General features: G+C 45.2%; 21 protein-coding genes, 2 long non-coding RNA genes, 1 other non-coding gene and 3 pseudogenes across 52 annotated transcripts; 8 read left to right on the plus strand and 19 right to left on the minus strand.

Moving 5' to 3' along the window:
* Window positions 1-12,309: 12,309 nt before the first annotated feature.
* ASIP (agouti signaling protein) lies at window positions 12,310-150,744 on the minus strand. Of its 6 annotated transcripts, XM_059133496.1 has the most exons (6): window positions 150,569-150,744; window positions 148,453-148,580; window positions 18,445-18,614; window positions 17,128-17,240; window positions 14,240-14,338; window positions 12,310-13,693 (listed from the first exon to the last, which is right to left on the minus strand). In XM_059133496.1, the coding sequence occupies exons 3-6, from the start codon at window positions 18,602-18,604 to the stop codon at window positions 13,517-13,519; spliced, it is 549 nt and encodes a 182-aa protein (XP_058989479.1). In that variant the 5' UTR covers window positions 18,605-18,614; window positions 148,453-148,580; window positions 150,569-150,744; the 3' UTR covers window positions 12,310-13,516. The 6 variants fall into 6 exon arrangements, with proteins under 6 accessions (XP_058989479.1, XP_058989478.1, XP_058989483.1 ...); XM_059133495.1 differs by lacking the exons at window positions 148,453-148,580; window positions 150,569-150,744 and adding an exon at window positions 86,639-86,904; XM_059133500.1 differs by lacking the exons at window positions 148,453-148,580; window positions 150,569-150,744 and adding an exon at window positions 86,639-86,900 and having other exon boundaries at window positions 17,128-17,189.
* Window positions 23,641-24,167, minus strand: LOC131807826 (large ribosomal subunit protein uL23-like). Its single transcript, XM_059133503.1, has one exon. It carries the CDS (start codon window positions 24,165-24,167, stop codon window positions 23,691-23,693), a length of 477 nt encoding a protein of 158 aa, XP_058989486.1. The 3' UTR covers window positions 23,641-23,690.
* Window positions 40,476-42,944, minus strand: LOC131807877 (ATP synthase membrane subunit K, mitochondrial-like; annotated as a pseudogene).
* LOC131807878 (kynureninase-like) lies at window positions 62,688-63,757 on the plus strand (annotated as a pseudogene).
* A 52-nt stretch (window positions 150,745-150,796) lies between the features above and the next one.
* On the plus strand, window positions 150,797-170,678 carry EIF2S2 (eukaryotic translation initiation factor 2 subunit beta). The gene is made up of 9 exons (XM_059133484.1): window positions 150,797-150,953; window positions 156,070-156,247; window positions 157,958-158,061; window positions 162,889-163,024; window positions 163,653-163,753; window positions 164,613-164,761; window positions 167,550-167,606; window positions 169,511-169,596; window positions 170,209-170,678. The coding sequence occupies exons 1-9, from the start codon at window positions 150,939-150,941 to the stop codon at window positions 170,382-170,384; spliced, it is 1,002 nt and encodes a 333-aa protein (XP_058989467.1). The 5' UTR covers window positions 150,797-150,938; the 3' UTR covers window positions 170,385-170,678.
* Window positions 170,679-181,069: 10,391 nt separating this feature from the next.
* On the minus strand, window positions 181,070-261,867 carry RALY (RALY heterogeneous nuclear ribonucleoprotein). 10 transcript variants are annotated; one of them, XM_059133491.1, is made up of 11 exons: window positions 261,643-261,867; window positions 226,531-226,613; window positions 194,519-194,597; window positions 188,429-188,693; window positions 187,490-187,562; window positions 187,253-187,300; window positions 185,072-185,238; window positions 184,269-184,382; window positions 183,887-184,065; window positions 182,605-182,653; window positions 181,070-181,420 (listed from the first exon to the last, which is right to left on the minus strand). In XM_059133491.1, the coding sequence occupies exons 4-10, from the start codon at window positions 188,682-188,684 to the stop codon at window positions 182,609-182,611; spliced, it is 882 nt and encodes a 293-aa protein (XP_058989474.1). In that variant the 5' UTR covers window positions 188,685-188,693; window positions 194,519-194,597; window positions 226,531-226,613; window positions 261,643-261,867; the 3' UTR covers window positions 181,070-181,420; window positions 182,605-182,608. The 10 variants fall into 10 exon arrangements, with proteins under 10 accessions (XP_058989474.1, XP_058989468.1, XP_058989469.1 ...); XM_059133485.1 differs by lacking the exon at window positions 194,519-194,597 and adding an exon at window positions 216,025-216,098; XM_059133486.1 differs by lacking the exons at window positions 194,519-194,597; window positions 261,643-261,867 and adding exons at window positions 216,025-216,098; window positions 260,898-261,274.
* A 122,681-nt stretch (window positions 261,868-384,548) lies between these two features.
* CHMP4B (charged multivesicular body protein 4B) lies at window positions 384,549-435,315 on the minus strand. Its single transcript, XM_059133505.1, has 5 exons — window positions 435,007-435,315; window positions 390,996-391,173; window positions 387,811-387,925; window positions 386,653-386,779; window positions 384,549-385,420 (listed from the first exon to the last, which is right to left on the minus strand). The coding sequence occupies exons 1-5, from the start codon at window positions 435,194-435,196 to the stop codon at window positions 385,356-385,358; spliced, it is 675 nt and encodes a 224-aa protein (XP_058989488.1). The 5' UTR covers window positions 435,197-435,315; the 3' UTR covers window positions 384,549-385,355.
* A 9,676-nt stretch (window positions 435,316-444,991) lies between these two features.
* ZNF341 (zinc finger protein 341) lies at window positions 444,992-489,956 on the minus strand. 3 transcript variants are annotated; one of them, XM_059133509.1, is made up of 15 exons: window positions 489,852-489,956; window positions 483,974-484,084; window positions 481,352-481,548; window positions 478,737-478,886; window positions 474,930-475,181; window positions 470,566-470,740; window positions 469,451-469,541; window positions 468,020-468,213; window positions 465,879-466,069; window positions 462,343-462,551; window positions 455,219-455,315; window positions 453,445-453,577; window positions 449,579-449,690; window positions 449,247-449,317; window positions 444,992-447,470 (listed from the first exon to the last, which is right to left on the minus strand). In XM_059133509.1, the coding sequence occupies exons 1-15, from the start codon at window positions 489,880-489,882 to the stop codon at window positions 446,941-446,943; spliced, it is 2,544 nt and encodes an 847-aa protein (XP_058989492.1). In that variant the 5' UTR covers window positions 489,883-489,956; the 3' UTR covers window positions 444,992-446,940. The 3 variants fall into 3 exon arrangements, with proteins under 3 accessions (XP_058989492.1, XP_058989491.1, XP_058989493.1); XM_059133508.1 differs by having other exon boundaries at window positions 470,545-470,740; XM_059133510.1 differs by lacking the exon at window positions 489,852-489,956 and adding an exon at window positions 484,416-485,051 and having other exon boundaries at window positions 470,545-470,740.
* Window positions 489,957-496,929: 6,973 nt separating this feature from the next.
* On the plus strand, window positions 496,930-513,647 carry PXMP4 (peroxisomal membrane protein 4). 2 transcript variants are annotated; one of them, XM_059133514.1, is made up of 5 exons: window positions 496,932-497,138; window positions 503,819-503,881; window positions 506,089-506,287; window positions 510,852-511,450; window positions 512,224-513,647. In XM_059133514.1, exons 1-4 carry the CDS (start codon window positions 497,026-497,028, stop codon window positions 511,113-511,115), a joined length of 639 nt encoding a protein of 212 aa, XP_058989497.1. In that variant the 5' UTR covers window positions 496,932-497,025; the 3' UTR covers window positions 511,116-511,450; window positions 512,224-513,647. The 2 variants fall into 2 exon arrangements, with proteins under 2 accessions (XP_058989499.1, XP_058989497.1); XM_059133516.1 differs by lacking the exon at window positions 506,089-506,287 and having other exon boundaries at window positions 496,930-497,138.
* An 11,251-nt stretch (window positions 513,648-524,898) lies between these two features.
* On the plus strand, window positions 524,899-535,940 carry E2F1 (E2F transcription factor 1). Of its 2 annotated transcripts, XM_059133512.1 has the most exons (8): window positions 524,899-525,268; window positions 530,898-530,988; window positions 531,361-531,580; window positions 532,436-532,588; window positions 534,092-534,206; window positions 534,301-534,523; window positions 534,659-534,844; window positions 535,316-535,940. In XM_059133512.1, exons 1-8 carry the CDS (start codon window positions 525,017-525,019, stop codon window positions 535,432-535,434), a joined length of 1,359 nt encoding a protein of 452 aa, XP_058989495.1. In that variant the 5' UTR covers window positions 524,899-525,016; the 3' UTR covers window positions 535,435-535,940. The 2 variants fall into 2 exon arrangements, with proteins under 2 accessions (XP_058989495.1, XP_058989496.1); XM_059133513.1 differs by having other exon boundaries at window positions 534,659-535,940.
* A 1,322-nt stretch (window positions 535,941-537,262) lies between these two features.
* On the plus strand, window positions 537,263-553,514 carry NECAB3 (N-terminal EF-hand calcium binding protein 3). Of its 4 annotated transcripts, none has more exons than XM_059133517.1 (13): window positions 537,263-537,432; window positions 539,321-539,345; window positions 540,772-540,880; window positions 541,877-541,902; window positions 542,113-542,210; window positions 550,225-550,361; window positions 550,626-550,750; window positions 550,910-550,989; window positions 551,094-551,147; window positions 551,673-551,785; window positions 551,911-552,036; window positions 552,500-552,591; window positions 552,681-553,514. In XM_059133517.1, exons 1-13 carry the CDS (start codon window positions 537,316-537,318, stop codon window positions 552,707-552,709), a joined length of 1,131 nt encoding a protein of 376 aa, XP_058989500.1. In that variant the 5' UTR covers window positions 537,263-537,315; the 3' UTR covers window positions 552,710-553,514. The 4 variants fall into 4 exon arrangements, with proteins under 4 accessions (XP_058989500.1, XP_058989501.1, XP_058989502.1 ...); XM_059133518.1 differs by having other exon boundaries at window positions 551,959-552,036; XM_059133519.1 differs by lacking the exon at window positions 551,911-552,036.
* On the minus strand, window positions 543,357-545,269 carry ACTL10 (actin like 10). The gene has a single exon (XM_059133521.1). The coding sequence runs from the start codon at window positions 544,406-544,408 to the stop codon at window positions 543,455-543,457; it is 954 nt and encodes a 317-aa protein (XP_058989504.1). The 5' UTR covers window positions 544,409-545,269; the 3' UTR covers window positions 543,357-543,454.
* On the minus strand, window positions 547,238-548,612 carry C9H20orf144 (chromosome 9 C20orf144 homolog). The gene is made up of 2 exons (XM_059133522.1): window positions 548,314-548,612; window positions 547,238-547,724 (listed from the first exon to the last, which is right to left on the minus strand). The coding sequence occupies exons 1-2, from the start codon at window positions 548,554-548,556 to the stop codon at window positions 547,293-547,295; spliced, it is 675 nt and encodes a 224-aa protein (XP_058989505.1). The 5' UTR covers window positions 548,557-548,612; the 3' UTR covers window positions 547,238-547,292.
* Window positions 553,515-561,113: 7,599 nt separating the features above from the next.
* Window positions 561,114-721,638, minus strand: CBFA2T2 (CBFA2/RUNX1 partner transcriptional co-repressor 2). 6 transcript variants are annotated; one of them, XM_059133524.1, is made up of 12 exons: window positions 721,459-721,638; window positions 611,118-611,261; window positions 606,287-606,528; window positions 593,824-593,913; window positions 588,877-589,058; window positions 587,468-587,721; window positions 584,778-584,863; window positions 583,322-583,517; window positions 576,273-576,341; window positions 574,238-574,306; window positions 570,813-571,000; window positions 561,114-565,958 (listed from the first exon to the last, which is right to left on the minus strand). In XM_059133524.1, exons 1-12 carry the CDS (start codon window positions 721,490-721,492, stop codon window positions 565,659-565,661), a joined length of 1,854 nt encoding a protein of 617 aa, XP_058989507.1. In that variant the 5' UTR covers window positions 721,493-721,638; the 3' UTR covers window positions 561,114-565,658. The 6 variants fall into 6 exon arrangements, with proteins under 6 accessions (XP_058989507.1, XP_058989506.1, XP_058989508.1 ...); XM_059133523.1 differs by having other exon boundaries at window positions 570,813-571,003; XM_059133525.1 differs by lacking the exon at window positions 721,459-721,638 and adding an exon at window positions 659,030-659,354 and having other exon boundaries at window positions 570,813-571,003.
* Window positions 679,849-679,955, minus strand: LOC131808651 (U6 spliceosomal RNA). The gene has a single exon (XR_009344861.1). It is a non-coding gene; the product is annotated as a U6 spliceosomal RNA (small nuclear RNA).
* Window positions 721,639-721,986: 348 nt separating the features above from the next.
* Window positions 721,987-810,702, plus strand: SNTA1 (syntrophin alpha 1). 2 transcript variants are annotated; one of them, XM_059133531.1, is made up of 8 exons: window positions 721,987-722,011; window positions 785,141-785,326; window positions 802,664-802,868; window positions 805,766-805,973; window positions 806,116-806,246; window positions 808,912-809,108; window positions 809,808-809,995; window positions 810,080-810,702. In XM_059133531.1, the coding sequence occupies exons 1-8, from the start codon at window positions 722,002-722,004 to the stop codon at window positions 810,170-810,172; spliced, it is 1,218 nt and encodes a 405-aa protein (XP_058989514.1). In that variant the 5' UTR covers window positions 721,987-722,001; the 3' UTR covers window positions 810,173-810,702. The 2 variants fall into 2 exon arrangements, with proteins under 2 accessions (XP_058989514.1, XP_058989513.1); XM_059133530.1 differs by lacking the exon at window positions 721,987-722,011 and adding an exon at window positions 781,629-782,069.
* Window positions 810,703-821,200: 10,498 nt separating this feature from the next.
* Window positions 821,201-856,842, plus strand: CDK5RAP1 (CDK5 regulatory subunit associated protein 1). Its single transcript, XM_059133532.1, is given in 14 exon segments — window positions 821,201-821,401; window positions 821,404-821,497; window positions 824,640-824,743; window positions 825,244-825,278; window positions 826,218-826,318; window positions 828,887-829,097; window positions 830,332-830,452; window positions 833,554-833,784; window positions 836,809-836,906; window positions 838,020-838,075; window positions 840,443-840,573; window positions 842,768-842,917; window positions 851,126-851,266; window positions 856,562-856,842. Coding segments are annotated over 14 exon segments (1,608 nt in total). The 5' UTR covers window positions 821,201-821,347; the 3' UTR covers window positions 856,643-856,842.
* On the plus strand, window positions 844,253-846,851 carry LOC131807842 (uncharacterized). Its single transcript, XR_009344603.1, has 2 exons — window positions 844,253-845,224; window positions 845,434-846,851. It is a non-coding gene; the product is annotated as an uncharacterized LOC131807842 (long non-coding RNA).
* Window positions 856,843-866,343: 9,501 nt separating the features above from the next.
* On the minus strand, window positions 866,344-873,841 carry LOC131808067 (vomeromodulin-like). Its single transcript, XM_059133975.1, has 9 exons — window positions 873,725-873,841; window positions 872,938-873,008; window positions 872,416-872,562; window positions 871,238-871,360; window positions 870,845-870,912; window positions 870,348-870,378; window positions 868,708-868,768; window positions 867,877-867,956; window positions 866,344-866,592 (listed from the first exon to the last, which is right to left on the minus strand). The coding sequence occupies exons 4-9, from the start codon at window positions 871,358-871,360 to the stop codon at window positions 866,569-866,571; spliced, it is 387 nt and encodes a 128-aa protein (XP_058989958.1). The 5' UTR covers window positions 872,416-872,562; window positions 872,938-873,008; window positions 873,725-873,841; the 3' UTR covers window positions 866,344-866,568.
* A 17,955-nt stretch (window positions 873,842-891,796) lies between these two features.
* LOC131840357 (uncharacterized) lies at window positions 891,797-910,380 on the minus strand. Its single transcript, XM_059188192.1, has 15 exons — window positions 910,272-910,380; window positions 908,982-909,198; window positions 907,756-907,860; window positions 906,483-906,614; window positions 905,640-905,724; window positions 905,460-905,523; window positions 904,937-905,022; window positions 903,966-904,148; window positions 901,173-901,226; window positions 900,067-900,219; window positions 898,805-898,872; window positions 898,553-898,598; window positions 896,659-896,722; window positions 894,054-894,133; window positions 891,797-891,829 (listed from the first exon to the last, which is right to left on the minus strand). Exons 1-15 carry the CDS (start codon window positions 910,378-910,380, stop codon window positions 891,797-891,799), a joined length of 1,479 nt encoding a protein of 492 aa, XP_059044175.1.
* A 4,299-nt stretch (window positions 910,381-914,679) lies between these two features.
* On the minus strand, window positions 914,680-934,965 carry BPIFB1 (BPI fold containing family B member 1). Of its 2 annotated transcripts, none has more exons than XM_059133745.1 (16): window positions 934,827-934,965; window positions 932,391-932,547; window positions 931,142-931,283; window positions 930,403-930,510; window positions 929,532-929,681; window positions 928,418-928,499; window positions 924,365-924,428; window positions 922,497-922,582; window positions 921,524-921,703; window positions 920,632-920,685; window positions 919,988-920,146; window positions 919,487-919,554; window positions 918,913-918,958; window positions 918,028-918,091; window positions 917,052-917,128; window positions 914,680-914,857 (listed from the first exon to the last, which is right to left on the minus strand). In XM_059133745.1, exons 2-16 carry the CDS (start codon window positions 932,503-932,505, stop codon window positions 914,825-914,827), a joined length of 1,428 nt encoding a protein of 475 aa, XP_058989728.1. In that variant the 5' UTR covers window positions 932,506-932,547; window positions 934,827-934,965; the 3' UTR covers window positions 914,680-914,824. The 2 variants fall into 2 exon arrangements, with proteins under 2 accessions (XP_058989728.1, XP_058989729.1); XM_059133746.1 differs by having other exon boundaries at window positions 934,720-934,862.
* A 21,535-nt stretch (window positions 934,966-956,500) lies between these two features.
* BPIFA1 (BPI fold containing family A member 1) lies at window positions 956,501-963,118 on the minus strand. Its single transcript, XM_059132867.1, has 9 exons — window positions 962,995-963,118; window positions 961,305-961,497; window positions 961,001-961,160; window positions 959,536-959,643; window positions 959,232-959,381; window positions 958,257-958,341; window positions 957,592-957,655; window positions 957,145-957,219; window positions 956,501-956,700 (listed from the first exon to the last, which is right to left on the minus strand). The coding sequence occupies exons 2-8, from the start codon at window positions 961,483-961,485 to the stop codon at window positions 957,179-957,181; spliced, it is 789 nt and encodes a 262-aa protein (XP_058988850.1). The 5' UTR covers window positions 961,486-961,497; window positions 962,995-963,118; the 3' UTR covers window positions 956,501-956,700; window positions 957,145-957,178.
* Window positions 963,119-970,154: 7,036 nt separating this feature from the next.
* Window positions 970,155-980,073, minus strand: BPIFA3 (BPI fold containing family A member 3). The gene is made up of 7 exons (XM_059133924.1): window positions 979,736-980,073; window positions 975,389-975,539; window positions 973,432-973,539; window positions 972,663-972,812; window positions 971,339-971,423; window positions 970,853-970,916; window positions 970,155-970,345 (listed from the first exon to the last, which is right to left on the minus strand). Exons 1-7 carry the CDS (start codon window positions 979,854-979,856, stop codon window positions 970,311-970,313), a joined length of 714 nt encoding a protein of 237 aa, XP_058989907.1. The 5' UTR covers window positions 979,857-980,073; the 3' UTR covers window positions 970,155-970,310.
* A 15,672-nt stretch (window positions 980,074-995,745) lies between these two features.
* LOC131807512 (latherin-like) lies at window positions 995,746-1,004,617 on the minus strand (annotated as a pseudogene).
* Window positions 1,004,618-1,016,613: 11,996 nt separating this feature from the next.
* BPIFA2 (BPI fold containing family A member 2) lies at window positions 1,016,614-1,026,052 on the minus strand. Its single transcript, XM_059133601.1, has 8 exons — window positions 1,025,889-1,026,052; window positions 1,023,867-1,024,011; window positions 1,023,111-1,023,218; window positions 1,021,623-1,021,772; window positions 1,019,209-1,019,281; window positions 1,018,121-1,018,184; window positions 1,017,575-1,017,653; window positions 1,016,614-1,016,686 (listed from the first exon to the last, which is right to left on the minus strand). Exons 1-8 carry the CDS (start codon window positions 1,026,043-1,026,045, stop codon window positions 1,016,614-1,016,616), a joined length of 849 nt encoding a protein of 282 aa, XP_058989584.1. The 5' UTR covers window positions 1,026,046-1,026,052.
* A 10,374-nt stretch (window positions 1,026,053-1,036,426) lies between these two features.
* Window positions 1,036,427-1,041,548, minus strand: LOC131808243 (uncharacterized). The gene is made up of 4 exons (XR_009344744.1): window positions 1,041,340-1,041,548; window positions 1,041,143-1,041,185; window positions 1,039,266-1,039,327; window positions 1,036,427-1,036,751 (listed from the first exon to the last, which is right to left on the minus strand). It is a non-coding gene; the product is annotated as an uncharacterized LOC131808243 (long non-coding RNA).
* A 30,938-nt stretch (window positions 1,041,549-1,072,486) lies between these two features.
* Window positions 1,072,487-1,099,626, minus strand: BPIFB4 (BPI fold containing family B member 4). The gene is made up of 16 exons (XM_059134332.1): window positions 1,099,533-1,099,626; window positions 1,098,459-1,098,593; window positions 1,097,096-1,097,615; window positions 1,096,066-1,096,170; window positions 1,095,186-1,095,329; window positions 1,092,448-1,092,511; window positions 1,091,938-1,091,998; window positions 1,090,746-1,090,837; window positions 1,088,930-1,089,133; window positions 1,087,408-1,087,461; window positions 1,084,485-1,084,655; window positions 1,082,230-1,082,297; window positions 1,079,767-1,079,809; window positions 1,077,984-1,078,047; window positions 1,075,978-1,076,054; window positions 1,072,487-1,072,839 (listed from the first exon to the last, which is right to left on the minus strand). The coding sequence occupies exons 1-16, from the start codon at window positions 1,099,624-1,099,626 to the stop codon at window positions 1,072,816-1,072,818; spliced, it is 1,920 nt and encodes a 639-aa protein (XP_058990315.1). The 3' UTR covers window positions 1,072,487-1,072,815.
* Between the last annotated feature and the right edge of the window lie 6,335 nt (window positions 1,099,627-1,105,961).

A 1,105,961-nucleotide genomic window follows, 5' to 3' on the forward strand; every position in this document is an offset into this window, starting at 1 on the left:
TTTTTTTTTTAAGATTTTATTTATTTGACAGAGATCACAAGTAGGCAGAGAGGCAGGCAGAGAGAGGTGGAGGCAGGCTCCCTGCTGAGCAGAGAGCCTGATGCGGGGCTTGATCCCAGGACCCTGGGATCATGACCTGATCTCAAGGCAGAGGCTTAACCCACTGAGCTACCCAGGCGCCCCTGTGCCTGCTTTCCTACTAACTGCTGGCTTATGTGTAACTCCAGTAAAGGGCTTTCCCTAACCCAGTGGTTCTTAAACCCAGTGTGCATCAGAACCGTGTAGAGAGCTTATTGAAACAGATTGTTGGGCCTACCCCCAGAGCTTCGGATTCAGTGGGTCTGGTATTGGGCCCTATAATTTGCCTCTGTGCCTGTTGCACAGCAGATGACAAGGGCAAAAGAGACCTATCTGTCCTGAAAATGAAGAAAAGGCACACTCTTCAGTGGGGCTGCTAGGCTTGGTAAGAATATAAGCCCAGACCTGCTTCTTTGCCCCCACTAGGGGGAAACTACCTGAGGGGGACATCCCCACAGAATTGGGGGACAGAGTGACACATTCCGGAGGACCTGAATCTAGGCTTTCTGCTAACTAGAAATACCTTCCGGACTTCTTAGGGAAGTGAACAACGACAAAGCTGTCCCTGGCAATTTCAAGAGTCCTGCTGAGGTGGAGGAGATAGAAATGACACCAGGTTGTAGGAAAATAACAGAGAAAATGGGAAAAGACCTTGGGGCTGAATCTGCTATAAAGTATTGGCTCCAGGCAGATAGAATCTCATACCAGGCTTTCAGTGGCCTAGTGCTTAAGGTGGGCTGGAAGTGAATCAGCAGTGAGATGTAAGGTCTACGCGCGATACTCAGCCCGTCTGAGCCCCAGTCCCCTCATTTATCATACCTACCTCAAGTAGTAAATGTGGGAGCTTGGTATCACCCAGGCACGAAGTAGCTGCTCAATCAATTGTCACGGTTAGTGTGATATTGTGCTAATTACAGAGCACATGGCCTCAGGCTCTGAGCAGCAGCTCTGGTTCTGTGGCAAACGCGAGGAAACAACCTTAGAGGCATCCTGGAGAGGGTGGGTAGGTCTCAGGGCCTCCAGAGGTGTCAGCAAGTGCAGGATTCCATGATTCTGGCTTGAGTGAAACTACTGAGGATTACTTGGGGGTATTGGGCCTTCAGGGGTGGTGGGCGTGGGGAATGCTCTGTCAGACGGAGATCAATTAATTCCCAGATCATTTAAAATGGGGAAACAGGCTGCCTTGGGATTCCAAAAGGTCAGCCCTTGGCTCATCAGTGAATTAACTGTCCCCTTTCCCTCATTAAGCCCCCCCCCCCCACTTGATTTCCCAGTTCTCCAGGTGCAGCACTTCTGTCCCTTCTCACCAGGCCCCATCTCTTGTTTTTCCTTTGCAACCTCTGACGTGCATACATATGCAGAATCCCGTATGTTGATAGATACTGGGATAAATAATGGGAAGGGAAAAGAAAAAAAGAGAAGAAAAAATAACAAAGTAACAGAGAAATTGAGAAAACAATCCCCAGGGTGCCTGGGTGGCTCAGTTGTTAAGTGACTGCTTTCGGCTCAGGTCATGATCTCAGGGTCCTGGGATCAAGCCCCACATCAGGCTCTCTACTCAGCGGAAGACTTCTTCTCCCTCTCCCACTCCCCCTTCTTGTGTTCCCTCTCTCTCTGTGTCTCTCTCTGTCAAATAAATTTAAAAAGAAAAGAAAAAAGAAAACAATCCCCATTTACAATTGCATCAAAGGGTATAAAATACCTAGGAATAAATTTAACCAAGGGGATGAAAGACCTGTACTCTAAACTGTAAAATATTGATGAAAAAAACTGAAGATGACACAAACAAATGGAAAGCATTCCATGCTCATGATTGGAAGAACAAATATCATTAAAATGTCCATACTACCCAAGAAATCTACAGATTTAATGCCGTCCCTATCAAAATACCAATAGTATTTTTCAGAGAACTAGAACAAACAATCCTAAAATTTGTATGAAACTACAAAAGACCCCAAATAGCCAAAGCGATCTTGAAAAAGAAGAACAAAATTGGAGGTTTCACAATCCTAGATTTCAAGGTATACCACAAATCTGTAGTAACCCAAACAGTGTGGTGCTACATAAAAACAGAAACAAATCAATGGAACCGAATAAAGAGCCCAGGCATAAACTCATGATTATATGGTCACTCATCAATGAAGGAGGCAAGAAAATTCAACGGAAAAAAGAGTCTTCAACAAAGGTGTTGAAAAAACTGTGTAGTTACTTGCAAAGGAATGAAACCAAACCACTTTCTTACACACACACACACACACACAAAACCTCAATGTGGATGAAAGACCTAAATGTGAGACCTGAAACCATAAAAATCCTAGAAGAGATCATAGGCAGTAATTTCTTTGGCATCGGCCATAGCAACATTCTTCTAGATATGTCTCCTGAAGCAAGGGAAACAAAAGCAAAAATAAACTATTGGGACTACGTCAGAATAAAAAGCTCCTGCACAGCAAAGGAAACAACCAACAAAACTAAAAGACCATCTACTGAATGTGTGAAGATATTTGCAAATGACATACCCAATAAAGCGTTAGTATCCAAAATATATAAAGAACGTATAGAACTCAACAACAACAACAAAAAAAAAATCCAGGGCGCCTGGGTGGCTCAGTGGGTTAAGCCGCTGCCTTCGGCTCAGGTCATGATCTCAGGGTCCTGGGACCGAGTCCCGCATTGGGCTCTTTGCTCAGCGGGGAGCCTGCTTCCTCCTCTCTCTCTCTGCCTCTCTTCCTACTTGTGATCTCTCTCTGTCAAATAAATAATTTAAAAACAAAATCCAATTTTTAAAATGGGCATAAGGGGGCAGCAGGGTGCTTCAGTCGTTTAAGTGTCTGCCCTCAGCTCAGGTCATGATCCCAGGGTCCTGGGATCGAGCCCTGCATCGAGCCCTGCATCGGGCTCCCTGCTCGGCAGGAGGCCTTCTTCTCTCTCTCCCACTCCCCCTGCTTGTGTTCCCTCTCTCGTGTCTCTCTCTGTCAAATGAATAAATAAAATCTTTAAAAAGAAAAAGTAAAGTAAAATGGGTATAAGACATGAATAGACACATGAAAAGATGCTCAGTATCACTCCTCATCAAGGAAATATGAATCAAAACCATAATGAGATATCTCACTTCACACCTGTCAGAATGGCTAAAGTAAAAAACAGAAAAAACAAATGTTGGCAAGGATGTGAAGAAAAAGGAACCCTTGTGGGCCATCAGTGGAAGTGCAAACTGACGCAGCCACTGTGAAAAACAGTATGGAGGTTCCTCAAAATATTCAAAATAGAATTACCACATACTCCAGTAATTCCACTACTCGGTATTTACCCAAAGACTACAAAAACACTAATTCAAAAGAATATTGCACCCTTATGTTTTATTGCAGCATTATTTCAAAAGTCAAGTTATGGAGTTATGGAATCAGCCCAAGCATCCAGCATCCATCAATAAATGAATAGATAAAGAAGACATAACACACACACACACACACACACACACACACACACACACACACACCAGAATATCACTAAGCCATAAAAAGAATAAAATCTTGGCATTTGCAACAATATGGAAGGATCTAGAGGGTAAAGTGCTAAGGGAAATAAGGCAGTCACAGGGAGATAAATACCACATAATTTCACTCATATGTGGAATTTAAGAAACAAAAAAGAGACAACCCAGGGGCACCTGGGTGGCTCAGTTGTTAAGCGTCTGCCTTCGGCTCAGGTCACGATCCTGGGGTCCTGGGATTGAGCTGAGCCCCAGGTCAGGCTCCCTGGGTCAGGCTTCCCTCAGTGGGAAGCCTGCTTCTTCCTCTCCCACTCCCCCTGCCCGTGTTCCTTCTCTGGCTGTTTCTCTCTCTGTCAAATAAATAAATAGAATCTTTATTTCCAGAAAACAACCTCTTGACTGTAGAGAAAAGTTGGTGGTTAACAGAGTGGAAGTGGGTGGGGAAGGATGGGTGCAACAGGTGAAAGGGATTAAGAGTGCCCTTATTTTGGTGAGCACTGAGGAATATAAAGAATTAGTGAATCACTCTATTGTATACCTGAACCTAATATACCACTGTATATTAACTATACTGGAATTAAAATTTTTCAAAAATTAAAAAATAAATTGGACTGAGATTGAATTTTTATTAAAATGGAAAGGAGACACACACACACACACACACCTTTTCCCCAAAGTCACAAGGCTCTGCTTTTTGATTTGGGGAGGAATCAGTGCACCGAAAGGCTTGCAAATGTGATCTCACCAAATTAGGTGACTTGGGTAAGTTATTTTTTTTATCATCATCGTTATCATTATATTAGTTTTTCTGGAATTTGTCTTTTATTTTTTTTTCTGGCAGTTTATGCAGCCATTGGGTCCAGGAATTCTAAAGACAGGTTCTGGAGAGTGTGGAGACCTTCAGAGCTTAAGGAATGAAGCTGTCTGCTGGGCTTCCCAGGCAACAAGGAGGCACCACCATCATCATCATTGTCATCATCACCACCACCACTAGGTGGTGCCACCTCCCAGATTCTACAGCTCCCATAGCCAGTGGGGAGAGCTGGCAACAGCTACAGTCTCTGCAGGCCATTAGGAAAAAGCTTTCTGGAGTAAATATAAACATTTGATGATTTTTACCAATAAAACAAAGGCTATTCCTGCCCCACCCTCAATCCTGTCAACACACACACCCCACCCCCAAGAAGAAAGAGATGAGCAAGTTTATTTCAGACTAATCTGAAATTTGCTACAAGTGGTTTGGCTCACTGAGTTACAATCAAATTCCTTTCTTTACTTATCCTGCCCCCTTCACACACAGAAATTAGCTCTTGCAGTTAGAATCTTCTATAAAGCTTCTACTGTATGACTGGTGGGTAACTTCCTGACACTGGGTGGAGATGTTACATCTGTGGCTGTTCATACAGATGAAGGCTCTTACAATAAGGAGCCAAAGATTGCCAGTTAGGTTGGTCTCTGGTCCAGAATCCAGGAAGGGGTTTGAGGCCCTGAAGGCCATGGTTTTTGAAGCCTCTTATTTCTGTAGAACCATACGCTTCAATTTCTACTTTTAAAAACATTGAAGACTTTTAGAAGATATAGTAAAAACTTGCAGGTTTCAATGTGTGATGCACTAGATTTTAACACATTGGCAATCCCCTGGATCAGATTTAGAAATAAATGATTTGCTGTTTCTCTTTAATAGAAGATTGTTCAGAGATCGCAGGGTGAGTTGTTAAAACCTTTTGCAATAACTTCTCCGTGTGAGTTAGATCTTTGTCAGTACTGTGCAACCAAAACAAGACAGAAACAAACTGGTTGCTGAGGCTGACCTAGGGGACAACTGTTAATCTCGATTCCCCAATTTCAAATTTTTGTGTGCATCATTATCATGTTTTACTAACTTAAAACTGCTTTAATGTGTATTATATAACGAGGATTCCCCCTTAAGATTTCAACTGAGGAAGGGTACCTCTTTGAAATTAAAGCAAAGCAAAATAAACCATTGCTTCAGATTATATTATTCAGATTATGATGCAGGATTTCTGGGGTTGGAAGGATCCTGCTAATAAATCTGGAGTCCAGCTCTCTCATAGTGGCCAGTTGCAGGTTTTACCCCCCAGCAAGTCTGTCTTTGATTTTCTCTTGGAGAATACCCTTCCTCTGTTACAAATAGTGTTTGTGAGACTGTTAATTAAAACAGACCACGCGTTCCTGGGCACCATTTCAGTTCAATCAGATCCTCTCTCCTGGGAATTGGAACTGCAGGAACTGAAGTGGTTGGGGCTGACTTGTCCTGTGGTCTTGCCCCGAAGACAATGTCTACTGGTTTCTTTGACCTGGCTTCCTTAGCAGCCCTTAGGGTGCTGTCCTTTCTAAGGCCTGTCATAGGGCTTTTCCTTTGGTTCTTTCAGGTTTCCCCAGTTCACTCCAGTAGATTACTGCCCAGCCCCTCCCCCCTTTATTTTTTGCTTAGGCTAGGCAGAATTATTTCTGTTGTTTGCAATCAGAACACTGTGAATGATTTTGCAAATGGGAAAGTGGCCTCAAGAAGCCAAGAAGCCTTAAGTAGCCTCAAGAAGTCAATAACTTGTCCAAGGCTCTATTGTGAAAACTTTGAGACAAGTTGAAGGCTATACCCTGGAGGAAGAAATTATTCTGAATCAATAACCATAAAAGTAGAACAAATCTTCCCAGGACAGAGTTCACCCTGTGGGTGTATGAGAGAGAGAAAGAGGATGCGTGTCTGGGTCCAGGGGGGAGAATGAATGAATAATGGTGTGTTAAGTTGGGGAGCTGCGGATCCTACAATGCTGGAATCGTTAAGTCTGAGCCACGGATGTGTTTCAGTTCTGGTTATTCTGATAGGGTTTTGCAGAAGCTCAGAACCATGTTATCAGGACCCTAAAGTTTGAGGAAGAATTCTGAGAAGGTGGAGGAATCTTAGGATCTCAAGCTGAAGGAGCACTTGGGTACATTATTAATCTACCAGAGATCTGAGGCAACAGAAGCGACATCTGAGAGTTTGAGGGAATAGGCCACATATGCTAACAATGGTTCTAGCCTCTAATCAAGGACAATGGTCATAGTATTCACAGCACCTGGCACAATGCCTGGCACATAGTAGGTGCTCAATACACATTTGCTAAATGAGTGAATGGGTTGGTCTTCCATGTAGTTGTCTAGGCCCTGCAGCCAAGTGATTTTGCCACTAATGGACTGGATCTTTGGCTTTTCATGCCTGGCCTCACTCTTAGAGGCCAAATGGTGCCTGACTGGTGACCAAAGTCTGGAAAACACAGGAGCAGCAGCAGCTGGAATATGTTCCCAGGGTTCTCATTACTGATGACATTTATTCAGTGGCAGCTGTGGTACAATGAACAAAAGGTTCTTGCCCTATGGGTGTGTAGCCTAAATAACAGAACCAAACAAGCAATTGAAAGCTTTTCTCTCTGCATGTATGTGTGTTTCTTGTCTTTTTAAGGTACAGGAAGCATCAGTATCTCAGATTTATAATGAGAACAGTAAAAATGATTATTTCCCATTTTACACACGAGTAAATGGAAGCCCAGAGAAACACAGAAACTTACTCCATGCACAGAACTGTGGCACCAGCCTCGCTTGGAGTGCTCACCTTTTTTCTTGTGATCTATTCAGGTGCTTCCTGCTCTATCCAATCCAGGGCCTGGGGTTTGCCTCCTCCATTCCCTACTGGCTATATCACTATAGGCATAACCTGGGTCTCTAGTTGGGAAAAGGTCCTTGGAAAGGAGGGAGTTTTAAGACGTTAGAAAGATGGAAGGTTCCAAGTAGACAACTGGGCCAGGAGAGGTGGCTTCATCTACATTCATCCTTGAGTCTCACTATCCTCATGTCTAAGGACAAAGAAATATGGTATTTATCAGGGCTGAGACAACTACTCTACATTAGTCTGTCTCATGGGATCTTTCTTGTGCACAAACTTTTTTTTTTTTTTTTTTAAAGATTTTATTCATTTAGAAATCTTGCCATTTGCAACGACATGGATGGAACTAGAGGGTATTATGCTTAGTGAAATAAGCCAATCGGAGAAAGACAACTATCATATGATCTCCCTGATATGAGGAAGTGGAGATGCAACGTGGGGGGTTGGGGGGTAGGAAAAGTATAAATGAAACAAGATGGGATTGGGAGGGAGACAAACCATAAGTAACTCTTAATCTCACAAAACAAACTGAGGGTTGCTGGGGGGAGGGGGTCGGGAGAGGGTGGGGGGGTTATGGATATTGGGGAGGGTATGTGCTATGGTGAGTGCTGTGAAGTGTGTTAACCTGGTGATTCACAGACCTGTACCCCTGGAACTAAAAATACTTAAATGTTCATTAAAAAAATAGTTATTTTTATCTGTGGAAAAAAAAGATTTTTATTCATTTATTTGACAGAGAGAGATCACAAGTAGGCAGAGAGGCAGGCAGAGAGAGAAGGGAAGCAGGCTCCCAGCTGAGTAGAGAGCCCAATGTGGGGCTCGATCCCAGAACCCCGAGACCATGACCTGAGCTGAAGGCACAGGCTTAACCCACTGAGCCACCCAGGTGCCCAAGCACAGGCTTTTTCAAAATCATCTTCTTAGGCTACCATTGTTTGTTCCCTCCTCTTTCTTGTTTACATTGATTTCTTATTGGAAGAGCTCCAGTTGCTGGGGAGCACCGATAGGTGACAGCTCAGTTTTTCTCCCTAGTGGCAGGGATGTCCCTAGCCATACAGTGCAAAGTAGATGATGTCATTTGGAGCCCTTGCCCCTCAAGTTTCCATATGATCCCTGACCTTGGCTGGTCCTTCCTCATAGACCCTGCTCCCACCTCCACCCCTCTCTTCCCCTAGTATCCCAGGTGCTCCTGCTTTAAGGGTCTTTCTAAAGATATAATGATGCATTCAGTTTCTCACAGATTCAAAGACTCTCTCAGGATGGAATTTCAGGCAACAGTTGGGACATTTTAGGTGACAGTGCCTCTGGCAAACCAGGACAAAGGCTACTGCCAACTCACCAAGCCTTGGCTCATTGCCTGGTTACTGGGCTGACAGAGCTGGGGTGGGGGGGGGTGAAGAAGTATTCCTGAACTCCTGCTTCTTACTTGGGAACACATACTCTGGACAATCACAGTTAAAAATGCCTGGAACCAATGGTCAGTGTTCATTTTGCCTTGAAGTGGGAAAAATTCCTTCTGGCCCCAGAACCTCTGTTAAACCCTAGAATAAAGAGAGGGATGGCCACAAGTGGTACCTTTGTTTAGGAGCCTCCTAAAACTCTAGGATCCTCAGGCCAGAGACTTCTGGCTGCAGGGACACATGTTACAACAAGCCACCCCAATTTCTATCTGCAGATCCCCCAGGACAGAAAGCCCAGTGAGACTGTGTATGGAATTTTAGCCTTTCTTGGTTTTTTTTGGGGGGGGGATGTCAGGGGAGCTTCTTCTTCTTTTTTTTTTTAAGATTTTATTTATTTATTTGAGAGAGAGCATGAGCAAGGAGAAGGTCAGACAGAGAAAGAAGCAGACTCCCCATGGAGCTGGGAGCCCAATGCGGGACTCGATCCCAGGACTCCGGGATCATGACCTGAGCTGAAGACAGTCGTCCAACCAACTGAGCCACCCAGGCGTCCCTTCAGGGGAGCTTCTTAAAAGGGGGGAAACGATCAAAGACCGGAAGTTCCTTAATGTTTACTTTCTGTCTACCTGGTCTGCATGCCCTGGTTTTGGAGGCAGTGTAGAGAGCAAGATAGAGTCACTCATGCCAGTCAGGGGACTGAGTCAAGCAATGATGCAAGCAGCTAAGGGCATTGCAGCTATAAATCTAGTCACCTTAAGTCTTTTCACACCTATAGGGTAATAAGACACAACTCAATTTCTCCAACACCATTCCTACCTATGACACATCTTTCTGCAAATTACTTAATATGATTGGCACATACAATGCTACCTTAAAACCAAAATCTAAAGCCAACCGATAAGACACAACTAAGGAAGAGAGCATACTGATATGTCCACTATCACAATTAGGTTCAACACATTTTTACTATCCTTTAGTTAATAAAACCTCATTTATACAAGGAAAATCGCCAATGTGGTGGGAAGCGTTGGAAATTGATTGTAATGCAAATTTAGTGATGCGTAATGATCCAGGTATGCAAAAATATTTTTCATTGATCCAACCATCAGATACACAAGGCATGGAAAATACATGGCTGGTACAGCACCATATCTATGGGAATATAACCAGAACTGATTCATCTATACCAATTTACATAGCTAAAAGAGTCAGCTTTGACAAATGTGGTATACCACCCAATAGTTAAAGCCCATGAATTACTAGAGAGGATGTTGGAATACTACACATTGTCTAAGTCTAATCCTGTCAATGGATGGTTGGTTGGGCTGTTCATGAGTGGTTGTTCCTAGCCTCTGTGGCATAAATTTTATATTTGGATTGTATATAGAACAAATTGAGTTGTACCTTTTGGAAGGTTATTTCCAATATCTGTGGCATAGGTTAGTATACAGTCCTCAGAGGGTTAAGTAATTAGGTTCAAACATTTGGCTTGAATTTGGGTGTTGTGTTGGTAATGCCATGTGTCCATTGTGGTTTCCAGTGGAAATTTCCACTGGAAAACTTAATTATCTCTGGAATTCAGAAAGCAGACATCCAGACTCTTAAGCAGGAACTATCTGCATTTAAAAAACATGTGAACCCCTACTAAATCCAGTAGGACGTTTAGGTTCCAACATCTCAGCATTCAGAGAACCACATTCCATTATCTCAACCGTGTATGATTATCATGCCCATAAACTGGAATTTAACTATAACATTGACCATAAAGTTCAGGCCCTCCAGCAAAATTTACTTAATCTTAGAAATTTCTACATAAGAGAACAGTTAAAAAATAATTACTGCAGAATCAATAACCTCCTGGAGAGAGCACAGAATGATATCAGAAGCATTACTGTAACAAGAAAAAGTATTCTAACTGGATGGAGTCTCTCTTAAAATTAGACATGTCCAGGGACGCCTGGGTGGCTCAGTTGGTTAAGCAGCTGCCTTTGGCTCAGGTCATGATCCCAGCGTCCTGGGATCGAGTCCCACATCAGGCTCCTTGCTCGGAGGGGAGCCTGCTTCTCCCTCTGCCTCTGCCTGCCATTCTGTCTGCCTGTGCTCGCTCTCTCCCCTCTCTCTCTCTGATAAATAAATAAAATCTTTAGAAAAAAAAATTAGACATGTCCAGATCAGGTTGTGACAATACAGGACAATGTAAACTTTCATTATTAAGACTTTTAGGGGGTCAAAGCTTATTAACATATGATACAGATGATGTGCCACAACAAATACATTATCGTACAGCGCTTCTGACAACACATACGCATTCATGGGTTAATGGATATTTACTATCTAAAAAGATGGTATTTCAGGGTTCTAATAACATGGATTATACGTGCCATAAACTAGAAATCAATGCTAATCTTTTTCCTTTAACAAGAACATCCATTGAAAATTTACTTTTGGACATGGGACACCTTAACCGGATAACTTATGCTAATAACTTCTTAGAGGTCATGTTTTTGTTTTTTTTTCTGAGATTTATTTATTTATTTATTTTAGAGAGAGAGAGAGAGCGAGAGCGAGCCTGTGAGCAGGGGGAGGGGCAGAAGAAGAGGAAGAGAGAGAATCCTCAAGTAGACACCCCCACTGAATGTGGAGGTTGATGGAGCTCTATCCCAGGACCCTGAGATCATGACCTGAGCTGCCCAACGGACTGAGCCACCCAGGTGCCCCTTAGAGGTCATGTTCTTTAATCATAGTAGAGTGAATGATACTATCATAACCATAGATTATGAGTGTGTTAAAATATTGTATGTTATTAGTGAATATTTAGTAATGTTACCAAATGGGTACCTTTGTCTCAATATTCATATAAAATTTTTTCAACATCTTATATTAAATAACAGAAGTACTTTGGGTGAAAATTAACAAAATTGATAAACCCTTTGATGAAGACTTAGAAGGGCTCAAAGCAGCCCATAAAACCTTGACCAAGAAGCCAACTCTTTGAGCACGCTACACAGGCCTCTCAAAGCAGCCTCAGGAGTCATTAACACTAACTTCGCTGCACTGAACAAAAATATACAAAACTTATATAATAAATATTCCTCTCTAGAGTTGTTAACAAAAATCCTTTAAACACATGGTTTGTTCTGGCTCATGGTCTGATGATAACCTTTTAAAATACATAAAGGAAAGTAAATAAATAAACAAAATCAAATACATAAAGGAATTCTCTCTCTACACGTGTCTTGGAATCCATTAGGGAGATCCTTCTATCGCTTTTAGCTATTATTTTTGTTACATATATTAAACATGCTATTAAAATGTTATGCAGCCTCAAGCTTAAGTAGGAAACATTACAAAAAGACTGATTAACCATACCCTCACCATTCTTTTTTAGATGTGCCAAGACCCTGTTGAAGATTCTATACATATTTTTGTATTGATCTGCCTAGAGTTGGCAATATGATTCTTATTTCATTTATTTGACTGCTTTGTTGATCTGTTAACTTACCTTAATAAAGTTTAGATTTAGTTTTTCTTCTTTTTGACTTAATTCTGACTAGATGTGACTTTGAGTTGGAGTTTTAAAATTTAATCCTTACTTAATTTTACTTTATTTGATTCAGTTTAATGTATCTAACTTGTTTGGATTCGATGTGGTCTTTGATTTATGTCAATTGACATTTCATATGATTTGAGATTTATTTGATTTTATTTGATTCTCAGTGAAAATACAATTGAATGATTTGGATTAACTTTCTTCCACAGTTAGCAAACTAGTACTGCTGACCTAGCTTAAGACATATTTGATTCCTGTATGACCCCTACAGATTCGTCATGAGGAATCCCGCGGTAGAATGTAGAGAGCAAGATGGAGTCACTCATGTCAAGCAGGGGCCTGTGTCAAGCAGTGATGGAAGCAGCTAAGGGCATTGCAGCCAAGACCAGGTATCACTGAGACCAGCACCAGCTTTTGACACACTCCGAAGTGATAACCAACGGAAACAGAGGAGGTCTGTAAAGGCTCAAGACTGATTAAATCCCTTTTAAAAAGAGGATATTTGCAGCAAATTGTGAAGACTCCTCAGACACTGACCTCGCTCTGTCTGATCACTTCAAAGCCAGCTGCTGCTGAAGGCTGCCTGGTTGATGTCTGAAAAGAACAGAGCTCCTTCTTATTTTATTATGTTATGCTTGAACATAATAAACAGCAAGCGCCAAGAGCTGACCCAGACCCGAGTGAGGCCTTATCTCAACTGCTCGCTCACAGATATTCACCTTCGGTTTGTTAACGTCCTGTCCTCCGTTCTGTATGGTTTGTTATGTGATTTCTACTTTGCTTTGTGCCACCCTTAAGAAGACAAGTTAAACACGTGGTGAAATGTTACCGCGTTTAGAGTATTGAACCTGCTTTATAATTGTTCATCGTGCTCTAGGACTGAAAAAGCTGACCTTGTGGAAGGACACAGCCCATGTGTGAGTCTTCATAGCGAACTCCTGACGGGCAACTTGGCGTGTTCTCAGGTTTAAAGGTCGGGATGACGTCTGATTCCAGCAGAGAAGCGGACGAGCGGTTAAGGAGGCGGCAGCGCTAGGGCGCGGGAAATCGGGTTTCCCATGCCCGGGAAACAGAGCATGCGCAGTCCACGGGTCTTCCGCTGTGAAGGAGCCGGGAGTAAGGGAAGGGGATCTTTGGGGTCCTTTAAGGAAACAGCCACACACTCTGGAGCAGCCTACATATATTTGGGGTTTAGCCGGGCCCAAGCCAGGTCTTCTGGAAGCCCCGCCTCCGGGAAGCTCCGCCCCAACCTAAGTAACTGTACGCGCGCCGGGTCCTAGGAAGGCACCGCTGTTGGAAGTCACCGGTGCCCTGGAGGCGGCTGGGCGCGCTCAGCAGACGGGGTTCAGCACGCGGCAGGAGCAGGCGCTGCGGAAGAAGTGGCACTGGCAGGAGGCGCAGGGGTCGCAGCAGGCGGGCGCCGGCGACTTGCAGCTCGCTCGAGTAGCCACGCAGGGGGTGGGTGGCGGCGGCCGGGGCCGGGCCACGGTCTTCGTGGAAGAGTTTCTCTGCGGGGAAAAGCCGGGACTGCCCTAGCCGGCCACGCCCACCCCACCGGCCTCGCGTCGGCCTGGGAACTCCTTGCGCCGCAGAGGCCCCAGACCAGACATCCCCACCCGCTGCCCCACGGTCGCTTGGACTTCATGCCCTCCGGGGACCCCACGGGCACCTGCCTCCCCCAGTCATCCACCCCCTGCCTCCAAATCCATTAACATTTACTCACCTGGCTGGGCTTGGCCCACTTTTTTCCCTAGGGAGTTCCACTCTGTTCTAGAGTTTTCACCCCCTCTGTTTAACCCCTTCTAGTGAATCCCCAATCTCTTCTCAGTCCTGCCTTCACAGTAAGTCGGATCCACCCACTTCTTCACCGCTTCGGATCCACCCACTTCTTCACCGCTTCGCTGCTCCACGGAGTGGTTGTATGATGGCAACCACTCCGGCTTAAAGCTCCCAGTGGGTTTTCTTTGAACTTAGATTAAACCATAAATTTCACTTTGGCTCTTGAGGCCCTCAGGCTTGGTCCCGCCCACCTCTCTGAGCTGAGCCCTGGTTACCTCGCGGCCTGCATTCCACGCATCGAACACAGGAAATGAGTAGCCATTAGCCATATGAAGCTTCTGAGGACTTGAAATGCGTCTAGTGCAAAGGAAGAACTGAATTTTCAAGTTTTATTTAATTTTAATTCACTTTTAAAAAAAAGTTTTATTTGTCAGAGCGAGAGAGTGCGCACTAGTAGGGGGAAGGGCAGGCAGAGAAAGAAGCAGGCTTCCTTCTGAGAAAAAGAGCCCAATATGGGACTGGAACCTAGGACCCTGGGATCCCGACCTGAGCGGGAAGACAGGCCCTTAACAGACTGAGCCACCCAGGTGTCCCTTAATTTACATTTTAAAATAGAAGCAGTGTAAAATTTTTTCTTTAAATAATTCTTTTCTTGTTGTTGTTAGGACTACAACGGACTATTAAAATTTAGCATTGGAATTGAGATGTACTGAGTGTAAAGGGGCACCACCAGGTTTCAGAGTTAGCACACACACACACAGTAATGTGAAATATCTCACTTTTTATATTGGTTACATATCAAAATGATAATATTTTGGATATACTGGGTTAAATAAAATATTACTGAAATTAATTACACGTACTTCTTTTTACTTTTTAAAATGTGGCTACTAGGAAATTTTAATTTATATATGTGGCCCACATTGTATTTTTTCTTTCTTTTTTTAAGATTTTATTTATTTATATGAAAGAGCACAAGCGGGGGTTGGGGGGTGGGGGGAGCAGCAGCAGGAGAGAAACAGGCTCCCTGCTGAGCTGGAAGCCCAATGTGGGTCCTGGGGTCATGACCTGAGCCCAAGGCAGATGTTTAACCAGCTGAGCCACTCAGGCGCCCTTCACATAGTATTTGTATGGGGAGTCACTGCTTGAGATTACCGAATTTTTCAGTAAGTGCTGCTTCCTCCGGGAGGTCTTCTGAGATGAATCTTCCCTTCATTTTCATCACCATGCTTTAATTCCTTTACAGTGTTTATCATTATCTGAATTTATTTTGCCTATTTATTGGCTTACTTGCTGTTTGTCTGTCTTCCCCACAAGAATGTAAACTCCATGACGGGGGGGGGGGGGGCTCTATCTCTTGTTCCCTCGTATAGTCCCCATACCTAGCATGCAAATACATTTGTCAACTGTGTTTTCTTATATGTCAATCACCTGATCAGCTTGTTCACAAAAGGTCTAGAGAGGAGCAGGGGCTTTCTCAAGATCACACAGTACCAGGTCTAAGACAGGAATAATGTGTGCATTTCAATAATGCCTTAATCTAGTATTTCCCACAGTGTGGGAACCTGTGCCACGGTAGTATGATTTTAGGTGGTACACGACTATTAAGTGACATTAGATCACATAGTGAGAAAGGGCTCTTTTTTCAATCTCTTTCAACTTGAAAGGCCCCAGTTGGTGCCAATTTATCATTAATGCTTTCCTAACTCTCTCTTCCTTCCTGCCTTTCTTCTTTTATATTTTATTAATTTATTTAACAGAGAGCAAGAGAGCACAAGCAAGGGGAGTGGCAGAGGGAGAGGGAGAAGCAGGCTCCCCACTGAGCAGGGAGCCAGCCCCAGGACCAGGATCAGGACCTGAGTAGAAGACAGATGCTTAAGCTTAACTGACTGAGTCACCCAGGCTCCCTTTCCCAACAGTTTCTAATCTGACTTTTTTTTTTTTTTTTAAGATTTTATTTGTTTATTTGACACAGAGAGAGAGAGATCACAAGTAGGCAGAGAGGCAGGCAGAGAGAGAGAGGGAAGCAAGCTCCCTGCTGAGAAGAGAGCCCGATGTGGGGCTTGATCCCAGGACCCTGGGATCATGACCTGAGCCAAAGGCAGAGGCTTAACCCAGTGAGCCACCCAGGCGCCCCTCTAATCTGACTTTTAACACAAAGAAAGACTCCCAGATTTAGAGCATTTGACAAGCAGCCCCATCCAGCTAAAATCCACTAACAATGTTTCATTTTCTTTATAATTATTTATATTGTTACCTTCTATTTATGGCAAGTGATATTGATTTCCTCTCATAGTTCTATATTTTTAAGTTTTAATTTTTAAAGTATTTGTTTAATTGAGAGTGAGAGAGAGCACAAGTGGTGGGGGGAGAGGGAGAAGAAGAAACAGATTCCCCACTGAGCAGGGATCCCACCATGGGACTCCATGCCAGGACTTTGGAATCATGACCCGAGGTGAAGGCAGACATGTAACTGACTGAACCACCCACGTGCCTCTTGAGTTTTAATTTTAGACAAATATATTAAGTAAATAAGTGAAACTCCGTTATGGCAAAAATTGTGGGGGTGCCTGGCTGGCTCAGTCAGTGGAGCATGTGACTCTTGATCTCAGGGTTGTGAGTTCAGGCCCCACGCTGGGTATAGAGATCACTTACAAATAAAAGCTTTCAGAAAAAAAATTGTGGGAAGTAGTTCTGAAATAACTAAACTTTAGGACACAGCATATTCATGCAAAGAACGAGAGATGGTGACATTTCAGTCAGAGGGCTAGCTCAGATAAGAAGATGCTTTTTAGGCACACCTGGGTGACTCAGTTGGTTAGACGACTGCCTTCAGCTCAGGTCATGATCCCAGGATCCTGGGATGGAGTCCCGCATTGGGCTCCTCCTGCTTGTGCTCGCTCTCTTTCTGGCCAATAAATAAATAAATCTTTTTTAAAAAGAAGATGCTTTTTAGCATGTAAGCTATTTCACTTAGTGAAACTTAGCTCTCTGGGCTTCTGTGGGGGGTCTGATTCAGAGCTTGAGGCCAGGAAGTCTTTAGATAGCTTTCAGCTTCTTTTGTTCATGTAAGGCTGGAAAATCTTTCATTTAGTTCCTAGTTAGAATTCCCTTTTAAGTCCAGGCCCACCCCTACCCCCACAATGAAAACTCCTGGTCCTACCTTGGAAGATTTCTTCTTTTCCGCCTCTTTTCTACTGATCCTTTTGGATTTCTTGTTCAGTGCTTCAAAGAGAGACAGAAGGAGCAAAGCCAGATGTTTCTGGAGGTCACAAACTGCAATAAATTGGGAGGAGCCAGAGGGGGCTCCAGGAAGTCTCAGGGTGGGGGAGAAGAGGGGTTGGTTGGATGAATCATAACTTGGGACTTAGGCCAACAGGTTCTTGATAGCCTGGCTGCTGACCTGGAGTGACCTCTGAGGGAAGGCAAAGAGGAAATCAAAAAAGGCCCTGAAAAATGGGTTCAGTGCCATGTACACGGATGGACCTGTGTTTCTTGTATTCCTCTTTTTCATTTCTCAGAGTTATGGAGCAGACACACTTGATTTGAATCCTGACTCTGCCATTTAACAGCTCTGTTTCCTTAAGCAACCTACTTAATCTTCTTAAGATCCAGTTTTCTCATCTGTAAATAGGGTATGGTAAGATCCACCTTGCAGGATTGTCTTGATAAAAAAGTTATGTTTATAAAATGAGAAGCCTGGCACGTCAAAGGTGATCAAAGGTGATACTTCCCTGATACATTGAGAATATTCTCTTTTCCTAGTGAGATGTAAGGCCGTGAGGGACATTAGTTTAGAACTTGTGTTCTGGAATTAAACACCTGGCTTTGAATTCTGGCTCTGCCAATTAAGAACTTGCGCGATCTTATTCAGTCACTTAACCTTAAGCCTCAATTTCCTCAACTGGGAAGTAGGAATGAAAATAGCACTCACTTTACAGTGTGCCTTGCACACAAGGTGTATATCTGTTACTATTGTTTTTATCAGGTGAAGTTGAACCAGAAAATGTTCCATGCCAGGCTGTAATGCCCCTGGTATTTTCCCTGAGCAGTTATTTTCAATTCTCAACCTTGAAAGGACTAGTTCATCCCACACTCAGTTATATTCTGCAGCATTTTCTAACATTTTTATTGTTGATTTTTAAGCTTTAACATTTTACATTTTAACATTTAATATTTTTACAGTTCTGTGATTCAGTAAGTTTCAGAAATGCTAAGTTGAACCAAGTTCACGAAGTGTCTTCCCTTCAGGGTTTCTCAGAGCCTTTAACATGCAAAAATTGTTTATTAAATTGGTGGTATACAGGGCTTTTTAAAACCATGAGTCAAGGAATATTTTATTCCTCGAGGATTGCTTTGAAGAATAAGCAAAAAGGAGCTCTGACTTATGTCACTGAATCCTGGGAAGCATGTTTGACATCCTGTAGTCCCTTCTCATGGGCCAGAGTCCAGAGACTAGGCACCAAGACAAGCTACTTACCTACAATAGAGACAGAAGGGAAATCCAAGATTTTCACGGAGGAATTGTCCCGTAGGCTCCTGTCATCCCTGGGCTTTTCTTCAGGTGGCAGGTGGCTGGAGGGAGTGAGGAAGCACATGGAGACCAGCAGGGTGGCCAGGAGTAGGTGGAGGATATTCATCCCTGGAGGCCTGAGTGGGACAGAGAAGGCAGTCAGGCTGGTGGGTCAGGAGTCCTGGCAAGAGGATGGGTCATCCTCTTGCTTTTGTTGTGTTTCTTTGGACTGGTGCTCTGACCCATTTCCTAAGTGTTCTGGTAGAGCTGGAGGACCACCAAGGCTTAGGACAGGAAAGGGGGACTGAGGAAGGATGAAGAGAGAAAAGGAGCATCAGGGAGAGGAAGAGAGACACAGCAAGGAGGGAGATTGAAGCCAAGAGAAAAGGAATATATTGCAGTTTTCTCTGTCATCCAGAGCATGGGGTGATGGGTTTTATTTTTTATTTTTTTTTAAGTCAGTTGCCCCAGGTGACCCTAGACCTGGGCAGAATTTTTGAATGGTCCCCAGTAGTGCCTCATTGTGGCCGAGGTTTTACTAAGGTGCAGAGGATAAAGCTCATAAGACTCTCTGAGAAACAAGCAGTGATAAATGGCATCTTCAGACAAGTGTATGTCGTTGCATTTGATTCCCATGTCCAGAGGGAATGAAATGGTATGGTTTGCATGAGAAGGATGGACCTGTTGACATAGCCTAACTGTATTTACTGACTTATTACTGGCTGGATTTTGATGAAGCAGACAGATCTCAGAGTGGATTTATTCCCATGAATCCTTTGTTTGGCTTAATCAGGGCTCAAAGCTTCAGTAGCGTCTTCACTTTCTCTGAGTGTGGGATCCCCACTCTTCCCCTGCTCTGTGGGCTGCTCTCTCTGGCCTGGGGAAAAACTGAGGCTGCTTTTCCAAAATCTCTCTGCCCTGCCACAAAGCATGGTGGGTGAGAAAAGAATAAAAACAATCTGCTTATGCTGGTCCTGCCCACTCCTGGGTTCCCCTTACAGAAGTCTGGCAATTCCTAGCCTACTCCCCCAGCCTAACAAACTACAATGAATAAAATAATAATTTCTTAGAACCTAAGTAATTTAGTGGAACTATATGACTAAACTGAGTCTGAGAACGGTGAAATCTCAGTGGAATTAATCTTACTTGTATGTTGGGAGAGGGCAAAGAATGAGTATTCCTTGCACCAATCCTGGGGAAGGATATGTATATTCTAAATGTAATACAATATAGCCCTATAATGCCTAGTTGTATTATCATCCTCAGGGTCAGATTTTTTTTTTTTTTTTTTTTTTTTTAGAATTCAGAATTTTGTGGATTTTCGAAAGCTAATATCATCTATATCCTATATTAAACTACATACAAGGGTTCTGGGAGCACTCCTATAAAATTTTTGCTACTGCAGCAAAGAGATGGTGATATTCATAATAAGCATAAAAAAGACTATGAATTGACTTGCATCAATTGAGGATGGGTTTTGTTGCTAAGAGACTTCAGGTAAGGTCAGGTTTTGCCGCCAAAGGAAGAAAGAAAACTGGCAGTTTTCAGACTTTTGGGATTTTGCAATTTCAGGTAAAGGATTATGGACCTCTACAAACCCTCATTGCTGTTACTACTCAACATGGAACACACGCTCCCTGCTATTAATGCAAGATAATAATGCTGACAGCAATGACTACCTATGCAACTGTTTCTCAAGAGTAATTTATCTTTCCCTTCTGTCATGGTGAAGACTCTTCTTTGATCCGTGTATCACTGGAGATAATTCCTTCTCTTAAACTTATCATCTGGTTTAAGTTACTGCTTAGGATTTAAGATGAATTTCTGTTCAGCATGGTGGATGTAAAGAATCCAGAAAGGGGAGTAGGTTAGCTGGATGTACTTGCTATTTAAGTGGCTGTGTGACCCTGGACCCATCCGGGCCTCTGCTTTAAAAGAGAGGCTAGGACTGCATGATTTAGTACACATATACGAGGCACAGAGTTGAAACTTTAAATAAAGATTTGTTTAATGAGTGAAAGAGTCTTAAGAGCTTCCTATTCTAAAATCTAATGAATCAGTGATATCGGATTCTTGCTTCCTGGACTTTGGGACAGGTTAAACAGTTGCACAAAGGTTTTGTTAAGGCCATCTTTGAATCCTTAAGAGTTAAGGGATTTGCAAGTACTTTCATGTGACTGAATCTGATTAAATCCTGGAAAAGAGGGCATGGAAAGTCATGGCGAAATGCAATTGGCTGTGTATCTCAGAAGTCTTGCTGGTGTGTGTGTGCATATGTGTATGTACGTGTGCTGTGCCAGCACATGGGTGCTAATGAATAAGGACCCTAACTGAGGAAATAGGGGAGACAACAGTATCCAGATCATCCCTGAGTATGATAAAATGAGTAGACAGTATATCAGTACAGAGTATACACTCACTGTGCACTGCAGACATTCCCTTAGCTATGGCACTAGGGGATAGCCTGATATCTTAATCCTTTAGGGTCAAGCCTTGGTCCCCAAAGCAAAAGAAGGGATTATAATTCCCCAGTGAAGAGGAAGGGCTAACCACTTATTGGAACAGAGGTATAGTGAGAGATAAGAACTGAGGAAGAGGAGAAGGCACCAGAGTTTTCCTGAAAAGAGCGAACAATATTAGCTGCTGACCATACTAGGTGTTAATGAGGTGCAACCCTGACATCCTGCCTTGGGTTTTGCTTGTGGCATCAGTGAGGGGAGCCAGGGTGTTTGGGAAGCCAGCAAGCTGGCATTACTGAGAAGGTGACCGGGCTTTGTTGGTTGTAATAATGGCTTCTAGCAGTCTTGCCAAGCACCGATTGCCAGGGACATAGGGGTCTGGGTGAAGCTCATCCCTGTGTAGGAAAAAAGTGGTCAGAGGCAAAGTAGTGTTTGATAGAGGCCTAACATGGAGGAGCATCTCTTATAGGCCAGTGGTGCTGGAGGCAGACTCTCCCCTGATCAATCTTTTGGAACAAAATATATACTTGGGAATAAAGAGTAATTAATCCAGGAGGGAATCTTAACCTTTAAATTATCTACAAACCTTTGTCCGTATGTGCATCCCCCCCTCCCCGGGGAGAAGGTCCATGGCTTTCTCTGGATCTATAAGGGCCCCAAAAATGCTCAGAACCCCTTTTTTGCAACCTGAGTGACGTTCATCCAGAACCACAGGCACATGAGAACAGAGGATACTTTTTTTTTTTTTCTGTCCAGGCAATAATTGAGTTCTATACTTGGGAAAGTGTGCTTTTTGGAAGGGGCATATCATTCCAGTACTGGTATAAAGTAAACATAGTACTGAAGCAAACCAAAGAATATAAACATTATGGTTTCATTTGTGAACAAATATCAAAACTCCTTCAAATATAGATATGCTTACATATGCAAAGAAAAAAGAGTGGAAGGATACACATAAAAATTTTAAACTTTTTTTTTTTTTTAGATTTTATTTCTTTATTTGACAGACAGAGATCACAAGTAGGCAGAGAGGCAGGCAGAGAGAGAGAGGAGAAAGCAGGCTCCCTGCGGAGCAGAGAGCCCAATGCGGGGCTCGATCCCAGGACCCTGGGATCATGACCTGAGCCGAAGGCAGAGGCTTTAGCCCACTGAGCCACCCAGGTGCCCCCATATAAAAATTTTAATAACGAATACTTCTTAGGAATGGAATTGAGGATGGCAAGTCAGGTAGAGACACGTACTTCTTCATGTACTTCTGTATTTGAATTTCCTTTTCAAGAATATTATCACTTTGGGGCACCTGAGTGGCTCATTTGGTTAAGTGTCTGCTTTCAACTCAGGGCATGATCTCATGGTCCTGGGATGGAGCCCCACTCCCTGCTCAGCAGGGAGTCTGCTTCTCCTCTCCCTCTGCTCTCCCCCTTCTTCTCTCTCTCTCAAAAAGATAAATAAAATCTTTTAAAAAGGGAGAGGAGCAAAATGGCGGAGGAGTAGGAGACCTAAATATCACTGGGTCAGTGTCGTTCAGCTAGATAGTTATCAAACCATTCTGAACACTTACAAACTCAACAGGTGATTGAAGAGAAGAAGAGCAGCAATTCTAGGAACAGAAAATTGACCACTTTCTGGGACGTGCAGAGAAGTGAATCTGGGGCAATATACAGGAAGAGAGACCGTGGTGGTGGTGGGGGAAGTGGTAGAACAGGAGCACAAAATTGGAACTTTTAGAAGTTTGCTCTACTGAAGGACATTGCTCCAGAGGCTAAGCAGGGGTGAAGCCCTCATAGGGACAGTGTGGTCTCAGGACCTGTGGTGTCACAAAAAGACCAGGGGTGTCTGAGTGTGGCAAAGCTCCCAGGTATCAGAGCGGGGAAGCCAGCGGCAGAGATGGAGCTGAGAAGTGGGCTCTCAGCTTGGGGTTACCTTAAACCATGATTCAAGCACAGTTGGGCCCCTGTTATTTGGGCAGGGACCCCACAAGTGGCAGATCCAGGGAGACCCCCTCCTTCCTCCTCTGGGAGAAGCAGTGTAGGAGCATGCTGCAGCAACCTGCTGGGTTTGGAGACTCCAAATGGGGCCATGCTCCAGAGATAGAAACGCTCCATCAGAGGCTGGGTGAGTACAGAGTGAGGCTGGAGACCAGGGAGACAGGTGTGAATGATTGCTTTTCTCTGCAGGCACACTGAGGAATGGAGTCCTGAGTTCTCAGCTTCTACAGGGCCAGATATTGGGAGGCCACCATCTTTATTCCCATCCTCCAAAGCTGTTCAGAAATTGTTCAGGGAACAAAAGCTACTGAGAGCAAAACTGAGCAGATTACTTAGCTTGGCCCCTGGCAAGGGCAGTGCAATTCCAATTCAGGCAAAGACATTTGAGAATCAATGCAACAGGCCCTTCCCCCAGAAGATCAACAAGAACAGCCAACAAAGACCAAGTTCACCAATCAATGAAAATTGCAAAACTTCAGAGCTCTGGGAATACAGCACATAGACTTTGTGGCTTTTTCCTCATGATTCTTTAGTCTTTCAAAATTAAATTTTTTAATTTTATTTTTTTCTTATTCTATTTTTAAAATATTTTCCTCTTTCTTATTTTAATGTTTTTTAAACTATTTTATCTTATCAGTACATAAAAAAAACTTTAAAAATTTTCATTGTTATAGTCATAGTCTATCCCTTCATTGTATTTAACCTTATTATTTTTTTTTTTTTATCATGAAAAAACTGTATTTAGATTTAGCCAGCTGGACTCAGTTTAGATGATCCCAATTTTGTTGGCAACATCCAAAGCATCATAGTCAGGGGCCAGCCAAACGTATGCCTTCTTCTCTCCATCAGACCTGATTAAGGTGTTGACCTTGGCTACATCAATGTCATAGAGCTTCTTCACAGCCTGTTTGATCTGGTGCTTGTTGGCCTTGACATCCACAATGAACACAAGTGTGTTGTTGTCTTCTATTTTCTTCATGGCTGACTCAGTAGTCAGGGGGAACTTGATGATGGCATAGTGGTCAAGCTTGTTTTTCCTGGGGGCGCTCTTTCGAGGGTATTTGGGTTGCCTTCGGAGATGCAGAGTCTTGGGTCGTCGGAACGTAGGTGATGTGCGGATCTTCTTTTTTTTGTGACTGTGGACGCCTTTAAGCACCGCTTTCTTGGCTTTCAAAGCCTTTGCTTTGGCTTCGGCTTTGGGAGGGGCAGGGGCTTCCTTCTTAGCTTTTGGCGCCATCTTCATAAAAGGGTTAACCTTATTTTTTGTATACATATAGGTTTTTCTTTCTTTAAAATTTTGGAAGGCAGTTTCTTCTAATAGACCAAAATACACCCAAAATCAAGTGTGTGGCTCTGTTCTATTCACCAGTCTAAGATATATCTATATCTATATCTATATCTATATCTATCTATCTATTTATATATTCATATATTTATCCCCCCCCATTTTTTTCTCCCCCCAGTTTTGGGTCTATTCTGCTTTGGGAGTGTATATTTTTCTGGGGTTGTTGCTACTCTTTTAGTATTTTTGTTCTCTCATTCATCTATTCTTATCTGGATAAAATGACAGGGTGGAAAAACTCACCTCAAATAAAAGAACAAGAGGCAGTACCAATGGTTAGGGACCTAATCAATACAGACATTAGTAATATGTCAGAACTAGAGTTCAGAATGACAATTATCAAGGTGCTATCTGGGCTTGAAGAAAGCATGGAAGATACTAGAGAATCCCTTTCTGAAAAAATAAAATCCCTTTCAGGAGAAATGGAAGAACTAATATCTAACCAACTTGAAATTTAAAAAGCTATTAATGAGGTGTAATAAAAAATAGAGGCTTACTGCTAGGATAAGTGAGGCAGAAGAGAGAATTAGTGATATAGAAGACTAAATGATGGAGAATAAAGAAGACAAACAACTACTGGACCATGAAGGGAGAATTTGAGAGGTAATTGATACCATAACATGAAATGATATCAGAATAATTAGGATCCCAGAAGAAGAAGAAAGAGAGAGGGGGTTAGAAGATATATTGGAGCAAATTATAGCAGAGAATTTCCATAATTTGGTGAAGGGAACAATCATCAAAATCCAGAAGGCACAGAGATTCCTCCCCCTCAAAATCAATAAAAATAGGTCCATACGCTGTCATCTAATAGTAAAACTTGCAAGTATCAGTGACAAAGAGAAAATCCTGAAAGCAGCTTGAGACAAGAGGTCTGTAACATTCAATGGCAGAAATATTAGATTGGCAGCAGACCTATCCACAGAGAACTGGCAGGCCAGAAAGGAATGGCATGATTTATTCAGAGCACTAAATGAGAAAAATTTGCAGCCAAGAATACTATGTCCTGCTAGGCTGTCATTGAAAATAGAAGGAGAGATAAAAAGCTTCCAGGATGAACAAAAACTAAAAGAATTTTCAAACATGAAACCAGCCCTACAATAAATATTGAAAGCGGTCCTCTAAGCAAAGAGAGAGCCTAAAAGTAACAGACCAGAAAGGAACAGAGACAATATATAGTAACAGTGACCTTACAGACAATACAATGGCTCTAAATTCATATCTTTCAATAGTTACCCTGAATGTAAATGGGCTAAATGCCCCAATCAAAAGACACAGAGTATCAGAAAGGATAAAAAAACAAGACTTGCTGTCTGCAAGAAACTCATTTTAGACCCAAAGACACCTCCAGATTTAAAGTGAGGGGGTGGAAAACCACTTACCATGCTAATGGACATCAAAAGAAGTCTGGGGTGGCAATCCTTATACCAGATAAATTAGATTAGATTTTAAGCCAAAGACTATAATAAGAGATGAGAAGGGACACTATATCATACTTAAAGGGTCTGTCCAACAAGAAGATCTAACAGTCTTAAATATCTATGCCCCTAACATGGAAGCAAGCAGCCAATTATATAAACCAATTAATAACAAAATCAAAGAAACAATATCAACAATAATACAATAATAGTAGGGGACTTTAACAGCACACTCACTGAAATGGACAGATCATCTAAGCAAAGATCAAGGAAATAAAGGCTTTAAATGACACACTGGACCAGATGGACATTGCAGATATATTTAGAATATTCCACCCCAAAGCAACAGAATATACATTCTTCTAGAGTGTGCATGGAACATTCTCGAGAATAGATCACATCCTGGGTCACAAATAAGGTCTCAACTGGTACCAAAAGATTAGGATCACTCCCTGTATATTTTCAGACCACAATGCTTTGAAACTAGAACTCAACCACAAGAGGAAAGTTGGAAAGAACTCAAATACATGGAGGCTAAAGAGCATCCTACTAAAGAATGAATGGGTCAACCAGGAAATTAAAGAATTTTTAAAAATTCATGGAAATAAATGAAAATAAAAACACAGCTGTTCCAAATCTTTAGGACATATCAAAGGCAGTCCTGAGAGCAAAGCATATAGCAATACAAGCCTTTCTCATGAAACAAGAAAGCACTCAAGTACACAACTTAACCCTACTCCTAAAGGAGCTGGAGAAAGAACAGCAAAAAAAGACTAACCCCAGCAGGAGATGAAATATCATAAAAATCAGAGCAGAAATCAATGAAGTAGAAACCAAAAGAACAGTAGACAAATCAATGAAACTAGGAGCTGGTTCTTTGAAAGAATTAATAAGATTGATAAACCCCTGGCTAGACTTATCAAAAACAAAAGAGAAAAGAGCCAAGTTAATAAAATCATGAATGAAAGAGGAGAGATCACAACCAACACCAAAGAAATACAAACAATTATAAGAACATATTATGAGCAACTGTATGCCAGCAAATTTGACAACCTGGAAGAAATGAATGCATTCCTAGAGATGTATAAACGACCAAAACTGAACCAGGAAGAAATAGAAAATCTGAATGGACCCACAACTAGTAAGGAAATTGAAGCAGTTATCAAAAGTCTCCCAAAAACAAGAGCCCAGGATGAGATAGCTTCTCAGGGGAATTCTACCAAACATTTTAAGAAGAATTAATACCTATTCTCCTGAAATGGTTCCAAAAAAATAGAAATGGAAGGAAAACTTCCAAACTCATCTTATGAGGGCAGCATTACCTTGATCCCCAAACCAGACAAAGACCCCATCAAAAAGAATTACAGACCAATATCCTTAATATCCTTAATGAACACAGATGCAAAAATTCTCACCAAAATACTAGCCAAGAGGATCCAACAGTACATTAAAAGGATTATTCACCACAACAAACTGGGATTTATTCCTGGGCTGCTGGTTCAACATCTGCAAATCAATCAACATGATACAGTACATTAATAAAAGGAAGAACAAGAACCATATGATACTCTCAACAGATGCAGAAAAAGCATTTGACAAAGTACAGCATCCATTCTTGATCAAAACTCTTCACAGGATAGGGATAGAGATTACATACCTCAATATCATCAAAGCCATCTATGAAAAACCCACACCAAATATCATTCTCAATGGGGAAAAACTGACAGCTTTTCCCCTAAGGTCAGGAATATAGGAGGGATGTCCACCATCACCACTGCTATTCAACATAGTACTAGAAGTCCTAGCTTCAGCAATCAGACAACGGAAATAAATAAAAGGGATCCAAATCAGCAAAGAAGTAAAACTCTCACTCTTTGCAGATGATATGACACTTTTTGTGGAAAACCCAAAAGACTCCACCCCCCAAAATGCTAGAACTCATACAAGAATTCAGTAAAATGATAGGATATAAAATCAATGCACAGAAATCAGTTACATTTCTATACACCAACAATAAGACGGAAGAAAGAGAAATTAAGGAGTCAATCCCATTTACAAATGCACCCCAAACCATAAGATCCCTAGGAATAAATCTAACCAAAGAGGCAAAAAACCTGTACTCAGAAAACTATAGAATACTCATGGAAGAAACTAAGGAAGACACAAAGAAATAGAAAAAAAATTTCATGCTCATGGACTGGAAGAACAAATATTGTGAAAATGTCCATGCTATTTAAAGCAATCTACACATTTAATGCAATCCCTATCAAAATACCATCAGTTTTTTTTCCCAAAGAAATGGAACAAATAATCCTAAAACTTGTATGGAACCAGAAAAGATCCCAAATAGCCAGAGGAATGTTGATAAAGAAAACCAAAGTTGGTGGCACCACAATTCCAGACTTCAAGCTCTATTACAAAGCTGTCATCATCAAGACAGATGGTACTGGCACAAAAACAGACACATAGGTCAATAGAACAGAACAGAGAGCCCAGAAATGGACCCGGAACTCTATGGTCAACTAATCTTCGACAAAGCAGGAAAGAATGTCCAGTGGAAAAAAGACAGTTTTTTCAACAAATGTTGTCAGGAAAATTGGACAGCCACATGCAGAAGAACAAAACTGACCATTTCCTTACACCACACACAAAAACAGACTCAAAATGGATGAAGGACCTCAATGTGAGACAAAAATCCCTCAAAATCCTTGAGGAGAACATAGGCAGCAACCTCTTCAACCTCAGCCACAGCACCTTCTTCCTAGAAACATTGCCAAAGACAGGGAAGCAAGGGCAAAATGAACTATTGGGACTTCATCAAGATCAAAAGCTTTTGCACAGCAAAGGGAACAGTCAACAAAACCAAAAGACAACTGACAGAATGGGGCAAGATATTTGCAAATGACTTATCAAATAAAGGGCAAGTATCCACAATCTATAAAGAACTTATCAAACTCAACATCCAAAGAACAAATAATCCAATCAAGAAATGGGCAGAAGACACAAAAGACATTTCTGTAAAGAAGATGTCCAAATGGCCAATAGACACATGAAAAAGTGCTCAACAATACTTGGCATCAGGGAAATACAAGTCAAAACCACAGTGAAATACTACCTCACACCAGTCAGAATGACTAAATTCAACAAGTCAGGAAATGACTTGGTCTCAGTCCCTCAGGTGCCTTTCTTCAGGCCCTTCACCACCAATGTTGGTGAGGATGCAGAGAAAGGGGAACCCTCCTACACTATTGGTGGGAATGCTAGCTGGTGTAGCCACTCTGGAAGACGGTATGGAAGTTCCTCAAAAAGTTGAAAATAGAGCTATCCTATGACCCAGCAATTGCACTACTGTGTATGTACCACAAAGATACAAATGTAGTGATCTAAAGGGGCACCTGCACCCCAGTGTTTATAGCTGCAATGTCCACAATAGCCAAACTATGGAGAGAACCTAGATGTCCATGAACAGATGAATGGATAAAGAAGATGTGGTATATATATATATACACACACAATGGAATATTACATAGCCATTAAAAAAATGAAATCCTGCTATTTGCGACAACATGGATGGAACTAGAGGCTATGCTAGGGGAAATAAGTTAATCAGAGAATGACAGTTATCATATGATCTCTTTGATATGAGGAATTTGAAAGACAGTCAGAGTACCTGGGGAGTAAGGAGGGAAAAAATGAAACAAGATGGGATTGGGAGGGAGACAAACCATGAGAGACTCTTAATTTCAGGAAACAAACTGAGGATTGCTGAAGGGTAGGGAGGTTGGATAGGGTAGCTGGGTTACGGACACTGGGGAGGGTATGTGCTATGGTAAGTGCTGTAAATTGTATAAGACTGATGATTCACAGACCTGTACCCTTGAAAAAAATAATGCATTATATGTTAATAAAAAAATCTTAAAAAAAACAATCTTACTACTTTGTCAAAAAAGAGATGATAGAAATAAAATACTGAATGCTACTTGACATAACATCAAAGGATTTAAAGAAAATGGATGGAGAGTTATATTTTATTTGTGACAATGATGCTGTGGAATTTGCAGGAACTTCCTCCCCCTTTGTACCTCAAATTCCAGGTACAGTTTGCTCTCAGCATCTACTGCTCTGTCACCAAAATGTAGGGCTTTCTCATAGCATATTTTCCTTTTACCCTTCTCTGTCCTGGAAAGCTCTCAAAGTTTTTACCCTTCTGGTTCATCAGCCACTGTTTCTGATACGCCAAAACCTAGGAAAGGTAACACAAACTTTGTTATGGTTTTATTTCTCAACCAAATGAACTACACCAATTACTGAAGGTCAGAGCCAGAGGAGAAATAGCTCTCATTCATAATTACATAGTTTCCCCACACAAAATGTTCAGTGGCTGCATAGGGGTCCTATCAACCTATACATCTTTGACCCATCTGATCAACAGGTAATATACGTGGATACGACAGGTGTCTTGCTGTGCTGACCTAAGGAGGCCCCATTAGGGCTATCGGCTCATTCCTTAATATTCCTTCAGGCTTATCAGTGAGGACAACCTCTAGAGTAGCATGAAGGTGTCAATATGTTTTATCCAGTTAGTTTTCTCCTAGAATAGCCAATTGAGCAACAAATATTTTTTGAGGTTTCCTTCCCATGACCGTTAGTGTTACAGGATTAAGTAGACCTCTAAGCAAGGCAAGAGAAGGAGAAGCAAAGAAAGAAGGGTCCAGAGAACTTCAGGACATGGTGCTAGGAGAGCAGATTTTGCTAAGCGTGGGAATGGGATACCAAAAGAGAGGAAGAGACTGATGGAAAGGGCCTGAAGAAAGGCACCCAAGGGACTGAGACCAACATTCCAAGGGATCATTTAATTGACCTCATCCATAACAGGTGGGAAAATCATTAGAAAGATAAGGCCAAGAGAGCATAAGGAATTCACCAACCTCACAGTTAGTTCTTGCTCTCTTTTTGGTTAACCTGGTCCTAGAGATTCAGCATCCCTGACGAACTGCTAAACAAAGCTACTCTAAGCCAAGCCACCGATACCTTTACCTAGACAACTGTGAATGTCCCATGTGTGTATGAATGTCTCTTAATTGACATCCTGCCTCCTTTCTTGTCCCATCGCATCCTTTCCTCAAATAGTAGCCAGAGGGATTGGAGAAGAGGGGCACGATTCAAATCACGCATCACTCCCTGCTTAAACCCTGTTAGAACTTTCCATTGTTCTTGGAATAAAACCAGAATTTCCTACAAAGCCCTGTTACTGTCTCTGGACTCATCTGATAGACTCCCTGCTGAGTCACTATATTCTAGACATATTGTACTCCTTTCTGTTTCTAGAATATGCTAAACTGTTGCCTATCTCAGGGCCTTTACACCTGTCATTCTCTTAACCCTAAATGTTCATTCCCTGGCCTTGAACTTGGTTCCCTCATCTCTTCACATGGCTGGATCATTGGCAATCTTTGGATTTTTGTACAAATATCACCTCATTTTTTATTTTTACCACTTTATCTGAAAGTGTCCTTTCTCCAGTTTCTCTCTATCCCATTATCCATTTCTTTCATAGTTCTTACAAAATTAGCAATTATCTATGCTTATCTCCATAATGTCTTCCCTTCTCTTGTAAAATTTAAATTTCCAGAAGGTAGGGACCTTGTTGTCAAATTCATTTTGCTGCCCCCACTACTAAGCACTGCCTGGCACATAGTCAACCCTCAATAAGTATTTGCCAAATAAGTGAATGAATCAATGGGTAGCAAAAACAAAAACAAACACAAACAAACAAAACAAAACCAACAACAGAAAATCTATAGATTTGCTAGTCCCCTCAGGCCAACAGGACAGGTTACACATCAAATTTGATTGTGATTCAATGTCTTTTCCTTGGCTTTTGCTCTACTATGTTGGGGCTTGGACAATTCTTGAGTTTCATCAGTATCCATTATCTGAGTGCTAGGATAGGACTCTGGCTTTTCTTAATATCTTTGATCTTGTGCTTGACCAAAAAAGGTGAAAGAGACCATTTACTCTGTGAATAAAAGTGTCTGGCAAGGGGGCTGAGATGGGCATAGAAGAATTTTAGGGCTTTAGAACAGGAAGAGACTTCAAGGATCTTGTTCAAGGAACTTAAGCCTGGTTATGCATTAGAATTATCAGGAGAGTTTTTGCCACTATGCCCACAATACTGTGTTAAGTATTGTGTACGTACTGTAAACAAGCACTTACTGTACTTACATACAGTAAGATGCACGAATTTAAGTATTCAGCCTAATGAATTTTAACTTATATGTATACTTACGTAACCACTACTCAGATCAAGATATACAATACTTCTTTCACTCCTGAAAGCTTCCTTAGGCATCTTTCCAGTCAATACCTATTTTTTACCCTTCCGAAGTAACCTCTATTTTCACTCTAACCACCATAGATCAATTTTTCTGGTTTTTGTATTCCTATAAATGAATCAGACTGAATGAAATCCTTTGTGTGGGATTATTTCTTCTTTTGCTCAACATATTTTTGAGGTTTTATTTTTTCATGAATTTTTGTTTGTTTCATAAATAAGTAGTTTGCTCTTTTTTTCCTGATTAGGATTTCACTGTAAATACATCACATTCATTTATCCATTCTCTTGGAAAGCTTTTACAAGAAGTAAACCCAAACCTTGTCCTAGGCTCACTGAATCTGAATCTCCAGGAATGGAACCTGGGAGGCATATTTTTAATGTTTCCAGGTAATTGTGGTGTATAGCCATGTGCGAGAAACAACACTAATTTTTCCCAACCACCCTGGTTCTACAGATAAGAAAACTGAGGCTACAGTAAGAAAGGAGTTCTCTAAGTAGACACTTGAACCAATAAGAGGCAAGACTAGAACTTCTTTCACTGTGCTACTCTTTCCACTGCAAGACAACTCAAACTTCTAATTAATAATTAGTGACAAAGACAGGGATGTGACTCATAATAGCTTCTGTTTATTGAGTACCAGCTATATGCTAGACTCTGCTCTAGGCACATTATGTACATTTAATCCTCTCCATAAACTACATATCATAGCTGAGGAAACTGAAACTCAGAACAGCTCAAAGGACAGAGATAGTGAGTACGTAGAGAGGCATCAATCCCCGGTCTGACTCAAGTCACACAAGAAGGTTGGCACCTTTTCCTAAGGTAGAAAGGAGGAACACTACAAACTCATTGGTGTAGGGGCCTGCGGTCCTGACCTAGTCCAGCTTGCTACACTAGAAATAAACAAAACCAAGCAAAACAGTATTTACCTTGCTTTTCAAACCCTGGTTTTAGAACTTCTTTAGTTCTCTATCCTCACTGTTCTATCAGTGAAAGTTGTTGACTGTCAGATTAATTAAAAATGTTCCAGCTAAGGAGAGGGTGATATGTTTGCTTAGCCACTTGCTCTTCCTCCTCTACGGATCAGTCTCCCCACAGTGGTGGGGACCACAAATACTACCAGTGAGTCTGTCAGGGATGCCTCTCCACATCTGGGAAGGATGTTTCCCAAAGTGGGGAGGGCCTTGACTATTTCACCAGGGAGTAAACTGACCCTAGCAATCAGAAACTAGAATAAGTCAGCCACATCTGCTAGTTGAGATGTTGAACCTGGAATTCTGAGAGTCTGGAAAGCTCTGTTTTTCAATAATGAGGGAGCCTGGGAAGTATAAGGGAAGGGCCAGCTGAGGAAATAGAGCCTTCTCTTTTGCAGCTGGTGGCATTGAGGGAGCCGAATGGGAAAGAATGGAGAAGGAGAGAAGAAGACTTGTGGGTATTGACAAAGACTCTTCCTGGTCAGACTTTAGACTCCTCTGAGGCTTCTCAACTAGGTCTCAGCCTTGGTCCTCCTCCTGTCTTTGGCCTGCCTACCACATAATTTTAGCAAGAATCCTGTCAATTTAATGAGACTCTCCCCACCCCTGATATCTGATCGATTTCCTCGTGCCCCACTTTGATGTACAAGGCTGCCTTTAGCAAGAATCCTGTTAGGTCAGTTTAGCAAGAATTCTTCCTAGCCTTGATGTCTCCTTTTAGTAATTCTGCATCCACTGACCCTCACTCTGCTTGTGGGTTCTAAATCCACAACTATCTTTGCTGTGTTTGGAGTTGAGCCTGATCTCCATCCTTTATTGCATTATCCCTACTGAAATAGTCTTGAAGAAAGTCTTCCTTAACCATTTTAACAAGCATCAGAATGATTTCTTCTTTAACAATACCAAAACAATTTTATTTCTTGTGCTGTTTCTATATATACAGAAAAATCTGACTGTCGTGACTGAATTGACTAGTTTAATTTTTATACCTTTTTTTTAATGACTAGTCTATATTTTTATTATCTGATGCCAAACTGGATAATATTCTAATGGGTGGTTTGGGTCTTAACAGCCTGCTTCAGGACTCTTCTGCAGAGAGCAAGAACCATGTGTCAGGCAGGCCCAGGATCTGCCTAAGGGACCCTGAGTTAGAATTTGAGAGAAGGTTTAATTAAGGCTCTGTTTTTTTTCAAGAAGCAAAAAGGCACAAATCATCCAGGCAAGTGCTTCTCAGCATGAAATATGTCTCCATGTTCTACTGAGACAGAGGTCAGAGTCCAGGCTTCCCAGATATTCATTCCCAGAGTATACAAGGAATACAATACTTGTAGGAGTTGCTAAAAAGATTACTTTGTTCTCCTGACAATGTTCCTTTCAGTATGACTTCGTGCTTATTACTCAACAAAAACCTTAGTGGGGATTTCACTGATTTTGTTTTTGTCTTCCAGAAACTACTTCTCTCCCATTTCTTTGCCCTGGGCGATGCTGTCTTCTGAGTCTCTAGATCCCTTTGACTTGGGGTACATTCTGCACTCACTAAGCATGACCTGAAGCTAGGCCGATGCTCTGCTACAGCTCAGAACTTTACAGCAGATGGAAGGGAAGAGGTATTTTTGTCAAATGAAATTTTCTGCAGAAAAGGTTCAAGGCAGAGCCAAGGATATACAGCTGAACAAATCCTTTTTTTTTTTTTTTTAAGATTTTATTTATTTTAGAGAGAGCACAAGCAGAGGGAGGGGCAGAAGGAAAGGGAGAAAATCTCAAGCAGATTCCATGCTTAGTGCAGAGCCCTTTGTGGGCTTGAACTTATGACACTGAAATCATGACCTGAGTCAGGGACACCTAAGTGACTGAGCCACACCCAGGTGCCCCACAGCTGAACAAATCTTAAGACTCTGTATGAATTAGTTCCAAGAGAAAGTAGAAAAAGTTTTGAAACAGATGCCCATGCAAGTGTTTCGGGAGTGGGTCATGATCTTTTGATCCCACAAAGTCCTCCAAAATAACCAAAGAGAACCCAAAGTGGCTCCAGTGTGCCATTCCTTCTCCTACCATCACTTCAATGGAAATGGCAGAACAAATGTCCAATGTTGCTGATGTGGAACAAATTCATCCACAATGGAAAATATTAACCCAAGCTTTCCCCTGGGCCAATAAAATATGCCAAAATGGACATCCACTCTGAAAACTCAAACATTTAGAAAGGAAAAGGAGGCTTTGCCATAAACGGACTTCTGGTTATCTGTTTTGCTTTTAATAAATATGAAATGAGCCAGTTTTACACAAGCAGATTGATCCCAAATCCTAAATTCCGCTCTGTGACAATCATTAGAAATCTGATACCATAGGTGACTTTCTGAAGACATTAAAGAAGTGCTAAAATCTGACTCTGGAGTCAGAATTGAGATCTTGGAGTACTTCTTTCTTACAACTTTTTTTTTTAACTGCTAGGACATGGAAAAAGCAAAGAAAAGTGAGAAGCTACTAGTTAACAGAAAGTTAACTGCTTTCACTAACAAGTTCTTTAAACTTTCCAAAGTAGTAGCAGCTTCACTCATTCTGAAAGCATATTTCAGTTGCTAACTAAACTCTATATGCTTCCCCTTGAAGAACCGAGGCCAAAGGAGCTTTGTTTCTGACCTTGCAGCAGAAGAGGCTTGCAGCTTGTTTGTCCGTAATTTCAAAGACAAGAATAAGGAAACTGCCAATCATATTACAAAAAAATTATTCCAAGCTTCACTCCATCTCATGGGCAGGAAGATTTTCACTGATGCACAATGAAAAGAACTGTGTCATCAGCTGAAAAGCAGCAAGGAGAGAAGACCAAGAGAGCATTTATTTTACAGAGAGGATCTCTAACAACTCAGGTCATTTGAAACTTAAACCCAGAGAAGAAGATGGGGTCTCTGCGGGCAGCAGAAGAAAAGTGTTTTCGTCCTACTTAGAGTGCCCTTTAGTCAGCCTATATAATGAAGGGAAGCTGGAGCTGTGTCTCTTCCCCGTCCTTAAGCAGCAGAGGCAAGATGTGTTGTGGTGAGATTTTTAGACCTGGGGAGCTCCCAGTGGCTGGCTTCCCATCTCATCCTTTTGCTTTCAGTCAAGCAAAGGCTGTGCCTTCATACTCATTCTGTCAGCCACAAGGATATCTAGCTACCCCATATTTGTTGTTTGATTCCATATATTTCTCCTCAGTTTTGGAATTGGGAATTGGGGTTGACACCAAAATTAGAAGAAGTTGAAAAGGAAGTGGTTGTACTGAGGACACTCATGACCAAGATTTAACGAGAATTTACCTCAGAATGGATCCCAGGAGATAGAATGAAACTTTGACTAAAGGAGTTAACCTGGAAAAAACAAAACAAAACAAAACAAAACAAACCTGCCAGAGAAGGGTTTAATTTAGCTTCTTTCAGAAATTCTGGGTGGGCTAAGGAGAGCTTGGTGGAGAAGTTAAACCCTAGATGGGAAGACTGTTGAGGCCTCGCTTGTCTTATTAGTAAGATCTTTTGGAGACTTTCAGTATTGGTCTCATAATTTTCCAATTTCTATGTAATTTCTGTCAGTTGAGGATCTGCCCTTCAGCTGACTCTGGAGGTTATTAGGCTGTGGCTCTTCTCTTCTTTTTCATTTGGGTTTTACTTGAACAAATTAGAACTACAAGGTCACAATTTATAGCCCCCTGGGTAACGTGAAGTTTAGAGACTCTCTAGAAGGGAACAGTTTCTACAGCAAGAGCCCTGCAGCAAGCATTATTTGTTTTTGTGAGGATGTCAGTGAAAGAGTTTGAAAGGAAATAGCACAACTCTACATTGATTTAGCCTTACTTCCTCATATCTATTTTTAAAATTCCAGTAGAGTTAACATACAGTGTTCTATTAGTTTCAGATATACAATATAGTGATTCAACAATTCTATAGATCACCCAGTGTTCACCAAAATAAGTGTACTCTTAATCCCCTTCACTCTGGTTTCACCCACCTCCACTTACCACCCCTCTGGCAACCACCAGTTTGTTCTCTATAGTTAAGAGGGTTTGGGGGGGTTGTCTCTTTTTTTCTTTGTTGTTTTGTAGTTTTTCTTAAATTCCACACATGAGTGAAATCATATGGTATTTGTCTTTATCTGACTTATTTCAATTAGGAATATAGTTTCTAGAGCCATCCATTTGTTGCAGATGCCAAGGTTCCATTCTTCTTATGGCTGAGTAATATTCCATTGTATACATGCTCCACATCTCCCCACCTCCTCCTCCTGTTGCTGCTGCTGCTTCTTCACCTCCTCCTCCTCCTTCTTCTTTTCCTTCTCCTCCTTCTTTGATTCTTCATCTTCTTTTTTTTCCCCCATGCAGAGAGCCTGATGTGGGGCTCGATCCCAGGATCCTGGGATCATGACCTGAGCGGAAGGCAAACGCTTAATGACTGAGCCACCCAGGTGCCCCCACACAACATCTTTATCCTTTCATCAGTCAATGGAAAGTCATCTTTCCATAATTTGACTATTGTTGATAATGCTGCTGTAAACACCATGGTGCATGTATCATGCACCATGAATTATTTGAATTATTTTGAATTATTATTGAATTATTTTTTTTTTGTATCCTTTAAGTAAATACCTAGTAGTACAATCCCTAGATCAAGCATAGTTCTATTTTTAACTTTCTGAGGAACCTCCATATTGTTTTCCAGAGTGGCTGCACCAGTTTACATCCCTACCCACAGTGTAATAGGGTTCCATTTTCTTGCCATCACCTGTTGGTTCCTGTGTTGTTAACTTTAGCCATTCTGACAGGTGTGAAGTGATATCTCATGTAGTTTTGATTTGTATTTCTCTGATGAGTGATGTTGAGTATCTTTTCATGTGTCTGTTAGCCATCTGTATGTCTTCTTTGGAAACAAGTCTATCCATATCTTCTGCCCATTTTAAACTGGATTATTTTTTTTTCAGGTCTTCAGTTTTTATAAGTGTCTTATAAACACTTTATCAGATATGTCATTTGCCAATATCTTCTCTGATTCTGTAGGTTGCCTTTTAGTTCTATTGACTGTTTCCTTTATTGTGCAGAAGTTTTCATTTTGATGACATTCCAATAGTTTATTTTTGCTTTTGTTTCCCTTGCCTCAATAGACATATCTAGAAAGAAGGAGCTATGGCCAATGTTAAAGACATTCTTGCCTATGTTCTCTAGGATTTGGATGGTTCCTGTCTCACACTTAGGTCTTTAATCCATTTTGAGTTTATTTTTGTGTATGGTGTAAGAAAGTGGTCCAGTTTCTCTCTTTTTCTTTTCCTTCTTTCTTCCCCCCCACCCTTTTTTTTGAGTAGTTGTCTAGTTTTCTCAACACCTACTTTTTTTTTTTTTTTAAAGATTTTATTTATTTATTTGACAGAGAGAGATCACAAGTAGGCAGAGAGGCAGGCAGAGAGAGAGAGAGGAGGAAACAGGCTCCCTGCTGAGCAGAGAGCCCGATGCGGGACTTGATCCCAGGACCCTGAGATCACGACCTGAGCCGAAGGCAGCGGCCTAACCCACGGAGCCACCCAGGCACCCTCAACACCTACTTTGAAGACACTGTCTTTTTCCCATTGCATATTCTTGCCTCCTTTGTCAAAGATTAATTGGCCACACAATCACAAGTTTATTTCTGGGTTCTCTATTCAGTCCCATTGCTTTGTGTGTCTGTTTTTGTGCCAGTACCACACTGTTTTGGTTACTACAGCTTTGTAGTATAACTTGAAACCCGAAATCATGATACTTCCAGTTTTGTTTTTCTTTTTCAAGAGTATAGCTTTGGCTATTTGAGGTCTTTTGTGGCTCCATACAAATTTTAAGATTCTTTGCCCTAGTTCTGTGAAAAATGTTGGTATTTTGACAGGGATTGCATTAAGTCTGTAGTTCGTATTGGGTGGTATAGACATTTTAACAATATTTGTTCTTCACTCCATGAGCATGGAGTTTCTTTCCATTTGTTTGTGTTGTCTTCAGTTTGTTTTATCAATGTTTCTTAGTTTTCGGAGGACTGGTCTTTTACCTCCTGGGTTAAATTTATTCTCAGGGGGGCGCCTGGGTGGCTCAGTGGGTTAAACCTCTGCCTTCAGCTCAGGTCATGATCTCAGGGTCCTGGGTTCAAGCCCCACATCGCCTGGGGAGGGGGTAGTCTCTGCTCAGCAGGGAGCCTGCTTCTCCCTTTCTCTCTGCCTGCCTGTCTGCCTGCTTGTGATCTCTGTCTGTCAAATATATAAATAGAATCTTTTAAGAAATTTATTCTTAGGGATTTTATTCTCTTTGATATAATTGTGAACAGGATTGTTTTCTGCATTTCTCTTTCTGCTGCTTCATTATTAGTGTATAGAAATGCAATGGATTTCTGTACGTTCAACTTTACTGAATTCTTTTATCAGTTCTACTAGTCTTTGGTAGCATCTTTAGGGTTTTCTGTATAGAAGATCAAGTCATCTGCAAACAGTGAAAGTTTTATTTCTTCCTTACTAATTTGGATGCCTTTTATTCCTTCCTGTGTGTGTGATTGCCATAGCAAAGACTTCCTTGCTGTGGCAAGGAATACAAGCGGTGGGAGTAGAGATCCTTGTCTTGTTCCTGACCTTAGGGGAAAAGCTCACAATTTTTCACCATTGAGAATGATGTAGCTGTGGGTTTCTCATATATGGCTTTTATTATGTTGAAGTAAGTTCTCTCTAAACCTACTTTGTTGAGGGTTTTATAATGATGGATGTTGTATTTTGTCACATGCTTTTTCTGAGTTTATTGAAATGAGCATATGGTTTTTATACTTTCTCTTGTTGATCTGATGTATCACACTGATTGATTTGCAAATATTGAACCATGCCTGCATCCCAGGAATAAACCCCACTTGGTGGTGGTGAATGATTTTTTAAAAAAATATTTAATTTATTTATTTGGCAGACAGAGATCACAAGTAGGCAGAGAGGCAGGCAGAGAGAGAGGAAGGGAAGCAGGCTCCCTGCTGAGCAGAGAGCCCTACGCAGGGCTTGACCCCAAAGACCCTGGGATCATGACCTGAGCCGAAGGCAGAGGCTTTAACCCACTGAGCCACCCAGGTGCCCTGATTTTCTTAATGTATTGTGGGATTTGGTTTGCTAGTATTTTGCTGAAGATTTTTTGCATCTGTGTTCATCAAGGATGTTGGTCTGTAGTTCTTTTTTGTAGTGTCTTTATCTGGTTTGGGGATTGGGGGTAATGCTGGCCTCTTGGAATAAGTTTGGAAGATTTCTTACTTCTATTTTTTTTTAATAGTTTGAGAAGAATAGGTATTAACTGTTCTTTAAATGTTTGGTATACTTCAACTGGGATATTCTCTGATCCTGGACTTTTGTTTGTTGGGAGGTTTTTTGTTTTTTCCCAGGTTCATAATTTATTGTACAAATTGTCTAGTATAATTTGTCTGGTACAAATGAAGTATCACATGATGAGTTGACATTGGCTTCTGCAGGAATGGGGACTTAACAAATAAGGTACAGGTTAAAATCCATTTATGTTGCTTTCAGAGATAGTGTTTTTTTAGATCTTAACTTGAAGTATAAGATCATCAAAGCAATTCCTCTGTATGTGGCCACTACACAATTCATTCTACCTGTGAGAGTATAAGTTCTGAAACATTTTTGACACCAGTGACATGGGATTGGGCATCAATTTCTGGACTTGCTGTGATTTCAGTCTTGCAGAAGACACCAATTTCCCTGCTTGTGTCCCTTTTTGGGAGTCTTTGATTATTGATTTGGCTTCATTTTCAGTAATCAGTCTGTTTCTATTCTTCCTGATTCGGGTTTGGGAAATTAAATGTTTCTAGGAATTTACCTATTTCTTCTAGGTTGTCCAATTTGTTGGGATATAATTTTTCATAATATTCTTTCACAATCCCTTATATTTCTGTGATGTCAGTTGGTCAGTTGTTATTTCTACTCTTTCACTTCTGATTTTTTAAATTTGAGTCGTCTCTCTTTTTTTGGATGAGTCTGTCTAAAGACTTATCAAGTTTTTTTTTTTTTTTAGATTTTATTTACCTATTTGACAGACAGAGATCACAAGCAGGCAGAGAGGCAGGCAGAGAGAGAGGAGGAGGAAGCAGTTTTCCCGATAAGCAGAGAGCCCAATGCGGGGCTCAATCCCAGGACCCTGGGATCATGACTTGAGCCAAAGACATCGGCTTAACCCACTGAGCCATCCAGGCACCCCAAGACTTATCAAGTTTATTGACTTTTTCAAAGAACCACCTCCTGGTTTCATTGATCTGTTCTATTGTTTTTTGTTTGTTTTTAGTTTCAATTTTGTTTATTTCTGCTCTAATCTTTATTAGTTCCTTCCTTCTACTGGTTTGGGTTTTTGTTTATTCTTCTTTTTCTAGCTCTTTTAGATCTGTATTGCTATAAACTCCCCCCTTAGAACAGCTTTTGCTGCATCCCAAAGATTTGGGGCCATTGTGTGTTCATTTTCATTTGTCTCCATATTTTTTTTTATTTCCTCTTTGACTTCTTGGTTGTTCCATCCATTATTTAGTAGCATGTTATTTAACCTCCATGTATTTATGCTCTTCCCATATTTTTTCCCCCCTGTGGTTGATTTCTTGTTTCATAGTATTGTGGTCAGAAAAGATATATGGTATGATTTTACTCTTTTTGAATTTGTTGAGACTTTGTCTGTGGCCTAATATATGATCTGAAGAATGTTCCATGTATACTTGAAAAGAATGTGTATTCTCCTGTTTTAGGATGGAATGTTCTGAATGTATCCGTTAGATTCGTCTGGTTCAATGTGTCATTCATAACCACTGTTTCCTTGTTGATTTTCTTTTTTTAAAGATTTTATTTGTTTGTTTGACAGAGAGAGAGAGAGAGAGATCACAAATAGTCAGAGAGGCAGGCAGAAAGAAAGGGAGAAGCAGGCTCCCCACTTAGCAGGGAGCCTGATGATCAAGCCCAGGTCTTGATCCCAGGACCCTGGGACCATGACCTGAGCCGAAGGCAGAGGCTGAACCCTCTAAGCCACCTAGGTGCCCCGCCCTTGTTGATCTTCTGTTTGGATGATCTCTCCATTGATGTAAGCGGGTTGTTAAATTTCCCTACTATTATTGTATTACTATTGATTAGTTCCTTTATGTTTGTTATTAACTGCTTTATGTATTTGGAAGGTGCCATGTTGGGTACATAAATATTTATTTATGTATTTATTATTTATGTATTTATATATTTATTTAAAATATTTTATTTATTTATTTGACATAGAGAGAGAGAGATCACAAGTAGGCAGAGAGGCAGGCGGGGGGGTGGGGGGAAGCAGGCTCCCTACTGAGCAGAGAGCCTGATGCAGTATGTTTTTGAACTTTATCTGAATGGAATAATACTGTATGTATTATGGGACTTGCTTCTTTTGTTTTACCTGTTGATGTGTGAAGTTGTGATTTAGTTATTTTTACTGCTACATAGTGAATATCCCACATTTTATTTATGCATATTTTACTGTGATCATCATGTGAGTTGCCCCAGTGTGGACTATTAAGAATAACACTCCTGTGAACATTCTTGTACAGGACTCCTGAGTAACCACATGTAGTGGTTATTCCACATACTGAGAAATGGAATTGATTGGTTATAAAGTTATGTGTACAGTCAACTTTATTAGGTAATGCCAAATTGTTTTCCAAGTGCATTTTTACCAATTTTATACTCTAGTTAGGAGCAAATTGCTCTTGCTATTTACGTCACCAATGTTTGTTTGTTTGTTTGTTTTTTGACTTAAAATAATTTTTGCCCCTCTGTTTTAAAACAGTATTTCATTATAGTATAACTTACATTTTCTTGATTACTAAAAAGATCAAGCATTTCTTCATATTTTTATGACCAGGTGAACTTTCTGTTCACCTGTGGGTGAATTTCTGTGAAATTCCCATTCATGTCTTTCCTCCATGTCCTCATCGGTTGTCTTTTTCTCATTGATTCATAAATATCTTATACACACATCCTCTGCTGGTTATGTATCTTACAAATCTTTACTCCTAATTTATAGCTTGCCCTTTTAGTCTCTTTATGGTATCTTTGGATGGATCAAAATTCTTCATCTAATGCAGTCAAATTTATCAGTATTTTTCTTTTTGTATATTTAAGAAATCTTTTTCTATCTCATGGTCATAAAGACATTTTCCTATCTTCTCTTCTAAAAGGTTTATAGTTTTGTGTTTCACACTAAAATCTCTAATTTTTTAGTGGAGAATTTCAAATATATACAAAATTAGAGAAAATAGTATATTAAACCCCTATATTCCATTTCAAAAACATTTTTAAAAAAGGATTATTTATTTATTTATTTATTTATTGACTTGGCGGAGAGAGAGAGAGACAGTGAGAGAGGGAACACAAGCAGGGGTAGTGGGAGAGGGAGAACCAGGCTTCCCACTGGGCAGAGATCCCAATGAGGGGTTTGATGTGGGGCTTGATCCCAGGGTCCTGGGATCTTGACCTGAGCTGAAGGCAGATGATTAATGACTGAGCCCACCCAGGCACCCCATCAAAAATATTCAAATCAGGGCCAATCTTGTTTTATCTATACTCTTACCCACTACACCCCAAAACATATATTTCTTTTTAATTACCTATCTGTCTATCTATTTGACAGAGAGATAGAGAGAGAGCACAAGTAGGCAGAGTGGCAGGCAGAGGGAGAGGGAGAAGAAGACTCTCCACTGAGCAGGGAGCCCAATGTAGGGCTTGATCCCAGGACCCTGGGATCATGACCTGAGCCGAAGGCAGCCACTTAACTAAATGAGCCACCCAGATGCCCCTATATTTTACCCGTTAGTATTATAGAATGCATTTCTAAAGTATAAGAACTATTTTTTTTTTTAAGATTTTTTTCATGTATTTGACAGACGGAGATCACAAGTAGGCAGAGAGGCAGGCAGAGGGAGAAGGGAAGCAGGCTCCCCGCTGAGCAGAGAGCCCTAAGCAGGGCTTGATCCGAGGACCCTGAGATCATGACCTGACCCGAAGGCAGAGGTTTTAACCCACTGAGCCACCCAGGCACCCTAAAGTATAAGAACTATTTTTAAAAACATAACTATGATATTAATATAAATAAATAAAACTATTTAAAATTTCTCAATGTCATCAAATATCTATTCAGAGTTCAAATTTTTAGTCGAACTAGAATTTTTGTACATAGTATGAACTAGGAATATATTTTTTCCCATAAAAATTGTCCCAGCACAATTTATTGAACAATCCATCTTTTTCCTTCCTTTCTACAATGCTGCCTGTCATAAATCAAGTTTTCCTATGTGCATGGGTTTATTTCTGGGAATTCTATCTGTTTCATTGGGCTTACTAGTACTTTATAAATATTGATATCTAGTGGGGATAGTCCTTTTCTTTTCTTTTTCAGGAATGTCTTGGCTATTCCTGGTCCTTGGCTCTTCCATATAAAAATCATAAAAACAGCTTGTCAAATTCCACAAAAACAGACTGTTAGGATTTTTTGCCAAAATTGCATTAAATCTATAAATCAATCTGAAGAGAAATGTCATCTTTACATCTTTTTTCTTTTTTTTAACCTCCACACCCAGTGTGGAGCCCAGCAAAGAGTATGAACTCACGACCCTGAGATCAGGACCGGAACTGAGATCAAGAGTTGGTTGCTTAACTGACTGAGGCATCCAGGTGCCTCTATAATATCTTTTCATGTGAACATATCTCTCCATTTATTTGGGTATTCTTCAGTGTCTTTCAATATGGTTTAAAAATTTTCTCCATATGAATTGGACAAATTTTGTTAGATTTATTCCTAAGAATTTTTTATTTCTTTGTTGCTATTATAAATGTTATATCTGTAAACTAAATTTACTAATTATTGTTGTATATAGAAAAGCAATAGAATTTTATAAACTGGTTTATACACATCAACCTTGCTAAATTCTCTTAATTCTAATAATTCACCTACAGATTCTTTTGGATTTTCTCTGTAGATAAGTACATTCATCAAAAACCACCGTTTTTTCTACTCCTTTCCAATCTTTATATCTTTTATTTCTTATTCTTATCTTACTGTGTTGGCTATGGCCTTCAGCATAAAGTTGAATAAAGTGAAGAATACTTATTTATTTACATATTTACTCATCTATCTATCTATCTATCTGAGAGAGAGAGAGAGAGCACAAGTGGGGAGAGTGACAGGCAGAGGGAGAAGCAGGCTCTCCGCTTAGCAGGGATCCTGATGTGGGACTCAATCCCAGGGTCCTGAGATCATGACCTGAGCCGAAGGCAGATGCTTAACCAACTGAGCCACCAAGGCATCCCTAAGAATTTTTGCTAGTATTTCAACAAAGGATATACTTTCAACATTTCCCAATCACATGTAGTATTAGAGATGCTTTTTACTAGATTAAGGAGGTTCCTTTCTGTTGTTGTTGTTTTCTCCTTTTTAAGTCATGAAGAGATCTTGGATTTTTCATCAGTTGATACAATCAGATGGTTTCCCTTCCTTCATCTGCTAATGTAGCAAATCAATTTATTTTCCACTGTTAAGCCAAGTTCACTTTCCTGGTATAAACCAATTAGGTGATGTAGTACAGTGTTTTGTTTTGTTTTTTCCTGTCCTGTTTTCTACCACTATCCTTGCTTGGTTTTGGAATCAGTTATTCTACCTTCCTAAGAAGAACCGGGAAATGTACCTCCTTTAAATTATTTTTAATTCTTTGGAAACTTTATGTAAGATTTTCTATTCCTGGAAACTTTGGTAGAACTTAACAAATAGGCCTCTGAAAGAATATCATACAGAATATGGCAAGATTTTTAAACTATGATCAAATTTCTTTACTGGTCATTGTACAATTCAGATTTTCTGGTTCAACATCAATCAGTTGGAATTTATCTATTTCATATTTTCAAATTTGTTGGCCTGAAATTATTTATACTATTCTTTGTATCTATTTAATCTCTTCATCATCTAGCATATCACTTAAGTCTTTTATAATATTGTTGATTTTCATATTCTCTCTTGCTTGCCTAATTAATTTCAAGAGAAATATTTTCAAAACACCAAATATTGGCTTTGTTGATCTTCTCTATGGTATATTTACTTTCCTTTTCATTCATTTCTGCTTCATTTTTATTACTTCTTTTGCTTTAGTTTATATTGCTGTTTTCCCCCCTTAATTTCATATGTTGAATGCTTACCTCTCTAATTTTAAAACTTTCTTCTTTTTCTTCCTTTAAAGTTATGAATTTCTGGGCGCCTGGGTGGCTCAGTGGGTTAAGCCGCTGCCTTCTGCTCAGGTCATGATCTCAGGGCTCTGGGATTGAGTCCCGCATCGGGCTCTCTGCTCAGCATGGAGCCTGCTTCCTCCTCTCTCTCTCTCTGTCTGCCTCTCTGCTTACTTGTGATCTCTGTCTGTCAAATAAATAAATAAAATCTTTAAAAAAAGTTATGAATTTCCTTCAACAGTGTTTGGTTGCATCCCACAAGTTTGGTTACATAATAGTTTCCCTACTGATTAGTTATAGGTATTTTCTGGTTTCTAATATAATTTCATTTTTAGCCTAAGTAGTTAAGAAGTATGTTTTTTAAATCCCAATATGTGAGGTTTTCCAAACTTTTAATTAATTATTGGTTTCTTTCTTTCTTTTTTTTTTTTTTAAAGATTTTATTTATTCACTTGAGAGAGAGAGTTTGAGAAAGAGAGAGTACTAGAGGGGGTAGGGTCAGAGGGAGAAGCAGACTTCCTACTGAGCAGGGAGCCCAATTCAGGACTCAATGCTGGGACTCTAGGATCATAACTTGAGCTGAAGTCAGTCGCCCAACCAACTAAGCCACCTAGGTGCCCCTAATTATTGGTTTCTAACTTAATTGCATTGTGGTCCCAGGATATGGTCTGTGTAATACTAATCATTTAAAGATTTATGGACTAGGGACACTTGGCTGGCTCAGTCAGTGAAATACACATCTCTCGATGTCAGTATTTTGGGTTTGAGCCCCACCTTGGGTGTAGAGATTACTTAAAAATAAAAAAACTTTAAAAAATGAAAAAAATAAAAACTTTATTGTGATATTATTCACATAACTTAAAATTCACCCTTTTGAAATATATAATATAGTGTTTTTAGCATATTCAGAGTTGTGTAACCATCAGACAATAGGTAGTCTTTTGACTTCTTTCACTTAGTATAACGTTTTCAAAGTCCATCCATGTTGTAGCATGTATCAGTACTTTATTCTTTTTCATGGCTGAATAACATGCCATTTTATGGATATACTATATTTCATTTATGCATTCACCTGTTGATAGGTATTTGCGTTGTTTTTCACTTTGTGGCTAGTATAAATAATTCTGCTATAAACATTTGAATACACGATTTTGTGTGGATGTATGTACATTTCTTTTGGGTATATACCTAAAAGTAGAATTGCTGGGTCATATGGTACCTCTATGTTTAACATTTTGAGGAACTGTCAAACGTTTCCAAAGTGGCTGCACCATTTTACAATCCCATCAGCAACACATAAGGATTCTAATTTTCCCACAATCCTGTCAACACTGGCTACCATCTTTTTGATTGTAGTCAACCTAATGGGTGTGCAATTCTACCTCACTTTGGTTTTGATTTGTATTTTTCTAGTAACAAATGTGTTGAGCATGTTTTCATGTGTTTCTGGTCCATTAGTCTATCTTCTTTGGAGAAATATCTATTTAAATCCTTTGCTCATTTCATTTTTAAAAAATATTTTATTTATTTATTTATTTGACAGAGAAGGAGAGAGAGAGAGAAGGAGCACACAAGCAGGGAAAGGGTAGAGACAAGTACATGCACACAAATGGAGTAGTAGTCTTGTATTAGTCATGTTTTTTAATTGTGCTTATTGGTGATACCAAATATATATTCAAATGGACCAAGAAAATATACTAATTAATATAAATTATGTACATAATACACAGGTAGAATATTTTTGCTAATATGGTCAATTGATAATTGATATATGAGACACATGTTCTAAAATAGCTGTAGCTCCATTGTTGTGGTTACTAAGTAAATATTTTAAAAAATGGTGTTTGTATAAGCCAACAATAACTTAAAAGCAATAATGACAAAAAAATCTCATTCACAGAAGAATTACGAAAATAAAATAAGTAGGAATACATTTAAGCAACTATGAGGATATATATGAAAAAACCATAATCTCTGGTGAGAGACACAGGAAAACTTGAGTAAGTGGAAAGACAAACTACTGAGGGTAAGAATTATTACGGTAAAAAAAAGAACTGCCCCCAGATTAAAATATAAATTTAATATAATCTCTGCCTAAATCCCAATGAAGTTTTTATTATTTATTATTTATTATTTAAAAGATTTTATTTATTTATTAGGCAGAGAGAGACCTCAAGTAGGCAGAGAGGCAGGTAGAGAGAGAGGGGGAAGCAGGCTCCCCACTGAGCAGAGAACCTGAGGTGGGGCTCGATCCCAGGACCCTGGGATCATGACCTGAGCTAAAGGCAGAAGCTCAACCCATTAAATGACCCAGGCACCCCGAAATTTTTATTTTTTAAATTATTTCTGAGGGGGGTGGCTGGGTGGCTCAGTTGTTAAGCATCTGCCTTCAGCTCAGGTCATGATCCTGGGGTCCTGGGATCGATGCCTGCATCCTGGCTTGGGTTCCCTGTTCAGCAGAAAGTCTGCTTCTTCCACTCCCCGTGCCTCTATTCCCTCTCTCCTGTCTCTCTCTGTGTCAAATAAATAAATAAAATCGTAAAAAAATAAATAAATTGCCTCTGAGGTTCATTTGAGAAAACTGTGCTCCAAAGACTGTCAGCCTGTCTTGGTTGTGCAATTTCAACTGGGAGTAAGCCAGTGTGGGAGCCACAGATGCTATGCTACCACTCTTTTACATCATTTCCTTAGAGGCATCTCAGAAGTCCTAGTAGAACAATCCCAGGAGTCCTTTTTGCTTTTCTTGATTTTACCAAGCAAATATATTCTGTTAGACCCATGAATCTAGAAAGGCCCTTCCTTTTTTATTCCAGTCTCAGCAGAGTCACTGAAGAAAATTACACATGTTTCTGAGTCATTACTATGTTAAGATGATCATTCTTAAAAAACCTTTTGAGAGGAATAAATGAAACAAGATGGGATTGGGAGGGAGACAAACCACTTATGACTCTTAATCTCACAAAACAAACTGAGGGTTGCTGGGGGGAGGGGGTTTGGGAGAAGGGGGTGGGATTATGGACATTGGGGAGGGTATATGCTTTGGTGAGTGCTGTGAAGTGTGTAAACCTGGTGATCCACAGACCTGTACCCCTGGGGATAAAAATATATGTTTATAAAAAAATAATAATAATAAAAATTAAGACAAAAAAAAAACACCAAAAACAAAACCACAATGTAAACCTTAAAAAACAAAACAAAACAAAACAAAAAACCTTTTGAGAGGGGTGCCTAGGTGGCTCAGTGGGTTAAAGCCTCTGCCTTCGGCTCAGGTCATGATCCCAGGGTCCTGGGATCAAGCCCCACATCAGGCTCTCTGCTCAGCAGGGAGCCTGCTTCCTCCTCTATCTCTGCCTGCCTCTCTGCCTACTTGTGATCTCTGTCTGTCAAATAAATAAATAAAATCTTAAAAAAAAACACAAATCTTTTGAGGTCTATAAACCTTTAAAGCCCCTCAAAAGGACTGTCTATGAGTCTCCTGGAACATGAATACATCTTTCTATTTCATGGCGAGTGGAGCATAATGGCCGCAATTAGGAGGAACAGTCCTGACGCTGGATGTGGCGAAGTCACAGGGACCTTGAGAAGGCATATAAGCAAACACCAGCCCAATCTTCCCAAGGAGGCAGTGTGTATCTTTCCCTAATGTTTCTCCTATGTTTCTCCTGAGCATCTTGTGCATTAGCATCACCTTAAGAGCTTATTAAAGATCCCTGGGCCCCACTTTAGATCTACAAGTCAGAATCTCAGGACCTTGGTCCTTAAAACACGTTTTTCACAAGTTTCTCTGCAGGCTAAACATTCTAAAATGCCCCCTACTCCGTGTCTATTTTCAGATTTGCTCAGTCTGATAAATACTGCCCTCTAAAAAATGGTTCTCAGAGTTCTTGCCAGTTTTGTGAAAAGGTACTTCACAGATCCTGAGCCTTAAACCTCACAGAAAAACTCGGCTTCTTAAAGGCTGCAGATCACAGCACTTACAGCCTCAACCTGTCTGCAGCCCGTTTTTCATTTCCCTCCCTCTCTGTAGCCACTATTTCCCAACCCCACTTCTTTTTTGTTTCATAGGCTGTAACTGGGCATTTCTAAGGTAAAAACAGATATCCGAGAGGTAAACATTATACCCACAAACTCTGTCCATTTTTTCTTTAAAATGTCTCCACTCTTTTCTTTTTATTCCTGCTGCCATACCCAAGAGACCCTTATCACCATAATGAGACTCACACACAGCCTTTTTGTTCATCTGTAGGATATCAGTGTTTCTTCTCTCAAATCTTGCCCACCTACGACCCCCTGCCCACCTGCTCAAAATGCTAAAACAATTCTTGGTATTAACCATAGCAAGTTTCAACTCCTCTGTTTATTTTCCAGGCCCTTTACAATGTATCCCATTTGGATTTATTTCCTACTATTGCACACATGCTTTCCATTTACTGCCCACACATGGCCTGCTCATTTCAACCCATGGGACAGATTTATCTCAATGTTCCCAAAGCATGGTATAAGGACTTAGAATAGGAGTCCTATAAATGTGGGCCAACTGACTCAGAAGTTGGCATTTGTTTCCATTTTGATGTCCTCCCTTTTCATATTTGATCCCACAAGTCATTCAAGTACCATATTCTGCTTACAGACTTTCCAAGCTTCTCTAGCTCTTATGGCCTCCATATTTATTATGTGGAAAACACACACACACACACACACACACACACACACACACACACACACAAAACCAAAGAAGAAAATAAAAGGAAGAGAGGGAGGAGGGAAGAAAAGTTCCCCACAACAGATAATTGGCTTTAGGAGTTGCTAAAGTCAAGGGAAGAGAAGGAAAGGCTAGTAGTCTGATAACTCCCACTTCGAAGCTATTCGGGAGGAACATTTGTTGGCTTTCTATAGTACCATATAATCAGTATCATTCTGTTCAGAACACATATACTGTCAGTGTTCCTTGCTAAGTGTTTCAGATACATTCATTCTGCTTCCCCCATGTTAGTTCAGGATTCATTTCTTCCTGATTCCCTGATGGCCCATATTGAGCTAAATGCCCCCTTCTCCATGCTCCCATAAGACCCTGGTGTTTACTTGTAACTCAATATCTTATATTGAAAGTGCTTCTTTGTGAGTATGACTCACCCTTAGACTATGAATTTCATGAGACAAGGTCCAGGCTTACTTGTCTTTGTATTATCTCTATTGACTCTGTACATGAAGATGCTACAAAAATGATCTCTGAAGTAACTAGGCTGTAAGCTTTGAAGGGTGGGGAACCATTTTTTACACTTCTTGTTTTTGTATTATGAATAACAAGCTCAGTGTTTAGGTGTTAAGAAAAAGCTTGTTAATGTTAACATTTCTGTGCTCACCATCCACTCATAACCTTACCCTTGCCCATTAAACCTTAGTTACTGAGCATTTAGTAAATCTCAACAGACTCTTATTAACTTAGATTAATACTGATGGCCACTGTGAAAGAAAAACAAGAAACAAATTCACTAGTTATACTTCTGTTTAGAAATTCATGCATAGTCTAATTGTCAAAAAGAACAACTGCCTCATTTTCATACTTTCAGAGAATAGGCTTTAGAGCCAGACAGAATTAGATTTGCCTGCCTCCAAAGCTTATTAGACTCATGGCGCTGCAAATGCACTAGTTATTTGACCTATTGCAGGGCCTTTCAGGGCTCTAAATTAAAAATGGAAATGACAGAAGTCACCTGGGAGGCTCAGTGGGTTAAGTGTCTGCCTTTGGCTTAGGTCATGATCTCAGGGTCATAGGATCAAGCCCTGCTTTGGGCTTTTGCTTGAGGAGTCTGTTTCTCCCTCTGTCTCTATCCCCTGCTCATGTTCTCTCTTTCTCAAATAAATAAAATCTTTAAAAAATAAATAAAAATGGAAATAACGGTATATATTCTAGGGTCATTATGAGCACTGAATGTGATAATATATATAAAGTATCTTAGCACCATACCTGGCACATACCATAGTCTTCAACCAATGTTAGCTATTGTTTCTTGATCCTGTCCTTCCTCAAGAGGGTCACTTGGATCACACAATATCTCCTGTGTTACAAGATACTGTCTTATGTGGCCTATGGTTAGGTTTCTTATTTTCACACTACCTGTCCCACATGAGCTATTAGTCTATACCTATATACATTTGAGTATATAACATGTATTACTTGGGAGTGTATATATGGACATCTATATGGCTGTGTGTGTACATCTGTGTGTAAGAGCCAAAGGCTTCCAGTTATCCTTGCATTTGATTTGAGAAACTTCAGAGGCTTTAATTAAAATCACCAAATAGGGCACATTCTCCTCTCCTCTTTCTGCTTTTACTGTCATCTACCTGGTTTCCCCTATTAAATGAAAATATAGTGAGAAGCTACTAGATTAAGCTGCAGTGAGCAGATTCCACTGTCAACATGTAAAAGCTTTTATCAAACCATTATCAAACTAAAAACCCAGATGCTGCTATAGCTCACAACAGAAACATAACTAATAGGCGATGCTAATTTGCATCAGTGGGACTTAACGAAGGTAGTGAAAAAAGGGATATTATCTCCACCTTCCCATTTTCTAGGCAGAGTAAGTGAGTGGAAAACTTATAAGGCACACCAAGTAGTCTTGGTAAGTAGCTCCAAACATCAAATCTGTTTGTGGCATCTCTCATTCTGGTCTAAGGGCCTGTGGTAGATTTCCTCCTCTAATAATGCTGGAGCTAAACCTCTATGCTAGCAATTTTTACCCCCTAGGTAATTGTCAGTTATCTCCAGAGTCATTTGGAAAGCCTGAAAATATTTTCCAAGACAAAGTTGAATTTAATTAACTTTTATATATTTTAAATGAATTATCAGAGAGTTCTACTTCTAGCAAAGCCTGACTAGTTAGGTTGCTACACACAATATTGCTGAGAACAATTAGGAAAGTTGAACAAATTATTTTTTAAACACCAAATGAAGTCATAGAAAAGCTAACAAAGCGATGATAATCTGCTGGTCCAAGATGTGGAAGATAAGAGAAGTTAAAAAATGTGAGTTGGTGTTTGGGGAAACCTTAACCTGAAGATAACTGCTGATCCAAAAACAAAAACAGCACTGAAAAGGTGAAAAGAGCTATAAGTAGAAGAATGAAACTTGACCATTCTCTTACACCATACACAAAGATAAACTCAAAATGGATAAAAGACCTCAACGTGAGACAGGAATCCATCAGAATCCTAGAGGAGAACGTAGGCAGTAATCTCTTTGATATCAGCCACAGCAACTTCTTTCAAGATATGTTTCCAAAGGCAAAGGAAAGAAACAAAAGCGAAAATAAACCTTTGGGACTTCATCAAAATCAAAAGCTTCTGCACAGCAAAGGAAACAATAAAAAAAAAACAAAGAGGCAACCCATGGAATGGGAGAAGATATTTGCAAATGACAGTACAGACAAAAGGTTGATATCCAGGATCTATAATGAACTCCTCAAACTCAACACACACGAAACAGATAATCACATCAAAAAATGGGCAGAAGATATGAACAGACACTTTTCCAATGAAGACATACAAATGGCTATGAGACACATGAAAAAGTGTTCATCATCATTAGCCCTCAGGGAGATTCAAATTAAAAGCACATTGAGATATCACCTTACACCAGTTAGAATGGCCAAAATTAACAAAACAGGAAACAACATGTGTTGGAGAGGATGTGGAGAAAGGGGAACCCTCTTACACTGTTGGTGGGAATGCAAGTTGGTGCAGCCTCTTTGGAGAACAGTGTGGAGATTCCTCAAGAAACTAAAATAGAACTTCCCTATGACCCTGCTATTGCACTCCTGGGTATTTACCCCAAAGATACAGATGTCATGAAAATAAGGGCCATCTGTACCCCAATGTTTATAGCAGCAATGGCCACGGTCACCAAACTGTGGAAAGAACTAAGATGCCCTTCAATGGACGAATGGATAAGGAAGATGTGGTCCATATACACTATGGAGTATTATGCATCCAGCAGAAAGGATGAATACCCAACTTTTGTAGCAACATGGATCGGACTGGAAGAGATTATGCTGAGTGAAATAAGTCAAGCAGAAAGAGTCAACTATCATATGGTTTCACTTATTTGTGGAGCCTAACAAATATCATGGAGGACAAGGGGTGTTAGAGAGGAGAAGGGAGTTGGGGTAAATTGGAAGGGGAGGTGAATCATGAGAGACTATGGACTCTGAAAAACAATCTGAGAGGTTTGAAGTGGCGGGAGGGTGGGAGGTTGGGTACCAGGTGGTGGGTATTATAGAGGGCACGGATTGCATGGAGCACTGGGTGTGGTGAAAAAAATAATGAATACTGTTTTTCTGAAAATAAATAAATTAATTTAATTTATAAAAGAAAGAAAAGAGCTTTTGGCAATTTCCCTACCAGGAATGGCAAGAGAAAAATTATTGTAAAGAGCATGAATAGGAAGAGGGGCCCTGGTAAACACCCCAGGTTTCAACTGGGATCATGAAGGATTTACCCTAGGAAGAAAGATGAACCGAAAGTAGACTAGTCCTTATGAGGATTCACTTATGAAGCTCAGCTTTGAATTTTTCAGACATTTACTTGATGAAGGTGTTCAGGCTCTGAACCATCTGTTTGACAGAAATAAAATAAATCCTCTCTAGAGGGATATAGCATCACATAGAACTCCAATCCTCTCTGGAGTTCAGCAAGCTTTATCAAAGACATTGACAATTTGATTCTAACATTTATATGGAAATGCAAAGGACCTAGGACTTAGAATTATCAGAATGATATTGACTGAAAGGAAGAACAAAGTTAGAGTTCTTATACTCCTAAGTGCAGAGTTTATCAGAAAACCACAGCAGGCTTACAAAAGAAGTAAATAGAAATGGATTAATAGTCTAGGTGGCTCAGTCATTAAGCATCTAACTCAGTTCATGATCCCAGTGTCCTGAGTTTGAGCCCCATATAGGGCTCCCTGTCCAGCAGGAAGCTGGCTTCTCCCTCTCCAGTTCCCCCATGCTTGTTTTCCCTCTCTCACTATCCCTCTCTGTCATAAATAAATAAAATCTTTAATTTTTTAAGGTTTTGTTTATCTGAGAGAAAGCGAGAGACAGAGCACGCCAGGTGGCAGGGTGTGGGGGGCAGAGAGAGAAGAGGGAGAAGCAGACTCCTCTCTGAGGAGAGAGCCTGGTATGGGGTTCAATTCCAGGACCCTGGATCATGACCTGAGCCGAAGGCAGACGCTTAACAGACTGACCCACCCAGATGTCCCTAAAAAAAATCTTCAACAACAACAACAACAACAACAACAACAACAAAATAGATTAATAAGAGTCAAGTCTAGAAATAGATCCAGTCATATATAGTCAATGATTATCAACTAAGAAACCAAATCAATTCAATTGGGAAAGGTAAGTCTATTTAACAAATTGTGCTGAAATGACAGGATATCTCAATGGAAAGAATCCCTACTGCACTCCATCCACAAAAATAATTCAAGATGGATCACAAACCTAAATGTAAAAGCTAGAACCATGAAGCTTCTAAAAGAATATCCTTGCAACTACAGAATAGTCAAAGCTTTCTTAGGAATAATGTAAAATGTACTAACCATAAAAGTAAAAGTAAAATATTGGACTTTAAGAAAATTAAATTTTTGCTCATCAAAAGACATATTTTGAAAGTGAATAAGCAGGCAACCAACTAAGAAAAAATATTCCAATACATATATATGGCAAAAGATTTGTAGTCACAGAATATGAAGAACTCCTACTGAGAATTTCAGGAAGACGATCAAGTAAGCAGCAAAGGGAATCTGCCTCTCCACTGAGACAACCGAACTGACAAAATCTGTCTCATGTTACTCTCTAGGAATTCCAAACTCTATTGAAGGCTTATGACTTCCAGGGAAAAGCTTACACAGCAAGTTGTGCTTAATTTTGACTAACCTGTGGCAGACAGCTGTGCACATGTTCCTGGAGGAGCTTGCTGAACAAGTGTGGGCAAAAAAGAACCCTGTCTTCCAAATATTAGGATCTGTGCCCTGATTGCTGATTCCTGCCTCTGATCATAGAGGTACAGATGAAAAAGTGAGTGGTCAATGTTGTTGCACTTATCCACATTGCTGCAAGCCCCTTGCTCTATAGCCACAGTGACTTTCAGTAGATTTAAAGGACCAGCATCCATTCTCCCTTTCAATTCTCTCTTTTCATCTTTTTGGAAGTCAAACATTATGGAAGCTATACTAGGACACTCTTAAACAACCACATATATAAGGGAAATTAAAAAGTGACCATAAAAAGACTTAGGAAAAAACTAAGAAGTTCTTAAGTTTATGCCTCAGGTTGATCCTGGGCAAAGAAACAGCTCACCACAATCAACAACACAAAATAAAAAATAACAAAGACAACAAACCTTGGAAAAGGCAGAGAATATGAATTGAAGAGATAGCACATTATTAGATTCAAATGTCCAGTTTCAAAAAAAATCGCAAAGCATATAAAGAAATAGGAAAATATGGCTATTCAAAGGAAAAAAAATCAACAGAAACTGTCCCTGAAAAAGATGTGATGTCAGATATATTAGCCAACTTTTAAACAACCATCTTAAAGATGCTTGAAGAACTAAAGGGAGATGCAGATAAAGTCAAGAAAACAAAGTGAACAACACAGATATGTCCACAAAGAGTGGGAAAACCTATGAAAAAAGTAAAAAATTCTGGAGCTGAAAAGGACATTTATCAGGATAGACCAAATGTTAGGTCACAAATTAAGTCTCAGGAAATTAAAAATGGTAGATACCATATAAAGTATCTCTCTGAGCACAATGGGATGAAGTTAGAAATCAAAAAGAGAAGTAAAACTAGAAAATTATAAATCTGTGGAAATTAAGCAGCCTTTAAACAACCAATAGATCAAAGAAGAAACCACAAGGGAAATACTTAGAAATGAGTGAAAACAAAAACACAACATACAAAAACTGATGGGATGCAATGAAAGCAGGGCTAATGGGAAATTAATGGCTATAAATAGAGGACTGCGTGTTGTACATAAACAATGAATCTTGGAACACTGCATCAAAAACTAATGATGTATTTTATGGTGACTAACACAATAAAAACAAAAACAAAAAATAACTAAAACACAACTTAACTTTACAATGTAAAGAACTAGAAAAAGAACAACAAACTAAACACAAGTTTAGTATAAGGAAAGAATAAGGATTAGATGAAGGGGCACGTGCACCTGAATGTTTATAGCAGCAATGTCCACAATAGCCAAACTATGGAAAGAACCTAGATGTCCATCAACAGATGAATGGACAAAGAAGATGTGGTACATATACACAATGGAATACTATGCAGCCATCAAAAGAAATGAAATCTTGCCATTTGCAATGACATGGATGGAACTAGAGGGTATTATGCTTAGCGAAATAAGTCAATCGGAGAAAGACAACTATCATATGATCTCCCAGATATGAGGAAGTGGAGATGCAACATGGGGGGTTTGGGGGGTAGGAAAAGAATAAATAAAACAAGATGGGATCGAGAGGGAGACAAACCATAAGAGACTCTCACTGTCACAAAACAAACTGAGGGTGACCGAGGGGAGGGGGGTTGGGAGAGGGTGGTGGGGTTATGGACATTGGGGAGGGTATGTGATATGGTGAATGCTGTGAAGTGTGTAAACCTGGTGATTCACAGACCTGTACCCCTGGGGCTAATAATACATTATATGTTTATTTAAAAATTAAAAAATTTTTTAAAAGAATAAGGATTAGAGCAGAGATAAATAGAAAAACAGTAGAGACAATTAGTGAAGCCAAATGTAGTTTTTCCAAAAGATCAGCAACACTGACATACCTTTAGCTAGAGAGAGTAAGAAAAAAAGAAGGTTTAAGTTACTAAAATCATAAATGAAAGTGGGAACATTACCACCAATTTTATAGAAATAAAGAAGATTTAAGAGAGTACTATGAACAATTATATGCCAACAAGTTGGATAACCTAGGTGAAATAGAAAAATTCCTATAAACACAAAACTTTTCAAGACTAAATCACAAAAAAATACTAAATCTGAATAGATCTATAACTAATAAGGAGATTGAATCAGTAATAAACAATCTTCCAGCAAAAAAAACCCCGAAAAACAAAACAAAACAAAACAAAAACAAACCTCTGTAAACTGCTGTCCAATTTTCCTAGCACCATTTATTGAAGAGACTATCTTTTTTCCACTGGATATTTTTTCCTGCTTTATTGAAGATTATTTGGCCATAGATTTGAGGTTCATAGCAGCAATGTCCACAATAGCCAAACTGTGGAGAGAGCTAAGATGCCCTTCAACAAACAAATGGATAAAGATGTGGTCCATATATACAATGGAATATTACTCAGCCGTCAGAAATGATGACTACTCAACTTTTGGATCAGCGTGGGTGGGACAGGAGGAGATTATGTTGAGTGAAATAAGTCAAACAGAGAAAGTCAATTATCATGTGGTTTCACTTACTTGTGGAACATAAGGAATAACATGGAGGACATTAGAAGAAGGAAAGGCAAAGTGAAGAGTGGGGAGATTGGAGGGGGAGATGAACCATGAGAGACTGTGGACTCCAAGGATCAAACTGATGATTTTAGAGAGGAGGGGTTGGGGGGATGGGTGAGCCTGGTGGTGCGTATTAAGGAGGGCACATATTGCATAGAGCACTGGGTGTTATACATAAACAATGAATCTTGGAACATTACATCAAAAACTAATGACATATTGTATGGTAACTAACAGAATAAAAAACCAAAATGAACAAACAAGCAAAAACCTCTGAAGTGGATGGCTTCACCAGCAAAATCTACCAAACATTTAAGACTACCAATCCTTCTCAAATTTTCCCAAAAAATTAAAGTGAAAAGAACACTTCCTAACATTTTCTGTGAGACCAGCATTTCCCTGACATCAAAGCCAGGCAAAGACAAAAGGAAAGTACAGAACAATATCTCTTATAAACACTGATACAAAAATCCTCAACATAATACTAGCAAATCAAATTCAGCAGCATATTAAAAGATTATATGCCATGACTAAGTGGGATTTATCCCTGGAATTCAAAGATGGTTTAATATACAAAAATCAACCAATATTTTTAAAAAGATTTTATTTATTTATGTGACAGAGATCACAAGTAGGCAGAGAGGCAGGCAGAGAGAGAGAGAGAGAGAGAGAGAGGAGGAGGAAGCAGGCTCCCCACTGAGCAGAAAGCCAGATGCAGGGCTCAATCCCAGGACCCTGGGAACATGACCTGAGCCAAAGGCAGAGGCTTTAACCCACTAAGCCACCCAGGCGCCCCCCAAATCAATCAATATTAAACAGCATATTAATATAGTGATGGGAAAAAACCCACATGATCACCTGAAATGATACAGAAAAACCATGTGATAAAATTCAATACTCTTTTATGATTAAAACTAAAAAACTAAAAAACTGGGACTAGAAGGAGACTGCAATACAACTTCATATATAAAACAGTTGCATATACAATTCCATACATTTCAATATAATTTCTTATATGGCTACAATAAAAGCCATATATGAAAAATCCACAGTAAACATCATACTTACTGATAAAACACTGAAAACTATTCCTCTAAAATCAGGAACACTCCTTTTTCAAAATATTACTAGAAGCTCTAGCCAGAGCAATTAGGCAAGAAAAATAAATAAGAAGCATCCAGACTGGAAAGGAAGAAGTAAAATTATCTTTGTCTGCAGATATTATCTTATAACACCCTAAAGATTCCACACAGCACTGTTAAAACCAATACATGAATTCAGCAAAGTAGCAAGATACAAAATAAACACACAAAAATCAGTTGTATTTCTAAACACTAACAATGAACAAAAATAATTCCCTTCCCAAAAAATTAAAATAAAATACTTAGGAGTTAACTTAACCAAGGATGTGAAAGACTTACAAAATGAAAACTACACTCTGAAAACTATAAAACACTCATGAAAGAAACTGAAGACACAAAGAAATGGAAAACATTCCATGCTCATGGATTGAAAGAACAGATATTTTTAAAATGTCTATGCTACTTGGAGCAATCTATACATTCAATGCAATCCCTATCAAATACCATCAATATTTTCCACAGAGCTAGAACAAATAATCCTTAAATTTGTATGTAACTTGAAAAGACCCCAAATAGCCAAAAGAAAGTTGAAAAGGAAAACCAAAGCTGGTGGCATCAGAAGTCCGGACTTCAAGCTATATTACAAAGCTGTAATTATCAAGGCAGTATTGTACTGGCACAAAAATAGACACAAAAATCAGTGGAACAGAATAGAGAACGCAGAAATGAACCGTCAACTCTCTGGTCAACTAACCTACCACAAATCAGGAAAGAATACCCAATGGGAAAAAATCAGACTCATCACATATAGTATTGGGAAAATTAGACAGCCAACATGAAGAATGAAAGTGGACCACTTTCTTACAGTATATACAAATAAATTCAAAATGGATGAAAGACCTAAATGTGGGACAGAAATCCATCAAAATCCTAGAGGAGAACACAAACTGTGTTCTTGGCCACAGGAATTTCTAATTGGACATGTCTCCAAAGGTAAGGGAAACAAAGGCAAAAATAAGCTATTGGGACTTCATCAAGATAAAAAAGCTTTTGCTCAGCAAAGGAAACAGTTAACAAAACCAAGAGACAACCTACAGAATGGGAGAAGATTTTTGCAAATGTTTTATCAGATAAAGGGCTACTATCCACAATCTATAAGAACTTATCAAACTCAACACCCAAAGAACAAATAATAGAAGATGATATGAACAGACATTTCTCCAAAGAAGACATACAAAAGGTCAACAGACATGAAAAAATGCTCAACATCACACTGACATTAAGGAAATACAAATCATTAAACCACAATGAGATACTACCTCATACCAGTCAGAATGGCTATAATTAAGTAAGGAAACACCAAATGTTGGCAAGGATGTGGAGAAAGGAGAACCCTTGTACACTGTTGGTGGGAATTCAAGCTGGTACAGCCCCTCTGGAAAACAGTATGGAGTTTCCTCAAAAAGTTAAAATAGAGTTACCTTATGACTAGCAATTGCACTACTAGGTATGTACCCCAAAGATACAAATGTAGTGATCCAAAGGGGTACCTGCACCCCAATGTTTAAGGCAGCAATGTTCACAATAGCTAAAGTATGGAAAGAGCCCAGATATCCACATGGCCAAAGTGGAGGTGAGATTATACACACATACACACACACACACACACACACACACACACACACACAACTCAGTCATCAAAAAAAACCTAAGTCTTGCTCTTTGCAATCATGTGGATAGAACTAGAGGGTATTATGCTAAGGGAAATAGGGGAATTAGAAAGATAATTATATGATCTCACTGTTACGTAGAATTTCAGAAACAAAACAGAGGAGCAGAGAGGAAGGGAGGGGAAAAATAAAACAAGAGGTAATCAGAGAGGGAGAAAAACCATAAGAGATTCTTAGTCATAGGAAATAAACTAGGGTTTCTGGAGGGGAGGGGTTGGGATGGGGTAATAGGGTAATGGGCTTGAAGGAGGGCATGTGATGTAATGAGAACTGGGTGTTATATACAACTGATGAATCACTGAACTCTACCCCTGAAACTAATAATACACTATATGTTAATTAATTAAATTTAAATTTAAAAATGAAAACTATAAAACACTCCTGAAAGAAATTAATAAATAATGAAAGACTTAAATAAATGGAAACATATCTCATGTTCCTGGATTGGAAGACTTAATATCGTTAAGATGTCAATATTATTGTCAATATTGATCTATAGATTCATTGTAAACCCTACCAAAAATCCAATGATATTTTGGCAGAAATAGAAAAACATCATCCTAAAATTTACATGGAATATAAACAGCCCACATAATCTTGAAAAAGAAGAACAGAGCTGAAAGACTTATACTTCCAGATTTCTAAACTTAGGTATAGGAGGCTAGAAGATGGAGAGTAAGAAGACCCTAAGCTCACCTTGATCCATGGATACAACTAGGTAACACTCACATAAACATAAATAACCCAGAAAACAACCCGAAGACTGGCAGAACAACTCCACAACAAAAGGTAAAGAAGAAACCACTCTGAGAGGGAAGGATGGACAGAGACACAATAGGGAGCAAAATGGACCTCTGCTATCAGCTGGGTGTGGAGAGTGGGCCTTGGGCATGGAGAAGGGAGAGAAACAGACTATCACACAAGAGTTTCCACACAGGGAAGACAAATCCCCATAACATTCAGTTTTGAAAGTGAGGGCCAAATTTCGTAAGGTCTTACAATCAGTGAGACTTAAAACCTGGAATTTTAAAAATTAGTGTCTGGTTCTGGGGGAGCCGGAGGGCAATAGGAAGCTGAGTACCCACCCTTAAAGAAACCACATGACATGGCCTAGGAAAATGTCCTTGGATTACAGGAGATGAGATTATTTTAGGCCTTATGAATGACATTGTAGGAGCCAATAAGAAAGAAATAGCCCTAATAAATGATTTGACTGTTAATTTACATCTTCTGCTATTATCCTTGTGTAAGCCTACCCCAAGATGGTATAAAATTCTGAAAGCCAAAGCCTTCCCTTCAGATCACTGTGCTATTGAGTCACAGCTTCAATTTCATAGGCTTAATATTGAGGAAAGCATGTGGATGATAAAGCCAAGGGGGGGAAGAAAAGATTGAGTATAGAGGATATCCTTGAAGTAATCGAGAAGGAAGGAGACTCAGTTGCAGTGATCCTGTTCAGTGGGCTGCATTTTAACACTGAATAGCTCTTTAATATATCTGCCATCACAAGAGCTGGACAAACAGAGCATTGTTTTGTTGGCTTTAATCTAGCACATGCGGTTGGAAATGTTGAACTCCGCTTACATGACTGGGGAGTTGATTTTGTTTGCTGGTACTCCTATAAGTATTTAAATTTAGGAGCAGGAAGTCTTGCTGGTGCCTTTATTCATGAAAAACATGCCCATACAATTAAAACTGAGCTAGTGGGATGGTTTGGCCATAAATCAGCACCTGATTTAAGGTGAATTATAAACCGCAGTTAATCCCCGGGGTCGATGGATTTCAAATTTCAAACCCTCGCTTTTCTTGGTCTGTTCCTTACACACCAGTTTAGAGATCTTTAAGCAAGCAACTATGAAAACATTGAGGAGAAAAATCTACTAGCAGTTTCTTGATAAAGAAACTGTACATAATTACTCCATCCCACATAGAGGATCATGGTTGCCAGATCACTGACATTTTCTGTTCCAATAAGATGTGTTTTCCAAGAACCAGAAAAACAAGGAGTGGTTTGTGACAAGTGAGAACCAAATGGCATCTGAGTGGCTCTAGTTCCTCTCTACAACTCTTTTCATGATGTTTATAAGTTTATCAATCTGCTCACTTCTGCACTTGACTCTGCAGAACCAAAAATAGCAGTGTTTTCTAGAACTGAAGTAATTGTTATTGAAAGCTTTTAGGGTTATTTTATTATTATTCTCAAATTTTAGTAATTGGAAGTTTTTAAAAACTGATTACATATAACTGGCAATGAATTATATACTTTACAGAAAAAGCTGATATATTTTTTTCCAAGAGTCTGTGATTCTGAGAAATCCACATGTCTGTCCATTCTTCATGTTTAATGGATCAAAGTTTTCACTGGTCCAAGTATTATTAGCTATTAGCTAGCTGTCATATTTCATGGTCAGTGAATGTTTTATATTGATTCAGTTTATAATTTGACTAATAATTTCATAATATATGTGTAATTTTTGTGTCAATTTTAGAAATGTACTTTAGTTTTATTTACCAAAGAGTTCCTTATAGATGTTGTAATTTCACAATCTGATATGTGTATAATTTTGCAATATTCCATCCAACTTTAATCTAAGGAACAGAAAATACATTTTATAGGGCAGTAGCTTTCAAATGTTTTGATCACAATCCACACTAAGAAATATATTTAATATCAGGGACTAGTATTTATATGTGCTTATGCCTTATCTTGTTGATTCTAATATACAAATGTTTTATATTTTAACATCTGTGAAAGAATTTTTCAATTTTCAGTCAACAATTCTTGCAATTGCCATTGACCATTCTTTCATGTTACTATCCCTGATATTAGCATGTGTCTCACAATGAATAGATGATTTTTTAAAAAATGGTATATATATCAAATGGTGTATATATATATATTGAAACAAAAATGATATATATATCAAATGGTATAATGTATGATATGTATGTCATACATTATTTATCTGCTATTATTCATTTTATCTCATTACAACAAGTGACACCTGAAACTCATTAAATTTATTTCCCCACCAACTCTTGGGTCCTAATCCGCTTTACAGAGTTGTCCCTTTATTTGGTATTAGTGTAATTTCTTACTTTTTTTTTTTTAAATGGGGACTTGTCTTGATAAAAGACTTTAGATGTTACCCTGACTTTAAAATAGTGAAACAAATCATTCCAAGACACCTGTGATTGAGAATTAGAATCAGCAAATGAGTGCTTCATCTCTCAACCTCTAACCCAAATCTATGGATCTTTCTTTCCACTAGGAAAATTACAGGTACATTCAACCCTACTGGACTTCCGTGGTTTTCAGCTGTTTATGTTACAATCATTATTCATGGATTGGCAAAAGAGTCTTCATTTATATATCTGAGCAGCAAGAAAGATTGACTACAACATACTTCGTGCCCCTGATGAACAAATTTGAATGAAATTAATTTAGACAATTAGAGTTAAATAAAAAGATGCAGAAGTGACACCAATACCAGAACATACTGATATGTATTGAGTACTTACAAACACCATGTACTGTGTTGATCTATTTATACATTATCTTACTTATTTCAGTGTTTGCATAATTGCTTTAGCAAAGCTTCCCCCTCCAACCTTTGGCAAAACTCATCTTTGTGGATGAAAAAGTTCTCAAAACTCTTGAATTCAACCATATACAACTTCATGTAGAAGAAATTATTTGAATCGCACAGTGGTAAACAAAACCAACATGGTTTCAGCTCTCAAGGAACATACAGCTTAGTGGGAGAAATGGGTAGTAAAACATATAAACAAGTAAGTATATGATTACAAACTGTAGGATTTGTGAAAGAAAGACAATACTATAAGAGAAAATCTCAAGGGTATTAATTAGATGGTTAAGTAAGGGAAGGCATGTGAAGGTGCTTAACAAGTTTAAATTCCAAAAAATCATGGTAAAATTTTTAAAAATAAAATATCATGCTAATCACATTAAATTACATTAAATTATATATACAAATTATTCAAAGAATAGTCAGCACTGGGGTACGTGGGTGGTTCAGTGGGTTAAAGCCTTTGCCTTCAGCTCAGGTCATGATCTCAGGGTCCTGGAATCGGGCCCCACATCAGGCTCTCTGCTCAGTGGGGAGCCTGCTTCCCTTCTTCTCTCTCTGCCTGCCTCTCTGCCTACCTGTGATCTCTGTTTGTCAAATAAATAAATAAAAATCTTAAAAAAAAAAAAAAGAATAGTCAGCACTTTGTCTTCATCACACAGGTTAGGAAACAGAACATTAGAAATTCCCTTTCTCCCTGTTTGCATTCTCTTCCACCCCAAATCCAGAGGTAACCATCAAATCATATTTTGTGTTAATCATTCCCTTACTTTCACTGAAATTTTATACCTATGTATGTACCCATAATTTTGCCTGTGTGTGAAAAAAATTAATAAATAAACCACATGATGAACAAGTGAAGGGGGGAATATAGTATACAATGTAGAGCAGCAGTGTGTGAATTCTTGGAGAATAGGGGAGGAAGAATAGTTTACTAATTTTAGAGTGTGTCCTAAGGGGTAGAGATCATAAAGGAGCTAGCAAGAGCCATTTCTCTCCTCTACTCCCCAGCATAAACACACAGCACCTTGCAGGAGCAAGCACAGTGCTGATACTCACGACCTAACTTGCTTAAGTGGCTCTCAACTTAATATAAACAGCTATATGCAGAAAATGTCATATACAAACCTAATGGTAACCACAAATCAAAAACAAGTAATGGATAAAAAATAAAGAGAAAGGAATCCAAGTATATCACTAAAGAAAGCCAGCAAACCCTGAAAGAGAGCAAGAAAAGGATCAGAGAACTACAAGACAATTACAAAACAAGTACCAAAATGGCAATAGATAAACACTGTGCATTAAATAACTGGATTTAGGAGCACCTGGGTGGCTCAGTGGGTTAAGCCTCTGCTTTCGGCTCAAGTCATGATCTCAGGGTCCTGGGATCAAGCCCCACATCAGGCTCTCTGCTCAGCAGGGAGTCTGCTTCCCTTTCTCTCTCTGCCTGCCTCTCTGCCTACTTGTGATCTCTCTCTGTCAAATAAATAAAATCTTTAAAACATAAATAATTAAATAAATAACTGGATTTAAAATAGGAAACTAAAAGTGGCAATAAATATATACCTACCAAATAATTACTTTGAAAGTAAATGGACTAAATGCTCCAGTCAAAAGACATAGGGTGATGGAATGGATTAAAAACTAAAAACCAGTATAGATTATGCTGCCACCATTTCAGACGTACCACTCATTTCAGACCTAAAGACCCACGCAGATTAAAAAGTGAGGGGACAGACAAATATTTATAATGCAAATGGATGTCAAAGAAAGCCAAGGCAGCAATATTTATATTGGACAAAATAGATTTTAAAACAAAGACTGTAACAAGAGATGAGGAAAGACACTACTTAATAATAAAGAAGACAATCCCACAAGAAAATATAACAATTGTAAATATTTAGGCACCCAACATGGAAGTACCCAAATAGTTAGCAACAAACATAAAGGAATTAATTGATAATAATGCAATAATAATGGGGTACTTTAACATCCCACTTATATCAATGGACAGATCATCAAACCAGAAAATCAACAAAGAAACAGTGGCTTTGAATGACACATTGGACCAGATGGATCTAACAAATACATTCAGAACATTTCATCCTAAAATAACAGAATACAAATTGTTTTCTCTTTTATATTTTTTAGAAAGTGGGGAGATGCAGAGGGAGAGAAAGAGAAAGAATCTTCAGCAGGCTCCATGTCCAGTCCAGAGCCCAGTGCAGGACTCAATCTCACAACCCTGAGATCATGACCTGAGTCAATATCAAGAGTCCATGCTTAACTGACTAAGTCACCCAGATGCCCAAATACACATTCTTTTCGAGTGCACATGGAGTATTCTCTAGAATAGTCCACATATTAGGCCACAAACTAAGTCTCAACAAACTGAAAAAGAGCAAAATCTTACTATTCATCTTTTCTGACCACAAGGCTATGAAAGTAGAAGTCAACCACAATAAAAATATGGAAAGAGCACAAGTACATGGAAGTTAAATAACATGCTACTAAATAATGAATGGGTCAACTAAGAAACCAAAGAGAAAATCAAAAAATATATGGAGACAAATGAAAATGAATACACCATGGTCCCAAATCTCTGGGATGCAGCAAAAGCTGTTCTACGGGGTAGTTTATAGCAATACAGGCCTACTTCAAGAAAAATCTCAAATAAACAACCTAATCTTACATCTAAAGAAGCTAGAAAAAGAAGAACAAACAAAACCCCAAACCAGTAGAAGGAAGGGACTAATAAAGATTAGAGCAGAAATAAACAAAATTGAAACCAAAAACAACAAACAAACCCCCAATAGAACAGATCAGTGAAACCAGGAGCTGGTTCTTTGAAAAGATCAACAAACTTGATAAGCCCCAGCCAGACTCATCCAAAAATTTTTTTTAATTAAATTTTTTTAAAAGGAGAGAGGACTCAACAAAATCAGAAATGAAAAAGGAGAAATAACATCTGACACTACAGAAATACAAGGGATTATGAAAGAATATTATGAAAAATTATATCCTAAAAAACTGGACAACCTAGAAGAAATAGGTAAATTCCTAGAAACATATAACCTCACAAAAAATTCCTAGAAACATATAACCTCACAAAACCTCAGGAATAATAGATTGCCAGCAGTGAAGTTGAATCAGTGATCACAAAACTCCCAACAAATAAAATTCCAGGACCATGGGGCGCCTGGGTGGCTCAGTGGGTTAAGCCCCTGCTTTCGGCTCAGGTCATGATCTCAGGGTCCTGGGATTGAGCCCTGCGTTGGGCTCTCTGCTTAGCAGGAAGCCTGCTTCTCCCTCTCTCTCTGCCTGCCTCTCTGTCTGCTTGTGATCTCTCTCTCTGTCAAATGAATAAATAAAATCTTAAAAAAAAAAAAAGTCCAGGACTAGATAGTATCCCAGGTGAATTCTATGAAACATTTAAAGACCAGTTAATACCTATTCTTCTCAATCTATTAAAAAAAAAAAAATAGAAGAAGCAAGAAAGCTTCCAAACGCATTCCAAGAGACCAGCATTACCCAAACACCCAAACCAGAAACTACAAAAAAAAAAAAAAAAAAAAAGAGAGAGAGAGAGATAGAACTACAGGCCAACATCCCTGACGAACACAAATGCAAAAAATCCTCAACAAAATATTAGCAAACCAAATCCCACAATACATTGAGAAAATCATTCACCATGAACAATTGGGGTTTATTCTTGGGATGCAGGCATGGTTCAGTATTTGCAAGTCAATCAGTGTGATACACCACATCAACAAGACAAAGTATAAAAACCATATGCTCATTTCAATAAACTCAGAAAAAGCATGTGACAAAATACAACATCCATCATGATAAAACCCTCAACCAAGTAGGTTTAGAGAGAACTTACTTCAACATAATAAAGGCCATATATAAGAAACCCACAGCTACATCATTCTCAATGGTGAAAAATTGTGAGCTTTTCCCCTAAGGTCAGGAACAAGACAAGGATCTCTACTCCCACTGCTTCTATTCCTTGCCACATCAAGGAAGTCCTTGCTACAGCAATCACACACACACAAAGGAATAAAAGGCATCCAAATTAGTAAGGAAGAAGTAAAACTTTCACCATTAAGTGAGAGGCAAGATGGCGGAGAAGTAGCAGATTGAAATGACATCAGATCGTGGGAATTTAGCTAGATAGGTCTCAAACCATTCCAAACACCTACAAACTCAATAGGAGATAGAAAAGAAGAACAAAAATTCTAGGAACAGAAAATTGACCACTTTCTGAGAGGTAGGATGTGCTGAGAAGTCAATCCAAAGCCACAGGAAGATAGACCACAGTGGGAGGGGCTGGTTCCCAGCAAGCGGCAGAGCAGAGCAGCACAAAATCACAACTTTTAGAAGTCTGCTCCACTGAGGGACATTGCTCCAGAGACTAAGCGGGGGTGGAGCCCTCACAGGGACAGTGTGGTCTCAGCTCCCTTGGGGTCACAGAAAGATTGGGGGTGTCGAGTGTGGCAGGGCTGCCAGGTATTGGAGCGGGGAAGCCGACTACAGAGACAGAGTCGAGGACTGAGCTTTCAGATTGGGGTTACCTTAAACCATGACCCAAGGCACACAGTCAGACTACTGCTCTTCTACCAAGGACCCCACAAGTGGCCAAGCCGGGGAGACTCACCTTCCTCCTCTGGGAAGAGCAGCATGGCAGCAATCTCCTGGGTTTGGAGACTCCAAATGGGGCCATGCGCCAGAGATAGAAATGCTCAGTCACCGGCCAGGAGAGCACGGAGCAGGGTCGGAGACCAGGGAGACAGGAATGATTGACTGCTTATCTCTGAGGGTTCACTGAGGAGTGGGGCCCCAGCTCTTGGCTCCTCTGGGCTGGAAATTGGAAATTTTCTCTTCGTTCCCATCCTCCAAAGTGGTATGGAAAGCGTTCAGGGAACAAAAACTCTGATAGTGAACTGGAGCAGATTACTTAGCCTGGTCCCCAGCAAGGGTGGTGCAATTCCACCTCAGGCAAAGTCATTTGAGAATCACTGCAGTAGGATCCTCCCACAGAAGATCAGCAAGAACATCCAGCCAAGACCAAGCTCACTGATCAAGGAAAATAGTGGAACTCCAGAGCTAGGGGAAAGCAAAGCATTCATGGCTTTCCTCTGCCACGATCCTTTAGTCTAACAAAATTAATTGTTTTCATTTTATTTTTTTCTCATTCTATTTTTTTAACTTTTCCTCTTTCTTCTTTTAATGTTTTTTTAAACTGATTTATCTTAACAATACCTTTCTTAAAAAAATATATTTTTAAGCCTTCATTGTTATAGTCATATTTTATCCCTTCATTGTATTTAACCTTATTTTTTGTATGCATATAGGTTTTTTTTAATTCTAAAAAAGTTTGGGATACAATTTCTTCTAATAGATCAAAATATACCCTAATCTAGCATATGGCTTTGTTCTAGTCTCCATCCAGCCTGAGCACATTCCCTCCTCTTTTTTTTTCCCCAACCAACTTATCTTATCAGTTCCTTTTTCAGATTTTTTTTCTTTTTTAAATTTATTTACTTTTTATTTATTTTCAGTATAACAGTATTCATTATTTTTGCACCACACCCAGTGCTCCATGTAATCCATGCCCTCTCTAATACCCACCACCTGGTTCCCCCAACCTCCCACCCCGTCCCTTCAAAACCCTCAGGTTGTTTTTCAGAGTCCATAGTGTCTCATGGTTCACCGCCCCTTCCCATTTCCCTCAACTCCCTTCTCCTCTTCATCTCTCCATGTCCACCATGTTATTTGTTATGCTCCACAGATAAGTGAAACCATATGATACTTGACTCTCTCTGCTTGACTTATTTCACTCAGCATAATCTCTTCCAGTTCTGTCCACGTTGCTACAAAGTTGGGTATTCATCCTTTCTGATGGAGGCATAATACTCCATAGTGTATATAGACCATATTTTCCTTATCCATTCGTCCGTTGAAGGACATCTTGGTTTGTCGGGAGCCAGTACAGGAGGCCTACTATAAGAGCTGTAAGGGACTGAATATGATTGGCTGTTCATTTAGGTCCACTCACGCGGGAGGTGCATGAGCACTGTGGTGATTGGCTAGGCGGGCTAAGCTGCCGGTGTATATATGCTTGAATGTACTTGTAGAGGGGCGGGCCCGCCGGGAGCCAGGCCACGCCGCGCCGGCTGGAGGGGGCCGCAGCCCGGACCATGGTGGCGGCGGCAGCAGCGGCGGCAGGCGCCGAGAGGCGGCGCGCGGCCCTGGAGGTGGCGGCGGCGCCCGAGCGGGGCGGCGGGAGCTGCTTGCTGTGCTGCGCCAGAGGGGGGAGAAGATAAAAAGAAGCCATTAAAGAAGTTTGCCTCCACGCGTGTCTCCGTGTCGTTCTTGCGGGCCGAGAGCAACAAGTGGTGCCGAAACCCGGGAACTCGTGCAGAAGAGACGCGCGGAGTTAGGCAACGATCAGGTAAAGAGTGCACCTATTTCTGTCTAGTGACAGGGAAAGTTCCTCAAGTCGAGGACTAGCGTAGAAAGCTTTCCGGGATGGGAAACGAGATGGCTGCAAAGTTCCTAGGATAAGGACGAGAGTAAAGCTTTCCGGAATGGGAAACGAGATGGCTGCAAAGTTCCTAGGATAAGGATGAGAGTAAAGCTTTCCGGTATGGGAAACGAGATGGCCACATATAAAATGCTGGGGCCGCTTTCTGATATCCTTAAAGCAATTGGTACTCCTTTAAAAAATAAAACAGCTCATTTGTTTTTGAGAGAAGTGGGTCAAACCGCTCCGTGGTTCTTAGAGGAGGGATTGCTTAATATTCCCCAATGGGAATATTTAGGAGAAGACCTTAGACGCGATCCGCGCACTACGCCAGGAACCCTGGCCGTTTGGTCTTTAGTGAAAGTTTGTTTGCAATCCCCGCGAGAGCCCATACGCCAGGCGGTGCAACTGGGAGGGGAGATCTTAGAACAAGTGAAAGAGGAATTTTGTAAAGGCTCCTTGAAGGACACTAGCTCTGAGAGTGAAAGCTCAAACGGACACTCAGACAGTGAGGGATCTAGCTCGAGTGATGATGAAAGGAGCAGAGGAGGGAAATCTCCCAAAAGCCAAAAGGTGAGCAAGATGCAAAAGGAGCTTGCAAAAAAGGAGGAAAAGCTAAAGAAGGCTATGGCGCAGCTCAAAATGCAGGGGAAAGTTATGGCGCAGCTGAAATTAAAAGTGAAAGAAGGAGCTATGGCGCAGTTACAAACAGAGACGGAAGTGGTAGATAACTTAGATCCTGTGCCCACGCGCCCAGCCCCAACAGCGCCACTTTACGAGGGGCCTCCTCTGTATAAACCTTGCTGCACCAAGGCCTGTTATTGTGCGAGCTGCACCACACAAGTGGCTGCCATAGTAGCCTCTCAGGAGTTTGGGTGGGAACAGTATTCTCATTCAGTCCTAAAATCCCCACTTACTCTAACTCCACCTTTTTTGGCTATAATTATACCCACCAAGACCCGGCGCAAGGCGCATCAGCTCACCTTCTAGATAGGTGGCTGCTCTGCAACACTGCACAGGCATGTACAGGCTTGGAAAGCCTTCACTTTATTAATGGGTCTACATGGCGTAACTGTACGTACAACTATCATGTAGGCTCTCGATTTGAAACAAATGTTACTTGCAATTGTACCTCAGCTAAGCACATAAGTTACTCACCAATGCCCGTCTGTGTTAGAGCTCCCTTTCTCTTCATAGTTTTTAATGCTTCTACTAACAAGTCATCTAGCCTCTCTTGTGAGTCCCAGAATTGTCTGCTATCAGAATGTTGGAACGCCACGGTGGGAGACTCGGCAGTAATAGCCAAGATACCAATGTATATCCCGATGCCAGTACAGGTGAACCCCGATAACCTGCCGGTGCTGCTTCGACATAAACGAGACTTTGGAACAACAGCAGCCATTATTGCAGCTATCGCAGCATCCGCCGCCGCTGCTACTGCTGCCGTGGTAGCGTTGACAACCTCAGTACAGACAGCAGCTGCGCTCAACAACGTCACAGGAATGGTCGCTGAAGCATTGGCTACGCAAGAACAAATTAACGGACATTTGCATGCTGGGATCCTTATTGTAAATCAAAGGGTTGATCTTGTACAGGAACAACTTGATATCCTAGAGTCAATTGTGTCGATAGGATGCACACATAATATGGCCGGACTTTGTATCACCCCTATAGCTCATAACAACTTATCCTTAGCAGCTAACCTCTCTAGAGAGTTAGGAAATATGCTTAATGGTACCTGGAACCGTCAATGTCAAAATTTAACTAGGCAATTACGACCTCAAATTATATCCATAAATTCTACCAAAGTAACTATTGCACCTGTTAGTGAGTGGAAAAAAATGTTACAGCAATCTGTTTCGTTCCTCAAACAGTGGGCCAGACTTGGTGCCATGGCTGTTCTCTTAATCACAGCTAACATACTAATGTTACGTTGGGTGTGTGGCCGTGTCCGTCGCAATCAACGACAATAACACCTCATGGTTCAAGCCATGATGGCTCTTGAAGCTGGTACCTCCCCCCAGATATGGCTAAGTATGCTAGATCGGTAGTCAAAGACGGGTAAGACTGATCCCACACCATAGCAACCTAAGACAGGGGCTCTTCGACCAGGGAGAGTACCCGATGACGGGTAAGCATGTGTGCTGAGGATTGGCAACCTAAGACAGGCACGATCTCAGCCATTATAAATAAATAAAAAAGGGGGAGATGTCGGGAGCCAGTACAGGAGGCCTACTATAAGAGCTGTAAGGGACTGAATATGATTGGCTGTTCATTTAGGTCCACTCACACGGGAGGTACATGAGCACTGCGGTGATTGGCTAGGCGGGTTAAGCTGCCGGTGTATATATGCTTGGATGTACTTGTAGAGGGGTGGGCCCGCCGGGAGCCAGGCCGCACCACGCCGGCTGGAGGGGGCTGCAGCCCGGACCATGGTGGCGGCGGCGGCAGCAGCGGTGGCGGGCGCCGAGGGGCGGCGCGCGGCCCTGGAGGCGGCGGCAGCGCCCGAGCGGGGCAGCGGAGCTGCGTGCTATGCTGCACCAGAGGGGGAAGAAGATAAAAAAGAAGCCATTAAAGAAGTTTGCCTCCACGCGTGTCTCCATGTCGTTCTTGCGGGCCGAGAGTGACATTGGTTCTTTCCACAGTTTGGCGACTGTGGCCATTGCTGCTATAAACGTTGGGGTACAGATGGCCCTTCTTTTCACATCTGTATCATTGGGGTAAATACCCAGGAGTGCAATGGCAGGGTCATAGGGAAGTTCTATTTTTAGTTTCTTGAGGAATCTCCACACTGTTCTCCAAAGAGGCTGCACCAACTTGCATTCCCACCAACAGTGTAAGAGGGTTCCCCTTTCTCCACATCCCCTCCAACACATGTTGTTTCCTGTCTTGCTAATTTTGGCCATTCTAACTGGTGTAAGGTGATATCTCAATGTGCTTTTAATTTGAATCCCCCTGATGGCTAGTGATGATGAACATTTTTTCATGTGTCTGATACCATTTGTATGTCTTCAATGGCGAAGTGTTTGTTCATATCTTCTGCTCATTTTTTGATATGATTATCTGTTTTGTGTGTGTTGAGTTTGAGGAGTTCTTTATAGATCCTGGATATCAACCTTTTGTCTGTACTGTCATTTGCAAATATCTTCTCCCATTCCGTGGGTTGCCTCTTTGTTTTCTTGACTGTTTCCTTTGCTGTGCAGAAGCTTTTGATTTTGATGAAGTCCCAAAACTTTATTTTTGCTTTTGTTTCCTTTGCCTTTGGAGACATATCTTGAAAGAAGTTGCTGTGGCTGATATCGAAGAGATTACTGCCTATGTTCTCCTCTAGGATTCTGATGGATTCCTTTATCAGAATTTTTTTTTTAAATGTTCATCTTTAGTCATATACCATCCTTTCATTGTGTTAACCCCTACTTTTGTATATATATAAGTTCTTCTTTCTTTAAAATTTTGGGAGGTAGGGGCACCTGAGTGGCTCAGTGGGTTAAGCCTCTGCCTTTGGCTCAGGTCATGATCTCAGAGTCCTGGGATCGAGTCCCGCATCGGGCTCTTTGCTCAGCAGAGAGCCTGCTTCCCTCTCTCTCTCTCTCTGGCTGCCTCTCCGTCTACTTGTGATTTCTCTCTGTCAAATTAATAAATAAAATCTTTAAAAAAATTGGGGAGGTAGTTTCTTCTAAGAGACCAAAATACACCCAAAATCAAGTGGGTGGCTCTGTTCTATTCACCAGTCTCATTCATATATATATATATATATATATATATACATATATATATATATATTTCTTTTGTTCCCCCTCTTTTTCTCCCCCCAGTTTTGGATCTCTTCAGATTTGGTAAGTGTACATTTTTCTGGAGTCTTTGTCACCCTTTTAGTGTTTTATTCTCTCATTCATATGTTCTTATCTGGATAAAATGACAAGGCAGAAAAAACTCACCAACACACACACACACAAAAGAACAAGAGGCAGTACTGATGGCTAGGGACCTAATCAATAGACACATTGGTAATATGTCAGAACTAGAGTTCAGAACAACAGTTCTCAAGGTGCTGGCTGGGCTCAAAAAAGGCATGGAAGATGTTAGAGAAACACTTTCTAGAGAAATAAAATCTCTTTTGGGAGAAAGAAAAGAACTAAAATCTAACCAAGTTGAAATTTAAAAAGTTATTAATGAGATGCAATAAAAAATGGAGGCTCTTACAGCTAAGATATATGAGGCAGAAGAGAGAATTAGTAATATAGAAGACCAAATGATGGAGAATAAAGAAGCTGAGCAAAAGAGAGACAAACAGCTACTGGACCACGAGGGGAGAATTTGAGAGAGAAGTGATACCATAGGATGAAACAATATTAAAATAATTGGATTCCAGAAGAAGAAGAAAGAGAGAGAGGGGAAGAAGATATATTGGAGCAAATTATAGCAGAGAATTTCCATAATTTGGAAAAGGGAACAAGCATCAAAATCCAGGAGGCACAGAGAACCCACCCCCTCAAAAATCAGAAAAAAATAGGTTCACATCCTGTTATCTAATAGTAAAACTTACAAGTCTTAGTGACAAAGAGAAAATCCTGAAAGCACCTCAAGACAAGAAGTCTGTAACATACCATGGTAGAAATATTAGATTGGCAGCAGACTTATCCACAGAGACCTGGCAGGCCAGAAAAAAATGGCATAATATATTCAGAGCACTACATGAGAAAAATTTGCAGCCAAGAATACTATATCCAACTAGGCTATCATTGAAAATAGGAGAGATAAAAAACTTCCAGGACAAACAAAAATTAAGAGAATTTGCAAACACCAAACCAGCCCTACAAGAATTATTGAAAGGGGGTGCTCTAAGCAAAGAGAGAGCCTAAAAGTAGTAGATCAAAAAGGAACAGAGACAATATATAGTAACAGTCACCTTACAGGTAATACAATGGCTCTAAATTAATATCTTTCAATAGTTACCCTGAATGTAAATGGGCTAAATGTCCCAATCAAAAGATGCAGGGTATCATAATGGATAAAAATCAAAACCCATCAATATGCTGTTTACAAGAAAGTGAAAGACACCTCCAGATTTAAAGTGAGGGGGGTGGATAACCACTTACCATGCTAATGGACATCAAAAGAAGTCTGGGGTGGCAATCCTTATATCAGATTAATTAGATTTTAAGCCAAAGACTATAATAAGAAATGAGGAAGGACACTATACCATACTTAAAGGATCTGTCCAACAATAAGATCTAACAATTTTAAATATCTATACCCCAACATGAGAGCAGCCAAACATATAAACCAATTAATAACAAAATCAAGAAACACATTGACAATAATACAGTAAGAGTAGGGGCCTTTAACACAACCCTCACTGAAATGGACAGATCATCCAAGCAAAAGATCAACAAGGAAATATAGGCTTTAAATGACACATTGGACCAGATGGTCATCACAGATTATTCAGAACATTCCATCCCAAAGCAATAGAATACACATTCTTCTCTAGTGCACATGGAACATTCTCCAGAATAGATTACATCCTGGGTCACAAATCAGGTCTCAACCAGTACAAGAAGATTGGGATCATTCATGCATATTTTCAGACCACAATGCTCTGAAGCTAGAACTCAACCACAAGAGGAAAGTTGGAAAGAACTCAAATACATGGAGGCTAAAGAGCATCCTACTAAAGAATTAATGTGTCAACCGGGAAATTAAAGAAGAATTGAAACAATTCATGGAAACAAATGAAAATAAAAACACAACTGTTCAAAATCTGTGGAACACAGCAAAGGCAGTCCTGAGAGGAAAGTATATAGCAACACAAGCCTTTCTCAAGAAACAAGATAGGTCTCAAGTATACAACATAACCCTATACCTAAAGGAGCTGGAGAAAGAACAGCAAATAAAGCCTAAACTCGTCAGGAGAAGAGAAATCATAAAGAGCAGAGCAGAAATCAATGAGATAGAAACCAAAAAAACAATAGAACAAATCAATGAAACTAGGAGCTGGTTCTTTGAAAGAATTAGTAAGATTGATAAACCCCTGGCCAGACTTGTCAAAAAGAAAATAGAAAGGATCCAAATAAATAAAATCATGAATGAAAGAAGAGAGATCACAATCAACACCAAAGAAACACAAACAATTTTAAGATCATAATATGTTCTTATTACTCTACACCAGCAAATTTGACAATCTGGAAGAAATGGATGCATTCCTAGAGATATATAAACTACGAAAACTGAGCCAGGAAAAAAAAGAAAAGAAAAGAAAACCTGAACAGACCCATAACCAGTAAGGAGATTGAAGCAATCATCAAAAATCTCCCAACAAACAAGACCCCAGGGCCAGATGGCTTCCCAGGGGAATTCTACCAAATATTTAAAGAGGAATTAGTACCAATTGTCCTAAAACAGTTCCAAAATATAGAAATGGAAGGGAAACTTCCAAACTCATTTTGTGAGGCCAGCATTACCTTGATCCCCAAACCAGACAAAGACCCCATCAAAAAGGAGAATTATAGACCAATACTCTTGATGAACACAGATGCAAAAATTCTCACCAAAATACTAGCCAAGAGGATCCAACAGTACATTAAAAGGATTATTCACCACAACAAACTGGGATTTATTCCTGGGTTGCAAGTCTGGATCAACATCTGCAAATCAATCAACATGATACAGTACATTAATAAAAGGAAGAACAAGAACCATATGATACTCTCAACAGATGCAGAAAAAGTATTTGACAAAGTACAGCATCCATTCTTGATCAAAACTCTTCACAGGATAGGGATAGAGAGTACACACCTCAATATCATCAAAGCCATCTATGAAAAACCCACACCAAATATCATTCTCAATGGGGAAAAACTGACAGCTTTTCCCCTAAGGTCAGGAACATAGGAGGGATGTCCACCATCACCACTGCTATTCAACATAGTACTAGAAGTCCTAGCTTCAGCAATCAGACAACAAAAATAAATAAAAGGGATCCAAATCAGCAAAGAAGTCAAACTCTCACTCTTTGCAGATGATATGACACTTTTTGTGGAAAACCCAAAAGACTCCACCCCCAAAACCGCTAGAACGCATACAAGAATTCAGTAAAATGGCAGGATATAAAATCAATACACAGAAATCGGTTACATTTGTATGCACCAACAACAAGACAGAAGAAAGAGAAATTAAGGAGTTGATCCCATTTACAAATGTACCCAAAACCATAAAATCCCTAGGAATAAATCTAACCAAAGAGGCAAAGAACCTGTACTCGGAAAACTATAGAATACATGGAAGAAACTAAGAAAGACACAAAGAAATGGGGGGAAAAAAAGCCATTTCATGCTCATGGATTGGAAGAACAAATATTGTGAAAATGTCTATGCTACTTAAAGCAATCTACACATTTAATGCAATCCCTATCAAAATACCATCAGTTTTTTTCAAAGAAATGGAAGAAGTAATCCTAAAATTGTATGGAACCAGAAAAGATCCCAAATAGCCAGAGGAATGTTGAAAAGAAATGCCAAAGTTGGTGGTATCACAATTCCTGAATTCAAGCTCTATTACAAAGCTGTAATCATCAAGACAGTATGGTACTGTCACAAAAACAGATACATAGATCCATGGAACAAAACAGAGAGCCCAGAAATGGACCCTCAACTCTGTGGTCAACTAATCTTTGACAAAGCAGGAAAGAATGTCTAATGGAAAAAAGAAAGTCTCTTCAACAAATGGTGTCAGGAAAATTGAACAGCCAATACAGAAGAATGAAACTGGACCATTTCCTTACACCACACACAAAAACAGACTCAAAATGGATGAAAGATCTCAATGCAATACAAAAAACCCATCGAAATCCTTGAGAAGAACATAGGCAGCAACCTCTTCAACTTCAGCCACAGCAACTTCTTCCTAGAAACAAAGGCAAGAGAAGCAAGGGCAAAAATGAACTATTGGGACTTCATCAAGATCAAAAGTTTTTGCACAGCAAAGGCACAGTCAACAAAACCAAAAGACAACTGACAGAATGGGAGAAGATATTCACAAATGACATACCAGATAAAGAGCTAGGATCTACAATCTATAAAGAACTTATCAAACTCAACACCCAAAGAGTAAATAATCCAATCAAGAAATGGGAATAAGCATGATACGCTCTAGTTCCATCCACATTGTCGCAAATGGCAAGATTTCATTTCTTTTGATGGCTGCATAGTACTCCATTGTGTATATATACCACATCTTCTTTTTTTTTTTTTTTTTTTTTTTTAAAGATTTTATTTATTTATCAGAGAGAGAGGGGGGAGAGAGCGAGCACAGGCAGACAGAATAGCAGGCAGAGGCAGAGGGAGAACCAGGCTCCCTGCCGAGCAAGGAGCCCGATGCGGGACTCGATCCCAGGACGCCGGGATCATGACCTGAGCCGAAGGCAGCTGCCCAACCAACTGAGCCACCCAGGCGTCCCTATACCACATCTTCTTTATCCATTATCTGTTGATGGACATCTAGGTTCTTTCCATAGTTTGGCTATTGTGGACATTGCTGGGGGTTAAGGGGGTGGGAGAAGAATAAATGAAACAAGATGGTACTGGGAGGGAGACAAACCATAAGTGACTCTTAATCTCTTAAAACAAACTGAGGGTTGCTGGGGGAAGGGGGGTTGGGAGAAGGGGGGTGGGATTATGGACATTGGGGAGGGTATGTGCTTTGGTGAGTGCTGTGAAGTGTGTAAACCTGGTGATTCACAGACCTGTACCTCTGGGGATAAAAATACATGTTTATAAAAAATAAAAAAATTAAAAATTAAAAAAAAAAAAAGAAATGGGCAGAAGACATGAATATCCATTTCTACAAAGAAGACATCCAGATGGCCAATAGATACATGAAAAAGTACTCAACGTCACTCAGCATCGTGGAAATACAAATCAAAACCACAATGAGATACCACCTCACATGAGTCACAATGGCTAAAATTAACAAGTCACAAAATGACAGATGTTGGAGAGGATGCAGAAAAAAGGGAAACTCTCCTACTCTGTTTGTGGGAATGCAAGCTGGTACAGCCACTTTGGAAAATAGCAAGGAGGTTCCTCAAAAAGTTGAAAATAGAGCTACCCTATGACCTAGCAATTGCACTACTGAGTATATACCCCAAAGATACAAATGTAGTGATCCAAAGGGGCATGTGCACTCAAATGTTTATAGCAGCAATGTCCACAATAGCCAAACTATGGAAAGAACCTAGATGTCCATCAACAGATGAATGGATAAAGATGTGGTATATATATATATATATATATATATATATATACAATGGAATAAAAAAAAATCCCAGGAGGGCTTTGTTTTCTGGTGGAATTTGAAAAGTTATTCTAAACTTTATGTGGAAATGCAGAAGTTTAAGAATAGTCAATACAATTTTGGGGAACACCAGAAAAGAAGATATTTTATCATGTATAATAATTGTAACAGTATGGAATTGGCACAAAGACAAACTAACAGACTAGTAGAAAAGAACAGACATTCCAGAACCAGATTCACATATAAACAAATGGTTAATTATAAAAGTGAGGAATTAACAGTCTTTTCAGTACATGATGCTGGGTCAATTGGATATCTATAAAGAAAAAAAGAAAGAGGGGCGCCTGGGTGGATCAGTGGGTTAAAGCCCCTGCCTTCGGCTCAGGTCATGGTCCCAGAGTCCTGGGATCGAGCCCCGCATCGGGCTCTCTGCTCAGCAGAGAGCTTCCTGCTTCCTCCTCTCTTTCTGCCTGCTTCTCTGCCTACTTGTGATCTCCGTCTGTCAAATAAATAAATAAAATCTTTAAAAAAAAAAAAAAAAGAAGAAGAAGAAGAAAGGAAAAGGAAATTTCACATTGTGCCATACCTCAAAATCAATTCTAGGTGAATAGCACTGTCAGGTTATTTTGCCACTAGCCATGATTAATTAATTGTGGTTCATAAACAATGAATCTTGGAACATGAAAAAAAAATTAAGATGTTAGAAAAAATAAAATAAAGTGAGTAAAATTTAAAATTTAGTGTATCAGACATACTAGCCACATTTCAAGTGCCCAAGAGCCCCATGTGGCTAGTAGCTAGCCATGAAACATACTGGACAGCATAGCTACAGAACAGTTCCATCATTGCAGAATATTCTACTGGACAGCACTGTTCTAGAAGAAGTCATAAGAGAATATCTTCATGAACTTAGGTAAGCAAAAATGTCTTAAATAGAATTTTTTTAAAAAGATCTTAACTATAAAAGAAAAGCTGGAGTAATTGGACCTCATTAAAATCAGAAACTCCTTTTCAAAATATAACACTATAAAGAGTGAAAATACAAGCCACAAAATGGGATAAGAGTCAGGATGACGGTGAGTACAAGTGAAGTGTATATCAAGGTGGCTTAGATATAAATTTTTATGGCAGTGCCCAAAACTCAGTAATCAAGACAAGCGAGATATTAATGCAATATGTTAAAAAATCGTAGTTAATGCAAAAAATTCCCATGATGAACAAAATATCAAAATTTTAAATAAAGTATCAGTATTTCTGATGTTTTCTTTTACCTCAAGCTCCAGTATGACTTGATAGCATTATGGGAAATGATATTTGCAACATGTACACAAGAAGTATCTATAATATTTAAAGAACTCTTATAGATCAATAAAAGTGTCAGATAATCCCACAGAAGAAACAGGCTCAAGAATTAATGATATTTCATGAGACAAGATATCCAAGTGGCCAATAAATATATTAAAAAATGTTCAACTTTGTTAGTCATCAAGAAAATTTAAATTAAAAACAACAGCATTACACAATATACCCACCAAAATGGCTAAATGTAAAAGACCGACAATACCAAATGTTGATATGGATGTAGAAAAAACAGAAGTCTCAGACATGACTGGTGTGAGTGTAAAATGATTTTGGACTTTTGAAAAGGACTTTGGAAGACTAGCAGTGGCTATTAAGGCAGAACTTACATATGTTCTGTGACTCAGCAATTTTACTTCTAGATAACTCAATAGGAATGTACTCATACATTCATCAAAAAATTGCTCAAGAATGTTCCTAGTAGCAGAGTGCCTAGGTGGCTCAGTGGGTTAAAGCCTCTGCCTTCAGCTCAGGTCATAATCCCAGGGTCCTGGGATGGGCCCCACATTGGGCTCTCTGGAGACCGCTTCCCTCTCTCTGCCTGTCTCTAAGCCTACCTGTGATCTCTGTCTGTCAAATAAATAAAATCTTTAGAAAAAAAAGAATGTTCCTAGTAGCACTGTTCGTAACAGTTTTCAATTGGAAATCTAACCATCCACCAATAAGGAATGAATAAACACACTATGGCATATTAGTTCACGAAATACTATACAACATTGAGAATAAACAAAATATGACTATGTAAAGTAACAAATTTTACAAACCAATATTAAACAATAGAAGTCATAACATTTAAAAAGTACATAAACAAGCAAAACTTAAATATGGTGTTAGAAGTCAGTCAGTGGTTAAGGGGGCTTTGGGTGCTGATAATGTCCTATTTCTGTTTGTTTGTTTGTTTGTGTTAAGATTCATCCATCTATTTTAGAGAAAGAGAGAGGGAGTGTGTACATGCGTGTGTGCTGGGGGAGGGGCAGAAGGAGAGAAGCAGATGCCCTGCTGAGCAAGGGGCACCAAGCCGAACACGGGAGCTCAGTCTCACCACCCTGAGATCACAACCTGAGCAAAATCAAGAGTCGGATGCCCAACCCACGGAGATACCCAAGTGCCCCTTGTCCTATTTCTATATTTAGGTTCTGGTTTCCTGGGTATGTTCACATGGTAGAGACTTCTTTGTTCAATAAAAACAAAAAAATCTTCAATGAAAGCTTTACTTAAAAGAAAAGTATTTCCGGACCATTCAGGAACCCAGGGAAGAGGAAGATGAAGATTTTAAAAAATTAAGCAATGACATGTGGTAGCCATTAGCTACCACAATGTACTTTCTCTGCCTAACCCAGCTCTCTCTACCCCAGCGAAGGCAGTTACTTTTGGTTGTCATCTTACCCACAAGCATCCTTGTAAGTAGGGGAAGCTAGTCTTCATTTTCCCATTGGATGCACAGGATGGTAGCCTTGAGCAAGTCAATGACTAGATTAAAGTCTCCCAGTTAGATAGGCACAGATGCAGTACCAAAAACTGGCCCCCTAATTTCACCTCCTGGGCTTTGTGAGCTGCTACTCCTGTGAGCCAGGTCACCTGACCACTCTGAGGCTAGGCTCTAAGTTAGGAAAGCCTTCATTAGGGTTCAGTGAGTTTTTCTCTGTGTCCTTAATTTATAGTGATGGCAAAGATGGGGATGGCTTCCTAATTTATTTCAGTTGAACAGACCTAAAGCAGATATCCAGTCAGTTATTGCTGTGTACACTTCCCTGGAAGCAAATGGTCAGGTGGTGTGGCTATAGAACATAAGGAGACAATTTTAAATAACCACTTTTCTCCCTTCTAAAAGCCCAATTACTGACTATGGAATGAGGCCTGGTGGCACTTAAAAGCAAAATAAATCAAAGGAAGAGTAAAACACATAACACGTGGGATCCCGTCTGTAAGGACTGTTCTAAACAGAATAGAGTCCTACTTTTCATCCTTTCATCTTTAAACAAGATTCAAATTGTGATTCAGAATGAATTTTTGTTTTTTAAAATTTTTTATTTTTTATTAACATATAATGTATTATTAGCCCCAGGGGTACAGGTCTGTGAATCACCAGGTTTTTGCACTTCATAGCACTCGCCATAGCACATACCCTCCCCAATGTCCATAATCCAACCACCCTCTCCCTACCCACCGCCCACCCCCAGCAACCCTCAGTTTGTTTTGTTAGATTAAGAGTCTCTCATGGTTTGTCTCCCTCCCAATCCCATCTTGTTTCATTTTTTCCCTCCCTACTCCCCAAGCCCCCCATGTTGCCTCTCAAATTCTTCATATCAGGGAGAACATATGATAATTGTCTTTCTCTGATTGACTTATTTCACTCAACAGATGAATGGATATAGAATGTTTTGAACTTAGTACTTTTACTTCAAGCTGATTCAAAGAGACTTGAATATATATATATATATATATATATAAAAGACTCTGTAAGCAAGGGTTTGGGGAACAGATGGAGACAGAACTGATGGCTATCTAGGAGGCAATTTATGGCTGAATCCTGCCTTGTGGGACCATTAGCGGGGCTTATGGAACTCTCTGCCCTCTGCCATGCCCCCATTTTTCTTCTTTTTCCTCAGAATAGCTGCTTTATGAACAACACACAGATCTTTAAGGGATGGAGCAACCACTTTGGCCCCCAAACTCAGCTACACAGGTATTTCAGTTGGATACCTCTAACTTTACAGTTCCTTCCGATGTCATCCCCCAAATCGGAATAAATCTTCCCTACACAAGTGAAGACAGTTTTGTCTCAAATAATAATCTATTTCTTTGTGTGTATTTTCCTCTCTGAATTTTTTTTTTTTAATTTCAATCAAAGATGATACCCTGGGCGCTTCCACTCAACCCCTCTCTGATCTTTTTGGTTCTTATTTTGTATTTCTCTTTTATAAGAACTCTTCTCTCTTTTGGACCAGTATCAAGGCTCTGGATCTTTATCTCTTTTGCCCAACTCTGAACACTTGGCTTCTTTCCTTCCTGGTGCCTGGCTGTAACAGCTTACTGTTACAGAGAATGCTTACTCATACTTACTTACTTATTGGAATAAATAAACATTCATAGCAAAACTAAGAGATGGCAAGTTTTATGTTATTTTAACTTTTGAGATTCCTCCAGTTGGTCTTAAAGAACCAGAAGGAGTCCTTTTCCAGAAAGACTGCATTCTAACCCAAGGCCACTTCCACAAAATGAGGGTTATGCACTCGATAGTAAAACACCCAATTAAAAGTAATTGTCTAATTCTGAGTTATACATTTCTTTATATTGTTGCATTTTCAGAGCTCCAAAACAACAGAATCCTGTATGTGGTTTCCTAGACCACAGATCTGCCTTTCCAAGCCTAACCTGACAGATACTGAAACCAAATACTTCAACCAACAATTTACTTCTTTTGAGGTAAGGGTTGATCTCTTTTTCCCATCTGCCTGACAGGATGTTTGAGTGATCAAATCAAAAGGCTATAGTGTCCCCCCCCCAACCATTCCCGGTAATTACCTTTGCATGGGGCCTTCCTGATGAGGATTGTGCCCAGAGTGAAGCCATCGATCGGTGTTAGTGTCCCGATCCTTAATGAGATCCCTGTGGCTTAAGCAGAAGAGACGCAGATACGCTCCTTACCTTCAATGTGAATCAGTCTTTTCCCTTATTTTCAGAGCAGTCTGGCCAAAGGAACTATTTCATTCTCCGGGTTCGGCTTGATTGGGAGATTTTTAACTTCCCAGTGGTTGTTCCAGGGTCTGGTTCCATTACTCCCTGGACTTGCTCTTCATATTATCTGTGTTTTCCACTCATTGCAACATGGCTGCTCCCTCCATGAGGGTTCTTCTTTCCTACATGTATCTCAATAGAGCTCCCAGTTCTGACACAGTGAAGGGTAGAGACCTGAAGCCTTCTCTTCTCTGATGCAATCTCACCTACCTGTCTACAAGGTGTGATGGTGGCCAGTTGCTTTTACAGTAATTAGGTGCTTAGCTATTTAGAAAAATTCTGCACACAAATAAGAAACTGTGATTCCAAAACTCCAATTAGTGAAATGTGCCAGGCAAAATTCATATAGGCACCAAGGGCTTGGGAAAATTTTTACTATAGAAGAAACAAACAAACAAAAAATAGAAGAAGATGAAAAGGAAGGAAAGAGAAAGAGGAAGGAGGAGGAGGAGAAGAAATTGAGTCTACAGATATCCCAAGCATAGATAGTGTACTATATCAAAACACCCGCTGAGAAAGAGAAAGAAATTTCTTCCCACACCGGGGCTCACCTCTCACTATACAGGGCCCTGTCCCAGGAGTCGTCAGTAGCAGCTCTCTGTGGTCAATAACAGATAATTCCAGGTCAAAAAGAAGGGTTCTGAAATCAAGATGTTTTTAGATCAATGATTCTCCAAGTGAATCCAGGGATCTCTGGTGGGTCTGCAAAGATTCTTCCAATTGTTTTGTGGGCTGGGTCAAAACGCAAGGCGTAGAAGTGTGTGGGGTGGTTTTTTTGTTTTGTTTTGTTTTCCTTTGAAACATATTTTCCACTGAGGATTTCAATCAAAACTTAAAAGCACCAAAACAAGCATGTCTAAAGAGAGCTACAAATAATTGACAGGAATTCAGCAAAAAATCTCAAAAATGTTTTCTTTTGTTTGCTGGCTTATTTATTTAATCTACTAAACAGGTAAGACTCTTTTGTCCTGCTCAAATAAGTAGTCTGAGGACTATATATCTTAAGACTCACCAGTCCAGATGAAAAAAACCTTGCAAAGCACACCTTTCTGAGGGGAGGGAAGTCAGGTCCTTTCTTCCCTGTTTCCCATTTTCCAGTATCATTTACTTCCTGGTCCTCTCCAAGCTCTGCTTTTTAGTTCAATGCCCACTTCCCTGAAGTTGGAAACAGCCGCTGCCAGAAAGAACCCTTTTCTGCTTCTTTCACAGCTGTCTTTACTCAGGTTTCCCTTTCAGGGAGCAGGAGCTCAGGTGTGGCGTAAAAGGGACGTCAGCTGAGGCTGTAGCTTAGGAAGATCTGCTCCACACCAAAAGTTAACCCCAGTAGAGCCTGAATTGCTGGAGAGGACTTTTTGAGTTACCTGCCGGCTCAGTTATTAGCCATAAAGCATGACAAAGCTACCAGGCCATGAGATAAAATTTAGTATTTATGGCTAGGTCTGCCTTTCCCTCTCCAACGGAGCAACGTGCACGTTCAGCTATTTGTTGGACCAATTTGCACAACCGTATCTCTTAGAAGGATTTCAAAAGAGGCTGTCTACCCTATAGGTAAATGGTGTGGAAGCTGTAAATTGGAATGGACTTGGACACTGCTAATTGGATTTTGCTGAAGTATTTGCAATATTATTCACCTATCTGTTTAATTCCTTCATGTGTACAAAGTGCTGATAATTCAGATGCCACTCTGAACTACCTAGATTCTGTCGGCCCTCTTAATCCTTTGGTGCAGACCCACCCATGAATAAAGGAAACAATGTTCTTCCCACCTTGCTCGATAAGGTGAAAACAACGTGTTCACTCTTTCAGTGTGATTGGAGGGGGGGAAAAAAAGAAAGAAAAAGAAAAAACCCAATCCCAACATCTGGATGGAATTTATTACATACCTTTCTGGGTCCCGCCCCCACCCCCATCCCCCAGACCCTTGGATGTTTCCGCTAATAATTCTCTCTTCCAAAGTCTGCAGAGGCTCAATGATTCAGCGGGCCAGGGAATGATTCTGTGCTGCCAGTTACTATAGGTTGGTTTAAATAGGTTGTCAAGATGCTGTAGCTGTGACCAAATCCCTGGCAGGGGGAGGTGGGGCAGCAACATGCCATGCGAGCATGCATATGTTAATGTGTGGATACCCAATGGGAGAACTATTTGCCCTTCTGGAGAAACTGGAGGATCTGTATTATATTGTATGGTGTCCCAGCCCTAGAATATGACACATGTGGGTAAAGGCCACAAATATATTTATGTCTTAGGGAGAAGATCTCTGTTTGATGCCAGACATGGCTAATGTTTCTAGGGTATAGCAGAAAGAGGACTAAAATATTAGAAGATCCTGGTTTCAGTTCTGCCACTTATAAGCCTTGGGATATTAAGGTAATTTATCTGCTTTCTCTGAGCTTCAGCTTCTTTATCAGTAATGTGGGTAAATATTCTCCTCAGTGGAGATACTGGGGAATGAATTGAGATAATGGTTTGTAATTTGATGGTGGGGTTCCATGCACATGAACAGCATATGAACCTGGGGGAGCACATTATGGCAAAAGAGAACTCTTCCTTGAAAAAAAAAAAAAAAGAAGACCCCACAATTATAATGGAAACCAGGGAAGGAGTCCAATGACTGCCAAATACTCCTGTCTTAATGCAACTTTTTGGAGGATATTTGCTCTTAAAGCAGAATGGAGAAGGCACTGAACAGGAAGTTAGGAAATGGGTATTGTAGTCCTGATTCTGGTAACAGACCTAGATAAAATTGGGCAAGTCGTTTAATCTCTATGTCTGTTTCCTCACCCATATAAATGTGATATTCATAATTTCATTTTCCAAAGCATAGTATAATTGTGAAACTTAAATAAGATGAGGTCTATATAAGAAAGTATACAACATATAAAAATAAAATTATAACTTATATGAGTCAAAAACTTCAGAAGAATCCTGCCAACCCAGCAGTGTCTAATGTGCTCTGGCAAGCTTGTCTGAAACTTAGTTTAATCCTGTTTTTGTGGTTGAACAGAATATAACTGGCAATGTTTTCACTGAACGCCCCCAAATAGCCAGTCCCTTCTGTTCTGTGTCTAGTTCTTCAAGGGCAATGAGAAATAACACTAGAAAATGAACAAAGGCTTGCCTCCAGCTAGTCTAAGTCTCCTGTGAGTACATGTTTCAATTTTTTTTTAAAGATTTTATTTATTTATTTGACAGACAGAGATCACAAATAGGCAGAGAAGCAGGTGGGGGGTGGGGGAAGCAGGCTCCCTGCTGAGCAGAGAGCCTGATGTGGGGCTCTATCCGAGGACCCTGGGATTATGACCAGAGCTGAAGGCAGAGGCTTTAACCCATTGAGCCACCCAGGCACCCAGCATGTTTCAAGTTTTTAAGCCATGTCTTTGATGGCTAGTATTGAGGAGCATGTTTGGAACCCAGTGGTTTCAGGAGCTTGTTCTATGTTCTGACCTTAAAATATAGTAGAGCAAGCCAGGAGATCTGGCAGGCAGGGAAGGGGTCAACCTTGCAACTCTAAGAAGCTTAAGACAAAGTCCTACCCTCAAATCACTCATCACGCAGAACCTTGTAAACACTGACTTCCAACAGCAACCCAGAAGGAGAACAGTCCTGTTTATCAGATTTTTTGTTCCCCTAACAATTGAAGATAATAGTTATAGAAGAAAGTTAGGAAAACCAATGTTTGTCCTATTTTTTGCTTCTGCTTTTTCTTCTATGACCCAGCATACTGCGGATCTGCTCTGGGTGAAGAGATTATGGGAGAGGCTTATGGAGCAGCCTATCAATTCTAAGGTATTGAGGGTTTATCCTTCTCTTATATCAAAGGGCTGCCTGGAAGGTTCTTCCCACTTATGGGTCAGCCTGGGCCCTAAAACAAAGGCATCTACCCCAAACTCTTCTGCATGCACATGAGGACATGTGAACATAGATCTTTGCCCACAAATGCTGCTTAGAGCCACTGAAGCCATGGGTTAGACGGGGAGCAGGGAGGTAGTGAGTGGACAATGAGAATTAGGATTAAATCTTTCCTCAGATGCCCTGGTCTTGGTCTACAAAGGAAAAGACGATGCTAGCTACCCCAGCTCCAAGCATGCAGCATCTCCTCCCCAGGTTTCCATGAATAATCCCTGCTCACATATCAGTAAGGACAGGAACCCACTGGAACTGACACAAACCCTCACATTTAAAGTCCCAAGCAGATCCAAATCCAGACTTGCCAGAGTGGGTTCATATAATCTATCCTTGTATAAGGAGTTACTCACATGAATTTCTTTCTTTCTTTTTTTTTTTTTTTTTAAGATTTATTTATTTGACAGAGAGAGCACAAGCAGGGGGAGAGGCAGTCAGAGGGAGAGGGAGAAGCGGGCCCCGGGCAAAGCAGGGAACCCAACACGGGGCTTGATCCTAGAACCCCTAGAGCCTGAGCCCAAGGGTGCCCCTGAATTTCTTTATAATACTTGTGCATTTTCCTTCAGGAGCAGCTTGGAAAAATCTAAGACCCCCCTCTTAAAGAACCTGAATCTAATTGGATACATGGTAAGCAAGCCGATAAAGGGCTGCTTCTTAAATATTTTTAAGATGTGGGATATGTCCGTTCATTAGAGACAAGAGCAAAGAGGGACAGTTTCCATCTGGGGGGCATCTGTCAGGAGATGTGACTAGCGAGTAGTAGTCCCATTCTTCTAGCCTTTCTTGTTTGAGCTTCCACCTGTCTGGGCTTGAGGAGAGTCCAAGTGGGCCAGAAGTCCAAGGAGAGGAGGCCCCTTGGCAGGAGGGCTATACTTTTGAGTACAGACTGTCAGGATTAGGGTAGGTGCTTCCCCTTTACCCAAAAATCTTGTCCCCTGGCTGGCCCTCCTTCCTCTAGTTTTTTGGGCCCTGTGATCTTTGCAAAGCAAACCATATGGTTTTGATTCTGGCTTCTAACTTACTAAGAGCATTTCATGTCGCTGGTGGCAAGAAGCCCTCTGGTCTCTTTTAGCAGCTACTCTGCATCTAAGAGAGGATGCCAGCTCTTTGGGACGCTCTCATAAAAGCCCAGTGGAGGGTAACATACAGTGTGGAGGAGGGGTACCCAGAATGGCTGTAGGGGTGGGGAGATATTCCTGGGATTCAAAGACATAGACTCTAAGCTTAGGCACCTGTGGGTGTGTGTCCAGAGAACTGCCCCCCACCATCCACTGCAAATTTCCATCTGAGTCTTCTGGTGAGACGACCCTCCCAAGAGACAGGAGAGCAGGACCTAGGCCTTCTGAAAGAGATAGGGAAGGGAAGTATTATCTGACATAGGGACCACACAGATTTTCGAATCCCACAAATTGGCGCTTCAGTCACCGAAACAGCTGCAGTCAGATTAACTTCAGATGAATTTCAATGGGGTTCAGCGGAAGAAAACTCTGTGATTTGAGTGGTAAGGAAGGTGAAGGTTAGGGGAAGTTAATCACTTCTCAGAAGGGATAAAAGACACTCTTATGTGAAAGGGATGATGGTCACAAGCTAAGAAAAACCCAAAAGTAACATTTTGCTTATTTATATAATGCTTTCATTTGGTCTTGTTTTTGGACCCACGCATTTGCTGACATTTCCGCTTGGAATGCTTTTTAAAGTGGTTCCCCATATAGATATCCCCCCTCTCTCCTCTTTTTTTTTGATTTAGCAAAAACTTCAAGCATCTCCTACATTTTGTTAGTTATCTCTTTCTTGTCCTCCAAATTTCAATGTCTCCTCCTCAGAGCGGGCTTACCCGACTAACCTCTCTCAGGTGATCCCTTCTTATTCCCTATCATATCGTTTATTTCCTTCCCAGAACTCCTCATTATTTGATATTATAGGCATTCCCCCATTTTATTTTGCTTCACCTTATTTTTCAGATATTACATTTTTTACAAGTTGAAGATTTGTGGCGACCCTGCATTGAGCAAGTCTATTGGTGCCATTTTTCCAAAAGCATTTGCTCACTTTGTGATACTGTGTCACATTTTGGTAATTCCCACAATATTCCAAGGTTTTTCATTATTATTATATTTGTCATGGTGATCTGTGTTCAGTGATCTTTGCCGTTATAATTGTTTGGAGGTGCCGCCAACGGTGCTCATGTAAGATGGCAAACTTAATTGCTAAATGTATGTGTGCTGACTTTTCCGCCAATACGTTGTTCCCTCATCTCTTTCCCTCTCCTTCGGCCTCCCTGTTCTCTGAGACACAACAATATGGAAATTAGGCCAATTAATAACCCTACAGTGGCCCTAAGTGCTCAAGTGAAAGGAAGAATTGCATGTGTCTCACTTTAAATCAAAAGCTAGAGATGATTTAGCTTAGTGAGGAAAGCATGTCAAAAGCTGAGAGGGGCCAAAAGCTAGGCCTCTTGCATCAAACAGTTAGCCAAGTCGTGAGTGCAAAGGAAAAGTTCTTGAAGGAAATTAAAAGTGTTATTTCAGTGAACACACAAATGATAAGAAAGCAAGCAACCTTACTGTTGATAGGGAGACCGTCTTAGAAGTCTGTATAGAAGATCCAACCAACTACAACAGTCGCTTAGGCCAAACCCTAATCCACAGCAAGGCTCTAACTGTCTTCAATTCTGTGAAGGCTGAGAGAGGTGAGGAAGCTGCAGAAGAAAAGTTCAAAGTGAGTAGTGGTTTGTTCTAAAGGTTTAAGGCCAGGTGTCTTCATAACATAACTGCAAGGTGAAGCAGTGAGTGATGATATAGAAGCTGCAGGAAGTTTTTTTTGTTTTGTTTTGTTTTTGCTTTTTAAAAAGATTTTTATTTATTTAACACAGAGAGAGAGAGAGATCACAAGTAGGCGGAGAGGCAGGCAGAGAGAGAGGGGGAAGCAGGCTGCCTGCTGAGCAGCGAGCCCAATGCGGGGCTCGATCCCAGGACCATCAAACCATGACCTGAGCTGAAGGCAGAGGCTTAACTCTCTGAGCCACCCAGATGCCCCAAGCTGCAGGAAGTTATCCAGAAAATCTGGCTAAGATAATTCATGCAGGTGGCTACAGTATACAACAGATTTTAGATGAAATAGCCTTATTCTGGAAGAAGATGCCATCTCGGACTTTCATAGCTACAGAGGAAAAGTTTAATGCCTGGCTTCAAGTTTCAAAGGACAGGCTGACTTTTGTGCTAGGGGCCAGTGCGGCTGGTGGCTTTAAGTTGAAGTCAGTGCGCTCAATGACCATTCTAAAAATCCTGGGGCCCTTAAGAAGTATGCTAAACTTATTCTGCCTATGCTCTATAAATTTACCAACAAACCTTGATGACAGCACATCTGTTTACAAGATTCACTGAATATGAAAAGCCTGCTGTTGAGATCTAGGACTCAGAAAAAAGATTCCTTTCAAAATATTATTGTTTATTGACAATGCACCTGATCACCTAGGAGCTCTGAAAGAGATACACAAGATTCATGTTGTCTTCATGCCTGCTAACACCGCATCCTTCTGCAGCCCATGGATCTAGAAGTAATTTTGACTTTCAAGTCTTATTATTTAAAAAATACATTTCACAAGACTGTAACTGCTATAGATAGTGATTCATCTGTTCTTACATATCTGGGCAAATTAATAACCTTCTGGAAAGGATTAACCATTTTAGATGCCATTAAGAACATTGGGTGAATGGGCTCCTGGGTGGCTCAGTGGGTTAAGTCTCTGCCTTCGGCTCAGGTCATGATCTCAGGATCCTGAGATCGAGCTCCCTCTCTCTCTGCCTGCCTCTCTGCCTACTTGTGATCTCTCTCTGTCAAATAAATTAATAAAAATATTTTTTTAAAAAAAGAACATTTGTGATTTATGGGAAGAGGTCACAATATCAACATTAGCAGACTTCAGTGAAAGAAGCAACTGCAGATGTGATGGAAATAACAAGAGAGCAAGAAGTGGAGCTGAATGGAGGACACAGGGAGATGGAGAGGAGAAGGGAGTTGAAGGAAATTGGAAGGGGAGATGAACCATGAGAGACTATGGAATCTGAAAAATAATCTGAGGGTTTTGAAGGGGCGGGGGTGGGAGGTTGGGAGAGTCAGGTGGTGGAGCACCACCAGTGCATGGAGCACTGGGTGTGGTGCATAAACAATGAATTCTGTTACGCTGAAAAGAAATTAATTTAAAAAGAAGAAGAAGAAGAAGAAGAAGCAGAGCTGAAGGTGAGACTAGATTGCTGCAATCCTGTGATAAAACTTCCATGGATGAGGAGTTGCTTCTTACAGATGAGTAAAGAAAGAGGTTACTTGAGATGGAAACTACTCTTGGTGAAGACTGTTGAAATGACAACAAAGAACTCAGAATATCACATAAACCTACTTGATAAAGCAGTGGCAGGATTTGAGAGGACTGAAAGAAGTTCTCTTATGAGTAAAATGCTATCAAATGGGATTGCATGCTACAGAGAAATTGCTTGTGAAAGAAAGAGTCAATTTTTGTGGCACATTTCTTTGTGGTCTTATTTTAAGAAACTGCTACATTGACCCCAACCTTCAGCAACCACCATCCTGATCAGTTAGCAGCCATCAACATTAAGTCAAGACTGCTCCACCAGCAAAAAGATCAGGACTAACCAAAAGTGCCGATGATGGTTAGCATTCTTTTAGCAATCAAATGGCTTTTATTTTATTTTTTAAAAGATTTTATTTATTTATTTGACAGAGAGAGAGAGAGAACAAGAGAGCACAGCAGGGGGAGCGTCAGGCAGAGGAAGAGGGAGAAGCAGGCTCCCCGCTTAGCAGGGAGCCAGATGTGGGGCTCCATCCCAGGACCTTGGGATTTTGACCTGAGCTGAAGGCAGACGCTTAACCGACTAAGCCACCCAGGCTCCCCGACAAAATGTCTTTTAAATAATGCAAGTACGTGTTTTTTTAAGACGTAATGCACACTGAATAGCCTGCAGTATAGTTATGTTACACTGTGGTTGAAACCAAAAAATTCATTTGGCTTGCTCTGAGATACTCATGGTATCTGGATGAGCGGTAGACTGGAACCGAAACTTCAATATCCCCACAATATACCTGTATCTCGTTTGTTTACTTGTTCTGTTGTGAGTTATATAACCATAATGTAAGCTCCATGAAAACATCCTATCTATCTTTTTCACTGCTGCATCTTCAGTGCCTTAGAATAGTGCCTGCAGGGCATCAGATGTTCAATCAGTATGAACCGAACAATGGAATGAATGAGTGGAGTCTTGGGATTGGGAGAACTAGCCGAGGAAAGCTAAGTAAAACTGGAGTGGTATGTATATGGCTAGAAAAAAAGAGAAATCTGGAGAGGAAATCGGGGCCAGTAATCAATCTTCTGAGAAGGGGAAATAGAAAGTGAAAACAAAAGAACCACATTTTTTTTCTTTGTGAAAGAATGAATCATTCTTACCTTTCTCTACACTCCCCATCCCAAAAGACTGACCAGGGTCATTTGTTCTGGAGATCAGGACTTCTCTCACCCAGAAGACAAATGAACCAATTTGAGAAGCTTTTGTTTTTGAAATCAGCCCAGAGTCTCAGAGGTGACAAAGTTGTTTTGACTGAGAGAAGGAAGTGCTCTTTGGATTAGACGGGGACAGAGGAGAGAGAATCTCCCAAGCCTCGCTCTGGAGTGAATGGTGCTAAAGGGCATGGTAGTCTTCTTGGACAGCCAGGTCCTGCTTCACTCTCCCACAGACCCCTGGGATGGCAGAACCTTGAATGGGGAGGACTGTGTGCTCAGGGAGGTGAGCAAAGACACTGCTGTGTGGGAACCTCAGCAGAAGTCTCCATGCCCCAGCTAGGCTTAGAGAAAAGGTCCTAGAATAGATCATTTTCCCGAGCAAAGAGTTTCAAGGGTGGCCAGCACTGATCAGAGATTTTCCCCCAAATACCTATAAGCCCCTGAAAAAGGACCAAGGTTGGATTTTATACCCATTGGTGGATATTTAGTCTAGAAAACCAGAGGATATTTAATCTAGAAAACTAAAGAAATGTGATGTTTCCACAACCCATATGTCATGGAACAAAGCTTTACCTGTTAACGGTGTTTAACACCAACCTCACCCCTTCCTTTAAAGTATTTAGGTTTCTTGGTTCAAAGAAACCACCAACTTGATTTGTGAACATGCCTCTCAGGAGTTGGAAGCTGGAAGTGTTCCAGAAGATGTGTGTATGGGTGTGCATGCTGCTCTATGAAACATGCCTATTCCTGTCCCGTTCCTCTCTTACCAATTCAAAGAGCCTGAGTCAAAGGTAGACTTGGATAAAGACATCCCCTGGAAGTGGAAGAAAATGTTGCTGGGCAGAGTGGCATGCAAGATTGGGATTGCTCAGGACTGGGGCTCCTCAGGCTCCCCTGTGAAACCCATCTGCAGGTCTGCACTGCCCCCAGGTGGCCACACTAGAGCTCTGCCCACCCCCCTTGGTTTGGGGAGAAGAATATCTGAGATATGTGTGTCTCTTCCAGCTGGAGCTCTTTGGAGACCCAGTAGTGTGTAGAGAAGGGGAGAAGCCAAGACCTGTTATCACCAAATTGGACACTGAAATGTCTAATAAATGTCTTTTTCCAATGTCACTGTATGATTTTGGCATAAATATATTCAGAAAAATCAATTCAGTTCACTAGCTAAAATGTTCAGGGATTTGGGGCAAGGGAACATCAGGTAACTGAGGTTTAGCTAAAATAATTTTTCTGTTTTTATTATTAAAGACTTTTTTAAACCTATGAATACTCTTCTGACATTCAATCATTCAAACAATGATTAGTGACTTAGTTTATGCTATGCACTATATTAGAAATGGAGGATATAAAGACATTGTCTCTGTCTGCAAAGAGCCCATGTTTCAGATAAAGAGTTATGTAAGTATAATGTAATTATATTTACTTATCATCAAGGACCACTCCTTAACAACCATACATAAGGGACTGGTACCCTAAGCTTATATCCATTCAGGTATATTTTCTTGATTTTGTACAGGTAACATGAGTGATGTATAGACAAAATCTGTGTAACTATTATTTGTGAAGATTTTATTTATTATTTGACAGACAGAGATCACAAGTAGGCTGAGAGAGAGGTGGTGGAGTGGGGGTCAGCAGGCTCCCTGCCAAGCAGAGAGCCTGACACAGGGCTCAACCCCAGGACCCTGAGATCATGACCTGAGCCAAAGGCAGAGGCTTAATTCACTGAGCCACCCAGGTGTCCCATAACTATTATTTATAAAATAAAATATCTGAGTCTCTTAAAGTCAGTTTAAGAAATTCAAGGCTGGCCTCTGCCTTCGGCTCAGGTCATGGGCTCTCTGCTTAGCAGGAAGCCTGCTTCTCTCTCTCTCTCTCTCTGCCTGCCTCTCTGCCTACTTGTGATCTCTGTCTGTCAAATAAATAAAAAAAAATCTTTTAAAAAAAAGAAATTCAAGGTCATCCTAAGAGAAAATTGGAAACACCATCATTAGACACCCAGCCCTGAGGACGTCCACCTTAAAGTTATTAGGCCTTGTAGACAGAGATGAAACTGACAAACCTTACATTCTTCGTCCTAGTCTGTAGTAGGGAATTTACTCTTCTTCTGAGAAGGGACTTTAGATGTCAAAGGAAAACAAAGATTGAAAACAAACTCCTCTCTGAAAGTGTATAAATCAGCTATGGAAAAAATTTCAGAAGTCTTCTGGCCAGTGAATCTTTCTTCCCAGCCTGGCATAGTGCTGAGACCGTGTGCCCAGATTCTAACAAAAAACCAACTTCTGCGGTTAGAATTATTTATTAATGACTCCCCTTCTCATTGTGGATCATTCATGGCAACATCTAAATAACCAATTGGTTCCTTTTTGTCCCCCTAATTCATTAATCAGTGCATTCCCAAAGACTACACATTTTGATTTTCAAACCAAGTTAAACATAATGAGAAATCTCACTGCTTCCAATGCCACCCCAAATCTCAAAGTTAAATATAAGGTATTTGGGGGTTATCTATTGTTTTTAGAGAATTCTTGCCAAGCTCCTTGCAGAAAAATAAATTGACCTCATTAGTATATCATGTCATCACCATTGGCCCATTTTCTTTCCGATTTTGGTGATGAACTCCTTCTATCACCAGAGCAGACTTTAATTGTCAGATTTCTGAAGCAATTCTCCTTTGGACTTACCTGTGGAAATGGCCGAGTGGGAAGGGTCAGTGAACTCAGAGACCAAGCTTTAGTTCGCTGACTTTGGTAGCCCTGCTTTCCCACTCCTTTTTATGCAACCCTGAGCTGTAAATTACCTCAAGCTGTGGTGCCACCCCTCAGACCACTTTATCTGGCCTCCTAGATCTTCTGTGCTCTCAGGGCTCAGGGCCCTTTATATTCTCCTGCTCCCTGGCCTTCTCTGTCTCAAGGATCTCTACCTCCCAGGGAGTTAAAACTCAGCAAGAGTTTCCCTGGTGGGAGTTATTTTGCTTTAAGGCTACTTTTCTATCACATTTCTAATATGGAAGCAGCCATAAATTAAAATGCACAAAACTTAATTTTGACACAAAGGATTTGGTGCAATTGAATTTCAGGCATTGTCTGGGTCTCCTTGAAGTTGAGCCTGCTGTGTAGGGACTTCCTGTCCATAGCTTTGGAGCAGTTTGATAATTTGAAACATCACTTAGCTATGAGAGATCCCTGGTACAGCCAGAACCCAACAGATTCCTTTCTTTCATCTCTTCCTCTTCCTCTTCCCTTCCCTCCCTCCTTTCTTTCCTTCTTTCTTATAAGCTGTATGCCCAACGTAGGGCTTCAACCCACCACCCCAAGATCAAGAGTTGCATGCTCTACCAACTGAGCAGCCAGGTGCCCCCAACAGATTTCTTAATTAGGACTTCATCCAGTGCCATTCTCCAAATTGAATCAATACCACTTGCTAGCTATGTGACCTTAACAAGTTATTTAACCTCTTTGGGCCTCAGCTTCCCCAGATGTAAAATAGGGACAATGATACTCCATAGTGTTAATGTGAACTTTAAATGAGATATAATATGTATAATACATAAATCCCAGTTCCTTTAGCCTACCTTCTACATTTTAGAGAGAATCTATTCACCTGCCTACCTCTTGCTTCATAGGTGGTATAAGATTTGGGTTGAAATATTCCTCAAGGGCACTTCTAGGAAGGATATGGGGTGAATACCCTAGAAAATAACAAGGACTGGTCTCTCTCTTTCTCAGATTACAATGGTAAGAACAAGAGATACTCTGTCCGAATTTAGCTCCACTTCTGAGAATGCTTGCAATGTTCATTTCTGGGACAAGCCTATTAGTAGGCAAGACCAGGATTCATTAACATATCCCAGCCCAGAATCTTGAAGACAGCAATGATTTTTATCTTACAGCATGGGGTGGAAGGTATAAGGTCATATATCTGGCAGATATATAGGGCCCTTAAGGGCAAAAGTATTTGTCACAAGAACATGACGTTAATGTTCTAGATGTTAGATGTTCTAGATAATTATTTACATGACTCACAACAAGCAGGAATCCTCTTACTCATGTTTATTTCCTTTAAGTATCTACCATATTTCTTTGCACATTGAAGGCACTTGTTAAATTTCATGGGCTCAGTATCCTAGAACATGAAATTGAAGGGAAAAAATGTAACTTATAATTACTAGAGGGTAAGATCCAGACTGACTAAAAGAAGCAGGAAGAAACCAAAGCTGGGCAGAATCTTTTCTTCTTTCTTACTTTCTTCCTTCCTTTCTTTCTTGTTTCTAATTTTTTAAAAAAAAATATTTATTTATTTTAGAGAGTGAGAGAGTGTACATGTGAGTAGGGGGAGGAGCAGAGGGAGAGAGAAAGAAATCCTCAGACTCCCTGCTGAATGCAGAACCGCATGGGGCTTGATCCCAGGTCCCTGAGATCATGACCTGAGCTGTAATCAAGAGCCAATGCTTAACTGACTGAGCCATCCAGGTGCCCCTGCCAGAACTCTTTTCTATGTATCAGACTTGGCTCACATAACTTTTATCTGAGGACCTTCACCATCTACTAGAAAGTTACTCTTACACTCAAGAAGACTATCTTAGGGGGCACCTGGGTGGCTCAGTGGGCTAAAGCCTCTGCCTTCGGCTCAGGTCATGATCCCAGGTCCTGGGATCGAGCCCCACATCGGGCTCTCTGCCCAGCCGGGAGCCTGCTTCCTCCTCTTTCTCTGCCTGCCTCTCTGCTTACTTGTATTCTCTGTCTGTCAAATAAATAAATAAATAAATAAATAATCTTAAAAAAAAAAAAAAGAAGAAGAAGAAGACTATCTTAGGATATGTTGTTAGCAGCATAACTGGCTAAAACAGTGGCTGAAATAGATAGTATTCTTCCTCAAGCCATGCTTAGTTACCAGCAAGTGATAAGTAAAACCTTTCCTCCTACTGTGGAATGGGTTAAGACAGAATGGCACCAGCCATTTTGAACTGCCCATGGGTCTGGAGCTTGGTTCAAATCCCCTCTATTTGGAAAGAGTCCTATTGCTTAAGAAAATTGAAGTTTTTCAGTCAATCATTACCTCCTCTGTGTTTTGTCCTTGATGCTAATGGTGTGTGCGCTACGGTAATTCATTAATTAAAATTCTCCTTTCCCTTAAAACTTAGTTTCGCTACTTTCAGGCTCACACTATAGTATGATTTTTTTTTTCCCCTGAGAGCTAAAAGGGGAGTGTTTCAGGCTGGGGGAGTCAGAAGCAGAGAGAATGACTAGGATATGAGTAAACTGCTAATGGTATTGTCTCCGCCACTAGATTTTAACTCTGTGTATCCATACTGCCTGGTGGGATTCCATGGTGGCTATTCAATAAATGCTTACTTATTAACAAATGAATATAACCAACATTGCAAAAAATTGTATGTGTGAGATTGATAGGATAGGTAATACGCACCAGAGAAGTGCAGAAGAAGAAATTCTTGTAGGCCAAGACGGTCAAGGAAGTTTCTATGGAAGGAGTAGGAAAATTCCATGGAAGAATTTGACTCTCTGGACAAAGATGGGATGAGATATGATAAGAATATGGACTTTCAAATCACTTAAACTCTGTGAGCCTCAATTTTCTTCTTCTTTTTTTAAAAAATATTTTTCTTTATTTATTTGAGAAAGAGAGAGGATGAGAGGCAGAAACATGAGAAGGGGGAGAGTCAGAGGGAGAAACGGACTCCCTGCCAAGCAGGGAGCCTGATGCAGGTATCAACTCCGGGACTCCAGGATCATTATCAGGCCCTCTATCCAAAAATTTACGTTTAAAAAAATCAGGGCAATAAGTCTACATCGTACATAAAGAGTAAATGAGACAGCTATATTAAGTAATTAGCACAGAGCATGATGCACACAAAAGAATTTTTTTTCCTTCTGTAAGTCTTCTTCCTTCTACCAACCTATATAGTCATCCCACTGGACTTGAAAGGTGTCCTGACAGTATTCTGGAGTTCACAGTATCATTTCCTTCGCCAGCCAAGGAACTTTCTAGCTCCTCTAGTGAAAGATATTTCAGGGAGTCTTTGTTCTCTCTCTAAGGACAAATGAGATAAATAAGCATGCTAAATACTTTTTATCTTCGAACCTTGAGCACATATGACTATGGGAAACCTTTTTACTAAGCAATGCATCTCCAATTTTATTTCCATTTCCACTTCACAGAACTTTATTATTGGAAGAGCCCTTTGACATAATTTTATATATATTTCTTTTTTACATATTTAAAAAAAAAGCATTAGCCTAGAGTAATTATGTGATTCACTCAAGCTAGTTAATTGCAGAACTATGAACTATATACTTGTGTAGTTTTTATGTGGACATGTGTTTTCATTTCTCTTGGGTAGAATCGATGGTTCATATGGTAACTCTATATTTAACATTTTGAGAAGCTGCCAAACTGTTTTCTAAAGTAGCTGCATCGTGGCACCCTGGGGTCGCAAGAAGATTATGGCTCATAAGCAGATACTATGGATAGGAAATAGATACTGCAGAGAAACTACTTCTCCAAGCATGTACTACATTAACCATGTGTTTCAAACTTTTTTTTAATTAAACAGATTTTTATTTATTTATTTGACAGAGAGATCACAAGTAGGCAGAGAGGCAGGCAGAGAGAGAGAAAGAGAGGAGGAAGCAGGCTCCCTGCGGAGCAGAGAGCCTGATGTGGGACTCAATCCCAGGACCCTGAGATCATGACCTGAGCCGAAGGCAGAGGCTTAACCCATTGAGCCACCCAGGTACCCCTAACCATGTGTTTCAAATTCATACTATCTACGTAGTTCAGGAATGTTGAATTGAGAAATTAACATAAAAGTGGGTTTAGAACTGATCAAATACAGAGGTGTCCATGGACAGGGTAACCTAAAAGTCTATACCTAGACAAACTATAATTTAAAAGTGAAATAAATGCATTTAAAGACTTAAAGAGGGGCACCTGGTTGGTTCAGTCAGTTAAACGTCTGCCTTTGGCTCAGATCATGATCCCAGGGTGCTGGGATAGAGCTCTACGTTGGGCTGCCTGCTCAGTGGGGAGTCTGCTTCTCCCTCTCTCTCTGCTTGCTGCTCCACCTGCTTATGCTTGCGTTCTCTCTCTCTGTCAAATAAATAAATAAAATCTTAAAAAGAAAATAAAGACCTATAGAGACTTAAAACATTCACCATCAAAACACTCTTACTGAAAGAACTATGAAGGAAGGTACTCAAACCAGAATCAAAACCTAGAAGGAAATAGGAGAGTGCAAGGAACAATGGCGAAAAAAAAAGTTGTTAAACATGTTGACACATCATGCTAGCTTATAGGACTAGCATACCCTTTAAGCTAAAAAAAAAAAAAAAAAAAAAAAAAAAATTACAGGGTAATCTTATCCATGAACATAGTTGTAAAAATCCCAAATAAAATATAAACAAATCAGATTCAATTCATGATCAAGAAGGATATTGCCACAGGAATGGTTCCACATTAGAAACTTTATGTATGGGTGGGGGATGGGCTAGATGGGTGATGAATATTAAAGAGGGCACTTGCTGTGATGAGCACTGGGTGTTGTATGTAAGTGATGATATATGTAAGTGATGAATTCTGCAGAAACCAATATGTTAAGTAAAATTTGAATTAAAAAGAGAAAAAAGAAACTTTATGTAATTCAAAACTATATAATCACTTCAAATATATGAAAAAAATTAAATAGAACACCCATTCATGATTTTGCTCTATCTGTATTCATGATTTTTTACTCCTCTATATTCTGCATTTTCCCATTCCCCTGCACAGAGAAAACCCCATCTCCAAAATCTTATTAGGAAGAGATCCCATCTAGAGAGTCTGTACATTTTTTTTTTTTTTGCAAAAGAGGAGAAGCTATTAGGATGTATTTCCTGCCCTTTACAAGTCTGGTTAAAGTCCTCAGCAGAGATGCTTCAGAAGATCAGATACAATGTTTTGAATATAAGCAGTTATTTGCCACATCACAAATTTTCCTTGTTCTCTTCAAGCGCCTTGCCCACCTAATTTGCAGCAGATGACTTTACCTCCTACTTTTTTTTTTTTACCTCTTTTTTTAAATTTTTTTTTTAATTTTTAATTTTTTATAAACATATATTTTTATCTCCAAGGGTACAGGTCTGTGAATCACCAGGTTTACACACTTCACAGCACTCACCAAAGCACATACCCTCCCCAATGTCCATAATCCCACCCCCCTTCTCCCAAACCCCCTCCCCCCAGCAACCCTCAGTTTGTTTTGTGAGATTAAGAGTCACTTATGGTATGTCTCCCTCCCAATCCCATCTTGTTTTATTTATTCTTCTCCTACCCACTTAAGCCCCCATGTTGCATCACCACTTCCTCATATCAGGGAGATCATATGATAGTTGTCTTTCTCTGCTTGACTTATTTCGCTAAGCATGATACACTCTAGTTCCATCCATGTTGTTTTACCTCCTACTTTTAAGATGAAAAGAGCACCCCCTAGTAATAAACTCCAAGTTCTTTCTATCTTTTCTACTCCTTTCTTTCAACCCAAGAGTCCCTGCCCCTGTTCAAGGCCTACTCTTCCACTAAACCCCTTCATCACACCTTGCCCTATCCTTTCTCTCTCTTCCATTCTTACCTTCTTTCTAGAAATAATTCACTTTGGCTAAGCTCTTCAGTCTCATCTTTTCTATTGTTCTTTTCTCCCTTTCCCTACCACCCATTTTAAAAAAAAATTTTTTTTAAAGATTTTATTTATTTATTTATTTGGAAGAGGGAGTGTGAGAGAACGCGAGTGGGAGATGGGCAGAGGAGACAGGGAGAGAGAGAAACCCAAGCAGGGTCAACACACACAGAGCCCAGTGTGGGGCTCAGTCTCACAACCCTGAGATCATGACATGAGCTAAAATCAAGAGTCGGACGCTCAACCCACTGAGCAACCCAGGCACCCCGATTCCTTTCTTTGCAGCATGTGGCACTGCTGACCTCTCTTCCCAAAACACAATCCTGCTTTGGTTTCTATGACATCACCCCTTTCCTTGTCCTGTTTCTCTGATGGCTCTCTTTTCAGATCCCCTTAATAGAGGGCATCCTCGTGTGCCAGCCTTCTAAATGTTAGCATTGCCCAAAGGTTCAAGAGCACCTAAACTTGTAAGGGCTGTGTGAAGGTTAAGTAATAAAATGCATTTGAAGTACTTGGCACTACTGAATAAGGAAAGAGTTAAGATATAGGCAGAGAGAGACAGGGAGCCCCTGGCTTGGCTTTAACACTATTCCTGGTAGGCAGAAGCACTAAGTCAGAGTGAACTAAAGGTAAGAAAACAGACCATGTGGCCTCGGATGTTAGGGTGTATATATATATATTTTTTTTGGCAGCTACACTGTATCATAGAAAATGACTAAATCTCAAAGTCAGTCAGTCATGAAGGGTGTTATCAGTAGTCCATGCTCAAACCAAGATGGTGCAAGAAACTCAAGGCCACAAGCTTCCCAGTCAGTTCTCAATAAAAAACTGACACTAAAATCCCTCAGTGACAACCCATTCAGGAACCCTCTCACTCCAGAGTGCTTCTTTCCTTTCTGCTCTCACCTTCACTAAATAAAACTTTCACTTCACTTCACCCTTTCATGTCTGCAAGATTCATTCATCAACTCTGTGAGACAAGAACCCTGTGATCCTGTAACACTATGTCTGGCACAGAGTAAAAAATCACTCAGTAAATGGTTAGGAGGATGAGGACAATGACAGTGATGACGATGATGATGATTCACTATTTTCTTCCAGCTTCGTACACTCTATTTGAGTCATCTCGTCCACTCTCAGGGCTTCAGCTCCCGCACGCAAATTGATGACTCTTAAATTAGTACCTCCAGTAGTTGAGACCTTTTTTCAAAACATGTATTTTCTGCTGCCTATCAGATATTTCCTGACCACTATTAAGTAAAATTAGGTACTCTTAAAGTAGCCTTTATACGGTTGTTAATATTAAAGTTTTGTGTTAACATCTTGTTTTTTCTCACTACCACTGTGTCTTCACATGTAGCACATTCCCATCAGAGAGCCAATCCTTCTCCCTTACAATCAGAATCAGGGTGGATAGGGTGGTACTTCGGTAACTGGCTCTTGAAAACTACAGTTTATCTTTATAAGGGCATATGCCTTCCCTGATCTCACTTCAGAATCATTGCTTGACGAGGAGCTCACTAATGTCAAGAATTATTTTATTCATCTCTCTGTCTCTAAGGCCTGGAATGCTGATTAATATATAATGGTTACTTATTGAATATTCCTGAATGAATTAGTGAATGACATCAGAATTTGCTTATATGTGTTCCCAAACTCTCTTGTGTGTAGTAAATTAAAGCTAGACTTTGGATTAAAAAAAATTAACAGTTTTTATGAATTCAAGTCTAGTCAGTTTATTTTTTTTAAAGGTTTTATATTTATTTATTTATTTATCTATTTATTTATTTGAGAAAGAGAGAAAAGAAGGAGAGAGAGAACATGAGTGGGCTCAGGGGCAGGGGGAGGAGTAGGCTCTCTGCTGAATAGGGAGCCGGATGTTGGGCTCAATCCCGGACTCCAGGATCATGACCAGAGCTGAAGGCACTTAACCAACTGAGCCACCCAGGTGCTCCCCAGTCCAGTCAGTTTAAATGCAACTTAGTGAAACCATATTGCTACTTACCTCAATACAGATGGTCTAAAACATTAACCTTGTTAATTTATAAAACCCTAGTCTATGCCTTCTTCAACATAGTTATGTTCCATAAGGCCATTGGCAGTGAATGGGCCACCAGCTTCAGCATTTAGGCTCTAATACCTATGTGGAAAGTCTCTGAATATGTGTAAAAAATATTCCTAAATGCTTGTGGGCAATATATATACAATCTAAGTGATTTTCTCCTCTGGCACATATCAAAAGAGCACTTGTCTTTTCATGGAAATGGATCACATTAGATGCTCATTCATAAAAGAAATTATCATGTATTTAAGCCATCCAGAAAACACAGCCATTCATAGGCATATTGGTATTATTGGCACTCAGTGACATAATAGCCTTCCTTCTAAACACAATCATCAGTTGAAATCTTCTGTGACCCTCAATGAGCTAAAAATTAAATAAAGCCAAAGACAAAAGTATCAACAACCAGCACGTTGTTTTGAGAAGAAAGATTTATAGCTTCTGAAAATAAAGATAGTTTATCTTCAGTCTCAATGCATAGGTATATAATAACAGGTTGGGCTGTTGCTAAATAAAAATAAAAATTTAAGCGATAATTTCATTCATTGGAAAATATGTATTGAGCTTTATAGAAGACACTACAGAGAGGAAAGACAATCCCTGCCTTCCAAAAGCTTTTAGATTATTGGGGACCACAGATTAATAAACCAAGTATAGGAAAGGCATTCCCAAGCAGAGGCAACAGTACATGCAAAGTCACAGAGGTCAGAGACAGGACAGATGTTTCCACTAACAGTTCCATGTAGCTAGAGGACAGGAGCAAATGTAGTTTGGGGAGATGCTGAGGTCGGAAAGAGAAAAAAGGGTCAGATATGCCATGCTAAGGGAGCTTTATTTGCCATACTATGCAATTTGGATTTCATTCAGGGACCACTGAAGAACTCTCTGATAGCGGTAAAGGGAAAACACTAATATGGAAGTAAATTAGAACTAGGGAGTTTAGTTGGACGTTATAGTAAAAGTCCAGCTAAACCATTAAGAGGGCCTAACCTAAAGGAGCAGGGATAAAGAACAGAGGTTAACACTTTCTCTTTTATCTCTAAGTATAAGCAATTTTATTATCACATCCTTGGTATAGTTTTCTTCATGTCTTCTGTCTTTAGGGTTCATTAAACCTCTTGGCTCTATGGCTTTATAGTTTTTATCAAATTAGAAAATTTTTCAGTCAATATATCTTCATATATTTTTTCTGTACTGCCTTTCTTTTGGGGACTTGAATTATACACATATTAGGTCGCCTGAAGTTGTCCTACAGCTCACTGATATTCTTTTTTACTTTTAAGTCTTTTTTCTCTGTGTTTTATTTTGGATTGTTTCTACTGGTTTATCTTCCAGCTCTTTAATCTTTGCTTCTATAATGTCTAGTTTGATATTAACTCTACCTAACGTATCTTTCATATTCAATATTTTATTTTTCATCTCTGAGAGTTAGATTTAGGTCTTTTAAAATATCTTCCATATTTTCCAAAAATATCTTTTTAATTATCTTCCATAACTCTACTTTTCTTTTCTTTTCTTCTTTTTTTTTTTTTTTTTAAGATTTTACTTATTTATCTGACAGAGAGAGAAACAGTGAGAGGGGAAACAAGCAGGGGGAGTCAGAGAGGGAGAAGCAGGCCTCCCGCTTCGCGGAGAACCCAATGCAGGACTCGATCCCAGGACCCCAGGATCATGACCTGAGCCAAAGGCAGATGCTTAACCAACTGAGTCACCCAGGCGCCCCTCTACTTAACATTTTCAATTTTCCTTCTAACTTCTTGAACATATGGAATATTTATGTAACAACTGTTACATATATCTACTAATTCTAGTTCCTGTGCAATTCTTGATCTGTTTATATTCATTTTCTCTTCAGTATGCATTTTCCTGCTTCTTTGCATCCTGGTAACTTTTACTGGATGCCAGACATTGTGAATTTTATCTCATTGGAGCTGGTAATCTGAGGATTATTCTCTTTGCTCTTTTCCAGTGGTACTTTACCCAGCCTCAGGTAGTTTCCTCAAATGATGTTCTGATTGTTATTTAACTGAAGACTCAAGGGAGATTCTCTGTAGATTTCTGGAGTGCTTTGTCTCTGTGAAGCCCTCTTCTCTTCTTGAAACTGTGTTCTGTGAATTCTAGCTGCTTTGGTCTCCCTGGATATCCAGCTCCATCTTAGTTCAGGGACATTGCTGAAATCCTCCTGGGTTCTCTCTCCAATAGCAGGATTCAGAGTCAAAACATACCTTGGAAATAAAATCAACATGACTTGATAAACAATTAGAAAGGGAGGATGGAGGATGCTGACAGTCTGAATGGTGGTGTCACTCCCCAAATTGGGGGATTCATGAGCAAAAACATGGGAAGTGGACAGGACAGGAGAGATAAGGAGCTTTTTTTAGGGCATAATTAAGAAAGAGGTCTTTATGGGCAAATATAGGTGAATATATCCTTCTCTTCTTCAGAGTGAATAAATCAATTAGAGGTGGAGATTTCAGAAGCACAGAGTACAGAGTTGAAAAAGGACTTTATGTTACTTCCATTTTGACTACAAACTTTCTAATTGATTAAATTCTTCTCTCCAGGGCACCTGGGTGGCTCAGTTGGTTAATCGACTGCCTTCAGCTCAGGTCATGATCCCAGAATACCTGGATCAAGTCCCACATGGGGCCCTGGGCTCAGCAGGGAGTCTGCTTCTCTCTCCGACCTTCTTCCCTTTTCATGTTCTCTCTCTCTCTCTCTCTCTCTCAAATAAATAAAATCTTTAAAATAAATAAATAAATTCTCTCCAACTTATCTCCTAACTCAGGCAAAAGACCCCGAGGGCAAAGTGTTCCCTGAAGGGCACCAAAATTATCCCCTCAAGCAATAAGGACGACCCTGAGCCAGCAAAACTCCTGTGATAACTAACCTCAAGACAATGATCAACTTGACCTTCACTGCCCACCTGCATGTACCCACTGACTTCTGTCCCACATTTTCCGTATATAAACCTGGAAGTATTTTCAGCACCCTGTTTAATGATAGTCTTTGAGACTTTAGTCCACCGTCTTCTGGTGCTGGCCTCACTGAAATAAATTCCTTTCTTGTTTTACCACCACTTGTTTCCCAGTTTTTGGATTTTGTCAGCAGTATGTGGCCAAACTTGGTCTGTTTGGGAGCCCCGGAGCCAGGTACTCTTGTACCCTTGTGCCCTGGCTATAGAGTCTGAGGCCATTGATTAAGTCATCCAGGGAGCACATACTGGGGAAAAAAAAGAGAGAGAGAGAGTGGAAAATAAAAGTATGGAGCATTCTAATATTTAAGGTACCACAGAGGAGGAAGTCAGTAAAGGAAACTGAGGAGTATGTACAGAAGGATGAGGAGAGCCAAGAGAGACTTGTCATTAAAACGAAGAGACCAGAGGAATTTCAAGGAGAAAATACTCTGTTGGGTCCAATGTTCCAGAAAGGTCAGGTATGATAAGGAGAGAAAACTGTCTTTTAGCAATTTTAGCAATTGGAAGTCACTGGTGACCTTAGAGAAAGTTGTTTTTCCTTCAATAGAATGACTTTCATTGACTTGTTGATTCATTTGTCCATCTGTCTGTCCATCCATCCATTCATTCAAAGGACACTTAGGTACCAGTATCTGGAGACATAAATATGAATGAGAGCCTCTACCCTGAGGGAAGTCCCTGTTTAATAAACAAGGATTGACATATGGCTTGATAAGTGTTAAAACAGAGTGATGAATGAAAAGACTGATTGGTAGCACAGAGGGAATGTCAGAGAAGCTTTCCCAGATGAAAAACTAGAACTGAAATCCAGAAGGGTAGAGAGGATCTCATCCTCTCTAACACAATTGGGTCTGACTAGGATATCTGGTACATACTCAAAAAGGACTGAGAAAGAAAGATCAAACCTTAAGGGTAGGGCACAAGAAGTAATGAGAAGGGTCAAAAATTCAGTTCATAAATAGTCTAGGACATCCCTGGATTGTTCTCTTTTTTCCTGAATCCTTGCCTTGCTTGCGCTAACCAAGTGCTAACCTTGTTCCAGCCCGAAAATAGTTACCTCCTCAATCTGTAGGTGATGGCCTTGTCAATTCTAATCTCATCTTTCTTAAGGGACCAGTTTGATTTTCGTATCTCATGATAGGAATCAGAAGAAGAAAATATTTTTCTTGTACATCCTAAGTTATTTTCAGTTAAAATTATATATTTTTGATAGCTTAGCAGGGATAATTTTTATTGATAAATATGAGTGTATTGATTCCTTATTTTAAACTTCTTATTAAAGGATGAGGGTATGAGAAAATGTAAACTAGTCCTAGAATATGATGAATATACCTTTCAAATCACATACTCTTTCAAAGACTTTTTAAGGGGGTATACAGTCTTGTGAGCTTTAATATGTGTATAGATTTGTGTAGTCATGCCCACAGTTAGGATAAAGAACAATTCTATCACCCCCAAAATTCCTTTATGCTAACCCTTTATAGTCTCGCTCTCTAGTGTTTTGTTTTTTTTTTAAGATTTTATTTGTCAGAGAGAGAGAGAGAGAGAGAGCACACAAACAGGGGGAACAGCAGGCAGAGGGAGAAGCAGGCTCCTTGCTAAGCAAGAAGCCTGAGGCAGACTCAATCCTAGAACCCTGGGATCATGACCTGAGCCAAAGGCAGACGCATAATAGATGCTTTATTGACTGAGCCACCCAGACATCCCAACGTTCTGTCCTTCTTTTTTCTTTCTTTCTTTCTTTGCATAGAAAAGCAGCTTGTCCATCTGAGAAAATTTAAAAAGAGTTTAATAGAAGCTTCAAGTTCCCCTATATTCCATCCACTACATTTTTTTAAAGATCTTATTTATTTATTCGACAGAGAGACAGCACAAGTAAGCAGAGCAGCAACAGAGGGAGAAGGAGAAGCAGGCTCTCTGCTGAGCAGGGAGCCTGATGTGGGGTTTGATCCCAGGACCCTGGAATCATGACCTGAGCTGAAGGCAGATGCTTAACCAACTGAGCCACCGAGGCACCCCATCCATCCACTACATTTAACCCTAGTGTAGTCAAATTCCAGCAAGCCTGAGGAGAGAAGACAAGCAAGGGACAGCTTAGCAAGCAAGAAAAATCCAACCTTTCTATTGGGTCTTCTTTTGATGGGGGGGGGAGACTGTTTGTCTTTTAATGCTGATTTGACTCAACTTCAGGAAGCGGGAAATTGTCAAATGCTCAGAGTTATCCCTTAAGAGGCACAAGGACATTGACAAATGTTTTTCCTACTTTGAAGACCAGCTGTTCTCTCCTCAGATGTTTTCTAGTCAAAGTGAATTTCTTCATCTTTTAAAGAGCTGCAGCTTTTCTACAAAGGAGAAAACTGGCACCAGCTTCCAGAGAGGAAAAAGTTTAAGTTTCATAGAATTCCCTATGTCAGGAGAAAAAAACCACAATCTGCACTTTGAAGGGTTTTGTTTCTAGACCTTCCCCACTTGCTTAGAAACTTTACACCATCCAAATCTCCCCTCTGAAGCAGATGTCTGTGAGAAAGAAGCACAAAGACATTTTTCCAATGGTGATTCTCAGATGTGAGTTGCCTAGAATGAAGTGTAGCCCTGCTGTCATCTTCCAGAATAATCATGGTCTGAGTTCTCTTGACACATGCTTTTATGCAGTTTTAGCAAAAGAAACCTAAATTTAGGGATGTGACAAAATCCTATCCTTTTCTCTGCTGCCTCACTTCTCCTGCTAAAACGAGACTTTACTCTCCCAGTCATACAGGATTTATGACTAATTATGGTTAGGTTAATTTAGGTTATGACTAATTCTAGTCTGTCTAGGGCTAAGATAATTAAAATGTAACTGTCTCTTAGGTTTTTGTCCTAACTGGTATTCATCTTAATATTGGAGGGTGACAACAAGAACAACAAAATATATAAAGCTCTGTGCTTCCTAGGTGATACAAAGAAGTTTTCTTAGAAAAGGCTGTAAAGTTGAAAAGGGACTGAGCATGATGGGAACACGTGTTAAGTGGTTATGACAGGGAAGGACATGGTAAGTTGGACACTTTGCAAGCAGATTTCAAAGTGGTACGTTAGTTGTTGGGGGGTGGGTAGGAGGATGAATGACTGGGCGATGGGCATTAAGGAGAGCACTCAATTTAATGAGCATGGGGTGTTACATGGAACTAATAAATCACTAAACTCTACCTCTGAAACTAAGAATATACTATATGTTAATTAATTGATTTTAAATTTTAAGAAAAGAAAAGAAAAACCAAAGTGGTACGTTAGTAGTTGGGGCTCAAGAGGCTCTGGAGAGAGCGCTCCAATCCAGAGGTTACTAATGGCAATGGAATATAGTTTGGGAAGTTGCTAGTTTTACTGTGACTAGAAGAGCTACATGTGGGATTCTGGTATAAACTGGGAGTGGACAGGAGACTGTTTGGAAATATCTATAAAAAGCATGATGTGTCTGTAAATCCATGTCAAGCTGAAGTCATATGACTGCATTCATAATTAATTGCCTATGGGTACTGTATAGTGTTCAATAGAAAAAGGATTAATTCCAACAAGGCTCTTTTTAAAATCTCCTTATTATCAGTCTAGGTAATTTAGGTAGCAAAAGGATATTGTTACAGGATACCAGCTAAGAAGGATTGTGGTATGAACATGTCATTAAATGTTAATTAAAATAACACCAAATAGACTTGGGAGACTTGGACAGAGGGAGGGAAGGGCATATACAGGCAGAGGAGGGAGAGCTTTTCCTGGGCTTTCCTCGCAGAGAAGTAGTGGCAGGGTCCTGGGGGAGACCGCTCAGTGCCACTGAAAGCAGAGAAGCCAACAAATAGAGGACTAGAAAGACACATGTTCCTTTGATCCAGGAGGTTCTAGGGCCCGTTTAGAGGGTTCCAGTTTGAACCCTCTAAACTTCTCTGCCTGGGAAGAAGGTGAATATGGAATTTTATGGTTTGACTTTCTGGTTTCTATCATTTCTTTTGCCACTGATCTCACCATTGGAGGGAAAAGGTGTAAAGTTATAAAAGCTGGCTAAAATGCAAGTATTACAAGAAGCCACGTCAAGTGTTTATCATTAGTCACCAAGCATAAAGATTAATATATTTTCCAGTTTTGTTGAAGAAGGCTGATAAGAAGGGTATAAAGAAAGCTGGTAGTTCTTTAAAATCTGAATTTTAAGAGGGATCAGAGGGGCATCCTGGTGGCTCAGCTGGTTAAGCAGCTGACTCTTGATTTAGACTTAGGTCATGATCTCAGCCTCCTAGGATGGAGCCCTGCACTGGGCTGCCTGCTCAGCAGGGAGTCTGCTCCATGATTCTCTCTCAGTCTTCCCGTCCCCTGCTTACTTGCTCTCTCTCTCGATCTCTAAAATAAACAAACAAATCTTAAAGAGAGAGAGAGAGAAGGGATCAGAAAAAGCAGATGCCTACTCATTATCTATAAGCCGTTTAAAACTCATTAGCCTAATATTCAAGGCTTTCAATAAACTGGCCTTAGTTTTGTTTTGTTTTTTACTATGAAGAGATTTAAGAGATACAACCTTCCAGTTATAAAATAACTGGTCATGGGATGGAAAATACAGCATAGAGAACATAGTCAATGACAGTGTAATAACTTTTTATTTAAGATTTTGTTTATTTATTTGACAGAGAGAGAGAGAGAGCACAAGCAGCAGGAGCAGTGGGTAGGGGGAGAAGCAGGCGCCCTGCTGAGCAAGGATTCCATCCCAGGACCTGAGCTGAAGGCAGATGCTTAACGGACTGAGCCACCCAGGTCCCCCTGTAATAAATTTGTATGGTGACAGATGGTAACTACTCTTACCATGGTGAACATTTCATGATATATGTAGTTGTTGTATCACTATGTTATACACTGGAAACTAGTATCATATTGTATGTCAACTATGCTTTAATAATAATGATAATGATGATAATAATAATAATAATAGACAACTATCATGATAAACACACTGCCACCTAAACAACAAGATTATGAGCAAGGCTGTCCCCCTTCCCCCAAGACTGAGGCACCTTTGTTTTAGAGATCTTGGTTGATTCTGACAACTGACCGTTTGGACCACTTGTTTTTTCCTCTTCCCACTTTAAACTTCTATTTTATGTTTTAAATTCACCAATAATGCACAAGCCTGTGAATTCTAAGCTCCTATCCAAGAAGACCCCAATAAAAGCAGAACCTCAGGCCAGTGTGCTCTCTTTCTAAGGATAAACTTGCTGTGTGGCCCTAGGTGTGTTGTGTAATTTCTAGGTTCTGTAAGTAATAAACTTTTATTTTTTCACAGTTTCCTGATGGTTGTTGCTGAAGGGCATTTTCCCATCACAGTAAGAACCAGAAGGCCCTTCCAACCACAATATTGGTTATTGAAAGGCTGAGACCAGCACACAACAATCCTTAAGTTACATCCCTATTCCCAATATTTGTCCTCACTAGGGACAGAATTAGCCCTGGTCTCATGGGTACCTCTGTTTCAACTGTTAGCAGTTATTTTAGCCTTGACCGCACCCAACACACTTAGCAATTAGTCAGCGTGAACTATAATGACAGAAGAAACAAAACAAGGATCCTTTTTACTGAGATTTATCTGAATTGGACTCCCAAGATCTGCCACACAAGCCTGCTTTGATGAACCCCGCAATGAACTCTATCCTGTCTTAGGGCTATAAACATGTGGTTTCCTCTTGCTAAACTACTTTCTCCTCATTTTTCTCAAGACTAATTCTCACCCATCCTTCAGAATTCAGTTTAAATGTCATTTCCTCAGTCACCCACGCTCAAATTTCCACCACTATTCTCACTCAGAGCACTGTATTCTTTTCCTTCATAAAAATTATTATGATTTGTAATTACATGTTGCTTGTGTGTTTATAATTTATTTACTATTCAACTCTCCTACATAAAGGTAAACTCCATGAGGGCAGGTATTATGTCTGTTTGATTCACCTATACCTACCACCTGACAAAAAAGCCCAAGTTATCTGTTGGATGAATGAAAAATGGATCCCTGGTCTCATCTGGTGACCAATTTTTTTTTTTTTTTTAAAGATTTTATTTGTTTATTTGACAGGGAGAGAGGTCACAAGCAGGCAGAGAGGCAGGTAGAGAGAGTGGGGAAGCAAGATCCCTGCTAAGAGATCCTCATGCAGGGCTTGATCCCAGGACCCCGAGATCATGACCTGAGCCTAAGGCAGAGGCTCAACACACTGAGTCACCCAGATGTCCCCCCTTTTTAAAATATTTTACTTATTTATTTGTTATTTACTTATTTTACTTATTTATTTGTTATTTTACTTACTTATTTGTTATTTACTTATTTATTTGTCAGAGAGAGAGAGCACAAGCAGGGAGAGAGGCAGGCAGAGAGAGAAGCAGGCTCCCCACTGAGCAAGGAGCCCAATGTGGGACTCGATCCCAGGACCCTGGGATCATGAGCTGAGCTGAAGGCAGCCGCTTAACCAACTGAGCCACCCAGCTGCCTCCCCCCCTTTTTTTAGTAGGCTCCACACCCAGCATGGTGCCCAACATGGGGCCTGAACTCAGGACCTGAGATCAAGACCTGAGCTGAGATCGAGGGTCAGATGCTTAACTGATTAAGCCACCCAGGCACCCCTCATCTGGTGACCAATTCTTGACACGTTTTCTAGTTCATAAAAACTTGGTGAATTATCAAGGAAGATTGTTAGTATTCAGCTTCAAGTTTAAGTAACAGTTTTCTTATGTGAAAATACATCAAACTTCTTTGAAGAAACATTCCCCTCTGAGGTATGGTTTTTAGAAGAGTTATGTTTGATCAACTAGATCATCTTTTTTATTTTTTGTTTTCAAAACTTTATTCACTTAAAAACCTTTATCAGAGACACAATTCTGTCCTGGGGTAAATCATCCTTCTTAAAAAAGGTTAAATAAAATCTTACATCAAGTGAAATATATTCTATGTTTGCATTATATGAGGTATATGATTCACAGAAATATTAATTATTATATATAAAAACAACTCCAAGTCAAAATTTCCAGGAATTGTTTCTTGTGAATAATAGTAGTACTAATGAGTTCACATTGACCAGACACATATATAAATAAATGATATTAAAAAGAATAGTTCCTTTCCCTATGCTTGAGATTCTTTTATTTAAAGAAATGAAATATGAATAAAAAATCTGAAGTAGGTTATGCTGAGTGACAAGTCAAGCAGAGAGAGTCAGTTATCATATGGTAGCTTATTTGTGGAGCATAAGGAATAATATGGAGGACATGGGGAGATGGAGAGGAGAAGTGAGTTGGGGGAAATTGGAGGGGCAGATGAACCATAAGAGTCTGTGGATTCTGAGAAACAAACAGGATTTTGGAGGGGAGAGGGTGGGAGGTTGGGTGAGCCTGGTGGTGGGTATTATGGAGGGCATGTATTGCATGGAGCACTGGGTGTGGTGCATAAACAATGAATTCTGGAACACTGAAAAGAAATTTTAAAAAAATCTAAAGTAGGAGATATTTGGGGGAAAGTCTTTGTTTTTTTCCTTTTTTTTTTTTTTTTTTGGTTTCTTTTCTGATTTTGCCTTTTGTTTTCATACTCCCTCTTGTGTCCCTTGCCTCTTTTTCTCTGCTTTTGTATGTTTGTTGCCTTCCCTTTGTTTTAGTGATATTAAACATGTCCCCCAAATTCTAGCATTTACTGGAATCAAATTGCATTTTTCCCCTTTCTTGGTAATCAGATCCAAATAGCCCAGAGAAGAATCAATTTTTTGCTCAGATATTGACATAACTTCTACCCAACAAATCCTATGACCTGGGGATCCTCTTCCAAAAGAAAGATATTCCAGGGCTCACATCTAAAGCTCACAGCAGGTAACTCAAATCATAGCCATCACTATGCTTTGTAAAGGACCTCTGCTTCCCACTCCCACCTGTAGACATAAAAATATCCTTTGGGGGTACTAAGTAGAATAAATAACAAATGTACAGCCCTTTCAAAAATACTTTTCATGCGTGGTTTCATTTAATTCTTACAATAATCCTATGAGTTCGATATTATTATCACCTCCATTTTACATAAAAGGAAACTGAAGTTCAGAGTGATAAAACGACTTTCCCAAGGTTACTCACCTAGTAACTGCCAGAATTAAGGCTCCAAGTAAGACTTCAATTCTATAACCTGTAGTCTTTCTCCCATATCAAAAGTAAATCTCCATAACAAAAGTAAGAATAGGAATAGAAACAGTGACAAGTAAAGAAGTATAATCCAAACTTAGGGAGCCTTATAAAACCGTATAGTTGAGGAATCCTTCATGGGACTTCCTACTGCCTCGTTCTACCTATTCTTCTCCTTCAGAGCGAATGTGCAAAAATGTCTTACATAGTAGGATTTGTCCTAGTGGGAAGAGTCATCAACTGCTCATAGGCCACTCTATCCAGAGGTAATTTATATTCTAACCAGATAGCGGTCTGAAAGTAGGCTCTGTAATTCAAGCTCTTATCATCTCTTGTTTGGACAACTCCAAAAGCCTCCTAACAAACCTTTTTACCTTTTAGTCATATCCTCCCTCAGTCCATCTTCCACACTATTACATTTCTGAAGTAGGGATCTGTTCATGCCTTTCTCTACTTAAAATCCTTCAATGGCTTCTTATGGTTGAATTCTGTCCCCGCAAAATTCATATGTTGAAATCCTAACCTTTAGTACCTCTGAATGTGACTGTGTTTAAAGACAGGGTCTTTAAAGGGGTAATTAAGTTAAAATGAGGCCATTAGAGTGGACCCTAATCTAATCTGACTGGTGTCCTTATGAAAAGGATAAATTTAGACACAGACACAAACAGAGGGAAGACCATGTGAAGACAGAGGGAGAAGACTGCCATCTACAAGCCAAAGAGAGGCCTCAGAAGAAACTAAACCTGTCAATATCATGATCTTGGACCTCTAGCCTCGAAAATCATGAGAAAATAGATTTCTGTTGTTTGAGCCCTCCAGTCTATGGTACTTTGTTATGGCATCTTTAAAAAACCAATACAACTACCCAATGCCTACAACATGAAATTGAATCTTTTTGGTGTGGCATTCAAGGTCCTTCGTGACCCAACTCCTGCAGTTCCAGCATTACTTTTGACTACTCCCTGTCTTTGACCATATACTCTGAACACTAAATGTTTCTTGTCTCTATACCTCTGCATGTATGCTCTTGTTTCCTTCTCATTTTATTCTCTAAGATTTAGCTCATTATTTTCCTCACTTCCAGGCTGAACGTGTTATTCCTGCTCTACTAATATGATGTCTGGAAAGGGAGAGAGTGTTTAGTTTATCCTTGTGTCCCCAAACTCCATCACACTAGTCCATTCACAGGCAGATGTCAATACATATCTGTTGAGGGTGGTTCAGTTGGTTGAGCATCCAACTCTCGATTTCAGCTTGGGTCATGATCTCAGAGTCATGGGATGGAGCCCCAAGTCAGGCTCAGTGCTCAGCGGGGAGCTTGCTAGTGTTTCACTCTCTTCCTTTCCCTCATCCCCCTCCCCCACTTCTCTCAAATGAATCAATCTTTAAAAAAATACACATTTCTGGGACGCCTGGGTGGCTCAGTTGGTTAAGCAGCTGCCTTCGGCTCAGGTCATGATCCCAGCGTACTGGGATCGAGTCCCACATCGGGCTCCTTGCTCAGCAGGGAGCCTGCTTCTCCCTCTGCCTCTGCCTGCCATTCTGTCTGCCTGTGCTCACTCTCTCCCCCTCTCTCTGATAAATAAATAAAATATTTAAAAAAAAATACACATTTCTGTTGAATACGTGTTGAGGGTGGGTGGAGAGGGAACAGTGGTAGGGAAACACTTCTCTGTCTTAGTGATCTTACTTCACAGTGAGAAGTCAATTTACCCCTCTGTGTCAAGGCCTCTGGCTGGCATTTTCCATGTCTAATTTCAAAAAAAAGGCTGTGACACAGTGGAATTCAGGACACTGAGAATGTGATTCATGAATTACAGCTGTCTCCACTGTGTCCTTCTCTAGCCCAAATTTCCTTTTTTATTAGGTTCTCAGGAGTCCCAATTCTGTCTAAATGTGTGTGCTACTGTCAGGCATAAGTGACTCCTGAGGCCATAGGGACTCTCTTTCTCTCTCCCTCTGTTCCCATTTCCCTCTATGCATTATTCTTATATTTTGCTACCATAGAAGGGCTTCCTCAAAGCTGCCAGCTTCCAGTTTACACCCAGCTTCAAGTTTATAGTCCATTTTTGCATCCCAAATGGAAAAAAGATTATCTTTCTTTGGCGGGGGGGACGCTAACTTTCTTTGGTGACATGTCTGCTCCTTGAACCAGTTACCAGGAGAATGAGATACTATGAGGTACTATGATATCCAGGTCTGAGAAAAATTCTCCATTCCCACTCTCCCTCCACTCCTGGCAACACACACAGATACTTTGGCTAGTGGGGTGGGGTGGTAGAGTCTTCCCAGACAAACTTATTAGCTACAACACATGTTATAATGCTGATAAAGACCTGTAAACAAATGTTTATAGCAGTTTTGTAACAGCCAGAAACTGGGAAGTACTCAAATGTCTATCAGTAGGTGACTAGATAAACAAATTGTGGGATATAAATGAACCCTCAGCAGTAAAAAAAGATGAACTACTTTTATAAAGAACAACGTGGGTGAACCTCATAAACATCATGCTAAGCAAAAGGGGCAGACATGAGTATATACTATGTGATTCTATTTAATTCTAATTTATAGTGAAAGAAATCTATAGTGGTTGCTTAGGGGTGTGTGTATTTGTGTGTGTGTGTGTGTGTAGGACTGACTGAGAAGGGGGCACAAGGGAACTTTTTGAGGTAATAGTAAAATTCTATAGATTGAGTAGTGGTAGTTACAGAGGTATGTACATTTGTCAAGTCACCAAGATATATACTTAAAATGGGTGTATTTTACTGTAAACCAATTATGCCTTCAAAGGTGATGTTTTATATAACTGATATATAGTAAAATGCACCTATTTAAGGATATCACCCTTTAAAGGCATAATTTATATATATATATATATATATATATATATAGAGAGAGAGAGAGAGAGAGAGCGAGCGCTGTTAGGATAATAATCAAAATGTTGATCATTCAATAGAAAACCCAATATCCTTGGACACCCAATTCCTCTGCAGTCAGGCTTCTAACCATACCTGGAGCCCCTTGTCGCTCATTGCACCCTTTCCCTTTATTATACTTTGGCATCTCAAATTAACTGCAGTTTCCTAAAAATTCCAACCTGTCTTCCCACTTCTGGATCTTTACCACTGTTGTTCCTTTGCCCCTAATAGTTCAGCAGGCAAGCAAGTTTTCTTTTAGGACTTAGGTGCAGCCTCACCAGCGCCACCTTTCTAGATTGCTTTAGGTAGCACGAATGGTTAGGACATCCTTTTAGCTGCACCACACAACAGACATTCTATTGCTTTCATTTGTTTGCACATTGACTCCTCTACCAGACTCTCTGAACTCCTAAGGACAGGTATGAAAGAAGTTTCTTACACCAAAATAAGTTTAGGGGTGTTTGAAATACTTGGAAAGCAGAGATTAAGTCTTCTTAAATGCTTACCATGTATCAGAAATTGATAGACTTCTTCACATCCTGATAGGAACTATTTGGTCAATGACTATGATATCAGTGTTTCAGAGGGAATCTGTAAGCTGAAACAGTACAATCTAGCAACATTCTGCATTTCTCTAAAATATCAAACATTCTCAAAAATAGTGTCATTCTCCTAAACATTTTTTTAATTACAAAGAACTTTCCAGCTAATTATTAAATCCAGATGTATTCCAGGGGACATTTAATCCTTGTTTGATTTATTCACACTCAATCCATCACAGTTCTACTTTTAAGAGCTATTTGGTGTTCCAGACACCATTAGAGCACTCATAATGCCAATTCCTGAGAAAATGAGGATGTGGGTAAAATTAAGCAAAACCAAATGTTACCAAAATCCTCAAGGATTAAAGCCAAATCTTTTTTAAGGCAATTAACACTTTGGTATTTTATTTGGAAATGATCTAGCTATTAAATAACTGTCATTTGCCCTAAACTACTGTCATTATAAGGTTTCAAGCTATCAAAAATTTTTTGGAAACTAATTTTATTTAATTTTTGTTATTGAAGTATAGTTGACATACAATGTTCTGTTAGTTTCAGGTGTACAACATAGTGATTTGACAGTTCTATACATTACTCAGTGCTCGCTGTGATATGTATAGTCACCATCTGTCATCATATGACATTATTACAGTATTACTAATTATATTTCTTATGCTGTACTTTTCATCGCCATGACTTATTTATTTTATAACTGAAAGTTTGGACCTCTTAATCCCCTTTACTTATTTCATGCACCTTCCCACTCACCTCCCTTCTGCAAACCAAGGGATTAAAACAGAATCTTAATGAAGAAAGTTATGCTACATTGTTTGGACTTTTCAGACTCCAAAAAAACCTGTGTTGACTCAAGAGGCCCTCACATCTTTACTATATATTTTCTCCCAAGGAACTGTGAAGAGATGAGAAAAGGAACAGTTTGATTGGTACAGAAATGTTTGGCATTGTATTTCCAGCAACATTTCAGTCCAGATTGTCTGAAAAACCTTTGCTAAAAAACACCCAAAATTGCTGATTAAAACACCATGAACATTATTTTATTTTTTCATTAAGTTTTTTATTTTAATTCTAGTATAGTTAACATATAGTATTATATTACTTTCAGCTGTACAATGTAGTGATTCAAGAATTCTATATTATTCAGTGCTCATCATGAAAAACGTATGCTTTAATCCCCATCACCTATTTCACCATCCCCCAACCCATCTCCCTTCTGGTAACCATCAGTTTGTTCTCTATATTTAAGATTCTGTTTCTTGGGGGCACCTGGGTGGCTCAGTCATTTGAGTGTCTGCCTTTGGCTCAGTTCATGATCCTAGGGTCATGGGATCAAACCCCACAATGGGCTCCCTCCTCAGCGGGGATTCTGCTTCTCCCTCTTCCTCTGCTCCTCCCCCCCAACCCCCAACTCATACTCTTGCTCTCTCAAGTGAATAAATAAAATCTTTTAAAAATAAGAAGAGTCCGTTTCTTGGCTCGTCTCTCCCTCTCTCTCTTTTTTTCCTTTTGCTCTTTTTTTCTTAAATTCCACATACGAGTGAAATCATATGGTATTTGTTTTTCTTTGACTGGCTTATTTTGCTTATCGTTATTCTCTCTAGCTCCATCCATGTTATTGCAAATGGCAAGATTTCATTCTTTTTTATGGCTGAATTATATTCCATTATATATATACACACACCACATCTTTATCCATTCAACTATCAATGGACATTTGGACTGCTTCTATAATTTGACTATTGTAAATAATGCTGCAATAATCATAGGGTTGCATGTATCCCTTTGAATAAGTGCTTTTGTATTTTTTGGTAAATATCAGTAGTGTGATTACTGGATTATAGGGTAGTTCTGTTTTTAACTTTTTGAGGAAACCATACCATTTCCCACAGTGGTTGTACCAGTTTGCACTCCCACCAATAGAGCATGAGGGTTCCTATTTCTCCACATCCTCTCCAACACTTGTTGTTTCTTATGCTTTACAAGGGGATATCTCTTTGTGGTTTTGATCTGCACTTCCCTGATGATGAGTAATATTGAGCATCTTTTCATGTAACTGTTGGCCTTCTGTATCTCTTCAATGGAGATAGGTCTACTCATGTCTTCTAACCATTTTTTTAAATTGGATTATTTGCTTTTTGGGTTGTATCAGTTCTTTTTTTTTAATGTTTTATTTATTTATTTGATAGAAAGAGATCACAAGTAGGCAGAGAGGCAGGTAGAGAAGGGGGGGAGCAGGTTCCCTGCTGAGCAGAGAGCCCGATTCGGGGCTTGATCCCAGGACCCTGGGATCATGACATGAGCTGAAGGCAGAGGCTTTAACACACTGAGCCACCCAGGTTTCCCGGGTTGTATCAGTTCTTTACACATTTTGAACATTAACCCTTTATTGGATATGTCATTTGCAGATAATCTTTTCCCATTCAGTTAGGTTGTTTTTAGTATTGTTGATTGTTTCCTTTGCTCTACAGAAGCTTCTTGTTTTGAGGTGGTCCCAAGAGTTCATTTTTGCTTTTGTTTCCCTTGCCTCAGGAGACATATCCAGAAAAATATTGCTATGGTCAATGCCAGAGAAATTACTGCCTTGTTTTCTTCTAGGATTTTTATGGTTTCAGGTCTCACAATTAGGTCTTTAATCCATTTTGAATTTTCTTTGTATATGGTGTAAGCCAATAGTATAGTTTCATTCTTTTGTAAGTAGCCATCTAGTTCTCCCAAAATGATTTTTTGAAGAAGCTGTCTTTTTCCCATTGCATATTCTTTCTTCCTTTGTCAGAGAGTAATTGACCTTATAAACATGGGTTTATTTCTGGGCTTTCTATTCTATTCCATTGATCTATATGCCTATTTTTGTGAAAGAGCCATACTGTCTTGATTACCACAGCTTTGCAATATAATTTTAAGTCTGGAATTGTGATAACTCCAGTTTTGTTCTTCTTTTTCTTTTTTAAAATGATTTATTTATTTGAGAGATGGGGGAGGGGCAGAGAGAAACTTAAACAGACTCTGAGCTGAGAGTGGAGCCAATGTGGAGCTTGATCTCACAACCCTTTAAGACTGTACCACCTAGGTACCCTTGTTCTTTTTTCAAGATTGTTTTGGCTATTCAGGGTCTTCTGTACTTCCATACAAATTTTCGGACTCTTTGTTCTAGTTCTGTGAAAAATGTTGTTGGTATTTTAACTTTTGTCTGTCTGGAAAACTCTTTATATTTCCCCTATTCTGAATGATAGCCTTGCTGGATAGAGTATTCTTGCATTGCAGATTTTTCCCTTTCAGAACTTTGAATATATGGTGTCACTTTCTTCTGGCCTGCAAAGTTTCTGCAGAAAATCAGCTGATAGCTTTATGCGGTTTCCTTTATATGTAACTGTCTTCTTTTCTCTTGCAACCTTTAAAATCATTTCTTTATCACTATTTTGTGCTATTTTAATTACTATGTGTCCTGGTGTGGCCTTCTTTGGGTTGAATTTGTTGGGAGATCTCTGTTTCCCTCCCCAGATTCAGGAGGGTTTAAGCTCTTATTTCTTCAAATAAATTTTCTGCTTTCCCCTCTCTTCTCTTTCTGGGATCCTTATAATGTGAATGCTATTGGGCTTGATGGAGTCACTGAATTCTCTAAGTCTATTTTCATTATGCAGTATTTGTTTGTTTCTCACCCATTCAGCCTCATTACTTCTCATTACTCTATCCTTCAGGCTACTTATATGTTCCTCTGCTTCCTGTAGCTTACTATTATTTCATCTAGTATATATTTTTTAAGATTTTATTTATTTGACACAGATAGAGAGAGATCACAAGTAGGCAGAGAGAGAAGGGGAAGCAGGCTCCCCACTGAGCAGAGAGCCTGATGTGGGGCTCGATCCCAGGACCCTAAGATCATGACCCGAGCTGAAGGCAGAGTAACCCACTGAGCCACCCAAGAACCCCTTATCTAGTATATTTTTAAAAATATTTTATTTATTGGGGCACCTGGGTGGCTCAGTGGGTTAAGCCACTGCCTTTGGCTCAGGTCATGATCCCAGGGTCCTGGGATCGAGTCCCGCATCGGGCTCTCTGCTGAGCAGAGAGCCTGCTTTCCTCTCTCTCTCTCTCTGCCTGCCTCTCTGCCTACTTGTGATCTCTCTCTGTCAAATAAATAAATAAAATCTTAAAAAAATATTTTATTTATTTATTCATGAGAGATGGGAGGTGGGGGAGAAAGGTGGAGGCAGAGAGAGAAGTAGACTTCCCACAGAGTGGGGAGCCTATATGCTACTTGATCCCAGGACCCCAGGACCATGACCTGAGCTGAAGTCAGATGCTCAACTGATTGAGACACCAAGCTGCCCCCATCTAGTGTACTTTTAATTTTACTTATTGAGTTCTTCATCTCTGATATGTTATTTTTATCTCTTTGTCAAGGGTCACACTGATGTCCTCCACCCTCTCCTGAAATCCATTGAGAATCTTTATGATCATTACTTTAAATTCTTTATCAGGCATTTAACTTATTTCTGTTTTGCTTAGATCTCCTGGTGTGATTTTGTCCTGTACTTTCATTTGAGACACATTCTTCTGTCTCCTTTTGCCTACATCTCTGTGTCTGTTTCTTTTTTTTTTTTTTTAAGATTTTATTTATTTATTTGTCAGAGAGCGCGAGCGAAAGCGAGCACAGGCAGACAGAGTGGAAGGCAGAGTCAGAGGGAGAAGCAGGCTCCCCGTGGAGCAAGGAGCCCGATGTGGGACTCGATCCCAGGACGCTGGGATCATGACCTGAGCCGAAGGCAGCTGCTTAACCAACTGAGCCACCCAGGCGTCCCTCTGTGTCTGTTTCTATGTGTTAGACAAATCGGCTACATCTTTTGCTCTTAAAAGTAGTGACTTTCAAGCAGAGAAAGACAACTATCATATGATCTCCCTGATATGAGGAAGTGCTGATGCAACATGGGGGCTTAAGTGGGTAGGAGAAGAATCAATGAAACAAGATGGGATTGGGAGGGAGACAAACCATAAGTGACTCTTAATCTCACAAAACAAACTGAGGGTTGCTGGGGGGAGGGGGTTTGGGAGAAGGGGGTGGGATTATGGACATTGGGGAGGGTATGTGCTTGGGTGAGTGCTGTGAAGTGTGTAAACCTGGTGATTCACAGACCTGTACCCCTGGGGATAAAAATATATGTTTATAAAAAATTAAAAATTAAAAAAAAAAAGTAGTGACTTAATGAAGAAGTCCTGTAGTGCCCTGCAGGGCAGTGTCCCCAGTTCACCAGAATCTGGCATTTCCAAGGATTCTCTTATGTGTATTGCTTGCATCCTGCTGTTGTGTCTAAGTTGATTTTTTTTTTTTTTCAGTTCAGACATCTGTGCTGACTCTGACTATTGTGGTCTGTGCTTGCTCTCTGTGGTGTTAGTGAGAACCCAGCAGGCCAGCTCCTAGGGAGCATGACCACAGAAGGGTCCAGGGGCAAGACAGGGTGTTAGCAAATTTACACTGAGCCCATAGTCCTAAGCCAGTCCCCTGAAGCACAGTGGCTGTGGTGGTCTGCAGTGTGTGGTGATGACCAGAGGCATATTCTCCATGTGGACAGGGTACAAGCACATTAAAATCTGCACTTAGCCCAGGGCTGAGGCCAGTATGCTTGGAGTGGGAAAGTCCTCAGGAGAACACATGGGTGGGGAGCACTGCTAGCAGGTCAGATAGCAAGTGTTTGTATAGTGCATCCTCCCACAAGTGGCTCTGTTTATGCTGGGGTTGGAGAGGAAAATGGCACCTACCAGCTCCTTTGGTCGCAGAGAAGTCCCCCAACACAGTCTGAACCCAGCATAAACAAATTTCCTCCCATTTGCCCTAGGCATTATGGAAACTATTGCTTCTATGTTGCCTCTCCATAGGCTACTATCTCTTTAAGGGTGGGGACCCAGCTATCACTCCTGGCTTGCCCAATGCTAAGCCAGCTGCCTTTTAAGCTCCAGGCTCCAAGTCCCACTGGTTATACAAACTCACATAATTCAGCCCCTCTGGTTTTCAAAGCCAGATGTTATGGTGTTTCATCTTCCCTGTGTGGGCTCCCTGGTGCAAGGGACCATATCTTTCCTGCTCTCCATGCCACAGCTCCTTCCTTACTGAGGGGAGCTCCTGACTACCATTTCTGCCATTTTAACCTCTTGGACCCAGCTTGTTCTCTACATTTAGTTGTGGAGTTTGTTCTACCAGATTTCAGATTGCTCTCCAGTTTATCTACATGAATGTGAGTAATATCTAGTTGTAAATTGGGCCCGGGTGAACTTAAGGGCCTCCTTCTCTGCCATCTTCCCAAGCTCCTTTCATGAACATTATTCTATTTTATTTTATTTTTTATTAAAATATAATGTATTATTTGCTTCAAGGGTACAGGTCTGTGAATCATCAGTCTTACACAATTCACAGCACTCACCATAGCACATACTCTCCCCAACGTCCATAACCCAGCCACCTCATCCCTCCCCTCCCCATCCCCCAGCCACCCTCAGTTTGTTTCCTGAGATTTAGAGTTTCTTATGGTTTATCTCCCTCCCCAGTCCCATCTTGTTTCATTTTTTCCCTCCCTATCCCCCACAACCCCCTGCCCTGCCTCTCAAATTCCCCATATCAGAGAGATCATATGATAATTGTCTTTCTATGATTGATTTCACTCAGCATAATACCCTCTAGTTCCATCCATATTGTTGCAAATGGAAAAATTTCATTTCCTTTGATGGCTGCATAGTATTCTATTGCATGCATATGTGTGTGTGTGTATACATATATATATACATATATATGTATATATATATATGACATCTTCTTTATCCATTCATCTGTTGATGGACATCTAGGTTCTTTCCATAGTTTGGCTATTGTGGACATTGCTGCTATAAACATTCAGGTGCATGTGCCCCTTTGGATTACTCATTTGTATCTTTGGGGTATATACTCAGTAGTGCAATTGCTAGGTCATAGGGTAGTTCCATTTTCAACTTTTTGAGGAACCTTCATACTGTTTTCCAGAGTGGCTGCATCCCCACCAACAGTGTAGGAGGGTTCCCTTTTCTCCACATCCTCGCCAACATCTATCGTTTCCTGACTTTTTGATTTTAGTCATTCTGACAGGTGTGAGGTGGTATCTCTCTCTTTTTTTTAAAAGATTTTATTTATTTATTTATTTGTCAGAGAGAGAGCGAGAGAGCACGATAGTGCACAAGCAGGGCAGAGTGGCAGGCAGAGGAGGAGAGAGAAGCAGGCTCCCTGCCGGGCAAGAAGCCTGATGTGGACTCACTCCTAGGACCCTGGGATCATGACCTGAGCTGAAGGCAGCGGCTTAACCAACTGAGCCACCCAGGCGTCCCAAGTGAGGTGGTATCTCATTGTGGTTTTGATTCGTATTTCCCTGATGCCAAGTGATGTTGAGCATTTTTTCATGTGTCTGCTGGCCATTTGGATGTCTCCCTTGGAGAAATGTCTGTTCATGTCTTCTGCCCATTTCTTGACTGGGTTATTTGTTCTTTGTGTGTTCAGTTTGATAAGTTCTTTATAGATTGTGGATACTAGCCCTTTATCTGTTGAGACATTTGCAAATGTCTTCTCCCATTCTGTAGGTTGTCTTTTGGTTTTGTTGACTGTTTCCTTTGCTTGCGCAAAAGCTTTTTTATCTTGATGAAGTCCCAATAGCTCATTTTTGCCTTTGTTTCCCTTGCCTTTGGAGTCATGTCTAGCCAGAAGTTGCTGTGGGCTGAGGTCACAGAGGTTGCTGCCCGTGTTCTCCTCTAGGATTTTGATGGATTCTGGTCTCACACTGAGGTCTTTCATCAATTTTTAGTCTATTTTTGTGTACAGTATAAGAAAATGGTCCAGTTTCATTCTTCTGCATGTGGTTGTCCAATTTTACCAAAACCATTTGTTGAAGAGACTATCTTTTTTTCCATTGGATATTCTTTCCAGCTTTGTTGAAGATCAGTTGGCCATAGAGTTGAGGGTCCATCCCTGGGTTCTCTGTTCTGTTCCATTGATCTGTGTGTCTGTTTTTGTGTCAGTACCATACTGTCTTGATGATTACAGCTTTGTAATATAGCTTGAAGTCTGGAAATGTGATGCTATCAGCTTTGATTTTCTTAAAATGGAGATTTTAATGTTATGTGAACATTCTTCTTTATCCACTCATCTATTGATGAAAATTTGGGCTGCTTCCATATCTTGACTATTGTAAATAATGCTGCAATAAACACAGGGGTGCATTTATCCTTTTGAATTATTATTTTTCACTTATTTGGGTAAATACCCAGTAGCAAAATTGCTGGATCATATGGTATTTCTATTTTTCATTTTTCAAGGAACCTCCCTACTGTTTTCCACAGTGACTGCCCCAACTTACATTCCCACCAACAGTGCACGAGTGTTCCCTTTTCTCCACATCCTTACCAACACTTGTTATTTCTTGTCTTTTTTTTATATTAGTCATTCTAACTGGGGTGAGGTGATATCTTATGGGGGTTGTGATTTGTACTTTCCTGATGATTAATAAGGTTGAACATCTTTTCATCTCTCTGTTGGCTATTGGTATGTCTTCTTTGGAGAAATGTTTATTCGGGTCCTCTGCCCATTTTTAATCAGATTACTTGTTTGTTTGTTTAGTGTTGAGAACAAGCTGGTAGTTGCCAGAGGGGAGGGTGGTAGGAGAATGGGCAAAATAGGTGAAAGGGATTAAGAGGTACAAAATTGCAGTTATAAAATAAGTCATGAAGATGAAAAGTATAGCCTGGGGAACATTGTCAGGGACACTGTAATAATATTGTATGACTACACTTATCATGGTGAGCATTGAGTAATGCACAGAATTGTTGAATCAATATGTTATACACCTGAAACTAATATAACATTGTATGTTAATTATACTTCAATTTTAAAAACCTGAGTTGAATTGAAAGTTGTAGTGAGCCCTAAAATTAAGTCAAAATGAGAGCAAGTGAAATATGATTAAAAATTATTCTTGCAAACTAAATACCTACTTTTTTTTTTTTTAAAGATTTTATTTATTTATTTGACAGACAGAGATCATAAGTAGGCAGAGAGGCAAGCAGAGAGAGAAGGGAAACAGGCTTCCCGCCGAGCAAAGAGCCGGATATGGGGCTCAATCCCAGGACTCTGGGATCATGACCCGAGCTGAAGGCAGAGGCTTTAACCCACTGAGCCACCCAGGTGCCCCTAAATACCTACTTTTAATTAAATGTTTTCTGTTGAGTATTTTTTAAAAGGATTGGTTAGGGATACCTGGGTGGCTCAGCTGGTTAAGCGGCTGCCCTTGGCTCAGGTCATGATCCTATGATCCTGGGATTGAGTCCTGCATCAGGCTCCTTGCTCAGCAGGGAGCCTGCTTCTCTCTCTGACTGCCACCTGCTTCTCCCTCTGCCTGCCACTCCCCCTGCTTGTGCGCTTTCTCTCTCTCTCTCTCTGATTAAAAAAAAAAAAAGGATTGGTTAAATAAACTACAATAACCTACTCAGTGACATATAGAGGGGTCACAGAGTCTAGAAACACCAATTCATAAAAAATCAGAGTTACCCCCTTCATTGCTTCTTCAACAGAGGAGGCGATGAAACAAATGCCATAATCAATTGAGGCAATACACTTCTGATGCATATGTTGGGATTGTTGGAAATGCTGCATTTATGAACCATGTTCATTAGAATTTGCACAGTCCATTAAACTGTACATTGCTAATAAAGGACAACACACTGAATGAATCATATTGATATGACATTGTAATATATCAATAAATCAGTTGCTATGTGTATTTGTCTATTTTTCCAGATTTTATGGTCCCTCTTTATTATGCTGTTCTAATAAGAAGAAGAAAGATCTGTTAGTATTGCTACAGAAAGATGACAATTTATTAATGGAAAAAATTATAGAGTAGAATGCTTCTTATAATGCCAGTTTTGTAAAAACGTGTGTGTATTTGTATATGCATAATAAAAATTCTGGGCTCTCACATTTTAGTTCCATATTTTTTCTTTTTTTCTGAGCCTTTATTTCCTTTTTAATCAGAAAACCAATATAAATTTCCATTATGGGGGTGCCTGGGTGGCTCAGTGGGTTAAGCCTCTGCCTTCAGCTCGGGTCATGATCCCAGGGTCCTGGGATCAAGCCCCTCATCCGGCTCTCTGTTCAGCAGGGAGCCTGCTTCCCCCACTCTCTCTCTGCCTGCCTCTCTGCCTACTTGTGATCTCTGTCTGTCAAATAAATAAATAAATAATCTTATAAATTTCCATTATGAAAATCTTGAACAAACAAAGCTGAAGTCATGTTTGAGGTTGAGTGTTTTCAATGTCTATTAAACCAGCCAATGCTTATTCCAAGCCGTCTCTGTGTGAATACTGGGACTGAGACAGAAGGGAAAGAGGTATTAGTAAAAAAAATCCTAAAAGTGAAGATGAAAGTCTTCAGGTCTTGAGATAGGGAAAAAGAGGGGTAGCTCTCTTTGTAAAATTGAGTAGAAGAGTCAGGATATAAAGAACTTAGACCTACCTGGACGGAAGGTAAGGTGATCAGTATACTGGATTTTGTTTTTTTCACACATTTCTCTGACCTCTAATTGTGCCTAATTCCAATGAAGGGTACAGGAGATGCTGGTGGTATGAATTCTTCATCCTCCTTTCACTTTTCAGACTCAGACTCAGGGCAGATTAAGTATTAATAAGCAAGAGGAATAAGAGAACAGGGTATTTCTGCAGGCCCTATCTAGTGGTCAGCTCATCTATGGCCCAAGTCTGTGGAACTTTTTCAACCTGTCACACTGGGAATACATGAAGTTTTACTCTCCCTAGATTACCCCTTGCATGAGGGTTAGGTTTGTTTTTTAAATTTTATTTATTTGACAGAAAGAGATCACAAGTAGGCGGAGAGGCAGGCAGAGAGAGAGGGGGAAGCAGGCTCCCTGCTTAGCAGAGAACCCAATGTGGGACTCGATCCCAGGACCCTGGGATCATGAACTGAGCTGAAGGCAGAGGCTTAACCCACTGAGCCACCCAGGCACCCATGGGTTAGGTTTTATTACTGTCATTCTTCCCAGATCCCACTTACAATTTCAGAGCTTGGGGGTTTGTTTGTTTTTATGTTTGTTTTTTATATAATTGTCTTCTGTCTTCCTAACTTCTCTCTGTATATTCCTGAGCAACTTCTCCAATGTTCTTTGTCCTCCACTTGTCAGACACAAATGTAGTCAATATGAGGTCCATCATTTATGCAAAAATATAATTTCTATGACAACATGATGAGTTGTTTCTATATATATCCACATCTCATATAAAGAAATGTAAGGTTATTGATACATTCAATCAATACAGAAGACTACAATCACATTATAGATCAAATTGTGTATTGAAAGGGCCTGGTACACTGTAGGCCCAATTCAAAGGTTAGCTTCCTTCTAAAGAGAGAGTTAAAATATATATTGTTAATTCTAAAAGGAAACATTGCAATCTTGACATTGCCAAAGATTTCTGAAGACAAAAACTACTAACTATAAAAGAAAAAAAGGATAAAGTAGACTTTATAAAGACATGATAAATTGAACCTTATAAAAAAGATAAAACTTTCTGCTTTTCAAAAGATATTCTTAAGAAAGTTAAAAGGCAAACCAGAGACTGGAAGAAAATATCTGCAACACACATTTTTCAGAAAAGGGTTATATCTAGAACACATTACAATTTTAAGAAGATGGGCAAAACAACTGAACAGACATTTCACAACATAAGATATATGACCAGCCAAAAGAACATTAGAAAAGAAAAAAAAAAGACTCTATTAGTCAACAGGAAAATGTAAATTAAGGGCGCCTGGGTGGCTCAGTGGGTTAAGTCTCTGCCTTTGGCTCAGGTCATGATCTCAGGGTCCTGGGAAGCAGGATGCCTGCTTCCGCACCGCCCGCTCCCCACCCCGCCCCCGCCTGCCTCTCTGCCTAGTTGTGATCTCTGTCAAATAAGTAAATAAAATCTTAAAAAAAAAAAAAAAAAGAACCAGACTTAAAAAAAAAAAACAAAAACAAACCTTCAAAGGCTGAACTAGCAGTACAACAAGAGCTGCTGTAAAAAGAAAAAAAGTTCTCATATTAAAAGGATATTAAAAAAAAATCTAGGAACTGATTAGGTCATATCTAGAAGATGATATTTAATTATTTCATCTCTTTGAGTCCATTTTGTTATTTGTAAAATGGGGATAATTAAAATACTTATTTAACAGGGTTTTTTGTGATTAAAAAAATAATATATTAAGGAGCTTAGAAGAATGTTCAAAAGGAAGCATTCAATAAATATTAGCCATAACAATATAGACTTAATTGAAAAATTTGATGTTCTAAAATATATGAATGGGTTAATATTATAAATTTATTTAATTATTTTTTATTTTTGTTTTCCTAAAGTGTATTCTAAATTTCCAAAGGTGATCTAAAGTTTTAGATATTTTAGATATCTAAAAGATCTTTAGATATCTAAAACATCTTTTAGATATCTAAAGATCTAAAATATTCTAGGTATTGTTGAACAAATTGAGTCTCACTATTTGTACTTTCCAAGATCATAGAAACTTTTTATATCTCCCTCATCAGGCTTCATCTTTTCATGCCATAGTTTTATTTGTATGGATGGATCATAAATTCTTCTGTTAATATTGGTAAGAACTGGCTAGAAGTAAGTATAGGAATTAAGTTTACCAAATCTGTGGGGGTATTGCTGTGTTTTAGATAAAATCTTTCTTTCTTTTTTATTTTACTTTATTTTATTTTTAATTTTTTTACTATTTTAAAATTTAAACTCCATATACTGTATTATTAGTTTCAGAGGTAACATTCAATTATTCATCAATGTATATAATACCAGTTCTTATTACATCACATGCCCTCCTTATGTTCCATCACTCAGTACCCCATCCTCCACCCCCACTCTATCAACCTTCAGTTTGTTTCCTATGATTGGGAGTCTCTTATGGTTAGATAAAAATCTTTCTTATAAAAATATAAATCATTAAGGAACTCTTTCTTTGGAGGTAAACCGACTGTTCTAGTTTTACTTTATTGTTTAGCTCCAATTTAAGCCTAAATTTAACAATGAAAATGGATTTTTTCTGGAGCATATGGAACTTATGCTAACTTTCTTTAATAGGGAATTATAGGAACATTTAATGACAAACATTTTCCTCACAATACCAACCAATAAATCTGTGGAAACTCTGATTTGTTGCCCATTAGAAGAAGAGAACAGTAATAATAGGATATTATTACTAACTTCAGAGGCATAGGTATATAGGTGACCCTTGAGTAACACAGGTTTGAACTATGTGGGTCCACTTATATGTGGATTTTTTTCAAAATATACTGGAAATTTTTTTGAGATTTGTGACAATTTGAAAAAACTTACAGGTGAACTGTGTAGCCTAAAAATATTGAAAAAATTAAAAAGTTAGGTATGTCATGAATGCATAAAATATATGCAGTTATTAGTCTACTTTATCATTTACTACCATAAACATACAAAAATCTATTATAAAAAGTTAAAATTTATCAAAACTTATGTATACTTACAGACCGTACATGTATGCCATCCACAGTCAACAAATGTTAGCAGACATAAAGCTGCAGTATTAAATCATAATAGCATAAAATTAGCTGTAGTACATACTGTACTGCTATAATAATTTTGTAGCTACCTCCTATTGATATTTCAGTGAGCTCAAGTGTTGGAAGTATCCACTTAAAATATCTGATGATGCCAATCAACTCTGCATGTGCAGTTCATCTCTCTAATAAATAAAAAGTGATCTCCCACAGTTCTTATGTATTTTTCATTGTATTTGGTGCAATATCATAAACCTGGAGTAACACTAAAGGACCCATACAAAGTGCCACTAATGATGCTGGAAATGCTCCCAAGAACCAAAGTCATGATATTATAAGAAAAAGTTAAATTGTTTGATATATGCCATAGACTGAGGTCTACAGCTGCAGTTATCACCATTTCAAGATAAATGAATTCAGTATACAGACCATTGTAAAAAAAAAAGAAAAGGAAATTTGTGAAGCCATTGCTGTAGCTATTCCAGCAGGCATGGAAGTCTTGCACTTCTTGCAAAAAAAATTTTTTTAAAGATTTTATTTATTTATTTGAGAGAGAAAGAGGGCATGAGTTGGAGAGATAGGGAGAAAGAATCTGAAGCAGACTCCAAATAGATTGCAGAGCCTGATTCGGGGTTCGATCCCACAACCAAGAGATTATGATCTGAGCCAAAACAAAGAGTTGGCTGCTTAACCAACTAAGCCACCCAGGTGCCCCACAAAATATCTTTTCACCTTTTATTGAAAATGCAGTTTTTGTGGGTACAGGATTGCTATAAGAAAGGCATAACTATAGACTCTGCTTCGAGAAAAACCAAAGTCATTACATGACAACTTAAAGCAAAAGGAAGCTGAAGGAGCTAAAGCTGGAGAATTCAATGTCAACAAAGGATGGTTTGATAATTTTAGAAAGACGTATAGCTCAAAAAGTGTCCAGATAATAGGAGAAGCAGCTTCTGCTGACCAAGAGGCAGCAGAGAAATTCCCAGATGCCATTAAGAAAATCACCGAGGACAAAGGATATCTGCCTGATCAGGTTTTTAATAAAGATGAAAGTACCCTATCCTGGAAAAAAAAATACCAGAAAGGACATTTATTAGTAAGGAAAAGAAGTGAGCACCAGTATGTAAGGCAGGAAGGGATAGGTTAATTCTGCTGTTTTGTAAAAAATACAGTTGGGTTTACAATGAGGACTGCCCTTATCTATAAAGCTGCTACTCCCCAGTCCTTGAAGGGAAGAGATAACAGCTATCGGTCTTCTGGTTATACAAGAAGAAGGCCTGGACAATAAGAACACTTTTTCTGGATTGGTTCCATCAATACTTTGTCCCTAAAGTCAGGAAGAACGTTGCTAGTAAGGGACTGCCTTTTAAGGTTCTTTTGAAATTGAACAGTAACAACCCTTGGCCACCCAGAACCCTATGAGTTCAACACCAGAGGCCCTGAAGTATTCCACTTGCTCCTAAACACAACATCTCTAATTAAGCCTCTAAATCAGGGAGTCATAAAGACTTTTATGGCTCATTTCACACAATACTCTATGGAAAGAATTGACAACACTATGAAAGAGAACCCCAATAAAGAGAACATATTCTGGAGGAATTACACCATTGAAGACGCCACTGCTGTTATAGAAAAAGCCAAGAAAGTCATTAAGGCCCCAAACAATAAATTCCTGTGAAAACTGTGTCTAGATATTGTGTATGACATGACAGGATTTACGACAGAGCCAATCAAGGAAATCATGAAAGAGGTCGTGGATATGGCAAAAAAGATGGAAGGTGAAGGGTTTTAAGAAATGAATCTTGGAGAAATTCAAGAGCTAATACGCACCATCCCAGAGGAATTAATAGAAGATAACTTGATGGAGCTGAGTGTTTCTGTACCAGTACCAGACAATGAGGAAGAAGACATAGAAAAAGCAGTGCCAAAAACCGAATTGACATTAGACAATATGGCAGTAGGGTTCTGCTTATTCATGACTGCTTTTAACTTCTTTTATGACATGGTCCCTTCTACAATAGGGCACTGAAACTAAACAAACAGTGAAAGAAGAATTGGTACCATATAGAAACATTTTTTAGAGAAATGAAAAAGTAAAAACATCAGACAGAAATTACGATGTATTTCTGTAAAGTTAAACCAAGTGTGCCTGCTTCTCCTGCCTCCCCTTCTATCTCCTTCACCACTTCAACTTCTGCCACCCGTGACACAGCAAGACCAATTCCTCCTTGTCCTCCTCCTCCTCAGCCTATTCAACATAAAGACAATGAGGATGAAGACCTTTATGATGATCCACTTCCACTTAATAAATAGGAAATAATCATCATGCTGTACAGTTATCTGGTATGTATGTATGTGTCTTTGTGTGAACATATAATAACTGTAGGTAAGAACTGTATGAGATGGTTTTAAAAAATATTTTGTTTATTTATTTGTCAGAGAGAGAGAGACAGCACACACAAGCAGGGGGATCAGGGGGAACAGTAGGCAGAGGGAGAAGCAGGCTCCCTGCCTGATATAGAACTCGATTCCAGGATCCTGGAATCATGACCAGAGCTGAAGGCAGACACTTAACCGTAACTGAGCCACCCAGGCATCCCTGTATGAGATGTTTTTGTGTCATCATCATTATTGCCTACTATTCATCGTATAGGTCATCATGTGCAAGATTTGTATGGAAGTGGATAGCCTATTCTTACATAAGCATGAAGTAAGTGATATTTAATATAAAATTAATAATGTGTTTGTTTTCTTACTATATTATAACTTTGCATTCCAAAAATTATATTACCAAACAATATATGCTTTTCTTGCTCATAATTGTGTGTTAGCCTATCATGACAGGTAAGTTTTTTTTTTTAATGTAACAATGTTTCTAATACCTTATTATGAATATGACTGTAATTCCAAATGCCATAAAAAATGTATAACAATTTATGGGGCGCCGGGGTGGCTCAGTAGGTTAAGCATCCAACTCTGGTCATGATAGGTCATGATCTCAGGGTCGTGTGACTGAGCCCCATCTCAGTTCCACATTGGGCATGGAGACTGCTTAAGATTCTCTCTCCCTCTCCGCTTTCTCCTCCCCTATCGACACCCATGTGCATGCATATTGTCTCTCTCTCTCTTTCTAAAAAAAAAAAAAATTTATAACAATTTATTCATTAGATTATGGGCTAGGTTTCCATGAAGAAATCATACTGCTGCTTCTTCATTATCAATGAGTATCAATCATTATACCTGTAATCAATAATGAATTTCTTTTTCACATCACCTCTTCATTTGGATGTCTAGTGTTACTAATAAGCATAACATCTGCAGTGTCTTATATCATGTAAGATAATATTGATGTAGGAGACTCATCTTGTAAACAGACAACATAAACTATAGTATCAAAAAATACAGGTGCCTGGGTGACTCAGTTGCTGGGCATCTGCCTTTGGCTCAGGTCATGATCCCAGGGTCCTGAGATCAAGCCCCACATTGGGCTCCCTGCTCCGTGGGAAACCTGCTTCTCCCTCTCCCTCTGCTGCTCCCCTGCTTGTGTTCCCTTTCTCACTGTGTCTATGTCAAATAAAGTAATAAAATATTTTTAAAAATACAATATATTGGGGCACCTGGTGGCTCAGGGGATTAAGACTCTGCCTTCTGATCAGGTCATGATTCCAGAGTCCTGGGATGGAGCCCTGCATCGGGCTCTCTGCTCAGCGGGGGCCTGCTTCCCCCTCTCTCTGCCTGCCTCTCTGCCTGCTTGTGATCTCTCTATCTCTCTGTCAAATAAATAAATAAAATCTTTTTAAAAAATACGGTATAGGGGTGCTTGGGTGGCTTAGTTGGTTAAGCATCTGACTCTTGATTTTGGCTCAAGTCATTACCTCAGGGTTGTGAGATCAAGTCTTGCACTGGGCTGCATCATGGGCTTAGAGTCCACTTAAGATTCTCTCTCTTCGAAAATTAGTTGACCATAGAGTTGCAGGTCTATTTCTGGACTCCCTCAACTCTATGGTCTCTGGACTCCCTCAACTCTATGGTCAACTAACCTTTGAAGAGAGAGAATCTTAAGTGGACTCTAAGCCCACCATGGAGCCCAGTGCAGGACTTGATCTCACAACCCTGAGATCATGACGTGAGCCAAAATCAAGAATCAGATGCTTAACCAACTGAGCCACCCAAGCACCCCTATACTGTATTTTTTTAAGGTTTTATTTTTTATTTGACAGAGAGAGCGATCACAAGCAGGCAGAGAGGCAATTAAAAAGAAAAAAAAGATTCTCTTCCTCTGCTCCACCCTTCTCTCTCCTTCTCTAAAAAAAAATAGTAATACAGTATAATACAATAAATGCATTTTTTTCTTCCTTAGGATTTTCTTTCCTCTGCTTACTTTATACTTACTTTGTAAGTCTATAGTACGTAACACGTATAACATACAAAATATGTGTTAATCAACTGTTTATATTATTGTTAAGGCTTCCAGTCAACAGTAGGCTATTAGTAGTTAAGCTTGGGGAGTCAAAAGTTATACATAGGGACTATGTATAGTCTGACTGACTACATAGGGAGTCAGCACCCCTAACCCTCTGCATTGATAAAGGGTCAACTGTGGTATTACTTTTGAAGTTCTTACAGTTTAATAGAAGAGACTGAATAATCCCTAATCAGTACACTAGAGCATGTTTATTATTAGAGGAACTTGGCATGAAGCAGTTCTTTTTGGAACATCATTCACTGCAATTCAGTTTGCAGAGTAAGCAGAAGAAACAGGAGAGGAGGTGAAGAAACAATTATGTAGCCAATAACTCATAAAAAGGGGATGTAAATGTAGATCTCCTAATTCCATATATAACACAGTATCATGACATTAATCTTGTGATAACATCTTTTTGAGATTCGAGAAGATCTACGATATTCATTGAATTCATAATTTCAAAAAAAAAAAAATACCAGCCAGTAATGCTGATAAGAACTCAGAAGATAGCAATGCTCTACCATTCCACCTTATTTCTCTTGTTTTGTGGGAGAGTAGCATCTGTGACAACCCAAATTAAATGTGATACCTCAATGAAAGTGGCCTAAATAGGGTTTTATTCTTTTCAAATATCTGGGGTTGTTATTTTTCCAGTATTCCTCCAGGACTTTGTCATTTTATGTAACAGGTCCAGACAGACACTAAATCTTTTCTTTTCTTTCTTCCCTCTTTTCTCTCTCTTTTTGATATTTTAAATGTTTATCAAGGTAATACATGTAAACACTTTAAAAGTTATGTGGTTTTAAAAAATCATGTGCAACTACAAGACTCATAACAAAACAAAGCAAGAGTATATTTTAACACACACACACACATACACACACACACACACACAGTCTTGGAAAAAAAAGGCAGTAGCTTCCTCAAAGGCAGAGACACCTTACCAGACTTTTACTTGCTTCTTTTCATATTTACCAAAATTTTCACATTTTCCCAAATAAAATATTTATACTATTTTTGTTTTGTAAATTTTTAAATTTTATTATATTTATAATATAACATTAATATATTATATTTATTATAAAAAATAAAGATCCAACATCTTCTACTTTTCTTCCCTCCAGTCTCCCAACAGTATTATATCTCAGTATTTTAAATTAAATCAATGTTCCATGTTAACCTTATTATAAGTGTGTTTTACTTCTGGGTCAATTAGTTCTATTATGATTACATTTACTTTCTTATACAACCTTTTTAAAAAAGATTTATTTATTTATTGGGTGGGGGGAGAGGCAGAGGGAGAGGGAGAGAATCTCCAACACACTCCCTGCTGAGCATGGAGCCCGATGCAGGCATGCAGGCTCTATCAGAAGACTCCAAGATTGTGACCTGAGCCGAAATGGAGAGTCGGATATTCAATCACTCAACAGACTGAGCCACCCAGTTGCCGTTCTTATACGACTTTTGTTCTTGAAATTAATAAATCAGTTTTTTGTCTGCCAAATTTTCTATTATTATTATTATCACTGAAACTATTTGCAACACCATCAAATGTGTCAGATACACTCCACCAGTTTTGCTGGAAACAGTCCACTGGAGCATTCCATCCTTCAGTCTAGGCTATTCCTCCCTCCCTCTGCTGTATAGCTGTCATATTGGGATTTCCTCTCTTTTGTAGGTTAATCCCATTTCTTAAAACTTCTAGATTTATCTTTCTTATTTCAGTAGTGTATATCCTCCAGAAGTGTTCCAGGAAAAGCTGGGAGGAGATGGGTAGTAAATTTTTGATCCTCACATGCCTGAAAATATCTTTAATTGTCTCACACTTGATTATATGATTTAGCATAGAATTCTAGATTGAAAATAATTTTCCCTCAGAATTTTGAAAGCACTGTTTCACTGTCTTCTAGCACCCAGCATTAATGTTGAATTCAACTTTATTACCTACTCTTTTATAAGTAATCCATTCCCCTTTCCCTGATCTCTCCTTATCTGTCACCAAGATTTTTTTATCTTCTTTTTATCTCTTGTGTTTAGAAATTTCATGATGATGTGCCATAGTAGCTTTGGTTTTGTTTTTTTTTCCTACATTATGTTGGGCATTCAGCAGGTTCTGCCAATCTGGACACTCATGTCCTTCAGTTATTAGAGATTTTCTTATAATTTCTTTGATAATTTCCTTCCCTCCATTTCTTTTCTGTTTCTAGAATCCTATTAGCCTCATGTTGGACCTTATGAATTCATCTTTTAATGATCTTTTCTCTCTCATTTTCCATTTCTTTTTGTTCTCTTTTCCAGGAGATTCCTCAATTTTATATATTAATACTACTTTGAATTATTTACTTTTGTTATTATATTTTTAATTTCTCAGAGCTGTTATCTTCTAATTGTTCCCTTTTTGGAGCATCTTGTCTTTGCTTTATGGATGCAGTATCTTATAATTATCTCTCAGAGGATTCTTACTGTCTTTTAAAATATATTCTTCTGATCTCTATATTGTCTCTGTTATTCTCTGAGTTTCTCCTTTTCTCTTCCATTTCTATTTGATGCTGTCTTTCTTGGTGAAGTTTATCTCAACTACCTGGTGGTCCTTTGGTGTCCCTTCATATCTAAGAATGAGTCACTACAGAAGTATTTGGAAGGTCTGTGTTAACAGAAAGAGTTTGTCAGTTGGTAGGCTTTATTGTAGGATGATAAGGTGGGGACCCATTTGTTTTGTTAAGTAACAGTATCTATAGATCTTCCTTCTGGGGTTATTCAGTTTTAAGTTTCTCCCAAAATTATATCTCTGTTCTCCTGCCTAGAAAATATAAGCCTTGCTGTCACCATTCCTGGAGTGAAATAGATTGAGAAGACTTGGCAAGTTTCATCATTCAGCAGGTAGACATTCATCTGATCTGTTTCCAGTGTGGTATCCTCTTATTCCAACCTCCCCAACTATAATGTTTAGCTGTGCCTAGTATTTCAGTCTGGAGCATCTCTAGTTCAATTTTTTTTTTTAAACAGAATAAACTCCTAGGTTCTGCCAAAGAAATGAAACAGTAGTTGCTTAACTGAGCAGGATGAAGAAAGGACCTGGTAACTTAACTTCTTACACAAATTTTTAACCAATCCCCCTTTTTTCAGCCCCTCAGATATCTCTGCTGCTGTCATATTTGCTTCTTCCAATTCCAGTGTTCTGCAATATGAGACAGCTTGCCTTTCATTAGTATATGCCTCTCAAGCATTTGGAATCCAGTTTTCTCAGCTCAGCTTTCCATCTTTCAAAAATTTGTTAATACCCCTCATCTGCTATTATCTTTCTTATTCTCTTTGTCCTTGTGGGCTAATAACTTCTAAAATATTAACTCATTGTCATTTTAGTGATTTGGGGAAGAGAAGAGGGATGAACACACGTATTTAATTTGTCCATATATAACAAGAATTGCCAGGCTTTCAAAATGCTCCTATAAAAAATATCAGAACCAGAAAAATCAGAAAGAAAATTCCATGCTCATGAGACGGATGTGGAAAAGCATGCATCTGAGAATTGTAGAACCTACTTTCAAGTGCTGTTATAGTCACTTATTGATTGGTTTATGTTAGGTAAGTTAACTTTTCTGACTGCTTCATCATCTGTAAAGTGGTGATGATTATTCCTACACAACCTATCTTATAACAACTAATGAAGATAATTGACATAAATGTACAAATACAGAATATGTAACATTATTGTTAACTATATCATTAATAGGCATAGTCAAATATATTTTGAGAGGCAGTGTTAACAGAGTACAAAGAGTATGGCCTTCAGTCATACATATCTGATCCATATTTGTCATTCCTTGTGTGATTTGGGTAAGTGACTTAACCTCTCTGAGCTTCATTTTCCGTGTTTATAAAATGAGTATAATATTATTAACCAGACAAGGCTGTTGTGAACATTAAATGAGATCTTGCATGTAACACAACTATTATAGAGCCTGACGCTTCTTAGACACTCAGCAGATTTACCCTCATACCTTCCTAATTTGGGACCAGCTTTCTTATGCTCACACGAAAATCCTGAGCTTGTATTTCCACAATTAATGCTAAACCACATTAGTAACTAGCATCTTAGGTCTTCAATAGTCCTCATAAAGGCTGTTTATTTGCTGTGTTCCTGGAACTAAATTATAAGGTGAGCAGCCCAAATTGTAAGAGTTCAGCATACATATCCTTTCAAGTGGTAAGAGGCTATTGCTGAGGCATCTTTAGGAATATTTTGTTATGAAATAGGATGTGAAACTTGTGATGAATATTAAAGAGATCAGGGACACTGGAATACTGGAAAAAATACTACTGAAAAAATTATCTTGAGTTGTTGATTTGCTTTTGGTTTTGGCTTTGTTTCTGTCGGGCCCTCACATAAACCCAGAAGCCAAGCATCTCTATTATATTGTTTAAAGATGAAGAAATCAAGGCACAAGTGAAAAAAAAATGACTTGCACATGATTCACTGGTCATTGGGGAACAACTGAGATTAATCTTGGTCTTTTGACTCCCTGATCAGTGCTTGTATTTTTTTAATAACATAAAATTCACAATTTTAACCATTTTTAAGTGTACAGTTCACTTAAGTACATTCACATCCTTGTGCAACCAATCTCCAGAACTCTCTTCATCTTGCAAAATTGAAACTCTGCCCCCATTAAACAACAACTCCCCATTCTTGCCCCAGGTCCAAACACCATTCTACTTTCTGTTTCTAGGAGAGTGACTACTCTAGGTACCTCATATAAATGGAAGTATGCACTATTCATCCCTTTGTGACTGGTTTATTTCATTTAGCATAATGCCCTCAAAGTTGCAATCTATGTTGCAATATGTGTCAGAATTGCCTTCCTTTTTAAGATCCAATAATATTCCATTGGATGTATATGCCACATTTTGCTTTTCCATCCATATCAACAGACACGGAGTTGCTTCCACTCTTGGCTACTATGAATAATGCTGCTGTAAACGTGGGTGTTTGAAATTTCTTTAAGATTCCCCTTTCAATTCTTTTGGGTACGTACACAGAAGCAGAATTGTTAGACCATATGGTGATTCTAATTTTTTGAGGACCCACCATACTGTTTTGAAGAACAGATATATATATAGCAGCTGTACCATTTTACATTCCCACCAATAGTGCACAAAGGTTCCAATTTCTCCACATCCTTGCTAACACTTGTTCTTTTCTGTTTTTCATTTTGCTTTGTTTTTATAATAGCTATCCTAACAAGTGTGAGGTAGTCTCATTCTATGGTTATCTTCAGAGTTTTGCATTCTTTTTAGAGGACAAGACACTATGTGACCCTGGGGAACATCAACAACAATTTACAGCAAAAAAATCCTACTAGATTTAAGAATCTACTATAGGATCCAACAGTACACATAGCTCCTGCTCTCAAGGATTTTACAATCTAGCTGGAAAGAAAGAATATATGCACTTAAAAAAAATAAAAATGCAAGATAGAATAGTTTAAATGATATGTGCTACTGGGACACATAGCTGGCTCAACTCTTGATCTTGGGGTTGTGAGTTTGAACCCCACACTGGGTGTAGAAATTGCTTAAAAAATAAAAGTAAAATGTTTAAATAATATGTGCTACATGAATACAGAGAAGAATAAAATTATAGTGGATGATTAGAAAAGGCTTAATTTAAAACATTTTTTTTTAAGATTTTATTTATTTATTTGACAGAGAGAAATCACAAGTAGTCGGAGAGGCAGGCAGAGAGAGAGAGGGAAGCAGGCTCCCTGCTGAGCAGAGAGCCGGATATGGGGCTCGATCCCAGGACCCTGAGATCATGACCTGAGCCGAAGGCAGCGGCTTAACCCACTGAGCCACCCAGGCGCCCCAATTTAAAACATTTTTTAAAGATTTTATTTATTTATTCAACAGAGAGAGAGGGAATACAAGCAGCGGGAGTGGGAGATGGAGAAGCAAGCTTCCACTGAGCAAGGAGCCTGATGCAGTGCTCCATCCCAGGACCCTGTGATTATGACCTGAGCTGAAGGTGTCTTAATGACTGAGCTACACCCAGGTGCCTCTAGAAAAGGCTTTAAAAAGTGAGTGGCACCTCAAACATTTTTAAAGGGAGGGTTTAAATTATCCAAGAGAAGAGAGGAGAAAATTAATTTATAAATCTCACTTATTTATTCATATATTCTTTCAATAAACATTTACTGTGCCAGAAACTGTGCCAGGTGTTGGGGTTACAAAGTCTCTCAAGAGCAAAGGAGTAAGAAATGCAATGAGTAGTGACAATCCAAGGTACTGAATGTACACATGGTGCACTGAATCACTCTTCTTTAAGAGCCTGCTGATATGTCAAGAAGACTGATAATCTCTTTTTATGGTGACTCATAAAGAGGATGTAAAGCACATTTCTTTCCAGACTATGCTCATACTCAATTGTTTCAAATGGAATACAGTTGAGAAATTTCTCATTTTCCCTTGGGAAGGAGACTGTGTTTAAGAAGCTAAAGCTATTGCAAGTTCGTTATTAGCATTCATACTTATGATGGGTTCTTTCTCCATACTCCATATGGGTTCTTTCATTCACAAACATGTGCTAGGCATTGGGAAAGCAAGGAAAGATGAATAAGACATAGATCCTACCTTCCAGGATCTCAAATATAGCTACAGTTTGAAAGGGCTGTAGTAGGGTAATGAGAGAAGACAAATAGAAGAAAAGAAATCACTTTCACCCTCTAGAGAAGTCATAAGCTTCTTTTAAAAAAAAGTAACATATAAGCTGGATCTTAAAGGATGGCAGAAGCTTACCTGGGAAGAGAAGGGATAGATATTCTAGCCAGAAGAATGGCATATTCAGGAAATATTAAGTAATGTAGTGTGGCTGGAACTTACAATACATGATAGGGAATAGTAAGAAGGGTAGAGACAGAGAATAGAGTGGTAGGTAACTGACTTTTAGGCAGGGGAGAAATATGATTGGATATTTTAAATTTTTATTTTATTTAAACTAACATACAATATATTATTAGTTTTGGAGGTAGAGTTCAGCGATTCATCAGTTGTATATAAACACAGTGCTCATTACATCACATGGTCCATCACCCAGTTACCACATCCCCCAACCCCTCCCCTCCAGCAAACCTCAGTTTGTTTATCTTACAGTTTGTCTCCCTCTCTGAATTCATCTTGTTTTATTTTTCCCTCCCTTCCCCTATGATCCTCCATTTTGTTTCTTAAATGTCATATATATATAGTGAAGTCATATAATTGTCTTTCTCTAACTGACTTATTTCGCTTAGCATAATACCTTCTCCTTCCATCCACATCATTGCAAAGGGCAAGATTTCTTTTTTGGTGGCTGAGTAATATTCCATTGTGTGTGTGTGTGTGTGTGTGTTTACACATCTTCTTTGTTCATTCATCTGTTGATGGGCCTGTGGGGTCTTTCCATAGTTTGGCTATTGTGGACATTGCTGCTATAAACACTGGGGTGTGGGTGCCCCTTTGCATCATTACATTCGTATCTCTGTGATACATACCCAATAGTGCAATTGCTGGGTCATAGGGTAGCTCTATTTTCAACTTTTTGAGGAACCTCCATATTTTTTTCCAGAATGGCTGCACTAGTTTGCATCCCAACCAACAGGTTAGGAGAGTTCCCTTTTCTCCATATCTTTGCCAACATCTATCATTTCCTAACTTGTTGATTTTAGCCATTCTGACTGGTGTGAGGTGGTATCTCATTGTGTGTGTGTGGTTTTTTTATTTTATTTTATTTTATTTATTTGAGAGAGAGGGAGGGAGCACAGAGGAAGAGGGAGAAGCAGAATCTCCGCTGAGCAAGGAGCCTGATGCAGGGGTCGATCCCAGGACCCAGGGATCATGACCCAAGCCAAAGGCAGACACTCAACCAACCGAGCCACCCAGGTGCCCCTCTCATTGTGGTTTTGATCTGTGTTTCCTTGAAGTCAAGTGATGTTGAGTATTTTTTTCATGTGTCTGTTTGCCATTTGGATGTCTTCTTTGGAGAAATGCCTGTTCATGTCTTCTGCCCATTTCTTGACTGGGTTATTTGTTCTTTGTGTGTTCAGTTTGATAAGTTCTTTATAGACTGTGGATACTATCCCTTTATCTGTTGAGACATTTGCAAACATCTTCTCCCATTCTGTAGGCTGTCCTTTGGTTTTGTCAACTGTTTCCTTTGCTTGTACAAAAGCTTTTTATCTTGATGAAGTCCCAAAAGCTCATTTTTGCCTTTGTTTCCCTTGCCTTTAGAGACAGGTCTAGCCAATAGTTGCCATGTGCTGAGGTCACAGAGGTTGCTGCCTGTGTTCTCCTCTAGGATTTTGATGAATTCCTGTCTCACATTTAGATCTTTAATCCATTTTGAGTTGTACTACAGTTGATTTTAATTATATTAGCTCCAGTAAAATTTTTTATCCTATATGATTAAATAAAGCCTCCTACTTCAACTACATCTCTATAAGCAATCATGTTAAAATTTTAGCACTATTGGATTTTTATCTATTAATTCAACAAATTATCCTCAAAGAATTTATATACATTCTAGAAGTGAAGTGAAATTATGAAAATCACAAGTAAACAACCTACCAATAAATTAAACAAATTGTGGGACGCCTGGGTGGCTCAGTTGGTTAAGCAGCTGCCTTCAGCTCAGGTCATGATCCCAGCATCCTGGGATCGAGCCCCGCATTGGGCTCTCTGCTCAGCAGGGAGCCTGCTTCCCCCCACCAACCCCTGCCTGCCTCTGTGCCTACTTGTGATCGCTGTCAAATAAATAAATAAAATAGTAAAAAAAAAAATTAAAAATATATATACAGTGACTTTGAGATCTCTATGAGATGAGCAAACATAGAGAAGTAGGTACTTGGATATGTGAGGCTGGAACTCAGTGGAGAGGTTTGGGTTGGAAATATGAATTTGGGTATCATTAATATAATGACAGTTTGTAGAGATAGTATATTCATTAGACTATAGCCTGATCAAATTGCTTAGAAATGGTAATTCCTAAATCTCCTCAGTGACAGTATTATCTCATAAGTCATTTTTATATATGGCTAAATAATTAAGAATTCATTCCTACTAATTTAGATCCTAAAGGTTAACTCTATTTAAGATTTCTTTAGCGGGAACCTCATTATGCCTTCTGCCTACTATGTCAATCCAAAGATTAATTTAATTTCAGAGTTACCAGATGCTTCATTAATATCTCAGTGACTTTTCCCTTTCTTCACCAAAGCTAACTCTTAAAAGACCCTACATAATGAGGTAAAAATAGATGAGAGGATGCATGGACTTGCTTACCAAGTACAATGAGTATTAGACTAAGAATCATGAGATCTGGGTTCCAGTTCAAATACTACTACTATTTAATTTTATTTCATTCATGCCCTCTATTTTAATTATTTTAATTCATAGCCTCTACTAAAAGAGGCCTGCTATTTTATGGGTCAAGTGAAGAGACTATGGATTATTTTAAAGCCTATGAAAACATAAAATTTCGTATACACTTGAAGGATTATCATTACCTTACTATTGAGTAGTGGGAGATCTGGAGTGGTGCTAAGCTTCAGGAATGGCCCAAAGTGAAGATTTCAATAGTCTATTTCTGGATTTCTTACTATTTTTTGTGGACTCCATGACTTGGCTTCTGTATCTATAAAACAGAAAAATTACAATGATTTCTCTCACTGTTATGAGAAGAAAACTAATAAATACCTATATATTTTGCAGAGATTCCTAAATGAAAGAGATTAGGAAGATACAGGTGATTATTTGCATTGATGCTCTTATTAGCTTAGTCTGAGTAGGATCGTCTCTTGGAAAACCTGGAAAAGCTTAGCTATCATTGCTTTATGACTTTTGCCTGCTTTCCAGGAAACCTTGGCTTTCCTGGAAAACAAACTACTTCCTTGGGGGAATGTTTGAAATCTCTGAAGAGTCTCATGCAAGTAGCCAGTTTAGGGAGGTCAGACTTGGGCCCCAGGAAGGTCAGACCTGGGCCCATGCTGTAAAGGAAAAGAAGTCTTTTCAGAAAAGTGGCCAAGGACTATTTGCTAAGCATAACAGCATTTCCCAAACAGGGAGCAGAGGTACTATAAGACCTCATTAAGACTTTTCGTGTCTTTGTTATTGTTAACTGAATAACTTAAGGGTGATTTCTACAGAGGTTCTCTCCACTTTCATCACTGGTCCTCTCCCTCTGTTTCTTCCCACTTCATTTGTCTTTGCTTTGTCTCAGTCTTCATTGTTCTAGTTGAACAGGTTTTTCAGAACTCTAGGCCACGCAGTTTCTCTCTCTTTTCAAGATCTCCCCATTTAAAGCGGTTTGGGGATTCTCATGTGGCAAATGTTTCTTACCTTTCAAAGACCCAGGAAGAGATAAATGGTTTATGCCAGTGGCTCCCAAACACGGGTGATTTGGTAATGTTTGGAGACATTTTTGATTGTCACAACGAGACAGGGTGCCACTGACATGATGGAGGCCACGGATGCTACTGAACATCCTAAAATGCACAGAACAGCTCCCAACAACAAAGAATTATCTGGCCCCAGTTAAGCCTCTGCCTTTGGCTCAGGTTATGATCTCAGGGTCCTGGGATCGAGCCGCGCATTGGCCTATCCGCTCAGCAGGGAGCCTGTTTCTCCCTCTCTCTCTGCCTGCCTCTCTGCCTACTTGTAATTTCTCTTTCTGTCAAATAAATAAATAAGATCTTAAAAAAAAAATTAAAAAAAAAAAAAAAGAATTATCAGGCCCCAAAGGTCAATAATGCTGCTGTGGAGAAACACAGGTCTGAGCAGATATCAGTAGTTGAAGATTACTGAGCAGGTACTGCAGCCTCCTTAGGGATGCAAAGTCTCACAGTGGTCAAGCGACAGCATGGTGTGTCTACCTCCTTGTAAGGAGACAATAAGTCCAACTTTGTTCAACTCTAGTGGTGGAGTCAGTGGTCTTTGGCTGGAGGCCATCCGCACTCGTGAGAGCCCCTTCAAAGATAACTGCTCTTATTATGGCTCAGGGAGAACTGCGTGATGCCTCCCCCCCCCCCCCCCAAGAGCATTCAAGCAGAGATTTCACGAACAAGTATTTTCAGGCTTCCTGACAGACTGGGGGCAAGCCGTCTCTTCTCAGGAGACATCTCTCCTCAAAACTACAGAGGAGGGGCACCTGGGTGGCTCAGGTCATGATCCCAGGGTGATGGGATCGAGCCCCGCAGCCGGCTCTCTGCTCAGTGGGGAGCCTGCTTCCTCCTCTCTCTCTGCCTGTCCCTCTGCCTACTTGTGATCTCTGTCAAATAAAATCTTTTAAAACAAACAAACAAACAAACAAAAACTACAGAGGAGACTTTTGGTTTCTGACCTCCCAACCTGGAATCCAACACGTTAGGTTTAAATTTCTCATTAAGTAAAGCCTCTCAGTGAGGTGCGCGCCTCTAGCTCCAACTTTTGAGTTCCTCAAAGACTAAAATACCTCCAGGGCGCACGGAGTAGGTAGTAGCAAGGAAATTTAAGCCCTACCGGGTTCTTATTACTGGGCGTCCCACCAACCACCCTAACTCAGGAGAAATGGCCCCGAATTCACTCCATAAGCCCCGTAGAAAAACGCGGAGACTGAGGTAACAGCCGTCAATTGCAAAAGCCAACCTTCAGTCCTTAGACTTCCTTAGACGTCGCTCAAGCGCACGAACCGCGGGGCGGCCGTCCGGTAAGTGCCCGCCTCTTTTAGACGAACTACAAGTCCCAGCTTGCCCGCCGCCGCGCCGCGCCGTCGCCTGGTAACTCGCGCCAGACCGAGCGCTCTAGGTCGGCTCCTCTGCGCGCCTGCGCCTTGGTAGGCTCTGCGCAGGCGTATTTCCAACGCTTGGGAGGAGAGGGCGGGGTATCGTTCCCTTTCGCTGATGCAAGAGTCTAGTGCGGTGGTAGGAGAGGTGTCGGTAGGAGCAGAGCTGCCACCGGGGCCTGGGGCTGACCCGTCCGACTTCCCGTCCGTGCTGAGCCCACTCGAGCCGCAACCATGTCCGGGGACGAGGTGAGGGCCTGAGCCTGGCTCTGGGGCTAAGGACTGAGGTGGAGAGCCTTAACCCACCCCGGTGTGGGAGACCGGGCCTGCGGCCTAGCGGCCGACCTCCGCCATGTGGGGCAGCCGGGCCTGGGCGGCTGGGAACGGTAGAACCGGTGAGGACTTCGGAGCCGCGGGCCTGGTGGCGCCCGGCTCTTCTCAGGGCGGCGGCGCCGAGGCCTGCTTCCTCCTGTGCCGGGCGTTTCCGGACTTAAGAGCTCGTTGAGTCGCCCTCCCAGAAGGGGGCTTGAATGCCCGGGTGATTCCCCGAAAGAACGAGATTGGGGCTGCCGACCGCTGCATTCCTTTCGATTTGACAGTGCGGCTCCAACTCTCCTCGCTGGGCGCCGGGAGTGCCGAGAGGAACCTGCCTCAGCTCCGGCGGAGCGCCCTCGTTTAAAACTTTGTAGGCTCGCATGTCCTGGCCGGTATCCGCCCTTATTCTCATCTCGAGCATTATTTCTTTAAAAGACCTAGGGGTGAGGGAGATAGGACAGAGGAAGAAGACCCTTCAGCCTCAAAAAGTGACTCACCTCGGAAAGTTTTAGGGCGGGAGTCCCTGAGCCTTCCTGAGCAGAGCTCACAGCGACGTGAGCGGGAAGATGGGGCTACGAAGCTGGCTGGATCTTATTCCACCGTCGTGCTTGTACCTCAGCAAATTTTCTCAAATCCCTTTTAGCCAGATTTATTCCAGTTCATGTAAAATCAAACGGCTTAAAATGAAATCTGATTTTAAGTACTGTCAGTAAGTATTGATTGAGGAAAACTACGGCTTACCGGCCAGCTCTCCCCGCCAAAAAACAAAAAGCTCTTGAATTTATAATAATTCACTTCGTAAATATTGGGGTGCTTGGCCTATAGCGCCTTGGAGAGTAGGAGGAGGAAAAAATCAGGGCTTTCTCGAGCGTTGGTTTTTATTAGGTAGGCCCTGCACGAATTTCCACAGTAGTGGAAAGGCCTGATCATAGGGTAAAGAGAGTGGTTAAGAAGGCAAGTACATGTGCTCACAGAAAGGATATTCTCCAATTTGGTTAGAGTGAATTCTCTTGAAATGTAAGTGGCGGCTAATTCGTGGAGGGATTTGAGGACCACATAAGAAATTTGGATTTTTTATACTGGAGGAGTAGACTCCAATCTCACATATGATTTCACCACCGTGTAAAATTGGTATTGTTATGCCCATTTTAGAGATGAGAGAACTGAGGCTTAGAGAGTTGTATGATGCCCATGACTAAATAATAAGTGGTGGATTGAGTAGTAGAATACCAGATCTCTGCAAACAATACTGCCTCCATCTAAGTCACTGGGAGGCTCTTGCTCTGTTAGGAAATAACTGAGAATCTAAATGAAATCGGCGGTTCTTGCTTGGAGGTCATACTCTGACCTCCAAGACATTGCTCTGGCTACTGTATTTTTCAAAAGTTCTGAGAGTGGCAATGTTTCATGCTTGGTTTTTTTCCTACTCATTTTCTAAAATTTTCATAACCTTTAACAGTGCCTTTGTAGGTACGGTGTGGTACTATTCTGTGTATGGGGTTTATGGTAAAGTACTCATAAGTGTTGGACTTAAGAGATCTACTATTTGCTACAGTGGGTAGAAGAAATAGGGCCATTTCAACATAGCGATTTGGGGAGCTGGAGGATTCAGTTTTAGCAGTGGGGTCAAGTTTTGAAGGAAGTGGAATGTGAATAAATTATTGAAGGGTGAACAAGATTTTGTCAAGCAAAAATGGCAGAACCAGCATTCCAACAGAGGGCTTTGGAAGCCAATAAAGTGTTAAGTAGCTTAGCACTTCGCTGATCTACCAGTCCAACTTCATTTTATAGGCAGGAAAACTAGGGCCTAGGCAGCAAATTAGTGGGACTAGAAACTCAGCCTTTAGCTTCCACTCTGGAGGTATGTTCAGGATCTGGTTCCTCAGTACTGTTGACTAAATTAGTATTCTTAGGCAAGTCCTTAACTTCTGACTACTTTACAGACTTTAAGGATCAAGTGAAAAGTTGTACGTGGAAAAGATTTATAAACTACCAGGGTCTCCCCAAGAGACCCTGGGCCTAAGATAGAGGGTTAAAGAACCTACTGTTAGTTTGGGGTTATTTTTTTTTTCCTATTTTCTCGCATTTCCTTCTTTAAGTACTTTATTGATGTATAACTGACATAAAATAAACTGCATACATTTCTTTTTAAACCTGGTAATTAAGCCAGAAACTCACCAAAATATAACTTTCTTTAACCTAGTGGAATCCTGACCTTTTAAAAGCAGTCTTCTAGAATCATGGAAAAATCCCCTAATCTTCAGGCATTCATTATTTTTCAGACCATTTTTTTTGAAGTGCTGTTAATAACTAAGATTACCTCTTATTACTAGGCCTCGTTTACAAGTTGTCGGAACTATTGGGTTTTCACACAACGTGGTAGGATGTTTTACAAAAGAAGTTTTAAACTAAAAAAAAAAAGTTCCTGATTAAAAATGGAATGTGTGTTGTACAAAGTCTACAAAACACAGAAGAATACAAAGAAATAAAAATCTTGTCACCCAGTCACCCAGAGAGGAGAGTATTTAGCATTCCTTCTCACCTTTTTTCTCTAGGTTCTTTTGTAACTAACACTTGCTTCCTGGGTGTGGTGTGACCATAAAGTTATCATCTTGGGTAAATTCTGATGGATGAGAGTAGGTTACCACTTTTCATGAAGCATTTTAGCATTCTCCAGCCCAGCCCAACCTGGAAGTTGAAAGTGAGAAGCTGTTTTTGAAAGCTTTGCTGTGGACTTACTTAAAAAAAATCTCAAGAGGTCTGTGGTTTTTTCCTAAGTGTACTGTTAGCAACTATTTGCTTCTCAAATCCAAACTAGTCTCACATTTTGAATGTAATAATTTGTGAGACATGAAAATCTTTAAAAATATATTTTTTTTTACTCAGCACTGACATGGCCTTGTATTTTGGGGGAGTACCCCTCTGGGCACTACTGTGGGATCCCTGGTTTCCTTATTTTTAAACCCTACTTTGGTAGGTGGTGTGAGTATATGAGGGAATAACTATATGTCTTAAGTATCCAGAGATAGTAATTGAGAGAGATGTTAATTATTTCAGTGTATAATTCCTGCATGTTTATTACTCTTTACAAGGCTACAACCAAACTGTTTGCCTATAGATTTAAGTATGAATGTTTTTCAGAGAGTAGGAAGATAGCTGTGAGGCCATCCTCTTTTCGAGAATCCCTCCTATCTTTGGTCTGTCTTGCTAAATAATAGTTAAAAGGTAATTAGTATTCCAGGGAACTTGACACTTGGGGAAAAAAAATGCAATACATTGTAAGCCCTGCCAGACAACCAAATTTCTAGTGCCTTGTGTGTTCTCTGTCCTTTTGCCAAATTTCCATATTTCAGGAATGAGGATAAACTGGATACCTCCCTGGAATAGATTGCAACATTCATGTAGAGTGACCCAGGACCTAATAGTTAGCAGTGGGGAACTTCTTCCTGTTTCTTCAGTCTTCTTTATTTTTTATATCCTCTTCTTTAAGTTGCTCAGTAATGTTCTTCAGACTGACTGCATTTCAGAATTACTCATTTGCTACACAATTAAATCTTGGTGAAGGTGGAAGAGGAAATCTTTGAAATGAGGCTGTGTCAATTTCCAAAATATCTTGCAGATCCTTTTTCATTGGGTGAGGACGATAACTACCCTCCCTTAATTACAGACCCTAGTTTGGTTCAATTGGTTGAATTTGGTTCAATTTGGTTCAATTGGTTCAGTGTAGTTCAATTTCTCTGATGTACTTGGATGATAAATTTAAGTTAATTGGAATCAGTTTGAGGAAATTTTTTTGAGTGTTTCATGATATGTCTTGAAATTTGATCACCCCAAGTTGATGAAACTTCAGTGATAGGAATCAAGAGATACCATGCTTTGTGAACTATAAAGCATTATATAAATTATAATAATTGCTAACATTTATTGAGTACTTTTGTTCCAGGCACTGTACCAAGTGTTTTATATTTAATTACTCATTTAATCCTCCCAATAATCTTGTGAGATTTGTTTTTGGTTCTGCTACTGATCTCCATTTTATAAATGAGGCATGTAAAAGGCAAGAACTTATCTGGAGTAACACAATTAAGTGCGTGCCAGAGTCAGGATTTGAATTCAGTCAGTTGGGCTCCAGATCTTTGCTTTCAAATACTTCTCTGTCACAGCAGATCATTGGGCAAAATCCTAAATTGAAGCATGGTAGAATTTAGACAAAGATTGGTAAGGGCTTAGAGAGAAATACTTGAGGCTTGAATCCAATTCTGTTTGACTTCAAAGACCTCTTTCCATTTTACCAGGCATCTACTCTAAATGTTGCTAAACTCTTGTGTCTAAAATAATAATCTAGTCTTTTTTTCCCACGTGATCAGCGTATACAAGATGCCAAAAATAAGTTATAAATTAGTTTTTCACTTACTCTCTAATGGACATTAGACTTAGAATAGCTAGGAAAACTTAATGTTCCCAAAACAAAAAGCAGAGTAAAAGCTTATGGAACTTTCTCTTATTTAGAGATTTGCTATAGGAAGAGGGTCTGATGGATTTTCTTAAAGATTTGTCTGAGCTTGGGGAGGAGTGTCGGGATGGGATGAGAGACGTTTTTGTTTTAATTATTTATCAGGTCAAGTCTCCCGGCATAGCAAACCAGCCGTAAATAAAACTTGTGTAAGCTGCCGAGGCATTGGTTTTCTCATCCATAGAGTGGGGAACATAGCATGAGTTGTTGCTAAGGTCCCTTCCCAAGTTCCATGATACATTTATAAAGTCTCCAAATTTGTTCATGAAATTTAAAAGTGAAGTTGCTGTATCTTGTGAGGATTTACAAATTTAAAGGCATGTGCACGTGTTTCTGAACCATACCCCTCCCCCACCCCTTTACTAATAAAGGTAGGTTGTTGGATGGACTTCCTGTGTATGTTTGTAAAATCCTTTTTGGTACTTTAATGCACCATATATTGTACTTTCAAGCACATATTTTTTGAGTATACAATATTTGGAATGTGAGTATCTTTAAACACAATCACTTGGTTCTTTTTTTTCTTTCTTTAAACAGATGATTTTTGATCCTACTATGAGCAAGAAGAAAAAGAAGAAGAAGAAGCCTTTTATGTTAGATGAGGAAGGGGATGCCCAGACAGAAGAAACCCAGCCCTCAGAAACAAAAGAAGTAGAACCAGAGCCAACTGAGGACAAAGATGTAGAAGCTGATGAAGAGGACAGTAGGAAAAAAGGTGAGTTGTAGATATAGAAGAGTCACTGTTGTCCTGTGAGACCTGGTTCTCTTTTGTGTTTTGGATTTTGTGCCTACAGTGACCTCCCAGCCTGGTAAGTGAAGTTGAGGCTATTAACATGTTGTATGCACTTGGTCTTGCCAGATTTCTGATAGATTTATTCCAGAGAAATTCCTACCAGTCCCCAAGTTGCAGAGATGACAAAACCTCATCATCTCAGGCCTGGTTTTTCCAGTCTTCCCTGTCAGGTCTCTATTTTCCAGTTTCAATTGTAGTGGTATTTGAGTGTAGGCAGAAAGACATTGGAGCAAAATAGGCATTTTTGTATCTTAGCAAATCTGAGAATCTATAGAAGAGATTAAAATTATAGCTTAAAATGTTTGGATTTAGACACCAGTGTTTTAGTCCCTCTTGTGTTCTAACATAAGACACTATTTGATTACTAGAAATAAATGATACGGTAAACATGATTTATGTCTGTTGAACATACTACACTGTTGGCGATGGGGAGAACTGACATTTATTGAGCATCTAGTATGTGCTAAGCATCTTTTACATGTTTAAAACAAACTTGAAAAGTAAGACAGGGGCTCCTGGGTGACTCAGTGGGTTAAAGCCTCTGTCTTCAGCTCAGGTCATGGTCCCAGTGTTCTGGGATCGAGCCCCACATTGGGCTCTCTGCTTGGCTGGGAGCCTGCTTCCTCCTCTCTCTCTCTGCCTGCCTCTCTGCCTACTTGTAACCTCTGTCTGTCAAATAAATAAATAAAAATCTTTAAAAAAAAAAAGTCCACTTCCTTTTAAAAAAAAAAAGTGAGACATTTTTGTGGTAAGACCAATGAATTCGTAAGTAGCTCCTTGAAAAACCGTAGCAGATGGATCCTAAAGTATTCTTAGTGTACAATAGGGCAGGACAAATGGAAGACTTATTGAATAAACCCATTATTACTAATGGTGGATAAAGTTTCAAATTGTAGGCTTAATGAATGTTATATACTTTATAAGGCCTTTTGTTGATGGATTGATTTTAGTAACAATGAGCTAACCACTAGTATTTAGATGAAAAAAATATAGCACCTTAGTAGCCAGTAGGGAGGTAGATAAGCCATTAAGTATCTCTGTTGGAATAACAGAGGGTTACTTCTGTTAACTTAGGCACTTAGGAGGCACCTAAAACCCAGTTGGGGGATAAGGTTAGAGTAGGCTTCTTGGTGGAAGTTACTTCTAACCAAGATCCAGTGAGATGAAGTTAAGTGCCACATGAGAGGGCCAATGGGAGGCTTTAGGTAAGAGACTACACACATGACACTAAGAAGTAGAAGTAGTTTAGACTAGAACCAACAACGAAGGGTTGGTAGATGAGAGCAGGGCCAGAAATGGAGAGAGAAAGCTAGAGAACCTTGGAAATTGTGTTAGAACTCTGACTTTGCCATAAGAAAAATGAGGCATTGTATGTATGGTCAGATTACTAAAATTATTCCCAACATGGGTCCCCTACCCAGGTTTTTCCTACAAAGCCTTGACTTGACCTGCTATTGAGTTTTTCAGAACTGTGATCTTGGGTTGTAGAGAGACCACTGTACTAATTAATACCAAATCTGTCTATTCTGGTCACTTGACTAATTAATAGCTGAAATGTTGGTTTAACTCGGTTTGTGCTATACCTTCTGCTAGTTGTTAATAATTTTTACCCTTAATTATCTGTATTTTTAGATGCTTCTGATGATTTAGATGACTTGAACTTCTTTAATCAGAAGAAAAAGAAGAAAAAAACAAAAAAGATATTTGATATTGATGAAGCTGAAGAAGGTGTAAAGGTAGTATTGCTTTCTTATTGAAGGTAAAATTTGTCCTCTCGAAGGTTGTTAATGGCTGATGTTTCTTTTGCCTCAACAGCTTTGCTTTTGTTATTAAGTACTTGATCAGTGTTAAGGTCATTTTCTTGGGATTGTGTCTGACTAGGTATCTTAAAGAAATTATGGTTTAAAGGAATATCAATTGAGTTTTACACATTGTATTGCAGGTGCCATTAAAATAATTACAAAATGCCCTTGGCCATTAACCACACTGAGATTGGATGAGGAGAGATATCTGTATAAGTGAGAAATTCTGTGGAGCATATATTCATATGGTTTCTTCTTTTAGACTTTTGGTAGCATGTTGAAGATACACAAACTTATGCATGTTCCTCTGAGCAGCAAAAAATGAACCCCAGCTAGTGATGGTTGGTGGCTAATGATTTTATGGTCTATAGGAGAATGGGAGCACTTGGTTTTATGGGGTTCTCTAGTCTTTTAGGGACATGAGGCCCTGTGATTATCTTGTTACTCGATCAGTTTCCAATATAAATATCGCAAAATTCTTTTTAAAAAGGATAGATTAAGAGGTGGGTAGGTGGGTAAATAGAAGGATGGATGAGGAAGGAGATGAAAGTCTGTTACTCCCTTACTTAGAGCTACTATTTGAAAGACCCTGTCCAGGACTTTTGAACAGACCCATACATCTGTTTTAAAAATCCAGGATAATAGCAATTTTATGTATATACAAGTGAGAAGGATTAAGCATGAGAACAAACATACACATGTACTAAGTGTCCCATTTTATGCTCTTTACCCCAGTTTTTTTTTTTTTTTTTTTTTTTTGTAAGATTGGTTCCCTTTTTTCTTTAATTAACATACAATGTGTTATTTGCTTTGGGAGTACATATCTGTGAATCATCGGTCTTACACAATTCACAGCACTCTCCATAGCACATGCCCTCCCCAATGTCCATAACCCAGCCACCCTATCCTTCCCCTCCCCCCCACCCTCCAGCAACCCTCAGTTTGTTTTCTGAGATTAAGGGTCTCTTATGGTTTATCTCCCTCCCAGTCCCATCTTGTTTCATTTTTCCTCCCTACCCCCATAACCCCCACCCTGCCTCTCAGATTCCTCATATCAGAGAGATCATATGATAATTGTCTTTCTTTGATTGACTTATTTAGCTTAGCATAATACGCTCTAGTTCCATCCACATTGTTGCAAATGGCAGATTTCATGTTTTTTGATGGCTGCGTAATATTCCATTGTATATATGTACCACATCTTCTTTATCCATTCATCTGTTGTTGGACATCGAGGTTCTTTGCATAGTTTGGCTGTTGTGGACATTGCTGCTATAAACATTTGGGTGCAGGTGCCCCTTTGGATCACTACATTTGTATCTTTAGGGTAAATACCCAGTAGTATGATTGCTGGGTCATAGGGTAGCTCTATTTTCAACTTTTTGAGGAATCTCCATACTGCACCAACTTGCATTCCCACTAACAGTGTAGAAAGGTTCCCCTTTCTCCACATCCTCGCCAACATGTGTCCTTTCCTGACTTAACTTGAGCCATTCTGACTGGTTGTACCCCAATTAGTTTATTTGCTCAAACTCAAGTAAATAAAGTGTATCCCACATGTAGTAGGAAATGTATACAGTAGTAATTCATTCAGTTTTGGAAATGGCCACAATTTTGATAACTTGGTTAATTCAGCAGATATGTATTGGTAATTACAGTGAGTCCGGCATTGTGTGCTAATTGCTAAGGAACGGAAATGAACAAGATATTTTTCCTTTTAAGAGATTATTTTAGGGCACCTGGGTTGTTTAGTGGGTTAATCTTTGCCTTTGGCTCAGGTCATGATCTCAGCATCCTGGGATCAAGGCCTGTGTTGGGCTCTCTGCTCGGCGGGTAGCCTGCTTCCCCTTCTCTCTTTACCTGCCTTTCTGCTTGCTTGTTCTCTCTCTCTCTCTTTCTCTCTCTCTCTGTCAAATAAATAAATAATTTTTTTTTTAAAGATTATTTTAGTTCAGGAATAATTTAGACTCCTTTAGAACAAGGCGGCTTTTTGTGTTTGTTTATTTGTTTTTAAAAATTTTATTTATTTGACAAAGAGAGACATAGCAAGAGAGGGAACACAAGCATCGAGGAGAGGTAGAGGCAGAAGCAGGCTTCCCTGTTGAGCAGGGAGCCCAGTGGTGGGGCTCCATCTGAGTACCCTGGGATCATGACCTGAGCCGGAGGCAGATGCTTAACAACTGAGCCACCCAGGTGCCCCAGAACAGGATGATTTTACCTGGATTTATCTTATTGTCTCCCTGTTTGGGGATTCTCTTCTTTTCCTACTATTGTAGGGAAACTGAGAAAGAAATGTTCAGATTATACTGAACAAATGAGGTTTAAATATCCTGGATAACAAAGTGACATATCAGATGTGCTATAGAAGGTCTTGGTTATTTAACAAGGTTTTGTTGGTCAGTTCCTTTAGTAGCTTTTGTCCTGAAGAGTCATGTTATAAGCTCTACTCTTACTAAATGCTTAAATACTTTTTTCTCTGCTATTGAAGGTATAACATAGCTTGTTACTACAAGTATCCTCATCAGGTAAGGCATGAAGTTTAACTTGAAACTAAAGTGTTTTTAACATAGGGGTATTGGGTTACTCATCCACCTGAATTTTCAGACCATCACAGGGCTTTTGAAAAATTTTGAAAAACACTCTGCTATTTTCTGTGTTTCACTGGGTCTTTGCTTCAGTTTGGAAGTAGATCTTACTGGAATGAAGTCAATAAATAGTATAGGACTAGAAACTAGTTGTTGCGTGCTAATTTATATAAGCATTATCTAAGTTTCTTGTTTAATGACTGTCGTCTTGTTTGATGACTGTCATCTTAGAGACTAAGTTAATATCCTTTCTTGTTTATGTGTTACCCAGCTAATACACGTGAGAGGATTGGTTTTTGATGGCCAAATGTGGCATTGCGACTACATACTTGGATTTGGGATCTCAAGGCTGAGTGTCATTTACTCCCAGCTATTCCAATTTTTCTGCTAAGATTTATGAAATTACAGTGGCCATTGTCAGAGTACTTCAGGATGTAGGCTTGCAAAAATAGACCTTGATAGGTAATATTGACAACATATTTCAGGGTGGGAAGCCAGATAAGCTGCTCAAAGGATGGGAGAGATTAGAAGACTAGAGACTGAGACTGGCCCTTTCTGATCTTCTGGGGTGTGTCTGACTCATTTCTAGTGCCCTGTTTACATCCATAACTACAGCTACTCTTGGGATCCAGGTTTACCTTGTCTCCATCCATTCATCAGGTGAATGTAATTCTCTGGGTTCTGCCTTTTCCCCTCTTTCATGATGTCATTTATTGAAATGATGCCTAAAGACCTTTTCACAGTCTGATGCTAGGCTGACTGTGATATAATAAGAAAACAATTATTTGGTCTTTGTCCCCAGTTCCTGGCACAAGACTTCTAAAACTCTTGGCATCTCTGGAGTGATAAAAGTGTATTTTGAGAGATGACTAGTGGCTAGGAGCTCCTGGATAGCTTTAGGGTGGGGGCTGGTTGTCAGATTAAGCCATGATTGAAGGATTGGAACTTTCACATACACAGTCCTCCAGGGAAAGGGGCTGGAGACTGAGTTCAGCCACCAATGGGCAATGATTTAATTAATCTGTCAGCATAATGAAACCTACATAAAAGCCCTTCAATGGCGGTGAACACGTTGGGCTGTTGGGCAAGTGGTATAACCAGAGAAGGCTCTGCAGCTGCCTCACCATGTATTTGGTGTCAGGAGGGAAAAAACACTTCCATTGATTGCATCAGAATACTTAGAAACTCTTTAAAATACTCCTGAACCCTACTGCTGCTGAAGATTGTCAGTCAAGATACAAGATTTTTTTTTGAAGATTTTATTTATTGTAAAGAGAGCCCACATGAGCAAGAGGGACAGAGGGAGAGGGAGAAACAATCTTAGGCAGACTCTGCACTGAGTGCGAAATCCAGTGCAGGGCTCGATCTCACGACCCCAAGATCACAATCTGAGCCGAAACCAAGAGTCAGATGCTCAACTGACTATGTAACCTAGCTGCCCTAATACAGAAATCTTTTAAAGATTTTAGGTGATTTTGACAATGGTCTGGTTTGGAAACATGGGCAATACTTGTAAGATCTCAAGGCTGATAGATAAAAGAAAGGAAAATATGCCACAAAAGTGTCTTAAGGAGAGGTACCTCTCTGGCTCAGTCAGAAGAGCATGTGACTCTCTGATCTCAGGATTGTGAGTTCAAGCCCCCACATTGGATGTGGAGCCTACTTTAAAAAAAAAAAAAAAAAGGTGTCTTAAAGAACTTCCAGCTTAAATGACAGACTTTATTTATTTATTAAAATTTTATTTATTCTGAGAGCGAGCACAGAAGGAGGAGAAACAGAGACCTACTGAGTAGGGATCCCAGCACGGGGCCCAATCCCAAGACCCTGAGATCATGACCTGAGCCAAAGGCAGAAAGATTTTATGTATTTATTTATTTGAGAGAGGGAGGGAGGGGCAGAGGGAGAGGGATAGACAGACTCACCACTGAGCACAGAGGATGACACAGGGCTCATGACTTGAGCTGAAGTCAGACGCTTAACTGACACAGCCATCCAGGTGCCCCTAAATGGCAGACTTTCTGAGCCAGTTTGGTTCACCTGTGAGAGACATTGCTTATCTATAACTTCAGTTGTGAATATTTGTTTTCCTCCAAAATGATGTCAGCCCATGTAATTTAAAAAAAAAAAAAAAATAGTCTTGGTATCAAAATGTTGATTCTTAATCTCAATTTCTTAGGATCTTAAGATTGAAAGTGATATCCAGGAACCAGCTGAACCAGAAGATGACCTTGACATTATGCTTGGCAATAAAAAGAAGAAAAAGAAGAATGTTAAGTTTCCAGATGAGGATGAAATACTAGAGAAAGATGAAGGTAATATTGGGGCTCAGCACCTCATTTCTAGGTTACACAAGACTTTGGCCTAGTCTCTTTGATGACTTCTTATTTTTCTCTTCTCCTTATTTGCACTGCCTGATAATGGAAACTGAAAGGAAGAAGTATTTAACTTGATAATGAGACTTCAAGATTTCATGGGGGGAGAATTTGGCAATTGGGATTACATTAACTGTAACTGGATTTTAAATAATCAGAAATTTTTTTCATTTTTTGTTAAAAGTGCTGTTTTATTAGCTCTAAGTGCTAAAGTTCTTTAGAGAACTTCAGTGTAGGTAGCAGGTGGATTTTTACGGATGTGGATGTTTCCTAAGTGCTTCAAAACAGCTGGACTTTTTCCCTCTACTTATCCCATTGCATTATGTTATCTTGTGTTTATTTTTTGGTGTGTCTGTTATCACAAATTCCTAACATAGATGTTTCTATTAAGGATTATTCATGAAAGTTGTAACATTGCTGTCTTGAAGGAATAACAGGTTGGTTTTGAGCCTTGATACTTTTTTGCGGGAGGAAGACAAATGTCTTAGAAGCTTTAATTTCTCCAGATCTGACTCCCCCCACTTTGTTACTGCCCACCCCTCATTCTTATGATCTTTATTATCTGTAGCTTTAGAAGATGAAGACAGCAAAAAAGATGATGGTATCTCATTCAGTAACCAGACAGGTCCTGCTTGGGCAGGCTCAGAAAGAGACTACACATATGAGGAGGTAAGATAAATTCTGTTATGAAAAAGGGCTAAGATGTTCACTAGAATTCAAAGAGCAAGATCTTTTATTTTTTAATAATTACTTGGAGTGAGAGAGAATGTGTGCTGTGTGGTGGTGAGGGGCAGAGGGAAAGAGAATCTCCAGCAGACTCTTCACTGACTGTGGAGCCTGGGTTCCATCTCATGACCCCTGAGATGATAATTGGAGCTGAAATTAAGAGTTAGATACTTAACCAACGGAGCCACCCAGGGACCCCTGACGAGCAAGACCTTTATACTGAATTGGAAGGGTCATTTAAGAACAGATCAGGAAACAGGCCCAGAGAGGTCATAGTCCTTGCACAGTGTTGCCTGATACCCTCAGATACCCAGAGTTCAGCAATCATTATGGTATTCACTGTTCCATCTGAATCTATGAACTTCTGAGGACATGGAGCCCCTTAATTGGGAGAGCAGTAGAGGAAGGGGGTGAGACTAATTTAGGGCTAAGGGGGAGTCGAGTTCATTTCTTTGGGCTTTCCTGAATCTTACTTTCCCATGTATCCTATACTTTCCTGTAGAAACAGCAAAATTAGTAGGGCTTATTCATTCATTCATTCATTCAACTTTGAACTCAGTATTGCTCAGGATCCCTAATAGACCAGATCCTGGTTGAGGATTGAGTCCTGCTCTTAAGGCGCTGCCAGAACATGTAGTGATAAATGTGTGTGTTTAGTAAAAAGTGTGTATGTGCTGCTGAAGTGAGCAAAAAGTGAGTACAAAGTGATGTTTGCTTTGAAGGTAAAACAGTGACTCAAGTGGGAATTTTAAACTTCTGCTATTTATACAAATGTATGTGAATATCATTTGTTTCTCTATAGCTACTGAATCGAGTGTTCAACATTATGAGGGAAAAGAATCCAGATATGGTTGCTGGAGAGAAAAGGAAATTTGTCATGAAACCTCCACAGGTTGTCCGAGTAGGAACAAAGAAAACTTCTTTTGTCAACTTTACAGATATCTGTAAACTGTAAGTTGGTTAATGGGGAGTCCTCCATCCCAAATGCCAGATACTCAGTGGAGGATATGTTAAATCCTTATTGGGCACTTTGTTGCAGGTAGAAGGAAAGAATGCACAAGTGTCAGGGTTGGTTTGAGTAAGGTCACAGTTTAAGTCTGTCAGTTCTTCCTAAGGTGAGAAAAGCCAACTCTTGCTGACCCATGAGAATGGATCCTAACCAGATGGAGTGAAGGGGGAGGAGGCTGGATGTAGTCCTCAGACAGGAGCCTGGGGAGCCCAGCTAGGGAGGTGGTAAAGCGCATTAGGCTGGGTGGGCCTGCCACACAACTGGAAGAGTGAGCGCCAGGACAGCAGCTGAATTTGGAGTGCCTCCTCTTTGGATGGTCATTGCCAAGACATGGTCGATGGGATTGCAGCTTTCTTAATAACCATCACATTCCATATGTATCTCACCCCCAGGTCACTCCCTGGGCCTGTCACTTCTAGCTCAGCTACATCTTTTCTGACAGGCTCCTTAGGGCAGCTGACCTTATCTACTGTTTGTTGCTCAGTTTCATAAATGATACATGCTTATTGCAGATAAAAGGCAAAACAGTGATGAACACAAAAGAATAATTACTAAAATTCTTCCACCCTGAGGTCATCACTTGGTTTCATTATAGCCATTACTCAAAAGGTTTTAGACTTTTTGCTGATAATAGCAGTAGTATATTCTTATTTTAGAAAATACAGACATGCTAAAGAAAATGAAAAATCATCTGTAAGTCTACCATTAAAGATAATCATAACTTAATACTTCTATGTTTAGCTAGTATTGTGCATGTAGATATTTTAAAATAGATTGGTATCATACTGTGGGTTTAACTGAGTTTTCTCAATATATCACAAAACTTTTACCCATGTCATTAAATAGTCTTCAGAAATGTTTTCAGTAGCAACACAACATATTCTAACAGTTCCTTAGCTGGATATGGTTGCTTCTGAGTTTTCATGATCAGTGGCAAAGCTTCAGGACACATCCTGATACATGTATCTTGACAGTAACTCGGAATAGAGCCTTAGGGCAAAGTACTGCCGAACTGAAAGGATTGGGTTATTTTTGTGGCAAATGTTAGCAGATTGCTTTCCAACAATCTCCTACCAATTTATATCCCACTAGCAGTGTAGGAGCTTGCTTGTTCTATTATATTTTTCACCAACCCTTACTATACTTTGGGAAGGAGTAACTTAAAATTTTTAATAATAACTAGTTACTGGAACAAGTTCAGACAATGCCAAGTGAAGAGAATGATTTTTTAGAAAAGAATTATTTTAGAGAGCACAAGCTGGGTGGGGATTGGGGCGGGGAGCAGAGGGGGAGGAAGCAGACCCCCTTGCATACGGGGCTTGATCCCAGGATCCTGAGATCATGACCGGAGCTGAAAGCAAGAGTCATACACTTAACTAAGCCACCCAGATGCCCCCCGACCAATGAATAGAATTAAGTTTAAATACTGAATGGCATTGCTCTCTATTTGCTTTTTCCTATTTGGGTGGGGAGGGGGTTTGTAATATACATATCTGCCTTGTTCTAAAAGCAGGCTACCATAACTTTTTTTTTTTTTTTTAAAGATTTTATTTATTTATTTGACAGACAGAGATCACAAGTAGGCAGAGAAGCAGGCAGAGAGAGGAGGAAGCAGGCTCCCTGCTGAGCAGAGAACCTGATGCAGGACTCGATCCCAGGACCCTGAGATCATGACCTGAGCCGAAGGCAGCGGCTTAACCCACTGAGTCACCCAGGCGCCCCTACCATAACTTATTTAACTGCTCTTCATTTGCATATTTAAGCTGTTTTCAATTTTTCTGTTTTCTTATATTTATATGTATATCATATATATATGATTTTTAAAAAGGAAATAACATAGGGATTAGCACAACAGCCAAGTGTCCCATTGCCTGGGTTTCATACATTTTGACCTTTGACATTTGTGCATATTTTTCTTCTTTAAAGGTTTTTGTGGGGTTGTTTTGTTTTTTCTTAGAGAATCCCATGCAGGTTCCACGCCTAGCACAGAGCCCAGTGAGAGGCTTTATCTCACAACCTTGAGATCATGACCTGAACCAAAATCAAGAGTCAGACACAACCAGTTGAAACACCCAGACACCCCTAGATCTTTTTCTTCTTTAAAAAGGCTTTTAGGGGCACCTGGATGGCTCAGTGGGTTGAGCCTCTGCCTTCGGCTCAGGTCATGATCTCAGAGTCCTGGGATCAAGCCCTGCATGGGGCGCTCTGCTCTGCAGGGAGCCTGCTTCCTCCTCCCTCTCTGCCAACTTGTGATCTGTCAAATAAATAAAATCTTTAAGAATAAATAAATAAATAAAGAGGGTTTTACAGTTACAATCAAGGACATCTGTGTATCTCTTTCTGATCCCTTTACCTTCCTTCTCAGAAAGAGGTTAACCTGTAAAGTTGGTGTTACTTTTTTTTTCTTTTTTAAAGGATTTTATTTATTTGACAGAGAGTACAAGCAGGCAGGGTAGCAGGTAGAGAGGGAGAAGCAGGCCCCCTGAGCAAGGAGTCCAGTGTGGGGCTCTATCCCAGGATCCTCGGATCATGACCTGAGCCGAAGGCAGTTGAGTAACCTAGCCACCCAGGCACCCAAGTTGGTGTTATTTCAGGGTTTGATGGACTAATCACTAAAATTCACCAAGTAGTTGAGTACAGATAAAAACAGCGAATAGGGTGGTTTTTTAAAAGAGATTTTGTAAGATTTCCAGTGAAAGATAAAGTTTATATATTCCACTTTCTTTTTAGATTACATCGTCAGCCCAAACATCTCCTTGCATTTTTATTGGCTGAATTGGGTACAAGGTAAGAAACAGTATTCACATTTATATACAGTGGTAGATAGCAGTACTAGGTGTTTCAAAGGAACTTCTCATAACTTGAAAGGGATATATAACACACTTAGAATTCACATGATGATAATCAGAGGAACTTTTAGGCCAGGGAGGGAGGGAAACCGTTTGAGAGTTTAGCTGCTTAGGAATAGGGAATAGAGTTAAAGGGGCTCACCTATACAGGCCTGCTGGTGTTCCTGTCATTAATTAGAATTTTGGGGTGTTCTTAGCAAATACTAGACTTTTAGGCCAGAATTTATTTTCTGAATTGTTAATAGGGTATCAAAGAAATAGACTGATGAGTGGCACAGGAGAAAACATTGAAACAGAGATCCATAATTAGTTATTTCCCAGTCTTCAGGGCTCACATGTTGAAGGCACCAAGCCAGTCCATTCCCATTCAGGGAGATCATTACCCCATGGGGCCCATCCCAATGAGTATGACCGTAAGTACTAGGAATCCTAAAAGTTCCTTTAAAAATAAGTAACACAGTCTTAAAGCATGATAATGACGACTAACACATACTGAGTGCCTCCTGTATGCCAGGTACTATGGGAAGCACATTTGGGGGCACTGTCTCAGTTAAAATAGTCCTGTGAACTATAAGTGGAAATTAGTATTACCCATCTTACAGGTTTGGAAACAGGTTCATGTGAGTTGCTCACATAGCCAGTTAATAGCATAATCAAGATAGTAAACTCAGTTCTGCCTGTCTCTAGAGCTTGAGCTCTTAAAAGGCTTACAAGGATTAATTCAGCTTGTTGGAACGGACTACACTTGCTGTGGGGTTAAGGGGTTAATTTGACTAGTGGTAGATAGGTAAGCTCTGTTGTAGAATTGTTTTAAATGTAAATTTGTTACATTATTTTTAACTTGTATAAACTAATGAAGGAATAAAAGCTAGCAGTGTTCTACTTCTCAGAATAATCTACAGTTTTTGTAGAGGTGGGGTATTATAACAAGTTGTGACCAGTGAACTTGTGGTCAGTGGGCTAAATATTATGGGGTTGTTGAGAAAATTCAATTTCTTTTGACAGTGAATGAAAAAAAATTTCCTACATCAAGCAGTGGAATCACCATAGCCTGGAAATTAAGGGTTACAGTACACGGAGGATGATAATAAAGCCTTATAGTTAAAGGAGAATCACAGGAGAGGTTCTTAGCAGTCAGTTTTATAAGATACAAAACAAATATAAAATTAATGCTACCTGGCTGAATTTTGTTTCACTTTGTGATATGTAGCAAATGATAATGCCTATCACACAGCTTTACCTTATCAAAGTGCTTGTCAGCATCTTCTTTTTTTAAAAGTACCATTGACAATATGTGACCTGTGATTTCAACTGTACTTTATTGGTAACAGCTTTAGAGATACAATTCACACATTTAAATGTACAAATGGCTTTTAATATGTTGACACAGTTGAACAACCATTACCACAACCCATTTTAGGGTATTTTCATCCACTCAGTGACTGAATCAAAACATTGGGTGCTTGGAATTTTTAGAGATCTAGCTCCCTTCCTGTTTCTATATTTATAGATTATAGACCCCCCTCACTGTCTTGTACATGGCATACATTCAGTAGAAGCATCCTTTTCCTTTGTTGAATAAACCATCACACAGTTAAGGAATCAATTTGTTAGACTTAATCATAAATCTGTCACTGGAGATTTAATTGGTTGAAACTGGACTTAATGGTAGGAAATAGGAGTAGGTCATCAGGCACCAACTACTTAAATTTTGAAAAATCAGGTAGTACAGCACTGCTCCTAGAACTTGCCTATGCCATTGAATATATTTTAAATAGGCCCTGGAATTTGGTTTCTTACAGGAAACAAAAATAATGGAGAAACTTTTCTTTTCTCTTATAGTGGTTCTATAGATGGTAATAATCAACTTGTAATCAAAGGAAGATTCCAACAGAAACAGATAGAAAATGTTTTGAGAAGATATATCAGTAAGTATATATTTAATTATATTACTCTGAAATGTTCTCAGTCAGGCTGTAATATTTTAGGGGAGATCCACTCTTTTCTTAATGAAGCTAGAATGGGTGACCTTCAAAGATGAGGGAAAATGATGGGAAGATGGGACAGCTCAAGGGGACTCTTGGCAGCTGCTTAGGGGTATGAGAAGGGTTTGGCTTTCTTAAGGCCCATCAGATCAAGGCTATTGGCTGGTTCTAGGCTGAAGGCCAAGTTAGGGAAATCTCTTTGCAGTCAAGCCTGGACTGCCTTTATCATCTTCCTAATCACTTGAAATTGGCAGGTGGTATTCCCATCTAGGAAAACTGTTGTGTTCTGACTGGCTCTCCTGTAGACAGAACCAGGAATGGCATCTGGCAAGCATCCCTCCTCCTTGGACATTTGGAGTCCTTGGTTTAGTACCTGAACCATCACAGCAGACAGCTTGTGTCTTTTTATCCCTAGAATATCTAAGTTAGGCTAAAGCCTTCCCTGGTCTGGGTGCCAGCCTGGGCTTGTGGAGTCCATTGTAGATGTTTCAGAGGGAAAGAAACCTCTGGCTCACTGCAGCTGCCAGGTAATTCTGAATGTTGCTTTTCCTGCAGAGGAATATGTTACCTGTCACACGTGCCGATCACCGGACACGATCCTGCAAAAGGACACCCGACTCTATTTCTTACAGTGCGAAACTTGTCATTCTCGATGCTCTGTTGCCAGCATCAAAACCGGCTTCCAGGCTGTCACAGGCAAGCGAGCACAGCTCCGTGCCAAAGCTAACTAATTGGCTAACCACCACTGATTTTGCAAAGTGTGTTGTGGAGATTTGGCTGGACAGGTTTACCATCAGAGTGGATATACCACTGTATTAAAAACAAGATAGAAAAGCTGCCAGGTTCTTTGGCGTGTGGCTGGTTGGTCTGAAATCCTTGCAAGATGCCGATGCTCAAGCTGTTGACATACTCATTGCCACTTTAACAACTGTCAGAAAAACGTGATGGGGTAAGGCGGTGCTTTTTTAAAATCGTTCATAGACTTATGTAAAATGCAAGATAAATTAAAGTTATTATAACAGTGATTCTTTCAATTTGGTTTGTCAGTTTTCTATAAAAGTTGTGCTTAATGAATTCAGCAAAAACAGTTTGTGCCTGGGCTCTGGTGAGGTCTATCTTCATCCTGAGAAACTGGACATTGGAGGTCGTTTTTCTTGTCAGCTCCTTTTGGGATAAAGCTTCATGAGAGCGTGGTTGGAACATGATATCTGTGAGGACAGCCTGTTTTCAGTGTCCAGGGATTGATTACATAGATTTGAATTCTTTTCATTAGGTGAGGAATTACTGCCACTACCTCACTACTAAGTCGTCCAGCTGTTAGCACATGAGGGGAATACAAGGTGCTAGGTACCCTCCCTCTCTCAAAATTTTCTTTCTTGCTGGCCACTAAGAAAATCTTAGAAACAGCCTTTAACGTCTTCTAAACAGCACATGAGAAAAACCCTACCTGGGCATCTATTTATTGGTGAGGAAGGCATTGTGGCATGTGATTGTACCATACAGAACTGAATCCAAACCATGATGCTAGAGAATACTTTTCTTTTTCCCAACTTCTGTTCTGGGTTTAAAAAAGACCCACCGTAAATGCTTTTATTTTCTATATTAAAAGTAATTTTTTGGTGTGACCATGAGAAACCTAAGAGGTGATGGTGCCTGTGTGGTGCTTTTGGTGCCTCCAGTTCTGCCGCCTGAGGATTTGGCTGAAAGCTATTTCTCCATATAGCACAGGGAGAAAGATCATTTCATGTGTCTGCTGGGATCTGCCTTGCACACACCTGACGATAAGGGCATACTGCTGCTCTCATGGCCTCACTGCCAGATTCCTAAGTGGCCCCAGGAGCATTCACTCAGCCCTGAATGTCTTAACCCTGTTTTTAATCACTGTGACCTTTCAAGTACAGGCCAGAAACACCTTGGCCATGAAATGGTGGAGGGAGCAGAGTAGTCCCTCGACCTAACAGGTCCCAGGGAGACCACATACACTGGCTGAGCTGCCACCACTGCCCTGATGAACTCAACTGTTTATGATGCCATCTTCCTTCTTTTGTATCTACGCCCACACAATTCCCAATGTCCAATGTTACTGCGTGAATAAAACAAGGATTAGTGCCTCTTGTGTAATTAGCACTCCATTGCTTTTGTGTGTATCTATGTGTTTCATTCATTTTTTACTTTAGTGGGACCCCCTAGGGGAGACAGGATTTTACTATTTTACTTGTGTGACAGGTTGGCACACAGTTGTTGTAATTTCAACCCAATTGTAACTTCATTCTCAAAATTATTTCTGGACTGATAACACCTTTTAAGACTGTATGATTAAAACTGAATTAACTCTTCATTAACCCACTCAGTTTTGGCCTGCCCTAAATTACCCATTCATAGTAGCTTTTATGCATCTGTCTCTACTGCCTCATACCAACCAGCTCAGCTGCAAGGAACCTTCTGTAGGGTGACAAAAAAGGCAACTAGAGGATCTGTGATCAAGAGCCAGGTTTTGGTTGTAAGAAAGGAACAAGACCTTTTCCAAATAAGACCATTTTTAAAGTGTCTTAGGAGACAGTCCTGAGGAGTGTTCGTAATTATACAAAGGGGAAAAAAGAAGGGTTCTATTGGTGGTTTAAAAAGTTTGAGACTAAATAAACAGGTTACATGGCTGCTTTATTCTTTAGTATGCTGATGTGCATGTTCTTTCTGACCCCATCCTGGCTCACTCCCACATTTCCACTGCCCACAGCATATAAAATAGCGCACCATAACATAGGCACCAAGAACAAGGGGTTTTGTTAACTCAGGCACCCCTAAGTACTGAGAGCAACCAGTTTCCTAACAAGTTGTAGGTGTTCAATACTTTAGTTTCATCAAAGATTTTTGAGAGAGAGCACAGGCAGGTGGGCAGGATAAGCAGACTCCCCAGCTAAGTGGAGCCTACTGTGGGGCTCAATCCTAGGACCCCAAGATTACAACCTAAGCTGAAGTCAAGTCACCTAATGGACTGAACTACCCAAATGTCCCTTGAATGAGTTTCTTTAAAAAAAACAAAGAGCCACCTGGTGGCTCAGTTGGTTAAGTGTCCAACTCTTGATTTCAGCTCAGTCCTGATGCTAAGCCCTGTGTCAGCCTCCATGGTGGGCACGAAGCCTGCTTAAGAGTCTCTTCCTCCCCCACGCACACCCCCTGCCCATGCCCATGCTCATTCTCTCTCTTGTACTTTAAAAAAGGTGGGGGTGGGGGAATAAGAATATGTAGACTTTTATAGCCCCTTCTCCCCTGACATCCTGCAGTGTAAATGCTCTGCAGAAAAAACTTTGGCTGGACATCTTTACCTTGGCAGTTCTAAGGTTTCACATTTCAACAGAACATTAGATTTTGCAATGTGTTTTTAGAGTTTGGGCTTTGTAGCATTTGGTCTTTATCAACTGAAAAAACGGCTTTATAATTAAAAACTTAATTCCCATAAGCCTATCAACATTTTAGTATCAAAAACATTTTTCCAAGTTAGTACAGTCTTAGTAATTTTTTAAAACTGCAGAGAAGTCCATGTTATACCATAGTTTATTAAATCAGTGCTTTGATGGGTATTTGCTAATTCTTAAAACTGTTAGGAGCATGGACTCTGAACAGTCTAGAATGGCTTCCCATTAAAGATTGCTCTTGGGTTGGTCGTCTTTGTCTCAGAACCTGATAAACCCTGCCACCCTTGGCCATTGGGGCATCAAACTCCGCCAACAAAAACATAGTCAAAAACATTAATGGTGCTTTTTGAGAAGAAAGGACCAAACACTTGCTGGGTGCCCTGTGGCCCCCACAGCTCCTGTCCTTTCAAACCTTCCCTGATAACAAATTTTCCTGAACCCTTTTCATCACTGCCCTTTAAGCTTAGGTTCTGTTTTATTAATACAACACTGGAAATTAATGGAGGACAAGCAGTTATAAAGGATAAGTATTAATGGATAGCCTTCATATTAAACACTAACATTTTAATAGCCATCTTTTAAATTTATCCTCACATCAGCTGCAGATTTTCGCGAGCTTTTTAAATGGACCAGAAATAAGATGAAAGCCAAAATCTTACAGGGGAAGCTGGCCAAACCTCATCATATAGTGAGCCAACAGCTTCAGTATCATAACTGTTTAGGCCTCTGAGAATTGAGTGATTTTTCAGTCCCATATATATCTGTGCATTCAATAAGACTACTGTGGTGCAGAATCTGAGGTATTCTTACTAATTTTTTAAACACTTTTTTTTTAAGTAGGCTCCATGCCCAACATAGAGCTTGACCTCATGACCCTGAGACTGAGAGTCACGTGCTCTATCCACTAAGTCAGCCAGGCCAGGCACCCCTATTCTTTTTTTAAAAGTGTTTTATTACATTCTTAAATAATTTTGAGCTATTCCTAAATATTCTTAAAATAATCCTTCAGGTAAGTGGCTAGTACTACCGAAGTCCCAACTTTGTGCCAGGCCCTATTCTAGTGTTTTTCACAGCAGCCCTTTGAGGAAGGTATACTATTCTCCCCATTATGGAGATGAGGAAGTAGACTCAGACAGGATAAGCAACTTGCCCAAGAGGCACACAGCTGGTAAATGGGGAGCCATGTTGCAGGTCCAGGCATTTCTGGACCTCTGCCTCTCAGGGACAGTGTCTTATGTTTAAAAGTATTACCTGAGTGCAGCAAAAGGCAGTCAGTCCCCTATCCCTCCAGAAGCTTAGAGTTCAGTGAAGATGACAGATGAGCAAACCAGTTGTAAATATAATCTGGTAAAAGGGGTGGTGATAGCGCTATCATTACTGGAAGGGCCAGTGCTAACTCAGATCAGGAAGGTGTCTGAACTACAAGTAATGAGCCCAGTGGAGAAGACAAAGAGCACTGCAGGAGGAGGTAACAGCAGCAGCTGTAAAGGCACAAAAGTCAGATAATTCTAATTCTTTTCCACCACTGGTTCCATGTGCCTTGACAGAAGGGGTCAGATTAGGAGATGGGAGATGTTGAGCTGGAAAGAGAAAGGAAGGGGTCCAGAATCTATTGACTGGGCAGCGAATGGTGGTAAAGAATGATGTGGAAGGGGTGCCTGGCTCAGTCGTTAAGCATCTGACTGCAGCTCAGGTCATGATCCCACGGTCCTGGGACTGGGCCCTGCATCGGGCTCCCTGCTCAGCAGAGAGCCTGCTTCTCCCTCTGCCTCTGCCTGTCGCTCTGCCTACTTGTGTTCTTTCTCTCTGTCAAATAAATAAAGTCTTTAAATTAAAAAAAGAAAAAAAGAAAAGGAAAGGAAAAAAAAAAAGAATGAGGGAGGCTAGTTTGGAGGTTATTGTAAAAATCCAGTAAGAGATAAAGGGCCTAATCTAAGGCAGTGGATAGAAAATGAACATGACCTGACCAGTAGAAGATGCTGACATGGGAAGTAGGTGGACAGTGGTGCCTTTCCCCAAGATGAGGACTCATGAAGAAAAAGACTGGTGGTCTCACAGGGCAGGGCTTGACTAAAATCCTTGTGGACATCCAAGTACAGCTCTTAGGTGGGCAAATATATGTATCCCCTGGTGCTCCTGGGGAGGACTAAGTTAGAGTTGGAGATGGGGACGCACTCCTGTAGAGTCTGAAGCCATATATTCGGTTAGCCGGGAAGCTATACAGAAGAAGGTGGTGGTGAGGCACTGACATACAAGGAAGAATCAGCAAAGAAATAGTGTACAGAGGCAGAGAAAGGGCCAGGAGAGAGAGTTGTCCCAAGAAGCAGGAGTGGAATTTCAGGTTCAGTTTGTGACAGCATGTGGGAAAGGACTGCCCAGGTTTGCATCCTGCCATCCAACTCTTCAAAGACAAGATTCACAGTCAAGACATGATCTTGGGCAAACTGTTCAGCCAAAGGTCTCAATTTCCCAACATGTAATCTGGGATGAGTATCTCCAACTCTGGGGAATTATTGTGGGGGTTAAATATGATAATGCAATCCCTGTTAAAGAACTTCGCAGAGCACCCAGGAAATGCTAACAGAGACATGTTAGATCTCTCTTTCTACAGAGTCAAATGCTGCAGGAAGGGTGGTGGGGGGCACATAATTAAGAATACAAAGTTAGGGGTGCCTGCCTGGCTCAGAACACGTACCTCCTGATTTCAGGGTCATAAGTTTTTAAGCCCCCATGGTGGATGTGGAGATTACTAAAACTACCACCACCACCACCCACAAAGGTAGATACAGGATTAAATTGTTTACATATGTTTCATAGTTAATTAAATGACCAAGTCACACACTGCTTTTTAAAACCCTTATGGGAAAGAACTAATGAGACCGTCTTTGGCCTTAGCTCCCTGTGTGGTCAAGGAACTGGACACTGGGCTGTGCAGCGGGTAGAAGAACATTGCAGGCAGGTTTTAGAGGTAAGGGGGGACTACAAGATGGACAAGAAATGGGCTCCAGGTCAGAAAGTGGGAATGGGTAACCCTGTCCGTTTCTGTTCTGTGCACCTGTAACAGCCAAACCCATGCACTTGCCAAACAAAACTTGGCTGCTACACCTTTATAGGACACCCTGATCACCTGGGTTCCCTCAGGAAGTAGACTGAGGCAGGGGTACAGGGAGGAGGACATGGAGGACATGTGCACCAGGGGCCCACTCACCGGTCAGAGGTGGCAGGTGTCCATTCATTCATATACACAGGAGGGCCGGCTGGGCTTGCTCCACAGGTTTAATGACCAGATGGACACATTACTCTTGACTGCAGTTAATTCTTAGATGTAGGGAAAAAAAGCTTGCTAATATTTTCCCTTTGCCTTCTTTTTATAATATTCTATTTTATAATACTCTATTGATTTTCTCTTTGTAAGCTGTCTGAAACATATTTTGGAACAAAGTAGATATGGGGGGGGAGAAAATTATAATCTGTTAGTTTTTAAAGAGAAAATCACCTGAATCTCCATTAGATTATAATAAATGAACTCCTTTATTAAGTACTCTCATAACAACGTTCTCTTTTCTGCTTTTCAGATGAGAAAGAGGTGACTCAGAGAGGTTAATTTAACTGACTTTACTAAGATCATACAACAAATAATCTGGATTGGAACTCAGTTCAACACAAAGTCTATGCCCTTAACCCAGTCCCCCTAAAGTAGAGCAAATACCTTCACCTCTCTGAGCCTCAATTTGTGCCCTAGTTACTACTGATAGGGAACAAATTAGTCCAAAACTCTGTAGCTTAAAACAATGACAGTCACTGATTATTCTCCCTCACGGTGCTGGGCTTTAACTGGGGTCAGCCAGGCAGTTCTTACTTGGTTTTCAGCCAGTGGCTGCGATGGACTCGTCTTGAAGGTTTCCTCACTCAAGTCTGACAGCTAATGCTGGCTGTCAGCTGGAACATTCCACAGAAGTGGAACTTGCTAGTTCTTAGGAACAGAACTGTGAGACTAGCACATCATCACCATCACTGTATTCTGCTGATCAAAAAGCATGCCAGAGTCCAGATAAAGGGGAGAGGGTACAGATACCAGCTGTCAATGGGGCCAGGTTTTAGAACCCTCATGTCTATAAACTCTGCAAAATGGACACAACTACACAATGAAGACCCGTTGTTTTTGTCAGCCCAAACCTCCCTTCTTCTAGCAAGAGAACTCCTCTTCTTTCTGGAGGTTCTCCACACTCAGGCTCTGCGGCCATGCTCTGCCAGCACAGAGAACGAGGCCCATGGGAGGAAGCAAAGCTGAGGAATAGAGAAAAAGATTCCTGATGACTCCTGAACTCCCCTGACCCATGGAGTCTGAAAGACTATCCTCAACCTTTAAATCTGTGAAACAATAAACTTCCTCCTGCTTAAGTCCAGAAGCCTTAGTTCAGTTCTAAAATGTGTAACCGAAAGTTCACATTACATAGACCTAAAAGGTGGTTACAAAGATTAAATAAATATGAAACGTGCCTTTTACACAGCAGATACATAGGAAGTGGTTTACTGTCGTATGGCCGTAACTGGAAGGATCTGTATTAGCCCAAAGTTAATCAGTGGCCCACCTGGAATTCAAAGCCAGGATGTTTGTCTGAATCTTTTGCCCAGCTCTACCTTCCATATTTCTGTGACCTTGCCAGATGGTTCACTATAAAGTACATAACACCTGATGGGACAAGAGATGACCTGGCCAGCTCTGGCTAATACTGGACACTCACATACACACGTCAACTCCTCACGCATAAAACAACATGATCAAATTATCACGTTACTATTTCTTAGGAGTCTAAAAAAACTCCAAATCCTCAAAAAGCACTCCAGCAGCTGCTACTAAACATTCTGAATGACAATGAAATAAAACCTGAGAGGGATTAAAAACAAACTGGCCCTATTTTTGAAGCTCCTCAATTTAAGAGGAGTTCAGGCTTAGCCATGTGACTTGCTTTGGCCCAAAAAAGCTGCCAAACACGACCCAAGCAGGAACTTGAAGAGCTCTTGGGTCCCAGGGCTTACCTGGTTTTGCCTGCTAGATGCCGGGAACATACATCCTGTTGTCCTGCCAACCACTTGGCAAGTGTGTGAGATTATCTCTCCAGCTGATTACCACTTCAGCCACATCGAAGCCCAGATGAGGTAAATAGAAGCCTAGCTGAGCACAACCCAAATTGCCAAGCCACTCAATCAGAAGCTAATAAATGTTTATTAAGGGTACTAAATTTTGGAATGGGTTTGTTATACAAGTTAATAACTGATGTAAGGCCCATTTACTATCCCTGATCTAGGCCAACCCCTCATACAGATGAGGAAACAGAGACCTAGCAAGGAACAAGACTTGCCCAGGGTCACAAACCTTACTGGCAGCAGTACAGGGAGGAAAGCCTTGACTCACAATCCAGTAAACCCACTGATTGTGATTATTCCTTCAACACAGCTGCCAGGATTACAAATGAGGCTTCAGGTCTTCAGAACACCTAGGAAATACAAGTCTTTTGGGCAGAATCTGGTATCACATTGTTCATCTCCTTTTGGTTTTCAGAGATTGAACAGATAAACAAAAACTGATGAGCAATGGGAAGGGAGAGCTGTTCCCCTGCTCCAAACATGGGGAGGATGGGCAGGGGTATGCAGCGTTTTGTGGATGTGAATTTCCCACTGAAGCTCTCCCATGGGTTACGTAGTTCTGGAGCTTTTCTGGGGCACCAAGATGGGGATCTCAATCTGTCTAGGATAGGTCCTGATGCCAGGGGGATTAGGCAGGGCCTCTGTGTAGGACAGATGCTTCCTGGCCTGGAAGTGATCTTCCCTGCTTTTCTGCCCAACATACTACAGAAGCCCACAGCCCCTCCTGTTCTACCTGTCCCCCAAGCACTGCAAAGTGAGTGCCTTGGTCAAGCACTACTGAGTAAAGTATTACAGAGTCTGAAAAGGTTACTACAGTGCAACGGGCACAGAGCACTAGGCTCTGGGGACACAAGAACCTGGTGCCACCTCTCAGTGTGAAGTCCACAAAGGTCCAAAACCCCTTCTTTGTACTCTGCCCAAGTGCCAGTCCAGGGCAGTGTACAAGGTAGGGACATGAAGACCTGTTATGTGCATGCCAACTGGGTCACAAGAACTTGGCTCTGGCCTTCTGAGCAGCAAGGACAGACTGAGTTCAGGACTGGATGGGTATGTTCTACTGAGGCCGCTTCGAAAGAGATGGAACCCTCCCTGTGGACCTAGCCTCTTCCACTGGACACCTTCTTTAGCTCTTCAGACTGAAATCTTTTGTTCTAAGTTCCCAGGGGCTATTTTTCACCCCAGGTCTGAATCTCTCAGACTGCAGGCCACAGCCTCTATCTTCTCTTTCCTTGCTGCCCAGGGTCCCTGGCAGGCACACATAAGGGGACTGAGATCCCACTGGGCAGCTAAAGCTCCAAAAAGGCAGAAACACTGCTCCACATCATGCTAAGAGGCAATGGCCAGCAGCGATGGGGGCATTTGACACAGCTGTGGGTCCAGAACTCTGGCTGCCTTGTGGGCTGGCTAGTCAGGACCCTGCACAGCTTGGGAACACAGAGCCGCACTCAGGCTTCAGAACGCTAGCCTGCCAATGGCAAGCAGGAGGACTGCCCAGGGATGGAGCCAGGAGACAACAAAGACTTTCCTGGGTGACTCCATACCCAGAGTAACCTAGCCCGAGCACGGTCTCAAGCCCAGCCTCTCTCCTCCACCAAAATCTGGAGCCAATTCCAGGGGAGGTTTGATGGAGACGATGCTGGAGAACTGCTAGTGTGAGATGGATTTTCAGTAAGGACTCCAGCAGGCCTCAGACTCTGAGGAACATGTAAAGATGAGGGAGAGCCCAAACCCCAAATTTGTGATAAAGGGACCAAATTTCCTGTTTTGGGTAACTGCCTGGAAGAGAAATGAACAATTTCTGAAGAACAGTAAGCCAATCAGAAATACTTCTCAAAGGTGCCAGCACTAGAAGAGCAGTTTGAGGAGGAGTGGGTATTTCTCAGGTGGACAAAGTAGAAAACAAGAAGAGTACATGCCAGACTTTGGAACAAAGCTCCAGACCAGAGACACCAGTCCAAGTGGCCACACCTTTATGACCCAGTTCAGAGGGGAAGGTACTCATAACCTAGGAGTGACTCAGAAAGATCCACCGTGGCAGGTGATCTCTCCTGGAAATCTGAACAAAGGGAATTCGCTCAACCTGTGGGGGTGAAGTTAGGACAGAAATGGAAATCTGAAGGAACATCACCAGTAGTCAGAGAACAGAGCAAATACCTAGACAGGTGACCCAAGACAGGTAGAGCTCTTCTGATGGTCAACTGGACTGGGGCTCCATTCCTTGCTGCCTAGGAGAGTGAGGGGCCTGTTCTCAGTGGGCCAGAAAAGAGAGGTGGTAACAAGGGAGAGGAGAGGCCAGGGCATATAGATCATGTACGGGAGTTGGGGTTTTGTCCTGATGGTGAGTAGTCAGGCTTTACAGGGAAGATACATGACTTAGATAAAGCACTGGGAAATGGGGCAAGGAGAAGCTAGGGACTGGGAGGCTGGTGAGAGGACAAAGCCCGAGTGAAAAAAAGTACTGTCCTAAACTAGGACAGAGAAGGAGAAGAAGAGGTGGACTCTAGAACCACCTCAGAGCTAGGAGAAACAGACTTGAGTGAGAAGCTGAAACCTGGACCTACCGCTGCCTAACCAAAGTGGGTCACAACTGCCTGATACTTAAGCCACTGAAGTATTCTCTTGGGGACAGGGACATCTGACCCTCCCCAACAACCCTATTGGCCATTTTTATCCCCATTTTAGCTGTGGAAACTAAGGCCCAGACAGACAAGTTTTAGGCACCCTCGACAAAGCTCCCTAGCCAGGGGGATTGAGGGAGGGAAAAGAATAGGGTGAAACAGACTAGACCAGACTATGGCTGGGCAGGAGGGCCCAGGTACCGTAAGAAAACACAAACCATCCCATCTCAGAGCAAGTTGGGATCCAATCTCTTTATTGTCAGGGTACCCTCCCTGTGACCCTCCCCTCTCCAACCTATAGAAAAACCCCAAGCCTGGGAGTGTCCTGGGAGGGGAGGTAGAGTGTAGGGAAACTTCTGTGCTCTGCCCTCTGGCCTGGGCAGTGCCAAAAGGGAGGGCACTTGGGAAGGGAAGGCCAATAACTCCACCTGCAGAGGATGTGGCACTGGCTGGGATGTGTGGAGGAGGAGGTGCCTGCTGCCAGCTCTCCTGGGACCCGCTGGGGGTAGTCTCCAGGGGTGGGTGCCCAGCTTTAGGCCTGGTACAGTGCATGCCCTTCTCCTGCCGGTGGCCATCACTCCTGCCAGGCTGAGAAAGAGAGAGACAAAGGAGAGACTGAGGCTAAGAGGAAGAGCCCCCAGTACTCTTGATAACTAGGGTTGGGAAGACAAAGGGGATAATGGTGTTTGCTGTTAGCAGACAGACACATGCCTGCACTCTGGCTCTGGTCTTCTAATTTTCTGGACATGGAACTTTGGGTGAGTCCCTCCCTGTTCCCTGAGCCTCCATTTCCTGACCTGAGCCCTGCATCTCATCTGTGAACTGGCTTCACGAAGTCCAACTTAGCCTCTTTGGCAAAACAAACCAGGAAGCTCCCAGAGGACAGACTACAGATACAGAATTTCCTAAACTGTCTGCTGGTGGAGCATCTTACAGCATGGATGTGTCTTATGCAAAGACACCTACGCTACTTTGAGACCTTCCTCCACCTAAACCTGTGTTAGCATGAACATGGTCCCCAAAGGAATGGGGCAGAGCAAGGTGGTGGACGCGGCCTGAGAGCAGGCTTCGAGGCCACACACCACTGGACTCAAATCTAGGCTCCACTGATTACCACCTTGGGACTGGTGAGACACGTTACCGGGCTGCCCCTCTCAGTGCCTCAGACCCCACATCTGGTATGCCGGCCCCATCACAACCTTGCAGGGCTGGGACAGTTTCCTCCGGGCAGGATTAAGTCCCAGCCCCTAAGCCCAGCACAACCAACCCTCTCTGATGACGAACAGCTGATTAGGAACTCGCCCTGACCATGCAGAGCCAAGACTACCGCTGCAGGAGGCTCCTGACTGACTCCCACATACTGAGGATCACCAGAGCCCCTGAGCTTGGCTAAAGCTGTTCCCTCAGATGCCTCTCCCTCAACCCTAAACAGGCTCAACTACATATTATCAGCTCTTCCACCACATCCTCTCTGACCTCCTGGCTCTCCAGACCCTCATGAGGCTCACACTAGAAACAGTTTGTGTCTTCCATCAGACTCAGAGCTCTTCAAGGGCAGAGGAGATGGACAACACGCCCGGAGTGCGCCGAGGAAACCCCTGCAGGGCTGGACCGGCTAGCCCATCCAGGGCTGCTACTCCCACAGCCTACCAAGCTCCCACCACAAAGGAGCACAGTAGAATGGCTAAGGATGGGGAAGCCTTCCTCAATGGGCATAGCACGACCCTGACAGGTCTGTTTCACTTCACCCCCGTCCACCTGGACCCCCGTACCTGCTTACTGCAAGGCCCCATCCTCTGCGTCTGTGTCCTGGCTGTGCTCCTGATAGGGAGGAGGCAACAAGAAACCATTCATCACTTATTCCCAACTTTGAGTCGTCCCTGGAGCCCAGAGCACATCTGGAGGCCAAACTCCAAAGAGGGATAGAAAGCCAAGGGGAATGATTATGAACAGTCTCAACACAGCTGGCTTGGAATTCCAACAAGATGGTCTGGGGACCCCCCAGAAGAGAGAAGGGACCAGTCAAGGATGTTCTAGCTGCAGCAGGGGACACATTTCTGCATAGAAAGACCTTCTCAGACTGCAGCAGGCTGAAAGCCTAGTAGACTGGTGAGCTCCCCATCTTTGGGGCACCTAAGCCTTTGTTAGGGTCTTTACGGAGACTGCTATGCCTAGAGAGTAACTGGGTCAAAAAAGGAGAGATGAGGTAGGGGCATGAGGAGGAGGACCTCCTAAGTATGGTGGCCTCTGTCCTCCTGCCAGGACCCAGCATTGATGAAAAGGATAAAGTTCCACACCTGGTGAAGAAGTCCGGGCTTTAATTCTGGCTCAGCCCTTATTATTTAGAAGGCCCTGAGCAAGTTACTCTACTCCTCTGAGTCTCAGTTTCCTCACTGGGTAAAAGCTGGGAAGAGTAATACTTTGAACAGCGAAAGGCTGTTGTCCAAGTTAAATGAAGTCAGAAACTACAGGGCCTGGTGCTCATTTGAGTGCCTTTAGGTAAATGGCCACTAAGCACACAACAACTAACTTACACACTCAGAGTCTGGTCTACCTTGCTACTTTACATAATAATAAAGCTCCTTGCCAATGGCTTCCCAGTCTCTCTCTGAAAAGTTCCAGTAACAGAGAGCTCCCTCCATGACTCCATGCCTCTCTGCCCTTCTTTCATACTTGGGCAGTAATGGCTTTTAGAAAATCCTCAGGTAGGGTGGATACCCAACCTTCCAGTGGCTTCTCTAGGCAACCCCAGTCCTGCCCTCTGGAGCTCTGCAGACCGTGTGCACTCCCTTGAGCCCGATTCCTCCCTCATCCAACCTGTTTGGAAATCGAATCCAGACTGGGCCCTGGACTGAAGAGAGGTCTACCTCAGGCCTCAGGGGGATTTTGGACTGGCAGTTGAAATAGGCATTCCCCTGCTCTTCTTCACAGGGCTAGAACCCCAGGGAAAGAGGAAGGCGGGAGCTCACAGGACCACCAACCAGCTCCGAGGCTCTGCTCTCCATTCCCCCCACCCGCTGCCCTCCTGCAAGCCCCTCCTCTCCGTGCCCTCACCAGTTCTTCCTCACTGTGTGTCAGCAGTCCCTCCTCATCGCCGTCGTCTCGAGTCTGTGCTTCTCCCTGGGGCGTGCCTGCCTCAGAAGCCGTGTCCTCTTGGGGGGCTGGTGGCCGGCTGCTGCCACCACTACTACCCCCACCACTGCCACTGCTGCTGTCGCCCTTCTTCTTGCCATCTTGAGGGGAAAAGGGTGGGAAGAAGGGAATAAAACTCAGCCCGGGGTAGCTTCCCAGGGCAGTATCTTACTAGAAACTAGGCCTCATCACAGTGGACCCAGGTGGCACTGACAGCCACAGCCCCTCTCTCTGCCCTACGCACTGTCCTCCCCACACTCTGCCCTATGCTCACTGAGCTGGGCAAAGACCCTTGGAAGCTGACCTGGGTTGGCCTTCTGCTCCTCAGCAATCTGCTCCAAGCGGCCCAGCAGAGCGTCGATGTTGGACTTGATCTGTGTCAGCTCTGTCTTGATGGTCTGCAGCTCACTGCTCTTTACTGGGAGTGAAGGGAGTAAAGGGCTGTCACCCAGGGGCTGGGAGCTTGACAATAACATAAGACCCCAACCCCATTCAATCAACTAGGAAGGCAGGCCAGTGGCAGGAACTGTCTTCACCTGCATTTCTTTGGCCAGGGAAAAGGCTAGAAGCCGTCTGAGGCCATGCCTACAGTAACCAGCTGGCCTTTCTGAAACTGTGAACTTTCCCCTGACCTCTCAACTCCTGAAAGGGACTGGAGATGGATAAGAATGCAGGTGTAGTGTGCATCTGAGCAAGCATATGTGTTTGTCTTCGTGTTATAGGATGATGCCCAGATTTCAGGTGTATAAATGCAGGTCTTTTACCATCAGATTTTCTGGGTGCCTGACTACAGCCATGTGTACACCAGAATGAATGTGGAGTAGCAGGCCTCTGAAAACTTGTCCTTACTAGAGGAAAGATGACAGCTTCTCTTCACTGGGTTCCATGTCACAGCACTGGACATTTCTGTGTCCAACCCAAGCCCCTCCTCCTCAAAAGTCAGCCTTTTCCTCTTAGAAATGCATAAAAATACTCACTTTGTTGTGTCAGAGCTGCAGAGCTGTGGGAGATTTGTTCCTTCATCTATTTTCCAATGTAAAAATATGTGATTCTGTTATTTTACTAATAAGAAAAACAAAAAAGATCTAGGAAGATCTAGTCACTCACATTTGATCTTGGCTGAGCTGGCAGTAATGGCTGTGGAGCGGGCAAAGAGCTTGACAGGTATGGTGGTTTTGACGCGCCGGACCAAGGGGACTGTGACCCGGGGTCGCTTCACAGGGACGGCCCTGGGCACTGGCACAGGTGACAGGCGGCCCCGATAGTCGAAGAGCCTGTAGGGGCAAACGGGCCAGAGGCTGCAGCATGGCCTGTGGCCACCAGAGGGCACTGCGACTCTAGACCAACATGGGGCCGGTGGGCAACCTGTGCTACACACTTCTGCCTGCTCCCAACAAGTCCCTGGGGGGACGGGGGGGTAGGTGTTAAAAGGAAAGGCTTTTCGGACCTTAAAAGCTGTTGGGAGTCTCATTCCATCCACCCTTCCTGCCGGTCAGGTAGGGTCAAGGGCATGTGGGTGGTAATGGTTATAGCCCCAGTTCAAGAAAGGAGCCAACTGAGATGACCCCCCAGAAAGAAGCCTTCCCTAGATCTCCTGTATTACCTGACCTGGCTTCTGCTCACTCAACTGCCACCTCAACCTCTGGTCAGAGTTTGCAAATGTCCCTAAAGCAACGCAAATTGCCAGCTGGGAACAGAAAGATGTGGGAATAGGGTATCCCTAAGTCTGCCAGAGCCTCAGTTTTCCCATCTGCTTCATGAGGATGGCTCCAAATTCTGTGCCAAGACCCCATCCCTCCCAAAGGCTGCTGTGAGGGCAGAGAATGAGAACACTTGGTTAAAAACACATGTTAAAAGGTGTGATAGGTGGAAGGCCAGGGTGCTGAGACTCCAACCAGGAGCCTATGATCTCAGGGGCATGAGAATGGAGTTGGGCCCCCTTACTCACCCCATTCTTCTAGTCTACTTCAGAGATGGAGGGGAAGAGATCAGCAGAATATCAAGGTTCGGCAGCTCAAATCAGACCCCTGAGCTCCAAGACTATAGACTGGCAACACATAGCCCTCTCCAAGAGGGTTCTTAATCCTGCCCATCAGGCAGAAGCTTGTAGGCTGAGGCGGGGGCGGGGGGTGTCTCTTGCACCACATCTGCTACTATTACCTTTCTGCAGGGAACAAGCAGCCTTAGGGGTACACTATGGGCTCACTTTTGAGACAGCCAGAAAACATGCCATCACTAGGCAATTCAATGTCCCATGGCTTGGCACTCATTTACTGAGAGAGTCCCTGCCCTGGGGTGGTGATGGCTGGAGATGAAGAGTCTCTGGGAATGGATCCAGTCCCGGACCCTGCATTTCTGCCCCTAAGGGGAGGGGGCGGCTCTGGCCTTGGTCAGAATCACTGAACCACAGAATCCCAGAGCTGGAGGAGCCCTGAGGGATCACTTGGTGCAAAAGCCCATTTCAAGACTGGGAGGGCATCTGCCCAAAGTCACACAATCCATTCAGTGGCAGAGCTGAGATTAGCACCCAGGTCTTCTGACTCCCAGGCTAGGGCATGTTCCATTACACCGTACTATCTCCTGAAACCATTCAGAGGCGAGAAAACCAAGGCTCTGAGAGGTTCTGTTCTTCCTTCCCATGGCCCAAGCAGGAGAGAGGAAGAGAGGGAGGGAAGAAGAAGTTTGGAACAGCCTCATCATGATTCAAGATCAGCCTCAAGAATGTGGCTGGTGCCATGGAATGGAGCCCACAGCTCAAGGCTGGGGTCTGATGAAGGATGGGACATAGGCTACTGGGGACTAATTCAGACCTCCAAAGGACCGCTGGCCTCTTGGCTATAAATGAAAGGCCAGGGGCTTACACTGAGCTTTGAGGTCCCTTCCACCTGGCTGAGCACCTCCAGGAGGTAAGGAGACTAAATAGCAGGAGCGTGAGGGCTCAAACTCCCTGCACCTACTCCTGTAACCTCTTCTGTAATCCAGCGTGCTAGGTTTACATGTCCCATGCTATCCAGTCCCATCGAGTCCCACCCTAGGATTAGGAGGAAGAAGGGCAGCCAGAAAGCGGGAAACAGCGTGGGGTGGGGGAAAGCTCTGACCTGGGTACCTGCAGAACTAGACCCTAGTCCCAGCTCTGCCACCCATTTGTGAAGCAGCCTTGGGCAGATGCCTGTCCACACCTTTGGGCTCTGGTTCCCATTTGGAGGACTGAATGGGCTGCACCAGCAATCTCTCAGGACCCTTCCAGCTTGGCTGTTTCATGCCTGGGCACGCCCCTCCCCTGCTCACCTGTCGTAGAAGTCGTCCCGGTAGTAATCATAGTCAAAGCTGTAGCCACTGGGGAAACAAAGGGGAGAGGGCCAGGGCTTAGGGACAGCCATTCAGCCCACTCTCCACAGGCCCTCATCTCCAAACGCCTCCCCAAATTCTAGGCTCAGCACACTGTCACCAACCAGTGTTTTCTCCCTCTGTGCAAAGAGGGACCAATCCCACCCAGATGGAGACAGATAAGACAGAGCGCCCCACCTGTATATGGCAGATGCTGCTCTCTTTAGCCCCTTAGGTCTGTTGGGCTTGGGCTCTCCAGCCATGTTGATATCTGTGTGGGGGGAGGAGGCACAGTCAGATGCTGGCAGCACATGAGCAGCGATTTCTATGTGCTTAGGTGAGGTACACGTGGACTGTCCTAACTAAACGACCAACAGAGGTCTTCACACATTATTCACACCCACACATCAGAGAGACAGGCCTATTTACAAATCAATATACATTCAGACACCTGCATGCATGCTCACAAGCATATCACTCACACGCATGCCATGGACATCATATGCACTCTCAGGTACACTTGTGCACATAAGGACTTCAAATATGTATCTTCATGTATATCTTCACACGTTCATGTATCCAGGTAATCAAGTCACACACAAAAATAACAACTATACTCCCCAAGTGCGCGGAGACATGACTCCAACATCTATATAGATATAGATATAGATATGTATATGTATATATATATAGGTATGTATATCTATATCTGTATGGGTATCACATATACATATATATCACCAAGGCCAAAGGCACATACTTCACCTTGTGCTCCCAGCCCCTCCTACCACCTCTCATAAAAAGTTCTAACCTATGCTATCTATAGCCCAACATTATAGTTATGCTAGTCCACTCTGTTCCTTTTTTCTTAGGAATCTGCAATTTAACTGGAACCACAAGAGATAACACAGAAGCAATTCTGAGAAGCTCCGAAATACTCCCCTCTAGGCAGATTTTATGACTACCTAATTTATAACTTACATGTAATTTACAACTATTTAAAAGTTATAACATTTCAGATAAAGGCAGTGGGTAGTAGCAAGGGAAACAGAAAAGAACGTAAGAGAGAAGCTAGAAAGTCATCGGTGGAACCCGCTCAGGAGAACACCAGGAGCAAGGCCAAGGAGAGACGCTTACCCAGGGTCTGCCCGGCCAGCACCCGCCCATTCTCTCCCAGCACAGCTGCCCGGGCATGACGCTCGTTGGCATACTGGACAAAGGCATAGCCTTTGTGCACAGAACAGCCGGCCACACGGCCATACTTGGAGAAAATGGTCTCCACATCTGACTTCTTCACCACAGCTGTGTTGAGGTTTCCGATGAAGACCCGAGAGTTGATAGACTTGGGGTCATTCTTGTTAGTTACGTTGCTTGTCTGGATCTTCAAGGACATGATGGCCACCTGAAGAGAGAGAGCCACTGTGAAGCTGGGTCCCCCAGTTGGGCTCAAGGGCCACCCATAGCCCACATCCTGGCTAAACTGGAAGGCTTTGTGCCCTGCTACACATATACCCCTATAGCACCCAGCCTCCCCTTATTGTAACTTACTAGACTGCTGACGTCATGGTCCCTCATTTGGTACTGGCAGAAGCAGAACCAGACCAATTCACAAGGGAGAAAATGTACATTCAGAGAGTACAATGTCAGTGAGCGACAGGGCCAGGATTTGAACCCTGGTCTCCCGAGTCTAATTCTTTTAAACCCATTCCTTCTTTAACGCTTATTGGGAAATGTTACCCCTTGCAGGATCTAAATTTGAAGACCTTCCATCATTTTTCTTCTGTTAATGTAGAACCATGGCAAAGAAGTCATGGGGAAATTGCAAGTAAAACCTGTTCCAGAACAGTTCTACATTATGAAAATCACTCAGTCTGATCCAGACACTGACCTAGCTTTGGCTGTCTTTATTGTCACCAGTCATTTTTTAAAAGGTGAGCTAAACAAGCCTCCCTGAGCACTCACTGCAGGCTAAGGGTGACACGCAATATTGAGTAATAAGAAAACCCTATAAACAGTATTACTATTACGATTGTTGTATTTTATCAGAAACAGACCACAGTAAGTTCTTAAACTTGCCAGGAATGAGCACTCAAACCCAGGTCAGTTGGTCCCTACAGCCCATTTTTTTTTTTTCCCAGCTCTATCCCTTTCCGTCCCAGAGCTAAAGCCAATTTAAATACTATAATATTTACCAGAGAACTGTTTTTAATAAATTAATTTTTTAAAGTTACCCATTTTTACACTGACTCATTCAAATTTTGTTGTTTGCTTAGGTATCGTATCGCACCTACTCTTTGCTCTCTACAACCTGGCAATGTCTTTTCCCCAAAGGACCATACAAATCTCTCCTACCCATGACACAGACAGGTTACATCAGAGGACAAGCTCCAGAAGGGAAAAAGAGGCTTGATGATAGTAGGAAAAGCCTAACATTAAGTACTGGTATTTATACTTCCTGGACCAGCCTTCCGCTCACTGGCACAGGACAACTCCCTTTTGGAACACTCCTATTTAAATACTCCTGCTGCTGAGCTACTACAGAAGGTGCTAAAGACCCCAAGCAGTAGGGGTCTTTAGCACCAGCCCAAGCTAACCGTAAACACCTGCCTACTAACCTAATCTTTTTGGGTAGAGGGAGTTTCTTTTCAGAGAATCAGAGCATAATACAAGCTGGGAAAGCCATATTTATTGCTCCACTAGGATAAGAGACCCTTTTCTTCCATCCTTCCTGCCTGGAAGCTGGCATGTTCTGACCAGCAGATGGCAATGACTGCAAGGAAACCACAGGCTGGCCCTGAGAAGAACTGTGAAGAAACCTATTCCTATGGTGGGCTTGCAGTAGCTCCACGGATATACTAGGGTCACATGTGAAGTAAAAGACAGGGGCTGAGAGGGCACTGCTATTGATGAAAGGGTTGGTGCCAGCTTTGGAAAGGGCCTGGAAGGGACAGACTCTTTTTTTGTTACTCAGTATACTTCTGCATCCAATCACCATTTTTTAAGCAGTGAAGAACACAAAAGACCTCACCCATGAAAACACTTATACTTATTGTCCATGTGCAGTAGAAAATGCTCCATGTATGTGGGTTCCCCTGGGGACCCCATTGCTCAGTCCTAATAATCCCTCTCCGACTTGGATGACAAGGCATTCCAATGTTAATTCCTTGTCCATCCATGGATATACACAGAAATTTGTGGGGCTCCTCCATGGCCATCAGATAACTCTCCTGGCTGATTCAGCTCAGAGGCATGAGGGGAGGTGTCACCTACTTTGGCTGGAAGGAACCAACCACTGGCCTGGGGTGTAGACCAAGATAGAAAGAGAGGGGATGATGGTTTAGACCTGTTGGTGACTACTACCTCAGCACTGACCTGGCAGGGACAGGACAGGTGCTACGTTCCCCAAGACCTCTATCAGCAGCCTCTAATACCACCAAGCTGTAAGCATTTGTTAAACACCTGTGTTTAGTGATACAACAGGATCAGCACTCACTCCTTGGCTGGTGAGTAAAGTTCAGGTTTGGCCATACTCCGTTTTTTCTCTTGTCACCTGGGGTTTGGGACCATGTACAGAAAAGGACTTTGCCAATGGTTAAAGCTCTTTATAGGATCTAATAACTGACTAGCTGAACTTCTCTGTTCTAGTAACACTGCCACAGTAAGGTGGATTCTAAATGAGGGTCAAAATCAGACTGGAGCATTCTGAACAATGCCAAGAAAAGGCAGCCAGAAGCCATGTCACACAAAGGCTACAAGAGAGTATGCCTGTGGCCATTCTGAGTGAGGCATCTGCAGGACCATGAAGAAATGCTTTCCCAAAGCATGCTCTAGGAACCAACCCCTCCCTATCTAATCAGCCCTCTATCTGCTTTCAAAGGCAGTCTCCAAGGGCGTGTGTGCTGCTATTATGCATACTTCCTAAGCCCAAAGGGACAGCTGTCTGTGGGGATATGAGAAACCTTCTGTGTTTAAACATGTTTATGAGATTCCTGCAAGTGAGGGATCAACTTGGGGGTAGGAAATGAAGAGCATGCCCAGATCAGCTCTTCTGGAACTGCTAGGTTCAAGTACAGAATCCCAAAGAGTCAAGAATTCTAAACCAAAGAGTCAAGAATTCTAAATTCAGACATGGTCTTCCAGGTTGTTATGAACCTTAAAATCTGTTAGTTTCACTTACAACCTTCAACTATTTAGACATATAGTATTTAAGTCTCCATCTGTACTCTGTTCTGCCTTGCAACTGTTAGAGGCAAGCCTGATGAAGCCTGGGACACACACAGTAAGTGCCCAAAAAATATTAGGAAGAAAGCAGTAACAATAGTGTCCCAGGAGCATAGCCCTACCTAAAAGGGGGGTGGTGCACAGACCACTGGGGTCGGAGGTCCCAGGCATCTCATTAAAAGACAAGAGTCTGACCCAAACACCCCTTACCCCCAAAAGACCAACCACCCCCAATTCAATCTTCCCCATGCTATTCTTTGTTGGTTTTCGCAGGCTTCCCCCTAGCTTAAGAGTAGGAATCCTAGAAAATATTGACGTCCTATTCAGCAGCAGCAGCTTGATTTGATAAGCTATTTCCCCGTGGGCCAAGCTCTGCCTCACAGATTAGCTGTGTAATTGAGAGCAAGGTGTCTACAGCCCCTAGAGGCCCCATCTTAGCACTGAGCCAAGAAAAGGTGGGTAGAGAGACTGTTCTTGATGGTGGGAGAGAGAGGAAGAAAGAACCAGACTAATCTCCAGAGACTTCTGCAATGTCAGATTAGCGGGGATTTCAGTGAACAAGGAGTTTATAGGCCCTCGCTCTGAGGAACGGAGGAGAATGGACTTGGCCACAGTGCCCCAGCCCATGAGTAGCAGGGCCAAGAATCCCACTGTTCCTTTAAGTCTAGGGTTCTTATATTCCCTTTCTTCTTTTGGGAGGGCGAGAGACAACCCTCAGAACAGTGAGGGGCTGGGAGGGAGCAATCCAGATATGCGCTTTTTTTTTTTTTTTTTTTTAAGATTTTACTTATTTATTTGACAGAAAGCGAGCGAGGTCACAAGAAGGCAGAGGGGCAGGCAGAGAGAGAGGGGGAAGCAGGCCTGATGAAGAGAGCCTGATGCGGGGGCTCGATCCCAGGACCCCGAGACCATGACCCAAGCCGAAGGCATCTAGATGCTTAGCCCACTGAGCCACCCAGGCGCCCCCAGATATGCTATTTTTAAGGAAAACCAGGGACTGGCTCCCAAGTATGTGTCTTTACCTTTACCTGCTGGAGAAACAATTGCTGCATAAAAGCTGGGCCCTTAAGCTAATTAAAACCCACCAGAGACGCACGCTTTGAAATGCAATTTACAGCTAGAAGGGATGGGCTCACTTCTCCAAGCTAATAAGAAACAGAGGAAATCTGGCAAAAACAAATCGTTTTTCTCAGCTGAAACATTTTAGATGGAAGCTATGTTTTAGAAACCAAGAGCCAGCCTGAACACACGGTAAAGTGATAAGGCTTTCTAAAGGTAGAAAAACCCTGAAAAGGTATGACCGCCCCTGAACTCTGGGTAAATGAGACCCCTCAGAGAACCATCAAGGTTAAGAAGAGCCAAATTACTCAGTGTCAGACTTTACATATCCAACCTTATCTAATACAACAGCCCTGTGAGGAGGTATTTTAAATACGGGAAGGAAGACTCAGAGAGGCCAAATAATGGATTAATACAGCAAAGCCAGAAACGGAACCCAGGTCTGTTTGACTTTCGACCATAGCGCCTATTCATAGAGATGCCTTGGGTACTGATCGCCAAGGTGAGAGAAGACGTCACCCTGATTAAATGACAGCCTCTCTCCTTGGTCCTCATCCCTTTCCCTTTCTACTACAACATCTCATGTCTGCACAGGGTTTTATTTTATTTTTAAAGATTTTATTTGTTTATTTGACAGAGAGATCACAAGTAGGCAGAGGCAGGGGGAGAGAGAGGAGGAAGCAGGACCCCTGCTGAGCAGAGAGCCCAATGTGGGGCTCAATCCCAGGACCCTGAGATCATGACCTGAGCTGAAGGAAGAGGCTTAACCCACTGAGCCACACAGGTGCCCCTGAACAGGATTTTCGTAAACAAAACCAGTTTATACTCTTGATCCAGACACTGTCAGTCTCATCTAATAGATGAAAAGCTGAGGTATCAGCAAGGTAAGTGACTTACTTCAGAAGGCTATCCAACCTAGTAAAGGGAGTAGCTAAGGGACTTGAATCCAGACTTCTACACACCATTTCAGCAATTGTCCCAGGCCTCTGGCTCTGCCATGTCAATCCTTTCACCCTCCCAGTTCTGGCTATCAGGTTCAAGTCTAGTCTTCAGCATGACCTCTGAGGCACTTAGCCATCAGAACGCCCACTGCCCCAACTCTGTAGTTCCTCCCTGACACTGGATCTCTTCTTCTTAAAAACACCAATTTCAAAAGAAGAGCAGCTGCTCTTGGTTCTGATGCCCCCCAGAGACTATATAAAGCCTCTGTCTAGGCCAGTCCTGCTCAAAAGCTCTGGCCTTATTCTCTAACGTGCAGATAAGGATCACACGAGCTTGTGGCCAGACCTCTGCCCTTAGTTAACTCTAGAGATATTGGGTGGTTTTGAAGGAAAATAAATACCAGTGATGGTGAGGCTATTTCTGGAGAAAGCCAAGCAATTAGACTGATCAGTGCCCAGGGCCTCCTTGGTCCAGAGGCTCCTGGTTAACAGGCGGCCAAGGATGACAGAACATCTATTAATCTCATTAAACTCACCAGGCCCCAGCTCATTAGCATTGCCCAAATGATCATTACTGGCCAGACAGGACTAATTTCCCAAGGAATGCTCTTTAGTTCCTGACAATTCCCACTTCCCTGAGAAACCCTAGCCCCCAATATGTGAATAGTGGCGGGGAGGGGTGTAGGGGTGAGAGGTCTAGGCTACAGTTTCAGCAGGCCTGGCCTGAGCTCTGATGTGTGACCTGCAGCAAGTCACACCATTTCTCTGAGCCTTATCATGCTTCTTCTGAAAACAGGAATAACCTTTGTCCTGATTACCTTTCAGATTGGATATAAAATCAAATAGGCTAATCAATATGAAAGTGCTCTGTTACATCTGTAACATACTCTAAAAGGATAAAGGAATGTAGTTATTATTATCCTATCCCCTTCACTCAGTCAACAAACATTTCCTAAATATTCCCCTCTGTGCTGGCACTGAGGAGATGCTGGGGAAGAGTACTCACAGGCCTTGTCTTCTGCTTCCTTTTCAACAAAGCCCACTTTTCAGGAACCTGTTTCTTAACAACAAAGGGGGAAATGCACCTAAAACAGTAGAAAATAGGAGATGTAAACTTGGGACATGTCCCTTAAACTAAGTCTCATTCTTCAATTGCAAAATGGGAATTATACCAATGCCCACGATTAGGATTAGAGATAACAGCTATAAAGTGCCTGATACGATGGCTGGGACCAGTAGGTATTTACGTAAGAAACTCAAATGCCCTGGGCCCAATGAAAACTCTAGATCATTCGCATTCCAGCCCTATGTTCTTTATCCTAATCATCTTCCAGTGCTCCATACTCTGCCTGAGAATAGGGGAGTCGGGGGTAGAGGGCCTACAAACACTCTCTCCCTTGTCCTAGTGTCTGGAACCAAATCTAGAAATTTCATAAAGGTGCCCCCCCCCAACCCATGCCAGATTTGACAGGCACTACTCTAAGGAGCTGGGCGGGGTGTCAGGCCTTCTCAGCCAGTAACTCATTCAGTGACTCATTCATCAGCTGTACCATGAGATTTCTATTCCTATACTGTATTATTGGTATCAGCATCTGATAGGCACTGAGGGGAGACCCCAAAGCAGAGGCAGGACTGGGGCCTCAGTCACCTTTCCCCACAGAGTACCTGAGTATATATCCTATCTTCCCTCTATCTTGCATCTTAACTCTACCAGACTGTAGCCTCAGGCTGAGGCTTAGTTAACACTGGTGACAAGCAGCCCTTCTAGCTATGGAGAAACAGGCAGCAAGGACTGGGTAAGTACAACCCTGGGCCTTCATGGGACCCAAAAACAACTGTCAACCTCTTTTTGTCAAAGGAAGTCATCCAAACACTACCTACCCATTCAATCATAATTATAGCTATCCAAATACTCACTGGGCCAACTCAGTCATCCAGCACCTGGTCGGGTACCTGATCTCAAGAACTCCCAGTACATCAAAGGGACATCCACCAGGACCACAAAGCACATGTGCCCTGGGCTCTGGAATCCACTGCCCCAGAAGCCACCAGTCCAGGATATCAGAGAATGGGAAGGAGCACTATAGAAGGCTTGACAAAAAGGGACTATGTTTAAGGTGAATTCCAACTGGGTGGTGATATGGGGAGAGGCTATGCCTGACAGGAGGAACTGTGTGTGGTAACAATGTATAAAACATGCCATGCCCCCCTTTTCTCCTTTCTGCTCCCTGCTCTACCCTCGCTTCTGCAAGTATACGCGGGGTAGGGCTGGAAATAAATGTTTGAAGTAAGAGAATTTCTTCAGTGCTGCCTCCTCTTCCTTGATAGCTACATACTAATTCCTGTCTTGAGGAAGAACAAAAAGGGAATACACAATTCAATATGCAGTAGCCTTATACTAGGCACTGTGTTGGAAGTTTTATATGACCAAAACCCAGTCATTCTTCAGATGAAGAAACTGAAGCTCAGAGAGAGCTTAAATAATTTGTCCACAGTTAAGTGGCATGATTAGGAATGAAAAGACCCTAAAGCTTATCTGCTGCTAAAGACTGTGCTCTTCCTACTCCATTTAGATTGCTCCCACTGACCTGCCCTCTTCCCATAGGAAGACTGAACTGGCTTTACTGCCGCTGGGCTACATGACTCAGGCTCTGGAGCACTTGACCACAAAAGGCCCTTTCAGGGCTAACCATGTGACTGTGACAATCATTACCAACACTTGCTTAGCACTTTTCTTCTGCTGTGGGGTAGGTGATGGTGTGTATTGTGCTCATTTCACGGATTAGGAACCTAAGGGTCAGAGCTTTGCCTTACACAAGCCAGGAAATGGCAGAGATGCAGATCAGTCTATTTGAGACCAGAGCTGATGCTCTAACCTTGGCCCAAAATGGCTTCCATGCTAAGCACACCCTGTACTGCCAGAAGGTCAGCTTTTAACATCTTCTGATCCTTTGGGCATAAATGCATGGGGTTCTTGCTGAGGGCATACTCTCATGTCCAAGAGCCAGTAAGCACTTGCTGTGAGCTTGGAGAATGGTCCCCCGCCCCCTTCCTACTGCTTAAGGGGCCGGCTCCTCACAGTGATAATGTGGCAAGATTAGTCACTGCTTGCTGTTGGTTGATTATAGCTATTCTTTTCTGTAAATGAAGTTTAAAAGTCATCAAAGGGTCTGTCAGCTGTGACTTATGAGCCTCTTTCCCGCAGGGAAGTCAGGCAGTGACAAATGCCCCTCTCGTTCTGCCATCCATTATGAGTCGGAAGGTGCCATGTTCCAATTACTGGAGATCCCAGTGGAGCTCATGGAAAACCCTGTTCCAAGCTGCGGCCATTATTCAGGTCTGGCAGCGCTGCCAGCAGGGTTACCCTCGGCCCAGGCCCCACTAGTAAGAATGGAGAAGAGCATGTTTCTGATTTTGTGAGCCAACCCTTACTATCCCTCACTTGTGTTATCCCCGGTGGGTTTATCCTAGACATATTTCACAAACAAGTAAAAACATGGGTACCATGTGGGTGGTCTCAAAGTACCTAGGATCAAGAATATCCGGACAAACAGACACGAGGAAATAAGGTCATGCTGCCAGGTGGAGAAGGTGGGGAATACAAGGATGCTCAGGAGGGACAGAAGAGAAGGTATGTAGGGTATTCAAAGAAAGGAGTGACTGAAGGGGCCCTTTCAGATCATGTAATGTGATCAACTACCTCAGTTCTCAATACTCGTTATATGCCAAGCTCCATCCAGCAAATGCTGAGGGACCAAAGATGAATGAAACATAATCCCTGCTACTGAAGGTGGATGAGATAATTCAGGTCTAAAGAAGTGACTTGCCCAAGGTCATAAAAATAAGTTAGGGTCAGGGATGGAATGAGAAAGTAGTCTCCAGACTTCTTGTGAAATAGAGAAAGTGGTGACAGCGTGTCTGGCGTGGAGACGGGGAATCTTCTTATGTGCCAGGCTCTTCATGAAGAACATGACACAATAGTTCAGAGTGTCAGCTCCTGGGGCACGTGGCCGGCTTGGTCAGAGGAGCATGTGACTCCCGATCCTGGGGTTGTTTCAGCCCCCTGTGGGGTGTAGAGATTACTTAAATAAATAAAAAATTTAAAAAAAAAAAAAAAAACTTAAGAAAGAGTGCCAGCTCCTATCCCAGTCCCACCTACACACTTCCTAAAGGTTTGACTTCTGGCAAGCCCCCGAGTCTCAGAAAAATGGGGATTTAGAGTAGTGGTGAGGATTAAACAGGATAATGCACATTACAATGGCAGGCACATATTAAGTATCCCAAATTGTTCTTTATCATCAGGTAATTCCTGAAACAACTCTTTGAGGTAGACATTATTCATCTCATTTTATGGATAAGAAGACTGAAGCCCTTTTTCACTTTGTCACACTAAATAAGCCAGTGCTTCTCTGAACTACATGTGGTGAAGAACCACTTTGTTTGTTTTGCTTTTTAGACTTCCAATCCATTACAGACAAACACATTTGTAAAATACAATAAAAATGTCAAATTATTGGTTTCTGGGCACTTTCAATTTCTAGACTTACCACGACCCCCAACAGTTGCGGACTCGCATCCATTCAGTGGGCTATACTCTAGAAGGACAGCTCTAAGCAACTCTTATTACCTACCCCCATCAACCTCTATGAAAATCAAAGAAAGAATGGGTTATTTTATTTCATTTCTTTCTAATCCTTTTAGCCCAATTCTTTTAGACTTTGGTGTTAGACTGATCTACAAAACGATCCTAATCTTTTTCCTTTTTGCTTCTCTCAAGAAAGAGAGAACAGGGTAAGCAGGCCAAGGATAGTAAGTTCAAGGAGGTGATTTATCTTGGTCATCTACTCTAGGTCATGCTATATCCTGCAAGGGAAGATGATCTAGGCTGTCTGAGAATGCCACAACCTTCCTGAGGCCTGGGATCTGAGAGGAGAGTATATTCCTGAAGAGGCTGGTACTTCTGGAGCTTCTCTCCCTGATACTAGATGACATTAGGAAACTAGCCAGGAAGGGGAGGCATGTTGTACCTTTCACAGTCTTATTATCATGGCAGCTACAGAGCAGTCTTCCCTACCCTAGGGAGTTTCTTAAAAATAAGATGGAAAGATTCATTCTCCCAATGCTGCCATATACCCAAGAGTATGACTGGCTGAAGAAGGTAAGCATGAAGGTAACCTTGAAATTTTCCAGGAGTATGGCCCAACTCTCATCACCATACAAAACTTTCTGTTCTGAGCCTATGTCACGCTATCTTTCAGCATAAACCAAAATAGAGTAGCTCATAGGATATGGTGTAGAGAGGAGTATTAACCTGCTGCTGTGAGGAGGGGCTTGTCACCAAGTAGGAGCCCAAAACTGCATGTTTATTCCCACATAAGAAGCCATGTGAGCTGGTCAAGAGAGCAGCCTCTGAGGCCAAAACACCTTCATTCTGTCATTGAATTAGCTATGTGACATGACCTTTGGGTAGTGTCTTAAGTTCTTAATGCTTCAGTTATCTCACTGTAAAACGGGGGCAGCAAAAAGTATCTCTGGGGTTGCTGGAGAGTAAAATTAAATGTGCCAAGAACAGTGTCTGGCACATTACAAAGTATGCAAATATTAGCTATTGCTGCCACTGTTGCTATCGCTGGAACCTGCAAGAACTCCTCCTTGTGAGTATTAAAGGCAAGGTGGTGGACTCTGCTGTGATAATGTCACCCAGAACAGAACTGTGATGAAGAACACTAGCACTATAGATACAATAATCTCTTCAGGTGTGTCACCAAAACACTACTATTTAGAAACGTGTCTTGAACTTAAAAGGAATTATATAAGTAGACACTCATTAAGTGCTGAATGAGGGGCACTTGAGTGGCACAGCTGATTAAGCATCAGAGACTCATACTGGCTAAGGTCATGATCTTGGGGTCTTGGGATCAAGTCCCAAGTCAGGCTTGGTGCTCAGTGTGGTCTGCTTGAGATTCTCTCTCCCTCCCATTCATGTGCACTCTCTCTCTCTCTCTCTCAAATAAATCTTTAAAAAAAAAAAAAGGTGTTGTATGAATAAATGAGTAAAGCAGCATCCTTCCCACCCCCACCCCCTGCAAGAGAATACAACTTGAGAAGTGGGTCAGGAAGAGGCCCCTCCCTAAGTAAAGATTTCAAAAGGCCTCTCTGTACCTTAAGGACCCAGAAGGCAGGTTAAGCTTCTCTTCTGGGCAACAGGGCCCCAGGGCCTGACAGTATAAGAAACCTCTACTTGCTGCTCATTGTTTGTGTCTCTAATGTAGCCTCCACATCCTGTGGCTACTCTATTCTGAATGAGGCTGCAGAAGGCTGTGCCATGGTAGTGCATGTATATTATCCCCATTTTCCAGCCTACCTCAGAAGTAGTAAGGGATATGAGGAACACAGAGAGGGAGGAGGGCTAACACCTCTCAAGATAGGGCCTGTAATAAGTTAAAACAGCAATAGGGGATTACCAGCTTTGGATTTCTGCTTGCCTGTGGAGCTCTGGGTCCTGAATTCCACCTCCACTAGCTGTGTGAACTCGGGAAGGCACTTCTCCTCTCTGAGGTTCCCCATATGCAAAATGGGATAAAAATCCCTGCTTTACACACTTGCAATGCAGGCTGTTGTGAGGGTCAAAAGAGATAACAGAGATAACATAAGTGTACTCTTTTACATGAGATGTGCTTCATAACTATGGACCGGAGTACAGCGTGGATGGACTGCTGCTGCAGGTCTTCCTAGACAGAGGGATCTGGGCAGGAAGCCAGGCGGCTGGAGGCAGGGTGTAAATGGTGCACAACCTGGCACTTCAGCCAAGCACTGTGCCCCTCAGGTCTAAGGAGAGTTGATTAAATCCTTTCATGTGGAATCAGTATTTTGCTCATTACAACAATCTTTCCTCGAAATACTGAATTCTACCCCTCATGGCCCCAAGAAAGCTTGATCCTGAAGACAGCACATGAACTGACATAAATATGTTTTTCCTATTTCCTACATTCAGACAGAAGGGAAGATACCTGACCTCTCTACAAGATGCCAATCTAAATGCATCTTAGAGCTCACTCTAAGCATGACCCCACAGTTCCATATGTTTGGACCAAAGGGGACCACTGAGAGTGATATCACAGTCATAGCCACTCTGCCTTTGTCCCTCTGGTAACAAATTAACTCCATAAACATCTAAGCATCTGGCTCTTGAGTGATAAAGCAAGTGTATTCCTGCCACCTCCTGTTTAAAACTCTTCAGAGCCTTCCCACCACCAAGATTCAACTCCTTTAATGTGGCTTAGAAGCCCCTTCATGAGTTAAGGTTTTCAAATTCAAACACAATACTCTAAGGGGTTGTAGGTCACACACTCACTTTACAAATGAGTAAACCCCACTTCAGAAAGGCCAAGTCAATTGCCCACAGTCATACAGTGAACAAGTCGACATGAACTGGGTACTTCTGAAGGGCTGGGTATCAGACTTCAAAGTACAGAAAGTCTAAAACCACCTTTTCTTGGACAAGGCTATATGGGCTATATGGGGACAGGGCATCATTTAGCTCAGACAAACCCTTCCTTTCAGGGAGCTGCTTAGATGGTGTCCCCTGCTGGAGGCTGTCAATCTGACCACTTACACCCTCACAGCAGCACCATCATTAATAAACTTGGCATAATGATCACAGTGTCTGTTTGCATGGAATAGCATACCTAAGCTCAAGAGGCACTGATGCCACGTACATCAACTATAAGCCAACAAAGGAACCACAAGAACTTGGGGTGGGAGGGGAAGCCACCAAGACAGCAAGCATAGCATGCCAATACCTAACGAACTTCTAAACTAGTCAGTTCAACTCATGATGACAGAAACAACTGTGATACCTATGGTCTTTTCCCCTGTCATTGCCTTAGAAAGAGTTAACAAACCCTTTCTGGTCCCTTTCTCCTCAAAAAAGAGATACTACACTAAGCAAGTTTCTACACTCCAATAGTTGGATTAAAAAAAAAAAAAAAAAAAAAAAAATTTACCCAAAACCTTAATAGAGGTCTCAGCTGTGGAGTAAAATCATGGGCAATTGAACAGAAAAACCAGGATTTAAATTCAGGTAGTGCATGTATATTATAACCTACTTATTAGCCCTGTAACCTTGGACAAGTCATGAAACTCCCCGAGCCAATGTTCTCTACTAGGCATATACTGCACCCATATACTGAATCATCCATCCCCTCATTCACATAGTAAACCAAGGTATGCTAATTTGGCCTGCTCAAGATTTTTAGAATGTAGCCCTGCTTCCACTCTTATTACCACTCCCTGAATTCATCCTCCACACAGTCACTGGAGTAATATTACCACATCACTCCTTTGCTTAAAACTGAAATTAAAGTTTTGTTTTATTATTTTAAAATTCTTAACCAATAATTTGGATATTTGTACTATTTAGTGTGTTTATTTTTTGAAATTACCATAAGGAATCACCTAAACCCCTATTCCTCTCTAGGATGGAACTCCTATCAGCATCTTGGTATAGTTTCTTCCAGTGTTTTTCCTTTTGCATTATATTTGGAATTCAGAGTTAAATCGTTTATCCAATTTTGTAGCCTAATTTTTCAATTAACATTATAACATATACAGGTTATAACATATTTGTCTTCATTGCTGCATAGTTTTCAATAAGCCCCATTTTTTAGGACTACTGTTTTTAGTAACTCATAGTTTTCTCCTGAGTGAACTTATTATAGTTTAGACTAACATCATCAAAGGTAAAGTTTATTCTATATATTTGATTATTTCCTTAGGACAGATTCCCAGAAGCGGAATTACTGTGTCAAAATGTATGAACACTTTTAAGGCTCTTGAGATACACTGCCTAATTGCTTTCCAAAAATGCTGTACCAATTTATACTGCTATCGCCAATGAATGCCACTTTCTCTTTTTCCTTAAGATTAGAGAAAGAGAGAGAGAGCGCGCAAGACAGCATAAGCGGGATGAGGGTCAGAGGAAGAGGCAGATCTCCCACTGAGCAGAACCCAGGACCCTAAGATCAGGACCCGACCTGAAGGCAGATGCTTTACTGACTGAGCCACCCAGGCACTGTGTGAATGCCACTTTCAGGGCAACCTTACCAGAACTGTGTTTTACAATGTAGGGGCAGAAAAAGGAAGAAAAAGGCAAATCCTCATTGTTGTTTTCATGTATATGTGAAGATAACAATGTCCTGTGTTTATTAGTTTTTGAGTCTATAGGGTTTTATTTATTTATTTATTTGTTTTTAAGATTTTATTTATTTATTTGACAGAGAGAAATCACAAGTAGATGGAGAGGCAGGCAGAGAGAGAGAGAGAGGGAAGCAGGCTCCCTGCTGAGCAGAGAGCCCAATGCGGGACTCGATCCCAGGACCCTGAGATCATGACCTGAGCCGAAGGCAGCGGCTTAACCCACTGAGCCACCCAGGCGCCCCGAGTCTATAGGGTTTTAAACGCCAAAAAGAAGTTATATAGATTCCTAGGCAGAGGTATAATATGCTGAAAGTTATTTATCTGCTCATCTATCAGAAAACCATTTATTTTGCACATATTACTGCCAGACACTATACAAAGTATAGATGAACAAAGTACAGAGAATTCACAATCCAGTGGTAGAGATCTCAGAAAAACCAGAACTTAAATTTCATCTTGGTAAGGGCTATGACAAGAAGACTTAGGAACTCAAAGGACAGGAGAAAGTGAGAGAAGTCGTTGAAAGGACTCATCAGTTCTGATCCTGAGGCACCTGGGTGACTCAGTTGTTAAGCATCTGCCTTTGGCTCAGGTCACGATCCTAGGGTCCTGGGATCCAGCCTCACATCAGGATCCCTGCTCAGCGGGAAGCCTGCTTCTCTCTCTCCCACTCCCTGTTTGTGTTCCCTCTCTCAGGCTCTCTCTGTCAAACACATAAATAAAAAATCTTTAAAAAAAAAAGGAAGCTCTGGGGGCACCTGGGTGGCTCAGTGGGTTAAGCCTCTGCCTTCTGCTCAGGTCATGATCTCAGGATCGAGCCCCGCATCGGGCTCTCTGCTCAGCAGGGAGCCTGCTTCCCTTCCTCCCTCTCTGCCTACTTGTGATCTCCGTCTGTCAAATACATAAATAAATAAATAAAATCTTTAAAAAAAAAAAAAAATTAGTTCTGATCCTGTCCAGAGGGATGAGCTAAAGTCAGCCCATACAAAAATGAGAGAGAGAACATTTAGGAAAGAGGAACATGAGCAAAGCTGGTAGCTAAACTGAGTGTCCAAATTCAGGGAACAATAATATGTACTGTGGTTTGGCTGGAATGCAAGGAAAGCAGAGAGCCTGGCAGAGGCCAGGTCAGAAACAGCCTTGCAGGCCCCCGAAGAACCTAGCCTTCGGGAAGCCATCACCCACTCCTATGTCACATGCAGGACAGTGTTCAGTAAGGAGGCACTCCTAAGTCCCTACAGCTCTTGACAGTCTGAGCCACATAAGTCAATCCCCTGAACATCCCATCAGTGTTGACTCCTTTTTGTCCTTTTGTCCTTTTTGTCTCATGTATCTCTCTTCTCTCACCAAGCACCATAAAACTTTTGGGGTACTTTTCACATCACCTAGTATATTATTAGATACATGGCAGGAACTCCAATAATGCTCATGGATCGATTAAGTAGAGGTACTTCATGCAATAATACACACAACTCATAGTGCCCTTGCTGCCCTGGCACAGCCCCTGCCAACCTCAGCAGAAGCTCGGTCACTGCCTCTCTTGGCAGATGTCCTGCCTCAGAAAGCTACCTCCCCCTTCTTGCTCATTCTGCCAAACAAAAAAAATGAGCCCGGGTATAAGAAGCTATAAAGTCTGTGATAACTAAGGAGCACACAGGGTGGCTGGAGGGGAGGCCTGAGGGACATAAATCCTTCCCCATTGTACATTCCTCAAGCCAAGGACTCCCTCAGCTCTGCTGGCAGTTTTGGAACACCATCTCCCCCCGCCGCCCCTTCCTCCGCTCACCATAAAAAATAAAACAGGTTTTTCCAATTGAGCATGTTAAAAGTCTCCTTTGAGCAGCTGCTGACCTTTCTCTAAGGTATTACCTACTTTCTACATTAATAACAGCTGCTTTAATGAAGACAAGGATATTAATAGGATGATTATTTCAACAATTAATGTAATAGTCATTCTTACCCTGCTAGTTGTGGTATGAGCCATGGGCAGTGGGATCTGATGTGCCGGCTAACATCCACCTTACACAGCTGTATTCAAATGGTCTGTTTCTGTGTTATCTCCTCTCCTACACTGACTGTGAATTACTGATGGCAAGGACCACACTCTTTCATTTCTGCATGCCCTCTGCCTTTCAGGATAGGCTCTGGCCCAGAGTGGGAGCTCAGGGAGTACTTGCTGAAGTGAACTTCATGTACCACTGCCCCCGCCACCCCCATCGTCCATGCCTCTTTTAAAGAAGCAGGCAGTACAGAGAACATAGCCAAAAGAGTCCAGAGAAAGAGAAAGGTAGCCTTTCTCTAAGGGCCTAATCCACCCCAACCTTTAGAAAAGTCTGTTATATAATGTAATAAATAAATATTATGATATATTAATTAATTATGTAACAGATGCACTGCTAAGTATTTTACTTCTCATTTGTACAAGTCTTTGAGGTAAGAATTATAGGAAGGTCTCAAGAACTCTTTCTGAGGCCCTTCAGAAGAATGACTTTGTGGAGTTAGACAACCTGGGCTCACATCCTAGCTTTGCCATATGATCCTTAACCTTAACCTCTCTGGGTCTTAATTTTCTCATTTATAAATGGAAATAATATTACAGTATCTTCCCCAAAAGGTTGTTATGAGATTTCAATGAGATCATGTACCATCGAGTTCAGCATTCAGGAATTTCCTAAATTAAAGTACTATTGACCCCACTGTTCCAAATATCATACTCTTCTTGTTGAGTAAGGTTAAGTAAGAAAGAGATTGCTTCATCAGTAAAGCAGGACCAGAGCCAATTTCTGATGTGGTGACAGAGGCTAGGGCACCGAGTAGTTCTCTGAGCACAAATCCACTGATGTGATGCCCCTGATGAAAACTCTTCAGAAAAGCCTTTGTTTCCTACCCCCCAAGCAGATCCAGTCATTTCCTCCTCTGGAACCCAATATCCTCTACAGATCTCTGCTGCAGCAACATTTGCTGCACTTTTGTATTCACACACCTGTCTCTCTCCAGGAGACTCTGAATTCTCTGAAGACAGAGACTCTTCCATTAATCTTTGCAATCCGAGCCTCTGGCACTGCCCTGGCAGCCAGTAGATGCTCAGTGAAATTCTGCTAATAAAGAGGTAAAAGAATCCTAGGTGAATGCTGTTTCAGTAAATGGTTTCTCAGTGCTCCCGACAGGGCAAAAGTAAACTGTACAGGGCGCCTGAGTGGTTCAGCTGATGAAGCGGCTGTCTTTGGCTCAGACCATAATCCCAGGGTCCTGGGATTGAGTCTCACATCTCACCTCTGGCTCTCTCTGGCTCTCATGAATAAATAAGTAAAATCTTAAAAACTAAAAAATAAAAGTAAACTGTACAGCTGGTGTTCACGAGATGAGCCCAAGTTCCTCACCCACCAGGATGGCAGAAAAACAGGTAAGACAGGGATGGGAGCAAAAACAGAGCAAGAAACTGGGGACCACTATGTTCAGCAGACTACAGGTAGCAGAGGCTCTAAAGAGAGGGTGACGGGCACCTGGCTGGCTCAGTCAGTAGAGCATCCAGCTCTTAATCTCAGGGTCATGAGTTTGAGCCCCACCAATAGGTGCAGAGATTAATTTTAAAAAGGGGTGGGGGTAGGGAGGTTGAAGTTGCAGCCCAGAGCCTGCTGAATCTGGGCTTTCCGTGGGGAAATATGTAGAAGTTCCTCATCAAGTGAAGAGTAGCAAAGGCTAGAAACCTCCATCCTTGTCACCAATCAACACAGCAAGGGACACCCAGCCCCCCACCCCCTCGCTCTGAATTATCTGGCAACACTGAGTAAGCCCAACTACTGAGTCCTACCATGCTGGCTTGCTGGAAAGAACACTGATCAAAGAGTTTGAAGATGGGAAGTCCATTCCTGAGAATATACTACTTTTTCATCTAATAAATACTTCTTGAGTATCTACTATGTCAGACTTGCACTAGGGACCTATAATACAACCATGAATATATCACTAATTCGCTGTCAAACATTAGACAAGTCATTATCCCTTCTGAGTCTTAGCATACTTATACACAGGTAGAAGATAACCTCCGTCACAGAATTGTTTTGAGTATTAGATGTGGTCTGAAAAGTCTACTGCACAACTTTGCAAATGCAAAGGCGATGTTTTTAACTAGATCTTAACTACAAAGCTTAGCAAAATGCAAGGATAGTGTCCACTAAATGTCAAGGACAACTCCCTCTGCCACGGTCTAGACAGAAACCCAGCAGATTTCTACCGCTAAATTCTGTAGTGGAGATTGCGACGGAGGAACAGAAATTTGGCACATTCTCTCCAAACCCGTCTCGAAATCTTCACCATAGTTACTGCTGTGAGTGGGCTCATCACTGAGAACTCAAATGTGAACCTCTAAAATGAGCCCTTGAATGCAATGGAAACTTCTTAAAGAATAGACTTTAAGGGGCACCTCGGTGGCTAAGTTGGTTAAGCGACCGTCTTCAACTCAGGTCATTATTCCGGAGAGCCAGGATCAAGTCCCGCATCAGGCTCCCAGATCTACGGGGAGTCTGCTTCTTCCTGACCTTCTCCCCTCAAAGGCTCTCTCTCTTCCTCAAATAAATAAATACTTAAAAAAAAAAAAAAGGAAAGAACAGACTTTAAAACGTTTTGGATTTGGGGCACCTGGGTGGCTCAGTGGATTAAAGCCTCTGCCTTCGGCTCAGGTCATTATCCCAGGGTCCTAGGATCAAGCCCCATGTCGGGCTCTCTGCTCAGTGGGGAGCTTGCTTCCTTCTCTCTCTGCCTGCCTCTCTGCCTACTTGTCATCTCTGTCAAATAAATAAAAATTAAAAATCTTTTTAAAATAAATTAAATAAAATGTTTTGGATTAGACGAACCTTTCCAGACATTGAGCTAGTGTCCCAGCCCCTGGTCTTTCAACTGTTTGGAAACATTTGTTGGCTATTAAGCCTGTTGTTTCCTAATCTTTCTGTTTAGTGGGATAAACACATCAAAACCGAAAGCTTTCCGCTCTGACATGACTCTGATTACTGGTCTGCAGAATCCTCCATAATTTTTATGATTTGTTGGCCAGAAGAGGAAGAATGGTGGACTACAAATAGTAGTGTGGCCCAAGAGGGAGTCAGGCATCCTGAACTTGATTCCACTGCGGAGTGGCTCTGGAAACTTGGTGATAGACCTCAATTACCTCAGCCAGAAAACAGAGGAATTAGATCAGCTCAGTGATACATGAACTCTTCCATGGAAGAGCAGTGTTCCTCAAGATGTTAATGACAGTTCCTCACAAAAGGGGCTCTGAGGTCAAATACAAATAGGAAAGCTGGTGTACTCCATCTCCCCCCAACACACTGCTCTGCCAAGTCCTATGCACACTAGGGCTCTAAGAAGTCAGCAGTAAAGAAATGTGCTTTTGCCTTTTTTGGTCTGACTTCTCCCAGCTTATTAACATCTCCTCTAAGACAGACACACAAGGACAGACCTCTGGTATCTCTATCCACTCTAACCCACTATGGTTTGTATCAGAGGTACTTAGCCAGTATGCCCCAGCACCCCTGCTTCCCACTAATTCAGTTCTCTTTCTTAACCCAGTAAGGCACTTAAATAAAACCTTGGTTAATAGAAATGTATGACATATAGCTCATTTTGCTATAAAGAGAGTACTAATTTTCAAAAACTCAGAATACAAGAACTTAAAACACTGAGATGGAAAACCTGCAGTTACTGAGGTTCTAATACTTGTTCTATACACTCTTGGCATTTTTTCATTCATTACACCATTTAATCCTTAGATAACCGTAAGACATAAATACTGTTATCCTATTACAGAGAAGGAAATGGAAGACTGGAGAGGCTAAGTAACCTGCCTGGTTATGCAGCTAGCAAATGGTGAGCACCAGATTTCAAACCCAGCACTACTGGTCTCTCAAGTCTTCATTCTGTTTAGTGACTATCAGTCACAAACCTTCCCTGGTCTCAACTATCAAGTGGGAATGGTAATCCTTGCACTGCTTCCCTCACAGAGCTTCTCTAAGCCTCAAAGGCAGTAACATGCATGAAAGAGCTCTGTAATGTATAAAGACATGAATCTGAGGGGCACTTGAAACACTGTGAATAAATGTTGGTATTTCCCTCTGTGATTTGTAAGGTACCTGAGGTTATTCTATGCTTTCCATCATGGAAGTCAACTGTCCTAATCCCAGTCGCTCACCACCCCACAGTGCTCCTTAGAATTTTCCAGTTAAGATTTTGGATAATGAAATAATAATGATAATAAAATTTAAAAATAAAAAATAAATCAAGACTTTTCAGATAAATAAGAAACATGTTATTTCTCAGTAATGACTACGATTTAGTGTTTGTCGAAGTCACATCAAGCAGCACATCTGCTTAAGGAGTCAGTAGTAAAGGCAGCAGCGTAGGTAGGAGCCTGGTAGGAGGCCTATGGACAGAGGAGATGCCAGAATAGCTGTGGGACAAGACTCCTTTACCTCATTTTAGAACATTCTGGGGGAAAAATAGGTCCAAAGGGTCATTTGGAACAGCAGGTCCTAGAAGCCTTTGTATGAAATATATCCAGGAGACCAAGTATGTGTGTGTATGGGAGAGGGAGGTGGTGGGGTGAAGGAAGATGGGAGCTTCACTTTGCGCTGGCCTGCTTCACTTTGTTCTGGGATAGAAAACTACCTTGGGCAGGGGCCTAGGGACACATGCAGCTGTATACGGATGTATGGCTCTCAACGCATCCTCTAGTCCTGCCTGGGATCACACCCTCATGATCCACATTGCTATGACCATCTGCTCCCTCCAGCTTCTGGTGGACTAAGGCCAAAACCAATAGCAGAGAAATAAATAATAGACGTCCCTGCTCTTAAGGAAAGCACTGGACCAAGATGTTTTGAGCCTAACCAGAGGCTCCCCTATATAGTAAAGTCTCTGGCTCATGGGGTATATTCAAGAATTACATGAAATTAATGGGGCACCTGGGTGGCCCAGTTGTTAAGCATCTGCCTTCAATTCAGGTCATGATCCGGGGTTCTAGGATCAAGCCCCACATCGGGCTCCCTGCTAGGCGGGAAGCCTGCTTCTCCCTCTCCCACTTTCCCTGCTTGTGTTCCCACTCTTGCTGTCTCTGTCAAACAAGTAAATAAAAACCTTTAAAAAAAGAAAAGAAAATAACTGTATGAAATCAATCAAAGGAGCTTACCTTTTATAATTTAAGAGTATCTGTTTGGTGTCAGGAACCCTGGATTCCAGTCCTTGTGAATAATTCAGTAAACTCTTAACTTCTGTGGCCTTCAGTTTACCCATCCATACAACAGGCTCTATCTACCCCCTAAGATGGTATGTGTAGCTAATTAGATAATAGTTGGGACAAGGTCTGTAAATGACATGACACGGAACAGCAGAAACCGACACTGGGAAATAAGGTCTTAAAAATTCAGAGCCCAATCTGGGAAAGACTTGAAATAAGCTCCCTTTCTTTCTCCCCAACCAACTTAGCCTGCCTTTCTCAGAGATGTTCTTTGCATTTCTTGTGATGGAAAAGGGAGATGTGCTGCACAAATAGGGGATGGAAAGGTTGCCATCTTTCTACTTTCCAAAGTTTATTCAGATTTACTGTAATAATTATTAATATTCATAACTCATAATTCATAATCCTATATTTTGTTAAAAGCTGTGAAACCATGAACAGGCCTTAATATCTGTTTTAGTTTCCTCATCTGTAAATCAGGGGGAAGTTTCCAAAGTGATGATTATAGTTAAGATTAATTAATTAAAGGTGGAAAAGTATTTTGTAACCCACAAACTGCCACACAAATGCCAGTTATTACAAGGCTGTCTTCCCATCAGCTCATGAGCCACACAGAACAGTGGTTATCACCGCTTGAGAGGTGAGATAATCAAAGCCCAGAGAAATACTGACAGTAACACATTCAGCTCTACTCCAGCTTCCGGCAGCAGAGGAATAAATTCTTTTCATTTATTATAATAATATTGTATTATTATAATAAATCCCTTTGATTTATTAAAGGAGTTGTTTATTAGTCTGTCTGCCTCATTAAACTGACATATCTCTGAGACAGGGGACTACAACCATCTTATGCACTTTCGTATTTCAATGGTCAGCATGGCACACGTAAAAGATGTTAAATGTTGCCTTAAAGACGACCAACACTGGTAGCAGAAACACGTCCAGAACACAGGATGCCTAATCTAGGGATCTTATAGCCAAAGAGAAAGTGGCCTAAACCTCACAGATTTGACTCAACAACTCCTCTCGTCTTCAATTCTCCCATTCTAGCAAGACTCAACTTTCCATTCCTGGAGAGTCTTTGGGCCTTTGTATGTGCTGGTCTCCCAGCTTTAAAATACTCTTCATCTGCTTCTTTGCTGAGCTAATTCCCAGTCACCCCTCAGATTTGGAGGCCTTTCTAATCTAATTCTGGGTCAGGTTTTCCTCCTGTGATTCTTTTGTTTATCACAGAATCCTGGCACACAGATGTGTCAAAAATATCTCCTCAAAGTAAATACCGGAATGAATCTAATACTGGCTCTAGAAATTCAAAGGTGATGCAGGGAAAGCTTCCTGGCCTGGAAGTCAGGAAACCTAACTGACTCTTAATTCTAGCTCTACCACTACTGTGTTCAGTGATCTTGAACAAGCCCCAGTCCTTCTTTTGATGATCCATAAGTAAGCTATTATTATCTATTAATCATCTCGAAAGGTCCTTTCAACACCGACAGCATACCAGCCTTAGACTCATGCTAAATCCTAGGTGTGAGGAAATTTGGAGGCCAACTGTGTGCTCCACAATACGGGAAGCCCAACATCCCCACTCCACAAGCAGACTTCACTGTCAGCAGCCTCCAGCCCGTTGGTTTACTTAATTCCTCCTGATGAAGTGCCAAGAATAAATCGTAGGTAAGCAGCAGAGCATTTTAATGAGTCCAAAGTCTAATGAATCTTTTCCTTCCTGTGTCAATTAGAATTTCAAAGCTAGGATCCCCAAGGACCAATTTATTGGGAACAGAGAGAAGCCTTTTTGTTCATCAGCTGCCACCTGAGCTACCTGCCCTGGTCCTCTCTCTGCTCTGTAACAATCCTGCTCACTCAGCTATACCGCCTGGGGAGTCAGAGACTAGCCTAAGAGGCTCCTTCTTGCCCGACATTTCTGGGGCCGGAATCTAAGGAAGGAAAGGAGGGATACAGGGCATTTCTGGGGGGCACGTGGGGATGGGGAGGTGGTCAGAGAATAAGAGCCACCCTAGACTTTAATGCCACCGCCTAAAGACACTGGTCTTCACAGAGCTAATTGCAACAGATCAACTGGCCATTTGCTCAGTATCGGGTATTGTGTGATGTGACACCTATCTACCTAAGTATTCTGAGTCCTCACACCACCAAAACTGTTATCAATTGCACTATTTTACAGACAGGAAAACTGAGACTCTGAAGGTAAAGTAAGAATTAGAGTAAAAAACACAATTAGCAATTGGCAGACAGGGATCTGAACTCATATCTATGTGACTCCAGAGACTGGGCTCTTTCTATCAAACCACAGCAACCTTTTCCAGGGGGAAAAGTCAGGGGCTGATGTCATGAATGGCAGAAATGAGTCTGTGGGCACCCACAGCCATGCTAGGATACTTGCCACCAATACACTGTCTTTTGCCTAGGCACAAGCAACGGTGGCTAGGCATTGCCAGTCCTCTCAATGAAACTGGCAATCCCCTTATCCTCAGAACATAATCCAAGCAGAGTCACCACCACCAAGGCTCCTACTCTAGAAATCTTTTGATTTATTTGATTTGAGAGGAGCTGCCAATCCTTGATCTAATGGCTCCCAGGCACCCAGTTCTCTGCCTCCCCATCTGGTCTTCTTCAAGTCATATAGGGCCAGCCCAGTTACTACTGCTCCATCATCAACATATTTTCCAAGGTGAGCAGGTAAGCATGTCAGGTTTCCAAATGGTTACACGGAGGAAATCTTAGAGCTCTTGTGAAAGAAACATTTAAGAGTGAGGTCAAGAGTCTTATCCAAGTTTACACAGATAGAAAACAGCGACACCAAAACACAGGCATACACTGAATCTTAACCTGACCATCTATCAATACACACAAAAGAATACAAATAGAAAAAAATGAGATTAGTGCTTTCTACTTTTTTTTTTTTTTTTTTTACTTTGAGAGAATTATAGATTCATGTACTATAATTATTTTTTAAAAGTACTTAGGACAGTCCCTGGCACACAGAAAACCCCTGAGTGTTAGCTATTAGGTAACAGAAAAAAGGGAGAGCATACAGGATGCACCATAGAGGAAGAGTAAGTTTCTCTTTATAGGATCCTTGAGGGGTACACATATAATACCGTAAATAATCTTTCTAATGACTCCATTAAGCAGGTATTAACATCCCCATTTTATAGATAAGAAAATTGCTCTCAAGAGTCAAGTAACTAGACAAACCATAAGTGACTCTTAATCTCACAAAACAAACTGAGGGTTGCTGGGGGGAGGGGGTTTGGGAGAAGGGGGTGAGATTATAGACATTGGGGAGGGTATGTGCTTTGGTGAGTGCTGTGAAGTGTGTAAACCTGGTGATTCACAGACCTGTACTCCTGGGGATAAAAATATATGTTTATAAAAAATAAAAAATTTAAAAAAAAAAAAAAAGAGTCAAGTAACTTATCCAAGATTACTCTGTCCCAGTGTGTGCTGGGATTCAAATCCATATATACCCAGCTCCAAACCCTATGCTCTTTCCACATTACTTCTCTGGAGATAAGACTAGGGCTGGACTTCAAAGACAAGCCTGGATAAAGACTGAAGGATAAGAGCAGGCTGCTTGCTTATTCAAGCGTGGGGATATCATGAACATGGGTGCAGAATTTAGCAACATGCTGTCTTTGCAAAGTGTGGTAGTTCAAAGACACTGGCCAGAACAGTAAATTCACATGACAAAGACCAAATAAAAAAGCTAAGGTAAGGGCACACAGCAGAAAGCCATTAAATGCTAGCTGCTCTTGCCAACTACATGGGTCACAACCTGATTCCCCTTTGCTCGACACTAAGAAAGGGAGGCAGCATGCAGAAAATAAAAAGCCAGGGACTGAGTGGCAAAGGAAATCAAGCTCTGCCACTAACCAGATAGGTGGTCTTAGGCAAATCACCTGTCTTCTCTGGGTTTCTAATATCAGGGGGTTGAAATTAAAAAAGTGGGGGCACCAGGGTGGCTCGGTTGGTTAAGCCTCTGCCTTCGGCTCAGGTCATGTTCTCAGGGTCCTGGGATCGAGCCCCGCATCAGGCTCTCTGCTTTCCCTTCTGCCTACCTCTCTGCCTACTTGTGATCGCTGTCAAACAAACAAATAAATAAATATCTTTTAAAAAGTGTCCAAGGACATTTTATTTGATTTCCAGGAATCATGCTATTAACATGCTATTACCATGTCACGTGTGCAAAGGTGGGCCTGGGAAATGCTTACCATGTGATAAAGAAAAGTAGCCTGAAATGAAACACCACAATGGTGTGACAAGAACCTCAGGCATAAAAGGAGAGAAAAGAGAACTGAGTGAGGGAAGGGAGAAGGAAGGGATTAAATGAGATCCAAATTAATCTTGGGTCAAAACCAGAAGAAAGCAGGGAGGCAAAGGCAGGAAAGCTGAACCAGGATGGGAGCAACCCTGGCCTTGCAGATAACTTGCTGTAAGGCCTTGGCTACTGATTAGTCAGCCTCATTTTCTCATTGGACAAATGCAGGCCCTGTATGTTCTGGCCTCAGGTGTTCCCTTCTCCAGCCTGATGATCCGCTTCTTTCCCCTTCAGGGTGCTGCTCCAGCCATACTGTGTGTCTTCCAGTTTTTCTACAAACATGCTCTTACCTTGGGGACTTTTCACTTGCTCTTCTATCAGCTAAAAATGATCTTCCTCAAAAAAAGGTTCCTGGCCATTTTCTAACCCTTTACTCCTGCTTATCTTTCTTCATAATGAGAGACTAACTAATGATTTACTCATTTTCTGTCTCCCCCACTACGACAAGTTCCATGAAGGCAATGCATTTTGTTCACTTGTTCACTACTATATATATCCCAGCTCCAAGAGTATCATCAGGCATCTGATGAATAGAGAACTGAATGGATGGATGAACCACTGGTCCTGAAAGTCCAATTCTAGCATGCAATGATTAACATATGGGCCTGTGAACTGGAGAACATCTCAGAAGTTCAAACCCAAGTAAGCTTAGGTCTAATCTGTCCTGGGTCCATTTTTTTTAACATTCACTTTGCCTCAGTGGATCTTCACAAATTATCTCCAAATGTAATACACACACAGTTATATACACAGTTATTATATACATGCACAAATAGACAAATGCATTATCACCTAATTCAAAGATAATTATCACATGCTATGTATGAAACACTACACACACACACACACACACACACACACACACACTTCCTTAAATGGAATGTCAGATTTCACGCAGTTTAGCCAATTTACTGTTAACTTTAACCCTAACCACACTCCATTCCTGAAATCCTCTAATCTGGCTATACTGGACCATTTACCCTCTCTTACCCTTCTCTGAGACATACACCTAAGTTTCTGTCTTTGTCCTCAATGTCTCATTGCTTAGAAGCTGCAGACGCCCCTTCACAATTACCAATATTTCTTTCACAACTGTCAAAGACCTCATCTTTGAAGTCCTTCTGAGAAACTTCCATTGATCTCTCAGGCAGTTAGCGTCCTCCCTCTCCATCTGCCCAAAGCTCTTACTGCACAGTAAGAGCTCCACAAGTATATGCTTCCATTACAGTGATTGTCACTATAGTCTATTTACCTTACCTGCCTGTCCTCTTTAATCAATTATGGGCTCCAAAGACCCTGACCATGCATCTGCCTTCTCCTGAGGACCTGTATGCTTGTGCCTGCCACAAATGTTTATCAAACTGGGTGTTTACATGGCACCACAACTAAAAACACTTTCAAACCTTCTTCGGTAGACTCTATCAGGCTTCCTTCACGCTGTCCAAAAGTTGGTTTCCTTAAGATTTCTACTCACTAGTATGAACTCCTTTGGAACAACTGAGGAAGAGAGGGATAGAGAAGAGGCTGGAAAGAAAGAAAGAAAGTCTTTGCAGAGCTTTGAATGACATTCTAAGGAGATTGGATGAGGTTAGACTTCAGAGGCAAAGACTGGAGGTGGGGAGAGGAGTTAACTGACAATTAAAATAGTCCCAGTGAAAGAGGACTAAGATTTCGCCTTGGTTGTTAACAATGAAAAGATGGGCAACATGCTCAGAGACAAAACCACATAATGAAAGCAGTTACTTACTTTACCCAAATAGAACTCAGTGTTCAAAACTTCCTCCAGATGGACTACATAACCTCTTTGCATCCAAGACGGCCCTGAGGGAAACCAGAAGCAAGGTAAGAGCCTCCTTGACCAGAGGAAGAAGCAAATCTAGGATCAGCAAAGGCCAAGCTCCGAGCCAGTGAGTAGAATTTTAGGAGAGAGTTCAAGATCTTGCTGATGGCTGCTACCAGAAGCTTCAGCAAGGAAGTAGGGTCTGTGCCCTGAGCAGAAAGGTGCCTTCCTGGGTTGGGACAGCTCTAGCTAGCTTTAATACAAGAGGCTCTGGTAATTTTCAGTGGTGGTAGGTTAAGGAAAATTATCTAAAACTTAGAAACAAGGCAAAAAGATGACTGTGTGACCTTTTAAAGTCCTGTCAGAACATTTTTTATTTTTATTTTTAAAAGATTTTATTTATTTATTCAACAGGCAGAGATTACAAGTAAGCGGAGAGGCTGGCAGAGAGAGAGAGGAGGAAACAGGCTCCCTGCTGAGCAGAGAGCCTGATGCAGGGGCTCGATCCCAGGACCTGAGATCATGACCTGACCCGAAGACAGAGGCTTAACCCACTGAGCCACCCAGGCGCCCCAGTACATTTTTTAATATACATCTCAGAGTCATCTAATGCTCATCTGATACTTTTGGAGAATAGAATTTTGTTTGACTTAACATTCAACAAATGGTTAGAGCCCAAATGTTTTGAAACTGCAAAGTTAGAGGTTAAGATGTACAAAACAGAGAAGGTGCACTTCTAAGCAGAGAAGGTAATGCCGAACTTTACCTTTTCATTAGGACATTAATCAATTTTGAATCTAATTTAGCAATCTAATTTCAGCAATCCTTTTTTCCACCAACACGAAATCCCGTTTCTCAGCTATTCTCCTTCTAGTTTCCATACTCATGAAGTTAAACAAAACTTGACACAAGCTCACCATATGTAAGAAAATTATACCCTGACAAAGTACAAACACACATAGGTCTGCCTATCTCACAAGAGATGGAAGGAGGCACAAGAAGCCTGACATCCAGGTATAGCTTGTTAGTCAAGTGGAACAGGTGGTCACTTATGAAATAACATAAAGCTCAGTAGAAAGGACACCAAGCTGAGAGTCAGGAGACCTGCTAATTCACTGTGTGACCCTGGGCATATTACTTACTGCCCCTTACTGGGCCTCAATTTCACAATTATAAAGGGTTTCTCTGTAAACTTGATGTCTGTTAAGGACTCTTCTCACTCTGACATCTTAAAAGTCCATCATTTTATGGCAAATGATCCGGGGGAAAATGCAGAGCCAAAAATATATCCTCTTACCCTACTCCTAAAAAATATATCATTAGAAGGAAGTCTCATTAAAAAGCCCTAACAGCTGAGTAGCAGCAGGTGAGGAAGGGCACAAATAGCAAAGGGCTGAGAAAAGGGCAGAGACTTAGGGTCTGCACCTTTAGCAACTGAAGACTGGGTAGGACCCAAGGCCAGGGACAGAACCCTTTTCAGGAAGGGCTCAGACTCATTGACCTTATCAAGACTAAGGATTTGGATTCTAGCTACTGGCTCTGTGACATAAAGGCAGGTGCCTTCAGTTTCCTCACAGTAAGATCTCTACAAATCAAGTGCTTTGTAACTGAAAAGCCAGTAGAGATTGGAGGACTTATTAGAACAATCTTATTCCTAAATCTCTCATGTGTATGTCTCTTCTCCTGCCAGGTCCCCTGAAGGAGGCCTATCAAACTTGAGATGTACAGACCCTCTTTCTTCCTTCCCTGCATGTCCAAGCTGCTATTACAAATGCTTGAAATATTGCCCTCATTCAATTCTGAAAATGACAAGTACATCGTTATGAGGGATTTAGTGTCCCATGTTGAGGATAGAAACTTGGTCTCTTGCTTAGTGCTTGGATCTCTGGGCCACACACCTGGGTCCTGGAGGCAGGCAAAGAAACTCATGGGAAAATGGCACTGAAGGCATGGAAGATATTCCCATTATGCTAACGCCACTCCTGAATAGTCTGAATAGTCCTGAATAATCTACCCTCGGGGAGGGCTGACGCCAGAGAGGCAGTATGGTACTCAGGGAAAAGCTTACAGTGGGATCTATGGGGTTAGGAGGACCGGAGTTCAAACCCAGCTCTTTCACAGACTAGGTATGTGACCTCGAGCAAATTCATGTACTTCTGAGCCTCAGCCTTTCCCTCTGGAGCTATTAGTAACTTAAGAATTACAAAGACTAAGGGAGATAATCACAGTATCTGGCACATAGTAGGCACCTCAATAAATGTTACTTCCATCAAGAGGGAAAGGGCAAATAGCAAGACAACTGAATGTGATTCACATGACAAGTAGGGAGGACTTGGGGACAAACCCCAGAGTAAGCAGCAGATCAGAGCTGGAAGTTCCGAATGGGAATGGGCTGATTTGGAGAGTCTCATGTGCTATTCTAAGAGCATCTGGATCCTGTACCAGCCAAAGCAAATCAAAGAGAAGTGCTTATAGAGCGCTGGTTTCTAAAACAAGTGCAGGCTGTGTTATTGACACAAGCCACAGGGGAGCTGAGAAGGCTGTTGGGGAATATGTTAAGAAAGCTGACATGCTTTTGGTTCTAATCTCTGCTACAACATACACACAAGTACAAGTGACCCTGGCTCTAGAGAAAACTCTGGACGGAGACACAAGAGACCTAGGTTCTGATCTCAGCTCAACCCAGAGCAGGTGACTTTCCCTCTCGCTCCTTTGTTTTTTCTTTCCTCCTCCAAATAATGGTAATTCTCTTGTGCCTCATACTCTATTGTCATCATTTTCAGAAGATGATACCATGACTTGTGAGATTAAGCTAGTACTGATTGGAATTTGAATTCAAAGTCTGCTGTCAAAGCCTGTAGTCTTTCTACTCTGCTGCATTACCTCCCAATGTTAAATGAGGCAAGTTGGACCAGGTGGACCAAGGCATTCCTCAGCTTGAAAATTTATGATTCTTAGTGGCCTGAAATCATGGTTTCAAGAGCCTTCTAAATACTCTAGGGCTAGACAAAGCTTGGCTTGTAAAGCCTTTGCATATAAATGAAATCAACACCAAGGAGAGCCAGAAGAAAGTAAACAATGAAATTTTAGAAAGCCCTAAAGAAGCCCTTGGAGAATACATCACCTAATTCGTTTTATAGATGGGGATATGAAGGCTGCAGAAAGAAAAATAATTTGACTGGGAACACCAAAAGACTGGTAACAGAGCACAAACTGGGTCCTATGCCTAACAGTCTGTCTCATACTAGGTATGTACTTGGGTCTCCAACCTGGGCCACTCTGATTTGCTCTGGTATTTCTTTTCTGTGTATTGGGCAACAAGCAGTCACTGCCCCTGAAGCAGACTCCCAGATACTTCCAATACCTGCTCAATACAGATAACAGCTCTTTCTCTGTAACTGTCCTTGCTGTAGCCTTGAGGATGACTGAACAGAGGCTTCTTTGACCCCCCTCTTGACTCTCTGTTTCATCTTGACTCTTTGATGCCTTTGAACCACAGGCCCATGTGCACAGAACTAGAGGCACAGAACTAGAAGGGACATCAGCAATTAAAAGGTCAACTTTCAATCTTTCTTTTTAGAGCAGAAGAAACTGAGGCCCAGAGAGATAAAATGCTTTCACAAGATGGAGTTAGTAAAACAGGGTTAAGAGCCTGGGGCAGGATCTTCACCTTCTATTGTAATCGGACCCTGAACACGGGGTATCAGAATTTTAGTCACGAACGCCTTAACACCAACTCCAGGCCATGCATGTTTTTCATATTTCCTAATAGCATCCCAATAACCATACAGGCATTTTTGTTCCCCATTCTGCAGATGAGGAAACTACAGTTCAGGGGTACACAGGAAAAATGTATACTGTAGGTAAGTTTTGTCTTCTGCCCTATGCATTTAGTGCATAATCTGACACACTATCTTAATTGGGAAGATGGGGCAGGGGGAGGCAATGAGGGAAGGGAAGCAGTGGAGATTCAGACAATACAAAAGGACAAATAATTCAAAAGAAGCAATTTCTGCTTGTTGTTAACATGGGTCTTCAGTAGGATAGTTTTATTATTTTTCTTTATCTGCCCCCATGAAATCATAAATCCCCTCAATTCATGCCCTACTCATCTCAGGGTTCGAACACCATGGTTGGTGATAGACCTTGGATTCCTGAACTATTGTTTCCCAGTTTCACAGTTTGGATTTTTGATCTCTTGTCCTTATTCTTAGGCTCAGGACCCTGCTTCTCTGCCACATCCTTAGAACTGCCCTGTAGCTGATCTGACTGACCTATAGGGTCTGTCAGTCCCTCTTCTGTCTGGCTGCTGTTCCAGTGGGACAGAAAGATCTTCTTTAGTTTTAATGAAAACTGGGGAAGGAAGAAGGGAAACAGAGAGCCCAAGATAGCTCAGAGCCCTTTACATAGTATTCCTTCCCAAGTGAGCTGGACCTTACTGCTTTCCTATGACAGAAACCTTGAAGAAAGCCGGCTGTTTCTGGAACCAGAGAATATGAATATGGGCAAAATTCCTGGGTGGGGAAAGAACAGGAACAGCTGCTTCTTACACGAGTTGTTCTGGTGGCCTCCCTCAGATTTTCTCCACAGAATTCTCTAGCTGTCATCTGATTATTACACTGGCAGACAAGGAACCTTCTGCCTTACTAAGCTACAAAGACCATTTTAGTCAGACATTCATCCCACAACTTGAAGAATAATAATGCACTGCTTTTACTCCTGGACCTTCTCAGACTTTGTTCCTGGTCCCTATCACCAGAATTACTAACATGAACAGTCCCTTACATTTGTACAGTATCTAGCAGTTTTATATAGCACTTAGTTGACATATGCCCGACACAGTTCAATGGTATAAACTGTTACTCGTTGTTTGTAGATGAGGGAACTAAAGATCACAAATAAATAACCAACAAGCCCAGGTGTTGCTCAGATCAACACCTCAATGTTGACTAAGGGATCTGCATTTAAGTCTTATTTAATAGAATTAAATTTCTGCTTAGAATCTCAGTCATTACTGGAAATGGAGGCATTCTGCAAGGTCTCAAAAGCCATCCTGAAGCTTCTGAAGTCGGTGAGGTATGCAACTATCTTGACCAGCTCTGTGTATCATGCAAAATCTCCTCAGAAGCCTGGGGGAGCTCTGGCTTTCCATGTGTCTGTCACCTGCCCTCCTACTGCACCACCCCCATCTCCTACATGAAGTTCAGGCCTGACCCAAATCCTGACTTGGAACAGGTAGGGCTGAGGCTGCCTAGCACTATGGGCCCAGCACTATGGGTCTAGCTCCAGCCCCTTTCCTCCCAGTGGGCACATAAAATGCAGACAAGCTTCCCACCCCACTGTTTCTGTGAGGCCCTCTTGGAAGCTCCACATACTGAAAACCACTCGTTTGGGCTGCAAAGCACCTTAAAACGCGCGTGCGCGCGCGCGCGCGCGCGCGCACACACACACACACACACACACACACCCCCTAAGTCTTAAGAAACTAGAAAAAGAAAAGCAAACCAGCCACCAAGAAAGTCAAAGTTAGAAAATAATCAAGATTATAGAAAGAAATTAGGGAACAGAAAAACAATGCAACCAAAAGTTCGTTCTTTGGGAAAAGATAACAAAACTGGCAAACATTTAGCAAGACTGACCAAGAAAAACAGAGAAGATACAAACTGCCAAAACTAGGAACTAAAATTAAAAGTAGAGTTGGGTGCCTAGGTGGCTCAGTGGGTTAAGCCTCTGCCTTCGGCTCAGGTCACGATCCCAGGATCTTGGGATCGAGTCCCACATCAGGCTCCCTGCTCAAAGAGAGCCTGCTTTTCCCTCTCTCTGCCGCTCTGCCTACTTGTGCTCTCTATCTCCCTATCAAATAAATAAATAAAATCTTTAAAAAAAAAAAAAAAAAAGACGACAACTGTATTTACTCATTTCAAGACAGAAAGAACACAAGCAGGGTTAGGAAGAGGGAGAGAGGAGAAGCAGACTCCCTGCCAGGAGCTGGATGTGGGGCTCAATCCCAGGATCTGGAAATCACAACCTGAGCCAAAGGCAGGCACTTTTAACCATCTGAGCCACCTAGGCAACCCCATGGACAACTTTAAACCAAGAAACTAGTCAATTTAGATGAAATGAAAACATGTCAAGAAAGGCTCAAATTATCAAACATGACTCAAAAAGAAACAAAATCTGAGCAGACCTAACAGAAAACAAAAATTAAACTAGTAATTAAAAATCTTCCAACAGAGAAAGCCCAAGCCCACACTGGCCTCCATGATAAACTGTATCACACAATCAAAAAGGAAATAATACCTATCCATCACAAACTCTTCCAGGAAACAGAGGAGGGGAAACTACTCTGGAATACAAGGTTGGTTTGATATCCAAAAATCAATTAATGTAATGCCATGTTAGTAGAATAAAGACCAAAAAACATATAATCTACAAAATCCAACATCATTCATAATAAAACCTCAGTTAATTAGGAATAGAAGGAAATTTCCTTAGCCTGATAAAAGTCATCTACAAAAAACTCTATACAGCTAATACCATACTTCACAGTAAAAGACAACACTTTCTTCCTTAAACCGAGAACAAGGTAAGAGCGTCTGCTCTCACCAACTCTATTCAACATTATGCTGGGCGACGGAGGTCTTAACTTGTACTATCAGGCACAGGGATTTTTCTTTTTTTTTTTTTTTTTAAACTGGATGTCGGATTTTATCATTCCTCTACTGAAAACAAACCAACGGCTTCTTGTTTCACTCAGAATAAAGCCCTGCATGATCTGGGTCCCTGTCTACCCTACGACTTCTCCATACTCTACTCTCCCTCTTGCTCACTCCATTTCCAACCACCTGGCTTCTTTTTGCTCCTCAAACACAATAAGCATGTGATGGTTTCAGGGTTTCTGAACTTGCTGAATTCTATGCCTGGAATTTTATTCCCCAAGATACACCAGAGCTCACTATTTCAGTTCCTGCATATTTCTACACAGATTTATTTTCTCACAGAAGCCTTTTTTCATCACAAAGTCCCTCTCTGTTCCCTTACCCTACTTTTTCTTCATACATATTCATTTGTTTATCTGTTTTCCTCCACTAGAACGTAAACTACAAAAGAGAAAACTATTTTCTTCACTGCTATATTTCAAAGCTGTGCCTGGCACATGGTTGACACTCAATAAATACTCACTGATGAATGTCTTAAAAATAAAGTTTTATATAGGAGAATGAATACAAAGAAGGTAGGGGGAAACCAGTGGCTCAAGAACCTGAGAAAGACCAGGGTTTCAGGTAACGGGGAAAGAGCCAATATAGGCTAATAGAAAAAACCTGGTTGTCCAGAGCTGGATTCTTCTGGGTTCTAAGCTTAGCTCTTCTAATCACTGCCTGTTTGTCTCTCTCGGAGTCTTAGTAATTTCTAAAATGAGAATATCACCACCTACCTCCCAAGCTGCTATGGAAATGAAATCAACTTATGTAGAGCATTCAGTATAGCATCTGATAATATAGTAGACATTATAAATCATTTAGCATTTTCTGATAATGCTGGCCTCAACAAGAATCTAAAACTACCTTAAAAATTACCAACTCCATTTCACTGAAGCACACAGGTGTCTGTAGAGCTGCTGCCCCTCAATTGAATGGCCTCCATACTTGTTTTAACTTCTTATCATTCTTCTTTCATCCTTTCCTTACTATTAGGTCTCAGCTCTCACCTCTCGCTGCTGTTAATATAGCAGCTCCTCGTCCTTTTCTGGTATGCTGCTTTGAATCCTATGGGGGTTTAGAAACCAGACTGCTAAACCTGTTACAACAACATATAAAAATAGGAATAAATTACTGCTGTGCAAGGGCTTAAGGATGACAATGCTTTGTTTCCTTCTTTTTAGTTGAAATTTGTTTTTAGTAGAAACTTGAGTGTATCAGATAAATAAGCGAGATACTTTTTTTTACATGGAATCATTCATATTTTTAAACAATCAATACTAGAACTTCTTCAGGGGGCAGCTAGTACAAAAACAGTAAGGTCCAAGCTTGGGACCCAGGCCATGGAAAGCCAGGAGCTACAGAACTTAGGTTAACCAGACAAAAAGAGGCGGCAGCAAGAGCCTGGAGATTCAGAGGAGGGAAGGTTCACTAATGTGGATTCCAAGAGCACCAGGCTGGGGACAGACCCCTCTGTACACCTTCAGGCAGAGAGAAGCAAAAACAAAATGTCCACTGTTACAGAATGTAAAAAGAATGGCCTAGTATCACTCCCAAGGGCGAGAGAGAGATGGTGGGAAAACTAGATGACCATGGCCTCTGACAAGATTATGAGGCTATAGCCTAAGTGCCTTTTCCACTAGTAGTTGAAAGGTGAGGGGTGGGGATGGGCAGGGTACTTAAGGCCAAAATAGGAACAGCCTTCCTCTTCTGAGAGGACAGTAGGAAACAAGGCAAGATCTATGTGGAATTGTCAGTGAGTGCAGACACACGCTGGGGATGGACCCTTGAAAAGTGCTTTAACATCTGTGCTAGGAGTGGCCTTGGAGCCAGGCTGTGTGAGTGCATTTAAACCTGCACTCTGGGACGCCTGGGTGGCTCAGTTGGTTAAGCAGCTGCCTTCGGCTCAGGTCATGATCCCAGCGTCCTGGGATCAAGTCCCACATCGGGCTCCTTGCTCGGCGGGGAGCCTGCTTCTCCCTCTGTCTCTGCCTGCCACTCTGTCTGCCTGTGCTCGCTCTCGCTCCCTCTCTCTCTCTGACAAATAAATAAAATCTTTAAAAAAAAAAAAAAACAAAAAAAACCCTGCACTCTGCAGCCCACCTGCTGCAAACCAGGCTGCTGATGCTGCAAACCAGGCTGCTGATGCTGCCTGGCTTTGTCTCTGTACCTTGGAATCCCTTCCCTTGTGGAAAGATTGAGCCTCAGATAAAACCTGAGTAAGAAGAGGAAGAAAAAGGCAGAAGATTAGCAGCACAAATTTCCAAAGGAAAATCTTCCCTTTTCCCTTTGGGGAGTGGTGCAGAAATAGGTCAGGGACTAAGGTGCCAAGAATACTTATAATGCTTTCTTCTCACTTTCTCTCATTTCAGTCATGCTGCTTTACAATTCACAGAGCCTTCCAACTTGCATTTTTCATTTGATTCTCTACAACATCCTGCAGGCTGGTATACACACAATAGACATAAGGGGGTGCAGGGAAGCACCTCAATTTTACAAATAAGGAAGGGCAGATGTTGAGAGAGAAGATAAAGACCCATGTTTCCCAACCCCAATCCAGCTGTCCAGTTCCCTATCTCAGAGCCGGCGTTTACAGTAACTCATGTGTTACAGGTGTTTTCTTCTCCTTCCAGTTATATTGAGCCTGGGCCTCTAACTGCTAGATTCTATCTTTTATTTTAGCCTGTAGGCTCCCTCACTGGAAATGCCACTGCATCAGAAGACACCCCCAACTCCTGCCTGCCTGCCTGCTGGGCCCCTCAAATAACTAGACCTTCTTCCTGTATCCCTAAGGAGGTCTGTCTTCTTGAACTTTGTAAGAAAAATCAGGATTCCGGGGAGATTAGCAGTCCAAGGAAAGCCTGCCAAGTCAGGGAGAGCAATGTTATTTACAATCAGACTGACCGATTCTAACATCAGCTTTATAGATTCTCAGATGTGAACCCCCGGCAAATTATGAGCTTCCAGAGCCTCAATTCCCTCATCCATAAAATGGGATTTTGTCTAGATTAAATGAGACCCATAACAAAATTGGTTCTTAATGTGTGGATTCCCCTTCCCATCTCACCATCTGTGATTTTCCCCTCTAAGTTTCCTCTGACTTTCCCTTTAAATGACCCCAATTCTTTAACTCCATCTTCACCACCATTCATAATCACATTTTCCAGGACTGATAAAACCAGTTTCTGACGCTGACCTATGGGCTTGGTAAGTCACATTCAAGACTGCCATCAGGAAAGTTTCTAAGAGCTATAAGGTCAAGTTAAGAGAGCTTATAGGAGAATAGGCTTAGCTCCCAGGTCCAGGATAACTTCCAAAACAAAGCAGCTGGCAGAAGCCAGAAGGAATTGAGCCTGGTTTGCCTTATTCACCACAAATGATCCCAAACCATCTCATGGCAGTTCCACAAAGTCAGTTTCAAACCTCCTCCCACTGGGCACCTGGGTGGCTCAGTGTAGGTTAAAGCCTCTGGTCATGATCTCAGGGTCCTGCGAAATCTCTGCTCAGCAGGGAGCCTGCTTCACCCCCCACCCCATTGCCTGCTGCTCTGCCTACTTACGATCTCTGTCAAATAAATAAATACAATCTTAAAAAAAAAAAAATCTCCTCCCAGTACAGAAGAATGCCTATGCCAATCTCTCAGACATAGAGTAGGAGAATAATTGCCTAGAAGTTACCTGTACTAAAGATAAAATAAGCTCTATTTACCTTATTAGGTAATTACCCTGTATCTTGGCCCAAACTTGCCCAGAGTCTGCCCAAGACCCTCACTCACCAGTACCAAGACTCAGCTCAGCCCACAATTTTCTCTTTTGTGTCACAGGGTCAGCACCAGCTGCCTCTGAGAACAGGGCTCACCTAAAACAGAAAGAGAAGTCAGTCAGTGTCCTGCTCAGAACAGGCATGAACTTAGGTCAGCACAGGTATTCCAAGTTCCTGCTCTCACATATCTTGCATCTTTGTAAAAGACAGGCTGATAATTAAATACATTATTTCAGGCTATGCTAAATGCTATGAAGAAAAATAAACCAGAGTAAGGGAGGAAAGAATGGCAAGGAGGAGAATGAGGCTTACTTTAGATAAAATGGCCAGGGAAACCCAGGGCACCTGGGTGGCTGAGTCGGTTAAGCATTTATTTGGCTCAGGTTATGCTCTCAGGGTTCTGGGATCAAGCCCCACATGCGGTTCCCTGTTAAGCAGGGAGTCTGCTTCTTCCTCTCCTTCTGCCCCTCCTCCCCATTCGTGCTCTCTAATAAATAAATAAAATCATTAAAAACAAACCAAAAAAAAGGTCAGAGAAACCTTCTCCACCAGAAAGAGACCTGAATGAAGTGAGGGAGTAAGCTCTGCAAAGTTATGAAGAAAGACTGTTTCAGAGAGGGAGAATACCAAGTGCAAAGACGCTGCAGCAATAATAGGCAAGAATAAGCTTGTTATGCTTAAAGGAAACAAGAAAGTCAATAGAACTAGAATGCAGTGTTGGAAAGAATGAGATACTAAATATATGAAGAGGAAATAATTATGCTCCCTATTTTACACATGAGACTGAGGCTCAGAAGTTACGTGACTTGCCCAAGATCAAAGTGAACCAGTGGCAGAACTGGGAATGGAGAAGCACCCGGCTGGCTTAGTAGAACATGCAACTCTTGATCTTGGGGTTCTGAGTTCAAGCCCCATATTGGGTAAAGAGATTATTTAAAAATAAAATCTTAACAAAAAAGAATGGGAATGGAATTCAGGTCACCTAGACAACTTTGTTTCTCAATCTTGGGCCAGGTTCCTCCAGCTTAGATAACCTAGACCCCAGTTGGGACAAACTTAAAAGCACTTTTAAAACTGGATTCAGGTTTCTTTCTTTGTCCCCTTCTCTGATAGTGAGGATGGTTAAAAAACAGAGAAATGGTTATATTTACCTGGAATGTGGAATAGAGGAGACTCCGGGGTTAAGGAGAACAGAAGCACAAGCCAAGCACTGTTGTAAACCCTTTATTTGTATTAACTCATTTAATCCGCACAAAATCTTGTAAGGTTGCTCTTATTTTCCAATTTCACTACTCGGGAAATTGAGGCACAGGTAAGTAAATCTGCCCAAGTCACATAGCTAAGAGAAAGTAGAGCTGAGATTTGAACCCAGAATCCAACCTCCGAGGCCTGCCCTATCCCCTTAACCATACTATAACAACTTCTGAAATACCAACTTCTGAAAAACTAAAGAAAAAAGACAGGAAACATTCTCTAGTCCTAACCAATATGGTTCAGAGCTTCATTTACCCCCAGCCTGAAATCCTCTCCATTTACTGGCAGCCCAGCTTCTTACTGAGTACCAGATGAAGGACTCTTGAGTCCTTCTGTCAGGTGGTTCCAGACACTTCTCTCATCTCTAGCTACTATGAGCAGAAAGTGATAACCACAACAATAGCCATTTAATAGCCACTAACATTGAACGTACCCTTTGAAATAGACTAGGTACCAAGAATCTTACATGCACTATTGTATTTCAGACAAGAGAGTGACAGTTGTTCTAAGACATGGGTGAAGGGATCTCTGGGGGGCTCCAGGCCTGGAGGCAAAGCAGCAAATACAGGGAACTGAAGGATTTCTGTAGGCCTGGGTCAAAGGACAAAGGAAGAGATACTTGGAGGTGGGCAGTAAGGGGAATAGACTATTAGTACCTCCAACTCAACATGTCAACAAACTGAACTCATCTTCTCCTCTACAGTTCAGCAAATGGTATAACCATTCTTCCAAGTACTGAGACTCCAAATGTTTATGCTCTCCAATCTCTCCTTTCCTCATGCCCCACTCCCACAACTGTGAAGTCCTCATGGGTTTTTTGTTGTTGTTCTAAGAACTCTATATCCAAACCGTTCTTTATTCTCTACTGTGACAACTTCCTCTTGGTTCAGGATCCCATTAGCTCTTGCCTGCAAGGCTGGAATATTTTTTAGAATTTATTGACATAATAAGGACAGACTGTTACTGTAGCCTCTTCTCTGGTCTTCCAGTAGTCTCCCCCTATCCCTTCCTTCTCTAACCACTGGGTCCACACCGCCAGACTAATATTCCCAATGCCAAATCCCACGCTCAGGAAAGAAAAAGGAAAACTGTGGCTTCCAATCACTTCAGCTTTGCTAAGTATGACTTCATCTGGTCATCAAGTATGCTTTACCTCTATCATGGGCTTTTCAGCTCTCATCCTTTTGTCCATGCTGTTCTCTCACTTAGAATGCCTGTCTACATTTGTATATATTCAAAAACTTCTTAATCTTCAAGGCCTAGCAAATCTATGGTTACCCTGAACTCTTTTTCTCATCACTCTCTGTCATGTTCTTGAATCATCACTTACTGTGACTATACCTGGCTCTGGCCTCATCATCAGCTAAAGCCTCAAAACCAGTTCCTCTATTCCTTCTTCCTCGTGAAGATTCTTGGTGGTTCCAGAGAATGAAGACCTAGTTGGTTAAGATTTCTGTTCTCATTCCTGCTACACTGGATCTATCACCTAACAAGGGACCTGGGTTCTAATCTGAGCCTCAGATTTCTATAAAAATGGAGATACAATCCCCATCCTGATTAGAGGACAAAGATTTCATGAGAATCATTGCAGTAACAGAAGAGGAGGTGGGGAAGAGTTAGGAAGAGAGATTCCAGGCCAGGTCTTTAATAGCTCTTTCTTTTGGGGGATCTGGGTGGCTCAATCGTCAAGCATCTGCCTTCAGCTCAGGTCATGATGCCAGCGTCTTGGGATCAAGTCCTGCATCAGGCTCCCTGCTTGGCAGAGAGTTTGCTTCTGCCTCTCCCTCTCCCTGTTGTTCTGCCTAATTATGCTCTCTCTGTCAAATAAATAAATAAATCTTGGAAAAAAACAAAAACAAACAAACAATAGCTCTTTCACTGCAAAAACACTGAACATATTTATAGAAGCCTTCTAGCCAATCAATCAAAATATACTTCCTGGGCCTGGCTGGTCATGGTTATAGCTCTAAGTCAGGGGTTACAGATGACACAGGAATGAATGACAACACTTCTTATCCTTAGGATTCCTTGCATTCCAGGGTGGGACTATGTGACCTTCCTTCAAAAGGACACTACTATTAGGCAGGATCCAATAGTTCAAAGAGTATTCCATGTATTATAAAAATGAAGAACTCAGGCTGACTGGAGGTGGCCTCCCAAGTTTCACAGGGACAAGGACTTAAGCTAGGCCTTGATGCTGGATGACAGAAAGACACAGGTCACTACTAGCACCAAGCACTGGACTAGGTATTATGAGTATAACCCTCATAAAACGGGCATGCCATCACTCTTCACAGAGTAGTATATCAAAAGTAACTGGATAATGGGCAAGGTTAAGTGTGCCATTTAAGGTCAAACAGCTAGTAAGTAGCAGAGCTAGGATTTGAACCCAAGACTGCTTTGCTTTATTCCAAAGCCTATATGTGTTTACTTATTTACTTCATCATTCTACCTTAAAAAATCCAATGGGGAGGCGCCTGGGTGGCTCAGTGGGTTAAAACCTCTGCCTTTGGCTCAGGTCATGATCCCAGGGTCCTGGGATAGAGCCCCGCATCAGGCTCTCTGCTCAGCGGGGGGCCTGCTTCTTCCTCTCTCTCTGCCTGCCTCTCTGCCTACTTGTAATCTCTGTCTGTTAAATAAATAAATAAATAAATCTTTAAAAGAAAAAAAAAATCCAATGGGGATCTGGGTGGCTCAGTCATTAAGTGTCTGCCTTCAGCTCAGATCCCAGGGTCCTGGGAGCGAGCCCCACATCGGGCTCTCTGCTCAGCGGAAGACTGCTTCTCCCTCTCCCACTCCCCCTGCTTGTGTTCCCTCTCTCACTCTCTGTCAAATAAATAAAATCTTGGAAAAAAAAAAAAATCCAATGATTTGGGACACCCAGCTGGCCCAGACAAAAGAGCGTGAGACTTGAGTTCAAGCCCCACGCTGGGTATAGAGAATACTTAAATAAATACAGCTTAAAAAAAAAAAATTCAATGATTTGAATGGGGGAGTAGGGGAGGAGGTCTGTCTGATGTCCTCCCAATATGACTGTAATTTTATTGGCAGGTTTAGGGTCTTATTGACTAGAATACCTTAAGTATCTGACACAGAGCCTGACAGGTTATACTTAGGAGACATTGTGAGTGAATAAATGAATGAATAAGCACCTTCCCCATGAACTTTTGTTCTGAAGTCTAGAAGGTCTAGAAGGTCTAGAAGGTCCAAAATCTCAAGCTCCTTGTTATGACTCTCAGGCCCTTTAATACCAATTACCTACCATTCTGTTGTCTGAAGGTTCCCTTTTCCCATTCTTGTTTTCAGGAATTAAGGGAGAGGGGAGGACAGAAAACGGTAAGAAGAAAAGCTGGGTGACTAAAAGAAAAGAGAGGGAGAGAAAGGGTGAAAGCAGAGAAGGTAAGGAAGGGGACAAAAAGGAAGGAATTATCTGAGGCCCAGACTTTGGGAAACGTTTCTTTTCTGGTACCAGAACCAAGGACTCCTTTTTTTTTTTTTTTTTTTTTAAAGCACAGCTGTAGGAATTCCTCTTTTTAAATATCAAATGAAGGGAACTTTCTTATCCAAAACCCCAGACTAAATCTAGCAGCAGGAGGTACAATGAAACTCCTCAGAGTTTCCATCCACAGTTTTTCCACCATCTTGCCCCAGCCCAACTGTCATCTGCTTTAGGCTAAAACCTGCAGAGATGAGAACACATACAGGTTCTTCTGCTCCTTCCACAAGAGTTATTCCAGGCTAGTAAGCCTTGAGAACCCAATCTTCCTTGTGAATGAGGAGAACTGACATCCTCTGGATGCTTCCCCACAGCTCCCTGTCATGAAAGCTTTGCTGAACCCTAAGGGAAAGCATTACTCCCTCTCTGCTGAGTTCCTCAAATGGAAAGAACGGAGGTGAAGACATGGATGAAGGTCCCTTCAGAACTCTATATCCAAGGTCCTAACACAACTTAACCTTTTTTGGTCTCATCTGCAAATTATACACACATACCTCTCCTTCTCCCTAAATGAGTAGAGAAAGCACTGGGTTGAGAGTCAGAAAACCTAACAGCTAGTTCCAGCTCTAAATCACTGTGTGACTCTGGACAAATCCTTTCACCTTCCTGGAGCTTAGTTGCTGTATCTGTAAAATGAGGGAGCCAGCATCTACTCTTCTGAAGGACCTTCTGAGGGATCAAAAAGACTGGCAAGAACAGTAAATTTACTTGGCTTTATAGGAATGGTAAAGAAGGAAGGAGGGGATGGTCTCTTAAGAAAGGAAGAAAAAGGGCTATACCACCTTTCAGCTGAAGGGCCTGCTCTGAGTGAAAGGATTAGGAAGAACTGTGGCAGACTGTCACTATCTGTACCTCCATCAAAACACAGGCACCAGCCAAGACATAAAACAACTCATGAACCACATGCATGCAAATCCCAACACGTCCAAGTGGAGAGGAAAAAGAACCACTAAAAGTCACATATTGCTCACGAAAAGTAATAGTAATAATCAATTCAGTGGTGAAGAGCTCAAACTCTAGAATCAGACACCTGGATCTGAATCCTAGCTCTGTCTCTTAACTACTTTGTGACCTTACCAAAGGTACTGAACTTCTGTGCCTCTGTTTCCTACATTTATTAAAAATGGTTCCTGCTTTGGGGTGCCTGGGTGGCTCAGCAGGTTAAGTGTCTGTCTTCAGCTCAGGTCATGATCCCAGGGTCCTGGGATTGAGATCCACATCGGCTCTCTGCTCAGCAGGGAGCCTGCTTCTCCCTCTCCCTGCTGCTCCCCCTGATTGTGCTCTTTCTCTGTAAAATAAAAAATAATAATAAAATAACTTTTTTTTAAAAAGGTTTCTGCTTCATAAATGTTTTATTGGAAAAAATAAATGAGACAGCATGGGAAAGCCCATACCTCAGAGTCTGGCTCAATGATAGGTATTGTTATTCCATTTAAGTACCACAAAAGGATGAATCAAAAGCAATAAAAAGGCCTAAGAGGAAAAAGAAAAGAAATGCACATTTGCCATTACCTATTATGTATCATGTCCTATGCCCAAAGCCTTAATTATATTTATTCCTAATCACCTTTTGAGGTCTGTAAAATCCCTATCTTAGTAAGAAACTGAGCCTCAGAGAAGTAACTTATCTAATACCACACAGCTAGGAAACAGAACTTACTGGAACCAAGATCTGACTTCAAAGACTATTCTTTCTACTATATACCTTGTACTTTCTCATGCTCAAAAATAAGCAGCCCCCGCCACTACATACAGGCACCAATAATCAAGTTTTAGGAAGTGGACGAAATTCTCCCATTTTGTTTGTTGGTTTGTTTGTTTATCAGAGGGAAAGAGCATAAGCAGACTGAGAAGCAGGCAGAGGGAGAAGCAGGCTCCCTGCTGAGCAAGGACCCTGAGATCATGACCTGAGCTGAAGGCAGAAGCTTAACAAACTGAGCCACCCAAGCATCCCCAAATTCTCCCATTTTGTACTTAATGAAGCAACTATTGGTTTTGCATGCCTGGGGAAAAGATGGGCAAGGGTGGAATCCAAGTGTACCACCAGGATCCAGACTTATAGGACTTACCAGGCCTTCCCAAGGGGCTCTCAGCCGGTTGTTGCAGTAAGAGAGGAAGGAGAGAGGGACTATTCCCAAACTAGGTAAGGTATTTTAAGACTGTATCAAAAAGTCAAGAAGCCCAGGCTGAACTCAAATACCTGATCAAAACACCTAATACTGGGGGGGAATACAGTGCTATGAATACCTTTGCAAAACTCAGTATATACTGTGTCCTGGATGGGCATATTGTCTCTAATTCTGGGAAGCACTTTATTATGGTCCAGATGACCACAAGTTAGTCTGAAAAGAAGCACTCTTTCCCTTGAGCCAGGTCATTATTTTGGAGCATGCCACCAGAAATTTAAAAATAGAGAGAGAGAGAGAGAATCCAGAAACTACAGCTGGTAAGTAGGGGAAAGGCAGCAGGAAGTGAATTAAGAGAAGCTCTGGGAAGAACAGAGTCCTGGACATCAACGACTTTTGGGAGGGTCGGGAACAAAGCAAAAGGCCAGGGACAAGAAGAAGGAGTGCTTCAGGGGACTAAGGAAAGATTTTGATAGAAGAAATAATCTTCCACAATTGTAAAACAATTTTTTTTTTTTTAAATAGCATGTCCCTATCAAACCCTTGCTGTTTGGAGAAGAATAATCTCCAGGGCCTACAGGAAGACTGACTGAAAAAGGTATTGCTGAAGTGTTATTTTCCTCTGGAGAGGGGAAGGAAAATAGAAGCTGGGTTCTCTTGGCCTCTTAAGTGGCAACCAAGGCAAGAATGAGCAGCCCTAGAAAATAATCATAGCATTAACAGCTCCAAGCACAATCAGAAAGGGCTCACCTGCAGGTGGTCTCAGACCCACTTCTGCTCCGATCAGCACTTGAGGGTGTACAACTGCCCACATCCAGCAGAGAATATAAGACTGGCCAGTAAGCAAAGAGCCCTTGTCCTAGGAGCCCTGCTTGCCAATCTATTTGTTAGTTCTTTTCCAGCTGCACCCTAACCTCTTAGTTTCAAAACTAACCTCTTAGCCTCAAAACTAACTGCCTCAATCCTTGTGAGGCCTGTTTTTCCCAGCCTTGACCAAATCCGTTAGTTGGGCAGTTCTACCAGACTCCTCCCAGTCACAAGGATACCTGACCTTGACTCTTGTGACTGACTCTATTGTGTGGCTGCCTATGCCTAGGCATAATAAACCAACTGGCTGTGGTTTGCCATGGGGGCTAAAAAGATGACTCACAACATCATAAAAATGCAGCCAGGTCACAAAATAGCTCAGTAAAACCCTCCTCTACTCCCCAACAAAGACAGGTGTCAGGATGCCCAACATATCACAAAAGGAGGCCCTCAAGGGCAGCTGGTTTCTTATTGACAGGTGATGTTAGGGCTCTTGAGCCTAATCCATGTCCATGTATGAGAACATTATTTATGCCATAAATAGATGAAACTCAATCCAGGCAGTCCCTAGGCTGCCTGGAGGAATGTCCAGAAGGATACAACAGATGTGCAGGACAATCATTCTTGCCTCTGAATTTTCAGAACAGCTAATAGCACTTCTCCTTCCTTAGCTGAAGCTGTCTCCAGTTTCCCCCTCCTCCTTTTGTAGAAGTACCAACCCTGCAGGAATCATCAAGGGAGGCACCAGTAATTATTGTTTTCTTTTCTCCATGCTAATGAGACAGTTGGATGGTTCCCCTTCCCCCTCCCTAGCTGGGAGGGAGAATCTATGGCTTTATAAACTGGTAACCCACACACCAAAGCTTGGGCCAGACAGTCCTCTGCAACCTAACTGTATAGACATCGGCTAGGCTGGAAGTGGCCCTACCATTTTATAAAGGACAGAACAGAGTGGGAAACGGATCTGTCCAAAGTCACAGAAGGAAGTCAATTTAAAGGCCAGACTCCTACCTCCCAAAGAGGACAGTTCCCACATCATCCAGACTTCCTACAATACAGAATGACTTTAGAGGTGTCCTTGGTGTAGAGCCAGGAACTGCAAGTTTCAAGTTCACATACTGGTTTGGTTTGGTTTTGCTTTGTTTTGTTTTTACAGAAAGAGGGCACACAATAATGGGGATGGGGGGTGGAGAGGAGCACAGGGAGAGAAAGAGAAATAATCTTAAGCAGGCTCCAAAGCCAGTGTAGGGACATGGCCCAGCGCGGAACCAGACACAGGGCTCAATCTCCTACCATGACATGATGACCTGAGCAGAAATCAAGAGTCAGATGCCTAACCAACTGAGGCACACATGATGGTTTTAAATAGGTTCTTAAAAAAACAACAAAATGTTCTGTAGATATGGACTCAGCCCCAAAGAATCTCAGTTCTGGGATAGAAAGGCAGGATGGAGAGATAATGCCAATGTTACCTCAAAATTAAAATCACAAGTTGATGGTCAGGCAAAAAAAAAAAAAAAAGACTGGGATTCATTTCAGTTACATGAAGACTATAGGATGGGATCCAGAGTCAGCCTTAAAAATGAACTTCAGGTCTGATGACTAAAGGAGGTCCTGAGGATAGTACACTTGGACCTACCTCAGTCTGCTAGACCAATCCTCATATGTCACAGATGAAGAAACTGAACCTAGCACTATTGGGAGCTTCAAAGAAGAGGACCTTAGTTGAAGCAGCAGGAGTAAAGGATGTTACAGCCTAGCACTAGCCACGGCCTGCCTGGATAGCCACAGTCAGAATAAAAGAAGACAGGGTCTCTGGGAAAAGCAGCCAGCATTTACAACGGCTGCACTGAGAGGAAAATGGATCAAATTTTTAAGCTGGAATAATGTGTAGAAACTAACAAGGGTTATTTTTTTAGCCTGAAGACCAGCTCCTGTCAGTCTCTAAAACCTCTTTCCTTTCCCTCTCACTGTCTATCCTAGCTCTATGATTTCAGGTAGGAATCAGCAACTCCAATCCAGTCTGTGAACTAACTCTGACTCTAAGCAGGAAATATTTAAATCAGTCTTAGCTGCAGCCACCATTCCCTACCCACAGGGCCTGGATATCAACGCTTCCTCCTCATTTGCTACCACAGAGTTAAAGGTGGGCTCCCTGTGGTATTCCAGAATACTGCCTGTACTGACCACCAGACTTCACCTTCTAGAGGTCACAAAGTCATGTGCCCATTCTATAAATGTGCCTAAGTCCACGTGATAACCCCTGCCTTAGTCACCTGCCTAGCAACTCGGGCCCTCCAAGGACTAAAGCCTAGCTCGGAATCCAAGGCCAGATTTCCTCATCAGTGGTCATTCTCCAGAGATTACCTAGGAACGTGAACTTGCACTTGAGTCTGCTGTCCTCCCCACCCTTCAGCAGGGAAGGGACCATGGTACAGTAGAAAACAGCATGCAGATAGGCCTGGGTTTGAGCTCTGACTGTTACCTAAACTGCATATCCTCAGGCACTGTTCCTTAAACGCACTTCTGTATCCTCTTAGAGCTCTCATCACTATTTACCTGTCTCTGTCCTCTATCACTCTCCCCTACTGGGGAAAAAGGAATATTTGTTTCCCCATATACTTAATGAGTCAGTCACTGTCTACTGAATGATCCCCTAAAACTAAGTTCCCACTGTCTATAAGATAGAGATAACAACACCTATCTCAGAATTGTGAGATAAATAGGAAAAAATCCATAAACTGCCTGGATCTACTGTATAAGGATGCCCAGAGCCAAATGTTTATCTGTACTGACGTAGACTGCCCAGCCTTGCTGAACCTCTACGATCACATGGACCTGAACTCCAGAGTCTGTTCCATTCTGGTAATTAGACTGGGTGCCAGTTCCTGGAACCTGCCAGTAAAAACAGCTAGAGATAGGACTACTCTCCTCACAGTCAAAGGCAGTGAATTTCAAGTAGATGAAGTGTGGGAATATGCTACTATATTAGACTGAAAGGAAGGAGCAAACATGGGGGCGTGGGGGAAGCCTCTGCTCTGAAGTCAGGGTTCAGAGAAGAAATCCCAAATTCCAAGAAGTGGCTAAAGTCATTTGTACTGGAACCTACAGAAGGACCAGAGACAAAGGGGCTAAGGTCACACAGTAAGCTAAAGGGAAGTAAATTCAGAACCCACCCCTACAGTCTCCCCATCTAGTGTTTTTTATCTATCCTACAGGGCAGATGCACAATGTCCCAGGAAAAGGGAAGGCATAGGGGGTTCAGTGTAGTGACAGGGAGCAACTCATAAGGCATGTCAAGTGGTACATATGCAGCTTCTGGCTGGGAGAGGTGATTGAGAAATAAATCCAGCCTTTGGTTTTACAGAGGCCTAGTATGCTTTGGAAGCTGAAGGGTATAAGTTCAATGTGGCCAGAGTAAGTGTGAGCAGTTAAGGAAAAGGGTACACAGAGTCCTCAAAGATCATGAGACCCTCTGCCACAAGATCAGCTACTCTGGGTGATCAAAACCGTCTTGCCCACCCATCCCCAATTTCTCAACTCAACTATGTTGCAGATTTGAGGATATTTGTCTTTTCTACCAGAGGGCACTCAGACTTATAAACTGGAAGAGAAGCACAGAGAAGTGGCAGAGTAAGAGCTCTGCACCAAGTGGAAGAATCTGAATGAGTCTTTTCTTCGTCCTATTTATCATAGTCACCGGAACTTTCGACAAGTTAGGTGATTTGTCCAAGGTTACATAGCTAATAAGGAATAAGTAATAAGCTAAAAATAAGCAATAAGCTAATAAGTAAATTGGACTTGGAATCCTGTGTCCTTTTGTGACCATGGTAATTTTCAGCAAATTTGACCTTTATAAAGTTTTGAGAGGTAGGCAGAGCTAGTGTCCTCTGCTAAATCATGCTGTCGCTTCTGGAAAGTCTCATTTGGTACTTCGGATTCATTTCAGGTCCAGTCTCTTAACGGAACTTCGATAACTGCCTTCGAACTCAGAGGCCAGCAAACTTTTTCTGTATAGGGCCAGACAGTAAATATTTTAGGTTTTATGGGCTATAGCAGTCTCTGTAGTATTCAACTTTACCACTGTAATATGAAAACTCTCATAGGAGAACAAACATGTATGACTGAACCCCAGTACAATTTTATGAAAACAAGCAGCAGTTCGGATTCAGCCACAGTTTGCGGACGGACACCTGCTCTAACTAATCTACTGTCTCTAATCACCCCATCTCCCAATCCATCATACACACTCAAATGAGAAGCCCCATACCCTCATGGATCCCCTTTGTCAACAAGATAAAAGTTTAAACTCTACCCCCACCCTCTACCATATCCTTCCCCTGCACACTATTCTCCAATCACAGCAGGCTATCACCTGGCAACTTCCTACCTCTCACTTTTTATTCCCTAACACCTGCAATGCCCTTCATTCCTCTCCCAATAATGTCTATTCAGGGACAGGTTCAAATGGCAACACATGTGAAAAGTCCTTGTTGGCCTTACATAATTACTCATCTGTATATGGCTGTCCCTCACCCACCACTGCCTCTCCATTCCCCCACAACTACCAGCTTCACAGGGGCAAGCACTGTGTCTTATTCAACTCTGTATTCCTTGTAGTACCTAACATAGCAACCAGTGTCCACTGACTGAACTGGTTTGGCTTGTAAGCTAAAAGGAGATCACTAGAACATGGGGAACTTTGTTTCTAACAGAACAAAATGAAATGACTCACAGCATCAACAGAGCCTTCAAGAGCTGCCCCCGCTCCTTTTGTGTTCCTTGGGACTGGCCAAGTAATTGGTTAAGACCAAGCATTTTGCTAGGTGGTTCTAGCCTTTGCTGAAATATGTGAAAGAGGGATCTTATTTTCAAACCTCTATCCCTGACTTCAAACTGTATTCTTAATATCAGCCATAAACTGATCCCAGACCCATATTTAGCCCTAGATCAGCAGACAGCCTTCTAACAAGCACAGATCTCTGGTCCCTGAAGGCGGGGATTTCACCCAGGGAAAGGCTCAGGGCATGCAGTCCAACCTCAAATGAAGAGGAAACTCAAAAGTATGTGCTAAGAATCATCAGGAGCATCACCTCTGCAAAGGGATCTCTATGGAGTGTTAAAGGTCCTGGGCAAGCCTATAGCCCATGAATATGGCTATCCTAGCCCGGGGAAGCTATGAGGCCAAACACTAAACTGCTGATGGGGAAAAAAATGAAACAAACACACAGAAGAATTTTTCTCCTAAGCCCAGAACACAACAACATTCCATCTGGGTAAGTGAGCTTGTCACAGGCATGGGGTACTTAGCATATCTGCCATTCCAGGATTACGGCTGTCAAATTTTAATTAGGGTAATTAGAGTTAAAAATGTAATTTCATTTCAGGGGTATTTTGAACAGATTCCATTAATTTCCTTTTTTGAAAGAACATAGAAAGGAGGGGCAGGCTGAGCGGAGCAAAGGATATTGCCATGGGAGAAGCAAAGCCATGTGCCTGGGCCAGATGAGCTTTCAAACCACTGCCTAGAACCCCAGTACACACCTCTATACGCTTGGCCCAGAGGACAGAGGACTGCTGCTCTTTAGTCTTCTTCCTTAGTTCTCTCCCTGAAACTAAGTCTCAGTCAGTATCTGCTAATAAATCTACCTCCCTCTCCCCACCTCCTGTTCCTGTATTACTGCCACTCAGTAGCTCCTATTACAGCCCCAAATCTGGCAAGGAGCAAGAGTTTAGGATTGACAATCTGATTTGCTACATGTTAAGGAGGGCATTAATGACAATCCCTGTGTCAGGAGCTCCTGGTCAGATTTTTAATGGGTTTCTCTGTACTAATTCCCTAGTCTAGAGTGACCCTCCTTGCCTTGCCTGCCTCAACTCTCCCTCTTCCTTCAAAGCACAAATCAAACTTCTCTTCCCCAGGAAAGCCCACCTTCACGCCTGTATACCCAGGATCCCTTGCACATGCGTCCATTAAGGCATACAAAGAATACTGTGGTTGTTTCCTGTTTGACTCTGATGCTAGATCATAAGGTCTTTTCATGGCAGGAACTGGGTCTTCATATGGGAATTCTTAGCACTAGCACAAGCCCTGACACATTTGAAATACTCCATAAGTACTTATTTTGTTTTGAAGATTTTATTTGACAGACAGAGATCACAAGTAGGCAAGAGAGGCAAAAGGGGGGTGGTGAGCAGGCTTCCTGCTGAGCAGAGAGCCTGATGCGGGACTCGATCCCAGAACCCTGGGATCATGACCTGAGCCAAATACAGAGGCTTAATCCACTGAGCTACTCAGGTACCTCTCAATAAATACTTGTTGAATGACCAACTACAGGGGCAATTTGGTCTGACCAAAACTGGTAGCTGAGCATGTTATGCCCTCAGGTACTACAATCCCTACAAATAAATACCCAGTCATGAGTCCCTTCCCCCTCCTTGCACAGGGCCAGTTCAGAAACCTGACTCTACAATCCATGCAGGAGGAGAAGTCCTCCCATTGATCCCAAATGATGATTGATCTCTCCCATTACAACCTGTTCATTCCTTAGGGACCTTGGAAAGGAGATGAGAAAGCAAAACCAAGCAGAGCATCTCCCCCCACCCTCTTCATCAATGATTTTAAAGAATTTCCTCCAGTCTTTGAAGGGCTCCAGGGAGAGAGCCTGAGCTCCAGTTCAATCTGGAGAAAAGTAAGGGATCGTCCTAGTAGAAAACACTTCATCAGCTTGGAATCAGTGCTGCAAATGCTCAGAAATCTAATGTAGTACAATACAGAACACGCTATGTGACATAGGAGAGCCAAGTCATTTCACTTCTCTGAGCTGCAGATTCCTTTTCAAACCTATCCCTGTAGGTTGTTACAGTAGGAGAAATAAACATACAAATGGGCTTTAAACCAGTATTTAACACTCAGTAGGTATTCAATAGAGGATTTTTACATCTGAAGAGGGCAGCTATACTATGTAGCATATTATGTTTAAGTTTACAGAGGTGGGGAAAACATATCAAAGGGGGATACAAGTTAACCATTTCTCTGCTGGGGCAGCCCTGCCTGCTGGTCCCAGGGAAGAAGGCTACACCAGAATTGTGCTGACAAGTGTAACCAAAGCCACTTCATGGTAATCAGATTCTCCCTAGCTAGGAGCACTCTAACCTCCTCCCAGGATTCCCCTGGCCTGGCTGCAGGCCCATTATTGATCCATTTCTAATCAGGACCTGTGTCACTACTTCTGACAGAAGGTCAGGGCCTAGGCTGTCTCTGCTGGTCTCTGGCCAAAGCCTGAAATGCTCTGCCCAGGGTAGACCCAGAGAGCCACCACTTCTTTGGTAGAAAGGGATACCAGACTGAATTCATCAAAAAGCAGCATAAAATTTTAAGAGATGAAAGTGTCATTGGGACACGTGGATGGCTCGGTTGGCTAAGTGATTGCCTTCAGTTCAGGTCCTGATCCCAGGGTCCTGGGATTGAGCCCCACATCAGGCTCCCCGCTCAGTGGGGAGCCTGCTTCTCCCTTCCCCTCCATCTGCCTCTCCCCCTGCTTGTGTACTGTCAAATAAATCTTAAAAAAAAAAAAAAGCCACATTTAGGATTTACTTAAAGAAAGAAAGGAAGAAGAGTGAGTCAGTCCTTTATGAGCATGAGCTTTGTTACATTACAGGGGAGAAGGCAGAAGTCCAGAAAAGATAATTTGTCCAAAGCGGTACAAAAAAGATAATGCACATGTTACTCATTTCTTTCTTCTTGATAACTGCTTCCCAACCTGGCTACACAACAAAAGACTCTGGGAACTTGTGAAAAATATAGTTATCTGCGTCCTGCCCCAGAGAACGTGATATGGAACATATGCAGTGGCTCTCTTTTTCTAAGTTATATGATCATGTTCCAATAAAAGTGAACCCTGAAATCACAGGACCAGTTTGCACCTAGGTTCAAATCTACCTTGGGTCATAATAGTGCCATTTAGAAGTAACCCTCTATTGTCTGTCCCAGCCTTCCCTCACCCCAAACATAACAAGGTTATTCTAAGGGCTTCAGAATTATGTCATAAATGGTTCAGACTTCTAACAGTCCACTAGTGTGGCTGTCAGCAAAGACATTTCCTTTCAAAACTAAAATGTCTCTTATGATGATTAGAAATACCCAAGGAGGGGCTATGTAAAGAATAGCAGGAGATGGTGCGGTATTGAGTGTGAGACACAGAGCATCGGGAGATGTGTCTGTGTATAGGGAAGGACTTGTGTGGGTATGTAAGGAAACAGTGTGGTGTCTGTGAAGCTTGCAGATACCTCCATAACACATACGATTCTGAATAGTTAGGAAACAGTGGGATGGGGGTATTGGAGGATAAATGTGTGGGTACATGGCAAGAGGAGGGAGTAGGTAACTTGAAAATGTAAGGGAGAGAAGCAATGTCTGCACCTTTGTGACTCAATTTTGTGTCTATGTATTGCAAAGCATATGAACTTGGAAGGATAGGAGAGGGAGTATGTGTGGCCTAGACACTTGATGCATGAGAAAACAGATCCATGAGCCTCTCTGACTCATCCAGCCCCAGCTTTGCCTGAAGGCTCATACCACTCAAGGGCAGGCCTGTCTGCAGAAATTTCTCATTAAAAATGACATTATGACAGCTACTAAAAAAAAAAGAAAAATGATAACAACACCCCCAGCATCGTGGGAGGTTAAATAAAGTCAATGCCAATAAAACACAACAGACACATAAGAAGCAATTATGCCACGATTATTTTTCAGCTTCACAAGGGGAGGTGTTTATTTGAAGTTAAATATTGTATAGCTGATTCACATCTCAACCCAAAGGACTGGATTTCCTGGGTAACTTGGGAAAGAAGGCAAGAAAGAATGAAGTAGGTAGAGAAAAGTAAAAAGTAAAGAAAAAAAATTTTTTTTAAATGAAGAAGTACTGGAGAAATGAGAAGATGAAAGAAAGGGGAAAGGTTGGGGGGAAAAAAAATTAAAAGCCAAGCAGGTTGTAAGAGATAGGAAGAAGAGAAGGAAAGAAGAAAGAAAAAAAGGTAGAAAAGACAGGAAAAGACAATTTCCTATAGGCTGGCCTAGAAACAGTACACACTCTAGCAGGAATTCTGGCTAAAGGGATGGGTGGTGTAGGTGGTGAGGCCTCATCTCTACACGTCCTCATTGTTTTTAGTCCAACCACTGCCTCCATCTGGAATGTTCTTCCCACCATCTTTGCCAAGCTTTTCAACTTCTAAATCTTCAAGGACATTTTCAAAGGCTACCAGCTTTTAGAAGCTTCCAAGATTTCTCCCAGTTAGAAGTTAGCTCTCAAGAAGTCCCATAAACTTCCACAGCACTTTGTCATATTTGACCTAAGCATTTAACGTTCAACTTTACACCAAGGTATCAGTACACATACGTTTCTGTTATTCATTCTCCAAGTACTATTTATGCCAGGACTATTACAAAGACACAAAGGAAAAAGATAAGTAGTATACTGTTCCCTGGCCCATAATATCTTAATTTCATGAATGAGAGCAGATTTGGGTGTGATACAACAGCAGAGTACAACTACAAAAGTAGAAGCAAAGTGGAATGACCATGGAAAGCTTCATTGAGAAGATGGCATTTGAAATGCTTTGAAAAGATGAACAGCAGCTTGTCTGGTTAAGGGGGCAGGGAGCTGCGAGCTTTCTACTCAGAGAACAGTCAAACAACAAAGTCATTCTGAACTGAGCAGGAAGACGGGGAACAGTGGGTGTTACCATGCTGCTGACAAAAGGCAGCAAAGGTGGCATGAGACTGTATGAGCCTTGCAGCCAAACCCAGAGTTGAGATTTTATCCTTTCCAACCTGGGGTGAGGTGGAGAATGGGGACAGTTTTAAAATGTTTACTCTCCTTTACTTAGTTGCCCTACTTTAGAGCAAGTCCCCTCAAAAACCCTGCAAACAGGTCCAATCCCAGGCTCTGCCTATTACAGAGGCATTATAAGAATTTCCCATGGAGGAGAAGGGCAGGCAACAGTCAGAAAAACAAGGAATAAAAGGGTGGGGATTAGGAGTTGGGGTGGGGGGGAAGTGATGCACAAAGTAGGGCAGTAGGGTCAAGGAGAAAGCAGCTGGAAGAGAGGAAACAGAAGAAGCAGGAAAGCACGAGGAGAGAAAGATCTTGGCACTGAGGTTTCTTGTTGCTGAGCTGTCCTGTATATCTTTCTAGGTAGAAAAAATAAGGTCAATCTGATGCTAGTGACAGAAATAGACCCTCTGCGCTAAGACTGAGCACATTACTAACCGCCACCTCAACCCTCCCTTTGCACAAAATGAGAGTTATGCCAAGAAACAGAGTTTGCCCCAGCTCTACTAATCACCCTAAAAGTAGCCAAAACACCTTGCATGCCCTGAAAGTGTGTGAGGCAGAAACACCAAATAAAGGTCTAGAGTTCGACACAGGGCCTGCCCAAGACCTCAGGAAAGTTCTGCTTCCTTCCCTGGACCTCAATTTCATCCGAAAAACAAGGGTAAAAAGGTGAAGCTCTCTTAGTGGTTAAGAGAGCCTATGAATTTACAGAATGTGTTTCCCACAGAGGGTGATATGCAATATGGGATTTTCCTAACCTACCAAGTCATAACTTCATTCTTTCCACTCTGAGCTATGATGAGTATGAAGCCAAGGAGAAGTCAAACTCAGAATGGCAGCTGTCCCTGACACTATCATCCATTTGGCCCTGTCCAAAGTCTAGTTCCTTGCTCAGACCTGTTTATCTTCTAGGTCACAAACAGATGCTCAGGCCCAAGATGTGTTTTGTCTGACCCACATAAATTTGTTTAAAAAACCTTTCAATTAATTGCTAACATTCCAATCAGATCTCGTGTTTTTGGGGGTTTTTTTTGTTAAGATTTTATTTATTTATATGACAGACAGAGATCACAACTAGGCAGAGGCAGGCAGAGAGAGAAAAGGGGGAAGCAGCCTTGCTGCTGAGCAAGGAGCCCGATGCGGGGCTTGATCCCAGGACCCTGGGATCATGACCTGAGCCAAAGGCAGAGGCTTTAACCCACTGAGCCACCCAGGCACCCCAGATCTCATGTTTTTAAAAAGTTAGTTTTCTTGCTTCTCAACAATATCAGAGTTCTTAGGGCACCTGGGTGTTTCAGTCGGTTGAGCATCTGACTCTGGGTCTCGGCTCAGGTTGTGATATTGGGCTCCCAGCATCAGGCTCCTCGATCAGCAAGGAGTCTGCTGGAGATTTCTTGTCCTCTGTCCGTCCCTCCCCACGTTGTGTGTGCTCTTTCTCTAAAATAAATTAATAAATTAAAAAAAAAAACCAGAGTTGTGGCAACCCTAGACCCCGTGGGGTAAAAGTCAAAGAGCTTACTGTAATCCTATAATTTATCTAAGGCCTTCTCATCTTAAAAAAAAAAAAAATCCATACCAACATGATTTAATGAGTAAACTTTTCAATTACCAATTATATTTATACTAATTCACCTTCAAAAAATTTGAGTACATTGATACTTCAGGAAGATATGTTTTATCCCATGATTTCATGTATCACCCAATATGCACCCATGTGTCCCATTTTGAGAAACTCCAACATAGTTTATCTACTCACTCAAAACATACTTAGGTCCTATGGTAGGGATCAGGAAAACAGTAATTAACAAGACAGGTATGATTCTCGTATTTGTGGAGCTCATGGTCCAGTAGGATATAATGGAAAAAAGCCATAAAGTAGGGAGCACAAAGGAACACTAAGCTAAGGATCTCAAACAGGGACCTGTCTATAAAAAGGAAAAGTTTTAATTAAGACTTTGCTGCTGAAAAGTCCTTTCCAGCTCAAAATTCTACTAGCATCACAAGAACTTAGCCCAATATCCTTTTTGAGTCCCTAACACATATTAGCTTCCTCCCTTTATCTGGGAAATCATGACCAGTTGTCATGGAAATTACCATGGTGCTCCACATACAAGATGATGTTACAGTAATTGCAAGAAGCCAAAGGGAACAGGCAACGAGATGTAACTCAGAAAAAGTCACCTACTTTCAACACACAGGAGCTGCTGCTCATTACAGCTAGGTGGGTAAAAGACCAGGGGCTAATTCCTAAGTAAAACCAATTCTGTATTAGAGGTCATGGTTTCTTTCATGAGGCACTGGGACCCAGCTTCCATACCCCCGCCACCCTTGCCACACAAACTTGTGAGTTTTAGAGACTGCAAAAAAAATGCTAATTTTACAAGGACACGGTTCACTGAGCCTTGACTAGTTTGTTGTCCTTGTGAAATCCTAAGCCAAGCCAAGAGACAGACTTACTAGCCAGTAGGGATACCAAAGTTTCTAATAAAATGAAGATAATTCATCTAAGTCCCAGGGGACTAAGAAGCATGGTAACTGGGCAAAGTTCCTCCAATATTACAGAGTTCCATTTAGAGTGGGGTTGGCCCAAAAGGACCAAGAAGGTAGCAAAACCCAAGAGTTTTGAAGAAAAAAGTTCTAGTCTGGTGGTAAATGGCAATTGGCACTGGACTTGGGTATCGCAGAAACAAAAGGAAATGGTGAGGGCTTTGACAAACTTGAGAACAAATATGCCCTATCTAAAGAAGCCAAGCCAAGGGGCGCCTGGATGGCTCAGTGGATTAAGCCTCTGCCTTCAACTCAGGTCATGATCTCAGAGTCCTAGGGGTGAGCCCTGCATCAGGCTCTCTGCTCAGCAGGGAGCCTGCTTCCCCCTCTCTCTCCGCTTGCTGCTCTGCCTACCTGTGATCTCTGTTTGTCAAATAAATAAATAAAATCTTTAAATAAAAATAATATGCCAGCCAATAAGAAGATAGAATGTGAAATAAACAGAAAGAAACGTAACTCTTTAGCAAAAGCATTTTTGCCAAACTAAGCTGGTAATGCAGACTTACCCAAAGATGAGAAATCACATCTTTGAGCCAAAAAAAACAGAAAAAGCCAAGCTACAAGCTTCTTAAATATGGACAAGACAGTGCACAAGGAGTCACAATACAATGAGTCCCTGGCAGTGGGCTCTGGGGTCAAGGAGTGAACTCTTCCATAAAATAGCAGGGTACTATTCCCACTTCTGTGAATAGGAAAACTGTTCCAGCCCGATACTTCCTCAAAAAATCCTCCTCCCTCTTCAGGAGGAATCAGTCACCCTCATAGCCCACACCAGGATCTCTGATCTCATACAAGTTATCTCTACTGAAAGGCAGCCCGAATATCCCCAGGCTGGGGTCCAATTCAAAACAAAACATAAAAACACTGGTCAAGTCAAACAAAATATATATGCAGGCCAGAAACACCCCAAGGGGCTGTCAGTTTGCAACCCTGATCTAGAGGATAAGATTCTCTGACTAGGGGCACCTCAGTGGCTCAGTGGGTTAAGTCTCTGCCTTTGGCTTGGGTCGTCATCTCAGGGTCTTGGGATCGAACCCTGCATCGGATTCTCTGCTCAGAGGGGAGCCTACTTCCCCCTCTCTCTCTGCCTGCCTCTATGCCTGTGATCTCGGTTAAATAAATAAATAAAATATTTTTTAAAAAAGATCCTCTGACTAGTTCTGAACAGGAAAGATTTAGGAGTCCCCTAAGGATGCCTAACATTTGTCAGAGGAACACTGCTTTTCCAAGGAGCTATCCAGGGTCCTAGACCACTTGGCTTCTGAGCTTTAGAACCCATGATTCCACAGCCTTTGGCTTAATCAACTGCCAAAATTATTTTTAAAATAAAGATTTAAAGATATTAGGTACCTATTACATGCAAGGCACTCTAAGGATACAAACACCCTGAACCTTACTTCTCTGGACTTTTGACTTTACTACTTACAGCTGTTATGTCAGTCTGGACCCAGCGCCGACTGTCTGCCACCCAAATTACTACAGACTCAAACCACTGCTCTATACCACATTCACTCCTATATACTACATTCACTTCAATGGCTTGGCTAGCCAGTAAAATGAAGGCTCAGCAGCTTAGTTCCCCTCAAAGAAATATCTTTAAAAACTCTTGTCCCTGGGACGCCTGGGTGGCTCAGTTGGTTAAGCAGCTGCCTTCAGCTCAGGTCATGATCCCAGCGTTCTGGGATCGAGTCCCACATCGGGCTCCTTGCTCGGCAGGGAGCCTGCTTCTCCCTCTGCCTGCCATTCTGTCTGCCTGTGCTCACTCTCTCTCCCTCTCTCTCTCTGATACATAAATAAAATCTTAAAAAAAACAAAATACAAAACAAAACAAAAAAACTCTTGTCCCTGATTTCCACAACTCCAAGTTCCTTTTCTTTGGAAAAGAGCACAACTGCCCCATTAGGGTCAAACATCCTTGGTGTGAAGAGTACAATGCTAAATCTAAATGTATGCTCTCCCCTGAAAGACGGCATTCCCGTGCTTTACTCCAGCATTATTCTATCATCTCCAGATTTCCTCAGCATTCCCATAAAAGCAGTAACACCTATGCCAAACAGAAAAGAAAAAAAAAGACTAGCTGCCCTTGAAACAGTAACTCAATCCAAGGAGGGAAGGTTTATTGCTGGAAAAACTTTGTTTCTTATTTACCAACTTCTCAAACTTGATTTATGAACAGGGGAGAACACAACAAAAATGGTTTTTAGAAAAAGGCACCTGGCAGCAGGGAGGAGAGCATGGCATGGAAAAGGGCAAGAAAGGATGCGGGGAGGCTAGTTAGGAAGCTCCTATAGCCTCACCATGGCCAAAACAGGCTCCATGTCTGAAACAGGGTATGGTCCTACAGTCCCTAGCTATCTGCTCACTCAAGACAGTCTTATTCATCTGAGCATCACCCTCAGCATCTAGTACCATGCCATCATCACATGGTAGGCACTCAAATGGTCACAGATATATAAACCACCAGTGCTGTGGAAGCTCTCAGTATACATATCAAAGAAATTAAGGCCCAGAGAACTTAAAGTGATTTGCCCAAGCTCAAAGATTGGGTGAGTGGTAAAGAAACAAAGAACACAGGCTTTGGAGGCAAGAAGGTCTGTGTTCACATCCAAGGTAGCTGTGAGGCCATGGGCAAGTCACCCAACTCAATCTTTCTCAGTCTGTTTTCTCATCTGCAAAATAAGAATACCTATTTTTTTGTAGGGTTACCATGAAGATTAAGACATACTGCCCCCTAGATACAACCATCAATTTACAGGAAATTCAGAACACAGAAAACTCTACAAGAAAAACCCAGTTACTTCAACAGATAAAGGTAACAACCACAAAAACAGAAGTGAAATTATGAATTAAAAAACTTAAGATATGTAACAACCATTTAAAATATGTGGATCTTACATGAACCCTAAGTCAAACTAAAAATAAGATTGTGACATTTATGAGATAATTGAAAATTTGAACACAATCTGGATTTTGATGGTATTAAGGAACTGTTAATTTTATAAGGTATGAAAATGGCATTGTGGTTGTGTTTCATGTTTTCTGTTTTGTAAATAAACTTTACCCCCAACCTGGGGTTGGAACTCACGACCCTGAGATCAAGAGTCACATGCTCTCCTGACTGTGCCAGCCAGATGCCCCTGTGGTTGTTTTAAAGTCATCCTTTAGGGGTGTCTGGGTGGCTCAGTCGCTAAGTGTCTGTCTTCGGTTCAGGTCATGATCCCAGAGTCCTGGTATCAATCCCTGCATTGAGTTCCCTGCTCAGCAGGGAGCCTGCTTCTCCCTTTCCCACTTCCCCTGCTTCTGTTCTCTCTCTCGCTGTCTCCCTCCATCCAGTAAATAAATAAAATCTTTAAAAACAAAAACAAGTCATCCTTTAGAAATATGCTGTGAAATATTTAAGGGCAAAATAGAATAGCTGAGATTTCCTTCAAAGCACAGGAAGAGAAGCAGGTAGGAGTATAAACAAAATATAATTGTGAACTGAAGCTGAGCAATGCGTGTATCATGCTACATTAACCTATTCTGTCTACTTTGTGTATGTTTAAAATTTTCCGTATTAAAAAGAACTGGTTAGGTTTAAATCCTGGCAACTCCACTTACTGGTAGTGTGATTATAGGCATATGTCTTAACCTCAGAATGTCTCAGTTTCCCAACTATATGATGACGATCAACAGAACCCACTTCTTAGGGATGAGGTGAGAATAAATGTTTTTATATATATGTATATAGACAGATTTATATATGACATATAAAATTTATGTAACATGTAAATGACAGAAATTTAAACTTCAGTTTTATAATACATCATTTATAAACATCTGTATATATACAAACACACAGAGTTTAGCATATAGAAACTTTCAATAAACATCAGCCCTGTTAGTATGAACACATGGTACAAAGCATAGTATTCTCAACACAGTGGGTACCCAACACATGGCAGCAATTATTAATATGAAACACAGACTTGGGTGTAGAACCTAGGTTCAGATTTTTAGGTACTCAACTAGTCTCCTTGACAGAAAGCCAAAATACCCTCTGGTAAATGTCCCCAGTGGCAGCTCTAACATCCCCAGTCTCTCCAGACAAATACCCCAGGATGTGACATAGGATCGGGACCAGACTAATGTTTAACATAGAAGTACTGCTCTCTGGGAGCAGGCAGGGCCACCTATTACCACCAACCAGGTAATTTAAGGTCCATTTTCTAATATTTACTGACAGAACAAAGAGGAAAGGCTCTAAGAAATGATCAATGTTCAAGCCAGCCTTCAAAGTGATTTGGTAAAAGTACGGAAAAAACACACCCAGCTAGGGTCCAACCGGCAAGATAAAAGCTGACAAAGAAATGGCAATTTTTCCCTGAGCAAATATACAAGTAATAGATGAGCTCTGAGAGACTAAGCTCTTGAGGTTTTGGCATTCCCCTCTCGCCCCCTCCCCCTTCTTTTAAGAGAAGACAAACTCTCAACATAATTCAAGTATGACTGTTCACTGGATTAATTTATTCCCTGAAATGATGTAATTATGGGCAAAGAGTCATTCTTACCTTCTATCCAGCTTAAATACAAATCGGCTTGGGAACAGCAGACCTTTTCCACCTGCTCCAGAAGGCTATGAGAAGGCATCACCCACCCTTAAAAGTATGAGACACATCCTCCCCACCCCCAGCTCATAAGCAGGAATAGGGATGCCACTCAATTTAGTCATTCATGTGTTTCTATTCAAGATGTTCCCGTCATACAGAATGTCCTCTCTCCATCTCTACAGCCTAAAATCTCCTGTGACCAAACTTTCTGGGGAAAAAATGGGAGGAGAAAGGAGAAGGGCACAGCAACTGAGAAGGGGTATCTGGATGCTGCTTCTGGATAATCTGGAAGTAGAGTCCAGACACAGAAATAATGGTTCACAATTTATAAACATAACCAGACAGAATATTAGAATCTAAGTGGTCCCAGATAACATATGGTCACTATCTTTTTCCTATAAAACCCAGCAAAATGCTCACACCTCCATAAATATTCCCTGGTATCACACCCCCACAAATGAAGCAATCTCTCCCTCCTCTGTAATCCCAATCCCTTTAACTCTTTATGGTACCTGAGAATTCCTAACATGGTTCTTAAAACTCATTTTTGTAACTACGCACCAACCAGCAGGACTTAAAATGAAAAATACAGACAATGCTAAGTGCTGACATGGACATGGAGCAACAGGAATTCTCTCACATACCATTGATGAGAGTGTAATCTGGTATGCCTCTGAAAACTGTTCAGCAGTAACTACGAAAGCTGAACATATGCCCACTCTGTGACTTCAGGTTGCAAAACACTAAATGCTCCCCCTGAAATTTTTCCTACCCTTTTGCCTCATCACTACTCCTGTCTAAATGCTTCCACCATTCTTTTCTCCAATCCTAAAGGTTGATTCAGACCACTCTTCCTGATCACTCCAACCCAAAGAGATCTCCCCTTCTTTTTTTTTTTTTAGATTCTATTTATTTATTTGACAGAGATCACAAGTAGGCAGAGTCAGGCAGAGAGAGCGGAGGAAGCAGGCTCCCTGCTGAGCCGAGAGCCCGATGTGGAACTCGATCCCAGGATCCTGGGATCAGACCCGAGCCGAAGGCAGAGGCTTTACCCCACTGAGCCACCCAGGTGCCCCGAGATCTCCCCTTCTATGGGAAACTCTGCCATTTACCCATTAACTATGACAAATGACTCATGTATTCATATATAAATTGCATCATCTTGTTTTATAATGTTCTTTTTTACGTTTAGTAACATTATCTAACTTGCTCCTCACAGTAACATTGTGAGGAAGTTAAGATATGAAATATTAACCCCATTTTTATAGATGACAAAATGGAGGTTCCAAGAGGAAAAATGACTTATTTCCATTTACCTGGCCAAATTAGTACCAAGAAATAAGGGTAGACCTTGGTCTTCCAAACCAAGCTATCTATACCAAACTGCCTTACTGTTAGATATATATTCATGATAATCTTATCTCCCCAAAGAGACCATAGGTTCCCTGAAAGCAAGAATATGCTATACATGTCATCCCTCACAGCCCCAAGAAGGCACTAGGTGTGCTCCCATTTGGATGGCTGATCTCAGTATTGTCCGCAATACTTCAAGAACAGGCACAGACATATTTCCTCTTCTAGACCTCATAGGCAATGCTAAATTGTTGGGAGAAATTATGAACACAACACAGCATCCCAACAAACTTTTTTGAGTATAGGGACCAGGAAAGAGGAAGATCTTACCCTTCAAGATCAGGGTAAATTCAACAGTCCCTCCATTTCCCAAAGGCTCTGTGCTGCAAAATGTCAAAGTTGGCTGACACAGACAGTGGCAGTGGGCTTCAAGAACCACAATTTAATCACAACTCATAAGTCACAAATTGGGCAAATACCAGAAGCCACACCTCAAATAATTTACTTACACGCAAAATAGAAAACTATTTTACTTCAAAACTGAGTATAATAAAACTTAAAATAATTCAATATGAAACTTAATTTTCTTCCTTCCTAAATAAGAACCTAGACAGTATCAAATCTTTCTGGAAGCCATCCAGAGAATTGATGTGAGGAGAAAAGGGAAAAGCACTAGGCAGATGTCTAGACACCCAAACCTGAAGGACAGTCTTGTCCCCTACCCTAATATTCTTCACTCTATACACTGCATGTGGGACACCTCAGCAACAAAGGATAAAGAGAGGCAAAATAAAGGTGGGGAGGCTCAGTTGTTTAAGCAGCCAGCTCTTGATTTTGGCTCAGATCATGATCTCAGGGTCCTGAGATTGAGCCCCATGTTGGGCTGTGCTCAGTGGGGAGTCTGCTTCTAGACTTTTTCTCTCCCTCTGTCCCTCCACCTGCTTGAGTGCAAGCTCTTTCTCTCTCCCTCTAAAAAATAAATCTTTCTAAACACTGGAAGTCATATTCAAACAGGTCTCCTTGCCTAGTGATACATCCATCAATTCTGCTATTTCCAGTCTGAACCCTCACCCCAAATTTCAGGAGTAAGAAAGAGCTAGGATCTATTGTACCTCTCTGTCTCCCTCTCAAAACTGAAAGTAATTGAGGGCAGGAATTATGTCCTGCTAGGTATTTATGTTCTCCATAGAGAGAACACAACAGGTACTCCAAATTCCTAGAAATGAATAACTGAACTTTGAGATGGAAAGCAGCTACACAAGCATAATCACACTACATCAGCTAGGTAACCTATTTGGCATGGTAACTCTACCAAGCCCCTAATTTTAGTAAGAGCTGATTTTAATTGGTGTGAAAATCAATTTAGAGTGAGTCTTTTAAGGTTTGAAGAAAAGATGTTCTTATGTTCAACTGATTCAGGCATAGCTATCATTACTATATTGACAACACTGTCGCTCAGTGCCAGATTACAGCTATCTGGAAGAACAAAGTCCCAAAGCCTTAAAGTGGTCTGTGTAAGCACGGAACAACATTTGATGTCTCAATGCAACATGATCATACTTCGAGAAAGGAAACCCAGACCTAGAGAAATAATGAGTTATGAAAATGATTCTTTTTTTTTTTTTTTTTTTTTTTTAAAGATTTTATTTATTTATTTGACAGAGAGAAATCACAAGTAGATGGAGAGGCAGGCAGAGAGAGAGAGAGGAGGAAGCAGGCTCCCTGCTGAGCAGAGAGCCCGATGCGGGACTCGATCCCAGGACCCTGAGATCATGACCTGAGCCGAAGGCAGCGGCTTAACCCACTGAGCCACCCAGGCGCCCCTGAAAATGATTCTTTTAAGTCTACTGCTGAGCTTGCTTTCACTGGCACAAAAAATTACAAAGGAAACTAGAAAAACAGATCAACAGACACCACGCAAACAATACCTTTAACTAGGCTTAGTAAAATCCTTAATAAAACAAAAAGGAGAACTGCTAAATACCAGATAAATGTCTCTAGAATGAAGAAAACCTGGCCATTAATATTAAGCTTATAAGCCTGGCCTTCTAAAGAGAATATTTACTTGGAATAAAGCAATGATTCTTACCTTGACAAATAAACAGAACTATTCACTCTCCACAGATGGCATTTCAAGGGCCAGGTAACCTCAGCAGAGGTATCTATCTCATAAACCTGAAGCTCTAAGGAAATGCAAATTTTTAGTCTAGTGTTTTTCCATTCCTAGTACTGTTTGGGCATATTATACTGTGTATATGTGTGTGTGTGTTTAATTTTCTCTTTATTCTGTGATTTTAAACAGTTTGCTACATATTTAAATGTAATTTTTTTATAGTCTTATACTCCAAGTTTGTCCATGGAACCACAGCTCCAAGTTTATAATGGAAATCAGCAGACAATTTGATAAATTCACTCCACAAGCAATTTTTCAGCAATCTGTCCACTCTAAAAAGCAATATCCATCTGTTTATATACAAAAAGTTATCTGCGAACCCAGAATTTAGCCCTCTGACATACTCTCAATGCTCTAGCAAAGCCACTTATGTAAAACTAGAAATTCATACAATTAAGGGGGGAAAAAATCATTCAAAATTATCCAGTCCATCCCTGTTGTTTTAGACAGGAAGACTGAGATCCCAGAGAATATTAGGTAATTACAATTTATATTTCTTTACCAAGCATCAAATGCCTATTTCCCCCAATGGAACCACACTGAGCATGCTGGGGAGAATGGCCAGACTTGCACTTTAGTCAGAGGAGCACTCCAAATACAAGTGTCTCGGAAAAATCTAAGTATTCAACCACAACCTCCCTCCCCTTACCCCTTCATGTAGAGTAAAGGACAGTGGACAGCCTGAATGCCTTTTTAGGAATATAAACTGGAATCCAGTGATATTCCACCCTTCCTCCCTCCTCCATGAGGTACAGCCCATTTATTCACACCAAGAACATTATGAAGTAAAATACACTAAAACGAAGGAAAAAGAGTGGGTTTTAGAAACAGAAAAGATAACTAATGATGATACTTGGGTAGATGCCTATCTCTATTAGATACTCACTTAAGCAGGGAGATGAAACTGAGTAGAGAAGGACCTCCAAACTTCTCCGGCTCCGACCCTTTTGGTCTTTTACAAAACTTCAGGGAGGTCTGAGATGATTTTATGATGAAATGAGGCCAGCCAAAGAAGGAAAGGAGTTGGCCAAGTATACAAACTGAGTTAGTAGCAGGAATCAGACTGAATGGTTCTCAGGCTCACGACTACGTTGCTAGTTTATCCCACTGCCCCCTTCTCTCTGAGTCTAAAAGCTGTACTCCAGGGGTGCCTGGGTGGCTCGGTGGGTTAAAGCCTCTGCCTTGGGCTCAGGTCATGATCCCAGGGTCCTGGGATCAAGCCCGGCATCCAGCTCTCTGCTTGAGCTGGGAGCCTGCTTCCTCCTCTCTCTGCCTGCCTCTATGCCTACTTGTGATCTCTATCTGTCAAATGAATAAATAAAATCTTTAAAATAAACAAACAAATAAAAATTAAAAATAAAAAAAGCTGTACTACACCTCAGGTCTGAAACTATTGGGTAGTTGTAGATCAGCAGGCTAACATTACTAGTCATCTTCTCCCCCTTCCAGTTACACATTTTATACATGAAGCTAAAACTGAAAAAAAACTAGGTTTCTATAGACATTCATGTGAAAAATCCTATCTCTACGCTTTCCCCTACCATTGCCTGGGGCAAAAAAAAAAAAAAGAGAGAGAGAGAGAGAAAGGAGGAAAGAAAATGTCTCTCCAAGAGATACACTATCTAAACCATCATCTAAAATCATAAAATGTTATTGCTAGAAGGGACCCCTGTAGTCATCTCATCATTATTTTCTATCATTACTGATAGAATATCATAGATGAATAAACCTGGACCTTTGCCACCTGATGAAAAGACTAGAGTAAAAAGCAGGGTCTCCTGACTTGCCCCAACAAAAGTCCCCTGTGGTCCTTCTCCATTCTGTCCCTTCCTGATCTGCCCCACCCTACCCTCTACCTCTACCACTGTTACCTAAGCTACTGAGAACTGCTGCCTTTTTTAATACAAGCTCCTGAAGCTACATTTTATTTACCTTGTTTTCCCCCTGTGCCTAGCAGGTAGTAAACATAGATGACTTAGAGAGGGCCATATTAGCAGATGGAAAGAATCTCAGTACCAAAGGGCATTGTCTAGGAAAAACGTAAGCATTCCTTGGCTTAATGTAAGCAGTATTCAGGGTTATGCATGGCCTAAATGTCTGGAATCTAGTATGTCCTCCGTTTCTAAACTAGCGTTTACATCATCTAGTTTAGCCAGAACAGTTACCAAATGTGTTGCGCAATACTGTCCCTCATGCATGCCCCACCCCCAACCCTCCATATGGAGAACTAGATCAACAACTAGAAGGTAAAGGAAAGCAGATATAAGACGATCCTGCATGAGAAATACACCTCCTCTCTTATGCCTTCACCTCAGTAAACAGCATCCCCATCTACAGAACTGCACCAGGTAGAAATCTAAGAAGTCATCCTTGATGACTCTCCACACCAATAACTGTTCTGTCTCAGTGCTCAATTCCTTCTACATATACACATTCTTCATTTGAAACACCATCATCTCCTACTTGTTTTACCACAACAGCCTCCTCCTAACTGGTCTTTTTGCCTATGGTGCTCTAGTCCTCCAAACCACTCCCCAAACAGGTAGCCAGAGATATCCTTCTAAAATGCCCACAGGAGCATGGCCCCCCCCTCACCCTGCAATGAAGTCCAAATTCCTCAACTGGGACAACAAGGCCCTTTCATGACTTGGCTTCTGCTCTACCTACCTTACCAGTCTCATCTCCTCTCTTGTCATATTCACCCATCTTTTGCTTTATGCTCCACCCAGGAATCTTGAGCAACGTGAGAGATGTATTTAACCCCTCTGGGTCTATTCCTCACCTACAGAACAGGAGTAACAGTATGTACTCGGGTGGTTATAGGAAAAATTAACACATGTTACATGCTTAGAGTAGCACCTGATACCGGAAATAGCCAAAAAAGTGTCAACTATTACCACCACCATCTCGAGACTTGCTATTCCTTCTGCCTAGTCTTATCTTTGTCTCCTCCTCAACTCTCCAAGTATCTTTTCCTCCTGCCTTATGTCTCTATTTTTCTTGAGATCTGAGCTCAGCCAACTTCTTTGAAGAAGCCTCCAAGGCTGGGTTAGTTACCACTCATCTATGGTCTAATAGTGTTTATCCCTATTCACAACACCTCTCACATTGCCTGTTTCCTTGCCTGCCTTCCCCACAAGGCTGTATAGACTCAGATCCCAAGCTTAGGATTGTGCATGGCAGATGCTTAATAATTTTTCTGTAAATGAAAAACTTTCTAATAATGAAGTGTCCAATGGAACCGAATCCCAGCAAGTAGCCAATTCAAACGTTGGCCAGATGGCTGGCTGGTCGACAGGACTTTAAAAGCCCTTCAACTACAAGATCCTATCCAATAAACAATTCAACACATTCAGACCTCATTATCGCACTCAGGGGTTTGAACTTAATACATAGGTAATGTTAGGCCATCAGATCTTTAAGCAAAGTGCAACATGCTCAGATCTGTTTGCTGCCCTATTATCCATCTCTGGAAAACCTCCCACCCCACCCCGTTGGTATCAGCACAAAATTCCAACTACCTTTCAAAAACACCATATTCCACAATGTCCCAAACACAGAGAAACAGTCAAACCTAATGGACTTTTTAAGGCATTTAACTCCATCTTAACCACCTGCAAGCAGTGAGTATTCATGAACACCCTCTAGGAACCCAAAGCTAATCCTTTTTGTGTGACTTTATGGAAAGAGGAGAGCAGAGAGAGTGCATTTCATAAAGATAATCCATTTAATCGTCCTCTGAGTAGTTTTGATCTGAGCTGCTGTCACAGCACTGCTATTCTTGATCACTGCAGCCTGATATGCCCAAACCCTGGATAGTCGGAAAGGCAGGTGCAAACAAGGCCAGGGTGGAGAGTCCTCTGTGTTCTATTTCAAGGGTAGGAGGTCTCCTTGGAAGATACAAAAGGGGCAGAGATTTCCAGAAAAGGCTTCTGTGATAAAGAACTCCAATCTACAGCAAAAAAAAGGCGGGAAAAGAGCTTAGCCAGAGGTACAATAGGGCTCAGTTCCAGCTCTGGGGCCGCATGCCACACCCTACTGCAGATAAGGACTAATCATTTTGCATTTACAAAGCACCCTGAGGTAAAGGGAGGCATTAAAAGTGCCAACTTTGCCAGTCACTAAAGGACCAAGAAAAAAAAAAAAAAAGAAAAGGTAGGATTCCACTTATATGGGGTTCTTAAAGTAATGAAATTCAGAGACAAAATATAATGGTGGTTGTCAGGAGCTTCGGGAAGAGGGGAATAAGGGAGTTGGTGTTTAATGGGTACAGATTTTCAGTTGGGGAAGATAAAAAAGTTCTAGACAACGACAGTTAGTGGTGATGGGTGCATTACTTAATGCCAGACAACTATCCATTTAAAAGTGGTTACAATGGCAAATTTTACCTCATATATGTTTTTACCAAAGAAAGAGAAAAAGAAAAGAACAGAACCCACACTGGCTTCAAAGTTATTTTGTTTCAGGTTATCAATTACATGATCCTGAGCAAGTCATGTAACCTCTCTAAGCCTGTTTCTACCTCTGTAAAACAGGGATAATGATACCTAATTCAAACACTCCACTCTGAGGAATAAATGAGATACCCCACAGCAAGACCTTAGTCCAGGAACTGGTACCCGGTAAGTATTTTAATAAATGTTAGGTATTATTTCTCCTCCTACTACTACTACAATAGACTTTCACAGTCATTTCTCAGTCTCCACACAAACAGCGTCACAGAGCCACAATGAGTGGCTCAGTTAATGATGCTTCATCAAATCCTCTGCCCATGAAAGGTGTCCTGTCCTCACCACTTGTTAATTTAGTGACCTTACCAAGGCAAGTGCCCCAATCTTGCTGTGTCTCAATTCTCAATTACAGCTGTAAAAAGGAGACTTAAAGCAAACTCTCAAGACCTCTCACAGAACTGGGTTAGAAATCGGATGATTCCAGAAGAGTACTATACACCATAAACAAAGTACCAAATGATAAGAGTAATGACTAATGAGAACTGGCACACCTGTGCACCGAACCTGAACTCCTTTTAATGCTAAACCTGAGGCATGGAGAGAGGTTGGAACTAACGAACTTTCTCAAGATCTAAATTTACTCAGGATTCCTGGTCTGTTAAGGCCTGAGTAAGTAATTTAGTGCCCCTTCCAAAGGTGTCAAGGGATGGCAGAAATAAAACTATTACTGGTCTGCAAACCAAAAGACTGGGAATTATAAATCTGATTCTGTCACTAACAGTCTGTAAATTTAGACAACTTACTTCCCCTTTCCAGTGTTAACAGGGTAGAAGGAACAAGGCAGCTAAAAAAGACTAGATGGTAAAGACCCTTCCAGGTACTACATACCGCAACTCTGAATGCAGAATTTTGGAAAGAGGAGAGCACAACAGACCTGCAGACTGCAAAGAACAAATACAAAACATTAGAAGACTCCTTCAAGATGCCACCCAGGAACTCGTATTTTAAAACATTCCCCATAATAGAGATCAAACACACTGGAAAACTAGAAACTTGCCAAAGTTAATTTTAGTTCACTTTTACCCACTCTTGGTCTCCTCTGAAAAAAGGGAAAATAAAACCCTATTTCAAGAAGGGAGATGAAGCAGTTGACTTTAGCCATTTCCTGCTTCTCCTTCCCCAAGTAGGAGCTGGAAATCTAAACACTATAGAGAACACAAAAGGTCTGGCTGTTGGGAAGGGGGAGGGGGGGACGGTGGCGGGCAGGAACATCCCACAAATAAAGGATAGACCTCACTATTAGGACTTAAGCCTTCCTTGAGCTAAAAACCCAGAGAAAGTCAGCTGAGCTTGAGATCTGGAGTCCCCTACATTCATCAAATTCTACGGGGCAATACTAGCAAGAAATTCACAGTAATTTCTTTCCCCTCGGACCTCCCGTATCCCCAGAACGGGATTTCATCCGTAGTACAACAGACACTACCCTAGGAGTCAGGGAAAACGGAGTGACCCAAGGGTAAGTCAAAATCCTCTCTGCACTAAAGGATTACACAAGCTCACACTAAGAAATAAATAACAGGTACTTCTAGTACCACGGCTTTACACTTCTGTAGCTACTAACTGTGATTGGGAGCAAATTATTTTACCTCTCTGTGCCTTGCTTTCTGCTTTTGTAAAGGGGAATACCCCAAAGGCCGTCCTGAGAAATAAGGTTTACTAAGTTCCTAGTCAAGTCCATTAAATGTTACCTGTTGGTATTAAACGCTTCTCTCACATACTAGCTCCCTAAATCCACAAACATCCTGCGAAGCGACTTTCTTTTCCCCACTTTAAGGAGGGGCAAACTGAAGCTCGGCTGCACGGTGGGGCTTGCGTGAAGTGCGGAACACCGCCCCAGCTCGAGGGCGCGTTGTTGCTCCTCTCCGAGCCCCAAGGTGTGCAACGAGCCCAGCGACGGCAGCGGTGGGGGCCAAGGCGGCGCTGAGGCCCGTGGAGAGCGAGGCAGGGCCAGCTGTGCGCGCCTAGGGGAGCCGGCAGACCGAGCCCGGGAGGGGGAGCCGGAAGAAGCCCGGGCCGGGACCAGAGCCCGGGCTCGGCCCGCCCAGGCCTCCCCTGCGCGGCCTCCGCTCCTCTCCCTCCTCCCCTCGCCGGGCGGGGCGGGGCGCGAGCACAAAGACTTCAACTTCCGAGCGGGCGCGGGCCCACCCCGCCAACTCCTAGCCCAGGCCCGGCCCGCGAGGAGGAAGCGGCCAAGGAACGCCAGGCGGCCGGGGGCAGGCGCTGAAGGGCCGGGCCAGCGACACGGGGTTTGCTGGGGGAGGTGCGGGGGTGGGGAGGGGGACGGGAGTTACTCCCGCTCTTGGGACGCCCAGAATGGCCGAAAAAAAGAGTTTCTAAAAATAGGCAGCAACCCGCGCGAAGAGGCTGGTGGCGGAAAAGGAACAAGGAACAGTCCCCCGCACCCCTAAGGAGGCGCCCGTGGCCCCCACTCACCCGCGCCGAGAGGTCTGGAGGAAGCCGCGCGGCGCGGAAGGAGGCGGTGCCGCCGCACTCGGGGGCGGAAGGGAGGGAGAGGAGGAAGAAGGCTGCTCCGGCCGCGGCGTGAGGAGCTGAGCACACGCGCGGGAGTCGCCCCCGCTGCCGCCCCCTCAGCTTCTCCCGGCTGCGCCCGCCTTACGCCCGCGCCGCTCGCGCGCCCCGCCGCACTGACAGCGGCGCGAGCCCCGCAGCCGCGAGTCCTTCCCTCGGCCGACACCACTGAAGCGCGCGGGGGTGGGGGCGCCCCGAACGGCTTTCCTTAGCTTGGCCCCGCCCGCCGCTCCGGCCCTGGTCCTGGTCCCTCCCTCCCCACCCCCGCCTCTGTCTCCGGAGGAGGACACGAGGACACGAGCGCTAGGAGTCCGCAGCCCCACCCTGACACAGCCCGGCTTCCCGAGAGCACGAGCTCTCCCCACCCCCTCAGCCTGGCTTTGGAAAGGTCCAGAGCTTCGGCGGGGAGAAGAGGAAGGAGGGGCCAGGGCGGGGCCTGCCGGGGAGGAGGGACTGAGGAAGGAGCCTGGAGAGGCGGGGCTAAGGACTGGAAGGGTTGGGGTGGGAGAGACAGAAACTCTCCTACACCAATAAGCGAGCCGAAGGGGGGCAGGGTTGAGAGGGTGGTGATGCCGGAAAAGAAAGAAGCGTAAAGCAGGTATGGAAGACGGTGGAGGCCACGCGGAGCCAGGAGCAGGGCTGCACTTGGAAGGAGGGGTTGCGGGTGGGGCTAAAGGGAGGCCGTGCCCATAGGAGGAGTCAAGGGTGGAGGGAGACTGAGGCGAGGCTGGAGGGGAAGCGGAGCCCTTAGAAGAGGGGGCGGGAGACGGTGCGGAAGGGAGATCCAGAAGGGAGGAAAAACTGAAGCGGGACAGAAGAAGGCGGGCCCGGAAAGAGAAGAGGGAGGAGGGGGCCCAAAGGTGGCCGCTATGGGGATGAGCCGGAAGGAGGCGTGACCAAAGGCGGGTCGCGAGGCTGAAGCTGGAGGTAGGCGGGGCCTGGAGATGGGACCCAAACACGTTGGCGGGGGGCGGTGCGGGAGGAGTGCGTAAGGGACGCAGTAGGAAGGAGCTCCAGGTCCTCTCACTTTCAGGGAACCGGGTGGGAGTAGAGGAGGGTAGCGCCTCGCTGCTTACTGTAGGGCTGGGCGGAGAGGCCGCGATTGGGTTGGGTTTGGGGAGGACGTGCCACTCCCACCTACAAAGGAGGTTTCAAGTACCTTTACCCTTCTAGGGTGCCGGAAATGTTTTATAACCCGATCTGGGTCGTGGTCCTCTCTCCTGAAAATTTCTCCTGCCGGAAACTCTGACCCAAATCAGTGTTCCAGCCTCCACGGAACAATCGGAGGGGTCTTCCTAGTGCACACGAAGACCATTGCCCTTCAGTCTTCAGCTATATAGACTTCTTGAGGGCTTTCGAAAGTCTCCATGTGGCCGACCTGTGATTTCATGATCGTATTTGTCACATTGCTACCCCCAGAACCTGCCAAGTCCTAAAAACAGCAGAGTTTGAATGGAATCCTGGCCCTGCCACACCAACAATTACAACTCTGCTATGTTGTTTGATGACCTCCAAGTCTCCCTTCAGAGGAAGAAATCAAATTAGAGAGATGGTAACCCTGAGACCAAGGCCAAGAACATTCTTCCCCTGCCCCTTCTAACTCCATTTAAATATCACCTCCTCAGAGAGTACTTTCCTGAACACCCGACTAAAGATGTTCTCTTAATTTGGACTCTTTCATTTCCTTCATGGCATTTCTTAGTCTTGTCATTTATTGGTGTGTTTGTATGTTTTTGTCTATCTCCCCACTAGAAGGTAAATTCCTTAAGACCAAAAATCTTTGGTTGAGTACATCACTGTTACCAGACCTGGTGCAATGGCTGCTATAGACCTAATGTTCAGTAAACACTTCAGTAAATGAATCAATCAACCCATTAAGAGATTGGTCCCTGCCAATCTCCTCTGCTCTGCTTCTGGCCACTCCTAGCCACTGGCCTCCCTCCCTTTGTACAGGCCTTACCATGTGTACTTGAATACACCACAGTCTTTCAGCAGCCTCTGCTATAGCATAATTCTCTCCTTGGACTGCTCTTACCCTTCTGCCTAGATGCCTCCTGTTCATCCTTCAAAACTCAGTGCAGGGGGATGCTGGGTGGCTCAGTGGATTAAGTCTCTACCTTTGGCTCAGGTCATGATCTCAGGGGCCTGAGATGGAGCCCCGCATCAGGTTCTTTGCTCAGCAGGGAGCCTGCTTCCTCCTCTCTCTCTGCCTGCCTCTCTGCCTACTTGTGATCTCTCTCTCTCTATTAAATAAATAAGTAAAATCTTTAAAAAACAAAACTCAGCGCCGGAACCACCTCCTCTGAAAGGCTTTCTCTGACCTCCCATCAGCCCCACCACCAGCTGTTCACCCCTCCCTGTTCATAGCCTCTATTATAAAACTTGCCTGTGCAGGTGATAATCCTCTTCCTGCTGGCACTGAGGATTATATTCACAGCTTCATAGGTCCTGACCTGCCCTCTGCTACCATTCTGACCTTATCCCCTCCGTAATTGCTTTCGCCTCCTCTTACTCTCCTCCAGCCACACTGGCCTTGCTATTCTTCTGACATGCCAAGCATACTGCTAACTTCAGGGCCTTTGCACTTGTGTCTGCCTCAAATGCTCTCCTCCTTGAATGGGCATGGCTCACTCCTTCAGGTTTCCACTCAAATGTCACTTCCTCAGAGAGGCCTTCCCTGGCCCACATTTAAAATAGCGACAGCATGGTGCACCTGGGTGGCTAAGTTGGTTAAACTTCTACCTTCAGCTCAGGTCATGATCTAGAGATTGAGCCCTGCGTTAAGCTCCTTGCTCAGCGGAGAGGCTGCTTCTCCCTCTCCCTTAGCCCACTGCTCCTCCTGCTTATGCTTTCTGTCTGCCAAATAAATAAATAATTTTTTTATTAAAAATAAATAAATAAATTAGCAGCACCCTGGAGTGCCTGGGTGGCTTAGTTGGTTGAGCATCTGACTCTTGGTTTTAGCTTAGGTCGTGATCTCAGGATCGTGAGATTGAGCCCCATATCACACTCTAAGCGCAGGGCAGAGTCTGAGATTCTTTCTCTCCCTCTCCCTCTGCTGCCCCTCTGCTGCTAGCTCACTCACTCTCCCCGAAATAAATAAGTCTTAAAAAAATAAAATAGCATCACCCTACTTCTCTGTACCCTTTCCTGCTGGATTTTTCTCCATAGAACTTACTACCACCTGAAATAAGTGTTCATTTGTTTGTTGTCTCTTTTCTGTCCCCACCTTCTACTACATTTTTTTGTGATCTTTACAAGGACAGGGTTTTATCTGTTTTGCAAATTCCTCAGTCTCTAGAATGAATATTTGTTGAATGAATGACTATGCATTAAATAGAGATGTGTTAGGAATACTCTGTGCTGTCCAGAAGAATCCGTGAAGATTAGAGCATGAAGGGAAATGACCTGAGGTCTTGAGATCAAGCCCCACATCAGGCTCTATGCTCAGGTTGGAGTCTGCTTGGGATTCTCTTTCCCTCTCCCTGCCCCTCTAACTTGTGTGCACATTGTCTCTCTCTCTCTCTCTCTCTCTCCCCCCCCCTCCTTTTTTTTTCTCTCTCTCTCAAATAAATAAAAATTTAAAAAGTTTTTTAAAAAATAAAGAATAGACTGATGATAGGAATTGTCTCACATGGTTATAGAGGCCAAGAAGTCCCATCATCTGCCATCTGCAAGCTAGAGCTCCAGCAATGCCAGTAGTATAATTCAGTCCAAGTCCAAAAGCCCAAGAAGCAGGAGCAGGGATGTCCAATGTCCTGGGCAAGAGAAGATGGATGTCAGTTCAAGCAAAGAGCAAATTTGCCTTTTTATTCTATCCAGTCTTCAACAGATTGGATGACACCCACCTCCATTGGTGAGGGTGATCATAGTGTAGCAGTTCAAATGCTATTCTCTCCCCAAAACACCCTCACAGACACACCCAGAAATGTTTTACCACCTATTGGGCAGGCCTTAGCTCAATCAAGTTGACACATAAAATTGACCATCACAACCACCACGAGGAAAAGCCAGCCAGAGAAATAAAGCCATCACAAGAAAGAGGGCAGCACTAAGAAAACATTGTTGAAAAAATGAGCCAGAGACCTGATATAACCATACCAGAAGCTTGACCCCCCCTTTGGACTTTTCCATGACCCAATATGTCTTTATGGTTTGAGTAGTTTTAGTTGGGGTTGTTGTAACTTGCAGGGAAAACAAATTTCCTAACAGATGAGTAGGGTTCAACAGGGTGGGTACAATGCCTTACGTTTTTATAAGGAGTTTGTTTACAGGATACTGGAGGGTATTCCAAATAAGGGGCATAGTAAGTATAAAGGCAGGAATGTAAGAGCTAGCACAAGGGATGAGCTGAGCTGGGAGAGATGAGATATAAAAGATAGGCTAGAACTTGTATCTAGAGGATAGTTCTGGTTTCTACATTCAACTTGGTACATAGCGGGAATCACTGAAACGTTTTGAGCTGAGGTTGCTTTAATATGATAACGTGTCAAGGTCAGAACTAACTTTAGAAGTAATCTGGTTCAACTGTGAGTTCTTTTGTTTTCATTTCACAGATGAAAAAATGTGACACTGCCAATGTCTCATAGATGGTGGTAGGTAAAGGAACCAGTATTTAAACCCAGAGCCAGCTGAACCCCAAGACATACATTCAACCTCTTCCTCTCCCTGCCACTAATTCTGCTTTGTGACCTCACCCTGAATGGGTGGATCTCTCTTCAAACATTTGACCATGAGGTTTGTAGAGCTACCGGAGCTAAGATGAGGAAGATGGATGTGAAAGAGGGGAGAGTAGAAGGACCCACTGGGTATCTTCACTGGAGACAAGGAATGAAGGCAGATGAGGAAGACAGGTGAATTAGGAGAAAGGGATAGGTGAGGGAGAGGTGGTAAGGGCAAATCAGCAGGACCTGGAGAAGAAGCAAATGGAAGGATATAAGGAGTCATTGAGGAAGACCCAGTCTTGCCATTAGAACAGGCTTTGAAAAATCAGATAATAATATATTATTATATTATATGTAATATATTATATTTTATTTATATAAACTTATGTAAGTAAAATATATAAATTATAAATTTATATAATTTTATATGTTATAATATATTTTGTATATAAAATAATATATAATAATTTGTTGTTGTTGTTGTTGTTGTTAGCACAATAATAATAAATTAAAAATCAGGGCCAGGCAGGTCTCATAAATGAGCAAAGTGGGTTACGTGTAAGATAAAAAAGAGTAATAGAGTCGGTAGTAAGCTGGGAGTTCGTGCTCCTTCTAGAAGAGGCAGCTACTAATGTGGGATAGAGATGCCCAGTATTATTGCCAGTTACCAGGTCTTAAAAGAAACAAAAACAACCTCTAAGACCAGGTTTTTAAATTAAATTGGTTTTTAAGTGCTGGCAACTAATTCAAATTAAAAGAGCACCGTCCTGGCCAAAAAACTCACACCTTAGGGCTGAGTTTGGCTTGTGAGCTGCTAGTTCATGCCTGCTAATCAATTTTGGTCCAAACCTCCCTGCACTACTTACCAGCTGTGTGCTCTTGAGCAAATTACTTCACCTCCGAAGTCCTAGGTTCTTTTTTATTTTTATCTTCAGAGAGATTTTATTTATTTATTTATTTGAGACAGAGAGCATGCATGCACAAGCCAGGGGCTTGGGGAGGGTGGGAAGAGGAAGAGGGAGAAGCAGACTCTCTGCTGAGCAGGAAGCCCAACATGGGGCTCAATCTTAGGACCCCCGAATCATGACCTGAGCCAAAGACAGACCAACTGAATCACCCCAGTGCCCCTGAATTCCTAGGTTCTTATCTGTAAAATGGGGATAATTAATTCCCCACATTAGAGGGTTGCTGTAAGAATTTCTAGAAATAAATGTATGTAAATCACTTAGCACAGTGCCTGACCTAGAGCTAGCAAACACTCAAAATAGTTTTATCATCAGTGTGAAGGTTATTCTGTTTTCTGTAACCCATGAAATCATGAACTAGAAAAAATAGAAAGGTCTTCAAAGACATCTCATCCAAGGGGTTTCAAACCAGTTAAGCTATAGAACCCTCTTTTAAGCCAGACCTTTCACAGAGAGACAGTGAAAACAAAAACAAAAACAGTTGGGGGATGAGGCTTTGAATAGGGGAGGGGAACCCAAACTATGGCCTACTAGGCCTTCCTACCGCTCCCAGCTACAAACCACCCTCCTTAAGCTAGTTCCTCCACAAAATTCCAGGGTGTTGCAGAACACAGTTTGAGAATCACCATTATATTCCAGATCCCATTTTACAAATATGGAAACTGAGGCTCAGAAGGGCATAGAAATTTGCCTAAGTTTCAGTGACAGGAAGGGATTCCTGCCTTCCATGCTAGTGCACTTTTGATTGGGAATGGCGCTCCCTCCTTCCTGTCCACTAGGTTGAGAATAAAATCTTTCTCAGTGCTTCCCTGATTGGGTAAGGAGTAGCCCCCCCAGCACTGACCCAAAGCCCCAGGATATAGCCAGGTTCATGGTAGCCAACTAGTTGGATGGGGAATGAACTCAGACTTACAAAAGTAGAAAAGGAATTTATCTGGAAGGTACTGGGAGCTCAGAGAGCTGAGGTGCCGGGACCAGAGACACAGATGTTACTAGAACTCCTCTCCAGTCCTTGTCTTTCCTTCTCTCTGCATGTAAGCTTTTCTGCTCAAGGCTGGACACAGCCACCACAACTCTGAGCTCTCACAACTCTCAGAGGCTCCACCAGACAACCTGAAGCCTTCTGCTTCCAGTCTTAATGACAGAATCTTAAGTAAGGACTTTGATTGGCCCAGCATGACTAGGGGCTCATTCTGAGACCAATTATCCACTGTTGGTGGGGTCAAGTACTGTGACTGACTCAGCTTGAGCCAGGTGCTCACTCTGTAATCAATCATTGTCAATACAGATGTGGGAACAGAGAAAAAGATGGCAGCCCCCATTGGAACCACATGGTCAGAGAAGGAGAGGAGCCTTTCTCTCCTCAGTGAAGCTTACTTCATCTCTCCTGCCATGCATACCTGCCACTAGCTAAGTTTAAATGAAAGGTTCTACTCTCCAAGCTTTGTCGCCCTTTATTTATGACTATTAGAGAACACACATCCAGCTTACCTAGAGAATGGAGGCATATTTGTCAATTTTTTTATCCTTCCAGCACAGTCAAATAAGAAGCCCCCTAAGTGTATCAGACTGGATTGTATTGAACTAATCCTTGGAAGTATTTAGTCCAACTCACCCATTTTACAAATAGAGAAATGAGACCAAGAGAGGGTAACTCACATGTCTTGAACACTGAAGGCTGTCCATCAGAAGAGTTACAGAACCAAGGCTAGAGACTTCTCATCTTGACTCTAGACCAGGGCAGATTAAACTCTGTTTAATCCTTGCCAGTAGGGACATCTGAAAAAAATAGAACATATATCTCATTTTGGATGCACCCATTGGCAAATTTTAGCCAGGAGCCCAAACCTCCCTAGTGTTCAGCAATTGATGACATCAGAGCCAGATATCAAATGAACAGGCCTTGGTTTCAACCCCAACATTGCCTCTTACTAACAGGTTTCTCAGGCTCTCTAAGCCCCCAATTTTCTCTGTAAAATGTGCATAAATTACATTTACCTTGAAGGTTGGGAAGACTAGCAATAATGTGTATAGTGTCCCTGACACATAGAAGCTCCTCAAGAAATAGTAAGCTCTTCTAATGATTGTTGTTGATGATAAAGAAGATGAAAAAACAAGAGCTCTAACTTCTCAAAGGAAAGAGAATTGTTCCTGAAGCTCTTCTCTTAGAGAACATAAATCCATACCTTTCCTGAGCAAAGGAAAGGAAGAGAAGGAGGGAAAGTGGGCAAGCTGTGACAGTCTCTACCCTCCCCTGAACATTACTGTGCCTTCTCTACCCCAAAGTCTGCTCCATCCCACTGCAGTGCTGAGACCACCTTTGAGCCATCCTAGCTAGGAGGAAGGAAGTGCATGTGGCAAAATCAGAAGGCCACCCATGACAGCAGATAGCAAGACTGGAGCTTATGGTCCCCACCCCTGATATTGGTGGCACAAGGTTATGGGGGAAGCTCTAATATAGGTTAATGGAAGGTTGTTCGTCTCTCATTCCTCACTGGCTCAGCCCTAGAGCCTATCTCTACTCTCTGCCTTACTAGGAGGTCTCCAAATTTATCAAACAGTAGACAGGTGGCATCTTTAAAGTATGATCTTCATTAACTAGGGAACAAATCATTCCATACATTCCCTTCCAGAGCCTCCTTCACTGGGGACTTTCAGCCTCCTAACAAGAGGGGACACTTCCTCCCACTTCCCATGACCTTCTCCCCCTACTCCCCACCACTGTATCCATGAGCCACAACACCAAGATCAGATATAGCAACATTAATCGAAACTGACATTAAGGGTTCACTTACTAAAGCAGAAGCACATTAGAAGAAATATAAACAAGGAAGATTTTGTGTCTGTGGAGTTCTAATGAGAAAAACCATGACTAGAGAATCTTATTCAAAAGATTGAGTGCCCAGGAAATAAAAGATAGATGAGGCCTGCCACACCCTCCCCACCTCCAATATTCAGAAGAGTTGCTCAACTTCCTGAGACTTTCCCAGCAACCTTGCTTCAGTCCTTGCCTCCCAGGTCGATTTCTATAAGAGCTGTCCACCACATTCTCCTTAATGTTCTCCATCTACTTCTCCAAATCCACTTTTCCACATTCATTTATGAGTTGATGATCAGATGTTCTTATTTTTAAAGATTTTATTTATTTATTTGACAGAGAGAGAACAGCGAGAAAGGAACACAAGCAGGGGAAGTGGGAGAGGGAGAAGCAGGTTTCCCACCAAGTAGGGAGCCTGATACAGGGCTCAATCCCAGGACCCCGGGATCAAGACCTGAGCCAAAGGCAGACGCTTAATGACTGAACCACCCAAGCATGCCGTGATCAGATGTTCTTATTTGCTGTTATACCTCAGGAATTCTTGCTCAGGTGGCCCAAGAATTTAGCTTGGATCCAACCAGGGGACCCAGAGACTTAAAGATTCACAACTGGAATAGATATGAAGATACACAAGTACTCAGATATCTACAAAAAGAACATAAAATATTCTTTAAATTGGGCTGTAAGTGGTATATTGTCTTTTTATGGGTATTAATGGGTGGTTGTAGGTTATAGCTATTATTTTTTTCTACGATTTTACTTATTTATTTTGAGAGAGAGTGTGCACAAGCAGGGAGGACAGCAGACCCCTCACTGAGCAAGGAACCCAATGTGGGGCTCGATCCCAGCACCCTGGGATGACGATCAGAGCCAAAGACAATGACTGAGCCACCCAGGCACCCCATAGATACTGTTTTTGCCTGCACACTCTCATTTCCCCTTTGCTTGATATCAGCACCCGACTTTCCTGTGAACCTCCACTCTCATTATTGATCCAGGCCATAAACTGTGGATATTAAAGTCTGACCACCTGGGTTTGAATTCTGGCTCTGCCCTTTACTAGCTATGTGAAACCTGGGCAAGTTCCTTAATGTCTCTGTGCCTCACACAAGAAATACAGAGAATAACATCTACAGAGTTCTTGGGAGGATTCTATGAGTTAAAGTATTTAGAAGAGTACTAAATGCACAGTAAACACTCACTAAATGTCATCTCTTATTAATATTGCTATTATTAGGGGCGCCTGGGTAGCTCAGTGGGTTAATGCCTCTGCCTTCAGCTCAGGTCATGATCTCAGGGTCCTGGGATCGAGCCCCACATCAGGCTCTCTGCTCAGCAGGGAGCCTGCTTCCCTCTTCTCTCTGCCTGCCTCTCTGCCTACTTGTGATCTCTCTCTCCTGTGTGTGTCAAATAAATAAATCTTAAATATATATATATATATATATATATATATATATATATATATTGCTATTATTACTTCAGAATGGACTAGCCCACTTCCCCTGGCTTTGGTGATGGCAACTGACCCCAGCCTGAACAATCAGGACATTCTGTCCACTATGGAATCCTTCCCCCACATGTGGGCAGTCTTATCAATTATTTGAATTGGTACCATGGGTTGAAACCTAATTTGGTTTCTGAAAGCCTAGTCTTGCTAGGCCAAAGCTGCAAAGCAAAGGTAACATCAGATTCTAGGCCAATTTTAGTCCTAAAAGGGAAGTATATAGACTACAAGCCTTTCTCAAGAAAGTTTTCAAATACACAACTTAACCCTACACCTAAAGGAGCTGGAGAAAGAACAGCAAATAAGGCTAAACCCAATAGGTTAGCCTTCTCCCAACAGGAGAAGAGAAATAATAAAGATCAGAGCAGAAATCAATGAAATAGAAACCAAAAGAACAATAGAACACGATCAACAAAACTAGGAGATGGTTCCTTGAAAGAATTGATAAGATAGATTAACCCCTGGCCAGACTTATCAAAAAGAAAAGAGAAAGGACCCAAATAAATAAAATCATGAATGAATATCCAACACCAAAGAAACAGAAACAATTATAAGAACATATTATGAGCAACTATATGCTAAGAAATTAGACAATCTGGAAGAAATGGATAATTCCTAGAGACATATAAATGACCAAAACTGAACCAGGAAGAAATAGAAAATCTGAACAGACCCGTAATCAGCAAGGAAATTGAAGCAGTAATCAAAAATCTCCCAACAGGGATGTCTGGGTGGCTTAGTTGGTTAAGCGGCTGCCTTCGGCTCAGGTCATGATCCCAGCATCCTGGGATCGAGTCCCACATCGGGCTCCTTGCTCGGCAGGGAGCCTGCTTCTCCCTCTGCCTCTGCCTGCCTCTCTGTCTACCTGTGCTTGCTCACTCTCTCTCCCTCTATCACTGACAAATAAATAAATAAATAATCTTAAAATTAAAAAAAAAGAAAATCTCCCAACAAACAAGAGCCTACAGCCAGATGGCTTCCAAGGGGGAATTCTACCAAACATTTAAAGAAGAATTAATATCTATTCTTCTGAAGCTATTAAAAAAAAAAAAGAAATAGAATAAAAACTTCCAAACTCTTTTTATGAGGCCAGCATTACCTTGAACCCAAAACCAGACAAAAACCTCTCACCAAAAAAGAGAATTACAGACCAATTTCCCTGATTAACATGAATGCAAAAATTCTCACCAAAATACTAGCCAATAGGATCCAACAGTACATTAAAAGGATTATTCACCACAACCAAGTGGGATTTATTCCTGGGCTGCAAGGTTGGTTCAACATCCACAAATCAATCAGTATGATACTCTACATAAACAAAAGAAAGGACAAGAACTATATGATCCTCTCGATATATGCAGAAAAAGCACTTGACAAAATACAGCACATCCTCTCTTGATTAAAACTCTTTTTTTTTTTAAGATTTTATTTATCCACTTGAGAGAGAGCATGAACGAGGAGAAGGTCAGAGAGAGAAGCAGACTTCCCATGGAGCTGGGAGTCTGATGCGGGACTCGACCCCGGGACTCCAGGATCATGACCTGAGCCGAAGGCAGTCGTCCAACCAACTGAGCCACCCAGGCGTCCCTTGATTAAAACTCTTAACAGTGTAGGGATAGAGGGTACATACCTCAATATCATAAAAGCCATCTATGAAAAACCCACAGCGATTATCATTCTCAATGGGGAAAAACTGAGAATTTTTCCCCTAAGGTCAGGAACATGGCAGGGATGTCCACTATTACCACTGCTGTTCAACATAGTACTAGAAGGTCTAGCCTCAGCAATCAGATAACAAAAATAAATAAAAGGCATCCAAATCAGCAAAGAAGAAGTCAATCTCTCACTCTTTGAAGATGATATGATACTCTATGCAGAAAACCCAAAAGACTCCACCCCAAAATTGCTAGAACTCATACAGGAATTCAGTAAAGTGGCAAGATATAAAATCAATGCACATAAATCAGTTGCATTTCTATACACCAACAATGAGACAGAGAGAGGAAAGAGAAAATAAAGAGTTGATCTTGTTCACAATTGCACCCAAAACCATAAAATACCTAGGAATAAACCTAATCAAAGAGGCAAAGAATCTGTACTCAGAAAACTATAGAATACTCATGAAAGAAGTTGAAGAAGACCCAAAGAAATGGAAACACATTCCATGCGCATGGACTGGAAGAACAAATATTGTGAAAATGTCTATGCTACCTAAAGCAATCTACACATTTAATGCAATCCCTATCAAAATGCCATCAACTTTTTTCAAATAAATTGGGAAAAATAATCCTAAAATTTGTATGGAACCAGAAAAGACCCTGAACCACCAAAGGAATGTTTAAAAAGAAAAGCAAAGCTGCTGGCATCACAATTCTGGACCTCAAGCTCTACTACAAAGCTGTAATCATCTATGCAGTATGATACTGGCACAAAAATAGAAACATAGATCAATGGAACAGAATAGAGAACCCAGAGATGGACCCTCAATTCAATGGTCAACTAATCTTCAATGAAGCAGGAAAGAATATCCAATGGAAAAAAGATAGTCTCTTCAACAAATGGTGTTGGGAACATTGGACAGTCACATGCAGAAAAATGAAACTGGACCATTTTCTTACACCATACACAAAAATGGTCTCAAAATGGATGAAAGAACTAAATGTAAGACAGGAATCCATCAAAATCCTAGAGAAGAACACAGGCAGCAACCTCTGTGACCTCAGCTGCAGCAACTTCTGTCTAGACACATCTCCAAAGGCCAGGGAAGCAAGGGCAAAAATGAACTATTGGGCCTCCATCAAGATAAAAAATCTTTTGCACAGCAAAGGAAACAGTCAACAAAACCAAAAGCCAACAGAATGGGAGAAGATATTTGCAAATGTCTCATCAGATAAAGGGCTAGTATCCAAAATCTACAAAAATTTATCAAACTCAACACCCAAAGAAAAAATAATCCAATCAAGAAACGGGTGGAAGATATGAACAGACATTTCTCCAAAGAAGACCTCCAAATGGCCAACAGGCACATGAAAAAGTGCTCAACATCACTCAGTAACAAGGAAATACAAATTAAAACCACAATGAGGGGGGCGCCTGGGTAGCTCAGTTGGTTGAGCAACTGCTTTGGGCTCAGGTCGTGAACCTGGACTTCCAGGATCGAGTCCTGCATCGGGCTCCCAGCTCCTTGGGGAGTCTGCTTCTCCCTCTGACCTTCTCCTCTCTCATGCTCTCTCTCACTCATTCTCTCTCAAATAAATAAGTAAATAAATAAATAAATAAAACCACAATGAGATACTACCTCACACCAGTCAGAATGGCTAAAATTAACAAGTCAGGAAACAACAGATGTTGGTGAGGAAGTGGAGAAAGTGGAACCCTCCTACACTGTTGGTGGGGATGCAAGCTGGTGCAGCCACTCTGGAAAACAGTATGGAAGTTCCTCAAAAAGCTGAAAATAGGGCTACCTGGGCAACCCTGTCGGGACCCCTCTCACCCACGAGAGCTTTTTCTATAGCCTTGCTTAATAAACTTCTATCACTTTATTCACTCTCCTTTGCCCACAGGACTCATTCTTCAACACTGTGAGATGAGAACCTTGCTCTCCCACATCATCATCAGCTTTGTACTATCACTTTACTATTGCTCAATAAACCTTACTTTGCTGCCCACCAAAAAAAAAAAAAAAAGAGAGAGAGAGAGAGAGAGAGAGAAACAAAGAAAGAGAGGTACCCCACAACCCACCAATTGTACTACTGGGTATGTACCCCAAAGATACAAATGTAGTGATCCAAAGGGGCACCTGCACCCCAATGTTTATAGCAGCAATGTCCACAGTAGCCAAATTATGGAAAGAGCCCAGATGTCCATCAACTGATTAATGGATAAAGAAGATGTGGTACACACACACACACACACACACACACACACTGGTATATTATTCAGCCATCAGAAAAAAATGAAATCTTCCCATTTGCAACAACATGGCTAGAACTAGAGGGTATTCTGCTAAGCAAAATAAATCAATCAGAAAAAGACAATCAACATATGATGTCACTAATACATGGAAGTTAAGAAACAAGGCAGAGGATCCTAGGGGAAGAGAGGAAAAAATGAAACAAGATGAAACCAGAGAGGGAGACAAACCATAAGAGACTTAATCTGAGGAAACAACCTGGGGGAGGGGTGGAGCAGAGAGGGTAAGAAGGTAGGGTAAATGGGTTATAGACATTGGGGAGTCTATGTGTTGTAATGAGCACTGGGTATTATATAAGACTGATGAATCACAGACTTGTACTCCTGGAACAAATAATTCAATTTAAATTTTAAAAATCCCCAAAACAAAAAACCAGTCATGCTCTAAGACAATGTAAAAAAGTCAGTAATCAGGGTGCCTGGGTGGCTCAGTGGGTTAAGCCTCTGGCTTCAGCTCATGTCATGATCTCAGGGTCCTGGGATCGGGCCCCGCATTGGGCTCTCTGCTCAGCAGGGATCCTGCTTCCCCCTCTCTCTCTGCCTACTTGTGATCTCTCTCTCTGTGTCAAATAAATAAATAATTTTTTTTTAAAGTTGGCATCTTATATAAAGATTTTGATTTTGAAGATTTCTTTTTAAAGTAAAGATTTATTAAGAATAGAAAACAAAAGGACTCTAGGCCAATTTATCATGAGAAAGAATTCAGAGTGGGGGCCATGTGAAGTTCATAGACCATCAAATCTCATGCTATATGTAAAAACACACTCTCCCTATTTAGCCATGGGTCAGCCAGCATGAAATAATTATCCTAGGCCATTAATTTGGTGGCCGCAATGAACCACACTTCCCAATAGTGATGCTTTTTTTTTTTTACTTTTTTTTTTTATTAACATATGATGTATTATTAGCCCCAGGGGTACAGGTCTGTGACTCGTCAGGCCCAATAGTCACTCTTATATATAGTCTTTTCCCACATTGACAGTGGGCTTGGCCATGTAACAGACTTTAGCCAATGGGACATTAGTAAGCATGATGCAAGCAGAGATAAATAATAAATAAATAATGAATAATAAAATAAATGCTTTCGCACTGGCTTATCCACTTGGAATGCCCATTCCTTTGCACCTTGAACAATCATGTAAGAATGACTAGAGACCGAATGAGGAGAGTCAGAATCCTAGCCATTAACCAACCTGCACGCTGGATGCAACCACGGAGTGACCATCAGCAGGATCAGTGGAAAAACCACCTACCTGAGCCCAGCCCAAACTGCACAATCATGAACAACTAAAATGTTTTAAACTATTGTTTTAAACTATTAAGTTGGGAATTTTTTAACATAGCAATAGACAAATCATCAATAATGTTCAATAACATTTCCTAGCTCCACAAAATTCTCAAAGCCTTCCCACACCTAAGAGAGTGGGACTGTTAATAACCTCATTTTACAGATGGGAAAACTGAGGCCCCAAAAAAGGCCCAAATAATATCCCCAGCCAAGCAGAAAGCGAGCTGCCCCACTCATACACTTCTGAGTTAGCTCCTTCCACTGCATTTCCCACTGCAATAACTTCTATCCAGATGAATAAATTTATAAACAGCAGAAGAAGACGGTGTCATAAAGAAAGAGCACTAGACTGGGAGTCACAGTGGCCTAGTCTGAAGTTGGCTCTTGCTTGGCCGTGTGAGCTTAGACAACTCAAACCACTTCCCTCTCCAAGGTCCTGTCTTTCCAACGTGTTTCAGTGAAGGGGAACACTAAGAAGCTCACAGGAACCAGGCAAATAACAGACAAGGTAAACAGGCCAGGTGGAGGCTGTGGTGGCAGGTGAGCTCACACCCATCTAAGGGGGTGTTAACCAGCTCCAGTAGTCTTACCAGGTGCAATCTGGGCCCAGTGTGGCCCGATTGCCAATTTTTTTTTCCCTTGGAGAAAGAGGAAATACAGGTTATAATGTGAAGCTTCCCAATGTTAAAATATTACAAATTCATTTGAATTTTAGAAATACTATGTGGGACCAAAGAAAATTATATCCATTTAATCCTTGGGCTGCTCTTTTAAACATTTTTGATCATGTTATTTCAAAATGCCCTGCCAGGGGCACCTGGGTAGCTCAGTCGGTTAAGGGTCTGCCTTCAGCTCAGGTCATTATCCCCCAGGGCCTTTGGATGAGTCCCACATCAGGCTCCCTGCTCAGTCTCCCTCTCCCTCTCCTCCTCTCCCCCACTCATACGCTCTTTCTCTCTCTAGCTCTCTCTCAAATAAATAAATAACATCTTTAAAAAAAAATGCCCTGCCAGAGTTTACACTATCATCAAATAAAAATGCTTACCTGTCCTACCTCTGCCCTGCACACACATAACATTTCCATCTCTCCTGCTTGTGTCATAGAGCCTGAAGAGCAAGAAAGCCTTGGGTGTGGCCAGCATTTCTACCACAGAGAAAGAGATGCAAAGGCCTAGCCTCCAACACCTAAAGTGGGTAGAACTTTCGAGAGGGCTAGGAGCAGAAGGGAAATGACATCTCCCCAGTACTTACTGTGTGCAGGCAGGCGTACAGTAGACTCTTGGCAGCATCGCATAGTGGCGACAAGACCAGACCTTCTAGCCTAACACACCTGGGTCTGAATCCTGACTCTGCCACTTGTGAATTATGTGTCTTTTGGCTTGTCCTATGCCTCTCCTGACCTCAGTTTACTCATTTTTTAAAAAACAGAAATCTTGGGCGCCTGGGTGGCTCAGTGGGTTAAGCCGCTGCCTTCAGCTCAGGTCATGATCTCGGGGTCCTGGGATCGAGCCCCACATTGGGCTCTCTGCTCAGCGGGGAGTCTGCTTCCCCCTCTCTCTCTGCCTCTCTGTCTACTTGTCATCTCAAATAAATAAATAAAATCTCAAATAAATATCTCAAATAAATAAATAAAATCTTTTTTAAAAATTTGCTTACTTATTTACTTGAGAGAGAGAAAGCTAGTGGGAGGGACAGCGAATTGAAATCAGACTCTACCCTGAGCACAGAGCCAGATTCAGGGCTCAATCTCATGACCCTGAGATCAGGACCTGAGCCGAAACCAACAGTCGGGATGCTCAATTGACTGAGCACATCCAGTTACCCCTGTGCTGTGAGTATTATTACCCTCAATTTAGAAAGGAGAAAGCCAGACCTCTCCCCAAAGTGCATTATAAAGTTTCAATGAAATGGGTAGCCATAAGAAAAACAAGCATTTACCAGCATTTGCTATGTTCCTGGCACAGTTCTAAGTGCTTCACAAGTATCAACTCACTTACTCCTCACAGCATCCCCGGAGGAAAATGCTATTATTATTCCCACCTAACAGATGAGGAAACTGAGAGCAAAGAGGTTAAGAGATTTGCCCAATATAGACATAGAGGCTGGACATAGAGGACATAGAGGCTGGAGGAGGGCTGTTCATCCCTGATTATAATGAGCCTCGAAGACAGAAATGTAGTGGCCGCAAGTGACAACCCAGCCATTATTTATATTAATAGAGGGCATTAAATTGAAGGGACATATGTAGCTCTTCAGTTACCAGCCAATGCTCTGACAGCCTCACCGTTCTCTGTAAGTCCAACCATGCTTACGTGGGGTGCAGAGAGCTGCCCCTCACACTGGCTCTCTACTAAAGAGCTTAATTGTCCGAGAGAAAATACCAGGAGTCCTGCCCAGCTCTGGGCAAAGCTGCAACAAACTAATTGAAATTAAATGGCTCAGATCTCAGAAGGCAAGGGGACACTGGGAAACATAGAGTATCTTTTCACTCAACAAATATTTAATTAGCATTTTTATGTGCCAGTCACAGTGCCATGAACTATAAATATGGCAAAGGCCAAAGCAGGTAAAAGCCTTGCCTTCATGGAGATTATATCTCTAGGAGGATTGAAATCTACCCTCTATAACTCATAGGCACCAAAAAAAAAAAAAAAAAAAAAAAAAGTATAGGTTACTTTTTATAGATGACCTTTTTTTCCTTGTGTTTCCTCTATATATTATTAACAGAGAAAAATAGAAATTTGTAATCAACAGTACCTTAGTCTCTGCCAGTTGAAAACGGTCTCGTGTAGGTATTTGGTATCTTTTGAATTAAAGGTTCATTTTTCTTGGATCTCTACTACTTCCTCAACTCAAGGTGGTTGGTGAGTGTCAGCCAGTCCACACATGAATCCTTGTGCTAGTTATCCTCTGGGGCAGTCACCTAAGAGGTCGGGAGACAGTATGTGGACCCAGATGTGGACCACCCCTTCCTCCCCACTGATTCAGTGGGAGGGTGGGAAACCCCAGGATACCATGGCTTAGGGGAAGGATGATCCATCTGTAGCCAAAAGCCAGAGCCCTCCCATGTCTCCTCAGCACTCACCTCCATGCTCCAAGATGATTACTACAGCTATGACCCAAAAGACTCAACCACAGGGGCACGCTTGGCCCGTGTACCAGACAATTCAGCATTACTGGTGATCATGCCCACAGAAATAGCCTTCGACCAATTACAGATGGGAAGTGATGGCTACCCAGCATCCTCAGCCATCATATGGGATAACTCAGAAGGGTGTTCTTAACTCCCAGAGTTCCCCAGTGCGAACAGCTCCAGTTGCCAACAGTGGTAAATTACATGATCACACGTAATTCATTAATAGCCTTTCCTTCGCTGCCTTGCTCCCCACCCTACTAACAGTATTTCTTGAGATCATCCCCCAAATTAATCACCTGGTCTCAAATTCTTGTCCCAAGGTCTACAATGAGCAAACCCTAAGGTACCAACCATTTAATAGCTTTAGGTCATATTAGGTGATTTCTGACAATAAGCCAATAGACAGAAGCCCCTTTATTTCATGTTATCAAGACAGATATTTGATCAGTGCATCAAAAATTTTAGTCCAAATGTGGAATAATTATAACATATTATATATATACACCTCAAACATTTTCATTTAGTCTAAAATAAACCAACGTACAGTCAGATGCCAATCTTCTGACAGAGGACCAATCTTCAGAAAATTCAACATTACTCACAAAGGCTTTTAGATAAGCAGAGATATACTTGGAGAGAACTTGAAGAGGCAAAGGAATGACAGAAGGGAATTAACTGGGAATTAACTAACTCAAGGCTGTGAGTTCCAACCCTCATGTTAAGGTCGAAATGCCTCCAAGCTTTAAGCAGTCACAATTACAGTGAAGTTGGCCAGAAACCAGCCCTCCCAGGAGTCCAGGGACAGTGGGCAACCATATTTCCCAACACCACTGCCCCAAAGATAAGGGTAACTGCTGTCAAGCCCAGTTTCACATCCCAGGACAGCTACCCCGGTGGCATCTAACCTGTCCCCCCCTCCCCCGCCAAGTAGCCCACAGAAACCAAACACAGAGGGCCCTCAAAGAGAGTGTGAGAGGGAACTGTGTCCCAGAATGGTGTGTTATTTTATAACAGGGTCACAGGACATCCACATGGGAAGTATTCCAGATCACCCCACCCTTGCCAGTGTATAGATGGACTACTAAGGTACAGATTAAGGAAAGAGCTTGTTACCAACTTTTTAGCTCTCATAAGGAGCACTATAGTTCATGCAAACTAAAGTGGTTTTCCGGGGCACCTGGGTGGCTCAGTGGGTTAAAGCCTCTGCCTTTGGCTCAGGTCATGACCTCAGGGTCCTGGGATCGAGCCCCACATCGGGCTCTCTGCTCAGCAGGGAGCCTGCTTCCTCCTCTCTCTCCACCTGCCTTTCTGCCTACTTGTGATCTCCCTCTGTCAAATAAATAAATAAAATATAAAAATAAAAATAAAGTGGTTTCCCGGGGCGGGGATGGGGGAAAGGGGCGGGGGAGGTGCCTGGGTGGCTCAGTCATTAAGTATCTGCCTTCGGCTCAGGTCATGATCCCAGGGTCCTGGGATGAGTCCCGCCCGAATCTAGCTCCCTGCTCAGCAGGAAGCCTGCTTCCCCCTCTCCCACCCCCCTTGCTTGTATTCCCTCTCTCACTGTGTCTGTCTCTTCAAATAAATAAAAATCTTTTTAAAAATTTTTTAAAATAAAATAAAGTGGTTTCACGGTTCCCAATGGTTTCCCCAGTGGCCATGCCAGTGCTCCCCACCTTTATTCTGGAAATTGAGTCCTGGTGGTTAATCCAGGCCATGAGCATGTGACTCAGAGCAGGCCAATTAGGGGCCACCTGGGTGGCGCTGTCCATTGGGCTCTGGACTCTTGGCTTCACGGAGGCCGTAATTTCAGGGTCTTGAGATCAAGCCCTGTGTTGAGCCCCACACTTAGCACAGAATCTGCTTGAGATTCTCTCTCCCTCTCCCTGCCCCTCCTGCTTATGAGTACACACTCTCTCTCTCTCATTCTTTCTTTCTTTTTTTTTTTTTTAAAAAGATTTTTATTTATTTATTTGAGAGAGAGAGGAAGAGAGTACCAGCAGAGGCAGGGGGCAGAGGGAAAGAAAGAAGCAGCCTCCCCGCTGAGCGTCGAGCCCGATGCAGGGCTTGATCTGAGCCATCCAGGTGCCCCTCTCTCTTTGTAAAATAAATAAATCTCTCTGTTTTTTTAAGATTTTATTTATTTATTTCACAGAGAGAGATCACAAGTAAGCAGAGAGGCAGGCAGAGAGAGAGGAAGGGAAGCAGGCTCCCTGCTGAGCAGAGAGCCCAATGTGGGACTCGATCCCAGGACCCTGAGATCATGACCTGAGCCGAAGGCAGCAGCTTAACCCACTGAGCCACCCAGGCACCCTAAAAGAAATAAATCTTTAACACACACACACACACACACCAGGCCGATTAGAGACGTCTCCTGGAATTTCTTACACCGGAGCTAAGGGACTTTCTCTACCCTCCAAGAGTTGCTGAAACCAAAAGGCTATGATTCTAGAGTTGCTAGAGGCCACGTTCCCCTCCCGAGGGGCAAAGGCCATCTGCGATAAGCAAGAATGGCTCCAACAAGCACAGAGCAGTCGATAAAAGTGAGGGAGAGAAGATCTTGACAGCATTTGGATATTGGAATACGCTCACCACTAGATCAGTTCTGTCCTGTGCTATCCACGGTTTGGCTATGTGAGCCAATAAATCCCCTTTTGTGCTCAAACCAGTTAGAGTTGGGTTTCTACCACTTCCAGCGAAGAATCTTTGACTAATACAGACATCCTAGCAATGGAAAAGATGAGGAGCCTTCAAGTGGCCTCCCTGGCGACAGAAGATCACAGTCAGGGGCTGGGACAATAGAGGAGGGGCCATATAGAGATGACTGCCAATAGCTAGTCTTTAAGCATATAGGAAATACCTTCTAGGAAATACACATAATTCTTTTCACACACATGCGCACACACACCAGGGATAAAGGGGGGAAAGAGCTTTAAGGAACAGGTACTGTCAGATCAGAACACTCTGAGTCAGGTGCTCATTTTACCCCCTGGTAAAGCCCAGCCCCTAGGTACGCTCTAACTATATCAGGCAGCAGAAAAACTAGACACATTAGCTATTGTTCTGATTCTTATTCTCTCTTTCTTTTATGAATCATTTCTAAATTAATGTATTACCTTTTATAACTTTAAACAGCCATAAAAATGAGAACAGATCCATTCTTTATGAAGAATTGCTCAATATGTGTGTTACCTCCTCTCAAATAGAAGGCCTCGAGCGCATGTGAAAGCTCGAACATAAAGCGCAGTCCCCAGCCTGATGGTCAGGAAAGGGAGCTTAGAAGCATAAACTTGACACCAATGTTTTATTTATTTATTTTTATTATTATTTTTTTTTTACTGGATAGAAATGTTGGTTAATTGAGAAAAGTGAATGTAGTGGTTTTTTTTTTTTTCTTTAAGATTTTATTTATTTGTCAGAGAGAGCAAGCAAGAGCGAGCACAGGCAGACAGAGTGGAAGGCAGAGTCAGAGGGAGAAGCAGGCTCCCTGCGGAGCCCGATGTGGGACTCGATCCCAGGACGCTGGGATCACGACCTGAGCCCAAGGCAGCTGCTTAACCAACTGAGCCACCCAGGCGTCCCAAATGTAGTGTTTTTAAAGCCCTATTCCGGAAGGTGGGGGAGGAATCCACTGTGTGAATGTTTATTGTCTGAGGCTTGATTGTTTGTTGATGCTTTGGGATTAAAGGGAAAAAATGGGGAAGGCTTTGCAAAGGGGGCTTAGGTCCTGCGTGAGTGAAATATTACAAGAGGAACCATAGGCTTTTTTTAAAATGTGTTTTTTTTAAGATTTTTATAATTTATTTGACAGAGAGTGAGATCACAAGTAGGCAGAGAGACAGGTGGGGGCGGGTGGGAAGCAGGCTCCCTGCTGAGCAGAGAGCCCAATGTGGGGCTCCATGTGGGGCACCATCCCAGGACCCTGAGATCATGACCTGAGCTGAAGGCAGAGGCTTAACCCACTAAGCCACCCAGGCACCCTGGAGCCATAGGCTTTTGATAGATGATAGATAAGATTGTTGTCGGGAATATCTGCCCCTTCACCTCCACATCCGTGGGTGCAGTATGTACTTCCTCACTTCCTTATTAGACTTCGTTTGGCCAATGGGCTTAAAATACACTTGTGTCGTTGGGCATGCTCTCTTACAATTCAGAAGGAAGGAAATATGTTCTGGTTAGCTCCCGGGATTTAGGGGAAGGATGAGAGACACATGGGAGTAGAGTCACCCAAACAGGACTTGTTGAGTGAAAGAGAGCCATTCAGCTGACCAGGACTCTCAAAACTAACAAAATGGTCATACGCCACTGAGTGCTGGAGGTTGACTATTGTGTGACATTACCACCAGACATTAGTGTGATTTCCATTGACCATGCAACCTGGTGAATCCAGGTAACATTTGGGTTATTTTACTAATAAAAGAAAATCCTAAAGTGAGTGAATCGTTCACATTGTATTATAACTGATTTTATTATTACTGATCAGGAGTCAAGGTGAACACTATAATATAATTACCCTCCCCTGCCCCCACTACCTGCTGACCTTATGCTGTGGTTTCAGAACTTGGAGAAAGAATGGTGTGGTTTCAGCTCTGGGACCTCACAATACTTCCTAGGCTTGTAATTGGGATATCCATAGGTGTGATTTGTTGGAAGAGACAATCTCCACCATGACCCTGAGCACTCATGCACGTTCCTACTGGATATGCCAAGAATATAGGCCCTGGTTACCCTTTATCCAGGTCATTCTCAGGGTTGTGTTTAAGACAAACAGCCTTGAAGGATGAAATAGTGTTTTCTGTCCAATAAAGGGGCCTGTTACTGCTTGGTGGAAAAGCCATAAATTCTCCAAGCTCAGTGTTGTCCTATAAACACAATTCACTGTGTGTGCAGGCCCCCCTGTATCACCTCCATGGGGAATCAGTAAAAGCTTGACCTTTATTGGCTTCACCTCGTCCCTGTCTCTGCCCCAGGAACCGGACTTCTGCCAGCAGCAATGAAGCAGCCGAGCTTCTCAGCTTGTAAGTAGGGGAAAGTCTCTGTCCCTTCCCAGCTCCTGCCATGGGTCACCTTCTATGAATGTTAACCGTCCCATGTACTGCGCAGGACTGAAATCTGTGAACTCCTCCAGAGTAGGGGCTCCCAGGGGCAACATGAGGCACCAACCTAGGAAAGGGAACTTCATAAATTCTGAAATGTAAAGATTAGAAGGAACCCTTGTGATCAGAAGCTTAGTACAGTAATTCCTAGAACATGGGCATGATTTTAAATTTTGGTGGCAATTATTTCTAATATGTGTTAGAAAAAGAAGGTAGTCCTCTTTAAAGACATATTTAAAGAAAAAGAATAGGCTAACTTAAATATGTACACACACAAATACACACACACACATATTTTATGTGTATATACATTATACATGTATACATACATTTAAAAAATCTTTATAATGACTTAAACCCTAAAAACCAAATTTGATGATCTCACACAATGGAAAGTCTGGATGTTCCAGTTTTCAACTGCTATAGAACAAAGCTTCCCACCTAGTGACGTGTGTTCACAGATTCTGAGGCTCAGGAATCCAGGCAGATCACAGAAGGTATAATATTTCTTTCAGAGAGAAAGAGTGAGCCCAATGTTTAGGGCTTTATCAAGGAAAACTAACTGCTGGAGGTGACTCACCTGGCAGAGGCTGGAATGATCTGAAGACTTTTCTCCTCACATGTTTGGCACCACACAGAATCTATACCTGGCTCCTGTGTGTGTCTTGGGCTTCCTTACAGCATGGCTGACTCAGGATAGTGACTCAGGTAGTGGCTCAGGGTGTCAAAAGCAAGTGTTCTAGGGAACAAGGCAGTAGCTACATGGTCCTTTGTGGTCTAGACTCTGAAATCATATTGAGTCATTTCTGCTGTCCTTTTTTTTTTTTTTTAAAGATTTTATTTAGCTATTTAGAAAGAGAGAGAGAGAGCAGAGGAAGGGGCAGATGGAGAGAGAGAATCCTAAATAGACCCCGAGCTCAGCAGAGCCTGTCACAGGGCTCGATCCCATGACCCTGAGACCAAGACCTGAGCTGATTCAACAGTCAGATGCCCAACAGACTGAGCCACCCAGGCACCCCTCTGCTGTACACTTAAAATAGTCACAAGCCCATCAGACTCAAAAGGGAAGGACATAGACATGACCTCTTAATGGAGGGTATGTCAAAGAATTTACAGAGTTAGCAAACATTTAAATTCCAAAAGACCTGCAGCTGGTGGCTTTAAATATATCACTTTTATTTTGCTTTTTATTTTTGTTCTTTTTTTAAAAAAATTTTATCCATTTAACAGAGAGAGAGAGAACACAAGCTAGGGGAGCAGCAGAAGGAGAGGGAGAAGCTGGCTCCTCACGGAGCAGGGAGCCCAATGTGGGCCTTGATCCTAGGATCCTGGGATCATGACCAGAGCCAAAAGCAGTTGCTCAACCGACTGAGCCATACAGGTACCCCTATTTTTTATTTTTGTTAAAGATTATTTATTTCAAGAAAGAGAGCACAAGCGGGGTGAGGGGGTGGCGCACAGAGGGAGAAAGAGAATCTCAAGCAGACTCCATGCTTATCGTGGAGCCTGATGCAGGGCTCCATCTCACAACCCTGAGATTATGACCTGAGCTGAAATGAAGAGTCAGAAGCTTAACTGACTTAGCCATCCAGGCACCCCTAAATATATTATTTTTTAAAGAAATTAGAGGTGTCTATTCTTTCTTTTTTTTGGACATGTCTATACTTAAGATGCTACCTGACATACTCTAAAGTGTTACAGTAATTTTACTTATTATTACTAGATTCTTTCAGATTTTTCCCCACATACACCAATATATGTAAACATGTAAGTATCATGGCACACAAATAAAACAGTATACACACATACTATAAGTTTAAAAAACTATAATGTAGATATCATTTCATGTCTGTGTCTATGAAATGATTTCTTTTGAAAAACTTTCTGTTGTGGAAAATTTCAAACATATACAAAAGTAGAAGCAATCTTATAACAAATCCCATGTGCCCATCACCCAAATCCAATAATTATCAACTTATGGACAGTTTAGTTTCATTTCTGCCAACACCCACCTCCTTTCCTCTCATATTATTTTGAAGGAAACTAAGACATCATATCATTCCGTTAGCAAACACTTTACTATGTATTAGAGTTATCCCTCAAAAAAAAAAAAAAAGAATTATTTATCCATTTGAGAGAGAGAGAGAGAGAGAGAAGAGCAGGGGGAGGGGCAGAGGAAGAGGGAGAGAATCTCAAGCAGACTCCCTGCTGAGCGTGGAGGCTGATGTGGGGCCGATCTCATGACCCTGAGATCATAACCTGAGCCAAAACCAAGAGTTGGGTGCTTAGTCAACTGAGCCACTCAGGCACCCAAGAGCTATTCCTTTTTTCTTCTTCTTCTTCTTTTTTTTTTTTTTTTTTTAAGATTTTGTTTATTTACTTGTCAGAGAGAGAGAGAGCACAAGCAGGGGGAGTGGCAGGCAGAGGGAGAAGCAGGCTCCCCACTGAGCAAAAAGCCAGCTGTGGAACTTGATCCCAAGACCCTGGGATCATGACCTAAACAGAACGCAGACACTTAACCGACTGAACCACCCAGGTGTCCCAAGCTATTCTTTTTTTTACATGACAAAATCAAGGGGGTCATCGCCTTTCAGCTCAGGTAATGATCTCACAGTCCTGGGATCAAACCTCTCTGCTTAGCCAGGTTGGGGGAGCCTGCTTCCCCCCCCCACCCCCGCCTACCTCTCAGCCTACTTGTGATTCCTGTCTGTCAAATAAATAAATAAATAATCTTCTTTAAAAATGACAAAATCAATACCTGGTTGTTATAAAGAAGCCCAACATTATGCACAAATAAAAAGGAAAATAAATATTCCTCATAGCCTCAACTTCTAGAAATAACTGCTCTTAACATACTTAGTGGTTATTCCTTTAGATCTTTTTTTCTTTTTCTTTTTTAAGATTTTATTTATCTGTCAGAGAGAGAGAGAGAGAGAGGCAGGGGGAGTGCACCAGCAGGGGGAACAGCAAACAGAGGGAGAAGCAGACTCCCCCTGAGCAAGGAGCCCAATGTGGGACTCGATCCCAGGACCATGAGATCATGACCTAAGCCAAGGCAGATGCTTAACCAACTGAGCCACCCAGGCATCCCTAGATCTCTTTCTCAATGCACACACGAGCATATTTCAATACTTAAAAAAAATTAAAACAGACACATTTGGTACATTGTTGTATAACAGAAATGTTTTATTTAGCAATATACCTTGGCTGTATAATCATTGCACCAAAGGTTCTAGAGCTTTCTACTGCACTCTCCCCATTTTGAGATCCTGGAAAGGTGGGGCAAGTTCCAGTGTGAAGACTTTAGGCAGAAGCCTCCATACAAAAGCCAAAAAAGCCAGCATTTCAACCCTTCCTCTCCTCCCCTCCCCAATAAGGTAGATTTTTAATTAAATTGGTTCAGTTCAATGTGTACAAATTTTGGCTGGGTTTTGAGAGGCATTTCTGAGTTGGCTATTTGAGGAGCAGTGGTTATGGTGAGATAGAGGCAGACAGGGCCTTCACTTGGGAGGCTGCACAGTAAACTGTAAATGAACTTGGACTGAGAATCTAAACATGAGTTCCTTATCTTGACTCTGAATTTTGTATGCTTTATTACGGTTAAACTTTTGAGACACCTCTTTCCTAGCTGAATTACAAGGGTAGAGAACTGAGGTATCTTTTTATTAGGTCATCCTATTAGGCATAATTTTGGAAAAGAGGAAAGAAACCTATCATTATTTGGAGAAAAGGTATATGTAACTAAAAACACCAAGAGAATCAAAAGAGAAAATATTGCAAACAATGAAAGAATTCTGTAGAATAATAGGGTAAAGAATTAATAAACATTAAGGACGCCTGGGTGGTTCAGTGAGTTAAGCCTCTGCCTTAGGCTCAGGTCATGATCTCAGGGTCCTGGGATCGAGCCCCACATCGGGCTCTCTGCTCAGAGGGGAGCCTGCTTCCCTGTCTCTCTCTGCCTGCCTCTCTGCCTTCTTGTGATCTCTGTGTGTCAAATAAATAAATAAATCTTTTAAAAAAAGAATTAATAAACATCATCAACTGCTTTCATATATGCAAACATTAACCAGGTAGAAGACTTAATGGAAGAAAATATCTCATTTACAATAGCAACCAAAAGGATTCAAGTTGTAAGGAAATGATTTCTTTACAAAACACCTAGGAATAAAGGTACAATAACTGTATGCAGAAAACTTTAGAATATTACCAAAGAACATCAAAGATTTGAACAAAGAGGAAAACATGTACTTGGATAAAATGACTTAATAACCCAAAGATGTCATTTTCACTATGTTTATACATACATTTATCCTAATGCCAACATAAATGCCAACAGTTATTTTTGAAAGTAAACAAGCTGATTCTAAATTCCATAAGAAAAATAAACAAACAAGAATGCCTGAGAAAACTCTGAAAAGAAGAATGAGGGAGGGCGCCTGGGTGGCTCAGTGGGTTAAGCCACTGCCTTCAGCTCAGGTCATGATCTCAGGGTGCTGGGATTGAGTCCCGCATTGGGATCTCTGCTCAGCAGGGAGCCTGCTTTCCTTCCTCTCTCTATCTGCCTGCCTCTCTGCCTACTTGTGATCTCTGTCTGTCAAATAAATAAATAAAATCTTAAAAAAAAAGAAGAATGAGGGAAACCAGCTCCATCAGATGTTCAAACTTATTGCATAACCAGAACAAAACAATGCAGCCATATCACATGAATAGTCAGGGAATAACTACTTGCACAGAAGTGAAAGTCCAGAATATACCCAAAATACAGGAATGCAGTATATGATCACAGTGGCATCTCACACTAGAGGAGAAAAGAGAGACTATTTCAAGAGAGTTGATGGAAGAGTGTGGCTCAGACAGCTGGGTAGCCTATATGGGGGGAAAAGTTAGATCAATTCCTCACTCTCTTCACCAAGATAATTTCTACAAGAATGAAAGATTTAGGTTAAAAAATAAAGATATTAGGAGAAAACATGAGGAAATTCCTTTATCTTGTTGGCATGGAAAAGGCCTGTCTAATCGTGACTCAAATTCCAAATAAATTTGACACAGAGAGAGACTTAAAAAACAAAGAGAAAGAAAGAAAGAAGGAAGGAAGGAAAGAAGAAAGAAAGACAGTCTACATGGCAAAAATACCAGAATCAAATTTAAAAGATAAGCAATATATTGGGAAAAAAATTTTTCCCAATAAAAGCTGCTCCCCCGGCTTGTGCTTTCTCTCTGTGTCAAATAAATAAATAAAATCTTTATTAAAAAGAAAAAGAAGAACAAAGCAATATTTAAATGGGTAAGGATAAAAATGGATAATTCACCAAAAAAAGGAAATGTATGAAGAGATATTCGAATTAATTTAGAATAAGAAAAATGCAAATTAAAACACACTGATCTGCTGTTTTTCACCATCAGATTGGCAAAATCCCCAACATTACACTCTGTGAGGGAGCCCATAATGGTCTTATTTATCTCTGGTGAAAAGAATGAACAATACAAATTGGTGCAATCGCTATGGTGGGCAATTTGGAATTACCAAAATTAAATATACGTATGGGATGCGTGGATGGCTCAGTTGGTTAAGTGTCTGCCTTTGGGTGAGGTCATGATCCTCATGTCCTGGAACTGAGCCCCGCATCAGACTCCCTGCTGAGCAGGAAGTCTGCTTCTCCCTCTGCTCTCCCCCTGCTTGTGCTCTCTCTCTGTCAAATAAATGATAAAATCTTTAAAACACACACACACACACACACACACACACACACACCCCTCAGCAAACTACGAAGAAAGGGAAACTACTTAAACTTTATAAAGAATATCCATCAAGGGGCACCTGTGTGGCTCAGATAGTTAAGCATCTGCCCTCAGCTCAAGTCATGATCTCCAGGTCCTGGGACCAAGCCCCACATCGGGCTCCCAGCTTAGGAGGGAGTCTGCTTCTCCCCCTCCCTCTGCTTCTTTTCCTGCTTGTGCTCTCTCTTTCTCTCTCTCTTAAATGAATAAATAAAATCTTTTTCTTTAAAAAGAGAACATCTATCAAAAAACCTATAGCTAACATCATACCTAACAATGACAGACTGAATGTTTCTCTCTATGATAGGAACAAGTCAAGGATATCTGTTCCTGCTACTAGAAGTTATAGTCCATGCAAGAAAGCAAGAAAAAATAAATAAAAGATAGGGAAAAAATTGCCTCTATTTGCAGATGACATGATTATGTACATAGACTATTCCAAGAAATCTAAAAAATATAAAGCAGAACAAAAAACAATACAACAAAACCTCCTAGAACTAATAAGCAAGTTCAGCAAGGTTATAGGAGGGGTACCTGGTGGGCTCAGTCAGCTAAGCATCTGTCTTTGGCTCAGGTTAGAATCTCAGGGTGCTAGGCATTGGGCTCCCTCTCCCTCTGCCCCTATGAATAAATAAACCTTTAAAAAAACAAGGTCATAGGATATACGATGTATCAATCACATTCCTATAAACTAATAGCAAACATGTAGAAACTGAAATTAAAAACAAAATACCATTTACTATAACTCTAAATAAAACTAAAGAATTAGGTTAAAACTTAAAACATACGCAATGAAAATTACAAAATGCTGAGGAAATAAATCAAATATTTAAATAATTGTAGGGAAGTTTTATATCCGTGGATTGAAAGTCTCAATGGAGTAAAGATGGCAATTCTCTTCACATTGATCTATAAGTTTTATGAAATTCCTAACAAAATTCCAGCAAGGTGTTGTTGTTGTTGTTTAAATAGATATAAACAAGTTTAGATTGGTTAAACTTGGATGCCTGACTGGTTCAGTCAGAGGAGCATTCAACTCTCAATCTTGGGTTGAGAGTTCAAGCCCCATATTGGGTGTAGAGATTATTTAGATATATACATATATTTTTTTAAAGGATTGGTTAAGTCATCTTGAAAAAAAGTGAAAAGAATTACTCCATCTGATATTAAAGCCTATTATATGAAAATAATAAAGCAATTCAATATTGGAAGAGGAATATTCCAATATTCAATATTGGAAGATGTATCAATCACATTCCTATAAACTAATAGCAAACATAGATCAATAGAACTGAATAGAGAATCCATAAATAGACCCATACATATATGCCCAAAACAAAACAATTCAATGGAGGAAGATAACCTTCTCCACAAATGGGACTGCAGCAATTGGACATCCATAAACAAAAAACAAAACAAAACCCCAAAAAACCTTGACCTAAACCTCACACCTTGTACGAAAATGAACTTAAGGGACGCCTGGGTGGCTCAGTTGGTTAAGCAGCTGCCTTCGGCTCAGGTCATGATCCCAGCGTCCTGGGATCAAGTCCCACATCGGGCTCCTTGCTCCGCAGGGAGCCTGCTTCTCCCTCTGACTCTGCCTTCCACTCTGTCTGCCTGTGCTCGATCTCGCTCGCTTTCTCTCTGACAAATAAATAAATAAAATCTTAAAAAAAAAAAAAAAGAAAAAGAAAATGAACTTAAAATAGATTATGGACTCATATGTAAAACGTAAAACTATGAAACTTTCAGAAAAAAAATGGAAAAAATCTTTAGGATTTTTGTGGGCTTGTGTCCTCCTCAAAATTCACGTTGAAATCCTAATCTTCAGTACCTCACAGTGTGACTGTTTTGGACATAGGTCTTTAAAAAAATATTAAGGTTAAATGGGGTCATTAGCATCAGTCTTAATCCAATATGAATGGTGTCCTTAGAAGAAGAGGAAATTAGGGGGCGCCTGGGTGGCTCAGTGGGTTAAAGCCTCTGCCTTCGGCTCAGGTCATGGTCCCAGGGTCTTGGGATCGAGCCCCACATCGGGCTCTCTGCTCGTCAGGGAGCCTGCTTCCTCCCCTTTCTCTCTGCCTGCCTCTCTGCCTACCTGTGACCTCTGCCTGTCAAATAAATAAATAAAATCTTTTTTAAAAAAGAAGATGAAGAAGAAGAGGAAATTAGGACACAGACTCACACATAGGAGAAATCATGTGAAGGAGAAGTTGGCCACCTATAAGCCAAGTAAAAAATCCTCAGAAGAAACCAATCTTGCTGACATTTTGATCTTAGACTTCCAGCCTCCAGAATTGTGAGAGTATAAATTTCTGTTGTTTAGGCCACCCAGTCTGCGGTACTTAGTTATGGCAGCCCTAACAAAATAATAAAGCAGTCTAGAGCTTGACAATGAGTTCTTAGACTTGACATTAAAAGCATGATCCATAAAAAGGAAAATTGATAAAACAGACTTCATTAAAATTAAAAACTTTTCCTCTGTGGAAAGACTCTGTTAAGATAAAAGGACAAGCTATAGACTGGGAGAAAACTGTTGCAATTCACATATCTGATAAGGGACTAGTATCTAGAATATAAAATAACTTTCTCAATACTCAATAGTAAAAAATTCAAAAATAATTCAATTAGAAAATGGACAAGAGACATGAACAGACATTTCACCAACGAAGATAGATAGAAGGCAAATAAGCCCATGAAAATATGTTCAATATCATTAGCCATTAGGGAACTATAAATCAAAGTTATAATGAGGTATCACTACATGGCTAAAATGAAAAATGGTGACAATGCCAAATGCTGGTAAAGATGCAGAGAAACTTGAAATAACTCAGCAATTGCACTCTGTAAACCTGGAGAAATGAAAATTTATCTTCACATAAAAATCTGTACACAAATGTTCAGAGCAGTTTTATTTGTAATGGCCCCAAACTGGTAACAGCCCAGATGTCTTTCAGTGGGTGAATGGTCAAGCAAGCTATGGTATGTCCATACATGGCATACTGGTCAGCAGTGAAAAGGAACAGGCCATTGAAACATGTAATACCTGGAAGAATTTCCAGGGAATTATGCTAAGTTAAAAAAAAGTTAATTCAATGGGGCACCTTGGTGGCTCAGTCAGTTAAGCATATGCATTTGGCTCAGATCATGATCCCAGGGTCCTGGGATTGAGACCTTTCATCCCTGCATCAGATTCCCTGCTTGGTGGGGAGCCTGCTCCTCCCTCTCCTTTTGCCTGCCACTCCCCCTGCTTGTGTGCTCTCTCTTTCTCTCTGTTAAATAAATAAATAAAATCTTTTTTTTTTAAATCAATCCCAAAAGGCTACACGTATGATTCATTCATGTCACAGTCTTCAAATGACAAAATTATAGACATGCAGAACAGATTAATGGTCGTCAGGGGTTAGAAAAAATGAGGAGGAAGTGATGGGGAGGAAGCTATGTGTGGCGATAAAAGGGCAATACATAGGATCTTTGTGGGAATGGAACTATCCTGTACGTTGACGTAATAATGTCAATATGCTGGTTGTATTGTGCCATAGCTTTTGCAAGATGTCACTGTTGGGGGAAACTAGATAAATAATTGGTACACAGGATGTCTTAGTATTATTTCTTACAACTGCATGTGAATCTACAAAAGTGTTATGTTAAGGGCGTCCCAGGTGGCCCAGTTGGTTGAGCCCACTCAGTTTCAGCAAGGTCATGATCTTGGGGCTGTGGGACTGAGCTCCATGCTCTCTCCCTCTGCCCCTCCCCACCATGCTCTCTCTCATAAATAAATACTTCTGTAAAAAAATTTTTTTAATTTTAATTTTTTTAAAAGATATCATTTATATATTTGACAGAGATCACAAGTAGGCAGAGAGGCAGGCAGAGAGAAAGGAGAAAGCAGGCTCCCTGTTTGGCAGAGAGCCCGATGCAGGGCTGGATCCCAGGACCCCAGGATCATGACCTGAGCCGAAGGCAAAGGCTTAACCCGCTGAGCCACCCAGGTGCCCCTAATTTTAATTTTTTAAAGATTTTATTTATTTGAGAGAGAGAGAGAGACTGTGAGAGAGAGCATGAGAGGGGCGAGGGTCAGAGGGAAAAGCAGACTCCCCGCTCAGCGGGGAGCCCCACTCAATCCCAGTACCAGGATCATGACCTGAGCCAAAGGCAGATACTTAATCAACTAACCTGGTAGCTTCTGGAAAGAGAGTGGCTTGGAGGGGCCAAAGGCGGAACTGGAAAGCCCAGAAAAAAGACTTTTCCCAGCTAGAGAATAATTGAGCTCCACATTCTTCAATGCAGCCTTATCTACCTTTTATTTATTTATTGTTAAAGATTTTATTTATTTATGACAGAGAGAAAGAGAGCACTAGCAGGGGGAGCCTCGGGCAGAGGGAGAGGGAGAAGCATGCTCCCTGTGCAGCAGGGGGAACCTGACCAGGGGCTTGATCCCAGGACCTTAGGATCATGACCTGAACTGAAGGCAGTTGCTTAACCACCTGAGCCAGCCAGGTGCCCCTAATCTACCTTTGAAAACAAATTAACTGCTCTCCTCTGCTGAGGAAACCTTTCTACCCTTAGGATAAAGGCCAGCAACTCAGCATGGCATTCAAGACATTTTCACAATGTGGTCTTAACGCCACTATTTCCAGGCTCATCCTCTCTCCCTACCGCTTTAATCACGATATTCTTTTTTTATCAGAACACTTGAAGTATTGTCACACCTCTGTGCCTTCGCCCATATTGTTCCTTCTGCCTGGAATGCCCTTCCTGCACACTTCACCCTTACAATCTCCAACTCCTTAAGACCAAACACCAGGTTCTCCTTTTTTCTGGATGCTTTTCTGACCAATCCATCTCCCCATGCACAATTAATTGCTCTCTGTTGAGAGTTCCCAAGGCACTTTCTCTAACTGCTATTTTATCACTCATGACACTGGCATACACTCAGGAGTGACTTTAATTAATTGTTACTAAATAATTAATTGAGGGGCCATTTGATATCCTTTTCCCCCAGTAGACTGCCAACTTCAGGAAGGTAAGGGTCATGTCTGTCATAGAATTTCATTGACCAGCGCAGTGTCTAGGATCCTGGAGCTTACTGCTAAGGGATTCTCTAAAAAGTTTTGGCTCTTGAGCCCCCATTCACCTTCAAGGAGCATGCCCGGAGCATGAACTAACTGGCACTGAAGAGACTGAACTATGATTCTCCTTGTTCAGTTTATGCAACTCTATTATTGGAGCCCTACCTGGCAGGGCACCAGTCTCCCTGAGGTTCCAGCCCACCAGAAGAAAGGGGTTAAACCCTGCCAGCAGGGATTGGGGGCAGGGAGCCTAGAGCTGCATATCCAACACAGTAGCTACCAACCACAAATGACTATTTAAATTTAAATTTGTTGAGCCTGGGTGGCTCAGTTGGTTGAACATCTGCCTTCTTCTCCGGTCATGATCCCAGAATCCTAGGATCGAGCCTCCAGTCGGGCTACTTCCTCAATGGGGAGACTGCTTCTCCTTCTGCCCTCCGCTCCCCCTGCCTGTGCTCTCTCTCTCTGACAAATAAACAAAATATATATTTTTTAATCTTTAAAAAAAAAAATAGACTTAAATTTGTGAAAATTAAATTAAAAATTGAGGTCCTTAGGGGACACCTGGGGGACTCAGCTAGTTGAGTATCTGACTTGGGCTCAGATCATGATCTCAGGGTCCTGGGCATTGAGCCCCATATTGGGCTCCCTGCTCAGTGGGCTCCCTGCTCCCTCTGCCCTTCCTCCCACTCATTCTCCTGTTCTCACTCTCTCTCTCTCTCTCAAATAAGTAAAATCTTAAAAATAAATTAAGGTCCTTGGTTAAGCTAGCACATTTCAAATGTTAGCTATCTGTGGCTAGTGGCTACTGTATGAGACAACATGGAATTATAAACCATTTCCATCATCACAGGCATATCTATTTATGGGACATCACTGAGATGTAGAGAGTTAACGTTTACTGAGGGTCTCCTATAAAGCACCAGTCTTCAAAAGCATCTGAGAGTGGGCTCTGGGATCAGACTGCCTGGGTTTGAATGCCAGCTCTGCAGTCACTAGCTGTGTGACCTTGAACAAGTTTCTTCACCTCTCTGTGCCTCATTTTCTTCAACTATAAATTGGGAGTGCATCACAGTAGTATCTACTTCATAGTAGGTTGTTGTGAGGGCTCCATGAGCTAACACAGTAAAACACTTGGGAATCACTACCCTGGCCCACAGTAGAGGCTCAGTTCCTGATTTGTTTGGTTCTGAAAATGTTTAAATGTTTTCTTTAAATCTCACAACAGTCCTCTTAGGTGGGCGCCATCATGATTCCCATTTACAGATGGTGAAACTGAGGCTCAGAAGACAGAAGGAACTTGTCCAATGTCACATGGTGAGAGATTGGCAGAGCTGACTTTGAACCCCAAAGCCCACAGTTTTCTAGGCTTCCTCCTTTGAGGGGGGGGGACAGATACGCCCCTAGCCCCAGATGGAACTTGTTTTAGCTCCACGGTCCTCTTCGCCCAGATGAGCTCCTGCCAATCCTACCAGGGGCTCTGAGCACTTGACTGATGCCCCATCTCCATCGGCAGGGGTCTCCACCATGGGCTGGCATCCGTCAGAAAGCCTTCTCCTTCCTGCTGCCCTAGATGAGATGCTAGACCCCGAGCGCTGTGCAAATACAACATGAATTCTGCTGACAGGGTAATAATAAGGCTCCTAAATCAGCACTTGGACTTTTTGCTTTACATATATTACTCAAATTACGTGTCAGGGATTAATATACATTGTAAACCAGATGTACCAGTTACATATTTCTCTCTGGAACATTTCTTGGGTCCCTCCTGAAACTGCTACTGGTGTTAATCACACATTCTTGCCACCATGATTGGGCCCTGTCGGGGTCCCCCGATGGCAGGAGGGCCAGGATGGGGTCAGGAAGGATGGGAGGCCAGGCGGAACTGGAAGGAACCAGAACCCGATTTTCTCACTTTATTTTTTGTTTTTTTTTTTTTTAAGATTGTATTTATTTATTTATTTGACAGAGAGAGATCACAAGTAGGCAGAGAGGCAGGCAGAGAAAGAGGGAGAAGCAGTCTCCCTGCTGAGCAGAGAGCCCGATGTGGGGCTCGATCCCAGGACCCCGAGATCATGACCCAAGCGGAAGGCAGTGGCTTAACCCACTGAGCCACCCAGGCGCCCTGATTTTCTCACTTAGAAACCAGGCCCGGCTGCACCAGGTTTCTCAACCACTTCCGTTATCTTTCAGCCCTTCTGGCTATGGTTTTCGGTCCCCAGTGCTTAGCCAGAGTCTGCTACATAGTACATATTCAGAAGAGATGGCAGAGTCTGCTGACTGCCTACCAAAGATCTATTCTCTCCTTGTTTCCAGTGAATAGAACCCTGATACTGTTTGGTGCTGCAATGGAATAAGCTAAAAGCATTCACCTTCCCAATTTTCTTGTAGCTAAGTATGGTATGTGAGTCAGTTCTAGCCACTAAGATGGAAGGGGAAATATGCTGCGGATTCTCAAGAAATCCTTACATAAGGACCATCCCTTCTTGATTCTTTTCCTCCCTGCCGGGAACAGAGTCATGATGGTTACAGCTGCAGCCATCTTGGCACTGTGAGGTTGCAAGCATAAAAGCAAAAGTCTACGTGCTTACTGAGGTGGAGGTGTGAAAAGATGGAGTCTGGAATCATGTGGATATATCTGAGCCTTTGTACCAGCCCTATTTTGTCTTCTCCAGACACTTTTTTTTTTCCAGTCACGTTCTTTTTTTTTTTTTAATTTTAAAAAGATTTATTTATGTGTTTATTAGAGAGAGATAGAATGACTGGTGGGGAAGGGCAGAAAAAAGCAGCTTCCCTGATGAGCAGGAACCCAGATGTGGGACTCAATCCTAGGACGCTGGGATCATGACCTCAACCAAAGGCAGATGCTTTACCAACTGAGCCACCCAGGCATCCCTCCAGACACATTTTTCTCTAAGGTAAATAATCCCCCATCTTTTTTGTTTTTTTTTTTAAAAGATTTTATTTATTTATTTATTTGACAGAGAGAAATCACAAGTAGGCAGAGAGGCAGGCAGAGAGAGAGAGGTGGAAGCAGGCTCCCTGCCAAGCAGAGAGCCCGATGCGGGACTCGATCACAGAACCCTGAGATCATGACCTGAACCAAAGGCAGAGGCTTAACCCACTGAGCCACCCAGGTGCCCCAATAATCCCCCATCTTTGATTTGTGGTTACTAGAGCTTATCATATGGCTGATGTATTTGCCTTCAGGGCCCCTGTCATCCACAGAGAAGCAACTCTTGGGGAACCTCTTCAGTCCCTGCCTTTCTTCCCTGAGGTGTGGTCCTCACCACATTCCTGCCCACGCTCACTTCTCAGAGCGTTCTCACCACGTTTCCTGCTGGGTGGGCAACAGACCATGGCCATAGCTAATTGAGTCTGTGCAATAAATCTGACTCAACTGGATTCTCTCCCTGAGAATTTCAACTGGACCCAGAGATTTGCATTCAGAACACACATATTGGCATCTGCAGCCCATCAGGGCCACCGGAGGCTTTGTTTGGCCTGTACAGCATTTTTTTTAGATGATTGATATTAGAAAACATCCAGCTCCCCATAAAAATCTAGATTTCTGGCTTCTCTTGAAATCATGGAAAGTCTGGCATCACTGGGCCATGTGGCCATGAAGGCTATGCTGAGAAGCAGGCACACCCTCTAGGCAGCCCTGCCCTCTCCCATTCCCCAGAGGCCCCACCTCCTCCCAAGGTTCTTACGCATGCGCCTCCTCACTTCTTCCCGTTGCCTGCTGGGCTACTTGAGTTGAACAAGTCAGATTTAATTAGACTCCTTAAGGCCCTGATTCCTGATGATGAAGAAATGCGGCCGCTGAAGACGGTTACTCTGAGCCAAGCAGCACAGTGAGGACTTTACACACAGTATCTTATTTAGTCCTCGAAACAAGAAGACCTGGCACGCCTGGGTGGCTCAGTCGGTTCAGTGTCTGCCCTTGGCTCAGGTCCTGATCCCAGAGCTCCTGAATAGAGTCCTGCATCGGGTTCTCTGCTGGGCAGGGAGCCTCCTTCTCCCTCTGCCTGGAGCTCCCCCTGCTTGTGTGCTCACTTGCTCTCTCGCTCTGACAAGTAAATAATAAATGAAATCTTAAAACAAAATAAAACAAGAGACCGTACCATGATTATTGTACAGATGAGGAACGAGGTACCGTAACTAGACAGAAGCCTCACAGTAGTTATAATCTGGGATTCAAATCCAAGCATTCAGACATCCGAGTGGGTGCTTCTTAATCTACAGACTATGCTGCCTTCTCTTGAATTAAGACCAAGCCACAGCTGCAGAAAAATGCAGGGGCACAGAGAGCGCGCCGTGAGAACGGAAGCACCATCTCCCGAGGCAAGGAGGGGCTGCAGAGGTGCCTGGCTGCTTTCTGGCTCCTTATGAGGCCTGGAGGGAGCGCCACGCTTGGGTTCTGAGGAAACTTCCACCAGTTGAGATTCATAAATGCAAGCCACAGAAACTGACTCTCGAGGATTTAGGCAGAAAAGGAATCAGTGGAAAAGATACTGGGAAGCTTTCAGCATCTTGGGGAAGGCGAGAGAAGCAGACCTGGCTACCACCGTGGGAGAGGCTCAGGCTAGTCTGGTGCGGACCCTGCTGCCCCCACCAGGGTACCAGACCTTTCGGCTTGCCCATCAGACTCTGCTCAAACTCCACACCTGCCGCTGTGGACTGCTGCTGGTCCTACTGCCTGGGCTGCCCCAGAGACAGAATATTGTTGCATTCCATGGCCACCGTCACCACATTAGGCCTCTCCACTGTCCCCATGTCTTTGAATCACTGGCTTCTCATTCAAAATCTAATGTGTACGCCTCTGACTACCCAAGCCTAGGTTCCATGCCCAAACCCTAGTTGCAAGGGAGACTGGAAAGGAAAGAGCTAGCATTTGCACACTCTACACTGGAAAGTGAGTTCTGCTTCCCACGAAGACTCATACGGTGGGGAATTCTCCAGGTACAAGTGCGGGTTTCTGAGTCTGGGCACCTAAAAGGGGCAACTATAAATGAATGCTTTTAACCTAGCTAGCTCTCAATTCAAGGTTACATTAGGAAAGAGATAGCACATTCGAATGGAATAAAGAGAAAAAAGAATTTATAAGGTGCAAGAAAGGTCAAGGAAAACCAGTGAGGGAAGGGGAAGCACCCCAGAGAGCACAGCAGTTGGGGGGCATTAGGTGTCCAGGGTTGAAGGGTCAAGGAGAGGGGATACTTATGGGAATGTGAAAAGAAGTGGAGTTGTAGATGAGGGTCCTCTAAAATGGCACCAGTCCACAGGGAGCTGGGGCCATAAATACCCTAATTTCTCTTTCCTGCCATGCTCTAGTCTCCTGCAGGTGCCTCCCATTGGGCAAACCAAACAGGAAGCCAGAGAAAAAAGGATCGTTGTGACATAATCCATAGAGGTGAGCCTCTGGGACAGCCCTCCAGGAAGAGGAGGGTAAAAGGTAGATCTGGAAAGCTAAACAGAATGGCCAGCAACTGTGGTGTGATCTCAGTCCCGTCATTTAATGACTCTCAACTGGTTTCTCCACTGCAAATTGAGAGCCCTGACATTTTGTGGTTCACGCAGGCCTTCCTGCTGACCACTTATTCGGTTATTTCCTCCTTTCTGGCTCCCCTGTAAGTTTATCCCTATGTCAACCTCCATATAAAGGTCAAAGCCTTTGTTTCCAAAAGCAGTCTTCTCTACATGCTTCCAGAGATTCTCCTTTGCTGTAGGTGGAAACAGTTCTCCATCCAGCTCCATCCAGCTCTCCAAATTCTGATTTAATGACTCCCCTGGAATTCTGTCATAACTGCAGCTTGCCTTTTCAAGGCATAAAATGTCTGCCCGGATCTCAAGAGCTCCCCTGATGGGGCTGTTTCTTTATCCTTTAGTGCCTCACTCGTTCTCTTTTTCCTCTCACAGCTTGATCCTCCAGCCAAATTCCCAACCTGGCTTCCCTCATAACCCTCTGAGCGATCATCTCTCCATGACCCAGACCTCAGACTTTCTCAGTCCTACTGTAAAGAACGTCACATCTCTACCTTGACTGCAGTTTGGTGACTCCATTGCCAGCATGGTTTGAAATCATTATTGCCTAGATTTCTGGTGGAAAAAACAGAGTTTCTCCTCATTCTTTAAGTGTTCAGTGGGTCACCTAGATGAAATTATGAAGAATGAACTCAAAGAAGTGACCGTTAGCAATGGATTCATATAAAATATGGATAGTTTATGAAACACACCCAGTAAGTGATTACATATGTTTAATGTATAACAAGTGACGATTGTAACTGAACCAAACAAGCGTTTGTCCACCCAGTGCGTGGTAAGCCAATAAAAACTGATACGGAGCCTTTGCCGTGAACAAAGATAAGCAATTGATTGGTGTGGCGCCACCAAGAAGAACAGGGGGCTAATGCTCAAAAGTACTGAACTCCCTGAAGGCTTGCAAGTGAGGGTTTCGAGGGCAAAATTCAGGGAAGGGGCTTCCTGAGAAGGTGGGTGCTGTTGACTGGAGGCCTGGGAGGTTGTTAAACCTTAGATATTACTTAACATTTTCTAGTGCTGCTTGTCCAGTGCCCCAGAAGTCTATTCAAGAGACTTGGAATCTGAGAAAATCTTTGTTTTGTGTGTTACAGACTTCATTAGTGCTGATTAATTATTTGTCCTACTGGTTCCCCTGAATAAGCATTTCCACTTTTGAACCTAGGCCTATGTGTTCCCTGGCCAGTCCTGCTGTGCCTGGGACTGATAGGACCTCTGGTGTTCAGTCTTCCATCTGAACTGACAAGATGGACACCAGCATCATATTCACAAAAATTAGCATCACAGGAGCACCTGGCTGGCTCAGTCAGTAGAGCATTTGATTCTTGATCTTGGGGCCAAGAGTTCCAACCCCACATTGGGTATAGAGCTTTACTAAAAATAAAAAGAGGGGCGCCTGGGTGGCTCAGTGGTTTAAGCCTCTGCCTTCAGTTCGAGTCGTGATCCCGGGGACCTGGGATCAAGCCCCACATCGGGCGCTCTGCTTAGCGGAGGCCTGCTTTCCCCCCTCCCCCTGCTTCTCCGCCTACTTGTGATCTCTGTCAAATAAAGAAATAAAATCTTTAAAAAAAAAAAAAGCATCACAATTCTTGGGGAGATGTAGTAGTATTGTGGACTCTGCTATTCCACACAGGCATTCCTGCCCTGAGGAATGAAGGACTTATTTCACCAGCTGCTGGAAGTGCTCTCAGCAGATGACCTTGAGATGAAAGTCTTTTTGGGGTGCCTGGGTGGCTCAGTTGCTTAAGCCTTTGCCTTGGGCTCAGGTCACAATCCCAGGGTCCTGGGATGGAGCCCTGCATCAGGCTCCCTACTCAGCAGGGGGTCTGTTTCTCCTCCCTCTGCTGTTTCCCTGCTTGTGCTTTCTCTCCTTCTCTCTCTCTCAAATAAATAAATAAAATCTGGAAAGAAAGAATGAATGAACTTCTTTGGCAATTTCCTTCACTGCTGTCTTTTTGAGGTAGCCTACACACAATGATTGACCAACTTGGGAACAGAGGGGCCTGGTCCTCTTGCCGAACTCAAGACCACTTTGAAGACCTGTCCCTGCCTCGGAGTTCCCGGTGAAGTGGTCAGTTGAAGCATTTGTTCTGACATTGGTAGCTCAGAGTTCCCTCTGCTCTGTCCTGTTCCTTCCTCTCTCTTCCATGGGTGATCCCAAGAACAATCCCCAACCAACCTCGTGCATGCCTATCTCTATCTCAGAGTCGGCTTTCCAGAAAACCCAATCTGCCCCCACCCCCATCCATGCCCACTGGACTGTGACTTTGCAGCTTCTCCAACCAGGAGATTCTATTTCTCCACTCACTGAATCTAGACTGGCCTTGTGACTTGCCTTGGTGAATGAGGCAGAGGTAATTGTAAAGTTTTTTCCGGCGAGATAAACACAACACCAGGCAAAGTGGGTGCAAGGCAAGATTTATTAAAAACGCTCTCCGGCGAAGTTTCAGGGCTCAGGAGAAGGGGAGCCAGGAAAGTTGCGCCAGGAGAAGGTGGGCACCCTCGGGTGAGGTTCCGCCACTCTGGAAAGCAGAGTGGCGGAAGTCACGCCCAAGGCAGGGAGGAGGGGGCTTTTAAGGGGTTTTGGGGAAAGCTCAGGGGTCTTTTGGCAAGTTTCCCTTATTTGGATATCCCGCCGCTCATCGGGATCCCATTGGTCCACAAGAGCCTGGGGCGGGGGTCTCAGATTCCTGCTTGGGCCTTTGTTCTCCTGTCCGAGCTCAGGTCTTGTGGCGGGAACTTTCGCCATCTTTAGTAGCCCTTCCTGCCAGCCCAATAGTAATAGCATACAGTTCTGAGCCTCAGCCTCCAGAGGTCTTGCATGTTTCTCCTCTCAATCTTGCAGCCCTGCCGCCACCACAAAAACAAGCCCAAGCTAGCCTGCTGAAGTATGAAAGACAAGTGGCCAAGTCACTGCTGCTCCCCAGCTGTCAGCCAACACTGCCCCCCAAGAAGGAGAGCCAAGGCCTGACCACAATCCATGAATGAATAGACAAGAACAGAATACTACCTAGCTGAGCCCATCCCAAGCTGCTCAGCAGAGAGAATTATGACCTAGTAGACAGTGTTGTTTTAAGTCAGTTAAGTTTGGGGTAGGTTTGTTAGGTAGCAATTCCTAAATGATACAATAAAGAGCTGTTTGAGAAACCACCTGTGATACTGTGATTTGTTATAAGAAATATATATTTAGGGGCGCCTGGGTGGCTCAGTGGGTTAAGCCTCTGCCTTCAGCCCAGGTCATGATCCCAGGGTCCTGGGATCGAGCCCCGCGTCGGGCTCTCTGCTCAGGGGGGACCCTGCTTCCCTTCCTCTCTCTCTGCCTGTCTCTCTGCCTACTTGTGATCTCTGTCTGTCAAATAAATAAATAAAATCTTTAAAAATAATAATAATAATTTAAAAAAAAGAAATATATATTTAATCCCTGTCCTCATTTCTGCCTCACAGCTCCCCAATACCTTTGGAATTTCCTAAGTATTGAGAGTGATCAAGGTGTCTTGTTACGTTAATGAAACGACTTTAGGAAAGCTTCTAAGAATGTCGGCTGGTTGATAATGGAGCCAGTCCCACCCCCTAACCTCCTGACAGGGAAGAAAAGCTGGAGATTTAGTTCAGTCAATGGCCAATGGTTTCATCCAACGTGCCTTGGTAATGAAGCCTACATAAAAACCCAAAAGGATGGAGTGTGGAGAGCTTCCAGGTTAATGAACACACAGAGACCAGGGAGAACGGCTTGCCTGGAGAGGACATGGAAGCTCCCTGTCCCTTCCCCATACCTCTCCCCACGCATCTCTTCCACTTGGCTGTTCCTGAGTTAGATCCTTTTACAATAAACCAGTAATCTAGTAAATAAAATATTACTTCTAGTTCTGCAAGCTGCTCTAGCAAATTAATCAAAACGGAGGAGGAGGGCAGGTGACCTGGGCTTGTGACCAGCACCTGAATTGGGGGCAGAGCACCCTTGTAGGACTAAACCCTCAGTCTGTGGAATCTAATGCTATCTCTAGGTCGATGGTGTCGGAACCAAGGCACACACTCAACTGATGTCCTGAGTATTGGTTATTGGTGTGGAATGTCCCTCCCAACATTGGAATTGGTACCAGAATCTTTCAGATAGAAAACAAATTTATGGAGGCAGGAGCCTCTGGCCACAGGCAACAACACATGGGGTGAGTCAACAGCTTTCCAAGAGAACATGGGCAGAACTTATTATTTTTTTAAAACTGATCTCCATGTCCAACGTGGGGCTCAAACTCACAACCCTGAGGTCAAGAGTTGTATGCTCCACCAACTAGACCAGGCAAATACCTGGGGAAGAACTTAGTTTTTGCCCCAGTGACTGAGGTAGAAAGATGGGACTGGAAATGAAGGTGCTGAAAAGTTAAGAAGGAGGAGAAAGTTGTGAACAAGATGGTTTGAGACTAGGAACAATAGGGTTGAAACAGCAGGTAGAATCCCCCGAGGGCGGTGGGATCTATAAACCTGGAGATGAGATGGCAGAAAGACAAATAAGCAGAGATGAACCTGAGAGTTATTTTGAACTTCTTTGCATTTCTTTGATGTAACTGTTTCTTTGTTTATTTGCATCCCATCCAATCTTCAGGAACATCTTCTTACAATACAGGACCCTTCCCAGTCGTTGGTAGAAGTGTCATTTCAGCGCAATTTGGTAGTATGTATCTAGTGAGGTACAAAATGCACATGCCCTTTGACCTGGCAACTCCACTTCTAAGTTTTTACAGAGAAATGCTTGCTAATGTGCACCAGGAAACAAGCACAGAATGTTTGCTCTTTGCAGCATTGTCTAAAATAGAGGAAATTAATTGGGAAAACCTCAATTGTCTACAAGCAGAACTTTAGATAGATGAATTTGAAATATTCCTAAGATAAAATACTATGTAACAGTTAATAAGAATGAACTAATATCTATATATATATACCATCAAAGATAGATCTCAAAACACATTATTGCATAAAAAAGCAAGTTCCAGAGAATAAAATACGATATCCTTTTGGTGCATTTACTTATTTTTAATTTCTTGAAAGATTTTATTTTTAAGTCATTGCTACACCCAACACACGGCTCGAACTTACAACCCCAGTCAAGAGTCACATGCTCTAAGGACTGAGCCAACCAGGTGCCCCTTTTGTGCATTTTCAGTCTACACAAAGCAGCAGTATGAGCATTTATGGATACACTATATGCAGTAAAATTATAAAAACAAGATTTAGGGGCGCTTGGGTGGCTCAGTGGGTTAAGGCCTCTGCTTACGGCTCAGGTCATGATCCCAGGGTCCTGGGATCGAGCCCCACATCGGGTTCTCTGCTCGGCGGGGAGCCTGCTTCCTCCTCTCTCTCTATCTCTCTGGCTACTTGTGATCTCTGTCTGTCAAATAAATAAATCTTTAAAAAAAATAAATAAATAAAAACAAGATTTAGAAGGACAGACACCAAATTCCTGATGGTGAATTTCCCTGGGGAGGGAAGTATACAGAGAAGATTTCACTTTTAACCCTACTAGTTTAAAAACAGCAAATATAAAATGAAGCAGATGATAAAATGAAACCATTAAATTCTGAGAGTTGGAGGGCATGGGTGTTTGTTAGATTATGTTCCGTTCTTTTGTGTATTTAAAATTTTTTATCAACTGAGAAAAAAATCTAATTATACCCATGAATGCTTTCTGTGATTTGGGTGGTTATTTGTCTGTGTGTGTGGCTGAGTTTCACATCTGGGTCACAGAGATTCATGCCAAAAATCAGGCCCCCAAAGGCAGATGTTACTGAGCATGTGAGCCCCTGGAGTCTCCAGACTCTTGGAGAGAGCTCTGTAGACCTACAGACTGTGGACCTGGAATCAAGTAAATCTTACTGAGATCACCTGTGGAGAGAGACTCTAGGATACATCTGGGTTATATGTGTAATCGTTACAGGCATTGATACCAGTGATGAGCTGCTCTTACCAATTACATGAGTGGTGGAAAAAACTCTTCCGCTTTGTTGATTTTCCAGTGTCTACCATCAGGCCAGATACGCATGCATATCTTGGCATATGCTCTTCCTGTCATTTAGAAAATTAACTCTAGGGGTGCCTGGGTGAGTCAGTTGATTGAGCATCCGACTCTTGATTTCAGCTCAAGTCATGATCTCAGGGTCCTGGGATCCAGCCCCCAAATCGGGCTCTACACTCACCAGCGAGTCTCTGCCCCTCTCCCACCATGTGCACGCAAGCATAAGTAAGTCTTAAAAAGATAAATAAAGAAAGAAATATTTTTTTTAAAAGATTTTATGTACTGGAGAGAGAAGGTGCAGAGTGAGAGACAGCAAGAGTGAGAGAGAGAGCACGAGTGGGGGCAGCAGAGGAGGAGAGGGAGAAGGAAACTCTCTGTTGAGCAGGGAGCCCAACACAGGGCTCAGTCCTGGGACCCTAGGACCATGACCTAAGCAGAAGGCAGACACTCAACCAACTGAACCGCCCCCGTGCCCCTAAATAAATAAATTTTATTAAAAAAGAAAGAAAATTGGGGTGCGTGGGTGGCTCAGTGGGTTGAGCCACTGCCTTCGGCTCGGGGCGTGATCTCAGGGTCCTGGGATTGAGTCCCGCATTCGGCTCTCTGCTCAGCGGGGAGCCTGCTTCCTCCTCTCTCTCTGCCTGCCTCTCTGCCTACTTGTGATCTCTCTCTGTCAAATAAATGAATAAAGTCTTTAGAAAAAAAAAAAAAAGGAAAGAAAATTAACTCTATCCATCGCATCCAAATGTTTTTTTTAAGTCCTGAAACTACACATACCCCCAATTTTTTTGAGTGGGAGTTTATGTGTGGGGATTAAGGAAGGCGTGAGAAACATAGTACAGAATGATACTAGCCAATGTTACCTAGCTCTATGTCTGTTCCGGGGGCCTTACCTGCAGTGACTCACCCTACCTTTATACCAACCTGAAAACACAGGTGTTATTATCATCTTCATTTTATAGATGAGGAAACTGAGGCCCAGAGAGGTTAACTAATCCCAAGATCACACCTGGAGCAAAAACTAGAGCCAAGATCCGAACACAGGAAGTTTGTGTCCGGGGTCGGCACTGTTAACCGTGGAACCTATCTTTCCAAACAGACTTACCAGAAGCCCGGAGTCAGATGCACAAAAGCAATGCATAAAATTCACAGGACTTTCTCCAGCACTTTCTCACCGGCATTGTTCTAAGCCCTTATTAGATATTACTTTGCATAAGAAGTCAAGTGGGAGATTTGAATCCATCTTGGGTCACTCTCAGAGGGGTGGCAGACCCCCTAAAATGTAGATTGTGTGGAATACCTGGGTGGCTCAGTTAATTAAGCATCTGACTCTTGATTTCAGCTCAGGTCATGACTTCAGGGTTTTGAAATCAAGCCCCGCATTGGGCTCTGTGTTGAGCGTGGAGTCTGCTTAAGATTTTTTTCTCTCCCTCTCCCTCTGTGCCTCCTCACTGCCTGCGTGTGCTTGCTCTCTAAAAATAAATATTAAAATAATAATAATAATAATTTTTTAAAAAATGTAGATTGTGTGTCTTATCCCATTGACTGCTTATAACTACAATCTCAAGTTGGCACTATCCCCGTGAACAGATGTGAAAACCTAGCATCAGGGACATGACATGCCCTGGCCGAGATCAGAGGAATGTGAGAGATTCACATCATGAAGCTGGAATTCCTATCTGTCTAGCTCCAAAGCCAGGCTCCCTTGGCCTCCTAAAATTCAAAGTGTCCTCAAGGTGAGGAGGCGGCTGGTGCCCAGTGCCAGGAGGGAGGAAGCAAGCAAGTTGTTTCCAACAGTTTGTCAGATTAATGAGGCAGACACTAGCTCATCCAAGCGGCTAAACAGCATCTAAACATGTTTCAGAACCATTTAAAGGTTTCAGAGATGCCTCCCCTGAGTCTAGAGTCTGCCTCCACACCGAGCTGACAGTGTGTGGAGGACACACACTGTTGTGTGATTGGACATGGCACACAGCTTCCCCAACCGATAAATGACTTCTGCTAAGTTCTGCTAGCTTCTCTACTAAGGTGTTGACAAATACAGCCATGGGAACAAAAGGGCTGAGAACTGGCATGAAAGAACGCCCACATTTCATTTGTAAGCTCAAAAGCCAATCTATCATGAAACATACAAGGTCTTAGCACGGGCTGCTGGAGAGTCTGGGTGGGTGGTGTTTCCACAGGCCAAGCAATCCTCCTGCAGGACTGTGGACATGGGGGGGCAGAAGGAGCCCCCCACCCCACGCCATAGATGGGATAGGGTGTAAGCTGCCTCTTAAGAACACAGGCACCAGGGGTGCCTGGGTGGCTCATGGGTTAAAGCCTCTGCCTTTGGCTCAGGTCATGACCCCAGGGTCCTGGGATCAAGCCCCACATCATGCTCTCTGCTCAGCAGGGAGCCTGCTTCCTCCTCTCTCTCTGCCTGCCTCTCTGCCTCCTTATGATCTCTGTCTGTCAAATAAATAAATAAAATATATATTTTTTAAATGCAGGCTCCAAAGGGGACCTGGCACGTGGGACAGGAAAACTGAGTCAAACTAGATTACGGAAGAGTAGACGCTAAAGTTTTGCCAGTGTCCCAGTTATAACCAAACACTCAAAATTTAGTCACTTAAGATAGAAATCATTGGTTTTTCTCATGAGCCTACAATTTGGGCCGGGTTCAGGAGGGACAGCTCATCTTTGTTTATGCAACATCAGCTAGGATCCATTTCTAAGATGTCTCAACCATGGGGCTGGCGAGATGGTGCTGGCTGTCAGTTCTTCTCCACACGGCCTTCTTCTTAAAGCTGCTTGGGCTTCCTCACAGCATGGCAGCTGGGTTTCATGACTGAAAGTTCTAAGAGACAGAAGTGGAAACTGATAGTTTCTTAAAGCCTGTGCCTGGAAAGTGGTACGTCATTTCTTTCTTTCTTTAAGATTTTTATTTATTTATCTGACAGAGAGATCACAAGTAGGCAGAGAGGAGGGGTGGGGGAAAGCAGGCTCCCTGCCGAGCAGAGAGCCCAATGCGGGGCTCCATCCCAGGACCCTGAGATCATGACCTGAGCAGAAGGCAGAGGCTTAACCCACTGAGCCACCCAGGCGCCCCTGGTACATCATTTCTACCACTGGTCTGGCATTGAGAGCTCAGACCCAATAAGAAGGGATATAAATTCCACTATTTGCTAAAAAGAATATCAAAGAATCAGAGGCTGTATTTTAAAACGGCCACAGTGAGAACTTCCCCTTGCATCCTATTCTCACAGGGAAAGAATGGCAAAAAGTTTATTTTGTCTGCCCTCTCCAGTGCCTTGTGGGAGATTATGGGTTGGACTACTGCAGTGAGGATTCAGAATATCTCTGAAGGGGTGGGTCCAGATTCCGTCTCTGAAGAACCACCTTTCCTCTTGTCTCTCCATTGCCTCAGAAGCTTTATTTCATTTATGCATTCAGGCACGTACACATTTCTTCATTCTTACATTGCTTTTAGCAATACTTGTTAAGTACAAATTCTGCTCCAATATAGCGGTGGTAAATAAAGCAGAGACATGGAAACCGCAGCCCCCGTGGAACTTACATACTGTGGGGGAATCAGACAATCAGCAGGTAAAGAAACAAATATGTAATTAAAATTGGACAAGTGGGGCGCCACGGTGGCTCAGTCAGTTAACCATCTGCCTTTGGCTCAGGTCATGATCCCAGGGTCCTGGGATGGAGCCCCACATCGGGCTCTCTGCTCAGTGGGGAGTCTGCTTCTCCCTCTGCCCCTCCCTCCTCCACTCGTGCCCGCTCTCTCTTGCAAAAATAAATAAATAAAATCTTTTTAAAATAAGAAAATAAATAAATATAGTGACAAGTGCTTTGAAGGAGCCCAAAGAGGGCATCGCTGAGACTTGAGCAGGAGTCCAGCAAGGAGAGCCGTCAGTGATGGGTAAACATCCATGGGACAAGGAGAAACCAGGCTTCAACAGCGACATGGTGATGCAGCGAGACGCAATGGAGTGAAATGCTCCGACTCCCTAGTTCTCTCTGCGGGTGGCATTGGAACTGTGCTGATGTTCTGAACCCAAATGATCCCCTAGGCTTTGAAAATCCAGGAATCTGGGTAAGCCTGAAGAGGGAGATTTGGGCCGTTGTACGAATAAGGGCATGTGAGGATTTGAATGAGTGGAAAATTAAAAAACAGTGGCTTTATTTGTGCCCTCAAACTGGCAACGTAGGTCATTCTGATCATCCCAGTTGATTATTTATTTATTTAAGAAAAAGATGATTTTTAAATTTTACTTTCACTCATTCCTTCCTAAAAGCCTTTCCTGTATGGAGACTTGAGTTTCTGACCTATATTGTTGTCCTTCTCTAAAGAACTTCTTGCAAGACATGAAGACTGGCAACACACTTCTTCAGTTTGGCTTATTTCTCTGTTCGTCGTGAAGAATTTAGCAGGTACAGATTTCTAGGTTGGTGGGTGTTTTCTCTCAACACTTTTTTTTTTTTTTATATTTGTTCCAGTGTAGTTAACATACAGTGTTATATTAGTTTCAGGTGTGCAATGTGATGATTCAACAACCTCACACATTGCTCAGAGCTCATCCTGGTAAATGTACTCTCTTCGCCCACCTCCCCTCGGTTTGTTCATTATAGTTTTGTGGGTTTTTTAAGATTTTTATTTATTTGACAGAGAGAGACACGGCAAGAGAGGAAACACAAGATTGGGGAGTGGGAAAGAGAGAAACAGGCTTCCCGCCGAGCAGGGAGCCAGATGTGGGCTCCATCCCAAGACCCTGGGATCATGACCTGAGCTGAAGGCAGTGACTTAATGACTGAGCGACCCAGGCGCCCCATGTTCGTTCATTATAGTTAAGTCTGTTTTTTGGTTTATTTCCTTTGTTCATTTGTTTTGTGTCTTAATTTCCATATATGAGTGAAATCATAGTTATCTCTGACCGACTTATTTCACTTAGCATTATACTCTCTAGATCATTCCATTTTGTTGCAAATGGCAAGATTTCATTTTTTATTGCTAGATAATATTCCATTGCATATATATATACCACATCTTTTCTTTTTTGAGATGTTTTTATTTTGGTGTGAAAGAGAGAGAGCACATGAGCACGAATGGGTAAGAAGGAGAGAGGGAGAAGCAGAATCTCCACTGAGGGGGCACCTGGGTGGCTCAGTGGGTTAAAGCCTCTGCCTTCGGCTCAGGTCATGATCCCAGGGTCCTGGGATCAAGCCCCACATCGGGCTCTCTGCTCCGTGGGCAGCCTGCTTCCTCCCCTCTCTCTCTGCCTGCCTCTCTGCCTACTTGTGATCTGTCTGTCAAATAAATAAATAAATAAATAAATATCTTAAAAAAAAAAAAAAAAAAAAAAGAATCCCTGCTGAACAGGAAGCCCAGTGCAGGACTCGATTGCAGGACCCTGGAATAATGACCTGAGACGAAGTCAGACACCTGACTGACTGAGCCACCCAGGCGCCCTATACCACATCTTCTTAATCCATTCAGCTATCAAAGGACACTTGGGCTACTTCCATAATCTGGCTATTGTAAATATTGCTGCAATAAACATAGGGTGCCTATCTTTTGGAATTAGTGTTTTCCTATTCTTTGGGTAAATGCCCAGTAATGTAATTACTGGATCATATGGTAACTCTATTTTTAATTTTTGAGGAACCTCCATACTGTTTTCCACAGCAGCTATACCAATTTGCACTCCCACCAGCAGCACAAGGGTTCCCTTTTCTCCACACCCTTGCTGACACTTGTTTCTTGTGGGTTTTTTTATTTTGTTTTGTTTTAATTTTAGCCATTCTGACAGGGGTGAGGTGGTATCTCATGGTGGTTTTGACTTGCATTTCCCTGATGATGAATGATGTTGAGCATCTTTTCATGTGTCTGTTGGCCACCTGTATGTCTTCTTTCGAGAAATGTCTGTTCCTGTCTTCTGCCCGTGGGTTAATTGGATTATTTGTTTGATTATTCCAGTTTAAAAATCTCGGGCACATGACTTGTACTGACTGACACCCTACAGCTTGGTGAGTGAGGAACCTAGCTGTAAAATGGAAAGGCTGCACAGGCTATGAGATGGGCAAGAATGATTCTGTGGAGTCTGTTCTGGGGCTGGAGTTATCGACCTCTTCAATATAGGGCAGGATTTCCCCTTAGTAACTGGAGAAGGGCTGATCCTGCAGTAGATGTCAAGAGGTCTCAGCTGTAGGGCGGGAATAGAAACCAGGCAGAGAATAATGGATATTTCATGAAACCATTTTGTTGGGAATCAAAAAAATTGGAATTGAAAAGGCATTGGCATATGGGCAATAAAGGCAACTGCTCTCAGATGCGATAATCAGTTGGGTTGAGTCTGGCTGCAAGTAATAGGAAATCTAATTAAAACGCTTATGTAAAAGGAGACATTATTGGCTCACAGTCCAAATGTGTCTAGCTTCAGGTACAGCTTGACCAGGGAGTCAAATGCGCTCACTAGATCCTAGTTCCCTCTAACGCCATTTTGTTCTTCTTCAGTTGCTGGCTTGAGTTCCAAGCCTTATGATAAGAAGGCAGTGGTGGATCCAGCTCTTAGATTGTACGTATGTAGAGAAGAGAGTCTCCTTTCCAGAATCCCAAGTAAGTCTCACTCTATCTCATTTGCTTTGGCTAAGTCATGTGCCCATCCATGAATTCAACTGTTGGGGCCAGAGGAATGAGATGTGCTAAGTCAGGAGTCTCAACCCCAGAATGGAAGGTGAATTCAGTTTCATCAGATTCCATGTGGCATGATGATGGGGCAGAGAGTGTTTTCTCAGAGGAAAATTGGAGTGTGAGTACTAGAAGGAGAATGAATGGGTATGAGGTCCACATGTGAGCTCTAGAAAGAAGCCATATCTGGAAGTGGGAACAGGACTATCCCTAGGGTGCATAGGGCCCTTGACAAATAGGTTCGAGAGTGCTGCCTATGAAAACAATTTGATTAGAGATATTCCTGGGCCCAGATGAGGTGTAGGGATCTACTGAGAAGCCTGGGGATAATCAGCATTAAGTGGTACTTTTATGTTTATTCTTCAATCAGTACATACACATTTTCATGGTAGCCATCTCTTCCATTTCTTTACTGTCAAATGACAGTGGTGTTCTGGGATGTTATATCTCGCACTATGAGAAAAAGGCAGCAACTTAGTGCTTACAATGCCATACTCTTCAGACCATGTTTATGCTGAAACAATAGAGCTCTTGCTTCTGCATTTCTCTGGTACCATTTACTCAATGCTGGTCACACTGTTACTCATGGTGCTGTACCAACCATCCAGTTGCCAGTGAGTAGTGGCTTCCACGGACTCTCTCAAAGGCAGTGCTTCACTGATGATGACCACTGATGGAAGTCTTACCCAACGTATGTGCAATCTGTGAATGATAATTCATTTTTGGTCATGTTAAATTTACCACTTGGAATTTTTTTTTTTTTAAGGAAAGGTGTTCTCTAGATATATTTGAAAATTATTATTTTTTTTTAATTTTTATTTTTTATAAACATATATTTTTATCCCCAGGGGTACAGGTCTGTGAATCACCAGGTTTACACACTTCACAGCACACACCAAATCACATACCCTCCCCAATGTCCATAATCCCACCCCCTTCTCCCAAACCCCCTCCCCCCGGCAACCCTCAGTTTGTTTTGTGAGATTAAGAGTCACTTATGGTTTGTCTCCCTCCCAATCCCATCTTGTTTCATTTATTCTTCTACCCACTTAAGCCTCCATGTTGCATCACCACTTCCTCATATCAGGGAGATCATATGATAGTTGTCTTTCTCTGCTTGACTTATTTCGCTAAGCATGATACGCTCTAGTTCCATCCATGTTGTTGCAAATGGCAAGATTTCATTTCTTTTGATGGCTGCATAGTATTCCATTGTATATATATACCACATCTTCTTGATCCATTCATCTGTTGATGGACATCTAGGTTCTTTCCATAGTTTGGCTATTGTGGACATTGCTGCTATAAACATTCGGGTGCATGTGTCCCTTTGGATCACTACATTTGTATCTTTAGGGTAAATACCCAATAGTGCAATTGCTGGGTCATAGGGCAGTTCTATTTTCAACATTTTGAGGAACCTCCATGCTGTTTTCCAGAGTGGCTGCACCAGCTTGCATTCCCACCAACAGTGTAGGAGGGTTCCCCTTTCTCCGCATCCTCGCCAGCATCTGTCATTTCCTGACTTGTTGATTTTAGCCATTCTGACTGGTGTGAGGTGATATCTCATTGTACCACTTGGAATTTTATAGTCTCCAACCATGTCTTCTCCTTAACTCTTTGAGCTGCAATCACGGCATTCCTAAAATGTGATTTCAATGTTGACCTCACTTCTGCCCACTACTCACCATTGCCAGCAGGGAGCACAGGTATCACTTGTGCAAAGAATGTTTGTCCTCATCCAGCACAGCTTAAGACTAACCCAGAAGAGTAAGATTTGCTTTATCAGTCAGAGGCAAGAAAGGACATTGATGATGATGTTGTTTTGGAAAGCTGGTGAGGTACAGAGCCGAAGGACAAGAAAGAATTCTTGAGACTTGGTCTTTGGTGCAAAAAGGTGCTTATTAAAGCACAGGGACCCAGGCAGGAAAAGCTGCTGCACTGGGGTTGTGAGGGGTGGCTCATTATATACTTGGGAGTTAGGGAAGGTAAGGACAAGGGAGGTGCACAAAAGGACTTTCATATGCTAAAGAAGACTCTCAGGATACCAGAGGCCTTGCTATTGTCAAGCTAAGGTTGTTTTCCCCTCTGGCATTGACAACTAGATAGCTGGGAGTTTCCTAGAGGACTGTCACACACATCCCACCCAGGAGTGGTGGTTGGGTAGGGGTCTGCTATGGTCATAAGGGTGTGTCACCTTGTACTTTGCCCTCAGCTTGCCTTTGCTCCCTTGTCAGTAGGATGGGCTCCTGAGCATTGCAGAACAGTGAGTCGGCACAGCTACACTCAGAAGACTGACACATGACCCAAAGCCTGCAGAGTATTTTGGGTCCAAGAGAAGGTACCAAGTAAGGACACTTGCTGCTACCCTAAAACCCATGGGCGCTGCAGACCAGTAGCGGCACTACAGTCTGAACACAGATGGGCAAAAGCCAATGCACAGGCCCATATATGTGGGTCAAACCCAAGGGTCAGTGGTAGACCATTCAGAGCTCAGAGCCCTGAACCCCTCCTGGGTCCGATGTGAGAGTCACCTAAAATCTGTTCGTCAGCATCATTCTACCGAAGCGATTTCTTGTGATACCACAAAAGAAATACCACACCAGCCAGAGGGAGTCATCTACTTCTACACCATCCTTTGGAAGCAGGTCCTAGCCACAAGTCGCTAGGAACACCCCACAGGCATGATCTTCTCGGGTCACCCAGTCAACTCCATAAGTGTGGTACAGGGTTAGAGCTCACTTTGAAAGAGGGGATGAAAGAGGACTGAGAACACACGGGGACCCTAGTCCAGGCTCAGGGAGCCCCATCTAAATGACACTGCCAGCCCTAGCCTCCCAGAGGGGTTCTTAGAAACTTTTGAGGTAAGGGCACCTGGTGGTTCTGCTGGTTGAATGTCTGACTCTTGGTTTTGGCTCAGGTCATAATCTCAGGGTCATGGGATCAAGTCCTAGGTCAGGCTCCCTGCTCACTGGAGAACCTGCTGAAGATCTTTCCCTCTCCTTCTGCCCCTCCTCCCACTTGTGCATGCTCACACTCTTTCTCTCTCTAAAAATAAATCAACAAACCTAAACAAAACTGTAAGGACCTATTTAACCAGAGGCTTCCATTAAGGTTAAAAAACAACCTTGTTGTTTAACCCTTAAACTGTCCCTGTTCCCCTTCCCCCACGGGACTGACTTATAAACAAGTCCCGGAAACCAGCCCCAGGTAACAAAGCCCAGATAAGAGGGTGGACCAGGCCAGGTGGAGACATCGGATCAGTGGGGGTTGCATACTGTCTCCCTAGCTACCAAGGAGTATGGGCCCTGCCCTTTGGGAGACTTTTGGGCGCCAATTCTAACCAAGGTGTGATAGGCTAGGTCAAATGTCTACTATAGGGTAAATTGTAATTCGACTGGTCACCTAGCATCACTGTGCAGCTTTCTCTGTGTGTTACAATCTTCTTGGTCACCTGTGCGTGGCCAGGCCCCACCACATGGCCTTTGCCCTTAAAAGCTAGTCTGTGAAACAGAGAAGGGTCGCCCTCTCAGGAAGAGGCGCGGCCCTAGCCAGTCAATCCGATTCTTGATGCCTGGTGCGAAATAAAGTTTTGCTTGACCTTTGCTTTGTACCAGTCTTGCTCCTTTAATCACGGACCCATTTTGGGGGGGCGGGGGCATAACAAAAACAAAACAAAACAACAGCCATTTTGAGGCAGGTGTTTCTGGCAACCAGGACTTAACAGAGGACAAGGCATGGGCTGAGGGTACCAGACCCCCCCCCCAACACTGCGGCAAGCCCCACGTGATTCCAGACGCCAGAAGAGGACCGCCTTTGAGGAATGTACTCCAAAGCGCAAGGTCCCTCAGGCGTGAGCCTAGAGCAGGGGACCCCGCCCTTACTGGGTCTCAGGCCAGTACTGAGTACACTGCTAACCACATGTGCATGTCAGATTCACAGTTCGGCCTGCCCATTTCCTGAGCACCTGCTAGGTGTGGGGTGGGGACAAACCGGAAGTCTGTGAAGCCATGGTGCATTGCACATTGGGGTGTCCCCAGAGCCACGATCCACCGGTGGCATGGCATCGCTCCACTCCTGTCCAACAGATTTCAAAGCGCCTGAAATGGAGAGCAGCCCGCGCCTCCAGCGACCTGTTTCTACCTTGCTGCATCCACTATTTCATTATAGTCCAACAGATATTAAATAGCAGGAAATACTGAGGTTTGGTCCGTGTGTTCTGGGCATTTGTTGAGGCCTCGTTACTTTTGAGAGAGATTCTGGGTGGAGGGCGGGGAGTGGGGAGACAGTGAGAAGCCCAGAGGGGTGCCTCAGGAAGGGCCCAACCCAGGGCTTTTTTTTTTTTTTTTTTAAGATTTTATTTATTTATTTGACAGAGAGAGATCACAGTAGACAGAGAGGCAGGCAGAGAGAGAGAGAGGGAAGCAGGCTCCCCGCTGAGCAGAGAGCCCGAGCAGAGAGTCCGATGCGGAACTCGATCCCAGGACCCTGAGATCATGACCAGATTCGAAGACAGCAGCTTAACCCACTGAGCCACCCAGGCGCCCAGGACTGGGGTTTGTCAGTGACAACAATCCTCTTTCCTTCCACGGGGTTCCTTTTATGCCTTATGCCTTAGTAAAGACTCTGCTGCTTAGAAGGACAAAAGTCCTCAAAAAGGGAGACTCCCAAGGGCTTCCAGGAGGCGGCAGAGGAGATGGCGTCAGATAACCACACCTGAATTCCTGTTAATGATGACTTGAAAAGCCCTTAAGGATGGGGGCTGGTTTCCAGAAAACCCACGGGGAGAGAGGATTGGACTTCCCAGCCCCATCACCACCACCACCACAATTGCTGCCGCACCCCCTCCCCCCCAACCCCTGACCTCCTAGAAGGAGAGGAGAGAGGCCGGCGGGAGATCCAGCTCCATCACCAGTGGCCCCTGATTTAATCAACGGTGCCCAAGTAATGAAACCTCCATAAAAAGCCAGGATAGGGCTTAATGAGTTTTCTGAGCTAGTAAACACGTAGAAGTAGGGGGAAGATGGTTGTTCAGAGAGAGCTTGTTAGCTCTGTGCCCCTTCCCCACCTACCCTGTCCTGAGAATCTTGAACTGACTGTTCATTTGTAGCCTTTAACAGCCTTTGTAATAAAATGGTCATCTAGTAAGTGAACTGGTTTTCTGGGGTCTGTGAGCTGCTCCAGCAAATTAACTGAAGCTGAGGAAGGGGGTCATGGGAACCTCCTATCTATAACCGGTTGGAAGGTGGAAAGCACAGGTGACAACCAGGAGTTTAGACTGGCATCTGAATGGGGAGGCCGGGGTGGGGGCAGACTTGTGGGACTGAGCACTTGGCCTGTGGGTTCTAACACTATCTCCAGGTCCTGTCAGAACTGAGTTAAATCTCTCAGACACCAATCCGTGTCCACTGAGAATTTGGAGAATTGCTCAGTGGTGTTGGAAAAGCACACAAGACTAACACAAGGAGGGGGACCCCCAGGACATCTGCACAGTCCTGCGATGTTCTTCCTTTTCATCTGTTTCAATACAGGTTTTCCATGTCAGATTTCACTTGCAATAAGTTTGAAGACTAGTGAACTTGATGACTTAACTTCTAAGGGCTACATCCAGGTCTGCCCTTTGCTCAAGTTACTTAATAAATATTTACTGAGCACCCACTATGTGTGAAGCATGATTGCAGGGACTGGGGCCACAGCAGGGAACAAAAAAGCAAACACTTTATTAAAGAAAAAGAGTTAACAGGCTCAAAATGGAATCACTTGTGGTAAGCCCCACATCAGCAAACCAAGACTTAATATCTAACCTAACTGTAGCTTCAAACCTCTCTCAGGAATGTCATCTTATTCTTTTTTTTTTTTTTTTTTTTTTTTTTTTTAAGATTTATTTGGGGGAGGTGAGGGAGAAAGAATCTGAAGCAGACTCTGCTCTAAGCACAGAGCCCAACAAGGGGCTTGATCTCAGGACCCTGAGATCACCAAATGAGCTGAACCCAAGAGTTGGATGCTCAACCAGGAGCCCCTCCTAAAAATGTAATCTTAAACCAGTAAATCCGGAATTCGCTGGTCAGCACTGATGAGGTCATCTGCTGATGGGATGCTTTCTACTCCAAAGATGAGGTCCTCTTTTTCCTTGTTCATGCCTCCTCCTGCCTTTGAAGGGGTTCGGGACAGCCCTGCACTGAATGTGCCACTCTGGCATGGGGACTGTTTGAAGCTGAAGGCACCTAAGACCCTTGGGGCTCAAGAGGAACTTTTGCCGCTTCCTACATAGAAGAATCTGAATTGGGGGTTTTTCCCAGAGTAAGGGTTATTAGCAGAGATAGTATTATGAGTGACTCATCCGTATGGCAAGGCAAATATCTAATTACCAAACATCTGATCTTATCACCCTGTGAAATGCATTCCTTTACTCTGAAATCAGACCCATACCCCCTTCTCCTTAACTCAGAATGACAAATATACCTCATTTTGCCTTCTTTCGGCATTTCCATGTCTATGTGGATTCCCCATACATATGCTTTATTAAGTTTATCTCTCCTGTTAATCTGTCTCATGTCAATTTGATTCTTAGTCCAGCTAGAAGGACCTTTTTTTTTTTTTTTAAAGATTTATTTATTTATTTGACAGAGCGAGATCATAAGTAGGCAGAGAGGCAGGCAGAGAGAGAGATTGGAGGAAGCAGGCTCCCTGCCAAGCAGAGAGCCCGATCTGGGCCTTGATTCCAGGACCCTGAGATCATGACCTGAGCCGAAGGCAGAGGCTTAACCCACTGAGCCACCCAGGCGCCCTAGAAGGACCTTTGAAGGGACAAGAATTCTTGCTCCCTGACACTATGAAAAGGCTTCCACTTTGTCCAGCTCTTCAGAACTCCTTTCTATTTGCTAGACGGGATGCTCCCCAGTCTGTGAATTGTTGTTTAAAGCCAATTTGGTTGAGGAGCCCCTGGGTGGCTCAGTTGTTAAGCATCTGCCTTCGGTTCAGGTCATGATCCCAGGGTCCTAGGATCGAGCCCTACATTGGGCTCCCTGCTCAGTGGGAAGCCTGCTTCTCCCTTTCCCTCTGCCCCTCCCCCTGCTTGTGTTCCCTCTCTCATTCTCTCTCTGTCAAATAAATAAGTAAAATCTTAAAAATAAATTTTCTCAGTTGAATTTTATTTTTTAATAATTTCTACCCTCAATAGAGTCTCCACCAGAGTGGGAGGACGTGAGACAATTTTCTTTTTAAAGTAAATGGACAGTAGATGAGAAGGTGATGAGTGCTCTGGAGAAGAATCAAAGGGGGGTGCAATGTGTAAAAGGGCGATCAGGGAAGGGAAGACTCAGGGAAATGTAGCACTTGAGTCAGCTTGAGGGAAGTGAGAAATGAGCCATGCAGGATCTCATAATAGTAGATACTGTCTAGTATTTTTAATAGTTATGTGTTTATTACAACTATTTTTTTTGTTTTCATTTTTAATGGTAATATACAGTTATCTTCTTTTTTAAACATTTTATTTACTTATTTTAGAGAGAGAGTGAGAGAATGTATGTGAGAGCAGGAGGGGCAGAGGGGGAGGGAGAGGCAGATAATTTTTTTTTTTAAGATTTTATTTATTTATTTGACAAACAGAGATCACAAGTAGGCAGAGAGGCAGGCAGGGGTGGGGGGGAAGCAGGCTCCCCACCAAGCAGAGAGCCCAACGCAGAGAGCCCAACGTGGGGCTTGATCCCAGGACCCTGAGATCATGACCTGAGTTGAAGGCAGAGGCTTAACCCACTGCGCCACCCAGGCACCCCAAGAGAGGCAGAGAATCTTAAGCAACCCTATAGACGTTCTAATCCATCTCACAACCCTGAGATCATGACCTGAGTCCAAACCAAGAGTTCAACAATTAACCCACTGAGCCACCCTGGTGCTCTATAGTTTTCTTTTCTTTTTAAAGATTTATTTACTTATGAAAGACAGAGAGAGAGAGAGAGAGTTAGGCAGACTCTGAGCTGAGCACGGAGCCCACCAGGGGAGGCTCCATCTCTCAAACCTGAGATGGCGACCTGAGCTAAAACCAAGAATCGAAAGGTTAATCAGCTGCGCCACCGAGGCACCCCTACAGTTATCTTTTAAGACAAAAATATTTAACTTTACAAAGTGGGAACTGATTCAAAGTACAATGCTAAGTAAATTAGCAGTGGCCCCAGTACATATAGCACAGGGGGGGCCTGAATGGATGGGGGTGGGTGGGTGGGACGGGTTGGCATGTGTGTGTGTGTGTGTGTGTGTGTGAGAGAGAGAGAGACAGAGACAGAGACAGAGAGAGAGAGAGAATTCACCTGAGACAGAACAAAGGAAATAGAAGTTTACTGAGAATACATTAAGGGAGCAGGGGACAGGACAGCCCAGGAGAGACTGTGCTGGGGCAGTGGTGAGAAGCCACAGTTACAGGACAGAGTGAGAGAGAACGCAGACTATGGAATTTTCCCTTTTTTTGGTAATCTTAGTGCCTGGTTGTAATTGGTCAGTTAGGGCCCACGGTCAATTCAAAGTGGGTCCTTGAACGAGCCTGTTTGCATTCAGCTCAGGGGTCACCATGGGCCCTTTTGCCTTGCTCAGGTTTCCATTTCTCAAGCTCATTGCCCAAAAGCAGCCTCTATGTACAGCAAATATGAAGGTGATTCCCAGATGCCTGAAGCTGGGAAATGCCGACTTTAAAATTCATTAAATTATCTCTGGTGGTTATTTCCTAGGGTGATCTTTTTTCTTGAAGAACAGTCTCACATCCCTAATAAAAAACAAGGAGAAACTGGGAACCCAAACTCGACAACGGCTTTGCAACCACCTTTCAAAAATGTATTCAAGTTTAATAAGTATTTACTTCTCACAAAGTCGTTACTGAAAAGGACAGAACATCAGTAGTGCAGGACACAGGTGCAGGGGCACCCTGTGATGGCTGATGCAGGTGGATGGGAAGCTGCCTCTGATTAAGGCAGCATCTTCCAGCCTGGCAGAGCATAACATAGCTTCTCTCTCTCTCTCTCTCTCTCTCTTTTTTTTAATTTAATTTATTTATTTGAGAGAGATAGAAAGAGAAAGAGAAAAGAAGGAGCAGGAGGAGAGGCAGAGGGAGAAGCAGATTTCCTGTTGGGCAGGGAGCCCTATCCCAGAACCTGGGGATCATGACCTGTGCCCGAGGCAGACACTTAACTGACTGAGCCCCCCAGGTGCCCCAGAACCACCTCTTTAAAAAATATAAAAGTAAAAAAAAGCCCTGGCCTCCCCCCAGACCAATTCCATTAGAATCACCTGTTCGCTTTGAAAGCTCTCAAGTGATTTCCTACCTGCCTATCCTCTTGCTCCCTGGTGCCCAGGAAGTACAGCTTTGAATCAGACAGACCTAGATTCAAATCCTTCCTATACAGCTGTGTGACCCTGTTTGATCCTTCTGAGCCCCTCCTGCCTAATCTGTACATAGTAACAATCATACCCACCCCTAGAGGGGCTTCAATGGTGCCAAGACGCAGGACTGGCCACGTGCCCACAGAGCATGCCAGACAATGGAAGTTCAGTATACCGTGTCCCCTCCTTTCTTCAGTGATAATCCCACCACCCAGAGTTTGACACAGAATAAAGGGGCACCCAACAACAAATCCTCAGCTCCCGCTCTGAGCTCTCCAAGAACAGAGGCCTGAGTTTATTATTCAGAGGGAGTAACAATGCCTATGAATCAAATCCTTAATCCATTCTTTCTTTCTTTTTTTTAAGACTTTATTTTTTTTTTTTTTTTTTTTTTTTTTTTTTTTTTTTTTAAAGATTTTATTATTTATTTATCAGAGAGAGAGAGAGAGCACAGACAGACAGAATGGCAGGCGGAGGCAGAGGGAGAAGCAGGCTCCCCGCTGAGCAAGGAGCCCGACGCGGGACTTGATCCCAGGATGCTGGGATCATGACCCGAGCCGAAGGCAGCTGCTCAACCAACTGAGCCACCCAGGCGTCCCAAGACTTTATTTTTAAGTTATGGACATTGGGGAGGGTATGTGCTATGGTGAGTGCTGTGTGCTGTGTAAACCTGGCGATTCACAGACCTGTACCTCTGGGGGCTAATAATACATTATATGTTAATAAAAAATAAAAAAAATTTGGGGAGCGCCTGGGTGGCTCAGTGGGTTAAAGCCTTTGCCTTTGGCTCAGGTCATGATCCCAGGGTCCTGGGATCAAGCCCCTCATCTGGCTCTCTGCTCAGTAGGGAGCCTGCTTCCTTTTCTTTCTCTGCCCATCTCTCTGCCTACTTGTGATCTCTGCTGTCAAATAAATAAAATCTTTTAAAAAATAAATAAAAATTAATAAAAAATAAATAAAATTTAAAAAAAATTTTTTTAAAAGACTTTATTTTTAAATAATCTCTACACCCAACATGGGGCTCAAACTTACAGTCCTGAGATCAAGAGTAGCACACTCTACTAAATGAGCCAGCCAGCCTCCCCTCCATTGATTATTTTCTATTTTTAAATTAATATTTAATTATATCAGTTCTGGGGCAGCTGGCTGGCTCAGTCAGTAGAGCATGTGATTCTTGGTCTCGGGGTTGTGAGTTTGAGCCCCATGTAGGATGTAGAGATTACTAAAGAAATAAGTAAAACTGGGATGCCTGGGTGGCTCAGTAGGCTAGGTGTGTGCCTGAGCCTTCAGCTCAGAGCAGGATCCCAGGGTACTGGGATCAAGTCCCCCGTCAGGCTCCCTGCTCAAAAGGGAGTCTGCTTTTCCCTCTGCCTGCTGCTCCCTCTGCTTGTGCTCTGCTCTGTATCTCTCTCTCCCTCAGACAATAAATAAAATCTTTAAAAATAATAATAATTAAATAAATAAGTAAAATTTTTTAAAAAGTAATTATATCAGTTCTAATTGAGCCATTGCTTTAATTTGAGAAATTAACATGCAGCATCTAATATTAGTTTCGTGTATACAATACAGTAATTGAACAGTTCTAAGCCTTACCCAGTGCTCCTGACGTGTGTGCTTAATCCCCTTTACCTATTTCACCCATCCCCCACCCACCTCCACTCTGGTGACCATCAGTTTGTTTTCTATAGCTAAGAGTTTGGTTTTTTTGGTTTGTCTTTTTCTCTGTTCATTTGTTTTGTTTCTTAATTTCCATATATGGGTGCAGTCATAAGCTATTTGTCTTTCTCTGCCTTTTTTTTTTTTTTTTTTAAACAAAGCATTATAAATAAAGCACAAGTCTTCTTTGCACACCTCACATAACATCCTGGTCAATGGCCCCTTTCTCAATAATGAATTTGGCAAGTGCCTTCCAGCACTTTTAAAAATACATTTACGCATTTTATAAAAACCGACAGAAAATATGGAACACTGTTTTATGTGTTTTTAGTGGCTAAGTGGGTTTTTTTTTTTTTTTACTATGTAGATCATTATGGAACTTTTAAAATACAACAACATGTTTACAAGATTTACTCCACATTGTTACATATAGCTGAATGTATATATACATTCCTTTTAGTTCCTCTCTAATATTCCATTGTAAGGATGGACCACATTTATGTAACTATTTTTCAACAGATCAACATTTACATTATTTATAAGTTATTAAAGATTTATTTATTTGAGAGAGAAAGAGCGTGCATTCAAACGGGGGAGAGGCAGAGGGAGAGAGAATTCTGAGCAAAGTCCCCCCTGAGTGCAGAGACCTTAATGGGGCTCGAACCCACAACTCTAAGATCATGACCTGAACGAAAACCAAGACTCAGACACTTAACTGACTGAGCAACCCAACTGCCCCTAAATTATTTCTAATTTTTTTTTAAGATTTTATTTATTTATATGACAGAGATCACAAGTAGGCAGAGAGGCAGGCAGAGAGAGAGAGAGAGGAAGGGAAGCATGCTCTCTGCTGAGCAGAGAGCCCAATGCAGGGCTTAATCCCAGGACCCAGGGATCATGACCTAAGCTGAAGGCAGAGGCTTTAACCCACTGAGCCACCCAGGCACCCCTATTTCTAAATTCTTAACATCACAAACAAAGCTGCCAGGAACATTCTTATACCTACCTCCACGTACTCCTGTGCATTTAAAAGAAAGAAAGAAAAAAAAAAGCAAGCCCCAACATGGGGCCTGCATGATATCACAACTCTGATATAAAGAGTCACATGTTACACCAACCAAGGCAGCCAGGTGCCCCTGTCCTGTGTATTTTTCACCTTCAGAATTACTCTTCATTTGCTCAATAGTGGAATGAGCGAGCACTGGACTGGGAGTGGACTTTGGGCTGGAGGCCTGGTACCCCTGAATCCTAGGCTCTTCATCCTAGGCACAGTCTCTGCCCCTCGCCTGCCATGATTCTCCCACCTTAACCACTTCACCTGCCTCCTCACTGAGCTCCTGTCTCTGGTGGGGTCTCTGGTTCCTCCCAGTGGAGCCCTAACACCAGCTATCATGCCCTTCAAGTTCTCCCCAGCTGTACAACTCAGTCCTGGGGAAGGCAGAGCCTGTAGGGGTGAGATGTGGGAGGCCCGGGGGGTAGTGAAACAGGCAGCAGCACTGAGAAGGGCCGCAGGGGACAGCACAGAATCACAACAACCTGGGAGTGACCTGCCTGGAGAACTCCCCACTGGCCATACACATACTCCCCAAGAGGTCTACCTGGGCACAACTGCTCCCGCCCACCTCACAGTCCTACATCGGGCTACTTCGGCACTTTGCACACTGAAGTTTAGCCTGTTCTCTTCCCACCTGTGTCCTCCTTGGCCTGTGAACTTCCTGGAGGCTGGGAGTGCATCCCTCAAATGACCAAAATGGGTGTGGATCAAGTAACAGATCCGAATCAGTGTTTGTTGAAAAACATTCTGCCCTTGGGCTCCGAGTTGGACTTGGGCAGGAGAACAGAGCAGCCCTGGAAGGTAGTCCAGGCAAGTAGAACACATGCGTCAGTCAGGGGCTCTGAAGCTAGCAAAGTATATCATAAGCCCAGGGAAAGTCAGACTCCAATCCTATAAGGTCTGGTATTTCAGTTATCTACTGCTATTTCACAGACTACTGCAAATCTTCCCCCCCCCCTTTTTTACCTTTTTTTTCTCTTCCCCCCTCTTTTTTTTTTTTAAACATAAGCTCTACGACCAACAGGGGACTTGAACCCAAGACCCTGAGATCAAGCGTCACATGCTCTACTGAGCACGCCAGGTGCCCAGCTACTGCAAATGCTAATGGCTGAAAACAATTTATTATTTCTTACCATTTCAAGAGATGGGCAGAAGCAGCTGTGCAGCTCTCCCACAGGATGTTTGCGGGGTCCCTTACGAACTCAATGTGGGGGAGGAGGAGTCCGCCCGGTCTGCAATGTTCAAGACAGTGCCTGGGATGACTGGGGGCTGGTTGGGCCTTACTGTCCAGCAAGTTCGTTGGATTTTTTTCTCAGTAGCACCACTTCGTGATGGGAAGAGCAGCATGCTTTCTCTGGGATGGATGGGAAGGGGGTGTTAACCTTCAAAATAAAGCTGCCAATTATTTTACCAGTTCAAAAAAAAAAAAATGTGCTTTGTTGTTGTTGTTTCTGGAATAGCGGAAAACTGCAACCTGGGAAAAACAAACTATGACAAATCATAGGCAAGTCCATAGAACAAAGGAGAGAAATGCTCTTCTATAGAGGAAAGGAGTGGTGGGGCGGGCTATTATAAACACAAAGTCCTTTGGAGTAACTGGGAGTCGCAAATATAATGGCTTTTCATTGGCTGAGCTGTGACTGTCTCTCATTGGCTGGACTGTTGCTAGGGGAAGAGGAAAGCCAGAGAGCGGGCAGGGAGGTAGTATCCAGGTGCGGTCCATCTCTTCGTGTTGAGTTTGCAACTGAGCACAAGTGATCGGACAGGAAGGCTCCCTGCTCCAGTCTCCTGATTTCATTTTAAGCAAGATTTCCTTTAATAAAATGTTTTTAAAGATTTATTTATCTTGAGAGAGAGAGAGAAAGAGAGCACAAGTGGGAGGGGCAGAGGGAAAAGAAGAGTGAACCCCAAGCAACCGCATCCCACGATCCCAAGACCATGACCAGAACCCAAAACAAGAGTCAGACGTCCAATCGACTGCGCCACTCAGGCGTCTCACAAGATCTCCTTTTATTAATTTTCACAGCGGCTGTCTTGGAGGCAATCTCCCATCGTTGGAAAGAAAACTGGAATATTTTCTTCCAGGTACCAGCCCTTATAGTCCCCTTTATGTAGGTGTTAGGTGGGGGACTGATGGAGGAGGACGGGTGATTGATGATGCCTATGAGAGAGGCTGAGAATTTGTAGAGAAAAATCCAGAATAGTCACTAATTGCTAAGGCTGTCAGAGAAGGGGTGGATGAAAAGAACATAGAGGCAGGGGAATGGTAGGAAGGTCAAGGCTGAGTTTCAGGACTGAGCTCTTTGATGGTGGAGGGGTCCGAACCCCCCTTACATGGGTCACAGAGGTGAACTGGTGACAGTCACGTCAGGATGAAATCCTAAATCTTATTTCAGTGGGAAGAGGGGAGGAGAGAAGCATTGTGACCCCCCCACCCCCCAACCCTGCATTGTGACCTGCCTTGGAGACCACAAGTCTCACCCTTTCCCAACCCCCAGGGATGGCTCTGGTCCTCTCACCCCTGTAATTATTTCCGAGCCAACTCTTCCATTTAGGACAAGACAATTCCTTGAGTTTCAATTGCTTCCAGTCAAAGAATAAGGGTGTCTGTCCAGTTTCTCCTAATAAATATTTGAACATCAGTTTGTTAATTTTTCTTGCTCTCTGTGACAGAGATCAATTGCTATTTTACATTACACTCAACTTCTATTAGCTTAGGATTTACTTCCTAAGTGATACCACTAGCATTGGGCTTGAATAAAACATTTTACCCTGGACAAGCTCATTAAATTCTTGAAGGTGAGTGGACAAAAGGGAGGGAGAACCAGCCCTAGTTTTACAATTTTGAGGGTATCCATTGAAATCCACTAGGGGACTATCAAGCAGGGTGGGGGTTAGGAAGTGCTAGATGATGAAGGCTAGAAACCATTGGAAGGACAATCCTGTTGGGCCTCAGGACACCAAAACTAGCCCTTTCCCAGAGCTAACCCCACCCCCAAGCTGGCTTCTGATACCCCTAAAGGATTCAAGGCTTGGCCTCAAACAGCTCATCCTGGCCCAAATAAGGACTCCCATTTCCCAATATGTTCTGCATCTTCCTACTTTCTGACAATTAAATTATATTTTTAGGGTCTCATTTTACTTCTTAGAACTGACACTCAGCCCTGCTGAGGGTGGTAAACTTTTTCATCTTTAAACAGGAGATTTTATGGGGCACCTGGGTGGCTCAGTAGGTTAAGTGTCTGTCTTCAGCTCAGGTCATGATCCCAGGGTCCTGAGATGGAATCCTGCATAGGGGCGTCTGTGCTAAGCAGGGACCCTTCTTCTCCATCTGCCTGCTGCTCCCACTGCTTGTGCTCTCTCTTTCTCTTACAAATAAATGAATGAAATCTTAAAACAACAACAAAAAATAAACAGGGGATTTTATGAGAATTATCTTGTTCACTATCATTATCATTATAAATATCATGCTATCCCTGACCCCCCCAAGAGCAACACCCTGCTTTTCAGACTCCCCCGCCACTCAGGGCACAACTCATTAATGGTGTGGCACCCTATATTGAGAACCCCTCTAGCTCAGAAGTCAACTGCCCCACCCACTTCTCTTTGACTCCAAACCCTGCCCCTGCTGCCTCAATTCCTCCCTTTAATAGAACACACACACGTTCACCAAATGCTATTTTGGGATTGAAAAGCCAAAGGAATTTCCATAGGAAGTGTTAAAGAGTTGAGTGTTTAGATTGAGAAATGTAGTTTATGACCCCATTATTTTCCTGCAGACTTCAGACTCCCAGATCTCACTTTATAGGTAGGGTCTGATCTTAACCCTTCAGCTTAACACACAGCTCTGCTGAGGATGGCAAAATTACATGCCCAAGGCCTTGGGTAAAAGGGAAAGAAAGCAGGGAAAGCTCAAAACAACAACACTGGATTTCTACACTAAAAGGACACAAGTTCCTCCAGTTGTTCCTTCTTCCTCCCAACCACTCCAAATTTATAGCCTAAGAGAGGTGTTAAACACCAAGTCACCAGTTACAGACTCTCTTTGCATTTATGGTCATTTTTCCTGTGGGTGTTTATTTCCTTTCTTCTGGGGGAAAGAAGAAGCTGCTCACAGCCCAATCAACCAGAGAGGTTATGATCATGTTTTATTTCAAAAGAAAATAAAGGCACAGGGACTTGGTTACTGACCTCCCAGGTAGTTCCTGGCCCATATGCAAATTATCTCAGGTCATCCCCAGCTTCAGTTCTGCAAACCAAGGGTTAACTTTGAGGGGCATATTTATGAAGCCACAGAATGTCCTTTGTGGCAAGATTCCCCAGAGCAAGAGATACCAACTTCCTTATAACCACATATTTCAGAGGGAAGGTTCTAGAAGAGTCCTGGAGAATCTGCTGCACTTGGATGGGGAAGTGGCTAAATTATTTTAGGTTCCAGAACATCTAAGATCCCACTTTACGACAACTTGGAAAGCCAAGAGGAATAAACGTAGGACCGTGCTCATGGGGACCAGAACTTGAATCTTGAAAACACAGGAACATTTCCCCCCTCTTCGGGTCTATCTTTCTCTCTCCCCTTCCCTTTGGCCAGCTTTCCCTGCTCCTATTTCCACATAACATCGATATGCCACCTAAGTTTGCTTGTGTTCCCCCAGCAGCAGACCTCAACACAAGGATCCAAGTGCAAGTCATTTACTGGAGAGGCACCCCAGCCCATGCTGGTCAGGGAGTGGAAAGCGAGACTGGGAAAGCAAGGGAAGGATGCATGCTTGGCCAGTTACCACTGCGCAACAGGATCTCAGTCCTACCAGCGAGCTCTGGACATGGTGTAGAACATGGGTCAGAGTTAACCCACCCAAGGGGCAGGGGAGCTGCTGTATTCCCCCCTTCAACTGTAATCAGTCTTTGGTGGAGGACTGCACCCTTTGGTGGAGGACATTAACCCTCTGGGACTCTGGCAGCCAGATAGAAGCCCTCAGGTGGAAGGTGCCAGGTCCCAGGTGTTTAGGGCATTCATCAGGGTCTCTCACACATGCGGACGCTGCAGTAATCATGGCTGCTCCCTTGCCCGGGCCAAATGCTCTGTGAACGTTCATCTCTAGTGCTTGCCTGTGGCCTGGGCTGAATTATGGCCTCCTAAACTTCATATGTGGAAGTCCTAGCCCCACCCCAGTTCTTTAGAAAGTGACTGTATTTGGGGGTGCCTGGGTGGCTCAGTCAATTAAGTGGCTGCCTTCGGCTCAGGTCATGATCCCGGGGTCCTGGGATGGAACCCCACGTTGGGTTCCCTGCTCCATGAAGAGTCTGCTTCTCCCTCTGCCTACAGCTCTGACTGCTTGTGCTATCTCTTTTTCTCTCTCTCTGTCAAATAAATAAAATCTTAAAAAAAGAAAAAGAAAGAAAGTGACTGTATTTGGAGAAAGGGTCTTAGAGGAAGGGATTAAGTTAAAATGAGGCTGTTTGGGTGAGCTTTAAACTGACCGGTGTCTTTGTAAGAGGAAATTTGGACGTACCCCAGGGATGTGCACACACAGAGAAATGATCATGTGAGGACACAGAGAGAGGATGGCCACCCACATGCCAGGGAGAGGGAGGCTGTGGGAGAAACCAACCCTCCCAGCACCTTGGTCTTTGACTTCTAGACTCCAGAACCACAAGAAGTTCCTTCCTTCTCCCTTCCTTCCTTCATTCTTCCCTCCCACGATCCCTCCCTTTCTCCCTCCTTCTTTTTTAGAGAAGGAGAGAGAGAGAGAGAATCTTAATTAAGCAGGCTCCACACCCAGCACAGTGCCTAACTCGGGGCTCAATCTCACAACGCTGAGATCATGACTTGAGTCAAAATCAAGAGTCAGACACTTAACTGACTGAGCCACCCAGGTGCCCCCGAGACTTATCTTTCTATTGTTTAAGCCTCTCAGCCTGTGGCAGTACCTCATTAGGGTAGCCCAAGCAAACTAATCCACACTTCCCTGTTTCTGTATCTTCATCGGCAGAGTTGCGTCTGGTTAGCCCAGCTCATCTTTTCAAGCCAGGCCACCAGTCAGAAGCGATGGAGTCATCTTTGGGTGAGGTGTCCATCTCAGTCCAATCAGCCTTTGGGGGGAAAACAGGGCCATGTGGCCAGCACTGTGAGTGAGAACTGGTCTCTGAACAGGAAGCATCACTGGGGAAGGCACCTCAAATATGTCTGTACCTTGGCCTTCTGCAATGGTCCTAAGCGGAGGTGGTCAGTCATCTGTGTGCTTGCTTTAATCTGGGACATCTCCAACCACTGTGTCCTTGTCCCAGAAATAGATTATCCAAGGAAATAAGCCAGAACAACGCTGAGCATCTAGACCCTGCTTCAGATAACCCACACCTCAGGCCACGTGTTGTCTGGCTTCTGGGCTGGAAGACCGTGATCGCGAAATTCCCCAGCCCTGTCAACCAGGGCTGAATCAGACATTGAGAGGCATAGCTTACCTTGTCTGGAAACCAGCAGGATGTGAAGCTGACAGTTAATTAGATTAATTAGGAAACCGTGCCTTAAAATGTAATGTTGGTTTCATGAGCTTTTAAAGCCTATCAAAATGTTTGCCGAGCTTCATGGCTGATAATTAACAACCTTGTAAAAATATACAAGGAAACAAGGAGATAGATGTCAGGAAGCTAATAAATGTGACAGCTGCCAGACGCACAGATAGAGCCTCGCTCTGGCCTTCTTTATCTGCTAAGTTTGAATCCCAACTCTGCATGAACTTTCCATGGCCTCAGACAAGTTCCTCACCCTCTCTGGTGTCATATGCTTCTCTAATGAGAAGCCTGGATGATGGCTAAGCCCCACACCAGCTACATTTCTTGGCCTTTCCCTTTCTTGTACATCGGAGCATGGGTCTGCAGGCTCCACTGGTCTGAAGGCAATTCAATCATGCAGCCTAAGTGTCTACACAATAGGTAGGGTTCCAGTATCTCAGGGAGGTCGCCAGCATCCCAATCCATGGAAAGGGACATATAAACCTTTTGTAGCCAAGGTCCATCCCACCTTCTTTGGCAACAAGTTTTCTCTCCATCTTGGATCTCAGTCCCTGTGTTTTAGGGAGAATTGGTTCTACCCTTGGCCCTGCGGGACGGGTCTTCCTCTCAGCTCTAGCACTCAGAGCATCTCAACCCCCTGACCACAGGGATTTTTTCTGGGATGGCCAACTAACCCAATCAGAGCCAACGAGGCCCAACAGAGAGGCTCTCTGGTTGATTCCACTGGGATGGTTTAGGCCTCGAATTGTTGGCAGCCATCCCGGCGCATGTGAACTGTGAACACCAATCCAGCATGGAGAAAGGCTGAGCCATATGATGGAAAGTGACCAAATTATAGTCCCATTGTTTGGGCCCCCAAGCTTAACTGTGGCTTAAATTTACTGTTGGACTTTTGGATTACATGAACTGAAAAGTTCCCTTTATTTGTTTTAAGCCATTTTTGAGGTATGTTTTCTATCAGTTGCAACCCCAGGAGTTCTAACAGTTATTTGGTGTGTTTGTGAATACAGGTGTCCGTGTGTGTGTGTGTGTGTGTGTGTGACAGAGAGAGAGAGAGAGAGAAACAAAGTCAGAAAAACAGATGGAAAAAAAATTTTTTTAGTAGAAATACATGCAAGAATTTGCCCATGTTGTTTCCTGTGTGTAAAATATCATTTGTCCTCTTTTTCTCTTTGAGAATTCCTATTTGTCTTCTCAAAGCCCATCTCAGTGGTGTCTCCTCTTTCTCAGCTCCGGAGGCAGGCAGTCACTCCTTCCTCCGTGCCCTTGTGGAGGGTTGCCAGGTGAAGTTTCTCCAAATACCTGTATTACCTGTATTTCTCCAGATACCTGTATTACCCAACTGGACTGGGATGGATCCCTAAGGTTGCCACTAGTACCTGACTCAAATTGTCAGAAGGGACAGAAGGAAAGACCTTCAACAGCTGTTGACAAGATTCATTATATTACCCAATGCCCCCTTTGTAAGAAAATGCATGATAAATTCCCAGAAAAAAGTTGTCTTGAATAATTGGTAGTTTCACTTCTGGAATCCATTGGGTTTCTATCTCTCTTTCTTTCTTTCTTTCTTTTTTTAATTTTACCACCAGGGGACCCAAAATAAGTCCAATGTTCTTGTTGAGGTCACCAGTGACCTCCACGTTGCTAATCCAATAGTCAGTCCTCATTTTTCACCTTACTTATCCCATCAACAGCATTAAACATAGATGACCCCTCTCTCTTTCTCTGTTTATTTGGCTTTCGGGACTATTAAAGCTCTTGGTTTCCCCTCTTATCTCACTGGCAACCTCTTAGGTTTTTTGGTGATTCTTCCTCCTTTCCTCAGCCTCCAAACATAGGGAGGTCATAGGGTCTGGTACTTTGTCATGTTCTCATCTTTGTGACACGACCTTCATTGGCAATCTCATCTAGACTCAGGACTTTAAAGACCATCTCCCTGATTATGATTTCCAAATTTCTATCTGTAGCCTGGGCCTTTCTCCTGAATTTTGAATCTATATGTCCAATTGCCAATTTTACAAATCTTCTTGGACATCTCTATTAGTCAACATGGGCTGCCATAACTAGATACCACAGACTGGTGGCTTAAACAGCAGACATTTATTTTCTTACTTTCCCAAAGGCTGAAGTCCAAGATCAAGGTGCCAGTGGGTTTGGTTTCTGATGTGACCTCTCTTCCTGGCTTGTAGATAGTCACCTTCTCACTGGGTCCTCACATGGTGTTTCCTCTGTGTGCATGAGGATGGAGATCTCTGGGTGTCTCTTCCTCTTGTTACAAGGACACCAGTCTATTGGGTTAAAGGCCCATCCTTTTGACCTCACTTAATTTTAATTACTTCCTTGAAGTCCCTATCTCCAATACAGTCAACAATGAGGCTTAGGGCCTCAACATACGGATTTTAGGGGTGGCTGCCTGGCTTAATCAGTAGAGCATACAATTCTTGATCTCAGGGTCATGAGTTCAAGCCCCATGTTGGGTGTAGAGCTTCTTAAAAGCAAAAACAAAACCATGTGGATTTTAAGGCGACATAATTTAAGGAGACATTACATCCAACAGGCATCTCAAACTAAACACATCCAAGACTAAATTCCTCCCCAAACCTATTCCGCTCATGGTCTTCCCCATCTCAGAAAATGAGCCCCCCCCCCCTTTCGGTTACTCAGGCCAAAACCCTTGAGGACATCCTTGACTCCTTTCTCTTCTGTTTCATATCCTTCCTCCAACCCATCAGCAAATCCTATGGCCTCTATCTTTAAAATATAAAATACATCCTGTACCCCACCACTTGTCACCTCCTCACTGCTTCCACTTTATTCCCAACCACCATCATTTCTTGCCTGGATCATGGTAATATTCTGAATGCTTTTCCTGCTTCTGTCCCTATCATCCTCCAGTCTATTTTACTCCCAGTCTCCAAAAATACTACTTTCAAGCCGTAAGACAGGTCGTGCCTTCCTCTGTTCCTGCAGCGGCATCATCACGCTCAGTGTAAAAGCCAAAGTACGTATGTGGCCTACAAGGCCCCACATGGTCTGTCCTCTTGTTAGCTCTTTGGCTTTCTCTCCCATTGAGTGACTTGCCTTCATGCAAAGATGATGACGAGTGGTCAATGGGAGTGGGTGAGCTCACTCAGGGCAGGGGAATTAAATGAGAAGAGAAGATAAGGGAAGGGAAAGGAAGGGGAAGGGCGAGTGGGGAAGGGGGAGGAGAGGGCACAGGGAAGAGGATGGGGAAAAAAAAAAAAGTTGAGCTGAGAAGGGACCGCTAGAGGACTAGGACAGGAGCCAGCAGAGATGGGTCCACCAAAGCCCAGGAGAGAGATGTTCCAGAAGGAACAATCTCTTACTGAGGGCCCACAAGGCTGAACATCTCATCTTTAATTTCCCTTTTGTGCTGTTAAAAATTTTAAACCTATTTAAATGATGACCAATTTGTCAGCGAAGCAGTTGGCAGCCAAGCCTGCTAAGAAGAAAAAATATTAGCATCTTTCAACTGGTCATTTTTTTTTCCCCTTTTCAGCACAAGCAGGCCAGAACCAGTATCCATTATTAATAGATGCATGTTTTATTAAAGGTATAAAGACCAAAGATTTGTAACTTTAATAATCCAGATTCTTATTTTAAATTCTCCAACATTATTATTTATTGATCAGCTGAGGGTGTTTCTTTTGCAATCGCCAATCTGCCAATTCCTGGAGGAGAGATAGAAGCAGTAGAATTAGGGGACCTAGCATTGATACCAACTCACTCAAGGGTAGGCAAAAAAAACTCCCACAAAATGAGCAACCCCTCTGTGCCAGGCCCTGGACCAGACATGGTGCATAGGGAGCAGGATGCCAAAGACAGGACCCTCCCCTAATTAGGCAGAAGAAAAATAAACAATATATGGATAATGCAATAATTCGGGTGTGTATGGGAAGTAGAGCTGAGTGGATCAAAGCTTTTCTCTGGAATTAGGAAGGTTTAAGTCTCAGGGCCACGACTTAACAGCTGTGTGATCTTGGGCATGATACCTTTCTAATATGAGCCTCAGTGTCCTCATCTGTATAATGGGATGATACAGGGTTATCATGAAGAGTAACAGCAATAATGATGCACATAGCTTGCTTGGCCTGGTACTCAGCACACAGTGAGCCCTTCTCCGTTAAATATCAGCTGAGGTTGTGGTGGTAGTGCATTGATTGGGCATTGATTCTTTCTGGAGGGGAGGGGTTAGGAGAAGCTTTCACAGAGGAGGACAGCTGGTTCTTGAAGGATAACTAGAATTTCAAAAGGTTGCCAAGTGGAGGGGAAGGTTACTCCAGGCAGAGAAAACCACCAGGGAAGTGTGAGCTGTGTTTGGGGGAAGCTAAGAGCTTGGTGGGGCTGGGGAGTACGGTAGCTGGAGAGGACTGAGGGCAAGTGGCTGCAAAGGAGGGTCTGAGATGGTTCAAAGGACCTTACAGGGTCCGGGTTTGCCTTAAAGGTCATGGGGAGCCTTGCAGGTGTGTTTTTGTTTTGTTTTTTAATTAAGGCAAAAAATAAATACATGTAACAAAATGTACCATCTTAGGGGCTCCTGGCTGGGTCAGTCAGTACAGGATGCAAGTCTGGATCTTGGGGTCAGAAGTTTAACCCCCCTGTTGGGTATAGAGATGACTTAAAATCTTTTTAAAAAGGTTACCATCTTTTTTTTTTTTTTTTTTAAGATTTTATTTATTTGACAGATCACAAGTAGGCAGAGAGGCAGGCAGAGAGAGAGGAGGAAGCAGGCTCCCTGCTGAGCAGAGAGCCCGATGCGGGGCTCGATCCCAGGACCCTGGGATCATGACCTGAGCCAAAGGCAGAGGTTTTAACCCACTGAGCCACCCAGGTGCCCCTAAAAAGGTTACCATCTTAACCATCTTTTTTAAAGATTTTATTTTTTAAGTAGTCTCGGTACTCAACATGGGGCTCAAACATATGGCCTTGAGATCAAGAATTGCATGTTCTACCCACTGAGTCAGCCAGGCGCCCCCACCTTAACCATTTTTAACGGTACAATTCAGTGGTATTAACTATTTTCATATTGTTGTGCAAAAGATCTCTAAAACTTTCATTTTACAAAAGAGAAACTCTGTCTCTATCAGACAACAACTCTCCACTTTGGCCTTCCCTGAACCCTGGGCAACCAGCATTCTACTCTGTTTCTGTGAGCAAGGCTACTTTAAATACCTCATGAAGAGAAAGCATATAGTCTTGTCCTTTTGTCACTGGCTTATTTCACTTAGCAGAATGTCCTCTAGCTTAGGGGCGCCTGGGTGGCTCCGTCCAGTTAAACGCCTGACTCTTGATTTCAGCTCAGGTCATGATTTCAGGGTTGTGAGATCGAGCCCTGGGTGGAACCCCACGTCAGGTTCTCGGGCTTGGCGCTCAGCACAGAGTCTTCTTCTGCCTCTCTCTGCTCCCCTCTCCTACCTTCCCCTTCCCTAAATCCTGGTCTCTCTAAAATGAATGAATGAATGAGTGAATAGAATTTCTTTAAGAAGAGAATGTCATTAGCTTCATCCATGCTGTATCATGTGGCAGGCGTCCCTCCTTTTTGAGACTGAATAATGTTGGGGCACCTGGGTGGCTCAGTGGGTTAAAGCCTCTGCCTTCGGCTCAGGTCATGATCTCAGGGTTCTGGGATTGAGCCCCGTGTGGGGCTCTCTGCTCAGCGGGAAGCCTGCTTCCTCCTCTCTCTCTGCCTGCTTCTCTGCCTGCTTGTGATCTCTGTCTGTCAAATAAATAAAGAAAATCTTTAAAAAAAAAAAAAAAAGACTGAATAATGTTCCATGCTTTGTGTATACCACATTTTCTTTATCCATTCATACCTTGAAGAATTTTAAGCAAGAATGTGACCCATTTCGATCATGATTTAGAACAATTGCTGGGGGAGGGGAGGGGGAGTGTCTTTCTAGAAAAGTGGAGGTGGGGCGCCTGGGTGGCTCAATCAGTTAAGCATCTGCCTTTGGCTCAGGTCATGGTCTCAGGATCCCGCATCGTGCTCCCTGCTCAGCGGGAAGCCTGCTTTTCCCTCCCTCTCTGCTGCTCCCCCTGCTTATGCTCTCTCTCTCTCTGTCAATTAAATAAAATCTTTAAAAAAAAAAAAAAAAAAGAATGAAGTGGAGGGGACTAAGTGGCAGCCCAGGAAGGAGCTAGTGCAGTTGTCCAGGCAAGACAATGGTGACTTGGCCTCAGACGTGGCAGGGGGCTTGGATTCCAGAGACAATCTCGAAGTGGAATTGGCAGGATTTGATAATGGTAAAAGATATGTGTCCTAAGTTTAGAAATCCAGAGGTGCCTCAGGTCTTTCCAGCCCCATTCACCCCTGGAAAGAGGAGGAAAAGAGGGGGCCTGGCTGGCCTCCTTTATCCTGGCTGGCTACATGGGCAGATGAGGGAACGTAGCCCCAAGGGGAGAGAACATTGGCCTCCTCGTCCCTGTACTGCCTGTGGCTCACTGTGAGATCTTTGATAAGGCGGGACCCCTCTCTGGTCCTCAGTTTCCCCACATGTAAAGGGAAGCAGTTAGTAAGGCAGTAATGCTCCTGTAAATGATGACGGTGGTGGTGGTGGTAGCCAACAATGCTGTCCGAGGGCTTACTTTCTGCCAGGCATCCTTCTAAGTGCTTTATAAGCATTAATGCATTAAGGCAGTTAATTCTATCAATACTACTATTATCCCCATTGCACAGATGAGGAAATTATAACGCCACTTGCCTGAGGTCCCCGTGATAACTCGTGAGCTGAAATTCAAATTCAAGCAGTCTGGTTCTGGATCATTCCAGGGAATCCCTAGGAGAGCTTTAAGGGATCAGAGGGAAGTGCCGGGCTGGCTCCGTCGGCAGAGCACGAGACTCTCGATCTTGGGGTTGTAAATTCAAGCCCCACATTGGATGTAGAGTTTGTTTTAAAATAAAATCTTTTCTTAAAGAATTTCATTTATTTATTTGTCAGAGAGAGAGTGAGAGAGAGAGAGAGAGAACAAGCAGAGGGAGCAGGAAAGGGACAAGCAGGCTCCCCTCTAAGCAAGGAGCCCAAATCCTGGGATCATGACCTGAGCCAAAGGCAGGTGCTTAACCGACGAAACCACCCAGGTGCCCCCAAAATAAAATCTTTAAAAAATAATAAACAAATAATAAAATGTCAGATTCCTGGATCCCACCAGGACCTGCTGGGACAGAGCCTCTAGTGTGGCCCCAGGCATGATTTGCTAAGACACTCCCAGGGCTAAAGGTGAGGCTTGAAACTGAGGGTTCTCTGGGGACAGACAATGCCTGAGTCTGACCTGAGAGAGAGTGGAACCTGACTCTCCCCCACTGATTTTCCTTGGATCCAGGAGTGGGTGACCCTTTAGGGGACAATCCCAAAGGAGTTTCTGAGTCATTCCCATCCCTCGCCCCAGCCCCCAGAGGAAGTAGCCTTCAACCTCCCAACTCCCTAGTCCTCCAGAGAAGGTCCCTGCAGGCTGTGAGGAAATATAAATGATCAGTGATCCCAAGAAAAGACACTCAACCTCTCTAGTCGTCCAGGAAATCAATAAGAAGATGCGCTGGAAGGTTCTCAAGAGGAAAGGAATGTGGTCAGATAATTTCCTAATCAAACTCACCCCTGCTCCACTTGGAACTCGAATGCACTCGAGTACCCTCAACATCTAAATTATTCCCCTCTTTGGAGGGGAGGGGAGTACATACTATCATGACAGTATTAGAGCCACAAATATCATGGCATCTGGTTATTTTTAAAAAGGACAACATACCGTCAAACTAGATACCAATAACCAGCAATCACTAGCATAATCACTTTTTTAAATTTTAATTTAAAAAAGAGCTCAAAACCACTGCCCTAGGCATTGAGGATGAATCTCACAGACACAGCAGATGAGCAAATGGACACACACACACACACACACGCAATACCAGGTAGTTGCATTTATATGAAAGTTTCAAGAACAAAGCCAATCTCTGGTGACAGAAGTCAGGATAACGGTTCTCTTCAAGTTAGTGACTGCAAAAGAACATTCAGGGGGGCTGGAAATACCCTGTGTCTTGATCTATGTGGGGATTACGTGGGTGTACCCAAAGTAACAATTCACCGGGTGATGCATTTATAATGTATGTACTTCACTGTGTACAGCTCCTGCCTTAATAAAAATGTTTTGAAGAGTTAGATTTATTGTGTCTTTCTGGTTATCCATGTCTTTCACTAAAATGTGGATGGTGACTCAACACTGACTGTCTACAGCTTACACAGTCACTCATGCGAGGCAAGTGGCAGAAGCAAAGGTAGATTAGGATTTGGCTTTCTACCCAAAGGAGCTGGCACGTGGCTCTGGATTTAAAACAAGGATCACAGCTGGAGGGGGCTACCCAGGGCCAATCATGTCCGATGCCACTGAGATCCCTGCTCCCCACCCCACACCCCATAAGAGCCAAGGCCAGGCCTGGACAGCCCACTCCATCAGGCAACTGGCTCAGTCAGAAGGCAGCCAGCCACAAGAAGCCAGGATGGGCAGGGTCCCTTTGGGATGGGAATAAATGAAGCATTAGTTAGCAGATGCCCTGGCCACAGGGTTCTGACTGCATCAAAGATAAGAATGGAGCTGGTCCGTGGGGCAATGGGGAGGCCAGAGTCAGCAGGAAGGACCATTAGAAAGGACATCAGGGGGTGCCTGGGTGACTCAGTCCATTTTGTGTCTGACTCTTGATTTCTGCTCAAGTCATGATCTCAAGGTCATGAGATCAAGACATATGTTGAGCTCCAAGCTGGATGTGGAGCCTGCTTAGGATTCTCTTTCTCTTTCTCTGCTCCCACCCTCACTTCCTCTCTCTCAAAAAAAAAAAAAAAAAAAAAGAAGAAGAAGAAGAAGAAAAGAAGGACATCGGGTCATTCGGACAACACTCATAGTTAATAGGATTCTCATCTCCTAGTGGTACTACATGACAGGAGGTCTGAGCTTACAGTAGAGGCAGGAGGTTGGATGAAAGATGTTCAACCAGCCCAGGCAGAAACCAGAGATACCCAGTTCCTGCTCAAGGTTACACAGCAAGTTAGTAACTGATCCAGGCCAAGATCTCACACATTCTATACCATATGGGTTTCTTCCTACCACTCCAGGAACACCCCAAAGCCCCAAGATTATTTCTATTTCCCCCTCTGGATGCTCAACATTCTATATACCCTTTTCAGCTGAAAGAAAGGAAAAGAAAAAAGAAAAGAAAAAAAATATACTTCTTGAGTCTATGACAACTTACATCATCTTAGAAGTGCAAAAAAAAAAAAAAAATCCTACACCACCCACTTTTAATACAGATCTTTGCCGTATTGGGAAGTATAAACAAACCCAAAGACCGATAATTAGTTCTAAATTCAAGCGAGGTTTATGGAACGTGAACCATTTGGGTAATCGGCTGGGGTGATGCCATGAAGTGGTAATTAATTTGTTTTTTCCTTAAAATGTTTTACTTAATTAAGGGAGGTGCTGATTTATATACATCCATCCCCTGGGGATGGTTCGTAAGGCAAGAGAAAATTCCGACTGTCTCCTTGCCACGTTTCTCATCGAATTATTTCATTACATTCAGCTACACTTTTATAACACTGATTGTGACAGATCCTGGAGTTATGAGCTCATAAATCCTGGGGTGGGGGGGAGCAGGAGACGTACACTTAATGGGAAATGTTCTCATAATCAAAAGAATATTTCAAGCTGTGACAATGCAGGCCAAGAGAGGGAGAGGGAGCGCTTTTCCTTCAAAGAATAACAGGTTGCTGAAACCAAGCCAGCACCTGCAGATCTGTCTACTTCTGAGTCTGCTGGGCTCCAGAATCTCAGCTTGCCGAGGGTGGAAGTCAGGAGGAGTTGGATCTAGTCCTGGCTCCACCGTAACTTACTTTGAGCTGACCTTTCATTTATTCAACGTCTATTTAATGAGCACCTGCCATATGACAGGCACTGTGTTACATGCTGAGGATACAGTGTGAACAAGGCAGATTTGTTTCCTACCTTCACAGAACTTAGAGTCAAATGAGAAAAATAACAAACACATAAAAGAATAAATAGCTGATAAATATAATTCCTCCCTATGATCTAGCAATTCCATTCTCAGGCATACACTCAAGAGAAATGAATGGGGGTACCTGGGTGGCTCAGTTGTTAGGTGTCTGCCTTTGGCTCAGGTCATGATCCTGGGGTCCTGGCATTGAGCCCCACATCAGGCTCCCTGCTTGGCTGGAAGCCTGCTTCTTCCTCTCCCACTCCCCCTGCTTATGTTCCCTCTCTCGCTATGTCCCTCTCTGTCAAATAAATAAAATCTTTAAAAAGAGAGAGAAAGAGTGTATATCTGTCAAAAGAGATGCACTAAAGTGTTCCTAGCAGCATTATCCAATAGCTCCAAAGCAGGAACAGCCATCAGGTCCACCATCAGTAGGATGGATAAATAAATTGGGGTATATTTAAATAGTAGAATACTGCATAGCAATAAAAAAGAAAAAAACGCATTGCGTGTATCTACATGCAAAACATGGCTCAACTCACAAACAATGACAAATGAAAGAATTTGCACAAAGGTGTGCAAACCATATGATTCCATTTATATGAAGCTCCAAAGCAGGCAAAATGAATATGACAAATCCGAAATCAGAATAGTGATTACCTTCAGAGGGAGAGGCAGAGGGAGCTCTCTGGAACGCTGGAAACATCCCTTGTCCTGGTAACCAGAGGTGGTTACAAGTACGTGTATGTAAAAACTCACTGAGCTGCGCACCTAAGACGTATATACTTTACCCGTGCATACTATACCTCAATTAAAATTTTAAAAGAGAGAACAATTTTAAATAACACAGTTGAAATGATTTCACATCATGATGAGAGACGTGAAGAAAATAAAAACAGGTAGCATGGAGGGTCATGTGAAGGTAGAGGTGGAAGTTGGGCAATATTAAGGGGAAAGGCCAGAAAAGGCCCTTCGGGGCAGGTGGCTTACAGCTGATACCGGAATGTCAGGAAGGAAGCCGCCCACGTGAAAATCCAGGGAAAGAGCATTCCAGAGAGCCAGCAAGGGCAAAGGCCCTGAGGTAGGGCATCTTGGCAGGAAGAACATGGAGACCAGAGCAAGGACAGAGAGAACAGAGGAAGAGGGGGACCAGAAGGGCTGTCAGGGGCTAGTCAAGAAGGGCCCTGGAGGTCATGTAACAGCTTGAATGTTATTCTAGGGGTGATATGAACCACTGGAGAGCTTAAGTAGAGGAACGGCATAGATCAATTGACATGAGTTTTCAATTAATTAATTGATTGATTGATCGACTTTGAAGATTTTTTTAAAAGATTTTTATTTATTTATTTGATAGACAGAGAGAAATCACAAGTAGGCAGAGAGGCAGGCAGAGAGAGAGGGGGAAGCAGGCTCCCCGCTGAGCAGAGAGCCCGATGTGGGGCTTGATCCCAGGACCCCGAGATGATGACCCGAGCCGAAGGCAGAGGCTTAACCCACTGAGCCACCCAGGCACCCCGAAGATATTTTTTTTTAAGAGAGAGAGAGTGGGAGAAGAGGCAGAGGGAGGGAGAGAGAGAGAATCCTCAAGCAGACTCCCCGCTGAGCTCAGAGCTCAGTGCAGAGCTCTAAGCCATGACCTTGCAGTCATGACCTGAGCCAAAACCAAGAGTCAGTCGCCTAACTGACTCAGCCATCCAGGCACACTGACCTGACTTTTTTTAAATCGAGGCCACAGATCTATTAAAATGGAGAAAAGAAAACACTAAAACCTGACAATATTGAGATGGTGAGGATGTGGAGCCACAGGAACTCTCACACATTGCTGGTGACGAGGCAAAATGGGACAACCACTCTGGAGAGCTCCTGGGCAGTTTAGTACAAAGTTCAACATACACTTACCAAAGGAGCCAGAAATCCCACCTCTTGGTATTTACCGAGTGAAATGAAGGCCTATGTTAAATGAAAAACCCACATGCAAATATTTATATTAGCTTTTTTCATAATCATGAAAAACTGGAAACAATCCATACATCCCTCGGTTGAGGAATGAATGAGCGCACATCCTATCCGAGCCCTATCATAGTCTACTACACAGCGGTAAGAAGGAACAAGCAGTTCCCACCTGCAACAACTTGGATGTTAAGTGAAAGTGTTAAGTATAAAAAGCCAGACGCAAAAGGTTACCTATCGTGTGATCATATCTGTAAGACATTCTGGAAAAGGCAAAACTGTGGGGATGAACAACAGATCAGTAGTTGCCCGTGGTTCAGGGAGAGGGGAGGGCTCGGCTACCAAGGGGCAGCATGAGGGAATTCAGGGGGTTAGTCACTGCTCAAGATCTCCACTGTGGATTATGGTGGTGATTCCCGACTCTGCATTTTCAAAACTCTTAGAAACACACACCAAAAAGAATGAATCTAACCGTACATAAATTTTAAAATAATTTTTAGGGGCACTTGTGCGGTTCAGTCAGTGAAGCATCTGCCGTTAGCTCAGGTCATGATCCTGGGGTCTTGGGATTGAGTTGTGTGTCATGCTCCCAGCTCAGTGGGGAGCCTGCTTCTCCCTCTTCTGCCTCTCCCCCTGCCTCTCTTTCCTTCTGCCTGCTGTTCCCCTTCCTGGTGTCCTCTCTCTGTGTCAAACAAATAAATAAAATCCTTAAAAAAATAAAAACAATTTCTGAATGTAAAAAAAATTAGGTCGTATTTTCCTATTAAAACATAAAGACTACTGGAAGGAAGGCATGAAAGAAAGAACTATCTGAGAAGTTGAGCCATATTGATTAAGATATCCAAAGATGGGGGTCTAGGCCCTCCCAAGCATGAGCTAGGAACAGAGTCACGCAGTCACATCGAACTTCGCCTCTGAACGTTGCATTTTGCTAGAGCCACTTCATGGGGGTTGTGGAGGGTGGTGCGGTGGGGACTCTCTTAGAAGCAGACCCAAAGACAAAGATTCCTGTGTTAAGGAAGTGCTTCTACGAGAGGCTGGACATGGGTGAGGAAGACAGGAAAGAGAAAAGGGCCGACAGGAGTGCAGCAGCTTCAGCCTCCGCCTGATCCCCACCCAGAGATGAGGAATGTAAATTACACCTCGGAGCCTAGGCCGGGATAAGAGGGGAAGTGGGAACCAGAAGGTGCTATGCCTACTGTCATGGGGGGGTGGGGGGGGTGTCAGCAGCTAGAAGGATAAAGAAGTCGACTGTGTGAAATCCTCACCTTTCAGACATATTTTCTTCATTCGTATTCCAGGATCACAAGCAAGAACTGTAACAACCACAGGCAAAACAAAAGCTAAGGTATAAATGAACTGCTCTACAGCACTGTGTTACTTTTGCTTATTGTCATCGACAATTGGGACATTAAGGTTGCTCATATGCATAAAAATGCATAAAAATTCTAAAAGGAAAAAAGAGCAGTACAGGGACTGTTTGCCGAAGCTTCAGGTGCCCTCCAGGGTGGGCTAAGGGAATGTGGGCGAGACGCTGATCCAAATTAGACACTACACTGCGCTTTACATATTAAATCTCCTCCACCCTCCTGTGAGATAGATACTATTTCCATATTCCATATTTCAACAAGCCTACAATGGTATCAATCATAATATACATCATTATTTTGTTACCACCAAGAAAGAAAAAATGAGACTGCTTAAAAATACAGCATACCAAAAAAAAAAAAAAAAAAAAAAAAAATACAGCATACCATCAATTGTGACATACAGCCCGATTTCAGAGATGTGAAATGTAAAAAACTGTACATCTTGGGATCAATAAAATATGGCTCATCCCCACATTGCAGATGAGAACACCAGGCAACAGGAGTTAATGTTTTGTCCAAAGTTACACAGCTAATGACCATAAGGGCCGAGATTCAACCTGGGCCCGTCTAACCCCAAAGCCCGGGTCCTCTGAACTTCCCATGGAATAATCTGCGGCGTGGTGCCGGACAACTTGAACATCTAACTGTGAATGGTGTCCCTGGGATTGCGGGGTGCTTATCCAGTGGTAACTGGCTGTTCTGAACTTGTTCCACTGAGCCCAGCTAGGGCGGTGGGGTTAGAACTTTCTCAGAAGGCTGGGGATATACCCCGAGCCAAAGCACTCGGGTGGAAACAAGCAAGGAGCCCAGGGCTAGAAATCAGCCTGACCTTGCCAAAGGATGTACACTGGGAAACCCAGACAGATACAGGACAACAGACGAGGTAGCCTTGAATAATAGGCCACCTGGAAAATGCCCTCAGCCTCTCCTACTTCCTTCAGGGCCGACTTTCTGACATTGCCAGTTACAAGTGCCACAGGACAAAGCAAGTTCTTCAAGCCTCGTCCTGCTCTAAAATCAAGACCTTGTCTCCCAACCCCCGCTCCTGTTTCTGGGAGACCTTCCTGAGGTCTAGCAGTGATCAGGCAACCAACTTGCTCACTGCTTCCCTGGGTTTGAGGCTGAGTTGTTGATATTCCTGCCATGGCCCCTCCTAGTGTATTTCTTCATTTTATTTTTCCTTATGCCACTGGGTGAGTTTTATCAAATGTAAGAAATAGATACTTGTCCAGATGCATGACCTTGGTCCCTGGAGAGTTTTGAGGATGTTCCCTGGAAATGATACTCTGTTCTCCACATTAGGCCTATCCTGGATATCCAAAGGATTTGGGGAAAAAGTTGATGGGATTTATTTTTTATCTCTTCCTCCACTCTCTATCATTCCAAAATCTCCAAGTTAGAGGCCACCTGGTTGGGAAGGTGTAAACAGTAGGTATTTTGAGCCTGCCTCAACTTCCCACTATGCAGAGGGTCTATTGATCTGAAGCCAAGGCCTCAGGGACAGGGTAAGGGTGGCCACATCTCTGGGCTCCACAAGAGTGGAGAAGGTCCCAGCATAGAGGTGTGGTACACTACAGCACAGCCAGCACTTTCCCATCACTCCCTTCCTGGGACCTCACATCCTCCCCAGCCATGTGGTGAGTGTATCAACCAGGAAAAGCAGCAGAAACCCAGTCCACAGTGGTTGCAATGGTTCATTACATGTGGCAGCTAGACTGGGCTGGGGCATGCCCAGATAGCTGGTAAAATGCTATTTCTGGGTGTGTCTGCAGGGGTGTTTCCAGGAGAGATTGGCGTTTGGATTGAACTGAGTAAAGCGGAAGGCCCTCTCTAAGGCAGCGGGCATCACCCAATCTATTTAGGCCTGAATTGAACAAAAAGAGGGAGGAAGGGTGAATTCACCTTCTTTCTGCTTGAGCAGAAATATCCATCTTCTCCGTTTGGACATTGGCACTCCTGGTCCTCAGACTTTCGGACTCACATGGGGACTTACATCAGCTCCCTCCACCGCCAAGTTCTCAGACCTTCAGATTCAGACAGAGTTATACACCAGCTTTCCTGGTTCGTGGGACTTCCTGGCCCCCATAACCACATGTAGCAGTTCCTATAGTAAGTCTCTTTTATTTATCAGAGAGAGCGAGAAAGCAGAAGCACTAGGAGCAGCAGAGGGAGGGGGAGAAGCAGCCCCCCATCCTCCCCGAGTAAGGAGCCTGAGGCAAGGCTTGATCCCAGGACCCTGGGATTAGGACCTGAGCCAAAGGCAGATGCTTAACCCACTGAGCCATCTAGGCGCCCCTCTTCTTATATTTATCCCTACATATCCTACTAGATCTGATTCTCTGGAGTCTCCTGACTAATACACCAACTTAAGAGAAAGGGAGACTGTCTCCTGCAGTGCAGAAAGGAAGTTCACAACCAAACCTCAGGCTGGGTAGGGATGGACCTGTGCCACCTAATTCCTGGCACCTGGGGATGGAGGCCACCAGGACTCCCTGAACCCCACCCTAGCTCTGCTCCTCAATGTGTCAGATTCCTTCTCTCTTACTTCAAGTGCCACCATGGTCACCCACATTTCTTCTCTTTTCACACCAGAGAAAGGAGCCGACTCACTCCATTACAGATTAAAGGACCCTGGCCCAGTTTGGATCAGATGCCACCAAGAATCGGGTCACTCAGCTGTGGCCACATGAACAGAATATAAAAACGTGGGGCGCCTCCTAGAGCCACAAGGTGAGACCAGAGAGGAAAGGGAACTCCTGGAAGAATGGGGGTGCAGATTCCTGAAGGAAGTAGGAATTACGCCAAGCATGGAACCTCAGAATCCTTCTCAACACAGCACTCTAGATCACCACTACCACTAGGTCAGACTGATCCAATGAGATAAAACCATCAATCTAAACTTTAGACCCCAGAGCAATAGAACATCAGGAAGGTTCTTTTAGGTCCATCCTCCTTGGCATCCACCAAAATAACCAAAACTTTATAAAGGACCTCACAGATCAATAACCAAATGACTTGTGGCAAAGATTCCAGAATTTCACCAAGTCCCCGAAATTTTCCTCCCAGGCCCCAGAATTAGCTGGTACCCACCAGCTAGTTAGTGATCGCTCAACACATTAGACGGCTGCCATCCCTAATGATGGCAGTTGGGGCCCACTACGCAGTCTGAGTATTTTTATTTTGCTCTGTTCCTAGCTAAGACTGGCGCTGGGGACTCTGAATGGCTGCGCGATGTGTCAAGACAGTTAAACAAACAAAGCCATCACGTCCGTTTGCTCACACGCCAATCCTTGGCTGGGCCCTGGCAGGGCCGGAAGGCACTCTGTTCATTTTTCTTTAAAGGCAGCGTACTCCTCTGAATGTCTTTGTTATTATTATTGATCTCCCTGGGTCTCCTTATGGCCAGAAATAAGGAATCCAATTTGATTAAGGGCTGATTTGGCCTGCGAGGTAAGACGCGTCAATACAACAGCGGAGACTGCAGCAGGCACCAATTTGGTTAGAGTTGATCCAACACATTCGGGGTGGCAGCAAGGCCACCGGCGCCCTTCAGGGGCCCCTTCCAGCTGTCAGCCTCCTCCACCCCTTCTCTGCTGACCTCCTGACTCAGATGGGGGTTTAAAAAAAATTTTCTTTTAAAGATTTTATTTATTTATTTGACAGACAGAGATCCCAAGTAGGCAGAGAGGCAGGCAGTAGAAAGAGTTGGAAGCAGGCTCCCTGCTAAGCAGAGAGCCCGAAATTCGATTCTAGGACCCGGGATCATGACCTGAGCCGAAGGCAGACACTTAACTGACTGAGCCACCCAGGTGTCCCTCAGATAGAGGTTTTTAATGTAACTCACGGAAGATATTGCCAAGGCTTACACAGTCCACAGCTCCGTATCTGAGCCCCATCCCCTTAACGCCTCTCAGAAGTGTGAAGAGGTGATTCATGCTGGCTTTGGAGTCCAGCCAACTTGGGTTCACGTCCTAGCTCTACGACACACAGTGGGGCCCTGGGCAAGTCATCTGTACAATGAGTATATTACGCTGACATCCCTCCGGGTTGTGATGGCAGAAATTCTCTGTTGTCTTTTGCCTTTCAAGCCTTCACCCTCTCAGTTCAGCCGTAGCGAGCTTCTCGTAGGTCCCTCCCAAGTGCCGATGGCCTTCCAACCCAACGTATTCTCATGCTGAACTCTCTTTCCTTTACTGTCCGCCTATCAGGTCTCCCTGTAGGAGCCACTTCCTCCAGGAAGCTTTCCCGTGCTTCCTCCCCTTCCCCCAGATGGGTCAAGGGCCCTGGCTCTGGTCCCCACCGTCCCTCATCTCTCCGCCCAGCAATTGTCTGCCTCCCCATCAGCCCGGGAGCCCTGCGAGGGCTGAGACAGGACATCTCCTGTGTCTCTGCCTCCTCAGTACCAGGCCCACAGCAGGCACCCAATGCATGAATCAAGTCTGTGACGATATGTTACTGTCCTGGTTACTATTGCTGTGAACAAATTACCCCAAAACCTACTAGCGTACAACCCTTTATTAGGCTCACAGAGTCTGCGGGTCATGACTACAGACAGGGTGTGGAGGGCATGGCTCTTCTTTGCTCCATGACCGTGGCCTCCAGCGGCAAGATGGGAGGCTGGGAACTGGGGGGTGTCCCCAGCCACACGTCTGGAGGTTATCTTGGCTACTGGACAAACCTCTAGCTGAAATTTACAACTGAAGCCCTTACCAGTGGCCTGTCCCCACAGCCTGGGCTTCCTTGCAGCTGAGCGACCTCAGGGCAGTCGAGCTGCTGTAGGAACTCCAACGGGAGCGTCCCCGTGAGCAAGTGGCAGGAGCCAGTGCCGTTTAAGGCCCAGCCTCAGGGGCCACGCAGTCATTCCTGCTGCCCTCAGAGAAGGTTTGGACACGTTTTAAAACTGCTCAGTTTTCTTCCAGCTTCCACTTAGGATGTAGAAAGCTGGAAAGAGGATCACTTCCACCTTTGCCACAAGAAAAACCCAGTTCATCTGTGATGTTATGACTTCCCTTGTAGCTATCAGAGAGCTGAGATCACAGGGCAAACAACTGGCCTGACATCTCGAGGCACAGGCATTGGGGCCCCTACATGGTTCAGCGTCTGACTCTTGGGTTTGGTTGCGGTCATCTCAGGGTCATGATCTCAGGGTCATGCGATCGAGCCCCAGCTGGGGCTCTGCACTCAGCATGACGTCTTTCTCATCTGATCTGGAGATTCTCTCTCCCTCCCCCTTTGCTCTTCCCCCTGCTCATGCTCTCTCTCTCAAACAAATAAATAAAATCTAAGGAGACACAGTCACCACCAAAGAAGATGGGACTTGAGCTCTTGCTTACTCTGAGCTGATACCCATAAACCGGAAATGATACCAATAAACCGGAAAGAATCCAAATAAATTTTTAAAAAGCTGCCAAGGCCGAGTGTGGGCTGGTATGGCGGTGTGGATCCCCTGAGGGCAGCCGATTAAGGGGAAATTTGGACCCCCAACAGGCTTTTCTCTGCAGACTGCACTGGGCGCTGTGAGGGAGACTGGGGGTTAGGGAGCCTACCTTGGGGTGTGGGCCTAGCGGAAGGAACAGCTGCCGCTGCTGGAAGAAAGGCCATAGGCACTGGGGAATGGACAGCAAGGCCCAGGGCCCTTGGTGCCCACTGCAGCTGGGGGAAAGGCACAGAAAAATCCCTGTGCCAGTGAGAGAGGGTTGGATCACTAAGTCCCCCGGTCTCAGAGTGCCTGCCTAAGACTTAAACAGAACCTTAAGAACAAAGGGCAGCTCCCACACCTTCTGCTCCCAGACTAGCAAGTAGCAATAAGAGCTGCCTGCTGCTGGAGGCCGGCAGGATCTCACAGCAGGAACCTCTTCCTGGCACAGGATCACAGGCAAAATCTAAAGCTGGGGGTGAAACCGGATCATTGGGGGAAAAACCATACAGCAACCCAGCTCCCACCCTGAATACAAAGCAGCTCTAGAGGAATATGGAGTGTGATGCGCCGATGGCAATCCTTGGAACAAAATCCCAACCCGGCTCAACTCCTGTCCCTACTGATCCAACCCCATGCTAAAGAGCCAGCAAAGGAAAAGGCATGACCGTGTTCAGGCACAAATACTATTTACTTCAGTCTCTACTGACCTACACAAGACATCGAGCGTCCAACTCTTGATTTTTGTTTGGGTCATGATCTCAGGATCATGAGATCAAGCCCGGTGTGGAGCCCCACGAGGGCCCCATGTCAGGCCCCCACGCTCTGCACAGAGCCTGCTTGCGATTCTCTCTCTCCCTCTGCCCCTCCCCTGCTTACATGCTCACCCACACTCTCTCTCACTCTCTCTAAATAAAATCTTAAAAGAAAAAAAAAAAAAAAACCAAGGGGCATCTGGGTGGCTCAGACAGCTAAGCGTCTGCCTTCAGCTCAGGTCATGATCCCAGGATCCTGGAATCAAGTCCCACATCCCGCTCCCTGATTTGCAGAGAGTCTGTTTCTCCCTCTCCCTGTCTGCCGCTCCCCCTGCTTGTGCTTTCTCTCTGTTAAATACATAAATAAAATCTTTTAAAAAAATTTTTTACAAGAGTTTGTTAAAAAAAAAAAACCCAACTATGCAAAGCAGAAGGTATCTTGAAAGCATGAAAAGAAGCAGCACCTGGGTAGCTCAGTCAATTAAGCACTGATTCTTGGTTTCAGCTCAGGTCAGGATCTCGGCATCCTGAGGTCAAGCCCAAGTCTGTCTCCGTACTCGACGCAGAATCTGCCTGTCTTCTCCCTTAACCTCTCCACCTGCTCTCTCACACGCACTCTCTCTCTCTCACAAATAAATAAAATCTATAATAAATAAATAAATAAAGGGCTGAAAGAGGCTTCCACCTTTAAAGTTTGGAATGGACTGACATACTTAAAGTGCCAAAAGAAAACAAACAAACAAACAAAAAAACCAAAAAATACAAAAAACCCTGTCAATCTAAAGTTCTATGCCCAGAGGAAATGTCTTTCAAAAGTAAGCAAGAAATGTAAGACCCCTTCAGTTAAACAACACCAGAGAATTAATGACCAGCATGTGTTAAAGGAAGTTGTTCAGGAAGAAGAAATATGATACCAGAAAGAATCTTATATCAATGCAAAGAAACGAGAAGTGCTAGAAATGGCATAAATGAAGGCAAATATAAAATTGATTGTTCTAAGTACAGCATGGGGACGAGAGTCAGTAAGATTGTAATAAGTCTGAATGGTGACAGATGGTAACTACACTTACCGTGATGAGCATTTTGTAATGGACGTAATTTGTTGAATAGCCATGTTGGGCAGCTGGAACGACTATGTCAACTGTACTTCCATTAAAAATAAAAATAAGACAATAAATAAAATTTGTTTCATATGTTTAATTACTCTAAAAGATATGTGACTGTCTAAAGCAAAATGGCAGAAATACATTGTGTGTTTGTAGTACTTGTGAAAATAAGATGCGAGAGAGATGGTGGGAATGAGTTCAGAGCACATGGCCCTCGGGCCTTACACATGCAAAAAAGTATAACATTAACAGAAGGTAAGCCCCCAGGCAGCTACTAAAGCCACCGAGGTCACCCTCCCAGCAAGGATTTACTCCATATCTTCCCATGCCAGATTCCAGGCCAGTCTTGTGGATACTAGACTCTCACCAAGCAAACAGGGGGAGCATCTTGGGGGCCGGTGGTGACAAGTACCTGGCAGAGAAGTGGCACAAAGGACACATCAAGGAATGTGGATTTCTTAGTAGTTTGTCCCATACTCTAAGCCCTTCATTTGGTCTGGGGTCTTCAGGTTATATAGGACAGACAGAAGGACAGATGTCACTGGTTGTTAAGTGTGACTTTTCCTTGTTGTTCCAGAATCAGCAATGGGACTCAGGACAGAAGATGAATAGGTACCAAGCTCCTTTCTCAAGATAGCCAAGATATAGGGGCGCCTGAGTGGCTCAGTGGGTTAAGCTGCTGCCTTCGGCTCAGGTCATGATCTCAGGGTCCTGGGATCGAGTCCCACATCGGGCTCTCTGCTCAGCAGGGAGCCTGCTTCCTCCTCTCTCTCTGCTGCCTCTCTGCCTGCTTATGATCTCTGTCTGTCAAATAAATAAATAAAATCTTAAAAAAAAAATATAGCCAAGATATCTCTCTAGCTATCTCAAGACAGCTAGAGAAGACAACTGGCTCTTTTGCTCCCCAAGTGTCCTTCTCTGAATATGCAGGTGAAGGGGACAGTCTTTGGAGTTGGGTGTGCTGTCAAAGGAGGTGGGAGACGGTATTACAGCTTTCCGTCCCCTGGCGAGGGAGAGGGACTCCCACTCCTCCAGCCCAAGCCAAATGAAGGGGACTCCAAGAGAAATCTCAGAAGCTGGGGGTGCCATTTAAAAGGGGAGACCAGCACCACATTCTTATTAGATGTCTGCTTGGGCTCACCCATTCTTGGTGACTCTCTTAGTGGGAGAAGAACTGGGGAGGGGTGACCAGGCAGAGAGAGGAGACATGTGGAGCAACCTGCCTTCCAGCGTCTGAGTGGCAAGGTTGTGGGAGGTTTCTGGTCCTTAGAAGATGTACCTAGAAGATGCTCACATTTACATAAAGAAACTCTGTAAGGAGACACAAGGTACCAAGAAATATGGTGGGTGATGAGAAGGGGACAGTTGAGCGAAATGTGGAAGTGAAACTGTGTGGCTAGTTTGTTTGTTTGTTCAGTGTGTGACTAGTTCGGTGTTCGAAACTGGTGAGCATGTCACTCTGGAGATTTCCCCCAGCCCCACCTGGCGAGTGGGTGTCTGACAATTTAGCTCAACTCTGGTATGACCTGCTGGGAGATAACATCAGATCCCACAGGTTGAGGGCTCAGTCCCACAAGACTGCCCCCACTTCAGCCACGGCGGGAAGTTGCCACAACTCCCTCCCTGGGTTCAATGGATTTGCTAGAGTGGCTCAGAGAAATATTTGTTCACATTTACCAGTTTATTTTGAAGGACAGAGATGAAGAGCCAGATGAATAAATACAAAGAGCGGGGTCCAGAAGGGTCCTGAGCGCAAGCACTTCTGTCCCCTTGGAACTGGGATGTGTCCCCTTTCAGGTGGATACATTCACCAACTTGGAAGCTCATTATATCAAGTTGTTCAAGAATTTGCAGAGAGCTTAGCTTCTCTTAGCTTCCCCCAGGTCGATGGGTGGAGCGGAAATTTCTAACCCTCTAATGAATGGGTTTTAAAGGTACATTGGTACAAGACTGAAATTGTCTCTGTTCAAAAGGACAATGTTTTCTTAGATCAATTGATCTGCTGTTAAGAAAATGTAAATGGTTTTCTCTTTGCCTGCCCAGAAAAACCAGTTTCTATGTTTTGTTTATCAGGTGTTTAACATCCCTAATTATATTTAGGCATGTGCTTTAAAACTTTATAAAATTCTAGCAAATGTTGACAAGATTTAAATTGTAAATCTCTTTAACTCAGGCTTTTCCTTGGTATGTGAAGTTGCTCATGAAGTACTACGGAACCAATGATAAACCTTGGATTACATTTGGGAAAATGCTATAACTATTCCAGAGATTCTACACACTTCCTAAAGTTTTAACGTTTTGAGAGATCACCGCTTGATACTGTAATTATGGAAATGTTATGTATCACAGAAATAACCTGATTTCCTTGCAGCTAAATTGTAAACTCCCATGTCTCTTTAGCTCTAACCATATCCATTCTGAGTTTTTGTAATTTATAATTGTTTTAATTCTCTGGTAAAATGAGTTTTATCTTCAAGGAGATTCCTATAAAGGACTTTCAGGACAAATAGATATTTGATATACTTGAAAATCCTAAAACTGAAATGGGTAAGAATTTCCAGAACTGACTAAAGCTGCATTCACCAGAATTAGTAACACGGGACTAAATGAACTAAAAGATTATAGTGTTGTGTCTCTTAATGCTTTATCTTAACTTTAAACTTTGTTGGTTCTCTTTAATGTTTGCTCTTCCAGACTAGGGATACTCCCTCCTAGTTATCTGTAACTTACAGAGATGTAAAAGTATTGATTTGTAAACAAATCAAAGCATTCAACTTTTCTCTCTATCTGAACCCTCTGAAACCAAAAGGTCTCAGTAAGTATTCTTTCGTCCATGGCAATCAGTCACTTGCATAAGTTCAATAAGAATCTGTTCTCCTTGTAACAGGACACCATTGGAAACTGGTTATTTTACCAAGGCTTTGACTGGAATGTCATATTTGAGAAAGAAATGCATAGACTCAGATATGACCAGACAACTTTAAGGAACTAAGGTTGACTTTATGAAACCTGGAGCCATAAAGCCCCTTGGGACTGTTGGCCTGATACCTTGCTTACAGAGTTCCCAGCAGCCTCACCAGGTGAGTAAAGAATGTCACTCCTTGGTAGTGAGGAACTCACCCAAATCAACAGGTATTGCAGGCATGCCTGATGGCAAGTACAGGGCTTGGCTTCTGGCCCGGAGAGGCTACTAAAAGTTCAACCTAGAGATTCCTTATACAAAGTTCCAGCAAAGCAGATTCTAAAAGATCTATTGATCACACTCACTGTTCTTGCTGAGCTTATGTAAATAATAGGCCAAGTTTGTAAAAACTGGACTTGTTTCTCAAGTGAATTAGTCCTGATTTGGCTATCTCTATAAATGAGGGTTATTTTAGAGAGAAAAATTATATTTTAGTAACACACCTTTATGGCTTATTGGTTTCATCCCTTAGTCATACTTATCCTACAGGCCACCTCTGTTGAGGTGCAATTGCAAACAGATGCTTTAGCTAAGCATGGAACAGCCCTCCTATAAAAGAGCCTCAAAGCTCACTATAAAACAGTCCCTGACTGTAATGACTTCACATCAGGTCCAGATTTGTCTTAGGGATAAGTCTCTCTCTCTCTCTTTTAGTGATTGGTTAAGTTCCTGGTTTGAAGGAGGACTATGGCCAAATCTCCTTTTCGGGCTTCTTATTCTTATCGCCTTATTAATCTTAATATGTTGCTTTGTTCCATGTTTCTCTACTTGGTGCCGAGACTCCATTGGTACAATGACTACACCACAGCAGACGATCCTTGTCGCGCGCGAGGATGCCTCTTCACTGTCAGCGTTGGATTCAGCTGCCTCCACCTTTCCTAACTCCCTTATACATCCCTACCCTGATCAATATTGACCCCAGTAGGTAGGGACAGCTCTACGCCCCTATTCAGCAGGAAGAAGTTACAGAAGATGAGACCTTCCACCTTCAACCACCTTAAAGATTTAAGAGTCAAAATTGTTCAGGGGGAAATGATGAAGGATCAGGAGGCTGGCTGAGGATGGAGAAGGGGCTGATGCCTTGCACTCCCTCTTCACCCTTCTCCACCGCGAAAACTGGTTCAACAGATTGCCTTGGCTTACTACTTTGTTGTCATCTATAACGGGCCCTCTCATCATTCTGTTATTAATTCTAACTTTTGGTCCTTGTGTCTTAAACAGGTTAGTACAGTTCATTAAAGATCGCCTGTCTGTTGTTCAGACTAGGTACTGACACAGCGATACCAACTCCTCAAACAGAGCCCCGGACTAGCTCAATGCAAGGGCAGGACATGCAAGAACAAGACGAACAGATAGAAGATTCTATCCATGATAAAGAAAAAGGGGGGAATGAAAGACCCCTCCCCTAGAAGATAGATAGGATAACTAACCGCTTGTTTGCTTTTCTGTAAACCGCTGGCTTTTAGGTATAGACCAGGTTATTAATTAGGTTATTAATTGCTTATTAATCGCTCTTTTGCCCTTCTGTAACCGCTTGGCTTATAGAAATAATAGAGACGCCATGATGGCATTCCTACCTTCCCCCTTCTTGTTCCCCCCTCCCTGCCTCTCTCCTCCCGCGCGCGGGCCCTCAGAACCAATCAGCTTGTTCCCCCTTCCCGCCTCTCTCTTCGCGCGTGCGGGTCCCCAAAGCCAATCAGCAAACTCCACGTATGCCTTTTTCAAAAGTTCTGTCAACCAATCAGTTGTGCCCCACCCAAAACTTGTTTGTACCTGTCTATAAAAACCCGGCACCACCCCAGCCGGGTGTGCTCAGCTAGCAGGAGCTGCTGACCATCCGCAGGCGCCTGCGTAACAATAAAGAACCTCTTGCTGATTGCATCCAGTGGCAGTGTTGGATTCTTGGGTAAGGGGATCCGCGGGTCTTTCAATATCAAGTTGTTCAAGAATTTGCAGAGAGCTTAGCTTCTCTTAGCTTCCCCCAGGTCGATGGGTGGAGCGGAAATTTCTAACCCTCTACTTATTTGGTCTTTCTGGTGACCGGCGGAACTTTCCAAAAAGTGACCTCATTGACATAACAAACTCAGGTGTGGCTGAAATGGGCTTGAGTAACAGAAGATACCTTTATCACGCTTATCATTTCAGAAATTCCAAGAATTTTAGGAGCTCTGTGCCAGCAATGGGATGAGGACTATATATATATATATTTTTTTTTTTAAGATTTTATTTATTTATTTGCAAGAGAAAGAAAGAGCACAACAAGCAGGGGGAGCAGCAGGTCGGGGGAGGGCAGGTTCCCAAATGAGCAGACAGCCTGATGTGGGGCTCGATTCCAGGACCCTGGGATCTTGACCCCAGCCGAAGGCAGAGGCTTTAACCCACTGAGCCACCCAGGCGCCCCTGAAATCTTTTATTTAAAAATAAGGGGGGGCGCCTGGGTGCCTCAGTGGGTTAGAGCTTCTGTCTTCGTCTCAGGTCATGACCCCGGGGTCCTGGGATGGAGCCCCGCGTTGGGCTCGCTGCTCTGCGGGAATCCTGCTTCCTCCTCTCTCTCTCTCTGCCTGCCTCCCTGCCTACTTGTGATCTCTGTCTGTCCAATAAATAAATAAAATCTTTAAAAAAGAGAGAAAGAGGGGCGCCTGGGTGGCTCAGTGGGTTAAGCCGCTGCCTTCGGCTCAGGTCATGATCTCAGGGTCCTGGAATCGAGTCCCGTATCGGGCTCTCTGCTCAGCAGGTAGCCTGCTTCTCTCTCTCTCTCTGCCTGCCTCTCCATCTGCTTGTGATCTCTCTCTGTCAAATAAATAAATAAAATCTTTAAAATAAATAAATAAATAAATAAAAATAAAAAAGAGAGAAAGAAAGAAATGAAAATAAAAAATGAAATAGTGAACCCAGCAAGAGTACAGAGGGTAAGGAACGGGAGCTAAGGTCGGCTAGGCTGAGTCTGCTGTTTATTTTGCGGTTAATAGGGAGTCATAGAAGGAGTCGTATAAAAGCAGAGGATGGAGACATGTAGGACATGAGGAGACTTGTAAGCGGCCAGGGTGGAGGGTGGCTTGTTGGGGGGAAGGCTAGAGCTGGGAGAGCAGCATCAGGGAGGGGATAGAATCACCCAAGCAAAGTACATGGCCACTGATCCAAGGCGGAGATCCAGGGTGGGTGGGGCGAGTTGGGGGGTGGGGCGAGGAGGGACAGTCAGGGAGGGGCGTGTTGAGAAGGGGAAGCCAGAAGGCAGAGCTAAGGAGGCCTCCCCTGGGGGGCAGGGAGCCAGCTCCTTTCCCCTCAGAAGAGATGGGGATGTGTGGACATCAACCTCTGAGTTCCACCTGGCCATGCTGGCCCCTGGGAAACCCCTCCTCCCTCTCCAGGGGCCAGTCAGTATTCCTCCTGTGTGCAGCCCCCTAATTGGTGAAAGAATGTCCGAGGCTGCCCTCTTGCCATGGCTGACAAAGGCCTGTCTGAACAAGAGCTGGGGGAGGACCATGGGGTTCTGTTCAGCTTCCCTGCTCCCAGTTCCCCAGGCCCCGCTGCTCCTGTAAGCTTTGGGAACCAACAAAACCCGGTGCTTGATGGGGCCACCCAGTCACCCATCATGCAAGGTCCGTGCACTGAGACACTGAGACGGGGTGGGTGGGGGGGTTCCTGATCAGAGCAGGAAGGGGGGTAGTGGGGCTCAGCAGGAAGAACACGGGCTCAGGGCAGTCGAATCTGTCAATCACCACACCTCTCTGAGCTACGACTTCTACCCATAAATGAGGATAAGGTTCTGTGAGGCAGATGTTACAAGTTACTAGCTCCAGACCTCCTTGCTCTACTCCTTTTCTAAGAGAACCACAGTTAGTGCACGGTGGGAAAGAAAGGTGCCCCCAAAACGTCACTCTTTTCAGTTCTCTTTGCAGCCTGTGGTCACCGTGTGACCAGACAAACGACAGGAGCCGTGGGGGTATTTCAGAGATGCGATGCCAGCAAATTCAACAAGGAGGGTGAACCCCGTACTCCTGAGGGTGACGGAGTGGGAAAATAAAGGTGGCCAAACCTCTGGCAGTTGCATGGAGCCACCACTCCAGCTTGGGGCCACCATATTTGGACCTCTGGTTGGAAAGAGTTGGCGTTTTAATGCCGCTTTGAGCGCAGAAGATGAGGTTCTAGACCCTGTGAAAGGTTGGGAGCTAGAGCTAGGCTGCCTACATAAAGCAGAAGTTGGAAATGAGCTATTTCTTCTTTGAATGGAAACCAGATAAAAACTGCCCAATAGGGATGTCTGGGTGACTCAGCTGGTTGAACCTCTGCCTTCAGCTCAGGTTATGATCCCAAGGTCATGGGATCGAGTCCCACATCAGGGTCCTTGCTCATCGGGGAGTCTGCATCTCCCTCTGACTGCCCCTCCTCCTGCTTATGCGCGCTCTCTCTCTGGCAAGTAAACAAATAAAATATTTAAAAACAAAACAAAACAAAACCACTGCCCAATAACCCTGGATGGCAATGTAAAAGTGGATTTCCTACCTTGGGCCATGGAAGGAAAAACGTCTTCCAAGATAAATTGAAACAGATGGGTTGAGCAGTGGTCTGGACATAGCCGTGGCCTAGAAGACCTAGATATTTCAAGGCTATCAACCAAACTACAACACCAGAGACACAAGGATGCAAAATATAGAACAAAAGTTAAGATGGAGGGTGAAATAAGACAATCCATCATACATCTAACAGGAAATTCCAATAAAAGACAATAAAGAAAGCGTGGGAAAGGCAATACATGAAATCTAAGATTTTTCCAGAATTGGAGAAAGATCTGAGTCCTCATAGAGTTCAAAGTGGGATAAATAAAAAACAAATCCACACTTTGGCAGTGAACAACAATAAAAATACAAACAAAGCCTTTAAAGCTGCTAACGGGAAGGGGGGATGTGGTGATTCCCTTCGGAAAAACAATTAGACAATTAAGCTAACAGACTTCTGGTTGGCAACAATAGGAGCCAGAAAGAAGTAGAATAATATCTCTAAACACAATGAAAAAATACTTGTCAGCCTAGAATTCTTTACTTAACTAAACTGTCATTACAGAGTAAGACCAAAATAAGGATCCTTCCAGACATCAAAATAATAGGGCTCAGGGGTGCCTGGCTGGCTCAGTCAGAAGATTATGTGACTCCTTTTTGTTCTTTTTTCAGATTTTATTTATTTATTTGTCAGAGAGAGAGAGTGTGAGAGAGCACCAGCAGAGAGAGGGCAGGCAGAGGGAGAAGCGGGCTCCCCACTGAGCAGGGAGCCCCATGCAGGGCTTGATCCCAAGACCCTGGGATCATGACCTGAGCCAAAGGCAGACCCTTAACCTACTGAGCCATACAGGTGTCCCAGAATATGTGACTCTTGATCTCAGGGTCATGTTTAAGCCCCATGTTGTATATAGAGATTACTAAATAAATAAATAAACTTAAAAGAAAATGATTCATAGATTTTACTACTCACAGGTGGTCACTGAAAGAAGTATTGGGGCGCCTGGGCGGCTCAGTGGGTTAAGCCTCTGCCTTCGGCTCAGGTCATGATCACAGGGTCCTGGGATGGAGCCTCTCATCGGGCTCTCTGCTCAGCAGGGAGCCTGCTTCCCCCGCCCCCTCTGCCTGCCTCTCCTGCCTACTTGTGATCTCCCTCTCTCTGTCAAATAAATAAAGTCTTAAAAAAAAAAAAAAAGAAAAAGAAAAGAAAGAAGTATCAAAGAGTGCACATCAACAAAAAGGAAAATGAACAAGGGAGATATGGCACGCAAGGTGCAGTGGTCTCAAAGCTTTTGGCAACACATGATGGAGAAATCTTTAAAGGTTTTTATGCTAAAAAATAATGCTAAGGAGGCACTGGCTCAGTCAGGAGAGCATCCCACTCTGCTCTTAGGGTCTTCAGTTCAAGCCGCATGTTGGGTATAGAGATTACTTTTTAAAAATACTAAAAAAGTAAGGTTTTATCAATAACATGGAACTAAAATCCTAAACAGCAATAACAAAGGAATTGGAAAAAGGGCATTCAGAAGGAAGGCAATGCGTTCTGAGATTTTCTTTTTGAACCACTTTAGAATCCATGCCGTTAAAAACAAGTAGGAAGGGCGCCTGGGTGGCTCAATGGGTTAAGCCGCTGCCTTCGGCTCAGGTCATGATCTCAGGGTCCAGGGATCGAGTCCCGCATCGGGCTCTCTGCTCAGCAGGGAGCCTGCTCCCCTTCCTCTCTCTCTGCCTGCTTCTCTGCCTACTTGTGATCTCTGTCAAATAGATAAAATCTTAAAAAAAAAAAAAAACCAAGTAGGAAATTCAAGTGTGGCTTCTGTGACGTTCAGATTGATCAAAATTAAAGATGGCCACAAATCCTTTGTCACTCATTCCATCACACGCCTTGGATCTGTTTTGTCTTTATGATTTTTTTATCCAAAAGAATGAAGTGATGCTGTGTACTATTCAAGGCTGGGACTTAGATACCTACAGCTTCTGATGTCGCCTTTTGGAACTCTCCTTCTTGAAATCCAGCCGCCACGCTGTGTGGAGGGTCAAGCAGCCGTGTGGAAAGGCTGAAGAGGAGCCTAAGGTCGCCAGCCAACAGCCCCAACTAAGCTCCCAGGGAGCGGCCAGCATGAATTTCCAGGCGTGTTAGGGAAGCCTTTTTTAGACCCTTTAGCTCTTAATGCCCCAATCTCATGAAGCAGAATTGATTTAAAAAAAAAAAAAAATTTGTTTTAAGCCATTCAGGTGGAATGGTTCGTCATGCTGCAAAAGATACCTGAGAACAGAATAGAAATAGTATTTATACCTTCCAAAAAAATAGATGAAATTAGCTAAAGAAAACCTGATCAGTCCAACAGTGCCTGGCTGGCTCGGTTGGAAGAGGATGCCCACTCTTGATCTCAGGGTTGTGAGTTCGAGTCTCACTTTGGATGTAAGATTACTTTAAAAAAAAAAAAAAAGACAACTTGAAAAGAAAAGAAAACTTGATCAATCCAAAAGGAAGCTCAAAGAAGAAAAATTAAGAAGCAAAGAAGAGAAGCTTCTCACAGTCCCACGTTACCTCTTGCAAATGGCCTTTCTGGAAAAGCAATGAAGCTTTGGATTTTACTCTGTTTCAAGCTGGACCTTGACCCTCCTGATTTTCAGACAGGCGGGGCCTGGCCACGGAGATGGCATGGGAGGAGTGGTAATGTTTGTGTCTTTTCTTTGCTACCTCCTGAGCTCCCAGCGGCTGGCCATAGCTCTGACTAAGCCATTAAAACCCTTTGGTCTAATTAAAAAATAAAATCAAAGCAAGAAAGGAAACTTTTTATTACACTTTTCTAATGGTGGAAAATAGTTTCAGGCATTAATAAAAATATATATATAACAAAAAAAAGCATTCAGCTGGCTACTTCCCAGGCGTCAAAAATTAACAGCCACTACATTTTATTCTGAGGAATTAATGGAAAATTTTACATGGTGGCGTAAAATGTAGGGGACAAGATGAAGGACACAATTCTTCACTGAAGAGCTCACTCCCTCACTTGCAGCAAAGACATTAGCTGCTCTGAGCAGGAGCTGCAGGTTCCCAGAAGACCCAGTGGGTTATACTGGGCCTGAAGGAGCCAACAGGGGGAATCAGGAACTTAACAGCTTCATGGCTTTAGCCATGAAGTGACATCTCACATCCTTAGTCCCCACCTCTGTAAAGTGGGAACAATAGCACACCCCTCCCAGCTTGTCCTATCTTCCTTGGTTCCAGGGACCTCCCGGGTGCACTCCCAGGGACCCAGGCCCAAGCTCTTCTTGCTTCCATGAGAGTTCATTCTAAAACACAGTAGTGAGCTAACCCTCCACGGGGGAGGGGAGAACTGGGTTTGTATCACTCATTCTGCAGCAAACAACTGAGCATCTCCTTTGGAGCAAGCACCAGTCACTGTGTGGGGCGGGGGATGGAGGTGGCAGGGGGAGTACAGGGGTGTGGGGGGTTTTAAAAATATGTCATGTAAATATATTTGGGGGGAAAGCAGGCTATAATCGCCCTTGTTTTTTTTTTTTTTCTTCATACTTTTTTTTTTTTTAAGATTTTATTTATTTATTTGACAGAGAGAGATCACAAGCAGGCAGAGAGGCAGGCAGAGAGAGAGGAGGAAGCAGCCTCCCTGCTGAGCAGAGAGCCCGATGTGGGACTCGATCCCAGGACCCTGAGATCATGACCTGAGCCGAAGGCAGCGGCTTAACCCACTGAGCCACCCAGGCGCCCCCATCCTTGTTTTTTATGTGAAATGTTTCTGAATCCAAATTTGTGACCTCCTGAATATCTCCTCCCATGTCCCACCTCCCACTCAGGGGGCCCAATATTGGCCGCAGCTGCTCCGACCTCCTACCCCCAAATTCCATTCTGGGTGCTGTCCTGGCCTCTCCTCCGATTTCAACATCCAGCAATCCTGATCCTACCTCTGGAACCTCCTTTGGGTCTGTCCCCTGCTCTCCACATCTGCTGCGCCTACCCCAGGAGAGGGCCTGCCATCACTCACTTCCCCCCTGGTCTTTGCACAACTGAAGTGAGCTTTCTAAACACAGTGTGCAGCCCCGTCCCTCCCACTGCTCCAAGCCTTCAGTGGCTCCAAGGGCTTCAGGACAACATATGCCCTCCTCAACTGGCATCAACATCCTCCAGGACCTTTCCAATTTCGTCACTCATCACTCCCTACACAGAGCCTAGAGCTACCCAAGAGCCCTGCTCGTCCCAGCTAGTTCCTGCCACCGTGCCTTTGCCCATGCTGTGCCCACTCCCTGGCATTTTCTTCCCTCTCTCCATTTCTCTACCTTGTGCCCCCATCCCCAACACCCACACCTACTACATATCCAGATCCTTTGTACATCATCTCTCTAACACCTTCTAGCCTGGTCTGACCAATCCGCAACTCTGGTCAAAAACAGATGTGTTGGGAACACGGCACCGAGTCAGACTGTGATCCTGTCCTCAGCGCCCAGTCTGGTGAAAAAGACACAGACGCAGATGATTAAATCCTGTTTTGATAACGTGGAGATGAAGGACACTTACCGGGCCGGCATTCCAGAGGAAACCCTATCATAGCCAGAGAGGCTGAGGAAGGCTTCCTGGGGAGGCAGGCCTTGAAGGGAAGGTACTCAGCCTTCAGGGAAGGAAGCTGCAGCAGGAGGGAGCGCACAGCATTCGCAAAGGCTGGGGGTGCCCCATCCAACAGGGGGCCCAGCCTAGCCTCAAGAAGCCTCCTCCCAGAGGCTGGGAGCATTTCCAGTTCTTCAGAGCACTGCCCAGAGGACGAAGATTTATTTATTGGTTGTAAAGTGAAAGCTAGGGCGCCTGGGTGGCTCAGTGGGTTAAGCCTCTGCCTTCAGCTCAGGTCATGATCTCAGGGTCCTGGGATCGAGGCCCACATCGGGCTCTCTGCTCAGCGGGGAGCCTGCTTCCTCCTCTCTCTCTCTGCCTGCCTCTCTGCCTACTTGTGATCTCTGTCTGTCAAATAAATAAATAATCTTTAAAAATAAAATAAAGTGAAAGCTAGGCTTGGGTTGGCCAGAAAGAGGGCAGAAAGGATAATAAAGAGGCAAGGAGAAAACAGGCCCCTCCAGCCCTGGAGCCCCTGAGTCAGCAGCTGCCCTCAACTCAGTGCTTCTCCAACAAAGGTGCCTCCCACAAGCACATAGTGAGCGCCTGCTGTTTACCAGCTTTGTGTGATTGCTGGGATACTGGGGCAAAGAAGACAGAAACCTTGCTGTCAGCCAGAGACAGATGCACCCTAGGCAGGGACAGGCCAGAGGAGCAGGCGCTGAGGTGGTAGGAACCCTGGGGGCCAGGAGAGCCCAGAGGAAGGCCCTGACCTGGCCTGGTTGGTGTGGGGGGGCAGTGAAAGAGGACAGGCAGAGACAGCTTCCAGGGAAAGAGGGCTAGGACGGGGAAAGTGTGTAAGGATGTCCCCCAGCCATGCCTTGTGCCCCTGGGTGGGTACAGGTCTGCAGTCCTCAGCGAGGCTGTCCATCATGGGACAAGCTCTGTGGCTCTGCCCCTTCCATCCCCCAGCTCCCACCCTGGGAGCCCACCTCAGACCTCCTGCTGCCTCTGAGTGCTTGTTCTCGCAGACGGCTCTGGCCAGCCTCCCCCTCTGGGGTCCCCCTGCTGACAGACTCATCCGTGCACCCCCTCCCTACCCACCCACGTCTGGTCCAGGGCAGGGCAGGGAGGCCAGGTGACTGCATAAGCAGGGCCCCCCACATGGCAGAGATGCCCGTCTGCCCTTCTGGTGGTCCCCATCTCTGCAAAGGCTGCCTTTGGAGGTCCCCCGTCCTCACCCATAGGGTGGAGATGATCACCCCCCTCCCCACCCCCACCTCCAGGTCTGCCAACTTGCAGTCCAGTACCTCTCTCCTCTGTCTCTCACGGTTTTCTGCTTCTGGAGACAGGACAAGTGGACAGGGACTGTTGGTGGGGCTGGGGGTTACAACTGAAATAACAGAAATTGCTGTACTGTCTTTTATAAGCCCTGAGGGTGTGTCTGGCCCCAATTTTATTTTATTTTTTTTTAAAGATTTTATTTATTTATTTGAGAAAGAGGCAGTGGGAGAGAGCACGAGCGAGGAGAAGGTCAGAGGGAGAAGCAGACTCCCCGTGGAGGTGGGAGCCCAATGCGGGACTCGATCCCGGAACTCCGGGATCATGACCTGAGCCGAAAGCAGTCATCCAACCAACTGAGCCACCCAGGCGTCCCTGGCCCCAATTTTAACTGAGCATTTTAGAATGTGGGATACTTGGGGTGCCCAGCTGGTTCCGTCAATGGAGCATGTGACTCTTGATCTCAGGGTTGTGAGTTCAAGTCCCACGCTGGGCATAGAGCTTACTTTAAAAAAAAAAAAAAAAAAAAAGGGGCGCCTGGGTGGCTCAGTGGGTTAAGCCTCTGCCTTCGGCTCAGGTCATGATCCCAGGGGCCTGGGATCGAGTCCCGCATGGGGCTCTCTGCTCAGCAGGGAGCCTGCTTCTCCTCATCTCTCTCTCTGTCTGTCTCTCTGCCTATTTGTGATCTCTCTATCAAATAAATAAATAAAATCTTTAAAAAAAAAAAAAATAAAAAAAAAAAAAAAAAAAAAAAAAAAAAAAACATGAATGCAGCGTACTTGGCGCTTTTGCCTATGGCTTTGGCCTTGGTCATCGCTGCTGGGGCAACAGGGAACTAACTGTTCCATGTGTCCTCTTGTCTGTGTGCGAAACGTATAAACTCCAGAAGAACAGGGACATCTGCCTTATTCATTGTTATATCCCCAGTGACTCATGCAGTGCCTGACATAGTAGGTGCTCAGGAAACATTTGAGGGGAAAACAGAAAGAGAAAAGGGGAGGAAAGGAAGAAGGAAGGCAGAGAAAAAATAAAGAAGTAACTTTGAAAGAGCCTTCCAGAATCCCAGAAAGCAAACCCTCTCTCCTTCAGCTGGGTAGAGAAAATGCACTTTGGGGGGGACTGTTACTGTTCATTTTTAAAATTTCCATCAAAGGACTCCAAAATTCAATTCCCTCTTGAATGTTTTTCTTTTTTCATTTTCATCATCCCCCGTCTTTTCAGCACTCACTGTTGAGTTTCCCGTTTGGAGCGGTTGATTGGATTGTGGCTCTGGGGACTTGCAAAAGTCATTTTAGGCGCTTAGAGTTCCAATCACGCTGCCGCCATGCCAGCCCCGCCCCCTTTAGCGCCAGAGAAACTCTCTCTTATGAGAGTCGATTATATCTGTACAGCCCAGAACACCACGCTCCATAACATGGACTGTAAAAATTCTCCGTGACGAATGTATGTCCAATGAAAATATAAAAAAACGCCTATTTAACAGGAGAAGGGCTGACTGGAAAGACCCACATGCTGGTGAAGTTCCGTGCCTGACGTCAGACAGGACCCAGGCCTGGGTCTAAGGCTGGGAGCTCCCCTTCCCCAGAGCCAGACTGTCCAGTCCCTCAGGGCTTGTGGAGGCTCCCCAGTCCTCCAGCCCCCAGGGAGCAGCAGGCTGGGGAAGCAGCGCAGCCGGAGGCACAGCAACAGAGCACCTACTATGTGCCAGGCACCGTGCTCGGCACAATCTCACGGAATCCGGAAAACAATTTCAGGAAGCGAGATTTATTATCACCCTTTTGCAGAAGGGGCTTTCCGTGGGATCTCAAAGGGCGAAGAGGAGTTAGCTGGGGGAAGAGGACAGTCCTAGAAAGGAATTACATGAAGAGGGAACAGCATGTGCACAGGCAGGAGGCAATACATAGAGTAAAAGCAGTTGGGTATTGCTGAAGCAGGAAGAGGGAGGGAGGAGGCTGGGGGAGTGAGCAGGAGTCAAGTCACAGAGGTCAGCGGACTTTGCCGAGCGGGGAAGGGACTGGGAACCCCTGGCCAGGATGAAGCCTGGAGGGATGCCTCCTGGAGACAAAGTCAGCAGAATGGGTGACTGATTGGACGCCCAGGGAGGCTGAGGAGAAGAGAGGACCGAAGGATGGCACCCCGATTCCAGTCTCCAGGGCGGATGGTGGGGCTGCCTCTGACTCAGGGACCCACGGGAGGCACAGGTCAGCAGAAAGGTGCTGCACCCCACTGTGGGCGTTGAGGTTCGTGGTGCTTGTAAGGGAGGAGCCCAGGGTGAGAGGGTCTGCCTCAGGAGTGGTCTGGGCCCAGCTTAGGGGCACAGTGGTCAGCTGTTAGTTTAGTCCTTCAAGCCACAGAGCACAGGGGCTCCCCTAGGACAGCGTGGGTGGGTCGCAGCCACGGGCCTCGTGGGTCCCGCACACAGGTTCAGCTTGGCCTGCACAGTATTTTAAAAAGCTTTGGAACCAACATCTAAAAATTATGCTCATGCAAAAATCTCTGGGGGTGCCTGGGTGAGTCAGTCAGTCCAATGTCCGACTCTTGATTTCGGGTCAGGTCCTGATCTCAGGGTTGTGATATCCGTCTCCTCACTCAGTGAAGAGTCTGCTTAGGATTCTCTCTCTCTCTGTCCCTTCTCCCCTCCCTGGCTCTCGCGTGCACGTGTTTTCTTTCTCTCTCTCTCTCTGTCAAATAAATAAATAATTTTAAAATAATTTCGATTTTAAAATAATTATATATTTGTTCATATAAAAAATAATTTATGTATACAAATAAATAAATATATATGTTTTTAAAATATTTTATTTATTTATTTGACAGAGAGAGAGAGACAGAGAGGGAACACACGCAGGGGGAGCAAAGAGGGAGAAGCAGGCTTCCTGCCAAGCAGGGAGCCCGATGTGGGGCTCGATCCCAAGACTCTGGGATCATGACCTGAGCCGAAGGCAGATGCTTAACGACTGAGCCACCCAGGCACCCCACAAATAAATATGTTTTAAAATAAATAAACTTATGTATGTCTGTATTTATTTGACAGAAAGAGAGAGTGCAAGAAAGCACAAGCACGGGGAACTGCAGAGGGAGAGGGAGAAGCAGGCTCTCTGCTGAGCAGGGAGTCCAATGTGGGGCTTGATCTGAGAACCCTGGGATCATGACCCAAGCCTAAGGCAGCTGCTTAACCAACTGAGCCACCCAGGCGCCCCTAAATATGTTTTAAAAAATACAAATCTCTGGTTTCCCTTGAGAAATCAGAAGATCTGACGAAATGGATTAGAGAAGAACATAAAACTGAGAAATAGCTAAGAAGTGGTTGCCCTCTCCAACAGGCACATGCATTCTCATTTCCCACAGTCCCCACCCCTCCCTACTGTCTCACAGAACCCAGGGCTAAGTAGTTCTGTTCTCAGCATTGCACTTGCACTGTCTCCCACACCTCTCTTATGTATTTTGGGGTATTTTCTTAAGATTTTATTTTATTCATTTGAGAGAGAGAGCACAAGCAGGTGGAGCGGCAGCGGGAGAGGGAGAAGCAGGCTCCCTGCTGAGCGGGGAGGCTGTGGGTGGGGCTTGATCCCAGGACCCTGAGATCACTGCCTGAGCAGAAGGCAGATGTTTAACCAACTGAGCCACCCGGGCGCCCCAGGGTTGTTGTTTATCAAGCAAACCAGGAAAGCATATGTCTCTGTAGATGCCAAGACACTTCCTTTGCGTTTACTGTGCAAAACAAGTCTGTGTCAAAAGCCCAGGTCAGGGACACCTGGGTGGCTCATTTGGTTGGGCGACTGCCTTTGGCTCAGGTCATGATCCTGAACTCCGGGATCAAATCCCGCATGGGGCTCCCAGCTCCACAGGAAGTCTGCTTCTCTCTCTGACCTTCTCCTCACTCATGCTCTCTCTCACTGTCTCTCTCTCAAATAAATAAATAAAATCTTTAAGGGAAAAAAAAAAAAAGCCCAGGTCATCCCTCTTCTCTCATTCCCAAGCCCTGCGCGGGGGTCCCTGATCTAGAGAGACATACCAGGCGGAGAAAGAGAGAGAGAGATCAGACATGGAAGGTGACACAGGATGTACCAGGGGAGAGACTTTTTTTTTTTTTAAGATTTTATTTATTTATTTGACAGACAGAGATCACAAGCAGGCAGAGAGGCAGGCAGAGAGAGAGGAGGAAGCAGGCTCCCTGCTGAGCAGAGAGCCCTAAGGGGCTCGATCCCAGGACCCTGGGATCATGACCTGAGCCGAAGGCAGAGGCTTTAACCCACTGAGCCACCCAGGCGCCCCAGGGGAGAGACTTTTAAGAAGAGAGTGATCAGCATCATTTAAGTTAGAGTCGAGTCAGATAAGCCATGAAGGATTTGTGACAAAAAAGTACACACATGCATCCACACACAAAACGCACACACATGAGTGCATACACACGTGCACTCAGGCACAAAGACGTGTGTGGATCTGCACAAACACGGGCATGCAGGCACCTGCGTGTTCACAGAGCCTCCCGAATCTGTGCGCCCTCCCAGGGATCCATGCTCACACCTAATGAAGCCCCACCAGTTCCAAACCAGCAACTCGTAACTAAGTAAATATGATAAACACTTCCCCTCCAGATGGCTCTGCACGCACACCCACTCCTCCTGCTCGGAGGGATGGCGCATTCTATGCCAATAAATCCTCCTGTTTGAAAACATTTGCCTTCTTAATTGGCCCGTTTACGGATAAAATATGTTTCTGGGTAGTGCTTTGCCAGAATGGGACGCTGAGATGCCCACTCGCCCTGGGCTCAGCCCAGAGACAGGACTGAGGGCTGCTGGCACCACAGGGGTCCTGCCTGACCCATCCAGAGACAAGACCCAAAGGCAAAGGCTCTCAGGACTGTCAGGGAGGCCCCCTCACTGGCTTTTTCCTCCCTGTGCCTCAGTTTTTTTTTTTTTCTGGGTACATATTTCTTGAGCTTAGGGCATGCAGAGCTATCTAAGGTCCTTGGAGGAATCCTGCTTCACACTCCCCTTCCTTGGACAACAGAGGTGAAGTGTGATCACTAGGCTAACCCCCCCTAGTGGGCTGAACGGTGCCCCCCCCCACCCCGCAAAAGATCTGTCCACATCCAAATCCCTGGAACCTTTGAATGGGACCTTATTTAGAAAAAAGATCTCTGCAGATGTAATTAAATTAAGAATCTTGAGATGATGTCATTCTGGATTACCCAGGTGGGCCCTAAATCCAATGACAAGTGCCCTTATAAGAAGCAGAAGACACACATAGAGAAGAAGGTCATAGGAAGGCAGAGGAGGGATTGGAGGCTACTTACCACAGAATGCCAAGGCTTGCTGGCAAATTAGGCAAGGAAGCACTCTTCCCAAGAGGCCTGCTGACATCTTGAGTTCAGACTTCTGGTCTGAACTGTGAGAGAATAAATTCCTATTGTTTGAAGTCACTCAGTTTATGGGGTTTTGCCGCAACAGCCCTAGGAAATTAACACGCTCCCTCTTTTATGTGGGGTACGATGGCGACAGAGCTGGGACTCAAATTTTCATCTGCTCTTTACTCGGACACTTCACAGTTTCCAAAGAAGACTCCCAGTAGAGATGGGGAAATCGAGGCCCAGAGAGGAGCCAGGTGTCACCTGGTGGCAGAGCCAGGACCAGAACCCAGCAAGCTGCCCCCCTGGGGCTGTGCCCTCCGCTGCTTCTTCATCAGGAGCTGAGTGGGCAGATGCACAGCAAAGGACAGCCCTGAGGGGAGGTTCCCCCCCAGGATCCCATTCTGGGGCCCACTGAGGAAGGACAGGAAAGAGAGCCCCTTAGGGGTCCCGTTTTCCTCTGCTCTAAGATTGTGGAGGCTGAGATAAATTAAGGCCATCCCACCTCAGGTTTAGCCTTAGCATAAGTACAGCCATCTTAGCTCCGGCGGCCATCTCAGACCCCTGTGCCCAAGGGCTGAACTTTCCCCTACTTTACTTTAGTTCTAAGGACCCTCACCCTGCTTTAGTAACAGGGAGCCCCACCCTGCTTTGGTTCCAGAAATCCCCACCCTGCTTTAGTAACAGGAACCCATAAATACCCCTGCCTTAACTAAGTTCGGGGTCCAAGTCCCTACTCCGCTGTGTCGGTTATACTTGGGCCCAAGCTTAAGCTTGTTAAATAAACCCTCGCGTGATTGCATCGGTGTTGGCTCCATGGTGGTCTCTCGGACGCGAAAACTTGGGTACAACAAGATAAACCCAGGATGAGTCAATCATGAAAATCTCTCTTAGCCACTTTCCACTGAGAACTCGGGATGTGCCTGCTGTCTTGGCAACCTCCCCTTCCACATGCCCACCCCCACCTTGGGAGATGTCTGAGGACATCTGTTCCCCCCTTGCTCAAGTAAGGACAGAGAGACAAAGCCACATCCCGGGTCACATGCTGGTCACCAGCAGAGCTGGGATATGAACTCAGGTATGTCGGCTTCAAATGCAGCTCGGCCACATCACTTCACAGGTCAGAGAGCCAGGGCACGTTCTAGGGGGCTGGGGAGCAGCCAGGCCACCAGGAGCAGAGGGAGGCCCTGAGTCCTCTTTCCTCTCTCACCCACAATGAGCTGGTGTAAGACTCAGGGGCCCCAACATGCCCAGGTCACCTACTGTGTCACCTTGGCCAAGTGACTCCCCACTCTGAGCCTCCCTTTTCTCATCTAGAATATGGGGTACATAACAACAACCACGCCTATGGGTTTTTGTGAGGACTCCTGGGAAGAAAGCTGAGAAAGCCCTTAATAATATGCTGAGCATCCAGTAAGTGCTTAATAAATGCTGGCTGGCGGGACGCCTGGGTGGCTCAGTTGGTTAAGCCACTGCCTTCGGCTCAGATCATGATCCCAGGGTCCTGGGATCGAGACCCGCATCAGACTCCTTGCTTGGCAGGGAGCCTGCTTCTCTCGCTGCCTCTGCCTGCCTCTCTGCCTGCTTGTGTGTACTCTCTCTCTCTCGGGCAAATAAATAAAATCCTAATAAATAAATAAATAAATAAATAAATGCTGGCTGGCATTAAAGTCTGCTTAGAGGCCAGTGAGAGAGAGCACAGAGCCTCTGGCCATGGAAAGTCACTTGATGAGGCCAGGATGTTAGGCTATGGCCCTACCTCTGTGCTCACCACTAGTGTTCCTTCCCAAGCCACACACCTCCTCTGCTAGTGACTCAGCCCAACTGCCCTTCTGAGAGTTGAGAGGTGTCCAAGAGAGATGTGCACAGCCAGGCAAGGGGAGAAAGCAGAGAAGGGAATGCTGGTAGAGCAGGCTCCCCCAACCGACACCCAGCCTACCTTTCCTGGAGGTATACAGTAGGTGCTCAGAACAGGTAGCCTCGGCGATATTCTCTCCCCTCTTCACGGGAACATCGACTGGATTTATAACCAGTGTGACAGCTGAGGGTTCAGTCTGGCTAATGGGAACAGAAACTAGAACATTAACATTAGCCAAGAGGGGTTGGCCAAGGTTCAATGTAGGAAGAAAAGGAGAATGGCAAATACTGTCACCACACCAGATCCATTGAATTCTCCCTGTTCTGCAGGGACAGTCAATGATCACGTGGGGTTCCCGTGCAGACCGAACATCTACTCTTTTTTTTTTTTTTTTAAGCACTCTCTACACCCAGTGTAAGGCTTGAACCCATAACCCCAGGATCAAGAGTCACACACTGCACCAACTGAGCCAGCCAGGTGCCCCTACACTACTTTTTTTTTAAAAAGATTTTATTTTATTTTGGGGTGCCTGGGTGGCTCAGTGGGTTAAAGCCTCTGCCTTCAGCTCAGGTCATGATCCCAGGGTCCTGGGATCGAGCCCCACATCGGGGGAGCTCCTCTGCTCAGCAGGGAGCCTGCTTCCTCTTCTCTGTCTGCTTGTGATCTCCGTCTGTCAAATAAATAAATAAAATCTTAAAAAAAAAAAGATTTTATTTATTTGTTTGAGAAACAGAGGAAGAGAAAGAGTACAAGTCACGGGCAGAGGCGGAGGCAGAGGGAGAAGCAGTCTCCCCACTGAGCAGGGAGCCCGATGTGAGACTTCATCCCACGACCCTGAAATCATGACCCGAACCCAAGGCAGACGTTTAAACAATTAAGACACCCAGGCACCCCAAAACTTTTTTTTTAATCATGTAATGAGCTGCCCTGTAAGATCTCATTTGACTTAATGATTCTGTTACCCCCCAAAATTGAAAACCTCTATCCCAATCCAACTATGCTTTTCATCAATTAATTCATTTATTCAACCAACAAGTATTGAGCCTCCCAAGCGCAGGCACACCGTGGTGCTGAGCACAGGACTGCAACAGCCATGCCCTCCTGAAGCTTAGGGGATGGAGGGACAGACAGATATTGTGCTAGTAAATGTAAAGTCTCTCCAGTGGTAAGAACAAGGCAGGGGAGCAATGAGGTCATATCACTGAGGAGCTAAGGGTTGGGGAAACAAGCCAGGCGGAAGGACCTTGTGCTCGCACTAAAAGACAATAGGCTGTGGACTGAGAAGGTCCAACCTAGATATTAAAAGGTCCCCCAGTCCGCTGAGTGGAGAATGGTTTGCAGGGAGGCAGGGAGACAACAGGGAGACGGACCAGGAGGTTGTGACAAGTGAGCGTTGTTGATGGCCTGGATAGGGCAAGTTTCACGAGTGTGCGACCTGTGCAATTGCACAGGGCCCTCACTCAGAGAGGCCCCACTTGGTTTAAGACCCTGTTGTTACTGTCTTGAAATTCTCAATAATTTTTTAACAAGGGGCCCTGCATTTTCATTTCGCCCTGGGCCCCCACAAATTACACAGCAGGCCCTGACCAAAGCAGAGACAGGATCTTCCTTAAACACTCCAAGTCATAAACAGACCTTTTCCCACTGGCATGCTGGAGCCAGCTTGTACCGTTCCCAAGAGCCAATTGTTCCATTTGGAGGAATTATGTTGTCCTGTTGGTATCCCGAAATTGGCCATGCTGTGAGTAGTTACACCATGGAAATCAGTGAACGTTACAAGTAGGTCTTTTTTTTCTGAAGACCGTTCTTCGCCTGTCTTTCCCAGAGTGGGTCCACTGCCCTCTTCGGCAGTTAAAAATATAGTTTCTAGGCACCCCTCCCCCAGACTTGCTGGGTCACCTACTGGGTGATTCTGGGGGCCCCCTGAGGCTGCAAGGTCAGGGCAGGAAGGCCGTACAGGGTGGGCCCACAAGCTTCCCCAAAGGAAAAATGGGTTTGGGGGGATTGGAAGAGGATAGTGGCAGAGGTGTGGGGGTGGCACGTCACCAAGAGAGCAGAAGGACAGCCTCTGGGGGGTTCTGTACCCTTGGGGGCCCAGCTCTACGTCAACAGCTGAAGTCCCCAGATTGGGACCCTCCTTCACCTTTCCATGTGGAGCCCAAAAGTAAGGGGGAGACATCACCCACAGTGCAGCCCTCCTTTGCTGGAGTTTGGGGGAAGGGCAGGGACCCCCAACAGAGACACCTCCCCATAGGATGAAGGAGGAGCACAGACCCCCAGCGCCTCTTCCTCCCAGGTCCCAAGCAAATAAGGTGCTCAGGAAATAAGGACATTGTTACCATTGTTGCTGTCCTGATGGCCCCACCGCAAGGCTGGCTTCTCCCTTCTCCTCTCCCCGCCCAGGGCCCGGAAGGAGCTGGGACACACCACCCATCCCTCTCCCATCTAATCAGAAGGCCTCCTGCAGCCTCTCCTCCAAGGACCCCCGCAAGGCAGGGCAGGGAAGAGATTCTAAGCACACACACCCCGCATTCTCGCCCGGACTCCTGCTTCCCTTCCGCCTCTCTGTTGGGGAGTGCAGACCACCCGGGAAGAGCCCACCCTCCCCAGACGGTTCCAGCGGAGCGCGGGGTCTCACTCCCTGGGAGATGGCGCCACCTACAGGCTCTTAGGAGCGTTGCGGCGTCGGCCCCTCAAATCCAGGAGGAGCACGCAGAGAGGATCCCATACTCTTTAAGGGCCTGGGGCGTGCTTCATCACTGGACCACAGCATTACATTGCTTCCCATTGTCCCCGTACCTGGAAGGAGCCGTGGCAGCGTTCCCCAGGATGTTCTGCAGAACCCACACCCTAGTCAAGAAGTTGGGAAAACGTCCCTTGGAGATTCTCCATGCGCATTTGGCCCTGATGTCTGACTTAACTCTTCAGTTCCCTCAATGAACATCGAGGTCATGGGAAAGTTATTCTTTCTAGGCCTCAGTTTCAGTTTCTTCATCTGCAGAATGGGGGTGAGGGTGTTGCCCTAGAAGAGATTATCTCAAAGGCTAGGAGGATTTCTCAGACTTCAACGAGAAAGAGAAACCGAGGCATGTTTAAAATGCAAGTTCCAGGGCCCCATCCCCCCAAGCACTTCTGACAGCTGCAGGAATCTGCATGTTGAATCAGTCCCCAGGAAATTCTGGTGCAGATGTCCTGCCAACCACAGGATGAGAACAGGGATTCAGGGAGGCTGGAAAAGCAGGCAGAGGCCTGCCAGATTCTGCTGGGAAGCTTGGAAGCTTTGATTCTGTCTAGAGGGCAGTAGAAGCCACTGAGCTTTTACTTTTTATTTTATTATCATTTTTTTAAGATTTGTTTTATTTGGGGCGCCTGGATGGCTCAGTGGATGAAACGTCTGCCTTCGGTTCAGGTCATGATTCCAGGGTCCTGGAATCAAGCCCTGCATCAGGCTCCCTGCTCCGTGGGGAGCCTGCTGCTCCCTCTCCCTCTGCTGCTTCCCCCCTGCTTGTGCTCTCCTACTCTTGCTCTCTTGAAAATAAACAAAATCTTTTAATTAATTAATTAATCTTGAGAATGCAAGAGAATACAAGCGGGCGGAGAGCAGCGAAGGGGAGGAAGAAGCAGAGTCTCTGCTAAGTGGAGAGCCTGAGGCAGAGCTGGACCGCAGGACTCTGGGATCAAGACCTGAGCGGAAGGCAGACGCTTAACCAAATGAGCCACTCAGGCGTCCCAAAGCCACTGAGCTTTTAAAGGTTTTATTTATTTATTTGTCAGAAAGAGAGAGAGCACGAGAGAGCACATGAGAGCACAGGCACGCAGAATGGCAGGCAGAAGCAGAGGGAGAGGGAGAAGCAAGGAGCCTGATGTGGGACTTGATCCCACGACGCTGGGATCATGACCCAAGGTGAAGGCAGCTGCTTAACCAACTGAGCCACTCAGCAGTCCTGCCACTGAGCTTTTTAACAGAAGTGAGAGCTCTTTAGAAAAGATTGCTCTAGCTCTGGCTACTGTGAAGGATCGGGGCTCTGGGGAAGCACTGTGGGTGGCAGACAGACCATGGAGGTTACTGCTGAAGCTGCTCAGTTGAGATTTAATGGCGTCCTGGACCAGGGGGTGGCAATGGATGGGAAGAAGAGGGGACAGATTTCAAAGGTAAACCCTTTAACTCCTTTGAAATACAGGAAGACAACCCTGAAATTTCTGATTATCTTTATTTCATATCCCAGCCTTTTAAAACCTCAAGGAGTTGTATATGTATTATGTATATAATATATTAGGACAATGATACATACATATACATAATTTATTAATGTATATATTTGTATTATATATAATATATGTCGAAAAGGAAATTTATAGAGACAGATAGATACATACTCAAAAGAAGTCTCTGGATGGGGTGGGGTTTGGAGACAAGATGAGTTAATTCAATTCCTGGTACACAGTAAACACTCTGTTAGCTATCATGGCAGATTGTATCTTCCAGAGATAGGCCCAATGATACCTTCTGTCCTCCATGGTCTTTTAGAACTAGCCATGCCCTTTTCAAGAAATGGAGTCTAGGGTCTCTGGCTGCCTCAGTCGGAAGAGCGGATGACTCTTGATCTCCAGGTTGTGAGTTCGAGCCCCATGCAGGGTGTAGAGATTATGTAAATAAATAAAACTTTTAAAAAGAGAGAGAGAGATGGAGTCTAATTCCCCTCCCCTTGAAACTGGGTGGGTCTACAACTCACTGATAACCAGTAAAATGCATTGCAGTGGCTCTGCATGACCTCTAAGGCAAGGTCATGAAAGTAATGTGCCCTCCTCATCCTGGCTGGGGCAATCCCTTTCAGAGCCATGAGCTTGGCCTACACTGATGCTCTCACGCTGTGAGGAAGCCCCAGCCACGTGGGGCGGGGGGTGGCGGGGCACATGCTCCTGCTGACAGTCCCAGCGGAGGTCCCAGCCAATAACCAACATCAACCACCACAAATACCAAAGGACCGTAGAGGCCTCTGGGTGATTCCAGCCGCTGAAGTAATCACCAGCCTTCAGGTCTTTGCGGGTGAGGCCCCAGTTATCCGGGAACAGAGACAAGTGGTTCCCACTGGCCCGTTTCCGAATTTCAGACCACAGAATCTGTGAGCATAACGCAATAGTTGCTTTTCACAACTAAGTTTCCGGATGGTTTATTGTGTAACAGTAGATAAGCAGGACTGCCATCCTTACGTGCCATGGTATCTTTGTCCACATTTTCTGTGAGGGAACCAAGTGCCCCCCACATAGCCGCCCAGGCTGAGGAGGAAGAGAAGGAAAGAGGCAGTATCGGTGAGATGGTCTGGGGGAACAATAGGTAGGGTCTCAGGGTGGGGAAGGGAAAACCAGTCCCAGAGGGTTCCCACCTTCAGAAGGCCCTTGAGCAAGGAGACGGACTTCACATGGTCTGACACCACTGCTCCGTTCTAGGTTACACTGGATGATTCTAGACCCTGTTGCCTGTGGCCTTTCTGCTCTCAGCAGGAAGATTCCTAAGACGGCTGGCCTCCTCTGTGGACCCAAGCATTTGGTCACGTTGAGAGTTGGAACCTTCTGAGGGAGGGAGACAGGGAAGAGAGGCTCTGAGCCTGCCCCTCCCCCACCACTGTGGCAAGGAAGTACTCGGGGGAGGGGGGTGGCGAAGGTGGCGGTTGGATTCTTGTGGCTCTACTGCTCCCCAGCTCTGTGACCTTGGGCAAGTTACCTTATCCCACTGAGCCTGAGTTTTCTTAGCTGCAATGTGCGGTCCTCCCCTGCAATAGTTCCTGGGTGGATAAAATAAGGATAAAGCTGATTAAGTGCTTGTTCTTAGTAAATACCTCCTTACTACCTGCCATTCTTTCTGGCTATTGTTCTTACTGAAAATCAACAAGTCCAGGCAAGTAATATTATTGGGCAAAGGAACATATTTCTGCTCCCAAAGTGGGGACCTTTCCCCTTCATTTCAGCCCGGAGTTGCCCTGTGGGAATTTGGGTCCAGTTCAGCCAGTGCGTCACGGAAGTCTAGCTCGGGACTGTGCAGTCTTGGCTGTGGAACCCAAAGATCTGGGCTTCTACCCCAGCTCCACCTGACGCCTCTGTCATCTGAGCAAGGCCAGGATGCCGCTTAGCAGGAAGGAAGGAAGCTGTTTCTGCAGGACTGGGTACCCAGAGCAGATAGGAAGAGACCTGGATAGGGACACAGGGCAGCTGAGTTCATGTCTTAGCTCTAACAGGATTTGCTATGGACTTGAAGTACCTTGGTGCCTTTGTTTCCCCATCGGTAACTCATTTCAAAATACTTTTTAAAAAGATTTTATTTATTTATTTGAGAGAATGAGTATGAGCAGGGGAAGGGGCAGAGGGAGTGGGAGAGAATCTCAAGCAGACTGTACTGAGTGTGAAATCCAACACGGGGCTCCATCTCACAACCCTGAGATTATGATCTGACCCCAAATCAAGAGTCGGATGCTTAACTGATGGAGCCACCCAGACACCCCCTCATTTCATAAATATGTAACTGAAGGTCTACTGACCCTGAGTCATTGACCAGCCCAGGCCCACAAGAAGGCCAGAGTGGCCTCCAGGCCTTTGCACATGCCATTGAAAACTATCCTAACTCCTGTCTTTCACACTGTTTCCCTTGCTGAGTCCTCAGCACCCCTCAATCTTGGCTAAGACAGTACTTCCTCTCACAAGCCCTCCTGGGGCAGTTACCCTCTTCTCAAAGGGTTTTACTACAATGACTACCCAGCCTGTCAGGGCCTTGATGAAGAAGAGGACGATGAACTAAATGTTTTCCACCAAACCATGAGCTGGCACAAAGACACCCCAAATACAGCTGCTGAATGGCCTTCACAGAATAAGCAATTCATCTGCTTCTTCCGCCACTTACCAGCGGTGTGACCCAGAGTTTCCCCTAAAGCCTCAGTTTTCACATCTAGCAAGTGGAGCTCATTATAGCTGGGCTTCCCACCTCGACCTCACAGTGCTCTCTAAACCTTGCTGTGTGCTTGACAGGCCATGACCTCCACAGCTCTATGAGGCAGCACAGTGGGTTAAACAGTACCCCAGCCCCCAAATTCTTGTCCACCTGGAACCTCACAACGTGACCTTATTTGGAATTAGGGTCTATGCAGATATAATTAAAGTACGGATCAAGATGAGATCATACTGAATTGGGGTGGGCCCTAACAGTGACAAGTGTCCTTGTAAGAGACAGCAAAGGACACACAGACACAGAGAGAGGAAAGCCATGAGAAGACCACGCACAGAGGAGAGTGATAGAGCTACAAGCCAGAGAACGCCAGGCGCTACCTGAAACTGGAAAAGGCGAGGAGGGAGCCTCCCTAGGGCCTCTGATTTGGGACTTCAGGCATCTTAAGCTGTGAGAGAATAGATTTCTACTGTTTTAAGGCGCCTGGTTTGTGGTCATTGTCATTTGTCCTGGTGGCACTAGAAAAGGAAAACAGACAGGTATGTTAGTACCTGCACATTACAGGGGAGAAAACAGGCTAAGGCAATGAGGTCACTTCCCGAGGCTCTCACAGCCCCTGTGCTGCAGAGAGGCAGGATCTGAACCTCCTGTGCCGGGCTCCAGAGCCTTGTGCTCTTGGCATCCACATCCTGGCCTACTGCTGCCCACACAGCGGCTCTCTGTCCAGTCTCCACTTGGAAGACGCAGGAATTGAACCCATGGTGCTGCTGCTTCTAAAACCACCCCTCCCACCCCACTTCACTGAGGGAAATGGGAGGCAGCCTAAAAAACTTCATCTCTACCCATCCCCTGCCCCCAAACCTATGGCCTGAGCCACTGATTTTCTTTCCTTCCTTTCCCTACCAGCCCTGTCTCCCTTCCTTCCCTGATTCTGGACTATGTAGACCCCTCAGTCTCATGCGCAAGATCCCAGTCCAGCCCCAAACTACCTCTCCAGTTCTACCTCACCCCTCTTCTCAAGCAAGCCCTTCCCCCAGTCAAATCCTCCCGAGGCATCCCTCACTTCCCTGCCTTGTTGTCCCCTCTCACAAGCCTCTCTTGGTCTAGAATGCCCCGTTTGTTGCAGGCACACATCAAAATTCCACTCCTTCTTCGAGCCCAGGCTCAACTTCCACCTCCTCCCAGCACACCCAGTCAACAGCACCTTCCCCTCTGACCATGAACATGCTTACACACAACATCCTTGAGTACTTGATCTGTGCCCAGGAGATCTAGAGGGTGGGGAAATGCAGTGATCTCACTATCTGGAAAGGGAGTGGGGAATCCTAACAAGAGTGTGCAAAGTGGGAAGCAGAGGAGGAAGCAGAAAATCCCTGCAGGAATGAGGCAGACTGTGCCCAGGAGAGGCAGGCCAGGGGACCGGAGCCCACATAAAGGCTGGGAGGCAAAGAGCACAGACATGGCAAAGAGCACACGTTGTAGGAGACAGGAAATTCTGCATTACAGTGTGGGGGAGACATGGAAAGAGGTTCTAGCTCATGGAAGGTTCAGGTAAACCATTCTGAGGTCTAGATCCTGTCCACCTTAGTGTTCCAAAGTGTTGCCCCAGGACTCTACATCACAATCACCCGAAGTGTTTGTTAAAATGCAAATTTTTGGATCCCCACCCCGCTCAGTGGATGGGGCCCAGGACACAGAACTTTCAACAAGCTTCCTGGGTAATTCCAACGCACCTTAGTTTTCCAACCACAGAAGAGGGGAGGGGGGAGGCAGATTGAAGGATTTGAAAGGAATGCATCATGGACAGATCTGCTTTTCAGAAGAAATGGATAGAGCTGATCTATTTGTCTGTTTCAGTGTCTGCCTCTGTGGTAGACCCTTCGTGCCACCTAACTCAGCAACCATCCCCTTAACTTCCTTCCTAAAAACAGTAATGGGCTCAGAGAAGGGAGGCTCCACCCCCAACCCAAGGGGAGAATCCTGATTGGACCCTTTTGTCTAGTCCCCACTTTCTCAGACTCCTTTACAGCAAGAAATGACCACGCAACACTTGCATCCATGAGGTACCGAGGTATTTTCGTGGAGGCTTCTGGGAAAGGTCTGCCTCCTGTTAACACTGGCAGAGGTGAAAGAAACTCTGGCTATGCTGATCCTCCTGCTTCTAGATCGTGGGGGTGTGATGAAAGGCCATCTAATGACCGAGACGGACCAAGCCCAATAAGGAAAAGCTAATGTATAGTGAACAGCAGAGCGGAAGGATGCAAAATCCTAGTTCATGTGACATGGTTGAGTCACGGCCTTAAACCCAGACTGCCCCCATGACCTAGCCACCCCCATTCAGCCCTCCACCAAGCCAAGACTTCTTGTCCTGGGACTATGAGAATATAAACACCTTGAGGGCAGGGACTGTGTCTACTGCCTGCACTCCCAGTGCCTTGAACATGCCCGGAACACAGTAGGTACTCAGTAAGTATTTGTTGGGTAAGCTTTGAACAGATAAGTAGATGACCTTACTGTGTATACCAGCCAATTGAGTCTTCTGTGGCTTGTAGCCAAGGAATCCTGACACAGTAACTTTTCTCTCCAGCCTGAGAACCTCCTGAGAGCAGGAAAGAGACTGAGCATTACTGAACACGGCAAACTACAGCCTGGCACAAGGCCCACATTTAGGAAGCAGCAGCTATTTCTCAGAGGAGCCCCAGACACTGCCCTCTGTTGGAAATCCAGAGTTGCCCAGCCACCCAGGAGCCAAGGTGATTTTATTTTTTGAAGATTTTATTTATTTACTTGACAGCAACACAGTGAGAGGGAACATAAGCAGGGGGAATGGGAGAGGAAGATGCAGGCTCTCCGCCGAGCAGGGAGCCCGATGTGGGGCTCAATGGGGGGCTCGATCCCAGGACCCTGGCTGGGATCATGACCTGGGCCAAAGGCAGATGCTTAAGGACTGAGCCGCCCAGGCACCCCATCCTCCCAGGTGATTTTAATCTTAAGAGGTTTAGGGATAGGCATTAGAGAAGGGATCCTCCCAAATTCTGCTAACTGGTATGCAATTAAGAACAAATATTCTTAGATCCACTTTTCTGAAGAAGGTCCATAATAAACATTGGTTCTCCAGGGGCTATAAGACTAAAGAAGAGAGAGTGGAAGAGGCTGGGCCAAGGTCACACCGTGAGTCACAGCAGACCTAAGACTACCACCCAAGTCCTAGATTCTTAGTCACTGCCCTACACTCTCTCTCCATGGGAAAGGTCATTTTCTTTAGTGTACTGGTGGTTCAATAAACCGATGTACCAGGTGGGCCTAGTCAATAGGAAAACCATGGTTTCCAACAGCAGGAGGCTCTGCTGCCCTGTGGGCACTGCCCATGGACACAAAGAAGAACTATGGAAGATCATGGAACTGCACAAGAACTACTCACTCCTGAACTGTACCCTCTGGGTACATCACGTAACATCACGTAAGATGAAGGCCACAGATCCATGACCTCCAGAACTTAAAATCATTTCTAGTAAGATCCGCTCTGTTCTTTGGTTCAGACTGTTGATGCAGGTCACGCTCAAGTCTTCCACAGGTTTCCACAGACTCCATTGGGCACCACGCTGGCCTTGAGAGAGACAGCTCCCGAAGCAAATGACAGATTGATTGAACACAACAGCAAAGTATGAAAATTAATTGAGATATTTAATAATAGACAGTGCAAACCATAATTTCATCTGAATATAAATGTATGCACATGTTTCCAATGAGTTATCTATCAGTTATCACAAACAGCAACAACGACCTTAGAGCTATGTTAGAAAAATGTATAGCTGGGATTTAATTCTACAATCTCACTTGCTCTCAAGAGAACACCATCCATTTCAAATCAGTGTCACAAACTCCAAAAGACCAGGGGGGCAGGAGAGAGGGGAAGGCAGAGTGGTGAACACAGGGGCCAGCACACAGGTGATGGACAGAAATACAGTTCTCAAGGAAACCAAAGTCAGATGCATTATTACAGCTAAGGACAAGGAAAAGCCTATGGCTTTTTAAAAAAACTTTTCTGCCAGTACCATACAAGTCTTACAAAGAGATGTGCGACAAGTCAACTGACTTAAGAGGACAGAGGCTACATTTTCAGATCATTTCAACTGCAAACGGTCGACCCATTCCATCGAGGTTCAGCAGTGGAGTTAGCATAGTCCAGAAGCTCAATGTTGGATTTGCAAATACAGTTTATTTTACAGAAATTCAACATTATAAACAGCAGGCACCTCCCACCCTACCCACCCGCCCCCCTCCCCATTCCCCGACCCGCTGGGTGCAGACCATGCTATGCAGAGAGTGAGCAGGGACGCGGCCCTACTGCTTTGGAGGGAGACTCAGGAGCGATGGAACCTGCCTGCACCATGTCCTGCCCCGCACACGCACACGCCTGCCCGCTGCACAGGCCACCAGAGTCTGTCTGGGCCCAGCCTGCACTGGACCAGTTAAATGGATCCAGCCCAATTCTCCAGTTCCTTCATGTCATCCTCTTCCTCTTCCTTCTTCTTGGCTGTGTGAAGACAGAAAAGGCTACTTAGGACGGCTGGTTACAACGATCTCGACACTTTCTGGCTGGGTGTGGGCTGTGCTACCCGGAGTCTCTCAAACAACCCTGCCCTTGCACCCAGCCTCCCTCAGCTTCATCGCCAGCCTATCAGCAACTGCTTCTCTGGGCCCCAAAAGCTGCAACATAAAACTCTAGATAAAGAGGCACAAGTCCCCGGCACCGCCCCTCCACCAGCGTCCGGGCCAGGCAAAACAAGGAGATTTACACTGGGAGTCCGTCAGAATTCGTCCCAGAGCATTCAAGGAGGGGGATATGAGGAAGAACCCCAGAGGAGATCTAATCCTTGCCAGCACTCCCCCTCCACCTCAAGAGGCTTGAACCACTTCTCCGCACCCACAGGTGCTCCTTAAACAGTGTTTGGAGCCCCTTTGCCTGCACCCCCCACAGGCTGCTGACTCAACTTGAGGAGCCGTTTCTTCTTGATACGTGGGAGGGTAAGCGGGACTACAGCCTCGTTACACTGCTCCCTGGGCTCTCTCTCCATGCCAAGCCAAACTTCTGTCCCTTTTCTAGAAGTTTGGTGTGGAATACGTCTACCCAAGGGTGAAATAACGGAAGAGGGAGGGGGAAGAAGGAGCAGGCAGAAAGAAAGGAAGGTCTTACAGAACCAGGGCTCTAAAAAAGCCAAAGATGTTTCCTTCCCACATGGCTGCCTCTGAGACCCCAAGTTTTTGCATGTGTGCACAGCACAGGATATTAGACAGGAACCAAGAGCTGTCCTGGAATTAAACTCTCACACCTTCTCCTAGTGCCTAGAACTTTCTCTTGTTTGGTGACGTAGGAAAAAATCATTCTGGAATAGTGGTTCCCAACTGGGGGGTGATCTCCCCACACCCTGCAGGGGACATCTGACAGTATCTGGAGACCTTTTTGGTCTTCACAACTTGGGAGAGAGAGAGCCCAGGGGTGCTTGTGAACATCTACAGTACATAAAACAACTCCCCTCCCCCAACCCAAAGAATTACCAGGCTGTGTCAATAGTGCCAAGGTTAAGAAACCCTGTTCTATAGCGAAACTAGGAAAAGACAGGTGATGATGTCTCCATGGCCATCACAACAGATCTTCTGTGATTCTCACTCCTGGGCAAACTCAGAACCCAAACTGAGGCCAACCGACCTCAAGATTACCCACGACATGGCACCAGGGTATGTCATGACGGGGTAAGAAGTACTCACTGGGCTTTGATGGTAAGGTTATAGAGGGAACATTTGGTAGAGGGACTGTTTCGGGTCCACTGATTTCCAGCAAATTCTTGTCTAGTTCCTCCTGTTCTAGTTCTTCTAATTCTGCCATGAGCTCATCCTGGTGAAGGAAACAGAACAGTGAGAGAGATGTCCCTGGGACTCCTACCCCCTGCAGCAGCCCCGCTTTCCTGATGACTCAGAGGACACACACCCCTTCTAAGAAGATCAGAAGGGAGATGAACTCCAGGTCCACACTCTGACTCAAACCCTAAACATGGTTCTACTGGTGAACATAATACACTATCCAGCAGTTACAGTCTCTACCCAGTGTCCTGCACTAGCTGTCAGCATTTTGAGAGGAGGGATTGAATCTTTTCATTCCTCTTTCTTTATCTCAGAACTGGGTACACTCAGGGAATGTTCAGGAATATTTGCTGAATTGAAATTAACTTGACTAGTCCATCAAATTTCAGTCTGAAAACACGGAAGACCCTTGTGCTGGAAGCCAAGTCTAAGAGCCATAGGCTGTTTTCTCAGCTATACTGTGGGAATCAGATAGCACAAAGAATTAGGTTCAGTGGAGAGGACCTGACCTTCAGCGGACTCAAATCTAACACAGAATGAAATATCTTCAACAGGGCCTGTTATTGTATTTTAAAAACCTAAGACTCAAGATCCCAACTGCTATAGCACAAACTGGTAGGTGGCCAAGTTCCAGATGGATCCCCCAGGGGTCAGGTACAAATGCTCCTTCCTTGGCTTCATCTTTACCTCAAATCAGAGTTGCCCAAGGGCAAATCCTGTTAACCTTCTACAAGGAACAGTCACCTTGGCTGCCCCAGCTCCAAGCCCAGGGTCCCCCACGAGATGTGTAAGGTAATTATTTACTGAAACCAACTACTGACCTGAAACCTGCTGAGGGGTCCCTATGAAGAGCCCTTTACTCAACCTAAACTTCTATCCCCACGAGTGAAAGCTGTTTCACAAAATGCAGAATTAGGGAAAGTTAATACCATGCCCTATTCATGTCCAAGACTCTGGAGGAATAACTGGTGATTTCCCAACCGCATACAACCTGCCAGAGAGCCTTCAACAGCACATCGAAGGGCAGCTCACGTGTCATTTGTGAAGCTTATGTGAACCACTCACCTCATCAAACTCTTCTCCAAATCCTACAGGTTTTGAAATAGCTGTTGAAATCTCCTCTGCAAGTTCTTGCTGGTCAGCAATGTCCTGCATTAACTCATCAACTTTATCGATGTCCCTTTAAATGAAACGGACAGATGTCATATTGGACAATCAGTCTTTGTAAGGAGAGTCTACAAGGCAGGAAGAGATACCCCATGCACACAATCTGCTTCCTAACCCTACCCTCTATAATTACTTCCTGTAAGGAATTACTTGTCTTTATTATCTTTCTCCCCCTTTTAAAAGAGAATCACAGAATCAAGAGGATGGAAGTGTTCTTAGACATCATCCAGTCCAATGCCTTAAGGAATGAGGCTTAGCAAAGTTAGATACCATATTCATGATCTCTCATGTAAGCTAGTAATAAACACGTCAGACGAGACTACAGGACTTTAACTCCTGGGCCAACAGCTCTTCAAGCTCAAAGGCAATTCTGTAACTGTACAGGGAGAGAGAAAATCACAAATCACAAAATACAGCTGTGCCACTTGATAGGTCCTTCCTATTTACTCGAATCCACTCATGGCTCCTGCAGTAGGCCCCAAAGAAAGGCAAACATGCAGAATTACTTCCTGTGCACTGTCAGTCTTCTAAACATACAATTAATCAGTGTAATCCATACACATATGCTTCAAAGCATGCACAGGAGTTTGCTGAGATGAGCTCTACGCTGGGCATCTTGGAGAACACAGAAATGGAGCAGACATGGACCTAACTTAGGAAGCTCAGTCCAATGAACATCTACCCTCAGATAACACCTCACTTATTTAAAGGCTACTTTTCTGGCAACCCCACATTTCTAGAGCAGAGATTAGCAGACTTTCTCTGTAACAGACCACACAGGAAACATCTCAGAATTTGTGGGCCATATAAACTGTCACGAAGACTCCACCCTGCTATGTACCACAAAAGCAGCCATAGACAATATGTAAATTAATGGGTACGACTATGTATCCATAAAACTTTATTTACTAAAATAGGTGGCAGGGCCACAGGCTACATTCTGCCAATCTCTATTCAAGAACATGGCTGAGTATCCCCGAAGAAGTAAAAATGGCTTCAAACACTCCTCAAATATATGCTGCCAAGTCCAAGCACTACAACAAATGCAGAATTTGTTCATGAGAGAGGCCTTCATTTGGAACCTAGTGTTACCCTGGCCTTTAATTACAACTGTAACAAGGTTGGTCATCTATTTCTTAGGCCACTGTACATGAGAAGTAGCCACATAACGGAAGGATTGCTGAGGTCAGGAACACTGTTTTTAAAGATTTTTTTTTTTAAGTAATCTCTACACTCAAATTCACAACCCTGAGATAAAGAGTCACATGCTCCAGGGACTGAGCCAGCCAGGCATCCTAAGAACATTGTTAAATATGACAGCCAAAGACTGAAACCAAGAGGGGAGCCAGAAAATTCCAGCAAAAGCAGATTTAAGAACACAGAAATCTGAAGCCCTTGGATGCACCACGATTTTCAGGACCCCTGACAGAATCAGGAAAAAAGACATGAACACTGATTCTAATCCCAGTTCTATCCAATCTCGTCCATAATCTAGGGCAAGTCATCTCCCCTCTCTGGGACACAGCTTCCCCACCTTGATAATCAGAGGCCTGGATGAGAGGACTTTTTAAGGACCTTTCCAGCTAGAAACTCTGCTCATCACAATAACCCTGAATTACTCAGAAATACTTTTTCATTCCATGAAATCTGCTTCTTTTTTTTTAAAGTGGCTCCATGCTGGGTTTAAGCCCCAGCGCAGGGCTTGAACTCACAACCCTGAGATCAAGACCTGAGCTAAGATCAAGAGTTGGACGCTTAATGAACTGAGCCACCCAGGTACCCTGAGATCTGCTTCTTCAGGCAACAAGGTACAAAATCCATTTTAAAAGGAGTTCCATGTGGTTTTCATTTGAATTTCCCTGATGGCTAATGATGGTGAACATTTTTTCATGTGTCTGCTAGCATTTGTATATCTTCATTGGAGAAGTGTCTGCTCATGTCTTCTGGAAATTAAAATCAAAACCACATTGAGATACCACCTTACACCAGTTAGAATTATGAAGATTAACAAGGCAGGAAACAACAAATGTTGGAAAGGATGTGGAGAAATGGAACCCTCTTACACTGCTGGTGGGAATGCAAGTTGGTACAGCTACCATGGAAAACAGTATGGAGATTCCTCAAAAAATTAAAAATAGATCTAACCTATGACCCAGTAAATGCACTACTGGGTATTTACCCTGAAGATACAGATATAGTGAAAAGAAGGGCCAGATGTACCCCAATGTTCATAGCAGCAATGCCCACGATAGCCTAACTGGGCAAAGAGCCAAGATGCCCTTCAACAGGCAAATGGATTAAGAAAATGTGGTCCCCATATATGGTGGAATATTACTTGGCCATCAGAAAGGATGAATACCCAATTTTTGCATCAACATGAATAGGACGGGAGGGGATTATGCTGAGTGAAATAAGTCAAGGAGAGAGAGTCAATTATCATATGGTTTCACTAAGGAATAACATGAAGGACATTAGGAGAAGGAAAGGAAAAGTGAGTTAGGGGAAATTGGATGGGGAAATGAACCATGAGAGACTGTGGACTCTGAGAAACAAACTGTGGGTTTTAGAGGGGAGGGTGGGGGAATGGGTGAGCCTGGTAGTGGGTATTAAGGACAGCATGTATTGCATGGAACACTGAGTGCTGTACATCAACAATGAATCTTGGAACACTACATCAAAAACTAATGATGTGGGGCGCCTGGGTGGCTCAGTGGGTTAAAGCCTCTGCCTTCGGCTCAGGTCATGATCTCAGGGTCCTGGGATTGAGCCCACATTGGGCTCTCTGCTCAGCAGGGAGCCTGCTTCCTCTTCTCTCTCTCTGCCTCTCTGCCTACTACTTGTGATCTCTGTCTGTCAAATAAATAAATAAAATCTTTAAAAAACAAAAAACAAAAAACAACTAATGATGTATTTTATGGTGACTAACATAATACAAATAAAAATAAAAGGGGAGTTCCAAAAAAGAACGCAAAGTAAAACAAACTTGGGTGTTTGAATGGATAAATCAAAGGGTCGCCCAAGGCCATGTCCCGGGATTGAGGCCCCGCCACGCGGGTGCCCCCCACCAGTGGGCAGCCACGTACATGTTGTCGTGGGCAGCCTTCATGGCCTTCGCAGCGTAGCCCATGTTCTTGAGCACCTCGGTGTTGGTATTGGCATTCTCCAGGGCCTCCCGCTGAAACTCGATGGTGGAGAGTGTGCCGTCGATCTGCGCCAGCTGCTTTTCATACCTCTTCTTGCGCTTCAGTGCCTGGAGGGCCGCTGCATTGGGGAGAAAACAGGGTTTCAGAGAGCCTGACACCAGAATATCCCAGAGTTCACTTGAGCCTTCGCCCTAATTGTAATCCATGCACCTCAGCTGGTGCCTCCACTATAACACAAGGTTATTAGTCTCTTCTACACAAGGAACACATTCCATTTTCTAAGAAAACTACAAAATTCACCTATTTCAAAGTGCAGCAAAGCATACAAGCTCAAGCTCACACTATGTAACCACACCCCCACAAATCAAAGCACGGAGAGGCTCTGAGACAGAGAATGTGTTTTGAGGCCATACTGCTTTAGGTTCAAATCCCAGCTCACAGACTTAGGTGAGCTACTTAGCTTCCCCAACAGGTTCATTGTGAGAAGTGAGATTATATATATAAATACCTAGCACAACTTAAACATAGTGGACACTAAAAAACAACACCTCTAATAATTTTTTTATTAAAGATTTTTTTCTTATTATTCATTTATTTGACAGACAGATCACAAGCAGGCAGAGGGGCAGGCAGAGAGAGAGGAAGGGAAGCAGGCTCCCCGCTGAGCCGAGAGCCCGATGTGGGGCTCAATCCCAGGACCCTGGGATCATGACCTGAGCTGAAGGCAGAGGCTTTAACCCACTGAGCCACCCAGGCGCCCCAACACCTCTAATTATTATAAAGCAGCTTTAAAGTATCATGTTATGCTAACTCAATTATAAAAACAATAAATAGTAACTATACTAAATACTGGATAAGTTAGGGTTAAATGCCCCCTCACACATAGCTGACAACTCTAAGTTGATATACTGACTCTGAAAAGCAACATGGCAACACATAGCAACAGCCATAATGACGTTCTTGCCCTATGACCCAGTAATCTCCTTCTGGAAATGTATTCAACAAAAGCAAAAATTCTCATGCCCAAAGATGGTTACTGTGGCATTCTCTATCATAGAAAACAACACAACTAAAATAAAGTCAGAATCCCCTGCCAGGAGTCTGACCATTTAGCCAAGTCAATGTCATCATCTATCTATGCTTCCTGGCATGTTAAGGCTGGAGAAATCATCTTGTTCTTAGATCCAGTCAGGGCAAGCAATCTGACCAAGGCGAATCTGTGGTAGAGCAGGAGCCAAAAGCACATCTCCCTACTCAAACCCAAGGAGCCTTCCCCTTGCCATCTCAATTACCTTCTTGGCACCTAAAGGTATCTTTAGTACATATCTTAGATGGGTATCAAAGCCAGAATGAATGGGACCCTACTTGGCCTGGACAGCACTAGTCTTCGACACAGACAAACACACAGAGGCACCCCCCGACACATGCTCCACCATGTCCCTGAGCTCCAGACCGGAGCCATCCCCATCTCCGGCAGGCTTTTAGGGACATGCAATCATCTCCCTTACAGGGCTGTGGTTTCTCCATACATCACATGAATGGGTCCCCTGCTCCTTCTATTCAAGCTTCCTGTTAGCCTAGCACTGCATCCTAAGAACCATCTGCCAAGGGACTGGACATAAGCCGTCCATTCTTCCTCTAAAATGAGCAAATAAAACCACTAGGAAAATTCTTCTAGCCAAAGGATAAAGCAGGCTAATGAGAAACTGCAAAAAATCTGAAGAACAATGAAATGTGCCTCCTTAAAAGTTGACAAGACAGTCAACCTGCTATCTCCCTTGATCCCTATGTGAATGGCCTATGACCTCAAGAAGTCCAACCCACAGTCACACCCAGGGGTCCCCAAGACTCCTTACTGAACACCTTCACCTGCTAATTACTAAGTCATACATGCTATGGAAGTACCTCACAAAACAGAAACCTTTTAAGGTAGAGACGGCCACACTTTTTAGCAGATAAAGAAATAGTTTCAGAGAGGTTATGTAATTCAGGTCACCAGGTGGTAAGTGGCAGAAGGAATTAAGCCAAGGATGGAACCCCAAAGTCCATGCTCTGCCATTCTAGCTATTATGCCTTCCACTTAATGAAAAAGGCAGGATCCTGCTCTGGAGAGGTCATCCGGTCCAGTGGGGAGTGGGATCACAGAAGAGGGAGTGCAAACCCAACTATGTCATTCCTTTGCTTAAAAACCCTCAGCAGTGGGGCGCCTGGGTGGCTCAGTGGGTTAAGCGACTGCCTTCAGCTCAGGTCATGATCCCAGGGTCTTGCGATCAAGCCCCACATCGGGCTCCCCTGCTCAGTAGGGAGTTTGCTTCTCCTTCTGCTCTGCCTGCGTGTATTCTCTCGCTATCTCTAATAAAATCTTAAAAACAAAACAACAACAACAACAACAACAGAAAACCTTGAACAGCTCCCTGTACCCACATGACAAAGCCTCCACATGGCTGAATATGACCAGTAAAATCCTGCAAGGGACTGGGATTGTCACCACAGGCTGGGTTCTGGGAGACCTCTGCCAGTGACCATCATGGCAGAGGGAAGATGTCCTGGTATGTAAGTGCTCAGGGCCTGGGGTTTCTTCCTTGTGCCTTCCTTGGTGTTGTCTTGCCTTTCCACAGAAATAAACTCAGATATATCCTAATCAACAAATGATTCTCAAGTGTTCTTTCTTTTCTTTTCTTTTTCTTTTTAAAATTAACATATAATGTATTATTTGCTTCAGGGGGATGCTCAGGTTTTCTCAGGTCAATGTCTCACAGTGCCTCTTTCCAGGGTCCACCTCCTCAGCCATCCTCACCGTCCATGCCAAAGCCCAGTCTATAAAAACTTCTCTGCCATGTTCATGAGTAAAGTAAACAAGGTGTCTGCTTGCCTGCCGTGTGGTAAGCAAGCAAGATGGCTATGGAAGTCTCACTCACCTTCTCATTTAATCTTCCTGCACCCAGTCATGGGGCAAAGATCCCAGATCTATTACTAACAAAGACACTGGGGATCAGAAAGGTAAAGCGGCTGATACAAGTCATACTGCTGTTATATGGAGAGGGGAGGGCTCAACCACTTGTCTGTGTAAACCCTCAGGTCTCTGCTCCTCCCACACAGTCTCAAAATGATGTCAAGTGACACTGGAACAGTCCTCAAAAATGAACAAGGAGATGACCCACCTGCCTTGCTTTTCACTGTCATGAGTGTACCAGGAGCCTTGACTTTATATAGTCAGCTACATTCTGATTTTTGGTTTTTTCTTCTTTTTCCAAATTTCGTTCTTGGGGTGTTTTTCCCTTTCTTTCTTTTCTTTTCTTTTCTTTTTTTTTTTTTTGGTTCCCCCAGCCCAAACCCTTGTGTAGAGGGCTGACTTTCAATAAATCCCAGCGAGGGAGCTGCTCTGCTTTGTATGAAACCCCAACCCAGAAGCAGGGTGTCTATAAATGCTTTGGCACCAGGTTCCCCATACATTCTGATTTTTAAAACCAAATTTATTCTTTCCCTATTAACATATGAGATTTAGAACTGCTTTAATTTTTTTTCTAATACCTTTTTTTTTTTTTTTAAGGAAACCCAGACTTTTTTTTTTTTGTAAGATTTTATTTATTTTGAGGGCACCTGGGTGGCTCAGTCATTAAGCGTCTGACTTCAGCTCAGGTCATGATCCCAGGGTCCTGGGATCGAGTCCTGTATCGTGCTCCCTGCTCAGCAGGAAGCCTGCTTCTTCCTCTCCTACTCCCCCTGCTTGTGGGCACAATCCCAGGACCCTGGGACCATGACCTGAGCTGAAGGCAGACACCTAACGACTGAGACACACAGGCACCCCAGTGAACATAAATATTCATAGCATCTGAACCTGTCTATATTTTAGAAAAGTGGGGCAGAGTGGTAAAGTATAACTTAGGGCAAACTAAAGGAGTAAAATGACACTCTTCCTGCATACTGTTACACTTAAAGTGATATATCATCCATCCCAACCTTATTTCTGACTACAGGAATTTACTTCAATATGTAGCCAAAGTTTAAAGAGACAAGCCCTGGGATGCCTGGGTGGCTCAGTCAGTTAAGCACCTGCCTTCAGCTCGGGTCATGATCCCACAGTCTTAGGATCAAGTCCCATATCAGGCTTCCTGCTCAGTGGGGACCTGCTTTTCCCTCTCCCCTCCCTCTCCTTCCCTTCTCCCCCTACTTGTGCTCACTCTCTCTCTTAGATAGATAGATAGAGAGAGAGATGGACGAGCCCAATGTTTTACCTAAATACATGCTGGCTCTTAGTGTTTTGCCTTTTATGTCTCCAAATTCCTGATGGTTGGGTTTAAAAAAACAAGTACTGGGATCTTACTACAAGAAAAAAAAATGTAACTGTGTGAGGTGCTAGATGTTAACTAAACTTACCTTGGTAATCATTTCACAATACATACATCTATCAAATCATTATGTTGTATATTAGGTAAAACTAACACAATGTTATGTTAATTATATCTCAGTAAGATGGGAGAAGGAATGAAAAATATAAAAACAAGTACTGGGTTAACAAGGAGTTCATCTAAACCAAATATTCAAAGAGGTATCCAAAGAAATCCCTTTCCTGTCAAAGGAACCCAGTGTCATTCGTAAACACGGTGGCTTTCACAGCTGAAATCTAACTCAGGCCAACAGAAGTTAAAGAGGCTGCTTTTAGACGGAAAAAAATAGTCCTTGGAATCTCCATATTTAATTATGCCTTTGCCGGTTCCAAAAGAGTAATTACAGCAGCAATTACAGAATCTAATAACCAGCTTTATTGGCTCTGAAAGCTGAAGCAAAAACAACTCCAACCATGTTGAAATAAACATTGGTCTCCAGACAGTTGCTTCATTAGACACTCTAAACAGCTATTTGGAGGAATAATACAAAAGAGATACCCCATGAAACAGAGAGACTAGTTGAAAAGACATTCAACTAGGACTGGAAACTCCTTCTGCAAGGCACCTGTTAGTGACTGCACAGAAACCATTTTCAGAGATCACACTAGTTCAATACAACTAGCTAGGATGCTCCTTTCTCTTAGGCAAAGGCAGACTTGACTTCTCTTTGAAGAGCTGCTGCAGAGGGCAAATTTGCTGCCCTGGTCTGGGGGCATTCAGGAGAGGAGCCACGAACCCAGGGCATCTCACTGGATCCCAAAAAGTCATAACTGTACACTCATGAGTAGTACAGAGAGATTTAGGCAAGGAGGGCCCAGTGATACCCTCTCACTGAATGAATGAATGATGGTGTCCTTTCAAAGACCCAAGATTCTACACGGGAGTTCATCTAGCAGAAGATACAAAGACTAGAAGGGAAGGAGGAGAATGCTGTTCCTTTCCCATTCTCAGCACACAGCAAACACAAACACACTCCAGAGGACACTTACACACAAATGCAACAGTAAGTGGAAGCCTGGTCATGGCAGGACACTGGCAGGCAGGCCGCTGAGTGAAGCTGAGGGAGACCCCGCTTTGCCTGCATCTTGCAATCATTCAGATCTTCCCGCTCATCACGCCCATGACTAAACCTCAGGATGTTCAGGGTACCCTCAGCCAGAAGAACCACATCTGGCTTTCAACCAATAGTCGACTCAGCCACTGGTCACTGTGCTGGGGTCACCTGTCATCTGTCCTATGTATGTGGGCAAGAAAAGACCCAAAGTCAAAACAACCAAGTTCATCACCAAGGTCAAAGAAAGCCATTCTCCTTCACAGATGGCTATTAGTAAGCATCCCTGCACCCCACAGCATCAGATGTTAGGGTCCTGCCAGACCCTAACTAAAATGAGTTAGAACTCTGGCATCAAAAGGGGGAGGGGTGTGCACCTGAAGTATTCTCGGAGATCCTAAAGTCTGACCTGTCTGGTTAGGTAACTGAGGAAAAACGATGCCCAGAAAAGGTAACACAGCTTGCCAGGATCACACCTCAACTCTTGTCTCCAAATTAAGTTGCTACAAATAAATCAGCAGTTCCCCACAGTAAGTAAGCAGTTCCCAAAGCTCTTTCATCCAATTGCCAAACCCTGCCCTTTGCAAATCCCATTTAAAAGCTCATGCTGACACAGGAAAGAACCAGAAAGCTTCCAGTATTCTCTCTGAAGTTCCCAGTTAGGAGAAAAAGAAAAAAAAAAATGGAAAAGAGGTCCGAGATCTGCCTGGTTCCAGAGTACTTTCCGTAAATGGGTACTGCTGAACCTGTCCACGGTTTCAGAAGATACTGGCAGGGGCTGGGCTCTCATTTCTCTACCCTGTATATAAGTGGCATGGGGCCATGGGTGGCTCAGTTGCCTAAGCATCCGACTCTTGGTTTCAGCTTAGGTTGTGGTCTCAGGGTGGTGGGACCAAGCCCTGAGGCAGGCTCTGCACTCAGCATGGAGTCTGCCTGAGATTCTCTCTCCCTCTCTCTCTGCTCCGCCTGCTCATGCTCTCTCTCTCTCTCTAAAATAGATAATCTTTAAAAAAAAAAAAAAAAGTGGCAGGAATAGCATGGATCTAGAGGAGCTACAGAAAGGTCTCAGAAACCCAAATGGGCCTTAATTGAAGGCTAGACAGAGGCTGTTTTGTGTCCATCCTCATTCTCCTCATTCAGTATCCCAAGGCCAACCTGCAAAAGAGGGCCTCATCCTGCAAACGCCTTGGAATGCTGTATTTATGCCCACACAGCTGAAGAGTGCAGGTGAGAGGTGCAGACAGCATTTTTCAGAGCAGCCTCCTTCTCTGTGATATATATCCCTGTTCCCCTAATTTGCTCTCCGTGGCCTGGAGCTAATGTGCTCCATTTAGAGATGGTAAAATAAGTACTTGTGTATGACCAGGCAAGTAGAGTCTGAAACCCTGCTGACTTCATCAGCAAACACACAGGGAGTACAGTACTCACTGCAAGGAAAAATTCTAGAGAGAAAGAAAAAAGCTCCTTATCTGTTTAATGGGGAAAAATATGAAAGAAAAATGCCCCTCGATTAACAATCTAACAGTATATCAAATTGCTCCAAGTCATTTAAACAATACATAGAAAGTATGTTCTGCAAAGGTCAGATAAAGACATGATAAGACACCTTCAAACAATCTTGGGAAATGCTGGGTCATGCCAAGTTAACATGGTCATTTAGGGAGTCCAGCGGTTCGGCTGTGAGTTTCAGTTCCACTATCAAGTGAACCCCAAGAAATTACTGAACCTAATTGTCAGATAATAATACTCCAATAATAAAATATTATACTCTAATAATAAAAATACAGAGTTATTTTGAGGATTAAAATGAAATACATATGTGAAGTACCTGGCACAGGGCCAAAACGGCAAAGTGCTCAGTAAATGCAGGTCACTGGTCTTACTATTAATTGCAGGGCTTCTCAGAGCCTGTTTTAACAGAAAAGAACCAATACCATTACCGCCACCATGCCTTCCCCCACAAAAAGATAGCTTAGAGAAAAAAAAAAAAAATTTAAAACTACCTTGATCAGTTAGCCAACATAAGCTTCACCATCCTTTGTCTCCCAGTTGATGTGCACGAGCACTGGCACGCCCAGAAAAGAACACGGGGCTTGGTGTCAGAATCCTGGCTCTGACACTAGCCTGGGGTAAGTTATTTCACCACTTCAACAAATGGAAAAATGCGAGTGATTAGCACTACCCCAAAGATGAATGAGAAAAACAATCTCTCTGGAAATAATAAATGGGAGCTTTCTCTTCATCCTGCCCACTTCTTGAACCTTCTGCCTTTCTTCCCTTGCCTGTGGCTGATGTTCTCTCTGGGGATCTCTGTATCTTCTTTTCCCTGTGCTGTTCCTCCTCCTAGCCCAATGTGTCTCTCCAAGAAACAGTATGTATCTGTGGCATGGTGGAGGAAAACAGAATATAGAACAGCAGCTAACACTTACAAGGAGCTTGCTGGGTAGTAGGCCCCATGACTGGTGCTTTATGTGTGCACTGGATCCTCCCAATAACCCTAGAAAGCACGTACTGTTATTGCCCCCTCTGGCAGGAAAATTGAGGCTCAAAGAGTTTATCACTTGCCCAAGTCATATGGTTAGACAGTAGGAGGCCTGAGATCAATGCCAAGCTGCCTATCTGCAAAGGGCGTGTTCTTACTCCGCAGAGGAACATCTTCTGCACTGAGCAGGCACTTCTGCCTGAGCCTGGGGATCTGAGAGCCTCCCATGCCTTCCCCACCTAAAAGATTCCACAAGATGGGGCGCCTGGGTGGCTCAGTGGGTTAAGCCGCTGCCTTCGGCTCAGGTCATGATCTCAGGGTCCTGGGATCGAGTCCCGCATCGGGCTCTCTGCTTGGCAGGGAGCCTGCTTCCTCCTCTCTCTCTCTGCCTGCCTCTGTGCCTCTATGCCTACTTGTGATCTCTGTCAAATAAATAAATAAAATCTTTTAAAAAAAAAAAAAAAAAAAAAAAAAGATTCCACAAGCTAGCAATCTGGCACCAAGGGCACCCAGAGGCAGCTCAGTCTGCCCAGAAACACTTGACTAATTGGTAATCCATGAGGGTAGGCAGTAAAAGCCTTTGGCTGAAAAAACAATTTTTTTTTTCCCAGCGGATTTTAAATTGGTTAAAAGTATATGCGATAAAATCCAACCATTTCATTAGCTCCTCTGCATTTAGGTTGACAATTCTACATAGCCAGGGAGATTGTAATGAGTTGTTTTCTGTTTTAAAGAATATCTTCTTCCCTCATGCCTGCCCTGTATTTTCCCTAGGCCATAAGCTCCTCTAGAGTGGAACCTACAGCTCTGTGCCCCTAATAGCACTGCTACACAGAAAAGAGAGTGGGTACTCCATAGTGCCCAATTTTGCCCTGTCGTTTCTCTGAGGTCAGTGGGCTCTTGCCCTCTCACCCCATAATGTCCTCTAGATCTTTTCCTAAGACCTAAGATAACCTTCCTTCTATAGTCTTGAAGACCCCAGGACTATAGCTATAAGAACCTGGTAAAATTTCTCAAACTTCCATCACTGGATTACCTTTTTTTTTTTCCTGTATTAACTCCTATTGGGATGCCTAGAACTCTAATTTTTTTTTTTTTTTTTTAAGTAATTTCCACACCCAATATGGGGCTCACAACCCGAGATCAAGAGTCACATACATGCTTTACCGACTGAGCTAGCCTGGTGCCCCATGATGCCTACAACTTTAAAACCAGAGTCCAGGGGCTTGTTCAAGTGACAGTGAGCCTAGGACCTTCCCCTTGTGATTATATCTGAGAGGAAGTAGCAGAGAGCCAGAGTAAGCAGAATATTGTTCCAGACTGGGCCAGTGGGAGTGGCCCAGGCCACCAAGAAGAACAGAAAATGGTCAAGAGGGGTGCCTGGGTGGCTCAGTGGGTTAAGCCTCTGCCTTCCGCTCAGGTCATGATCTCAGGGTCCTGGGATCGAGCCCCGCATCAGGATCTCTGCTCAGCAGGGAGCTTGCTTCCCCCTTTCTCTCTCCCTGTCTGCCTACTTGTGATCTCTCTCTCTCGTCAAATAAATAAATAAAATCTTTAAAAAAAAAAAAAAAAGAAAGAAAGAAAAAATGGTCAAGAGAAGTCAGACCCACGGAGAGGAATAGTGCAAACAACTGTGTGGCTGCATCATCTTGTTCCTAGAAGCGCAGCGGATAGCTTTCCAGTGCTCTGCTGCAGCTGGGTTCAATTTGGGCAGGAAGAAGGGGTGTTTCACTTCCCAGATTCAGTAGGCATCCAGGGAGTAGCTCTTGTGACAAGGGTAACTCAGGCGAAGGTGGGGTAACTAGGATCCCAGGAAGGAAGGTAGTCTGCCTTTAGTTATTGAGGGCCACAGTCAGACAGCTTGTGCTTTGGGATCCAAGGCCAAGGTTCAGGAAAATTTCATTTAAACAGCTATCAGAAACTAAAACTAAGCACCCATGCAACCCAAAGAAATGTCTTAGTTGTTCCATGTCTTAATACATTAATTTGAATGTTACATATTTCACACAAAAAAATCCAGATTAAAAAAAAAATCCAGATTTGTGGCTTCCTTTTGATAATGCAAATTTTCTGGCAACAATCTGATGCAACTAAGTAGTAGGCACCCTTTCAGAAGCACATACTCTCTAGTGCATCTCACTGCCCACTACTGCCCACTCTCATATACATGGCCATGTTAATCATTTACATGTCCTGACCACTCCATAACACTAGACATTAATCTTAACTCTGGAGAAAACTGTTATGAATTATCCAGGACAATCGCTTGCCTTCAGGCAGTTAAGGTTATTCCCAACTTAAAGACAAGCAACCAAAGGTTCAACAACTTACTCAAGGTCATGAAGTTAGAGGTAATGGCCAAGAAAGAATCCAAGCCAGGTGACCTGTCCCCTGGGACAGTGCTCTTTCCACTACTCAGGGAGACTTGTGTCTAGACAGAACTGAAATATGGGTCCTGTGATCCTGAATCTAGCTTCTTAATCTAAATCTGTCATGATCAAATTACGTCACTTAGCAAGTCCCTCTTAGGGCTCCGACCCCTCATCAAGGACATAGGAAGGGTGGATTAGATGCTCCCTCTGAGGTGTTCCTCCAGGTCTAATGCTACATGAACCTGTATAGTTCTAAAATTTCCAGTAACTGATTAAAGCAAACACTAAAGGCTTTTTCTGACTGACCCTGTGTGATCTTGAAAATGTAATTAACATCAATACACTCCATTTCCTGAGTGTTTCACCTCATCAAGTTTTTCCTGTCCAATAAAATCTCTTTTAACTGGTTTCACAAATTTGTATTAGAAAAATCACAGACTTCTTCTAGCCTCTGCACTCAGCTGCCCCAGCTGGGCGGAGGAAGTCAGAACTCTTCCCAACACTAGCCACAGATGTTCATTCATATATGTCATTCAGTGAAAAGAGGAAATTACAGTTAGAAGGTAAAGCTAGATGCCCTCACTCTCCATTCCCCATAAGCTCTGGCACTGCTGACCTCCTCTCTCTGAAATGCCTCTCTCCTGTTAAGTCTTAGCAGATACCCTAGAATCTGGCTCCCTGGCTCCCACAGTCATTTCTTCTTGGGTTTTTCAAGATCCTTTCTCTTCTCAATTCCATGTGGTAGGATGGGGCTCAACCTTGATCCTGAGTTCTTTTCAAATATACCAACCTGAGTTACCACACCTCTTTAGAGCCTTGTATTTTATTCTTTCGTTTAATCCTTACAACAAGGAATTAGTCTTATTAGTCCATTTATAGATGAGGAGATTTGAGGCTGGAGAGATTATGTAACTTGCTGACCTCTCAAAGCTTGTTAATAACCGGCACAGTAAGGATCCAAATCCATATTCCTCCTGCTTCTAGCCAAGATAAAATGGCGGGGACTGAACTTAACCTCCTACCTAAGAAAAATGAAACAACGATTTGCAAGACTGTAGACAGCAGGTAAAAAAAAAAGGTCAGTGATCTCTGAGAAATGGGAAATAAACTAGGTGACAACTGCCCTAGTTTATTGCTTTGAGAGTCTCCGAGGCCTCAGAGCCAGGAGAGAAAACCCAGGTATAGAGCCTGGCAAGCTTCCCTAGTTGACAAGATACAGCTAAGAGTCTAGAGAGACCAAAGTGGCTGGAGTTCACAGGAGACAAAGAGAGGACAAAGCTGGAGGAGGTGGAGGGGAGGGAGACAGAAAGAGAACACATGACACAAACTTGTGGAGATCTGCAGTCCCTTCAAGTATCCAGCAAAATATTGATCAGTACAAGTGTGAAGAAATTATCTGAGGGCAAGGAAAGGATCACTCAAAAGGATAAGAAAGAGAAGTACCAGGTGCTCACATGGGGCTGGTTATAGCACCTGCCCCTCAGCCATACTGAAAAACCTCATAATTCGTGGGGTTTTGGGTAGAGTATTCAGAAGGGTCTTATCTCAATAGCAGGGAATAAATAGCCCTGCTCTGGGCCCTAACAAATTTTAAAAGTGGGACCCCGAAACAGAAATTGTTACCAAAAAAATTAACTATGCCAGACAAAGCTTAAGAATATAGGAATAGGGGCATCTGGGTGGCGCAGTGGGTTAAGTCTCTGCCTTTGACTCAGGTCATGATCGCAGGGTCCTGGGATCGAGCCCCACATCAGGCTCTCTGCTCAGCAGGGAGCCTGCTTCCCCCACCTCTCTGCCTGCCTCTCTGCCTACTTGTGATCTCTCTCTGTCAAATAAATAAATAAAATCTTTTAAAAAAAGAAAGTATAATACAATAAGTTAAATATGTATATTATAATTCTAAAGTATTAAAAATAACGAAGAATTGCAGCTAACAAGCCAACAGAGGAGAGAAACTGAATCATAAAACTACTCAACCGAAAATAAGGCAGAAAAAGAGAAAAAAATGGAAGCAAAGAACAGATGAGACAAATTTTAAAAAGAGCAAGATGACAGATTTATCTTTAGCCATATTAATAATTACATAAAAGCTCACTTTCAAAATGCTTCAATTAAAAGGCAGAAGGGGACACTTGGGTGGCTCAGTTGGTTAAACATCTGCCTTTGGCTTTGGTCAAGACCCCAGAGTCCTGGGATCAAGTCCTGCATGGGAATCCTTGTTCAGCAGGGAGCCTGCTTCTCCCTCTGCCTGCTGCTGCCCCTGCTTGTGCTCACTCTCTCTCTCTCCCCCTCTGACAAACAGTAAAATCTTCAAAAAACAAAACAAAAAAAAGGCAGAAGTTATTGAGGAGCCTGAGTGACTCAGTCGCTTAAGTATCGGACTCTTGTTTTTAGCTCGGGTCATGATCTCAGGGTCCTAGGATCAAGCCCCACAAAGGTGTCCACAGTCAGCAAGAAGCCTGCTTAAGAATTCTCTTTCTCCCTCTGCCTGTCCCCCTGCTCATGTTCTCTCACCCTCTCTCTCTTTCAGATTAAATCTTCTAAAAAACTAAAAATGAAATGTAGAAGTTAAATGACTGGATTAAAAATCCAACTATATGCTACCTACAAAAAAGTGTACTTCAAACATAAAGACAAATAGGTTAAAAGTAAAAGAATGGAAAAAAGATTACCAAGGTTACACTGTTCAAAAGAAAGCTGGAATGGCGGGGCACCTGGGTGGCTCAGTGGGTTGGGCATGTGCCTTCAGCTCGGGTCATGGTCTCAGGGTCCTGGGATGGAGCCCCACATTGGGCTTCCTTCTCTCTCTCCTTCTGCCCCTCCCCCCACTGCTTGTGTTCTCTCTCTCCCCTTCTCAAATAAAAAAAAAAAATCTTAAAAAAAGGAAGAAAGAAAGAAAGCTGGAATGGCCATACTAATTAATATACCAAAATAAATTTCAGAGCAAAGAACTATCAGAGACAAAGAGCCTCTCATAATCAGAGTTCAATATGTCAGTAGGATATAACAATTAGAAACATGTAGATCTAATAATGGAATTTTAAAATACACCAAGCAAAAATGGATAGACTTGTAAAGAGAAACAGGTAAACAGAGTTCAATACCCTTCTCTGACAACTGATAGAGTAGACAGAAAATCAATAAGGATAAGTCTTGTTCGTTGACTGACGAATTTGGATAAAGAAGACAGCATATATATACACAATGGAATATTACTCAGCCATCGAAAAGAATGAAATCTTGTCATTTGCAACAACATGGATGAAATTAGAGTGCATTATGCTAAGCAAAGTAAATCAGTCAGAGAAAGACAAATACCATACGATTTCACACATATGCAGAATTTAAGAAACAAAACAAATGAGCACTGGGGAAGGGAAGGAAAAATCAAACAAGATAAAAACAGAAAAGGAGACAGACCATGAGACTCTTAACTATAGAGAACAAACTGAAGGTTGCTGGTAGGGGAAGGGGGGAGATAAGCTAAACAGGTGATGGGCATTAAGGAGGGCACTTCTTGGGGTGAGCACTGGGTGTGATATGTAAGTGATGAATCACTAAATTCTAATCCTGAAACCAATACCACACTATGTTAATCAACTTGAACTTAAACTAAAAAGATAATACTAAAATAAAAATTTTTTAAAAGATACTTAAGTCTTAAATAGCTAAAAATCGATAAACTTGACCTAACTGACATCTGTAGAAGACATCACCACCAGCATTCTGTTCATGGGTACACAGAAGAGATACCAATACAGACCACATTCTAGGCCATAATACAAATCTCAATAAATTTAAAAGGACTCAAGTGATACAAATGCTAACCATAATAAAATTAAATTAGAAATCATAAACAGGGGCGCCTGGGTGGCTCAGTGGGTTAAGCCGCTGCCTTCGGCTCAGGTCATGATCTCAGGGTCCTGGGATCGAGTCCCGCATCGGGCTCTCTGCTCAGCAGGGAGCCTGCTTCCCTCTCTCTCTCTCTCTTTGCCTGTCTCTCTCTCCGTCTACTTGTGATCTCTCTGTCAAATAAATAAATAAAATCTTTAAAAAAAAAAAAAAGAAAGAAAGAAATCATAAACAGAAGCTCTCTGGAAAACTCCCCAAATATTTGGAAACTAACATACCGCTAAACAGCCCATGGGTAAAAAAAGAAATAAAATGAGAAATTAGAAGGTTTTTTTGGTTTTGTTTTTTGTTTTTTTCTGAGAAAGAGCAAGCGTGAGTGAGCGCGAGAGCCGGGGAGAGCAGAGGGAGAGAATCTTAAGCAGGCTCCACTCTAAGCACAGAGCCTGCCCTGGGGCTGGATATCTTAACCCTGAGATCATGACCTCAGCTGAAACCAAGAGTCAGATGCTTAACTGACCAAGCCATTCAGGTGCCCCAATTACAAAGTATTTTGAACTGAATGAAAATGAAAAATAACGTATCAAGATTTGTGGGACACCACTAAAGCAGTACTTAGGGGAAATTTTACAGCACTAAACATATATAGTAGAAAAGAAAGACCTCAAATCAGTGACCTCAGCTTCTACCTCAAGAAACCAGAAAAAAGAGGGGTGCCTCAGTGACTAGTTGGTTAAGCACCTGACTTTTTTTTGGTAAGATTTAATTTTTATTTATTTTAGAGAGAGGGCAAACAAGCATGAGCAGGGGGAAGAGGAAGAAGCAGACCCCCCGCCAAGCAGGGAGCCTGAGGCGGAGCTCAATTCTAGGACCCCAGCATCATGTTCTGAGCCAAAGGAGCAGGCGCTTAACTGAGGGAGCCACCCGGGTGCCTCTAGGCATCTGACTCTTGATTTCGGCTCAGGTCATGATCAGGGTCAGGAGATCCGACCCACATACAGAAAGGCGCTCACAAACCGGCAAAAAGATAGGCAATGGGATACACTGACAGAGGTAAGCACAGGGCCCTAGGGGAGCACACAGGAAGGGAACCTAACCTTTGGAGTTATCATACAGTTTAAAGGATAAGAGAGACACATCCCAGATCAGAGGAACAGACAGCCATTAGAGAATGGGGGAGAGAGCGAGCAAAGATAAAAGCCTAAGAGAGAAACTTAAGAACAAGCTTGTAGGTCCTCTTAAGGAGGGGCTAGACTTTATCCCAGGGTTAGAGGGAAGCCATTGAAGGATTCTAAGTAGGGCCAGCATGTGATCAGATCTGCATTTCAGAAAGATCCTTCTGGTTGCTGTGAGCAGAAAGGACTGGGGACCACTACAATAATCCAGAGTGTGGATTTCAAGGGCCTGACCTTTCAAGGGCCACAGCAGAGGGATGAGGATGAACTTGAGAGATACCAATAAGAAAGACTCTGTGGACCTGTACCACCTGTCTGACTGTGTAGGGGAAGGAAATGTTGAGCCAGGAACAACCCCTAAGTGCTGGCTGCGTCAATCAGGTGGTTAGGGTGCCATTTCTCAGAGACTAGTGACTCAAGGGAGAGAAGATGGGACAGGAAGGGAGAAACTGGGGTGCCTGGGTGGCTCAGTCGTTAAGCGTCTGCCTTCAGCTCAGGTCATGATCCCAAGGTGCTAGGATCAAGACCCACACTGGGCTCCCTGCTTGGTGGAAAGCCTGCTTCTCCTTCTCCCACTCCCCCTACTTATGTTCCCTCTCTCACTGTCTCTCTGTCAAATAAATAAATAAAATCTTTAAAAAAAAAAAAAAATGGAAGGGAGAAACAATTCTCCCATGGTGTTTCTGTGGGGCTGTGTACTTCAAAACTCAAATTAGTACCTGAAATTTAAATGAACATTCTCTAAATCCATACAGTGAAGATAGGGAAGTTCAGGGGCCTCCCGACGGGGTCAAGTCTAAATAATTTCTTACATGCTCTTGTAAAGAGTAAAGGATTCAAAGGTAACTTAATTGCTATGATTTATGCATGTGTGTGTCAGCAGGATATATAGGTAAATGCTTGTAATTTGCAGAGGCTATCTGTGGGCCTTGTAATTGGTTGCCTTTGGGAGGGGCACAGAGTGGCTAGGGCAGAGAGGGCACTTTTAAAATTATGTACCATTTACATGTCAGTCTAATCAAAACAAACAAAAAAGCAACTTAAATAAAACAGCCAATTTCTGCCCCATCCCCAGACATGGAAAAGGCAATTATATTAAAAACAGCAAACATTTGGGGGCACCTGGGTGGCTCAGTTTGTTATGCACCTGCTTTCAGCTCAGGTCATGATCTCAGAGTCCTGGGGCTGAGCCCTGCTTCAGGCTTCTGTGCTGAGCGGGGCGTCTGCTTCTCCCTCTGCCCCACGCCCAACACACACATACACTCTCTCAAATAAATAAATAAAATCTTGGGGCGCCTGGGTGGCTCAGTGGTTTAAGCCTATGCCTTTGGCTCAGGTCGTGATCCCAGAGTCCTGGGATCAAGCCTCGCATTGAGCTCTCTGCTCGGCAGGGAGCCTGCTTCCTTTCTCTCTCTGTCTCTCTCTCTCTCTCACCTGCCTCTCTGCCTACTTACTTGTGACCTCTGTCTGTCAAATAAATAAATAAAATCTTAAAAAAAAAAAAAAAAAAAGAACAATTTAACTATGTCTGGCCCTGGACCCGTAGTCTGGTCCCACCAGTGGAGTAAAAGCATTGATTGCACTCCTTCCCCCACCCACCAGATTCCAGGCTGTATCTCTTAGCCCAGCTTACTTGGGGTGATCGGGTTCTTGGCTAGGATAGAGAAAAAGCAGAGCCTGCCCCTGGTTTCCGTTCCCAGGCTAGAATGAAATGTTTCTTTTCCAGCTGGCTTTCCTTCCCCTGCTTCCAGTTGAATTCATGCCAACAAAAGCCCCCTCTGCCTGAACAAGCGCGAAAGCACCCTGGCAACTGAGATGACAACAGAGGTCTGGGGGCTGAAGTTGTTTGTGGGGAAGTGGTGAGAAGGGAATGCAAGCAGAAAAACACTAGGAAAAGTTTTTTTAAAGCAGGAGGGAAAACCAAAGCAGGGTTTTCTCTTTTTAGAATCAGACAGATATGATCAGATGGGTAGAGACAGATCACCCTCCTTAGCTGAATGGCAGCTTCCAAGAAATGGAGGGTAAGAGGGGTCACTGTAAGCTGGTGCCTTTCTGGCAAAAAGCAGTCTTCCCTGGTCCACAAAAAAAGGGAGGCAGAGAATCTCAGCATCCTGGAACCCTAATGCATATTTCTATTTCCACACTGTAAGAACATGAACTCTGGGAGAAAGGGACTTGTCTTGGTATCTCAGTATTCTCGGGACATAGCAGCTAGGTGTTTGGTGAGGGATGGCTGGTTGGACAAACACACTTCTGGAAAGTAAATCCACCCTTGTCTGTACAGAGGAGGAAACTAAGACCCAGGGAGGCACAAGCTGAGTGTATGCTCAGTAAACACCTGGTGGAGGGTGGTCCAAAGACCAGAACCCAGGTCTTGAGTTCTTACCCACAAGCGCTGCTAGGGCTGGCAAAGAACGGAAGAACGGAGAGCTCCACCAGGGAGCAGAAGAAAAGTGCAGGGGCAGTTGTTTCCGGAGGATCAACTTCCATAAACCCCAAGCCTCTACAAACCAACCTTGCCTCCCTGGCCCTAGGGTGGGGTAGGCTTGTGATCCAAGCTGGGCCATAGAACAGACCCTCCCCCCATAGCTGTGACTGGTCTAGTCACCAGTACAAGACCAAGCAGCCAATCAGATTCCACTTCTGGAATTTGCTAGGAGACTCGCATCCCAGATCGGAGGAACAGACAGCCATTAGAGAAGTAGACGGGCCGAGACCCAAAGTTGTAAACAGGTCAGCCTGCATCCCTGGCCCAGACTCATGAGGAAGTAAGAATGAGTCAACAAGCCGAAAGAGAGACAAGCCCCACCCTGCCCATTCCAGGTCATGTGTCAGTAAGTCCTGCTTCCGCAGAGTAAGCCAGTATGAGTTGGCATTTTGTCTCCTGCAACTAAAACCAAACTGGCCAATTCAAGAAATGAAGCAGTAAAAAAAACCAAAAAACAAAAAACACCGGCAGAGAAGCTGGAGCTTCTCAACTTGGAGGCTAGGATCCCTACCACAACCTGCAAAATTTCACCTTGTATGCGTGTAGTTTGGGGAGAAAACTGTACTTACTGGATTTTGAAAAGGGTCTGTGATTCCCCCAAAGAATTAAAAATGAGGGAGTTTGAGAAAAAGGAGATAGACATTCCCAAAGCCAGGGTCTCTTGATGAGGATCTATCAAGAGTTCCTGATTGGTCCACCAAATTTGGATGTCTATTTACTATTCCCATCTCCGAGCTCTGCTGCCCCCAGCTTCCTTAATGCCTGCTTTTACTGGTGCAACAGCTTCTGCACAGATATTCCTATCTCCAGGAAAATAACAGAACTAAAATTTCTTCTTGCTACTCTCTACTCCCTGCAACTTTTGTGCTGGGTTGTTTACCTCAAGTTCTCAATAGGATGAGCATAAATCCTGGTTTTGAGATAGTCCCAGCTGATACCTGCTGACCACAGAAGTTATGACTCCTCCTGTCACTCTCACAAGTGTCCTGGTTTGGATGATCTATATACACACACCCTACCCCCAGGAATTAGATAAGATACCTCCCTCTTCCTTTTTCTTCCCAGTCACAGATCCTGTCCTATGGTGGAGAGATACACACAGCAGAGGTTCTGAGGACCTCAGGGCAAAAAAAGAGAAGCACCAGGGTATCTCATGAGGACAGGGCCATTTCTTCCTCTGCAATGCACCTTGCCAGTCCACCTGGGTCAGGGGGATTAGGTGGGAGTTTGGCTAAAGTCCCGTTTACAAACACACATGTACTTCCTCACCACTGGGGGATCTACCTCTTACATGTACACTCAACCTCCCTGACTGAGGAGCTAGGTAGTTAACAATTCTACCTCCCCTCCCACAGCATTTACCACCCTCCCTATGCTGGCCGACCTGGATCAAGACTGAAACATGGAAAGCAGCTTCACCCTCTTCTTTAGAGGCTCAAAAAGCCTCTCTGCCTACAAATCTTCAGCCCAAGGCCTAACCCATAAGCACACCAAGGAAAGGGCCCGTCCTACAATCCGAGCAATCAGGACCTGGGAGCAAGTGGCTTATGTCCAGTGTGGGGCCCTATGTTGGCCGTGTTTTTTGGAGGCAAAGGGATTATGTTGCATACTTGCTCATAAGGTTATGGGTTGAGCTCTCTGAGCTGAGGGTGGGAGTTACCCCCTCTCTACTTGTCACCAGTGGTCTTTCTAAACACAGACTTTAACATTCCACTCCCCTGCCTAGAAAAACCCTGTACTGGCTTTCATTCTCTGCAGCCTCCTCAGCCTTCCAGTTCTCCTCAAATGCTCTTCTCACCCTTCATCTGGCTCGCCCCCACTGGTCTTGCAGGGCTATCCTGACAGCAACTTCTCAACCTGGCCCCAGGCCAGGCGAGGACACTTCTGCATGCTCCTGAACCTCTCCTTGCTGAAGGTTGCCTCAAAGCATTAACACTATACTATAACTGACGTCCCCTTACAGAGTGCAATGAACCTTCTGGGGACAGTGTCTGGCATAAAGGAGGTGTTCGAGCCCATGTGTCACTTGAATGAATGAGGAAGAAGCAATGTCTGGGATCTAGTCAATCACTTAAAAACTTCCCAAGGACCTGCCATCACTGCTTCTCCACATAAAAGTTTATTTGAACCAAGTCTGACTACTAAAAAAGTTCTTAAACTATCTCAATGGACTAGAAACCCCAACAACAGCCCGAGATCCTCATAACTTTGGGAGGGCTCTAATGAGACTTTTATCCTTGCCAGTCCTGTTTATGAAATCACAAGACACCCCACTGGTCTACCTCCCCGGGTCAAGGAAAGAACAAATAATGAATCTGTTCCTGGCTCCAACCTCCTGGGAATGTAATAGTGATGGCAGTTCTGTTTCTGTTCTTTGCAAAGCTTTTGAGCAGACATGCTAATAATGGCTGGGAAGACCCCTTCCTTATCACCATCCCTTAACATCGTTTATTAATTTATGATTCAGGTCAAATCTCATTGTAATTAATTTCCTGGGGCTAACCAAATTCTAAGGCTCAAATGAAATTCATTTTTATCAACAACTGCTAGAAACAACTGGGCCACAGTCAGACAATCAGTCCTGAGGTACTGTGAGGTAGGAGTCAGGCAGACCTGGTCCATATCCTATCTCTATCATCCACATTCTGGGCAATCTTGGGTGAGCCTTGGGCTCTCATTTCCTCATTTATAAAATGGTGATAAGACAATAAAATAATCCTAGTATGATCTACAAAGCCTATCACCCAAAAAAGGTTCAGCAAACATTAACTGAATCAGAATCCATATGAAAAAAGATCCCATTTCAGAAAGTACAGTAATAGTCATTCCCAAAAGGCTCTTCCCTAGATCTATTAATTGGGTGATTATGGGCAAGTCACTTAATCATTCTGAGACTCAGTGTCCAAATAAATAAAATAAAGATAATAACATCTGGGGCGCCTGGATGGCTCGGTGGGTTAAAGCCTCTGCCTTTGGCTCGGGTCATGGTCCCAGGGTCCTGGGATCGAGCCCCATGTCAGGCTCTCTACTCAGCAGGGACCCCGCTTCCTCCTCTCTCTCTCTGCCTGCCTCTCTGCCTCCTTGTGATCTCTCTCTGTCAAATAAATAAATAAAATCTTTTTTTAAAAATTAAAAAAAAAAAGATAATAACATCTGTAATCTCACTGGACCACTGTAAGGAAACAAGGGGGCACATGCAAGGCAACTTGAATGGTACAATACCTGATCATAGATGCTCAACAAATCTTCATTCCCTTCTCCTTCAGTAGCCAAAGAATGTAAATGGAAACTGAGAAAGCCAAGTAACTTCCCCAAAATTGCAGTTAGTAAGTGATAGAGCCTGAATACAAATCCAGTTTGTCTAACTCCAGGTCTTATTATGATTATTACTCCTGTTTTACAGGTGAGACCAAAGACTATCTTGATAGCAGACATCAAATTTAAGAACCCTTCGGCTCATGATTAATTTTGGCCAAGGGGCCCTGGGTGGCTCAGTCAGTTAAGTGTCTGCCTCCGGCTCAGGTCATGATCCTGGGGTCCTGGAATCGAGCCCCACATCAGGCTTGCAACTCAGTGGGAAGCTGACTTCTCCCTCTCCCGCTCCCCCTGCTTGTGCTCTCTCTCTTTGTCAAATAAATAAATAAAATCTTAGGGGAAAAAAAAGAAACTTTGGCTAAAAAACCTCAAAGAGTAAAAACAGATTGGGCACAACAATGTGAATGTACTTAATGCCACAAAACTGTACACCTAAAAATGGCTAAAATAGAGGTCCCTGGGTGGCTCAGTCAGTTAAGTATCTGACTCTTGAGCTCAGCTCAGGTCTCAATCTCAGGGTTGTGAGTTCAAGCCCTGCATTGGGCTCCACGCTGCATGTGAAGCCTACATTTAAAAAAAGGTTAAAATGGTAAATTTTATTCTCCAACAGTGACAGATTACAAACTGAGTGTTTTTAATAAAGAATGTAAAGAAAGGAATGTCAGAAGGCAAACCTCCTGGGGCGCCCAGGTGGCTCAGCTGGTTAAGCAACCAGCTCTTGATTTAGGCTCAGGTTACAATCCCAGGGTCCTGGGATCGAGCCCTGCATCCAGCATCTACTTTAGCCACGGCCTTCTTCCCTTCTACCAACCACAGAGCTATAGGCCTTTCTTAGCCATTGAAACAAAACAAAAACATGTTTCCTACACACGAAAACAGATCATAAAGTCCTTTCTTGAGTCTGTTTTCGCTGAAGAAACAGAAAATTCTGTTTTAAATTATCGGCAGAGAAATTCAGGCCCAAAATTAACTCAAAAAGATTTGTGGTCTTGTAAGTCTTAAGACCTGAGGGAGAAGGGAAGTCAGCTCCTTAGAGCCTGGTAGCCAAAGAGGGGGAGAAGTTCCTTGTTTTTGCTCTCCTCCATATTGTCTAAGTTCTCTCCAGCAGGAAAAGTAAGACAGCAAACACCAGAGATGCAGACTTTCAGCTAGGCCTGCACCTCTCCAAAGTAACCAACATGGTCTAAAAATGCAAAGAACTGGCTGAGAAGGGACTGAAAGGCCATAGTCTGGCTCCTTTCCTGTATTTATGACTAGTGAGAGGACTGGGAAAAATCCTGTGGCTGGAAATACACATACTTGCCTCTCCCAGCCAGAAGCCACCTCCTTCCTCCAGGCAGTTTTTTTTACAGCCCTTCTCATTTTCTCCCTGGGGTCCTAGGTGTAATCCCTTAAGGGGTGTGAGCCCAAGACGCAGGTCAACAATTACTCATTTCTGAGCTCCCAGCAATACCTAGCACAGCGCCCTATACTACTAGGTGTTTGGGAAACAACTGAATGAGTAACAGAAGGGTAATATAATGCCTCTGAGATTTTTAAGGGGGTCAGAGTAAACAAATACTGTTTCCTCTCAATTCCTTAGCCGCTATAAAAATCATCAAGACTGGGACGCCTGGGTGGCTCAGTTGGTTAAGCGGCTGCCTTCGGCTCAGGTCATGATCCCGGCGTCCTGGGATCGAGTCCCACATCGGGCTCCTTGCTCAGCGGAGAGACTGCTCCTCCCTCTGCCTCTGCTGCCACTTGGCCTGCCTGTGCTCGCTTGCTCACGCTCTCTCTCTCTCTCTCTCTGGCAAATAAATAAATAAAATCTTTAAAAAAAAAATCATCAAGACTACTGAAGTACTAGAAATGCTCTACGCCTTAATCAGGGTGGTGATTACGTGGGCATATACATTTGTAAAAGAAACACTGAGCTGTACACTTAAGACTTGTCAGTTTTACTATAAATAAAATACACCTTAGTAAAAAAGCAAAAAATGAAGAAGCACCAAAAATTGCCATTTAAATTCCAACATTTTTTTAGATCTCTTTAGAGACTTCCTAATCCTCCCTAGAGTCCTATAAAAGGGGTTAAAAGTAGGAATTATTTTGATCCCTTGCATAGGAGGGATCCCCCCTGGAAGATAGGGAGAGACAGCCTGGTTACACAGACTCAGGAAGGCGGCAACAACAGGACCCCTGAGGTTTATGATCCTCCACTCAGGCTGTGCCATCCCACCAACCACCAACAGCCAGTTATAATTCAAAAGAAAACAATCCCCTAAAATAGCAACTGTTTGCTCCCTCTCTCCTGTCAGCTGGCTTTCTGCATGGCAACTTTAATTTTATTTTCTGCATGGCAACTTTAATTTTATTTTCACAATCATTCTAGGAACATACCACCCCAGAGTCTGTTGAGAAGCAATGAAGCAGCAGAACTCAATGGAATGAGGAGATAAGTAAGAGCCATGCATTCTGCTCTCAGATTTGTCTTCATGAGCTGTGTCACTTTCAACAGGTCACTTAACATTTCTGGGCCTGAGATTTCCCTTTGAATGGGCAAGAGGAACTCCAAAGTTGTGTGATTTTTTTTTTTCCAGAGCTGCTTAGGAGACAGGGAGGTACCATGAAAATTAATAAAAGGGAGAGAACGGTTTTTAATGGGCATTAGGAGGGACTTGAGGTTTTAAAGGCCTTAATTTACAACCAGGTGGGTAAATGTCTTCCGTATTTCTAAGAGGTTTAGCTGTTGCTCACAGTGGTGCCAGCATTTACACCAAGCATATAAGGTCTTTGCACTGCTCTCCCCCAAGACATCCAGTATCCTCTTCAGTCGTCATCTTAAAAAGCAGATTTAAATAAAATGACTCAAGTCAGGCCAGCCCTGACCAGCTGGTTCCTTTCTCCACTCCCCTCATAAAGGAGACAAATCCTTTGTATCCTGTGGCCCTGAAAATAGGTTGGTGAGGAGGTTGAGATACTACTACAAGGAAGCACTCCCAGTATGCTTAACTGGTCACTGCTGGGTTTTTATCCAGCAGGGCTTAAGCGTGCTCAACCCCAGAGGAAATGTGTGCCTCTATTTGCCCAAAGGCTGGCAGTCAAGTCAGAGGCAAACTACTGATCCAAAGGAGAGACTCAGACACCAGGAGAGATGCCCTCTGGCATCTGTGCTGTTCACCTGGATGCAGGCTTGTGGGAGCAACTAAAAACCATTATTCAGCTCTGGCCTCTGAACCAGGGAGTCACAATAAAAAGACATCCATCACATTCTACAAAACAGTCTGTGGCTGCCCTCAGCTTTTACAATGAGCAGGGCTGTACCCAAGCTGCTAATAGACAAAATGAACGCTAAGCTGCTCTTTTTTTAATGCATAAAACAGCTTAGAGCAACACCTAGTTCTCCGGAGCGGAGAGTTTCTATAATGTGGTACTTGTTGACTCCGACAATGTTAGAACAGGAAGAATCTTAGCATTCATTTAATCCATCCTTCTCATTTTATTGTTGAAAAAACAAAGGGAGGGCATTTGCCCAAAGATGCTAGTGGACAGAATCAGAACTAGAATGGGGGTGGGGAGGGGGGCACGTCGAGGGTCCTAGGGCTCTGCTTGGCCCTCCTGGGTGATGGAGGGAGCACCTAGAAAACAGGAGAGCTAACAGGAGGCTGAGAGCTCAGGAAAGAGCAGGTAATAAGAGAGTGAGCTCTCAGATTTTTGTGAGGATAGCAGAGAGATCAGGCTGAACTTGAAATGTATAGTCTCAGAAACAGAGATCCTTGTCATCAGCCAAGGGAAGTGACTCTCCCCATCTCCCCCTCTCTTGGATCAAAGATAAACATGAAGAGAAGACTAAATAATCTCAAAGATCACAACTAATTGAGTGAGCCAGCCAGGAGCTGGGAGTGAAATGCACAACACGAAGCAGCCAAGGACCTGATTAATAAATGCGTCTGGGCCAAACTAGTTTAAGTAAGGAAGATCTGCCTGTCTACCTTCAGCAAATAACTGAGATACTCTCAAGTAGAAAAAAGTTACTGTTCTGTCTCTACCCAGTTGTCCAGGATAATCCAGGTCTCAGATAAAGCAAAAGGGGAGCCAGGAAGAAGCAATGAGAGAAAGGGTACTGACCCATGAGTCCTCCCTTATAAGGGAACAACCCTTCTACCCACTCCTTTCCCTTGGGTGATAGTGGGTAGAAAACCTAAACTTCACCAGGGTGCTGCAGGAAGATGGCTGCCGCTCCCCACAAACTGCTCAAGAGACAGTGTTCATGGGGTGTATGCCTCACTCAATTCAACCTAACAAAGATTCCTCAGCTTAGCGTCCAGGGCTTGTGCAGGGAGGCTGCAGCCTATCTTTCTAACTTTTACTCTGCCTGAGCCACCCCGACCCTTTATCAGCCCTCTAACCCCCCCCCCCCCACCACCATACATACACAGTACCTTGGCTCCCATAAGTCCCTCAGCCTGAATGGCCCTACCCGCTTCCTCTGTTCCAAATCTTATTCATCTGTGTCCTACACTGTCCCTTCACATGGAGTACTCAAAATGTTGGCCAAATTGGGTAGAACTTACTCTAACAACTTTTCTTTTTTTTTTTTTTTTTAAAGATTTTTATTTATTTATTTGACAGAGACCACAAGTAGGCAGAGAGGCAGGCAGAGAGAGGGGGAAGCAGGCTCCCCGCCCAGCAAAGAGCCCGATGGAGGGCTCGATCCTAGGACCCCGAGATCATGACCTGAGCCGAAGGCAGAGGCTTTAACCCACTGAGCTACCCAGGCGCCCCACAACTTTTCTCCTTTTCCCACCATCATTTGACAGGAACAAACAGCCCCATCCTGGGATGCCAACCAGTTCCAGCTACTAAACCTTAGAGTGGCTGGTTCTCTTTCAGGGACCATTTGTGCAGCCTCGCCTCTCTGCCTCTTACCTCTGAAATAAGAGTAATATTTCTTGTCAGAGAAGCTGAGTGCTTCAAGAGGGGAGGCTGTGGAAACATATTCTCAAGTTCAAGGCCATTATTTTAAACTCCCCTTAGACCCATGCACCATTTACCAACTAATGCTAAGATCTTAAAGCTTGTTTCCAGCCAAATGCCTCTTCTATCACAAATGCCCCAGTGTATAGCTGTTGAGAGAGCTGCACTGAGGACTCTGGGTAGCCTATTGGCTTTTTATTTCCACAGACTGTGGAGATTTCTATCTTTAGTGTAAAGAGAGTTCATGATTTCAAGAAAAGCCCTGAGTTTCAGGCCTGCTGTTCTTCCAAATCTCATGGTATAATACATCAACTGGTTCCCAACCTATGGGTTTTGAGTTCAGAGGGTTCACAGTTACCACTGCACAGCTCTCTGAAATGTGCCCACCCCGCACTGCCTGTGCGCTAAATGGTGAACATATCACACAATCACAAAAGCAACTGCCACTTGACCACCTACTACCAATCATGTGAGAAAGTCCTAGGATGGAGACGCAGACAGTGGGTATATAATACTGATTGAAGGTAATTATGTATCTTCTCAATTAATGAGTACCAAAGTACAACTATGCATTATCACATGACCATTCCTGATTTTTTTTTCTGGAATTAGAAAAGCATCCTCCTGCCTAAAGACTGAAAACCTCTGGGTGGGTGAATGAATCCAGAAAAGCACCCTCCAACCTGAAGACTAAAAAACTACATTGGTGAAAGAGTCCGGAGTAGGGGGGACTCAGATCTAGGTCCCAGTCCAAGCCAGACTTTCGGAAAGCATAACTGGAAAGCCCTGAGCTATCTCTAGACCTTGGTGTCCTAAGAAAAACAACAAAAGGGTAGGATTAAAAGTACTCCAACGGGTCCTCTCAGCTCTACTCTTTAAAACAACTGACCCCTGGGGGGCCTGGGTGGCTCAGTGGGTTGAGCCGCTGCTTTCAGCTCAGGTCATGAAATCAGGGTCCTGGGATCGAGTCCCGCGTCGGGCTCTCTGCTCGGCGGGGAGCGTGCTTCCCTCTCTCTCTCTCTCTCTCTCTGCCTGCCTCTCTGTCTACTTGTAATCTCTCTCTGTCAAATAAATAAATAAAATCTTTTTTTAAAAAATAAATAAATAAAACAACTGACCGACCCTTAGGCCAATCTCTGGAACTCTAGAACTATACCTGTGTAGCCTGACCAGCCCTAGAGCAATGGTTCTCAATCCTAGGAGCTTCTGTCCCCAGAGGACATTTAGCAGTGTTTGGAGACATATTTGGTTGTTACAACTGGAGAGAGAATGCTATGGACATCTAGCAAGTAGAAGTCAAAGATGCAAAAAAAAAAAAAAAAAAAAAAAAAAAAAGTCAAAGATGCAACTAAACATCCTGCAATGCACAGGACACCACGATCACCAACCCCCCAAACAAAGAATTCTCTGGTCCAGAATGTCCACAGTCCCAAGGTTGAGAAACACTGCTTTGAAGACCACTGAGAAACTGAGTTTATTGCGGTAAAAGAAATGGACACCAATCTGGGAAATGCACAACGCAAATGCTGGAGCAGACTGTGAATGAATGCAGTGAGCAAGGGCCCTCGAACCATTCCAGACACACATCAACAGTCTCCTCTTTAGGTTTCCCTCTGGCATTAGTCCCACTGTGTATAACGTAATCCAGTCATTCTGAGGACCCCTAACCTTGTCCTCCTCTTCAACCGGACCCACACCCATTACTGACACACTACCTTGCTAAAGCTGGCAAAGGAATCTGAAATTGAGCATTACTAACAGGGAGCCAGAACAGTGTGCACGGTGTAGTAGGAAAGCACTAAACTTGGGTTCTAGCCTTGACTCAGTCCCTAGGGAAACCATTTAATTGCTTTGAGCCCTAGTTTTTTCCTCTGCAAAAAGGGGTGAAAATCACAACCTGCCCTATCTTATAAAGCTTCTCCGACTTTCAAAACAAGATCCTGTATGTGAAAGTGCTTTGGAAGCCATAAAATCCTATACAAATGTGAAATATTTCCCTGCAGAACAATTTGCACTGTACTTACATAGTGTAAAGAATAGTACAAAAAAAAAAATTTTTTTTTAAATTTCCAATGACGGGATTTTGTCCATTGATAAGTTATGAGCACTGAAGGCTATGGAGTCCTGGCCCTATAGGACACCAAAAATACCCAAACCCACTGTGACTCAGTTGACCTTGGGATCCCCCAAGACTTCTGGATTGGACCAGTGACTCATGTAATCTGAATGTCAGCTTTCTCATCTCTAATGGGGATGTGGGTGTAATACCACTTAATGCATGAGCTGCTGAGAAAAAAACAAAAACAAAAACAAACATGATCAAATTTATAAAGTGTATGGCATTTCCCAAAGATAGGGAGAATGTTTTCATTTTCTGAAGATTTTTCCCCTGAAAAAATAATTTTTTTTTTTACTTTGAAATAAAACTGTTTTTAGAATGATGAAAATAACTTAAGAAAAGGTATTTTTATATTGCTCTGCCCTTTACAACTCCAAAATTACCTCTAAAATCCAAATATGAGAAGGGCTCTCTGCAGCCACCACTCCTACTGCTGTCTCCTAAAGGCAACAAGCTGGACGGCCACAGAAGGCTATCAGAGCCCATTACAACTCCACACGCAAATCTTTTAACTCCAGACTTGTTAAGCAATCTGCAACCATTCACTGACCCTGCACAAGATTCTAAAGGGAAAAAGTGCTCTGGAGAGGTGAAAGCAACTGATCCACTTGATGGGAGAATTAAGAAACTCGCAATTATTTTAGTTTTAAATGTTACCCTTGTCAGTCAACGTTTCAAAGTCTAATGAACTCGGGACCCGGAGCTGATCAAACTCCTCACCCTAATGTGGAGTCTTTCGATGGCCTTACTGAGTACCGACTCCTCTTCACACCTCTGCAGAGGACAGCAGCCAGGCCACACTCATATACAAGTATAATTTTTGCTTTTACAACTCTCAGGTCTTTCAAAGATTACAAACAAGAAACTTACAGTTCCTGATTATGCAAACAGTAAATCATTCCTCAAATTTATTCCTACTTCCTTTTAAACAAGACAACTATAAAGCAAATTTGTAATAATTATCAGAATAAGCTGTACTTTGGGGCGCCTGGGTGGCTCAGTGGGTTAAGCCGCTGCCTTCGGCTCAGGTCATGATCTCAGGGTCCTGGGATCGAGTCCCACATCGGGCTCTCTGCTCGGCAGTGAGCCTGCTTCCTCCTCTCTCTCTCTGCCTGCCTCTCTGCCTACTTGTGATCTCTCTCTGTCAAATAAATAAATAAAATCTTTAAAAAAAAAAAAAAAAAAAAAAAAAAAAAGAATAAGCTGTACTTTAAATTTAGTATTCTAAAACTAATTCTTTTATGACTGAGCCAAAGGCCAATTGCTTAACCAACTGAGCCACACAGGCACCCCTCAAAAACCTTTTCTATTAATTCACAGTTTCAAGCATTTATATATTTTGAGTTCCTTCCTCTCTTACAATCTATTATTCTCCAAAAAATACTATTTAATAAAATACAGATTAGATCAACACACACACAGAGACTGTTTCAGTTCCTCCACTGGATAACCTCTATTCTAAATATGCTTCTAGAACAGATCACACTGTACCCTGATTATACCTGATTGTCACTCAAGCTATACTGTAAGCATTCAGAGGCAATGACCTGTCTTCATCTGCACTTACCCAATAAACTGGGATAGTATCTGGTACACAGCTCAAGTCAATATATTCTTATCAAGTGGGTTTGTGAATGAAGCAAAAGTTTCTAGCTACTTTCATCTTTTAAATTAAACTATAACCAAACAATATTAGTTTCATGTGTACAACATAGTGATTTAATATTTGTATACACCGTGACATTTACTAAATATACATTGCAAACTGATCACGGTTAAGTCGTTTCCAATCCACAATATTATTGACTGTATTCCTATGCTGTACGTTATATCCCCAAGACTTACTTTATAACGAAACGTTCGTACTTCTTGATCCCCTAACTGATTTCACTGCCCTCCCCCAAACCTCTTCCCTCTGGCAACCAGCACTCTATTCTCCGTTATCTATGAGCCTGTGATTTTTGCAGGTTTTTTTTTTTTAAATTCCACTTATAAGTAAAATCATGAAGTATGTCTTTTTCTCTGTCTGACTTATTTCACTTAACATAATACCTTCAATGCTGGGGCACCTGGGTGGCTCAGTGGATTAAGCTGTTGCCTTTGGCTCAGGTCATGATCCCAGAGTCCGGGGATCAAGTCCCACATCAAGCTCCTCGCTCAGCTCAGCAGGGAGTCTGCTTCTCTCTCTGATTCTGCCTGCCACTCTGCCTGCTTGTGCTCACTCTCTCTGACAAATAAATAAATAAATAAATAATTTTTAAAACTCTTAAAAAAAAAAACCCTCAATGTTCATCCATGTCGTTATGAATGGCAAGATTTCATTCTCTTATTGGCTGAGGAGTATTCCACACGCATGCACACACATGCCCCACATCTTCTTTAATCCATTCATCTATTCATGGATACTTAGGTTGTTTCCACATCGTGGCTATTTTAAATAATGCTGCATTAACATGGGGGTGCACATATCTTTTCAAATTAGTGGTTTTTTCCCATCAGATAGATACCCAGAAGTGGAATTGCTAGATGTGGCAGTTCTATATTTAATTCTTTTTTTAAGATTTTATTATTTTACAGAGAGATAGAGAGAGAACAAGCAAGGGAAATGATAGGAAGAGGAAGACGGAGAAGCAGGCTCCCTTCTGAGCAGGGAGCCAGATACAGGACTCGATCCCAGAACCCTAGGATCATGACCTGAGCCAAAGGCAGACAGACACTGAATCAACTGAGCCACCCAGGTGCCTGCCCCCTCTATATTTAATTTCTTGATGAATTTCCATACTGTTTTTCCAAAAGTGTTTTTACCAATTTACAGTCTCACCAATAGTACCGAGGGCTCCCTTTTCTTCATATCCTTACCAACAATTGTTATTTATCTTTCTGATAAAAGCCATTATGATAGGTGTGAGGTAATATCTCACTGTGGTTTGTTTTTTTTTTTTAAGATTTTACTTACTTATTTTGGCAGAGAGAGACACAATGAAAGAGGGAACACAAGCAGGGAGAGTGGGAGAGGGAGAACCAGGCCTCCTGCTGAGCAGGGAGCCCGATGCAGGGCTCCATCTCAAGACCCTGGGATCAAGACCCGAGCCGAAGGCAGACACCTAACGACTAAGTCATCCAGGCGCCCCCTCACTGTGGTTTTGACCTGCATTTCCCTGATGATCAATGATGTTGAATCTTTTCATGTGCCTATTGCTACCTAGATATCTTCTTCTGAAAAATGTCTGTTCAGATCCTTTGCCCAGTTTTTTTTAAATTGTTAATGAGTTGTATGAGTTCTTTAGATCCTTTGTCTAGTTTTTTTAAAATTGTTAATGAGTTGTATGAGTTCTTTATATATTTTGAATATTAACCCCTTAATAGATACATGATTTGTAAATATCTTCTCCCATTCAGTAGACTGCCTTTCCTTTTTGTTGACGGCTTCCTTCACTGTAAAGAAATATTTTCATCTTTTAAATTAAACTATAACCAAACAATATTAGTTTCATGTGTACAACATAGTGATGTAGTCTCATTTGTTTACTTTTGCTTTTGTTGTTTTTGCCTTTGGAGTCAGAAACAAAGAAACATCACTAAAACCAATCTCAAAAGCTAACCAATTGTTTGCCCTTCCAGGAGTTTTATGGTTTCAAATTGCATTCAAGTCCTTAATCCCATGAGTTATTTTTTTTTTAAGATTTTTTATTTATTTATTTGACAGACAGAGATCACAGGTAGGTAGAGAAGCAGGCAGAGAAAGAGGAGGAAGCCGGTTCCCCACTGAGCAGAGAGCCCAATGCGGGGCTCAATCCCAGGACCCTGGGATCATGACTTGAGCCGCAGGCAGAGGCTTTAACCCACTGAGCCACCTAGGCACCCCTATTTACTTATTTTAAAGGGAGTGGGAGCATGACCAGGAGAGAGAAGGGGGAGAGGGAGAGAATCTCAAGCAGACTCCTCACTGAGCACTGAGTGCAGAGCCCAATGTGCCACTCGACCTCCAGACCCTGAGATCATGACCTGAGCTGAAACCAAGAGTCACTCAACCAACTGAGCCACCCAGGTGCCCCTGGCTCCTTTCAGTTTATTGTACAAAGGAGTTACACTAGTCCAAGTTAAAAGCAGACCCCAAGTAATTACCTTATACAAGCTATGAGGTTTTTAAACTTGTGATAAGGCAAAGAAGGGAAATTCTACTTATTGCACAGAAATCCTCACTTAAGCCTCAGTGAGCCAGAAGCACTTAAAACTCATGAACCTTTAGCTGGTCATGTTTATCTAGTCCAATCTCTATGAGGAAGTAACTGGCATATATTCTTGCACTGGTCACCCTGTAGATGAATTACTTCTTCATATTCTGGATGTTCAACTATAGTACCACTGCAGGCAAATTTCTTCTTAAACACATTCACTAGTTTTTATTGTAACATCTGCAACCCCCTGGACAGGAATAAGGGTCTTCCTGCTATTTTTTGGTTCAATTTTTTTTTTTTTTAAAGATTTTATTTATGTATTTGAGAGAGAGAAAGAGCAGGAGCAAAGGGGAGGGAAAAGCAGACTTCCCGTTGAGCAGGAGCCCAATTTAGGGCTCAGTCCCAGGACCTGAGATCCAGACCTGAGCTAAAGGCAGACACCTAACCACCCAGGCGTCTCTCTGTAGAATTCTTATATATATAATCCTCAGTGCCAGCAGGAAGCAGAACATCACCCTTACCTGCATCAGCAAAAGAGTCACAAGAGTGGAGGTTCTGGAAAAGGGAAATTTGATATGATTCCTTTTCTTCAGTGGAAAAGGCCTGCAGGAGGAGGGGGGGGAAGCCCCAGTGGGGGTGGGGGGTGGGGTAGAGCAGGATGGCTCAAAGGAGAGGCTGCTGAGTCCTCAGTGGTGGCTCAATGACGGGCTATTTTATTCTTTCTGATGCATCTGTAAGTGGGACTGCTTTCTTGTTTTCTCTTTCTGATAGTTCCTTATGAGTGAATAGAAATGCAACAGATTTTTGTATGCTAATTTTGTATCGCACAGCTTTACTAAATTCATTTACTAGTTCTGAGAGTTTTTTGGTGGGAGTCTTTGATGTTTTCTATATATAGTATCATGTCATCTGCAAATAGTGACAGTTTTACCTCTTCCTTTCCAATCTGGATTACTTCTAGCTACCTTCTTTTATTTATTTGCTTATTTTCATTATTAACATATAACATATTACTTGTTTCAGAGGTACAGGTCTGTGAGTCATCAGTCTTACCCCATACAAACCACTCACCACAACACATGCCCTCCCCAATATCCACCAGCCAGTCACCCCATCCCCCCACTAGCAATCTTCTTTTAAAATGGACCATCTGAACATGGAGCCTGCTTGGGATTCTCTCTCCTCTCCTTCTGCTCCTACTCCACCCACCCCCAAACAAGTAAGATAAAATGGACCAACTGAAGTGAAATGCAAATGTTTACCTATGTAGCACTGCCATCAGAAAGATCTGGGATCTCAACATCAAGGTCCCTAAGCAGTGCAAAATATTCAAATCCATTTCAAAAGCCTTAGTTCCCTTTTCTCAAATATACTACTCTGTACTCAGCACAGCTAGATGAAACAAGTTCTTCTGCAGCTTCCGGTTGTAACTCTAGATGTGGTGTCATATACCAAAATGATGTCATATACCAAACATGAGTGACTATATCCAACCTCCACCCCACTCTACCTATGCCACTCCACCCTGGAGTTGCCTACTCCTTTAAGGACTAACACAAAAGATCACACTGTCATCTCAACCCAAACTGGAGAACTGCTCCCTTCTTCCAATCTCCAGCTCACTCTATTCAGGGTGCTCCTGTGGGTGGCACTTACAGCCAATTTTGCACTTTAATTATTCCTGTCCTAGGTTTATCCACCCTACCAAGAGTATCGGCCTTCTGAGAGCAGGATCATTTGACGGGCCCTACACTTGGAATAGGAAACACTGGATGAAAGTCTGAACTTCTACTTTGGGACTTGCAGAATCTCTAGCTCCGAGCAAACTCAACTGCCCTGACTGTTCAATGGGAAGAAACTTTCCTCAGCAGGCTGTGCCAAGTCCCAGGCCTAACACCCTGAGAAACACAGTGCTTGATTCACTATCACCCCAAATCCAGAGAAATGTCATTTTATGGAACTGAACAGGGCCAGTTGATGATGGAATTCTCTGCCCTGATCCTCTGCCATCATTTATACGTCATCATCCTATATAACTCTCCTTCAGAAGGTCTCAGACCTGTTTAACTGTAGGATCCACTGGGCCAGGCTGTGTCTTTTTCACTGCCTGAAAATCCACATGGCATCTCAGATGGCTCCTAACACAGAACAGGCTCTCAGAGAACATCTGTCCCTCCTGATACAGAAAACTGGTGGATCAGAACACTGCCAATGCCATATAAACAGAACAGGAAAAAGTCAGAAAGCCACTGAACCAAGAAATCAGAACGCTCTGAAAAATCATTTAGGATTAAAAAAAAAAAAAAAAAGACTTCAAAAAAATTCATTTCCTAGCCACGCCCAGGCCCCAGATGGAATTAATCCCTCTTCTTCCAGCACTCCACACAAGCCTCACTGGGTAGAAATTCTTTCTTTACCGACTGGTCCCCCAACTAGGCAACGGTGCTTACTAAGGATGGGAATTGCCCCTAACTTACCACCAGGGTTGCGCCAGTACCTAACGATCAATGGGTCCTCGTGACTGACAGCTTGACTGAATACGTGTCAATTACCCAGATGACTGACTTCTTTCATGAAGAAGGCCATTACCCCATCAGCAGGACAAGTGCTTCACATTTTTCAAAGGAAGGGGAGGCAGATTCTACTGAACCACTGTGTTCACTGGGTTTGGAACTAGCTGAAGGTATCTGAAAACAGATTGAGCTGGATAAGAGTTCAATCTCTGAGCAGCCAAAGAAGTGAGCAAACTGACCAAGGAGACAGCATCCCTGAGTGTCTCCTTGTGAGGAATGAATACTGACTGGCACGGGCATATGAAAATGCCCACTATTCTCATTTAATCTCCACAGTAACTACAAAAAGGTGTCTCTCAAACTTTCATGTACATACGAACTACCTAAGGATCTCATAAATATGCAGGTTCTGTTTCTGTAGGGCTGGTAGGACCTGATCATCTGTATTTCTAACACTTTCTCAAATGTTTCCATAGACTGCACTTTGAGTAGCAAAGTTGTCAAGAAAATACTATGTACTGTTTTTGCAGCTAAAGAAGCTGCTGCTCAGAGATACGAGGAGACTTGCTGCAGATCACAAAGCTGGCAAGCAGCAGAGAGGAATAAGAGTGCAGGTCTTCTGACCCTAAGCCCATCACCATTTCCAATATACCATACAATTAACCTTTTGACCTACACAGCTATGACCACAAAGGTGTATAGTTTTCCTGCATTCCTCAAACAAGCCCTCCAGCCAGCTCTGTCCTGTATGGAAGAGGGAGGAGGTAGCTCTAGAAATATCAGCTGTGGGACAATCAAGCCAGCCAGGTCCTTTTGTTAAGAACTTAAATCACTCAATCCTTCAACTAAGGCTTCTTAAGGGCCAAACTTTACTAGTTACCAGATGCTCATTCCTTTATTAATGAAGGGCCGGTGGAAAGCAAAATATGCTTAAAAACCAAAGAGACAATTAAAAAAAAACCACCAACAGTCTCAGTGATATGGGAATTATCAGGGCCATTCAGTACATAGAACCAAATTAATTCCTAGACAAATGACTAGCCTGCATTTTTTGGGCTATGCTGCTCAGACCTTGGCTGGAATATTCAGAGATTCAGCTCTGCCCACTCCACAACTTACAGGCATCCCTGATAAAAAGGAGCGCATTCAAGGGAGGGTAACACAGAAAGAACAGAAATGACTGGCAACAAACCGTCAGGAACAGAGAGCTGTCCTAGAGAAATGCAGGCTTGAAACATTAAGCACCATCTTCCCTGATGTCTTGTTGGAGGAGGATTAGACCTGATCTCTTTGGCCCCGAAAGACAGCATTAGCAGTTAGCTTTCCCGATGGAAGAAACACCATTCACAATCCTCTCCTGTCAGAGCCAGGATCTGCACCCAAGCCTTCCAATTCCAGGTCCCACACTCTTTCCACTAGCCCAAACTGTTTACTACCACCTCAAGCTGTTGGAAGTAGGCACTACAGGAAGAAAGATCTCCATTCCAAAGAAAAGAGGTGATTTTAGAGTCAGAGCCTCCCAAAGACAGACAATGCTGTAGTATGGGAGGATAGAGCATCTAATACAAAGCCTGTCAGCAAAGAGGTTCAATCAAAGGTTAATCGCTTGGCAGGAATACTGCAGAGGGAATCTGGGCACTGGCTGGGTGGCTGGGTGAAATGAACCTGCCAACCCTCAGAGATGAATTAATCTATTCTTGCTGTATTTTCCTCTAATACTTCATTTGTACCTTTACCATGGTTTGCCTTTTATTAGTTACTTGTACATGTATGAGTCTTCCCCACTGAACTGGGAGCCCCGGGAGGAAGAAAACAGTGTCTCATCTGTCTTTATATCCCCTATTGTGCCTAAGACTATACCTGGGAAATCAGGGACACATTTACATCTCTCCTATGCTCCAAGCACTCTGCTGGGCACCTTACATCTATCAACTTACAAGAACCCTAAGAAGTATTATTTTTCCCTTTTTATAGATGGGGACACTAAGACTCAGAGAGGTTGAGTAACTGCCGAGGTACTGGCAGTGAGTAGTTGAGTCAGCATTCAAACCCAGAAATCTTTTGCCTAAATCACACTGCTCTCCTCCTAGAATGAACTCAAGAAACATTCGATGGCTTAAGCCAAACTCCTTAAATATCCAACCAGGTCTGTTTTTATTTCCTGTTGCTAAGTTCAAATTTTCCTTCTAAATATAATCATCTATCCTCAAAATGACCAATCTAAAGTTGTGGTTGTTTTTGAATATCCTCTCTCATTCTTTTAAAGAAAATGGCACAGCACAAAACAATTCTGGGTAAGAAAACCAAGTTTTCATAAACCTTTCCTATCCAAAGGAATTCCTCAAGACCCCCATAGCTTCTCTTCTCCCAGTTGGCCCTGGCTCCACCTCAGGATTCGAGACCACCGAAAACGAATCAGGTCCTGGTTTTCTGCCTCAGGGATACAGGGCTCGCACAGAGATGCAGGGCTCGCACACATCTTCTCAGGCTGTTTTCCAAGACCTTGCTCTTTGCACACAAACCCAAACAGGGACAACACTAAATTTCCCTGAGCAAAATAATCCAGGCTCAAAGGTCCTCACATTTAGCTCAACTTCCAAACAAAATCTATCTTGAATTTCAAACCACATTATAAACCTACTGGCAGGCACTTAAAAATATTTAATCTCCCTGCCAAATGGGGCAAAAAAGATTTTGCCGTTTGAATCAAAGGCACCAGCATGTTTGGACAGACAACACATGAGGCCTCCCTGACACTCCATCTGTCTTAAAAAGTAAACCAAACCCAATCTGGCCAACCATTTCTTTAAATAAGAAACTTAAGCATCACCAAGGGAAATTCCCACTGTTCAGTTCCCTGGGTGGGTTTTGGGTTTTCTGTCCCAGGGCCTCTGGAAGAGGAGATCCTGCTGACACATGCACCATTAAGATGCTATACTTTTCTTTCAAGATTTTACTTATTTGAGAGAGAGAGAGAGAGCCCGGTGGGCACCCATTTGAGCATGAGCAGGGAGAGGGGCAGACTCCCCGCTGAGCAGGGAGCCTGATGCAATGAGGGCTCAATCCCAGGATCCCAGGATCATGACCTGAGCCCAAAGCTAATGCCGAATCAACTGAGCCACCCAGATGCCCCAAGACGCTGTACTTTTCAACCTGATACCTTGAGTCTAGAGAACCAAAAGGCCACACTCACTATAAATGTTAACTTATTAAATTAAGGTGTCTTCCCATCTGCTAACATTTCAAAGCAATTTCATTAAACATGAGAGAGCCACCCAGGCTCCAGCAATGAACAGGACTTAACAAAGATGTATTCCTGTGAGCACACAGCCTCTTTGCATCCATGAGACATTTTCCACTGAACCTAAATTAACCTGCAAATGAACTGATTTGCATCCATTAATCCAAGAGAAATTTATCAGTACGGGCTGTTTGGGATACCCAGTCTCATACCCATTTCCCAATCTCATACTGTTCTCTCGTTAAACTAAAATATAACCCCTTCTCCAAACTGTTTTCATCTTTATCAAAACAGGAAAAAAGGGAAATCTGAATCACTTAGGGTAGATATTTCATAAATCCTTACAACACCTCTCTCTCTTTTTTTAAGATTTTATTTATTTATTTGACAGTGAGAGACACAGAGAGAAAGGGAACACAAACAGGGGGATTGGGAGAGGAAGAAGCAGGCTTTCCGCAGGAGCATGGAGCCAGATGTGGGGCTCAACCCCAGGTCCCTGGGCTCACGACCTGAGCCAAAGGCAGATGCTTAACAACTGAGCCACCCAGGCACCCCAAGTTGTTACAACACCTTAAGAAGAAAAAAACTTTGATATTTGACCATCTTTCTTGGGAGAAAACTAACAGGTCTCTGTAGAAAAGTATCAAAAAAGACCTAAGTTTGAGTGATTTTTCTCAGTTCACCTAGACTGGTTTTCATCCAGTTCTCAGTGAAAGAACTTTTCCATTTTGACAATCAAACCAAAGAAATCTGAGCAGGAATAACTTTATCAGAAAAGGAAAGTATACTTTCATATCCACAGTGTGTCACACTCTTTCATATATTCTCACTGTAGTAATGTGAGACAAATAATATTTCTACTTTATAGAAAAGGAAAGGGTTGATATTTAAGTCCTTGAACGGCAGGGACCACCATGTTTGGTTTCTCTTTATTTCCAGCACTGAGCACAGTTCAAGAGTCTGCTACATGCTTAAGAATGAATATATGACTAAAGGAAAGGAAAAGGAATTTAGAAAAAATATGCAATCCAAATTTTGATCCAGGACCCTAATTAAAACCACTTCCAAGGGGCGCCTGGGTGGCTCAGTGGGTTAAGCCGCAGCCTTCGGCTCAGGTCATGATCTCAGGGTCCTGGGATGGAGTCCCGCATCCGGCTCTCTGCTCAGCAGGGAGCCTGCTTCCCTCTCTCTCTCTGCCTGCCTCTCCATCTACTTGTGATTTCTCTCTGTCAAATAAATAAATAAAATCTTAAAAAAAATAAAAAAATAAAACCACTTCCAAGAACACACTTGCATACTGCAAATAATCTACTTGAACTTCAGAGATTTGTTTGAAAGGACACTTTATCATCTTTCCGATGTATACACCACAAGGGCATGGCGTGGCAGGGCAAGGGGCAGGGCGTGTTCCTATCTCATTTCTTTCCCCCCTACTCAGCACCACACCTTGCACAAGTAGGTGTTTAATGGCTGGGTGATGACAAAGGTAATAATTGATGCCTTCGGCCATCACGGGAGGACACAGAACACAAGATGCCCATAGCCACCAGAAGAACTGGTCTCTGAGCCAAGGTACATCCTCTCTTGGGCCTCATTTTTTTTCTCTGTACAATGGGAATAACAAAATACACTCAGAAGATGGTTTCATGCGTTTAATAAATACTTACCAAACCTTAACCATATGTCAGTCACTATGCTAGGGGACACAGTGGTGAACATAACCATCACATCCTACCTGGAGGAGCTCATAGTTTCAATGGATGCTGGGAGACTCGTGAAAAAAGTTTTACAAATCTCAAAGGACTACTACCCAATTACAAAGTCCTGCTCCTCCTCTGTGTTTCTCAACTTGGTTAATGCCATCACCATCCACTCAGCTGTCCAACTTGGGAATTGTCCTCAACTCCTCCCTCCTTCATTCTACCCTCAATTTCCCATAAATCTTCTTTTGGTTTCTTTTGATTCCTTCAGAAAAGTTTCTTTTGATTCTCCTTCAGAGAAGTATGACACGTATTAACTTCTCATCTAGTTTTCCATGCTTCTACTCTAGGCCTTTTGTTCGCACCTGAATGATTACAAGTCTCCTTATAATAATGATAGTGGCAAGCATTTATTGATCACTTACCATATGGCAGGCACTGTGCTAAGAGCTCCCCATACATAACACAATTTAACCCGATAAGGTAGATACTAACTAGTAGCCCTATTCATGGAGGAGGAATATGAGGTGCAGTAACCAGCTCAAGGCACCAGCTAGTAAGTGATAAATCTATGGCTCAAATCATGTCTACGAGATTCTATCCTTACGTCTTAATGGAGTCCTGCCTCAAGCCCCTTCCTGACTGGTCTATACTCCTTACTTTTATGCTGTTGCTGGTGTGCTCTTTGGGGAAATCCAAGCTGATCTGTCTCTTCTACTTCAGGACAGCCAGTGGCTCCTCAGCATCTCCAGGCTGAGGCCTGAGGCTACTGCTCACTCTGCAATACTATTTCTCTGCTGTCTCACCCCACGAACACTCTCACTGCTCCCCAAACTTTTTGCTGACCCCTCTCACACCTCCCTCCTCTGTAAAGCCTCCTTTGCCCTTTCCCTTCCAGACAGGAATCCCCTCCTATGCAACCCCAGACCCATGTACACATATTTCAGCACTAACTGGTATGTTCCCCTCCCCCCCTCCTTCTACTTCTTTTCCTCCTCCTCCTCCTCCTCTCTCTCTCTCTCTCTCTTTCACACACATACACACAAAAACTACAACAAAAACACACCCACTACCAATCCTGAGTTCCTGGAAGGCGCAGTGTATTTTCATCTGATTCTCCAGATCCTGCCACAATAGCGAGTCAATAAGTGACTAAATGAATGGTATGTGGTGGTGTTTATGCCTCAAACCTTTATCCCAATAAGCAGACAAGAACTTTCCCCCAGAAGATGCTAAAAAGAAGGGCAAGATGCTCCTGTCCTCTCAGGCAAATTCAGGAAGATGGGCTGCTTTCAGCAAAACTATTACAACTAAGATTGCTCATCCACCGTTTGCTGGTACCCTCGCTCCAAACCTCTTGAAAGCAAATCCAATCACCTCTAAAACTGCAAAAACTAAACCAGCTCCAGACCAAAAGTCCTCAGAAGAACTGCCCTCTCAGATGGCAGATGAGGTAAAGGGATACCCGGCTCCCCTAGCACCCTGCAATGGGCAAAGCATTCCAAAATGCAGACTGATTAAAAAAAAAAAAAAAAAAAACAATGACTCTAATGAACAATAAAGGATCCTGACGAGGGAGAGTCATCCAAGAAAAAAAGCTAGAGGCGCAAAATCTAAAACCTACCCTCTATATCTCCAGGGCTATCTATAACTGGAGTCTAGGCCACAAATGGATAACTGCAACCACCTCATGTCTCCTTGCTCCCACTCTCATCCCACACCTGTCTACTTTCCAAAGAGCAGCCAGATGGTGTTTTTAAAACTCTACCAATGCAAAGGACACACTCCTGGGTAACACCCTCCAACATCTTTCTATCCACTTGAAATAAAATCCAAACTCTACCAGGAAGTCCAAGGTCCACTCCCCACCCTATTTCATACCATTTTCCCTTCCAATTGCTACATTCCAGATATAGAGGTCTTCTGTTTCTTAAAACAGGCCAACCTCCAGGCCTTTTCCTATGCATGGAAGGCTCCTCCTCTAGCTTTTTATGGAGCTGGTTCCTTCTGAAGGCTCAGTTCAAACCTGACTTTTTTTTTTTTTTTTAAGATTTTATTTATTCATTTGTCAGAGAGCGAGAGCGAGCGAGAGAGCGAGCACAGGCAGAGTGGCAGGCAGAGCCAGAGGGAGAGGCAGGCTCCCTGTGGAGCAAGGAGCCCGATGTGGGACTGGATCCCAGGACGCCGGGATCATGACCTGAGCCGAAGGCAGCTGCTTAACCAACTGAGCCACCCAGGCGTCCCAACTTTTTTTTTTTTTTTAAGATTTTATTTATTTATCTGACAGACAGAGATCACAAGTAGGCAGAGAGGCAGGCAGAGAGAAAGAGGGAAGCAGGCTCCCCGCTGAGGCGAGAGCCTGATGTGGGCTCGATCCCAGGACCCTGGGATCACAAATGACCTGAGCCAAAGGCAGAGGCTTCAACCCACTAAGCCACCCAGGCACCCCTCAAACTTGACTTTTAAAAGAGGCCTTTTCTGGGGTGCCTGGGTGGCTCAGTGGGCTAAGCCTCTGCCTTCGGCTCAGGTCATAGTCTCAGGATCCTGGGATCAAGCCCCGAGTTGGGCTCTCTGCTCGGCAGGAGCCTGCTTCCCCCTCTCTCTCTGCCTGACTCTATGCCTACTTGTGATCTCTCTCTGTCAAATAAATAAATAAAATCTTCCCCCCAAAAAGAGGCCTTTCCTGACCACTCTATCCATAGGGACACCCCTTTGCCCACTTCATCAGTCCCCATCACATCATCTTCTTAAGCACTCATCACCACTAGACAATATTTTCTTCATTTACTTTCCTGTTTCTATCTTCTCTCTCATAAGGGTGGAAGCTACACTTTGTTCATCCTGTCAATATGCAGCAAGCACTCAAAAAAAATTTTCCAGAGTATTTGTTGACTATCAGCAAAAAAGCATCCTCAGGATGGGCTATTTTGTTCTTCTGTTAGAAGGAAGAAGACATCTACTTAGCCTCTGCTAGGTCCTGGGCACTGTAAATGCATGATCTTCCTTTTAAAGAGGTAAAATAGCCAGCTCAAGGTCACGTGGCTAATGACTAGCTGTCTTCTAAATTAAATGCTCAGGTTTGTGCAGTTCCTCAACCCCTCTCACCTTTGCCTCCCTCGGTGGGGGCAGGCACTGTCACTCTACGGTTCCCTCTCATACTGCCATAACACCAAGAAGATCAAGTACTTCTAAACTGCCCTACAGTTATTAAAGCATTGTCACATTCACCTTAAGAAGTCTACAAAGCATGTAGAAAGCCATACAGCAACAGGAAGTATATTAAGCATGCCCCTAGGTTCACTATTCCCACCCTGACCCCCCAGGAGTGGGGGCTGGGAAGGAGTCACTGACAATGGAGGAATGGAGTCCCTATTTCTGGTTCAGAAGGAGTGGAAGCCGTGAGTCACCCGTGAAGGCTTATGCTACCAGAAACTCTTGATAAGACCTGGCTATGAGGCAACAAGCAGTGAATCACGGATCTGGAAGGCACTGGCTGACGGACGAGGAGAAAAGGAGGTCTCAAAGGGCTACCAACTTGTTCAAGTTCGCTCAGCAGGAAAGCAGACGGAACCAGGGTTCTCCTCTCCCCCAGTCCTCTTTTCTCTCCCATCAAGGAGGCTTTCCAAGGAGAATTCTGAGTCAGGGGGATGGGGAGAGGGCAGGGGCAGCTCATGGACTCCACAGAGGGGTCAGGAGAAGGCAGGGGTAGGACAAGGAAGGACACATGAGTTAGGATGGGGGACAGAAATGAGCCAATGAGAAAAAGACGGCAGTTTCCCGAAGGTGGGTGAGGGCAGGCCTGAGAGGAGAAGGCGGAAGAAGAGGGATTACAGGGAGAACCGAGGGAAGTGCAGTGAAACCAGGGTCTGAAGGGGCCTGGCAGGGAGGGGAGAGCTTGAGGGGCAAAGGCAGGAATGAGAGTCTGATGGTGGAGGAGATCAAGGCCCCAAGAGACACTCAAGGGAGCCAGACGGGAGGTGTCCGGAAAGGCCTAGAGGGGAGTGGGACCGGGGAGAGTTCTAGGGTCGGGGCAGACCCTGGGGCGTGTCTGATGAAGGTGGAGTCCGGGCCCGGGGAGCCTTAGGGGAGCCTGAGGAGAGTCCGAGGGGACCGGGCCGACTCACCGCGCTTGTTTTTGGTGCCGTGCTTCTTGGCGGCGGTCAGCTCCTGCTCGATCTTAGTTTCCAGAAATTCCTGCTTCTTACTTAGCATCTCCTCCGTGTCCCGCAGCCGCTGGATGGCATCCTGAGGGGTCGGACCGCCCTTGCCGGCCTTACCCCCTCCTGCCCCGAACAGTTTTCCGAACACCGACATGGTGGCTGCTCGCCGCGCCGGCCTGCGCCGCCCGCTCCGGCTCGGCTCGGCTCCAGCGCCCGCTCCCGACCCGCCGCTCCCTGCCGCCGCAGGCCTCTCCGCCGCCTCCGCCCCGCAGCTGGGCCCAGCCGCGCCACCTCCCACAGGCCCCCACGCCCGGCCCGGCCGGCGTCAGAGCAAGACGCCTCTGACTACAACTCCCAATGGGCAACGCGCCGGCCGTGCCTCAAATCTAAAGGAAGGAGCCGCATTGCACGCCGGGAGTCTATAGTCTTCCGGCTTGAGGCGCTCGTCGGCGCGCCTTTTTGGCCTAGCTAGAGTCAAAGGGCGAGGTGGCATGCTGGGAAATGTAGTCTCCTTGGAACCCGTTCTGTGGAAGTAGGACAGAGTAACAACAGTATTCTTAAAAACATTAACAAGCGTCATGTACATTCTGTGATCCAGGTACTATACAAAGTGCTTTACGTGCATTATCCCGTTTAATTCTCACAAGCCTATGAATCTATAAGCCTATCATACTGTTCCTATTTTGTAGTGAGTAACCAAGACTCAAAGTGACTCAAACCAAGACTCAAACTGAGTGACTGGCTAGCTTAATTGACTAGCCCTGTCTTTGCCTATTTTGTACCCTCTACCTAGAAGGCCTTTCTACTCTTTATTCGGCTTACAATTTCTTCAAAACCTAGTAGAAGCTAACAGCCTTGGCACTGGAGTTAGACTGCAAGGGTTACACTTACTTGGCCAAGTTAATTCCCCTACTCTGTGTGCCTCCCTGGAGATGATAATAACAAGATCACCTCCAAGCATATGTGAGACAGGTAATGTAAAGTGCTTATTGAGCATGGCCTAGCACTGTTGGTGCTCAAAAATTAATTCCATTTTCTTGGTCATCATTATACACATTAGTAATTAAACCAGGAGGAGACCCAAAACTTCCAAAGTGGTAGAAGCATTAAAGATTTTTTTTTTTTGCCTCTGCATTTTACAGACCACTGTAGTTGTGGGGCCACAATTTATTGTTTTTCCTTGTCCTTTGCTGTCAAGAATCACTCCTCCATCCATTAACAGTGAGGCAGCATCTAATAGCCAATACTTGGCTCAAGCCCATCATTTTAATTTGCTGCTTCCAGTTTTTTATTTGGAAGCCTTGTTACTTGTCACTTAGACTTGTATGAAAGCAAAGAGTAAACCAGTTCTGAGGGAGGGTGCGAAGTTCTCTCCAATGAAGAAAATCATAGCTTCTCAAAGTCCTTTTTTATTCCTTCCTGGACCTTCCAAATATGTGAAGTTGCTTGGGAGCAGTTTCAAACAAATGAGAGCTTGACTGAATTTTTTTTAAAAGATTTTATTTATTTATTTGACAGACAGAGATCACAAGTAGGCAGAGAGGCAGGCAGAGAGAGAGGAAGGGAAGCAGGCTCCTTGCTGAGCAGAGAACCCGATGCGAGGCTCGATCCCAGGACCCTGGGAGCATGACCTGAGCGGAAGGCAGAGGCTTTAACCCACTGAGCCACCCAGGCGCCCCTTGACTGAATTTTTTTTTTTAATTCCGTCACATACAAGTCTTCTCTCCTTCTCAGACTATGATCTACATGTAGATAAAAATGTGCCTCAGATGTTGTTGTTCTTATTGTAATCAACAACAATCCCAGCCTGCGTATACAAAGAACCATTCCCAGAGGATGGGAGAGTTTATTTCACCCAGCTTTCCAGGTTGAAAGAAATTTTTCAAATGTGAGAGACATGCCAGAACTGTCATGATCCACAGCATCATAAAATGTGAGACACAAGTCACACGTATGCTTGTTTTGTCATTGAGGTATTGCAATGTTCTTATAAAAATTAAAAATATAAATAAGGAGGCTTCAATCAAGCCACCTCATGGGTACAGCAACTCCTCCACATCTAAGCAATCCACCCCCTCCCCTCTTACTTAAGTCATGCTATAATCAGACATACAGGTAGAAAAGACTTGCTGGGTTTGAGCCATGACTCAAAGAATATATGAACAGGAGACACTAGAGGCCTTACCATCACCCGTCTTATATTGCTGTGGCATCAACTGAGGATGACAGCAGGACCCCTCATGTCATAACATTGCGAGCTGAGAAAAAGATCCTAGGGATATGATAACAGAACATTTAGATTTAAACTTGAATACCAACCCCAGTTCATTTGTATAGGCTACTCAGAATCCTGGATTAAGAAGAATTTTAAGGCTGCATCAGGACTCTCTGAAAGAACGTGCTGAGATCTGGGGCACCTGGGTGGCTCAGTGGGTTAAGCCGCTGCCTTCGGCTCAGGTCATGATCTCAGGGTCCTGGGATCGAGTCCTGCATCGGGCTCCCTGCTCGGCAGGGAGCCTGTTTCCCTCTCTCTCTGCCTGCCTCTCTGTCTACTGTGATCTCTCTCTCTGTCAAATAAATAAATAAATAAATAAATAAGAACGTGCTGAGATCTATTTGTGATGTCTGTCTGGAGTGTGGGATATGAAGTGGTGATAAAAGGGCAAGATGGTTGTGATCCCGGAGAATTCAACTGCTTTGGTAGAAATTCATATAGTGGGCTGATTCCATGCAGGAGAGCCCTGAGTTTCCCTGGACATCATTTTTCTGGTCTCCTGGGCAAATACACAGCCTTTTCAAGTCATGACTGACTAGCATTAAAAATTGTGTGAAAGGAATGACCTATCATTACATGCAACAACTTGGAAGATTTGCAGATATTATACTGAATGAAAAAAATCAAACACAAGCCTGTATAATGCCATTTATATAGAGTTCGACAACAGGCAAAACTAATCTACGGTTATAAGTGTTAGAATAGTGGTTATCAGGGTACCTGGCTGGCTCAGTCTGAAAAACATGTGACTCTTAATCTCAGGGTTGTGAGTTCAAGCCCCACATTGGGTATAGAGATGACTTCAACAAATAAACATTTAAAAAAAAAAAATAGTGGTGATCTTCAGGGGTGGTACAGACCAAGCAGAATGATCTTTATGGGATGCTGGACATGTTCTATATCAAGATCTAGTGGTATTCATGTGGATGTGTACAAATTTACCTGTCTTCATAATTAAGATCACTGCCCTTTACATACTTTATGTACTTTGCTAAATAAATGTTACGTTGCAATTTTTAAAACTTCTCTGGTAAAAACAGCAACAAAAGCATACAGTTTTTATTTGTTTGCAAAGTACTTTTGCATACAAAATCTCATCTCCAACCATCAAAGCCCTAAGAAATAAGCATTACTATACCATCTTCATCTTACTGTTGAAGAAACTGAGGTCCAGACAATAGAAATTGCCCAATTGCATGGTTGAAGACACTCAACCATATATTTATTTGTAAGCTTCCTCAAAAATGTCATCAAGAAAAGCTAAGTTAGGGGCGCCTGGGTGGCTCAGTGGGTTAAAGCCTCTGCCTTCAGCTCAGGTCATGGTCTCAGGGTCCTGGGATCAAGCCCCGCTTTGGGCTCTTTGCTCAGTGAGGAACCTGCTTCCTCCTCTCTCTCTGCTTGCCTCTCTGCCTAGTTGTGATGTCTGTCTGTCAAATAAATAGATAAAATCTTAAAAAAAAAAAAAAAAGCACTGAATTGTACACCTTAAAATAGTTAAAATGGTGAATTTTGTTATGTGAATTTTATTTCCAAAAGAAAGTGTGTTGAAATAATGAAAACATATTTTGGTGCCCACCACACAAACCTGATTAGAACTGAGGTTCTGCCATTCAACTATATGGCAACTGTGAAAGACACTATCCTCTTTACCAAGCCATTCTGAGGATTCAGTAAGAACGTAGGTAAAGGGTTTGCTACAGACTATGCATCCAACAAATATTTAGAAAATAGGGGCACCTGAATGGCTCAGTGGGTTAAGCCTCTGCCTTTGGCTCAGGTCATGATGGGATCCTGGGATCGAGCCCCACATTGGGCTCTCTGCTCAGCAGGGAGTCAGCTTCCTCCTCTCTCTCTCTGCCTGCCTCTCTGCCTAGAGAGAAAGAGAGGCAGAGATCTCTCTCTCTCTGTGTCAAATAAATAAATAAAATCTTTAAAAAAAAAAAGAAAATATGGGACACCTGGGTGGCTCAGTCGGTTAAGCCGCTGCCTTCCGCTCAGGTCATGATCCTGGGGTCCTGGGATCGAGTCCCGCATCAGGCTCCTTCCTCAGCAGGGAGCTTGCTTCTCTCTCCACATCTGCATGCCACTCTGCCTGCTTGTGCGCTCATTTTCTCTCTCTCTCTCTGACAAATAAATTTTAAAAAATAAAATAAGATAAATAAACAATAATAGTAACAAGAAGAAGAGCAATCACTGACATCTAAGGGCCCTCACTGGGAGTCAAAAGGTTTACAAAGAATATTTCATGACTTACCTGACTATAGCCCTATGAGGTAGACACTGATTACAGCTGCGGAAACAGAAGTTTAGAGAGGATGAATGACTGGCCCAAAGTCATTCCATTACTAGTGTCGTGGCTGACAGAAAATCTTTATTGAGTACTTTATGCTAAGTAAGACCCTGACCTGAGCGCTTACATCTATCATCTCATTTAGCTCACACAACTGCATCAGGTGGACACATTATTGTCCCCATTGTATTTTTTTTTTAAGATTTTATTTACTTATTTGACAGAGAGAGAGAGGGAGCGAGCACAAGCAGGAAGAGCAGCAGGCAGAGGGCAAAGGAGAAGCAGACCCCCAGCCAAGTAGGGAGCCTGACATGGGCCTCAATCCCAGGACCTGGGATCATGACCTGAGCCAAAGGCCGACTCTTAACTAACTGAACCACTCAGGTGCTCCTGTCCCCATCTTATGCATTAGGTACTGGAGAAACAGAGAAGCTGAACAGCTTGCCCCAGGTCACACAGCTTGTAAGGGCCAAGTTGAGATTCTTACTATAAGGACAACCTTTTGAACCTCTATGCTACACTGCCTTTATCCAAATGAATGGATAGAGAGATATGCACAAATAAACACAAATAAATGAAGTGTGATGAGCCTGCACAGCAGGTATGACCTCCTTGGGGAACAGGGCAAAGTAAGCAGTAGGGGTAGGAGTGACCCAGCAGAACCTAAGAAAGAAAAGTGGGGAGTGGGCGGAGACTGCGCTGGAAGGGCCCCTGCCCTTGAGCCAATGGTGGGTTCCAGCGCCTGCCTATTCTGTACCTACTCATCCGAGCATGTGTAGGCTATGCAACAAGCACTGTGCCCTAGAGGGTCAAATGTTTCCTTCTTAGTAAGGCTTTTCAGGCCACCCTATCTCATGCTGCAATCTGCACACCCCTCCCCCCCAATACACACTCACACTACTCGCCTCCATTTTTTTTTCCTACAGTACTCATCACCTTCTAACATATTATGTAACTTGCTTATTTGTTGTTTATCTTCTGGTTCTTCCAGAGATGATCTCCACAGATCATTATTTGTCTGGTTCACAAGGTATCATCAATGCCTAGAATTATGCCCAGCACATAGTAGGCACTTGATAAACATTTGTCGAATGGATGAATGAATGGGCTGAGGTAGCAGTGACTTGGGGGGCAGGAAAACTGGGTTTGGATTTAGCCTTGTGATGATGGACTTTGGACAAAACCTTTTCCCACTCTAGGCCTCCTCTTACTCTCTGTGACTCTACAAAGGGCACAAGGCCTTGAAGTTGGGCCTTAGCCCCTGGCTTCAGGATTCCATGCCTGACCACCATACACAAGCTGCCCTTGGTGAGCAGGGGTTCACCCTCAACCCTGAGGGGGAATCTGTTCAGACTACGACCTACAGGACCTGAGAATCCATGGGTGTCATTTGCTGGCCGCCTTGGAGGTTGGGACACCTGCGGCTGCCACCTCCACTCCAGCCTCCAAGGGAGACAAAACTGGTCTGACCAGTTCTCCTGGGCCACACCAGTACCTGCTGTGTCCACTGAGATTTCCAAGCTGTTGCCTCTGTCATTTGTCCCAGATATTCTCAGCTTCTTAAAGCAAGGAAAATGGAGCTTTACAGGGCTTCAGGTTAGCCCTTTCTGGGCCCACAGGACAAATTCTTCCTGAGGGAAACATACGCTTGACCTCCATGGAATGGGAAAAGGAAATGGCTAGAGTGGGTCTTGTTCTCTCAAAGTGCTGTTGTTGGTTCATTCAACAAATATTGATCAGGCAATTCCTGAGCAGTTCTAGACACTGTAGATGTATCAGTGAACAAAACAGACAAGTCTTTGTCCTTGTGGACCTTTTGTTTTTAATGAGAAGAATGGACAATAAAAATGCCTAATATAATGTCAATGATGATTAATAAAAATGAAGAGGAAGGGACTAGAGTGTGATGAGGGTGGGGAGGGATCATTTTAGATAAATTGGCCAGGGAAGTCCTGAGGAAATAGCTTTTGGACAAAGGTAGATAGAAGGAGGGGGCCAGTATTGGGAATATCTGGGGGAAGAGCATTCTAGACAGCTCCACACTAGAGGGTTGTAAACAGGAAAGTGGGGTCACCTGGGTGGCTCAGTGGGTTAAGCCTCTGCCTTTGGCTCAGGTCATGATCTCAGAGTCCTGGGATCGAGCCCCACATCAGGCTCTCTGCTCAGCAAGGAGCCTGCTTCTCCCTCCCCCTCTGCCTGCCCCTCTGCGTACTTGTGATCTCTCTCTCTGTCAAATAAATAAATAAAATCTTTTAAACAAACAAACAGGAAAGTGGCATAATCTGATTGGGGTTTTAGAAAGATTCCTTGGGATGCTGTCAAGAGAATGGATTGTGGAGGAGAGAGAAAGAAAGCAGGGAAACCAAAGAGAAGGTTGTTGCAATCATCCATGCAAGAGAGGCCGGCAGCCTGGACAGAGCAGTGATGGCTGAGGAGATGAAAAGTGGCTGGAGCCTTGGAGAAATGATTAAAACAACACTAACAACAAAAACCAAAACCTTGGCCTATCAGAGCCGGTGAGAGCTTTAGTGATCCTAAGACAAGGCAGGAACTTTGGAGTCTGTCAGTCCTGGATTTGAAGCCCAGCTCCACACATTCTGGCTGAGAGTTTCTGGGCAGGTTGCCACACCTCTCTGAGCCTTGGTTTCCCTATTTATAAACTGGATGGGATAGGAGAGCTTGCTTCCAAGGGTGTTTTGAGGACTCAGTGACATGTAAGTAAGACAGAGATCAGAGTTTGGCACTTAATAGGCAGTAAAGTTAGCTATGACTCAACTCCCCACATTTATTGATAGAGAAACTGAGGCGGGTTAGCTTAGAGGCAGAGGACAGGCGGTGGGAGGGAGAAAAGAAAGGACTGTTTACAGGGTTCCTCAAATCATATACGCAGGTCCAGGGAGAAAGTTAGTTCAGTAGGCGAGGAACATAAAAAATCATGTGATGCCCTCTGGCCATCTTCTTTTCCTACTCTCAAAAGACATGAGAAATTAGAAATATGTCTCTAAGATGAATCAACACAAGTATAGTAAGTAGCAACTGACATTCAGCTGCAGTCAGGGAGACCTTAGGGAAGAACAGGAACTGTGGCACCTGGAACACGTGTGCCCATTGAAAGGGGCCGGCTAGGTCAGTTCCCCCGAATTGCTGTCTCCCTTTGCCCGACATCCTTATTTTCAGCAGAAGTCAGAACCCAGATTTTCATATGCAATCTCCCATTTTTAAAAAGATTCTATTTTTAAGTTATCTCTACCCCAAATATGGGCTCAAACTTATAAGCTGAAGATCAAGAGTTGGATGCTCCACCAATTGAACCAGCCAGGCACCCCGAAATCTCCCAGTTTGTTTGTTTGTTTTGAACTTGTTTTTTTCTTCTTAAGTAGGCTCCACACCCAGCATGGAGCTCACTGTAGGGCTTGAACTCATTGCTTCTGGAGTATAGGAACCCAGCATTTTTTTTTTAAATTTATGGAACCTAGTGAATTTTTTTTGAACCTAGTAAATTTTTATATATTGCTCTTGCTATTATTTCAGCATTCTTTTTTTTTAAAGATTTTATTTATTTATTTGACAGAAAGAGAGAGATCACAAGTAGGCAGAGAGGCAGGCAGAGAGAGAGAGGGAAACAGGCTCCCCACTGAGCAGAGAGCCCGATGTGGGACTCGATCCCAGGACCCTGAGATCATGACCTGAGCCGAAGGCAGCGGCTTAACCCACTGAGCCACCCAGGCATCCCTTATTTCAGCATTCTTGCCATTATTTCACCCTTTCTGATCCTTACAGTTTCTTTTTCTTGCCTTATTACTTTGGCTAGACCTCCAACACAATGCGGGAAGCATGATAGCAGGCATCCTTTTCTTATTCCTTTTTTTTTTTTTTTAAGATTTTTAAATTTATTTATTTGACAGAGAGAGAGATCACAAGTAGGCAGAGAGGCAGGCAGAGAGGGAGGGGGTAGCAGGTTCCCTGCTGAGTAGAGAGTCCGATGAGGGGCTTGATCCCAGGACCCTGAGACCATAACCTGAGCCGAAGGCAGAGGCTTTAACCCACTGAGTCACCCAGGCGCACCCCTCTTTCCTTGATCCTGACACAGAGGGAACAGATCTCACTTTTCACCACTGCAGTAGGTTTTTTTTTTTTTTTAAAAGATTTTATTTTTTTTTCAGAGAGAGCGAGCGAGAGCGAGCACAGGCAGACAGAGTGGAAGGCAGAGTCAGACGGAGAAGCAGGCTCCCTGCGGAGCAAGGAGCCCGATATGGGACTAGATCCCAGGACGTTGGGATCACGACCTGAGCCGAAGGCAGCTGCCTAACCAACTGAGCCACCCAGGCGTCCCTGCAGTAGGTTTTTAATTTCATTATTTTTAAACGTTGACTTTACTTTTTTTTTCATTGTGAAAGCTGAAGTCTGGCTGTAGGCTGCATTCAACCCATGGGCTGCCAATTTGTGATCTCTGCTTTCCCTGAATTCTCTGTCTGAATTGTGGTAACCTTATTGGGTAGGTACTATTATTCTCACCAATTTGATATATGAGGACACTGAAGTTCAGAAAGTTGAAGTGACTTGCCATAGCCACATACCTGGGAAGGGACAGAGCCAGGATTCAAACCTAGCTCTGCTCGATGCCAAAATCTGTGGGACCTTGGATGCTCAGGACAGCCTCTCTTTACACTTTACCCTCTCCAGCAACTTTGGGAGCCTATGGGGTGCTCTGGAATGCTGGAGCAGCTCTGTTGCCAATTTTGAGTGACCCTCGACCAAGGGTCTTCCCCTTCCTGGGCCTCAGTCTCCCCATCTGTCAACCTAGGAGGGATGTAGTTACAAGAACCCCAATATGGTTCCAGTCTCCTTCCCTGCAGTCCAATTACATATCTATCAAATATTAGGCCTTGATATCTCACTTGTTCTGTGGCCTGAGTCTGCCACATACTGCTATGTGATTTGGGGGTGCTTAACCTCACTGTACCTTTTGCCTCATCTCAGGTTTAAGATGGAATTAAAAGTAGCACCTACCTCCAAGTGCTCAGGACATGACAGGCATGGCACAAGTGCCTAGTAAACACGAGTCCTCATGATTATTGATAAATGTACATGCGTGTGCACACTGACAGGAAAAGACAGAAATATAACTTAAGTAGTTTTATTGGGATGGAGACACGGTTCTTAACATTTTCTTTAATGTCACAATTTTTTTTTTTTTTAAAGATTCCATTTATCCATCTGACAGAGAGAGATCACAAGTAGGCAGAGAGGCAGGCAGAGAGAGAGAGGAGGAAGCAGGCTCCCTGCTGAGCAGAGAGCCCGATGTGGGGCTCGATCCCAGGACCCTGAGATCATGACCTGAGCCGAAGGCAGCGGCTTAACCCACTGAGCCACCCAGGCGCCCCAATGTCACAATTTTTTAAAACGTTTAATGACTCCTCCATTTTGTAGAGAACAGTCTAAGTTCCTCAACCCAACATCCAACGACAATTGATTCAACATCAACTTATATTTCAATACAGGAAAGTGGCTAATGGCACACAGAGGCAGGCCACCCCAGCCTGAATCCCATCTCTGTGACTTACTAGCTGTGTGAGCTTGGGCAAGGAGCTCTGCCTCCCTGTGCCTTTGTTTCCTCGTCCGTAAAATAAGGAAATTAACAATTCTCACCTGCTGGGGCTGAGGTGGTATGTGCAGTGTCCATCATGTGGAAGCTCGAAATATATAAGGGATTATTATGATCTAACCACTACCCCCAAATCTCTGGTCATCCTGATCCATTCACCAGCCCCAGAATCATCCTACTTTGAAGGCTTTGCTCATGACTTTCTCTTCCTGGCATGCCTTTTCCTATTTATCCATCCATCAGAACATCCTGTGTCAAGGACCAGCTCAAACGTGCCCTCCCCTAAAGAGACCTTCTGCCCTCACCAGCCTTGCTCTGGCCTTGAGGGCTGGGTGCACTTCAAGCTCTCACTACCTCAGCTGTATACCACTTCCTCATTGGTCCTTCCTCTTGTATCATACCCTTCCTGAGGGGAAGCTGGGTTTGCTCAGAGCTACAGCCCAGAGCCCCAACACAGATATCTGAGGGATGCACCAGCCTTCAAGCAAACTCATCAAACTGAGTCCAACAGCTCTGCTGCGTCCTGCCCTGTCCCTTCTTGGGCCTCGGTTTCCTCTCCTATCACTGAGGCAGTGTGGCTGTGAATAGAAATGAGGAGACCCTGGTCAAGGCCCCTTTTCTCTTCCTTGACTCCCAATAAGCCTGGCTTGCTTCCCCTCTGGACCAGCTGGGGGGTGGGGACAGAGTGCTGGCAGTGGGGGCAAATACTGATTTTAGAGGCCTGCTTGCGATGGACCTCTGGCTCTGATCAAAGTTTCTGATGTTGAAGGGTTTGGGGCAAGGCCCAGAATCCTGCATTTTTCCAAAGTGAGTATAAACGCCTTCCATGGCCATGTTCTGAAATGTGGGAGCACCAAACCTCTCATGGCTAAGGGGGCAGCGCAGCTGTGGGCAAGGGGCCATGGGCCCTCTCAGTCCCCACACACTTTGGAGGGAGTGCTGCCACCTAGGGGCAAAGAAAGGAACTGCCAACGCTCGAGCCTGAGCCGTTGGACACGTTTTGATAAAAAACATTTGAGCACTTTCCAAGTGCCAAGCACTATGCCAAGTCCTTTGCACATATCATCATACTGGGTCCCCATGACAGCTCTATAAGGTCGAAATGTCATAAGCCCCATTGTACAGAAGAGACACACAGGGCTCAGAGACGGCAAGTGACATACCTAAGGTCACACAGCAAGTGAATAGCAGCACTTAGATTTAAGGCCAAATCTGGCTAATAGCTGTACTGTAACTGTGACACCCAGTGTTGCCTAAATGCCTATGTCACAGAGTCATCTCGGATACCCTGTGGAACCGTAAACGAAAAGGTCCAGCAGATAAGGGCTCTACCCATTTCAGGCCTCCAGAAGAACAGCTTGACCAGAGGCCACACCGAGACAGCCCCGAGGAGGGGCGGGCGGGACCACTCTGGCTTCTCTCTTAGGTGGGCTGACACCAGGCTGGACCAGCCAGACCCTGGGCTGCTGGCTTGGCCAGCTCTCTTACCTCCAGTGCCCCTACCTGGAAGCGGTAGGCAGCCCTGCCTCACATTCCAGAATGCCAAAGGCCTAGCCAGCAGAATAGGAGCCATAGCAGGCTGGCCACAGGCGAGGGTTCATAAATGACACTCCAGAAGGATTTTGGCCAATGGCTCACTTCCATGGGGAAGGATTTCTCGTCGGCCCCTGAGTCCTAGACCACAGGGGAGCATCAGGCTGGGCTCTGGGAACAAACACCGCGGGTCCATCACTCTGAGGCCTGGATGTAGACAGGCACAGCTAGCATGGCACATGGGCCCTCGGCCCCGGCCTGCAGCTCTGCCAGCGCCAGGTTGGAGCCCAGGCTCTCTGCATGCCCGGGCACTACCAGCTCCGGTTCACCCCCCACTGGGCCACCCACCACAATGGACAGCACTGCGTCTGGCTCTGAGAAGGGCGGCTTGCCTGGGGCAGCCTCGGACACTGACCCAGCCCCAGCGTCCTTCAGCTCCTCCAGCCCCAGCGGGTCAGGCAGGGGGGTTACCACCTTACGCCCGCCACTGCTGCCACTGCGGGGTGCTGCCCTTCTCCGGGAGGGCCGCCGGGCTTGCAGGTCCTTATCCTTCTGGGGGCCAAGGCGGCAGCGGTGATCTTTGAGGTATTTGTGTCGGGAAAAGCCCTTGGCACAGCCGGCGCAGCGGAACTTGTAGTTGCCGGTGTGGGCACGCTGGTGCTCCGCGAGGTGGGCGCGGCGGCTGAAGGACTTGCTGCACAGGGCACACTTGTGGAGCTTCATGCCTGGAGCAAGGGGAAGTCCGTGAGAGGCACCCCGACCCCTTAGTCTGCAACCGCGCCTCTGCACTAGGGATAAAACCCAGTCTCTCGGCTTGCCTTTGGAGCACGCGTCCGATCTGGGCTCTGCTCCTGCCAGTCTCATCTCCCACCTTTTCCTGTCCTCAGGCCACCAAGATGGCGCCTGCCTCTGGGCCTTCACACTTGCTCTATCCTCTCTGCCTAGAATAGCAGGCTCTGCCCCGAAATCTTGGCTAACTTAGCCAGGTCACCATTATCTCTCTCTTCTCTGGTCTGTCTGCCTCACCCTCGTCCCCCCAGACCATTCCTGTAGGGCAACTAGAGATGGCTTCATGAACTACACAAAGGACCCTGACATTCTGTGCTCTAAACCCTCCAGTGATTCCCCAAGTTTTCCGCAGAGCCCGGTGCTTTGGACCACCCCCTTCCCCTCTCAGCCCCATTCCCTCCTTCCCCTCACTTGCTCTTAGAGCTCCATGCCTCCCACTCACATTTCCTTGTCTCAAACAATCCCCCTAGTCTCTCCTCTGCCTCAAGGCTTTACACTTGCTTCCTCCTTCTGAAAGCTATTCACTGGCTCTTCTCATCCCTCAGGATAGGTCCGATGTTACCTCCTCCCGGAAGCCCCCCGATATCTGCTTCATTTCTTTCTCTGCCCCATCCTTCTGTTTATTCCCATCTTTGTACTCTGCATACTTTGCTGTAAGATACTTACTCATTTGTTGTTCATTTTCAATCTGTCACTAAATGCAAAGCTTCCCCAGGGAGGCAGGGGGCGCTCTACCCATCTGATTCTGCCCCATCACCCCGAGTCTGACATATGATAGGTTCTCAATAGTCACTCACTGAGTGAATCACTGGTGCCCCCAAGTCTACCATGAAGTCAACTCCAGCCCACACTCGGCCTGAGCCTTACTCCCCTCACCCTCCCTGGGACGAAGGCTCAGAGAGGGGCAGTGACTCAGAGACGGTCAATGCAGCAGGATAGTGGTCGTACTAAGAATCAGACTCAGGCCCTCTGTCTTCAGTCCTCAACTCTCTACTCTCCCAGTTTTCAAACTTCCCTTAGCCACTAAACCCTTTCTGTAAACCTCTGGTTTTTAACCAGGGGCAATTTTACCCCTCAGAGACTTTGGCTTGTCCTCTGGAGACATCTGTGGTTGTCCTAACTGCAGGGAAGACACCACTGACATCCAGAGGGTAGAGGCCAGAGGTACTGGGAAACATCCCACAATGCACAGGGAGGCCCCTGGGACAAAGCATCAGCTACTGGGAAATATCAAGAGTGCCAAGAAACCATGTTCCAGACCCAATGGTATGTGGAAAGCCAGCTGAGCTGCTCTGGGGACATAGCAGCACCCCAGGAAATGCCATAGAGCCCCTGGAAAGCTGAAGAGTGGGTTGGAGAACTCTGCTCCATGCACCAGCTGCCCTGCTCTGCTGAGGGTACCAAGGAAACTGCCTGGCTATGTCTTGGACCCTGCTGGAATCGGATTTCCCTCCACGTCTGATCCACATCTCTATCACACTGGGCACCTCTCTGATTTACAGCTATCTCCGTTCAGGCAAGCTTCCCCCTCAGCCTGGGGCACTGTGTTGGACTTACTTCCATAGGACCCCGAGGAGGGCAAATGCCTGTTGGCTGGAATATACCAGGAATATACCAGGCAGACATAATAAGCTTCATGGGATGCACCTGTTCTTTCTAGGAGGCCCGCCCCAGCGGTTCAGACCCTCCTGGTAGGTCCAACGATCACTTACCAGAGTGGGAGAGGATATGCGCCTTCAGCTTGTCTGGCCGGTTGAACTCTTTACTGCAGCCCGTGTGTGTCCTAGAACCCAAAACCACTGGTCAGGGGGAGCTCACCAGACTCAAACTCTCTTGCTGGTCTCTGTGCTAGCCCTGGGCATGAGGGACTCCCCCTCTACCCCAAAGGCCAGGCAAGGAAGCAGGGTGGGGAGTGAGGCAGGTCAGGTAGCAAGGCCCACGACAGGATAAAAGGAGAGAGGCCCTTCAGGACCTCGGGCCTGACAATTCTCTGTCCCACTGCCGGGTAAATCGGCCCCTCCCACTCATGTCAGGCTCCACTCACGAGAAGGGGCATTTGTATTTCTTGAATGGCTCATGGATCAACATGTGTCTCTTCAGTTTGTCCTTACGGTTGAATGCGGACTCGCACACTGAGCATTTGTAGGGCTTCTCACCTGTAGGAAGAGACACAGCTGGGGGGTGGGGACTGCGAGTCCCATGAGATGGGAGTCTGAATATGGGGTACACTAGCGGAGAGCAGCCCCTCTAGGGAAGTGGCCTGGGAGAGAACAGCCTCTCCCATTCCTCATGATTTTGTTTCTCAAAGGAGAAGAGGGGGCTATTGCAGATAGGGCAGTCGGGAAAGGCCTTTCTGATGAGGCAAGAGGGGAGACCTCCTGAGGTGGTAGGGGAGCGAGCCATGATGGAAACTGGAGTCAGGGTCCCAGGAAGAAGGAAAGGCGGGAGTGTGTGGTATGTCTGAAGAGCAGTGGGGAGGCCAGTGTGGCTGGAACAGAGTGGGGAAGGGAGCATGAGGCAGAAGGGGAGGTCAGTGAGACAGCCAGGCCCAACAGGAAGGGCCTGCGAGGCCTAGGTTTTTACTCTTGAGTAAGATGAGAAGCCTCCAGAGGGCTGAGTGGAGCAGGGACAGATCTGACTTAAGAGTGTCACGGGCTCCCTCTAGCTGCAGAGGACAGACTGTGGGGGGGAGGGGTGGGAAGTAGCCAAGAAAAGACCATGTTAGTTAGGAAAGCGGAATGGGCAGCCTTGGCCAGTGGACTGACTGTGGGGTGACTGAGGGGAAGGGAGTCAAGAATCTAACGTGGGCCTGAGTGATGGGTGAATGAATGGCTGTGGCATCTACCGAAATGGGGTCCACCACAGAGGAGAGAATTATACCTTATCTAATGGAATCCTTGCCACAAACTATGAAGTACTAGGTGAGAAAACTGAAGGTCATGGTCTGTACCAGGTGAGCTAAGAAGCCAGCTCAGCAGTGTGATGCAGAGTCTGCCTGAGTCGCCCCGCATAGGCTGCAGCAGAGCCTCGTGGGGACCAGGAGGTGGAGGAGAGCAGCTCTCACCTGACAGGGGGCAGGGGTCATAACCTGTCCTGTGGAAAAGGGCTGCCACTGGGCTGTTTGGATCTCCTGCCATTATTTCCTCCCTGTTCTCCCTCTGGAATGAATAAAGTCCTTTTGAAAAGTACCAACCCAGTGATTAAGGAAATTCTGGCCCTTACGATGGAATGCTCTGCAGTCATGTGTCCAGATTAATGTTCAGTTGTGTTTCCTGATCTGGAAAGAGGCTCCTGGTCATACTGCTAGTGAGGAAAGAAAACTGTAGAACAGCTTAAGACAATCCCCCTTTTGTTAGAAAAGATAAAACCCTCATATTCCAAAACAGCCCTAGCCACAGGTGGTTGTACATACACAGAAGATGCAGGGAGAGAGCTGAGGGCAGGTACACACCAAAACGTCAGTAACAATTAGGATTCAAAGAGGCAACCTGAAGTTTTACCTTATATACTTCTACGCTGCTTCCATTTTTTAAATAAGGCATGTATTATTTTTGAATAATGATTTTTAAAACTATAAAGAGAGTCATTTGGTAATATCTATCAAAATTACCAAGCATGTACTTTTTTCTTCTTTTATTATGGTAAAATATACATAAAATTTACCATTTTTGCCATCCTAAAGGTCCATTTCAGTGGTATTAGATACACTAGCATGGTTGTACAATCTCCAGCACATCCATCCCCAGAACTTTGGCATCATCCCAAACAGAAACTCAGTACAATACTGCATATACACTGGAACCTAGCATTTCCACTGCACAGAATACACAACTACAGACATACTCCCAAAAGCGTGCCAAGGGGACACACACAGCATTTTGCATACAAACTAACAGCTAAAAATAATCCTAGTATCCATCCCCAGGAACTGGTTAAATAAAAAATAGTATATAAAGAGCGCCTGGGTGGCTCAGTGGGATAAGCCTCTGCCTTTGGCTCAGGTCATGATCTCAGGGTCCTGGGATCAGTCCCACATCCGGCTCTCTGCTCTGGAGGGAGACTGCTTCCCCCTCTCTCTCTGCCTGTCTCTCCGCCTACTTGTGATCTCTCTCTGTCAAATAAAACTCTAAAAAAAAAAAAAAAAAAAGTAAATACGGAGGAATTCTATGCAGCTGAGAAAAAGAAGGTACTGCTAGAAGCATCTCCAATGTATATTGATGAGTGAAGAAAAAGGGTACATAACAGAATTATAATATTCACTCCATTATGTAAAAGTAAGCAAGCGTGTGGCACAGATACAAAATTAAACCAGAAGGACTCAGACTAGAGCCGCTAACTGCAGTCATCTGCGGGGAGGGGAATTGGGGATACTTTTCAAATTGCAAGTTACAATCTGCTGGTGGTTATTTTAACAATTAAAATTAAACAGAATAGAAAATATTGTTTTATGAAATTTCTGTTTCAGTATATGCTCTGCACATAAATGTGTTTCCTGGGCTGTAGTATAAAATATATTTTTTGCCATAGGTCATAGTAAAAAAATTTTTTAAATATTTGGATTATCCATTGAGGTGAGAGGATGGGGTTATTTTCTTTTTCTCATATATATATTTTTTCATATTTGCTTTTGTAATGTCAAGGATTTTCTATTCAGGTTTTTGCAACTTTTAAATCCTTTTAAATGAAAAAAAATTTTTAAGTACTAATCTTTTTTTTAAAGATTTTATTTATTTATTTGAGAGAGCAAGTGCACAGAGGCAGAGGGAGAAGAAGAGGCAGACTCCCTGCTGAGCAGGGCTTGATCCCAGGACCCTGAGATCATGACCTAAGCTGAAAGCAGATGCTTAAGCCCCTTAAGTCATACTCTTTTTTTTAAGATTTTTATTTATTTATTTGACAGACAGAACTCACAAGCAGGCAGAGAGGCAGGCAGAGAGAGGAGGTGGCTCCCCACTGAGCAGAGAGCCCGATGCGGGGCTCGATCCCAGGACCCTGAGATCATGACCTGAGCAGAAGACAAAGGCCTAAACCACTGAGCCACCCAGGCGCCCCAGTAATACTCTTTTAAAGATTAAAAGAGAATAAAATGGGGGCGCCTGGGTAGCTCAGTGGGTTAAGCCTCTGCCTTCAGCTCAGGTCATGATCTCAGGGTCCTGGGATCGAGCCCCGCATCGGGCTCTCTGCTCAGCAGGGAGCCTGCTTCCTCCTCTCTCTGCCTGCGTCTCTGCCTACTTGTGATCTCTGTCTATTAAATAGATTTTTTAAAATCTTTAAAATAGGGACGCCTGGGTGGCTCAGTTGGTTGGATGACTGCCTTCGGCTCAGGTCATGATCCTGGAGTTCCGGGATGGAGTCCCACATCAGGCTCCCAGCTCCATGGAGAGTCTGCTTCTCCCTCTGACCTCCTCGCTCATGCTCTCTCTCACTGTCTCTCTCTTAAATAAATAAATAAAATCTTTAAAAAAAAAAAAAAAATCTTTAAAATAAATAAATAAATAAAAGAGAATAAAATGTCAATGTGTCTCAACTGGGGAACCATGGAGGGGGGTTCTGCCCAGGTGTGGGCGGGAATTTTGCAGGGAGAACAGCACCTCCACCCCAAGCCAAGGGGCTCAGAATGGTCCGAGTGAGCTGTTGGGTTAGAGCCAAGGGTCGCCCCACCAACCTCCAGAGGTACATCTCCACTCTAGTATTGGTGGGAACTCCTTGTTCACTTGAGAGGGCAGCTTGGTAGGTGGCCAGAAAGGAGATGAGGAAAGAGTGGGGAAGGAAGTGGAGGGGGAGGGAGAAGAGGGCTGGAGAAAGATGGGATAAAGGGCAGAGGGGGATGGGAAGGGGAAAAGAGACGAAGTTGGGGGAGCGGGCAGGGGGCTGGGCAGGAGTTGGGGGTGGGGGACACAGGGCACGCACCTGAGTGGATGTGAGCATGCAGTTTGAGGTAGTGCTCCCGCCGGAAGAACTTCTTGCACACCTGGCACTTGAACCTGCCGCCACTGCCGTGGGTGGGCAGGTGGCGCCGCAGGTAGCGCTCACAAGGAAACACCTGGCAGAAGAGAGGAGCTGGCCTTAGGTCTGACTCAATAGCCCTCACCACCCTCACTTCCCACACTTATGGAAACCATTTCCTTTCTGCCCACTGGGGTCAAAGATCAGGGCCCAGGGCCCAGGCTTAGCCTTAGAACCTCACAGCTCTGACGACTCCCCCATAACGCCTGCTCTGAGCTCCTGCCAGCCTGCTTTTCCTACCCAGGAGGCCCTTCTCTCTTTGCCTGACAAATTTCCACTTGGCCATCAAGACACAGCCCAGGTGTCACTGCTTCTGTGAAGCCCTCTCTGAAGTGCCACAGAGGGCCGTACAAACTCGACCCTTGAATGTTCATATACATTTTATTTATTTATTTGTTTGTTTCTTTGTTACTTAAAGTAAACTCTACCCCCAACGTGGGACTTGAACTCACAACCCCGAGATCAAGAGTCACACGCTCTACCACCTGAGCCAGAGGGTACCCCTGTGCATCTACGTTTTTAAAGTTGCCATCTGACCCCTTGAATCATAACCTGTGGCTTAAATGAGATCCCTACGAGGGAAGAGGAGCTTTCATTCACCGCCACAGGGCCTGGGTCAAATGACACACATGCAAAAGAATGAATGACAAAAATGATTACATAACTGAAGAAACTGAATGAAAAGGTAACGGAGCCGGAAACACAGAAACCAAAATCTCCTGCCTCTCCGGCCTTAGGAAAGGCATTCGTTCATTTTTTCATTCATTTGTTACAGAGAAGTAGTCAGGGTTACAAACCCAACTACCTAGTAGCCCCCCCATGTCCTAGCTGGGAGAGCTTGCTGTACCTTGGTTTCCCCATCTGCAAAATGGGAAGAGTAGTGGTATGCTTCGTAGAGTTAAATGACTCAATGCAGATCAAATGCTCTGAACAGTATCTGGCACATGGTTCTTGTTCAATCCATGATACCTTTTCTTTGGAACACATATTCCAAAGCCCCAAATTAGGCTATCTGCATAATTAGAAACATCTACCATGTGGCTGACATGCTACTAGGGCTGTCCTGGAAAATCTACCGTGTAAGGCTGTGAGAAAATGAGTAGACTAGGGAAACCAGTTAAAGCACCAGGCGGATGCAATCAGCGGAATCCAGACTTCAGGAAACTGCACAGGACCAATGGCCCAGTTTCTTCAACAAATAAATTAAAAAGAAAAGAAAAAAAAAAGGAGCACTGGTGGGGAGCACCTGTTGATGAACAGAGTGGCTGGAGTGTGTGGACCTGATTCAAACAAATAAACCTGACAAAAATGATGATGTTTCCAAGACAATTAGAAATGAGAACATCAGGCTTTAGTGATGGCTTTCAGATTCACTGGAAAGAACCCAGAGCAAGAAGGATAGTAATAGGTCAGGAAACTGGAGGCCGCTGTGCCGAGGCTGGGCCTGGGCCCAGGAGAGGCCTCACCCCACATCAGCACAGCCTGGCCGAGCCTGGCCCAGCGGCAGCCGCAGGGTGGACACATGTGCTATCCAGTGGCTCAGCTGGGCCATGCAGGGCTCTTCCTCTTCACAGGTGAAGTGTCACCTATGGGGACGTGCCCAGGAGAGTGGGAGGTATTTGCTCTACCACCTCTCACCCCAAATCATGGCCCTAGGGGGAAAGGGCATGGTACCCACCTTCTGGCAGTGAGGGCAGGGGAAGTTGTGAGTGGCGGTCTGCAGGTGGTGTTCCAGGGCCTCGGGGGTTGAGTATTTGTTGACACATTTGACACACCTACATGGGAAGGAGCAGGAGAGGTGACACAGCAGTGTGAGGAGGCCAGACTGGCCCAGCATCAGCCATTCTCCTCCCCCCAGGGCAACAGTGGAAGGCAAAATTCTACACTTAATTCATTCTTTTCCTTTTAAAAAAAAAAGGGGGGGGGAGGTCAAGGGGCTTGAACTCATGACCCTGAGATCAAAAGTCGCATGTTCTCAGGGCAACTGAGTGGCTCAGTCAGTTAAGCCTCTCCCTTTGGCTCAGGCCATGATCCCAGGGTCCTGGGATAGAGCCCCATGTCAGGATCCCTGCTCAGTGAGGAGCCTCCTTCTCCCTCTGCCTCTGTCCCTCTTCCCTGCTCAAGCTCTCTCTCTGTCTCTCTCAAATAAAAAAAAAACAAAAAATAAAATTAAAAAGTGTGACATGTTCTACTGATTGAGTCAGCCAGGTGCCCCAGAGGGAGTCTTCGATGAAAATTAAAAAAAAAAAAAAAAAAAAGAAGAAGAAGAAAAGAAAGTCAGACCATGTTACATCCTTGCTCAAAAGACCCCACCTTGGCCTACAAGGCCCTAATGGCTTGACCACTCCTACCTCTCAGTCTTCATCTTTCTCCACAGCCCACCCCACTCTGCTCCAGCCACCTTGGCCTCCTTAATACACCCTGAACACACCAAACTCTCCAGCCTCAGGGCCTTTGCATCTGCTCTTCCTGCTACCAGGAACACTCTCCCCCAAATATTCCCTTGGGTAGCACCTTCTTATCCTTCAAGTCTCACTTCAAATGTCACCTCCTTAGAGATGCCTTCCTTGAGTACCCTGTCTCAAGTTGTCCCCTGTGGACCACCCCCAGGGCACTCCCTACCCAGTTTTGTTTTTTTCTTAGCACTTGTTATCTATAATTATTATTTATGTGCTTACTTGATTTGATCTGTCTTTCGCCAGCAATGGGGCTCTGGAGGCAGGGACCATATCTGTCTTGTTCATAACCTGATTTGAGCACCAGTGACAATCTATTATGTGAAAAAGTCAGACAGACAAGGATCCAGGCCTGGCCCCTTCTTGTTTCTGACCCTCAGTTTCCTCATCTACAAAATAGGGTAGGAATCCCATATGGACATGCCTCTCGTTCATTTTTAAGACTGTCACAAGAGTCAAAGGAAACGAAGTGTGCCAAACAGCCCATTAATCACAAAACATTAAAAACGTGGTCTCCACTCTTAACATCACAGGCTGGCAAACCTTCAAAACAGTTTCAGTTGCAAGCTGCTCTGAAGAGAAGATCCCTCCAGTCTTCCAACCATAAAAACATCTGCCAGCAAATGGACCCATTTATAACGAGGTTCCAGTGAGGAATGCTCCAGGTCGGAGGGTAATTCATGCTAAAAATAGAAACATGGGCCCTGACATCTGTACACCAGGGCCACCATGGGAAACGCATAGGCAGGCTGCACCTGTGGTAGGCCCAGGGGACCTCCTCAGACCACACTCTGAAAACCACAGGCTAAATGCCTCCAGATGGCAAGAGAGGAAGAGCAGGTCAGGTGGGAGCAGAGCTACCGGGTGGGTGGTCAGGGGGTACAGAGATGTTCCAAGCTACTGAGGTAGGAAAGGGCCTCAGCGGTGAGGAGATGCAGATTTCTGCGGGAGGTAGTGTAGCAGGAACCATTAAAATTAAAACTTCCTGCCAGAAATGCCACCCTAAGTCATCCAAGGTGACATCCTCAGTACGGGGGCAAACCCATGTCATGTGCCTGCTGATACAGTGTGCTAAGGACAGAGAGTTACTCTCTGGTATTTCCTGCCAAGAGGGCCAATCCTGCATCTAACCTGAGGTCAAATCACACAAACCCCAAGTGAGGACATTCTACAAAATAACCGGCCTATCCTCTTTAAAAATACCACAGTCATGGGAGACAAAGACCAAATGAGCAGCTGTTCCTGCTTAAAGGAGAATAAAGCGACACGATCTAACGCAACCTGTGATCCTGGCTTGGATCCCAGGCCAGAAAAAACATTTACTTTGTCTATAAAGGATGTTATTGAAACAACTGGAAATTTATGGATGAGGTCTGTAGGTTAGGAAACGGAACTGTATTGATTTAAATTTCTGATTTGATAACTGCACAGTGCTTCTTTAAGAGGTTGTCCTTCTTTCCAGAAAATATACACTAAAGACAAAGGGTAAAAGAGCATTGTGTCAGCAAATTATCCTCAAATAGCTCAGAACATAATACAGAATAGATGTTGAAAAGTTAACGTTTGGAAAATTGGGGTGAAGGGCATATATGGGAATCCTCTGTAGTGCTCGTGTTTTTTTCTGGAGGTCTGAAATCACATCAAAGTAAGTTCCTGAAAGTAACTGTGGTATGGGAAGGGGCTCAGGGTAGACAGGGAATTTCTTTTCACTCATGCTCTTTTTTAGTAATCAAATATCGTACTATATACACATAATTATTAAATAATTATTTTTTAAGAAACGTTTTAAAAAAATATTTTATTTACTTATTTGACAGAGAGAGAGAGATCACAAGCAGGCAGGAAGGCAGGCAGAGAGAGAGGAAGGAAAGCAGGCTCCCTGCTGAGTCGAGCCTGATGCGGGGCTTGATCCGAGGACCCTGGGATCATGACCTGAGCCGAAGGCAGAAGCTTTAACCCACTGAGCCACCCAGGCACCCCAATAATTATTATTTTGAAGTAGGTAATCACTCTTTTTAAAAGCCCTCATTGATTAAAAAAATTGTTTTTTAGTTTTTATTATTACTTTTTTTTGTTTGTAATCTCTACACCGAATGTGGGACTCAAACTCATAATCCTGAGATCAAGAAACGCACGCTCTTCTGACTGAGCCAGCTAGATGCCCCTCCCGCATTGACGTCGGACCTGCAAAATCACTTTTAGGAACTTATTTATAAGTGAGCAAAGATGTCCAAAGTTGTTCTCTGTAGTGCTGTAGGTAATAATGAAAAACTGGGAATAACCTAACTATCCTGCAATCACGAGCCAGTTACATAAATTTGGCACGTACAATGGAATAATAAGCAGCCACTGAAAAGGCTGGGGCAGGTCTGTTTGTGCTGAGATGTGAAGATATCCACATTATAGTTTAAAGTGATACCGCACAGCACGTGTACAGAGTAAACCCATTAAGTTTCATTCAGTTTGCTGGAAGTTGTAAGACATGAAAAAGGCACAATGAATTTTCACTGGTCTTAACTGTGTCTGGGATGACCTGACTCCAATGTAGCCTGTGGTAGTTGTATCTACAAACATGCTCATTACAGACACAGACCAAATAACATGTACCAAGAGGATAATAAGGATTATTTTTGCTTGGCAGAGTTTTGGGTTTTATGCGATTTAAAAAATATATCTTTTTCTCGGGGCACTTGGGTGGCTTAGTGGGTTAAGCGTCTGCCTTCAGCTCATGTCATGATCCCAGGGTCCTGGGATCAAGCCCCATGTTGGGCTCCCTGCTCAGCTGGGAATCTGTTCCTCCCTCTCTCTCTTCACCCCCCACCCCTTGTGTTCTCTCTCACTCACTCTACCAAATAAATAAAATCTTTTTTTTTAAATAAATAAAATCTTTACAAAATATTTTTTCTCTGCATTGAACATAGGTAACTTTTGTAATTAGGAAAAAAAATAAATCTTATTTTTAAAAGGAAAAAGTAAATATATAGCATATATAAAGTGGCATGCATAAAATTCACTTGAAGGGTTTGGGGTTTGGGGAAGCAACACAGATAGACCAATGCAATGTGGTCCAAAGCTGGCAGAACAGATAGACCAATGGGGCCCAGACACCTGGAAACAGGATGAAGCCACTATACCTGCTCAAACATTACTGAGAGACAGAAATAAATTCTCCCTCATTGATGCCACTATTATTTGGAGCCTGTATTGCATGCAGCCAAGCCTATCTAAACTGTACAAATAATAACTTCCAGCAATCACATTTATTGAGCCCCTGTGATGTTCCACGTCTTATGTCTGAGAGCCTCACGGTTGTCTTACCTGATCCTCGTAAAAAGGCCCTATAGTTATCCCCATTTCAAAGATATGGACACTGAGGCTCAGAGTGGCCAAATATCTTGCCAAGGTCATCTCCAGGGCTTGTAGTCAAGCTGGGATTTGAGCACAGGCAGGTGGCTTCTTATCATTACCCAGAACACCATTCCACCCTTGGGTCATCCAGATGGTGGCCTGCCTCCTCGGACCTTACCTTTGGGCCAGGAGAGCTGATGGCTACCAAGGGTTCCTGGCACTGTAACCCTCACACAAGAAGAGGAGAAGAGACTGACTGTAGACACAGGGCTTTGGGCTCAACCTTCAGCCTACAAATTCCAAGACCAGAGCTAGGAGGCTTCCAAGGTTCCAGACAAGAATTCGAATCTCAGCTCTGTGCTGACACTGTTATTCTAACAAGCAGGTCACTTCTCCTTCTGAGCCTCAGTGTCCTCGTCTTCCAAAGGGGGAGAACGCCACGGTCATGGACTAAACTGTCCCTCCAAAATTCATGTGTTGAAGCCTTGGCCCTCAATGTGATGGTATTTACAGATTTTTAGATGGGACCTTTGGTGGGTGGGTGTGGGTATGTGTGCGTGTTTGGGTTTTGAGGAGATCAGGAGGGTGGGGTCCTCATGATGACAAAGTGCCCTTATAAAAATCTTTTTTTTAAAAGATTTTATTTATTTATTTGGCAGACAGAGATCACAAGTAGGCAGAGAGGCAGGCAGAGAGAGAGGGGGGAAGCAGACTCCCCGCTGAGCAGAGAGCCCAATGCGGGGCTAAATCCCAGGACCCTGAGATCATGACCTGAGCCAAAGTTGGAGGCTTCAGCCCACTAAGCCACCAGGAGCCCCACAAAGTACCCTTATAAAAAAAGATTCTGTGTCTGTGGCATTTTGTTGTAGCTGGAGCTGACTAATACCACCGCCTCCCTCCCAGGATTGCAGGGATCAACGTCCCCAAGTCAGAGCTTGGCACATAGTAGGTGGTCCCTTCTTTTTACTTGCCATCTCACTCCAGAAAGCCACACACTCACAGATGATTCACAAATCAATCAGGCAAAAGCAAAAGAAAATGTGCCCTGAGTTCAAGTGGGAATTATCCATCACTAATGGAAAATCTCTGTCCCTTGACTGGCCAAAGCTTTGCCTGGGTTTCCTGCCTCTCTGGCTCCAGTTCCCAGTCTCCTCCAGGGCAAGCTGCCCTACACCCATTTAAGTCCCAATCCCCTTGTCAATTTCTCAAAGCTTTTGTGATTTCTACAGGCCCTTCTTACCCTTACCGTGGCCCTACCATCCCCTTTAGGCCACATCTAAACATGCTCTCCGGGGCACCTGGGTGGCTCCGTGGGTTAAGCTTCTGCCTTCCGCGCAGGTCATGATCCCAGCGTCCTGGCATCGTGCCCCATACTGGGCTCCCTGCTAGGTGGGAAGCCTGCTTCTCCCTCTCCCACTCCCCTGTGTGTGTTCCCTCTCTCACTGTTCTCTGTCAAATGAATAAATAAATAATTTTAAAAATCTTTAAAAAAAAACAAAATGCTCTCCCACTTCCACTATACACAATGATCATTCTAAACCAATTGCTATTTCATTTCATATCTCTACACTTGCTGTTCCTTCTGCTAAGAATGCATTCTACCCTACCTACTTGACCAACTCTTACTCATTCCCTCAAAACCCAGTTCAGATAGCACTGCTTCGGGGACACCTTCCCAGCCCTAGGTCCCACTGTGCTTCTTGTATACCTTATATCAATATATATATTAACATTTTATCACAATACCTGTAGGTGTTCTCTCCCAAAGGAGCCCACGCATTCTAGGCTCAGGATCTGTTGTTACTTATCTCTGAAGCCCCGAGTGACACCCAGGAGTTACGCCTCATTAACAGAGGTTATTGGATAAATCCCTATGCACACAAGTTTGTACAGAAAATCAAAACCATTCCAACATGAAAATATTCACTAAGAACTGGGAGAAGGCCCCTGACAAATACCCCTCCTTGTTTATCACTAATACCGATTCCCATGCATTATGAGCTAGGCTTTGTGGCATTGGTTGAACACACGGCAAAATGGCTGCAGGGCAAAAATGTGGGTGTGATCTCACAGTTATGAAAGTGATATTGGGGAGCGCCTGGGTAGCTCAGTGGGTTAAAGCCTCTGCCTTCATCTCAGGTTATGATCCCCGGGTCCTGGCATCGAGCCCTGCATCGGGCTCTCTGCTTGGCAGGGAGCCTGCTTCCCCTCCTCTCTCTGCCTGCCTCTCTGCCTACTTGTGATCTCTTGCTGTCAAGTAAATAAATAAAATTTAAAAAAAAAAAATTAAGAAAGAAAGTGATATTGGGCACCTGCAGATAACCCATAAGGAGGGTCTGGAAGAGGGACCAGAAAACCACCAAATAAGAGAAACTCAATGAGGACAGTCACGGGATTAAAAGCTCAATGAGAATGGTTTGAAGACTCAAGCATTAAAAGCTTGTGACAAAACTGAGGGAGCCTTTCTTCATTTGCCAGAGGGATGCTCTCTATGACCACCATGGAAGACTAAAGTGATATAAAGGATTCTCAGAAAAAATTACCCCCAATAAAATCTACACCTGGTTCATTCCTTGCTCATTCTAAGAATCAGCCTCTGGCTTCAACTTTAACCTGAATTTTATAGACTATAAAACAAGTGAATCTTATTTTTATCAGTTTTGCTTTCCAGTATGTGCTTGTTCATTCTGTTTCTGTTCTAAGGGTCTGTGTACCATTCTGACTGTAACCTAAATTTTGAAGATCAGACAAAATCATATTTTCATACTAGTTTTAGTTTGGGAAAAAAATATCTGTTTTCCACTATGAATGAAAAAATAGTGCTTTCCTTTTTTCACATTATTTTTTTAGGCTAAATGTCTACCAAACTGAAGAACGATACAGGGAGGGCCAGCATCTTCTCCCCAGGTCCTCAGCAGTCAGAAGGAGCTAGGCGGCCGAGCCCTGGGGTCCCTGCAGGGAGAGGGGGTGTGGGCAGGGGGAGGGGGAGGCCACATACTTGTAGACTGCGCTGTCCTTCTTAGGGCTGTGCTGCGGCAGGAGGCTGTGGGAGTACTGGTGCACGCCCAGATCATAGAGCGAGGGGAAGTCCTTGCCACAGAGGTGGCAGCGATAGCTCAGCTCCTCCTGGTGGCTCTTGATATGCTCCAGAAAGGTGTCGAGCTTTGGGAACGTCTGCGCACAGCTCTTGACCACACACTTGTATACCTTGAGGGAAGAAGACACAGACCAAGTGATGGGAGGCAGATGGTTCCCCTGTGCCCCTGCTCCTGGAGCTCGGTTTTATCTTGATGAGAGAGTCCTCTCTTCTCAGCCAGTCACAGGGCCCCAGGACCTTTCCCTCAGGTGCTGTGTGTGACCTGGTATCTTTAGGAAAATTACTCCAAGACGGGAAATGCAATGAAAAGATGACATCGTGTCCTTCCAGTGCTGTACTAGAGTAGTGGCTCTCTGACTTGAGCGACCACCGCAGTGACAGGTTGCCAGGCACCACTCCCAGACCATCTGAGTCAGCAGGTGTGGAGGGCCTGAAGACAGGCCTTCCTAACGAGTGCCCAGGTGACGGGTGCCAAAGTCACAGCTCTGGGGATCTCACCCTGAGAAGTGCTATCTACCAAGCCTGCCCAGGGTCATCCCACTCTCTGGGGGCTGTGCCTTGTTTTGACTATTTACTATGGATTAGGAGCCTGACTCTAGAGTTAAATATTAACTTGCAGAAAACAGCTCCAATACAAATGATTTTTGTCAGGTAGCAGAGATATCCCCAAAGGTCATGGGTTTTATTGCCCTGTAGGACATTAACCAGATTTTAATCTACCTTAACCATCTTATTTGAATGTTCCTTTCTTTCACTGACCTAACTATATGTATGTATGAATACCAGTATTCTAGGTCCCCTTTTGAACTTGCTTTGTCATCCTTCTAGTTTCCTTACTGAGTTATGTAAAATTCTGGCTCAGGTTCACTATGTTATCGTTAGGGACTTCTTGTGACATAGGGAAATAAAACCTAACTAGTAAGCTAGTTGTCTATTATTTGCAGAGTAATAATGAATTCCTAAGTGATCAAGCACACCCACTGGCTCTGACTAATGAGAAATCTACAGAGGGCTTCTAAGAAAGAAGAGACACAGAGAAGACAGCCTATTTTTGCTATGCCTAGACCACTGCCTAGAGTGACTACCATCCCAGGACCACAGGTACCCATCAGTCCAGAACCAGGTCATATCCTCAGGTGGCAGAGGTAAGAGGTGGAAGGACACTGGGTCCTTGATGTTGGGTTGAGTCAAATGACTGTCTCAGGCCTGGAGCTGTGCAATCTTGGGTTTTCCATACCCCTGGGTTGCAATGACAAGCCTCTTAATTGTTTAAGCAATCTGAGTCAAAGTTTTCTGTGTTTTTCCCCAAGGGTGTCCCAACTTAACACCATTAATCCCCTGCTGGGAATCTAGGATAAGGGACAAGTCAGGAGATTTAGATGAGGATTTGATTATAGTGACGCTCACCATGGTTTTGCTTAAATAGCAAAACATAGTTTATATCTTACATGTTAAAACAGGATTTCTTAAAGTGTAGCTGTTAAAAATGATGTTTTTTAAAAAAAACAGTGACATGAGAAAATTCTCAGAATAAAAAATTAGGTTAAAAAATAGGAAGCACAGGGGCGCCTGGGTGGTTCCATGGGTTGAGCCTCTGCCTTCAGCTCAGGTCGTGATGTCAGGATCCTGGGATCGAGCCCCACATCAGGCTCTCTGCTGAGCGGGGAACCTGCTTCCCCACCTCTCTCTGCCTGTCTCTCTGCCTACTTGTGATCTCTCTCTCTCTGTCAAATAAATAAATAAAATCTCTTAAAAAAAAAATAGAAAGCACAAATCCCAAGAGAATTTACGCTTATTAAAAAAAACCCAATCTCAAAAAAAAAAAAAAAGAAGAAGAAAGAAAAACACAAAAAAACAATTTCAAGAGGCCCCATGTGGATGATTATACTTATACAACACTCTCAAAATGACAAACTTATAAAAACAGAGAACTGATAAGTAGTTTCCAGAGGCTGAGAATGTTGGGAAAGAGGAGAGCAGGTATAATAATGACAGGTAGAATGAGAAAGATCTTTGTGGTGATGGAATTGTTCTGTACTGTGATCACAGATTTTACCTATAACAGGTAAAATGACAAAGAACTACACATAGCTTTATACCCATGTCAGTTTCCTGGTGTAGCTCTCAGGCTGTAGTTACACACACAATGTAACCATAGAGGGAAACTGACTGAAGGGTATAAGGTACCGCTCCCTACTATCTTTGTAACTTTCTGTGAATCTACAGTTCTTCCAAAAGAGAAAGTTGTTGTTTTTTCTTAAAGCTATCAGGGGGTGCCTGGGTGGCTCAGTGGGTTAAAGCCTCTGCCTTCAGCTCAGGTCATGATCTCAGGGTCCTGGGATCAAGCCCTGCATCAGGCTCTCTGCTCAGCAGGGAGCCTGCTTCCTCCTCTCTCTCTCTGCCTGGTTCTCTGTGATCTCTGTCAAATAAATAAATAAATAAAATCTCTCCCAAAAATAAAAAAATAAATAAAAAGCTATCAGAAAAAAATACAATTCAAAGTTATATGTATATACAGATCCCCATTATAGGTTAAAAAAAAAAAAAAAAAAAGCTAGAAACTACAAAACATGCTGGATTTTGTGCTGCATTCTGGGGAGCACATATTGCAAGGTAATTAATGACATGGGGTTGGGCTCTGAGCCCTGACCCAGTCAGTTACTGGTGGTCACTCTGGATAGGCACTTTGCCCCTCGGGGCCTCAGTTTCTGCATTGGGATGTACTGAAAATGCCTATTGCTAAGGTTGTTATGAAGATTAAATACAATTTTGAATGTAAGCATTCAGCAGGGTGTCCAGCATCTAACAAATGCATTCTTCAACCTATAGATTCTCTAGATTTTTCTGAAATTTAAAAAAAAAAAAATTCTCTTTATTTATTTATTTACTTATTACTTTAGAGAGAGGAAGAGAAAGAAACCTAAGCAGGCTCCAAGCCCACCGTGGAGCCAGACACAGGGCTCCATCTTACTACCCTGAGACCATGACCTGAAAGCCAAAATGAGCCGAAATCAAGAGTCCGACGCTTAACTGACTGAGCCACTGAGGCGCTCCTGAAGTGTATGCTTCAAAAAGGGTGAATTTTGTGAGATGCAAATTGTATCTCGATTAAAAAAATATAAAACAAAAAAAGACTGTGGTCCTAAATCCCCATAGTAGGTGGTTAGACATTAGATTTCCTTGGAGTATTGAGAATTTTTCTCATGTCCGGATTCTATTTTGTATGACGTATAAAAGCTGGGTTTTCTCCCTTGGCCTAGCACCACAGTGGCCTCACCCAGAGAGGGGAATCCTGGCCTATCACAGGTGATTAGATGGTAGCTCACTGCAACTGGGGTGCACTCCTGTCCCTTTCTAGGCACTGTTCAAGACCCCAGCACCAGCCGAGTCTCCCATCTCCGGTGGTTGTGGACTCCTGCTGCCCACCATCTGCTTACCTGCTCATTCTTATGCTGGGTCATGTGGGACTTGAGCTGGAAGTAGGTGCTAAACTTGCTGGGGCAGAACTGGCACAGGTAGGAGCTATCGATGAGGACAACCTGCTTGGCCTCTAGTTTGTCCCCTTCGTCCTCATCTGCAGCAGGCAAGGCCTGGGGCTGTGGGGCACCTGACAGGGACTGGCCCAATCCTGTTGAGAAAACCAGGGAAGAAGGCATTGAGACTGGCAGAGGAAGAGTCAGGACAGAGGGCCATAACGTTCAGGAAGGGGTCACAGAGCACCCGCCGTGTGCTGCTGGATCTACCCTGCTGTCTATCATGTTCCTGGTGTCGGACACTGTACTCAAGGCCCTACACTCACATTCAGCTTTGCGCACGACACCACCATTCCAGGGGTCCACCTCCTGAATGCTTAAATCCTGACTGGTAAACAGCTACTGCCTCAAATCTCCACTCACTGGTCTTTCTTTAGCCCTCTCCAGGTTTGTTAAAAATCTGGAACACTACTCCCGGCTGCATTCATCATACCTCCCCAGCCCCCCATTCCAATTACAATCATTTATTTAGCTGCCCTTCCCTCACTTTTTGAAGACAGGGGCCTCTGACTCATCTCTACAGAGGCTTCCAAAAATGTGTGCTATATCGTTGAAATGCTGACGCCAGGCACTGTAAGAATTTTGGAAAAAAAAAAAGAAGAAGAAGACGAAGATGAAGACAAAGAAGAAAAGAAACAGATGGGACACCTGGGTGACTCAGTCGGTTGGGTGGGTGCCTTCGGTTCAGGTCATGATCCCAGGGTTCTGGGATCGAGTCCTGCAGGAGCTCCTTGCTCGGAGGGGAGCCGGCTTCTCCCTCTTCCTGCCACTCCCCCTGCTTGTATGTGTTCTCTCTCTCTCTCTCTGACAAATAAATGGACAAAATCTTTAAAAGAAACAGATTGTTCCCCAAGGAGCTCAAAAAAAAAAAAAAAAAAAAAAAAATGCACAGGGCACACAGAGACTGGCTAAACACATTGTAGGGCTAGTTCCAATAGGAAGCTCAAATAAAAGTGGCCAAGCTCATACAACAAAACACCCCATTCGTTCGCTGGTATGTGGTAGGCCATGCCCACCTGGGGGGACTCTACAGGAAGGGCTTAGGCCCTGGCCCTACACTGTCCAATACAGAGGCCACGAGCCACATGTGGTGACTGAGAACTCAAAATTTGTGGCCGGTCCATATCTAGATAAGCTATACACATAAAAAAATGCTGGATTTTGAAAACTTAGTATTAAAAATGAATATAAAATGTTTCATTGATAATTTCCTTATACACTAAGATGATATCAGGTTAGACAAAACATGATTAAAATTAATATTACTTTTTTAAAGTATTGTTTTTATGTAGCTACTAGAAGGGTTTATTTTCTTTTTATTTTTTTAAAAGATTTTATTTATTTATTTGACAGCCAGAGATCACAAGTAGGCAGAGAAGCAGGCAGAGAAAGAGGACGAAGCAGGCTCCCTGCTGAGCAGAGAGCCCGACGTGGGGTTCGATCCCAGGACCCTAGGATCATGACCTGAGCTGAAGGCAGAGGCTTTAACCCACTGAGCCACCCAGGTGCCCCATACTAGAAGGTTTTAAATTACATATGTTGCTCATATTATATTTTCGTTAATAGCACCGCCCAGGGCCTAGTAAGTCCTCACGCTCCATACAGAATAGGAACTAAACCGGTATCAGATCTGGGACATGATCATTAGCTCAGGGACAAGTGATGGCTCGGAAGGGAATCCTACAAAGTATAAGGGGCCTTGGAGACCATCTGCCCAAGGAAATCAAATAGGTTTCAATTTCAAGTCAACCGATAGTGACTGCCTGCAGCAATATACTGAGAGTGATTCTGAGGCAGGATCCAGGCACAGCAAAAAGGCCAGGTGATGGATTAGTGCTGTCTTCTATCGGTACAGTATTAGAGTAAGGCCAGGCTTACTGTACATCTGTCGTCCCTCCTTTCATGCTATGCCCCATTTTATAAATAAAGTAGACTGAAGCCCAGAGAGGTCAAGGAGGTTGCCCAAGTTCACACAGCTGGGAATAGAACCCATGAAGCTTCAGAGGACAGGTATGAGCATGATAGCATTCCCCTCTTCGACCTACCTGTGTTTTCCTCATCCTCCTGCCTGCTGGGGTTGAGGGCCATGACCTGTACGGTCACAGAGTTGCGAGAGACAGTGCCACCACTCCGCCCTGGAGGCCACACCTTATGAGTCTGCATGTGTTTCTTGACATTAGATTTCTGGGCAAAGGCACGGCCACATGCAATGCACTGGAAGGGCTTCTCACCGGTGTGGCTGTGGGAAACAAAGCCTGTCAGCGCCCTCATGTAGGAACTGGGATGTGACCCCAGCAAAGGAGCTCACAGCCGCCAAGAAGGCCCAGACAGAGCCTGCGGATGCCCCTGGCCATCATTCTGACACCATGAGGACAAGCCGCCAGACCAGAGGCAGAAAGACCCTGGGACCTTGGTGACAGTATGGAGTTGCTCAGTCAACCAGCCCTGGAGCTGACCTTCTCTGTGGGCCCTGCCCATTCGGTGAGATAAAATATTTCATAAATGTTTAAGCGCTCTCAGAGAGGGATTTATTCTTTGAAGAAGAAATGGCACAGTCACAGCATAGCACTTGTACCATTATTTAATATTTTCCTTCAAATAAATTCACGTTTTTAAAACCCCAAATACTTTAAAAATTAAGCTTCCTGTTGTCATATGGAAAACCCCTAATCATAAAAACAAAGTAACCAAAACTGCAAGAATTTATTAAACAGTATTATTACAATCTATACAGCTGCATTGTCCAATAAGGTGGACCCAAGCCACATGGGACTATTTAAATTTAAATTCATTAAAATTAAATTAAATTAAAAATTCAGTTTCCTAGTCATACTGGCCTCATTTCAATGCTCAGCATCCGCATATGGTCAGTGGCTACACTACTGGACAGTGCCAATTTGGGCATTGCCATCACTGCAGAAAGTTCTATTGAGCAATAGTAGTGTAGTCTAGTGAAGTCCTTTTTATATTTAACTTAATTTTTAAAATTTTTTAAATTTATATTCAATTAATTAATATATATTGTATTAATGGTTTTAGAGGTACGGGCCTGTTCAGGTCTTGATCTCAGGGTTGTGAGTTCAAGCCCCACCTGGGCTCTACTCGTAGTCATCTTTGCAGAGCGTGGCACCCCCCAGGTCAGCCCATTCGTTCTGCAGAAGTGAGGATTGAAGCATCCCTCGCCCCTGCAAAGACCCCACAGTTCAAGTACATTCCCCCCACCACCCCGCAAGGCTCAGACCTTCTTCGCCGTAATGGGCAGGCGCCATAACTTTCACAGATCCCTCCTACTGCTCCTGAGACAGAAGAGGGAAAACCGACCTGACTTGGACAGAAGGTCTGAGAACCGTGATAGGATGGGTAGGGCCTTGGCCATCACCCTGGCAAGGGGACTGAGCAGGGAGCCTTGCTTCTATTGTGGACGGTCCTCCAGCCAGGGCTGCTGAGGAGCCACCTGCCCCACCATGCCTGGGTACCTTCGGATGTGCTGCTGCAGGTCGAAGTTTTTGGTGAATGACTTGTCACAGTACGAGCACTTGAGTTTTTGAGGCTTGGGCTTCCCTGCAGCTGAAAAACAAGGTGGGGGATGGGTGGGGAACAGTGAGGCTGGGGGTATAAGTGAGGGCAAAAAGAGCAGCCTCCTATCTCTCTATCCCTTGGACGTGGAGCCAGAAGGCCCGGGGGGGTCTACATGCACAGACAGGCAGGGAAAGTAGCACAGAGCCTCTCACAGTGCCTGGAGGAGGAATGCCCAGGAAAGAGCAGAACCACTTCTGAAAGGCTCCCCTTGGCCTGTGGATAAAAATCCAAACTTGGTGCTGTGGCCTACAGGGCTATACATCCTCTGCTTCCTGCCAACCTCATCATTCTCTCCATCCAGCTGCAGTGGACTCCTTGCTAACCTTGCAAGACCTCAGGTGATTGCTATCTGTGCCCTCCCCCTCCACCACCACTTTCTAACACTGCCCCTGTCCCATCGCTAGAATCTCTGAAGGGGTCACAGACACCACTGCTTGCCTGATATCCACTGTCCCCCTTCTTCCCTCAAAACCCCCCAAATAATGGAAACATCAATATTCCCAGCTAAAAGAGACATTTCCCAGCTTCCTTTGCAGCTAGATAGGGTCATATGACTAAGTTGTGATCAATGAGGTGGAAGCAAAGCATCATGCAGAACTTCTGGAAGCTGGGAGATGCCCCTTTTATCCTTTTTATTGCCTGGAATATGAAACTGATGACCGGAGCTCCAGCAGCCATCTTAGATGGTGAGGCACCCTGATAACAGAAGCTATGCCCTGGGGGTAGCAGAGCAGAAAGGCAGAAGAAATGTAGGGACCCCATGACCACAGAAGCACATGATTTCCAAACTGCCTGCCACTGGCCTTGTTTTGCACAGGAGAAAAATAAAATTCAATCATTTTAAAGTCCCTCTTACTTTGGACTTTCCACTACATACAACCATACTTCATCCTAGCCATCATAAGAGGGAAGATCAGAACTAAGCAGCCTTATGGACAGGAGAAGGCTGAAGAAAGAGAGGAAAGATGCCCGTGGAAGGTGGCGGGCCCACCTTCTGGGAGTCCACTGGCACCTTTGGCCCGGCGGGTCTTCAGTGTTGGTGGGGAGTCAAAGGTGGCCACCGTGCCCCCTGTAGCGCTGGTCATGGGGGCAGCCGGGTTTGGTCCTTTCGGTTTGAATCCCTGTTTGCCAGGGCTGTACACTGGAGGGGTGGGGTATACTGGAGCCTCCACACACTGGTTTGGCACCTAGAAGGACAGCACAGTGAGGGAGAGAGGCCTGGGAAGGATAGAAAAGAACTAGACCAGCCGGGGGACCCTCACTCTGGTCCTGGCTAAACTCAGCCAGGATCGCAATCCTAACCCCTCCATCTGGTTCAGTCAGCCCAGTCACTCCCAAGACCCTGTAGAACTTCATGGATCCAGTAGGCTAGAAGCAGCTTTGGAGCCAGACAGTCTGGGTTCAAATCCTGACTCTGTCATTTATCTCAGTGATCTCGGAGAAGTCTTCCAACATCTCTCAATTCCCCAGCTGTAAAATGGGGCTAATGAGAGTACTCCTCTCCTTGGGTTGTAGTGAGGATTAAATGAGTTAACATGTGAAGAGCTCAGAAGGGTGCCTAGCATACAGTAAATGTTCAATAAATTAGCTGCTGTTACGGCATTATTGGTAGTAGTAGTTTGTTAGCAAAGGAGAACCAGGAAGTCAGAAGGGTCTGTATCCTCACCAGTAACCCTGCTTCCTAACTGACCCTGCCTGATGCCACACCAGCATCTCTCAACTGAGAACGGACCCTGAAGCCACAAAAAATTCATTCACGCCAGATGAATTCTGAGCCACTCAAACCTCGTTAACACTAAGCTTACGCCATGACACCAGGGCATTGTGAAAATTTCATTAATTCAATGATTTACTCATCATTCATTGGTTTTTCCAGGCTGGCTTATCCAAAACTTCACTTCCTATCCTCCTCTGCTTTTTTCTTTTTCTTTATAGACTTAACATTATCTAAGAAATTATGTGTTTTACTTACTTATCTATTATCTGCCTACTTCCATGAAGGCAGGGACTTTTGGTCCACTTTTGTTTACTGTTCCATCCCAAGCCTTGAGTCATCCTTGCCACAGAGTGGACATACAATAAATATTCACTGAGCCAGCGAATTCATTTATATATTATAATAGAATGAACATAAAAAAGGTATACTTGTTCATTCATGAGATCAAAATATATTTGTCAGATATATTTGGTCTTCATCCACAGTTCCTGGAAATGCTTCAGAGCCATAAAAGTGAAATGGGTGTCTTATTATTTTTGTTTGTTTTATTACTGATGAAAGTGACTTTTGGCCCTGATCCAAGGGCAGGCTGGTTGCCTAGAGGACCAACCATGTGCCTGATGGTTTAGAACGTTCAGTCCCATTCCCCAACCTCTGGGGAATGAGGTAGGGCTACAGGTTCAACTAGCCACAGCCTATGACTTAATCGTGATTATGTATTGAAACCTCCATAAGAAATCCAGACGACTGGGTTTAGACAGCTTCCAGGTTGACGAACACATGTATGTGGGATGATTGGGACACAGAGGCTCCATGCCCCTTTCCCACACCTCACTCTATGTACCTCTGCATTGGCTTGTTGATCCCATATTCTTTATTATATCCTTTAATAAACTGGTAAACGCAAATGTTCCCGAATTCATGAGCTGCTCTAGCAAATTAACAGAACCTAAGGAGGAGGTTGCTGGAACTTCCAACCTGTGGCCTGTCCGTCAAAAGCACAGGTAGCTTGCAACTGGCTAAAGTGGGGGTTAGGGCAATCTTGCAGGACTGAACCCTTAACCTGTGGGATCTGCTGTTATCTCTGGGTAGATAGCATTAGAAATGGGTTGGAATTCTTGGACACTGTGCTGGTGTCTGAGAACTGCCTGGCATCGTGAGAGGGTGCTGGGAGCGGGACCTCACCCAATAATGGAATTGGGTCCAGGAACGAGAAGAGTTGCTATCAGTGGATGCATGTGTTGGGCATCTAATAGGGCACCATCTGGTATGGTAGGTGCTTCTGCTAGATCTCGTCTGTTGGCCTTTGATATCATTCCTACACATTCCATGCTCTCCCCTGATATGCACATTCTCAGACTCCCTTACCAGCAAGGTTCTGAGCACAAATTAGGTTCTGCCCACGAGAAGCACCTGCAAGAAATCTGGAAGGCAGAGAAAGGTAGAAACTGCTTTCCTCTGGCAGCGGAGGCAAGAGACAGGAAGGTGTGTGGTTCTAAATTTCGGATGGCTGGGGGTGCCTGGGTGGCTCAGTGGGTTAAAGCCTCTGCTTTCGGCTCAGGTCATGATCCCAGGGTCCCGGGATCGAGCCCCACATCGGGTTCTCTGCTCAGTGGGGAGCCTGCTTCCCCCTCTCTCTCTGCCTGCCTCTCTGCCTCTCTGCCTACTTGTGTCAAATAAAAAAAATAAATAAATTTTGGATGGCTGGCTGAACCCTCCATCCCCCTCCTGACCACCAGCCCTCGAGAACGGCAGCACAGTGACAGAATCCTACAGCTTCCCCAGCTCTGGGCACAGCTGGAGCGTCCTGGCCCTCTGGGCCAAGCAACAACAGTGAACCTGAAAACCAGTGGCCTCTGCCAACTCTGCCCTTTGCTCCGTCCAGCCCTCCTGAAGCCACCTTTGTAAGCACCTGGCCTCCTGCATTAAATCCCTTTGCCAGAAATGCCTAGAGTGGTCCCTATTTTCCTGACCGATACAGAACTCAATAAATATCACATGGACGAATTCACCCGTCATGCAAGTCATCACTGAGCAATTACGTGACGGCCAGTGGGTTTGCTCTCTTTATCCTTAACAGCTCTGCAAGGGGAGCTCCCATTCCAGAGGCAAGGAGACTGAGGTCAGAAGGCCCTATTACAGACACCTACTATAGATGCGCCATAGGCCAGGGACTCTGTAAGGGGCCAAGGATGCCAGATCAAAGAAGACTTGGGCTCTGCCCTTGTCCACTTGGGAAATGAACAAGAGCAGCTCCCCCTGGTCTGGCCCCCTCCGCCTACCAGGCCACCATCATCCCCTCAGCATTGCCCTAATTTTTTTTTTTTTTAACTCAACACAGGAAAGCTTGCTCTGTTCCCTCAGGCTAGGCTAAATCTCCTGCAGGCTCTCATAACATCATGCAGTTGGTGGTGAGATATCCCCACTGGTCTGGCTCTCCTTAGACATGGAATGTCTGTATGGCCAGATTGTAAGGTGAGTGGGGGTTAATGTGACCTCAAGTGCAGGCTCTTGGTGTCAGCACCGTGCCCCCTAGCACTGGCGTCAGGACAGGTTCTGAACCCTGAGCACCTTGAGCTTGTAGCAGGAAATGAGTATAGCACACAGGGTACACGCACTGGTTTTGTGGTTTCAATTCTCTAAGCTTCCCAGTACCTGTGCCCTTTGCAGGGGGATTCTGCAGCCTTCCCCCATCAAACGTGGCATCGGTTTCCCTACTTCTTAAATCAGCTGGCCTACCCTGGCCAACAGAAGAGACCCGATCACAAGCCTAAGCTCCAGGAGGCCACAGGCATTTCTGCTTGCATAACCGTGCCTCTCCCGCTGCTGTGAGCACATGCCTGGCAAGCCTGCTAGAGGAAGAGGGGTGCCCTGGAGCAGGGCTGGGTTACCCAACTTGTCCCACCTACAGGCCATCCTATAGCAACTGACAGCTGCCATCTCTGCATACCTGGGAGAGCCCGGCCAAGGTCAGCAGAGTTGCCAAGCCAGCCATGTAGGTTCAAGAACAATGAACACATTCTGCCATATACCACTGAGGTCCTGTGGAACTTCCTTCCACAGCCCTGGCTAATCCATACACCTAGCTTATTAAAAAAAAAATGTTAAGAGCCTGGGGCACCTGGGTGGCTCATCGGTTGGGCATCCAACTCTTGATTTTGTCTGGGTCATGATCTCAGGGGTCATGGGATCGAGCCTTATGTTGGGCTTCTGCGCTCAGCGTGGAGTCTGCCTAAGATCCTCTCCCTCTGCCCCTCCCTCTGCCCCTCCCCCTGCTCTCCCTCTCTCTCTCTCTAAAAAAATAAATAAAATATTTAAAAATGTAAGGGATATTCATATAGATAATTTTTTGGAATCTTCTCCTGAAAACATTGGTGTTCTCGGAATGTTCTGAGCCCTCCCTGAGGGCAGCTTCTATTTCTGCTACAACCTCTACTTCATACCCCCTTCTCAAGGCTTGCATTCTACCGTTACAGGTATGATGGCGGGATTAAAGTCCTTCTCCCCCATGATGCGGATACCCCCCTGATCTGTTTCTGTCTCCCACAGTACCTCTGGCACCATCTGGCACACAGCTGGTGCTCAAGGAAGGTTCAGGTTACCCATGATAACCAGAACCAGTTTCTCTCCCTCCACCCCAAACCCCGAGCTCCGCTCACCTCCAGGGGTGGGTAAGGCTGCATTCCCAATGCCTGGATCTCCACCGTGCCACTCCCAGCCAGGGGCGCTGTGGCACTGTACACCTCCACCACGCCATTGCCGCCAGGGTTGGGACGCCCAGGGGGCCCCAGGCTCTGGGGTGGGGGCGGTGGGGGTTGGGGTGGTGGGGGTGGGGGCAGTGGCGGAGGGGGTGGAGGAGGTGGCGGAGGCTGGGTGAGGTAGCTTGGTGCGGAATGCATGTTCAGGCTGCTCTGAAATCAGAAAAGAGAATTAAAGTGTCACACCCTCTTGATACCAGCTGTCTTGTTATCAGCCGAGAAGGACATTGGTCTTAGCCAATGTCGTAGAAAGAAGAGCCCCTCACAAGGCAGCTCAGAGGACAGGGCTGATGGGAGGCATGGCAACAGAGTCATGAAGAATACCGAGGAAGCATCAACCAGGTGCCATTACCCCTTTTCTCTAGGAAAGTCGACAAAAATGGCCCAGCTTGGACACCTGAGTTGATCTAATAGCCCCAGTGTTGCTGTCCTTGGAGGGCTTGCTTGTGGGGCCCGCTCTGAGATCCTGCCTTGTGGAAGGTTGCCTAGGACCACTAAGGCTATTTTGCTCCCCTGGGGCACTGACCATCCTGTACGAGGTCACCTAGATCATTTGTACGGACAATGTGATCTGGGGTGAACACCTCCTTTCCTTCTAAGAGTATGGAATTTTGGTCACTTTGGCACCTCCATGACCAATCCCCAAGAAAAGACCTGAGCCTTGAATCTTAGGTATGCTTTCTGGGCAGAAACATGCACACACATTGCTGTTTTCCTCTGCTGGAGGAAAAAGTGTTTTGGGCAATCTCTCCCCACTGCCCCAAGAAGAGGAACTTTAGAAACCTATGCCTCTGGGACGCCTGGGTGGCTCAGTTGGTTGGGCTGCTGCCTTCGGCTCAGGTCATGATTCCAGGGTCCTGGGATCGAGTCCCACATCGGGCTCCTTGCTCGGCGGGGAGCCTGCTTCTCTCGCTGCCTCTGCCTGCCTCTCTGCCTGCTTGTGTGTACTCTTTCTCTCTATCTCTGGCAAATAAATAAAATCTTTAAAAAAAAAAAGAAACCTATGCCTCAATTCCTCCAGACTCCAGCCCATGTCTTTTTCCCTTGCTGATCCTGCTGTGTATCCTTGGTCAGGAATAAACCACAGCCACCAGTACAACTATCCCGAGTCCTAGGAGTCTTTCTAGAGAGTGTGTGGGTGGCTGTGTGGGTGTGGGTGGCTGTGGACCCCTGAAATGCAGCCACTGACTTCTAGAAATTTCTTCCACAAAAATAAAAACAAACAGGTGGGCAAAGATTTGTGTACATGGATGCTTCTCTAGTAGTTTTTATAATGGCAAAAAATGGCAATGACCTACATATCTGTTAACAGAAGCCTGGCTATGTAGGCAAGCATCCATCCACACAATGGAATATTTTACAGTTATTAAAATGATCGTGATCATGGGTGCCTGGCTGGCTCAGCTGGTAGAGCATGCAACTCTCAATCTCTGGGTCATGAGTTCAAGGCTCACATTGGGCAAAAAGCTTACTTTAAAAAAAAAAAAAAGGCTGGTGATCAGTATTTCATAAAGGATGCTCCTCTTACCCACCTCCAGGGGTGGGTAAGGCTGCATTCCGAATGCCTGGATCTCCACCGTGCCACTCCCAGCCAGGCCCGCGGTCCTAGGATCGAGTCCCATATCAGGCCCCTTGCTCAGCAGGGCACCTGCTTCTCCCTCTGCCTCTGCTGCTCTCCCTGCTTTTGCTCTCTCTCCCTCTCTCTCTCTCCCTCTGACAAAAGAAATAAATAAGATCTTAAAAAAAAAAAAAAGCCGGGGCGCCTGGGTGGCTCAGCGGGTTAAAGCCTCTGCCTTCGGCTCAGGTCATGATCTTGGGGTCCTGGGATGGAGTCTTGCATCGGACTCTCTGCTCAGCAGGGAGCCTGCTTCCTCCTCTCTCTCTCTCTGTCTGCATCTCTGCCTACTTGTGATCTGTCTGTCAAATAAATAAATAAATAAAAATCTTAAAAAAAAAAAAAAAAAGCCAAAAAACTGTTTTTCTATTTGCATTTAAAGATCGGGGAAGCCAGACACCAAAATTCTAGCAGAGTTTTCTTTGGGGAGAGAGAGCATGGGTGGTTGATTAATTGATTGACTTCCCAACTTTTATTCTTTCTTTTTTAATTGTTTTTAAAGATTTAATTTTTAAGTAATGTATACACCCAATGTAGGGCTCAAACTCACAACACTATGATCAGGAGTCACGTGACAGCTGCAGACATTATAACACTCTGTTCTTCAATACTGGATTCCATGCATCTCCTAAGAACAGGATATTCTCCCATATAACCACAATTTGACAATCGTACTCAGGAAATTGCGTGTTGATATAATAATACTACCTAAAATATTCAAATTCCTCCTATTCTCATTTCCCCAAAGTGTCCCAATAATGCCTTTGGATTCTTTCCCCCCAGTCCAGGATCCAACCAAGAACTGCATATTGCCAAGGGAAGGGCAGGCAAAATGGGTGAAGGGAAGCAGGAAATACAGGTGGAAAAGAAAAACAAAAAAAAACCCTCACCCATTGTAGTCGGTTGCCATGTCTCTCTCGTTTCCAGAGCAATTAAACTTTGTTCTTACTTTTCTGTTGTGTATTTTCTAACATTTTCCAATGGATAAGGAACACTTTTGTTAAGAAGTTAGGAGGGGGCACCTGGGTGGCTCAGTTGGTAAGACATCTGACTCCTGATTTCGGCTCAGGTGATGAGCTCAGGGTCATGGGATTCAGTCTCACATGGGGCTCTGTGCTCAGTGGGGAGTCTATTTGAGATTCTCTCTCTCCCTCTCCCTCTGTCCCTTCTCTCCTCACCCTCACTCCCTGTGCACACACCTGTGCTCACTCTCGCAAATAAATAACCTTTTTTAAAATTTTTTAAAAATTGTCAGAGTAAAGCTCTTTTTTAAAAAATTTTTAAAAGATTTTATTTATTTATTTGACACAGAGAAAGAGACCATAAGTGGGCAGACAGACAGGCTGGGGGGTGGGGGTGGGGGAGAAGCAGGCTCCCCACTGAGCAGAGAGCCTGATATGGGGCTCTATCCCAGGACCCTGAGATCATGACCTGAGCCGAAGGCAGAGGCTTAACCCACTGGGCCACCCAGGCGCCCTTACATCTTTTTATTTTTAAGATTTTATTTATTTGAGACAGAAAGAGTACAAGAGGGGGTAGGGTCAGAGGGAGAAGCAGACTCCCCACTGAGCAGGGAGCCCAATGCAGGACTTAATCCTGGGACTCCAGGATCATAACCTGAGCTAAAGGCAGTCTTTTAACCGACTGAGCCACCCAGGTGCCCAAATAAATAAATATTAAAAAAAAAAAAAGAAAAGAAAAGAATAAAAATAGGAGGGTGTCTGGCTGGCTCAGTCAATATACATGTGCCTCTTAATCTTGAGGTTGGGGGTCATGAGTTCAAGTCCCATGTTGGGCATGGAGACTACTTATTTAAAAAAAAAAAAAAAAAGAAGAAGAAGAAGAAGAAGAGTAAAAATAGGAGTCAAAATAGCCAGACTATGGCTATGAAAACCCAAAGTAATGTTCTAGGTCTCAACTAAAGTGACATCTTCCCTACCCACAGCAGCGCAGGCCAAGGGGAGACTGACAGTCCCTCTTCAGCATGAGAGAGCTGAGGCCATCCACTCTTCTCTCTACAAGGCTCCCAATTCATGGCGGGCAACATACAGGCCTGGAGTGAAGACCCTACGAGAAGCCGGCCGCCTCCTTACCTGCACAGGTGGGGGGCCCTGGGACATGGGCTGGTCCAAGGACGTGAAGGCCGACATGGCAGACATTAGCACGTCATCACTCACCAAGATGTTCCCCTGCACCAGGGTCTGGATCAGCGGGGATGGGGGCACGGTAATGTACGTGGAGATCTGGGTAGTGTGAGAGAGAGAGAGAGCGAGAGAGAGAGAAGGGAAGAGAAGAAAAGGGGAGAGAAGAGAAAGGATATGGCTGAGGCTTTGGAAGGAAACACGGCATGATGAAAAGGCTTGGGCTCTGGAATCCCACAGACCTGTGTTTCATTTCCACCTCAGCTTCTCCCTGCTGTATGACCCTGGGCAAGTCACTCCACCTTTCAGAACTTCCATTTCCTTATCTATGAAATGAGAATAAGTCACAACTCTCTATAAGACAAATATCCCCTAATACTTTCTGGTATCTCTCCTAGAATAACACTCATACATGTCTACCGGGAGTCCATCAACAACAGTATTCTGTGTAGTTTTATTTCTAATAGCGAATAACTAGAAAGAGTCTCAGTGTCAAAGGGTAAACAGAGTAACAAAGGCAACATAGTCATAGCTTAGAATACTACACAGCGGACAAAAGGTATTGCACGAGAAACCAAATTATACAATGGCATGGAGATTATATTTTCTTACTTAAAAAATTCTAAACAATAGCACTGTATAATTCCTATGGGAATCACCATGCTCTGCGTTGAGAGAGGTCTGCGGCAGCCTGAGAAGTATCAGTGTACAGGTCCTATGGCTCTGGGGTGAATGCTTTTATTCTGACAGCAGGAATTATGTCTATACAACGGAAGGAGATAATGTTTTAAAGGAATGAGCAGACAAGAGGCAGCCAGAAGGAAACCTGACATCTTGACCTAGCGTCCTGAGACATGTCCAGCCTCCATTATGGGGATCCTTTAATCCCTCTAAGAGCCCTTGACCCAGGGGGTCTCTGCTTTCCCCTGACCTCCAGACCTGCGGATCTGTCTGCGTCTTCACTCCCTCCACTTAAAGAATGATGGATACTGCAAATCCAGCATGACCAGTGGACTCCTGACATCCCCCCCACCAAATCTTCTTCTTGCTGTTTTCCCCACTTCGGGAAATGGCAACTTCATCTCTGCAGTGGATCCCCCTCGACTCCTTCTGATCTCACTCCTCACATCCAACCCATCCACAGGCTCTACGGGCTCCACCTTCAAAACATTTCCAAAATCTCATCCCTTCTCTTCACCTCCACTGCCACCATCCCAGTCAAGCCACCACCACCAGATTGGTACAACAAGTCCCTAAATTTCCTGGGTTTCTCTCTTGACTCTCACCAAAATCCATTCACTCTACAGCAGCCAGAGTAATATAGTTTAAGTGTAAATCAGACTATGTCCATCGTCTGTTCAAAACCTTCCAGGGGCACCTGGGTGGCTCAGTGGGTTAAAGCCTCTGCCTTTAGGGACGCCTGGGTGGCTCAGTTGGTTGGGCAGCTGCCTTCAGCTCGGGTCATGATCCCAGCGCCCTGGTATCGAGTCCCACATCGGGCTCCTTGCTCGGAAGGGAGCCTGCGTCTCCCTCTGCCTCTGCCTGCCATTCTGTCTGCCTGTGCTCGCTCGCACGCTCTCTCTCTCTCTCTGATAAATAAATAAAAAATCTTTTTTTTTTTTTAAAGGTTTTATTTATTTATTTGACAGAGAGAGATCACAAGTAGGCAGAGAGGCAGGCAGAGAGAGAGAGGAGGAAACAGGCTCCCTGCTGAGCAGAGAGCCCTATGCGGGACTCGATCCCAGGACCCTGAGATCACGACCTGAGCCGAAGGCAGCGGCTTAACCCACTGAGCCACCCAGGTGCCCAATAAATAAAAAATCTTAAAAAAAAAAAAAAAAAAAAAGCCTCTGCCTTTAGCTCGGGTCATGATCCCAGGGTCCTGGGATCGAGCCCCGCATCAGGCTCTCTGCTCGGCAGGGAGCCTGCTTCCTCCTCTCTCTCCCTCTGCCTGCCTCTCTGCCTACTTGTAATCTCTGCCTGTCAAATAAATAAATAAAATCTTTTAAAAAAAAACAACAAAAAAACCTTCCAAAGGCTCCCATCTCACTCAGAGTAAAAGCCCACGAAACCCACGTTTGTCAGGATTCCCCCTGCTCCCTGTCTGACCTTATCATCTCCTGCTCTCCTCCTTACTCACTCAGCCCCAGCCATGCTCACCTCCTTGCTGGTCCCGGAATAAACCCAGCACACTCTCCCCCCAGGGCCTTTGCATTTGCAGATCCCTTCTCCTGAAATACTCTTCCCCAAACTAGCAGCATGACTCATTCCCTCATCACCTTAGGTCTCTCCTCATATGTCACCTCTTCACAGAGCTCTTCCCCAAGTACCATTTACAAAATGGCAAAACCTCCCATCCCCGTCTTGGCATCCCCATCTCTCTGCACTTAACATCCTAAAAAAAAGTCTGTCTTTCCATATGTGTTTGGTACTATTTCACCCACCTCCATAAGGGCAGTGATTTGGAACATTTGTCTGTCACGATGCCCAGACAGTGCCTGACACAGAGTGCAAGCTCAAAAAAGACTTGAGTGAATGAATGAAGGAACACACAAACAAACGTATACCTGGCGATTGGCAGGAGGCGGGGCCTGCTGGACAGCTGCAGGGGCTGCCGAAGGGGTGTAGATGCTGTTGGTGGCCAATGAGACGGTGGCCAGGGGCGGGGCATTCCCCTGGCACTGTTCCCGCTTGTGGGTCATAAATGCTGGCAGCGAGTTGAACTGCTTCTTACACTTTCCGCAGAGAAAGACATCCTCATCGTCTAGGGGTCACACCCACACGAAGAGAGGGAGAGGAACAATGATGAAAAGCGAGACAAATGAGAGGGCACCACAGTGAGAGACAGGAGAACACCTGTGGCTGGACCACAAGCATGCCACCTTAACAGAAATCTGTGACTCGACGGGCATGTGTCTAGTGCCAACTTTGTGCTTCCAAAAGGAGATTTCAAAACCACGTAGGCTCCTACAGGAATATCCAGTCATGTCTACCCAGGTATTGAAAAATTATGAATCAGGAAATAGTAGAGTGGGTGTGCTTCAAAGCTGAGAAATTTTGGAATCTTTATCCCACCTGAATTGTTCATCAGTCCCCAAATGGGCTACATGACCTTCTATGTTTCAGCATCCCCTGCTCCCTCTGCAGGCTTCTTTTCTCAGAACAACTCAGGCCACAAGACTCTGCTCGGATGTCACCTCCTTCAGGAAGCCTTCCTAAAGCTAGTCACCACAGTTCCTTCTGCTGGGTGCATCGCTCATATCATACTTCTTCCCAGTACCGTCAGACTGTGAATTCCCCAAAAAGGAGGAAATAAGTCTTACTTATTACCATAACTGGCAGGATCTCCTGGGTATGTAGAAGCCCCTCAATGGGTATTTGCTGAATGAGTGAAAAACTCAATGAATGATTAGCTATAGTTGATACCACCCACTGAGGGTGGCCATGGTAGACCACGGCCATGTACTGTGCCAAGCACTTGACACATTGTGGCAGAAATGTCTACTTGTTGGGGTGCCTCAGTGGCTCAGTTAGTTAAGCATCTGTCTTTGGCTAGGGTCCTGATCCCAGGGTCCTTAGATCGAGCCCTACATCGGGCTCCCTGTTCAGTGGGAAGCCCGCTTCTCCCTCTCCCACGCCCCCTGCTTGTGTTCCCTCTCTCACTATATCTTTCTCGGTCAAATAAGTAAATAAAATCTTTAAAAAAAAAAAAGAAAGAAAGAAAGAAACGTCTACTTGTTATTCAACAGCCACTCTTCCTTCTTAGACAGTAATAGTGGGAAACATGACCATCTAACTAAAGACTCTATCTCTCAGCCTTCTTTGCAGCTAGACATCATGTGACTGAATTCTAACCAATAGGATAAGAGCAAAAGTATACTGTCTATGCAACTTTCTTTTAAAGGAAGGCATATAGGGACGCATGGGTGGCTCAGTCAGTTAAGCATCTGCCTTTGGCTGGACTCATGATCCCAGAATGCGGGGATCAAGTCCCACATCGGGCCCCTTGCTTGGCGGGGAGTCTGCTTCTCTCTGCCTCTTCCTGCCACTCCCCAGGCTCATGCTCTCTCTTTCTCTCTGACAAATAAGTATATAAAATATTTTTTAAAAAAGGAAGGCATATAGGGGCACCTGAGTGGCTCAGCCTGTTAAGCTTTTGCCCTTGCCTTGGGTCATGATCCTGGGGTCCTGGGATGGAGCCCCACACTGGGCTCCCTGCTCAGCAGGGAGTCTACTTCCCCCTCTGCCCCTCACCACACTTGTGCTTGCTCTCTCTCTCTCAAATATATAAATAAATTATTTTAAAATAACAAAATAAAAAATAAAAGGAAGGAGTATGACTTCTACTTTGTTCTTTCTTCCCTTTGTGTTGGCTAGAATGTGGAAATGAAAGTGGAAAGCTGGAGCAGCCAGCCTGGACTGAGGCAGAGGGCAACAGAACCTTAAGAAAGAAAGGGTCTGAGTCTCACCACACCTACCCCAAACGCACATCAGGACTTCGTGTAAGAGAGAAATAAGCATTCATCTCTACAAACCACAAGAGACTTGTGTTCCTTATTTACAAAACAACTGAAAGTGAGTCCCAAGCATCCTCACAAGGTCTCTAAGAGGTTAAGACTATTATCCTCATTTTACAGATGTAGAAACTGAGGCACAGAGAAGTTTACTTACTTGCCCAAGGTCACAGAGCCAGGAACTACGGGAACAAGGATTCAAACCCAGGTGGGTATCTCTCTGTGCCCAGAATTGTTCCCAAGTGTTCAAAAATGTTTGTGGAATGAATAAATGAACACACAGACTCATACAGGGCTCTAAAGTTCCTTATCTTCTCTGTGTCTCAGGGGCCTGGCCTGGAAATTGGAGATTCATGTTCAGCCTGCTCTTTCCATAGAGGAGAGGTTGAGAAATAACTTTCCGGTCAAAGGTACAAGCGTTACTAAGCTCCTAGCCATTCCCTGTCATGAGCTTCACATTCACTAACTGATTGAGAAAGTGTATCCTCATTGCCAAGAAGAAACAAGCCTGAGCCTGAAGACCCAGGCTGGGAGGAAGGGGAGAGGGTTCAGACACCAGATGGTATCCTGGGCACCCCAGTAGGCAATTCACTCCCATACCCCCTCATGAGCCCCATCTGCTTTTCACAGGAAGCTACGCACCCTTCCCACTGGTGAACCTGCCCAGATACTTACCCAGTGGCTGGATAGCAGGAGGTGCATTGACACTCTGGCCTGTTGGATCAGGGACTGCTCCTTGGCCGTCCAACAGTGACTGGACAGCCAGGACAGTCTGATTGTCCATTCCTGAAAAAAGAAATGGAGTCTCTGACTTCCCCTTCACAAGCCAGACCCAAAGTAAGCCCTCTGTGGCAAAGACGGCTGGCTGTGCCCCAATATACATTCTCTCCTACTTCCACTGTAATAGAACCCAAGATTTTTGGCTAAAAATATGGCCGCACAATAAACATTACATTTCCCAGCTACTTTTGCAGCTAGGGACTGTCTAAATTCTGGACAATGGGGTAAGAAAGGTGTCCTATGGCAGTACCTGGATAGTTATTTTAAAACTGCCTGGTACGGGATGCCCTTTTTTTGCCCTAGCCACCACCCCAGATCATAAAGATAAGAGCCATACCCTAGGGATTGCAGGGCACAATTGGGAAAGGTCCTGGGCCTCTGAGAACCTTGTAGAACACAGCCACCCTTGGAGCTTTGGGCTGTCTTCCTCTGGTCTCCCATATGAGAGAAATAAACTTCTACCTTGTTTAAACCACTGCTAGACTAGGCTTCTCTCTTCCTCAGGGAACAGTCTGATCCTAAATCATAAGCCCCTCCACAAATCATGTTACTGAGTCTTCCCCATCCTACCCCACAAATTTGTTTGCTCTTGGGCGCCCCTGCTTCCCTTGTTTTCCGACGTGTACTTCTTTCAGTTCCTCAGTAAACAGTGTAATCGAATTTATGGTCAGGACACTCGTGGGAACCTGAGTACTTCCATGTTTTCCAGTCAGCTGTCACTACTGCTGAGGTTCATAATAGTACAGTCTAGCCATGTCACCAGCTGGAGGACGGGCCTCCTCACATCTAAGTGGCCACCAAACCACACTGCCTCCCTCCCAAAAAACCCAGAGGGTGCCTCCTTCTCTCCGTCCCCACAGCCAATGCTCTGCTCCCAACCTCTTCCAACCTTTTACCTGGACACCTGCTCCAGCTTCCAAAGGCAATGCAAATTGAAACTATTAGCTGCCACAGCCGAAGTGAATTCATACTTTCTCTTGTCCCAATGCATGTTGTGTCTCTCCTGAGGCCAGCACTTCCCTGCAACCCCTCCTGCTCCCTCAGAAACCACTCTCCAGGGACGCCTGGGTGGCTCAGTTGGTTAAGCAGCTGCCTTCGGCTCAGGTCATGATCCCAGCGTCCTGGGATCGAGTCCCACATCGGGCTACTTGCTCCGCAGGGAGCCTGCTTCTCCCTCTGACTCTGCCTTCCACTCTGTCTGCCTGTGCTCGCTCTCACTCTCTCTCTCTCTTACAAATAAATAAATAAAATCCTTAAAAAAAAAAAAAAGAAACCACTCTCCACAGCAAATGGTCCCTGTCTTCACGGTATGTCTGCAACCTCTCCTTCCCATCAACACTACACATGCTCAGGTCTCTCTAGGATTCCCTCTCTTTGAACCCATGTTCCTACTTCTCCTCCCTTCAACAAGAATCATCCGTCCATCGCCTCTACACACCTCCCAATCCTCCTCTACCCACTTCATGGGCTTAAGCCCCCAGCATTCCACCAAAATCACCAAAGAACATCTGGCAGCATCGGACATTCCTTCCTGAGACACTCCCCTGGCTCTAGGATACCTCCCTCCTGGGTCTTCTTCCACCTCTCTGCTCAATCCTTCATAGCTTGCTCTGCTCCCTTCTGTCCAAAACTCTTCTAGGGGCGCCTGGGTGGCTCAGTGGATTAAAGCCTCTGCCTTCGGCTCAGGTCATGATCCCAGGGTCCTAGGATCAAGTCCCACATCGGGCTCTCTGCTCAGCAGGGAGCCTGCTTCCTCCTCTCTCTGCCTGCCTCTCTGCCTACTTGTGATATCTGCCCATCAAATCAATAAATAAAATATTTAAACCAAAACAAAACAAAATAAATCTCTTCAAAATGTTTCTGTTTTGAAAAGTTCCTTCAGTCTGAATTCTCTCTCTTCTCCCTGGGCAGACTCACTTAACTCCCATCTAATTCTCCCCAAAATGGAGTCCCAAACTTGGGGTTTGCTCCCCTGGAGAAGCTTCAGTAAGTCTCCAACTATATTAGGCAAAATTGTGAGTCAATAAGCATTTGAATGCAAGTCTGTACATGAACATTCACTGCAGTTTTATTCATAATAGTAAAAAACTGGAAACAATTCAGATGTTCTTCAATGGGTGAATAGTTACACTGTGGTACATCCATACCTTGGAATACAACTCAGTAATAAAAAGGAATGAAATATGGGTGCCTGGGTGGCTCAGTGGGTTAAAGCCTCTGCCTTCGGCTCAGGTCATGGTCTCAGGGTCCTGGGATTGAGCCCTGCATCGGGCTCTCTTCTCGGCAGGGAGCCTGCTTCCTTCTCTCTCTGCCTGCCTCTGCCTACTTGTGATCTGTCTGTCAAATAAACAAAATCTTTATAAATAAATAAATAAAAAGGAATGAAATACTGATAGGCATAATAACTTGGATGAATCTTAGGGAATTATGATAAGTGGGAAAAAAAGCCAATTTCAAAGCTCATATACTATATGATTCCATTTATATGACATTCTTGAAATGACAAAATTTTAGAACTGGAGGACGGATTAGTGGTTGACAGACACCAAGGATGATGGGGAGTGGGGAAGGAGGTAGGTTTGGCTATCAAAGGGCAACCTTTTATGGTGATGTAACTGTTCAATATGTTGTAATATAAAATAGTCTTGCATGTTACATTGAGGAGAACTAGGTAAAGGGTATATAGGAATCTACAGAAAAAAACCTACAATGATTTCAAAATAAAAAATTTGATTCAAGGGGCACCTCAGTGGCTCAGTGGGTTAAGCACCTGCCTTTGGCTCAGGTCATGACCCCTGGGATCCCTGGGATCCCTGGGACCTGAGCTCAGGTCCTGGGATCAAGCCCCATGTAGGGCTCTCTGCTTAGGAAGGAGCTTGTTTCTCCCTCTCTCTCTGCCTGCCACTCCCCCTACTTGTGCGCATTCTCTTTCTCTTTGTGAAATAAATAAAATCTTAAAAAAAATTTTTTTTTAAATTTTGATTCAAAAAATACTGCCTGTTAAAACTATGGAGACAATCAGAAGATCAGGGATTCCCAGGGGTTTTGGGGGGGGGGGGGGCTATGAAGAGACCGAACAGAGAGGATTTTTAGAGCAGTGAAAATACTCTGTGATGATATTATAATGAGGGATATATGTCACTGCACATTTGTCCAAGAGAATGTGCAATACCCACAGTGAACATAAAGAAAAGCCATCGATTTTGGATGATTATGATGTGTCAGTGTGGAGTCATCCTTGGTACTAAATGTACCATTTGGGCAAATTATGTTGCTAATGGGGGAGGCTAGTCACGTGTGAGTTTCTTCAATTTCTCTATACCTTCCTTTCAACTTTGTTGTCAACCTAAAGCTGCTAAAACTAAAAAATAGTCTTTTAAAAAAGACTGCCTGTCTGGGGCGCCTGGGTGGCTCAGTGGGTTAAAGCCTCTGCCTTAGGCTCAGGTCATCATCCCAGCTTCCTGGGATCGAGCCCCAAATGGGGCTCTCTGCTCAGCGGGGAGCCTGCTTCCTCCTCTTTCTCTGCCTGCCTCTCTGCCTACTTGTGATCTCTGTCTGTCAAATAAATAAAATCTTTTTAAAAATAAATAAATAAATAAAAATAAAAAAGGTCGCCTGTCTAAAATTGAGATCCAGCGAAGTGTGTCACCCTCACTGCTCAGTTTTACCTCTTCCAATAATTCTCATCAACAAGAGGCACCAATGTCCACCCAACCAGAGCCCCTAGGGCACCCCTTTAATCTTTCCCCAACTTCTCATTTCCAGTCCTTCAGCAGCAAGTCTAGCCTATTCTGCCCCTATGGACTCTCTTTAGATCTACTTTCCTCCTTCCTGTATCTGTCCCCCTGGCCCAGGCCACCACTGGTTCTCAGCAGGACAACTGCAGCTACTTCCCTCACCTCCCCCCTGCCACTCTGGCCCCGTGCAGTGCGTCCTCAGAGCAGCCGGAGTGAACTTTATAAAACATACATCAGATTGTTCTGCTCCCCTGCTGAAAACCCTTTCTCAGCTCCACAGTGATTGCAAGATAAAGTTCACAAGTCTCAGCTCTAACTCCTCACTCACATGAACTTCGGTGAATCCTAGAAGACCTCTCTTCCCCCAGGGCTTTGCAAGTGCAGATCCTACTGCCTGGATCATCTCTGGGTCCTCACAGTTCCGCTGTCCTTGCCCTAGCCAAGCATGCATGTCACTGTTCTAGGAACTGGTTTTTCTTTTAATTTCCCCATCACTCAATACATGAACACATTCTTGTAGTAAAAACTCAAACGTAGAGGGTGTCCATGGAAGCTAAAGAGAAAGTAGGCCTCACCCTATTCTACTAGTCTTCCAGAGGTTAAGTACACTGACCCTCTCCCTCCACATTGGTCACCCTAAAAGCTGGCACTAAAAGCCAGCTAAGGTAATCTTCTTTTATGGTATACCTTTTCTGTAACTGTATAATTTTAATAGTTGTTTGTTCTATAATTTCTATATGCCTCCCTCCACTCATGTGCCCCCTGCCCAATTGTGGGGCAGGAATTGTGTCTGGCTCAGTAAGTATTCCTGAGATTGAAATTCTCCCCCCAGGGGGGTGGGGGCGGGGAGTTCTCACCTATTTCATGGTGAGAACTCCGATCCTCCAAAAAGTGAAGGGACATAGCTGAGATGTCCTATGGGTCTCAAGTCTCAGCAACATTCTACTAGTCTGGCCAACTTTCAGTCTTCTGATTTATCACACCCCTCTAGGAGCACTCCCAGGTCTGTATCCCGCCCCCACCCCACCCCCAACCTACCCTGTGCCACGGTCCTAAAGACAGTAAGGCTCCCGCCCACCCATCCATGGCCTGCAGGTGCACAGAGAGGTCTATGCAGTGTTTGCTGACTCCAAAGTCCACAATCCCCTGCGCCTGAGATCCACTTCCACGCCTGGAACCTCCAGAGCACAGGACAATTAGATGGCGCCCAGTGTTTACAGGGTTCCGTCTGAGGGCACTGTGTGTCCCAGCCAAGCACACCGCTGACACCCATCGTTTCTTGATCTGAGTGTATAAAGCTCTGCACCCAAGCACGGTGCACAAAATAGGCACCTAGTGTTTGTTGGTTTGCCTGTGTGAGCACCGATGGCCTTGCACCCAGGTAGGACCTATCCTTTCCTGGTCTGATTTTGAGAGACCACCTCGGGCACGAGGCACAGTTGGCCCTCAATACAAGTCGTTCGTGGTCAGGACGCCTAGTTAGGTTGCTTCAGCCGCCAAGCCCTTCCCGCCCCCGGACCACCGCCTCCCTCAGCGCGGACTTTGCAAGGCCTGTCTTCCACTGCGCTGCCTCTCCGGCTGTTCCCTCCAGGACATCCCTCCTGCGCCGACCCGAGGCCCTCGCCGCCGACGCTGTTCCTGTCCAAGGCCTTCCCCCCTCCGCCCTGGCCATGCTCTCCCCCGGCTGTTCTGCCCCGGAGCTCCCTCGCCTCCCCCAGGGCTTTCTCTCCTCGCTGTTCCTGTCCGGCTGTACCCCCTGCGCCGGGCCTCGGCTCCCGCGGCTGTTCTGGTCCCATACCACCGCCCTCCGCCATTGAGCCTATCTCCGCCGCTGTTCCGGTCCCGGTGCCCACCCCCCCGCCGGGCCTCGTCTCCCGCGGCTGTTCCCGCCCGTGCCCCTCCCGCCCCGTAGCTGTTCCGGCCCCGGCGCCCTCCGCCCCGCGGCCGCCGCGTGCCCTGGGCCCGGCTCTGCGAGGACGCGGCGGGAGGGGGCGCAACGTGGAACAGCCGCCTCCCCCGGCCCCGCCGCCGCTCACCCTCCAGGGCCTCGAAAATCGTCTGCGCCATCTTGGAGCTGCCGCTGTCTCGGGAGCCGAAGCGGGGCTACGTGAGCATTGTGGGAACCGCGGTGGGGTCAGGGCCGCCAGGGGGCGCTCGGGAGCTGCCGCCGAGGCCCCTCACCCCCCAACCCCGCCCGCCGTCCGGGAAATTCAGCAGTAGCTCCCTTGTCATGCCTAGATAACCCAGCCAGCGGCATGTGGATCCCCAAACCTGTCTCACATGAACCCCCAGTTCTGCATACTGACCCCATCCCAGCCGCACACAGGAGACCTCCCAACTGGGTATTGGACCTCTAATATTATCTGGACCTGCCACCCCCACCCTGCACACGAGACTCCCATTTCTGCAACATGGAACTTATTTCCACAGCACACAGTATCCCCCACGTAACTCGGACCACCCAACTGTGTCACGGCGACTTCCACCTAACCCAAGACCCCTGCCTTAGCTGTGCAACACTGATTCTCCTAATTGTTCCCAACCATAGCGAGCCCCATCACTACCCAGTGGGAGTCACCTGTCTCCTGAAGTGCCTCCCATCTCAACCTGGTCTTAATCCCCCATCGTCTCAAGAGATTTACCCATAGCTGTTACTTAACTCCCACTTGCACCTGTTGGGGACCTCATTTCCTCTTCATACAGACCTCCATCCCTGCCTCCTGAAGACTGCATTCTGTCAGTAAAACCCCAATACCGGCCTCAGCAACCTCCAACCCAGCCTTAAAGAAAGACTATCCAGGTCTCCCAGATTCCTCCCCCGCACCTCCAGTCCTCACTGGGACACCCCCACAACACTGCTCTCCATAGTTCATGCTCCATTAGCCACTAATTGAGAGTTTACTATGCACCAAGTCCTATAATAGTTCCAGGATCCAGTGCTCCCTTCCCTTGGAGTTAGGGATGGGGGAAGCAGAAAAATTTAATTTTTATATATTAAAAATTATTTAATTACTAGGGGGGTGAGGGGTTAGGTGAGCCTGGTGGTGGGTATTAAGGAGGGTACATATTGCATGGAGCACTGAGTATGGTGCACAAACAATGAATCCTGGAACACTGAAAAAATAAAATTTAAAAAAATTATTTAGGTACAAGGTGTGACAGTGGTTCCAAAGAAGTACGCTTGGACCGCAAGGAAGAGTTGGGGAGTGTGTGGAGGGGATAGGCAACCAGGGACGTCTCCTCAATCATGATTTCTTATGAATGTGGCCAGATCCTCCAACTGGACTACCGTGGGTTTGACCCTAAATGTTCTCATTGTTTTTTCTTAAATATCTATATTAGTCTCATCCAAAGTAATAACCATAAAAAATCACAATTTTCATTTTCTCATATTCACTAAATATATAACTCCTAAGAGTAAAAACAAACAAACAGACAAACAAAAATTGCTCAAAGGTCCTTTGTCAGGGCGCCTGGGTGGCTCAGTCAGTTAGGCGGCTGCCTTCTGCTCGGGTCATGATCCCAGGGTCCTGGGATCGAACCCTGCCTCAGTCTTCCTGCTCAGTGGACAGGCAGCTTCTCCCTCTCTCTCTGCCTGCCACTCTGCCTAATTGTGCGCTCTCTCTCTCTGTCAAATAAATAAATAAAATCTTTAAAACAAAACAAAAAAACAAAGGTTGTTTGTCCTGTGGAACATTACCAGCCATTGTTCCTGATAAGTTGCCTCACAGACCCTCCACTTACACACCCCCTCAAGGTCCATTTCTACTGATGAACTCCCCATCTTGCGCCAAATACAGCCCCTGTCTTCCCCAACACTACACCCCTTCCCCTCTCTATTCACACTTGCACAGCAAGCCCTGAGCAAATGACCCCAAAGAAAACCTACCATTTTCCCAGATTGCATGCCTCACCTTCTTTCCTGGCAACTTTGGAGACCTGGGGCCCTCCTCAAGCCCTAAACACCACTTTCCATTGCCTCTCTGACAGGAATGGGGCCAGGGATCCCTCCTCCATGTCTTTTCTTCCCCATTGATCCAGTGGCCTCAGATTCTTGTCATCTCTCCCCTTCAAGAGCTTCTCAATATAAACTGTTCTTTTTAAAAATTATTCAAGTTATATATTAATACATTCACACTCATTTAATTAGAACTGACCCTTGAACAACATGGGGGTTGGGACACCAGCCTTGCACACAGTTGAAAATCCTGTGTATAATTTCTTTTTCCTTTTAAAGACTTTATTTATCTGTTGTTTGAGAGAGAGAGAGCATGAGAAGAGAGAGGTCAGCAGGAGAAGCAGACTCCGTGTCAAGCAGGGAGTCCAATGTGGGACTTGATCCCAGGACTCCAGGATCATTACCTGAGCAGAAGGCAGTTGCTTAACCAACTGAGCCACCCAGGTGCCCCTGTGTATAACTTCTGACTCCTCAAAAACATACCTACTAATAGCCTACTGTGACCAATAGCATAAAGTCGGTTAACAAATATTTTGTATGTAATATGTACTATATACTGTATTCTTAAAATAAAACTAGAGAAAAGAAAATGTTATTAAAATCACAAGAAAGGGGCGCCTGGGTGGCTCAGTGGGTTAAAGCCTCTGCCTTCCGCTCAGGTCATGATCCCAGGGTCCTGGGATCGAGCCCCGCATCGGGCTCTCTGCTTAGCAGGGAGCCTGCTTCCTCTTCCCTCTCTCTCTGCCTGCCTTTCTGCCTACTTGTGATCTCTATCTGTCAAATAAAATAAATTTAAAAAAAAAATCTTAAAAAAATAAATAAATAAAAATAAAATAAAATAAAATCACAAGGAAGAGGGACATCTGGCTGACTCTGTTGGTAGAACATGTAACTCTTGAGGTTGTGAGTTTGAGCACCACATGGGGTGTAGAGATTACTTAAAAATAAAATCTTTAGAAAAGAGAGGGGATTGGGGCGCCTGGGTGGCTCAGTGGTTTGGGCTGCTGCCTTCAGCTCGGGTCATGATCTCAGGGTCCTGGGATCTAGCCCCGCATCAGGCTCTCTGCTCCGCAGGAAGCCTGCTTCCCTCTCTCTCTCTCTCTCTCTCTGCCTGCCTCTCTGCCTACTTGTGATCTCTGTCTGTCAAATAAATAAATAAAATCTTTAAAAAAAAAAAAAAAGAAAGAAAAGAGAGGGGACACTTGGGTGGCTCAGTAGGTTAAACTTCTGACTCTTGGTTTCAGCTGGGGTGCGTGCGGTCTCAGGGTTGTGAGATTAGCCCTGAGTCAGGCTTGGTACTCATCGGGGAAATCTGTTTGGGATTATCTCTTTCCGTCCAACTCTGCCCTCCCCCCATGCCCTCCTCCCCCCGCTTGGCTCTCACATGCTCTCGCTCTCTCTCTCTCTAATAAATCAAGTAAAATTTTAAAAAGATTTTATTTATTTATTTGAGAGAAAGAGACACATCGAGAGAGGGAACACAAACAGGGGGAGTGGGAGAGGGAGAAGCAGGCTTTCCACTGAGCAGGGAGCCTGATTCAGGCCTTGTTCCCAGGACCCTGGGATCATGACCTGAGCTGAAGGCAGACGCTTAACAACTAAGCCACCCAGGTGCCCCATAAATAAAATAAATCTTTTTTTTAAGATTTTATTGATTTATTTGACAGATAGAGATCACAAGTAGGCAGAGAGACAGGCAGAGAGAGAAGAGGAAACAGGTTTCCTGCTAAGCAGAGAGCCCGATGTGGGGTTCAATCCCAGGACCCTGGGATCATGACCTGAGCCGAAGGCAGAGGCTTTACCCCACTGAGCCACCCAGGTGCCCCTAAAATAAATCTTTAAAAAAAAAAAAAAAGAAGGGAAAATACATTTGTAGCACTGTACTGTAAAAAAAATTCACCTGCATAGTTGAAACCCATGTTGTGCAAGGGTTAACTGTAATTTAAAATATTTATTACAGTAGCACCTGGGTGGCTCAGTTGATTCATCGTCTGCCTTTGGCTCAGGTCATGATCCCAGGGTCCTGGGATTGAACCACACATCGGGCTCCCTGCTCAGTGGAGAGCATGCTTCTCCCTCTCTGTCTCTCTCCCCACTCATTCTCTCTCTCAAATAAATTTTAAAAATCATAATAAAATAAATATTTATTACATCCATATTGTGTTAGACATTGTTCTAGATGCTGGGGACATGCCATGAACATAAAGACAAAAATCCTTGCTTTCATGGAGTCATAGTCCTGCAGGCAAGATGGACTGTAAACAAGAAAAAAAAAAAAACAGAAATATTCTGAGACTTTATATATTTTTTTCCTCTGCAGGAAAGGAAGCTACTTTAGACAGGGTGGTGAGGGAAGGCCTCTCTGAGGAGGTAGACTTGAGAATTGAAATGGAGTCATATGGAGGAAGGAAACATGTGGAACTCTTTGGCTGTATCATCTTAGGCAAGTGCAAAGACCCTGAGGTCTAAATGAAAGAAGACCAAGGACTGTAAAGGAACAACTGAGGGTAATAAGTGAGGTATGGGTACAGGAGGATGAGGATGGAGAAACAGACAAGGCCATTGTGAGGATTGAGATTTAGTTCTGAGGGTGATGGGAGACGGCACTGGACAGTAAAAGTTTCCAGTAACACAAGTCTTGGTAGTTTTCCATATATTTCCATATATCCAGGTGTACAGGCACATACTTGATTTTGATTTCTTCTTCAGGCCTTCGCAAATTTTGCTCTGTCTTACCAAAATGCTGTTCTTCCACCCTCACTGGAACACCACAAGCTTGCCTTTGTGCCTCCTCTAAAATCTTTCCTTGATCTGCCTGGATGGGATCCTTCTCTCCATTGCTGTTCCTGTTTCTCACAGTACCTGGTACTACTGCTTTCACGTGATACTTCTCTTGGAAATCCCCCTTCCGTCCACCCCCCTCAATAGGAGCTCTCAAGCACCGGAGGTACTTCACCCTTCTGGTTCGAACTCAGAGCCTGACACAGATTAACCTGAGAAATGCTTGTTAATTGACCAGTTGACTGACAGAGCAACTGAATGAGTTTTCAGGGATGTAGAATCCATCTCCAACAGGCTCCCCATTCGGGCTGAGCCCTGCTCTGTACTTTCTGCTCCTCGCCTCCATCTCCTCATCTACCCAGATCTGTCAGTCCTAGGTCCTGTTTCCTTACACAGCTTAGAGACTCCTGGTATACCTAACATGGTAATTCTAGGCATGGAGCCAAGTAGGGAGGAAGGAAAGTTTGGGAAACTTCCAGTGTCCCCTTCCACAATGAGTGCTCCAGCCACCCCAGAAATGTTAACTTCTCCATGGGGAGAGAACTCAAGAGCAGCTTAAACCAGATTCCCAGCTGCAAGGGAAAGGAAGTGAGGACTCGCATAGCTGGGCCCTGACATCTTGTTCATTGGCATTGGTAGGAGACAGCAAAACATGGTGGTTGCTATGGGCTGAATTGTGTCCCCCCAGAATTCATATGTTGACATTCTAACCCCTAGTACCCCAGAATGTGACTGTATTTGGATATTGGGCCTTTAAAAGAAGTATTTAAGGGTGCCTGGGTGGCTCAGTGGGTTAAGCCACTGCCTTCGGCTCAGGTCATGATCTCAGGGTCCTGGGATCGAGACCCGCATCAGGCTCTCTGCTCAGCAGGGAGCCTGCTTCCTCCTCTCTCTCTCTCTCTGCCTGCCTGTCTGCCTACTTGTGATCTCTGTATGTCAAATTAAATAAATAAAATCTTTAAAAAAAAAAAAATAAAAGAAGTATTTAAGACTAAGTGAGGTTATATAAGTGGGTTCTATCTAGTATGACTGGGGCCCTAAGAGGAAATTTGGACCCAAATATGTACAGAGAAGACCATATGAAGACACAAGGAGAAGACAGTCAACTACAAACCTTTCAGTGTTCTTCAGAGGATATTTTTATATTTTAATGTAGCATTGCCACCATTTTCAGAGGAAGGATTACCTGAATAAGCCAGTCCACTATTACTGAAAAGGAAGAAAGGGAGAAGGAAAGGAAAGGAAAAGAAAGGGAATCCAGTTTCAGTGCTAAAATATGCCAAGTATAATTCTTCCTTCACTGACCTCTGACACCGTCTTCTGACACTGACCCAGGCAATAATATCCCAGATAAATATAACATGACCCAAGTACTAGGGGATACCCTCACAAACCACAGCCACCACTCAACATGTAGCTGTTACCCAATGACAACTCCACACAGTGATAACACATAAATTCCACCCACCAGTACTCTGGAAGATGTCAACCCCAAACTGTACTGCTTCAACAAACATATGTTGGACACCCACCATGTGCTAAGTGCTGGGATTACAGCAGAGAACAAGACAGACAAAGTTTCTACGGTCATGGAATTTACAGCCTGGTAGGGGCAACAGACGATGGACATGAAGCAAACAAATGATTTCAAAGAGTGAAAAGTTATACGAAGGAAATAAAAGGGATCAGCTACTTTAGATGGGACCTCTCTGAAGAGGTGGCATTTGATCTGAAACCTGAAGACTAAAAAGGAGCCCGCCATGCCGATAATGAATCCCAGTCAGGAAAATTCTAGGTGCAAAGGCGCTGAGACAGGAGCCTTCTTGGCATGCTCAAGGAACGGCAAGCAGGCAGGCCATTTGGACTGGAGAGGAGTGAGGGGGCAAGTGACAGGGTATGAGGTCAGAGAAGGAAGCAGGGGCCAGATGATAGTCTCTCTTGTGGGCCGGGGGAAGTAGTTTGGATTTGAAGAATAAATAGGAGCCCCTGAGATATCATGTGAGTTATGCCCGAAGAAGTTTGCTAGGAGCACTGTTACCCAATCGGGACAGTCTTGGGTACAGAAGAGACCTGGCTCCTCCCAGTGTCACCCTCTCGATTCTAGGGAGGGTGGCTCCTCTTTCAGAAAACCTTTCAAGCGTTCAAGTGACATATCTCCTGCCAAGTACCAAGCAAACAGGCTACCCGGTTGGACAAACCCAGGTGTGCTGTTCTGGCGTTCCTTGGAGCTAGGTGGGCGGAGCCCGTTGTGATTGGTTACAAACTCCCCCACTCTTCCAGTCAGACCTCTCGTTCCCCGTGTGAGATGAGTGAGCCATTTGATTGGCGCTTCCCGTAGGAGTGACAGCAGACGCAGCCTATGAGCCCAAAGACCCGGCTGCCCTGACTAGAGCAGCCTGCTGTGCCGCAGGAACCCGGGGCTGTCAGTGCTGGTCCTGCGGCTCGCCCCTACCCCGCGCGCCTCTCGCACTATGGCGGTCCCGCGGCAGATGCGAGCTCTGCTCCATGCGGTCAACGCACTGTTGCGCAAGCGCCGCTACCACGCTGCGTTGGCCATGCTTAAGGGCTTCCGGAACGGGGCAGTGTGAGTGGGGCCGTTGGGCTGGGCCCGGGCAGAGGGATGGGTCCTGCTCAGGTCGGAGAAGCGGGTTCGGGGCCCGTTGCCATTCTGTGTGCCCTTGAGCAGCCCTGGTGTGTCTCTAGGCCTCGGTGTGCACTCTCTGCACAGTGGGCGCTGGGGATTTGGGGTTCCCAGCGCCTTCTGAGCTGGGGCTCCCATTAAGCTGTTTCTGGGTCCTCCGTGCTTTGCAACCTGGCACACATGCCTTGACCACCTCCCACTCCAGTCCTTGTATTCCCTCGTTTGGGCCGCCCCTACCCCCCTGCTTTGTGACCTTGGGTCTGTTTGGCTTTAACAGTCCCATCGGCACAATGAGAAGTGGCCACTGGCCTCTAGCAGGCCAGTGGCGCATTGTGTGTATGTGCATTAAGCTGCCTGTGGACTCACATCCCGTTTCTCACTACTCATCTGTATGACTCTAGCTCTAAGTCCCCATCCGGCCCAGAAGACTCCTGGAGCATAAGCCTTTTGCAATGACTGTAAAAGATGGTGCAAATATTTGCTGGATATTGATTATATCCTGGCCATCCGATCTGCTGGAAAGGAGGTCTTGGGGTCATTTCACCTGGCTGGTAACTGCAGGGGAGCTCCCTGATGTTCTGATGTGCCAGAACTAGTGATGCAGCAAACTGTACAAAGACTTGTCCTCTTGGAGTTGACATGCTAGTTAGAGGAGCATGCCAGGGCGGTGAGAGTGCCTCTGGACTGCCTCTGTTCCAATCTTGGTGCCACCTACCTGTGTAGTGTTTTGTTTTGTTTTAAGATTTATGGATTTGGGGGCACCTGGGTGGCTCAGTGGGTTGGGCCAATGCCTTCGGCTCAGGTCATGATCTCGGGGTCCTGGGATCGAGTCCTGCATCAGGCTCTCTGCTCAGCGGGGAGCCTGCTTCCCTCTCTCTCTCTGCCTGCCTCTCTGTCTACCTGTGATCTCTCTCTGTCAAATAAATAATAAAATCTTAAGGAAAAAAAAAAGATTTATGGATTTGACAGAAAGCACACAAGCAGAGGGAGAGGCAGAGGGAGAGGGAGAAGCAGGCTCCCCACGGAGCAGGGAGACCGATGTAGGACTCAATCCCAGGACCCTGAGATCATGACCTGAGCTGAAGGCAGACACTTAACTGACTGAGCCACCCAGGCGCCCCTACCTGTGTGATTGCGAGCAAGTCAGTTAGCCTGTCTGACCCTCACTTTCTATAAAATGGGGCTGGTAATAATACTTACATCATGCTGGGGCCCCTTACTGCAATGCCAGGCTCTTGGCTTCCGTGAGAACCCAGAGTCAGGTAGGATTGGTTCCAAGTGGGCCTGAAGACTTTATCAGCCATGCTTAACTGTGACTAAGGTGGGATAACATCAGTGGCCCTTTGCCAAGGTATTCTTAGGACAAAACAGAGATGAAAATGAATCATACAGTAGCCGCAAGTGGTTGTTGCCCAATGCTAGCTTTGTACACCTACTTTCTTTCTTTTTTTTTTTTTTTTTTAAGATTTTATTTATTTACTTGACAGACAGAGATCACAAGTAGGCAGAGAGGCAGAGAGAGAGGAGGAAGCAGGCTCCCTGCTGAGCAGAGAGCCCGATGTGGGGCTCGATCCCAGGACCCTGGGATCATGACCTGAGCCGAAAGCAGAGGCTTTAACCCACTGAGCCACCCAGGCGCCCCTGTACACCTACTTTCAACCCAGTTGTCTTTACGGGACCCTTCCAGCCAGGGTAGTCACTTGCTAAGGTAAGGCCCTTTTCAGGCCCAGTTCCTTCATTTCAAAGCTAGGTGCCTTCATCTCTTCTGGCCTCAGTGTCATCCTCTGTAAAATGGAAACAGCCTCACCCAAGTGCAGTGCTCTAAGGCAGTGATCCCATTACGGTTCAGTGCTAAGACATCATGACCATCTGTAAGGACCTAGAGTCCAAGGTCCTAGTGAGATTTGTCTTTAAAGTACTGTGGCAGTACCAGGCATGTTTTACAGAGGAGGTGATTGTGTTGTTTTGAAGGGCAAGTTGTAATTTGCCAGAAGTAGAAGGGCAACCGAAGCAGAGGGACTGTTTGAACAAAGGCCTGGAGGTGGAAAAGAATATGCTATTTGTGCAGAGAGGCCATCCGTTCAGGGAGGCAGACTTGGACGACTAAGTCATAGGAGTTTTGTAAAGTTGAACTCACTGATTTCCACTCCTAACTATATAAGTGTGCATCTCTAAAAGTAAGAGCATTTTCCTATATGGCTAAATTATCATGATTATACTTTATAAATTAATAATAATCCTATAATGTTGACTACTGTCCAGTTAATAGTGAAATTGTCCTAGCTACTCCCTAAATGTTCTCCCTAAATGTTAGTTTGCTGAGACTAGACGCCTCCCAGACATCACATTGCACCTGTCATTATGTCCTTTAAATCCTTTTAAAGCCTGCGCATCCCTTTTTAAAAATTTTACTTTATTTATTTGACAGAGGGAGTACAAGCAGGGGGAAAAGCAGAGGGAGAGGGACAAGTGGGCTTCCCTGAGCAGAGAGCCTGATATGGGGCTTGATCCCAGGATGCTGGAATCATGACCTAACCTGCAGGCAGATGCTTAACAGACTGAGCCGCCCAGGCATCCCATGCACATCCCTTTTTTCAGGACATAGAATAATCCTGTGAATGGTATCAACTGGCTCCCACCTGTGTTTGAGGGCTCTGGGAATGGGGCCTGGCAGATGTACAGTGTTGGGGACACTATTCCACTTGTGTCTGGGGAATAAGGAAGGACTCTTTTCACTCTGGAGAGCTGGCGGAGGCTGAGGGTCTCTTTGTACAGGGGAAAGAGATATAACTTTGGAGGAGGGGAGGGAGACAGCTTGCCAGAATGGGGTTCCTGCCCACTGCTAGCTAGAGGATAAGATGAGCAATTCAGCAATAAGATTCTGGCTTCAACACATTAACATTTACAAATTTGATTTGCATTTTTTTTAAAGATTTTATTTTTTTATTTGACAGAGAGAGCACAAGTAGGCACAGCAGTACGCAGAGGGAGAAGAAGAAGCAGACTCCCCACTGAGCAGAGAGGCTGATACAGGTGTGACCCCAGGATCATGACCTAAGACGAAGGTAGACACTTAACCCACTGAGCTACCCAGGAGCCCCTTTAATTTGTATTTTTAAAAATTAGGTAACATTAGGGGCACCTGGCTGGCTCAGTCAGTGGAGCATACGACTCCTGATCTCCAGGCTGGCTCGCCTGTGTTGGGTGGAGAGATTACTTAAACATAAAATCTTTTTTTTTTTTTTTTTTTTAAGATTGAATTTATTGAGAGAGAAAGAGAGCATGAGCTGGGAAGGGGGGTGGCAAGGGAGAGAGGTGGGCGGGAAAAAGGAGAAGCAGGCTCTCCACTGAGCTGGAAGCCCAATGTGGGGCTCCATCCCAGAACCCTGAGACTATGACCTGAGCCAAAGGTAGATGCTTGACCGACCAAGCCACTCAGGTGCCCCTAAAAATAAAATCTTAAAAAAAAAAAATTTAGGTAACATTCAGAGATGCCTGGGTGGCTCAGTTGGTTGAGTGTCTGCCTTCAGCTCAGGTCTTAATCCCAGTGTCCCAGGATCCAACCCCGCATTGGGCTCCCTGCTCAGAGGGGAAGTCTGCCTCTCCCTCTCCATCTGCCTCTCCCCCAGCTCATGTTCTCTCTCACTCTCCCTCTTTCAAATAAATACATAAAATCTTCTTTTAAAAATTAGGTAACAGGGGCGCCTGGGTGGCTCAGTGGGTTAAGCCACTGCCTTAGGCTCAGGTCATGATCCCAGGGTCCTGGGATCGAGTCCCGCATCGGGCTCTCTGCTCGGCGGGGAGCCTGCTTCCTCCTCTCTCTCTCTCTGCCTACCTCTCTGCCTACTTGTGATCTCTCTCTGTCAAATAAATAAATAAATTCTCTAAAAAAAAAATTAGGTAACATTCAGAAAAGGCATAAAAAGTTAGATGCTTTGGGACACGTGGCTGGCTCAGTCAGTGGAGCATGTGATTCTGATCTCAGGATTCTGAGTTCAAGCCCCACAATGGGGAAGAAGCCTACTTTAAAAAAAAGTCAGATCCTATGAAGTCCTGCCCACTCCATTCCTCTGTCACTGAGTCCCCCTCCCTGGAGGTGCCACCTGTGTCCAGTCTCATGTCTCCCTCCAGAAATATTGTCTGCAGATACAAGCAGATACATGTAATCTTCCCCACACCTTTAAGTTTTATTTTGAAATAATTTAGGTTTATGAATTACTTCATTTTACACAATTTGACATTTTATTAATCTCGTTCCGGCAGTGCACATAGAGATGTGTCAGCCTCTCACATCTGTGTAGCATTCCACTCAGTGGTGGGACCATTATTTATTCATCCGAAAGCCCCTGTGGGTGGACATGAGTTTGCTTCTGGTCTTTTGCGGTTTCTAACAAGCCTGTGATGAATAGGCACAGATACTCATATGACAACAATACATAGCTCCTGGTCATGTGTGTCAGGAGGCCATCAAGGATTTTTAGACCTTGTAGCTTGGCAAGATCAGGACCTAGAGCTGGAGAACTTGGTGGGGACAGAGGGAGTCCAATAAAAAATAAGAAAGGAAGAGGCACTAGTGTTGGTTGAACTAGAACTTTGACATGTGCTATGTCCTTAACTGCTAGAAGCAACTCGGAAACAGAGAATACTTTTTGCCGGAGGGAGAAAGGAGGCAGAGAGGTTAAGTGATTTATCCAAGTTCATACAGCAAAAAGTGGCAGGGCTTTGGCAACAAATATACAGGATTTCCTTTCCACTACCCACTTGAGTATAGTTAAAACAATGGGGGCGCCTGGCTGGCTCAGTCAGTAGAGCAATGCAACTTGATGTCGGGGTTCTGAGTTCGAGCTCCACATTGGGTGTGATTATTTAAAGATAAAATCTTTGAAAAACCAACAAAAAAACAATGAAGGAGAATGTATACATGCTCACGAAATCCCCAGTTGGTCAAATGAGGAGGTAAAAGGAGAATGGGGAAGAGGTTTGAGTCTTAAAAAGAGGCATTTCTGTAACACTTAAAATGTCTGTTCTGGGACACCTGCCTGGCTCAGTTGGGAGTTCATTTGGAGCTGTTGATCTTAAGGTTATGAGTTCAAGTCCCACCTTGGGCATGGAGCCTACTTTAAAAAAAAAAAAAAGTTTATTTCAATTATTTTAATTTTTTAAAAAGATTGATTTATTTATTTTAGAAAGAGAGGGAGAGCACCCAGTGGGGAGGGGCAGAGGAAGAGGGACAGAGAGAATCTCAAGCAGACTCCTTTCTGAGTGCACTGAGTGTGGGGAGTGTCTCACCATCAGATCATGACCTGAGGCATAATCAAGAGTCAGATGTTCAACTGACTGAAGCCACCCAGGCACCCCTCAGTTATTTTAATTTTAAAAGCAATGTTTAACCATTACAGATCATTTCAGAAATATGGAGAAGTTAAAAAAAAAAAAGACAAAAGTAATTTCCCGTATTCCTCTGGCTCAGGAAACATTGCTAATAACAATTGTGGCATTATTTCCTTCCAGTTTTTTTTTTTTTTAATCCCTTTTTAGAAAGCTGAGGTCCGGGACGCCTGGGTGGCTCAGTTGGTTAAGCGGCTGCCTTCGGCTCAGGTCATGATCCCAGCGTCCTGGGATCGAGTCCCACATCGGGCTCCTTGCTCAGCAGGGAGCCTGCTTCTCCCTCTGCCTCTGCCTGCCATTCTGTCTGCCTGTGCTCGCTCGCTCTCTCTCCCTCTATCACTGACAAATAAATAAATAAATAATCTTAAAAAAAAAAAAAATTTAAAAAAATAAAAAAAAAAAGAAAGCTGAGGTCCTCTTGTGTATCATAGTTGGAAAGAGGTACATTTTGAATAGGTAGAAGGAAGTATGAGGTTACTCAGCAACTGTTGTAGAGAATTTATTAACTTTAAGATAGACCAAGCTAAAGGTAGAACCTTCCAGAAATTACCTTCCCTCACAAATAATTAAGGGCTGCTCCAGAATCAGTCAGCAATCCTGTATGGAGCACATTATTATACATCAAGCACCATGCAAGGTGCTGGGGACTCTGCAGAGGACACATCAAACACAGTCCCTCACAATGCCTGCCGTCTAGGGGAGGAAAGAACTAATCAGAATAGAAAGAAACTAGGAGTAATTGAGTCATTAACACAGGACTGTAAAACACCGCAGAGAAGTTTGGAGCTCTGTGGTCCTAGAAATACTGCCCTAACCTGGTCTGGTGGGTAAGAAGCCTCCACAGAGGCGCCCCTGAGACTTGAAGGCTGAGGAGTTCCCGAGGGAGCAACTCTACACTGCCAATTGGGCGGGGTGATGAAGGCCTTTGCCACACATTGTCCCCTTTCATTGAAATTATAACCACCCTCTAGCCTGACATCCCCTTTGGCTGTTAGGCAAACCGAGGCTCAGAGAAGTTGAATAGCAGGCTTGAGGCCCCACTACCAAGAAGGTGTCAGAGCTGGGATTTGAACCCAGATCCAACTGGAAAGCCAGCATTATCTCCCCTTCCAGGGTGACGTTAGGATTAGGGCTGAAGGGGGTGGGGGATGAGGGGACAAGGCATCAGAGAGCCGGGAAAGAAACTGTGAGGCAGTGATGCCATCCATAGTAACTGTTTCCTTTCATTTCTACAGCTACGGAGCCAAAATCCGGGGCCCTCACGCGCTGGTCATGACCTTTCTCTTCCGGAGTGGCAGGTACCCACCCCCTCTGCACAACCCCAGACTGGGGGAGAGTGCAGTCAGCCCTCGGTGCCAGGACCCTTGCACTAGCTTCCTAGTCAGGTCCAGCCGCCCCCCCCACCCCACCACCCCCGCCCACCACCTCCACAAGTACAACTCTGATCCTATGAGTCCTACTCAAAAACTCTCCGTGCTCCCACGGTCCTCCGGAGAAGCCCAGCTTCCTTCCTTCAAAGGCCCTCTCCAACTAGTGTTGAGCGCTGGCTGATGCATGGAGATGTTGAATCACTGTATTATACACCTGAAACTAATATAACAGTGTCTGTTCACTATATTAAAATAAAAACTTTAAAAAAAAAGTCCCTCTGCTGCCTGGGTGCCGCTGTATGCCCACATTCCTCCCTTCCGGCCCCTTGGAGTGCTCCCGGCTCCTGGGACTCCCGGCCACGCCACGTGTGGCTCCACCACCACGTTTGCTCATGCAGTAACCCCCTCCAGGCGCGCCCTTTCCTCTTCACCCCACCTTTATTTCCCTGTTGGCAATGCATACCATTCATGTGAGGAGCACTAACTTGGGAGAACTGTCCGTGACTATCCGGCTCCCTCAAACATCTCGGCCTTCCTCCCTCCGCCATTGTTTTCCCCTCGGGACACTTCTCAGGAAACCACTCCGTGGCCTGGTTTTTAACATCTGTAGCCTCACCTGGCGCTTAGAACAAGCGCATGTGGACAGTCTCTTGGCCAATTCCAGCTCGCAAGATTTTCTCTTTTCGTATTTTTATTTAGAATGGTTCCCTGTATTTATTTATTTATTTATTTATTTATTTGATTTTAATTATTTGAGAGTGTGAGCACAAGCAGGGGGAGGGGCGGAGGGAGAGGGAGAAGCAGACTCCGCATGAGTAAAGAGACTGACCCAGGGCTGGGTCCCAGGACCCCGGGATCAAGACCTGAGTGGAAGGCACAAGCTTAACCGGCTGAGCCACCCAGGTGTCCCTAGAAACATTTTGAAGGCAAGATTAGCACCAGCAGTTAACTGGGAAATCCACCTTTCTTGCATTAGAACTGGCAACACTAGAGGCATCTGGCTGACTCAGTCAGTAAAGCATGGGACTCGATCTTGAGTCATGAGTTGGAGCCCCATGTTGGTCACAGCGTTTACTAAAAAAAAAAATAAAAAATAATAAAATAAAATAAAGGTTAAAAAATAAGAGTACTGGCAACACCAGGCTCATATTCCTCTGAGGCGAGAACCAGCTGACTCCTGGCTGTCCTCACTCACCAGGCAGATTTCCACAGGTTCCAGTAGACCCTCTTAAAGGCCCTCATCTAGCCATGAGAGCACCTGATTGCAGGATCCTTGAATTGACCTCCCAGAGTACACGCTGCCCTTCTCCCTGTGTTCTCTCACTGCCCCCTAGTGACTTAATTTTTAAAGGATAAATAGAATCCTTTCCTGACTTAAATGGGCACTTTTCTCAGGATAAAGACAAAACTGCATGTCCCCACCTCTCCTCACATTCTTTCCCCACCACATTCTCTGGTCAGGCCTTGGTTTCTCTCTGTTCCTTTACTCCCCACTCTCTGTCTCTCCTCCGGACCTTTGCACATGCTGATCCCTCTGCCTAGGATGCAACCCCTCTCCCCTCTCCATCTCATTGAGTCCTCATCCTTCGGATCCCAGAGTCATCTCTAGTCAGGGTGAAAGTTTGACCTTTGCTTTGTGATAATTTATGTTTGTCTCTCCCATTACATCATATACCTTATGAAGGCAGGAAGCTTTTTTCCTCAGAATCCTATCCCTAGTTCCAGTACATAGTAGGCTCTCCCTTACTCCCTCCTTCATGTCTTCACATGTTCATGGCAAAAAGTAATTTACTGAGCACCTACTAGGTGCCAGGCCCTGTTCTGAGCCCTGGGGATCAACGAGCCAGGTGTAGACACCACCCTCTGGTAGCTTCCACTGCGGTGGGGTGGGAGCCGGAGGAGAATAAGCCTATAAGTGTCAGCCGGTGGAAGAGCTGTGAAGGTAAAGGAAGACAGGATAGTCAGGCTAGGCTCTCTGAAGAAGTGACCTGGAGTCAAGGCTGAGGTCATAGAAGCTAGAGGCCTGGGGCTGAATGAGCCTGGGCCACCTGCTGGCTCAGGTTTGCATGCCCAGGGGGAAAATGCCCTCGGGGCAGTTGGGCCCACACTCACTAGGGGTCCCTGTGTTTGTGCAGCCTCCAGGAGAAGCTGCGAGCCATTCTGCAAGCCACGTACACCCACTCCCGGAGCCTGGCCTGCTTTGTGTTCACCTATAAGGGCCTCTGCGCCCTGCAGGCCCGCGTGCAGGGCGAGACCTACCAGGTGCACTCGTTCCTGGCCGCCTTCATCGGGGGCTTGATGGTGTTTGGAGGTAACAATAACATCAACAGCCAGGTAAAGACCCTTCCCCAGGATGGGGCTCGGGGTGCAGAGGCTGGGACAGGAAGATAGTGGTCTGGGTATAGAATTCGGGGTGGCGGTCACAAAAGATGAGGGTTTTTTTTAAGATTTTATTTATTTATTTGACAGAGAGAGCACAAGCAGGGGGAACAGTGGGGAGAGAGAGGGAGAAGCCGACTCCCTACTGAGCATGGAGCCTGTGTAGGACTCGATTCTAGGACCCTGGGATCATGAACTGAGCCAAAGGCAGTTTAACAACTGAACGATCCATGCGCCCCCTAGTTGTTGTTTTAAAACCCTTCTTGGGTGACATGAAAAGTTGGTAGCCCCTCCTTCTGCCTCCCTCCAATTTATTAAGTACTTTCAAATTATAAAAACCGTGGTTTATTTTCGCATTTTAAAAATGCAGAGGCGCCTGGGCGGCTCAATGGGTTAAAGTCTCTGCCTTCGGCTCAGATCATGGTCCCAGGGTTCTGGGATTGAGCCCCACATCGGGTGCTCTGCTCAGCAAGGAGCCTGCTTCCTCCTCTAAGTCTCTCTGCCTGCCTCTCTGCCTACTTGTGATCTCTGTCTGTCAAATAAATAAAATATTTTTAAAAATACAGATTAAGCACCCTCTGTATGTCTGGGGCACTTCTAGGTGTTTGGGGTGTATCATAATAAAATTAGAAAATAAATTGAAAAGAAAGCTCCCATCCCCCTCCAATTCTCAAACCGCTGTCCAGGAATACTTTAACTGTGTCTTTTTTTTTTTTTTAAGCCTTTTTTTTTCTTTAAGATTTTATTTATTTGAAAGAGAAAGCATGAACCTAGGGGCAGAGGGAGAGAAAGAAGCAGACTCCTTGCTGAGCTTCTAAGCCCCACATGGCCTTGGTCCCTGGACCCTGAGATCGCGACCTGAGCTGAAGGCAGAGGTTTAACCCACTGAGCCACCCAGACCTCCCACTTTAACTGTGTCTTGTGTGCCCCTTCAAAAATTGTCTGTGCTAGTATCTGTACCCACCAGGAGTTTTTCACCAATGAGATCACACCACACTCTTTCTTCACAGAATGATGTATTTAGGAAATCTTTCTTGTCAGTCCGTCATTCTTTTTAACACCAGCAGAGCTCTCCATTGTGTGACTCGACTGGCCTTGATTTCCCCCGTCTCCTCTGGATGGACGCTTAGAGGGTCTGAAATTCCCTTACCACAGAACTATGGAATCTATAGATGTGAGCATTTTGAATTTTGAGAAAGTTTCCCAAGGGTTTTGGGGGGCTTTTTGTTTTTTGTGTTTTTTTTTTTTTTATTTGGTTAGAAATGTCACTGGTCTGTGAACTTCTAGGGACTAGGAATCCTGGGCATAGCATCTCCTTTTACCTCCCTTCCTTTCCCTGACCCCGGGTAACAACTACCCTGACCTCCATTGCTAAAATTTTGTTATATCAAAGATGTTATGTAAGTAGAGTCATTGAAGTATATAACCTTTGGTGTTTGGCTTTTTCACGCAGCATAATTCCCTAGAAATTCATCCAAGTTGTGTGTGTATCGATAGTTCATGCCAGGGCATGGACGCCCCACACTTTGTTTAAACATCCACCCACCGACGGACATCTGGGTTGTTTCCAGCTCTTGGCTATTAGAAATACAGCTAAGAATATTCTTGTACAAGTTTTTGGGTGACCATAGGTTTTCATTACTCCGGAATAAATGCCCAAGAGTCCAGTTGCTGGGTCATATGATACATGCATGTTTAAGTTTTGTTTTGTTTTGTTTTTTTAAAGATTTTTATTTATTTATTTGACAGACAGAGATCATAAGTAGGCAGAGAGGAGGCAGAGAAAGAGGAGGAAGCAGGCTCCCTGCAGAGCAGAGAGCCCAATGCGGGACTCGATCCCAGGACCCTGAGATCATGACCTGAGCTGAAGGCAGAGGCTTTAACCCACTGAGCCACCCAGGCACCCAATGGTTAAGTTTTTTTAAGATTTTTATTTTTAAGTATTTTGTAATCTCTGTAGCCAATGTGAGAATCAAACTCAGAACCCCCAGATCAAGAGTTGCATGTTCCACCTACTGAGCCAGGCCAGGTGCCCCATCCATTTTTTTTTTTTTTTAAGATTTTATTTATTTATTCATTTGAGAGAGAGAGAGAAAGAGCTCAAAGAAAGCACGAGTGGGGGAGGGGCAGAGGATCTCAAGCAGACTCCACGCTGAGCTCGGAGACCCACGCAGGACTCGATTTCCAGACTCCAGAATCATGACCTGAACTGAAACCAAGAGTTGGATGCTTAATTGACTGAGCCAGCCAGACACCCCCATGCATGTTTAATTTCTTAAGAAACTGCCAGTCTTTCCAAAGTGACTGTATGATTTTACATTCCCATCAGGAATATACAAATGATCCATTTTCTCCACATCCTAGCCAGCATTTGGTTTATCACGTTTTTGGTGGTTGTTTTTTTTTTTTTAAGATTTTATTTACTTATTTGACAGAGAAAGAGATCACGAGTAGGCAGAGAGGCAGGCAGGTGGGGGTTGGGGAGCACTCCCCACTGAGCAGAGAGCCAGGACCCTGAGATCATGACCTGAGCTGAAGGCAGGTCATCATTAACCCACCGAGCCCCCCAGGCGCTGCGGTTTATCACGTATTCTTAACTTCAGCCATTTGATAGGTGTGCATTGCTTCCATTGTGGTTTTAATTTGCATTTCCCTAATGGCTAATGATGTTGAACATCTTTACATGTGCTTATTTTTCATCTGTAGAACCAGTTCGGTGAAACATCTGTTTGCATCTTTTGCTTATTTTCTAGTTGGATTGTTTCCTTTTTTACCATTGAGTTTTGAGAGTTTTTTAAAAATATATATATCCCAGGGCACCTGGGTGGCTCCGTGGGTTAAGCCTCTGCCTTTGGCTCAGGTCATGATACCAGGGTCCTGGGATCGAGTCCCACATCGGGCTCTCTGCTTGGCAGGGAGCCTGCTTCTCCCTCTCTCTCTGCCTGCCTCTCTGCCTACTTGTGATCTCTCTCTGTCAAATAAATAAATTATATATATATTATAATTATATATATATATTATATATGTATATATATTATATGTATATATGTATATATAATTTATTTATATATAATAATATATATACATATTATATAATATGTATATATATGTGTGTGTGTGTGTGTGTATATATATATATATGTATGTGTGTGTGTGTGTATATATATATCCCAGATAGAAATTTTTATCAGATACATGTTTGTAAATACTTTCTCTCAGCTGTAGCTTTTCTTTTCAGCCTCTTCATATGGGCTTTCACAACCCATTTTAAATTTTGATGAGATCCAGTTTACCAATTTTTTATTTTTATGTGGGCCGTGGGTTTTGGTCTCAGGTTACCTTTCAGTTTTGAGCCATGTAAATATATTCATTTTCTAAAAATGTTAGTGAACAAGAATGATAAATTACAGCAAAGAATAGCAACATTAAAATACCTGCTACAGGGGCACCGGGGTGGCTTGGTCAAAGCCCCCAACTCTTTTTTTTTTTTTTTTTAAGATTTTATTTATTGGGTGCCTGGGTGGTTCAGTGGGTTAAAGCCTCTGCCTTCAGCTCAGGTCATGATCCCTGGACCCTAGGCCCCCCACATTGGGCTCTCTGCTCAGCAGGGAGCCTGCTTCCTCTGTCTCTCTCTGCCTACTTGTGATCTCTTTCTGTCAAAAAAAAAAAAAAATTAAAAAATAATGTGGACCCCCCACATCGGGCTCTCTGCTCAGCAGGGAGCCTGCTTCCTCTCTCTCTCTCTGCCTACTTGTGATCTCTTTCTGTCAAAAAAAAAAAAAAAATTAAAAAATAAAGATTTTATTTATTTATTTGACAGAGATAACAAGTGGGCAGAGAGGTAAGAGGGGACCCGGGGGGTGGGGAGCAGGCTCCCTGATGAGCAGAGAACCCCATGCGGGGCTCGATGCAGGGCTCAATGCAGGGCTCAATCCCAAGACCCTGAGATCATGACCTGAGCCAAAGGCAGAGGCTTAACCCACTGAGTCACCCAGGCACCCCACGCCTCCAACTCTTGATTTCAGCTCAGGTCATGATCTCAGGGTCTTGAGATTGAACCCCGTGTCATGCTCTGCACTGAGTGTGGAGGCAGCTTCAGATTCTCTCTCTCCTTCTTCCTCTGCCTCTCCAACTCCCCCCAATAAATAAATAAATAAATAAATAAATAAATAAAATCTTTAAAATATCTAATACCTACCACTTCAAATCATCTTGCACACTAGCTTTGAAAAACACTGACCCAGGCTGGCTCAGTTGGAAGAGCATGAGACTCTTAAACTTGGGGTCATGGGTTCAAGCACTACATGGGGTGTAGAGATTACTAAAATAAAAAAAGAAAGGGAAAAAGAAAGAAAGAGAGAGAGAGAAAGAAAGAAAGAAAGAGAAAGACCGACCCTGATGCCCATGTGCAGTAGGTGCCCCAGGACACAGGGGTGGGCTGAAGGGTCCCAGTGGCTGGGAAACACCCCCCCACCAAGTCTGGTCCCTCCCGTAATCCCCTGTCATTCCCTCCCTACAGATCAACATGTACCTGCTCTCACGAGCCCTGTTTGCCCTGTGCCGCCTGGGCGTGGAGAAGGGCTACATTCCTGAGCCCAGGTGGGACCCATTCCCGCTGTTCACCGGGCTGCTGTGGGGGCTGGTGCTGTGGCTCTTTGAGTACCACCAGACCACTCTACAGCCTTCCCTGCAGTCCTCCATGACCTACCTATACCAGGACAGCAATGTCTGGCATGACATCTCAGACTTCCTCCTCTACAACAAGAGCCACCCCTCGAAGTAATGGGGCCCCCGAGGTGCTGATGGGGGCGTCCACAGCTGAGATCAGCTCCATCGGCGAATCCCCCTAAAGGATCCTGCCTTCTCAAGATCATGGTTCTCTGACTCTAACTTGTATTGTCCCAGGGTTCCATTTGCTGAAGCAAAAGCACTGATTTCCAAGTCCCGTTAAGTCCTCTCCATTGGTGGAACGAGTGGTGAATTGGGCTCCAGGGCCTCAGTCATGATTCCAGCTGTGCTGCTGGCTAATGAGAGACCAGGGAACACCCTCCCCCTCCACCCCCGCTCTGGGCATCAGGGGTCAGCGAGCCCAGAGGAGGGCCCTGAAGTCTCTTCCTGGTAGGTTATGGTCTTTGACCATTCTGTGTACCAGGACTCCTTGTCAGGGGCGGGGCGGGGGGGGGAGGCAGCAAATATGTTTTTAGAAAAAATTGAATTCCTGGGCTCAGGTGATGCTCTAGTGGAGAAGCTTTAGAATTCCACTGTCCAATGGAAGCACAATGTGATTCACATATGTAATTGAAATTTGTCTTAGAAGCCACGTGAAAAAAAGTAGGAAGAAGCAGGTGAGATTAATCTTAGTTATATATTTTAACCCAGTATTTCTAAAATATTATCATTTTAACATACAAAAATTAGTATAAAAATTAATGAGATATTTTATATTCCTCGTTCTTATACTAAGTCATCAGAATCAGGTATGTGGTGTATACTTAGAGTGTGTCCCAATGGGGACCGGCCATATTTCAAGTGCTCAGTAGCCGCATATGGCTGGTGGCTACCATATTGGTTAAAGAAGATACGGAACACTTCTATGCTTGCAGAAAATTCTAGTGGACAGTGCAGATACAGAGCTAGGGGACATGGGTTTGAGTCCCCACTCCACCACTGTATAACCTTGGGGAAGGTTTCTTAACCTCTCGGAGCCTCAGCTTCTTATAAAATGAGGATAATCATAATACACACATTGGATTTGTAGAAGTAAAAGAGCTGCTATTACTACTAATTACTTCCATTAGTGAGCTCCTACTTCCTCCCAGGTGCTTTGCATGTATTATTTTTTAACCTATACAATGACCTTACAGGTGTGTATTTTGATCCTCATTTCACAGATGTGGACACAGGATCAGAGCAGGGAAGTCACTTGCCCAAGATAATCAAGATAATACAACCAGTATGATAGCCAAATCAGCGTTTGAACCCAGAGCTGTCTGAACTCAATACCCGTGTTGTTGTTGTTGTTGTTTTTCAGTGCCTTATGTTAAATTTAGAAACCTAAGCTATGCTAGGCAAATATTAACTAGTTCTAGGATGGAGTCCAGAACATCGTGCAAACTCAAATGCCCAGAGGGGTCTGGCAAGGGGTATAAGTGAAAACGTTGTGCACTTGGGAGTGATGGTAGCCTGGGGAACCAGAGACTTATGTGCCCGTCCGATTTTTTAAAATCACTGGTGCTGGACAAATCAAACCAGGTCTCCAGGAAGATGTGGTCCATGAGCTTCCAATGTGAGACCCTTGGTCTAGTAGGAATACTCCAGTCTCTTTTTAGAAATTACTAGTAGAAATGTGCACATGAGTCACTGGTGATCTTATTAAAATGCAGATTCTGACTCAGTGAGTTTGGGGTGGGGCCAGAGAGTCTGCCTTTCTCACAGGCTTCCAGGTGCTGCTGTTGGTGCTGCTGGATGGAGCCGAACCTCGAGTAACAACCTCGAGTAGTAGGGACGGAACCGAACCTCGAGTAGTAGGGAATCATGCGCAGCCAGCCCAAAGGAGGAAGCCGAGTCAAAGAGCTGTTAAGTAAAGGTGGTGGGATTAGGCCTGCTTCTGACAGCAGTGCTCTCAGTCCTGACGTACTACACACTTGGAGAAGGTGATCTGAGAAGGTCCCGCATTCCCTGTGTGGAGGCTGAATGAGATCCTGAGGTCAGGAGAGGAAGGGGGAGGCCATCAGCAAGCAGATGCTGGGGGGTCCCGCCCAGTCCCCTCCAACTTCGCACTTGACCGCACACCAGCCAACTCTTCCAACTGCCACCGCTGTGTCTTTCTGTCTGAGGCTCTCATTTGCCACTGGCACCTGCTCTGCCACCCACAGCAGGTCTGGAGGATTAACAGGGTCGATCACTCTCCAAGGTGGACACTCCACAGTGGCTCCCAGAGATCCCTGGCCGGACGGAACTCTGGCTGCCCACAATGATCACTTGCTTGATAACTGCCCGCACCCCCGCCTTTCCCCGTCTTCTCCATCCCTAACGTAGGATCACTTCCCAGAGGAACCACTTGCACTGAAATCCTTGTCTCGGGCTCTGCTGTTGAGGAAACCGAAACTAAAGCTGGCCTCTGGTGCAGCAAGCTGAAAGCTAGTGGAGGTTTGGACAGAGAATTCGGAGGAAGAGTGCCGGGGCTTGGCCCTGTTTGCTTGGGCAAGGGACTTCACTGTTCTGTACCTCTGTTTCTTCATCTGTAAGAGAGGCGTGCTAATTTCAGTCGCCTCACAGCACGATCTGGAGGATTAAACAACATGATGAGTCTAAAGGAAGCACTCCGTGAATGTTTGCTTATAATGTCTACTATAGCATCCAAAGGGAGGAGGAAACGTGGTCCTAAGAACTGAGTAGCCCCTGCTCTTAGCCTCTCCTACCCCCTCAGCCGAAGGTAGAGCCTTGGCTCCCTGCCTGCCCAGCATCCCCCCACTGCTGCGGGGGGCTGGCCTGCTGCACCACCGACTGTCTCTGCTCTCTAAGAATAGGTTTCCCTCACAGATGGCATCTCTCTGGATCCTGCCAGAGCATCTGGTTCCCCCAACTGCTCACTCCAGGGAGTGAGGCTGTGTGGTCCTTGCTGAGGAGCAGAGCTCTGGCTTCCAGCAGACCTGGGAGGAGTCCCCGTTGGCTCCCTCCGAGCTGAGCTTCTATTTCCTAAGATCTGTAAAACGGGCATTGCCAAAGGGCCCTTGGAACACAGTAGGCACTCTGTAAGTGCTAGTTCCTGAAATAGTACGATGATTTACGTGTTTATTAAGCCTGGCCACATTCCTACGAAGTCTTCTGATCTGCAAGACTATAAAAAATAATTTTCCATCCATAGCCCATGCTCATAATACAGAACTTATATGGTACAAAAGGTGTATCACAAGGAAAAGTTGGGCTCCTTCCTGCACCCAAGCTCCACCCCCAAACCCCCTCTTTTGCCAGAGGCACTCGACTGTTAGCACTTTTTAGTATGGCCTTTCCCAGATAGTCTGTGCACAACCACCTATCTTTGTCTTATGAGAGACTTTTTCTAGAGGATTTTATTTTATTTTTAATTTTTTTCCCCTTTAAGTAGGCTCCATGCCCAGCATGGAGCCCAACAGGGGCTTGAACTCACAACCCTGAAATCAAGACCTGAGATCAAGAGTTGGATGCTTAACCAACTGAGTCACCCACATGCCCTTAAATACTTGATTTCATCCTTTTTACGAATTATTTCTTTCAGAGAGAAGGAGAGAGAGAATCTCGAGCAGACTCCCCGCTGAGTGTAGAGCCCAACATGGGGCTTAATCCCATGCCCCTGAGATCACGACCCTAGCTGAAATCAAGAGCTGGGCGCCTAACCAACTGTGCCACCTGATTGGGCCCCTAAAGATTTTATTTCTTATTTTTAATTTTTTTTTAATTTAAAATTTTTTTTTATTTGTTTTTATTTGACAGAGAGAGAGATCACAAGTAGGCAGAGAGGCAGGCAGAGAGAGAGGCAGAAGCAGGCTCCCTGCTGAGCAGAGAGCCCGATGTGGGGCTCGATCCCAGGACCCTGAGATCATGACCTGAGCCGAAGGCAGTGGCTTAACCCACTGAGCCACCCAGGCGCCCCTAAAGCTTTTATTTGTAAGTAATCTGTACACCTCATGTGGGGCTCAAACTCATGACCCACAGATCAGGAGTCACACACACTACTGACTGAGCCGGCCAAACGCTCCTGTCTTCTGAGAAATGTCATCGCATTGTCATCCCCACAAGTCCTCGGCATTTTTTTCTTGCCCTCTCTGTGTTGTGGTTTCTCTCTGATCAGTAACCTAATGTGAAAGGGAGTCCTTTCTTTGAGCTGGTTCCCACCCCAGTCCACCCCCGGACTCCCCAAAAATCTCAGTCCGGTCCTCACTGTGATCAGTGTAGGAGATGAACCGCCCTACATCTCTGGAGCCTTGCTGTCGCTGATACCAAACGTTCAGGCCCACAGAGCCCCAAGTGAAATGGAAAGGACAAAACTGAGTTTGATCTGGGGCCCTTCTGCTGCTCCGCTCCCAAATTAGAGACCCTTCAGTGAGCCCATGTGAGAGCCGTGACTCACAGGCAGAGACGCCAAGAAAAGGCCTCCCCTGATGCTCCCTGCTCCCGCCTTTCACCTCGCAGGCCCCGGAGAGAATCCTGGAGATGGCATTTCTTTCTCCATTGTTCACTTGGGTTTATGAGAATCAGGCTCTGAACCTGACACCCTCCTAAACCAGAACATTGCACTGGGCTCCACCTCCCAGAGCGAACCCTCATCGCTGCAATCTAAGACTTCAGATGGCTTGCTTTCTTTAACAAATTAGGGGGTATTTATAAAAAGAAACATTATTTTTTTTTCCTCCCCTCGTCATGTTCCAGATGGATAGGGAGAGTTTGTCTTGCTTCAGCCCTGAACAGTATGTTAGGTGAGAGGGGTTTCGTTTGAACCAGAGGGTCTCCTGCATGAGTCACTCTAGTGAGCTACAGGCCTCCCAGGCCAGCCGGAAGACAGAGGGAAAGCAGGACTGTCTTTGGAGTATTGCTTGTGGAGAGGGCTTCCTAACGGAGGGCTCCGCCTCCTGTACCAGGCCTCTGCGCCCAGAGCTTTGTCAATGTCACGATTTCATAAACAATGCAGGAAACGAAGCAAACTGGAAACATAGATCGTGGGGTCTCTGCTTCGTTCCCACTGCTTTTCCAGGCTTTTCTGCAGGCTCTCCTGGTGGGCTAATTGTTCGTTGAGAGAAGGACCACAGCCAGACCACATCAGCTCTTTGAAGACTCTCCTTTTTAGGGGGTCTTTTTAGTCTGTGTCACGAACCCCTTTGGCATCTGGTGAAGCCTGTGGATCCCTCTCAGAATGCTGTTTTTTAAAACCCATTAAATGGGGTGCCTGGGTGGTTCAGTCAGTTAGGCGTCTGCCTTCGGCTCAGGTCATGATCCCAGGGTCCTGGGATCGAGTACCGCATCGGGCTTCTTGCGCAGTGGGGAGTTTGCTTCTCCCGTTCCCCCTGCTTATGCGCGCTCTCTCTCTACTAAATAAATAAATAAATAAAATGTTTTTTAAAATCTCATTAAATAAAATACGTAGGGGGCACCTGGGTGGCTCAGTTGGTCAAGTGTCTGACTCTTAATCTCAGCTAAGGTCATGATCTCAGGGTGGTGAAATTGAGCCCCCTCCCCCCAGGTCCTGGGCATGCAAACTGCTTAAGATTCTCTCTCTCTCCTCTGCCCCTCCCCCTCCCCACGGCTCATGTGTTCGTGATCTCGCTCTCTAAATAAATAAGTAAAATACACAGGATTACAAAAGACACGAATTATATTGACTTGAGATAATTATCAAAATATTTTTTAAAAATTTGTAATTTAATAATATATGCTTTTTTTTCTTTTTTAACCCACTAAAGAAATAAATAGTGGCAGGTCTATAAGTGTCTTGATGTCCCAGGTGTCTTAGGTGTCTACAGTACCTCAAGACCTTGGCGCAGCTGGGACACGGCACAGGCGTAGCTGTGGTTTCTGTCGCTGACGAAGTCCTGTTGCTGCTAATAGGCCTCTGGTCTTTTGCAGGCGTGAAACGCAAGGTGCTGCATTGTAGTCAGAGGCTGGTGAATATGCAGATGTGATTTTGTTTCTGTACAAGTTTCCTGGAACTGGGGCTCATGGAGGAGATTCAGAACTTTGCTTGAGAGTGACTGTCCCAGCCTGACTACATGCAGGTGTCCTTTACCAAGCCCTGAGGACGGGAATAAGAAATATACTGGCTGGGGGCACCTGGGTGGCTCAATCGTTGGGTGTCTGTCTTTAGCTCAGGTGATGATCCTGGGGTCCTGGGATGGAGTCCCACATCGGGCTCCCTGCTCAGCGCGAAGCCTGCTTCTCCCTCTCCCACTCTCCCTGCTTGTGTTCCCTCTCTCGCTGTGTCTCTCCCTGTCGAATAAATAAATAAATATACTGGCTAATGTTGGCCTGGTCCTTACTAAGTACCAAGTACCTAGTGACACTGGACGCTAAGACTCAACAATGAAGGGGCCAGGTCCTGCCCACCAGAAGCTTACAGTCTAGGGAGGGAAGGCTGGCACAAAGTTAATCATTTTGGAGGGCAGCAGGTGCTAGAAGTCAGAAGCACAGGGCAGTGTCATAGAATGACCTGGAAGGGGAGAACAAAAAGGGTCTTATTTTCCAGGGAAGGCCTGAGACCCATGATGAGCAGGGAGCCATGCAAAGATCCAGAGGAAGGGTGTTCCCAGCACAGGATCTGCAAAGTGTGCAGAGGAGGGAACCAGCTGAAAGCATTCCATGGCCTGGCAGGAAGCCCGCAAGGCTGGGACAGAGCACAGGGCGGGGGTGTGCTGGAGTGCCGGGCATGGAGGCTGAGAAGCAGGCAGGCCTAGCAGGCGGGTGTTGTAGGCCAGACTAAGTGGTTTGGGTTTCCTTCTAAGTGTTATTTATGGGCAGCCTTTGGCAGGTTTCAGCTGGGGAGTGATGTGATGTGATTTAACTCTTAGGAAGATTCTTTTCGCAACACGTGGAGAAGAGTGTAGGCAGCCAGGTCAGCAGTGAGGAAGGCACACGGGGGTCTGGGGGAGAGACTATGGCGGTCTGACCAAGGGTGGGCCTGTGAGGTGGAGAGAAGTGGGTACATATGGGGTGTAATTTGGAGAGACTCTGTGACCCAGGGCTGTGGGGGGTGAGAAAGAGGGGTATAGCGAATGACCCCCATGTTCCCCCTCCTTAGGCCCTGCCCCCCAACCTGAGAAAGGGAAGCCCTGACCTTGCCCCCCCCTGCTTCTTCAGCCCCCTGCAGGCCTGGGGCCCCTGGCATGCGGGCTTCCCAGCTGGCCCCAATTGTTATTACTCCCCAGGGAGTCATGGGAACACACTCCCCCTGCCCCCTCCAGCCCCCTCTTCCCAGACAGGGCCAGGCCCTAACAATGCCCCCTCAGCCAGCCAGTGGCTTGGACACAATGCCCCTGATTCGGTTCATTGCCAGCTCCAGGAGGCCTGCTGGGTTTCCTGGCCTGTTTGGCATATACAGAACTCTGGCTTCCAGCAGGGATTTTTTTTTTAACAAAAAAAATCCCTGGCTCCTCCTCTCTGAATATCTTAATATATTATGAAAAGCCTTTCTCTTCCTATCCTGAGCCCTCCCTACGGCCCTCCCTAACCGCATTTGCCATGTGCCTGTCAACCCCGGGACCAAATGCAGGTCAGCAGGTGTCAGCGAGAAAACGAGAAAAAGGAAGAAAAGCCGCTTGTTCCGCTGTGGCCAGCCTCGAATGTGCTGGTGATGCTGAAGACAGCGAGAGTAATCTGAGAGCTTGTGCCCAGCGCGTTTTGTACATTAGATCTCATTACCCCGAAGGCGCCATGGAAGAAGAGCTCCGACATTGTTGGGACCCCCTGAGAAAGAAAAGAGCTACCAACTACAATTCAGGACATGCTATTGATTGTACCTCGATTTCAGAGATATTAAAATAGGGGATCGCCTCATCTATACACTCCATCGCCCTTTGACTGTATTTTTCTCCTTATCTTTGTGCCCACCTGTGCCTCCTGGGGAGGGGGAGGGGGAAGGTATGCCTAGATTGCTTCACGAAAATTCTCCGATTCTGCATCCTCTCTAGAACAGTTTTCTTTGCCTCCTTGCCACCTCGAGAGGAGATGTAAGCAAGCAGCTTTTGTGATTCCTCTTGGATTCCTAACAGCAGCTGACATTTACTGAGCACGCTCCGTGCACCAGCTACTGTCCTAAGCACTTTAATGTCCCAACAACCCTATCCAGTAAACACGCTCTTTTTATCATTCTCCCTTTACAGAGCCCCTCTGTAAAACGCCGAGCCCCTCTGTTCTAAGGCTCCCTTGCTGGCTCTGCCGCCGTGCTCTGGGTGAGCACAGTTACTATCTCTGGTGCTCCTCCTCTCCTTGGAAAAGCAGAATCCCTCCTCAGAGGTTGGGTGATGTAGAGAATGAAAGTGGCACTGGGTGAGCCTTGGAGAAAAGAGAGGCCCCCAGAGCATGAGTTCAGTGGGTAATGGGGTTTGGGGGAAGGGAGGATGGCTTGTGGATCTGAGACCTGTCACTGAGGCCATACCCTGCACCCTCCGGCCCATAACTTACTTACGTGGACTGATTGATGGCCAAGGACTTAGCCAAGGCCACACAGCTAGGCAGTTGTTAGCTGGCACCAAGCCCCATGTCTCCTGTTTCACCACGAAAGCCCCACTTTTTCTACTCTTCCTTGCTCACGTCCTCTCTTTAGTTTCCTGCAAAACAGAGGAGCTGCACAGGTGCTGGTTGGTTCCTCAGCAGTAAGAATATCACTAGTAATAGTTAACATTTAAAGGGTGCTTACTCTGTGCCAGGCGCAGCATCAGGGATCACAAACTTGAATCCCCGGAGTAGCAGGACAAGGAAGGCCACTGAGGGCCAAGGCTCTGGCTCAGTGGGGGACAGCAACCACTCAGCACCACGATGGTCTGGCTAGTGCTGTTTTATTTGACAGAGAGAGATCACAAGTAGGCAGAGAGGCAGGCAGAGAGAGAGGAGGAAGCAGGCTCCCTGCTGAGCAGAGAGCCCAATGCTGGACTCTATCCCAGGACCCCGAGATCATGACCTGAGCCGAAGGCAGTGGCTTAACCCACTGAGCCACCCAGGTGCCCCCAATTTAAGAAAATTTTAAGCTAATTCACAATTCAGGAAGAAAAAAAACCTTCATATGAAACCTTCAAATGAAATTATATCTGTGGGACAGTTTGCAAATCTTCTTGTTTTCTCATTTTAGCCTGACACACATCCTATAAAGGAGACTTTGACCTTTGTACAGATGGGGTAAGCCAAGCCCTTCAAGAGTGTGAATCACCTACTCAAGGTCATCTAGCCAAGGCACAGAGTTGGGGTCAGCCCAATCCCAAGCTTGCTCCTATGTTTGATGGCCTCTCAGATGGGTAAGAGACCAATGTGCAGACATAGCCAGAACTGGCACAGTGACAGGACATCTCCAAGGGCAGCAAAGTGTCAGTCAGAGAATTCAGTGTAGCAATGCGGACCATTTGAGACCAATGTCATGTTGCAGAGATAAAGCTCCCTGCCTCCCCCGGCCAGAATGCAACAGTGGGTGTTGCTGTGCCCCTTAATAAAATTAAGTCGCCACAGAATCATTTCTTCCAATGATGCAGTCTTTATAATGATGGGATGTTCATGTTTGGAGATTTTTTTTTAATTTTTTTTTTTTTTTTAGATGTAAGAATGTATCCTTCATCGAGGTGGTGTATGTGGAAAAAATAAGCTTGAATTATTTGTGTCGTCTGTCAAACTTTTTTTTTTTTTTAAGATTTTATTTATTTATTTGACAGAGAGAAATCACAAGTAGATAGAGAAGCAGGCAGAGAGAGAGAGAGAGAGAGGGAAGCAGGATCCCTGCTGAGCAGAGAGCCCGATGCGGGACTCGATCCCAGGACCCTGAGATCATGACCTGAGCCGAAGGCAGTGGCTTAACCCACTGAGCCACCCAGGCGCCCTGTCAAACTTTTTTAAAGGGGGATTGTCAAACTTTTTTTTTTAAGATTTTATTTATTTGACAGAAAGAGACACAATGAGAGAGGAAACACAAGCAAGGGGAGTGGGAGAGGGAGAAGCAGGCTTCCCACTGAGCAGGGAGCCTGATGTGAGGTTCAATCCCAGGACCCCAGGATCATGACCTGAACTGAAAGCAGATGCTCCCAGGACCCTGGGATTATGACCTGAGTCAAAGGCAGATGCTTAATGGCTGAGCCACCCAGGCGCCCCTTGGTCAAAATTCTTAATGAGCCTATTGTGCAGGTTCATGTAAATAATTCTTTTTTTTTTTTTTTTTTTTTTTTTTAAAGATTTATTTATTTATTTGACAGAGAGAGAGATCACAAGTTAGGCAGAGAGGCAGGCAGAGAGAGAGGAGGAAGCAGGCTCCCTGCTGAGCAGAGAGCCCGATGCGGGACTCGATCCCAGGACTCTGAGACCATGACCTGAGCCGAAGGCAGCGGCCCAACCCACTGAGCCACCCAGGCGCCCCCATGTAAATAATTCTGACTCTCCCGCTGGACTGTGAGCTCCAGGTATGAGAGAGGGGGTCTGTTTTCCATCCAGCTGTCTCCCCAGCACCCAGCACAATGTCTGACATAATTAATAAATATCTGTGGATTGAATGAGATTCAAGAAATGAATTGACTTGTCCAAGGTCACACAGACCAAGGTTCCCATTTAGAGCCACCTAATTCAGAAGTTCTTCTTCCTATCAGTTCCACACAATCCTGCTTCTGGGAAAAATTCAAGGGAAAGATACCTCCACACTGAGGATGGTCGTGGCCCCAGGAGCTTCCACCCCTTCAGACTCCTCCTCTAGCGTTAGATGTTGGTGGAGGTGGTGATGGGGTGAACACCTACCAATTAAGCCGCTATCCATCATATTAGCTTTCGGGAACCACACATTATAATCTTGACAGCCCTGAGCCTGGCTCTTGGGGTATTTACAGGGAGTGATGAGGTATGAAGGGCAGACACTAGGGCTTGGCAGTGGAACCGGCTAAGTTCCCATCTCCTTTCCGCCCTCTGACCTTAAGCTGCAAGTGCCCCCCCTTCTTCCTGCACCATGTGGATAAACAATCTTCACCTAGGGGATTATTGGTTGAAAAGAGATCATCCCTGGAAGTGGCTGCCCAGGAACTGTGGAGTTTTTGGAAACCTACCAGCCTGAAGAGCACTGTTGATGTTGAGAACAGCCTTATCAGTATCTCCCAGGCTTGAGGCCAAGGGGCCCCATCTTTCAGGCCTTTGCTGCTTTCAAGTGGGTATTAATAGATACAGAAGGCTCTTATCTCTTTCTTGATTTCACACTGGGAATTCTGGTCTTCACTCCTTTCTGCTGCAGCAGGACAGGAGGGATTGTGGGAAGAAAGGCACCTGCTTCTACCTGGGAGGTTGGATACCTGAATATTTTGGGGAGGCCAGGGCTTTGGTAAACCCCTAGCTCTGACTTCCAGCAAGCATGAATAACAGTCTTTTCATCTGCTAGGTAAGTTCATGCCCTTGGGGCCTCAGCTTTCTCATCAATGGGGCAATAACAGCCATATCTGTCTTCCTTCTCCAGCAACCAGTATCGTGCTTGGCAGAAGACAGGTGCTCAATAACTTGTTTGTTGAATGACTGTGGGGTCTGAGAGTACTTTACGAAGCAAATGTTAGCATTATTGAGACCCTTTGGGAAGATACAGAGAAAGGAAGCTCCACCTGGAATGGGAATGTTGCTGACTTCTCTATTCTCCTTCAGAGTCTGGCTTGATTATTTCAAATGAGACCTACCATTCTAATAATGGTGGCTTCTCTATCTGGGGAGAAGAGGGACAGGCTAGCCCCATGCCTGGGTATCCAGTGTAGGCCAAATTCTATCACTGGTTAACCTCACAGGTCCCTATTTTTGAATGGGCCTCAATTTTCCCATCTCTACAGCAAGAGGCTTACAGTCTCTCTGGTCCCTTCTAGTGCTCACAACCTAGGATTTACAATGAGAAATTTCTTTCTTTCTTTTCTTGAGAGCGATAGCAGGATGGGGAGGGGCAGAGGGAGAGGGAGAGAGAGAATCCCAAGCAGGCTCCACGCCCAGTGCAGAGCCCGACACAGGGCTAGATCTCACGTAGGACCCTGAGATCATGACCTGAAGTGAAATCAAGAGTCAGATGTCTAACCAACTGAGCCACCCAGGTGCCCCCTATCATGAGTAATTTCAAAAACTGCTTTGGAAACTCCTGCTGCTGTCCTAAATCACCTCATAGTTTAGGGAACACTTACAGTAGATCCCCTATTTTTTTTTTTTTTAATCCTGATGGCAACCCAGGAATAGCTAGGGCAATGTGCCCATTTTACAGATGAGGAAACTGGAGCTGAGAATTGTCCTCAAGGGGCTATAATTCAAGGCTACACTACACATTTTGGTTATACTGGTATACTGTTTGTTCTCAAATGTGAACCTGCATAAAAATCATCTAGCATTGCGGGGTGGGGTGGGTAGGGGACTGATGGTGAAAACAGAGATTCCTGAGCACTTAGAAATTCTAAATTGGCAAGGATGGGTGGACCCAAAGTTAATGAGTGCCCAGGTGATTCTGAAGCTGGTTGCTGAGGCCTCCTTTTAAAGACCTAGGGCCTCCATGCTGTACTCTGGGTAGCCTCAGCCACTAGTCTGTTCCTTTCCTAACCTTTCTCAGCACCTGTTCTGGGTGAGACCAGTGTTGGGAGGAGGCCCTGTTGGAGTTCCCAGTCTGGTAGGAGAGGCAGATGGAGCAATTGAATGTGTGGTCAGTGTTGGAACAGAGGCAGCCTTGAGCAATGGAGGAAGTGAGTAATTACGACCCCCCGGAGGGCTTTCTGGAGGAAGTCATGTTTATTCTTGCCCTAGGGATATGATCCTTGTTTGTGTATTAGCTTCTTTTTCCTTATTTATTTTTTTATTTTTTTCCCTGTGGATCATCCCCACCAGATGGCAGGCAAGTTCATAGAAATGATCAAGTCTCACATCTCTGCCCTCAGAGCTGGCACAAGGTCTGGCACAGAGAGGACAATATTGGTCAAATCAGCTGACCTGAGCAATGAGAAATGGCTGATGGAGAGGTCCCAGGGCCTCGGGATTAAATGCATTTTCATGCTCAGCACCCTCACCTCCTCCCTTTGTGAGTTCTAACATGGAGTTAATGGTGGAAATTCCAAACATTTGTTATCTCTGTTCCTCTTTTCACTAAACCGAGCTCTTCAAGGTCTGAACTAAGAATGGGGCACAGAGCAGGCTCTCAAAACGTTTGCTGAATAAATGGGTGAATGAATGAGTTCAAGCAGATGCTGTGCATTGACTATTGAAGAGATTCCAGCTAAAAGGAGGCTTACAGGAAAGCCCCACGCTGTATTGGGCCAGATGTCCCTCCCCACTTCCTAGCAGTCCCCTTCTGCTCAGGCTCGGGGGCAGAGGGACAAGGCAGGTGCAGGATTTGAAAGTAAACGGTATAGGTGGGGCAAGTTGAGGATGGGAGCGGCAGCTGGGGCTTTGGAGGTGGGGCTGAACTTAGAAAAGAGGAAGGGCAGTTTCTAACGATCCGAACTGAGGTTGTTGGGGCTACAGGTGGCGGAGTCTAGGGGTCACGTGAGGTCTGCGTATGGTGTGAAGTGCAGAACGGACCCTCTGCCCTAAAGGTCTCCACATATCAGCAGGATGCGGTGCGTCGGGGTGGGAGCGGGGCCACCACGCCTCGGGTAGGGACAGTCCCGGCTGGGGGCGGGGAGTGCGAAATCGCTTGGCACCGCCCCGACAAAGCCTGCGCGCGCCCGGTGCAGCGATTGGCCGCGCCTCCTCGCGCCGACGCCCCGACCCGCCCACTGCCGCCGGTCCGGCGCGCTGCAGCCAATGGGCCCCGTCGCCGTCGCCTACGTCACAGTCCGGACAGCCAATGGTGAGAGCGTTCGGCGGCTCGTGGCTCTTTCGCGGCAAAAAGGATTTGGCGCGTAAAAGTGGCCGGGACTTTGCAGGCAGCGGCGGCCGGGGGCGGAGCGGGATCGAGCCCTCGCCGCGGCCTGCCGCCATGGGCCCGCGCCGCCGCCGCCGCCTGCCACCCGGGCCGCGCGGCCCGTGAGCGCCATGGCCGTGGCCGGGGCCCCCGCAGGCGGCCCATGCGCGCCGGCGCTGGAGGCCCTGCTCGGGGCCGGCGCGCTGCGGCTGCTCGACTCCTCGCAGATCGTCATCATCTCCACCGCGCAGGACGCCAGCGCCCCGCCGGCCCCCGCCGCGCCAGCTGCCGGCCCCCGCGACCCCGACCTGCTGCTCTTCGCCACGCCGCAGGCGCCCCGGCCCACACCCAGCGCGCCGCGCCCTGCGCTCGGCCGCCCGCCGGTACGGACAGCAGGGACCTCGGGCCGAGTGCGCGTCGGGACCCCTTTGCAGACCCAGGCGGGGCGCGGTTTTGGGCCCGGAGGCAACGGGGGCGCGGGAGGGGGGGTTGGCCGAAGCTCCCGGGCTGGGCGGGACCGAGCCTGGGTGGGGCCTCCAGGCCCCGCCCCGGGGTGCGGGGTGACCTCGGGCCAGTCCCTGTTTGCTCCTCTGCGGCGGGCCTCAGCTTCCCAGAGCCGCTTGAGGGTCAGAATCAGTGGTAATAATGGCCCACGTGTATTCAGTTGGCGTTGCATGCATGCCAGGTCTCTGGCAGACTTGGAGCCAGCTAAAACTCACAACCATGCTGTGAGCTCAGTGTTGTCACTGTGCCCATCTGAACTGAGGCCCAGAGGGGAAGTGACTTGCCCCCGGTCATACGGCTGCAAGTGGTGGGGCTGGGATTTGAACTGAGGCCTGCTGGCTCCAGACCAGAACTCGTGGCAGGGTAGTGGGGATGGCTCCTTGGGGAGGTGAAGAGGGGGTGTCCTGGTGCCAGACTGTTGAAGAGTCATTGAGGAGACCCTCGTTCCTCCCTAGAGCCTCCACTGCCAGGTGCAGGCCTGGGCCTCTGGGCCTCTGGGGACAGGCCTCCTGGCTGGGAGGCCTTCTCTGCAGGGGCGGGGTGGCTGGGCCAGCTGCTGATCCCCTCCCTTTGCCTGTCCTTCCATCTGCCACCCTCCACCCTCACAGGCCCTGGTTGCCATGGAGCCTCATTAATCAGGCAGGCAGACCCCTAGGCCCCCAGGGAAGTACTGGGTGGGCTGGGCCTCTGGGAGCTGGAGTGGAGGCCCCCAGTGCCAGGAGAGTAAACATCCCAGGGAGATGGCTTGATAAAGTGTTCCCTGAGCAGCAAGAGGCTCAAGAGCAATTGGGACTGGGGAGCGGGGGAGCCCAAAAAGAGGTTGCTGAGTTACAGGGGAGAAGGGTGCAGAGGCCTGAAGCTTGGACCCGTGGGCTGCAGGACTGGGTGTGGAGACCAGTTTGACTGGCAGAGCCTGTGGGTGAAGGTGGGGCATGGAAGGCTGGCAGGGGGCAGGGGGCCAGACCAGCCAGGCAGGATGGGGTCTCAGCAGGGGGCTTGGAGCGAGTGGGAGGGGTGAGGCAGAGCCAGGGCAAGGAGGTGGAAGCTGTCCAACTGCTTATGGGGGCCTGGGTGGCAGCTGGTCCCTGAGGCATCCCGGCAAGTCTCTCCTAACTCCCTTGGCCCCTCGCCCAGTGCTGCCTTCCTTCCGGAATCACCAAGATGTTAATAACAATAGGAGCCACCATTGTTTTGAGCCTGTTTTGTGTGTCAGGCTGTGTGCCAAGCACTTCATCCAGTTAACTCTCAACATCCATCCCCTTTTACAGAGAGGGAAGCTGAGACCCAGGGATGGTAGGTCGTTCAGCTAGTGAAATGGAGGGACCAATCCAGACTTCCTGAGTGGTTAACCAATTAGCCATGGGGATGCTTTGCCCCCTGGAGATGCTAATAGAGGTTGAAGGAAGTTCAGGGACCCTTCTGATGGGTGAAGGGAAGAGGATTGTACCAAGGGGCAGGTCACCTATATTCCGGTGGCCTTTCTGTGCAGGTGCCAGCCTGGGGCCTGGACCTGCAAACTGAGTACTTAGCAGACCCCCAGGGCTGTAGAGGCTGAGCTCCAGGCTCTGAGGGACTGCCAGAGACTGGGCTGAGGACACGTGCTCCACCCCACCCTCAGCGGTGTTAGGGGCTGCCCTGTAGGCCCGAGCATTCCATTCATTCAATTGTTGAGTTAGTGAACGCCCAAGAGGTACTAGACACAGGCACTTAAGGAGCCTGTGCCCTCACAGCACTGAAGCACTAGTAGCCATTTTCTCCCAGGGTGGGGGGATGTGTGGGGAGGGTGGTGAGGGCTGGCACCATGCTGGAGCTGAAGTCGCAGAAACATGGGCCTAGCACTGGCGCCCTCCACCACTGCCCCCTCTTGTACCTCTGGGTAGCCACTGGCCAATGCAGCTGTGACCTCTGACCTTCTGCACTGGCATTGGTTTGGGGCAGTCTTTGAAGCCAGCCACGGGTTCAGCTTCAGCATCAGTGAGCATTCATTGAGCACCTCTTGCATACACAAGTTTCTGAACAATTCAGCTGTTTCTTCTGGCCCTTCCCATCCACTTCTTTCCTGTTGTCATGGCTGTTAAAAAACAAGTTAAAATGGGGCGCCTGGGTGGCTCAGTGGGTTAAAGCCTCTGCCTTCTGCTCAGGTCAGGATCCCAGGGTGCTGGGATTGAGCCCTGCATCGGGCTCTCTGCTCAGCAGGGAGCCTCCTTCCCTTCTTCTCTCTCTGGCTGCCTCTCTGCCTACTTGTGATCTGTCTGTCAAATAAATAAAAAATCTTAAAAGAAAAATAAGTTAAATATAATAGACATTTACTATACAAAAAGAGTTAAGAGACTAAGTTAGATGCCAACCCATCCATTTTTCCTTCTGCTTTCTTTTCCTAAGCCTGTTTTTTTTTTTAAGGTGGTTGTGACCATTTTCTTTTTCTTAAGTTTTAGAAATTGTAGTTTTCCCTTTATTTCTATGTTTAAACAGTGGGTCATCCACCCTTGATAAGATACCATAACAGTCCCCATGGTGGTCCCCACCCACACACCCTCCGGAGTTTACTCCTAGAATGGATTCTAAAATACGGAAAACTAAACCAGAGAAGATGTTTCATGAGATTTTTTTAATCCAAAAAGGGATCCAATCAATGCATGGCCCTCTAACAATGTTTTTCTTGTCATTGTCTTTGAGTGGATTCTGTGTCACTCTCCCTCGAGCCTTGACAGCTACATGGTATTCCAGGGGCCAGACAAGCCACACTTTTTTGGGGCTCCCCTTCCACAGATGGTTGGTGGAGTGGTCCAGATTTTTTCGCCAGCATTCTGTGTGTCTTCAGCTTTGCCTTTCTTTCTTTTTTTCTTTTTCTTTTTCTTTTTTTTTTTTTTTAAAGATTTTATTTATTTGACAGACAGAGATCACGAGAAGGCAGTTCAGCTCTGCCTTTTTAGGCTTCTGTGCCAAGCTGTCTGGAGAGCAGTGGCAGAAATGGACATCTGCTTGAGCCCTTGCTTCAGGGTGTGGCACTGACCTGGCTTCAGGGTGGGCAGGGGTCTGAGGAACGGGGAGAAGAGGAGGGGTGCTGTTGGCAGGTGCACATTAGGTTCTGGCCCAAGGGACAAGGCTGGCGTCGGGGGCTGGCTTCTGGACTAGGCAGCAGGAAGGCAGGGCACGTGGCAGATAGGAACATGGGCTCTGTGCCAGCCTGTTAGGGCTCACCTCCTGGCCCTTGCTCTCACCAAACGATCTTTCTGAGGTGCAGGCCCCTGGGGAAGGGAAGGTCATCACGGCATCTGTTGCAAGGTCTGGACAGAGGGTTTGATGACTGAATGCGGGGAACGCTCAGTGCACAAAAGGCACTCGGCCTGTGTGAGTGCTTCTACCCCCACGGGATGCCTGAGGGCACCCATGAGCCTGCAAACATGCTAGTTAGCGCCTGGCCCCACAGCGGACGGTGAGGATTCAGGCCCGGCGCCTGCCTCTGAGGGGTCACTGTCTTCCGGGTGAGACAGACGCGTCTCCGGAAATTTGTAGGAAGAGATAATGTGGGCAAAGCTTGGTTTTGATGCACTTTGGCAGGAGAAGAGGCCCGGTCATTGCGGCATCAGAAGGACCAAAGTAATGGCTGAGGTGCCTGCCCACAGAGGTGGGTAGAATCCGTGTGAAGAGGAGGGAGGGGGGTGAGGGTTCTTCTGGGAGGGAAGCCCCGTGGGCTGAAGCTTGGAGGCAGAGGTTTGTGGGAAAACCCCTCTCAGCAGAAGTTGACGCGGAGAAGTGGCAGGAGGGTCCTAGGCTGGAGAGGGACAGATGGAGGTGGGGAGGAGACTGACTGGTGATGGGATTTCTTGGCAACCAGATGTGATGAGGGCATGGCTGCCTTAAAGAGGTTCGAGCTCAGGAAACCCTGTGGGTGAGGGAGGGGCAGGTTTGGCTGGTGTGAGTCAGGATGGGCCTGAGATCCCTGTGGGACTCTGGGGGCAATCTCTGTCCTCCAGTGTATGTGACTAAATCTGAGAGCGTTCTGGATGGGAATCTTGGTTCAGCCGCTTCCTGGCCATCTGACCTTGGGCCTTTCTGGACTTCAGTTACTTTATTTGTAAAATGGAATCATGATTATTATTATCTTTAAAGATTTTATGTATTTATTTGACAGAGAGCACCAGAGCTCAGAAGCAGGGGGAGCAGCAGAGGGAGAGGGAGAAGCAGACGCCCCCTGAGCAGGGAGCCCTATGCGGGGCTCGATCCCAGGACCTAAGCTGAAGGCAAATGCCCAACCGACTGAGGCACCCAGGCGCCTCGAAACAGAGCCATTATTGTGCTGCTAACCCATAGGACAGAATGAATTAACATGTGCAAATCATTTGGTGAGCACTAACGGCCACCATGTTCACAGAAACCAGAGAGGAGGTGGCTTGCCCAAGGGACCTGGAGCCAGATGACTTAAAACAACAAGCACTTAACTAATACAACACTGTGTGTTAATGATACTACAATTGAAATTAAAAACTTAATTAAAATAACACCCCAGTAACAAACGTTCATTATCGTACAGACTTGGTGGGGCAGGAATTCAGAGGAGGCTTAGCTTAGTCCTTCTGGCTCAGGATCTGAGGTTGGAGGACTTGTTTCTAAGACTCACACTGCTACTGGAGGAGGCCTCAGTGCCTTGCCACTTGGGCCTGTGGGACATGGCCGCGGCTCTCCCCAGGACAAGTGGTCCAGTTTAGGAAGGAAGAAGGAAGCTCCAGCGCGTCTCTGACCCAGTCCAAGAGGCGACTTGTCATCACCCCCATCACACTGCTCCTTGGAAGCAAGTTACCAGATCTGGCCCATACTTAAGGCGAAAAGAATTAGGCCCCATTTTTTTGAAAAGAAGAGTATCAAGAAATTTGTTGACCTCTTTTATTTTATTTTAAAATTTTTATTTATTTGACAGAGAGAGACAGTGAGAGAAAGAACACAACAGAGGGAGAGGGAGAAGCAGGCTTCCCGCTGAGCAGGGAGCTCCATCCCAGGACCGTGGGATCATGACCTAAACCCAAGGCAGACGCTTAACGCCTGAGCCACCCAGGCGCCCCTGCAAACCTCTTTTAAAACTACCGCCAGGGGCCAACTGGGCTCAGTTGGCTGGGCAACTGCCTTCAGCTCAGGTCATGGTCCTGGAGTTCCCAGGATCGAGTCCCACATCCGGCTCCCTGCTCAGCGGGGAGTCTGCTGCTCCTGACCCTCCCCTTCTCATGCCCTTTCTCTCTCATTCTCTCTCAAATAAATAAATAAAATCTTTAAAAAAAAAATAAATAAAACCACCACAGACACCAGGGAAGTAGTGGCAGAGCTAGAACTCCTGTTGAGTGACCTGTTCCGTGTGGTAGGACTGTGTCCCCTGGGAGCTCCCCGACCCTCACGGAGGCAGCCTACTACACAGAGTGGGGCACGGGTGGCCCAGGAGCACCAAGCTCTGAGCCAGGTCTCCTGAGGGCTCACTCCTACTAATTCTTGGGCATCTTCCCATTGTTTCTGCCGCAGGTAAAGCGGAGGTTGGACCTGGAAACAGACCATCAGTACCTGGCTGAGAGCAGCGGGCCGGCCCGGGGCAGAGGTCGCCACCCAGGAAAAGGTACCCACAGAGCTTGGGCTGCAGCAGGCCCTCTGACAGGGCCCAAGTTGGGGGTGTGGATGGACAAACACTCTGGCAAAGTAAGCTCCGGTCTGTGAGGCCTGGCCCTGAGCCAGACCTCTGGGGGTCCCCAAGGGGCAGCTGGAGTGGCTGCCTGGCATGGCTTCCGCAGGCCCTGGGGGGTGGGGAGTTCCCCAGCCAGAAGAGGAATGTCGTATGGTTGGCAGGCAGCAGCCCCAGGCCCTCCCTGTTGGCTTCGCCAAGGGGTAGGTGCCATCTGCCCATCCCCCGCATCTTCCTGCCCTGCCTGGAAGGCTTGCCTGGCTGGGTGTGGGGGTGGTGCTGAGGCGCCCTCCGTGCCTGGACCCCCAGGTGTAAAATCCCCAGGGGAGAAGTCACGCTATGAGACCTCGCTGAATCTGACCACAAAGCGCTTCCTGGAGCTGCTGAGCCGCTCAGCTGATGGCGTTGTTGATCTGAACTGGGCAGCCGAGGTGCTGAAGGTGCAGAAACGGCGCATCTATGACATCACCAATGTCCTCGAGGGCATCCAGCTCATTGCCAAGAAGTCCAAGAACCACATCCAGTGGCTGTAGGTACCAGCCACTCGGGAGGGCAGGCGGAGGCTGGGGCCCGGGGCCGGGCCAGCGTGCAGGAGCTGATGGTGATCACCACCGTGGCCGTCCGCATCCTGGCATCCTCCTGTCTAGCTGGGGAAACCACGGCTTGGGGGGGGAGGTGGCTTCCCTGAGGAAAGTCCGCAGATGCTACACCTGCAGCCCCGTGCACCGTCCTGTATTTCTTCGCCTGGCGAGCCACCGTCCAGATCAGGATGAAGAACATGTCCAGCACCACAGAAAGTTCCCTGGGCTCCTTCCCAGTGTTGCCCACCCCTCCTACCCTAGGTGATGGCCGTTCTGCCTTCTCTTGCCGTCAGTGGGATTGTCTAACACAACTGTTTGGTTCTTGTTAGTTCTTGTTTTGTTTTTCCCCTCTTAACCCCCTTCACTGGCCATGCTAGTCCCCTCTCTGGGACACCTCTTTTTTAGATTTTGGTGGATCATTCCCTTCTGCATCATTTTTCTTTTCTTTTTACTTGATGGCATGTCCTGGAAGTGCATCCGTGTCTGTACATCTGATACGTTCTCGTCCTTTTATATGATCTTACAGTTTTCCGTGGCATGCCTATGCCCTTTGCCATCATCTACCTCTCGTGCCCCCTGGAAGGGACATGTTGGTATTTACAGCCGTCCAGGCCCAAATTCAGACCCCTGCTAGGCTGACTTGGAGCCCAGCTTCCGCTCTCTGCTGTTTCTCAGCCGGGGCGCCAGACCCAGAGAGGGATGAAGGCTTGCTTGGGCCTCCCAGGATGGGCAGCAGCAGACTGGGTGCGGAGGGTTAGGGCTCCCGGGTTGGGAGCTGCAGACCCTCCCTTTGCCGCCTGCAGAGGCAGCCACGCGGCAGTGGGGATCGGCGGGCGGCTGGAAGGCCTGACCCAGGACCTGCGGCAGCTCCAGGAGAGTGAGCGACAGCTGGACCACCTGATCCATCTCTGCACCACCCAACTGAGGCTGCTCTCTGAGGACGCCGACAGCCAGCGATATCCTTGGACTGTCAGGGGCGCTGGCCAGGGATGGGCAGGACCGTTGGGTGCGGCCCCATCCAAGTGGGACTAGGGAGGCGACCCCGGGCCCTGAATTCAGGACGGGGCTCTGGCTTTGGTTGCCAGTTCTGGGCTGAGCGCTTCCTTGGTGTTAGGCTGGACGAGTTACAGAGCCCCTCTGAGCCTCAGCTTCATCTGCAAGAGGGGAAAGTAGTCAGTGCCCAAACTGCACAGATTAAAATGAGAAAAACTAGTACCGGCAGCAGCAAACATTTATTTAGTAGTGATTTTGTCCATGGGGGTAGTAGCTTCAAGGTCAGAGATCTAAGTTCTTACTTATCTTTTTTTTTTTTTTTTAAGATTTTATTTATTTATTTGACAGAGAGAGATCACAAGTAGGCAGAGAGGAAGGCAGAGAGAGAGGAGGAAGCAGGCTCCCTGCTGAGCAGAGAGCCCGATGCGGGACTCCATCCCAGGACCCTGAGATCATGACCTGAGCCGAAGGCAGCGGCTTAACCCACTGAGCCACCCAGGCGCCCACTCATCTTTCATTCACAAAAATAGAAGCTTTTTTTAAAAAAAGATTTTATTTATTTACTTGATAGAGATCACAAGTAGGCAGAGAGGAGGAAGCAGGCTCCCTGCTGAGCAGAGAGCCCGATGTGGGGCTCAATCCCAGGACCCTGGGATCATGACCTGAGCCGAAGGCAGAGGCTTTAACCCACTAAGCCACCCAGGTGCCCCCAAAATAGAAGCTTTTTATTTAAGATTTTATTTTTAGGTAATGCTACACCCAACATGAGGCTTGAACTCACAACTCCGGGACCAAGAGACTCATGTTCCACTGACTAAGCCAACCAGGCACCCCCTAGAGACACTATTTTAAAATAAGTGTTCTTCTCTTTGCTTTTTTTTTTTTTTAGTAAATAGCCAAATCACGTGGGGTTTTTTTTTTTGTTTTTTGTTTTTTAAGATTTTATTTCCGAGGAGGGGAGAGAGAGCACGCATGCGCATGAGAGGGTATAAGAGCAGGGGGAGGGAAAAGCAGACTCCCCGCTGAGCAGGGAGTCCCATATGGGGCTCAATCCCAGGACCCAGAGATCATGACCTGAGCCGAAGGCAGATGCTTAACTGACTGAGCCATCTAGGCACTCCGCAAATTCTGTTTATCAGTTTTAGAGACAACCACCAAGTGACACCAAGATTATGGGTCAGAATAAATGCTCAGCAGCAGGCGTGGAGTTGTGTTAAGTAACCTACATCAAATTACTGCAGGAAGCCAACATTACCTTGGGATTAGGTGGGTGGAATGATGTCATTGTACAGATGTGGAAACTGAGGCTCAAAGGTGTGAGACTCAAGCACCAACTGTGTGCCAGGCCCTGGGGTGGGGTATGAAGAGGACAGGACAGACTAAGTAGGTATGAGGTATGGATTCTTATGAACTCTGGGTGGATGAGCCCAGAGGTCAAAGGTCATATGGTCCTTGACTCCACCAACCCTGGCCTACGTGACCTGCCAGGACCTTCGTAGTATTGCAGACCCTGCAGAGCAGATGGTCATGGTGATCAAGGCCCCTCCCGAGACCCAGCTCCAAGCCGTAGACTCCTCAGAGGTGAGACCTAGGACTCCAGACCTGCCCAGGACAGGCTGGGTGGGGTTGGCGGTCCGCTGAGCCTCCATTCACCCTGCCCGCTGCCTCCACCCAGACCTTTCAGATCTCCCTTAAGAGCAAACAAGGCCCCATTGACGTTTTCCTGTGCCCTGAGGAGAGTGCAGGCGGGATCAGCCCTGGGAAGACCCCATCCCAGGGGACAGCTTCTGGGGAGGAGGACAGGGCAGTTGATCCTGCCACCGCAGTGCCACCGCCATCATCTCCCCCCTCGTCCCCTGCTGCGGATCCCAGCCAGTCCCTGCTCAGCCTGGAGCAAGGTGGGTGAAGGGTGGGTGGGTGCGGTGGGTCAGTGTCCCTCTCCCAGTGGGGTGGGCAGGCACGAGAGCCCCCTCTGCCCTCCCCGCCCTCCCTGCGGGCCGTCCCTGGCCTGTGATGCTCCCCCATCTCCCCAGAGCCTCTGCTTTCCCGGATGGGTGGCCTGCGGGCCCCTGTGGACGAGGACCGCCTGTCCCCGCTGGTGGCGGCCGACTCGCTCCTGGAACATGTACGGGAGGACTTCTCCGGCCTCCTCCCTGAGGAGTTCATCAGCCTGTCCCCCCCCCATGAGGCCCTCGACTACCACTTTGGCCTTGAGGAGGGTGAGGGCATCAGAGACCTCTTCGACTGTGACTTTGGGGACCTTACCCCTCTGGATTTCTGACGGGGCTCGGGGGGACCAGGGCCTCCGGAGATGCCCACCCTGTCTTTGCAGTCCTGGAGCCCCCTGCCCCTGGCCGTCCTCCCAGCCTGATTGGAAACGTTTAATTTATACCCCTCTCCCCTATCTCCAGAAGCTTCTAGCTCTGGAGTCTGGCTACTGCCAGGAGGCTGAGCAAGCCAGGAAGGGAAGGATTCTGTTTGTGGTGTGTATGCATGCACCTGGCACCCAACATGTGTGTCCACCGGGTGAGTGGTGTGTGAGCATGTGTGTGTGCATGTACCGGGGAATGAAGGTGAACACATCTGTGCGTGCACTGAAAACACGCCCCAGTGTGTCCACGTGTGTGTGCATGAGTCCATGTGTGCGCGTGGTGGGGGCTCTAACTGCACTTTTGGTCTCCTTGCTCCAGGGGCCCCACGAGGCCCAGGGTGGCCACCTGCCCCCAGAAACCTGCGTGCTGACCAGGCCAGGTGGCGAGGCCTTGGCTTGCTTGTTTGCAGGACAGCGAGAGCACTTCTGTCGTCTTAAAGGTTTTTCTGATTGAAGCTTTAATGGAGCGTTATTTATTTATCAAGGCCTCTTTGGCAAGCTTGGGGCACCAGCAAAGGGTAGGAGGGATGTGGGACCGACGCCCCAACCCCTTATACCCCTGAGCGGGGCAGGGGTCCCTGAGCTGTTCTTTGCCCTACTCCGAAGGAGCTGAGGCCCGAGCGGTTTATTTATTGGGAAAGTGAGGGAGGGAGACAGACTGACTGACTGACAGCCATGGGTGGATCAAGGGGGTGGTCCCTCCCCAGGGGGTCACTGCAGGGCCCCAACTTCCCCCCAGGATGGATGTGAGATGGGAAAGGTGAGTGGGGGACCTTCACTGACAGGGTGGGCAGAAGCGGTGGGTGAAGGGTGCCACTAGCCCAGACCACGGGGCCCCTCTGCCCCACTTGTTGCTCTGCCCCCTCCTCCAATCTGCACTTTGATTTGCCTTCCTAACCGCTCTGTTCCCTCCTGCTTTGGTTTTAATAAATATTTTGATGGTGTTTGGGCTGGGTTTTGGGACTATGTGCTGGGAGCAGACCTGGGGGTGGGAGAGGTCTGGGTTGCTGAGGAAATGCCCCTTGTCTACTTCTCTCCCAGCCCCTGCTTGGTGTCATTTAATTTGAGCTTCGTAGCCACAAGAAAGGCTTCCTCACTATTTTTGTCCTAACTTAAAAACTGATTCAGTGAGGTAGTAAGTGAACTCCTCTCCTCTCCCAAAGTGGCCAGAGAGGCCACTCTGAATGCTGTGTTCCTTCCAGATGTTTCTGGGCATTTGTAAACCTGCAACAAACAATTACAACAGGATGATTCTGTGTCAGGTTCTTTTAGGTTCTGAGTACACATGTCCTCTCCTGGGGCTCTCAGCCGAAGGAGACTTATTAGACAAATGAGTAAATCAGAGGGCTTCCTCTAAGGGGTGGTGCTTGAGCTGAGAGCTGTGGGATAGAGTTAATGGAGGAGGAAAATATGAACACACCTAGCAAGACAGTGTGGGCAAAGGCCCTGGGGCAGGAGGGAGCAGGGCACAGAGGACCTGAAAGAAGCCTGTTTGGAGTCCTGGGGCCAGAGTGGAGAGAAGTTTAGACTCACTGGTGAGTCAGAGATAGCAGTGACATATCCTGTTTTTTATTTTGAAAGTTCCCTTTGGGGGCTGTGTGGAAGATGAATTGAAGAAGGGCCAGGATGGCAGAGGGGAGGGGAAAGAGGGCTGAACTGAGTTTGAAAGCGGAGGGGAAGGGTTGGGAGCCAGTCCACACTGACCTGTTCAGCCCCTCGGTGAGCTTTCTCTGAGCCAGTTCCTATTTTAAGCCCTTAACAGTCAGTAGGTGAGTCCCCACAATAATCCCTTATGGCCTCAGGTCTCACCCACAGGGTGTCATTCCATTGTACCGCAGTTTGCTCTGCTGACCCGACAGTGGCTGGGATCTGCCCTTAGTGGGCACATGGTGCGACCCCCATCCTTCTGTTCCCGGCTGTGTAGTACTCCCAAGCCGCCAGGCGCACCCATGACCAGTCCGAGCTGGGAATAACCCCTTGGGTGGTTCCGGACTCCGCAGTTGCCCACCCTCCTGGAGGCTCTGGTAACAACCGCCGAGGGAAGTGGTGTTGGGAGTTTGGGAGTTACACTACTACCTGCGGCTCTTGCCCTCCTGAAGACGAGTTGGCTTTCCTGTAGGGAAAGCGGGGGCGGGGGTGGGGGGGAGGTGTGGAGCTGCGGGGGGCGGGGCCCTCGGCGTCCGCGCCGGCGCCAATGGGCGGGCTGCCCCCCAAGTCCAAGGCGGCGGCGGCGGCGGCGGCGGCGGCGGCGTCCAGAAGCCGGAGCCGCAGTCGAGCCCGAGCCGGAGCCCGAGCCGGAGCCGAGTGGGTGGCGGCGCCATGGCGTGCGCGGGGCTGCTCACCGTGTGCCTGATCCGGCCGCCCGCGCCCGAGCCCCGGCGGCCCCCTGCGCCCACCGCCGCCGCGGGGCCCACCGGACACGCGCTCTTCCAGGATGTGAGTGGGGGCGCGGGCCCTCCGGCCCTGGGCTTGTCATCGTCTCTCCAGCTCTGTCCCCTCTCCCCCAGTGTCTTGCTGGCTCTCGCTGTCGTCCCCCCCCCCACACACACACCGCCGGGCTCTGCGTCTCTGTGTGCGTTTCTCTCCCTCCCTGCTGTTTGGGCCCCTTCTGTCTCTGCTTCTCGCTGTCTCTCTAACCCCGCTGTCTCCGTTCTCGTAGTTTCCATCGTGTCGGTTCTGTTTCTCTCCTCATCTCTCCTTGTCTCCTGGTTCAGTGTCACAGCCCCTGCTGCCCCCCACCACACACACCCAAGTCCACCCTACCCGTGTGTCTGATGCAGTGGGGACGGTCAACACTTGATCACAGGAGCAGTCCCCTCTGTGGCAACCCTGGGCTGGGCTGACCCAGGAAGGGAAGCTTGGTAGAATAAACAGCGTCCCGACTTCTGACCTAGTGCTGATCCGGAGTCCCTCAGATCTGACCCCAGGGGCTGTGGGGTCCCACGGTGGGTCAGGATTTCCCACAGCAGCTTTACATCCCTCCTGTGGGTGGCAGGTGGGTCTGCAGCCCCCTGGGGGCACCAACCTGGAGGAGCCCCACCAGCCGGGGTCCCTGCTCTGAGCCCCATATCCCTCTTTCACCCTGGTGCTCAGCCCGGTCCGTGCCCACTCATGCCCTGACTTTCAGAGGTCTCTGCCTGTGGGGAAGACTACTCGTGTCCCTTCCCTGCTGTCCCTAGTGACTCAGCACCATGACCACAGTCTTCCTGGGTGGAAGGGACCTGTCTGTCCCGCTTCCCAGATGGAAAAACTAAGGCCGGAGGAGTTAGGAATATGTCCACGATCACACATGGAGGCAGAGGCATGCTAGGGCGTGGCCCCAGATGTCCTCACTCCCAGTGTCGCACTCCTCCCCACCATCTCCGTCTGCCCCAGTCAGGCCACCCTGTGCTGCTGTGTGACCCTGAGCCAGTGGCAGGCTTTGTGTGAGTCAGGTTTCTGGCCGGGGGGTTAGAGTCATGCCAGTCCTTCACTGACCCAGAGAAAACAGCTGGAGAGGACTGGCATTCAGGACCTGGACTTGGCAGGGGTTCTCCATCCAGACTTTGCCCTGCCCCTTCTTGCCAGATGTGCTAGTCTATTTGCTGGGCTGCTTTGGGTGACTTGGAGTCTCTGGTCCCTGAACATGTCTTGACTCTGCTCCTGTTTGCATCTGTTGCCCTTCATCTCTGCTTCTCTGTAAATACAATCTGTCTACCCTTGCTTTCTGCCACTCACTCCCCCCTGCACATGTGCGTACGCACACACGCACGCCTGCACATATACGCATGCCTACCCAAGGCCTTCACACTGAGTCAGACTCCTAGGAAGCCCCAGCCCTGGAAGGGTTAGCCCCAGGCACCCACAAAGAAAGGACTAGCCACTGCCCACATATCAGGGTCTTAAACAGGCACCCAGGGAAACAGTCTTGAGTAGGCAGAGTCTGGGATGGACCGTGGCCATGCTGCAGAGTTGGGGGAGGAGGTTCAGATCAGGGACAAGGGCCCAGGAACTTGGCCCCTTGCAAGCTGGGACCGTGCCAAGGGCTGGTACATCAGACAGAATCCAGCATAGACTCTAGGTGTGGGAGGTGGGGGTGCAGGAAACTCGCCTGGAGCACCCGCCATGAGGCCAGCCCCCGAAGGAGAAGTGAGCAAGTGGTGGGTCCTGCTGTGTGATCTTCCTGTGCCCCGCCTGTTGAAAAACCTCCTGCAGGGCTCGTCTGGGCAGGAGGAAAGGCAAGGTGGGGGCAGCCTGGCCAGCTGGGGCTCTGATGAGTTGGGTGGGGGCCTCTCGCCTCCCTGGCAGCCCTTATAGTTCCCTTCCCTGCCCCTTTGTCCTCTAGGTTTTCCGCAGAGCAGATAAGAATGGTGAGTGTGGCTTCCCCTGGGTCCACAGCGTGGCGAGGGGTGGGAGACATCAGGGGGGCTCAGGGAAATGTGGGCTTGGGGGAACAGTCTGGAATGGAGAACAATCTTGGGGAGACCCAAATTAGGAAAACCACTCAAGGCATCCTTCCCAGAAGGACGGCTGTTTGGAGTTGAGCTTGGCAGTGTGGAGAGTGGAGGGAATGCGGTTTCGTCAGAGGCTGGAGGTGGGGGGCGTACTCTCACACACCGCCCTGGCACAATTATGGGTAACTCTTCCGTTTGACTTCATGTTGTCCTCACAACTGCCAGCTAGCTGGGCGTTGTTCATCCCACTTCACAGACGAAGGAACAGAAGCCCAGAGAGGTGAAGCGGGTTGCCTAAAGTCACACAGCCTTTTAAGTGGTGGGCCTTGAACCCGGGTCTGTGTGATGCTTCATCCCAGGGGCTTGGAAAGGTGGGGTGATGGAGAGGAGGCCCTACATCTTTAGAGGGCTCAGGAACTTTCTGTGTGACCAACTACCTGGACCCAGGGAGGGCTGGCACAGGATGGTGCTGGGTCCAGGGAATCAGGTTCCCCTGCCCTGGGTCTCGGGTTGTCTCAGACCCTTACCTGGGAAAACCTTGAAAGCTAAAACAGGAGCCCTCAAGGGAACCCGCAAGCAAGTCGCTGCCCACAGGTGGCTTGGAGCAGCCCGCTGTGCCCTCACTGGCCAGCTGAGGGTCTGAGCCGAGGCAGCCAGTCAGCCTCAGCCTCACTTCCATCTGGGGGCATCAGACACTTTTGTGTTTATGCCTCCTAGAGAGAGGATCGTGTCCCAACTTACTGATCAGGACGCTTGGTCTCATTTGGCTCACAGCAATCCTTCTGGGGATGCTCAGACTGTCCCCCCACTCTGCTCCCCCAGCCCCATCTGCTTACAGACCTTACAGGCCAGATCCCAGGGTCTCTGGCCATCCCCCTGGTGCACTTAGACTTGACTTGGCCCCTGCAGAGAGGGGCTTCGGCTTCCCTTCTAAGCTGCGGCTGCCACCGGCAGGGGCTCCCACTCTCAGGAAGATCTCATCTGCCTCCCAGTGGCTTCTCTGTGAAGGGCGTGGGTCCAGAGCAGACTCAGCCCCGAAATCCTCCCAGTGATGTCCAGGTCCTGCCCCCATGATCTGGCTGTTCGTTTCTTCATTTGGCAAACACGTATTGAGTCCTTTGTAATGCCACATGTGTGCTGCCCCGTCCCTTGGGTGCTTGCAGCATGGGCCCTATTGCCTTGAGTGGGCACCTCCGAGGACCTTTTTGTCTCCAACAGCCGGGTCCCCTGGCCAAGCTCAGAATTCCATTCCACCTGGCTGAGTAGTCCTTGGGCAGGGGGTCTGAATCTGGTGGCAGGGGTCAGGGATACCAGCTCTGCTCCCTGCCACCCTCCCTCCCAGATGATGGTAAGCTCTCATTTGAGGAATTCCAGAATTACTTTGCTGATGGGGTTCTCAGCCCTGGGGAGCTGCGGGAGCTGTTCAATGGCATCGACGGGCACTCCACCAAGTATGTACCCGAGCGGGGGTGGGTGAGCCGTGGGTAGATGTGAGGCTAGGTTATCCCAGCCCCACTGTGTCCCCTGCTGCCTTCATTCCTTATGGAGGATGGGGGGTTGCGTAGGGAGAGAGGTGCCAGGGCCCGATGCCAACTTTGCCCGCCCACTCACACCCCTCCCTGGCTCCAGTCTTGTCCATCACACTCTTTCCAGCTGGGACCCCAAAATAGCCAGGTCTGAGTCACCACCCGTGGTTCAGCCCACAGGTGTCCCCCCGCACCCCATTCCCTCTTCCTACAGGGATCGGAGGGTGCCTGAGGCTAGCCGGGCCCTGCCAGCTTCCACCCATGGATGCAAGGGCACGAGCCCGCACTTACCTCCCCATCTTCCCCCATCTGCAGGCCTTAGCAGCAGTGGCACGCTGTCCTCCCTGTGCTGCCTCACATGCAAGCACCTGGATGCACAGCTGTCCCTCCGTCTCCCACAATATCTCCTTAGAATAAATTCTAGACTCTGGGTCAGGCTTCAAGGCTGCCACGCCCTTCCCTAGCCTGAAGCCTGAGCTGGGCCTTTTGTCTGCAGTGCTGCTACCTCCCCACCACCAGAAGCTTCAGTCAAATTCCTTGTCCTTCAAGGCCTAACTAAAGTAGCTTCCTCCTGGAAGCCCTCCCTGACCTACCAAGTGATACCCCGTTGTTTTCTCCCCGTTGTTTTCTCCGGACTTCCTCAGACTTGGCTTCCCCTTCCCAGCTCTGACCCTTCCTCTCTGGCCTGTGTCCACATTTCTCTCCCTGGGCCTGAAAGCCCCTTGGAAGCCAAGAGTGGGTCTGAGTTTTTGTCCTGCTGCCCCTCTCGGTGCGCTGAGGCAGTTTCACCTGCGGTAGAGGCAGAAGTCCCTTCCCCATCAGGCTGAGCTGGGCGGGCAGTGGGAGGAACGTTGGCTTCCAAGTCCCAGGTCACAGGCTTACGTCTGCGGGACTGAAGTGTACCTTCTCTTTTTCCCACAGCAATTTGGAAACAGAGAGACTGTGTGGTGAGTAGGCCCACGGGAGCTCCGGTCTCCTGGGACCCCTGGGCAGGTGGGCATGAGGAGAGGCCGCCTCCTCTCCTAATGGAACAGGATGGGCTTGGCTCAGGATACGAGGCCTGGTTGGCTGCGGAGGAATTCCAGGCTGGGTAAATGAGGTCACGGAGCAGGTGGGGGGCTGGTCCGGGAACCCTTGAGCACCTCCTCTGCCCGCAGATTATTTCTCAGAACACCTGGGGGTCTACCGGCCCGTGCTTGCTGCCCTGGAGTCGCTGAACTGTGCGGTCCTCACTGCCATGGACAGCACCAAGCTGGTGAGTGGAGGGCTTGATGCTGGAAGGCTGGGAATGAGGGCAGGCATGTCTGCTGTGCTGGGCCAGTCTCCACTGTCACGGCTCTGCGCTGTGAAGCTAGAGGCTTGGGTTCAAATCGTGCCTCTCTCACTCTCTAGCTGTGTATCTGTATCTCTCTGGGCCTGAGTTCTCTCATCTATAGATTGGGGATCATAAGAGAGCTTACCTCCATGCATTTGGTGGGACAATTAAATGAGAGGGAAGGCAGGGATTTTTGTCTTTCTCATTGTCTACTCTATTGCCAGCACCCAGAACTGTGCCTGGCACACAGCAGCCACCTAATACCTAGAGCTGCTGCTGCTGTTTTGGTCATAAGCGAGACCCACCTGCTGTGGGGTATTGAGCCCAGGACCCAGCAGGGATGGGGTGGGAAGTGGGGCATGTGCGCATATGGTCATGGGCCGTGCTGGTGTGGAACCTGGGGAGGGGGGCAGGGCCTGGCCCAAGGACATGGGTAAGACTGGCATGTGTGCACCCAGGTGTGCATGTGTGTCTGTTTGCATGTGTGGCCACATGTGCATATAAGCACTAACAGTGCTCACAGCCGGGGCTCTAGGCTCTTGGGTAGTGACTTTGAAAACACAAGCCACCCCTCCCTTTGTGTGTTTCCTTTAAGAAATGTCTCCACCCCCTTTGTCCTGTGGCTCTTAATTACAAGGCAAGGGGGGAAGAAGGAGAAGATCTAGGATTGTGCCTGACCCCACTTTTTACAGAAGGGGAAACTGAGGCCCTCAGTGAGTCAATGATCAGCTGAAGACAGAGCTTCCTTTTCTGGTTGCTTCCACATGGGATTTTGTCAGTTTTCAAAGGGTCACTCCTTGAGGCTTGGCATAGGATGGGAATCCAAATTATACAGGGTGAGGGATTGACTTGTAATAATTTCCATATCTGTGGCCTGGACACAGGTGGGTGTGTTGCCTTCCTGTTGCCATGGAAACCGGGCCCCGGGAGTAGGCACTTGGACAGGTATTCTCTGAACTGGCACTGGTTAGGGTAGACTGAAACTGCAGGTTGAAGTGAGGGTCCTAGGGGTCCGGACCACCTCCTGCTGGCTCAGTAGGGATTAGGGGCGACCCGTCAGCACATGATGACACTACCAGCTCCAATCACTTGAGACTTTAATCTGGAACTCAATGCCTCTGATAGCTCAGCCCACTAAGCCTCTGCCCCTGCTGCCCCTCGTGTGACACCTCCCCTCCAGTGACTCAGTTGAACACTTCGTGCACCAGTCTGGAGCCACACTCCTGGTACATGGCCCGGGTTATCCAGCGACATTGGAAGGAGTGCAAGGAGGCTACCATGGAGCCACCTGTCCATACTGCTGTGCCACGCCCAGGCTTGGCCACCAAGCAAGGCCTCAGGGCCCCATAGCCGTGCCTTCGGCACTGCGCCTCCAGCTCCATTTCCAGGCGCTCAGTGAAGCCAGGGAAAAGTGTGGAGCCACCGGCCAGCACCACGGTATCAGCCAGTCGCTTCCGTAGTGTTATGGGAACCTTCTGCAGTGCCCGGAAGACCAGTGCAGGCAGTCCTGGCCTGGCCTGGCCTAGTAGACTTGGCTGGAAAATGGGTTCTGGGCAGCGGAAGCGCTCGCTGCTGAGACAGACACGGGAACCATTGCCTAAGCAGACACTGACCGGATGCTGGCGGTCCTGGTTATGAAGGTCACCCTCAAAGTCCAGGGACACATAACAGCAGCGTTTCTTGAGCTGCGTGATGGCCTTTCGGGGCAGGGACTGCAGCTGTAGGTGGGGGCATGCTGCCTCCAGCAGGTCCCGCAAGTAGCGAGACAGGGTGCTGCCTGCCACGTCCAGCCGGAACGTGGCCTCGTGCCATGAGTGTCCTGCATAGATGGGTGTGGCGTGGCACACGCCCGCGCCTGCCTCCACGGCCAGCCCGCTGAAGGCGCCGGTGGAGCAGAGCGCCAGCAATGCTGTGCTGGCCATGTGGCACGCGGGCACTGCCAAGGCCTCGAACAGCAGCTCGGCTATCCTCTCGCGGCCCACGGGCGGCGCTGACGGCGAATCACTCACTAGCACGGGCCACTGCTCTGGGCACACCCGCAGGCCGCCCACCAGCAGGTGCTCCCACAGTCCCTCCAGCGCCTCCCAGTCCACTACCAAGCCGTGCTTGATGGGGTGCGCTCGCGTCACACCACCCATCCGCTCGCAGCCCAGCACAGCGGGCAACAAGGGCCGGTCCCAGCTGGAACTCTTCAACACCAGGCGCGGCTGGTGCTCACCTGCGAAGCCCGCCTTGATGAAGCCCGAGCCCGGGTCTATCACCACCGCCACGCGGCCCAGCGAGGGCGGCCGGCGGACCCGCCTGCTTCCGGACGCCGATGCCACCGACGCCACCGTGGCTTTCCGGGCTCGGCCCCACCCTTGGCCAGAGGCCCCGCCCCTGGAGGCTCAGTCCCGCTCCCTGTCTGAGGCTCCGCCTCTGCCGGCCTCACTGGACGCCGGTCTTTCAGCTCCTCACTCCGGCCACAGGCCTAAGTTCCCACTGTTCTGGCTGCAGAAACGGCTCTCAGTTCCCGGCTGCAGCTTCTGGTCCTGAGCTTCCACTCTTCCGCCTAGACTGGACGTCCCTTTTCAGCTCTTGGCTCCACCCACAGGCCCAAGGCCCCGCCTCTGGTTCGAATGTCAGTCTCTGCTCTCGCCCGGCTTCGGCCCCCTTCCGACCACCTTTGCCCTCCTGTGGCTCCAGGCTCCAGGCTCCAGCTTGCACCAGACCCACCTCTCTGAGGACTCACCTCTGCTATGCGGACAGCTCACTCAGCCCTGGCAGAGGATGATGATGAGAGGGAAACATCGAATCCTAAATAAGAAGCCACGGGGAGCCACAGAACTCTAACAGTGAAGGGGCCTTGTGTCAGTGTTCCCCGGACATATAATCCTGCCTTGGGGACCCAGGAGACCAGCCCAGTCCTTGAGCCCCAGGCCGTCTCCTGGCGCGCCTCTCTCGGCCTTAAGTCTTTCCTGGTTGTGGAAGTGGGAGGGGGTGGTCAGAGGAGGGCGGAAAAGAACTTGGACTCATTGTGACCTCAGTCCTCAGCACCTGCTGTGCTTCCCCAACCCTCCACCCATGACAACTGCCTGGACATATCCACTCTCCTGGGACAAGGCGAAGAGCAGTGATTTTGGCATTGGGGGATCTGGCCTCAGCTGCCCAGCACAACCAATCTGATGAGAAAGTTCTTAATCACAGATGTACAGTCACTCTGAGGACCTTGGTGTGCTCAGCTCTGGGGGGTCCAGGCAGCCCACAAGGGGACTCTACCTTCAGAGGCTTCCATGTGTGGACTCTTGTGCACCCGAGTTTGTGATTCAGTTCTGATGACTCATTGTGTGCCCCTGAGCAAGTCCTCATCTCCCTCTGGGCTCAATTTGTTCCACCAAATGGTAGTTCTAATTCTCCCGCAGGAAAAGGCCACATCTTATCTCTGCAGAGTCTTTTCTCTTTAGGGCCATTTTGATGGCAAGTAGAAGACCTACTCAGGAGAACTTAAGCTAAAATAGGGATTTTATTACAAGGATCCTGTATGTCTTATGGGTACTGCAAAGATGAAATCAGGTTTCAGGAACAGACTGGAAGTAGGGCCTGACTGCAGGATGTGTATCGTCTCTGCATTGTTTTTTTTTATTCTTAAGACTGGCTTAAGCCCATGCATGTTGATATACGAACATCTCTCACAGTTCCTGAGTTACAGTCCCAGGGAAGAGGCGGATAGGACTAGCCTGAGCCAATCATATATGGCCCAGGGTGTGTGGCCACATTGAGGAACGTGGTTACCATGATTTAACCACATGGGTGGTAGGAAAGGGTCTGTTTTAACAAGACTTTGGAGAGATGCTATGGTCATGCAACCTCCAGCCTGATGGAGGGGATAAGAAAGGTTATGTTGATTGGGTTGACACTAATGAAAGTGCATCTTCAGCGGAAGCTGGGCCTATGTCTTCAATAAGCTGGGACCTGTGTCACCCCTGCTGCCTTTGCCCCCTTTGGGACCTCCTGAGGTGGTCCTGAGTGGAAGACTCTCTACAGGTTTGATAGAGCTGGGGCAGCACTCAGGTCTGGAGCTGGGTTTCGGACCCAGAAGAATGAGAACAAACAGCTGGGTGTTTCTCACAGAAAGCATGCTAGGCCTCTCCGGAGTGAATGGGGAGGTAACCTTGCATTGGAGACCACAGTGGCATTATGGCCAGAGCAGTGGTGAGGATAGGAGTCACTGAGAAGCTCTAGCAGGAGAGACTAAGGCTGTGGAGGTTGTGCATGTGACATCAGTAAGTTTGGACATTTCCCCGTGGGCCCTGGAGAATCAGTGGGAGTTTATGAGGAGCGTGAACTGTGCTACAGCTAGCTAAGTGGTTTGGAATAAGTCCCTGGCGGCAGGGTGGGCCAAGGGATGGCACAGGATAGGCTGGGAGACAAGTGACTGAGGTGACTTGAGGGTTACTACCAAGCGAAGTGGGGCAGGATTGAGGATTAGAGGCCCACAGACCCCAGCCTCTCCTCCTGAGTGCTCTCACAGGCAGACTGTGAGTCCCAGGCCCCAGCCCTGCTGATCATGGGGCCTTCACTGTGCTTTTCAGGGTGGTGGCTGTTCACCTGGACCCATCCCCGTGCTTAAGGAGGACTCGTGAAGGTTGGGGATGGAGATGTTAGGCCCTCTGTGGGAAGCAGGTCCTTCCTCCTAGCTTGGCCAAGCCGGGGTTTGCCCACACTCCCCTCCCTTGGGCCTCAGACCTGGAAGGGTCTGACCAGGGCCTGGAGTTGGGGGAAGAGGGAAATAGCTTCCCTCCACTGTGGTTGCAGGCCCCTCCCCAGCTCCGGGTGCGTCTGACGCTTGGGTCACAAGGAGAAGGCAGAGTTTGGCTCCAGGCCGTGGCCTTTGCTCAGCCATCAGTACTTCTGTTTCATCCCTGTCTAACTCTGAGCCTCAGTTTCCCAGCTCCGTGTCGCGCCACCTCGGACAGAGCTAGCTGGCGTCAGGGTTGCTATGCGCTCTTTATTGGGCCGGGGGCCGGGGGCCGGTCCGGACACTCAGGGTCGCGGGCGAGGGCAGCGGTGCCGCTTGCGCGGCTGCTCCTCGGCGGGCTTGGCCTCGCGGTCCACCTCGCTCTCGGTCAGTAGACGCGCATACAGCCGCTGCCAGCCCTGTTCCGCGTTGGCTCCGCCCCCTGCTCCGGCCCCGCCCCCGGGCGCGCCCGCCGCGCAGCGCCCCTCCTCCTGCAGCCGCGCGTCCAGCAGCAGCAGCAGGACCAAGATCTTCTTCATCTCTCTCCCTCGTGCGCCCTCGCGCCGATCAACACCGTCGCCCGCTCCTCGCAGCATGGGAGCCGCCGCCGCCGCGGGGGAGCCCTCCGGGGCGCCCGTCGCATCCTCGCCTGGCCGTCGAGGCCGCGCGCCCGGGCCCGCCGCCACCTCGGCTAGCTGCTGCCGCTTGTCCAAGGGGAAAAGCAGCACAATCTTGGCCTGGGGGGTGGGGTGAGAGCGTGAGGGGAAAGCGCCCACAGCTTCGGCTTGCTCAGGATCCTCACCCACCAGGTCCTGTCTCGCAGGACTCTGTTCCCTTTACGTTTCCAGGACTCCCGTCCCGGGTCTCACCCTTGTCCCATCGCCTACGACCTCCACCTTCCCTCTGGAAACCTTTACCCACCCGAGGGTGACCTTCCGAGACCTTGCATCATCGACGTTTACTCTAACCCACCTCAGAAAAACAGCACGTTTTGAGGCTGGGAGCTGGAAAGAGGGCATAAGAGACACCCTGTGCCCATAGCCTCTGCGGTACCAACTAGGGCTGATGCCCCATGCCGAGCCCTCCACCCATCTGTTGGGGTTGGGAGAATCCCTTCCAGACCACCCTCCCGGACTCCCAAGTCTCCTGGTTTCTTGAATCCTTTACCGTCCCTTCTGGGCTTTTAGGATCCAACCACACCCATGTCTATCCTCAGGAGGGGTTATCCAAGCCCTTGGACTTATGCCCCCAAGGCCTAGACTCCCAACATTCCCACCAGTTCAAGTACCCCTGACTCCCACCTACCCCTGGCACCCTGGCACTCACACTTGGCTTCTTCTGCTTGAGGTGGCTGAAGAGCTGCTGTTTCCGCCCAGCCTTGTCCATGTCGGGCGGCCTCTCTTTACGGGCCTGCTTGGGCACTTTGGTCCTCTTGTGAGAACTGTTGTTTCCCATGGCAGGGCTGGTCACCACTGGGGGCCACAGCCCATGCTGCTTCTGCCCTGCCTTCTGGCTGAGAGGGGGACCCCGCCCCTGCTCTGTTCCATGGAGACCACATTGTGACCTCATGGGTCAACCTCACCAGCTCTGGACTCTAAGCTCCTCCTCCCAGAACCCACATCTTGGCTCTGTTCACTCTGTGATTTGTGGCTTTGGTTTCTCAGCTGTAAAACTGGGCTAATAATCACAAATGAGGCAATGCTTGTGAGGTGCTTGGTGTTGAGTAGAGAGGAATTTTCGTGGCCTGGGTCTCCCACTATCAGTTGTCTGATGTTGGCTAATGTAATCAACTGTTCTAGGCCTTAGTCTTCTCATCTGCAAAATGGGGTCAATTATGGTTCCTGTTAAGTTACTATGAGGATTAAATGAAATTCTGCTTGGAACGGGACCTGGAGAGAGTGGGTACTGTTATGGTAGCCGGGCTTTATGGCTGCAAGTAACAGAGACTATCAATCATCTTAAGTGCTTAAAAGGGAATTTACTGGAAGGACTTAAGGGAGCTCAGAGCATGTCTGAAGTCTACAGACCCGGCTTGGAGAGACAAGATAGAAGCCATTGGCCTAAGAGTGAGAGGCCTCAGCCCCCATTCTGTTCCTGCCTCCTAGCTCATAAGCCTGACCCAGCAGGGCTCATCTGATGGCTGAACTAAAGCTGGTCCTGGATAGAAGCAGCCCCCCATGGATGGTGCCTCTGGAGCCCCTCCTGGAGGGGTGGGCATGCCCCTGCCTGGCCAGACCATGTCTCCTCAGGACTCCCATCCTGTGTCTGTGTCCTTTGTAGGAATTAACTCATTGAAGTTTTTCAACAGCTCAGTGAGATGGCTGTTATCATCCCTGTTTTTTTTTAGGTGGGGAAACAGGCACAAGGAGGAGAAGGTAGTTGGAGAGTCTCTGAGCATCCCACATGAGCAGCATAGGGCCTGGCACATGTTGGCCTTATCTTTCTTTTTCTTTCTTTCTTTTTTTTTTTTTTTTTAAGTTTTATTATTTTGACAGACAGAGATCAGAAGCAGGCAGAGAGAGAGGGAGGAAGCAGGCTCCCCACTGAGCAGAGAGCCCGATCCGGGGCTCAATCCCAGGTCCCTGAGATCATGACCCGAGCCGAAGGCAGAGGCTTAACCCACTGAGCCACCCAGGTGTCCCTGGCCTTATCTTTCTGCCCATGTTGGGAGGGGCTGAGTGGAGGCTAGTGATGTAGGAATCAGTGCTGGTGTGTGTGTAAGGACAGTGACCTGGCTGGCGGTCTTGTATCTGCAGCTCCTAGGAAAGGTCAATGTTTGTTGCGTGGATGAGTGAATGGCTACACGCATAGATTATGAGTGTTGGGCCAGCTGCTGAGTATGGGGCCACATCACACCATCATTTCGCCTCATGTGTCAAAACTGGCCTTTGGTTGCCCTGGGACCTGCCATACCCCCGACCCGCCTAGCTGTGCCTGGGGCCACACTGACTGAAGGTGGTGGTTCCAACGGGGAAGGGGCCTATAGCCCAGAAAACGGCAGATGCTTCCCTGTAAGTTGGCCTTTCACCTCGCAGGAAGGCAGGCCAGGCCCAGCCGAGGAGGATCCAGGCCCTGCTCCCGGTCCCAGCACTGTCCTGCTTGGGGTGCTTGCTCTCTGCTCTTCATGCTGCCTCTGTTGCTTTGAAGGGCGAGGGGGAGGGGAGGAGGGCAGCGGCTCTCTGTTTAGAAATATATGCTTGAAACCAGGAAATGTTGACATGTCTCCTCTGCCCCCAGGAGTATGAGCGGGCCTCCAAGATGGACCAGTTCGTGACCCGCTTCCTCCTGCGGGAGACAGTGAGCCAGCTGCAAGCCCTGCAGAGCTCGCTAGAAGGGGCATCAGACACCCTGGAGGCCCAGGCCCGGGGCCCACGGTATGTGAGGTGCCCTGCTGTTCATTGTGACCCGTTCCAGAGCCCTTGGCTTCCATCACATTCCATAGCTCTAGGATCCCAGAGCCCACATTCTCGTGCTTGGGCAGGGAGGCCGAGAAGGGGTGAGAAGGGGTGGCTGGCTTTGAGGCTGGGTCTCAATGTCCAGGAAGCCTGTTTTGCCCCAGCCAGGCTTAGCCCTGTTCTGGGGCTCCAGTCCTTCGCCTGTGGGTCTGGGAGCAGCGGGTCGACCTTCCACTTCCCTAGGTCAGACGAACACAGCGTGGAGGTGCAGAGCAGGTCCCATGGCAGCCGGCGGGCAGGACGCAGGGCCCTGCGGAGTATTGGGCGCTCACCCACCTGGTCTCCCAGCTCCTCCTCCTCGGACACAGGTGGGCCTGCAGCAGGGTGGGAGGCCTGGCCGAGGAGGGTCCAGGGTGGATGCAGTGCCCATTCCTCCACTGCCCCTTGGTTCATCCTGAGAGGTTTCCCCCACATGCGGGGCCCCGTGCCGGACTTCCCCTCCATGGATACCCCCTATCCTTCCCCAGGGCAGAGCTCAGAAGCCGAGATGCAGTGGCGGCTCCAAGTCAACCGTCTCCAGGAGCTCATAGACCAGCTCGAGTGTAAGGTGAGCGATCACAAGGCCAGTGCCCCAAGGGGGAGGACCTTCCTGGAATCCATCTGAGCCAGGCACATGCCGGGAACCCTGCCCACACTCTGTCCCCCTCACAGGCCCCCAGGCTAGAACCTCTGCATGAAGAAGAGCCTACCCAGGGGCCTGAATCGGTGAGTCCAGGAAATAGACAGGCAACTGGGTGCTGTGCCAGGAGGAGGTGCTCATTAAGTGAGGGGGTTGTGGGGCCTGCTGCCCGCTTGGCCTCTGTGTTATGCAGACGCCCTTTCCCCAGGTTTGACCCAGCCCTTGTCCCCCAAGCCTGGGAGGCAGGTGCTGGCTTTGGGCCCTTGCTGTATGACCCTGTAGAAATCATGGTCCCTCTCTGGGCATTAGTTTCCCTCATCTGCATTCCTGAAAGCTGGGTCTGGGCAGTGTTGATGGGGTTGGATGGGGAAATGGTGGCATATTGCAGGAGAGAGAGAGAGAGAGAGACAGTCGCTGGATCGAGGCAGTGACCTTGGCCATGGGAGGATGGAGTCAGGGATGTCAGCAGCTGGGTTGGGCAGGAGTTAGACTGCACGGCAGGCCGGGGCTGGTGCAAGTCAGGAAGGACAAAGGGTCCTCCTGAAGACCACATCCAGTCTCTCGCCCGTGCACTGCCTTACTCTGGCTAACCAGGTAGCCTCTCTTGCCAGCACATCCTCGTGGCCCAGAGGCAGGTGCAGGTGGCAGAGGAAGCCCTGCAGGATTTCCACCGTGCCCTGTGCTGCTATGTGGACTTCACAGGGGCCCAGAGCCATTGCCTGCAGTGAGTCCCCAGCTGGCTAGTGGGCTGGCCAAGGCCCGGGGTGGGGGGAGGGCGGTGAACAGGGCCCAAGGGGGCTGGGCATCCTGGGCCATGGCTCTCATTAGGCACTGGGGCTGGGTGGGCAGTGGTGGTGGTAGTCTGGGCCTGGCCTGGCCATCTCTTTGGCCCCACAGTGTGTCTGCCCAGAAGATGCTGGACAATGCTTCTTTCACCCTATATGAGTTCTGGCAGGATGAGGCCTCCTGGAGAAGGTATGGTGTCTGAAAGTCGTCATTTATTGAGCATGAGCCTGGGTTCAAATCATCTGCTATTATGCCCTGGCTGTGTGACTTCGGGAGGGTTCCTTATCTCCTCTGAGCCCAAGCAGTGTCCTGTCCAGAATGGGAGTGGTAAGAGGTCCACCCTCCCATGAGCCAAATGAGATGGCGGATGAAGAGCTGAACAGGCCGTCAGAGGCATGGCAGACAGCAGGTGCCCAGGGCACTGCGCCACGCTCTAGGCCAGGCCTTGCTTAACATAACCCTCCCAGTGCCCTACAGTAGGCACTGCTGTCCCCACTTCACTGAGGGAACCGTGGCTCAGAGCCAGTGTGAGGCAGGACTGGGATCTGAATCCAGACAGCAGGACCGGTGGGAGTGGGGAGCTCTCAGCCAGGTGGTCTTGCTCTTTGGGGGGACCAGCTCCAGCCTCAGGTCCCTTCGTGACCCTCCCCAGGCACCAGCATTCTGCCTGTAGTAAGGCCTTCCAGCGCATCCTCATTGACCACCTTCGGGCTCCGGACACTCTCACCACTGTGTTCTTCCCAGGTATGCTATGGCCCCCCAACCCTCCCTACAGCCCTGAGCAGTGGCAGTGGGCCCCTGGTGGCCTCTGACCCTCAACCTCTGACCCCTAGCCTCCTGGTGGATTATGAATAATAACTGAGACTGACCTGCATAAGCCAAGGCCCTGGGGCCCCACCTGCCTCATCCTGGAACTTCTGGACTGGTCAACTCAGCACCGAGACCAAGGACGCGGCCTCTCTTAGAGCTGGGGATGGGCCCTCAGAGGCGTACCCCCAGACCCAGCTGGTGGAGAGTCTCTCAGCCCAGGGATCAGGGACTAGGCTGCTTGCTTTCTGTTTATTTAATCAGTGTATTTTATTGTTTGTAGCTTTGGCCTCTGAGGCACCCTGGCCTCTGCCTGGCTCAGGAGGCTTGGATTCTGGTCCCCTCTGTCCCAGCCTTGTGTGACACAGAGCAGGTCGCTTCCCTCTCAGGGTGGGCCTTGGGCTGTCTGGCTGCCTAGTGGGTCCCCTGCTTTCTTCCTGCTGTCTTGGGGCCAGGCTTCTGCTCTTCCTCAACCAGCAGCAGAACCAGGGCTGATGCTCAGGGACACCACCCCCCCAACCAAACCTCGAGCCCTGAGGCTGGGCTGGATCCGTCTGCATTGTGGGGTAAGGACCTGGGTGTCCCCATCACCCTCCCGGGCTGGTAGGCTCCCAACTCTTCCAGCATCCTCTGCTGAACCAGAGCCCTCTGCAGGATCCTGGGTTGGTTTGCATGTCATCTGCATATCATTTGCATGCTCATGCCCACCCATACTCAGGGCACTATGGGAAGTCCCAAGGTGACCTTGCCAAGTAGCAATAATTTGGGCCCAGTGTCACCTGTTCCCCCACCACCCCAAGATACCTCTGAATTCCAGTCCAGGACCCCAGCCCAGAGGCAATAAAGGAAGTGGTCACCTCTGGCGTTGCGTCCTCTCTCTCCGTCAGCAAGAAGGCCAGGCTCTTAGGTTGGTTTGTATCTCAGTCACTCAGGGCAGGTAATCTTTCTTTCTTCCCATTTTGGGCTCCTGTGCCTACAGATGGTGGGAACTTCCTCACAGCTGACCTGTTTCCTGTACTCAAGGCCACAAACCGTGGTTCTAGGGCCTTGCCTGGGAAAGGAATCGAACTGGGTTAGGTCTCTGCTCTCAGCTCCCTGAAAGCTGGCTGGTTCTTCTAGCTTCATCCTCCTTGCCAACAAGCTGTGACCTGGAGTTGGGGGCACAGAGCCTATTCAGGGTTCTGGATAGTGTGGCTGGATGCTTCTGATCCTGTCCCCTGACAAAAACCTGCCTTCCCCAGTCCCTTGCAGACTGGCTTTGTCACCATTTGTCACCACCAATGGGTGACAGAACAAGGTGCAGAATGGCCAGTGTTGCGCATCCAGGCACTGGGGGGCCCTACCTTTGAGCCATCTGGAGGGAAGGAACTGGGGGACATGGAGAGAGAGGAATGACCTACGTGGCTCTAACGGGGAGGCACATGGTACCACAAGGGCACAGGATGGCCTCTGTCCTGGTCTGGAAGGTGTCAGGGTTGGGAGTTTTTAAGGCAGGAAAACACACGCTCAGCTTCTGAAGGGGAGGAAAGCTTGCCTTGTGGAACTGAAGGGAGCCTAGCAGTGGGCTGGGGCGAGGCCGGGGAGGCAGCAGGGCCTTGAAGGTGCTTCATCCTGAGGAGGCTATGATGGGTTTTAAGCCAGGAGTGACTAGCCAGTGGGCTAAGTGACAGTTCACCAACGTTCCTGAATGCCCTGCTGGTGCCAAGACGACGACCCAGATGGTACCAGCTCAGGGTGGACGTCCTGGTCTGGGACTCTGGGCAGGGTCCTCTCTGCGGTTTCTTCCTAGTGACCCCCACCAGAGTTCAGACTTGGGGAGGAGGTCACAGAGCTGCTCCCAGTGGCCTGGCCACCGGCCAGGCAATCAGCACAGGGCTCCCTGGTGACTTGCTGGCTAGCACGGTGCTGGGCTGTCTTCCTGCCACCCCTCTCCCCAGGCTGCTGGTAGCTGCCACATAGCTCTGGGCAGCAGCAAGGGGAGTTCAGTGTCCTGGTTAGAGACCAAGCCCGGGCGCCTGGGGAAATACCCAAGCTGACACCTCATAAGGGAGAGCCTCTTGAGTATTTGTTCCCTTGCCTGCCTCACTGTACCGCCCACCACCCTATCCCTATCTACCACCCAGCCCTACTGCCCACTGCCCTACCGCCCTAGCACCTGCCAGCTGCCGCACCGCCCACTGCCCTACCTACCACCCAGCCTACCATAGAGTTGCAAAGTTAAGGGCTTTTTTTTTTCCTGGAGTGTAAGGGATTGGAAGTGAGCCAGGAGGCCAGGCTGGAGGGAATTTGCATGATGTGTTCAGGTAATGGGGAGCCATGAAGCTGTCTGGTGAGCGCTGGGGGTGGGGGTGGACTACAGACCTGGTGGCCGGAGCTACAGCTAGGGTTAGGGTTTAAGCAAAGTTTTCAGTGGGGCTGTGAGGCCAAAGAGGAGGCAGCTAGGCCTCTACATTGTCTTCACTCAACTCTACCCTCATCTCCATCTTTTGGTCACCCTAATCCCCATCTTGTGGCCACCATCACTTCTGGCCTAGGAGACTGTGGCAGCCTCTTCATTGGTCTCTAGTCCACACCCCGCCCCCCACATTCCATTCCCCATAAGGGAACAGACAAAGGGCTTTCAAAACACTGCCATGGGGACCACAGGGGTCTGCTAAAACCCTTCACCTGGGTGGCTCAGTGGGTTGAGCCTCTGCCTTCAGCTCAGGTCATGATCTTGGGGTCCTGGGATCGAGCCCCGCATTGGACTGTCTGCTCAGTGGCGAGCCTGCTTCCCCATCTCTCTCTGCCTGCCTTTCTGCCTACTTGTGATCTCTGTCAGGTAAACAAATAAAATCTTTAAAAAAAAAAAAGTAAAACCCTTCAGGGGCACCTGGGTGGCTCAGTGGGTTAAAGCCTCTGCCTTCAGCTCGGATCATGATCCCAGGGTCGTGGGATCGAGCCCCACATCGAGCTCTCTGCTCAGTGGGGAGCCTGCTCCCTCCCCCCTCTCTCTCTCTACTTGTAATCTCTGTCAAATAAATAAAATCTTTAAAATAGTTAAAAAAAAAAAAATAAAACCCTTCAATGGCACCACACTGCCTTTAAAAGGCATCAAGATCAAGTCTGAGTTCTTGAATTGGCATTCAAGGCCCTTAGCAATCAGCCCCACTTCCAGTATGTGCAGCCGCCTCATCCTAAAACACACACCAGCTGAGCTGGGCTATGGGCAGCCTCAGTTACTCCCTCTTGACCTCCCTCATGCCTCCCACCCCCCACCACCCCAGTCACTGCAGAATGCCTCCTTGGAGACTTTGAAGATTTTTTTTTTTTTTTTTTTTTTTTTTTTTTTTGGACAGAGATCACAAGTAGGCAGAGAGGCAGGCAGAGAGAGAGAGGAAGCAGGCTCCCTGCTGAGTAGAGAGCCTGACTCGGGTCTCGATCCCAAGACCCTGAGATCACAACCTGAGCCAAAGGCAGAGGCTTCAACCCACTGAGCCACCCAGGCGCCCCCCTCCTTAGCCTTTAAATAGCAGCTCAAAGCCATCGCGTCTAGGTCACCTTCCCAGGCCTTGCCCTCCATGCCCTACTTTTGGTGGCTCTTCAGCTCATTTCAGGAGCCATTGGGCACCTGCTTGATGGCAGGTGCTGGGGATGGTGAAATGTCCTGAGCTGGTAACAGCACCCAGGTCAAGGGCAGAGTATGGATGCTGAAAGAGCTCATAGGTCCTGCCTATAGGCTGGCAGCTACCAGCCCCCACTCTCTTACCCACTCCCTGCACCTGCCTTTTCACTTCCTTCCCACCTGTGCCAATGACTCACCTGCACACATTTAAACCTGTTCTGGGGACTGGCCCAGTGCCAGGCCAGGTGCACACCATCTAAATGCTGCCATTGCGCTCTAATTCTTGAAGGGCAACACAGACACAAAATCCCTTTTTTTTTTTTTTTTAAAGATTTTATTTATTTGACAGAGAGAAATCACAAGTAGACAGAGAGGCAGGCAGAGAGAGAGAGAGAGAGAGAGAGAAGCAGGCTCCCCGCTGAGCAGAGAGCCCGATGCGGGACTCGATCCCAGGACCCCGAGATCATGACCTGAGCCGAAGGCAGCGGCCTAACCCACTGAGCCACCCAGGCACCCCGACACAAAATCCCCTTAACACAGCTTCTGATGGGTCAAAACAAAGGGACAGAATTAGGTGGGCCTTCACCAAGTTATTCTCTCTCTATGTATACACTTTTTTTTTTTTTTTTTAAGATTTTATTTATTTATTTGACAGAGAGAGATCACAAGTAGGCAGAGATGCAGACAGAGAGAGAGAGAGGAGGAAGCAGGCTCCCTGCTGAGCAGAGAGCCCGATGCGGGACTCGATCCCAGGACCCTGAGATCATGACCTGAGCCGAAGGCAGTGGCTTAACCCACTGAGCCACCCAGGCGCCCCTCTATGTATACACTTTTAAAAAAAAATTCTGTGTCACGAGCAGCAGGGAGGGGCAGAGGGAGAGGGAGAAGCAGACTCACTGCTGAGCAGGGAACCCAACGCGGGACTCGATTCCAAGACCTTGAGATCATGACCTGATCCAAAGGCAGACCCTAAACTGAGCCACTCAGGCGCCCCTATATATACTTTCTTAAAGCCCTCCACCCAACATGGGGCTTGATCTCATAACCCCGTGAACAAGAGTCACAGGTCTACCAAGTGAGCCAGCCAGGTGCCCTGGGAACTTAATTCTCAAAACAAATGTAAGACACCATGGTCCAGGCAAGATAGGAGACCAAAGATGAATCTGCAAGGAAATCACATATTGGCAGAGGGAGAAGCAGGTCATTTACAAAGGCTTCCTGAGCACCAGGCCTTGTGTTGGGACAAGTCCCATATGATCAAATTTCACCTCACAACAACCCAATGGTGTAGGCATTATTAGCACCCCCAATTTACAGATGAAGAAACAAGCTCAGCAAGCAAGTACCTTGCTCCAGGTCACAAAGCTGCATCAACTCCCTGGCACCAATAGCTGCTTGCTGTCAAGCATGAACAATGCTGAGGGAAATCTCGGGCGTCCTCTAGCAATGGAAGCCAAACCTTGGGGCTGCGGGATGGTGGCTGGGGCAGCAAGAAAGAGCCATGGTAGAAGGTAGGCGGCGGTGGGGCCGAGTCCTTTTCATTTCTGGAAGTCCCCAGGACGGACCCAGATGTTAGTTGAACTCAGGGGGCAGAAAGGCAGCACTGGAAAAGGTTGGTGCAAAGGGGAAAGGGAAAGTTGCTGGGGTGTGCAGCCTGGATAGGAAACTGGCTTGTGGGCTGGAGGCACCAGAGGGAGCAAGTCTGGCTCCTTCCACAAGAGGGCGCCCGACACAAGGCAATGAAGCTTTCCTGGGGAATTGGGGGAGGGGTGGGTGGGTGGTTGTGGGTTCCCCCAACCTTCTAGGGAGGGACAGCTGAGGAGGGCGTACACCCAACTCGAGACCCTGAAATTTCAACAGTAAGAAACAAGCAGAGACAGTCAAGATTTCAGACCGAGGGCTTTCGAAGCGTTTGCTCATTTTGAGACTATACGGTCATCCCAGGCCAATTATTGTACCTTTATACTGAGAAACAAATCAGTAGGCTCTTTGTTTCCATACTTGGAAAAATTTGAAAGGGCTCTTCACTTCAACCTACCTTCCAGAATGAACAACTCTTCCCTATTTTCCACCTCCCTGTCTATGCATACAGTCTACGCATCACTCGTTTTCAGATGCAGTCTGCTATGCTGGTCAGCAGTGCACGGAGCAGAATTCAATTTTCCAATCTGCCTGGTTAGTCTGTCTTTGCTTACCCTTTTCCAGCACCATCTTTAGAGGTTTCACAGTTACACTGTGTACCTGATATTAGCATCAATCAATCTAAATCAATTGTTCCCTCTTTCTGCTGACTCTTGCTCATAGTGGCTCATTTCCTTGGATCTTTAGTTAATTTGGGGGGACACTTTATAATTTATCAATATTTTTGAAGTTTTGATTTTTCTTTATAAGATTTGCATTTTTGTTTCTGTCAGACACCAGGAGATACTGCATGCAAGCCTAGAGTCATCTTAATTCCTCAGCCCCAGGAGAAGGCAGGTGTGAGGAGAGTCTCCAGACTCTTGTTCTTCAGAGGGGCAGGGTTTTCTGCTCAGTCCCCTTTGCGCACAGATTTTACCCTGCTTGCCTTTTCACTGAGGTCAAAGCAAGTGACCTGGTTTCATGGAAAGGTCCCAGATTTGCTTCTCTATTTTGTAGAGGCTTACGCTGCCCCCAAATCACGGTAAATCCCTCACACTCCAACTTCTTGAAATTTTTCCTGGATCCCAGGCAGCACGGTTTCCTCCTTTGTCGTGTTAGTTTACTGTACTCCTAATTTTTTCCTGGCCTTTGGGGATTTCCTATACTTTCTCATCTGTGACTTCAGCAATGCAGTTAAAAGTACATTTATTAGAATTTATCTAGCATTTTTAAAAAATTATTTTATAATACACACACACACACACACACACGATTTTATTTACTTCACAGAGACAGCTAGAAAGGGAACACAAGCAGGGGGAGGGAGAGAGTAAGCAGCAGGCCTCCCGCTGAGCAGGGATCCCAGGACTTTGGGATCATGACCTGAGTGGAAGAGACTCTTAGCGACTGAGCCACCCAGGTGCCCCAATTTAATACTGTATTATCGCTTGAGTCCCCAGTATCTTCTTTTCAGAGCTAAGGCAGACTGGATTGCTGACTTGTCTACCAAATGGCTGATGGTCACAGGGCTGAGATCCTGCTATTATTCTAGGTGGTGGATTGCGGCGCTGGGCAGCTGCCAAGAGCCTGGCATTTGGCACCATCTGCATGGAAGATCATACAGCAAAGCCCGACCTTGCCTTCTGGGGCCGTGGCCACATACCAACCCTCCCTCCCTTCCCTGAGATCACCCCCTTGCATTCTGGAAGGCTGTGAAGCTGGTGGTGCCAAGGGTAAGGCTGCTTAGAAGTAGGTCTAGGGCTGGGGCACTGGGTGGCTCAGTTGGTTTTTTTTTTTTTTTAAGATTTTATTTATCTGACAGAGATCACAAGTAGGCAGAGAGGCAGGCAGAGAGAGAGGAGAAAGCAGGCTCCCCGCCAAGCAGAGAGCCCCATGCAAGGCTCGATCCCAGGATCCCGCAGTCACAACCTGAGAAGGCAGAGGCCTTAACCCACTGAGCAACCCAGGCACCCAAAAGCGTCTCTTGATTTTGGCTCAGGTCATGGTCTCAGGGTTGTGGATGGAGCCCTGCATTGGCCTCCATACTCAGTCACCATGGAGTCCTCTTGTCCCTCTCCCTCTGCTCCTCCCCAACTCACTCTATGTAAATAAAATCTTAAAAAAGCAGGTCTAGGGCAGAGGCCAGAGATGGGTGTTCAGGTGACAGGAGTGAGGATGGGGCCAGGGCCTTGGGAAATGAGTCCTCAGGTCACTGACCCAGAAACTGGACTGAAAGACTAGGGCTCCATACATACAGGCGTACCTGGGTGTGCCCACAGGAGTCTGGGTCATCACAGCCGGTTAGGACCACCTCAGAGCCATGTTCGGTACTACACAGGGTCTGCTGGAGTCCCCGCAAGCTGGTGGGTGTTCAGGGAAAGCAGAACACATGCTCCACGGATCCAAGAAATACTCAATTCTAGAACTCCCACCTTGGAAAATTATCCCCAAGATAGATATTCATTTCAGTATGTTGGACAGGGAAAACTTGAAAGCAATCCAACTGCCTGACAGGAGGTGAAGAGTTAAAATTAAAGCCTCAATTAAACCATACAACCACTAAGTAAGTAAACGTGCAGGCCACGGTGAACTCATGTGCCTTAACAGCCGTGTAAAAGAACAGGAATGAATAATCCCAAGTCCAGGTATGTTAAAAATTTCTAAGAAAATACGTTAACGGACGCCTGGGTGGCTCAGTTGGTTGAGACGACTGCTTTCGGCCTAGGTCATGATCCCGGAGTCCCGGGATTGAGTCCCACATTGGGCTCCCAGCTCCATGGGGAGTCTGCTTCTCCCTCTTTCTCCTCATTCATGCTCTCAAATAAATAAAAATCCTTAAAAAAAAAAAAAAAAAAAGAAAAAAGAAAAAGCAAATACGTTAAGAGCTACTAGAAAAAAAGTATCTACAAGTCCACTACCCTATTTGCACTTTCTGTAGTTTATTTTCTGTATTGGAAGATCACTTAACAGTGAAGAGAAGTAGGAGTGTCTGGAAGCTGCTGCTGCCCTTGACCACAGGCACAGAGGGCTCCCGCTGGCTTCCCAGAGGCCTAGCAGCTGGAACCAGGTCCTCAGCAGCACCTCCAGCTTCCACTCGCCTGGGTGCTCTTTAGGCCGCGGCACAAACTCCTGGAGGTACCACCCCAAAAGGAGGGGCGGGCGCGGAAGCAGGCCGGTGCAGTGATACCCCGTGTGCATAACCCCTTCCCTCCCCACCCCGGTGCAGCCCGAGTCAGAAAAGGAATATAGCCTTTTTATTGACTACTTTTAAGTAGAACAAACTAAATACATATTTAACAGTTTTGGTTCATTTATACAGTACATTAAATAAGTTATGCACAGAGTTAAGTAACAAAAATTCCTATCTGAGTAAAATGACAAAGCACAGAGAAACCAGACTACCGCATCCTGTGGGTGCTTTCACATTCATCATCCCCCCTTAAAACCATGCTCGGAGGCATAGTTTTCTATTTATTTACATTACTGGCTTTCTTTTATGGATGGAGCTTTTGTAGCTTCATCAGGAACTTGGAAAGCCGTGAAAGTGGACGGAAGGCTGCTGAGCCAAAGAGCACTTTCAATCATTCACCTAATGCTTATTGCTGCTTCTCTCCGCCAACTCCAATGGAGGGACGGGGCTGCCTCTGCCAGCCGCCAGCCACACACGCCCTATTTGGTATAAGCATCCATGAGTGTACACTGGGCAGCTGTGGGCCGGACCAGATGGGATCTCCAGGGCAAGTGCCATTTCTGGGGCCGTGAGGGCAAGGGGGATGCAGGGTCCACCCTCAGGCCTCCTAACCTCCTCCTGGCTCGCGATGGAAAAGGTCACCTGCACCATCATCTTTGGAAATGAGCATGTCGACGCACATGGGCAGAGGCAGGTCATCAATGTTTTGGTTTCACAAGAACTAGACACTCAGAGCTGGAAGGACCCCATTCAGCAGCTCACCCAGCCCCCCACCCCCACCCTACACAAGCCGGCCCTCTGGTCCATGCTGGAACAGTCCAGGTCCCTCTGGCTTTTCTTACATTTGGTTCAAACATGCCACCACCCAGTTCTCTGCAAATAGCTTTAAAAAACCCCCAAAACCAAAAACCGAAAACCAAACCAACCCCCCCCCCTCCCCCGATCTAAGTTGGCTTGGTCTACTGACCTGGTTCTGACACCAGTTCTGAAGGCGGCTTTGAAGATGTATTCTATTTTCAGTGATTTATTTAATCTGTAATCCCTTCTACAGTTTCCAGGACAAGTAGCTACCTGGTCATTATTTATACTTTCATTCTGAAGAACTCACTACTGAGTAATTCCAATAGTGCTGCTGAACCTTCATTTTCACTTGCTTCGACTACCAGAACAAGGTCGACACCCTCTGCAAGCAGATGGCAGCCCTAGGGATCAATCTGACTTTGGAACAAGGCCACACGGAGTACAGTGTAGATTTTCTGTCTAGAGGCTGAAGCAGCACATGCTGACACCAGGAAGCAAGGAGCTCCTGGTGAACGAACAGGCCCAGACTGGGCAAAGGATGTCCGCACTGCAGCCAGCACGGCACTGACCTGCGCTGGGTAGATGCGTCTGGTTTCCAGACTCAGATCCACTAAGATATGTAGGACTCAGCACTGTCCAAGATTCATGGGCTCTGTGACCTCAGGGTCACAGGACTGTACCTGAGCACAGCTGCTAGATGTCCACCCCCGGAGCTACAAGCACCCTCCAAAGTGCAAGTCCCACGTACACAACTCATAGGATGGGCTGCCTATTCCTGAGCGGGTGTAATTAACCAACTTCTTCCAGAGTCCATTTTTACCACTGAACAGAGTCAGGCGTGATGCCGGTGGTGGGGACCCAAAGGAGGACGGAGGGTATGAAGTTCCAGACCTCAAGTATCCCTCAGAACATTTAAAGATGGCTCCCAGTTTGGCCACCTCAACCTTCTCTGGTTTCTGCAACCATTCCTTGCACACAGAGGACAGTCAAGTCCCATCACTCCTCAGTGTCCCTCAGTGGGCAGTGCTGAGCACTGGCCTCGATCTCCAGATGTGCTCTGATGGGTGGGCAGGCACGTGTCACATTTGCTTTTCATTTTTACAGTAATATAAAAGAGCCTGGGGCTGCCCTGACGAGACCTTCAGTCTTTTATCTTCTTGGTCTTTTGCCCCCCCCCAAATATTACCTATCAAAGTTGGTCCTCTAAGCAGCCTGATTATATCAAGACATTTGAAGTCTAACGACATGGAAGTGCGAAGCCTGAACCTGTACTCCGAACCTGGGAGCTGGGATGAACAGTGCAAACCAAGTGGGAAGCTAGACTCACTGCCACCCCTTCAACCCTCTCCCTGCTCTGCCCCAAGACAATGCCCCTCCTCTTCCCAACCAGAGAACAGGAAAACTTCAGAGAGGAGGATGATGAAGAACGGGATTCCTTACATCTATAGAAATGCCCTAACAACCTACATGGGAAAGTGACCAAAAATTAATAGCAAGAAGTCTGAGAACTGCACTACAGTGTGAGCTACTACTTAGCTATTCAGCTTGGCCTCTGGGCAGCGCATGAGCAAAGGAGTCCAGAACAGCACCACAGGAACCCTGCGACCTAGCGGTCAGCGGTCAGCCTAGTGGCTGCCTAGCTGCAGCCCCCGACAGTCAGCTAGGAGCTGCACACCGAAGTGAAACCCTGGCTAGAGACACTGACACTGAGCCCTCATGAAGAGGCTATTGGTTTTGGCTCTTTATTCCATCCAGGAAAAATGTGAGCTAGCCCAGGTAGTCTTGTGGCCACGGACGATGTAAAGGACCTGCCCAGGTGTGCATCTTGCCATTGAAGACAGAGAACTGGGGGCAGATCCAGCGGGCGCCACGAGATGACCTCCTGCTCTGATTTACAGGCTCCGTCACCTTCTCATGGGACATCCCAGGTCTTAATGGAAAGAAATGCAGACAAGTCCTGCCTGGGGTCCTCATTTCATTCCTGTTGGAAGTCAGGAGGCCCCACCCACTGCTGCAGTTTAAGGAATTCCACAATAAAGTAGCATCATTCATTCTCTGGGTATAGCTTACTTTATGCAATAGAAATCCAGGTATTTTAAAGGTGCCTTGCGTGAGTTTCTCTGTAAGACAGAAAATCCTTAGGTAAATTAAATTAGGGACTTAAACGTTCTCACAGTAAATTACAGGTGTATGTGAGGACAACGCTACTATGCCGATCCCTTTTCCTTGATGAGACGGAGACGTTTGATTTCACTCTGGTCAGCACACAGAAGGGAGCCACCTAAAGCCAAGCTTCATGGGCCAGCCGGAGTAGGGCCAACCAACTCACCCCAACTGATTCCTTGGGGCAAGAGGGTGCTGGAGGCCTGGATGTGAACAGAGAGAGCATCAGGCTCACTGGGCTGCCAATAAAACGCAAATGGCAGGGAAAAATATGTGTGGCGGTTCCTAGTATTTTAGGAGGGGTACAGGTGGTAAACATCTGGGAAACTCCTTGATGATGGGAAGAAAAATTGGTGAGCCTCTCTCAAAATGGCTGTCACCTTTCACAGAACTTTTCTTAGCTCAAAGAGGGAAGTTATCAAATAGATAACTGAGATTGTATGCCTGATAATAAGTTGACGTAATATGCATTATGGATGAGGTTTGAAAAATTCTTTCAGGTCCAGGAAGGCTGCTGAGATGTGACCAGGCCTTGACTGCTGAGGCAAGCCCTAGCCACAACAAATCATATCCTATGGGACAACCATAGCTTCAAAGGGGCCACCCACAGACCATGAGAAGAAAATCCACACAGTGATCTGGACATGCATGGCCTCAGATAAAGGGACACAGAACAAGACGACTGCGCAAACAGCCAAGCGGTGACAAAGGGTTCTGCATTTCCAACAGATCATCCATTCAATGATTTGACGATACTAGTTTGGCCAACATGCTCAGAGAGAACAGACTATCCACAATTGAGTCTCATTCTCCCGCAGACCAATCCATGCGCTGGAAACTATTTTCTGCATAAGCAAAATCAGGTGAGAGAGGAAACAAACAGGTCCCAAACTAAAGTAGCAAGCCAGGTTGGAAAATCTTGTCCAAAATGATCTGTGATGCTTGAAGGAAGTTTTATTTGTTTTTCATTATTATGGGTGCTTTTAGTGAAATGGTGACTTTTTTTCCTGTGATTTCTGATCATCTTAACAAGTCTGAACAGCAGGGTCGAGGAGAGAGTCCTGAGTGCTGCTTTTGCTGGCCCAAGTCCTAGTGGGGCTCATCAGTGGCATCTGCGGAGGGTGGAGACGGGGCTAAAGGAGCTACCCCGACAGAGGGGATCTCCTCCACTGCCTGCTGTCAGCCTCCAGGCCTCTGCTGCAGGGTGGTGGGCAGGGAGGCAGTGCATGGGGCGAGCTGCCTCCAGCCTGGTGGGGCACATTTGACAGTCTCTGCTGCCTCAAGAGGCAGGCAAGGGAGCTGGTGGTCTACACTGAAAAGGGGCCGGCCATGCCAGTTTCAGCTGGGACAGGAACCAACCCGGAAGCCCAGGAAGGAGGCAGCAGCTCTGGCCAGCTGCCTGTGTGCAGAGAGAACGGCACGCTAGCTTCCCCGAGGACGCAGACAGGAAACTGGGGTAAGTGTCTGGAGAGGCCGTGGAGCAGTGTCTGCTGGGCTTGCACTCTTCCTGCCTCTGCTTCGCTTTTTGCTGATGACCCGACAGCTAATTGCACTGGTTCAAACGGCCAGGCCCCCTGTGCCATGTTCTGCTGTGCCGTGAGGTCATCAGAGGGAGGAAGTCTGGGCTCAGAGTCCGTTGGTGTCGATGGCTGTCACAGAGGCGGGCGTTGAGGAGCGGGAGGTGGTGGCCGAGGTCTTGTCCAGAGCCGGGCTGGGCACGCTGCAGTCGGCGGACCGGGCTGACGAGCCCCTCCCTCCAGGAAGCAGTGACCGGCCCTGGCTGTGGGGACTCTGGCCGTGCAGGTTCTGGCCACAGAGGCGGTGGTGCCGCTCCCAGTCCTTGTGCTGGCAGAAAGAGCCGCAGTAGCGTGCGATGTTGCAGCCGCTGCAGGTCTCACTGGCTTTGCGGCCACAGTTCCAGCAGTTCTGCAAGACACAGGCAAGGGTTAGTTGCTTGGATCTTGTGTAGGGAGAGCGTGGCATTTGGAACTACATACACCTGGGCTTGTCCTACTTCAACTGCTCTTTGCTGACGCGTGGCAGACACACATGCCTCTCTGAATTTCCTTCGTCAGTAAAAAGAGGCGAACCGCCCGCCATGGGTTGGCAGGACGGCAAGACGAAGGGTGCCAGGGAAGGGTGGTGGTAGGTCTCCCCTCCTGCCAAAGGCAACTACTCGTTGTTTTGACTCTTATTTAACCCTCAGTGACCAAATAAACTCTGTCCCAGGGGCCCTGACACAACACATGCACACGTGTGTTTGATCACGTTTTCTCTCTTGATTTCAACAGAGGAATGATCTTGACTGCTTCCACCGACAACACTGAGCCTTTAAAAAGGTCACCCGTCAGGGCACAGGGGTGCAGGCAGTTGTGCAACTTCTGTACCCGTTCTCCTTTCAGTCCCGTCTCATCACAGGTGGACTGGGAGTCAGAGGACCGCTCCAGGCTTGTGTAAGGGAGCCCCCCAGCACTCAGAACTCAGTGCCCTGGAAGTTCTGCTGCTACTCTTTGCACTCGCCAAGGAAGGGGTAGGTACTGCTGGGCTTTAGCAGAAACTTGGGGGGCCAGTGGGTGAGGCAGGGAGAGCATCGAAAGGAAAAGCACTGACTGTGACAGAAGGTGGGCGCCAGTGAGACTTGGGTGAGCAGCAGCAGCAGGCCGGTTGTAAACAGAGAGCCCTGCGCTTCTCCCAGTCAACCAGGGCAGCAGCATGAAGGAGGCTGCCACTCGGCGCAGCTCCCAGCACCTGCCCACTGTTAGTCTCCTTCCATAGGCTCCCGAGGACTCCACGAGAGCCTGCACCTGAGGTCCCCAGGAGCTACTCAGTAGAGAAAAAGCCTCTGGTACTGGCCAAATGACTACCAGGAAGAGACGGGGTTGCCTGAGGTGTCAGGAAGGACCGGAGCACCAGCTGGCCTCTTGTCCCCCCCACAGCATCTCCAGAATGGCAGAAGCCCATCAGAAGCCTGGCCCGACCACTCCATAATCCCCTCAGGGAAGAAAGACACTGTCCCCGATGAAATCTGGAAACTTGCTCAAGTATAAAACAAGAGACAGGTGCTTGGGGCCATCTAGCCCACCTTTTGCAGATGGGATACTAAGAGCCAGCAGGCAGAGATATAGCTAATGCTGTAAAAGTGATTGCAAGGTTATGCAAAGCCGGGCAGCTGAACCCCCTGACTCTACTCCACTCAAGGTACACATTCAGCTCTGAAGAGTTTACAAAGGATCGCAGACTCCCTTCCAACACAACAGAGTTCACAGGAAATACAGCCTAGGGACTGCCCAAACTTGCCCAGCACCAACACCAGTGGACCAGAATGTAGAGCAGACAACTTTCCCAGGATGCATTTACGGATCCTCAAGCAAACTATACTCCAGAGAATGTCATACCTTTCAGTCTGACAGGCTGAATCCAAATGATGCTTTGGCAGAACATCGTGGGGAAGAAATCAGGTGGTTGCTGCCTACATGCGGCTGCCGTGGAAACACAGGCCAATGTGTCACCCTATGGTCAGCCCCAGCTGAATGGGAGAGCCTTCGCTCCCTCTGACCAAGCCTGCAAGAGCATCTCAAACCAGGACAGAGTAGTAAACCACAAGTGCTCTCACCTTGGCTGCCATTATATATTTATAATTATTATTTTTGCTGTTGTCTTTTTTTCCCGACAGCCATGAGGTTTTTGCCAAGATACAAGGCAAAAGGTTTATTATTGTTGTGGCCATGCTTCAGACCAGCACTTTGCAAGGCTGGAACAACACGTATGGTCGAACAGTCCTCTGTAGCTAGCAGGAGAAGGTTATAAACCTTCTGAGTTTACTGGCTAGGAAAGTCAGGATGGGAATTCTAGAATTTCCTCTGTTAAGCACAGATCATCAGTCCCTGCCATTATTACAGGTTCCCCTGAACCTTCCTTTTTTTTTTTTTTTTTTTTTTAAAAGATTTTATTTATTCCTTTGACAGAGACAGATCAGAAGTAGGCAGAGAGGAAGGCAGAGAGAGGAGGAAGCAGGCTCCCTGCCAAGCAGAGAGCCCGATGCGGGACTCGATCCCAGGACCCTGAGATCATGACCTGAGCTGAAGGCAGAGGCTTTAACCCACTGAGCCACCCATGCGCCCCAGAAGTGGAACCTTCCTATGAAACCTTTCATAAGCTGAAATGGTGTGAAGTGGAGAAACAATTAGCATTAATTTATATGGAAAAATTTTGAGCATTCCCAGACCCAAAAAATAACTTCTCTTAGGCTCTTACTTAAGACACATTTTGCTAATGGGTGCATAAAATAAATTGAGATAGAACACAGATGCTCACAGACCCAGTTCAAAGCTCTCACAGCCGGCTGCGGAGAGTGGAGTTCCTGGGGAAGGAGCTTGGCAGGGCCAGTCTTGCTGATCAGGGCATGTGCTGGGCTCTCTGCATAACGAATGCTGAATGCTATTTTTGCTTTTGTCTTTTCTCATTAAAGTGAAAAGCCTCTTCAGATTTCTTTCAGCAAGTGAGAATAGGTACTAACATAGGCCTCTTGTAAAAGCAAAGGCATAATGTGAACTTTCAAAAAGTGAGGGATGAGGCGCCTGGGTGGCTCAGTCGGTTGAGCAGTTGCCTTCTGGCTCAGGTCATGATGCCGGGATCCTGGGATTGAGTCCCGCATCAGGCTCCCTACTCCCGGGAAGTCTGTTTCTCCCTCTCCCTGCCACTCTGCCTATCTGTGCTCTCTGTCAAATAAATTAATAAAATCTTAAAAAAAAAAAAAAAAAAAAAGTGAGGGATACCTGTACTCTGTAAGTGTACCTTGGGGATTACCTATATCAAAATGGCCTGGGACTTGTCAAAACCCCTGGGACCCTTCCCAGGCCCCCTTGACCTTACTGCGAAGCTGGCCCAAAGGAGCAATGACTCTCCATCTTATAATCAACTGCTAGCCCATTAGGCTGGCAAGGAAATCCAGGCTTAGAGCATCAGGTGCCCCGCGGCAGACACGAGGGGACCCCTCACTCTATCCCTCTGCCTGAGGCACTACAGGGGAGACTCGTGGAGTCTGGCCTCAGAGGAGGTCACTGTTTGGTAAGAGCAGGAGATGCCCCAGCTTATATACATATGGTTTTACACCGTAGCAAAATCCTTTGTCTACACAGTACAATGCCATTTAAAAACACTTCCACAACCACAATCTCGATCTTATTATATTTTGTAAAAACAGTGAGACCAGGACAGGGGCTGCTACACACTCGCTATATAGTGAAGGAAACAGGAGTCCATAGGGAATGCTGCCAGTGTGGGGGGAAGCAGGACTAGAACTCAGGGCTCCTAAACTCCCGTTCTAGGCTCTGTCCGTTATACCCCACCACTTCTCAGAAGAAACCCCAGAAATGCCTGCTGGACTTCATACAGTATTTTCTGGATGAAAATAAAGCGAATTCGTCCTTTCTGGCCCAATGCAAACTAACCCACAGCTTCTATCCCGCCCCCATTGTGGAAAGAGTTTGCTGGGATGGGTGCTGGTGTGTGCCTCACCGGCAGGTCACTTTGTGCACTGTTTAAAATGATAGGACCTTCACAGAACAATGCTATAAATGGAGAGCTGGGATTTAAACTGCACAGTCTAGATCCAGAACTCATGCTTTTAGCCAAAACGTTCCCCTCCTTTTTTGGAGGCAGATGCAGTTGAAGATAAACAGATGTAAAAACAGGTAAATATGAATGGATACTGATGTAGACGCGGATGGCTACAGACAGACAATTAAATACGAACAGAAACACAGAGGTCACTGCTCAAAAACAAGAGGGTCAATGGAACTATTTCCCCACAATTCAGAGCCTTGTTGGGGCGCTACAATGAGGAACTTTCCCATATCCTCTTCACCGGGCCTGTTCCTCTTCACCTGCCAGGTCTGGCACTACTATACCACAGGGTGTCATTTACACAAAGTGAGACAGCAACATTTCTGCTGTTTAAACAGAACCAACAAAAAACCCCAAGTTCTTTATGTCTTAACTGGTACATGGATCTGCCTCCTTTCAGAAATAGGCTTGTTTCAGGACATAAAGTTTATCTCAAAGCTGAAAAAATAACGGAAAGGAAAATTACAGTAAAACTTTTTTATATTCCAAAGGACGGTTAACGATGTTTTTGTCATCTGCTTTTTTCTTTTCAGTTTTACTTTCGTCCTCACTGGTACAAGTGTCCTGTGTAGAAACAAACTGTGTGCTGGGCCCTGGGTCTTGGAGAGGTGGGCATGTCTGCCTGATCTGTCAGTTCAATCCCTAAAAGACCTATAAACAGACCAAATGCTATAGGGCCCTGCATCTCCTTACCCCTACCCTGGCTTCAGCACTAGGGGATTCCATCAGTGAAATTCCTTAAGCCACAGTTTCCTCTTTGTAAAGTTGGAACCCAACAATACCTACCTCACAGGATCACTGTGAAGATCAAAGAGGCAACATGCACTTAACTCTGTGTCTCCTGCTCATGGAGAGCCCACTAGTCAAAGGTGGTCATCATAATTATGTAAATCCACAAACTCTGTCGTTAGGGTGAGTTTTCAAAATTGAAACTGACACAATGAGCTGCTTTATGTAAGGATATTAACAACTAAGAAACAAAATTCTTCTGGTACTTGATAGATAAAATGATTATCTCGTTCAAGAGCTGCCCTTTTTGTCTGCCTGCCCTTAAGGAAACAGTGGGCTCGGTGACTGCAGCTGCCTCAGCCCTGGCCACCACCTCAGCACCCTCTTGCCCAATTCCTCGGCCCCCAGGGGTAACAGAACTCTGACCTCTGTTGACTCTTCTTGCTCATTTATGACGAGGAAGGCATCTTCCGCAGCCTGTCGTTTTACGTCCGCTATGGTTTGCTCCATCCGAGCTCTCTCCGTTGCAATCACTTCAAAGGCTTTTTGCTCTGCCTCAGCAACGGCTTTCTGTACTTCTGACATGGCCTGAATTTTCACCTTATTCACAGCTTCTTCTAGAAGAAAGTGACAGTAAAATCAACTGGCCGAGAAATCTTTTCCCTCCCACTCCCTACGACTTGCAAGAAGGCACAGAGCTGAAACAAGAGGACTTTTCCAAAAATACAGAAGGTTTAACATATGACATACACATTCACTTTTGTTCTTATACTCACTTGTCTGTTTATGTACTCATTTGTTGGGTGTGGAGATGGTGGGAGGCACTATGCTAAGGGCTGGGGATACCGAGGGGACTAGGACATCGTCCTTTTCACCTAACTGCTTGTGATCAAAGTACACAGGTGGCTTGGGATCCATAATAGATGTCAGTACAAGAGAGAGGAGTTCCAAAGAGAAAAGTGGTCAGCTCTACAAGTGGCAGGGAGATCAAGAAAATGCGTCTTGGTTGAGACGGTAGGTGGAAATGGTATCTGCAAAGTCCTGCAACCCATGCTAGGGACTTTGGCTTTTCTTCTAAAGAAAACATGAACTCTTGAAGGGTTCTATGTACAGAGGAAGGCCTGAAGGCAGAGACGGCCTGCAAGATGCTGGGGTAGTAGAAATCCAGCTGACAGAAACGACTCTGAAATCAGGTAGGTCCAAGTGGCATAGAGGAAAGGATGAGACAGGATGAGGCTTGCAGCACCTAAGGGTCTGGAGGTGAAGGTAAAGAGATAGTGCTATGAAACGGAACAGGTAGGTACTAAGCAAAATGCCATGTGGACAAGTGAGAAGACTTAAGTGCCTCTGGGATATCCAGGTACAAATGGCCAGGAGGCAGTTAGGTATAGAAGACTGAACAACAGAGCAACATGGGGTACAGATTTGGGCATACCAGGAGCCTGGGCTTCCAAAGCCCTGTCTACAATTGATATTACCCCACTTTGTTCCTGATCACTTCCTCCCATCACCACCATCCTGCTTGGTTTCCAAAGAATGGACACTCCAAATGGCATACACCATGTGTTGAGTCTCATCTCCAAGACCTAATGTGAGTGACCACCTTTTTGGGCCCACAAGACTAGAAAACCCAAAAACCTAAGCCTCCTTTATGGCTTGGTTCTTTCACATGGCCTAGGCTCAAAGAAGATCTAAATAATGTATTCTAGGATGCCATCCTACGTCTTTTCATCTTATCACTCCAGCCTTTAAGAAAAGCTGTTTTCACTCCAAAGGACAAGGATGCTGCTGAGCTGACTTGACAGTGAACTCCATGCTTCCTTTACTCTTGGTACCTACACAGGTTCACTGTGACCCACCATTGCTACTCTTCATAAGTCTCTTACTATTTTCCAGAGAGGTGTCCTGATCAACACAGTAACTCCTTGACATATATTTTATCCTTTCAAATTAAGGGTCAATCAGCAAGAGTGACAGTTTGAATAACTACCTTGCTAAAGTCACTGAAGGCTGCAGACAACACCACAGCAGAGGAAGGACTCAAATCCAGCCATTTCAACACCAAAGTTTGGCTCTTAACCATAGTTAACCAATGTTACCTCCCAAGCAGGAAATCACTAGTTATCAACGAGATCTTATGCATGGTAGTATTTCTCTCTACCTTAACAACTGCTTTCTTCATTTCCTGTAATCCTAATCCACTTCTTGGTAATAAAGCTTTCCCCATTTCCAACTACAAAGATTTTCCCAAGCTGCTATAGAGTTTCCCAAATTATTATTTTTTTAAGGCTTATTTGAGAGAGACAGCGTGAAGAGGGAGAGGGGCAGAGGGAGAGAATCTTCAAGCAGGCTCTCCACTGAGTTGTGTACTTGTCTCAGGGCTTGATCCCACAACCCATGAGATCATGACCTGAGCCAAAGGCAGAGGCTTTAACCCACTGAGCCACTCAGGCGCCCCTCCAAATTATTTTTAATGGTAAAATAATACTTTGTGGTGTCACCCTATAAATTCACACAGAATATACTAAAAATGGTTATCTTTGTACATATTTTTGTTTTTTAAACAATCTGTGTGGCTAAGTCTGGATTATATGCTTTTGAGAGGAAGAATTCAAAGGTATGAAACAGGAAAGATTGTAAGAATTTGCATCTACTCTGGCTCAGTCAATAGGCCGTCAACTCTTGACCTTAGGGTTGTGAATTCAAGCCCCACGCTAAAAATAAAATCCTGGAGCGCCTAGGTGGCTCAGGTCATGGTCCCAGGGTTCTGGAACTGAGCCCCATGTCAGGTTTCCAGCATAGTGGGGAGCCTGCTTCTCCCTCTACCCTCTGGCACATGCTCTCTCTCGTACCCTAATGAATGAATAAAATCTTTAATAAAAAGTAAAATAAAATCTTAAAAGCTCTGCACATACTCAAGGTTGGTCATACCTAATACTTTCATATATAAACCACTAATGAATTATTCAGAGTCATTAGCAAGGTCCCCTAAAAACAGGTCAACAAATACACATCAATAAAGACACTCGGGGCTAATCGATCAGGGCTGCTTTATCTTACATTTTCCTACACTGCCAGTCGAATAAACATTCTGCAGTATGCTTATTTGTATTTCTCATAATTTGTTCACACCTTTTGTCCATTTGTTTTTAATGATGATCTTGATGCTCCCTAAAGAATCTTTATGAAGGACAAGCATTAACTTTTGCAGAAGTAAATTTTATCTTAAGAAAAAAAACTATACTGGACTACAAAAAAAAGATCCTGGAAAAGGGAGTCTAGAAAGAAGAGAAGTCATGTCTGGACAAGGATAGAATTAGGAACGTGAGGTTAGTTTCACCCACTATCTTACCACAAGAGGCAGACCCACCCTCCTTTCAGTCTTCTAGAAAATGAGGCCCATGCAGAACAGTCTTGACAAATCTGGGAACAATGAGGGTGAAAGGAAGAGTGGAGGCCTGTTTCAAGGCCCGAATGAACCAAATGTGATCGTGTGTGAACAGAATGTGTGTAGATTCGAGTGAAGATAACAGGCAGAAATGAACCGAGCTACATGCTCAGAAATAAGGCATATAAATAGGGAAGGAAAAGTTGGTTATTTAATGCCTAAGGATGACCCAGCAGAAGGGTATGCAAGGGACTTAAGTGGACTATAGGAAGTCATTCCTAACTCTTGACCTGCCAAGTGACATGAGACACAGTCTAGGTGTATGTGAAAGTTGGAAAGGGAAAGGCAGGAGCCTAGAGTTCTGAGGAGAAAGTTATGAGCCAACCACGTTTCCCCGGAACATGCACTCCAAGCTCACACAAATTAGTGAGTATGTGTGACCTAGCAGCAGACAAATACGTACCAGTTTTTTTCCAAAACTCCACAGGTACGTATCCTGTTCCTGGCCTACTGTTGAATTCTCGCTGCGAATCTACAGAAGGAATAAATAGGACAGGGTTAGAAGTGGTCTATAACCAACATGCTTTATTTTTATGGAAAATTTTAATGAAAAATTCACTAGGAGTTAAAACCCCTCTCTCGTCTCTTAGAAAGACTCAAAGATGTATCTTCATTTAGTGCAACGAACATTCTGGTAAGGAATAAAATCAAGATTATACAAAGTACAGTTAATGTTTAGTTCTAAAACACACACACACGCGCGCACCTCAAAGAGTAACAGTATTTCAATTCAAAAAAGTGAGATTAAAAGTGATCTTCACTTTTTTCTTTTATCTGTATGTCCTTATTGTTTCCCTATAATCATGTATGTATTTTAAGATACTCCCTAAAATGTAAATACAGCTATCGACAGGTACTTAAGTGAACAGATGTGTGTGGGTATCCCTATCCAATTTAACCATCCCATCATGTACAGGTCTCCATCAACTGTTCTGAAGACATGTCAGAGAACGTAGCTTTTGCTTCTTAGCATTTTTTTAGGTGGGGCAACTCTGAGCTTTACATGTGATTTAAGGAGGCTTCTTTTAAAACTTCCTAAAATGCTTATAAACAAATAAAAAGCGAAGCAGTAAAGAAACTACTCTGATCTGTAACAGTGCATTTCAAATATACCCCAAAGAGGCACCCCTGAGGGTTGCTTGGAAGGGCATAAGGGTGAAGGGTTTTACAGGCGCGCGCGCGGACAAACACACACAAACTATGTTTATTGTGATTTTAAGATACAATACTTTGTAAGAAGTGGGTCTATTGAGTTTTTTTTTAATTAGTCAATCCCAATAGACTTCCTCATTTCCTTATGAATTACACTGAGGCTGATCTGAAAAGCAGATTTTATGCTCTCAATACTCACCATCCATGGAGCAAAAAGGAATCAGGGAACAGTCAGTATGGGAGGAGGGGGCAGCATGGCATGAAATGTTTGCCAGCTTTATAAAATGGCTACTTCTGAGAATGCCTGGCAACTGGATTTAAACTGGTCTGGGAAAGGGAGGGAATCTCTCGTATTCCAGGAGCTATCAGCACAAAGAACCTTCTTCTATATTCCCTGGAGAGCTAGGAGGGGAAAATGAGGCTTTTAAAAATCATGTAAAATACAAATAAAATTACCATTTTATTATTTTTTAATTTTTAAAAGATTTTATTTATTTGACAGAGAGAGATCACAAGTAGGCAGAGGCAGGCAGAGAGAGAAGGAAGCAGGCTCCCCGCTGAGCAGAGCGCCCGATGCGGGACTCGATCCCAGGACCCTGAGATCATGACCTGAGCCGAAGGCAGCGGCTTAACCCACTGAGCCACCCAGGCACCCCTAAAATTACCATTTTAAAGTGTGTAACTCATTGACATTTAGTACATACATAATATTGTACAACCGTCCTCACCATCTAGTTCTCGGAACATTTTCATCAACCCAACCAAGGACCACATAGGTTTAAAATACTGATAATACTAATACTTTCTGTGACACTGGACTCTCTAGGAAGCGCTAGTACTGTCAATAAAAAGCAAAGAGAAGGGCTCTCTTTAACGAGGGTGAGGTTCCTGATTCACGGAGACATTTGTCTAATACCTAGAGACTCAAGGATGAGACTCATGAAATAAATATAGGGAAAAATCTAGAATCAGAAGAATCAATGTGACAGAAGCTAAAGAAGGTAGTGGATCAATTTCAGTGGAATCTTAAGTAAGGAAAACCAGTGAGAAAAAAGGTTTGAGCATGTAGAGAAGCTACTATTGGTATTAAATGATAGAAGAAACACTTGTTTACTTGTGGGGATGCGGGGGAAGTCATGTCTGACCAACCAAGAAAAAACCACTTCGTTTCAGTTATCATATGCCTTGGTCGTATCTTTTGCATCTGCGCAGTCCCCAGTATTTTATTTCACTGACAGATGTAAAAGGTAAGAGGCATTTGACCCCAAAGGAATTTCTCCACTTACTCAGAACACAGCTGGAAACTAGAGACATTTTCATGGTACTTCCAGAAGCCAGAGTAACTGTTTTTATACCTTTAATCCAGAAAGGAACAGAAATTAGGATTTTTAGCTGGTTCAATAAGAAAAATAGAGTCTCGGGATGCCTGGGTGGCTCAGTTGGTTAAGCAGCTGCCTTCAGCTCAGGTCATGATCCCAGCATCCTGGGATCGAGTCCCACATCGGGCTCCTTGCTCAGCAGGGAGCCTGCTTCTCCCTCTGCCTGCCATTCTGTCTGCCTGTGCTCGCTCTCCCCCGCCCCCCGATAAATGAATAAAATCTTAAAAAAAAAAAAAAAAGAAAGAAAGAAAAATAGAGTCTCAGAGGCTACTGTAATCAAAGGCAAGACAGATAATGCAAATAACTGGTTAGAAATGGGCTATGAATTGGTACAGTGGTTATATAGGAGAATGCTCTGGTTCTTAGGAGAAATAGAACGAAACATTTACAGATGACTGTCATAATGGTTTGGGGGAGAGTGTACCCACCTAGCTACCCACCCATAATGGGATAAAGCCAATAGGGCAAAATGTGAAAAACAAGGTGAATCTAGGTACAGTACAAATGTGTGCTCTTTTAACATTTTTATGTGCTTGATAATCTTCAAAATAAAAAATTGGGAAAATGTTCTTTAAGTATATGTATACAAAATTCTGTAAGAATAGACTAATTTGCTAATAAGTGAACCTAGGGGAGCAGGAAAGAAAAAGTGCAGTGACAGCAGGATTTTCACTATTTATAGGTTTCCATATTGCTCGCCGTTTTTACACTGTAATCCATTTAAAATAATCTTATTTTAGAGAACAAATTAAAATACCCAAGGAGGGGCGCCTGGGTGGCTCAGTGGGTTAAGCCGCTGCCTTCGGCTCAGGTCATGATCTCAGGGTCCTGGGATCGAGTCCCGCATCGGGCTCTCTGCTCAGCGGGGAGCCTGCTTCCTCCTCTCTCTCTCTGCCTGCCTCTCTGCCTACTTGTGATCTCTCTCTGTCAAATAAATAAATAAAATCTTTAAAAAAAAAAAAAAAAAAAAAAAAACCCAAGGAAAAAAAGTGTGTCTAACATGACCAGATATTAAAACACATATTAAAGCTGTAATAATTGAAAGTTTGATATTGCACTGGGAAGTGGCAGAACTTAATGGCTTAAAGAGTGTGTGCTGGTTCTGGAACACCATACTTAACAATCCTGGTTTACTAATAATGAGACCACTTTTGGCCAAATTTTTAATTTATTTAAGCCTCAGTTTTGCCATCTATCAAAGAATGTAATAGCAGTTCTTGTAACTCAACAGCTTTGAAAGCACATGTGAAAGGTTTAACACTGGCTAGAACACAGTAAGAGCCCAGATAAACTACTGTTACTAAACTTATTAACTAATATAGAAAGATCAATGAAGAAAACTGAAGTATTTAACAAAATGGAGTATCAGATAATTACATCATTTCAGTATCTAAAGGATGGGTACTCATTATTTGTTGGTAGGAAAGTTTAAACAACTTGGGAAATTTTAAGTTAGATAGCTAATACCCAAACACACAGTCTTGAATACAATACAGATGTATTTGTTGTACACTAGATGGGGATCAAGGTCAAGGAACAAACTATAAAACGAAGTGATAAATTTAATTCCATAAATATTAGCTATCTCATCCATCAAAACAAACCTAGGTGGGATGGGGGAAAAAACAAAAAAACAAAACCCAAGATCAAATGAACAAAAATGATTATATTCACAACCTATTAATTGTATAGCTAAGAATATATATCCTAAGGGAAAGATGCAAGACGTTTGAAAAATTGTTACCTATAAAGATTTTAAATACTGCTTTACTCGCTGAAGAACAAAAATATAACAAGCAAAAAAAAAAAAAAAAAAAAAAAAAGATAATGTTCAACAGCAAAAATGGAATAAAGAAATTATATTTACAAGGTAGAATGTTGTACAGTTATTGAAATTATATTTGTAAAATCTTTAATGATGTGAGAACAGGCTTAATATGAACTTACATTTACAATACAAAGCTATAATACAAAGCTATAACATGATTCTCAGATATATTTCAAAATTCTTCAGAGTGAGATGAGGAGCTAATAATTTTTTTTCTAAGTTTCTGTATTTTCTACAATGAGCCATGTAATTTCAACTAAAAAATGATGATGACCCCATGAGACTATTTTGGGATATATAAAGCAATGGTCTCAACTCTGGAAGCCCAGGTCCCATCTCAGTTCAATTAAATCAGAATCCTGACATGGGGCCAGAGCATGGAATCTAATGGGCACCTAGGACTAACCACTCAAGAAAAGTGCCTGATTTAGAATCTAGGGTTCTTAAGTGAAGTCTTCAAAACCATACTGGGAGGACCACCTCTCTGTCGATCTTATGTATTCTCTACTGTAACACTGGTAAACTTTCTTCTGGTATTGCTACATCCTGATTTTTCCACCGTGGGCATTACTGACTGACCAGCCATTTCACTCTCTTTTAACCGCCACCCCCATGTCACCCCAGATGCATTCACAATTTCTTCCCCTTCCATTCCCTCAGACAGAGATACTCAAATTGTGTTACACTAGTAGTCAACATTCACAGTACTGAATGTAAATGCTTATCACAGCTGAGTCATGTGTTTCAGATTCTGTGAATCTCTGTATCTTCCTGATCCCATTTCTATTTTTTTTAGATTTTATGTATTTGAGAGAGAGAGAGAGCACGTTCACGCATGAGAAGGGAGAAGGTCAGAGGAAGAAGGAGACTCCCCATGGAGCTGGAAGCCCAATGTGGGACTCGATCCTGGGACTCACGGATGATGACCTGAGCTGAAGGCAGTCGCTCAACCAACTGAGCCACCCAGGCGCCTAGCCTTTTTTTAAGGGTTAATAACTGCCTTGTTTAGTCAGGTGCTAAATTTCTCATGTAATTATTTCTCATTCAACCTCAACTTCTCTTTCTATTGTATAAATATTTTAAAATTTCATGTTCTTGAAATCTCCAGCAAGTTTTCAGGCTATTCCAACCTTCTAAGGTTTGCTTTCTAGGTTTGCTAAACCCTGAGGGATTACGACCCTCCCTCACCAGGTTAGGGATTTCCTTCCGTTCTCTCTCTTTTTTTTTTAAATGATTTTTTATTTATTTGAAAGAGAGAGCAAGAGATCACAGAGGGAGAGGGAGAAGCAGACTAACCACTGAGCAGGGAGCCAGACTTGGGATTCCATCCCAGGACCCTGAGATCATGACCTCAGCTGGAGGCAGCTGCTTAACCAAATGAGCCAGGCAGGTAGCCCTCCTTCCGATTTAAGATGGGTCCTGTTTAATAAATTCCATGTCTTTCACTCTGATTTACTTCCCTCCTTTAGGGCATATCCTACTCAACTGTGGTAGATACCATGAGAAAGGGCAATACAGAGGTACATTTTAAAAAAACATTTATTTATAAAGAGAGAGCAAGTGCACACGAGTGGGAAGAGGGGCAGAGGGAGAGAACCATCAAGCAGACCCTCCATTGAGCACAAAGCCTGACATGAAGCTCAATCTCAGGGCCCATGAGATCATGACCTGAGATTAAACCAAGAACCCGACGCCTAACAAACTGAGTCATCATTTTGATGACGGAGTACATTTTTTGAAAAACTGCAGTTTGTTAATCAAACATTTAATGGTTTTGGTCTAGTACAGAATTTTTGAAAAGATCTATTGAGTTATTTTAGAGACAGAAAGAGAGTGTGTCCTTGAAACTGGGAAGGAGTGGCAGAGGGAGAAGGAGAATCTCAAGATTCCATGCCCAGTGCAGAGCCCCACAGTGGGGCTTGATACCATGACTGAGACCCAGCCCAGCCGAACCGAGTCAGATGTTCAACTGACTGCCAACATCCAGGAGCCCCAAGTCTAACACAGAATTCTAAGTTAAAATGACTTTCCTTCAGAGTTGTCTTCTAACTTTCATGATACTGATATTTGCTTCTTCCACAGTGTTGTTTTAATTCGTAGACTGGTTCAAATTGGAATACTGCCTTTCAGTTCTGGATAATTTTTTTTTTTTTTTAACTTTTTCAGTAACTACACTATCTTCACTGTCTGCTCATGGTTTCTGAAACTCATCTGATTTGGATTATATGACTAACAAGTTCTTAAAAATACTAATGCACGGTTTGCTGAAAAAACTATAAAGTGAACATCCATAAACCTTCTGGTCAAGACAGACACTTCCAGCAACCCCAAATCCCCAAGAGATGAGTAATAGTTAAGCCACAGTGCTGTTCAAATGCTAGTCAGACCTACAATCCTGTCCTCAGAAGAGCTGGTAGAGACAATGAGCGCTCACTCTGTACTCTCCATCACTCACAGCCTCCACCCCAAACCCCCAGAGAAAACCATTCTCTTGATCTCTATGATGATCACTTTCTTCTGTTTCCTTATGCTTTTCCTACTTATTTATGCAACCTTAAATAAAATTCCAAAATATATCCCTTGTTGTCTGAACCAAATTTAACCCTGAAAATATCCTAAATCACCAATGTTCAGATAGAGGGAACCTTTATTTCATTATTTTAAATGGGGAAAGTAGTAATGCTATCCAGTCTCTAGTCCATTTCTCTGAGAATCACCAAAATACTTAAATACTAAACACTTAAATAATCCACAAGTGGTTTCTGCATAACCCAAACATTTAAAACATGAATTACCAAAAAAAGCTAAAAACATCCACAAACCACGAATTATCTAATTATTTAGAAGTCACTGGTACGTCTGTGTGCTATGCCAAGAACACTGCCAAGTGTAGAACAGTGCTGTTCCAAATGCTACTCTGCAAACCACAAAGTCCCATAAAGAGACAGTGAACTTAGGCCAGACTGCACAACCACCATGTCTCTAAGCACACTGCTTAAGGTAGAGGGCTCTTGCCAAAGTAAGTAAACAGCACCCAGTACACGCTGTGGCAGGCCCCTTGTAGGACCATGGTCCAGTAACAAACTGTTTTTGGAATGGCTCTAGTCCACATTTTGAATTGCATGATTATTGAGGACATGAATGATGTCTTCTGTCTACACTGCAATGAACACGATAGAAGAGAAATAAACAGTAACATAAAAATACAAAATATGGGGCGCCTGGGTGGCTCAGTGGGTTGGGCTTCTGCCTTCAGCTCAGGTCATGATCTCAGGGTCCTGGGATCAAGCCCTGAATCGGGCTCTTTGGTCAGCAGGGAGCCTGCTTCTCTTCCTCTCTCTCTGCCTGCCTCTGTGCCTACTTGTGATCTCGGTCTGTCAAATAAATAAATAAAATCTTAAAAAAATAAATACAAAATATGTATACTATTTATTAATGAAGATACTGAAACAGATGAACAGAGGGTAACACAGAACCCCCAGGAAGACCTGCCATGGGGGCTAGAGAAGAGCTAGCTCAGGACCACAGCTCACCCTGTACTCTATGCTGCTCACCTAAACACAAGCAGACGGCCTGGGGCAAGGTTTGGATTTGGATGGTAAATTATAGATGCTTCTGTAAGTTGTGATGGGGACTATTTCTGAGGGTTCAGATGGAGAGGGTTTCTCTCTCTTTTTTTTTTTAAAAGATTGGTGGGAGGGTTGGGGAGTGTGGTCCTTGGGTTATCAAAGTCTTCGTCTTTTAAATTTTTTTTTAGACTAACAGCTGTTGTCTGTGGAACATGCTAGATCTGTCATAATAAGAGATTCATTCTTCCCTGTGAAAAAAGGGAGCTTATAGTGGGTGGGTGGAAAAAAGTCTAATCATAGATGGCCCCTCATATAGCTGTCTTTATTTTTTTTTTTTTTTTTTTTTTTTTAAAGATTTTATTTATTTATTTGAGAGAGAGACAGTGAGAGAGAACATGAGCGAGGAGAAGGTCAGAGGGAGAAGCAGACTCCCCATGGAGCTGGGAGCCTGATGTGGGACTCGATCCCGGGACTCCAGGATCATGACCTGAGCCGAAGGCAGTCGTCCAACCAACTGAGCCACCCAGGCGCCCTCATATAGCTGTCTTTAGAGAGGGCAACGTTTTCAGTCATTAGATGAATGTGATAGAGCACTTTTGAGGAAAAAGCTGCGGCATCCTGCATGTACCCTGGATTAAGAGAAGAGCTTTATCTCTGCTGCTTCAGGCTGAGAAGAGGCAAGATAGGACAACCTACCTTGGTATAGTAAAACTTTTGATAAAGGCCTCCAGGGGCACCGGGGTGACTCAGACAGTTAAGTAACTGTCTTTGGCTCAGTTCGTGATCCCAGGGTCCTTGGGATTGAGGCCTAGGCCAGGCTCTCTGCTCAGTGGGGAGCCTGCTTCTCCCTCTCCCTCTGTCCCTCCCCGCACTGTACTTGGGCTCTCTCAAATAAATAGAATCTTAAAAACAAAACAAACTAAAGGCCTCCAGACAGAGGTCAATAAATGGTATTTTCTAGGATGGGGAGTTGGAGGGAAAGGAGGTGAGGAGAACATTTTTAGATTTTCAGGGTTACCACTGAAAATAAATGTGATGTACATGAGAGTACCTAGGTCATCAGCCAGGGTGACTTTTAACTACCTTTCTTTTGATCATCATTTAGCACACAGACAGAGGGAGAGTTAAAAATAACAAAATCACAGATATTCTCATCATCCATGCGTTAGACAGTATTTTTTGAACATGCCAGGTACTGAATCCTTGACATATTTTATTATTTACTCTTCATCATCACCTGGGTCCTTTCTAACTCTATAATGTAGCACCATCTTCCTTTAAAGGAAAATACAAAAAGACTTCCCTGCTGTCTTTTTTTTTTTTTTTTTAATAAAGATTTTATTTATTTGTCAGAGAGCGCAAGCGAGCACAAGCAGGGGAAGCAGCAGACAGAGCAGGCAAGGGAGAAGTAGGCTCCCCCCACTGAGCAAGGAGCCCAATGTGGGACTTGATCCCAGGAGCCTGGGATCATGACCTGAGCCAAAGACAGGCACTTAACCACTGAGCTTCCTGGGCATCCCACGTTCCCTACCGTCTTAAGTGAGACTCTCCCCACTTACCATTGCTGAGAGAATCTGCGCTCCCAGGACTGTGCTGCCTGGAGACCAACTCGCTCCCTGTCTTCCTCATTTCTGTGTTTTCATTACATCGTCTTTTCCAGTAGTTGAGTTCTTCGCGATCAGATTCCTGACAGCGCCGGAGAACTGCCATGGAGCGCCTTGTCTTCTCTACCATTTCCATAATGCAATTCAGAGCCTAAGCCAGAGAGGAAATCAAGTAGAAGTAACATTAGGACTTTCAAATAACCAATACTGAAAATTAAGGATTGGTAATCTATAAAGAATGAAGGCTTCAGTATCTTACAGATTTAGCCATATCAAGCCTACATATGAAAGCCATGCTTAACAGCTTCTTTTTACTTATTTATTTAATCGGGGAGTGTGTGTGTGTGGGGGGGATCCTAAGCAGGCTCCATGCCCAGCACAGCCCCAGCATGAGGCTCGGTATCACAACCCTGATATCATGACCAGAGCCAAAATCAAAATCAAGAGAGGGACACTTAACTGAGTCACCCCTGCACCCCTTAACAGCTTTTAAACACCTTGTGTTTCCTTTCTGTCTATCTCTGTCAAATAAATAAAAATCTTGAAAAAAAACCAAAGTAACACTTTTTGGATTCTTCCAGTTGAAGGAACCAGAGTCTTTCACCACAATATAGTCCTTTCAACACTATGGGGAAACCACCTTCTCATCTGTTTTTGGAGAAGCACCATTTATTTGTATACACACTAGATCCTGTGATAAGCACCTTACATATTATAACCATCCTGCTGTGAATTTATTATTATTTTTTTAAGATTATATTTATTTGACAGAGAGGGACAGTGAGAGAGGGAACACAAGCAGGGGACACAGGAGAGAGAGACCGACATGGGGCTCAATCCCATAACTCTGGGATCATGACCCGAGCTAAAGCAGATGCTTAACAGCTAGGCCATCCAGATGTCCTTGTTGTGAATTTAAATAATACAGTATTCTTTTTTTAAGATATAAAAATTAAGGCAAGACTGTAAAAACAACTTGCCCATCACGCAAGGGTAGGAGTGGCAATGCTGGGACCTGAACTCACAAACCTGTTTTTAATCATTATCCTTTATGATTTTGCTTGGTCATATCCTGAAGTGATTACCCCACTACAAAGGTTTAGGAGTTACTCTTAGCTCTCTAGCTAGGGGAGTACCAGATAAATCAAATTTATTTTATTTTATTATTATTATTCTTTTTTTAAATAAGCTCTACACCCAACATGGGACTTGAGGGGCTTGAACTCACAACCCTGAAATCGAGTTGCATGCTCTACTGACACAGCAAGCCAGGCACCCTGATAAATCAACTTTTTACTGCAGAGACACTGTGGTTCTGGTTAAGTTCACTTCAGGCTTATATACTCCATTATTATTGGTAATATTAAGAATTAAATGTTAATAGGAAATTATACACCGTTAAGAGTCGTACATGATCAAGATGTTTCCATTCATCAGCCCATTCTCTTTCTGTCAAACGGTGGTCTACCAACTCATCTTGATAGCCTCCATTTAGACCTGTTAGAAATTAGAGATTAAATTTGATGATAGAGGGAAGAATTCAATAAACAAAATTCTACCAAGTAAATACACACACATCCATACCAACTATGAGCACACTACTAGGGCAATGATTTACAGTGGTGTGTGGGACCCACAAAATGACATAAAACCACCATTAACAACAAAAAAATCATATTTAGAATATATAAAAAACCTGACAATCAATTATGAAAGACAAACAGCCCAAAAGAAAAACAGGCAAAAGAAACAAACACGTAAACCAGACAGAAAAGCACAGATGGCCCATAAACACATGAAGACATTCAAAGTTATAAGCAGTTACAGTGCAAATAAAATCGTCACTAAGATAGCATTCCATATCCATACACTGAAAAAAATTAAATTGTCAGGTAATACTAAATGTTGGCAAGGATGCAGCACAATGCAAATAAATAATTAGAATGGGTACAGTACAAACACTTGGAAACAACTTTGTATTACCAAAAAATATGTGTATTTTTAAGAAAGCTCTATGCTCAGCACGGGGCTTGAATTCACAACCCTCAGGATTAAGAGCTGCATGTTCTACTGACTAAGCCAGCCAGGCACCTCCCACAAAATATTTTTTGTATGGTTTTAATTTATAATGAAATTTGCAAGAATTGCAATGACTGTGTGGATCAAGGGTATACTCAATTAAGAGCTGTCCACTATTTTGAAAAATCCTGTCACATATGACATCACTGCTCAAAGTCTTAAAATCATTAGTATAACACAGCTGTTACCAGTCTTATTAATAGTGATCCAGTATCTCTGTAAGCACCTGCTTATTTTATCTTTTTGTGAACTCATGCCTAAGCACTAACATATTTTAATAATTTCTTATATATTACCCTCATGGGTCTAAGGATACAGTATCTCTAACTTTCATTTCAGGAGAGCAAAGGGAATGGGCTGCAATGTATTTGTTTAAAAAGGGGAGGGAGTAATTGGCTTGGTAAGAATTGAGAACTAGGGCATATGAGTTGAAGAGGACTAAGGAAAGTGAAGGAATCTGTAACCAGCCCAGAAGACAAATGGGTAAACCTAAAACAAATCACGAAGAAAGAGTACTGAAGATCTTTCACATAAAACATTTCAAGATTTAAAAAAAAAAAAAAAAAAAAAAAAAAAAAAGTTCTTCTAGAATTGTTAGAAATTAAAGGAAAATCTGACCACAATGCAGTTATAGCTAGATTTCAGCACATTTCTTTCTCAAAAAGTAATGGATCAAACTAGGTAAAAAGTATGTATGAATACAGAAGAATTCAACAGCAAGCCCTGTTTTTAACAGAAAAAGAGGGACATAGGAGAAAAGGGATTGGACAACCTAGAACAGCTGCAAAGGGAGGCGCCAAAGCGTATCAGCAATGTTGCCAAGCTTTGGGCATCAGATAGCTGGGTCAGAATCTTGTCTCTAGCACTCACTCTAGCTATGAGATTTTGGCCACAGTTCCTTTACCTCTCATCTCTAAAAAAGGGCTAACAACTGCATGGGACTATGAGGACTGCACGAGATAAGGTCCATATGATGGGCATATATTGCAATCTAAGCCATACTTATAAATGCTGGCAGCTGAGACTATGGTCATGGCCCTCGCCATTCAGCTACCACTGCATGAAGCCAGAGTCCTACTACGATATGATACAGAGGATACATGCCTCTGAAAGGTGCTAGCGAGCTGAGCTGAGCCTAAGTCCAAATGGGGACAAGCAAATGTGCTGCAATTTTTTTACTCCATGGGGTACCCCACAAATGAAATGCAGGGAAAACTCCAGAAGTTAGTAGTCCTTTGGTTCTCTGCTCTGACACCTGTTCAGCAGTTACTACAAGGAAACCTTCTATAGTAAACTTATATGAGGACATGACAGTAAGCTTTGTTCAAAACTGATCTTGGGTAATGTTTGTTTTTTGCTTCTTCCTAAATTTAATGGTTGCTGAGAATGCATATGCCAGGCATTCCAAATGTAACAATGACCCAGCACAAGCAGCAGTATCATCTCTATTTTAGAAACTAATAACCCGAGGTTCAGAGAACCTACGCAACTTGCATAAGATCACACAGCCAACCAGGATGCAGACCCAAGATTTAAATTGAGATATGGCTTACCTCCTGACCTAACCATCCATGCACTCTCACTTTCAAGACCACATATTTTGTATCTTTGTTTAATTTTAAGAACACTTTACTCTGAAATAAATCCAGATTTACAAATTGCAAAAACAGTATAACAAATTCTCATATATCCTTCATCCAGATTTCCAAAACCCTAATATTTTAGCTCATTTGTTTCAACATTCTCTAGTTTTTTGCACCCTGAGAATAAATGATACCTTTTCATTCTTAAATATTTCATTATGTATTTCCTAAAATGCATTTAATCCCAGGTCTACCGTTAAGGATAATAGCAACAAGGTCACAACAACTCTAATATTTCTTTTTTATGTACAATACTGTTTTATCTTTTCAGTGGAAAAAAGCAACGATTGTATCATTTTGCTTTATAACTGTGAGGAGGACAGAAACCCAAAGATTCAACATGAATTTAAAGCATTACCACACTGCTCAAGTCACTTACTAAGACTGTGGTGTCTCTCACGAACTTCGCGGTGTTCTAGCATCTTGTTGGGCTCACGATACAGGTGTGAAGTTGCAATATCTTCTAAGGTATAGTGCTGGAGAGGTGGAGGAGTAGGATGGAACTGGCCCCCAGGATTCATGAGGGGCACAGGGAGGGCAGGACTGTGCCGGGGAGCAGGGCTAATGGTGCACACTCTCTTGGCGGGAGGCTCGGGAGGAATTGTGTCTCTTTCAAAACTGTTCTCTTCCCTCCTGTAAAGAACCGAAAGTATCTGAGCCCATCAACAACTGTTCATGCAAAAATGTCTTAAGCACCGTTTTGTGTTATGTATAGTCCTGTGCACTTTCACAAACAGGAAGATAATAAAGAAAGGTGTGACATAAGGCATGAATGGAAATTTCTCCAGGGTCCAGGCAGATAAACTGTGATTTATTCCAGCATGAAAAGAGAGGTTATCAGGCAGAAACACCTCAACCTCATGAAGCAAAGGAAAGATTATAGCATTTTCTTATGTGGCAGGATACAGAGGATTATGAGCTCAACTATGTTCAGAAACATTTCGAGGTCAAATTTGCTGCTCTGGACATCCATTTTTTGGAAAGAAACAATTCTTCACAGGTGAGGAAAATGGTTCACGTAATACACTTGGGAATCAGTACAGTTTCCAGTCATTTTCCTTCAATTTTCACAATGCATTACATTTTCCACTGTGTTAAAATATTACTTCCTTAAATAACACTTTCAGACACTCATAGTGGAATTTCCAGAATAAATTAATACAATTTCAATCATCCAAATAAAGGGGATTCATTAGCAAGCATCAATTATTAATTGTTATACTTTATTATTAGATTTCACACATCAGAAAAAAAATGCCTTGGTCTTTTTTTTCTTTCTTTTTTCTTAAAGATTTTATTTATTCATTTGACAGAGAGAGATAGCGAGAGAGAGAGCAGGAGCAGCAGGAGCAGCAGGCAGAGGGAGAGGGAGAAGCAGGCTCCCTGCTGGGCAAGAAGCCTGAGGTGGGGATGGATCCCAGGACCCTGGGATCATGATCTAAGCTGAAGGCATCTGCTCAACTGACTGAGCCCCCTTGGGGGACCCAGACTGTATTTCTTATGGTTCTGGAGCAGTGGACCCATAGAATGCCTTAGAGTGGAGTCTCGCAGCCAAGGTGTACATAGTCATCTGAAGTTTTTGAAAAATACTTGTGTCTGGAAGCTACACCTACAGATCTGAGAAACACTCTGCGATCAGACGTTGGGACAAAGCAAAACTAACCCTAGAAATTCTGCATCCATACCTACATATAATCGCAGTAATCAAATTCTCTTTCTTTTGCAAGCAAAGGGGAAGCTCAAGGTAATTCTAGAAAAGCAAGGACAACAAAGCACTTCTCTGCTCACCTTTCTGGACTGGGCCTCTTTCCGTTTCCATGCACTTCCATGAGCAGCTCAGAAGAATCAGCAGGCGACGCAATACTTGTGTTGAGCAGAAGGTGTTCATGCTGAGCCAGGTACTGGGATGGGGTCTGCTTGGCGGCTCGGGCGCAGTGCAGCAGTTCCCGCTGCAGCAGGGGCAGATTGGCCTTGAAAAGAAGAGGCAGGGGCTGGAAGGCAGTTTTCCAGGTGTTGGGCCCTATACCACAGGGCTCAGCACCTGAAAAGGCTTTAACAAATAAGATAAAACAAGACAAAACCCCTTCTTCTCTCCTTGACAGCGTGATTTTTATATACCTATGAGTAAAGTGACATCTCTAATACTGAACTTGAACTATTGGTTAACTTGTCTTTTTCCCCCACAAGATGTAAAGCCCCTAAAGGGGACAACGGGGCTTTGTTTACCTTTGTGACCTAGTACAGAATCAAAGCTCAATGAAGGTTTGTTGAACAGAGTAAGTTAAAAATTTATGTATCTGGGGGGCAACGGGCTGACTCAGTTGGCAGAGCATGCAACTCCTGATCTCAGGGTCAAGAGTTCAAGACTGATGTTGGATGTGGAACCAACTTAAAAGAAAAAAAAAAGTTTAAATATGTATTTCTGAAGAGGTCAGCTAGAGAATTAGTACTATCTACACAGGGGTAGGAGGAATTCTCTCTTTCCTCTATTACTAAGTCCTGGTCTCTCTCTTTCAAAGTCCAACCCAACACTGATAGCACCGGCCAACCTTCCTTTCATGTTCTCTATGACGGCGATCAGGGAACTCTGGAAGCAGTAATTACTCTGGTATGGTAGGAAATGGGGTTTTAAAGGAAGTATTGGGAGTGATGGAAATGGAGGCAATGAGCACCAGACGAGACCCTGAGTATGCACAGGTGACCCACGGGCAAAATCTGTTTCTTAGTGTGGCACCCTAGGTGGACAGGCTTTCTTATTTTGTAAAAGAATAATTAACTATATACTGATTATACTTTCTTCTCAAACTTAGAAAAGCTTTAATGGGGACAAATCATGTAAAAAACCCTATACATCTATAAACTTCACTCTAAGTCCTTCATATGTAAAATGTACTTTTCCTATATTCCTTTTATTAAAAGAAAATTATATTATTATATATTATTATTATAATTTTCTTCCCAAATTTAATAATAATTCAGACTGAGCCCATAATAGAAGTCTTCATCTCAAGGAACAGATGAACAAATAAAAGGAGAATTTTAATAGATGCAAGTAGTCACTCCTTCACCAAGGGTTAATTTAGCAGGCAACATAATTAGTCACTGTTTTAAAGCAGAAATAAATTGACAAAATCCAAATGTTAGCCAAAGAGCTGCCATAACAACCTACCTCATGCTGTTTTCCAAAATAAGAGTTAAGAATAGGGAATTTGACAATATAAAACACTTTTTAAGTCTGTTCTATAACCTCAATCTTGTAGCAACTATATAAAAAGAAAATAATAAAAATAAAATTTAAAAAAAAAACACAACACCATTTCAGATCTTTGTATCGGTGACATGTGCCCTTTGATTAATTTTTTAAAATGTTAAATCCTTTATTTAAAGATTTTTATTTTTTTGACAGAGAGAGAGAGATCATAAGTAGGCAGAGAGGGAAGCAGGCTCCCTGCTGAGCAGAGAGCCTGATGCAGGGCTCAATACTAGGACCCTGAGATCATAACCTGAGATCATGAGTGGAAGGCGAAGGCAAAGACTTAATCCACTGAGACACCCAGGCGCTCCTAATTATTTCCTATTAACAAAAATTTCACAAATCTTTCTTGGTTCTATAGTCTTAAGGGGGATAATTGTCTATTAGCTCTGACATAGAGCAAAGACACCAGACAGAACGAGCACAGCTGTTTTAGGGCGGCACTACAGACTGCTCGGAGAGGCAAGGCTTCAATCCTATCAGAACAGAGGCACACAATGCCTGGGCACCTGACACCTACGAATTTCCTGTTTATTTGCTACACTCTAATTTTAAATCGTTCTTTCTTTCTTTCCTTCTTTCTTTCTTTTTTTTTGGTGAGAGAGAGACAGTGTGCAAGCAGGGGGAGAAACAAAGGAAGATCAAGGATCAAGGATCAAGCCCTAAATTGGGTTAGGGCTTGATCTCAGGACCCCAACATCAAAACCTGAGCTGAAATCAAGAGTCCTTCAATTGACTGAGTCACCCAGGCACCCCTCATCTAATTTTGAAAGATTTAGGGATGCCTAGGTGGTTTAGTTGGTTGAGCGTCTGCCTTCAGCTCGGGTCAAGATCCCAGGGTCCTGGGAGCGTTGAGCACTTTGCTCAGCAGGGAGCCTGCTTCTCCCTCTGCCTGCAGCTCCCCTTGCTTGTACTCTTACTCTCTGGCAAATAAATAAAATATTTATAAAATAATAATTTTACAATACTTAAAAAAAAAGACTTAAGAAACTATCATACTTTAGTAACACGACATATCTTTTTGATGCATATGTACACACACACACACACACACACAGTTTTTCTTTAAGATTTTTTGATTTGAGAGAGTGTGCATGAGTAGGGTAGAGGGTAGGAAGGAGAAGGAGAAGCAGACTCCCTGCTGAGCAGGGAGCCCAACGAAGGGCTCAACCCCGGCCCAAGATCACGACCTGATCCAAAGGGCAGATGCTTAACTGAATGAACCTCCCTCCCAAGCGCCCCACTGTTATGTATTTTTAAAAGATTTTATTTTTAAGTAATCTCTACACCCAAAACATGGGGCTTGAACCCACCACCTCAAGATCCAGAGCTGCATGCTCCCCCAACGGAACCAGCCAGGTGCCCCTACGCTATTATATTTTTTTAAGGAAGTGAAGGTAAAAGCAGGTAAAAGGGGTATATTTTATGGCCAGATGTTTTAGGTGTTGAGTCAAGACGCAAAACTGAAGATATTATGTGGTTAACTCATATATAAGAGAGAAAACAAAATTTCTACACTGTATTGACAAAAGCTGAACAACATAAACCACAGAATGTAAGTTTTGTAACATTAGTCTACTGCTACTAAAAAGAATGGAATTCATTTTGTTGGGGGGTTGAAGATAAAACATTTACGTTAATTGGGGCTTAGAGTTGTGTTCCCTATCACAAACTGATTATAAGTGTTCATTCATTAAAACTATTCTCTTTTAAAGATTTTATTTATTTATTTGACAGAAAGACAAAGACCACAAGTAGGCAGAAGGTCAGGCAGAAAGAGAGGGGGAAGGAGGGGGAAGCAGGCTACCCACTGGGCAGAAAGCCCAATGCAGAGTTCAATCCCAGGACCCTGAGATCATGACCTGAGCCGTGAAGACAGAGGCTTAACCCACTGAACCACCCAGGTGCCCTAATAAAACTATTCTTCTTAGGGTACGTGGCTGGCTCAGTCAGGAGACCATCTGATCTTGATCTCAGGATGGTGAGTTTAAGTTCTACCTTGGGCATAGAATTTAAAAACATTCTCCTTTCCGGAGTTATATGCAGTGAGCTGGATTTGGGTCACAGGTTTCCAAACTATGCTTGGTCTAGAGCACACTGGTATCTGACTCTTGTCTTTCACTGCCTTTTAGTTACTTTGTATCTTGGTAAATTATTGATAGGAGTGCAAAATACTTGTTATCTATGGATATGCATATTATGTCCAGTAGAGATTAAACTGACTTCCTCTGCCCACTCTATAGAAGCCAGTTTTACTTCTGTTTGCCCATTCATATTAATAATCCTGACCTGGAGGGAACCTGGGTGGCTCAGCTGGTTCAGTTCAGGTCATGATCTCAGAGTCCTAGGACTGAGCCCTGCAATGGGCTCCCTGCTCAACAGGGAGTCTGCTTCTCCCTTTCCCTTCTGCAGCCACCCCTACCCCCTGCTTGACCCCTCTGCTGCTTTCTCTAATAAATAAACAAACATTAAAAATAAACAGATTTTTTTAAAAAAAGATTTTATTTATTTGTTTGACAGAGAGAGATTACAAGTAGGCAGAGAGGCAGGCAGAGAGAGAGGAGGAAGCAGGCTCCCTGCTGAGCAGAGAGCCCGATGCGGGACTCGATCCCAGGACCCTGAGATCATGACCTGAGCCGAAGGCAGCGGCTTAACCCACTGAGCCACCCAGGCGCCCCAAAAATAAACAGATTTTTAAAATTTTCCTTTTTAAAGATTTTATTTATTTGACAGATCGAGATCACAAGTAGGTGGAGAGAGAGAAGGGAAGCAGGCTCCCCGCCGAGCAGAGCGCCCAATGTGGGACTTGATCCTGGGACCGTGGGATCATGACCTGAGCTGAAGGCAGAGGCTTTAACCCACTGAGCCACCCAGGTGCCCCTAGATATAAATTTAATACTGCCTTATTTGTCAGAGAGCTGTAACAAGTCTGAACAATGTCTCCCAAAACTTATGTTCTAGGGAACACAAATTTCAGAGGATGTGATCAGAAGCTAGTCTAACTGCTGTTGAGGAGACAGCAACACTGCCTTCCCACACACTTTCTGTACTCAGGTCGAGTGGGAATTCTAAGTCCTCTCCTTTGTCTGATAGCCTCCTCTCAGAAAATACACACGCTTCAACCTCTGGCCACGAACAGAAGATTTAGTGTCCAGTTATTTTCCCTGCTAAGAGCCCAGTTTCCACAGCATCCCCACACTCACCTCCAGCCCAATCATTTACTAGCCCCACCTATTCCTGTGTTACCAGCAGTGGCCACATAAGGACCATGAAAAGCTAAAGGCTTTTGCAATTCTCATCTCACCACATTTAAGTAAGGCTTACTATCTATGGACCACTCACATTTCTCCAGCAGACTGAAATAAAATAAAGATATGAAAATACAGTAAGCCACCCTGGGATCACAGAACAGGGATCAGCAGCAGATTTTGAGGAAAAGCTAAACATAAATTACATTCAGTAATTATCTTGTTAACAATTACCTTGAGGAATGGAATCACAAAAGGACGAAGAGGAAAGTTTGTCGCCTCTTGGAGCTTGCAATGGAATTCTTCAATTGTTACTGTTGAATTCTGAAAAGATAAATCACACTGTCAACTTGTAAAACTGGATACTGTCCCACCAGTATAAATCTAATTATGCTAAACCATTTTAAATCAAGGAAATGGGTTATTCCAAGAACACTACTGTAAACTCAGATCCTTCCCAAAGGTTAATCAAATTCTGTCTCCTTTATGAAGAAATCTGGTCTCATTAATTTTCTTTTCTCCAGTAACCCAAAACTAAATTCTCTTCTGCATTCAGCAGCAGCCCAGGGGGCAGAATAGGCTATTCCCTTCCTCTCTATTCCTGCATGAAGAGAGGCACTCAGGTCCCTTGTATTAAGGAGTTCAGGGCAAGTTACTTCAGGTCCAAAAAACTAACCCTACAAAGATCCCAGATCGAACAATCCTGAATGAGTCTAGGGTATCAACTTCTTATGAAGTTCACTTCTTCATTGGTTCTGCCCTCCTGCTAGCATCAGTTTCCTAAATTCCCTAAATAGAAGTTTAAAAGAACCAAACAAAGAACAATAGGTACCTTCTACCTTCAAACGATCTGCTTGCATATTAGAGTACCCCAAAACAGACAAACTCCATACTGGGAAGATTTTAGTTTCCAGTAAAGTCATTAGCACTTCCCTTGTATTTTTTCAAAAGTGTAGTTTTTTTTTTTTTTTTTTTAAGTAGGGTCCATGCCTCCCCCTCCCCGGCTTCCCCTGCTTGTGTTCCCTCTCTTCCTGCCTCTCTCTGTGTCAAATAAATAAATAAATAAATAAATAAAATTAAAAAAAAAAAAGAAAGAAAGAAAGAAAGAAAAAGATTCTCAGCTCCTTTGCTACGGGGAATGTATGAATAAAAAGACTTTTATCGAAGTTCACTAAATATTTTAATCTGAATTCCTTAAAATACAGTATAATAACAAGTTAAAAAGAAAACTGAGCATTGGGGCACCTGGGTGCGCAGTGGGTTAAAGCCTCTGCCTTCAGCTCAGGTCATGATCCCAGGGTCCTGTGCTCGAGCCCCGCATCGGGCTCTCTGCTCAGCAGGGAGCTTGTTTCTCCCTCTCTCTCTCTCTCTGCCTGCCTCTCTGCCTGCTTGTGATCTCTGTCAAATGAATAAATAAATTCTTTAAAAAAAAAAAAAAAAACCCTATGTTAAAAGAAAAAAAAGAACAAAAACAAAACAAAACAAAACAAAACAAAACACCTGAGCATTAATCTGAATTCTTGCTTCCCCGAAAAAACAAGCAACTCTAGGGACTTATTTATCTTTTTAAGACTTTTATTTATTTATTTGACAGCGAGAGGTCACAAGTAGGCAGAGAGGCAGGCAGAAAGAGAGGGGAAGCAGGCTCCCTGTTGAGCAAAGCCCAATGTGGGGCTCGATCCCAGGACCTTGAGATCATGACCTGAGCCGAAGGCAGCGGCTTTAACCCACTGAGCCACCCAGGCATCCTCTAGGGATTTATTAAAATTATCGAAAGTTCAAAGATGCAGTAAGAACAACATAAATTGGGCGTCTGGGTGACTCAGTGGGTTAGGCCGCTGCCTTCGGCTCAGGTCATGATCTCAGGGTCCTGGGATCGAGTCCCGCATCGGGCTCTCTGCTCAGCAGGGAGCCTGCTTCCCTCTCTCTCTCTCTGCCTGCCTCTCTACCTGCTGTGATCTCTCTCTCTGTCAAATAAATAAATAAAATCTTTAAAAAAAAAAAAAAAAAAAAAAAAAAAAAAAAAAAAAAAAAAAAAAAAAAACAAAACAAAACAAAACACCTGAGCATTAATCTGAATTCTTGCTTCCCCGAAAAAACAAGCAACTCTAGGGACTTATTTATCTTTTTAAGACTTTTATTTATTTATTTGACAGCGAGAGGTCACAAGTAGGCAGAGAGGCAGGCAGAAAGAGAGGGGAAGCAGGCTCCCTGTTGAGCAAAGCCCAATGTGGGGCTCGATCCCAGGACCTTGAGATCATGACCTGAGCCGAAGGCAGCGGCTTTAACCCACTGAGCCACCCAGGCATCCTCTAGGGATTTATTAAAATTATCGAAAGTTCAAAGATGCAGTAAGAACAACATAAATTGGGCGTCTGGGTGACTCAGTGGGTTAGGCCGCTGCCTTCGGCTCAGGTCATGATCTCAGGGTCCTGGGATCGAGTCCCGCATCGGGCTCTCTGCTCAGCAGGGAGCCTGTTTCCTCCTCTCTCTCTCTGCCTGCCTCTCTGCCTACTTGTGATCTCTCTCTGTCAAATAAATAAATAAAATCTTTAAAAAAAAAAAAAAAAGAACAACATAAATTATTTATCAGTACAATACTGCCTTTTTTTTTTTTTTTTAAAGATTTTATTTATTTGAGAGAGAGAGAGAGAGAGAGACACATCACAAGTAGGCAGAGAGGCAGGCAGAGAGAGAGAAGCAGGCTCCCCGCAAAGCAGAGAGCCCGATGCGGACTCGATCCCAGGACCCTGGGACCATGACCTGAGCTGAAGGCAGAGGCTTTAACCCACTGAGCTACCCAGGAGCCCTACAATACTGCTTCTTAACAATAAGAAGTAGAAAGCATATAGGTCGACTACCAGTAAACTGCATTTAAAAATTATGGTAGAGGAGTGCCTGGGTGGTATAGTCAGTTAAGCATCTGACTCTTGGTTTCGGCTGGGTCATGATCCTGGGAGTCATGGCATCAAGCCATGTGTTGCATGAAGTCTGCTTAAGACTCTCCTTTTAAAATAAATCAATCTTACAAAAAAAAAAATTATGGTACAGTCATGTATCAGTACATTAAGGAAGGGGGGACAGATTTGTATGCATTAATAAGGAAAGGCGTCCATAACATACTGTTAAATGAAAAACCAGAAAAAGAACAATATGCTTTTCTATAAGCCATTTATGAAAATAACACACACACATTTATATGTTGTTGGTTTTTTTTAAAAGACTCTTTAATTTTATTTGACAAGACAGAGTACAAGCAGGAGGAGTGGCAGGGAGAGGGAGAGGGAGATGCAGGCTCCCCACTGAGCAGGGAGCCCAACGTGGGGCTCGATCCCAGGACCCTAGGATCATGACCTTGCTGAAGGCAGATACGCAACTGACTGTGCCACCCAGGCGCCCCTATATGGGCTTTAAAGTGCCTGGAAAGAAAATTATAACAGCAATTATTTCTGGATATGAAATTATGTTGGATTACCCAAATATATCATATTAATATTCAGTAAAAAATAAAAATATTTCCTTTTAGGGAGAAAGTATATCAATTTAACCATGCTAAATGAAAATATTTGAAGTGTACATCATTCGACACTAAGAGAATTTATTTTTTAGAAGACTTATTTATGAGAGAGAGAGAAAGAGTGTGTGAGCTGGGGGGCAGTGGGGCAGAGGGAGAGGGAAAGCAGACTCCCCACTGAATGCAGAGCACCGTGCAGATGGATTTCGCAACCCTGACATCATGACCTGAGCACAAAGGGTCGGAAGCTTAACAGACTGAGCCACTCAGGTGCCTGCCACACACCAAGATTCTTTTAGAATTTAACTCATTTTGTTTTAAGTACATGACATTTCTACAATGCAACCAAAGGTATGGCTAATCAGATATAAAAAGAACATTCTTTTCCTACTGCATTGAGTGCAATCAGGCCACTAAAAGTAGACACAAATAGAGTAAATATATGAAAAAGATTGTATGACTGATTTTTAAAATTTCTTGTGGATGGGAAAGGGAAAGAATGAGCTGTGTGGTGAGATGAACAGTGACTAAGGCCACAGAAACAGACTCAGGACTATATATACAGTAGATGCAGGACAATCCTCTACGAAGAATGGTAAGCCACTGTTCCATTATCTTTCCCTCGCCTTCAGTCATTTATAAGAGCATGGTTTTTTGTTTTTTGTTTTTTTAAAATTTTGTTTGACAGAGAAAGAGAGCACAAGTAGGCAGAGTGGCAGGTAGAGGGAGAGGGACTGAGCAAGGTGCCCAGTGGAGGACTCAATCCCAGGACCTTGGGATCATGACCTGAGTCAAAGGCTGATGCTTAACCAACTGAGTCATCCAGGCATCCCAGCATGGTTTTTTTTTTTAAACTCCTGGTGTAGCAGGAAAACAGACAAGCAAGCTATTCATTACAGATTCATTGATACATATGTGAGCAGGAGACTACTGGCACACAGAGAAGACATGCCTGAATCAGACATAGGGGAACAAGAAGTGTCCACCCTAAGAAGTGAAAATGTAGCCCTGGAAAAGATGCTTCTCACAGAGCAAAGAATGTAAAATGTCAGGGAATCTGGTCTCTGGATCACAAGGGCAAGACCTAAGGTGGTCTTAGAAGACAACGGGTATACATAGGCCACTAAGTAACATTTATCTTTTAAAATTCTGAGATAAATACCACCACAGGAAGTTGTAAAAACAATAGAGAGGTTCCCCACTGGTTACATTTTCTGTACCTGAAATGGATTATCACTGAGGGAAAAACACTGGTGGAATGTGTATATAATTCTCTGTCACTTTAGTGTACATTGTGTATTCCATGTAATCACCATGGCAGTCAAGATACGAAGTGGAGAGGCGCCTGAGTGGCTCAACTGGCTAAGTGTCCGCCTTCGGCTCAGGTTGTGAGCTCGACATCCAGCTCTCTGCTTAGCAGGTAGTCTGCTTCTCCCTCTCCCTCTGCTACTCCTCCTGCTCCCCTGCTTATGCTCTCACTTTCTCTCAAATAAATAAATAATTACTTAAAAAGATACGGAAGTGTAGAAACCTGGTCTGCCTTTATGCTGTCTGGTTTAGAATATAATTGTCTTAAATATTTCCTTTACACACACACACACAGCCCACATCACAGACAATGTCGTAAATTTGCTTCAACCACCACAGTTCAGCAAACTCAAGAAGGAAAATCTACCGTACTGACTTTTGTTTTTGCTCTTTCCACTTATCCTTCATCTACTGTGATATTTCAAGATTGCTTCTTTTTGGGAGCCTGGGTGGCTCGGTCAGTTAAGCTGCTGCCTTCTGCTCAGGTCATAATCCCAGGGTCCTGCATTCGAGTCCCACATTGGACTCCTTGCTCAGCACTGAGCCGGCTTCTCCCTCTGCCTCTGCCTGCCACTCCCCTTACTTGTGCTCTCTCAAAAATTTGAAAAACTTAAAAAAAAAAAAAAAAAAAGATCGCTTCTTTTCTCATTTTCTTTCTACTTCAGGATCTTCTTTAAGCCACTCTTTTAGGGGAGGTCTGCTTAGACACAATTTCTCTTAGTTTCACTTCAACTAAGAATATTTTGATCACTCCAGAAGTGTATTTTTGATGTATTAGTATTGTGCGTTGACAGTTCTTTTCTTTCAGCATTTGAAAAATGCCACTGTCACTAGAACTTTTCTTTTATAGGTTAAGAGTTTCCTTCTTGCTGCTTTCAAGATTTTGTCCTTGGGGAGGGGGGGGATCTTATTTGAGATTTGTGTTGCTTTTTTCAATCTATAGATTTAGGTTTTTGTCAAATTCCAGCAAATTCACTCATTATTTCAGCCCTCTACTTTCTTCTGTCCTACTGTGACTCAGATCTTGTTATACTTTTAGGTCCCTGAGGTTGTGTTCATTTTATTTTAAGCTCTTTTCACTCTACTGCATAGAATATTAATTATTTTCCATTGTTTTTCCTCTCCATTTTACTGTTGAGTCCACTGCTGTTTTTAATTTATCTTATTTTTGTTCTAAAATTTCCACTTACTTTTTTCTGTCTTTTTATTTTTTAATCTGCAGAGTCTTTGTATTTTTTCATTTGTGTTCATAATTCTCACTGGAGCATTTTATGATGCTGTGCAAACATCTGTGTCAGCTTAGTTGATATCTGTGGATTGGCTGTTTTTCTTTGTTGTTGTTGTTTTATTCCAGTTGAGATGGTCTTGGTACTTTGTATGGTTAAGTCATTTTCTACTGTATCCTGAACATTTTGGGTTCTATGTTATAAGACTCTGGATCTTATCTCTGACTTCTGTCTTGGAATCCTCCTCTGATACTTGCACCACTGGAAAAAGGAGAATCCTTTTTAGGGTATAATCCCAGGTTCCCCACTCAGCCTCTATTGATTTGGAGAGGTGAAGAAAGATACATTATTGCTGGCAAGGGGTAGGAGTTTGGGTTCCCCAATGGGCCTCTGATGGGAAAGGGAAGGCTATATCCATTACTGCAGTTCTTCCTAAGGTATTTGCTGCAATAATGCACATATTGTCTGTAAGATTTTTATCTTATCTGGTTGCTTCTTTCTTGATCCTCTGGCAGGAAAAAGGGTTTTCGTTATTGTTGTATAGTTTGTGCTCTTAAGTGTTTCTGGGTTACTAGCTTTTACAGACCACAGTTGTGGATGTATGATGAAAACGGGGAACTTAGAGAACTCACTGCTAAGTACTACCTTGGGTCACAAGGTCACTAGTGCATCTGTTACCTTTCAGAGTCTTCATTATTTTTTGTTTTCTATATACTGTTCAAGATTTCTTGCTCTATTTGTCAGGAGGAATATGAAGAACTATACCTTCAAATTGTGCCTTGATATTTCATGACCATGTCATATCCAACTGAACTGATGTACTGCAATTTACATAGGATTTTACAGAACATTTAGCTGGTTTCAATTTTGGGGGGGGGGGGGTCATTATAAATACTGTTGAACCAATGATCTTCGTGTACAATGATTATTTTCTTTCTTTTTTTTTCAAAGATTTTATTTATTTATTTGACAGAGAAAGAGAGATCACAAGTAGGCGGGGGTTGGGGGGTGGGAGGGGAGCAGGCTCCCTGCTGAGCAGAGAGCCTGACACAGGGCTCCATCCCAGGACCCTGAGATCATGACCTGAGCAGAAGGCAGAGGCTTAACCAACTGAGCCACCCAGGTGCCCCTACAACGATATTTTCTTAGGATGAATTTCATAGTGAGGAAATATTTAGTCAGAGAACTACCTAGTTTAAGGTACATGGAATTTGCCGAACTGCCATCCAGAATGTGTAGTCTTCGTGGAATACAGAACATTCTCCTTTACTTTGCATTAGAAATTGAGCATGTTTGCCTCCTGGTACAGTTAGGGACTATCAGCACTCTACTTGTTACATACCAGAAATATAAAATTCACACAGGTGAACTATACTCCAGGTACTTAACAGTAGTCTTTTCTTACTTGCCTAATAAAGTCTCCTCCACATGGAACAACTGTTCCATTTACATCTGCCTGCCTAAATCTTAACCATACTTTTTAAAGATTTTTATTTATTTATTTGACAGACAGAGAACACAAGTAGGCAAAGAGGCAGGCAGAGAGAGAAGGGGGATGGGGAAGCAGGCTCCCTGCCGAGCAGAGAGCCCAATGTGGGGCTCGATCCCAGTACCCTGGGATGACGAGCCGAGCCGAAGGCAGAGGCTTTAACCCGCTGAGCTACTAAGGCGCCCCAAATGGGTATTATTTTAACGAACATTTCTTTTTCTGCATCTTCTCCAAATAAATTTATAGTTTCAGTAACAATTGCTCTAGACATTCTGAATATTTGTGACCCCTCAAAATCTGTAGGTTGAAACCTACAATTCTCCAATGTGTTCATATTTAGAGGTGGAGCCTTTGGAAGATGATTAGGTCACAAGGGCAGGGCTCATAGGAATGGCATTTGTTCCCTCACAAAAGAGACCCTGAAGGGCACCTGGGTGGCTTAGTTGATTAAGCATCTGCCTTTGGCTCATGATCCCAAGGTCCTGGGATCAAGCCTGCATCAGGCTCCCTGCTCAGCGGGAAACCTGCATCTCCCTCTCCCACTCCCCCTGCTTGTACTCACTCTGTCATAAATAAAAGAATTTTTTTTTTTTTTAATAAGAGATGGAGCTTGAGAGATCTCCCTTGCTCCTTTGGCCCTGTGAGGACAAGACTGCCACCTAAGAGTCAGGAGTAGGCTCTCACTGAATACAAAATCTATGGCACCACTTACCGACCTCCAGAACTATAAGGTAAATGACTATTGTTTATAACTCACCTCGTGTTTGGTATCTAACAGCCTGACTGGGTCACTAATCTTTATAAAAATGCCAGTATATGAGAGTATAAATTATTATAACACACAGGAAAACCAATGGCCTTATATACTGAATTGGTATATAGGCATACCTTAAGAAATCCCAATTCCATTGTTCAGTGCGATGCTCGCACTGCAATTTACGAATGCTTATAGCAGGGGCGCCTGGGTGGCTCAGTGGGTTAAAGCCTCTGCCTTCGGCTCAGGTCATGATCCCAGGGTCCTGGGATTGAGCCCCGCATCGGGCTCTCTGCTCAGCAGGGAGCCTGCTTCCTCCTCTCTCTCTGCCCGCCTCTCTGTCTACTTGTGATCTCTGTCCGTCAAATAAATAAATAAAATCCTTAAAAAAAAAAAAAAAAAAAGAATGCTTATAGCAACAATATTTACAATGGTGCTGTACAGAAAAGAGTTAATACAGCGGGTTTAAAACTGATAACCTAAGAAAAGGGTGCTTATAAGACTGGGCCACTGGCTGGCACCTATGATCGGCTGACCAACAGTTTCCCATATGGATATAAAAGCAATCCGTAACCAAAAAGTTAGAAGCATCCCAGGGATACAACAGAAGACGAATGGACAAGCAAAGTATCGACATGCACGCAATGGAGTATTTTCAGCCATAAGAAAGTAGAAACATCTGACAAACACTACAACATGGATGAAACTTTTTTTTTTAAACATTTATTTTATTTATTTGTCGGAGAGAAAGAGACAGCACAAGCACGGAGAAAACAGACAGAGGGAGAAGCAGACTCCCCTAACAGACTCCTTGATGAGTAGAAAGGTCGATTCGGGACTCTATCCCAGGACTCTGGGATCAGGACCTAGGCCAAAGGCAGCTGCTTAAATGACTGAGCCACCCAGGTGCCCCAACAAGGATGAACCCTGAGGACACTATGCTTGGTGAATAAGTCAGCTATAAAAAGACAAATACTGTATGATTGTACTTAAATGAGGTATCTAGAGTAGTCAAGTATAATCTTGGTTCATGGGAACTAAGGATGTAAGAAAAGGGAGTTATTACTTAATGGCATGAAGTTTCAGTTTTGTCTGATTAGGAATTCTTGAGGTGGATAGTAGTGATGGTTGCACAAACATGGATACACTCATATCACTGAATTGCACTACTTAAAAATGGGTAATTTGGTAAAAAAAATTTTTTTTTGAAGATTTTTATTTATTTATTTGAGAGAGAGAGCGCGAGAGAGGCGAGAAGGTCAGAAGGAGAAGCAGACTCCCCATGGAGCTGGGAGCCTGATGCGGGACTCGATCCCAGAACTCCGGGACCGTGACCTGAGCCAAAGGTGGTTGCTTAACCAACTGAGCCACCCAACACCCCGGTAAAATTTTTTACATGGATTTTTACTACCTACTAATGACACCATGAGAAAAATAACCCAAGCATGGCCACTTAAAGTAGATAATTGGCTACACCTACATATAAATACTTCTGTACTAATTTTTTTTATTTTTGAAAATGAGGTCCATCTTTTTTGTTTTTTAAAGATTTATTTATTTGAGAGAGTGAAAATGAGAGAGATCACAGAAGGAGCAGGAGAAGCTCTCCAATGAGCGGAGGGCCCAATGCAACACTCGAACCCAGAACCCTAGGATTATGACCTGAGCTGAATGCAGCTGCTTAACCAACTGAGCCACACAGGCGTCCTTATCATATTTTTATTATACTCTTACATTACCTTCAACCATAGGCTCACTTAAAGTAATCTGTTGCTAGAATGGTATGACATTCTGATGTGCAAGACCTTGCTTCCAATTAAACATTCAAACTCACTTTGATAGTTAAGTCCAATTTTGTTACTCTAGATGCATTAGTGTAAAATTGGACCAGAACAATTTTTCCCCCAAAACAAAACAAAAAGCCACCCCCCGCAGCCCCCGGCCAAAATAAATCTTTCCTAACTGATAAAGGTGGCTGACTGTGCAGAGACTGTTTTTGCAAACAATATGGGTTCTGCTGAATACTGATTTTCCTTCTGGAAATCTGAAATTTCAGTAGGTCCTGGCAAACAGTGCCTATGTACCCTAAGTCTCTAATAGGTTTCCCTAGGCAAAAACATCACACATATGTTGCTACATTTTCATTGCTGGGGAAGAGTGAGCTGTGTGATCACAGGACTCTGGGATCAGGACCTAGGCCAAAGGCAGCTGCTTAAATGACTGAGCCACCCAGGTGCCCCAACATGGACGAACCCTGCAGTTAGGAAGCCTGCAGATAGATTTCTCCAGATTCCATCAGTATGGAATCTCCTTTATGGATTCCTGGATCTCCTTTATAATCCAGCTGTGTAACTTTATGCTTACATAATGTAATAAATATTAGTTGTGAGTACAACTATATGCTAAATCCTATGAATTCATTTAACACATCTCAGAACCTGAGTGGTTCTGAGGTCCTGACACTGTATCAAAACTCAAATGCCAAGAGCGCCTGGGTGGCTCAGTGGGTTAAGCTGCTGCCTTCGGCTCAGGTCATGATCTCAGGGTCCTGGGATCGAGTCCCACATTGGGCTCTCTGCTCAGTGGGGGAGCCTGCTTCCCTCTCTCTCTCTGTCAAATAGATAAATAAAATCTTAAAAAAAAAAAAAAGAACTCAAACGCCAATGTGCATCAAGAGCAAAAAGTACAAACTGTGGCATATTCCTGTAATAAAATACCTATGAAAATGATACACCTCAGCTCTAAAATACAAAAGGGATTGAATCTGAAATTATGAAAAAGTAGTATTATGCCTTGTATGAAAGTTGACTCTTCTAAACTAAGACTGAGAAATCTTTTAAGGTGACAGTTCTCTTTATTAAGGTTTTTTTTTTTTTTAAAGATCTTATTTATTTATTTGACACAGAGAGAGCACAAGCAGGGGGAGTGGAAGCAAGAGAGGGAAAAGCAGGCCCCCCTCAGAGCAGGGAGCCCAATCCCAGGACACTGGGATCATGACCTGAGCCAAAGGCATACGCTTAACTGACTCAGACACCCAGGTGCCCAAAGGTTAGCAGTTCTTCAACTTCTAAACCTCAGACTCCCTCTAATTCATGTGGGTCATATATATCAATAATCCCAGTATTAAAAATTTAAAGTTGAGTACTTGAAAACTATCTTTTACTAATCCATTTCAAAATAATTTTATTTTCCCAAAAATGTAGTAAGAATGGCACTATCATTACAGTTTTGCAAGTCTTTTTAATACCTAGGTTATGAAAAGACCCCTGCGAGAAGTTCTCCTATTTACTTCTGCATTTAATCCACTGTAACAACCTATATTATGCAGCTTCTAGAAAATTCCATGATATGCTCAGGATAAAGAAAGAATGAAAAGGTAAGTAACATCTTAGTACTATTATTTTTAATTTTTTTAGGTAGGCTGCATGCACAGTGAGGAGCCCAATGCAGGGCGAGATCAAGAATCAGATGCTTGGTTGAGCATCTGACTCTCAGTTTTGGCTCAGGTCCTGATCTCAAGGTTGTGAGATTGAGCCCTACACTGGGTTTTGAGATCAGTAGAATCTTCTTCAGATTCTCTCTCCCTCTGTCCCTCCCATCAGGCTCTCTCTCTAAAATAAATAAATAAATAAATCTTAAAGAGTTGGGGGAAGAAAATAATTTTGACCTCCTGGACTTCCTGGAGAGGTCTGGGGAAATCCCAGGAGTCCCTGATTACAATGCAGCTACAACGTTAAGTACAATGTTAGTACTGTGACTTGTAAAGGTCAACATGCACGACCACAGGGTACTTTTTCAAGAAGTTATCTTGAAGAATTCAATTTACAAAAATACTTAACTGTCAGTACTTTCCTTATATACACTAAGAGTCAAACCCCACCCAAATATCATATGTTAGAACATCATTACCTCACTCACTATAGTACACTGAAAATTCTAAAGAAAAGTCCATTTGCATGAGGAGCTGAAGAATGTAATCCTTTGATACTATTCAGACTATGAGACTTAAAATTTTACAAATTACTGTTCTGAAAATTAAACTCCCTGATTTTCTTTTCTCTTAGGTTTGGAAACAATATGCTGGACCCTGAATAATATGCCAAATATATTGTTACAAAACCTTATATTAACTTGGTTGAACCTCAACAGCCTGTTGAAACTCAGTCTTTAGACAAATTCAAAGCTGCTTATTGGAATTAAATCAACACCCTAAGAAATAAGGTAAACATTCTAGATTTGTTTCTTGAATAAACACTGTTATCCATAATTGAAACCCACAGTTCTACACTTCCATACAAGTTACATAACTGTATTAGTCTGTAGATTTTGCCACGTTGCTACAGGTTTGCTGGCTGGGGCTCAGAGCCACATGCTTAAGTAGCTGTGGACAGCAACACTGTACTTACCACCAGTGCTAGAACAAGAGTCCGCACCTTCTCCCCAATCTCAGGTGAGATGTCATTGCCAAACTGTTGCAGAGTGGTAAGGAAGCGTTTCAATTTGCTGAGCTGCCGAGCACCACAAGTGGCTGGCAATTGTTGATTTGTTAGTGCAGATGATGTGGAAGAGGCAGGACCATTGCTGAATCTCTGTGGTGGTGATGGGGCACCATTCAGGGTAGGAGGAGAATGGTTGATGCCATTGCTTACTATAAAAGAAAGCCAAAATGAAAGACGGTGTAAGTGCAAATCACATGGACCTTAGTTAATTTCTTCTTGTTTGCATTAACTGTCGTTTATTCATCTGAATTTTGTAAAGCATATATTAAGATTATGTAAGAAACTGTTTCTGGGGGTGCCTGGGTGGCTCAGTGGGTTAAACCTCTGCCTTTGGCTCAGGTTATGATCCCAGTGTCCTAGGATCGAGCCCCGCATCGGGCTCTGCTCAGCGGAGAGCCTGCGTCTCCCTCTTTTCTCTGCCTGCCTCTCTGCCTACCTGTGATCTGTTTGTCAAATAAATAAATAAAATCTTTAAAAAAAAAGAAACTTTCTGCCTTCAATGAGACTACTACATCGTGAGACAGACTACCAGGCAAAAAATGGTAATAGGATAACAAAACGTGTTAAAATAGAAGAGTATGAAGTGTTTTAAGAATACAGAGAATGGTTATCCAACTACAGTTGCTACGGGCAGGGGTAGGTAGCGTTAAGATTTCCTGCAACGGGTATTACATGAGATGAATCTGGTAGAACACGTATTTCCATTGACTGGACCCATGCACACATCTTTTATGTTCCATCTCCTTCCTTCCTACATGTTACAATATAGCAAGTGAAGAGAAAACAGAGTTCTGTTTAAGTGAAAAATGTGGTTTTTTTTGTTTGTTTGTTTTTGGAGAAACTGTTTTCTAGGCTATAGATTTAATGACCTATTCCTGCACTAAGATATGTATTTCATGGACCATTCAGAACATTCATGCCCAGCAGTTTCTCTGTGCCCCAACAGTGCTATATAAATGCTGCCAAACTCTTGGTCACTCAATAAAGCATGTTACAGACACTTCACAGGACACCGACAATCCATTTTCCCATTGTTCTTAGTCATTTGTTGCTAAATTTTAATTTGGAATACCACCTTAAAGCTAAGTTCTTGGAGGTATTAAGTAAATTTCTCCTTCACTGAACAGTGAAATAAAATTACCTGGTGCCTAAGTGTCAGTAGATTTTCACTTAATCATCTACAGGCTTGAAAGTCTAAAAGGTAAAACTAAAACATATGTATAAAAACAAAAACAATTTAAGTCAAGACTTAAGCCAAATTAAAGAGCCCAATTATTTAATCTTTACCTAACTTAGAACTGACATTTACACTTATATTGGGCTCAATGCCAAGTCTTTAATCATGAAAAATCTTCCACTTCCCTTCTTCCTCCATGCCAGTCATAGCTGGTCAGCCAGCCCTACTGCTCCTACTTTTTGACTGACCCTGATTCAAATTTGATCTGGCAAACTCTTCCTCATCTTATGTATGCTCAGAGATCACCTGTATTAAGAAATATTCTTGGGCACCTGGGTTGTTCAGTTGCTTAATTAAGGGTATGCCTTCAGCTCAGGTCATAATCCCAAGGTCCTGGGATTATCATCATTATCCTTATCCGAGGGTCCCACATCAGACTCCCTGTTCTGCAGGGGAGTCTGCTTCTCCCTCTCCTTCCCCACCCCCTACCCTGCTCATGCTCTCTCTTAAAAAAATAAATAAAATCTTAAAAAAAAAGAGAGAGAGAGAGAGAGAAGAGAGAAAGAGAGAGAAAGAAACATTCTTTATTAGCTTCTGTTGCTGCACATTAAGGTAAACCCTGGTAAATTTTGTTAACTCTTCTCTGTGTTACCTACAGATGCTTCCACTATGTTACTTACTTCTCTCTATATTTGCACTGTCTTAACAGACTGTGTACTTCTTGATGAATACTGTGTTATAAATCTGTATACAGTGTAATTAGTCAGGTTTTGTAAACTGCCTATGCCATATATATATGGGTTTTGTTCATTAGCTAGCGAAGTCTAAATGTTGAGGGAAAAACTGCTGAAGGATCCACTTCATGAAACACTAACAGCTAAGAAAGCGAGGTTGCATTTTTCTTCTTTACCTTCCATTAAAAGAGATCACTAGAACTATTGGAAGGGACAGCTTAACACTTAACCTCAGCAATCCAGAAAATTAGTTGCAATGATCTGCTATTTCTCTGTGTTCACAGAAAGGTCAAGTGCCATTGAAGAACTGCCCCCTTGGAAGAAACCCATAAAAATAATACATGACTGTGCTTTTTAGCCACTCTGACAACCAGACAGGCTTTTTCGGTCTCTTTTGTTCAAGTGTATGAGCACATTTTCCAAAATAAAACAGATCTACCACCAAGCAGTCAGATATGGAGGTTAAAAAGGGCTGGCTTTACATATACATATTCCTACTGTCTGTTATTTTGAAATGTGAATGGCAGTCTAGGTTTAACTGTTCATTTCAAGACAATACCTTTATCTAAGGATGTATAACTTAAAAATATAAATAGAATTTTTAAAAGGATATAAAACTTTATTTCATTCACTCTGGCTCAGACTGCTGCAGTTGCCACTCACTCAATTTCAAATGTTTTGAAAATATAATAATCAAAGCTTCTGTTAAAGCTGTACTTCCTAGATTCTTCTCTGGTCTTTTAAAATAACAAAAGCAAACCCCACAAATGTGTGAGCAAAAATAATTGTGTAAACTTATGTAACGGCATTTAAAAAAGAAAATGCATACAGCACCTAGCACAGTACTCTGACGCACTGTGGGCACTCCACAAATAGCAAGTGTCTTCTGCTTTATGAGGCAAAATATCTGTAAGAGAGTCATGAGGTACTGGAGGTATGGGCATGGAAAGGCAGAAAAACTCAGATTAAAATCGAGACATGTATGTATGTATGTTTAGATTCTACACTGGGTTTTCTTCTGATATTTGTTTAAGTATACACACGTGTAGGACTAACTGCGGAGTTAAAGGGTTTCTGAAGATTCAACTTTGGTAAATACTACAAAATAATTTTCTCATACTCAAACAATGTATGAAGTTTTCAGGTAATGCCACATATGCTCACCAAAACTTGGTATTCTTTTCTACTTTGAACATTCTTTCAGAAGTAGACAGTATTACATTGGGTTTTAGTTTGCATTTCCTTGATGACTAGTAAAGCTGAACATCTATTATGTATTTACTGGTTAATATAATTCTTATGGACCAAATTATGTCCCCCACAAATTCCTATGTTGTAGTTCTAATCTCCAGGACCTCAGAGTATGACTGTATTTGGAGGCAAGAGTTTTTAAAGGTTAAATGAGGTCATGTGCATGATCCCTAATCCAGTATGACTATTGTCCTTATAAGATGAGGAAAGGATAGCTGGTATACATGTGCAGAGACAAGGTCATGGGAACATACAGTAGAAGTGTAGCAATCTGCAAGCCAAGGAGAGAGGCCTCAGAAGACATCAAGCCTACTGACACCTTGATCTTGGACTTCTTTACTCCAGAACTGTGAAAAAAATAAATTTCTCTTGTTTAAGCCATCCAGTCTATGGTATTTTGTTATGGCAACCCTGGCAAACTTAACACAATACTCAATCTCTTTTGTAAAGAGCCTTACCAGGGCACCTGGGTGGCTCAGTTGGTTAAGCCTCTGACTCTTGATTTTGGCAAAGGTCATGTTCTCAGGGTTGTGAGGTCTAGCCCTATGCTGGGCACGGAGCCGTCTTAAGATTCTCTCTCTCCCTCTCCCTCTGTCCCTCCCCTCCTTATCCCTCCTTTAAAAAAAAAAAAAAAAAAAAGCCTTACCATGATAGCCCAAGCATACTTTTAGAAGTTGTTTGGTAATTATATGAAAGTTACTTTGACTCCTATAAGTCAATGTAATAATTTGTTTGTTTTTTCAAGTAAGCTAATGGGGCCTGAACTCACCAATGTGAGATAAAGACCTGAGTGGAAATCAAGAGTCAGAAACTTAACCAACTGAGCCACACAGGCACCTCTCAATGTAATAATTTAAAATCATTTTAGAGCCAAGAAATTAAAATAGCTACATACCAGCCAAAGCATGAAAACAATATTTAGATCACTAAATTTCTAAACCTAAATTAGCTCAGCACTGTTCTCAGAGGGCAAAGCAAATTTATAAAGTAAAGAAATAACCGGGGTGCCTGGGTGGCTCAGTGGGTTAAAGCCTCTGCCTTTGGCTCGGGTCATGATCTCAGGGTCCTGGGATCGAGTCCCGCATCGGGCTCTCTGCTCAGCGGGGAGACTGCTTTCTCCTCTCTCTCTGCCTTGCCTCTCTGCCTATTTGTGATTTCTGTCAAAAAAAAAAAAAAAAAAAAAAAAAAAAAAAAAAAAAACCAGAACGAACCATGTGTGTATATGTATGTCTATGTACATGTGTGTTAAGTAACTTATTTTTTTAAAAATGATTTTATTTGAGAGAGAGAGAAAAAGAGTAAGAAAGAGCACAAGAGGGGAGAAGGTCAGAGCGAGAAGCAGACTCCCTGCGGAGCTGAGAGCCTGATGCAGGACTCAATCCTGGGACGCTGGTATCATGACCTGAGCTGAAGGTAGCGGCTTAAGCAAGTGAGCCACCCAGGTGCCCTATATAAAGTATATTAACATTTATTTTGAAATTGTTGAACAGTATACACAGAAGGCTTAACAGCAAACAGTCACTTAGATCTAAATGTCAGTCTGAACCACAAACCCAAGTACATGAAGAAATCTCACATGCTGTAGGAGTAAATGACACTGGCCTGGGTCCTCCAGGATTTACTGGTGGCAGGGGTGGCATGGTGGGAGGTGAGGATCTTGATTGTATCTTCACTTCCACAGGAGATCCAGGCATTGCTGGCACTCTTTTCTCAGGACCAACTACAGAGAATAAAAGTAATGGAGGTCAGAGTCTTCTATAAGATAATAAAAATCGTGATAATAATTTCAAATATAAACATTTTTCTAGAGACTGAGAAATGAAGAAGAGGCTTATTTTAACAGACTGAATGGTAGCCCCCACAAGGTATCAACTGCAGTTCCCTCTTAGCCAAGTTTCACTTTCCACACTTCCAGTTATCTGCAGTCACGGCAACCATGGTCTGGAAACAGACGAGTCTCCTTCTGATGTATAGTCAGAAGGTCAATGGCAGCCTAACACTAGGCCATAATACCTATGTTATTCACCTCATCACACAGGCATTTTATTATCTCTCACTATCACAAAAAGAAGGTTAAGTATGGTACAATAAGACAATGTGATAGAGGGAGAGAAACAATGAAAAGAGAAACAAGATTCACATAACTTTTATTACACTGCATTGTTACAGCTGTCCTATTTTATTATTACTTATTGTTGTTAACCTTAACCTCTTACTGTGCCTAATTTATAAATTAAGCTTTATTACAAGTATATAGGAAAAATATTATATATATGTATGTATATGTATATGTTTTGCTACTATCTGCAGTTTCAGCTATCCCCTGGGATCTCAGAATGTATCCCCTATGGATAAGGGATGGGGGTGGGAGTCTACTATACCTCTTAATCCTTTTAACTGGGAACATTTGCTTATTTGGAAAAAGGGTCTTTGAAGATGTACTTAAGGAACTTGAGAGGAAAAGTTCATGTAGGTGGGCTCTAAATCCATTATGAACAATATGCTCACAAAAAGAGTTGAAAAAAACATTCATGGGGGAAGACTACCCAAAGAAGACATGGCTGCACAATGAGAATGCAATGGGACAATGATGGCAGAGACCAGAGCGGTGCCATCTATAAAGCCAAGAAATGTCAAGGACTATTAGCAACCACCAGAAGCTCAGGGACAGGTATGGACTAGATTTTTCCTCAGAGGTCCCAAAGAGGAATCAACTCTACTTACACCCTGACTATGGCCTTCTGGCCTCCTGAAAAGTGAGAGATTGTTGTCGTCTTAAGCTACCGAATTTGTGGAACTTTATTATGGCAATCAAAGGAAACTAAAACAAGCCAGCAAGGTCAAGGGGTAACATGACCTAAAAGTTAATATTGAGGATAGTAGCTGAGAAAGGAAGAAACCAGGTTATAAGTTCAGCTAATGTCGGCTGCATTCTTTACTTCTCTTTATAAATCAATCAAATTAATGGGGATGAGGGTTGGGGCCAGTAGGATTCAATGGCATGGCATGGCAATAGAATCATAATCAGTTATATATAAATAAGTGATAAAGTACTAATTTTTACATATATCAACTACAATAAGTAGGGAAAAAAAGATGGAGTCAACATCCTTAACAATAGCAATGTAAATATCATTTATGATATATAGTTATCCCAAAAGATGAAAAGTAGAGCTGAATCCAAACTAGGCACAAGCTATTTCACCATGGGGACAACTGATAAGCAGCTATTTGATTAACAGTGGACAACAAATTTAAGAAAGAGAAATCACACAGATTAGACTTAATGACATTATAAATAGGTTTGGGCTGGAGTACCTGGGTGGTTCAGTTAGTTAAGCATCCAACTTCTGATCTCAGCTCAGGTCTTGATCTCAGGGTTGGGGATTTAAGTACTGCCCTGAGCTTTTTTAAACAAAACAACAACAACAAAAAGGTCTCTGGGGTGCCTGGGTGGCTCAGGGATTAAGCCTCTGTCTTGATCTCAGGGTCCTGGGATGGAGCCCTGCATCAGACTCTCTGCTCAGCAGGAAGCCTTCCCCCTCTCTCTGCCTACTTGTGATCTCTCTCTCTCCCTTTTTCTGTCAAATAAATAAATAAATAAAATCTTAAAAAAAAAAAAAAAAAAGTCTGAGCTAATATCAATAGGACCTGGTACTGAGGTGTAATATTCTAATACCTTGGTTGTTTTTTCCCCACTAAAGAGAACATGTTACATATGTGGTTAATAACTGGGCCAGGGTCACCATCATCACCTTTAAATTGAACTATGTTCCCAACAGTTAACGCCAAGCCTTTCACTTAAGTACTATGAATTTATTCTCTAATAACGGTGAATTCAAAGCACAAGAAATGGACATACCAAAGGTTCAAATGAGAATGTTAAATCAAAGATTTCTTTATTTCTGTGAGATCATAGCTATAGACAAAATACATTCATGACACTGGCAACAAGGCATATCTTCACACATTCATAAGCATGTTCTAATGAGGAAAATACCACTAAATATTATTTTTATGTTTCAGCTTGCAGTGGCATATTTTGGGAAGAGATATAATGAATCCATAAAGTCCATCAAGGAAGTAATGCCCTCAAGTTACAAAACCCCTAACAAAATGTGCAACTGTCTGAAAGCCATGTGGGCAACACTCTGCCAGCTCTTCCCATCTCTCCATCCAGGACATTTTCTTTGTGAAAATTGATGGTCGTCCTGTCTGATTAGTGGACTAATGAGCTGTTGCGTTTGCCTTTTTCTTCTTGACAGTATTTTTCTCAATGCCCTTCAAAGAATGGTTGACACGTTTCCAGCTCTTCCATCTGGGGCCCAGCTTTCTGGAGGGTGGGGGAAAAGGGAAGGAAGGAACTGACAGTTGTCTCGCACTATAATGTGTTGTGTACAGTGTGCAACAACCTAGAGGGAGCCTTTCTTCAGACCACCTGCCTTTACAGCAAGGGCGCCAAAGGCCTGAGGAGGACTTAACAACAAGATGTGTTTTAACATTCAGCACTTGGCAGAATGAAAAACAGAGAGGAGCTTGAGCCCAACTGCAGAACACTGAATTATATACCAACTGAAAGCTTGGATACTGGGCAAAACCCAGCTCCCGGAGTACTGTTTACAGATGAAAACTACCCATATCTCCTGTTCACATCACTACTCACAAACCTGCAACACTAGTGTAATTCCTCATATTTTAGTAACATCGTCTAATATAAAAAGCATGGTTCTGGAGACTGAAGACAGTGTGAATTCTTATTTATAAACAACATGGCTTTATCAAATCATTTCACATTTCTGGGTCATTTTCAACAAATGTAAAGTAAGAGATAGTAAATCCGACCTGGTAGGAAAGATGTAAGGGTAAGAGATAATGCCTAGACTAGTGCTGAGTTAAAGAGAAGGTACACAGAAAAGAAAATGATTAGAAAATAGGGGGCCTGGTGTCAAGTTCTGCATTTCACACCTAACTAGCCATCTGACCATGTCTAAGTTAATATTAACAGTTGATTTCCATGGAAAAAGGGTATACTATTAACAGTTAATCTACCTAACCTCAGCAATATTACAGGGAATGAAACAGCTGCAGAAGCATCAAGTACAACATTAGGGGGTATTTTGTTGGAGGCTGGGTGGCACGAAGCCCTTCATGATGCAAGAGATATATCCAAGTGGTTTATAAACCTGACAAAGTCAACAGCTGCTCAGAAGGTGGGTAAGGGGTATGTTACAAAGTAGGCATTTTCACCCTGTGCTTGGTGACTGTGTCATGCCTGTATGTCATCACTGTTACAGTGACTTCATTTCTACATTTTTATGGAATGGATACTAGTATTTTATATTCTAACTGAATTCCTTAAATGAACCAACCATCCCCTGAGCTTTTTTCAATTCCAGAGAACCTTAGATACTCTTCAAAGACAAGAAATTCCTTTCTCTCAAGGGGGTCTTTGAGCCCATAAATACCACTACTTGGATTATCAAAGAGAAATAAGGTCTTCAAAACTAGAACCTCATAATAATCCTTAGTTCTGTCATAAAGGTTCAACTTGATTCTAAACATAGATTTGGGGGTGCCTGGGTGGCTCAGTGGTTAAGTGTCTGCCTTTGACTCGGGTCATGATCCTGGGGTCTTGGGATCAGGCCCCACATCAGGCTCCCTGCTCAGTGGGGAGCCTACTTCTCCCTCTCTTGCTCCCACTGTTTATGCTCTTTCACTCTCTCTGTCAAATAAACAAATAAAATCTTAAAAAAAAAAACCCGCAGATTTTAAGATTTAAAGTAACTAATAATTTAGTCACTTATGAGTTTGTGCTTTATTTTGATGATTTGCATATATATGGCCTCAAAAAATAAAATCCAAACATATGACCACATGCATACCCAAGATCACTGATGCTTTCACACCTAACCCTGTAGAGACAAACAGTTTAAGCTAGAGAGGAGGAGCAAACATGGAAAAGTATGTCTGAATAATGTTTACTTCTCCATCATGCAATATGCTATGCAGATCATGAAAACACAAAACCAATGAAAAACAGAACACAGTAATAAACAGCTGTGTGACAGCAGTGCTTTTCTCCTCCCCACACAGGAATGTGAACAATCAGACATGAAACTATGAAGTGGAAGTCTTCTGTAGCTCTAAGATACTGAACATAAACATAAATCCCAGACAAACATTATTAGAAGAATCCCACATGCTAAAATAGCCCACAGATGAGAGCATTTACAAATCTTTATAAACTGCCTTTAAAGTTTTAAAAAATTACTTTGAGGCTGACAATGGAACTATAAATAGAAAAGACATAAATATGAGATAAGTAAGATGCAATTATGTTAGGAGGACTCTCCACACAACTAGAAAGAGCAACTCCCAGGACTGCAAAGAGAAAGCGTGTTTAGGTAAAAAAATGACCCTGATGTGAAAAATGCTTTATCACTTACTAGTCTTCTATGATAATGGTTTTCCTCATCTGTCCCTAGGACACTTCCAACACGAGGTTACTATGTGTGGTACCATAATATATGTAATAATGGCCAGTACACAGTAGACACTCTTCCATGTCTGCTTGAATTAGATTAAAAATCTATTAAAATTAAGAATTTCATCTGGCTATTGAGATGTTTATCTATGCTATGCTTTAGGAGGAAAAAGATATGGTCAGCGCTCCTGATTATCATCACTTAGAAAAAATGAGATGAATACAGATCTTTCACATGTACACAACAGAATTACTGATCATTCCAAACATGCTGACTAAGGAAGCCATCACACCTATTTCTTAAAAAAAATATATATATATCAGGGGCGCCTGGGTGACTCAGTCCGTTAAAGGTCTGCCTCCAGCTCAGGTCATGATCCCAGGGTCCTGAGACTGAATCCCACATTCTCTTTTCTCCCTCTACCTCTACTGCTAAGCCTGCTTCTACTCTCTCTCTCTCTGTCAAACAAATAAAAATCTTTAATTAATTAAAACAAAGTAAAATAAAAATCAGACTCCTAACTAAGAAAAAGTTGAGAAGGTTTAGACGTAATTATCTTTGAGGGCAGAGGCAAAAACAGATGATTTTCTTTTCGGCATGTGTAAGTATGTATTTATATGGTTCAGAAATCAATATAATACAAAAAGAAACATTCCTTGCTCCTGTCCCCCCCAACCCCACCTCACAGGTTGCCATTTTAACTGGTTTCTTATGTATCCTTCCATTCTTCCTCTGTGTACAAAGAACAAGCACAAATGTTAAATCCTATCCCACCCCCATTTATACAAAGAAAGTATAATGATATTAAGCTGAATGTCCCCAATAATGGCCTCTATGCAGCCACACCTTTTGCAATGCATCAGAAGTGGGATCCATTTCCCTATCCCCTTAATCTGGCCAGGCCCTCTGACTTGCTTTGACCAATGTAATGTGACAGAAGTAACAGAGTGCCAGTTCTGAGCCTCTCTTGGAACCCTGACCCTGCTATGAAAGCATCCAGACTCATCTGCTGCAGGATGAGACCACATGGGGAAGAGATGAGTTGTAACAGCTAAGGCCAGCTGATCCCTAAACCCGTGAGAGCCTAGCCTAGTCAGTCTGGTCTGCAGCTAGCTGACTGCAGACATATGAATACGAACAACCAAGAGAAGAACAACTGTCTGACTCACAGGTATAAGCAACAAAAATAAAAAATAAAAAACTTAAAATGTTTTAGGCCACCAAGTTTTAATGTGGTTTGTTATACAGCAAGAGACTGCTAGGCAATGAAGAGATCAGTATCACAAACTGTACTCCTCAGTTTTTTTCAGTTGTTCTTTTGTTTTGTTTGTATGTCCTGGAAGTTTAATTCCATAACCCTTTTTCGTTAACAGATGTGTGATATTCCACACCATGTGGACATACCATAGTTTATTTAAACAATCCCCTACTGACAAATAATGGGATTATCTGTAATCATTTGCAGCTAATTTTGAGGCTCTCTAGATCCCTTGTTAGTGACTGCACTGTTATTTGCCAAGCTTTGGGGAAGAGATCAAAGAAGACAGGACCCTTGGGGCACCTGGGTGACCCAATCAGTTAAGCAGCTGCCATCGGCTCAGGTCATGATCCCAGAGTCCTGGGATCAAGCCCCACATTAGGCTCCCTGCTCAGTGGAGAGTCTGCTTCTCCCTCTCCCTCTGCCTGCTGCTTTGCCTACTTGTGCTCTCTGTCAAATCAATCAATCAATCAATCTTAAAAGAAGAAGAAGAGGAGGAGGAAGAGGAGGACAGGGCCCTGAGTTATGGGAAACACATATATTGAAATGTCTTCAAAGTACTAAGAAAATAAAGTAGTAGAGACATTACCATGTATGAAGGCCAAAGACATCTTTACGGAGCATTAAGTACTTCAGTGGAAAGGCTACGTGAATTTGCCAGGTAGCAGATAAGGACAAAAACATGAAACATATAACAGTGTATATGTATAAACAGTGTCCCTAAAGTTGGGATCAGAACCAAGGTAAAAATCAAAAAGGACTTCTTTGCCCACCATCTCTCTTCAACCATTGCCAAGGATAAGGAAATGCTCTGAATGTGTTACTGTCAGATGAGAAACATTTCCAAAATTGACAATTCTAATCTGCTAAAGTTAGAGGAAAGCACATCGAAATTACTGTTGCACTTGCAGGCTTGTAAGGCTGGCTAAGCTGAGTGTGGGCATAGCACCTGCTTAAGGATGAGCATTTCCCGTCCATGTATCTCTACCATGAGCCCAGCAACACATCCAATTTTCTAATAACATGCAGGCTTCATATGCAGAGACAGCCAGGAGTAACTGTTTACGATGACAGATAATTTATCATTCAACAAAAATCGAGGCATAAGGACTCAAGTAGAGAAACTACCAGAAAATGTTTTCGAAGGCACCTTGAAGACATAGCTGCATTAAAACAAAATCAATGCTTTACTTTATACCAACAATAGGGATTGCAAAAACAAATTTTTTCATTCTACATTTATAAAGACATAAAGAAAATTAATTTATCGAATATATTCAGCAGACTTTTTCTACTAAGAGCAAGAGTAAATATTTTTGGCTTTGTGGACCATATGGTCTCTGTCACAACTATTCAACTCTACTGTTATAGCATATTCTAGACAATCCACAAAGGAATGGCTTGGCTGTGTTCCAATAAAACTTTATTTACAAAATAGGCAGTGGGCCATAGTTTACTGACCCCTGCAATGGCTGATTAAAAAACTGGGGAAATTAAATTTCTAATTCTTAGTTTATTTACATGCCTATAAAGTCTATTTTACAGCACCCATTGAAGTGGTTCATCTGAATAACATTTTTATTCTCTTAAGACTAGATATAGAGACGCCTAAATGGCTCAGCTGGTTAAACGTCTGCTTTCAGCTCAGGTCATGATCCTGGGGTCAGTGACTCGAGCCCTGTGTCGGGCTCTCTACTCAGTGGGGAAGTAGAATCCCTACTCAGTGGAATCCCTCTGTCTCCCACGTGTGCTCTCTCTCAAATATAAAATCTTCACACACACACAAAAAAGACTAGATTTAAGAAAATTTACTTATGACCTCCAAGGAAAATGACAAACAAAATTATTTTTTAAAAAAACATTATATAAAGGTAGAACACTAACATGGAGTCACAGCTAGCTGAGGAGTGGCAAAGATTTAAGGCTAGTTATCTGGTGTTCTTCCAAAAATCAGAGAGACCTAAAAGAAGAACCTCAAAGATGACTAGCAAACTGTGAAGGATCACTTGTTTCATATGATGCTAATTTCCTCCCTAGGCATCTCTCTATTCTCTATCTTCTACCAGTGCCATCTGATCCCAGACACAGACATGCAGAGTATATAAATAACTCTAATAACTTGGTAACAACAAACACAGAATGAGCAAGGGACATTTAAAGAGACAATTCCCAAAAGAAAATTCACAAGTGGCTGATAAGGACATAAAAAGATGCTTAGTGTACTTGTTACCAAAGAAACACAAATTATAATACCACAATGAGAAGGAACATACTACTGGTAACTTATATCCAACAATATGGATGAATGTCAATTAGGCTAAGTGAAAGATGCCAGACACACAACAAAACTACATACCATATTATCCTATTTATATAAAACTTGAGACAAAATTAGTAACAAAAAGCAGATGAGTGGGGATGCCTGAGTGGCTCAGTTGTTTGGAGTCTGTCTTCGGCTCACACCATGATTCCAGAATCCTGGGATAGAGCCCCGCATCCGCATCAGCATCAGCATTGAGCTCTTTGCTCCCTGCTTAGCAGGAAGCCTGTTTCTTCCTCTCCCACTCCCCCTACCTTGTGTTCCTCTCTCACTGTGTCTCTCTGTCAAATAAATAAATAAAATCTTTAAAAAACAACAACAACAAAAAAAAAAACAGAGTAGCTGACTGGGACCGATGGAACGAAATGGACTACACAGGGGCATGTTAGGGGGCACAATAAATCTTTTTATAGTGATGGAAATAGTCTATATCCTGACTGTAATGATGCTAACACAATTATATACAATAGTTAAAACTCAAACTATAAACATGAAATGAGTAAATTTTATTCTATCTGAATTATACCACAGTAAAGGTGAGAAAAAATTAGCAAACCAAAACAGCAATTTTTTTTCATATAATCACAATCAAGGTCAGTTTATCCAAGAAATCAAGGATAATTTTAAGTATTTAAAATCCAATATAATCCAACATACTAAAAGATTAAAAGAAACCCCTTAAAATCACCTCAATAATTATAGAAAAAGCATTTGGTTAAGACCCAATTTCTACTCATGAACAAAACTAGAAATAGAAGATCAATTCCTTAACTTGATAAAGGTTATCTTCCAAAAACCCATACAAAATGTCATACATATTGGTGAAATATTACATAAGCAATGCCTTTCAGCTCAGAATGGAGATAAATCAGTAATTCTATTCAACAAGAGTCAAGCCAAAGCAGCAGGACAGTTAAGATGAAGTTAAGAAAGAATGGGTATTAAAGATCTGAAAGGAAGAAATGAAACTGTCCTTCTATACACACCAGATGATTTTCTGTACAGAAAACCAAAAGAATTTACCACCTATGTATTATCAGATTATGCAGGTTCAGCAAGACTGTTAGACAGAAGTTCAATATTTTAAAAATTAACTGTATTTCTATATCCTGGCAAGCAAACACTAATTTCAAAAAGGTATGAATTACAACAAAAATGATAAACCATCACAAATAAGCTTAACACAAAATATATAAGACCTTTACGAAGAATGTAAGTAGACTGAAAAGACATAAAAGAGATTTAAGATTACCGTTGTAATCATTTTTTTTTTTTAAGATTTTATTTATTCGACAGAGAGAGATCACAAGTAGGCAGAGAGGCAGGCAGAGAGAGAGAGAGGAGGAAGCAGGCTCTCCAACAAGGAGAGAGCCCGATGCGGGGCTCGATCCTAGGACCCTGGGATCATGACCTGAGCCGAAGGCAGAGGCTTTAACCCTCTGAGCCACCCAGGCGCCCCCATAAAAGAGATTTAAATAGAAAGAGCTATCATGTTTATGGATGGGAAAATTGTCACCAATATTTTTCTCTTCATTTTAATATATAAACTCAGTGCAATTCTTATTACATGCCAGCAAGATTTTTAGTGTAACCTGATGAGCAAATACTAAAATTAAGGTTCAAAAGTTAACATGTTAAATGTCCAGCAACAAAGAACACACAATTAAGCTGTAGCATATTCACAAATGAAATAGTACTACTGAAATATGCCAATAAGAGCTCTCTATATTGGAAGGATAAATCCCAAAACAAAGTAGTAATACTGGGTAAAAACAAAAACAAAAACAAAAACAAAATACATGTTGCAAGATGGACAGTGCAGTACTTTTAAAAAAGTCTAAAACCACAAAAATCTACATATAGTAAGGGATCAATCTACATATGGTATACTTACTATGCATACGTAGTAGAATCTTCTTTAAAACATGGGAACAATAAACATCAAATTTAGGATAATGAGTACTGCAAAGGGAACAAAACTAACTGAATCAGGTAGTTACAAATTATAGTTCTAATGTTTACTTCTTGGACATATCTGAAGCAAAATAAAAGACAAACCACTAAATTTTCATAGAGCTAAGGGTGGGTGCTTAAGTATTTGCTATGCTGTGTTTTTTTTCTCATTTTGTACACTTAAAATATTTCGTAAGAAAATAAAAATCACTGGCTGCAATGGGGAAAATGGTAAGATCACAATAAAAGAGGAGACTATTCCCAGGGTTGTTTCAATGAGAGATGATTGTGGCCTGAGGCTGGAGCAGCACAGAAATGGGAAAGAAGGGGGGTGGATTTCAAAGATATTTCGAGTTAGAATAAATAGGATTTGTTGGTTGACTAGATGTTGAAGTTAAGACAAGTGACCAAGACAGAGACCAGCAGGAGAGTATACTGGAAGGGAGAGATGATGAGTTGATTAGTTTTGTACACAACTGCTTTTATGATGCCTCAGATGGAGAGGAAAGACGAGTGGAGTAAAAGATACAACTTTGAATCCTGATTGTACTCCCAATTTTTCAGCTGTGGAACCTTGGACAAGTCACTCTAGAGTCCTGCTTTCCTCCTCTATGACATGGAAGAAAGATGTGGAAAAGCCATAAAGTAACCAGTGAGAAAGTGCTCTATTACACTACTGAAAAAGGAGATATTATTAGACACTATCCATCAGTAATGTATTAACGATCATTATGCCACTATATGTTGAAAGTAACTAACGGGTCTCCTCCAGTGCTAATGACTTTAATATTTAAAGATATGTTGTAATTGCCTGCCAACATCAAGACCTTATTGATAACCTTAATGCAAGTTAAAAGCAGCAGCAACACAGCTGACTTGATAATGTAAATAGGGAAAAGTGAAATATGGATTTCTGCTTCCCAGCTCCAGCAAATGTTTATTTGGAATAATACAGTTATCTACTCCAACTGCACACCATCTGTTTCAAGTCTCCACGAAGTTAATATTTCTCACATGAACAGACTTAAAACTACATTTGATTAGCATCTTGTCTTCTCATGGAGGTTACCCCTACCACAACCTTAATCTACTGAGTATCAGCCTCTGAATATTGTGCAGTGTTATTGTTCTGGCCAAATACATATAGCCCAAGTCGGTAACTCAGAGATCGAAGACTGTCAGAGGATAAGCTAACTGTAGTTCTGGTCAAATAAAATCGTTCTTACGTGTTTTACTGGAGACAAGGAAAAACAGTAACATTTCTCACACAGCTAGTTAATGGCTTTCCTAAGAATCAAACCCTGGTCTCTCTGGTTCAATCTACCAATGCATCTGTGGTACAATTTCTCTGGAGCACAGAACCTTCTAGAATAATCCATCAGTAAATCCTGACAGGTCAGCTCTAAAATATATCATTTTATATCAGTCATCCCATCTCCACTGTTTCACTTTAGCTCAAGCCACTGTCATCTCACCTATACTACTGCAACTGCCTAACTATTCTTCCTGCTTTTGCTCTTGTCCTTTCCAAGCCATTCTGCATGTAGCAGCCAAAGTGTTGAATTAAAAACCTCAACTGGGGTGCCTGGTTGGCTCACTTGACAAGCATGGACTCTTGATTTCAGAGTCCTGAGTTTAAGCCCCATGTTGGGCACAAAACTTACCTAAAAATTTAAAAAATATTAAATAAAAGATTTTTTTTTTTAAATTTAAAAATCCTCAAGTAGTTCTTTTTACAGATCTATTTAAACTGCTGTAATGGCTTCCAAATGCTCTTACAATAAAACACAAACTCTACTTTGGCTTAAAAGCAATGGTTTGTTCAGCAGTTCTCAAAATGTGGTCTGGGAACTCTTGGGGATTCTAGAACCTTTGGGGTGTGTTTGGGTGTGTGTGTGGGGGACAATTTTCATAATAGGTTGTCTGATTTCTTTACTCTTACTCTTTCATGAGTGTACAGTAGTCTTTTCCAGTAACTACACAATGAATGACCGCATAAGAGAACTCCATGCAGAAGCAAATGAGAATCCAGTTATCTTCTATTAAGCCAGTCAAAGAAGGGATGATGCCTGAGTGGCTTAGTCAGTTATGTATCTGCCTTCCCCTCAGGTCATGATCCCCAGGGTCCCGGGATGGAGTCCCACACCCGGCTCCTTGCTCAATGGGGAGCTTGCTTTTCTCTCTGCTTGCTGCTCCCCCTGCTGGTGCTCTCTCTCAAATAAATAAATTCTTAAAAATCTTAAAAAAAAAAAAAAAGATTTGCAAAACGTGTAAAACAGTGCCACCCATATTAACAGTACCACTTGTATTAACCGTTTTTTTGAAAATCATTTTTCATGAAAACGTTATTCATAACAACATGTAATAGATTTTAAAGGAATATTTTTAGAATCTATTTTAATTTCTGATGGGAGTATGTGTGGGTCTCCCATGAAAAATGTTCTTTGGGGTCCTTAATAATTCTTAAGTGTGGAGGATTCCTGGGTGTCTGCCTTGGGCTAAGGTCATGGTCCCAGGGTTGAGTCCCACATCCGGCTGCTGCTCAGCAGGGATCCTGCTTCTCCCTCTGTCTCTGCTCCTCCCCCTGCTTGTGCTCGCTCTCTCTCTCTTAAGAATAAACAAATAAAAACCTCAAAAGAAAATTCTAAAGTGCGGGGCACCTGGGTGGCTCAGTGGGTTGACCTGCTGCCTTCAGCTCAGGTCATGATCTCAGGGTCCTGGGATTGAGTCCCGCATCGGGCTCTCTGCTCAGCAGGGAGCCTGCTTCCCTCTCACTCTCTCTGCCTGCCTCTCTCTGCCTACTTGTGATCTCTGTCAAATAAATAAATAAATAAATAAATAAATAAATAAAAATTCTGGAGTGTGCAAAGAAATTCTGAAACAAAAGAACTTGAGAACTGGTGACCAAGCCCATGGGTATCTTTCCAATCTCATATCCTAGCTGTCCTACCTTGAATCTGCATTAGGTATCCTGGCCTCCTTTCTACTTCTCAAACACACCAAGAGAACTTCCACTTCAGGACCTTAACTCAGGCTACTCCTCTGGCCTAGAACTGGCTTCCCCAAGTTGTTGCATGGCTGAGTCCTTATCACTCAGATGTCAAGACAAACATCACTTTCTCAGGGGCAGCTTCCCTAACTGAAGCTTCTCTCCATTCTCCCTACCAGACTATCCCATATCCTTGTTTATTCTCTTTATTGCATTCATTATCATTGTACCAGTCAAGCAAGCACTTGTTTGTTTGACTGATGCCCATCTTTGGGGGAAATAAAGGGTTTTGTCTGCTTCTTTACAATACCCTCAGCACTTATATTAGGCAACACTGAATCACAATGATTGAAAGTGGCATATCCCCAAAGTTTGGCCGGACATCAATTACCTTTTCTCTCACCCCCATTTTCTCTTTCTTTCTTTCTTTTTTTTTTTTTTTTTTAAAGAGTTGGGGCACAGGAGAGAGAGAGAAAGAGAGGGAGAATCTTAGAATCTTAAGCAGGCTCCATGGACAGCACTGACCACGATGTGAGGCTCAATCTCACAACCCTGAGATCATGACCTGAACTGAAAGCAAGAGTTGGACATGTAACTGACTGAGCCACCCAGGCACTCATTTTCTATGAATCAGTACAGGCTAGTCATTTCTACCTCCTAAGAATCATCCTCAAACCCCCCCCTTTTTTTTCTCAGAGCCACTGCCTTAGATTAGTCCCTCATCTATCTAATTGAACTCTCTCTGGGATTTAAACTATTATGCACTACCGTACCAGAAGCCATTTCATGAAGAATCCCTCTTATCTTTTGTTCCTCAGACTGGCCTTCATGGTTCTCAGTTCCTAAACTCCAATTCTGGCCACAACTGTCCTTACGAACAGTTCCACATTCTGATTAGGTGGGTCTCCTATAAGTCATGGTCATTCTCCGGTCATACCATCTCCACTTCCCAGTACTTCTTCCTACTCTTTTATCTAGATATATTCAAATCTTCCCCAACACTGTTGTTCCAATTTGTTGGTCCTACTTTCATCTTCTGTCATTATGCCTAGGACACTACAAGCTCAAAAATAGTAGTCTGATAACAACTGCTAGATGATGAACAAGGTAAAAAAAAAAAGACATAAAAGGTAATTACGCTATGTAGAAGCATGATGTTAATATCCACAGCACAATATAAACAAGTTACGCTTACTTTAATTCTAGGCCACAGACTGTCCCATTAATCTCAAAACCTCATACAATTTTACTTGACAATAGGCAAAGTATGAAGATAAAATTATATAGTTCCATTAGTACCACTTAAAAATCACCCCTCAAAAATACATGGACTACTACACTGTGAATGTACTTAATGCTTCCAAACTGAACACTTAGAAATTTTGAATTTTATGTTATGTGTATTTTTGCCACAATGTTAAAAATGTATTTTCCTTGATCCTGAATTTTAAAATACCTCCAGTTAACTCATTCACCTGGATGGACACTCCAGAGCAATAAAAACCCACCTTAACACATTAAAAAAATAATACACGCATTTCTAATACATCAACACACATACAATAAAGAGTATAATGCCATCTAAATCATGAAGCAATTAATCCTGTTAACTATATAAAGAATCTGAATACCTATGTTTTTAAAATGCTGGGGAATATCACAGACACCAAATTTTTTTGTTCATATTAAGTCTCTGAATAGGCTTTTCCATCCCAAAGATGCTATATTTACCTAGATCCATCCTCCTTTATGTATAAACACACACACACACACACACACACACACAGCTGTTACTCTTTTAGACTGAAAATTTTATTAAAGGCTGTTAACTTTTGCTGTTTTAATTAATTAATTAATTAATTTTTTGCTACTTTACCTGTATTTAAGTAAAAATGTTTGTCCAATGCAAAGGCATATGTGCCCAGCCCTATCTATCTAATACTGGTAAGGTAACCATCAAATTAATTCTGGCTTAAAAAACCTGTTTTTCTAAAACACATTACACCATGCTAACTTAATTTGCAAATTACAAATGTTTGTCTTCTCTGTACATATTCTTCAAACTTTACAAAAAGCTTGCCGATGCTATGATTCCAACTTGGTTCCACATCCCCTTAGTATTTGAAGAACTGGTTCAAATGTTCCTCCACTCTGAAGAACCACCACCAAGCCTGTTAGTTTTGGCCTTAGGGTATATAACCACAAAAACAGAACTACAGACTCCGGACTATCAGAGACCAAAGATCAAATTGGAAGCTCCTGGACATCGTCCCAGAATGGCTGATACCCAGCTTCTGTTAAGGAATTCTGGGCACTGATGGGTTTGCCTTAGTGCAGACAGCACATGCCACTGCTGGATAACTAGAAGTGGTTCTGGCCAATGGTCACTAATAGTTCTGTCTTGCAGGGTCTTAACACTCATTGTCAAGTATTTGACGAGAACTATCTTACCATGAGTGATAAAAAGACAAGTGATTGTGCAAACCCACCAAACTACATACTCCTGCTGCACACAGCCACAGGATGAAAGGGTGCGGGGGGGGGGGGTGTCTATGTGTTTGATTTAATCCAGTTTCTAACATTTACTTAGTAAACCCTCTTTCTGGGGAAACGTGGACTTTTTTTTTTTTTTTTTTAAGATTTTATTTATTTATTTGCCAGAGAGAGAGAGAGAGCACACGCAAGCGAGCACAGGCAGACAGAGTGGCAGCAGAGGGAGAAGCAGGCTCCTGGCTGAGCAAGGAGCCCGATGTGGGACTCGATCCCAGGATGCTGGGATCATGACCTGAGCCGAAGGCAGCTGCTCAACCAACTGAGCCACCCAGGCATCCCGGAAACGTGGACTTTAAGTAACAACAAAATCTAGCTGAGGGTTTGATGGTTTCTTTTAACTACTTTCTGGAAGCTCTCTGTGGGTAGGACAGTGAGATTATAGACATTTTTGAGTTTATGAGTAGATGTGCTCCTGAGTCCTATCAACAAATATTCTCTAAATTCTGGTTATTCAGAGAAAAGGTTCTCACAAATCCATGTGATACAAAGATTCTTTCTATAACATTACATAAATTAACATGAATTCACATTTTTAAAAAGATTTTTTTATTTATTTGAGAGAGAGAGAGAGAGAGAGAATGGGAGAAAGAGCATGAGAGTGGAGAGGGTCAGAGGCAGAAGCAGACTCCCTGCTGAGCAGGGAGCCAGATGCGGGACTCGATCCCAGGACTCCAGGATCATGACCTGAGCTGAGGGCATGTGCTTAGCCAACTGAGCCACACAGGCACCCTAAATTTACATTTTCTAAATATAGATTTTTGCACAGGATTTCATAATACAGCGCTTCACTGCTCCATATGGTGGCCATTAGCCACAGGAGGCTAATGAGCACCTGAAATGTGGCTAATCTAGACTGAGATATGCCTTGGGCAAAATAACAGTGTCAAGATTTAGTACGAAAAAAAAAAGGAACATAAAATCTCTCAGTAGTTTAAATAATAATTATGTTGAAAATATATTTTGTTTTTAAAAAGATTTCATTTATTTGAGAGAAAACACAAGCAGAGGAGAGGGAGAGAGAATCAGACTCCCTTGCTGAGCAGGGAGCCTGAAATGGGGCTCCATCCCAAGACCCTGGGATCATGACCAGAGTCAAGCCAGACACCCAACCGAATGTTCCACCCAGGTGCCTCTGAAATTATATTTTATTATTTTTTAAAAATATTTTATTCAAAATATTATTTTATTTATTCATCTGAGAGAGAGACAGAGAGACAGAGCACCAACAAGGTGATGGGCAGAGGGAGGAGGAGAAGCAGACTCCTTGCTGAAGTGGGAGACTGACATGTGGCTCAATCCCAGAACCCAGAGATCATGACTGAGCTGAAGGCAGACTGAACCATCTAAGCCACCCAGGAGCCCCTGAAATGAGATTTTAGGCATATAATAATATGTGTTATTTAAAGACTTTTATACCTTTTAAATTACGTACTGTTTAAATTATTAAAGACATTTGTACCTTCTAAATAGAGCTACTAGAAAAATTTATATATGCAGCCCCTACTTGTGGTTTGCATTATATTTCAGCTGGACAGCTCTTACAAAGGAGTAGGATACAGTGATAGAAAAAAACATGGTCTTTGAATTCAGACAGATAGCTGAAACTGAGGCTCTACTACTTTTCTGGCTCTATGACAGTAGGAATAGCTCCTCAAAGTCTCGGTTTCTTGCGTATAATATGCAGTCAATACAATCAAATCAAATCAAAAACAGAATAACCTAGAACAAAGTGCAAGCCACAGGAACAAATTCATCTTTATGTCATTTCAAGGGAAATTTGGACAATGATGACCTCACACAATTAAGACTGGACAATTAAAAGTAGGATAGTTTGGATTTTATTCTTCCTGTTCAGACTGAAAGCTAAAAAGAGAATTCAATTAATGCATCATCATTTTATGGGTCTCAATCTTTGAGGAATGTAAAGATGCATTATGTTACATAACTGAGGTGTTTATTACAATGACTCTGGGAGAAGCGGTATCAGATATTATCTCTGCAAAAGAGGAGATGTCTCCTCAGCTTCCTTGTGTTCTTTGTGCTTGGCAAGACTTCCAACCCAAAGCTCTAGGTCAGATTCACTCATCTGTGCATCTCCCATAGCACCAAACCAACCTCTACTAAGCTTTACCATCTTCAAGTTTCAACTCTAATTTAAACCATATGTTTTGTATTTATACCCTTGAATTTTCCATCTACCAGAAACTTGCTTTTTACCTGTTTTTATTAAAAATAGGTCTTCAGGGGCGCTTCGGTGGCTCAGTGGGTTAAAGCCTCTGCCTTCAGCTCAGGTCATGATCTCAGGGTCCTGGGATAGAGGCCTGCATCAGGCTCTCTGCTCAGCAGGGAGCCTGCTTCTCTCTCTCCCTCTGCCTGCCTCTCTGCCTACTTGAGATCTCTGTCAAATAAATAAATAAAATCTTAAAAAAGGTCTTCGGTTTTGTTTTATTTTTTAAAAGATTTTATTTATTTATTTATTTATTTATTTATTTATTTATTTATTTGACAGACAGAGATCACAAGTAGGCAGAGAGGCAGGCAGAGAGAGAGACACGGAGGAAGCAGGCTCCCTGTTGAGCAGACAGCCTGACACGGGGCTCGATCCCAGGACCCTGGGATCATGACCTGAGCCAAAGGCAGAGCTTTAACCCACTGAGACACCCAGGCACCCCAGGTCTTCAGTTTAATTAAAAACTTTTTTTATGAGGGGAAGGGATCTACTTACAAAAATGATCAGTTTTTTCCTCCTTTCAGCTCCTTAATGTTGAACCATTCCTGCATTACGGGATCATCTTATTTAGGTTGTGCTACTCTTAAATACAGTATTGTTCTTTGTAACAAACCAAGGAATCAAGGAATAGATAATGCCACTTAAGCCTTTCAAACAGGCCAAAATGAAAGAACAAGAAAGAAGTATCATGATAAACTGAACAGCAATGGTACTTTCTTGGTTTAAAAATATATACATTTATGTGCACCAGCTGTGTTTTTTTTTTCTTTTTTTTTTTTTAAAGTAGGTTCCACACCCAGCACAGAGCCCAACATGGGGCCTGAACTCATGACCCTGAGATCAACACCTGAGCTGAGATCAAGTGCTGGACGCTTGGCCAAAGGAGCCACCCAGGCACCCCATTTGTATCTAATTTTCCATTCTGATTACAGAAAATACTTCAAAATATATTCACTTTTTCTTCTAAAAGTTCACCATTTTAATTAACACTTGAGCAAAGTTAAACACAGACTAACAATGCATATTTTAAGTTAAAACATATTTTAAATATTAAAAATATTATATAATATTAAAAATATTTTAAGTTAAAAAACAAAATAATATTTAACTCTATATGTCTACATTAAGTTGGAAGTTTCAATCTTCCCATTTCAATGGGAAGACCCAATGATTCATTCTAAATTCTTGATTTCGTCACTATCAAAATTTCTACTGCAATTAAAACTATGTGACTGAAACAATGTTTAGAACAAATGGTCCAGATGTGAGCATCTGCCTCTCCCATTTGCCTTGGGAAAGAAATCATGAGTTAAGATTAATGGCTTTAAATGCACAAAAGAGCCCAGACATAAGTTAAAATGAAGTACATGTAAAATGATTCAACTTTTAGTCTTGGAAACAAACATCCAGGATATTTTCCATTCAGGTCTACCTAAGGCAACATAATTAAAACTAAATTTCAATTAACAAAGGCAAAGAATACCCCATATTTAAGTAGCAAAGTTTAGATTTAGGTAAAGACAATTCTTGGAGACTCTCCTATGTAACTCTTAAAAAGCTAGCAACCCAGTTCCCAGTTTTCAATTGGGACCATCCCGAATTTTTATGCCCTAATTATGAATCTTTTTTTCTTTTTTAAAAGACTTTATTTATTTATTTGACAGAGACACAGCAAGAGAGGGAACGCAAGCAGGGGAAATGGGAGAGGGAGACGCAGACTCTCCTGCTGGGCAGGAACCCCAACTCGGGGCTCCATCCCAGGACTCTGGGATCATGACCTGAGCCGAAGGCAGATGCTTAACAATTATGAGTCTTCTAAGGAAAAAAAATTAACAGTCAAAATATATACCTATGTAGGATAAGAGGACTTTTTCCTGATTCAGAGCTGCCTTTTAGTCTTTACTTCTCTCAGAGAGGATAGGATAAGCAAGTTCCCCTGTTCTGGGTAAAGAAACAACATTAACAGCAATCTCTGTTTACTCATCTTTAAAATAAGGGGGAAGGACGCCTGGGTGACTCAGTTGGTTGGGCAGCTGCCTTCGGCTCAGGTCATGATCCCGGCGTCCTGGGATCGAGTCCCACATCGGGCTCCTTGCTCAGCAGGGAGCCTGCTTCTCCCTCTGCCTCTGCCTGCCATTCTGTCTGCCTGTGCTTGCTCTCTCCCACTCTCTCTCTTTGATAAATAAATAAAATCTTAAAAAATAAATAAATAAAATAAGGGGGAAGGACGCCTGGTGTGGCTCAGCCGGTTAAGCCTCTGCCTTCAGCTCAGGTCATGATCCCAGAGTCCTAAGACTGGATCCCACATCAGGCTCCTTACTCATCGGGGAGCCTGCTGCTCTGTCTGCCTCTGCCTGCCACTCTGCCTGACTTTGCATGCTCGCTCTCTCTAACAAATAAGTAAATAAAAATCTTAAAAAAAAAAAAATAAATAGGGGCACCTGGGTGGCTTAATGGGTTAAAGCCTCTGCCTTCAGCTCAGGTCATGATCTCAGGGTCCTAGGATCGAGCCCCGAGCCCCGTGTCAGGCTCTCTGTTCCACGAGGAGTCTGCTTGCCCCTCTCTCTCTGCCTGCCTCTCTGCCTACTTGTGATTTTTCTGTCAAATAAATAAATAAAACCTTAAAAATTTTTTAAAAATTAAAAATAAATAAAATAAGGGGGAAAAGGATATTAAACTTTCAATTTACCATGGCCAAGGTTTTAATATTAATTTCTCCACATTCCCTAAGCCAGTCCTACATCACTCTGCCACTCGCATAACAAAATGGGATAGTGAATTTTTGGAGAAAATAATGATGTACTTTCAACTCAAACTGTAAGGCTTTATGTATATGCTTGTTACTTTCCATTAGTTACAGTATCCAATTACTAATGTACTAGGAAAAAAAGGCACAGAAATAAATGTATGTTGAAGTACCGGCATTCAATTAATGTGGTTAAAAAATGATTCCTCTGCCAGAAAAATGTTTCATACAGTTTGACTGTGTGACCTCACTCCTGGGAATCTGTCCTTAGAAAACAACTCAAGGGAAAAAGCAATTTATACCACAGAGAAATGGTTAATTAATTGGTGTAACTGCATGTCAATGTGAACTGTAAAGGCATTAAAAATTCTAATTATGAAAATCATTCAACACTTGGGGAAATGCATAGAGTACAAAACAGTGAAAGGAGACCTCCTACTAAAATGATCTATACCGTATAATTACAATTATTTATTAAAGAACAGGTACATATGGTCATAGTATGGAAAGGAACACAAAAATGGAATTGAAGACCTGTGGGAGTAATAGGTGAACATCAATTTCCTCAAATCCTTTTGGAGCACTGCTTATAAAATATTCTCATTTGCTCTCTCACTAAACTTCCTTTTCTACAGGAGAATTTAAGATATCCACTGGGCTGCCAAGCATTCCTAACATGTTAAGTCTTTGTTCACATAGAAGCAGTATGATCTAATAATAGTGACCTCATTTTTTGAAACCAAAATTTTGACAAGTAGTTAGGATCAGGGACAATGGCACAGATTATTTGCAATAGGACGCGTGACAGAAAAACCAAAATTTGAAAGTCCGAAGCCCTACAATGCCAGTCCTACCCCACCTGAGAGGAACAGTAAGTAAAAACATGCTCTTAATTTAGACCAACTGCCCTAGGATACAACCCCAGGAACTTGGTTGCATGACCAAAGGCATGTCAGTTAACCTGTCAAAATCTCACTGTGAGTTTAAAAGATACCATTTTTTGGTATACAGTGTATGTTTACACAAATAAAAACATCTAAGATGATGGTTCACTATCTCTGTAAAATAGGCAGCTAAGTCGGCCTCTCTGTCCAACTTGTTCTGTTATCAGGAAATAAAGTTAATAATCCTGTTCTACTGCAAACCATTTCATGAAACATACCACCACCACTATCGCCCACTATTATTATTACCTCTGCTGCATCTACTAAGTCAGCTCTAGAAGCTAGCTAGAGTTTACTGAACAGGCTGAGGGAAAAATCTAAACCAAAATGTCACTTAAACCTAAAGACAAAGATGAGAGTACGCAATCAGGAAGGAAAATAGAGAGCAAGCCCACAACTAAATACATGGTACAGCTGGTAGAAGACCGGGTACAGGAAAACACTTCTAGCATTTTCAAACACTTGTCGTCTGGTAGCGAAAGTACTGAAAAATGAATGCACACTACAACAGCGCTCCCTGCAGAAGAGAAACAACTGAGGAAATGGTCACCACCTAAATCCAAAGAGGGTGACTTAGGACTTAAGTATATTTAATCAACATCCCACTATAATTTATTATCTGAATTCAACAAATAATTCATTCTGAATTGTGTGTAATTTTATCCTTTTCAGAATGATTTTAAAATATTTCCTAATACAATTTACTTAATATAAAATGCTAAGACCTTTCATATAAACATACTGAACTCAGAAAGACACATCTGTAAACCCAATCAAACATTATATTCACAGGATTGGTTCAGAAAAATAATTTTATCTCTCCAACCAATTGAAGAAAACTATATAGTTAGTCTGTCCAGACAAAGAAAATGAGACCAGAAAAGGGTAAGGGGCTTGGGCTATGGCCCTGGGAAAAGTCCCATTACCATGTGGCTGGAACAACTTTACAGTAACAGCTAAACTGAAACAACAGATTCCTTGAATTAATGTAACAGTGCTCTTGTATAAAGGATTGGTAGATGACAACACAATCTAATTAATCTGCACTCTAATTACAAATTATTAAAAAATTACAATCTAATTGTAAATGTTACATGATTAAAACAATGCACATTCTGGGTGTCCTTCTCCACTGAAATAATGACAGATAAATAGACAGCAACACAGAAAAGCTTTGATAAAATATACAGGGGAAAAGGAGGAGATACTAACTTCACCAAAATAACATGTTTAAAAAAAAAAAAAAAGGCATACACATTCATAGGCAAATCTGAAAGGGAACGTGGAAAAAACTACGAAGTTGGTTCTTTGGTTTTGTTTTGTTTTGCTTGTTTTTCAAGTAGGCTCCACACCCAGCATGGAGCCCCACACGGAGCCCAACACAAGCCAAAATCAAGAATTGGACCCTTAACCTACTGAGTGACCTTGGCGCCACAAGAAGCTGGTTTTAATAAAAGGTAGTGCAATGAAAGTTAAAGCAAGAAGTTGTCATGATGACTCATTTTATCAATCATTACTGGAAAACTAACATGACCCAAGCACTGCACTAAGTGCATGGAATACAAACTCATATGAAGCTATAATTCCAGCCCTCAAGCAGTTCATGGTATAGCTAGATGGTAAGAATTAAAAGATGGGGGTACCTGGGTGGCTCAGTGGGTTAAGCCTCTGCCTTTAGTTCAGGTCATGTCAGGGTCCTGGGATCAAGCCCCGCATCAGGCCCTCTGCTCAGCAGGGAGCCTGCTTCTTCCTCTCTGCCTACTTGTGGTCTCTCTCTGTGTCAAATAAATTAAATCTTTAAAAAAAGAAAAAAGAAGTAAAAGAGGGGACCTCAAGTAGACTGAAGTGGAGACACAGAAAAAAGGCAAGATTTAGCTGAATCTTATAAAAACAATCAAAATGTATCATATTAGATGATTAAAAACAGATTGATGGCCACTGTGGAGAAGCACCTGAAAACAAAGACTCCTGTCCATCAGATTAAGAGTATGTCCACATACACTATACCGCTTCTGCAACCAAATCCAGGGGTGTCTCCTCTAAACACTTACCCACTTTCTTAACATACATCTTAGTTCACTGGCTTACAAATTTTAAGGCTAACTTTTCATTCTGTTCGGGCACAGGGAACAGATGGCCTACACAGCATAAACTCTCCCAAGAACTAATTTTTAACAACCACATCTGGTTAAAAGCCCAGATTTATACCTAAAGAATAGTGAGCAACGGAAACCCTCGTAATGACTTGACAATTATTCCGTGTGACAGCTGTTTGTATCACTATCAAATGTGAGTTTTAAAACATAGACTAACACCTCTGGTTCCTCTGGATTAAAACAAAACAACTCCCCCTTATCTGAGGGAGGGGGGAAGAACCTGAGTTACAATACCAAATACAGGCACAAAACTGATCTTTACAAAGAGGATTTTAGAAAGTAATACACAGAAAATTAAGTAACTGACAAAACCAAACCATACTCACTCATCCCAATGTTCATACTGTACACTTTGGTTTCACAACATATTTTCATTAAAAAACAAAACCCAAAAATAGCAGTGTTATCTGTATGCTGCAGAGGACTCCTAACCAAATGGTAAGATACATCACTTTCTTGGGTGGTAATTTTTTTGTAACGATTTTATTTATTTATTTTGAGAGAGAGTATGAGCAGGGGGAGGGGCAGAGGAAGAGAAAGAATCTCAAGCAGACTCCATGCTGAACACAGAGCTAGATGCAGGTCTAGATCTCACAACCTGAGCCAAAATCAAGAGTCAGATGCATAACTGACTGAGCCCCCCAGGCGTGCCATTCGGTTGTACTTCTGACATGTCTATCACCTACTGCATAATGAAGAATATATAAAAAAAAATGTTCACTCACATCACATGACCACAAATGCATAACTGTTCATTTCTGTTTCAGAAGAGGCTGGCCTCTGCCTCTCACGTCATAAGCTCTTTGAGATTCGGAACCATGTCAGTCCTGATCACTGCTATATTCCAGTGCAAGTCTGGTGGCCCGAACACAGTATACATTTGTTTTCCTTTTTTTGAAGATTTTATTTATTTGACAGACAGAGACCACAAGCAGGCAGAGGAGCAAGCAGGGAGAGAGGAGGAAGTAGGCTCCCTGCCAAGCTAAGAGCCCAGTAAGGCGCTCGATCCCACAACCCTGGGATCATGACACGAGCCAAAGGCAGAGGCTTTAACTCACTGAGCTACCCAGGCACTCCCACACTTGGTTTTATTTAATTTTTTTCAAGGTTTTAAAATATATATTTTTTAGTATTTTATTTATTTATTATGACAGTGAGAGAGGGAACACAAGCAGGGAGAGTGGAAGGGGGAGAAGCAGGCTTCCCTCTGAGCAGGGAGTCCGATATGGGGCTTGACCCCAGGATCCTGGGATCATGATATGAGCTGATGCTCAGATCAGCTGACCATGACCTGGCAGACCCTTAACAACTGAGCCACCCAGGTGCCCAAGTTTATTTAATTTTTAAAAATTTGTTCAAGTCAACTCTTAGATATTTCTTAATGGGCTATACATGTTTTCTTAATAATAAGACTATTAGGTTAAAAAACAATCAGGATAAAATAAACAAACAATCTGGATGGGAAATTAGGACCAAAACTTCAATCTTTATTTAAATCCTAATAAAAACAAAGTAAATGGCTTTGCTTCCGATAGGGGATAATCCAAAGCATTCTTTTAATAATTTCTTCCATGCTTTTATATAAATATATGCTTTATTTTAAATGGAATAGAGAAATTATACTGTGTACTAATATTACTCTGCAACTTTTAACTAAAATTATGTAAAATTTCCAAATTTGTAAAAGTTTCAGAAACTCGAGACTATCTCTGCATTAAAAAGCAATAAAGACAAGAGGGATGAACACACCAAGAAATTTGTGTGATAATATTAAGGATACAGAATAGTCAAAACAACCTCAAAAAAGCACAAAGTTAGAGGACAAACTACTCAACAAGTGATTTTTAAAGGTGCCAAATCAATTCAATGAGGAAAAGAAAATTAACAAATATTGCTAAAGCTGGATAGTCAAGTAGAAAAAAAAATTAACCTCAATCCTGTCATTTCATCTACCAAAAACTATTTCAGCATGGATTATCGACTAACACCCAGAAAGCTTCTAGAGAAAGAACAGAAGGGTGTCTTCACGACCTTATGGTAAGCAAAGAATTCCTGGCCAGGTCGCAATAGAAGCACAAACCATAAATTTTTCTTCAACTGATAAAACAGACTTCATGAAAATTAAGGCTTTCTGCTCATCAACAGATACCATCAAGAACATGGACAGATGGAGCATAGATTTTTAAAAAATTACTCACAGCTCATATATCTAACAAATGACTCTTATCTAGAATGTATATAGAATTCTGACAATCAACAATAGAAACATAAATAACCTAATTTCTGAAAGTGAGATTGAACAGACAATGTATAGATGGAACAGATCAATATATCTTCAGAAAGGAAGACACGGCAATGTCCAATACACAGAGGTAGCCAACATCACTAATCATCAAGGAAATGCACATTAAAATCATAACGAAATGAGCTATGACCACATACTCACTAAAATACTAAAATAAAATATGTCAAGGGATGCCTAGATGGATCAGTTGGTTAAGCATCTACCTTTGGATTGGGTCATGATCCAGGGGTCCTGGGACAGAGTCCCACACTGGCTCCTTGCTCAGTGGGGAGCCTGCTTCTCCCTCAACCTGCCACTCCCCCTTGTTTGTACTCTCTCTCTCTGACAAATAAAATCTTTAAAAAAAAAAAAATTGTTAAGTAGGATATAAGTAGGATACAGACCATATGGAATTCTCATACATTAACTGTTGGGAGTGTAAAAGGTACAACTATTTTGGACTGTTGCATAACTGCTTAGCAGTCTTCTATAAAGTTAAACATACAACTATCCAATGATGAGTAATTCTACCCCAAGAGAAATTAACCTTACATTCACAAACATTCACAAAAACTACAAAAATGTTTATAGCAGTCTTATTCATAACAGCAAAAAACTGGGAACAACCAAATGTCTACCAACAGGTAAATGGATAAACTGATGTATATCCATACAATGGAATACTACAATCTGAAAAAGGAACAAGCCTGCAATGCCTGGGTGACTCAGTCAGTTAAGTACCTGCCCTCAGCTCAGGTCATGATCCCAGTGATTCTGGGATCAAGTCTCACATAGGGCTCCTTGCTCAGTGGGGAGCCTGTTTCTCCCTCTGCCTGCTCTGCCTGTTCTGCCAGCAGCTCGCCCTGCTTCTGCTCTCTCCGACAAATACATAAAATCTTTTAAAGGGGTGGGGGAAGCCATTCATTCACATAATTATGTCGAAGAACACAAAGCCAGACACAAAAGAATACACACTATATGACTCCATTTACATGAAATGGAAATACAGGGGCAGAAATGAGATATTGGTTACAGGAGGTAAGCAGGGCTTTTCTAGTAAATTTAAGTGTTCTAAATTTTATTTAAGACTATGGTTATACAAGAGTAGACAACTATAAAAAAAATATTAGACTGAACTCAGTATCTGTGCATTTTATCTGAATTACATATTTTTTTAAAAAGCAGCTTGAAAAGACTCCATCTATTCTGCTGGCCTGCTCTACGGGAAGTTTCTCGTGGTGTAACATCTTTTGGGCATGTAGAAATCACTCAGGCTATCTGTACATCAGATCTCTGTACAACAGCTATGAAAGGATCTTCTTTCAGCTCTTCTGCACTGCAAGCTAATGCCATCCTTCCAATTTCCTGCAGCTTTTCATCCTTGAAGGGTAAGCTTGATAATCAGACCCACACTCTTGCATCCTAACTGACCAGCATTCACTTATAATCAATAACAGATGTGGGAATGGTGCCAGGGTGGGCCTTATGCCAAAGTAACAATTTTCCTCCTATTCTAAAGCAAACACCCTTCTTAAGCTCTAAGTCATCCAAACAGAGTGACATCTGGAAATACACAACAAAGCCATGTGTTTGGCCCCTCTGGATGATTTGCTGTAGGCACTGCAAGCAGAAGGTTGCTGTGCCAGCTTCATGGGACACTGAAGAGTATAGTAACTCCACAACCTGGTAATATGGACAAACTGCAAAGACCTGATTGACCTGAAAATAGTAGCAAATGGGTGCAAGCACAAGTTCATTTAAAAAAATTCTCTTGGTTAGGATTCTTTCCCCAAGCTAACAGGAATTGCTCGGCTCATTTCAATATGCAGCTCAGGCCCCAATTCTCTACTTATTCATACTCTTGACTTTTCGACTCTACCATTTTCCAAGGATCTATTAAAAAAAAAAAAAAAAAGTGTTAGGTGGGGGAGCCTGGGAGGCAGAGACTTAAGTGGTTCAGTGAGTTAAGCCTCTGCCTTTGGCTCAGGTCATGATCTCAGGGTCCTGGGATCAAGCCCCACATCGGGCTCTCTGCTCAGCGGGGAGCCTGCTTCCCCCTCTCTCTCTGCCTGACTCTCTGCCTACTTGTGATCTCAGCGTCAAATAAATAAATAAAATCTTTAAATAAACAAACTAATACTCCCAAGGCAACTAACACCCAATGTAAATCAATTCAATCCTATAAACTGCATTAGAAAGCACTACAAAATTTGAGAGATGTGGAAAAATTTTGAAATTTACAAAATCTGAATTCATGTACAAACACCAAGGTAGTCAGCTATAAAGGAAAAAAAGGTGTGTGTGTGTGTGTGTGTGTGTGTGTGTGTTGGCAGGAGGCCATTAATTTTTGGTCTTCCATTGTTCCTGAAACAGTTTATAAAATACTTATGTTAGGTTGTGACATCCTGATGTTATTTGTATCATGTAGCCATTTATTCTAGAGCATTAAAAAGTGAACAACTAGGGTGCCTGCTTTTCCCTCCCCCTCTGCCTGCCTCTCTGCCTGCTTCTCTGCCTACTTGGGACATCTCTCTCTCTGTCAAATAAATGAAAAAACAAAAAACAAAAATCCTTTAAAAATAAAAAAGTGAACTGGTAACAAAGAAAAACTGATTTAAAAGCCTTTCTTCAGGGGAACCTAGATGGCTCAGTCATTAAGCATCTGCCTTTGGCTTGGGACCCTAGGATCCTGGGGTCAAGCCCTGCAACAGGCTCCCTGCTTCTCCCTCTCCCATTCCTCCTGCTTGTGTTCCCTCTCTTGCTGTGTCTCTGTCAAATAAATAAAATCTTATTATCTTATTTTTTTTAAAAAGCCTTTCTTCAGATACTGAACACAACAGACCTTTCCTTAATCCATACTGATAATAAAGCAAGTTTCCAATTTACTTAAGATCCGAGTAGAGCAACTTTCTTGCACAGAAGGATAAACGAAGTCAAGAAGCAACTACAGTAATAGTAATCGCTAATATTACTCCCACTTCCATTCATTCATTTGCAAATAACATAACATTTATTTATTACGTGCAAGGGAAGGTGCTAAGCACTCTATCAATATTTTATTTATACAACACCAAAATAATGGGAAGTACCATCGTGATTAACATTTTACTCAGCCAGAAAATAAGGCTCAGGTAAGTTAAATTGCATTCAAGGTCATATAGTTAAGAAGGTGGGACAGCTCTGTTGGGCTTCAGAGCCTTTAATTATATAGCAAAATAAATTACACTGAATGATGCTGAAAGAGCAAATTACTACAGGATTAGGACTCAGTCATGTTTGTATGTTGTGACCAAGGATTTAATAAAAGAAAAGAAATGGACATTGATCTTAGTGCAGAGACTTCATTATTTCTCTACAGTTTCTTTCTTCACAAATATGTGAAGGTAAATGTAGAGTCTGCAGGTGAAGAGAGCCCAGGGGAAGTTAGAACACCGAAAAGTAGAAGCTATTACCTAGGAACCCATTACGTCCTCAACTGACAATCAGAGAGGCTTCTGACAAAGCAGGCCCACTCCATCAAATGAAAGGCCTTGAAGAGTAAGAAAAATTAAACCATCATTTTTAAAATGTTGACTTCATATCAAGATCATCCTTTTCTTCCCAGTACACATTCTCAAAATTAATTACCTAGGGGCGCCGGGGTGGCTCAGTGGGTTAAAGCTTCTGCCTTTGATTCAGGTCATGATCCCAGAGTCCTGGGATCAGGCCTCGAGTCAGGCTCTCTGCTAGGTGGGGAGCCTGCTTCCCCAACCCCTCTCTCTGCCTGCCTCTCTGCCTACTTATGATCTGTCTATCAAATAAATACATAAAATCTTTAAAAAAAAATTAATTATCTAAAGAATGTTCTTTCCTTCAGTATTTCCAAAATCCCTATTTCCGAAAGAAAAGGGGATAAATACGACGTACAGGCACAAATACAAAGGTTCAATAGCCATCACTGCTCATAAAAACTACTATTTTAACAATGCCACCCTAAAACAGAACCAGGTATTTCTACTGTGTTTTCCAAGGGAAGCTGCAGGATGGAAACAGGTCAAAACCAGCTAGAAAATAAGATCTCTTTGGCAAACATTTTAGTGACGCAATTAGCACCTACTCAATTCATCTGTTAAGATAGCTGAATCTTATTTTGGCATTAAACTAAAATTGATATGGGGGAAGACGCAATCAACATGGCCATAAGTGAACCGGGAAAAGTACCAACTCTGGGATCTTATGAACAACTTCACCCAATACAGAATGTAAGTCCTAGAGGTTGGGAATGATTTATCTTGCGTTCTTCTTCCAAACCCTGTGCTTCCTCAGCAAGTTAGGACCAGAAATGCGAATATGCTGCAGCAAAAGGCTACAGCTGCACCTTGCAGATGTCAGGCTGTTAGCTCTGTGATCAGCAAGCATACTGCCTGCGTTGCGGACTCCCTCCTGGTCACTGTCCCATCAGTCAGCACTATGGCTGTGCCCAGAGAACTGGGAGAGGTTCTTCCTATTAGCACCATTTGGAATCAAGCAAAGGAAAAATAAATTATCTGGGAACTGATAGCCATCACAGAAATTTCTCTTCAAGATTTTACATTCTTGTCTCTTAAAGACCAAGCCTGGGAAGAAAAAATGCTGATATGATGACAACGTCTCAGTTTTCTCCTCCGCAGAAATAAAAATACTACCACCTGGTTTTTATTTCCCCATCCCTGGAGGGCTATAATGAAGATAAAAAGCTTTGAAAATTAAAAGCACAATGCAAATATAAGGCTATTAATATAGTGCGGACTGAATCCAAACAACATAAATGGAAGGTAGATGGGCGCTTTGGCAGGGCAAACAACCACATCTGCCATCACAGCAAATTTCTAAGTTCCAATATCTACTTATATATTAAGAGAACTCCAATAGAAATTAAACAGGCACAGAGCCCACAGAACAGACTGCTTCCTCTCCACAATCTGCCTGACTTCCTTGACTCAGTCACTTTGGAAACTTTTACTTTAAGGCCCAACTCAAACCTCACCTCATTAGCCTACCCAGAGACTCCTCAATTGCACTGACAGAATTAAACTTTCCCACATCTGCCCTGTAACCACCTGCACAATGTCATTGGTCATACTGTACCGCCATTTGTTTGTGCCTCTTTCCACTAACTCATGGAGTTCCTAGAGCTCTTCCCTTTTATAACCATAGGAACTACCTAGCATATGAGATACACAGTGCAGCCTGTAACATTTTTTCCAATTCCAGTTAACTAAAATGCAATACAGAAAGGTTTCTATACCTTTTCTATTAAAGCAGAACTTCCCACGCTGTATGCCAAGAACCAATGAAGAGGTATGAATGACAGGGTGTACTGACATACTGAGTTCCTCAACCTGGGATGACCAATCAGAACTTAACCCATTTCCGTGTGCTAGAATGCGAAAACGTTGGAAAGCACTATATAAATGTGCAGTAAAGATTTATTTATTTATTTTTAATATTAAACTAATAGAGAAGTAGGGTTAAACACTACACAATTGGTGACATCAATTGAGGCATTCAGAAATAATGTGACTAGAGTCTCTTCAACAAATGGTGCTGGGAAAATTGGATAGCAAAATGCAAAGAATGAAACTGAACCACTTTTTCACCATACACAAAAATAAACTCAAAATGGATTAAAGACCTAAATGTGAGTCCTAGAAGAAAGCACAGGCAGTAACTTTTCTTTTCCTTCTTTTTTTTTTTTTTTTTAAGATCTTATTTATTTATTTGACAGACAGAGACCACAAGTAGGCAGAGAGGCAGGCAAAGAGAGGAGGGTAGGGAGAAGCAGGCTCCCCACTGAGCAGAGAGCCCAATGTGGGGCTCAATCCCAGGACCCTGAGATGATGACCTGAGCCAAATGCAGAGGCTTCAACTCACTGAGCCACCCAGGCGCCCCAGCAGTAACTTTTCTTTTTTTTTTTTTTTAAGATTTTATTTATTTATTTGACAGAGAGAGATCACAAGTAGGCAGAGAGGCAGGCAGAGAGAGGAGGAAGCAGGCTCCCTGCTGAGCAGAGAGCCCGACACGGGGCTCGATCCCAGGACCCTGGGATCATGACCTGAGCCCAAGGCAGCGGCTTTAACCCACTGAGCCACCCAGGTGCCGCCCCAGCAGTAACTTTTCTGACACTGGCCATAACATCTTTCTAGGTAAGTCTCCTGAGGTAAAGGAAACAACAGCAAAGTAACATATTGGGACTACATCAAAATAAAAAGCTAACAACCAACAAAACTAAAATACAACCTAAGGAATGGAAGAAGATGTTGGTAAATGACGTTTCGATAAAAGGTTAATATCCAAAATATGTAAAGATGGGGCACCTGGCTGGTCAGTTGGTAGAATATGAGACTGCTGATCTTGGGGCAGTGAGTTCAAGCCTCATGATGAATATAGAGAGTACTTAAAAACAAAACAAAATAAAAATGGGTGCCTGGGTGGCTCAGTCAGTTAAGTGTCTGGCTCCGGCTCAGATCATGATCTTAAGAGTGCTGGGATGGGGCACCTGGGTGGCTCAGTGGGTTAAAGCCTCTGCCTTTGGCTCAGGTCATGATCCCAGGGTCCTGGGATCAAGCCCCACATTGGGCTCTCTGCTCAGTGGCGAGCCTGCTTCCTCCTCTCTCTCTGGCTGCCTCTCTGCCTACTTGTGGTCTTTGTCTGTCAAATAAATAAAATCTATTTTTAAAAAAAGGGGGTGGTCCTGGGATCGAGTCCACATTGGGCTCCCCACTCAGCAGGGAGCCTGCTTCTCCCTCCACCCTATCCCTCTCTCAAATAAATAAAATCTTTCCAAAAAAATAAAACGAAAATTTATTAAAGAACTCAACATAAAAAGCCCCAAATAGGGGCGCCTGGGTGGCTCAGTGGGTTAAGCCACTGCCTTCGGCTCAGGTCATGATCTCAGGGTCCTGGGATCGAGTCCCGTATCGGGCTCCCTGCTCAGCGGGGAGCCTGCTTCCTCCTCTCTCTCTCTGCCTGCCTCTCCGTCTACTTGTGATCTCTGTCAAATAAATAAATAAAATCTTTTTTTTTTTTTAAGATTTTATTTATTTATATTTGACAGAGAGAGAGATCACAAGCATGCAGGGAGGAAGGCAGAGAGAAGAGAAAGCAGGCTATACGCAGAGCAGAGAGCCCGACACGGGGCTCAATCCCAGGACCCTGAGATCATGACCCGAGCCGAAGGCAGAGGCTTTAACCCACTGAGCCAACCAGGTGCCCCAATCAATAAAATCTTAAAAAAAAAAAAAAAAAAGAAAAGAAAAGAAAAGAAAAAAGCCCCAAATAATCCAATTCAAAATGGGCAGAAGACATGAAGAGACATCTCTCCAACGAAGACATACAAATAGCCAACAGATACATGAAAAGATGCTCATCATCCGGGAAATGCAAATCAAAACTGCATGTGGTATCACCTCACGCAGCTCAGAATGGCTAAAATTAAAAACAGGGGAAACAATAAATGTTCGTGAGGATGTCGAGAAATAAGAATCCTCATGCACTGTTGGTATGAATGCCAACTGGTGCAGCCACTGTGGAAGACAGTATAGCAGTTCCTCAAAAAATTAAAAAATAGAACTACCCTATAATCCAGTAATCACATTACTGGGTATTTACCCAAAGAATATGAAAACACTAAGGGAATGTAGCGATGAAAGGGATATATGCACCTCTGTGTTTATTGCAGCATCATTTACAATACCCAAATTGTGGAAGCAGTCCAAGTGTCCATCAACAGATTAACAGATAAAGAAGACATGTGCACACATGCGTGCAGGTGATGGAATATTATTTGGCCATAAAAAAAGGAATGACATCTTGCCATTTGCAACATGGACGATCTACGGAGTGCCATGCTAAGTGAAATAAGCCAGTCAGAGAAAGACAAATACCATATGATTTCACTCACATGTGGAATTTAAGAAACAAAACAAATGAACAAAGTGGGGGGGGGGGCAAACCCTAAAACAGACTTTAGCTATAGAGAACAAACAGATGGTTACCAGAGAGGAGATGGGGGAGTGGTGGTGAAATAGGTAAAGGGTATTAAGGTACACTTATCTTGAGAAACACTGAGTAATATATGGAGTTATAGAATCACTATACTGCACACCTGAAACAAACATAACACTGTATGTTAACTACACAGAAATTAGAATTTTTTAAATACCTGAAATAAAGAATATGATTAGAATAATTGTTTCACATACTGTTCACTAGAAAAATAAATGCTTCAGAACACTGGCATCAGGTAAAGCATCATATCCTGAAAGAGAAAAATAACACAGACGCCTTGCATAGCAGTCTGTGTAAACACCATATGGTTTGCTAATTTAATCAAAAAGAACCCCAGAATTTACTTTTTCATCCTGCAGATTAAAGACATGAAAATAAAGTTGCTAGAAATATTTCAGAAATTATTTTGCCACCCCCAATTGTCTAATAAAATACATATAGCACCCCAGCTTGTTCATCCTTTTTAAACACCCCCCCCCAAGCACAAAAACCCTTTAGAGGACACATTAAAACCAACAACTCATCAGCTCAGTCTTTTCATTTTCATTTGTATTTTAAAGCCAATTGTAACTTTGCATCACACCCTCCCTCCCAATCCAGTTCAAACCCTCTGGCCCTCTTGATTCAACCTACAAGACAAAATTCTGACTGTCACTATATCTTGCCTAGATTATTCATCTCAAAATGGTCTCCCTGACTCTTAAGACTGCCCCTACAAAAATTCACCTTTTGCCCAGAAGCCTCCATCCCCAAAATACCAATCAAGTCATATCTCTCTGATTAAAAAAACAAAAACAAAGATAACAAATTCTGAGTTGTCAATGCTCCTGAGTATAGCATAGAATATGCTGTATAACCAAGACACCAACTACCTTTCTAAGCTTATGATCCTCTACTCTGACCTCGTATTTTATAGGAACTCTTCTCTTAATCTTTGCCAGGCTAACTTTTATTCATACCTGAACAGCTGACCCGGCTAGCACTTCTTCAGTGCATACCCTTTCCCGATTCTCTAGGCTAGGAAAAAAGACTCTTCTAAGTAGGTGTTCTCTAACCAGATGATGAGAACAAAGTAAAAACACAGGTTTTACTTCTTGGTTTAGCTAAAAAGTTAGCATAAGACTGAGTGGCAATAGCTTCATTTCACTTAGGATCCTTCTTCAAATTCCTTGGCTCTTGATCCTCTGCTGGTTTTAAGGGCTTTTTAAACCTTTTATCATATGTCACCTCAAAATCTATCTGATACAAGTAAAAAAAAAAAAAAACCAAAAAAAAACCTTGCAAATTATTTGTAGAGAAGAACAGATTTTCATTATTAAAGTCCTCTACTACATATGAATGTTTCAAATGTACCTTTCCATGCCTCACTGAGAGCTATTCTTTAAACCTTACTCCAAATTCTTTAGCCATTCATTTGTTATTTCCTCCCTATGCTCAAAAAGATATAAGCAACATCACAGGTAGAGTCAAGATTGTACCCCACAAGGAACTATCATCCCCAACCTTCATCATAATATGTACTCAAAAGGTGTGTCAGATGAAGTGCTGAAGGTTTTAAACCCATTCTCTTTTGCATGCTCAAAATCACCACCTTTTTTATTTTTATAAATTTTTGTTCTTTTTTTAAGATTTTTTTTTTTTTTAAAGATTTTATTTATTTATTTTACAGAGAGAAATCACAAGTAGATGGAGAGGCAGGCAGAGAGAGAGAGAGAGGGAAGCAGGCTCCCTGCTGAGCAGAGAGCCCGATGCGGGGCTCGATCCCAGGACCCTGAGATCATGACCTGAGCCGAAGGCAGCGGCTTAACCCACTGAGCCACCCAGGCGTCCCTTTTTTTAAGATTTTATTCATTTATTTGAGAGAGAGAATGAGAGAATGAGAAGAGGGAGGGTCAGAGGGAGAAGATGCCAAACTCGATCCCAGGACTCCAGGATCATTATCTGAGCCCAAGGCAGTCACTTCACCAACTGAACCACCCAGGCGCCCAACCACCTTTTTAGGTGAGACCATCCTCACCCTTTCTATACTTTCCTCAACTTAACCTGGATTTAAGCCCTTCCTTCTCTCATTAGCATTCCTCATTTTTAAAAAAGATTTTATTTATTTGAGAGAGAGAATGTACATGCAGGGGAGAGAAAGAGGGAGAAGCAGACTCCCCAATGAGCAGGGTGCCCGACTTGGGGCTCGATCCCAGGACCCTTGGATCATGAACTAAGCCCAAGGCAGACACCCAACCAACTGAGCCACCCAGGTGCCCCAGCATTTCTCTCTTTTTTTTTTTTAAGAGAGATCACAGGTCAGCAGACAGGCAGGCAGAGAGAGAGGAAGGGAAGCATGCTCCCTGCTAAGCAGAGAGCCCCTTCGATCCCAGGACCCTGGGATCATGACCTGAGCAAAAGGCAGAGGCTTTAACCCACTGGGCCATCCAGGTGCCCCACATTTCTCATTTTTGTAAACATACCAAGCATTTAAAATATATATAAAACATATATATTGTAGACTACTTATATATCACTTATTAATCATCTACTGTCTGTCTCCCCCAAAGTGAGCACTTAGTAGTATTTAAGTAAATGGATGAATAACAATGATGGCAGATGTGCTCTAATTATTTAAAAGTACTCCCTCCCTCAAATATTCAATTCATCAGCATGTTCTGAAAACTCAACCTACCACCAAAACATACCAAAATCATCTATCTTCCACTACCAAAAACCTAATCCAAACTTACCATTTCTTACTTCTGGTTTTTTTGTTTTAAGCCATGCCACTTATAATTCTTTCTCTATACCAAAGAAGAGTGATCTTCATAAAATATAAATGAGGTCATGTTACTTCCCCTTCAATGGATACCCAAGACTCTAATAGAATAAAATCCAAATTCCTCATGCTGGCTTACAAATGTCTACAGGAGCGGTCTCCAGTTTTCTTCTCTGTCCTCTTTTCTTCACGCTCTACACTGTATCTCAACTGGCCATTATTCTAGGCACTGATACCAAGCTCATTACCACCGTAAGACCTCTGCATGGCTTTTCTCTGTCTGGAATATTCTTTCATCTGCTATCCCCAAGCTAACTTGTTTACTGTCAGTCAGACAACAGGTCAGTTTACTTCTTCCAGCAGGCCTAAACTCATCATTCACTATCAGTACTCTCTTTTTTTGTTAATGGTATTTATTGCTCAGTACTCATTTCCTTTATCTCAAATTCAGAAATATTCCTAAAAACAAAAACAAAAAAACTCAAACTTTCACTAACAGTATGAAGAACTCCCTTGATACCATTTGCCTAAATTCACCTAATTCACCTAAATTCACTAATCACCTGACCTATTTGTTTTCACTATCTAGCTACTATCTAACCATCCGCTCATTCTACCTACCTACCTACCTACCTACCTATTTTTTTGTGTGTTAAACTGCTTGAGAGTAGGCACTAACAACATCATCATACCCTCTACCCTTAAAATATTTCAGGGTGTAATTGCTAAGAGCTAGAATACTCACTTGTAAAGCCACAGTATAATACCAAAATAACTGACATTAACAACACAGCACTATCTAATCTGCAGACCTTACTCTAAAATCGAAATGGAAAAACAAAAACTGAGGGGTGTCTGAGGATCAGGACAAGGTGGAATAGTTGGTCACTTTATTACATAAAGAAATACTACTCAGCCATAAAAACAAACTATTGATACAAGAAGTAACATGGACGAATCTTAAATGCATTATGCTAAGTGAAAGAAACCAGATATAGAAGGCCACATACAATTCCATTTATACAACATTCTGGTAAAGGCAAAACATACAAGGACAGAGAACAGATTTAAGTGTCTGCCAGAGGTTACAGGGGAGTTACTGGAAGGGACTGAGAACAAAGGGGCACAAGTGATTTTTTTTTTAATATTTTATTTATTTATTTGACAGAGAGAGATCACAGGTAGGCAGGGGTGGGGAGGGTGTGTGTAGAGGGGAAGCAGGCTCCCTGCTGAGCAGGGAGCCCCATGCTGGGCTTGATCCCAGGACCCTGGGATCATGACCTGAGCTGAAGGCAGAGGCTTTAACCCACTGAGCCACCTAGGCGCCCCACAAGTGAATTTTCTGAGGGTGATGGAAACATTCTTTACCTTGACTTTGGTAATGGCTAAGTTATTATCCACACTGTCAGAATTCATAAAGCGATACACTTTTTAAAAGAATGAATTTTACTGCATGTAAGTAACATCTCAATTAACCCTTTAAAAAGTCACTAAGGAGATCAAGAATATAATGAGAGAACTGGACATGGGTTTCTTTAAAGCATATTTGTAAAAGAGTTAAAGACACAATGAACATTTTGAAGCACCTATCAGACAGAGTTTAAAAGCAGAGCACTAGAAGATAGAGCTGGAAAAAAAAAAATCACCTAGAATGCAGTACACAGAGACATAAGGTAAGAAATACTGAAGACAGGAAACAGAACAATATAAAAAGATCCAACAGGGACGCCTGGGTGGCTCAGTTGGTTGGATGACTGCCTTCGGCTCAGGTCATGATCCCGGAGTCCCGGGATCGAGTCCCGCATTGGGCTCCCAGTTCCATGGGGAGTCTGCTTCTCCCTCTGACCTTCTCCTCGCTCATGCTCTCTCTCACTGTCTCTCTCTCTCAAATAAATAAATAAATAAATAAATGAAAATAAAAATAAAAGATCCAACATTTAGGGTCCCTGGGTGGCTCAGTGGGTTAAGCCACTGCCTTCGGCTCAGGTCATGATCTCAGGGTCCTGGGATCGAGTTCCGCATTGGGCTCTCTGCTCGGCAGAGGTCCTGCTTCCTCCTCTCCCTCTGCCTGCCTCTCTGCCTACTTGTGATCTCTCTCTGTCAAGTAAATAAAATCTTTAAAAAAATAAAAAAATAAAAAAGATCCAACATTTAACTAGCAAAATTCTAGAAGGAGATAAAAGAGCAAATGAGAGTAGAGAAGGATGACACTATTCAAAGAGATCACAGATAAGAATTTTCCAGAATGAAGACCTGAATCCTCAGATTAAAGGAGTACACTAAGTCCTGAGTACCACAAATAAATCCACAACTTACCTCACCATAGTACAACTGCAGAATACCAAAGCCAAAGAAGACAATCTTACAAATAACCACAGAGAGGGGCACCTGGGTGGCTCAGTGGGTTAAAGCCTCTGCCTTTGGCTCAGGTCATGATCTCAGGGTTCTGGGATCGAGCCCCGCATGGGGCTCTCTGCTCAGCATGGAGCCTGCTTCCTCCTCTCTCTGCCTACTTGTGATCTCTGTCTGTCAAACAAATAAATAAAATCTTAAAAAAAAAAAAAAAAAAAAAAAAACACCAAAGAGAAAAAATATAACCCAACAAAGGAACAAAAACCAACCTGACTGGAAGCAGACTTTACACCTCCAGAACAACACAAATCACCACTAAAGTGCTGATGGAAAATAACTGTCAGTGTTTACCCTTTAACCTCCACTAACCATCATTCAAATGAAAGTGAAATATATTTTCAGACCAAAAAAAAAAAAGAGAGAGAGAGAGGGAGAGAGAACTGACCATTCCAATCTGTTTCTCTAAGATTAAAGATTAAAGCAGTCTGGCAATAAAGAAAATTAACCTAAAAGAAAAATTATAATAAACATGGAATAATAGGAGATAATTTGATAATAAACCTAAATTAATGTTAGCTATAAAAATAATAACAATAATTATTCTCTTAACTAGGGTTGAGTATAAAACAAAGTGAAAATCAAATCCTAGACAGTGTTAATATGCTAAGAAGCTGATGAATCATGAAGTGTTCTAAGATCGCTGTAAAAAAAATGAGTATGTTAACTAACATTTTAGACTTTAAGTACTCTATATATATTAAAATTTTAGAATAACCATCAAAATAATGGAAACAGAATAGCCAAACAAAAAGAAATATAGAAAACATTTTTCAATTAAAAGGAAAATAAAAAACCTAAAGTGATACCAATGAGTCTAAATATAGCAGTAACCCACTGAACATAAACAAACTACTTATCAAGTAAAAGAATATTTCTAGGGGCGCCTGGGTGGCTCAGTGGGTTGAGCCGCTGCCTTCGGCTCGGGTCATGATCTCAGGGTCCTGGGATCGAGTCCCGCATCGGGCTCTCTGCTCAGCAGGGAGCCTGCTTCCTCCTCTCTCTCTGCCTGCCTCTCTGCCTACTTGTGATCTCTCTCTGTCAAATAAATAAATAAAATCTTTAAAAAAAAAGAATATTTCTAGACTGAATTCAAGCAAAATCCAAGTATTTGATATTCATAAGACTCATGTCTAAACCCTAGCAATGCTGAAAGGTTACAAAAGAATGATGAAAAAAGGCAAATGGAGTAGCAAGTATTAGTATCAAAATATATTGAAGCTTATTGAAAATAAGCTTCAGGTGCCTGGATGGTTAGTCTTAAGAGTCTACCTTCGGCTTAGGTCGTGATCCTGGTTATCAAGTCCCACATCAGGCTCCCCTCTATGCAGGAAGCCCACTTCTCCCTCTCCCATTCCCCCTGCTTGTGTTCCCTCTTCCACTGTGTCTCTGTCAAATACATAAAATCCTTTAAAAAAAAAAAAAGTTTTAAAAAACCTCATCCACTATTCATTTGTCCAGTTAAGTGTATATACTGATTTGTATAGGCAAAATGTGAGAAAATAGAATAAAGTGGCACAGTAAAAAGAAACAAACTGAAAAGCTGAAGGACCTTCAAATACTTGTATTGAAGTGTTTGAAATGGACTCCAGAAAACAAAATTCCCAAGATAAGTCAATGGTTCTCCTACCCCTCCTCCAGACACACTGTTCAAAGAAACAGTTTCCTGGGTTAGTAAGACAGAGTAAATACTTTAATTTTATTCACTTTCCAAAATAAAGATAGAAAACATTTTTTTTTTATATTTTATTTATTTATTTGACAGAGATCACAAGTAGGCAGAGAGAGGCAGGCAGAGAGAGGAGGAAGCAGGCTCCCTGCTGAGCAGAGAGCCTGATTTGGGGCTCGATCCTAGGACCCTGGGTTCATGCCTGAGCTGAAGGCAGAGGCTTTAACCCACTGAGCCACCCAGGCGCCCAGAAAACAACATTTCTGTATCATTTACCAAATCTGCCATCTTCCTCCTATTTTAGACATTACCGAAGAGCAGGGCCAGGATGGGAAGATGGAAATGAGGTACCTACCACCCAAAATTTAAGTGCAGAGCCAACTTGTGGGTGAGGCCACAAATTTTTTGCTGAGGTACCTCATTTGCGTCACTCCAGTTCCAGCTCTGTTGAAGAATCTCTACTATTAATGTTCTTTGGGCAATCAAAGCACACATGACTATTTGCCATGCTTATTTGGGGCAACAGAAGTGTTTCACTTTTGAAAACGCAGTTCCCATTCAAAAACTAAAAGAGCTACTGTCGGCTTCTTCATGGCTTTAGACCCAGGAATGGTATGCACAACTCATCACATTAAAAGCATGAAAAGAAAATCAGTCTCATACTGGACTTCACACTCCTTTTCCTTTAAAAGAATAAAAGAACCATACTTCTCTTCAGTCAGGCCACTAAAGGAAAACCCCATTCTTCATACACAATAAAGACAAAAACTTTTAAGAACACCTGCACATAGGGCGCATGGGTGGCTCAGTGGGTTAAAGCCTCTGCCTTCGGCTCAGGTCATGATCCCAGGGTCCTGGGATCGAGCTCCAAATCAGGCTCTCTGCTCAGCAGGGAGCCTGCTTCCTCCCCTCCTCTCTCTCTCTGCCTACCTCTCTGCCTACTTGTGATCTCTGTCAAATAAACAAAAAGGTATCTTAAAAAAAAAAACAACACATGCACACACCTCAAGACAATAATATCTGGTGCATTATCATGCGCACAATCAGTCCAGGCATTTACTAGCTCCAAACTTCCAAAAGAAGGTACTTACTCTGGTGACAGGAGACTTTCAAATCTCAACTCTCCCCTCTCCTGACCTCTTTAAATATCCATCATTTCCACCGCTTAAATGAAGCAGCAAATTTAAAAGCTCATAGAAGACTGTACACATCCTAACCTGTTCTAAATGCAATCACAGCACTTTAATTGGAGGCTTGCCTTCATAGGAGCTGTTAGGTTAAATGCTGGCTGCCAGGGTCTCTTTAAATTCTAAGACCTTTTAAAACTCCAAATTCCAGAAGATAGAGAAAAAGAAAAAAGAAAGAAGAAAAAAGGAAGGAAGGGAAGGGAGGGAGCAAAGAAGCAAGGAAGGAAAGAGAAAGAGGAGGAGGAGAAGGAACAAAAAGGCATTTTCCCAAGGGAAATGGCCTTAAATTCTGTAATAACTTATGATGTAAGTACCACATAGCTAAGTTAAAACACTGAAGCTGTTGCTTTAAATTCCAGAATTGTTAAAAACCTTAATTTGAAAAGTTATAAACTCAAGATGTTACTTAAAGACTATGTTGCACAGTTTAACACTGAGCAGTCAAAAGATCTTAGTCAATTACCTCCCCCGTGATTTTCTGGGCTATTTACTTGTAAAGGCTACCAGTAACAGATTCCATCCATTGATGGGAGTAGTGACTTTGTCAAGGTCACAAGCAGGAGCCAAGAATTTTGAATTAGGATTTTAAGCCTGGTAACCTGGTTGAGATTACAGTCTTGATCTAGACCAATAACCAAAAGAGAACACTTAAATCTGTTTATGGATGAAGGAAGAAAGAAGTCTAGGACACCCAATTCCTCACTACGGTATTTACCCTAATAAATAAACGGGGACAACCATTTGTGCAAACACACAAGTCAAAGAACAAAATGCAAAATTAAAGGATTTAACTAATTCTAATTGCTTGCAGTTTTCCCACAAAACATATTATAATTTTCAACTAGGCCCCTTTCCTAACATACTGCCCACCCCAATTAAATTTAACAAACTGAAAAGCAAATGGCCAGTATTTCTGTGTCCCCACCCCCACCTTAGGAGCTTACTGGGCATGGTCTGCTTGAATGTTATGGGTGTGGTATGAAATATTTAAACCTACGACTAAATTTTTCCATAGAAGCCCATCCAAAGTCTAAAAAGCTTTACCACTCAGAAACAGATTCATCTCCAGACATTTAAAAAGATCTACTATTCCACTTATGACACTCTGGTCTTTTTACATTTAATATTTAGGTAGGAGGTGAGGGTGTAATTAGTTTTGCTTGTAAAACGTTCATCACAGTTGTAGTGCCAACTGAGCTATACAGCCTATTGGGGGTCTAATAGATTTCAGAGTATTATAGTTTGAGTAATAGAGGTGGGGGTTGTGGTGGAAATCAATAAATGGCTACTACTTCTTTGCACAGACCCATATGGAAGTAATCAAGCGCAAGGGTGGCAGCTGGGGCCAATAACAGTCACCTGCAGTTGAGGGACATGGGGGTTTCAGATGGGTTTTTAATGCTAATTTCCTACAGAAACAATGAGCTAGAAAGAGCAGAGTAACAGACGAGGCCGGATGAAGAGAGACCAGCCAGAACAATGGCTGCACCTGGTGCTGGGAGCAGAGGGACAGAGCCGGCACGCGCCCGCCGGCAGCAGAGGGCACATCTGTCACCCTCCAAGTGGCCCATCCCCCAGCTCTTCCAGCAGGGTAAGTAATGCAAGGTCCCTAAACATTAACAGCTTGCCACACAGCAACAGGTTTGAGTTTTTAAGGCTGCTGCATTCTCTACACGCACCCTTCTCCCATGACTAAGAATTAGTTAAGGAAACGGGGTTGGTTCCCTGTCAGTTTGGAGACTTCCTGAAAATACACAAGAAACACATTTTAACTAAGTCTGTTGGCTTACTGGACTTTGATGTTTAAGGAGGACTAAGAAAAATCATATGGAAAGATAAATCTTATTTAGTATTCGTGCAGGTAGCATCATGCTTGTTACTTTCTAATTTAATTCTTAGAACCCACAATAACATCTATTTTTACTCCCATTTTACAAGTGAGCAAACTGGGGCTTAGAGGCGAAGGTTAAGTCAGCTCAAGGTTACTAATGCCAAAGTCTATACATAATCTTTTCACTGCCTTTCCTCACTATCACAGCCAAATGAAAATACATATTCTATTTACTTGAGAACTCCAGCTATGAGAAGCAACTACACACACACATACATATACATTCTATACAGAATTGTACCTTGCTAGGTATCCCTAACAAGCTGCTGAGGATTGAATGGTAACAGGATTTCCACTAGCTGTTGCTTTAAACAAAGCACAAAGAGTTTCTTTTGCAGGTTTAGGCATGCTTTAGGAAAGTAAATCCATATGCGTTTTAAGTTTCCCAGCGTAAATGTGACGCCACCTAAGTCTTAAAAGTTAAACACTGTTTGGAAAGCCCATCAACCAGAGAGATTATAAAAGCCATGGTGGGTTATTTTTTTCCTAAATAGAGTCATCACTAATTCCTGTACTTACTGATTTGAACTTGGAGGGAAAATTAACCTACAGAGACCATAGTAGAAACCTTTTAAATAAGATCTTGATGCTTAAAGAAGGGGTGGGGGAATCAATCACTCTCTCTCTATCTCGGAAGCACACAGTTACTCTTGGATTTGGAAAGATAACAGCAGCCAGGCATAATCGAAAGCACTGTAGAAATTAACACTGTGTAGCTATGCATTTGACAAAGACTGGTTTAAGGCACTGCAGTCTAATGAAAACTGAACCTTTCCATCCACCCAACCATGCTTCTTTGGACAAGGAGTCTAAATCCTTCTGTCCTAAGTTCTGCTCAAAGACTGTGCCTCATAAAGGTGCAATCATAATTGCCTGAGTTGGCAGTAATTTCCAGGACCTACCCACTTTTGTGCATTCATTTACATTTTATCTCCTCTTTGTGACTTTTGTATACCTTACTATATCATCACAAACAACCAGCCATCAAAAATGTTTGCAAAATGAAATGTCCTGAAAGTGCAGAAGATAATTCCAGTCTAAGTTCAATCACCAACTAGGAAAATTAAACTCTAGGCCAAGCAGACCTTTTACCACTCCACTACCCTTCCCTCAATTTTCCTTATCTATAAAATAATTTATTTCATTAGGTTGTCCTTAAGATCTTGTTCAATCCTAACATCTTTCATAGGTCTCCAATGGGGTCTTATGAGCATTTCTAGCACACGTGGACTTAAAATAACCTTCAATGAACTGATCCAACCAATCTTTCAGATTCACTTGAATTCTTCGAGCTATATATACAAGATGTTTATTCAAACTCATCGTCCTTCCCCGATATTCCAAAGACGTAATTTAAGTATCATTATCCTCATCTCCAGTTTACTGACATTGTTGTATTATGTAATTTCAGTCCAAAATGGCCCCTTGATATGAAAAAATCCTTGGTTGGGTCACTCCTGGAAACCAGTTTAGGTTTCCGGGGCACGGGGCTGGCTCAGTCAGTAGAGCATGAGACTCTTGATCGCAGAGTTGTGAATTTGAGCCCCACACTGGGAGTGGAGCCTACTTAGAAAGAAAGGAAGGAAAAAAGAAAGAAAGATTCTTCTTTGCATAGCAGTAAAACTCACAATGCTTTCAGTCTTCATGAAATACTATGATTTTCTTTTGTATTCAACTCAAAGATTACCTTGTTTAATATCTTAGTAACAAACTAGTCTCCTGAACTGTGTGGTTCTACTACGACTTCTAATCAACCACCTTTACTTGCAGTCAGTGGATCGATCTTCACATATTAAAACAGTATCATTTACTATTTTTTAATGCTTCTTGAAACTCTTGCATCAAAAGTGTTCCTAGTATGGACATACAGTATATGCAAATCTCTAAGGCCTTCACAGTGGACACAGTCTACCCTATACTCTACTCAACCTAGGAACTTATCTCCCAGGGTGCAATTAGTGCTTGTTCACTGAAGGAGTATCATGTAAATTCCATACCCCTTCTCAAATATTCAGACAAGTCCCTAAGGATGCTAGCTAACTGTTCCCCTACCAAAACAGAAACTCAAAGGAAAACCTCCCCAACCCCCCCAAACAAACAAATAAACAAAACCCCAGAAACTCCAAAGTTCACACTGCATCATTTAGCCCATCTGGTAAAATAGAATTCTTTTAAAATGTCTTCCCCCTCCTTAAGAAATCTGACTGCAACATTGAAAGAAAAACTGAATTACCCAACTGATGTAAGTGAAGGTTGAAGAACTTTAAGAAACAAATATATTTTAAATTCCTATTTGAAAACTAGTAGTTTTCAAAAATAACAAAAAAATTTAAACAATGTAACAAAGTAGTATAATTCAGTATCTCACTCTACTATACCAGGCTATACCAGGCTCATTTACATTACAATACTTAAAATGCTTTCCAAATCATTTATAATCATAGCAAGGCTTAACAAAGAAAGCATGTAACATTTATAATAGATACAGATATCTGGGAGGTAGGTACAGTGAGAGGAAGGTTCTAGAAAAGATCCATTTTTAGCTTGAGAGTTAAGAATGCAAACAGTTTATGGGGCACCTGGCTGGCTCAGTAGGTGGACTGTCCAACTTTTGATCTGGGGTTTTGAGTTCAACCACACGTTGTATGTGGAGATTACTTAAAAAATAAGATCTTTTTAAAAATGCAAAGGGTTTCAGAACCAATTACAACAAAATAATAAACATCCAGAAACTTCTGAAACTAACTTGAATGCCTTCTACGTCCCAGACAAATTTTCCCAATAATGACAACAGGCAGGAATTGCACAAAATAAAAACTCAAGAAGTAGCTTGCTTGAAATCAGAAAACCAGTGAAAAATGGCTGTATAACATGCATAACTCCCAAACCCATGCTTCTCCCTTAGGTATCTGGATTTGGAGGCCTGAAGATATGAATACAATGAACAGGAATAGCAAAGAAGCTAAATTATACTCCACAAATAACAAGGACTATAATACAGTAGCTATGTACCCACAAATTTATTTTATGACAAAACTACTACAAACTCACAATTCAAGTCATGTTTGTAATGTTATTTGTTTACTTTGTATATAGGAAGTAAACAGAAGAAGGGGTAAAATGTAATGAAGAAAAAAAGAGCTGACTATATTAAAATTAAAAGATAGTGTTAGTTTTACTGTAATTCACTTTTGGTTTTAATTTACCTGAATACACTGAAATAAAATCTGACAATAAGGAAGAGTATTCTATGAGCCATCTTTTTAACACTGCCTATTTGTAGCATGCATACTAAGGGAGAAAAAAATTTCCCTCAAAATATCATCGACTCTATGCGGAATACCTTACAACAGTATTTGTGAGACTACTTCCCTAGCCACAGAATTCATGTTAAATCTCATTCAAGTTTCTATTCAAAAAAGCATGGCATTCAAATATAAAGGTGGCAACTAAAAAATGATACAGAAATATGAACAAAATGAAGCATCAAATCAACAAAGAGTAGCTAAGGCTAAACTCACATCAAATGTAAAGAAATTCATATGACCATAATCTGAAATAAAAAGCTTTGAAAGGCAGACAACTGCCCACTTTAGCCCCAAAACTAAATTAAAATGTACTTACCTCAAATGCCCAGATTATAACAATCCAGATACTTAATATACCAAATTTATTCAAAATAAATATAAAAAGGCTCTTCTTTTCCTCCTCCTAATCTTCAAAGCCCAATCTGAGACCAGCCTTCCTCCTTCTTTCATTAGCTGGACATGTGTCAGCTCTCTCACATCTGCGATTTCTCACTGACTAGAGCTGCCTGTCCCATTCCAGGGAAACACAGATGGATCCCAGATGGGAAGGTCCTGCCAAACAGACCAGCTCTTCACCTTGCCAGAATCCCCAGATACAGTCAGTCTCTCTGTCTCTCTCTTTTTCTTCCTCCCTACTGCTCCCTCTCCCTCCACTACCCTTCCAACCCTCCCTGTTACTAGGGCTCTTTGCCAGCTGATGTCACTAAGTACACACCTCCCAGTGGCTCCTGGCCAATCTGACATTAACTTGTTAAATACGTGTAATTTGTTTATGGCTGACAATAACAGCAAGGATATTGTGCAAAACCTATCTGTGCAAGTCCCTAGTGAAATAACATGTAGAGACACACATAGATACACAGACTCATATTTTTGGGAACATTCAAATGCTTAGCAATTACTATTTAAAGTCCTACATATTGTCTGGTTTCTATTGTTTAATAGCTTCTGCTCTCTGAGCCCATTTTAAATCCTACTTATGACAAATTCCTTAAAATGAATTATTAAAACTCTGCTTTAAACATGCAATTGGATAAAAAATGTAAAGTTGCAAATTAATCTGGGGAATATAAACAGGAATGTATGTAAATGATTCACACAAGCTGCCTCTCAGATCCAGACTTGGTAGCACTGCAAAACTGGCACGTGATTAAAATAAGACAATGCAGGCAACATGGTTCTGATGCTGTAAAGATTATAAATGAAAGATGGGGACACAATGCAAAAATTATAAAACAAGGCAAATATGAATGTGAGAAATAATAATATTTCACATTAAAGAAACTGCTAATGCAAGTTTCAACAATGAAGAGGCAAAACTTAAAAAAAAACATTTTTAAAAAATATAACAATGAGAACCCAGAGAGAAGGACTGAACTGTTCAAGGTCAGTTTTAATTACTTATGCCTTCAAAAACCTAGCATTTAAGAGCTGCTCAATTTCTAGTGAATGAACATTCATCAGTGAAAACTGGTACTATACTAGTTACAACAATAGTTGCCATTGGGGTATAAACTGGGTGAAGGGTCCACTGGGGTGTGTGTGTGTGTGTGTGTGTGTGTGTAAGTAAGTAACTTCCTAGGGATCCACACTTTAAAATAAAAAGGTTTTGGGATGGGGGGAACTTGGTTGATTCCTGGTGTCACATTATATGCACACATATCCTGCACTAAAAATCTCCATGAACACAGATAGGAATGAAAGATCCTCCATATACATGATCAAACAGGTGTGGCTATAATTCTCTAATCCTCAATCTCCTATCATACTCTGGGGATCTAGAATCTGTAAACAATTTTTCTGTCATGGCAATTTTTGGTAAACAGAAGAAAAAGTGTTTCTGTCAAGAACTTATTGGCTAGGTTTTGGGTCTTTAGTTCATCCCAGTGGTTGTGGGAGTAACAGTAACAGCAGTGGGCTGAATGGTTACCAATAGTGCTAAGTGTCAGAAACTGTTCTGTCAGACTCTTCACAAAGACTCTGTATTACAGGGCCTTTAAGGTAGTAAGTATCATTATCTTAAAATGTCAGCTAAAGAAACTTTAACAAAGAGTTAAATAACTTAGTTAACCCCCCAAACTAGGAAGTGTTAGCCAGGTAGTCTGGATCCAAAGCCAGAGCAATATACTCTATTGTCTAGTAGGAAAATGAATCAAAGGATGGTACTGGCTATCCTGGATCACTGGTTCTGGGAGAAACCAGCCATCATGTCATAAAGACACTTATGCAGCCCCAAGAAGAGGTCTGTATGATAAGTCACTGAAATCTCTTGCCAATGCCAGCATCAACTTGCTCATGCACCTAGCCACTACCACCCAGCTAAATTGCCTCAGAATTCTGACCCACAGTAACTGCATGAAAGCAAGCATTTATTGTTGTTTTAAAAAAGCGGTGTGTGTGTGGGGGGGGGGGCTCAGATGGTTGGGCATCTGCCTTCAGCTTGGGTCATTATCTCCAGGTCCTGGGATGGAGCCCCACGTTAGTCTCCTGGCTCAGTGGAGAGTCTGCTTCTCCCTCTGCCTCTCCCCCTGCTTGTGCTTTCTCTCTCACAAAGAAGAAATAAAATCTTAAAAAAATTAAAAATTTAAAATGGCTCTTTCACTTTTGCTTCTGTTTCCCAGATTATGGATCTTAAATACCATTTTCCTCTACAAGGAAGCTGGGCTCTTGAGAAAAATAGTTGACTCCAGGTATGACGGGCAGAAAATGCATGAAATTTGTCATGTCAGAAAGCAATTAAGCTATGAAAGACTTCTGGAGTTGTGTCCATGGGACTCAGGAGCCAACCTGAAAAGGCTCCCACTAAAGTGGGATAATCTGAGCATCAAAAAACAAAAACAAAAACAAAAACCCAGTATTTGCAATGGATTAGAACACAGCAAAATGGGGGTGACTAGAGGTACACATGGTTAAGCATCCAGCTCTCAGTTTTAGCTCAGGTTGTAACCTCAGGGCTGTGAAATCAATCCCTGAGTCAGGCTCTACACTCAGCATGTCGCTTGAGATTCCCTCTCCTGCTTCCTTAGCACCCCCCCACTCATGCTCTCTCTAAAATAAATCAATCTTTAAAAAAAAAAAAAAAAAAAGCAAAATGTTTGAATTCATGAATTCATAATGTTTCCTATAAAATATGAATTGATCGGGGCACCTGGGTGGCTCAGTGGGTTAAAGCCTCTGCCTTCGGCTCAGGTCATGATCCCGGAGTCCTGGGACCAAGCCCCGAGTGGGGCTCTCTGCTCAGCAGGGAGCCTGCTTCCCTTCCTCGCTCTCTCTGCCTGCCTCTCTGCCTACTTGTGATCTGTCAAATAAATAAATAAAATCTTTAAAAAAAAAATGAATTGATCACTTTTTGGAGGATACTACAGAATCAATTCATTATTCTGAAACTAGTGAACTGAGTATTTTACTTATCTTTCTATATGAACTATACCTCTAAGTAAATCTAGAGTTGGTAAAAACCGACCCCTACTGAAAAAATTTAAAAAACTAAAATGAAAAAATCATGTATTTGCAAAATCATTCTGCTAATATCTAATGAAAAACATTAATCTAGGTCAAGATCAATTGCCACAAATACGAGATGGGAATACATGGACGTTAATGTGCCTAATGGAAGTATAAAACTGGTGAAGCATTCTTTACAAAACAGGTGATTCTGATTCAGCCTCTAGATCACAGAAGCAGTTTACAGAACATTGAGGGGAAACAGGAACATGCTAATGACAGCATGGGAATGCAATCAGGAAAAGTCCAGAATGAGAGAAAATCTATACTGCAAACAACCCAGATTTGTAGAAAAAAAAAACGAGAGAGTGGGGGAAGGAAGTAGAATAGAAGCTACACATTAGAAGAGAAAGAAAAGACTTACACACAAATGGACCATTATTTGGATTCTGATTTGAACCAACTGTAAAAAATAACCTGGGATAACTGGGAAACATTTAAAACTCATTACATATTTAATTATACTAAGGAATCATTTATTAAAACTTTTCTTAGCTACATTAATAGATTTGTGATTGTTTTTAAGAAAAGTCCTTATCTTTAAGAGTTACATTCAGAAATGTTTACTGATTAAGTTTATATGCCATCTAGGATTTCCTTCAAGAAAAGCTGAGTTGGTGATTATTATAGCTGGGTGCTTAAGTCCATATTTAGAGCTGTTTGAGATCAACACAATATAAAGTTTAAAAAGACTGGATTTCTTTAAGCAGTATGCCAAATTATGGGTGAGGTTGGCAGATGGACAGGGACAATTTTTTTAAAGTAACTCCGATAAAAAGAATTAAGTCTGACATGAGGTTTAATCTGGTACCAACATATTCATTTACCTCACTAACCACATATCCTGAGTTGATACACTGACAACTTTTTCTTCTGATACACTGACAACTTTTTTATACATTGTCAACTGTTAAAAATAAAAGATGAGAAAAAAAAAAAAAAAAAAAAAAAAAAAAAAAAAGATGAGAAGCCAACGGTGCAATATATCCGGAATAGTGAATCCAACTACTAAATTGGTTGCTATACAACATAATTTGTAAAGTAGTTTTGTATTATTTTGATGTCCTCCTATTGGGAAACTGTGATATATCTAGAATGTTGGATTTGCACTAGAGGTTATCAATATGAACTCGTGATTTTTATGTTATATTTACATTTGAATATTAAAAATACAATAGAAACACAAGCACATTCATATACTTCCTAGTTGTTTGCTGAGTGGGTCTAGAAGCAATTGCACCTTGGGAAGCCTGGGTGGCTCAGTCAGTTAAGCATTTGCCTTTGATCAGGTCATGATCCTGGGGTCCCGGGACACAGCCCCATGTCGGGCTCCCTACCCAGCAGAGAGCCTGCTTCTCCCTCTCTCCTCTCTCTGCCCCCCACCCCACTTATTTACAAATAAGTAAGAAAAATCTTTAAAAAAAAAAAAAAAAAAAAAAGGCAGCAGCACCAGCAATGACACCTTTTAACAGAACAAAACAAAACAAAAAAACCCAGCAGCAGTAATGACACCTTTTAAAAATAAACACATCTTACACCCAGATCTTCATTTCTAAACTACATTTTCTACTAAACCCTGCCTCCTTAGAGAAATGGCTGATACCAGGTGGGGCAGAGAGAGTGCAAGTTAAGTATGCAGTATTTTGTACAAGAAAGTAAAGGACTACTCAGAAGTTGGGGGGTATGTCAAAAGGGCAGTGAAGCCAGTTAGGAGGAGCTGCCATGGCCAACTATGGGACAATTTGAGCATCACAAAAATGACAGTACTGGATTGAAGCACGACATGTAAAATAAAAAGTGAATTTTTATTTTTTTATTTTTTATTTTTATTTTTTTTAAAGATTTTATTTATTTATTTGACAGAGACAGATCACAATTAGGCAGAGAGGCAGGCAGAGAGAGAGAGGAGGAAGCAGGCTCCCTGCTGAGCAGAGAGCCTGACGCGGGACTCGATCCCAGGACCCTGAGATCATGACCCCAGCCGAAGGCAGCGGCCCAACCCACTGAGCCACCCAGGCGCCCAAAAGTGAATTTTTAAAAAATTAATCACTCAGGGCATCTACCTGGCTTAAGTCAGTAGAAAATGAAACCTTTTTTATTTTTTCAGTATTCCAAGACTGTTTATGTGAGCATGAACTCCTGATCTCAGAGTCTTGAGTTCAACCCTCACATGGGCAAGGATCCTACTTAAAAATAATATTAATAGGGGCGCCTGGGTGGCTCTGTGGGTTAAAGCCTCTGCCTTCGGCTCAGGTCATGGTCCTGAGGTCCTGGGATCGAGCCCCACATTGGGCTCTCTGCTCAGCGGGAAGTCTGCTTCCCTTCCTCTCTCTGACTGCCTTTCAGCCTACTTATGATCTCTGTCTGTCAAATAAAATAGGAATAATAATAATGATAATAATCATCAAGGAAGGAAGGAAAGCTTATTTCTTCTTAGACGATGCCAACTTGCAAATACAATAGGAATACTGAAGTAGAAAACCACCACTCACTGACTAATTTAGGGGCAGCTGGATGGCTCAGTGGGTTAAAGCCTCTGCCTTCAGCTCTGGTCAGGATCCCAGGGTCCTGGGATCGAGCCCGGCATCGGGCTCGCTGCTTGGCGGGGAGCCTACTTCCCCACCCACTGCCTGCCTCTCTGCCTACTTGTGATCTCTGTATGTAAAATAAATAAATAAACTCTTTAAAAAAATTATTTAAAAACAGGATTATCTACATTGTCTCAAAATATACAAATTACTTACTTATTGATCACAGAAAGGAAAAAAATTACTTTGCAGTAGAGTAACCTGGCAGACCACCCTTAAATAAGAACAAGGCTAATATTTAACATCATGAATCACCAATATTGGGACAAACTGACATCATGTGCCTCCCTAAATAAAGCATTAAGAATACAGTATTATTGGGGCGCCTGGGTGGCTCAGTGGATTGGGCCGCTGCCTTCGGCTCGGGTCATGATCTCAGGGTCCTGGGATCGAGTCCCGCATCGGGCTCTCTGCTCAGTGGGGAGCCTGCTTCCTCCTCTCTCTGTCTGCCTCTCTGCCTACTTGTGATCTCTCTCTGTCAAATAAATAAATAAAATCTTTAAAAAAAAAAAAAAATAAAAAAATAAAAAAAATAAAAAAAAAATAAGAATACAGTATTATTGGGGCGCCTGGGTGGCTCAGTGGGTTAATGCCTCTCCTTCGGCTCGGGTCATGATCCCGGGATCCTGGGATCAAGCCCCACGTCAGGATCTCTGCTCCGCGGGGAGCCTGCTTCCTCCCCAGTCTCTCTCTGCCTGCCTCTCTGCCTACTTGTTGTGATTTCTCTCTCTCTCTCAGTCAAATAAATAAAATCTTAAAAAAAAAAGAAAAGAAAAAGAATACAGTATTACTTAAATAGCAGTTGTGCCCAAAGTCCATAATACAAATCTAATCACAAGGAAACATCAGACAACTGAGGGAAATTCCGTACATTCTGTACTCTGAAACTGCCAAGGTCAAGTAAGACTGAAAAGATAGGGAGCGGGGAGAGGAGGATATAAAAAAAAAGAAAGAAAGAAAGGAACTGTTTCAGAGTAAGAATTAAACAGAGATGACAAATGCTGTGCAGTCCTAGATTAGACTGGATTGTACTAGGGTACACAGGCTATAAAAGACATTACTGGGATGACTAACTGATGGAATGTGAATACAGTTGTGATTAGGCAATAGTATTGTTATCAATATTAAATTTCATGATTTTGATAATGTGGCTAAATAGAGGATGCATTTATTTTTAGGAAACGTACATTTAAGTATTTAGGGGCAAAAAGGGGCACACTTCCACTTATTCTCAGAGTGACTACTCGGAAAAAATTATATATACATAACGCACAATGATAAAGCAAATGCGTAAAGTGTTAACAGTGAACAAGGGTTCCTTTATGATTTATTTGTGTAAACAACTGGTGAATAAGAGTTCCTTTCAAGATTCTTGCAATTTTAAGTTTTCAATTACATAAAATAAATACTTATCAAAAAGGAAAAAAGTCCCCAGGGCACCTGGGGGGGGGTCAAGTAGCTTAAGTGTCTGCCTTCTACTTGGGTCGTAAACTCAGCATCCTGGAATTGAGTCCCACCCACATCAGGCTCCCTGCTTAGGGGGGTACTCTGCCTCTTCCTCTACCCCTCCTCCCTGCTTGTGCTCTCTCTCTCTCAAATAAATAATAAAATCTTTTTTCTAAAAAGGGAGGGAAGTCCCCATTCACAACAAAATACTTTGAAAACTTCCCTGATGAGTATCAAGAGAACATGTGCAGTATGTAGTTCATGCAGTTCTAACAAAGATGCTTATAACCATCTCTCCTTTGGTTTCTTTGAAAATCACTACTGCGAAGTGCCTAGGTGGCTCAGTTGTTGAGCGTCTGCCTTCTGCTCAGATCATTATCCCAGGGTCCTGGGGTCGAGAACCACACTGGGCTCCCCGCTCAGCAGGAAGCCAAGTTCTCCCTCTCCTACTCCCCCTGCTTATGTTCCCTCTCTCTCTCTGTCAAATAAATAAATAAAATCTTTAAAAAAAGAAGATCACTTCTTAAAAAAAAAAAAAATTACCTAAAAAAAGAAGATCACTACTGCCACGATGATTATAGACACTGAGTCATTTTACATGGTTATTTGTAGTCATGTAGTGTTCATTTTATACCTATTAATATGCCACTGCTAAAAAACAAAGCATAAGAAATTTAAATATAGAATGCAAATTAAATTTTAATAAATATTAATTAACAAAAACAATTTTACAAATACACTTTATATCCAGATCTGAGTTGGGAGTCATCGAATCAAATCTCTATCTAGCACATAAAGATGATTCTAGATCTTCAGTGATGTCAAAAGAAAAAGAAAAATAGGGCACCTGGGTGGCTCAGTCTGTTAAGCCTCTGCCTTCTGCTCAGGTCATGATCCCAGGGTTCTGGGACTGAGTCTCACATCACGCTCCCTGCTCAGAAGGAAGTGGCTTCTCCCTCTCCCTGGGCTCCTCCCCTCTGCTCGTGCTCTCTCTTTCTGTCTCAAATAAATAAAATCTTTTTGAAAAAAGAAAAAGAACTCAAAAAAGAAGAAGAAGAAGAAGAAACACTGATGCTTATAGTCAATTTGCTTTTCACTGGGGATAGTTTTTTTTTTTTTTTAAGATTTTATTTATTACACGGAAAGAGAGAGATCACAAGTAGGCAGAGAGGCGGGGGGGGGGGGGGGCAGGCTCCCTGCTGAGCTGAGAGCCTGATGCAGGGCTTGATCCCAGGACCCCGGGATCATGATCTGAGCCAAAAGCAGAGGCTTGACCCCCTGAGCCACCCAGGCACACCTGTGGATAGTCTTTACAAGCATACCTGGAATCCTTCTTAATTTGTCATTTAAAAACAAAACAATATTGGGGCACGGAGGTGGCTCATCTCGACTATCTCCTGGTTTCAGGTCAGGTCATGATCTCATGGATCGTGGGCCCAACACCTTCATGGGACTCTGTACCAGCCAATGGGGAGTTTGGTTGAAAAAGTCTCTCCCTCTGTCCCTCTCCCCACTTTCTCATGCAAGCTCTTTCCTTTTTTTTTTTTTTTTTTTAAAGAATTTATTTATTTATTTGTGTATCAGAGAGTGAGTATGTGCACAAGCAGGGGGAGCGGCAGGCAAAGGGAGAAGCAGACTCACTGTTGAGCCAGGAGCCCGATGCAGGACTCAATCCCAGAACCCTGGGATCATGAACTGAGCCAAAGACAGATGCTTAACCAACTGAGGCACACAGGCACCCTAAAATAAATATTAATATATATATGTATCACATACACATATATATTATTTCAATTATCAGATTACAAAAAGCTTGGTTTTTTGAAAACTTAAACACTATAAAATTTAATCTATACTTTACCCAAAAACCAAAGCAATCTTTTTATTTTTATAAAGAATCATGTTTTGGGAACCTGGCTGGCTCAGTCAGTGAAGCACCCAACTCTTGATTTTGGGGGTTATGAGTTCAAGCCCCACACTGGTGTAGGTATTACTTAAAAATAAGATCCTTCTGGGGACCCAAAAAAAAAAAAAAAAAAAAAGAATCATGTTTTAATAGAAATGTAAAATTAACAAAAGTGTAAGTGTAGCAGGTTAAATTAGGGAAAGTAAAAAATTTAATATTATTAAATAAGAAAATAATTATAAAAATCTTAAAGACTGTATTTTAAATGAAAAATCACTTTAACTGGATAAAAATCACTTTTTAAAAAATCACCTTTTGGGGCGCCTGTGTGGACTAGTCGGTTAAATATCTGCCTTTGACTGGGGTCATGATCTCAGGGTCTTGGGATCCTGCCCTACATCAGGCTCCCTGTTCAGTAGGGAGTCTGCCTCTCCCTCTCCACCTGCCCCACCCCTCACTTGCACTTTCTCTCGCTCCCTCTCAAACAAATAAATAAAATCTTTATAAATAAAATTTTTTAAGGTTTTATTTATTTGTTTGACAGAGAGACATCACAAGTAGGCAGAGAGGCAGGCAGAGAGAGAGAGAGGAGGAAGCAGGCTCCCTGCTGAGCAGAGAGCTGGATGCGGGACTCGATCCCAGAACCCTGAGATCATGACCCGAGCCGAAGGCAGCGGCTTAACCCACTGAGCCACCCAGGCGCCCTTTAAATAAATTTTTAAAAATCACCTCTTGGGGCACCTCAGTGGCTCAGGTGGTTAAGTGTCCGACTTTGTTTTTCGTTTTTGTTTTTAAAATGTTATTTATTTATTTGTGGGGGGTAGTACAGGCATGAGAGAGGGAGCACAGGCTGGGAGAGGCAGCAGATAGAGAAGGAGAAGCAGATTTCCCTGCTGAGCAGGGAGCCCCATGCAGTGCTCAGTCCAAGGATGCTGGGACTATGACCGGAGATGAAGACAGTCATTTAACTGATGAGCAACCTAGGTGCCCCATGGGTCTGACTCTTGATTATAACTCAGGTCACAATATCTCAGATCACAGTATCTCTGCTTAAGATTCTCTCTCTCCCTCTGTCCCTCTCCCCACTCCCTCTCAAAAACACAAACACCTCTTTAAAATCTACAATACAAAAATTAAATCATCTTGGGACACCTGGTTAAGCATCTGCTTTTGGATCAGGTCACGATCTCAGGGTCCTGGAAATCAAGCCCCCTGTCAGGCTCTCAGCTCAGCATGAAGCCTACTTTTCCCCCTCTCTCTGCCTGCCGCCCCTCTCCTTGTGCTCCCCCTGCTTGTGTGCTCTGTCAAATAAATAAAATCTTTAAAAGAAAAAATATGAAATCATCTTTAAAAAGCCCTTTGAGAGAGTTGCAAGACTGCATAATGAGAGTTTTCAAGTCTAACAAAATGATTACTTACAACATTTAGAAATGATTATTTACAACAGAGATCAGCAAAATATAGCCCGCTCACGGTTTTGGTAAATTAAGCTTAACTGGAATAAAACTATGCCCATCGCGGGCGCCTAAGAGGCTCAGATGGTTAAGCATCTGACTTCAGCTCAGGTTATGATCCCGGGGTCCTGGGATCAAGTCTTGCATCGGGCTATCTGCTCCTTGGGGAGCCTGCTTCTCCCTATGCCTCTGCCTCTCTCTAAATAAATAAAATCTCTTGGGGAGGGGCGCCTGGGTGGCTCAGTGGGTTAAAGCCTCTGCTTTTGCTTTTGGCTCAGGTCATATTCTCAGGGTCCTGGGACTGAGCCCCGTATCGGACTCTCTGCTCAGCAGGAAACCTGCTTCCCCCACAACCACCCCCGCCTGCCTCTCTGCCTACTTGTGATCTCTGTCAAATAAACAAATAAAATCTATAAATAAATAAATAAATAAAATCTCTTGGGGCAGGGGGAAGACTATGCCCATTACTTTACACTGTCTTTCTGTAGCTGTTTTCCCATGACAAGAGCAGTTGGGACAGATATTATGTAGCCCACAAAACCAAAAATGTTAACTATCTGGCCTTTACAAAAACCTGTGTTGAACTTTAATTTATACCAACAGGGTAACTTTGGACCAACTCCAACATTTATTAGGGCATTATGTTAGGCACTGAAGACAGCACAATGAATAAAAATATAGTCCTTGCCCACAGGCAGCCTGCAGTCTGTTAGAAAAGACTCTAATTATCATACAAGTAAGTGTGTAATAAACAGTAAAGGCTAGAAAAGAAAAAAAAAAAAAAACCCTCAAGAAAATAATTAAGAGAACTATGGCCTCACATTAGGGGACAGAGGGAGGGTTAATGAGGGTGTATTATATAGGAGTATATTTTGATGAAGTCAAACTCAGAGGAGTAATAAGCCAGGCCTTTAAAAAAAAAAAAAAAAAAAAAACGGAGAATATTTCAGTCAGAGAGAACAGAAGAGATGGGAAGCTGCATGGCTAGACTAAGGAACTGGAAGGAGGTCACCATGACTAGGTAGCATTAAACCTGTAGAAAGAAAATGGAGGAGAATGAAAAATAAGGAGACAGACCACACAGAACACCACTGAGCGTGAGTAGGCAGACAAGATATATACCAATCTGTCTCAGTTTCTATACGTCGGATAATCTTGCAAACTCCTACGAAGTCAAAGGCTATCTTACTCATCTTTCAGTTCCACAGGCTTTTACAATGAATGCTTAAAGTTTGAAATATACAACTGATCAGAAAATGGAGTGTCTTCCTTTTTAGATCATCTACAGCAAACAGTTTAAGAGACACTGATTTTCTCTCATCATTCAATGGAAAGAGCCTGGGTAACTGTTCAGATTCAGCTATAAATGAGTTATCTAAATCATTAGCCCACTGATCTGTCAAATTAGAGGACAGGACTAGGTATTACAAGAAGTCCCCTACAGCTTTCTTTCTTGCTTAAGCTTCTTTGTTTCTTTGTCTTATTTTAAACTGACCATGTGCTATAGTAAGATTATCATTAAATTAAGTAATCCAAAATAAAAGAGGTTTGAGGCTCTCCAGAAGTGAGATATTCTAACTTTCCAATTTACATGACAACATATATTGTTTTATTAGCTATCAAGTACTTCATAAATTGCTGAGTATTTGCTTTACATACTTAATATTACAAAGCCTGGAGGAATTTTATGTCAACTTAAAAACAAAGTTAACTTTTTTTAAACTTTTTTTTAAGTCAACTTAAAAAAAAAAACAGAAAAGCAATCAAATTCACAAGTGATCTTGAAAACAAAACTAAGAAACAATTCTCTCGATGTTTGAGTCATCAGCCCTTATGGGACACAAGTCAGACAGCAGCAGCTGTGGATCATCATTTAAAATCAAGAATTCAATTTAATTGTGATAGCAGATTTTTAAAAGTTGATGAATCAGAAGCACAGAAAATAAATGAAGCAGAAACTCTCATTTGCTGGAATAAATCAACATATAATCCTATATTCTAAGGCATAAGGAACTGTATCGTTACTCTTCCCGAACCAGACTACCAACCAATTTCCTTCACTATGAGTACTTCTATCAAATAAGCTCTTCTCTGTACACCTGGAAAATTATTCATCTTTAAAGACTTATCTCAAGGGTTTTCCTTTTGGGAGAAACCATTTCCACAGCAAGCAGGGAGAGGTCATAGTGGGCCCACCTAATACTATCCTTGAGGCCTGACAGTATATAATACCACACTGGAACTTAACATTTTCAGTTATTTGTTGACCTATTCCTCCATTAATATTCTGAGGGCAGGGGTACGTCTTGATCAACATATTTAATGTTTATTTCTTAAATAAACTAAAATATCCTATTTGTTTGAAACAAATTCAGTAAGAACAAAACACAGATATTAGCTTTAGAAAGAACTGAATCTCAGGGCACCTGGGTGACTCAGCCCGTTAAGAGTCAGACTTTTTTTAAGTTGACAGAGAGAGAGATCACAAAACGTAGGCAAAGAGGCAGGCGGGGGTGGGGGGGTAGCAGGCTCCCCGTTGAGCAAAGAGCTCGACATGGAGCTTGATCCCAGGACCCTGAGATCATGACCTGAACCAAAGGCAGAGGTTTAACCCACTGAGCCACCCAGGCACCCCAAGCATCAGACTCTTGGATTTCAGCTCAGGTCATGATCTCAGTAGGGATCGGCACTATGCGTGGCTGTGGTCTAGGGCTCCTTGCTCAGTGGGGAGTCTCCTTCTCCCTCCACCCCAACCCCGCTTGTGTGCTCACTTGCTCTATCTCCCTCAAAAAATAAAATCTTTAAAACAAAAAGAGAAAGAACCGAATCTAGCTCCTTCATTAATTAAGATAGGACAAGGAAGGATAAGGTCTGAAAAAGCTGAATAAAATTTCTATTAGTTATAATGTAGTCAAATCAAATCATGTTCTCTTCAAGAATTTTTGTAAGACCGGGACACCTGGGTGGCTCAGCTCGTTAAGCGGCTGCCTTCGGCCTGGGTCATGGTCCCAGGGTCCTGGGATTGCGTCCCATATCCAGCTCCTGGCTCAGCAGAGAGTTTACTTCTCCCTCCCACTTTGCCTGCTGCTCTCCCTTTCTGTTTAATGAATAAATAAAATCTTTTAAAATTTTCTTTAAAAAAAAAAAAAAGAATTTTTATAAGACCTGCTATTTTTGAAACAGCAGAAACTTTTAATAATTTCAAGACTACTTTGCTAATAATAATTAAAAACTACTAGCCCAGAGCTGGTTTTCCCAAACATTGTGACCATTTTTGCTATTCCTGCTCTGTCCCAAGTAAGACACCATTCACCCTAGGAGTATATTACCTATTTGCAAGGACTATATAAAGCACTGAACTTGTCAAGTTATTAGTAGCTACAGCTCTTACTAGATTTCAGAAAGCTTTATGTGAAGAACAAAAGTGGATGTTCAAGTTCTTCTAAGATTTTAAGTCAGATACTTTCTTTTTTTTTAAGATTTTTATTTATTTATTTGACAGAGATCACAAGTAGGTAGAGAGGCAGGCAGAGAGAGAAGGGGGAAGCAGGCTCCCTACTGAGCAGAGAGCCCAATGCGGGGCTCGATCCCAGGACTCTGGGATCATGACCCGAGCCAAAGGCTGAGGCTTTAACCCACTGAGCCACCCAGGGGCCCCTAAGTCAGATACTTCTTGAACTCTATTTTATAAACTTAAAACCAATGACAAGATTTCCTTTTTGATAGCTAAGTAGTATTCCTGTGTGTGTGTGTGAGTGAGAGAGAGAGAGAGAGAGTCTGTGTATGTGTGTGTGTGTGTGTGTGTGTGTGTGAACACACCGTATCTTCTTTATCCATTCATCTGTCAATGGACATCTGGGCTCTTTCCATAGTTTGGCTATTACAGAAATTGCTGCTATAAACATTGGGGTGTAAGTGTCCCTTCAGATCACTACATTTATATCTTTGGGGTACATACCCAGTATTGTAATTGCTGGGTCATGGTGTAGCTCTATTTTCAACTTTTTGATGAACCTCCACACTGCTTTCCAGAATGGCTATACCAACTTGCATTCCCATAGCCAAGCTGATTTAAATGGTAATTTCTCCTGATATTTTGCGATTATGCTTTTACCAGGAATTCGTCTGTTTAGAAAGATTATAAAAACACATTCCTACATATGTTCTTCTATGTTCTCATGATTTGATTCTTCTAATTGATTAAGTCAAAACAGAATTTGATGTATCAAGTTTGCGATTAAAATACCTGAAGTACCTTATTAAGAGTAGTTTACCTACTGCTGAAGCCTGTTACCCAGAAGAAACTGAAGTCTAAACACCATGACTCACCAAACTGCCAGTTCTCAAGGTATAGCAAATCTACAGGTAAAGATTAAAACACACAACAGGCCTAGCACTTATACAACAGATAGAATAATCCAGAGATACTATCTTCCTTATAAATTTCCCACTTTATATATTGGGATTATTTCCTCTTTTTACTCTTCAGTAAAGTGTTTCTGGTTTTATAACAAACGTTAGTAGGAAAATATTCACTCCAGAGAGTTTCTGCAACTAGCTTTGTCGGAGTTCCTTCATTCAAATAGTGGGAGTGTCTACATGGAGTGCTTTATGCACCTAAATTAACATTCTGCCAAGCAGACTACTTCCTGTAGGAAAAATGAGACATAAGAAAATTTAAACCATTCAGTATTTTAAGCACACAGTCAACATCTCTGTTGGAGAAACCAAATATTAAGGTTAAAACTTTTCTACTTTTATAAAATAACTTCAGAACCTACAGATAAATATAATTCATAAATCCTGCTGGAAAATCCCTATAAATTCTTTAGTTCACTGTAATTATTCCTCTGCATTTTCTTTTTCTTTTTTTTTTTTTTTTAGAGGAGGCTGGACGGGCAGAGGGAGAGAGAATCTTAAACAGGTTCCACACCAGTGTGAAGCCCCTACAAGGGGTTTCTCTCACAACCCTGAGAGCATGACTTGAGCTGGAATCACAAGTCAGAGCTTAACCAACTGAGCCACACAGGAGCCCTTACTCTACATTTTCATAGAAAATTTCACTTTTACCACATTCCCCAAAAATTATCTTAATAAATGAGGCCTGATATTTCAAACTTTCAACAAATTCTCTGAAACAGAGAGGGAATATTAATTTATTTTCCTTTGCTATTACAAGCAGTAAAATTTAGCTGCAAAGAACATATATCCAAACAAGTCTTGGTAAGCTAAAGTAATTTTCTGGAGTAAAAAAACTCAAAATCACATCAAGAGAAAATTTATTTTCCTTTAGTTTTTAAAGCATGACCACTAAGGCCAAATTTTATAACCTGCACTAATTATTCTCATTTTTTAAATATAAAAATCATTACAGAAATGTCTGTTCTGTTGGGGCGCCGGGGTAGCTCAGTGGGTTAAGCCTCTGCTTCCAGCTCAGGTCATGATCTCAGGGTCCTGGGATTGAGCCTCGCTTTGGGCTCTCTACTCAGCAGTGAGCCTGCTTCCCCCCTTGCTCTCTGCCTGCCTCTCTGCCTGCTTGTGATCTCTGTCAAATAAATAAATAAAATTTTTTTTTTTTTTTAAAGATTTTACTCATTCATTTGACAGACAGAGACCACAAGCAGGCAGAGAGAGAGAGAGAGGAGGAAGCAGGCTCCCTGCTGAGCAGAGAGCCCAACACGGGGCTCAATCCCAGGACCCTGAGATCATGACCCGAGCTGAAGGCAGAGGCTTTAACCCACTGAGCCACCCAGGTGCTCCAATAAATAAAATCTTAAAAAAAAAAAAAAAAAAAAAAAAAAGTTTGTTCTATTATATCACTGCAAATATTCAAAAAAAGGAAAGAAAGTGTCTGTAATATAGACTATAAAGATGTATTTAGCCATCCCATTAAAGGTTTATGTATGAGTAACTATCTCCTCCCTCAGACAAACAATTTAAGAGGAAGAAAGTTCTCTTATCATTTTCCAATTATTATTAAGAGTCTGTCACATGGTAGGTATGCACAGAAGACTCAAGCCTTGTGGGACATTTAACAAAACATCCTCCTACAGTAATGCTTTCATTATTTAAATTGGCACATGGCAGATTATGTTAACAGATTTATTGACTAACTCTAATCATATTTCCTCAGTTGGCATCAATATGATATCTACTATTTACGTTTCCTTCAACACTGGATATTTGTTCAAAATTCTTCCATATTTGATTTCCACCACAGAATTTGGGGTTTAAATGAAATTTAGGTTTTATGGTAAACTACAAAAGATAAAGAAATAAAACAACCCTAATGAGAGCTAAAATCACTTGGTTTGTGAATCTGACTTATAAATCAAAACATTTTGGGACGCCTGGGTGGCTCAGTTGGTTGGGCGGCTGCCTTTGGCTCAGGTCATGATCCCAGCATCCTGGGATCGAGTCCCACATCGGGCTCCTTGCTTGGCTGGGAGCCTGCTTCTCCCTCTGCCTCTGCCTGCCATTCTGTCTGCCTGTGCTCGCTCTCCCCTCCCCCTCTCTCTGATAAATTAAAAAAAAAAAAAAAATCTTTAAAAAATAAATAAATCAAAACATTTCTTTTTATTTCAAGGAAACAGAACATTTCTGTAATTAAACTGTTCCACAGCAAGGAATGAAGATCCAAAGTGACCTAATAATATTTTTCGAAGATTATTCATGTCATCACCTTTTCTGGCACATGGCTTTTCTATTTCAATGTTTTATGTAAGTTTTATTTGGTTCAAAGCACAACACAAGATAGCGTTCTTTTTAATAATGTTTCCCAAAATTTAAATGTCTACTACACAAAGATTTTGAATTACATGTATTAAAACCAAACAAAAAATATGGAAAATATGGTTAACTTCATTTGTTTGTAGAAAGCAAACCACAAACTGTACACTTCATGAGACCAGAGATAATATGTCTTTACCTTGCTTCCTATTCTATTCATTTATTCATTCATTAAACAAATATTTATTAAGTATCTACCATGTCCAACGTTCTGGGCAATGGAGATCTATCACTAAACAAAACAGACAAAAATCTGTCCCCTTTGGAACATCATTCCAACAAGGGGAGACAGAAAATAAGCAAAGTAAGTACCTGAAAGGTGCGCCCGGGTGGCTCAGTGGGTTGAGCCTTTGCCTTGGGCTCAGGTCATGGTCTCAGGGTCCTGGGATTGAGCCTTGCACTGGGCTCTCTGCTCAGCAGGGAGCCTGCTTCCCCCCTCACCCTCTGCCTGCCTCTCTGCCTACCTGTGATTTCTGTCAAATAAATAAATAAAATCTTAAAAAAAAAAAAAAAAAAACCAAGTACCTGAAATATGGTATGTATCAAGAAGTGGACTGATAAAGGGGGATGGAGAAGGCAGGGTGCCATTTTACTTATTTATTTATTTATAAAAGACTATTTTTAAGTGATCTCTATACCCAATGTGGGGCTTGAACTTACAACCCCAAGATCAAGAGTCTAATCGTCTTCTAACTAAGCCAACCAGGCACCCCAGGGTGCCATTTTAAATTATGTAGCTGGGTTGGGCTCACTAAGAAGGGAAGAAATGATTGAGATAAGGAGAGAAAAGAGAAGTCTAGGTCAAGTCCTGACACAAAACAAGGACTGGAGTATTCAAGGAACTGCGAGATCCATGTGGCTAGAGCTGGAAAAGTAATAGGGTATGATTTGGGAAGGGATGGGGGAGGGTGGAAGACCATAGAAACCTTGAAGGTCACTGGGAAAAAAAAAAATACAACACAACATTCGGCATTATTTTAAGTAAAATGGGAGTCATTAACTAGGATCTACGTAGAGAATTTACAATACCTAACTAAACTGGATCACTCTGAGAATAAAATTAAACAAAATGAAATCACATAAAGTAAAAAAACAATGGACCACTCTGGCAGCTATGGTCAAAACAGACGGTGGGGTAAATCAAAGGAGGGACACAACTAGCATGCAGCTCCAATAAGCCAGGTCAGAGGTATTTGATCACAATGGGAGGAGAGAAGTTCAGATGTTATTCAGATTCTGAATATATTCTAAGATGGAACAAACAGCATCTCCTGACTAATTAGAAGTGGGTAATGAAGAAAAAAAAAAGTCAAGGTTAACTCTAAGATTTCTGACTAGGTAACAAAAAGAAAAAACAGGGCGCCTGGGTGGTTCAGTGGGTTAAGCCTCTGCCTTCGGCTCAGGTCATGATCCCAGGGTCCTGGGATCCAGTCCCACATCAGGCTCTCTGCTCAGCAGGGAGCCTGCTTCCTCCTCGTTCTCTGCCTATTTTTGATCTGTCAAATGAATAAATTAAATCTTAAAAAAAAAAAAAAGAAAGAAAGAAAAAGAAAAAAGAACAGACAGGGGCGCCTGGGTGGCTCAGTGGGTTAGAGCCTGTCTTCAGCTCAGGTCATGATCGCAGGGTCCTGGGATGGAGCCTGGCATTGGGCTCTCTGCTCAGCAGGAAGCCTGCTTCCCCCAACCCCCGCCTGCCTCTCTGCCAAATAAATAAATAATCTTTTTAAAAAAATAGTTTGAAAGTATTTTTATTTTTCTAATTTAAAAATTAATATTTTCATATAGATACTGTGTCAGTCAAATAAATAAAAATTTTAAAAGAAAAAAAAAAAGACAAACTGGACTTAATGAAAAATTTTAAACTTTGTAAATCAAAAGAAACCATCCAGAGTTAAAAAGGCAACCCAGAGAATGGAATACTTGCAGATCATGTATCTGATAAAGGATTAACATCCAGAATATACAGTGAACTCCTAAAATGCAACAACAACAAAACAATCAGATTTAAAAATGGGCCAAGGACATCAATAGACATTTCTCCTAAGAAGATATACAAAATTCTGGTGCATTATTGATAAGAATGTAAATGGTATAGTCACTGTGGAATATAGTATGAAGGTTCTTCAAAAAATTAAAAATAGAATCACCATATATCCCAGCAATTAACTGCACCTCTGGTTATATATTAAAAAGTATTCAAAGCAGGGTCTTGATGAGGTATTTGTACACCCATGTTCATGAAAGCATTATTTACAACAGTTAAATGTGGAAGTCAGCTAAGTGTCCAATGATGGATGAATGAATAAATAAAATGTGCTATTTATGTACGATGTATTATTCAGCCTTAAAATGTAAGGCGATTCTATAATATGCTACACAACATGATGAACCTTGAGGACATCCTAAGTAAAATATGTCAGGAACAAAATGACAAAATACTGTATGATTCCACTGTTACACTTATCCAGGGTACTTAGAGTTGTCAAAATCATTGAGATCTAAAGTTGCCAGGGGCTGGGAGGAAGGGAAGAATGGGGAATTACTGTTTTAAAAGTTAAGGAGGGGTGCTGCGTGGCTCAATTGGTTAAGCTTCTGCCTTCGGCTCAGGTCATGATCCAGGGCATCAAACCCCATACCAGGCTCCTTGCTCAGCAGGGAGCCTGCCTCTCCCTCTCCCTCTGCCTGCCTGCCTGCTGCTCCCCTTGCTTGTGCGCACACTCGCGCTCTCTCTCTCTCTGTGTCAAAGAAATAAATAAAATCTTAACAAAAAAAAAAAAAAAAAAAAAAAGGAATGCCCTGTTCCTCTGATCAAATTCAGCTTCAGATTCAGCTCCTACTACCTTCTCCTTGAGAACTTCCCAGGTTCTCTAGTCTCTGTTCATCTCTCTCTTCTCTGAACTCCAATAATCGTCTGCTTTTACCATATACAAACCTTTTGTTCGGTCCTACATCACATACTGTCTTGAATGTTCTCTTAGTTGTTTTATGAATTTTTTTCTTTTTTAATGTAGTAAAAGTTTTTATGGTTTTTTTTTTTTTTTAATTTATTTGACTGATAGACACACAATGAGGGAGGGGACACAAGCAGGAGGAACAGGAGAGGGAGAAGCAGGCTTCCCGTTGAGCAGGGAGCAGAATTGTAGGATGGAGCCCCATTTTGGGCTCTGTGCTGAGTGTGGAAACTGCTTGGGATTCTTTCTCCCTCTCTCTCTCCTTCTGCCCTTCCCCCTGTTCACATGCACAATCTCTAAAAATTAAATAAGTAAATAGATAAATCAGGGCTTTAAACCATGTGGGCCCAGAGCTCACATGATGAAACTCTCCTGAGGAACTTGTTAAAATGCACATTCCCAGGTCCTTATCAGACCCCACAAATCAGAATATCGAGAACGGGATCCAGAAATCTAAACTTTAACAAGTTCTTCAGATTTTATTTTTTTTTTTCTTTTTTAATATGGAACGCTTCACGAATTTGCGTGTCATCCTTGCGCAGGGGCCATGCTAATCTTCTCTGTATCGTTCCAATTTTAGTATATGTGCTGCCGAAGCGAGCACCAGATTTTATTTCATACACTAAAATCTGAGAAATCATGGCACAAAGAGATGCAAAGATAATTAAGACAAATTCCCTTTGATATGATTGTTAATATAGTAGGAGATAAATGTACACATATTCAGATTATTCAGATACAATAATTTAAGATAGAAAGTAAAAAGTTCCAAAAAGACAGGGTTAAGTCTCTTCCAGCTAAGCAAATAACAAGAAAGACTTTATGGAGAAGACAGGTGGGTTCTGAGTTCAGGTGAGTTGGGAGAAATGTACCTACTATAACCAAGGAAAATGGAAAGAACTAAGACAAGAAAAAAACACAAACCCAATTTCATACAGAGAACATATCAAAGTGGCAGAGCATCAGCCTAGGCTAGAATGTATAAGCCATGCTGTCCACCATCATTAAGCCACGACTTCGCATTGGACAGGAGCAGAAACACATCTTCAGCCCTAGAAAGGCCTCCACCTAAGGAACTGAACTGTTTCTCTTCTTTCTTTGCTCAGCTACATGAATCATGGTACCAGTATAACGTTAAGAATGATGACCAGCCAATCTCCAGCCAATGGAGATAGGGCAAGTGTACAGATTTCCATTCCTATTCTAAACCAAAATCATGACTCTAACTTGGGCCTAAACTGCTTCTAATCACTTGACCTCTCAACAACCTGATGACTGTCACCTTTAGTATCCTCAGTACTGGACCACATTCTTAACTTAACCTATAACCTAAATTCAAAAAAATAGTAGCCATTAAAGAAATATCTTATCACAGTTCCTCATGGTTCCATGGGGAAGGCTGGGTATCAGACGGTATTGGTTTCAGAACACAGCTCTCTTTCCAGTGTCCCACAGGGCATCTGAAACTCTCCTCTCAGGAATTTTCAAAATGCTTTACTGACTTATTAGGGCTTAAGGCATGAAGTCAGTACCTCCTACTTGCACAACTTTAGGGTTACTTTTCGCATTATATTCTATGTGAATGGCACCCCCTAGAGCACAGCTCCAGAATACCAGGCCAGCAAGCCATATGCCAGTTAAGTGTTTCACAAGTACCCTGTTTGTCAAGATTTTATTAACATACTTTATATTCCAAGCACTAAGGAAAGTTCAAACAGCTCTGAATGACTGCTACAGATATTTAACGTGACAAGCAAAATTAACCTGTATCCATCTGGTTTTAAAACCCATTATGTTGGGTCACCTGGGTGGTTCAGTGGGTTAAGCCTCTGCTCAGCAGGGAACCTGTCTCTCTACCCCGATCCCCGCCTCTCTGCCTACTTGTGATCTCTCTCTCACTCTGTCAAATAAATAAATAAATAATCTTTAAAAACAAAAAGTAAAACCCATTATCTTACAATGCTAAAAGCTGAGTAAATCTTCTAGAATAAGCATGGCCTTACCATGGAACTTGAAGTCTTTTTTTTTTTTTTTTTTTTTTTTTAAGATTTTTATTTGACAGAGAGAGAGAGATTACAAGTAGGTAGGAGGGGCAGAGAGGGAGGGAAAGCAGACTCCCTGCTGAGCAGAGAGCCCAATGCGGGACTCAATCTCAGGACCTGAGCCAAAGGCAAAGGCTTAACCCACTGAGCCACCCAGGCTCCCCTATAAGGGCTGTTTCTTCATGCATATTAATCAGATTACCATTTTTAACCTGTATATAGGGATAGCTGCATATATGTATGTGTGTGTATGTACCCTTAAAGAAGTACTGAGCAGGGTGGCACCTGGGTGGCTCAGTGTGTTAAAGCCTCTGCCTTCGGCTCAGGTCATGATCTCAGGGTCCTGGGATCAAGCCCCAAGTCAGGCTCTCTGCTCAGCAGGGAGCCTGCTTCCCTTCCCCTCTCTCTGCCTGCCTCTCAGCCTACTTGTGATCTCTGTCAAATGAATAAATAAAATCTTAAAAAAAAAAAAAAAGAAGAAGAAGAAGTACTGAGCAGGGGTGCCTGAGTGGCTCATTTGGTTAAGCATCTGCCTTAGCTCAGTTAATGATTTCAGGCACCTGGAATCGAGTCCCACATCCAGCTCTCTGCTCTGCAGCAAGTCTGCTTCGTCCTCTGTCCCACCACCCACTCATATTCTCTCTCTCTCAAATAAATAAAATCTTTAAATAAATAAACAAATAAATAAAAATGTTTATAAAGTAGCACAGAGAGAAGAAATTATTTAGCTAAGCAGACCTCCATCCTGTTACATGAATGACCCTGATAGCTAAAATCACAATCTTTAATTTTAATTTCTTTTTTTTTTTTTTTTTTAAGATTTATTTATTTGACAGAGATCACAGGTAGGCAGAGAGGCAGGTTGGGGGTAGGGATGCAGGCTTCCTGCTGAGCAAAGAGCCCAATATGGGATTCAATCCCAGGACCCTGAGAACATGAACTGAGCCAAAGAGACAAGAGGCCTAACCCACTGAACCACCCAGGTGCCCTAATTACTATTCTTTCAAAGCTACCTTTTCTTTATAAATTTTTATCTTCCAATTTATTGTTATGGAATTTTTCTTTTTAGGTAAGCTTTAGGCCCCACGTGGGCCCTGAACTCACAGCTCAAATCAAGTGTCACATGCTGAACCAACTGAGCCAGCCGGGGCCCCTAAAGCTACCTTTAATCAGATAGAAATTTCCATTATGTCATATAAAATTCAACTTATTTGCCTCTAAAATTTTAATTTCATCTAAAAAAATCCAAGACACTTTACAAAGTATTTTGTTGTGCTCCTTGTAAATTAACTGGAGAATCAACTAACTATTTTAGTACCTATGACACATCTGTTAGGCTTTTTGATTAATGCAAAGATGTTCAAAAAGTCCCAGTCCTTAAGTTTAGTAAGATATCAACTCAACAGGGATATAAAGAATGCAGAGAAAGAAGAAAAAAAGAAAAACCAAAAACTAGAATGCAGGAAAATGAGAAACTGAAGTAGACTCCACTGATCCTGGAATATGAGTAAGGACGCCGAGGACCTGAAAAGCAAAGAGGGTACATCAAGATGGAGTAACAGCTTCAATGACATTACAGAACTAAGAAAAGCAAGCATTCATTCATTCAGTCAGTGTTTGCACAGTGCCGGGCTGCTAAGTATTTACTGACTACTCACACAGCACAGAGCTAGCTAGGATTACTATGTTCTTTCTTTTAACCCTCATAACATATTATGAGGAATTTCTCCCATTTTATTCTCTTCCTACAGATGAGCACCGAGTAGCCAGAATTTAAAAAGACTTTGCCCAAGATTACAAGAATATTAAGTGGCAAAACAGGAATTCAAACCCAATCTCTCAATCCCACTCTGATGATCTCCCCCCCCCCAATGTTTTTTGGGTGGGGAGCAGACTGGAATAAGTTGGACTGGAGAAGACAGATATCAATTATTAGCAGGAAGGAAAAGATCCCAGTGGGAAGGGATAAATATGTTAGGACTTCATGTAAGTGACACCTGGGAACCATGATATGGCCTTGAACAGAATGAAAGCAGTGTTTTCTAAAGGCAACTTACTTTCCACAGCTGCTAGTGAGAGAGATACGAGAAAAGAATGTCTGGTATTAGAGAGACTTTGCCATTAAGTGACTGAAAACAAACAAACAAAAAGATTTGATATGATATGATAATGCCTAGGAAGTAGAAGGTAACAAGAAAGGATGGAAAAGGACAGAATCTCTGAAGCAGTGACAACACAGAGGACACTGTGAGAAGTTAAGTAAGTAAGGGGCACCTCGGTGGCTCAGGTGGTTGAGCGACCAATTCCTGACTGGCTCAGGTCATGATCTCAGGGTTGTGGGGTCAAGCCCCACATAAGGTTCCATGCTCAGTGCTGAGTCTCCTTGTCTCTGTCCTTTGCTTCTCCCCCTGCTCACTCAGTCTCTCAAATAAATAAATTAAAAAAAAAAAAAGTGATAATTTTAAGGAGGTAAAACTGTCTGTACTTACAGATGGTGTAGATAATCCAATGGAAGCTACAAAAAAGCTATTTCAATGAATTTAGCCAAGTTGCAGGATGCAAGATCAATATGCAAAAAACTGTATTTAAAAAAAAAAACACTAAAACTGTATTTCTGCATAGTAGCAATGAGCAAACAAGTTTAAATTAAAAATAAAAATAATTACAGTGGTATCAAAAATTGTGAAATAATTTAAGAGATAAATTTGGCAAAGATGTGTAAGACCTGTACTCCAAAACTTTGCTAGGAAATACTGGTGAAGAACTAAACAAATGGAGAGACATGTTAAGTTCAAAGATGGGAAGATTCAATATTGTTAAGATGTCAATTCTACCCCCCAAAGGATTCAATGCTTTTGAAAATCAAAATCAAAATCCCAATATGCGTTTTCTGTAGGAATCAGCAAGCTGATTCTAAAATTTATCTGAAAATGCAAAGAACCTAAAATAGGCAAAACAACTTTGAAAAAAAAAATAGAGTTGGAGGGCTAACACTACCTGATTTTAAGTTATAGTAAATCAAACTGCAGTACAGGCATAAAAATAAGACAAACGTATCAAAAGATGTAGAAACAGACCCACACATATATGGACAACCAATTTTTGACAAAAGTATAAAATAAAGGCAATCTACTGGAGAAAGGACAGTCTTCAAAAACTGATGCTGGGGCGCCTGGGTGGCTCAACTGGTTAAGTATCCGACTCGATTACAGCTCAGGTCATGATCTCAGGAACTTGAGACCAAGCGTCTAGTAGGGCTCTGTAATGGAGTGGAGCCGACTTAAGATTCTCTCACTCTTTAAAAAAAAAAAAAAGATATTCAAAAACTGCTGCTATGGGGCACCTGGGTGGCTCAGTTCTTAGCATCTGTCTTTTACTTGGGTCATGGTCCCAGGGTTCATCAGGCTCCCTGCTCAGTGGGATGCCTGCTTTTCCCTCTCCCTCTGTTCCTGCTTTTGTCTCTGTTAAATAAATAAATAAATAAAATCTTGTAAATTAAAGAAAAAAAGAATTCTGATGAATACCTGACACCATGGTATGTAAAATGAGCTTATAATGGCAAGAGTCATGAATGTAAAACCAAAAACTATACAACTGCTAGAAGAGAGCGTAAAAGAAAATCTTTGTAACCTTGGGTTAGACAAGTATTTCTTAGATACAAAAACAAAAGCAAAGCCCAGCACATAAAGGGAAAAAAAAAAAACTGATAAATTGTACTCTGAAAGACTTTTTTTTAAAAGATTGATTTATTTAGTTATTTGTCAGAGAGAAAGAGCAGGCACAAGCAGGGTGAGTGGCAGGCAGAGGGAGAAGCAGGCATCCTGCTGAGCAAGGAGCCTGATGCCCACCTTGATTCCAGGATCATGATCTCTGAGATCATGACCTGAGTGGAAGGCAGTGCTTAACTGACTGAGCCACCCAGGTGTCCCACTTCAAAAGACTTTTACAAGCTTCTACTCTTCAAAAAACACTACTAAGAGAATATAAAAACAAAGTACAAACTGGGAGAAAATCTCTGCAAACCATGTCCTAACAGAAGATTTATACCCAGGACTCCTGGGTAGCTCAGTCAGTTAAGCATCTGCCTTTGGCTCGGATCATGATTCCAGGGTCCTGGGATCAAGCCCGGAATTGGGCTCTGCTCAACAAGGATGCTGCTTCTTCCTCTCCGTCTGCCTACCACTCCCATGCCTGTGCTCTTTTTGTCAAAAATAAAATCAATCTTTAAAAAACAAGAAAAATTTATACCCAGAGTATATAAAGAACTCTCAAAACTCTTAAATAAGAAAGTAAACAACTCAATTTGTTTTAATGGGTAAAAGATTTAAATAGACATTTCAACAGAGAAGATGGATGGTAACTAAGCACTTGGAAATATTTTGGAAAAATAGTTTCCAACTGCTGAAATAATTCTGCCTCTATCAAATGATTCAGTGATGCCACTCCTATGCATTGGCAAATATTATTTGTAGTAACCAAAAAATGGAAAGAATTTAAGCATCTATCAACAGGTAAATAAAAAAATAAACAAATGTAATATACTCAAACAATGGAATACTACAATAATAAGATGAAATGAACAACTAATACATGTAACATCTTAGGATAGTTATATGGAAAGAAATGAACTTAGAAAGAAGACCACGGAGGAGGGAATACAGTCAGTATGACTTCATTTATATAAAATATAAATATGTATATATCAAATTCTAGGAAATGCCAGCTAATCTATAGTAACTAAAAGGAGATCAGTGTTGGAGCACTTGGGTGGGCTCAGTTGGTTAAGAATCTGCCTTCAGGAGCTAGTATCCAACACCTATAAAGAATTTACCAAACTCAACACCCAAGGAACAAATACCCCAATCAAGAAACAAGCAGAAGGGGCTCCTGGGTGGCTCAGTGGGTTGAAGCTTCTGCCTTTGGCTCGGGTCATGATCCCAGGTTTCTGGGATCGGGCCCCACATGGGGCTCCCTGCTCAGCAGTGAGTCTGCTTCCCCCCCGCCCCCCGCCTGCCTCTCTGCCTACTTGTGATCTGTCAAATGAATAAATCTTAAAAAAAAAAAAAAAAGAAAGAAAGAAAGAAACAAGCAGGAGACATGAAAGACATCTCTGCAAAGACATCATGCAAATGGCCAACAGACACATGAAAAAGTGCTCAGTGTCACATGACATCAGAGAAATACAATCAAAACCACATGTAGTACCACCTCACATCAGTCAGAATGGCTAAAATTTAAGTCAGGAAATTACAGATGTTGGCAAGGATGTGAAGAAAGGAGAACCCTTCTACACTATGGGTGGTAATGCAAGTTGGTGCAGTACAGAGATTCCTCAAAAAGTTGAAAACAGAGCTACCCTATGACCCACCTATCGCACTACTGGGTATTTACCCCAAGGATACAAATGTAGTGATCCAAATGGACACCTGAACCCCGGTGTTTACAGCAGCAATGTCCACAATAGTCAAACTATGGAAAAAGCCCAGATGTCCACTGACACATGAAAGATAAAAAAGATGTGGTATATATATATGTATGTGTGTACACACACACACACGAATATTATGCAGCCACCAAAAAACGAAATCTTACATTTGCAATGACGGAACTACAGGGTGTTAATGCTAAGTGAAGTTCCACGATCAGAATGACTGGAGCGCCTGCCTGGGTGGCTCAGTCATTTAAGTGTCTGCCTTCTTTCACTTTTTAAGAAAGTGAAACAGAGGGGTGCCTGGGTGGCTCGGTGGGTTAAAGCCTCTGCCTTCGGCTCAGATCATGATCCCAGGGTCTTTTGATCAAGCCCCACATTGGGCTCTCTGCTCGCCAGGGAACCTGTTTCCTCCCCCCTCTCTGCCTACTTGTGATCTCCGTCAAACAAATAAATAAAAATCTTAAAAAAAAAAACTTGTCAAACTGTGCATTTTCTTTATTTATTTGATAGAGACACACCGAGAAGGGAACACAAGTGGGAGTGGGAGAGGGAGGAGCAGATTCACCATCCAGTAGGGAGCCTGATGCAGGGCTCGATTCCAGGATCCTGAGATCATGACCTGAGCCTAAGGCAGACGTTCAACCAACTGAGCCCCCCAGGCACCCCCAAACTGTGCATTTTAAATCTATGTATTATGTGTCCATTATATTTCAATTTCAATTTCTTAAAAAGTTGAAGAATAAAACAAAGTATACAGCTAGAGAAAAAGTAATAAAGGTTTAAGAGGAGTCAAGAAGAAGCACTGTTTGTCCAGGAGGAAGTGGAGAGATCCCTGAGGATTCCATGCAGTCTGAAACAGCTGGATATGAGAAAATAGTGAAATAAGCCAAACATCAACTGTAGGCAGTGAGAAACATGGCTATGAAACACAAAGAAGAATCATTCCTTGAGAAAGAGCAGAGGACAGAGCACAAGGCAGAGGAAGGTACCAGGTTAGCTCAATACCTCATTAATCTGTAACACACTATTTATGGTGCATTCCCCCTTGGCCAGTCAGCTTTTCAAAATGCAAAAGTCAGATAGTTCTTCTGGCTTATTTCACTGATAAAGAGAACTGAAACAAGAGATCCAGACAAAACCCATGTTCTCTCATGGGTCCTGTCCAGACAATCAAACTTGGCTCAGCTTGCTCTGAAATGGTATTTCTCAAAAAAGAGTCTTACACACCTTATATAATTCATCTTGATAATACGCATTTCAAGAAGACATAGTTTAGTGGAAAATACTGAAACTAACTTATATTTTGAAATTGCTTAAAGCAAGGAGATACAGCTTATCCAAAGTACTCTTGTGTCATAAAATAACAAAAATGTCATGTTCTAAATAAACAGCCTAGTGAAAAGAGCTAAGAGAACTCTTACACTGCTGTCTGGATCAAGGATCCAGTCCCTACCCCCTTGCCCTACCCTTCTGCAATAAACTCAAATGCCATCTTCTCAGTAAAGGCTTCCTAACTCCCCTCTCTTACCATGCTCCCGTGATAGAATAATTACACTTTTCTGCTCCTTGAACAACAGCACTTAATTCCTTAAGCTATTAGAGGTTAATAGATATCCTATTCATCACAAACCCTAAACACACTATTCTGTACGTATCAGGTGCTACAACAAAAACAAAAACAAAAACAAAACAAAAAAAAGGAGGAGAGTTTGGGGAGGCCTGGGTGGCTCAATAAGGATCTGCTGTCAGCTCAGGTCATGATCTCAGGGCCCTGAGATAGAGCCCCATGTCTCCCTGCTCAGCAGGCATTTCGCTTCTCCCTCTCCCTTTGCTCCTCTCCCTATGCCCCCACTGCCACTCATGCTCTCTCACTCTCTGTAATAAACAAAATCTAAAAAAAAAAAAGAGAAGAGTTTGACGGCATAAAGCCAAAGGTGACAAGAAACAAAGAGACTGAGAGCAAACCCAAGGCTCACCAGAGTTCTGGTTTCCCTTGATTAAGTGTGGAACTGCAGCTTACTGGATCTTAGAGGATGGGTACTTGGGGGTTCATAACATTCTGTCTACTTTGTGTATATTCACAATTCTCCACATAAATTGTTAAAAAAGCAATAAAAGGTAGATGAAGATATGATCAAACTCTTTTGGTTCTTACTTTCCTACCTTTGAACTTTTCTTTCCTTTTTCCTTTAAACTTGATCTTTGCCAGCCTCCCGCTTTTGTTGTCAACAGGTCCACTGGGTCATTAGCCATTTAACAAATGGTGGTTTGGAGGATAAAAGACAGACCCTTTGCACAACCAGTGGAATTCCAAATGCTAGACTCTTGGCTCCACAATGTCTGATTCAGAAGAACTGCTGGGAGCTATTAGTTTAGCTTGCCCACCCAGGCATATGAAGACTCCGAGAGTTCTTTTTACACCACTCCCATATGCCTCTCATTTATGCCTACACAATTTTGGGATTGTGAGCTTTCATTGAGCACAGGGACAGATCAGATCCAGTGTAGCCACAGAAATTATTAGGAAGATCTAAGGATATGGAATCCAAAAGAAAGCAGTTTCAAATGTGGAACTGCAACAGATCAGAATTTTTCTAGTGGGCCAATAATAAAACAAAAATGCATTTTCAAAATCCCCAGACACAAGATGAAAATACACAGTAACAGTATGTGAGATATACTCTAGCCTAAATGACAGTATCTGCTATTTTGTAAACTATCTCCTGCTTTCCCACTGGGTCTTTGCTAACATTCTCCTCTATACCTACCTGTAACAGAGGCCTAAGTGATATTTCTCTATTTTTATTAAAAAAAAAAAAAAAAAAACTTGTTAAAGTGTTACTGCTTTCTTCTTTCTTGATACAAAGATAGTAGGAGTAATCTTATGCCTCATTTTTTCCTCTCCACCACTCACAAGGAGAACAAAGTAAAGAGGCAAGAGATGGGAAGATGTCCTACACTAGCTACACTAGAGCTGAATGAGGAACATAAGGATATTAAAAAGAACAAAAAATGTCAAAACATGAAAATAACAGCTGTGAGCAGTACAAGGGGAAAGAGTTAAAACACTTCCTCACACCGGCCAACTGATGGCACCATGAGCCCAGGACCTGGAATGTGGTGGAACAGATTAAGTTGATTCTTGGGCAAATAAGCTTGATTCTTGCCCCCCAAAAATGGACATATTAAAGAAGGTCGAACATAATCATATATACACTCTGGAAAAAGGTGTAGAGTAGATTAAGAAACCACTTATAACTCATATCCTTGATTCCATATCCAAGAACTGGGGGGAGAAATATAACTTACACTGAGTCAAAGGTGAATAAAGGCCTCACAGACTCTGATCCAAGGGAGAAAATGTAGCCAACCAAACAAGTGAAGCCAAACTAGAGTCAGGATTCCAGTCACGATCTGCTATTTTTTTTTTTTTAAAGATTTTTTTAAATTTATTTATTTGACAAAGAGAGATCAGAAGTAGGCAGAGAGGCAGGCAGAGAGAGAGGAGGAAGCAGGCTCCCTGCTGAGCAGAAAGCCCGATGTGGGACTCGATCCCAGGACCCTGAGATCATGACCTGAGCCGAAGGCAGCGGCTTAACCCACTGAGCCACCCAGGTGCCCACGATCTGCTATTCTTTACATCACTTTAAAGTTACCCTTCAAGGCATTGAACTCTTGATCTTGGGGTCCTGAGTTTGAGTCCCAAATAAATAAAAGCCTTTAAAAAATAAATAGTCATAAAACAAACTTATTATAAAATACATACAAATTAAATGGTGTATAATAATTGTACCTAGGAGATTGGAGAGAATAACAATTTTTAGTTAAGGATTTAGCAAACTTTACCAAATATATACGGAGAGAGGTAATGCAAAAAAAATCTTGTAACATAGCTGAGTACGTGAACAAAAGCAGTGTACTGCCAACTTATCCTGTAAAATTAGGAAACACCGGAATGATTACACACTCAGATAATGACAGGTGTGGAGATCTGCTTAGAACATCATTCAAATGCACACCTGCACAAACTTGAGTATGTGACTTTGTGTCCCAACTCTTACCCTAAATATTGCAATGCAAGCCTGATGAGTAAGATGCAGAAACAGGGGGGCCTGGGTGGCTCAGTGGGTTAAGCCGCTGCCTTCAGCTCAGGTCATGATCTCAGGGTCCTGGGATCGAGGCCCGGGTCGGGCTCTCTGCTCAGCGGGGAGCCTGCTTCCCTCTCTCTGTCTCTCTGTCTGCCTCTCTGTCTACTTGTGATCTCTCTCTGTCAAATAAATAAATAAAATCTTAAAAAAAAAAAAAAAAAAAAAAGATGCAGAAACAGGAGACCTTTCAAAGCCTTCTGACCAAAAAGCAGCAGACTGGGATATATTCCTCACAAAGTGGTATTCTAAGAACAGTCCACCCCACATGGAAATAGGCCTTACACACATACTTCCTTTATTAAAATCAATTTAAAATTCTTATGTGGCCTTACTGAAAAAAAATAGGAGGCCCCACAATGTATCAGTATCCTATAAGAAGATAATTTATGGGGCACTTGGCTGGCTCAATCAGAGGAACATGTGACTTGATCTTGGGGTTGTGACTTTGAGCCCCATGTTGTGGCAGAAATCACTGATATAAAACTTTTTTAAAAAGCTATTAAAAAAAAAAAAAAAAAAAAAAGCTGGGGCACCTGGGTGGCTCAGTGGGTTAAGCCGCTGCCTTCTTTGGCCCAGGTCATGATCCCAGGGTCCTGGGATCGAGTCCAGCATCGGGCTCTCTCCTTGGCGGGGAGCCTGCTTCCCTCTCTCTCTCTCTCTGCCTGCCTCTCTGCCTACTTGTGACCTCTCTGTCTCTCTCTGTCAAATAAACAAATAAAATCTTAAAAAAAAAAAAAAGCTAATTTATAATTCCGAATTCGGATTTTGACACTTAAAAACCCTTTTTAGGGGTCCCTAGCTGGCTCATCAGAGAAGCATATGACTCAATCTCTGGGTCATGAATTTGAGCCTCACACTGGGTATAGAGATTACTAAAATAAGTAAAAAATTTAAGGAAAAAAACACATTTTTAGTTCTGCCATAAAATAAATTTGTTCATCAAGCAGAGGTTTTGGTTTCATTAAAAAGTTTTCTGGCAGGGGTGCCTGGGTGGCTCAGTGGGTTAAACCCTCTGCCTTCAGCTCAGGTCATGATCCCAGAGTCCTGGGATCGAGCCCCGCATCAGGCTCTCCACTTCTCGGGGAGCCTGCTTCCTCCTCTCTCTCTGCCTACTTGTGATCTCTGTCTGTCAAATAAATAAATAAAATCTTAAAAAAAAAAAAAAAAAGAAAAAAAAAAAAAGTTAAAAAAAAAAAAAGTTTTCTGGCAGGGGGCGGCTGGGTGGCTCAGTCAGTTAAGTGTCTGCCTTCAGCTAAGGTCATAATCTCTGGGTCCTGGGTTCAAGCCCTACATCAGGTTTCCTGCTCACTAGGGAATCTGCTTCTCTCTCTCTCTCTCTCTCTCCCCTCCTGGCCCCTCCCCCAGCTCATGTTCTCTCTCTTGCTAATAAATAAATAAAATCTTAAAAAAAGAAAGAAAAGGTTTCAGGTGGGGTGCCCAAGTAGCTCAGCCGGTTAAGCATCAGACTCTTGATTTTGGCTCAGGTCATGATCTCAGAGTCATGGGACAGAGGCCCACACTGGGCTCCTCACACAGCACAGAACCAGCTCAAGTTTCTCTCCCTCTGCCCCTCTCCTCACTTTTACACAGATGCACACAAGCTCTCTCAAGTAAGTAAAATCTTTAATTTTTATTTTTTAATATTTAAGTTCAATTAATTAATAAATAATCTGTTATTGGTTTCAGAGGTAAATAAAATGTTTAAAAAAAAAAAAGATTCTCTTTCTCCCCATCTCCCCATATCTGCCAGGAACACTAAACAGCATTCAGCACTACACGTGGGGGCATTTTATTTTATTTTAAAGATTCATTTAGGGATGCCTGGGTGGCTGAGTTGGTTAAGCAACTGCCTTCAGCTTAGATCATGATCCTGGAGTCCCAAGATCAGCCCACATCAAGCTCGCTGCTCAGCAGGGAGTCTGCTTTTCCCTCTGCCCTATCCCTCTCTCCTTTCACGCTCTCTCTCATTCTCTCTCTCTCTCAAATTAACTTAATAAAAATAAAATCTCTTAAAAAAGAAAAAAGATCTATTTATTTATTTTTACAGGGAGAAAGAAAGAGAGGACTCAGGGCAGAATGGGACTCCTCAAGCAGACTCCACACTGAGTGAGGACCCTGACCCAGGATCCCGGTACCCTGAGATCATGACCTGAGCCAAAATCAAGAGTTGGCAGCTTAAACGAGTGAGTGACCCAGGCACCCCACTTTGGAATATCACCAACAAAAAGAACAAAAATGTGAAAACCATGGCACTAAGTATCCATAAAAAAGACTGGCTTATAGTATGAGAGCTGAAGCAAAAGACAGAGTGTCCCCTTGTTCAGCTACAGTTGGGAATGTATTAGGGGACTCAAAATTTTCACTGCTCCGATCACATCCAGTGACCACTATACACTGACTTGGGGATTACAGATAAACTTTAGCAAGCAGGCAAACCTGCAATACAGAATCTATCAACTGATTCTGAGTATAACGATAAACAATTGTGTATCATACAATGAATATTCTTCAGCCACAAAAAGTCATGAAGTACTGAGTACTACGACATGGATAAACCTCAAAACATTGAAATAAGTAAGGCACAGAAGGCCACATATTGTATTTTTCCCCCAATTTTAAACGACAATTACGGGCACCTATGTGTCTCAGTTGGTTAAGCATCTGCCTTCAGCTTACGTGATGTTCCTGGGGTCCTAGGATGGAGCCCCATGTTGGGCTTCTTGCTCAGAAGGGAGTCTGTTTTCCCTCTCCCTCTACCCCTCCCGTACCCACTCTCTCTCTCTCAAATAAATAAAAGATTTTTTTTAATGACAATTAATTCAGGAGAGTTTAAATATAATTCAAGCAAAGAATGTTTCTAATACTTTATATGACGTGTCAAGAACAGAGAAATCCAGAGACAGAAGTAGACCAGGGGCTGGGAAAGGAGAAGATAGGGATTGATTATTAATGTGTATCGGGTTTCTTTCAGGGATGATGAAAATATTCTGGTATACAGTGGTGATGGTTGCACAACCACACATATATACTAAAACCCATTAAACTGTACACTTTATTAGCAGATGGTGTGTGAATTGTATCTCAATAAAGCTGTTTATGAAAAAAACTTCTATCTTATTTCCTGACTTATGCAAAGTAATCATAGGACTTTTTCAAATTAATACCCCCCGAAATATATACTTGACCATACTCCTATGTGGGTGTAACTTAACCAGCTCATTTCTAGCAGAGAAAGCATAAAGTTAACCCCTCCTCCAAGCTCACAGTTCTCTCTTGGGACTGATCCTGGTTTTTCAAATAATGTAACTGAGGGACACCTGGGTAGCACAGTCAGTTGGGTGTCTGACTCTTGGTTTCAGCTCATGTTGTTATCTCAGGGTCATGGGAATGACCCCCTCACCAGGCTCCACACTCAGCGAAGAGTCGCTTGAGTTTCTCTCTCCTTCACACTCTGCCCCTCCCTCTCTCAAATAAATAAATCTTAAAAAAAAAAAAAAAAAAAAAAAGAATGTAACTGAACATCTGATGAGGAAAAAAATTAACTTGTAACAAAGTTATTTTATTTGAATATAAGAACATTTGCAGGTTTGCAGCATATCCATCTAGGCAACTTCCACAAGAAAACAACCACAGTAACAAAAAGGGAGAGAAATGTTACCAATCACTCAAGAACACACAGTCTGAAAACCCTTTAGTTATTCTCAAGTCATACCATCTAAGAGCTGGTTACATAAGCACTTCTCTATTACAACTCTCAGATTCTGAATTCCAGCAACTTTTTCAAAGATCCAAAACTCACAACAATAAAAAAGAGAAAAGAGGGGCGCCTGGGTGGCTCAGTGGGTTAAGCCGCTGCCTTTGGCTCAGGTCATGATCTCAGGGTCCTGGGATCGAGTCCCACATCGGGCTCTCTGCTCAGCAGGGAGCCTGCTTCCCTCTCTCTCTCTCTGCCTGCCTCTCCATCTACTTGTGATTTCTCTCTGTCAAATAAATAAATAAAATCTTTTAAAAATATACATATATATTTTTTAAAAAGAGAAAAGAAAAAAATTTTAAAGGTCATGTAAAGGTCACATAGTCTATCTAAGCTGCATATCCTTCTATCCTACCCAAATAAGAATTCAGCCAGTGTGATTCATGGCAAGATAGTTTGGATTTTTTTTTTTAAATAAATCTTGGGGTTTGTCTGTTTTTTTAATTTTAAATTTTTTAAATTTCATTCTTTTATTTGAGAGAACAGTGGAGGGGAGAGACAGATGCAGGGGCCTGATGCAGGGCTCCATCCCAGGGATCCAGGATCATGACCTGAGACCAAGGCAGACACTCACCTGACTGAGCCACCCAAGAGCCCCTAGTTTTCTTAATAAAGGATCTTATTTGAGATTTATTAGGAAATATTCCGATTTTTATTAAATGTCACCTAGGTACAAGCACTGAGTTACACCTAATTCCCTGAATCAAAAAGTATAAATACCTATATAGTAATTTTTGTGGCCTGTTCCAAAACCTGACAGGCAATAACATGGGGGTGAGGGGGAGAAAGACTAGTGAAATAAATCAGCTCTTAAACCAGAAGATTCTCTAAGTATCAACTCCATGTACCATATGTATTTGTTTGCATGTTACAAGCTATCTCCTCATTAGACTGAACACCCTACAGGAGCAAGGAGTTCGTTTCGATCACTGCTCTAAGGTCTCTAAAATTTAAAACTATACCTGGCACATAGGAGGCACTCAATAAGTATTTGAGTTCTGTGAATAAATCATATTTAAGTCAAATAATAAGATGTTTTTCTCTGGCCTCCCTGTATTAGAATTTTTATAAAACTTCATTTTAAACTTGCATATAAGAGGGAGGAATAAACAACCATGTGCTTATTTTTCCTCCATTTTCTTTAAAATTCCTAATAACCCATAGTTGTTCAAAGTCTAAAGGCCAATGTAATGGATTTATTTTAGAATTCATGGCCAGGGAGATGAGCCGGTGTGGGGTCATCACTCAAAAAAGAGAAGCTATACATATGGTATAACCCATAGCTTTCATAGTGTTTCCCACTTTACCTCCAACTAGTAGACTGCTACAAAATGCCTCTTGAAGGCTCATCATTCATTCCTCTACGCTTTCTGTTCATGAGGCATGGCCTCCTGAACCTTTCAACTGTGGTTTTTTTTTCCTTTTTTTTTTTTTTTTTTTCTTTTTTAAGATTTACTTATTTATTTTAGAGAGTGAATGTATGAATAGAGCCTGAGTCAGGGGGAGGGACAGAGGAAGAGAAAAAATTTCAAGAAGAATCTGCATTAAGCATGGAGCAGCTTTGGGCCTCACTCCCATGACCCTGAGATAAAACCTAGAGTTGGACACTCAAATGACTGAACCACCCAGGTGCCCCTAAACTGGCTTTTTTCTTATCGTAACTGGGGACCTTCCTTGAGCCCTCTCAAATGCTGGCCACATATATCTCTTAAACTGAAGTACATAAATATGAAGTTAAACCTTAAGTTTTCCCTGCACACAGTCCAAAGATACAACTGTTTCTGAAACAATGTAATACAAGCTCATTTGCCTTTGTCGTCCCAGATGAGATGAAATTATGTACATAACCAGTTGTTCCCCGATATAATATGGCTTACTCATTTTGCTATTTCTCTGTTAAATATCAATGGATTTGAAAATTAAACTTAGGGACGCCTGGGTGGCTCAGTTGGTTGAGCAGCTGCCTTCGGCTCAGGTCATGATCCCAGGGTTCTGGGATCGAGTCCCACATCGGGCTCCTTGCTCGGCAGGGAGCCTGCTTCTCCCTCTGCCTCTGCCTGCCTCTCTGTCTGCCTGTGCTCACTAGCTCTCTCTCCCTCTGTCTCTGACAAATAAATAAATAAAATCCTTAAAAAAAAATTCTTTAAAAAAAAAAAAAAAGAAAAAAAAAAAAAAAGAAAGAAAATTAAACTTAGCTTGAATCTTAACCCCTCTAAGACTACTGCTAAGTATTTTCTCTAGATCTTAGTTTTTCTCATCTGTAAATAGAGACAAAGGTCATGACTGCTTTCTACTCGCACTTCCAAGAATTGATGACTCCAAAGTCTGTATTTCTCTCTTCTTCCTTTTATTCTATATAGGATCTATGACTTTTTATTGTGCTCTTTTTTGCCTGAAAATCCCTTTTGCTTACTTCCCTTTGCTTACTTCAAAGAGCCTGCCATAAAGTATATATACATTACTATATATATTTTTTAAGAGTTTATTTATTTGAGAAAGAGAGAGAGAAAGCATGAGAAGGGGGGAGGGAGAGGGATAAGCAGACTCCCCACAGAGCAGGGAACCCAATGTGGGACTCAATCCCAAGATCGTGGGATCATGACCTGAGCTGAAGGCAGATGCTTAAACCACTGAGCCACCCAGGTGCCCCAACATTACTATGTATTTATCTTTAGAAGGAACTCTCAGTGAAGTTCATATAATGAGCTGGAAATATCCTGAAGTAACTAGAGTCAAAAATTAAAACTAAGTTTTAAAACAACCCAGGGCGGGGCACCTGGGTGGCTCAGTGGGTTAAAGCCTCTTCCTTCCGCTCAGGTCATGATCCCAGGGTCCTGGGATGGAGCCCCAGGTTGGGCTCTCTGCTCAGCAGGGAGCCTGCTTCCTCCTCTCTCTCTCTGCCTACTTATGATCTCTGTCTGTCAAATAAATAAATAAAATCTTTAAAACAAAAACAAAAAACAAAACAAAACAACCCAGGGCAAGGGTCACCTGAGTGGCTCAGTTGGTTGAACAATTGTTTTTGGCTCAGGTCATGATCCCAGCATCCTGGGCTCAGCAGGGAGCCTTTTTCCCCCCTCTCCCTCTGCAGCTCCCCCTGCTTGTGTGGTCCTGCTCGCTCCCTATCAAATAAATTAAATTAAATTAAATTAAAAATTAATTAATTAAAATAATCTTAAAAAACAACAACAACAACCCAGGGCACCTAGTGGCTCAGTTGGAAGAGCACATGACTCTCAAACTTGAGGTCCTGAGTTCAAGCCCCATACCTGGTGTATAGATTACTTAAAATAAATAAAAATTTTCAAAAAACCTTTAAATCATCTTCTCAGTGCTAACCCAATAAAAACACAGCCAACTTTATACCTTTTTTGTTCACTTTTGTTGTTAACCTGACCAGAGTCAACACCAGTAAGAAAGTTAAAAAGAAAAAAAAAAAGGTGTGCTTTGGTGTATGTGACTGGAGAGCTGTAGCTGAGGAAAAGCAATCAATTAGCTCTTCTCCTAAGTCTCACCAGCTGTGTTTTTCTGATGACACAGAATCTGCCCACCTGCTCCCACAGATGGTACAGCTGCAGCTTAAGTAAAACACCTGGTTCTGCACATCCATTCCATGCAGTTTGCTAGGAACAATGCTAGCAGATCAAGGAAGCCCGGGTCAGTGTTTTCATTTACTGCCCAGATTATGGCCAACTATAGATAGGATGCTAAATATGCATTTCATTCCCAAACACAAATACAACAACGTTTAAGTTACAATAATAATGCTGAAGAACTAAAAAAGGAATAAATAAATAAATAATAATGTCAAAGAATTGTTACAAAGATTGTGACAATCCTAGATTACAAATTTGGTTGTCATTAACCACTTTCCAAACTCCGTAATTTAGAACATATATAGTTAAGATAATCCTTCTTTTTTTTTTTTTTTTTTTTTTTAAAGATTTTATTTATTTATTTATTTGACAGAGAGAGATCACAAGTAGGTAGAGAGGCAGGCAGAGAGAGAGAGAGGAGGAAGCAGGCTCCCTGCTGAGCAGAGAGCCCGACGTGGGACTTGATCCCAGGACCCTGAGATCATGACCTGAGCCGAAGGCAGCGGCTTAACCCACTGAGCCACCCAGGCACCCAAGATAATCCTTCTTTTTAAAGATTTTATTTATCTATTTGACAGGGAGAGAAAGAGATCACAAGTAGGCAGAGAGGTAGGCAAAGAGAAGGGGGAAGCAGGCTCCCCACTGAGCCAAGAGCCCAATTCGGGGCTCGATCCCAGGACCCTGGGATCATGACCTGAGCCGAAGGCACATGCTAAACAACTGAGCCACCCAGGCACCCCTATAGTAAGATAATCCTAGTGAAATAAGTTCAACCAGCAGCAGCCAGTACTTCTTATTAAGAATGGTAGTGTCAGGGGTGCCTGCAGTGGGTTCAAGCTGCTGCCTTCAGCTTGGGTCATGATCTCGGGGTCCTGGGATCAAGCCCCGTGTTGGGTTCTCTGCTCAGTGGGGGGCCTGCTTCCTCCCCCATCTCTGCCTGCCTCTCTGCCTACTTGTGGTCTCTGTCAAATAAATCCATAGAAATCTTTAAAAAAAGAAAAAAAAAAGAATGGTAGTGTCAGTAGAGTAAATGTGCTGAACGAACAGATATTGCTAAATAAAAATCATGTGAAAAATGAGACTTTCTTCCTAATTTTACAACTGAGAAATTTTTTATTCTCCCCATGTGACCTTCAATTAACTTAACTTCTAATTTCTCCCCACTGAAGAAGATTCATCAATATTGGTAAACTAAAAATAGTGATAATTTCCTGTATTAAAAAAAGAACAAAAATACTCATGAGGTGATACATGATTTCCTGCCGTAAGCCATGAGTTAGTTTGAACATTGCCAAGTTACACTTTTTAGAGTATTTGATGGCTTCTGGAGAAAATGGTGTGAAATACTAGAAATCAGGGATAGCCCAGGAATACAGTAACCTACAGACAATGAGAGGTTGGCTAGCGAAAGGCAACACAGCAGTATCTGGTATATAAAAAAAAGCAATCAAATTCAAGTTACATGCCCTGGGTAGAAAACTAAAATCAATCAGTCCCTCCTCCCTACCACAGTCAGCATGATAGTCTCTCTCCCTAAAACTTTCTCAAACATCTCCATTTATCACTTTTGGCATAGTGTCCCCTAAGTTTTTCTTCTCTGTAATGCTTCCTCTATCAAGATTTAGATGGTCTTTCTGTCAGATTTACACCCTCTAAGGCAATGGTTCTCAAAACTGTTTTTAGACCACCTTTAAGAGAACTACTTAGGAAGCCTGAGGAAAATGCAGATTCCTGGGCCCTACCCCAATCTCCAATATTTAAGGAGATGAAATCCCAGGAACTACATTTAACAAGCTTCCCCAATGCTTGAGGTGCACACCAAACTATGAAATGCATATAGTAATTTCCCTCATTAATCATTATTTTAATATAAGCCTACATTTAACAGTTACTTGACATTATTCAGCTTCATTACTCTGGAATTCTGAAACAAATACAAATTCATTTCTGTTTGGTCCGTCCTGTCTCTAGCCAACAGTCTACTTCATTAGCTCCCTCATTTGTCTCCTCCATCCCCTGATTGGCTCAAAGCAGATCTCATACAAATGTTGAACTTACCCCACAAAGGCAGCTTGATTTCCTTTTCCTTCTGAGAAAAATATTAACAGCAGGGGATTTGGTTGTAATTTGATGAATGCATCAGGAAGTTAGATATCAAAAACAAAATGCATTAATGAGCTGAAAACTGGCAAGGCTTCTACAATTTAAGCCTAGAGAGTCTGAGCCACCTGAAACTTTTATTCCTCTATGTCAGCAATAGAGTAAGGGACCTATTTTCATTTCCAGTACAATTCTGCCCAGTTATGGGCTCATTAATTCCTCTTTCTACTATCAGACAGATGGAGAAATACCATCTCCTACTACCACAGGTAACAGGTGGATCTGCAAGAGCCAACTGCACTTTCTGAGAAAGGGAAGAAGATTTGAAAGGTGCCTGGCAGCCTCATGAGGCAGTCTATCATATATCTGCCTTTTTATAGAGCATTTGGAAAGTTCTCTGAAATGAAGGGTGTGATCACTTTAAAGGCATCTCACTACTAACGTCGAACAAATCAATACTGAATGTTGCTGTCATTAATAAAATCTGTTCCAAGGTAATTAAAACAACTGTAGAGATAAATGTCTTCGGTCTTGTTTAAAGCAAAGATCTGGCAGAACAGTTTTTGTGGACTTCCCATCTAAACCAGAAATTATAAAGACTCTGTAAAATACTATGCATAGTATGACTCCACTTAAAAAAACACTATAGGGCCGGGCGCGGTGGCGGGCGCCTGTAGTCCCAGCTACTCGGGAGGCTGAGGCAGGAGGATCGCTTGAGCCCAGGAGTTCTGGGCTGTAGTGCGCTATGCCGATCGAGTGTCCGCACTAAGTTCGGCATCAATATGGTGACCTCCCGGGAGCGGGGAACCACCAGGTTGCCTAAGGAGGGGTGAACCGGCCCAGGTCGGAAACGGAGCAGGTCAAAACTCCCGTGCTTAGTGGGATCGCGCCTGTGAATAGCCACTGCACTCCAGCCTGGGCAACATAGCGAGACCCCGTCTCTTATTAAAAAAAAAAAAAAAAAAAAAACACTATAGGGGCGCCTGGGTAGCTCAGTGGGTTAAGGCCTCTGCCTTCGGCTCAGGTCATGATCCCAAGGGTCCTGGGATCGAGCCCCACATCGGGCTCTCTGCTCAGCCGGGAGCCTGCTTTCTCCCCTCTCTCTCTGCCTGCCTCTCTGCCTACTTGTGATCTCTATCTGTCAAATAAGTAATAAAAATAAAATCTTTAAAAAATACAAAACAGGGGCACCTGGGTGGCTCAGTGGGTTAAGCCGCTGCCTTCGGCTCAGGTCATGATCTCAGGGTTCTGGGATCGAGCCCCGCATCGGGCTCTCTGCTCAGCGGGGAGCCTGCTTCCTCCTCTCTCTCTGTCTGCCTCTCTGCCTACTTGTGATCTCTGTCTGTCAAATAAATAAATAAAATCTTTAAAAAAAAAAATACAAAACAAAACTATACATTTGTGCACTACAGATGTATGTAAAGGTATCCAAAAAGTCATGAGGGGAAAGGGAAAGGGAAAATTGACTTTTTACTCTATTACAGTTTTTTGGTAAGAATGTCTTAAATTACTTTAAAAAAAAAAGTTTTCAAAAATTTTACTGTCGGGGGCGCCTGGGTGGCTCAGTGGTTAAGCTGCTGCCTTTGGCTCAGGTCATGATCTCAGGGTCCTGGGATCGAGTCCCGCGTCGGGCTCTCTGCTCGGCGGGGAGCCTGCTTCCTCCTCTCTGCCTGCCTCTCTGCCTACTTGTGATTTCTCTCTGTCAAATAAATAAATAAAATCTTTAAAAAAAAAAAAAAAATTTTACTGTCAAAGCAGAATGCTATAAAATAAATGATCATTCAATGTGGCTGAGAAATGGAACATGGTAGCTAACACAGTCTATATATTGCTTTGGAGTTAGGACTTCTGTTCAGGTCTTGTCTCGTCTGCCTAAATCAGAGAAGAAACCTGAGTGAGTCAATTCATCATCCATGCAACTGATTTCCTCAACTGTAGAGTATAGGGGGTAATACTATTCATTTCCCAGACTGTTTTGAGCACTAAATAATATATGTGAAATCCCCAAATAAACTATTATTTTTCTTTTTTCTTTTTTTAAAGATTTTATTTATTTATTTGACAGAGATCACAAGTAGGCAGAGAGGCAGGCAGAGAGAGAGAGAGAGAGAGAGAAGCAGGCTTCCTGCGGAGCAGAGAGCCTGATGCAGGGCTGGATCCCAGGACACTGAGATCACGACCCGAGCCGAAGGCAGCAGCCCAAACCACTGAGCCACCCAGGTGCCCCTAAACTATTATTTTTCAAACTATGTATGTATTACAAATATGCATTAAAATACAATGCAAAACACTAGATGGTTAAAGCTCTTTTCAGATAGTCACAAGGTACTTTGTACATAGTTTATGTATAAAATACTGTAAGTCATAATAAATGCCTAAGGTCATTATAGCAATTATCATTTTATGCAGAGGAACAGACACAGAAACTAGGGTAGACTAGACTCAATCTATACAAAGTCTAGATCTTTGTATTTCTGTGTATTTCAGTCACAGATCTTTCAAAGAAGTACCCAAGAACTAACCTTTATTTTTTTCCTTAAGATTTTACTTAAATTTATTTGGCAGAGAGACAGTGAGAGAGGGAACACACGCAGGGAGTGCCGCAGAAGGAGAGGGAGAGTAGGCTCTCCTCTCAGCAAGGAGCCTGATGCAGGGCTTGATCCCCAGGACCCGGAGATCAGGACCTGAGCCAAAGGCAGATCCTTAATTGTTGAGCTACTCAGGCACCTGGCCCAAGAACTTTCTCAATAAGTAAATTCCTAATATTTTACTTCCTTGTCAAATAGCTCTCACCAAAAAAAAAAAAAAAAAAAAAAAAAACAGAAGAAAAGTCTGTATGATCTAATTTCTAAATGAGTAACTTTACAAGTATTCAAATGATGAAGCGAATTCATCTATATTCCCCCTACTTCACTCCAAAGGCCATGTTGGGTCCAACCTCCACTTTCATTCACCTTGTCATCTGTATATTCTATTTCCTACTCAACATCTCTAGTTGGATATTTGATAGACATCTCACACACAAAAAGTCCTCTGTCAAATTCCTGGTTCACCCTCCTCCTATCCCAAACCTATCTGGGGTTCCTAATGTCTCCCAAAGTCTTCTCTAAAATCCATAAATTAGCAACTTAAGCCAATATTCTTAGAGTCCTCCTTGGCACACAACCTCCCTCTCATATCAAATCCACTAAGGCAAATCCTATCAACTATACCTTCAAAATATTCTGAATCCAACTATTTCTCCTTGCCTCTACTGTTAACACTCTAGTCCAAACCACCAACCCCCTTTCTCTTGTCCCACAGGAGTAATTTCTTAATTCACATTCCTGCTTCTACTCTTGCCCCATGAAGAATGTTTTCCCCAAGAGCACACTGAACTCTTTAAAAGGTAAAGGAGGGGGTGCCTGGGTGGCTCGGTGAGTTAAAGCCTCTGCCTTCAGCTCAGATCATGATCTCAGGGTTCTGGGATTGAGCCCCACATTGGGCTCTCTGCTCAGCAGGGAGCCTGCTTCCTCCTCTCTTTCTCTGCCTGTCTCTGCCTACTTGTGATCTGTCTGTCAAATAAATAAATAAAATCTTAAAAAAAAAAAGGTAAAGGAGGGGCGCTTAGGTGGCTCAGCCCCTCCCCCACCACTTGTGTTCACATACACTCTTGCTCTGAAATAAGTTAAAAAAAAACACAACTTTTTTTTTTTAAGATTTTATTTATTGGGGGCACCTGGGTGGCTAAATGGGTTAAGCCTCTGCCTTCGGCTCACGTCATGATCCCAGGGTCCTAGGATCGAGTCCCGAATGGGGCTCTCTGCTCAGCAGGGAGCCTGCTTCCTCTTTTCTCTCTCTCTCTCTCTCTCTCGCTCTGCCTACTTGTGATCTCTGTATAACAAATAAATAAATAAAATACTTTTATTATTTATTAAATAAATTCTTATTTATTAAATAAAATACTTTTCTTTTTAAAAAATTATAAATATAAATATCAAATCAAATCAAATCAAGTCCGTGGGGGTGCCTGGGTGGCTCGGTGCGTTATGCTTCTGCCTTCGGCTCAGGTCATGATCTTGGGGTCCTAGAATTGAGCCCCACGTCGAGGTCTCTGCTCACCGGGGAGATAGCTTCACCCTCTCTCTCTGCCTGCCTACTTGTGATCTGTCAAATAAATAAATAAAATCTTTAAAAAAATAAAATGAAATACATGACTGGACAGCCTGAGTGGCTCAGTCAGTTAAGCCTCTACCTTCAGCTCAAGTTATGATCTCGATCTCAGAGTCTTGAGATCTTTAAGGAAAACAAAAAACAAAAAAAGAATAATAAAGAATAAAATAAAATCCATGATTAAGTGAATTATAAAGCCATACCTTCACACACCTGTAAACTAGAATCCAGGTGTTGAAGAAAACCAATCCAAAGATGCTTTCTCACTACGCCATACTACCCAGATACAAGAACCTATTTAAACAAGAAAAAATTTACTCAACTGTTACTAACAGATCTTTTCACATAAGTTTTTTATTTTTTTTTAAGATTTTATTTGTTTATTTTGACAGAGAGAGATCACAAGTAGGCACAGACGCAGGCAGAGAGAAAAGGGGAAGCAGGCTCCCCACTGAGCAGGGGGCCAATCCCAGGACCCTGAGACCATGACCTTAGCCAAAGGCAGAGGCCCCAATACACTCAGCCACCCAGGCACTCCCATAAGTTTCTTTTTTTTTTTTTTCTTTTTGAAGATTTTATTTATTTATTTATTTATTTGACAGACAGAGGTCACAAGTAGGCAAAGAAGCAAGTGGAAAGAGGGGAGGAAGCAGGCTCCCCACTGAGCAGAAAGCCCAATGTGGGGTTCAATCCCAGGACCCTGGGATCATGACCCGAGCCAAAGGCAGAGGCCCTGACCCACTGAGCCACCCAGGCGCCCCAAGTTTCTTTCTTAAAATATCATCAACCAGGGTGCCTGGGTGGCTCGGTCGGTTGAGCTACTGCCTTCGGCTCAGGTCATGATCTCAGGGTCCTGGGATCGAGTCCCAATTCGGGCTCTCTGCTCAGCAGGGGGCCTGCTTCCCTCCCTCTCTGTCTCTCTCTGCCTGCCTCTCCATCTACTTGTGATCTCTCTGTCAAATAAATAAATAAAATCTTTAAAAAAAAAAAAATCATGGGGCGCCTGGGTGGCTCAGTGGGTTGAGCCGCTGCCTTCGGCTCAGGTCATGATCTCAGGGTCCTGGGATCGAGTCCCACATCGGGCTCTCTACTCGGCGGGGAGCCTGCTTCCCTTCCTCTCTCTCTCTGCCTGCCTCTCTGTCTACTTGTGATCGCTCTCTGTCAAATAAATAAATAAATAAATATTTAAAAAAAAAAAAATAAAAATCATCAACCAGGATAAATTTAATAAAACCTGAACCCCTCTTTTCCCTCTTAATCCGTGGGATCAAAATCAATCTGTCATGTTCTAATATTTAATTGGCATGGATTGTCTGCTTGTTTTCCTTGGAATCAAGAAAAGGGTTCACATGTAAACAGGAATGATTTGGCAAATGAATAAATATCTGAAGAGATCCTTTTCCTAAAACAAGTCCGTCCTCCACACTGACCTAATTAAATGCTCACACAATAAATTAACTCTTCACCAGCCTCCAAGCTCAAAAGCTGAAGTCAACCAATTAAGGCTTAATGGGATACCAATCTCTTATTTTTCTTTTTTTAAGATTTTACTTATTTATCTGACAGAGAAAGACACAGTGAGAGAGGGAACATAGGCAGGGGGAGAGGGAAAAGCAGGAAGCCTGCTGAGCAGAGAGCTCCATCCCAGCACTCCGGGATCACGACCTGAGCCGAAGGCAGATGCCCAACGACTGAGCCACCCAGGAGCCCCCTAATCTCCTATTTTTGACACAAGTTTAAATAAACCCCTCTTGGTTTATACAAATCCCTATCAACCATCCAGACAATCTCGTCACGCACTGAGTTCCAAATTGGCATTTATGAACATGTGCTACAATCAAAAAAGCTTTGATTACTGCATATTAGAGCTCTCACTGCCACAACCAACATGTGCTTTTAAAAATTGGGGAATTTGGGGCGCCTGGCTATATCAGTTGGAAGAGCATGCAACTCCTGATCTCATCAAGGTTATGAGTTAAGAGCCTCACGCTGGGTGTAGAGATTACTTACAATAAAAAAAATAAAAAAATACATCTCAAAAATAAAACAAAATTGGAGAATTTCAATTGCTTTGAAAATGAAAATGGCAGCCTTAATTAGAAAAGATGACTGATGGGAGTCCTAATGGTTAAGCATCTACCTTGGGCTCAGGTCATGATCCCTGGGTGCTAGCATCAAGTCCCACACTAGGCCCCTTGCTCAGCAGGGAAGCCTGCTTCTTCCTCTGCCTGCCACTCCCCCTACTTGTGCTCCTTCTCTCTCTCAAATAAATAAAATCTTAAAAAAAAAAAAATGACTAATAAACTAAATTTTATCTAACTGCTATCTCCAAACTTTGCATGTCCTAACAATCTGCAATTCTCCTATTTATTTGCAGGCACCAAACCAACAAATAAGCAATTGCTAAGGTTGTTAGATACCATGTACTGTGTTATCTGGTCTGAGGATTTTCTTAGAGGAGTCCTTTAGGATTTATTGTCTTTTAATTCACGGAACCAGAGACTGTGCAATGAGAAGGACTTCAAAGATCCTTTATCTTTTGCCTTTCCTGTATTTAGAGGATTCCTTCTCAAAAAAATCTGTTTATCTACTACATGGACATAACAGATGTTCAAAGTGAGTTCAAGGACACAGATAGCTAAAGCAGAGCATTCAATCGCTGTTTTAGTACTGATTAAAGGCAGTTTCATACAAATGAGAAGATGACTTCTATTAATACACCACAAAGTTGGGGGCACCTGGGTGGCTCAGTGGATTAAAGCCTCTGCCTTCAGCTCAGGTCATGATCCCAGGGTCCGGGGACTCGCATTGGGTTCTCTGCTCAAAAGGGAGCTTCCTCCCACCCCCCACCTGCCTCTCTGCCTACTTGTGATCTCTGTCAAGAAAAAAAAAAAAAAAACACTTCATTAAAAAAATACACCACGGGGGCGCCTGGGTGGCTCAGTGGGTTGGGCCTCTGCCTTCGGCTCGGGTCATGGTCTCAGGGTCCTGGGATCGGACCGGCCCCACATTGGGCTCTCTGCTCTGCGGGAAGCCTGCTTCCTCCTCTCTCAGCCTGCCTCTCTGCCTACTTGTGATCTGTCTGTCAAATAAATAAATAAAGTCTTAAAAAATAAAAAAAATAGAAAAGGGCATTGCCTTAAAAAAAAATTAAAAATACACCACGAAGTTTATAATCAACAATAATCGAAAATAACGTAAGATCAAAGTTCCTCAGGAAAAGTTGATCAGCAAGTTGACAATATGAGTTACACATGTTTGCTGTCAAGATGCACTGTACGTTCGCTAGAAGTCTTTACAGGATACCAAGTTCCATCTCAACTTTTCCTTCACACTAGCAGACAGACAAAGGAGTGTGATTTTATCAGCATCCCTGAATATAAAGTGATGGCAGGAGGGAAAGGACAGAAATTATTTCGAACAATGGCTGTTCACCAGGAAGACATGGTAGAGAATCACCCGGGAGCTATTTCCAAAAACATACCAGACATCCTCTCACACAATGTATCATAATATGGGTGTCACACTGATATTCTAGTAACTCCCCAAGGTAATTCTGATCACACACCAATGATCTGCCCATCCTCTCACCTCAGAAGAAAACCAGTTTTCCAGTCATCTAGAATCAGAGGCTTAAAACAAAGGAAAGCTTACTAGTAGTATAGAGTTGAGGAAGCCGTTTAATAAAACAATCAGCTGAACTGTTGTATACCTTCTTTCCTATTCTTCAAAATTAGGTGAAAAAAGATGTAAGCAATACCTACAGAATTCCCAAGATTTTGAGCTATACTATTCTTCTACTTCTTTGATTCTTTTTTTTTTTTTTTAATGTATTTCTACCCCCATGTGGGACTCAAACTCAGGACCCTGAGATGAAGCTATCACATGCCCTACCGACTGAACAAGCCAGGCATCCCTCCTTAACTTGATTCTTTGAGTTAAACCACTCACTAAAACCCTCGATGGCCTAGCAAATAGGTTAGACCTCAGTATTTCATGCTAATGGCAATCGGTCAGGGGTACTAATGTGCCATACAACCATCTACACAAGGCAATTCCATCAGCCAGAATTTTTATAGCTGTTCATATAGTAAGTTTACAGTACCAGGCAAGATGTCACTACTATCAATAGGCCCCCATCTTCGTAACCTTTAAGGGTTGAATTATGTAAATACACTGCCAGTCCACAGGTGCCTGGGTGGCTCAGTGGGTTAAAGCCTCTGCCTTAGGCTCAGGTCATAATCCCAGGGTCCTGGGATCAAGCCCCACATCTGGCGCTCTGCTCTGCAGGGAGCCTGCTTCCCTTTCTTTATCTCTGCCTGCCTCTCTGCTTACTTGTGATCTCTGTCAAATAAATAAATAAAAACTTTAAAAAAATAAAAATAAAAATAAATTAAGTAATTTTAAAAAAAAAGTCTGCCTTCGGCTCAGGTCATAATCCTAGGGTCCTATGACTGAGTCCTGCATCGGGTTCCCTGCTTCTTCCTCTGCCTATTCCCCGCAATGCTCAGGGGCACACTCTCTTGCTCTCAAAATAAATTTAAAAATCTTAAAAAAAAAAAATTCACTGCCAGTCCAGAAATTAATTTTTTAAAAAGCTGGAAAAGGAAAACCAGATTTGGTTCAAAACAAGCTTCATATTTTTTTAAATATATCCACAAATGCTTCCATATATTAGGTCAGATGCCTAACTTTGGTGGTCCTTGTCTTGCTACTATCACTATTTACCATTTGATACTGAGATTATCAGTCTCTCCCCTCTACCGGACTACATCTAAATTCAGGACCTTAGAACTCTCTTCATATCCCCCAGCATCAGGTACTAGGGGTTTAATAAATGTCTGTAAAAGTAAATAAATATCTTAAATCAAGAGTATCCAAGAGGGGTGCCTGGGTGGCTCAGTCCATTAAGTGTCTCCCTTCGGCTCAGGTCATGATCCTGGGGTCCTGGGACTGAGTCCACACTGGGCGCCCTGCTCAGCAGGGAGCCTGCTTCCCTTCCTCTCTCTCTGCCTGCCTCTCTGCCTACTTGTGATCTCTGTCTGTCAAATAAATAATAAATAAAATCTTTAAAAAAAAAAAAAAAAAAAAAAAAATAAATAAATAAATAAAATTAAGAATCCATTATTTATATAAATAAATATGGTTAAGAAAATGTTCTATAAAGTTATCATTAAAAAGTAAGAAAAGGGCGCCTGGGTGGCTCAGTGGGTTAAGCCGCTGCCTTCGGCTCAGGTCATGATCTCAGGGTCCTGGGATCGAGCCCCACATCGGGCTCTTTGCTCTGCGGGGAGCCTGCTTCCTCCTCTCTCTCTGCCTGCCTCTCTGCCTGCTTGTGATCTCTCCCTGTCAAATAAATAAATAAAATCTTTAAAAAAAAAAAAAAAAAAAAAAAAAAAAATAAATAAATAAAATTAAGAATCCATTATTTATATAAATAAATATGGTTAAGAAAATGTTCTATAAAGTTATCATTAAAAAGTAAGAAAAGGGCGCCTGGGTGGCTCAGTGGGTTAAGCCGCTGCCTTCGGCTCAGGTCATGATCTCAGGGTCCTGGGATTGAGTCCCACATCTGAGACTCTGCTCAGCAGGGAGCCTGCTTCCTCCTCTCTCTCTGCCTGCCTCTCTGCCTACTTGTGATCTCTAAATAAATAAATAAAATCTTAAAAAAAGAAAAAACAATTAAATGAAAAACTAATAGAAACAGAAAATCAGGGGTGTCTGGGTGGCTGAGTCATTAAGCATCTGCTTTCAGCTCAGATCATGATCCCAGGTTCCTGGGATCAAGCCCCGATTTAGGATCCCTGCTCCGCAGGAAGCCTACTTTTCCCTCTCCCACTTCCCCTGCTTGTCTTCCCCTGTCTCCGTCAAATGAATAAATAAATTCTTTAAAAAGAAAGAAAGAAATAGCAAATCATAGTCCAAATATCATAGTAGCAACTGACTCAGGCAAACATTATCAAGAGATGCTTAATCTAGGAGGCAAAAGTTTGGTAACAAGACATTTAAATAAACTCAGTATCTCCTCCCATGATTCCTACTCATTAAAAAGTAAAAGATAATAACTTTACAGTGGAGAGAACTAGCCGACAACACCTTAAGTGATCGAAGTTAACATCAATAATCCTGGACAAATGGACATCATGTGCCTCCTGATACGATGCACTGAAAAACACATAACTACACATAACTTCACTATGTGACACTCCTGCCAATATGTAAAATCTGAATGAATTCATAAGGAAAAAAATTCAAAGTGAGGGACATTCTACAAGATAAATAGCCTATGTTATTAAAAAAGAAAAAAAAAAAGTCGAAGTCACAAAAGATTCTTCCAAACTGAAGGAGACAAGAAAACTAAATATGATAATATATCCTGGGACTGGATCCTAGACTAGGAAAAAATATTTTTCCAATAAAGAACATTACTGGAACAAATGGCAAAATTTGAATGAAGTCTGCATATTAAATAATACTACTATATCAAGACTATTTCTGGATTTTGATAGGTATATTGTTGTTCTACAAGACAATATCCTAAGAGGTATCACAGCTGTAACTTAGACTTAGAAAGTTCAGAAAAGGAATATGCAATATAAACAGCAACAGAAAAATAGTCAAGTGTTGACATCTGGAGAATCAAGATGAAGAGAAACAGGAATTACTACTCTTGCGACTTTTTCTTAAGTTTAAAATTATGGTAAAATACAAACTTAAAAGTACAAAAACTTTTTATAACGCAAATCCCCATATTTGAGTTTGTGTTTTTCTAGAATAACTTACATATCTTGTATCATATTTAAGAAAAGATAAAGAGTATAGTTAAAACCACTTAAGCAGAGGCACCTAGCTGGCTCAGCTGGTGGAGCATGAGACTTTTTTTTTCCTCCCCCTTAACATTGATATATTTACTTATTTGACAGAGAGCTAGCGTGCACAAGCAGGGGGAGCAGTAGGCAGAGTTAGGGAGAAGCAGGCTTCCCATTGAGCAGAAGGCAGGACAAAGTGGGGGTCCATCTGAGGACTCTGGGATCATGACCTGAGCCAAAGTCAGATGCTTAACTGACTGAGCCACCCAAGCACCCCCAGTAAGAGATTCTTGAACTCAAGGTCGTTCAGTTCAAGCCCTGTATAGGGCATAGAGTTTACTTAAACAGAGGCGCCTGGGTGACTTAGTTGAGTATCCAACTCTTGATTTCGGCTCAGGTCATGATCTCATGGATCGTGAGACTGAGCCCCACGTGAGGCACGGAGTCTGAAAATTCTCTCTCTGCCATTCCCCACTCCTGCACACATGTGCTCTGTCTCTCTCAAATAAATAAATCTCAAAATAAATTAATGAAATTTCATTAATTTAAAACAAAAACACTTAGGGATGCCTGGGTGGCTGCTCAGTCAGTTAAGCATCTGCCTTTGGTTTGGATGATGATCTCAGGGTCCTGGGATAAGTCTGGCATTGTGCTCCCCTGCTCAGAGGGAAGTCTGCTTTTTTTCCTCTGCCCCTCCCATTGCTCATGCTCTCTCTTTGATCAATAAATAAATAAAATCTTAAAACAAAACAAAAAAAACACTTAGCCAGACCAACCCACCAAGGGAAATTTAAGGTGAAACTTAAAAGACTGGAGCTGCTGACCTAAGCTGCTCTAGACAGCTGGAGAATGAATGCTGAAGGAACTAAAACCAGCATCACCTCTTCTACATCTCCCTCACCACTCAAAAAAATTCCCTCTCCTAAACCATCTCTACCTTTATTCTCAATGACAAAGAGGACTTGCTTTATGCCTGCCTTTTAACCCTGCAAGGTTGGTTCCACTTCTCTAGAGGGAAACAAAATCAAAGACATAATCACTTTCTCAATATTAAGGACCAAAAACCTGGGCACATTTCTGGTGGACAAAAATGTCACTTAGTATTTAAGATTTTATGGAAAGGAGAGGCAAAGGGCAGGTAGTGATTAGGATATAAACTATCAAAAAAATACATGGGAGGGATGCCTGGGTAGCTCAATCAGTTAAGTGTCTGTGGCTCAGGTCACAACCCCAGGGCCTTGGGATCAAGTCCTGCATTGGGCTCCTTGCTCAGCAGGAAGCCTGCTTCTCCCTCTGCCTGCTGCACGCCAACCCCCACCCAGCTTGTGCTCTCTCTCGCTCTATCTCTGGCAAATAAATAGAATCTTTTAAAAAAGAAAAATTAAAAAAATACATGGGAATTAGAGGTAACTGCATGATTACTGTAGTCCTATGGATATAAGGTAAAAATGAATAAATCTGTGCCGTTCAATGTCTGTTGTCACATGGCTTCAAAAAATTAAAAGCAGGCATGACCTCTGCATGGAGATGGCTAAGTTAACAAAGGAGTAAGGGAAACATTTGTAAGAGAGGAAAAGGTCAAGGTAGTGTGTCAAGGGAGCTGTGCTATGCCTGGTACTAACATTTCACTTGAGCTGCTGAAGAGGTCAGATTACATATTTGTCGCCATCCGCTCATTTAATTGAAAGGTCTAGCCAACTCCAGAGCTATAAATGCAGACAGAAGGATACCTGGCTCTGGGTTTTTCTAAATTTTACTTTTTTCTGCATTTAATTATGGCAACACAAAATAGAAAAGTAGAATCAAATCTTCTAGAGCCACATTTCAAACTAAAGTTTCACTTTGTAAACCTATATACTATATTGGATGATCCGTATTTGACAGCTCCTCACGCGGCCAAGCAAAATTAATATGGACATTTCATGGGCTTTTGATGTTCACTGCCATCATCTGTTTCACTGCTAAAATCAGGAAACATATGGGATGAATTGGTAAAGGATGCTGAGAGTTTCTGTTGCCTTTTTTTTTTTTTTTTTAATTCATCTCTAATTCAGGATACTTCTGAACAAGACCAAGATCTAGCACAGTAGTGTACTCTAAATCATATTCCAATTCCTAGGACTTTTTTTTAAAATAGGAGCTAGAAATAAGAGAAAGAAATAAGAGAAAAGAAAGTTCCTGAAGAAAGATGATAGGAAATCAAGTATCTTCAGTAACACCAAGGTCCAAGGAACACACCTCTAAAACCTCCAGTCTAGTTAGTAAAAAGTAGTCTTGTAGATAGTAAAAACAGTAGGTTTTGGACTCAGGTCTCAACGTAAAATGAATGAATTCGACACCAGGACTGAACCAAGTTTGAATAGTACATCTGCTACTGATTAACTGTGTGACCTTGGGTAATTTACTTAAGTTCTCTGATCCTTACTTCCTCATCAGTAAAACAGAGATACTAACTCCCTCCCAAGGCTGTTCCAAGAATTACATGAAATGACATACATGAACAACACCCAGCACAAAACCTAGCAAAGAACCCCTTTTTAAAGAATTCAACTGGGGTACCTGGGAGGCTCAGTCGTTATGCACCTGCCTTCAGCTCAGGTCGTGATCCCAGGGTCGAGCCCTGCATCAGGCTCCCTGCTCAGCAGGAATCCTGCTTCTGCCTCACCCACTCCCTGCCCACCCCTACCCCTGTGTTCCCCCTCTTGCTATGTCTCTCTCTGTCAAATAAATAAAATCCTTTTTAAAAAATGAGTTTAATTTAACTTGTTTAAAAAAAAAAAAGAAGGGCGCCTGGGTGGCTCAGTGGGTTAAGCCGCTGCCTTCGGCTCAGGTCATGATCTCAGGGTCCTGGGATCGAGTCCCGCATCGGGCTCTCTGCTCAGCAGGGAGCCTGCTTCCTCCTCTCTCTGCCTGCCTCTCTGCTTACTTGTAATTTCTCTCTGTCAAATAAATAAATAAAATCTTTAAAAAAAAAAAAAAAAAAAAGAAAGAAAGAATTCAACTGGACTTAAAAGTCTGATTCAGTTGACACATCTGCAATGCACTCATTTCACAAGTTTAATTTATGGTACCCCAACTCCTATAATTTCAGATAGCCTCAAGGCCTTCAAGGGGCCAGAAGACAGAAACCAGAGACTAAGGCAAAAAACTACTTAACCAGCCATAATAAAACCCAGAGACAGGATCTGTCACATGTACATACACTAGCTCAGACTGCACATGGGGCCAGTCAGTAGAGTAACACTGAGGCCCAATTTGGTAATCTTACCAAAGCAGAAACAATAACCAGGAAGAAACTGTCCCTCATTAAGCCTTCCAGGTTTCACAAATTTGAAGTAAATCTTTATAATTCAGTGACTGCTTTCTATAACATGAGATTCAAAACAATACTCTAAAACTAAGGAGTGAGGATAAAACTGGCAGGTAAGGAATCTTTTTTTCCCAGACCGCTTTCCTCCCATTTTTTCCTTATCCTGGAAGAGGTATGAACTTAGTGAATTAACTCATCTTATCCTAGTGCTGCATTCATTTATTGTACACTATCTTTTAAATGACCTTTCCTGCCTCAAAGCATTCACTGAATTCAAATAACTAATCATAAAGTCTCGATCTGCATGTCCCGCACAGGCTTAATACTCAAGAATAAGGTTAAAGTCAATCTGTATAGAGGAAAGCCGATAGGTTCCAAACCAGCACAAAAGCACTCAATAGTTGATAGTCAAAGATAAGACAAAAATCATTACAAATACCTAAAACATGATTCAATTTAATAAGTCAGTTCCAACTCACAAAATAACAAGTCAATAACCCTCCAAACAACTGAAAAATCAAAGGATAACTTCGTTTTGGTTTGTTTTAAAGTAGGCTCCATGCCCAAAGTGGGGCTTAAAATCAGGACCCTGGGGCGCCTGGGTGGCTCAGCGGGTTAAAAGCCTCTGCCTTATGCTCAGGTCATGAACCCAGGGTCCTGGGATCGAGCCCCACATTGGGTTCTCTGCTCAGCAGGGAGCCTGCTTCTCCTCTCTCTGCCTGCCTCTCTGCCCATTGTGATCTCTGTCTGTCAAATGAATAATTAAAATCTTTAAAAAAAAAAATCAGGACCCTGAGATTAAGGGTCACACACTCTAGTGACTGAGCCAGCCAGGTACCCCCATAACTTTGTTACTAGTAGGAAAATGTATGCCCAATTCTACACAAAGACTCACTGAAGTAACAACTCTAAATCTACATGCAGACAGCAAGTGACTATTAAGTAAGTAAAGTTCTATAGCAGTATTATTACTCTCAAAGCCTTCAGCTCATTTCACACTACTCTGCCACGGGGTAGAGGTGGGAAACGCGGTGGGGTGCATACAACATGAGGCAACAAAGGTTTTGAGCATCTCCCTCAAAAAGGGAAGAAATAATCAGAAAAAGTTCTGTAGTGCAGTAATATTTAGATATCTACAAGCACTGCTTCCCTTCCCTTAGAAATGCTGTATTCTGAGAACTTGGATGACCTTTAAAGTATAGGAAATTCAGTGTCAGAGTATAGAAATTAGGGTGTGATTTTCCCATTCATTGATGGTCAAGACAGTTGTTTTTTTTTTTAAAGATTTTATTTTTTTGTTAGAGATAGCAGGAGTACAAACAGAAGAAGCAGTAGGCAGAAAGAAAAGCAAGGAGCCCGATGCAGAACTTGATCCCAAAACCCTGGGATCTAGATTTTAATCTGGGTTTTGTCATTTATTAGTTCTACTAACATCTAAGTCAATTTCACAAGTTGTAAAATCGGGATACCTACCCACCTAAAAGATTGGAGGATTAAAAGGCAAAAGGTAAATGCATGACCCAGAATAAACATTCACTATTAGTTATTATTAGGCAGGAATTATCCTCATTTATATAAAGAAACGGAGTCTCAGAAGTTGAAAAACTTCCCAGAACTGGGCCTCAAACCCAAAGTTTGCAAATTCTTTTTCCATTATGATCAACAACCTGCCTCATCTATATCTCTGCCTTTTTAAATAGGCTACTAACTGCAATTTATCTGATCTGGACTGCGTGGTCACAGATTACTGTGTTTCTAGGAGTTAAAGTTTTTTTCTTTTTTCCCTCTTATCCAATAGTTTGGTGAAAAATGACTAAATGCGGGGCGCCTGGGTGGCTCAGTGGGTAAAGCCGCTGCCTTCGGCTCAGGTCATGATCTCAGGGTCCTGGGATCGAGTCCCGCATCGGGCTCTCTGCTCAGCAGGGAGCCTGCTTCCTTCTCTCTCTCTCTGCCTGCCTCTCAGTGTACTTGTAATTTCTCTCTGTCAAATAAATAAATAAAATCTTTAAAAAAAAAAAAAAATGACTAAATGCATTAGTGTGGCATAGTAGGTAAGGGCTAAAGAGAAACCCTACCTCTCATTGTCAGTATGCTTACCTGGGGTAAGTTTCCTCTTCTCCATCTGATTTGTTGCTTCTAAAATCTGCTAAGGGAGTGCCTGGCTGGCTCAGTCAGAAATCATGAGTCTGAGCCCCATGTTGGATGTAGAGATTACTTAAATAAAAAAATAAACTTATAAATCTGCTTTAAGCTGGGTTTAGATGAGTATCTTGGAAGAATGGGCAGTATATGAGTGAGCCCGGAGTAGAAGTTTGAGGTGTTACGCTATTACCAAGATACACAAGCTTCAATCAAGTCATGGTCCCAGCAGGAAAGATGCCATACTCCAGAGTAAGGATAAATCAAGAAGGGTTTAATAACAGGCCTATAAAGGTGATAATTGCAAGGGAGAGTAGTATCCTGGGATTAGAGAGCACACTTGTAAGCTGGAGGAACAAAGGAAATAAAAACTCCAAATCTAGGAGTAGAGTTGTAGAGAGAACCTCCTTTAGAGGAATGGCAAATCTTCATCAAGGGACATAACCAGCCCGAGGCAGTATCAATAGGAAGGAAACAGGGAAATTAAAACTTCCTAACCTTAGGGGCGCCTGGGTGGCTCAGTGGGTTAAGCTGCTGCCTTCGGCTCAGGTCATGATCTCAGAGTCCTGGGATCGAGTCCCGCATCGGGCTCTCTGCTCAGCAGAGAGCCTGCTTCCTCCTCTCTCTCTGCCTGCCTCTCTGCCTACTTGTGATTTCTCTCTGTCAAATAAATAAATAAAATCTTTAAAAAAAAAAAAAAAAACTTCCTAACCTTAGATGGCAAGGAAGCTCTCAATATAGTTCATATAATAAGCCAGCCTCCGAGGGCAGAGAACAAGCAACAGATGGAGAGTAGACCTCGAGGAGAAAATGGAAGGTACCTAATTCAACCCTCCAGGAAGTCTTTCAGGCACACTTTAACAACTCTTCTTTCATACTAATAGACAAATGTCAGGTTAAAAAAAAAAAAAAAAAGAAAAAGAAAAGTTACTGGGGGTGCCTGGGTGGCTCAGTGGGTTAATAAGCCTCTGCCTTCAGCTCAGGTCATGATCCCAGGGTTTTGGGAGTCTGCTTCCCCCTCTCTCTCTGCCTGACTCTCTGCCTACTTGTGATCTCTCACTACCCCAAATAAATAAATAAATAAAAGCTTTTTCTTTATTATTTTTAATGCAGATACTGTAACTCTTATGAAGCTTACATTTAGGAGTTTATATTCTTAGATTACTAAGAAGGCTGAATGAGGTAAGTGTCATCAGAGAGAAAAGAGCTGTGGTGCTGTGAAAAGTTCTGGAATAGGCTTCCTTGCCATCTGGCCCCTGACAGGAACAACTCCAGCCAGAACACACTGTTTGTTATCCTATTAACAAGGTATACAAGCTTAATCAGGTTCCCTGAAGGTCCAGATCTCCCAAACTGCTCACGAAGCCCTCAAGAGTAGCCAAGTATCTGCTCATTGCCTAAAGAGGTCCACCATTCCTCCTGCCGGAAAAAGCCCCTCTCCTTCTTAGGCCTGGTTCAAATGTCACCTCCTTTCCTAAACCTTACTTGGACCCTCAAAGAACAATCAGTTAGTCCTACCCTGTATTCCCAAGAGACTATGCTTCGAGCACTTAAAGCACTTTATTACCTATACACAGGTGCAGGGCCCCTACTACACTCTGAGATCCTAAATCTTCCTTGTATCCTCAGGCACAAGCAGCACCCAAAATGGTGGGTTGAGCACAGTTTAAGTACTCTACATATACTACTATATACATTACCATATTTATTTATTTTTTTAAGATTTTATTTATTTATTTGAGAGAGAGACAGTGAGAGAGAACATGAGCGAGGAGAAGGTCAGAGGGAGCAGCAGACTCCCTACGGAGCTGGGAGCCTGATGTGGGACTCAATCCCGGTACTCCAGGATCATGACCAGAGCCGAAGGCAGTCGTCCAACCAACTGAGCCACCCAGGCGCCCCTACATTACCATATTTAGATTACCAATCATCACAAAACTGTAAATGGGGCAGGAACTCTCATCAACTCAATTTTTTTTTAAAGATTTTATTTATTGACAGAGAAAAGAGCACTTGTAGGCAGAGGCAGGCACAGGGGCAGCCAGAAGGGCAGGCAGAGGGAGAGGGAGAAGCAGGCTCCCACTGAGCAGGGAGCCCAACTTGGTGCTCAATCCCAAGACACTGGGATCATGACCTGAGCTGAAGGCAGCCACCCAACCAACCAAGCCATCCAGGCGCCCCTCATCAACTCAATTTTAACAGATGAAGAAAATGAAGTGCACAGAAAGGTTAAATAATGTGCCCCAAGTCTCAAAGTTAATAGGACTGGACCCCAAAATTTCCACCTAGGCACAACTCCAGAAGTAAATTTCAACAGATCTCATGGGTTGAAAAGGTCCCTCTACAAGACCAATGGTCCCCACCCCCAAGATGCATAGTTATTATTCACAACAGGATATGAAAAAATGATACTGGAACTTCTACTTTTGTCTTAGTTCATCCTTTACAAAATGTCTATTTTTGCACATGTTATAAAATGTACATAATACACACTACAGTTAGCACTGTAATTGTAACTTAAAACATTCACATGTGTGCACACTTAACCCTATCTACTGAAAGAACACTGAAAACATCTGAAGCCAATGCTCTAGATTACTTCCCCCAAGGACTCTCCGGAGCTCCTACATTCTCTGCCCAGCACTTCAGTTAAACACATTAGCCAAGCAAGACCATAGGTAAGCTCCAAGAGGCAAGAATCTGCTTTATTCGTCTTTGTAAGCCCTACAATAGCACAGGGCCTGGTGCGTAGCAGATGGTCAATGCTAACTGAATCTAACAGTGGAGAAACATCACTGAAAAAATCCTCAGTATTTTAGTGAAACTTATGCTTCCCGATTAAAAGAAAAAGTGCACTAAGCATGCTAAGAATGAAATATAGAATTCTATTAAGAACTAAATAAGTAAATCTTCATTACATAATAGAACCAAAAACTGTACTTTGGGGGTATATTTTAAACCAAAAATTGCATGGAACAGGTGTGGAGGTAAAAAACTGGAGTTTGGATTACAAGTCCTTTCCTTTACAGAGATGGTGCATCTTAGACCTAAAAAGAGTCACCTCAGCCTCTCTTTTGTTATAACCTCCAAGAGGAAAGGATCAAACTATGAAAAGCAGCCAACTGCAGACTTGATACAAAGAGGCAATGCTGGATGCACCTACTTTGCATTTCTTCAACTTTTAATGAGTGTCAAGGAAGAGAGGCGGTGTAAAGCATCCCTTTTATATGGACTGAGGGTCCTGCAGCTAGATCACAATTCCGACAGTTTCATCTGCTGCAAAATGGACATATTCAAATACTTAACTCTTTTCTTTAAAGATTGCATTTTATATTTATTTGACAGAGCCAGAGAGAGAAAACAAACGGGGAGTAGGAGAGGGAGAAGCACGGCTCCCCCGCAGCAGGGAACCCCATGCCAGGTTCCATCCCAGAACCACCTGAGTCAAAGGCGGACCCTTAACGACTGAGCCAACCAGGCGCCCCCAAATACTTAACTCTTATTTACATTATCACCAGGATTAAATAAAGAGAAAACAAGCAAAACAATCTTATGTTTCCTCATTTACCTTGTGTCCCCCCGCTCCCCAAACCAAACTCAAAGACTGAATTTGGTCTATCCATTTTTTTTTTTGCTGTATTCCCAGGACCGAGAATGGCATTTTACCTAATAAATGATATAATAAATACTGAATGAAGAGAATGCAAAATGCCTACTGCTCAAAAAATGTTGACGACGACTGCTATTGTAACAAGAAACAATTAAAATGTTACTCTTGTTATTGAGATAACACCCCTCCCCCAAGGATCTCAAAATTCTAGGAGGAACACTAGACAAATGGGGGAATAGAGAAACGGAGGTAAGAAAAACAAGTGGCTCATAAAGCAGGACTATCCTAAGACATTTTAAACGAATATACAGCCAGAGCCCAATTTTGGGCTTTTCCAAGGGAGGTTCACCTTCGATGCGGTTTATTAGCGACTACAGTGTAACAGTTTTCACGCTTGTGTATGTTCCAGTCTGTGCCAAGCATTCTACTGGCCCCACCAAACCCAAAATCCTGGCGGCGGGTATGGGGGTTGAAATGCTCTTCACACTCCCATTTTGCAGAAGGAGGAACTGAGGCTCGGGCAGATCCAAGGTCACATCCCCTAAGCGGTAGAGCCAGAATGTGAACCCAGGCAATCTGACCCGAGCCTGCACTCAACAGGCCCCCTTCAAAGAGGCCATCCTCGCCTCCTCCACCATCCGCCACACACCCCTTGAGACTGGGCGTGTGTAATATTTCCCTAGGAGCCGGACTTAGGGGCCCCACCGCCGGGAGAACAAAACAATCCTTGTCCGCCGTTAAGTCGGATGGACGCCGGCAGGGCCTGGGATCCGAGGCCGCGATCCCCACAGCTTCACTCACATCCCGAGCCACGAGCCCTCCGGGGGCGCAGGAAGCGCCCGGACGGTCTCGAGAACCCGGGAAGGCCCGGCCTTCCGCGTGACCTTGGATCCAGGGCCCTGCTTCGGGCCTCAGTTTCCCCAAACTGAGGCGGGGGCCTCTCCGGAGCTCAAGCCTGTGGAGCAGCAGGCCCCTCACACGCCCCCCTCAACCTCCCGCCTTCCCGTCCTGCTTACGCTGGAAGGCGGCCGCTCCAGGGACGCCCACCATCGCCAATCGCCTCCGCCGCTCGCCTCCCGCCTCCACCCGCGGCCCGGGTCGCTCGCCGGAGCCGCCGCGGAACCAGAAGCCGCGACGCCAGCCAGCCACAGCACGGCCGCTCCTGCCGCCGCCAACGCCGCCGTTAGGCCGCGCGCCGCCCCGCCCCCCGGTTGGCTCCGCCCCGGCCGCTGGGCACGCCCCCGCCGCTCACCCTCGCCCGCCGGACAAACGCACGCGGAAGCCCGGCCCCAAGGCCCATTCCAGCTAAGCCCCGCCCCCTGACCTGCCCCGCCCCTTCCGCGCGAACCTGACGCCCTATCCCTACGCATCCAGCTTCTCAGACCCGCCCCTCCTGTGTCACGCGCGCTCATCACGCGCCAGGCCCACTCGTCTAGCACTGGGCTTCCGGCTGTGGCCAAGGCAGAGAGGAGGAGGCGAGGCCTTAGGGGGCGGGGCTTAGGGAGGAGGGGACAGCGCCGCACCTGAGTTCTCCAGGTTAAAGCTTGGTCGCGCGAATCATGTCCCTGGGTAAGTCACTTCCTTGTTTTGGCCTTCTCTGTGCCAAATGTCTAAAATGTCGCCATCATGATATTAATAACTGTTAGATATCATTTCTGTTACTGAGCCCTTTATCATCTTCTGGTGCTGTTTTTTTTTTTTTTTAAGATTTTATTTATTTATTTGACAGAGAGAAATCACAAGTAGATGGAGAGGCAGGCAGAGAGAGAGAGAGAGGGAAGCAGGCTCTCTGCTGAGCAGAGAGCCCGATGCGGGACTCGATCCCAGGACTCTGAGATCATGACTTGAGCCGAAGGCAGCGGCTAAACCCACTGAGCCACCCAGGCGCCCTGGTGCTGTTTTCCATACACTCATCCATTTAATCCTCACAATGAAGGAGAGAGGAATTACTTTCCCTTTTCTATACGTGAAAAAAGGCCTTTTTCACCAACCAGCTTGCCCACGGCTTATTGTTAGCAGAAAGCAGAAATGGGACTAGAACCTAAAACCTAAGGAGTTCTGACCTGATATTTTTAAATGTAGGGTTTTTGTTTTTTGTTTTTAAGATTTTATTTGTTTATTAAACAGAGAGAGAGAGATCACAAGTAGGCAGAGAGGCAGGCAGAGAGAAAGAGTGGAAGCCGACTCCCCGCTGAGCAGACAGCCCGATGGGGGGTTTCGATCTCAGGGGGGTTTCGATCTCAGGACCCTGAGATCATGACGTGAGCCGAAGGGAGAGGCTTAACCCACTGAGCCACCCAGACGCCCCTGACCCGGTATTTTGAGCTACTCTGAACAGATTTCCAAAAACTCGACTCAAAAACGGGAATTAAAATTAAAACAAGAGGGGCGCCTGGGTGGCTCAGGGGGTTAAGCCTTTGCCTTAGGCTCAGGTCATGATCTCAGGGTCCTGGGTGGAGCCCCTCCTTAGGCTCTCTGCTCAGCGGGGAGCCTGCTTCCCACTCTCTCTCTGCCTGCCTCTCCGCCTACTTGTGATCTCTGTCCCTCTGTCAAATAAATGAATACAATATTTAAAAAAAAAAAAAAAAAAGAATAGCAACTCTTAAAAAAAAAAAACAAGAGGGGCGCCTGGGTGGCTCAGATGGTTAGGCGTCTGCCTTTGGCTGGGATCATCATGATCCCAGTGTCCTGGGATGGAGCAACATATCAGGCTCCCCAGTTGGTGGGGAATCGGTTTGTCCCTCTTTCTCTCCCCACTGTTCCCCCTATTTGTGTTCTCTCACTCTCTCTGTCAAATAAATAATATCTTTTAAAAAAATTTTTAAACAAATTAAAAATTACAAATTCCAGGGCATTTGCATGGCTCAGTTGGTAAAACATGCACCCTTGATCTCATGGTAAGGAGTCCCAAGCCCCACATTGAGTATGGAGCCTACTCTAAATAAATAAATACATAAATAAAAATAAATTAAAAAAAAAATTCCAAACTCCTCTATATACAAAACACCATAAACAAAGTTCTTTTAACTTTGCTTCCTTTTACAAGAGAAGACAGAGATAAAATGTCTGCAATATATTCAACAAAGGATCAATATTTGAAATAAACAACTCCTATACACCAAGAAGAAAAAGATAATTTAATAGAAAATGAATGGAGGCACATGGCTGGCTCAGTCAGTATAGCATGCAAGTCTTGATCTCAGGGTCCTGAGTTTGAACCCCACATTGGGCATAGAGATTACTTTAAATTAAATTAAAAAGAAAAATAGACAAGGGCGCCTTGGTGACACAGTCAGTTAAGCATCTATTATCAGCTCAGATCGTGATCCCAGGGTCCTGGGATTGAGCCCACATTGGGCTCCCTGCTCAGTGAGAAGCCTGGTTCTCCCTCTCCTGCTGCTTGCTTCTCCCTCTTCCTCTGCCTGCCAACCCCTCCGCTTGTGCTCTTTCTCCTGATAAATAAGAAAATAAAAATTTTAAAAAAAATTAAAAAGAAAGTAAAAGATGAACAAAGAGGATGAGGAGACAATGCATAGAAAAGAAAATCTGTATGGCTAATAAACATTAAAAAATAGATGCTCAACCTCGGGGTGCCTGCATGACTCAGTTGTTGGGCATCTGCCTTCAGCTTAGGTCCTGATCTCAGGATCCTGGATCAAGCCCCACATCTCGCTCCCTGCTCAGTGGGAGTCCTGGCTTCTCCCTCTCCCTGTTCCCCTGCTTGTCTTCGTTCTCTCGCTGTGTCTCTCTGTCAAATTAAAAAATAAACCTTTAAAATAAATTAAAAATAAAAATAAATAAAAATAGATGCTCAACCTCTCTCATAATCAAGAAAACAAGCAATGAGTTGCCATGTTTCATGCATTCGATTGGAAATTCCACTTGGGGGGCACCTGGGTGTCTCAGTCATTAAGCATCTGCCTTCTGCTCAGCGGGGAGCCTGATTCTCCCTCTCCTACTCTCCAGGCTTGTGTTTCCTCTCTCTGTCTCTTTTTTTTAAGATTTTATTTATTTATTTGACAGTCAGAGATCACAAGTAGGCAGAGAGAGAGGGGGAAGCAGGCTCCCCACGGAGCAGAGAGCCCAACACGGGGCTCTATCCCAGGACCCGGGGACCATGACCCAAACCAAAGGCAGAGGCCCCAATCCACTTAGCCACCCAGACGCCCCTTGTGTTCCCTCTCTTGCTTTGTCTCTGTCAAATAAATAAAAATCTTAAAAAGAAAAAAAAAAAAAAAAAGGAAATCCCACCAGTGAATCTCCATCCCAAAGAAATATTTGCTTATGTGTACAAAAAGATGCATAGGAAGGAAGGAAGTTTACATAAGAATTGTAAAAGAAAAAATCAAAATTGGCTTGAATGCCATAAATAGAGAACTAGTGAAATAAACTGTAGAAAATAATATACAATATTTGAAAAGTAGGCAGATCTACTTGTGGTAATTAGAGAAGTTTGCCAAGGGGCGCCTGGGTGGTTTAGTGGGTTAAAGCCTCTGCCTTCAGCTCAGGTCATGATCCCAGGGTCCTGGGACCCAGCCCCACATCTGGCTCTCTGCTCAGCGGGGAGCCTGCTACCTCCTCTCTCTCTGCCTCCCTCTCTGTCTACTTGTGATCTCTCTCTGTAAAATAAATAAATAAAATCTTAAAAAAAAAAAAAAAAGATAAAGACAAGGTTGCCAATGCATATTGTGAACTGGAAAAGCAAATTGGAGTTCCATGAAGCTATTCTTTTGCTTTACTTCCAAGTTTTGGATAATTGGATATTTTTCAACACCTACATACTATGTACACTCTAAAATGGTGTTAAATCCAAGAGCCCACACACCAGAGCCAGACAGGCTGGGTATACACCATGGCTTCACATTTACCAGCTATATAGCCTCAGACAAGTCATTTATTTCATCTTTCTGAGGCTCAGCAAATGGCTCATAATAGGACCCAGCACACAAGACCGTTGCATGAAAAATACAGCACCTGCTAGATTCTTTTAAAGGTTTATTTATTGATTAGAGAGAGCGTAGGGTGGAGGGTGTAGACTATCTGCTGAGTGTGAGTGGGAGCCCAATGTGGGGGCTTGATCTCAGGACCCTGAGATCATAACCTGAGCCAAAACCAAGAGTCGGTAGCACAACCGACTGAGCCACCCAGGTGCCCCCCTGCTATGTTTTTAAAATGTTGCAATTATTATATGCACTTCCTTTATTTTTTCCTTCTAATTTCTATTCCTATTCACTATCCCCTTTACCCTCTACCCTTTCTTTCTTTCTTTTTTTTTAATTTTTTTTTCTTTTAAAGATTTTATTTGTTGATTTGACAGACAGAGATCACAAGCAGACAGAGAGGCAGGCAGAGAGAGAGAGAGGGAAGCAGGCTCCCTGCTGAGCAGAAAGCCTGACGCGGGACTCGATCCCAGGACCCTGAGATCATGACCCGAGCCGAAGGCAGCGGCTTAACCCACTAAGCCACTCAGGTGCCCCTAGCCTCTACCCTTTCTGCCTAGAAGTTGCTAGTACATAGTAGGTGCTCAAAAAAATTCCATTGTCGGGGAGCCTGGGGGGCTCAGTGGGTTAAAGCCTCTGCCTTCGGCTCGGGTCATGATCCTGGGGTCCTGGGATCAAACCCCGCATCGGGCTCTCTGCTCAGCAGGGAGCCTGCTTCCCACCCCCCACCTCTGCCTGTCTCTCTGCCTACTTGTGGTATCTCTCTGTCAAATAAATAAATAAAAATCTTTAAAAAAAAATTTTTTTTAAAGTTCCATTGTTGGGGTGCCTGACTGACTCAGTCAGTGGAGCATGTGACTTAATCTTTGGGTCCTGAGTTCAAGCCCCACATTGCACGTGGAACCTACTTTAAAAAAAATTTTTTTTTTAATTTATAGAAATTCCATTACCATTTGAATCCTGCTCTGTACTGCCTTGCCTTCTCTTAGCACTTGGCTGTCTGGGATATAATGACTGCAGCATCTTATTATATTTTTTTAAAGATTTATTTATTTATTTATTTATTTGACAGACAGATCCCAAATAGGCAGAGAGGCAGGCAGAGGGAGAGGAGGAAGCAGGCTCTCTGCTCCTGCTCATGATCCCAGGAGCCTGAGAGCAGGACCTGAGCCGAAGGTAGAGGCTTTAACCCACTGAGCCACCAGGCGCCCCTTATTTTATTATTTTAAAGATTTTATTTATTTATTACAGAGAGCAGGTGAGAGAGAGAGAAGGAGCAAGGGCAGAGGCAAAGCTGACTTCCTTCTGAGCTGAGCCTGAGCCTAGGATCAGGAGTGGAGCCTAAGTCAGATGATTATTTTTAAAGGCAGATGCTTAACCAACTGAGCCACCCAGGTGCCCCAGCTGCAACATTTTAAATATTTTTATGATACAGATGTTTAAGTAATGCTTGCTGAGGAGCACCTGACTGGCTTAGTCAGTTCTTGATCATTGGGTCATGAGTTCGAGCCCCACGTTGGACATAGATATTCCTTAAAAATAAAAAGTCTTTTTAAAAAGGGGGGTGGTACCTGGGTGGCTTGGTCCATTAAGCATTCTACTCTTGATTTTGTCTCAGATCCTGATCTTGGGGTTGTGGGTTTAAGTCCAGAGTTTGGCTCTGCACACTGTCTGTGGAGCCCTGCTTGGAATTATCTCCCTCTCCTGTGCCCCTCCCACCCTCTAAAAAAAAGTCTTGGGGCACATGGCTGGCTCAGTCATAAGAGCATGCAGCTCTTGATGTCAGGATTGTGAGTTCAAGCCCCACGTTGGGTGTAGAGATTACTTTGAAAAAAAAAAATAAACTTAAGGGGTGCCTGGATGGCTCAGGTGATTAAGCGTCCTACTCTTGATTTCAGCTCAGGTCATGATCTCAGGGTCCTGGGATCGAGCCCCGAATCGGGCTCTCTGCTCAGCGGGTAGCCTGCTTCCTCCTATCTCTCTCTGCCTGCCTCTCTGCCTACTTGTGATCTCTGTCTGTCAAATAAATAAATAAAATCTTTTTTAAAAAAAAGAGTGTCTCTCTCTCTTTCTCTCTCTCTTCCCCTTCCCCTCTGCCCCTCTCCCTGCTTGGACCTGCTCACTTGCTTGCTCACTCTCTCTAAAGGAATAGATAAAATCGGGGTGCCTGGGTGGCTCAGTGGGTTAAGCCTCTGCCTTCAGCTCAGGTCATGATCCCAGGGTCTTGGGATCAAGTCCTGCATCGGGTTTTCTGCTCCTTGGGGAGCCTGCTTCCTCCTCTCTCTCTCTCTGCCGGCCTCTCTCCCTACTTGTGACTTCTGTCTGTCAGATAAATAAATAAAATCTTTTTTTTAAAAAAGGAATAGATAAAATCTTGGGAACTCCTGGGTGTTTCAGTCAGTAAAGCAGCTGCCTTCAACTCAGGTCATGATCCTAGAGTCCTGGGATTAAGTCCCCCATGTAACTCCTTGCTCAGCAGAGAGCTGGCTTCACCTCTGCCTGCTGCTCCCCCTGCTTGTGTTGTCTCTCCCTCTCTCTTTGTCTCTCAATCCCTCTCTCTCTCTCTCTGACAAATAAAAGAATAAAATCTTTAAAAATAAATAAATTGAAAAAGAATAAGAATAAAAAAATTAAAAATCTAAAAAAGAGAGAGAAAGGAATGCTTGCTGATTTAAGTCTGGGAGAAAGCAAGGAAGGAGGGAAGATAGTTAAGGGCCTAAGATCATATGCCATAAATCAGTTGCCCAGTCAGAGGCGGCAGAGAAGTGTTTTGCCACCCTGTTGAGCCCAACAAGCATGAGTTAATCTGTCAAACATTTAGTGAGAAACTGGCCCCTAATTCGGTGGTTCTCAAAATCTTTGAAGCAAGAAACTGATTTAGAAACTCCTACTCACAGACCCTGATGATCAGAAACATTGTGGTTGGGGCGCCTGGGTGGCTCAGTGGGTTAAAGCCTCTGCTTCCGCTCGGGTCATGATCCCAGGATCCTGGGATTGAGTCCCGCATGGGGCTCTCTGCTTGGTGGGGAGCCTGCTTTTCCTCTCTCTGCCAGTCTTTCTGCCTACTTGTGATCTCTCTCTCTCTGTCAAATAAATAAATAAAATCTTTAAAAAAGCAAGCAAGCAAGCAAGCAAGAAAGAAAAAGAAAGAAAGGAAGGTTGTGGTTCCCAGCCTGGAGCCACAAATGGACTGCCCTCTGGAGGTGGAGGACAGGAAAAATGCCTTCGGGCGCCTGGGTGGCTCAGTGGGTTGGGCCGCTGCCTTCGGCTCAGGTCATGATCTCAGGGTCCTGGGATCGAGTCCCGCATCGGGCTCTCTGCTCAGCAGGGAGCCTGCTTCCTCCTCTCTCTGCCTGCCTCTCTGCTTACTTGTAATTTCTCTCTGTCAAATAAATAAATAAAATCTAAAAAAAAAAAAAAAAAAAAAAAAAAAAGAAAAATGCCTTCCCCTTATCCTGTCTTGCCTAATCAGATCTGGCGTACTTCTATGGCCACATCTCCATCACCCTCATGCTGGCCAGGCAGGCCTCTGGAGTCCCAGTGCATGCAGAGCTCTGACCTCAAACTAGGAGCCATAGTCCTCCTTCCACACAATTACCCCCCACTTCACTCCTACATACTCTTTTTTTTTTTTTTTAAAGATTTTTATTTATTTGACAGAGAGAGATTACAAGTAGGCAGAGAGGCAGGCAGAGAGGCAGGCAGAGGAGAGAGGAGGAAGCAGGCTCCCTGCTGAGCAGAGAGCCCGATGCGGGACTCGATCCCAGGACCCTGAGATCATGACCTGAGCTGAAGGCAGCGGCTTAACCCACTGAGCCACCCAGGCACCCCCACTCCTACATACTCTTAAGGCATCAGTTTATCTGGTACTTCTTCAGGGAAGCCCTCTCGAACCCTCCAGTTGTTAAGAGTCTGCCTTCAGCTCAAGTCATGATCCCAGGGTCCTGGGATTGAGCCCAGGGTGGGGCTCCCTGCTCTGTGGGTTGCCTGCTTCTCCCACTCCTACTCTCCCTGTTTGTGTTCCCTCTCTCACTGTGTCTCTGTCAAATAAATAAATAAAATCTTAAAAAAAAAAAAAAAAAGGAAGAAAAGGAATAAGGAAGAAAGAGAAAGAAAGAAAGAAAGAAAGAGAAAGAAAATATCCTTATGCCTGCTGTGCGGAGAATAGATGATAGGATTAGGAGGCTCAAGGTTAAGATGTCCAATGGTAGGGTGCCTGGCTGATTTAGTTGGTAGAGCATGCGACTCTTGATCTCAGGGTTATAAATTCGAGTCCCAAGTCGTAAATTAGAGTCTCACATTGGGTGTAGAGATTACTTAAAAAAATAAAATCTTAAAAACAAGGGGCTCCTGGGTGGCTCGTTTTGGTTAAGTGCTTGCCTTCTGCTCCAGTCAAGATCGCAGAATCCTGGGATCGAGTCCAGCATTGGGCTTCTTGGTCAGCAGGGAACCTGCTTCCCCCTTTGCCAGCACCTCCCCCTTGCTTGTGCTCTGTCTGTCAAATAAATAAATAAAATCCTTAGGGGAAAAAAAAAGGAATAAAGGGGGGGGATGAAAAAGAATGAAAGAGGGAACATTACTGTAGGCTTTACCAATAGTGAAAGTGTAATAAATAACAATTTTATGAATATAAATTTGATAACTCAGATGAGATTCACCAATTTCTTAAAAGATACAACCTATTGAAACTCATTCAGAATGTTGATAATCTGAGGGGTGCCTGGGTGGTATAGTCAGTTAAACATTTGACTCTTGGTTTCAGCTCAGGTCTGTTCTCAAGAGTCCTGAGATTGAGCCCCCTGTCAGGCTCCATGCAGAGCCCACTCGAGTTTTTCTCTCCCTCTTCCTCTACCCCTCCCCACCATGTACACACACCCTCACTCCCTCCCTCTCTCTAAATAAGTAAATCTTTAAAAAACAAAGTTGATAATCTAAATATTCCAGTATTGTGGCGCCTGGGTGGCTCAGTGGATTAAAGCCTCTGCCTTCAGCTCAGGTCATGATCCTGGGGTCCTGGGATCAAGCCCTGTATGGGGCTCTCTGCTCAGCGGGGAGCTGCTTCCTCCTCTCTCCTCCCTTTGCCTGCCTCTCTGCCTACTTGTGATCTCTGTCTGTCAAATAAATAAAATCTTAAAAAAAAAGAAAGAAGGAAAGAAAAATAAACAAATAAATAAATATTCCAGTATTTATTTTCTTTTTTCTTTTTTTTTTTTTTTTTTTTTTTTTTTTTTTTTTTAAAGATTTTATTTATTTATTTGACAGAGAGAAATCACAAGTAGGTAGAAAGGCAGGCAGAGAGAGAGAGGAGGAGGAAACAGGCTCCCCGCCAAGCAGAGAGCCCGATGCGGGACTCGATCCCAGGACCCCGAGATCATGACCCGAGCCGAAGGCAGCGGCCTAACCCACTGAGCCACCCAGGCACCCCCACTCCTACATACTCTTAAGGCATCAGTTTATCTGGTACTTCTTCAGGGAAGCCCTCTCGAACCCTCCAGTTGTTAAGAGTCTGCCTTCAGCTCAAGTCATGATCCCAGGGTCCTGGGATTGAGCCCAGGGTGGGGCTCCCTGCTCTGTGGGTTGCCTGCTTCTCCCACTCCTACTCTCCCTGTTTGTGTTCCCTCTCTCACTGTGTCTCTGTCAAATAAATAAATAAAATCTTAAAAAAAAAAAAAAAAAGGAAGAAAAGGAATAAGGAAGAAAGAGAAAGAAAGAAAGAAAGAAAGAGAAAGAAAATATCCTTATGCCTGCTGTGCGGAGAATAGATGATAGGATTAGGAGGCTCAAGGTTAAGATGTCCAATGGTAGGGTGCCTGGCTGATTTAGTTGGTAGAGCATGCGACTCTTGATCTCAGGGTTATAAATTCGAGTCCCAAGTCGTAAATTAGAGTCTCACATTGGGTGTAGAGATTACTTAAAAAAATAAAATCTTAAAAACAAGGGGCTCCTGGGTGGCTCGTTTTGGTTAAGTGCTTGCCTTCTGCTCCAGTCAAGATCGCAGAATCCTGGGATCGAGTCCAGCATTGGGCTTCTTGGTCAGCAGGGAACCTGCTTCCCCCTTTGCCAGCACCTCCCCCTTGCTTGTGCTCTGTCTGTCAAATAAATAAATAAAATCCTTAGGGGAAAAAAAAAGGAATAAAGGGGGGGGATGAAAAAGAATGAAAGAGGGAACATTACTGTAGGCTTTACCAATAGTGAAAGTGTAATAAATAACAATTTTATGAATATAAATTTGATAACTCAGATGAGATTCACCAATTTCTTAAAAGATACAACCTATTGAAACTCATTCAGAATGTTGATAATCTGAGGGGTGCCTGGGTGGTATAGTCAGTTAAACATTTGACTCTTGGTTTCAGCTCAGGTCTGTTCTCAAGAGTCCTGAGATTGAGCCCCCTGTCAGGCTCCATGCAGAGCCCACTCGAGTTTTTCTCTCCCTCTTCCTCTACCCCTCCCCACCATGTACACACACCCTCACTCCCTCCCTCTCTCTAAATAAGTAAATCTTTAAAAAACAAAGTTGATAATCTAAATATTCCAGTATTGTGGCGCCTGGGTGGCTCAGTGGATTAAAGCCTCTGCCTTCAGCTCAGGTCATGATCCTGGGGTCCTGGGATCAAGCCCTGTATGGGGCTCTCTGCTCAGCGGGGAGCTGCTTCCTCCTCTCTCCTCCCTTTGCCTGCCTCTCTGCCTACTTGTGATCTCTGTCTGTCAAATAAATAAAATCTTAAAAAAAAAGAAAGAAGGAAAGAAAAATAAACAAATAAATAAATATTCCAGTATTTATTTTCTTTTTTCTTTTTTTCTCTTTTTGGGTGGGATGGGTGGGGGTACCCAGATCCAATATTTATTAAAGAAATTAAATGTGTAGTTAAAAAATCTTTTTTTTTTTTAAGATTTTTATTTACTTATTTGACAGATAGAGATCACAAGTAGGCAGAGAGGCAGGCAGAGAGAGAGGGGAGGAAGCAGGCTCCCTGCCCAGCAGAGAGCCCGATGCAGGATTCGATCCCAGGACCCTGAGATCATGACCTGAGCTGAAGGCAGAGGTTTAACCCACTGAGCCACACAGGCACCCCTGTGGTTAAAAAATCTTTTAACCACAGGGGTGCCTTGGTGGCTCAAACTGTTAAGCTCCCAGCTCTTGATTTTGGCTCAGGTCATGATCTCAGTGTCCTTAGGTAGAACCTTATACTGGGCTCCTCGCTCAGTGGGAAGTCTGTTGGAGATTCTCTCTCTCTCTCTCCCCCTCCGCCTTTCTATCCTCCCCTCACTCACTCACTCTCTCTCTTTCAAATAAATAAATAAATCTTTTTTTTTAAAGATTTTATTTATTTTTTTTTAAAGATTTTATTTATTTTTTAAAGATTTTATTTATTCATTTGACAGAGAGATCACAAGTAGGCCGAGAGGCAGACAGAGAGAGAGGAGGAAGCAGGCTCCCCACTGAGCAGGGAGCCGGATCTGGGGCTCGATCCCAGGACCCTGGAATCATGACCCTGAGCCAAAGGCAGAGGCCCTAACCCACTGAGCCACCCAGGCGCCCCAATCTTTATTTTTTTACTGAATAAATCTTTTAAAAAAATCTTTTAGCCAAGAGAACCCCAGAACCAAAAGGCTTCAATTGCTAATTCTACCGAATATTTAAGGAGAAATATTATCAATTTTATAGTTGCTTCCAGATAATAAAAGAGGAGGAAACATTTCCAACTCATTTTATGAAGCCAAGATTACTCCAATGGCAACACCACCCTAAGATATTATAAGAAAAGAAAACTTGTGGACGCCTGGGTGGCTCAGTGGGTTAAAGCTTCTGTCTTCCGCTCAGGTCATGATCCCAGGGTCCTGGAACCAAGCCCCACATCGGGCTCTCTGCTCAGCAGCGAGCCTGCTTCCCTCTCTCTCTCTGCCTGCCTCTCTGCCTACTTGTATCTCTGTCAAATAAATAAATAAAATCTTTAAGAAAACAAAACAAAACTTGAGACCTATGTAAAAATGATAGTGCATCACGGTCAAACTGGAATGACTCTGGGAATGCAAAGCTGGTTTTAAAACTTGAATTTATTTGTTTGTTTTAAATACTTTCTTTTTAAGTAATCTCTATACCCAACATGGGGCTTGAATTTACAACTCTGAGATCAAGAATTGCATGCTCTATGGACTGAACCCAGGCTAGTGCCCCTTACATTTACATTTACTTACGTTTACACAAAAACCTACATGTGACTTTTATAACAGCTTTATTCAAAATTACCAAAAACTGGCAATAATCTAAATATCCCCCAACTAGTGAATGGATAAACTGTGGTATGTTCATCATACAAATGAACACTGTTTAGTGATAAAAAGGAACAAATTTGGGTCACCTGGGTGGTTCAGTTGGTTGAGCATCTGCCTTCAGCTCAGGTCATGATCCTGGAGTCCTGGGATCGAGTTCAGCATCGGGTTCACTGATCAATGGGGAGTCTGCTTCTCCCTCTGCTTCTCCCCCCATTCCCTGGCTCCTGTTGATACTCTCAAATAAATAAATAGAAAAAATTTTTTTTAAGATTTTATTTATTTACTTGAGAGAGAGCAAGTACCAGAGCTAGAGAGAGAGAGAAAGAGAAAGTACAAAGGGAGAGGGAGAAGCAGACTCCCTACAGAGCAAGGAGCCTCATGCGGGACTCAATCATGGAGCCGAGCCAAAGGCAGCTGCTTAACTGACTGAGCCACCCAGGCGCCCCAAGAAATAGGAATCTTTAAAAAAAAAAAAAAAAAAGGAACACCTTTCTTTCTTTCTTTCTTTCTTACTTTCTTTCTTTTTTTAAACGATTTATTTATTTATTTTAGAGAGAGTGTGTGCTGCATGTGAGCCTGGAGAGGGACAGGGGAGAAGGAGAGAAGCATACTCCCTGCTAAGGTAGACTTGGGGCTCAGATCTCATGACCCTGAAATCATGACCTGAGTGGAAATCAAGAATTGGACTCTTAACCAACTGAGCCACCCAGGCACCCCTAAGAAACAAATTTATTATTTATTTATTATTTTTTTTTTCTTTCTCTCTCTCCCTTCCTTCCTTTATTTTTTTTAAATTTTATTTATTTATTTGACAAAGAGAGACACAGCAAGAGAGGGAACACAAGCCCGTGCAGAGGGAGAGGGAGAAGCAGGCTTCCCATCAAGCAGGGAGCCCGATGTGGGCCTTAATCCCAGAACCCTGGGATCATGACCTGAGCTGAAGGCAGACACATAATGATTGAGCCGCCCGGGCCCCAGGAACAAATTTCTGATACTCAAAATACTATAGATGAATTTTGAAGAAGCAGACCTGGGGCACCTGACTGGCTCAGTTGTTGGAACATGTGATTGTTGATCTTGGGGTTGTGAGTTCGAGCCTCATGTTGGGTGTAGATCTTATTAAAAAAAAAAAAAGATAAAATAAAATAAAACAAAGAAGCCAGACTCAAAGGGTTATGTATTCTGTGACTCAATTTATGGGATTTTTAAAAAAAGATTCATTTATTGGGGCGCCTGGGTGGCTCAGTCAATTCAGCATCTGCCCTCAGCTCAGGTCATGATCCCAGCATCCTGGGATCAAGCCCCATGTCAGGCTCCCTGCTCCATGGGGAGCCTGATTCTCCCTTTTCCTCAGCCGCTCCCTCTGCTTGTGCTTTCTCTATGGTTCTCTCCTTTTCTCCCTCAAATAAATAAATAAAATCTTAAAAAAAAATAAAGATTAATTTATTTATTTCAGAGGGGGAGAGAGAGAGAGAGAGCACAAGAGAACAGGGGGATAGACAGAGGGAGAGAGAAATCTCAAGCAGACTCCCCACTGAGTACAGAGCCCAACCTGTGGTTCTATCTCAGGACATCTGAGGTCATGACCTGAGTCCAAATCAAAAGTCAGACACTTGGGGCACCTGGGTGGCTCAGTTGGTTAAGCATCTCCCTTTGGCTCAGGTCATGATCCTGGAGTCCTGGAATCCAGTCACACATTGACTCCCTGCTTAGCAGGGAATCTGCTTCTCCCTCTGACCTCTCTCTTCTCATTCTCTCTCTCTTTCTCAAATAAATAAATAAAATCTTCAAAAAAACAAGAACCAAGATATACAAATCTGAAACATAGAATTCAAAGAATAGTTTCAGGCTTAACACCACTTCCATCATTCTCCATCATGCTAGAAGTCTTCCTAGGATCCCTTTCTGGTCAGTACCCCATCCAAAGATTACCTACTACTATTCTGACTTCTATCGCTATACGATTGGTTTTGTTTAACAGCTTTATTGAGATATGACTCGTATACCACACATATACCTATTGAAAGTGTACAATTCTGTGGTTTTCAGCATAGTCACAGAGTTGGGCAATCAGCAGCAGAATCTAACTTTAGAACATTTCTTTATCATCCCAAAAAGAAACCCCATGCTCATTGGCAGTCATTCCCCATCCTGTCCCATCCCCAGCTCTTATAATTGCTTCTTAAATTTTTTCCAAGCTTATTTATTTATTTATTTATATTAATCTCTATACCCAACGTGGGAACTTGAAGCCACAACCCCCAGATCAAGCCTCCTATGCTCTACCCATTGAGCAGCCAGCCAGGTGCACATGCGTACACGTGTGCGCGCACACACACACACACACAGATTGCTTTTTTAAAAACTTTACTGATGGGGCACCTGGCTGGCTCAGTGGGTTAAGCCGCTGCCTTCGGCTCAGGTCATGATCTCAGGGTCCTGGGATCGAATCCTGCATCGGGCTCTCTGCTGGGCAGGGAGCCTGCTTCCCTCTCTCTCTCTCTGCCTGCCTCTCTGCCTACTTGTGATCTATCTCTGTCAAATGAATAAATAAAATCTTTAATAAATAAATAAATAAAAACTTTACTGAGGGGGCGCCTGAGTGGCTCAGTGGGCTGGGCCTCTGCCTTCAGCTCGGGTCATGATCTCAGGGTCCTGGGATCGAGTCCTGCATCGGGCTCCCTGCTCTATGGGGAGCCTGCTTCCTCCTCTCTCTCTGTCTGCCTCTCTGCCTATTTGTGATCTCTGTCTGCCAAATAAATAAATAAAATCGTAAAAAAAAAAAAAAAAACTTTATTGAGGAAAAAAAAAACTTTATTGAGGGGTGCTTGCCTGGCTCAGTCCATAGAGCATGTGACCCATGATCTCAGGGTCGTGAATTCCAGTCCCAGGTGGTTGTGGAACCTACTTAAAAAAAAATAAAAAAGAAACTAAAAACTTTTTTGAGGTGAGCCACATCAATTTAAAGGGCTCAATTTTCTTTAAAAAAAAAAAAAAAAAAAAGGGGGCGCCTGGGTGGCTCAGTGGGTTAAGCCGCTGCCTTCGGCTCAGGTCATGATCTCGGGGTCCTGGGATCGAGTCCCGCATCGGGCTCTCTGCTCAGCAGGAGCCTGCTTCCTCCTCTCTCTCTCTCTGCCTGCCTCTCTGCCTACTTGTGATCTCTCTCTGTCAAATAAATAAATAAAATCTTTAAAAAAAATAAAAAATAAAAAATAAAAAATAAATAAAGGGCTCAATTTGATGAATTTTGACAATTGTATATACCTGTGACATAACGAGCACTATTAAGGGAAAGAACATTCCATTACCCCTGTAAAATTTCTCATGTTCCTTTGTAATCCATCCTTCCATCTGCACTTAGACCTAGGGAACCACTGACCTACTTCTTTCTTTTTTTCTTTTCTTTTTTTAAGATTTTATTTGTTTATTTGACAGAGAGAGAGAATACAAGTAGAGTGGCAGGCAGAAAGAGAAGGAGAAGCAGGCCCCCCACTGAGCAGGGAGCCGGATTCGAGGCTCGATTCCAGGACCCTGGGATCATGACCTGAGCTGAAGGCAGCTGCTCAACTGACTGAGCCACCCACCCTCTTTTCTATTTTTTAAAGATGTTATTTGTTTATTTCAGAGAGAGCTAGAGAAAGAGCATGAGCAGGGGGAGGGACAGAGGGAGAGAAAGAATTTCCAGCAGATTCTGTACTCAGCCTCGAGTCTGATTTGGGGCTTGATCTTATCACCCTGAGATCATGACCAGAGTGAAAATCAAGAGTTAGACACTTAACTTACTGAGCCACCCAGGCGCTCCCACTTTCTATCACTATGCATTGGCTTGCATTTTCTAGAATTGCATGTAAATGGACACATACAGCATGCATTCTTCTTTTTTTTTTTAAGATTTTATTTATTTGACAGAGATAGAGAGAAAGACAAAGAGCACAGGTGGTGGGGGAGTGTGGAAAGGCAGAGGGAGAAGGAGAAGCAGGAACCCTGCTGAGCAGGGAGCCAGACATGGTGCTCCATCCCAAGACCCTGAGATCATCACCTGAGCTGAAGGCAGATGCCCAACCAACTGAGCCACCCAGGTGCCCCTCACAACCTTTTAAAGGAATTATAGATGTGGTAGACCTGAGGAAATTGCTCGTGGCCCTGGCTGTTTCTTGTCCAAACCAAGTGATTGTTTTTCTTTAACTGGTGACTAAGAGGATAAAGATGGGCGGCAGGGAGAAGCGCATGCTGCCTGCCATCTGCACTGGCCAAGCCCCTTCTGCTGATGTATAACAAACACAAGGCCTGGCCAGATGACAGGCAGTGAGGGGAAGCGATTTAAAGGTGTATGATGCTTGTTGGATAAACAGGAGCCTGAAATGTCCATGGCACTTTAGAAAGCCTATCTGCACCCTGGAGAACTATTTGGAATGGCTGGGGCTTTTCTTTTTCTTTTTCTTTTTTTTTTTTTTAGATTTTATTTTTATTTATTTCTTTGACAGAGACAGATCACAAGTTGGCAGAGAGGCAGGCAGAGAGAGAGGGGGAAGCAGGCTCCCTGCCGAGCAGAGAGCCCAGAGAGCCCGATGCGGGGCTCAATCTCAGGACCCTGAGATCATGACCTGAGACGAAGGCAGAGGCTTTAACCCACTGAGCCACCCAGGCACCCCGGCTGGGCTTTTCTAATAAGCAGGACATTTTCTCCATTGAAGGCTAAAGATCCTGGAGCCCCCAGAGGGAAAGATGAACAAGCTGAGTCATTGATTCAGTATTGTTTATGAACCCTAGAGGAATGTGAGGGTACTCGCAGTGAGGAGTTTGTGTACTATACAGTAAAATTAGGAAGAAAATGAAAATCTGGGGTGCTTGGGTGGCTCAGTCGGTTAAGCACCTGCATTCAGCTCAGAGGCCATGGGTACTGGGACAGAGCCCCAAGTCTGTGGGGCTCCCTGCTCAGCAGGAAGCCTGTTTCTCCCTCTCCCTCAGCCCCTCCCCCTCGCTCTTGCTCTCTCTGGCATTCTCTCTTTCTCAAATAAATATATATTTTTAAAGATTTTATTTATTTACTTGAGAGAGACAGAGATAGCAACAGAGATAGTGAGTAAGAGCACAAAGGAGTGGGGAAGAGAGGGAGAAGCAGGCTCCCGACTGAGCAGGGCCTGATGCAGGGTCCTGGGATTATGACCTGAGCAGAAGCTTAACCGACTCTGCTACCCTGGTACCCTAAATAAAACCTTTTTAGAATTTTAAAGGCATGGGATGCCTGGGTGGCTCAGTGGGGCTCAGCGGGAGTCTGCCTCTCTCTCTGACCCTCCCCAGTCTTGTGCTTTCTCTCTCACTCGAATAAAGAAAATCTTTAAAAATATATTTTTTAAAAATTTTTAAAAAAGAAAATGTAGGGGCGCCTGGGTGGCTCAGTGGGTTAAAGCCTCTGCCTTCGGCTCAGGTCATGATCTCAGGGTCCTGGGATTAAGCCCCACATTGGGTTCTCTGCTCAGCGGGGAGCCTGCTTCCTCCTCTCTCTCTCTGCCTGCCTCTCTGCCTACTTGTGATCTCTCTCTCTGTCAAATACAGAAATAAAATCTTTTTTTTTTTTTTTTTTTTTAAAGATTTTTTATTTATTTGACAGAGAGAGATCACAAGCAGGCAGAGAGGCAGGCAGAGAGAGAGGAAGGGAAGCAGGCCCCCTGCTGAGCAGAGAGCCCCATGCGGGACTTGATCCCAGGACCCCGAGATCATGACCTGAGCCGAAGGCAGTGGCTTAACCCACTGAGCCACCCAGGCGCCCGAGAAATAAAATCTTAAAATTTACATTTTTTTTTTTAAGATTTTGTTTATATAGGGGCGCCTGGGTGGCTCGGTCGGTTAAAGCCTCTGCCTTCGGCTCGGGTCGTGATCCCAGAGTCCTGGGATCGAGCCCCGCATCGGGCTCTCTGCTCGGCCAGGAGCCTGCTTCCTCCTCTCTCTCTGCCTGCCTCTCTGCCTACTTGTGATCTCTCTCTGCCAAATAAATAAATAAAATCTTTAAAAAAAAAAAAAAAAGATTTTGTTTATATATTTGACAGAGAGACACAGGGAGAGAGGTAACTCAAGCAGGGGGAGTGGGAGAGGGAAAAGCAGGCTTCCTGGAGCAGGGAGCCTGATGCGATGCAGGGCTCAATCCCAGGACCCTGGAATCAGGACCTGGGCCAAAGGCAGACGCTTAACAACTGAGCCACCTGGCACCCTCACTCTTAGTTCTTAACACTGAGAAATAAATGCTCTCACCATTTTACTAGATAGCCTCAATTTCTTTCTATTCATGATTATTTGCACGTAATTGAGATCATGTTCTTAATGCATTTCACATCCTGACTTTTTTTGCTAATATATACACAGCATTTTTCCTTGTTGCTAAAAATTAGTCATCAATGTCACATCACTTTAATGGACGGTCACATAATAGTCTACTTTTGGTGGAATCTGATTCGTATAATCATTAGGGCTGCTGCTTTTTAAATTATTTTTCTGTCATAAATAATGCCTTACTAAACACCTGTGTGCATCAGTCTTTACAATTTTCTGATTCTCAGAACAGAGTTCTCAAATGGAATCATTGGGTCAAATAATAGCAACATTTACAGTCTTACCCAACCCTGTTTCCATCAGTAGTGGTTGAGCCTGCTCATCTCGTTAACACCCTAAGAGTGGCTATTAAAATTATTGTAGAGGGGGGCCCGGGTGGCTCAATCGGTCAAGCATCTGCCTTCGGCGGAGGTTATGTTCCCAGGGTGCTGGGATCGAGTCCCATGTCCGGCTCCCTGCTCAGTAGGGAGCAGCTTTTCCCTCTGCCCCTACTTGTGTGCTTTCTCTCTCTCTCTCTCTCTCTCTCTCTTGCTTGTTCTCTCTCTCAAATACATAAATAATTAAAATCTTAAAAAAATTTTTGAAGAACATTTCCAAATTGATAGCTGAAAATGTGATACAGTGCAAATGGGCAGTATTGCTCCCTAATGGGTACATAAATTCCTGAGGCACAGAAGTGTCCAAGAGGAGAAGGGGATGCCACCCCAAAGCACGGCACCTCTTGTCCTGCAGGCAAGGATCCAGAGGCTTGCTTCAGTCCACTTCTGTACCGTTCTTCATCCCCTTGACTTTGCAGAATTCGTGTCTTTTTCATCTTCTGCTGTCCAGGCTGACGTTCTGATCAGTTCATTTTTTCTGGTCTCCCTTTAGACATTTTATTACGAATATGTCACACCTGCAGACACGGACATGGTTTACTGCAGAGGTCTCCTGATTGTTTTTCCTGCCTCTAAGATTCTCCCTTCACTGTTCTCTGCAGCCGGAGGATCTAACCACAACTCCCCGTGGATTTAGTTTCCCTGCCCATTCTCCAGCCTCCTTTAAATCCTAACTGGCTCTTCTTGGCCTGAAGGGATCTATTCAAATGCATCACGATATTGGGATATTGGAGGCTGTACACACTCTAGTCTCACCTACCTCTGCCTTCTCCTCCAGCCACAAAGAGACACTTCACAGTAGGTGCCTCGGTGGCTCAGTTGTTAAGCATCTGCCTTCGGCTCAGGTTATGATCCCAGGGTCCTGGGATCGAGTCCTGCATCAGGCTCCCTGCTCAGTGGAGAGCCTGCTTCTCCCTCTCTCTTTGCCTCCTCCCTCTGCTTGTGCTCTCTCTCTCTCCCTCTCTCAAATAAATAAATAAAATCTTTTTTTTTTATTTTTAAAGATTTTATTTATTTATTCGACAGAGAGAGATGACAAGCAGGCAGAGAGGCAGGAAGAGAGAGAGGAGGAAGCAGGCTCCCTGCTGAGCAGAGAGCCCGATGCGGGGCTCGATCCCAGGACCCTGAGATCATGACCTGAGCCGAAGGCAGCAGCTTAACCCACTGAGCCACCCAGGCGCCCCTAAATAAATAAAATCTTAAAAAAAAAAAAAATGTCCTGCCTAACTATTGTCCTGTCCCTCTGTATCCATTCATTTTTCCAGGTAGCATGGTCCTTCCAGACCATACAGGGTCCCTTGTACCGAACACAGACCCCATAAACTCCCCTGGAGCACAGTTTTAAACCCTCCATACAGGCTGTGAACTCCTCAGGGGCAGGGATTTTCTCTTGTTTATGGCTGGTCCTTGGGCCCCAGGATGATGTCTGATGAGAAAGTACCAAAGACAGGGCCATCTAGCCCATAGATGCTGGACTAGGACACGTGCTGTGTCACTCCCTACCTGAAATGCTCACGAGCTCTCCTACACGGGTGGCGGGAGTGTAAGTGGTACAACCACTTAGGAAAACCTCATCGACAAAAGCGGAACGTGTACCTGCCCTGTCGTGCCGCATTTTTCACTTGTAGGGAGCTGCCGGACAGGAATGCTTACATGTGTGTGTGAGCACACCCAAGTTACAAGAGCAGTATTTACCGGAGCCCAGACAAGAAAGTTCCCAAGTGTTTGTCAACAGGAGCATAAACACATCATGACACAGTTACACAACGGAATACTGCATAGCAATGGCAGTGAATAAACTATGGCTATACAGACAACAGAAATGAATCCCACCTAGTGTTGAGTTAAAGAAGCCAGACACAAGAAAGCATATACTGTATGATTCCATTTACATATAAAATTTCAAAATGAAATAACTCTAATCTGTGCTTTTAGGAATCAGGATAGTTGGTGACCCTTAGAATGGGGGAAGGACAGTGACTCGGCTGGCTTGGCGGGGCTGGTGATAATTCTGATTCTTGATTTGGGGACTCACTTTCATGGAGGTGAGTTCACCTGGAGAAAATTCACACTTAAGATCTGTGCTCTATATGTTTTTCTTCAATCAAAACTCAAAAACAAAACCGAAAGAAAACAAGTACTTCCAAGACTCCTCAATGTGCTTGAGATAAAATTCAAACAGCCCACCAGGGCCTAGGAAGTCTCATATTGCCTGGCCCTACCCATCTCTTAGACTGCCCCCAGGCCTCTCAGGGCTTCTTTACCTGCTACCTGCCCCTCACATAGAGTTCTTCAGACCTTCTGTCATGCTACTCTCTTGGCTAGGCCGGGAGGCTGGGCTGCCACTTGGAGACCCAGGGAAGGGATGTGACAGCCCAAGGCAAAGTACTCCCTAGGGGCGCCTGGGTGGCTCAGTGGGTTAAGCCTCTGCCTTCGGCTCAGGTCATGATCTTGGGATCCTGATATGGAGCCCCCATGGCATCAGGCTCTCTGCTCAGCGGGGAGCCTGCTTCCCCCTCTTTCTCTGCCTGCCTCTGCCTACTTGTGATCTTTGTATGTCAAATAAATAAATAAATAAAATCTTAGAAAAGAAAGTACTCCCTACAGGGCTCTGATTTGCCTTTTTTTTTCCCCCCTTTATTTATTTATTTATTTATTTTTTAAAAAGATTTTATTTATTTATTTGACAGAGAAATCACAAGTAGATGGAGAGGCAGGCAGAGAGAGAGAGAGGGAAGCAGGCTCTCCGCTGAGCAGAGAGCCCGATGCGGGACTCGATCCCAAGACTCTGAGATCATGACCTGAGCCGAAGGCAGCGGCTTAACCCACTGAGCCACCCAGGCGCCCCTTTTTCCCCCCTTTAAACAATTGGCCACAAGCCACACTAAAAAAGAAGAGAAATCTAGAGATTTAGAGTTTCCTTTGAAAATGTGTAAGAGACTTGCCCACCCCTAGACCAGAGGGTCTTGACTGAACGCCCCGGGGCTCTCAGAATTCAGTCTCCTCCAGCTCCCTGTCAATTCTGATTGTATGTGGGGGAGTGGTACAAGAGGCACACTTTAAGTCTTGCTAATTTGAGGCCAGTCAGTGTTTTTGAGCCGCATTTCCCCATCTGCCAAGTCAGATAATAGCAGCCTGCCTTGGCGGCCATGGGGATTCAACGAGATAACCATAATAGGTGTTAAGTGTGGTTCCTGGGACAAGGCTTGTGGTTCCTTCCTTTACTGAGCACCTACTATGTGCAGAGTACTGGGGATAGAGCAGTGAACAAGATGGCCAAAAACCCTGCGCTATGGAGCCACTATTCTTGTGAGGGGACACAGACAATGGACTGACAGCAAATAAATAAATACTGTGATAGGTGCCCTGAGGAGAAATAAGCCAAAGGCAAGGGGGCTCAGGGAGGGTGTTTTTTTTTTTTTTTTTAAGATTTTTACTTATTTGGGGCGCCTGGGTGGCTCAGTGGGTTGGGCCTCTGCTTTCGGCTCAGGTCATGATCTTGGGGTCCTGGGATCCAGTCCCGCATCGGGCTCTCTGCTTGGAGGGGAGCCTGCTTCCTCCTCTCTCTCTCTCTGCCTATTTGTGATCTCTCTCTCTGTCAAATAAACAAAATCTTAAAAAAAAAAAAAATATTTTTATTTATTTGACAGAGAGAGATAGTGAGAGAGGGAATACAAGCAGGGGGAGTGGGAGAGGGAGAAGCAGGCTTCCAACTAAGCAGGGAGCCCAAGGGGCTAGATCCCAAGGCCCCAGGATCACTACCCTGAGCCAATCGAAGGCATTTAAGGACTGAGCTGCCCATGCACCACGGGGAGTCCTGTTTTATGTAAGGTGGAAAAGAAAGCCTTCTCTGAAAAGGGTATTTCCATTCCTAAGACCTTAGTAAGAAGAAGGGAAAAAATAAAAGTTGTTATGAAATAAAGGCTGTGTGAGTTAGGAGTGGCTCTTGGTGGAGGGTTACAGGAGCAAAGGCCCTGAGACAGGTGTGTGCACGCACGGAAAGGATGTATGTCCTGGGCAAGGAGTCCAGAGCCAGATAAATGGGGCTCAGTAGACCGAAGTAAGGAAATTGACTTTGTTCTGAGTGAATTTCAGAGTGATTAAACAGTTTGGAGTAAAGGAGTGACATGATCTTCATGCCTCCAGGGTGAAGAGTATACTGGTGGAGGCAATGGTGGAAAGCTGCCACAGTGATCCTGGAGGGAGACAGTGGTGGCTCCGACCAAAGTGACAGCAGACCCATGATGAGGAGGGACTAGATTCAAGACTGATTGATTGATTGATTGATTTTAAGAATTAAAAAAAAAAGTCTTTAACAAAGATTTTATGTATTTATTTGAGAGAGTGCGCTCGTGCATACAAGCAGGGGTGGGCCAAAGGAAGAGAGACAAGCAGACCCCTTGCTGAGCAAGGAGACCAATGTGGGGCTTAATCCCTGGACCCTGAGATCATGACCTGAACCGAAGGCAGACATTTCACTGACTGAGCCACCCAGGCGTGCTTCCCCACCCCTCGTGCCAGTTTTTTAAAGTAATCTCTATACCCAACTTGGGGCTCGAATTCACACCCCTGAAATCAAGAGATCAAGAGTTAATGCCCTCCACCAACTGACCCAGTCAGGCGCCCCTCAAGAGAGATTTAGGATGGAGCCAGTAGGATTTGCCAATGGCTTCTTTGTAGGGTGTGGGAAAGAGAAGGGTAAAGGATATGCTAAGATTTGGGGCCAGACCATTGGAACGATGGGGCAGCCATCCCATGAGGTGGAGACAGCTGTGGGACGAACAGGCACATCCTGGAAGCAAAAGTAAAGATTCTGGTTCCAGGATGTTAACTTTGGGATGCCAGTAGACAGTCACGTGGAGGGTGTACATGGCTTGCTGTGGTTGTTCAATTCTGTTACTGAGGTGGGACCACAGCGGATGCATATCGTTTGAAATAGCCTGCATGTGACCTATTTACGCCTTTCAGCCTCTGGTGCAGCTGAGCCTTGGCATTGAGAGGTTGCTAATCCTCTCCTCCCCTCCACTCTGGGCCTCCCATCTGGTGCACCTTCCCCAGGTGTCAGCTGTGCTGGAAACTGCTCATCCCAGGCTCAGACATGTTGTGTGACCTTAAACCGCCTATGGGAGGCGGTGGGGACAGGGCCCGAAACTCCCAGTGTATCCCCTCCCTCATCCGCATCCGGGCCCAAGGAGGCTCCCGCTGGTGGCGAGGGCAGAATTGGGTGCAGCTGTTTGCTTTACAACGTGGATGATTGCGCCCACCCCCTCGGTGCTTCAGGGCACAGCTCCACACCTGTTCTCCACCCTCCTGCCCAGGTGCAGAGAACAAAAGAACACCCACTCACCAAGGTCATTGCCTTGAGGGGGGCGGGGAGAAAGACTGCAATAGGAAGAGCCCTCTCTGGGAAAGGGAGAAAAGCTTTGGGGAATGAGAGGGTTTGCATCAGCCCCGTTTAACACAACTTTCTAAGGTAAGGAGAATGTTCTGTATCTGCACCGCAAGAGCACGCGGCTATAGAGCACTTGAAGTGTGGCTGAGGATCTAAAGTTCCGATTTAATTTAAATTTAAATAGCCACTTGTGCCTAGTGATTGCCTTTTTGGCCAGCCTAAGTTTAACATTTGGCCCTGGAGGACATCAGGATGATAATATATTTAAATAACAGCAAATTAGCATCTGTTACGCACACATTTTGTGCCAAGTACGTTGCATACGTTCTCTTACTCCCCACATTACTTTGTAGAAAAGATGTTATCCTCCGCATTTTACAGATGAGGAAACTGAGGGTCAGAGTGGCAGACTCCTTTGGTCACTGTTCCGCAATAAGGAAGTGCTGAAGGCTGAAAGGGAACACCCAAAATCCCATTTTCAAAACCGGACTCAGATAAAATGAAGCAAAGTTGCTTTGCAACTTCTAGCTCTCTGCAAATGAATGGAGTGTGCAAATTGCTAAAGGAATGCAAATCAGCCTACAATTTGGGGGACAAAGCTCAGCTCTGGTCACACCCGGCATCGTCCTCGGCTGTGAGTGAGTGGGGGCGGAGGCTGAATGACACGGAGGGAGCTGGGCGGACGGGGAGTTGGGGTGGGGGTGGGGCCAGCCAGCTGGTGTCGGAGACCCAGGACATCAGCTGGCTGGCGGGCTGAGACAATGGGCGGGGGACCTGGTCAGAAACCTCCTCCTTCCACACCCGGTCCTCTCTCCTACCCTGGCCAGCTGCCATGGGCACCTTTTTCTGTCTTGAGCAAGGGCTGGGATGCAGGAGAACTGTGGAGCCAGTGCAGGACTAAGAGGAGGTCTATCTTAAATGACCTAGAGGAGTGAGGCGGGAGCGGGGGTGGGGGTGGAAAACAGGAAGGCAGGAGCTTCTGTGGAGGTCTTAACGCCAGACTTTTTGCCCCGGGCGGTGGGAGGGGTGAGCGCTTTGCAAACGTCCTTGCACTTGCTCCTCCCACAGTCCCCCTGGTGATAATAATAATAATAATGATTATTATTAACATTAGTAACCCAGTGGCTCAGCCCACCTGTCTGGAATGGAAGGTGTTATCTCAGTTAATCCTCAGGACCACCTAGGGAACCAAGGATTTTTATTCTCTGGTTCCAAAGCGGGTGCCTGAGGCTCCGAGTGGTTAAGAGACTTGCCCACGTGGAATTCCGGCTTACAAAACATCTCATCTTCACCTTCGTCTCCCACACTTACTTTCTACTTAAAGTCTTATTTTGGGGTTTTGCAAATGATAGCTCTTGCCTGCCCCACTGTTTTGTACTGTTTATAAAGTGTTTACACCTTTTAACTACTGAGAGGAAGTAAGAATGTTGTTTGTGATGTGATACTTACATTAAACTCAAAATTTAGGTCTGTAAGTGCAGGTTTTTTGAATGCAGCCAACTTTATTATTTACATATTGTTTATGACTAATTGCTACAACAGCGGGCAGCCTATGTTTTACTGTCCATTTATAGGAAAGGCTTGCCCACTCCTACCCTACCCCTGGCTCCATAGGGAGACTGGGGACCCAAGCTCACAGTCCCGTGAGGGTCCTCCACCTGACATTCCCTGACCCTTGACTGCTACTGACCCTAGCATATCCCTTTCCATCCTGCCGGCAGGAGTGTGCCACCGGGTTCATGCATTCATTCCACAAACAGTTCTGGAGCGCCTGCTATGTGCCAGGCACTGGCCTAGGCATAAGGGACAAAGGAGGTGGTCCTCACCTACCAATATCTGCAGTCACTCAGCACATCTCTAAATAAAAACAGTACAGAGTGCTGTGTGGAAGTTGGAGAGCATCTGACAAGAGAGCCAAATTAATCTGGCCATCAGGGAGAAATTTCTGAAAAAGGTACTTATGCTAAGGCTAAACCTGAGGTGGGATGGCCTTGATTTTTCTCAGCCTCCACAGGTAACGGTAATATTCAAGGTCTGAAAAATTAGCAGGGGTCCAAATCGTAGGTATCCCCTTTTAGACTTACCTCCCCATTTCAGTTCCTTTTCCCTGCCTTGGAGCCTAGATCTTGACATAGATGAGACCCCTGACTTAGGGTGAGGGACACAGCTAGAGAGAGGCATTCCCCTCCTCATCGTGAGTGGAAGCATTGAGTCAGGCCCAGAAGGTAGATGGGTGAATTGACAGTCACTCTTAAAAAAATGACTGGATTCGGGGTGCCTGGGTGGCTCAGTGGATTAAAGCCTCTGCCTTCGGCTCAGGTCATGATCCCAGGGTCCTGGGATCGAGCCCCACATCAGGCTCTCTGCTCAGCGGGGAGCCTGCTTCCTCCTCTCTCTGCCTGCCTCTCTGCCTACTTGTGATCTCTGCCTGTCAAAAAAAAAAAAAAAAAGATTGGATGGTACCTTTATGTAGTAATTACAGCAATTCATTCATTATGCAATTGATTCATCTGTAAACATTGAGCAAATATTTACTGAACATCTGCTCTGGGGCACCTGGGTGGCTAAATGGGTTCAAGCCTCTGCTTTCAGCTCAGGTCACAATCTCAGGGTCCTGGGATTGAGCCCTGCATGGGGCTCTCTGCTTAGCAGGGAGCCTGCTTCCTCCTCTCTCTCTGCCTACCTCTCCACCTTCTTGAGATCTCTGTCTGTCAAATAAATAAATAAAATCTTAAAACAAAAACAAGAACATCTACTGTGTGCCAGGCACTGTTCTAGACCTTGGGAATACAAGTGAACAAGATAGGAAAAAGTATCTCCACCTTGGTGGAGCTTCTCACATTCTGGTACAGGAGGTGGTAAATAATGCATTGGATATGTTAAGTGGTGACTACCACTATGGAGGAAAATAAAACAAGAGCAGGTGGCAGACAGACCCTTTGAAATAGGGAGGTAAGAAAGGTAACAGTTTGGGAATGCCGGGGTGGCTCAGTCTGTTAAGCGTCTGCCTTCAGCTCAGGTCATGATCCCAGGGTCATCAGATTGAGTCCCCTCTTGGGTTTCTTGCTCTCCAGGGAGCCTGCTCCTCCTCCTGCTTGTGCTCTCTCTCTCTGACAAATAAATAAATAAAATCTTAAAATCTTAAAAAAAGAAGAAGGTAACAGTTCAGGCAGAGAGCTGTGTGGGTTTCTGGGGAGAAGCATACATTGATGGAATGCTAAGACGCTGTAAAATTCTAATCAATAGCATTCTTAAGTCATGAAATTCTAAGTAATAGAATTCTGGGGCCATGAAATGCTAATCAATACTTCTTGGGTGCCATAAAATTCTAATCAATAGAATTTTCTGGTTGTGAAATTCTAACTAATAAAACTCTGAAGTCATGAAATTCTAATCAATCAGGAAACCTCCTTAGGGCGCCTGGCTGGCTTAGTCAGTAGAGCATGTGACTCATGAGCCCAGGGTCATAAGTTCAAGCCCCATACTGGGTGCAGGGCTTACCTAAAAATCAATCAATCAGGAAACCTACGTGTGAAAGCAGGTGGGGAGCAAAATTCTCAGTGATCAGTAGTAGTTAACTAAGTGAAGGGAGGAATAATGCCCAGGAGAGGAATACAAATGGCATGTACAATGGTCCTGTGGCATGAGGGTAGAAAGATTGGGATCTGGAACCTGCCCTCTACCCAGCCATTCCATTGGTAAGACAAACTGTTCCAGAAGGATCTGTTTCTCTACCTTTGAGCCATGACACCAGAGTCTGAGCAGAAAAGAAGTTGGTAAAAAATAATATGCCTAGGGCACCTGGGTGGCTCAGTAGTTTAAACATCTGATGACTCTTAATTTTGGCTCAGGTCATGATCTTGGGGTCCTGAGCTCAAGCCCCATATCAGGTTCCCTGCTCGGCGGGAAGTGTGCTTATCTCCCTCTCTGCTTGCCTCCCCCTACCCCTGCTTGCCTGTTCTCTCTCTCTCTTTCAGATAGGTGAATACATCTTTAAATAGTAATAATAATATGCATAGAGGCACATCTGGGCTAGTCAGGACCCAATCAGACCTATGACCTATGTAGCTCTCTTCCTCCTGCATTGAATGAGAGGACTCTGGGATGACTATATCTAGACCTCAGTCCTACCTCTTGTCCTTTTGAATATTAGCTATAATATGGTATCACCCAAGACTTCTTCTCCCACACCCCACATTTATTATTCATTCCTCCATAAATATCATCATGAATAATAGCAATGGCTACTACCGACTGTGTGAGCCATGGAACCAAGTGATCTATAATCATTGCTCCTCGAAGTATGGCTCCTGGATAGTGCTTGTTCCCAAACAGTCTCCACAAAATTTTTAAGAAATGAGAGTGTTTAGGAGTACCTGGGTGGCTCAAGTCGTGATCTCACATCGGGCTCTCTGCTCAGTAGGGAGCCTGCTTTCCTCCTCTTTATCTGCCTGCCTCTCTGCCTACTTGTGATCTCTGTCTGTCAAATAAATAAATAAAATCTTAAAAAAAAAAAAAAAAAGAAATGAGAGTGTTTAGAAACTTCTGTGATGGCACTTGGGTGACCCAGTGGGTTAAAGCCTCTTCCTCAGGCTCAGGTCATGATCTCAGGATCCTGGGATGGAGCCCAGCATCCGGCTCTCTGCTCAGCAGGGAGCCTGCTTCCCTTCCTCTCTCTCTCTCTCTCTCTCTCTGCCTGCCTCTCTGCTACTTGTGATCTCTGTCTGCCGAATAAATAAAGAAATCTTCAAAAAAAAAAATTTTATGATAATTTGATATTGCCAGGACATCCAGCACATGACTATTTTCCCAACATTTCATTTTCCACATATGTAACAAAAAGTATAAGTTCACAGTGGACTGGAAACAGTAAAGTAAAAAGAAAAGAGAGAGAGAGAAATAAAAAACAACAAGCAGGGGCGCCTGGGTGGCTCAGTTGGTTAAGCACCTGCCTTCGGCTCAGGTCATGATCCCAGCGTCCTGGGATTGAGTCCCACATAGGGCTCCTTGCTCAGCGGGGAGCCTGCTTCTCCCTGTGCCTCTGCCTGCCATTCTGTCTGCCTGTGCTCGCTCTCTCCCCCCTCTCTCTCTCTGATAAATTAAAAAATAAAACAAGCACCCAGTAAACTTGTCCCTCATCACAAAGAGTGGGAAAAGCTCACTTTATTCACATTATCCCTTTAAAACTCACAAAAAGCCTTGTGCAGCTGGTACTTTTATTATTTCCACCTTCTGGTTGAAGGAACTGAAACTCAGGGAAGTTGCATGCCCACGTTGCCCAGAGCAAGGGGCGAGGAGGGGATTCTAGCTCTGTAGGAAGCAGGAGGCTGAAATGTTGGGCACACCTCTGTGCTCCCTCACCTGCCATCTGGGTTCTGTCTCTTTACCATAATCTGTTTGCTTTAACTCAGCAGGTACCCACATCTTCCTCCCCTGCTGGTTCCTGCCCAAATACCTGCCTTCTTCCTATTCCTGCTGCTTCTACCTTTCAGTGCTTTCCCTTGCTGGCCTCTAGGTAAGCACCCTTCCACAGAAGTTTCTGAGATAATAGAGACATTCTATATCTGCCTGTCTGCTACGGCAGGCATTGGCTACATGTGGCTGTTGAGCACTTGAAAGGTGATTAATGTGACAGGGGACTGAATTGTTAAGTGTCATTTTAGATAACTACATGTGGCTGGTGATTGTTGTATTAGATTGTGACTGACCCAGAGAGGAAAAAGTGCAAACCTCTCACAGCACTCAAGGCCTTTGTTTTTGGACCATGAAATTGCTGACTGACCTCTGGGCTAACAGTCACAAAGAGAGGGCTTTGGAGTCTAATAGATGTGGATGCAAATCTGTATCCACAAGCTGTGTGGCACTGGGTAAGTTACTTAGCCTCTCTGTGCCATCAAGTTCCATCTGTGAAATGGGACTAAGGATTCCTACCTTCTGGGACACCTGGGTGGCTCAGTTGGTTAAGCAGCTGCTTTCAGCTCAGGTCATGATCCCAGCGTCCTGGGATCGAGTCCCACATCGGGCTCCTTGCTCAGCAGGGAGCCTGCTTCTCCCTCTGCCTCTGCCTGCCATTCTGTCTGCCTTTGCTCGCTCTCTCCCCCTCTCTCTCTCTGATAAATAAATAAAATCTTTAAAAAAAAAAAAAAAAAAAAAAAGGATTCCTACCTTCTAGGCTTAATCAAATTTTAGTTACAGTCCTTGGGATACTGCTTCCACTGCATACAAAATTGTGCTGCTTAGAAACAGCAAGATGGAGTCACTCATGTCAAGCAGTCCCTCATGCCAAGGAGTGATGTAATGAATCAGGAAGGCAGCCAAAGGTGATGAGCTGAGAATAGATATTGCTAGAACCAGAACACACTGGCAGCCCCCAGAACTGATAACTAACTAGCAAAGCCAAGAGAATCTGGAAGAACCAAGAAGTGATAATCCCTGGAACCAGAAGAGGTCTGGAAGGTCTAAACACTGATCGAATTCCTTTAGAAAGGGAGGATTTCTGCAGTAAACTGTCATATTCTCCAGATGCTGACTCTTCCACATTGGACCCCATTAGAAAGGTAATTGCCCAAGGCCTGACTGATCTCTGAACATAATAGAGATTCTCTATCACCTGAACATAATGAGCAAGGTCCCTATCTCGAGCTCACAGACTGACTTGGGGTTGGGTTTGTTAATGTCTTACCTTTCTGGTATCTTGTTTGTTACATGACTTTGTATTGTACTTTGTTTTGTGGGACAGGTATGAAGCCAAGTTACATGTAATGTCATTGACTTTGGAATCCTGAACGTGCTTTACAGTTATGTTGATCTTGCTTTATGCTTGAATAAAGCTGACATTGTGGAAAGATAGCTAGGGTCCTGGCCTTCATAGCCTCAGCTCCATGCTTCTGGGTTCCTATCTGTCCTCTGTCTTTTTCTCCCCTCTGCATCTGCGCCAACTGAGGCTCTGAAGGGGTTTAACTTTCTTTCTTTCTTTTTTTTTTTTTAAGATTTATTTATTTATTTATTTATTTGACAGAGAGAGAGAGAGAGAGAGAGATCGCAAGTAGGCAGAGAGGCAGGCAGAGAGAGAGGGGGAAGCAGGCTCCCTGCTGAGCAGAGAGCCTGATGCGGGGCTCATCCCAGGACCCTTGGATTGTGACCTGAGCCGAAGGCAGAGGCTTTAACCCACTGAGCCACCCAGGCGCCCAGGGGTTTAACTTTCCCAGAGTCCCTCAGGAAGCCCCAGGCAGGGTAAGGTCTAGGTTACCAGGTCTCCTTACTTTTTAGGTTCTACACCTGGCAGCTGTGTGACCTTGAGCAAGTTCTTTAACCTCTCTGATCTTGGTTTTCCCTTTTTCAAAATATAAAGACATCAGTCTTACATCACAGAATTCCGTTTTTTAAAAAATTACTATTTATTTATTTGTCAGAGAGAGAGAGAGATCACAAGTAGGCAAAGCAGCAGGCTCCCCACTGAGCAGAAAGCCCAATGTGGGGCTCGATCCCAGGACCCTGAAGATCATGACCTGAACTGAAGGTAGATGGTTAATGACTGAGCCACCCAGGCGCCCCACATCACAGCATTCTTAAGAGAATTCAGAGATTAAATGAGAAAATGTGTGTTTAGCGTACTGATAAGCTCTCAAGGTCAGCAATTGCTGTTGTTGCTCAGTACAGTAATTAGTTTAACTATAAAATTATCATAATTCATAATTATTCCAGCCCAGGTCTCTTTCCCCGGCCTTTATTTAATTTATTCTTTTTCCTTTTTTTTTTTTTTTTAAGATTTATTTATTTATTGGGCGCCTGGGTGGCTCAGTTGGTTGAGCGACTGCCTTCAGCTCAGGACATGGATCTTAGAGTCCCCGGATTGAGTCCTCATCAAGCTCCCTGCTCAGCAGGGGCTTCTGCTTCTCTCTCTGACCTTCCCTCTCTCATGCTCACGCTCATTCTCTCTCTTTCTCAAATAACTAAATAAAATATATATTTTTTAAGATTTTATTTATTTATTTGACAGAGAGAGATCACAAATAGACAGAGAGGCAGGCAGAGAGAGAGAGGGAAGCAGGCTCCCTGCTGAGCAGAGAGCCCGATGCGGGACTCGATCCCAGGAGCCCCTAAATAAAATCTTTTTTTTTTTTTTTTTTTTTAAAGATTTTATTTATTTATTTGACAGAGAGAAATCACAAGTACACTGAGAGGCAGGCAGAGAGAGAAAGAGAAGGAAGCAGGCTCCCCGCTGAGCAGAGAGCCCGATGCGGGACTCGATCCCAGGACCCTGAGATCATGACCTGAGCCGAAGGCAGCGGCTTAACCCACTGAGCCACCCAGGCGCCCCTAAAATCTTTTTATAAAAAAATTATCTATTTATTTGTAACTAGGCTCCCCACCCAATGTGGGGCTTGAACTCACCACCCTGAGATTAAGAGTTGCATGCCCTGAGGCGCCTGGGTGGCTCAGTGGGTTAAGCCTCTGCCTTTGGTTCAAGTCATGATCCCAGGGTCCTCGGATCAAGCCCCACATCCGGCTCTCTGCTTCGTGGGGAGCCTGCTTCCCTCTCCCTCTCTGCCTACTTGTGATCTCTCTCTCTCTCTCCCTCTCTGTCAAATAAACAAATAAAACCTCAATTAAAAAAAGTTTGTGGCCTGAGGCCTGATTCTAAAACGGAAACTGGTTCCTACTCCTCTCTCCGAAGGTCAGAAGTCTAAGCTGAGTACTGGAAGGAGGTGGTGATAAAAGGCAGGGCACAGGAGGGAGTGCTGGCAGTAGTGGTGAAGATGATGCAAAGCTACCTCTTTTTGTCTTCTTTTTTTAAGATTTTATTTTTAGGGGTGCTTGGGTGGCTCAGTTGGTTAAGCCCAGGTCATGATTTCAGGGTCCTGGGATGGAGCCCAGCTTCAAGCTCCCCACTTAGCAGGGAGTCTCCTTGTCACTCTGCCCCTCCCCGCCACCCCTCATGCTCCCTCTCTCTCTCAAATAAAAATAAACAAAACCTTTTTTTTTTTTTTAAGATTTTATTTATTTGACACAGAGAGACACAACTAGAGAGGGAACACAAGCAGGGGGAGTGGGAGAGGGAGTGCTTCTCTTTGAGCAGGGAGACAGATGCGGGGCTCAAACCCAGAACCCTGGGACCATGACTTGAGCCATGACATAACGACTAAGCCACCCAGGTGCCCCCAAAAGAAATAAAATCTTTAAAAAAAATTATTATTTTTTTTAAGTATTATCTACACCCAACATGGGTCTTGATCTTGTAACCCCCAAATCAAGAGTTGCACATTCTATGGACTGAGCCAGCCAGGTGCCCCCTTTTTAAAAAAAATTTTAAATCCAGTAGAGTTAACATACAGTGTTTTTTTTTTTTAATATTTTATTTATTTATGTGACAGAGATCACAAGTAGGCAGAGAGGCAGGCAGAGAGAGAAGAAGAAGCAGGCTCCCTGCTGAGCAGAGAGCCTGATTCGGGGCTCCATCCCAGGGGCTCGATCCCAGGACCCTGAGATCATGATCTGAGCCAAAGGCAGAGGCTTTAACCCACTTGGCCACCCAGGCACCCTAACATACAGTGTTATATTACTTTCAAGTACACAATATAGTGTTTCAACAATTCCTTTTTTTTTTTTTTTTTTTAAATTTATTTATTTGATAGAGAGGGAAAGACTAAGAGAGAAAGCACAAGCCTGGCTTAGGGCTAGCTGGTCCTGGGAGGAGGCTTTGGGGTCCCAGGAGACAAGATGCAGTTCACACAGCTGCGGAAGCATCTGCAGCCTGGGAGGAAGGTGCCACTGACCAAGTTCAGAGATGCAGAGGAAACCACAACCCTCCAGACTCCCGCTCATGGACCACCAAGGACCTGTGGCAGGTCAGCCTCAAAATTCCATGGGAAGTCACGTGAGCTGTGCCCACTGCTGGGAGGCAGAGGGGGCCAAGAATGTGCACGGGCGTAGAGTCCTGGTGTGTTCTGGTTTTGAATTCTGTGTTATTCTTTCATAGATGGGGAGTTCTGAGTCATAGCCACACAGACCAAACGCCATTATTTGGTTGGCATTATTAGCTTCGTGACTTTGGGCAAAAGCCCTGAGTGAGACTCTGTTTCCCAATCAGTGAGCAAGAAATATACCTGCTCACTGGGGTATGAGGCCCGAGTATAGCGTGGTGCCTGATGCATGGCAGATATTCATTAAATATTAGTTACTGTTATCATCGAGTTACTCAGACTTTCTGATCTGCGGGGCTCTAATCTATTGAACTGTTGAGATTGGCATAAGGTAATGGGCAAGGCAGTGAATTGTAGGGGCTTAGAGTTTTGGTTCTGGGATCAGATCTCATCTCTGCCCGTGTGCCTTTGGGCAGGTCCCCCTACCCTCTGAGCCTCCACCTCTTTTTTGTAAAGTGGGGAGGGCCTTTAAAGTTCGGAAATGCCTGATCCTTGCTAGAGGCTTAGTGGGCCTCCCATTTTCTTCACCCAGCTTCTGCTTCCCAACTTTTTATAGGCTGACCAACTGACCTTTTTAACACCCCCCCCCCCCCAGATTTTATTTACTTATTTGACAGAGAGAGAGAGAGAGTGTGCACACAAGTAGGGGGAGCAGCAGAGGGAGAGGGAGAAGCAGGCTCTCTGCTGATCAGGGAGCCCGATGTGGGGCTTGATCCCACGACCCCGGGACCATGACCTGAGCCGTAGGCAGAGGCTTAACCAACCAAGCCACCCAGGTGCCTCTTTTTGTTTGTTTTTAAGTAATCTCTGTGCCCAACATGGGGCTCAAACTCATGACCCCAAGATTAAGAGTCACCAACTGAGCCAGCCAGGCACCCCTGAGTTCTTACTTTAGTTGTTTTGAATATATACCCAAAAGTGAAATTTCTAGATCATATGGGAATTCTATGTTGAATTTTTCAAGAAATTGCCACACCATTTTCCATAGCACCATTTTCCATTCCTCTTAGCAGTGTTCAGGGGTTTCTATTCCACATCCTCACCAACTCGTTGTTAGTCTCTGTTTTTCTGGGTAATAGCCAAGCCAAGATAATAGATATGTGCAGTGGCTTTTAAAACGTTTTCCCGGGGGGCGCCTGGGTGGCTCAGTGGGTTAAGCCGCTGCCTTCGGCTCAGGTCATGATCTCGGGGTCCTGGGATCGAGTCCCGCATCGGGCTCTCTGCTCAGCAGGGAGCCTGCTTCCTCCTCTCTCTCTGCCTGCCTCTCTGCCTACTTGTGATCTCTGTCTGTAAAATAAATAAATAAAATCTTTAAAAAAAAAAAAAAAAAAAAAAAAAAAAAAAAAAAACGTTTTCCCGGGATGCCTGGGTGGCTCAGTGGGTTAATGCCTCTGCCTTCGGCTCAGGTCATGATCCCAGGGTCCTGGGATCGAGCCCCGCATCAGGCTCTCTGTTCAGCAGGGAGCCTGCTTCCCTTCTTCTCTCTGTCTGCCTCTCTGCCTACTTGTGATCTCTGTCTGTCAAATAAATAAATAAATAAAAATCTTAAAAAAAAAAAAATATATATATATATATATAACTTTTAACCAAGTTTTATTTATTTGAAGGTTGCCTGGGTTGCTCATCGGTTAAGCATCTGCCTTCAGCTGGGCTCATGATCCCAGGGTCCTAGGATCAAGTCCCATATCGGGCTCCCTGCTCACTGAGGAGCCTGCTTCCATCTCTGCCTCCCACTCCCCCTGCTTGTGCTCTCTCTCTCTCCGACAAATAAATAAATAAAATCTTCGAAAAAATTATTTATTTATCTGAGAGAGAGAAAGAGAGTGCAGGATCGGAGAGTAGAGCAAAGGAAGAGACGGTATCTCAAGCAGACGCCCCACTGAGCGCGGGGCTTGATCTCACAAAGCATGAGATCACAGACTTGAACCAAAACCAAGAGTCAGAGGCTCAACCGACTAATGGACCATAGACCATAGACTGGACTGAGCCACTGGGCTTTTAAAATAAAATAAATTTTTTAAAATGCAAATACCTTTTTTTTTTTTAAAGATTTTATTTATTTATTTGACAGACAGAGATCACAAGTAGGCAGAGAGGCAGGCAGAGAGAGAGAGAGGAGGAAGCAGGCTCCCCGCAGAGCAAAGAGCCCGATGTGGGGCTCGATCCCAGGACTCTGGGATCATGACCGGAGCCGAAGGCAGAGGCTTTAACCCACTGAGCCACCCAGGCGCCCCTTAATGCAAATACCTTAATGCAAATCATCTTGTATGGTTTTCTGCATTTATTTTTTATTTATTTTTAAAGATTTTATTTATTTGACAGAGAGAGACACAAAGAGACAGGAAACACAAGCAGGGGAGCAGCAGAGGGAGAGGGAGAAGCTGGCTCCCTACTGAGCAGGAAGCCTGATGCATCCAGTTTTGCCACCCAAGGAAAGGGAAGAGTAACCCCATTCCCAGAATTAAGGAAATAACAACTGTTCAGATATGTGTACAAAGAAAAAAATTTGGCCAGAGGTCAATGGGTGGGGCGCTTGTGCTCTCTCTGTCTGTCAAATAAATAAATAAATCTTTAAAAACAAAGAAACAGGGCGCCTGGGTGGCTCAGTGGGTTAAGCCGCTGCCTTCGGCTCAGGTCATGATCTCGGGGTCCTGGGATCGAGTGCCGCATCAGGCTCTCTGCTCAGCAGGGAGCCTGCTTCCCTCTCTCTCTCTCTCTGCTGGCCTCTCCATCTACTTGTGATTTCTCTCTGTCAAATAAATAAATAAAATCTTTAAAAAATAACAAAATAAAAAAATAAAAACAAAGAAACAGGGACACCTGGGTGGTTCAGTTGGTTGGGCCCTGCCTTTGGCTCAGGTCATGATCCCAGGGTCCTGGGATCAAGTTCCCCATTGGGCTCCTTGCTCAGCAGGGAGCCTGCTTCTCTCTCTGCCTCTGCCTGCTTGTGTGCTCTCTCTCTCTGACAAATAAATAAATGAAATCTTAATATAAAATAAAATAAAATAAAAACAAAGAAACAAAAAAGGAAATTAAAAAACAAAACGAAACAGGGGTGCCTGGGTGGCTCAGTGGGTTAAAGCCTCTGCTTTCAGCCCAGGTCATGATCCCAGGGTCCTGGGATCAAGCCAGGAATCTCTGCTCTCTGCTCAGCGGGGAGCATGCTTCCTCCCCTCTCCGTCTGCCTCTCTGCCTACTTGTGAGCTCTATCTGTCAAATGTATAAATAAAAATCTTTAAAAAATTTTTTTCAGGGGTGCCTGGGTGGCTCAGTGGTTTGGGCTGCTGCCTTCGGCTCGGGTCATGATCTCAGGGTCCTGGGATTGAGCCCCACATCGGGCTCTCTGCTCTGCAGGAAGCCTGTTTCCCTCTTTCTCTCTCTCTCTCTCTGCCTGCCTCTCTGCCTAGTTGTGATCTCTGTCTGTCAAATAAATAAATAAAATCTTTAAAAAAAATTTTTTTTTTTCAAAAAAAAAATAATAAAAAATAATTTTTTTTCAGGAAATTAAAAAATCATCTGGTACCTATTTCCTCAAATAATCAAATACTGTACCAGTGTTTTAATCATGCTACTTAAAATCTTTTTCGTTTTCTTTTTTCAACAAAAATGATAAAATGTGGGGCACATGGGTGTCTCAATGGGTTAAGCCTCTGCCTTCAGCTCAGGTCATCATCCCAGGGTCCTGGGATCGAGCCCCGCATTGGGCTCTCTGCTAAGCGGGGAGCCAGCCCCCCCCCCCCACTTCTCTTTCCCTACTGGTGATCTTTCTCTGTCAAATAAATAAAATCTTTTTAAAAAATGATAAAATGTTACAGCTTCAGGTGAAAGCCTTTATTTACTCTTCCTCTGCCCCACTGCTCTTCCCCCCTCTCCATGGGGGGTGGGGGTGGGGGGTTGGTGGTTCCCATAAAGGCTTCACGTTTGGGGTTTCCATACATTGCATGCATGGTTTTATACCCAGACTTGTGTTGATACAAATGTGCTTCCATTGCACTAAAATCACACACGATATTATTCGTGTGTTTTTTAAAAAGTTCCCATGTATCTTCCTAGAAAGATCACATCTTTCTGAAAGATCACATCTCCCAGAAAGATCACATCTTTCTGCAACTTGATTTTTTCCCACTTCACCTTATGTTTTCAAGGTGCAACCATTAAAAAAAAAAAGATTTTATTTATTTATTTGTCAGAGAGAGAGAGAGAGCACGAGTGAGCGCGCAAGCAGGCAGAGGCGGAGAGAGAAGCGGGCTCCCTGCCAAGCAAGGAGCGGATGCGGGACTTGATTTGAGGACCCTGGGATTGTGACCTGAGCCAAAGGCAGCGGCTTAACCCACTGAGCCCCCCAGGCATCCCAAGGCGCATCCATTTTGAGTTCATTCCCTTTCCCTACTGTAGAGTTTTCCACTGTATGAATAGACCACATTTCATTTGTTTATTGTCAAAGAGAGGTATCTGCCAAGGTAAGCAAAACATTTGCCCAAACAAATTGGTCTGCAAGAATTTCCTGGGGCAAATAGTGAAGTTATTTATTGGTTTCCAGTCCTGTCTTTCCAGGCAAGAATTTCCTGGATCAGATAGTAGAGTCATGTTGACATGGGGTGGGGTGGGGGGTCTCCCCTCTCAGGCCCGGTGGTTGGGTAACACGGAAGAAGTTTGTCTAGGTTGCTACGTCCCCTACTGATGGGCATTTAGGTTATTGCCAGTATTTTGCTATCATATCCAGTGCTGCAACATTGTGAGAGCTTCCCTGGGGGTCCCCACAGAGAAGTATGACTGCTGGGTAGCAAGATGTGGGTATCTGCAATTTTCCCGGGGCCCTGTATTCTTTCTGGCCCCCCTCCCTGACTCCCAGAAGAGGAAAATCTCCCTCCACAGCCACCAGAACAGACGGCAGGAACTGCCAGGGCTTTGCCCACACCGGCTGCCTGCCTACCCGCCCGCCTTCCCTTGTTCTGGCAGATTAACGGTGACCTATGACCCTGACAGGCTGGCCACACTCCCGGCCAATTTCAGCCTGTCGAAAGGAGTCCCCGGGGGTGGTTAGGGCTTGGGGATGTGTTGGCCAGATGGGCCTGGGAGGTCTTGGTTTGGCTTATCCCAGGAGGCAGAGCAGGTGGGCAGCCCCCAGGACCCCCACCCCCGTCCCCCCCATCATGCATCACTGGGCTGGAGCTGGAGCCAGATGGTGGGGATGGGGCGGCCTTGCAGCTTCGGGCCTGACAAAGGCTCCTCTGTACTGCTCCCCCCACCCTGACTGGTGTGGCTGGCCTAGTCTGACTGCCAATCACTCTCAGCCCTGGCCTGCCTTGCCCTGGGCAGCGTTTCTGCCTAGAAGTTCCCTTCCCCCATCCCATTTATGGGGGAAGTTTCCCAAGCAATGTTCCTGGAGAGCCTGAGACTTGGAAACCCACTTGTCCTCCACCTGAGAATGAGTGAGTACGACCAAGGCAGTGCCGCCCGGTTGGTTCAGACAGGTCATAGATTCAAATGCACTGATAAGATCAAGTGCAATGGGCCAGGTGGGGATTGTGGCAAACTGGTGGTGAGCAGTTTGGGGTCACTGCGATTACTGTAATGGAGATGCTGAAGCCCAGAGAGGAGGCCGCTGGCCCAGGAGTCTCAAAGTTAGAACAGGCTTGAGAGTCTGGCCCACCTGAATTCCAGATCTGCTACTAAAACTGAGTTCTTGGGATCACCTAAGCCCTCATTCATTCCTCATCTGAAATGGAGCTAATTAAATCTTTATCACAGAAGACAGTCCTGAGGGAGAAGTAAGATAATGACCGGAAAGCATCTGGTACAGAGCTAGCCCCGAGTACATATGAGCTCCATCTCATTATTATCCTGGGACCCAGAGAGAGGGTGCAGGTGCTGCTAGAGACAGGAGAGCCTCAGAGCGAGGGGAGGAGGCTCCTAGGGCTTCAGTAGTTGACGGGTTCAGGCCAGGGATCCACGGGGAGGACTTTCCAAGTTACCATATGTAACCTTCTTCTTGACCGGGACTCTGCTTCTGCATCTGTAAAATGGGTTAAATGACAGCAGGTACCTGATAGGAGCCTGTAAGGATTAAGTCAGTTATTTATTTTTTTTTTTTAAAGATTTTATTTATTTATTTGACAGACAGAGATCACAAGTAGGCAGAGAGGCAGGCAGAGAGAGGAGGAAGCAGGCTCCCTGCAGAGCAGAAAGCCCGATGCGGGGCTCGATCCCAGGACCCTGGGATCATGACCCGAGCTGAGGGCAGAGGCTTAACCCACTGAGCCACCCAGGCGCCCCTAAGTCAGTTTTTTAAAAAAAGATTTTATTTTATTTATTTATTTGGCAGAGAGAGAGAGAGAGAGAGCACGCACAAGCAGGAGGAGAGGCAGAGGGGGAGGGAGAGGGAGAAGCAGACTCCCCACTGAGCAGGAAGCCTGATGTGGGGCTCGATCCCAGAACTCTGGGATCATGACCCTAGCCAAAGGGAGATGCTCAAAGCATAGCCACTGGATGCCTCTCCCCGCCCTTTTTTAAAAAAAGAGATAGAAGTTTATTGAATACAGCACAAGGAAGCGACAGGCAAGATAGCAGAGGAGAGGCTATCTGCCAGGATTAAGTCAATTTTCACCTGGAGAGCTTATGGACCATAGTCAATCAGAATTAGTTATTGGGAGGCAAGGAATCATTTCTGACTCTCCTCATGCCGGCTAGGGTTTGGAGGGTCTCCAAGTCAGATCTGTCTTGGGGGTGTAGCAAAGGGGAGGAAGGGGGAAAGGCTGCCCTGGGGGCCTAGGGGTCCTGGGTACCCTTCTGGGGTGCTGCCTCTGTTTTGCTGGGTGACTCAAGGCCTCTGGAGAGTGGATGATATGACCTCCGCTGGTTCCAGGATTCTCTGACCTGGGCTGGGGCATGAGGAAGGGAAGATGGATAGAGAGGGAGGCTGGGGGTAGGGGGTGGCGCTGGGGGCTAGCCATGGAGCTGCAGCCAGGCCAGCCTTCATGCCCCACCGCCTCCAGGAATCCCTCCCCACACACTGGGTCCAGGCATGTTCCAACTGGCTCCTTGATGCCAAGTGAAGTCTATTAATATCAAATTAATAAGGTAATTACTGTGATTTGGAAAAATTACTAGTGAATGTTTTTGAGAGAATTTCAGAGCAGAGAGTAGGATGAGTGAAACATCTGTGAGAAAAGGAGGAAGGATGGTTCTGGAAGCAGCATGAGGGTGGTAGGCTCTGGGCCCAGGGGGAGCTCCCTCTGCACTCAATGGCTTGGGACTCCTCCCGCAGTACAGTAAGGAAAGGAGAGCTCCCAGAGCTGCTCTGGGGGAGGGTGGGAGGGTGTTTGTGTGTTGGGGTGGGGCTTGGGAGAGGAACAGATTGGGGGGGCCATGTGGGATTTTTAGGCCCTAAAATTACCCTCGCAGATAGCATGTAACCTCTGCCTCTGTGAGTGAGTGATCTCCTCCCGCAGTCACCCCGGTTCCAAGCTCCTGCAAGGAGTAGGGTTAGAAGGAAGTCCCGGAGTCAGAGAGGCTGTGAAGAGCTTAGAAACAGAGGGTGGCAATGTGTGACTCTTGGACCACAGCATCGTCATCACCTAGGAACTGGCCAACCCGCTGAATGGCGAGCTCTCGGATGTGGCCTGGCAATCTGTGTTTGAACCAGCCCAGAGTAGAGGTGTGGAATGAAAGGCAGGGCCAGGCCTGGGAAATGGGGCGTGAAGCTCGCTTTGAAAAGTTTTTGGAGGGACGCCTGGGTGGCTCAGTGGGTTAGGCCGCTGCCTTCAGCTCAGGTCATGATCTCAGGGTCCTGGGATCGAGTCCCGCATCAGGCTCTCTGCTCAGCAGGGAGCCTGCTTCCTCCTCTCTCTCTCTCTCTGTCTGCCTCTCTGCCTGCTTGTGATCTCTGTCTGTCAAATAAATAAATAAAATCTTTAAAAAAAGAAAAAGAAAAGTTTTTGGAGATTGACTCCGTAGGAACTGACAGCAGCAGGATGGATGTGGGAGACAGCATGGTAATAGTAGTCACAGAAGTAAGAAGCAGCAGCAAATCTATGCTGTGTACTCATTCAGTGGGACACAGTGCTAAGCACTTTCTCAGTATGACCTTCATTTCACCTTACGGGAGCCCTCACAAGTAGGAATGACTGTGGACCCAATATTTGGGATAGGAAACTGAAGAACAGAAAGGGTAGATACCTAAGGCCCCACAGAGCCAATCTTCAGATCTGGGGTTTTGGCTCCTCTCTGATACTAGCCTCCTTTGGTATATCTGAGGTAGTTGGTTACCCGAGTGAGCAGGACTTTGGGATCACGGCCCGAGCTAAAGGCAGATGCTTAACCAACTGAGCTACCCAGGCACCCTATTGTTATTATCTTTGAAGATTTTATTTATTTATTTGGGACAGAATAAAAGCAAGAGAGATCACAGAGGCAGATTGAGAGGCAGACTTGCCACTGAGTGGAGAGCCCAATGTGGGGCTCGATCCCAGGACCCCGAGATCATGACCTGAGCCGAAGGCAGAGGCTTTAACCCACTGAGCCACCCAGGTGCCCCTTTCTGTCACTTTTAAATGTCACTCTGGGGGTGCCTGGCTGGCTCAGTCAGAAGGGCATGTGACTCTTGATCTTGGGGTTGTGAGTGCAAGCCTCACATAGGATGGAGAGATTACTTAAATAAATAGAACTTTAAAGAAATGTCACTTAGGGCACCTGGGTGGCTCAATTGCTTAAGCGACTGCCTTCGGCTCAGGTCATGATCCTGGAGTCCCAGGATCCAGTCCCAAATCAGGCTCCCTGCTTGGCATGGAGTCTGCTTCTCCCACTGACCTGCCTCCTCTCATGCTCTCTCTCTCTCTCATTCTCTCTCTCTCTCTCTCAAATAAATAAATGAAATCTTGAAAAAAAAAGTCACTTGGATCCTCTAGGTTCTACAACTGTCCCATTTTATAGATGATGCAATTGAGGCTCAGAAAACAGTCATGGACACCTGGGTGGCTCAGTCAGTTAAACATTTGTCTTGGGGTCATGATCCCAGGGTCCTGGAATGGAGCCCAGCATTGGGGTCCCTGCTCAGTGAGAAGCTTGCTTCTCTCTCTCCCTCTGCCTGCCTTATTTCTCTCTCTTTCTCTATCAAATGAACAAATAAAACCTTTAAAGAAGAAAAAAAAAAAAAGAAGAAGAAAGAAAGAAAACAGCGTCAGCCCAAGGTCACATAGTGAGTGGTGCAAGTAAAATTTCAAAGGAAACAGGAATTTGGAATCCTGGCTGTTAATCCAGATAGACAAACCCTAGACTTCGTGGGTACCCCCCTTACATAGAGGTGCTTTCCAGGTTTCCTGTCCATTTGAGGTGCCCATTCTATGTCCCCGAGCACCAGGATAGATGCAGGCACAGAGTGAATGTCTGTTAAGTGACATTAATAACATTTGTGTAAACAGAACAGTCTGTAGAAGCCAGAAGAAGGAATTAAAATTGAAGGGGTTACTTCCATATAGGGCCATTTAATTCTCTCAGAGTCCTTCAGCCTTTTGTTATATTATCCCCATTTCACAGATGAGGAAAGGAGGACTCAGAGAAGAAGTGATATGCTTGAGGTCCTATGTTGTTGGTGAAAGAGCCGGGGTGTGAGGCCAAGTCTGTCTGACCCCCGCCCCCCCCCACTGGTTCTTTTTCCATTGGCTGAGTCAGCGACGGGGTGGTAGGGGTACAGAGATGGGATGGGCCCAAGAAAGGGTGGCTGGTATATTAATAGTAACTATCATTATTATTATTATTATCACTATCTGCGAAATGGATGTACAATCCTTACACGAGGAAGGGAAAAAAGTGCCTCACCTATTCTAGACTCCCATCTTTCTTCCGCCAGACTGAGCGGCCTGCCAGCTTAGGACCCTGCTGCTCTGGCTCTCTGCTGCCCTCTGCTGGCAGCCATCCGAGGTGACGCTAGGCTGTGGAAACCATATGGCCCCAGCGACAGAAACTGGTCTCCAGCTGATTTACAGTGTCTTTTGCCAGTGACCAATATTGGGCTGGGGCGGGGACAGGGCGGGGAGAAGGCGGGGACCAATATTGGGTCAGGCTCTCTAGGGCCTCTGTTCCTCCTTTGTGAAATGTTGGATTTGGGACCAAAAGCTTTTAGACCATGTGAATCTGTCTCTGCCAAAGTTGACACCTTTCTGGCTTCTCGTCTCTAGGAAGAAAGGGAAACCCATTGCCCTGACTCCTGTCCCCTTACTTCTGAAACCTTCTTGCTTCTTACCTGAGCATTATCAAAAGCCAGTCTGAACCAGTAGCATCCACCCACAAGGTTTATTTTCTTTCTGAGGGGTTGGAATCAGAGCCCTGGGATGATTGTCTGGTTGGAAGAGAAAAATCCTCTCTTAAACCCCTGCTCAACAAAACACACCCAAGAGCAAATGTCCTGCTTCCTGAGATGGTGGTTTAGCCTTGCTCTCTCTCCTTTGGCTTGACTTCTACCCCAGGGCTCAGCCCTTGGTTCATTTTTCTTCCTTCTCTGCACTCTTCCTAGGTTATCTTCGGTGGTCATGCACTTTCAACGTCTCCCAACTGCTGTTGACTCTCCAGAACCCTCTGCACCCAAGCCTATAGCAAGTCTTATCCATCTTCCCTCCTCCATACCCCCTAATTATATTTACTCCTCTCCATCCCCACTGCAGCCACTCCCTAGTCCCGGTCGCCACCATCTGCCATATGGACAACTTCAACAGCCTCATTGCCGGCTGTATTTTCCAGAGAAGTCTGTAACAATAGCTCCCCTTCCATATGCCCTTCTGGGACCCTCTCATTCTTCCATCAAGGAGGTGGAATGACATTCTGCTCCTCTTGAATATGGGGGGACTTTTGTGACTGTCTTGATCCACAGAGCACAATAGAAATAATGTTATGTGACTTCCCAGCCTAGATGGTAAGCCCACCGTGTCCTTCCACCTTGCTTTCCGGGCACACTTGATCTTGTGCTTCAGCCACCATTCTGTGGGGAAGCCCAGCAGCTCATGGGCAGGAGCAGAAGCCCCCAGCCCCCGGTCTCACCTTTGTTCCCATGCCAGTTTTCTAGGCAAATGAATGAGCTGGCTTGAAAACAGATCTTCCATCCTCCAGTCAAGCCATTGTATTTAATACCATGTGGGACAGAGATGAGCTAAGCCTGAGTGGGGTTGTTTTTTACGTAGAAATATATAACCTGAATACTCTTCCTTTTTTTTTTTTTTAAAGATTTAATTTATTTATTTGACAGAGAGAGAGCGAGAGAGCACAAGTAATGGCAGCTGCAGGCAGAGGGAAAGGGAAAAGCAGGGTCTCTACTGAGCAGAGAGCCCGATGCAGGACTGGATCCCAGGAACCTGGGATCATGACCTGAGCCGAAGGCAGACACTTAACCAACTGAGCTACCTAGGCACCCCTGTATACTCTTTTAAATAGTCTCCTTGCTTCCAGCCCACCCCCCCTCACATTGTCCATATTCTATTTGGTGGACAGAGGGATCTTTTAAAAACATAAGTCAGTTAACAATTTAGAGGATTAAATACTCTGAACAACTCTCTTGCTCAAAAAAACCTATAGGTTCTGGATAAAAATCTAAAAATACATAACTGAGCTGCTAAGAGTGCCATGGATATGGTGAAGCCTATTTTGATACACAAGTATTTCTGCAGCATCTGAATCATACAACTTATAATATGGAAGTAAAGGAAATTACCACTTTGCTAAGGTTTGCCCCATGTAAATCTCAAATACACCGGACAGGAGTAACTATTATCCATTCCAGATTCTCTCTCTCATATTTGGGGACACGAGTCAAGTATGACATTGGGATCTTTGGTTCTTAAAGTTGTAAATTTTCCTTTCATTGGAATAAATCAGAGTCACATAAGTATGTTGTTGTGTTGAAATATAATACATGTACCATAAAGTTTACTCATTTATTTATTATTTTTAAAGACTTTATTTATTTATTAAAAAAATATTTATTTATTTATTTGACAGAGAGATCAAGCACAAGGAGGCAGAGTGGCAGGTAGAGGGAGAGGCGGAAGCAGGCTCCCAGTCAAGTTGGGAACCAATGATTAGGGGCTGGATCCCAGGACTTTGGGATCATGACCTGAGCCGAAGGCAGCTGCTCAACCATTTGAGCCACCCAGGTGCCCCTAAGATTTTATTTATTTATTTATTTGTCAGAGAGGGAGAGAGAATATGTTACGGGGAGCAGCAGGCAGAGGGAGAGGGAGAAGCAGACTCCCTGCTGAGCAGGGAGCCTGATGCAGGGCTCGATCCCAGGACCCCAGGATCATGACCAGAGCTAAAGGCAGATGCTTAACTGATTGAACCAGCCAGGTGCCCCCAAGTTTACTCATTTAAAGTGTACAGTGGTTTTAGTATATTTATAGAGTTGTGTGACCACCACCATAATCCAGTCAGATTTTCATTTTATCTCCTTCCTTCCTTTTTATTTTTATTTTTATTTTTTTAAAAAGATTTTATTTATTTATTTGACAGAGAGAGATCACAAGTAGATAGAGAGGCAGGCAGAGAGAGAGGGAAGCAGGCTCCCTGCTGAGCTGAGAGCCCGACGCGGGACTCGATCCCAGGACTCTGAGATGATGACCTGAGCCGAAGGCAGTGGCTTAACCCACTGAGCCACCCAGGCACCCCCTTTTTATTTTATTTTTTTTTAAGATTTTATTTATTTATTTGACAGAGAGAGAGAGAGAGAGATCACAAGTAGGCAGAGAAGCAGGCAGAGAGAGAGGGGGAAGCAGGCTCCCCATTGAGCAAAGTGCTGGACTCAGAGCTCAATCCCAGGACCCTGGGACCATGACCTGAGCTAAAGGCAAAAGCTTAACCCTCTGAGCCACCCAGGCACCCCCTTCCTTTCTTATTAACATATAATGCATTATTTGTTTCAGGGCTTATTTATTTATTTATATTTTAAAATTTATTTATGGAGAGAGAGAGCAGTAACAGAGATGGGGAGGGGCAGAGGAGAAGTAGGCTTCCCACTGAGCAGGGAGACTGAGGCAGGACTCGATCCCAGGACCCTGAAATCACGACCATGCTGAAGGCAGATGCTTTTTTTTTTTTTTTTTTTAAAGATTTTATTTGTTTATTAGACAGACAGAGATCACAAGTAGACAGAGAGGCAGGCAGAGAGAAAGAGAGGGAAGTAGGCTTCTTGCTGAGCAGAGAGCCCGATGCGGGACTCGATCCCAGGACCCTGAGATCATGATCTGAGGGGAAGGCAGCAACTTAACCCACTGAGCCACCCAGGTGCCCTGAAGGCAGATGTTTAACCAACTGAGCCACCCAGGTGCCCCTATTTTCTTTTTGAAAAGACTTTATTTTTAAATAATGTCTACTTCCAATGTGGGACTTGAATTCATGACCTCAAGATCAGGAGTGACATCATCCACGAGCGCAGCTAACAAGTGCCCCTCGTTTTATATTTTTATCACTCCTAGAAGAAACCCTTTACCCCTTGGCAGCCCTTCTATCCTCCTCCTGCTCTAGCCGTGGGAGACCCCTGATCTATCTCTGTCTCTATAGATTTGCCTATTCCTTTCATATAAATGAAATCATACAGAATGTGGTGTTTTGTGATTGATCTCTTTCACTTAGCGTGTTTTTGAGGCTACCCATGTTGTAGCATGACTTGGTACTTCATTCTTTCTCACTTAATAATAATCTTTTGTATGGATAGACCACATTTTGGTTATCTATTCATAAGTTGATGGACATTTGGGTTGTTTCCACGTTTTGGCAATAATAATAATAATAATGTGAACATTTGTGTACAAATTTTTGTGTGGTCAGTGTTTTCATTTCTCTCAGGTATATACACTGCTGGGTCATATGATAACCCTATGTTTAACATTTAAGGAACTGTTGGGGCACCTGGGTGGCTCAGTGGGTTAAAGCCTCTGCCTTCGGCTCAGGTCATGATCTCAGGGTCCTGGGATTGAACCTCACATTGGGCTCTCTGCTCAGCGGGGAGCCTGCTTTCCCCTCTCTCTCTCTCTGCCTGCCTCTGCCTACTTGTGATCTCTGTCTGTCAAATAAATAAATAAAAATCTTTAAAGAAAAACATTTAAGGAACTGTCTAACTGTAAAACTAGAATAATTTGTTAAAATTTTTTTAAAGGATTTTACCTGTTTATTGGAGGGAGGGAAAGAGAGCAGGGGGAGGAGCAAAGGGAGAGGGACAAAAAGATTCTGCACTGAGCACAGAGCCTGACGTGGGGCTCGAGCTCATAACCCTCAGATCACAACCTGAGCTGAAACCAGGAGTTGGACACCTAACTGAGCCACCCACGTGCCCCCAGACAGTTTTAGATTTACCAAAAAATTTTGAGAATGGTACAGAAAGTTTCCATATTCCACTTCAGGTCTTCCTTATTACTAATCTCCTACATTATTATGGTACATTTGCCACAATTAGCCAATATTGATATATTATTATTACTTGAAGTTCATAGTTCAGGAGCGCCTGGGTGGCTCAGTCGTTGAGTGTCTGCTTTCAGCTCAGGTCAAGCCCTACATGGAGCTCCTTGCTCAGTGAGAAGCCTGCTTCTCCCTCTCCCACTCCCCCTGCTTGTATTCCTTCTCTTGCTGTCTCTGTCAAATAAATAAATAAAATCTTAAAAAAACATTCACATTTTTTCAGATTTCCTTAGTTTTTGCCTAATGTTCTTTTTCTGTTCATCATTCTCCAAGACACCACATTTTGTTTATTTAGTTTAAGTAGGCTCCCAAGTGGGTCTCTAACTCACGACTGAGAGTTGGATGCTGTACCAACTGAGCCAGCTCAGCGGCGCCCCCACATTTCATTTAGTCATCATGTCTCCTTTAGGCTCCTCTTGGCTATGACAGTTTCTCCAACTTTCCTTATTTATTTATTTTTTAAATATTTTATTTATTTATTTGACACAAGAGATCACAAGTAGGCAGAGAGGCAGGCAGAGAGGGAGAGGAGGAAGTAGGCTCCCTGCAGAGCAGAGACCCTGGGATCATGACCTGAGCCGAAGGCAGAGGCTTTAACCCACTGAGCCACCCAGGCGCCCCAACTTTCCTTATTTTTGATGACTTTGACAGTTTTGGGAACTGGTTGGGTATTTTGTAGCATGTCTCTCTGTTGGAATTTGTCTGATGTTTTTTTTTTTTTCTCATGATTAGACTTGGCTGACAGTTTGGAAAGAAACACCAAAAGATAGATTATCTACAAAAGGAAGGAGTATTTGCGTGACAGCAAACTTGTCAATAGCTTCAGCGGAAGCCGGAAGACAGGGCTAAGGGAACAGGCTGAAGGAAAACCTGCCAACCTAGAATTTCCACTCAGTGAGGTTATCTTTTTTTTTTTTTTTTTTTTAAGATTTTTATTTATTTATTTGAGAGAGAGACAGTGAGAGAGAGACAGTAAGAGGGAGCACGAGAGGCAAGAAGGTCAGAGGGAGAAGCAGACTCCCCATGGAGCTGGGAGCCTGATGCGGGACTCGATCCTGGGACTCCGGGACTGTGACCTGAGCCGAAGGCAGTTGCTTAACCAAGTGAGCTACCCAGGCGCCCCCGTGAGGTTATCTTTTAAGAACAGCATAAAATTAAGACATTTTCAGATAAAGAGAAACAGATTTTCGTGTCTTCAGTGCTTTCCTTTCTTCTTCCCCTTGGGCTGTGCCTCATTCCGATGTTGGCTGGTCTGGGAACCTGGGTCTGCTCCTGTGTGTGGTTTGCACGATCAGAGGGTACAGGGTGGATCTTGGGGGAGGACGTCCCTGCTGGGCTTCCAAGTGAAGCGATGTGGACATCTACAGTCTTGGGTCTTTTTTTTTTTTTTTTTTTTTAAAGATTTTATTTATTTGACAGAGAGAAATCACAAGTAGACCGAGAGGCAGGCAGAGAAAGAGAGGGAAGCGGGCTCCCCGCTGAGCAGAGAGCCCGACGCGGGACTCGATCCCAGGACCCTGATATCATGACCCGAGCCGAAGGCAGCGGCTTAACCCACTGAGCCACCCAGGCGCCCCAATTGGGTCTTTTGATCTCTAGGATTTATGGGTGGCAGAGAGCAGACTTCAAGTGGACTAGGGGTGGGAAGGTGTTGGTTGAGAGCCCTGTGAGCCACAGGGCAGTAAGTAGATTGACTGTAGCCTGATCTGCTTGGTTCAGTCTGTTCTGTAACAGGAGTTTCTCAACTATGGAGTTGGAATATGAGGCGACTTCTTCTCCTTTTTCTTCCCCTTCTCCTCCCCCCACCCTCGTCCTCTTTCTTCTCCTTCTTCTTCTAAAAGATTTTATTTATTTATGAGAGGGGGCGGGGAAGAGAGGGAGAGGAAAGAGAAAGAATCCCCTAGCAGATTCTGCAATGAGTTGGGAGCCCGATGGGGTGGGGCGGGGCTCCATCCCAGGACCCAGAGATCATCACATGAGCCAAAATCAGGAGTCAGTCCCTCAACTGACTGAACCACCTGGATGCCCCTGGAATAGAAGGTTTCTTGAAAACCATTGTCCCTGTGCTTTCCTAAGAAAGGGTACTTAATAGTTCCCCTTTAATCAGGCTCACAAGGTTTTTGTGTAACCTGAGGACAGTCTAGAGGCCTGCATCCCTTTTTGAAGAATCAAATATTATTGTGAATCTTTGGTAACATTTCTAACTTGTATCCTCCTTCCTATCTGGAGGAAGAAAGAAAATAAAATTCTTTAAGGCAAAACGAAAAGAAAGAAAGAAACAGAGAGTTTACCATGAGTGCACCCTCACTCACCATGGGAAATTCTAGAGGATATAATTCCAAGAAGGAAAATAATCTCAGAAGAAAGTTCTGAGATGCAAGAAACACCAAAGGGCAAATTAAACATGTAAGTAATTCTGAGGGAACATTCACCGGGTAATCAAGGATGATATCTGATTTGTGGGATTAGGAAAACAATGAGCACCAAAGTAGTAGATAAAGAGAGCAAATAATTTGGGAAAGAGTAATTGAAGGTAATAGAGTTAATACAATTAAGGAACATAACTTCCAAATTGGAGAACGGAGGTGTCCGCTGGTAAGACCTTTTTTTTCTTTTCCTTTCTTTCTTTCTTTTTTAAAAGATTTTATTTATTTATTTGACAGAGAGAAATCACAAGTAGATGGAGAGGCAGGCAGAGAGAGAGAGAGGGAAGCAGGCTCCCTGCTGAGCAGAGAGCCCGATGTGGGACTCGATCCCAGGACCCTGAGATCATGACTCGAGCCGAAGGCAGCGGCCAAACCCACTGAGCCACCCAGGCGCCCCAAGACCTTTTTTTTTCTTTTTAAAGATTAAAAAAAAAAATTTATTTGACAGAGAGAGAGATCGCTCGAGAGAGGGAACACAAGCAGGGGGAGTGGGAGAGGGAGAAGCAGGCTTCCTGCTGAGCAGGGAGCACAATGCAGGGTTTGATCCTAGAATCCTGGGATCAGGAACTGAGCTGAAGGCAGACGCTTAAGGACTGAGCCACCCAGGCAACCTGTAGTAAGACATTTAAAAAATATATTTTAGTTGTTTGAGAGAGAGACAGAGATAGTGAGAGAGAGCACAAGTGGGGAGGAAAGGGAGAAGCAAGCTCCCTGCTGAGCAGGGAGCCCAATGTGGGGCTTGATTCCAGGACCCCAGGATTGCTACCTAAACCAAAGGCAAATGCTTAGCCAACTGAGCTACCCAGGTGCCCCTAGATGTTGTAATTATTTTATGGGTGTGTGTGTGTAATTATATATGATATATATAATATATGTATATAAATATATAAAATATATGAATATAAATATATATTTATATAAAATATATTATATAATATAATATATAAAAATATATTATAATCATATGTATAATTGTATATAATATGTAATATTATATATATATATATATATATATATATATATTCATTTATATGAATGTGGGCTCCCAGCCCAGCGTGGAGCCCAAGTAGGGCTTGAACTCACAACCCTGAGATTGAGACCTGAGCCAAAAACAAGAGTCAAACATTTAATTGACTGAGCAAACCCGGTGCCCCTTAAATATTTTTAATAGTTAATAAAAATTGAATGTAACCCTATCAAACAAACCATGTCAGTTCTCCGCTGAATCCCTGCCAGTATCCTCCAGCTTGGAATAAAATCTGGGTATATTTCCTTGTCTCAGAGAATCAGCATTGTCTGGCTCCTCTGACCTCTCTGCACCTTCTCCTTTGGTCATTGAACTAGAACCGTCCAAAGAGGCAAAGGTCTTTCCCACCTCAAGAGCTTTGCACAGACTCTTTCCTCTAGGCGTAACTGGCTCCTTGTTAACTTTTAGGTCTTACCTTGAATATACGTCCTGCCCTGATACTGTCCAGAAGGTCCTCCTGCCCCTTGTTGTCCTCTATCATTGTCGCCTATTCATTTTTTTTTTTCAGGCACACATTAGGTTTGGTAATTATTTTAATTGTTTTTTTGTGTGTTTGTTTAAGAAAGACTCCTCCATTCGATTATAGATTCCATTAAGGCAGGACTGCCTTCTTCCTTCCTTCAGTCATTTTTTTTTTTAAAGATGGTTTTTAAAAAATTTTTATTTCCACTTTTAAGTATTTTTTTTAAAGATTTTATTTATTTATTTGACAGACAGAGATCACAAGTAGGCAGACAGGCAGGCAGAGAGAGAGGAGGAAGCAGGCTCCCTGCTGAGCAGAGAGCCCGATGCGGGGTTTGATCCCAGGACACCAGGATCATGACCTGAGCTGAAGGCAGAGGCTTTAACCCACTGAGCCATCCAGGCGCCTGCCTTCAGTCATTTTTAAGTAGACTCCACACCCAATGTGAGGCTTGAACTAGTGACCCTGAAATCAAGAGTCCCATGCTCTATTGACTGAGCCAGCCAGGCGCCCCAGGACTGTATAGAGCTGTCCAAGGTCTATCCCCGGTACATACCACAGTGTCTCCGTCAGAGCTGGGCCTTAGCAAATATTTTTGAATGAATAAATAAATGAATTGATGTCAGATTGAGAGAGGAGGCCCAGGAAGTGTCTGTTTGATCAGAAAGGATGTGATTTTCCTATCCCAGCCCCACTAAACAAAATTTATTAAATAAAGTAAGAAGAAAAGAATGGCAGCTGTGGACGGCATCCTTTTAAGTGGAAACCAGAACTCTTTTCTGCTATTCACCACTCATTCATCAAACATTACTGGACTTTTACTGTTTATAAGGTCTTGTTGAGGGGCTTTAATAGTGGGCAGTACAGTGCCTGCCCTAACAGTGGGAGGGCGTTGGGTCCTGCCTGAAGGGATGAGGTGCTGAGCTTAGCCCCTCCCCCAGCCTTCAGCCTGGAAGACCATCTCCCTGGTTATCTTTCAGGGACCTAAGCTCCTATTGCTCTCCCTCAGCAAGCATTCATTCATTCACTTATTCATTCATTCATTCATTCATTCATGCCAGGCACTATGCTAGATAGATAGAATTTCTGACCTCAGGGGGTGTCCTATCTAGTGGGGAGACAGGTGATAGGTAAACAAACATGGAAAGCATGAAGTACAAGCTGTGGAGGTAGTGCTTAGGATGGTCATGGGAGAATGTATTTTTTCTCAACTTTAATTTATTTATTTATTTATTTATTTATTTATTTATTTTAAGATTTTATTTATTTATTTGTCAGAGAGAGAGCAAGCGAGAGAGAGCACAGGCAGACAGAGTGGAAGGCAGAGTCAGAAGGAGAAGCAGGCTCCCTGCGGAGCAAGGAGCCCGATGTGGGACTCGATCCCAGGACACTGGGATCATGACCTGAGCCGAAGGCAACTGCTTAACCAACTGAGCCACCCAGGCGTCCCTATTTATTTATTTTTTTAAAGATTTATTTATTTATTTATTTGACAGAGAGAGAGAAATCACAAGTAGGCAGAGAGGCAGGCAGAGAGAGAGGAGGAAGCAGGCTCCCCGCTGAGCAGAGAGCCCGATGCGGGACTCGATCCCAGGACTCCGAGATCATGACCCGAGCCGAAGGCAGCGGCTTAACCCACTGAGCCACCCAGGCGCCCCTCAACTTTAATTTAAACAAGCTTTTTTTTTTCTTTAAAGATGTATTTATTTATTTGAGAGAGAGAGAGTGAGGGATGGCCTGGCAGAGGGAGGGGGAGAGAGAGAATCTCAAGCAGACTCACTGCTGAGCTCAGAGTCTAACGTGGGGATCAATCTCACAGCCCTGAGTTGAAATTGAGGGTCAGATGCTCAACTTACTGAGCCACCCAGGTGCCCCAATTTGAACAAGAATTTTAAGGAGGCAACCTGAAGGCATCTGGGTGGCTCAGTTGGTTAATCATCTGCCTTTGGCTCACATCATGATCCCAGGGTCCTGGGATGGAGTCCCGCATCAGTCTCCTTGCTCAGCGGGGAGCCTGCTTCTCCCTCTGCTCTTCCCCCAACCCCCGCCCCGTTTGCATGCTCTCTCTCTCAAATAAATAAATAGAAATCTTTTTTAAAAATTATTTTAATTTGTAATTAACATATAATGTATTATTTGTTTCAGGGATACAAGTCTGTGATTCATCAGCCTTACATAACACCCAGCGCTCACCATAATACATACCCTCCCCAATGTCCATCACCCAGCCACCCTATCCCCTCAACCCCCTTCTGTCCAGCAGCCCTCAGTTTGTTTCCTAAGATTAAGAGTCACTTATGGTTTGTCTGCTAAATAAATAAAAAAAATCTTAAAAAAAGGAGCAGCCTGAATCCCCCACACTGGGACAGCAAGATTAAAAAGTGTGAGTGTGACTTCCCTCTCCCCACCTTGGCTTAGGTGGGGAGTGGCCTCTTAAATGGAATGGGCTGCCTTCTGGAGAGATGAGAGCCCTGTTACTGGAGGCATCCAAGCTTAGGCTGGAGGGGGAGCTCTCAGGGATGCTACAGAGGGGCTTCTTGCTTGGAGTTGGGTAGGGATTTGGAGTTGGTGATATTTAATGGGTTCATCTTCTAACTCCCAAGACTTTAGGACACTAACATTCCTTTAAGTTCCACATGCCTACATGCTGTGAATCTGACCTTGACTAGGATCCTAGGGTAGGCAAAGCACCGTAATCAGAAATAACTTGGTTCATATTCAGGCTCTGCCATTTATTAACTGTATGACTTTGGACAAATTCCTTTCCCTCTCTAAGCCTTGTTTTCTACGTCCACAAAATGGAGATGATAAAGCCTGCCTTATCAGGCTGCACTGCAGATTGAAAGGTGCCGTATAAGGGAAGTACTTGGTTTGGTTTCTAATCCTATAGGGCACCATGGACTCTTAGACTTTGGAAGCCTGTCAACCTCCAATAAAATCCAGGGGCTTCTGGGTGGCACAGTCAGTTAAGTGTCTGTCTTTGGCTCAGATCATGATCCCAGTATCCTGGGATCAAGCCCCACATCAGGCTCCTTGCTCAGTGGGGAGCCTCCTTCTCCCTCTGCCTGTCACACCCCCTGGTTGTGTGCTCGCTCTCTCTCTTGCTCTCTCTCTCTCTCTCTCTCTCGCTTTCCCTGTCACATAAATAAATAAATCTTTAAAAAAAATTAAAAAACCCCCAGTAAGCTCCAAACCTCTCCCAGAGTGCAGTATGATGCCCCAGTTGAGTCTTGGTGCCAGACTAACTGGACTTACCACTTCACGTCTCTAAGCCTCAGTTTCCTCATCTGTCTAATGGGGATAATAACAGGACCTACTTCCTAGGTTGTCTTGAAGAGTAAATGAGATGACCTCTGGAAAACAGTTATGTTAAGCAGTGGATCATGTAAACTCACATTATGGCTGCCATCATTGGGTCTGGGAGGCCAGGGATGTAGGAATTTCTGCTTCCTGTCTTGGAGCCCGTGCATAGAGGGCTCCCCCTTTGACTAGGGCACCAGACTCTAGGTCCAAGGGGTTGAGCCTGCAGGGCCTGCAGGGGCAATTTGAGACTAGTTAGCTGGGCGGCTCCCTTTCCTCTTCCCTTTGCCCTTCCCCCTCTCATTCCTTGGGACTGAACTGGTTTCCTCTGGGAGCTGTGCTGTGGGGTTTGGTGGGGAGCCAGGCCTCTGTGTGTGTGTGTGTGTGTGTGTGTGTCTGGAAGGCCAATTCCTGAGCTACAGCAGAGAAGCATCAGCTGACCACAGTGGAGGGGCAGGGTGTTCCGCCAGCTACTGGGGTCTGGGGGTGGGCTGATGGGCACAGCTGATGGGCATTGCCCATACTGTGTGATCACCAACACACACATAAAATACACACACATACTCATATATATGCACACATACGCATGTACATACACATATGCATACATCACTCTTTTTTGCTCGCTGTACCTCCTTTGCCCTTCTCTGCTAGCCTCCTCTTATTCCGCACACATCTCCTCTCTTCTTCCTCCCTTCCCATTATAACCATAGAAAACAGTCCCCCAGGGGAGGAATTCTGTATCAGGGCTCTTTCTCATCAAGTTTGTCTAGGCTCATTAAGTCTTTTTTAAGCAGGGCAATACGTGGGGGGACTTTTAAGGATCTGGCTCCCGGCTTTGGTCCTGGGAAAGGAGTCTGATCTCTTGCCCTCCCCTCGTTTCTCGCCTCTTGCTTGATCCCTCCTCCCCTCCCTCATAACCTTTAGAATGAAGCTTGCAAAAGCCAAATAGAATGTAATTCTCATTTATCACAAGTGCTTACCCTTACTTTTCTCAGGTTTGCTCTACCATCTTTTTTTTTTTTTAAAGATTTTATTTATTTATTTGACAGAGAGATCTTTAGAGCATAAAACTAATACTTTTTTTAAAAAGATTTTATTTATTTATTTGATAGAGAGACAGTGAGAGAGGGAACACAAGCAGGTGGAGAGAGACAAGTAGGCTTCCTAGCAGAGCAGGGAGCCGGATGTGGGGCTCGATCCCAGGGTCCTGGGATCATGACCTGAGCTGAAGGCAGATGCTTAACAACTAAGCCACCCAGATGTCCCAAAACTCATACTTTTAAAATATCAATGCATAGGGACAACTGGCTGGTTCAGTCAGAAGAGCATGTGACGGGGCACCTGGGTGGCTCAGTGGGTTAAAGCCTCTGCCTTCCGCTCAGGTAGTGATCCCAGGGTCCTGGGATTGAGCCCCGCATCGGGCTCACTGCTCAGCAGGGAGCCTGCTTCTGCCTCTCTCTCTCTGCCTGCCTCTCTGCCTACTTGTGATCTCTATCTGCCAAATAAATAAATAAAATATTAAAAAAAAAAAGAACAGCATGTGACTCTTGATCTCAGGGTTATGAGTTCAAGCCCCGCATTGGGTATTAGAGATTGCTAAATCTCTATAGCTTTAGAGATTGCTAAACAAATTAACAAAAAACCACCTTAAAAAATATCAATGCATAATGCTGTATTTCTTCTTCCCCTCCCTCCTTCCTCTCTCACTTTGTCTCTTTCTCTCATTTACTGAATATCAGATATATATACACGTCAGACCCCGTTTGTGTATTTGTGTTTTAGTTGTGTCTTTCCTGTTTTGATACTTATCACTCTAAATTAAAGCTATTTGACTGATGCCTGTTTTTCAAGATAATTATAACTTGTATTTTTTTTTTTAGTGCTTACTATGTACAGGAATTGTGCCAAGCAGTTTACCAGCATTATTTTATTTATTTCTTATAATAATCCCAGGGATGGTAATTTCAATAATCTCATTTTATTGATTGTGAAATGGAAAGCTTAGAGTGTTAAATAAGTCACCCAGAACCACAGAGATAGAAAATGGCCTAGTGTAATGTGTCAGTTACATCTCAGTTAAGATGGGGTGGTGGGAAGAAAGGGCACAGTGAGCATTTGAACACAGAAAATCAGGATACAAAACCCATCTTCTTAACCACCATGGGGATCCTGCCTCTCAGTGGGCTGTGTGTCCTGTGAGGTGAGCTCCCATCCATCTTGTTTACAACTATCTTGTTGTAACCTAGTGCTTGTCTACCTAGCACTGTGTCTGGCATAGAGGGGATATTCAATATGTATTGCTGACTTAATTAATTACAAACTCATCCTTTGCTGCTAGGTGGGCTTCAGGAAGGAGTAGGAGTGAATGGGCTTGGAAACCAGACAGAGCCAGGTTAGAATAGAAGTTGGTTCTTACTAGTGCTGACTCAATTTCCCCATCTGTAAAATGGGAATAATAGGCTGTGCAGGGTGTGTGGGGTTTAAATGACAATGTCTGTAAATCAGCCAGCTCGTGTACCAATGTATAGCAAGCTGAATAAATGGCATCTGTGTATTATATGTACATGTGTATGTAATATACGTATTATGTATGTGGCCTCAGTGGATTTTTCCTGGTATAGAGTGGAGTCATTCCCTTGCAGTTGGACAGTTGGGCTGGTCTCTAGTTATTTGCAAACTTAAGTTTGCTGTGGACAATTGGTATATGTACCTGCTTTCCTATGAGTTTCCTTTTCCCCTTGTTCTACCTGAGGGTACAGGGAGTCTACATAGGGATGTAGTCCTAACTATTTATTGCCTAACACATCCCTGTTAGGAGTGGGAGCTGGAAAGGAGGGGCAGATATGAAGGCTGGATGAAGTGTGCGATTTGGTGAGATTTTTCTGGTAATGATCCCACCTCAATTTTGTATTTGGCAGCTGTCTGGCAGTGGTTCAGTGCCTAGGCACTGGTGTCAAACAAGACTCGTTTTGAGTCCACACTCTGTCCTACTCACAAATGTGTGATGGGTCAATTCGACCTTCTAAATCCAAGTTTTCCCAACTGTATAATGGGAGTGCTGTGAACTGCAGCTACTCCACAAGGCTAAAAGATAAAACAGGGACATCCTCAGATCTAGTCCTGGCCAATAGTAAGCATTCAATAAATAAAAGCGACTAGGGGTGCCTGGGTGGCTCAGATCGTGTTCCAGGGGTCCTGGGATGGAGCCCCAGCGGGGAGCCTGCTTCTCCCTCTCCCTCCACTCCTCCCCCTGCTGGTGCACACTCTCTGTCAAATAAATACATAAAATCTTTAAAAATAAATAAATAAAAGCAATCATACTGATTGCACAGGGGTCACAGTTTAAAATGCATTTTCACAAGCCGCCCTCTTAGTGCAGTAGGCAGCACAAGTCAGTCTCATAAAATGTATTTTCACGATTTAATCCTGACACAAACCCTGTGAGGTAGCGATTCTTGCCATCCCCATTTCATAGATAAGGAAATTGAAGCCAAGAGAAGTGAAGTGATGGAATCAGGGTCGACAAGGGGGTAACAGAGTGACACCCAGAGCCCCACCTTCCAGTTCTCTTTCCTTACACCAGGAGCTCTGGGCTCTCCTTCAGCCAGGTCTCTCTGAGAGTATGGGACTTCAGGCTTTTCTCTGTTCGACTGTTAACAGAACAGGTGGTTAATCGCTTAAACTCCCATCCAATTTCGAGGTGAGGACCGTGTCCACCCGCCCCCAAGCCTTTAACAGCTCGTAGCGTGCCCATCTTGGTGGGCGGGACCTTTCAGCGTTAGAAGCCACGCCCCCAGATAAGCCACGCCCACGGACCCAAGGCTCGGCCCCACCTCGGGAAACCCGCTCCTTCCAAACCCCGCCTGCGAAGTCCCTGGGGGCTCGGTATCTACACAAGTCCTGTCCCTGGAGGGCAGCTCTCCGCTATACAAAGCTCTGCCCCGACGCCCAAAGCCTTGCACCAGGATCCATGATTCCCTTTCTCCTGGGCTCCTACGCCTGTGAGCTACGGTGCCTGCCCTCGACGGCCTTGGGAGCTCAGAGGCTCTGTCGCAGGAACCTGCTTCCGATGCGAAGCCCCGCCCCTTTATGGCCCCGCCCAGCTCCTCACTTACCCGCCTCTCTCTTTATCTCTTGACCCCTACCTCCTACCCACAACGCCCGCAACCCTTAAGTACTCTTAAGCGGCATCCTTCAGGTCCTGGGCACCGCGGCGTCGCATCCACAGTTTGCCTGCGACCCCGCCCCTCTCCGTAGCCACACCCCCTGGACAGCCCCGCCCCCGAGGCTCCACCCCCAGCGGCCCGGGGTAGTAGCGGCTGGCCCAGTCGGGCCCCCGCTGCCCTCTGCCCTGGGCGCTTGGTCGGAGCCGGCCGGGCACTGCGGGGCAGGGCGAGCGCGGCGGCCCGGGGGCTCGGAGGCGAAGATGGCGTCAGGCAGACGCTCCCCGCGCACCGGGCTGCTGGAACTCCGTGCCGGGGCTGGCTCGGGGGCCGGCGGCGAGCGGTGGCAGCGGGTGCTGCTCAGTCTGGCGGAGGACGCTCTGACCGTGAGCCCCGCCGACGGCGAGATCGGCCCGGAGCCTGGCGCCCCGCGGGAGCCGGAGCCCGCGCAGCTCAACGGCGCCGCCGAGCCTGGCGCTGCGCCCCCGCAGCTGCCTGAGGCTCTGCTGCTCCAGCGGCGCCGCGTGACGGTGCGCAAGGCCGACGCCGGCGGGCTGGGCATCAGCATCAAAGGTGGGCGCCGGGGGCACCGAGGGCATGGGGGTCGCGGTGTCTGTGGGGCCGCCGAGGGCGCAGGGGTCGCGGAGCCTGGCAGCCTACGGAGGACGCGGAGTTGGAAGACTTCTGTCTAGGGTCAGGGAGGGTGTCCGAGGGGACAGAGGGACCGAGGACATCGGGAGCACCAAGGTCGGAGGGTTTTCGGGAGACGGAGGCCTAAGTCTGAAGGCACAGGTAGAGCGGGTGGGGGCGCAGCAAGGACAGGTGGGTGGGGAGTTCTGTGAGGAGGCATTGAGATGTCAGAGTTGCGTGGACATCAAGGACAAGAGGGACGGTAGGAGAGCAAAGGATGGAGAAAAGGGATTGAGGCCTGGGAAGCTACTGGGCAGGAAGGAGGAAGTCCCTGAGACACAACCAAGGTGGAGGGGAGGGGTAAGGCTTGAAGTTGGGAGCCCAGGTTTGGAGGCTTGGGTAGAGGCACAGGCTGGGTTCACAGACAGGGGTCCAGGAAGGACCTAGAAATCTGAGGACCCAGGACCCTGTGTATTTAGGCAGAGGGTCCTGGGCTTGAATTTCCTGATCTGGCCATCATCACCTTGCACATAATTGAGAGGAGAGCACACAGAGTTGTTACTCCTCTCTGAGAAATCTCAGCCCCCAATACTGAGCGATTTCTTTAGGAAGCACGGGGATTGTGTTTGAGTCCTGGATCTGTGTGAACTTAGACAAATCACTTCCCGTCTCTGGACTCTAGTTTCCTCACTGTATGTTGAGGCTGATGATAGAGTTGTAAGGTTTCTGTGAGAACTGGAGTCTGAAGTACTCACCCTGCAAACACACAGTAGGTGCTTGGTTAATTGTTGCTGTTAGATGAGAGGAAAAAAGGAGGCCAGGAGAGACTCCCAAAGCAACTAACCACAGTGCTTAAAATCCCAGTATACTCCCAGCAGCTGGGTTCACTATGCCTACCCATCTGCTTCTCGGGGTGCTGTCTGCCTTGGGAAAGGATGTGAGCTCTGGTATCACCTTGGATATGCACTCTTCTCTCTCCCCAGTGCTGGGTCTATTCATTGGTGTCTCCAGAGCCTTTGGCCTGGGTGAGAGGGTAGGGATGGTGAGAACTGAGCCACCACTGTGTGCTGAATGCTGTGTCTGGTGCTCTAGGCTTATGATCCATTTCATCCAGGCAACAAGTGGTAAAAAGTGGGGAGCATAATATCCATTTTGCAGGTGGAAAAACCGAAACTCAGAAAAATAAAACCATTTTCCCAGGCTCAAACAGTGAACGACAGTGCTGAGATTTCAACCTCGATTATCAGACCTTTAGAGAGTAGCCACGGATTTGGTTCTTCCCCATAGAAGGGCACATTCCCAGATAGCCGACCAAAGGAATCGAAAAGGGAGAAAGGGGGAAGACAGAGAATGGACACCAGTCTCGTCCCTAAACTCCAGAATGGGAGAGGGCAGCAGATCAATCCAGAAATTATACACTCAATGTGTTAAAGCAGAAAGGAACTTAGAGTTAATATAGAGTTCCATTTTATAGATGGACAAGCTGAGACTTGGAGAGGAGACAGACTTTCCAAGGTCGCATAAAGTTACTCCTTAGCTCCATACTGCCAGTTGGGAGTGAAGGTACTTTTAGGAGGGGTCAGGGGAAGTACCAGCTCCATTCTGTTCTTCTTGGATAAAGCCTGGGCTCTTGTTTCCATGGTGACCGCCCTCTGAGGGTCCAGCCCAGCTGAGGCAACCTGGAATGATCATAGCTTCAAACTGAACTGAAGTCCCTAATTTCTGGTGGGAGAGAGCAGATATAAATAGAAACCCATTCCCTGGGGCACCTAGGTGGCTCAGTGGGTTAAGTGTCTGCCTTCAGCAGAGGTCATGATCTTAGGTTCCGGGGTGGAGCCCCGCATCAGGCTCCCTGCTCAGTGGAGAGCCTGCTACTCCCTCTCTCTCTACCCCTCCCCCTGCTTATGCTCTTTCTCCCTCTCTTGCTCTGTTCAAATAAGTAAATAAAATCTTAAAAAAGAGAGAGAGAGAGAGAGAAAGTAACCCATTCCTTTCTAGGCTTAAATCCTGTGTGTTGCGGTGAGCAAACTGTTGGGCCCGTGGGGGGGCCAGGGGAGGTGTTCCAGTCTGACCTTTGCCACCAGTTTGTTGTGTGACCTTGAAATAATGACCTCCTCTTTATGGACTACTAGTTCCTCATCTTTAGTAATCTGGGTTCGACCAGTAATGTGGTATCTGAGAGCCTTAGTTACAGTCAAGCATAGGGTTAAGAGTGTTGCTTCTGGAGCCGGGAGACCTAGGTCCAAATGCTGCTTTCCTGCCACAAGCTAGCTGAATGACCTTGGGCAAGGGGCTTCTCTCCGCACTTCATTTTTCCTGATAGGAGACTGAGCATGCATATGTGATTGGGATGTTGTGAATATACAGTGAGACAACATTGAGAGCATTTAGCATGGTGCTTGGCCCTTAGTATATGAAACTAATGCGAATTATTATGTCTATTTCATATTTTAAAAGGATATTCAAGAGCTTAGCACTTAGCAATAAAGTGATTCAGTAAGATGTACTAGCTTTTTTTTTGTATCAGAGATGCAATTTGGATAGGCTTTTGAAATCTAGACTTTCAGGCCTTGATTTTCAGCTGGGTCCTGGACTGTAAAGCTTTCCAATTGCTGAAGAGATCCTTGGGTGGGGGGCATTGCAATAACGGACTTCTATCTTTACTCCAGGATAAAGGGTATCAGTGGGTTACCCCATTGTGGGAAAGTTGCCTAAAATACAAAATATTTAAGAAAAAGTGACTGAAGCACTTGTAAGTTGTTCAAACACGGATGAACACCCAAAGTGTTTAGCCAAAGATCCAGTGACCAAACTCCATTATGAATTTAGAACATGATTTATTAGTGTCCTAGAATCCTAAGACTCATTTCTGAGATCCTCTTTCCTCTTTCATCCCTGCTCTCCTGGCACTGGGCTGGGCACCGAGGTAGGCCTTCAGAAATAATTTTGCCTTCATGTACTCTCAAGCATTCAAGTGTCTGCCTCAGTTTCTTCCTCTTTTTGTGCCTGTGCAGGGGGCCGGGAGAACAAGATGCCTATTCTCATTTCCAAGATCTTCAAGGGCCTGGCAGCTGACCAGACCGAGGCCCTCTTCGTGGGGGATGCCATCTTGTCTGTGAATGGGGAAGACCTCTCCTCTGCTACCCATGATGAGGCGGTACAGGTCCTGAAGAAGACAGGCAAAGAGGTGGTGCTGGAGGGTAAGCACTGGGGACCCCAAGGGTGTTATTCTTTCCTCTGCTTACCCCAGGCTTCAAGTGGCCCCCGCCCAGCAGTGGGGGCTGGGAGGTGGGCCGGGTGGAAACAGAACTCGGGGACCCGCCTTGACACAGAATTGGGGTGGTGGTGGGAAAGCTGACACAGAGACAGACAGACTTAGTTTTCCTTTCTTCTCTTTCATTCCCTAGCTCTGTAGACTTGGGCAAGTCATTTCATTTCCCTGAGCTTTGGGTTCCTCATCTGTAGAACAGGGAGGTAACTTCTGTCTTGCTGGGTTGTGTGATCAGGGCAAAACAGACCTGGTAGGATCTGCCACCCTGTGAGTGAATCAGGGAAAGAGAGGAGCAGGGAGGGACTGAGGAAGGGGCAGCTAATATTCTCTCTTGAGGGAACTGGAGAGCTTCCAGCTACAGGGACCCTGAAACCCTGGGACCCATGCTCCCTTGGGAGAAGACTTGGCCTTTATGTTGCAGAACGTCAGATCCTTCCAGGAAGGATCAGAGAAGAGTCTTGAAGGGAGGACGTTGGTGGTTCCCCTCTGCTATCCTTGCACTGTGTGGTCTTGGATGAGATTGCCTTCTTTGAGCCTCGGTTTCCCCATTGGTTGCGATAAGCCTCTTGCTGTGGCTGTCCCATATCTGCCTTTTGCCATCTCTGTCAGGAGGTTTCTGCTTTGCTTAGCCCTTTCTTCAAACTCCCCTCTGTCAATTCCGGAAGCTGTGGGGGCCTGAGGAATGTGTGTTTGGCTCTTGGCCCAGAACAGGCACAGGGAGATGGCGGGGGCTGATGGAGAATGCCATGGCCAGCGAAGCTGCTGAGCTGAGCCCCAGGCCTGGATCCTCATAGATTGCCTTTGTGTCCCCAAACAGGTCTCTAAGAGGCCACAGAAACAAACAGGCTCTGGGGGATCTTTGGCATGCTCGTGGCCCTGACCTTGGTTCTCTCTCAGTTTTGTTTTATTTTTACATTTTCAGTGTATGTCTTTAAGTGCCACTGGTGCATTTTTAAAGTATATACTTTTTTTTTTCTAAGTGGATAGATCTCTATTTTTTTTAAAGATTTTATTTATTCATTTATTTGACAGAGAGAGAATGAGAGAGTGAGCATGAGATGGGGAGGGTCAGAGGGAGAAGCAGACTCCCCCGTGAGGAGGGACCCCGATGCGGGACTCGATCTGGAACTCCAGGATCATGACCCGAGCCGAAGGCAGCTGCTCAACCAACTGAGCCACCCAGGCGCCCCTAAGGATACACTTAAAAAAAAAAGTCAACTCTGTGTTCTTGGTCCTTGAAGCTTAAGTGTAACAGTCATATTTTAACAGCAAAGTTAAATAACAAGATCACTGATAAATGATAGAGATAAAAGAGACTCTCCCTACACTATGCCTCATTACTTTGGTATTTATAGCCAGTAATGCAGCTGAAACTCATCAAAATGTCATATTTGGGTTGACTTGAGAAGATCTCTTAGTTTCTGCTATTTGAAAGTTTAATCTGGAGGTGGTAAGATTTCTACTGTAGACACATTCCTAATCTACACGGAGGTCCTCCTCCCCCTCTCATCTTCAGATGGAGAATGTCTCTCTATCTGAGTTCTCAGCGTGGGTCATTCTGAAAAAATAACATCTTTGAGTGTTGGAAGCTTGAGGCAACTCTTGGCTTCAGGAGCTAATACCCAAGCCTTCTGTATCATTCTGGTACTCCATTTCTTCCTTACTAAGCCAAGAAACACTTACAGACACCTGCTATGTACCTGGTGTACAGAGCATTGGGTCAGAAGCTAAATCTGACCCAGGCCCTCTCCTGAAGGAGCTCATCATCTTGTGGAGGAGATAAAATGTAAACACTGTCTTGTTCATACAAACTATTTAAAAATCAGTTTCTTTTTCTTTTTCTTTTTTTTTTAAAGATTTTATTTATTTATTTGACAGAGAGAGATCACAAGTAGATGGAGAGGCAGGCAGAGAGAGAGAGAGAGAGAAGCAGGCTCCCTGCTGAGCAGAGAGCCCGATATGGGACTCGATCCCAGGACCCTGAGACCATGACCTGAGCCGAAGGCAGCGGCTTTAACCCACTGAGCCACCCAGGCGCCCTAAAAATTAGTTTCTAAACTCTGTCTGCTCTGTGATCAATTTCTGGCCTTGGGTAAGACCCTTGCCTTCTCTGGCCCTCAGCTTCCCTAGCAGTTGGGATTGGACTAGATGAGAGATGATCAATCGCTTTCATCTTCAGTGTCATCTTTCCTGGTGGATACTGGGAGACATGTATCTGGAAGGACTGGGAAGTCTTGTCTGGGCTCAGCAGAAAGGAGCTGGAAGTGATTAGCCATGTCTATCATGGGTACAGTAAGGAATAGAAATAACATGTGTACTGCTCTAGGATTGAGGGTCTGTAGCCATTACATTTTCTGAGACTTTTCCTAGGGTGAGATCTTTCCTTGGCAAACCTTGCCCCCAGTCTCTGGCTGGAACCTGGCCTATCTCTTGCCCAAAATAGGATGTGACACACGGTAGGCACTCAATAAACATTAGTAACTTACCCTCCTCCTATCACATTTATTTAGAATTGGTATTATTTCCTTCTGGAATGTTTGGTAGCATTCTCCAAGGAAGTCATCTTTATAGAAAGGTTTCTTTTTTTTTTTTAAGATTTATTTATTTTTAAAGATTTTATTTATTTATTTGACAGAGATCACAAATAGGCAGGCAGAGAGAGGAAGGGAAGCAGATTCCCTGCTGAGCAGAAAGCCCGATCATGACCAGAGCTGAAGGCAGAAGCTTAACCCACTGAGCCACCCAGGTGCCCTTTATTATAAATTTGACAACTAAAAATTTGGCAAAATAGATTTGTTTATAATCTTCCCATATTATTCCTCCCTTTTGGATGCAAGTGCTCTCTGCTTTCTTTTTCTTCCTCCTTTATACTGCTCTGCTCAGTGGTTTGTTTTTTTTTTTTTTAAAGATTTTATTTACTTATTTGACAGACAGAGATCACAAGTAGACAGAGAGGCAGGCAGAAAGAGGAAGGGAAGCAGGCTCCTCGCTGAGCAGAGAGCCTGATGTGGGGCTTGATCCCAGGACCCTGGGATCATGACCTGAGCCGAAGGCAGAGGCTTTAACCTACTGAGCCACCCAGGCACCCTTATTATAAATTTGACAACTAAAAATTTGGCAAAATAGATTTGTTTATAATCTTCCCATATTATTCCTCCCTTTTGGATGCGAGTGCTCTCTGCTTTCTTTTTCCTCCTTCTTTATACTGCTCTGCTCAGTGGTTTTGAGGGGAATCTCAGTCTAGTGGCAGGGGTTGGGGGGAACAGCTGAGTGAAACTACCAGATTACAGATGTGTCATAGGTGCTGAAGTGGGATCTGTCCAGGGATGCGAGGAGGCAGGGGTTACTTCTCTCTGGATAGTCAGGAAAGGCTTCCTGGAGGCGGGATGCTGGCACTTTATGAACAACAAGCAGATGTGGGTATGGGGTGGGGAAAGGACATTCCAGGCAGGGAAGCTCTGTGAGCAGGACCTCAAGGGGGTGAAATGACTTGACTTAGCTGGGGAACTGCCTGTGAACTAATTAGGTATATCTGAGACGAGGGCGTGAGGGAGTAGAAAAAGAGGAGGTTGTCCAGACTGAGAGCCTTTAGGGCCTTGAATGCCAGGCTAAAGGCATTTGGACTTCCCCCGGAGGAAAACAGAGAGCCATTAGAGGGGGTGCAGCACATGGGCATATCTGGGTTTTAGCAGCATCGGCCTGGTTTGAAGGAGGCAGAAATAGATACAGAATGGCAGTGAGGAAGCTGGGACCATAGACGAAGGGGATGGTGGTGGTTTGTCCTAAGCAGGCTTGGATAGGAGGAGGAGTGTGGAGGTGTGGCCTTCTTGTAAGTTTTTTCCAGCCTTTTCTTGTTGAGTCTCTTTCAAGCTACTTTCGGAGCCCAGCAGCCTTGGGGAAGGGTAATTCCACCCAGTTCAGCCAGGGACAGGCCTTGGGATCGGAGTCTTTGAATTGCCAAAGTGACCTGAGGAGCCTGGAGGATTTGAGGGAGCTGAGATGTTGGGATGTGGTTGTTCTTGAGATATGGGGGAGCTTGTGGGGACGCTAAGGATCTGGCAGCTTCAGCTGTCTGGACTCAGGACTCTCTGGGCCTCAGTTCCTCCTTGGAGGCCAATTCTAGCCACATTGTTCAAAATTCCCCACCCCCATCCCACTCCTGAGGCCAGATCCAGGGGGCATGGAAAGATGGCCTGTCCTGTGGATGTGAACCTGGCAGGGCAACTGGACATCATTCCTGAGGCCTGGGGCTCAGTGGGTATTGAGCCCCCTGAGAGCATTCTAGAAGGACAGATGTCACTAGCTAACTCTGGGTGGCAGCCTACTTCCCTGGCCTAAGTCAGGGGTTCAGCTGGGCCTCATTAACCCTGGCCTGCCTTGTAGGCCCTTTCCTCTGCTAGGTCAGGGGTTTGCACAAATGTTTTCAGCTTGTTCTCAGCCACAGGGATGTGTTTGTGATCAGAGTCTGGGCCCAAGCTGGCAGCCAAAACGCCTCTGTCTGCTGCTTAGAGAGGCCCATTGTGTGCACAGACCTGGAGCCAGGGCCAGCTTAGGCCCTTGGAGACCAGGCCTGGGGGAAAATCAAGAGACAGCCAAATGCTGTCCACCCCCTCCACCCGCTCCACCCCCATTGTGGCTGGCAAGATAGGGACAACAGAGAGCCTGTGATGCATTAAAAAATAATACTAAAGGACAGAGGCACCTGGCTGGCTCTGTTGGTAAAGCATGTCACTCTTTTTTTCTTTTCTTTCTTTTTTTAAAGCTTTTATTTATATGAGAAGGAGAGAAAGCGCATGAGTACAAGCAGGGGTGGGGGGGCAGAGGGAGAGGGAGAGGCAGGCTCCTCAGGGAGCCCTAACTGGGGCTCTATCCCAGGACCGCAGGATCATGACCTGAGCCAAAGGCAGGCACCTAATTGACTGAGCCACCCAGGTACCCAATCACTCTTTTTTTTTTTCAAAGATTTATTGAGGTACCTGGGTGGCTCAGTCGTTGGGCATCTGCCTTCATTTCAGTTCATGATCCCAGAATCCTGGGATGGAGCCCCATGTCGGGCTCCCTGCTTGGCGGGAGGCTTGCTTCTCCCTCTCCCACTCTCCCTGCTTGTGTTCCTTCTCTTGCTGTCAAATAAATAAATAAAATCTTAAAAAAAGGGGCGCCTGAGTGGCTCAGTGGGTTAAAGCCTCTGCTTTCAGCTCAGGTCATGATCCCAGAGTCCTGGGATCGAGCCCCGCATCGGGCTCTCTCCTTGGTGGGGATCCTGCTTCACTTCCTCTCTCTCTGCCTGCCTCTGCCTACTTGTGATCTCTCTCTGTCAAATAAATAAAATCTTTAAAAAAAAAATCTTAAAAAAAAGATTTATTTTTTTTATTTGAGAGAGAGAAAGAGAGAGAGAGAGAGAGAGAGGAGGGGTGTGAGCAGGGGGAGGGGCAGAAAGAGGGAAAAAGTCTTAAGCCTACTCCACTCAGAGCCCAGAGCCTGTGGTGGGGCTTAATCTCACAACCCTGAGAGCATGACCTGAGCCCAAACCAAGAGTCTGACACTTAACTGACTGAGCCACCAGGTGCCCTGTGCATGTTACTCTTGATCTTGGGGTTGTGAGTTTGAGCCCCACATTGGGTGAAGAATTAGTTAAAAACAAAAATCTTTAAATACTAATAATACTAAAGGATAATAAAAGTCAGTTTCAATACTTTATACAAAATAGAGAAGGTACATCCCACATAAAGATCAAACTTTTTTTTTTTTTAAAGATTTTATTTATTCATTTGAGAGAGAGAGAGAGAGACAGAGAAAGCACACAAGCAGGGGGAGAGGCAGAGGGAGAGGGAGAAGCAGGCTCCCCGCTGAGCCAGCTGGAAGCCCAATGTGGGGCTTGCTGAGCCAGCTGGGAGCCAGATGTGGGGCTTGATCCCAGGACCCTGGGTTCACGACCTAAGCCAAAGGCAGACACCCAACCATCCAAGCCACCCGGGCACCCCATGATCAAACTTTTAAAAGACAACACTCATAGAGTAGCATGTCCATAAATATTCATGATAAAAGGCAGTATGGTGTGGGTACCTCAGTCAGTAGAGTGTCCATCTCTTCATTTTGGCTCAGGTCATGATCTCAGGGTCCTGGGATCGAGCCCTGTGTCAGGCTCTGCATTCAGCACAGTGTGCTTGTGGATTCTCTCTTTTCCTCTCCCACTGCTCTCTCCCTCTCTCTCTCTAAAATAAATAAATCTTAAAAAAAAAAAAGCAGCATAGAATGATAGCATTTCTGTAAGCCCCATTTTACAGACAAGGTTGCTGAGGTTTGCTGAGCATAAATAACTTCCTTCGGGTCATACGATTAGTAAATCGACTGAATTCAAACTGAGGTCTGTCTGGTTGCTGAGGCCACTGTTGCTTCAGCCTTGGGTAACACATACCTTGCCTGGTTATTTGCAAGATTAAAAACTAAAACACACCAAGGCCAGTGCTCCTAGTAGGTATTCGATTATTTAGTTTATTTGTTCTTTTTAAGGGCGGGACCATGCATTTGAAGTACAGAGCACAATGTCTTTCACATGTAAGCGTTCAGTGAAATGTCAGCCTCTCTCATCTTTATGTCCCCAGCAAGCCCTCAGTGTTATTTCCTCCAGTGAACCTGAAGGTCTTTCAGGGCAAGACTCCTGTGCAGTTTGTCTCAGAGCCCTGCACCTGGCACTGAGCCCAGCGGCACGAATTAGCTTCTGGTCAGTAGGGATCTGTCCCTGGGGTACATCTCTGACCCTTTCTGCTTTACCAGAACCTTGTCAATTGCGGTTGGCTTTCCTAATTGTTTCAGATGGGGCTTAGAGCTCAGGCCGGGCTTGTTGAAGTCCTGAGAATATCCATGGTGAGTCCTTGGGACTCCTGCCGGCTCCTTCCCTGGGAGATGGGCGCTGCCAGGTGTCCTGCCCAAAGTCTAGCTTAATGTATCACAGCTGTTAAAGGAGAGGCTGTCAAAGGAGAGACCGAGTCACGGATGCAGCTAATCTGAAGCTACCCTGCTTGGCTTAGCCACATGATGCCGTGCCCCTGAGACACCTGAGGGACTTCTGAGTGGAGCCCCCATCTAGTCCTTCCATGGCCACTAGACCTGTTGTTCTCAAGGAAACATTTATTTTTTAAAATTTTTAAATAAGATTTTATTTATTTATTTGGCAGAGAGAGACACAGCGAGAGAGGGAACACAAACAGGAGGACTAGGAGAGGGAAAGCAGGCTTGCCGCAGAGCAGGGAGCACGATGCGGGGCTCAATCCCAGGACACTGTGATCCTGAGCCTAAGGCAGATGCCCGATGACTGACCTGCCCAGGTGCCCTTTGTTCCCTGGATCTTGATTAAAATGCCTGTGGGGTCTCTGGAGACACGTTCTGGCCTCCATTAGCTGTGTGAGCCTGGCTGCCAATGGTGGTGGAAGAAATAATGACGATAATGATGGTGATGGTGGTGTCTGCTGTTTATTGAGCCACCAGCAATATGCTGGGCACCGTGCTAGGTGCCTTCCATATGTTTTCTCACTGAACCCTCAAATCCACCTCTGTAACTTAGGCTTGTTATTTGTCCCATGGTGCGGATGAGAGCACTGAAACTCAGAGAGGTTTTGCTGTTTTCCCAGGGTTACACAGTGGCAGAAATGGATTTGGGCTCGTATCTGTTAGATATAAGAACTCATGTTTTTAAGTATTTATGATGCATTGCAAGTCATGTCACCCCTGTGAGACTATTTATTCAATGTATCCAACTGTTACATAAGGACAGGGACCTTTATTGAACTATTGCCATTAGGTGAAGATGTGTGTGAAAGTCAGGCTTGGCGCTCGTTCTATGGTGGGCTCTCAGTAAGCATGACTTCCTCCCAGTACTAAGGTCCTGGAGTCCTTTGCTTATTGAGGTGACAAGAGCTTCATCTCCGGATCCTGTCTTACATGGTTTGGAATGTGCTGATACATGTATATATATATATAGTATATATATAGATATTTAAATTTTCATTTAAATTCAATTTAGTTAACATACAGTGTATTATTAGTTTCAGAGGTAGAATTTAAGTGATTCATCAGTTGCCTGTAGCTCCCATACGGTGCTATATTTTTGAAAGAAAAGTAGATTTTTAAAAGATGTAGAAAAGTAAAATATAAAAAACCTGAGGAGAATGTAAAGCAATTATCTTCTTCATCATCTTCTTCTTCTTCTTTTTTTTTTTAAAGATTTTATTTATTTATTTGACAGAGGGAGAAAGAGCACAGGTGGGCAGAGAGGTAGGCCAAGGGAGAGGGGGAAGCATGCTCCCCACTGAGCAGGGAGCCCAATGCGGGACTCGATCCCAGGACCCCGGGATCATGACCCGAGCTGAAGGCAGACGCTCAACCGACTGAGCCACCCAGGCGCCCCCTCTTCTTTTTTTTTAAGATTTTATTTATTTGAGACAGATAGAGTGCACAAGTGGGGTGGGGGGAAGCACAGAGGGAGAGGGAGAAGCTGGCTTCCTGCTGAGCAGGGAGCCCAATATGGAGCTCTATCCCAGGACCCTGAGATCGTGACCTGAGTTGAAGTCAGACACTTAACCGACTGAGCCACTCAGGTGTCCCAAGCAATTATCTTCTTCTAGAGATAATTGCAGTTGATATTTTTACACTTTCAGAAAGTTTCCATTTTTGTTTTGATCATTTAGCAAGTTGAGGACCAATTTCCAACTTAGTGCATGTAACTGTCTCATTATTATTATTATTTTTTAAGATTTATTTTATTTATTTATTTGACAGACAGCGATCACAAGTCAGTGAGAGGCAGGCAGAGAGAGAGGAGGAAGCAGGCTTCCCGCAGAGCAGAGAGCCTGATGCTGGGCTCGATCTCAGGACCCTGGGATCATGACCTGAGCTGAAGGCAGAGGCTTAATCCACTGAGCCACCCAGGTGCCCCTGTCTCATTACTTTTAGTGGTAGTATAGTATCTCTTTATTGGGATTTGTATATTTATTTAACAAGTATTTACTGATGCCCTGCTCTGCACTAGGACTTGATGTTGGTGCTATGGACATAGCTCTGAACAAGACTGAGTGGTCTGCTAGTCAGAGAGCTCCCATCTCATACTTAGCAGCCCCTACTCGTGGACATTCAAGTTGTTCTTAGCCTTTTGCATTATAGACAATGGTGCCGTGAGCTCTCTGTGGACCTGTGAGCATTTATCTGAAGCGAGGTTCCTGCACAGGGTGTTGTGAGGTCAAAGGGTTCACTTGCCTTTAGGATCTTGACAGATGGCATCTGTTGTACTGCTCGAGGGTGTGGTAAAGTGAGATTGTCATGCCACAGAGTGTGGCAATGCAGGCTCTGTTGGTCAGGCCTGATGCAGGGCCTGCCAGGGGCTGGGAACTATTTATAACCCAGCCTTGCTAGACCAGCAGAACCTAAAAGGTCGCCCCTTCCAGAGCCTTTAGAATCCCACATCCTCTCCAGACCATCCTTGGCAAGCAGGTGGGCAGCCTCAACATGAGTCTTCACAATACCTACTCAGAGAGCTGGCGCATCCATGCCCATCATACAGGCAAGGAAAATGAGGCAGAGAAACCTTGGGACTGCCAAAGCCAGAGAACTGGAGACAGGACCTGGACTGAAAACTTTGCCTATCACTGTTTCCTGGGCCTATCCCCTTAGATAGTCATACTAAGAACAGCAGCAAAAAATAGCCACAAGGCAGTTTATTGAAGACTTGGTCTTTGCTAGGCAGGGCAAAGTGCTTTACTGGTATTGAGTCTTTACTGGTATTGAGAAATGGATCTATTTTAAAGATTTTATTTATTTATTTGACAGAGAGAGAGGAGGAAGCAGGCTTATCCACGGAGCAGAAAGCCCGATGCGGGGCTCGATTCCAGGACCCTGGGATCATGACCTGAGCTGAAGGCAGAGGCTTTAACCCACTGAGCCACCCAGGTGCCCCAAGAAATGGATCTATTTTACTCCCATTATAATGATGGAGAAATTGGGGCACCTGGATGGCTCAGTAGGTTAAGCAGCTGACTCTTGATTTCTGCTCAGGTCATGATCTCAGGGTCATGGGATCAAGCCCCGTGTTGTTCTCTGGGCTCAGCACAGAGGCTGCTTGAGAGTCTCTCTCTCCTCCTCCTCTTTCCCTCCTTCTCCTCCCCTCCACCCTCCTTGCACGTGATGTCTCTCTCTCATTCTCTCAAATAAAATAAAATAAAATAAAATAAAATAAAATAAAATAAATCTTTAAAGATGAGGAAATAGAGGGTCACAGAAGTCACAGAAGTCAAGTCACTTGTCCAAGGTCACCGAGCAAAGAAGTTACACCCAAACCTGCCTCACTCCAGAGCCCACACTCTCCAAAATGAGAAGCCCCAGGTCTGTCTAAATTCATTCATTGAACAAATTTCATACTTACTGATTACCTAGTATATATATGTCAGGTACTATACTAGATTCTGGGGTACCCTAGTGCATAAGAAAGCAAGTCCCTGCTCTCATGGAACCGACATTTTGGCTGGAGGAGAGAGTCTCTAGCCTAGTAAACAATTGGATCTTAGATCACTTGATTTTGGCCAGGGCCAAGTAGGTGAGTGCCCACTGAACAGACAAGGGACAGCTTGAGCTTAGCGGATGGGCTTTACTCAAGACTCAAAGCCAGGACGTTCAGTCACAAGCATTAGTGAACACTGGGATAAGTACTGGGGATACTGGTTGAGCTAAAATGGATGTGTCCCCTTCTCTCTGCAGCACATTTGCTCCTCCCAGTTTTCCTGGGCCAGGTGAATGATCCTGCCCTGTTTCAGTTCCTTGTGTTCCTGGGGGAGTCTTTTTCCTGGATCCTTGGGGCCAGGCCTGGGTCCTGTCTCTTCTTGGCAGAGCTATAAGGGAACGGGGCCTCTGGAAGGGTCAGGGTGCCCTATGTTTGTGTGTCTTAGCTTCCCTGAGGAGGATGGATCCAAGTATCACTGATTCACCAGGCTCCTGGGTCAGGGGCTTGGCTGGGGAGGGTGTGGACCAGCTGGGCTTATCTTTGGAGTCTCAAGAATGCTGACCACAGGGCCGTCAGCCCTCAGGCCACTGCCTTTGGCTAGCCCCACCCTGCCTGGGCGGGTGACTCAGGCAGAAATCAGAGCAGGGAGGAGGCCTCTGAGCTGGGCTATTTATGGCCACATTCTGGGGCCCCCTGAACCCCACCCCCACTCTGGGACAAGCCAATTGGTTTGTGAAACCCAAGCCCTGTTTTGGGCATCGGCTTGTGTGCTGTCCATTTATAGTAAGTTTCTGTGGGAAAGGAGAAGGAGGACCCAGTTCTGGGACAGCCTGGGTGAGCAGGGGCTCTAAGTGGTTTCTCTGGCTTCCAAAGTTGACAAATGTTCATTTGCCAAGCATGTAGCATAGGAGATCCCTGCTGGATTCTAGGGACACAGAGATGAGTCAGATGAGGTCCATGCCCTCACAGAGCTCCCAGCCTATTGGGGGACACAGACTTCCACACACATACATAGGAGAGTGGGGTGTAGGAGACTGCAGAAGTGATGGGTGTAGTGGATCCAGAATGGGCATCTGGGAAGGCTTCCTAGAGGGGTAATGGAACTGGGCTGGGCTGTGGCACCTTCTCTCCCTTGAATGAACCTGTCATACCTTGGCATTCATTTCTTCATTTACAGAACACTGACTCCTGGTTCAGCTCCAGTCTATTTTCCGTCCTCTAGGAGCTCCCATTTTGGTGAGAGAGACCCCCAGCATACGAAGTCTCAGCAGAGTTCTAAGAAGGGCAGGGGTGGCTGGTAGGTAAGAAACTCATATTTCTTGAGTCCCTTACCTCTGCCACATGGTTTATATCATCTTATTTAATTCTACATCTCTCTGGGGGAGATATTGTTATTCCTCTTTTATTGACTTGCAGAACAAGGCCCAGGCCAGTGAATTTCCTTGTCCTTGGTCACATAGCTAGACAGCACTGGAGCTGGAATACAAATCCAAGATTTGTAAATCTGAGCTATATACTGAGGTGCCTGGGTGGCTCAGTCAGTTAGGCGTCTAACTCTTAATTTTGGTCAGGTCATTATCTCAAGACTGGTGAGATTGAGTCCTGTGTCAGGCTCCACCCTCAGCACAGAATCTGCTTGAAATTCTTTCTCCCTCACCCTCAGCTGCCCCCCCATCTAGGACATGTGCACACATGCATGTGCACACACACACTCTTGTCTCTCAAATAACTAAATAAAATCTTAAAAGAAACCCCAAAAAACTGTGTACTAAGAGCATTCTGTGCAGAGAGAACATTTTCAAAAGAGTGCAAGTTTGGACCATCCCAAAGGTCTAAACACTTCTACTTACTTGGTTAGAACTTAGTCATGTGACCACACCTAGCTGCAAAGGAGCCTGGGAAGTGTGGTTTTTCTTCCAGGCGGCATGGGCATGGTTCTATAAGCCAGGGGAAACAGGAGAGCATGGATGTTGGCATGCATCCTGAAGAGGCCAGGATCATTAGACTAGAGGGTGAGATTAGGGATGTAGCAGGAGGTGAAACCAGAAAGGTAGGCAGGGCTTAGGTCCTAGAGAGCCTTGGATTTTGATGAAAGGTACAGGGGAGCCAGAGCAGGACTTTGTGCAGGGGAGCGGTGTGGCCAGTGACAGCAGGGGGATGTATCAGTTGAATCTCCCCTCCCCATACAGGGTGGGGGGTGGGGAGTGGGGAGGCTGTATTAATCCGGAAGCTTTTGTCTGCAAGTAACAGGAACTCAATTCAAAGGGGTTTAGACAGTGAAGGAAATGAGTTTTCCTCAGAAAACCTAAAAGCAGCATGGCTACATGGTATATTAGTTTAAGGCCTCACCATCCTCAATGTGTTGAGTCCTTGTGCTCAAAAAGTGACTATCATTGCTCTAGGACCAACCCCCTCCCAGCAACTTATAAAGGCTAGAGAGAGGAGAGAAAGGGAAGGGAGTGTACTTTCCTTCAGTTCTCATTGGCCAGAATTGTATCATCTGCCCCTTTCTAAACCAATCACAAGGAAGAGGGATGGAAGGATCATGGTTAGCTTTGACCAACCATGATTTTCTTCCTTGTTTGGGAAGAAGCCAAATCTGTGGGGCTCAGGATTCTGTTAGCAATGAGAAAAGTGGGGGGGAATGGTTTGACTATTAGTTAGGCTGTAATATGTCCCACCTCCATTGCCCCTTGAGACATAATCCAATAGTCAGTTCTGGGATAAGTCATTGCTGCAATGATGAGGATGAGTCATTGAGTCATTTTTAGTCCTAGTTCCCAAACTTCAGACCTAGACTTAATTCTTTCAAGAAAACCTGCTCTTGTTTTCAGCTTAATTGCTCTTCCAACCCTAGTAGGGTTTGTAACTTCCTCTCACTTTCACTGATGTTTGCCTTGGATCCTGTCTGAGCCTGAGGGACAGTCTTCTGTGATAGAAATAGCTTCTTATCTGGCTTTTCCAGGGAGCCGGGCCAGTAACTGCGTCCTCACCCCTTCCTGGTGTGTTTGATCACAGGCAGAACATACTGGTTAGGCTTTATTTATTTATTTATTTTTTTAAAGGTTTTATTTATTTATTTGACAGACAGAGATCACAAGTAGGCAGAGAGGCAGGCAGAGAGAGAGAGAGGGAAGCAGGCTCCCTGCTGAGCAGAGAGCCCGATGCGGGACTCGATCCCAGGACCCTGAGATCATGACCTGAGCCAAAGGCAGTGGCTTAACCCACTGAGCCACCCAGGCGCCCCTGGTTAGGCTTTAAATGCAAAAGTCAGATGGTTGGCAAGTCAGATGGCCATGAGGGCATGGTAGTTGAAGGGAGAGGAAGGGAGGCTGCCCAAGGATTAGTAGGTATAAGCACCCCTTAGCAGGGCAGCAGGGGGGACAGCGTAGCTAGGAGAAGAGTGACCAGTACTTGGGTAAGTCTTTTAACCACTATGACGTACACAATGTCTTCCCAGTAGCTGATTTTAGAGATGAGGAGACTGCTGCTCATTGGAATTGGGAACAGTCCAGATGCCAGGGCAAATGTGGCAGACAGTGTTGGTTGCTTGCCTTCCAACTACTTCCCCTTCTTTGTTGCTAACAGAATGCTGATTTTATTGGGTGGAAATATGATCTAAGTCATGATTATTCCCTTTCACTAATGATATTTCTAGAAGTGGGCATGGAGCCCAGTCAGGCCAATGAGATATAAATCTTCATGGGAATATTTACCTCTCTGATAAGGAGTTTTGAGGAGAAAGCCCTTTGTTCTGCCTATCACTTCCCTGCTTTGGGTTTTGTCATGTAAGAAATGATTGGTTTGAGCTGTGGCAGTCATCTTATGTTCATGAGGGGAAGGCCAAGAGACTGGCAGAGAGGCCTACCCTGAATTCAGTGTCATTGAGTCGCTGAACCAATCCTAAAATTGCCTTCCTTTAGATTGCTTTTTTAAATAGCATTTTAGGGGCACCTGGGTGGCTCAGTGGGTTAAAGCCTCTGCCTTCGGCTCAGGTCATGATCTCAGGGTCCTGGGATCGAGTCCCGCATCGGGCTCTCTGCTCTGCAGGGAGCCTGCTTCCTCCTCTCTCTCTCTGCCTGCCTCTCTGCCTGCTTGTGATCTCTGTCTGTTAAATAAATAAATAAATAAATAACATCTTTTAAAAAATAGCATTTTATATTTTATTCTATTTAAAAAAAATTTTTATAGGCTCTAGGCCCAGCATGGGGCTCATGACCCTGAGATCAAGAGACATGCTCTACCAGCTGAGCCAGTCAGGCACCTCTAATAAATATAGCAAGAATGATCAAAATATTTTATTACCAATCAGCCTTAGTGGTTGGGTAATGCATGCCATAGAATACTATGATTGATTTATGATGTCTTCCATGAGCAAGGGATAAAGAAGTGCATATGTTTACCATCCCAGTCCTACCTAAGGCCAGTCCCATACCTGGTACATGGTAGGTACTCACAAAAACCAACTTGTTTCTAAATCTCTACTCCTATCAGGCTCATCTCAGATCAAACTTGTCATCATATTGCCTTTCACCTCCAACTGCCATTGTTAGTCAGATCTTCCTTTTCTAAAAAGACACGGGTCCAGGCCCCAGTGAAGACTGTTTTTTGGTTGCAAATATCATAACTCCTGTTGGGATGGCAGTTTGACTTTCTAAAGGACGAGTATCAGAAACTGGAGCATTAACAGGTGATCGACAGCACCTTCCCTCTATCAACATGTATCTCCACCAATTCTCTCTACAAACCAGCTTCTTCCTCTTCTCTGTCCCCACAGAAGAAGGTGGTTGCCCCCGTAGCATTTGTGTTTGTTCAAGATACCAGTCTGGAATCTCTCCCAGTCTCATGTTGGGGAGCCTGCTGTGGGTCAGGAGCTCATCTTGGTCCAGCTAGCATAGCCAGAAGGGCAGGATAACAAAGCAGAACATGAATTCATGGGTCAGTTGGGCAGAGAAGTAGATCTAGGCTGTTATTCTAGAACTTCATCGTGGTCACCACTGGCTCCAAGTGCATAACTGAATTTAATTTTAAATTAATTAAGATTAAAGAAAAATAAAAATTCAGTGGCACCTGGGTGCTCAGTGGGTTAAGCCTCTGCATTCGGCTCTGGTCATGATCTCAGGGTCCTAGGGATCGAGCCCCTCATCGGGCTCTCTGCTTAGCAAGGAGCCTGCTTCCCCCCCACAACTCCTCCCACCTGCCTCTCTGCCTACTTGTGATCTCTGTCTGTCGAATAAATAAATCTTTAAAATAAAATAAAATAGGGGCGCCTGGGTGGCTCAGTGGGTTAAAGCCTCTGCCTTCGGCTCAGGTCATGATCCCAGGGTCCTGGGATCGAGCCCCGCATCGGGCTCTCTGCTCAGCGGGAGCCTGCTTCCCCCTCTCTCTCTGCCTGCCTCTCTGCCTACTTGTGATTTCTGTCTGTCAAGAAAAATAAATAAAATCTTTAAAAATAAAATAAAATAAAATAAAAATTCAGGTCCTCATTTATACTAGCTATATTTCAAGTGCTCAATAGCCACATGTGGCTAGTGGCTACTGCATTGGACAGTGTATATATGGAACATTTACCTAAGGGCAGAAAACTCTGTTGGACAGTGCTGTTCTAGAAGGTGTCCACTATACTTACTCTATGATGTTTGGTCAGAGCTAAGAGCGTCTATATCGGTTAGGGTACAAGCTATGCTATTGTAACAGGAGATCCATAAAATACTGTGGCTTAAATATAATAGAAGTCCTGGGGCACCTGGGTGGCTCAGTCAGTTGAACATCTGACTCTTAGTTTTGGCTCAGGTCATGACCTCAGGTTCCTGGGATTGAAGCCTGCATAGGGCTCTGCACTCAGAGCAGAATCTGCTTGTTCCTCTCCCTTCTCCTCTGCTCCTCCCCTACTTGTGTGCTCTCTCTCTCTCTCTATTATATCTTTTACAAATACATATAATAGAAATTCTTGCTTTCTTAGGAAACAGACCATGTCTGATGTGGCATCTCCAAAGTGTCAGCATCCATTTATTTCTGTTTTGTTGGTCAGCCTTCCTTAGACCGTGGCTCATGACCTCATGGTCAAGATGGTGCTTCACCAGTCTGTGTCCCAGCCAGCTTGACCCTGTCAGGGGAACAGAGGAGGAAAGGAAGGGCATGCCTCTTTAATAGGCAGACCTTGGCAGTGGTACACATCCCTTCTGCTCTCATCCTATTTGCCAGACTTGGTCACATAAGTACTCATAGCTATAAGGGAGCCTGGAAAAGGGTCTCAAGCTGGAAGGCTATCTCTATCTTGGAGGACAATTGGCATGGCCCCATAGGACCATGTCATTTCATGCCTCCTCCTTGCAGATGAGCAAACTGAAGAAATAGAGGCAAACAATGGGTCAGTGGAAGAGCAGTCCCACCTCCTGACTCCTGTCTCAGTGCTCTTTCATCGCCTTGTTGTAGCTGTTGTCAAGTCCCTTTAAGCAGTCATCCCAAAGGTCCAAACACTTCTACTTACTTGGTTAGAACTTAGTCATGTGACTACACCTAGCTGCAAAGGAGGCTGGGAAGTGTGGTTTTTCTTCCAGGCAGCATGGGCATGCTTCTATAAGCCAGGGGAAACAGGAGAGCACGGATGTTGGCATGCATCTAGTATTTTCTACCACGCTGCCCTGTCAGAGACTTTAACCTAGAGGAGGATAGTGATATGGGACATAAATTAAACTCTTATGAATTAGTGACAGCTGTGATGTGTGCTGCATGGGAGCCCATGTCACGACAGTAACTGCTGACCTGTCCTCTGACCAGTCAAGTACATGAAGGAGGTCTCACCATATTTTAAGAACTCTGCCAGCGGGACCTCAGTTGGTTGGGACTCGCCTCCTGCTTCACCCCTTCAGCGACAGCCATCTTCCCCTGGCCCCCCACCCCGGGACCTCAGTGATGCCAAACATGTGTCCTTGAAGATGGCATATGTCTCGAGGAGGTGCACCCCCAGTGACCCAGAGCCCAGGTAAGTCTGGGGTGGGGGGGCAACTCAGACAGAGATGAGTGGTGGGGCCGAAGGAAAGATGGCGGTGTGTTGCAAGTGACCAGCACAATGCCTGAACATAGCAGGGCTTAAGAAATGTTTGTTTGTTGAATGGGTGTAAGAGTGAAGAGGATGGTGGTGCGCTTGGGTTTTCTCTTCTCCTCTGAACAGCTCACATCTGAGGAGGAGCTTGGACTGTAGAAGAGCCCTGGGGTCCAGTCCTGGTTCTCCTTGAACTAGTCCCTTTTCCTCACTGACCTTTAGCTTCCTCACTGGGAAATAAAGTTTCTAGACTCAGTGATCCCGTCAAGTTTCTTCTAACTCTGCTGAGGTTTGTAGATGTCCAGTAGCGTTCATGTCAGGGCCGTGGAAAGTGACTGTCCTTCACATATGGGCAGCCTTTACCAGTTCACTGATGGTAAGATTGGTAAGAGCCAACACTATTGAGTGTTTACCATGCACAATTTAATTTAACTCTTGCAGCACCCCTATGAGCAAAGGCCCATTATTTCAGCCCCATTTTGTAGATGAGGACAGAGAGAGGCAGTAACCTGCCCAAGATCACACATCCAGGAAGGGATAGAACTTGCCTCATTCCCAGTAGCCTTCTCCGCTTTAGAAACTTCAGGTGCCTGAGGGATGTGGTGGTTGACTGGAGAATATGTTGACCGAGTGGGGTATGCAGGATCAGGGGTGGTGTTTACATAGAGTGACCATAAAAGGCTTTTGCTGTGAGTCCTAGGTACAGCTGAGGTTCAATGCCGGCTGACACCCAACGTTGGCCTGGAGGTTCAGCATCCCGCGGCCTAGCCCTACCCGCTATCCCAACTCTAGCTGCCCCCACGAGGCAAGAGCTGGTGATTTGCAGGTCACTTAAGATGTTCCACCAAAGGGGCGTTTTGTGTTGGATGAAGGCGAGGTGGTATTAGTTATTCCTGAGACTTACTGAACATTAGGTAAATCGTGGTTCCCAGCCTGATCCCAGACATCACCCGAAACATGTGTTTGTGTGTTTTCTGTTTGTTCATGTGGAGTTGACAGTAAATGCAAGCGTTTGTGTGCCTATGTGAGTGTTTGCATGGGTGTGGGTATAGATTTGTGCCTATGTGTTTGTGTATGTTTGTGTTAATATCCACGTGTGTGTGTGTGTGTACACGCGTGCTTGACTGTGGGCACGTGTGTAAAACAGATAACTTGGATATACCTGTGGTTCCTTATCAGCACTAAATATCCCAGTCAAAGGAGCACGATCTGGTAACCAAACTGTAATGAAAAATATTTCACACTTTTACTACGTGTTAGGATCACACTGAGCTGCAAGTATCAGGAAGGCCAGTAAGCAATGGCTAAAATAAAGGGCGGGTTAACTTTTCCACGTGTTTGAGAAATGGTTCAGGATCGGCTAATTAGGCTTTTTTCGCTCCTCAAGAATGCCCGTAATGAATCAAGTTTCTAGCTTCTCCTCTGCCATTTTCATTGTGTATTTTCTTCTTAGAGGTAGAATGGTGATTGTACCTTGAAGCCTGTGTCCGTATTCCAGGCAGGAAGAAGGCAAAAGGCAAAGGAGTTTTTCTCCTGGCATTTTGTTCCTTTGCCACATAACAAACCATCCTAAAATATAGTGTCTTCAAAGATAACAGTTCATTATTTCTTATAAATCTATAATCCGAGCTGGCTCGGCTGGCCAGTTCTTCTGCTTTTTGTGGTGTCTGCGGGGGCTGGAAGTACAAGATGGCTGCTTCGCCCCCATGGCTGCTGCCTCAGCTAGAATAGTTGGAACAGCCAGGGGCTGGCTAAGCAGTCCTCTTTCCGCAAGGCCTTTCTATGTGCCTGGTTTGTTCTTCCTCTCAGGGTAGTTGGTCGCAGGGTCCTTGGACTTCGTGGTGGCTTGGAAATGCCAGAATGTCACTTCTGTCACATTTTATTTGTCAAACCAAGTTACAAGGTCAAGGAGAAGAGAAAGAAATTTCACCACTTGATGAGAAGAGTAGACAGTGTGGACAGGGAGGCAGGGATTTGGTGGAAGCCATCTTTGGAGAGTAACCACCCCATCTAGGGAAGCTTTCCCTTCAGTTGGGAGGGGACGTCCTTGCCAGAGACTTCTGTCTATGTCTCGTGCTTGGACCTGGTGGCCAGCCCTAGCTGCAAGGGAGGTGGGAATTCAGGTACTTCCCTTCCTAGTTCTGCAGTAGAGGGAGGCAAAGGAGAAGGGGGTTGGAATAGGTATCGTGGGAGCCATTCTCCAGTTTCTGTCTCACTTCATCTGTGACAGAAAGGGCAAAGAGGAGCGAGTCTTTCATGGTTCAAACATAACATTTAAAAATCCTTTCCCTGTCACTGCTCCTCTCGGTACCTCCCAGAAACCCTTCCCCCACAGTTGTCCACATGGCTTTTTTTTCTCCATCCCTTCTCCGTTCTCCACTCCTCCAGCTCTTTTTATGCAGACTGACTTGGCCTCTCAGTTTCCACGCTCTCCCCCCACCCCCGCCCCCGTTAGTTTATTACTTGCATCCTGTGCCACAAGGGAGGAGCCAGGAGCTGGCTCAGAAGGAGAATCCTTCTTAGAAACCAGGAGAAGAAAAGTAAGATCATAAATCCTCACGCAGTGATTTTGGCTCCTATCACACATGTTTGCATATGTGTTTAATTTGTATGTATATGCCTGTGTGTGTATGTGTCATAGTCTCTTGTTGCTTAGGCCCTACGAAGCCCCACTTGTGGCTGGAGCCCCCCGCAGGGAGTGTCCCTCCCCACCATCTCTCGGATTCCCTGTGGTTTCTCCTGGTTTTGCAAAGAATGGGGTTTGGGGCCAGGTTTCAAGGTTGGGCAGCTGCAGCCCCACAAGCTGGTCCTCCCCTCCCCTCTGTTTGTGCCTGCAGGTATCTGGAGATCTGTTCAGCAGATGGCCAAGACACCCTCTTCCTGAGAGCCAAGGACGAGGCTAGCGCAAAGTCGTGGGCAGCTGCTATCCAGGCCCAGGTCAACACTCTGATGCCTTGGGTCAAGGACGAGCTGCAGGCGCTGCTGGCGGCCACCAGCACAGCTGGGAGCCAGGACATCAAGCATATCGGCTGGCTGACTGAGCAGGTGCCTGCTGGGCCAGGCCTCAGTCCCCCACCTTGACCCCTCCCCTGGAGCTAACCACATTCCTGGGCAGGATCCCACTCCTTCCTGGCCCTCTGACCGCTCCCCTCACTGCCCCTCCTCACTGTTGGCTTGCCCCCTGCAGCTGCCCAGTGGGGGCACAGCACCCACCTTGGCCTTGCTGACCGAGAAGGAGCTGCTTCTCTACTGCCATCTACCCCAGACCCGTGAGGCTCTGAGTCAGCCAGCCCGTTCGGCCCCCCTCATTGCCACCAGGTATCCGTGGGCAGGCAGGGGTGCCTGTCTCACCCAGAGGTTGGGTGGGGGTGATGCTCTCCATGGGCCTCAGAGCTGGGGGATTCCAGCCTCATTCTGCCCTGGGTTATTTGCCAGGTGACTTGAAGCAAGTGTCTATGTTATCTGGGCCTTAGTTTCTTTATCTGTAGAATGGGGGCTTGCAAGAGAAGGATGCGAGGTCCCACTAGTCACTCACTGATTGACACCTACTCTGCCCCAATCTGTGCAGCATGGTTCAGGGGACAGGGAGCTGATCCCAACAGTCTGCCCTGAGGGAGTATCCAGTCTGGTGGGGGAGGCTGCTCTAGGAACAGCCTCCATAGCACAGAGTTTAGGAACCCCTTCACGCTGCCTGGTCTGATGGGCAAGGCTTTAGCAGGAGGTGCTGTTGAGCTGGGCTTTGACGGATGAGTAGAAGTTTGCTATTTCAGAAAAAGTGGAAGAGCATCTTACACAGAGAGCAACATGGTCAAAGTTACAGAAGTATTAAGGGCTACAGGGTGTTCATGGAGCTCCAAGTGTGCTATAAGTGGGATGTAGACTCTATACAGGAAATGAAGAGAAACAAGGCAGGAAGCTGGCAGGGCCTGATCTTGTGGAGACTCTCCTGCCCGGTTAAGGAATGCAAGTAGCTTTATCTTAAGAGTTGTGGCCCAGTGGAAGGGTTTTAGCCTGGGAGGGAAGTGAAGTGTTTGTGTGTGTGTATGTTTAATTAAAAAAAATTATTTTGGGGGGCCCCCGGGTGGCTCAGTGGGTTAAAGCCTCTGCTTTCGGCTCAGGTCATGATCTCAGGGTCCTGGGATCGAGCCCCGCATCGGGCTCTCTGCTCAGCAGGGAGCCTGCTTTCCTTCCTCTCTCTGCCTGTCTCTCTGCCTACTTGTGATCTCTGTCTGTCAAATAAATTAAAAAAAATAAATTATTTTTTAAGCTTTTTAAAAAAGATTTATTTTAATTTTTAAAGATTTTATTTATTTATGAGAGAGACAGAGAATGCAAGAGAGAGCAGGAGGAGGAGAGGGGCAGAGGGAGAGGGAGAAGCAGACCACCTCCCTCTTCCCCCTGCCGGGCATCTGATATCCTGATGAGCAAGGAGCCCTATGCGGAGGCTCTATCCTTGAGATCATGATCTGAGCAGAAGGCAGATACTCAACTGACTGAGCCATCATGGTCCCCCTTTATTTATTTATTTTAGAGAGACAATAAGAGTGATCGGTGGGCGTGTTGTGCAAAAGGAGAGGGAGAAGGAGAGAGAGAATCCAAAGCAGATTCCCTGTTGAATGCAGAACCCAAAGTGGGGTTTGATCTCACAACCCTGAGATCATGACCTGAAACAGAATCAGGAGTCTGGTGCTTACCCGTCTGAGCCACCCAGGTGCCCCGACTTGGGTTGAGTTTTAGAAGAATTCCTGTGGCTGCCACATGGGAAATGCATTGGAGGGGGCAGGATGGAAGCTGGGAGGCTGGTACAGTCATGCAGGAGAGATGGTAGAGGTGGGTGGAGGCAGCAGATGGAGAGGAAAGGCCGCATTTGCATTGGAAGGCACATGGGTGGTAAAATTAACTGGGCTTAGTGCTTGCCAGATGGGGAGGGTGAGGGAGGTGTCCAGGAAGAATGGATGAATGGGAGGTTTGGAGCTTGTGTCTGGATGAGCAATGGGACTAGGGGTGGGAGTGCAAAAGGGGGAGGCTGGAGCAAGTTGCCGAGTTGAGTGGGGGACGGATAGGGAGTTTGGATGGTAATCTTGGGGAGTTATGGGTTTATAGTTCTGGGCTTGAGAACAGGAAACTGGGTGTCATAGCAGCTCTAGTGGGTAGCTGAAGTTATGAGAGAGTGTGTGGAGTGAGGAGCAAAGAGGGCTAGGGGCCAGAGCTCTGTGTCTGTTGCCCAGAGAGGGGGAGTGAGTTACCCTAGGTTAACACAGCAAGTGGGAATCAAACCAAGTGCCTGGGCCACTGGCCCTGGATGGGGCTCCAGCTCATGGGTCAGGAGCCAGATGTGTACCAGGAATAAGCTGGTCATGGATTGCCAAACTAATCAAGGGACTCATTAATTCAGGTCACAAATGTTTGTTGAACACCTACTACATGCTGGGCATTGCTTTCATTGCTGAGAAGAGAGTGGTGAACCAATTAGACAAAAATTTGTATCCTAGATGATATTCTAGCGGAAAAGACAACCAAAAACCAAGTGGAGCAAATAAAGAATACGTATCATTTCTGGTTATCATGATGAAAAGTAAGGCTAGTGAGTGCCAGGCATGCTATTTTAGACAGGGAGGTCAGGGACGGCTTCCAGAGATGACATCTGAGCAAAGATCTGAAGGGAGTGAGGGAGGGAGCCATGCAGGTCATCAGGGAAGCGTGTCCTTGACAGAGGGAACAGCCTGTGCAGCTGTGCTGAGGCAAGAATGTGCTCCACGTGTTTGAAGACACTAGCTTGGGCGGAGTTTCGGGAGCAGGGAAAGGATGGCAGGAGGTGGGCCCGGTGAGTCTGTCAGGGCAGAGCTGGAAGTCCTGTTCACTGATGAGGTGGTAAAGGAGTCACAGGGGCCCTTCCCCGGGTCACCACCCTCATGGCCGATTTCCCCATTGTCTGAGATATCACACTTTGCCCTTCCCCTCCACTCCACCCCGCCACCCCTAGGCTGGTGCACTCAGGTCCCTCCAAGGGTTCGGTGCCCTATGATACAGAGCTGTCTTTCGCCCTGCGCACGGGCACACGTCATGGTGTGGATACTCACCTGTTCAGCGTGGAGTCGCCGCAGGAGCTGGCCGCCTGGACCCGCCAGCTGGTGGATGGCTGTCACCGGGCTGCGGAGGGTGTGCAAGAGGTGTCGACAGGTGGGCTGGGCGGATCTGGGAGTGCCTCTCGGGTGATGAACCTCTCACCCCCAGAAGCATTCAAACTTCCTTCTGTAGGGTGCTTCAGGATGGGGATAAGAAGTGGGCTTTGGGGTCCCTAGGAGCTCTCTCTTTTGGATGTGCAGGTGCCCCAGTGGGTAGTAAGACTCTTTGCCCTGGGTTTTCTTGCCCCAGCTTTGTGATGCCCCTGGGGTACAGTTGCCAGATAAACCATAGGACACCCACTTAAATGTGAATTTCAGAAAACAACAAATACTTTCTCAGTGTAAATATGTCCAAATTATCCATTGTTTATCCAAAGTTCACATTTAATGGGGCAATTCAGCGGGTCTCTAAGGGCTTCAAGGGCCATGTTTGGTGGATCTCCTGATAACCTTTATAGGGAGAGAGGGAGTGGGCCTTCCGAACACGACGGAGTTTAAGCTTCCCTTTCTACTTCTGGACGTGGGACTTGAAGTGGGGTAGAGTTTCTCCGTGAGCCCATTTTTCTGTATTTGAGGATGGGGGCAACTCCAGGCGGGGTAAATGTACAGATGGTCTACCAGGCAGTGAGCTCCCCGTCCTGAGCAGTACTCAAGCCCCATTTGTGGCATTACTGACGAGGGTCGGCTGTGGGGCTCATGGTCTCTGAGAGGCCAGCTGTGCCTGTGCCCACGTTGTCCCCTCTTGCCCCCACAGCCTGCACGTGGAATGGCCGGCCCTGCAGCCTTTCTGTGCACATCGACAAGGGCTTCACACTGTGGGCGGCGGAGCCCGGTGCAGCTCGAGCTGTGCTGCTTCGACAGCCCTTTGAGAAGCTGCAGATGTCCTCGGATGACGGTGCCAGCCTCCTCTTCCTGGACTTCGGGGGTGCTGAAGGAGAGATTGTGAGTGGAGGGGGCGGGAGGCTGTGTTGTCCCAGCGGCCAGGCTGGGTGGGGCTCCTGACCCTTCTTTCCATCCACCCTGCAGCAGCTGGACCTGCACTCGTGCCCCAAAACCATGGTCTTCATCATCCACTCTTTCCTCTCGGCCAAAGTCACCCGCCTGGGGCTTCTGGCCTAGAGGTCACTGGAAGCACTCGCCCTGAAGAGAGGGTATCTGTCACCTGGCCTGACCTGGCCCTCCGCTGACTGCCTGCTCACCACTGGGCTGAGGGAAGGGAGTGGAAAGGAATAAGAGATTGGAGTCCCAGCCTCTAAGGGAGTCTGGGATGGTCTTGGGACTGGGACCCGGACTCAGGACACAGTGGATCCTGCCTGTGATGGGGTAACCTCCCAGCTGCCCCACCATTCCCCCACCAGTGCCTTTTGCAGAGAGATATTTTGTGTACACAAAAGCCATTCCGAGCCTGGGACGTGCCCCTGTGGGGATCCTGACCCCAGACAACAACTGCCAGGCCTCCTAGAGGCTCCTAAGCACCCTCAGAGGCCTCCTCTGAAGCTGGAGTTCCCTGGGGTCCATGGCAAGAGAAAGAGGAGGAACCTTTCTGTTCATTTCTCCCCTCAGCTCTACCACCTGGGGCGTCGGTTTTTCTCTTCATCCTCTCTCCTCCTTCCTCTTGGATAAATAAAGAGCCTGTGAGCACATAGGCAGCCTGGCCTAGTGTCTGTGGTTTGTGCCTTGGTCTCTGGACTCTTTGGTGGCCGCCATAGTCCCAAGATGAACCAGACCCAGGACTGGGGCTCTTTTCCTGGAGAAGAGCAGACCTTTAACCACGGGGCCATAAAGAAAGTGTATTTGTTATCTATTATTGTGTGACAAATCACCCCCAAATCTAACAGCTTGAAGTTTATTATTTTTCAGGTTCTGTGGATCAGGAATATGTGAGAGGCTAAGCTGGGATATTGTTGACTCAGGGTTTTTTTTTTTATGAGGTTGCAGTCAAGGTATTGGCTGGGGATGTTCTCATTTGAAAGCTTGACTGGGACTAGAGGATCTATTCCCAACATTGCTCATGCATTTGGCTGCTGGCAGGAAGCCCTAGTTCTTTACCCTACGGGCCTAACCGAGGGCTGCTCAAGTACACTTGTGACAAGGCAGCTGGCTTCCCCCAGAGGGAGTGACACAGAAGATAGAGCCAAGAGGAATCGACAATGCCTCTTATGACCCAGACTTGGATATCTCATACTGTCAGTTCTGCTTTTATTCTAGTCATTAGAAGGGAGTCACTAAGTCTAGCTGACACTCAAGGGGAGGGAAATTAGGCTCCATTTATTGAAGAAAGGAATGTCAGAGAATCTGTGGACCTATTTTAAAGCCATCATAGAGGGGCACCTGGATGGCTCAGATGGCTAAGTGTCTGCCTTTGGCTCAGGTCATGATCCCAGGGTGCTGGGATCGAGCCCCACATCAGGCTGCTTGCTCAGTGGGGAGCCTGCTTCTTCCTCTCCCTCTGCTGCTGCTCCCCCTGTTTATGTGCTCGCTCTCTCTCTCTCCCTGTCAAATAAATACACAAAATCTTAAAAAAAAAAAAAAAACCAACACCACATCATAGAGAGCCTCAGGCTCCTTTCCTGTGGGGGAGAGGACACTTAGAAAATGGTTTGTGGAATGTTCTTTAGAAGCTGTAATGTGCTGGCTGGATGTGAATATGCCACGTTTATAACTCTCTACTTGTTTGTGCTGTCCAGAAGATCAGTGTCAGTAATGAGAGCTTATGATTGGAGACTGCTTGCTCTCTGCCAGGCACTTTGCTTACATTTCTTCATTGGATCATCACCACACACCTATGATCTCCATTTCAAAGATGCAGAAACTGTGGCTCAGAGAGGGAAAGTGACTTGCTCAGAGTCACACAGCTCTGAGGCATCTAAGCATGGGTTCAAACCAGGTCTTTATTGCTTTGGAGCCATGTGCACCTTGGAGACATTCTGGCCCTGCACTATCCATTAGAAATGTAATGTGAATCACATGTGTAATTAAACATTTTCTAGTAGCCACATTTTAAAATATAAAAAGGTGAAAATTATTTTTTGTTTTTATTTTATATTTAAAAAGATTTCATTTATTTATATGACAGAAAGAGCACAAGCAGGGGGAGCAGAAGTGGGAGAGGGACAAGGAGGCCGCCTGCTGAGCAGGATGCCCTTTGCTTTGTGGGGCTCTGTCCCAGGAGCCTGGGATCATGACCTGAGCCAAAGGCAGATGCTTAACCAATTGAGCCACCCAGGGGCCCCTTATTTTTTTAAAACATATTTTATTTATAGATTTGAGAGCACAAGTGTTGGGGGAAGAGGGAGAAGCAGACTCCCCACTGAGCAGGGAGCCAGATGCAGGGTTTGATCCCAGGACCCCAGGATCATGACCTGCGCCCAAGGCAGATGCTTAAATGACTGAGCCATCCAGGCGCCCTGAGAATAACTTTAATAATATGTTTTATCTAACTCAATGTGTCAAAAATATCACTTCACATATATAAAAATCTATTGAGATGTTTTACTTTTTCTGGGTACTAATTCTTTGAAATGTGGTGTGTGTTTTATATCTATAGCACATCCCTAAGTGCCAAATTTTCATTGGAAATTCTTTTTTTTTTTTTTAAGATTTTATTTATTTATTTTTAGAGAGTGAGAGCATAGGCAGAGGGGGGAACAGAGAGGGAGGGAGGTGCAGGGGAAAGAATCTCAGGTAGACCCCAAGCTGAGCGCAGAGCCCTAAGTGGGTCTGGATCTCATGACCCTGAGATCATGACCTGAGCCGAAACCAAGAGTGAGATGCTTAACCCACTGAACCACCCAGGCCTCCCAATTGGAAATTCTTGATTTATATTTATATTTCATAAAATTTATAGTCAAAGAAAGTAGATTCCCATGCCCAAGTTAGTCCAACTGCACTAAAATTTTCCAATAATTAAATTGAGCATCAGTTTTTAAATTAAAATGAATTAAACTTAAGTGGCTCAGTGGGTTGGGCCTCTGCCTTCTGCTCAGGTCGTGATCTCAGGGTCCTGGGATTGAGCCCCGCATCCGGCTCTCTGTGCAGTGGGGAACCTGCTTCCTCTTCTCTCTCTGCCTGCCTCTCTGCCTACTTGTGATCTCTCTCTCTCTCTCTCTATTGAATAAATAAATAAAATCTTAAAAAAATGAATTAAACTTAAGTAAAATTTAGTTCCTCATTCACACCAGCTGCGTATCAAGTGCTCAGTAGCCACATGTGACTGGTGGCTGTTGTATTGGACTGAGCAGTTTTAAGCAAGCCTCCGCAGGAGGGAACTGAGGACCACGTGAAGTCACATAACAAGCCAGAGCCAGAGCTATAGTTCTGGAAGCCTGGGGAGACTCAGGTGAGCAGAGATACTCCAGCCTTGCCTATGTATCTACACATCTGCCCATCCATCTGTCAATTCATTGTTCATCTGAGAAAATATCTAGTGTGTGCCTACTCTGTGCTAGTTCTTGGGGCCAGAGGCTGATTTGCTGAGAGCAAGACGGACAGATTCCCATGCACAGGGAACAGAAATCTGGCAGGATCTCCCACAAGCATATGTGTGGTACAGATTGAGCAGACATGGAAATAGCAGAGGGGCCAGCGAGAACCTGACCTACTCTAGGGGTTTAGGGGAGGTTTCTCTCAGAAGGAGACATGGGAGCTAAAGTTCATCTGAAAGAGTATAATAAAAATCAGCTCCTGCTGCTGTAATGCTATGGGGGAAAAAAACCCAACCCAACCTCAGTGACCACAGCCATAAGTATTTATTTTCATGCTCCCGGGGCTGCCTGTTGACTGCAACTTGACCTTTATAAGCTGGGCTTGGCTGGGTGGCTTTACTCCAGGCTATGGGTTTGGCTCAAGTCCACTCTGTGTTCTTTCTGGAGCCCAGGATGAAGGGACATCAGCTCTCAAGGCACTTTCTTTTCTCCTGGCAAGTGACTGGAGTTCAAAGGCAAGCAAATTGCATAAGCATGGTTACATCCTCTGTCTGTGTTATGTCCTCTGTCATTCTATTGGCCAAAACAAGTCCTGTAACTGAGCTGTCAGTGGGGAAGGGAGGAATAAGAGCTCAGTAACAGAACTATCACAACCAGTAAGAGGTAGGTGGAGAGGGGGAATGGCATCCCAGGTGAGAGATCCTGGGGTGAGATGGAACAAAGGGGCTTCTAAACTCCTGGAATCTGGGGGGGGGGTTGTTTTCATCACCTTCATTGTCCAAAACACAGCAGCATTTAAAACTCTACAACCTGGCAACTGAAAGTAGAGGCTTAAAAGAATGTGGTGAGATGTTATGGGGAAGGTGGTGGGAAATGGTCCCTGGTTCCCAGGTGGGCTGGTATGTGTGTGGGGCAGGATAGTAGGGGATGTTGGGAACAGCTGTTGAGTGTGTGTGTGTGTGTGTGTGTGTGTGTTGGGCGGTGCAGCCTAACAGAGAACATTCCTCATGTTACCAGCTTCGTACCATGGGCCATGGAATTGCAGTCTCCTGCCCTGATCATGAAGGGGCAAGGGGACATCTCCCTGTGGGGTTCCTAAGGGAAGGGCCAGATTTGAAAGAGCCAATTCTAAGAGCCTTAGAGACCTGGGTTCAAACCCTGACTTTCCCCTGACTCCCATATTGGAACACTCTGACGCTGGCTTTTTTCCAGCTCTAGAATTCCTTGCTCATGACTTTAAGAGGGGAAGACTGAGAGTAAAGAGGGAAGGGCCATGGTGCTACCATAAGCAGGACCTGAAACAGGGAGCTGGTATGTGTGGAAGGACAGGGGCCATGCTTGATGGTCGCCAGGGAGGGAGAAGGGGCATTGTCGCCCTTGGCAATGTGGAAGGCATGCCCCCCTCGACATAACTCATAACAGATGCAGGTGCTGCCACCATAGTGGGACTCTGTGTGGCACAGGTACCACCCCCTCCATGGCCACATTAGGACAAGACATCTTCCCTTTGCAGTAAAAAACTTCACAGTAAACCTGAATATTTCTTCATCTGGAATCTTTAGATCCCAGTGTCCAGTAAATTGTCTCTAGAGTTTTTTTCCCATGATTTCTGAAACGTTGTATTTTTCATGGTACTAATAATTACCCCAAGTGATCAGATCGCATTCTAGGTTATCTGGAGAACCCACAGTAAAAATTAGGAACCATAGTACAGCTATTGGCCTGAATTTGTCTTTGTATTTTTGACTGAACTGGCACCCATCAGTCATCTAAGGAGATAGGATGAACTTAATTCCAGTTTCTCGAATGCCTGAAATCCAGGTTTGTTTCCATCATCCTTATGGCCCCAAGAAAGCACAATGGTCCCGGACTCTGATCTTTGGGCAACTGCCACAGTCTCCTAAATGCTCTCCTTACTTGTCTCTCCATCCTCTTACCCCAGGTGCAGTGTATTCTCCCCACAGCAGCCACTTTATAAGCAATGAATCTGGGAATCAGCAGGGCTGATTAACTTGGCCATGGCTATTATGGTGTCAAAGCCTCAGTGGGCACCCAGCCAGTCTGACTTTCACTTAGTCAGTGGTAAGAACAGCATTTTGGGGTCCAACAGGCCTGTGGGTGGATCCCAGTTCTGCCACACACTGGTTGTGCCAGCTTCAGCATATGACCACCTTTTGTCTTTTCAGTTTTCCTGCCTTGAAGTGGGCCAATAATAACCTCAGAGTTCTAATGAGGAGTCAGAGAAGTCATTGCAGCAGGGCCCTCAGATTCTTACTTCTTCAAAGTTCTGGGGCCAGTGTCTCCATCTTATTGACACAGGGCTTTCTTCCAAACCACAGACGTCCATGCACGCACAGACAGAGCAGAAGTGCTGAGGAACTAGTACACACAGGAACATCTTTCCACCATGATGGCTCACATAGAACTGCTCTAGCTTCCTCTCCTCTTGGATGAAATAATCCTGAGGTGTGTGTACTACACTGTTTCCCAGAACTTCCCAGTGGAATTAAGGCCCAGATACCCACCATGGTAACATTTTCTCCTTTAAAAAAAAAGATTATTTATTTATGAGTGGGGGGAGGCAGAGGGAGGAGAAGCAGACACCTTGATGAGCAGGGAGCCTGATGTGGGGCTACATGCCAGGACCCTGGGATCATGACCTGAGCTGAAGGCTTGATGGACTGAGCCACCGAGGTGCCCCTCATGGTAACATTCTTTATTGGCTATCACCCCTACCTTCATTCCCTGATTACCCTAGTAGTGTTTCCTGAGACCACTGACTTGCACTCAAATCCTTATCTTGGGATCTGTTTCTGGAGATCCCAAACTAAAATATAATGCAATCATTTATTCATTCAATCGCTATTTATTAAGTCCTTCCATGAGTTAGGCTCTGTGCTGGCTGCTGGGCATGTTGCGATGAACAGGACAGTATGCGTCCCTCCTCTCAGAGAGCTGAGAGCCTGGGAAACAGGCAACAACAAGTAAACAATGATTCCATCATTTTGGATAGTGTCAAGTACTGTGAGGGAAATGATGTGATAATGATGGGAGCGGGTTATATAGGGGTGGTCAGGGAGGGCCTCTCTGAAAAGTTGGTATCCAAGCTGTGACATGAAGAATGAGAAGGGGCCAGGGCGCCTGGGTGGCTCAGTGGGTTAAGCCACTGCCTTCGGCTCAGGTCATGATCCCAGGGTCCTGGGATCGAGTCCCGCTTCTCTCTCTCTCTCTGCCTGCCTCTCTGTCTACTTGTAATCTCTGTCTGTCAAATAAACAAATAAAAAAAAAATCTTAAAAAAAAAAAAAAAGAATGAGAAGGGGCCAGCCAAGAAATAATTTGGGGGAAAAGCATTCCAGAAAGAATAGTAAGTAGACTCTAATGTAAACATATGCTTGGAGTATTTATTGAAGGAGCAAGATAAAGTTACAGAGTTGGGGTGTAGTCAACTAGAGAGAATATGTTAGGAGAAGTGAATTGGGGAAGTAAAAGTAAGCAGGGGCCAGATCATGCAGGCCCCAGAACACAGTGGGAAATCTGGATTTTATTGCAATGCCAACGATAAGCCACCCAGAATTTTCAGCAGAAGAGTGATGTGGTCTGAGTCAATGACAACACAAAGTCTCTTTTTAAAAAATTTTTAAAGATTTTTATTGATTTATTTATGGGGGGAGGGGCAGAGGGAGAAGCAGGCTCCCTGCTGAGCAGGGAGCTGGTAGGGGAAGGTGTGCTGGGGGTTGCTCAACCCCAGGACCCTGAGATCATTACCGGACCAGATGTGGGACATCCAACCCACTGGGCCACCCAGGCACTCCAGACAAATTCTCTTAGGCTCCTTATGGGAAATAGTCTGTAGGAGACAAGGACAAGGTGCAGAAACAAGGAAACCACTTCCCTGCCTATTGCAGTAGTTTTAGATGAGATGAAGGTGGCCTGGGCTAGAGTTGTAGCACGGGAAGTGGATCAATTTGAGACATTTTGGAGTTAAAGCTGACAGAACTTGCTGACTGATTGAAAGGAGAGGGAGAGGGGGGAAAAATGACTCCTCCATTTCTCCCAGTGTAACTGGGTGGATGGCTGGGTCATTCACTGAGATGGTCTAGACTGGGAAGGAACAGATTTTGGGAGAGGCTGTGAGTGTGGAAATGAAGCGTTCTGTATTAAGTTAAAGGTCAGTCATTAGATACCCAAGAGGAGGTACCCCGTATGCCACTCAACTATGGGTCTGTAACGCCTATCCCCGGGGGCTAAGGGGTCCAGGCTGGAACAGTGAATGGAAGTCTTCAACCCATAGTGCAGCGCTGTCCAGTAGAAAGAGGACGTGAGCCACGTATGCAGTTTAAATAGGCACACTAAAAGGGTAAAAAAACAGATGAAACTAATTTAAATCATAGTCATTTGATCCAGTATATTCTAAATATTATTTCAACACGTAATCAATATAAACAAGATTGATGAACTATTCTGCACCCTTTCTTGGACATCCGGTGTGTATTTTACATTTAGAGTACATTAATTCGCACTCATTTCATTCCAAGCACAGGACGGCCAGGGACTACCACTCAGGTCAGCGGCCCGAGCCGTTTCGCAAAGCCGGGAACGGGTACCCACCCGGACCCTACTGGGAGAAGCGCTTCCGCCGGGACCTCCCGGACGGAAGTCGTGGCGGAACGGAAGTCGCTCGTGTGTGCTCTCAGCCGCTGAAAGCTGGGGCGGCGTCCCGCTTGACTGAGTGGGGTTGCGTTGCCGGATTTAGGGCGCTCGGGCTGCGGCAGGTGAGCGGCGCGGCCCGCGGAGGTGGTCCATGCGTGGGGCCGGCGGGCGGCGGAGCCCCGCAAACGCTAGGTGTTCGAGGGGAGGATGGCGCGGCCCCTGGAGTCAGACTGTCAGGGTTCGCGCCCCCGCCCCGCTGCCTTCTCGCCTGTGACCTTGGGCATGTCATCCCCATTGCCCCCGAGCCTTGTCCTCGTCACGGGTGAAGTCGGGACGATAGATTGGCTTACAATGTTGGTGAGGATTAGATACGGAAATCCATGGGAAGCACTAAGCACCGCGCCTGAAGCCTTGTAGCCACCCCAACAAAGTGTTTGGGGTGTTTTATCGTCTAGGCGTACTTCGGTTGAGATGAGGCTGCTGTCTGGTCGTTATTGCCGTCTACCAATTTTTGAGCATTACCAACCCCCTGGCCCCCGTCGCTCCAATTTTATTTGCATTATCACATTTGATCCTCACAGCAGACACAGGTATTACTATCCCCATTTGACTCATGGAGAAATGGAAGCTCCCCGAGTTTAAGAAGCTCGCCAGGTGCCCAGGGTTACCTGGCTAGGCAGCAGCTGGGGCAGACAGACTCCAGAGTCCATGCTCTTAACCGGATTGCTTTATATCTCTCATGAAAGGGGGTGCAGGCTGCAAGTGTGCAGTTACTGAATGCTTACCTTATGCCGAGTTTTGTTTTTAATACCTTTTTTAATTCTTACAGTATCTCTGGGACGCAGGTACGACCTTTATCTTTATCTTACAGATGTGGAATTGGCAGCTCAGCGAGTAAGGAGCAGGGAAGTGTGACTTTAAAGCTCACACTTAGAAGTCTGCTGTTCTCTGATGCTTGAATGTAGGTTAGCACTGCACCTGCCTAAAGTGCTGGTAGCAGGCGACCGAGTTCGAGAGGCAACAGGCTGCAGCTGCTCATTTTACATGTACAGCACCTGCCATGAGTTAGTTACTGAATGGGAGATGTTGAAGATGTACAAATGGATGAGATTTGTTCCCTGCTTTTAGAGATCTTCCAGCCTGTAAGGGATGGCAGAAGTGTAAGTAGTAATTAACAGCCAAGTCTTGAGATGGAGATTAGGAGGCTTTGGGAATCTATAGGAGGACCCCAGCCTAGACTTGGAGAATGGTGGCCAGGACAGGCATCTAGGAGGCATTCTAGGAGGAAGCAGAGACCTAAAAGCATGGGAGTTGGCTAAGTCAGAGAGAAGACACAATAACTAGAGAGAACAGCGTGTATAAAAGCCTAGAAGCTAGTGAAGATCAGTACAAAAATGGTGTGACTGGAAGGAGTGAGGCAGTCAGTCTGGAGACCGTGAGGTCTGTTAAGGATGTGTGGTGGGAAGTGCGTCTCCATCTCTTGGACTTGGAGTCACCAGGGTTCCTTCCTGGGAGGCAGTGACTGTTTCTTACGCACCCTAGAGATACTGTGCTCATTGACAAGTGTGTACCTTAATATTCCTGTGCTCCTTCCCCTGCAGGTTAAAGTATAGCATACTACAGACACTATTGGGCGTTTTGCTTCCTTGTTTTTGTCATGTATGGATACAGCCTTACTTTTTTTTTTTTTTTTTAATTTTTTTTTTTTATTTGACAGAGATCACAAGTAGGCAAAGAGGCAGGCAGAGAGAGAGAGAGAGAGAGAGAGAGAGAGGAGGAAGCAGGCTCCCTTCTGAGCAGAGAGCCCGATTCGGGGCTCAATCCCAGGACCCTGGGATCATGACCTGAGCCGAAGGCAGAGGCTTTAACCTACTGAGCCACCCAGGCACCCCACAGCCTTACTTTCTATTTATTTTATTTGACAGACAGATCACAAGTAGGCAGAGAGGCAGGCAGAGAGAGAGAGAGAGAGAGAGAGGAGGAAGCAGGCTCCCCACTGAGCAGAGAGCCCAATGCGGGACTCGATCCCATGACCCTGAGATCATGACCTGAGCAGAAGGCAGCGGCTTAACCCACTGAGCCACCCAGGCGCCCCCAGCCTTACTTTCTAACAGTTGCATTTTATCCCATTGCATGGATGAACCATGACTTAACTAGTCCCCTTCTGATGACATTAGGTCTTTTCCATTCCTTTCCTGTTAGAAACACTGCTGCACTGAATATCCTTACACATGGGTCATTTTATACATGTAAGACCCTATCTGTAGGATAAATATCTAGGAATGGAACTGCTTGGTCAAAGGGGTTGTGAGTGTCATTTTGATGGAAAGTGGCAAATTGGCCTCTGTAAAGGTTGTGCTATTTTCGTCTCCCCAGCTATGTGTGAGGGGGCCTGGGTAGAACATTTGAAGGCAGTAAGTCGAGATTCTTGGAGGGTAGGAGTCACTGATCAGACATATGGTGCCCCATGTTAGATACGTCCCATTTGAAGGAACTCAAAGAAAGATCCCCTCAGATAGTAAGTGGATTTCATAGTAATGGGAGGCAACATAGCTAGGTGGCTAGGAGCATGGTCTTTGTGGTCATATAGACCTTCATTTGAGTCCTGGCTCTGTTGCTTAGGTGGGAGCTTAGGTAAGTTCCTCAGCTTCTCTGTGTCTATTTCCCTATCTCTGAATGGGGGTAATAGTACGACCTGTGTCCATCTTGCTGAGGATTGCTGTGAAGATTTAATGCCCTTGAAACTGTTCCTGGCACAAGGTGCTTCTTTGTTATTTTGTCACACCATCTCATCTCATCTCTACCACCCCTTTGTTTTGAAAACTGCCTGGATTTGTATCTTACCTTTGGCACTCCTTTGTCTGATCTTAGGCAAGTTGTCCCAGGTTTTTTTTTTTTTTTTTTTTTTTCCTAATTATAAAATAGGGATGGTATTAAGAATATCTTCTTCTTCTTGGGTTTTTGGGTATTAAATGTATTAATACATGGGATGTGCTTATAGCATTGCCCGGTATGAAGTGTTCAATAAATGTTGGTGTACCTGTTATTCTTTTGCAGACTTTGGGCTTTGATTTAGTGCCATGCATCCTTTGCAGTGTGTCCTGCAGACACAGAGGTGGGGGCCCTTGGCTTCCGTGTCCTGGCTCTTGCTCAGGACCTGCAGGGCATGTAGTAGTATTCCCAGCACTGCATGTGCGAGTGTAGAGAGGCAGCAGGAAGATGGAATTCGGAAGGATTTCAGCTCCAGGCTTGCCAGTGGGCCGACTTTTCAGCATTTTTTAAGAGCGTCAGCTCCTCAAGAGGAACCAGACATGGAGGACCCTCCCCCCTATCTCACAGTGGATGAACTTCTAGGGAAGCAAAGGAAAGGTTGGTTTTACTTTTCTTCTCTCTTCAGACTTCCTGCTTTGCTCCTTTCTAGTACTCACAGCCTGATTCTTAATTATTCTTTTATTGCAGACCTGGCTTTGGAGGGTTAATAGGGTGGGAAGGTTGCTAGGTTCTGGAATTGTCAGACTTCATCAAGTAACAATATTAAGAAACTTGTGGGCACCTGGCTGGCTCAGTTGGTGGAGTGTGCAACTCTTGACCTCAGTGTTGTGTGTTCAAGCCCCATGTTGACTGTAGAGATTACTTAAAAATAAAATCTTTAAAAAAATTTTTGGGGTGCCTGGATGGCTCAGTCAGTTGTGTCTGACTTTGGCTCAGTTCATGATCTCAGGGTCCTAGGATCAAGCTCTGTGTCAGATTCTGTGCTCAGTGGGCAGTCTGCTTCTCCCTCTCCCTCTGCCCCTTCCCTGGCTTGTGCATGCTTGTGTACTTTCTCAAATAAATAAATTAAATCTTAAAAAAAAAGAAAAAGGAAAGAAACTCATACTTTTGGTCCTTGTAGCTAGGGTGGGTGGAAGTCCTGGGGAGTCTTCTGTTTGGTTACTTTTGGAAACCCTATATTTACTCTGTTCTGATTTTTTTTTTTTTTTTAAAGATTTTATTTATTTATTTGACAGAGAGAGATCACAAGTAGGCAGAGAGGCAGACAGAGAGAGGAGGAAGCAGGCTCCCCACTGAGCAGAGAGCCCGATGCGGGACTCGATCCCAGGACCCTGAGATCATGACCTGAGCTGAAGGCAGCGGCTCAACCCACTGAGCCACCCAGGCGCCCCTGTTCTGATTTTTAGATCATTTTTTTTTTTAAGATTTTTATTTATTTGTTTGACAGATAGAGATCACATGTAGGCAGAGAGGCAGGCAGAGAGAGAGGGGGAAGCAGGCTCCCTGCCGTGTAGAGAGCCTGATGCAGGCCCTGATCCCAGGACCCTGAGCTGAAGGCAGAGGCTTGACCCACTGAGCTACCCAGGCGCCCCGATTTTTAGATCATCTTAAGTCATAAGAAAGCTTTCACAGTTCGTGCTGTAGAAATTCACTCAAAAATATTTCATTTATTTATTTGAGAGAGAGAGCAGAGAACACAAGTGGAGGGAGGGAGAAGGGCAAAGGGAGAGGGAGAAGCAGATTTCCTGAGCTGATGTGGAGCTCCATCCCAGGCTCCATCCCAGGACTCCAAATGAAAAGTGGACACTTAACTGACTGAGCTACCCAGGTGCCCCTCTTTTCTTTCTTTCTTTTTTTTTTTTAAAAGATTTATTTATTTATTTATTTATTTGAGAGGGTATGCATGGATGTGTGAGCATGGAGTGGTAGAGGGAGAGAATCCATAAGCAGACTCCCCACTGACTGTGGAGCCCCATGCAGAACTCCATCTTATGACCCCGACATCATGACCTGAGCCAAAAATTCAGCTGGGTTGCTTAACCAACTGAGCCACCCAGCTGCTCCTTTGTAATTAAATTTTTAGAAACTGGTATAAAATGTTACATTTTGCTGTACTATGATGTACCTGTCCTCTATAGTTGGACATTGTTTCAAAAGTTCTATATAAGTTGTTTAAAAAGTTTTATACAAGTAATGCTATAATATGTATCTTCGTATATACATGCACGTATATACATATAAATGTATGTCTATGTCCTATTAAATTTTTTTCTAGGGCAAATATCTAGGAATTAAACTAGTAAATCAAGGAGTATGTACATCTTGTGACTCCTGCTAGATATATATATATATTTTTTAAGATTTTATTTATTTATTTGACAGAGGGAGAGATCACAAGTAGGCAGAGAGGCAGGCAGAGAGAGAGGCGGAAGCAGGCTCCCTGCTGAGCAGAGAGCCCGATTCGGGGCTTGATCCCAGGACCCTGAGATCATGACCTGAGCCCAAGGCAGAGGCTTAACCCACTGAGCCACCCAGGCGCCCCTCTTGCTAGATATTTTGTAGTTCTTTACATATATGTAAATATGTTTATTTGTTGTTCCCCTCAGTTCTGACGTAATTTTTTTTTTTTTAAAGACCAGGAAAGTGAGCCAAGGAAGGTTTAAAAAAACATTGTTGGTTGTTTCTTTCTTTAAGTTACTGCTGTTCTGTGTTGGTTTTCATATGATTTTTTTGTCACGAACTTTTAACTTCATTTGGACTTTATTTGGGTCTGTTGATTAAAAGGTGCTGAGGGGCAGGAATTGATGTAGGAATATAATTTCAGAGGACTTGCCAGAGTATGAAGTTGATGTTCTTAAAACTTGATGCAAATGTGTTTTACATCATAATACAGCCATGCTTTCTTTCTTTCCTTTTCTTTTTTTTTTTTTTTTTAAGATATCTCTGTACCCAATGTGGGACTTGACCTTAAAACCTGGAAATCAAGGGGCACGGGGGTGGCTCAGTGGGTTAAGGCCTCTGCCTTTGGCTCAGGTCATGATCCCAGGGTCCTGGGATCGAGCCCGCATCGGGCTCTCTGCTCAGCAAAGAGCCTGCTTCTCCACTCTCTCTCTGCCTATCTCTCTGCCTACTTGTGATCTCTGTCAAATAAATAAATAAAAAAATCTTTAAAAACAACAACAACAACAAAACCTGGAAATCAAGAGTTCCATGCTCTATCAGCTGAGCCAGCTAGCCGCCCCAGTGCTTGCTTTCGTTTCAGTATGTTTGTTTGAAGTTACTGTAGGAAGTTACCTCATTTTTATTTTCTGGCTTTGTGTGCCTTCTGGCCATTGCTGCTCCCTTCAGAGGTTGGAGAACTTCATTGTGAGAAGGAGGGGTATAATGTATGGATTTAAATTTTTCCCCCAAGTTGATACTCAGCACTATTAGCTAGTCCTCCCTTTTCTAATTGTTTTTATAACCACATTGCCTTGACTCTCAGGTGCATGTTTCTTCTGTGTTTTAAATGATATGGCCTGTAATTATGTATGTATGTAATATAGTATTTCTTTTGTTCTGAAAGGCTATCATTAATTTGGGGGTAGACCTGGAACTTAATGTTGTCTTAGAATTGAGGCAGCAGGATTTAGTGGATGACCAGTTGCCTCAGATGTTTCTGGGGCATTTGGGAAGGAGACTTGTTGAGACATGTGGTCCCTTTTAGTTTACCTATTATGGAATCCCCCTCTCATTGCAGTCTACCTGGAGACCTATGGCTGCCAGATGAACGTGAATGACACAGAGATAGCCTGGTCTATCCTACAGAAGAGTGGCTATTTGCGGACCAGGAACCTCCAAGAGGTACATGCATTTTCTGCTTTCATTGTTTTCTGGGCCTGGGTGAGACTCCGCATTTGTGCCAGTTTTCAGATGTAGCTTCAGAAATAAGGTGTGGCCTGGTGAGAGTGAGTTCCCTTGAATAAAATGCATAGCATGGAACTAAGGTGTATTTTTTTTTCCAGTTATTTTCGAAACTTTTATGGTGGTGCTCACTTTTAGGCAAGGAACTAAGTTCACAATGGGCTGGGAGGTGGAGGGGGAATGGGGAGTTAGTGTTTAATGGGTACAGAGTTTTAGTTGAACATGAAATGGTTCTGGAGCTTGATAGTGGTGATGGTTGCACAACAATGTGAATATATTTAATGCTACTGAATTGCACACTTAAAAATGGTTAAAATGCTAAATTTTATGCTATGTATGTTTTACCACAGTGATAAAGAAAAAGATAAGTGGATAGTGATTCTACAAGGCAGATTTCAAAGATCATAATTTTCCCTTTTTTTCCGTTGCTTTCCACTCAGGCTGATGTGATCCTCCTTGTCACATGTTCTATCAGGTGAGAATTTGTTCTTTATCCAGAGAGTGAATATATTTTACGCCAGAGTTAACAGTGCCAGGCCGGCAGACGTGTGGCAATCAGTCAGTGGATTCGTGATTTTACAGCAGTGGAGATAGTAATGATAGAACTGGGTTGACGTTTGCTGAGCACGTACTGTGTATCAGGTCCTGTGCTGAGCACTGTACTTGCCCTACTAATTTAAATCTCACAGCAGCCCTATGAGATAGGTGTTATTATCAAACCTGTGTTATAGGTGAGGAAACCGAGAGTTTGCTGAGGCACCCAGCTTTTCCTAAGGCTTCTCTTGCAGGTAATGGCACATATTCATGATGTAATTCACATTGTAAAGGTTCGGGTGCAGTTGGTGCAGAGATGGTGTCATGCATCAGAAGTGAACATACTGTTTCCTGCTTTGTTTCTGTGTACAAGGCATGTTAGTGTTAATGTTTCCTTAGTGTTAATATAAGTGTTTCTGCTGTAAGACACTGATCTTCATGGCTTTGGGAGATTCAGAAATGAACGCTTCTTCTGTGGAGCCTGGCTTTCAGGAGCTTGGTTCGATAAGGGAACTAAGGCAGATACACAAATAGCTCTAACATCTGGCAGAAGGCACTATGTAAAAAATCAAACAATAAAAGAGAGTTGCTAACTACAGGGAAAAGTGTAGTTAAAGTGATGGGGCAGTTAAAGGGTGGACAAACTCTGTGAGGCTTTGTGAAGTACATTGTTTCTGAGTTTGGGCTTGTCAGGTTTGGAGATAAGCTGGAAGGAAGTGGTGCTTCCTGAGTTGGCTCCCTCTTAATCTTCCCTTAACGTAAAAGATAGACATTCATTTAAAGGGTTGAAGTTTGTTTTTATTTTATTTCCATTATTGTACTCTTTTAGCTTGTGCTCTAGTTTATCTTCAGGTTGAGTTCTACCTCTTGATCTTTGCAGGGAGAAGGCTGAGCAGACCATCTGGAATCGTTTACATCAGCTTAAAGCCCTGAAGACAAAACGGCTCCGCTCTCGAGTACCTCTGAGGATTGGGATTCTAGGTATTCGGTAATTTGCAGATTTTGTGTTTTCACACTTGGGAAACCCTTAGAGGCTGGATTCCCAGTGTTTGAAGAATTGTCGTACACCTCATGTAACTCTTGTATTTCATGGCAGAGGCTATAGGATTAAATGAAATGAAGCTCATAAAAGGGCTTTTCATAGTGCCCTGAAGTAATAGGTACTCAGAAAGTGGTCTCTCCTTCCTAGACTCCAATGTGGCTTATGGCAGCATAGAGTTATGGATAGGAGAGAGTTTGGAGTTTGAAAGAACAGCATGAATTTACAGCAAAGGCACCTTTCATCTTGACTCCTGATGTATGCTCAGGTGAAGATCTACATCTGCACTGACCAGTGTGGTAGCCACTAGTTACATGTGGTTATTTAAATTTAACTAAAATTAGGGGCCCCTGGCTGGCTCAGTTGATAGAGCATGCAACTCTTGATCTTGGGATTGTGAATTCCAGTCTCATGTTGAGTGTAGGGATTACTTTAAAAAAAAAAAAAAAAAAAAAGGGCGCCTGGGTGGCTCACTGGGTTAAGCCTCTGTCTTTGGCTCAGGTCATGATCTCAGGGTCCTGGGATTGAGCCCCACATGGGGCTCTCTGCTAAGCAGGGAGCCTGCTTCCCCCTCTCTTTCTGCCAGCCTCTCTGCCTACTTGTGACGTCTGTCTGTCAAATAAATAAATAAAATCTTTAAAAAAAAAACAACCAAAAAAACCCCCAAAAAACAAATCTTTTTTTTTTTTTTTTAAAGATTTTATTTATTTATTTGACAGAGATCACAAGGAGACAGAGAAGCAGGCAGAGAGAGAGAGAGGAGGAAGCAGGCTCCCTGCTCAGCAGAGAGCCCGATGCGGGGCTCGATCCCAGGACCCTGGGATCATGACCTGAGCCGAAGGCAGAGGCTTTAACCCACTGAGCCACCCAGGTGCCCCCCAAAAAACAAATCTTAAAAAATAAATTTAAGGGGCGCCTGGGTGACTCAGTTGGTTAAGCATCTGCCTTTGCCTGAGGTCATGATCCCGGAGTCCTGGGATTGAGCCCCACATTGGGCTCTTTGCTCAGCAGGGAGTCTTCTCCTCCTTCTGCCCCTCACCCAGCTCAGGCGTGCTTGTGCTCTCTCCCTCTCTCTCTCATTCTCTCTGTTTCTCTCTAAATAAAATCTTAAAAAAAATAAATTTTAAGTAAAATGAAATAATATTAAAAATTCTCTTCTTCATTCTCACTAACCACATATTGACTGCTAAGTAGCCACACTTGACTAGTGGCTACCAGTTTGGACAGCACAGATAAAGAATATTTCCGTCATCTTAGTTCTTTCGGACAGTTCTGATCTAGATAGCTGGGAAGCATATTTCAAAAATGAATATTCTATGCCCTTTTGGTCCCAGAATTTTGTTAATTATTTAATTTTAAAACAGACTGTTCATTTTGGAATAATTACTTTCTCTTGATGAAGGGTCCAAACATGGTTGGAGCATATCCTGCTACACAGATTAATGTACTAAGTGATATAGGAGGTTGGAAGGATTAGCTGAATGTTTCATATCAGTTTCTTCATTATAGAAGCCCCGGCTATATCTTTGTTAGGAATTTCAGAAATCCCCCCAATACTTTGTTTTATTATTATGGTAAAATACATATAGCATAAAATTTACCATTTGAACCCTTCTCTTTTCTTTAAAGATTTTATTTATTTGAGAGAGAGCATGAGCGGTCAAGGAGGAGAGGGAGAAGCAGACTGAGTGTGGGGCTTGATGCTAGAATGCTGAGATCATGACCTGAGCCAAAGTTAAGATGTTTAACTGACTGAGCCACCCAGGTGCCCCTGTTTTGAAATTCTGTAGCCTTACTGATAAACAGTGGTTTTTTAGGATTCAGAAGATAGCAGCATAGATGGTTAATTCATTTCTTAAAGGTCTTAGCAGGTATTATGGGTAAGAAAAGGGATAAAAGGGGGCGCCTGGGTGGCTCAGTGGGTTAAGCCGCTGCCTTCGGCTCGGGTCATGGTCTCGGGGTCCTGGGATCGAGTCCCGCATCGGGCTCTCTGCTCAGCGGGGAGCCTGCTTCCCTCTCTCTCTCTCTCTCTGCTGCCTCTCCATCTACATGTGATCTCTCTCTGTCAAATAAATAAAATCTTTAAAAAAAAAAAAAAAAAAAAAAGAAAAGGGATAAAGGATATAAGTACAATTATATAAGTTTCTTTCTTTCTTTCTTTTTTTTTTTTTTAAATAGGTTCCTGAATAAAAAGTTTTGTTTGGAGTTTGAAGTAAATTTCAGTTGAAAAAAGGTTCATGTCTAGAAATGTCTTTGGGCGATGGCTTAATTTTTCTGGGTATTTAATTGAATTTCTTAAGTTGCTTGCTTCCTGTGGTTTTCTTGTATAGGAAGATGCAGGTTCTAGTGCCTTGGAAATATTGGGTAAATTTGAGGAGCGATGATGCTCAGTTCTCAGAGAAGTTTCTGTGCCCTTGGCTCTGATCCTAGCTGGAGATAATGTGTACAGAGAAGTAGACATGGGACCAGATGAATTAGGGAACAGGTGCTCATTTTCTTTTCCTTCCCAGGCTGCATGGCTGAGAGATTGAAGGAGGAGATTCTCAACAGGGAGAAAATGGTGGATATTTTGGCCGGTCCAGATGCCTACCGGGACCTTCCTCGTCTGCTGGCTGTTGCCGATTCAGGCCAACAAGCTGCCAACGTGCTGCTCTCTCTGGATGAGACCTATGCCGATGTCATGCCAGTCCAGACAAGCCCCAGTGCTACTTCAGCCTTTGTGTGAGATATCGTGCAAGAGACAAGGAGTGAACTTCTCCTTTTTCACTTTTCTTTCTTTCTTTTTGAGAGAGGGTGTAGAGAGAGTGTGAGAGCTCAGGTGCATGAGCTGGGGGTGGGTGGGGGCTGGAGGTGAGGAGGGACAAAAGGAGAGAGTCCCAAGCAGACTCTGTGCAGAGTCCAACAAGGGGCTCGATCTCACAACCCTGAAATCATGACCTGACCTCACCAAGAATTGGGTGCCCAAAAGAGTGTGCCATTCAGGCACTCCTTCTTTCTCACATTTTTTTTTTTTTAAGAAACTGGCTTATTTATTTATTTATTTATTTATTTTTAAAGATTTTATGTATTTGCCAGAGATAGAGTGAGAGAGTACACACAAGCAGGCAGAGAGGCAGGCAGAGGCAGCGGGAGAAGCAGGCTCCCTGCTGAGCAAGGAGCCTGATGTGGGACTTGATCCCAGAACCTTGGAATCATGACCCGAGCCGAAGGCAGCAGCTTAACCAACTGAGCCACCCAGGTGTCCCTCCTTTCTCACTTTTATTTATTTATTTAATTTTAAAAAAAGATTTTATTATTTATTTGACAGAGAGAGAGATCACAAGTAGGCAGAGAGGCAGGCAGAGAGAGAGAAGGGGAAGCAGGCTCCCCACTGAGCAGAGAGCCTGATGCGGGGCTGGATCCCAGGACCCTGAGACCATGACGTGAGCCTAAGGCAGAGGCTTAACCCACTGAGCCACCCAGATACCCCTCCTTTCTCACTTTTAAAATAATGTTAATGGCAGGGGATCCCAGGACTCTGGGATCATGGCCTGAGCCAAAGGCAGACACTTAACGACTGAGCCATCCAGGAGCCCCTAGTTTTTAAAGACAAAAAACGTTTCCCTTAAAAAATGTCTCAGATTGGGGTGCCTGGGTGGCTCAGTGGTTTAAGCTGCTGTCTTCGGCTCAGGTCATGATCTCGGGGTCCTGGGATCGGGTCCCACATCGGGCTCTCTGCTCAGCGGAGAGCCTGCTTCCCTCTCTCTCTCTCTGCCTGCCTCTCCATCTACTTGTGATTTCTCTCTGTCAAATAAATAAAATCTAAAAAAAAAAAAAGTCTCAGATTGGTCCAGTGTGAGTATGGTGCCCAGAGGATTCAGAGTCAAAGGATAATGCTAAGGGAGCTATGACTTGCTCCTTGGGTGGGAGCAAGAATCCTATTCCTGTTATGAAGTTTTGGTGCTTTTCTCCCCAGGTCTATCATGCGAGGCTGTGACAACATGTGCAGCTACTGCATTGTTCCTTTCACACGTGGCCGGGAGAGGAGTCGGCCTGTTGCTTCCATTCTAGAGGAAGTGAGGAAGCTTTCAGAGCAGGTGAAAAGTCCTCTAGGCTTTTGTCTTGTAAACATGTTTTTAGGGGGATGAGAACAACCTTTCTCGTTTTGCTGCCTGTTCTATCTCTAAGCCGTGTAGGTTTAGAACCCATACCTGGCCAGAAAGAAATACCTGGATGAATATCTTTGATTTGCTGCTTATAAATTATAGGCAGATCCATGTGAAGTTTGTTTAGGAGGCAGCACAGTGGAATAGAGAGAGCATGAGTTTAGAATCAGATGATTGAGTACAAATTCTGGCTGTACCATTCTCTGGTTTGGTGCCTTGGTCACTCAACTATTATCTTTGAAACACAGTTTCTCAGTTGTGAAAAGTAACTTTCTTGCTGGCTTTTTGGGAAGATTGTTGTAGTTTAAATGTCTTTATTTTTTTTCTTTTTTTTCCTTTATTTCCTTCCTTCCTCTCTCCCATTCTCTCTTTCTCTGTCTCTTTCTTTTGTAAGAAATCTCAACACCCAGCTTGGGGCTTGAACTCACAACCCTGAGATTAAGAGTCACATGCTCTACCAACTGAGTCAGCCAGATGCCCATGTAGTTTAATTTTTTTTAAAGATTTATTTATTTTTAGAGAAAGAATGCATGAGGAAGGGGAGGAGCAGAGGGAGAGGGAGAAAGAGAATCCTAAGCAAACTTGGTGCTAAGTGTGGAGCCTGACGTGGGCTCAATCTCATAACCCTGAGATTATGACCTGAGCTGAGACCAAGAGTCAATACTCAAATGACTGAGCCACCAAGGTGCCGTAATTTTTTTTAAAGATTTGTTTATTTGAGAGAAAGGAAAAGGGTAGAGGGAGAGAGGAGGGGAGAGAATCTCAAGCAGCCTCCCCACTGAGTGTGGAGCCCACCTGAGGGCTTGATCTCCGGACCCTGTGATCATGACCTGAGCCAGAATCAGGAGTTGGCCCCTCAACTGATTGAGCCACGCAGGTGCCCTGCCCCTAAATGTTTTTAAACTCCCTGGCATATAGTAAATTTTCAGAGAATGATTTATTTGTCCATTCTGGGGAAACTGCCCAAATGTCTTCCTCATTATATCACAGAGCCAGCTTGCTAGTTGAGGGACAGAGAATAGATGAGGTTAGTGAATCCCAGCAGAGGCTGGAGGGGAGAGAATTCCTACTTTCTTCCTGTTGGAAGCTGGTCGCCACTAACTCTAGGCCTGGATCTTCAAGCACTGAAGAGGAGGATGTGGTTGGGAATAAGGAGCTTTTCTTCCACTAGAGTCTCCCTCTTTCCTTCCTTGCTTGCTCAAGAACTGTGGGAGCCAGCCCCTGCTCCAGTTTTCAGTCAGCAGTTTGTCTCTGTTCTCACACTCTAGCAGTGCTCTCTTCTCATCTCCCAGTCCCCAGTCCTCAGTTCCCTGCTTTGCTCCCCGGCTGCTCAAGGCACTGGGAGGTCTTCTCCATATCCCTCCTTTCCACATGCTTCCTGGTCTCAAGTCGTCTCCTCTCCCCTTCCAACTCCCCCATAGTACCAGAACTACTCGTCAGGATAGAGACATCTGTATACTATTATTTTTTTTTTTGTTAAAAAAGAAATACTTTATTTATTAGAGAGGGAGCACAAGCAAGGGGAGTGGTAGGCAGAGGGAGAGGCAGACTCCCCCTGAGCAGAGAGCCAAATGTGGGGCTCATGACCATAGTCGAAGGCAGACACACTTAACCAGCTGAGCTACCAGGTGCTCCCAAATTTCTTTTTTTTTTGTTTTGTTTTAAGTTTATTTATTTATTTATTTATTTATTTAAAAGATTTTATTTATTTATTTGACAGAGAGAAATCACAAGTAGGCAGAGAGGCAGGCAGAGAGAGAGAGAGAGGGAAGCAGGCTCCCTGCCAAGCAGAGAGCCCGATGCGGGACTCGATCCCAGGACCCTGAGATCATGACCTGAGCCGAAGGCAGCGGCTTAACCCACTGAGCCACCCAGGCGCCCAAGTTTATTTATTTTTAAGTAATCTTTACACCCACCGTGGGGCTCGAACTCAAAACCCCAGAGTCCCAAGCTCTACCCAGCTGAGTCAGCTAGGGGTTCCTCAAAATTTCTTAATTGTCCAAAATACCTTTGTTTTTTTTTTTTTTAAGATTTTATTTATTTATTTGAGAGAGAGAGAGAGAAAACACAAATGAGGAAGAGCAGAGGGAGGAGGAGAAGCAGACTCTCCGCTGAGCATAGAGACTGACATGGGGCTCAATCCTGGGACTCCAGGATCATGACCTGTTCAAAGGCAGATGCTTTATTGTCGAACTAACCAGGTATCTCTGTCCAAAAATACCATTTTTTAAAAAACTTTAAACCAAGATCCAATCAAGATTTGTTTTATTTGGTTTTTATATTTCTTCAATCCCTCTTTTTTTTTTTTTTTTTAAAGATTTTATTTATTTATTTGACAAACAGCAAGAGAGCGAACAGAAGTAGGGGGAGTGGGAGGGGAGAAGCAGGCTTCCCACTGAGCAGGGAGCCCAATGTGGGACTCAATCCTAGGACCCTGAGATCATGACCTGAGCCAAAGGCAGAGGCTTAACGACTAAGCCACCCAGGCGCCCCTCTTCAGTCCCTCCTAATTTAAAACAACCCTTTCAGTTTTTTGTTGTTTGCTTTAAATGATATATTAAGTTTTTGAAGAGATCAGATATTGCTGAATTTGTCTGATTGCTTCTTCATGTTGTCATTTAAAATATTCCTCTGAATTTTGGTACACATTGGAAGTTAGGTGTAAAAGCTTGATTCAAATTAGGCTAAATATTTTGGGAAGAGTATTTCATAGGCAATGATTATATAATATTCAACTGGCAGAATGCTGTCAGAATTTGATTTATTGTGTTACAAATTAACCATTATTATTGAACATTGAGTTTGTGTCCAGGTTTTTGCTAATCAAAAAATGCTTTGAAGCTAATTTTTATTTAAGATTCTAGAAATTCTGAAGTTGAGTTCTTCAGACAAGATGCCCAAATGTGAAATTATTGGGTTAAAGACAGAATAGAATACATTTATGGATGGCTCTTGGTAGGGTCAGCTAATTTCAATGAAACTACAAAGAAGGTTTTAATTGGCTTCTGATGTATTTATTTTTCCTTTTTTAGGGGCTGAAAGAAGTGACACTTCTTGGTCAGAATGTTAATAGTTTTTGGGACAGTTCAGAGGTCCAATTCAACAATGCTGTGTCTACTAACCTCAGCCGTGGCTTTTCTACCAACTATAAACCCAAGCAAGGGGGCCTTCGTTTTGCTCACCTTCTGGATCAGGTCTCCAGAGTAGATCCTGAAATGAGGATCCGTTTTACCTCTCCCCACCCCAAAGACTTTCCTGATGAGGTGAGTATCGACAAGAGAACTGTGCCAAGCTGTTATCAGTATCCTTTTAAAAAAAAAATTTTTTTTTTTTGAAGATTTTATCTATTTATTTGACAGAGATCACAAGTAGGCAGAGAGGCAGTCAGAGAGAGAGGGGGGAAGCAGGCTCCCCGCTAAGCAGAGAGCCTAATGTGGGGCTCAGTTGCAGGACCTCGGGATCACGACCCGAGCTGAAGGCAGAGGCTTTAACCCACTGAGCCACCCAGGCATCCCTTTTAAATTTTTTAAAGACTTTTATTTATTTATTTATTTGACAGAGAGAGAGATCACAAGTAGGCAGAGAGGTGGGCAGGGGTGAGTGGGTGGAGTAGGCTTCCTGCTGAGCAGAGAGCCTGATGCAGGGCTCCATCCCAGGACCCTGAGATCATGACCTGAGCCAAAAGCAGAGGCTTAACCTACTGAGCCACGCAGGTGACCCTAGGTGGCATTCTTAAGTATGCCAAAGGCTGGACCCAGTGGGAGGCAGCAGTCCTTGAGTCTCGCTCAGGGCATCTTGTGTGTTGCTGTATTGCTCTTTAATTTCACCAAAGATTTAAAGTCCACCAAGGTGGGCGGATATGGGATTGATATATTTAAAAAAATTTGTCTTCAACTTCATCAGGGTCAGGTTGTCATCTTCATCTATAAAATGGGATTAATAATAGCCTCCTGCTTTGGGTTTTTGGGAAATAGGTATAATGTATAAACAAATTAAAGGTATAATGTAAGGCACTTATCAAAGTGCCTTAGCAATGCATGGAGTGTATAGCCCACATGTGAAACCTTTTTTTTTTTTTTTTAATTTTTTTTGTTTGTTTGTTTGGGTGAAATCTCTTTTGGTCCCACCCCAACCTTTTCGCCTCTGGATTGTCTTTTTATTGAGCTGCAAGTGTTCTTCATGTATTCATGATATAACTCCTTTGTCAATATATATTTTCAAATATTTTTTCTTAGTTTTAGTTTCTTTAAAGATTTTATTTTATTTTTTTAAATTTTATTTTTATTTATTTATTTGACAGAAATCACAAGTAGACAGAGAGGCAGATGCGGGCCTCGATCCCAGGACCCTGAGACCATGACCTGAGCCGAAGGCAGAGGCCCTAAACCACTGAGCCACCCAGGCGCCCTAAAGATTTTATTTTTTAAAGATTTACTTATTTTAGGGGCACCTGGGTGGCTCAGTGGGTTAAGCCTCTGCCTTCGGCTCAGATCATGATCTCAGGGTCCTGGGATTGAGCCCTGCATTGGGCTTCCTGCTCTGTAGGGGGCCTGGTTCCCCCTCCCGCTCTGTCTGCCTCTCTGTCTACTTGTGATCTCTCTCTGTGTGTCAAATAAATAAATAAAATCTTAGGAGAGAAAAAAGCTCTATTTATTTTAGGGTGTGCAAGTGAGGGAGGGATGGTGGGAGAGGGCGAGATTCTTAAGCAGACTCTTTGAGGAGTGCAGAATCTGACACAGGGTTCGACTCCAGGACCCTGAGATCATGACCTGAGCTGAAATCAAGAGTTGGACACTTAACTGACTGAGCCACCCAGGTGCCCCCCCCTTTTTAAAGATTTATTTATTTGACAGACAGAGATCACAAGTAGGCAGAGAGGCAGGCAGAGAGAGAGGAGGAAGCAGGCTCTCCACTGAGCAGAGAGCCCAATTTGGGGCTCGATCCCAGGACCCCAGAATCATGACCCAAGCCGAAGGCTTTAACCCACTGAGCCACCCAGGTGCCCCTTTTTTTTCTTTTCTTTTCTTTCTTTCTTTCTTTTTCTATTTTAAGGATTTTTATTTATTTATTTGACACAGAGAAAGAGATAGAGAGAGAGAGCACAAGCAGGGTGAGTGGCAGGCAGGCAGAGCCAGGAGCCAAGCAAGGAGCCTGATGTGGGGCTCGATCCCAGGATTGTGGGATCATGACCCAAGCCAAAGGCAGCTGCTCAACCATGTGAGCCACCCAGGTGCCCCTACTTCCAGTTTCTTGATGGTCCTTTTTTTTTTTTTTTAAAGATTTTATTTATTTATTTGACAGAGAGGGAGAGAGAGAGAGAGATCACAAGTAGTCAGAGAGGCAGGTGGGGGGGGGCAGGAAGAAGGCGCCCGCCGAGCAGAGAGCCTGATGCGGGGCTCGATCCCAGGACCCTGAGATCATGATCTGAGTCAAAGGCAGAGGCTTAACCCACTGAGCCACTCAGGCGCTCCTTCTTGATGGTCTTTTATTTTTTTATCTTAATTTTAATTTTTTTAAAGATTTTATTTATTTGAGAAAGAGTAAGAGCTCGAGCAGGGGAGAGTTAGAGGGAGAGGGAGAAACAGGATCCCTACTGAGCAGGGAGCTAGATGTGGGGCTCACTCCCAGGGTCTTGGGATCATGACCCAAGCCGAAGGCAGACGCTTAACAGCAGAGCCACCCAAGCATTCTTTGATGGTGTCTTTTAAAGTGGTTAATTAGTTTGGAAGTTAGATGAAACAAATACTTCATTTTTCTTTTCTTGTCTTTTTTTTTTTTTTTTTTAAAGGGAAGATTCTTTATTTTTTTTTTTTTTTAAAGATTTTATTTATTTGCCAGAGATAGAGAGAGAGAGAGTACACACAGCAGGCAGAGAGGCAGGCAGAGGCTATGAGAGAAGCAGGCTCCCCGCCGAGGAAGGAGCCCGATACGGGACTTGATCCCAAGACCCTGGGATCACAACCCGAGCTGAAGGCAGCGGCTTAACCAACTGAGCCACCCAGGTGTCCCTCTTTTCTTGTCTTGTCTCTGTCACCCCATGGCTTGAATTTGACCTCTGTTTGCTTGCTTCACTTTTTTAAAGCAGAAATGCCATCAGGTGAAATGTCTGGGACAGATAACGTGGCTTGAGTAAAAATAAAGGATTTGGATAATTCATGTATTTGGTTTAATTGGCCTATTAATTACTTGAAAATTAACCTTGGTAGAGAAACAGTGGGAGTGGTATTCTTTTCTGCAGTGTACTTTGGTGAGACTTTGATGGCCTTTACTGTGTTCTATCTGATCAGGTTCTACAGCTGATTCATGAGAGAGACAACATCTGTAAACAGATTCACCTACCAGCCCAGAGTGGAAGCAGTCGTGTATTGGAGGCTATGCGGAGGGGGTCAGACTTAACTTGGGGATGGGGTATCCTGCACCTTTCCATGTTTTCTTAAGGACCACACCATGTCTAAGGACCTAGTATAGCACATAGTAACTGCTCAATAAATATCTGTTCTATTAGTAAACTCATGAACATGATAACTTGCTTCTGTTTACTCCAGAAATATAGATTAAGGACTGAATCACTCATGTCATTTGTTTAGTATTTCTTTTTAAGATTTATATTTATTCTATATAGAGAGTGCACACATGGAGGGAAAAGAGAGTCTTAAGTAGACTCTGTACTGAGTGCAGAGCCCAACGCAGGGCTTGATTTCATGACCCTGAGATCACAACCCAAGCCAAAAACAGTCAGATGCTCAACTGACTAAGCCATCCAGGCCCCCCAGCATGTTTTTTATTAAGCATGAAATGTGTGGTACATTCCTTTTGAAATTGGAATCCTGTAGCTTTTAACATTAAAGCTTTTTAAGTCTTGGAATTTAAACATACCTCTGTTCACTTACTTTGGGACTAATATGTATTGCAGAGGTAAGACTGAAAGGGTGAGGTGACAAATAGCAACCCGTATGGAACTAATGCCTTGTCTTGTTTTCCACTATTTTAGAGCAGTTTTAGAGATCCTCTAAAGTGTTTAATCTATCCTCCCTAAATAAAAAAAGAATATTTACTTTTTAGTTTTTTTAAGATTTATTTATTTGAGAGAGAGAGAGCATGAGTGGGAGGGGCAGAGGGAAAGGGAGAGAGAATCTCAAGCAGACTTCTTGAGCATGGAGCCTGGCATAGGACTTAATCTCATGACACAGATCAGGACCTGAGCTGAAACCAAGAGTCTGTCGCTTAACCTATTGCGCCACTCAGGTACCCTCTACTTATTTTTTAAAAAGGCTATTTAAAATAATGTATGTCTTGAATTAAAGATTTGTGGGCTATAGATTAGGTTATACTACAGGATTTGGATCAAAAGGACTCTTGTGTACTTTAGCCTACTTTTGGACTGTCCCATGTGGTTGAGAAGTGGTTATATATGGTAATTCATAGCCTTATCTTTTTGTAGCATTCCTTTAAAGAAGATTGGTTCATCTAAGCCTTTTCTTCTTTTTCTTTATTGCAGATATTCAAGAGAAGCTTACATGGAGTTAATTCGTCATATCAGAGAATCTATCCCAGGTATGTTTAAGAAGTATTCTGTCGAGCACATAACTCTACCAGTGGCCACAGCGTTTTTGTTTTGACACTGCCTTATGACACCCTTCATGCTGCTTTTGCGCCTCTTCATTTTTCTCTTTCTCTCTTTTTACTTCTCTCTGTTTTTTTAATGTATTGGTCTTGCTAGATGTACACAAAAGTATGGATCAGTTTGTGACCTCAGGGTGAAAGAGATTTCTATATTCTTCGTGTTTCTGAACATATGGGGCAGACTTTGATCTTTCTTGTTAGCTGGCAAAGGTAGTTTGGTCTAAATTAGTTCTAATTTGGGGACAATTGGTATCTTTAAAAATGTACACATTTTTAGAGGTAATTCCTATTATCTTAACTCTTACTCCTTTTTCTCTTTCCCTTTTCTCCTAATAAAACTACTTTGTAGTCTTTTTTGTTTTATAAAGATTTTGTTTATTTATTTGACAGAGAGAGACATAGTGAGAGAGGGAACACGAGCAGAGGGAGTGGGAGAGGGGGAAGCAGGCTTCCTGCTGAGCTCAATGTGGGGCTTGATCCCAGGACCTAACTTTGTAGTCTTTCTAATTTAGATTTGGTTGACAGTATCTACATTTGTTTCCAAATTTCTTATTATTGTAACTTGAATTATGCATAGTTTCATTTTGGAGGGGCAGGATAGTGCGAAGGCTTTCTGGGCTGCAGTTTCCTCATCTATAAAATAGAGTTAGTAAGGGGCACTTAGCTGGCTTCGTAGAGCATGGGACCCTTGATTTCAGGGTTATGAGATCAGGCCCCATGTGTGGCATAGAGTTTACTTAAAAAAAACAAACATACATATATATATATATATATATATATATATATATATATATACACACACACACACATATACACACACACACACATATATATATATGTAAAATAGAGTTGATAGTACCTCATTGGATTGTGGGAATAATTACATAGATTAAATTAAATAGATAGGAAAGCGTAGCACTTAGTATTTAATGACAATAGTTATTGTTCCTATAGTCTTAAACATTGTATGAAATTGGTTTCAAAGGTATGTTTTTAAAAGAATTTATTTAAAAATTTTTACTTTTTTTTTTTTTTTAAGATTTTTATTTATTTATTTGACAGAGAAAGACATAGCGAGAGAGGGAGCACAGGTGGGGAGTGGGAGAGGCAGTCTTCCCACTGAGGAGGGAGCCTGATGCCGGGCTTGATCCCAGAACCCTGAGGTCGTAACCTGAGCTGAAGGCAGATCCTTAATGACTGAGCCACCCAGGTCTCCCTATTTAAAAAACTTTATAGGGGCGCCTGGGTGGCTCAGTGGGTTAAGCCGCTGCCTTCGGCTCGGGTCGTGATCTCAGGGTCCTGGGATCGAGCCCCACATCGGGCTCTCTGCTCGGCAGGGGGCCTGCTTCCCTTCCTTTCTCTGTGATCTCTTCCCTTCCTCTCTCCTACTGTGATCTCTCTCTGTCAAATAAATAAATAAAATCTTAAAAAAAAAATTTTTTTTAAAAACTTTATAGCGGCACCTGGGTGGCTCAGTGGGTTAAAGCCTCTGCCTTCAGCTCAGGTCATGATCCCAGGGTCCTGGGATCGAGCCCCGCATCAGGCTCTCTGTTCAGCAGGGAGCCTGCTTCCTCCTCTCTTTGCCTGCCTCTCTGCCTACTTGTGATCTCTGTCTGTTAAATAAATAAAATCTTTAAAAAAAAAATAAAAAAAAATAAAAAACTTTATATAAGATTTATTTATTTTATTTTATTTTTTTAAGATTTTATTTATTTATTTGATAGAGATCACAAGTAGGCAGAGAGGCAGGCAGAGAGATGGGGGAGGCAGGCTCCCTGCTGAGCAGAGATTCCCGATTTGGGGCTCTATCCCAGGACCCTAAGATCTTGACCTGAGCCGAAGGCAGAGGCTTTAACCCACTGAGCCACCCAGGCGCCCAAGATTTATTTATTTTATAAAGAATTATTTATTTATTTGAGAGAGAGGGAGAGAGTGCTGCATGCAAGGGGAGGAATCAGAGGGAAAAGGAGAGAAGTAGACAGTGCTAAGCACAGAGCCCCACACAGGGCTCGACCTCATTCCTTAGATCATGAACCAAGCCGAAACCGAGAGTCAGACACTTAACCAGTTGAGCCAGCCAGCTGCCCTAAAAGGATGGGAACTGGCATGGGAACATTCTGGATAAGCAGGCCTACCCCATCTTGCTCTGTAATGACTATTTTGTTTCACTTGCACATGAGCTGAGCAGCTCTAGGAAAAGTTTACAATTGCTGTCCCACCCTTTGTAGCCCACAAGTGCCAAAGGCCTCTCCTGAAGGTAGGCAGCAGTGACATGTTGTCCTTTGTCATGCGTTGCAGGGGTGAGCCTCAGCAGTGATTTCATTGCTGGCTTTTGTGGTGAGACGGAGGAAGATCACCTCCAGACGGTGTCTTTGCTTCGGGAAGTTCAGTACAACATGGGCTTCCTTTTTGCTTACAGTATGAGACAGGTAAGCCCTTCTTGGGATGCAGAAGAAGCTACTTCTATGGTACAACAGAATTTCTGACTGGGGCAGCAAGGCAGTTCTTGAGAAGCGACGAGATCTTACCACTCATTTCTTTATTTTTGATTTAATCAACATGTCTACTGTTTTATACAGTTCAGCAGTTTGAGATGAAAATGGATTGCTTGCGACATTATTTTCATAAAAATATTTGAAATTATGTTTAGATCGTTTAGAATTTGAATGTGCAGGTAGGGATTCTATTCCTTATAGGAAAACTAAAATCATGCAGGAATTTTTTGGCCTACAGATATGCATTGTTTTACAGATGCACCTTGTCCTCCTAGCCATTCTCAGCTATTTTAGTTTTCATTTTTTAGGCCATGTGAACCCACTTATAGCCACTAGAGAGCTTCTCTGTACACGGATTCCCAGGAATATAAAGCGGAAGGAGATGAGGAAGGAAGGGGAGAGTAATGTGTAATTCCTGCAGAGGAGGGGTAGTTCTGATCTTTTGCCATTTTCTTGATGGTAGGGATGAATTTGCACAGGTCATATCTCCTCTCTTCAGTCAACTTAGTGGGGGCTTTCTTTGTGTTTGGGCTGGAGGCTGAAGAGGCTCGGTGGCCAGGAGGCTCAGGAAAGCTGATTGATGAATGAAGGATCCCATGACCTTAGCCACCAGCATCACTCAGCTGCCATCAGCAAAGCTAATTCATATCTTTTAAAGCTCACTGCCTACTGTTCTGTAGGCAGTGTAAGTGGGCTATTGTATGTATTTATGTCTGTTACAGAATTACTTCAGGGATGAAGCTTCAGAGTAGATTTGGGTTCCAAATCTGCTGCTGCTTTTCCATGGACATCACAAATATGCAAGAGAAATTCTTTTCTAATGTTAGATTTGGGAATGGGTGTGCAGTGTGTGGTGGAAGCGTCATGGGGATTAATATGAGTGTTCACTTTGGGATCTAATTTCTAAGTTAGGGTTAAGGTTATAGAGACCTAGTAGTCTAGTGGATGAGAGCAAGCATTCAGATTCTGCCAGTCTTACTTAATAACTGTATGATCTTGAGAAAGGTCCTTGGTGTCTCCACCTTTGAAGTGAGAATAGTGTTTGGTAATGGTAAATGCACAATAGATGCAAGTTTTTGTTAATAAGACAAAATAGAATAAACCCATTTGTCTTTGTACTTCTTTCAAAGGACAAGTGGAATGACCACACATTGAGGTTTTCCTATAATTCCGTACTTATATCTAGCTCAGTGGTTCTTCAACTGTATTACAAACCTGTATACAGAAAACTTAAAAAAAAAAAATGTGTTGGGTGCTTGGATGGCTCAGTTGGTTGGGCATCTGCCTTCAGCTCAGGTCATAATCCTGGGGTCCTGGGATTGAGTCCTGCATTGGGCTCCCTGCTCCATGGGGCATCTGCTTCTTCCTCTGCTCCCACATTCTTATTCTCTCTCTCTAGCTTACAAAATTAAATACAATTTTGAGCCTGATTTTCATGTACTAAGTTTAGAATTTCACCCTTATAAAAATGTGACTTGACTGCATAGTTACCTATCTCTCTGAGAATGCTCCTAGAGCTAGAGAACCCTTCTGGCATGGCTTGGGTCTTGTATATATGACTGTAACTTAGAGGTGGAGTGAACTTGGTGTCCCTCTGTCCCTTAAGAATAGATTCTTTGGGGTGAGGGCACCTGGGTGGCTCAGGCAATGAAGCATCTGACTTGATTTTGGGTCAGGTCATGATCTCAGGATCTTGTGATCAAGCCCCTTGTCAGGCTTCCTGCTGAGAGGGGAGTCCGTTTGAGGATTCTCTATCCCTGTTTCCCTCCTCCTCTTCCCCAACGTGTGCACGCACGCATACTTTCTCTTTCCCCTCTCTAAAATAAATACGTCTTTTTTTTTTTTTTAAGATTTTATTTCACAGAGAGTGAGAGCACAAGCAGGGGGAGCAGCAGAGGGAGAGGGAGGAGTAGGCTCTCTGCTGAGCAGAGAGCCCGATGTGGGGCTTGATCCCAGGATCGTGACTCAAGCTGAAGGCAGACACCTAACTGACTGAGCCACCCAAGTGCCCTTAAAATAAACAAATCCTTTAAAAAAAAAAAAAAGAAGAAGAAGAAGAATGGGGAAAAAAGGGAATTCTGTGAGTCCTTGGTGACCTTTCTCTTTCTCTTTCTCTTTTTTTTTGTAGAAGACCCGGGCATATCACAGGCTGAAAGATGATGTCCCAGAAGAGGTAAAATTAAGGCGTTTGGAGGAACTTATTACTGTCTTTCGAGAAGAAGCAACAAAAGCCAACATGACCTCTGTGGGTTGTACCCAGCTAGTCCTGGTGGAAGGGGTAAGGTCATATGTATATATATTTTTCGTTTGTTTTTTGGAACACAATATGTCTCCCTTTTTTTTTAAGATTTTATGAGAGATCACAAGTAGGCGGAGAGGCAGGCAGAGAGAGGGGGAAGCAGGCTCCCCGCTGAGTAGAGAGCCTGATGTCAGACTCGATCCCAGGACCCTGAGACCATGACCTGAGCTGAAGGCAGAGGCTTAACCCACTGAGCCACCCAGGTGCCCCTGTGTCTCCCTTTTATTTAGATCTTCTTTGATTTATCAGAGTTTTTGTGTTAGGATTCCTGTATGTATTTTGTTAGATTTATACCATAGTATCTTTTTTTCTAAACTGTTACAGTTGCTATTGTATGTTTTAATTTCAGGTGTTTCGTGTGCTCATTTTATTATACAGCTATAACTCAATTTTGTGTGTTTATCTTATACTCTGTGACCTTGCTGAAATCAATAGTTCTAGGAGTTTTTTTTTTGGCATTTTTTTTTTTTTTAAAGATTTTATTTATTTATTTGACAGGCAGAGATTACAAGTAGGCTGAGAGGCAGGCAGAGAGAGAGGAGGAAGCAGGCTCCCCGCTGAGCAGAGGACCCTGCTCCCAGGACCCTGGGATCACGACCTGAGCCGAAGGCAGAGGCTTTAACCCACTGAGTCACCCAGGCGCCCCTTTTTTTGGCATTTTCCTTGAGATTTTCTGCATAGGTAATCATGTCATTATGTTTTTTTCTTCCTAATGTTCCAAGCTTCCTTCTTTTATCTTTTCCTCTCCCTTCAGAGAACTTCCTTCAGACACTCTGGCAGTAGATTGTCTTCCTTCATCTTAGAATGTCAGGATTTCTCCTTCATTCTTGAAAGATATTTTTGTACTTAGCAGCAGAAGGATTAGGAAGAGTATGCCTGCTTCATCTCTTTCTGGAAGGAGTATCATATGTATGTTTTTAGAATCAGTTTTATTGTCTGTCTTCAGTCCTTTTTTATTTTTATTATATTTTAATTTTTTGAAGGTTTATTTTTTTAATAATCTCTACATGCAATTTGGGGCTCATCCATAAACCTGACATTGAGAGTTGGATGCTCTACCAACTGAGCCAGCTATGTGCTCGTTCAATCCTTTTTGAAATCACATTTTTGGGGCGCCTGGGTGGCTCAGTGGGTTAAGCCTCTGCCTTCGGCTCAGGTCATGATCTCGGTCCTGGGATCGAGTCCCGCATTGGGCGCTCTGCTCGGCGGGGAGCCTGCTTCCTCCTCTCTTTCTGCCTGCCTGTCTGCCTACTTGTGATCTTTCTGTGTCAAATAAATAAATAAAACCTTTAAAATAAATAAATAAATAAATAAATAAATAAAATCACATTTTTGGGACGACTGGTTGGCTCTGTTGGTTAAGTGTCTGCTTTTGACTCAGGTCATGATACCAGGGTAGTCCTGCATCAGGCTTCTTGCTCTGTAATGAGCCTGCTTTTCCCTCTGTCTCTTTCCCTCTACTTGTGTTTTCTCTTTCTCTCTTTCTCAAATAAATAAATAAAATCTTTAAAAAATAAATCACATTTTCTTAGAAATGTACTGCTTTTTGGGAAGTTTGAGGTTCCTATAGGCTTCTCCAGTCAGGCCTGGGAACCTAGATACTAGGGTGCTAAACAGATTGGAATAGAGGGTAAGTTTGGCAGCCTGAAGCTATATGTTGCAGCCATTGGAGAGGAGGCGAAAGAGAGAGATGGCGCCCTTTATGTGACTCTTCTGAAGTCCTGGATTGAGAAAGGAGAGTCCTGTTCCATGTCTTAGGATATGGTAGCATCAGAGCTACTAATTGTCTGGTATTTATGTTTGTTGGGACTCTTCGGTGAGTAACAGTGAGAATTTCTTCAAGCCATCTTTTTTATATTTCAGAGGTATCTTGTGCAGCCCAAGGGCAGGAAGGGCTGTGCTTAGCTTCGGAAGCCCTTTAGGCTTGTACTTTCTCATCTCCTTGGACCAGCTATTCCTGCTTCTTCATTTTTGTTACAGAGCACAGCAGCCCTATAGTTCCTGTGTTTACATGTTATAGTTTTGGCTATTCACAGACCAAAATTGTGTCTCTCAGCACCAGCTCCAGTTTCCAGGAACTGTACTTGATCAGCTCATCTGGGTTAGGCGATCTTCCTATGGTCTAGACTCACAGTTGGCTGCTGGATGGTGAGCTCAGTTAACATGATCTCCCGAAGGGTGTTTGCCTCACTAAATGCTTTGTAATTTAGAGTATTATCTGTGACTCTGGAGATCTGTACGTGTACATGTCTATTAGCAATTTACATTTCATCCAGTAAGAGTTAGGTCTTACTGGGTGCCTGGGTGGCTCAGTGGTTAAGCCGCTGCCTTCGGCTCAGGTCATGATCTCAGGGTCCTGGGATCGAGTCCCGCATCGGGCTCTCTGCTCAGCAGGGAGCCTGCTTCCTCCTCTCTCTCTCTCTGCCTGCCTCTCTGCCTACTTGTGATTTCTCTCTGTCAAATAAATAAAAAAAAAAAAAAAAAAAAAGAGTTAGGTCTTACTGTATTGCCAGCTCTCCTGACAGAGTAAGGCACAGAAAAGTGTACTTCTCTATTTTTTCTTTTTCTTTTGAAGATTTTATTTATTTATTTGACAGAGAGAGCACAAGCAGGGGGCGCGGCAGGCAGAGGGAGAGGGAGAGAGAAACAGGCTTCCCAAGGAGCAGGGAGCCGGATGTGGGGCTCAATCCTGGGACCCTGGGATCATGACCTGAGCTGAAGGCAGTTGCTTAACCAGCTGAGCTACCCAGGTGCCTTGTGTACTTCTCTTTTGAATGAATGAATAAGTACTCAGAGTTTACCAATCTGTGTCCCTAGCTTCATCAGGCTTACAGAGAATCTATGGTAATTAAATAAACTGAAATAAGATTATTTCTTAGGCATATACATAAGCCAGTTCTCACTTGGGGCTAGAGAATAAATGGATTTTTCAGGGCTAGCAGTTGGGAGTCTTTACTTTCTTTTAGAGGGACTTTCTTTCCTTTAGTCCTGGCCAGTTTAAAACTTCAAGTTGTGAGGTGCAGGGTGGCTCAGTGGGTTAAAGCCTCTGCCTTCAGCTCAGGTCATGATCCTAGGGTCCTGAGATCGAATCCCGCACCAGGCTCTCTGCTCAGCAGGGAGCCTGCTTCTTCCTCTCTCTCTGTCTGCCTCTCTGCCTACCTGTGATCTCCGTCTGCCCAATAAATAAACTCTTAAAAAAATAAAACTTCAGGTTGCTATTGGGACGCCTGCGTGACTCAGTCGGTTAAGCCACTGCCTTCGGCTCATGTCTTGATCCCAGGGTCCTGGAATCAAGTCCCACATCGGGCTCCTTGCTCAGCCAGGAGCCTGCTTCTCTCTCTGCCTCTGCCTGCCACTCTGCCTGCTTGTGTGCTCTCTCCCTCATTCTCTCTGATAAATAAATAAAATCTTAAAAAAAAAAACAAAAAACCTTCCGGTTGTTATATCCATAGTGGCAGATAAGATGATTGTAACTCATGTATACAAAGTATTTGCTCTCTGTCAGGAGCTGTGCACTTTATGGTCTTTGGCACATTGAGTCCCATCACAGTTTTTGGAGGTAGTGCTATTATTCGCCCTTTTATGATATGAAACAGAGATTCAGAGAAGTAGAATAACTTCCTGAAGGCCATACAGATTGTGTGGCAGAGCCAGAATTTGAGTCAGGTCTAGCTCATTCCAGAGCCTCTATACAACATTTCCTCTCCCCGCTTTTATTTTTTATTTTTTTAAAAGATTTTGTTTATTTATTTGAGAGAGAGAGAGATCACAAGTAGGCGGAGAGTCAGGCAGAGAGGGGGAAGCAGGCTCCCTGCCGAGCAGAGAGCCCCATGCGGGACTCAATCCCAGGACCCCGAGATCATGACCCGAGTCGAAGGCAGAGGCTTAACCCACTGAGCCACCCAGGCGCCCCCCCCTTTTTAATTATGGGGAATTAAAAAGATACATAGATATAGAGAGAGCAGTATAATGCATGCCTGTGTCCCCATTAACAGACCTCAACAGCTGTCAGTACAGTGTTAATCTTGGCTAATCTCGTTTCCATCTTTATTGCCCCCATTAGATTGTTTTGAAGCAAGTAGCTTATATGTCATATAAAAAAAAATTTTTTTTAAAGATTTTATTTATTTATTTGGCAGAGAGATCACAAGTAGGCAGAGAGGCAGACATAGAGAGGGGAAGCAGGCTCCCTACTGAGCAGAGAGCCCGATGTGGGACTTGATCCCAGGACTGTGGGATCATAACCTGAGCTGAAGGCAGAGGCTTGAACCCACTGAGCCACCCAGGTGCCCCTATACATATTATATTTATATATCATAATATTTTGTCAGTTAACCTTTCAATATATATATCTTTAAAAGATAAGGACTCTTTTTAAAAGAGCTTTATTTATTTATTTTAGAGAGGGGAGAGAGGATACGGGGAGGGGGAGAGAGACTTAAGGGGACTCCGAGCTCCGTGCAGGCCTGATCTAGGGCTTGATCTCAAACCCTGAGATTAGGACCTGAGCTGAAACCAAGAACTGGACACTTAACTGACTATGCCACCCCGTGCCCTAAGATAAGTACTCTTTTAAGAAAAAAACCCAATAGGGTCACCTGAGTGACTCAGTTGATTAAACTGAAGTTGTCTGCTTGTCTGCCTTTAGCTCAAGTCATGGTCCCAGGATCCTAGGATGGAGTCTGCTTCTCCCTCTGCCTGCTGCTCACTCTCTCTCACTCTTGTTCATTCTCTCTGACAAGTAAATAAAATCTTAAGAAAAAGAAACCGACATAATGCTATTGTCATTGTTGTTTGTTAATATTGTCAAATATTTAGTCAGTATTCTAATTTCTGTTTGTCTCAAATATTTTTTTTTTTTTTTTTTTTTTTTTAAAGATTTTATTTATTTATTTGACAGAGAGAAATCACAAGTAGGCAGAGAGGCAGGCAGAGAGAGAGAGGAGGAAGCAGGCTCCCCGCTGAGCAGAGAGCCTGATGCGGGACTCGATCCCAGGACCCTGAGATCATGACCTGAGCCGAAGGCAGCGGCCTAACCCACTGAGCCACCCAGGCGCCCTGTCTCAAATATTTTTATATTTTTATGGTTGTTTTCAAATCACGGAACTTGAACACTGCCTTTTGAAAAATTTATTGTAAAACAATCATAAACTTACAGAAAAGTTGTAATACATTACCAAAAATTTTTTTGACTCATTAGAGAATTATTTGCTGACCTGATGCCCTCAACCCCCTCAAATACTGTATTATATATCTCATAAAACCAGCAACATTCTCCTACATAACTACAGTACTACTACCAAAATCAGGAAATTAACCTTGTTACCTTTCTGCAATCCAATCCTCCAACTCCATTTAAGTTTCTCCATTTTCTCAGAACTCTCCTTTACAGCAAAAAGATTAAGTTCAGTGTCATATGTTGCATTGTCTTCTCTGTCTGGTCTCCTTCGGTCTAGAATAATTCCTCAGCCTTTTTTTGACTTTCATTATCTCGACACTTGGTGATTATAGGTGTGTTATTTATTTACTTATTTTTTAAAATTTTATTTATTTATTTGACAGCACAAGCAGGGGGAGTGGCAGAGGGAGAGGGAGAAGAAGGCTCCCTGCAGAGATGGGGAGGCCTGATAAGGGACTCTATTCCAGGACTCCAGGATCGTGACCTGATCGGAAGGCAGTGACTCAACCAACTGAGCCACCCAGGCGCCCCAGGCCTATTATTTTGTAGAATGTTCTTTAATTTGGATTTGAAGAGTTTCCTCGTGGTAAGATTCAGGTTATATATTTTTAGGCAGGCGTATTAGGGAAATGATATTGTGTCCTTCCTATTTTATCCTTTGGGGTGGCATACAGTTGTGATGGTTTCATTACTGGTGATAATAATTTTGAACATTTCATTAAGGTGATGTCAGCTAGGCTTGCTGACTAAAAAGTTACTCTTTTTCCTTTTGTTAGTGAGTGTTTTGTAAGGAGAGGGTAGGGAGTCTTTTTGAATCTTACATGACTGTTGTTTCCCTAAAGTAGTATTAGTTTAAGAACTCAAATACCTGGGGCGCCTGGGTGGCTCAGTGGGCTAAAGCCTCTGCCTTCGGCTCAGGTCGTGATCCCAGGGTCCTGGGATCGAGCCCTACATCGGGCTCTCTGCTCCGCAGGGACCTGCTTCCTCCTCTCTCTCTGCCTGCCTCTCTGCCTACCTGTGATCTCTGTCTGTTAAATAAATAAAATCTTTAAAAAAAAAAAAAAAGAACTAAAATATCTTTTCCCTCTGGCTGCTTTTTAAAGATATTTGCTTTATCACTGTTTTTAGAAATTCAGTATGTCTTGGCATGGCTTTCTTTGTGTGTATTTCTTATGTTTTCCTTGTGTTGTGTTAAGGCTTCTTAGTTTGTGGGTATATAATTTTCATCAAATTTGGAGAATTTCATCTGTCACTCTTCAGGTATTTTTCCTGTACTTCTGCTTCCTGCCACCACTCGTTCTGTTTCTTTTGTCCTTCTGTGACTCCAATTACTTACCTATCCAACCACTTGATGTTCTATAGGTCATTGAAACTGTTGTTTTTGTATCTCTGTTGCTTCATTATGGATAATTTCTTTTGCTCTGTTTTCATGTTCACTCTTTTTTCCTTTGGCAGTGTTTAATCTGCTATTATCTTGAATTTTTAATTTTCTATATTATATTTTCATCTGTATAAATTACATTTGGTTTTTAATACCTTCCCTTCTGTATTCTTTTTTTTCCCCTTCTGTATTCTTATTTTCCTTTGAAACTTAGTTTCCTTTGAATTTGATTATAAAAATTGGTTTGTTATTTTTGTGATAATTCCATTATTGCTATTATTTCTTGGTCTGTTTTTGTTGATTGACTTTTCTATTGATTCTGGGTCACATTTTTCTGCTTTTGGGTATATCTAGTGATTTTTGATGGGATATTTGACTTTGTGATGTTCATTTTGGAGGTCTGGATTTTGTGTTGGGCTTTGTTCTGGTAGGCAGTTATGTTATTTGCAGTCGAGTTTAATCCTTTCAAGACTTATTTTTAAACTTTGTTAGAAAAGTTAAAAAAAAAAAAAAAAAAGGAAAAGCTTTTTTATCCCAAGGATAGTTTAGCCTCATTACTAAGGTGTGTCTTTTCTAGAGACACTACTGCATGTCCCGAGGAATCAATGAGGACTGTCTAGTGGTAGGTCTGATGATTCCCACCCTTACATGAACTCTGGGAGCCCATCTGCTGACAGTTCCCAGGTTACTTTCTTTGACTGATTTAGTGGAGTTTCACTATACAAGCAGGTGTCAGTATTCAGCAAGGACTTAAAGGATCCCTGTGCATATTTCTATAGCTATTTTTCTGCTTCCCTCCCTCTTCTTTAGAACTTGCTCTGCAGTTTATAGCTACTGCAGGCTCCCTGATCTCTCATCTCTTTTTCCGAAATCCAGGGAGAACCACCGTGCTCTACCTCAAGATCTTCCTGCTTTGCATACTTCTATGTTACACATGCCTTCTGGCAGAATACAGGGGTCATTGGAGGACTCATCTCATTTATTCCCTTCTTTGGGGTTCACAGTCTTGTACGGTCTGTAGTTCAGTATCTGAAAATAATGATTTCATATATTTTGTCCAGTTTCCTGGTTAAGGCCAGGGGGTAAATTTGGTTCTTGTCACTTTATAATGGCTGAAAGAGAAAAACTTGTATATTCTAGAAGTTAATACCATTCTGCTGGCTTTATAATTCTCCTGACCCCATCTTCTGTACATTGTGTTGGGGACTATGGCTTCATGTCTGCCTGTTCATTAGGGTTACAAGTTACCCAGGTAAGACAACCCCAGAACATTCCTGAGTGATTACTCTGAGACTGGATATAGTGAAAGTCAGTTTGCCAACTGCATCACCCATATGTCCTTGCTTTTAGGACTGTTGGAAGTCCATTCCTGAGAAAGGTAATTCTGTAATCAAAGACTGATTGAGTCATTTATTAACATACAGTCAGCAAAACTTTATTGAGTTTCTGTAGTGTGCCACACATTGTCCTTGTTGGTGAAGCAGCAGTAAAGATGCAGTCTTCAATGATTCCTTGATTAAGGAGTGCTCTATAAGTGATACCCTTAGGGATCTGAGACAGAGAAGGCATAATTTCTGCCCTCCCGGAACTGATGACTGACAGATTCATAACTCTGTTCTTTTTGCAGCACAGTAAACGCTCTGCTTCTGATCTGTGTGGCCGGAATGATGGAAACCTTAAAGTGATCTTCCCTGATGTAGAGATGGAGGATGTTAATAACTCCGAGGTCAGGGTCAGAGCTCAGCCTGGGGACTATGTGCTGGTGAAGGTAAGGTTTCCTTTGGGGCTTTATCTTGCATTATGAAACGGATGTTGGGTTGGATAATTTGGTAGAATGAAATTTCTTCCAGGAGAAATTCTTTAGTAAAATAAATATCTCTTCTCAGCCTGAACAATGAAAGGGCACCTTGAACTGAATTTTGAACTGCTCCTAACTAATGCCTCCTTGTTTTTCTTTGCCTTTCTTCTGTCTTAGAAGGGTTCTTTTTAGGAATTTAGTGAGATTGGAGTACACGGTAGCATACAGTTCCCTGCAGCAGAGAGACTAGGAAGTGGAAATGATTCCGAGTGAGTTCATTGTCTCTGTCAGTGATGAGCATGCCCTTTGAGGTCTGATGCCCTAGGTGTCCCTCACTTCTCCTGGACTAGAAGATCCAGATGAATGGGTGTGGGATTTCCCCTCCCCCCCTTCCCCTCCTTCATGTACTTTCTTCCTACCTCTTTTTCTTACCACACTATACAGGTCTGTTACTGCCATCCTCTCCTTCTGGTCCTCATGTCCATTTTACCCCAGAACCAGAGACGGACAGGACACATTCTGATGAGGTAGGCAGGAACAAAGCTGCTTCTCCCACACTAAGCTATGAAGAATATGCAGAAGAGGGAGATTTTTTTTTTTACTAATGCTGATTAGTATTATATCCTTTGCCCTGCTCCCCCATGCCTCACCCTTTACTTGCTGTCCTTGCTCTTATTGTCACATCTTTTTTGTCATGGGGACATGGTCCATAGCTTGCAGCTGAAGAAGGCATGTAGCTTCTTTGGATTGGCCTGGACATTTTACCACCGTGAGATGTTCTGTTCTGTCCATCTGACAAAAGCTTAAAACACAGTCAGTTTGCTGGTTGGGGACTTTACGTGATCCTGTTTCCTTCTGGCTTTGTTTCAACTGGGCTTTGTCTTACTTTAAGAATTTACTAAGTGGAATAATTGCTACTAGATAGCAATGTGGTTGATTTGGAAATAATCCCTCATAGGCTTCTCCATTTGTTCTTTTTTGGAGGACACTGTCTTGTTTGTTTATTTCTCTGTCTTTTGAATGTTTGCTTTTTTGGTTTTTGTTTGCTTTCCCACCCCTCCTCCTTTTCACTGTAGCTAAGGGTTACTTGAAAAGGGAGATGAGGTTGGTGTGCTGGCTTGTACTGTTAGTTTGATATTCTTTTATGTAATGGAAAAATTCCATCTGTTAAGAAAGGTAGAAAGTTGGGGCGCCTGGGTGGCTCAGTGGTTTAAGCCGCTGCCTTCAGCTCGGGTCATGATCTCAGGGTCCTGGGATCGGGTCCCGCATCGGGCTCTCTGCTCGGCAGGGAGCCTGCTTCCCTCTCTCTCTCTCTGCCTGCCTCTCCATCTACTAGTGATTTCTCTCTGTCAAATAAATAAATAAAATCTTTAAAAAAAAAAAAAAGAAAGAAAGGTAGAAAGTTTATGCTGTATTACTTGCTACTTCTTTTTTTTTTTCCCCAAGTGACATAAAACCCACAGGTAAGATTTAGTGGAAGGATCTAAATGAAGAAGGTGCTGTGGAGCTGGGGTTCTTCTTCTTCTTCTTCTTTTTTTTTTCCTTGAAGATTTTATTTATTTGACAGAGAGGGAGAAGTCAGAATCGGCAGAGAGAGAGGGGAACAGGCTCTCTGCTGAGAGAGTCCAATGCGGAACTTGATCTCAGGACCCGGAGATCGTGACCTGAGCTGAAGGCAGAGGCTTAACCCACTGAACCACCCAGGCGCCCTGGAACTGGGGTTCTGTTGACTCTCTCTGTTGTTCCTCCCTCTGTTGTTCCTCCCATTTCTCTTTACATGGAGTTTCTAGGCTGCACTAGAATCTCTTTCTCATATATCTCAATTTTTTTTAAGGTTTTTTTTTTTTTTAAAGTAGTCTCTACACGTAACACGGGGCTTGAACCTATAATGTCTAGATCAGTTGGCATGCTCCACCGACTAAGCCAGCCAGGTGCCCCACATTTCACTTTCTTGTCTCTCTTTTTTTTTTTTTTTTAAAGATTTTATTTATTTATTTGCCAGAGACAGAGGGAGAGAGAGCAAGCACAGGCAGACAAAGAGGCAGGCAGAGGCAGAGGGAGAAGCAGGCTCCCTGCCGAGCAAGGAGCCCGATGTGGGACTCGATCCCAGGACCCTGGGATCATGACCTGAGCCGAAGGCAGCTGCTTAACCAACTGAGCCACCCAGGCGTCCCGATCTTGTCTCTCTTTTTTATCTGGGGCTTATTTGGCTAAATCCCAACCCTGGTGAAAGTGGTTATTTTCTTTTGCATCTGCACCCTAGCAGCTAAACATCAGTAGGGAAAAGCATGCAGGTAATCTGTATTACACAGATTAGGTCAGATGATGATTAAAAACTCAAAATACAGTGGTTTAAATGTGGTGGTTCTCTTTTACATAAAAATCTAGATATGGAAGGTCCAGAATTGGTGATTGTGATGGCTTCATGATCATCAGAGGTCTGGGCTCCTATCTTTTGCTCTGCTGTGTGTGGTCTCCATCCTTAAGATTATTCCATGATCCTAGGGGGTTACTGCAGCCACCAGGTCCATATTCTAACTGTCAGGAAGGAGGAAGAGGGGGAAAGGGCATGTTCTATTCCTTTTAGGGCAGTTTACAGGAGTTCTACACACAGTTTATAACACATCCTATCAGGCTGCTAAGAAGATGGGAAGTGTGGTCTTCATTCTGAATGATCGGATGTCCAGCCAATGTCCAATTGGGAGTTCTGTTAGGAAGAAGAGAGGTATTGGGAGATAAGTAGCAGTTTCTGCTGCATGAACCCAGCTGCATTCAGTTCAAATTCATGACCATAAAACTCAACATGAGCACTCAGCGTGGCCCTGAAATCCGAGCCTACTCTATTTCCTTAGTAAATTGACTTTCTTACTCTCTCTCCTTAAATCTTTACTCACCTATTGAAGCCCTAGTCTCAGCTGATGTCTTTGTCTCCTATTTCATGGAGAAAAGCGATACAATCAGATGAAACCTCATTGTCTCATCTTTATTTCCGCTAGCTCACTCAGATCCCTACCCATACGTGCAGTTCACTCACACATGGGACTGTACAGGAAACATCTTCATGTTCTTTTGCACTCTCCCTTATGTTTTCTTTTCCATCCCTTTTCATCCTTTCAAGAGATTTGCATTTATATCCTTTCTTGCATCTTAAACTTAAGATGGCCAAAATAGAATGAATTCTTCATTGTAGTTTTCTTCTTTTCAAATGTTCCCCATCTGTATTAAGCAGTATTTGCTCAAGCCAAAAATACAGGACTCATTGTAGATACTCACTTTCCTGTGCTCTAGCAGCAACTTACGGAATATATCTTGAACCTGCCTCTTTCTGTCTCCAAACTATCATTTCTTGGCTGGGAGATTTTAGAAGCCTTCTCATGATTTTCTGTTGTATTTTATTTTTAAATATTTTATTTATTTGACAGAGATCACAACCAGGCAGAGAGGCAGGCAGAGAGAGAGAGAGGAGGAAGCAGGCTCCCCGCTGAGCAGAGAGCCTGATGTGGAGCTCGATCCCAGGATCCCGGGATCATGATCTGAGCAGAAGGCAGAGGCTTTAACCCACTGAGCCACCCAGGCACCCTTTCTGTTGTTTTTAAAGATGAATTATTTTATTGAAGCGTATCATAAAGGTAGAAAATTGTCCATATTACACTACTTGATGAATGATCACAAAGTGACCCTACCCCTATAACTACCACCTGGATCAAGAAATAGAATATTTCTTCATGTTCCTACTAGTTACTCTTCTTCCCTATGTCCTAATTTCTTCTTCTTCCTCTTTTTTTTTTTTTTTTTTTTTTTTTGAGAGCGTGCTAGAGAAGTGTGGGAGGGACAGGGAGAGAGAGAATCTCAAGCAGGCTCAGTGTTCCACATGGAGCCCAGTGTGGGGCTCCATCCCACAACCCTGAGATCATGACCTGAGCCAAAAATCAAGAGTTAGACGCTCAACCAGCTAAGCTACCTAGCTGCTCCTACATCCTAATCTCTAATGCCTTTGCTGGTTTTGCCTATTTTGGTTATAAAATTGAATCATATGACATCTATTTTTGGTTTTTGTCTCTTTTCCTCAGTCTTATGTTGAGTAGTTCATCTGATTATATTTATCCATGTTATATGAATATACTACAGTTTGTTCATGGCTTATACTATTGGTTGTTTCCATTTTGGAGCTATTGTGATGGGATTGCTAAGACTATTCCTGTACATGTGTTTTAGTGCACATACGTGTTCTTTTCTGTTGGGTAAACGGCTTAGACTTGCTGTCTCATAAAGTATATGTAACAGAACTAGACAAAGTAGTTGTTCCATATTGCTCTCCCACCAGCAGTATGTGAGAATTCCAAAGGCTTCATACTTCCCACTTCCATTCTTGCCCTCTAGTCTGTCTGTGCCACAATAGTGGTCTTTCTAAATCAGGTCACTGACTCCTCTGCTTCAGCCCTCCAGTGGATTCTCATTGAAGCCAGCATGAAATGCATGGTGTCTTAGGCCTTATATGATTTGTCCCAGTGGCCTTTCCAACTTCATGTCCCCTCTACTCTTCTACACCCTCTTGTCCAGCCTTGGTGGCCTCCTTTTTGCCCCTCAGTCCTAGTTCTAGTGTCAGGGACTTTGCAGATGTTGTGTTGCTTGGGAGGCTCTTGATTTTTATGTGACTGCCATCTTTTAACCTTCGTTTTGTCTCTGAAATGTCACCTCCATGAGCTGCCTTCTCTTTAGGGAAGCTAAAGTAGGTTCCCTTTATCGTATCAGCACATTTGATCTTTGTAACCGTTTTCAGTGCCTGAAGTCATTTTTGTTTACATATTTTTGCCTGTCTTCTCCTGAAAGCTCCTTTGGGGTCACATGCTTTCAGCTCTCAATTAGAGAAAAGAGAGCTTTTCTTACCGCATTTTGGCCATAAATATCCTAAGGAAGGATTTGACTGGTATGCCTAGATCACAGCTTACCCCTGGGGTTAGGAGGGCAGGGTCTGTAATGGGCAGCTCACACCAGAAAGTTATGACTGGTGCTGCAGAAGAGCTGTCTCTCAAGAGAAAGGGGGGAAGTGATAGTTTGGGACTGAACTATTTTAGACTTCTTAAATTATACGTATTACCATTGTATCAGATGTCTCTTCTTTCCAGGAGTGGGGGCACATGGGAACCAAGCAGTCTCTGCTGGCTTGTCACCACTTCCATTAGACTCCTCTTGGTGGCCTCTCCTCTGGACGCTCCGCATTCAGTGCAGTCCTGGTTACCTCACTTTCTTCTGGTTTTCTTTCAGATCACGTCCACCAGCTCTCAGACGCTTAAAGGACATGTTCTCTGCAGGACCACCCTGAAGGACTCCTCAGCATATTGCTGACCTGAGCGGATGGCCTTAGGGTTGACATGGGCTGTCCTTGCCGACAGGAATGGAGATTTGACTGGTCACTCATGAAAGCGATAACAAGGCTCTGGAGACAAACTGCAAGTGGTGAAGCAACTGTATGTCCGATGGGAAATGTGTCTCTTTGCTCTGCTATGTGAACAGCTTTTACAGGCATTAAATTTACGGAAAGTAAATTGGTCCCTTTGTCTCTGTACTTTTACTTCATTTTTGCCTTGGTTAGTGTTTTTGGGCTTTCCCCTACAGTCTGTGTTAAGTGTTTCCCAACCCTATTTTTGCTGTGTACACTGCTAACTTGTCTTATTTTCAGCTCTGGACCCTATGAGTTAGACTAAAGGAGGGGAAGGTGGAGAGAACCATTTGCATGGGAAAACCTGTCCTACACTTTCTGATATTTTGGTTTATTGACTTTGACTTAGCTGCCTGTCTCCTTTCTTTATTCTCACATTTTACCTGAGGATTTCCCTCATGGTCCTCTTTTTTTAGCCTGTCAGGTTATTCATTGCCCTTAGGTCTGACAGCACTTGGAGGTTTTTTTTTCCCCCCTGATTTAATTAAATTAATTAATTAATTAATTTTTGTTTTTTATTTTATGTTTTTATTTTAATTCCGGTTAGTTAACTGTTATTATAGTAGTATATGACTAATATATTAGTTTAAGGTGTACAATATAGTGACTCAGTTCATCAATACTTCCATACATCACCCTGTGCTCATCACAACAAATACACTCCCTAATACCCATCACCTGTTTCAGGCTCCCCCCCCTTCCCCCGCCAACTCCTCCCTGCTGGTAACCAGAAGTTCTCTGTAGTGAAGAGTCTGTTTCTTGAGATGCCGCTCTCATTTTTACCCCTTTATTTGTTTTGTTTCTTCAATTCCACATAGGACTGAAATCATATGGGATTTGTTTTTCTCTGATGGGCTTATTTCACTTAGCTTAGCATTATACTTTCTAGCTCCATCCATGTCGTTGCAGATGGCAAGATTTCTTTCTTTTTTTAGGGCTGAGTAATACTCCATTGTATATACACACCACATCTTTATCCATTTCTCAGTTGATGGATACTTGGGCTACTTCCGGAACTTGGCTACTGAAAATAATGCTGCTATAAACGTAGGTATGCATGTATCCATTTGAATTAGTGTTCTTCTAATCACACCTACTAGTGTGATTAACTTTTGAGGAAGCTTCATCCTGTTCTTTTTTTTTTTTTTTTTAAGACTTTATTTATTTGACAGACAGAGATCACAAGTAGGCAGAGAGGCAGAGAAAGGAGGAAGCAGAGAGCCCGATGCGGGGCTCGAGCCCAGGACCCTGGGATCATAACCTGAGCCGAAGGCAGAGGCTTTAATCCACTGAGCCACCCAGGCGCCCCTTCATCCTGTTCTTCACAGTGGCTGCCCCAGTTTGCATTCCCACTAACTGTGCACAAGGATTCCTTTTTCTCCACATCTTTGCCAACACCTGTTGTTTCTTGTGCTACTGATTTTAGCCATTCTGACAGGTGTGAGGTGATACTTTATTGTGGTTTTAATTTGTATTTTCCTGGTTGTAAGTGATAAAGAACATCTCTTCGTGTGTCTGTTGGCCATCTGTATGCCTTCTTTGGAGAAATGTCTGTCATGTCTTCTGCCCATTTTTCATTCGATTATTTTTTTTTTTGGGTGTTGGGTTTTTTTGTTTTTTGTTTTTATTTTTAGTTTTTATTTATTTTTTTAAAAGATTTTAAAGATTTATTTATTTGACAGACGGAGATCACAAGTAGGCAGAGAAGCAGGCAGAGAGAGAGGATAAAGCAGACTCCCTGCCGAATAGAGAGCCAGACTCGGGGCTGGATCCCAGGACCCTGGGATCACGACCCGAGCCGAAGGCAGAGGCCTCAACCCACTGAGCCACCCAGGCGACCCTTGTTTTTATTTTTAAAAAAGATTTTATTTCTTTATTTGACAGAGCACACGCAGGAGTAGTGATAGGCAAAAGGAGAGGGAGAAGGGAGCTGAGCAGGGAGCCTGAAGCAGGGCTTGATCCCAGGACCCTGGGATCATGACCTGAGCCAAAAGCAGACACTTAACCGACTGAGCCACCCAAGTGTCCCATGAATGTTGAGTTTTATGAGTTCTTTACATATTTGGTTATTAACACTTTATCAGATGTCATTTCCAAATATCTTCTCCATAGGTTGCCTTTTAGTTTTGTTGATTGTTTCCCTCACTGTAGAAGCTTTTTATTTTTATTTATTTATTTTTAAAAGATATTTATTTATTTATTTATTTGAGAGAGAGACAGTGAGAGAGAACACAAGCGAGGAGAAGGTCAGAGAGAGAAGCAGACTCCCCGTGGAGTTGGGAGCCCCATGCGGGACTCGATCCCGGGACTCCGGGATCATGACCTGAGCCGAAGGCAGTCGTCCAACCAACTGATGTTGATTGATTTGTGAATATGGAACCATCCTGGCAAGCTAGGAATAAATCTCACTTAATCGTGGTGAATGATTTTTTTAATGTATTGTTGAATTCAGTTTGCTCGTATTTTGTTGAGAATTCTCACATCTGTGTTCATTAAGGATATTGGTCTGCAGCTCTCTTTTTTAATGATGCCTTTATCTGTTTTTGGTATCAGGATACTAATGCTGGCCTCATGGGATGAATTTGGAAGTTTTCCTTCCTTTTCTTTTTTTGGGGAATAGTTTGAGAATAGGTATTAACTCTTACTTTTATTTATTTATTAGAGAGAGAGAAAGTGAGCAAGTGAAAGAGAGAGAAGGAGCAGGAAGAGAGGGAGAAGCAAACTCCTGCCGATGTGGGCCTCGATCCCGGGACTCCAGGATCATGATCTGAGCTAGTCACTTAACTGGTTGAGTCACTCAGGCGTCCCTTAACTCTTCTTTAAATGTTTGGTAGGATTCACCTGTGAAGCCGTCTGGTCCTGAGCTTTTGTTTGTTGGGAGTTTTTTGATTACTGATTTACTTAGCACTTCGACTTTTTGAGATGTCATTACCTCCTAGTAGGCTCTGAGAAGTCCCTCTTGGACCATTCACTACCAACATTATGTCATTCTGTGGGTATAATGAAAAAAAATCTAAAAGATCATAACATAGAAATATTTGGAATCAGAGTAACTTCAGTAATTATTCTTGTGTGCCTTGGTTTTCTCATGTGACATAAGGATAATAAAATGCTTATCTCATATGAAAGTTCAGTGAGATTATAACTTGTGAAGAGTGTAGCACTATGAAATAGTAAGTACTCAGCAGATGGGGGCAATCATGGAAAGATTTTGCTTCTAAAACAGACTGTGTATATTAGGGTATGCTGAAGTCTTTATTGTGTGTCTGGTCATGATCTCCTTTAGACATTTCTACTGACCTGATGGCAGCCTTTGGGAACTCTTCCTCAGATGCTGGTTTGGCCTGGGAAGATTGGTTTCTGCTCCCAATGTCCATCTGCTGAGGAAAATATTTGTTATGGCTCTTCACCTCAGTTCTTTATTCAAAAGCTGTTTTTAAAATTTTTTTTTTGTTTGTTTGTTTTTAAAATTTTAAAATTTGAAATTTGAAGTATGAAGAAGTAAAACATACATATGGTAAATAACTAAAACAATACAATAGGTGTCTATAATTGGTCAGTTTCCCTACTATCACTTTCTCCTAATTTAGTACCTTTTTATGAAGGCCAGAACTTTCAGAAGGTGGAGGGGGGACAGTAAAGTATGTTCCAAACTGAGGCGGCCTACCTCTGAGCAGGGAGCCTGATGCGGGGCTCGATCCCAGGACCCTGAGATCATGACCTGAGCCAAAGGCAGACATTTAACTGGCTGAGCCACCCAGGCGCCCCTAAGATTTTATTTATTTATTTATTTATTTTTTAAGATTTTATTTATTTGTTAGAGAGAGAGAGTAAGCACAGGCAGAGAGAGTGGCAGGCTAGAGGCAGAGGGAGAAGCAGGCTCAAGGAGCCCGACTCGATCCCGGGACGCTGGGATCATGACCTGAGCCAAAGGCAGCTGCTTAACCAACTGAGCCACCCAGGCGTCCCTGAGATTTTATTTTTAAGTAATCTCTACACCCAGTGGGGGGCTTGAACTCATTACCGCAAGGTCAAGAGCTGCATGCTCCACTGACTGAGCCAACCACGCACCTTTCCCTGGTAATTTTTTTGCTTTAAAATCTACATTGTCGGGTGCCTGGGTGGCTCAGTGGGTTAAGCCGCTGCCTTTGGCTCAGGTCATGATCCCAGGGTCCTGGGATCGAGTCCCGCATCGGGCTTTCTGCTCAGCAGGGAGCCTGCTTCCCCCTCTCTCTCTCTGCCTGCCTCTCTGCCTGCTTGTGATCTCTCTCTCTGTCAAATAAATAAATAAAAATATTAAAAATAAATAAATAAAAAAATAAAATCTACATTGTCTAGTATTACTATAGCCACTTTGGCTGAATTCTCCCTTTTTCCCTTTATATTGAAATGTAATTCAAATCCCAGTAATTTCACCATTTTAAAGTACGTGATTATTGGGAATTGTTTGTCATCTGAAATACTGTCTCCTAGAGAATGTTCTATGTGTACTTGAGAAGAATATGTATTTTCTTGTTGGTGGTAGATTCTGTATGTTTGCTATGTCTAGTTGGTTTATAGTGTTTTTCAAACGTTCCACTTTCTTGTTTATCTTTTGTGTAATTATTCTTTCCACTGTTGAAAGTAGGATGTTGTGCTCTCTGTTCGTTACTATTGAATTATATATTTCTGCGTTCAGTTCTGTAGAGTTTGCTATATAACTTCTGGGCTTATTGCACATACATTTATAACTGTTATATCATGTCGATAAATTGCCTTTTTGTTATTATATAATGTCCTTTGTCTCTTGTGACAGTTTTTGTTTTAAATTTATTTTCTGGGGGCGCCTGGGTTCCTCAGTCAGTTAAGCGGCTGCCTTTAGCTCAGGTCATGATATCGGGATCATGGGATCGAGCCCTGTGTTGGGCTCTGCACTCAGCAAGGGGTCTGCTTCTCCCTCTCCCTCTGCCTGTCCTCCCCTGCCCCATTCTCTCTCACAAATGAATAAATAAAATCTTTTGTAAAAAATAAAGTTTACTTTTATTTTGTGTAATACTAGTGTAGTTTCCTTAATTGTGTTTTGGTTACCATTTGGATGAAATATCTTTTTCCATTCCTTTACTTTCAGCTTATTTATGTCTTTGGTTCTTTTTTTTTTTTTTTTAAGATTTTATTTATTTATTTGACAGAGATTACAAGTAGGCAGAGAGAGGGGGAAGCAGGCTCCCTGCTGAGTAAAGAGCCCGATGTGGGGCTTGATCCCAGGAACCTGAGATCATGACCTGAGCTGAAGGCAGAGGCCCGACCCACTGAGCCACCCAGGCGCCCCATGTCTTTGGTTCTAAAAGTGAATTTCTCCTCTTGATTGTGCCCATTTCTCAGATTTTCCTTGTTTTTGATGACCTTGACAGTTTTTTATTTTTTCAAGATTTTATTTGTCAGAGCACAAGCAGGGGGAGTTGCCGGCAGAGCAAGTAGAGGGAGAAGCAGGCAGGGCTCAATCCCAGGAGCCTGGGATCATGACCTGAACTGAAGGCAGCAGAAGGCAGACACTTAACACTGAGCCACCCAGGCATCCCGACCTTGACAGTTTTGAGGAGAACTGGTCAGATACTTTCTAGAGTGCCCCTCAATTGGATTTTGTCACTTGTTTTTCTCATGATCAGACTGCAGTTATGTGTTTAGGGGAGGAAGACCACAGAAATAAAGTACCATTCTCATCACATCATAAGGGTACATATGTAATACTATTTATCACTATTCATATTACCCTTGATTACCTGGCTTGAGGTAGTGTTTGTCAGTTTTCTTGATTGTAAAGTTGCTTTCGCCCCCTTTCCATACTGTGCTCCTGGGAGAAAGGTCACTGTGCTGCTGAGACTTAGCAGTGGGAAGTTATGCTCCATGTCCATGAAGGTGAAGTAGCTATGTAAATCAGGCTTTTTCTGCACAGGGGCTGTGTCTGTTCTCCCCTCACTTACCTGCTGAATAATTTGTTTATATCAGTATAGACTGCTGGATATTTATTTTATACTTGGGTTATAATCCAGTACCACTCTGTTTATTCTGTTGGTCCTGTTGTTTTCAGCTTTTGCAGCCCTTTCACTTGGTTCTTTAACTTTGACATACTTCCATCATTGTGGTTTCCTTGAGTACTTTCTTACTTTCAGCAATTAAAAAGATGCTTCAGGGTCATCTTTTATATATTTTCTCTAGTCCTAGAATTAGCCATTTCTCCAAGGGGTCCTGATTACTTTTGTAGAGAATGATATTAGAAACCAACATCTGGGTGGTTTGTTGTTACTGTGGGTTAGAAGGCTTTTGTTTTTTCTTTTTTAAGATTTTATTTACTTTAGAGAGAGGGAGCGAGTGAGCAGGGAGAGGAATAGAGGAAGAGGGTGAGGGCAGACTTTCTGCTGAGCAGGGAGCTGCTGTGGTGCTCGATCCCACAACCCTGAGATCACGCCCTGAGATCATGACCTGAGCTGAAACCAAGAGTTGGACACTCAACCGACTGAATCACCCAGGTGCCCTGGAAGGTGTTTTTTTTTTTTTTTTTTAAAGATTTTATTTATTTGACAGAGATCACAAGTAGGCAGAGAGGCAGGTAGAGAGAGAGAGGAGGAAGCAGGCTCCCCGCGGAGCAGAGAGCCTGACATGGGGCTCCATCCCAGGACCGTGGGATCATGACCTGAGCCGAAGGCAGAGGCTTTAACCTACTGAGCCACCCAGGCGCCCCGAAGGTTTTTGCTTCAATTTTTAATTTTTTATTGCCTTCTCAGTTCTCCTAGAGCTGAGCCTGCTGATTTTTAAAGTTCTAGTTGTTAAGCTCCTCTGATGGTAAGAACTCGTGAAATTCAGCCCTTCTGCTTTTCAAAGCCAAATGTAACGGGGGTTTGTCTTCCCAGTCTTCCTGTGTGGGTTCCCTATGCCTGAGATGCCTGGTTTGAGGGTCTGTTTTTCTCCCCTCGCAGCACTCGGTACCTGCAGCCTTGCTCCCTCCCAAGGATAACCCTGCGGTTCCATTTAGCTCCCCACCATTTCTCTTTCCTTCTTGCCCTCCTCAGTGTGGCCTCTTCTCTACATTTCCCTGTGGAGAGTCTTTTCTGCCAGTCTTCAGGTAATTTTCTGGCTTATTTACACTGATGGGTGCTATCTAGTTGTATCTGTGGGATGAGGTGAGGGCAGAGTCCTCCTACTCTGCCATCTTCCCTGGAAGTCTCTTGTTTAGTCCCTGTTTAGAAGTCTCTGTTTGTTTAGAAGTCTCTGTTTCAAATGGAGGCGAGGCATTTAGTATATTCACAATTTTGTGCAACCACCACCTCTATCTAGTTCTGAAATATTTCTGTCCTTCCAGAAGAAAACTCCATACCCATTAAGCAGTTAGGCTCCTTAGCTATTCCCTGCCTTCCTGGTAATTACCATTTTGCATTCTGTTTCTATGGATTTACCTGTTTTAAATATTTCATATATCTTGAGTCCTACAATATATGATGTTTTGTGCTTGGCTTTGTTCACTGAGCATAATCTTTTCAAGGTTGATCGCCTTGTAGCAATGTATCAATACCTCATTCCTTTTTATGGCTGAAGAGTATTTCTTCGTGTGTGCATGCATCTGCGTGTGTGCATGTATGTGTACATACCACATGTGTTCATCCATCCATTTATAGATGAACATTTGAACATCTTAAATGTTAACTTGTTCAGATGTTTTAGCTGTTGTGAACAGTTCTGCTACAAATAATCATGTACAGTGTTTGTTTGAATGCCTGTTTTCAGTTCTTGTGGGCATATACCTAGGAGTGGAATTACTGGGTCATGTGTAAATTTTGTGTTTCAACCTTCTGAGGGACAGCCAATCTGTTTTCCACAGAGACTGGACCATTTTCACCTTCCCACTAGCAATGCATGAGGGTTCCAATTTCTCCATATGCTCACAGTGATGGAAAGGTTTTTAAGTAGGAGCATGTGTTTTATTGAGAGCACTCTGGCTGCCAGGTAGAGACTAGATGGTAGGTGGGAAGGGCAGAAGCAGGGGGACCAGTTGCCCTGGTAAGTGATGATGATGACTTGGACTGGCATGGTGAGAGAGAAGCAAACAGATGGGCGAGGTGTTCTTGAGGTGGAATCAAAAGGACTTGGTCTGTTGGTGAAGAAAGGAATCAAGAATGATTCTACGTCTGGCTAGGGAACCTGAGTGAATTGTATTGCCATTTACTGAGCTGGAATTGACTATGGGAGGTATAGCCTGGGGAGAAATTAAGACCTAAGTTTGGACAAGAGGCTGAAGGTAATAGTGTGATTTGGCCTTTATTTTATAGGGTGCTGCCCCTTGCTGTGAGGCAGGCCCAGTATCTGGCTCTTCTTCCCCTTCCTGGTAGGGGAAGAATTCAGAACAATCTGAATTCTTCTTTTTTTTTTTAAGATTTTATTTATTTATTTGACAGAGAGAAACCACAAGTAGACGGAGAGGCAGACAGAGAGAGAGAGGGAAGCAGGCTCCCTGCTGAGCAGAGAGCCCCATGCGGGACTCGATCCCAGGACCCTGAGATCATGACCCGAGCTGAAGGCAGTGGCTTAACCCACTGAGCCACCCAGGCGCCCCGACAATCTGAATTCTTTTGGTTCCAGAACAGACATTGGGCACAAGGCATAGAGTCTTTGCCTGATGTAGAGATCATAGTTGTGTTTCTCAGTATCCCTGTTGCATACTTTTCTGGGGCTCTTTGTATATATTGGTCTCCTGACTGCTTGGCTTAGCTTTCCTCCTCTGGCCACTTGGCATGTTCTGTAATTCCTAAGCTGGAACCCAGATTATTTGGTAGCCTATTCATCGAATTGCCAGGCTCTCCTGTGCTCTTTTCCAACCAGCTTTTAGCATTTGGACTCTGCCCCTCATTGTTTAGGAGGAGGTTGGATTCTATCCCCTGTGTGATTTTCATGTTGGCCTAAGGGGCAAAAAAGAAAGCACTTGGAGGGCACCTGGGTGGCTCAGTGGGTTAAGCCTCTGCCTTTGGCTCAGGTCATGATCTCAGGGTGCTGGGATCGAGCCCCGCATCGGGCTCTCTGCTCAGCTGGGAACCTGCTTCCCCCTGCTTCTCTCTTTGCCTGCCTGTCTGACTTCTTGTGATCTCTGTCAAATAAATAAATAAAATCTTGGGAAAAAAAAAAAAAAGAAAGCACTTGGAATTGGAGAGGAAAGGAAAGAGGGGTAGAAAAGTCTTTTTTTTTTTTTTTTTTTTAAGATTTTATTTATTTGTTTGACAGAGAGAGCGCACTAATAGGGGGAGCGGCAGGCAGCAGGAGTAAGGGAGAAACAGGCTCCTTGCTGAGTGGGGAGTCTGATGTGGCTCAAACCCAAGACCCTGGTATCCTGACATATGCTAAAGGTAGAAGCTTAACAGCTGAGCCACCCAGGTGCCCTGAAAAGTCTTAATCATTGTCAAGATTGTCCCGCAGTGCACAAGATAAATTAACCCTGGGTTTGTTGCCTCATCATTCATACTATTAATTTTTATGTCCCTAATAAATAGTGCTTTTACTAGTCATAAACACAAGATGAAATTCCTGTTTCTATGAATTGAAGACAAAGGAGTCTTTTTTTTTTTTTGCATGAAAACAGGTTAATTATTAAAGAAGTGATTACAGAATGCCAAAAATTGCTGGATTCTTGCTTTTGTTGCACTTGTTAATTCAAGATAATGTTGGTGAGATTCCGAAAAATAGTTGGCATGTTCAGAACACTATTCTACTTGGCTCTTTAATGATAAGGATGTCCTTGGCTCAATATTTCTTAGAGAAGTTTTAGAATGCTTTCATTCTGGAAAATTCTCTGGCATCAGGTATGCTGGGTTTAGTTTGCTGCCTGAAGATCGTTCTGTGAGGAGATGAAAGACAACTAATTATACTCAAATACATAAGCTGACTATAGGCATGGACTGAGCTAGCCAGTGCAGTCTATCCCCCCGCCCACAGTGCTTGCTTCAAGGAAGGAACAAGTCAGGTTAATGGGAGTCCCCGAGGTTATTTCTGGGTGATTGTTGTTTGAACTATTCCAGAAAGATATGGAGAGTGAAGCTCTCAGTAGGTAGAGACCTCCATGTACAGCCAAAGTACACCCCACCTAGAAACAGTAGAGCCAAGAGATGGATTCTGGTATCATTATTTAGGCCCTGATTCAGGCCACTGCTGAAGCTAGTCTCATCCCTGGATGTTCATTGCCTATAATTTTATTGTTGTTGCATAAGCCAGTTCTGGTTAGGCTATCATTTGTAGCTGGAACACAGTTGATGTTCATCTGATCCCATCCCTTGACTCAAGGCTGACTTTGGGAGGCTAACTGATATGTCGAAGGCCACTCAGAGCCATGGAGTACAGGTGCAGGTAAGAGCAGGAGGCAGAAAACCAACACTGAGGTAAATGCTGATTTACTCTGCTCTGTACTCTGGTAGTTGATTTGGCCACAGATCCAGGGAAATTTGGGAGTTAAGTAAAAACATGAATATACAACTTCTGAGATTTGAGCCAAAATGAAAGAAGTTATTTTCCCATTTGGGATACATACTTGATAAGCATGTTTATCAAGAATGGAACATCTAAGGGTGATGGACAGGCTGAACTTATTTGCTCTCTCGGATATCTTCTCTTGTTCCACCCTCATCATTTACTGTTTTCCTGGTGACAAATTTAAATAAAAATCCCATTCGTTTACCTGTTTCTTAGGAAGCAGGTTCTCTTTGAAATTTTCTCTGGTTTTAAGGTTAGATAGATAGGAAGAAGGAGGAAAATGAGAGTCGGGGAGGCAAAGAGTGAAAGGCTCTAGCATACAGAAGGTAATAGTGTGGATGAGTCAGGGATATGTGGTAGGAGTCTTTCCAAAGAAGGGACTGAGGCATAGTCAGAAAAGTATGAGAGTCCTCATGGGGATGGATAGATTATTTGCCTGCATATAACCAAGAGTGTCTCAGTTTTAGGACCTGTGACTAAAGGGACAGTAGGCAATGAATCCACCTAGGAAAGAGTGGGGAGTTTGGTTGGAGCTGATAAGGCAGCCTGGAACAGACTGAGGCTGAGGCCCACTGGCCCCATTCGTATTCCTGTGAAGGTTGAAGTACAGAGTAGGCCTTAGTGCAAAAGGGAAATACTTATATTTCTCTCTTACCGATTTAAGTACTTCAACCTTGGCTTTGGTTAGAGGATTTGAGGTTATTCCTGGTGGCACATTCCACATACTTGTCATTTCTAAAATAAAGAAGAATTTTATGATATGAGTTGAAAAAAAACAATGATCTCGTTGGGTTATTTTAGCCACAATCAACTGGCAGGATCTCTGGTCAGTGTACAGCTCTAGGAGAACTTGTTCCCATGCCCATTCAATGGACAGGTTTTAGACATAGACTCTCTTAATCTTCTGTGTGTGTATGGGTAGGTTTGCAAGGATCAGAAATGACCCTAGAAATAACTGGAAACCTGGTGGGTATTCTGTGTACAGAGAATCAGTATTTAGAGACATGTAAGCATGTCTGCCTTCACTAACTTAAGAAGACTAAAAGACCCTACTATTTTGGTGTTATTTGCAATATTTTGAACCCCTCTAGAGTTCATCACAAGTATGAACAGGTGGTATTCTGTACCATCATCTCTGGATGGTTGTGAAGTTCATGATCTCAGTCTCAAGTGTCTCAGACTCCAGCATCTCTGTGACTAGGTGATCCAGGTCCATGTTTCCTCTAAGTGGTATGATGATGTTGGTCCTGAAGACCCCCTAGTGGGCAAGATTTCATTAGGACCTATAGAAGAGGCATTTAGATTTAATTTTCATGTTCTGGCATCTCAAGATTCTGAAGTCCCTATCTGAAAACAAGAAGTGATTTTCAATCTGGATGGTGATTGATAGATACTGTGCTCAGTGCCATAGAACATTCTGTAGCGTGGTTTCACAGGCTTGTCCCTTATGACTCTTCTAAGTGTTTACATTACTAATTCCACATACCGTTAACGGCAGATAAAAATTTCTTCAGAACCACGGGCATTACATCTTGTACCTCATCCTCCTGGAAGAGATGGGAAGAGCATTTTTTCAGTGTATCTTGGGTGCCTCTGACATGTGGGTTCAGTAGAAGTCTATTACTGAACAAGACTAGGTGGAGAGGTGGAACTCGGTCAATCCCTTGGGCCTCTTCTGCCTTAGGGGTTTTGCTAAGCCTTTCAGTAGGTTTTGATGCCTTAGGTGGCTCTTTGAACAAATGTTTATTGGGTTCCTGTTATGTTCCAAACAGTGCTGTAGTCATAGCGGTGCAGCATATTCTCAAGACAGATACTGAATTCAGTATTGGAAAGGCCTGGTTGTTGCTGAGCCTGCCTCCTCTGTATCCCCTCCTAGGATCTCCAAGATTTGCTTCTCTCTGCTGACATTCTACTTAACTTTTCCCTCTTCAAAAGGCCTATGATGCCGTGATGCCTACTTTTGATGCATCCTGTTTCCTCTGCCTGGTACCCACTTTGGGTACCAAAGTAGTAAACCGCTCCTCCTTCAAGGCTAAGTTCAGACATCATCTCAGGGAACTCACTGTCTGCCTCCTAGTTGGTGGTCTTTACTCTGTCATCTTCATGTTAAATCGACAACTTTCTGCATAAATATTGTGCCTTCTGTCAGGTGGATAGTTATACAAAGTTAGAGACCATGCCTTCCACAGTCCTTCTCCTGCGCAGAGCCTGGCATGTCTACACAGCTGCCCAGCAGTAAAGATGAGATGAAGGATCACTGGGCTTGCGACACTCCCAGAGTCTGTCTCTCAACTGACTCTTCTTTATCTCAGGGCTGACACAAGAACAGCACCTGTAGTCACCCATAGCCATAAGGTTGTTCACTTCTGGGTGCCCAGTCTATATGCCTCTAGTGTATGGCTACTAGACTCTTCAAGATTTACCTGATTCATTAATGATTTTAATTTGTCTCTGTCTTACCACTTAAACTTGAGAGTCACTCTCAGAGTCAGGGATCTCATCATTGTTGTATCCTAGAGCTGGGCACATAGTGGTGCTCACTAAACATTTGTTGAATAATGGCATGAACATGTGTAAGACCAAGTATCTTAAAGAGGGGTGTGGTTGGGGAACCTCCTGTGAATTTCCTGGAGCCCACTTGCTGGGCCCTACCCTCACTTTCCCCATTTCCCCACTTCCCAGGCTCTCATCTGGTGATCCATGTGCTCATTCCATAGAACATGGGTTGAGAACCACTGATGGGAAGGGTGAGACCGTGGGAGGCTGGGTATATTTTTGAGCAGCGCCCATGAGCCCATGCAAGATTAGAATTTAGATTACCTTTTCATCCTTCCAATGGACCCTAGAACTTCCTTGTATATCAGAATTACCCAGGACACTAAAAAAGCGTGGATTTAGGACTTCCTGGGGTCACTGACTGAATGTGGGACTCCAATAATGGGCTTTAGGAACTAGTTTTAAGAACTCTCCGGAGAGGGCTTAGGTTTGGAACCTATAGTGCTATTCCACATTGCATGTGTGATCTAGTCTGTGTGACCTTTTCCTTCCAGAGTCCCTGTGTCACTGAGCATCTGGTCCTAAAGTAATTTCTCACATATAGATATTTTGGAAATTGAGTCCACTTACATCCTCAGGGGGTGTCACCGAGTGTTCAGAGCTGTCAGGAAACAGTACAAGGAAAAATTATTTTCACATAAAAAATATTAACCAATTCTAGAGTTTAGGTATTAAGTCACTTCTCAAAGCCACTTATAAGATGTCAGATCCAGAGGAGAAATGAATTTTAAGGTGAGTAAAGCTCCATTTTGATTTTCCTATAATTATGCATGTGATTTCAGTTGTGTTCATTTTTTTTAAGTTTTTTTTTTTTTTTTAAGATTTTATTTATTTATTTGACAGACAGAGATCACAAGTAGGCAGAGAGGCAGGCAGAGAGAGGGGGAAGCAGGTTCCCTGCTGAGCAGAGAGCCCGATGTAGGGCTCGATCCCAGGACCCTGGGATCACAACCTGAGCCGAAGGTAGAGGCTTTAACCCATTGAGCCACCCAGGCGCCCTCAGTTGTGTTCTTGATAATTTGTTTCTATGCTGACAAATGACAGGATTTTGTAGTTACAGACAGTACCTCTTAACCTTGATGTCTGGTATCAGTTTGTCTTTCAAAATCTTGCAGTCATGGGAGAGGATCAAGGTCTGCATTCATATAAAACAAACGTGAGTTAAAAATAATATCTTGACCTGGCCAATCCGCAAACATATCCCATTGTGATATGACCAGCAAGATCATAGGGAAGGACCAGAGCGGAAACTATCTGGTCTCAGGAGACAACCTATTTATCTCTTCTGCCCTGGTGGCTGAGCCCACCAGCCTCCCTTGTCTTAGGGACACCCACGCACTTGGGCCTGCAGGGATTTGATGCTGGCTCCCCTTACTATCCAGACCATTCTTCTTTCCATGTAACCTTCGTTCCTGTTAGTTCCTCCTCAGCTCAATCCTGATTCATTACTCAGTACTTACCGTTTTCCCAGTAGCAAAACTCTCACCATCCTTTTCCACAGTGACCCAGTAGGTGGCTTGGATTTGGTTGCCTGACTGGAAGGAGTAGACTATTTTGGAGATGCTTGCAGCCAGGTTATTCATCTGTTGTAAAGAAGTCATCATTTAAAATATGGAGAGGAAGAAGGACTGCAGAATGTTGCCTAGTGAGATACTTGGGCATCACTCAGTTCATTTACTCAATATTTATTGGCCCTCTAGTACGAGTCGCTCACCTAGTGGGTCTAATTCCAGATATTTTCCTATAGGTCATTTCCTTTCTCAGAAGGACAGGAGGGCATTTAACATGTAAAATTTTGCTTTTCTGTTACCCTTCAAGCAACTTAAAAAAACCATTTCTTTCTGTGCTCTTGTGACAGACTGCTCTGTACTTGATCATGTTGGGACACTATTAAGGAAACCACGTACATTGCTGAAACTGAGCCCGGCCCATAGAAAGTACTCAGTGATGATCATATCCTTGTATTACTGCCTCTTTTCTCACTTTCGGGGCCAGAAGCAAATGACTACCTCCCATGTGGATAAACCCACTCCCTAGTTCATACTGTGGCTGTGGGTCAATGACTTCTCTCGCTTTGGTTCTCTGTATAATGGGGATAAGAACCCCAACCTCCTAGTACTATTGTGAGAATGCGAGGACATTCATTATGTAAAGAAGGCACCTGGCTTTGTCCTTGGCAAAAAGCAGGCACTCAGAAAACCTTTGTTCTCCATGTCCCTGCTCTCTGCTCTCTGTCAGTGTTAACAAAGACCCATTTAGGGACGCCTGGGTGGCTCAGTTGGTTAAGAGGCTGCCTTCGGCTCAGGTCATGATCCCAGCATCCTGGGATCTAGTCCCACATCGGGCTCCTTGCTTGGCGGGGAACCTGCTTCTCCCTCTGCCTCTGCCTGCCACTCTGTCTGCCTGTGCTCGCTCTCGCTCGCTCTCTCTGACAAATAAATAAATAAAATCTTTAAAAAAAAAAAGGATCCATTTACATGATCATTAAGGGAAAATCTGCATCCCACGGCATTTCCTCATATTGATCGCTGGAGGAATGTTCTAGAACCCACTTCCTTTTTACCTTCTCTCAGGGTTTGACAGACTAGGCTTACACAAAGAGGAGAATGGTGCCCAGAGCCATGTAGATGGTGCTTACCTTGACAGAGCTCTGCTTGGCACTTTGAGCAACAATTTCTTTGAGAAACTTAGAAGACAGGGTTAAGGAAATGTTGGCATTTTTAGGATCTGGTGGCAGGGGACCTCCAAGCACAGGGACTATACCACTGTTAAAGAGGGCTTTAGCCTAGAGAAAGAAAGGCAGAAAAATGCGTGTCATTATGTGTGACTAACAGTTCCAGCTGAGATTTCGAGGAGTGACGTGGCCCCCTGTGAGCACTGCAGTGGATGAGAATGAGGACAGCAGGAGACCTATCCAGCCTCCGTGTTAGGGGCCTGTGGGAACTTGTGGGGTTTGTGGAGACTGGAGAGTCAGAACCTCTTATAAAGGAGGAAGCACTGCTCTGATGTAGTCCAACTTGGGCCCCCCAGGCTTTTGATTGTCTAAGAGAAGCCACAGAACCTCACTGTTCAGGTGAATTCCCCTATTTAAGGGTTCTTTAAGTAGCATATATTTCATGAGTTCAGGGATGTCTCTGTTGTAAGCATAAAGAACACTTACACAGTAGGAGATAGAAAGACCTCGAATGGAAATCCTGGAGCTTTTAACTTCGTACTTGAACAAGCCAGTAGCTGCGGGTGAGAGGAAAGAGAGTATATAGAGTGACCCCTGCTACCCCCGGGCTCTTGGTGGCTCCGCCCTCCAGGTGGGGGATCAGTGTGGACAACTCTTGCTTTCTTGCTCCCAGGCAGGAAGCTGGTACCCTACTGGCTTTTCCACATTTCTGGGAGGAGGCTTCAGGGAGGAAGACAACACAAGGGCTTGGCCCTATTCTTGTTGTGCCAAAACCTCAAGTGAGAGGAAAAGGCTTGTTGCCCAGGCCCCAGTTTCATCTACTCTGGGACTTGGGAAATGTTACCAGTTTCCTGCTTGGACTGTGTTGGCAGCCACTGTCCCACTATGTCCTCTCATTCCTGTCTCCCAGATATATTGGGGGACATTGGAGGGAATTTTTGCTTCTCAGCTTCCCTGGCGTGAGGACTGGGAATGCTCCTTGCTCTAACTCTATACACATGTGCACTTCGCAAACCACTTGGGCGGTAGGGTTAACAAAGAGACTTCTAAGGGTTTCTTTGCCCTGCTCTATCTTAGAGAATGAGTCACAGTGATTCAGAGAAGCCTGTAGGTTGCCACATTTTCTGCCACGAGGGTGCTGAGGTTGGAATGCTTGGAGGTACGTGGTATTGTAGCTCACAGCCCCATACTCTCTGCTCTGTCATCTGGTGGGATCCCAGAGGGGCCCTCCATTGACCCATGAGCCTCAGGGAGGTCTGGAATTTGTACTCACAGTTCTTGCATTCGTTGAAATCACTGAACTCAATGTCACACGATTCCGATTCTTGAAACTGTGAAATCACCACCAGTTAGCCTTGCCAAGGAAGTGCAGCAGGCCTGTTCCCCTCAGCCCGGCTCTCTCTCCCTCCTCCCCATCCTCCTTCCCTTCTTCCAGTCCTATTTCTTGGACTTCTCTTTGACAGAACTCATCTTCTCCTTCTCCCGGTCAGAGGCATTATCCTGTCCTGCTGCTGGGTCTTTGGGGCCAGAAGGACTGACTGATTATCTCCTTCTTGAGTCTCTCCCAGCATCAGGCTACATCCAAGGAAAGGGCTCCTCCCTGTCTTTCTCCCAGTGACCTAGCCCTCTGAGGTGGTGCTCTCCTCTTTCTTAGGACTTACATTTTCTTCCACAGCGACTGTCAACAATTGAGAAATGATGTTGTCCAAAGGGAGAGGCACAGGGACGGCCCCTGACAAAGTACCTGTGAGCCTGGGAAAGATGTGGAGAACCATGTGACTCTTGCATTTCTAGATTTTGCCCAGACATTGGGAAAAAACACATCTATGGATGAAACAGCTGCATGATGTCCTGCTTCCTAATTTGTACAAGCACCTGAACCTTTTGTCTACAGTTTCAGTCATTAAGGAAGATGCAGCGATACCTGGGAAGACTGCCAATGCCTGACATCGGACCCAGCAATCCCATGCAGAGGGATTTATTCTTCAGATACCCATTGATAGTGAACAGACTTGCCTGGGACCTTACTAGTTGGAGTTGGATATAAAAGCTAATAACTGAAAAATACAACGCTTCTTTAATAAAGGACTGTTAAATTGCGTGCCCTTCATAATGGAATGCTAGGCCGTAAAAAATGAAGAAGCTATATATGGATGCAACAGATTCCAAGCTCTTTTTTTTAAAGTGAAACAATCCAGAGTCCAGAAAGGTGTATAAAATATCTGCCCCTTTTAGTGTGTGTACACATACACACAGCTACACATATATAATATTGCTGAAAGCCAGCAGAAGAGACTAGATTCATTGGTTCTTTCCAAGAAGGATAATTAGCCAGTTGGCATCAATGGGAGGGAGGAAGACTTTTCACATGGCTTTTCGTATCTTTTGAATTTTGATCTAAGTAGATGTATTGCTTATGCAAAAGAACAAAATACAAAGAGTTGCCTAGCATAGTATAGGCAGAGTGAGAGAAGACGGTTTTCAAACAGTGGGGGGCTGTTCCCAAACAGAGACCCCTCTCTGAGCCTCCATTTACAGATCATTCAAACCATTGGATTGGCCAAATTTATCTCTAAGGGTGGCATTAGTGAGGACATTCTGGCACACACTGTTCTAGAAAATGAGAAAAATGGTCTTACGTACGTATCCACTATCTGAAGAGACACTTTGGTGACCTTGATGTCCTTGTCCTGGACTTGCAGGTTGACACACTGGGTGTTGTTCGTGGAAAGACCAATTTTCAGGGTTACTTCCCCATGTACTTGAAATCCCAGTATGCTGACTACAGGTCCCGCTAGGCTGTGGAGAGTAAGATGCAGGTCAAACCAGACCTGGCTCCAGGATGTCCCTCAGGCCATCCAATAGGCATTTGGGGAGTCAGCCTCGTGTGTTTGTCTAGATTAATTGAGAGAGGGAAAGTTTGGTGCTTTCCAGTGAGGATGCCTCAAGGTTGGCCTTCCTCCTCTACACAGGATTCAGAACTTGGCTCATGGGAGGTTGTTGGAACACAACCCAGATCCTCGCCAACGTGACTGGGGTCCTGTCGAATCCTGTGAGAAAACTCCAGGAGGTGGAGGGCAAGAGTCTTCCTGGGTCAATGCCCGGAATAAACATGGGAGGATCTCTGGAGTGTTTTCACATCCTCCTTTAAGATAGATCTGATAAGTGTGGAGAATCCTTAACTTGCTCCTGTCATTTAAAGCTAAGAGATATTCTCATTTAAAGCTAAGAGATAATCATTGTTTTTCACTTGTCTCACTTGATTGCCTGCTTGTAAATCACATCTTACATGTAGCCCGTGCCTTGCACAGAAATCTATATCCTGTTTGTAATCGGATCTTGTGGAAGGTATAAAAGAAGTGATCGTAAGAAATAAAGACGTCTACTGATCATCAGTCGATAGTCCCCCCATCACATGGGCTGGATCACCAGGATCCCCACCTCGCAAAGGTGACAGGAGGCATTCAGTAAACACTGAGAAAGTCACTCTTCTCACCAGCCTTCAAGAGGTCTTTCTTTTGTTGGTGGCCCCAGGCCTGCTTGTAGCAAGATGCACATTACAGGCTACACTTCTGTGCCCAGCATCCCCAGCTGTCTATTGCGTAGGTGACAGCATAAGAAAAACCCACCATTTACCAGAGCCAGGTCTCATTAACGCCGGATGTTCTGGAGAAGACAAATGGTTCTCCTGATACTGCTAACTGTACTAGTTACAAATGTGGGTTCTGGAGACACAATGCCTAGGTTCAAACTCTGTCAGCTGCGTGACTTTGAGCAAGGTTTGTAACTGATTTTGGTAGTCTAAACTGGTTCCCTAGTCCAGAAACAGGACTGCTTTTCTGACGAGGTCGTCAGAAGAGTTCAGGGAGTTCAGAGTGCCAGCCAGTGCCTGGCTGGAGCTTACTCAGTTTTTAGTGCTGTGTGTGTTAGTCCAAGAAGCTTTCTCCTGAGTGTGGATTACCTTTCCCTCTCATGTCTTCTTGTGTGCCTTGGGCTTGCACTGTTAACCTGTTTCTCCCTACATGCTGATGCTCAATGAGGCCAGGGACCGCCAGTAGTGCTCCTTATGTGCCCAGCACGACATCTGGTAGGGAGCTGTGTATTCAGTACCCACTAGGTGGATGAGTGCTCTCCGTCCCCCATTACTGCCTCAGACTGTGGTGTTTGTGGAGTGCGCTGATTCTCCTCGGAGATTCCAGATTATTTGGAGTCGTAATACCAATGTACATGTCATTCTCTGAGATTTCTCTCTTCATTGCCCATGTGTAAAATTGTGCAGATTTCACATGGAAATCTGGATTTCTGGCTGTGCTTACACTATTTGAGGATGGGGCTCCATGGGGTCATTCTCCTGCTTTGGTCCTTTGGGGCAGAGGAGAGAGACAGCTGTGCCTGGTGTCCAATTTATCCCATCCTCAAGCATCCTACCTTATTCTATGTTGTCTCTGCCTGACCCTTGGACCCTGGATCTTAAGTCTCTAGTCTGTGCTGTCCCAGTCGACTGCTTTGAAAACATACTCACCCTTTTCCACCTATGATAGCAGTAGTTGTGGCTTGGACAAGGATCCCACCACCTGTCATGGCTGATGTCATGTTTTCCACAGTCACGGCTTGAACATTTAATCTGCAAAGTGACAATATCATGGGTCAGTCCTGGCTCCAGAAATCAGCCTGGGCAGCGGGAGAAATACCCTCGAAGCAGCCAGTTAACAACTTACCAACCCATCCATCTCTGGGACTCCCTAGCCCTCTTCCCCACGCTGCTCTTTAAGCTCAAGAAATCATGAACATATTTCCCAATGAAAGGGCACCCTTTCAGCATAGAACTAGAATGTTGCTTCATGAAAATGTGGTTGTCCCTTTCCATGAGGTTGCAGGAGGTTGAACTTCAGTGTCCCCAAACAGCAGCTTTCTTCTTGTGCCAGACCTTAGGATTAAGGAATCACTTACCCTAACAAGAGGTCTTCTATGTTAATATTTCCCAGCATGCCTGTGACTGCATCTCCAATGCCTGCTGGCAGTGCGCTGTTCAGCATGTCCTGGGTGGATTCTGTGAGCTTGCCGGCTTGTTCGCCCACATCATTCAGGGGCAGGGGGAGATTTGCAACACCAAGGGTGTCGACGAGTCCTTTTGCAGGATTCTTCTCTGCACCAGTGGGTAGTAGGCTGCCCAGATCCCCTGCGATACTGAGGGTGTCAGTGACTTTTGAGAGTGATGGCAGTGGGAGCTGTGAGGTCAGGCCACCACTTCCTTTGCCCAGGATGCCACCAAGAGCATCACCTCCAGGTAAGTTGAGGGCTGAAGTGACGTCTAATATAGACAGTAGGTCGGAGTTGGTCACCGTGGATAGCACTTTTCCAATTGTACCAGACAGAAGTACCTTCTCACACATCAGCTTCTTCTGGATCTTTGGGGGCAGGGTGGTGTTCATATCTGAAAACAGGTCAAGAGACATGATCCTGCTGTTGGCTGTGCAACTGATTCAGCCAGAGGAAACTTCCCAGCTGGAAAACCAGCACCTCTGAATTGTGAGGCCCATAGGTCCTGTATGTCATGCCTTCTGGATATATCCATCCCTGCCCCTGCCCCCTACAGGACAGCCTGCCGTTGCAGAGATAACCTGTCTTCTGTCAAGAGTTAACATTTATTAGCACCTACCTGAGGCCAACCTGGTGTTGAGTATGTTACTCTAAAGCAGGCTGGGCATGGCATGGAAGGACTTAGTTTAGCTTTCGAGCCCAATAGCCCTGGTTTTATAAGATCTAGACTCTGTTCCTATAAGTCTAAATGGCCCAAGGCAGGGTCTTCTCTTTCCTGGGCCCCAGTCTCTGCACCTGTCCAGGAATGCATGACAGAGCCTGCAGCATGGGTCATTGGGGACAGGAGTAAGGAGTTAGGCCGATTTTAAGTGCAGAATAGGGTTGAGGTGGCTAGTGCAGAGGTGGTGGTGCCGATAGATCTGGACTCTTTTGTCTCCATCTGTGTGATTCTGTGCAAGTCTCTTCTCCAGGCCTCCTTTACCCCTCGTGGGTCATTGGGAGGTCTTACCACCTTTGACAAGCTGCCCACACTAAGAGGACACCTGCATCAGTGCTGATCCTTCTGCAGCATTGTTATCATTAGGGTGGAGGTAAGCAGGGCAGGGGGATGTGGACTCCCAGAAGATGGTGGGGAAGGAGAGAGGGTCAAGAGCCAGCTTGGAGAGCCGGGAAGTCATGGGGGTCCTACCCTATCACACTGTTCTCAGTGGCCTGAGGAAGAAACTCAGAAGGGAAGCTGTTGCATCCGGGTGGTGGTCAACCTTACCTACCTCAGCAAACAAGTTAATTGGATTGAAGGAAAACAGAGTAGCAGGAAGAAGTTCACAGGTACCAGCCCTGTTGAGCTGATGAGCCTTGGCTTTTGGGAGCCTTGCTGCTGCCTCCCATGCGTGGGGCTCCACACTCTGCAGAGCCCTTGCCTGTGGAGGGTGATGTGGATGTGCAGAGAATTTCCCACGAACACCACAAGACCCGCACAAGGGTGTTCAGGTCAGCGTTGTTCGGAGTAGCGGAGAATTACACAAAATGGAAATTGAATAGATGCACATTATCGAAGATTCATCTAGAATACCATGGTGAAAGTCAATGGAAAGTCTTGCTCATTAAATACAGATAAATGACCTCAGAAACAAGATTGAGACATTGTAAGCAGGTTACCTTTCGGGAAACTTTATAACATGTGCTGCAGTTTTTAGTATTAAGAAGAAATAGCCACATACCACAACATATAGAGAAATGGCAAGGGAAAAATAATCAGGCCAGAGGTCTTCTCCAGGGGTAAGAGGAGAAGGGGAGAGAGGGAGGGAGGCCACCCTGCAGCCCTGCAGGAGCCCTGGGGCCTTCAGCCCTAGGGCTGGGTTTTATTCCTTAATCTCAGTTGTGTCTACAAGAGTATTTGTTGTATATATCGTTAATGGTTTTTGATGTCTGACAATGAAATTAACAACGAGCACCACCAATTGGGGCTGGTGTTGGGTATACAACGATTATTTTTTAATTTTTATTTTTTAAGATTTATGTATTTGATATATATTATATATAATAATATGATATATAATAAGATATATATTATCTGAGAGAGAGAGAGGAGGGTACGAGGAGGGGGAGGGGCAGATGGAGAGGGAGGAGAGTCGGAAGCAGACTCTGCACTGAGCAAGGAGCTGACAGGGGACTCGATCTCACAACTCTGAGGTCATGACCTGAGCTGAAATTAAGAGTTGGACGCCTAACCGACTGAGCCACCCAGGTGCCCCCACAACTGTTATTTTTACCACTGTTGAAACTTTTCTATATATTTCAAGGATTTTGTCATAAGGCAGGATGAGAGTAGGCAGAGAGGAGGAAATGTTCCTGAAGAGGCAAAGCAGAGGATCTGTGAGCTCTGGGGCTGGGCACTGTGATCATTAGGCAGGCCCTGATTCCCTTACGTCACCCTGTCCTGACATCCTGGAAGGCTGCAGAGGCCAGAGCTGGAAAAGGCTGCAAAAGGCCATCACGGGTTGCCTTGTGGGCTCTCCTCCTGGCCTTCATTTGCTGATGAGTCCTACTCCTTTCTTGGTCTCCAAAAAGAGTCACTTCTTTGCCAAGCCTTGGAATGCCTAGGCTCCTCTGCTCTCTGAGCCTAGGAGGTTGCTGGAGGACAGAATGCCACATCTTTGAGGGGGAGACTGAGACTTAGCAAGGGTGTGAGAGGGGAGCTTGGAGAGAGCATATCTGGTCAGCGGGTTTGGTAGTGGACCTGGATTTCCCATTTCCTGCCTCCTTGTCAAGCAGGTTGGTGTTCTAAGCACCTGTGGGTATTGGGGATGAGCTGTAGAGCACAGCCCTGAGCAGCTGTGGGAGCTCCTGGCAGTGTCCAGGCGATAAAGGTCCCATAAAAGGCAGGTAACCAGACATTTGGCAGGATCCAAGAGTTCCCTTCTCCAGGGTTGCTTCGAGCAGTCCTTCCCCATGACTACAGACAAGCACTTCAAAATCAACTTGGAGCTTATTAGAAAACCAGGTTTTCAGGCCCACTGCAGTACCGTTATGCCACAGTGTCTGGAAGTGGAGCCCAGGCAGCGGTTTTGTTAACAAGCTCCCAAGGTGATACTGATGCATTCTCCTTATTGAAGGTATAATTAGCTTTTGGGCTTAGAAATGAGAAGTTTGTGTGAGGGGGCGGAAGATCAAAGATATACAGGTGAAACAATTTTTACTTACATTCTTCAAGTTTGCTTTGGGACAGTAAGTACTTGGCCACGGGTAGACACCTGCCTCCTGGGGTCCTAGCTTGACGTTTTCTGAATGGAGGGGTTCTCTGGGGACTCCTGAGCAGTCTTCCAGTTAGATCGAGAGGGGCTTTTCTGAAAGCCTCAGTGGCTACTTGATCGACAGGAAGATTTCCCAGCAGTAAAGATGAAGTCTGCAGGTCAAGTGCTCCTGCCTGGATGGTCATCGTGATGACCAGGGCCAAGAGGGTCAGCATCTTGGCAACTGATACCTGCAAGAGAGAGCTTTGTCAGACACCACATTCCAGGGGACCATAGGGGTGCCAGGTTTTTTTGTATTGGATACACACATGCAAGGGTCCCAGCCCTTGCAGAAAGGTGCCACTCACATTATTGATATTCTGTCTGTATATTGTATTCATTGGAAAATGTTCCATCACATGGCAGTCAAAGTCTTGTTTTTTCTACTTTTTCAGCTTGGCATCAAGATGTCTACAGCTGGTGGCAACCTTTGAGCACAGGCCAAACCTTGCCAACAGCCTTACCTCTAGGGTCCACATCCTCCCGCCAGTGTTCCTTTCTCATATATTCTTGGAGCCTTCTGACATATCAACTGGGGAATTCAAGAATTTTGAATGGTCCAGCCACAAAAGGTGTCACTCCAGTGGTGGGCAAAGTCTCTCCCAGCTTCTGGTCAACTAGTATATAGCACTGCCCTTGTTGGTATGAGCTTTCTATGTGTCAGCCCCTTTGCGGAGAGTAAATGGACATCAGTTGGTCTAAACTGTCTATACAACCCTGAGAAGGAGGGTATATCCTCATTTTACCAAGGGTGAATCTTGTGGTACAGAGCAGGCAATGTTCTCACCTGAGCCCACTGGCCAGACTCAGCTGGTAGTTTTTTGCTCAATCAGGACTAAATCACCCAATCAATCAGTTCCAGGCTTGGCACCATCTACCCCTTTGGTCATTGGGCTGTCCTGGCATTTCATCTCAGGGTGCAGAGGCTAGAGCTAATTTTATGTCAGCATGACCATGTCAGGCCTTCTCTCATCTTTTTAAAGCCTATTCCTGTGTTCTTGGAGAGCACAGGCATGGTCCGATGGTGGCATTGGACCGTCCTCACTGTTGTGTTGGTTGGCACAAAGGAGGCTCCTCTGGATGTGGATTGATGACAGAGTTAGCCCATTTACTCACTTCCTGTCGCTTCTTCTATTGCAGGGAACTGGATGGGCCTGTTAACCACAGAGCATGTGGCTTCTTTTTATTTTGGCCAGGGATGAGCAGCCATAGCTGTTGTGGATGTGTAAACTTGTAAGACTTGACTTTCCCTCTCTTTATTGGGATGTGTTCGTACATATCTACTTATGGAGTACTGGTCAGCGTAGGTACTGATCAGTGTGCTAAGCCCTTGGTCCCCAACATCTTATGTAATCCTCACAGCAAATCCAGGAGCTAGATAATACTTACTACGCCATTTCCAGCTGAGGAGACTTAGCCTCAGCAAGAAGACAGAAAGCTGAGTCTATACAGCAGAAAATCCCTGTTTGACTCTGAGCTCAGGTGTGTGACTCAAGGGTAGCTTCTCTCCTCTGGCCATCAGATTCCTCCCTTACCGTGATTCTCTCAAGGCTTCCTCTCAGGTTAAGGTACTAGGGAGATTTGTGTCTTAGGGTTTTTTCCCTCAGCGAAACCAGTAGACTCTGGAGTTCCTGTCTGCTTGCATTTTCTTACCTTGTCAGGTTTAATAAGGTCAGGCTCAACAGGGCGCCTGGGTGGCTCAGTCAGTTAAGTGTCTGCCTTCTGTTCAGGTCATGATCTCATGGTCTTCAGTGGGGAGCCTGCTTCTCCCTCTCCCTCAGACCTTCCCCCCTGCTGGTGCTCTCTTTCTCTCTCTCAAATAAATGAGTGAATAAAATCTTAAAAAAAAAAAAAAAAGCTCAGGCTCATTGACCTGTGCCCTTGCCATGCATAGACATTGCCCAAATCAAACTGCCCACCATTTACCAAGACCAAGAAGAACCGCTATTGTCCAAATGATGGGAAAGACAAAATGGGAAGTCAGTGACATCTTTCACATTGAATTTGTTAGACTTTAGGAGAAGTTAGACTTTTTGTTAGACTTTTTTAGGAGAAAGCTCATTACATTGTCATTATTTTTCTCATTTTACCTTCATCTGTGAGAAATTGGAATTTGCTGTCTAAGGCAACATGTAGGTGTCCTGTGATGGAGAAATAATAAAATTCTCTGCCTGTGACTGAATTTGTGGCACGATTGTAAAGACATCGTTTTGAATGGAATCTTCAAAAATCCCAGGAAAGATCCCCCATTTATTAAAAAAAAGATTTTATTTTAATTAATTTTTTAAAAAAGCTTACTTAAGTAATCTCTACACCCAATGGGGGGCTCGAACTCACGATCCTGAGATCAAGAGTCGCATGCTCTACCGACTGAGCCAGCCAGGTGCCCCAAAAGATGCCCCATTTTTAAATTTTATTTATTTATTTATTTATTTTTTAAAGATTTTATTTATTTGACAGACAGAGATCACAAGTAGACGGAGAGGCAGGCAGAGAGAGAGAGAGAGAGAGAAGCAGGCTCCCTGCTGAGCAGAGAGGCCGATGCGGGACTCAATCCCAGGACCCTGAGATCATGACCCGAGCCGAAGGCAGCGGCTTAACCCACTGAGCCACCCAGGCGCCTGAGATGCCCCATTTTTAAAAGCAGTTGCCTACCAGGCAACTGTTAACATCTATCATGCTAGGCAGAGTGCTGTGCATTTCAGTAGGGAAGGGGCTTTGCTAAGGAGATGATCAACACAAAACCCTAGGTATTGATCCTCTGCTAAGCTGCCCTATACTTGTTCCAGCCTCAGAGTTTTGACCTTTACTTTCAAGAATTTTGATTTAGCAAGTTCTTACCTTAGCCAGTGTCAATGGGTCTCTGTTGATAGGCGGATGTTTCTGGAAGGTGTCTCTCCTCCTTCTCTTGCCTGTGAACTGTCAGAAGCAAAGCTGCATCTCATTTTATAGTCCCGTGTCTCTCGCAGAAGTTGTCAGAGATGAAGGAGCATGATCCAAATGTGCTGATAAGGGTGGCGTGATACAGGCTGACTGCCAAGATCAGCACCTGCTAATGGCTGCGACATTTGCCGGTGTCTTTCTCAGGGGTGTTCAGGTTGCTTGGAACAGGCCAGGTATCTGTCCTTTCCTTATGTTAAACCTTTCCTTATGTTAAACCTGTTATCTTCCAGCTGGGGGGTGTGTTGGGTGCATGGCAGAGCGGAAGGCCGTGTAAGGGTGCCAGGTGCCAGCCCAGCGGGACACCTGTTCTGTGCCCTCGATGTGGTCAGCACTCAGTGGTGACCAGTGCTAGGGTGGGGATGTGAGGGTCAGAGTGTTTAGAGACAGCCTTTCTGACAAGTGACTTTTTTATATCGGATGTATGAGATAAGAAGGAAGCTCTGGATGCAGGATGGAAACATACACAGTGTCTGCAACTGCTGAGAATATGTGTGCTGCCTGGGGAATTTTAAGCAAAGGAGTTCTAGAATTTGCTCAGCCCTCTTTCCTTTCCCTAATTGCACTTGGGATAAAACGTGAACAGAGTCTGTAGCCTCGTGTGGTGCTCATTAGTATTCAAGAATTCTAAGTTTTTTCTCCTCTGTTACCTCATTTAATGACCCCTTAAACTCTAGAGCGTGTTCTCTGGGCCTCTGGCTCCTCCTCCATTTTAGAGAAGAGCCTAGTCACCTGTTAGGCTCCTACCACTCGAAATTTTGTGATTTTGTACATCCTGTATGATCAGTGCAAGAGTCTGGGAGAGAGAGAGAGAGAGATGTTGACTAAGGGGTCGGTTAATGCCTGCTCCTGCCCACCTGAGGCTGGGGAGTTAGCCCGGATCTCTGCCCTCAAGCAGGCTCCACGTGTTTGGTGCAGGGCTCTCTTCAGCCCCATGGGGGTTCTCATGCTGTGAACCTCAACGATAGCTCCATTTGCCAAATGTCCCATTTGGGGTTTTGCTGAAATGTTGGATGCATAAAACGAATGACATTTGACCTTTTCTCAAAGGGCAGAACCTAGAGTTTTATAGATGATGATAAGTAGAAGACAAAACCCAACTGTCTTGGTGTTATTTTTCTTGGACATCTGAAGGAAATGGAGTCATCTTTTAGGCATAATTTGTGACAGCAGTTGGTGGATGTGGCCTTTGAATTTGGTACCTCCAAGTGGTTCTCTGGACCCAAAGAATTAATCCAACTTCAGATGCTGGGAAAGGGCACATCCCGGATGTAGCCTCTAGTGGCCCTTGAGACCTCCAAGTTCTTTGTCTTTCTCTGATTAGGAGGTGGGGCAGCCATTGAATTCTGCTAATCCAGGATTTATGGGAAGGCGTTTCACTCAGGGTGGCTTATCACACTGGGTAAAAGGACCTGCTTGTTCCAAGCCCTAAGTGATTTCACCTGCTGACTCTTGAAAGAGAGGACCCTTTCAGGGCTGGCCAAGGCTTGGTTGAGATCACAGGTGCCGATGATAAGGCAGGTACAAATTCTTAATGGCCTCTGTGAGAAGATGTCTCAATAGGTCTGGCTGAGCTGTGTGTGTCCTACTGACAGCCATCAGGATTTTGACCTTTCATAGGTGTTTCTTTAGTGACATAGACACATATTGCGTACACATTTATATGCCTGTCTATGTCTTTCTAGCCCTGGAACTCAGCGGTCATGTCTAACATTCCTGCCTCAGTTTCCTTCTCTGGTGTAATCAATCTCAGATCTTGGCCAGTAGCAGGAACTCAGAGGGGCCTCCATCAGGGAGCTTGTGTCCCTGCACACTCTTATGCTGCTTGTAAAATTTGGGTCAATTTTCATTTCTTAGGATCTCTCACGAGATTTTCAGTGGGCTTTGTGAGTTCTCAAAGGCAAAGAATATAGGTTTTAGGAGGAGGCGAACTTTCTGCATATAAGCTTTGTGGCCAGACAGACCTGGGTGTGAATCTTGGTTCACTTGGCTGCTGGTGTATGCTCTTGGGCATGGTCCAACGTTTTTGTGTCTTAATTTCTTCATCTGTAAAGTAGGGATAACACTGTCCTTATATGGGATTGTCACAAGGGTTAAGCGAGATGAAATATGTAACAAGATTAGCACCATGGGTAGCATATGTGAGTATTCTATAATTTACTATCATCATCACCATCATCATTGTTTACTATTGTGTTGGCCATTTTCAGTTTTTTTCACCCACCTTTCTCTCAGATTTTATACCATTTCCCTAGATATTCCCTAGATTTTGGCAACTACTCAAACCTTATTTGTAACAAAAAAATATGGATTTCAAAAAGTGTTTTTTTTTTAAAAGATTTTATTTATTTACTAGAGAGACAGAGATCACAAGTAGGCAGAGAAGCAGGCAGAGAGAGAGGAGGAAGCAGGCTCCCTGCTGAGCAGAGAGCCCGATGTGGGGCTCGATCCCAGGACCCTGGGATCATGACCTGAGCCGAAGGCAGAGGCTTTAACCCACTGAGCGACCCAGGCGCCCCTAAAAATTGTTTCTTTACCAAAAAAATGGATTCTTTACTGTGCTTTTATCAAAATGAAGGCATGTTGGGATGCCTGGGTGGCTCAGTCAGTTAAGCGTCTGCCATTGGCTCGGGTCATGATCCTAGGTTCCTGGGATCAAGTCTTGAACCAAGCTCCTTTCTCAGCAGGGAAGCCTGCTTCTCCCTCTGTCTGCCACTCCCCCTGCTTGTGCTCTCTTTCTCTGACAAATAAATAAAATCTTAAAAAAAAAATGAAGGCAGGTATAGAGATGTCTTAATGTCACTGAGTTTTCATTGTTAATAGAAGGATAGAGTTTTCTTGGTACATTCAGCTGCAACTGTACTGGTGAATACACCTTCTCACAAATGCATGAGAGGTTTTAAAAGGCTAAGTGTTTACTTCTAGGATGCGTTTGCAAGTGTCTGTGTCTTGGCTCTGTTTTTTTTCCTACCCAGTTGCCCCACAGATGTCAATGTCCATTGTCAGGCCTGTGATCTTGACTTTGTAGGCCAGAGGTGAGTGTGACTGTGCCCAGAGGAGCTTTTCATTACTCCCAGAGGGGCAAGTAGCTGGTGGGCATTGTCTCTGCCGCTCTCCTTCTGAGCACCTGCTACGACTTTGCCATCACTGGCTACCCATTGCTGCTAATGGTCATCCTGTTCTGAAAGTGCAATAAGTTGGCTCCATATATAGCTGCGGGGGTCACTTGGGTGGCATTTGCCTGTGGTTTCAGCCGCTCTGGATTTCTTTTCAGTTTCTTGGATATACCTACCTTGTTCCTGTGTCAGGACCTTTTCACATTCTGGTCCCATCGCCTTAATCCCTTTCCTTCACATTTTGCCTAACTTACTCATCTGGCAGGTCTCAGCTTATGTATGGCATCTGAGAGGCCTTCCCTGGCACCTTGTTGAAATGGGATTGCCCTTGCATTGTTATCTCTCTCAGTACCTCTACAGTTTTCCTTCTTAGGCATCATTAGAATTTGTAGTCATGTGTGTGTCTGTTGGCTGAGCTGTTGAAGGTCGTCTCCCTCACGAACTTCATGAGGCAGAAGCCGTTCTTGCGCTGTCTTGCTTACGTGGCACAGAGTAGGTGTTTGATATCCTATTTATTGAATAAATTGAGCATTTTTTCCTGTAATGATAAAAATCAGTTATGTTCACCATAAAATATTTGAAAAAGATATTAAGCAGAAAATCACGTGCAATCCTACCAACTCAAGCAATCTGACAATCACAACCAACCTTTTGAATTAATTTCATTTATATATATTCAAATCTGGGATCTTATTCTAGATGATTTTGGATCCTGGTTTTCTGTGAGCATTTTCTTTTGACACCAAATGCTCTTTGAAAGCATGACGTGAGAGGCGCCTGGCTGGTGCAGTCAGTTAAGCATCTGACTCTTGGTTTCTGCTCAGGTCCTGATCTCAGGGTTGTGAGATCGAGCCCCATGTTGGGCTCTGTGCTCTGCTCAGGGTCTGCTTGAGACTCACTTTACCTCTCCCCTGTCTCTCCCTACCGCACTCACTTTTGCTCTTTCTCTCTCTCAAATGAATAAATCCTAAAATAAAAGCATGACTCTAATGGCTATGCAATATTTCTTACTAAGAATTTTTCATTAAAAAACCCTCTGTTGTTGGACATGTAGCTTGTTCCCACATTTTCTTTTCTTTTTTTTTTTTTTAAAGATTTTATTTATTTATTTGACAGACAGAGATCACAAGCAGGCAGAGAGGCAGGCAGAGAGAGAGGAAGAGAAGCAGGCTCTCTGCTGAGCAGAGAGCCCAATGTGGGGCTTGATCCCAGGACCCTGAGATCATGACCTGAGCCCAAGGCAGAGGCTTAACCCACTGAGCTACCCAGGTGCCCCATTTTTTTCCCAAATTTTCATCATAAAACCAAGCTGTGGCAACCAGACTTGCCCTTAAATCTTTCTCTGAATCTCTGATGATTTCTTTAGAAAATCTCCAGAAGTGGAAATTTATCATATGCATCTAAAAGAATATGAATATTTTCATATTTCAGGATCCATGTGAGATCTGGCTTGCTCTGTCCAACCTCAAGCATTTGGGTTTATTGTGGGGAAAGGTGAGTGTCATTAAGTGAAATATATGAATTACAAGTTTACACTAGAAGGAAAAGCAGCTTGACTCCATCTAACATCTCAAACTAGGTTTTGTTTGCTTTTTTTTTTTTAAGATTTTTAATTTATTTATTTGATAGAGAGAGATCATAAGTAAGCAGGGAGGCAGGCAGAGAGAGTAGGGGAAGCAGGCTGCCTGCTGAGCAGAGAGCCCAGGACCCTGGGACCATGACCTGAACTGAAGGCAGAGGCTTTAACCCACTGAGTCACCCAGGCACCCTGGTTTTGTTTGCTTTAAGGTATCACCTAAAAGAGATAGGATTTTTTTCTCCTTGAAACATACCTTTATGCAAATGGAAAATCTGAAGTTCTTGGCCCTGCCTCCTCTCTGATTTCTGGCAGTAGTGTGTCCTCAGATGGGAGCAGGGCCTGGATTAGTAGTGGTGAGTTCATCTATCTACTATGCATGCATGCATCCATCCATCCATCTATCCATCCATGTATTCCTCATATATTTATTAAACACCCACTGTGTACCAAGCCCAGAAGTGTATCAATGAGCCAAGGTCTCTCCCTTCATAATTTGTAGTCAGAGAGACAGACACAGAACAGGTAACAGACCATCCAATAAAATAATAAGTTGTGCTAAGTGTTCTGAAAGAAATGAAGGTTGAAAGGGGAGTAGTGGAGGGCCTCTCACATGAGGCGATTTCTAAGTTGATCTAAAGGATGAGAAGAAACTATTCATGCAGGGTGGGGGGAAGAGGGAGAGGGAATGGCTTGCACAACAAGCCTGCAGTAGGGAGCAGCCTGGTGGGGAGCAAGTTAAGGCTAGCGTGCGCTGAGGGAAGGGAAGGGGCTGGAGGGAGACAACTGGAGTCCAGGAGACGCAGAGGCCGGGGCTTGTGGTGAAGATGGTGAATTTCCTTCTGTGGGTGGGGGAGGCCACTGGAGGGTTTTAACCAGGGAGTGACATGATTCGGGTTATGTTTTGAAAAGTCTTTTCTGACTGCGATGTTATAATCCAGGTGAGAGATGAAGGGTGCCTTGTCCATTGGTATTGCAGGTGGAGGTGTGAGTATTGACAACGCAGGACGACAGGACTGGACTGGGTGTTGGACCAGGCGTGGAGAAGGCAGAGCCCTCAGCTGGGGGGGGGGTAGTGGTGCCTTGTTGCGGGTGGGGAAGAGGGAGAATCTTCTGTGTCCTTCCTCTAGGCCCCTTCATTCTTCTGATGAATTTCCCACCATTCATTTTTTTAAGTGGTCTCTAGACCCAACATGGGGCTTGAACTCACCACTTCGAGATCTAGAGTGGAGTAGTATGCTCAGCCGTTATAGCCAGCAGGTGCCCCCCGCCCCATTCTCTAGGTTACTATCCTAGTTGTCAAAACACATCTGTCCTGTGCGTACTACTCCTTGGTTCTTGAAGGCGCATGCCATCCCTCCTGGGTGACCCAGTGCCTTAACCTCATGGAGCTTAGAGCTTCCTCAGGTGTGTCTACTTTGGGGGTTAGAAGGTGGCACTAGAGGGGTGGGGCTCTAGTTCCCGGTCTCATTCTAGTTAGAGCCTCTCTCTTGCCATTTCTTATGTATCAGTTTTCTTTGTTAGCTTTTGTTTGAGGAAATGAATCATTAGCCTTGGAAAAAATGGGAAAACTACTTCTCAAAAAGTATATTTCCCTAAAAAGACCTTTAGGAGTGATGCCACTGGGGAAGACTTTAGGCCACTGGAGCAGGTGAATGGGAGAGGTGTTTGGGGCTCTTTGCTCCCCAGCTGAGCGAAGAGGCTTGGGATGGAAGTGGGGGCAGGGAGAGGCCATCTGGGGTAGAGGGAGGAGGACAGTGGTCTTTGGAGTGCGTGTCCTGACTTCCGGCACCAGAAGGGGTGTGGGCAACCCTGCCTGGGCAGATGGAGGTCATTGCACAGCCCCTCACGTTCCACTCAGTGTTACTGTAGAATCTGATGGACATGTCAGTGCCGTGCCTGCACTATCTGTGCAGGTATCCATGCCTAGACTGTAAAGTGAGATGCACTTGTCAATAAATTGTCCCACAGGGGGGGAAATGGAGGGGTTTCCTTGATAGGCAGGCCCTCTCATGGCTGGATAGCTCACTCCTGCTGAGGAGCAGGCCAGGGCCATCCCTGCTTTCTTCAAGGTCCTGAGGTTGTCTTCATTCCATTGTTTTGTGCTTACAATGGAGCTACCATGCACCAGGCCGTGTGCTCAGCACTAGTCCCCTAGTGGGAAAATTCTGGGTTTAGGATTCAGCTCTTCACCCGATCTTAGTGTATCACAGACGCACCAAGGGCTGGGAGACGGCAAGGCCGAAGTGCAGGGTAGCCCCCTCCTCTCGCCCAGGGACTTCTCTGCGGGCTGCTTGTAGGGGACTTATTTCCTTCATGACCAGGCTCCTGGTTCATATTTGTAGAACAGGTCGGGGGATCAAGCAGAGAACCCACAGCAGTGTTTGCTCCGGGCTGCAGCCTCTGACTGCAGGCCAGACCCTTGCACCATATCCATGCGGGGCACCACCTGCTGCGGACGGTGGGTGAAGAACCAGCCACCGGGAGGGCCTCCCCACAGGCCCACCAGTTTCCAGAGATGAGCTGGGGTTACCGGCTGCTGACCCCTCTTCACTCCTGAAACAGAGACTATTATGAGCCTCCATCCTGCCCGTGATGGGGATTTTATCACAAACCAAAGTTTCCTTTCATCTGCCTTTTTCTGGGGCCAGGCCTAACTCGCTGTGGACTTTGGCAGATGCCCAGGTGTGAGAGGGGGCATCTACCTGCTTTACCGCCTTTGGCAGCCATGGAGCTACTGACATTTCTGAATGTGTAGCTCTCTCGGAGCCGGGTTTTCTCTGCTCACTGCCCTGCCCTGCCGGGGCCACATGGGGCTGGATGTGGGTGGGGAGGGGGACTTCTCACTCTCTCCCTTGATGGCACTGCTCTTGGGCACATGACGGTCACTGTCCTGCCTGTCACACCTCTGTGGTGTGGCCGTATCATAATCCTCCACCTGGACCTGGATCCACCCTTAGGGGTCTGGCAGTTTCCCATAACCCCTTTCCTCTGCGCTTGGGCCCTCCCACATATCTCTGGGCTCCCGAAGCACCCCCTCCTCTTCCTTCCTCTTGAGCAGGAACCTTTCCTGCTTCTTAGGCCATGGGCTCTTGAAGGTCAGGTTCTTCCTCTGTTTTCCGAGGAGCCTCCTTTCCCTGAGACACTGAAGACAGAATTCAGAATATCTCTCTCAGGGGCCAGGGGAACACAGGAGCACTTCAGGGTAGCCTCACCACCTCCCAGAATCCCTTAGCACACTCAGAACCAGACTCCTTCGCCAGCAAAAATCATCTTTATTGCGACTGAGATTTTCCATTGTGACTGTAGCCATCCTCAGCCTCTCAAGGATCCAGAGCATGAGTGGCTGAGGGGAGGGACAGGCCTTCAGTGAGAACCGGCTATTCCTCTGGAATAGTCAGTAGCACATAACCCTGTGGATAGAAGCAGGTAGACATGCTCTATCTGTCCTCACTGCCCATTAAACCAGCTCTCCCTGAGGTGGCTCAAGACATCTTGAGAGGGGTTGTAAATGTCCTAAGATTACAACTTCCCCTGTTGGCAAGACGGCAGAGTCAGGGGCAGACTGGACAGGGGATAGATGGGAGGGGAGGAAGGGTCTTGGGAATGTTTGTGAAGGAAGGAACAGGTCAGTCCTTGGAGCTCTTCCTAAATACCTAAATACCTAAATACGCCCTCTGATGCGTTGGGGTTTGTCCTGCAAGGGTTACCCTGAGGTAGGTCTCTCATCCAGCTAGAGCCTTCCACCTGCTCCCACCCACAATGCCCAGACTATGCTGTTGGAATCCATCTGCTCCTCTACCTGTTTTTCCACCAAAGGGGGAGCTCTTGAGGGTTTCAGAGACTGGATCTAACTCCCAGCATTACTTAGCACATGGCCAGGCATAGTGCAATCAGTGATATGTATTAATAGAATAAATAAATTAGTGACAGTGAATGAATGAGGGAGTGATCAGAGCAGCCATATAAGGTTGTGCAGATAGTGCACTGCCCAACTCCAGGTGATGTGGTTTGTGTACCACAGTATGAGTGGTGCATCTTAGAGTTCTGTAATATGTAACTGCCACAACAGTGCGAGGCAGCCTAGAAATGAATCAGTGGGTGAGCCTACGAGCTATTGCCTCTATAGGTCAGATTATGAGAGAGCTGAGGAGCTGTGTCCTGACTTTGCACTTTTTGGCATTCAGAACAATGCCATTCCTGGCCCACCTTGCCAGGAGCTGTGGCATCATTCCTGGATAGCTCCAGCCCCTGTATTACCTGTAGTAGCTCTTCCAGCCCCAACCTAGGGTCATCCTGGGATGACCCCTCCCTGCCAGGGTCAGGGTCAAGGTCAGGGTGGGTTCCAGAGGAGGGATCTGGGGGAGGGGTCTGAGGATGGTGGGGGTGGGGCGGGTGGGGGGTGGGTAGGTGGTGAGTAGCACAGGCCAGGAGCTGGGATTTTATGAGACAAACTGCTGCTGCCTCCTCCCGCCTCCTGCACCCTAACTTCTGGTTCCTGAAGCCAGATTTCTAGTGTCTCCCAAATGTCAGGACTGGGAACCAGGCATCCTGGGTCCAGAACTGGGGCATGAGCAGAGGGTCCTAAAACTCAAACCTTATGTCTGGGATGGTGGATCAGAGTCGGGTGGGGTGAAATCAGTGGTCCTAGCAGTTCCTTGTGCTTCTGAGGGGGAACCCTTTCCTCCACCTTATGTCTTTGTATCTTGATTTTATAGACAGGGACAACAGGCCGGGGGAGGGGTGGTGGTTTGCCCGATGTCACCCAGATGGAAGGTTCTGTCTGATTCTCTCTCTGCCCTGCCCCCAGAGCCCTTTCAGCACTGCTGTTTAAGAGTGGGAATCTGGGGAAGGGGGAAATGAAGGGCATCTCTGAGCTCTGCCCCTTCCCACCAACCCCATCTGTCTCTTAGATTCACCGCACAGAGGGGTGGGATGAAGGCCAAGGAGGTGGGGTGACTCTAGGGGCAGATTCAGAGCTGGCGCTTTCCCTCGGCAGCCACTCTGTGTTTCCTCTGCTGGTTACCTTGGCCCTCTGCTCTTGGGCCTCATCTTTCTCCTGGGCAATTAGCCAGCCTAGTGCCGGCCTGGTTCCTCTGGCCGTTCACAGAAAGCAGGGGCCAGATGCAACAGCCCTGTTTTGGTGGTCAGGACACCTGAATTCTAGGGAAGTGGGTGGACCTGGCTAAGGGTAAAAGGCTTTGAAGTTGGATAAACCCCAGTTGGAACCCTGGCTCTGTTGTCCTGGGCAAGTGTCTCTGCCTCTCTGTGCCTTAGTTCCCTCTTTTGTAAACTGGGTGAAATAATAACATCAACTTCATGCAGCTCATTGTGAAGACGACCTGTGTGCGGGTCTGAAGCTGTCCGTGAGCCTGGGGCCTGGATCCCTGAGGGATTCATGGAGCCCCGTGGAGCCTCAGTTTGCTCATCTATAAATGGGGTTTCACATCCAGGATGCCTATGAGATGGTAAGACGAGGGAGGTAAAGGGCTTGCCACATAGGCATGAGGCTCTCCTTGGCCCGAGCCTCAGCTTCTGCCCTCGCAGGATGGGGACAAGGCACCTGCAGGACCCCAAGACCCTTCTAGCTCTGACCTCCCCGGCGGGTCTCAGGACACTCTTTTTCTTGGCATTTACCTCGGAGGTCTCCACTTGGGCCTGGTCAAAGGAGAGGCCCTTGACGTTGGGCAGCGGGAGGTTTTGTTCTCTGAGCAGCTCTGTGAAAGGTGTGGGGAGGGAAGCTCAGTGCCCTGGTGAGCACAGGGGAGGGCCACGCCAGCCGACCCCTGTCTGCTGCACTGTCCAGAACAGGGAAAGGACTTGGCATGATCCCTTTCTCTTCCCCTTCCCCAGGGCACAGTGTCCCCTATCAGGCAACCCCACTCCAGAAAACCAGGTCTCTAAACAGCTACACTACCCATTTATTAAAAACCTATCTTGAGGGAATTTCTTCTTGAATATATTCAGTAACCATGAACACATTCTTATGAAGATATTCTTCTTAGCATCATTTTAAGGAATGTTCAGTTTGTTGAAGGCATCTTGGGAAGCTATTAATGAATTTCATTCTCCTCATTTAATTGCATAAAACTTCTGAAACAATGTTTATGCTCCTAGAAATTTTAGAATGTTAACGGAGACAGAAAACATCTCAGAAAAAAAGTTTAGACACAGTCACTATAAACTGAAAAATCAACCTTAAAACACTAGGAATTTGGTTATATAATAAGAAAATATCCATTAAAATGTATCCAGGAAAATATTCATGAATATACTCATTTACCAAATACATGAAAGGTAGTCCTTGGAGTAAGTTTTTGTTAAGTTGGTAAGTGGTAAACTTGGAGAATTGGTCATTTAGTAAACTGAATTTCGAAGAATTAATCATTTGCCCAAAACTCAGTTTTGGGCAAACTGAGTTTCTGAGATTTGACTTTGAGGGCCTGACATGGGCCGCTCCTGCCCCGACCTTGGCGCTGACCAGTGCGTATCTTGTCCTGGCTCCTACCATCATTCCGGGCTCAAGGGAGGGTCTCATACCCCTGTGCATCCTGGCCCAGTTAGGTGAGGGGCAGGACGGAGGTAGAGGGACATGTGCCTCTGGTCTCCCATCTGGCCTCTGATCTGCAGAGGCCCTGTCGCCAGCCTCCCAGCTCCCAGCCTCTGGACCCCTCCTCATTGCAATCCTCTCTCCGTGTTGGGACCAGATGACGCTGACTGCAGCACAGGCTTCTGTGAATCTCTCTCCTCCCAGTTTTCTTACTCTTTGGCTGCTTCTTACAGGCAGTCCTCCTGTATTTCCCTAGTGGCTTTGGCCCTGCTCCTTTTTCCCTTATTGGGGAGCTATGGACAGGACCCCAGTGTGAAAGGCACCCCCTGACCTAGGTGTTCAGACCCTGCAAGACTATCTAGGCTTCTTGAACGAGACCTAGCTCCTGGGTCATCTCTTGTTCCTCGCCATAGCTCTATGTGGTCCGGGATTTAAGATACACTTACTGAATGAGCTGCCTGTGGAAGTCACTGGCCAGGTCAGGTGGCATCCTTGCCCACCTGAACTCGCTGGCTGCCTCGCTAGACCTTCCATTACCACTCTTCCCCACTTCCAATTTGTCCCCCTTCTTGAACACAGATTTACTTACTTTATGCCCAGAACATTCCCTGGCCACGTGGGCCATGGAATTATGCCAAACCCTTCACCCTGACCAGCATTTGAGCTCCTGCCTGCTCCTCTAGCCTCATCTGCCATCCTAACAGAAGCCCTCAAGGTGGAGCACAGAGGGGTGCCCTGTAGGGGAAGCAGAGAGCCTGATGCTGGGCTCAGCTCTGCCAGACTTCCTGCGTGTGCTTCCTAAGTGTGTCCTGGGTGGGAGGTACTGGACAGGGTGTGGGGGACACAATGGAAAGCAAACACGGGGTCCCTGCCCTCAGGCAGCTTACCATTCCTTTAAGGACAGAGGGGCTGACCAAAGAATCATGTGAGTAAGTGGGCGGTGTCGGGGGAGGGAGGGCAGTGGGTTCTGTGCTGCAGAGGAGCCGGGCTGGGCTCCACACTCCCCTAGAACCCACTTTCCACACTCCTCCCACTTCCTGGGGTCACCTCCCCCAAAGTCTGCCTGCACTCTGTTATCTCAGGGTCTGCTTCTGAGGGAGCCCAGACTGAGTGCTGTTTTGGAAAAGCTTGATTTTGTTGCTGAGACCTAAACTTAGGTGTCATGTCTCAAAAAATCCAGGTTTGCAGCATCTCTCAAAATACAAAAGATCCCTCCTGCTGCCAGCTTTTGACTGAGCTTTGTGTCAGCCACCCACCCAGGGCACGGCCCATTTGCCATTGGCCCTGCCCAGGTAGCTTCCTTTGTGAGTGGTATCTCCCTGGACCCTGCAAGCCTGGAGCTCTGGGCAGTGGGCTCCACCGTCTCGAAGGACCCCTCTGGTTCTCACGTGCCACGATGCTAGCCCCACCCCCCTAAGAAGCCCTTCCTGGTCACTCATCCCACTTCTGAGATCCTGCCCACACCAGCTGCCTGGGCAAAGAACAGGAGGGCACCCAGGGCCCCTTCCCACCCTCCCATCTGCCACATCCCAAACTTCCATCTCTCCCCTGCCTCCATCTGCCTTGCCCGGAGGCCATTCTTAACCGACTCTGGGGGACCAGGCGGAAGCCAGCTGTCCCTGCAGAGCTTTGGACACAGTTGATGCTCCCAACTTCTGGTCTATGGGCACGAGGAGAAACACAGGGGCTCACCATTGTGATGGGGCAAGAATAGCCTGTTCAGAAGCTCTAAGAGAAGGGCCTCCATACGTTTTTCCTATAACAGATGAAAAAGGAACAGGAAGGTCACTTCGGCTGGGTTAGCAGATTCTGACTACGGGAATCAGGTGTCTCCACTGTACAGGTGCCCACAGGAGATCAGTAGTCCCCAGGACTACTTTTTCAAAGGGCTTTGGAACCAGATGACCAAATAGTGAAAGGCCTGGGGAAAGTTAACGGGCCTGAAAAAGAGTTACCCTCACCCTGGTCACAGGGACCATCTTCATAACTCTGTGGGATACTCCAGGGGAGAGCAAATAGTTTGGGCCAGAGGAAACCGCAGGACCAGAGCTTCACAGGGACCAACTCTGGGTCAGTCCAAGGAGGAGCTCTCTAATGCTGAGACCTGTCTGATAATGGGACAGTAATTTTCTCATTGAGATAGTAAGCCTCCTGTTACCTGGGATGTTTAAGAAGTTCAAGAGATTGATCAGGGCTGCCCCAACTCATTTGGACAGATTGAAAAGATTCCCTTTCTTTAAGACATTTGGGAGACTTTTATAAACACATTTGTACCTGTATTATCTATGGTGTGGGTGTCTTGTACAGTGCACGACCAGTGCAACCATACCCAGCAGCCCTGGTATGGATGACTGCCCTCTGATGATGTCACAGAAGGGATCCCTGATCTGGGAAGATAATCTTTAGGACTTTTCAGGTCTGGGATCCTAAGCAAGCAAGTAAGGCCAGAGCAAGGTCTGATAGAGCAGGGCTGATAATTTTATATAGTAGGGCCGATCATTTTCAAGTGTTTCCCAGTACATGTTCTTGTTCAGCCCTTTCATTTTGTTGTTTTTTTCCATCTTGCAGTCTTGCCCCATTAAGGGCTAGAATGTGAGTTCACAGTCCTGTGCAAGCGGAGGGTGGAGAAAGGTTTCCAGGGTGGGGAAAAGGGGGAGTTACTTTAGGGGGCCTCCCTCAGACAGGCAGAGGCAGTGAAAAGCTTTCAGTGTTGGAGCAAGAACCAACCCTGAGAGAAGAGACCCTGTGTCCCACCTGTGGACTCAAGAACAAGTGTGGCCACTCTTCCCACTGCCACCTGCCACCATCTTGTCCAAACCCCATCAGGCCTCTGTGTTGTCCCACCAGCCTGCTCGATGGCCTCCCTGCCTCCACGCCAGCCCCCTCCAATCGGCTCCTTCTATGCTCGGAACCCTCCATCAACTTTCTTTGCACTCAAGAAGAACCAGGACCCCACTAGTAGGTCCTGCCCACCCTCTGACCTCTCCTCAATCCCTCGGATCCAACCACCCTGGCCCCCTCCTGTTCCCCTGAACCATCAGGCACACCTTTGCCTTCGGGCCTTGGGTTCCCTCTTCCCGATGCCCCCACTGTCACCTCCCCCAGTCTTTGCTCGAACACTTACCTTCTCAGTGAGGCCGTTCCTTTTTAGTATTACCCGCACCCGCCGTCCCGATCCCCCATCCCTCCTACTTTTTCAGAGCATCAGCACCTGCTTCCATACAATGTATAGTTCACCTGACGGGGCTTATTGTCCATGATCTGACCTCACCCTGCTGGAGTGTGGGTGCCACAAGGGTCCCTTGTTTTGTTCACTGACATATCCCCAGTATCTAAGACGAGCCTGGGCACATGGTGTTTGCTCCGTAGTTGTTTGTTAAGTGTATGAAAGAGCGGAGTGAACAAGTTTAAGTTCTGGGGGCTCCCCTGACCCCACGGAGTATGGGGACAGCAGGGCAAGATGAGATCAATGATAGAAAGTGAGTGAGGCTTTCAACTGCCTACATCGGTGACTCAGGGCCTTTTTCCGGGCCTGCTGATGGGGCCTTCAGGACCGCGGAGAGGCCAGAGGTAAGGGGAGACTCACCTGCTTTGCAAGGCCGGCAGGGTAAGGGCCCAGGGTGACTGTGGTGCTAGCAGAGAAAAGAGATCACCCTTTCAGGTCATGGCAGCTGCTTGGAGGTGCCGTGCTCAGTGATCCTCGGTCATGGCACCTCCTCTCCCCGCCGACCTTGTGTGCACTGCTCTGTGGGAATGTACCCCTGACCAACCCCCGCACCACTCCCCTACCGAGAGCGCTTCTTATTTCTTCTGAACATCCAAAACCAAACAACATTACCTGTTCGGAGTGAACTGGAGTTTTAACTCCTGATTTCTCGAAGACAACACGGCTTTCGAAAGGAGATTCTATGGGAGTTGAAATCAGGTGAGAACAGGAGAGGAGTTTATGTTCCAGTGAGAGGGATTCCCTTCACCCTGACCTCCAATGAATGCTTGTGAGAGGGCTGGCCCCTGTCACGTGGTGCTCTCCCCGCCGCGCCATCGGCTCGTCCTGTGTGTCCAGACCGTGCCTGTGTGGGTGTGGCCATGGGAGAGGGCACTGGTGATGCTGGGAGCTCCAGGACAGAGCAGGCTGGTGCTGGGTAGGAGGCTCAGCCCAGTAGAAAGAAAATCTTTTGCAATGATGCACTTAGCTGTAGAATCACTGTTGCTGGAAGCCGGAGGGCGCCTTGGTTTTGAGGGGGTTGTTTATGGGCCTCTGTGATTCCCATGGTCACCTCATAGACTAGAAATAGGACTTCCCACTGCTGATTAGAGACGACCAATTTCTTTTCTTTTCTTCTTCTTCTTCTTTATTTTTAGGTTTTTATTTATTTATTTAAGTAATCTCTACACCCAGCAAGGGGCTTGAACTCACAACCCCGAGATAAGAGTCACATGCTCTTCCCACTGAGCCAGCCAGGCACCCCCGAGATGACCAGTCTCTTGACCACAGAGTCATGCCAACTCCCGTGGCAGACCCCAAGGTCCTGTGAACATCGGGTGCTGTGGGGCTCTCCTGTGGCGGAGCCACCCCCCCAGGCCCTCGTATCTGAGGGAACTTCCCAATTGTAAGGTCTGTGGACTGGGAAGTAGGGATCCTAAGGGGCTTAGAATGGAGAAGTAGAGACTTCGGGGAAAGCTGTATTTCCCCAGGAATAGAGTAGAGAACACAGGCATGCTGAGTCCCTCTTGAACTGTTTCTCTGATCTCTCTCCTGGCTTTGGGGACGAGGGCTTCTGATGGAGCCCCGTCCAGGGAAGAAGTCAGAAGACTTGACAGCTCTCTGCGAGGCCCTGGGCCTTGCAGCAAGAGGGTGGGGGGGAAAACCCTTTAGTTGCCAAGGAGGTCCGTGGGGGGCGCAGGGAGCTGCACTCAGGGGCATCGGGACTCAAGCACGTTAATGTGCTGGAGACAGGCACAGCTGTTTGGGTGCGGACCGATGGAATACGAGCAGAAGACCTGGCATGAAGGCAGCTGCTGCCTCAGTCAGCTGACCCTCGAGGGGCCCCCATGTGGACCCAGACCCCCCAGGAACAAAGAATTTCGAGGTTTACTCACCCAGGAAATGGAGACAGAGGAGGTGTTGCCGGGTCCTAGCAGCACCAGCGAGCCCGGCTGAGTGACGGTGGCGGCGTGACCATCAATGTGGACAGTGGGAGGGTTGGGGGCGCTGAGGGTCACTTTCACACTTGATCTGGACCGCTTAGAAGTCTGAATGAAGTTAAAACGGAAAGGGGGCAGACAGGGAGAGAGGATGGAGTTCCTTAATTCCCAGCTTGGAGGAATGGGAACAGGATTGTCTTTGGAGCCGGGGTCTCCGAATTTGTATTCTAGCTCTGCTGTAACTTGCTACATGACCTTGGGGGAGTTCAGTTCAACCTTCCTGCGCTCCCTTTAAGTGAGATGGCATCTTCCTTTGCTTGGGCACGCGTAGCAGGTAAGAACATAGATTGTTGGGGCCAGACCCCCCGCTCCACCACTTGTAGGCTGTGTGGCCTGAGACAAGTTTCTTCAACTCTCTGTTCTCATACTTGTCAAATAAGGACAATCGTGCCTCTTCTATAAGGTTGTTGTGGAGATTAGATGAATTCAGTCGTGGAGAGTGCTTAGCACGGAGCCCGGCAGTTCGCGATGCTATGGTTATCTTTTGGGATTGTGGTTTCATATTCTAACAGCTTTTGGAGAGAGGACACTGAGCATGGATTGTGGAGTCCAGGACTGACTTCAAATCCTGGTTCTGCCGCTTGCTCAGCAATATGAGCTTGGGAAACTGAAGCCACCTTGCTGTGCCTGTTTGCTGTTTGCTGACGTACGAAGATGGGATAAAGCGCGGGGTGTCTGGGGCTTAGGTGGCTGTAGGTGAAGGGGCCTGGGACACAGTCACTGCTCACTGTTGCTCGCATGCGCACCTCTGTCTGCCTCAGTAGGTACGCCCTAGGGGAGTCATGGTGCCAGCCACCTGGCCGGGCCGATGAGCTAAGTGCCTACTTGAGTCAATGCCTCTAACCCTTATGGCACCTTAGAATTTCAGAGTCCACAGTAGGGAACTCTGGCCAAATGGAGCTTGCTTGGGGGCCCAACCCTGACCCGATCCCAGACTCTTCCCTGAGATCCTGGTGGGGATCTCCTGGAAGGAGAAGGAAGGAAGCTGGCAACACACCTACCCGGGGCCCAGGCTCCTGCTTGCCCGGGGGCAACAGTTGAATGAGCTTGGCAGCCTGGAAAAAGGGCAAAAATGTGGCATTTAGAATCCTGTAAATCTGTTCTGAGCAGCTTTGGGGGTAGGGGTGTCTGTGGGGTTCAGTGAGGTATAATTGCTTCCAAATGAATCTATGACCTGCACGTCAGTCACTGTGAGCCATTCACCTGGTTTCTCACCATGATCTATCTGGAAATATTAACACTTTATTGTTTCAGTGATCTCTCCCCCCCCCCCCCCAGTATTTCACTGTGAAGATTGCCACATAGGCAACAAAGCTGAAAAAATTTTAGAGGAACATTTGCATATTCATCACCTAGATTCTTCAAAGAACATTTCCTCTCTTTGCTTTTACCACATTTCTATCCATCTATCCATACTCCTTCTGTTTTTGAAAATCACCAATCATGATAGAAAACAGTAAAAAAATGTATAAAGTAAAAAGTACAAGGTCTACCCCAACACCTCTTCCCCTTTTCCTCCAAATTCTATTTTCAGGGGGTAACTCCTGTTGGCATTTTGGTGTATATCCTGACTGTTTTCTTATCTTTTTAAAATAAATTTTTAAAAGATTTTATTTATTTATTTATTTGACAGAGATCACAAGTAGGCAGAGAGGCAGGTAGAGAGAGAGGAGGAAGCAGGCTCCCCACTGAGCAGAGAGCCCGATACGGGGCTCGATCCCAGGACCCTGAGATCATGACCTGAGTCAAAGGCAGAAGCTTTAACCCACTGAGTCACCCAGGCGCCCCTCCTGACTCTTTTCTACACACATGGAAGCATGCGCAGTTGAGATCTTCCAAACCACGTAGTCCTGCACCTTATTTTTTTCTCTCAAGGTCAGTATATATAGAACAACCCCATTCTTTAGCAGCTGCATAGTGTTCTGCCTTATATGACCATAACCAGACTCATTTTACCAGTTTTTTTTTTTTTTTTTTAAATTTGATAGACTGGGATCACAAGCAGGCAGAGAGGCAGGCAGAGAGAGGAAGGGAAGCAGGCTCCCTGCTGAGCAGAGAGCCTGAGGTGGGGCTCGATCCCAGGACCCTGGGATCATGACCTGAGCCGAAGGCAGAGGCTTTAACCCACTGAGCCACCCAGGTGCCCCACCAATTTGTTATTAATGGAGACCTAGGTTAACTTTATTCTTCACCTGGTAGGAAGTGAAACCTAAAAGAGCACCGTTGCACAAATACCCTTGCCCACTGGTGTAAGAATTTCTGCAGACATGGAATTACCGTGTTCACTTACAATTGTTCCAGAGCTGTCCTATCTGTGTGGGAAGGAGGGAATAGCAGGGGGAGACCTGACTCCATTCCTGATCTCACCTGCTCGGTCACCTTGGGCAAGTCACTTTCCCTATCTGGGCCTTTGTTTCCTTACATAAAAAAACAAAAAAAAAACAAAAAAAAAAAACAAAAAAAAAACGGAGCAAATCTTTAGATACCGGGGTGCCTGGGTGGCTCAGTCGGTTAAGCCTCTGCCTTTGGCTCAGGTCGTGATCTTGGGGTCCTGGGATTGAGCCCCACATTGGGCTCCCTGCTCAGCAGAAGAGCCTGCTTTTCTCTCTCCCTCTGCCTGCTGCTCTGCTTACTTGTGCTCTCTCTCTATCAAATAAATAAATAAAATCTTAAAAAACAAATTAGATCCCTTCTAGATACGGATCTTGGGATTTCATATTTGAGTGTTTATGGGGCACCCACTGGGTGCTGTAGACATACTCTACCACCCGTAGTCCCTGTCCTTAAAACGGGAGCTACAGTGAACACACGAAGTTAAATAATAAACCCCAATATACGTACACATGTGTCTGTGTATACACATGACTGCATATACAACTCTATCCATACACATACACAGTGGGATCAGTGTCTCGAAGGGAGAAGGACAGAGAGAAAGAGAGGAAGTGGAGGGGAAAAGGGGGAAGGCTTATCTTAAGTGTTTCAATGTGGTGGTCAAGGAAGGGCTCTCTGAGGAGATGACATTTTCACGAAGACCAACAGTGGCAGGTATAATGTTCTGGGCAGAGCAACTAGCATGTACAAAGGCCCTGAGGTGGGTAACAGCTCAGCCTGTGTGTCTAGAGAGTAGTGGGTAAGGAGACAGAGCTGGAGAGGTCAGCAGGGTACTAACTTCAGGGAAGAGACTTGGTGTGGTGAGGAGCTTCTATGGGCTTTGCAGCAGTGACATTTGTGGATTTTTCCCTCATGTGATCCCCTCATCGACCCTGGGCACTTGCTCTTCTTGCAGACTTCTGTGCCTCCTTGCCCCCACTTAGGCCACCTCCTCAGAGATGTCTTCACTGACTGTGGCACCCAGGACAGCCCTGTCATCCCCACTAGTCACTTGCTGATCCATTGGTCTTATTATAAATTAGCTAAATTATTTTATTTATCTGGCTGTTTCCTTGTTCAGGTTCTTTTCTCCCCCTTGATTTTGAGATCTGTAACGGCAGGGACCCTGGGTGCACAGAGCCTGGCACATATTGGCTTTCAATAAATTTTTGTGGCATGAATGAATGGATAAGTGTTATGAAGAGAAAAACAATGCACCTGGATGTTCAAGGAAGTCTTCCTAGAGTGGGGGACTTCTATGCTGGGTTCTGAAGGTTGAATAGCAGTTCTCCCTGGAGGTCCAGAGAGAAGTGACTTATCTAGGTCCACCCAGAAAGGCACTTCTGCCAGCTGGGCCTTGGTTTCTTCATGTGAAAAGTAAAGCAATAAAATTATGTTATTCCTCTTTCTCAAGCACTCACTTTGGAGTCCTGGGGGTCCACTCGGATCTCATTGCTGGTGTAGAGGCAGGACAGGATGTCATTGTAGGTTTCTAGCCCAAAAGCCAGGTCTGCCATGCTGCCTCGGGCTAATTTTGGAAGGGGTTGGGGGGTCAGGCCGGCAGGTCTTCGGGGTCTCTGGCTGGGGCCGCAGGGTGTCACAAGCTTCAGAAACACAAAGGAGAAACTCAGTGGGAACAGCTTCTCTGGCCAACAACTGGTTATAGCTGTAACCAATGTCAAAGGCTCACTATGTGCTAGGCAGTTCTAAACACACGTGCACAATCTCATTTCAACTTTACAAGGGTGCTGTGAGTTGGGAACTGTAACTGTCCCCATTTGACAGATGAGGAAACAGAAGCCCAGAGGGGGTAAAGTGACTTACTCAAGGTCCTACACAGGGTAAGAGGGGGAGCTGGGTTTTGAATTCACGAGCCCCCGCTCCTCGCTTCTTCCTTATCTGACCCATTCCCTTCTCTGTGCTTTTGTTAACAATGCCTCCTTCCTATCCTCTCCTATCCTTCCTGTCTGCCTGACCCACCTCTGACCATTCCATGGGGGAGGGGGAAGGAGCAGTGAAAGGGAGTTGGGCAGCCAGCCTCATCCCTTTTCTGGGCCTCGGTTTCCCCATCTAAAGGGTCCCTGCCAGCTGGGCGTTACGCATGATCCTGTACCCCTGAACTGTCCCAACTGCCCTCTTGTTGGAGCCTGATCCCCACTCACAGGACACTCAGCCCTGTGGCCTCTCCTGCTCTCCAGGGTTGAGGTGGGACTCTCTGGGCTCCCTACTGGCTCCTGAGGGCAGGCACCTGCCAGCTCTCCCCTTCCTTCTCCCTCCTTCTCTGTCTCCTAACCAGAGAAACCCTACTTTCCTTTTTTGGCTGTCATTCCCCGCCCCCCAGACCAGCAGATGTCCCCAGAGGGGTCTGCTCTGGCCAGTGGGACTGGCCTACCCGGACATTCATCAGGATGGCCTCGTCTGTGAACTCCGTGGTGGTGACATAGTACTGGAAGTCTTCCGGCCCTGAGATGGCTGGGGCTGCAATGAAACGAGGACTCAGCTTCCTCTGGGGGAGGGTGGGCGGCTGTGGGGAGGCAGCGAAGCAGGCAGAAATCTATTCTCCGTCTCTGCTTAGCTTGAAGTTGCTTGTGGGCTAGATCTATGCTTCTTGGGACAACAAACATTTATCGAGCAATAGCTTTGTGCCTGGTTCTAGGTATTATTGCAGCAGTGCAGTCCGCTCTGGAGGTCTAGCATTAGTCCCATTTTACAGATTGGGAGACTGAGGCTCCCAGGGAAAATGACTTGCCGAGGTCAGAAGGCATAGTGCCCTTTCTTGTCCCCACTAGAAAGGAGGCTCCCTGTGGGTAGGCTTTGTTTTGTCTCCTGTCATATTCTCAGAGCCTAGAGCATCATTCTTGGCACACAGTAGGAGAATGGAAAATAAACCGCTTCCTCGGCCAGGAGCTACGTACGCAGAGTGACATGCAGCAGGTCTTCCAGCAGTAAGTTGAGTAGGGTTGTGGCCAAGGGGCACACCTGCAGGGAAGGCATGACGGGGTCCTTGTCAGGTCGAAGTGCTCTCCCTCGGGGTCACACCCCTCTCCCAGGGTGTGGGAGCGGCCCCGTGAGGCAGAGGAGGACAAACAACATACTATCTTCTGCAGGAGGAAGGGCAATGCCTCATCCAGGACGCTTGTCACCAACTCCAGAGCTGCGTTTGCGAGGAAGGGGTTCATCCTAGTGGTGGAGGAGGGCAGGTGGAGTCTGAGACACCATGGAAGGGGAAACTGAGGCCAGATGCAGGAGTCCAGGGCAGGGCTTCTGGGCTTGCGTAGTAGGGAAACTCTAGAGTGGCTGCTTCCTTCCTGTGTCTCTCTTCTCCTCCCCCACCCCTACCCTTTCCTTTTCTGTTTTGTCTCCTTCATGCCTTCTTGCTCCCTCTCCAAGACATCCTCTTCCTCTTTATTTCTTCCTGATAGACCCTCTCTGCCTCCATCTCTTTATTTCCTCTCTGATAAAGGTCTCTGGGGTTTTCAAGGAGGGAGAGTGATGGAAGGCTTCCTGGAGGAGGTGGTTTTTGTGCTAAGGTTGTCTCAGCACGTGGATTAGCTTATCTTTTCCCCACAGCCATGCCATGCTGGCTGAGTTTGGTAGGCAATTCCATTTTACTCGTGAGGAAACAGGCTCTAGAAGTCAAACAGCTTGTACAGGGCCCCTGAATTAGGAAGCAGGCAAGCTGAGACTTGACCTGGGTGGATGCCCACTCTCAGCCATGACATTCAATGTCGAGAGAGGAAATGCTGATGGATGGTGTATGCCACTTGCAGCCTCGGAGATGACCCTGTCCCTGAGGCCCTTGGTCACTCAGAATACGAGGCTGGGGAGAGGCAGCCCCTGCGGTGAGACCCAGTGAAGGGCTGGGCAGCGGGGGCAGTGCCGGAAGTCCCGGCACCCGCTCCTGCCCGATGAGAGCACAGGTGTGGGCAGGTACTCACTGTTCCAGGACCTTGATGCTTAGGTATCCCGGTGGGGTGTGGCACTCCTCTAACATCACCTTGGTCTTGTTCCCTGTCTGTTCCAGCCGTACCCCAATGCGAATGTTCTTGAGGACTCTGAGCCGTAGTACCCTGTAGGGGCAGTGTGTCCAGGCAGGCTCCAAGCCACAGCCTCAGGCGGAGGCTGGAAGTCTCAGGCTAGTGACCTGCAGCTGCGGATATGAATCTCGGGCGGCTGGGTGGCTCAGTGGGTTAAGCCTCTGCCTTCGGCTTAGGTCATAATCTCAGGGTCCTGGGATCGAGTCCCACATCGGGCTCTCTGCTCAGCAGGGAGCCTGCTTCCCTTCCTCTCTCTCTGCCTGCCTCTCTGCCTACTTGTGATCTCTGTCTGTCAAATAAATAAATAAAATCTTAAAAAAAAAAAAAAGATACGGATCTCATGCCTGGGAAAACCTGAGAGAGCTGCCAACACCAGCCCGCATCCTTAGTGGGGCCATCACATGGGGCTGATGGTGACCTTGAGCTGGGCCACAGGTGCTCATGGTGCTCCAGTCCCACCAGGCCAAGGGCCAAGCTGTGGTTTTACTGCCCATCACTACAAGGGTGATGATAAGAGAGAAATATTTCTCTGTGTTCCCTTATCTATTAAAAAGGGAAGCTAGACCAAGAAAGCCACATTTTTACAAGAAAACCAGGGGTGGACATACTCCTGAAGGGCATTTACGAAGATTTGTTTCACGTGCCGACCCCACCCGCAGCTCTCCCTCTGTTGCCTGCTGTGGTCTGAGCTCTTGGGTCGGCAGTGAACGCTCACTACAGCCAAGAGCAGAGGATCATACCCATTTGGTAGATGAGGAAACCGAGGCCCAGGAAACAGAGGCCCTTGTTCAAGTTGCCTGGCTGGTGAGCGGGAGCGGAGGCCCGGGGTGCGGAGCTCTGAGGTGAGCTTGCAGCCGCCCGCTTCAGAACATCCGGCTACTGCATCTGCCTGTCCCTCAGGCGGGACACATGCTCTCTGGCCTGGGCAGTCCGAGGACACTGATGCCTCACTGTGTGGTCCTGGCTAGGTCCCTCTCCCACTCTGCGCCCTCGTTTCTCCGTCAGTAAAAATGACTTTGAAACACGCCCCAATGGCAAAGATTATTATGAGCCTTCTCATGACAGAGGCAGGAGGCCTTTGGTGGCCCTGCACAGCTGCCTCTTGTGTCATAGCCGCGAGGGTGGGCCTGCCAGGCACCGAGAAGGGGGGCGACCAAGTACCCCGTGTACTCACTCCTGGAGCGAGAGGTACAGTTTGCTTCGCAGAGTGACCTGCAGCAGGCTGTCACTCAGGATACGCAGGGTAACCTCAGGTCCTTTGACGTCTTCTATGACCAGCCTGTAAGAGGGGTTCAGGGGGTGTTGGCACGGCCTGGTAAAGCCATTGTATTTCTGTATCGCATGTGTCTGGGTTGGCTGGAATAAGGGTAGACCCCAGGAGGAGTAGGAACAGCTTTGGGACAACCCCATCTCTGAGCCCCAGCCCAGATGAAGAACAATGGGACTGTAGTTCCAGCGCCCAAGCCTTCAAGAGCGGGCTGAGTCCCTTCCCTTTCTTCCGGCCTCAGTATCACCCTCTACAAAATGGGGAGAATACTGTAGAGGGGCTGTCTATGTGCCTTGAGCCCTTGAGCCTGCCTGAATTCAAGTATATGCATTCTGCAAAAGGGAAGCAGGCGGGCAAAAGTCAGAGAAAGCAAGGTGACTGGTGATCCTGCCGCCATCTGCTAAGGGACCATCTGCCTGGCCGAGCATTCCCGGGGGAGGACAAGAGCCTTCTACTCCCTTCAGTGACGTTGGTTCCCAGCATCTCCCCGAGCTGAGAGGAACCCAGAGTACTTTTTGAACATGAGATACAAGCTGGTGATTCATCTGCTGTCCACTAGAATGGGCAGCAAACCGCCCCAAACCAGGAGAGAGGCGTGTAGGCAGCCGTGCCCACACCTTGATCTTGGACTTCCGGCCTTCAGAACCCTGACACCATGAATCCCTGTTGGGTGAGCCTCAGGAATTCCTGTTGCGTGGTACTTTGTTACAGCATTTCTGACAAACTCTACAATCAGAAAGCCTAGATTTTGATTCAAACCCTTTTGATTTTTACATATTGGCAATTCATTAAAACGTTTTTAATTTTTTAAAATGAAAATATTTAAAAAGCACCATGCAAGTTTGCAATACCCAGGTGGAGGCTGAGTGTGGAGGTCTGGAGGGGCGCCAGCCTGAGACCCTCGATCCAGACTCTGCTTTGTTCCTTGGATGATTTTAAGTGGCTTGGAGAGATTTAGAACAAGAAAGATGCACTTGCCCGAGTGCCTTCCAGACTGCAGAGAACCTCCCAGGAACCCCACCGGGCCTCCCACCCGCCCAGGGATCCACTTGACACGTGAGAACGTTGTGGCTCAGGGAAAGGGACGAGCCTGAAGCAGGAAGAAAGGTCAGAGTCAGCCTCTGCAGACTCACCCGCCAGCCTGGAGCAGCTCCGTCAGCAATGGGAGGCTCTTCCCTGAGAGCAGGTCCCCGACCAGGGACAGGTCAAGCCCACTGCTCTTCTTGGAGAGGCCTTCTTTTACAAAGGGCAGGTGGTCCAGGATGGTGACACCTTCACTGGTGGGCCCTGTCACAGGAATCCTGGCCATGCGGTCCAGGATGTGGTTTTCCGAGAATAGGTCTGAAATGTCTGAGGACATGAGCCTCTCCTCAAGGTGGGGCTCACCGTTCATTCGGTCATTCAACAAACGCCCCCTGGCACCCGCTCAGTCAGCAATTTGTATGGTCATTTAGCAGCAAGTATTTACTAAGTGTACACTCTCTCTTGGGCTCAGGGAATGGGAACAGTGTGCAGTCTGCCCGTGAGGAGTGTACATTCTGGTGGGAGAGACAGACAACTACCCAGCATCCCGATAAGTGAACAAGGCAATTTTTGAAAGTAAGTGCTACAAAGAAAATGAAATGGAGTTGAGTTGGAAGATAACTGGGGTGAAGGTCTGCCTTTGATAGGGTGGTCAGGGAAAGCCTCTTTGAGGAGGAGGCATTTGAGCTGACCTGAGTCAAGTGGAGGAATCCATTATTGCAAGATCTGGGATGAGAGCAAATGAGGCAGGGGGAACAGCATGTACAAAGGCCCTGAGGTGGTAATGAGTCTGGTGAATTTATTAAACTGAAAGATCATTGGGGTTAGGCTGCAGGGAATGGGGTAGGAGGTGGGTGGGCATCGGTCAAAGGAACTCATGGTCAAAAGGGAGAGAGACAGAGAGGATAACTACAAAATATCAGGCCAGTGCCATAGATGAGGCTTCACCAAAGGGCTGTGGGAGCTCAGAGGAAGGAGACTCCTGCCTGGGAAAACTGGGAGGGACTTTGAGAGCTTTGCCTTAAAGGATGAGTCAGAATTCGCCACGTTGGGAAGTAGGGAAAGAGACTTGTAGATGGAAGAAACATCACAGGAAGGGAAGGAGACTGGGGAGTATCCCCGGCCTCTTCCACTCCAGGTGGCGGTGGAAGAGATCGGGGATACAGGGCCTTGCATGCCAAGGTGAGGAATTTGGAGCGTCTCTTGAGGGTACTGGGGAGCCACATTAGGGATTAGAGTAGTGTAAAGATGAGGTCAGGTTTAGGTGAAGGAAGGCAAATTCTGCTGCTGGTGATGGGGAGGCCAGAAGAGGAGAAGCCTTGGGGAGGGTGATGGCACCATCTTCCACCCCTTCCCTTCCCTGAGATCTTGCCTTCTAAAGCCCGCTGCTTAAATTTTACCTGTTTCCAGCTGATTCTTGCTGATTCGCAGGTAGAGCAGATGTTGGGCCTTCCCTTGAGCCTGGGGCAGCAGCCCCCAGCATAGCAGTGACCCCCAGAACAGCAGCATCCTCTCAGTCATGACCTGTGGAATAGAGCTGGGAACCCCAGTGGCCACCTCCATATGCCCACTAGGGACCCATTGTCTAGGGTCTCCTAGTTCTGCCTTCCCTAGAACCTCTCTCCAGCTTTCCTCTCTCCTTGCTGTTCCCTCTAGCTCCAGATCTGCTAGTCCTTGAACCCTACCTGCACTTCTCACCACCTCACCCTAGTGCTTTTGGGTTCTTCCTCCTGGACTGCCCTTCCGCATTGTGTGGATTGCTTTCAAATCCAGGCTCTGTTACTGCCTGACCGCGTGACCCTGAGCAGCTTACTCGACCTCTCTGTGCCTCAGTGTTCTCATCTGTAAAATGGGGATGAACATGGTGGCAGTGAGGAATGCATTCCACAGTAGGTGCAGAGCGCTTAGCAAGCCGGGTGCTCATAGCTGTTACTGCGGCTGTGCGACCCTGTGAGATGGCAGCAGATACAGCACTCCCTTTGGACTGTGGACGTTTCTTGATCTTGACGGAGGACAGTGGATGAGGGTCCTGGGGCAGGTGTTAGATTGGTTGGGGTGGGCACTGGGGAAGGGGCTTGAAGGCACCGCTCTTTACCAGCTAGTAGGGAAATATTTCAATATTTCAACCAGGATGTTTGTACAGGTTCTCACCAGCTGAACTTCAGCCCTGACCAGGTGGCCAAAGGACATAGTTAAGACCCTGAGCCCAGGGGCACCTGGGTGGCTCAGTGGGTTAAGCCTCTGCCTTCAGCTCAGGTCATGATCTCAGGGTCCTGGGATCGAGCCCTGCATCAGGCTCTCTGTTCAGCGGGCAGCCTGCTTCTCCCTCTCTCTCTGCCTGCCTCTCTGCTTACTTGTGATTTCTCTCTCTGTCAAATTAAAAAAAAAAAAAAAAAAAGACCCTGAGCCCGCAGGCAGGGGGCCCTCCGGGTGGGCAAGGCTGTGCCTCAGCAGATGCAGCCTCTGGGACTTCAAGGCAGAGACCAGCTGGGATGCAGACGGCTCCAACATCAGCAGGGCCCACCGGGGAGCCCCCCTGACCCCTATGCTGTGCCCATGAGGCAGCTACTCAGAGGGTAAACGCTGCTACTGAGCAAGAACAAGAGGGCCCCAAAGGCCAAGTGTACTCTGAAGTACCTGAGAAAATCCTGGCAATGCCTTGAATTAGTAGCATCTAGTTTTTTGTTGCTTGGTGTCGTAGGAGCTCAGAACAGTGATTATGCTGGGTAATAAAAAATGCAATTGTTCGCTTTCATATGCAAGTTTTGGATGGGAAGTTGGTTCTCGTGGCATTAAACAGTCATATTTTGCTTCCAGGGTGAACTGAAATTCACCCACGATTCACCCCACCAGAGTTTAGTTGGTCCCTATTTTGGTACTTTTCTCAGTCAATTCACCCATGTCGGGTGTCTCCCTCCCTCCTGCCCTGCGTACATCACACCATGTTCCAGCTCTCCCCTCTTGCTTTAAGGCATCCCGACCAGCCCCAATTTCCACTTGAGTGCTTTCTAGGGAGCAGGCAGTGTGCCAAGAATGTTGTAAAGCTTCATCACATCAGTGAGTCCCCACCGCAATGGTCTGGGATTACGGATTGCAAGTCCAATTTACAGATGACAAAACTGAGGCTCAGAGAGGAAAGACGAATCGCCCAAGGTCACACAGGTGGCGGCGCTTGGATTCGAACTATTAAGAACCTGTGCACCAAACCACATTCTTGTAGGTGCTCAGGAAACGTTTGAGAAGTGCCCTGCTTGTCCTTACCTCTCCAATCACAGGATTGCCCGGAGTCTCCCTGGTCTGTCTCCAGCCTTCCAGAAAGGCACAACTTTTATAACCTGAGCTCTGAAGCCCAGCGGGGTGGGGCCAGGGTTTGTGCTCGGAGGAGCTCTTCAGTGGAGGAAGGGGTCCTCTTGGCATCAGGTGGCAAGGAGCTGCTGGCCAAAACCGATAGGGCTCATCACTGAGGCCTGAGAGGCAGGCCCTGGGTCCAGGGCCAACAGACCTCTGGGGGAAAGAGGGTGGGGGCTCTGTGGGTTTGGGGGTGGGTCCTTTCCCTTAGGAATGACATCAGAGCCATGGAGCCTGGGGCAGGGCCTTCAGCTCTTGGGAGAGAGCCAAGAAGGCTCCCAATACAGGATGTGTCAGTCTCAGAACCTAAGCGAGTAAAGGGAGTATGTTGGGTGTGTGTGTGGTGGAGAGCAGGCGAGTGGTAGAGCCAGGCCTTTCCATACATGGTTCTGAGCTGTGCCTCTGTGGCCAGACAGGCCTGGGTTCAAATCCCCACAGTCACTCAATAACTGTATAACCATGGGCAAGTTGCTTTTTCATCCAAGCCTCACTTTTCATGTCTGTAAAGTGGTAATAACAAATACACCGATGTCTTTGTGTTATTTGTGAAGATTCAGGGAGGTAACTCAGAGAGATGTCAGCATAGGGCCTGATCCAGAGGAAGGGTTCCCAAAAAAACCTACTTATTTTAATTTCCATCTTAGAGAGGAGAACACTGGGTCTTCTAGGGGTTAAGTGATTTGCTCAAGGTCGCACAGCTGGTCCACTGTGGCAGAAGTAGGATTTGAAATCAGGTCCCAGAGAAGGGACTGGCTACCCAGGGGAAGGGAAATTTGGTGTGCGAAGGTCCTCTTACATGGGTGTCCTGGTGTCCCCATTGTGAGTGGGCGCAGCTGGCAGTGTCGGTCTGGACCCCTGCGTTAACTAAGGCCTACAGGTGGCGGATCCGAGAAGTGATCCCAGGAGAGGCCAGGAGAGGGGGAAAGAGAGGCAGGGAAGGAGCCTGTATTAGTGTGTATTAGTAAGCAAGTGACCCTCCACCCCCCACTCCACGGAGGGCTCCATCCTGTGGGGCGCTGTGGGAGCCAGTGTGGACTTGCCCCCTGACCTAGTGGGCGAGGAAACAGGTTATTTTCCCACCAACCTCCAGGACGCCTCTCCTCTAGGAAGAGATCATGGGTGCCTGGAACCTGGGGGCCAGGGCTGTTTTGGAGAAGTGCCCCAATCTGGCCGTGCATTGGAGCCACTGGCCTCTAACAGTTGGTCACGGGGTGGGACAGAGATCCCAGCCCTGGGACTAGATGGAACCAAACTAGAGGCCCTGCCCCATCGTCCAGGCTTCTGGAAGTGCCCCTTCCCTTCAGATCCTCGTACAAGCCTAGGGAGCCAGAAGGGAGCTGCCACCAAGGGGGAGACTGGCTTTCTCATCTTTGTGGTGAGAGAGGGTTCAAATCCAGACTCAGTCATGACTAAGGAAAGTAATGGAATGTGACGTGTGGGGATGTCGATGGCAAAGTGTGTCTGGGAGTTGGAGATGCTTGGGGAAGCTGCTACGTGGGGCCTGGCCCTGAAAGTGTTTGTCAACCCTATGTAAGCACCTTGTGCAAGGGCTTATCCTGTCCCTTCTGTGTCCCTCTCGGCCTGTCCCTCTTGTAGATAGGAGAAACTCCTTCTTGGCTGCATTCCCAGGCTGTCATCTGTTCTTACACCTGTATATGTCCTGCAGTGCCTTTTCCTGAAACACCCACCTGTCCCTTTCTGTGGTCCCTTGTGTAACTGAAGGGCTCTGTACACTGGGTCAGGCCCAGAGCCCAGAGTCTGGAGAACAGGGGCCCTGTTGTTTGTCCTGAACCTGCTGGCATCAGGGAGGCCAGGTGGCAATGGCCATCAAACACTGCCCAAGTGGGAAGGGCCTTTAGTGATAAGACCCGCCACCCTGAAGGCCAGGTGACAACAGGGACAATGACATACCCAGAGATGACATTGTCTGGATACCTCCCATGTGCCAGGAACCCTGCTCCCTCACTTCATCCTTATCCCCCCGACCTACTCCAATATGAAGACTATGACTGTCCCCATTTTATAGAGAAGGAAATGGACACCCACAGAGGGGAAGCCACATCCCGGGGTCAAACTACCCCTGAGGGGTCAAGCCAGAACTCAAAGCCTAGTTCATTTGCCTCCAGAGTCACCCTGTTCTGAGAACCCTCAAGACAGCACACCGTCTAGATCAACAAAACATGTCCCCCACCAAAGAGGTTGTCCCACCCTAGATGCTGTTGAGGCTGACACAGAAGGTAGGAGGGCACAGTTGGCTTTCTTATTCCTGGAGCCAGGGAGGCAACCATGACCCTGGTCATTATCCATATATAGTCCCTGTATGGCCCAGACATAGCTTGGGCATGGCCCAGATTGGCTCAGAGGTGCCTAACCATGACCCAGATGTGGCTTGGATGTCTAGTTCCCGAGCCTGCTAGAGGCAAAATGACTCCAGAGGGAGGACAAAGATATACTCCAGACTTTGGGAGTCACAAACAGGCATTTATTTATTGCAGAAGAGAGAGAGAGTCTACAGAGCTGGCTTCCGTACTCCTTCTGGGACCCAGCCTACCCTGGATGGCCACCATCCAAGTCTTCATAGGAGAGAGGAGAGCAGTCCGGGGGTCTAAGAGGAGGCTGGAGTGATCACAAGGGAATCCTGGAGTTGGAAGAAAAAAGTCAATTCAGTGTTTATGCTGGTGGTCCTCCACAGGGTGGCCACTGGCACTGGGGATCATGACCTTGAACGTACACAGAATTCCCTGAAAGGTCAGAGGAGTAGAATCTGTGTGTGAACAGTGACATGGTGCAGGAAGCTGGGGTACAGACAAAGTATTTGCATCCAGAAGCTGGGACTGTGTAGGACTGTTGTTCCCAAGCGCAGGTGATCCCCAAAACTCCCTAAGAAGTCTCATAAAATGCAGATTTTGATCTGCATTCAGCTGTATTCACTGGGTCCCAGCCACTAACTTTTTGATAACAACACTCTGCCTTTTTTTTTTTTTTTCTTTTAAACCTAAGTGTGATGCAAGGAACTTAACCTATTAGATTTGCCCCAATATTTTATTATTATAATTTTTAAACAGAGAGCAGAGTAGAAAGAATTTTCCTGGGACCACTTATCTACTAAGCACCTAGATTCTACCATTAACTCTTTCTAAACTGTACTTGATTTATCCCATATCTGTCCGTTTATTCTTTCCTTCAGCTAGCTTTTAAAACATATATTACAAAGCTATAAAAAGGAAATCAATGGGCTGCTCGCTCAAAATAAATGAATAGAGCAAAACAGGAAACTTGGAAACGGATCCAAAGAATGATATGCTACCTTTCCAACCCAAAGTGCAAATGATGGATTATGCAATGCAAGCTGACTGGAAAAAAAAAAAAAAAAAAAAAAAAAAAAAAGGAAAGTAGCCAAATGCCCCTTCATAAGAGATATGTGAATGAAACCAAGCTCTAGCCATTCAGTTGTATGGAAACTTGCTCATCCAACATGAGTCAAGTATAATATGTATTTTAGATAAACTCCTTATATTATAACTGGGCCATTGTAAAGTAGTGCATTCAAGTATGACTGATGTATTCGCACATCTGCTGGGTTTTATGGAGGCGGAAGCTGGGCTCAGGATAGAGGACCTGCCTGAGGTCATGGCTAGAGAGAGGCAGAGCTGGGATTGTACTGGTCCTCCAGTTCCTGAATCTTGACTTCCAGCCTCTCTCTGTGCTGGCCACAGCCCTGTTCTCACTATCCTCCATTACAGCCAGCTGAAGGGTAGACACAGATTTTGAGGGTGGGCCACTGATAGTAAGTCATACATCAACTTGCCTTTGAAACTAGTTAACAAAGCCTCCTAACCTCGACCTTGTGGCAGGGGGAGGCATTTTCCACACTTCCTTTCCTCTCTGAATTTCTCCAGAACAAAAAAGCTCAGGAAGTCAGTGATACCAATTCACAGCTTTGGGCAAATCAGGACTAAAACGAGTTAAAGTTTTGGCCCAAAGCGCCTTCTAGCCTTGGGTTGGACACCTTGGCCATGGCAGCGTAGGTATCTGTCCTTGTGGGTTTTCTTAATTCTAAATAATTCTGCTTTCAATGTCTCCCCCACCTACAGCAGACTAGAAACTCCCAGAAGGTAACGGTTTTGTTCAGTGTTGTGGTCGGTGCCTGGTACACAGTAGCTGCTTAGGAAATGCCTGCCCGCTGGCTGACAAACCAGGCCCACTTTGCTGTCATCGGCTCCTGCAGAAGCTGGGGCCCAAAGCAGGTGTTATAAGGGCTGTTGCGGAGTGCAAATCCCAACTTTGCCATCTACTGTGTGTGTGTCTTTGGAAATGGATTTGCCATTTTGGAGTCTCAGTTTCCCTATCTGTAAAATGGGGATTACAGCAGGATCTGCCCCATCGATGGGTGTGAAGACTAAACAAGATGCTGTTCAGTGGCATGAAACAATGATGGGCTACTGGATATTATTAATGCTAATATTTGGGGGCTGGGAGTGATGCTGCTATGGCCCTCCTCCCTAGCAGCTGTCAAGGAGGGTCGATGCTCAGCGAGCCTCTCTTGAGCGCTTACAGTGGCGCAAACCTTACTGCATGAAGGAACCAGTGCATGGATGAGTAACAGGTAGAATGGAGAGAGGGCTGGAGGGGAATGCTCCCCAGGCTAGGACACTCGCACTCTTATGCTTACAGAAGAGGAAGTGAGGCCCGGAGAAAAGAAGGGGCCGGTCCAGGGCCCCCCCCATGAGTGACCGGCTGGGTCAGCACTGGAGTGCAGGCCCTGCCTCCCAGCCCGGGACTCCCCCAGAAACTGTGCCCTCCCTGGGGGCAGGACATTTAATCCCACTCACCTTGGTAAGAAAGGTTGAAGCTTCCTCGAATCCCCAGGCCTTCATTATCGATATCGGGATCCCAGATCTTAATTTGCCTGAAATAATAAATGTGGTCAGAGGCCACTGGACTTGGGATAGGACTGAGCAGCCACGGGGAGGGGACTCGGGGCCCGGCACACTGTCCCTCCTGCCTCTGTTCAGCTGCCCTCTGGCCCTAGCACCCAGCCAGCCTCATCTCCCTGCCCTGTGCTTCCAGCGCCAGCTGCTGGCGGCTTCCAAGGGCTCCTTTCACATGCTTTGTCACACTTCTGTTAAAGAAACATCAGGGGCTCCCGTCATTCAACAGAGGTGTTGATACATTGAGGTTTCCTACTCTAATAAAATAAAGGAATGAAAAAATGTAGTTGGCAGAAGTTAATAATTCTCCCCACCCCCACAACCCGGGGCTTAGTTAGAGGAATTCGACCATTTCTCTCCGCTTCCTCCATCAACAACAATGCAAACACCAGCAACGGTTAAGAGATGTTGAGACCCACCTGGGCCAGGCTCCTCCTTCAGCCCCTTATAAATACCCTCTCCATTATGTGCTGGAGGAAGGTGCTTTTATTTTCCCATTTTACAGATTGAGAAACTGAGTTAGGATGATAAGGTAACTTATTCAAGGCCAGGTAGCCAGCAAGAAGGGGAATCAGCACTTGAACCCAGGGCTCCCTGAGGCATCTTGAGTGTGCTCTGGCTGTTTACACCCCTGTCTCTCTCCAGGCATCAGCCCTTTGAGGCAGGGCATTGCCTCCTGGTACTCATAAAAGAACTGGACTGGGAAGTTGGGGATGGAAGAGGTCATTTCGAGTTGGGCAACCAAGAAGGCTTCCTGGAGGAGGCAAAATTTGAAGCAGGCTCTGAGGATGGATGGAAAGTGAGATGCAGGCAGGAGAAATGAAGCACCTACCCGCAAAACCCTGAGGGTTGGGGGATGGATAGCAAAGAGACGCACCGTTCTCGTTTGGCAGCAGGACAGAGACGAGGATCTCAGTGGTGCTGTTTCTCAGAAGTTCAGGCTGTGAAAGAGAGGGGCATTTTTACCCTGGCTGAGGATCCCAAGTCTCCCAAGCCACGCCCCATGGCCAGGGCAGCCAGGGGAGATGCTGGAATCCAGGCTCCTGCCAGTCAGAGGGTTCCTGGGACCAGCCAGGCTGGGGGCAGAACCAATCCAGCTGGGCCCTGCGTCCTAGTGTGTGGGTGTGTTGGTGGGGGGTCGGGAGCATGAGAGGGATACACCCCCTACCCTCAGGGGCTCCACTTCTGTGTTCTAGCTGAATTTGGCGTGAGGGAATTTTACCCTGTTTGACTTCTCCAGTGAAGTCAAAGTTCTGATTTTCATGTGGGGGCGTCTCCACTTAAAAGTTAGCCAAAAAATAAAATAAAATAAAATAAAAATTAAAATAAAAAAAAACATGTGGACCAAAAAACAAAACAAAGACAGAAGACAGGATGTAGCCAGTCTGAGATCTCTGATCAGCTGGGGCAATGGAGGAGCAGAGAGAAGGGGCTGTCCAGGGTTACTGAGATGAGTCTGTGTGAGCAAAATGAGATTGCAAGAAGGCATTTGTTTTCTAATTAGGGATCACAATGTTACAGCAGAAAAGTGATTGTGTATCTGTGTATCTGTGAGCCTGTGTTCTCAGCTGTGTCCGGCATATAGTAGGTGCTCAGCAAACACCAGAGCAAGGAGGTTGGACTTTGTGGCTGTTAATGTGGAGGCTGGCCAGCCCACCAGGGGTGACCTTGTTCCAAGCAATTCTTGGTCAGTGTCTCTTTTTTTTAAATGAACCGTCCTGGGTTGTCCCCCATGCCCCAGGGACAATCTATTAATACTCACGTTGAACAGTCCAATGCCTGAGTTCATCAGGTGGATCCGATCAGAGCTGCAACAGAAGATGACCTTGAGAATGGCTTCTCATTCATTCACTCATTCAACACATATTTATGGAGCACTTACTATGTAGGGCTTTATTTGTGCCAATGGGGTCCAGTTGGCAACCCCTGAACTCCCTTTTGGGTAGCAGGAGGGCTGTGGGATGTGGGGAGAAGGTGGGTAGAGGAACAAAAGGCAGCTGGAGCACTGTACTTCCAGGCTGGGCTCATGGGGTCAGCATTGGGGCTTGACGCTCATTGCCAGTGTCTTGGGGTCATCCAGGATGGGCAGAGGGGTTGGTGGTGGGCATGCTGTTCCCATGGCCAGGGTCAGCCTGTCCTATGGCTGCTGCAAAGCCACTCTTCTTTCCTTGCCTGTCTTTGATATTTGGTCCCCCAAACAGGACAGTCCAGGCTAGGCCACATTTCTGCACATTCCAGAATACCTTTACTCCATGCTCATACCCCAGAGGTTCAAAACACTGCGTGTTTAAAGCAACCCAGTGGTCACAGGCTGGGAGAATGATTTACACGTTTACCTGATTTCATTAAAGTTGAGCATAAGTCGGTCCCCTTTGGTATAAAACTGGGCTTCTGAGCTGGCTTCCTGCAGGGAGAGAAGCCCGTTCCTTTCAGGGGTTGTGTCAAGCAGAAGGGGACAAAGGCTTTTCCTGCTGATGTTGCCAACGTGATAGGATATTATCAGCATGGGGAACTTCCACGAGGGGACAATCTCTCTGAGGATGACCACAGTACATAGGAAAACAAAGTTGCCAGATGGGAAGAGAGTAAAGGCGAGTGCCTGGATGCAGCTGATTTGAAGCCAGACCGTCTGCACTTCTCAGGTATATGAGCTCATACAATTCCTTCTACGCATGTGAGTTAAGTGACTGCCCAAAGAGCTTAACTAATAAAGTCACAGGACCAGAACTGGGTGACAAGAGTGGTGGAAACGGTTAGCAAAGCGAGAGGGGTGACCAGGAACAGCGCACAGGAGGGTCTCCCAGGTTGCTGCTCATGCTACAGGCAGTTGAACTCACGATGCCCAGCGTGAAGAAGGGGCGGTGGGCTTCATTGGTGGCGAAGACTTCCAGCACGATCAGCTGGGCCACCTTGGCACTGCCCTCCTCCAGAAGGAGCTCTGGGGTCTCCTGAGTTAGGATCTTCACCAACTGTGTGGGCCCCAGCTGATTCGCCGCCTGGAAGGATATCAGATCTGCATGAGGCCTCCCAAGGGTCTGACCATGGCCCACAGGCCCATGTAGCCCCTGTGGCCTGGCCCCGTCCCCCCTCCTGGCCTTCCTCCTTCCTCTCCTGGTCCAGCCACTGTCCTTCTCTCCGATCCTGGAGTGGATTGTTGCTGGCCCCATCTCACGGCCTTTGGTTTTCATCTCCCTCCGTCTAGAATACCCTTCTCTTCAGGGAATCTCTCTCTCATTTCCTGGGTTATATTAGATGCTCCAGTAATGCCCTCATAACCCCTAGAGTCTATCCTTGGTCACCGCACTTGTAACAGAAATATCATCTGTGTACACGATCCAGGTCACACTGCCCTGCTAGACTGAAATCTTGATGAGGACAGCTGGACGGACGCGGAGCAGTCCCACCTGTACTTTACTCCCCAGAGGTCAGTGGACAGACCACAGCAAGCACCCATCAGCCTGTAGATGGCAAGTGGACCAACCTGTTCACTGATCACCTGGATGGTGGACTTCAACCGGCGGGCCAGCTCAGGAAGCTGAGGATGAGGGGAAAGCAGAGCAGGTCAGCTGGAGGGGAGAGGGGAGACACACCTCCGGCAGCCCCACTGCCTGGATCCCCAGGATCCAGGGTGGTGATACCATGAATGTCACTGGTGGAAACCAGCCCCTGTGTCAACAGTTGCGGGGTATGGGGTCCTCACTTGCCTGGACTTCTATTGTGGGTTGTTGGTGGTAGTGGGTCTTGGGCAGCTCCCTGCTCCCTAAGGACATGGAGACGTCACCCAATTCTTACTATAGTCATGAATGTGGTTGCTGGTGACCATTCTCTTTTCTCATCATACCAACTTTGGGCCAACCCCTTCCCCTCTGGGCCTCAGTTTCCCCACTGGTTACTGTGGAGGAGGTGGCATTCTCCAGCTGACTGGTGGTGGTTGTCTGCTGTGCTGGGTTGATAAGGATTCCGAGACCATGTTGGCATCCAGGCATAATAAGAAGGATCCTGATCAATTAGTGATGTCTGCCATGGGTCCCACAGTGGAGAGTGGGGGCATGACTGCTATCCTTGGACTACTCACTATCTAAGATGCCCTTTGGCTCAATGAGATCATTATTTAGTAGAAGAAGCAGGTGTATCAGGTTCCAGAGGGCAGAACTAGGCCTGGTGCTGGATGTTACAAGGGAACTTGCCGCTTTAGAGCTCTATGTCAGAGGCAGAGTCTGTTAGATGAGGGAGTGAGTTCTCTATTACTGGAGGGATTTAAGCTGGGCCTGACAGGGGATAACTGCTCAGAGGCTTAGGGCCATCCTTGATCCCCCTTGATTCAGGACATTCCCATGATGCAGCAGAGGGAGTCCTCTCATGCCGAGACTGACCACATAGTCCAACAGGACTACGAGTTCCTCTGGAGGGAGCAAGGCAGCTATGGCAGCGTTCACCACATCCTGCCTCACGGTGAGGCTGAAGGGGGTGCTGTCCAGGTAGGGCACCGTTAGGGAAACTGCAGACTTGTTGAACTGCTTGGTCACATCTCCATTGGAGTCCAACAACTTGGCCTAAGAAGACACAAAGCAGACAGTTGGATAGGAACTTGATCTACAAAAGCTTACCCAGGAACGACCTAAAAGAAAATGACACCATTCAGCCTGTTTCCCTTGGTGCCTTTGCTGACAGGAAGCTTAGCTTGGAATTCAGTGCCCTTCCTGAGGTGGTAAGTGATCTCACGTGGCCGGCAACATCGACCCCACCAGAATCCCTCAGTTAATCTCTGATATTTTAAAACCTAGAGGTCTTCTTTGGCACTTAGGTTTTGACTTCTCAGATACCTCATGAACCCCTTGGATGAAGGAAAAATTCAAAACTGCAACAAAATCGGTGAAAATGTTTGATTGCTGCGGTTTCCCAAAGGATCTGTAGAAACTGTCCTGGGCCTCTCACTGTCCTGGCCTCTCACAGACACTCAGGTCTGTGTGATCTCCAGGGCTACGTCTTGATCCTGGGCTCTTGTTTCAAGGTCATCAGATATTTAGGGTTTGGCAGGGGCTCGCCTGAGAGGAAGGCCAAGAGGCCCCATGCATACGCTGGGCTCTGACTGGGGAAACCAGAGGCAGAGGCCAGATCACTGGGGCCGATGCTCTGAGTGTCACCCTTGGATTCCATCTCCTGGTTTTCTACATCAGGACGGATTACATGGGACAGGTTTGGCCCCCTGAGTTCCTAAATCAGCCTGTGTGTCCTAACTGTGAATGGTGTTTTCTCCCCTGAAACACACCCGTGGTATCTGGTCCTTGGCAGTTAGAGAAGGGCAGTGATGTTTCCACTTTACTTTCGAGGTCCCGTGACACTCACCCCCAGCTCGAGCTGGATGACATTACCCTTGATGGCAGGAGACAGAAAGTCGAACTGCAGGCGGTCAGAGCCGAGGGAAACAGGTGCTGCTCGGGAGACAAGAGGAAAGTTCTGTGAGGGAGGAGGGCAGTTTTGGATGGGGCGCTTGGGGGCTGCTTTTGGCTGGAGCTGCATTATTGCCTAGGGGTTGGTAGGGAGGAGAAGGAATGACGATGTTGACAATGAGAACAATGATGAGAATGACATTTACTACGCATCCATCAAGTGCCACGTTCTGTGCTAAACCTTTATACTTACACTTTATACTCAGTCTTTGCAATAACTTTAGGAGGTGGGTCCTATTATTACCCCCATTTTACAGGCTCAGAAAAGCAAAATGACTTGCTCAAGGTCATATTGTGAACGGATTTGAACCCAGTCGGTCTGATGCCAAGGTCCTGGTTTGGAACAGGACTGCACTATTGTTTATAACTTTCTGTCTCCTCCAGGGGATAGGATTTGCACAGCTCACCAAGCCCGAGTCCCTGGTGCCCGCCCATCTGTGCACTGGATAGTTTGTGTTCGCCTGAGGAGTCCCTGCCTGGCCGCCAGGTGGCAGTGGTGTCTCACCTGCCCCGGCTGGCAGGCGGAGCATGGGGAGGGCTGGCTGCCGGGGCGGGCGGCAGCGGGGGCGGCAGGGGGGGTGGGGGGGGGCGGGGGGGCGGCGCGGGTTGAGGATCAGGGACAGTCAGGGAGTGGATCCTTGGACCACCTGTTCACCTGGGGAGATCTGCCCTGCCCCTGAGGAGCAGAGGAGCCAGACAGACTTCTGTTCCATCCCCAGTAGCCTTGGCTACTCAATCCTACCTTTGAACCTCAATTTTCTCATCTTATAATGGGGGTAGATACAATAGTAATCGCCTCATAGGTTGAACAGGACTAGCTCCTATTTAAGTTGGCTCACATCTAAATTACACCAGACTTGGAACTTGCAGAAGTGGGGTCAAGCCTTCTCCTATCACTCATTTCCTCTGTGAACCTGGACAAATGACTTGATCTCTCTGAGCCTCAGTTTTCTTATCTGTGAAGTGGGGTGATGATGGCTACTTCCTGGAGTTATCTGGAACCCAGCCCAGTAGGAGCTCTTTGGGTGCTCACTGCATACTAATTCCTTTCTCTTTTTCCCCTCCGCCCTGGTCCACTCTCTGAGTGAGCTTCTTCAGATCCGGAAACAGTGGATGGTAGCATTTCCTTCTTCCTGCTAATTCCCATTCTGAGACCTCTGAGCACCGTATAATTGTGAGGTCGAGCAGAAGCCTGAGTCCTCCCATCCCTGCTATTCTCAGGGAGGGAGAAGCGGTCTCTTTCCTGACCACATGTCTTGCCTCTTCCCTTGTTTTCTCTTCTCTAATAGCTCGCAGCAACTGCTTTCTCATCACACATTCGTTCAGCCTCCGTTCGCAAGCACTTTTCTGGGTGGGCAGAGCGCCTGGTATGTGCCGGGAGCCTTCCTGTAAACTTTTTAAACCTCACTAACGATCTTGTGATGTAGGGATGTAGAAACCCCATTTTACAGAGGAGGAAACTAAGGATAAGGAAGGAGGTGGAGTGGCCTTCCCAAAGTGACAGAAAATCAAGGCAGAGCTGGGATTTGAACTGGGAAATCTGACTCACAGAGACACTTGCACATAGTAGGTACTTGTGAAATCACAGGTGTGGTGAATTCCTGTCTGCTCATCTTTGGGAGGGATTCACAGATGCTCATTGCACTTGCTGCTGGGCCAAGTTGCTGCTCAGGCTTGACCTTTGAGGCCTCTCCTGGGCAGAGCCAGGGTGTGGAGGCTGGCTCAGCAGTGAAGGAAAGAGGTGGGAGGGGGCCGAGCACCTACCTCTCACCAGCTGCAGGAGGTCCGCTTGCATGTCCTCAAAGGCTGCCTTGATCACGGGGCACAGCTGCAACAGCACAAATGCAGAAGCTCCATGATCGAGGGGCCAGAAAACGGCCCCACAGCGACCCATGCCTGGTCCACCCAGGGTGAGCCCATGTACCCGTGGCCAGCCAGGTTTCTGTCCGTGGGATTGAGGACTTGGTGTTGTGTCTCTCCACTAGCCATCCCTGCCTTTCAGAGTCCCCCTGGGCCCTGGTGTTGCCTGGGTTCTTATGCACTGGTTTGTTCCTTACCCTATGCCCAGGGTGCACCCTTCTGGCCAGCTGCCCTCCCCATCGGACTCCTTGTCCTGTTCACAAAAGCCCATGTTCCCCATAAGAGGAAAATGGAGAATGTATTTCTTCATTCACCTACTTGGCCAGCTAGTCATTACTGAGCTCCTTCTGCACGTCAGACTCTAGAACGGGGGGACCTCTAGAACAGACTCCTGAACAACCTCTGTGCCTCTTGTGGGTTTCTAGCTCCAACACCTCCCTTTGTCTACTGAGCTCTTCTTCCACTAAAACTGCTAGCAGTTCTCAGCTGGGGGCTGACTCTTTTGCCTCGGAGATATCTGGAAGTTTCTGGAGTCACAACTGGAGGGGGAGGTGTTATGCATCTGGTGGTTAGAGTCCAGGGATGCCAGTAGACATCCCACAGTGTGCAGGACAGCTCCCATAGCAAGGAATTCTATGACCCGAATGTCGGTAATGTGAAAGGTAAGAAACCCTGTCCTCATGGAATCCTGGCCTCACCTGTTTTGCTTAAGGGGGAGATTAAACCTTTGACTCGACTGTGGGACTCAAGTCTTGTTCTCCGGCTCCTGGGTGGCACAGTCGGTTAAGCATCCAACTCTTGTCATGATCTCAGGGTTGTGAGATCGAGCCCCATGTCGTGCTAAGCACTCAGGGTGGGTTCTGACTGGGATTCTCTCTCCCTCCCCTTCACGCCCTCCTGCTCATTCTCTCTCTCTCTCTCAAATAGATGAACAAATCTTAAGAAACAAACAAACCCAGAGTCTTGTTCTCTGCTCTAGGCAGCCCATTTTCCAGGGCAGTGCACTGTGAGAGTTTTTGATGCACAGTTAACTTTTTCTATGAAAAACCCATTCCCTGCTTCTAGCTGCTCTGCCAATGCAGAACCCAGGGAGGATGGAGGACTTGGGCTCAGAGACCCCCAGCATTCACTGCCAAGGGCCAGCGTGTCCCTCATGGGAACGTGCTGCTGGCAACCTTGACACCATCTCTCACAGTTACCTTTCCTTCACTTCCACCAGGGGCTCTCAACTCCGACTACACATTAGAACCCTCCAGGAAACCAGTTAGAACTCTCTGGGATACTACAGCCCTGCCTAGCCCCATTACATAGGAAATTCCATCAGGATTTTTAAAAAGCTTTCCCAGGTGGTTCTGATGTGCAGCTAGGGTTGGGACACAGATATTTCCACTGAAAAGGGCTTTGGCATTTTCTAGGTGGGTTCCTGGCAGATTTAAACATAGTATGCCTTTTCCCTCCATTTCATGTAAAATACTCATGTGACCATTGTGTCAAATCCACTAACTCATGGTGGGAAACCATGGTGATTAATGGAATGCCACTTTTCTCATATCATTCATTATACTCATATACTTTCATTCTTAAAAACAGATATTATCCAAACAGCATTTTTATGCTCTATTTTCTAGTGGAAAATACATTTTTTAGCTAGTAAAGTATGATGCCAATTAAAATATGATTTTGCTGGAAGCTTGGAAAAAATTTCCAGCTGTGCCTACTTAAAGGAGCACCTTTAGGAGCACCTGGGTGGCGCAGCTTGTTAAGTGATTGACTCTTGGTTTCGACTCAAGTTGTGATCTCGGGGTTGGAAGATCAAATCCTGCATCAGGCTCTGTGTCCAGTGTGGAATCTGCTTGAATTTCTCTCTCTCCCTGTCACTCTGCCCCTCCCGACTGTGCTCTCACTTTCTCCCTATCTCTCACTAAAATAAATAAAGAGAAAAAAACCTCCCACCTTTAAATAGAAAAAGATTTCTGTAAAAATATTTCACATCAGAAAAGACAAATCTTACAGAATTCTTCACTTTCAGGTTCCTTTTAGCAGTCTCTCTGGAATTGTTCAGTAAAGTATTAAATATGTTGCAGCTATTACAATAATTATGAATATTATACAGTGGCATAGAACATAGGTATAACTTAAGGAGTAAAAATATGAATGCCTAGGGCACCTGGGAGGCTCTGTGGGTTAGGCTTCTGACTTCAGCTCAGGTCATGGTCCTGGGGTCCTGGGATCGAGCCCCACATTGGGCTTGGCAGGGAGCCTGCTTCCCCCTCTGCCTGCCTCTCTGCCTACTTGTGATCTATCTCTTTCAAATAAATAAATAAATATTTCTTTAAAAAAAAAAAAAAAAGAATGCTTGTGTGTCGAGATGGACGGCATATATCTACAAAGAGAAAATGACTGCCAAGTTAAGGTGGAAGGGTTATGGGCACTTTCCCCCAAAGTCATGTGAGTTATTATATCATCTTTTCAATTAAAAAATGTTTTATTATTAAAAAATTAGTGGGACGCCTGGGTGGCTCAGTTGGTTAAGCAGCTGCCTTCGGCTCAGGTCATGATCCCAGCGTCCTGGGATCGAGTCCCACATCGGGCTCCTTGCTCAGCAGGGAGCCTGCTTCTCCCTCTGCCTCTGCCTGCCATTCCGTCTGCCTGTGCTCACTCTCTCTCCCCCTCTCTCTCTCTGATGAATAAATAAAATCTTTTTTTTTTTTTTTTTTTTTTTTTTAAAGATTTTATTTATTTATTTGACAGAGAGAAATCACAAGTAGGTAGAGAGGCAGGCAGAGAGAGAGAGGAGGAAGCAGGCTCCCTGCCGAGCAGAGAGCCCGATGCGGGACTCAATCCCAGGACCCTGAGATCATGACCTGAGCCGAAGGCAGCGGCTTAACCACTGAGCCACCCAGGCGCCCCAATAAATAAAATCTTTAAAAAAAAATTAGTTATCTGACAAGGTGTTTCAAACCCCAGGAGGGCCACTGTGGTGAACCTATCTTGGAATTTACAGTGGAAATCAATCGTCAAAGTTACAGTTTAAGTTCACCTGTGACATATAAGGGACATAGAAAATGAACTTGCATTTATTGACTCAGAAAAATAAATCCAACAGACTTGGGGGGTGATAGACATTTGAAGACCACAGGCTGATGAGCCAGCTCGTACCACTTTGTGAGGGCCAAGTGTTAAATTTTCAGGAATTTCTGGGATATGGGCTAAACTCAGACATTATTAAAAATTAAATTATACAGGGGCGCCTGGGTGGCTCAGTGGGTTAAAGCCTCTGCCTTCGGCTCTGGTCATGATTTCAGGGTCCTGGGATTGAGCCCCGCATCGGGCTCTCTGCTAGCGGGGAGCCTGCTTCCTCCTCTCTCTCTGCCTGCCTCTCTGCCTGCTTGTGATCTCTGTCAAATAAATAAATAAATAATCTTTAAAAAAATTAAATTATACAAATTTAGAACTAAATAAGTTATACTAAATGCAAAGCTAATGAGAACTCAAAACTCATTATTTCCTAATTATTTTGTTTTTTTTACTATTCTCTATTGCTCTTGAGGTTATTTACATCATTCGCATTTATGTGGTGAAAATACCATACAATGATGTGCTTCTGTGTGTTTCTTACCAACTCTGCTCGGTGACATCGCACAGGTAGCTTGAAATTGTCCTTGGAGCACGTGTTTACACCAAAGAAATCAACAAGTGCTACAAATTAGGGTTCCTTCCACTCACCCTCCCCAGAGTCAGTTATTAATAATTTATTAGCACATCATTGTTCAAGGTCTCTTGGGTGACTTTTGGCAGTTCTATTACCTTTACCTCAATGATCCACTGAAAGAATGGTCAGACCCACAAGTTTCCCACTCAAGGAGACACAGGTCCCTGAGCACCAGCTTGCAGTTCCACCCCAGCCCCACAGGGGGAGCAATCTTTGCAGGCCAGAGAGGCTCTGAGTCCACTCACCTGAGTTTTTACCAGTTCTGGCAGGGCTGGCACCAGGAGGCCCATGACAGTGTTGGCTAAGGGGTTGACCAGGAAGGAGAGCCTTCCGGAGAGAAGAAGGGGACAGAGATTAGGACATGTCAGAGAGGATGCTGTTTTGTTTTGTTTTGTTTTAATTAACATATAATGTATTATTTGCCCCAGGGGTACAGGTCTGTGAATCATCAGTCTTACACAATTCACAGCACTCACCATAGCCCATACCCTCCCCAATGTCCATAACCCAGCCACGCTCTCCCTTACTACTGCCCCCCCCCCCCCCCAGCAACCCTCAGTTTGTTTCCTGGGATTAAGAGTCTCTTATGGTTTGTTTCCCTCCCTGGTCCCATCTTGTTTCATTTTTTCCCTCCCTACCCCCCAACAGCCCCCCACCCTGCATCTCAAATTCCTCATATCAGAGAGCTTGAGATGATGCTATTTTACAGAAGGGAAGACAGAAAGCCCAGGGGAGGAAGGCACTTGCTCAAGGTCACACAGCCTGTTCCAGACCCCCAGCCAGGTATAGATGGCTGAGATCTCAGCCAGGCTGAGAATTGTCAAGGAGTAGAAGCTGGGGGTTGTCTTTAGAAATGTGTGCTGGAGACTGGGATGATGGCATTGGCATGTCTCCCCATTCTCCTGATAAGGAGAAGTGGAGGGAAGGACCATGCCCAGTGTGCTGACTGCTTACGGCTGTAGCCTGATCTCATTGTCTCACTGGGGCCTCAAAGCTGAGTCATAGGGATGCACTGGTCAGCAGCACATGGATAGTAAATGAAGGTGATGGATTTGCTTGACTCCAAAGCATATCTTTACCCATGACTCCACTCAAGCCCGTCCAAGGTGGGTTGAGGGACTCCTTTCCACCTTGAAATGTTTGCCCCACCTCCAGGCAGAATGCCTGAAATCCCACCAACCTTGTTTCTGCACTTGATGTCATGAACTTTCTTTGTCATCAGAGTTCCTGAAAGGAGCCTCAGCTCAGGAGTCAGGAGAGATCAGTCCCTTTCTTTCTCTGGGTCTCAGTGTTCTCCCTCACCCCCTGGCTTCCCTCCCAGGTGGGGGTGGGATCCCAGCAGGAGGTGGCCACACTCACTTCTGCAGCAGGCTGACCCGTAGGCTCCCCGGACTGTTGGAGCAGTCATTGATGACCAGGTGGGCATCGCCCCTCTCACTGGTGTTCATGTGGATGATGGCTTGTGCCTCCGTTTCCATGTGTATCTCCACGATGGTCTTGACCAGGGGTCTGAGAGTGGAGGTGCCCGCACTGTCTTAGTCCCAGGGCGGAGCAAGCCTGCTGTCTAGCTCAGTCTTCTGGTTCTCTCACCTCCCAGCTCAAGATCCTCTGATGGTTTCTCCTCATCTCCCCCAGGTTTCACCCCACCAGCTTCAGGTTTGGGATTCCTGTCCTGGTTTAAATTCTCTGCCCATGTCAACAGTTCCCAAACTTAACACCCAACTTTTTACCCAGATGTCTTACAGGTGCCTCAAATTTAATACATACAAAATGGAACTCTGGGGACATCTGGGGGGGGGTTGCTCCATTAGTTAAGTGTCTGACTCTTGATTTTGGCTCAGGTCATGGTCTTAGAATTGGTTTCAAGTTTGGGCATGGAGCCTGCTTAAGATGCTCTTTCTCCCTCTGCTTCACCACCCCTCTCTTGCACCAACTGCAGGCTGGTGCCCCCCAGGGGCCCTCCCTGGGTCCTAGAGGACCCTCTCTCTCTCTAAAACACACACACACACACACACACACACACACACACACACACACATGCCCCTCTCTATTCTCTTTGCCATTCTTTGGACAAAGCAAGCATCTCAGGGCAAAGGACTCTTGCCTCAGGACCTTTGCACTTGCTCTTCCTTGTGCCTGGGACTCTTTTCCCAGATACCTGCATGGAGGAAAGGGGCAATGAATGAATGAACCTGTTGGGCATACCATATCTGACTGAGGGGACACTCACGTGTTGAGTCCAGCCACCATGTCCAGGGGGATCTTGACTGTCAGCCCCTGACCCTCATCTGAGGGTTCTACATGCAGCTGCAGGATGTTGGCTGAGGTGACTTTCAGCCTGGATGGGACATGGGACAGATGAGATTCATGCCTCATGCTCAGCTGAATATCATCTGAAAACTGGCCCCCTAACTCTTTCCTCTCTCCCCTGGTGCCCAGCCAGGGGTGTCCAGCCAGCAGCTGGACCTAAGCCCCATCCACTGACTCTTACCCAGCATGTTCTGGCCCCCAACACTCCCTTCCACCACTGCTAAAGATGCTTCCATGGATCCCTGCCACTTAAGAGATGAATCCCAGAGCTTTGGGCTTACTCAGAAGACCCTCTGTGACCAGCCCTACTGACCTCTCTGTTCTATACCATGGGATGAGAGCGTCAGCCATTCTGAGTGACTGTCACACACCCTGTGTCTTTGCCAGGCTGGTCCCACTCCCTGGGATGCCATTTACTTCTTGTCTCCTGGTGAGCACGGAGTCACTGGCTCACCTGCCACTTCCACCGAGAAGTGTCACTTTTGCCCTTCACTGTCCTACCCCAGGCCACCTTCCTAGTAGGGGTCACCCCACTAGGGTGCCTGTGTCTCTCTCTTATGGTTCTTGTTAACTCGACTGGCCAAGAGATACGTCAAGTGTGTCCTGGGTGGGAGGTGGGGGGAAGGATCTAGCGCCCAGCATGGTCCTGTTCCACTTACCAGATGATGTGCTTGAGGATAGAGTTCACCACATTGCCCAGAACAGGGATGCCCCCGGCTGGCTTCTCCCGTATGGTGCTGAGCAGGGGCAGCTGCTGGAGGATGGCGATGGCATCGTGGTCGTTCAGCTCCTGTGTCAGCCCTGGAGGCAGATCCCAAAGGTCAGGGTCCAGCAGGACGGGTGCGACAGATGGCTTGGCAGTGGCTTTAGGCCGGGAGGGGGCATCACCCAGGGCTGCCTGGACCCAGACATAAGGCCAGGGAACGGATGGCTCCATCCCTACCCTCTATTGTGAGATGTGGCTTTGAGGATGATGGTCTAGATAGGTCATTTGCACCTAAGGACTAAGGTGGGAGTGTAGGTGGGGCCATTCACCCCTCTGAGCATTGCCAGCCTCTGCGGGAGCATTGGCCCAGATAGGAGCCTAGGGGTCTGCCTGCCTCTCACCAGCCAGCAGCAAACTCTCCGGAGCCAGAAGTCAGGGAACCCCCAAGGCTTTGGGGGTTGTTTGGCTGCCAAAACATACTTGCTAACAATTCTCTGGCACCCCATCCCATGGGCCTGCTGTCCACAGAGCCTCAGGTGCTGAGCTGAGAGAGGAGAGGCCGGGAGTCCCGGGTTCTGGTCCCTGCTGGACTTTTCCCCTGGCAGCCAGAGCCTATTTGGCTTGTGTGAAGAGCAGGTGACTCTGGAAGTGGCTCCGGAAGCAGCCCTCAGCCCACAACAGATGGGAATTGGTGTATAAATACCCCAGCTCCCTCAACCCTCTGGCAGGGTGACAGCTGCGGGGGGGGGGGGGGAGGGGCGGGGTGTGTCTCCCACTGTGCCCCAGAGTCCCTGTGTGTTGCTCCTTTTGTCTGCTCCGTGATAATGGAGGTGGGACTTGTAAATATCCCTCCTTTGTCAGGGGACAAAATGTTAAGCCCTGTCAGCAGAGGCTCTGGAGGGACACAAAGAAGGATGGAGCCCCATGGAATCATGGAATTGAAGGGAGGATCTTAGAATCATGGACTCTTGAGATCACAGACACTCCCAGCCTTTACACCTCATCCACTTGAGTCTCACCCTAGAGCCAGGATCCCAGTTGTGCCTTGCACACTCCCAATGATGGGGAACTGCCTCCCTCCTTCGGAGGGCTGTTCCACCTGCCCTCTTGCCTTATGGTGGTAAGGCCTGGATGACCAAGACTTGCTTTTTTGGGGGGGGGGGTTGGGCGAAAAAGGGAGAGGGAGGCACCCCAAGACTTACTTTCTCTGATGATTTCTCGGCCGAGGCTAAGAACTGCAGGGGGGTTGAGGGTGGCCCCAGCCAACGTAGCTGTCAGCAAACCACAGAGGAGGGTGACAGTGAATGGGCCAGCCATCTTTGTGGGGATCGGTGAGCAGCAGGTGACAGGGGATGGAACCTGGGGTGAGCACAGGTGAAAGAACCTGTTAGCTGGGCAGAGAGGTCAAGAGCAGGCCCACCATACCTGGTGACTTGGGGTACAAAGTCCAGAAGATGCTGTTTAGTAAAGTGGTTAAGAACGTCAGCTCTGGAGCCCGACCATTGAGTCTGCTGCTAGGTGCTAGTTGTATGGCCTTGGACCATCAGCTCAGCCTCTCTAGGCCTCAGTTTTCTCATCTGGCAAATAGACATAATGAAGCAGTGCCCTGCTTCATAGAGTCAGGCACTTAAAACCCTCCATAGTCCAACCTCAGCCAATTTCACCTCCTGCATATTTCTCTCTTGCTCTATAAAGTTCCGATCATTTCAAACTGCTTGAACATACCCCATTCTGTCCTGTTTTCTGCACCTTTGTCCTAACTCTTCCTGCTTCCTGTGGCGCTTTTCCCCTTCCTTATCTGTCTGCTGGACTCTTATTCATCCTTTAGAACTATGCCCACACTTCTGTTCTGCCAAGGTTTCCCTCTCCTGCAACCAGAGACCCCAGACTGCCTTGGAGAAGTGTTGCCTTTGGGGCTGCCGTCTGCCCAGGAGAGGATGTTTAGAGGCAGGCGGAAATGGGTATTCAGGTAGGATGCCAAAGGACAGAAAATCTTTTGCCTGATCCTAAGGGGCCTGAGAAGGGAATAGGTGGCTTCTTGGAGCTCAGGAGAGGAAGCCAGAGGGAGGGAGAGGCCTGCATACCTTCCTGGGAGAGGACCTTGGGGGATTCTGGCCCCTTGGCTGTACTCTGTCCCCGCCACAGGGCAGTGCATCAACTCCTGTAAGCAGATCCCGAGCTCTCCAGCTTACATCCTGGCTCAGCCCCTGAGCTCCAGGGAAAATTCTGCCTCCTATAGACTGTTCTGCTGAGAGGGAGGGAAGATCCTGAGATCTGAGCCCTCACTTGGCTCACCTTGTGGGTTTCTTGTTGCCAAAGACAAACATGGCATCTGGATGACATGTATCTCTCAGCAGGACTGACACAAGCTCTCCGAGACACTTGCTATCATGATTCAATCTTTGTCTTCCTGACAAAGATTGGGCTGTGAGCTCCAGGGGAGACTGTGGGGTCTAGCTGCTCCCCATTGTGTCCCAGGCACCTGCCATTGTGCCTGGCATGCGGTGGGTTGTTTAATAAATACACAGTTGCTGAATGAATGGATGGCCTCTGGGAGCCCTGGGAGAATGGGGAATCTGAGCCTGCACTGAGCAGTTCTGGGCCATGAGGGCTGAGGGTGGAAGAGAAGTATCACAGGCCTCAGGGCCAGACAGATCCTAGCTGGAGGCCTACCTCTACCACTTGCTGTGTGATCTGGGCAAATGACTTACCCTCTCTGAGCCTCAGTTTTCTCATCTGTAACTGTAAAATAAGGGATAATTATAGTAGTTAAATCACAGGGCTGTTGGGAGGATTAAATGAGCCAGGAGAGCTCAATGAGTGTTAGCTGTTATTATGAACGTGACCCCCTTGCAGTCAAAGCCAGAAGGCAGAGATAATGCCCTGCGCCCTGCTCTTCTGCCCAGGAAGCCCCTCACCCCCACTCCATCATCTTTTTCTTTCAAGCACCTTGATCCTATTTGCCCTTCATTATCTTTTTATACCACTCTGTCCTCTTATCAGAGGTGCTCAGGGAGCCAACACTGTGGTAGCATCCCTCCTGTGGAAAAGTGTCCCCCCCCCAGACCCAAGCACCATACATATAATCACCACATCATATCTAACCTCCTGGCCTTTGCTTATGTTGTCCCCTTTACAAGGGGATGCCTTTCTCTTTTCCTTTGTCCAGCCAGCTTCTGCTTGGCTTCTCAACTGACATGCCACCTCTTCCAGGAAGCCTTCCCTGACTGCACTTTGCCACAGTGTCCCTGGTCTTCCCTTGAGCACAGCATGTACCACACTGGCCCATACTGGGAATAACTTGAGGCCAGGTTAGTCTGATACTCCTCCTTGTTCCTAGCATTACCCTAGCATGGGCTGGGCAAAGATTAATTGGTTTGTGCCCGGTGAGTTTATGTCACTGGGCTCAGGTCAGGGAAAGACTCAGCCAGTCCAATTCCTTCATTCTTTTGTCTTCTGGGTGAGGGGGCTGAATGCCTCTTTCCCTCTGGCCCTGACCTCGGAGGGTCCTAGTGGACTTAAGGACCTTACCTCAGGGCCAAGCCTCAGTCCTGCTCTTGACCTGACTGCAACAGGTGTCTCCAGCTTAGAACCTTCCTGGTGCCCTAGGGTTTCAGGCCCTTTCCTACCACTTTTACCTGGACACGCTGGAGTCCTCAGTCTGTTCCTCTCCTCACCTGGACAGTGGGTCTGGACGTCTAGCCTTATATCCTGCGCTCCCCACTCTGGGAAGTTACCCTTTGCCTTTGGGCTGAGACCTCAGGTCTCCAAGGTAAATATTTGTGGCTTCTGGTGAACCACATCCCTGCCTGGAGGCAGCTTCCTGGGGTTTGGAGAAAGGAGGGTCTGGGCCCGCTGGAGGGGTGGGCGGGGCGCGGGGCACATGGTGGAGGAGCCAGACCAGGCACAGTGTGGCCTGTGGAAGGGGCTCCCTGCCTTCTGCTGCTCCCAGGCGGGCGCTGATGGGCATGGTAGCTGCGACAATGTATTAAGCACCTACAACGTGGCAGTTGCCGCCCCAGGCTTCATGTTGGCCATGTCAGTGGAGCCTCATCCCCGCCAGGGTCAGGATGATTATCCCAACTTTACCATGGAGAAACCCGCCCCGCAGGATCAGCAAATGGCAGAACCAGGATTCAAACCAGAACTCAGACTTCAAAGCCTATCTGGGGCTGTCTACAGCCTGACAGATGCTCAAGGTCCTGGGGATGGTCTGGGTCCAAGCCCTAGCTCCACCATTTCCATGCTGTGTGACTTGGGGCCCATTCCTTACCTTTCCAAGCCTCAGCTTTTCATCCATGAAATGGGAATAGGAGAAGCACCGACCTACCAGTGGGTTAAGAGGAAAACGATAGGCGTGCTTAGAGCATGGGTCCCGGCACAGAAGACATGCTCAATAAATGGGAGTGGTTTTACTGTTGTTATTACTGCTTGTAATAGCGTGGGCATTTGTAGAGAGGTAATAGCCATAGTTGAGCCCAGGTAGTTGACCTGGGGGAAGGAAGTAATAGCTTTGCCCATCACTTATTCCTGAATGCATCCAAGGATACACATCTCCATTAATTAATTCCCTCCAGACAATAGTTTTGAATCCCATTTGGGTCCCTTTGCTGTGTGACCCTGGGCAAAGTACTTCACCTCTCTGGGCCTCAGTGTCCTCATCTGTAAAATGGGAATAATCGTAGCTGCTCCCTCACAGGCTGCTGAGAACATGAACTGGGGTGCGTGCTCACACAGCACTTAGCAAGTGCTTTTAGTCGCTCGTTCTGCAATAATCAGTACCCACCTAGCTTTGCCTCTGCCTTCAGGAATCTCAGTGAGTATTCTTGGAATGAATGCATAATGAGGCATGACTGTGAACCAAGGCAACAAATGAACAGCCCCCCAAAACCCCAATAACCTCCTGCCTGGTGCAAGCCTTGCCTGGTTTAACCTGTGCAAGTCACTCAGAGGCAGGTGTCACCAGCCCCAGGTCCCCAAGGGCATGTGAGGTGACTGACTTGCTCCAGCTCCTGCAGCCAGGGCTGCCGGAGTGGGACTTGGGCCCAATCTGTCTAGTCGGACTGCAAGCTCTTTACCACCTACTGTCCTTTCCCACAGTGACTCCAGGTCGGTGTCGGGAGGGTGGGGGGCAAACACGGCCTTTAGACCTGGTCTGGGGAGTCATTCTTGCTGCTTTGCTCTAGTCTAGAAGCTGGGTTTGTGGTTTAGAGCTGAGAGGGCTATTGCTGAATCCTGTCTCCATGTGCAGTGGGACAGGAGAGGGACCGTGAGTGTCCTGAGGCCCTCTCGTGTGTGGCCTGGCCCTGGCCAGTCTTCCCTTCCTGGACTTGTCAAGAGGAAAAAGGCAAGAGTATTTGCCATCCTGCCATGTGTGCAAAACCCCTAAAGATGAGATGCTCCGGGAGGCAGGGAGGCTGCCTGGTGGGGATCTGGCCAGTCCCTTGGGCACGTCTCCGGAGAGGCACCTCTCCAGAAAAGCGAATGCACCCTCCTGGGCTCCCCGGGTGGTTATGCCTGTTGCCCATGGACAATGTCCCTCTGTGGGAGACCTGAGCCCGGTGCCAGGCCTGGGCCTGCATCAGCTCCTGCTTCCTGCCTCTTGGCCCTGATAGACTTGCTGGGGTCAACACGCACAACTGCTCTCTGTTGGTCCAGCACGCCTCGGAACCCAGGGCCACCCTAGTCCTCGGTGTCACTCAGTGTCCCTATCAGACTGCTGAGGAACTTTTTGTCCCACCCTCAAGTCTTTCCAGCACCCAGGGCCTTGCCTGGGCTCTGGGCTGTGTCCCATTTCTGGAATGCCCTGTTCCCTCCCCTGAAGTGTCCATCTTGCTATGTCTCGGCAGCAGGAAGCCTCTGGAGTCTTCGGTTCGATCCTTGCTTTTGGGCTCATCAACTACGAGGTGGTGGGAAACTGCTGTCTCTCTGTGACCCTCTGTTTCCTCAGGTATAATACAGGACTATTTTGTGGGTCACATGAGATAATGTGAAATAATCGGGACATTGGAGAATTCAGCAAATGGTAAATGCTACCATTATTATTGGAATATTAATATCACTGATCTTGAAGGCCGAATTCAGAAGGTAGGGTCTGGGTAAAGCTGGCTGACTCTGTCCTGATATCTTTGTGGTCTCCTTGGGGCCCCCAAAGCACCAACTATTTACTCTCTTGGGGGTCTGGCTCCTCTTCTGCCTTGAGATGTCCACTCTATCCACCCACCCATCCATGCATATGTCAATCCATCCATGCTTTCATTCATTCATTCCAGTCTCCTCTCTGGTCTCCCTCTTTCCACCCTGAGTCCTGCCTACCAAAATCCACTTTCCACCCAACAGTACAAGTTAACTTTAGAATCAAGACTCAGACTTTGTCACAGCTCTGCTTTTAAAAACCCTCCAAAGGCCTCTGTGGCTCTCGAATGAAAACGCAAGCTTTACAAGGTCCCGCATCATTGGCAGTTGCCCCTCTCTCAGCCCTCATCGCTCATCACTTTGCTCCTCTCCCCTCTCACTCCTACCTCAGGACCTTTGCACATGCTGAGCCTTCTCCCAGGAGACTGCTCTTCTCCCAGCCCAGCTCCTTCTCATTCACCGAGTCTAGCTTCAGTGTCCCTTCCTTGAAAGAGACACTGGCCACCCCCTGGAAAAAAGAGAGCTCTTCTTGCTCTTCTCTGTCACTGCCATGGATGGGTGTCCTCGTTAGCACTGAAATCTGAAAACTTAAGTGTTGTCTGAGGTACTACGGTTCCACAGATCATGCTATATACCAAGAAGAGGAGCGAGACCACAGTACAAGCAGGTAGCCGAGAACCGGTTGCACCACCTTTGGGACTGCTATGTGGAGGCTTCTGACCCAGATTGAGGTGACAAAGGATCATGGGCAAAGAAGGAAGGTCTGTGGAGATTTTTTTTTAAGTAGGCTCCACACCCAGTGCAGAGCCTCATGTGGGGCTTGAACTCCTGACCCTGAGGTCAAAACCTGAGCTGAGATCAAGAGTGAGGTCGGACACCCAAGTGACTGAGCTACACAGGTGCCCCCATGAAGATCTTTCTTAAGAGATCTACAGCTGTCGTCCTTCCTCTCACTCTCCTGCTGATGGGAGCAGGGGGTGTCTGCCCCTACTGTGGGCCTGGCGGGAGGGCCCTTTCTAGGGACCATCTAGGGGCTTTAGAGGTACGTCCGCTGGAGTTGGGGCATACAATGGACTCTATTCTATCTCTTGTCTGAGAGGAAAAGACTGATGAGCTAAAGTCATAGCGGGCGGAGTGGCTTCTGAGGAAAATCATAGCTCCGGACAGGGTTAAAGCTTGTGTGTATGTTTTTCCAAGGACCCTGCCGGGCAGCGATCTGGTCTGGGGCTGGTTTAAGTCCTTTGCAACACCGTGTCCTGGACAGGTGAGGAAAGGGTTCCAGAGAGCCAGGGGCTGGGGGTGGTCAGCCATCAGAAGACCTCTGTCCTCGTCTGGGGTTGCAGCTTGAGAGGCCTGGCAGGAAGGTTTGAAGATCCCCCAGGAAGGTGCCCACAAAACTGCTGAACATTTGTTGGCTCCCCAGAGCTATCGAGCAATATTATCAGCCAAGGGAAATCTGCCCCCTTTTCCCCTCCTTTCTGCCTGTGCTCCATCCCTGGATGCAGCCAAAGAGAGACGGAAAAGGGGTGTGTGTGTGTGTGAGAGAGAGAGAGAGAGAACGAGCGGGGACCTCTTCTCCTCTGTCTGTACTAAGCCAGTCCATGGAAGCCTTAGGGGTGGGGAGAGAGTGTGAAATCAAAAAGAGTTGAATCAAAGCCGGATACACAGACACATCAAAGTGTCAAAGTAGGAGAGACCACATCCATTCTATAGGTCACCAAACTGAGGCCCAGAGAAGAAAAAATAGGGACGTTATCACCCCCATTTTCCAGATGCACTGGGTTCTTGGAGAAGGGAAGTGATGTGCTCCAGGTCCCACAGTCATAAAACGTGGAGTCAGGATTAGGACCCAGTTCTGATGGTGGAGCCTATGACCTGCCTCTTTGTCCCAACACACCCATCACCTGCAGCTGGGATAGGGGCACCCTTTTCTGAGGGGTCCATGGTCCTGTGGGTCTCTGAGGACATGGCCGGGTTGGACAGGTGAAAATCCAGAGGACTTCCACACTGTTACTTTCTTGGAAGACAAGAAGGAAGCCTCCTTGAAGAATTTACTTAGGAGGGCTCAGGTCCTTGATTTAAAACGGCTATTTGGGGGCGCCTGGGTGGCTCAGTGGGTTAAAGCCTCCGCCTTTGGCTCAAGTCATGGTCTCAGAGTCCTGGGATTGAGCCCCACATCCAGCTCTCTGCTCAGCAGGGAGCCTGCTTCCCTTCCTCTCTCTCTGCCTGTCTCTCTGCCTACTTGTGATCTCTGTCTGTCAAATAAATAAATAAGTAAATTAAAAAAAACAAACAAACGGTTATTTGTTCGCCTCAAGATGCCACCGGCATGTCAGAAAGATTTCACCTCTTATGCCAATTCTGTTGCTTGGGAATGGCCCTTGGCGTCCTCAAGGGTCTGGACTCAGCAGAAGAGTGTGACGGTTGAGCGACAGCGACAGACATAAACGGTACGGATGCTTGTACAGCTGCTGCCTCCCACCTGCCTTCTTGTCAAAGATTTTGCATTCCCTTGCAAAATGTCAAAGAGCTAACAGAGTGGGGAGAAGCCACCTAGACAACGCAGAGTTTGCTAATGCTTTCCAACAAATCAGTTCTTCTCTCTAGGCCACCGTCTCCCGTCCTGATAGTTAAGGATTTTGAGCTTCTTGATGCTGTGGACCAGGCTGGCTCTGACGACCTTTGCTTACAGTGGAGGGGGTTCAGTAAATAAGCAGTGAGGAATTGCCTGTCCCCGAGGGCATGTTTATTCTCAGGAAGGCTCAGGCCTACTGACCCAGGGCCCGTGTAGGCTCTGTCTAAGGGAACTGTCCAGTGGCGCGGGCAAAATGAACCATGAGGCTGCCCAGGACAGCATTCTGTGCAACAGCCTTGAGGTGGATCCAAGTTTCAATGTCTAGCGACAGGGGACTCATCAAATAAATTGTGGGCCAGCAGGCAGTTGTCACAAAACAATGTAGAGAAATGAATCAGAGGCTCTTAGCAAATGAAAAAAAGAGAAGTTTCTTCTATGTTTAAGAAAAAAAAAATTAGGGGTGCCTGGGTGGCTCAGTCGTTAAACATCTTAGATCTCTGGGATCAAGCCCCGCATCAGGCTCCCTGCTTGGCGAGAAGCTTACTTCTTCCTTTCCACTCCCCCTGCTTGTGTTCCCTCTTTCGCTGTGTCTCTCTCTGTCAAATAAATAAATAAATAAGATCTTTAAAAAAATAAAAAATTTTTTCCGTCTAGAAAAAATACTGGAAGGAAACTCACCAGAAGCGGAACGATGCTTAGTTCTTGGAAGTGTCACCCTAGGTGACTTTTACCATCTTCTTTGTGTTTTCAGAATTTAAAAAGATTTTACACCGAATGGATTTTTTGATCAGCAAACAGTCCATGAAATGGATTGAAAATGAGTAAATAAAGGTTGGGTGGAGAACAAGGTTGTGGAAGAAGCTGGACTCCTTTCCCAGGGCCACCCACAGCCCCAGCCGTGCAGGCTTCCAGGGAAGCGGGCTGCAGACTGGCCAGCAAATGGGCAGAGAGGGCACCTTTGCAACAAAAGCCCAGTCATGCCATCCCGGAACCGCCACGGCAGCCTCCCGAGCATAATCCCTCTTTGTGGGGCAGGAATAGGTTAGAGTTAGTGCAAACAAGCCCTGGCTAAGCCAGACAGCTAGCTCTTCTGGGGAGATAAAGACCAAATATGTCCTGCCCTTGTAGGGCTCACAGTCAAGGTGTGTGTGTGTGTGTGTGTCCTAGAGGGACAGAGAGGTCAGTGCAGGCAGAGGGCCAGGCTCTCTCCCCACTCTGGCAGCATGGGATAGGGTGGAGGTCAGCTAGATGGTGGTAAGTGCTCTAAGAAGGGGAAGCCCATGGAGATAGTGCTGTAAGTGAGGTGGGCCCAGGCCTGCCGTGGCAAGGGCTGTGATGGAGGCTGGCCCAGGGTTTGTCATCAGGGCCAGAGTGTGGGACACAGGCAAAGTGTCAAATGCTAAAGCAGGTAGGTGATCAGTGCTGTGATGGGGGTCCACACCCACCTAGGGTGGGACAGTTGCCAACAGCGCAGAGGGTGTGTGCTGTTCGACTGGGGAGGAGGGTAGATCAGAAAAGCTTTCATGGAAGGGGTAACATTCGATCTGGTCTTCGGGGATAAGAGTAAGAGGCTGAGAATGAAGGCTAGGAGAGGGGAGCTTTCTAGGAGGAGAAGAAAATAAGGAGATGGGTTTTGGAGAGTGAGTTTGGGGGCTCATCTAAGCGATGGATCAGAGTTGGTGGCAGGGAAGTGGACTGGGGCCATTTGCACCAGAAACCCGACCACAGGTTGGAGGTGAAGTGGGGCTGGGGTCCTGGGAGCTCCTTGGCATGCCCCAAGGAGCACACTGCAGTGGAGCCCCCATCAGGGCAGGGGCCAGTCTGGTCTGTGCTCTGAAACCAGGCCTCTGGGACCCTGCTTGTCTGAACGCCCTGGTCCAGCAGTCCTGGGGCCTCCCTCTCTCTCACATACACACAAGTTTGGTTTCTGCATGACTTTGTCTCTTTTTTCTGTCCTCTTCCCTCTGTCTCTGTCCATTTCTTTCGTGCCACCTCAGAGGCCCAGGAGAGTCCTGTGGAGAGCGCAGGTGTTGGTGCTTTGAGAGGTGATACTCTGCTATACACACACACACACACACACACACACACACACACACACACAGCCTTGGCCCAATGTGTGGCCAGAGGAGCCCTGTCCTCATTACCGAGCAGTTGCTGACTCAGCTGAGGATGTTGAAGGGAACCCCCCTACTAGATCAGGACTCACTCCCTTTCCAGGCCCTGTTCCAGCACCCTGTTAACTAACACCCCCCTGCCACCCCCCACCCCCAGCCCCAGATGGCAGTGCTGCTGGGAAGCTGAGCTGCAGACAGCTTGACTAGGGCTTACTTTGAGCAGAAGCAAGGTCGTGTGAGGGTGCTCTTAACATGAAGCTTTCTATTACGATTATTGTAGTTATTATGGACACTGGGTACCTATACCTGGAAAAAGGAAAAAACAAGTGGTTTTTACAACTTGGGGGATGTTATGAGAACTATCCTTTGGAATTTCCATCTGTCCTTAGAAACCGGGTCTGGATCAGTGTGTATGGGCTGGAGAATGGGAGTTTGCCTAGGAGATGGGGGCCCCTGGATCAGGCACCTGGGAGCAGCTGAGTCTGCAAAAAGGGAGCCTTATTTTGGCAGGCTCAGAGGTTCAGCCTTGTCTTCCCCCAAATGGTCATCTTCTGAGACAGAGTCTCAGGGATGGCTAGGTCAGGAGGGTAGGGAAGGCCTCACTGGCAGCCCCAGGGCAGATCCAGGGAGGCACCTACACCTGTAGCTGGAGACTTGCCTGCGGCAGGGGGTGCAGGTTAGGGGTCTGTCCTCAATATTTCTTCCTGACTCCGTGGGTTCTCTTTACTAGCGCAGGACTGGCAGGACAGACAGATGTAGTCAGCCAGCAGGTCAGTTGGCTGGCAGCTAATCGTATTACACATCAACTGTGTGTGGGCACAATTCTGGGTGATTTGGGCATAGCAAGGAGCAAACAGACCGCCCCCTGCCTTGCCAGGGCTCACATTCTCCTGGGGAGAGAGAGCGTGAGCCAGAAACGGACAAGGAAATGTCAAAAACACAGCGCTCACTTGTCTCAGTCTTGAGGGTAGAGAACAACAACAACAAAAAAAATAGAGAACGGAAGGTATGGAATGCTGGGACTCAACCATCAGGGCACCATGAGGGTTTGAGCAGATTTAGCAACCTGGGAACTCAACGCCTTCCCCCAACACCGCGCGCACGCACGTGCACGGACACACATGTATGCGTATGCATCCGCGCACGCGCACGGATGCAGGGATGCGCACGCGTGCGCACATGCGCACTTGCGCCCCAGGCAACTCTTCCCTACTTTAGCCTCCACATTTCACGTGTTTGACCTTGGAACCGACTCAGGGGCTAATTCTATATGGAAGGAGGGGTGACAGAGGTATAGAATAGGCATGGCCTTCCCATTTCTGAGCGTGCACTCCCTCCCAGCCTCCAGCCAGCCCGATCACTACTGCTCCCCTCATTGGACCGATAAGGAAATGGAGGTGCAGGCAGGTGGGGTGACTTGCTCAAGGTCACACAGCTACCGGGACGAGAGGTCAGGATATGGTCCATTGGACTCCGAAGTTGCCCTCCGTCTTCCTGCCGCCATGTCCCACATGCCTGTCGTTCGTTGGTGTGCTGTCCTCACCTGCCTGCCGCATCTGCCTTCACATTTTGCTGTATCTGCCAAGGCCTACGATTCCTGTCTCCTCAACACGCGTTTGGGTGAGTGGAAATCACGTTTAATTTTTCTATTTCTGACAGGAAATTGTTTAACCGTACCCGAAGTGCAAAAGCAACACTGCTTCCCATAAATCGGAGGTAACAGCGCTGCAGCAGTGGCTACAGAGGATATTACTGGCTGTACTTAAGCTGATTGGGCGCTTAGGCACTCTTTGCTTACGTTATTAACCAATGTAAAAATTTAACCCCACACCGATGCCTGCTACTGGACACTATTTTATCCTCATTTTTCGGATAAGGTTTGGATGAGTCCCCTTCTGAGAGGCGACGAATTTTTTCTAAAGTCACAGTGACAACAAACAGGAGCATGTTGTTGGACTCTGGATCCCCATGCTGCCTGCTCAGGGCGCCTGGAGAGAGTGCCCAGTGGAGAGCTGCTGAAGGTATTCTAGCATTCTGCTGAGCCCTTATTGGAAGGACTGAGAAAGAGTAGGAAGGTGAATGACTTTCTCATTCCCGTTGATGGTGTGGGGGGCAGCCCAGCTTCTGGAAGACCCGCACCAAGCTGTCAATCACATAGCAAGAAATGCTTTGGAGTGCTTTCTAAGTATGGGCCAGCCAGATTACTAATGTCTTACCATGTGGCAGTTGTGTCCACTGGTATCAGTAGAGGCTCTAAAAGCCAAATGAAGTGAGTTCTTGAACATTTTCTGGACTCAGAATCTCTTTGAACTGACAATGCCTTGCTCTTTGCTTATCTCTACTTCCTGGGGCCCAGGAGGGGAGCAGGGGAACCCATCAGGCACCTCACTTAAAGTTACCCACGTGGATAAAGTTCCTGTGCTAACGTTTACTCACTTAGTCACCCAGTCTCCAGGAGAGGGGAAAGGTAAACCAGCAGATTCACCTGAAGGTGGGGGCATCACTGAACGGGAAAGGGATGTTCAGGGTGCACACCCCCACCCTCCCCGCACCTGCTTCCCACCCTGCTTCTCAGTACATTTGAGCAAAGTTTGCAGCATTTTTTGCTTCTGGGAGAGGCTACTCCAGAGTTTCCTTGCACAGAGGGCCTGGCTTCTGGCCTCTTTCCACTCATTCTTCACCTCCCCCTCTTGCCTCCTGGGTCCCCCAACCAGTGGTGTCTCTGGCCTCCCTTTTGTCCCCTGCATGGCCTGGCCTCATGTCTGGCCCCATCACTTTTTGCCTGGGGCAGTTGCAGCAACCTCCTCGCTGGCCTCCCCGGGCTTGGCCTGCCCCCCTCAAATTTTCTGTCTGCAAGGTAGCCATAGCTAGACTCATCCTCCCTTCCTCTAACATTTTCTTATGAAAGTTTTCTTTTCTTTTCTTTCTTTTTAAAGATTTTATTTATTTATTTGATAGAGAGAGAGAGAGCACATGCAGGGGGAGTGGCAGAGGGAGAGGCAGAAGCAGGCTCCCCACTGAGCAGATGTGGGGCCTGATCCCAGGATGCTGGGATCATGATCTGAGCTGAAGGCTGATGCTTAACCGACTGAACTACCCAGGTGCCCAAGCAAGTTTAGTTTTACAGATAACACCATGTAAATCCTGCCCATCCATCTTATTTGTTTGATGCATTTCATAAGTTGCTGCTGTCAGCACCCTTCCCAGTAATTCAGCACATATATTATTACCTGGAGTCCACTGTTTGTTTGTACGTGGGCTTTCAGTTAGGAGGAAGGCCAAGGTGCACCTTTCTTTGGACTTCCAGCACCTGGAGGGTGCTGATTCATCCAACATCTGCTGCTTCTCCTAGGATGCCCAAGTTCAACACAACAAGATCAAAGTGGGGTGTGCTGGTGGGGAAGTGGGTGTCACATTGCCCTGACCCCAAGATTGGCTCTTTGGGTCTGTCTCCAGAAAGGTTGATGATCACATCACTGAGGAACTGGGGGCTAGAAGGGTCTGAGGATTGCAGTGGAACTGACTAGTCAGAACAGACAGGCCCAGACTGAGGGGTATCTTCTGTCTCTGCCCCGATTATCACAGCCCATAAGGAACCATGCACACACAGAAAGAAGCAGAAAAACATTAAGTACGATAGGGATATTACTTTCTTTCTTTCTTTCTTTCTTTCTTTCTTTCTTTTTTTTAAAGAGAGAGAGGGTGTGAGCAGAGAGGGAGCATCAGAAGGAGAGGGAGAGAGAGAATCTTAATCAGGTTCCATGCCCAGTGTAGAGCCTGACGTGGGGCTCAGTCCCACAACCCTGAGATCATGACCTGAGCTGAAATCAAGAGTTGAACGCATAACCAACTGAGCCATGCAGGGGCCCCAGTAGGAATATTCCTTTTGATAAGATTGTTAATATTGCTCAACAGATGTGGCACCAACCTTTAGCCAGAGAACTCTCTGGAACCATTAAAGAGATCCTGGGGACTTCCCACTCTGTGGGCTGCAGTGGAAAACATTTCAACATAGAAAGAAAAGCACAGATCTTAAGTGTCCGTTTACTGAGATTTGACAAATACATATACTCATATAACGCAAACTCCTATCTTGATACAGAATTTCATCATCACCCCAAAAGGTTCCCTTATGCCCTGTACTCAATTCCCCCTCAGCCCCCATGGGGGTAGGTCCTGATTTTTTTTTTTTTTAACCACCTTAGCTTACTTTTGTCTTTATGTAAATGGAACATACAGCCTGTCCTCTACTGTGTCTCGCTCAGCCTATTGTTTCTGCTGTGTACCCGCCCGTTGTAGCCATTGGGGTGCCATTCCTGTTTACGGGTGCACAAGACTGCGTGAGTGGGCCACCTGTTTTTTCCTTCCCCTTCCTGTTCAGCTGTTCCCAGTTCAGGATTATTGTGAATACAGTTTCTATGGGACATTTTTTTCACATTTTGAAAATGAAAATAGAGTTAACATAGCATGTCACTTTCAGGTGTACAACATAGTGATTCACCATTTTACATTATACAATGCTCACCGCAAGGGTAGTTATCATCTCTCACTGTACAAGATTATTGACGACATTCCTTTTGCTGTATCTTTTATCACCATGACTTATTTATTTTATAGCTGTTAAGTTTGTCCCTTTTAATCTCCTTTACTTATTTTGCTTTTTGCTTATCTCTACTTCCTGGGGCCCAGGAAGGGAGCGGGGACACCCACTGGGCACCTCGCTTGAAGTCACCCACGTGGATAAAGTTCCTGTGCTAACATTTACTCACTTAGTCACCCAGTCTCCAGGGGAGGGGAAAGGTAAACCAGCAGATTCACCTGAAGGTGGGGGCATCACTGAACGGGAAAGGGATGTTCAGGGTGCACACCCCCACCCTCCCCGCACCTGCTTCCCACCCTGCTTCTCAGTACATTTGAGCAAAGTTTGCAGCATTTTTTGCTTCTGGGAGAGGCTACTCCAGAGTTTCCTTGCACAGAGGGCCTGGCTTCTGGCCTCTTTCCACTCATTCTTCACCTCCCCCTCTTGCCTCCTGGGTCCCCCAACCAGTGGTGTCTCTGGCCTCCCTTTTGTCCCCTGCATGGCCTGGCCTCATGTCTGGCCCCATCACTTTTTGCCTGGGGCAGTTGCAGCAGCCTCCTCACTGGCTTCTCCGGGTTCGGCCTGGCCCCCTCGAATTTTCTGTCTGCAAGGTAGCCATAGCCAGACCCATCTTCCCTCCCTGTATCATCAGTATCATTTTACATTTCTGCCTGCAGCGTGTGAGAGTTCTGGTTGCTCCGCTCTGACACTAACACATGGTGTTGTTGGTCCTTTTACTTTTAGTCTTTCTGGGGAGTGTGTTGATGCCATCTTTTCGTAAAGCATGTCACTAGCTGGGTACGGCTCTTGGGAGAAAGGCCTGCACTCAGCCTGGGCTCTGAGTCCTCCGAGGTCCAGCCCCTCTCGGTCCAGCCTCCCCTTTCGTTTTGCTCCTACGTTCACCTGAGCGCGTGCTTTTCCTGCATGTAGCAGGTCTGTTCCTTTATCTCTGCTACATGGCTGGCTCTTCAGCCTAGAATGTGCTCCTGCCCTTGCTCATCTGATGACTTCCTGGTGGTCTTTTTAGACTTGCCACAGGTGACCTTCCTGGACATCTCACTTACAGGAAGTCATTTCCTCCCTCGTGCAATGAAGGTCCTTTCCAGCTGTTTTCCCTGCCCCTCTGATCACTGTGTTCTGTAATGGCCTCATACTCTAGACTAGGAACCCCCCGGAGAGAGGACACCCTTCTAACTCTTTCCTGTGTTTCCAGCATCCCACGCAGAGGCTGCATGCACGAGCGGCTCAGGATGCACTTGACAAGTGTAGAGGCAGCAACGGCAGGGGGCAGAGCTGCTGACAGCGCATGCTCGCTGGACCCCGGGTGCAGCACAGCAGCTCCTTCATTTCATCCTTACCGCAGCCTCATGAGGGAGAGAGAGGACCATCCCTGTGATGCAGGCGAGAAAACCCAGGCCTAGGGAGGCCCGCAGGCTTGCCCCAGGAAACAGCTGGGCTAGGAGGTGTCAGACCTCGGACGGGTCTGGGCATCTTCTTACCACTCAGGCATTGGCTCACATGGCCCCTCCTCTGGGCCTTCTTGCATTTTCTTCCTTCTCTCTGCACACACAGCGCCAGCTCTCTCCATTCAGTGATCCTTTTTACTTACTCATTTATGCGCTGATTGTCTGTCCCCCGCCCTGGACTGTGAGCTCCTGGGAACCACAACTTTGTCACCTCCACTATGTCCCCCCAGCACACTGCCACACTGAGGGGAAGACAGTGGGGACTCCAGAGTGGATCAATGGACGCGCTCAGGTATACCCCTACTCTTTAAAAAAAAAAAATTTAAGAAACAGATGTGAAAAAAGATACATGGATACACTTCAAGATTTGTGCATTTCATGCTATATAACTTTTATCTTAAATTAAAAAACATAAGCTGTTTGAACTCTAACTGTTGAACTCTAGTTAATGCAATGAAGCCTGAAGCGCTGAAAGATAAAGTGAACTGCTATCTGCAGTTTGCTTTGAAATGCATCAAAAATAAGATGCTTGGATGGATGGAAGGATGGACAGACTGACAGGTGATAGGACAAGCATAGCGAACTGTTAATTATTGAAAGTGGTAGACATGTAGGTGCTTATGCAATTATTTCAAATGTCAAACGTTTGAATTTTTTTTTAAATTAATTTTTTATTTTTTATAAACATATATTTTTATCCCCAGGGGTACAGGTCTGTGAATCACCAGGTTTACACACTTCACAGCACTCACCAAAGCACATACCCTCCCTAGTGTCCATAATCCCACCCCCTTCTCCCAAACCCCCTCCCCCCAGCAACCCTCAGTTTGTTTTGTGAGATTAAGAGTCACTTATGGGATTGGGAGGGAGACAAACGTTTGAATTTTTTTACGGTAATGAAATGTTGAGGGAAAAGTTGTACATGAACAGGGTAATATTCCACCAGCACAGAAGGATATGGAGTAAAGCACAGATACATACTCTCCTTGCCCTCAACCCAGTCTACTGTCTGGAGCTTTAATCACTGTAAATGCTTCCTTGTCTGTCCTTCCAGAAAGAATGTCTCCTTTCACAATAATCGCAGAAGGATCAAATCATATTGTGTTTTGCACTGTCATTCTAAGTGCTCTCCACCCCGGCACGGGGCTCCAGGATTTTGGGTGGTCACTCTTATGGGCTGAATTGTGTTCCTCCTAAATTCATATGTTGAAACTCTCACCTCGAAGATCTCAGACTGTGACTGTATTTGGAGGTCGTACCTTTAGAGAGGTGATTGATTAAGTTAGAATGAAGCCATTGTGTGGCCCTGACCCCATCTGACTGGTGTCCTTAGTGACAGATGTGGTTAGGACACACAGAGAGGTATCAGGGGCACAAGTGCACAGAGGACGTCCATGTGAAGCAGCTGTTAGAAGGCAAGTGTCTCCGAGCCAAGGGGAGAGGCATTGGGGTAACCAGTCCTGCCTGCACCTTGATCTTGGACTTCTGGCCTCCAGAACCCTGAAGAAGTGAATTTTGTGGTTTAGGCCACCAAGTCTGTCCTATTTTGTTATGGTTGCCCTAGCAGACTGAGGTAGTCATCACTCAGGGAAACTCACCATACAAACCAGAGGACCTGATGTTGCCACTGCCTCTCTGAGGCCTCGATGGACGCTCATAGTCCCCCTCCTCTACCATCCATTCAAAATTGCCCTGATCTTCCGTGATTCCACTGGTTTAAGTGGCTGGCTGGTCCCCTGAATGGACGCTCCCATGCCTAGGCTCAGGGTTGGTTCTTGTTGTTAAAAGGCCAATACGTTCAGTGACAGTTAACTAGATCCACCTCGCTGTCCCCAATCTTGAAATCTTATTCTTCCAGATCCCTGACTAAGCTATTAAGTCATTTGCCTCAGCTGAGACTATAATTATTGGGTTTTCTCTTTTCTCAAAGTAGATGACTGCGTGTGTAGCCTGCAGCTTAGCCCTCTGAAGATGTCCCTCTCGTCGCTCTTCCAAGGTCATCCCTGAGTGGGGCTGTTCTGAGCTCCGGCTTTTCTCTCCTCCACCTGTGGGTCATGGGGAATGCCTTATGGCCAGGGGTGTGAACTGAGGGAGAGGTGTTGGTGTAATGTGAGGAGGTGACACAGGTGAAGTGAGTCATGAAGTTTCCTTGGGCCCGCTGGATCTTCGTAAGCCCAAACTAGATGTACTGTGTCTGTCTGATGATGGATGGCTGTTGGTTCTGCCTGACTCTGTGACTTTGTGGATAATGTGCCGAGGGCATGGTAAGTTCTGGTCTCACAGTAAGATGATGCCTTGTGGTCAGTTGCCTCCTTTCTACCTGGGCTCAGGAACATGTCAGGAGTTGTTTTTCTCATAGTATACAGATCGCTGCTAAAGAAGGCATGGCCTTGACCCTGAATTCTAGCAGTCTTCTCTGTGACTCACTTACTGAGGTTGGTCGGAAACTCCACGTGGTATCTTCATCTATCGCAGATACTTCTAGGACGATGAGGTCTGTCGATCACAGGGCTCCAGCAGTAGCGCTGCTGAGACCACAGCCTGGAGCCGTTGCAGAGCCCTTTTGTTGCTCCAGACCCTGCTCAAAGCTAGCACAAAGTAGGTGCCTGGTCAGTTCCCCGCTGTGGTGGAGTGAAGTATGGGGCAGGAGCTGTACATGCCTGGAGGGTATTTGTAGGACATATACCTATAAGGCAGGGTTGTCAGAAAAAATACAGGAAGCCATTTAATTATTTTGGACAGAGAAAATACAAGTTTATTTAAGTTTGAATTTTAGATGAATAGTTTTTTAGTTTAAATACATTTCTTGCAATGTTTGGGATTTGCTTATAAAAATAATTCAGGGGTGCCTGGGTGGCTCAGTGGGTTAAAGCTCAGGTCATGGTCTCAGTGTCCTGGGATCAAGCCCCGCATCGGGCTTTCTGCTCAGCAGGGAGCCTGCTTCCCCTTCTCTCTCTGCCTGCCTCTCTGCCTACTTGTGATCTCTGTCTGTCAAATAAATAAATAAAATCTTAAAAAAAAATAATTATTTGTTTATCTGAAATTCAAGCTTAACTGGATGTCTAGTGTATTTTTATTGGTAAATCTGGCAATTAGGGACCACACATTCAATAGCATAGGAAGGTTTGGTGTGACAGGGTTGGGGGAAATGGTGAATGCATTCACAGTCGCGCTCAGTTGGAGGAAAAATCAACCAGCATTTGAAGGAATTTAAAGTAAAAATGAAAAACAAAGTACCAGATTTGGCTGGAGACTTGTGAATTTGCAGCCCCTGGCAAAGGACCTGGGCTCTAGAGTTTGACTTCTGGGATTCAAATCTTGGATCCACTGGCCATAAGCTCTATGATCTTGAGCCTTAGAGGTTTCATCTCTGTGAGGATTAAATAAGATGTTGCGTTGAAAGGGTTTAGCAAGGTGCTGAGTAAATGTTATAGCTTCAAGGTGACTGCTGGCTTGCCTTGCAGCAGCGCCTCCTAGTGGTCACAGGACGTGTGTGAGCGCCGGCGGAAGGCTAGGATCCTGGGGACTTCTGGGGATCCAGCAGCCAGGCTAGTTGGGGGCTGCAGGACGGGTCCCCAAGCTCCCTAGATTCCAGTCACTCACATTTCACCTCTACACCTTCTGCCGCATATGAGCCACCATTACCTTTATTTAATGTCCTACTTTAAATTTTCTCCCTACAATGGACGTTGGGGAGGGTATGTGCTATGGTGAGTGCTGTGAAGTGTGTAAACCTGGTGATTCACAGACCTGTACCCCTGGGGATAAAAATACATTATATGTTTATAAAAAAATAAAAAAATTAAAAAAAATTGTCTCCCTACAAATTCTTTGATGCTTCTTTAGCGAAGGGGCTACTTCTTCTTCCTAAGGGCTGTAGGCGAATTTATCTAGAGATGAGACAGAGCCTCAGAACTAGACAGCCTGAGTTTGAATCCTGGCTCCACGCTTACCAGCTGTGTGTCCTTGGGCAGGTGACTCCATCTCTGTGTCTCAGGCTTTGCATCTGTGAAGTTTGGCAATAACAACACAGCCCTCCAGGGCTATTGGATTAATGAAATTAATCTACAACGAATGCTTAGAGCTGAGCCTGGCACAGAGTTGGGGCTCAACATGAGTCCGCTGTTGCTCTTTCCGTCTCTCCTTGCAATGCCTGTGGGGGCCGTGAGATCGTGCTGGGGAGCGGAGTGCTGTGTGGGAGGAGGAGGTAGATGGGGACCCGAGTGATGGCTCCGCTGATCTCCCTTCTGTGGGTCTGGCTGCCTTGTTCCTGCCCCAGCCCCACCTGACCTAGCTGGTGACTTCAGGGATTTTATTCAGCTTCTCTGTGCCTCTGCCAGTGGAAGCCAGTCATGACCGTACCTCCCTCAAAGGGCTGTGTGGAGGGTTAAAGAAGTGACTTCAAGTAAAGCTGCAGTTGCAGAGAATACGAGCCTGGGCTTCACCCTGAGCCTTCCTGAGTTTCTGACCCACGGGAACCACAGAACATCATGAAATGAGTACTGCTATTTAAGCCACTTAATCTTGGGGTGTAACCGACACAGATATAGTAGCAAGAACATGAACGTGAGAGGACCCCTTCAGACTATATTTTGTGACAGAGAGCAGGGGCAAGGCTGATTGTATTCCATCGTCCATCCCAAGTGAGCTCACATTGCCTCCTAAGTGGTTATCTGATGAGGGCTGAGAAGAACACATTTTCCAGATAAATAACTACATACCGAGCACCAGAGGCTGCATTCCACTGTTCTAGTAAAGCTGCTGTGACCAGGAGGGCACTTGGTCAAGTTACTGATAGCCTACCTCATCTGCCATAAGCCATCGTGTTTGGCAGATTGGAGAGTTGAGGCAGAGGGAGGAAGCTTCCTCTACTTGTCTTTCCTGTGGAATGAAACTAAAAGCCTGGACATAGTGAATGGGGGAGGAGGCCTCTCTGAGGAGTCTGAACAATGGATGGTGGCAGGTGGACAGTGGAAGGAAGTCATCACTGAAAGAATGAGTGATCCACAGGTGTGTCCCCTGGGTGTTTATTCCTCCCATATCTTTCATCCTAGACTCAAAGGCAGTGTGAAGCATGGAACTATGCTCAGGTGTGAATACAAAAAGCTCCAAGAGAAGTCCTCTCTTTCTGATCCAAGAAGCAGGAACTGGGGCCCCTAAGAGTAAAGACAGTAGCAGAAATCCCCTGTTGAAAAACATAGCCTGCAGAAGGCAGGTTAGAACTTGAACCTAACTGGCTTAGCCTGAATCTAACTGGGTCATTTGCACACTAAACAACTGCCCCCCCCGCCACCGCCGCCACATTCTCTGTAGGGTTTAAGCAAGATCCATAGTCTCATAACAACAGTAAAAGTGTCTGGTGCAACAACACGTTGGAGATGGATCCAGTCTGAGTAAGGGGAAGAAGAACAGCTGAAAGAAGTGAACAGGAACCAGTGGGTCTATAATGAGAAATCTACATCCATGCCGTGAGAGTCTCAGAATGAGAGGAGAATTATGTGGGAAATAAATTTGAAGGAATAGTGGTTGACAACTTTCAACCAAGTCCCACTTTCCAGATGGCGCTCTGGGGGCTCATCCTCCAGGGAAACAAATATAACTGGTGAAAACTATAAAAAAAAAAACACCAGACTTCCCATTTCAGCACCAACATGTAAAGAGCTTGGAGGTTGTCACTCCCATCCTCATAACAAGAAAAGAGCTTGACAGGGACAATCAGCAACTCTCTTAGGCCTATTCGAGAACTGAGGTCGTAGGGCAAACTGCCATCTGCAGGTCTGGAGAGATAGGTGAACACATAGAATTACAGCCAAGCTCAGCTTACCGGAAGCAGGGGCTGCTGGGTAGGAACACCTAAAGTGTAATTATGACAAATTGCCGAAGCGTGAGTGTAGACTGGCTGGAGAGTTAGAAACTCCCAGTCTTAAGATCTATCATTTTGACAAATGTCCTTGGGGAAGAGGCTGTTTCTGCTGGGTAAACTCTGAGTCCAAAGTCAGGACAGCCTGGAGAGTAAGATTTTCCAGGAAACTAACAAGCAGATCAAATCACGACAGTATTCTGGGAATGAGGCTCTGAAGTTGTTCCAGTACTCTTTTGCCTGTCTCCAGAGGCTTCCAGGCTACTGATTTTCACTAAGACTGTGGGCTTTGGGTTTTCAAGTCTTCTGTGGAGAGTGGGAGATGGGACTAAGGTAAACTAAAACACCACAAAGCTCACTGTCCTTACCAAGATTCAGCAGTTTTTACTGAATAAGCACTCCCCAGATTGTTGCAAGCCTTTGGTGAATTTCGAGAGTTCTGGAAAAGCTGTTTCTTTTTTTTTTAAAGATTTTATATATTTATTTGACAGAGAGAAATTACAAGTAGATGGAGAGGCAGGCAGAGAGAGAGAGGGGGAAGCAGGCTTCCTGCTGAGCAGAGAGCCCGATGTGGGACTCGATCCCAGGACCCTGAGATCATGACCTGAGCCGAAGGCAGCGGCTTAACCCACTGAGCCACCCAGGCGCCCCTGGAAAAGCTGTTTCTAACAGTTTTGGCGGGGGGTGGGATGGGGTGTTGTAGTTTTCTCATTGCTTTCCTGTAGGAGAGAATTTTCAGAGGTCTTTCATGTGCTGCTATCACTGACATCCTTCTAGAAAGTTTTTAAAACATGAAAATGTTGTCACTAGTTAAAAGCCATGAGTGTGTTCTGATTGACCTGGCTTCCTGTCAGACTATTTTGTATTTAGGTTAGTTAGTTAGAAATTGAAGTTGTTGGCAGAGGGGAAAGACCCCTCTTAGGCTATAGGAAGAAGTTGAGGGGAGCAGTGGGAAAATAGTTTTCAGAGACGGGCAGCGGATGTGTGTCCCAACAGGAAGGCAGTTTGGTGCCGCGGTCAGAGGGCAGTAGGACCTGGGCTGACAGTATGAGGCATGTGTGCCCTATCCCTATTCAGCTTGATTCTTGGACCTCAGCCAAGGGGGATGCTCAGTATTGACCTAATGCCTGGCCTAAGTCCCAAGAAAGGACTTGAGAGTAACTCATGCCTAGACTCTGTTCAAACCCAGTCATGTCCTAATTGTTAGTTTCCAGTCTGGAAGGCCCTTCTGTGCTTCAGGTCACCGACTAAGTAGACAGACATTCACAATGACCATTCAGCTGCTTATGAAATATAACTATTCATCCTGAGCCCAAAGATATTCCACTTCTGTGAACGTGGAAGATGCTTCCTTCCCTCCCTCTCACCAGAGCACAGGTGCTGGTTTCCTTCAATAAACCTCCCAGTTCTGAATTGTAGGACTGTCTTCCCACAATGCCAGGTTGGCCAGTGACCACAGGAGGTGGGACAGTGGTCAGTCTGGACATGATGAGAGATGTTTGATGGGGGTTGAGAAACACCAGCCTGAATCTGCTCATTCTCACAAGGTCAGTGGGTACTCCCAGAGCACAAGGGACAAGGTTTTCTGTGATGTCGGGGATGTTTCAGTCCTTGATTTGTCTTTTTGTCATACTGTAACTTGTGCAAATCATTCACATATATATGTCAAGGCCTCAGTGCTCTCATCTGTGGAGTGAAATGGTGGGGCTAGTCTTTTAAGGGCCTCAAACAATGATAGCATATTTAGTTTTTTATTTGAGGGGACAACCTCTCCCAGTTTGGGTAGCTCTGCTCTTTATTCTTGTCTCCAATTTTTCATAAATCTTATTTGCATTCAGTCTCAACTTCCTTTCATCCCTTTGTCTCCCCCCAAAATCAGGCATCTTCCTCCAAAAATAGGACTCTCACCCCTGGCACCAATAACCTTATTATATGCTTCTCCAGCGACCCTTCTCTATGTCTACTCTTATGTCTTGGACCCATTTGTCCTTCCTCCTACACTTCCTGTTTGTCATCTTTCTCATCCTCTTGCTGAGAAAACAGAAAAGAAGTCAGTATGGCTGGATGCCAGTGAGCCAAAGAGGAGTATCAGATGACCTCTGTATCCATCAGATTCCTGGATGTCTCCCCTGGGGCTCCCAGGCACTTCTACGCAGCATGGCCACAGCTGAAGCCATCATCTTCCTGCCAGGGTTAGCTCATCCTCCCACATCCCCAGTTGCCTTGAGGCTCCCCAACCTGCGACATGGATAGCAACCCACACCTCACCTGCTCCCTCACCCACGCCCAGGCCTACTCCTGAACATCTCTCAGATCTGCCATTTCACTCCTTGTGTGGTGGACTTCATGTCATCATCTCTGCCTGAAAGGTCACATCTACCCCCAACCCCTTGTCCACCCCTCCTAGGCACCCCAGAGCAGTCCGAAATGCCTGCTCATCTGAATATCTCCTCGTCCAGCTTAAGACCATAAGGTTCTACAGTGTAAGGTCCGAACTCGGTTCGCTGGCCCCAGCCACCCAGGCCAGGGATCTTTCCAAAATATTAGCCCTTGAATGATGGTGAAGAATGACAGGGCCCCCAGTGCAGAGAAAGAGCAACTTTATTTGGTGAGGAACGTGGGCTGCAACACATGCCTGGTGTGAGGGCGGGAGAGTAGTTTCCTTGGAGAGAAGGCTGCTCTGGTCCCCAAATAGTGGCCGTGTCACTGTCCAGGACGTGGGTCTGCCTCCTGTGAGCCCTCTTAGTAGCTGAGGAGAGTGGATTGAGCAGCAGGAAATGGTTCTGTTGGGAGAAGCCCCGATCCGAATGGAGACTTGAGGTCACTGACTCTTGTTGGTATTGGCCCATCATCAAGCCTGCCCTCCAGAGGAAGGGGAGGGGGCTGAGACCTCAGGCTAGGGGAAGGGGCTTGTTTCAGCCCCAAGGGGACCCCAGGCCTGGGCCAGGGAGCTCCTTGTGCATATGTTTGAGTGTGTGTGTGTGTGTGTGTGTGTGTGTGTGTGTGTGTATGTGTGTATGTGTCCACAGTCATGTGTGTTCTCTTTGTAGCTATGTGGGGTGCTGCCTGGGTCTCCACCTCTGTCAGCATGTCCATAGACTTCTCCATGTGTCTCTCTGTGTCTGTCTGTGTGGCTGTTAATCTCTCTCTTCAGATGTCACTGTCCCAAGCCCTCTGCTGCCTCCTGCCAGGAGGAGAGCACCCAAATCCTGGGGAATAGCACTCACCAGTTCAACAGAGGCTGGGGCCCTCCTGGAAGGCTTAGACCTTGATGACAAATTCCAGCCCATGGATCAGTAAGTCTGGAAGGTGCAGACCAGAGTGGTGATCTCAGGGTGCAGGAGTTGAGGGATGTCCCACACTTCTCCTGAGCTGGGGGCGGGGGAATGGGAACTCGGGTGGTCCAACCAAGCTTAGGTGAAGCTTGGCAGGGGCAGGACCTCCTTCCACCAGCCAGGTCTGCTGCTCTCAGTGTCAGGGCTGATGCTGCGAGGGGGAAGGCAGGGCCCAGCCCTCAACATTATCTGGATAATTCAAGGCAAAAAAGAGCCCCGAAATGGGGAGAGCTGAGACTCGAAGGATCTCGTTCTCTCCCACAGTGTGCAGGGACAGAGTTCCTTGGGGGAAATCACTGCTTCTGGAAAGGGAGTGAGGCCTCGGGATAGGGGACTTACCAGCAATGGAATGCACCAAGGTGACATCCAGCTGACTAAGAACCTTGTTGACCAGAGGGCACACCTGAGCCAGAGGCAGAGAGAGGCATTGGGCAAAATGGTACCTGGAGGGTGGCTCTAGGAGCGGCAACCCCAGGATAGATTCTTTGGGGAGAGTTTCTGTCATTCTTCTGTGGCTGAGAATGTTTGGTTGGAAGCAGTGTCAAAGATGGACACTTATACATTCACACGGGTGGAAGAAGTGGAAGGCATGTATGCTCAGTACCCAATCTTACACGGAGCCAGTGTTCGCTGTGGGATGTGACGCTTGTTTCTAAATAGGGTGGGCTGCTCCGGGAGGGGTGTGTTTCTGGGTGTCGGAGGCACCCAAGCCTAGGCTGGAAGAGCGCCTGTCTACAGCCTTTTGGGAACTTCTGGGGGCTAGGGCCAAGCCATTTCAGCTGTAATGTGGCATGCACGGGGCCTGGCCCAGAGCAGGACCCAATGGAGGCATTTTGAAGGTTGGAAAGAAGAAACATGGGTAGATGAATCAGTGGACAGATGGACTGAGGGATGGAATATACATATCAAGCTGAGGGGTTCAGAAAGGCTAACTTTAGGGGCTTCTTTCAGCCTGAGAAGCGCTAAGACCCAAGGATCAGGAGCTGCCATGTTTACCCACTCACCTCGCCCTGTACTAGCTCAGGAAGGACTTGGTTCAAGATGCTGCTGATACCGTTGACAAGGCCTTGAATAGGGAGGGGAGCAAATCTGAAAGAGAAAATCCAGGGGGCGGTGCAGAAGCCTGGAGTTGATGTGGAGAGGCCTTCAGAGGGGCCGCTGTGCCCACATTGGTCTCAGTGCTAAGTGACTGAAATAGGGCCTTGTCTACCCACACCCTTGTGCAGGCGAACCAGAAGGGGCCTGTCCAAAGGGAGTGGCGCCCTACACAGCAGTGCCCACCGTGGGTATACGTAGCATAAACGCTTAGTTCCAGTATACAGTGGGTATTCAGGGAGACTTTGTAGAATCTATAAATGGATGAACAATGCTTGGTATGTAGTCGTCATGAGGACTTGAGATGATCTACGTGAAACACAATATATGTGTTTAGTAAACGTTAACCATGGTGGGAGGACTCTGATGTCTCCTGTGTGACTTGTTCTGCCCTGTGACAGGCTAACCGAAATAAGGAATCCAGGGAGGCTGCCGAGCTATTTTCCCTCATACTGGGACAGAGGACTTTCCAAACTATTTATCCTAGCGGATTCACTCAAGAACCGCAGCGTAGCTCCATATTACAGGTATCTGAGCGAGCTGAGACTCTCGCTGGGGAAGCCCTGTCCAAGTTCACACAAGAACCGCTCCACCTTTCCACATGCCCCTCTGGTCGCTGGGCTTGATCTCAGATTTTTTTATGGCCTAAGAGCGCAAAATTGGTCAGCCAGGCTAAGAAGAGATGAGTGGCTATCCATCCATCCATCCATCGATCCATCGATCCATCCATCCATCCATCCATCCATCTTCCCTCCCTCCTATTCATCTTCCCACCCTTCCGTCCTCCTACTCATGTATACGCCCATCATTCCATCTTCCCAGCAGCCATCCATCCTCCCGCTGATACTGTTTCCGGGCAGGAGAAGCCAGCCCTCTGGTCTCACCCATTAAGCAAGGAGATTTGCAGGCTCCCGGGGGAGTGAGTACAGTCACCAAGAACCAGGTGAATCTTCCCCTCTTCGTTTTTCACAGCTAGCACTTGTGCAGTGATGTTTAGTTTCACAGCCAGCTTTAACAGTTGTACGGCCAGGGGCCTGCAGAGGAGAGTTTGCTGTGTCTGCATCTGAGCTGAAGGCTCATGTCTGTCAGACTCCTGCGCCGCCCCACCCCCCTGCCCCCTGGCTACCCACGGTCCCCTGGGTCTCCTCTGGTGAGCCACCCCCCCCATCCCCGTTGGGGCCCACTCACGTGTTCACATTGAGGGTTAGGCCCAGAGGGATGGTGACATAGAGACGATGACCATCCGGGCTCTGCACAAGGCCTAGTTCCAGCAGCTGGGGATTAGTGATCTTCATACTGTCCGCAGAGCAACATTGGAGGGAGGAATAGTAGTTCCTTCAGCCCCAAACCTAGAAACCACCTTTAACCCAAGCGTACTTACTCATCCCAGAGGAGGAGCTACCCATGAGGTGGGGAGGGGGGGACAGGAAGGGCATCTTGCGGCAACAAACAGCAGTGCTTCCCAGCCTCTGCACCAGGTCAGTTCCTGACACACCATGGCCCTCTCCTCATCTCAAGTCCCTGAGGTATTCCAAGATGGAGGCTGTGTCTGGCTTAAATTTGCATGCTGCATGCCAGCTCAGAGTCTTACCCAAAAGGGGCCTCCTCCATACTGGTTGACGTTGGGGAGGGATGAGCGGGTAGGCAGATGCATGGGAAAGTAACAGATTAGATGGATGGATGGATGGATAAGTGGATATGTGGATGAGGTATGGGCAAGTGGATTAAGACATTTATGGGTAGGAATCCCTTATTCTTCCATAACTTTCGGAGGCCGGTCAGTCAACAATGGTTACCAAGGAGATTGAGGAGGAGGAGGAAGTGGGAGAGCATGGAGAGAAGACAGAAGCAAGCCTCTTCCATGAGCTGACCTCAGTGTGCCAGGTGATTACATTGCTTCCAGTCCTTTCCACAGTTTTTCTCTGTGGGTACCATGATCTCCATTTTACAGATGGAAAAACCAAACCCAGAGAGACCGAGTGCCCTGTGCCCTGTCACCCCACAGGTACATGGTCCATTTGGAAATCAAACTCAAGGCCATCTGTGTGTCATCAAGTCAGGGGCAAGCACCTGGGTGGGTGGGAGCCTTGGAAATGGCTTTGATACATCCTATCAAGGACCCAGGCTTTGCCAACTCCCTGGCATCAAGCTTCCCATTATTGCTACTTGTTTAGGAAGCTCTCAGGTGTCTCATGGGAAGCCCCATATCAGACTGAGAATGTCCTTGAAAAGAGTAGCTTACAGGTCTTTGCTTACATCAGAGACCACCTGTGCTCTCCAAAGGTGAGAACAGAATTACCACGGTAATTAGAGTTTGGTCCCTGGTTCTGTGTTGCTCTAGTTGTATGAGCACAGGCACCTTTCTGTGCTTCAGCTTGCCATCTGTAAATTGGATATTATTAATTACACCTTAAAGGGTTGTCATGAAGATTATAGATGGTGCTGGGGACCTAAGATAGGCTTCAGGATTGGGGGCAGTCACTGGTTTAGGAGGATTGGTGTTCCTTGCCAGGCTGTGGGAAGGGTCTCACACTGAGTCCTAACCTCTTGTTCAGACCACCCCTCTCCCTCCTCCAGGGCCACTGTGTGGGGCTCCCAGATCTCCATCGGAGGTTCTCTGGTGAGGTGGGGACCAAGGTCTATGACTACTCACTCAATGATTTTGTTCAGGAGAGGGACCACTGAAGTCACTTTCCCAAGCAGGCCCCCAAACAGGCCACCAGAAGTGCCTCCTCCAGTCTTCAGGACGTTCAAGAGTGGAAGGTTTTCAAGACTGCCCAACAGACCCTCAGAGAGCAGGCCAGTGCTGAGGGCTAAAAATGGGTGTAGGGGTGGATCCTTTGGGGTCAAATCTGATAATTCTGATAAAACCCCTCTCCCCCAGTCATCCCTGCCTCCCTTCCCACTGTTGGACAGACACACACCCCTGAAAGAGGTTGTCACAGATTCTCACTTACCATCTGTTAAGCTTCCAGCAAGATCTGTGGGACTTAGGGCCTGGGCTGCAGTCCCCTCCAAAAGCAGGGTCGGGTCCACGGGCAAGGGCAGGGCTTCCAGGGGCAAGGGCAGGGTGTCCAGCAGGGCTGTGGTCTGGGCCAGCAGCCCACAGAAGACAATGAGGCCCCCAATTTGAAACATCTCTCTTGGTATCTGTGGACAGAATGGTGGGTCCAGCGTAGCACGGCTCTCAGAGAGGAATTCATCCACCATCTGCCCCTGACCTCCAGACTCCAGGGTGTGAATGGCAATAGCTGACGCTGGTCAGCATTTCCCCTGGGCAGGCATCACGGTGAGCACTCCATGCTCAGTAACTGATTTCGCTGTAACCGCCCCCTAAGATGTGGGCACTCATCACCTGCACTGCACAGATGAGAAAGGGCAGTCTAGGGAGTTTAGGGGACTTCCCCCAAGATTGTAAGCACACAGTAGGGATAGCATCTGAAGCTAGATCTGTCTGACCCGGAGGCCTCTGTTTAAATTAAGTCACCATCACATCTATTCTCCATTCATCTGGACTTGCTTGCAATGGCCTGAATCATTGCCGCTAGTTTTCACTCTTCAGACAAAGCAAATGAAAAGGCTGAGGGATGGAGCTGGCTGGCCATTTTCCCCATCAAGTCTTTTGGCCTGGGTCTAGCCTGTGATGGTTTGTGGAAGCCCTTTTAAATCACAGAATATTAGAGGTCAGATGGCCATAGCCACCAACTCATCCAGACCAATGCTGGAGAAATCCTGGGGCCATTCAAAGTCCTCATTGCATAAGGAGAATCAGGGAGCCAGAGAGGGGTAGTGACTTTCCCAAGGTCATACAGCAACTTGATGGCAGAGTTGTTGTTGCAGATAAGTCTCCGACCCCTCCAGACATGCACACTGTCTTTTCTATACCTTTCTCTTCTCCCTCAAACTAACCTGAACAAAATTTGGGGGCAACCTCTGACATCTGGCTGCCTTTTGCACTGTTCCCTCCCAGGTGTCACCAACCCTCTCCTAGGCCCATTTGGCAGCCAGCAAAGGTGCTGAAAGCTTCTTTGGGCAAAATTCCATCAACTGGCTGGTTCAACCAAAGCCCCACTGTCATTGCTGTGGCTGGCTGGAATCAAAAGGGCTTTTTGGTACAAAGAGCCAGTTGTGGCCTCCCTGGGAGGTAAACGTAGACTGTGTTCTCTGAATCTCCTTTCGGAAACAGATGTTTTGTGAGTGCAGTGGAAGCTAAGGACCCTCTCCCAGAAAAATGCGTCAAAATGTACAAAATGGGGTGGATTTTAGGAGGTTTGTGGATGATTGTCTGAATCCACAATCGCAACCTCAAGTTAAAACTCCCGCCATCGAGGCTGAGGTTTAGGGTAAGAAGAGCATGCTCACGAGAAAACCCTAACATGGGATCTTGGCAGTCTGCACCTGCAGCCACATGCTCCCCATCCCCATGAAATCCCCTTTTCTGCATTTCTACATTTAAACCTTATATCCACAGCAATGGTCTTTCAGGGAGGTGGAGTGAATGACCTTTCCCATTCCCCCAAAAATTCATCTGAAAAAGACCCTCAATGAGTGATCCTAAATGCTGCCAGCCAGTGCCCACCCCGAAGCAAGGAGCTCGGCAGCCCTATCGCCCAGGGCAGTGGAGCAGGCATGTGGAGCAGTTCTTACCCAGGCTTCTCAGAGGTCCTGGTGGGTCTCCTGCACACCTCCACCCTCTCCTGATTGCTTCTGCTGAGGAGCTAGCGTCTTTTATAGTGTGCAGATCAGGAAATGTGCGATCGGGTGATGAGTTTCCAGAGAATTCAGAATTCTGTGATCTGGTGTCTTTCAGGGCTCTCCAAAGTAAATAATTGCCAACCACATTAGTAGGTGGGACAGTAAGCCACTTGATGGGCAAGTTAAACAGAGAAAAACTTGAGATGGGGATGTTACTCAAGACTTCATGGTTTCCTGAGCAGGGCTGAGGCGGGGGGCCCATGCTCCGAGGCGGCCTGGCAGATCATGTTTGGCATATGGGGAGAGGCGGCTCTCAGGAGCCTGGGAATGGGCCTCAGTCTCGTACTGAAGCTCTTTACTATCCCTGGTCCAGTTCTTTTTCTCCATTTGGAGGATTCTGGCTCCCAAGATTCAGACTGCCACTGACTTTCCTACATCGGGGGTCTCTTGCAGGACAGTCACTTGCAGGGGGCTGCCCATCCTCGTCAGAACCCTGGGCGGGAGGAAATGCTGAGCAGGACCCGGAGGCCCAGCAGGGTGAATGCCCAAAGTCGCAGGATGGGGCAGAGTCAGAACTTCTCGTGTCGGACAATCACAGCGAAACAATGTCAACGGCCGACCCTTATGGAGCTCTTGCTGAATCCCGGCCCAGCTTTGCTTCCCGCAGATGGCATTCTCAGGAATCCTCCCGGGGGTGTGGGCTGGGAACGAGCACCCCTCTTTTACAAGAGGAAAACTGAGGCTTGTGGTGCAGGTAGGCACATCCAGGTGTGCACAGCAGGCCTGGGGCCAAGGCCAAGCCCTTCACACTGCATGTAAATCACTGTGCTGGGACGTGAAGACACCTTCCATACACTCATTGCCAATTTTGCTTTCCTGCATGTCATGATCCCATGAAATTTCACATTTATGCCCTGGAAAAGTCTGTGCAGGTTGCCAGGCCAGAAGGATGCTATGGCATCCTGGTCTCTACCTTTACCCTTCCTTCTTCCCTTCCCTAAGTGAAGTAATTAATGAGCCATTTGTCCCACTCTGGGGCCTTTGAATCCATTTTGCAGATGAAACCATTGAGACACAGAGAGGTCAAGGTCTTAGCCTGGAGAGAGCAGCTAAACCTAACACCTTATGAGTAAAAGCAGGAAGAGGAGCAGGAGGTGTGTATTTATTGAGCGCCTACTGCATGCCAGGTGCTCTTCCTACCTGAACCTCATCCTTGTCAGGGGGGGCTGCTGTTGTGGCCCCTCAAAGATCAGATGAGACGACTGAGGTTCAGAGAGGTGGACATCTTCCCAGGGATGCACAGGAAGTGAACGGTGGAGTCAGGACTCATTTCTGTGTCTTATGCCCATGTAATCAGTGAGCCAGGCTGCCCTCCCTCGTACCAGGCCCTCCCTGGAACTGCTTTCCTTCCTGGCAGAGCCTGGCTGGTGTCTCCAACGGGCTTGTACCATGGCTCTGAACTCACTTACCCATTGAAACGCTCTCTAGACTCTTTCCACAGCTTGTTGTCATCAGCCATCCTCAGGGGGGTCTGATTTTTTGTTCTCTTGGTACAACTCCAGTGCTACTATCTTTGTGGGGAAACTGAGGTCATTATGTCGAGGGACTGATTAAAGTTCATGCAGCTAATTTCTGGACAGCCGACAGCCACTGGTTTGAAGCCAGGAGGCTGCTCATGTATTATGGAACAGAGGGGATGGGTCAGGGGATGGCCAATCTGAATCGCCGTGATTCAGATCCCGTGACCCGGACAAGTAGCTCTAACCCCTTGAACTTCAGTTTCTTCATCTGCACAAGGGGAGGATGCTATCCACAGTCTGGGCTGTGGCGGGATGAGGTCTGGGGAGCAGGTGTGAATCTTGGTTCATAATCTTGTGTCTATGTTTTTCTTTCTCATGTATCTGTAGCTTAGTTACCATTTCAGATGCCAGTTTGCTGGGATGCAGAAGCTTCCCCGCTTTTCTCTGGGGTTTTAATTCTGTCCCAAGGGCTTCATTGGTATTAAGGCATCTAAAAGGAGGCTGCCCTTTCACTATTTTGGCTGGAAATGGAGAGACTTCCCCATGCTGTCTGGCCCCCTCTTTATTGCCAAGACAGTGTGCTTCCTTCCTGTCCAAAAGGCTCCCTTAGATTTAACATTTACTTCTTACTCCCTGTTTGACACTCAGAATTGTTCTGCTGTTTCTCAATTCCTTTGGGCCTCAGGCAGGACTGTGCGGGTCCACCCCAGCCCATCTCCCTGGACCTACCTAGACCCTCCAGTTAACATTCTCTCCCTGGGGTCTTAACACCTCTCATGGCTCTGGAAGGGGACATGGGCACAGGTGCCCTCCATTCATGAATCCAGCACACCGACTTGGGGTTTCTGATGTCCCTTCTCTCCTGCCAAGATTTGCCTGGGGAGTAGCAAGGGCACCGGACACTTTTCAGAACCCACTAGAACTATGTTCTCTTCAGTGTCTCTTGGACTTGCACACTCCCCCAGTCTGACATGGAGAATGTTCTAGTCTTGGAAGCAGGAAATCTTGCTTCAATTTATATAAATGCTAATTTATGCTCTGAGTTTTGAAATGAAAAAAACCCAGGCTTAAAAAAATAAAAAGATCTAGGAAAATTGGCTCCCCCCACTTTGATGTGTAGTTCTGTGACTCTTAATAAGCATATAGTTTCACATAGCTGCCGTAATAATCAGGATATAGAAGGGCTCCGACACGCCCCACAGACCCCCACGCTGCCCTTTTATTGTCACACTCTCCCCCCACCCACTGGCAATCACTGATTTGTTCTCTGTCACTACCTGTTCCTTGAAGACCCAGGCCTTGGAAACCCATAAACCTTCTCCTCACTTCTGCCAGACTGGGCTTTCCTCAGAACTGCCTCTCCCACTGCCCTGAGGAGGGCAAGGGGTGTGGAGAATCCGGAGACGTGAAAGGTCATGCTGCTAACATTTCAGGACAATGTTTTCCACCTTGGTGACGTCGGTGCCTTCCCAAAGTGTTTCTCAGAAACTGGAGGTGGTGCCTTTTGCTTCTTACATCTCGGTGGGGTGCTGGGTCTGGGTTCTGTTGCCTAGGAGCAAGATCAGACTGAGGGGGATCTTCAGGAGGCCTTGGAAACCTCAGTGGTGGGGTGCCTGGGTGGCTCAGTTGGTTAGGTGCCTGCCTTCGGCTCAGGTCATGGTCCCAGGGTCCTGAGATTGAGCCCCACATTGGCTGAGGCAGGGGGGCTGGGGTGTCCCTGCTCAGCAGGAGCCTTCTCCCACTCCCCCCGCTTGTGTTCTTCCTTAAACACACAAATAAATAAATAAAAATCTTTAAAAAAAAAAAAAAAAAAGGAAACCCCAGTGGTTTTGTTGAGGGGCAGAGGCAAAAAGGGTTCACGGGGAGCTGGGTGCCCCAACTTTGATGAGAAAATATACTTTCTTTTAAATAATAAAAAACTAATAAAGAATTCAGGTAGAATTTGATGATTCATCAGTTGCCCACAACGTCCAGTGCTCATTCCATCACTTGCCCCCCGTTACTGCCCATAATCCGATTACCCCTTCCCCACCCGCCTCCCCTCCAGCAGCCCCCACTTTGTTTCCTAGAGTTTGGCATCTCTTATCATTTGTCTCCCTCTCTGTTTTCATCTTACTATATTTTTCCTTCCCTTCCCCTGTGTTCATCTGTTTTGTTTCTTACATTCCACATATGAGTGAAATCATGTGGTATTTGTCTTTCTCTGACTTACTTAATTCACTTAGCCTAGGACCCTCTAGCTCCATTCATGCCATTGCAATGGGCAAGACAGAAAAAATATATATGTATTTTTTTAAAATAAAGATTTTATTTATTTATTTTTCATAAATAAAAATTTTTCATAAAGGAAAAGAAAAATAAATAATTTTTTCATAACAAAAAAAAGAGAGCACAAGCAGAGGGAGCAGCAGGCAGAGAGAGAAGCCTGCTCCTCACTGAGCAGGGAGCCCAATGCAGGACTCGATTCCAGGACCCCGGGATCACGACCAGAGCTGAAGGCAGATGATTAACCAACTGAGCCACCCAGGCATCCCAAGAAAATGTGTTTTCTTAAGGAGAATTTGCTTAAGTCCCATTTACTACTGAGATGGATTTTCTACCTACATTTGTAGCTAATGATAGTAATAGTTTTTAAAAATGAGACCCTAGAGCCCTGTACCATTTCTCTACCACGCAGAACAACCCGGGGGCGGGGGGTGCTGAGGCTCAGAGAGGACAGTGACTGTCCCCGGGTCAGACCAACTAGAAAGAGGTGAAGTCAGACTGTCACCCTGGGCTGTCTAACTTCAGTGCTCCTAACTTTGTGAGTTTGTGGCACGTAATCGTCAGAAAGTTCCTGCTCATGTTCTCTGGAGCCTTCCCACCTCTGAGCCGTCAGACTGCCCTGAGTCCCACTCCTGGCTTGGATGAGGCCTCTGGGCAAGGTGCTTTTCCTTCTTGCAGCCTTGATTGCCTCCCCTACAATGTGGGGCTGATGGCACCCACCCCCAGGGCTGTGGAGAGGGCTAAGCAGGGGAAACAAAGGCAGCTTGCAGCCCAGTGCCTGGCGCAGAGTCAGTACTCCTTAACAGAAGGGCACAGAAGTTACAAGGCACAGACAGGTGGGGCCTGGAGCCAGCATTTGGGCACTTGGGGCTGAATTTCTCCTTAAATCCCTCATTATGGGATTATACCCCAGCCCCGGTATCATAATAAAAGCCCATTGTGCCACAAGCTTTGCTGGGAGAAAACATGATGAGTCTATGGCTCTATGACCCTCAAAACAAAAATAGAATCTGAGAAACCCAGGGAGGCCCCTTGAGGAAGGAGGCCCCTGAATCTCCCCTGGAAGGGTCAGGAGGAAGGCAGACAAAAGCTGCCTTCAGCAAGGGGCCAGGCAACCTCGCTGGACAATGGGGCCCAGCCCTCCTATGTTTGATCTTAGAATCATGACCTGGAAATCCTCCCCCCATCAAACTCAAGGGGAATCCTCTGTATGAGAACTTGGGCGTTTAGGGTTGCAAATCCCCAATGAAGCATTTTGGATTAGGCAGTCTGAATTGAAAGAAGGAGACAGGAGGCTTTCTCACCCCATTCTCATCTCTGAGCTGTTGACACTTCCTTGTTTGCACTTGTCCAGCCAATGGCCTCAGTCATCATTACCCCTCAGTGTGTGTGTGTGGGGAGGCTGCTAGGAGGAAGAGTGGGAGGTCTGCAGGGTGAATCCATGAGGCCAAGCCTGGGCTCTAGAGTCTGGCTGCCTGAGCACAGTCAGCTTGATTGTTTCCTCGCTGTGTGATCTTGGGCTAGGGGCTTTCTCTCTCTCAGCCTTGGGGTCCTCCTGCATGAATTTGCTGTGAGGATGTGATGAGACACTGAATAGAATCTCTGAGCACCAGGCTTGGCACATGCCAACTGCTTAATATGTGTGTGCTGCTATGATTAATATGTGTGTGTTATTTCCCCTTGATTTCTCAGAATGCTTTGCCTCCCCTTGGGAGGAGGGCGAGAATCAATATTTAAGAACTGAGTAGTCCTTAATCAAATAATTAACAATGATTTAAATGAGTTTTCATAAGCATTTCCCATGGACCTAGCGTGTGCTAAAAATATTGCAAATGTTTTTTCATATGCTCCTATAAACATCACATAGTAAATATATTTTTTAAAGATTTTATTTATTTGTCAAGAGAGAGAGCACAAGCAAGGGAAACGGCAGAGGGAGAGGAAGAGGCAGGAAGCCAGATGTGGGGCTCCATCCCAGGACCCTGGGATCATGACCTGAGCTGAAGGCAGACTCTTAACCAACTGAGCCACTCAGGCGTCCCATGATAAATATTTTTTATTTCAGAAATGTGTTAAAGTCTAATATATCTAAGAAAAATGCACATAAGTGAATAGCTCAGTGAATTTTCTTTCTTTTCTTTTTTTAAAAGATTTTATTTATTTTATTTTATTTGACAGAGATCACAAGCAGTCAAAGAGGCAGGCAGGGGGCTCAATGAGTAGAGAGCCTGATGTGGGGCTCAATCCCAGGACCCTGAGACCAGGACCCTCGAGCCAAAGGCAGAGGCTTAACCCACCTGAGCCACCCAGGCGCCTTGCTCAGTAAATTTTCAAAAACTAAACACCATCCTCACACCCAGCATCCAGATCAAGAAACAGAAGCAAGCCTCCAGCCCTTCCCAGTCACTAACACCCTCCTCAAGGCTGCCCATGGCCCTCATCTCTGACAGCATGGGTTCCTTTTGCTGTTTTTGAGCTTCATATAAATGGGAGATGCAGTGTGTGCTCTCCCGTGCCGGGCTTTGTTTCGAGCGTCGTGAAAATGAGCCCTGATGGGCATTCATGGTGTTGGTTCAGGGACTGTGAGGACCACTGCTGCCGTGAGCAGTCTTACCCATGTCTTGTGGTGGCCTCAGTCCTGTGTTTCTGTGCGGCGCCTGCAGGGAGTGGCTGCAGGGCCACAGGCCAGGCCTATGGGTTGCTTTTGTAGCCATGCCACCGGGATTCGGAAAGCAATGGTGCACCTTACCTCCCACCAGTGGGGTCCAGGCTCTTGTTGCTCCACATCCTGGAAGATCTCTATCCCCGCTATGTGGGTGAGGGAGACCTGAAGGGAAGTTGCCTTGTCCCCAGCACAGCCAGTGAGTCCTCAAACCAGAATCACCCACCTTCACAGGCACTTGCTGCACTCCCACTCTGGGCCAGCCCTGTCCTGGGGGCCAGGGATCAGTGGTCATTCTGAGGCACAGGGTTCATACCCACACAGGACTTCTCATTGGGCTGAACTGAATTTGAACTCAGATCTGTTCAGTGCCAACATTTACACTTTCCACTGTCATCCTTCCCCTACACTCCACTGAAGCCTGGCAAAGCAGTTGGCACATAGTAGGTACTCAACAAATATGGGCTAAAAGGGAATGGGAACTCTCAACAGGGCCCTCCCTGCATTGATGAGCAAACCTAGAGATGGGCTTCTCACTGCCAGTTACAGGAAAACACAGTATTTTCTCTGGCGTTTCTAGACTGATGAGCAAACCCAGGCATAGTTAGTATGGATCCTTCATCAAGTCTGACTTCTGGAACACCAAACTCCGGGCCCAGGAAGGGGCACCTCTGTACTCTTTAGAGTTAGCGTTTATTATGGGACAGGACAGGCCGCCACAGGGCCTGCGGTAAAGGTGTTTGGGGGCAGTGGAAGGCCCACTCTGAGGAAGACTTAAAGTCCCAAGGTGTGGAACCTCCTTCCAGGTCAGTGGGCTGGACTCATAGTTGGTTGAATTTGTGAGCAGCAGCCTGTTCTGTAAGGAGAAGAGGCAGCATCAGTCACTAGGGTGACTGTCCGCCCAGGCCCTGCAGGGGACTCTCATCCACCCATGCCAACCTAGGGCCAGTGACTGAGCTACTTGGTTTAACATTCTTTCCAGATGGTAAGTAGTTATGCGCTTATTCCCTCACTAGACTGTGAGCTCCGTGAAGGGGGGAACAGTGTCTCTCTGCAAATGGAGGGTGGTCTCAGTTTCGGGGTGGGGTACAGTGATCCCTAAAGGACTGAATGGAGATCTTGGGAGGAGCTGCAGTTTCTGGTAATCTGGAGATTTGGATGACTGGCGGGGCACAGCTGGTAGGCATGCCCTCTGCTGTCCTAGCTCTCTCGGGGGACAGGAACAGTCATCATCATATGGTCCCCTCTAAGTGTGCTCAAAGCACAGGAAGACACCCCTCCACAGGCCTCACTGGGAGCTGCACTAGGACACCTCCTCCCTTTACCAATCCTGAGTCCTCCCTGGACGGACATGGACACTCACCCATGAGGCTCTTCAACAGTTTCACGTCCAGCTGTCTGAGGATTTCACTGATCAGAGGACACACCTGGGCCACCAACACAGAGAGAGGGGTCAGGCCAGGACTTAGGAAAAGAAAGCTAGAGAGCCTGCGGCTGGAAGCTTAGGCCTCATTGGATTTCCAGAGGGAGTCATAGCAAGAGCAGCTCCCTTGTATTGAGCACCGGCGGGATGCCGTGCACAGCACTTCCGCTGCCCTAATCCTTGTGACGACTCTATGACAGGAACTTCAGGGACTCCCATGCTACAGATGGGCAAATTGAGGTGCGGGGAGGCTGAGTCCCTTGCCAAGGACACCCAAGCCAGTAGATAACAAACTGAAATTTTTAATGGAAAATTTTCAGGTCCTAAAGCCCAAGATTGGAAACTCTTTTTCTGAATTGCCAGTATGTATGTCCTGACCCGCAGACGCAAAGATACCCCAGGGGACAATATTTTTCTCAAACTTACCTGACTTTCCACCAGGTGTGGGATAACTTTTGCCAAGTTCTCCCTGAAGTTGCGGAGAAAATGTTTCATCTTTGGTGAGATATCTCTAGAAAGAAGGTAGATACACAGAACAGATAAATCCGTGCTTTACCAATGCCAGGCGCTAGGCAGTGAGTACACCTTACACAGTCATCCTAAGACAGCCCTATACTAGAGGCATTGCTGTCAGTAGTTGAAGGGGCAACTCAGAGAGGTGATGTGATTTGCTTAAGGTCACACAGCCAGTAAGTGCGGATTAAATTAGAACCAGGTCAGTAGAGCTCCAGAGTTCAGACCTTCCTCTGCACTGTCCTAGCCTTGAATGCGTGGCATGATTTAGGCATTTAGTGAATGTCTGATGAGTAAGTAAATGGACACCCACTGAAGACCTAGTTGCTTTCAGCATTCTGGAATTGCAGGGAGAAATCACACCCAAATCTTGCCCTCAGGAGTCTCACAGTCTGCTGAGTTGATAGACTTAGTCAGCCAGTATATAAACCTATTATACTCTATTAATTAATATGCCCTACAAATAGTTCTCTTTTTTTTTCTATCTTATTCACAACTGTATTTCTAGCATCAGGCATGCCATGTCTGGCTCATAGTAGGTTCTCAATCAGTAGTTGTTGAATGAATGAGTGATGAAGAAGAGTTCTAGAGAAGAAGGGAAGGGCATTCCAACCAAAAGAATCAGCATGTGCAAAGGCACGGTGGTATGAAAATCCATGGTGTGTTGATAGAGGGTTAGGCCCTTTAGCAACACAAGAGGGCAAAGGGCTATAGGATGGGGCAGCTGAGAGGACAAGTGGGGTCCTGACTGACATCCAGGAGTTTGCTCTTCATTCAGAGGGCTTTGGAGAACCACTGGAGAGTTTGGAGGAGGAGCTAGGAGACATGACCCCGTTTCTGTGCTAGAAAGTTAATTCTGCCCAGTGGAAGAATGGAGTGAAGGAGGTGATTTCTGAGTCTGGGAAACCCAGCTTGGCTCCTGCAGTAGTCCACAGAGTGGTCTAGGAGCTGGGGTAGTAGCTGTGGGGATGGAGAGAGAGGAGACAAGCGGGGGCTGCCAGTAGGTCATTGATGGGAGCCAGTGAAGGTGGGCAGCTGGGCATGAGGAGGACAAAGAATTTGGCTCCTGGGAGGTTGGCTGGGCCATCACTGGGATGCTGACTCAGGAAGAGAAGTAGGTCCTGGGGAAAGGGTGAGACCTGTGTTGGGCTCATCCAGGAGGTGGTAGAGCCGCATGGCCACAGCTAAGGCTAGGCAGGAAGGGGCCCAGCCCAGTGGAGGGCAGCTGGGATCTTACTCTGTTAGGACTGTCGTGTGGATGCTGCTCGGCTCTACAGAGCAATTGCCTATCACCAGATGCCTCCGGCCGAACTCGTCTTTCTCCAGCCAGAACTCCACAACCAGGTTCATGCTTGCATGTGTCTTTATAATCTTGTTATTGAAGGACCTGGGGACGAGAGAGAGGAGGAGGAGGGAAAGGGCAGGAAACAGAGAGGAGGTGGTGGAAACAGCCCACACAAAGGGAAGAGTGACTCTTTCAATAAACCAGCCCGGCCTGTTGACTCCCGCAACCAGTGACCAAGGAGAAAATGCTGTTAGGCAGAGTGACTTCTGAAAATCCTTTAGACAGACCAGCTAAGGGGCCTTTCGATATTCAGAAGTAGAGTTTATCTTATTTAAAAAGTCTGTACCGTTTAGCTGTCATCTCCCGTTTTCTTGGGGGCAGCTGATGGTAAAGGATAGTCTGAGCAGATGGAGGGAAGGTGATGATATAATTTAAGTGTTTCTCTCTTTTTAAAAAAATCAATGTAATGAACTCACATAGGCTTAAATGAGCAAATGACCAGGGATTGCCACCCACATTTCAGCTGAAGAAACTGGGGCTCGGAGATGTAAAGTGACCTGCCCAGGGTCACATAGTGAGTGAGTTCAGAAACAGAATTTGAACCAGGTGGGAGTCATAAAGATCTAGGTTCCCCAGGTTGCCAAATTCCACATCCCCCCAACTCCCAGATTCCCACTGAGGAGGAACAGCACCCCACCGACCCTGCTGCTGTATGACTCACAGTCTCAAGTCAATGTCAAATTCAAGTAAGATGTTTGCTGAGAACCACTCCTTATGGAAAGATATCCGGATCCCACTGTAGTCTAGCTGAATGTTGGTGATGTTGGCACTAGAGAAGGAAAGAGCAGAGGCCCTTTGAGTGGGAGGGAGCTCAGACATCAGGTTCTCAGGCTGACAAGAAAGGCTGGCATGCTGTTTATGAAAAGGGCCTGGTGGGGGGGGTGTTGGAGTCAGATCCTTTTAAAGATGCTCGGAGGGCAAGAGCCACCTGCAGGAGCCTAGGGCTGCACGTTGTCCCAGAGGGCCCTTCACAGCTCCACACCATGAACGTGTGCAACCCACAGCCAGCTGCAGACCCACACGGGGGCTGTTCTCAGACCCAACCACTGCCTCCTAGCACAGGGAACACCACCTGCTCAGGTCCCCCGGCCCAAGCCCTGGGAGCCTTCTTGGCTTTCTCCATCCCTCCCCTTCACATTCAACCCAACAGTGAATCATGCTGGCTCTGCTTACAAAATCTACCCAGAGTCTGGCAACTTCCCACTCCTCCTGTCCCTTTCACCTGGACCAGGCTACCATCGCTTCTCGCCTGGAGATGTTCTAGTTTCTCTCTGGGCTCCTTACCATGAACTTGGTCTCTCTACAAACTATTCTCCATGTGGCAGCCAAGAGGCAGCCTTATTACTTAACACTCTCCCTGGGTTTCTCACTGCTCTTGGAATAAAATCTGAACTCCACACTGTGACCCCTAAGACCTGCAGGGTCTGGCCCTACCTGCCTCCACTGCCGCACCTTCTACGACCCTCTGCCTTGCCCACCAGCCACACAGGACTTCTCATTCTCAGACACACCAGTCTCTTTCCTGCCTCAGCCTTTGCACTTACTGCCCTCCTATGTCCTTCATGTGGTTTGCTCCCTTCCCTTCATTCTTCCTAGGGATTATCTCTTTAGAAAGGTCTTCCTGATCAGCCCCACTCTTACCTTGCTAAAGCTGTCTTCAGAACATTTCCCTGTACCTGAAATTATTTACTTTTGTGACTTAAATAACTAGGATATAAGATCCAAAAAGGCAGTGACCCTATGTCCTGTTCATAGCTGTATTCCAAGGACCCAGCCCAGGTCCTGGTACCCAGCAGGTGTACAATGAATGCTTGTAACAACTATTATTAACAGAATGGAAGGTGGGAAGTGTTGTGGCTGCAGACATCCAGGGAAACCCTGCCAGCAAGTATGAGGGCTCATTAGAAGGGCAGGACTGAGGGGCGGAATGAGAGAGAAGGGAGCTTAAGGGCACAGCAGGCAGGAAACGGGTTGCTGCAGTGGAGGGGCTAGGGGCCTGGGAGGCTGAGGAGGCCCTGCCCTCCAGAGGAAGGAGTGGAAGTATGGTCGAGCAGCCGGTCCTGCTCTGTTGGGCTAATTGGAGTGCCCAAGGTCTACACATCTACTGTGTGCGACAGAGAAAGCTCCTAAGGCCCTGATCCAGGGACAGTTATTTCACCCTTTTTACTGATGAGGGCTTAAGGCTGAAGCTCAGAGACCTCAAACACCTTATCTAGAGTCACACAGCTATCAAGCCACAGAGTGGGATTCCAATGTCAGACTCTAGTCCTGGGTTCCTTTGGCACCCCAGACGTTGATCCAGGCTGTGCTCTGGGCACCCATGTTGTAGATAAGGCTTGAGTGCTCAGGCCATTTCCCCAAGGTTGGTGGCAGACCCAGGATTTAAGTGCAGGAACTTTTCTTCCTGGCTTTGCTTTGATCACCCTGTTATGCTTCCTCCCCAAATGACCTCTCATATTGGGCCCCCCACTCGGTCTTGCATCGGGCCGTTCATCCCCTTCTTCCAGTCTTCCTGCTTTCCCCTTTCACAGCCGTGTGCCCCCACGTCCTGAGCTCTGCTCTCTGACCCAGAGCTTTATAGAGAGTCCTAGGGCCAGAAATGGGGTTCAGGGACTCACCTGCTTTCTTGCTGTTTCTGGAGGTTCATACCATTTATTAGCCGGCCCACCATCCCTGGGGCCATCTGCCCTGAGGCATTCAGACTGTCCATGAGGCGGAGGTTCTGGATTCGACCCTCTGCGTTGTGCTTCATGAGGCCCTGGGCAATAACTGGAAATGGACAAGGGACCAGTGACATTGCACAGTGTTGTGGACAAGGTAGGGGGTTTGGAGTCAAGAAGCCTAGGTTGTGTGTGGGCTGCTGCATCTGCTTCTTGCTGAGTGATGGGTGCTTGTCACTCCTCAACTCCACCCTCTACACGGAAACCCACATGTCTCATCTGGAAAGTGGTGCTTTTCAGGGCTGAGGCCAACAACAGCGGCTCACAGGAAATGTAACGGTGGGAAGCCTGCCCAGTGCGATCTCTGAATCCGGGCCATAGAACCTAGTGTACAGCATGTATATCACAGTAAATGTTGCTTGGAGAGAACAACTAGGAAGAGAATGAATGTAATTTCTCCCACACTGTGCCCGGAATCAGCAGCAGGACTAAGCAGAGGTCCCAGCAGAGAACGAACTCCGAAAAGGAAGGGATTTTCAAGTACCAGGTGCACTGAAATCCTGCCTGTCTTGATGCTAGGTTGGGGTCCAGTTCTGGCGAACCTCTAAGCATACCACAGGACACATGTATTTCACTGACTTCCCCCTCCCTGGAATCAGAACCCACACTGCAGAGCAGCAGAAACCATGGTTGTCCCTCATTATCCCTTGTTTCTGTTGCCTGCAAAGAAGAAAGTATGTTTGGAGTCCTAGATCTGGGTTGAAATGCTGCCACCTTCCTGGGTCTTGATTTCCTCAACTGTATAATGGGAGCAGTAATAATGCATATCTCACAAAATTCTTTTAAGTTGAGATAAGTTGTCCAAACAGAATTGGATAAATATCATTTATCCAAAAAAAGAATATTATTGAACATCTATTGGGTATCAGGCCTTGTGGTGCATACCAAAGACGCAGAACAGTTTCCTGTCTAGTAAGAGAGATATACATTGACTAGTTTCAAAGATAGAGTGATACTATAGGTATGCCTAGAACTCTTGGTAGTTCTTGGCTAATGATAATAGCAACACTTGGAAAATTGTGAGCCGTGGACTGGTAGTTGCCAGCCCAATATCCATCCATCTGTCCGTCTGTCTAATATCCATCCATCTACCCATCCATCCACCTCCTGTCCATCTTCCATCTGTTCAAATATCCACCCATCTATTCTTCTGTCTATCCATACTCCCATTCATCCATCCTGTCATTCCCATCTGAACCCTGTTTTGGTTCAGGCACTCTGTCCAGTTCTTTGTCCAGATGAGGCCTTTGATTATCTGAGCCGTCTTTGCCCAGTAACTCTTTCAGGTTTAAAGTGGGCATGTAACCCAAGTTGGCCTTATCAGACTAAACAGACGATCCTATGTTTCACATTTGAGGGGAAGTTTCTTTCTCTGTCTCCTACTGAAAGGGAGCAAGGCAGTGTGTCGCTCTGATGGTCACTGGCCACCATTTTCCTACCCTGCTGGGAACTAGCAGCCTAAGGATGACAGTATGATGATAGCAGAGATTTAAAAAAAAAAAAAAATGAGTAAAACCCAGCTCTGGGTGGCACCTTTGAGTCAGACCCGGAGTTTGTCCTACCTGTGAATTTTGGTTATGTGAAATAACGTTTTTGGTTTTTTTTTCAGCCATATTGAATTGGGTTTTCTGTTCTGTGCAGCTAAGTACCCTAACTGATAGGGGACATGGTTATAGTGATAAATATATTCACAGTTGAAAAAGCATTTGGCCCATGCTTTTCTTCATTTAAATCTCCAGGGTGGCCCCATGAAATAGCATTCTAACTATACCCATTGCAACCATGAGGCTGCCTGGACCCCCAAATACACGTGAATGTATTTCATAACCTAAATGGAATGGATACCTTTGTGGCAAACCATAAAATGCCAAGTTGTGATGAGGGAAATGGGAAGCAGTGATAATGTAAAAGATTTAAGAAATAGAAATAGTTAATTGAAGATTCCATTCCCCCAAAGTGTTTGATGTTTATGGTTTTGGGGAAGAGTTTTACCAAACTTTATATAAAGAGGTAATTGTGAAAAAGATAAAAAAAAAGAAAAAGGGGCCAGATTCATTTTATGAGGCCAGTGTAACTTGCCCAGCTTCCAGATCAGTATTAGGGAAAAAAGGTCCACATTGATTTCATGTATGAAAAATTGGCTAAATTCCTATAAGATTCTTAGCTAACAAATTGAGTGGCCAATAGTACATTATAAAAATACAAATAATACATTATATGTTAAAAAAACTCTAAAAATACATTACATTATAAAATATATTTTAGTATGTTACATTATAAGTACATTCTAGTACATTAGAAAAACAGTACAGTATAAATATATCATTCTAATAAATTATAAAGTATCAAACTTATTCCAGAAATGCTGGGATGGGTTCAACAGACAAAAATCTATTCATACAATTTATCACATTAACAATTTAGAAGAAAAAATGGAGTAATTTTTAGAGATAGGAAAACATTTGTTAAAAGCCAGTATTGATTTATGATTAAGAAAAATTCATAAAAAAAGAAAAATTCAGAAAACCAGAAATATAGGGATTTCTTTAACATGATAAAAAAGATTTCAAAAACCTCCGGAAAATGTTGTGCTTAGTGGAGTATTCTACATCTACAACTCTGTGACAGTTTGGGAGAAATGTTAGCACTGGTTAGACCTGAAGAAGGACCAGCGTCAAGAAAAAATTAATGCCGGGGCGCCTGGGTGGCTCAGTGGGTTAAAGCCTCTGCCTTCAGTTCAGGTCATGGTCTCAGGGTCCTGGGATCAAGCCCCGCATTGGGCTCTCTGCTCAGCAGGGAGCCTGCTTCCTCCTCTCTCCCTGCCTGCCTCTCTGACTACTTGTGCTCCCTGTCTATCAAATAAATAAATAAATTTAAAAAAAAAGAATAAATTAGTGCTCAAATCAGAGAGGATAGAAACAAATCCCTGGGGAAGCAAAGAGAAACATGGACAAGAGATGAGGACAGGGAATTTGAAGAAGTCAAATGGCTAATGAAACTGGGATGAGGGGCTCGAACTTCCCACAGATCAGAGGAAGTCAAGCTGAGACAATTCCATAGCACTCACATGCACTTCAGACTGGCAGACGGGAGAAAGACCGTGTTACGTATGGAATTGTGTAGCTCCTCCTGCCCCCAAATGAACATATTGAGGTTTTAGCGTCCAGTAGGACTGCATTTGGAGACTTTACCTCCTTGAAGGAGGTAAAGAAGCTTAAGCTCTGGTCTTAGGGTTGGGGCCCTAATCTGATAAGACTGGTGTCCTTCTAAGAAAAGAGAGACAGCAGAGTGCACTCTCCGTGCACATGCGGAAGGAAGGTCCATGTGAGGACACAGGGAGAGGGCAGAGACCCGCAAGCCAGAAGGAAGAGAGAAGAGGGGTTTCATCAGAAGCCAACCCTGTGGGCGCCTTCATTTTGAACTGCCAGCCCCCAGAATTTTGAGAAAAGAAATGTCTGTTGTTTGAGCCCCCCAGCCTGTGGTATCTTGCTGTGGCCACTGGAGTAGACTGAGGCAGATGAATCCTCTCCAGTTCTGGGAAACAGGGCTGGGGAGACGGGTATGCTTGTTAGTCACTGGAGCCCATATAGAGCAGCACAGCCCTTCTAGAAAGCAATTTGACAGTCATTCGTTAAATTGAGTTTGTATCCACCCTAGGGCCTAGCCATGCATTCTACTTCTGGGTCTCTCCCAGAGACATTCTTCTACGGCCCCTAACAGAGACATATGCAAGGATGTTGATCTCAGGGTAGCTTATGTTAGTGGGGAGTTACGAGACGACTCAGCAGTCCATCCCTAGGGAAGTGGCCAAGGAGTGATGAGTCCAGTCTCATGGACTTCTCATTATCAGCATGAAGCAACAGATGTCAACAGCACAGTGTCCAATGAAAACAGTAAAAATCAAGATCTATATGGTGATGCCATCTATGCAAATCAAAACACTGTTATGTTGTATCAGGATGTGATTGTATATAAACACATGTGTTAAACACACCACAGAGCCAAGGAAGAGGAGTGGGAATGAGAATAAGCAGTAAAGGGGAATAAGCCCAAGAGGGCCTTGCCACGATTCACAGTAATGATGACATTCCATGAACTGGCATATGATCAATTCAACCTCAGTTTTCTACACTTGAGGTCTAAGAGAAAAAGGGAGAGAGGGAGTGACTGACCCAAGGTCACCCAGCAGGATGATGCCCTCCCCACCCACCCTGGGATAGTGGGCAGAGCACGGGGTGAGCTTACTTCTTGCCAGAGCTGGTCTGTCCATGTGGGCCTCGGCCAGACCATGCCAAGGCTGCTTGTGCAGTGCTGAGGGCACCGAAAGCAAGCCGAGGAGGACCAGGAGCCTCCAGATTGGACACATCTTGGGTTCTGGGACCTGCAGTTGTCAAGAAGAGTCATATGGTACCCAGGTGGGTGGTTGCGGGGTTGGCTGCCTGAATGAGTGGACTCATGGTTTTCTGTGGGAGAATGACACCAGAGTTAGCCCTGAGCATGCTGTGGGGAGGTGTCGTGATAGGCGCTGGCAGCTGCCTCTGGGCTTTGCTCACATGGTGAGGGCAGCAGGTGGAACCCTGTGGGGGGGGGGCCAGGGATTCAGAGGGAGGCTGTGTTGCTTGGATACGCCCACTAGAGCCCACTGTTGGGTCATCCAGTGAGAGTCCCCTCCCAGATCCTGCTCAGGCTGGGTATTGGGGATCCTACAGTAAATGAACGAGGATATCTAATTTCAGTCTTTCCAGGTGGACTAGGACTTTCTTAAGGTCAAGATCATTCGCAATGCCTACCATGTTGCTTGCCAGGAATTAGTGTTAATGAATGTTTGTTGGGTGACTCAATGACTGAACACATGAATGAGTGAGGACAGTTGATCTCTGAACCGCCTAACAAACTTTAAGTTTCTGTAGGGGAGGGTGTGAGGCGAATTAATCTTCCCGTGTCCAGTACTGCCCATGTTTACTGCACGGTAGTTAGCAGTTAAGTGTGTGTTAAATGATACAAATGAATGAATGAACAGTTGGATGGATGGTTTATGGATAAGGTTTACAGGAGGCGGACAGAGAGCCTTGAAGCCAAAGCATTAGGTTTACTTCACTGCCCTGGAGTTGGGGGTCGGAGAAACTTCAGTTCAAATCCCCCTGTCCTCACCATCTCAGGAAATAGTGCCACAAACTATCCAGTTGCTCTGGCCCCAGCTCTTGGGGTCCTTCTCGACTCTTCTTCCCACTTTGCCCACCACCCATCTGTCAGGCCACCCTGTCAGCACTTCCAGAACCTGACCACATCCAGCAGCCCCTCCTCAGCCCCCCTCACATCGCCCTGGATTACACTGGGCTGCCCCTACCTGGTTTCGTGGCTTTCTCCCTTGCCCACCTACAATCTGTTTTGCACACCACAGCCTGTACAATCATTTTAAAAAAAGATTTATCTATTTTCATTTGAGGTGGGTAAAGGGGCAGAAGGAGAGGGAAGGAAGAGAATCTCCAGTAGAATCTCCACAGAGTCTAACGCAGGGCTCGAGCTCACGACCCTGAGATCGTGACCTGAGCCAAAACCGAGAATCAGATGCTTAACCAACTGAGCTGCCCCAGGGTCCCCTGCATGATCATTTTAAGACGTTAATCAGATCAGGGCCCGCCTCTACTCAAAATTCTCTCAAGTTTCCCACTGCAGCCACACAGGCTTTGGGGGTCCGGGCCCCACAGTTCAGCTGCTAGGAGCTCTGAGACAAAGGCACTCCTCACTCCCTGTGCTCTCCTCCTGGGGCTGTAGGGAATGTGCAGGGTCCTTTGCAGAGCTCACAAGGCCCTGGGGCCATGCTTGGGCACTTCCCATCCAGTTTTGTAAGAGATCAGAACGAAAGCATTCGTTCAGGGTGATGGCTTGCCGGAACTGACGCCCTCGCAGGGTTCACACTCCCCTTGGGGATGTTTGTAGAATATCAGTTACCTCGAAATGTACTTTTCCAGTCTTCCTGGTCTTGTGTAACCAGTTGGGATTTTGTTATTTTTTGTCGAGAAAATTGGAGAAGAGTGGGCACTGTTGGGAGGAACAAACCTGTTGTCCTTGCTCTTTGAAGGTCTGACCTTGGGAGTAGGGCGGGCTGTTAGTCCTGCCCCATCACGGGATGTGACTCTCAGGGCCACCAAATCTACAGAGATGACGGGGTGGAGGGTGTGGACTTTCCAAGCCCAGTACAGGACAGGGAAGTGGGAGGCCACTGCTCAGTGGTGAGCCCTGCAGTTGCTTGTCCTGGTGGTGCCCCTGTTCCTCTGGGGAGGCTGACAGTCTCCAGCCATCCCAGCTGGGAGCATGTGGAGATGACGTGTGGCTGTGAAGGGGAGGTAGAGGTGCTCTGCGAGGGCCCAGCGAGGGAAAACCTGAGCAGTGGGGAGGGGGCTGTCAGAGAAACAACCTCCCTGAGGAGGACATTGAAAGGAAAGGTTAGCTGGTGTGGCGTCTCCCCCGAGCCTGTCGCCCACCCCCATCCTCCATCCCTGGCAGCTACCTCTAAGGCAGTGGGCTGACATTTATTTGGTGGACCTCGTTCACTGTGCGAAGCCGGCTCTGCAGGTGATCTCACTGCACCTTCCTAACGCATGTGAGGGGACAGGGACCGAGAGGAAAGCAGCAGCCTGCGAGCTCCCAGCCTGGAGGGGAGCTGCCCCCTCCAGCAGGCTCTCGGGCCCTTCCCACAGTAGTGAGATGTTGCTTCCTTTGGAAGGTGGAGCTGCTGGGGCCCCCAAACCTCATCTGTTACTATCACCTTTACTGTTTCAAAGAACTTCCTTTCAAACAAACTTCACCTTTTTTTGGGGGGGGGGGCGTTCTGAAAATGTGACAAAAACTTTGGTTTGTCTGTTCAGAAAAACAAAATGCACCTCGTTAAAAAATGTTGCTCGCAGTAGTAGGATTTCCATCCTCCTCCTAAGATGTACCCATCGACGCCAGTTAAAGCCCTGGCTCTCCTGGGTAGCTGACTTTCAAGGAGTTTGACTTGGATAAAAATGTATTTATCTGTCAACCATTACTCCCTGTGGGCCTGTGATGGGCCAGGCATTGTGCTTGGCTCTAGGCAGTAACAGACACCCTGCTCCTCCAGCAACTTCTGGTCTGGTGAGAGAATCAGAAGCATTACACGGCAGAAGCAGTACATGAAACAAGTACAGATCATATCAAAGGGAAAAAGTTGGGTAAGACTGAGAATAGGAGGGAGGCCACTTTGGGCAATGGGGAGGGAAGGTCTCTCAAGAAGGGGACCTTTGAGCTGAGTCCAGGAGGAGATGGAATCTGCACTGCGTATAGATGGCGGAGGGTGTGTCTGGTAGACAGGATGGCAGGGGCAAAGACCCTGAGGTGGGAAAAGGCTCAGCAGATAGGAGGAACAAGGGAAGATGGGTGTGGCTGGGTTGCACCTGTGGGGTTAGATCTTGGAGCCCACATGCCCAGGCTCCTGGTCATAGCTCTGGGGCGGGGGTGTCCAGACAGGGGGTGTCCTGTCCAGGAGGCAGGAGTTTCCCCTGGCCAAACCAAAGGTCAGGCAGGCTTTTGTACATGAGCACCCTCCTATATAGTTGGGCAGAGGTGCCCACCTCCACCAACCCTGCAACCGCACCCCTACCCCACTGCAACTCCCTGGGCGCTAAGGCAGCTCCATGTCCTCAGCCAAAGGGAGAGGTCCTGAAACTCCAGGGGGAAGCAGAATGGATGAAAGCAGAATGGCGCAAGATTCCTGCACCTGATTCAGTGGGGTGGGCTGGTTTCGTTCACTGAGAATCACGCTCCTATGGAATGGAATTCTTTTTTTTTTTTTTTTTAAAGATTTTATTTATTTATTTGACAGAGAGAAATTACAAGTACACCGAGAGGCAGGCAGAGAGAGAGAGAAGGAAGCAGGCTCCCTGCTGAGCAGAGAGCCCAATGCGGGACTCGATCCCAGGACCCTGAGATCATGACCTGAGCTGAAGGCAGTGGCTTAACCCACTGAGCCACCCAGGCGCCCCTGGAATGGAATTCTTTATTCACACAGGCATTCATTTAGTCCATTTTTTGGTAGAAATGTATATTTTAATAATTATAGATGTCTAAAGACTGGAACTTTAACCCAAAGGCAAACTTCCTGGAAAAGGGGGTGAGGGGAGTGGGGTGCCTTCTGAATGGACCATCGGGTTGGACAAAGGATGATGAGGTTCTAGCTCTGGTGTGGCCTGAAGCAGGGAAGGGAACGTGGAAAAGTTGGAGTTTCTGGGTACCCTGCAGTGCTTTCAGGAGGACAAGTGGGGCTTGTAGAAATGCAGATTCCTGGGCCACCCCTGAGGACTTAAGTCTGTCTCTGGAGGTGGGAGCTGGAACTGAGCTTCTGGGTGAGTCTGCTGCACGGGGTGCCTGAGAGCCATGTAGCTGAATTAGGAAGATGATGCCAGACCACATTTGTTGAGAGCTGACTGTGCTCAGAGGGCAGTCTCAGTGCTTTACGTGTAATGGATTCTTTAATCCTCCACACAGCCCTTTGAGGGAGATCATGTTATAATTGGCCTCCCTTTGCAGAGGCACAGAGAAGTTGAATAAAATCCCTGAAGTCACCAGCAGGACAGGTGAGGCTGGGGCAGGAACAAGGCAGCCAGACTCACAGAAGGGAGATCAGCGGAGCCATCACTCGGGTCCCCATCTACCTCCTCCTCCCACACCCCACTCTGTTCCCCAGCACTATCCCACGGCCCCCACTGGCATTGAAAGGAGAGGCAGGAAGAGCAACAGTGGACTTGTGTTGAGCCCCAACTCTGTGCCAGGCTCTGCTCTAAGCATTCGTTGTAGATTAATTTCATTAATCCAATAGCCCTGGAGGGCTGCGTTGTTATTGCTGAACTTCACAGATGCAAATCCTGAGACAGAAAGATGGAGTCACTTGCCCAAGGACACACAGCTGGTAAGCGTGGATCCAGGATTCAAACTCAGGCTATCTGGCTCTGTGGCCTGTGTATCATCTAGATAAATTCACCCACAGCCCTTACCCTTCACCCTGAGCTCTGTGAGCCTGTCTTGTTCAGTGGCCATTTCCTCTCATATTTCAGAGAGGCCACTAAAGACTCATGGGCATGTATGGCAATTAACATAGATTTTCAGTGAGCTGGCGTTGCTCCACCAGGGGGAGTGAAGACTGCAGGTCTCACCATAACCATGAACTCTCTGAACCAGTAGGGGGCGGGAACTGGCCCCTGACAAGCCCAGGGTCCCTCCAAGCGGAGATGTTCTCAGGAGAAAATGAGGGAGGCAGGCCATTCACAATAACCACCTATTCAGAGCCACACTTGCCTTGAATGTCAGCCAGTGGGGAAGAGGAAATGTGCTTGAGTCCTTCTCCTTAAAGTGCACATTAGACTTCAGCATCCATCATAAGAAGCTTGAATAGGAGATGTCAACTGAAAACAAAGCAAGCGGGGCACCTGGGTGGCTCAGTCCTTTGGGCGTCTGACTCTTGATTTCAGATCGGGTCTTGATATAAGGGTCCTGGAATCGAGTGCCTTGTTGGGCTTTGTGCACAGCACGGAGCCTTCTTGAGAGTCTCTCTCCCTCTTCCTCTGCCCCTCACCCTGCTCGTGTGTGGTCTCTCTCTCATAAATAAATCTTTAAAAAAATAAATAAAAACAAAACAAGGAAGTAATTAAGATTAGGATAAAAATTAATAAGATAGAAACTGAAAAACATTAAAAAAACCCAATGAAGTCAGAAGCCAGTTCTTTTAGAAGATTAATACAGTTGATAAAACTCTAGTCAGGTAGATTCAGAAAAAGAGGGAGAAGACACAAATGACCAGTATCAGGAATGAGGGGTGATAGCATTACAGACTTTACAGGTATTATAAGAATAAGAAGGAAATATTATGAATGACTTTATGCCAATTAATTTCTACAACTTAGATAAAAGGAACAAATTTCTTAAAAGACACAAACCACCAAAGCTTCTCCAGAAGAAATAGATAATCTGAAAAGCCCTGTATCTATTAAAGATACTGAATTTGTAGATAAAAACCTCAGTGCACAGAAAACTTTAGACTTAGATTGCTTCATCACCAAACACCATATTATACTCATGCTATCCCAGAAAATTGAAGGGGAGAGAATACTTACCAAGTCCTTCAATGAAGCCAGCCTTACCCTAATACAAAACCCAGATTAGGATCAATACTACAGAGCAATTTATCGTGAACCTAGAGACCAAAATCCTCAACAGCATCTAAGTGACTTCAGTACAGATTTAAATGTATACAAAGGATAATACATCTTGATTAAGTGGGGGGGTTATCTCAAGAAATCAAGTTTAGTTTGCATTTGAAAATCAGTGTAAGACAGCCTATCAAGAAACTTGATATGTGGGCCATGAAGGACATCTCAGATTGCATGGTTTTTTGATGCCCCATGCTTAGATATTCATCTTTACTAGGACTCAGTAGCAAGACAAGGAGCTGTTTCTCAAAATTAAAACGGTTATCTGCAGACCAGGATAGGGCTTTTCTCCAGTGCTCTAGAGATCTGTGCTTTGTTTCTCTTATTAGAGCTTGCCAGGGCATCCATAAACATCCTCATTTGCCACAGGTACTCTGAAAGTATAATGGGTTCTACCTAGGTCATAGAAGGACATAGTGGTAGAGAAACTTGCACTGCTTCCTGGAGAGCCTGTCCACATTCTGATTCCTACTCAAACTGATTCCTTAAGAGTTGCTCAGTAAGTGCATCAGAATAACACTTTTAATTGTGGTACATATTACCTTAAAAATTAAAATGGACCATGAAGCTTTGTGCCTTTTTGTACTTGCAGAGACTTCATCAAAGTGCTGGGGACCTGGGCTTTTATGAGATTGTATCTCACCTTCTTCCTCATATGTATTTTACAAATGCCTTTAAATGCTTGTTAATTCCTGCTCATTGAGTTTAATCAGCATAATGTCAACAATGTATTGGGCATATGTGATGTTCTGTGATGTCACTATGATCAAGATTTTTATAGATTATGTTATGGTAGAAAGCACCAGTAGTGCTGGGAAAAACTACTGTGTCCTGATAGCATTGCCAAGTAAAAGCAAGCTGATTCTGATGATCCCTAAATTTTGAAATAGGGGGGAAATCATTTTCAGGGGTAATAGTGAATTCCTGGTGTCAGGGGTTGGGTTGACTTTAAGGCCAGTGAACAGTCTTGTTACATGGGGATGGGATGAGTATTGTGGGGTTTTTTTCCCCCTAGTGTGTCAGCTTAGGTAGGCTACAATCCTGTTATTTCATCAGATGCTAACCTAGGTGTTGATCTGAAGGGCGTTTTCAGATATAATTAAAGTCCATAATGAGATGACTTAATGTAAGGCAGATTATCCTGGATAACCCAGGTAGGACTAATTTAATTACTTGGGAGGACTTAAAAGCAAGGCTGAGGGGAGAGAGGGAAAAGGCGGTAGAGAGAGACAGAGAAACACAGAGAAGAGGAAGGAAGAGGACAGGGGAGGAGGAAAAAGAAAGAGCAGAAAAAAAAGAAATTTCCTGTGGACAGCTTTGGTGCTTAATTCTCCCTTCCTCACGGCTTGAGCTATGAGTTTCGATTTTGCTTAACCCCCATAATCCTGTAAATCAATTTCTTGTAATCCCTCGCTTTGTCTTTCTCTTGTCTGCATTAATCCTGACTGATACAAGTATCAGCATCCTTTTGTCTCTCAAATTTAAAATGATGGCCTTTGGGGTGGGGGGGATGATGGCCTCTGTCTCTCCAGTTTCCCCCAGTGATGTAGGATTGCTTTGGTTTATTATTGTGTTGTAAGAGAAAGCTCTGGGAGTTTCCACTTGGCTTTTTCTCTCCCGAAAGCTCTCCCTCCATGGATTGGAGAGCCAAATGGGGATCCTGCCAGTTGCTAATTATGTCTCATCCAATTATACATTAAAGAATTGGAAAAATAATCATAGAACGGGTCCATGTAATTATCAGGTCCATTCTAAATCAAACTCATGCCAAAACTCCATTTATCATTTGACAACAATAAGCCCAGTTTGGTGGACCATAAAACTATTTTGGGTTCCTGGAAAACAGCATAAATTCAGAGCCAGTATCTCATAGTCCCAAAAGTTCTGGGTATTTTTCTACAGTGCACCATGATTCTAATAAATGTCAACAGGCCAGTTTGGGAAAGACTTGAAGGAAGACTTGGCATATAGGCTGTGGCAGTGTTGCAGGATCCCTTGGCTCCCCTTCAATCAAGGGGTTCCTGATCCTGAACTGGCTTTTAACTGGAAATTGGATGAAAAGCTCTGATTTTCCATTTGGCAACCCAAGTCAAGTTTTTGGATTCCAAATCTGGAGATTCTCATGATCAATTAACATTTAGTGGGAGGACCATCTATTTCCTTCCTAGGGAAACTGTGATCAGTTAGCAGTTGCCAAATATTCTGATTACCATTTATCCTTGCCTTCCATTACAATAAGCATGCCCTCTCGTTTCTGCCAGTTTTGCTCCACCACTTGCTCTGTTACTGGTATATCTCATCCTCCCCCGTCAAAATTACGGAGTCCTTCTCAATGGCAGCATTTCCCAGGTAATAAAAAACAGCTTTTCAAGGATGTGGATACTCTCCTACTGTATTTTTCAACTTTTTAGTTGATTTAGTTGAAGAAATTGTTGTTTGGACCCCCTCAGGAAATGTAACGGTTGGGGCACATGTGTTTACAAACGATAAATCCTTACCAACAGTCCAATCTCCCCAAGCCTTTGGATTCCTTACTTGTATTGAACTTGGAAAGTTCTCAGTCTCATTGAATGAAGGCCATTTTGAGTTTATTTTCTAGTAACCAACACAATAAGCTATCAAAGTCATTTTCAGCTGTGTGATCTAATATTAAGTCCAGAATCTTTGACGAAGGTTTAAGGACATATTTAGACAGAGCACTTCCATCCGTTAAACAATAACCTTGTTGTTTAACCCTTAATCTGTCCTTGTCCCCTTTTCCCAAGGGCTTAATTAAAAATAAGTCCCAGAAACCAGTCCCAGGTAACAAAGCCCAAATACAAGGGTGGGTCAGGCCAGATGGAGATATCTCTCCGATCGGTAGGGGGGCATATACCGTCTCCCTAGTTACCAAGGAGTGTGGGCCCCGCCCCTTGGGGGCACCTTTTGGGCGCCAATTCTGATCAAGGTGATAGGCTAACTCAAATATCTACTAGGGTAAATTGTAATTCAATTGGTCACTTATGTGTAACCTAACATGACTGTGCAGCTTTCTCCGTGTGTTACAATTTTATTGGCCACCTGTGCGTGGCCAGGCCCAACCACATGGCCTTTGCCCTTAAAAGCTAGTCTGTGGAGCAGAGAGGTCGCCCTCTCTGTGTTTTGATTCTTTTTTTTTTTTTTTTTTTTTAAAGATTATTTATTTATTTATTTATTTATTTGACAGAGATCACAATTAGGCCAAGAGGCCGGCAGAGAAAGAGGAAGGGAAGCAGGCTCCCAGCTGAGCAGAGAACCCGATGTGGGGCTTGATCCCAGGACTCTGGGATCATGACCTGAGCGGAAGGCAGAGGCTTTAACCCACTGAGCCACCCAGGCACCCTCAGTTTGATTCTTGATGCTTGGCGCAAAATAAAGCTTTGCTTGACCTTCGCTTTGTATCAGTCTCGCTCCTTTAATCACGGACCCATAATTGGGGGACCTAACAGAAGGTACCCATCAATTAAAAAGCAACCCAGTTCATAGTCTATCATCTTTGGTCTAACATATTTAGAATCAGTTGCTGATGTGGAGAATGATGTGGTTTTGGAATATAAGTGAGGTTTGTTGGAGAAGAGGTGTGTTGCTTAGGGCTGAGAAAGAATTCTTGAGACATCTTTGGTGCAGAATGGTGGTTTTATTCAAGCATGGGGCAGGACCGGTGGGCAGAAAGAGCTGCAGCGCGGGGTTGTGTGGAGTGGTGATTACAGACTCCAGAGTTGGGGAAGTTAAGGGAAAGGGAGGTTTCAAAAGGACTTTCAAATGCTAGAGAGGACCTACAAGATACTAGAGGCCTTGCGGTTGTCAAGTTAAGGTTGTTTTCCCCTCTAGCAAGGTATTAACATTAAGATAGTTGGGAGCTTCCTGGAAGAAAGTCACACTTGTCCCACCCAGGAGTGGGGGAGGGGAGGTTGCAGGGGACAGCTTGTGCTTTGTCTTCAGCTAGCCCTCTGCTTCCTCATCAGAGAACAAAGGCAAAGAAAAAGAATTAAACTTCCTTATAACTTACAGCCCATTTGACAAGTACTTGGGACAGGCAGAGTGACCTTCCTCAAGGAGTTTAGCTGCCTTTATGTTCGTACTTTGCTAGAGGCCAAAGGCAACCTTAACATTAGCCTAACCCCCAGGATCTAATAAATCTTCTTTAACATATAAAAACCCCTTTGGAGACTTCCTTTATCTCTGCCGCCCACCGATATATGTTAGCCATCATCCTCCAAGTGATGTAGGAAAGAGGATGTTAAGGTTCTAAGCCCACGGCCAAGAAAGAATTCTTGAGACACCTTTGGTGCAAAAACATGATTTTATTAAAGCATGGGACAGCACCCATGGGTAGAAAGAGCTGCAATGGGCTCCTGAGGAGTGGCGCATTATATACTTTCAAGTTGGGAGGGGGTTAGGGATAGCCTAAGTCTCTAAGGAATTTTGTAAGCAAGGTTTCCAGGACCTTGGGTTGGGGGTGGGGGGCTAGCTGTTGTTGGGAAAGGTCATTTATTACCATCTAATAAAACCTTAGTCATGAGACCCTTCAGATGTATGTGGATGGGCCGTATGCTTGGGGGATAATTGCTAAAACATATCTTGGGGAGTTTAGAGGTAAAGGAAGTTTCGAAAGGAATTTTTATGTTTAAGTAGACTTACAGGATCTTGGTGGAGGGTGTGTGTGTTGGGGGGGGGTCAGGCTAGGATTGCCTTTTGCCCTTAGCAAAGTATTAACATTGACGTGTTTGAGTCCCTAGAGGAGTTTCACTCTCTGTTTCAAGGACTTGTCAATGGGCTATAGGTAGTAAGGAAATTATTAATTTTTCTTCTGCCTTTGCTTTCCACATCAAAGCCTGTGGCCCACTGATATACATCTGAAGGGTCTTGTGACTAGGGTTTTACTAGACAGTAGTAAATGACCTCTTCCTAAAAACAGCTAGTCCCTCAATGTCCTGGAAACTTCGCTTTCAAATTCCCTAGAGACTTAACACTATCCCTAACCCCTCTCAACTTGAAAGTATATAATCAGTCACTCCTCACAACCCCAGTGTAGCTTTTACTGCTTGTGGGTCCTGTCCCCACGTTTTAATAAAACCACCTCTTTGCACTGAAGACATCTCAAGAATTCTTTCTTGACTGTTCCTGGACCCCAACCTTTTCATATAATTGCTACACATATTCCCCATGTCTGCTGTTATAAATTAGCCCCCCCCAAATAAAAAGTAATTGAGTATGTAAATTATTTTATCTTTATTCTTGTCCCCTTGGAGCATGAAGAGATATGAACCAAGTTATGGGTCTAGTGGCAACGAAGGGTGGTTGGGATAAGTTTTAAGGGTCTTGGAGGAGAAATGCCAGGAACTGGGAAGTAGGCTTCTGAGGAAGGGGCTCCTGCTGGCTGGTGCAGTATTCTGAAGAACATAATAAATTGATTTTGGAGCATTAAAAAAACAAAACCAAAACAAAAAACCAGCAACTTGTAAACTGAAACCAACTTTCCCTGTTTGGGTGAAAAACCATTGCTGGGTGATGCTTAAAGGAAGAGGAAGCAAATGAGAGAGAAGAGTTTTGTTTTCTCCTCCTTCAGCCTTGCAATCTCCCTCTAGTAAAGGATCCTAAAAAGGAGCAAGCCAGTAAAGAAGGTGGGTGGTTTTTAGAGTCCCAGACCCAGCACTGCAAAAGAGAGTACAGAAATAGAGATTTGTATGCTGCTGCCCTTCGGAACAATTTGTTACTTAAACTGTAACCCCTGGAGGATTTTACTAGTTGCCAAGCACATTTAGATATGGCCTTAAGAAATACATATACTGGCAACAGGTCTTTGGGGAGAAGGACGATGTACGACGATGAAGTTGGGCAGCTGGGAATGCCCGGCTTGCTCAGGGCAGAACGCCGCCCCTTCACAGAAGCTGGGAAGCTGGGGATACCTGGCTCCCTCAGGGCAGAAGGCCGCCTGCTTCAGGGAAGCCGAGCACCTGGGAACGCCCGGTCAGCTCAGGGTGCAATGAAAACCGCCTGCTTCCCTTTTCCGTTATCGCTCCTTTCTCTTCCCAGAAGCGCCCGTTGTTGGTTAGAGGAGTCCTGTGAATGTGCTTGGCTAACTATAAACCTTACCCTCCTCCTTGCTGGCCTGCAAGACCGGACCAATGTTTGACCTTCATCGGGGCCTTCTGTTGGCTATTGTTTCTATCTAATAAAAGTGAGACTGTGGAGTTGCTCGTGGCAGCAGTCCTTTTCGACTGTTGTTCCCTGCTCCCAGTCTCTTGCAGCTGACTTATGTGTGCCTCATTCTCCCGTCGCCGACTGGAAGCGGAATTTGTAACCGAGAGATTAAAGCTTAATAACCAACACAATTTATTTAAAAAGAGTAAGTGATGTACTACTGTATGTATGCAAAGAGCAGTGCCAGGCATGAATCGAGGTAGTGATAAGGAAGAAAAAGAGGGGGAGAAGCAGGTGGGGAGTAGGTTGGAGTTGTCATGCAAAGTTGATTGCTAATGACTTGAGCAACATGAACACTGAATAGGGCTCACTAGTATTGGCCATGAAGGAAGTCACTGATGACCTAAAGTGAGTTATTTTGAGTTGGGGATATAAGCCAGACCATCCAAAATTGAGCACTGGGTAAAGTAAAGGCGAGGAAGTAGAAACAATGGATAGCAATATCTCTCTTGAGAAGTTTGGTGATAGAGGGAAGAAAAATGGGATTACCAGGGCCGAGATAAGTTTTCTTCCATAAATCACAACTCTGTGGTTGCCTGAGGGACCTATCGATGAGACCAAAATTCTAACTTCACAATAGGAGATTGTGGCCCAAGCAGAATCATCTAGAAGCCATCTCACACAAGACAGAAAGACTTGTTGTATAGTTTTTGGGATTCTCCAGGCCATAGTGTTGAGGTATTTCTGAGATAAAGGCTAAATTAACCTAGGAATCCTCCCCCACTCTGCAAATTTTTGTCATCCTGATCAGCCTCACTGCCATCTCTGACTATCTTTGCCCCTGCCCCACATGGCACTATGGAGGCAGGACAGCCCACAGTTCAGAGCTGCAAAAAAATAAGTTTATTATGAAGAGATTACAGAGAATCAGCACATGGATTCTGGTAAGGAGTAGCCTCACCAAAGAAGCAGGGGATCCTTGGAGTCCATGGTGGATAAAGAAATTCCAGGCAGCAGCTGAATAATCAACATGAGCATCTATATAGGTGATGATCTGAAGTGTGGAGGACATTCCAAGGAGGAGAGATCAGCAAGCGGGACTTGATTCTGTGTGGTATAATAAAGGTATTAGTCAACCTCGTGCCCCGTTTAAGGAGGTGTCAACCAGAGCTGAAAGCCTCTTCCTCTCCCTAGCTCATTTCCTTGGACTGCTGTCCACTATCCATGGTGCTGAACCATATTCCAGTCTGGACATCCATGATTGCCTATCCCTGGATAAAAAATTCTGTTCCCTGTACTGTCTCTCATCAACTGAGATAGATCTTCCTTCTCACCTTGACTTAGTTTATGACACAAGGATTTAAAATACTGCCAGTTGTCCTGCTTGATCAAAAGACATATTTCTTATTTTTAATATTGGCAACAGAGTCACATTTACAAAAATACTTTCTAGGGACGCTTGGGTGGCTCAGTCAGTTAAGTGGCTACCTTTGGCTCAGTTCATGATCCCAGGGTCCTGGGATTGAGTCCCACATCAGGCTCCTTCCTCGGTTGGGAGCCTGCTTCTCTCTCTCCCTCTGCCTGCCACCCTGCCTGCTTGTGCTCTCTCTCTGTCAAATAAATAAAAATTTTTTTTAAATAAATAAAATCTTTAAAAAAACCCCAATACTTTCTAGGCTGAACCAGTTATACTTGTAGACTGAATATGACATGGTTTGGAGCTGCTGTGACAGGTGGCAGCCTAGATGTATTGGTGGGTATAAAATGAGATGCTCTAGGGTTTTCAGAGTGCTGCAGCTAGTTAGAACTGCATTGTCCAGTATGGCAGCCACTAGCCATATGTGGATGTTGAGCACTTAAATTGCAGCTGGTCCAAATTGAAATGTTCTGTTAGTATGAAATACATATTAGATATTGAGACTTAGCACAAAAAAAAGAAGATAAAGAAGAAGATATTTCATTAATAATTTTATATTGATTAAATGTTGACATGATAATATTTTGAATATACTTGACAAATGAAATAAATTGCTAAATACAATCTGTTTCCTTTTCCTTTTAAAAATTTCATCACTAGAAGATTCTAAGTTACGTGTGTATTTTGTGTTATATTTCTATTGGACAACATTAGTTTAGAATCTTATGTAACTAAGCTATCAACCCAAAGATATAGATTCAATTATAGTATTGGCCATTCAATTTCTTAACTTCCCTTTATGGACTGCACCTTCTTCTTGGTGACTCGACCCATCACATGAACCCTTGTTCTCAGAAAGCATGTGTATAGTTCACTACAAACTTATCCTTACCACTCATGCCTCCATCTTCCATGACTCCTATGACCAGTCACTTAGAGCTTCTGCCCCATTGTTCAGAGCATCAGGTCCTTTCCTGCTCCTGTATATTTGCACATCATGTATCCTCAGCTTTTTTTTTTTTTTTAAGATTTTATTTATTTATTTGACAGAGAGAGAGAGAGAGAGAGAGATCACAAGCAGGCAGAGAGGCAGGCAGAGGGAGAGGAGGAAGCAGGCTCCCTGCTGAGCAGAGAGCCTGATGCAGGGCTCCATTCCAGGACCCTGAGACCATGACCTTAGCTGAAGGCAGAGGCTTAACCCTCTGAACCACCCAGGTGCACTGTATCCTCTGCTTTTAATTTTTTTTCCTATAAAGAAACTCTTAACCATTCTTCAACATCCAGTTTAAATCCTGCATCCTCTTGAAGTCCTTGTGGAAGACCCCAGGCAGTATTGCTGGATCTTGCCTCTCTACCTCCACAAACTCCCAGCCAGAATACTTTACTACATCTGAAATTGCCCATTTATTTGTCTTATCCTTTACTAGGCTGGGGGCTCTTAGGGCTATGTCTAATTCATTTTTGTAATGCTGGCACCTGGGATACAACAGGGAATAAGAAAAAGTCCTTGCTTGCATGAAATAAATATTCTAATACAGGAGACAGAAAAGAAACAGTGTTGTAAAAAGTCAGATAATAATGAATTTTGTGAAGAAAAATAAGGAGGGAAGAGAGTGGCAGTTATGCTTTTTTTTTTTTTTTTAAAGATTTTATTTATTTCTTAGAGAGAGAGAGAGATCACAAGTAGGCAGAGAGGCAGGCAGAGAGAGAGGGGGAAGCAGACTCCCTGTTGAGCAGAGAGCCTGATGCAGGGCTCAATCCCAGGACCCTGAGATCATGACCTGAGCCAAAGGCAGAGGCTTAACCCACTGAGCCACCCAGGTGCCCTGGCTTTTTTTGAGAGACCCGAGCAAGTGTGTGTTCAACATAGAATAGTTGCAAATAAATACACGATGCATGAATAAAACTCTTTTTACAGAAAGATGCCTCTTTTTACTGAGCCCCTTCCACATCCCAGTCACACTGCTCTTCCTTTCTTGCTCCCGAAAGGAAAACTCATTCCTGCTTCGAGGCTTTTGCACATGCTCCTCCTGTCTGTCATGTTCTTTCCCTCAGTCTTGGCACAACTCCTGCCTTATCATTCATGGCTCAGCTTAAAGATCTCACAGAGCCTTCTGACTGCCTCTACTCTCTGCCCCTCCCTGCCCCTGTCACTCTCTCAGACTCTACTTGGTATCCTTTATAGTACCCACAACCCTCTGGAATTTAAATGACTCTGCACTTGTTTCCTAGTTCATTATTAGTACATTCAACTAAGATAGAAATGCCAAGAGAACAGTCTTGTGTTGTTCATGGCCGTATCCCTAGCAGTTAGCACATAGTAGAAGCTTAACTGAAATTTTACGAATGAGTGAATGGCCCATCTATAATGACCCTAAAGGCCAAGTGCCGTCACTAAGGAATGGAAATATGTTCTGATCTCTCACCGGACTGGTGCAACAGTGGCTCCTTTACTTCGAGGGCATTTGGATGGTGGCTTGGAACCTGCCCTGCTGCATCAGCAGACCTAAAAGGCAAAACAGATACTATGAGACAGTGGAAGTGAAGGAGGATCGAGAGGTCAAAGGAGTTTTCTCCTGTTCCAGACAGGGGCAGAGCAGGGTCAGGAAATGAACCAAACCCCTGGGGACATGCGGGTGGGGCTGGAGGCTCTACTTAGTCCCCGGCATCTTTGATCCCTTCACTGACAGTTCTGGGCCTTGGTTTCCTCAGCTATAAATGGGGGAACAACTGCTCCCTCCCAAGCTAGTAACTTAAGAACTATACACTGAAACGAGACTGTGGAGGAAGTGGGCATTACAGCAGTTGATCCCCATTTGCCTAGCCATGTCTCCAGAATGGTGGCCTAGTATCAGCGGAGTGAGGGTATTGGTCAGGCTGCCCCACTGACATTTACTTTGGGTGAATCTGGGAGCCGCATTTTGAGAGCTTTAGGATTCATTCAGATTAATTGCCTCAAGCTTCCTACTTCATCAGTAGTGAGCTCCGTGTCAGTGGAGGTATGTGAACAGAGGCCAGAAAACTGCTTGCTGGGAGAGATAATTTAAAGGAACTTTAGAAACTCCAGCAGTTAACACTTGGTAGGATGAATGAGTCTTCAGTGAACAGAGGAATAGTCCTTTCAGTCCAGAAATTCTGCTGGTTTTCAGATTCCCATTGGGGGCCTCAGCTGCCTGCTTGGCTTCTGGCAGACCTGGAAACTTTGGGTGCTGGAGATAGAGTCTACTGGAAGGAGGCAGTCTTTGGGCTAAAACCAGGCCAATTTTCTGCTCATTATGTAACATCCATTCTAGAAGGATAAGTAGAAATCAGGCAGCTTTTTTCCCCCAGAGAAGCTCCCATTTATAGCTCAGCTTCTCTAGGCTTTTGGGGCCAGAATGGAATTGAAACCAGCATGTATTTGGCTAGTGATGGAGGATTTCTTTTTGTTGTTGTTGTTGTTGTTTTTAAGATTTTATTTATTTATTTGACAGACAGAGATCACAAGCAGGCAGAGAGGCAGGCAGAGAGAGAGGAGGAAGCAGACTCCCCGCCGGGCAGAGAGCCTGATGTGGGGCTCAATCCCAGGACCCTGGGATCATGACCTGAGCTGAAGGCAGAGGCTTTAACCCACTGAGCCACCCAGGCACCCCATGATGGAGGATTTCAATGGTCAGTGCAGGTGGCGTGCTTGACCCTGGGCATGGGACCACGGACTCCCTCAGTAAGCAGCAGCTGAGTTTATGAGGAGCGAGTTAGCAGGAACCATTCTGCCTTGTTGAGGATGGGAGAAGTGTTAGGGGAGAGGAGATAAAAGTGAGGGAGAAGTCTAAGCTTTCTCCTGGGGTCTTCCTTGGTCTTCTCACTACCAGCACTTACTAATCAGTTAGTTAGTCATTTACAGATTCAAGTTATAAAGACATGAATTAATGAAGGGACACATCTGAAAGACAAGAAAGTATGCAAGAGTCAGGACGAGGGCTCCACCAATGGAGTGTGAATATTCAGGGGGCAGTCAAGGCAAGTTCTCTTTCTAAGACAATCTATCCTAGGGAACAACCAAGCAGGGGGTTGGGGGAACAGACTGCCTGGGGTCACATGTCAGCTGAGCTATGTGGCAGCTCTGTGACTTAGGTAAGTCATTGGCCATCTCTGGAACTTTTTCTTAAATGTGAAAAATGGACATCATACTGTTATTTAGAATAAGAGATTGTTTGGAGGATAAGAAAATTCATGAAAGATCTTTAGCACAGTGCCTTTGTGCTTAATGAAAATTAGCTGTTCATTTTATGATTACTTATACTTATTTTAGAGATAAGAAATGGAGTCTTGGAGAGTCTTATCAGCTTATCTCATTACCCAGACTCTGATTTTGACTTTAAATATTAAATAATATCTGTAAAGCACTTTACCAGTGCTGGTTGCACAGTGAGAGCTTGATAAACGCCACTTCCGCTCTCCCCAACTCTCCTTCCTGGAAGATTTCCTTTTTAAAGATTTTATTTAAAATCTTTAAATTTGGGAAGGGGCAGAGGGCGAAGGAGAGGCAGACTCCCCACTGAGCAGGGAACCCAATATGGAGCTGGATCCCAGGACCCATGAGATCATGACCTGAGCCAAAGATAGACGCTTAACTGACTGAGCCACCCAGGCATCCCGATTTCCTTCCAGTTGATTAAGAAGATGTGGTCCACCAAACTCTAGGTCTCAGACTAAAAAACTGAAGTAGTCTGGGTTTGTATACTTACTTTTGCTTCCAAATGATGGATTATCAGGTCTCCCAGGACTCTCTCTACGTTTTCCACAATAATTTTTTTCATTGGGGTGACGCTAAATGAAGAATGAAAGCAGAACAGATTAAATTCTCCCAAACTCTCCTGTATTTACGTCACTTATGTGCTTAGCTGACCCCACGTTATTTAAGCCTCCTGTTTCCAGGGCATTCCATGACCCAACCTTGCCCTTCCACTGCAAACTACCTCTTAGGGCTCCTTAAAATTAATCTTCCAATTGAAATCACCCTGCCTCATCATTGTTCCCCATGACCCCCCTTCTCCTTGCCTATTTTATTCTCTCATCTGGAATCCCTTCTTCAGCTTCTAGCACCCTTTTAGGTCCTGATCACTCTCTTTCTGGCACTTTCCTGTTCCCCTTGATGAGGGAACAGAAGGCATGGTTAGGACAAAGCAGAGCTGACACCCCACAATGCACCCCCCCACACACACATGGGATATATGTGACATTCCTCATGCACTCCTGGCTGCCTTAAAGCTAAGGAAAGGAAAAACAAATAGTTGATTTATAGAGATCACAATCCTGCAGGACATGAGTCTCCATTAGTTTACAAATGTCTTAGCAATTTACAGGAACAAACCATTTCTGTCAATAACCTAGCTTCCAGAAGGAAATGTAGATACAATTAAATGTACTTATCATCTGCAGCCCATAGCTAGGTACTTGAAGCAGGCAGAGTGTACTGTTTGTCCAGGAAGATCCCAACTATCTTACTGTTACTGCCTTATTAGAAGGAAAAACAACCTTCACTTGACAAGGGCAAGTGTTCCAGTATCCTGTGAGTCTTTAACATATGAAAGTACCTCCCTTTTTCCTTACCTCCCCTAATCCCACAGTATATAATCAGCCACACCAAACAACCCCGGTGCAGCAGCTCTTTCTGCCCACGGGTCCTGTCCCCATGCTTTAATAAACTACCATTTTGCACCAAAGACATCTCAAGAATTCTTTCTTGGTTGTGGGCTCCGGATTCCACCCCACTGAACCTCATCTATATTCCAAAACCACATCACTGTCATTATCTAATACGACAACAAAACTTTCTTCCTTAGCCCTATGGTCATGCCTTCATGGCAGGAGTATTGTAATGTCATTCTTCTGTTGGGGGAGAGGAGAAGGAAGTAGGGAAATAGCAATATAGTATGTCTTCAGATTTTTGACTCAGTCCATGATCCTTATAGGTAAGGGTAAATCTCATTCTCGGGCAAAGTGTTTGCTTTATATATAAATCGGCTAATCTACCACTTTTGGCCTGAGGATTCAGATGTCCCTCAAAGGAAAGACTAGTTTTCTTCAACATCTCAAAGGGCACGGAGCCACATTGACAGAATTTCCCCTGGGGGAAATGGTTGTGAATCAAGGGTTTAGTTATCTGGAACAGGACAGGACGTCCCCAGAGGTCTAAGAGCTCAGAAAGGATTTCACACTCAGATCTTTCTTGAGTGCAACTGGGAGATGAATCAGAAAGAATTAACAAATGAAAAAGACCCAGTGTATAATAGGTTGGTGATGACTGTTGGGTTCAGTTAATCATGGACATGAGCCTAAATTTTTAAAAAATCTTATAAAAGAAGATAGTAAAAAAGAGATTATAAATTTAGAAGATAATACTTAGTAAAAGGGCAAACCCCTGAAAACAGTTACTCTGAAGAGAAGGTGTCACAGACCAATAAACAGATGGTGAAATCCTTGTTCTACTGGTAGTCAAGAGAATGACATCTATGGGATTTTCTGCTGAAAATCCTTACTAAAGAGAGAAGTTGTAAAAATGAGAATAATTCGTCCAGATTGACTATGGGGTAAAATTTGACCAATGCCAGCGAGAGTTCTATGTCAGTTCTATGGTATTTGATAAGGGATTTGGAATGTCTTACAACTATGACATACCTTCAAGTTTAAAAGTTATAAAACTGTTTATACTCTTTCAGTAATCTTAAAAATCTATAAATTCCTGCACCAAAACGTTCAGGATTACTTACAGTAGCAAAAAATTCAGAAATAACCTAAATGTCAGCCAATAATGGAGTAAGTCTACTTTGTTTGTCCTCGATACTATTCAGTGAATCTCTTTTCATGTCCGTGGAAATACAATTTTCATATTAAACAGAAATTTAAAATGACATGAAGTTCTTTTTATAAGACACGCAATCCCCGATGCACAAAAGGCTCATTGGAGAAGGGATTGTTTTGCTGGTGAGGTCTTTCCGGTGAAGTCTCATTGGGGCTACGTCCCAACCAGTGGGATGCAGAGAGAGAGAAACAAGGAGAACTTACAGATTTTTGGACTAGATCCATACAGTGTCAGGTGTAATCCTGCAGTGTCCAAAGACAAGTCCGTCTTTGCTGTCTACACCCTTCTCCAAATAAAGCTGGACTCTCATATCTGTCCATACGTGGAATATGTAGGGATTAAGAGCCAGAAACCTGTGGGAGGGAAGAACGAAGGCTGGTGGAAGAGAGCAACAGAGCTTACTTTCCTGCCATTTGTTTCCAGAATGAGTGTTCTCACATGTTTGCACAGACCCTCGAAATTACCCTGTAAAGATCATTTCCCCATTTCTCAAAAGAGATGATTCAGGTGAATGAGGATGGCTTTCTCCAAGTCGTGCATCCAGCCAGTTAGAAGCCAGGCAGGTCATGTTCAGGAGCTATGTCTGGCTCCGGGGACAGTTAGAAAGGAAATGGTGGATTCTAAGTATAGAATCCTATCAAATTTGAGAAACTGTGACTTTGTTGGAAAGTACTCTTCTTGAGTTCACAAATGCCGTTGCCTCCAGGGCCAGGCTTGAGCTGGAAATGGGTAAGGGAGACCATTGAGAAATGGATAAGGGAGAAATGGATAAGGGACTGGTTTTACAGAAAGGGGGTGACAGCTGGGATGAACGAAGAAGGCCTGTTCTCTCTGAAGATACACTGTACAGACCAAAGAAAACACATCCGTGCACAATCTCTAGGCAATGGTGCCAAGGGGCATTGGGGTCTAGAGCAGATTCTGTGTCATTGTCTTAAGTTGTATTCAGTCAGGAGAGTGGGTTCAGGAAATCCAAATAAATGAGGGTGGGGCTCTCTGTATAAAGCAGAGAGAGGAAACTGGCTCAGCCTGCTCTGTTTTTCCTAGGGAGGCCCCAGCTTGGAGGCATTCAAGTGTTCCCATGCTCTAAACCGACCATAGAGAGTGGCCCAAGCCCAGAGATGGAGGGTGTGTTTGCCCCAACCACACAACGAGACTTCCACTGGACACCCTTTAGTTATGGCTGCTTCCCACACCCACACATCAGTGCGAATGTGGATGGAACTGTACAAAGTGTTCCTTACTTTATTTGTATGGAAAATGCCAATGGTATCCGTAACTTGACCCCTTTGAAGTTAGGGGGGTTCTCAAGGTAGATCTGGAGGAGTCGAAAAGTCTGTGATCTGTACCCTGGGTGAAAAAAACAGCACAACAGGGAAGGTTATGACTCTAGCAGGAGGTGGACCCCACACTGTGCAAAGACAGGTCCCCTGCAGAGCAGAAGCTGGACATACGCAAAATGGTTACTGACTCATTAATCATGTAATTTATTGCATAACTGTTACGCTCAGGGAATCTGGTCCTGAGCAAGAAGAACTTGTTGCCTTAATGCATCACAGAGTGGTCATGTCTAGCAGGCTGGAATAAATGAGTGACTAAATAATCAGTAGAAGACAGAAAGCTATAGACAGCTTGGGCAGAGCATATATGTGTAAAACAATAAATGCAGTAAGTGAATGCATACAAAATGTGTCAGGTGATGGGTGCAGTGAAGAAAAAGCCTAGCGGGTTCAGGTGAAGAGGATGACACTGGGAGGAGTGATATTTTAGAGCGTCAGGGAAGGCTTCTCACAGCAGGTGACATTGGGGTAGGGTCATGAATGAAGTTAGGGTCATGAGGACAGCTAGGGGAAGAAGAAAGGGCCAGGCAGAAGACAGAGTAAGTGCATAAGCCCTGAAGCTGGAACAGCAATGGGCTCGGTGTGACAGGTGGGTAGGGGGGAGGGGAGAGGGCCGTCCTGGATGGGTCGCAGGGGGCCTGTGGGCCCATGGTAAGACCTTTGGGTTTGGTTCTGAGCAACTTGAAGACATTGGGGGGTTTGAGCAAGAGAGTTCCAGTGTCTAGCTGACTTCTTAGAACGAGGCTTCTGAATATGGATGGAACAGAATGGAGTAGGAGGAGGCTTGCAGTGGAAGCAAGGGGACCTGGAACCATTACTCATAGGGAGTTGATGGTGGTTCAGACCAGAGGAGGTGGAGAAAATGGTCAGAAGCCTGGCTGACAGGGTGTGTGGAGAGGCTGCCTGGGGGACTGAGTGAAGAGAGGGGCATTGGATGGTGTCAGGATTTTAGGTCAGAGGGACTGGACGGGTAGAGTTTCATTATCTAAGATTGGCTGGGCTGGGGAGCAGCAGGCTGGTGGGCGAGTAGGGGGTGGGAATCAGCAGCAGTTTTGAACATACTAAGAAGAGGGACCTGGGTCTTCTAAGCTCTGGTGGTCAGGTGGCATCAATTTTTGTGATTGCCACATTGTTACAACAGAGGTTGTCCAAACTGGTACTGTTGACTGGGGACTTAGTGAGGGCAGGGAGCTGTGTAAGCACGTTTTATTTCACTTAATATTTATGACAGTCCAATGGGGTCAGATGCTATAGTTCCCCATGTAACGGGGCAGGAGTTGAGTCTCAGAGAGGGGAAGAGACTGGAAGTGAGCAGCCATTCTCTTCCCAGAAAAAATGACTGAAACTGTCTTCAGCATCTCCCTAGCTTCTGTCTCTACCCCCAGTAGGAATTTCTCTCCACCAGTGGGTCTTAACCCATTGGAGTGGGAAGGGCTGTTAATTGAGGAAAAGCCTTCTGTAGAGTCAAGAAAATGCCAGGAGGGTGCTCATAAACCAACAAACCAGGACAGTCTGGACGTGGGGGGTTCTGATCTGAGACCACTCACATAAAATTAGCATCTCCGTTGGTGAGCAGGCCGCCCAGAATGTGGTTTCCTCTTGCAAGGTTGAAGACATTCTTCAGTGACCCCTGGAAGTCAGTTGTCTGCAGGGCAGAGAGAATGTTCGTACCAGGGAGTCCTTGTGTCAAAGCTGAAAAACATATCCACCCCCAAACCCCAACATTAGACATTTAGATGCCAAAGATTCTCAGATGTAGCCTTGACCTCTGAGCATGTCCCATGTGTGGATCTTACTCCTCATTCACCTAGTTTTCCTGGCCTGCTTGGTGTTGGGCCAAGTTCCAGGCACAATCATTCAGCAAATATTTGTAGAGGCCTGCTGGGCACTAGGGCCATGCCAGGCTGCACCTGTGAGAACAGGTGCCTTCGTGGAGCTGGCATTCTGGTGGGGATGAGAGAAGAGAGATGATAAAGTAGCGAATAAAGGGACGTGCGTGAGTCAAGTGCAGATAAGTGCTATGAAGGGGCTGGTTTCAAAATATTCAAGAACCCGCTGGGCACAGGCACCAACCAATCAGAAAGGACATCAACCATAGCTCTGTAGCCAGGTCCTGTGGTTCCTGGGCTCTGCCAAGTATTGACTCATTAGATTTTTCTTGGTGAGGAGGCTGGAGTCCTGGGGTAGGTGAGATGGTTGGAGTGATGAGGGGCATCACTTGGGGAGTCTCTGAGCAGGGGATTCTTCCCAGGGAATTTAGAAAAACGTTTCATTATTTAATTTGGCAGACAGAGATCACAAGTAGGCAGAGAGGCAGGCAGAAAGAGCCGGGGGGTGGGGTGGGGCGGGGAAGCAGGCTCCCCTCTGAGCAGAGAGCCCGATGTGGGGCTCGATCCCAGGACCCTGAGATCATGACCTGAGCTGAAGGCAGAGGCTTTAACCCATTTCATTATTTTAACCACCACAGCCATACATGTATCCTGTGAAGCTCTTTCTGTCATGAGGGAAAATAAAAGACAGACTGAGGAATTGATAGTATTGGGTGAGGGCAATAATTCATGCAAGGATGTCCAGGAATGTTTTCTGCAAAGGCAACATTCAAGCAGAGACTTGAAGGAAGGGAGGGAGCCATGTTGATAGTTAGTGGAAGAGTGTTGCAGGCAGAGGGAACAGCAAGTGTTAAGGTCCTGGGGTGTGCTCAATGTGTTGAGGAGGCTACTGTGGCAGGAAGGGAGCCAGTGAATGGGGAATGGTAGGAGAGGGGAGCAGGGGCCAGTCCAGCTGGGGCTGCGCCTTTTGATGGTGGGTTTTAATAAATAGACCAGGGCAAGGAGACAGGAAAGAGGGGAATCTTGGGAGAACAGTATTAAATATAGTGATGTTGGGATGATCAGAGCAGCTAATGATTCATCATGTTAACTCTGTCCCAGACATGATGCTAATTAGAACTTAACCTACAATGGCTCACGGTCTAGACTTTTAGGAGAGGCCTATGGTTCTGACAAGGCCAGGTGTGACCGAAGGCAGGGCAGTCTCACCATTGGTGATCTGGAAAGAAGCTCTGGATAGGGCCTCTTGAGCAGAGGACGAGGCGAGCAGCCCACAGAGGAAAATGAAAAAGCCGGAGACCTTTAGCATCTTGGGTCAGGCACCTGTGGGGGAGCAGGCAGAGAGGGTCACCTGTGGGATCATTCTCTGAGAGGGTCTCCCCAGAGCTTGGGTCTATGGTGGCTACAGAACTCATGTAGTCTATTCTACAGATGGGGCCAGTAAGTTTCAGAGAGGAGACATGCTTCTCCTCATAGTATAGAGCAAGAAATGAAGAGTCCAAGAAGTGAAGTGGCCATACACAACCTGTATATATGCCCAAGGATGCTGGATGTACAGTTTTTCCTGCCTGGATATAGTCTTCCCCGGTAGAGGTGCTCACTGCCCCCTGTAAGAGGCTGCACGTGTTACAGTTACAAGAATAGTGTCTGAAGCCCTCCACCTCTTACCAGGTGTAGGATTATGGGATTTAGGGCAAGTTGCTTCACCACATGGCATTGGGTGGAGGACATATTATCCTCATTTTACAGAAGACTTTGGTGGTGATGTGCCCTGGCTTCAGAGCCAGAACAGGCCTGGGATGGAATTCCAGCTCTGCCACCTACTTGCCGGGAAATCTGGGCAATGCAGGGTCTTGGAGGTTCAGTTTCCTCATCTGGAAAATGTGGATGATACATACACATACTTCTCCCTCAGCCTTCTTATGAATACCGAGTGCAGCACTCTACCCGTTGGAAGTGCTCCGCAAATGGTTGCCATTAGGCTGGTGAGCTTTGTGATTATGATGATCCTCATTCGGTGATTCAAAAAATTTACCTTCCTGAGTTGGTGGGAAACATAGGCTCAGCGGCATGGACCTGTACCTCAGGCCAGGGAACTAGGTTTGATCTGAAGTACGTGGAGACCATGCTCCAGTTTGCAGTGCTTCTGGGTTGGAACCCTCTGCTTATACGGCATGCTCTCTGGGCTGGGATAGGTCCTCAGGACCTTGACACTTACCTCATACCCCATCATGAGTTAAAGACATTTATGCACATGGTGGTGGGATTTTCAGAGGCTTTAGCCAAAAGACAGTACAAATGTCCTCTTTTGGGACCTGAGACTAACATGTAAATTCTGGTAGGGCCCAATCTTCTCTTTAGACACATGGCAAATTTAGGGAAGACTCTGAGCCTGGTCCCAGTCACCAATCCCATGTAAATTGACCCATTTGGTTTAATATTTTAATTGTGATGATCTGTTTTCAGACAAGTAGAAAAATTAGAAAAGAAATATACAAAGAAAAAAATAAAAATCAATTCTCAGAGATTAAATTCTGTTTTAAGTCCTTTCAGAAGCTTTTTATACTCACACGTGTGTACACACACACACACACACACACACATACATGTATGCATTCATGTAACATTATGGAAAAAACAAGATTGCCCTGTCATGCTTCTATAGAATCACTTTATCAAATGACAACACATCATGATAGTCTTTCTACTTCCTTATCTGCAGAATGTTCTAATGTATGGATTGACCAATTTTATTTAATCAGTCTCTTCCTTTTGGTCATTTTTGTATTAACATCCCAAACAGCCCTGGGATGTACATACTTGGGTGTTTTTCTTGGCTCACTTGTCATATTATTCCCCATAAAACATTTTCTGGAAATAACCAATCTTGAAGTTATTTTTTTAAGGTTGCAGCATTTCTTGTGTTGCAACTTCTCAACATGAGCCCTAAATGGGTGGTTACAAATTTCAAGCAAGATCTAAGTTCAAATTCATTCATTCATTTATTCATTTGAGAGAGAGAGAGAGAGTAGGGAGAGGGGCAGAGGTAAGGGAGAGGAAGGAGGAAAGATTCTCAGGCAGACTCCCTGCAGAGCCTGTCCTGGGGCTCTATCTCACCACCCTGAGATCATGACTTAACTGAAAACCAAAAGTCTAATGCTTAACCAACTGAACCATTGCAGCACCCCTAAGTTCAAATTCTAGCTGCAGAGTTCTGGTTTTGGTCATGACAGATTTACCAGACCAACCTTCCCATTAAGATCAACTATATTAAGATGGAGGGGCCTTGATAAACATCTTGGACTTTTAGTTAAGATCCAAAAGATGTAGGAGACGCTGTAGGAGAAATGGCACGTTCTAGAAATAAAGGCTTCTCCTGAAGAGTAAGAGCAAAATCAAAATAGTTTTACCCTCATAAAACATAAATCTAAGCCTCAGAAGAATCAAAGCAATCCACTTATATTCTAACTTTTGGCTGTCTTCTTTGCTCTTTGGAAAAAGATGGGGCCATTCAGAGCCTCTGTGATTTTTAACATGTCTAGCATCCAATGAAAAATTACAAGGCACACACACACATACATACACACACACACATGCACGACAAATGGACTGAAATCCAAGAAATTAAAATATACAATATAACAGACCCACAGGTGATTCAATTATTCAAATACTGAGCAGACAGTAGGGCAAGCAGCCCAGAGAGGATAAGAAGGAGACCTGATACTTTCAGCATCTTGGGGCAGTACCTGTGGGGATCCCAGGTAAGAAGAGTCAGTTTCAGGACCACTCTGACACCCTGGGTCTCTGTTAGTTGATTCTGGATGGGCTCTGGAGTGAGGCAGACTTTATAAATGATGAGTGGCCCCCTTGCTGGGGAGACATGGCACTGGGTGATGGACAGCTGGGAAGCTGATGAGAAGCCCTCAATCTTACCACATCCATCCAAAACCTCCAAAGCAAACATTCCTGCATAGAAGGCCTGGGGATTAATGGGGTAGGGACTCATTTGTGTCAATCGATATGTCAATAATGTATTTCAAACTGTACGTCATGAAACTCACCAAATGCGGAGGTGCAGAAAAGGTAGGGAGCATTGAGAGAGTCTGGAGACTGTTCATGACTCTCATCCATGGCCCTGTCCTGCAGGTTTCCTCACCTATGCCATGAGTGAGGTAGACCCAGGGACTGTGAAGGATGAAGCCACCAGTCTGCTCTGAGTGGAGACAGGGGGGAATGCACACTGGCCTCATTTGAGAGAGCCTTGGGTTTTAGCCTGGCTCTACCTTTCCTTGCTGTTTGACACTGGACAGCTCCCATGTCCTTTCTGGGCCTCAGGTTCTCCATCTATCATAACAGTAGCTGGCATTGACAGACAATTTTAACAGATGCTTGTGGAATCCTCATAGCAGTCTTATGATATAAAGACTATTATTAGTCTTTATATCCCTTTAGTCTTTTTATCCCATTTTATAGGTGAGGAAACCAAGCATCAAGAGAAGAAAAAGTTGCCCAAGGTCATAGAGCCAGTCTATAGTAGAGTCAGGATTTGAGCCCAAGCTTGTAACCTTGATACACATGCCAAATTCCTCCTTTTAGAGCAGAGCTGAGGCCTCCTTGTAAGGTGGGAGTCACAGATCTCTGTTGCAATGGGAAAGCTTGTTCCTCAAGGCCCGAAGGACAGATAGGCTCCATCATTTGCTCCCGAAAGTGAGACCCCACTCAAGCTTTAATTAAAAATGTATTTAAACATGTATTTCAGATTATTTGCATGATCTGTGTTTACAAGGGAGCATTTTAAAATACAGAAAGGCATAAAGAAAACAGTATCTATTTAGAGATAATCTCCGCTAGCACTTTGGTTCATTGGTCTCTAGTCTTCATTCTGTGTGCCTGGATATACATACAGAGGTGGAGAATAGTCAACCAGCTAACCTCGTCACAGCAGGCCTTCCTGAAGGAACAGCTGAACAGGATACTTTCCTGTCTGCCATACTAAGTCACCTAATCATTCTGGCAAAGATCAGACAGTTCCACGGTGTCCAAGCCATGGGGACCTTGTCATGCTGATCTCCCACCAAACATCCCTAAATGCCACCTACTTGTTTTTTCCCTGGTATGCTCTGCCCCTCCTACCACAGGACCTTTGTTCAGGTTGTTCCTATGGCCTGCCTGGAAAGCAGCAAACACTGCCTAAATCTGTGCTAAAAGAATGAAGGAAGGAAGGACCCATTCTTTGAGGCCTTGTTCTAATCTCATCCTTACCAAGAAGGTGTTACAGATTTCCCTGGTAGCAATTAGTCTGACTCCAAAGCTGGACATTTGTCCCCCTATTCAACCCCAGGTCTGAGGATATCAGCTTCTGCATCTAATATGTCAGATTTAGGGGCTGTATCTAAGTTTGTCTGTCTCCCTAGGCCTCATACTACACACTCTGCGCACTTCATCTTATTTCATCCTCCCCAAACCCTAGGAGGGGTTGATGCTCTAACACTCACATTACAGGAAAAGAGACTGTGCTTCCAGCCCCTAGAAGAGCCAAGATCCACACCCAGGAGGTAGACCCCAGAGCCAAGGTCTTAATCACAGTTCAGTTTCATCTGGTATGTTTTCTAGCCATGGACACGTGTTAGAGCCTGAAGGCCATTCTCATGCGGGTCATTAGAGAGCAGGGGGTCCCAGCAGATATTTTAGCATGACCACCCGCTGAAACATCACTTCCTGCCTCCTTTTTGTAGAATGTGGGCAAGGAAGCCCAGGAGAGGAGGAAGAAAGGGCAGGCAGAGGTCAGATTCTAGGGGAAACATAATGCCAGGCTTGGAGCCTCTACCCTGAAGGTTTATTTGGTTTTTCGATTTTTTTAAAAAAGATTTTATTTATTTTAGAGAGGGGGGAGGGGCAGAGGGAGAGGGAGAGGGGATCTCAAGCAGACTCCCCGTTGAGTGTGGAGCCCAATATGGGGCTCTGTCTTATCACCCTGAAATCACGACCTGAGCCAAAACCAAGGGTCGGTCGCCTAACTGACTGTGCCACTCAGGTGCCCTTGTTTGCTTTTTTTAAAAAAGATTTTATTTATTTATTTATTTGACAGGCAGAGATGACAAGTAGGCAGAGAAGCAGGCAGAGAGAGAGGAAGAAGCAGGCTCCCCAATGAGCAGAGAGCCTGATGTGGGGCTTGATCCTAGGACCCTGGGATCATGACCCAAGCTGAAGGCAGAGGCTTTAACCCACTGAGCCACCCAGGTGCCTCTTGTTTGCTTTTTAATAGACTATTTTTCTGAGTAATTTTAGGTTCACAGCAAATTTGAGCAGAAAGTGCAGAGTTCTCATATACTTCCTGCCCCTTCCGCACACCCAGCTTCCTGCATTGCCAGCAGTCCCCCCGCCCCCGGAAGTGGGCCTTTGTTATAATGATGAGCCCACACTGACACATCATTATCACCCACCGTCCACAGTTTACATCAGGGTTTGCGCCTGGTGGTGTGTATCCTATGGATCTGGACCAAAGTGCCATACATGCATCTACTATTACAGTCTACAGAACAGTTTCATTGCCCTCAAAATACTCTGTGCTCTGACAATTCATCCCTCCCTCCTTCTGAACCCTGACAATACTGATTTTTTTAAAACTGTCTCTATAGTTTTGCCTTTTCCAGAATGTCACATAGTTGAAATCACCCAGTGTGTAGCCTTCTCATAGATGAGGCTGCTTTAACTTAGTAATACGGATTTAAGGTTTCTCCATGTCTTTTCATGAGTTGCTAGCTCATCTTTTATTTAATATATAATTTTTTTAACAAACATATATTTTTTTATCCCCAGGGGTACAGGTCTGTGAATCGCCAGGTTTACACACGCTAGCTCATCTTTTTAATGTTGCATCACATTCCACTGTCTGGTTGGGCCACAGCTTATTTATCCTACTGAAAGACATCTTGGTTCTTCCAAGTTTTGGCAGTTACGAGTAAAGCTGCTCAAACCTCCATGTGCAGGTCTTTGTGTGGACATACATTTTCAATTCCTTTGCATAGATACCAAGGAGTGTGATCACTGGATGGTGCAGTGAGACATTCTGGAAGCTTCGATCAGGGTTGTGAAATGCAGGTCCATAGGTGCCATTGTCAGCACACGTGCTCCCCTTGGTCAGTTGAATGGGCAAGCATTTGCAGAACAATAGGGACAAATATGACTTTGCCAGCTGATCTTGGATATGAGCTAAGGTGAATCACTTTGTTCCTTCTTCTGGAACCAAAGGTGAGGTCTTCCCTCTTCCAACAACACTCTCAAGTGGAGGAGGGTGGAATACAGGCTCCTGAGCCATCAGCGCTGGCCCCGGAGCCTAGTCTGGGGACCCAGGATAGCAAAGGCTCAGCATGAGTAAGCTGCAGGAGGGACTGCTCTAGCTGACCTTCTCTCGTGGGCACCCCTTCCCTGGGAGCCACACTTTCTCCCTGGCCTCAGCCCAGCTCTCCACCTAACAGCTCTTGTCCTGGGTGGGACCTGGGCCAGCCATGGCCTTTGCTTCCTTTCAATTCACCTGACATATCACTGGCCAGAGGAAGCTTCTGGAAACTGATTACCGAGGCTGTCTCCCTTGTCCAGAAACCTTCCATGGCTTCCTCGTACCTAGCCCAGCAGTTCTTGAAGTGTGGTCTGGGGGCCCCAAAGAAACTTTCAGGGGTTCTGCAAGGTCCCCCCAAATTCTAAATTAATACGAAGATGTTATTTGCCTCTTTGCTCTCATTTATGTCACAAGTGTAGAGAATTTTCTAGACACTCCATGACATGTGATATTACAACCAACTGAAGGCAGAGCAGATGTGAGGATCCAGCTGTCTTCTATTAAGCCAGTCATTATGGAGAATTTAAAAAAATGTAAAAAGAGCCATTCTTCCCAGTTATGATGTTTTTGGAACATACAGTCTTTTTTCATAAAAATATGTCATTTTGTTAAAATGCAATCCATTTATTATTTTAAAAGAATTCAATGAATCTGTATTTAAAAATATATATATTAGTTCCTTTTGTGGCAAATATCGATGGGTAGAATCCATGTAGACAAAAGGTCCTTGAGGTCTTTGGGTTTTGAAGGCGTGTTAAGGACAAAGAAATGTAACTCTTGGCTGAGAGGATCACCTCTAAACTGCCTCCAGCTTAGCATTCCAGACACTGCCCTCCATTTGACCTTCACACGTTTCTGCTCCAGCAGCATCCAGGTCCTGTGGGTTCCCAGGGGATGCCAGGTTAACTCTCGCCTCCCGGCCTTTGCTCATGTGGTCGCTTCTGCCTGCTGGCAATGCCTTTGCCTCCCTTCTCTAATTTCAGCTCAGTCAGCACCTGCTGTGGGAGGCCTTCTCTGAGGGCCCCTCACAGCACCCGGCTTCCCCCCGGGAAGGCTGTGTGCCTGAGTCCTGTCCTCTTCCCTCCCCGTGCCCCCGCTCCGCTCCGGGCCAGGAATCTTGCATGAGCCCCCTCCATGCTGCTAAGCTGAGGGCAGGGTGGTGGTGGTGTAGTGGTTAGGGGCTGGGAAGGGGGCCCCTCTTTGGTCACCCCTGAACAGCCTAGTGCAGGGCCTGGCTTAGCTAGGTGCTCAACAATCCTCCTGCTTTCTGAAAATCCATTTTACTTATTGTACTAACATTAACACAGAAACGAGTCACCCCAACAAATGACATTTGTCAAATTGTCGCATCCTGGTCAGTTCCCCTACCCAGTTTCAGTTTTTTGCATCATTGTCATACCAGCTAAGCAACTCCTAAGATCTGTATTTTCACTCAGCTGTGAAACACAGTATTTCCCCAACTTAAAAAAAAAGTTCAGAAAATAATCTATTGAAATGATTCATCAACTGATTATCCTAATTTGGGACCTTTGGCTTTTCCAGTGTGATGTTTATTCTACTCCCATTCAAAGAGCAGATATTTAAAATAAAAGTGTCCATCTTCTGGCAAATATATGGTGAAATGTATATACTCTTTCATCATAGTATAAATAGAAAGATCCGGTTTAGTAAATTCTGTGATGTGTTCCTGGGGTCATAAGATATTCCAACGCATAAAGTAAATAATTCTGATCCTGAGATGTTATCCTCAAGAAATCGTGCAAACATTGGAAAGATCCAGCATTTATTTAACTGATTAAGCCTTCAAAATTGTAGCCTGAACCACAGTTTTGCACTCTAGTCTCTTTCTTTCTTTTTTTTTAGAGAGAGCAAGAGAGAGGGAGAGAGTGGGGGAGGGGCAAAGGGAGAGGACGAGGGAGAATCTCAAGCAGGCTCCATGCCCAGCGTGGAGCCCCATGTGGGACTTGATCTCATCACCCCGAGATCATGATGGGGCTCGATCTCACGCCCGTGAGTTCATGATCTGGGTCAAAATCAAGAGTCAGCCATTTAACCAGCTGAGCCACCCAGGTGCCCCTGCACTCTAGTTTCTGGATTATTCAGGATCCAGTTAGGTTTTGCCTTTTTCTACCCACATATTCCCTGATCATAGTTGTTCCCTCACCTCCTCCAAATGTCCTTCTCTTTCCTGAAGCCTCCTTCATGTGGGTCACCATCTCCAGGAAGCTCTCATCCCTCTTTGAGGTCTGGGCTGAGTAGGCCAGGAGCCAGAGTTGGTTCCAGGGTGCCGGGCTGCCAGTAGGAGAATGCTGCCTCACTTCTCCACCCTGCCACCTTTCCCCTCCATCGGCCACGTTAGTCACCAGTGGGGCTGTGTGGCCTCGGCCCCCGCCCCCCACCATGTTCTGGCTTCACTCACTTAGGAGCCCCACATTTGGTCCATAGCGTTTATGTCCTCAAAGCCCAGGGATCTGGCCTTGGTCAACAGAAAACAATGACAAGTCTCCCATACCCCCAATCCTGGCTTGCTAGAATTTTCCCGTACACCTACCCACTCAGGTGTCCCAGAGATGGTGTCTGGTTATTGTATAGAGAAAGAAGGGGTTCATTCATTCATTCACTCATTCATTCATTCAACATTTCTTAGTGCTTGTACTGTATCTGTATCTGGTCCTTCTCTGGGCCCTGGAGCTGCTAAGGAGAGGGAGGTACTTGCTCTCAAGGAGCTTGCAGGCTCAAGGGGCAGACTGATGAGTAAGAAAGGTGAAAACCAGACTAGCCAGAGTTGACAATTTCTAAATGCTTTCTCCGTGTTGGACAGTAATGGCAAGGTCGCTTGGGTCGGCCTACATGTTGGGAAGCACAGGGTCTTTTTTGGGAAACAAGGAGGAGCAGCCCTCACTTAGCTGGGTGTTGACTGCTGAGCAAAATTTTAAGGCTGAGCTAGAGAAGAAGGCACTGTGTCCTCAGTAGGCTTAACAGCATGGGCAAAGGCTTAGCACAGGCTCAAGCTGGCTACTGCCCAAAGAAGCCCTGAATTTTGAGACCTCCTTTGTGTATTTTTTTGTGAGAGGTGGGTTTGTCACAAAATAGTGAGAAGGGAAAACTCACCGTTCTTCCCTGGCTGGAAGGGAAGCCCCAGTCCCAGAGGAGGATGACTTTGGATTAAATCTAGCTTTGCCTCGAACCAGCTGTGTGGCCCTGGGCGAGTCACTTCACACTTCTGAGCCTCAGTTGCTATATCTTCCCCCATACACTGCATCACCCCGAAAAGAACAGAATTCAACGAGACAATGTACATAAAGTGTTAATGCAAGGTTTCTCAACACTATTGACATTTTGGCCTGGATGCTTCTTTATTGTGAGAGGCTGTCCTGTGTATCGACTAGTGACATCCCTGGCTTCTACCCACATCCCTGGCCTCTATCCATGAGATGTCAGTAACATCTCTCGCCCAGTCTGTGACCATTAAAATACCTCCAGACATTGCCAGTGTCCTGTGGGGGCAAAGTCACCTTAGGTTAAGAAGCAGGCGTCTAACACAGGGCCTGCTATGGAGTAGGGGCTCCATAAATGTTTATTTTCTTTCCCCTTCCAGTCTGGAGGGAGCATTAACTCTTGTCCTGTTGGAGCAGAAAGGGCCACTGTGCAAATAGGGAAATAGGCTCAGAGAAGAGAAGTTGGCAGCCTAATGTCACACAGCATGTTACTAGCAGAATGAGGTAGGGTAGAAATAAAGTAGCCTTGACAAAGAGACCCCAAAACACAATGGTTTAAATAAGCTAGCTCATTGCTTTACTGCCACAGGGGCCGAGATGGGTGGTCAGGGGCTCTTGGAGCAGCTCTGCTGTCTTCAAAGCGGGGCTTCCACCTCTAGATCTCAGATCTCAGGCAGTTTTTCCACTTTTCCTAATTTCTAAGAGAAGGTCAGGAGGGGACGGGAGGGAATGCTCCCTGTCTGTTTTTAAGGAAGCACAGTGCTCAGGTTCAGGCTTGAACTCACAATCCTGAGATCATGAGTCACAGGCTTTCTGAGTCACAGGCTCTATGGACTGAGCCAGTGAGGTGCCCCTTTCTTTTAGAGCGCAAAGTGGAATTTGATGCATCACTTCTGCTGATATGCCATTGGCCGGATCTTAGTCATATGGCTACTGCAAGGGAAGCTGGGACATGTAGTCCCTGTCTGGGGGCCATATGCCCAGCTAAAACCTGGGGAGGGAGAGAAAATTGGTCACTGTTGGGGATGCTGGTAGTCTGGCCATAAAGATGGGTGAAAACCCAAGATCTCCCAGGACCATGGTTCTTTCAACCACATCAGGGCTTTCATCAGTCAATCAACAAACACAGGGCAGTTACAACGGCAATTCCAGCATGTAGAGGGGACACTCATCTTGCACTCGCTAGCTGTCAGGCCCCAGTTACACACTTCCCACCCTCACAACAGCTCGGCAAGGGAGGTTTTTTTCTGCTAATTCCGTTTGACAGGTAAGAAAACCGAGATTCCCAGAGGCTAAGTAACTTGCCCAAGATTTCAGGGCTAGAAAGTGGCAGGGACCCTGTGGAGTTCAGATGGGTCTGAAACCCCGGCCCTTGCCCTGTGCCCAGCAGCCCCTCAGCACAACCTGAACTGAGGTCTTCACAGGATTGCTCAGGAGAACTGGTCTGCGACCCCTTTAGGTCACCCCAAGGGCTCAAGGGTCCTCTGAGGTGACTTGACCCTGTGAGGCAGCCTTCTTCAGAGGGAAGGCCCTTGTGGAAGGGGTGGCGGGCTCCTCCCTGCAGGGCAAAGGGAGACTGGGGCCTGCGTGTAGGTGGAATAGCCTCAGGAGGTTCTCATCCGTCCTGGGCAGAAGAAAGCAGCACCTGCTGGGGACTGGGGAGGCAGCCGAGTGCCTGGGCGCAGGCATGTAAGCTCTCTGAGCAACGGTTCTCATAGTCATGTGTTCAAATCCTGACTCTGCTACTTGCTCACTGTGTGACCTTGATGAGTCATTTGCCTCTGTGAGCCTGAGTTTCCTCATCTGTTAAATGGGGACAAGAATAGTGTCTCCTGGCATTCTTAGGAATTGGTGAGGTCACATGTGCCAGCAAAGTCAGCTGTCCATGATGGTGGTGGTATTAGCATCCCAGAGTGATGATCACAGCCAGGCATAGCCTGGGGTGAGCTGAGTTCTAGGGTGTGGGTGGAGGGGTCTTGCCAGAGAGAGGAGCTGGTCTCCATGGGATGGCTGAGCACCCTCTAGGTGGTTGGCTTTGCCAAGCAAGCAGGGACCTGTGCAGTCTGGCTGGTAGGTGCACAGGCTCTCAGGGCTGGAGGTAGGAGGCAGGTGAGCCATGGTGTTGAGAGACCATGGGTGTTCTCAGGTGCTGCTTGAATTGATCTCCGGTTGCAGGGGAAATCCTAGCCCTTTGGAGGGCATGGAGGGGCAGACTGAGATCTGGCTCAGGCCTCTGATCCTGTGTCACTAGTCCCTGCACTCCTGAGCCCACAGACCCAGTGTGCCCCATCCTGCATAAGGTCTCTTAGAAGTCTCTGGAGGGGAAGGGAGAAAGGCCCTGGGTGGGCTTACCCCAAATGAGACTGTCCCATTCTCACTGCCTGCCTGGCCCAGGGTAGGCCTTCACTAAATGCTTCGCTGAGCTTGTGAATGGATGAAACAAGTCTGCCACTGCCACCAACTGGCTATGTGACCCTGGGTCAATCTCTTGCCCTCCCCTCTCTGTGCATCAATGTCCCCATTTATAAAACAAGCTGAATAGTCCCAGAGGTCCTTTCCAGCTCCCACCCAGGTCTCTACCACTCTAGTTGCCCTCTCCCCCTTAATCCCAAAGGAGGGATAAAATGGGCCACACAGGAGGGTGCAGAAATGGTCTTTTATTGCAGGGGGTGGAGAGTGGTGAGCACAGAGGCTGCTGTCCTGACTGCAAGGAATCATCTCTGGGAGGGTCCCTTCTGGCTGTGCTCAGGCTAGGGGTGGCAGCACCTTCCCAGATGGAGATGCTACCAGGGACACCATCAAGCCACGGGGCACCGATCTGGAACGAGACCACAGTGATCAGACACTGCCAGACAAACTCCTTCCTACAATCTCCTGCAGAATCGAAGGCCTTGAAGAGGGGGCTGGCATCTGTGGTTGGGGTTTGTCTCTGGCACGTAGCCCTAACCGCTCCTCCCCTTACTGTCCTCTCCTCTCACCTTAGGAATGATGCAGATGTGAAAAGACTGATCATAGGCCAAGACTGGAGCTAGGGTTCAAGGCTTAGTGTAGGATTAGGATCATGGATCAGTCTGAGATCAAGGTCAGGGCTCAGTCTATGACTTGAGGTCATTGCTCAGTAAATCACTGAGGTCAAATCTCAGTCTGTGAGCAGGATCTAGGCTCAGTCTGGATATGTGAATAAGGCTCAGGATGCAGGGTATGACCAGGATCAGGTCTCAGGCTGGGGCCAGGGTCACCGCTCAGTCTATGACTAAGATTAGGGTTCAGCCTACTGTTAAAAAAAGAAGAGGAGCCTCATCCTCTATATGAGGCACAGAGCCACCCCTTACCTTCAGGTGGGCATCACCAGCAGTCCTCCCCATCTCCCTCTTCAGACATCGTTTTGTGGGTGGTTTTCCTTTTGTAATTTATCTGAAGGAATAAAATAAATAGCAGGCCTCAGTCTCCAATAGAAACCAGACCCCAAAGGCTGCCACTCTCCAGGGGGTCAGTCTGACAGCCATGGGACCTCAGGCACGTCAGTCTACCACTCTGACCCTCAGTTTGTTCACCTGTAAAATGGGTATAATGACAGTAACCACCCCACAGGTTTGTTGGATTCAGTGGAATGGGGTATGCAAAGCACAGAGCGATTGCCCAAGAAACTGGCTTATGGCTGTTTCCATAGAAGGGCCGCCTCCGGGACCCTGACACCTTCACTTACCCCATTTCTGTTGCTCTAGTGTTCCGAGCAACCCCAGCCTTGCCTAGAAACTCAAAGGCCAAAGACAGCTCCCGCATGGCTGGAGGCGAACCCACAGCTTTTCATAAAGAGCGAAAGGGAAGGGCAGGTGTTTACTAGTATTGCTTACTGGATATTAGACTCTATGTTTTTTCTTTTCATCCACTCATCACCCTCCAGTGTTTCTAATCTTGGGTTCTCCCAGCAGGAAACCAAGGCTCAGAGAGGCAGAGCCACTTGAATAAGGCCCCACGGTTGCTAAATAGCAAGAGTCGGGATTTGAACCCAGATCTGGCCCATCCTTCTTTCTCACATCGTTCTGCCAGGAAGGTTCCGCAGATTTAAAGAGGGATGATGGTAGAGAGCTCACAGAGGCTCACAGAGGCCTACAGAACCCCCTCGGTCCTGCCACACTTTCCCAGCTCTCTCAGATGCTGGGTCCTCCTGCTTCTCCAGGGGTCCCTGACCACACCTGCCCTTGGAAGGCTGCAGAGAGAAAGCACCCCCGGTCCCCAGGCTGTAACTTACCAATGACGTCCTGAACAAGAGACGCATCCACGGTGGAAAGTAAGGCATGGATCAGTGGGCACACCTGAGGGGGAGGGAGGGAGAGAGAGAGAGAGAGGGAGGAGAACAGATCATTATCAGCTGGGGCCACACTGCCACCCACCCACCAAGATCTCAGAACCTTTGACCCTTAGGATTCTAGAACAATAGAAACCTAAAAGTCCCAAACGGGAGAACCATAGGATGCTAGAATTCTAAATCCTTAGAACGTTGGAATCCTAGAACCCTGAGAATCTAGAGTGTTAAACATCCCAGAACCCTACACTCTTAGAAACCTTGAACTTGGGAACCCTGGAATTTTAAGAAATCAGATTGGGTCCTGGGCACCATAGAGCAGAGAGTTTCTCACTCTGTACAGTTCCCTGAAGATTTCATTAAAGTGCACATTCTGATTCAGCAGGGCTGGGGGGCTGAGAGCCTGCGTTTCTAACCAGCTCCCACATGAGGGCCCCCGAGCTGCTGGGCAGAGGACCGGTATTTTGAGTCCTGAGGCTCCAGTCCAATGAGTGATGGAGCCACCTGGAGGATTTTTCTTTCCTAAACCCAGATTCCCAGCCGCCTTCCAGAAGGATTCAGACTCTCTGGAACTTTGGGCATGCAGTAAAAATGGTTTTGTGTGATGCATAGATGAAAATACCAATTTTATAGGCCTGTTATGTTTTAAATTAATTATCTGAATGATATGCATTTCTAATTATGGTAGATAGTTTTCTTTTTAAAATACATATTTAAATAAGCTTGAGTAAAATTGCATTGTCTAAAGGAGGACCACACTAGCTAAAAAGGCATATTGGGAGTAGGTAGGTATGGCAAATGACCCAAACTTGGGATCCAGTGATTTCAGCTAATGTGGGGCCTCCGCTTGTCATTTCTCCCTCTCCCCAGGCTGAGCAGAGGGGCACAGGTTCCAGCTGACAGGCCAATGAGGAGTTTGCCCCCAAGAAGAAAAGGCACTCAGAGAGTACAGTAGCTCCTGTGAATGGCACACCTGACCGCCCCCACCCCCGCCCCCACGCATGGCTCTGGGCCCCAGGGTGTGGAGGACTCACATCCTTCTGTACCAGGTGGGACACGGTCTTTGTCAGAAAGCTGCTCACGGCCTTCTTAATCATAGCATTTTGGCTGGAAAAGAGTAGCAACTGATAAAACCGTGGGCAGAGTGGCCACACAGTGGGGGTGGGCGTGGGGGAGGGGGAGATGGCTGAGCACCTGGAAATCAGGTAAACCCAGGAGTGCTGCAATGCCTTTCTAACCACAGCCTGAGCCTGTGGGTTCCCCACTTCTGACCAGAGGCTCACCTCAACCTGTGAGAGTCTCATCACAGGCTTAAGATCCCACTCTGATCACCACCTGCATGCCAGACGTTGACTACACTGAGGACGTGGGGATGAGCAAAGCACAAATAGCTCCTCAGCTGGTACCTAGACACCAAACAGGTCTTGCTAAGGCTGGTTCCTGCCCACCTTCAGCATTCAGCTTGACCGACACCTCCTTAGGGAAGCCCTCCCTGACTGCTTGCCTAAGGGAGGCCTTTGGGAAAGCTGGGTCCTTGTCTGTTGTCACCTATACATTCTCTAGAGCTCAGAGCCTATCTGGAACAGAGCAGATGCGCAAATATTTTTGGCTGAAAGAAGGACTGAAGTAAACGTAGAAGTAAATATAGAATGATGGGAGGTCTGGGTGACTCAGTGGGGTAAGTGTCTGCCTTTGGCTCGGGTCATGATCCTGGGGTCCTGGGATGGAGTCCCGCACTGGGCTGCCGGCTCAGCAGGGAGTCTGCTTCTCCCTCTCCCTCTGCTCCTCCCACCCCCACTCATTCTCTTTCTCTCTCTCTCAAATAAATAAATAAATAAATAAAATCTTTGGAAAAACGTAGAATGACAGCTTGTGACAATTACTATGGAGGCCAAGAGTAGATGAGTTTGAGGGAGAAGAGGAAGAACCCTTTTTAGAACCTGAAGTTTGAGAAGTACGTGGAAGTGAGGGGAAAGGTGTTCTAGAAGGCCAGAAGAGCATGTGCACAGGTCTGGAGGTGGGCAGGAACCTGTCTGAGGCTAGAAAAGGCCAGTGTGTCTGCAGTGGAGTGAGCGAGAGGGCAGTGGTAGGAGGGTTGAGCCTGGTTGGCGGTGGGAGTGCTTGGGCTGAGCCGTCTTGGGCCACAGAGTGGAAGACCATTTCACAGATGCGGACACTGAGACCCAGAGCGGTAGGATGAAGTCCCCGAGGCTGCAGACAAGGCAGTATCCAGCAGGGCTCAGGGTTTCCATTGACATCCCAGCCTTCCCCAGTAACATCAGACAGGAGAGCCTTTCTTTGGTACGTGGGGTTGAGATGCCTTGATCAGATCCCTTGAGGGGGTACGGTGGAGTGACCTCTGCTCATGGCCCTCCGGTCTGAGAGCTGAGAACCCAGCCTTGTTTCTGCCAAAGCCAACCTGCCCCTGGTTTTGACTTCTAGACCATTCTCCAACAGCTGCCGCCAGGGTCACCCTGCCTCCCCACCACCCTCTTCCTCCACCAAACCTGCCCTTGCATGCACACAGTTTAATAAGTAGATATGGAGGGGCGCCTGGGTGGCTCAGTCAGTTAAGCCTCTGCCTTCGGCTGAGGTCATGATCTCAGGGTTCTGGGATCAAGCCCCGCATCTGGCTTTCTGCTCAGCAGGGAGCCTCCTCCCCACCCCCACCCCACTCTCTGCCTGCTGCTCTGCCTACTTGTGATCTCTCTATCTGTCAAATAAATAAATAAAATCTTAAAAAGAAGTAGATAATGGATTAGCAGGGATCTGTGATTTCAATGGAGAGGATTCGGTTTGTTAAGATCTCTGATTTCGGGAATTTTCCAAATGAATGGAGGACTCTGGGAACAATCTGAAATTAGAGCCCCTGGTAAGGATTTACTTCTCCTCCCTCTCCCACACAGAGGCAGGAAGGAAAATACCATTTACTATTACTGTTATGGTTGTTGAGGGATATAACATAATGATAAAGGGGTCAAGTTTTCAAGAAGCAGTAATAACCCGCAATGTGCTGCGGGGAACAACAGAGACTCCAAAAGCAGGAAGTGGGTTTGACAGAGCTGCCAAGGGATCGGGGGCCAACACTCCTGTCTTGGGAATGGGGAAAACAAGAAGACACGGTCAGCATGGATGGCACTATCCCTGAGGGCTGAGCGTGCACCCAGGCTCTGGGCTCAACACTTTAGTTTCCCAGATGGTCCGGTCAGCAGCCAGGGAGGAGATGTTATTGTCACCTTCAGGTTACAGATGGAAAAACTGAGGCTCGGAGGGGCTAAGCTGTTCACAAAGTTGTAAGTCTATAGCTGATACCTGAACCAAGGTCTGACTCCAGAGCCTGTGTTCCTTTGCCACGTTGTGCCACCTTATGGGGTACGGGGATAGGGCGGAAGCTAGGGGTCCTTCACTCCTCCGAGTGCCCCACTCCTCTGAGATGGACTTGCCTCACCTGTCCAGCACGGGGAGCAAGATGCTGTCGGGGTCACTGCTGCATTTCCCTATGATCAGTCGGGGGGTGCCGGTCTGGGGATCGATTGCAACTTTGACAGCAGTCAGGAGGTCCAGTGAGGCCTTCAGGTTGACCTTGCCAATGACAGGCCTGCAGGAGATAAGATTCCCAGTGAACAGAGGTCTCCAAGGTGCCCTAGGGTTCCTCCACCTGTGTGGATATTTAACCCTCCAGCTTGTCTGTGGGTAATGTCAGCATCGTCTGGATTCTTACTGGACATCGACATTAAGGGCTTCTTGCCATTTGGTCCGTATAACAGTTTTATTTAACACCACCCTAATAATGAAAATAATAATAACAGTTAACATTTACGGAGGGCAAATGATATGGTAGGCATTTCTAAAAAGCATTTTTTCAGGACACCTGGGTGGCTCAGTGGGCTAAGCATCTGACTCTCAATTTTGGCTCAGGTCATGATCTCAGGGACATGAGATCGAGCCCCATGTGGGGCTCCCCACTCAGCGGGGAGTCTGCTTGACATTCTCTCTCCCTCTCCTTCTGATCCTCCCCGTCCCCTCTCTCTGTCTCTCTAAAATAAATAAATCTGTGAAAGAAAAAAATTTTTTTTCCTGGATTAATCCATGTCATCATTACAGCAATACCATGAGGTATAAGTACTATTATTATCTTTATTTTCAAAATGGGGAAACATTGGTATAGAGAGGTTAAGTAACCATCCCGAGATCTCATAGCTAATGAAGGATGGAATCCCTGGGTCCTCAATTTCTCTCCTTCCACTCATTTTCCTATCTCTCTCTTTTAAAGTAATCAAAATGCTTTAAGATCATCTTCTTCACCCATGCCCTTCATTATATACTGTACACTACTATAGATGTTGAGCGTAATGGTCACTGTTACTTAAAGAGAATCTCGCAAGACGAAATAATGCTGGCGGAAATTTTGCCAAAGAGTTATGAGTGGTCGGGACGCCTGGGTGGCTCAGTTGGTTAAGTGGCTGCCTTCGGCCTCAGGTCATGATCCCAGTGTCCTGGGATCGAGTCCCACATCGGGCTCCTTGGTCAGCAGGGAGCCTGCTTCTCCCTCTGCCTCTGCCTGCCAGTCTGTCTGCCTGTGCTCGCTCTCTCCCCCTGACTCTCTCTGATAAATAAAATCTTCAAAAAAAAAAAAAAAAAGAGTTATGAGTGCTCATGTCTTCTCAGTTTTTCAGATTTTACAATTAGAGAAATGTGATGATTTCAGAAATATTTAATGGAGGATTCTTTTCAAAGAGGCTTGGTTACGGCCAGAGTTCATTAGAACATTTCAAAGCTTCAGATTTTAGAGCAGGGAAAGGCCCCTTCATGTACAGATCAGGAGACTGAGACCCAAGGTCACACGGTAACATGGGAAAGAGCCCGATTCCAGTGTGGAGATCATTGGCCATGCTGCACAGCCTCTCCCAAATCCCAGATTCTAATGCATACTCACAGGGCCAGGGTGACATTAGCGACGATGGGGACCCTTATGTTAATGCCTTCGCCATCAGGAGTCAGTTCCGCTTTGATTTTCAGGATGCGGGAGTTAATGATCTTCAACCTGTGTGAAAGCCACAATTTCTCTTTGGCATTCCTCGGGCCAGCCATGGTCCGAATGCTTCTCTATGCCAGCATCAGGCTGAGCATTTGGGCCTCACCACTTTGGCCTTCGCAATCGCCCTATTCAGAGGTTTGACCCTCTCCATGTTATGGCATGGCATACGGATGCTCAGACAGATGTAATTGCCCACAGGGATTCAGGGAGGAATAAGTGCCAGAATCAGAATTCAAACCCAGAACTGCTTGACTCCCAAACTCCACGCATGAAGCCAGCAATGTGGTATGAACTTGTCTTCTCTCTCCTGAAGGGGATTGGTACTTTCATCCTCAGCTATATTTGAAGAACATCTTACTCCTTGGAAAGGGGACCTCAGGCACCACCAAAGAGGTGGAGGTAAGGATTGAGAGGATCTTCACCCTGATCCTGAAATTCCATAACACGGAAGTCCGAACCCATGAGATGCCCAGACTGGCCCTGCAGCCCTGCCTCTAATTTGCTCAAGCTCTGATGAACCTGGCCTCAGACCACCTTGACTCAAGGACAACAAGGTTTATCAACCTTTCTGTCTTTGACCTTAAACTCACCTCCCCAAAGATGCGTGTTCCTTTTTCTTGGAGCAAAGATCTCCACCTTGAAGCACAAACTCACCCCATAGTCTCATCCTTAGCTGGTGTGATCTTAGAAAGAGCATCGTTCACCAAGTTCTTCACTTCCTGCATCTTCTCCTGGGCCAGGTGCCAAGCCTTGGATTCCTGAAGCTTCTTGAAGTCAGAGGTCAGTTTCTGAACGACAGCTAAAAAAAACAATTGCCATTAGTGTCGTGCATCACTTAGGAAGCAGTGACTATGTACCAGACACCAAGTAAGACTATTGCCTATGTTATTTCATTTACTCTTCATAATAACACAGATGAGCCAGATATGGTTTTATCTGCATTTTCAGATGAGAAAATAAAGGATCAAAAGGTTAAGAAATGTGCCTAAATTCATGCGGCTGGGGAGCCTTTGTTCCTTCCATGCTGCCTTCCTACTAATATATATTCATCATTAATAAACAAAGTGATCGGGGCGCCTGGGTGGCTCAGTGGATTAAGCCGCTGCCTTCGGCTCAGGTCATGATCTCAGTGTCCTGGGATCGAGCCCCGCATCGGGCTCTTTGCTCAGCGGGAGCCTGCTTCCTCCTCTCTCTCTGCCTGACTCTCCACCTACTTGTGATCTTTCTCTCTGTCAAATAAATTAATAAAATCTTAAAAAAAAAAAAATAAACAAAGTGATCAATTAACCAGGCAATTCAAATTGCTTGTACACCAGCTTCTATTTGTGACTCGAGACAGGAAGAATGTCTATTGCTCTGAGATGTTCATGCAAGTTTGAAAAACTAGGTCAAACTAAATGAGAGAATAAGAAATAGAGAATCTAGAATCCAGGAAAAAGTATGGTCCACCTCATAAAAGTGGCAAATGGGAGTCCCAGAATGACAGCTTTGCAGCAAGCCCAGAGAGCAACAATTCATACAGGAGTACAAAAACAAAGTGTCTTAATGGAAGGGCTCCAGAGAAAAGAGGGATTAGATAGACATGGCAGATGTAGAATAGTGCATATGCAAAGAATTAAGAATTATGTGTAGCAAATAATTCAAGTGAAAAACAAGGCAATTATTAACTCAAGGAAAAACAAAGGCTGTACAAGAGAAGAAATGTTAACTATGGTTTTCCAACTTGGCTGTGCAGTGGATGGTATCTACCTAGTTATAATGGTATAACAAATGGAGTTCATTTCAATAAAACTCTTTTTGGTCATGTAACTCATTAGGTGACCTTGATCCAGACACTTCTGTTTCTGAACTCAGTTTTCCCAACAGTGAAATTGGAGAGTGGTCCCTTCTGTATCTTTGAAGCTCTAAGCCCTAATAAGACCTAAGCCCTGACAGCGTTTGAAAGGTAGACATAGCATTTACTTCCTCCTATAATGTTTATCAGTGTGCTAATGTTGAAAATGAAAAGAAAGCCAAATTCTTTTAAGAAATAAGAATTAAAAAGAGACATGATTAAATGTAAAGCTAGGTGGCTTTAAAGCTACCTAGGCTGAGTTATGGCTAATTTCCTTAATTTCCAATGAATTAATACATGTCAGTAAGAAAACTGAACAGCCTAGCAGAAGAATATGCTATAAATATGAACAAAATATTTGTGCTAAAATATGTAAATAGTGAATAAAATATTAAAAATGAGTGAATTCTTTCATAATTGGAGAAATGCAAAGTGAAATGAGCTATAATCTTTTATCTATGATATTAGCAAAACTGTTAAGTTGTCCATACCAATGCTATCAAGGGAGTAGAGAAAAAGGCACTTTTCCAAGACTTTTGGAGAGAATATTAATGTAGAGGATTATTTGTCAACACTTCCTACAATTTAAACTGTGCATACCTTCCGAACTTTTGAAACTCCACTTTAGGAACTTATCCTATGGATATATTAGGAAAAACTTGCCATGATATAATATATAAGAGGATATTCATTTGAGATTCCCTGTTCTCAGAAAAATAAGGGAATGAACCAAAAACTGAACAGCCCGCTTTCTTGGTAAACCACCCGTAAATAGCATTCCTTGGTGGTAGCCTCTGGTAATGCAGGGATAGCATTTAGGAGGCACTTGTGTCCTGACTCACAATCAAGTGTATTGTCAACGGTCTGGAGTCCTTTCTCAACAGCAGGTTTCAGCTTGTTCACGGTATTACTCAGATTATCACCAAGATTTTCAAGAAGGGATGCTGAGGTCCCAGCGATCAGGCCACATAAAAGAACAAGTTTCCAAAGCTGAAGCATCTTGACTTGACACCTGAACAGTCATAGGAGGGACAGGAGTGAGAATTACCCAGATAAGCACCCTTGAAAAGCACCTATTATTTTTAACTTCACATTCCTGTAAGATAGATGTGGTTCGCTTCTGTTTTATAGATGGGCAGTCAGTTCAGAAACCTAGAGCAACTTGTCCAGAGGTACACAGCCAGTGAGTGGAGGAGCTGAAATTTGAAAAGTCACACTTAGCCCTAAGTCTGTGCTCTTTACACAAAAGTCCTTTGTACATAGGGCACCTGGGTGGCTCAGTGGGTTAATCACCTTCAGCTCAGGTCATGATCCCAGGGTCCTGGGATGGAGCCCCACATCAGGCTCTCTGCTCAGCAGGGAGCCTGCTTCCCTCTCTCTCTGCCTGCCTCTCTGCCTACTTGTGATCTCTCTCTGTCAAATAAATAAATTAAATTAAAAATTTTTAAAAAAGTCCTTTGTACATGCTGGCTCCTCTGCCTGGAACATCTTTCCTCATCTTTGCAATTTTACCTAAGTCATTTCCTACTGACTCTCCAGCTTTAGTAAGACACCACGCCCTCTGCGAAGCCCACTCTAGGCCCCTTCCCTTCCTAGAGTCGAGATTAGGGGGTCCCACCACATCATCCTGCCATTTTTGTTCTCTGATCAGAGTTCTGGTGCCATTTAGTGATGACTTGTTTGCCTTTCCCACAAGGCTGTGACCTCCTGAGGGGAGAGATCACAACCCACTTTACTATTCACTCTCCAGCCCCCAGTAAAAAACCTGGACTTAGTTTGGAATGAGAAATATATATTTGCTGAATAAAAGTATGAACAAATAAAGGGACACCGTGTCATGACCCTGCATTGCTCATTGGTTTGATGCTTCTAATAAAATTTATCTCTAAATATGCTATATTCAGAATATTAGCTAATCTAAGTGGCCCCATACTTCTGCCTCTTTCCCCCAAAACATTCTGAAGATCACCATGTGGGGTGCCATCGGGGGAAAGCCCACCACTCACAGGTTTGGAGGAGGATGGTCGTAATTCCTTGCTCCTCTGTATGGTCCCGCTGGGATTCTGCTGAGTGTTGGTGGCCTTTATAGGATGGTGACAGGATGGGAGGCTGCCCACAGAAGCTAGCACCAGTTCCAGGGCCATCCAGAGAGATTCCAAAGTAAATAAACCCAGTCCAGGATGAGCAGAGAGATTTCCAACCGAAAGGTCACCCGGGATGCTTGAACGGAAGTGGATGGACATGTAGAGACCTTTTCGCCAAGGCTAAGACAAAATTCACGGAGCCTCCAGCGGCCAGCCAAGACAGCGGCCATCGTGAATGGGGGCTGAGGTAAAGACTGAGAGTGGATGAACAGGAGAACATTCTGGTGAGAGGCCCCATAGCGATCAAGCGGCTAATTCTGTCCTCACTTGGGAGCTGAGGTATAGAGAGGGGAAGCAAGCAGTCTGAGGTCACCCAGTAGGACAGGTTCAGAGGAGGGGCTGTAACTGTGGCCCACGGAGAGTCAGGGTCAGGGACCAGGGAGGTCATTCTGCCTAACGCTCCTGCAGTATCCGAGTGCCCTCAGCACCAGGCTCAATGGAGCCAGCCTCGGTGTGAATGTTTTTGACGGCGGAGGGCTTCATGGAAGCCTGCCTGTGGTTCCATCTAGTTGGCAGAGAGTTCCTCCTGAGAGTAAACGAAATTTGCCCCCTCCCCCATTACCGCCCCATATGTGAGCAAGAGTGAGGCCCAGAAAAGTTAAGAGCCTTGCCTGAGGCTGCACAGCCAGTGTCAGAAGGCACGTCCCAACAGCCTTATCTCCGGTCTCCCTCTGCCCACTTGCTCCCATTTGCTCCTCTGTCAACACAGCAGCCAGAGAGGCGTCGCTCAGCCCACCCCCAGGGTCCCCACCGTGGCCCACAGAGCGTGTGTCGTCTGCTGTCTGCCTTTCAAAACTCACCTGCCTCTCCCAGCCCCTACTGGCCTTCCTTCTGTTCCAGAAAGATGCCCCCCTCTTTCCTGCCTTGGACCCTTGCATAGGCTGTGCTCTCGGCCCAGAGCTCTCCTCCCCAGCTGTCCCCAGCCCTAGACTCTGCCTCCTCAGAACCTCCCCGAGGGTCTAGCTGAGATAGCCGGATGCTCCCTCCCCTCAGCAACTTGCTACTCTTTTCACAACAAACCACCACAATTGGATTTTTTGTTTGAACTGGTTCCCTGTCCCCAGCAAGTAGCTAACCGCCCTGTGCTCTGGGCCCTTCCTGTCGCATGGGTCCTGGGACCCTGATCGGTCCTTGGAAAGCTCCAAGCCTCTCCCTGGAGGACCCTGTAGAGCAGCTACCACCTGGGTAGGTGGTGAGGTCCCCATCACCAGAGATGCTCAGAAATTGGACTAGGTAACTGCTGGGGTCCTGTGTGGCTTCACATGGCTAGAGCCATGAGTCTAGATCTCCTTGGCCTAGTGCTTAAACGGTGATCTACATGTTTATGATTCCTCCCCTCAGGTTTCCTTTCTGCCTGTGCCCAACCACCTTGCAGGAATGTGGTTTGCTCAGGGCTCAGGCTTCTCGCCTCTTTCCTTTCCTCTCCCCAACTCCCCCCCACCTCCACCCCCAGCCTTGCCCCACAGTAGCCTCTGGAAGCCACCATGGCTACTGCCCCTCCCACTGGCACTCACAGCTGAGCTCTAAGGTGATGTTGATGAGAAGCTTCTGTCCCCCTGGGGTGGGCCTGGGGTGGCACAGAGGCAGGTCAGTGAGTAGTGGACCCTGTCCTCGCCTGAGCAGCTCAAGAGTTCTGCTGCCTAAGGAGCCATATTCTCCCAGTCATTAACTCCTTTGCTGCTTCCTTGGCCCGCTTCACATGACGACAGGACCTTGCCCCTCCAGGGCCCCCTTCTGCTGAAGCATCTAGGGGACCCCCAAGTCTGGTGTAACTCTACCAAAGTGGGGAGAAACCAGGCTTCCTTCTTCCTGAGGCTGGCTCTCCAGATGCTACTCTCGACAGTGGTGTGGGATTCCTGAACAAGCACATATACATACGTGTTCACACATGTACACGTGTATGTATGCGCTCGTGCAAGAACAAGTCGGCACAAGCTAGACTTCTATGAACAACACGGATATGTTTCCCTGCCTGCAAAGAGAACTTCTTACAGAAGCCCAGAGATCATGTTACCGCTGCTTCAGATGCAAGAGCTCACATCCTACATAGGGGGATTTGGGTCTCCATAGATCACTTGGGTCTGTTTTGCTCTTTAACGATTTTAGATACAAGGATCTGGCAAAGCCCACTGGAGAGTGAAGCCAATACTAAGGAAATGAGAAAATGTCGTTTGAGCACCTAGATCCAACTGTGCCAGGACTTTTCAGTTCGAATAAAATTCTTCTTCCCTCTTTCTTTCTTAGGCCCATGTGAATGGGTCTCCTGCCACTCGTTCCCACAGCAGTTCCGACTCAGGCATTCATAGTGGCACATTGGCCTCCTTCCTTCTGAGGGCTGCTCGAGGGTCACACACTACACTGGAAGCATTGCAGGGCCCGAAGCCAGAGCAAGATTAGAGCGCATCACTTTAACCTCCTTGCCGGGAAGTCTGGAGAGCCTGTGGCCCAGAAAAGAAGTACACGTCCAAGGCCACACAGTCACCTTGGACCCTGCTTCTCTTCCTCTTTTATTGTATCTCTTTTAGTTTTGTTGGAATATTTTACTTTGGGCAATAGCTGTACAAAAAATATTGAACAAAATGACTTAGGAAGCATATGTACCATAGAGGCACTGGAGTTCCCGTCCCTCCCCAGCTAGTTTGGACAAGGGGCTCTGGGAGCCCCAGGGGCAGTCTGTGTCCCAGCTACCCTGGGTGGGGCGCGGTTGATTAGAAATGGAAGCCATCGCACTGGATGGCCCAGAGGTGCACTGTGCCTTGAGTCCTATGAGCAGTGACCCCAGCCCAACCTCCGGAGCCCCAGCTCAGCCTAGACATGACCCTTGCAATGCTACAGCTCAAGTGCATAGCACTCTACAGTGTGGCCTGACCATCCTGCTGAAGCCGAGACCCTAAGAGCGGACCTTTGAGAAGAACAACTGCCATTTACTCGGCTCCTGCTCTGTCCCGGGCGCTTCTGCTTCATCTGGGTTCAGCCCCTCGGCAACCCCATGGGGCATGTTACTGCCCTGTTTTTCAGGTGAGGAACGTGGAGCTTGGAAAGGAAGGACTATGCGGCAGACAGGACCGGGCAGGGCTAGGAGACAGTAACCCCAAGCCCCAAGGAGGCCCTGAGAGCCCCTTTACCCATGGAGGAGACCGAGGTCCAGGGAAAGGGGATGGCTCGGCCAGGCCTTTCGCAAACAGGAACTGGGTGTTTGGGTCCCCGGGGACGGTCCTTTCACCCCTGTCGCACTGAGGCCAGCTGTTTGAGCTCGAATATCCTGTTTATCCCTTGGCCTCTGCTGTTTGAGTTGGTTGTAACGCCTGCTGCATTGGGCCTGTGTCAACCCGGAACAGACCACAGGCAACCCCAGTGTGCCACTTGGCGTGAGGCTGGGGGGCCCTGGCAGAGGGCTCCTCTGTTCCCGGCGGGCCTGTCCTTCACACGAACTTGGCCTGGATAAGGGTGGGAGAGGACTGGTGGCTGGGGAGCTAGCTCTGTTCACACGGACCCAGGCTCCACCATGAGAGCACAGAGCAGGGAGAGTCCGGGTCCAGCAGAACCCTCCAGTAGGCACTTGCTGGGAGGCCTTGGACCAGTCATTGCCCCCCACCTCCTCCCGGCCCTGCTGTCCGGCACCGAGTTCTGCAAAGCTCTATCTTCTCTTCCTCCAGCCATGGGGCATGGAGCTGAGGGCAGTGCCGAAATCTCTGAGGAGAGTTTTTCCCGCCCTGGGGGAACATGGCTCAGTCCTCAGGCCTAGCATTGGCCCATGGAAATCAAAAGGGTACTGAGGGGGCCCTGAGGGTGATGCTCAGAGCCTGGCTCCGGGCTTGGGTAGGCCTGGGTTCCAATCCTCTCCCTCACCTGTTGCTGGCTGAACAGCCTGGATGAAGGGCGTCATTTCCCGCATGAAAGGGGTTAGCATGCCGCAGGCCCTTGACACATGACTATTATAGGCACTGCTGGTTTCTGGTCACTCTGCTGCTCCCAACCTCAGTTTCCCCACCTGCACAGAGCCGTAGCACCCTGGCATCACGGAGAAGATGAACTGAGACGGTGCACCCAGGATGCTCACTGCTCACTGAATGTGCTTCTGACCCTCATGCGCAGGGAAGTCCTGATGAGCCCCTGGATGACTGTGTGACAGCAGACAGGTGCCTTCACCTTTCTGAGCCTCTGGGGTTTTTTTTTTTAAGATTTTATTTACTTACTTGACAGAGAGAGACAGAGAGAAAGGGAACACAAGCAGGAGTGGGAGAGGGAGAAACAGGCTTCCGGCCAAGCAGGGAGCCCATTGCAGGGCTAGATCTTGGGACCTTGGGATCATGACCTGGGCCAAAGGCAGACACTTAACGACTGAGCCACCCATGTGCCCCTGAGCCTCTGTTTTTTGTTGTTGTTGTTGTTGTTTATTTTTATTTATTATTATTATTATTTATTTATTTATTTTTAGCACAGAATGAGAATTAGAATGGTCTCTACCTCAGAAGAGCCACTGGTGGGGACTAAATGCGGAGATGGGGGTGGAGAGCCCAGCTGGGCTCCTGCTGGAGAAGGTGCCCCAAGAATCCCTGTCACTGTTGTCATCATCATTACTGCAATAAACAGGGACATTGAGACACAACAGGCCTGGGTTCAAATCCTCGCTCTGCCGTTCTCTGGTCCTGTGGCCTTCCCCTCTCAGAGACTCAGCTTACTCATCTGTAAAGTGGACACCATGAGTGTCAGCCCCGTCTAAAGAGCAGACAGTTATCATGTGTACATCCTGTGGGTGCTTTCTAATGGAAGAATCTTCCGAGGAAGCTCTAGGGGGTGGGGATTCTGTTTTGCTCCCTGCCACGTCCTCAGTGCCATAACAACCCCTTGTTGAAGAAATGCTCGTTGAGTTGCTTTTAGGATTTCTACACACAGGTCAGGGACTTTGTCCCCAGGTGGCTCCCCAAGGAGAAAAACCATGGTGCTCTGTTTCCAGTACTTTCCACACGTATCCACCTATCCCTAGATGTTATGGTACAACCCACCTCTCCTTTCTCTTCTCTGGCCCCCGCTTGCTCCTCATGACCCTGGGTCTGGGAGGTTGCCTGGAGTGTGGGCTTGGCTGGCCAGGCCGACTTCTCCCCTCAGCTGTGGCCTCGGGCATCCCTGGCCTCTCTGAGCCCATTTCTCTGCTCTGGGCACAGGTGCGGGGCTCAGTGCTGCTCCCATCTGCTACGACACACCATGACAAGACGTCAGTGCGGGGCTGGCACGATGCTGGGGCACCGTGTCACCGCAGACACCTTCTAAGCCCCCCAGGCCGTGAGTGCGAGGGGACACGGGAAGGGTCTTTGGTGGTGGTTGGGGAGATCACTCCTTTCAGAGGTCATCTGAGGTCCAGGCCCAGGCGCCCGAGTCAGCCCGGAAAGAGAAGAGGTGCCGTCCGGCCTCCCTCTCTCCTCTCTCCAGGGTACGGGTTCTCCTTGCATAGCAGGTATTTGCCTCCTGGGGACAAGGGCCCCAGCCTTGAGGGTCGTGGGATGAATTTCTCATTGAGAATCTCCAGCGAGGCATTACGGATTAGCTGTCGCAGTGGGACAAGCTAGCTCAGTGTGACTACTAATCCCCACTGTGGCAGCTTCCTGGTCCCACTGACCCAGCTCTTAACCTCTGAGCTGGTATCTTTTTCCAAACATGGCTCAATTTCCTGGCAAGAAAGGTCCTAGAAGGTCATCCAGCCCACTGAGACCAAGAGTTGGGGGCGGTGTGGCTGGGCTGAGGCTCTGTCCCCCCACCCCCCACCCCGCCCCCCTTTCCAGAGGTGACGAGGGATCACTCTCACCCACTTAGTGATATTCCTTTATTTTACTATAAAAAGGCTAAAAGGATTGTCCCTTTTTCCTCTGAAATCAGTCAGGTACAGATAATTCATCCAATTTATAAGAGGCCCCAGTTTCCCACACTTGAACTGCCCGCCCAGGAACTCTTGGCAAAGAAGAAAGATCCGAGTAACAAATGTTTTCCGACACGCTGTCATTTTCATGACTGCTACACATAACAGTGAATCAAGTCACAATGCTGTCTGAAGACCTTTAGTTGTACATGCCGCAGTTTTGACATTGCTGTTTTTCTGATTTTAGGTACAATGTGTTTTGCTTTTTCACCTCTCATTTTCCTCATTCCTCTTCTGTACCCATTTGTTCAATCATTTAACAAATATAAATTGTTGTGAGCTGGGACTACTATTCCATCTGATCACCATTTATGGGGCACCTGCCGAGTGCCACGCCCTATGTTAGATCCCGAGGCGAACTTGTCCCAATGATGGCCGCCCCCCAGGGTGGTGGCTAAGCCACAGCCCTCAGCTTAGGAGTGTCGGAGAGCATGGACTCAGGCTTGCTCACTCTCCCAAACCACCAGAGGCCGGTGCTACTTCGTTCCCATTTCATAGACAAGGAAACCGAGGCACAGGGAGGCAAAGTGAATTGCTCAGGGTCACAGATGTAGCCAGTGCTGGGGATCTGAGCCCAGGTCTCCTGGTCCCAGAGTCTGTGCTCAGAGTTTCTCGTACTACACATTCGTTTATATCCTGATAACCGGCACCCCTTTGGGGTGACACTGACCCAAGGTCAGTGTCAGAGGAAGCTCTCCATAAAAGTGCATTAGTGGAAGGAATGTGTGCTCCCTCTTTCTCCTCTGTTGGATTGGAATTCCTTTGTGTCAGGTCTCACTGCTCTGCCATCTTTGTGTCTGACATCCTTGTGTCTAGGTCCTGGCTCATGGGGGGTCCCTCTAAGCACTATATTGAGTTAAAGTGCAAAAGACAAGTTAATTGACAGGCTGGCCAACTGGCTGAATAGATAAATGTAGGGGATGAGATCCTAGCATCCAGCGAGAAGATTCTAGAATCCTATCCCTCCCTTCCTGCCTTTTCCCATCCACTCTCCCTTCCCTTCGGCCATCCACCTACCCACCATCCATTCATCGATCATGTATTTATGGAGCTTCCATTCTGACCCTGCCCCGTGCCGTGCTCTGGGCCCCAGAGAGCACTCATATGTGCATCTAGCCTCAGTACACCTGAGGCACAGGTACGCACTGTGGGGGTAATACACTTGAAAATGTTCTGCCCTTTGAAAACCCTACAAATGGTCAGAATTTTCCTCTAGAGGCCTCACTCTGTCTTGGACACACAGCCCCGTCCTGATGAAGGGGCTTCATAAACACTGAATTGGATTGAACTGAGCACTTTGGGACTTGAAAGAGGAAATAATAAGACATTATTATATAGGTGGCGATGGATAAGACAGAAGATTAGATGTTGGCATTGTTTCCAAATCTGGGGTCGCTTTGAGTATGTTTGTCTTGCTGGGACTTTTAGTAATTAACCAGACCTCAGTTCAAGTCCTAACCCTCCTACTTTCTACTGTGCGACCTTAAGCAAGTTACATGGCCTCTCTGAGTCTCCAATCCTCCTTTGCAATATAGAGATTGGGAAGGCCAATTTGCTGAGAGTGGTGTGAGAATTAGGTGAGGTTTAAGCTCCCAGACCTGGCACATAGTAAGTGCTCAGCAAAGATAGCTCCACAGTGCCCGCCCCCCACCACCCGCCCCGCAGGGGAGGTCAGAGGGTGGGCAAGGGGCAAAGTCTCTATTCCGACCCTGCTTCTTACCAGCTGTGTGATTTTATAGGGCAATTCAGTTCTCTGAAGCCCCTCTCTAAAATCAGGTGCTGATCCCAGGGAGGAGGGCCTGGGGGGACATTAAGTGAAAGAAGGAGGCAGAGTTCAGGAGCAGTCGGCGGTGGCTGGTCCGGTAAACGGGGAGGATGAAGTCTGGAGAAACCAGACGAGCTGCCTATCTTTCCTCCTGGGACTGTGGTCTCTTGGGATCTCCACGTCCCCCCATTCTCAGGCTCTCTGTCTGTTCTGGAGCACCCCTAGGGCCTCCTCTCTGGCCTCCCGGACCTATTTGCCTCACCTCCTCCCAGGGCCCTGAGCCAGGCCTGAGGATGTCACACCCCTACAGGTCTCCCCATCCTTGAAGGGGCCTCTTCCATGAAGCCCTCACTGGCTCACTCTCTGCCCTTAGGTTTTGAATAGGGGTCTTAACCATAGGTCTGGTTAATTACTAAAAGTCCCAGCAAGACAAACATACTGAAACACACACACACAAACACACACACACACTCACACGATGGTCAACTCGGGAAGGCCAAAGTCTGTCTGGGATGTGCTTCACTGCCCACTGTGGCTGACACAGAGGGAACTGCCGTGTTTGTTAATTGCTTCCATCAGAGTTCTTCGGGTTGCTTGTAATGGGAAACACAACCGAAACTGACTTAAGTGGGACAGGGAGGTTTTGCTCCCATAACCTGAAGGTCCGTGGGTTTCAGGCACGGCTGAATCCCAGTGCTCAAAGGAAATCTTCAGGATTGTGCTTCTCTTCATGTTGTGGCTCTGCTTTCTTTTTCATTGGCTTCGTTCTCGGACTGACTATACCCAAGAGGTGGTAGAAACAGCCCCTGGCAGCTCTGGGGCCATACCCTGTCTTAACAACCCTAGCAGAAAGAGGGTATTTCTTCCCTAATATTTCTTCAAAAGGCTAGGCTGACCCCCACTGGCCCGGCTGGGGCTGCACGCTGAGCTCTGAAGAGATCACAGTGCCTGGGATGAAGGAATAGACAGGCCAGCATGGATATACGTACCCACGAGAGAAGGCGAGGTGCCATGGGCAGAGGGACAGGAAGACAGTCAGGGGAGCAGAGCCAAAGGAAGAGCTGGTTTCGAGGAGGAGGAAGTAAGTGTCTGTACTGGGGCCAAGTAAGATGAGGCCAACAAGGGTCCCAAGGTTTGCTCCACATGGAAATTGTTGAGGACCTGGTGTGGGGGCTGGGTTGTGGGGTGACTGATGGAAAGTAGGTGGGCAGAGCACTGGATGTGCCCAAGACAAGCCTGCAGCCCAAAGGGTGGCCCAGGGACCCATAGCAGCGGTCTCTGCAGGGAGCGTGTTGGGAAGGCAGAACCTCATGTCTCTGCCCACTCTAACCACACCAGGACCTGCATTCCAACAGAGCCCCAGGTGGTTCTTGTGCAGTTCAAGGCTGAGAAGCTCAGCTCCGGGGACCTTGGCTGAGAAGGGGAAGAGAGACGGAGGTAGGGAACTGGAGGGAATGTGGTGCCAAAGGAAAGGACCTTGACTCTTCCTAAGGAGGGAGAGACTGAAGTGTGTTTAGTTGTACGCTCTTAACAATGAAAAAAAAATTAACTTTCTGGTCGCAAAGTGAAACTTCATTAATGTTTCTCAGGACATTGTTCCATATTTGCATAAATCAGATTCACGTCAAACGTGACCTGACTGTGTTTGTTGTCTGAAAGAACCAACAGCCCTCCCACTCCAGATTCTTTGGCAACGGGCCACCTCCCAGGGCTGTTCATCGCCGGACAAGGACACCAGGTGTGGGGGGCACCGCAGAGACTCTGGGGAGAACACCAAAGGCCACTCTGCTTCCCTCCGTCTCCCTTCGTTGTCTCCCCATCTGGTTCCACGCAGTTCTGCTCCAGGCCCACAGGACCTCTCGTGTTGTTCACAAAGGTGGTGCTGGAAAAGGAGGTTGGGGGAATGGAGGCTGTTATGTGTGTCACTGGGCCAGAATGGCCTTGTGAGCCACCGCTGGGTGTCCTCAGGCCATGGGTTCATGGGACATGAGGAAGCCTAGAGAGGCTGGAGCTCAGGGGTGGCTTTGTGCAGGGTGGACTTGGGCTCCTTCCCTCACTGTGCGTTCCCTCGGCCCCAGCTCTGGCACCTCCAGGATGGGGTCTCTTGGCTGCCATACTGTGAGTCACAGAGCCAGGGCACTGCAAAAGGGCTTGGCTTCCTACATCCTCCTGTTTCTTGTAGTACCAGTGGGAAAACAGGCCAGAGCAGCGTGGGGGACATAATGGACAGTTGTGGGCCAGGACAAGAACCTGGGGTGTCTCTTCCCTGAGCCTTTAGTCACCGGCACCTCCTACTGCTCTCTGCCAGGAGACCTGAGTTGGAATTTCACTCCGTCTATGTGAAAATGGGATAGGCAGCTAGCCTCTCTAAGCCTCAGTTTCCTTATCTGCAAACCAGAGATATTAACAGTCACCTCCTAAGGTGGCTGTGAGGACCACATGAATGGTTCACGTGAGGTGCCCAGCACAGGGCCAGACACAGAACAAAAACAAGCAGCTCAAGGGGCACCTTGGTGGCTCAGTGGGTTAAGCATCTGACTCTTGATCTCAGCTCAGGTTTTGATCTCAGGGTCATGAGTTCAAGCCCTGCACTGGGCTCCACGCTGGGTGTGGAGCCTACCAAAAAACCAAACAAATAGTTAAAGTCTATTAACTACCATAATGTTACTGCTAATATTAGCCCCATTTCTCAAATGGGGAGACCGAAGCACAGGCAGGTTAACTATCCTAGTAGGCTGAAGAACAGGGATTTGAGCCCATGAATTCTGACTCCTAGCCTCCATATTTAGTCATATCACTTCTCTGAAATGAAGCTGATAATATTGACCTTAAGAGATGGCTTTGAAAATGAAGCAAGAATGGGGCTTCTGGATGCCTTCAGCTCAGGTCATGATCCCAGGGTCCAGGGACTGAGTCCTGTATCCAGCTCACTACTTTGTGGGAAACCTGCTTCTCCCTCTCCCTCTGCCAGCAGCTCCCCCTGCTTGTGCTCTCTTTCTCTCTGTTTCTGACAGACAAGTAAATAAAATCTTAAAAAAAGGAAAGAAAATCAAGCAAGATCATGAAAGCCAAGTGCCCAGCACAGTGCCTGACATTAAAAAGGCGGCTTTACCCAAGTGGCTTCAGTCTGGGTATAGGAAACACGGATTAGCAGGGGCATAGCTCCACCTCGTGGTATAGTCTCAGAACTGCACCCCTTCGCGCAGAGGTCCTGCCCGTCTGCTCTGGTCACTAGTTCTGCTCTGCAGGGCGCAGAGGAATGCCGGGAGGGATGAGCAGAGGGGGCGGCTGAAATTCGTGCATTTTCCACCCCTGTCATTGTAGGGACTCGTCCGTAGGGAGCAGGGATGACGGGGAGGGTCTGACTATGGGTTCTCACATCCTTAGAGTTCCTACCAGCTCTTTGCCCAGTTTCTCCCTCTGCCTCCTCATTGGTACACTGTTCCCGGGAGGAGGCAGTTCGCGGTGCAGGCTCTGCACGTAAGCTTTCTTCATGCATTTCTCAGGATTACTCTCTAAGCTAGGGGCTATATTCACTCCCATTTTGCAGAAGAGGAAGCGGAGGCTCAGAGAGTTAGTGGGAGAGCAGAATTTGAACTCGAGTCCACCTGACTCCAAAGCCTGTGCTCTTCACTGTTGCACCAAAGACCTGCGACAGGGACCACCCCCTCCCTGAAATATGCAACCATGTCCCGAGAGAGGTTCCTGCACGCAAAGGGTTCCCAGCTCATTGCCACCCACCCATCGGGAAGATCCTGGGATTTCCAGGGCCTCTGCTGACTGGATTCTGTCCTTCTGGGATTTTAAATGTATATCTTATTCCTCAGTTGTATTTTTTTTCCCAGGCAGATCCTTAAGTGTATCTTAAACACTGAAAAAGCAGCTTTGGAGCAGATTTCTTCTATGGGACAGGAAGGCAGAGGACAGACAAGCAGGAGCTGAGGGTGCAGGTCAGAGGGTCCCAGGCAACCTCACTGGGGTAGCGCCATTGCCTCTGAGCCCTGAGCGGCTCACAGCTAGTCAACAGGCTGACTTTTTCACATCTTACTGGAATGCAGAACATGGCCTCAGCTCCTGTGGCCCGCGGGAATGCTCAAACCCTCCGCCATGCAGCACATGTACCCCCGGATGGGGGCGCGATGGGGGCGCGATGCTCACTGCCTGGCCTTCCCCCATTACCGCCCCATTCCTTTGGTTCAGGTCTTAGAGGCTCTTCTGCCTTAAGCGGCCCCAGGCTGAAACACCTTTCTGGAGAGGTATGACATCTTACCAGCCCTGAGCATATCCGAAGCCAAGCTCTAACAAAGGGACTATCTGCAGTGAATGAAAATGACAGTCCCTCAAGATGGAAGTCAGAGAGTTCCACAGGGACCCTCCAGGGTTTAAACCTCCTTACCATACTCCCGGCAGGGGTGCCACGCTGATCCTACAGATAGGGTGACCACTGGGTCTCTGCAACTGGCAACAAAGAAAGACCACCGTGAGACAGACCGATAGTGGCTACGGATTTTCCAGAGACCCTTCTGGCCTCTGGTCTTGTCCTCTCCCGTGTCCCCAACACTCATCGTTGATGGAAAGACCTTTAGAGATGGTGCATATTTTACAGGTGGGACAGGAGAGGCCCAGAGAGAGGATGCAACTGGTAGAGGTCTACTGGAAAGCTGGGAGTGGCATTGTGCCTCAGACTCCGGGGTCAGAGTGCCTGGGCCACAGCTTTTTCTGGCCATCTTCCCTGGCTTTTACCACATTTATGGAGAACTGCCAGGGAAGCAGCTAGAGGGCTCTCCGATGAGTCAGGCCATCCCTGGCTCCCCTGGGGAGACTCTAGGCTGTTCCTCCTGCTTGAGGGAGGGGTGTCTCTTCTCCTCCCCTGAGAGACCTAGAGGGGGCAGAGGTGGCCTGAGGCAAGCTGTGATGATAGTTCTGAAGTCTGGCCAGGACAGTTCTCCTTTGTCCAGAGCTCCCTCCCCCGCACACATAGAGCTTAGGGGATTTGGGAATAGACTGGGAACATAGTGACATGATTTTAAAAAAAGAAGAAGAATGGGGGTGCCTGGGTGGCTCAGAGGATTAAGCCTCTGCCTTCAGCTCAGGTCATGATCTCAGGGTCCTGGGATTGAGTTCTGAATCGGGCTCTCTGCTCAGCGGGGAGTCTGCTTCCTCCTCTCTCTCTGCCTGCCTCTCTGCCTACTTGTGGTCTCTGTCTGTCAAATAAATAAATAAAATCTTTTTTAAAAAATAAAGAAAGGAAGAAGAATTCTACCAAGACTCAGTCATCAGTTGGCTTTATTGGGAAGCTTCTCACACTAGAGTTGTGGAATGTCCCAGGAATCTCACTACAATTCTCTTCACCATAACATGGGATGGCCTGGAAGCTTAACTGTAATACTAAGAACAGCTTCACTTCAGCACCAAGAGAAGGAGCTAGCCCAGAAACCCAATGGTAATACCTTCACTATGGAATGAGATATCCCAGTAACGGACCACAACAGTGAAGTATTTTAGGGACACCATTACAATAGTCTTCGCTTTTGGGTAGGATATCCCAAGAATCTTACAAAACTGATCGTCAAGAGTAGAAAATTTCAGCAATTTTATTGAATGGTTAATTATTCTAGAGTGAGTGGATCTCTTGTCCAAACTCTTCACTGTGGACTAGGTTAGTTCAGGAGTTCCACCTTAATTCTGGTGACGATGGAGTGGGCTATGGTCTGACACTGATCACTATGGAATGGGCTACTTCAGAAAAATCTACAACAAGAATCACAATGGTGGGACGCCTGGGTGGCTCAGTTGGTTAAGCGGCTGCCTTTGGCTCAGGTCATGATCCCAGCATCCTGGGATCGAGTCCCACTTCGGGCTCCTTGCTTGGTGGGGAGCCTGCTTCTTCCTCTGCCTCTGCCTGCCATTCTGTCTGCCTGTGCTCGCTCTCTCTCTCTCTTTCTCTGACAAATAAATAAATAAAATCTTTGAAAAAAAAAAAAAAAGAATCACAATGGAATAGGAGACTCTAGAATTCCAGTGTCACACTAATCACTATGGGGAGGGCTAGCTCAGGAGCCCCGTCGTAACACTGGTCACTGTGACGTTGCTACCCAAAAACCCAGCTTCAGTGCTCACTATGGACCAAAATATAGATTGTGTGTCAGGTGGGCTGTCCACAGCCGCAGGACTTTACACTGGTTTTCAGAACCTTGAGAAAGGATTGCTCAACATTGAAGACGGCATTGAGGTTGGGGGACAACGGGGATGGATATAAGAAGAAAAACTTACTTTCAATCAGCCAGTTAATGAAAGAGGCTGGGAAGTGTTTGTCCTGGGGAAAATCAGAAAGCCTCCATTAATTGAGCATCATCTGCGTGCCAGGGCCCGAGCCTCTCATTTGATCTTCACAGCAAACTTGCAAACATAGGGGTTATAGACGGGGAAGAGGAGACTCAGAGATGTGAACAGCTTTGACCAGGTCTTACAGTGAGCTGGTGGCAGAGCTGTTCCTAAAATCTGGAACCCCATCTCTGACTCTGGACGGCTGAGTGCCAGAAGGCATACGGGTTGTTGGTTCCAAAATCCCTGAAGGTCCTACTTTGTGGAACAAAACACCCTTTTCATAATCAGAACTTCCCATGTATTGAGGCGCTGGTAGGATGATGTTCATGCAAGAGAGGCCACCATGGACCACTCCTCCAGCATGGACTTCTCCTCCAACGTAGTCTAATATGGACCTCTTCTCCAGCATGGAACCCCACATATTGTGATGTCAAATAAACAACTTGACTGTTTTTTTTTTTTTTTTTTAATATTATTTAAGTCAAGGGAAAAGGGGAATAAACCACTAAGTTTTGAGTCCCTACTCTTTGCTGGACAAGTAACCAGACATTTTCTTATCTAATCATTTTACTGTATTTCTCTCATGTCAAAATACCATTGACTAAGATACACATTATTTAATGTGCCACTGAGAATTTTTTTTAAATTGCCAACTACACTATGACATAGCATTGAATATAAGACACATACCAGTTTCAGATGTTACAGTGTTACAGTGTGGGGGAAATGTGTGTCTTGGAACTGATTGATGATCAATAATCACTTCATAGGGGTCTGGGAGATGAAGAAAGTTGAGGCATGGGGAGGCAAGGGGACCTGTCCAAGGTCACACAGTCAAGCAGCAGACAAGCCTGCCTGCCTCCAAAACCATGACACGTACACTTCTCTTAACAGGGCAGCTGTAGCACATTTGCCTGGCCAAAGGGACCCCGTGAGTGAGGAGGCCACTAACCGAGCTAGTCTCAGTTGCGAAGGTATGGCTAATCTCAGAAGACTCCTGAGGAGAGAACCTGCTGCTCGTACCTGAAAGTCCAGGCGGTAATGAGGCTCCGACGATGTGGGTACTTGGGTGAAAGCAGAGTAAAGGCTCCTAAATAACCCGAGGGAGTGGACATCTGAAGGAGAGAGAGGGACAGAGGTGACAGTGGGGGGGAGGACAAGAGGAGATCCGAGAGTCAAGTTGACTGAAATACAGGCTCATAAAACTCCTTCCTTTGTCCCTGCCATACACAGACTTACCCACAAGGGGGGGATAATTCCCAAACTTCTGGAAAATACATTGTAGCCCCAGGGCCCTACAGTCTTCTGGCATAAGAGAACATTCTCAGCTTGGAAGGTAGTAATCTGTCCATCCCTCTGTCCGTCCATCCATCCCTCTGTCCGTCCATCCATCCATCTGTCCGTCCATCCATCCACCCATCCATCCCTCCGTCTGTCCATCCATCCATGGACCCATCTCCTTCTTGCCTGCCTCACCATCATCTTTCTACTGTCTTCCCATCTATCCACCCATCCGACCACCTGGTGTTCCCTCCCTTTCTCCCCTTCCCTTCCTTTCATCCATCTCTGTTGTTTCCTTTTTCCTTCCATCACTCTCTCAATGAATCCACCTATCTCTCCACACACCCATCCATCATCCGTCTTCCACACACCTAGTAACAGACCCTCCTTTCTTTCCATCCATCCTGTCACTCATCCATCCATACACGTTCCCTTTCATGCGCTCATCCTTTTATTCAACCATCTATTACTTCCTTCTCTACTTTCATTATTTTATCCATTCTTCTGCCCTTTCCTTTTCATCCATCCATCCTCCTTCATTTCTTTCCTGCTTCTCCTAGATCCGTCTCATTTTTCTGTCTTCCCTCTATTCCTTCCTCCACCTAAATTCCCTTTCCTCCATTCTCCCTCTTCCTTGCACTCTTTTTTCATCCTATTCTGTCCGTACCTCCTGGTAATTATCCACTCATTCATTCTTCTCTCCACCCATTCCTCCATACATATTTTCACTTTTCTATTTTACCATTCATTCATACTTCCATCCTTCATTCCATTCATCCAGTCTCCCTTCCTTTCGTCTCTAGTTCATTTTCCGACAGAGTATATGTGGAGAGCCTACTCTGCCCAGCTATGAGACAAATACAAGAAAGACTACAAGAGAGCTCCTCCCCCTCAAGGAGCTTCCATTGTAGTGCAGGAAACCCAACAATTACTACACCGTATGATAAGCCTGATGGGTAGGTGTGCAAATATCATGGCAGTCCTGAGCCAGAGTCATTCTACCTGGAGACATCTGGAAAGGCTTTGGGGAGGACAAACCATTGGAGTCACACCTTAAAAGAGTGTGGGATTTTTTCCAGGCAGAAGGAGGGCGTCCGAAGTCATTCAGAACAAAGCTTGGGATGTGTCAACAGGGCCTGGAGTATCTGGGCTGTCTGGACATCAGCTGGCTGGAGTAGCAGGAGAGGGACAGAGGAGAATGAGGCTAGAGCAGTTGCAGGAAAGACCTTGACTGCCAGCTTTAGGGGCTTTGCATTTGATTGTCCTGGTAATGGGAAGCTACCGAAGATTCTGATCAGAAGTGCAATGCAGAAAAGTCTCTCTGGAAGCCCTGAAGGGGAGAAGACAGGAGTGGGCGGGGCCGCTCCTGCAATGTCTCAGCAAGAGAGTGATGCTCAGGCCGGTAACACTTACTTTTTAGGACGTTCAACTGTTGGTTGATGATGTAGAACCAGAATCGGACCACTGGGCACAGCTGAAATGCAGATGAGCAGAGGCCTCTGTGACAGGGGACTTGGGCCACCCTCCCAGCCTGGCCCAGCCCAGCCTCTGACTGGCCACATAGAGAGTGGAGTGATTTTATCAGTCTTTTGTAAACACAACACAGATCTCCCTCTTCCACAGGTGAAACCCACTTGGCACACATAGTTCTTCCATAAGTGTCCCTTTCTCTCCCCTTCCCCCAGCATTGGGGACCTAGACAAAGGACAGGGCAGCAAAGTTCTGCAGGGCGGGAGGGTCCAGGGATCAAACTTCCTGCATGGGCCACCTCTCCCTACCTTGGCTGTTCCTCTGTACCCTCAGCTGATCTCCAGGGTCTGCCGGGTCCACCCTGTCAAACTCACCATGTTGGGTAAGGAGTTCCGCAGGGTCCGCTTCAGCATGACTTTCGTCACTGATGAGAGCAGGCTGGGAAGGGGAACAGGGACATTGAAAAGAACAGCAATTACAGCTAATAGTTAACAAAATGTTTTTTCCCCTCCAGAGGCGAGTCTAAGCCCTTTGGCATCTGCTAACTCAAATGACCATAATAGTTAAAAACACAGATTCTTTGCCTCCCAGGGCACTACTTCCTGGCTGTGTGACCTTGTTCAATTTACATAACATCTCTGTGCCTCTCATGTGTAATATATAAAATAGAGTTGTGGTAAAGAGTCGATAAGTGAAAGAAACAGATGGGCTGGAGGACAACCTGTCATCAATAGGGCCTCTAGTGCCTCTTAAACAGGTGATAGCTTTTACCCTCTTTGTGACTTGATTAAAGGCATTTCTTCTTAGAAACAAGCTTCTAAAATAATGGTTGCTAAGTGGTAGGTCGCAGGCTAAAAGAGGCCCATGGGTGTGTTTCCTTTGGCAAGGACAGTCTTTTTTAAAATTTTAGAGTGAGTTTTCAGAATTTAAAAATTAAGTAACTTTACATAAAAATCCATGTGTCCAGTTTCTACTTAAGATACAGAAATCACACCCAACTGGGTCTATCTTCCCAGATGGCCAGTGAGCTAGAGCCAAAGAGGGACTGCCCTCTTCAGATGAGGCATATAATGTTTGGTTTGCACAGCCCACTATTCTCTATAGCGGTCATAAAATTGAAATTGAACTTGCATGTTGTATTTTTCTTAACTGGAGCCCACTTACTCATTTCTGCTAATTTCCTACCCCTAATGGGCATATAAGTTTATGATCTTTATTCTAAGGCATTGAATTCAGAGTCCGGGAGCTAGAAAGGATCACAGACAGCAGGTGGTTGGGTTCTCAGGATAGGCTGACTGTCTTTTTAAACCCTGAGTTATAGTGCCCATCTGTGATTTACAGTGTCTTTCTCAACCATGAAGTAATGACCCTAGAGATCATCCATTGGGGGTGATTGAGTTTCCAGCCCAGCCTCTGGACAGACACCTTTTTAGGGACTGGTCTGTCTGAAATATAGTGGTACAGAATCTGATTAACTCTTAGCCCATTGCTCTTAAACTAAGTGAGCATGCATTTTTAGACCTCATCTAGTTTTTTAGGTTTTTAGGAGAAGACCACAAAAGTGTTTTTGAGTCATCAGTTTATTTTTTACCCTTCAGTCCATCCCTCCATCCATATACCCCTCCATCCTGTATCCATATACCTCATCCATCCGTCCGTCCGTCCGTCCATCCATCCATCCATCCTTCCAGCCACCCATCCTCTCACTCATCCATTCGTCTGCCCAGCCAACCATCTACTCATTCTTCTCTGTCTTTTGCTCCAGTGTATCTCCAGGAACAACACTGTAGTGACTGGCTGAATATTTGTTGAGTAAATAAATGAACAAATGAATAATAAATATAAGGCAGCTTCTGCTCTCACAGAGCTCCTGTAGGGATATGCACTCAGTTACAACATAATGTGAGAAGTGATATGACAGAGATCCTGCCCAGGATCTCTCTGTCCAGGATCCTGCGCAGACAAGGGACCATGCAACACTCATGGCCACTTTCAGGGAAGACATGTGCTTCCAGTGAGAGGCTAACCTCTCTTGTTTAGAAATCTAGGTTCCCTGGTGGGTGACATGAGAGGAGAGATGCTCTGGTGGTGTGGCTTGCTGCACCCTGTCTGTGGTCCCCAGGGAGCCTGGTAGTTGCCACTATGCACAGCATCGCCCCCCACTACTCCCGCACAGCACTCAGCTCTCCCGGCACCTACCGTGTTCGCGTGTGGATCCCGGTGAAGACGGGCTGACAGTTCTGTAGAGCGAGTGAGACTTGGCCGGATGTGGTCTGGGACAGTGCTAAGGGAGCCTTGATGGTCACATCCAGTGTGGAGCCACTTAGGAAGCTGAGCAGCCTGGACACCCAGCAGAGGGCAGTGTGAGCTGAGTTGCTGGGGAAGCTGCAGATGGGGCCTGAATTGGGGGTGGCCTGGGACGTCATAGTCAAGACATTCTCTGGGTCCTAGGACTGTCTTAGGGGCAAGTCACTGCGCTTGTTTCCTCCAGGCGATGCAGGAAACCCTCCCCTTCCAGAGCAAATGTTTGGGGCTGTTCTAAAGATGTCCCTCAAGCTTGGAAATAACCACTGGCATTTGTGGACTTGAAACGTGACCTACACACATTTATATTTTTTAAATGATGTCTGTTCTTGGGCACCTGGGTGGCTCAATCAGTTAGATGTTTGCTTTTGGCTTAGGTCATGATCCCAGGGTCCTGGGATCAAGTCCCACATCCGGCTTCTTTCTCACTGGGGAGTTGACTTCTCCCTCCCCCTCTCCCCTTCCCCTGCTCATTCTCTCTCTCTCATTCTCAAATAAAGTAAAAATAAATAATCATGCCTGCTCCTCAGTATATACTTTTTTTTTTTTTTTTTTTTTTTTTTTTTTTTTTTTTTTGTGGCATCACAATTCCGGACTTCAAGCTCTATACTTTTAACTTAATTTGTTTTTGAATATAAATTTGAAAGTCAGTTAAAGAAATGCTTGCTTTTGTTTCCTGTTCTGTAAAATGGGCCTAATAGCAGTACTTTCCTCCTAAGGTTATGGTGAATAATATATTTTATATATATTTCATAAATAATTCATATATTATATAAATATAATTCATAAACCTCAGCATGGTGCCTGGAATATATTAAGCACTCAATAATGTTAGTTATGTCTTATCACCACAGTCATCTCTTTGGAGGACAATTTGGCAGTACTCACCAAAAGCTATAAATTACGCTTATGAGAATTTCTAAGTAAATAATCAGAGATCTGAAAGAAGATCAATTGATTTATTTATTTTTAAAGATTTTATTTGAGAGACAGAGAGTGAGCAAGTAAGAGAAAGAGAGAGCGTGCACGAGCAGGGGGAGGCGCAGAGGGAGTGTGAGAAGCAGACTTTCTGCTGAGCAGGGAGCCCAGTGTGGGACTTGATCTCAGGACTCCAAGATCATGACCTGAGTCGAAGGCAGATGTTTAACCAACTGAGCCACCCAGGTGCCCAATGATCAAAGATTTATAAGGCAAGATAGTAGTCACAGAATTATATATCAGAATGAAAATTGGGGGGTGGTGTCTGGGTGGCTCAATCAGTTAGACATCTGACTCTTGATTTTTGGCTCAGGTCGTGATCTTGGGGTCATGAGATTGAACCCCATGTTGGACTCTATACTCATCAGGGAGTCTGCTTGAAATGTTCTCCCTCCCTCTACCCCTAACTCACTCTATTCTTCTCTTTCTCTGAAATAAATAAATAAATAAATAAATCTTTTTTTAAAAAAAGAACGAAAATTGGGAACACCTTAAGTGTCTAACAATAGAAGAATGGTAAAAATGTATCATGGTATATCTATACGATGGGATATTTATTGCCATTCATAATGGTGCTGAATGAAGTCGGAAAAGGAGCAAACTGAAATGTTAATGGCCATTGTCTTTGGGCTGTGAATTTAGGTTTATACTTCATTTTTTTTCTCCACATTTATTACAACAAACCAAGCAAAAATGGCAGAAAAAGAATAGATTTACTCTCACACCTATCTTCCTCTTAACAACCATCCCTAAGTAGCTTGTATGTTTAGAAGGATACTGTCAAGAGCCTCACATGGGTAATTTAAGTAGCCACAGCACATTTTCCCAGTTGTTTAAAAATTGCCCCTTCGCCTGGGTGGCTCAGTGGGTTAAAGCCTCTGGGTGGCTCAGTGGGTTAAAGCCTCTGCCTTTGGCTCAGGTCATGATCCCGGGGTCCTGGGATCGAGCCCCGCATCGGGCTCTCTGCTCAGTGCAGAGCCTACTTCTCTCTCTCTCTCTCTCTCTCTCTGCCTGCCTCTCTGCCTACTTGTGTTCTCTGTCTGTCAAATAAATAAATAAAATCTTTAAAAAAAAAATGCCCCTAATCCAGGGATTCCCTTCTACGCCTCCTTCTCTAGCTAGGAATGGTTACTTAACCTTGGGAAAGTGATAGTCAGTCTCGTCTGAAGCTGCAGTTGGAGGTCAGAGAAAGGATGGACCTTCCATGATACCTGGACGATGTCAAAGTCAGTGATTGTGAGCCTACAGAATGGGAAGCAGGAGGGAAAGTGAGCCAACAGGAATTCCCAGTCTTCTCAACTCAACACCCAAACTGCAACGTGGCCTTTCCTCCATCCTGGGTCCTCCCTTTCTTAACCTGGGTTTCCATTCTGAATCCCACCCCTCCAAGGAAAGCATTAGTCATCAACTGAGATGTTTCTCAGTTCATTGACATGCTAAAGGAAAATGAAGACCTCAGATTCAAAGCATCCCTGGGAACTATGGTTTTAGCTTATATACAAAGATGCTCTTTTAAACTCTGGGAGTATTAAGTGATACCTAAGATATCAGCTGGGAAAGGCTTCCTCTGTAACCTTTTCCAGAGCCATTTGTAATTCAGTTGGGGCATGGACAAGCCTACATAAATCCAAGAGATGAAGTCATATGGCAGAGTGTTGGGTGGTGGGTTGACAGTTTGGACGAGGAAGCAGTGTCTGATGCTGCCTTCTCAATATCTACTTTCCAAGCAGGTGACTGAAACTCTGATGCTTATAGTGCAGGGTGGTATCTTTCAGACACCTGCAACCTTCACTAAGTAATGTTTTGGAGAATTATTTTATTGCTAAAGGACTCAAACTCACCAGCTGTTGAGTTTCCCCAAAGGAATCATGCTCTTCAGAACATCGTTGATGCCAGCAAGACTCCCATGGCCACAGAGGCCCCCAAGAGAACCCTTGCCGAGCAGGCCTTCCAGAGCCAAGGACCCAGCTGCCTCCAGGAGGTGATCTTTGCCGGCAGGTAAGGTCCTGCTGCCTAGGAGGATCTTAAGTAGCATTTCCCTCTCCCCCACCAGATTCTGACTGTTGAGAATGATGACTCCCAGCAGCCCTTCCTGAGCCAGGAGATCTTTGTTGACATTTGTTTGGCCAAGAGGGTTTCCAGTTTCCATTTCAGTACCTTTTCCTTGACTGTGACGAACCAGGGGAGGCTGCCCACTGCCATTGGTTGGACTCCTGTGTTGGGGAGCCCTGCCATTCACTGGAGTTCCCATGTGGCCAGGGTTTCCAGATTGCACCTCTATAGTGGGACCAGAGGGGCCAGGGATGCCATATCCAAACTGATCATAACCTAAGGATGACCCAGCCTCAGACTTGCCATAATCATTATGTGTCTTAGCTCCAAAATAGCCATAGCCAAAAGATACTCCAGCCCCAAATTGATTGTAACCTCCAGATGGCCCAGCTCCAGGCTGACCATGACCACTAGGTGACTTAACTCCAAACCGACCATAGCCAAAAGATACTCCAGCCCCAAACTGACCAGAATCTAGAGATGATGCAGCACCAGAATGAGTATAACGATCAGATATTCTTTCTCCAAGCTGAACATTTCCTCCCGGTAACCTGGGCCCAGATTGAATATAACCATCAGATGGTCCAGCCTTGAGCTGACCATTCATTGACCAAGCCCCAGACTGACCCACACCAGATGACCCGACTCTAGGCTGATCCAGTCCATTCATCAGTCTAGTCTCAGATTGACTAAAATGACTAAATGACCCATACCCAGGTTGGCCATATCCTCCATGTGATCTTGCCTCAAACTGACTGTCGCCAGCAGATGTTCCGTGCCCAAGATGACCATTCATTGACCTTTCCCCAGATTGACTATTCTCTCCAGATGACTCTGTCCTAATTTGATTGTACCTATTAAATGACCTATCCTCACTCTGACCACTCATTAACCCCACTCCAGACTGACCAAAATGACCAATTTTCCCTGATCCAAGATGATCATTCCTTAACTCTCTTATAGTTTGACTGTAACGACCAGATAACCCAGCCCCAGACAGACTATTTAGTGCCCCTGCCTCAGATAGATCATAACCACTAGATGACCCATCCCCTGTTGGACTATTCATTGACCCTGTTCCAGGTTGACCCAAACCACCAGATGATTCAGGTACAGACTGACCATACTGTCCAAATGATGCTGTCCCAAACTGACCATGACCACCAGATGACCCAACCTCAGTTTGACTATATCCTTCTGATGACCCAGCCCTTAGCTGATCATAGCCAATAGATGATCTATCCCTACTTTGACTATAACCACCAGATGACCTATCCCCAATATGACCACTAGCTGACTGATCCCCAGTCTGACTACTCATTAACCTCATGCCAGACTGACCAAAACCACCAGTTTTCCCTGACTCGGGCTGACCATTCACTGGCCTTTCCCCAGATTGACCAAAACCACCAGATGACCCAGGCCCAGGCTGACCATTTAATGCCCCTGCCCCAGATAGACCATAATCATTAGATGACCTATCTGTAGTTGGACCACTCCTTGGCTCTGTTCCAGATCGATCCAAAACCCCAGGTGACCCAGATTCAGGCTGACCATTTATTGACTCTGCCCCATGTTGACCATACCTTTCAGATGACACATTCCCTGGCTGACTAGAGCCATCAGAGAGCCTATCCTCACTTTGACTATAATCATCAGATGGCCTATCCCCAGTTTGACTATAATCACTAGATGATCTATCATCAGACTGACCGCTCATTAACCCCATCCCAGACTGACCAAAACCACCAGTTTTCCCTGACCCAAGCTGAGCATTTATTGGCTCTTCCCTAGATTGACCAAAACCACCAGGTGACCCAGGCCCAGACTGACCATAACTTCCAGGCACAGATGCCCTAGACATGACAGCACTTCCTAGAGAAGCACCTGTGAGAAGACCACTGCCTGAGACATTCAGACTTCTCACACCTGGAATGTCAAGGTGGACTGGTGACATATGGTCAGAGTAGCCAGGGCTCTTCACAACCTCTTGACCAAACTGTCCGGGGGGAGTCACTCCTTTGTGATCTAAAGATCCTTGGCTAATCACATCACTTTTGTCAGCAGAACCTTGACCCCTCATATCACTTTGACCGGGGTAACCCACGGTGACCTGATTGGCCACATAGGTTCTCATGGGTGGAATAAGACTGGGCCCGGCCATTCTTACTGGAGGTGCGGTCACCAGGTTGGTTTTCAGGGGCAGGGCTGGGAGCACACTGGATTTCTTAGGCTGGACACTGTACTCAGTGACATCTTCAGTATCAAGGTCCTTCAGAGAAATGTACTCGTCATTCTTAGGGGAGTTCTGTTCATAGAAGTGGGCATTTCCTCTGTTACTTGAAGAACTGCTGGTGGTCCGAACCTGCTGGTTGCTCCCACTGAGAAGGCCTGTGCCAAGCACACCACCATTGCCAAGAACCTGGCCAGTCTTGAGAAGGCCTGTGCCCAACAGACCGCCGCTGCCCAGGAGACCTCCACTCCTACTACCTGCTGGGACAAAGGCACATAGGTGAGTTCTATGCCATGTCCTCCCACTGGAGCCACAGGAATGAGGAGCTCAGCTTCACACCAGCTCTGTGACCATGGCCAGGAACCAGGATAAGGATTACTCTTAGAGATTTAGAACTGCGACTCAATCTCTTACTAGATTTTTTTCAGCATTTGACCCATGGGGCAATGACAAGTCATACAGAAGGTAGTCACATTGGAACCATCTATGGTGGAGCAGAGAGAATGATGATACAGTTATGCTCTGAGAAATAAGCACTGTGGCTTCATGGGAGGTAGTGGGTAACCACTTAACTGTTGACAGCTTCCCATTAGTGCCCTGGGAGGCCCAGGGAATTCTGAACTTCAAAATCACTTGGATAGCACCTCTCCTCTTTTTATAAATCGATTTTTTTACTCAACTGCTTTGTAGGGAAAGTTTCTGTTCCTTGCAACCAAACAATCTCTAAGACAAAAATTGATGTCAGGAGAGGGGTTCCAGACAAGAAAACTTCAGAAAAAAATATGGTTCAAACTTTGGACTTAAGGTATATGAGTGGTTTCCAAAGTCTTTTATCAAAAGATTGCAAACTTTAAGTCTGCAATATGTGGTTCCAAAGAAGCTGGCTAAGGACTCACCTGCCATTTCATTGAACTTAGGTCATCAGAGACTAAGGCTGGAAAGATTTGCCTGGGAACTCAGTGTAAGTGGGGAAGACCACAATCAGAGGGCAGAGAGGCAACAAGTGGTTTGTATTAAACATATGATCTAGACACCAAGTGGGATCTGAAAAGTACTTCTGGGAACTTCTGGGAAAGGCAAAGTGCCTCCTATTTCCCCTGCATATCTAAGCACTAATAATGAATTAGCCTTGGTGACAGGTGTCAGCTTGTCCAGCAGAAAGGAGTTCGTTTCTGGAATCTTCTTGGAGATTCCAGGAAGGATGGAACAACTCACCAGTTTGGGATCTGGAACCTCCGAGCTGAGCACGACTTGTGCTAAGCAGGTACCAGGAGAGGAGGAGAGCCCACAAAAACAACCCCATGTTGACTCCAAGTACCTGCGGGCACAAGAGTCGGTCAGCAGGGAAACGCTGTTCTGGGGCCCAGGAGCCCTGGCGTCTTATCCGATCTTCACCATCACTTTTCTATGTGGCTTAATCTAAGCTACTCTATTTCTTGGAGGCTCAGTTTCTTTATCTGTAAAACTGGCCTATCTTTACTTGCCCCATCTCTTGATAGGAAAACACAAGAGCACCGAAGCATTTCAGAAACGTGAGGCAGGTTCCCCTGTGCCTGGAGTCCTCATGATGGCTAGCACTTAGTAAGCGTGTTATGTACCTGACATTGTGCTTTGACAGCGCTTTGTCTGCAATACCCCATTCCATCTTCCTAAGAACGTTATGAAACAAGTGCTTTTATCCTGCCTGTTTTATGGGTAGAGAAAGGAGGACAGCTGAAAAGTGGCAGTTAGAACTCAGAGCCAGGCAGGCTGGCCTCGGAGTGCACACTGTGGTATGGTGCTTCCGTTGGTAGACATGCTTGAAGTGGGAGTCACCATTTACTGAGGGCTTGCGCTGTGCCAGTCCCCTGCTAAGGGCTCTCCATTTACCATTTCACTTCGTCCAAACTTCTTAACAACCCTGAGAGGCACGCACTATTAACTCCAAGTTACAGACTAAGAAATGGAAGTAAATGATTTTGCCCAGGGTCACTCGGTGGTAATGACAGAGCTGGAACTATGAGAGATGGTTATTGTTTGAATTCACTCTAATATTTGGGCTAGTGGATGGGGATGTTATGCTAGACTGCCTTTTCCCGAGATGACCACAACTGTGTATTTATCCTGTCCCACATGTTCTTTATACAGTATCATTGATATTTCCCCCATGGAGGCGGGGAGGTCTGTATTCCTTCTCTTCGAGTTGGGGGGAAGCTGGTGATTGCGTCAAAGAATGTAGCATGACCGTAGTGATGTTATTTGACTTCTGAAGCTAGGTCATTAAAAGAACACAGCTTCTAGACTGGACTTCAGTCACTGTGTTGGAAGGCAGTCCAGGCCACACACTGCTCACAGGTAGGCAGTCCAGCTGTCAGCCCCAGGTAAGGACCCGGCTAACTGCCAGCATCATCCACCAGACATGTAAATGAGCAAGTCTTCAGGTGACTAAAAGCCCAGCCAATACCTAATTCCAACCTTATGAGATGCCAGGCTGGAGCTGTCCAGCTGAACTGCTCCTGAATTCCTGATAGAGACCACCGAGTGTTGGGGCAGTTTGCTGTGCAGCAATGTATAACCAGATCAGATGCAAAGGAAATGGTAACAAGAGCTAAGCCCAAGACATCCCTGATCGCAGTCATTACAGCAACCTACTGCCCCTTGGGTGTCACCTCCTAAAGGATGGCTTTGATCTGCTATCTCCAGATCTCAGTGCAGGACCTATGTGTATGCAGTAGGCATTAATAGTGGGAATGTTCTTCTCTACCAGTTTCCTTCAGCTCAGTCCCATCATGGGGGGGGGGGGGGCAGTGAGACCATGGCAGGAGGGGTGGTGAGCTGTGCTATCCTCCTCAGCTCCAGAGAAAAGCAGCAAGGACTCCCCTTGGGCAAGGATGGGAGTGGATCAGAGTAGGGGTTTGTAGGTGGTTATGGGGGACAAATAGATCTGCCTCCTGATTCCAGCTCCACCTTCTAATTGCTGGATGCCTTTGACTGAGGTCACTTTGCCTCTTTGAGCTTTTGCCTCCCCAGCTGTAAAATGGGGCTTAGAGCAGATCCTTCATTAGAGGGAGGTTGGAGGACAGAGTGAGATAAGGTGCACAAAGCCCCTGGCATGGCACTGGGCCCATGAGAAATCCTCAGTAGATGGCAATGACCATAGAAAAGTCATTTCCTAATAATCCAGTGGAGCTGGTGGCCTCTTGAGAATCACTTGGAATTTATTTTTCATACTATGGAAACTGGAAAGGAATATTCTCTCCCCCTAACTCTAGGCCTGGGCTTTTTCTGTGCATGTTAGGGGTGGGGAGCAGACAGGGTGAGCAAAGCGGGGAGGGGAGAAGGCAGGAAAGGGTCTTTTTTTTTTTTTTAAGATTTTATTTATTTATTTGACAAAGAGAGACAGAGTGAGATAGGGAACACAAGCAGGGGGAGTGGGAGAGGGAGAAGCAGGCTCCCTGCTGAGCAGAGAGCCTGATTCGGGGCTGGATCCCAGGACCCTGGGATCATGACCTGAGCCGAAGTCAGACGCTTAATGACTGAGCCACCCAGGTGCCCCGGGAAGGGTCATTAACAGCCTTTCTTGTAGATGAGGATCAACAGTAGTTGCCTTCCAGAGGTCTAGACCAGGAGGTAAAGAATTCAAATGCCTCCAGGAGCCAGGTGAGTGCACAAATGCAGGAAAGAGGCTGCCACACACTGGAGGGCAAGTGCCTTTTAAAATGTGCAGCTCTTACAAGACACCAGCCAACTAGTGCCACATGGGAAATGTGGACCCCTTTTGGCTAGAACCTAGAATTTTCAAGAAAAGCAAGGATTGGATTTTTTTTTTTTTTTTTTTTTTTTTTTTTTAATTCTTAGGCAAGTGCCTATAAAAGGTCAGGTCCTTTTTGACGAGGTCCTGGTTTTGTTCGCTGCTGTATTCCCAGCTTCTGCAGTAGGGCCTGGCTCATCAGAGACACACCAAACAATTTGTCAAGAGGGTGAATTGAAGCTCTCAATGTTAAGATGCTGGTAACTAAGTCATAATTTTAAAATTATGCAAATATACTTTGTGGAATGAACACACACCATGTGCACGCGCGTGCGCACACACACACGCACACACGCATGCACCCCTGTGGATCCGTCCCTGAAAATGATTGTTTGAGAACTCAAGCCCAAAAGTACGGCTAACTGAGCTGAACGGAGGGAAAACAGACCCAAGGAGCTTGGGACTGGAGGTTACCGGGGTAGGGCAGACGTTACTCGCCCTGGGGACATGGTGGTAGATACAGAATGTTGAGATTGGGGCTGTCACCCGAGGGATGCTCATGAAGGCCTGAACACGAGTGAGAAATGCTGGAAAGAATGGTCTGTGGCATTCCTCCAGGCCTCAAGTTGACCAGGAGGCTGAGAGTTTGAGTCACCAGCAGGACCTTCCAGGGCCACTCTACAGCCTGGGCGAGGGGCAGTGGGCCCAGCCAACATTGACAGGGAGGACTAGTTTGGGGCCCGAGTGCACCCGAGGGAGGGGAGGGCAGGAGAAAGGAGGAGCCAGGGTTCCTGAATTAGATTTCGTTTGCTTGAGAAGAACAGGGATGTGAGAGAGAGCTAACAGACAGAGCAAGACGAGTGAGTGGGCCCCACAGGCCTTCTTCGAAGAGAAGAAGCCAGTGTGATTCCACTTACACGGAGCTCATAAACAGCCAAGACAAGATTCACACATGGTGACAGAGATCAGAGTAGGAGTCCCCCTGGGGACAGGTCTGACCAGGATGGAGCCTAAGGGAGCCTTTTGGGTAACAGAAATGCTGGGTCTCCGGATGGGGGCGCTGATCACATGGGTGTCCAAGCCCAGTCATCAAGCTGTAGGCTTTACTGCATGTGACCTAAGCCTCAGCTTAAAACCTGGGACAGAAAGAAAGACATAGGACAGTGGGCAGATGGGAGGAGAGTGCTTTGCCCCTCCAGGGCTGAGAAGCTTGTCCTATTATGCCTTCACAGTTTTTACTGCCACGTTTCAGTTTTCTCCCATGACTGTCTCTGAAATCAAGAGGCATCCTACAATCAATGGGCTTAATTCACAGCATGTCTCCTTTCTTGGTACATACAAAGGGGTGGTGTCCCGCAGTCAGTGGGGCTCTGGTATCCCCCTCTGAACGCCCTGCAGATGGCAGAGGTGGGAATTATGTCCCATACATTGGACAGAGACATGGAACAACCACAGCTATGATTTTTGTAAACACCCAGCGAACAGGCCTCACCCCGTCCTCGGAGCCCCGCAGGAACTGTCCTGCGACGCCATCCTGCGCTCCTTTCTCACCTGGGCCCGTGGAGAGGCAGCCAAAACAGTCCCCAACATGGAGCTCTGTTCTCTTTGGGCTAAACATGGTCCTCCAGAACAATGACAATGACAGCAACTGCCATGTGCCAGCAGCTTCCAGATGCCAGGCCCTGCACTCAGCACTCATCTCGCATCATTTCTGTGTCCCCCTCCTCTTGGGTGAGGAGTGTTCAGAATCCTTAATATTTACCATCAATGAGTAAAGTCAACAGCCTGTCCATAAGCCAACAGGCTTTTGATCTTTGGACAAGTAGGCTTTGGATTCCCTGTAGGTGTGGTGTTGGCTATCTGACAGACATCATATACCAAAGGTGGAGGGCTCCCATTTGGCGGATCTGGAAACTGAGGCCTCAGGGTCACCTTGTAGGTCAGTGTCAGAGCTAGAACCAGAACCCAGGGCTCCAGCTCCTTCTCACCACCACCTGGCTGCTCTCCAGGCCTCTGAGAACAGGGAAATGTGGGGACCTTACCTGGGTATGGCTCCTGGCACCTAGGACCTTCCGGTCTCTGCCACCTGCCTCTGGAGTGAGAGCCTGGGTTGGAGAGGAGCTTAAGTAGCAGGCGGGTGAAGGGAGCTGGCGGATGCCCTGGGGGCCTGAGAAGGGCTCTGGCTGATACCAGAACAGGGGTGGGGGAGCAGGGGGTTGGGAAGTTGTTGGAGAGCAGGGCAAAGGCTCTCAGCCCAGGTGGCCTGAGGAGGATGAGGCCATGAGGCACTCTGGGCCAGCCGCCTGGGCAGGGAGTTGTCACTTCCTGAAACCACCCTGAACCCTGGCATGTGTATCTGAGTGTGTACATATCTGCGTGTGTGCGTGCGTGTTTGGAGGGGCTCTCTGCATGCGTCCACGACCTGTGTGTATCTGCAACGTTCTGGGAAGAGGCCACAACTGACCGCCTGATGCCCTGAGGCATCCTAAGCCCTCCAGAAGTTAGCTCCTATTTTAAGCAACTTCCTGTGGAGTCTTAGTTTGCTGGAGGAGAATCCCTGCCTTGGGGCAGACTGTCAGCCCACCTGGGGGTATCACAAATCTCAGAATTCACAAGGAAACTCACATTTCTGAGAAGACACTTGAATTCTTGGGAATGCTAAACTTTCCTTATGAAATCTCCCTATTTCTGAGATACTTGGTTTCTAAAAAAATTCTTTTTTTTTTTTTTTTTTTTTGGTAAAGATTTTTATTTATTCTAGAGAGAGAGCACACATGATGGGGGAGCTGAGGGACAGAGACAAGCAGACTGTAAGGGCCTATTCAGCCAGAGCGGCCCCACCCCGGTTGAACCGCCATTTTGTTGTTTATGTAGTAAAACTTAAATTGACCCTGCCCCCGCCCCCCTGGGGGAACATACTTAAAAGCAAGTCCGGGAAACCAATCCCAGGTCACAAAGCCCAAAGACAAGGGTGGGTCCGGTCAGGTGGAGGTAACAGCCCGAATGCAGGGAGGAGTTGGGTCAGGTGGAGACATCCAATCAGTAGGGTGCGCATATGATCTCCCTAGCTACCAAGGAGTGTGGGCCCCGCCTTTTGGGTGCCAATTCTGACCAAGGTGATAGGCTAGTTCAAATATCTACTATAGGGTAAATTGTAATTCAATTGGTCACTTATGTGTGACCTAGCATGACTGTGCAGCTTTCTCTGTGTGTTACAATCTCATTGGCCACCTGTGCATGGCCAGCCCCAACCACATGGCCTTTGCTCTATAAACGTTAATCTGTAAGGCAGAGAGGGGTTGCCCTCTCTGTAAGGAGCAGCCCTGACCGGTCTGTTTAACGGTCGGTTTCATTCTTGATGCTTGACTTGAAATAAATCTTTGCTTGACCTTCACTTTGTGTCAGTCTCGCTCCTTTGACCATAGGCCCATTATTGGGGGACCCAACAAGAATACGTGCTGAACACAGAGCCCAACATGGGACTCAATCTCAGGACCCCGAGATCATGACCCGAGCCAAAACCGAGAGTCAGACCCTTAGCTGACTGAGCCACCCAGACTCCCCTATTTATTTGTGAGAGAATTCTAATGACAGCTCAGTGTTTCCTCAGAACCACGAGTGCTCTCTCAGGGTATGATGTCTCTGTGAAAGCTGTGCAAATCCTGTGGGAATTCCAAGGAATCGTCAACATTCCTAAGTGTCTCGGTGTTCCTGGGAGAATTGCGTTTCTGACCAAGGGAAGTATAACAGTTTCTCTGGAAATGCCAAGACTCATGCCAGAATTCTCCCTTCTCCCAGGGGTCACCAAAGGAGCGTCGGAGCCCCCAGGCTGGACCCAGAGTTCCCCACAGCAGCTTTAGGGGCAAGTCCCAGCTCTGCCATTGGCCAGTTGTGGAAGCTGGGGCATCCCTGGGTCTCAGAGTCTCCCGGACACTGGCCTTAGCTGTGCTTCCCAGACGGTCAGGAAGGGGGACTTGGACACTCTAAAAGGTGGTGCCATTGAAGGGCTGTTTGGGCCACAAGGACACATGGGTCTTGCTCTTGCCATTCCCTCTTCCTCAGAGTGTTTCTCCTGGGCTCCTTCTGGGGTGAGAGGAATGTCAGAGGAGAGGAAGCCGCAGCCCAGGAGGCAAAGGGGCTCAGCAAGGACACAGCAAGTCAGTATTGCACAAGAAGGGACCCAGGTCCCCTGATCCCCACAGGCCTCTCTTAATCCACTTCCTCATCCCTCCAAGGCACCCAAGCTGGCCCCAGTGCCCTTAGGGTGTCACTGGTGTGGGAATCTGGAGTCAGTCACAAGGTAACCAGGCCAAAGGATGCCTGGGTTGGGCAGGCTGCTGGGCAAGAGCTGGCTGACCTCCTTCTCTGCCTGCAGGCTCTTTGCCCTCTTCACAGCTTGCCCAGCAGGAGGAAGATAATGGTGGGACAATGCCAGGCCTGAGGGACAGCCCTGCGTGGTCAGGCTCAGTCAGGGCTGAGGGCTCTCAGAGTCAAAGCGCCAGGGTGGCCCTTGGGAAAGTCCTTTCTTTTGAAGCCTCAGTTTGTACCATCTGTAAAATGGGCATATAAGGGCTTGGAGACCTCCATCTGGGAGGGTTGGCAGGGGATTTATCTGCTGAAGATGGGGCAGACCAGCAGGACCAGCCTCCTCCTACCCCTGCAGGTGGCCCTTCTCCAGAGTCCGGATGTGGAACCTGGTGGGCTGTCCCTGTCTCTGGGAATTTATGTGGGGTGTCACCCTAGAACCCTGGAAGACCCACTATGATTTTTAGTCAGAGCAACCTCCCCTGAGCAAATTCCAAATCATTGTATACGTACTAATAGAGTTTTTTAAAAAAACGATGAGGCTCTCACATCTTCCTTATTGAAGCAGTACATAAAAACATAAAACACACAAATCATAAGCCTAGAGCTGGAGGAATTAGTATAAAGGGAAGCTTCCCATGTGTTGTGGGCTGACTTGTGTCTCCTTCCCAAATCGATATGTTCAAGTCCCAACTCCCAGGACTGCACTTGGAGAGACAACTTTTAAAAAGAGGTAACTTAGTTAAAATGGGGTCACGAGGGTCAGCCCTAATCTAATATGACTGGTGTCATTATAAGGAGATCGGTACTGAGAGGGGAAAAGGAAAGGCAAGATAAAGGGTTGAGAGGAAGGGGGAGATACTTTTGATGCAAAGGTGAGAAAAGGCCTCGCTGAGAGGGTGACTGAGGACAAAGACAGCAGGAGGCGAGAAAGGAGGCTGAAATTATACCTAGGGGATGAGCAATCTGGGCAGAGGGAACAGGATATGCAAAGGCCCTGGGGTGCTAGTGTGTTTGAGGAATAGTTAGGAGGTCAGCAAAGCTGTTGTGAAGCTAACAGGTGGGAAAAGAACAGGGGATGGGGTTTTAGGAAAAGAGGGACGTGCACTTCTCTGCATCAAAAATATGTATCTTGATTAAAAGTTTTTCAGTTCTTTTTTTTTTTACCATAAAGCGCTAAGTATTTAAAATAATCTTTTACACTGTTATCATTCCAACTACCATTCATGTATAGACTTATTAAACTAATAATAATTACACACAAAGTAATATTGATTTGGACATGGATTTTTTTTAAAGCAATAAACAGCTTTTTCTCCATTTGTTTTTTTCATCTGTGAATTAATTTAGTCACTGCGAAGGAGGCAGGACTCAGCAACCCAGCAGAGTCCTAATTTTTAATTTTGGAGAACTAAGCGCTACAAAAAATCGCCGTCTATTTGTTTGGCAAATGGGTGGACATGGGGGCTTTTATTAAGGCAGTGTTGCTCACTTCTTGGAACTGCTTCCAACATTTATGCCAAAAATCATGATATGGTATGTGATCAAAGATTGTTTCTCAATAACTCTAAGTAGATTAAGTCTGGTAGCAGTAATAACACTCTTTTGTTGAAAGCAGGCTGAAAACCACCTGGCTTGCTTCCCAGACATTGGTGGGCCATCACAGCCTCTTTGTTCCTCTTTGTTCAGAGCCCTGGTGGTGAGGCTCGAGGCTTGCGCGGCCGGCCGATGCCCTTGAGTAGGGACTGGGGACAAAGAGGAAAACATCTTTCATAAAGAGGGAGAAGGAGTGTTTGGAAAGGGAAGGTGGGAGGCTTAGTGAGAGAAGCCACTTGAGAGGACAGGTCTTGGGGACAGAGAACACAGAAACCCTGGGAATCAGGAAATGAGGAAACGGAGTTCCATAAAGAGTCCTACAGATGAACCCATGGAAAGGGTGGGTGCTCATAGACTCTTCACTGCTTTTGTGAGAATAGTAGGTCTTGACCGCTATTGTTAATGCCGTTATCCTCATCAGTTAGAGGCCCTCTCGGGAGGGAGAGGGGCTGGAGGGGCAGGGCCTCGGAAGCCCACCCGAGCATCCCCTCACCTCAAAAGCTGCCGGGAAACTCTCATTTCATCAAAGAGCTCAGTCTGAACCCTTTGGTAAGATGTGAGCTGCTGACTCCCAGCCTCACAGCCACCTCCTCTGGGCACTCTGCATGACCCTGTGTTTGGCTGGGTTTAAATGTCACCCCATAATCCCTGGTGGCTTAGGTTAGAAGCACATGCTCCGAAATCAGGAGAAGCTGCGGTTGAATCTTTGCTCTGCTCTTCACGCATGGGGTAACCTCCAGCTACGTCACTGAGTCCCTGTGTCCTTATCAGTGGGAGTCACGGTATGACCCCGCTGTGAAGGGCTATTGTGACGGCTGGGCGAATCGCCTGCCAAGAGCTCCTCGTGATGCCAGGCACCGAGTGAGCCCAAGCCATGGCTGCTGGGAAGATGAGGGCAAGCAGGAGCCTTGTAGGTGACATCAAGAGCCCTGGGCTGTCACCTAGCCCTGTCTTTTCCTCTCCAGGGGGCCTTGGTAAATCCCACCATTCCTGTGCCTCAGTCCCCCATCTGTGAAATGGGAATCCCTACCCCTGCTTTGCCTTACAGCCCCCGGAATGAGGGTCAAATAAAACCACAATGACAGCACGCTTTGTAACCCTCCAGTCGGGGAGGGTGTGCTCAAGTCTGGGAAGGGACACGGGCTGGCACCCAGCTCTCGGTGGTGTAGTGGAGAGACAATAGGACCCCGGCAGTTGGAGGCTGTGTAGGGGCCAAGGTTCCAGAACTCGCAGCCCTGGCAAAGCTTTCCAAGTTCAATCATGGCCCCCCAAAACAGTACAGAAATTCAAAGTGTAATGGGGAGGGGAGACTGTCTTATTCATCCTGCATCCCGGAACATAGTAGTCATTCAATGAATGATCGTTAGATGAAGAATCAAATGTATGGCCCACGCTAGGGCAGATCTGGGCAGGGACAGGAGCTGGGAGACTTTTCTGGCACAGAAACCAGGAAACGAGTCCTGAACCAGCACAGGGACAACGAGCCGTTTGAATGATCTGGGCAACTTGGAGAGGGGGACAGTGGCAAGTCTGGGAGGAGGGAGGAGGGTGCGTACAGAGAGGACAAAGGGAGCTCTGAGGGTGCAGCCTGCCAGACTGGGTGGGGGAGATGCAGAATTCCCCATGGGGGCGGTGAATGGCGCTGGCCCACAGGGGAGATGGGGCCTGGGTGGCAGGGCCGGGGTCAGCTAAGCCCTGAGAACAAGGGCTCCTTAGAACTGAGCCCTGCGGCCCCTAGGACAACAGCCTGACTTGTTTTTATCAAGCCGAGGCCCTGGCAGTTTCTGCATTTGCCCTTTACCGAGTTACCTCTTGCCTGGAAAGCGACTGGGGCAAGGAGCGGACAGCTGAGCGGACTCTTGGTCACAGTCACCTCCGTGCAGCGCAGAGGGGCAGACTCATGGGGTTTGGGAGATGGCTCCAAACACTCTCCAATAAATCAGGCCCAGCTGGGTTCAGAGCTGGGCACGAATACCTGGGACCTGAAATCAGCCCTGTCACCTGCTTGCTATATGTGCCCCTTGCTCTCTCCCAGCCTCAGTTTCCCTGATTGCACAATTGAGAGAATCGACTAACACAATGTTTTTCCAGGTCTTTCCCCTCATTCCTCCCATGAAGCTTATTAAACTCAGATTCTAGTTCCCCATCTTGAAGCTGCTGAGTCAGCAGTGCCAAGGAGTGGGGGGGGGGGGGCTCGGGGACCGGCATTTTCCCATGCTGCCCTGGGGATCCCACATTCACCAGGGTCTGAGACAGTGATTTTCGCAGTGATGAAATGGGAGGACCTTTTTTTTTTTTTTTTTTTTTTTTTAAGATTTTATTTATTTATCAGAGAGAGAGAGGGAGAGAGTGCGAGTACAGGCAGACAGAATGGCAGGCAGAGGCAGAGGGAAAAGCAGGCTCCATGCTGAGCAAGGAGCCCGATGTGGGACTCAATCCCAGGACACTTGGGATCATGACCTGAGCCAAAGGCAGCTGCTTAACCAACTGAGACACCCAGGCGTCCCATGGGAGGACCTTTGATGTGAACTCAGGAGACTTGGTCCCGACCCTGCCATACTACTGGCATGCGGCTCTTTGCCTCTCTGGGCCTCAGTTTCCCCATCTCCAAAGTAAAAAAGGCTATACTTAACAATCCGCAAGAGGGTGGGGGCTTGCATTTCTCAGGCACCTGCCAGGTGCCCAGAACCCCACGCTGGGGCTTTTAGGCTGATCTGTCACTGAATTGCAGACATCGTCTCTATCCCAGGATTGTGTGCAAAGTGAAAGGTGGAATCATTTGAGAGCAAGCTTCAGTGACATTGGTGGGAGTCCCGTGTCCAGTCAGAGAGCCTCAGCCTGGCAGCTGTAGCTGGGGGTATGGGACAGCCAATGTGCCTAAGTGTGGACCTCAGGGCTTGGCAGTAGGGACACCTCAGGGATCCAGGTCTCAGACTGGGTGGGCATCCTTTTCACACAAGGAGGTCCTCGGAAAATGAAGTACCAATGTCCAGTTAACCAGGCCTAGACCAGTGGTTTCCTGTTTTCCTCCAAGGCCCTCACTGAGACTCCAGACTTTCCTGCTATGGTCTATCTTGTCCACCTCAGCTTAGTCAACATCAACATTAGGTTCCACTCCTCCTCAAGAACCTTCCATAGCTCCCTACGACCCACAGAAGGAAATCTGAACTCTTCAGCAAAACTTCCAGGCCTCTGCAATCTGGTGCCCACTCACCAGCCCCATCCCCATCTGGTCTGATCGGACCAGTCTTTTTTCTATTCCCCAGGTTCTCTGGGCTTTCCTCCTTCTGTGCCTCTGCTCTGTGTGGTGAAGCAAAAGAGAGAAGGTTCTGAAGTCAAATCTGGGCCATGTTCTAGTTCCTCTGCTCATTTGCTCTGTGAACTTGGGCAAGTCACTTAACCTCTCTGAGTATCACATTCTTATCTGTGAAGGGAAGATAATACCCTTCCCCTCTGAGGATGGCTCTAAGGATTTTTGCAAGCTAGTGGGTACGAAATGCCTGCCCCTGCTCCTGGAACTTGCTAGACATTTAATAAATAGTGGCTCCTTTCCATTCCATCCTTCTCTCTTTGTTAAACTTGACCTGCCTTACGGGGTGTAAACTTACAGTATCATTTCTCCGCCCGTGCTTTGACCAACCCAAAGACCAATCCAATAACACCAGAAGGAACAATGTGGGGCTCTGGGGGCTGCCTTCTCGAAGATTCCCCAATGGCTTTGAGAAGACCAGGACCGGAAGTGTGAGGGTAGACAGGGCAGAAGGGGTCTTGGGAGTTTGAATTCAAAGAAGAAACTCTTGGGGCACCTGGATGGCTCAGTCGGTTAAGTGGCTGACTTTGGCTCAAGTCATGATCCCAGGGTCCTGGGATCCAGCCCCACCTCAGGCTCCTTGCTCAGCAGAGAGCCTGATTCTCCCTCTCCCTCTGCCTGTCCATCTGCCTACTTGTGCTCTATTTCTCTATCAAATAAATAAATCGAATCTTTAAAAAAAAAAAAAAAAAAAAGAAGAGGCTCTCTCAGCGGGGATAGTGCCGGCACAGGAAAGGGTCACACTCATGCACCTGCAGGGGGAGTATGGGAGCCACGGGCCACGGGCCAGGGAGTGTGGCTCACCACACGGTTTGCTACTTTTCAGATGATGTCATCATCTTGTGAGCAGCCCTTCCAGGGGACCCAACATGGGTGTCCCACCAAATGGACCGCTGGACAACAGAGATGGCCACCACCTCCAGGCAAAGCCAACACAGAGAAACGCACGCACGAGGTCTCTCTCTCAATCTCCTGTCCCCGGTCCCTTTGAGCCTTTTTGTTGCTGTGCCAACTGCTTGTCACCCCTCATAAGACCACCACCACCACTGCTACCCCAAGTGTCTCTCATCCTCACAGCCAGGCACCAAGGGCTGGAAGCTCTGGGAAGCCGTAGATTCAGGCATTGCTTCCTGTCCTTAAGGCACTCCTGCAATCGTCCAGGGCCCCTTCTCCCAGATCATAATAAATCAGCAAAACTCATGTATGTATGTGGCACTCAGCATTCTCTGCAGTCACTCACTTAACCCTTACCATGCCGTGGAGAGGTTAAGGCGCCTGCCTGGGTCCTGCAGCGGGGCATGGCAGCATTAGACCAGGCAGCCTTGCTCTAGGCCACGCTGCCCCCCGCCCCATTGTGATAAACACCTCTCAGTGTCCAAGACAAGGAACGAGAACGAGGGACCTGCCCACGTGCCCAACAGAACATCTTTATTTGTCCGGGAGTTTTGCTTGTCAGGTTTCAAAGTCTCTAACGAAGACCAGGAACCTCCCTGAGGTGCCTCTCAGTGTCCTAAATGAGTTTAGAGAGGTGGATGGGCTGTCACCACAGAGCAGGCCACAGGCTCTGCTCTGAGGAGCTCCGCTGACAGGATCAGAGCACCTCCTCCCTCTATCGAGCTGGCTGAGGCCAAGTGCAATGGCCAATAGCAGCTCCCGTCTTCCCCCAGATCCAGGTACACCGAGTCGGTTCTGGGGCCCGGACATCTCAAAATCTGAGGATCCTGGCTTTAGGCAAAAGGCAGCAGTCTTGTAACTAACACCTGAGTTTCTGGCACCATATTTAATGGGGAATAAAGTCCATAAATCTCCCTGGTTGGCTTCTGTCTCCCAGGGTTCTGTAAATTCATCTGATTGTGATAAAATCTAAATATCATCTTGCTTCGGGGTATCCAACATTTCTAATTTTGGCAGATCATACAGAAATCATGTTCAATTAACAGAAGGTCCTTATAACCCAGAATAATTCTTCCCATTATACACCTGATCAGTGACCTAGAACCAATGTTGAGACCATTTTCCCCTAAGTCAAGACTCGTGATGGGGTGGCAGGAGGTGGCTGGCTGATGGGGGATGCTGGCCATGTTGGGGAGTGACAAGCTGTAGGTTAAATGAACATCTTCTCTACACCTGGCTCAGAATCTGGTATCCATTTGATGTTTTTTTACTAGGATGATCTTCCGATCCTTCTGCAAATAATAGTCCCAGCTTACACCTGTTGTCCAAGGTAAGTATTACTGTGCCCCTTTCCACTCACAAAACTGTCCCAGTTTGAGGGGTGCTTAGATGGCTCTGTTGCTTAAGCATCGGACTTTAGCTCAGGTCATGATCCCAGAGTCCTGGGATCGAGCCCCACATCAGGCTCAGTGCTCCATGCTCAGTGGAGTGTGTCTCTCCCGGTTCCTTTTCCCCTCCCCACACTCGTGCACATGTTAGCTCTCTCTCTCTCAAATAACAAATAAAATCTTGAAAAAAAAAAAAAAAGCTGCCCCAGGGGTGCCTGGGTGGCTCAGTGGGTTAAAGCCTCTGCCTTCGGCTCAGGTCATGATCCCAGGGTCCTGGGATGGAGCCCCACTTTGGGCTCTCTGCTTCGCAGGGAGCCTGCTTCCTCCCCTCTCTCTCTCCCTCTGTCTGCCTCTCTGCCTACTTGTGATCTCTCTTTGTCAAATAAATAAAATCTTAAAAAAAAAAAAAAAAAAAAACTTCCCCAGTTTGGATAATAGATTAGATGCTATACGAATGTAGACCTCACGATGATATCATGTGTCTGTTTGGGAGGGGTCTTCCTTGACAGCAGGGCACCCACTTCAGAGTGTCACTGGCCTAGGAAGAACCCCAGCGCTGCCACCTGCACACCGTAAGGCAGTGGGAACTTAGCTTCTCAGAGCCTCAGTTGCCTCATCTGTGTAATGGGAAGGATGAGTGACCATGCTTGCATGAAGGTGGTTGTGAGTACTCAGCACAGTACCCGGCACACAGTAAGTGCTCAGTAAGCGGCTGTTATTATGGTGATGGCCTTGGTGATGGTGGTGGTTGCCATTTGTTGAATCAAAGGACTGACTTTCTCTCAGATTGTCAGAGAAAGGCCAAGCCTGCACAGTGCAGACCAGATGGGCTCAGCCTTGGCACCAAAGAGTGGTTTAGTGCCCTTGGGGACCTACTGGCCCTTTCACAGTGTGTCTAGGTCAGAACCGTCTGCTTACAGGGGGAGTGCCCCTCCCTGGGATTGGTGATCAGGTCTTGGCACTCCAACCCCAGATGGGACCCAGATTATAGTAGAGACTGGCAGGACTTGCAAAGGCATCAGGCAAATACCAGTGTAGATGGTCTGGGACAAACAGGCTCTACCAAAGGATGCTGGCAAGACCCAACCTTCTCTTGGGATGCATGACAGATGCCCAAAAAATGAGCAAGTGGAACGGAAGGCCTCAGGTTCAATGCTGAAGCTTGCAGCCATCCCTGGGCCCCCACTTAACACATGTGGCAGAAGAAGGGCCCAGGTAACCAGCAGAAGCATGATAAATAATGAATTGTTGGGTTTTTTTCAGCCATTAAGTTTGGGAGTGGTCTCTGATGCCGTAATAAATAATGGAAACAGAGTCTTTCCTAGGAATCACCAGCCTCAGAGGCAATTTTATTAAACACACCAGCACCCTGGGCCGTTCCTACTACTTGAGTCTGGGGGATGCCCTCCCCTTCCTGAGCCTCGATTGACTCAACAGAAAAGTGGGAAGATGGACTAGAACAGGACTCTTCCCAGTAGAGGACCTACAGCTGAGACCGTGCATGTGGGATCGAAGGTCAAGGTGCTGAAGGGGGAAGGGAATGGAGTGGACTTCAGAGGCAGTACGGTCACTCACAGGTTTCCACAACATTGTGACCAAATAGCCCTTTCAATGAACTGGAAGGGCCTTTGTGATGCTTTGACTAAATGAGTCTCACAGAAGTGACACTATTGGACTTCCGGAACGAGATCATAAAACACCATGCAGCTTCTGTGTTGTGTGCCCTTGGGATGCTCACTTTTTGAACCCCGCAAGCACACAGACTGGTATAGGTGTTCTGGCTGGCAGCCACCGTCCACCACCAGATGGGTGAGTGAAGGAGCCTCTAAATGAGTCTAGCCCCCAGCCCTCAAGTACCCCCCTGCCCCCTGGCTCTTCTTCCCAGCCTGTGGTCCCAGACAGCCTGGAACAGAGATAAGCTGTCATGGGCCACAGACCCTGGGAGGAAATGAAAATCAGGTTTTATGCCACCAAGTTTTGAGATGGCTAGTTATTCAGGAGTAGTAGCAGAAACTACTAAAGGACTTGGGGGCAGGGAGAGCTTCCAGAGTGTGCTATTGGCCTGCTACAGCGGAGGGAGAACATCAGTGAAGTCATAGGAGAAGGCTCCGTGCATGTCCCGCTGTGAATTTGTTCAAGGGCCCCTCCCTCCCGCCTTCACACGCACAGGGTCGGCATTCCTGCCGTTCTGAGGGCCATCCTTGGTTTACCAGTGAAACCTCAGTATCATCCAAAGCTTGTGGACATGACTAGTAAAGGCTCATCTTATTTTTAAATCGAAAACAACAGGACAGGTGCCTGGGTGGCCCAGTGGGTTAAGCTGCTGCCTTCGGCTCAGGTCATGATCCCGAGGTCCTGGGATCAAGCCCCACATCGGGCTCTCTGCTCAGCGGGGAGCCTGCTTCTCTCTCTCTCTCTCTGCCTGCCTCTCTGCATACTTGTGATCTCTGTCTGTCAAATAAATAAATAAAATCTTAAGAGGAAAAAAAAAAGAAAGAAAGAAAACAACAGGACAGAGGGGCTTGGCTGCCTCAGTTAAGGGGGCATGTGGCCCTCGATCTTGGGGTTGTGAGTTCGAGCCTTCTGTTGGGTATAGAGATGTCTTCAAAATAAAATCTTAAAAAATATAACTAAACAATGGCTCATTTGGCTTTGTCATTGTCAATTCAGGGTGCAGTGGTGATTTGATCGACGTCATTGTGAGCTGAAGGAAGAGAGGGCAAAGTGGCTGAGGCTGAGCAGTCCTCTCAGATGTCAGACGTCGAAGATCCTCTCTTGTCAGCTGCACTAACCCACCGTGTCTCACTCCTCCGTCCATACCTGTCACCGCCCCAGAAGTCCGAAGCATTCTGGGTCATGCATTATCACTGGGCCTCTCAACCCCATGCTGCTCGGCTCAGTTCTGATCCTATCCAACCTCGTCTGTTCCTCTCTCCCCACTCTTCCAAATCTTTCCATTTTCCTACTTTCAAGAATGCCTGAGCCCGTCCTTTGAATGTTGAGAAACTCTAGTCAATGGAAAATGAAACAAATTCTTTATAATCCAAAAGTTTCCCCCCAAAGTTTTAAAGTCCCCTAGAAAATTAAATAGCAGCAGAAATGAGACACGTTGGAGCAGGTGGGCATGTTTTAATGTCTGAAGAAGGAGTGTGAGGGACTATGGAGGGCTTCACTGCCCCTCCTACAGCGGAGGACCAGGGAGGGGCAAGATGGCGCTGGAGAAGGCTGTGGGGGCAGAGCCAGCAGGGCCTTGTGGGCAGTGATGGGGGATCTGGATTTTGCTCTGGATGCCATGAAAAGCCCATGGAAAGGCTTGAAGCAGGGAAGGGCAGTGATTGTATGCCTGCAGTTAAAAAACCCCTCTGGAGGGGCGCCTGTGTGGCTGAGTGGGTTAAAGCCTCTGCCTTCAGCTCAGGTCATGATCTCTGGGTCCTGGGATCAAGCCCTGCATCGGGCTCTCTGCTCAGCACTAGAGTCTGCTTCTCCCTCTCTCTCCGTCCCTCCTCTCCCCACACTGCTGCTCCCTCTGTCTCACCCAGATAAATAAATAAAACCTATAAAAAAAAAATCACTGGGAGGAAAAACCATCTTGATTATGTAAAAGGGACTCCAGTATTTCTGTGCCCTCTCAGGGATAGAAGCTGAAATTGCTTTAAATGGGCCCTTTGGCTGTAAACAGAGGCAGAGGTGTTGGGGAGAGCAGCCTCTGCCTTGCTCTGGGAGCGGTTCTTGGGGCGCTGTCTTGCATGTCAACCGCCCTTCCTGGTCCTCAGCTGAGCTCTGGCCAGAAGCAAGGGGTCCCCACAGCCCACACTTTAGAAACTAGCACAAGTCACAGCAAGTACAGACTGAGCGCTTACCGTGTGCCAGCCTCAGGGCTGAGCGGCTCCGAAAAACAAATCTCATTTAAATATCTTCACACTTGGAGTGTAATAATAATTATTAGGATCCATTTTACAGATGGGAGAACTAAAGCTCAGAAGGCCTCAGGCCTCACCAAGTCAACCAAGTGGCAGAGACAGAAGTTGAGCCCTTCCTCCTGACTCCAAGATTCTCATTCTTTAATGACCCCGGAGGCCAGAGTTGAGATTGGTGATGCTCAGAGCTGTCCCACTGGCTGGGGAATCTCTCTGGAGAATGCAGTTTGATTTTTTTTTTTTTAAGATTTTATTTATTTATTTGACAGACAGAGATCACAAGTAGGCAGAGAGGCAGGTAGAGAGAGAGAGGAAGAAGCATGCTCCCCACTGAGCAGAGAGTCTGATGCGAGGCTCGATCCCAGGACCCTGAGATCATGACCCGAGCCACCCAGGCGCCCCTGATGGCTTTTTATCTGAAGCCACTGGCTCTTCCCCTCTCTGTCCGGCAGACAGGTTTCCCAGGAGGCTCTGGGTGGGGGTGAGGGGAACAGATGCTCTGAGAGGACAATATAGGGTCAGGGCTGAGGTTTCCCTGAGCCTGTAGTCACTGGGCTTTATTTCTAGAAACCAAGGGCACGCTTGCAAAGAACCAGTTTGTGAGGCTCCTTGCTCATTTTCTGAGCTGCTGCTGCATTGTGCTCCCCAATTTGGACCTGAAGGCCCGAGGCCTTACTATTCTGCAGAATCTTGATGCCGCTGGAGTTCCACTCAGCCCCTGGCCCTGCTTCATCTCCAGCCTCTTCTCCCCAGGAGAACACAGGAGAGTGTGGAAAGCATTTCTTGTGTTCACCAGTATATCTGGTTTCCTACCTTCCTCCTTAGAGGAAGGGATCACATGTCCTTATCCCTGGAGGCCAGGCAGGGTCACATGACCTGTGGTGGCTTCTGAAATCCAAGCAAAGCGATGTGCTTCTCTTTCTAGTAGCTGCACCAAAGTGGTGCTGGTGTGGGACTCCCTGCGCTTTCTCTCTGCTGAGGACTCGGAGCCCTGGGGCCAGATTCAGCCCAGCGCTTCTCCCTGCAAGGTTTGATCAGATGCTATGTGGTGGGTGGTTAAGGCACAGGCTCTGGAGCGAAATCCTCAGGCCCTAACCCCAGCTCTGCCACTTTGCAGCTGTGTGACCTCAGGCAAGTCCCTTCATGTCTCGGTGTCTCGGTTCCCCCATCTGCAAAATAGGGGCCAACCTGGTACCTACCTTATGGTGCTTTCATGATGTTAAAGGAGATTAAATCCCAAAGCCTGAGTGCAGGGCTCAGCAGACAGAAAGCCCTCGATGAATATGTGCTCTCAGAAAGATGGGACAGAAGGGTAGTTTTTGTTTGTCCCTTTCACGGCTCCCCTGGAACCTGGGATACACCCATCCACCCCTTCTGGACCTGGGCAAGTCGTGTTGGGAACCCAGAAGAGGTGGGGATGGGGAGAGGGCGGCTAGAAGCTGAGAAAAGAGAGGAGACCCTTGTCGTCATGGCACCCAGGAGCCGGGCTATAAGGAAATCCCTCTGATAGTGTGAAGCCTGATGGCTCTGACCTTGTTGCTTCCGAGTCTGGATCCCCTTCACGGGATGAGGAGTGGTGGGGGAAACTGAGGCAAGAGGAATCAGCCAAATGGAGCCCAGAACCAAGGCAGTGAGAACTGAGTAAAATCCCCTCCTGTCCGTCTGTAGGGTCCTCAGTGGTGTCTGACGTACTTCGTTCATGAGCTGAACCATCCTCCATCAGCTCGTAGGTGACAGAGGCAACGGCCAGGTGCCCCTGGCGCAGCCACGGAGGGAAGAACCACCCAGACCTTGAGGGAGGGTCCTTCGTGGAGACTCACCCCAACTGCAGGGAAACTGGAATCTTTTATTGAAAGTTTAAAGTGCGCAGTGTGGAGTCTGGCATGGGGTTTGAGAGGCCTCAGTCCCCTGGGTGACCTGCTTCCCTCTTCGGGGATGGACCGTAGGACTGATCGTGGATGGGACTTTTGCCAAACGAGTCTCTGACTGGTTCCTTTCTCGGGGTGTGGGGGGAGGCAGGTGGGAAGAGGTATGGGAAGCTGGGGGGGAACCTGTGGTAGGGGGCTGAAGGGACTCGGGGCTGGAGACCGTGTTAGCAGAGCCCTTCCAGGGCAAGCTCTGGCTTCTTCTGGGGCTGCAGCAGCATCCCTGCCCCTGTCTTTCAGGCACTCAGCACCAGAATGTCCTTGGAGGTCAAACAGAGAACCCAGTTAGTGGAGGTGATGGCTTCTGCTTACAGCCGCAGCAGTCATCTGCCTGTGGACCAGGCAAGGCACATTTCCAAGAAGGAGCAAGTGCGAACAGTGGGGGTTTACTGGGATTAAAGGGGCCCGAGGAGCACCCTGGCCATGTCATTAGTCTGCCCTGTGCAGGGGACCTTGGGCAAGATACTTCCCTTCCTGCCCCTCATCTCCTACTTCCCTCAAATAGGGGAAGCAAGCTTGAGCCTCTGTCCACATTCTTCCAAAATCCAGTTTTCCTAACTCAAAATATATACAACAAAGTAAATAATAAATTTAACCCATAGAACAAAGAACGTACTCATAATTTTGTACTGATATAAATAACTGCGTAAATAAATTAATGGAGGAGAAGGGACGGCTCTTCCTTGCAGCAAAATTTCAACTAATAAATGCAGAAGGAATGATCAAAATGGAAAGTCTCCATGAGAGAAACACCACAGCCATAGCTCCTGCAGACAAGGGTCATTAAGAAATGCCAAAATGAGTGGGAGAAGGTGTGATGAGAACTAGGATATGTGGGTGGTTGTCTCCAAGTATCTCCTCGTGAGATATTTATTAGTTACAATGGGAAAAATAGTAAGTTAACCAACAGTGAGGAAACTGGCAGGGACCACCTTAACCGCATGATCAAAGTCAGTATCCCCAGGAACAAGACATTGACACTGCAAGCCCCCCAGACAGTGCACCGAGAAGGGCACAGCATCACGCCAGTGGCCTTCTTCTTGCCAAAAATACGTAACCTCAATCTTATTGTGAGAAAACATCGGTCAAATCCAAGTTGGAGGACATCTCACACAATGGGCCAGACTCATCAGAAATGTCCAAGGCATGAAACACAAGGAGAATTTAGGAACTGTCCCATGTTAGAGGGCAGTGTCCCAGATTTGGATTGACAATCAAGTGCCAAGTGGGATCCTGGATCCTGAACCAGACCAAGGACGGTGGTGGGAAAACCATTGAGGAAGGTCTGTAGGTGAGTTCACAGTTTTCTATCAACGTGAACTTCCTGGTTTTGATCACTATATTGTGGTTATAGATGTTGTTAGCATTAGGGAAAACTGAGTGAAAAGTATTCTCAAACTCTATGTGGTATTTTTGCAACTCTTCTGCAAGTCTAAAATTGTTTTAAAATGAGAAGTTCAAGGTCTAGATCCATACAATTACAGCAGTAATAACGAGAGAAGAGGAGGAGTGGGGGAGGGAGAAGAAGGAGGAGAAGGCGCCTGGGTACCTCAGTTGGTTGAGCACCTGACTTGGTTTCAGCTCAGGTCATGATCTCGGGGTCATGAGATGAGCCCTGTGTCAGGCTCCATGCTCAGCGAGGAGTCTGCTTGGGACTCTCTCTCCCTCCCCTATACCCACATACTCTCTCTAAAATAAAGAAATAAATCTTTAAAAAGAAGAAGAAGGAGGAAAAGAAGAAAGTAGCTATCAATTACAAAGGTTGTACAAGACCAAGTCTGGGCTGGGTCTTTTTTTTTTTAAGTTTATTTAAGTAATCTCTATACCTAGTGTGGGGCTCGAACTCATGACCCCGAGATCAAAAGTCATATGCTCCACCCACTGAGCCAGCCAGGTAGCCCAAAGCTGGGTCTCTCTTTATTTATTTATTTATTTTTAAAGATTTTATTTATTTATTTGACAGACAGAGATCACAAGTAGGCAGAGAGGCAGGCAGAGAGAGAGAGGGGGAAGCAGGCTCCCCACTGAGCAGACAGCCCAATTCAGGGCTCAATCCCAGGACCCTGGGATCATGACCTGAGCCGAAGGCAGAGGCTTTAACCCACTGAGCCACCCAGGTGCCCCTGGGTCTCTCTTTATATCAGTGGTCCTACACCTTTCAGACCCAACAACCCTGTTTACATTTTATCACAGGTATTTGTGCTTTATTATTATTCTTTATTATTCTGAAATGAAATTCATAATCTATATAACCTACTTATATCCCTTGCAAGACTATAAAGAAGAAATAAAAGGTAATAAATGAGATATGCAATAATATGTACTTGATGTGAAATACTCAAGCCTGATTATTTAGGAAAGAAAAAAATCAGCCCCACAAATTAAAAAAAGGCCTTTTGGCTGGAGGGAGGCTGACAATACAACCCCAGTCGAGAACCACCAGCTGGAGTTGTGTCCCAATTCCAGCACAAAATCCACTTCTCACTAGCTGGGTGACCTTGGGCAAGTGGCCTACCCTTTCTGATATACTGACTATAAGGCATTTTACACATAGAATCTCACTGTATCCTAAAAGCAGCCCTATGGAGGTACTATGATTAACCCCTTTTACAGAGGGGGAAAACTGAGCCCCAGAGACACTAAGTGACTTGCCCAGGGTCACCCAGCTGGATCAGGATTGGAACCCAGGCCCTACTGAGCAAAGTCATGCTTAAAAATAAAACTCCAGAAAACATGGAATGAACACCAGCAAAATGCTCTAAGTAGTCATTTCTAGGTTGCAAATGTATCTAAGAGGATAAATATGTTTGTTTAATCTTTTCCGTATTTTCCAAGTTTCAGATAATGAGCATATGTGGTTTTTGTCGTGTCAAAAGATGACCTCCTACAACTGAATTTCAAAGCACCTACCATGATTATAATTAGCAATAATTTCAGGAATATCTGTCCAAAAGCCCATCTTCCCACTCGCTGGGCAAGCTGTGCATGGGTCAGGACTGTCCGTTTTAGTCACTGCTGTATTCCCACCCCCTTGCACATTGTCTGGCACTCAGTAGATGCTCAATAAAAATTTTTCCAGTGAACCATATTGCACTTCTACTGTGGGTAAGCCCCTTCCTGCTCTGAGCCTCAGTATTCCCATCTGCAAGATGGGGCAATGACATCTCTCCTGGGGATGAAATGAGATGGTGGATGGGGAGGACTTCATTGAGGGGTTCTTCACCTTTGTTTCTTATTCCCTTAGACCCATCCTTTGAAGGAAGAGGCCTCCGTTGCCCCACCTTTCCCCTCCCTTCTCTTCTTCCTCCCAACTCCTGGTCAGAGGAGCAGAGGGGAAGAGGGCAGAGGGCAGAACAGAGTTCTCTGGAGCAGAGGGCAGAACAGAGTTCTCTCCTTACCTCCAAGACGTCGATGTCTGCATTGCTGAAGTCGATGTTGAGGATTTTGGGGAGAGGGACGCCAGAGCCCAGCACAGCTGTGAAAAGAAACACCACCACCCAAATGGTCAGGCATAGTCAGTGTGGCTAAGAAGCATTAGCCTTATAGGAGGGCACCAGGATTTTCAAGGAGACGAGCCGTTTCTTTTCCATCTCTAGGCCTTTGTCTTCGCAGGTGTTCCTGCCCAGAGCACACGCCCTCATCCTTGCCTGCCTGCCGAGTTCTGAGCCTCCCCCCAGACTCTGCTTGGACGTCAGCTCTTCTGTGAGGTTTCCCCATCCCAGGCCAAGCAACCTTTGGCTCCTGCCGCTCCCCTGAACCACCCCCCACTATTACAGAATCACAGGATATGAATTCTCTCTTTCCCCATCTGTCACCTCTACCCAGACTATGAGTTTTTTGCAGGCCAGGACTGTGTCCCTGGCATCACCCAGTTCTAGGCTGGGCACAGAGGAGAGGACAGATGTTTGCTGAATGGAGGCAAGGAAGGATATACACAGAGTCCTGACATGTGACCGTCCTGGGACATACTGTTTGCTTTTAGATTCATGCTGATTCCTGTTCTGGGAAGGAAGAAAAGGAAGGGTGTGGTGGGGGGGAGGGGACTAGATGAAGTGAAGTTCAACAGATTTCTGCCTGCAGCAGGACTTTTCAGAGAGCTAAGAACATGGCGAACCTACCCCAGGGCAGTGTACTCAGAATTTCCCAAACTTGCTTGGCCATGGAACCCTCTTCTTAAGAGCACCTCTTAGGACTAATTTTTAATGGAACCCACTTTGAGAATCATGGTCCTGATCCAGTCTCTCACTTTTGAGACTGGTAAATTGCATGACAGTGAAATCGAGAGATTTGCTGCCAAGTTCACACCACCTCTTGGTGACCAAGCCTGGGTTAGAGTCTTCACTTCTTGCCTCAAGGGTCAGTCCAGCCTATCCTCGCTCCTGGCATCCCTGGCCTTGGAGACCAGGGCCTTCCTGGAATTGACATTCAGCCTCCTCTGGTGAGTTTCCAGGATAAAGGCCTCCCCAGATGAAGCCCCGCAGAGCAGCTCTTCTCCATCCTCCACAAGGGGGAAGAGGGGAGAAGGGAGTTGGGGCCAGGTTGGCGGAGGCCTTAGGGGTGTGGTTTCTCAGCTCTCCCAGCCTCCAGTGGCCCCACAGCTCCAGTAACTTCCTGGTAATATCCCCAAGGCACCACAGAGTGGAGGAATCATGCTCCTTCCTTCTGTTCTATGAAGCAGAAAACCCTGTCACTGATCACCTGGCTGCCGAGGGCCCAGATTCTGGGTCCGGTAAGAACAATTTCAGCTTTATCTGTATTGACTGAACTCTTTACATTAATAACATTTTCACATAGTCCCTATAGAAGTAAAATTAAATACACAATTAAAAATCAACCAGGGCCATCATGCTGTGAATATACCTACCAATACTAAATTTGCACCTAACAAGGCTTAAGCAGGTAAATTTCATGTGATGTGTATTTTACCCCAACTAAAAATGAACACACAACAAAGAATCAGGAAATATCTTGGACTTTTTTTAAATGGAGAAAAAAGAATTTAAAAGTAACTCTAACCAGATACTGAGATGAATTGCCTCTGGGAGGTGAGGTGTTACTTTCTAAACTGTTCCGGACTTTGGAAAACGTACGCACATATCATTTTCATAGGTAATCAGAATTTTACATCGATAATGAGAAAAACAAAACAATCAGCCAAATAAGGAAGGAGGAGGAGGAGCAGGAGAAGAAGGAGAAAGAGAACAGAGCAGAAGCAGCAAATAAAGAAGCTGCTGGTCCCCTGGGGCAACATTTGCATTCAGAGGGTTAAATACTTAAGCTTAGGATGCTGTTCTCAGAAAGACAGTTGAGGCAGAACGGCTATGTGTCAAATATTTCCAGCAAACCAGCAGCTTGTGGGCCCCCGAGCCACACCCCCCTACAGAGGCATGGCCATAGCTCTCACCGTTCATGGCGGGCAGAAACGCCAGGTCAAAGATCTTCTCCACCAGCACCTCCAGGAGGCCAACCTGCAGGGAACAAGGAAAACTCAACCCTTGCAGCAGTTCACTTGGATCCCCAAGGGCTCCTTGAGGCCCCGCCCTGAGGCCCAAGCAGGAGGCGCAGGGTTGCTCTGGGAGAATCTGGGAGCTGCCATGACTCCAGAACCACCGAGTTGGACAGCCACAAGGCACATCAGTCAGCCTGCTGTCTGTGCGGTTAGGAGAGGCCCAGAGCAGGGCCAGTGCTGGTCCAAGGCTCGTGGTGAGGCAGGGACTGGGGGAGGCCCAAGGCCTGTAGTCTATGGTGATGTCACGCAGGGCCCCAGGGGCTGTGTCACCAACACTCCAGGTTCCCATCGAGCTCAGCCTCTGTGGGCCTCTGGGAAGCCTTTCTGACCTCTCAGACCTTCAGCTTCCTCAGCTGTAAAATGGGCCAACAAGCCCCACTTTAAGGAGGCAGCCAGGATTATAGGCAGATCAGCTGAAATGCTCTGTCCTGAGACTTTTCATGTGTGTGCGTGTGCATCTCAATGTCTCTAAGCCTCGGTTTCCACAGCTGAAAACGGGTGTGAGGAGCCCTTCCTCTGTAGGCTGTAAAAGCCAAATGTAAACTCCTCTATGTAAAGTATGAGCCTTGGCGAGAACCACATGGTAGGACCATGGTAAGCGCACGGGATTCTTATCCCAGTGCCGTGACCTTGGACACGCCACCCAACTTCTCTCTGCATTCGGCTGCCTTATGTGGAAAATGGGATAATAACTGTACCCAAATCGGAAGTTTGTCATGAGGATTAAATAAGAGAAGTTTGTTTGAACAAAGAAAAAAAATTAAGGAAAACAAAAGCTTAATTGGGTGCCCCATGCCCGCGTCTGTTGTCCCCGAACTATTCTCTAATTTCACACTGTGGGAGCTGTTTCTTCTGCCTGGAGTCTGGAGATTCCAGTTCTGGTCCCCACTGTGTCCCAACCAGCTGCCAGGCATGTTGCTGCCTAGGCCCAGGCCCCAGTTCCCCCACTTATAAAATGATGCTGGTGACACCCAACTCCACGGGTTGGAGCAGCTGGGGTTGCAAACAGGAAGAAGGCAATGCAACGGGTACTTGAGTTTTCTCTGCACAGGTGGAAATCTCACCCCAGCTCATTCTGATAAGCAGGCACATGCTTAGTCGTCAATTTGTAAAAGAAAAGGGAGGCATGTCTGGAGACTTTGGTGGTGTGTGGGGGGAACCCAAGAATCAACAAAGAAATGAGGAAACAGGACCAGATCCTGGAATCTGGGCGTCTCAGATTAGAAAGGCAGCGCTCCGGAGCTCGGAGGTAAAATGATGGCTAGAAATAAACCCAGACCTGTTTGCTGAGGCTCAGAGTGGACTGGGGTGGCTGGAGATTACATGGGAATCAGTGGCAAAGCCAACCCCTGCTTCCAGAAAGGCAGGGGTCTCACAGGACAAGGCAGTCCCGTAGGACACCACTTCCCCAGCCCGAAGTGGAGGGATCGGGGCCAAGTGGCCTCCACGGAAGTGGTGGGTTACAATGGGACAGCCTCACTGGCAGAGCTGGAGCTGTGAGTTCATACTCTGCACCTCCCCGGTTTTGTGGGCCTCCATTTCCCCACCTGTAAATGAGGCCTGCCAGAGATGATGCCAATGCTTTCACATTCTCCACCTCCCTGGGCCCCGGCCAGCCACACGGGGTGGGGGACCATTCCCAGAAGACCTTGACCTGGGGCCTGAGCTTAGTACTTACATCAAAGTTGCCTACGTTTGAGGTTCTGAGGTTGAGGTGAGTCCTGCCAAGAAAGCACACAGCCCGTTAGAAGGAGCAATTGCCTGAGAGTCGTAAGAGGCTGTATTTCAATAAACTCTAAGAAGCCCCCCCCACCAGCATCCTCACAAAGGCATCCCGGGATCCCCGGGAGACATAAATAAGAACAGTGTTGAGGTCCAGGGAGTGAGCACCAACTGTATGCCAGACATGGTGCCTGGGCTTTTCTACCATACACAGTAGCCCCCTTCCCCGAGGTCTTGTTGTCCACGGGCTCAGTGGCCTGTGCTCAGCTGTGGCCTGGAGGAGATGATCCCCCTTCTGACTTATTATCGGAAGGTCCTACGTCATTCACCTGCCTTCATCTCATCGCGTGGGCATTTTATCATCTCACATCATCCCAAGAAGAAGGGTGAGTATAGGGTCCCCTGGGTGGCTCAGTCAGTTAAGTGTCTGACTCTTGATTGTGGCTCAGATCGGGCCCCATGCTGGGCGCCGCACTGAGCCTGGAGCCTGCTTGTCCCTCTCCCTCTGCTCCTCCCCCAGTTTGTGCTGTCTCTTTCTCAAACAAATAAATAAATAAAATCTTAAAAAAAGAAGGGTGAGTATAGTACAGTATTTTGAAAGAGAGGCCATTTACATAACTTTTACTACAGTATATTATTATAATTGTTTTATTTATGGGTTATTGCTGTTACCCTCCTGCTGTGCCTAATTTATAAATTGTTATCACAAGTATGTGTGCCTAGCACTCACGTGTAGCTGGGATGTGGTACTCCCTGTGCTTTTAGGCAGCCACTGGGGGTCTTGGAGCTTATCTCCCATGGATCAGAAGGGACGGCTATACGTCCGGCTCAAATCATAGCTGTGACTCCTACTGGCTGTGTGTTCCTGTCCTGTGACACCTATCGGCTGTGTGTCCCCCTCTGCCAAGAGAGGGGCTGCCAGGACTGAATGAACAATCCAAGTAGAGCCCGTGCCTGGTACACGGTGCAGGCCGTGCACCCAGGAGTGATTGTCCGCACCTGGCTTGATCCTTTCTGCCAGCCCCTGGGGGAGGAACCTGAGGCTCCAGGGGACCCTGCCGTGTCTACAGAGCTCGGGAGGCAAAGCGCAAAGATGAGGACTCATGCCCCGAGATGTGTTCTTGGCCGCTGCACCATTCTGAGGAGGGGGCCCGAGGCCGGGGTTCGAGGTCTCTCTCTGCACCATAAGGGTCTCTGTCTCGCTGCACTTGAATCTCACCTGCAAAGTGACAGCCCCACCTGAGGGAGGCCAGACCAGACTTGCCTGGGCCAGAGTCACTGGAGCCCTTGCACATTTTCAGCACAGAAACCAGGGCCGACTTCCACTCCTGCTCCTCCTTCCCCCTTGGTCACTCCATCCACAGGACCTGAACTTTTCCCTGACCTTCCAAGTTTGCCTGCCCTGCTCTCACTGCCTGAGGCCCCCCGCTGGCCCCTTCTCCCCATCCAGGCCTCAGGTCAGCATCACCTCCTTAGAGACACTTGGATGCTTCTGGATTCGTGTCATATTCCGAGAAATTCCCACTAATGGGCTTGATAAGTATTTGTTGTAAGGAGAACAACTTATAATGAACTAGGCACGTGTACACACACACTCCTACTGACTGGAGACAATTGTACACACACTCTCATCTATCTTGAAGTAGGAATCGTAATAGTACTTACTGCAGTAGGCTGAGGTCAGGGATGAAATGAATTGGGACCCACTTAGGGCTTAACTCAATGCCTGGCCCAGAGAGAGCATCCAACAGGTAGCAGCTGTTCTCATGAGTGCTACGAGGTAGGGACTATTATCCCCATTTTCAGGTGAGCAAACTGAATTCCAGAGAGGGAGAGTCACTTGGCCCATGTCACACAGCCAGTCAGTGGTCACATTAGGATTGGAACTCATACTGCTTGGCTCCAAAGTGCGTGCTTATAACAGAGCAGGGCGGCTCAAGACAGACCTGGGCTGGCCCAGAGCCCTTCTCTGTACCCACGGTGAGGCCCCGAGTCAGTAAACTGTCCTCTCTAAGCCTAGTTGTCTGTCTTCTCTTTAAAATGGGAGAATAGGAGCCTCGACTCTACAAGGCCATTGCAAGGCTAAACAAGGTCATGCATATTAATACCTCGTGCAAAGCCTGGAACATCATCCTCACGCCCATCACTGTTATTATTATTGACATTGTAGTTGTTGTTGGCCATGGGTCCTCTCTATGAAGCTCACGGCATCACCTGCCCTGCCCAGCTCGCACCAGTGGCCTTGGCAGTCATAGCCCAGTTTCACCCCTGCAGCCTCTGGGATGGAACCAGCCCTGACAGCCATGCGAGGGGACCTCCAGTGTCCTCCCAGGGGTCCCTTCAGGAGCTGGCTCTAGGCAGGGCAGCACCAAAGAGGCCTTTCTGAGCAGCAGGAGCCCGAGTCCACAAACCCTCTTACTTGTCCAGCTTGGCGTCAATCATGAGTTTATCTCCCTCCACGGAAAACATGGCCAAGAGTTCTGTGTCCTGGAAGAAAGGGGGTGACAATGAGGCGCTGCTGACAGCGGGGGCTGTGTGTGTGGGGTGACCACTAGGTGCTGCATTACACAGGGTGTCTCTCCCCAAGGTCTTGGTCAAACCTCCCTTTACTAGCAAAGACCCCAGTTACGCTCCCTATAGGATGGATATCCCCACTCTGGAGGGAAGGGGTTGGGAATAATAAATTGTCTACGTTCACCAACAAGTGTGTTGCTTTCAAGTAAGTCAGCAGGGCCGAGTGAACATTGGGCAGAAAGACCAGACTCGCAGGGAGCAGCGATCCCTTGGCTGGTGGGGATGTCTGAGCTGTCTCAGGGTTGGGGGACTGTAGCCTATGAACCCTGCTCCAGATGAGCCACTGTAGGGGATTGGGCATCATTAATGTCAAGCACAAGGGCCCCACCCCCATTCCCAGCAGAGGGCATGAAAGGTCCAGACTCAACCCCTCTCTGGCAGAGTCTGGGTCATAGGAATGTTCCTCTTTACTTCCCTGCTTCCCCCACCAAATAATAAAATAAAATAAATTGGTCTTGTGGGAAAAAGGAAGCTCTAACACACCCCGGTAACATTATTGCTAGCAACGATAGTAACAAAAATTAGGATGATGGAGGACTGGATGCTCTGGGTGTGTATGGCAGGGACCCGCATGGGCGTGCAAAATCATCCCATCCATACATGAACTGAGGCCTGAAGAATTTGACCACGTGAAAAAGAAGGTGTGAGGGTGATCCGGGCACTGGGAAAAGTATGTGCAAAGGCCCCGGGGCAAGAAAGAGGTTGGCATTAGAGGGAAGAGAGAAGGCTAGAGAGCAAGGAGGTAAGAGGACTGCAGGAGACTGGAGTGAGAAGGGGCCAGACCAGGCAGGGCTAGCAGGCTGGAAAGAAGTCATGGCTGCATCCCGGGGCTACTGGGGAGTCATGGCAGGGCTCTGAACTGGATCATATGACATTTGGGATTTGGAAATATTTCCACACAGCAGGGACTAAGCAACAAGGGGCAGCCATCTCCACTCCCTGGGTGAGAACCAGCCCTTTTAATCTGGCATCTATTGATGCCCAGAAATGACCCTCGGCACGCCCTGGCTTGGCATACTCTTGCTGAAAATGCCCATTTCCTGGATTAGAGGTGGCCCATTCGGTCTTGAGCCCTGGTAGATGAGCCTGAGAAGACACAGCAAATGGGACAGAAGCCTAAGTGTCTGAATCTTAAGCTTTAGCCATCAAGGGGGAAGTGGTACTTAACACAGCACATTGCTTCAACAAATATTTACTGAGCACCTTCTATGTGCGGGACCCTGTGCGAGGCTCTGAGGATCCTGTAGTGAAGAAGACAATGCACATCTCTGCCCAGCAGTAAATTAACAAACACATTATATGGTGTCAGGTTAAGTCCATGAACCACATAAAACAAGGAAGACAGAGAGAGAGAGGGAAGCCAGGGGTGGGGACATTTTAGACAATGGGGAAGACCTTGTCTTGGGAAGACCTCTCTGGGAAGGTGACAAGTGAGTCATGCAAACACCTGGGGCAAGAGCATTGCAAGCAGCAGATAAAACAGCATTTGCAAGACCCTGGGGTAGAACTCCACCTGGCATGTTGGTGAAAGAGGGAAAGAGGGAGGAGCTGAAGGGTAACCAGGGGATGATCTAGAAGAACTCTGTGGGTCATTGTTAGGGGATGGGCTTTTGTTTCAGGATTGAAAGGAAAAGTTTTGCCAAAAGGAGCCACATGGTTTTAAGAGGATTCCCCTCTATGAGATAACTGGAAATTACTGTATTTGTATGTGGGTCCCAGGGACATGAGAACCAGCACCATCTGCCTTGGTTCCTCTTTCTTCATCATCTAGTAGAAAGCGTAACCCAGAGTAGGTGCTCAACACAAATTGCTGAATGCATGAATTGCCACCTGGGAAGGAACACTTACAGTTTTCCAGGTACCACTCTGAGCATCTTACTAATACCTGCTGCCACCCCCACAAAGTAGAGGAGAAAATGAAGCTCCGATAGAAGGAGTGATCCAACTAAGGTTATAGCTGCAAGTACTAAAGACTGGATTTGAATCAGCTCATCTGGCCCCATGTGGGGCTTGTAGTCATTGTAGTTGGTCCGTGGGTATTTGAAGGGGTCTAGGGACTTCAGAAGACCATGGCGTCCCCACCGTATCACCGATACTTACCACATCGATGAGGCAGATAGTGGTCTCGACATCATTGGGCTGGGAGACCATGACCTCAGAGGTGGCGAACACCTTCACCAGTGCCTCGTCCTTCTGCAATGTCACTGAAGGTGGGTTTGGCACCTGGATCCTGATGGTGAGTGGGAAGGACTCAGGGTACTGCTGGAACACCTGGGGGTGGACACCAGGCCAGAGTCAGTGGAGCCCTAGAGAGTTGTGGTTCCAGTGGACCATCAACCAACCTCTAAACATATGGCCCAGGGTCTCAGACTGGGCATCTTCCAATCCAACAGGATTGCTCAAGCCCTACAAACCACATGCCGGGGCTCTGACCTGCTGCTGGGTTTGGGGAGGGGGCTGCTCTTTCTGTGCTTTTTGCATAGGGTTAATGGGAGAATTAAAAAGTGTGTGTGTGTGGGGGGGGGGTGACAGCAAGTCTTTGAGCTCAATGCCTAATGCCTGGAAATGCTCAGAACCTGCTGTTGAGCAAGCTGGGTTCACTAGGACATTCACCATTGAATCGAGTCATCGTAACAACTCCATGGGGTATTTTTTTCTCCATGTTATAGATTTAAAAAATGAAACAAAACTGAGGCTCAAGCAAATGGTCTAAGGTCAGCAGGAGATCTGAGGCTCCAGCCCAGGTCTATGCCTCTCAGAAGTCCAGGGTCTCCCTCCCCTCTTGCTCTTCTGGATGCCCCACCTGGAATGGGAAAGCCACAGTTCAGGGTGCCTCGAAGGGAAGTCCCAGAGCAGGACACAGACTATCTGGATTGGCTGGGGTCTCTAGAGACCCATGGTGGTAGGAATCGGAGCCTGTTTGCTGCAAATGGATTCCCTAAATGCTAATTAGCTAAAAGGAGAATTCATCAAGCAATCCATTCCCATATTTGCTAAATAAATGTTTCATCAAAAAAATTATTTGAAGGGGGCTGAGTGTGGCTCAGTGGGTTGGGGCCTCTGCCATTGGCTCGGGTTGTGGTCTCGGGGGTCCTGGGATCAAGCCCCACATTGGGCTCTCTGCTCAGCGGGGAGCCTGCTTCCCCCTCTCTCTCTGCCTGCCTCTCTGCCTACTTGTGATCTCTGTCTGTCAAATAAATAAGATCTCAAAAAATTTTATTTGAAAGAACACTCTTCTTTCTTCTTCTTTTTTTAAGCTTTTATTTATTTATTTAACAGAGAGAGACAGTGAGAGAGGGAACACAAGCAGTGGGAGAGGGAAAAGCAGGTTCCCCACTGAGGAGGGAGCCAGACATGGGACTCGATCCCAGGACTCCAGGATCATGACCTGAGCTGAAGGCAGATGCCTAACTGACTGAGCCACCCAGGTGCCTTAAAGGGAAATTCTTTTGAACAAACTGGGTCTATTGGCAAATCTAGTAAATTCAGCCAAATGACCACTTAGTGAACTCACCCTTCGGCAAACTGCTTTCAACAAATCAGGGACTTGGTGGACTGTTTTTTCCTAAAGGGATTTTCAGGATAGCTGGAGGGGCCTACCCCAACATACACAGTCTCTAACAACTAGCAATACCTTCCTTCGCAGGGACGTGGAGAGTCCCCCTCAAACTCTCCCCACAGCAGCAGGAGATCCAGGATGCTCCTCCCAGCTCTGATGAAGCCTCTCGTGGTGACTCCACCCCGACCTGGGTCTCCAGGATACACTCCTCTGTGTCCAGCCTGAATCCTCCCCCTGCTGCAGACCCAGCCCTGCTACTGCTGCATTGTGTGGCTCCTCTGAGCCTCTTTTCCCGGTCCGTAAAATGGATTGCTCCTCTCTTCTGGCCCCATTAATGCGGGGGAGAGGGGTGATTAAAACCAAATAAAAGAGCGTCTTCTTAATTTTTTTTCACAAGCTGTAAGGTACAGTTAACGTAAGAAGGGACCCAGTAAATCAAAGGTCGGGTTGACTGACGGCTCTCCCTGCCTCTCAGAGCTGCCGCTATTTACGATGTTAGATAATGGTGCTTTGCCATTCAGCTTCCAACCACACGAGGGCGATAGTGACCATTTGTTGAGTTGGGTCTCCCTTCCTGCCTCGGAATTACAACCGGAAACAGAACTGGTAGAACAGGGAAGTGTCTAAAATGGTTGTAGGTTACAGCAATGACACTTACTACGTAAGAAGCTCTTTGCAGCAGGGGCAAAGTAACAGGCTTGGGACCCACACTGGGACAAGAACTGGGATCAGAAAGGCCTTTGTTCCCACTGTACCTAGCTACTAATCTGATAAGAGCTCACTTACCCCCACCCCTTTTAAAGAAGATTTTGTTACTATAAAGAAGAACAATAACAGTGAACATTTATCAAATGCGTACTGGGCCTATGTTCAGATCCCAGGTTCACAGCCACACAACAAAGTGGGTGTTGCTATCCCTATTTTCCAGATGAGAAAACCGAGGCCCAGTGAGAAGTCACTTGCCTATGGTAGTGTGGTTGAGACACACTGATCTAGAATTCAAAATCATGTTTCTCTGTTCCACATATCTGACTCTTCCCATCTAAGCCATCCTCTACCTGCATGTGCTCTGTGTCAGCATCTTTATATGAATTATCACCTTCATGCCCTTACTCTCCTAGATGAAGCTGTAGAGTGGGAGTTAGCACCCTTTTTTGACAAATGAGGAAGCTAAGGCTCAGAGATGTTAAGACTCTTACCTGAAGACACACAGCAACAAAGTAGCCAGGGCAAGATTAGAGCTAGGCAGGTCAGTCTATTGAAGAGCTCAGGGTCTTTCCACCTCAACCCTCCAGGCTGCCCCTGCCCATAAAAATTTGGATACCACACCGTCATCACTATACCCCTAAGGAGGGTGTCAGATCTCCCCACCCTGGTGGTGAGTGTCTCCCTTCTGATCCAGTTCCTGGGACAGTTAGAAGGAGGGTAGGGCTGAAGACCAGGGGACACATCTGCCTTACCTACCTTGGGAATCAGAGCTCCCAGTGTGGACGTGGTGAGAGGAGGAAGCTCTTCAAACTGCAGGACAAGAGAAAGGGTCATGTGAGTCTCTGAGGTTATGGGGACAGACGAAGTTGCTAACACTGATTAAACTTCCACACACCCTCAGACAACCGGTGGGGGGCACATTCTTCTCCTCAAAGAGCCCTTCGGGGGCCCTGCCTGCCCAACAGCAACCACCATACTGATCATGGTAGCTGTTTTTGTGGTTAAGTGGACAGGGCCAGCCACATAAGCTCACCGCAGACCTGACTCTTTCTCCTCTAAGTGTAATTCTTGATTAAAACAATTCAGCATCAGTGAGTCCATGTGCATAACCCAGTGTCCAGTAAAGGCATAATTCTGCCATATCTCTGAACAACCCGTACTATTATTTACTTAATGTATTCTTCCAACTGACTTGCTTTTAAAGACCTCAAACACTGGAAAGCCAGTACCATTTGACAGAAAGACATGGCAACTGGAAAAATAAATGCAATAAAAACAAAATAATGCCATTACATTCTGCTTGGATATCATTGTCTGTGGAGGGCTACAGGTGTGAGTTCTGTTCTCTCTGAGTTAAAAAGAAGACACTTAAAAGTTCAAGAGAGGGTTAACTACATACTAGCACTAAGTGGAGACTTTCCTTTTGATGGAACGAAGATGGACACTAATCATATGGTGGTTTTTTTTTTTTGAGAACGTCTTATTCTTAGTAGATAGACACAAGTTATGGAGTGAAATGTTTTCAAAAACTTAAATTGTTCAAAAATAACTAGCTAGCTAACTAGATGATAGGTTAGATAGGTGGATGAATGGAAGGATGGGTGGGTGAGAAGATGGAGAGATGGAAGAATGGATGGGGGGATGGGTAGGTGGACAGATGACTAGAATGATAGATATATAGATAAGTCGGTGGGTAGATGGGTGAATAAGCAGATGGATGGATGGATTGGTAGACATGAAACAAATATGGCAAAATATTAACTGGTGAATCTAGGTGAAGGATGCTTGGGCATTAATTGTGTTATTTTGTAACTTTTCTGAAGGTTTGAAATTTTCACGAGAAAAGGTTTGGAAAGAAAATTATTCTGGATCATACCTTATTCTTATGTATCACTTAGTTTTTTATTATCAATGTTTACCAAGTGAAAGGGCTCTAAGCATTTATATTGCGACACCTATATGGGAATATATTATAAGCCTTTTAAGAAGGATTGCATAAAATTAAGTAGAACTGACTAGGAGCAACTTTCTCATCATATGACTTGATGTTAATTCATTCCATGACTGTGAATTGCCTAAAATCATCCCAGGCACCATGCTTTGGTAAACACTAATGTAATCAGTACATGTCTGTGAGTGGGAAATGAGTGGGGGTTGGACTATCTACTACAGTTCTTGCTTTAAAGCAATTTCCCCGAGGTTGTGGGGACTAGACAGGATCAGAGGGGAGCTCTTTGCTGCCCAGCCCAGGCCACCTCTCCATGGGGCCGAGACTCACCATGCCATTGGTGATGTCGATATCCAGTGCTCCCTGCTTCTGCAGGAGCGCCAACACTGAGCCCAGGAAGTTGGCAGAAATGGCCAATTGTGAGTTGGTGTTTTCACCCATGGGGGGCAAGTCTGGCATCCTTTGTCTGGGAGACACGGCTGGCCGCCCCAGTGGATAGTCAACGAGCTCTCCTCCAGCCTCCCCAACCAGAGTCTGGGGAAGCAGAGAGAAAAGGGTCACAGGGAGGGGTAAGGGGAGATGAGTGGAGGAGGAGGCTGAGATTGGGGTGAAGTCTTGAATCTGCCGCCAAGCCACCTTCCTTGATTAGACCCACTGGGTCTGGGTTACCTTTTCTTTCATGGCCCCAGCTCTTCTTCATTTGTGATGGAATGGAACTTCTTAAGAGTTCTCACTTTATGACCACTTCTAGCCCTCTTTTGCTTTCAGGACACGTATGACATAGATTCTTCCCCTTTCAGTCTTGCCAAAACGAGTTAGCATGTTATGGATCTGCCAAATGCTGTGGCGTATCTACTCTCTAGAGACCAGACATGTCTCCATGGTTTACAAATGTGCATGGTCTGCCTTTGGGGACTTCTCCACCTCCTGGAGAGTCACTCTGTCCCTACTGCCCCAGCCAGGCCCTGCCACCCACCATCTCATGACTCCCACCACATCACCTTCCCCCACACTGTTCCAAACCTCCCCTGCACTCTTCTCTTATAATGGCCAACTTATTTGGCAGGTCTTAGTTTAAGTGTCACTTCCTCCAAGAAGCACTCCATGACCTCCCTGGTTACATCGTTTCTCTTTGCTTTAGGCTCTGATATTGTGGAACCCTCATTCACAGTACTCATGAGCCTTAGTTGTGTATTCTTCTGAGTGACTCTTGGATGGCCTATCCCCTCCAATGGACTATAAGCTCCATGAGGACAGAGAACTCACCTTGTTCAACCATGCACCTCCATCCCTGGCCCAGAGTCTGGCAAACAGCAGGTAACCAACAAATACCTCCTGAATGGCTATTGTTTATGAATAGACGAGGTGTGCCTGTGTATGTGTGCATAAGCAGGCTGTGTCTGGGGCTGCGTGGGTGTTCACCTGTAGCTCTGTTTCTAATGGAGCAAAGTGGGGGGATGCACCCATGTTAGAACAGCCCAGGAGAAGCACGCATGCGTGTACCCCATGCAGTCAGGGTCCAGATGCCGCTGTGGGCTAGAACCAGCTCATGCTGGCTCATAGCACTCTTGTGATATTCTGTACTTGTCTTCCCAGCTCTTTAGTGATATCAAGTTGGTAGCTTGAAATGGGCCACAGAGGCAGTATTTAGACATGGAAATCCGCAAATACTACAAATCAGGACTTTTTTTTTTTTTTTTTTTTAACATCATAAAGAGCTGGCTGTTAGCGCTCATCAACCCCCTATGGCCAGATTCATTCCTCCAGCAGACCCAAGCTTGTAGCAGCAGAAGGTGGACTGCCTGGGTTTGGATCCAAGGCTCACATTTACTCGCTGTGTGACCGTGGGCAAGTGGCTTGATATCTGTGCCTCAGTTTCCTCACTAAGGGTTCATCTTATTATGTCATATGGTTGTGAAGATAGCCTGTGTTCATCGACATAGGACACTTGGAATATGCCTGAAAAGTAGTAAGCCCTTGGTAAGTGTTGGTTGTGATTATGTTTCTGATGTGGCTCCTAGAAGGTCCTCAAGTCATCAGAAGAGGGTCCTGTTCAAACGTTGTTTCCCAGACATTGAGTAGAAGCCCATGGGTCTGGCAATCACCCCCTGCCCGCCTCCCCCGGCCCCCAAGCCCCGGCACTCACATTGAGGTCCAGCTCCAGGAATTCCCCAGTCACAAGCGGAAGGCTGGAGAAGGTATACTGGACACTTCCCAATATCCCCAGAGGAACCAGAGCTGCCGGCAAAGGTAGGGGTCACGGGAAGTCCCCTTGACCCTCCAAGATGCCTTCCCTCCTTGTTCCCCAAAGCAGGCAAAGCGTCAAGGCTCCAGATCCAGACAGCATGAAAAGACCAAGAGCTCTGGTTTCAAATTCCAGCTCTGCCTCTTCCTTGCTGTGTGACCTCTGGCAAGACACTGCACCTCTCGGAACTTGTTTCCTCCTCTGTAAAATGGGCTTAACAGAACCCCTTGGACTATACTGTAGGGTCCATGAGATTCTGGATATTGATAAACTTTGTAAACTGTGAAGTACTGTGACCAGGGAGGAAGTTTTAAGGTTCCACAATGTGGTGCTGAGTTGAAGCTGGGATGTCCCTGACTGCTTGTATCCAACAGCCCCATCATCTGGGCTCTTCCTCTCTTGTTCCTGGCCACAAAGGAAGAGAATTTTATCTTTCTGGGTAAGTCATCCTCAAACTGCCTGGGGTCCCTAGAGATGTGACAGCCACCCCAGAGGGGTGCGCTTTATGGCCGTTAGGACCTATAGGCCCTCATAAGTCAGGAGCCGCTGTGATGTTGTGGTCTATATGAAAGGAGATCCCTGGAACAAGCTGTGCATGAACTGCACAACTATATGGGGCAGGTTTGCCTTCAGGAATGTTCACTAAGAAATCTTGGAACATGGGGTGGTGTTGGAGCCTGGTTCTGAGGACCCGGACAGTCGCCACCATGTCTCCTGCTCTTCATTCTCTAGTCCCTCCCCAGGCTGAAGCCAGCCCCCCATTGTAGAGATGAGGAAACTGGAAAGTCTTTCCAAGCCCACACCGTTTTCAGGGCAGAGCCAGGACTCAAACCCAGCACTGCCCCCACCCCCCCCACCCCATCACAGTCTAGAGCCTGAGACTCCAGGCCAGGTGGGAAGCTCCTCCCTCCAGGGGAATGCCTGGCCAGGTAACCTCTCTCTAGTGGCACCAGCCACACCACACTATGAGGGCCTCAGCAGGTGTGTCCCCACCACACTGGACCCTCCTCCTAGACACACTATGTCCCCGTGGCTGGGCCCAGATCAGGGCTGGCAGATGTTGGCTGAATGAAGCAAAGCAGGAAGGACTTACAGTCCACGAGACCCAGCTGGTCGTTGACAAGACCCAGAACCACGTCCACGATGGGGCAGAGCTGTAGGGGGAGATGGTATGAGGCTCCAGGGCTGGGTAGGGGAAGGGTGCCCGGATACTGACAATAGCCAGCATTTCCTGCCTGCTCGCTCTGTGCCTGGCACGGTCCACCCCACAGCCCTATGGGGAAGGCTCTCTCATAATCCCCATTTTATAGCTAGGAAAACCAAGACTCAGAGAGGGGATAGGATCATCATGCAGCTTGGAAGCACCCGAGCTGGGATTCAAACCAGAACAGGTGACCATTATGCTCCACTTCCTTATGCTTTCACTAATCTGTCTGTCCATGGTCCTCCAGGTCCTCCCCATACCCCAAGAATATACCCCAGCCCTCTGGCTCCCACCATCCCTTTGGGTCACCTATATGCCCACAGGGATGGAGCCGGCCTGTGGTCCCTCAGTCTGGGGAAAGTCTGTGCTCCAGCCTCCCGATCCAGGGTGGGTTCTTACCAGGTCAGGGAGGACGTTGGCCAGGACTCTGTTCACTAAGTTGTCCACGAGGTTGGGGAGAAGCCTGAGGAGAGAGGAGTGGAGGGAAGGAGGGAGCTCACCATGCTTGCCCACACTCAGGCTCCCTAGCCAGGCCCTGACCACCAAGAACTGGAAAATTGTTCAGGAAGTTAGAAGGACAGTGGCTGGGCCTGACTGGACAGGCGATCCTGGCAATCACTTGGCTTTTCATTCAATTCATTCACTTGTCTGCCTGTCTGCCCATCTGTTTGTTCATCCATCCATCCATCTATCCATACATCCAACCAACAAACAAATGCTCCTTGAACTCTGCAACTGGCCAGGCCCCCTTCATGAGTGCAAAAGTCATTCCTTCCTGCTCATCTGGCCCTCTAGTGAGCTGCTTGGTGCAGCTTTGTGCAGTCTTCCCAAAGCCAAATGAACATATCACTTGATCCAAGCACCTAGCACAGTTTCTGGGGCATAGTAGATGCTCAGTTAATGTTTGTGGAAGGCAGGTAAAACATGATCTTGTGGTCCACAAGCAGAAATGAGTTGTTGATGTTGAAATGCCTGGGACATATGATCGGTCCTACAAAGAAACAGGTCCAGAGAAGGGGTCCAGAGTGAGTTCTAAGTCCATCACCAACTGTAAACTAACTGTTCTAACCAGTTAGTCAAGTGTGTGTGTGGGGGGTGGGGGGAAATCACAGTGTTGATGCAAGGACAAAACACACAGATGGACAGATAGACAGACGACTTGTAAAACAAGCATGTTCTGAGGCTTTGCAGTGTGATGGGAAGGTGAGTGGAAACATGGCTTTCTTACCACAAAGAGTAACAAACAGTTCATCCCCTTAAAAATCTAGCCATCTCTGCCCCCAGCAACCACTACCTGCCTGTGCCTGCTCACATCGTAGCTGACCATCCAGCACTTGCCGGTTGGACAGAGCCAAGAACTTCTTGAGATCGTGTCCTAATTAGAATGTTTCAAGATGCATTTTGGCCTCCTTTTTAAGGGGATGAGTACCTCAGGGGGCTTTGTCTTGGTTTCAGTTCTCCTTGGAGGATAAAACCCTTGAGAATTCACCTGCCTGTTTACCCACGCATGGGTGCATGTGTGTGCCCGCATGTGTGGGCGAGGGAGCCTCGGGATTTCATCTGTGTACACTCAGGGCACAGACTGTTTTCTTTTTCTGGGAAATTATCTGGCAGACACATCGGCCTGTGTTTAAAATGTGTGTAAATGGTTATTCATTGTAACCTGTTTGTCAAAGCAGAAGTTCAGACAAATTATCATGTCCTCACACCAGGCGACTAGACAAACACATGGTGGTTCGTCCAGACAATGGAATACTACACGGCCGTTAAAACAAGGATGAAACTCTCAATGTTCAAACACAGAAAAATCTCCGAACAGAGTAAAAGAAAAAGACGAAGTGCAAAATGGGGTGTGTAAGGTGTACTTATGTGTGTTCAAAGGAGGGTTGGGAATGAGAATTTAAGTTCATGTTTGCTTCATTGATAGAAAGGAATTGGAAGGAGAATCAGGAGAGAAGCACAGTGAGCTTGCTGGGGAGGGGCAGATGGGAGTCCAGGTGGGAAACGAGCTCTTCAGTCTGTGCATTTTTAGTTATGTATATACATATATATTTTTAAAGATTAATTTATCTATTGGAGAGAGAGAGAGCAGGAGAGGGGCAAAGGAAGAGAGAGAGAATCTCAAGCAGACTCCTTGCTTGGAGAGCCCAGTGCGGGGCTTTATCTCATGACCCTGCGATCATGACCTGAGCCAAAACCAGGAGTCAGACACTCAGCCAACTGAGCCACTCAGGCATCCCTATTTTTTTTTTTTTAATATTTTGAGCCATGTGTTACCAAACATATTTCCTAGTGAAAATGTGAATGTAAAAATCTGTGAGGTTTCTAGGTGTTTCTCTCTGCCTCCTCTCCTCACCAAAATATCAGGGGCCAGTTTTCTATGTCCTTAACTACCCTAGAGCAGACACAAAGACTCAGAAGAGCTCATGTGAATCAGAAATTCTTGAGTCCAAATGGCACAATGAGTTTTTCTACTCCCAAAATCTAGGTAGGATGAGCACAGGAGTGATAGGGAGAAAAGATTGATAACACAGGAGGGGAAGGAGTAGGGGGTGGAGATCTCAAAGAGAGAAGCCAAAGAAGCATCTCCCATGATGAGGACCAGGCAGTGAAAAGAAAGGACTCAGCTCTGAGCTGCCCTGATGTGCCCTCATTCAAGACCATCACTTGGGGGCAGCATAGCCCTCAATACACTGACACTTGAAACCTCTCCAAACAGAGTATGGGGACTTGGCCATTTTGTGGGGAGAGCATAACAGAAAAAACTCAACCCCTAACCAACACTGCCTTGGACAGAACCAGCTGGGAAATTTCCCCATGAGTAGGAGCTCCAAGGGACACAAAACTCCCACTAGACATATATTCAGAAAACCCTGAAAATGTACCAGATTCTGTACTAAGTGTTTTGAACTCATTATCTCAATTTCAAAGGGAAAAAAATCACCTCCTTCCCATAGACAAAGAAACTGGAGCACAGAGAGGGCAACAGAGTTGCTCAAAGTCACACAGCAAGGAATAGTGTAGCTGAAGTTTGAACTCCAGGCTGCTTCTAGAGCCTTTACCCGGAGCCATATGGTTTGTCAAAGACGGACCACTCCACCATCTCCCAAGGCACTCCACTGCCCACTGGTACTCACCCCCGAAGCAGCTTGACTTTGATACCCCCCAACAGGGTGTCACATCGCTCAATAACCAGCCTAGGGTAGCCCGTGCGGTCCATGGTCAGCCGGACCTTGGCAGTGATGTTCACTTCCACAGCGATGTCCAGGAAGCCAATGAGACTAGAGGAGATCATGGGGCCGGTGAGATAGTGAGTCAACCTCGACTGCCAGGCAGCTCAGCTTCATTCAGTTCTACATAGAACCTTTCACCTTGGCCTTGAGCCTTGCTCTCCCCGCCTCTTGCTTTTGGGCATCTATTAAGCCCCTTACTCATCTCTAGGGGTCCAAGCCAGAAGGCTTCCCTGCTCCCTCTACATCTCTGAACAAATCTATCTCCCCCTTAGTCCATGAGATCGGTCAATAAATGAGCTCTATACATAAAATCTGGTTTCCAAGGTGACTACCCATTGACCTAGCAATACAGACATGACCTCATCCCACAGGGAGAATTCAGCGCAGAATTCCACTGTCTGAGGTCCTTGGATAAGCACCTACTTTGTGGCAGGCCCTCTGCATGGAGGCTTTTGCTTGCCTTCCTTCACCTGTGGCCACAGCCACCTGGAAAGGAGATGTCATTATGCCCATTGCAGGCGAAGACACAAAGGCTCAGTGACATGACGGGGCTGACCCGAGGTCACACAGCTTTAAAGAGAGTCAGGATTCAAACTCAGGATGTCACACCTTCCTTCACTGCTGACAGGGACCACAGGATGACCTCAGCTCAAAAGTATAAGTCATGCACTGGTAATGCATTAGGTCTTAGAGGCTGAGGGCCAGAGAAGGGAAATGAGCTGCCCAAGATCACCCAGCCAGGACACAGGGTGACAGGGACCCCTCTGGGGCTGAGGGCACACACCTTTTGCCGTTGATGGCCACACGGGTGTACAGGCTCAGGTAGACACCCACACCAGGCAGGAGCCGCACGGACACCCGGGGGAGGGTCAACTCCACGATGCGCAGCCTGCATAGGACAGGGTGGTAAGATGGGGGTCATCCCCTCCCCGCCTGCCACCCTCCACTAGGAGTCTCACGCCACCCCCTTCTCTGTGCTGCATTCATCCCTCCTGCCTCTAAAGAGACTTGAAGAAATGAAAGGGGAAGAATGCATGGCCCATCGCCCTACTGCTTGGAGACGCACTGTTTACATTTCCTTTGGATTTTTTTTTTTTTTTTTCTTAATGATGCCATTCCCTCTGCTTGTCCCTGCCCCTTCTTTGCCTGGTTCCTTCTTACATATTCTCAGATTACAGTGTAAGACCCTCTCCCTCCAGGAAGCCTTCCCTGACCTCCCCCATTATACACATCTTCATTTCCCCATAAACTGCTTACCAGTGTTATAATTTTATGATTATTTTCAGGGGGTTTTATGAAAGCCCATATGCCCCATCAGCCTGTAAGCTCCATGAGGACAAGAGACACGTTTTTTGCTGACCATGTGACTGTGTGCTCAGTGCCAATACAGCGGCCTGCACATAGGAGGAGCACTAAGTATTTGATGAATTAGATAGTGAATGTGAGGAGGAGACTGGGCACAGTTGAAATTACTATATGTGTGTAATTTTAAATCCTTGGGTGCTTTCCACTTGAACTGTGACTAGGACCAGTCTCCAGATGAGGAAATCAAGACTCAGAGTGATGTAAAGTGTGGCCCAGAGTCACACACATATACAAAAATGTGAGTTGAGACTCAAATTCAAGACTGCTTAAGGACAAGACCCCAAGCCATACAACTGGGGACTCCCAAGACCTCCAGTCCTGAGGCCAAGCCTCGAAGTGCATGGGGTTCTGTAGACTGTCGCCCCTCCAACTCCAGGCCCTTGGGGGTCATCACCCAATTTGTAGGTTCATCATCTGACTTTGATAGGAAAAGTCCAGCCCCTCCTTACCCAGTGATGCCCTGTACAGTGCTGATGATGCCGCCCTCGCCGAGCACGCCCAGGACTCCGCCTCCTCCGAGAAGCCCGCCATCACCAAGGAGACCACCTCCACCGAGCAGGCCACCTTGGCCCGCCAGGATGCCTTCACTTGCCAGCATGCCTCCAGTGCCCAGCAAACCACCTGGGCCCAGCGCCCCGGTGGCTACACCGGCTGGGATCTCTCCAGGCCGCAGCTCTCTCCGGTGAAGCCTGCCCACGGCTGGTGCACCTTCGGCTGACCTGTACCGCCCATGGCCCCTGTTGTAGCCATATGCATTCTCGGCATGGCGGTAGTTGCCGCTTCGGAGGTCCCTGATGGTTCCATCTGAATAAAAGATCTCACCGTATCTGTATTTGCCCCCTAGCTGAGCAGTGTTGTCATTGGTCTCGATGTGACCATACTTGTAATTACCGCCAAGCTGGTTGCCATTTGTATATTTTGGGGGGTGCTCTCGGACATGGAAATCGTTGTAGGGAACGCCACCAACACCTCGGGAGAATTCAACGCGTCTGTAGTCATTGTAATGGTGTCGGCCACCACCCAAAAGACCACCACCACTGCCACCCAAGAGACCACCACCACTGCTGCCACCACCACCCAATAAACCTCCCCCGCCTCCACCCAACAGGCTGTCTTCACCCCCTCCACCCCTACCACCAAGCAGGCCCCCCAGAAGACCACCACCCTTACCACCACCACCACCAGCCAGCAGCGACCCACCCTTGTGTCCTCCGCCACCCAATAGCTCCTCATCCCTGCTGCCTCCGCCACCCAGCAGCCCCCCACCGCTACCTCCCAGGAGCCCCCGACCACCGCTGCCTCCGCCACCCAGCAGCCCCCCACCGCTACCTCCCAGGAGTCCCCGGCCACCGCTGCCTCCGCCACCCAGCAGCCCCCCACCGCTACCTCCCAGGAGCCCCCGACCACCGCTGCCTCCGCCACCCAGCAGCCCCCCACCGCTACCTCCCAGGAGTCCCCCACTACTGCTGCCTCCACCACCTAGCAGCCCCCCACCGCTACCACCCAGAAGCCCCCCACTACTGCTGCCTCCGCCACCCCACAAATCCTCATCCCTGCTGCCTCCACCACCCAGCAGCCCCCCACCACTACCACCCAGAAGCCCCCCACCACTACCACCCAGAAGCCCCCCACCGCTGCTGCCTCCACCACCTAATAAGCCTCCCCCAACTCCACCCAGCAGGTCACCACCACCCCCTCCACCCCCACCACCAAGCAGGCCCCCCAGAAGACCACCGCCCCCACCACCTCCACCTCCACTTCCACCAAGCAGACCCCCCAGGAGCGGTCCGCCACCATCACCACCGGCTTTACCCATGGGCACCTCTCTCAGGGCTGAGCGGAGAGCATCACTCTGCTGTAGGGTGCCCGAAATGGCTGCCGGGAAGCAAAGGTACCAGTCAGGGCTTTCTCCCACAGCTCCTGGGTGCCGCCCCTGGAACTGCTCACCTCATTGGGCCCTACTTTTCCTTGTGGCAAAACGTCAGGGTTAAATGGGAAAAGCCTCCAGACCAATCCAGCTCTGACGTCCCGCATTCTCACTAGCTGCTGACCTTGACCTGCTCTCACTTGAACTAGATTCACACCATTCACCAAACCTGGAAAGATTTTCTTCTCCATCCCCTGCTCCGAGTGCTCCAGACTTTAGAGCTTATAAACCTGCTCAGACGGGAATCAGGGCAGGGAGTGTCTTTGTTTGCCAGATGACAAAAATGAGGTCCCAAGAATTAAAGGCAGGACTGATAACAGCTCCTGCATTTGAGGGCCTCCTATGCACCAGGAACCGTGTTAAGTTTTCAAAAGGCTTTCTCATTCGTCCTCGTATCTGTCCTCTGTGATTCGGACAAATTCAGATAGATTTTGAAGATAAGGAAACTGAGGCTCGGAGAATGCAAGTAGTGGACTTAAGGCCACATTGTCCGTATTTGAGCCCCAGGAAGGCCGATTCCAGGACTCCAGGCTCTTAGTTAGCGGCGTCTGCTGCCTCAGCTCTAAAGTCCTCAACACGCTATCATGCACACAGTGAGTGCTAAGGAAATGGTACCCAAAAGCAAAAAGCAAAAAGAGGCTCAGTGGGTTAAGCCTCTGCCTTCGGCTCAGGTCATGATCCCAGGGTCCTGGGATCGAGCCCCGCAACAGGCTCTCTGCTCGGCAGGAAGGCTGCTTCCTCCTCTCTCTCTGCCTGCTTCTCTGCCTACTTGTGATCTCTCTCTGTCAAATAAATAAATAAAATCTTAAAAAAAAAAAAGGCAAAAGGTGCAATAATTCGCTCATCCACCTGACACAGAACCTGCCAATGATGAAGGGTGTCCCCGGGGCACCTCAGAGGCGGCTGTACAGCCCCACCCACCCCGTGTCATCCCTCACCCCCTGCAGTCCTGGACTCACCGTTGCTCAGCACATCTTTGGTGACCCTGAGGACAGTGTTTGTGCCACAGACAGCTGCCACGGACAGAGCAGCCACGTACCAGGCCGTCCACATGCTGGTGCGGCTTCTCTGCTGAGGAGACAGTGCATGGGATGGCTGTGGCCCGGAGTCACCACCCTGGCCAGCAGGTGAAGCTAGGCAGCCCCTCCCTAGGGTCCTACTAGCACCCTGAGGCCCAGAGACTGAGGGAGAGTGGATGTACTGAGGCCACACATGGGGCAGGTCCAGAATTCCCAAGACCATCTTCTAAGTTTTTCAAAATGAAATGAGTCTGGAGATATAAAGCAAACTCATGAACCAAACTGTCCTAGAGCCATGGACGTCTGATTATCCCTCAAGATGAAATTTCCAAATGGAGTATCAGGAAGGGGGGTCATATTGATTCCAACCGAAGTAGCAGACTAGTAGCAGACAGGCTCTAGAGGAAATCTCTTCAGTATCTACCCCTCTGTTCACCCACTAAGCCAGCCATCCATCCATCCATCCATCCATCCATCCATCCATCTTTCTATCAGTTCATCCACCTATTAACACATTAATCTAACCACCCTTTCAGTGCACCCAGCCAGCCAGAAAACATTTCCGCCTCTTTGGAGGAGACAGTCCTACACCAAGTAGTTAAGATTAAGGACTCTGGATCAGAGCTGTCTGGGTTTTAATCCTTAGACAAGAGACTTTACTTTTCTGAACCTCTGCCTCCTAATTACTGACACATTGTTTCTGGTATGAGGTAGACATTCAATAAACAGCAGCTGTTGCTGATGTCTTGGTACTATTATTACAGAGCCCTAAAGAGTGGGTGTGGCTTGTTATGGGATTGGAGAGGAGGAAAGCATGCGTTTGGGGATGAGCTGCTTGGCCTCTAAGAGACTTAATGTTGCTGCCACCATGCCCTCACCCACTTCTCTCACTCTTAATTCAGTCTACCCAGTCGTCAGCTTTAGAGGATCATTGACTCCCCTCTGGGCCAAATTGTAAAATCACTAGCTTCAGCCCCCTCCACTTACATAACCTCTTCTTTTCTCCCGGCCTCCACTTCTCTTAAAGGTCACAAAGCCCCCATGTTTCTTCCCCACTCCCATCTACTTGCAGAATATTGGAAGCAATCACTTATACTAGAATATGAAGGACTAATAGATGCAAAAAATTTTTTGTCCTGGCTTCTTCACCTCATCTTTACCTACTACCTAGAAAGTTCTGTGTACAAAGAGGGATCACCATCTTCAGTTCGAAAGATGGGCACCAATGGAGGGATTTCTGGCAAGCAGCTGAGGAGTCTCAGAGAAGTAGCAAAGGTGCCGGGTACCCCAAATCCCTGGAAATGTAAGTGCAGCTCTGTTAACCCATGGTCACTGGTGTGGTTCAGGCCCTTTTGTTGATCCCTGAGAGGCTCTCCTGTCTGTGTCTATGTTATAGGCAAGACAACAGAGGCTCAGAGAGGGGTCACCCTCACAGGTCTCCTGTCTGAGACTCTTCTCCTCAGCCTGCCCCCGACCCAGATACTGAATGGGGAAGGGACTCCTCCTTACCCCTGAAATGTCCCTGAAGTTCCGGTTTGAGAGGTCCTGTCCACCCAGCCCTCTGCTTTTGGCTGAGTCTAGTTACAGGCCAAGCTTATATAGCAGCTGGGTCGGAGCCCAGACCTAGAGAGGGAAACACCATGTAATTATGAGAGATTGGAATCCAGATGTGCTCTGCAAATCGGGCATTGAGCCCCAAAACCACAAAGGTTTACGGTCTGCGGCTAATTCTGAGAGCTATGTTCAGCCCCGGATGGTGTCACAAGAGCTGGGGTTTATCAGCCTCTGTGCACATTACTGGGTTCTCTGTAGAGGCAGGCCCCAGATGGGAGAACTAGAAACACCTAAGACGCATCTGGTTTCAGCTATGAGTCAGGCCCTGGCCTGGGCAGCCAGGAAGAGCCCTGGGACTGGACTCAAGTACTGGACTCAGCCTCAGGCTGACTCAGGTTCAACCCACAACTCACTGCATGACCTTGGGCTAGCCGGGGCCCCTTCCTTGGCATCCAAGATGCATCCACTTCCCATACTCCATCATTCTCTGGGTCTCTCATCATTTCCATTCTGTTAGACGGGTATAATGCCTGCCTCCCGGGACAGATTGGAAGATTCAGGGAGATGCATATAGGTCTGACTCTTCAAACTTGGGGCTGGTGTGAAGAGAACAAGTAGATGGACTTCTTTTTTTCTGTAGAAGATTTTCTCCCAGTCCTTTATTCTGAAATGTTCACACATACAGCGAAGTTGAAACAATCGTACCCTGAAGACCCACACACTTGTCACCTTCCGCCCCGCCCCCCCGTTAACGGCTACTCCGGCCGTTAACGCTGTTCCTCTTACTCCATCTCCTATCCACCCATGTATCTGATAATCCTTCTTTTTAAAAAATGAATTTCAAAGTAAACTGCAGGGAACAGTACATTTCCTTCTAAACGCCTCAATACCCATGTCATCGTGACTCTTTTCTGTGGATGCAAAGTATAAACAGTGAAATGCACGGATCTGAAGTGTTTATTTGTTGAAGTTTGACAATTCAGTACAATCATGTAGCCCACACCCATCTCCGTATAGAACATTTCCATCACCTCAGAATGTTGCCTCCTGCCCCTTCCCAGTCAGTGCCTCAGAGGCAGCCACTTCCCCTCCAAGACCTGCCGGGACAGAGCCCGGGGCCCCTTCCTTGGCATCCAAGATGCATCCACTTCCCATACTCCATCCTGCTCTTCTCCGTACAGTGTGCTGCTCATTCCACTCCACCCCCCACCCCATTCCCTGTCTCTGGGTCTTTGCACGTGCAATATTTGCCACAGGATTCCCTTCTCCAGACTCTGTTGGTGATCATTGTACAGAAATGTCAGCTGCTCTGGAGAACCTTCTGTGACAACCCCAACCCTGACCCTTCCCCTGGGCCACCCCAGGCCCTCTACAGCCCATAAGAGATGGTGTTGCTCTGGACAAACCAGACCTGTCCCCAAAAACCCAGCGAGCACGGGCATAGCTGCCAGAGTGAGCGCTCACTCTCCGCTGGGCTTGGAGTTCTCGGACCCCCATCAGGGTCCTGCCTCCATGTTTCATTGATACCACCTCCTCCCTGCCCCGACTAGGTTCTCCTGGGAACTCCTCGGGGGGGTTGGCTGTGGGGGGCACTTCTTTCTCCCCATCAAGGCCTGGTCTCAAATCGGGCTGAGAAGAAATGTGTTTCCCTGAATTCTGCAAGGAGATGGCTTCCTCCTCCCTTCCTGGGGGCAGCAGAGCCATCAAGTCCCGCCAAGCTCACTGTCGTCACTGGCCCGTGGGTCTGCCCCACTCTGGGACTCCGTTTCCCCATCTGCAGTGGGTGCATCAGTGAACAGACTTTGGAGCTGGATGCTGGATTTGAGTTCTGCCGCCATGTCTCTCCAAGCCTCTGATTCTTCGGTTTTGAGATGGTGACCAGGATGGGTCTGCCTCAAGAGTGTTGTGAGGATGGAGGGACTTAATCACACGTGGCCTTGAGAACAGGGCTAGACACACAGCGGGTGCTTAGTAGGTGGCCTTCTTGTCCCCATCATCCGGGTCCCTGCTGGTTCCACATGGCGGCAAATCTGAGCGAGCCGTGAATGTTGCGGGGGGAGTGGGCTTTAGCCCCAGCCTTGGGCTCCCTGATCACTTGTGGGGGCTGGAAGGGCTCTAGGGCAGGGGCCCTGAGAACCACGCATACCTGCACTCCTCCAATGTCCCATTTGCTCTCTCCACCCCACACAAGCTCCGCTCCAGGCCCTCAGTCTGGCATAACTTCACTGCCCTAGCTGGGTTTGGAAGGTTACACAGGAGATGCCTAGAATGTGCCTAGAGCCTCGTGGGGGCTCAGCAAACAGCAGCCCCCTTGTTGGTTCCCCATTGTCTGGCATTTAGTGTGATATAAATGCTTCTTAAACAAATATTTTACCTTTAAAAATGGAAATACAGGGCGCCTGGGTGGCTCAGTGGTTAAGCTGCTGCCTTTGGCTCAGGTCATGATCTCAGGGTCCTGAGATCGAGTCCCGCATCGGGCTCTCTGCTCGGCAAGGAGCCTGCTTCCTCCTCTCTGCCTGCCTCTCTGCCTACTTGTGATTTCTCTCTGTCAAATAAATAAATAAAAAAAAAAAAATGGAAATACAATGCAAGAAGGCAGTGGTGCTCTGTGGCCTCCCCCCTGCCCCCACAGGGAACAGTGCGCACTGGAAACCAGAGGGCAGCACACACGGGAAGATGGTTGGCTAGCACCTGTCACCTGAGGCTCCGTGCCCTTCCCAGTCCTGCGACCCGCCAGACCCCAGTGGCCATGAGGCTGGCCTGTCCCCTGGAGCTCCAAGAGGATTAGCACAACTCTGGCGCCAGGGAGCTCACCTGGGATTAGTGTCCAAAAGGCACCTTTGTCTGGGGCTGAAGCAACCAGGCCCTGGGAGGTGACCGACTCACCCAGAGGTGACTCAGTTGTGCAGGGGGCCACGTGGGGGGCTCAGGCAAGGGGCTGAGGGATCAGGAAACAGAACCAGTCCCATTAATTGCCCTTCCTTCCACCGGGTCTCGTGAGCTGTCAGCTACGAGGGCTGCAAAGGGGCTGCCCATCGAGGGGCTCTCTACATATCTGATTTCATCCCCCTACTCGAAGTGCAAAGGTTCAGAGCTTGAGGTCTGGAGTCAGGGAGCTGGGTTCAAATCCTGACTTTGTCTCTTCCTAAGCTGTGTTGGGCCGGGGGCCAGTCACTTAACCTCTCCGTGTTTCAGGGTCCTCAACTATGGATTGAGGGTAAAAACAGTTCCTAGAAAGCAGGGTTGGTTCAAGTAGTCAAAAACACAACATACCTAAAGCCCTTGGAACAGGAAACATAATAAATACAGCAAATACTTTATAGCATGACAGGGGAAACGCCCAGGTGTTAGAAAAACGGTCAGAAGGATCTGGTTCAAATCCTGGCTCTATCACTCCGGGGCTGGACGGTTCTATTTCTCGGAGGCTCCATTTCCTTCTCTGTAAAACAGAGCCATCACATCCACTGATTCTGGTCGCTGTGAAAATTCACTAAGGTAAGGGATGTTAGGCAGGAAATGCCAAGACTGATATACAGTAGGTGCTTAGTGGAGATCAGCTGCTCTCAGCTACCCTACGAAGCCACAGGGCTCACTGTGGTGCAGCAGGTACCGTCCCTAATTTGGCAGTGCTCTTGGTCGAGGGGGAAAATGGGACCAAGGAGTGACAACCCAGTGTGGCGGGGACAGTAATGGACCCTGCCTATAGCACGGGGAGGCTGAAGGCTGTAGGAGCCCTGCATGTGGAGGGCCGGCAAGAGTCTGCCAGGCATACCTGGGTGAGGGGTGCTGCTCCAGGAATAGGGGGAGCCCCACGTGAGGGCCTGGCCACACAGCAGGCAGGTCTATCGCATGCCAGACACGCTTCTCTATACTTGAGGATGATTTTCTCATTTAATCCTCCAACGACCTATGAGGGAGTCCTAGAGTGTTCCCATTTCATAGATGAGGAGCTCGAGGCCCAGGGACCACTCTGCTCCTTCTTCATGCTCTCAGAGGAATTGGCAGAGGCCAGGTCATGGGCAGCCTTGACCGCCGAGCTGGGATTTTGGATGATTTCCTGCTGGCCATGAGAATCCCGACAATGGAGTGCTGTCCACGGTGGTGAGATGGTCAGAAGTGGTCAAGGAAGGGCTGGAGGAGGATGGGAGGAGGGAGGGAGCGGACGAAGCGTGCTGGGAAGGCAGAGCCATGTAGCAGTAACAGGAGCTCACCGTTTGGAGCGCTGGGTACCCGCCAAACCTCACTTACCAAGGAAGAGATCGAGAGTCAGAGGGATTGAATGACTTGCCCAAAGCCACGTGGCTCGTGGGCACTTGGGATGGGGTTTGAACACAGACAGCTAGCCTGGGCCACTCCTTGAACCACTGCCCTGTTCTGGGTGGGAGTCAAGAGACAAAGGAAGTAAGAAAAGAGGCAAAGATAAACCCCAACATGTCAGCTAGCCCCAGGCTTGACATACATGCCAACAGGGGCCGATGACTGTGGGGTGAGTGGATGGGATGGGGCAGGAGGGGGAAGGAAAGGAAGGAGGCAGGGAGACTAGCTGGCCACATAGCAGGCAGGTCTACCGCATGCCAGACACGCTTCTCTATACTTGAGGATGATTTTCACAGGAGCTGGACGGGTGGGTGGTCACAGGGTCATTCCTGTTAATGCAAAACCCTTCAACCTATTAATGCACAAATGCTGCAACTCTCTTCTGTCTCCCCAAATCCTGAGCCACCCCCCACCAAGACTTCATTGGCACGTCTTCCCTCAAGCCCACATGTAAGTGCCAACTTGGGGCCATTCCCCAGAACCCGGGGGGCCAATCCT

This window comes from Mustela lutreola, chromosome 9, assembly GCF_030435805.1.
Source record: "Mustela lutreola isolate mMusLut2 chromosome 9, mMusLut2.pri, whole genome shotgun sequence".
Lineage (NCBI taxonomy): Eukaryota > Metazoa > Chordata > Mammalia > Carnivora > Mustelidae > Mustela > Mustela lutreola.

Excerpts from the sequence above, each read along its gene's own strand:
- NECAB3 (XM_059133517.1), top strand. The coding sequence starts at position 537,316 with ATGGCGTGCGCGGGGCTGCTCACCGTGTGCCTGATCCGGCCGCCCGCG. Across the intron at positions 541,903-542,112 it reads GGAAACAGAGAGACTGTGTG|ATTATTTCTCAGAACACCTG; the intron begins GTGAGTAGGCCC and ends CTCTGCCCGCAG. Across the intron at positions 550,362-550,625 it reads GCCCAGGCCCGGGGCCCACG|GTCAGACGAACACAGCGTGG; the intron begins GTATGTGAGGTG and ends CCACTTCCCTAG.
- PXMP4 (XM_059133514.1), top strand. The coding sequence starts at position 497,026 with ATGGCGGTCCCGCGGCAGATGCGAGCTCTGCTCCATGCGGTCAACGCA. Across the intron at positions 497,139-503,818 it reads GGCTTCCGGAACGGGGCAGT|CTACGGAGCCAAAATCCGGG; the intron begins GTGAGTGGGGCC and ends TCATTTCTACAG. Across the intron at positions 506,288-510,851 it reads ACAATAACATCAACAGCCAG|ATCAACATGTACCTGCTCTC; the intron begins GTAAAGACCCTT and ends CCCTCCCTACAG.
- CHMP4B (XM_059133505.1), bottom strand. The coding sequence starts at position 435,196 with ATGTCGGTGTTCGGAAAACTGTTCGGGGCAGGAGGGGGTAAGGCCGGC. Across the intron at positions 391,174-435,006 it reads CGGCACCAAAAACAAGCGCG|CGGCCCTCCAGGCACTGAAG; the intron begins GTGAGTCGGCCC and ends TCCCCAATGCAG. Across the intron at positions 386,780-387,810 it reads TTGGAGAAGAGTTTGATGAG|GATGAGCTCATGGCAGAATT; the intron begins GTGAGTGGTTCA and ends TTCCTTCACCAG.
- EIF2S2 (XM_059133484.1), top strand. Across the intron at positions 163,025-163,652 it reads AATACTAGAGAAAGATGAAG|CTTTAGAAGATGAAGACAGC; the intron begins GTAATATTGGGG and ends TATTATCTGTAG. Across the intron at positions 167,607-169,510 it reads TTGGCTGAATTGGGTACAAG|TGGTTCTATAGATGGTAATA; the intron begins GTAAGAAACAGT and ends TTTCTCTTATAG.
- ASIP (XM_059133496.1), bottom strand. The coding sequence starts at position 18,604 with ATGAATATCCTCCACCTACTCCTGGCCACCCTGCTGGTCTCCATGTGC. Across the intron at positions 17,241-18,444 it reads CCCTTCTGTCTCTATTGTAG|TTTGTGACCTCCAGAAACAT; the intron begins GTAAGTAGCTTG and ends AATTTATTGCAG. Across the intron at positions 13,694-14,239 it reads CGTGGAATGCAGGCCGCGAG|AGAAACTCTTCCACGAAGAC; the intron begins GTAACCAGGGCT and ends TTTTCCCCGCAG.
- ACTL10 (XM_059133521.1), bottom strand. The coding sequence starts at position 544,408 with ATGGGTGGTGTGACGCGAGCGCACCCCATCAAGCACGGCTTGGTAGTG.
- BPIFA2 (XM_059133601.1), bottom strand. The coding sequence starts at position 1,026,045 with ATGCTTCAGCTTTGGAAACTTGTTCTTTTATGTGGCCTGATCGCTGGG. Across the intron at positions 1,024,012-1,025,888 it reads CGTTGACAATACACTTGATT|CTGTCGTTCAGAAACTGACC; the intron begins GTGAGTCAGGAC and ends TGTTTTTTTTAG. Across the intron at positions 1,019,282-1,021,622 it reads TTGCTCCCCGTGCTGGACAG|CCAAAATGCTATGATTAAGA; the intron begins GTGAGGCAAGTC and ends ACTCTTTTCCAG.
- C9H20orf144 (XM_059133522.1), bottom strand. The coding sequence starts at position 548,556 with ATGAGGTCACAATGTGGTCTCCATGGAACAGAGCAGGGGCGGGGTCCC. Across the intron at positions 547,725-548,313 it reads TCAAGCAGAAGAAGCCAAGT|GCCAAGATTGTGCTGCTTTT; the intron begins GTGAGTGCCAGG and ends CCCACCCCCCAG.
- ZNF341 (XM_059133508.1), bottom strand. The coding sequence starts at position 489,882 with ATGGCGCAGACGATTTTCGAGGCCCTGGAGG. Across the intron at positions 484,085-489,851 it reads GATTTTCGAGGCCCTGGAGG|GAATGGACAATCAGACTGTC; the intron begins GTGAGCGGCGGC and ends TTCTTTTTTCAG. Across the intron at positions 449,691-453,444 it reads GCATGCTCACATCCACTCAG|GTGAGAAGCCCTACAAATGC; the intron begins GTGCGTGCCCTG and ends CTCTTCCTACAG.
- LOC131808067 (XM_059133975.1), bottom strand. The coding sequence starts at position 871,360 with ATGAATAACCTGGCTGCAAGCATCTCCAAAATAGTCTACTCCTTCCAG. Across the intron at positions 870,913-871,237 it reads GTTTTGCTACTGGGAAAACG|ACCTTGATCCTCTCCCATGA; the intron begins GTAAGTACTGAG and ends ATATGAATGCAG. Across the intron at positions 868,769-870,347 it reads CGGTGACACCCCCTGAGGAT|GAGGATGAGGTACAAGATGT; the intron begins GTAAGTGGACTC and ends CATCTCTTCCAG.
- BPIFB4 (XM_059134332.1), bottom strand. The coding sequence starts at position 1,099,626 with ATGTGGACGGCCTGGTACGTGGCTGCTCTGTCCGTGGCAGCTGTCTGT. Across the intron at positions 1,096,171-1,097,095 it reads ACTGTACAGGGCATCACTGG|GCTGCGCATCGTGGAGTTGA; the intron begins GTAAGGAGGGGC and ends TGTCCTATGCAG. Across the intron at positions 1,091,999-1,092,447 it reads CCAACGTCCTCCCTGACCTG|CTCTGCCCCATCGTGGACGT; the intron begins GTAAGAACCCAC and ends CTCCCCCTACAG.
- CBFA2T2 (XM_059133523.1), bottom strand. The coding sequence starts at position 721,492 with ATGGTGGGCGTCCCTGGAGCGGCCGCCTTCCAGC. Across the intron at positions 574,307-576,272 it reads AGTTTCCAGCTGTGTTCTGA|ATTCGCAGCGAGAATTCAAC; the intron begins GTAAGTGGAGAA and ends TTCCTTCTGTAG. Across the intron at positions 565,959-570,812 it reads AGCAAGAAGAGTCAACAGAG|AACTGCTGGAACTGTGGCCG; the intron begins GTCAGAGTTCTG and ends TGTGTCTTGCAG.
- LOC131807826 (XM_059133503.1), bottom strand. The coding sequence starts at position 24,167 with ATGAAGATGGCGCCAAAAGCTAAGAAGGAAGCCCCTGCCCCTCCCAAA.
- BPIFB1 (XM_059133745.1), bottom strand. The coding sequence starts at position 932,505 with ATGGCTGGCCCATTCACTGTCACCCTCCTCTGTGGTTTGCTGACAGCT. Across the intron at positions 929,682-930,402 it reads ATGGTGGCTGGACTCAACAC|ACCCCTGGTCAAGACCATCG; the intron begins GTGAGTGTCCCC and ends CTCCACTCTCAG. Across the intron at positions 914,858-917,051 it reads CTTCAACCTTTCTTACCAAG|GATTCCCTTGTGATCACTCC; the intron begins GTGAGTGGGATT and ends TTCCAACTCCAG.
- E2F1 (XM_059133512.1), top strand. The coding sequence starts at position 525,017 with ATGGCCGTGGCCGGGGCCCCCGCAGGCGGCCCATGCGCGCCGGCGCTG. Across the intron at positions 525,269-530,897 it reads CTGCGCTCGGCCGCCCGCCG|GTAAAGCGGAGGTTGGACCT; the intron begins GTACGGACAGCA and ends TTTCTGCCGCAG. Across the intron at positions 532,589-534,091 it reads GAGGACGCCGACAGCCAGCG|CCTGGCCTACGTGACCTGCC; the intron begins ATATCCTTGGAC and ends GACTCCACCAAC.
- SNTA1 (XM_059133530.1), top strand. The coding sequence starts at position 781,760 with ATGGCGTCAGGCAGACGCTCCCCGCGCACCGGGCTGCTGGAACTCCGT. Across the intron at positions 805,974-806,115 it reads TCGGCTGGCTGACTGAGCAG|CTGCCCAGTGGGGGCACAGC; the intron begins GTGCCTGCTGGG and ends TGCCCCCTGCAG. Across the intron at positions 809,996-810,079 it reads GGGGTGCTGAAGGAGAGATT|CAGCTGGACCTGCACTCGTG; the intron begins GTGAGTGGAGGG and ends TCCACCCTGCAG.
- BPIFA3 (XM_059133924.1), bottom strand. The coding sequence starts at position 979,856 with ATGTGTCCAATCTGGAGGCTCCTGGTCCTCCTCGGCTTGCTTTCGGTG. Across the intron at positions 975,540-979,735 it reads CAGACCAGCTCTGGCAAGAA|TTATTGCCCAGGGCCTCATG; the intron begins GTAAGCTCACCC and ends GTCCATTTCCAG. Across the intron at positions 973,540-975,388 it reads CAGAAACAGCAAGAAAGCAG|TGCCAACATCACCAACATTC; the intron begins GTGAGTCCCTGA and ends TTCCTTCTCTAG.
- LOC131840357 (XM_059188192.1), bottom strand. The coding sequence starts at position 910,380 with ATGCTGCTGTTCTGGGGGTCACTGCTATGCTGGGGGCTGCTGCCCCAG. Across the intron at positions 898,599-898,804 it reads CTCCAGTTCACTCCGAACAG|CACCACAGTCACCCTGGGCC; the intron begins GTAATGTTGTTT and ends TTTCTCTGCTAG. Across the intron at positions 896,723-898,552 it reads CTGCCGGCCTTGCAAAGCAG|GAAAAACGTATGGAGGCCCT; the intron begins GTGAGTCTCCCC and ends CATCTGTTATAG.
- RALY (XM_059133485.1), bottom strand. The coding sequence starts at position 216,087 with ATGCAAAGAGGTTATGTAGTCCATCTGGAGGAAGTTTTGAACACTGAG. Across the intron at positions 184,066-184,268 it reads GGAGCAGAAGGCCAACCCAG|ATGGCAAGAAGAAGGGCGAC; the intron begins GTCAGCTTCCAA and ends TTTCCCCTCAAG. Across the intron at positions 182,654-183,886 it reads CACACAGTGAGGAAGAACTG|GAGCACAGCCAGGACACAGA; the intron begins GTGAGGGCACGG and ends CCTCCCTATCAG.
- BPIFA1 (XM_059132867.1), bottom strand. The coding sequence starts at position 961,485 with ATGTTTCAAATTGGGGGCCTCATTGTCTTCTGTGGGCTGCTGGCCCAG. Across the intron at positions 959,644-961,000 it reads CTCCTGAACAAAATCATTGA|TATGAAGATCACTAATCCCC; the intron begins GTGAGTAGTCAT and ends CTCTGCGGACAG. Across the intron at positions 957,220-957,591 it reads CTTGGTGCATTCCATTGCTG|ACTTACTGATCCATGGGCTG; the intron begins GTAAGTCCCCTA and ends TGCACCTTCCAG.